The 1153433-nt window shown below is 36.9% G+C and overlaps 2 protein-coding genes, 1 non-coding gene and 2 pseudogenes across 6 annotated transcripts; all 5 read right to left on the bottom strand.

The window, feature by feature from the left end:
- Positions 1–485: 485 nt before the first annotated feature.
- On the bottom strand, positions 486–2543 carry LOC101033944 (RING finger protein 214 pseudogene; annotated as a pseudogene).
- Positions 2544–104295: 101752 nt separating this feature from the next.
- LOC120365427 (U6 spliceosomal RNA) lies at positions 104296–104402 on the bottom strand. Its single transcript, XR_005580369.1, has one exon. It is a non-coding gene; the product is annotated as a U6 spliceosomal RNA (small nuclear RNA).
- Positions 104403–235774: 131372 nt separating this feature from the next.
- Positions 235775–316048, bottom strand: LOC141579986 (activating signal cointegrator 1 complex subunit 1-like). Its single transcript, XM_074378824.1, has 8 exons — positions 314101–316048; positions 310100–310176; positions 285728–285869; positions 270126–270219; positions 263103–263183; positions 256684–256802; positions 250088–250133; positions 235775–235934 (listed from the first exon to the last, which is right to left on the bottom strand). Exons 4-8 carry the CDS (start codon positions 270203–270205, stop codon positions 235775–235777), a joined length of 486 nt encoding a protein of 161 aa, XP_074234925.1. The 5' UTR covers positions 270206–270219; positions 285728–285869; positions 310100–310176; positions 314101–316048.
- Positions 316049–318728: 2680 nt separating this feature from the next.
- GRM8 (glutamate metabotropic receptor 8) lies at positions 318729–1118488 on the bottom strand. Of its 4 annotated transcripts, none has more exons than XM_074379115.1 (11): positions 1118069–1118488; positions 1107560–1108380; positions 978937–979153; positions 783793–783928; positions 783206–783360; positions 781243–781380; positions 649485–649685; positions 494377–494513; positions 418766–419701; positions 326480–326781; positions 318729–319306 (listed from the first exon to the last, which is right to left on the bottom strand). In XM_074379115.1, exons 2-10 carry the CDS (start codon positions 1108067–1108069, stop codon positions 326485–326487), a joined length of 2727 nt encoding a protein of 908 aa, XP_074235216.1. In that variant the 5' UTR covers positions 1108070–1108380; positions 1118069–1118488; the 3' UTR covers positions 318729–319306; positions 326480–326484. The 4 variants fall into 4 exon arrangements, with proteins under 4 accessions (XP_074235216.1, XP_074235214.1, XP_074235217.1 ...); XM_074379113.1 differs by having other exon boundaries at positions 326535–326781; XM_074379116.1 differs by lacking the exon at positions 1118069–1118488 and adding an exon at positions 1117406–1117696.
- Positions 1058498–1066963, bottom strand: LOC141580044 (cytosolic acyl coenzyme A thioester hydrolase pseudogene; annotated as a pseudogene).
- Positions 1118489–1153433: the final 34945 nt, after the last annotated feature.

Genomic DNA, 1153433 nt, shown 5'->3' with positions numbered 1-1153433 from the left:
GATATGCAATAATAAAGTGGAGATCACTAATGATGTACAATGATAGTAGAAAACTATAATTTGCCTTTCTTCATTTTCAACATAAAGTGTAAAAAAGTAAGATTAACCTTGGATTCTAGTCATTAAGTTTTCTTAGTCATTAAAAAATTTGAAAAATATTCAAACTAGTTTTGTATATGCATTTATACCTTGGACTTCACAAAGCAAATAACAAGAATATTCAGTAGCTATCTAAATAATCCTACCAATTAAAAAAGAAAAAAATGTAAGGAGAGAGAAGAATTGCTCTCAGGACCTGGAGAGAAAAGAAAATTGTTCTTTTCTTCTTTTGTTTTTCTGCATAATATACATAATACTTTCATTTACGAACATTGGAATACAGATTTGCTATACACACATTACCTATATAATGAAAATGTACATGCCATGAGTATATGTCACTGTACAGAGTTTTAGAAATCTTGAACCTATGCTTCCTGTTCACATCAGTTTCTTCTCTTCTTCCTCCCGTCATGTCCATCGTTAAAAGATGGACAAAAGAGACAAGTGTCATATGTGTTGGTCAGGGCCCAGAATTTGATACACTCCTTGTACAATACATGGGGACATGCCATTGGATGCCATTCACTGGGCTGGATGAGTTTCTGGCACATTAGACACAGCCTACAGGTGGCTGGAGCATGTGAAGACCTTCCAGGGTATGAAACTTGGGCAGAAGGCAAGAACATTGGGATACTGATTTGGGCCAGTGGAGGTGGGAACAAGAACTGGATATGACCAAGTAGCTGAGAACTTGCTGCCACCCGGTCATGTTCTGCCAGTCACGGCACAACCAACTGGATAAGCTCCTCCATGGTCAGGCCTGCCATGGTGGTACGTGCTGTCTTGATCTGCTGAGGAATGTTGGTCATCTGGGCCTTTCCGCACTGTGGGAATTGAGTCAACAGCTTCTCCACGGTTTTCTCCAGGTTGTCTACTGGTTGGGGCCGGGGAGTTTCCGTAGAAGCCTTAACACCACCCAAGCCTGGGGGAGTTGGGACGGAGTGCAGACTGTGGGGGCTGACAAGGGAACCCAGGCCAGGGCTACTTCTGCCATGGGAGCCAGGAAGGGGTGAAGAAGGCTGGATGGGCTGCAAAAGGGCGGGGTTCGGTATCGGGAAGGACAAGGAACAGGGATCTGCACCAGGCACAACCACGGGCACTGTGGGCCGCCCAATGAAGAAGGGCATCCAACGAGCCAGAGAGGGACCGGGTTGAAACACCTGAAGCATGAAGTCGGTCTCTGACGGGGGTGGAGGCAAAGCGGGAGTAGGGATTTGAGGAAGGCTGCTCAGCTCGGCTCCATTCCTCGCTCGCTGGATGTGACCATGCCCTCTCCTGTTTGGAAGGAACTGTCTCCAGTTTCACCTTAAAATCAGTCTGCACTGCAATGTTCTGAGAACGCTTCAGGGAAGAGCCATCTTGGTCATCACCCTGACTCACCCGGACTCCTTCGACTCCGTCTGCGGGAGGCACTGCCGGTCGGAAATCCCGCCCCCGGCCCTGCTACCTCCCTTTCGGACGGAGGCCGGCGGGGACCTCCCTTCGCAGCCATTCCCAGGGGCGAGCGGCTCTGTATGCCGCCCTGCCCCCTGAAGCCAAGCGACTGGCAGAAAGACAAAGGGCTGCGGCTATCGGGTTTTCTCCTGACAGCGCCTGGTGCGCTGCGGAAGTGTCACCTGCCGATAAACCAAGATTCGGACCCCAGGGCTCCACATGGGCGTTTCTATTTATTTTCCTTGATTATCGTGTGGCTGCTTACACTAGACAAAGAGGCGAGTTCTGCTGCTGCTCTGCAGAGTGTTTGGTGCTCAGGCCATCTTGGAGACCTTCGTCTGATTTGGAAGCACGTCAACCGCGGGAGTCCGGAGGACTGGGAGCACCGGCCACGAGGGCAGCCACCTCAGACGCTGCCACGACGCTCTGAGCGGCGAAGCGGCGTGAGGCGGCGGGAGAGCCACGGGGGAGGGGCCGCGCCGGCCAGCGCGCCGCACCGCCTCCTTCCCGCGGCAGGAGCGGAGCGACCCTGAGAGGAGAGGCCGCGCCGCCCCCGACGTCGCCCTCTGGCGGTGGGAGCTGGCACCGCCGGGTCGCGGGGATGCTCCAGGAGACCACTGGGATACAAGTGGACTCACCCGGGACGCAGGCAAGAAGGGAAAACGGACTGCTAAAAGAAAGGCCACCTGGCGGGGCAGGAACCCCTCTGGGAAGATTACAGGGACAGTCGGGGCCATGGCAGTCAGAGAGAGAAGAGCAAAGAAGCGCTTTTAAAGGTTGGAACCAAGATGCCCCTTACAGAGGACGCCATGAAGAACCCGTGAAGAGGGACCGTGGGAAGACGCCCGAGGACCTGAGGACAGGGGCGGCGGAGCCCGCGCCCTCATTGCCCCTGCCCCGGAGGCTGCCCGCGGGAGCCGGACCCTGGGCCTCTTTTCTTCTTTCTTTGCAATCGTTACACCATTCAAGATTAGATTTTTATGTAGATAATCATTTTTAATAAACATCCATCTAACCAATTTATTTCATGTCTAACTAATACATGTAGTGTGAAAAATCAGGTAGAAATCTGTAATTTGGAGATAACGATAATGAATAATGTGTAGCAAAACAATCTTAATCATAAACTTGCTACATGGTAATTAATAGTATAAATTGAAAGCTGAACCACAGTATTTTCATAAATTGAAAACAAATTGTGATCAACATTCTAGGGATAATTTTTTATTCCTATTTATTTATGCTTTTCTTCACTGTTTCCTTTGAGAAGATCGTATAAGAATTCAAAGTTAAAGAGATCTTTATAAATTACCATAGAATGATTTATATTTGTATTATTTCTTTTTTATATTATAATTATTATGAAATCAATAATATCTTTTTTTTTTTTTTTTTTTTTTTTTTTTTGAGACGGAGTTTCATTCTTGTTGCCCAGGCTGCAGTGCAATGGCTTGATCTCGGCTTACTGCAACCTCCGCGTCCCAGGTTCAAGCAATTCTCCTGTCTCAGCCTTCTGAGTAGCTGGGATTACAGGTACCCGCAACCATGCCTGGCTAATTTGTGTTTTTATTAGAGACAGGGTTTTACCATGCTGGCCAGGCTAGTCCTGAACTCCTGAACTCAGGTAATTCACCTGCACCAGCCTCCCAAAGGGTTGGGATTACAGGTGTGAGCCACTGCGCCCAGCAGAATGATGTAGTTCTATTGTAGGTTTTAATGATAAGTGGTCAGAGGACTTCAGTGTCAGAATGTTACATTTCATCTGCTTTCAGACAGAAAATTATGCCTCCATTAATTTTAGTATTCACTTATTAGATTTACTGTCAAATCTTAAATTTCTCTGTTGTTAAACAACATTCATTTTGCAAAGATAAAAATGACAACCAATATTCAAGATTTTGAAAAATTTTAAGTGTGTATTTGTGAATATATTAAACACTGATGAAGTGATTCATTCTAAGACAATTGAATTGAATTATGTATCTGATTACAAGGAGAGTAATTCAACAGCAAAAATGTCTATATATCTAATTTCTGCCATGCTGATGCCAAAGACATATGAGTTGACAATATTCTAGGCATTTCAGAATAAACCAGAAAGAATAAGTATAATATGATAATATTTTCTAATGGCTTTTCCAGATTGTCTATGAATCAATAAAATACGTAAAAGGAGTTGACCTCGCCTGCTATAATGGGTAGTTTCTAGCTAAGAAAATAAGTGACATGGGCTACAATTATGTCTACTAAAGGAAATACAGGCATATAATTTGAATTAACATCCTTGTGAAATACTGCAACCACACATATTAATTTGCAACATGAACCGTGAACAGTCAAATCTGTTTTACTCCAAAATCAATTCAAGAACAAGATAATTCTGATAATTCTGCATCTTTAAAATCAAGAATTAATTTACAAAAATATTTATCAACTATATATTATGTAAATATACCAAGTCAAGCACTATGGAAAGGAAACCATAAAACTTGCGTAATTTTCCTGAAGTACCTATAACTTGGCACAGTATATATGAATAAATGAAACTTGTATCTTACAGTTAAATATAGACAGAGAGGTCAAAATACATATATAAAAATCTCTCCCTATTCAATATTTTATTCTATGAAGTCACATGAAGTCACAATTATTTGTGTTTTATTCATTGTCAACATTTTATTATTTTATAAACATTGATTTCATGATAATTAAAAAGTTTAAAGGTAAATATAAGAAAAAATTTAAAATACCATACCATCTAATGATAAAAAGCAAAAGCTTGGGTTAAAAATATTTATTTACTTTTATTGTTTCTTAAAACAATTTTAAATTATCCAATAGAAATGATGTATACTTTTAAGAAAAAAAAAAGCAGATATATAATGCAATATAAGTCTGATAAACTATATATAAAAAATATAGAGTATACAGAAGATGTAGGAAAAAGATCAACAGCATGAGCAAAAATAAATTGCTTACATTGATTTGCTGTATTCAGCAAAACAACTGAAAATAAAAGGATAATGAAATTTTTTTAAACATCAGAGATGAAAAGAGAATATAGAGATGAAATTCATAAATAAAAAATAACCAGAAAAAATTATGTTTGTGTTTTAAAATTAAGAAAGTGATGTCAACCATGTGCAGTGGCTTATGCTTATAATCCCAGCTACTTAGTTGGCTGAGGTGAAAAGATTTCCTAAGCCCAGAAGTTTGAGGACACAGCTATAATTAAACCGAAAGAAAAAAATAAGAAAGGAAAAGAAAGTGAGTTCAAGTTTCAGCTTTGACATGTAAAAAACTTAGAAATCATCAACGTCATCTTTACAAAAACAATAAAATTTGAAAATCAGATGACCATTCTTGGACCCATCAGCACACCTCTAGAGCCATAAACTGTTAGAAGCACTTAAATGGTAATTTTGATAAACATCTGGAGATTGAGTGTGAATTAATTTAGAGTGACAAACTCCTGGGACGGCTGCAGTCTTAGTGGAATCCTTACAATTTTCTGAGTTTTTCTTCTTGGAACTCTACCAGATTCCTGCTCTGAAAAGACAAGAAGAACTACCTCATGGCACACGTAGGAGTAACCGGCAGATTAAAAGCACAGTCAATAGGGGACGAGGCCTGTAAGAAATAGAATGCAAATTCTGTAGCCAGGGAAGAAAGAAGGGGTGAGAGTGGTGAAGAGAGTGACCTAAATGGAAGAAATTCTTGTGAAAGTCATAGGCCTCAGTTAAATGAGTTAATTAAAAGACTAAATTTAATCATAAGACTATATAATGTTCCCCTCTTTCACACTTCACCTCCACACCAGCAAATACTTAGTATAATCACACTGCAGTACAGCTCACACAGCTGCAAGAAGCAGACTCAATCTGTCTGTGGAGTAGTATTTAGGGAAACTCAAATTCAAGAGGGGAGACAAAACATAGAATATCAGGGGAGCTTTGAGCCTTTGGCACCTTTAGTTATTCCAAATATCAAACACAACCGAGTCCTAACCATATTAAAATAAACCCTTGTACCAATGGCCTATTTACCTGTTCTTTTTTCTTTTTTCTTTTTTTTTTTTTTTTTTTGAGACAGAGTTTCACTCTTGTTACCCAGGCTGGAGTGCAATGGCGCGATCTCGGCTCACTGCAACCTCTGCCTCCTGGGTTCAAGCAATTCTCCTGCCTCAGCCTCCCGAGTAGCTGGGACTACAGGTACGCACCACCATGCCCAGCTAATTTTTGTATTTTTAGTAGAGACAGGGTTTCACCTTGTTGACCAGGATGGTCTTGATCTCTTGACCTCATGATCCACCCATGTTGGCCTCCCAAAGTGCTGGGATTACAGGCGTGAGCCACTGCGCCCGGCCTTACCTGTTCTTATTATCCAACAAAATATGTCTGGCTTGCCATAAAAAATTACAAGGCAGTCAATAAGATAAGACAAAACACAGTCTGAAGAGACAAAGCAAGCATTAGAATCAGATTCATATATAACAGAGATATTAGAATCATCAGACAAAAAGCTGAAATAACTATGATTAATATGTTAGGGGCTCTAATGGGGAAAATGTAAACAGCATGCAAGAATTGATCACCTCTGGCTGGACACGGTGGCTTGTGCCTGTAATCCTAGCACTTTGGGAGGCCAAGGCAGTTGGATCATTGAGTTTAGGAGGTCAAGAGCAGCCTGGCCAATATGGTGAAACCCTGTCACTACCAAAAATACAAAAATTAGCCAGACATGGTGGAATGCACCTGTAATTCTGGCTGCTTGGGAGGCCGAGGCAGGAGAATCACTTGAACCCAGGAGGCAGAGATGGCAGTGAGCCAAGATCATATGCCAGTGTACTCCAACCTGGGCAACAGAGCAAGACTCTGTCTCAAAAAAAAAAAATTGATACTCTCCAAAGACATAGAAATTCTAATTAAGAATCAAAATAAAATGCTGGAGTCAAACATACTGTAAAAGAAAGGGAGAATGCCTTTCATGAGCTCTTGAATAGAGACATAACAAGTCAAGAATATGTGATTTTGATAACAGATCAATAATTCCTAGACTGTAATGCAAAGAAAAAATGAAAAACAGACACAAAAACTATAGTACAATATCAAAGGGGTAACGTATACATAATTGGAATTTCTAAAAAAGAAAGGGAAACAGAGCAGAAGAAATAATTGAAATCAAAAGAAGTGAAAACTATCTAAAAATTTTTATAAAAGACATGAAGCACAGACTTTGAGAGCTCAGAGAACACTAAGTGGGATTAAAAAACAAAATAAATAAATAGATAATATTTGGGCACATTATATTCAAACTACAGAAAAACAAACAAACAAACAAAAAACAATGAGAAAGTCCTGAAAGAAGAAAAAACCATCTTATCTGCTAACCTACAAAAGAACATGATTAAGAAATACACTGGGCTTCCACTAATACATTAAAGGAGAATATAAAATAAATGTATATAAACTACTCAAAGAAAATATAGAAAAGGAACAAAATAAATTTAATAAATTTTACATGGTAGATATTACTCCAATTGTCTCAATAATCTTACAAAATATGAATTGTCTAAGCACAATTTAAAAGCAGAAATTGTCAGAGTGGATTTTATAAAACAGAATGCAAGACTCTATTATATGTTATCTACAAGAAACCCACTTTAAATATAAAGACTCAGGTTAAAAGAGAAGAAATAAAGAAAGGTATACCAGTCAAACACTCAAATGAAAGTTCAAGTAGCCTTGTTCATAAATAAATCAGAACAAAGAAGATTATAAGGAATAAAGAGGGGAATGGTATAATTATAAAGAGGTTAATTAGTCTTCAAAATGAAACAAAAAAAAAAAAACTATAATCCTAACTGTGTATGTCTCTAACAACAGAACATTAGAATATATCAAGCAAAAACTTGAAGGAGAAAGGGACAAATACATTATTATAATTAGAATCTTCAACACCTTCTTAGCAGTAAATGATAGATCAAACAGGCAGAAAATTTATATGAACATAGATAACCTAAAAAGCATTATGAGTCTACTTATTCTAACTGATACATAGAATGCTACATACATCAACAGTAGAATACACATTCTTCTCAAGCTCACAAGAAACAGTATCCAAGAAAGACCTTTTAAGTTATAGAACAAACCTTAGTAAATTTAAAAGAATAGGAATCATGCAAAGTTGTTCTTGGGCCAAAATAGAAACAAACTAGAAGTCAATAGCAAAAAGATAGCTGAAAAATAATCCCGAATATTTAAAAATTTAACAATACATGTCTAAATAACTAATGGTCAATATAAATTTTCAAGAGATATTTATACTATTTTAACTAAATAGAAATGAATATAGAACCTATCCTTGTGCAATCCAGCCAAAGCAGTGCTTAAAAAAAAAACGTGTAACATTAAAAGCTTATGTTAAAAAAAAAAAAAAGAAATATCAAATCATTAACTAATCTAGCTTGGAAAAAATAACAAATTAAGAGAAAGAATAACAAATTAAGCCTAAAGCAAGCAGAATAACAGAAATAAAAATTAAAGAAGAAATTAATAAAATCGAAAATAGGAAAATAGAGAAAATAAATGAAACAAAACTGATTTTTTTAAGTAAGAATAATATTTATAAAATAGTATGACTTTTTCTCCTTTGAGCATGTAAAGAAACATTTTGCTTTGGTCCTAAATGTCTTCATAATATTTAAATAGTTAGGTACAGTTAATCATTCTCCTGCCTTGGAATGCTTAGGTGGTTTCTTTCTTTTTTACTACTAAAAAAATATGATCAACATATGTTAGAGGTTATTTCTTTAAGTTATATTCCTGGAAACATCTAACTTCTTTTGAATACGGCTAAATTACTTTAAAAAAAAAAAGTTTACAATTTTACCAGCAATATGCACTTTCAACATTGGAAAGAGGCCCTTTTTGTTGTTATTGTTGATGTTGAAGCAATCTCGTTGTCTGAGGTATTACCTGAAGCTCTTTTTCTCACCAGCAAGAAGAAAAAGGAGCGCAAACACCAAGGGTGAGTGTAAGTAAAAGTTTAATAAGTGAAAGATGACAGTTCTCCGTTGCAGAGAGGGGACCTAAGCGGGTCAGCATTTCACAGTTCTGTACAAAGGCTTTTATGAGGAACCCAATAAGGCTGGGCATTTCATTTGCATAAGGCACAAATTTCTGGCAACTTCACCCCAATCCTCTATTGTGCTGGCTGGCTGGGGATTGTCCTTTTAAAAGGTACCACTTAGAAAATGACATGATGATGTAAACAACCAGCTGGAGCCCTGGCCAACAACCAGCTACCAGCTGAGCATTGTAGTGATGTTTTACAGAGGCTTGTCTCACAGTCCAAAGTATGCCCCAAAAAGGAAAGGTTTGTGCTCACTGGAGCCCACATGTACATGCCCACAAAAGAAAAAGAAACTATTGGCTGGGTGTGGTGGCTCATGCCTGTAATCCCAGCACCTTGAGAGGCCAAGGTAGGTGAATCACCTGAGGTCAGGAGTTCAAGACCAGCCTAGCCAACATGGTGAAACCCCATCTCTACTTTATATATATATAAAAAAAAAAAAATATATATATATATATGTATATATGTATATGTATACACACACACTATATATATACACATATATATACATACACACACACACTAAATATATATAGAGTGTGTGTGTATATATGTATATATCTATTTTGTATATATGTGTATATGTATATGTATACGCACACACTATATATATGTGTGTGTATATGTATACATACATATATATGTGTGTATATGTATACACACACACTATATATATATAGTGTGTGTGTGTGTGTGTGTGTGTATGCATATACATATACACATATATACAAAAATTAGCCAGGCATGGTGATGTGTGCCTGTAATCCCAGCTACTCAGGTGGCTGAGGTGGGAGAATCATCTGGAACTCAGGAGGCAGAGATTGCAGTGAACCAAGATCACACCATTGCACTCCAGCCTGGGCAACAGAGCAAGACTCTGTCTCAGAGAAAAAAAAGAAAAGAAAAAGAAACTATTTTCTGGAATTCTGTTGGTTGGTTACACAAAGGATAGATGCATTTCTATATTGGGCCTTGCGCCCTTATCTGTGTAGCTGTGGGCATTCCTTGGCAAGCCTCCTGTGCTAGTTCCCTTATTTGTGTCTGCAGCTTGATTTTTCAGGCTTTCCTTGTTTGAAAGAATTCTACCAAGGACCTGCCCTAACTGACTGCCTAACTCATTCTTCCTTCCTCCTTCTCCACGTGACCTGTGCTGTCACATTGTGCTTATTTCTGGCGCCTTACTTTTGGGCATGCTCCCCACAGCAAATCCCAGGAACTACACTTCTCTTTGTGTCCCAAAACAGCCTTTCACAAAGGACTGACTAAACTGGGGTATAAGTGCCAGTTTCTCCACCCATTTGGTAAGATGATTCTGAGGCATGTATTGTACATTTTCCATGGCTTGTTAATTCCATGATCTCTCAGAGGACTTAAACTCCATTTACTCACTATACTCACTGTGTGGCATCTCAAAAGCACGACTTCATTGTCTTACTTTTCTTTCTTGATCACTTCCCCCACTAAACTACCAGTGTTTACTGTGCCTCCCAATAAATCATTAGCATTTGAATCCCTGGAACAGGGACTGTTTTGCTTCTAGGGGAGGGGACTCAAACTAAAGGGTGAAATATCTGAAGGACAGACATTTAATCTAGGTGATGAATAGTCAGTGAAAGGCGCTAAAATGGGGGCATGCTGGCATGTCTGAAGAACAGCAAGGTCATGGGGGTGGAATGAAGCAAAAACAGGGAGCATACTGGGAATTGAAATCAGAGATGGAAGGGTGCATATGTGTAGATACGACATGAGATCTTGCAGAGTCTTGCAGGTAATTGAAAGACTTACGGCTTTTAGTCTGGTAAAATAAGAAGCAATTCAAGTGTTTGGAGCAGCGTTATGGCATGCTGTGGCTTAAACTGTGAAATGATCCCTCTGGCTGCTTTCTGTGAGGAAGAAGGTGGAAACAGGAAGAACAGGTGGCAAGTAACTGCCATATTGCTAGCTAGAAATAGTGGGACCTGGAACAGAAGTGATTAGGAAGAATGGTGAGATATAGTTAGATTGTATTTTGAAGCTATTACTAACAACGTTCTCCTGATAGATCATAGAATACGATAAAAGCTTTTTAAAAAGGTCTTCAGGATTTTTAATTCGGGCAACTGAGAGAGTTGCTCTATGCTAGTGGACACCACTGAAGTGGCATTAGCTGAAGCTCTGCTTGTGTCATTTCTCAGCGGGCTCATCTGTATGTGGCCCTCTATTCCCATTATTTTCCCTGTTTGTTATTTACTTTTTCCTATTGTTTTAGTTTATCAATGGTTCTAAAGGAATTTAAGGCAAATGGTTACTTTCAATTTGCCACTTTAAACAGAAAGCTCATCTTTTTTTATTTAAATGTAATTGATGTGATGGTAAATAAAAATATATCTAAGCTTGTCAAAGCTTATAAAATTTTTCACTTGGAGTGGATGCATTTTATGATATGTATGTTATATTTCAATAAAACTGATAAAAATAATCAGGTAAAGTAGATGACAAACTCATAGGACAACTATTATGCCTGTATGATAATCAATTCACCAACAAGAATAATTCAACAGCAGAGTTGAAAATAAGTTTACTATGACAATTACCTCTTTTTCTGACTTCTCAAAAGGACCAGAGTGATGAATAACATGAAGCTCGTTTCTAATTCAGAATTAATAAAGGACTTTCTCTTTGAAGCTTGCACAAGAGTAGTAGCTGATAGTTTAGATGATGTATGACCACTCATCTATCACAGTACTCAACTCCCAAGGCTCTGCAAACATAACTCACTTGGGAAAAAGCAAAAGAAGTGAACCACTTTGTTATATTGTTTTTTAAACAACAAAATCCTACATGCAATGTTCTAACTTTAGTTAAGTATATTTGAATTGCTTATGAAGAATATTTTATCTAACTAAATTTAAAAGTCTTCTTTTCCACAACACCTCAATAGAAAAAATGTTCATTCTTCAATATTTAGCTTCTTTAAAAAATTTTCAAAATCTTCTGTGTGTTTATTTTGTTACAGAACCTCTTCCCATTTTGTCTGATAACAGAATTCAGTATGATTTCGCTAAAGTTGATGCGTTCAATGGAAAGCCTCACAATGGAAGGTACATAACTCATTCTTGGTCAGGTACAATACAGTATCTTAATAGTTCCTTTGTCACCAACTTGAAATTATACCTAAAAGCAGAGAAAAAGATGGAAAAAGAGAACAATTTTTATGGCATCATTTGAATTCCTCAATCACCAGCACCTGCAGTTCCCTGGAACTTTCCAGTTAATGAGTTAATCTTTAGTTAGAGTTCGAATTCTTTGAATTACAAACAAAAACATAGTATTATAAATTCAAATGATTCCTTCATTAAGTAATTTTGGTAAGACCTGTATTAGCTCATTCCTATATTGCTATAAAGAAATACCTGAAACTGGATAATTTATAAAGAAAAAAAAGCGTAATTTTCTGATGGTTCTGTAAGCTATAAAAGCATAATGCCTGCATCTTCTCAGCATCTGGTGAGGTCTCAGGGAGTTTTACTCATGGCAGATGTGAAGTAGGAGCAGGTGCATCACAGAAAGGGAGCAAAGAGAGAGGGAGGAGCTCCCACAAACTTTTAAACAAGCAGATCTTCGTGAACTCAAAGCAAGAACTCACTTACCACCAAGGGGGTAGCCATTCATGAAGAAGCCACCCGTATGATACAAAGACATACCACCAGGCCCCAGATTCAACACTGCAGATTACATTTCAACATAAGATTTGGAGGGCACAAATACCTAAACTACATCCATTCTGCTCTTGGGCCCCCAAATTCCACGTTCTCACATTTCAGGATACAATTGCGCCTTCTCAATAGTCCCCTAAAGTCTTAATTCATTCCGGTGTTAACTCTAGGTCCCAAGTGCCCAGTTCAAAGTCTCATCTGGAGACGAGTTCCTTTCATCTATGAGCTTGTGAAATAAAAAACCTTATTTACTCTCATGATACAATGATGGGACAGGAATTGGGTATACATTCTGTATTAGTCCAGTCTCACACTACTATAAGGACATATCTGAGACTGGGTAATTTATAAAGAAAAGAGGTTTAATAAACTCTCAGTTCCACTTGGCTGAGAAAGCCTCACAATCATGGCAGAAGGCAAAGGAGAAGCAAAGGCATGTCTTACATGGCAGCAGGCTAAAGAGCATGTACAGGGGAACTCCCTTTGATAAAAACATCAGATCTCATGAGATGTATTCACCATCACAAGAACAGAATGGGAAAGACCTGTCTCCATGATTCAATTATCTCCTAGTGGGATTCTCTGACAACATGTGGAAATTATAGGAGCTACAATTCAAGACAAAATTTGGGTGGGGACAGAGCCAATCCATATCATTCTGCCCCTGGCCCTTTCCAAATTTCATGACCTCACATTTCAAAACCAGTCATGCCTTCCCAGTAGTCCCACCAAGACAACTCATTTCAGCATTAGCTCAGAACTGCAGTCCAAAGACTTGAGACAAGGCAAGTCCCTTCCCTATGGGCTTGTAAGATCAAAGCAATTTGTTACTTCCTAGATACAGTGGGGGGAAAGGCATTGGGTAAATATAGCTGTTCCAAATGGGAGACACCCTGAGCCTGGCTCTTGAAACCATTTTCTCCTCCTACATCTCTGGGCTTGTGATGGGAGAGGCAGTCTAAAAAATGCCTTCAGGAAGCTGAAGTGAGCTGAGATCATGCCACTGCACTCCAGCCTGGGTAACAGAGTGAGACCCAGTCTCAAAAACAAAATAAAATGCCTTCAAGTCCTTTTTTCTCACTGTCTTAGATATTAACATTTAGCTTCTTCAGTTATGCTAAACTCTCTAGCAGGTGATTGCCCCATAGCCTACTTAGATTGTTTTGCTACCACATGGCCAGGCTGCAAATTTTTCAAACTTTTACATTTTCCTTCCATTTTAAATAGAAGTTCCAACTTGAAGTCATTTCTTTGCTCTCATATCTGATCATAGATTGTTAGAAACAGCCATGACAAATCTTGAAAGCTTTGCTGTCAAGAAATTTCTTCAACCAGATACCCTATCACTCTTATGTTCAAACTTCTACAGGTCCCTAGGGTAGGAACACAATTCATCCAAGTTCTTTGCTAGGGTGTAATGTGGGTGACTTTTACTTCAGCTTCCAATGACTTCCTCATTTTCATCTGGGACCTTGTCAGCCTGGCATTCACTGTCCATAATTCTATCAGCATTTTGGTCACAACCATTTAACTAGCTTCTAGAAATTCCAAACTTCGTCTCATTTTCTTATCTTCTTCTGAGCCCTTCAAAATCTATGGTAAGTATGATAAGGTAAGAAATTGGAAAACATAAGGGAATTGGAAAAAATTAATCAAAAATTATTATTACTATTTTTTGTTTACTTATTGTAACATTGTAAAAATTAATATTTGATGATTTTAGACACTTTTCTAGACTTTAGTGTTTTGGAAAAGAAATGAAGCAGCCAAGTCACAAGTGGAATTTAATTATAGCAAGTATCATTTATTAGTTTTACTATGTACGAGGGACTAAGTGAAGGGCTTTATATACATTATCCTATTTATATAAAATGTTTAATATTAGTTAATTACTTTTTCATGTGCTAGGGTCACAGTAAATGACAAAGTTGTTTATGGCAATGGGAAGGTATGTAGAAAATAGGTAGGTGGGAAGAAATGTTGAGAAAGTCAGCAAACTTTCAAGATTCCTAAATAATTTTTTTCATTTTATATTAAAATGTGGATTGTTGGGGAAAATTGTCACCATGTAATATTAAAAAAAATTCTTTAAAACATTGCATAAATAACCTAAGGTAAAACAAATTCTCTAGTATTTTTGAAAGAAAAAATACAGATTATGTTTACCTTTAATATATTATATTTATGCAACTAATGACTTCATTTCAAATCTATTTTATTTTACAATTAAATAAATATGATAGAAAAAATATTATTTGTGATATGGAAAAATATTATAAAAGTACTCCAGTTATTTTGAAATAAATTTACTCTTTACCTCTTTTAGAATAACTTTGATGGGTTCTGAGTGGTTACAGAATAGTAGTTTCAAGAAGATTTTTCAGTGTGGAAGATGAAGCTGAACATGATGAATACATGAAAAATCTTATAACTACTCAAGGTATGTCATATGTGAGAATGTAAGAGACTACTAATGTTTAATGTCTAAGTAGAGAGTGCTGGGGGTTCTGGACCAGTCACTAGGTGCTTCATAGTAAAGGAAGTGAAAGTAAGTTTCAATATAGGTAAAAGGAGAAAACAAAAACATTATTCTACTACAGAGACAGGGCCATATGATAATAAACATTGCATTTTGTTTTTCTCAAGGTTCTTTGTTGTGGTAAACATTTAAAAATCTGTTTGCTACTCAATTTATTTGAAAATAAATGGAGCTATATAAATTTACCATGGGTATCATTTGATATTAAATAAAGAACTTTTAAAAAATATATTCTCATTATTTCTAATGGATTACTTTGTTTTCTAAAAAATAATTAGAGCAAGCTCAGTTAAAATTATACCAGTTTCCTTGTTGAAAAGAAATGTGATTTTTATGTACAAGGTATGCAGTTTGGTAGTTACCCTAAGTGTTCAATATTTGCCATAGGTCATAAAATTTTACCTGCCATTTTTAGTTCATTATTAAATTCATATCATTTCCAGCTCTTACATTAAGTGTTTTTGCTATTTCTATTTAATTTCAAGAACTACATAAAGCACGAAGTTTGAAATAGTGTCTAAACTAAAGAAGGAAAATTATTTCAGCTATAAAATGGATATACTGGGTAAATAGGAGAACAAAAATATCTTATTAAGAATATATTCAAATTGATTTATGGGCACACTAGGCTTAGGAGCTCTGTCCAATTAAGGGAAGAAACTGATTATAAGCATTTGTTCTCTCATTTGAATTCTCTAGATATCAGAATTCTATAATAGAGAACTATTTTTTCCTGTTTTCCCTTTCTGTAATTGAGAATTGATTGAAATTGAGAAAAGAGCTTGTATAGTCCATATAGCAAGGAGAGAAAACAAATAAATAAAATTATAATTTCCTAATGAAATGAATAAAATCATATTGGATTGTCAGCCAATATGTCCTGTTTCTAGAGCAGCCAATAAAATAATGAAAATAGAAAAGGAGATAATAGGCAGTCCAGTGTTAACTTCCCCCAGAGTTAGGACTCAAAGCTTTGTTTGCAAAAAGGAAAAAATTGTGGGGCTTCAATATTTTATATTTTCTTGTTTTATTCACACTCTAATCAGACATAGATAAAGGTGAAAAGATATATGGAGAAATTAAATTAAAGTCAACGATCATTTATTATCTAATATATATTGTGCATTGCCTTGTACTTGGTGTTACAGATACAGAGATGAAAAAGCATGGTCCATGTCCCTTAGGAAATTAGTAGAGTAAATATGGAAAACTATTTAAGTCGCTCCTGTATCATCTATATTTCATGTTATCTTCAGAACCCTAAAGAAATCTAACTGCTACATGATAGGAAAAATGAGGCAGAGGGAAACTACAATAGATGAGGGGATAGCATAAAGTAGGAAACTGACATTAGGAAATTGAGTAGAACATACCCAATAAGAAAGAGACAACTGTGTGAAGAATGAAGAGAAGTAGAAAGAACAGCAAGGTCAGAGGTCCTCATCAGTAACAATCTTAATATAGCCAGGGAAAAAAAGGAAGAACAGTATAGCAGATTGAGCAGCAGCTGAGGGTAGGGTGAGACGAGATCTGAGAGGTAAGCAGGGGTCAGTCTTTGTGGGATCTTGGAGGCCATGAAAAGGAGTTTGGATATTATTCAGAGGGTTAAAAGTTGCATTCTCGAAACATGACACTAATTGTAAGGTGGAGAAGGTATTCTGGGAGAAATGTGAAGGCAGGCATATGAGTTGAAGCTGTATTGCCTTTAATCTGCTATAATCGATCAAGACATCATAGCTTACCCTGTGATAACAAACACTACTGGACATCCCAGTGACTCACAATGACAAAAGTTTATTTTTCACTCTCATATCATTTCTATTATGGATTGGCTGAAGTGTCTGCCATACGTTGTCACTATACTCAGGCTGGGATCAAGGCTGATGAAGCATCCATTCTCTGTAACACTGTCATTGACTATGTCATAGTAGAAAAAAGATTGGGTAAAGCATAGACGTCTCTTAAATGTACTGCTAGGAAATGGCAAGTCTCACCTCTGCTCATATTACATTTGCCAAAGCAGTTCTGTGGCCAAACCTGATATCAGTGGTGTCGAGATACATAATTCTCTCCTAGGTCAAAGGAATGAATATTGATGAATAATAGTATTGTATACTGCACCAAACAAGAAGAGGTGGTGGCACTTTTGACTAAGGTAATAACAGTGTAACAGAAATAAGTTGAAATATTACAGATACATATTTCAGGCTAGAAATAATAGAACTTGAAGAACTGAATATGAAGATGGAAGAAACTGACAGATTCAAGAATAAAATTTTTGGCATGAATTACTTACAAAAATGTTAGTAGATTTGTTAACTGGGATGGGGAAGAATTAAGGAAGAGAAGACAAGGAAAAAAATAGAACATATTAGAGGGATTGCAGGATTAATAGTATATAGGAAGTAACATGTAAATGGATAACTAAGGAAGATCAGCACTGAATACATACATATTCAGCCCCGTGTTTGTGTGTGTGTGTGTGTGTGTGTGTGTGTGTGTGTGTCTGTGTGTGTGTGTGTGTGTGTGTGTGTGTATGATATAATTATTTCTTTTTCTTTAGGTAGATAGCCCACAGTGGAGTTGTTGGACCAAATGGTAGTTCTGTTTTCAGAATGTATTTCTTCGTATTTTTGTAGCTTTTTTTTTAAGCTGTTGTTAATGGAGTTCTTGATTTGGTTCTCAGCTTGATTGTGTTTGGTGTATATAAATGCCACTATTTTTGTATGTTAATTTTATATCCTGGAACTTAAGTGATTTGTCAAATCTAGGTGTTTTTTATTATTATTATTTTAATTTGAGGAGTCTTCAGGTTTTTCTAGGTGGGTTCTAGGTGTACAACTATGTCATCAGAGAACAGAGATAATCTGACTTTATCTTTTCCAATTTGGATGCCTTTTATGTCTTTCTCTTGCCTGTTTGCTCTGGTTAGGACTGTACTATGTTGAATAGGTGTGGTAAAAGTGGGCTTGCTTGTTTTGTTCCAAAACATACTACTTTTATTTCGCTTTGGGTATATTCTAACTGAGCCATGTAATATAAGAACATCCACAAATTATTTAATCGGGGCAATGTCCTACAGCTATTCTGGATTCAAAGATTTAAGCATAACTTTGGAAGAGCAATTGATTTGGTATAATATATTTGAGCCATTTACAGAAAATATCATAGAGGTAATAGCCTCATTAGTGACTGGAGTATATTATTTGAGGACACTAGGGCATAGTTTTATTCTGAACTTTGGTGCACTAAATTTCATTAGAACAAAGGGGGTCATATAGTCTCTCAGAATAAATGACAAATAAATGGAAATTATTAACTATTTTAGTTTTGCTTATATAAATGTTTAAAAGTATACCAGTAGAAACTCCTTTTATTTGAAGGTAATATGTGGGACAAAGGAAATGGGGAATAGCAACCATATGTATTAAACAATAATAGAATGCAGACTTTCAGTCTGAGAATTTTTTATTACCACTTACTGGACAGTCAATAAAAGTAATTAGTAGATTCCTTGTGTTGAATTGTTTTATTTTCTAAGTGTGTGTGTGTGTGTGTGTGTGTGTGTGTGTGTGTGAAAGAGAGAGAGAGAGAGAGAAGAAAAAGAAAGAAATAGAGAAAGGAAGAGAGAGAAAGGAAGGAAGAAGAAAAAAGAAAGAAGTATTTACAACAGTCTCAATTACATACAGAAGTTAGAGGAAATTCTTATTAAAGTGAAAAGTGAAACTGTGTACAAGTGTTTATGCAGAATCTATTAAGTACTTGTCACACCTGACTTTCATTGTATGGTTTTAGCATTGTCTGAAGTCTGACTTCATCTGATGTTACTAAGGAAAAGAAAATGGTGTAGTATAAGGAAGGTTCTATGATTTCTGTCCATGGTTTTTAGCTATTGTGCTTCATCTAACAGGTTCCTTTAGCCTTCATTATTTTTGCAGAACATTTCTTCGCTATAGTGCAGAAATAGCTCAGAAGTATGGATCACAGCACTAGTAATTAAGCAATGCTTGCAGTGTTATTTTTTTATTGAGACCATGACTTGGGTAAATGGGCTCCTTCTTTTATAATTAATCAATTTTCATATGATATAATAGTTCTGTCATTTTATCTCTCAGTGTGGAGCTCAGCGTTTCCACTGTTGCTGTTTTGAAGAAAAAATGAGAACAACCCTAGTTTAGAAAAATGAGTACTTATCTGCACAAGAATTCTCATTTTCAAAGCCAGCAAACCTCACCTAGCAAAAACCAATCCCTTTATTTACAGAAACCAACAGAGAATAAAAATAAAAAAGGTTGGAAGGAATGATTTGGTATTTTGACATCCTACTTTACTCAAGATCCAAGATGACTAAAGATCTGACAGGAAATAAAATAGTTGTGAGAAGTTGGGTAAGGGGACAAAACGGAATGTGATGATAACATTTATAGAAAGCAGTAACTTCTGTGAATGATCATTTATCAGAATGAATCAACTGAACTTGGTGAGCATGTCCAAAATGTAAAGTAATAAAACAGTTGTGAATACATAGAAAAATATCCCTACAAAAAAACATGGGATTTTTGGAAATATTTTTCAATGCACTTTCTTTCAGAATTTTGGAAAATGAGCATACCAGGAAGAAATATCAATGTTGTCACTACTTAAAAAAGAGTTATTCTTTTTCTTTTACATGTCAGAGACCATAGGTCTTAGAAAATATAATTCATTTTACATTTGCCTGCACAGCTGGTGACAGTGTAGTAGTATGTTGTGGAATTTATAAACCTTGTTTTCAGTAAGTTCTTGTTTTGCATGCATTATATGCCCAATATTATAAACAAACATATGCATGATAAAACCCAAGTTAATTAGAAAGTTTATATTCTTTGGAATATGAAAGATAAATACATAAAGCATTTTCTTTAGGAAATATTCTGCATTGCTAAAGGATGATTCCTCTATCAATTTTTATATTTCTAGTAAAGTAAATTTGTAAGTTGACTGGATTAAATACGAATTGCAGCAACTGAAATTTTTTTTCTTTATTTAGCTTGTTACAATACAAGTCAGGAAAAAACATATAACAAAATTTTCTTAGCCCTATTTGAAAGAATAATTTCAAACCTAAGTTAAGAAAATCAAGGCAGTTCTATATAATTTGCATAGATTTAAAAATACATGGACAGTAAAATAATTATATGGAAGCAGAAATAATTACACAGTACATCTGCATAGTTGTTGAAAATTATTCTTGGCTCTTTGAAACCTGCTGTGATAGCACTCATTTACTTTTTCTTGTTAAGCTTCTTTTTTTTAAAACAATAAAAAATTTATTCCGAAACTGCTTTTAATTGACTATGATATAATGATAGCCGAACGTAGACCCCCAATGCCACAAAAGATGAAAAGCTTTCAGGGACCACTAGAATAAAACAATTGATGGAATGAAGGGATATGACAGAAACTTAGGACAGGGAGTCCTGTCTATGAGCTCTTCAAATCACACTCAAATAATGTCTGTTAACATCGGTTCTGTTAGGAAATAATCTTTAGCAAGCTGAAAGAATGTGATAGAGTTGCCAAATGCCCAGATCATTTAGAGAATAAATAAAACACATTATTTACATTGCATAGGAAAAATCTTTATAAATACTGACATAAAAAGTTTTTTATGTTTTTTTTAACCTCAAAAAATTAAAATGATGTTATTCTTGACTTCTGAGCTTCAGAGATGGGAACAAATCAGACGTCAATATGCTCCAGTGGAGAGCTTGACCTAAGGCAAAGACGACACATGCTGCTCTTTTAGAGCTTTTGGCAAAACTGCATGAGATTGTCTGTGATCTTCAGAAGGATCCTGGAGAGACATTTGAGTGGCTATGAAGGACTATAAAGATTAAACAAAAATATCACGAACCTTAACAAAAATTAAGAGAAAGCAATTAAAATATCAGTGATGCCAAGGAATTGTTTCAGTAATCCTATGAATGACAAGTTTCAGAACAAACAGAGACAGAGAAATCGTGATGTGCAAAAGGTAGGCACATCCTTGATGTCAGTTGGAGGTGATAAAGCCAGCAAGAAATAAAGCAAGAAGAGGAAACAGCTATATAGATGGACTTTGGGTTCAAATGCTGCGCTGTTAAACTGAGTCAGTCTCTCAGATAAATTTGAGGCCTAATCAGCAAACCATAGAAAAAGGATGAGCTCAGGGTTCACTTTGGCAAGTAATTCAATACCTTCCACTGTCATCTTCTGAAGATAGTCACCCTATAGGCCTTCTTTATTAAGAATTATGTTTCCGGCTGGGCGCGGTGGCTCACGCCTATAATCCCAGCATTTTGGGAAGCCGAGGTGGGTGGATCACGAGGTCAAGAGATCGAGACCATCCTGGTCAACAAGGTGAAACTCCGTCTCTACTAAAAATACAAAAATTAGCTGGGCATGGTGGCATGCGCCTGTAGTCCCAGCTACTCGGGGGGCTGAGGCAGGAGAATTGCTTGAACCCAGGAAGCGGAGGTTGCGGTGAGCCGAGATCGTGCCATTGCACTCCAGTCTGGATAAAAACAGCAAAACTCTGTCTCAGAAAAAAAAAAAAGAATTATGTTTCCAGCATTTAGCTGTATGTCATTGAGTGAAATCACTTCTCCTCATGTTATCTCTGTCCTGGTCTGAATGATGTAAAGAAATTAAGACAAAAAGTTATTGTTTTTGTTTGTTTCTCATCCATAAAAATCCTGATTCTCAAGGTTAGGAACCTGAAAACCTGCAATACAGACAGACATAGAGGACAAAGGAAAATAGTAGAATTTCATTACATGTGAATTATTGGTCAGGAAGGTAACAAAGGCTGTATTCATTAATTTCAAGAAGAAAAAAGGAGAGGAGAAGAAAAAGATGGAAAAGAGAAAGAGGAAGAAAGCAGGAAGAGAAAGAAGAGCAGGAGGAAAGGAAAGAGAAGGAGAAAAAAGAAGGAGGTAAGATTTTTAATTGTCAGAGAGTTACAAGCATGAACCAAGCAGAGATGCTGGACACAGCATCACATATGTGGAAGAAGGCACAGTGATTTTCTCAACTAAGAAAGGGAAGTCCAATTAGCAGCCATGACAAAGGTTTTGGTCTCCATGTTGTTAATAAAACAACTCATTATGATTTCCTGAGTAGGAAGTAGTATGATGAGTACAAAGAAGAATCATAGAATAATAGCTTCTCAGTGTGAATTGGAACTCAGAGGTCAAGTATAGCCTCCTGGTAGATGTGTACCTATTAGAGATAAATCTTGAATTTTAGTTATTAGAATGAAGAGAAGTCTGTGATTTATTAATATTGACTTCTTCATGAATAATTTTAAATGATTGAACAAAACACTACTCCTGTCTTGTTAAAGCTTCAACTTTCATAAATTTCAGAAATACCATAGCAAAATAAGATACATTTCATCAAGTTCTGTATCTAAATAATCAGAATTTCATATTCTATTCATTATTTAGGTTTCTCCTGAATTTTCTTCATGAACAATTTCACATCACAACTCCAACCTAACTAATTATCCAAAGAAACCCCAATTCAACATTACCTGTGAATTAGCAGTGCTTAAGAAATGACACATTGCTCACTAGGCCGGATGTGTGCTTCTACAACAAAGCCGAATTAAAGGAGAATACTGAGGCAGAACAAATCATGTTGCAGTGACAGAAAAGATAAAGTAGCACACTTAATTCTCAACATTACTTGAAATAACATGAGAATGAAATTTAAGTTCCGATTTTAGAATGTAAAGTTTCCAGAGAACATAATAAATTTTGAGCTTAATACCACCAAATATGTGTAAAAACAAACTATATTTGAGGAAAATACTCTAAAAGATAATTTATCTATTTTTGCTAGATAATATTATAACCACTGAAGAGGCAACATACACAGGATTAGGTGCTGCATCTCGCCATTGTTTGATTAGCTCCAACTTGTCATGTGCCATTTCTACTACACCTTAGCCAAACACACAAATTCAAGTGCATGTACCACATACATACAGTGACATACACATGCTGTTTACACTGAATTGCTCTATTGATTGGGCTTTCTATTTAAGACATGAGATTGCAGAGGCAATTAGAGTAAATCTTGCTGCTACAATTAGTATGAAAAAACCTTTGAAGTTAAACTGTGCATTACAATACATTCTTTATGAAGATACATGGGCAAAAATCAGACTAGTATCAGAAATATTTGTACCTTTTCTAATTGATTAGTTTGTTTTTCTCTTTTGGGTCCTGTGAATTAGGTTGCTGATCACCTTTCTCTCTTAGCATTGACCAAAAAACATCTTCCACCTAAAAAGAAAAGATGGAAAGAAGGCAACTTTTCTAAAAATTTGTTTGCTTTATTTTGTTTTGCAATCAACCAGGTATTTAGAATAAAGTTTGAAAATAACACAATATTCAGTATATAGCAGTATCACTGAGAAAGACTTTCAGACAAGCAAAATACAAATGTCATTAGAAACACATACTTAAGTGAAACACATACAAAAGAAATACATTTCTTTTGTAAAGAAACTAGCTACCTAGGGAAAAGTTTCAGCCAATAAAGCACTTTTGGAATCTAATTTTCCTTAATATATTTAAATTAAAAGTAATCCTACAGATTCAATTAGCATAAGGCTAGGTCTGTTTTTGAAAATTTACATACGATTTAATAAAATCTCAAACATTTTCCTCTATGCAAAGTCCTGATCAAATACATAAGGAGCATCAGTTCTCTATCCTTCATTTTAAGTATACATAAGCATAAAGTATGCATGCCTTTTCCAACTGCCCTGATTTTTAAAAAGCACCATGTAATAGCACTTGTGTATCAATGTCTGATATTATTATTATCACATTACAGTAAAGGGAAGTCTTTCAAATAACTATGACAAAAAATTATATTGAGCCCAGCATTCCTCTGCATATGTTGATAATACTGACTTTCTAGTTTCATCAGAGCTATGTAAATCACGTACCTTGGAAGGAATTAAAACATCTGCTTAGCAGTAATTTAAAAATACATTTTAAAGTAAAAACTATAAGGATAATAATATATTGAATTGCTAAATAAAGTATCTATAATCAATCAAAGGGACTTTCAAGATAAAGTAGGAAAATGTACTTACAGCAGTAATCCATCAAGTAGCCCTAAGGGCTGGATACTGCAATAAATTTTCATTTGGTAGCATGTTATATCTTCCATAGGCCACTAGAGCACCATTTATAAATTTTATTAAACTAAAAGACATATTTAGAACTGGTTAGTCTCATATAATGAAAGTATGTACTGTGTATCTCTAGGACTTTCAACTTCCTAGCTTGACCCTTTGAAACAGCCCATAGAAAACATCTTTCTGTCTCATATAAGGGAACCGTGGCAGTAATGTAATGAATTTTGACAGCCAAGGAGAAATGAAAGACATGATTTATAAATGTGTTAATTGTCTACTTGTTGAAAAATTAGTACTGTCTGAACAAAAAATTAAAATTGGTGATTCTTTCCAAGAGAAACTTCATGGAAATAGGAAGCCTGACCTTGTGGAGGCTGCTTTGCTCACCCTACATTCTCCACCCTTGATAGAACTGAAGGATTGTATGATCCTGTGAGATGTCTTAAAGTCAAATTATTTTTAAAATATTACTGTTAAAATTACACAGCAGCTATGACTCTTTAAAATTACTTTATTAAACTTTAAGCATCAGGACTTGGAGAGGGATTAGCCTACTTTTGCTCTAAGACCAGCATTGAAACAAATTGTATATACTCAAGAACCTGCCAGTATACCAAAATCTATGTATTTTGGGTTCTAATTTTTCCCCCAAAATTATACTTGCTTTTGAAAAGCACTAAGTCAATTTCACCTGTGACTACGAATAATTGTTTGACACAGCAGAGAAAATTTCTGTACAAGAACTATCTTAGAGTTCAGGAAGTTGATTTCTTATAAAACATCTAATATTAAATTCATGTCAGTGTTAATATTGCAATATTTGAGATACCATTACAAACTTTTATAATATAATGAAAAAATGAGAAAAATAAATGAACTCATCCATAAAAATGAAATAGAGCAATTAAACAACTAAGGGAACAAAATAAGTAAAAGAGATCAAAATTCAGCAAAATGAGAAAAAAACGTAGTTTTAAAAAAGAATGAGATTAGCAGCTTAACTTAACTCCTTAAATCACTGATATGATTTGGCTGTGTTTCCACCCAAATCTCATCTTGAATTTCTACCTGTTGTGGGTGGGATCCAATAGAAGGTAATTGAATCATGGGGGCAGGTCTTTCCCATGCTATTCTTGTGACAATGATTAAGTCTCACAAGATCTGATGGTTCTTAAAAAAGGTGTTTCCCTGCACAAGCTTTTATTCACCTGCCCCTATCCACGTAAGATGCACCTCCTTGCCTTCTGTCGTGATTGTGAGGCTTCTCCAGCCACGTGGAATTGTAAGCCCAATTAAACCTATCTCTTTGGTAAATTGCCCACTCTCAAATATGTCTTTATTAGCGGCATGAAAACTGACTAATACAGTAAATTGGCACCAGTAGAGTGGAGCATTGCTGAAAAGATACCTAAAAATGTTGAAGCTACTTTGGAACTGGGTAACAGACAGTAGTTGGAACAGTTTCAAGGGCTCAGAAGAAGACAGAAAAAATGTGGGAAAGTTTGGAACTTGATAGAGACTTGTTGATTGACTTTGACCAAAATGCTGACAGTGATATGAACAAGGTCCAGGCTGAGGTGGTCTCAGATGGAGATGAGAAACTTGGGAACTAGAGCAAAGGTGACTCTTGTTATGTTTTAGCAAAGAGACTGGTGCCATTTTGCCCCTGTCATAGAGATTTGTGGAGCTTTGAACTTCAGAGAGATGATTTAGGGTATCTTCTGGAAGAAATAGCTAAGCAGTAAAGCATTCAAAAATGTGTCTTAGGTGCTGCTAAAAGGCATTCATTTTTATAAGAGAAGCAGAGCATAAAAGTTTGAAGAGTTTACAACCTGACAATGTGATAGAAAAGAACATCCCATTTTCTGAAGAGATAGTCAAACTAGTTGCAGAAATTTGCATCATTACGAGCCAAATGTTAATCCCCAAGACAATGGGGAAAATGTGTCCAGGGTATGTCAGAGGTCTTCATGGCAGCCCCCCGATCACAGGCCAAGAGACCCAGGGTCCCAGTGCTATGTACAGTCTAGGGACTTGGTGCCCATTGTCCCAGTCACTCCAACCATGACTAAAAGAGCCCAGGGTACAGTTCAGGCCATGGCTTCAGAGGGTGCAAGACCCAATCCCTGAGAGCTTCCACGTGATGTTGAGCCTGTGGGTACCCAGAAGTTAAGAATTTAGGTTTGGGAATCTCCACTTAGATTTCAGAAATTCCTGGATGTCCAGGCAGAAGTCTGCTGCATAGGTGGGGCTCTCATGGTGAACCTCTGCTAAGGGCAGTGCAGAAGGGAAATGTGGGATTGGGGTACCGCCTAGTGGAGCTGTGAGACAAAGGCCACTGTCCTTCAGACCCCAGAATGGTAGATCCACTGACAGCTTCCACCATGTGCCTGGAAAAGCTGCAGACACATGACATCAGCCCATTAAAGTGCCAGGAGGGAGGTTGTACCCTGAAGAGCCACAAGGCCATGGTAGCCCACCTCCTGCATCAGTGTAACCTGGATGTGAGACATGAAGTCAAGAAAATCACTTTGGAGCTTTAAGATTTGACTGCTCCACTGGATTTCGAACTCACATGGGGCCTGTAGCCCCACTGTTTTGGACAATCTCTCCCATTTGGAATGGCTGTATTTACCCAGTGCTTGTACCCAATTATATCTAGGAAGTAATTAACTTGCTTTTGATTTTATAGGCTTATAATCAGAAGAAACTTGCCTTGTCTCAGATGAGACTCTGGACTGTGGACTTTTGAGTTAATGCTGAAATGAGTTAAGACTTTGGGAACTGTTAGGAAGCCATAATTGGTTTTGAAATGTGAGGACATGAGATTTGGGAAGGGACAGAGGTGGAATAATATGGTTTGGCTGTGTCCACATCCAGATCTTGTCTTGAATTCCCACATAATATTAGTAATAGACATGTAAACACTTCAACCTTTCTGATAAAATTCTTGACAAATTTGTATCAACTTAAACACAAACCTATGCAGCAGTTCTACTTGTAGGTGTTTACACAGAAAAATGAAAGTATGTGACCAAAAAATGTCTTAGCCAAAATATTCATAGCAAAAAAGTACAAGCAACTCAGTATCCATCAACAGAAGAATAGTATGTTCTTGGAATGGAATACAAATCCTCAATGAATAGAAACAAATTGCTAATACATATAGCCACATGGATGTAACTCCCAGGTATCAGGCTGAGTAAAACTAAAGAAAAATTGTATAATGTATAATGATTCCACTTAAATAAATTTCAGTAATAAGGAAAACTAATATATGTTGATATAACTGATTTATATCACCATAGAACCATACCAGAAATGATGTTGTTCTCTGAAGTAAGAGGAACTCTAGTTTGCAAGGGAATGCAATGCAACTTTCTGGGCATAACGTAGTAGTCCAAATCTTTTAAAAATAGACTTAGGGGGTTAAAGTTCAAATTTCTTAGATGTATATATTGCATAGCAGTACAGTCTGGGCCTTTAATGTATCCATCACTGGAATAGTGAACATTGTGCCCAACAGATAACTTTCAAGCTTTATCCAATCATCATTAATGAACACTTAGGTTGATTCCATGGCTTTGCTATTTTGAAGAGAGCTGTGGTAACATATAAATGCAAGTGTCTTTTTGACATAATCGTTTCTTTCCCTTGGGTAAATATCTCATAGATTGCTGGACTGAATGGTAGTTCTATTTTTAGTTCTTTGGAAATTTCCATACTGATTTTTATAGAGGTTATATTAATTTATATTCCTGCCAACAGTGAATAAGTATTTCCTTTTCTCCACATCCTTGCCAGCATCTGTTTTCTTTTTCACTTTTAAGTAATAGCCACTCTGACTCATGTAAGATGTTATCTTATTAAGTTGCATTGATCTCATGATTAATAATGTTCAACATTTTTCATGTTTGTTGGCTGGTTGTTTACTTTCTTTTGAAAAATGTATGTTCATGTCATTTACTCACTTTTCAGTAGTTTTTCCTTTGATTTTATTATGATTGAGTGTTTTGAGTTCTTCAGAGATTTTAGAAATTAGCCCATTTGTCAGATCAATGCTTTGCCAGGCACGGTGGCTCATGCCTGTAATCTCAGCACTTTAGGAGGCCGAGGTGGGTGGATCAGCTGAGGTCAGGAGTTTAAGACCAGCCTGGCTAATATGGTGAAACCCCGTCTCTACTAAAAATACAAAAATTAGCTGGGTGTGGTGGCAGACACCTGTATTCCCAGCTACTTGGGAGGCTGAGGCTGAAAAATGGGAGGTGGAGGTTTCAGTGAGCCGAGATTGTGCCATTACACTCCAGCCTAGAATAGATTCCGACTCAAAAAAAAATTTTTAAAGAGAGTTCCGAATAATTTATGTAAATATTCTGCCCTCCAAAAGGTGAGCATAACTCTCCACTCCTCAAGGGTAAGCTACGCATAGAGACTGTTTCAAAGAGTACAGTAGGGAAAGGAAGAAAAGAAAGTAATTGTACAGTGAAGAAACATAAAGCACTCTCGTCCTTTTGCTAGGTAGTCAAAGTTAACTTCAACAGTGATAATTCATAGTAAATACTCTTGATATAATGCAATAAAAATGACACTTTACTTCTGTAGTCTTCTTCACAAGAAAACATAACCTTAGACTAACAGCTCAGAAAAACAAATCCCAACTGAGGACTATTTCACAATGTATCTGATCAAAACTCCTCAAAGCTGCCCAGGTCATTAAAAAAAGGAAAGTCTGAGAAACTGTCACAACTAAGAGGAGCCCAAGGACACATGACAGCTAAATGGAATGTGGTATCCTGGATGGAATTCTGGAGCATCACAAGGATATTCAGTAAAAACTAAAGAAATCTGAATAAAGCATAGGCGATAGTTCATAATAATGTATCAACATGTGTTTATGAATTGCAGTAAATGTCCCTTACCAATGTAAGACAGTAATCATGGGGCAAACTGAGGATGGATTATATGGATTGTATCTGCACAATCTTTGCAGGTTTCCTGCAAATCCAAAATTGTTCTGAAATTTTTAAATTACTTTTGGAAATACTGGGAGTGCTGAATGAGATACAGAGCTGCCTCATACAGCTTGCCTTTTTTTCAACATTACTTTTTGGTTTTGGTAGTGGGTTTCTTTGTCTGCTTGTATTTTTTTTGTTTTTGTTTTAGTTTTTGTTTTTGTTTTTGTTTTTGTTTTTGAGGCCAGCTGTGGTTCAAAGTGGTAATTACTATTATTTATTCATGTATGTATTTTTTTTTTAGATGGAGTCTCATTCTCTTGCACAGGTTGGAGTGCAATGGCCCGATCTCAGCTCACTGAAACATCTGCTTCCTGGTTTCAAGCGATTCTCCTGCCTCAGCTTCCCAAGTAGCTGGGGCTATGGGTGTGCGTCATTACACCCAGCTAATTTTTGTATTTTTTAGTAGAGATGGGGTTTTGCCATGTCAGCCAGGCTGGTCTTGAACTCCTGACCTCAGCTGATCCACCAGCCTGTGCTTCCCAAAGTGCAGGGATTACAGGTGTGAGCCACCACACCTGGTCAAAGAGGTAATTACTAAGATTAGGTTTTGTACCTTGAAACTTATTGCATCTTATTCATTCTTCTCAATGTTTGAATTTGTTCTTAAACAGAGGTTTGATTCAAAGTTTGAGAGTGGTAAAGTATATCTTTTTACAGTGTACAAACTGAAAGTGCATTGTCCATTCATGTAGCAAGAGTTCAGATAATGCATAAGCACAATAAACACCTCTGGGCATTATTGTTTATAATCACCGTATGTCTGATATTTATGGATTTATATATATATATATATATATATATATATATATATATATATATATATACACACACACATACGTATATATATATGCCAAATGACAGGGAAAATTCATTTTAGCTACTGAAAGAATTGTACAGCCTCATGAGTGCACATGAGATTAGACTTTATAACATATCTCATACTGGAAAGAGATCTGGCACTTTAATGTTACTTCCAAGTGACCAGATCCCTGAGAAAAAGCAGGGGTCAAGGTTTTGGTGGTGTGAGCATGAGGAAAATAGGTAGCCATGAGAAATTCATATCTACTCAGGATAAAACTCATATTTGCATCTCAGAGAATTCTTTCAAAGAAAATGAGTAGAGTGAATTTCTACACCTGCTCATTCCTGACAATAGTAAGCAAAATTTCTCTGAATCTTCACCCTTCGCCCAAATCTCTATGAAACCAGAATAGTCTGTTTAGAATACACAGAGAACTTCTCAATGCAGTTGTATATTAGAATCCTGTCTGGAGCTTTTATAATTTTCATCCTGGGCTCCATGGATGGCCAGTAAACCAGAATATCTAGGCAGGGCATGGCACACACATCAACGGTCATTTAAAAAAAACCCAGGTGATTCTAATGTACAGACTGGATTGAAAGCCATTGCAGCCAAATATAAACCACTATGAACCGTAACCTTCTGGAAGTGAAACTGTTTGTGTGGGAAATAAATACAGGATTTTGCCTGATCCTACCCAATTTTAAACTTTTGCAATTCTTAATTAAAAAAAAAAAGTAAAATAATAAAACTGAAAAGCATCCCCCCCACCCCACCACCGCCAACACACACACACACACACACACACACACACACACACACACAAACACATTTAAGAATCAGAGTAATGCCCTTGGGACATTATCATACCTTTAGAAGTAACCTTCACAATGCTTTTATTTAAATTCCTCCATCACAATCCTCCTCTTTTTTTTTTTTTTTTTCATTTCTTGGCATAATTAGGAAAAGTAGGCAGAGGCATATTTCTGACTGGCTTCTAAAGAGTGAAAAACCAATCAGGGTTCAAGCCATGGAGCCAAGAAGAGAAGCTGAAAAAGAAAAGGGGACAGAATACTCACTTTTTTAAGTCATAAAGATTGGAGCACATCCCTCAGGTACTCTTGCGCTCAGTAACCCCAACATCACTGGCATTACTGTGCTCCAAAACATGAAAATTATAGCTCAATTATAAAGATAATTTTTAAAAAGCCTCAGATATAGGATGTCAGGAATCACCAAGCCACCTCTGAGGTTATTGAATCTAAGCAGAAAAGAAAGTCTAAGCTTTTCAAGACAATTAGCATTAAAGCAGAAGAGATTTATTAAGCATTCAAGTTTAATTAGGATAAGAACTTTAAATTATTTTTATAAACCTTTGCATTGTGACAGTTTGATTCTGTGCATTTTACTGCATTTTTTTAATTTACAGATGACTTGTTTCTTTAATCTTATCTTTTTTTTTTCTTTTTTTTTCTTTTTTTTCTTTTTTTTTTTGAGACGGAGTTTCGCTCTTGTTATCCAGGCTGGAGTGCAATGGCGCGATATCGGCTCACCGCAACCTCCGCCTCCTGGGTTCAGGCAGTTCTCCTGCCTCAGCCTCCTGAGTAGCTGGGATTACAGGCACGTGCCACCATGCCCAGCTAATTTTTTGTATTTTTAGTAGAGATGGGGTTTCACCATGTTGACCAGGATGGTCTCGATCTCTCGACCTCGTGATCCACCCACCTCTGCCTCCCAAAGTGCTGGGATTACAAGCTTGAGCCAACGCACCCGGCCTCTTTAATCTTTTCTTAGAGAAATGAATATTATTGAATAGGCAGTGAACAGACACAAAGTTATGAACCCATCTTCTCAAAAGTTAACATATAGATGAGAAAAGAGCCTATAAATATATACATCATAGTATACAACTATCTTTTTAAGGCAAATAGAATTAGATTATCATGATCCATATCTGAAATCATAATATCTACATAATTTCCAAAATTCACTAAACTAGGTATGACCTGATAATCAGAGTATTTTGTCAAATCTTCTAGTGCTATGGATCGCCTCTCTAGTGGCAGCCTGAGGGAATGTTTGGTCAAGAAAACAACTGCTAATTATCTGTAAGCTCACAATGATCTTAAAAATTTCTAAGTAAGTTGTTCTCAGGGGGACAACTGCCCTTCTAGATCCAGATGCTTCAAAAACTATAACAAACTTAAAGTAGTCAGGAGACTCCTGAAAAATACAGTAAGGAGTAAGCAAAATTTAGTAACCTAAGTTTAGATTAATATTAGTTAAGGATAAATTTCACTGGGAATGTCTTCCCTTCTTTCTAGTAAGTACAGATTAAATTTAATCAGTTATAAAATACCTGCAAGAATAAAATCTCTTTTCTTTCTCCTCTGTAGATTAGATAGTGATTTTTCTGCCCAAAAATATACCAAGCCTGTTGTCCAGCAATAGCCCAGTGTCTAGCTCTCGACAAATACTTGAATAAATAAATGACTAAAAATGAATCTATTGCTCCATTTTAATCTAAATTCAATAGTTTAACAAAAACAGTTATAAAATATTTACTACATACTAGGCACTATGTTAGGTTCTAGAGACACAAAATGGAATAAAAGTTTTATCAGCATATTTGAGAAAAGAACCTGTTTCTCATAAGTATTCATAAAATTTCATAATGACTAATAACTGATGGTGAATAAATACTTTCTAATGCTAATTTCACAGAGAGCTCAATTTATTTCTACCTGCCTCCAAAAAGTACAATTGGCAAAATAACTTCTTATAACAAATCTAATATCAATGTCAGGATGACACCCTGGTTAAAAGTAAGCCTCTGAATCCTTTGCTAGCTGTGTGTTTTTGATCAAGTTTCTTAGCATTTTCAAACCACAATTTTCTGATCTATAAAGTGGGTAAATAATGACAGCATGTGTCTCAAATGATATTGTGACAAAAAAATGGGGGTAACCTACAGCTAGAATAGATTAAACACTTAATAAAAGCTACTACTATTAATTATATCCAACGGTAGTACCATGTTTTCAAAACATCGATATTCAAGGGTAGTGATTGTTTTTGTGGGTAGATGAAACAAGTTTCAGGCTGTGTTTGTAAAGCAATTTATATAAGATTGAAAAAATGTTGTTCATATCAAAGAATGATATGAACATTCTTTGGGGTGGTCACATTATATCACAGAAAACTGATGTGCCATAATGAGGTACATAAAGCTCCACCAGGCAAGGGGCTGTCACCATGATTACTTATTACATTATGTTACTGCTTCATGAGGAGTGAGGAAAATACCTCATATGAAAGTTGGGTAATTGCTAAATTTTCCTGTTTTTCAGTATTGTCAAAAGAAAACTGATGATGCATGTGAAAATGACTCCTCTCAAACTCTTGACCAATTTAAATAAAAATTATAAGGAATACGAGTAGGCTCATTAGGACGTCTCACTACCAGCACTCATTCATTTATTTACTCAGGCTTTGTTCATTTACATATAAAAGAGTAGCAATGTCTATGAGGAGCATTAATTGTGAAGCCCACTTAAAAAAAAAAAAAAACTCACACTAATGCTATTATACTGACCAAATTAAACCTAATTTATGCAAAATGAAGTGCTAGAACAGGAAAAAAAAAACCATATTGCTGAATGGGTTGTTTTCTGAAAAACAGAAAAATACAATAATAAGTCACTGTCAGTCAGCAGGTGATTTCATCAATTACTCTGTGTGGTTGTGTTCAGTGGGAAGAAATAGCCGAGTGGAATGTTAAATTAAACTTAGGTTGATTTTCTTGAACATTTTTAGAGCATTCTCCATAATTAAATATACATGGTAAAGAGAGTTGAAAGGTAAAAACTTTGTCGGAAACTACAAGTTGCAATTTAAAATTACTGCACACACAAATGTGATCAGTGTGTCGTATAGCATAGAAACATCTCTTGTGCAGTTGTATCATTGCAACAATACACTTATAGGCACTCTTTCATTGTTAAATTGTCATTTTGCAACAGTGTCCTGTATGTAGGTAGATATAAAATTTATATATGTATATATATTATTTTTATTATATCGTATGTGCATGTATTTAAATTTAAACCTGCCAACAATGCCTTGCCATTAGTTTCTAAGCCCTTCACTCAGGTAATGAATTACTTAGAATTGCCAGCTTTGCCACCATCAGTGACAGCTAGTACACCTTGAGTTTCCCAACCATTGTAAATTCATTGTACTCTTCAGGGTACATATTTGCACTGTGTAGTCCATATTCTGAAATGACAAGATCTGAGCACAATCAGAGCAGCATTTGTCAGCCTCTGCATTCTCCGGTGACTATCTTCCCCTATTGCCTGTGCATCTTGTTAGTGCTATGCTTGAATCCACACCATTAGAGCAGTAACACATCTGCTGTCATTCTCAGTTATCTAGAGCTCCTGCTAAGACAGATCAACTAGGAGAAAATGCCTTTGTCCCCATTTTATCACCTAGGTACAAAAACTTAAAAAAAAAATCATACAACCAATTATTTGGTCTCATATGATAGGGTCATGTCTCATAGAATAGGGCCAATTTCCCTTCCAGTCTCAGAAAAAATGCTGAACTAAGAATGTTAAGACAGGTCAGGACTGGTCAAAACTAACATTCATACAAGAAGGATCAATTAGGATGGCTGCTGGAAGGAAATGCAAGATACCAGAGAAGCAGATATTTTAGATATTTTTTTTCTTTTTAAGCTTAAAAGGAAATTACAAGTAACATTTCCATTATATTTCACAATTTAATATGATTTTAATTTAATTTTAAGCATATTTCTCCCTACATTATGCAAGCCTCAATACAGATTATGTCCAGTATATGTGCAATTAATTGAAGTATGGTAAATATTTCTTTAAATTTAGCAAGAAAAACATTAAAATGTCTTTCATGAATTTAAAATAAATTTTTATTTATGAAAGTTTTTAACTAATTTGGAGGCTAGTTACTTTGTTAGATGAGTTTGAGATTAAATAGAGTTAATTTGAATATTTAAATATGGAAACTTAACAATCATGGCAGAAGGGGAAGCAAACATGATTTTTACATGGCAGTAACAAGAAGTTGAGCAAAAGGGGGAAAAGCCCCTTATAAAACCATCAGATCTTGTGAGAATTCACGCAGTATCGATAGAACAGCATGGAGATAACGCCCCCTCCCATGATTCAATTCCTTCCATCAGGTCCCTCCCCTGACACATGGCGATTATGTGAACTACAATTCAAGATGAGATTTGAGTTGGACTCAGCCAACTCGTATCACAGATAATGTAATTAAGGAGTGGTTCTTGTCCTAAAATAAAAAGTTTGTCAACACAGGATTATTTGCCACAAATAGATCACCAAAGCTGTGGTAAGAGCAGTAACCAGCTAGTAATTAAGTTTATAGAAGAGTTTTGTAATGCTATTATAATAAAATAGATCCCCAATGCTTAGCAGTTGAACTGTGTTAAAACAACCATTCTTTTTTTTTTTTTTCATTACCCAAAATGGAAGCACTTTCCAGTACAAACAAAAAGAAAAGCACCTCTATTTTGGGTTAAAACCACCATTCTAAATATACCTATTACATCTGATAAGTATTAAGATGCTAATGATTGTATGATACCTAATTATTTTATGCTACTATAAGAGAAAAAACACTATCAATTAAATCATCATGCACTATTAATTGTAAAATGCACCCCAATTTCAGATACATTAAATATGAAAAATATTGAGGCCTAGAATTGATAAGAACTGTAATTTTGGCTTAGTAGCCAGAGAAAATAATCAAATTTTTTTTAGTGTTAGGGAAACAGATACAGGAATAGTGAACACAAGCTAAAAATAATTGTGGAGAATTATACTCATCTTTCAAACTGTGAAGTTCTAAAGAAACTACTGATGTCTAGCTACAGTTAAAGGGATTTATATGACACTAGTTAGAGAAATAACAATCATATACTAATGTGAGTTAGTTATTTCTCTGATTATCTTTTGAGAAAGTATGTAAATTATAGCATTTTCTTTATAAAACTCTAGGTAAATAACTTTAACTCCGTATCGTAATAAATTATCACATTTTGAAGAACAATTTTTACAACCAAATAAAATATGTGGGGCCAAAAAAATGTCAAGGACATGTGTTACATTATCATTCATCTCTGTTTTGTGAAGTTTTTTTGAAAACCATATGACATTGACAGCATCCCAGAACAGATGTACTGTTGGTACATGACTTTTTCATCACCAAAGCATTCCATCTGCTGACATGGCATATTTTTCTTAAAGAAAATATTTACACTACGCAAAAACAACAAAGAAGCTGTTAAATTAAATTTGGCCTAAAACTACCTCCATGTATTATGAACTGAAACCTAACAATGTATTTTGAAAATGCACATTTGAAAAAAATATTCTTGTATCAGCTAACAGAGTCTCAGCCAATTATAGCAGCCAGACTTTCAGCCAATCAAAGGCTGCAAACTGCCAAAATATGTCCAGATAAGACAAATGCCCAGCTATAACCAATCAAGCTATTTCTGCATGCCACTTTCTTTTACTGTCAATAAATATTGCCTGCCCATGTTGCTGGATGAAACTCTTTGAACCTTTATGTTTCAGGATGTTGGGCAATTCATTAATCACTTCTTTGCCTGAATATACTAAGCTAAATTTAATTTTTCTAAAGTTATTGTTTTAAGAAAGCTATTATTTGTAAACCTTCAAAATAAATATGTATTTAGTATATACACATATTCAATTCTTTAAATTCATTTTAATAATTAAAATGTTGGCAGATAGAATTATAAAGGTCATTATTAAATTTCTGTGGGCTTTGTTACAAGATTATCTTAAGTAGGAATGTATGCATTCATCTCTTCCATACTTATATGCACCAGATATCATTAAGTGTAAGGTATGCAACAATAAATATAAATAAATAGCAAATTTTCATGTTTTCTTGATTTTTAAAATTTCTGCTTCATATATTCAAGCAACAAATGTCATTATTTTTAATCTACTAATTACAGAACACCCTCTTCCAACTGATTTTTTTTTAAAGGAAATGAACTTGCTCACACATTTGAAGAGGTGGAGTGGTGTCCCCATGGATGCATCTTGTGGCTTCAGCTTGAATGGCCTTTTAGCCTTGTCCTTCTCCATGTGTTTGCCTACAGCATTTCTGGGTTTGAAATCAATGACAGAAAAGTTTAAGGAAAGAAAGAAAGACAAAAAGTGACTCCTGGAATTATTCCCAAAGTGTGCCTAAGAACTTGCTCAGAAAATTTATCTTCACATCCGTGAACCCAAATAGGTTACTTCTCAGTTAATCACTAGCAAAGTAGTATAAGGAAGTAAGAATGTCTTTCCTTTCCATCTTAGGTTCATGGCTGAGGCCACAATAATGAAAGACAGAGTAACAAAAGAAAAGCATACACTTTAGTAATATATATTTTATAAGACATGAGTGCTTTCATAAGGGCATGAAGACCCAAAGTAACAGGTAAACTTGTGTGTTTTTTAATGTTTGATTTGATGAAGAAGTGGACAATTGTGGAGAATTATGGTTGACAAAAGAAGCATGATCTAACAATAATAAACTAGGGAGAAATTATTATAGCAAGGCCTGTTTGTTCAGATTTTATTGAGTGTCCCTAAGTCTTCAAAGACAGGAACATTCCTTTTCTCTGGATACAGGGAAAGTACTTCTTAAATGAGAGTTTTATAACCCTTAGGGGAGAAAGGAGAAAGAGATCAGAGAATGATCTTAAATTTTATAACCTGCTCCAAGGAAAATGAGTGGGAGAGGGGAAGATGAGAATGATCTTCCTCCTGCTTCTGCTGTTTTCTCAAATGCCAAAATACCATCTTTTGGAATAGCATGTTCTAAACCCCTTCAGTGGGCAGGATTACCGTTAGACCAATCATACCCAGTTCAGGATATGAATACGGCTACCTTAACCTGAGACAGAAAGGCCTCACAGAAGAGTAAATTCCTGAACAGAATTATGATTCTCTTAGGAAGGCAGATAGGAAATTAAATTTTTGGTACACAAAAAGCAGTATCTATTACAAGGAATTAGCATGGCGTAAAGGTTTGTAGTAGGTAAAAACTGCAAATAACTTATAAGCCAAGTAGAGGAGATTCTAAAAAGTATCTTAAATCCATATAGGTAAACTGTCTGTACTAACATGAAAAATGACTACTAGCTGCTAAGTGGAAAGCAACATTGCTCTTATGTTTCTAGAACTACGTAAATACATATATATATATATATATATATATATATATATATATATATATATATGTCTATACGTAGGTAAAAATACATGTGTATATCTATATACATATTCATACAAATAAATATATAAGTATTTAGGAATGCACCAATAAATGTTATTTTGAAGATATAAATAAGTATTTTGGACATATCTTAGATTGAAAAATCTCCTAGGCAATTTATATGTAATAGATACATTAGACAATTAACTTCAATTGTACATTATGATTGAAAAAGCAAAATGTTGCATTAATTTAGTAATAGCCATTAGAACTATTATTTTTTCAATTATAACTTTACAATAACTAGATAAATAGATTGACTTCCAATTATGAATATTACAAAGTCACCTTTACAAGATGAACTTTAGAAAAAACATAATATCCCTTTCAACTCAATAAACCTATGCAAATTATTTAGTAACAAAAACCAGAAAAATAGGTATTAGATGTCATAATTTTATACTTTAAATGTTGCATGATTATGTAGATATTATATATTATTATGCAAAATAACTCATAAACTGTATTTAATATGTAGTTTAAATCAACTTAAGATATGAGGGTTTTAAAATCCTATTTGGGAATTCTTTATTCTTTTGACATCGAAGAAAAAGGAAAATAATAATTTTGCCAGAACAAAATGTTATGAGGAGGAAAATTTTCAAAATCCATGAGCAACGACAAAATAAATCATCATCATAGCAATAGTAATACTATGAAGAGTTTGAGAAAAACATGTCTTGCAGGGAAAAAATGAGGTCACTTCCCCCACATCTACTAAGTACGTCTCTTCTACTACATCTCATAAAATTGAGTCTTTATTTAGTTTTATAAATGTTAAATAGACACAGAGACTATGGGATGACTCATATCAGACAGTGTCAATAATTTATTGTCCCAGTATTATAATTTCAAACTTTTATATTTGTATAACTAAGCATTTTAGTAAGAAAGTTAAAATAATTATTTTAATTAAAATATCAGATTTATTATTATATTACAGGAGTTCATTCTACAGTGATGATATTTGGCATTGACTTGGCTTTTGGCTAAATACTTGGTCATCTCACCTGGAGCCAAATGGCCACTTGGTTACATCTTCAGTATATATACATGTCTCTGTGTGCATACAAATACATGAGTGTACATAGTTATTTGCATTTATACATTTACACGTGTACATATTTAAATGTGTATGTCTGTATGTGTTTATGTGTGTATATATATTTATATATGTGTATAAAGAGAGAGAAGACATTCTGGAGACCGTTTCAAACTTTTTCTAATAAACATCTCTGCAGTTTGTCAATTGTGGAACTTTTATTTGCAACATGTATATTTCCACTTTAGATGTTTTTTTTTTATTTTTTTTTTATTTTTTTGACTTTTTTTTATTGCATTTTAGGTTTTGGGGTACATGTGAAGAACATGCAAGATTGTTGCATAGGTACACACATGGCAGTGTGGTTTGCTGCCTTCCGTCCCCTCACCTGTATCTGTCATTTCTCCCCATGCTATCTCTTCCCACCTCCCCACCCCCCAGATGTTTTATTTTTAACACTTACTACATCTCTGCTGAAAATTCAGTGAAGGAAAAGTATAGTAGACTGGTTTTGGAAGGTAAAGGCTGTTTGTCTTAGGAATCTTACTAGAGCCTGTTCACACTGGAGCAATCATCCAATTAAGACTGAGAGTAAGGTTAAAATCCCATTAGGGCAATTATCCAGTCAATAACTCTGGTATGAACATACCCTTAGTTTAAGAAACAGAATATCAGCCTATATCTAAAGGGAAAGAAGGTCAGGGCTATCTCTCTGGCAAACCAATTGAAAAGATTTAAGTGAGCTCTTCCCTATGCCAAGAAAGAATCACTTTTGTAAAAACTTGCACTTAAAAAGAGAGTACACTTAGTTAGTATTGGACACAAATCCTAGAACACAGACTTCACCACAGAGAGATGTCAACAGTGAAGCATTTTATAGTAAGAGAGCTTTTGAAGCAGCTTGAGGCCCTTATTTAAGTGTCAAATTATTCATTCATTTACTTATTTCATCATTCACCAAATAAATATTTATTATGTAATAGTGTGAATAAGAAGCTTACCTGAACTCACCCCAGTAAAAATACTTTATACTGCACAGTGCTGGTCAGGTATGAGGAAAGAGTCAGAGAAGCCAAGAGATGGAATGGGCAATGTGAACTTTAAAGAATCCAAAAAAACATTTGAAGTCAATGATCCACAATTACTTCTTTTGTCCCAAAGACTTTTATTTTACTCTTTCAATCTTCTCAGCTGTTAAATGGCCCCTTTTTGATGCCCACTTCTGCTCCTTTACATTAAAAAACCAAACCACTAAATATAGTCATAAAATCCCACAAGTAGGGTTATACAGCCAAGCTTTAAAATCCAAAACAAACCAAAATACTGGTGTTTCATTCTTCTCTACCCTTCACCCTTGTTTTCTGGCATTGGATTTGCATGGATAAGCATATGCAGCCTCTCTTCAGACTGTATTTTGTGTATTGCTGAAAACTGCGTAAAATAAAATGGATCAGTTTCTCAAAAGGAGGAAATTCCAAACTGCGTTATGATTTTTTTTTCTTGTACTTCTGAAGCTACGCCAAGCATGAGGTTCCTATTGACCACGCACCTTCAATTTAAAGATAGGCTCTGGATTTATTTCAACTTCTTGGAATATAGAACAGAAGGAGAAAAACCTGGTATATGTTAACTAAACTACAGGTGCCAATTTATTCAAGGGTGAGTTATTGTCCTTATAGATGGAGATTAGTATTCTTTCCAAAATCACATAATACAATTTTAAAGAACATAGGTTTATAATAGCATAAATTATAAATTTTAATGTTAATGTTTTTAGCCAAAAATAGTGCTACACTATAATTCAATCATTATGTTACTTACTGAAGTACTGATAACTGTTAAAGGGAATTCTTCCTTGGGATTCTGGAAAAAGAAAATTATTAGTGAATTGTCGGCCTCTGTATTGATCTACCTAACTCTTTGCCTCTGAATCCAATACAACATTTAAGCTGTCCCAGAATTTTGTTCCTGTCACAAATTCTGGAGGCAATCCTGTTCGTAGACGGGAAGAAAAGTAAGACCCTGTTATTAGGAATTCATGAAATTAGAATTAAGCTAGAATTAAATCAGAATTGTTTCTCCTGCTTCAATATTCTAACTTCTTTCTAGTAATTTCCAGCCTCGTCCACCTGTGTCAAAGACTTATTTAAATGTTATTTTCAATGATAATTTTGTGCTTCTTATCTTCCTTTGCCAATGTAGAGTTGAACATCATATATGCAAATAGTCATGCATTTTTTTACTATGCACATGATTTTAAAAAGCGTTACCAGTGATGATGAGCATTTTTTCATATGTTTGTTGGCCTCCTGTATGTCTTCTTTTGTAAAGTGTCTGTTCATATCCTTCACCCACTTTTGAATGGGCTTGTTTGTTTTTTTCTTGTAGATCTGCTTTAGTTCTTTGTAAATTCTGGATATCAGCCCCTTGTCAGATGAGTAGACTGCAAAAAATTTTTCCCATTCTGGTGGTTGCCGATTCACTCTAATGACTGTTTCTTTTGCTGTGCAGAAGCTGTGGAGTTTGATTAGGTCCCATTTGTCTATTTTGGCTTTTGTTGCCAATGCTTTTGGCGTTTTGGTCATGAAGTCCTTGCCTACGCCTATGTCCTGAATGGTTTTGCTCATCATCACTGGTCATTAGAGAAATGTAAATCAAAACTACATTAAGATACCATCTCACACCAGTTAGAATGGCAATCATTAAAAAATCTGGAGACAACAGATGCTGGAGAGGATGTGGAGAAATAGGAACACTTTTACACTGTTGATGGGAGTGTAAATTAATTCAACCATTGTGGAAGACAGTGTGGCGATTCCTCAATGACCTAAAAATAGAAATCCCATTTGACCCAGCAATCTCATTACTGGGTATATATCCAAAGGATTATAAATGGTTCTACTATAAAAACACATACACACGAATGTCCATTGCTGCACTGTTTACAATAGCAAAGACCTGGAATCAACCCAAATGCCCATCAATGATAGACTAGACAGGGAAAATGTGGTACATATACACCATGAAATATTTTGCAGCCATCAAAAACGATGAGTTCATGTCCTTTGCAGGGACATGGGTGAACCTGGAAACCATCATTCTCAGCAAACTGACACAAGAACAGAAAATCAAACACCACATGTTCTCATTCATAGGTGGGTGTTGAACAATGAGAACACATGGACACGGGAAGGGGAGCACTACACACTGGGGGCCATTGGGGGGAAATGGGGGAGGGACGGGGGTGGGGAGGTGGGGAGAGACAGCATGGGGAGAAATGACAGATATAGGTGAGGGGAAGGGGAAGGCAGCAAATCACACTGCCATGTGTGTACCTATGCAACAATCTTGCATGTTCTTCACATGTACCCCAAAACCTAAAATGCAATTAAAAAATCATATTAAAAAATAAATAAATAAAAAGCGTTACCTTTGCATATGTACTTTTCATGTGTATACTATATATAATGTAGTATTATCTATTTATAGATACAGATTAATATACAAGGTCATATAAACCAGATGATGAACACTGTACTTTATGGGTCGTATATGATATGTTTAAAGTCATTGTTGACTAATTGAGTTTTGTGTGCTGAATTCAGAATTTAATTCCTAAGATACATCTTCTATATTAGGTTACTATTGCTGCTGTAATCAATTACCATGAAATTAATGGTTTAAATAATAAAAATTTGCTATCTTACATTTATGGAGGCCAAAAGTCTGACATGAGTACCAAAAATAAAGGTGCTGGCAGGGTGGTATCCTTTTCTGTGTGCTCTGGGTTTCCTTGCCTTTTCCAGCTTCTAGAGGTCACAGCATTCCTTGGTTCACAGCCCACTTATATCTTCAAAGTTAGCAAGGATGGTTTGAGTCTTTCTCACATTACATCTCTCCGACCTTCTTTCTTGCACCCTTCTTCTACTTTTAGGAACCACTGTAATTACATCAGGCTCATCCAAATAATGATCACCTCCTCATCTCAATGCTCTTATTCTGAATCACATTTGCAAACTCACTTTTGCCATGTAAACATGGGTCTCTTTAGGAGCTGCTATTCTGAGTACCACACATTCATTGTGTTTGTTTCTGGCAACACAGTTGTTATGGAAATTGTGTTCTGTCTTGCCTATCCCTGCAGATGATAAGGATTCGTGTTCCTCAGCTGAAGACAAATTCTTATAGCTATGTCTCTTCCATAGCTGTGAAATTTCCTGTGATGCTAAATTTCCTTATCCATCAGCCTGAACCACTTTCTAAGACCTCTGTTTAAAACTCCTCATATCATAGCACTATACAGAGCAGGAACAAGATTTCATATCTCCAGTGTGACAATCAACCTCTGCTGTACCCTCAGTTCCCCTGATAATTTATATTTCTTCCAACAAGTTTTTCCATTATCCATAACGACTGTCACAGACCATCTGCACCAAACCACAGTTTTTATTTATATCACCTTGGTCATGATCATTGTAATATGGCCCCCAGGTCCCTGTTCAATGAGAGTCGTGGCCCAGCAGCTGAAAGTGTGGTGAGAAGACATTTAGATGTTAGTCCCTGATTCAGAGGTGACTGCAATTGCAAGGAGCTGTCTTTCTTCTTTTCTTAGAGTGACATACATGCAAATTACTGAATGACATGGGAGTTATAAAGGCTTGGTCATCTCAGCCCATCTCAGAGCATCTCTGAAAGTTCATTCTAGTTCTCAAGCTCCCCATGAAGTAGACCAAGCCTAGAGTTATGAGTCCATCACACTTAGGTTTCTCTCTCTACCCTATCCTACACCCCTTCTCTGTTTTCATAGTGACTGAACCAAAAAGTCCTCCTTTATAAACATTCTTCAAGCCAAACTATGTTTCAGAGTCTTCTTTACAGAGAAACCAACTTGCAACACCCTCTCAGAGAATGAATTGCCTCCCATACTAAATGAAATGTATTTCTACTTGTCACTGTAGTTTTCAACACAAATATTCCTTTCTCTTTAAGATACTTTATACCTTGTCCAGGCTAACTGAGTTACTCCTCTCATGCTTCCTCATATTCTGGAACATGAGACTTCTATCATCTACTTATGAGGTATCAGAACTTTATAAAAAGTTATATACTACCTCAGTAAATGTCATTATTTCTTTACCTACAAGGAAGTGTTTTCCCTGAGAGCAGGTAGTGTTTCCTTCTTGTTGGCCCTCTAACATGTGAAACAGAACCTGGCTTAAAGATGCTTAAGAAATACTTTCAAATGAATAGATGGTCTCTTCTCCAGCTATGAAATGAAATCCCAATGCAATTAGGGTTTATCATATTACTTTTTATACAAAGTTGGCAAGACATATCAGATCTAATTTGCACAAAATATGTACTCCACTTATGCCCCATGCTCACCCAATCATCCTTTTCTACAGATTAAAGAACTATAGAGAGTTCATAGGCCATTAAAGTAGATGACATTTTTCCATTTAAAATGGTTTTTACAATGCTTCTAGCCAACTTTTTAAATATAAGGTGCTCTCTAGTCTCTCTAGTTCTCAATCATATTTTCCTGCCCATCTATCTTTACACTTTGTACCTAGCCTGTGTCCAATTAACAAGAGATAGTACAAATCTGTCAACAAAATCTGTAATAATATATGGTAGTGAGCATTATCTACTTTCCAGTGGAGCTGGATTCTCTTTATTCTTAATGGAACTGCTTCCCTGGAGAGTAGAACTTGTATTCAGTAATAAAGGAAGGAATACCAGCGAGGGTTTATCTTACTCTCAAAAAAAAATTCAAGTCTCCAGTTCATTGAAGTTTTCTCTCTTTTTTTCAATTGCATAAGATCGCCCTCTATTGTGTTATATAACAGGCAACAATACACACAAAAGAACCATAGGAAAAATTCAGTGTAATTGATCAATAACATAGAATTCTTTCATTCTTATCATATCTATCCCCACTTTTTCTAGTTGAGTGCATTACTTATCTCTTTCTCCTTGGCATGAGTATCTTACCATTATCTGATTTTTCACAGCAGTGATAATGTTTTACTGTACTTTTCTATTTATGTATGATATTTATAAGGAAAGTCAGTTTGGGCCAAGGAGTTTCCTGAGCAGTTTTAGATTACCCAAGTGCCTGATAATTCTAAAAACTTGATATCTGTAGAAAATATCTTCATTTGTGATTTCAGGTAAATCTATCCTGGTTAAGCTCTGATTATGCTTCTTTTCCAATTCTACATATTTTGTCCAGAACATCCAAAAAAAATGTCCATACATGACCCAAAAACACATATGAGAAGTATATGTTTTATGAACTCTGACGTAAATGGTCTAATGTTGGAGCTGCTATTATGTTTTCAACCTGATATTTACCTAGATTATAGGTGATTAAATTAAGTCAAAACTTTAATCCTAGCAAAAATGATAGCATCTGTTTTTTCCTGTTATCTCCAAAGTTCTAAAATGTTGATTCTGATGTTATCGGAACAAGGACGTATTTTGAAATGTGATTTATCAAAATAAAAAAGAGACAAAACAATATGTGTTTGAGTACTCATACAGCAAGAAAATAAGAATTATAATCCACAAATTATTATAAATGTTATCTATATGACATTTACTAGATTAATATATTACTATATAAAGTAATATTTGAAGTTAGAGCTAGAGGAAGATGATAGAAAACTTGACAAACAGACCTCTTAATAATTAGATTGATTTAGACAGAAAAACACTGAATTTCTAAGAGAAATGACAATCAGAACTAACTCACAAGATCGAGAATTTCTCCAGTTGGACACGAAAGTATCGCTGTAATGTTCTCAGAGGGTTTGAACAGAGAAATAATCTGTTGTGGAATAAGTTAGAGATGATTATGTGGCTGGTGATAAACAATATGGAGAAATCTTACTTTTCATGCTTAAAGAAAGTGTTACAGATGGTATTACCTGCATGGGAATATAATAAAGATGGTTAAAAATAAGAATCAGTGACATAACCTACTTTGCATATTGAGTAAAAATCTGTCTTACTGATTAAGGCTGTTTATAAAGACCTTGCTATTGGTAGGATTCTCTTTTAAACTCAGAAGCTACTTTATGCCACTCCAAAGCAATCATTTCTTTTATGAATTGTTCATTTTACAGTCATACACTCATAGCTGCTCCTGAATTATCTCCTGAAGGACATTCAAGGGTGTCCTCCTTACTGTAGTAAAAGAATTTCTCAAAAATTTTAAGTACAATTTTTCAAATGCAAAAGAGTAGCCTCATATTTGTTTTGGGATTTCTTGAAATAGTTACATATTCATATTCCAGCTGGATTGAACACACATGATCTCAATTACTAGAACATATCAAACACTTTACTACAGATTTAAAATAAATTAATTTAAAACAACCAATTTTCTATGGTAAGACTCAAACCTATCTGTCTCAATTGCTCAAAAACAAACATCTTAAGATACAACATTCACAGTACAATATCTTAGAAAAGTGCAACATTTTACAATTTTAGAAAAAAAAATCAGGATTTACTTTATAAAATTTGCATCCTTTATTATGTCCTCTTAGAATAATTACATAGCAGTAAAAATTTAAAATAGAATAATACGTAAAATGTTTGGCATACAGTGGTTACTAAAAAACAACAGTTCTCTTCCTTGAGTCCCAAAGCAGGTAAGATTTGTAAATGGAGAATTGCAGGTTAGAGCTTACGTAAGAGCATCTTAACATACATATATTGGTCACAACAAGTTAATTCAGAAGTCTCAACCAGAATTACCACATGAAATTGCCCCCAAACACGGGTAGGGGAAGAGGAGAAACCTCACACCAAAGAGCCACAGATAAAAAAGGAAAGTTTCAGAACATTGGTTCATTAACCAAATTCTCTAGAAATTTTCAAGAGATACTTTGACTATAGAAACTACAGTATTAAAATTATACAAACCAATCTTGATTCAAAGAAGAAAATAACATATTTATTTAGTGTAGGTTTATTCTAAGAGCTCCAAAGGCAACAAAAGGCACATATTTTTTATCACTGATTTCTAAATTATTATCAAGCATTACCTAGATCTCATTGTTTTACAGATTTACCTCTTTCTTCTTGTATTTATATGCAAATTTTATTATTAAATAAAGCTATTTCTCAGAGTGAAACTTTTCTTACTTACGTAATGTTTTGGAGAAATGTTTTCACTTTTGTTGTATTGTGTTTTGATAAAATTATTGGGAATAATTTTGAGCTTCTATCTCCTTATTGTCCTCTTCACTTTCACTCGGTGAACTTAGAGTATGCACTAGCTAGATTTCAGGTGTTTTGTGATGCACAAGAAATATAAAATGAGCAAGGTCCTTCTGGTCAAGCAATTTTAAGCATGTAATAAGATTATTAACCTCTCTCAGTAGATGGTTTGGTTACTAGAAATACACTTGCTTAAAAAGCAAATAAAGAAATACCTGGTTATGTATTATTTTTCAGAAAAGCATACTAGAAACGTCAATCCATGTGACTGCATGCATTAAGAAAATATAGCCATAATGATTGAAACTCTACTAAGTTTTGTTTACTTAGCTTATATTATCTCTATTATTCATTACTACAATGCTATGAGGTTGGTATTATTATCTTCATTTCTCATATTAAAAAGTCTGACCCTTTGAGAGTTTTGACAACATATTCAGGGCTAAGCTAATAATAAGCAGTAGAGCTGCCCTATGATAAGCACATGATCTTCCCCCATGTATTAATAGTTTGCACTTGAAAATATCAATGTACCTGAAAATTTCACTGCATAGTTGCTTTAATTGTCATATTACGTATCTCCTCAGCCTCACCTAATCCCCAGGCATAGGGTCTTTAATGAATACTAGAGATAATGGTTAAGCTTTCGGTCTTAGAGTATTTCCTCAACAATGAAACATTTCCAGTGACGCTCAAAAGCATATGGGGCCAATGCAAACAAGGCCTAGAAAAGATAAATACATAGAATATGTATAAATTTATAACATTGGAAATGCCAAAATAAAATTAAGACTGATTTACCACATAATATGTATTGAAAGCCATGAGATTCTACCATTGCAAAATACCAAAAAACAGAGTGAAGAAAATAGAATGAAATAATATGCAGTAATAGAAGTTAACAATTTTGCCTGTTGAAGATAGTTGTACACAGCTCTGAGATGTTACCAATACTGATGTGACAGGATTCTACTTTATAACATTATTTCAAATAAATTATGAGAAATTTATTTTACAATATAATTTTTATTAAGAAATATAAAAGAAATATTTAGATATTTATACCAGGCTATCTGAAGACATTGTCTTTAAGGTTCTTTGCTTATGGACTAATTATACCTTACGGAGATTTTAAGAGATGATCTGTTACGGTGTCATTTTGAGATGGTAATTCATTATATTATTATGATAACATATTTTATTAAGATTTTCCTTGGATATTTAAGAAAACGGTACAAGAAGGATTAGCCATAGTAATACAGTCACTGTCTGAAAGAAGCTTATAGTCTAGGAGGGAAATTATATGGATATACTGTTAGGGAAAGAGAGATACAGTCATACAGGAGAAGATAGAAGAGATGAACTCAGGTCCATGACAGTTAATGAATAGGTAATTGTGGATGCTTCATGGTATTTGAACACATCCTTGAAAGATATATATTACTTTAACACACAAAGATGAATATTATATCAACAGTACAGAATACATAATATAAAACCTTATAAGATGGGACAGGTGAGCATTCAAGAACTTTGAATAAGTTTAGATAGTATTTGTCATAAAATAGCACACTGCTGAAGATTTATGACAGGAGATTGAACCATATAATGAGAAAGGTAATTTAGAAAGATTAATGTGGTAATTTCCATTTGAATCATCAGCGAAATGGATGGAATACAAGGGACCATTAGCAATAATGTAGGTGTTGAGAAAGGAGAGACTAAACTAGAGTAGTGACAGTAGGAAACACAAGTCAGACTACTGCAAATATGATCTGGCAGTCATATTTAAAAGCAAATAAATGAAACAAAACCTGCAACTCACTAAATTTAAAGGTTAATGCTAAGAGTGAAGGACTTATGAACAAATCATGTGAATTTTCAAGAGTAATAATAACGATAAAATGTAGATGTCACAGGAGCCACTTTAAAACTGAAATCTAAGTGGTAGTATTCAATATTCAACAATCTGTTTGAAATGTGTGTCTTGAGCTCCTGAGGAAGATTGAGAATGAAGATGGCTGCTTTAGGAATTTAAAGGGATATTAACAAAGCGCCCACAGAACAGGAAAACAACCTCAGTGTAGATGAGAAAGAGTAGCTTGGGAGGTAAGAAGGCAGAAAAATTAGAAATATAAAGAGAATGTAGCTGTTCTGGCAGTGGTTCAAGCAAGATGAGTGCTTCTAAGGGTGACCCAGTGAATAACGTGAAATGCTGTAAAGGTAAAGAAAGTTGCATCTTGAACAAAGGGCATCAGTTCAGCAACCTTTGTGGGCTGACAAGCATGGTGCCCTGATTCCAGGGTGGCTGTGCTCCTTCACTGAACCTATGCGCTGTCTTCTGGTGTTAGCATTTTCCTTGAGCCTGTCCTCCTCCACAGCCTTCATTACCTAAGCACAAAGTGTCTAGAGATCAGGAGACCAGATTTTAAACCAGTCAAGAATACACATGTGTCCATTGTTTTCTCTGAATGTGGAAATATTACAAATACATAAAATACATTATTTTCTAGTTCCTATCCAAATGGCCTATGTAGCCTTTCTTATCCTAGTGCTGTTATGATATTGTAAGATCGTTGCAGACTTGTCTACTAAATACCAGAATGCACAATGAAAGACAAACCTGGTAGTTGAAAGAGAAATTTTCAGGATAGGAAAAAGAGGTATAGATTTCTCAACAGATGGGAAATAGAAAACTTAGTTTTCTGTGTGGTTTTTTGTTGTTGTTGTTTGGTTGTTTTTTTTTTAAGAGATAATCTTACAAGATATTTAATTACAATCAAATTCACAGTGAGCAATAGTAGTAGACATTATAAAGTATTCTGGCACTTTTAAGTATTTAAGTGTGCTCTTTTATTCCCCTAAATCTCAGGGTCAATTTCTACTGGTATGCAGTGCTCCTTGTACATAGGTATGTGCTTAAAATGATGTGATTATGAGGGATGGGGGAAGGAGGAGAAAGAGGGAGGCACTCTACAATTATCTTGATGACATACAATTATCTCAAAATGGCATAACTCTAATAATTAGACCAATGATATCTTGAAGTATTCTTATCTTTACAAATTCTCTGTGCATTAAGTGAGAAAGTAAGCACACTCCTAACAGGGGCTAGTTACTTCAATATTGCCAGAGGAAAGGCTATTAATTTTCAGTCACTTCTTTCCTTCCACACATTTTGTAATAAAATAAAGCAGAGAGAGTGGATGATCTCTGACACTTAATTCACCCTCCTGGGTGCTCTTTCCTAACTCACTTTCATTCCAGATCCTGCACTGTTCTGCCTCCTTCCCTCAATTTCCTGGCCTTCCCCCGGCAGCGATCAAAGTGATCAAAGTCAGTTACATTTCTTCTGGCTTGTGAAAAGATCATGTATTCATTTATGTAATCACCACTTTTGTAAATCCCATAATTGAATGAAGACAAACAAAAGTCTGAACCAGCTCCTTACACTACTTTTCTGAATGTAATTATTTATGATTTCTTGATTAAGGCTGTTTTTTACTCATCTGTATCTCTTGGTTTCTATTAGCCTGACACACAAAAGGAATTAAATTACATTTCAGATTACTGATAACTCTACTTATCTTGGCAAAAGAAGGAGGACAGTTTACTATTTCATTATAAGGTAGAAAAAATGTGGTATGATTGAGGATATGGAAAGTCTCTCAGCTCTGCTTGCTGCAACTATGCTGATGATCTGAAAGCCTGTTATTAAAAGCATTTACTCATTTGAAAAACACACAAACACACACGTGCATTTATTCTGTCAACAATTCATATCCTATACTATCTACCTGTTTGTCATATATACAAACGGCTAAAATACGTTGTTATTATTACTTGGAATAATTCAATTTCTAGTGGCAAATCTAAGGCTTCAATATGAGATTAAATGACACCAGGTGGTATTCCCGGGACAAATTTTGGGGCATCATGAAGTATAAAATCTAGAATAAGATATCTATGCTATAGAGAGGAAGATAATTCCATTCATTGCTAACATTACACCCCTTCCCTGAACTATCAGTAGTTCATTAGGGACCTGTTCTCCCATCAGTGTCAAACCTCTTCTAGTTACATGCAAGTTTATATACAGGAAGCATTGGGTGGTCAGTAAGTACATGTTTTGAGAAATATTGGTTTTTAGGTGGAGATATTTTAATTAAAAATAAAAAGCTCCCTACAGTTCCCGAAAGCCTATTTTAGATCCTTTCCTTAGGATTAGCACTTTATATCTCTCTATCTAAATACAGAGTGAGAGGCAAGCATCAAATAATGACTTGGGACACAGGAGAAATGGATTCAAATTTCACCTTTACTAGTACTGCTTACTCTCTGCCTTTAGGCAAGCCTCTTAAACAGTTGTCCTTCTCAGTACTAAGTATTTCTTGAACACAGTTTCAATATTGTATTGATTTTCCAGTTTATGAATCCCAGCCCACCAAACTGATGCCCACATTTGCCTCTGTAGCCTTGCTTAGAGGTATAATCTAGGCATGCAGACTTAGATTCCTTCAAAGGATGGTTCAGAAGAAAATAACAGGAGGATGATGGCATTGAGCAGACAACACATTGCTGGAGAGGGTGGTGGAATGCTGTACAGAAATGAAGAGCTGTCAGGAAACAGTGCCAGGCACCCATAGACACCATAAAACGCCTCCTAACATGATGCCTGCTATTGAGCCTGGGATGCGGAGTGAAACAGCACTCGTCATCACAGCACTGGCTTTGATTGGGGTGTTGTATTTGGCTGCATATATTCTGAGCCAGATTCTCTGCTCCTCCTACAGTTTATGTAAACGACCTAGAAGCCTTTAACAAATTGCTTTTCCATCTAAATTTGTTAGACTAAGTCCTGGTGTTTCTAAATAAGAATGCTAACTAAAATACATATTAAGGAACTTGTAGTTTCTCATGCCTGTAGGCTAACATCCAAATCTCAAATGCCAATGAGAGAAAGATCTTTAAGCAAAGGAGGCTGGTATAATCCATTAGTGAATGTCAGGAACATAAATAATGAGGCTAGGAGGGGGCAGCTGTGCCCAGCTCTAGGTATAGGGTCACACTAATACACTGGCCCACGAGTCCTGGCTCTCCTAATTTACGAAAGAAACTGGAAATCTGTATTATTATGTAAAACCATCCACCTTTATAAACATTGACAATTACGTCAAAATGTTTTAACGGACAGCAGGATCAGAGAACACATATTTATATTTTGGATGGGGCCCACTGGCTTTCAGTTTCTGAACTTAAAAAGTAATTTCTCATGCTTCTCCCTTTTTCCAGTATATTCAGCTGTAATGAGCCCTTATCTGAGAAGCTTTTCTTGACCATCATCACACTGTCTATTAACAGTAGGTAGTGAGTGGGAAAAAAGGAGACAAGGGAGAATGAAAATCAGCTGCAGAGCTGGGGAAGAGTGTGGGAAAGATATGCTTTACATTGGAAGAGCAACTATAATTTCAATTTAGATCAACCCAGACTATTTTAAGCATTAAAATGATAAGTCTGGATCATGCACACTTTTTAAACATGAAAACATAAAAGTGATTAGGAAAAAATACCTGGAAACTTCTCTCTCTCTCATTCTCTCTATATATACACACATATGTGTGTGTGTGTGTGTGTGTGTATATATATATATATAGAGAGAGAGAGAGAGAGAGAAAATGTGTATATATATGTGTGTGTGTGTGTATATATATATACATAGAGATGTGTATATATATATGTGTGTGTGTATACATATACATATGTATATATGTGCGTGTGTGTGTGTGTGTATACTAAGGATATCTCTTTATCTTTCTCTCATGTGTGTATGAAGGATATCTCTTTATCTTTCTCCCTCTTTCTCTGTCTCTCTCTCTCTCTAAATATATATACATATATATATATACACATATATACACACATATATTTAGGATATTTATTCCATTTATTTCTCTAGAGTTAAAGATAAAAATTAGGAAAAAAGATTAGGAAAAAATAAATTTGCTTATACCTCAGAGTCTATCTCAATAAAGAAAAATAGTCCACATCTTTTCTTGGCCACTGCATAATATTTGTGAACACTCAATATTTGTCAAGTCAACCATCATGTATTTATGAGTACACAATTCAAATAAAATGTGCACACACTGCTGGAAAAAACCTGTTTAGGTAGAATTATGAAACAACAGCTATTCTAAACCAGATACAATTTTAGACATAATTCAGTACAGCTGCATCCTATAAGAAATGGAGACAGCACCGGGTGCAGTGGCTCACACCTGTAATCCCAGCACTTTGGGAGGCCGAGGCAGGCGGATCACCTGAGGTTGGGAGTTCAAGACCAGCCTGACCAACTTGGAGAAACCCATCTCTACTAAAAATACAAAATTAGTGGGGCATGGTGGCAGGTGCCTGTAATCCCAGTTACTTGGGAGGCTGAGACATGAGAATTGCTTTAACCTGGGAGGCGGAGGTGGCGGTGAGTCAAGATCAAGCCACTGCACTCCAGCCTGGGTAACAAGAGTGAAACTCCGTCTCAAAAAAAAAAAAAAAATCACAAAAGTTGGGGTCACAAAGGAGTGTTATGGTAGTAACACCTCACAGAGAGACTTAAAAAGATATACGAAATTAAACAAATCCTGTTTATTTTCCTTAAATTTCTGTATATTAAACTTTCTTTAATTGCATTTCATATTTCAATTAATTGAAATTAATTGAAACTAAAATTAAATGTTAATAAATATTGGATTTTACATTTTACACAGGGCATTGTGAGCTTGGTAAATCATAAAGTACTCTAACAGTGGTAGTTTTTATATTATTATTACACCTAATACTAATAACAAAATATTTTGGTGCTACAACAGTTCCTAAATAATTATGATAAATGAAACACCTGAGATTGAAAAGGGCCAAACAGTTAAAGACCTCATGCAATTAAAAGGAGAAAAGATTGAAGATAGCTTGGAAGATTGCTTGAAGATTACTTGGAAATAAACTTCAGAGATATGTGAATATACAAATGAGTTAAGAGATAATCATAGCTAGATAATCATAGCTAAATAATGACTTACTCTAATACTGCATTTTAAATATGCTTTAAGATGCTTAGATACGTAACCAAAGAGAAAATTCAAGATATTTGAAAATATTTTAATGTTGAAACATTTAATTAATTTTATCTATTATGAAAATGTGCATGCTAGTCAGAAATCTCTACACAATCCCAGCTGTTACCACAAATACCCTCTCCTGTCCACCACCAAAGGAACAGAAATTACATTATTTCTTCGTTTTCAGTACTGTCATGTGAGCAACTAAGACATTTCCCCAAAATACATTCAAAGAAAAATACATTTAATTCTAAAACTGATACTCCCGGATTGTATGAAGCATTAAAAACGCCTTTGCAAATATTACAACTGAGGAAATATGAGAGAGATCAGACCTAAGGGACTCCATCTTGCTTTTAATCTTTTAACTGTCCTTGTTCATTCCTGGGCCTAGGCTGAACTGACCTTGGGGAGAAATTCAATTTATGGCTTGACTCTGAAAGAAAATTGATAATTGTCCTTTCCCGAAAAGACCCCTTTCTTGCCTGAGGACTAGTCTGCCTTTGAAGGACTAACAAATTAGCTACAATATTAGAAATTATGGTTTAGGGGTCATGCAGCCTCTGGCTGCAAGAGTCTGAACTTCCCGAAATTGCTCCTGGGGATAACCTCACTATTGTAAAACCTAAGATCAGTGCTTGAGATATTTTGTAGACCCTGCACTGAATGAATATTCAGACACCACCCAAACTGGTAATCTGGCTCAACCAGATCTGTGATCCCACCCAGGAACAGAAGACAGCAAGAAAACCTCACTTCGACTCCCTGTGATTCCATCTCCAACCTGACCAATCAGCACTCCCCACTCCCAAACCCCCTACCCGCCAAATTATCTTTGAAAACTGATCTGCTATGCTCTGGGATACTAAATTGAATAATCATAAAACTCTGGTCTCTAGCACAGCTGGCTCTGTGTGAATTACTCTTTCTCCATTTCAATTCCCCTCTCTTGATAAATCGACTCTGTCTAAGCAGCAGGCAAGGTGAACCCGCTACGCAGTTACAGTTTCTCTCTTTTTCTGTTTCTCTCTCTCCCCCACCTCTTCCCCTACCAAAAAAGACTTTTAATAAGAAAATTTAAATTGTGTGAACTCACATCTACCAGCTGAGGGATGGGACATTTCTGGCAGGACAGGAAATAGAGATTTTGAGGAGGAAGAATGAGGAAATGCATTTGTTTAGTATGTACATGATTGTGTATAAATCAACTGAAGATGCAGCAAGTAAACCTGTATGGAGTTAGTTGGGACTATAAATTCAATGATTACTCTAACTTAAGAAGGATCACTTAACTCTCAACTCTCGCCAAGATTTGATCACTACCATGGCTCTCCATCCCCTGTCGCACCCCGCCCCACATCACAAATTAAGACACGGAGGAGTCCTTTGTCTATCAGAAAAGGAGAACAAGAAATCTCACTACTAGTAGCACTCTTGTTGTCATGTACTCTCCAGGAGACATTAGGTTTCTTAGCTATTCCATATGCATAAGAAGCCCATATGTTCTGAACAAGAGCACACTGAAAACTCAAAGACGACGAAAATTTTCCACATTTCACACCCTGGTTCTAAAGATAACTTCCCTTGAGCAAATTTATGAACTTGAAATAATCATGATGGAGTCAGTCCATTTCTAATTAGCAACATAAACCTCTGTTAAGTCTTTCTTAGTGGGTTGTTTCTTACCCTCTATATGATGTGTATCCTAGGGGGCATTAAGAAAATATCTATAAAGAATGCACTTTTTTTTTATTCTAGTGGACTAAGTGAATAAATAACTTATAGGCAAGAGTTCAAAATAATAGATATATTTCTAAGTAAACATAATTTCTGCTTAGGACCACTTTAATTATATCAAAGCAATAAACATAAATAACTATAAGCTATGCCAATTGGTATTTTCTTTGTATATGCAATATGAATCAAGTGCATGTATCATGGTTCCAGAATAAATGCATATCATCATGTAAGGAGGAAAAGAATTGCTTGGAAAAAGAAAACTACCAGGTAAGAGCACCAAGGAAAAATAAAGCTAGCACCATTTGCCAGTGTATAGCAAATGACCAATTGTGAATATAATACAGATGTAAAAGATAATAGAGAAAAAGAAGAAATATCACTAGGATATTCTGAAAAGTGAAAATAAGCCATTTTCTCTCTAATATTTTTAATACCTTTGCTCAAAATGGATGAAAACCTAAATGAGGTTACATTGTTTGTCTCCACAAATATCTTACATATTTAACATTAACATCTTGAGGTATACTTTATTAGTGCAAAATATTACTAAATCTGTGATATTTTGCTTACTTTGTACATATATATAGACTATTTAAAACAAAGAGACAAAAAATTGTAATGAAGTTAAAGTTACTCAGCTTGAGAATTATCCTTTTGCAAATTGTTATCCTTTCATTTATTTTTTTCTACTTGAGCTTGTCACTTTCTATAGCACTCACAACTTTGTTTTGAACATAATTACAATGAATTACCAGTAGAAAGACATTCTTCAAAAGCGATTCTTGGTTCTGGAGTTTTAAGTGTTGCTAGTTGAAATAAAATCCCCTGCTGACTTGATGATTCAAGCTAAACATTCAGCTCCATCTAAAGTCTTGTAGTATACATGGCCTTATTCCTTCTTTGGTGTAATAGCAGAGCAGCTTATTTTTTGTATTCTATTGAACAGAAGCATCAACTTACATAGAGCATATATTATTTATGATATCTTTAATATTCAAAATGTTGAAATTTGAAAACATGCAACTATTATTTTCTAGTCCTAGGAAATATATAAATTACAACATGATCCCAGTGGACAGGAAAATTACGAGACTTACTGAATTAATTGAGTCGATGTTGTTGTATTTTAGCAGATATCCATTATTATGTTTAGTAGATATCAATATTTCATTTAAAATCCATTTATTTAAAAAACTCACAAAAGTGGTTGTTGCAATTAAAAAATACTAAAACATTATTCACTATCATAATTCATCTATAACATTTGAAAGGAGAGAAAACTGTTTTATATTCTATCTCAAGATACATATCACCTAATTTAAAAAGAATCTGATTGACCATGTTACATCTATGATAATTAATGTGTGCATATATATACTTATGCTATTTTATGTAAAGTCATATAAAATTTTACTACTATAAGATGACCATAGTTAAGAATAATATTTTTTCAAATAGCTGAAGGGAGGATAGAGAATATTCCCAGCACCAGGAAATGATAAGTGTTTGAGATGACGTATGTGCTAATTACTCTGATCTGATCACTATACATTATATGTATTGAAACATTACCATATACCTCATGAATATGTGCAATTATTATTTTTCAATTATTTTTCCAATAAATATATTTTTAATTTAAAAATAAAAAATAATCACATAATTATTCCACCTTCTTGACATCATCTAAGAGCAAAGTTGTACTTCCTTAAATCTTCCCCAAATTCACTAACACATTTCTAAATCCTGTAATAACTCCTCTGTAACACTCTCTTACTAAGACACTCCATAGTTCTCCACGCTATGTGTTTTTTTCAATGCAGTGATTAATAAGCACAACTTATTTAATTGGTAATCTATGGCTGGAGGGCACTGATAGAACAAAATTATTTCTTATCAAATATGCATTTTCATTTATCAGTATACAGATATCAAGTATAAAATTTAATAATACTTTTACTAATTTCTCATGATATATTTGTGTGCTCAAAATATTAAAATGTTTATTATACAGCTTAATAATTTTGCATCATACCTATTGCTATAGATTGCTGAGCTGGAAGCCTGACAGATTTAGGATGTAAATATGAACAACCACACATTGTAACTAGAGTTTAAAAAACCTAAATAACTACAGTTGATATATAAATATCAACCTAAATAATTTGTATTATGAACAAATGACTGGTAATTTAGAAAGCTAAGTAGTAGAGCTGGATTTATTAGAACCAATGAAGTAATTTATATTGTTTTATTTTTATTTTTTTATTTCAACTTTTATTTTAGATACATGTATTTAGTTACCCGTGCAGATTTGTTACATAGGTATATTGCACCCCAGTGGTAAGCATAGTACCCAATGGGTAGTTTTTTTTAACCCATGCCCACTTTACTCCCTCCCTACTCTTAGTAGTTTTCAGTGTTGATTTTTCCTATGTTTATGTCCATGTATGCTCTATGCTTAGCTCCCACTTATAAATGAAAATATATGGTATTTGGTTTTCTGTTCCTGTACCAATTTGCTTAGGAATGTGGCCTCTGGTTCCATCTACGTTGTTTCAAAAGACATAATTTCATTCTTTTCATGACTGTATAGTATTCCGCAGTGTATATGTACCATATTTTCTTCATCCAATCCACCTCGATGATCCACTAGGTTGATCTCTTGGCTATTGTGAATAGTATGGGGATGAATATACTAGTGCATGTGTCTTTTTGGTGGAATGACCTGTTTTCTTTTGGATATATACCCAGTAATTGAATTGCTCATTCTAATGGTAACTATGTTTTAAGTTCTTTGAGAAATTTCCAGACTGTTTTCCATAGTGAGTGAACTAATTTACATTCCCTTCAACGGTGTATAAGCATTCCCTTTTCTCCACAGCCATGCCAGTATCTGTTTTTTTTGATTTTATAATAGTCATTCTGACTGGTGTGAGATGGTATCTCATTGTGGTTTTGATCTGCATTTCTCTGACAATTAGTGGTGTGAAGCCTTTTTTTCATGTTTGTTGGCTATTTGTGTGTCTTCTTTTGAGAAGTGTCTGTTTATGTTCTTTGCCACTTTTTAATGGGGCTACTTGATTTTTGCTTGCTGATTTGTTGAAGTTTCTTGTAGATTCTGCTTATTAGAACTCTGTCAGATGCATAGTTTGTGAATATTTTCTACCATTCTGTAGGTTTTCTATTTACACTCTTGATACTTTGATGTGCAGAAGTTATTTAGTTTAATTAGGTCCCACTTGTCAAACTTTTTTCTTGTTGCAATTGCTTTTGTGGACTTAGTCAAAAATTATTTGCCAAGGTTGATGTTAAAAAGTGCATTTCCTAGGTTTTCTTCTTGCGGTTTTATAGTTTGAGGTCTTATATTTAAACTTTAAATTCAATCTGAATTACTTTTTGTATATGGTGAAAGGGAAGGATCCAGTTTCATACTTTCACATATGGCACACAGTTACATGTGCTAGTCAATTATGCCAGCACCACTTATTGAGTAGGGAGTTATTTCCCTATTGCCTGTTTTTGTTGGCTTTAGTATTCCTCAGGTAGAAAGCAAAAATTCAAGAACCAATATTCTATGTATTCAGGAGATGAGAAAACAGAACAATACTCTCAGATGCAGCAACAACAACAACAAAAAACCAAGCGACTAAGGATAAAATCTACAAGAAATATTAGAAAAATACTTGATGCATATTTAAAGAAAAATTACCACATTTTATAAAGATGAAATGGAGACCTGAGAGGAGTGGATATTAGTTCATTGCAACAAATTCAGAGAAAATATAAATTCAAACTAAATATTTAAATAATGTTTCTGGAGTGTAATGATTAGTTTTCAAGTATAATAATCAGTTCCTAAAATAAACAAATACTGAAATCATTTTAAAAACAAAAGTCATAGAAAAAAAACAAAGACTTCTAGAGGTAAAACAAAATGTAAATCTGCAAAATTCAGCATGATATTATAGCAGGAGTAGACATAAGAGAGGAAATAGAATCAAAGTGTCAATGATAAACCATCATTCACAAAAAGTTAACGATGTCCCTGCTCCCATAGATGTCCATATACCTTAATGGAATGGATGAATATGTTACCCTAACAGAGGTGTATATTTAATATATTCTAACTTTTTTTTTTTTTTTTTTTTTTGAGACGCAGTTTCGCTCGTTACCCAGGCTGGAGTGCAATGGCGCGATATCGGCTCACCGCAACCTCCGCCTCCTGGGTTCAGGCAATTCTCCTGCCTCAGCCTCCTGAGTAGCTGGGATTACAGGCATGCGCCACCATGCCCAGCTAATTTTTTGTATTTTTAGTAGAGATGGGGTTTCACCATGTTGACCAGTATGGTCTCGATCTCTCGACCTCGTGATCCACCCGCCTCGGCCTCCCAAAGTGCTGAGATTACAGGCTTGAGCCACCACGCCCGGCCCCTAACATTGTTTTAAAGATCATACATGCAATACATATATGCATATATATGTTGCATGCATATTCAATAACCTAAAAATGAAAGTATCCCACATAACAGTACTTGAAAAATCAAGTGTTCATGACTGGTTAAAGCAGCTGTGTTTTCCCTATTTTTTTTTTTTTTTTAGACAGAGTCTTGCTCTGTCACCCAGGCTGGACTTCAGTGGCACAATCTTGGCTCACTGCAACCAACTTCCACCTCTCAAGTTCAAGTGATCCTCCTGCCTCAGCCTCTCAAGTAGCTGGGATTACAGGTGCCCGTCACAAATGGCTAACTTTTTTTGTATTTTTAGTAGAGACAGGGTTTCACCATATTGGCCAGACTGGTCTTGAACTCCAGATCTCGTGATGCACCCACCTTGGCCTCCCAAAGTGCTAGTATTACAGGTGTAAGCCACCACACCCAGCCTCTTCTTTCTACATGACTGTATTCCCTGAATTTTCTTTAATATACATATCTTTTGAAACACATTTTTTATAAGACATTTTCTAATTCTTAATATGCTTAGGAATCTGCCATAAAAACATCAATGTGAAGATTTGTGAAACTCCTAGGGCACTTTCAGAGTGAGATATCACTCTAAATCTATCACAGTTTTGGTCTTTCCCAATGTGAAAAGGTGTAAGTGATGGCATCTACACTACTCAACCCCATTTAAGTATTTAGTAAAAATTCTTGCCTATAGACTCTCATTATTATTGTTTTACTTATTACTTTTGCCCAACTTTCCATTTTCAAACTTTATGAATCATTTGACTTAGGTATGTAAACACATACAATTGGTATTATTGGTAGATTTACATATACATGTATTAATATTACTATGAATTTTCTTATCTCTATCATTATTTCACACCAATCTTCCATATTGTTTTTATTTTGTGTAAACCTTTATGTGTACAAGAAATTGTGTCCTTCATTGTAGCAGTTGCTTTAGTACAATATTCTGACTCCTTTTCTTTTAAGCAATATTGAATTTTTGCCTATAAGTAAATTATTACTGACTTATTCTTTTTTCCTGATTTCCCTCTCCTACATATCTATTTTAATCAATAGAATTATTTTTCTTTATGTTTACTTTTATGTGAATAAATATGCTAATATCTCTAAAACTTGATTTGTGAGCTATCATACAAGAGGAAAACAATGAGATTATTCTTCTGCTCACCTTTTTCCTCCATTCCTGGCCCTAATCCCTATTACATACTTATACAATTTCCATACTTGCCTGGACATATATCATCAGTTACTCTTATGTACATCTTTATTTTGTCTCAGATTTGCATTAAAATACATTCAGACATTTTGCTGAAATGCACCTCAGTGATTTTTTGTTTGGGTGAAATCATCTAGTTGTTTCCTAAAGGAGGGCTCTTGAGAAGAATAGCCTGTGAGTTCTTACCTGTTTAAAATTCTTCAGTTGTAGCTTTCATACTGCAAGCACTACTTGATACAATATAAAACACATGGTTCCTATTATTCCCTAAGAGATATTACAAATGTTATTTTGTGTTTTGATTACTTATTAAAAGTGTAGAGAGGAGATTTGGATCTATGTTGCCTATGGGTTTGTCCCAAGCTCTGTACAGAAATTTTTAATTTAATATTAGATTTGTTCAAAATTAATTGTGGTTTTTGCCATTGCTTTTAATAAATTTTATTCCAAATAATAAACCTATCTCTAATAGAAAAGTCACAAACAAAATCTATGCTTCAGTTAAGTCTACTTTTCTCTGAGAAATGGCTTTACACTGTGCTAACCAAAGCCATACAAGAGGAATGTTTAGAGGATGTTGACTAAAATCATGTTTGATTTTCCCATATTTAGATATTTAGCATAAAACAGCATTATAAAAAAAAAGTATCTCAGTTGTAAAATTTTGACCATGAAATCCAAATTCTTACAATGTCATCATGTGTCTTTAAATAAAATAAAACTGCAACAAATATTCTTCTGTAGCAGATGGGTGAAGATAAATTCTCTTTCCGGCATCATATATCCCAATAAAAAATTAAAGGTTTCTGTTAGGAATATCTGTTTATGTAGATAAATTGACAGACCAATCGACATCTACCCAAGAGTTTCAAAGAACTCAAGGGTAAAATTAGGCAATCACTGTCCCAAATGCACAAACTGTCATTATAAACAACTATCTTATTACAAAACAGATGATTTTTTAATCAGATCTTTCATACGTGGCAAGAATACTAAACTATACTTGGAGGATTGCAGTGACTTTCTTATTAATGTATCTTTTTCTAGATTATGTTCCTATAATTCAGCCCCCACACAACCATAGCAGTTATATTCTTAAAATATCATTTTCCATATCACTTCCTCACTAAGAAACTACTTAATAAAATTCAGGTTCCTCAATATTTAACACCCTACTCAATATGATATGAATCTATTCTTTCACTTATATCTCATTGCTTTTCTTTTAGAAGACCTCCTGAATATGTCCAAGTGTTGCTCATAGAACACATGAAACGCAGCTCTATCTTTGCTTATCCCTTTTTAAAATTCCCTGTCCTTAAATTATACTTGAAGATTTCATGACATCTTCTTCCCTTCTGTTTATGAATATCCAGCATCTCATTGAACAACCAGTACGAATCCCAAAACTTCTGTGAAATTTTGTCCAACGTTTCCTACCATTTCCTGAAATTCTGTAAGTCCCACTGAAGTAGAGACAAACAGATACTAGATTTGGAACATAGCTAAGAGTAAGGGAAGTCTAATATTATAGCTTAGACTTTTACATTATGTTTTTAAATTTTAGAGAAAAAGAAACACATAATAAAATTCTAAAGGCTCTCCAAATTTAATGTAACATTGTATTAATCCTGAAATAACAAAATATGGTTTAACAATCCAATTATGTTTAAATTAGCAAATCCATTATAATATTTCATCACTTCAACAAATCGAAGGATAAATTAATTATATCTAGAGAACCAAAAGAGTTGATAGGCATCAACAATAATTTTTGAGAATAGTTCTTCATAAACTGGAAATAGAACAGTACTTACTAACATTTGTCTCAAAACAACAGTAGATAACAAAATTATTGGTGATTTCCTAAAGGCATTTCTTTTAGCTGAGGGAAATTGAGACTAAAAATATTTGTCTGGAAGAGCCAGTCAATAGTATAAAAGGAATAAAAATACTACCTAAAGGAGATGGTAAACTCATAAGTATTTGCAGGTAATAGAACAATCTGCTTAGTAATCCCAACATCACTAAAAATATAATGCATATTAAAATAAACAAAATATAATAAAGTTTCTTGGATTAGTAAACAGTTGTACAAAAATTTTATAAAAGCAGTAATACTGGTTAAAATGTAATTACAATTTAGTGCAACTGAAATAAAAATCAATAAGAAAGTAGTAAATTTTCAAATATAAAAGGAATGATGGTATGAAAATATGCTCATTCACTCAAATGAAATGTCAGCATAATCAAAGAAATACCATTATTTTGTTTAGAGAATAAAAATGAATGTAATTATATACTTTGTGGAAATAATCAGAGACTACCGAAATGAGAACAAGTAGAGGATATTTTGTTCAGAGCTTACTATAGCAAGGGAGTCAGCCACCATCACTTGCTTTTGGTAGTGATTCAAAGGTAAGCCTGGAAGTGGGAAAGCTTTAGTGTAGAAAAAAGGGAAGGCTTCTAGTATGCCCTGATTGGAAGCATGTTTACAGGAAACCTGTGGTGGACGAACTGTAAGCAGAGTTTTTTGTTTTTTTTTTTTTTTAATTGCATTTTAGATTTTGGAGTACATGTGAAGAACATGCAAGATTGTTGCATAGGTACACACATGGCAGCGAGACTTGCTGCCTTCCTTCCCTTCACCTATATCTAGCTTTATATATGATTAGTTAGTGGTACATATTTGGCTTTCTTAGGTTATTCTAAGTTGGAAGTGGAGGCAAAAATCAGAGAATCTGCCAGTTATTTATGAAGTTCTGGTCGTTTGGGACCAGAGAGATTATTGTTTGGCTTTCTTGGCTGGTTGCTAGAGATAGCGGTCTGACTTTGTACATGTCTTACTCGTAGATAACAGGTTGGCTTCCAAGGCTGATTGCTGCAGATTGCTGGTCAGAGCTAGACAGTTAGAAAAATAGATTAGCTGGATAGATTAAATTGATAGATAGGTATTTCATGTACTTATGTACATAAATAACATGTTAACTATATTTTCTGTCTCTCCCCAGCTTTACAATAGTTGGTGCCTAGGATAGGACCCACATACAGTACCAGTAGTTGTGCAAATTGATAACGTTCCAGGAATACAATTTGGCATTTTACATTGAAAGTCTATATGGTGCTGATTCTCTTTCCCTATGTATTTCCAACAAGTGAGGGTCTCCCTAGAAATATATACCTATAACATAAATAATAGCAGTATAAATTAGCTAATTTATAGAAATTACATTCAAAAATTGCATATGTGTTTAAAATGAAAGGTTCTGGCCCCTACAACACAGTAATGTAACAGGGTTTCGAGAGAGAGAGTGAGAGAGGGAGGAGGAGAGAGAAAAAACAGCTTGGGAGAAAAGGTGTACTTTAATTCTAGCTGGCCAGCGCCTCTGCGGCTTGGCTCAAAGCTGGTCCCCACAGCCGGGCCTGGCTGCCACTGCTTCTTAAAGAGACAGGACAGAAAACAAGTGAGAAGGGTCCACATTTCCACTTACCCCTCGGAAGTGTTTCCCTTCTTACACTTCACTCCTCGTGCCCCACGTGAGCGCCAATTCTGTAACCGGGTTTTTCTCGGATGCCCATGATCCCTGTGGGTTCTTGGCCTCCAACCTCTTAAGGAATAAGCGGCGGGGCCACTGCAGGTGGACCTTATGCTGGTAAAGTGAATGTCGGACCCATACAAGTGTTGCAGGAAGGTGATTTTATTTAGGTAGGGAAAAGAGAAGGAAAGGAGAAGAGGAGAAAGGCTTCCACGAAGAGTGTGGAGGGGGATTCCAGAGGGGAAATCCCGACGGAGCTCCCACGGTGGGAGAGGTAATTCCAGAAAGCCGGAAAATCCCGCGCAGGTGAGGGAGCACGGACTTTAATCCTGGGAGAACCTCCCACCGTCTCCGAGGCCCTAGGCCAATGAAAGGAGTTCCTTAGAACTTCCGCTGGAGTGACTGACTTTTAGTTTCTTCCTGGGCCGGGGAAATTCAGACACAAACTGCTGAATCTCCTGGAGGGAGAGAGACGCGAAGGGGTCATGGTGCCCGGCAAATTCTTGCCCTTAAAACTACGCCCCCTCATGGACCCGGAAAGAGAACACATTCCCTCAGTAAGTACTAGAACTGTAATAAATAATGAATAATGATTAAATAAGAAACTGATGTATCTATTCATTAATAAAATATTTAACCTGTGGGATAACTTGTCAGTATAGCATAAAATTGCTGTTTACAGCTTCTAGTAATTTTGAAGTATAAATTATCCTCTACACATATACGAATCTATACTTAAAGGAAAAACACAGTAGCCACTTGTCCTTAACTTGTACTTTTGCGCTAGTATATCAGGTAACTAGGTGATAACTAGAAATGACCTTTTACTTTTACGCTAAGCTTATTTAAACAGGGATATTTTATGCAATGATCTAAAGATACAGAATTACCGTTTCCTCAGTATTGTCATGAATGACCCAAATGGCATTCTGAAGAACTATTACTTCATTCTTTGAGGACTGATTATAAAAAAGTTAGAAAAATATAGCACATGAAAAAATAATTATTCTCATAAAAAGACAGCCATGCATTTTTGGAAGATGGAAAACATGCATTCCCAAATAACATTTATAACCATATATTTAAATTTTGTGATCTCAATAGTTTAGGTTAGCTTGATAATTTCTATATATATGAATGATTTTATGAACCTGTATAGTCTCTTTAATTAAAACTGTATTCTTACATTATCTAAAGAAGCTCAAGGAGATGAAATATTTACTTCCAAGACTGTCTGTGTTAGCAATAACATTTAATTTAAAAAAGAAACACTCCAACACAAAATTGAAAGAGTTATAATAGAAAATAATTAATGTAAATATCCAATGAAAATGAGCAGCTCAAATATACATAAGAACAGCCAATTTACAACGCTAATTTTTTCTTATCTGTGCAGGATTTTATGATAAAAACTGGACCTAAATTGGATTTTTAATTAACCTTGAAATAAACAAGTCAATGATGCTACAAATAGTAAACAACTATTATTTTGATTTACACAGAAATGGCAATAGGTGGTATCTCTGTCCACAGATGCATTTTTACAAACTTTCTGATTTCATCTCATTCCACTGGAAAGAAATTCCATCTTCTACTTATAAATGTTTTTCACAATTGTGAGGATCACATGGTCCCAGAAGATAGTGACAGGCAAAATGATACAATATTCTTCAGATGTTTTTAACAGGATTGAAATGAAATTATTCTACTAGAGTTATTAGACTCCAAACATTGAAATTTTTCTAACATTAAAACTCCTACCTATGAATCTTATATGCAGTGCATATGACCAAGAGTTTGTGACCAACAATTTTAAAATTGTGACTCAAACACCACCATATAACCTCCACTGATACCTCCAGCATCCTCGTGCACAGTAATCCCTTGCCATCATCCTATTGTATTATGCTTTCTGTATTTCTGTTGGTTAAAGGAAGATTTACTGAGGGAAACCCAGGGCTTAAGCTTGAATTCCCTGAGATATATCATACAATTGGTTTCTCTTGTTGCCTAATTTCTCAGAAATGTAATAAAATAACATATTTCATTTCCCTCACCAGGCCAGGGAAAGTGTCTTTCTTTTTCTTCTTGCTTCACACAACCATTCTCCACCACATGTTTACAACATGTTTACAGAGCCTATTTAAAAAAAAAAACAAAAACAAAAAAAAAAACTCTCTTCTTGGGGTTTTGCTTTCACAAATTTCTGTGTGAAATTTCAGACACAAGTAACTGTAAAGTAAGTAATCTTCTGAAAGAGAGGTTACAGGAAAATACAGATAGTAGCTAGAAAATAGTCTTCTCCAAAATGCAGCCTTTACATCACTCTTGGTAAGTGAATCTGTTGGACCCTGGCCTTTGAATTTGTGTTATAGACAAAGCCAGGCCACAACACTCTTAACAAGTTGCAGTTATACAAGAATATAGTTAGCACCATTATCAAAATCCCAAGAGGGGACAAGATCAGGATGAAGAATCAAATTGCTAGTTAATAGCAATATGGTGGATTAAAAATTCTGAAGGATTATCTACTAGCATAAATAAATTTTGAAAAAGATGATTAGATCTTGGTAGAAAGATCACTTCAAGTGGATTACTGGACCCACAAGAAGTAAAGAAAATCTTCCCATTGGATGCTGAGGAACTTTTGAAACCTGAAATATGAGGTGAAACCAGAGCAGAGCAATGTTTGCACACTAGAAAGGCCAGGTTGTTTAAGGGCAGACGCTGATACCAGGAGCCCCAAATTTCAACTGAAACAGAGACAGTTTGGGTGTTCCTGTAGAGATATCAGAATGTGATATGATCCATATGCATAGTAAAAAAAAATGAATTACAATACTAAGATGATCTCACATGACAAGTTTTAAAGTAACCAAATATTTTTTTAAAGACACAACCAAATAAATAATATCAGTTAGTTGAAAATTGTAGCATAGATAGTCAAGGATATGGAAAAATATAGAGTTTCGATACATGAAGAAAACAGGAGACAATCTCTAATGTGCCCATTTATATATTTAAAAATAAATTACTATCAGTATATTTTTAATAAACACTGAAATTCCCAGAGATAAAATTATTACTCAAGTCTTTCTACAGTAGGTTAGAAAAAAAAAGTTCACACAATGAAATATTACCTAACAGTGAAAATTAATAAAAATTACAACTATAACCAAAAATGTGGATGGATTATAGTAATAGTAATCAATGAATACAACTGATTGCAAAAGACTCTTTATAGTTATCCAACATATTTATGTATTTCTAAAACAAAAGTAGTCAATACACTATTTAATGGCACATATGTATGAAATAGAAATAGTGATATGGTTTAGATCTGTGTCCCTATCCAAATCTTATGTTGAAATGTAATTCCCAGTGCTGGAGGTGGGGCCTAGTGGCAGGTGGTTGGATCATAGGGGCAGTATCTCATAAATGGTTTAGCGCCATCCTAGTGCTATTCTTATAATAGAGTTCTCACAAGGTCTGGTTGTTAAAAAGTGTAGCACCTTTCCCCTCTCTCTCTTTCTCCTGCTCTGGCAATATGAAGTGCTGGCTCTCCCTTTACCTTCTGTCATGACTGTAGATGTCCTGAGGCCTCCCCAGAAGCCAAGCAGATACTGCCATGCTTTCTGTGCAGCCTGCAGAACCATGAGCCAATTAAACCTCTTTTCTTTATAAATTACCCAGTTTCCAGTATTTGTCTATAGCAATGTGAGAACAAATTAATACAAAAATTTGGTACAAACAGTGGGATATTGTGATAAAGATACTTGAATATATGGAATTGGCGTTGGAACTGGGTAATGGGTTGATGCTGGAATACTGTGGAGGGCTCAGAAGAAGACAGGAAAATGAGAAAAAGTTCGGAATTTCTTAAAGACTTGTTAAATTGTTGTGACCAAAATGCTGATAGTGATATGGAGACTGAAGTCCAGACTGAGGAGATCTCAGAGAGAAATTAGAAACTTACTAGGAACTGGGATAAAGGTAACCTTTACTGTGAGTTAACAAGGAACGTGGTGGCATTGTGCCTCTGCCCTAGGGATCTGTGGAACTTTGAACTTGAGAGTATGATTTAGGGTATCTGGTGGAAGAAATTTCTAAGCAACAAAGCATTTAAGATGTAGCTGAGCTGCTTCTAAAAACATATGCTCATATGTATGAGCAAAGGAAAGACAAAACTGGAGCTTCAATTTAAAGGAGAATAAGAGTATCAAAAGTTTGAAAAATTTCCAGCTCAGTCATGTGGTAGAAAAGAAAAGCCCGTTTTTAGAAGAGAAATTCAAGCTGGCAGCAGAAATTTTCATAAGTAAAGAGGGGCTAATTGCTAATGAGAAAAGGGCCTCAAAGGCATTTCAGTGATCTTCATGGCATCCCTCCCATCACAGGTTCAGATGCCTAGAAGAAAAGAATGGTTTCCTGGGCCAGGCTCAGGCCATGTTGACCTGTGCAGTCTCAGGACACTCCTTCCTGAGTCCCAACCAGTCCAGCTCCAGCCATGGCTAAAGGGCGGCCAGATACAGCTCAGGCCACTTCTTCAGAGGGTACAAGACATAAGCCTTGGTTGCTTCCACATGATGTTAAGCCTGTGGGTACACAGAGTACAAGAGTTGAGGGTTGGGAGCTTCTGCCTAGATTTCAGGGTATATAATAAAATCCTGGGTGTCCACGGAGAAGCCTGCTGCAGGAGTGGAGCCCTTGTGGAGAACTTCTACTAGGGCAGTGCAGAGGGGAAACATGGGATTAAAGCCCTCACACAGAGTCCCCACTGGAGGACTCCCTAGTGGAGCTGTAAGAGGAGGACCACCATCCTCCAGACCTCAAAATGGTAGATCCACCAGCAGCTTGCACTCTCTGCCTAGAAAAGCCACAGGCACTCAATGCCAGCTGTTAGAACACCTTTGGAGAATGAACTCTGGAAAGCCACAGGGGCAGAGCTGCCCAAAGCTTTTGGAGCCCACCCCTTGCACAAGTTTGCTCTGGATTTAGGACATGGATTCTAAGATTATTTTGGAGCCTTAAGATTTAGTGACTTCCCTGCTGGGTTTTGGAATTGCAAGTGATGGGTAACTTTTTTTTTTCTGTCTGATGTCTCCCATTTGAAACAGGATTATTTACTTAATGCTTATGCCACCATTGTATCATGGAAGTTATCAGCTTGTTTTTGATTTTACAAGCTCAAAGACTAAAGGGATTTGCCTTGTCTCAGATGAGATTTTGGACTTTGAACTTTTGACTTTTGAGTTAATGCTGGAATGAGTTAAGACTCTCAGGATTATTGGGAAGGCATGATTGTATTTTGCATAGTGAGAAGAGAATGAGATTTGGAAGGGGTCAAGGATGGAATGAAATGGTTTGGGTCTGTGTCCCCACCCAAATCTCATGTGAAAATGTAATCCCAAGTGCTGGAGGTGGGGACTGTTGGGAGATGATTGGATCATGGGGGTACTTTCTCCTGAATGGCTTAGTACCACCCACCAGGTGCCGTTGTTATGACAGAATTCTCACAAGATCTGGTTGTTTAAAAGTATGTAGCACCTCTCCCCTCTTTATATTTCTTCTGCTCTGATCATGTGAAATAATGGCTCCCCCTTCACATCCCACCATGATTTTAAGATTCCTGAGGCCTCCCCAGAAATTGAGCAACTGTCATGTTTCCTGTACAGGCTGCAGAACCATACGCCAATTAAACCTCTTTTCCTTATAAATTACCCAGTCTTAGCTATTTCTTTATATCAGTGAGAGCCTGGAGTAATACAACTAATAAGCCAAAGCCAGAGATGGGTAACCAAACTTTGGGATTATGCTTGCTTCTCAACAGGAAGCAGAAGCAGCAGATGGGAGAATAATGCAGAAGTAAATGCAATATTCTGTTCAAATTCTTTAGATAAGTTGTGTAGACATGTTCATTTTATTATGATTTGTATCTAACATGATTTTAGTATCCCATTGTCTGTTTAACAATTATTTTGAAGATGTCAGAATTGGAGCAATTCAATTATTTGAATTTTCTAGGACTTAGTCTCCACCTTCATTAATGAGGTTCATGAACTCTTCAATTATTCAAGTTAGTGATTTTGCATAATTCCATCATCCCAAATAGCTTAAGACTAAATACTGTTGACCCTTGAGCAACAGGGACTTGAACTGTGAAGATCCATGTAGACTCAAAATTTCTTCAATGAAAATTATATCAAATGAACCTGCCTCCCCTTTCACCTCCTCCACCTCTTCTGACTCTGCCACCCCTGAAAGAGCAAGGCTAATCTCTCTCCTCCTCCTCCTCCTCCACCTACTCAACATATCAATGATGAGGATAAAGACCTTTATCATGATTCACTTCCAGAATAAATGTTTTTATTTATGATATTTTTAAATTTTTCTTTTTTCTAGCCTACTTTATGGTAAGAATACAATGTATAATACATATAACATGCAAATATGTATTAATTGGGTGATTATGTTATTGATAAGGCTTCTGGTCAACAGTAGGCTGTTAGTAGTTTAGTTTTGAAAGTCAAACATTGTATGCAATTTTCAACTGGGCAGGAGATGACATCCTTAATTTCTACATTCTTCAAGGGCCAACTATGTGTGTGTATATGTGTGTGGGTTTGTGTGTTTATGTGTGTGTGTGTGTTTCTGTCTGTCATGTTCTTTCCATTTACTGCTATATTGAATAATGATTAAGCAGCAGCTAAAATACTCAATAATTATAGAATCAGCCATAATATTCACTAAATATTTGGCTTACTATGCACATAACTTTGGGCCAGTTACTCAAGCATACTCTTTGGTTTCTACATCTGTATGTTGGAAAGGTATACTTATGCCAAGGAGGTGATTATGTAGGATATTAAATTATATATATATGTATATATATATATTTCCTACTGTAGTAGTTTTGAACTAAATAAACAAATGATAACTTTCTTGTCTGCCTCCTCCTCTAGTTAATCATAATAGTTATCATTATCCTTTTCATAATCCTAATCATTACTAACAGTCTATTTATATAATCAATATATTTTTATTATGTCATATTATGTACCACATATGGTGCCAGGTTAATATCAGTGACAAAAGTATAAATGAAATCATACCCAAGAGATAAATCTATAGTCACAAGTCAAAATATCAGTCCTTCCAGGAAGGATCCACTGTATTTTGAATTGCCTGAACAATACAATAAGGCTAAAGTCAATTATTTAAAGAATTTACTCCCAGGATCTAATCTCTCTTTGTAAATCTGTCCAGATCCCTGAGTCAGCATTTTTCCCAATTGTGTTTGAAGGAACTATATAGTCCCACAAGACACTCCTAGGAAAAAAGAGCAGAATTTTATAATAAAATAAGCTGGGGAACACTATATTATATTTCCTTTGAAAATTCACAAGACATAGTAGCATATAAATGCCTCTGAGAAGTTTTAGAGTAATGAATTCTGTTTAACTGTATTTGCCCCACAGCAATAGAAAAACTGAACTTGGAAACCTTTTAAACTTATAAACATTGGTATCATTTCAAACTAGTATATATGAAGATAGCTGATTGTTACTATCATTAGTAAAAATATATAAGTATATATATTATAGTAGAACTATATAAGAACTTTAAAAACCTTAATACATTAAGTCACTGAAAAAGTTTTACAATATAACAAATGTTCTGGCTAAGGGCAATGGCTTAAGGTTTAATCTTAGTAGTTGAAGAGACCAAAATGGGAGATTGCTTCAGGCCAAGAGTTGGCTACCAGACTGGGTAACATATTGAGATCCTGTTTCAAAAAATAAAATAAAAAGGAAAGAAATATCTTTCTGAATCAGTGCATGTGTATATATGCAAGTGTAGATATATACAGGTATTTTAAATTTGCAAATTCAGTTACTTCTGAGAGCTTGAGTAACAGCTGATTTTTATTTTTAAATATTTCTTTCAGTAATATTGAGTTCCTACACTGAATAAATATTTCTTCAATAATCAGGAAAATTAACAAATATATGAATTTAATATAATTTAAATATACATTAAAAGTTAAGTTTAGCAATTGGCCTATGTTTGCTAGTATGGGGGTTGTTAGATAACACAAAAAATATTTAAATGGTTAATAAATTATCTAAATACTTAGTATACCTTCAATTGAAATTGGTATCTTTAACTATTACCTACTTTAAAAAATCAATAATTTTCTAATGATCCCCATATTCTAGAATATCACATAAATCTAAGGCAACTTAAAGTATTAATCCTTGGCTCTTTAGTAGTTACTATCTAACCATAACACTAGCTTGATAACAAAAGAAAATTGCCAATTTAAATAGAACTATGAAGTATGAGTATAACTGTAAAACAAACACATGGATTCTATTGATTACTAAAATTAAATCATACCTAATGTTTTCCTGTGCAAAGAAAGCAAATAGGAAATCCTGCAATTTTACATTCTCTAAGGCTTAATTTATTAAAAATATATTTTATTCCATTTTATTTTTATTAGCTTTGTGGTATTATTTATCTTTAGTAGAAATTAAATATAACTAATAGAATTAATTAAATAGAATTAAATCATTTTCCCTGTCACAAAAAATTTACAGCAAGTGGTTTTTAAAAATAAAAATAACAAAGCATCAACTACAATAAAAATGATTTAAATGTAACATATCTTTTTTATGTAGCTCATTAAATGAGATATTAAAGATCGACTATGTTGCCAGCCATTGATAGAAATTTATTATCTATTCATGGTTAATAATATTTATGGATGGTTCAAATTTTTGCAGTGTCCAGATGTGTACAGGACAATAGATATGTTCATATTTATTTTCCTGGAATTTCTTTACATCTTTTATCTTAGGCATGTAATCACTCTAGGAAGGATATGAGATTTTTTTATTCAATTCACACACACACAATTAGCAATTTAGTGGAAGTAAAAAGAAAATGAGATTTCTTATATCTAGGAGTAAAATTTATTTATTCAACACATACACACACACACACACACACAAGTCTCACATATGTGAAGTCAAGGTCTTGCACAGATATTCTTAATCAGTGGGTACTTTTTACTTGGTAGTCACTCGGTAGTCTATTAGCTCTTTTCCTCATTGCCTTTAAACTGAAAAAAAAGTTAAAGAAAAACAATGGCCCTCTGCTAACATGATAATTTTTAGAATTGCAATTAGTGAGAAAAGACATTTGAGAAGCTTCTCTTCCACTACTCTTCTTTTCTCAGATATGGAATGTGATGTGATGCGTGTGTGTGTGTGTGTGTGTGTGTGTGCGTGTGCACACACCACATTCACAGAAGTCACAGTAGTATAGGTTGTGAAGGTTTCTCCCACTCTGTGGGTTGTCTGTTTGCTCTGCATCATTTCTACAACACAGGAATTAGAATCAATCTTCTCTGCCAATAACTTGAACTTTGGAGTAAAGTCTAAATCAACATTGATCAAAAATAATTGAAGTACAAAAGGTGAAGAAATTTTGCAAGACCACTTCCCTGCTCTAAATGAGTTTAAGTTCCACTGCCAGAATAAATTTATTCCGGGGCATTGTGGTAACACAGAGATGAAGAGATTCCCATTACTTTTAAAAATCGGAAGATTTGACAAGAATATTGCCAGAAAGAGAAACACAATTTTAGTTTAAAAAAGAATAAAATAATGAATTCTGCAAACAACAAGCCAAGAAAATCTGGTGTTAATTTTAAATACCATTTTATTAATTTATTATTCATTCATTTATTTATTTGCTTTGCAGTAGATCTATTGAACTTACTCTTTTTAAAATTTATTTCAATAGGATTTGGGTGAACAGGTAGTGTATGATTACATACATTCTTTAGTGGTGATATCTGAGACTTTGGTGTACCCATCACCCAAGCAGTGTGCACTGTATCCAATGTTTTTTCTTTTATCCCTCACTCCCCTCCCACTTTTTCTCCCAAAGCCCAAAGTCCATTGTGTCATTCTTATTGTGTCTTTGTATCTTCATAGCTTAACACCCACTTATAAGTAAGAACATATGATGTTTGGTTTTCCAAGATACCTCACTTTGAATAATGGTCTCGGATTCCATCCAGCTTGTTGCTGTAAATGCCATTGTTTCGTTCCTTTTTATGGCTGAGTAGTATGTACACACACACACACACATACACACACGCACACACATGCACACATGTACAAAACATACACAAATCAGTAGCCCTGATATACACCAATGTGTGTGTGTGTGTGTGTGTGTGTGTGTGTGTGACATTTTTTTTATCCACTCCTTGATTAATGGGCATTTGCATTTGGGCTGGTTCCATGTTTTTGCAATTGCAATTTTGCTGCTATAAATGTGTGTTTACATATCTTTTTGTATAATGACTTCTTTTCCTCCAAGTAGATATACAGTAGTGGGATTGATGGATGGATCAAATGTTAGATCTGCTTTTAGTTCGTTAAGGAATCTCCACAGTTTTCCATAGTGATTGTACTAGTTTACATTCTAACAGTGTAAAACTGTTCTCTTTTCACTACATTCATGCCATCATCTATTATTTTTTAATCCTTTGATTATGACCATTCTTGAAGGAGTAAGGTGGTATTACGTTGTGGTTTTATTTGCATTTTTCTGATAATTAGTGACATTGAGCATTTTTTCATGTGTTTGTTGGCCATTTATATATCTTCTTTTGAGAATTGCCTATACATGTCCTAAGCCCACTTTTTGATGGGATCATTTTTTGTTCTTGCAGATTTGTTTTAGTTCTTCGTAGATGCTAGATATGAGTCCTTTGTTGGATGTATAGGTTGTGAAGGTTTCTCCCACTCTGTGGATTGTCTGTTTAGTCTGCCCATTATTTATTTCTGTACAGGAAGCTCTTGAATTAAATCTCATCCATTTATCTTTACTTTTGTTGCTTTTGCTTTTGGGTTCTTTGTCATGAAGGCTTTGACTAAGCCAATGTCCAGAAAGATTTTTCCAATGTATCTTCTAGAATTTTTCTGTTTTCAGGTCTTAGATTTAAGTCTTTGTCCATCTTGAGTTGATTTTTTGTATAAGATGAGTGAGGATCCAGTTTAATTTTTCTACATGTGGCTTGTCAGTTACCCCAGCACCATTTATTGAATAGGATGACATTTTCCCATTTTATATTTTTGTTTGCTTTGTCAAAAATCAGTTGACTGTAAGTATTTGACTATATTTCTGGGGTTTCTATTCTGCTCCATTGGTTTATATGCTTGTTATTACACTAGTACCATGCTGTTTTGAGGACTATAACCTTGTAGTATAGTTTGAATTTGGGTAATGTGATGCCTTCAGATTTGTTCTTTTTGCTTAGGCTTGCTTTGACTATATGGGGTCTTTTTGGTTCCATGTGAATTTTGGGACTTTTTTTCTAGTTTTTTGAAGGATGATTGTGGTATTTTGATAGGAATTGAATTTGTAGATTGCTTGTAGCAATGTGGTCATTCTTACAATATTAATTCTTTCCATCTATGTGCATGGTTTGTGTTTCCATTTGTTTGTGTTGTCATCTATTATTTTTTTCAGCAGTGTTTTGTAGTTTTCTTTGTAGAGGTCTTGCATGTCCTTGGTTAAGTATGTTCCTAAGTTGTTGTTGTTATCATTATTATTATTATTATTATTATTATTATTTTGCAGCTATTGTAAAAACAGGTGAGTTCTTGGTTTGTTTCTTAGCTTGGTCACTATTGGTGTATAGCAGGGCTACTGATTTGCGTATGTTAATTTTGTGTTCTGAAACTTAGCTGAAATCAGATCTAAGACCTTTTTAAATGAGTCTTTAAGTTTTTCAAGGTAAAAGATCATATTGTCAGCAAACAGTGACAGTTTGACTTCATCTTGACTGATTTCAATGCTCTTTATTTCTTTCTCTTGGCTGTTTGCTCTGGCTAGGACTTCTGGTACTATGTTGAATAGAAGTGGTGAAAGTGGGCATCCTTATCTTGTTCCAGTTCTCAGGGGTAATTCTTTCGATTATTCCCCATTCAATATAATGTTGGCTGTAGATTTGTCATAGATAGCTTTTATTACCATAAGACATGTCCCTTCTAGGCCAATTTTTCTGAGAGTTTTAATCATAAAGCGATGCTGGATATTGTCAAATGCTTTTCCTGCATCTATTGAGATGATCATGTGATTTTTGTTTTTAATTCTGTTTATGTGCTGTATCACGTTTAGTGACTTATGGATGTTAAACCATCCCTACATCCCTTGTATAAAACCCAGTTGATCATGGTGGATTATCTTTTAATATGCTGTTGAGTTTAGTTAAGGTCTAGTATTTTGTTGAGGAATTTTGCATCTATTTTCATCAGAGACATTGGTCTGTAGTTTTCTTTTTCTGTTATGTCCTTACCTAGTTTTGGTATTAAGTTGATACTAGTTTTATAAAATGATTTAAGGAGGACTCCTTTTTCCTCTATCTTTTGTAATAGTGTCAATAGGATTGGTATCAATTCTTCTTTGAATGTCTGATAGAATTCAGCTGTGAATCCGTCTGATCCTGAACTTTTTTTATTGGCAATTTTTAAAATTACCATTTTGGTCTCACTGCTTGTTACTGGTCTGCTTAGAGTTTCTATGTTGCCCTGGTTTAATCTAGAATGGTTGTATATTTCCAGGAATTTATCCATTTCCTCTAGTTTTCTAGCTTGTGCACATACAGGTATTCATAGTAGCCTTGAATAATCTTTTGTATTTCTGTGGTATTGGTTGTAATATCTCCTGTTTTGTTTCTCTTGAGCTTATTTGGATCTTCTCTCCTCTTTTCTTGGTTAGTCTAATCAATGGTATATCGATTTTATTTATCTTTTCAAATAACCAGCCTTTGTCTTTATTTCTCTTTTGTGTTTTTTTGTTGTTATTGTTGTTTCAATTTCATTTAGTTATCTGCCCTGATCTTTGTTACTTCTTTTACTCTGCTAAGTATGGATTTGGTTTGTTTTTGTTTCTCTAGCTCCTTGAGGTGGACCTTAGTTTGTCTATTTGTGCTTTTTCAGGCTTTTTGATGTCAGCATTTAATGCTATGAACTTCCCTCTTTGCACTGCCTTTGCTGAATCCCAAAGGTTTTTATAGGTTGTGTCACTATTATTGTTCAGTTCAAAGAAGTTTTAAATTTCCATCTTGCTTTCATGGTTTACATAATGAGCATTCAGGAGCAGGTTATTTAATTTCCATGTACTTGCATGGTTTTGAGAGTTCCTTTTGGAGTTGATTTTCAATTTTATTTCACTGTGGTGTGAGAGAGCACTTGCTATAATTTTAATTTTCTTAAATTTGTTGAGATTTGTTTTGTGGTCTAACATATGGTTTATCTTGGAGGATGTTCCAATTGCTAATGAATAGAATGTATATTCTGCAGTTTTTAGGTAGACTATTCTATAAATATCTGTTAAGCTCATGTGTTCTAAGTATAGTTTAAGTCTATTGTTTCTTTGTTGGCTTTCTGTCTTGATGAACTGTCTAGTGCTGCCAGTTGAGTATTAAAGTCCCCCACTATTATTGTGTTTCTGTCTATCTCATTTCTTATGTCTAGTAGCAATCGTTTTATAAATTTGGGAGCTCCAGTGTTAGGTGCATATATATTTAGTATAATGATATTTTCCTGTTGGACTAGTTTTTTATTATTATATAATGTCCCTCTTTGTCTTTATCAACTGCTGTCACTTTAAAGTTTGTTTTGTCTGATATAAGAATACCTACTCCAGCTTGCTTTTGGTGTCCATTTGCATGGAATATCTTTTCCCACCCCTTTACCTTAAGTTTATGTGAGTCCTTAGGTGTCAGGTGAGTCTCTTGAAGACAGCAAGTACTTAGTTGGTGAAATCTTACCTATCTGCCATTCCGTATCTTGTAAGTGGAGCATTTAGGCCATTTAAATTCAATATTAGTATTGATATGTGAGTTACTATTATATTCATCATGCTATTTGTTGCCTGAATACCTTGGATTTTTTTTCATCGTGTTGTTATTTTATAGATCCTGTGAAATTTATGCTTCAAGGAGATTCTATTTTGGTGTATTTTAAGGATTGTTTCAAGATTTAGAACTACTTTTTGCAGTTATTGTAGTGCTGGCTTGATAGTAGCAAATTCTCTCAGCATTTGTTTGTCTGAAAGAGACTATCATTTATTTCATTTATGAAGTTTAATTTCACTGGATATAAAATTCTTAGCTGATAATTATTTTGCTCAAGGAGGCTAAAAATATGACTGCAATTCCCTCTAGCTTGGAGGGGTTCTGTTGAAGAATCTGCTGTTAATCTAACAGGTTTTCTTTATTGGTTACCTGAATATTTTGCCTCATAGCTCTTAAAATTTTTTCCCAGTCCTGACTTTAGATAACCTGATGACTATGTGTATGTGTTCTTTTTGCATCGAATTTCCCAGGTATTCTTTGAGCTCCTTGTATTTGGATGTCTAGATCTTTAGCAAGGCTAGAGAAGGTTTTCTTAATTATTCCCTCAAATAAGTTTTCCAAAATTTTAGATTTATCTTATTCCTTGGAAATGAATTATTTTTAAGTTTTGTCATTAAACATAATCCCAAACTTCTTGGAGGCTTTGTATCTTTTTTTTTTTAATTATTTTCTTTGTTGTATTGGGTTAATTCAAAAGCCTAGATTGGCTTCATTGTTGACCTTTTGAATTTTTTTTCTGGCAATTCAGAGATTTTGTTTTAGTTTCGATCCATTGCTCATGAGTGTAATATTTTGGGGGTACTAAAGAACCTTGTTTCGTCATATTACCAAGAATTGTTTTTCTGGTTCCTTTTCATTTGGGGAATGAAATGTCAGAAGGAAGATCTGAGACTCAAGCAAGGGCTGCTGTCCAGATATTTTTTTTCAGTGGGGCACTCCCTTGATGTAGTGCTCTCCCCTTTTCCCTAGGGATGGGGCTTATTGAAAGCTGAACTGAAGTGATTGTTATTTCTCTTCTGAATGAGCCACCCAAGTGAAGATACTGAGCTCTGGACTGGTACTGGGGAATGTTTACAAAGAGTCTTGTGATGTGATTCATCTTCCGGTCTCTCAGTCGTGGATACCAGCACCTGTCCCAATGGAAGTAGCAGGGGAGTGAAGTGGCACTTTTTGAGAGTTCTTGGTTGTATTTTTGTCAAGTGCACTAGTTTTTGGTTAGTTGGTCTCCAGACAAGAAATGGTGCTTCAAAAGTGTATGAGCTATAATAGTATAGGGTGGATCAGGTGATGTGCTGGGCCATAGAGCTCCTAAGAAATTGTACTCTTTGTCTTAGGCTATTAAAGTGGATAGAGAAAGACCATCAGGTGGGGGCATGTCTGAGCTCATACTCTCCTTGGATGAGGCTTGCTGTGGCTGCTGTGGGGAATGAGGGTGTGGTTCTTAGGACACTGAGAGTTATGTCTTAGTGGGGATTATGGTTGCCTCTGCTGCCACACAAATCCCCAGGAAATTAGAGGAAAGCTGGCAGCCATAAGCCTCACCCACCTCTCATGCAGCCCATAGTCTGAAAGAGCTGTCTCACTCCCACTGAGCTCCTGTAAAACACTGAGTTTCTTTCTAGGCAGCTTGTGAGTAGGGAGGAGAACTTGCCTCAGGCTATAAGCCTCCCAGATGAGAAAGCAAGCTGACTCACAGTTCTTCAGCTGTCACACAGAGACTGCAGTGGCAATCCGCCTCCTTCCTTCAAAGTGTCTATGAATTCTCTTGTCTCTCATGGTATGTCTCTTGGCTTTCATGGTATGTTTTTGTTCTTGGAGCAAAAGTTTACAATGTGGGTCTCCACACGCTGCTTTGCCCATCTGAGTGGGAGCTGCAAGTTAGTAATTCCTGCCTTCCCTCAGCCATTTTCCCCAGAATCTGGATAACGTTTTTAAATGAATTAGCAAAACTATAGGTTGTTAATACCTCATAAACAATATTCATGAAACCATATAATATATTCATAAGAAAAAAATACCTTCAGAAGAAGCATATTACCTTTTAGGGGGAGAGTGAGCATGGTTTCCAGAAAAGTAGATCAAAGAACTATGGTAATACACAGTGTATGAACCTTAGCAAAGTATTTCATGTTTTTTTTTTAATAAGAAAAAAGATTTGGTTGAATAACCCTTTTTAAAAGGGTAGATTAACAGAATGATTGACTCAAAAAAAGATGCATCTTTTGGCATTATGTAAGAGTACAGTTCTCAGTCATTTCTTAATTCCTTATGAAGAAAATGTTTATTAAATAACTGCTATATGCCAAATTCCTAGAAAAGATGGACTTACCATCAACTGTGAGAGAAATAAATAATCAAAAATTTACAATGTAGGTGGTGTAGGGGTGGGGGAAACTGGTAAATACATATAAAAGTGGAAGGGATTTTTTTAAAAAAAGGTGACTCCTGAACTGAGTGGTTGAGTAAAAACACAGTTAAGATTATTTTGAAATTAAGAAGAATGCTATGAGGAGGAAATAAGCTAATACAAATAGAAATGAGCAAGAGGATACTCAGTTCACTCAGGAAATTGCGAGTAAGTCATAAAGCAAGGCAGAAAGTATTAAAGATGTGAGCCTAGTATTGTAATAAGGATTCGAAAAATGTGCAACATAAACCAAATCATGCTAAGGAGTTTACACTTTATTTTAAAAGTTATAGGGAAGCATGAAAGATAATTAAGATGAGTTTGTCAATCTTAGAGATCAATCTAAATAAATAGAAGAATACTAAAAGATGGGAAGCAGGAAAAACAGTTAAGAACGAACGTACAGCAAGCCGGGCGTGGTGGCTCACACCTATAATCCCAGCACTTTGTGAGACCCAGGCAGGCGGATCACGAGGTCAAGAGATGGAGACCATCCTGGCCAACATAGTGAAACCCGGTCTCTACTAAAATACAAAAGTTAGCTGGGCATTGTGGTACATGCCTGCAGTCCCAGCTACTCGGGGGGCTGAGGCAGGAGAATTGCTTGAACCCAGGAGGTGGAGATTGCGGTGAGCCGAGATCCTGCCGCTGCACTCCAGCCTGGAGCCTGGCGACAGAGCCAAACTCTGTCTCAAAGGAAAAAAAAAAAAAAAAAAAAAAAAGCTTACAACAATCACTCAGGTAGAAGACATGATGCTCTAAGACAAAGTCATGCATTGAAAATGGAGGAAAGGAGAAATCTTTTAAAAAGAGAGGTTGATTATACATCCAACTAATATTTATTGAGCATTTACTCTATGTACGTGGCTAGGCATTGCTGCTTTAGTGCTGAATGTCCTGATGCAATTGTTGCCTTTTGGGACCATATAGTCCACAAACAAACAGCGCCAAAGCCATGTAGTGAGTGCTTGCTGGACACTAGGTACTGTGCTAAATATGCATTTCCATGTTTCTAAATTAATCCTGTATCTTCCTGTGGGGCAGGTGTTAGAATCCCCAGACACTCAGATGAGGAAAAAGAGGCTCAGAAGGTTGTAAGGGACTTGCCCAAATGACTATTGATTATACAGATGAGGAAAGCCTGGCTCCAATAACATCCTTAGTTTTAATCCCTGAGATCAGTTTGAGATGTACTTACATAAAATTCTATCATTAAAGTTTCAGTCAGGTAATGGGAGCCCATTTCCGTCAGGTAAATGAGGAATAACAACTAGACTAAAAGGTGACTGAGGAGCAAGGATGACAAACAAATGAGTGGGAAAAAGTCCAGAGATTAAGTATGTATCTGCAGAAAATTACCACTTTTAGAGCTGAAGGTACAAAATGAGGAGGAAACCTTGCCAAAGCTGAGGAGACAGAGCTGTCTCATCTTAGTGGGAATCACAAAGAACATGCAGTCATTTCAAGAGGCAAGGAAAGAAATCTTTCTCCCTAGTTTTTCTATTTGAATGTTATTTTTTGTTTGTTTGTTTTAAGTTGGGATAAGAACTCTTAAGATGAGATCTACCCTATTAACAAATTTTAAGTGCACAATACAGAATAGTTAACTATAGGCACAATGTTATACAGCAATCTACTAGAATTTACTCATCTTGCGTAACTGAAACTGAAACTTCATGGCCATTAAACAACACCCCCCCATTTCCCTCTCACTCCAGCACTGGACAACCGCCATTCTACTCTCTGTTTCTATGAGTTTGACTATTTTGTATACCTCATATGAATGGAATCATGTATTATTTATCCTTCTGTAACTGGTTTATTTCGCTTAGTATAATGCCCCCCTAGTTAATTCATGTTGTCACATATTTCAGGATTTACTTCTTTATTAAAACTTAACAGTACTTCATTATGTGTACTTGCCACATTTTTTCCATTCATCTTTCAATAGACATTTATGTGGTTTCCATATCTTGGCTATTTTGAATAGTAGTGTAATAAACATAGAAGTACAAATATCTCTTCAAGATCCTGATTTCAATTCTTTTGGATATATACCCAGAAGTGGGATTTCTGAATCATATGATAGTTTTATTTTTAATTTGGAGAAACCTCTCTATTACTTTTCATAGCAGCTGCACCATTTTACATTCCCATCAATAGTGTACAAAGATTCCAATTTTCCGAACCCTTGCCAACATTTATCTTTTGTTGTTTTGTTGGGGTTTTTTGTTTGTTTTGGATAGTGGTCATCCTAAAGGGTATAAGGTAGTATCTCATCATGGTTTTTATTTGCATTTCCCTAATTATTAGTGATATTGAGCATCTTTTAATACACCTATGGGCTATTTGCTTGCCTCCTTTGGACAAATGACTGTTCAAGTCTTTTGCCCATTTTTAAATCAGGTTGTTTGTGTCTTTGCTATTGAATTGTGGACACTCCTTATATATTTGGATATTAACCCCTTATAAGATATATAGTTTGTAAATATTTTCTACCATTCTGTGGGATGACTTTAAAGTTTGTTGGTTGTTTCCATTGATGTACAAATCATTTTAGTTTGATGTGGTACCACCTGTCTATTTATTACTTTTGCTGTTTATGCTTTTAGTGTCATATATAAAAAATCAATGCCAAGATCAATGTCCAGAAGATTTCCCCATGTATATTCTATGTCTCTTACTGTTTTCAATTCTATAGTTAAATCTTAATTAGATTTTGAGTCTTTTTAATGTATAATATAAGATAAAGTTCTAATTTCATTATATTGCATGTGAAATTCAGTTTTCCAAACACCATTTGTTGTAGAGACTATTCTTTCTTTCTTGTATTCATTTTTTATAGTCTTTTCAAAGACCAGTTAACTGTACCTGTGTGCATATTTTTCTATGCTGTATTCTGTTTTGTTCAACACTCTTTTATGATAAAAACTCTTAACAAACTGGTATAGAAAAATTTTACCTCAATATAATAAAGGTCATATATGAAAAGTCCACAATTAACATCATACTCAATGGTGAAAAACTAAAAGTTTTTCCTTTAAGATTAGGAGCAGATAAGGATGTTCACTCTCATCACTTCTATTCAATGAGGTCCTAGCCAGAATAAAGAGGCAAGAAAAAGAAATAAATTACATCCAAATTAAAAATGAAGAGATAAAACTGTCTCTGTTTGCAAATGACATAATTTTATACATAGAAAACCCTAAGAATACTCCCTGTGTATGTGTGCATGCACGCACACACATGTAGAACTAATAAATAATTCAGTAAATGTGCAGAAACAAAATTGATATACAAAAATAAATTGTGTTTCTATACACACTAACAATGAACTGTCCAAAAAAAACTTTTAAAAATCCATATACAATAGCATTAAAAATAATAAAGTATCTAGGGATAAACTTAACCAGCATGTAAAATACTTATACTCTGAAAACTATAAAACATTTATTAAAGTAATTTTAAAAGATACAAATATATGGAATTACATCTTGTCTTCATGGATTAGAAGACTTTAATACCATTAAAATGTCCATATATGCCAAAGCCATCTCCTGATTCAATACAATTCCTATCAAAATATCAATGGAAATTTTTACATAAATATAAAAGATAATCCTACCATTCATATGGAACCACAAAGAGCCTAAATAGCCAGAGCGATCTTGAAAATAAAAAAAAAAATGAGGGTTTACACTTCCTGGAAAAAAATGTGTGTGTATGTGTGTGTGTGTGCATGTGTGTATATGTATATGTATATGTGTGTGTGCATATATATATATATATAAATGGGTTACAAAATTATAATAGTTAAAACAGTGTGGTTCTACTCTCCTAACTCCAATCCTTGACTTTATTCCCCTAATGTTTCCAAATGGCTGAACGTAACCCAAAGGCAGAAGTGAGCTGGTAAGAGAAACAAAGAAAGAAGTATGCAAGATTGTCCCTCCACCTCTCTGAGGTAGAAATTGTATGTTCCTCCATGGAGTTCAAACTTTATCTATAAAAGTTTTTGAAGTATTAATTTTTCTAAAATAGTGAGTGGTGGGTTAAGAACTGCCTTTTAAGTATATCACATTCCAATTGCAGTGTGGTTAATAAACTGAAAAGTCAAGATTGTAATTTGAGAAGCCAGCTAGAGTCTGCGTTTTTTAGAGAGCACTCAAGTGCTATAGTGATACTATTAACAGAGGTGGGCAGGAGCATATTAGGCTGAGAAGGTCATGGGTTTGGGAAATACTAAGTTTAAGGTGTTTCAAAATGGAACTGAAGAGTAGAGAGTCTGTACCTCAAAAGTGGTCAGAAGGGAATGTTTATCTTTGAAAGCTATTGATGAATTTATAAAGTAGTTGAGGCCATTGGCATGGTTGAGACAGTTTAGAATGAAACGAGAAATATAATGTCAAGATGTCCCCAGAATTATATGATCAATTCTAACAAGTATAGGAAGTAATAATTTTCTCCATATTTTTTTTTAAATGCAGTGTCTATGGGTCAAGGGGTATAGAGCAGTGGAAGAGAACTAAGTGGTCTGTGAAGGGCCCTCTTTTGTCCATTTAGAGCCAGTAAGAGGCAGTGAGCTTAGTAAAAGCAGGAAGTTCCCCAAAGAAAGGATTAAAAAATTGAAACCTTTTTAAACAGAGACAGGGTAACTATCAAATATGAAGGATATGTGAAATATCTCTCCTAAAAAGTCAGTTCTACTATGAAATATCAAACTTTAATGTTCCAATTGATTTTAATTTCTATAGAAATAGACTAGATAATGCAGTGCTTTGTTCTGTAGATAATAGGCATGTTCTCTAGATAGAGATAGGTTTTCCTTCATATCCCAAAAGAATAGGTTAATGCAAAGTCAAGATTTCTATTCAAGAAAGTTTATAATAGATATAGACATTGGTTAATGTATACACATAGGAATATACACCATTTAAAAAGTTTGCCTAGAACAATAGTATCTACTGGTTTTAAAAACCCCACGATCATATGAAACTAACAGGTGATACAAAGTGTTATAATGGGAACATTTCTCAGTTCTAGAACATTTTAAATATCACATACAGGTAACACCTGAAAATTTGTGGAAAAAAAATGTAGAAAGCTATATATTTATACTTATAAGAGTGGAAACCAGGAACTCAAATGATTACTTAATGAACCACAGAACATTTTAAAAATAACTGGGAAATCATGGGCTGAAGAAAACACCCTTCCCATCAGAGCAATTTTAAAATACGCTAATATGCAAGTTATTTATACACATTCATCCATACACATATTTTAAGAACTATTCAATATCCTAAAAGCAATCACAAAATCAGGCTTTAGCATAATGCTCATCTGCATTTTAATGATTTCAAAATATAGCCACGTTACAGAGTTTGAGGTTGCATACTGCTGCATTACCAGTTTCATGGCATTGTGGCTTTCCATCTTGGTGGCAATAAATTTTAGTAAATAGAGCCATTAACAGCATTTTATAGGGTCAAATGGAGCTATGGCACTAGAAGTGTGGTGCTAAGTAAAATTTGAAGGCTACTATGTTACATGTAACTGTTTATTAAAGCATTAAAATCAGGCCTTCTCGGGGATGTTTTGATTGTTTTTCATGATATAGGCTCCCTTTGACAGTTCTAGCTTTTATGTAGCAATTTGGGGAAAAAATGATTACCTAAGGTTTAACAAAGTTTGAAGTTCACATTAAAATATGAGCTTTATAAAACTATATACAACACTAAAGGAAATTAAAACTAGTTTAAAACTATTCATGAGCATACTTACAAATGTCTACATTGTATTAAAATTTGAATAAGTGTAATAATGATTTTGAATATGCACAACATATGGGGCATCTTTAATAAAATTCAACAAAACTGAAATTCTTTAGTTCCTCAAGAATGTGTCAAGAATTAATTTTGTAATGAAATGCAATACTAATATAATATTGCCATCCTTTAGTTCTAAAAATTATTCTTTGCTCATCTAGTCACCTTTTTAGGTTGTAAAAACTTACTATAATAAATTTTATTACGTATATATAAAGTTGTAATCTATAACCATAAAAATGAAAAAGCATAGATTTCAATTTTCTATTTTGTCTGAAGCCTCAAGTACGTAAAAATAACTTGTTCTTTAAAATTATGAAATACAGGTCGGGCGTGGTGGTTCATGCCTGTAATCCCAGCACTTTGGGAGGTCGAGGCTGGTGAATCACCTGAGATGGCAGAGTTTGAGACCAGCCTGACCACCATGTGGAAAGCCCATCTCCACTAAAAAAAAAAAAAAAAAAAAAAAAAAAAAAAAAAAAAAAAAAAAAAGTTACACAGGTGTGGTGGTGCATGCCTATAATTCCAGCTACTCCAGTGGCTGAGGCAGAAGAATCACTTGAACCTGGGAGGCGGAGGTTGTGGTGTGCTGAGATCGCGCCATTGCACTCCAGCTTGGGCAAAAAGAGTGAAATTCCATCTCAAAACAAAATTATGAAATACATTATTATATTCTAAATATCTTGTCAGTTAACATAATTTGGAAAGATACTAGTGTTGAAAATAAGTATAGTACCAGTAAGTGATTACTGTACATTACTAGTAATATGGGAATTTATTTTAGTTTTTTCACAAGAAAATATTTTATACTGGCAAAATGTGTATATCTTAATGCAAATACAAAATAATTAAGTCATATTTTAGACACACCATTTTATAGATATTATTACTTGAGATGAGGCTGAAGTCAGAATTTAAGTTTTTAAAAGTGAGTGGATTTAAAATAATGTTGAGTTAGTAATAGCACAGACAGTGGGATGTGGATATGATAAAAATCTGAAAGATAGTATGTGAACAACTGATTTGGAGGAAGTACAAATGCAGCCTATTCTCTCTGCATTATTATGAAAGAAGTTGATGTCTAGAAAAATTAGATTATCTATACAATTTGACAAAATTCTTAAGTATAAAAGGAACTCAAAATATCTGCATTGTAGTGTAAGCACCTTCTGCTATGGGAAGGTGGATGACACATCCTTCTATCTCCTTCATAATTACACTAATTAGAATATAATCTAGTACACAAATTATATGAATTCATCTTATAATTAATATTTTAAGAAAAATCTTACTACCTTAATAAGCTCAAAACAAACAAAACTAACAATAGCTACATAGATGCATATCCTTGCCCTTTCTAGAAATAAAAGGAGAGGCATATTGTCTTAAATCACCTGTGTAGTTTTTGTTTATAGGAGTGAGTGCTTATTTTTAATAAATTTTAATAAAATTTTTCCTGTATTAATTTTCTTACAAAATGAAAGTTTAAAATGATGTGAGAATTTTTTAAATCTGACTTCCTACATTTTTATGTTTTGTTCTGATACCTTTGCATGCCTCTTCTTACATGAACATTTCAAAAATTGTTTCATAATTTACATGCGTTTATTCCTTAATGTATTTCTTGAGCATAATGATTTTGGTTGTGCTTACATTATTGATGTGTATTCTTTCCAAAACAAGTACAAGGCAAAAAATTCAATAGGTGGCTGAAAGCAATTGTCTTGTGTATTTCATGAAACTTTTCCCCATGGATCCTAGAAAAGTGCTTAAAAGAAAATTTAAAAAGTATTTTGCTCTTTGTATTCTCTTTTGGAGGAGTTATAATGAGTTATGCTTTCATTGAGGTGTCTCTCAGGATGTGCTAGCCTTTTATGCAACCATAAATTTTGATAACTCATCCCTATGTAGTAGAATTTAATAGATTTTTAATGTAAATTAAATGTTCTCCTTTTTGAACTCCATAAAAGTAGAAACTTTGTATGGGTGCTCTTTTATGTATCTATCTATGAAGTGTGTCCTAAGATCTTTTGGCCTGCATTGGCAGGTAAAAATATTGGTTGAATAAATTGTGCTGGTCCATTTTGTATTACTGTAAAGAAATACCTGAGGCTGGGTAATTTATAAAGAAAATAGGTTTATTTTGGCTCACACTTCTGCAGGCGGTATAGGAAGTCTGATGCTGGCATCTGCTCCTAGTGAGGCTTCAGGAAGCTTACAATCATGGTGGAAAGCAAATGGGGAGCCAGCACATTACATGGCAAGGAGGAGCAAGAGAGAGGCCTGGGTTTTTAAAACTATCAGCTCTTGCATAAACTAACAGAGCAAAGATTCACTTATTACTATAGAGAGGGCACCCAAGCCATTAATAAGGGACCCACCCTGGTGACCCAAACACCTCCCACCATGCCCCACCTACAACATTGGAAATTATATTTCAACATGAGAGTTAAAGGGGACAGATATCCAAACTACATCAAAGTTATATTTTCATGTGTCAAGGATGTGAAAGAAAAGAAAAGAAAAAAACTAACAACTTATTTGGAAGTTTCTCAAATATTCAAAGTCCAACCATATGAATTCTCTTTTAGGAAAGCCCTAGTCTCCTTTTCCCTCCTTCGGAATTGTAGCCATTTTATGTATGACATCCCATAACAATGACAAGAAAGAATCCGAGAGAAGAAATAAAAACCTTAATCATATTGTTTGCATACTGATTGACATAGCACTTAACCAAACTTTCCAAAACTAAAAGTATTTGAGTGTGAAATTTCCATATATGGGCTATCCATAGCCTCTTTTAGGATACCAATTGAAATTTTACTATAACTAATTAAAGTTGCAATGACATAACACCACAACCTATTAGAATGGCTTTAAAAATATCATAATGACCACACCAAGTACTGGTGATGATAGAGTACATGGAACTCTCACATATCATTGGTGGGAATGCAAAGTGGAGCAACCACTTTGGAAAACAATTTTTAAACCTTTTATGACATTAAATATACACTTACCATGTGACCCACAATTTCAATTCCTAGCTGTTTAACAAGTTAAAAATAAAAATTTCTTCACACAAAACATTATGTAAATGTGTATATCACAGTACCTCAACTTAGTTACAATAAAGCTATGAATAAGCATTAAATGATGGACTACTAATTGGCAATAACAAGAAATGCACGAATGATACGCCAATAATGTAGATAATTATCAAATGCACCATGTTAAGTGAAGGAAGCCAGCCTCAAAAGGGTATGTGCTACATGGTTTGGTTTATGTGACATTCTAGAAAACCAATCTGTAGGAATAGGACACAAATCAATGGTGTCCATAGGCTGAGAATGGAAGGCAAGATTGCATTTAAAGGAAGAGGAAATTTAAGGCTATGATTAAACTCTGTTTCTTGATTATTGTGCTGGGTTCACAACTGCATATATTGCCAAAACTTTCAGAAACTCTGCACTTTAAAAAGTTGAATTTTGCTGTTTATAAATTATACAATAATAAAAATATGGAAACAGTGACCTATGATATAACAGATACGCAATTTTCTACCATCCTGCCTAAAATTAAGAAAGTGCTCAAATAATTGGATTTCCCAAAATTAAATGAGGGTCATGGAGGTTTAGCATTGCCTGGATCTATCACATTCAAAGAATTACAGTGTTTCAATAAAAATGATGATCTCCTAACACATGGGAACTAATATTCTGTGTGTGTGGGATCACTTAACTTTATTCCACAGCAGGAACTATATGAACTTTAGGTAGAACTTGCAAAGAAAATAAGGACTAGCATATATTTTAGATCAAAACTAACTTACAGGATCTGCTTCTCTGTGTTTCCACGGAATCTGACACATATTTTAGAATGCTTTACATCATGAACTATAATCATTCAATTCAGAAATAAATGTTCAGTATTTTTACCTGCAACATGGAAGTTTGTATGGTATGTTAAGTGATATGCCATTAAAGAAATGGACATTAATTTGAATTTTAACCTTTATGGAATAGTGGCCATATTTATATCAGTGCCTATGTTTGTGTGGAAATTGATTCAGTCCTGCCAGGGGAACCTAAAGCAGCCACTGAGTTCAGTATTATGTGCTGCAAAATGTCTCTGTGGCTCTGTGGCTATCCTGGAGCAGGAGAATGCATTGCACAGCATACCAGGTGTCTTCCGCTGGACCATATGATCCTTGCATTTTCAAATTTAATACTGAGTAAGCAAAGACTTTTACAGCTGAAATATGAACTGAGATAATGTAGCCAAGAAATATCAACATCTATATTTACTGGAATTTTTTTTTAGTTAATTTAAATCCTACAGTGACATTCTTTTATAATTATAAGACATTTCACTATTGTTCCAAATCACAGTATGATCAAAGGAAAGCAAAAATTATTTTTTTACCTTTATGCCAATTTGCTCCCATGATTATAATAATTTTTGCCCATTATTTATATGCTACTTTTGCAGTGAGCTTTTATCTACACATTAATATTATAAAACAATAATAAATATAAATAGAGTTACACTGGACTCCACACTTATGAGGTGGCATTTCTGTGAATATGCTAGTCTTGGGAGGGCATGATACTCTACTGTTACAGCTTCTATTATTTTCTCAGTCACATTGTTAGGCTCACAGGCTGACACGTGCACTTTCTCTAATATGTGCAATTTCCTTCAACATCTCCATTTAGATCTCCAATAAGTATTTAAAACTTTACATGTATAAGACTGAACTGTGGACTTACCACCCCAAAACCTCCTTGTCCTCTAGCAGCCTGCACCTCAAGTTAAAAGTACTTTCTCTGTTATCCCACAGTAGATTTACCAGTGAATCCTTTCAGCTTTACCTTCAAAACATATTCTAAATCCTGTAATATCTACCATTTCTATTAAATCAGAGTTATCACCATCTTTCACCTGAATACTGCAACAACCAAATGACATTCTCACTCCCTCAGTAGCCTTTCTAATGTCTATTCTCCATGAGAGAGTACTGATTTTTGAATATAAATTAGATCACAGAATGCTACACTTTGTATCTTCCAAAAAATGTCCATCTCTTACGGCCATGAGAATGTGGCTGTCAGATCCCCAAAGGCAGGGAATGTAACTGACTGCTAATGCCCCTGCTGCCACTTTTGGAATCCATCACTCTTTAATGCTTTCTATACTTTCTAGGGGCCACTCTCAGCTGATGATTCAGCATAGCACAGCTGCTGAGGCAGACTCATTCATAGAGCCTACAAAAACCATCAGTAGCTTCACACTTGATTGTGAAGAACTGAAGGCTTTCTCTTAATTGTAAAAAGACAAGGGTGTTTACTCAACCTCTTCGACATCGCGTTGAAAGCCCTTGCTCTTGAAAATAATACAATAGAAAGAAATGAAAAGGTATGACAATTGAAAAGATATATGTAAAACTGTCTTTATTTTCAGATAACATGAAAGTTTATGTAGAAAATCTGAAATAACCTAGAAAATGTTGTAAGATCTAAACAATGAACTTAGCAAATCCACAGGATACAAGTTCAGTGTATAAAATCAATTATATTTCTATATTTCAGCAACAAAAAAAGGAAATTAATTTTTTAAACTACCATTTAAATCACATTAAAATGAAAAATCTTAGGGATAATTGACAAAATATGATCAAAACATGTATAGTAAAATATGCAAAGTATTTTGGAAAAAAAAATTAAAAGGCACAAATAAATGGAAAGATAAACATGAATCAAAGATCAATATTATTAGATGATAGTAGTTCCCAAAATTGATTGTAAATTCAATAAATACGAATTAAAATCACTCTTTTTTTGTAGAAACTCACAAACTAATTAAGATTTTATGTTTACTTGCAATGGATGTAAAATAAATCGAAGAATTATAACAACAAAAATGGAGGATTTAATTTTAAAACTTACTGTGAAGCTACAAAATAATCAAGATAATGTGGTTTGATGTAAAAAAGGCGTAGATCAATAGCACAGAAGAAGGAATTCATAAGTAAACCTACACATATATAAGCAACTAATTTTCAACAAAGTGCTAAGGCAGTTCAATGACCAAAGAATAATTTTTTTCTAACTGTAGTGGTGAAACAATTAAATATCCATGTGCAAAAATACAACAATTGACCTTTACCACAGATTATGTTTCAAAATTAATTCCAAATAGATTGAGGACATAAAAGTAGCAGGAAAAACATTACACTTTCTAAAATAGAACACTTGAAAAAAGCAAATTAGACTTTATCTAAATGTAAAATTTGTATTCTTCAAAAATCACTGTCAAGAAAATGAACAAGTCAGAGAATGGGAGAAAGTATTTGAAAACTGTATATCCAGGAAAGGACTTATATCCTAAATACATAAACACAGACAAACCTCCATATTCATAGGTTCTGCATATGTGGATATTTCAAACCAACCACAGTTTGAAAAATACTAAAATTAAATAAATACATTAAAATAACAATACAACAATAAAAAAGTATAACTGATTTATATGCCATTTGCATTGTTTTAGATATTATAAGTAATACAGAAATGATTTGAAGTACATGGAAAGATGTACATATTTTATATGTATATATTATTCCATTTTGTATAAGGTACTTGATTATCCACAGAGTTTGGCATCAGTGAGGAGTCCTGGAATGAACTTATGATGCAGTAATAAAAATACACAGAGCCCAATATTTAAAATGTTGAATTAAGGAGACTTTCACCAGAGAAGATATACAAATGGCAAACATATAAAAAGATATATAATATTGCTAGTCATTAGGGAAATGTAAATCTAAGACACTGTAAATGCTATAATATGTATACTGGAATGACTAAAATTAAAATAACTGACAAAACCAACTTTGGAAAATGATGTGGTAAAATTGAAACTCTCATACATTGTTAGTTAAAGTGCAAAATGGTAGTTACTTTGGGAAACATTGTGAGAATTTTTTTTTTGTAATAGTAAGCAATTACTTATCATAGACCCAGAAATTATATTTCTAGGTTTTTAACCCAAAAGAAAAAAAAATTTATACAAAAATGTGACATGGATACATGTAAAAACATTATTCTTAGTACCCCAAAAGCGAATAAAACTAATATCCACCAACTGATACATGTGTAAACAAGTTGTGGGATATGTAAACAATAAAATACTACTCATCAGGAAAAAGAAAAAACTGCTAATAGATACAACAACATGAATGAACTTCAGAAATATTCACAGAAAGTGAAAGAAGCCAGATGAAAATACTGCAAACTATGTGACGAAATTTCTATATGATATTCTAGAAAAGGCAAAGATAATAGTGATACAAAGCAGATTAGTCATTGCCAAGGTGGATGGGAGGAAGAACTTTTGGAGAAATAAAAACGTTCCATGTTATTATTGTAATGATGATTACACAGCAGTTTGTATTTGGCAAAATTACTGAATAATGTACTTAAAACTGGTAAATTTTAGTATTATAAATTATATCTCAATAAAGCCAACAAACCAAAACAAAAAAGTGTTGAGGACCCAAAATATCTTTTTGTTTTTCTTGGGTTATATCTATTGATATTTGGTTTGCTGTGAATTAATACCATAAAAAATTAAAACATTGAACAATAAACATTAAAATAATAATGTTTAAAATTTCATTTTATTAAAAACAGTAACTTTTTGTATATTTAAAATTGCTATAAAATCATCTATTAAGTAAGTACATTATACAGATATGAGAATAGATAAAACCTTTACTGTCTTTCACAAAACAACAGATGTGTTATACTTTAACAAAAATACATTTTATGAAAAGTACTATAGTTTTAAAATTAATTCAGTGAAAGAATAGCATTGCTTTACAGTTTTACAAATCTGTTAATGTCTGGCTTAGTAAGAGATAGCCAGCTTCTCACGTCTATTTCTGTATTTAATTTGTTGTGATATGTTTATGAGGAAAATCTAGTATCATGCACATGTATTTTGAGAAGGGAGAAATATATTACACTCTTTTCAAGTGGCAGTTCTTAAAATTATTTTCAAGTAGAATATGAAACCCTGTAAGTCAGCTTTGTACTATTGCATTGACTTTGAATGAGTCAATTACCACTGTATATAATACTAAATATTAGCTAAGAGTGGTAGCAATATGATCTGCTATTGCTGGTGACAAAAAAAAAAAAGTGATTCTCATACAATAGGAACAATCCAACATTATCTTTTAAAGCCAAAAATATAGAAAATTTAAGAAAATGTCCACACCTATGCTCCAACAGACACTATTGTATGTAATACTGAGAAACTGGAAACCCCATACTTGTCCATGAGATAATTGTGTCTAAATAAATTATAGGATATTCAGTCACACAATGGAATGTAATTACATAGCACTGACAAAGATTAAACAAAAGCTGCATTCAACAATATGTATAAATTTTAGGATAGTATTGTTGACTCAGGAAAAAAATTAATTGCTTAAGAAAATATATTGTATAATGCCATTTAAAATTGGAAAAATAAAATATTCTTTAGTATTATATTCTTAAATGATGACTGATAATTATAGCTAGCAGATAATAAGGAAACAAAAATCATGTTTACTTCTGAGGAGAAGGCATGAAGCCTTGAGGAAGCAAGCACTCAATGTTTCATTAGTTATGATTTTGATACATAAGTTATATACAACTTTTATGCATGTTCTGCATGTTTTCTCTGTACATGTTATCATATTATTTAATAAGATGATTTAATTTTGAGCTATGCCTGAGATACTACATTGTCTGCCTCCATAATTACATATTTCCTAAGATTTTTGAGTAGAGAGCTTTTCATGTGCTTTATAGTCTGCTGACACCACATACAGTCACACTTACTTAACATGAGAGGTAACATAAAGTAGTCTCGTATATTATAATATTTTCCTAATAGTCTGATCAGAGAAAGACCCATATGTAAACGATGTGAATATTTTTTTCAAGAATCAAGATAATACACATATATGTGACACATACAACACAATTAATTGTCTTATGACTAAATACAGTTGAGACTGAAGCAGAGAACCCATGTTCTTTCTTTACCAACCCTCTTTCTTCTGTTGTTCACTTAACTTCTGTTCTAAGAAAACATAACCAGAGCCCTACACGAAATATGTCCAGAAATTGCACCACAAACATCCATTTCTTGTGAAAATAAATAAAAATCAGAAACAAACTAAATGAAATTTCTCATTCTACTTATGACACTTCTCTTATTTTGGCTTCTGAGTGGTTCTTTTTAGATCCATACAGATACATTTAAGCTCTGATGATGAAAGATAGCATTTATTTTCATGACTGCCCTATCAAATTTAACAATCAGGCAGTAACAAGAGGCTATATATTTTCATGGCATTCTTTCAGGAAATTGAAATATAATAACTTTGAATACTGACCTTATTTTCAAGGTCAGATACACAGTTCATGAAAACAGCATATTTATTGTTCTGTAATAGAAGAGTTGATGTTATGCAGAAAACAATTCTCAGTAGAATTTTATAAGAAACATTTATTTAATAAAAGTCAGGGTTGGGTGCCAAGTGAATTAAGGAACAGCCTATTGTTTGATCTACAGCTTCGGTGGGATGATCACAGTTGCTATTTGAGCAACACTAGTCATGTTCTTTATTTCTGATTATCTAAAATTATTATTAATTATATTTGGTATTGGCTTAAATGTCTATCATACTTAAAACACAGAGTTAATACACTCTATCCTCATTATATGCCTTTAAAAGTCCTACACTTTTATTGTAATAAGTAGGTTTTATTATGTTAAATATAATTATCATTGACAAGTTAATATGTTTGGAAGTCAATAAAAAAACAGTGGCTTTATATAATCACAAGTGCTCTAAAAGAAAATATGAAAATATGTGCTCTTTAATTAATAGTACAACTTTTATTTACTGAGTCTCAGTAATAAAAAGAAGTACAGATTCTATATATTTTTTTATTCTAAACAACTTTCTTGTGTTTCATGAATGGAATATATTTGCTAACCATGTTAAATTTACTCATTACTTATGTTTTTATAATTAACATGATGATGGTATATATAAAATATCATTAGGAAGAATATCACGCTTAGTTTAAGATGGCCACATATTTTATCTTGCATGGAAATAGTAATAACAATTAATGAATTACCATTATATTATACATTTCCAAATAATTGTATAAATATATAAAAGGTCTCTAGCTCTAATTATTTGACAGTTATTAAATTTGTTGCCTCTTTTGATCCATCAAAAGGATGTAAACTAGAAATCTGAGGGTTTCTAAAGTTTGGGATTTACATAACTCTGGTTCACAGAGAAAGGTCATTGTAAAATAACCTATCTACATACACTGCAGTTACTTCATACAGGAAAACCACATAGGTACTAAAATCATAAAACTGTAAAGAGTAATGAATATTTTTCTTACTAGTAAAAATCAGTAAACTTAGTACTTTCAGGTTAGGAATACTTGAAGTATATTCTCTAATCTCTTCTGTGATGTCTCTACAATTCTTCCTAAAAAATGATTTGCAGTCTATGAATTTATTGAAATCTGAGATTAAACTGAACCACTTTTCTTCATCAGTCATATAGATGAAAATTTGGAAATCAGACTGAAGAAGCTATATCCCCAAGTTACATAAACTTCAATGAATTTGGAGAGAGACAGAGAAGAAAATGGCACATTGCCAGAATCTATACCAGTTCTACTTACTTTATTCTAGGTCTAAATAAACAATTAATATCTTTGTGAATGTTATCCCAAAATACTGTTCCATCTATTAACAAATATGCACACAATTTAAAATGCACGGTTTGGTTTTGTGTTTTCTAATTGGTATTCATGACTTGAGAAAATGATGGGGTAGAGCATATAATGCCAAGTACAAAGGTTTTATCTAAGCTCAATTGAAAAGAAAATGTTTTAGAATAAAGTCAACAGAAATATTTTTATTTTTGGATTTTTAGCTTCTGAATTCTAATCTTCTTTATTCCCCATCTTCCTCTATGTACTGTAAACCTCCACATTTGTCTGCTGACAGAATAATCCTAATTGTCAAGCTTTTCCTGTGAATACCTGAGAGGAGATAAAAGTAGCATACGTTTGAGGAAGGAACCATCATCTTCAGATTGAAATAATTCTTCTGGCTAGCAGAACAAACCCAACATCAGGTAGGCAGCTCCTATACATACAGAAAATTATTTTCAAAGTAGTTTAGACATAATCCTAAATAAACTGTTGGAGGCTTGACCTACGACAGATAATTCTCCCTGTGAGGCACAATATAAAAGTCCCTAAGTGAAAGAGCATGGCATAGGGAGAAAATAAATGACTTGTTCCGAATTCCAATTTTATTTTGAGATTTTCTACTTTAAAAAGTAAGTATACTTCAAAAATTTTACTAAAAAACAGAATTTTAAATAATATCCAGAAGTACTTGTTTTGCTAGCAATTTCCTAAATTTGAACTGTTGTATGATGTTGTTTCATATTTTTGCAACTTTTCTTAGAGTATAAACTTGGAAAAAGCAAGTGCATTTCTAAAAAATATAAATAACGTATATTCAGATTTTGTAGCAAATGTATAATTATGAATAGCAATTATACATAGTATAGTAAAATACTATAGTAGAGTAAAAAACGTAATCAAGTAAGATTACAAGGTAAGTAACCGTATCTTCAAAAACCTTATTAGAAAAGTCATGATAATCACTATTTTTACAAAATGTAGAACTATTTGTCTTTTGCACATGAATTCGTCAAATTCATTCAATAATTTATCACACTCCAGTAAGTTTCCTGGAAAAGCATATGTATATAAAATTTGTCGCAGAAAGATTTTTTTGGCTCAAGACACAGTGAAATCAAGCTTAATACATCAGTAGAACAGCTTATCCATTGTACTTTCTATATCTCCCTTAAGATAATGAACAATTTGGTAGCTTATATCCAGAAGCTGGGACGAGATCCAGGATGGGAGGATGTAGGATGGCAAGAAGTAGGACAAATGTCCTCGTAGGTTAAATAATGCCAAAATCCTGCAGAACTGTCTCATGGGTTTTTTAGTGCATCAGAGCCAGTTCTGAAGCTGACAGAAATCTACGTATGTCTAGTTGTTATATAATTGTAAAGGAATAATATCACACTGCTTTGATTTAGCAAATGAATTTTTTTCCAGCAAATTCTATATCAAGGTTCATTGAAGCAGCTGTGCAGCCCCTGTGTGAACCAAAGGTAGACCTTTAAAGAATAGAAAAAATTTCATTTTTTTCTAAGCCCCTTTGAAACAGAAAAGAAGCATTTTTTTTCCCAATATGAATAATATGATGTTCTCACAAGGTCATTCTCAATAGAGTAAAAAATTGGGTTACAGGCGGTTTTTTTTCTTCTACTTTTCTTTTATGATCAGGCTATATGACTAAAACAGAGTAGAGAACAGTCACCTCCAGTTTTAGGTCACACTCACCCTGTTTACAGCACCCCATCACCTATATCTGGCATTTCTCCCAATGTTATCCCTCCCCAGCTCCCCACTTCATGCTGTCCCTCCCTTATTTCCCCCCCACAGATCCCATTGTGTGATGCTCCCCTCCCTGTGTCCATGTGTTCTCATTGTTCAACACCCACCTATGAATGAGAACATGCGGTGTTTGATTTTCTGTTCTTGTGTCAGTTTGCTGAGAATGATGGTTTCCAGGTTCATCCATGGATCTAAAAAGAACCACTCAGAAGCCAAAATAAGAGAAGTGTCATAAGTAGAATGAGAAATTTCATTTAGTTTGTTTCTGATTTTTATTTATTTTCACAAGAAATGGATGTTTGTGGTGCAATTTCTGGACATATTTCGTGTAGGGCTCTGGTTATGTTTTCTTAGAACAGAAGTTAAGTGAACAACAGAAGAAAGAGGGTTGGTAAAGAAAGAACATGGGTTCTCTGCTTCAGTCTCAACTGTATTTAGTCATAAGACAATTAATTGTGTTGTATGTGTCACATATATGTGTATTATCTTGATTCTTGAAAAAAATATTCACATCGTTTACATATGGGTCTTTCTCTGATCAGACTATTAGGAAAATATTATAATATACGAGACTACTTTATGTTACCTCTCATGTTAAGTAAGTGTGACTGTATGTGGTGTCAGCAGACTATAAAGCACATGAAAAGCTCTCTACTCAAAAATCTTAGGAAATATGTAATTATGGAGGCAGACAATGTAGTATCTCAGGCATAGCTCAAAATTAAATCATCTTATTAAATAATATGATAACATGTACAGAGAAAACATGCAGAACATGCATAAAAGTTGTATATAACTTATGTATCAAAATCATAACTAATGAAACATTGAGTGCTTGCTTCCTCAAGGCTTCATGCCTTCTCCTCAGAAGTAAACATGATTTTTGTTTCCTTATTATCTGCTAGCTATAATTATCAGTCATCATTTAAGAATATAATACTAAAGAATATTTTATTTTTCCAATTTTAAATGGCATTATACAATATATTTTCTTAAGCAATTAATTTTTTTCCTGAGTCAACAATACTATCCTAAAATTTATACATATTGTTGAATGCAGCTTTTGTTTAATCTTTGTCAGTGCTATGTAATTACATTCCATTGTGTGACTGAATATCCTATAATTTATTTAGACACAATTATCTCATGGACAAGTATGGGGTTTCCAGTTTCTCAGTATTACATACAATAGTGTCTGTTGGAGCATAGGTGTGGACATTTTCTTAAATTTTCTATATTTTTGGCTTTAAAAGATAATGTTGGATTGTTCCTATTGTATGAGAATCACTTTTTTTTTTTTGTCACCAGCAATAGCAGATCATATTGCTACCACTCTTAGCTAATATTTAGTATTATATACAGTGGTAATTGACTCATTCAAAGTCAATGCAATAGTACAAAGCTGACTTACAGGGTTTCATATTCTACTTGAAAATAATTTTAAGAACTGCCATGTCCCTACAAAGGACACGAACTCATCAGTTTTTATGGCTGCATAGTATTCCATGGTGTATATGTGCTACATTTTCCTTGTCCAGTCTATCATCAATGGGCATTTGGGTTGGTTCCAGGTCTTTGTTATTGTAAACAGTGCCACAATGAACATTCATGTGCATGTGTCCTTACAGTAGAATGATTTATAATCATTTGCATATATACCCAGTAATGGGATTGCTAGGTCAAATGGAATTTCTATTTCTGGGTCCTTGAGGAATTGCCGCACTGTCTTCCATAATAGTTGAACTAATTTATACTTCCGCCAACAGTGTAAAAGTGTTCCTATTTCTCCACATCCTCTCCAGCATCGTTGTCATGCAGATTTTTTAATGATCGCCATTCTAACTGGCATGAGATGGTATCTCAGTGTAGTTTTGATTTGCATTTCTCTAATGACCAGTGATAATGATCATTTTTTCATTTGTTTGTTGGCCTCATATATTTCTTCTTTTGAAAAGTGTCTGTTCATATCCTTTGCCCACTTTTGAATGGGTTTGTTTGTTTCTTTCTTGTAAATCTGTTTCAGTTCCTTGTGGATTCTGGATATTAGCCCTTTGTCAGATGGGTAGATTGCAAAATATTTTTAGCATTCTGTTGGTTGCCAATTCACTCTAGTGACTGTTTCTTTTGCTGTGCAGAAGCTGTGGAGTTTGATCAGGTCTCATTTGCCTATTTTGGCTTTTGTTGCCAATGCTTTTTGTGTTTTAGTCATGAAGTCCTTGCCTATGCCTATGTCCTGAATGGTTTTGCCTAGATTTTCTTCTAGGGTTTTTATGGTGTTAGGTCTTATGTTTAAGTCTTTAATCCATCTGGAGTTAGTGTAAGGTGTCAGGAAGGACTCCAGTTTCTGCTTTCTGCACATGGCTAGCCAGTTTTCCCAATATCATTTGTTAAATAGGGAATCCTTTCCCCATTGCTTGTTTTTGTCAGGTTTGTCAAAATCAGATGGTTGTAGATGTGTGGTGTTGCCTCTGAGGCCTCTGTTCTGTTTCACTGGTCTATATCTCTGTTTTGGTACCAGTACCATGCTGTTTTATTATTGTAGCCTTGTAGTACAGTTTGAAGTCCGGTAGTGTGATGCCTCCAGCTTTGTTCTTTTTGCTTAGAATTGACTTGGCTATGTGGGCTCTCTCTTGGTTCCATATGAAATTTAAGGTGGTTTTTTTCCAGGTGGTTTTTTCCAGTTCTGTGAAGCAGGTCATTGGTAGCTTGATGAGGATAGCATTGAATCTGTAAATTACTTTGGTCAGTATGGCCATTTTCACAATATTTATTCTTCCTAACCATGAGCATGGAATATTACTCCATTTGTTTGTGTCCTGTCTTATTTCCTTGAGCAGTGGTTTGTAGTTCTCCTTGAAGAGGTCCTTTACATTCTTTCTTAGTTGTATTCCCGGATATTTTATTCTCTTTGTAGCAATTGTGAATGGCAGTTCATTTTTTATTTGGCTCTCTGTTTGTCTGTTATTGGTGTATAGGAATGCTTGTGATTTTTGCACATTGATTTTGTATCCTGAGACTTTGCTGAAGTTGCTTATCAGTTTCAGGAGATTTTGGGCTGAGACAGTGGGGTCTTCTAAATATACAATCATGTGGTCTGCAAATAGAGACAATTTGACTTCCTCCTTTCCTAATTGAATACACTTTATTTCTTTTTCTTGCCTGATTGCTCTGGCTCGAACTTTGAATACTATATTGAATAGGAGTGGTGAGGGAGGGCATCCTTGTCTAGTGCCAGATTTCAAAGGAAATGATTCCAGTTTTTGTCCATTCAGTATGATATTGGCTGTGGGTTTATTGTAAATAGCTTTTAATATTTTGAGATATGTTCCATCAATACTTAGTTTATTGAGGGTTTTTAGCATAAAGGGCTATTGAATTTTGTCAAAGGCCTTCTCTGCATCAATTAAGATAATGATGTGGTTTTTGTCTTTGGTTCTGTTTATGCAGTGAATTACGTTTATCGACTTGCGTATGTTGAACCAGCCTTGCATCCCCAGGATGAATCCTACTTGATCATGGTGGATATGCTTTCTGATGCGCTGTTGCAGTCTGTGTGCCAATATTTTATTGAAGTTTTTGCATCTATGTTCATCATGGATATCGGCCTGAAGTTTTCTTTTCTTGTTGAGTTTCTGCCAGGTTTTGGTATCAGGATGATGTTGCTCTCATAAAATGATTTGGGAATGATTCCCTCTTTTTGTATTGTTTGGAATAGTTTCATAAGGAATGGTACCAGCTCCTCTTTGTATGTCTGGTAGAATTCGGCTGTGAACCCATCTGGACCTGGGCTTTTTTTGATCGATAGGCTATTAATTGCTGCCTCAACTTCAGCCCTTGTTATTGGTCTATTCAGGGTTTCGACTTCTTCCTGGTTTAGGCTTGGGAGGATGCAAGTTTCCAGGAATTTATCCAATTCAAAAAATATAACACTTCACGAATTTGCGTGTCATGCTTGCGCAGGGGCCATGCTGATCTTTTCTGTATCGTTCCAATTTTAGTATATGTGCTGCCAAAGTGAGCACAGAAAATTCTTTAACTTTCTTATTGATGCTGGATATTAGACCTTTTTCAGATGCATAGTTTGCAAAAATGTTTTCCCATTATGTAAGTTGTCTGTTTACTCTGTTGATAGTTTCTTTGTTTCTAAGCATCTTTTTAAGAAAAAAATTGTAAAGAACTCAGACATTGTAACATTGCATTCAACTGGACTAAATTTTAAGTCAGACATATCTTCAGAGGTGGAACATATCAGAGGTCCCTAAACATATCTACTTTCACAGGATCTTGTACATGGCCAGAAGGGGATGTGGAAAAAGAGTGTTCTTATTGATGTGGCTGGGTAAGACCACAAGATGATAGTTTTTTCGACTTCATAATAGAGCATGGAAGCTTGAAGGATTTAATGCATTGGAAGCACAGCAATGGGGAGAAGGAATGGCCACTGAAAGGCAGCAGTTGTCTCTTAAACATCAAAAATTTCTAGAAAAAGTGACTTTGTTCAAAAGAATGTGTGAGAATACTCACATTAGTTAATAAAGATGTAAAGACTTTTGTGGTGTCCAGTGTTCTCGAGTTGAGCTGACAGAGAAGATGAATCAAGAAGATAATAGTGTTGGGATAAGTGTAGACTCATTTGTACCCATAGGCTAGTGGCAGCTGGGAAAATTCCAGTTACTTTAGAAAGAGTCAGGTCAAACTTTATTACTTTTATCAATTTATCCAGGGACATAATTATATGAGTAAAAAAAAAATCAATTGCCTAAGATGATATCTGAAAACCAAAATGAATACAAGTGGTCTCATTTCACTAACTTCAGGCCTGCCAAGAGGATGTTTTCAGAAATAAATATATATGGAGGTATTGGCCACAGAACTAATAAGGTATCCTGAAAACAAATTTGTACCCTATTTGCTATAGGGTACACAATAAGTAATCTTCTATAACCCTTCAATTGGTGGATCTAAACATTGAAATTAAAAGAACAATAACACAACAGGGTGACTATAGTCAATAATAACTGTACATTTTTAAATAACTTAAAGAGTGTAATTGGATTGTTTGCAACTCAATGAATAAATGCTTGAGGGGATTCACATCCCTTTCTTCATAATGTGCTTATTTCACATTGTATGCCTGCATCAAAACATCTCATGTGTCCCATAAATAAATACACATACTATGTAGCCACAAAAATTAAAAATTAAAAAATTTAGAAACAATATTGTTTTAGCTGTCTTAAATTAAGACTTTAGATACAATAGGTAGTATTGTCTTTTCATAGTACACCTTTTTGGTTGTTGTTAAAACAGACTTCACAGTCACAAAGAATATTATACAAATTAGACCAATCTGAAAAGTTTTTATTTTATTCAAGAGATAGTTTTTCTATTTCTCCACAGCCTCTCCAGCATCTGTTGTTTCCTGATTTTTTAATGATTGCCATTCTAACTGGTGTGAGATGGTATCTCAATGTGGTTTTGATTTGCATTTCTCTGATGACCAGTGATGATGAGCATTTTTTCATATGTTTGTTGGCCTCCTGTATGTCTTCTTTTGCAAAGTATCTGTTCATATCCTTTGCCCATTTTTGAATGGGCTTGTGAACACTTTTACACTGTTGGTGGGAATGTAAATTAATTCAACCATTGTGGAAGACAGTGTGGCGATTCCTCAAGGACCTAAAAATAGAAATACCATTTGACCCAGCAATCCCATTACTGGGTATATATCCAAAGGATTATAAATCATTCTACTATAAGGACACGTGCACATGAATGTTCATTGCAGCACTGTTTACAATAGCAAAGACCTGGAACCAACCCAAATGCCCAACGATGATAGACTGGATAGGGAAAATGTGGTACATATACACCATGGAATATTATGCAGCCATCAAAAACGATGAGTTCACGTCCTTTGTAGGGACATGGATGAACCTGGAAACCATCATTCTCAGCAAACTGACACAAGAGCAGAAAATCAAACACCATATATTCTCACTCATAGGTGGGTGTTGAACAATGAGAACACATGGACACAGGGAGGGGAGCACTACACACTGGGGTCCATTGGGGGGACATAGGGGAGGGGCGGGGGGTGGGGAGTTGGGAAGAGATAGCATGGGGAGAAATGACAGATACAGGTGAGGGGACGGAAGGCAGCAAACCACACTGCCATGTGTGTGCCTATGCAACAATCTTTCATGTTCTTCACATGTACCCCAAAACCTAAAATGCAATAAAAAAAAGAGATTTTTTTTTCCCTGATAAGAAGGCACAACGTTGAAATAGTATGTGAAATTTAAATGATCATGTATTGGGTTGGAGCAAAAGTGATTGTGGTTTTTGCCATTCAAAAGCAATGGCAAAAGTTGTAATTGTTTTTGTACCAATCTAATAAATAGAGAAGAAGAAATTAAGACAAATTATGATATTCAGAAGCACAAATACAAAACTCAATTGCCATCCTCAAACTAGAGCCATCCATATCAGCAAGTTTTGTTAATCGCATCAAGTGATAGACACAGAAGTATCTGCAAGGAGTCCAAAGCCACACTTCTGTGCATCCTGACATTTGAGCATCTGTTTGATCAGTGACTATGACAGCCAATCCTTAAAGAAGCTCAGATAATAATATCAGCCCAAATATACTCTCCTCTTCCTTTTCACCTCCTGCAGCCTGAAGGCACCTCTTAGTAACTCTACAATGGGCTTTAAGGACCGCCAAAGCTAACATGCTGCCTGGCAAACAATTTACAGAACAATTCAGCCTTGTTAGTTAACAGGTATTGAGTTTACAGATGGAGCCAAGAAGGTGTTGCTTGTGAAAAATGTGAGAAAGTATGAGTTATATGCCATGTTTACTCATTTCCTTGCAGAAAGACTAAAGGTGTGGTGAGAAAGAATATATGGAAGCATTGAAATAGAAATAAAGAAATATAAACATTTCTTGCAAAGGGAAAAAACTCTTTAGTTTTAAATAAATGATCAACATGTTATATCTATCATATTTGAAATGGAAGATAGAAGAGGCACAGAAATTTTTCCATATCCACAACATTGAAATTCATTAATATTTCTTCCATTCTTCTCTGTTCATTACTGTCATGAAAGAAATCACAAACATGTTTTCCTTATAAAAACTGCTACATCAGAACACCTTTGGAGAATTAAAAGAAACTTTTTAAAGCTGTAAAAATAGAAATTTGTTGAGAAATAATTATGTTGTTTCTGTTGCCAACCACTCCTCCCTAAGGAGAAAGGATTCAGCATTTATTAAGACAATTAAAAACTATACCTGACAAAATATTGTAAGGCTTTTAGTGGCAAATTTTGAAGAGAAAATGCTCTAGTGTAGTAAAAAGCCAATAAGGATCAATGCAATTTGCCTTTAGCAAAAATCACATTTAAAACTTTCCTTTTTGTACTGTACCTTGAGGATTTTCATGAGTACTGTATTTCATTGAATTTAAACATGAAAATTTGTACAGATGAGAGATGACACTGTTAACAGCCGTCTTTGTATACTTACAAAAGAGCAATTAATGATAGCTTTTGAAATAATTTTAATAGTAAAGAGGGAATTAAGAATGAGAAAAAAATTGTTTATGTTTTTGTATGATGAAGAATTGGGATAAGTTTTGAAGGAACAACCTCTCTTTATTAATGGCAAACACAGTCTAGTAGATATATACAATACAATATATGATGTTACTGGAGCTATCATATATATTGTTGCCAAAAACATAGTGAGAAAGTCCAGGATGAGCATTTTTTTTTTCTATGAGATGTATCAAAAACAAAACTGAAATCTGGGTGCTGGTGACATTTTATGATAGAAGGAGGTAATTATTCACTGGCCTCAGTATATCTGTCAAAATGGTTCTGCAAATGAGCCAATAGAGAAATATACCTTTCCAGAAACAGAAATATTGCATATTATGCAACAGAGTTAATCACCATTATTCTCCTCCTCCTCTTCCTCACTATCATCATTCTAATGGCTATCATTTATTAAGTCTTCCCGTATATCAAACCCAAACCTCAGGGTAATAATAATGAAGTCGAATGGCAGTCACCTTATCTTAAAGGTTTCCACTCCATGAAATTTCAACCTATTCTGTGGTCATTGTTTCTGCAACTCTCTGAAGTCTTTAAAAATATAATCTTTGTGATTTATTTGACTTTTTTGAGTTGTTCTGGAGAGAAGTGGTTTTATCCTACCCATTAACTGAAGTTTGTTATGATCTTTTATTTGTAGATATCCTGTACAATGCATATTAAGTTGACTTCATTCTCATGAAAATCAGAGCCTGTATCTTGTCTTTTTTGTTTGACATACAAAAGACATTTACTGAGCTATGATAAATTACTAAATGATGATATAAACAAATAAATGATGGGTTGGCTTATTTGGCTACAACATTAATTTTGCTCCAGATTAGAACTGATTTGAATTTTGTATCTTTCATAATTAGGATTTAGACTTGGGACAATACTGCATATAGCATTGAATTTCTCAACTGTATTGTTAATACCTTTGTTAAGTAGTTTTGTATGAATTAAATGAGATCATTGCATGTGAAAGATGTAACAGCTTGGCATAGTAGGTGGTAGTTATTCAGTATTCATTCTAATTTATAAGATAAGTGCCAGTCACTGAAATTCCAAAAAAAAACACATTAGAATCTTTACAAAAATGTTTCAGTGAGAGCCACCTACCCCAATACATCTGTTTTTTAAAAAATCTGATTTTTCTTTAAAACCTGGGACTTAAGAATGACAATAAATGGGCTAAAAGAGAATGGGTAAATCTAAATTCCTAAATACAGCATTTAATTAAATCTTTCACCCAAGCAGTTGTTTACATATAAGTTCACAAATAACATAAGTTCACAAATAAGTTTGCATAAGTTCACAAATAACACGTAGTGTGAAGCTAGGATGATTTGTCACATTTCCACATTGACAATGTTACCAATTTCCATATTGTGAGCTAGAGAAAATCTATCCAGGTGTGACTAAGAAAAATGTTTTTTTCTTGTTTAGTTTACAACTGCTTCTTCCTTTACCACCCATTACTCTTTTTATTCACACACTGACTTGTACACTCTCTGACAAAACAGCCATTTCTGTTCATCAGTTTTGGTGTCAATTAACATGAACTCACAATATCTTTATTGTTCTCTACATTTAAATTTCCAGTACAAAGTATATATCAACTGGCTACTCTCTTCTGATTGCTCTTACACAGAAATCTTCGCTTTTTCTAAATGACTGTAATTGCTGACTGCAAAGTAGGAGTCAGAAAGTCAAGCATAGGAGGTAGAGTGTTTGAATTTTAAGCTCCACCCTGAACTGGGTGCCTTTGCACAAATTACATAACCTCTCTGTAGCATAGCTTCTCCATCTGAAAAATGAGGGTAAAAATAATAGGAAATGTAAAACAAAATCACAATGAGATATCACCTCACATCCATAAGTATGGCTACTATCAAATGAACAAAAGCTAGAAAATAACAAGTGTTGGTGAGCATGCTGAGAAATTGGAACCCTGTGCATATAAAAATATATGAAAACATATAATATGTATAATATATATTATATATAAGAATTATATATATAATTTTATATGATATATTATATATATATAAACTTTATATTATGTGTATGGAAATATAAAACAGTGCAGCCACTGGAAAACAACAAAGTAGTTTCTTAGAAAAAGTAAAAATACAATTACCCTATGACCTAGCAACTGTACTCTTGGTATATATACAAAAGAATTGAAAGCAGAACCTCAGGTACTTGCAAGCCCATGCTCACAACAGCACTGTTGCCAATAACCAAGAAATAGAAGCAATTCTGGGTCCATCAACAGATAGGTAGATAAACAAAATATGATAGATATATGCAATGGATTATCTAGCCTTAAAAAGAAAATAAATCTTGACTTATGCTACAACATGGAAGAACCATGAGGACATTATACTAAGTGAGACAAATACTATGTGACTCCACTTATGTGAGGTATCTAGAGTAGTCAAATTCATAGAAACAGAAAGTAGGACAGTAATTGCTAGGGACTTCAAAGAGGTGAAAAAAGATGTTTAATATAGAGTTTCAGTTTTGCCAGATAAAAAATATTCTGGATATTGGGTGCACAACAATGTGAATACACTCAACACTACTGAATTGTACACTTAGAAATTATTAAGGGGGACAGTGTGGTGATTTCTCAATGACCTAAAAATAGAAATCCCATTTGACCCAGCAATCCCATTACTGGGTATATATCCAAAGGATTATAAATCGTTCTACTATAAGGACACATGCACACGAATGTTCATTGTAGCACTGTTTACAATAGCAAGGACCTGGAACCAACCCAAATGCCCATCAATGATAGACTGGACAGGGAAAATGTGGTACATATACACCATGGAATATTATGCAGCCATCAAAAAAGATCAGTTCATGTCCTTTGTAGGGACATGGATGAATCTGGAAACCACCATTCTCAGCAAACTGACACAAGAGAAGAAAATCAAACACTGCATGTTCTCACTCATAGGTGGGTGTTGAACAATGAGAACACATGGACACAGGGAGGGGAGCACTACACACTGGGGTCCATTGGGGGGAAATGGGGGAGAGATGGGGGGAGTGCGGAGGTGGAGAGAGATAGCATGGGGAGACATGACAGACATAGGTGAGGGGGAGGAAGGCAGCAAATCACACTGCCAAGTGTGTACCTATGCAACAATCTTGCATGTTCTTCACATGTACCCCAAAACCTAAAATGCAATTAAAAAAAAAGAATCACTCAGATACTTAAAAAAAAGAAATTATTAAGGGGGTAAATTTTATGTTATACCTTATACAGCTTTTACTACAGTAAAAAGAATGTTTACAAAATAATACCTAGCTTATGAAGCTAATGTGAATATTAAATTATATATGTAAAGCGCTTAGAAAATTTTCTGAAACATTATATGTGCTCAGTAAGTGTTGATATTATTACTTCAGAACTGAATTTTTGGTACTTCCAGTATTTTGTTTTATTAAGATGTGTTTTACTGAACACTGCTGAGTCAGTAGATGTGTTTTACAATATGCTTTTTTCTTTTTTTTTTTTCTGAGACGGAGTCTCACTTTGTCACCAAGGCTGGAGTGCAGTGGTGGAATCTCAGCTCACTGCAGCCTCCACCTCCCAGGTTCAAGCGATTCTCCTGCCTCAGCCTCCCGAATAGCTGAGACTACAGGTGCGTGCAACCACACCCAGCTGATTTTTTTTTTTTTTTTTGTATTTTTTTGTATTTTTAGTACAGACGAGGTTTAATCGTGTTAGCCAGAACGGTCTCGATCTTCTGACCTCATGATCTGCCCTCCTCAGCCTCCCAAAGTGCTGGGATTATAGCGGTGGCCACAATATGCTTTTATAATGGAAGAGTGATTCCAGGTTTACTCAATCTGATAAGCACACTCGCAGCAAGCGTAAGTCATGGGTTGGTTTCCACCATCAGAAACTTCTGGCTCTTTCACACCTGGATTTTGCTGCACAGCTATTTCATTTTTATTATGCATAGACTGTGAAAATTCATCAAGAGAGAAACATAACTCATAATATATATTTTCCGTGTGATTTTTTCCCAAAGTCACCCAGTTCAGAATGGTACTTTAATGGGCTACTTTAAAAATATTATTTAATTTTCTTTATAGAAGTATGTAAGTGAGATATTTTCTTTGATTTGACTCTTGGGATACACTATTTTTGACCACCTTCTGTCTCTTCACTTACAGTTTATGAAAAAAGGATAAAATCAAAACAAAGTCATTTTCATGTTTAGCAAGTTTTTTTTCATTGCAACCATGAAACACAGCTGTGAATTCTATCATGATTTGTTATTTTTATATGTTATGGTAGAATTTATAGTTTTGTCTTGTTTGCAAGCTTACTGAGAGTTCTTTTTGCATATGATTAAGAATTGCTTTGCAACCCATTCCTAGGTTACCATTTCCATGAAAGTGTATACTAGCCTGCTGTCACTCTTCAGTCTCTTGCGATAAAATATATACATTGTTCTAAGACATAAATCTCCATCTTCAGTGGTGTAATTGAGATATAGATGAGTAATCTAAATTTCTCAGATGAAAAAGCAAGTAAAAACCTATTATACAAAATGTCATAACATGCTATATACCTGAAAATAGAACTTTTACGGAACCCCCTTCATCATTGTAGCAGCTGTGATCGTAATCATTTTTAAATGATGTACTCCACTGAAAGGAGTTGATCACATACTTTATGCAAAGTTAGAGTACCCAAATATATTTCCTTGTCTTGTTTTGTCACCAGATGAATGAAAGCTTATCTTCTGCTCTTTATAAAATCTGAAGAAATTCTATACACCACCTCATCAATGTAAAACAGTTTCTACCCTTGAAATCTAGCCCTGAATTATTATTCAGCTGTGATCCTCATGTTTCATTTCTTCCTCAAGCATAACAATCTATCAATATATGTAAACATCATGCAGCTTTAAAGATAGTGATTCTAAGAGCTCCTCATTAATTATGTCAGTATTTTGTTATTAATGAAGTTGAATTCATGTAAAAATGTAATGGGTTTTTCTCTTAAAATATTTCTGTAGAACTACTAGATTTTCTCTATCTATTTGTAAATCACAGTGAATCAAATTATTTTTACTGGGTTGAGGACCCTATCATTTTGAAAAAGTAATGGAGCAATAAAGATGATGTGTCTACAACACATCTTTCTTACAGATCTGGAATGTACAGTTTCAACAGAAAATGTTACTTCTGCATCTACAGAAAAACAAGTTTCTTCTAAAAATTTTCATTCACTTAACACAAGCTCTACCTTTTTAAAAAAGGTGCACATCACTGCCTAGAGAAAATTACATGTGCATAGTCCTACACCTTACCTTATTTTCGCCTTAATCAAAAGGTTAATATGTCTACCTTTAACCACAGTTCACAGGATACCTGATTCTCCCACAAATTCTAACATATCCTCTTCCAGACTGACCTAAGACTCACCTTTTTGTTATCTAAAGTAGTCTGTTTTGCTGGAATCCAGATACAAAATTACCTTTCATTATTTTTCTCCTCTATTATTTGTATTCTGCCTTAAATTTTCTTTCTATCCACTCCCTGCCCGATTCCCCATTAGCAGATAAATAATTGTGGGAAAAACAATCCATGTAAACAATTACCACCCACGGACTTCTCCAGATTTCAACTGCCACCTAGATTGACTGCTGGGAACAGCAATAAGCATTCCCATAATGCACAGGAAAAAGCATTCCTTATTTTCTTTCCATAACACAGATCCATGTGTACTGAACCTCTTATATCTGCTTTTCTTTTGGTGTGCTTTCAAATTTAGGGCAGATTTCCCATATCTGTCCCTAGGAGCAGGTTTTACCTTGTTCTCTGATCATCCCTTCTCTTTGACAGAGTTGAGGTCACAGGATTTTTTTACATATCTTATGATTATGCCTGTCTGATGGCATGAGCCATAGAAAGAACAAATTTGGGCTGGACTCCAAATTAGTGATGTTAGCACAAATCTTATGCTAGATATAAATCATATAACACTCTCTGTAAACATATGTATAATATTATACTACATTCTCTTTTAAACAATTATTGTAAAAAGTATGTTAATAAAACAATTAATCACTAAATTTCAAACCAATAACATGTATTCTTACTGTTTTTGTTTGTATAACCACTCTTACAGTTTGGCTATTTGTCCACAATCAAATATCATGTTGAATTGTAATTACCAGTGCCAGAGGTAGAGCCTGGAAGGAGGTGTTTGGGTTATAGGGGATGATCCTTCATGGCTTGGTGCTGTCTTCATAATAGTGAGTTCTCATAAATCTGGTTGTTTAAAGTGTGTGGTATCTCTAGATGGGCACGGTGGTTCATGCCTGTAATCCCAGCACTTTGGGAGGCTGAGATTAGTGGATCACTTGAGGTCAGGAGTTTGAGACCAATCTGGCCAACATGGTGAAATCCTGCCTGTACTTAAAATACAAAAATTAGTCAGACATGGTGGCACACCCTTGCAATTCCAGCTACTTGGAAGACTGCGTTGGGAGGATCACCTTGAACCCGGGAGGTGAAGGTTGCAGTGAGCTGAGATGGTCCCACTGCACTCCAGCCTGGGCAACAGAAAGAGACTCTGTCTCAAAAACAAACAAAAAAATTGTGTGTCATCTCCCCCCTACCCTCTTGTTCCTGCTTTTGCCATGAGACATGCAAGCTTCTGTTTCACCCTCTGCCACAAATAAATCCTCCTGAAACCTCACCAGAAGCGATGTTTCTTGTACAGCCTACAGAACCGTAAGCCAGTGAATCTTCTGTGCTTTATAAATTACCCAGTCTCATCTACTTCTTTATAGGAAAGGAGGCATGGTTTAATACAATTATATAGTAAAATTATTATGTCTATTCTTATTTTACTGTTAATTAAATATTTAAGTTTCTTATAGGGTAAGTCTGTGCTTTAAGCAAGTTCTCAATTGAACTAGTTTAATTTAGATACAAATCTCATTTTATTTAATTCCAAATCTGCTTTCTATTGTCTTTAACAATATAATTTCTTCCCTTGATAAATTTCATTATGTTCTTATAATGTTAGATTGTCTATTATAAGAATCATAAACTATCATTTATTAAACTTCATAATTCTACAATCTTAATTTTCATACCTCTAGGAGATAAGATCTTGAAGTGCTATAAAATAACATGAAGAAGCTATAAAATTAGATAAGTCACCACATTGGACTACCAAAGCCATGCTCTCTCTGCTCTTGTATTCCATTTTTCAAAATCCCAGGCACTTTATCTCCTTTGTCCTGTTCAACAACTATTACATTTATTCACAGAGTGACAATTACTTCAAACCTCTTTAAGAGCTTATGTAGGCCGGGCGCGGTGGCTCACGCCTGTAATCCCAGCACTTTGGGAGGCCGAGGCGGGTGGATCACGGGGTCAAGAGATCGAGACCATCCTGGTCAACATGGTGAAACCCCATCTCTACTAAAAACACAAAAAATTAGCTGGGCATGGTGGTGCGTGCCTGTAATCCCAGCTACTCAAGAGGCTGAGGCAGGAGAATTGCCTGAACCCAGGAGGCGGAGGTTGCGGTGAGCCGAGATTGCGCCATTGCACTCCAGCCTGGGTAACAAGAGCGAAAATCTGTCTCAAAAAAAAAAAAAAAAAGAAAAGAAAAAAGAGCTTATGTAGTTATTTACATATGAGACAGCATGGAAGTGGTAATATACCAGAACCAGAGCCAGGCAATACAAACAGATAGATTTAATCTTGTCTTCCCCAAAGTGTCACTCACCTTTATTGGAACCCCTTGCAAACATAAACACATTTTGTACATTCAGTTGTGCTAATACCACTAGAACGGTTAAATAGAAAACATAAGCCTAAAATCAAATATGTATTCCACTAAACCTTAAAATGTTTTTATTGTATTAAGCTAAATGGGACATACATACTCCAAACATTTGTTTATATTACTGTTTGACTTATGTACATTATAAACACTATAATTACATTCATTATAAATATACATCAGAAATTCATTGTAATTATACACAGTATAAATATGCATATATTAACATACGTGCATACATTAAAATATTTTTAAAAATTGTATTGCTGACCAGATGGGGTGGCCCTTGTCTGTAATCCCAGCACTTTGAGAGACTGAGGCAGGAAAATTGCCTGAGGCTAGGAGTGCAAGACCACCCTGGCCAACCTAGTCAGATCACATCTCTGCAAAAAAAAAAAAAAAAAATGTATTGCCGGTGTTAAATTTGCCGAGCACTCAAAATATTACTACCCTGCCACTTCGACCACACACCCACTTACTTAACGTACATGCACGCAGACGCACACACAGAGACAGGGCAAGCCAAAAGTAAGTTTTCTATAAGGATTAACAATGTAGGTGTACATTCTTTAATGATTCAAATATTAATCAGTGATTATGATCCTTCTCTATTAGGATCCATATTATATATGCCCATTTGTTGATATTAAATATATCATATAACTTAAGATCTTCCAGCTCTAAATAAGGAAAATTCGTATTTAAATTGACTTACAGGCATACCACCTTTATTATTTCAAAAGCAGAGAAACACTGTTCAAGGAAAAATAATGAAATCCAGAATCTCTACAATTTACTGTCAACAGGCATGACTTTTATCTAAGCCTACAACTATCATCATGTTTAACAGTGAAAAACTAAATCAGGAACAAATAATGCCTATCTATACTCACTATTTCTATTTAGCATTATTGTGAGCTCAATAAGGCAAGAAAATGAAGTAAAATGCAAATCAATTAGAAAGGAAGAATTTAAATAATATTTATCTGCAGATGACATGATGATTATGCATGGTTAATTCAAAAGAGTCTACAAAATAACTACTGAAACTAATTAGTGAATTTAAGAGGTTACAGAATATAAGGTCAATATAAAAATTAATTCCATTTCTATACCTGCAATGAACAATTAGAAAATCAAATGCTAAAGCATTCTCATTTATTATAACAACAAACTACTTATAAATAAATTTAATGAAATAAAGGCATGACCTATTCACTGAAAACTGAAACATTGCAAAGAGAAATAAAAGAAGACCTAAAAAATGATATGTTGTGTTTATAGATGGGAAAATTTAATATTATTAAGATAGTAATATTGCTAAGTGAGGCAATCAAACACAAAAGAATACATGTTTTCTTATCTTATACATATAAAATTTTGAAAAACGCAAAACAATAGTGAGAGAAAAACAAATCTGTGATGGTCAGAGGCTAGGAAAGGAGAGAGGAGGTCAACTGCAGGACAGAAAGAAAATTTTAGAGTGCGGAAGGTGATCTCTCTCTTGATTGTGGTGCTTACTATGCTATAAAACCACCCCACTGAAGATGATGAGTTTTATTGTAAACTTGTTTAATATTATAACTAAATGACAAAATGGTAATACTAATATGAATAAGATAAATAGGCATGAAACATTGAATTCACTAGAATTTTAATCAAAAATTTATAATTTATTTCAATAGTTTATGAGGAATAGGTGGTATTTGGTTACATGAATAAGTAATTTTTTTTAATTGTACTTTAGGTTCTGTGGTACATGTGCAGATCATGCAGGATTGTTGCACAGGTACACACATGGCAATGTAGTTTGCTGCCTCCATCTCCCGGTCACCTACATCTGGCATTTCTCCCCATATTATCCCTCCCTGACCTCCCCACACCCCTGCTGTCCCTCCCTTAGTGCCCCCCAACAGACTCCAATGTGTGATGCTTCCTTCTCTGTGTCCATGTATTCTCATTGTTCAACACCTGCCTATGAGTGACAACATGCAGTGTTTGATTTTCTGTTCTTGTGTCAGTTTGCTGAGAATTATGATTTCCAGATTCATCAATATAACTACAAAGGACACAAACTCATCATTTTTTATGGCTGCATAGTATTCCATGGTGTATATGTGCCACATTTTCCTTGTCCAGTCTATCATCAATGGGCATTGGGTTGGTTCCAGGTTTCTGCTATTGTAAACAGTGACGCTTTGAACATACATGTGCATGTGTCTTTATAATAGAATGATCTATAACCCTTTGGGTATATACCCAGTAATGGGATTGCTGGGTCAAATGAAATTTCTATTTCTAGGTCCCTGAGGAATCGCCACACTGTCTTCCACAATGGTTGGACTAGTTTACACTCCCACCAGCAGTGTAAAAGTGTTCCAATTTCTTCACATCCTCTCCAGCATCTGTTGTCTCCAGATTTTTTTAGTGATTTACATTCTAACCGGCATGATATGGTATCTCAATGTGGTTTTGATTTGCATTTCTCTAAAAATCAGTGCTGATGAGCATTTTTTCATATGTTTGTTGGCCTCAAATATGTCTTCTTTTATAAAGTTTCTGTTCATATCCTTCGCCAACTTTTGGATGGGTTTGTTTGTTTGTTTGTTTTCTTGTAAATCTGTTTCAGTTCTTTGTAGATTCTGGATATTAGCCCTTTGTCAGATGGGTAGATTCCAAAAATTTTTCCCATTCTGTTGATTGCCAGTTCAATCTAATGATCGTTTCTTTTGCTGTATAGAAGCTCTGGAGTTTAATTAGGTCCCATTTGTCTATTTTGGCTTTTGTTGCGAATGTTTTTGGTGTTTTAGTCATGAAGTCCTTGCCTATGCCTATGTCCTGAATGGTTTTGCCTAGGTTTTCTTCTAGGGTTTTTATAGTGTTAGGTCTTAGGTTTAAGTCTTTAATCAATCTGGAGTTGATTTTAGTGTAAAGTGTCAGGAAGGGGTCCAGTTTCTGCTTTCTGCACATGGCTAGCCAGTTTTCCCAACATCATTTATTAAACAGGGAATCCTTTCCCGATTGCTTGCTTTTGTCAGGTTTGTCAAAGATCAGATGGTTGTAGATGTATGGTATTGCCTCTGAGGCCTCTGTTCTGTTCCATTGGTCTATATCTCTGTTTTGGTACAAGTACCATGCTGTTTTGATTACTGTAGCCTTGTAGTATAGTTTGAAATCAGGTAGCATGATGCCTCCAGCTTTGTTCTTTTAGCCTAGGATTGTCTTGGCTTTGAGGGCTCTCTTTTAGTTCCATATGAAGCTTAAGGTGTTTTTTTCCAGTTCTGTGAAGAAGGTCATTGGTAGCTTGATGGGGATAGCATTAAATTTATAAATTACTTTGGGCAGTATGGCCATTTTCACAATATTTATTCTTCCTAACAATGAGCATAGAATGCTTTTCCATCTGTATGTGTCCTCTCTTATTTCCTTGAGCAGTGGTTTTTAGTTCTCCCTGAAGAGATCCTTTACATCCTTTGTTAGTTGTATTCCTAGGTATTTTATTTTCTTTGTAGCAATTGTGAATGGGAGTTTGCTCATGATTTGGCTCTCTGTTAGTTCGTTATTGGTGTATAGAAATGCTTGTGATTCTGCACATTGATTTTGTACCCTGAGACTTTGCTGAAGTTGCTTATCAGTTTCAGGAGATTTTGGACTGAGACAATGGGGTCTTCTCAATATACAATCATGTGGTCTGCAAATAGAGACAGTTTGACTTCCTCTTTTCCTAATTGAATATGCTTTTTTTTTTCTTGCCTAATTGCTCTGGCTTGAACTTGCAATACTATATGTATAGGAGTGGTGAAATAGGGCATCCTTGGCTAGTGCTGGATTTCAAAATGGGCATCCTTGTCTAGTGCTGGATTCCAAAAACATATGCTTCCAGTTTTTGCCCATTCAGTATGATATTGGCTGTACATTTGTTGTTTTGAGATATGTTTCTTCGATACCTAGTTTATTGAGAGTTTTTAGCATAAAGGCTGTTGAATTTTGTCAAATGTCTTCTCTGCATCTATTGAGATAATCATGTGGTTTTTGTCTTTGGTTCTGTTTGTGTGATAGATTACATTTATAGGTTTGGGTCTGTTGTACCAGCTTTGCATCCCTGGAATGAAGTCTTCTTGATCGTAATGGATAAGCTTTTTGATCCCAGTATTTTATTGAAGATTTTTGTATCTATATTCATCATGGATATTGGCCTGAAGTTTTCTTTTTCGTTGAGTCTCTGCTGGGTTTTGGTATCAGGATGATGTTGGTCTTGTAAAATGATTTGGGAAGGATTCCCTCTTTTTGTATTGTTTAGAATAGTTTCAGAAGGAATGGTACCAGCTCCTCTTTGTACATCTGGTAGAATTCGGCTGTGAACCTGTCTGAATCTGGACTTTTTTTTGGATGATAGTCTGTTAATTGTTGCCTCAACTGCAGCTCTTGTTATTGGTCTGTTCAAGGTTTCAACTTCTTCTTGGTTTAGGCTTGGGAGGGTGCCAGTGTCCAGGAATTTATCCATTTCTTCCAGGTTTACTAGTTTATGTGAATAGAATTGTTTGCAGTAATCTCTGATGGTAGTTTGTGTTTCTGTGGAATCAGTGGTGATATCCCCTTTATCATTTTTTATTGTATCTATTTGATTCTTCTCCCTTTTCTTTTTATTAATGTGGCTAGTGGTCTATTTTGTTCATCTTTTCAAGAAACCAGCATCTGGATTTATTATTTTTGAAGACTTTTTTGTGTCTCTGTCTCCTTTAGTTCTGCTCTGATCTTAGTTATTTCCTGGCTTCTGCTAGGTTTTGAGTTTTTTTCATCTTGCTTCTATAGCTCTTTTAATTTGGACAATAGGGTGTCGATTTTAGATCTTTCCTCACGTCTCATGTGAGCATTTATTCTTATAAATTTTCCTCTAGAGACTGCTTTACATGTGTCCCACAGATTCTGGTATGTTGTGTCTGTTCTCGTTGGTTTCAAAGAACATCTTTATTTCTGCCTTCATTTCATTGTTTATCCAGTCGACATTCAGGAGCCAGTTGTTCAGCTTCCATGACCTGTGTGGTTCTGAGTTAGTTTCTTAATTCTGAGTTCTAATTTGATTGCCCTGTGGTCTGAGAGACTCTTTGTTATGATTTTCATTCTTTTGCATTTTCTGAGGAGTGACTTACTTCCAATTATGTTGCTGAGAAGAATGTATATTCTGTGGATTTGGGGTGGAGATTTCTGTAGATGTCTATTAGGTCCACTTGGTCTAGATCTGAGTCCAAGTTCTGGATATGCTTGTTAATTTTCTGTCTCATTGATCTGTCTAATATTGACAATGGAGTGCTCAAGTCTTCCACTATTATTGTGTGGGAGTCTAAGTCTCTTTGTAGGTCGTTAAGGACTTGCTTTATGTACCTGGGTGCTCCTGTATTGGGTGTGTATGTATTTAGGATCGTTACCACTTCTTGATGCATTGATCCTTTTACCATTATGTAATGCTCTTCTTTGTCTCTTCTGATCTTTGCTGGTTTAAAGTCCATTTTATCAGAGACTACGATGGCAACTCCTGCTTTCTTTTTTTTTTTTTCTCTCCATTTGCTTAATAAATCTTCCTCCATCTCATTATTTTGAGCCTATGTGTGTCCTTGCATGTGAGATGGGTTTCCTGAATACAGCACACCAATAGGTCTTGACTTTTTATCCAATTTGCCAGTCTGCGTCTTTTGACTGGGGCACTTAGCCCATTTACATTTAAGGTTAATATCGTAAAGTGTAAATTTTTTTCTGCCATTTTGATGCTAGCTGGATGTTTTGCCCATTAGTTGACACATTTTTTTCATTGCGTTGATGGTCTTTACCATTTGGTATGTTTTTGGAGTGGCTGGTACTGGTTGTTCCTTTCCTTGTTTAGTGCTTCTTTCAGGAGCTCTTGTAAGGCAGGCCTGGTGGTGACAAAATCTCTCAGCAATTGCTTGCCCATAAAGGATTTTCTTTCTCCTTTGCTTATGAAGCTTAGTTTAGCTAGATACGAAATTCTAGGTAGAAAGTTCTTTTCTTTAAGGTTGTTGAATATTGGCCTCCACTCTTTTCTGGCTTGTAGAGTTTCTGTGGGTAACCTGACCTTTCTCTCTGGCTGCCCTTAGCATTTTTTCCTTCATTTCAGCCCTGGTGAATTTGATGATTATGTGCCTTGGGGTTGCTCTTCTTGAGGAATGTCTTCGTGGTGTTCTTTGTATTTCCTGCACTTGAATGGGGGCCTGGCTTGCTAGGTTGGAGAAGTTCTCCTGGATAATATTCTGAAGAGTGTTTTGCAGCTTGGATTCATTTTCTCCATCACATTCAGGTACACCTATCAAACATAGATTAGGTCTTTTCACCATAATCCCATATTTCTTGGAGGTTTTGTTCATTTCTTTTCACTCTTTTTCTCTATTCTTGCCTTCTCATTTTATTTCATTGAGTTGATCTTCAATCTCTGATATCCTTTCTTCTGCTTGGTCGATTCAGCTATTGAAACTTGTATATGCTTCATGGACTTCTAGTGCTGTATTTTTCAGCTCCATCAAGTTGTTTATATTCTTCTCTAAGCTGTTTATTCTAGTTAGCATCTCATGTAACCTTTTTTATAGGTTCTTAGTTTCTTGGCATTGGGTTAGCACATGTTCTTAGCCCTGAGAAGTTTGTTATTGCCCACCTTCTGAAGCCTGTTTCTGTCAGTTCATCAGATTCATCCTCCATCCATCTTTGATTCCCTAGATGGTGAGGAATTGTGATCCTTTGGAGAAGGAGAGGCATTCTGGTTTTTGGTGTTTTCATCCTTTTTGCACTGGTTTCTTTCCATCTTAGTGGCTTTATCTATCTGTGGTCTTTGTAGTTGGTGACTTTCTAATGGGGTCTCTGAGTGGATGTCCTTTTTTTGTTGATGATGAAGTTATTTCTTTCTGTTTCTTTGTTTTCCTTCTATCAGTCAGTCCCCTCTGCTGCAGGACTGCTGGAGGTCCACTCCAGACCCTGCTTGCCTGGGGATCACCCGTGGGGGCTGCAGAACAGTAAGGGTTGCTGCCGGTTTCTTCTGTTATTTTCATCCCAGAAGGGTACCTACCAGATATCAGCCTGAGCTCTCCTTTATAAGATGTCTTTTTGGGTATCTGGGGGTCGGGTAGTTGCTTGAGGAGACAGTCTGTCCCTTATAGGAGCTCAAGTGCTGTGCTGGGAGCTCCATTGTTCCATGCAGAGCTGCTGGTCAGGTACTTTTAAGTCTGCTGCAGTGGAACTCCTAACCACCTCTTTTCCTAGGTGCTCTGTCCTAGGATGGTCAGCTTTATTTATAAGTTCCTGTGATGCTGCTGCCATTTTTCATAGATGCCTTGCCCCACACGGGGTAGACTAGTCACAGTCTGTCAGCAGAGGTGTTGCTGAGTTGCCACAGGCTCTGCCCAACTGCTGTGTGCACCGCCTTGGTAGTGGTGGATTGCCTCGGTCATGGTGGTTACCCTTCCCCACACTGAGCTGGACCATCCTGCATCCAGCTGCACTTGCTGCAAAACTCTCAATCCAGAGCATTTCAGATTGCTAGTTTTGTGGGGGTGGTACCTGCCATGCCATATCACCTGGCTCCCTGTCTCAGCCCCCCTTTCAGTTGAATGGGCGGCTCTGTCTTCCAGGCATTCCTGGCACTGGTTGAAATGGCCACCCAGATTTGTGTGAGTTTCTGTGTGCCAACCTGGCACCAGCTGAAACCACTGTGCTGAAAACTCACAGTGCTTTTTGGTCCAGGAATCTCCTGGTCTGTGGGCAGTGAAAATTTGTTTGGAAATGAAATGGGCACTCACCCTCTGCATCGTTCTTGCTGGGAACTGTACTTTGGAGCTGTTCCTATTTGGCCACCTTGAATCCTGAACATGAATAAGTTCTTTAGCAGTGATTTTTGAGATTTCAGTGCACTCATCACCCAAGCAGTGTATACTGTACTCATTGTATAGTCTTTTGTACCTCATCCCCCTCTGACCCTTCCCCCAGCATCCCCAGAGTTCGTTAAATCATTATTATGCTTTTCTGTCCTTGTACCTTAGCTCTCACTTATAAATGAGATCATATGCTGATTGGTTTTCCATTCCTGAGTTGCTTCACTTACAATAATGGTCACCAACTCTATTCAGGTTGCTGCAAATGCCATTATTTCATTTCTTTTTATAGCTGAGAAGTATTCCATGGTGTCTATTTTCCATGTCTATACTGTGGAATATGTGTGTGTGTGTGTGTGTGTGTGTGTGTATAATATATATATATGTATATATATATAGTCTCTCTGTGTGTGTGTGTGTGTGTGTGTGTATTACATTTTTTAATCCACTTGTTGGTTGATAGGCATTTAATCTGGTTCCATATTTTTGCATTTGCAATTTGTGCTCTATAAATATGCATGTACAGGTGTCTTTTTCATATAATACTTTTTCTCCTCTTGGTAGATACCCAGTAGTGGGACTGCTGGATCAAATGGTAGTTCCACTTTTAGTTCTTTAAGAAATCTACATACCATTTTTCATAGTGGTTGTACTAGTTTACATTCCCACATACACTGTAAAAGTGTTTTCTTTCATCACATCCACACATTTTTAAAAAAAAAAAATTTAATTATGACAATTTTTGTAGGAATAAATTTGTATCACATTGTGGTTTCAATTTGCATTTCCCTAATGATTAGTGATGCTGAGAATTTTTTTTCATGTGTTTGTTGTCCATTTGTATATCTCCTTCAGGGAATTGTCTATTCATGTCCTTACCCCACTTATTGATGGGATTGTGTTTTTCTTGCTTATTTGTTTGAGTTCCTTGTAGATGCTGGATATTAGTCCTTTGTCAGATGCATAGTTTGCAAATATTTTTCCTACTCTTTGGCTTGTCTGTTTACTCTGCTGATCATTTCTTTTGCTATGCAGAAAGCTTTTTAGTTTAATTAAGTTCCATATATTTATCTTTGTTTTTGTTGCATTTGCTTTTGGGTACCTGGTCATGAACTCTTTGCCTAAAACATATCCAGAGGGGTTTTTCCAATGTTATCCTCTAAAATGTTTATGGTTTCAGGTCTTAGAGTTAGTGTTTTATCCATCTTGAGTTGATTTTTGTATAAGGTGAGAAATGAAGAGCCAATTTCATTCTTCTACATGTGGTTTGCCAATTATCACAGCACCATTTGTTGAATAAGATGTCCTTATCCCACTTTATATTTTTATTTGCTTTGTTGAAGATCAGTTGGCAATAAATACTTGGCTTTATTTCTGGTTCTTTATTCTGTTCCATTGGTCTATATGCCTGTTTTTATACCAATACTATACTATTTTGGTAAATATAATTTTGTAGTATAGTTTGAAGCTGGGTAATGTGATGCATCCAGATTTGTTCTTTTTATTTAGTCTTGCTTTGGCTATTTGGGCTCTTTTTTGGTTCCATATGAATTTTAAGATTTGTTTTTCTAGTTATGTGAAGAATGATAATGATACTTTGATGGGAATTGCATTAAATTTGTAGATTGCTTTTGGCAGTATGGTCATTTTCACAATATTGATTCTACCTATTCACGAGCATGAAATGTGTTTCCATTTGTGTCACTATGATTTCTTTCAGAAGTGTTTCATAGTTTTCATTGTACAGATCTTTCACCTCCTTGGTTAGGTATATTTCTAAGTATTTTAGTTATTTTGAAGCTGTTGTAAAAGGGATTGAGTTCTTTATTTGATTCTTAGCTTTGTTGTGATTGGTGTATAGAAGTGTTACTGACTTGTGTACATTAATTTTGTATACTGAAACTTTACTGAATTTATTTATCAGATCTAGGAGCTTTTTGGTAGAGTCTTAGGGTTTTCTAGGTATACAATTATCTCATTAGTGAACATAACAATTTGTAATATTTCTCATTTTGTTTCTAATGGAGCTTATATGGATCTTCTCTCTTCTTGGTCAATCTCATCGTCTATTGGTTTGTTTCATTTACCTTTTGTGTTGTTTTCTTGTTGTTTAAATTTCACTTAGTTCTACTCTGATCTTTGTTATTTCTTTTCTTCTGCTGCGTTTAGATTTGATTTGATCTTGTTTATCTAGTTCCTTGAGATGTGAGCTTAGATTGCCTATTTGTGCTCTTTCAGACTTTTAATGTAGGAATTTCATGATATAAACTTTCCTCTTAGCACCGATTTTGCTGTATCCAAAAGATTTTGACAGGTTGTGTCACTGTTAACATTCAGCTCAAAGAATTTTTAAATATCCATCTTGGTTTTAGCGTTGACCCAAGAGTCATTCATTCAGGAGCAGATTATTTAATTTCCATGTTTTTGTACAGTTTTGAGGTTTCCTTTTGGAATTAATTTCTAATTTTATTCCACTGTGGTCTGAGAGAGTATTTAATAAATTTCTATATATGATTGATTTTCTTAAATTTATAAAGACTTGTTTTGTGGCTCATGATATGGTTTATTTTGGAGAATGTCCCACGTGCTGATGAAAAGTATGTTCTACAGTTAGGTAGAATGTTCTGTAAATATCTCTCAAGCCCTTTTGTTCTAGGGTATAGTTTAAGTCCATTGTTTCTCTGTTGACTTTTTGTATTAATGACATGACTAATGCTGTCAGTGGAGTACTGAAGTCTCCCACTATTGTTGTGCTGCTATCTCATTTCTTAGGTCTAGTAGTAATTGTTTTATAAATTTGGGAGCTCCAGTGTTAGGTGCATGTATATTTAAAATCATGATGTTTTCCTGTTCAACTGGTCCTTCTATCATTAAATCGTGTCTCTCTTTGTGTTTTTTAACTGCTGTTGCTTTAAAGTCTGTTTTGTCTGATATAAGAATGGCTATTCCTGCTTGCTTTTGGTTTCTATTTGCATGGAACATCTTTTTCCACCACTTTAAGTTTATGTGAGTTCTTACGTGTTAGGTGAGTCTCCTAAAGACAGCAGATATTCGATTGATGGATTTTTATCCATTTTGCCATTCTTTTAAGTAGAGCATTTAGGCCATTTACAGTCAATGTTAGTATTGAGATGTGAGGTACTATTCAATTCATCATGCTAGTTGCAGCCTGAATATCTTGGATTTTTTTCATTGTATTATTGTTTTACAGGCCCAGTGAGATTTATGCTTTAAGGAGATTCTATTTTGGTGCACTTGAGATTTGTATCAAGATCTGGAATTCTTTTTGGCATTTCTTAAAGTGCTGGCTTGGTCGTGGTGAGTTCTCTCAGCATTTGTTTGTCTGAAAAAGATTTTATCTCTACATTTGTGAAGCTCAGTTTCACTGGGCACAAAATTTTTGGTTGATAATTATTTTGTTTAAGGAGGCTAACAATAGGGATCCTAATCCCTTCTGGCTTGTAGGCTTTCTACTGAGAAATAGGCTATTAATCTGATAGGCTTTCCTTTGTAGGTTATCAGATGCTTTTGCCTCCCAGTTCTTAAGATTATTTCCTTCATCTCCACTTTAGATAGCCTAATGACTATGTGCCTAGTTGATGAACTTTTTGTAAAAAAATTCCTGAGTGTTCTTTGAACTTCTTGTATTTGGATGTCTAGATCTCTAGCAAGACCAGTGAAGTTTTCCTCAATTATGCTTTCAAATGCCTTTCCCAAATTTTTACATTTATCCTTCTTCTCAGGAACTTCAATTGTTCGTTTGTTTGTTAAACATAATGCCACATTTTGTAAAGGCTTTGTTCAATTTTTAAGTCTTTTTTATTTGTCTTTGTTGGATGGGCTTAATTCATCTTAAAGAAAAGAGAAGCCTTTTCTTTAAGCTCTGAAGTTCTTTCTTCTATTTGTTCAATTCTATTTTTGAAAGTTTCCAGCATGTGCTGCATTTCTCCAAGTGTGTCTTTCATTTCCAGAAGTTATGATTGTCTTTTCTTTATGACATATATTTATCTGGAGATTTTTTTATCCATATCCTGTCTTCTTTCTAAATTTCTTTGAGTTGGTTTTCACCTTTCTCTGCTACCTCCTTGAGTATTTGTATTTGTTTGTTTTCACAGTGCTATAATGTATTACCTGAGACTGGGTAGTTTAAATGAAAAGAAGTTTAATCGACCCACAGTTTTGCATGTCTGGGGATGTCGCAGGAAACTTACAATCATGATGGAAGAATTGGGGGAAGCAAGGCTCATGTTACATGGCAGCAGGAGGTGAGCAGGAACTGCCAAACATCTTTAAACTATCAGATTTCATGAGAACTCATTCTCTGTAATGAGAACAGCATAAGGGAAATGGCCCCCATGATCCAGTTACCTCCCACCATGTTCCTCCCTCAATACATGGGGATTACAAATTTGTTAGAAATTTTAGTGGGCACACAGAGCCAAACTATATCAGTAGCTTAATATTCAACCTTCTAAATTCTTTATCTGGCAATTCAGACATTTCTCCTGAGTTTGGATCCATTGCTAAAGAGCTAGTGTGATCTTTTGGAGCCGAGCCCGCGAGGCCCCGCGCGGGAGAGAAGCTAAGCCGGAAGGATGCTGTAGAAGACGTTCTTAGAAAGCACGGAAACATCCCACTTCTCATCGAGCATCCGACCACTACTTTCAGTACCCATATAACCCTGTTTTGTTATATTACCAGAATTACCTTTCTGGTTCTTTTTCATTTGGGTAGGGTGTTTCAGTGAAAACATCTGATAATCAAAGGCTGTTGTTCAGATCATTTTATCCCGTGGGGTGATCCCTTGATGTGGTGCTCCCCCTTCCCTTAGATATGGGGCTTCCTGAGATTCAGACTTCAGTGTTTATTACTGTCTTTCTGGTTCTAACCATCCACTGGGCCTACCAGGCTCTGGACTAGTGCTGGAGAATGTCTGCAAAGAGTCTGTGATATGATCAGTTTTCAGGTCTCCCAGCCATGGATACCAGCACCTGCTCTGCTGGGGGTCGTAGGGGAGTGAAGTGGACTCTGCAGCAGTCCTCAGTTGTAGTTGTGTTAGTGCCCTGGTTTTCTCAAATGCTGGTTGACACATGGACAAACTGAGGACCTCTGGTTAGCCAGGGTGATGCAAGCAGTGGAATTAACTCTTTTTTCTTTTTCTTTAGAGTGGAGTTCTGTTATGAGTTGCTCTAATGGCTTGAGATGGCTGGCCTCTAGTCAGGAAGTGCCATTTTCAAGAGAGCAGCAGCTGCTGTGGTAGAAGAGGGATATGAGCTTGTCCTACATTGGGCAGGATAAGTATTTGGGTTTCTCAAGCAATGGGCAGGGCCATAGGGCTCCCCAAAGTTTTATGTCTTTTGCCTTGGCTTCGAGGGAGGGTACAGAAAAACGATCAGGTGGGGGCAGAGTTAGGTGTGTCTGAGGTCACATTCTCCTTGGATGGGGTTTGCTGTGGCCACTGGGGGTGGGGGGGTGGGTATTGGGGGATGGTTCTCAGACCAATGGAGGTATGTTCCCAGAGGGATTATGGCTGCCTATGCTATGTTATATGGGTCACCAGGGAAGTAGGGGAAAGCCAGCAGTGACAGACCTTACTCATGCAGTGAACAAGACCAGTCTCATTCCTGCTGTGCTCAAACAACAATATTGAGTTTATATCCAGACATCCAGGGAGGAGAGCTGCTACAAGCCTGTCCACTGAGAAAGCAAACAGCGCTCTCAGGCCTTGACCCTTCCCATCTGCCTGCAACATTGGCTGTGGCTTATGTGCTCATATCTGCACTTCGCATTTGTGCTTCCTGGATTCTGCTTAGGAAAATTCATGCTCACCCAAAATTATTACAAAGTTCAGCTAGAAGCTCCCTGCACCCTGTGGCCCTTCCCTAATTCTGCTGGCTGCCTTCCCCAAGGACACCTGTGAGAAGAAACCAGTGATGGTTTCCCTGGGCTCAATCTGGGGACTGGGAATGTCTACAGGGCTCTTCTAGCTGTTTCTTCTACTTTTATATTTTGATCAGCTTCCTAAATCCATTTCAGCTCTAGGTAATATTAAATCCTTCTCCCATGATCTGAACTTTCGTGTTCCCCAGTGAAGATGTGTGTTCAGAGGAGACTCTTCCCTCTCTTATTCTTTGGGAACTCAGTTTTCAACTGTCTTGCTGAGTTTTGAGCAGCAAGCCACTTCTTTCAAATGGTCTGTGAATTCTCTAAGTTGTCCTATTATGTTCCTCTGGTGGTTCTTGGAGCAAAAGCTCAGCGTGCGTCTCCACATGCTGTTCTCTAAATCCAACTGGGGGTTGCACGTTAGTCTTTTCTCCTATCTGCTATTTTCCCTCCAGAATATAAAATTTATGACTTTTTAATGCAACAAAATTTGAGTGTGGAAGGTACCTTTTTAATAAGTTCTCTCATACTTAAACATTTATACGGAGTTTGAGAGATCACTAGGTATGATAACAAGTATTGTCATTGGGTAAAACTATTCAGAAATGGTATGGAAGATTCAATAAAATTGCAGGCATAATTCATACAATGGTGCAAAGAAATGCAACTGTATGATTTTTACTTGAATAAATTATTTACTTGAATAAATACCTGAGAAACATCCCAATAACCCCCCACCACCACCCCGCAGAGGCCACAGCAAGCCCCACCCAAGGAGAATCTGAGCTCAGACACATCTAACCCTGCCCCCACCAGATCATTTTTCTCTACCCTCCCTGGTAGCCAAGAAAAAAGACATAAAATTTTGGGGAGCTCTATGGCCCTCGCCATTGCTCGAGAAACCTAAATACTAATCCTGCCCAATGTACGGCAAGCTTATATCCCTCTTCTACCACAGCAGCTGGTGCTCTCTTGAAAATGGCACTTCCTGACTGGAGGCCTACCACACACACACACAAAAAAATAGAATTACAAAATAGTGCTTTTCTCACTCTGTTACTTATTCTATACTTTTCATTTTTAATGTTGCTGCAAAGAAGACTTTTGTCCTTTCCCCATTTAAGTGTATATGTATATAGCATTTTCTTAGTAACATCTGATTCGTAGATTTTTTAAGTTTAATATATTAAATTGACAAAGTTAAACATATATTTTTTAACTTTCATATATATCTTTAACATATAAATATTTTTAACTTAGCCAGTGTGAACTTCCTGAAGTCTGGCTCCTATGTACTTTTGAAATTATTTACCAATATTTTACAAGTATAATATGGTTTGGCTCTGTGTCCCCACCCAACCCTCATCTCAAATTGTAATCCCTATGTGTGGAGGGAGAGACTTGTAATCCCCAGCTGTCAAGGGAGGGAGGTGACTGGATCATGGGGTCACTTTCGTCCCATTCTGTTCTCATTATAGTGAGTGAGTGCTCATGTGATCTGATGGTTTTATAAGGCATTTTCCCTGCTCTTTCTCACTCTCTCTCACCTGCTGCCATGTAAGATATGCCTACATCCTCTTCCACCATGATTGTAAGTTTCCTGAGGCCTCCCCAGCCATACAGAACTGTGAGTCAATTAAACCTCTTTTCTTTATAAATTATCCATTCTCAGACAGTTCATTATAGCAGTGTGAAATCAGACTAATAAAGAATACTACCTTACTTTCTGAAGCAAAAAATCTCCCAGACCCATCCATTTCCCCTTTCCCAACACTAGAATAATCATGCAAGGGAATAGCTTTAATAAAGCACAGTACTTAGAAACAAAGATTTGGAAACTAGGTGTATTCACTATGTGTTTTTATATATATAGTTATTTTTATATAGTTCACTCACTTGCAGGTTCACTAGTTATCCTGATGCCTCAAATTTTAGTCTAACAAAACAAGACTCTGCCTCTCCTTTTCCTATTTATTTCCTTGGTTGCAACCCACTTTCTCCCACAGCAAAAACCCTGACTTCCAAGATCAGCAATATATTTACTCATTTACTAGATTCTATACTCCACACACCTGCATATACACACAGAATAGCTTTAGCATATACTAAGTAATGTTCAAGATGTTTTTCTAGATTTTTTTTCTTTCTATCTTTGGACTAAACTTATTCTATGTAAATGCTTAGTTTATTTTGTTCCCATATGTTGTTATCATTTGGATATACATTTTGTTTCATTTATTTTTGTTTGCATGGCTTGAAAAGACAAAACCCTTCAGATACATATATATACATACACCTAGAGTGCATTGTGTGTACATTCACCTGTTATTCTTTGGGCCCATTCTATAGGTAATAAGCTTTATTAAGTTTTTTTTTTCTTCATCATCTTGGTATTCTTTTTCAAAAATAAGCATATGTACATACACACACACCCACCCACACACACACACACACACACACACACACACACACACTGGAAATTACTCATCAGTTTTTAAAACAGCTGCTGTTTCTGGATTCTAGAAACAACAACAACAACAAAACCCCAAAACAAAAATCTTCTACATCGTACTATGTTGAATAGAAGTAAAATAGTTCAATCAACTATTTTTTTTTTATGTTTAGGCATTTAGTTGTTTTCTATATTCTGGAATTACAAATAATGCCACAATGGATAATATTGTGTACACGAATAAATGTGTTTTATACAATTGAAATTGTGCCTTTATGCTTAATTCATAGAAGTAGAATAGGTGTGTCAAAAATGTTTATTTCTTGCTATTGTTTAGATTATTCTATAATTTTATTTTTTCCTTTCCTCTATCTTTTTTTCTTTTGGTAACTTTTTTCTTGGAAAATAGACAAATCTTAAGTGTTAGTACAATACATTTCTTAAAATTGTATACCAATATCCCAACACATAATACAGAACATTTACATTACCTAGAGATTTCTCTCATTCCCCTTTCTGGGAAACTTACGCCCTTCCAGAGGCAACAATTTTCAGACTTTACTTGGAATAATGTTTTTAAGATATAACTGTATTAATGTGTATCTTAATATTCCATTTTTTTCATTCAACATGGTGTTATTGAGATTCATTCATGTTTTTGTGTGCATCAGTACCCATTCTTTTTCATGCTAAGTATTTTATTGTATGGATATACCATAAGTTATTGATTGATTTTTAATTAATGATTCTATGTGCTGTATCCAATATCTGGCTACTATAAATAAGGCTAGTGTGAACATTCTCATACAAGACTTTTTGAGGATGTATATTATCATTTTCCTTGGATAAGTACATAGAAATATAACTAGGTGAATATGTAAGGGTGATTATATTATAAAAGCATGTTTCATTTACAGAAATTGCTAGCTTTTCAAATTGTGTACCATTTTACACTCCTAGTAGCGTTTGAGTGTTCTAGTTGCTCTGTGTTTTTTGGTCAATATTTGCTCTTAACAATCTTTAATGGTAGCTATTTTAGTATATTTTTAATTTACCTTCCCTAATAACTAATAATAATGAACAACTTTAAGTGTGCCTGATAGATTGTGTTAGAGGTGCTTCCTGGGGCCACTAGGGCCCTTTGTTTCCACTTTCCTACCTCTGGCAGGCTAGGTAGGGACTTTGTCTCTGATTTTCCCACCTGTAGCTCTTGAAGGTGGGGGCTCTGTGACTCAGGGTTGTAAGACAATTAGGTAAAGGATTCAAAGATCAATTAATCCAGAGGAAGTTTGAAAGAAGCTGTCTCATTGGACTAGAACGTGAATGGGGATGGAATAACTCACTGGTAAAAGCTTTAGCCACCCCAGCTGGGATGGCATCCTCTCTCTGGATCCCCTTCCACAGGTGTGAAAGCTGTCCTTTCACTCTGCCTAATAAATCATACTATCGCACATTCTTTGGGTCCACGAGTTCTGTTTGAGCTGTAACACTCACTGGGCTGCCAAGACCCCTTTCCCGATTCTTCAGGGTTAGGAAGGCCAAGAGCCTAAGTTCCAGCTGCAGCTGCTCTGCTTCTGTGGTGGCCTAGGTCGACACTCTCACTGCCGCAACCTGGGTTGGTGTGCAAACCAGGAAATCTGGCTGCAGCCACTTCGGTTACATGCCTATTGGTCTTCGTGTATCTATTCTTTGAAACATCTACATAAATCTTAACGCTCATTTTTATTGGGCAGTTTGCCTTTCTATTGTTATCGGTAGGAGTTCATTATATAGACCAGATACAAATCCTTTGTCAGATAAATATAATGTGAATTTTTCTTTTTTCATTTTATGACTTGCCTATTTATTTTCTTAATGTTGTCTTTTCATTCCCTGCTTTCTCTCTGAAAGCCTGGTTTGGATTTCTCCCATAGGGTATTACATAGTGTAATGATCTTGGCAGTTTCTCAGAAAATAAAAGTGCAGGTGAGGGAAGCCTGAGCATGGGTTCCCTCCTGATTGATCCTGGAAATATAGAAATACTAATATTCAGGAAACCACCATGGCATATACCTATGTAACAATCCTGTAAGATCTGCACATGTATCCCAGAACTTAAAGTATAATTACATATATTACATATATGTATATATATAATGAAATACTAATATTCAAGCTTCCAGGGCCCTGAAGTAAGTTCTGACTTCCTAGAACTGTCCGAGTGACCTTCAACAGCCTGACAGAGAAATGTGAATATATTTCTCCTTTTTGAAATACTTTGATACTAATAAAATAAACATACTAGTTTTAAAGCACTGCTCATAAATTTGCATATTTAGTGTTAATTGATTATTGTAACCATGCATTATATAATTATCAAAATAAATAAAATAATATAGAGGTTTTCTTTTCAGTAAGCATATTATTATTATTTTCTTTTAAGTTACCCTAAATAATAAAGGAAAGTTTAAGTGTTTACTAACAAGTCACTGGGTTTTCATGGGATTAGCTTTAATGATAGGAGTTATTTTTTATTTTAATCACCAGACTTTTTCTTGTATACAGCCATGGTCACAGCTGGATTTGCCCTTTGTGTCCTCCAAGCTGGACTACTGTGAGGAATTCTAATCAAGGGTTTCTTGAAGAACTACTCATAAGTTTCCAGAGTTGCAACCAGGGGAGAACACAGCAGAGAGCTTGTTAACTGGCTCTGATTGCTAGCAATGTGTGCCCTGAGGGAACAGTGAGAAGTTCTGTCTCTGAATAATGCCTCCAGCTATTTAAACCTCCCAAGGTGCTTCATTTGATAGAAATAGCTGAATCAAACCTTATTTACTGAAAATCCTCTTTTAGTCACTTAAAAATGAAGAATTTTAAAACTTTTATAGAAGGCCCCTATCATATCTGGGGATTTTCCATTTTCTATTCTTTGTCCATTTGAATTTGAAAATCAGAATCAGGTCAGTCTAGAAAAAAAGAAAGCCTACACATATTTCTGTTTTGTTTTCTTTTTAACCTCAGTGACTGCAAAGTATCCATAGCAACTCTTTACACACTTACACACACACACAAATATATATATATATATATATATATATATATGCTCATAGTACCATTAACCTTAAATATCAATCCCTTTAAGATATACACATACATATTTATGTTTATATATAATATAAACATAATATCATGTGCATATAAATTGCAAAGATCAACAGTCAAAATTATATCCCCATGTGGAAGAAATTAATGATGTTAGTTATAACACATTTTGCACAGTTAACTCTTTGAAGCCATTTGATATCATAGTTCACAGACCATATAGTTAGGTATTTATAGCCTATGCTTTGCTTAGCTCTTCCCTGAATGAGGAGAGAAGAAATGCAAAATAGTCTTTCCTCTAACAAATATTTTACAGGGCTGCTAACAAGAAGTCACATACAGAATGGAGTTTTATCTCAGCTCACATCTTTTGTTCAGGCTCAGACTGTGATGCTAATGAGCACACCATGAACAGAAGGTCAGCAGCAAGAGCCCGGGAATGGGAAATGAGGGTCCCATAAGACGGAAAAATTTGAGAAACTGGTTCTAGAACACTCAAGATAATATTGTCATTTTACTATATGTGAGTATAACACACTTACATTCTGTCGTCAATAAAGAATGCAGCTCAAGTTAACAAGATAATTCTTTTATCCAATTCACAAGGCTATGAATCTTTTTTGTGTTTTATGGTAAACAAAGCATGCTAGCCAACTGATAGATTGCTAACTAAATACGATATCTCTGAAATTTTAAGCTTGCAATTTATATTCACGATATCATTTAATCCATTTTGCAGTTTTTTCTTTTATAATGGAGGAAATGTCAGTTTAGAGAATTTCTGTAGTTCTAAATTTTATACAGTAAGAATCAGGCTATTGATTCAAACATGCTTATAAATTGTATTTGTAATAACTTTAGTTATATAAATAAACTTTATTTGTAATAACCATATAATAATAATGGCCAAAGTCAGTTATTCCATAGTTAAGATATTGGCAAAGAGAAATTATCAGAGATTCATGGGTTGAGGAGTTAAGAGTTCTGGCCATAAAATTGCCCCTGAAAGGCAGGAGAAATGGTCTGAAATGTTTGGATTTGGTCTAGCAGATACACAAAGAACTGGGCTTTCTAAGTAATATGTATCATAAAGCAACAGTCTCCAACATTTTTGGCACTAGAGACCAGTTTTCTAGAAGACCAATTTTTCACAAACCAAGGGTAGGAAGATGATTAGTTTTGGGTTGAAACTGTTCTACCTTAGATCATGAGGTGTTTGATTCTCATAAGCAGCCCACAAACTAGATCCCTTACATGTGCAGTTCACAATAGAGTTCGTATTCCTATGACAATCCTATGCAGCCACTGATCTGACAGGAGGCGTAGCCTAGGTGATAATGCTGGCTCTCCTGCCACTCACCTCCTGCTGTGCAGCCTGGTTCCTAAGAGGCCACTTACAGGCCCACAGCCCTGGGGACTGGGGACCCCTATTATAAAGTATAATTGAGCAGCAACATCATGGAATGAGGCTTGACCCTCTAGAAGGAAGTGTAAAGGAGTGAAGAAGACAGGTACCTGGAAGTCTGAACCTCATCAAAGTGTTTGAAGGCTCAGGATAAATTTCAAACTATAGTGGTGTTAATTGAAAAAAAATCAAGCTAATTTATATGAATACTGATTGTTGAGGGTTTAGGAGAAGGTATTCTTCATGCTTAGGGTACCAATAGTTGGGAAATGAGAGAGGTTGGAATTTTCAATAAACTTATATAGTAAAAACACATCATGTAGGCATTTGACTCTCAATTGTTGACTCCCAGAAAGGACATCAGAAAGAGTGTGTTGATCAAAGTTGTGTTTATTAGATTTACTGCAGTAAGGGCGAACACAACTTTACAAACTCTTAGTAGCCTCAACATGGAAAATTAAGACAAGCAATTTGTGGATTTTAGGGTCTGAACCAAGTGATTTTCTAGGAGTCTTGCAAGACTAGAAATTAAACAGAATTTGGTCGCATTTAAGATGTTACAACTTTGGATTGGTGAGTGTATACAGCCAAAGGTCTTGAAGCAAGTTTTGATCAAGAAGCTCTTGGCCTTGGTAAGTAATCCCTGTAGTTGGTTCATACTCTTATCTTCTGGAAGCAGATATTTCCTGGGGCAAGCAGATAAATTATTTTTCTTCGGTTCCAGCATAGTTTAACACAGGGACAGGGTATTATCTTGGGTTCATTTCCCATAGCTTAGAAGAATTGAATTCCAGTGGCTGTGTGTGTGTGTGTGTGTGTGTGTGTGTGTGAGAGAGAGAGAGAGAGGGAGGGAGAGAGAGAGAGAGAGAGAGAGAGAGAGAGAGAGAGAGAGATTGAAAGAGAAACCAAGAGAAAATCGTAATTTCATGAATGGGGACTGTTGTTCCAATAATTTTTCCTGAGAGTTCCTGAATAGCCAAATATAACACTGGTATTTTGTCAGTTATGTCAATACTATGTGCTAAGCATATAATTTGTATATTTAACATATTTTTTTCATAAAATGATTTCTTAACACAAAGAAATTTATCTGGTGTTCAGATAAAGAAATGGCAGGATCTTTAAATCACAGAAGATTGAGGGGATTTTCAAAGGTCACTTGCATTCCTATTTGTGATTTTCATTGTGCATGTTGAACATAGAACTCCATCCTGCATTAGTTATCATTCACTCTACCAAAGAATGTGTCATTGGAATTCAATGTATTACCTAGTGTGGCCAAGGGAAATCCAGTAAGGCAGTATGCATGAGCTTGCAGATATCTGGACTTAAGAATTCCAGCTAAATAAACTTAAGGATAAAGAGGGAAATGCTGGCACCTTAATATTTATAGCAATTACTAAGTCTTTGCAAAGGAAGAGAGATCTTCCTTTACAAAGGAGAAAATGCTTCATAAGTAGGGAAATTTAACTAACTGCACTTAAAACAGAGGTTTCACGCACATTAGAACAACAATATGTTTTATAGCCTCACACATTTCCCTAGATACCTTTGCTTGCTGCCTAAAATTATATAAAGGAAATTTACTGGAAAGTGTAACAAACACCAGCAGAGTACTGTACTGATAACTATGATAAGGCAACATCTCTATCAATTATTTTGACACTTCTATGTTAATTGTCTGAGTTTCATGTATTATTCACCACTTAGAGAAAGAAAAAGAATTAATCATATTTTTTAAGCATGACCAATGTTTTATCAAAGTTGCTTCACATGCCTCTAAAATGTGCATCATCATACTATTTTCTGATGAAAATAAGTTCTACGCATATGCTCCCAAATTAGGAGAACTGGTAGCCGGTAATAAACCAATTTTATTCTGAAAATAGAAGTATGGATTACTTAACTATATTATTTTGGCATAATGCTCCGTGGAGTAGTTAACTTAAAAGGTGCTAGTTAAGAGCCTTTTTATTAAAGTTAGACAGTGATACTGAAGGTTTTTATTAAAAAATTACAATTATGCAGAATTAGAATATCTGCTTTGTGAGATAACAACTACTTCATTTGAAATTGATAAATAGTTTTTTGAATGATTAACTCTCAAACTCAACCAAGAGGGAATTCCTACATTGGGATAAAGGTTGGAACAGATGACATTTAAAAATCTTAGACTATCCTAAAGATAGTTCAATATAAGAACTAGCTCTAAAATCCTGTTAGATACTTTACCAGACATCGCACTTCAAAGTATCATTTCATACTGACCAAGATGGCCTTAGAGTTTTTTCAGCTTGACCAAAGTTTAAGAAGGCTTCTTTTTGCCTCTAGGTCTTTGACCACATTTCCTTAAGTATTTACCTTAGAAACTTATTTCTAATTTTGCCCTTTAGAAATGTAAATTATTTTAAAAGCCTCTGCCAGTTTTACAACCCAGGACTGTCTTTCTCATGAACCTGGAAGCCATCCCTTAGAAATGTAATCCACAAGGAAGATATGGCTCTATTTTTCAGGATTGAGGGGAAGATAGAGATCTAACTTCAGTAGGAGGCTAACTTCCGTAGGGTATCTTTGTTCCAAGCTGTAAAATCACCTACTGCCCTGAAGAAACTAGATCCTTACTTTTCCTTTAAGTAAAGCTAATTAGCAAACACAAATGGCCTAAGATCTTTCCCACCCCAGCTCTTTTTTTTTTTTTTTTTTTTTTTTTTTTTTTTTTTTTTTGAGACGGAGTTTCGCTCTTATTACCCAGGCTGGAGTGCAATGGCACGATCTCGGCTCACCGCAACCTCCGCCTCCTGGGCTCAGGCAATTCTCCTGCCTCAGCCTCCTGTGTAGCTGGGATTACAGGCACGCGCCGCCATGCCCAGCTAATTTTTTGTATTTTTTTTAGTAGAGACGGGGTTTCACCATGTTGACCAGGATGGTCTCGATCTCTTGACCTCGTGATCCACCCGCCTCGGCCTCCCAAAGTGCTGGGATTACAGGCTTGAGCCACCGTGCCCGGCCTTCCACCCCAGCTCTTAAAAAGTCTCTAGCTCTTTGTTTCTTCTACTCAGTAGGTAAAGTGTTTATCACTTATTCACTGATTTGTTATTCAACAAATACTTAAGTTTCTTTTAAGAAGTCACTAAGGAGAAAATAAGATGAGTAAACTATTTCCTATCCTAGGAAATCACAATTAGCAGATGTAAACATAGAAATAAAAATAAAATGAGCAAAAATGTTTGAAACAGATTTAAAATAAAGTATTGTGAAAATTTTGAAAAAGTGATTTATACCTCTGAGGTGGTAGATGATGCAGAGGGACATTCAGGGAGGAGCAAGCATGTGAGCCGGGCTTTCCACAACGAAGAGTGGAACAAGGAAGAGTGGGCTTTGGAAAAACAGAGAGGAAGGTGTAAGGAGGAGGTTTTGAAAGCAAAGGCAGAAAGGACAGACAGAGAAGTCTGTCTCCCCAGAGAGTTAAAACTGGTACCATGCAACTGAAACAAAATGTTGTGGAAGGAAATAAAATTGGGAAATTAGGAGTTCTAGGTTTTAGTGTGTCTTGAACACCATGTAAAGAATTTTGACTGTTTTTGTTTGTTAGATTGTTTTGTTTTGAGACAGGGTCTTGCCCTGTTGCCTGTGCTGGAGTACAGTCCCAGGCTCAAGAGATCCTCCCACCTCAGCTCCCAGAATTGCTGGGACTACAGGTGTGCACCATCATGCCCAGCTAATTTTTGTATTTTGTATTTATTGTTGAGATAGAGTTTCACCATTTCATCCAGGCTTGTCTCGAACTCCTAATCTGAAGCAATATGCCTGCCTAGGCCTCCCAAAGTGCTGGATTACAAGCATGAGACACCACACCTAGTCAAGGATTTTAACACTTATCCTATGAATAATGAGAAGCTTGGCAATAACATGATGATTGTCAAACATTTCTGCTTCCGTATTTCTTAAAACTATTTGGGGGAAATAATGTAATCATTATAAAGATGTTTCCCAAAACCAGTATTTTGAATTGGGATCCTGTGAGGAGGAAGTGGGAAAGAACTACTAGCATGAAACTTTGATCACAGAATCACTTATCCTCAGGCATGTCAGTTCTAGAAAGAGTCATTCATGGAAACGGAGACTCTGGAAACAGATCCCCTTAAAATTTCATTTATTTCTTGGAAAACAGTTATTTGCTATTTGTAAGTTAGTTAATCAGTTCTGTTTAACTGGATCAGGATTGGCTGATCTTGGCTTGAGCCACTCTTGAATCTGTGATGCACTGGTTGGTATACTGGAGTCTCACTGGTCTAGGATTGCCTCATTCTATATACTGGGTGACTGTCAGCTGGGCAGGGGAAGGTAGCAGAACCATGTGGATCTTATTATCGACCAGTCTAGTTCAGGTTTGATTACATGGAGGTGGGAAAGTACCAGGAGGGAGCAGAAACAAACAAAAAAGCCATCTTAAAGTCTCAGATCTGCATCATCGTGTCTGCTATGTTGGATAAAAACAGATATTTCACAAGTTCATCTCATAATCAAGCAGTCAGAAAGTAGACTCCAATCTCATGATGAGAATTGTTGCCAAGTTACATCACAAAAAGCATGGACAGAGAGAGGAAAAGAATTGCGGTCACTATTGGAATAAACCACAGTCGTGATTTAGAGGGCCTCCGAGATTTTAGAGTGGGACTACTTTAAAAAGAATTGCCTGGCATGAGCAGATAAGTTTATCAGTGGAAAGATTAATCTAGAGTGTGTAGGTTAATGAAATAGGTAAGGTTTTGGTGGTCTTCTGTGGTAGAATAGACAGAAGTAAAGGGTAGGTAGAAAAGAAGAAAGAACGGACAAGATTAGGTAAATTATTGATTATAGAAATAGCAAAGTTTTCTCTAAAATTTATTGTAATTAAATTAAATTTAAATATAGATTGGATTAAATTCATTTAAAAGGAAACTTCCTTGGTCAAGTAATCTATATTTAAATTTGGTCAACTTTATTATAGATTTAGAGAAGTATTGAATATTAGTCCTTTGAAAAAGACTTTGAGACCCTTTAAGCTAGCCCAGTTATTAATGAATGAGAAGCAGAATGCATTGTTCAGTAATACATAGAAGTGATACTCTTTTCACTCATAAATAAAGAACATTTGGCATAACACAAGTGATTTCAGAAGCAGTAGTAATAAAAATAAGGTAACTCTTAATTATGTGTTCCAAGAAGTAATGTCAGGATATGAGTAAAAGAAATCTACAGGTGATATAGAATGCAATTTTCATTATTAACTTCAACCACTCTTCTTTTCAAGTCTTCGATAACTGATCTCCATTTTATTCTAAATCATAATTTATTGAGAATGGAAGAAATCTTGCAGAAAATTCAGTTCAAGTATTTTGAAACTATGGTTTTAGGGCTTCTCAGGTGTACTCTATGTAGTGCTGAGAGGGCAGGGCTGTAGTCTGATCTCAACACAGAATACGTTATCTGCCTTACATACAAGGGTCTAGTGTAGAATTTTTTTAGTTAAGATTATTTAAGGGTAAAATGTTTCTTTTTTTTTTTTAAGTTAAAGTGATCTTGTCCAACACACTATTATATGAGAAAATTGACATAAGACTAAGTTAAGTCACTTGTTGAAAATTATAGAGCTACATGTTGACAAAGCTGTGGCAAAGATGCATGTTCACAAACTCCTGACTCCCTGCCCACTTCCTCTACTCTGAGGCAAAAGAAAATATAGAAATGAAAAGAAAATATTACATGATATCCTAAGGCAGAACATGAATTCCAGTGATTGCCTGAGAACTATGGAACTGACTGCAACTAGAACATACATTTGTTGTGTAAATAGAGTGATAAATATCGTAATAAACACAAACTTGTACACGAGAATGTGGCTCTCACTGTGAGACCTGCATCGTCAGACTCACAGATACACAAATAGAAACCATCTGTGAGTATTTTTCATACACATTTTTGCCTAATTCTCTTCATCATGTGTGATGTTTGGGTGGCTAATCACAGTTCTGCTTAATCAGGCGTTCTGATTAATAGTAGCAATATCTATTTTGCAGATAATTGAATTTCCAAACTGTAGAATACAGGTAAATACCTTTGACATTAATGCTATATCAAACAAAACACAATTTTTCTTTCTTGAATCAACAGTCCTAATAGCTCAAGTTTATTATGACGAGTTTCATTATCCTCTTATAGCTGAATTGTAAAAGGACCTCAAACCTCAAGTTCCCCGAACTCCAGAATACCACACAACAGACAGCTGTGCATAAAAGTAAAAGAAATTTCCCTTTCTGCACGACCTGCATGGAGTTCCGTGTTTCTGTTTATAAATTTTACACATTACAAATGTTCATTTTGGATTGTAAATAAAGACTGAGGAAGAAGCAGCCCATAACATCGTGGTAATTACAACAGATGGTGTTAAATACGTGGGAATGCTGGGAATTCTTCTGTAGGATATAGAAAAATAAATTGTTACATAATGAGAGCTCTTTCTTACCCAAATTTTTGGTAAAATGGATATTATGTACTTTAAAACAATATCTAGTGAAAATTGTATTCACTAAGAAGTAGGGAATAATATAACAAAATAAAGTATTAAAGTAGTAAAATTATTCATTCCAATTGTACACAAATTAATAGAATTAATTGATTGTCAGTCTTCAAATATTTTCTAAGCTAAACTTGAAAAGGCAACTTATGCAAGGCAGATAAGTATTATTAAAATAATAATTTGATATGAGGAAAAAATGTCCTTATTATTACAATATTAAACTTTTAGGAAAACCTCAAGGCAAAATATTACTCAAAACCAGTTTCTCCAGCAAGGTAGGAATGGAAATGATACAGAGAGGGTTTCATGGCTGAGAAGAGTCATCTATAAGCTATTATTTTCAAAAATGAAAAATAAAATTCTGAGGGGATTCTTTGTAAATTGAAAAGAAAGATTATGTCCAAAGATGTTGACATTTGTGCACATATACACAAATTATTGTGTCTATGTCTTATAGTATACAAGAGAGGAACTCTTTTTATGTACCTTAAACATTGTCAAATTTTATATCAGCAGTCCAGGATTACTTTTCATTTTAAAAACATTTATCACATGCCCAGATTGCATGAAGCCCTGTACTAAGTGCTATTATTTAATGGTGCCTTCCATTTATGTTTCAGTGTTATGACTCAGGGCTGAATTGCCTTGTGATTCTGAAAACCTTTATGTCTCTGTATATTCCTTTTCTTCCATCAAGCATTGTTGCAGTCAAATACTTAAAATCAGTATAAGATTTTAATGGTTTGACTGGGCATAGTAGCTCACCTATAATCCCAGCACTTTGGGATGTCATGGAAGGAATATCAACTGAGGCCAGGAGTTTGAGACCAGCCTAGGAACATAGAGAGACTGCATCTCTACAAAAAAAAATTTTTTTAATTATCAGAGCACGATTGTGAGAATCTGTAGTCTTTAGTTACTTGGGGGGCTGACGTGGGAGAATCACTTTAGCCTAGGAGTTCCAAGCTGCAGTGAGCTATGAATACACCACTGCACACCAGCCTGGGTGACAGAGCAAGAAACTCTAAATTAATTAATTAATTAATTAATTAATTTTTAAAAATAACAATTGTAATGGTTTTAGAAACAGGTTACTCAGATCACTTTGTCTGTCATTCTCTAGGTAAAGTGCCAATAGAATTACCACATCTCCACCATAAACCTAACTTGCAAACTCAATAAATGAAGCTTAAGGTTTCACTAGCCATTTTGATCTAGGTCATTGATCTTCAAAACCTTTGTTTCTATACCTTTTCAAAGTGATTTTTAAACCCATGCATACACAAATGAATTTTAATTTTGAGTTCCAAATTTCTATCACATGCTAAGTAGTTGAAAATATGAGATTTCTTTAGAATTACAAATACATATGTTCAATGGCCCCTATCTACCCCAGAGAATTAACACCCATCATCAAACGCTTAAAGATATACATGAACCTGGAAAATGTAATGCTAAGTGAAACAAGCCAGACACAGAAAGACAAATATTACATGATCTCATTTACATATGGAATCTGAAAATGTGGAGCTTATAGAAATAGAGTAGAAAGTTGGTTACCATAGGTTGGAGAGTAGAGGAAATGTACAGATGTCGGTCAAAGAATACAAATTTGGACAAGATAAACTCCGGAAACCCAATGTGCATCATGGTGACTGTACTTAATAATAATGTACTATATACTTAAAATTTGTTAAAAGAACAGATCTTAAGTATTTATACACACGCACACACACACACACACACGTAATAACTATGTGAGGTAATATATATATTAATTAGCTTGATTGTAGTAATCATTTAACAATGTATATGTATATAAAAATATTTGCATTGTATATATAATGCAAAATTTTGTGTTATATATAATATATAATTCTCCTTTGTGATTATCTCTCTCTCTGTCTGTCTCTCTCTCTCTCTCTCTCTCTCTGCATATGTGTGTGTATCTCCAAGGTTTTTCCTAATGGTGATAAATTTTACATCATTTTTTTCCTCGTTCAATTCATTTATATTTCACTTTCTTCACAGAAGTGATATAATGCTAATGTATTGTGTTAGTGCAATACATTTTTGTTTCTAGATAGTTTTGTTGTTGAAATTCTCAGGCCACTATGTTACCTAACTCCAGAGGACATTTCTGCAATATATTTTATTTCTTAATTCTCTAGAAAAAAGCATGTTCATTGAATTTTTAAAAATTTCCATGAACATAGCATCCTAAGGTTTTAAAAAATTTATTTGGGGCCAGGCACAGTGGCTCACACTTGTAATCCCAGCACTTTGGGAACCAAGACTGGTGGATCACCTGAGGTCAGGCATTCAAGACCAGCCTAACCAACATGGAGAAACTCCAAACCCCGTCTCTACTAAAAATACAAAATTAGTTGGGCATCATAGTGCATGCCTGTAATCCCAGCTACTTGGGAGGCTGAGACAGGAGAATCACTTGAACCCAGGAGGCAGAGGTTGCAGTGAACCAAGATCATGCCTTTGCACTCCAGCCTGGGCAACAAGAGCGAAACTCCATCTAAAAAAAAAAAATCAATCAATCAATAAAAAATAAGAAAAAAAACTATTTGGAATTCGTGTCAATAATGACTAGTACATTGTTAGTAAAAGTATAATTATATTTTATAATTTTATTATAATTATAAAGTAAAAACTAAAATTTTTCTAAAATTAAGGTAACTGGATTTAATAGTTAATGTGCCATTAATTAATATCATTCATTGCTAAAATATGAAAGCATGCAGCAGCTATACCATCCCTCCCTAATTTTTACCTTCAGATGTGATATAAGAGAAATCTTGTTTGCATAGATAAGTATATGAGTATGGAAAGAACTTTGCAACTAAATTCTCTGAACTTTTGAGTTATATCCCAGACATCACCTGGACCTCTTTCATCAGATTTTATTTTTGTCATCTGTTAGTAGGCAGCGTGTTTCTTGTTTTAATTTTGTGTGAAAAAAAAAGTAAGTAAATACTTTATTTGGGCAATGCTTATTAGACTTATTCACTTTTTCAAAACCAACACTTACTTAAGTGCCTTCATGGTTGCTTTTAATGCCTTGAAAGACACCCATATCTTTTGTACAATATGAGATGAATACCCTAGTTTGAACACCAGTAGACCAGTCCACCTACATGGTCTCTTCCCTGTTTACTATGTATATGCTGAGACTATATTGCTATATAGGCACCATTAACTCTATCCTTTCCAATACCAGCAAAAGTAGAGAGGATATAATGATGATAGAAATGAAAAAGAGACAACAGAAAAAATGACAGTGTTTTGAGAGCATGATGAATGTTACGTCACAAATAGTGAAACATTCCATAGGAGAAACAATTCTGAAAGGCAAGGTACAAATACTAAAGAATATGACACCTCATTTAAAAATAATCAGGAACAAGATATTTATACTCTTCTTTAGTGATGTAAAGCTAAAAAAAAAAAGTTTTGCAATCTAAACTACTGTTAAGTAGAAAATCTTCTGTATCCATAAAGTCAATATAAAATAGGAAACTATAAATTGTTTATTAATAGCCATGCCCATTATTCCCAATAGTGAACTCTGAAAATATGAAGTGGAACAAATGGCTGAGCTATAGTAGCCAATGGATTTCTAACATTTCTCAAATTTAAGTCTTAATACTAACCAGATACCAAAAATTCCCAATCACCTAACAACTTGTATGAAAAAAGTTGTTAGGAAATATGCTCATTTAAACCCTGCCCAATGAGACAGATTTGGGCTCAGCCTTCTCAATAAGCCATATCCCTGTGCACAAAGACTCTGAGGTCGCCATTCTCAAACACAGTATCATTTAATAATTAATAATTCTACCAGTGTAGAATTGGCCTATTAAGTGCTCAGAGTGTGACTAAATCAGGTGAGAATTTTATCTTAGATGTGGATGTAAGAAGATGTAGATAGAATGCCCCCATAATATTAGCTACTAGGGTTATATATATGCAAAGAATGTCCAACCTCATCCAGGCATTATATCTGTTTGTCCATTATGATAATTAACAGCCACATGTAGCTACTTAAATTTCAATTACTCAAAAGTAAACACAATTAAATATTCAGTTCTTCAGCTCCATTTCGATGCTTAGTAGCCACGTGCAATGGTGGTATCACACTGGTCATATAGATAACAGAACCTGTCCATCATGGCCAAAATGTTGTATTAAGTGATTAACAAACAGGCAGATAGTCACTTTCAAAATTTTATGTAACAGACACATGGATTCTTTGTAATATAAGCCTTGTGTAATTCAGTCATAACAAGAAATGAATAAATTATTTTAATGAATATGAGCATCTTAAAAATCACATAGAAGTTATTTGATATGTGTAAAAAGTTTAATTTTTAAACAGTTCCCTAGTGTCCTGTGAGTTAATAAACTTCCAAAATTGAGCAATTTATGTCTTTCCAAATAATATAAGAAAAAGCTTCAACTATTTAAACCAATCTCATTTGTAAAAATAATTTGTACTAAGGCATTCATCTAATTGGAAATGAGAAATAAATAATATAAATAATCATTGCATAAGCAGTGATTTTCTTCTTCATTTTAAGGCTCCAAAACATTATAGTCTTGTAGTGTAATCTGATTTTTTTCAAATTTCTTCTCCTGCTTAGGGTTGCTTTGACTATTTGCACTATTTGTTTGTTTATTTATATATGAACGTTAGGATTTTTTTTCTAATAATTCTGTGAAAAGTGGCATTAATAGTTTGACAGGAATTATGATTCATCTGTTTATTGCTTTGGGCAATATGATCATTTTAACGATATTGATTCTTATAATCCATGAATATAGGATGTTTTGTTTGTGTTATTTACAGCTTCTTTCATCAGTGATTTGTAGGTCTCCTTATAAAGATCTTTCACCTCCTTGGTTAAATGTATTCCAGTTTTTCTGTGTATGTGTGATATGGTATGGCTGTGTCCCCACTCAAATCTTATCTCAAATTGTGGTTCCCATAATCCCTATGTGTTGTGGAAAGGACCCAGTAAGAGGTAATTGGATCATGGGGTGATTATCTTCTGCTGTTCTTCGATAGTAATTGAGTTCTTATGAGATCTGAAGATCTATGGTTTTATAAGGGGCTTCCTCGCAACCTCTTCGCTCTGCACTTCTCCTTGCTGCCACCATGTGGAAAAAGACATGTTTTCTTCCACTGCTGCCATGATTATAAGTTTCCTCAGACCTCCTCAACCATGCTGAAATGTAAGTCAATTAAACCTCTTTCCCTTATAGATTACCCCATCTTGGGTATGTCTTTATTAGCAGTGTGAGAATGGACTAATATAGTGTGGCTATTGTAAATGGAATTAAGTTCTTTATTTGGCTGACAGCTTGAATGTTATGGATTGTAGAAATGCTGCTGAATTTTGTACATTGATTTTGTATCTTGAAACTTTACTGAAAATGTATATCAAGTCTAGGAGTTTTGGGGAGGAGTATTTAGTGCTTTCAAGGTATAGAGTCATGTCATCAGTGAACCAAGATAATTTGACTCACTCTTTCATGTCTTGTATGCCTTTTATTTCTCTCTCTACCCTGATTGTTCTGGCTAGGACTTGCAGTACTATGTTGAATAGGAGTGGTCAGAGTGGACATCCTTGTCTTGTTTCAGTTATTAGGATAAATTTTTTCAACTTTTCCTCATTTAGTACAATTCTGACTGTGGCGTTGTCATATATGACTCTCATTATTTTTAGATATGTTTCTTCAGTGCTTAGCTTATTGAGGGATGTAGAATTTTATTGAATTTTTTCTGCTTCTACTGAGATGATTATATGTTTTTACTTCTGTTTATACATTGTGATTATTATAATGTGATGCAGAGGTAAGTGTGTCTGTTCATTGTTTTTTAATCAAATTTTATATCCTATATTATAACCGTAAATACATAGTATAACTATGCATTTTGAGTGCATAGTTTAATGAATTTTGACAATCGTACATACTTTTATAACTGTTATAAGGCGTTTACATCAACCTAAAATCCAAAACTTTGCAAGTGATATGGTTTGAAGCATATCAAAACTTTGCAAGTGATATGGCTTGAAACATTCTCTCTAGTGCTTTATTGGCCATTTGTATATCCTCTGTGAAATGCATATTGAAAAATTTATTGATATTTATTGGTTTATTATACAGTCATAAATGTTCTGTACTTATTCTTTGCATATACTGCATACAGGTAAAATATATGTATTGCACTGTTTTTGGAAGCCCATGGTCTAGTTTTCTTTTTGCTTTCTAAAAGTGACTTTCAAATAAGAGATTTCCATATTTACCAAGTCAAATTTATACAACTTTTAATGTATAGTTTCTTTTATGATATTTTATGTTTAAGAAATCTTAATCTGTCCAAGATTTGAAGATTTTATTACATCTTGTCTAAGAAATCTTAATCTATCAAAGATTAGGGAGATTTTCTAACTTTTTTCTTTTTTTTCTCATAATTGTTTTAGTTTTCTAAGCTTTTAAGGTTTCCATATAAATTTAGAATTGGTTTGTCAACTCTGAAAAAAAAAGCTTGCTGATATTTTTGCTGGCATTGTATGAAATTTATGAATTAATATAGAAATATTTCTCTAATGACCAGTGATGATGAGCATCTTTTCATATTTGTTGGCCTCCTGTATGTCTTCTTTTGTAAAGTGTCTGTTCATATCCTTTGCCCACTTTTGAATGGGCTTGTTTGTTTTTTTCTTGTAGATCTGTTTTAGTTCTTTGTAAATTCTGGATATCAGTCCTTTGTCAGATGGGTAGACAGCAAAAATTTTTTCCCATTCTGCTGGCTGCCGATTCACTCTAATGACTGTTTCTTTTGCTGTGCAGAAGCTGTGGAGTTTGATTAGGTCCCATTTGTCTATTTTGGCTTTTGTTGCCAATGCTTTTGGCGTTTTGGTCATGAAGTCCTTGCCTATGCCTATGTCCTGAATGGTTTTGCCTAGATTTTCTTCTAGGGTTTTTATGGTGTTAGGTCTGATGTTTAAGTCTTTAATCCATCTGGAGTTAATTTTAATGTAAGGTGTCATGAAGGGTTCCAGTTTCTGCTTTCTGCACATGGCTAACCAGTTTTCTCAACACCATTTATTAAACAGGGAATCCTTTCCCCATTACTTGTTTTTGTCAGATTTGTCAAAGATCAGATGATTGTAGATATGTTGTGTTTCCTCTGAGTCCTCTGTTCTGTTCCATTGGTCTATATCTCTGTTTTTGTACCGGTACCATGCTGTTTCGATTACTGTAGCCTTGTAGTATAGTTTGAAGTCCGGTAGTGTGATGCCTCCTGCTTTGTTCTTTTTGCTTAGAATTGACTTGGCTATGCGGCCTCTCTTTTGGTTCCATATGAAGTTTAAGGTGTTTTTTTCCAGTTCTGTGTAGAAGGTCATTGGTAGCTTGATGGGAATACCATCTCACACCAGTTAGAATGGCGATCATTAAAAAATCTGGAGACAACAGATGCTGGAGAAGGTGTGGAGAAATAGGAACACTTTTACACTGTTGGTGGGAGTGTAAATTAGTTGAACCATTGTGAAAGACAGTGTGGTGATTCCTCAATGACCTAAAAATAGAAATCCCATTTGACCCAGCAATCCCATTACTGGGTATATATCCAAAGGATTATAAATCATTCTACTATAAGGACACATGCACACGAATGTTCATTACAGCACTGTTTACAATAGCAAAGACCTGGAACCAATGCAAATGCCCATTGATGATAGACTGGACAGGGAAAATGTGGTACATATACACCATGGAATATTACGCAGCCATCAAAAAATGATGAGTTCGTGTCTTTTGTAGGGACATGGATCAACCTGGAAACCATCATTCTCAGCAAACTGACACAAGAACAGAAAATCAAACACCACATGTTTTCACTTGTAGGCAGGTGTTGAACAATGAGAACACATGGACAAGAGGAGGGGAGCACTACACACTGGGGTCCATTGGGAGGAAATAGGGGAGGGATGGGGGAGTGCGGAAGTGGGGAGAGATAGCATGGGGAGAAATGACAGATATAGGCGAGGGGAAGGAAAGCAGCAAATCACACTGCCATGTGTGTACCTATGCAACAATCTTGCATGTTCTTCACATGTACCCCAAAACCTAAAATGCAATTTAAAAAAAGAAATATTATCCATCTTAAAGATATCAATTCTTCCTACTCATGAATCTGATATACTTTTATAATTTTTAAAGATTTATCTCAGCTAGAATCAGTAGTTTTCAATGAACAAATTTTCAAGGGTATAGTTAAATTCATGGGTATAAAGTAGTTCATGATTGTTAATGTTGTTTAACCTTCAATTCCCAGTTTTATTTTTCCATATATAGAAATACAATTTAATTTTTATATTGGCCTTGTATCCTGTGATTATGTTAAACTCACTTATTTGTTTTATGCTATCTTTGTAGGTACATTTTAGTTTTCTACGTTCATAATAATGTTTTATGCCAGTAAAGGCAATCTGTTCAAATGGTACTTCTTCCGAAATGGCTTTTCTTTCCAAAGGGTATGTACCTTGTTTTATTTTCTTGCCTTTCACACTAATAGAAATGCCAATAAAAGATTGAAGAGAAGCACTAAGATTTAGCATCTCTGCCTTGATCCCTGCTTATCTTGCAACAGATAATTAATTAACATTTTAGCTGTAGGCTTTTTTCAATGATTCTTTTCAACAGTTATGAAAGTTTCAACCTTATACTGCTTATAAGGAACACAACTGAAATATATGTAACCAGATAAGTTGAAAGTAAAAGAATGAAACATTTTGAAAGGTTATGCAAAATGTAAACAAGAGAAGACTGGTATAACTATATAATTTTATTTCTAAGAGACAAGATCTCACACTGTTCCCCAAGCTGGAGTACAGTGGCATGATCATAGCTTACTGCTGCCTCAAACTCTTAGGCTCAACTCCTGCCTAAGTCTCCCAAGTAGCTAGGATGAAAGGCATGTGCCACTTGCTACTACGTGGCTATGTATATATTTGTTTTCTTGGTAGAGGCAGGTTCTTGCCATACTGGCCAGGCTGGTCTCAAACTTCTGTCCTTAAGTGATCCTTCCCCTTCATTGTCCCAAAGCACTGGGATTCAGGCATGAACCAGCACATCTGGCCCTGTAATATTTAAAAATCGATTTGGTCAAAAAAATTGCTGTAGACCTACAATAACAGTTCTCTAGGAAGCAATAAAAATTTTATCTTTTTAAACTTTTATTTTAAGTTTGGGGTACATGTGCAGGTTTGTTATGTAAGCAAACTTGTGTCATAGGGGTTTGTTATACAGATTATTTTATCTTCAGTAATTAAGCCTAGTACCCATTAGTTATTTTTCCTGATCCTCTCCCTCATCCCACCATCTATCCTTTCATAGGCTCCACTATGTGCTGCTCCTTTCTATGTGTCCATGTGGAGTTATAACAATTTTAAATCTGCATATACTCAATTTCATAGACTTAGGAAATACAATAATAAAGGGAAAAATACACAATTATAGTGGGAAGCTTCTACAGACTATTCTCAATAGCAGATAGAAAAAATATACAAACTATCAATACTGCTAATCAAGTAGGTATAAATAACTAACACACATGACACAGTTGACATACATAAAGCACTGCGCTCAAAAATTAAGGAGTAGATGTAGTTTTCAAGTGCAAATGGATCATTTACCAATATTGCTCATATTGTAGTTTAGAGAGAAAGCTTCAATAATATTCACTGGATTGGATCATTAAGAGCATATTATCTGACCATTAACAAATGAATTAAGGTGGACATACCAGTACTTGCTTCCAGTACTATGTTGACTAACAGGGATGAAAGTTGGCATTCTTGTTTTGTGGCAGTTCTTACAGAAAATGCTTTCAGAGCTCATTCATTATGTCAGCTATTAGTTTGTCATATATATCTTTTATGATGTTGAGGTATGGATTTTTTTTCTATGCCTAATTTGTAGAGGGTTTTGATCAGGATGGGATGTTGAATTGTATCCAATTTGTTTTCTGCATCTATTGAGATGATCATATTTTTGTACTGCATTCTGTTGGTGCAATATATCATATTTATTGATTTGAGTATGTTGAGCCATCCATGCATCCCAGCAATAAGTCCCACTTGATCATGGTGTGTTATTTTTTGATGTGTTCTTGAATTAAGTTTGTTGGTATTTTGTTAAGGATATTTTCAACTTGGTTTATCAGGAATATTGGCCTGTAGCTTTCTTTTTGTTGTGTCCATGTCTATTTTTAGTATCAGTGTAACAATGGCCTCATAGAATGAGTTAGAAAGGGTTATAGTCTCTTCAATTTTTTGTAATAGTTTGAGAAAAAATAAGGTTAGCTTTTTATATATAGATTTTATAGAATTTAGTAGTAAAACAATTTGATCTCGGGCTTTTCTTTGTTGGGAGACATCTTATTACTGCTTCAATCATGTTACTTAGTGTTGGTGTACTCAGGTTTTCTATTTCTTCCTGGTTTATTCTTGGTATGCTCTATGTGATCAGGAATTTGTTTCCTTTGGGTTTTCCAATTTGTTAGCATATAGTCTTTTATAATAATTTATTATGCTTTTCTCTGTTTCTCTGGTATGTCTACTTTTTCATTTCTGATTTTATTCTTTTTTTTCCTTTTTTAAATTAAATAATCTAAATAGTAGTTTATCATCGTTTATTTTTATCCAAAAACCAACTTTCATTTTGTTGATTTGTTCCCAAGAATAGACATATATGCCAGAGAAATACAGAACCCAAAACATATCTGCATACATTTCTGACAAAGTTAACATATAACACAATAAGCAAATGATATTTTTTTAAAAATTTTTAAAAATTTTTTATTTTAATTTAGTTTCTGGAGTGCATGTGCAGATCATGCAAGATCGTTGCATAGGTACATTCATGGCAAGGTGGTTTGCTGCCTCCATCCCCCCATCAGCTTTACCTGACATTTCTCTCCATGTCATCCTTCCCCACCCTCCTCCCACTGTCCCTCCCCTAGCTCCCCACAATGGGACCCCAGTGTTTGATGCTTCCCTCTCCGGATCCATGTGTTCTCATAGTTCAACACCCGCCTATGAGCAAGAACATGCGGTGTTTGGTTTTCTGCTCTTGTGTCAGTTTGCTGGGAATTATGGTTTCCAGGTTCATTCATGTCCCTACAAAAGACACGAACTCATCACTTTTTATGGCTACATAGTATTCCGTGGTGTATATGTGCCACATTTTCATTGTCCAGTCTCTCATTGGTGAACATTTGGGTTGGTTCCAGGTCTTTGCTATTGTAAACATTGCTGCAATGAGCATACATGTGCATGTGTCTTTATAATAGAATATAATAGTCCCTTGGGTATATACTCAGTAATGGGATAGAATGTAATAGTCCCTTGGGTATATACCCAGTAATGGGATTGCTGGGTCAAATGGAATTTCTATTTCTAGGTCCTTGAGGAACCGCCACACTGTCTTCCACAATGGTTGAACTAATTTGCACTCCCACCAACAGTGTAAAACTGTTCCTATTTCTCCACATTCTCTCCAGCATCTGTTGTCTCCAGATTTTTTAATCATTGCCATTCTAACAAGCATGAGATGGTATCTCAATGTTGTTTTGATTTGCATTTCTCTAATGACCAGTGATGATGAGCATTTTTTCATATGTTTGTTGCCTCATATATGTCTTCTTTTGAAAGTGTCCGTTCATAACCTTCTCCCACTTTTGGATGGATTTGTTTGTTTGTTTTTGTAAATCTGTTTTTGTTCTTTGTAGATTCTGGATATAAGCCCTTTGTCAGATGGGTAGATTGCAAAAATGTTTTCCCATTCTGTTGGTTGCCAGTTTGCTTTAATGATTGTTTCTTTTGCTATGCAGAAACTCTGGAGTTTAAATAGGTCCCATTTGTCTATTTTGGCATTTGTTGCCAATGCTTTTGGTGTTTTAGTCATGAAGTCCTTGCCTATGCCTATGTCCTGGATGGTTTTCCTAGGCATTCTTCTAGGGTTTTTATGGTGTTAGGTCTTATGTTTGAGTCCTTAATCAACTTGGAGTTAATTTTAGTGTAAGGTGTCAGGAACGGGTCCAGTTTCTGCTTTCTGCACATGGCTAGCCAATTTTTTCAACACCATTTATTAAACAGGGGATCCTTTCCCCATTGCTTGCTTTTGTCAGGTTTAGATTATATGATGGTTGTAGAGATTAGATGATTGTAGATGTGTCGTGTTGCTTCTGAGGCCTCTGTTCTGTTCCATTGGTTTATGTCTCTGTTTTGGTACCAATACCATGCTGTTTTGGTTACTGTAGCCTTGCAGTATAGTTTGAAGTCCGGCACCATGCCTCCAGCTTTGTTCTTTTTGCTTAGGACTGTCTTGGCTATGTGGGCTTTTTTTTTGGTTCCATATGAAGTTTAGTGATTTTTTTCCAGTTCTGTGAAAAAGGTCATTGATAGTTTGATAGGAATAGCATTGAATATATAAATTACTTTGAGCAGTATGGCCATTTTCACAATATTGATTCTTCCTAACCATGAGCATGGAATGTTATTCCACCTGTTTGTGGCTTCTCATATTTCCTTGAGCAGTGGTTCATAGTTCTCCTTGAAGAGGTCCTTTACTTCCTTTGTTAGTTGCATTGTTAGGTATTTTATTCTCCTTGTAGCAATTGTGAATGGGAGTTCACTCTTCATTTGGCTCTTTTTGTCTGTTATTGGTGTATAGGAATACCTGTGATTTCTGCACATTGATTTTGTATTCTGAGACTTTGCTGAAGTTGCTTATCAACTTAAGGAGATTCTGGGCTAAGATGATGAGGACTTCTTAAATAATGCTTGGGAAATTGCTTGTCCATATAAAAAATTAATTTATTCTTTACCTTATACAATATATAAAGCCTGATATATTTTAATTTTAAACATAAAAAATATTGAAAAGTATATCTCTTTTCTTTCAAAAGAAAAAATGAAAATCTTCATGACTTTGCTATAGGCAAATATTTAATATGCCAAACATAAAATCCCTAATAATAGAGATACATTAATATGAAGAACTTCCCTCCATTGAGAGAATATCTCATGAAGCTACTGGATGGAAGATTTATTTGCTATACATATGTATTGCAAAATAATTGTATCCAGAATGACACAAACCAATTAAAAAGGCAGACAACGCCCACCCAAAAATGCACAAAATATATGAACAAATATTTAACAAATATAATATTGAAATATCTTATAACAATGCAATACCATGAAACACCCACCAGAAAGGCTCAAATGAAAAAAAAAAAAAAACCATCAAATTACTGGCAAAGATGTTCATCAACTGGAACTCTCATACACTTCTGAGGAAAAAGTTTGCAATATCATTTTGAAAAAGTGCTCATTATTATCCATGAACACACACAGCCTACGATGCAGTGGTTCCACCCTATGGTATATATTTCCCAAAATATGTACATTTATCAAAACACATAAACACACAGACAAACACATCTAGAAGTTTGTATGAGCCGTATTCAATAGCCTAAAGTTGGAAACAAGACAACTCTGGTAAGGAAAATAAACTTTACAAAAGAATACACAATAAAGTTTCCATTCGTAGAAAATTTTAAAAGTAGCAAACCAATCTATGATGTTAGAATTCAGGATGATGGTTTATGCTGTGCTGGGGAGACTGTGACTGCAATAGTGCATAGGAAGGATTCTGCAGTGCTAGCAGTATATTATTTCTTTATATAGATGCTGGTTACATGGGTATGTTTGCTTTGATTTATGTGTGTTCCTTCCTGTATGTTATAAACTTGAACACATTTTATTTGTGAGTTGTTGTGTATGAATTTGATCACTTCCCAATATCTATACTATTATTACTCTGATAACATCTACACTATTATTACTCTGATTCAAGCTGTCATTATCCTTTGACTTAATGTTTCTATAGCACCATTTCTTACCCATCCCATACCAATATCACAGTCACTATCTTGGTTCCTCTTCCATTTGGTCCTCACAGAGCAGTCAGATTTATTCTTCGAAAACAGATCCTATGACTACTCTACTCAAAGCTCTTCAATGGCTTTCTATTTCACCAAGAGAAATAAAATCAGTACTCCCAATGCTATGCAATTTTAAATATGCTTTGCTGCCTCTCTTAGCGAATTTCTTTCCAATTCCTTCAATCAGGCCCCAGCTACATAGGCTACCTTGCTATTATACGACATTTAGTGTTTCAGGCCATTTACACCAGCTGACCTTGACCTGCTACATTCTTCTATATATCTGCCTGGCTCACTCCCTTACTTCCTGCAGGTTTCCACTTAAATATCACCTTGGCAGAAGTGCTTTTATTAATCACCCTTTAGAATTGAAATCCCATTTCTCTCCAGTTTCTGCTTATCACCTTGAGACTATTTTAGCTTTCTTCATAGCACTTATCAGCACCTAACATGTCACATCTAATTTTGTTTATGAATTTATTATCAGTCCCTCTCGGTGAAAATAAAAGTTCTATTAAGGAAGAGAGTTCATATGTTTCCTTCTTGCTTTATCTCCAGTACCTATAGCACCGGCCCAGTATAGAAGCTAAGTAAATATTTGTTGACTTAAACAATTAATATCCTTAGGTGGTTATGTGATGTGAAAAAAATTTATAACTTTTTCCTCTCTGGATTGAAATTATGACCTAGGAGTCCATACCTGAGAATCTTAGGCCTACATTTCCTATCTTATCTCTTTTAACCTAATTTGGAGAATGATTTAGAGAATCTAATTTAGAGAGGCATTTAAAATTACCATTAGGTTCTCTAGATTAGCCATAATGCTTCCAAGTACTCATGCAGCTTTCTTTCCTAACTCCAGTGGAAGATAGAATGATTAGCAGACAAGATAGAGAAACTTTGCCCAGTATCAGTTGACCATAGAAATCCTATTTTAGTGATTTCTCTTACTTTTCTTTTATTAGCAAGATGTGCCTATAGAAATTGCACTGAACAATATCTATTTATAAGAATTTAAAAATTAAAAAATATCAAGATCAAACTATTTCCTAAACAAATTATAAAATCATAAATTTAAAAAATAAAAAAAAAATTTGACCTTTTGATTAATAAAAAAAATTAAAAAAACAAGGAAACATAAAGAAACAAAGAAAAGATAGCGCCAAAAGTTACATTGTGTAAGTTTGTAGTAAGACCATGCTGAGAACATATTGAAAAGACAAGCACTATTATAAAGAATGATAAACCACTGGGAACATAAGGAAAATAGAGAAATGAGATTCAAGAAGCTCTACTGTGATCATTCTACCCCTGAGATACCTGTGGTGTCACAAACAACCACAACTTTAATTTCAACCAACATTTTTACAAGGGAAGTATGGGAACCTTCAACTCAGGGTGCTACAAACTAGCAGAAATTGAGCCCTGTTTTCACAGATCATATGTATGTATATGTGAAGATGTATGTGTGTGCCTGTTTGAGTGTGTATATGTATGCATACGTGTGTATGCATGTTTTGACTGGGTAGTCAATGTAGCTACATGTATGTATTTTTTAGTTGATCTAATTATCAACACTTAAAAATGGAATAATTTCTGGCTGGGCCCAGTGGCTCACGCCTGTAATCCCAGCACTTTGAGAGGCCAAGGGACGTAGATCACTTGAAGCCAGGAGTTTGAGATCGTGCTAGTCAAGATGGCAAACCCCATCTCTACTAAAAATACAAAAATTAGCTATGTGTGATGGTGTATGCCTGTAATCCCAGCTACTCAGAAGGCTGAGGTACAAGAATCACTTGACCCGGGAGACGTTATGTTGCAGTTAACTGAGACGGTGCCACTGCACTCCAGGCTTGATAACAGAGGAGACTGTCTCAAAAAAAAAATAAACAAATAAAATTTAAAAATAAAAATAGAAATTGAACAATTTTATATAAAATCTTGATTTCAGTTTGGTTTGAAAAATCAAAGTATTTTATAATGTATTCCTACTTGGCAACAATAGGCTATACTTGAGTGGTAGTCACCCTTATTAGAGGGTCATGCTCCTTCAAATTTATCAAGTACCCATCTATTTTCCTCCCTTCAGCCCATTTCTGTTACAACCAATCAATTTCACTAACTTATATTTAATGCCTGATATACATAGTCATTTTTATTTAAAATTCTATATTAACTTATTTAATTTAACAAGTTTCTTGTCTTTTTTTCTTTAACCTCTTTTTAGAAAACTCTGGTTGGTGGCACAGATATAATTACGCATAAAATGAAACAAATAAAATACCTACCCCACCATAAACAGTACCAGTGTTTATGTGCCTCAGCTGGGCCTTGGGACGGGTCTGCCCAACCTACCACTGACACCACCAGCCCCCTGTACAATCTCAGAGGGCCTGAAAACTGTTCTTCTGTGATCCATATTCACCACCCAGGGCCCTGAGCACTAGCTTATCCAGTCTGCCACTGATACCATCAGTGTATGCACATCCAGCCCAGCTCTCAAAGTCTAGTCTGCCCAGGACATACTACTAACACAAAGCCTGGATACACAATATAGGGGTCTTGAGAAACATACTCCCTGGCACCCACATCTCCAGCAAAGCCTTACTACAGCCTCTACAAACAACCACAGCCTAAGCCATTAGGAGCACATGGACATCAGTGACATTGATTATAACCAAAGAAATCATACAGAAACTATGCTACAGTGCCCACTGAGAACTAAAGCCAAAGCACCCTTTTCCAAGTGGCATTACAAAAAAAATCTACAGGAAAAATCTGTTTCCTTATGGAAGCAACTCAATAAAATTGAAAGAAGTGACAGTTACAAGAAGTGAATGGATATAAATGAAAACACATTAAAAACATGAAAATGCAAAGAAATATGACACCTCCAAAGGAATAAAAGAATTCTTCAGTAGACCCCAAAGAAAAGAAAATCTATGTAATGCCTGAAAAATAATTCAAAATAAAGACATTAAAGAAAATTAGTGAGATGCAAGATCACACAAATAAACAATGCAAAGTAATCATGCAAATAATTTATAATCAAATGAGAAATTTAATAGAGATAGATACTATTAAAAAAAAAAAGAACCAAATGGAAACCTTGGAAGTGAAGGATTTAATGAATGAAACAAACCAAAAACAGCATCAAGATCTTAAACAAAAAGAAGAAAGATCAAAAAGAAGAAAATATTTCTGAATTTCAATATAGGTCATTTGAAATAACCTATTCAGATTTAAAAAAGAAAAATAGATTTAAAGAAAGAATGAAGAAAGCCTATGTGACATTCGGGACACAATCAAGTGAACAGATATTGAATTTTGGGATTTCCAGAAGGAGAAGAGATTTTCTTAAAAGTCATAGAAAATCTATTTAATAAAATAATAGCTAATAACTTCCCAAGTCTTAGGAAATTATAAACATCCAAATACAGTAACTAAAAAGATCCCCAAACAGATCCAAGCCCCAAAATTCTTCTCTAAGACACATTATAGTGAAGCTGTCAAAAGTCACAGACAAAAAGAAAATTCTAAAAACATACTACTGGAAGTCCTAGCAAGAGCAGTTACAAAAGAGAAAGAAATAAAGGACTTCCAAATGGAAAATAAACTCGAGTTGTCTTTGTTAGCAGATGATATGATATTATATTAAGAAAAACCTAAAAACTACATCCAAAAAAACTATTAGAACTGATAAAAATTCAGATAAGTTGCAGGTTGCAAATCAACATTCAAAAATCAGTAGAATTTCCATATGCCAACAATGAACAATTGGAAAGGAAATCAAGAAATCCATCCCATTTACAACTACAAAAGTACCTAGAAGTAAATCTAATCAAAGAAATAAAAAAAGGAATCTCTCCAAGAAAAACTATGAAATGATGAAAGACATTGAAGAAGGCACACGAGAAATTGAAAAATTTCCCATGTTTATGTATTGGAATAATTAATATTGTTAAAATGTCCATACTACCCAAAACAATCTATATATTTAATACAGTATCTCTCAAAATACTAGCATTCTTCATCAGAGAAATAGAAAAAAAATTCCAAAAGTTTTTGAGGAATCATCAAAGACCACAAATAACCAAAGCAATTCTGAGCAAAATGAACAAAACCGGAGGCATCATGCTATCTGACTTTAAAATATAGTACAAATCAACAGTAACTAAAACAACATCATAACTAACTGACCTAAAAACAGACAGCAATCCCAATAATGGGTATATATCCAGAATAAGGGAAATCCTTATATTAAAGAAACATTTGCACTTTCATGTTTATCACAGCACTATTCACAATAACAAATATATGAAAACAATCTAAGTGTCCATCAGTGGGTGAATGGATAAAGAAAATGTGATATGTACAAACAATGCAATATTATTCAGCCATAAAAAGAATAAAACTATGTCATTTGCAGCAATATGGATTGAACTAATGGTCAGTATGTTAATGAAATAATCCAAGCTCAGAAAGATAAATATTGTGTATATTCACTCATATTGCTAGCTAAATAGCTAACTTGTGAAGGTAGAGAGTGTTATAGTGGTTAACAGAGGCTAGAAAGGATAAGGGAAGTGGGGGTAATGAAGAGACATAGGTTAATGGGTACAAAAATACAGTTAGATAGATGGTATAAGTTCTAGTGTTTTATAGCATAATCGAGTGACTATAGTTACTAATAATTTATTTCATATTTCAAAATAGCTAAAAGAATTGAAGTGTGTTCAACACAAAGAAATGATAAATAACTGAGGTGATGGATCCCACTTTCCCTGATTTGATCATTACACATTGTATGACTGAATAAAAATATCACATGTATTCTATAACTATGTATAATTTTTAATCAGATAATAAATGAAATAAAAATTTGAAAATGAGAAAATAAAACAGTCTTGCAGTGATCACATTGAGTTTATTTAATGCAGATAGTTATGTAACAAAACGTGAATTTAAATCTTCTCCCCATCATGTATAATTATCTTTTCTTTAGATAATTCAACTTTTGCTTAGAGAATCACAACACCTGTCTGTTCCCAGGGTAATTAACTCAGATACTGGGAATAACTTTTCTCTAGATTTTGGAAAACACATGCATTCAACAATGACATCACATTTTCTTCATACAAAGGGCCTTTCTTAGCTTCTTTTTTCAAGGGTGTGTCTTAAACTGTCTCCAGCTTATTGTGGCCCATGCCTACAGCAGAAGACAATGATTTTTTATATAGTGAAGGGAGGCAGAGGAAGGCAGATCACCTAAGGTCAGGAGTTTGAGACAAGCCTGGCCAACATGGCAAAACCCCATCTCTACTAAAATTACAAAAATTAGCCAGGCATGGTGGTGCATGCCTGTAATCCCAGCTACTTGGGAAGCTGAGTCAGGGGAATCACTTAAACCCAGGAGGCAGAGGTTACAGTGAGCCAGGCCCATGTCATTGCACTCCAGCATGAGTAACAGAGAGAGACTCCATCTCAAAATAAATGAATAGCAAAGATACCAGTGGTGATAAGGACTAGATCTTTATTTGTTACTTGGTGGGGGCGGGGGGGGGGAATGTCTAGCTACTAAACCTAATGCTCATATTAAGTCCATCATCCTGGCTTTGGTTTACTGTTGGGATCCTGTATTGCATGAAATTTTTCCAGGATCTAATCATGATTTTTCCAGACTGGTATGACCTCATTTTACCTGGATTAAGACTAGCCTCAGTTTCAATTCTTATTGATACCAACTTTCCCAACTCCAACCTTTACAACTTGTATTTTGTTAACACCCCCATTTTTGGACCCAACTTTACAGTTCTTTCTTTTGATGTCTGCGGGTAGATTCCTATCATTCCATTCTAGGATGGAATGAGATCTCCAAACCATTTACATGTTAATATGACCTTCTAAAATATCTGTTTTCAGTTAATGGACCCATAATAAGTGATCAACTAGCTCACTCAGTTTTTGTACTTCTTGAGAACTATTTGATGTCATCAGTAAATCTCTGAGAGAAAGCAGAACTTGAGCTTCAATAATGATACGTTAAGATTTATTTTCTAGAAGTAAATTTGGTTCTCATTTTCATGCCTTTCTCCAGCAAGACTAAGGTTTGATAACAGAAATGCTTTTTGTATAGGCTTAATCAAATCTAAATGTTCACCAAGGAGCGAGGACCTCAGTGCAAAAAATTAATCTTGTGTGATTTTAGATGCTTGGAGAATTATCTTGTGTGATTTGAGATGTTTGGAGAAAGTGGCATGTAAAAACCCCTCCCCAATTGACTCTACCAGCCGAGTTGCAATCCAGATACTACTCACATATACAATTCCCATTTAAAAAATGGGAATCTTTTGTATGACAAATACATGTTATCTGAGAAGGTAAGTTTGAAGTCATTTTTTAGCCATCTACTTATTTCAGCCATCTGCTAAATATTTGGCAGGATCTTAGAGACTTGCTTACTGGTTTTGATAGAAGAGAAGGCAAGATTAGAGAATAGTAGAGTAGTATTTCTGGGCTACTCTGCTATACTGAAGACTGAGGATTTATGGCCAACTTCAGAAGACCCATCAGGCAGAAAGAGTAGACAGCAGGAAAAGGGGATACAGAAAGATGAAAATAAAAACTTAAAATAAATTTTGCATGCCTCAAAGCTGGGGCATATTTTACAGTTTTGCAGATGTTACAGAATTATTTTAGAGATGTTCTTGGATTCATTTCTTCAGTCTATATGTATGCAAGTCAATAATAGCTGAACAGTTTAATGCAGTATTTATGTATTTGCATCATATTTGATGCAGCATTTATTCCTGCTTACATGTCTTTAAGGCAACACTTGAATCTATGACATTGCCAGGTCATTGACTGATATCAGTGTGTTATTTCAGTCTGCTTGCTGGCTGCCCAAACTGCTGAACAAGGGAGCTTCCCGATTCATCCCTTTATATAACATAAGTATTCTTATGTTTAGATTGTGCCTTGTACCAATTAATACAATCTAAGTCTGTAGGAAATTTATTCTTTATCCATGTCTTACAGATTTTAGTATCTGGAGGAAGAAAAAAGAGACAGATGAGTCCAAAGTTAGTTTTAGATATTATTTATTTGTCCAACCAAATAATTTTCTCATTCATGCTCTTCAGAAAGTTGGAAATGTGGTCTCTGGGGCAAAGGAGAGGCAAAAAGATGCTGTCATGTCTGTCTCATCTCTTTTCTCAGAGTGTTGCTAAGAAGAGACTCAAACCATATCAACTGTTGCCAGGACCACTACAAGCAAAATCATGATATTAACAGCATTAACCTGCACAAACTGACTGCTCAATAATCATTCCTTAACATGTTCTTCTCTATTCAGGGTAAAGTCAAGTAAATTAAAATCACTATGCCACATTCCAAGTATGTGTTCTACTGAGGTGAGTAAGAACTAGTTTGTCTTCTTTAAGCGTCATGTGAAAGCCATAAAGCCATGCTTTTTTTTTAAGTGGTACGAGTACTCAATCTGAGGAACAGCTTAAGTGAACATATAGTTAGCGTGAAGTGGAAGTTCTATGCTTACCCAGTTACTGGTCTCATTTATAAGAACCCATCCCAGAATGACTATGTTAAGTTGTGTCTCCATTTTGGTCACTTCCCAAAATTCTGCCTGCCACTTCACTTCCTAGTGCCCAGGCAAATAATTGTGGCCAAAAAAAGAATTGTGTCATTATTCAATTAAGAGGCACATCTTGAAATCCATATGATAGAAAACATATTACAGGTCAATTTTACATTGTTTGTTCTCCTAGAAGATGTACCAACTAAATAACCTCAAACAGTAATTTTTCAACATAAAAACTAATTACATGATGAGTTGCACATAACATTACTACTCCAAAGAAAAGCCAACATATTTGTCAATTTCAAAGTCTTAGTACAGATTCTATAGTCTCTAGTGTATATGACTGGTAGAGAATTGGTAGTGGTAGGGTGATATTCTGATATTTTGCTACCTTAAGCCAAACCAAGAATTACAGTAAGCTGGATTACTTCAAATGCATAACACTGTTCTGTATTTAGCAGCTCCCAGTCTCAAAACATTATCCTTCACTTTCATATGATATTTTACAGGTACTTAGATAATCTCGGTTGTTTTTCTGAGATCATAAAGGATATTCTGTTCATCTTCTGCAGGCTTGCTTGCCTTCTCACATCCATAAGTGAGATTGTCCCCAGATACTCAATTCTTAGCCCTGAATTCTAATTTTTTTCTAAATTTTCTGCATGTACTATATATTGACAGTGAAACAAATATGGCCAATTTACAATATTTCTTTTCCATAGGGAAGAAGATCCATTAGCATATTTTTCCAGTATTTTCTATCTTTACCAATCCTTTTGCCTTTTATGGGGATTTGGCTTCGTTCTAATGGGTAAAACAAGCATTTCTCTTAATTAAGACTGTCTTTACCTGTCAGAGCCCCTTGCACTTATCTTCTGAGAATGGTCTGTTATAATCATCTGTACTTTTCATTCAAAAACAGTTAGTCATAAAGTAAATGGATTAACTCTGAAAAATAACAAATCCCTAAAACTAAAAGATTTATAGGGAGACTTAGCAAGAATCATAAAAAGATCTTTCAACTTTTTATTGATAATCTTTGTGTAAAATAATGTAAATTTTCAGTTGGGCTGACTAAAGCATTACAGTATCATGTGAAATTATAAAAATCATTGTTAAACATCAACATATAGTCAAATTTAGAATATTCTAACAATGTAATGCTATTGCACACATCAGTTTTAACTTTAGCATAAAAATTAAAAGAATAACTGTGGTTGCAGTAATTTCTTGATGGATATATGATATGAAAGATATATGGTATAAGAGCAATAGAGAAAAATGTGGGGAGGAGTGAGAGTGTAGAGATTTTGTATGTGATTAAAGTTTAGCTATTATCAGCTTAAAATAAACTAATGTAACTATAAAATGCTCTATGTATGCCTCATGGTAATCACAAAGAAAACTTCAAGCAGATACAGAAAAGATAAAGAAAAAAGAATTAAAGCATATCACTATAAAATATCAATAATCTCAAAGAAGAGAGCCAGAAAAGAAAAAAAGGGGAAAAAAGGCTACAGAACAGTCAGAAATCAAAGTGGCAATTGTACATTCTTACATATGAATACTTATTTAAATGTAAACCTGCCAACCAAAAGCAATGTACTCAGCAAATCTGTTCTTCAGAAATGAATTATTTTATTGAATTAAATTTTCAATAAAAAACAGAATAGATGAATGAAATAATAAACAAGATCCAACAGTATGTTGCCTTCAAGACATTCACCTTAGCTTACATAGATTGAAAGGGAAGGCATGGAAATGATATTTCATTCAAATGGTAACCAAAACAGAACAATGGTGAGAATATTTATCTTAGACAAAATAGACTTTAAATCAAAAGCTGTAACAAGAGATGAAGAATATCTCTTTATAATGATAAAGTGGTAATTGTTGAAAAAGAATGTATCAATTGTAAATATATATACATACAACACTGGAACATCTAAGTACATAAAAAACATTAACAGAACTGAAGTGAGAGATAAGCAGTGATACAATAGTAGTTGGGACCTATAATATTCCACTTTCACCAGTAGATAAATCATTCATAAAGAAAATAAATTTAAAAACCCAAAACCCTAAGCACTATAGACCAAATGCACCTAACAGGCATTACAGAGCATCCCATCAAACAGCAACAGAATATACAATTTCCTGAAGCACATGTGGAACACTTTCCAGGACAGATAATGTGTTTAGCCACAAAACAACTCTTAAGAAATTTAAGAAGATTGAAACAATATGTAATATATTTTTTGACCACAATGGTCAAAAATAATAATACTGGAAATCAATGACAGGAGGATTCTTGAAAAATTCACAAATAAGTGGAAATTAAACAATGCCCTCCTGAACAACCAATAGGTCAAAGAACTTAAGTGGAAAATAAAAATGTATCTTGAGACAAATAAAAGTAAAAACATAACATACAAAAATTAATGAGAAGCAGCAAAAGTAGCATAAAAGAGAAATCTGTAGTGATAAATGCCTACATCAAGAAATAAATATCTCAAAAACAGCCTATCTTCATATTTCAAGAAACTAGAAAAAGAAAAAACTAAGCCCATGCTTAACAGAAGGAGAAATAATAAAGATTAAGGTAGAAATAAATAGGGACGAGAAAGACAATTGAAAAGATCAAGAAAACTGTGTTTTTTTAAAAAAGATAAACATATTTGGTAACTCTTTAGCTTGAGTGAAAAAGAATAAAAAATAGAGGACTCAGTTATATTGTAAGATGAGATGCTATAATTGATACAACAGAAATATAAAAAATCATGAGAGACTGATGTGAATAATTATATTCCAACAAGTTGTATACTCTAGGAAAAAATCAATAACTTTCTCAATAATGGATATTTTAAATACAACTAATCAAGACTAAATTATGAAAAAGTATAAAATCTGAACCAGAGCAATAATAGCTAAAGAAATCAAAACATTAATTAATCTAAAACCTCCAAACAAAGGAAAGTCCAGGACCAGATGGCCTCACAGATGAATTTTACCAAATATTTAAAGAAGAATTATTTCCAATCCTTCTCAATTTTTCAAAATCTAAAGAGGAGGAACACTTCCAAACTAATTTTATAAAGCCAGCATTACCTTCATACCAAAGCCACATAACAACAATACAGTAAGAGAAAACTGTAGGCTAGTATTCCTAATGAACATAGATGCAAAAATCTTCAACAAAATACTAGCAAACCAAATTCAACAGCATGATAAAAGGATGATTCGCCATGATCAATTGGGTTTTATTCCTAGGATGCAAGGATGTTTCAACATACACAAATTAATAAAAATGGCACACCATCTTAAGAGAATGAAAGATACAGATCACATGAGCATCTCAATAGATGCAGAAAAGGTATCAGATAAAATTTAACATCCTTTTATGAGAAAAATTCTCAACAAGTTAGAAATAGAAAGAATGTACCTTCATGTAATAAGTAACACGTAAAACAAGCCCATAGAAATAAATGAAAAGGCATCCTGTGTTCACGGATCAGAAGACTTAAAATGTTCATACCATCAAAAATAATCTATCCAGATTCAATGTTATTCCCCCAAAATTCCAATTATATTTTGTACAGAAATACAAAAAATAATGCTAAAATTTATGTGGAACCACAAAAGACCCAGGGCAAGCAAGGTGATCTAGAGAAAGAAGAAAAAACTGGAAGCCTTATACTTCCTGATTTCAAAATATATTGAAAAGCAACAGTAATTTAAAACAGTATGATCCTATCATAAAGACACATAGATCAATGGAGCAAAATAAAGATGCCAGAATTATACTCACACATAGGCAGTCAAATTATTTTGACAAAGGTGCCGATAACAGACAATTTAAAAGACAGTCTCTTCAATCAATGGTGTTGAGGAAACTGGATGTTCACATATAAAAGTGGGAAATTGGACCTTTATTGTGTACCATACACAAAAAATAAGCTTGTAATGTGTTAAGACTTAAATGTAAAAATCTGAAGCCATAAAACTCCTAAAAGAAAACAATAAATAATCTTTTTGACCTTGGTCTTGACAGTGATTTTTGGATATGACACCAAAAGTGCAGGAAAGAAAAGGAAAAATGAATAAGCTATATCAAACTAAAAAGGTTCTGCATGGAAATGGAAAAAGTCAACAAAATAAAAAATTCAACCCATAGAATAAAAGAGAATACTTCCAGACCATATATCTGAAAAGGGGTTAATATCCAAAATATATAAAGAATAAATACAACTTAACAGCAAACCAACAAATAAAAGCCAAATAACCTAATTTTAAAAAGGGAAAAGGATCTGAATAGATTTTTTTCAAAAGATGACATACAAAAAGGCAACATGTTTATGAAAACATCCTCAGCATCACGAATCATCAGAGAAATACAACTCAAAAACCACCAGAAGACAATATCCCACATTTGTTAGGACAGCTATTATCCAAACAAACAAGCAAAGCAACAGGTAAGTAAAGGCTAGGCTGTGAAGAAAAGGAAACATTTGCAGACTGTTTGCAGGAATTTAAATTAGTGCAGTAATTATAGAAAACAGTATGGATATACCTCAAAAAAATAAGAATAAGACTGATATTTGCTGTCTCTAAAAATGAGATTTACTTTTATTTTTATTATTGGTTTTACCCATGTAGGATTTTCTTTCAGAAATCCTACATGGGTAAAAGTCAGACAGTAATAACCATAGTATAATACAAAAAGACATGGATCTCCAGCTTTTCAGCTCTTGCTTTCCACGACAGTGAAAGCAGTGAGCCAGGAAAATTTAGAGGGGCAGGCACCTTGATGTTTACTTTCCTGATCTGTACACACCACCTAGTACAGTGCCAAGCATCTAACAGGAGCTTGTTCTTATTTATTAATAACAGCAAATGAAAAAAGAAATAAATGTTGACACTGATGCATGCATTCCAGTTCTCAAGTTTCAAATTGGATTATGTGTCATTTACTCTTTTACATAAGATACAAACATTATAATTAACTCAAGTTTGAAAACATCTAACTAATAATAGTTAAACACCTAACCAATAGTTTTAACCATGTAACTAATATAGTGAAAATTCGCATTATGATAGTAATTAATTTTTTTTTATTCTTTCTTGTCTGGTTAAGTTACTCCTCTCCTTTATACTTAGTAGCTTCTCCATGTTTTTACCCCTTAACCAGCCCCTGAAAGTCCCTGATGATGGGACCTCTCTTTATATCTTTGGTTTCTGTATTAGGCTGTTTTCACATTGCTATAAAGACATACCCTAGACTGGGTAATTTATAAAGGAAAGAGATTTAAATAACTTAGAGTTCTGCATGGCTAGAGAGGCCTCAGAAATCTTACAATTATGGTGGAAGCAGAGAGAGAAGCAAAGGCATGTCTTACACAGAGGCAGCCAAGCAAGAGAGAGTGAACAAATGAAGAGGGAAAAGTTCCTTACAAAACCATCAGATCTCATGAGAATTCACTCCCTATCATGAGAATAGCATAGGAGAAACTGTCCCCCTGATCAAATCACTCCCTATCACATCCTTCCTTCAACAAGTGGGAATTATGGGGATTACAGTTTCAGATGAAATTGGGGTGGGGACTCAGAGCCAAACTATATCAGTTTCATTCAGTTTCACAAGTTTCCCATAAATCCTTGCAACTGCTGAGCTCTCTACCTAGAATTAAAACAAATACTTGTAGAACAAGTAAATTAAAAAATTGATACTTTAAGAATCCAATTCTCTAAGAAACAAAATTGATAATCTTTAAAGTTTTTAAAATGTCTGTCTCAGGTTTTGCTTATTAACAATTTCATTCAGTACGAGGCAACATAGAACTACCTTTATTCATAAGTTAATATTGTAAACTCCAATTCTAGTCCATTACATCACCATGCAATTATCTTTCTTCTTCACAACCTTACACTATAAGTGAGTGATAGTTCAATGCAATTATCAGAAAATATGAGGAAAAGAGATAGTTGTCTGATTAGGCAGCAGTGTGGAATGAAAGGGGTCTCTTGGGATTGTGACTGTGACAAACCTTCTCTGAGATGCTGCTTTGCTCACATTGCAAAGGGCTTAACGGTAACTTTCTTTATTGTTTTTAGAGCCCAAACATGTGAATAATTAGGACACAAAAATACCGAAACAGAAACAATTTTGACTTAAATTTCCACTTAGGGGTACAAATGACTTAATTTGTAAAGCACTGAAATGTAATTTGGGGGCATTTATTAAGATAAATACCATTAATTAAAGCTTGAAATATAGAAAACTCTCTTAAATGACATAAATCAAAGCAAATTTTCAGAGTTTTATTATGATAAAATGTTCAGCAGGTGCCAGGATCATGGAAGCAGCCTCAGGTTGTGATACAATGAATTTATTTATGCTGGCTCTACTTCATTATTATTCCAATTGTAAGGAGATATATATTAGAGAGGATGCCTGTATTAGTATGTTCACACACTGCTATGAAGAAATACTCAAGACTGGGTAATTTATAAAGGAAGAGTTTTAATTGACTCACAGTTCTACTTTGCTACGGAGACCTCAGGAAACTTACAATCATGGCAGAAGGCAAAGGAGAAACAAGCACCTTCTTCAAAGGGTGGCAGGACAGAATGAGTGAAAGCAGAGGAAATGCCAGATGCTTATTAAACCATCAGATCTCATAAGACTCACTAACTATAACAAGAACAACATGGGGAACCACCCTAATGAGCCAATCATTTCCACCTTTGGTCCTACCCTTAACATGTGGAGATTATGAGAATTATGGCGATTATAATTCCAGATGAGATTTTGGATGGAGACACAATCAAACCTTATCATTCCACCCTGGCCCCTCCCAAATCTCATGTCCTCACATTTCAAGACAGAACCAAGCCTTTCTAATAGTCCCCCAAAGTCTTAAATTATTCCAGCATTAACACAAATGTCCAAGTCCAAAGTCTCACTGAGATAAGGCAAGTCTCTTTCACCTAAGAGCCTGTAAAATAAAATGCAAGTTAGTAACTTACTAGACACAATGGAGGTACAGGCATTGAGTAAATATACCCATTCCAAATGGGAGAAATTCACCAAAATTAAGGGGTTATAGGCTCCACGCAAGTCCAAAATCCAGTGAGGCAATCAACCTTAAACCTCCAAAATAATCTGCCTTGACTCTGTCTCCTACAACCAAGTTGCACTAATGCAATAGACAGGTTCCCACAGTCTTGGATAGCTCCGCCCCTGTGACTTTGCAGGAAACAGCCCCCCTCCTGCTGTTTTCATGTGCCAGTGTTGAGTGTCTGTGTCTTCTCTAGGTGCACAGTGTGAGCTGTTGGTGGATCTACAATTCTGGGGTCTGGAGGACAGTGGGCCTCTTCTCACAGCTCCACTAGGCAGTGCCCCACAGGGGACTTTGTGTGGGGGCTTTGACCCCACATGTTCCCTTTGCACTACCCTAGCAGAGTTTCTCCATGTGGGATCCATCCCTGCACAGGAATCTGCCTTAACATCCAGGACTTTCCATACATTCTCTGAAATCTAGGCTGGGGTTCCCAAATCTCAATTTGTGACTTCTGTGTACCTGCAGGCCCAACACCATGTGTAAGCCATCAAAGCTTGAGGCTTTCACCCTCTGAAACAATGGCCTGAAATGTATATTGTCCCCTCTTAGCCATGGTCAAGATGTAGGGCACCAAGTCCCAAGACTGCATAAAACAGCAAAGCCCTGAGCATAACCCATAAAACCATTTTTTGCTCCTGGGTCTCCAGGCCTGTAATGGGAGGGGCTGTCATGAAAACCTATGATATGCCCTGGAGATATTTTCCCTGTTGTTGTGACAATTAAAATTTGGCTCCTAGTTAACTTATGCAAATTTCTGCATCCTTCTTGAATTTCTCTTTAGAAAATGTTTTTTTTTTTTTCCTATCACATCATCAGGCTGCAAATTTTCCAAACTTTTATGCTATGCTTCCTCTTGAACACTTTCTTAGACATTTCTTCTACCAGATACCCTAAATCATTCTCTCAAGTTCAAAGTTCCACAGATCTCTAGGCAAGAGGCAAAATGCCACCAGTCTCCTTGCTAAAGCACAGCAAGAGTCACCTTTAGTTCCCAACAAGTCCCTCATCTCCATCTGAGAGCACCTCAGCCCAGACTTCATTATCCATATCACTATGAGCATTTTGATCAAGTCATTCAACAGTCTCTACGAAGTCCCAAACTTTGTCTCTCTTTTTCTGAGCCCTCTAGACTGTTCCAACCTCTGCTTGTACCCCAGTTCCAATGTTGCTTCCACATTTTTGGGTATTTTTATAGTAGCACCCATTCCTGGTAACAATTTACTAGTCTGTTCTCACACTGCTATGAAGAAATACCTGAGACTGTGTAATTTATAAAAAAAAAAAAAAAAAAAAAAAAAGAGGTTTAATTGATTCACAGTTCTGCATGGCTGGGAAGCCTCAGGAAACTTACAACCATGGCAGAAACCAAAGGAGAAAAAGGCACCTTCTTCACAGGATGGCAGAACAGAGTGCATGAAAGCAGGGAAAATGCCAGATGCTATTAAACCATAAAAGCTCATGAGACTCACTCATTATCACAAGAACAGCATGGAAGCATGGAAGAAATCATCCTGCACTTGATACATAGGCATTATGAGGATTATGGGGATTACAATTCAAGATGAAATTTTGGTTGGGGACAGAGCCAAACCATATCAATGCCAAAGAATAAAACCTAGGTTGCAGAACCCAAAGCTTATCACTAAATAATTAAAAGCTAGAATAAAATATGAATGTGTCAATATATATAATTTTTAAACATAATTCTAGCCAGCTACTTTAATAGCTGTCTGAAGAGCAAAGCTTCACATAGAATGTTTTTTACTAAAGTATACATCTTATTCAACCCCAAATTTCACTTGTTAATGTACTGGTAAAACTAACAGGCCGTTTAAACAGAGAACCATCAAAGCTATTTATTTCTGGTTATAGTAAACACAGAAGTAGATTTAGATGATAACATAGCACTTATAAAATAGTAGCCGTTTCATATTTACTAAGCACTTACCACGTGCCAGATATCTTTCTGCCAATTATATGTACTAATTTGTGGGCAGCAATAGCCGCCATTTTGTGATCTGCTCAGCCATGTTGTGGTTTGCACAAGTTAAGTTTCTGTTTCCCCGCTGATAAGTTTCAGTTTCTGTTTCCCCGCTGATAAGTTTCAGTAAAGTTTCAGTTTCTGTACTTACTAGGCCGGAATTTCCCACTGCAAGCTACCTTTGCCCCGCCTCTCTGCCTGCGCTTACTTAAGCTGTGAGCTTAGCAACAATAAACGAGACTTAATCAGACTCCTGTCTTGTCTCCATTCTTCGCGGCTCCTGTTCCCATCCATCCCCACTCCCTCCCTTCGAGCTCCTGTTGTTGTCCTGCAGGTCGGGACACTAATTTATGTCTTCTGTTATGTTATTCTCACAACAATTTCTTAAAGTGCATATTATTATATTGTGATTTCTCTATTCCAGATAAAGAAATGGTTTTTTACATTGCCTAAGCTTACTTAGCTAGTAAAGAGTCTATTAACACAGAAAATCACACTCAAAGGCCTGTGCTCTTAACCACAACACTGTACTTGATTGTATCAGAATGTACATGCTTGAGGAGGTCATGAGAGGCTAACTGATTATAGGAAGGCTCATAAAAAATTGACCTATGATCCAGCTGATAATAAGACATATTAAACTTGGCAGCAAACTTAGATATTGCCACCTGTACATGAGTCTTTCTAATAGATAGTTTGAACAAAACCCCAAATTAGGTTAAATCATAATTGTTATGAACACAGAATCAGAACAAGAGATATCTAGTATTATTAAAGATTCAAGTTTCAATGGTGAGATATAGGTTGTTTACATTTAGAGTATGGTTTTTTAAAAATGTCACTAGTCATCTATAGTGATTTTTCCATGTTATTCTTTTTCTATTAATAGAAAACATCATAATATTTCCCTCTCATATTAATACATTTGTGATTCCTTATTTCCTTTAAATAATTAAGAATTTTTGAATTTATTTAAGACCTTTTACTTTTGGCAAAAATAACTTACAAATTTATTTTTAATAACGATAGTCTTTATCATTATCTTTGACTTTACTTTGTATAGTTCAAAAACTTATGCTCTTCCATAATTCAGTTGATGTAACCCTAAGGGCTCTGAATGAAATTCAGAAAATATTGGCTCTAAATAGTAAAATAAAAATTATCTGGAAATACCAAACTAAGCATCTAGTAATGACTTAGAGTTTTGAAACATATCTGCAAAGGTGACAGAAATTAAAGGAGTTCAAAACTACAAGAAGAAGCAGAAATGTAGACAATTTTGTTTAGTATGATAAGTCAAATAATTGAAGGCACTTATTACAGCTCAAAATCTCATGCCAAATTCTGAACTATGACATAAAAAGCATGTGGTCTTGTAAGAAAGAGAAATAGAAGAAACAACCAGAGAAGGGTAAAGTTATGTAGCGTTAATAACATTACCATCAATTTTTCTTCCTTCTAAATTTAAATATGCTTTTCAGAAGTTTATGGGCTTCCAGGAACATCTATTAATAATTCCAGCTATTTCCTACAACATTCTCTCAACTATTTCTTCTAGTCATTAATTCCAACGTGTTTTATTTCAGTTTCAAGAAAATACTTTATATTTTAATCAATTTTTTAATGTTATTAAAAAACATACACAACTGCTGTCAAAAACTAAAAAAAAATACGTAAATTTCAAGTCGAATATTTTAAAAATTTATGCTTCTTTAACCAACATAAAATAATTTCAAATTTTTGGCATATTTCCTCTCTTTTATATTTTTTAGTGCTTTATTTATACTTTATATGTTACATTATAGTTTGCTATTTTTCATTTTAATGCTATTTTCTGAGTGTTTCTCATACCAAAAATTTTTTAAGAATAGCATGTGTAATGTAAGCATAAGCTTTTTATTAAATGGAAAGACCATTCTTTGAGGATTTTTAAATTGTTTATTCTTGTTAAGTAGAAATTTCATATCTACATAATACAGTAGTTTTTTTATATTTATATTTGTACACATCTCAGATCACTGTTTGATTCTTATAATTAGAGATTAAGGAGATGCCCATTTTTAAAAATCTTGTTTTTTATTATTATATAAAGGTTGTACTATTTCATAATTCTTGTTGCAATGTACAAAAGTGCCCAATTCACTATACCTTTGCCAGAATTGAGGATCATTATTTTATTTTTCTGAGTTTTTCTGACTTCATGATTAAAACTAGTATTTTACTGTTTTCAATTGATTTTCTTTCATTATTTATCATATTTTGGATATTTGTTACTAATTTGTTTTTTTTCTTTCTTATTTCAGCCTAGATTCTTTGTTGTTGTTGTTGTTGTTGTTGAGGTGTTGTGCTCTGCTGTTTTATTACTTTCTCACTATCTAAAAGTAACGTACACTATCTAAAAGTAATTGTGGTCTACAGCCATACCACACTGAACACAATTGATCTAATCTAAAAGTAAATGTGTTCAAATATTACCTTCAGTGTATGTAACATTTGTAATTAATATGTAATTGCAATTGATTCTGTTTTAAATATAGCTGCCCCCAAAGAAAGAAATTAGTCATCATTGCATCTGAACACTGTAGATGGAGTAATGTCTGGTCATTGTGAGAATAGTAAATTCTGATCATGGAATGCAGATCTGTATTAGTTTCAGTGTTATTTTGTGGCATTTGTTGACACAGTCCTTACATGTTAAAATTCAGATCTTTATATTTTTAGTCCCATATGTATTCTAACGAATCCATGCCACACAAACTACTTTTACTGCAGACCTAAGTAAATAGTGGCAAATTCTCCAAAAAAAAAAAAAGAATTCTCATGGGTGAGTGTAGACTAATAAAGCTTGACAATGGACAAAGAAATCTGAAGGCACAGTTTAAGCTACTTATAAGAAATGTTCAATGGATAAATGCAGTTCTCCAAATTACAGTATGGAACTATGGACCACCATTATCCTACCTCCTTCATCTTATTTCTTCTATTGAAGAAATAGACAGAAATTATCTCAAAATAGCATTCTTCTTTATTTCACTGCAAATAACTTATGTGAAGAAAACAAATGATAATATGTATTTTACGGAAGAATCTAATAACTTGTGTACCTGAGAAAACAAATGTAGTAGTATAATACTCAAATAATTAAGACACAGCTCAGTCCAACCATTCATCTAATTATGAACTCTAAATTTCTTCACATGTAAATATGTCTGTGGTTTTATAATATGCCTACTGTGTTTGTTTGTACACATAGGTGTAATTTGCTATTGTTGCAGCAAAATTTTTGTCATGGGTCAGCAGACTGTATTTAATAAGTGCCAGTGTTGAGTCAGTAAGACATCACTGGAATTGTTATTATAAAATGGTCCGTGCTACTCAGTCTTTATTCTATGCATTTTGTACAGCATCCACTGAACGCTGCATTCACTGGAAAGGAGACATCTTTCACAGCAGAGCCTTAATGAAAACCAGAACAGGATGAATCTCAACCGAAGCAACCAAGGATACCTGATTACAGGAAACCTGTGAACTTCATGTTAGTCGAAGATAAGGAAATCTTGAAAACGGGCGTAAATATTTTTCTTTATTTTAAATATTTATTAAGATGAATTGCATACCCTACTCTATGGCTGTTTAAATCAATGTTAATCTTCTTTAACAATTCACTGACATATAGTACTTCCCATACATAATATACAAGAAAACAACAAACAAGAAATTGTTTCTTCAGCAGATATTCAAAAAAAATTTTAAACACTTTGATATTTAAAATAAGAAAGCTAATAACCTAGTTGCAAGGCTTTATTTAATGTTTGTATGTGAAGATAAAAATAACTATAGGAAAACCAGTATTTGAAATGAAAGGTTATTTATGTGGCATGCATTGATGTTGTTAGGAAGTAATCTTGCAATAAAATGCCTACCCCATTTTATTAATGCCTGACCCCTCACTATTAGATGTGTGGTTTTATTTTCGTTCATTTTGTTTTAGTTTAAATGAAAGTGAAGCTACGTGCTGTTTTCAAATAAGTCCAAATACTTTACTTTGACATATTATGTACCCACAATCCAGGCCTTGCCTGGTTCTTTAACCTCATCATCCGTCTTGCTCACATTTTATCTATGCTCAAAGTGATCATATAGTGTCCAAACCTAAATAACCGGAGAGAAAGTGACTACTGATATTAACTATGCTCCTGAGGTCAACAAGTATAAACAATGATGATCCCAGAAAGATCAGGACATATCGTGTCTTTTTCCAGCTGTCATGAATCACTTATAATTCCCTGAATGCAACACACTGTTCGCATCTCTATGTCATTGATCTAGCTACTTCCTTCACCTGAACTGCACCCCTCATTTTAACACGTGTGACAAATTTGCTTCAAGCCCTTTCTATGCCACTTACATGCCTAATGTGTGACCTCTCAACATATACATGGTATGGTGAGTATATTGTAAAGTATATCATTTGTCCCTTAAAGATGTCCAATAAATAAATTGATTGAAACATACCTCATGCACTTAGAAGTGTGAGTCATTACTCCCAAAGTATTGATAAATGTTTCTGGTCTCACTGGGAAAATATCTTAATGAAAAGAATAAATGTGGATACTGTCTGCCTTGTAGAAAAAAGGAAAAGGAGTTATTTTAAAGTAGGAACTCCCATGCACTTTTGGTGGAAATTAGTCCTACAACTACGAAAGACAATATGGAGGGTCCTCAAAAAATTAAAAATAGAACTACCATATGACCCAGCAATTCAATTACTGGGTATGTATCCATAGGAAATGAAATCAGTATGTCAAAGAGATATCTGCACCCCCATGCTTATTGCAGCAGTATTTGCAATAGCCAAAATATGGAATCAACTTAAATGCCCATCTACAGTTGAATAAAGAAAATGTGAGATATCTATACACACACACATACATACAATTAAATACTATTCAGCCATAAAAGACAATGAAGTACTGTCACTTGTGGCAACGTGAAGGAATATGGAGCACCTTATGCTAATAAAGTAAACCAGGCATAGAAAGGCAAACATCACGTGATCTCACTCATATTCAGAATCTACAAAGTTAATTTCACCAAAGTAGAGAGTACAATGGTGATTACCAGAGGCTGGGGAGGGGAGAGGTAAAGAGGAAATAAGAGAAGTTTCTCAACGAGCACAAAGTTACAATTAGACAGGAAGAATAAATTCTGGTGTTCTATTGTAAAGTAGGGTTACTACAGCAAATAACAATGTAGTGTATATCTCAAGATAGAAGAGTAGATTTTGAATTTTACCATTGCAAAGAAATGATAAATGCTGAAAGTGATGGATATAGTAATTGTCCTGATTTGATCCTTATACAGTGTATAAATGCATTGGAACATCATGCTGTATAAATACATAAAATTATTATGTCAGTTATATATAAAATATTAATTAATAAAAAAGAGTTCTGTAAAACATTAAGCCCAAAGAGAAGACTTCACAGTTTTTAAAGGTTCAGCCCCATCAGAAGCTATCGTAAGATTCTAGGAATTGTTCTTGAAATGAAGTATTTTTTTTTTTAATTGGGTGAGCCTAGTACTCATTCTGCATGTAGAATAGTTTCCTAAATGAATATTTTTACTCCCTTTTGTCATCTAAAAGCATCTAAAGTAATGTAATTTCCAACAATTTAAAAACAAGTGACTTCAATTCAACTGGTCTATATTTTATGCCTTTGAAAAATTAACTGTTATCACAGCTCAATGTGCCAAGTGTCAACCTTATCAAATTTCTCAGTGCCCAAGAAAATGAATGTAATTGCTTTCTTTTTATGATATGTTGTACATAATTGGCTTCCTATCACAAAGCAGCTGGAAAATATTCACAAAACCTGAGAAAAGTTTTTATTTGCATGCAGATCACAGATTCACAAATGAGTATTTTTACTTTAATGTTAGTTGGGCCAAAAGCAAAAATGAAATCTCCGTTGATATAAAAAAAACTAGCAAAATAAATGGAAAAAATTCAATTCTTTTGAAGAATTTTATTTTATTTCTTATTAATAAAGCTATTGAGGTCAACTCTGTAATGTCTTTTGACATTTTCTATTTCTAGTCGTGTAATTGCAATTGCATGTCACCTCATATGCTTAACATAATAAAAATGTTATTATTCATATTTAGATATTTTCTATACCAAATACAAACCCATTTGGATCATCAGTGACAATACAAATATTATTTATTTAATTAAATGTATTGAGCACTGTGGTTTGTGAAGTCTCCTGAGTGAGAGCTCTGACCCTTTATTTGATTGACTGTACCCTCTTCACTTGACTACTAGCATACTCCAGGTACCTCAGACAGACACGGATGAACTCATCTGTGTGTCAATCAGGAAAATGTACAATTCACATCTGCTATGCATGTATTGATATTAATTTCCTACCGTTGATAATTACACTGAGGTTATATTAAAGAATGTACTAGTTTATAGGAAAATACACTAAAGTATTTAGAGGTAAGGAGGTAGCATGTCTGCAAGTTATTCTCAAATAGTTCAGAAAAAAACAGTTATACATAATAAAGAAGAAAGTAGGGGAGAGAAAAGATACTGCAAATATCATAAAACATTAACATTTGGGAAATTCACTCAAAGGATCCATGGGAAATCTTAGCAATACTACAACTTTTTATAAATGTATTACATGAAAATAGAAAGTTTTGTAAAGATGAGACCCAAGTAGTAGTCAAAACCACATTTTCTTAATATCATTTTTTGAGAGGCATATGAAACAGATGACCTTCATTCATTGCTTTTGCCAAAAAAATACATGATAACATTGTCACTGTTGTAATATAGGCTTTGATCAATAATTTAATAAATAAAATTATAGTTAAATAATTATAAATTTTAAAAAATTAGAGACTTATAAATTAAAATTTTAAATATAAAATAAATCAATAAATCTACAAATAAAAATCTACTATTGGTTATCACGTTCAGATGAGTTAAGACCCCAGCTACCAGGATAATCTTTAATTAACAAGCATATGTTAAATGTGAACAATTTTGTGTTTTTGTGTCCATGTGTTGAGTATAACAGACACAGAGACTGTGATTAAAACATAGTGTTTATCTTTTGTCTTCTCTTTCTGAGCTTTTGTACTGTAAGCTTTTAGTAATATCTTTTGGTACCACGGAGATATTACTAGAATATTTAACCATATTTGGCATCCAGAAAACAGATGACTATTGAAATTGTATAAACTAGGATCAAAAGAGGAAAAGGGAAGAGCCAAAATTGTGTAAGAAAAATAGATCACAAAATTTAATCAGCACACTAGTCACTAAATAGCATAACTTAATTCAGGAGAACAACATAGAAGAAATAACCACAAAAGAAGATTTGACTATAGATTTCTGTTTCTTAATTGGGGAGTGCAAGAGGACTTCCTCAATTCTTTAGCCAAAATGTGTGGACTTATAATTTCTATAGAGAACACTGTACAACTGACACACTGCTCCATGCTTCAATATCGGTTCTCAATATGTGTGCTCATACAGACATGAAGTGTCCTTGTAGTTATGAAGAGTCCCTGAAGTCATAGGATGACTACAGTGGGGAAAAAAATGTGATATTATTCAATGAAAAGAAAACTTGGCAGTTTGCAAAAATGATACTGAGTGTGCAATATGGACATAAAAAGAGGGAAAGTCTTTACAGAAGTGATGATCAAAAATAGTTAATTGTAGATTTCCTACTAAAATAGTATGGATCAGTGAATGCTGTCTGTGCCACCCAGATTCTTCTTTAAAACCAAAGGACATATCCCTCCAGCTGCTGGCTAACAGATTATAGAAATCACTCCTCTCTGCTAATTTCCCTCTGCTGAAACGAGTCACTTTCTTCAAAGAAACATGCTCTTCCTAAAGGCAGGCTACATTTATGCAAGAAGACTGGGTGATTCGGCCTTCTTCTTGCTCTATCAGGTCAATTCTAAAGGGCTAATTTAGTTTCAAGGTTCCCATGGGTCAGCTGAGCCTTTGTTTTTACTGCACATTCACCCAATTTCTAATATTCCCCTTCTTGCTCTATTTCATTTCTCACAGGTATTGATTCCAAGAACCCTCATCAATAAATCTCCTGCATGCCAATGTATGTCTTGGAGTCTGTTTTCCCAGAAACCCAGTGGTTGGTAATGAAGAACATGGTTAAAAAGGCAAATTCTAAGATAGAATTTTGAACTTGAATCACCTGTAGCCTGCCTAGCAATGAAGACCTCATCAGTGGTGGTAGATGGAGAATGGATACATCTTGGAACTAGGATACATCTTGGAACTTGAAAAAACGGATACTTTTTTTCACTCATGTTATGCTAGGATAGAATACTAATGGAATGCAATGCACTGAGGGGTAGTATGTATCTGGCGCTTGAGAAAAAATACGGGGTGTCCAGAGATAAGAGGAATCTGCGAAGGGAGGAATGGGACTAGATACTGAAGGAGCTGCAGGGCCTCACCATTGTAATGGTGGGGACCACGAGAGTATAACTGGGACAGAGTTCTGAAGGTACTGGATCCAGAAAAGAGAGAAGAACATAAAGTTAGACAAGAAAGAGTTTATCAAATTGGAAACACTCTCCCAGGGTGGAGGGTTTTACATCCTGACAAAGACCCTTGAAGACACTGAAAACATGTTTTGAGGATAGCTCCTGGAAGCTTGAAGAAAGCAATGACCACATCAAATGAAGAAAAAATGCTGCAACTACCATGACAGACAATGGGAAAATCAGACCAGCCTCTGACTTTCCTTCGTTTGCTTGCCCAGGCAGACAAAGACATGAATCCTACAAAGGTAATTTAGAGATAATTTGGTGTATTTTATATACATCGCAAAAAGAGATACTTAGCATCCATTTGACAATAAAACTAGAAAGTGTTACCTATAATTAAATACATGTGCTATAGGGAAACAAAATCAGCTCTTTAAAATAAAATTTCTTTTTAAGTAGAGATATTAAGATTTTTTTGGTAAATCAGATAATCAAATAACAAACTAACATGCTGTTAAAATTACACACTTATACAAAAGAGGTATTTTTCAAAAGCTTAAATCCATTATTCTTCTGGTGAAAAAATAAAAATAAAAATAAAAATAAAGCTGTTCCTTTGGCCAATTCCCCCTTTGCTGTAGTTAGCCAGCCAGAAAGTAATATGTGTCACTGTCTTCTTACTGGAAGGATTAGTGTGAATACAACTAGAACTGAGGATTCTCTATTTCCTCCATGCATTCATGTTTCTTATCTTTGTGACATTTTGGGGACCTTCCAGTAAGAGTTTTGAATGTGAAGGTGAAGGTGATGATTGAAGAGCCAAAGTACAATATTGGTGCCAGATATACAGGAAAGCTATAGAGTGTAAGGGTTTCAGGCATACTCATATCCCTCACCTCTGGTAGCTTACTGGGCAGAAGTATAATAAGTCATTGGATTCATCAGTCTTAGGTCACAGAGAAATTACTTCAGACCAATGGCTGAAGAACCTTGAGAGAATTACAAGACCTGAGTGGGCCTACAGAGCTTTTTAACCATCCAACTCACCTCCAGCAATCACACACACATGCACAGAGAGAGAGAGAGAGAGAGAGAGAGAGAGAGAGAGAGAGAGAGAGAGAGAGAGAAAGAGAGAGAGAGAGAGAGAGAGACAGAGAGAGAGAGAGAGAGAGAGAGAGAGAGAGAGAGAGACAGAGAAACATACACCTTTAAAGGTATACACCTTTAACTTTAGCAGGAAGGTGAAGGCTAAACCATTTAGATTAAATAATTATCTGCCCTCCAGTGCTAGAGAGTTGATATATTTGAATTGTCATCTACCTTTAGATGTTTTCTTCAATACACCTAAATTTCTTATTAGAAATAACAAGATAGTTATACCTTTTTAAGCTATTCTTAAGTCTTAATGAGATACATATGTGTTCAGGATCCTTCTAAATAAATTTTCCCACTTATTTATGTCAAGATAATTTGGCGGAGATTAACTTCAATAATCAAACACGTCCCATTCCAGAGATGACCATGTTGGTGTCTGTTTTGCAGGGAACTGGGCAGAATCGATGCCATTTGGTAATCTGAATATCAACCCACTTTTAGTGTTGGCATTGGAATTTACGATTTTCATATGTCTCTTGAATTAAACTTTATCCTTTAATACATTCCAGTGATGAAGAGGATTAAAATATTTTAATTAACTGCCTTATTATTTGGGAGGCAAATATTTACCTAAGTTTTATATATTGATTTGAAATAAATGTTTGGATTGGATGCATTAGTGAATAAATTTGTAGTCTAGTGGATAACAGCAGAGATAAGATGGGAAAAAGAGACTGCTGGTTGTGAAACCTCAGACAAATCATTGCAACTCTGTATGCCTCATTTTCCTTGACCATAAAATAAGATCATAATAGTTCCTAATTAATAAAGTTGTTTTAAGAACTAAACGAATTAACGTATGAAAGCACTTAGTCTAGTGCCTGGAACATAGGGACTGTTCAATAAATATTATAATTCATTCCTTAGTTTGAAGAACATGAAGATTAGAGGTCATGCTCATATGAGTTTAATGGGAGGTAATAAATAATTATTGAGAAGCCACTGTGTATTATATCCCTCTCTTTTCTATATTCAGAATTTATTAGTTCCTTAATACAGATGCAGAAACTTGTTAAGTATAGAGTTTCGAGAATCTCTCAAAGTATCACAGAGAGTACGTAAACCAATGAGGATTCAAATCCAGGTCTTTCATACAGCAAAACCCTTACTATTTTACCATTTCACATTGTCTTTCAAATTACATTTGAGGCTGGCATGAAAAGCACCATGGATTGAGAATATTTAAGTGCTATATTTTCTTGGATATAAATTTCAAAGTCATAAAATTTTTAAAATATCTTTCCCATGGCAGGCCGTTTTACCTTGAGAATCAACCAAGATCAAACAAAAATGCAAGCAGAAATGTTGTGGCTTCCGTAATTTGCCATTGTTATTTGTTTCTCTTTTCACCATTTTGCCTCAGGAAAAAAAATTAAAATAAGAAAAGTGGGGGGACGGGGCCAAGACGGCTGACTAGAAACAGTGGTGGACCATAATAAGCGTGTGACTCCTTCACAGGTAACCAAGGTATCCAGGTGTTCTCATCAGAACAGACTAGGATTCTGGCGTGACCCATGAAGAGGAAGAACAGTGCAGTGTAGTGGCCCACCTGAGAGCCACATGGGCGGGAGAGCCCCCTCTTCCCAGCCCAGGGAGATGGTGAGATCGATCTGAGTGTGCTACCTAGCCTGGGAAACCGTCTTTTTCCATTGAACTGTGCAACCCACGGATAGAAGGATCCCACTCGCAAATCCACGCCACAGAGGCCTGGTATCCTAAACCCAGAAGGTGCAGACTCTTAACAGCCTCTCAGCTGGAACCTGTTTGAGCCTACTGAACTCCTAGGGTAAGGAGCACGAGCAACAAGGCTGCAGCTGCCTGCTATCTAAGCCATTTGAGCTCCTGGTGGGAGGAGCAGCAGCCAGCACTGGGACTTGCAACTGCCTAATAGGCTCGCCAAGTTTTCTGGGTCAGGAAAGGGCACCACCCATCTCTAAAGCTTCAGGCCGTGCTTCAGCTCTCTCAACCACCAAGAAATACAGGGAATGAGAAACGGAGATTAAGTTCCTCGAAAGTGAAGACGTGGAAGGTAGGCTGGAACTGGGGCCAGGAGCCTATTAATTCCCTTGACACAAAAAATGGTGTGAAAAACCTCATGAAAGTGAGAAAACAGAGCCCAGGACTATTTATTTTTCCTGATGTGCCAAAAAAAAAAATTATGTCTGGTATGTGAATACAATTATGAATTATTTAGGCTATATTTTGTTAACTTAGAGCAAACCACACAATTAATGAGGTCATGGTCACCAGTCTATTCTTTTGAGGACAAGTTTAGTATCATTCTGTTTATGACTTCTGACTGCAAACTGCTGTGGCTCTTAGGGAGCTAGAGTAGCTTTCTACTACTGGAAAAACAACTTGAGACTGTGCTCCCTGTTTGAATAAACATGCTGACATGGGATTCATTTCACAAATTTATTTTTAGATATATTGGTAATTTTTTGTGAAATTTGATAACCCTAATACAATGTATATAGAAATGGGATTCATTTCTTTTTCCTGAATAAATTATTTAATTTATAATCAAACTCACATGTATAGGATGATTTAGTTTCACTTAAATTTAAACAACCTATTGCATAATGTAAATTATGTGCAATAATTAAAAGAAACAAATGAAATTCTAGTTTGTAAAACTATAATAGGACTAAACAAATGTGTAGGTATTTAATAATACTGTACTTCTTCTTACTCTAGGGTCACCATTACGCACCTATTTAGCTCAGTAGCAATGCAATCAAGACAGACTTTGCAACTGAATTGAGCAAGTGTTTTAGTTCTCCTTTTAAATGGCCTAAATCAGTTACTTAAGAAGGAAGAAGAGAAAGCAAAAGAGAATCCAAATGATAAAGAGGAGTGCAAAGGGGGAAAAGGAGTTGGATCACAAATACATTTGTTTACATTTTCTTCTACTAATTTCAGTTTTAATTTAAGTGTACCCATAGTTTAACCTAAAGTCTGTTTAATATGAGTCCACTTCTGTTGAATAGCCTTAGGTAGAAAACTAGTGCTGTTTAGTGAACCATCTCCACATCAACATCTAGTAAAGTCTCCTGCCTTGATTTTTAGTTAGCTATTCAGGCACTTTACATTTTCTATATACATTGTATTAGGGTTATCAAATTTCACAAATCTAAAAATAAATTTGTGAAAATTGACATCATTATAAAGTTAATTGTACCATCCAAGATCATTACATGCTTCTTCATTTATTCAGACCATCTTCTGTGTCCTTTACTATAATTTGAAATTTTTCACAGGCACTGTTAAGATATTCATGTGGTTTGCTTTACACAAATATTTAGGCTTTAACATTGTAATATGGAAATATATTTTTGTCACCTTTAAATTGCTTTCTAAACTCCTGTGTACTGTCAGTATAATTATTTATCCAAACTTGGGCCATTCTTTGAATCAATATTATAAGATCGTACTTACTATATAAGCTGAGCCCCAAATCTGCTTTTTTTTTTTCTTGACATACTTATGGAGAAGGAGGTCACATTTATTTATTTATTTTTGAAAAAAAGAAAGAGAGAGAGAAAGAGAGAAAAAAAGAATAAAGGAGAGGAAGAAAGAGGAAGAGGAAGAGGGAGAGAGAACAGGAGTGTTGCTTTATTGCCCAGGCTAGAATGCAGTCTAAAAATGGGTATTGAAAACCTCTTTTATGCCTATAATTGTGCTTAATAATGGAGACAGGAAAAAATGAGGGAAGAAGATGACAAACAAGCAGCCAACCAATATTTCATTTAAACCTGTAAGTAGGTGTGATGTGGCACTGATAAGAGTGTATATTTTGTGTATTTAAAGTGGAGAGTTCTATGAATGTTTATTAAGTTTACTTGTTCTGGATCTGAGTTCAAGTCCTGGATATCCTTGTTAATGTTCTGTCTCATTGATCTGTCTAATATTGATGTTGAACTCTCCCACTATTACTGTGTGGGAGTCTAAGTCTCTTTATAAGTCTTATATATCTGGGTGTTCCTGTATTGGGTGCATATATATTGATGATCGTTAGCTCTCCTTGTTGCATTGATCCTTTTACCATTATGTAATGTCCTTCTTTGCCTCTTTTGATCTTTGTTGCTTTAAAGTCTATTTTATCAGAGGCAAGAATTGCAATTCCTGTTTTTTATTTATTTATTTATTTTTGCTCTCCATTTGGTTGGTAAATCTTTCTCAATCCCTTTGTTTTGAGTCTTTGTGTATCCTTGCATGTGAGATGGGTCTCGATGCAGAATACCGATGGGTTTTGGCTGTGTCTTTTGATTGGGGGATTTAGTCGATTTAAATTTAGGATTGATAATAATGTATGAGTTTAATACTGCCATTTGATGTTGGCTGGCTGTTTTGCCCATTAGTTGATGCAAATCCTTCATTATGTTGATGCTCTTTATTTTTTGGTATATTTTTGGAAAGGCTGATACTGGTTGTTCCTTTCTATGTGTAATGCTTCTTTCAGAAGCTCTTGTAAGGCAGGCCTGGTGGTGAAATCTCTGAGTACTTGCTTGTTCACAAAAGATTTTATTTTTCCTTCACTTATGAAGCTTAGTTTGGTTGGATATGAAATTCTGGGTTGAAAGTTATTTTCTTTAAGGCTGTTGAATATTGGCCCCCACTCTCTTCTGGCTTGTAGGGTTTCTGCTGAGAGATCTGCTGTGAGTCTGATAGGCTTACCTTTGTGAGTAACCTGACCTTTCTGTCTGGCTGCCCTTAGTATTTTCTCCTTCATTTCAACCCTGGTGAATCTGACAATTATGTGCCTTGAGGTTGGTCTTCTTGAGGAATATCTTTGTGGTGTTCTCTGTATTACCTGGAGTTGAATATTGTCCTGCCTTGCTAGGTTGGAAAAGTTTTCCTGAATAATATCCTGAAGAGTATTTTCCAGCTTGGATTCATTCTCTTCGTCACATTCAGGTACACCTATCAAACATAGATTAGGTCTTTTCACATAGTCCCATATTTCTTGGAGACTTTGCTCATTCCTTTTTATCCTTTTTTCTCTAATCTTATCTTCCTGTTTTATTTCATTAAGTTGGTCTTCGACCTCTGATATCCTTTCTTCTGCTTGATCAATTTGGCTGTTAAAACTTGTGCATACTTCGCAAAATTCTTGTGTTGTGTTTTTCGGCTCCATTAATTCATTTATATTCCTCTCTAAATTGTCTAATCTCATTAGCATTTCGTCAAAACTTTTTTCAAAGTTCTTAGTTTCTTTGCATTGGGTTAGAACAAGTTCTTTTAACTCACAGAAGTTTCTTATCATCCACCTTTTGGAACCTACTTCTGTTAATGTAACATACTCATTCTCCATTAGACCTTGTTCCATTGCTGACAAGGAACTGTGATTCCCCTGTAGAGGGAGAGGCATTCTGATTTTGGGTATTCTCGGCCTTTTTAGGCTGGTTTCTTCCCTTCGTTATAAATTTATCCATCTGTCATCTTTGTAATTACCAACTTTCTAATTACATTTCTGAGTGGATGTCCAACTTGTTGGTTCCCAGCGCCGGAATCTGAGCAACCCACTGCACCGACCAAAACAGTGGCGTTAAGATTGATGGTGCTTTTCTGACTCTGTACCAAGAACCGCTGCACCAAGGCACCGGGAAAACCACCACACCGGCCACAAGAGTCGTGCTGATGACCTGTGGGGCTCCTCTGCTGGGAATCTTCTGGTCTGTGAGCAACAAAAATTCATTTGAAAGTGTGGCATCCTCTCATTCTCTGTGCTTTCACTGGGAGCGACAATCCTGAGCTGCTAGTGATCAGCCATCTTGGATCTCTCTCCCCCAAATCTGCTTGAGTACAACTCATGAGACATACACTCACCATATCTTAAAGACTCCACTGAGACTGTTAGTTTGCATTGTATTAGAGAGTTGCCACAAATACCTGTTTTGGATGGATATTTTGTTGTAGAATGAAGAGCAGATAGTTCCTGTTCAAATTAGTTAAAATTAGCATAATAGAAGCCTGCATGCATCCAGACAACTAATGTAAAGATGACTAAATATAGGTTTGGATTGGAGAAAACATATGCATATAAATATATTAGAAAATATACAAATAAATATAACCAAAATTTAAATCTAGTCAGAGAATTCAAAGGCAAGTGCTTATATGAGCTATATGTGACACATTAATACTTTTTGAAGTAAGCTGACAAAAATTGTCTCTTATTAGTAATCAGGAGTAAAGCTATAAGGACACTTAACAAAAATCAGTGCTACTAAATCTTCAAGTCAGTAAATCCCAAATGAGTGAGCCACAAATTTCAGTATCTTATAAAGTGCCTGGTATTACAAGGTAAGCAAAATGGGTGATTACTGAATTTATTGAAATAAAATAAAACAATGAATCTTAAAATAAATCATAGACATGTGCTTTGTAAGTCATATAAAGTAATTATAAAGATATTAAGCTTGAAATCTCCAGAATTCTAAAATTATTTCAATCTCTTTACCCGCAGTATTTTTTTTCTTGCCTCATTTCTCCTTCATTTAGTTGTCTAATTAAATCCCACTTCTTTATCACATATCAGTTCAAATTTAACTACAGCTTGGAATTCTTATTAGAAACTTTTACTTGATAGCCAAGCCTCAATTAATATTTTCTCAATAAATATATAAATCAATGGCCAGATGGAGAAAACTGAGGAACTGGCTCATAGTTTTCCTTTTTCCCCTTTTTTCTATATTTCCCTTATCAATCTTTGAATCAAATTATCTGGCATTATGATATATCTCATCCAGGTGATATCAAAGGTATTACAAAAAACTGACATTGATATCACTTTAAAATCTCCTTATGAAGCATGGGAAATTGTGGATGCATCATACCATTCACATTTTAAAAGCATATTAGAACTCAGAAGAAAGTAATGAGTATATAAAGATAAGAAAAATACATGGGAAGCAGAAGATAAGCAAGATAAACTGATAATCATATTTTAGTTGATTATTTGCCAACTTAAATTAAAAGGAGCTTTGGTTTTAACATTCATTAAGTGGCACAGGACAAATCTTCAGTCTTCTTCAAGTTGAGAAGTGGGATGTGTTACTCACATAAGGCCTGGATTCTCAAATGGAATAAACTCAATAAAGGGGTAGACTAGAAAGAAAGCTTTAAAAATATGCTCCTCAGAAAAGAGAAGCTTTTAGTATGAAATTTTGGAGAGAAGAGTTTACCCTGAGAATTCTTAACTATCTAGCCCTAATTAAGATTCAGTGTTTTCATTTGTAACAAAAGTACAGCCCACCAACCACCAAAAACAACAAGAAAACATAACAAACCAACAAAAATCATAAAACATTTCAAATGGAATTTCCTTTGATGATAAAGAGTATAATAACAAATAGCAAACATCACTTTTGTTTTTGAGATGGAGTCTCCCTCTGTCACCAAGCTGAAATGCAGTGGCAAGATCTCGGCTCACCGAACCTCTGGCCTTCCTGGTTCAAGCAATTCTCCTGCTGCAGCCTCCTGAGTAGCTGGGACTACAGGCATGCACCACCATGCCCAGCTAATTTTTGTATTTTTAATAGAGATGGGGTTTCATCATATTGGCCATGCTGGTCTCTAACTCCTGAACTCATGATCGGCCCACCTTGGCTTCTCAAAGTGCTGGGATTACAGGCATGAGCCATCATGCACGGCCAGCAAACATCACTTTTAAGGGTCAAACATTTGAACTGAAATTTCTAGAGCATGTTAAGGATGCTTACTATTATTACTTCTATCTGATGCTGTGCTAGTGGTTTTAGCAGGTTAGTATGAAAAGAAAAATGCAAAGAATTGTAAGTTTTAAATAAATATACATTTACTCATATAGGTAAACTCATTATTGAAAAAAATGTTCAAATTAATCCATAAATTACATAGAATTACAATTTAAAAAATCTGATACTTTGTTTTCTGGACGTTGACAAATTAATCCTAATTTTTAATGGGCATTTCAAAGGACCAACAATCACCAAAGCAATTTTGAGTAAATGAAACAAAATATTAATATTGTACAACCAGATATCAAACCTTATCATATACTTGTTATGAATGTAGTGTGGATTTGATAAAAAACAAAGATATGCTATACATTAGAGAAAATAGAAACCTTAAGAAAAGAATCATATTAGTAGGTAAACTTGATATATGACAGGAGTGGCATTGCATCAATGGGGAAAGAAAAAACTACTAGATGGATTTTAACGTCTTAACTTTTTAAATTGAATCACTATTTTATAAAATATGCAAAAATTAATTACAAGTAGATTAAAGCATAATTTGATCTTATTTAGTAAATATGAATACTGTGTTAGGAACCCAAGACATTATTATGCATTTTGTATTCAACAGAAAATTTTATGTAAGTTTTTACGGCGTGATGCACAAAAGTATTTTCATTTTTGTAATAATCAAAAAAAAGGACAAATATCTCAAATATTCATGAACAGACAACTGGAATAATAAAATTTTGGTCTTTTTCAATGAAAAAAATCTGAGCTACATGTAACATAATGACATACATGTAGAAATAAAAAAGTAAAACAAATTGGGAGAACAAAAATAATGGAGTAAAATACAATTTATGTAAAATTCAAAAAGCTATCACACATGCAATATATTTGGAGAAGGAGTTAATTACACACAGGTATGCACAGAGACACAACTAAAAAAGAAAATTTTAGGCCAATATCCATGATGAACATTGATATGAAAATCCTCAATAAAAATCTCATAAACCAAATCCAACAGCACATCAAAAAGCTTATCCATCATCCCTGGGATGCAAGGCTGGTTCAACATAGACAAATCTATAAATGTAATCAGTCACAGAAATAGAACCAAAGACAACAACCACATGATTATCTCAATATATGCAGAGAAGGCCTTCAACAAAATTCAACAGCCTTTTATGCTAAAATCTCTCAATAAACTGGATATCGATGGAACATATCTCAAAATAATGAGCTATTTATGACAAACACACAGCCAGTATCATACTGAATGGACAAAAACTGGAAGCATTCCCTTTGAAATCAGGCAAAAAACAAGGATGCCCTTCCTCACCACTCCTATTCAACATAGTATTGGAAGTTTTGGCCAGGACAATCAGGCAAGAAAAAAAAATGAAGTGTATTCAATTAGGAAAAGAGGAAGTCAAATTGTCTCTATTTGCAGATAGCATGATTGTATAGTTAGAAGACCTCATCATCTCAGCCCAAAATCTCCTTAAGCTGATAAGCAATTTCAGCAAAGTCTCAGGATACAAAATCAATGTGCAAAAATCACAAGCATTCCTGTACACCAATAACAGACAAACAACAGTCAAATCACTAGTGAACTCCCATTCACAACTGCTACAAAGAGAATAAACTACCTAGGAATACAACTAACAAAGAATGTAAAGGACCTCTTCAAGGAGAACTACAAACCACTGTTCAAGGATATAAGAGAGGACACAAACAGATGGAAAATCATTTCATGCTCCTGGTTAGGAAGAATCAATATCATGAAAATGGCCATACTGCCCAAAGTAATTTATAGTTTCAATGCGATCTCCATCAAGCTACCATTGACTTTCTTCACAGAACTGGAACAAACCACCTTAAATTTCATAGGAAACCAAAAAAGAGCACATATAGCCAATACAATACTAAGCCAAAAAGAAAAAAAAAAAAAGCTGGAGGCTTTTTGCTACCTGAGTCATCATGCTACCTGACTTCAAACTATACTACAAGGCTACAGTAACTAAAACAGCATGGTACTGGTACCAAAACAGATATACAGACCAATGGAACAGAACAGAGACCTCAAAAATAATGCCACACATCTACAACCATCTGATCTTTGACAAACCTGACTAAAACAAGCAAGGGAGAAAGGATTCCCTATTTAATAAATTGTGTTGGGAAAACTGGCTAGCCATATGCAAAAAGCTGAAACTGGATCCCTTCCTTACACCTTATACAAAAATTAACTCTAGATGGATTAAAGATTTAAACATGAGACCTAACACCATAAAAAACCTAGAAGAAAACCTAGGCAATACAATTCAGGGTATAGGCATGGGCAAGGACTTAATGACTAAAACACCAAAAGCAATAGCAACAAAAGCCAAAATAGACAAATGGAATCTAATTAAACTAAAGAGCTTCTGCACAGCAAAAGAAACTATCTTTAGAGCGAACCGGCAACCAAGAGAATGGGAAAAAAATTTTTGCAACCTACCCATCTGACAAACAACACCATCAAAAAGTGGGCAAAGGATATGAACAGACACTTTTCAAAAGAAGACATTTATGCAGCCAACGAACATGAAAAAAGCTCATCATCACTGGTCATTAGAGAAATGCAAATTAAAACCACACTGAGATACCATCTCACATCAGTTAGAATGGTAATCATTAAAAAATCAGGAGACAAGAGATGCTAGAGAGCATATGGAGAAACAGGAACTCTTTTACACTGTTGGTGGGAGTGTAAATTAGTTCAATCATTGTGGAAGACAGTGTAGTGATTCCTCAAGGATCTAGAACTAAAAATACCATTTGACCCAACAATCCCATTGCTGGGCATATACCCAAAGGAGTATAAGTCATTATATTACAAAGACACATGCACATGTATGTTTATTGCAGCACTGTTCACAGTAGCAAAGACTTGGAACCAACCCAAATGCCCATCAGTGACAGACTGGATAAAGAAAGTGTAGCACATATACACCATGGAATACTATGTAGCCATAATAAAACATGAGTTCATGTTCTTTGCAGGTACATGGATAAAGCTGCAAACCACCATTCTCAGCAAACTGACACAACAATAGAAAACCAAACACCACATCTTCTCACTCAAAAGTGGGTGTGGAACAATGAGAACACATGGACACAGAGGGGGAATATCACACACCAGGGCCTGTCATGGGGTAGGGAGCTAGGGGAGGGATAGCATTAGGATAAATACCTAATGTAGATGATAGAGTGATGGATACAGCAAACCACGTGTATACCTATGTAACAAACCTGCACGTTCTGCACATGTACCCCAGAACTTAAAATATAATAAATAAAAATAAAAAATAAGAAGAAATATAAACAACAACATCAGAATAAAACAGTATTGCTGTTCACCAGTATTTCTGGTTCTTACACCATCTAACATGGTAGTCTGTGCTATCTCATGCTCTTTGGGTAATCGAGACCATTAGGCTGTTACTGAAAATAACATCGTTTCTTTTCTGGCAATGCATTTAGTTGTTGGTTTGAGATTCTCCAGAGATTCTGCTTTCTTACTTTCATGGAGACTGTTAAAGTTTAAATGGTGGTTGCCTCATTTTTGTTGGTCCCTAAGTGCTTATGAATAAGGACCTTTAGCAAGAGTGAAACAAAACTGCTGTTATTTTACATGGCTGTGGAATCATGAATAGTTTACTGTCTAGCCTATTCTGACTAATACACAGGTATGGTTAACTCTGATGTGACTATAGAGAGTTAGTGGGATTCAACTACAATTTCAATGTTTTATTACTTCAGTGAATTATGCATAGTTTTTATTATTTTTCTCAAGTATATTTGGCTTGATTAAAATGTAGTAAAGTAGCAAAATGAAATATTTAATAGTCCTAGCTTTTAAAAGTTAATGAGAGGTGGGTTGTGTTGTGTATTTGGTAACAAAATAATATCTATGGTTTTGGAATTAACACTTCTGGCATACTTTAGAACTTTATTTTAATTTTTCCTGTTTCTCATTTTTTTTTCTCTTTCATTCAATGCCTTGCCCTCCCTCGCCACACTACCTCCTAGGCACAAGAGAAATCAGAGTAAGCTTTGTTGCATTGCACATCATGAGGCAGCACATTCTTATACAGCTTTTTGTCCAGGAATACTTGTAGGTAATGACTAAATTGGAGCCCACACAATTTAAAAGATAGCAATAAAAATGCTTCCAACGTAAATAATGATGATGAGGATGATGATTTATAAACCATACCTAACGAAAAGAAATTGCAAATGATAAATTTTGTGTACCTCAGAGAGACCCTAGGGAGATGTTGGTCCTATTCTGGCATAATGTTACCTAATAATTTTTATTGTGGTGGGTAGAAATATAACCAGCTTAAAATTATTTTAAGAAATGACAAAAGCAGGGAAAGTTTATAAATAATACTATATATACAAAGATGGATAGATTTCTAAAATCAAAATTGTTTTTAGTCATGAAACATATTCTTTCACTCAGTAGAACACAACTGAAACAATGTTAATTACTTGCTTTCTACCTATAATACTTCAATGTACTTTAACAGTGTTATATTTTTGTGGTACCTAAACTAAATAAATAATAGAATGTTAGTTCCCTATGGTAAAGTATGAAAGAAATCCATGTAATAATCCTCTTCAAGGAGAAAGAAGTGAAAGCAGTTACATAATCCATTAATAAATCGTATTTATTAGCCTCTCAGGAGGGAATTTTATTTAAAAATCAATTCTTTCATCCCAATAGACACAATCACCTAGACATTAGGTGTATTTTGCATGGAAGGTTTTGCCATAGGAAGTTTTACCACAATGTAGTATAATTAAGTACTACTACTGATTAATCTGTGCTGTAAGACTATCACTTTCTATAAAATCTTAGGCAACTATCTTTTTACACTCACATAGGGAAGATAATAATTCATTCAGGTATAAAGATGACTAAATAGGTCATACCAGTTACTTATCATAGAAGCTAGCACATAACAAGTGTTTAGCAAATGACATCAAATTCACCATCATTACTGACATTATCATCATAACTGACCTTGTGACTTAGATGTTATTATCACTAGTTTACACTCAAGGGAATTGAGGCTCTAAGGCATTAAATAACTGGTCCAATTTTGTACAGATAATATACTAGATTTGCCAAAATCATCTCTATCCTTGTAGAGTCAGATTATTAGTTTGAATATGGCTCTATAATTATTGGTAGTACTTTTTGAGGAAAAATGCAAGCTAAAATATATGCAAGTGAGTGCAATAAGTACTATTTTCTGAGAAACATCTGTGGCCATATTATCCCAAACATCTGTTGGAAATACATTTTATTTTTATTTATCAAAACAAGTCAAGATGGAGTTATTAATTTTCAATTTTCTCAAGTCTCAACTATCAGTTTTCTTACATGAAAACTATAATTTAAGTAACTGGATATCAGGAAAAAGAAAAAGAGGAGACCTTCAATTTAATGATGGATATCTACCATAAATTTAACCTCATTCAAGAACTTGAATGCACCAATACATCTTTTGCTATGTGCATTGGTCCATTTATTTTTTAAATCCAATAACAATATAACAATATACTAAGTGAAGGAAAGTCTACAAGCCCCTAAGAATACAGCAACTCTGTTCTTACCTTGGAAGTACTCATCTTCTGAATTAGGGGGGAAGATACTGAACCAGAAATCACAATAGATTCAATAGCCCTTTAATAGAGGTAAACAGTGTGTTCAAATTCCTTTATGAGGAGAATGTTTAAAGAAGTGGTATGTGTGTATTTGGACAAAAATAGTATTACACTTAAAGACATGAGATGAGAAATTAAATGGTGTTTTCAATGGAGGACAAAAGCAAATGGTTGAGAGTGAGCTGAATACTAGGTATATGGAATTATGGTGAAAATAAGTTAAAAGATGTTTATGGATCCCACATCAGGTAGGCCTCATATTTAAGGCCATGGAATAAAAAAGTTTAAGATTGAGATTAACATGCTTAGATTTACATTTGTAAAAGTCACTATGGCAACAGCCTGTGAGAAAGTAAACCTGAATACCCCTTTCCAATTATGCATTCAGTTTTCATGTACTCACCCACTACATGTAAGGCAATGTGACACATTATAGAGGTACAATGATCAAAATAAACATTAATTTTCTCTCTTCCTCTTTCTCTCCTTTCTCTCTGTACTTCCCTCCCTGCCACAGGGTTTATTGAAAAATATCACGGACTGTAATAAACACAGGTAATAAAATAACCTGGTATAAATATATAGGAAATGATGTACAAAACTATGAAGGTTTAAAATAAATCTCAAATAAATGATTTAATGAATAAATGAAACAAATGATTGGAGAAGCATGAATAGATTGCAGAAGTATTTAGGCAGTAGAATTTACAGGACGTGGAAATGAATGAAAGTAAGGGGTGGAAGAAAGAAAACTTTAAAAAGATTCCAAGGTTTCAAATCTGATATTTTGATGAAGCCAAATTATTGGCCTGTTTTATTCCTTTACTGAATAGGCTATATCAAATTATTTGGGACAATGGAAGGAATCCATTCTGAGTTATTTACAGTTCGTTTTCCACACATTTGACAGGGTTGGAATCATTAACTTATACTATTACCAATGCTTACACATATACCTTGGAGAATAAATGGATGCATTTAAGATCTTTTCACCAACTCTCACAGGCTCACACTCCCCTTTGGTACAATAGATCCAGCACACAGCATCCAATTTTGAGAATACTGCTAGCCCTGGCCCAACGTGACAGACCAATTATGTCAGGATCAATTATATTCGAAATGAGAAAGATGGAGAATGGGAATTATACAACATTTGAGATCATCAGGTAGTAACTTCAGTAAGTTCAGAAAGCAACTTCAGTAGAGACCCAAAACATCGTTTGTGTACACACCCATCTATGCAAGTGCAGGCTTATGTGGAAGGCATTTCTTCTTAAATGAACACAGCATGGAAACCTACATGCTCATATGTGTTAATAAATATTTAATATACAAATGGCACATTCCTAAAGGTGGTGCCCTTCTGTGGTATACATATCTAATACTCATAGGAGGTAGGCCCAGAACCATATATAACTGTCAACTTCCCAATTTCTCTTCTCAAAATTTATACTATATTTTATTTCTTCAGAAAAGCCTTTTTTACTCATGCTATAAAAGGCTTTAACAACTCAAATTTTGGACACTTTTTGTTGTCGTCGTTGTTAAATAATTGTGACTTTCCTGTTAACCACTTAATCCAAAACCAAAGAAACATAGATGTACTGTTTTGGAGACTTTCTACCCATTTATATTCACTTTTCCCCTCTCCTCCACACTACATTAAATAAAGTGCATACAGTTCTCCATGTTGATATCTGTGCCCAGGCAGGAGATAGAGGGGAGTGAAAAGGTGTTTAGTTCCTGTTACAGGGCATGAATTCCACTTTGAGTGATGTATTAGTTCATTCTCACACTGGTTTAAAGAATATCACGAGACTGGGTAATTTATAAAGAAAAGAGCTTTAATTGATTCACAGTTGTGCATTAGCTGAGGAGGCCTCAGGAAACTCACAATCATGGTCAAAGGCAAAGGGGAAGCAAGACACATCTTACATGGTGACAGGAGGAGGAGGGAACATGCCACATGCTTATAAACCATCAGATGTCATGAGAACTAACTCACTATCATGAGGATAGCATGCGAGAAATGACTGCAATAATCCAGTCACCTTCCACCAGGTTCTTTTCCTGACATGTGGAGATTACATCTCACATCTAGGGCATACTGATGCAAGGGGTGGGATTCCATAGCTTTAGGAGGCCCCACTCTTGTGGCTGTGCTGGGTACCACCCCCACAGCTTCTTTCATGGGCTGGTATTGAGTATTTGCAACATTTCTAGGCACATGGTGTAAGCTGTTAGTGAATCTGCCTTTCTGGGTGTAGGGAATCCATGAGCCCCGCATGTTGGGTGCCATAACATAGGGATTCATGAGCCCCACATTGAGCATCAGAATGTAGGGAACCAGTACATCACCCGTGGGTACCCCGTGTTCGGTGGTGACAAAGGAATGAGAAAAAGACAGATTAAGAGAGATAGTGGGACTAGGGGGTCATCACTCCTCACTCTGGAGGAGACAGTGAAGGTTCCAAGCTCTGATCATCCAAACTATTTATTGATTACAATCACTTTGATTTATGGGGTAGGGGTGGAGTGATGGTGGAGTGAATCAGTGAGCCAGAAGTGAATCAGGAAGCAGGAACTGGTGTGTCATCCTAAGGATTGATAACAATGGTGATTTGGGAGTTTCACAAAACAAGAACATGTGGTTATCTTTAGCTTGTTATCTATGTGCAGCTGATGGAATGTAGGCCTTACAAGAAGCCTACAAATTTGGCCATGTCATAGTGCTACAAGGAGGTTTTTACATCCTTGAGCACAATGTTTATGGTAACAGAGCCTAGGTCACCCTGCACTAAAACATGAGGCATGGAGAGGCCTTCCTACTCATAGGCCTTCTGCAGCCTTTGGCAATTTGTTGTTCCTTGTTTATGTGTTACTCACAACCAATTTATGAAGACACTCTGTAAGTCCTTCTCCTTTGCTGCTTTTCCCAATACCTGGGGTCTGGAGAATGCGGACCTCTTCTCACATCTCCAATAAGCAGTGCCCATGTGGGATTCTGTGTGGGGACTCCAACTTCACGTTTTCTTCTGCACTGAACTAGTAGATGTTTTCCATGAGCGCTCCACTCCTGCGGTGAACTTCTGCCTGGATATTGAGACATTTATATATATATCCCCTGAAATCTAGGTGGAGGCTCCCATACTCTTGCCTTCTGTGCAACCACAGGTCCAACATCATGTGGAAGCCATCAAGGCTTGGGGCTTACACTCTTTGAAACCATGGTTCAAGCTCTTCTTTGGCCACTATTAGCCATGCCTGTAGCTGGAGTGACTGGGACACAGGACACTAGGTTCCAAGGCTGCACAGAGCAGCAGGGCCCTGGGCCTGGGCCACAAAACCATTTTTCTCTCCTAGGCCTTCCTTCCTGTGATGAGAGGGGCTGCTATAAAGATCTCTGAAATGCTCTGGAGGCACGTTCCCCACTGTCTTGGATATTAACATTCATCTTATCTTTATTTATGCTAATTTATGCAGCCAGTGGCTTGGATTTCGTTCCAGAAAATGAGTTTTTCTTTTCTATAACATGGTCAGGCTACAAATTTTCCAAACTCTTATGCTTTGCTTCCCTTTTAAACTTAAGTTCCAACTCCCAGACTATCTATTTGTGAATGTATATGACTGTATACTGTTAGGAAAAGCCAGGATATTTCTTGAACGCTTGCTTCTTAGGAATATCTTCTGTCAGATACTCTAAATCATCTCTAAAGTTCGAAGTTCCACAGATCTCTAGGGCAGGGTCAAAATGCTGCCAGTTTCTTTGCTAAATTATTGCAAGTGTGACATTTACTCTAGTTCCTAGAAGTATCTCATCTTCATATGATAACACCTCAGCCTGAACTTCATTGTTCATATCACTATCAACATTTTGGTCAAAACCATTCAGCAAGTCTCTAGGAAGTTACAAACTTTCCCATGTCTTCCTGTCTTCTTCTGAGCCCTCCAAATTGTTCTATCCTCTGCCTAATACCCAGTTCCAAAGTCTCATCCAAAATTTTCAGATATCTTTATAGCAGAGCCCCATTTCCCTGTTGCTAGTTTTCTGTATTAATTTGTTATCACACTGCTGTAAGGAATGCTCTGAGACTGGGTAATTTTTAAAGAAAAATGGTTTATTTGACTCAGAGTTCTGCATGGCTGGGGAGGCCTTAGGAAACCTACAATCATGGGAGAAGGTGAAGCAGAAACAAGGCATGTCTTACATGGTGGCAGGAGGAGGGGGAACTGCCACACACTTTTAAAACCATCAGATCTCATGAGAAATTATGAAGAGAAGAGCGTAAGAAAACTATCCCTATGATCCAATCACCTCTCACCAATTCCCTCTCCCAACACGTGGGGATCACAGTTTGACGTGAGATTTTGTTAGGGACACAGAGCCAAACCATATCAAATGGTATATACTGATCTGAATCCTGTTTCCTATTTATCAAAATCTTCTTGTTTCCCCTCTACCTCCTCTCTTCTATCATTCCTGGTCTTCTACAAAGCCCTAAATAGGAGACTGTCATCAGGAACCCAAGTGAGACCACTATAGCTCACATACCTTTGTACCTCATATATTGGTGCTGCTATCAAGGAAGCACAAACAGCCAGTTGGCTCTCAATTCCTTAACATGTTAACAGTCAGATAAGTTGTTATAGCAGCAGCAGGAAAGTATCCAAAACAGAGTTTTGGTACCAAAACAGAGTTTTGGTACCAAAACATAGTTCTGGTACCAAAACAGAGATATAGACCAATGGAACAGCAGAGACCTCAGAAATAATGTCACACATCTACAACTATCTCATCTTTGACAAACCTAGCAAAAACAAGCAATGGGGAGAGGATTCCCTATATAATAAATGGTGTTGGGAAAACTGGCTAGCTATATGCAGAAAACTGAAACTAGACCCCTTATTTAAACCTTATACAAAAATTAACTCAAGATAGATTAAAGACTTAAAGGTAAGACCTAAAACCATAAAACCCTAGAAGAAAACCTAGGCAATACCATTCAGGACATAGGCAAGGACAAAGACTTAAGGACTAAAACACCAAAACAATGGCAACAAAGCCAAAATTGACAAATGGAATCTAAATAAACTAAAGAGCTTCTTCACAGCAAAAGAAACTATCATCAGAGTGAACAAGTAACCTACAGAACGGGAGTGTCTGATAGGTAATTTTTAAACCTAGCTTCCACCTCCACCTTCTAGTTGTCCACTGTCTATTTTTCCTGTATTTATATCCATGCCCAGTATGTTTAGCTCCCACTTATAAGTAAGAATATTTGATGTTTTGTTTTTTGTTCCTACATTAATTTGCTTAGGATTGTGACCACCAGTTCCACTGATGTTGCTTCAAGTTTCATTCTTTTCTTATGGCAGCTTGGTATTCCATTGTGCATATGTATCACATTTAATTTATCCAATCTATCATTGACAGGCACCTGGGTTAATTCCACGTCTTTGCTACTATAAATGGCATAGAGATTAACATATGAGTGTATGTGTCTTTATGGCAGATTGATTCATTTTGGGGGCTGTATATTCTCAGTATTGTGATTGCAGGGTCAAATGGTAGCCCTATTTTTTGTTCTTTGAGAAATTGTCAAGCTGCTTTCCACAATAGCTGGACTAATTTATATTCCCACCAGCAATGTGTAAGTGTTCCCATTTCTTGGCAGCCTCACCACCATCTATTGTTTTTGACTTTTTTCTTTATGCAGGTTCAGTGTATCACATTTATACTTTTATAACCTGCTTAATATATGGTTAAGGATAATCAAATTCCATAAAGTAAGGTGACCCAAATACCAATAAAGTCGGGAACATTAGACAGAGTCTATGGGAAGTATTCTTTCCCTCTCTCTCTCTATTTATTTATTTATTTATTTATTTATTTATTTATTTTTGATGTAAACAGTTTTTAATTTATAGGCAATCCATAAGACAAAAGATAGACATTTTAGAGAGAGAGTTAGCCAGTGCTTATACATGACAGTTTCTTTACAAATGCCTAGTTTCCTCCCAGGAGAATGCCATCTAAGCCCCTGTGGTAAAATATCCTGTCTACCATATTGAGACACAGGTCTTACATTAAGAACAGAAGTAGCTATTTGGATGCAGCTCCTTATACTTCTTTATCCACTGTTACAAAGAAGAAAGTACTCAACTATTTAACTGATGGAGACAGAACACCTTGAAGCATCATAGAATGTCCTGTAACTAAAGTTTGCATTTGGCATGGAAATATTATTTCTATAGGGTATTCCCTGCTCTATTCCAGTCCTGACCAACATTTCAGGAAAGATTGGGTTTTTTTAGTCACAGTAATGAAGATAATTAATGAAAGTTAGTACACCTTTTCAAATATGTAAAAAGAATACAATTCACAAAACATTTTCCTTAGCCCTGGAAGCCAATAGGCAGCAGATAAATAAAACAATTATTGCACAACTGACAGATAAATGCTTCCTTGATTATCATCTGCTTAGTTCCACTCTTTAATGTGAACCTGATCTCCAAATCAGGCTTGAATTTGTTTTTGTTTCTCTTTAAAGCAAATATAATAATTATTATCTTAAAGGATTCTTGGATCACTTTAATTTAAATAATTTCTATTAGGAACTCCTATAAGTTCATGTGGATATCTGTTTATTTAATATTCATAGAGGGGGCTCTCCTTTATTAAAAGCATGGCACTAATAATTACAGTTATGTAAAGATATATAATTCATTTGAATTAATAAGAATTTATTTTACATGGAATACTAAATGTTTTCTAGAAGCAGAGTATATAAACAAAAACAACAATAAACGCTTTGAAAGTTAACTATATAAAATAAAAATTAGACATTATATAAGGAATATGTTTAAATGGTGGTATAGAAAATAAGTTCAGTGGAGTGATTACAGCAGAAGAGGGAAATCAAGAAGGATTAGATCAACAAAAATATACTAAATTCTAACCACGGTGAGTATAAAGAATGATGACAGATAACATCAGTTGCAGAAAAAGATATTATCAAGATTAATTTCTTACAAGATATAAACCATATAATGGAAAAAATACAATCAATGTGAGATAAATGCCCAAAGAGTATAAGGAAAATCATTTCTAAAAATATTAAAAAGAGGCAGGTCAGTTATGAGGATGGAAGTTTTAATGTAAGAGGTGAAGTTTGGATCGAGCTTTCAATAATGCTTGAAATTTAATAGAAATGAGGCATTTTAGTCAGAGAATTTGTGTTCAGCAAAAGTCTGTTGAATTTGAAAGAAAGGCTTCTAAAAATAGCATAAGCCTTGGAGATGACACCCGAGTCTAGGGTGTAGGGTTAGTTTCACATGCTCAGAAATTTGAATTGTCAACATTCCCAGAGTGAATCAATTGCTGAAAATGAGACTCACATTAATCAAGCTTGCAAAATCTGAAGTGTAAATGAGAATATCAATTTATTATTTTACAACACAAGTCAAAGTTCTTCAAAAGTCAACTGAAGAAGTTTGCTTGGTGAGCAGCAGGAAACGAGAGCCAGAATATCAGAGGATTTCGTTTAGCATGTTTTGTTAAATATTTGACATAGGGTTATGTTAATCACTTACCACTATCTCTAGAATAAGTAAATTCCTGACAAAGTTAATTGAGTCATTGAGTTTGCAAGTCAATAATAAGGAGGGGTTGCTTGTGCAGTCACATGGATGGGTGATATCAACATTTGTCTTACTCATACTGTTTATCTATGCCTCCACAACAGGTCTGCTAAACTGCCTGCTAAAATCCATGCTTTATTGGAGAGAAAATGGATCTAATTTTATTCCAAATTTTATATTGCTAAGAAATCCAATTAGGACATTTAATTCACCAGTATATGTTAAGTAGTCTTTATTAAAAAGTAATATATGGTCATAATAAAAAAATTCAAGAAAATATTTAAGTTCAAAATAAAGTAATTAAAATCCCCTTCCTCTACCCACTACAGTTTTAATTCTTCATGTCAGCTGCAGTTATTGTTAGCAGTTTGGGATGTATTTTTTCAACACTTCTTTGCATGCATATGCAAATATAAAAGCATGTGCATGTGCTATTTTTAATGTAATCAAACTATATATACTAATCTCCAACTTGCTGCTTTTGCTTAAAAACATAATTATGCATATATTCTCATGACAAACCTTATAGTTATAACTTTCTCTTTATTAATCGCTCCATGATATGGCACCAGATGCATAAATTAAATTTAATTAATTATATTAATTTTCACATATTAGCTTAATTTATGTATCCAGTGCAACATCATTTGTATCACAATAAAAATCCTTGTACACTTAATGAGCATTTGTTGAGTAAATGTTATTGTAGACTAAATTTAAATGAATATACATATTTGTTAAAATTTTGCAAACATTCTCTATAAACATTGATTTGAAACATGTTTACTCTTCTAGCAAAGGGAGATGACAGTACTGATTTTCCCCACATTTTAAATAACACAGGATGTTATAAATCTTTTCAATATTTACCAGTGTAGGGGGTAAAAAAAGCAGCTAAATTTGGTTTTAACTGGCATATTTTAATTAGTGAGGTAAGCTTTTCTGCATATTGTTAGTCATTTATATGCTTTGTGTGTGTAACAGAGAGCAAACTGGCTTTCCAGATTATTTGCCTATTTAATGTAATTATTGTTTTCTTAATAAATTATTAATATCTATTTATACATTAAGAAAATTATATCTTTGCCATATTTATTGGAAACATATTTTGGAGTCTGATGTTTAAAATTTTTTTATTGATAGTGAATTACTTAGAATAGTTGTACTATTTAGCATTTATTTTGTTAATAAACATGAGTCCACTCTTTTTTTCCTTAAAACACAGCTGGCTATCCAGATCCAATTTATTGAGTAATCTATTTTTCCATCATGGATTTTTGAAAACTTATACTTATCATGTACTACATAGCCCATATAAATGACTCTATTTTTATATTATTTTTGTTCCATTGATTTGTCAATTCAAGCATTACTGATTTTAATTAGTACATCTAAGTATTACTTAGGAGTAATTCTCTGCCACTAAAAAAACTTCTTTGTCTTTTTCTTTTATTTTTATACATTTATTTATACACATAAAGCTTTCTTTACCAAGATCTGAATCAAGAAGTAGAAGAAGGAAGGGGAGAGGTAGAAGAATGGAAAAAAGAAGGATCCGGTAATTGGAGAAGGGAATAATGATTGATATTGGTAATGACAAGTTTTAGAATCTATCCACATACTTGAGAGTCTCAGGAAGAGTGAAGAACAAGATTATTACAGGCTGTTGGGAGAGGCTAGGCTGTTGGGAGAATCACTTGTATGCATACTGAAATCACAAAGAATCATGACAAGGGCAGTTTTGGAGAAGGTAACAAAAACCAGGAAATAAAATCTTTAAACAATGAGGCAGAACAATCTAGGATTATGTAAAGTAGTGTTCCTCAGAGTGTGGTCCACAATGTTTTTTAGTCATCCATAGTAAGGTAAGTATAGAAATTGAGAGTAACCATTTACACACTTTATAGCAATTTTACCATTTTTATGTCTACTGAATGCAATAATAGAAAATTCTACTTACATTTTGTGCCCATTTTATTCATTGTAATTTATTTTTCTTGCATATATTGATTCAAAGCAAATTAGAGGCTATAGATTGGTCCTTCACAGATAGTTTGAAAAGCACTGCTGCAGTTGACTGCAGTAAGATGTATGGCAATCTAAGATGAGATGAGAAAGCTGGAGGATTATATGAAGAAAGAATAAAGAATGCTTCAAAGTGGCAGTGAAGTAGGATAATCAATTCATTCTAGTTTGCCTCGGACTTTCTCTGTTTTGTCATGGAAAATCCCAGGTCCCAGGAAATATATAGGTCCCAGACAAACCAGGATGGGGGCAAAGAAGAAATCGACATCCTGCTTTAGGTCCAGGGATACTAGTGATGAGAGAAAATGCACGGCCTCCCTCTTCAATCTTCTAATGATGTTATGAAGGCCAGTGGTGGGGGCAGTCTCATTTGGAGAATCAGGAACTGTGTGACTCCCTTTTTAATCCCAGAGCAAAATAATTGACTTACTATGCCATAGAAACCATAGAGTAATGGCTTCCTCCACAACAACTAGAGCACTTGGCTTCCTCCTCCACGTTACTAAGAACAGGGTGGAAGTTTGTGAAGGCATAGTTTTATCCTGGGTATGCACACCACATTTTCTCTGCTTAAGACTGCACAGATCTAGTAAGGTAGTTAGTGGTCCAAAGTTCTACACTATTACAGACTAAAAAATAGTTGAATAGATTAAATGATTAATGTTGATAAATTAATTTAGAACAGTTCTTTTAGAATGTTAAACAGAATCACAGCTACTCTTCATTCAAGGTTTAGTGTCTATTGTTAGCAATTTTGGAATCTTTAGGTCAACTTGATAGAGGTTAACATCAACCTAATTTGCCCAAAGAGATTTGCAACAGAAAGCCATTAAAATAATTTATAACAAGGACTGGATTTATGCACCATCTGGTAAATGCGTCTTCCTACCAGTTGGGAAACTGACCCAAGGAAGGGAATTAAAATCAGAAAAGTTTGCTTGATACATTTGCGATTAGAACAGAAGTAGTTGAGTGGCCTTAAGCAGTCATTCATCAAGCAGTGGAGGTTTGGTAAGACATTGTCTGTTGTAAATAGATGTAGCTGTCCAGTGGAGGAATATTTCTGGTGAATGGTGAGGACACCTTCTCCTCTGAATGGTGCTAAAAAGACAATGACAAATTCTTACTTTCTAACTTTCATTTTTCTAGACCCTATGGAGACCATCAACTCTCAGTTTGCATTTGTTATTATGGCATCATCCTTTCCACATTTCAACCTGCAATTCCCAAGTGAACAGATTATTTTTCATTGATTACATTTTAGGTTGGTTGCTCCATGATAACATTTTTCATTGATTACATTTTATGTTGGCTGCTTAAAGATGAATCTGTGTTGTCTTTAAAAGGCACAGTGGTATCATCTGCCTTTGAGAGCCTTCTCTACAGACAGAATAGAACCTCATGGATTATTAGCTAACCCCACACATGTAGTATATATCCAGTCTTACAAACTCCTGTCAAAGACAGTAGCATTGACTACCTTGTGCCAAATTTGAGTGTCCCATCTTAATACCAATGTAATTACCTTTCTATAAAGGTTATACTTTCATCTCTCCAATTTTCACCCCACATTGTCTTGTTAAATTAAAGACAAAGCTGAAATGTTCCATCTCAGGTGGCACCCAATGGGTGATATGTTTGGCAGGCTTTTCAAACTTTAATTTATATGTGGATCATCTAGTTATTTTATGCAAATTAATAAAATCTGTATAATAGAGTTTCAGTGGGAGCAGGGTGGGCTGCAAGATTCTGAATTTAAAACAAACATGATACTAGTCTGGAAACCATATTTTGTATTGCAAGGGTTTTTGAGCTTCATAACCACCATCTAGTGATGCTTTTTGAAAGTTTTCCATTAACAATGGCTCTCATTAGAGAACATCTAATACTTGAGAGAACTTCTCACTCTAGTGAGAACTTCTAGTACTGACAGTTCTCAACAGCTTAGTCTCTCTGTAGCCAACCCTATTACACATTTTTTTAGTCTGGTTCCTCAAGTTCCCTGCCTCTGAAAAATTTCTTTCAGCAGGTGGACAGCTCAGCACAATATAGTTGGTGTTAAGAAGCTGGACACTACCATTTAAATGTAAAGTGATATTAGGCCATTTTTTAACTCGTATAAAACCTCAGTTTCCTCAATTGTAAAGTAAATGAAATAATAATAGCAATGAGAATAATATCATACAACTCCTAGGAGTATTCCAAACATGTAGCACTGAATATATTATTATTTGTGTTATTATTCTTTGAATTTGTATTGCATCATGGAATCAATACCGTATCAACTCCTTGCTGCTTTTCTGAAAAAATGGGGCATCTCATCAAACTTAGCTCACGGTGAGATTTTCTTCTCTAATGAGGTTGATATGGTTTGGCTTTGTGTCCTCTCCAAAATCTTGTCTTGAATTGTAATCCCTACATATCAAGGGTGGGGTCTGGCAGGAGGTGATTGGATCATGGGGATGGTTTTCCTCTATGCTGTTCTCATGATAGGAAGGAAGTTCCCGTGAGAGCTGACGGTTTAAAAGCGGAAGTTTTCCCTGTGCTCTCACCTTCCCTCTCTCTTTCTTTCTCTCTCTCAATCTCTATCCTGCTGCAATGTAAGATGTGCCTTGCTTCCTCTTCACCTTCACCCATGATTGTAAATTACCTGAGGCCTCCCTAGCCATGCAGAACTGTGAGTCTATAAAACTTCTTTTCTTTATAAATTACCTAATCACATGTAGTATCTTTATAACAGTGTGAGAATGGACTAATACAGAAAATTGGTACTGGCAGAGTGAGGTACTGGTATAAAGATAACGTGAATATGTGGAAGCAACTTTTGAACTGGGTAACAGACAGATGTGGAAAGAAGGATGTGGAAAAGACTGGAACTTCCTAGAAACTTGTCAAATGGTTTTTGTCAAAGTGCTGATAGTGATATGGACAATGAAGTCCAGGCTGAGGTGGTTTCAGATGGAGATGAGATACTTCTTGGGACCTGGATTAAAGATCACTCTTGCTAAGCTTTAGCTAAGATACTGGCAGAATTTTGCCCTTGCCCTAGAGATCTGTGGAACTCTGAACTTGAGAGAGATGATTAGGGTATCTGGAAGCAAAATAATGTTAAGTAGCAAAGCATTCAAGAGGTGACCTGGATGATTCTGAAAGCATTCAGTCATATGTTTTTACAAAAAGGTGGTTTGAAATGGGAACTTATGTTTCAAAGGGAAGCAGAGCATAAAGTTTTGCAAATGTGCAGCCTGACCACATCATAAAAAAGAAAAACCCATTTTGTGGGGAGTAATTGGAATTCAAGCTGGTTGCAGAAATTTGCAAGAGGATGAGATGTTAATAGCTAAGGCAATTGGGAAAATGTCTCCAGGGCATCTCAGAAATCTTTGCCACAGTCTCTCCCATCACAAGCCCAAAGGCCTAGGAGGAAAAATTGTTTCAGAAGCTAGGTCTAGGTCCTTCTGCTCTATGCAGCCTCAGGACCTGGTGCCCTGTGTCCCAGCTGCTCCAGCTATAGCTGTGGCTAAAAGGGGCCAAGGTACAGCTCAGGATATTGCTTCAGATGGTGTAAGCCTCAAGCCTTGGCAGTTTCCACATGACATTGAGTCTTCAGTGTGCAGAAGAAAAGAGATAAGGTTTGGTAACCTCTGCTTAAATTTCAAAGGATGTATGGAAATGCCTGGATATCCCAGCAGAATTCTGCTACAGATGCAGAGCCCTCATGAAGAACCTCTATTAGGGCAATGCAGAGGGGAAGTGTGGGATTGGAGCCCACACACAGAGTTCCAGCTGGGGCACTGCCTAGTGAAACTGTGAGAAGAAGGCCACCTTATTTCAGACCCCAGAATGGTAGATTCACTGCCAGCTTGCATCATGTGCTTGGAAAATTTGCAGGCACTCAATGCTAGCCCAAAAAAACAGCCACAAGGACTGTAACTTGCAGAGTCATGTAGACAAAGCTACCAAAGGTCATAGGATCCCATCCTCTGCAGCAGCATGCTCTGGATGTGAGACATGGAGTCAAAGAAGATTTTGAAGCTTTCAGATTAAATGACTGCCCACTGGGTTTCAGACTTGCATGGGGCCTGTGGCCTCTTTATTTTGGCCAAATTCTCCATTCAGAATAGAAACATTTACCCAATGTCTTTACCCCCACTGTATCTTGGAAATAACTAACTTGTTTTTGATTTTACAGGCTCATAGGTGCAAGGAACTTGCCTTGTCTCAGATGAGACTGGGCTTGGACTTTTGGGTTAATGCTGGAATGAGTAAAGGCTTTTGGAGGCTGAGTGTAGTAACTCATATCTGTCAGTCCAGCACGTTGAGAGGCTGAGGAGTGCTGATCACATGAAGCCAGGCATTTGAGACCAGCCTGGCCAATATGGCAAAATCCCCTCTCTACTAAAATTACAAAAATTATCTAAGCACAGTGGCATATGCCTATAATACCAGCTATGCAGGTGGCTGAAGCATGAGAATCACTTGAACCTGGGAAGTGAAGTGATATGGTTTGGCTGTGTCCCCACCCAAATCTCATCTTGAATTCTCAAATGTTGTAGGAGGGATCTGGTTGGAGGTAGTTGAATCATGATGGGCAGGTCTTTCCCATGCTGTTCTAATGATTGTGAATAAGTCTCACAAGAGCTGATTGTTCTATAAAGGGGAGTTCCTCTGCACAAGCTCTCTCATTTTGCCTGCTGCCATCCACGTAAGATGTGACTGACTCTTTCTTGCCTTCTTCCATAATTGTGAGGTTTCCCCAGCCACATGGAACTGTAAGTCCATCAAAAACTTTTTCCTGCATAAATTACCCAGTCTTGAGTATGTCCTTATCAGCAGTGTGAAAACAGACTTATACAGTAAATTGGTACCCATAGAGTGGGGCACTGCTGAAAAAAATACCTGAATATGTGGAAGTGGCTTTGGAACTGGGAAACAGGCAGAGGTTGAAACAGTTTGGAGGCATTGGTCAAAGAAAGAAGAATGTGGGAAGTTTGGAACTCCCTAGAGACTTGTTGAATGGCTGTGACCAAAATACTGATAATAACATAGATAATAAAATCCAGGCTGAGGTGGTTGGAGATGGAGATAGAGATCTTGTTGGGACCTGGAGCAAAGGTGAGTCTTGTTATGTTTTAGCAGAGACTTGCAGAATTTTGCTCCTTCCCTAGAGATTTGTGGAACTTTGAACTTAAGAAAGATAATTTAGGATATCTGGCAGAAGAAATGTCTAAGTGGCCAAGCATTTGAGAGATGACATTGGAGTTGCTAGAAAAGAAAATTCCATTTTCTGAGGAGAAATTCAAGCCGGCTGCAGAAATTTGCATAAGTAATGAGGAGTCTAATGTTAATCCCCAAGACAATGGGGAAAATATCTCCAGGGTATGTCCGAGGTCTTCATGACAGCCCCTCCAATGAAAGGACTGGAGGCCTAGGAGGAAAAAGTGGTTTCACGGGCTTGGCCCAGGGTCCCTGTGGAATGTTCAGCCCAAGCCTTGGTGCCCTGAATCCCAGCTGCTCCAGGCAGGGCTGAAAGGGATCACCATAGAGTTGTGCTTTCAGAGGGTGCAAGCCTCAAGCCTTGGCAGCTTCCACATGGTTTTGAACCTGCCACTACACAGAAGTCAAGAATTGGGGTTTGGCAACCTCCATCTAGATTTCAGAGGATGTATGGAAACACCTGGATGCCCAGGCAGAAGTTTGCTGCAGGGGCAAAGCTCTCATGGAGAACTTCTGTAGGACAGCACATAAGGGAAATGTTGGGTCAGAGCCCCCTCACAGCATCCTTACTGGGTCACTGCCTAGTGGAGCTCTGAGAAGAAGGCCTCCATTTTCCAGACGCCAAAATGGCAGACCCACTGACAGCTTACACTGTGCTACTAAAAAAGCTACAGACACTCACCAACCTTTGAAAACAGCCAGCAGGGGGCTATACCTTGCAAAGCCACAGAGGCAGAGCTGCCCAAAGCCGTGGGAGGCCAGCTTTTGCATCAGTGTGACCTGAATATGAGACAGGCAAAGGAGATCACTTCAATGCTTTAAGAGTTGACAGCCCCACTGGATTTTGCACATGCATGGGGCCTGTAGCCCCTTTGTTTTGGCCAAATTCTCTCATCTGATATGCCTGTATTTACCCAATACCTGTACTTCCATTGTATCTAGGATGTGACAAACTTGCATTTGATTTTACAGGATCATAGGCAGAAGGGACTTGCCTTGTCTTGGATGAGACTTGGGACTATGGACTTTTGTGTTAATGCTGAAATTAGTTAATACTTTGGCAGATGGTCAGGAAGGCATGATTGATTTTGAGATGTGAGAACATGAGATTTGGGAGGGGGCAGGGAAGAATGATATGGTTTGGCTCTGTCCCCACCCAAATCTTAGCTTGAATTTTCATTTGTTGTGGGAGGGACTTGGTGGGAGGGAGTTGATTCATGGGGGCAGGCCTTTCCCATGCTCTTCTCATGATAGTGAATACGTTTCACAAGAGCTGATGGTTCTATAAGGGGGAGTTTCCCTGCACAGGCTTTTTTTTTTTTTTTTTTTTTTTTTTTTTTTTTTGCCTGCTGCCATCCATGTAAGATGTGACTTGCTCCTCCTTGACTTTCTTCATGATTAGATGGAACTGTAAGTCCATTAGACCCTTTTTCCTATATAAATTACCCAGTCTCGGATATGTCTTTATAAGCAATGTGAAAATGGACTAATACACAGAAGGTGCAGTGAGCTGAGATCGTTCCGCTGCACTCCAGCTCAGAAAACAGAGGGAGATCCTGTCTCAGAAAAAAAGACTTTGGGGGATTGTTGGATATGCATGATTGGTTTTGAAATTTGAAAAGGACATGAGATTTGGGAGGGACTAAGGGCAGAATGATATGATTTAGCTCTGTGTTCCTACCCAAATCTCATCTAAAATTGTAATTCCTACATATTGAGGAAGGGACATTGTAGGAGGTGATTGGATCACAGGGATGTTTTCCCCCATGCTGTTTTCATGATAGTGAGGGAGTTCCATGAGAGCTAACAATTTAAAAGTGACACTTTCCCTGCACCCTCTCTTTCTTACCTGCTGCCATGTATGATGTACCTTGCTTCCCTTTACCTTTCTGCCATAATTGTAAGGCCTCCCCACCCATGCAGAACTGTGAGTCAATTAAACCTCTTTTGTTTATAAACTACCAAGTCTCAGGTAGGATCTTTATAGTAGTGTGAAAACAGACTAATACAGAGGCTAAGCAAAAGGCTTATATTATAGTATCTGTCATTACCTTTTAGTGATATATGAACTCATATTTCAAAAATCTTCAGCTCCAGAATCATAATGATAGACTTTGTTGTCCAACTCAAAAACTTTCAGTATTCATATAGATTAAATTAGAAAAATTCCATAATTTTTCCAGGTATATCTAATATACTTTGAATGACTTAGGAATAACCCAATTCTTTGCTTACAGCAGATCTCATGATTCAAAGTACATGTGTGGTAGCTGTTGGATAGTAGCTGGATATTAAGTGAGAGAGGTGAGTTAGCATGAGATAATTCTGTTTCTTAGACTGTTCACCTATTATTAAGTTGACATTTTCCCCTGTATTTAGAAACTAAAAGAGAACTTCAGGAATAGCTTAATTAATTCTTGAATCATGTCGATTTTATCCTCCACTGGATAGGGACTAAAATTTTGTGTTTAATAAAAATCTTTTCTCTTATATCACTTGCTGATTTCTGCAGGAGGTCTACCTAACCAAGTAATTTGTATTCTTATTTTAAAACTATGTATTATCAACAGCTAGGTGACTCCTATTAATAGACATCCCCAGGTGCAGAAACAAAGAGTTATCTTTTCATTTAGCCACAATGCACATTTTGCTCTCACCATGGGTAGTCTGAAGTTCACAGATTTGTTTATCTGTGTACTTCTTGAGAAGCTCCACTTTATCCTAGGAGAGAAATATCATAGGAATTCACATTTTTCTAAATAAGCAGTAAATTATCAGAAACTCTGAGATATTTCTCATCAGAATTAATAACCTATATCATAATTCTTACTTTCTAAAACAAATGGTAGAAATGAGTACTATTAAATAAGAGACTTTAGAACATAGACTGGGAGAGGAACGATGGGCTTCATTCATGGATTAATTGGGCAATTCTATAGCAAGTGGCTTAACTATGACAGGTTCTCTCTCAAAGTTTCTGGGCAACTGATGAAATACAGAAAGGTGTCAACTCAATTGTGGATAAGCAGTCCAACAAATCATTCACATGTAAGATAAAATGCTTTCAGTTCTTATTGTTCTCACTTCCCAGCCAGATTTATACTCAAATCAGTCCAGCAAATGAACTCATGGAGAGAAATTTTACAGAAGTGGCACTGTGGTGTGAGATCCAAGAGAGCAGGCCTTGTCTACTCTTAATATGTAAATATAAACCTTGTGGCTGGATCTCACCAAGAGTCAAGCATCCCATCTTGTGTCAATGACTGTGCATCTGGGTAGACTGGAGGCTAATGCTGAGAGTTTCATTTCTGTGTGCCCCATCTCTATCCAACTAACCTCAATGCCACTTTTTATGCACTAAACATTTTATACACTAAAAAATTTTATAATTTTTTCAGAACAGCATGCAACAATCAGCATCACCATGATCACAACTGGATATCAACATAAAAAATTAAGTGTGTTGTGAGACAAATTTATCTTAGCAGAAATTGAAATCCATTGTAGATTTTCCTATAATTATATTACTGGGTTCTAGGATATTTTAACCAGCATTTATTTCTAAGTCTACCATAAATATCAGTATTCTCCCCCAGAGAGACATGATCCTAGCATCACTGAAAAAATGTCAGTCACGCCTGTGACTATGTAGATACATACACCGACTAGTTGACTTTTTTGACGGATTTGTCTACTGTAAGGATCCAAAAAATTATCCAGCTGGTGCAATTGTCAACATGGCCTATGTATCACATGTTGTCAGGCTCAGCTGAAAATGAGCATGCTTTCTTAGCATAACTAACAGCTCTCTTAATAAAGCTGCCAACATTGCCAAATGTAGCGTGTTGGTGTTCGAGAGGTTAAAGTCGTATAAGTATTTATGTTACACATCTAGAAACAATTAGTGCAATACTACATGTTACATTAATTAAATGTGATGTTTTATCACCTGGTTCTGATATATAAATTGTGTTTTCAGAGCTTGTTCTACCCTCAATGAACCAAAATTGGGAATAAGAAGTTTGTGATATCTCTGTAAAGAGTGTGTGTATATTTGTGTGTGTGTGTATTTACATAATTTCAAAGATACCTAATTTTTTGAAATTAAAGTTTTGTTTTCTTAAGATTTTTTTGTATGAATTGTATAATGCACATGCTTTCTTTTTGGTGCAGTACATGATGCACAAAGTTGTTTACTGATTTAAAGAAACAGGTTATCTTCCCAGGATAGTACATATGCATAAATTTCATTCTTTTTACTAGCTAAAGAGTATAATATTATATATACATGTACTACAATAATTTTACACCAGTCCCTTGTCAGTGGTCATTATTTTCCAGTATTTTTGCTATTACAAACAAAGCTGCAATAAAGATCTTTAAACATATATTATAATGGCATAAAATTGCAAGTGCATCTATAGGGATAATTCTTATTCATAGAATTGATGATTCAGAGAATGTGGCAATTTTTCAGTTTGATGAATATTGACTACTTGCACTCCACAACAGTTTATACTAACTTAAGTGTTCATAGCACACCTATATTCCCCACAGTGCCTATACTGTTACTAACAGTTGCCCAATTGATAAAGGAAGATTATTAGAGAATTTCTTTCAAGGGATTTCTGAGTAGTTTAAATTAGGATTTAACAGATAAACTCACAATTCAAGATTTGTTTCTGGGTCCAGGATTCCTTGAAACTGTATTTATGTGGGCATCTTGATTTTTCCCTAGGGAAAACATTCATATTTTTGTAAAATTTTTAAAGACACCATTGATCTACTCTCACAATGTTCTATTTCTAGAGACAGTTAAAAAAATGCTACTATTTGTGTTTACTAATATAATCTTATAAAAACAGCAAACAATTCTTATTTTTCTGAATTCTTGAGTTTTTAATTTTACTCATAAGGGAAAACAGAGCACAACCCAAATAAGAGAACATGACATCAATTTGATTATTATATAAGGCTTTTTAAAAGCTTAGAAATGCCTTAGTGATTCCAACAATACCTGACTCAAGATGGCATCACCAGCATTGTCCCCTCTCTTACTCCCTCTCCTCTATCCCTACCAGTGTGTCTTCACACCCATTTTATTCCTCTAGCCATCACAAACAATGTCACTCTCGCTGTCTCCATTTATTCACTTGTTTTCATCAAAGATAAATATATAAAATTCACAGTTATAACTCTAGGGTAATCCTGAATTCATCAGGATAATGTAATGCTGATGTAACAATAAATCCCCAAATCTCAATTGTTAGAAAAACAGTTTATCTAGACTGCTTGAATTTCATGGCTCTTCAATGTTGATAGATGCCTGTATCATCTCTGCAGCAGGTCAACAGAGCACAGAGACTCAAACTTCAGCTAATTAGTTATAGCCTGATGGTTAGAATGTATCATATACCCCTGCCTAACTGTAAAGGCAATTTAGGTAAGCAAATGTAATATTTGAGAATAATTACTGCCTCTGCTACTGACATCTATCCAACAATTTTTTTAAAGTTATGTACACCTAATACTTATGGTTAGTATGTATCAGCCGCTGTTCTAGGAGACTTTCATGAATTATCACATGTAATCCTTACCAAAGTCCTATCATAAATTTGGAAGTGGAATCACTGGAAGGTTATACAACTTGTTCAATATTGTTCAGATGGTGGGTGGAAGATAAAGGAATACAAATTGAGTGGCGTGCCTCCAGAGCACCTGATTTTACCCCCTGCTCCACACTTCCTTTTCCATCTTCTAATTCATTTCACAAATACCAAAAGCTTACAATGCATATGATACTGTAGTGTGTGCTTTTGATATACCTAATCCTGGTTCAGGGAAGCTCGTCATCTCACAAGGTCAATGGGGGTAGGAAGGTATTCAAGAGTAAGACACTGGCCTATGCACACATACAGAGCTGGAAGAGTGTGTGGCATGTTAGGAAAAATGTCATTAGTTGTATATAACTGGAGCTAAGAGTATGAGAGAAGTGGAAAGATATATGGCAGTAAGAACTGCTGATTCCTAAAATTAACTGTTCAATAAAAACTAGGAAATGGTAAGTATTGCACTCTTTTGGCATTGCTATATTAAATTCCAATTATCCTAGAGGAGTAACCCCTCTAGAAAAACCATGTTTACTATTTCCTCTGTGGTAGATCCCTCATCCATGTCAGTCTCAAGACATCTGCCCTAAAGGAAATCCCCTTCACAGTACTTCTCATGGTTATTGAACACACACTGCTCTTTTCTATCAGACTTTCATGACTGAAGAACACATATCGTCATGTTTATCTTTGGTTCGCCAGCAGGAAGGTCAAAGTGTCACACAGCACTTTAGTAAAAATAAATTTTCCATCTCTAGCTTCCTGAATAGCAGGGTATTTCCCCAGATCTCAGTTGCCTTGGTCCAATCATCAAATATTGTTTTGTCAAAAAGTATCTTTCTTTCTTGATACTAGAATGCAATATCATTAATAAGTAAACACATGCAATGTATTAGCTATTTCCCAGTCATGATAAAATAAAGAGTAAAGGTAAATAGAAGTCACTCAAATATGTACTGCCTGAAATAACTGTCTCTCTGAATTTAATAAGAGTACACTTCACTCTTTATATATAAAAATAAAGCAGTCTCGTCAAGTTATAAATCAAAGAAGTATTTTGTAAGAAAACTGAGGTTGTAGGTGCTTCTCTAGAAGATAATCTCCTGATACATCATTAACCAGTTTTCTCTCCTACTGTTTATCGATTCCTAAACTGAGTACTCTACCCTAAATAATTGGTGTCATGAGAAAAAGTCACTCCCCTGGATAACAGCATTTGTTACACTGGAAAATATCAATAAGATCTCAGATAAATTCAAGATTGCAATTTGAATTTACTTAACTTGTCTATTGGCCAAAATGATTGATTACGTTTTCAGGTACCATGAACAAATACAAATTTAAATCATATTCTTCTACTTTTCAGGTTTAACTTAATTTTTCTCTCTAGTGTATTTATTAGACCATCAGAAACCTGAGAATAGTTCTATTTTACTGTCTTCTGGTTTTCTAACGCTTATTATTCGAAACACTACAGAGTGTTTCAACTTTCAGAGTTCCTGATGCTCTCTATGGCCTAAGATAATGTCACAGAAGATAGGTCTAGCATCAGTTACGTTTCTGCTCATCTTCACAGAACTTTCTAGCTCTGGAGACATCTGTGTGGAACAGAATCCTGAGTTGTATTTTTACTGTGATATTTTCTATATTTCTCTTGAACTGTTTGTTAAGAGGGAAATCTGGCTCCCCTGGCATTTTTTTTTTCCTTTTTTTCTGGAGCATAAATATAACCACAGGGCTGATAAATTGTCTCTAAGTCTCACTTCAGTTCATCTGACTAGTGTATATATGTCTCACCTTTACTATTTCTCACTTGTATTCTTCCACCTTTATAATACCTAATGAAGATCTTCTGATCTATGTTATGCTCTAAGGGCTTCCCAAGAAGAGTCATAAGTGATAAAATATTGCAAACTTTGGTATGACTTGGTTTACTGATATATTTTCTTGGCTACATGATGCTGCCTAGGGAATCTTAGCACTGGAAAGGGCTAGAAAACATATGGAAGCAACAGCCTCATTTTGCAGGGAAGTGAACAATGAATGGCCTGGGGGAGATGAATGATTTATAGAAACTCATATGGTGATTGAAAGCAGAGGTATTAAGGAGAGCCCAGGGAGCCAGAGTCACTTCTACCTTTACCATACAGCCTCCCTCCTCTGGAACTGCCTCTAGTCATTATTTGGTGTTTGAGATGATCAACATTTATGCTCATGTTTGTGGTAAGACAAAGAAAGACAAGAGCAACCACTGCCCTAGACACAACCTGAAAAGATGTTAGAAACATCTTGGCCTCCCTGCTGTGTGATCTGAGCATGGCCGGTAGGATAGCCCTGTCTGATTCTTGAGAGAATGAAGCAAAGGAAAGGATTAGTAAAGAATTTTGTTATGACCCCTGCAGTGCTGTGGAGAGTCCAGCGTGTGGTGACAGAGGCCAGAACTCAGAAGCCAGACCAACAAGATGTTAACTAGGGATGATGCCAGGTGCTGAAGCGACGACCAGCCATCAGTGCTGTCTGGGTAGTCATGGTTCTGTCTCGCTTGGCTCTCATCATAGCCTGTAGCCTCCAGGTAGGTTCTATAAGATAGCCTCCACACTTACAAAACAACTTGTTTTAAGTCGACAAGGTTTTTTTTTTGTTGTTGTTGTTATTTGTGACTAACAGAGTAGCTATAGAAACCCATTAGGGATGTGGCTGCTGATTTACGTGGTACAAAGGCAGTTCCTCTTCTCTCTTGTCTCCTGACAGATCTCTTTTTTAAATTCAAATTAAATCCCTTGAGTCTATATCTCAGCACCTGATAGTTTGTAAGTGCTAAAACAGTAATTGTAAGAAGAATGAAAGGAATAAATAAGCGAAAGAAGGAATGGGTGAGGCTGGAGAGCAGAGATGCAATTTGGTAGCCTCCAGCATGTTACAGACACTTAAATCCAAGAAAGTAGACTATATTAACTATGGTTAACAAGTTGACAGGAGTGAATGGAGCCAAGACCAGATTCTGGGTAAATTCTTATTTATACTTCAAATTGAGGGAGAAGATTCCATAAAGAAGCCTGAGAAAGGGTAGCCAGTGAGGTAGGAGAAATAAGACTGTAGGATCACTGAAGCTGAGAAGAAAGAGGTAGACACCTGTGCCAAAGCCCAGTGAAAATTCAAATAAGAGAGAATAAAAAAGTAACTATTGTGTTGGGCACCCACCCAGGTTATTGGTAGCTTTTGTTAGTACATACATTAGTGGTCTTCATTAGTGCACTCTCAGTGGATTGGTACAAAGGATGTCTGATCCGAGTGGGTGGAGGAGAGATTAGTAGTTGAGTAAGTAGGGGCAGCAACTACAGGCAACTCTTTCAAACTGTGCTTCCAGAAAAGAGAAAATAACATAGGGCAGAAACCAGAGGGAGCTGAGTCATTGTTAACATATTCCCTTAGAATTAGATCTTTGTTGTTCTAATGCTACCTAAGACTTCCTCTATTATCACTTCATTGTTGGTGCACTCAAGTATTTTACATGCAGACTCTTCGTGGCTGATTTCACTCATTTTGATTGCTTTGTTCACACATATAATTCATATACTTAACTCCAGCTGCCTCCTTTCTTCAGAACCTAAACGTCTTACAAGCCCCTCATGTATAACAACTGTCTCAAGGCAGGCTCACACTACCTGTCTCTTATGTGTGGTCCTTCTGCCCACAGAAAACACTCAAATCCTTTGTGCTGACAAATCCTGGGGGTGGAATGAGGAGTCCTTCCCAATTCAGCAAGTTTTCCTTTATCCTGTTGGTCAGTTTATCTCTCCACTTTCATATATATAAATATATCTCATCTTATATATATATAAAAGTTTTTATATATATGTTATACATATTTTATAAAATAAAATTTGTAAACAAAATATAATGTAAATATAAATATATAACTATATATGTTATATAACTATAAATAATATAAGCTATTATATATAAAACAAAGATATACACATAATATGTATGTTTGTATATACATGTTGATATAATAGGACTAATATATATAATAGAACTAAAACTTTAAATTTCTTGGGTCAACCACCTTCCTATTAAGCTGTCTATGTGGTCCCAATAAAGCATCCCTCAGCAGACGTGAAGTGAGGAGCTAGGGTCCTCCACCCGGAACACATCTTCCTTCTTTGTAGTCGTAAGGAAAGGAGTTTATAAAACATTTCACAAGATATCCTCAAAAATCCTCCCTCCCAACAATCTTTAAAGCTTATATACCTGAGTATCTGAGATGTGGGGAAGGTACTCAAAAGTCAAGAAATCATTTTTAGCTAAGGCCTTGGAAAATATCTGACTTTGACACTTTAAAAAAACTTTATTGAGGAATAATTGGTAAACAAAACCTTGCACATAATTAACGTATGTACAGGCTTGATGAATTTGAACATATGTATGTACCTGTGGCACAATCCCTACAATCAAAGTACCAAATGTATCCGCTTGGAGCACTTGGAGGTGATGGATTTTGGGCTTTTTTTTTTTTTGCATGTGTGTGTATGCGGAGGATGCTCTCTATTGTATCTTGGTACCTCGGCAAACATTTGCCTTGGACATTCCTATGTGTTCTGTTTTAGAAAGATATATTTCTCATTCCTTGGGAGTTTCAGGCCTTCTCTGAGTCTTTCGTGACAGGCACCAGAAGCAGTGATAAGAAAAAGCTGAGAGATCAGAGCAAACCCAATTCAATTAGGAGACTCTCTCCTTTCTCAGTTCCCATACCTAATTAATTACCAAAGTTGAACATCTGTTTCTGGAACATATTCCTCAAATCTGTTCCACCCTCTTTATCTAATTGTTATGGCCTTTCTTCAGGTCTTCAGCTGGATCACTGAGATCCTACTGATCATTTTGTCTTCTTCCATACTCAAACCTTCAAGCCATTTTAATTACTTTTCAAAATCACATATCTGGACGACTTCTTCACTGCTTAAATATCTTTTAATAGCATCCCATTGTCTACTGTATGAACCTTAAGCTTCTTCACAAATTGGTCTCTAATTATATTGCCAGAATTATCTCTTGTCAGCTTTTTCTGGTGTATGCTAATCTCCAGTGACTTTGAATTGTAGTTTGCACATAGGGGTGACAGCAGGGCACTTACTAAATAGTTGAAAATAAATAAAATTATCCTCTCTTAGTTAAACTATAAAATTATACCACAATGGAAAAGCACAGTAATATGTTAATTCATCTTAAAGAGACAGCAATCATTCCTATTATTTGGGGTCCACCATGCCTACAGAGCAGCAGAGGAAGCAGAGAATTACTGGTGGTGGTAATTGACTGATTCTCATCAGGTGATAGACTTGCTGCTACATAATGAAGGATATATGGAGTAGAGAAGTCAGGGGTTGATCCACTGTGGAGCCTCTTGGTGCCATCACATCTGGTGGTAAACATAACTGGCCAATTGTAGCAACAGCTCTTCAAGAGCTCTGATTTCTCAAGAATAAAGACCTGAGGAGCAGTGGAGAATTAGTGAAACTTAACAATAATTGATAGAGAAGGAAGATGACAAACATATTTTTCCTGAGGAACTGAAATTGGTATGATCAAATAATCATACAAGCTGCAAGTATAGTATCTTACCCTACTAAAGTTCTTTTTGTAAGTTTCTTTTCTTTTCTTTCTTTCTTTCTTCTTTTTTCCTTTCTTTCTTCCTTCCTTGCCTCCCTCCTCCCTTCCTTCCTCCTTTCCTTCCTTCTCCATCGTCTTTTCTTTTTCTTTCTTTCTTTCTTCTTTTTTTCTTTCTTTCTCCTTCCTTCCTTGCCTCCCACCCTCCCTTCCTTCCTCCTTTCCTTCTTTCTCTATCTTTTCTTTTTCTTTCTTTCTTTCTTTTCTTTTCTTTTCTTTCTTTCTTTCTTTCTTTCTTTCTTTCTTTCTTTCTTTCTCTGTCTTTTCTTTGAGTGACTACCAAGTTAAAGAACCACTGACAGGCAACATGAAATTTAACATGGATCAAAAGTGGATCTGAGGGATGCAAGGCATTTCCTTCCTCTACCTTTAGGGCCTCAGCCATCACCACTATCAAATGGCTACAGACTGTCTGATTCATGACTATCTCAGTTATATCTGACCTTACATAAATGTTACCTTGGACCAAGGAAACTACTTCATTGCTGGGAAGTTAGATATAGCAGTGATCACATGAACAGATAATGCACTGGTTCTACTGTATTTCCTAACTCCCAGAAGCTTCCAGCCTAGTAGAACATTGGAATGTCATCTTAATGGCACTTTTGAGGTACTAGCTTGGGGATTGTATGCAATCAGTCAAGAACTATAATGATTATGAGGAGTTATGTCCCTGATAAGTAGAAGACATGGGTCTGGAACCAAAGTGTGGAAGTAAAAGGAAATCTCATTATTCTTCCCTGTGATTCTCTTAAGACATTGTGATTTCCTTCCTTATAACTTTAGTTTTTACCAGCTTAGAGATTCAGAGGTGGAAATGCTTCTACCAAGGATCTTCTGAACTAAACATAAGACTACAGCATATTCTGAACCACATCTATCCAATGTCCCCATCCCAGGTATTAAATAGGCCCTGAATTTAGCACAGAAGACTAACAAGGACCTGTTTGCAAATCCACTAATTTCACAATCCTACCTGAAGCCTAGATTTCAATGCATTCTGCCCCATACTTAAAAAGATAAAGGTCACTTTAAATGCTACGCAAAGACTTTCTGGTGTTCTTACTGTTCCTTGAATTGACAGTTGACTGACCTGAGCCTCTCATTGTTTTTCTTTCCATGTTTCAATGACACTTAACAACAACCAATGGCCTATGCAAACCTTACTGTTGCCATTGATGTCTCAAATACTAGACGTATTATATAAGCAATGTATTTTCTTCTATCTTTATCTTCTACTTATATCTCAATGTAGATATATACATAAAACAGGCATGAGTGAATCTCTTAATAATTGTGATACTACAGCATACCCACTTGCTATCAACAGTGCTGGCATTTCATCCTGATGATCTGATGAAGGGAAATGAGCTTAAATTAGCTACAAGAGCTATAGGAACAAGTGTAGAAGATATTCATGGTTGTCCCACTAAATAAGCAAGGAAGCAGGAATATTTAAATGTCAGTTCCTGGAAGCAATGGTTAAGAGATACTCATAGGGAGCAATAATTCCCCTTTTTAGATTGCTGTACTCACTAGCAAAACGGACTTCAGATATCAAAGGTTCCCAACAAAGAATGAAGATGCTGGTAACAGGCCACTTTTTCAGTGAATAGGGCAGGGGATATGGGCAGGGCACCAACATCATGCACTACTAGAGTCAAGCCTAGAAATGTCAAAGTTTTCAAGATATTCTTTATTTGTCACCTTCCCTCCCAACAAAAATCTTAACTTTCATTAACTCTGTTTTAAATTCCAAAATGATTCTTAGCATTTTCTTGATGCCTCCATGAAATTAATTGTTCCATATCTTTATACATGGCATGTACCAGAATGTCCTCCTCTGGTTCTCAGCCTGGAAAAACAATTCATCTTTCAAGGGAGTTTAGATTTCCCCTCTTCTCTAAAACGTTATCTGTTTCCCTGGTTCTCTGTTAACAAGTCACTCTCATCTTTTTACTTTGATAGACTGTTATGCTTATTCCTCTTACGTTTTGTGTCATACTATATTGTAACCAAGTGTGTCTTTCCAGATATTCCAGTAGGTTTTTCATGGCCTTATTCATTGAAGCTTAGCCTAGGGGCTGGTATATACTGAACAGTTATATCATGAATTAAATACATCCTTTAACCTTAAGAAGTGTAGCTTTTCTCTGTCAGTTTAGATATGTTTTATTTATTTATTTATTTATTTATTTATTTATTTATTTAATTTATTTATTTTTTGAGATGGAGTCTTGCTCTATTGTCCAGGCTGGAGTTCAGTGACACGATCTCTGTTCACTGCAACCTCCACCTCCTGGGTTCAAGCAATTCTCCTGCCTCAGCCTGCCGAGTAGCTGAGACTACAGGCATGCGCCACCACACCCACTAATTTTTTGTATTTTTAATAGAGATGGGGTTTCACTGTGTTAGCCAGGATGGTCTCAATCTCTTAACCTCATGATCACCCACCTTGGCCTCTTAAAGTGCTGTAGTCACAGGCGCCAGCCACCACACCAAGCCCAGTTTAGGTATCTTAATGAAAAGATGAGAAAGCAGGTCTGATCCACAAGCAAGGAAAAGTTAATTTTACTAGAAGTCATTTACTAATTCATCATCATATATTATGGGCATTTTTGAAAGAAATCAAGTTATAAGAAAAAAATAGATAATTGGTTTTTTGAGAGAAAAATCTGCAAGCAAATTAAGCTCCAGACCAAATGTACTTGTGGGTTTGGTCTTTTAAATACAAATATAATTAATTAAATTACTGCCTAGAACTGTTCCTATGTTTCGAATGGGTAGAGAATTATAAAACATTGGCTTTCAAGTGCTCATTAGCCTGGAATGTGAAATGTAGTTGTCATGTATGGGAAAATAAGCAGAAATAAGCCTTATTAAGGAACCATTAGGATGAGAAATTGCTTCTCTAACTGCCCAACTTTAAATATTAAAGTCTTTACTTAAATGATCATTTGGGGTCTACCTGTGTTCAGATATATATTATTAAAAGTAGCTGAAGCTGGTCTTTATAAGAAAGAAACAGAAGCATCTGTAACACAAATGAATGAGTGGGGAAAAGAGTACTGCCTGGCATGTATTTTTAAATGGTGGATTGATGTATTAGTCAGAGTTTTACAGAGAAATCAGACCATCAGGATATATGCATATGTGTGTGGTGGGGTGGGGGTGGGCAAGGCAGTGCAGAGAGAGAGAAACACAGAGAAAGAGATTTTAAGCAATTGGTCCACATAACTGTGGGGCTTGGTAAATCCAACATTTGCAGGGTAGGCTAGCAGGCTGGAGTCCCCGGGACAAGTTGAGAGTGAGTTTGAAGGCAGCCAGCTGGCAGAATTCCACCTTGCTCAGGGGAGGTCATCTGTGTTCTATTAAGGATTTTAACTAATTGGTGAAGACCCATCACATTAGAGAGGGTAATCTGGTTTACTCAAGTCCACTGATTTAAATGTTAGTCTCATCCAACAAACCTTCACGTAAACATCCAGAATAAAGTGTGAACAAATTGCTCAGCATCATGGTCCAGCCAAATTGATGCTAAATTTCACCATCACAATTTTCCATACCACTTTATCTCCTTTTTTTTTTTCAGAACTCTAGTTAAATGGCAGCAATGTTTACATGTAAAAAGAGAATGAGAAGAGAAGGACATGAAATCAGGAGGACATAAATGGCATATAAGGGTACTGATGGACTCAACAAAGTAAAAGAAGTTAGAATCTAAACATCCCTGCAGTGATATTGACAAAAAGTGAGCCAGTGCACCCTTCAGAGCCCCAAGAAAATTGGCCCACACCAATGCTGTACACAAGAGAGCTGACTCCCTGCATTCCCTCTCTAGACAAACAACATGATCACACATGTATGTTTTATTTTCTGGAGTAATTAAATGGGAGCACTCCATAGTCAGGATGTCAGGCTCACAGGGTACAGCTCAGAGATAAAATAAGGGACATTTAAGTCTGCATGCTGAATTGTGGGAGCTTACCCTCCTTTATCACACTGCTCGCACAACGCTGATAGCCAGAAACATGCTCTGCATGTAGAATATTGAAGAAATCTTTACTGAGAAAATAAAATTTATTTCAGAGGAAACAGCTCTGATCATGAATATTTGGGAATCCCTTCATGAAAAGTCATGGTATGAGAGATCTAAATCTTTTCCTCCCAAGACAGAAAATGACTGGATAATGCCTAACCTTTATAAATCAAAAAATGAGGTATCACTGAGACTCTTTAGAAGAAGGAACCAGAAGTATAGAGAAAGGTCCTTTTAGGGAAGAAGAATTAGGGAATGAGTAAGGAAATGTATGAGTTTTTTAGTACTGTGAGTCGTGTCATAAAAGGACACATCATCTAAATTATTACAGTAGCATCCTAACTAGTCTCTCCTCTTCACCATTCACCTTGTGAAGAAGTGAAGTGGAGAAGCCAGAGCCCATTTAAAACATAAGTTGTAGCCCTCAGATCCTTCACTGATTCCCCAGCTCACTTGCAGTAACAGCTGATGTCCTCACAAGGCCTGAGGAGGCTGTGCGTGACTGCTCCTCCTGCCTCCCACAGCACCCCTCTCCCATGCTTGTGTCCCACATTCTCCACAATTCTCTTACTATTTACCTTTAACACCAACCATACTGGCCTATTTCCCATTTTTAAAACACGCCAGAAGCACCCCTACCTGAGCACCGTTTTAGTACATTTTCTCAGTGCCATCAAGAATGCCCTCTAGATGCTCTCCTAGCTCATTTCTTATGTCCCTCATATATTTGTTGAAAAGTCACATTTCTCAGTCTTCCTTGACCATCCTATTTAAAATCACAGCTATCACCCCCGTTCCCATGTCCTAAAGTGCTTATCTTCTTTCTACATCTTGCTTTTATTTTAAGATCTAATAACCCGAGTATCTGAGCCCCAACTAGAATATAAGTTCAATCCGAATAGGAATTTGTATGTTTTTGTTTTGTTTATCATATAATTTCCCAGTGTCTAGAAAAATGCCTGACCTATCATGGGAACTCAAACATTTATTTTAAAAGTTAAATAAAGTCAACGCTTTAATCAGTGTTCATGAGATGCATTACTTTGATTTTAATAATAATTTTTTAAAAAGAAGAAAAATTAAATGCTTAAAAATTATGTTGCCATAGACAACATGTAATCTGAGTGCTCAATGTAAGCATTTGAGTTATTGTAAAATTAAAATAAAAATTCTTTCAATTTTTAGAATACAACCAGTCCTTCAGCAGGTTATTTGTGGAACAGGGGGACATTTTAAAGTAGCAACATTTAATTGGGAATGTCTGAACTCACACTATGAAATGTGATAAGGAATTATTCATGACAATATATGTACCACCTACACACATACACATAATAAAATTAGTGCAGCTCATTTCTAGAACTAGCATATCTTGTTATAGCGCATCTTTTGAATTTCTCATTTATTGAGAATTATTAAAATCTATAAACAAAATGAATAAAGGACCATCTTTTCACTTTGTTTTCTCACTGAGCCATGCTCCATATTGTTCATATAACATTTAATCTACAAAAAGATAGCTTCATTAAGTTAGAACTTTCCAAAATTCTCACAAGTATCTATTTCTACCTACCACTGTGTGAAAAGCATATTTAAATTATAAACTTTGTCAATTGTAGATTTGTCCCTCTATCACTGTTTTAACCGTATTACAAATTAATTGATGTAATATTATGCTAAAAAACAATCACGACTCCTCAAAAAGGAAAAGAATATTTAGTACTGGCACCTGTTAAGTGACGAATCTCTTTGTAGGCTACAGTTCTCGTCAGTGAATGCCATCTTTGGACAACTGGGAGCTGCCACAATGAGATGGGGAGTATAGGCTTCCCTGGCTTGTGACATTGATTTCTTAGTCTGAAATCCTCTGACATTATTGTTTCTATAATGTTTTTTATGTCATACTGTGACATGTAGCCGTCTGAGTTGTAGTTCGAAAATTTGCAATTAAAAATCACCAGGTATGGATTCCACAATTGTTGCTTCATCTCTTAGTTAGAAAAGAGCAAAGCAAATTTTCTTTCCAGCTTCATATCCTTTTCATGAATGGAGGAGCTTGAGTCTACTGCATGGTAACATGATGGGTTTCGAGGTTAATTCTCTAACCTGAAGCAACCACAAGTAAGAAATCTGCAAGGGGCTTCTAAATTTATCTTTTAGAAGAACAGGAACTATTAGACTCTAGAGAAAATAAATAGCAGCTATAGAATGAATGGAGGACTCCAGGTTGGATTAGAAATGTCAGAAATAACTAAGGTGTTCATTTAAGGGCGACTAAGGGAAAATAAAAGAATTTGAATTGTTTGTCTTGGCTGAAAGCACTTTAAATGGAGAAAGGCAACTATGGCTCTTATTTATAAGCTTAGGTAAGGAATTAAATTGAATTTCATTGGGTACTGTGATAGCTCTTACCATGGACTTAGCCTATATTTTATTGTATTTCATTCTAAGACTATCTTTTGACCAAATGAGCTTTCCAGAATAAAATATTTCAAAGTAGCATCAGCTCTACCTTTCTCTAAAAGATATCTATTGTTGTTTACTACCATAAAGAATAGATACATTTTTCATATACTCAGTGGGAACAGGATCACACTGCTCAGTTTTATAATAACAATTTCATTTATTACATGCCCATGTGCCATGCACTGTAGATACAGTATATCATTTGATATTCACAAACATTTTGAGAAAGAGGCAATGTTTTCTACAGTTTATTAATGAGGATCATAAAGGTTATAGGAGTTTCCTGTGTATAGAAAACTTAGAGGTGGCAAAGCTGTTGCTTGAAGTCAGGACTGTTTGTTTGGGGATGATTAACACTTAGGAATAAGATAACCAGGCATGGACATCGGAATCGCATGAGAATTTTTCCAAAACACGTAAGCCAGGTAACACCACAGATTTACTTAGGATCAAAAGATTTGCACTTTGTAGTGCTGCCTGTGTGGCTAAAAACCTTAAGTCTAAAGGAGGAATCCAAGTTTCATCTCTCCAATGCTGCCATTTACAAATGATGAAGGCAGCATTGCAGGCCATGCGTATTTAGATACGAAACATGCAGGACCGTTGGTTAGGGTTCTATTTGTATTATCATTGTTTAGTGCCTAATGAGTGTTAATTAAGAAACTCATTTCCCTTACCACTGAGGAGTGGGCAGAACCAAAGGGTTGGGGCAAACTTTTGTTTACTCTATCCAGGAAGGGAACACACAGACCTGGGCAAAAGAAAACACACAAAATAATTTAGAAAAGTCATTTTTTTTTCCCAAAAAGCAAAGAAAAAGATATTGGGTTATTTTCTTGGATAAAGTTATGGGAGATCAGAAAATGCTAGTACAGGGGAGGCAGAACTGTATCTCTGTTACCTTAGGGTAGTTTTCTGGGCCTCAGAATTAAATTTATGTGACATAAATTAACAGGAGAACACCATACAAATTTACACAAGCTTTAAGTGATGTGGGAGCCCTTGAAAGAAAATGAAGACCCAAAGATAAGACCAAACCTAAATGTTTACATAGAGTGTAGTTAGAGGACAGGTAATTAAGAGAAACTAGGCCATGTGAAAAGGATAGAAAGATGAGAATTATTTTAACAGGGTCTGTTTGTGAAGAATTCCCTCAATCTCAACTTCTTTTCTTTGACTATAAAAATGTTACTTTCCTTTAGTATAGAAAAGACATCTTTCACATGGGAACTTCATTTCCTGCTTTTAAGAAAAAAAAAAAGATCAGAATGTTTTTCTTACATCTGCTGTTTTTCTAGTGCTTTTAGCTAAAAATAGTCTGTATGGAAAGTGACATATTTGGGGGTGGCATATTCTGCTAACCCTGACTGGTCTGGTATTTCCTTCCTGAAACCATGCTTGTTAATTAAAGTGGCCCTGGATGGCTTGAAAAACGTGGTCCTGGATAGCTGCCGATTCCCTGAGTCATGGAGAGGAGACTAGTTCCAAGAAGGTTTTGAATCCTCACAGGGAGACCCATGGAATTGAAATCTCTTCGGCTGGACTGCTGACAGCCATAGAATGGTATTTTAAAAAATAGCACTAGCAAAAGGTACTAGGTAGTGTCCAGTAGTTTCTCCCAGAAGAAACAATTCCAGCCAGAGGCTGTTTATGTATTTATTCATTTATTAAACAAATATTTTCTCTGTATTCATACTAGGCCCTAGGATGCAAAGTTAATCAGCCTGGTTTTCAGGGAGGAGTAATCTTGTGAGTGAAAAAGGCCTTCAAATAAGTACATGTACCCATCTTTGCATTGGTGATGATTCATCTTGCATTTTGTTTATTTTTGTGACTAGAGAGAAACTCTTCTATTCATGTCTAAAAGTGAGAAATGTATTAGGAAGTAACAAAGTGTGCTCACTCCCATCCAGGATGTAAGGCAAATCTTTTTTCCTTCTCAAAACTGGATGACTGTGCATTGGTGTTCTGAGAGCTAAGGCCTCTTTATGGTAATTGATCAAGCTTTTGCAGATGAACGATCAACCCCAATTAAGGGAAGGGCAGAGTGAGAAGGAACCAAATTATAGAATAAGGATACTGGATCCCAGAGTTTAATTTTTGAGTTCAGTCCTATGACAGCTCAGAGTCTGGCAGGAGCCCCAGGAAGAACTGAGTTTAGTGGACTGGGATAGGGGGCACTATTAGGGTCCTTAGTGAGAGAATGCCCAGGAGCTAGAGGATGGACTGAGGATGGGTCATTGAGTAACATCAGCCTCACTCAAGGGTCATCCAATCACAAGAAGCAACATATTGTCCTGATCACAGCTCAGTCTTTGAACACCTGGTCAAAGTGGTTCTGGGAAAGCAGTCTCACAAGACCTAGAGAACAGCCAGGAGTTTTTGAACCTGTACGTTAGGGCTAAATTAGGTAGTAAAAGAACCAATGAAGGGATGTAAAACAGTGGACACCTCTGGAATATATTATTATATATGTATACTTTCAATATTGGCATTTTCTTTAAGATCACTTCCCTCTATTATAGAGTTCAAGGATAGATGACTTAAACAATAGAAATTTATTTTCTCACAGTTCCAGAGGCTAAATCAAAGTGCCAGCCAATTTGGTTTCTGGTGAGGATTTTCTTAGATTATAAACATCACCTTTTCACTGTGTCCTCACATGACAGAGAGAACAAGCATTTTGGTATATTTTCTTCTAAGGGCACTGGTACCATCGAACCAGGGCCCCACTCATGACCTCATTTAACCTTTGCCAGCTCCTCGCTGGCCCTGTCTCCAAATAGTCGCATTAGAAATTAGGGCTTTAACATATGAGTTTGGGAGGAACAGCACATTCAGTTGATAACACTGAGTCTATGGACATTAGCAGAGCCCCAAATTTCTGGGATCTAGGTTTACAATTGTTTGGGGTTTTTCCCAATTTTAATTCTTTGGTTAGTTAAAATAAATACAATTTATAGAGACAAAACTGCTTCAGAGTTACAATTTACAATCAGATACATTTCCAAGGATAGAAAATTTTAATTACGTAAGTGAGTCCCAAATACAAGACTCATGCTGAAGTTCATGCGTTTTAGGAGTTCATGATAATGTTTTCTGTTTTCTATTATAAGAATCTGGTTAACAACTTGGGTATCAACTGCTACCCAAGTTGACAATAGCATATGTATTAAAGATGCTGTTAGCCTTAAGCCTGTTTATGAGACATTCTTGTGATTACTTTATTCTCATGGTGTTTAACCTTTGGAGTTCACAGTTTGGGAAAAATAAGCTGTTCAGTCAGGGAGCTGCTTCAGAGAGTTTAATTTATAAAACTTCTAACTCTTTGGTTTTATAATAACATTAGTCTTTATGTTTTTGCAACAACTGCCATTGTATTCAATTTACCTGAAATAGGAACTCAATTCTCATCGTATATGTTTATTATGGTAACTTTATAAAAATATCTAATATGGAAGATTCCAAGACCTAATAAATCATTAAAGTTTCATAATGCCTGACAACACTATCCAATTTACAGCAGGCATCAGTTGAAGATACAAATAATAGGCAAAGTAAGGCGTATAACAGAAAACATTTTTTCAGTCCATTGAAACTATACTAAACAGATTGGACTTTATACTGTTAAAATTTTTAAATCATCAAAGAGTAGTAAATTGTTTGTAGTTTTGTTGTAGTAAATTGTTTGTAGTTTTGTTTTAATTATCAGTCCAGAAGATTTGAGAAGACGAATATATGCAAGGGATGAATTAGAAGAGTATTGAGCTGGACTGTTCTAGATGTGGCAAGAACTTGACCAGAGCAGTAGTATCAGGGATGTATCATTTGTTAGTAGTATCAGGCAGCAGTGTCCTAGTTGAGTATCTGGGAAATACTCGTGACAAATCCAATAAAATGTTTTATATCCCTAGTATTGCCCAGTTCCATTCCAGGCAAACCACAGTTAGACTTGATGAGACATTAAAAGATGGTAGGATATGACTGGGACTTTTGAGATCAAGATAATAGGTCTATTGTTATCATTTAAGATACAGAATAATTACTATTTTTGATGTCCTGCCACATACCAGGAAAAGCACTATGTGCTTGAAATGTGGTATTCTATTTAATTTATAAAATACTCATAATCCCTTGGAAGTTGAATGTTAAATATTGGGATGTAGAGAGTAACTTGGTGCCAGTTTACTGTTTTATTCACTAAATGATGATTTTCCCAGATTTCTATCTAAAGTCCAAAGAATATATACCTTCAAAATGCAACCAGATCCTTCATGGTAGTGATCTAGCAAAATGTACATATTTATATGCATGATATATTAAAATTAAAGCACTGAACATGGACTAGGTACATTATTATTAATAATAAGGCTATTAGTATTTTAAATATAATTTCTAGGAGAAAATGTACTATTCAAAACAATGTTCTTGCTTTAGTCATAATTATAAGTGTTAAGCATTCAACTCAATTAAAATTAAATCAATAAAAAAGGCAGATGTGTACTCGGGTCTGGAAAGATGCTAATGTGGATCACACAAACAAAAATGTTTGGGTAGAATAAGAATCTGGACCATAGTTATTTAAACCATAGATTCAAAATTATCCAGGACATTTACTTGCCTCGTTTTTCTCTACCGGTCAACTTTCTTCCCTCAGACTACATTTCCAGCCAACTATAAACAAGGCTCTCCAGCAGCTTCTCCTATCACATTTTCTCTGTATCTTGAGCAGTGTGGGAAAAAGTTATTTTTCTCTAGCAAAGTTTAAATAAACACACAAACAGTAACAAATTTATATATGGCTTGCCAAAAGGATGAATTATTCTCCAAGACTAAGCCAAGGTAAATCATATTTTAAGCTCTGTGCCTGGGATGATAGGAAACCCTATCATCAGTACAATCAGACCATCACTAGAACAGGGAGAAGACAAATGATTTCCCAAAAGAAAGCCTCGTGAGACCCTTGTGGGCACTGGAAAAAAGGCGGTTTACTAGACAGTCAATTCAATTGGGGTCTACTGCATCTCCTGCCAAGTTATATTAAACTAGATTATCAGTCCCTTCAGAAAATATTTTATAATCTTTACAGAAAATATTTTATCTTTTATAAGAGCTTGATAAATATTAATATAATTAATGTAAACTGAGGCCAATATGTTCATTGTTAAACAATTAGAAAACCTTGATTTTAAAGAAAAATATTTTTAAAAAGCATATTAAAAGTAGATGGAGAGTCAGTAAATGATGTTGGCCAGGTACAGTGGCTCATGCCTGTAATCCCAGCACTTTGAGAGGTCAAGCCGGGAGAATCACTTGAGGTTGGAAGTTCGAGACCAACGTGACTAACATGGAGAAACCCCGTCACTACTAAATATACAAAATTACCCAGGTGTGGTGGTGCACACCTGTAATCTCAGCTACTCGAGAGGTTGATGCAGGAGACTCACTCAAACCTGTGAGGTGGAGAGCCGAGATCCTGCCATTGCAACAAGAGCAAAACTCCATCCCAAATAAATAAATACATAAAAAATAAATAAATACATAAATGATGTTAGGACAACTAGGTAGGCTTCTGGAAAAAAGTGAAGGTAAAGTTTCTTTCATAACTTTAGCAGAGGAAAATGGATGAAAGATATAAATGTTGAAATCATAAACATTTGACAGTATAAAGCATTATATTGAGGAAAATTTTTTAAAAATAAAATAAAATTATCGAGTCCAAAAAAAAATTGAATATATATATTTAATGAAGTCATATTCATATATACATATATAAAGCATATTTATATACAGATTCCAAAAAGCAAAGCCAAAGGAAAATAGTTTGTTTCTCTAGGAGGTACAAATCAGTAAGAAAATGTCTGTCAACCCAGCAGAAACAAACTTGGACAACTCACTGGAAAGAAGAAAGGAAGAAAAAAGAAGGAGGAAAATTTATAGAATAATAAATACAAATAACTTTTAAACATGTGAATAAAGATATATTCGAAGTAGAATTCCTTTTATTTGCAATCAAGTAGATAAAGATAATGCACAATATAATATTTTATAATCAATGGCATGAAGAAACAGCACTCTCAGACAGAATGTAAATTGAAACAACCTCTATGAAGTCTAATTTGAAAATACCAATTAAATGCAAAATGCACATTCTCATTAAGTGCTTAGTATCGTTTTTGAGATTTCACCTATGTTTAATACTGTATGTTTTAAAACTGTCTCTTGTGCAAGGGTATTCATTGTACTCCTATTTAAAATAGCAGGAGAAAAGAATTCACTGGTCTTCGGTAAGTGGTGCCTTAGTCCATTCGTGCTCCTGTAACAGAAAAACATGAATTGTATGACTTATCAGCAACAGGCATTTATTTTTTTACTATTCTGGAGGCTAGGAAGTCCAGAAATAAAACCCTGGAAGATTCAATACCCAATGAGGTCCTGCTTCCCCATTCACAGATGATTGTCTTCTTGCTGCAACCTCACCCAGTGGAAGAGTTTGCAGCAAAAGATCTCTCCAGAATCAAGGATTCTCTCTTGATTTAAATATTAGTCCAGAAGATTTGAAAAGACAAATATATCAAAAAAGATGAATTAGAAGAGTATTGATCTGGACTTTTCTAGATGTGGCAAGAAAGCACGTTATTTTTCTCCAAGAAAACAAAAACAAAAACACAAGGATCTCTCCAGAACCTTTTGTAGGCCCCTAATCCCATTCATAAATCACTTACTAAAGGCCTTGTCTCCAAATTACCATCATTTCAGGGATTAAATTTCAACATATTAATTTTCCAGTGGCAGGGGGTCGGCAGCAAACATTCAGGCCATAGCAAATGTGACCATGGTTTAATAATAAAATAAAATTTTATTGTACAGCTGTATATAAATTTTACTCCATAGATTTATATGTATATTTACTACATATGTAATTAATTACTGTACAGATATAAAAAATAAAAATAATTAAAGCCTGAATAAGCGCTTTATATACTGATACGGAATGACTTTGTTTTTTAAAAAATGGAGAAGAGCTAGGTTCACATATTAGTTAGTTTTCTGGTGTTCCTGATCTAACAAATGAACACAAACTTGGAGCCTTAAAATACACAAATTTATTTTATTATCTTACAGTTCTGTAGGTCAGATGTTTGAGACATGTCCCATTGGGGTAACTCCAACTGTTTTCAGGGTTGCATTTATTTCTGGAGACCTAGGAGACAATCTCTTTCCTTGCCTATCCCAGCTTCTAGAGGACACCCACATTCTTTGGCTCATGGCTCCTATTTTTCATCTTAAAAGCCAGTGAAATCACACCAGTCTTTTATTCTTCTTCAGTCACTTTTTTCACTAATCACCATTGTGTTCTCTGCCTTTCAGTACTTATGTGATCAAAACTTTATTTACATCTGTAAGGTCCGTCTTTCCATGTGGGTTTACATATTCACAGGTTTTAGAGATCAGGCCATGGATGTTTTCAGGGGCCATTATTCTGTCTCCCACAATACAGAACCATGTGCATAGAATGATAATGATTCTTTTAAAATGATATTATATATAGAGAGAGAGCATATATATAATTATATGTGGAATTGCTAATGTTGGTTGTCTGTGTGGAAGAGGAATGATTGACCCAGAAGTGAGAGAGAGACTTTTCCGTGTTTGTTTGTTTTTTTGGTACCTTTTGAATTTTGAATCATTTAAAAATTATCATACAAAACCTACATGTTTAAAGGATACAACCAAGTCTTTTTACAAAATAGAAAATAAGGATTGGTGTAGATTGATTTTTTTCCAGTGAAAAACTGTAAACCCTAATATTTGATGAATAATACATGTGGCTTAGGAACATCCCAGGGGCCTATGGAGGAGCGCCCAGTGGTCAGTGAGCTAAGGCAGAGTGCTAGAATGTGGTCACCAACACAGGGCAGGAATAGCAGGAGTTGCCTCATTGATCTGTTCCTGTTGCTAAGGTCTCCCTGTATTTTTATGTCAGCAATTCCACAAGAGCCTATAGTGAATCTTGCATTACAACCAGCCACATGAGGAAAAAAAAAGATCCAAAAAATTCTGCTTGTAGTATTAATATTATCCCTTTCAGATTCTCAGCTGGTGGATGTTCCAATTATGAAAGACAGACATGGAAGCAAAATTAGAAAAGTCTGTCCCTCTCTCAAGGTTTTATATTTGAAACTATGACTTGGGGACACAGATTTATATATGACAATAAATACAACTGATACAAAGCAAAAGTTTTTCTTATGGAGATTTAATTAGTTAAAATTAACTAAAGATATTTTTAAAGACTGCATTCCCATCCAAAAATTAATTAAGACAATGACAAATAATTGAAGAGACAATTGGGCAAAGATGCCAACAGGAAACTCACAGATGTGAATATCTAAATAGCTTGAAAACACAAAAACCACTTAGCCATATTGTACTAAAAATTCAGCAAAAATCAAAGTAAAAGGAAATATTAACTTATACTTAATATATTGGCAAGTTTTAAAATTTAACAATGCAGAGTATTAGTACACATTTGTGGAATCTTTAACCTTGCAATGCCATTTGGCAAAAACTAGCAAAGGTGAACACACACCATGACACAGAAATTCTACCACCAGATATACACTAATGAAACTGTCACCTGTCCACAAAAAGATATATAAGATTGCTCATAGAAGCATTGATTTTAAATAGGAAAATAAGAGGAAAAACATAAATGACCATCAAAGAGAAAATAGATACTTGAATTACAATAGTGTCTCTAATGAAGTACAGTATCCCAGTGAAAATGTATCATCATGAATTAATCTCACAAACAATGGTAATTAGAGAGCAAGCAACCCCAGAAGAATACATACAACATGATACCTTATATATTACATTTTAAAAATATAAAAATAACATACTGTCAACCTTTGTAGTGAAAGATGAACATGGGAATGGTGAATGCCAAATTTAGAATAGTTATTTCCGTTGGAGACTGTGGTTAGAGTAGATGAAAGAGAAAAAGGAGATAAGCAAGGAGTATATTGAGAAATTCAAAAGTATTTAAAATATTTTATTCTAAAAGTTTGCCAAGCTTGAGTATTTGTTATATTATTAAAAATATCTAAAATATTTTAAAATGTATTAAAACCTCAAAGCCTTCTATTATTGTGCAAAACTTGGGCTCACATTCTGATTTCAGTAAAAATCTGTGTAAACAAATACAGCTATTTTGCTAAAAAAAAGAAAGTGAAACAAGTATTGAGATATACTGTATCTTTTAGTGAGAGAAAACCCACAAATGGTGACCTAGCAAAGATCAAGATAGTAGTTTATGTCTCTTAGATGTTACTAAAGAGATAAGCATAGGAAGGATGATGAGTTCATAATCATTATGATGCCAAGTTCCTTCTGTTTTTTCTTTTTTCCTCTGCCATCCGCAACATTTGGCTTGCACTTCTTGACCAGAGTTGGCAGATTCAGCTCCAGTCATTACATCTATTTTTCAGCCAACTATTAAAAGGAAAATAGGAGAAAGGCATGCTGGTTCCCTTTACATACACTCAAAATAAATTTAAGCATATTTCAGCTTGTGTGCCACTGGCTAAAACTGTTATATGGTTATGCCTAATTGTAAGGAAGATTGGGAAATAGTTTAGTCATTAAGAAAATGACAAATAATTAAATAGAAAATTAGGCAAATTTCTACTCAAGGTAGCCATGTGCATTTTTCTCAAATATTGATTGCTGTGGTTGACACTAATTTTATTAAAAATTTACATTATTAGAAAAATATTTGGGGTTAGTACTGATCTGTTTATTGATTATAACACCAGAACCATAGAATTTTTTAAGATTGTAACACTTCAATATGATGCAAATGTTAATACATTTTAAATACATAATATATATAACATATTCTATTTTTACATCAAATATTTATTATTCTTCTACACAAAATTTACAATCGAATTACAAGTCCTTACTCCTTATACCTCTCATCCACCAATCCTTATATAATTTGAAGAGTCAAATATAATATCTTTGAATTAACTTTTTATATCTTATGTTTTAGATGATATAGCTCTGTACCTATTACTATAAATATAATTCAGTAAAATTTTATATTTTTATTAAAATGTTTGATATCTCTTTTTTAACTTTAGAAATACATTATGATTTTCTATATCCTTATTTTTATTTAACATCTCTCAACGGCTAAGAACATACTAATTATTCTCTTCCACATTTCGCTTTTTATAAATTTCCTATATTCATATTTGAGCTATACAATTTGATTTTTAGCACACAAAAATTTATTAAATGAATTGCTTCTCTTTTCAATGTGAAATAAAGCTCTGTTGTTTTTAATGCATTTGTCAAATTCAATTTTTCATAAATTATGGTAATTGCCTATGCATTTGATGTATATGTTCCTAATTAATTTTTGTGTATTCTTATATTTCCAACCTCTAATTTTTCTACATTGTGTTTCTTAAGACAGCTTATAGTTGAATTTTTTTAAAATATGGGACTATGTTAATTTTATACAGATGTTTCCATAACCTATGTGCTTGGTTATATTTCTTTAACCTATTTGTTTTCTCTCTTTTACTATGTAAACTGTTTTGATTCTACAGTGATTTGTAATTCATGAGCTTGCAATATTAAAATGATTTCCTTCAAGTTTCTCAAAACATTATCCATTATATACTTCTCAGCTTAATCAATAAGTCAACTTTTGCTTATTCTCCCTATAAGACTACAAAATTAGAACCCTTTATTTTTATCTCCTACTTTCTACCACCACACTCTTCTCCTTCCCCAACATGAATTTAGTGTTCTTACAAAAGACTGGTCACTTGTACACAAATAATTGCTATTAAATTACCTAGTACTATATACACTTATTTTTAATGATCGCATTTTAAAGATAATAATTAGACCAACTATTTTAATCTTATGTTTTATCAGTTTCAATAATCTCTATCTGCTTTCTATCTCATGGTATTCTTCTGTTTGTGCTTTTTATCTTGGTTCTGTTTGTTGGCTGAAGTGAGTTTTTCCAAGGTCACTGAAACCATATATTTCTAAAATACTTTATGTCCAGGATTGTCTTCTATTCTACCTTACGTAAAAGTAATTCAAAAGAATATATATTTCTTTGCTCATAATCTTTTTCATCATGAATTTAGACTGATCTCCCTTTCTGAACTTTTTTGGTTTTAAACATCTTTAAGAATTCAGTGAAAGGCCCTCTACATAGAAAACAAGTATTTTATTCAAAGTAGGAATGAAATTTTAAATTAACTTTTATAATTCAAGAATTGCCTGAAGCTCACACACTAATCTTCAAGTAAACAATTTCTTTAAAAGACAGTTCTAACGTACATATGAAACCAATCTTCCAATCCTTACAGGTAAAATATTTTATTTCCCTAAATACGTATTTGCAAGATTTTCTCTTCATCACAATAATTCAGATTTTTTTTCTTGTTTATGTTGGGCTGAAGTTGCCTTTAGAAGTTTTTCCTTTTTGCTTTCCCCTAGTGCCCTGGGCCCTGGTAAACTGACTTGGTTTATACAGACCGTGAATGGCTTTCTTGTCCTCTGGTTTCAAGCTGGATTCTACCTAAGGTAGGCAGTAGTATGAGATAGGAGGGCAGAAGAAAGATGACTCTAGTTTATGTCCCAGGCTTTCTGCCTCCATACTGTGTTGCTGGAGGTTGACTACATACCCCTACGATGGCACATGGCTCTAGACAAGGATCCCTCATCAGACAGCTACTCTCTCAGGGTTCTAAGTGCCACTTTCTCCCTTCCCTTTCAGGCCTGAGGTGACTACTCTAATGCAGCCAACCAATTCCTCTGATTCTTCATCCTTCTCATAACTTCTACTACTTAGTCTTCTGTTGGTACGTGCTTTCTGCTTACTATATTTTTCTTACCTGTCTTTTAGCTTCTGTCTATTTCTTTCTTCTTCCTTCCTTTTGTCTGCTTTTTTCTTCATGTGTTTAATAAGGGAGGACAATAGCCATAATACAATGTTTAGAATGGAACAACATCCTATCCCCATCGTCCTACAAATGGCCAATATGAAAACAGGAGCAATCACTGATACAATCTCATGAAGACAGTTGAGTAGAGTCTGGATAGCATAAAACATTTAGTAAGAAATCTCTCACTGGTGGCCTAAAAACATGATAGAGATACTGCAGATGAAGGGACTAGAATACATAATTGTCACGTAATTTTCTGACTTTTCTTTTTTTCTTTTTTTGAGACAGAGTCTTGCTCTGTTGCCAGGTGCCAGGCTGGAGTGCAGTGGCACAAGCTCGGCTCACTGCAACCTTCACCTCCCAGGTTCAAGCAATGCTCCTGCCTCAGCCTCCCAAGTAACTGGGACTACAGGTGAGTGCCACCACACCCAGCTAATTTTTGTATTTTTTGGTAGAGACGGGGTTTCACCATGTTCGCCAAGATGGTCTCAATCTCTTGACCTTGTGATCTGGCTACCTTGGCCTCCCAAAGTGCTGGGATTACAGGCATGAGCCACGGCGCCTGGTCCTTTCTGACTTTTCTAATATATCTGCTTAAATTATTTGGTTTATCTCAACTAGTATTGATCTAGAAGTTCACACTACAGTCTGCTGGTGGACAGTGATGTTACTTCTTCTAAGATTCTGAGCACTCCTCCAATAACTATCCAGACTTCATGGGTCCACATACACACACGCACACACACACACACACACACACACACACACACACACACACAAGCACACATGTTAAGCCAAAACAGAAAGGCCTCTACTCTTATTCCTGTGCCTGTAATTTTAAAACTTCTCATTTTCCTGTCTCAGGGAACATAACATTTGGGGCCATGATGGAGTGAAATGGATGGGATGTATGAGTTGTTTCATTGATTTTATGTGGAAACTAGAAAAGAGTTTTTTTAAAAAAAATTATTTGCGTGGTTTTGTTTGTTTTTTCTTTTTGTGATTTGCATTAGGCTTTTTCTAATTATAACTTCATTGATGTTTTCATTTCAAACCTTAGACTCTCTGCCTCAAGAAAATATATTATTTTTAGCTGGGTTCCTATTCTCCTTCCTCCAAAACAAAACTTGTCCTCAGTATTTTCTTTGTTCCATTTTTGTTTTCTTTAGAACATCAACTCTGTTACTGATAGCTGACAATAAGGATTTCATTATGGTTTTTTTAGACCTTTTTCACTTTTTTTCTCATTATTCCCTTTTTTTATCTGAGTTTTGTTACTTTTGCATCCTATTTTGTTGATTTTTAATTTTTTTTTTAGTTTAGATTTTTGCAGTTACACAAAATACAATAATGGTAAATTTTGTAGATATATACATTTATGGGGTCCATAAATTATTTTGATATAGGCATGCAATATGTAATAAGCACATCATGGAGAACAGGGTATCCATCCCCTCAAACATTTATCCTTTGAGTTACAAGCAATTCAACTACACTCTTTATTTTAAAATGTACAATTCAGTTAGTGACTATGGTCACTCTGTTGTGCTATCAAATTGTAGGTCTTATTCATTCCTTCTACCTTTTTATACCCATTAATCAACAGAAAAATATAAATCAAAACTACAATGAGATATCATTTATTTGATTTTTAAATAGATTCTCCCATTGTATTTTATCTCTGTAATTCTTCTTCTATGACTTTCTGCTCCAGTTTCATGGGTGCCTCATCTTCATTAACTCACTGGTCCAGTTTTTGAAGTTTATTTATTCTGACTACCTCCTATTAACTTTTACAATTATGTTGTTCCCTTTTACCACATAATTCCAAAATTTCACACATTTTGTTGTTGTTTCCTGTTTTTACTTTTCTTCAAAGACATCTAACCCCAGAACTTGTCAGCTGAGAGGAAATATGGTTTGCCTGTGGCCCCACTCCTCGTCCACTTGGGAACTGGTAAAATCCTGTTCTTAGATTTACAGCTGGAGCACAAGTATTATTCCCAATAGCTTGGCAAGTTCTAGTATCTAGCCAGCTGCATCTCCCACAGATCCACTGGACCTTGAGGGAGACTTTCTGGGAGCTTCAATTTCCACAATGATGAAGCAACTGGAGAAATCAGTTTGGCAATCTTGGACATCAGAGTGTGGAGAGGGAGGGGAAAGAAGGGTGACACGGAACTATTCCCCTAGGATAAAAGGATGATTACGCAGCTTTCTCACTGGTACTAATATGTTTCTCTGAATTACTGGGCAGAAAGTAGAAGACTAAATTGTTTTTTCTATATTACTTGTAGCTAGATGGAGACTAGGCAGTCCACAAATGTTTTTTCTTCAAAGACCTTCTATCATCTGTAGTTAGTATATTCCCCTGAAGCTATAGGCATTTGGTTGGTTTCCAGAGTTAGTTAATATTTGATTTTTGTTTTCTTCCTCTTGGATTTCAAACAAAAAATTGAGCATTTTCAAACAAAGATCCAGATCTGTTAATTACATATCATTTGAATGGGAATTGAACTAAAAATCTTAAATCAAAAACAGTGTTGGAAAAGCAAGGAAAAATTATATATGATCTATAATTCTTTCTCCTTGCTACTAACCACTTTTATTTAAATTGCATTTGGCTCCTAAAATTGTAATTCTAGAAGAATAGACTTTGAATATGGCCTAGTACATGCTATCATGTCAGAATAGCTATTGATTTTTAAAGTCACAGTGTAGGCATAGATATAGCCCACTAAAACTGTTGCTACATGTATGTCTTATACATATAATGTATATGTCTGAATGTGCATGTATACAGGTTTTATGTGTAAAGATAACTTTAACAATTATTATAAACATTGTATGAGATTTATACTGAATAATCTGAAGACACGTTTTCTTTTTTATGTTATCAGCAACTAGATATAAAAACTTGGATAGTTTACTCCATAAATTTCTCAGTTCCACTCTCTGAAAAATAAAAATACTTTCAAAATTATTTTTGGAAATCATAATCATAAAATATAGAGAAAGCAAAAAGTGATTAACAACTGTAAACTTGAAGTATTGACTCAACAATCATTTATTTCATTTTTTTCAGTGATATTACTTACCAATTTTTAAATTTACTTGCTTAATGCTTATCTTTCCTGACTGGAATCTAAACTCTATCTTTTATTGTCTTGGTCTTTTTCATATCCCAAGACCTAAGGACAGTTCTCAGCCCATAATGAGATGAGTATTTGTGGAATGAATAAATAAATAAGCCAGCAGGATGTGGGAAATAAAAACATAGTTTATAGTCTTGACCTGCTGGGTCTCACATTAGCCTTAACTCATGAATTTGAAGTTTAGAACATTTTGTATACATGTGTTCAAGTGAAAGTTCATAAAGATAGAGTAAAATATGCTAGTTAAGAACAAATGCAAATTTTGAGAAATAATAGTGTTATAAGTAAAATGTTGATGCTGCAAAAGAAATAGCACTTGAAGATAAATTCTCTGAGCAAGGCAGTTTACTTCTATAGAATAGTGCAGCTAACAGATGGAACAATGCAGCCACATGCTTGGACAAGGGGAGACCCCTGACTGAGGTTGTCCCTACTGCTATGTCATTCCCCTATTGGCTAGGGTTAGACTGCACAAGCTAGGCTAATCCTGGTTGGCTGTTTTGAATAGAGCAGGGGTCCAAGCTGGAGTGGCAGGGTGGGTGGTCTGGCGGGAAGGACAGTTATGGGCAGGTCAGAGCAGGTAGCCAGGGGTGACCTAGATCAAAGAAGGTGACAGGAGCAGGTGATGGGAACAGGTGACTGGGATGAGTCAGGACAGAGCCAGGGGCCAGGGGAACAGATTCAAACTACTGATTAGAACCAGTGGAGGTTGTTTACTGGAACTACAAGGAAGTTAAACTTTAAAATAGAGAATTAAAGAATAAGAGAGAACATACTGACATACTGATACTTTGAAGAGAAACTTCGGGTTCACTATAACAATAGATCCAAGGTACTGTAAACCAAAAAGTATCTGAGACAGATCTTAATTAATTTAGAGATTCATTTTTCCAAGATTAAGGACCATGACCTGGGATGCAGCCTTAGGAGGTACTGAGAACATGTGCCCAAGGTGGTTGGGTTTCAGCTTGATTTTATACATCTTAGGGACACGTAAGTTACAGACAAAGACATATAATCGATACATGTAGGATATACATTGGTTTGGCCTGGAAAGGCAGGATGTCTAGAAGTGGGTGGGGGCTGCACAGGGCTTCCAGGTCATAGGTGGATTCAAAGATTTCCTGATTGGCAATTGGTTGAAAAAGTTCAGCTCTTCTTGAAGAGTCGAAGTCAGCTGGAGTTAAGAGAAGGTGAAGGAGATTATGGAAACGAAGGATTTTGTCATAGAGATGAAGCCTCTAGGTAGCAGGCTTCAGAGAGAATACATATGAATGTCACTGGTTGAACCTTAAAAGGTGTCAAACTCTCCTGAAAAGACCTAGTAAGGGAAGATTCTCTACAGAATGTAAATTTCCATCACAAGTGACAGCTTTGCAGGGCCCATTTCAAAATATGTCAAAGAAACGTAATTTGGGGTAAAATACATTGACTTCCTTCAGGGCCTGTCATCTGTCACGTGATATTATACCAGAATCAGATTGAAATTTGTCATCTTATTGCTACAGAGAGTCTGTCAGTCCTCAGATCCCTGTTTTAATATTAATGCTGACCAGTTGCGCCCAAAACTCCAAAGGGAGGAAGGTATAATGAGGTATGTCCAAGCCCCTTCCTTCCCACCATGGCCCAAGCTAGTTTTTCAGGTTTTGAGGTGATCTCCTTGGCCAAGAGAGGGTCTATTCAGTTGGTTGGAGGCTTAAATTTTATTTTTGGTTTACAGTACTTAAGTCCACTTCTTTTTTTTTTTTTTTTTCGTGGAATAATTTTACTTCAATATCAGTTTCTTACCTAAAAGTGCTTGGCTACTTTTTACTTAAAAGAAAATGTTTAATTGGTTCTTGCAAACTTTATGTAACATATCTAAGCTACTAATGTCTTAAGGTGTGTAATTCCATTATGCTATAGATCTAAGAAAGGATTGAATTTGAATATCAGACTGACTCATTTCACTTTGAGCCCATAAAGAGTATGTTCTTTATCTGAGTCCAAGTCTCCTTAAATGTAAATAGCTTAGCGTCATTATTATGGTAGAGAATTTACAATCGTCCTTCCCCTGTCTCCAAATCTCCAGTTCTTTAAGAGATATTGGCTTGTTACATATATAAAGGTTTAGCATTTTGATATAGGAAATTTATCTCAAATTTCAATAAAAATCTTTTCTAAATTGATTAAACAATTATGTTATTATACAAATAAATATTGTAAACCAGTATGCCTTAGAGTCCAGTTGCTGGGTGCCCAAACTCTGACCCTTCTCCAACTGATCCCCACAGTTATTCATCTTCTCTAAACCTCAATTTCCTCACCTGCAATTGGAAATAATGTTAATACTCACCTTACAGAGTTTTGTAAGGCTCAAATGAGAAAATGCAGGTAAAGAACTATAACTTATAGCCATCACATTGCTGAGTGCTTAGTTCCTGCCAGGCACTCTTCTGAGTGTATATATTCATTGAATCCCCACAACCTTTTGAAGCAGGCAGTAGTGTACTTTTATAATCTTCAATTTACACATGGCAAACTTAAAGCACAAGGGTTAGAGTTTGCCCAAGATTAAGTAGTAAAGATTAGAATGTGGGCCTCTGTAGAGAGCCATTATTCTTTCTACCATACTTACTGATTAAAATGCAAAATAGTTGGTAACTGATTAAGGCAAAATGCGGGGAGAACAAGGAGTAATAATAACAAGGAGGAATAATTCCTAGGTTTGTAGGTGGTAGAAATAGATCAGAGGACTATTAGAAGTGTCTGGGTTGTTACACATAGAGCCATGAAGGAAAGGCTGTGGTATATCAGAGTAAGACACCACTAACTCCCTGTGAAAATTGCAAAGGTTTTCAAAGGAAAAATGGAAATATTTCTGGTCTTTATAGGATCACTAGAAGTTTACCAGACAGAGACGTAGGGGAAGGATACATTAGAAACTAAATGGGTAATGCTAAGAAATATAATACAAAGTTTCAGTTCTTTATATAACCTAATTTTCCACTTAATCTGGTTATGTGTGAGCTATATTAAAATGAAGTTTATCTGGATCTTGAATTCAAACCTGAAGCAAATAGTGAGCTACTCCACCAACTATGAGACCAACATTACACATTCCATATGCTCAATTTCACTACAAATGAGCAGTTTTATGACCTGACTCCCTCGAGAGTCTTCAAATAGAGATTTAATTAGAAAGCATTAGAGAAACCCATCCTGAAATAACAAAGGCAGTGTTAGCCATAGGAAGGCATTATCCTGTTGAGCACTAGGAAGCTTAACTGCAGGTACTATTAAGTAAATGAACAAATGAGAAAGTTATCTTCAAGGGCAAGAATCTTACAATATGACAAGAGGTATTGGAATACCTAAACTTACCTTAAACATTTTTAAGATTAGTTTTATTTATTAAAATGGTTTTTATTAGTTTCTATAGTATCAATGGAAATGCATCAGAAAGAAGATTATAGAAGACATAGTAAAAACAGAAGAGAGCTCTCTGAAAATCATAATTACTTTTTCCATAGTTATGGGTACTTTGTTATAATTAAAAATTTGCATTATATAAATCACCAGTGTATATGATAAATATTTATAATGTGATCTAAGTTTTTTGATTGATAAATTACTGGTCTAGTTATTGATGATTTAATCCCTATTTTAATATTGTGGATATAATTTTCTAAGCTGATATGATGTCTTCTGAGCCAAGTATTCATTATGCCAATAGTTCCGAAATACATGTAATGCATGAGGTTGTAATTACTATCTATTACAGGGTCATAGATAAGCTCTATTTTAGGAGTAACTGATTTAAGTCTAACAGAATAAGTGGGAGATAATTCATTGTTTATATCAGTTATCCTCTATGTATGGTGAAACTTACGTGTGGGCTATACCGTTGTTTAACCCAAATCCTAAATACTTCTTGTCAAGAGTTTTTAATTCCTAAGAATATTTAGGTGACATTAAGGTTGACATAGCCCATGTTTGAAGTGAAAGTGTTTCTCACCCACTGACCCATCAGTAAAAAATTGAATTTGGAAGAAAAATAATAGGATATAAGATAAGAATTATGGTAAGAGGAAGTGGTCCTTAATATGGATGATTAAAATGAGAAGTAAGGAAAAAGAAGAAAGAGGAAGAGGGGTAGCAGTAGTGCATGCACACACACACACCCCCCACACATATGGGACTTATTAATAACTAGAAGCTATAAGTGACATTTCTTATTAAGCAAATACTTGAGCATCTGCTGTTCGCCAAGTACTGAAGATGCAGCAGTAAGCATATGTTCCTGTCTTCATAATGCTTATATTCTAGTGAAGAGAGACAGAAGATAATACAAGTGTGAACTTGATTGGATTGAGGGCTACAAAGTATTAATCCTGGATGTGTCTGTGTGAATGTTGCCAAAAGAAATTAACATTTGAGTCAGTGGGCTGGAGAAAGCAGATCCACCCTTAATCTGGTGGGCACAATCTAATCAGCTTCTAGTGAATACAAAATAGGCAGAAAAATATGAAAAGGAGAAACTGGCCTAGCCTCCCAGACTACATCTTTCTCCAGTGCTGGATGCTTCCTGCCCTAGAACATCGAACTCCAAGTTCATCAGTTTTGGGACTCAGACTGGCTCTCCTTGCTCCTCAACTTGCAGATAGCCTATTGTGGGACTTGGTAATCATGTAAGTTAATAGGATATATGTCCTATTAGTTCTGTCCCTCTAAGAGAACCCTAATACAAGGAGGAAATTAGTATTATGAGACAAATAAAGCAGGGTAAGGGTGGTAGAGATGGAAGCTCTCTCTGATAAAGGGACATATAAGCAAAGACAGGAAGTTGTGATGGCAACCCATGAGGGTATTTGAGGAAAGGGCATTGTAGGCAGCTAATGCAAACATCCTACTGTGTTCCAGAAAGAGTAGGAAATCTAGAGTGCTTGAGTGCAGTATATGATCAGGAGAATGGAAAGAAATGGGGTCACAGTTTACGGGAGGCCAGATGATACAGGGTCTTGTTGATCACCATACTAAGGACTTTTGACCTGTGCTGTACAATACGATGGCCCCTGGCCAAATAAAGCTTGAAATGTAGCTAGTGTGACTGAAATGTTAACTGTATTTGAAATAATCTCAATTTCAATTTAAAAATTGATGCTTGATTCAGTTATTGGCGAACTGTTAAGTATGTTTTAAATAACTTGGTTATATGATACATTTTTATGTTGTAAATTTAATAAAATCTAAATATGAACTAAAGGTTTCAATTAAAATCCAGTGTCTAAATTGAGATGGGAAAATATAAAATACAAACATATCAAAGATTTAGTATAAAAGAGACTTACATATCTCCATTGTGCTCCAGCCTGGGCAATATGAGTGAAACTCTGTCTAAAAAAAAAAAAAAAAAGAAAAAGAAAAATCAACATATTACAGAAAAAAAAAAATCACACGTTTTGGTTTGGGAGAATTCCATGGTATTATGAGTTTGACATTAAGTTAATGAAAGTTCTTCTAGGCTTGAATATATTCCATTTTATTTGTAACCCATTTTGTTAGCTATTGCTGGCCATGTTGTCTCAAAATTTTAAATGAGTAAAATATCATTACAACTTGCTTAGTGAAAAATAAAAGGGAAAAAGTCACTCAAGATCTGGAGGGTTTTATTGAAGATAAGTAGTAGAAATGAGCAGAGAGAGAGAGCTGGGAAAAGACATTAATGAGTTCTGCCCAACAACTTAGACTGAGAGAAAAAGTGTACGCAGGTGAAAATGGAAACGACTAATGGCGATTCATGAAGAAACCTGAATGTGATAAAGCTGTTAAAACAATTATAAAAACCTGCAAAGGCACCAGGTCAGGTAAGAGTATTGAGAGTCTCTTTGATCGTCTTTTGGGGCTTGATGTGACCACTACTAAATCATTCTAATTAATAAAATCTAAAAATCTCTTTAGACCTGGGAGTCTACATTTCTTTATGTGTCAACATACGGGCACATGCTCATCTTCTACCCAACTTTAAAACCCCAACAATTTCATGATGCAAAATGCTATTTTTTACTTGCAATACAGCTCCTCTATTGTGCTGGTGATATAGGTCAAGGATCATAAATACAATGATAGCCTTCCCATAAAATAAATACATGTCTTATATACACAAAGCTTATGCAGTGACCTTCAGCTTAACCCAAATAATGGGACAGTAAGAATGTTTGTATTAGAAAATCTTTTTATTTTCCTTAGGTAAATGCTAATGTCCATCTTCTGGGGAAAATCCTTTGAGATTTTACTTCAGCCTTCTTGATCTCCTTTACTTTAGTGATCATGTAAGAAGAATTACTCCCTTTGAAGCACTGCCAGTGAGTTATATAAGCCATATTTACAGTGTAGGGTCATATACAGAATATGTGAATCACACTAAAAACACATCTTAACCTAACATATTATTAAATTATTTTAAGGTTAATGAATGTGATAGCATAGATTTCAGCCAAATGAGCAAGAAAGTTTAATCTAAAAGAGCACATAGTTCAAATGCTGATCTTGTCCCAAGATATATTTTTATTTGTTAATTTTTTTTTTTCAAGACAAAGTCTGGCTGTGTCACCCAGGCTGGAGTACAGTGGCAGGATCTCTGCTCACTGCACCCTCCATCTTCCGAGTTCAAGCAATTCTCCTGCTTCAGCCTCCCGAGGAGCTGGGATTATAGGCGCCTGCAACAACGCCGGGCTAATTTTTGTATTTTTAGTAGAGAAGAGGTTTCACTAGGTTGACCAGGCTGGTCTCAAACTCCTGACCTCGTGATCTGCTTGCCTTAGCCTTCCAAAGTGTTACAGGCGTGAGCCACCACACCTGGCCTTTTATATTTTTATATGAAGAAGAGAAGGGGGACAGAAGAAAAAGAAAAAAAAAAAAACACTTCAATCTTGAACATGTGTATCATTTGTATGTAAACTGCAAAATAAGCTTGGGGTTTAAAAGTAAAAGAAGTACTTGCTACAGTTTTTGTTATGGTATGATACTGAATGAGCCATAGCACAATCTTCACACACACCAAAAAAAAAAAAAAGAAAAGAAAAAGAAAATCAAAACAGTAGTTACTTAAATGAGCAAAAAAATTAAAAAACACATACCAAAGAACACTGAAAGACCAGAGTTTTCAGAAAAGCCAAGGAGATGCTTCTGTTTTAAGTTTCTGATATTAAAAATTATCCCTGTCCTTGTAAGCTCCAAAAAGCTGTGGATGCAATTCTCATTACAGAATAACCTTGTTAACTGCTTGAGAGAGTCGGATCAGAATCCTCACCCACTCCACTATTAGCTTTCGCCCTCACCATGACAACTTAGTGCTGGTTAAAAGGGCTCAAAAGACTTGTTACCAGAAAATTAAGCTAATGAATTCTTCATTCTCCAGGTTGAAATAGTTCCTAATCAGTGCTCTCAACTATGTCCACTCAATCACCATATTGTTTTAAATAGATTGGCTGTCTCACTCAGGAGCAAATGGGAGTTTAAATGAACTCTACTCCTGTTCAGATCATTAATAATGATAAATCCACTGCAATATCAGGGACTTGATATTCTTTTATTGGAGAAGCATTTCACTTTCAGTGAAAAACATATCAGCAAAAGATTTGTTCAGAGGTAGCCAAAAAGGCTACCTTACATTGCATTGCTCAATGTATTTATTTTATAATATACATCCTATCTTACCCATCTCATTTAGTGCCTTAATTTTAAGCAAGCTACATATTCTCAGCATCAAATTTACTCAAATTTTCCTCACATTACACTTATTAAATATTATTAATTCATATAGATTATTTTATTTTTCAACCTTTCCTTCCATGAATTTTTGAAACAGTCTGTAAGAGAACTTTGCCTCTTTTTAAAATTTCAACTTTTATTTTAGATACAGGGAGTACATGTGCAGATTTGTTACATGGGAAGATTACATTATGCTGAGGTTTAGAGTACAGATTCCATCATCCAGTTAGTAAGCACAGTACAAAATAGGTAGTTTTTTTTACCACCTGTCCCCTACCTCAGCAGTCCAGTGTCTATTTTTCTCATATTTACGTCCATGTGTGCTCAATGTTTAGCTACCACTTATAAGTGAGAATATGGAGTATTTGGTTTTCTGTTCTGCTGTTCATGTGCTTAGGATGCAGGCCTCCAGCTCTATCCATGTTGCTGCAAAGGGCATGACTTCCTTCTTTGTTGTGGCTGTATAGTATTCCATGATGTTACATGTATCACATTTTTTAATCCAATCTACTATTGATGGGCATCTGGGTTGATTCCATGTCTTTGCTAGTGTAAATAGAGCAGTGATGAACATATGAGTATATGTGTCTTAACAAAGAAAAAGAGAAGATTCAAATAAGTTCACCCAGAAATGACAAAGGTAATATTACAACTGATCCCATACAAATATAAAAGATCTTCAGAGACTACTGTAAACAATTCTATGCACACAAATGAGAAAATCTAGAAGAACTGAATAAATTCCTGAAAGCACACAATATCCCTGGATCGAATCAAGAAGAGATTGAAACCCTTAATAGACCAATATTAGCTTCTGAAATTGAATCAGTATTAAATAACCTATTAACCAAAAAAGGTCCTGGACCAGATGGATTCACAGCTGAATTTTTCAGATGTACAAAGAAGAAATGGTACCAATTCTACTAAAACTATTCCAAAGAATCAAGGAGGAGAGGCTCCTTTCTAACATATTTCATGAGGTGAGCATCAGCCTGATACCAAAATCTGTCAGAGACACAACAAAAAGGAAACTTCAAATTAGTATGTTTAATGAACATGGATGCAAAGCCCTCAACAAAATACTAGCAAACAAAATCTAGCAACACATCAAAATGCATGACAATCAAGTAGACTTTATTTCTAGAATACAAGGCTGGTTCAACATACACAAATCAATAAATGTGATTCACTGCATAAACAGAATAAGAAACGAAACCATACTATCATCTCAATAGATGTAGAAAAAGCTTTCAATAAAATTGAACATTCCTTCATGATAAAAATCTTCAACAGAGTAGACATCACAGGAGCATACCTCAAAATAATAAAAGCCATATGACAAACCCACAGCCAACACCATACTGAATGAGCTCAAACCATTCCTCTTGAAAACTAGAACAAGACAAGTTGCCCACTTATACCATGCTTAATCAACATAGTACTGGAAGTCCTAGCCAGGGTAATCAGAAAGAAATAAAAGGTATTTAAATGGGGGAAAAAAAAAGGAATCAAACTATCTCTGCTAACAATGTGATTCTACTTCTAGGAAATCCTAAAGACTCTGCCAAAAGGCTCCTGGAATTTTTAAACAACTTTATTAAAGTTTCAGGATGCAAAATCAATGTACAAAAATCAGTGGCATGTCTAAACACCACAAAAGTCCAGGTTGAAAGTGAAACCAAGAACACAATCTTACTTAAAATAGCCATAAAGAAAATGAAATACCTAGGAATACAGCTAACCAAGGTGAAAGATCTTTATAAGGAGAACTACAAAACAGTGCTGAAAAAAAATCAGAGATTACACAAATAAAGAGAAAAACATTTAATGCTTATGGATTAGAATATCATAAAAATGGCCATACTGCCCAAAGCAATTTACAGATTCACTGCTATTTTTACCAAACTACCAATGTCATTTTTTACAGATTTTGAAGAAAACTATTATAAAATTCATATAGAACCAAAAAAGAGCCATCTAACCATAGCAATCCTAAGCAAAAAGAACAAAACCAGAGGTATCACATTATTTGACTTCAAACTATACTATAAAGTCACAGTAACCAAAACAGCTTGATACTGAGACACAGACATATAGGCCAATGGAACAGAATAGAAAACTCACAAGTCAGCCAGGCACAGTGGCTCACCCCTGTAATCGCAGCACGTTGGGAGACCAAGGTAGATGGATCACTTGAGGCCAGGAGTTCAAGATCAGCCTGGTCAACATGGTGAAACCACATCTTTACCAAAAACACAAAAATTAGCCAGACACACACCTGTAGTCCCAGTTAGGAGGCTGAGGAACAAGAATCGCTTGAACCTGGGAGATGGAGGTTGCAATAAGCCAAGATCGAGCCACTGCACTTTAGCCTGGGCAGCAGAGTGAGACTCTGTCTAACGAAAAAAAGAGAAAGATAGAAAACTCACAAATAAAACTGCATACCTACAACCATCTTATATTCAAAAAGGCCAACAAAAACAAGCCATAGGTAAATGACTCCCTATTCAATAAATAATGCTGGGATAACTGGCTAGCCATATGCAGAAGACTGAAGGTAAATCACTAACTTTCATCATATAAAAATTAACTTAAATTAAGATTAAAGATTTAAATGCAAGACCTCAAACTATTAAAATCCTAGAAGATAACCTAGAGGAACTGAATAATTCCTGGAAGCAAGCAATCTCCAAAGATTGAATCAAGAAGAGATTGAAACCCTGAATAGACCAATATCAGCTTCTGAAATTGAATCAATAACAAAGACCCTACCAACCAAAACAATTCCTGGACCAGCTGAATTCACAGCTGAATTCTACCAGATGTACAAAGAAGAAATTGTACTAATCCCACTGAAACTATGATAAAATTTGAGGAAAAGACACTCCTTCCTAACTCACTCTATGAAGCTGGCATCGGCCTGATACCAAAATCTGGCAGAGACACAACAAAAAAGAAAACTTCAGACTAATATCTGTGATGAACCTAGATGCAAAAACCCTCAAGGCCAATATCTTCTCAGTATTGGCCTTGGCAAATAATTTTTGGTTATGTCTCAAAAGTCATTGCAACAAAACAAAGATTGACAAATGGGACCTAATTAAATTGAAGAGCTTCTACACAACAAAAGAAATTATCAAAAGAGCACACAAGCTACAGTATGAGAGAAAATATTAACAAACTGTGCATCTGACAAAGTTCTAATATCCAGAATCTATAGGAAACTCAACAAGTAGAATCTATAGGAAACTCAACTGTGCCTCTTAAGTCACTCTTCTGTCTCTTCCATCTTTATTCTTTTTTCTAAGTGAATTGCTTTAATATGACCATAGTCCTCAAATCTCCTTCAACTATTTTTTACTCTAATCTCTAACATTCCCACAGTAGGATCTCCTGCCACCAGACTTAGTAATGTTCCCCACTTACTGCACAAAAGTTTTCATTCTGAGCATCATTTTTTCCTCTATTTAGTAGCCGCTAATGAGTTCTATTCTTCAATTACTCAACATCTGCTTACACCCCGCCTTGAAAGCTGATTTGTGCCCTCTACAGTTCAATTGTGGGGTTGGACCAGCAAATAAACCCTTTTAAATTTCTAGTCTTTTCCTAGTCTTTTCAGAAGTTTGATGTTTTATATCTTCTGGCTTTTAGCCAGGTAACAGTTTTTCTGAACAGAGTTTTAAGAACATATTTTCAAGGAATAGTAATTTAAAAGATCCAAACTGTTTACTCTACAGTAATTGACAATTTTAATGTATCCTCCAAGTTTCAGGGAAACTCCATGCTCATTTTGAAATATCAACTTCCAAATACTTTCTTCTATCTTTATGTCTAAATATTATTCGAGAAATTTATGCATAAATATAAAATTCCTTTCATATGTATGTATTATTTGACATATACTAGGAGTACATAGGACTAAAAACATCAAATATATTTAAAAGCACGTAGTCCACTAAACCAACAACATTTCATTTAAGCCAGACAATATGTTTGCTATATTAAGAAATACATATGGAGTCAGGTGCAGTGGCTCGTGCCTGCAATCCCAGAACTTTTGGAAGCTGAGGTGTGCGGATCACCTGAGGTCTGGAGTTCAAGATCAGCCTAACCAACATGGAGAAACCCCGTCTCTATTAAAAATACAAACTTAGCTGGGCGGGGTGGCACATACCTGTAATCCCAGCTACTTGGGCAGCTGAGGCAGGAGAATCGTTTGAACCCAGGAGGCAGAGGTTGTGGTGAGCCAGGATCGCGCTATTGCACTCCAGCTTGAGTAACCAGAGAGAAACTCTGTGTCAAAAAAAAAGAAAGAAAGAAAGAAAAGAAAGACAGTACCTACATATACTTGAATAAATATGATTGGCTATTCGGGCTTCTTTTTCACCATGTAACTAGATATTAAAACAATTTTCTCAAGCATCTCTCTAGAAATCTCACCCATTTTCTAATTTTTAAGTACATAGAATTTATTAAAAGACTAAATATTCTACAGATATGTGTGCTGCAAGGATATGTGTTGAAGAAGCAGGGCAAGTTTCCAAAATACGTATTTCTTTCTTACAGGAAAGAACAGTTTGAGCTGAAGGCATTTGAGAAAAAAGAAAAAAGAGTAGAATTATTGTCACCTTAAATAACAGAGAGGAAGACTCTCTAAGAGAAAATATTTATTCAAGAATAGGCATTGCAATGGGAATACATGTGCATAGTAAATTATGTGTCTATTCAGGGAAAGTAAAGGAAGACAAAGATTTAAAGGAAGAATTAGGAGGGTTACATAATTGTTTTGAGATAATTATCCTTAGCTACAAGGATCAATAATGAGTGTGGTACCAGTTTGAGATTGGGCAGGCAGTTCTGGGTGCTTACACAGTATCTTTTGTGTAAGGTCGTGATGACTTTCATACAAGGTTATGATTTTTGCAGAGTCTTATGTGACATTTTTGCCGTCAAGCATTTGTGCATGAGAACCCTCCTTCATGGACTTCCCTGGCTGTATTTGTCAGCATTTGTAACACAAGTAACTTCATTTTGATGCTGGTAACTATCACACTATAAAGCTAACTTTTTATTTTGTTTGGTACCTAGTTTGAGATTCATGTTACATAGTTTGTCTACTGAATGAAATCCAGTTATAGGTGATATGCTACTTAAAGGTATTTATCAGCTCAGGACAAACTTGCCCATAGTTATAATTCATCCCCTAGATAAAATTTTAGAAGGCTTGAAGATTTCAACCAACCATTACCTGCAAATTTCCTCCCTTACTCTGTCCTTCCACAAATGATTTCAACACCTTTAGGACCTATGAATTTATACATTTTTTAAAAATTCAGAAACAATGTTTTGGAAAGTTTAAGTGCGTTTTGATGTACTGATAACAGTCAACATATTACTTTCTAAAATAGGTTGTGGAATTTAGCAAATGACTAAAGACATTAGCTAGAATAAGGAAGCTCTATGAGAGAAGTCCTAGGTTTAGTAAAGGGATCTGGGGCTAGGGTAGGAAATAAAGAAGTTTCCCTATGTTCTTGAAACTCCATTTGGATAAGGAACTCCACTACATTTGTGCCTAAAGTCAATCTCAATCCTACAACCTTGGACATAAAGACTTCTTTATAATAATACTTGAGGGAAAGTTGATATGCTTTGGCTGTGTTGCCTCCCAAATCTTATCTTGAATTGTAGTTCCTATAATCCCCATGTGTCAGGCGTGGGACCTGGTGGGAGATAATTGAATCATGGAGGAGGTTACTCCCATGCTGTTCTCATGATGGTGAGTGAGTTCTCAAGATCTGATGGTTTTACAGGGGACTTTCCCTGCTTTGTTCCGCCCTTCTCCTGCTGCCTACATATGAAGAAGGACATGTTTGCTTCCCTTTCCACCATGATTTTGAGTTTCCTGAGGTCTTCCCAGCCATGCAGAACTGTGAGTCAATTAAACCTCTTTCCTTTACAAAATACCCAGTTTCAGATATTTCTTCATAGCAGCTTGAGAATGGACTAATACAAAACTATTTCACTCCAAGCACATCTTTCATATGTCATGGAAAGATACAGATCACTAAATCATGTCATGGATTTTAAACTTCTCAATTTCACCTAATATCAATGTTTTCTTTTGTGAAATGAGAGTAAATATACAGGCATATAGTATGCATTCCAGTATTATGAGCATTTCATTAATGACTTTAAAGTGCAAGGGTGCATAAATGTTAACAAAGCTTTATTCACATGAATTGAGAACTTATTAGCCTAATGTGTGTTTGCTTAATTAAGAAAGTATTTGTCTTTTTAGAAGTTTTCTTTCTTTTTCTTACTATAAACATGATCTCGTAAACTAACAGCATGTTCTCAGTAACATGAAAGCAAAATTCTTATAATGGAAAATGGGAAATAAAAGATAAATAATTTATGCTTCTTTAATGATATAATACATCATTTGTTTTACGTGTCAGTGCTAATTCATTTTACATTTGGTTTCATAGGAGTGTGAAGGAAAAAGTCCAGCGTCAACTCTAGAGTAAGTGAAAGGGACCAAGTATGAAAACGCAGAATAAATAACATTAAAGATTAGGTGTTGGAGGAAACATTCCTGAAAAGTAAATTTGCTAGAAACAGAATAAAAATATGAAAGCATTGTCTGTGTAATCACTGTAGTAAAGATGGAGTTTTAAGATAGAAGAAAGTATAAGTCGTCAAATTCAGCAAAGTCAAGGCAAACATTTAAAAGTCAAATGTTCTGCCCAGGTATGGTGGCTCATGAATGTAATCCCAGCATTTTGGGAAGCCGAGGCTGGTGAAGCACGAGGTCAGGAGATCGAGACCATCCTGGCTAACACGGTGAAACCCCATGTCTACTAAAAATGCAAAATAAAAAAAAAACAAAAAAACAAACAAAAATATTAGCTAGGTGTGGTGGCATGCTCCTGCAGTCCCCGCCACTCCAGAGGCTGAGACAGGAGAATTGCTTGAACCTGGGAGGCAGAGGTTGCAGTGAGCTGAGATCACACCACTACACTCCAGCCTTGGTGACAGAGAGACTCTGTCAAAAAAAAAAAAAAAATTAAATGCTCTTTAGGATTTGTTTTAAGGCAGTCATTATCTTGTTTAAGACAATTTCAGTGGATAGAAAATATGGTTGCAGAATGATTGGGTTTTGAGGAAATGACCTCACAAACCATCTACTTTTTCCTGTTTTTAAAATGAAATAATATGGAAAGAGAACTTTTTCAGTTGAAGAAGAGATTTTATTCTATCCCAGCAAAAAGCCGGGAGAAGTTGAGAAATGAGAACTATGCCATATTCCCAGAAGGGATTGTGTTGGCTTCCTGTGACTGCTACAACAAATTTTCACAAACCTAGTGGCATAAAACAACATTTGGAATTTATTCTCTCATAGTTCTAAAGAGCAGAAGTCTGAGATGAGTATTACTGAGCTGATATCCAGGTATCAGCAGGCCCAAGTTTCCTTTGGAGGTCCTAGGGGAGATTTCATTTTTTGCTGCTTCTAACTTCTGTTGGCTTCAGGTATTCATTACTTTGTGGCCTGAGTATTCACATTCTGCACAGAAACACACACACACACACACACACATACTCTCTCTCACACACACACACACAATCTGTTTCGTGTGTGTGTGTGTGTGTGTGTGTGTATGTGTGTGTGTGTGTGGTCTCCCTGCCTTTTACAAGTGACTGTATTTAGGGCTGATCTGAATAAATCAGAATAATCTCCCCATCTCAAAATTCTTAATCACGTGTGTGAAGATCCTTTTTTAACAGATAAACTTTTAGAGGTTATGATGTGATTTGTTTTTGTTTTTGGGGGGGAACAGGGTACATTTTTCAGCTCACCACAGAGACACATATTCAGATTATTACAATTCCATGTGGAGTCATAAATCCTAGGTTTCTGTAATAGAATCTTTGCTATTTATTTCTCTCATTTTATCCATCTCTCCCCAGCAGCCATTCCTATTTCCTCTAGTATGAAGAGAGAAGAGAGAAAGGTCGTATCTCAGTCTTTCTTTTTCTCATTAGGAGAAAATAAATGTGGTAGACACAGAGTCACATACCTATTATACAGCTGCCCACACTCTTTGCTGAAAGAATCCCAGTTTGGTTCTTAGCTGATGCACCAGGGCCCAGACAGTGAACCATGACTGGTCTGATCCAATCACAATGCTGCTGTTTCCCCCTTTCCCAGATTTCATGAAGCCACATTTGACCAGTGGCATAAGCAAGCCTGTGATGGTCCCTCCGGAAAAGGATTGTGCTTTCCTAGTAACAACTTCAGGCTCTGAATGTGCGTGCAGAAAAGGGAGAAAAGAGGTAGGCAAAGAAAGGGCCTGCCATTCATTTTCACTCGATTTGCTGCTTTCACTGATTAACACTTTTGCAGTTAATGATTTAAGGGCATATGATCATGTTACTAGCAATGAATTTATTTTGCTTCTTTTTCTAATTGGTATTAGTTCTATTAGGTGTTTGAATTAAGAGACTATAATCTTAGCTTAACATGTCTGCATTTAGCCATGAAATTTTGCTTTCACTTTAAATAAATGTGTCTGCCATTCTTTATACTGAGAGCAAAAAACCCCATATGTATCTGTGTGGCTTTGCATCTCACCCAGCTTTGGAAATATGCCTATTTGAACACATATAATTATGATCTATGATAAAAAAGATAAAACGATTTGAATTTTGTTCCCAAAGGATTTTTAAAATATTAGCTTTTGTAAATCTCATTAAAATCTAAAAAATGGTGCTAAAATTGAATACTGTACAAACAGAAAGCTGAGTTTCTAAATGATAATATCATGTCTGAATAGTCACAAAGAAATGTGTTCCTGCCATTTTCAGAAATAAAAGCAAACAATAGTAAACTAAAAGCTTAAATAAAAATTAAATGCTATAATGGAGCAACATTGGAGATACCTAAAGGGCATGCAAACATAACTGTCTTCTGATGTTTTCCTCCCCAAAGAAGGAAAAAAAAATCTCCATTATTGTGTATTATCTGCCATAAGACAGTGAAGTCCTATTAGTTATGTAGACTGTGGTTGCTGAAACGTAAGTGCTCTAGTTTGTATAACTCTGAAGAATCATGGCTAATTGAACATGGCTGTTTTAGTCTCTGTTGCCTTTAAAACAATAAAAATCGCTGTCCCTAATGGCAAAAAAAAAAAAAAAAAAAAAAAAAAAAATCAAATAGTGCTGAAAAAGCAAAACTGAAAGGACTGGGGAAGTCCAGAAATTGCAAGTGAAATTCAAAAGGATTTGCATTTGCTGTGTGAGTTGGCTGATGTAGCAAATCACATTTAATGCTGACAACCGTTAAAAATAATGATAAATGGAGACCAAAATAAGCAGGTAAATGAAGCAAGCAATCCGGAGTCGCTAAGTTCCTAACAGATGACAAAAAGCTCTGACATGGGTTAAAATCCTTTGAATGATAAGAAATGAGTGAAGAAGGGAAAATTCAGGAAATGAATTTACAAATCTTTTGAGTTTGAATCCTGAGTGTAAATATTGTTTTCACATTAATATTTTATCTCCCTATTTCTGCCTAAAGTTGTGGCTAAAATGTAATTAAAATAAAATTCATATACACTTTTAGATGAAGACGTTTGGATTTATAAACTTGTAGACAAAAAAGTCTGAAAGAGCAATTATTCAGCCACAGTTTTTAAAACAAGTACTATGGCAAAGGTTTCAAAATAATCAGCAATTGTTGATGTTGTTTCTCACTTCACCCTGAAAATGCTTAATGTGGACAAAAAAGCTGCAGAAAGCTCATGTTATGGGTCTTAATATTAAAAGACTAATTCAAGCCTGAGTCATATCGAATCACCTGGTCTCAACATTGTTTCTCACATATATGGCAAAAAGAAAAGTATTTGGGGCAGTTGGGCAGGGATATGAATGGTTTTATGAGCCAAGTCAGTATTACAATAGGAATAAGCTGTAAGGTTTTTCATCAATTCTAAGTAGGTTGTGTTGCCAGGAGAGTGTATCAAATGATGGTTACACATATACAGAATCATTATTTTAATCAGGGCTATTTAAAAATGGATTCATTGCAGGTGATTGCATATTTCTATGTGCTAGGTTAAACATCTACATTGTCTATGAAAACACTTTGTAAGCTTTAAGGTGGTTTATCAATATGAAAGAGCATATGCTACAAATGAGTCTGGGCTGGTTCCCTCTGGCCAAAAGCAGCCTTTTGGCTGCTAAACAAATATGATCATTTTTCTATATATGTCATGATGTGCAAGTCAGGACATGATGGCTAGCCTAGCATAGAATAGCAAGACGGGTCAGTTTTTGTCAACAGATACTGGGTAGTAAGTCCAAGATTTGTCTGAGAGTGCAAGGATGGTCACTGTTGCTAATAGGTATAAATACAATATTTTTGGATTTTGATCTTATATCCAACCGCCTTGTCAAACATGTTCATTGTAATAATGTTCTATATCTGATGTTTTGTCTTCTACAAAAATAATTCAATCACATGTGGTAACAGTTTTGACAGCCTCATGATTTCCTTGAATAACCATAACATCTTTTTTTCTTTGTTTAACTTACATTACTTTTGTTTGCTGACAGACACCTCCGGTGAAAAATGAAGTAGACATGGTGACACTGGGCATCTTTAATTGTCCTTGACTGAATGAGAAAGATTTCATTAGTAAACAGTTTTTTGCTGGAGAATATTAGTAGATAATTTAACAGATTAAGGAGATTTATTTTTCTTCTTAAAGGAAAGCTTTCACCTGGAAATAACATACATCATACCCACTTACATTTTACTGACCAAAGAACCATGTCTAACTTCAGATAGTGTGAGAAAATACAATCTTTCCATATCCCAGGAAGCAGCTAGGTCAAAATATTTAGTGAACAAAAATACTGATGCATGTATTTACTAAGAAATAATGATTATACGGACTTAGGATGTGGAAGAGATGGATATAAGTGAATTTTAATATATACAAGCAACGTAATCTATCGAGTGATTAGAGAATGAAATAAGTGACTCTTCCAACAGGACCAGTTGGGTGATACAGTCAGTTACAGTTACATGAATGAGTGGGAAAAAGCAGGTTTTATTTTTATTGAGTCAGGAAGAAAATCAACTTCATCTTTAAATACAGACAGGAAAGTTAAAATAATGTGGTATATAACATTATATCTATTTTTAAATTCTTTATTCTCATGAGGCAAAGAGAGAATCAGATTCATCAAAATTACAGAAAGTAAAGCTAATGTAATAGATTATATCGTTCTATACATGTTTTCAGTTCACTGCATCTGCTGTTAGTAGTTTAGATACCCAAAGCTTTCTTATGAACTATAAATAAGAGAGAAAACTCTAGTTCCTTAAGTAGACACACGAGAAAAGAGATGTATAGAAAAGAAAAACTTCCCCTATTGTTCCAAGGCCACACCAGTGTCTCTTGGTTGTATCCTTACTTCAAAGTCCACATTTTTGATAATTCTTTTATAAGGCTCTTGTTAGTTTTAACTTCTAACTGTCAGGTACAATGGGGATATGCTTCATTTAGCTGTGGCAAGCACATCACTTTATTTCAGTTTCCAATAAAATTATTTCAGATGGAAAGGCATGCTTTGGGGAAGACTTCAAACCAATTAAAAAGTGACTTAACTTAAAAAGATTCAAATTAAGTTTGACAGGAAGTATGGCATCCTCGACCATTCAGATTGCAATTAACTTTGACAATGTTCAATTAATTACACTTTTCATTGTGATTATACAGAGACGATATTGCATATTAAAATTTTCAGGACGTTAGCAATTCAAAACGTAGGTCTTCTTTATCTCCAACTGCAGAGGTGTATAATTTGACATTGGTCATAAAAAATACTTGTTCTTCCTATAAAAAATCATAGATGGCTCCACAGCCTTAAAGGATAAAGACCGAAACTTTGCGTAAATTCAAAACTATTTCATTTTTTAACTCAGATATTACTTCCTAGCCACCTAGCCCTATTTTCTACCATACCACCACAGACAGACATATACACAACCTCTTAATTTTATCTATGTTAAACGTAAACAAATACTTTCAAAGTATTCTTAGGGCTTCAGTTCTGTTTCCTTATCATTTTTTTTAACCTTCCTCTATGGTATTCCAAGCAAGCTATGTCTACTCATATTGGCATTGTAACTTGCTATCCAGAAGAGAAGTATCTCCAATAGCATCTACAAAAAAATAGTTTATACAAACCAATATCCAGAAAATATCTTTAGTTTATTTATTCAAACTGAGCCACATGCTTATATCTGAAGCATTTGCTGTGTTGGAATGTGGAGTTTGAGTCTATTCAAATAAATTCACTGTCAGGAACAGAAACTGGCTGTAGTTCAAGTCAGGTCCCCACCCTAATATGGCTGAGCATGAGGATAGGAGTTGCATCAAAAGTGATAAAATTACAGAAACTGCATATTATCATTTTTGTGTCTCATTATCTAGTATTTATAGATATTCAACAAAGATTTGAAGGGTGAAAGAACTGTGATTCTTTACCTTTTATACTGTACCAATAGATTGAAGTTATTCAAATAAAGAAAAATTGATAAAAGTCATAATGCTGAGATTATTTAAAAAAAAAACAACAACAAAATTTGTTTTCCATCATACTTTTCTCTGTATCTGAATGTACCTTTTCCTCATTCTCTTATTCATCGCTTTCTTCATAGTTTCCCTATTTCCACTAAACCTTTCTTCCAGGTAGAAGGTAACTGCTTATAAAATAAATGCAATGAGTGCAAAATGTTCCCATTTTAGCTAGAGTAATCCAGCCCTACTCTAAACATTTTCTGGGATACATAACCCATTAACCAGAACATGTGCCACATTTCAGCTCCACCAAGCCCACTTCCAGGAACCTTTATAATGAACATTCTATAAACCATCATGTTTAGGAAAAGTAACTGGCTTTCAACTTTTTAGGATCTTATTCCTGCCACAATATTTGCATTTTAAAGGAGAAAAAATGTCAGATCAATATCCATTTTATATACACCTTATATACTTTTCCATCTGTATGAAATATGCACATATGTATCTTTAGTTTATTTAACCAAACTTTTCCATCTCATACACATGGAAATGAAGGAAATAGAATGTCTTTGTTCACAGACAATAAGGCAGCACGGATTAAAAAATCCTAATGATTCTACTAATAGATTACTACAAATTATAAGTGATTTAACAGGTTTGCAGAACGTAAAGTAAATATGCAAAAGTCAATTGTATATTTCTAAGCAACTTTATTGGGGTAAAAGTACTGCACATATTTAATGCATACCATTGGATGAGTTTGGACCTATGATATGCTCATGAAACCATCACCACAATTAAAGTGATAGGCATACCCATTACATTCAGAAATTTTCATGTATTTGTTTTGTTTGTTTTTGTGGTAAGAACACTTAACATAAGATCTATTCTCTTAAAACATTCTAAGTCAGGGGTCCCCAAACTTTTTACACAGGGGGCCAGTTCACTGTCCCTCAGACGGTTGGAGGGCCGCCACATACTGTGCTCCTCTCACTGACCACCAATGAAAGAGGTGCCCCTTCCTGAAGTGCGGCAGGGGGCCGGATAAATGGCCTCAGGGGGCTGCATGCGGCCCCCCGGGCAGTAGTTTGGGGACGCCTGTTCTAAGTGTACGATAGGCACTATGCTGTATATCATATATCTAGAACTAGTTCGTCCTGTGTAGGTGAAATTTTATACCAATTGCACAACACTCCCCATGTCCCTCTTCCTCCAGCCTTTGGTAACACCCAACCACTCTATTCTCTGCTTTTATGAGCAATTGTTTATTTATAAACTAGCTATAAATAATTGGAGAACAAAAGTATAAATATGCCATTTGTAATACCATCAAAAAATAAAATTATTATAAAGAAACCTAATGACAGATTTGCAAAGTCTCTATCCTAAAAATCCGAAAATATTGGTGAAAGAAATGTTAAAAACAAAAGGAGAAACCTACATAAATGGTAAGCCAACTGGTTCATAGATGGGTAGACTTGGTATTGTTAAGAAGTTAATTCTTCTAAAATGATTTTTTGCAATTCCAACAGGCTATTTTTGGCAGGGTACAATTGAAAAGTTGACTCTAAAAGTTTTATGGAAATTCAAAGAGTCTAAAATAGCCAAAAGAATCTTGAAGTGTAAGAACTTGTACCAGCTCATTTTAGAACATACTCTATTGGGTCAGCACAGTGTGGTACTTGTGTAAAGAAAACTAAATAATAAGTTATAATAAAGTTCAGAAATAGACCCACACTTCCAATATCAACTGATTTTAATCAAAGAAGCCCAGTTAAATGAAAAGTGAAAGGTGCCATAACAGATTAACCATATGAAGAAAGTAACCATTAGCCTCTATTTCATACTGTCCCCAAATAGAACTTCTATATGGATAGATTTAGTCATGAAAGATATATTTTAAATCTCAGGAATAAATTAAAGAAAATATCAGATAATGTTTTCACAACACTAGAGTAGCACTAGTTTTCTTAGAAAGTAAAAAACACTAACAATAAAAAGAAAAAATGAAAACATTAAACTTTTAAAGTATAAATACTTGATCATCAAAAGACAGACTGATTATTCTGCCTTTGTAAGGATGGGATTATTTGATTATTTTATTGCTGGACTAGGCAGCTCTATGCTTACACATTGGTTGCCTAAAAGTCTGGTATTGACTTTTGGTCAAGATAAGGATGAGATGTACTAGCAAATAAGTTACGATATGCTATTTAAACTTTTAAACACATCTGGAGACACCCACTATTAGCATGTCTTTGTGGTTTACAAATGTAGACACTGATAGTGTTCCCTTGGTTTAATTAGTTACGTCACCTGGCTTTAGCTACTTGACAAGTGGAGTATAAAAGACTCTGCAGCAATTATGCTTTGCCTCTCATAAAACTGAGATATCTCATGCATATGTTGGTAGTTCAAAATCCAAAGAAGAATAGAACCCGGGGGACTACAGCTGTAAGTTTTCCGGTCTATGGTTGTCTATGCTTTCCCCTGTTGTGCTTTATTGAGTGGTAAGACATGATAACCAAAGTCATTTTCCCCCACATGATTAACCAGTTGTTATGTCACCTTTTGTTGAAAATACTTTGTTTATCCTGTCCTTTAGTTTTACTAAAGCCCTGCATGAAGTTACCCTACAGAATCTCATGAGACTTTTATCTGATCCTGAGTCATATATGCTCTTTTCCTCTTAAACTACTGAATTTCTTGTTTTAAATCTATATTATTCCACTTACTAGATGTGAGTATGGATGCTAGTTATTTAAATTTCTGAGGTTTGGCTTTCTCATCAATACAATGACAGTAATTATAGTACCAATTTCATGGGCTGCTGTGAGTATTAAATGAGAGATTATATGTGAAGTGTTTAGAACTGTGCTAAATAGCTACTATTATCATTTATTAGAACCATCATCACTGCCACTGCTGCTGCCACTGCTATTAATTCTATTACTACTTCAACTGCTATTACTACTACCACCATGATCATCATCTTAACATATATTTGGGAAGTGGTCATAGCACTCTTTGTTGAAGTTGATGCATATGCTTATTGGTTCTTTACTCTGAACCAATTTGTATTTATGCATTAATTTGCCATTAATTTTTGAAATACAAATAAAATTACATTTGGAACAGAAATTATTATTGAAACTTAATTACTTTAGCAAAGAAAAAAATATGTCTCAGCCTTGTCTCTTTAACTGTGGACATAAAAGACATAAAAGTCTCTATTGCATATATAAGCAATTTATGCTAGAGGAAAGTATTCTTCCATATTTCTATTTCCAGCATGGTTTGTAACTCAACTCCATTTGCAGAAGGATACACTCTGCACAGTTTAAATTAGGGAAAATTGGACCAGCACAGTGTACCAATTTGAAGAGATAAAAGAAAAATTTCAATCTCATATCCCAAATAAGGTTAAGAATGTATCAAAAACAAATATGGTCTATTTCAAAATAATATTCCAACTTTTTCCAGAAATTGACAATTAAAAATTTTATTTAAAATCAAGATAAGCTGAAAATATCCCTTATGACTTCTTTAATATATATCAAATCAAGGGCAGAGAATGTACTATTTTAGTTACTAATGTGTAGTATTAATATGGAAAACAAAAGTTAGATGGTTAGTTCATAGCTTTGATAATTATCAAGAAAATATGGAAGTATATTTATAAGATATTCTACTCTATTAATAATTTAACATATTAATCATACACAAAAATGGAAATTAAAGAAAAAATTAATATCATAAGTCCATTTTGTCCATTAATGACATAAAATATATTTTCCCTTATACGCAAATAGAAAATGCTTAGCTAATTTTGGAAATATAGTAAAACATTTTGCATCCAAAAATTAAAGATTTGATTTTAAGTCCAATTTATTTAAATAATTCATTTCAAAGGCTGTTGCAGTTTTAAAAATAAGACAGTTAATAATGAGGTTATATCTGAACAGAAGAAATATTGTCCACTGTGCTTACTAAATCATGATACTAATATTTCAATCACATCTAAAATTTCTCTGGATGTTTTCATTGAAATGGATCTGTAAAATTTTCTTTCCTAAGTCTACTTCTTTTAAACGAATCAGAAGATACTACCTTTTAATATTTTTTAACAAATAGATTGAATACTTACATAATTTATATGGAAGATTTTTAAATATGATAGAAAATTACGTTACAAAATTTGAAAATATAACTATTTTTATAGGTGATATAATGGAAATGTCACAAAAACATCACAAATATTCATTTCTTTCAAAAATGCCATTCACCATAATAGCATTCAAAATGCTATTATTGAAGGATCAGATAATTTTTTTTAATATTTGCCTGAAACCACATGTGAAAATTTCAAGTTAGAATGTTTTTCTAAAATAAAAAGTGTATAGCTCATATGTAAGTTCAACTCTTAATTATTTCATCACAAAGTAGCCAGCACATGTTTAAATAGTACATGCAATCTTCAAAGTCACACCTCTTCTCAATATAAGGTACTCTATACCTTTATTTATAAAGACAGATTTTTTAAAAAATTAATTATACTGACACGGTAAAGAATTAGACCTTTAAAAACTAATCAAAAACTTGCAGCAACCCAGGGAACATTCATTTAAGGAAACAGCTAATCTCAGTAAGAGCAGAAAGTTTTTTTTGGAGTTTCACTCTTGTTGCCCAGGTTGGAGTGCAGTGGCAGTGATCTCAGCTCACTGCCACCTTTGCCTCCAAGGTTCAAGCAATTTTTCTGCCTCAGCCTCCTGAGTAGCTGGGATTACAGGCACCTGCCACCATGCCCAGCTAATTTTTGTATTTTCAGTAGAGACAGGGTTTCACCATGTTGGCCAGGCTGGTCTCAAACTCGTGACCTCAGGTGATCCAACCACTTACCCTTGTTTCAACCCCTCTATCAGCACAGTGGTAGCCTTGTAAATAACAGCTCATATTGTCAGTATTGGTATGGAGGAAGCAAAACAGATCTTATTTGCAAAGAGTTGAAATGATTTGTTTTTACCTTTCTGGTGGCAGAAGGAAGACACTCAAAAGGCTTGTTTTATCTTGTCTGACTTGGAATTCACCCAGCACTAAAGCCATTATCCTGTCAGCATCTGTTGCAAACATTTACAGACAAATATTTCAGTTGCCTAGACCTGAGGCAATGTATAGTAGTTGGAGGAAATAATAAACAAACAAAACCACTTAGTAGAAAGGTTTGGGAAAATAGATATTTTTGGAATAAAGATTTTGAAAAGCTATGACATATTTCTAGGAATTTAAAAGGCAGTGCATGTGCATGCACAGAGTTGTGCATATGCTCAGAAAAGACAGAAGTGGACATCAAGGACTCACATCTGGTTCATTCTGAGATCCTACACAAACAGGAAGTGATGGCTAAGGCAGAGTTGCAAACTTTAAATTGGCTATTTTAAATTTCCTTAAAGAGCTAAAAGAGATGATGTCTAAATAGTTAAAAGAAGGCATAATAATGATGTCTCACAAATAAAGAAAATATTAGTAAAGGGCTAGAAATTATAAAAGAAAACCAAATTTTAACTCTGGAAGTAATTATAATAAAAGAAAAGAAACGTTCAGTGGAACTCCTCAACTACATATTTAACAAGCAAAAGAAAGAATCATGAACCTAAATATAGGTCAATTTATAATATCTACTGAAGGAAAGTAAAATGAATGAAGAAAAACAGAATCCAAGAAACCTGCAGAACACTATTAAGCACACAAAAATATGCATAATGCAAGTCCCAAAAGGAGAAAAACAGGAAGGATGAAAAATAATCCTTGAAAATTTGATGACCAAATACTTCTCAAATTTGTTAAAAATCTTCAATGTACATATCTAAAAAGCTCAATATATTTCAACCAGGATAAATGCAAAGAGATCTACATATATCATAATGAAACTGATAAATGCCAAAGACAGACTCTAGAAAGCAATAAGAGATCAGAAGCTCATTATATACAAAGTATCCTCAATAAGATTGACAGATACTTTCTTATTAGAAACCATGTAATTCTGAAGGCAGTGCAGTGTGATGGTATATTCAAAGTGCTGAAACAACAAAACAGTCACTGAGAAGTCCATATCCAGCAAAAGTATCCTTTAAAAATGCATGAGAAATTAAGACAATCCTAGGTTCTTCAAAAAAGAAGAAAAAATTAAGATGTTGTCAGATAAACAAAAACTGTAACAGATCAACAAAAACTATAGGCTGTTAAGACATGTGCCACAAAAAATGCAAAAGGAAGTTCTATAGTCTGAAAAGAAAGAACACTAGACAGAAGTTTCTTTCTTATCAGTAATTATATCAAATGTAAATGGATTAAGCTCTCAAATTGAAAGGCAGAGTTTGTCAAAATGAAAAAAAAAATCCCACTTTTTATGCTGCCTAGAAGAGATTTACTGTAGATTTACAAACAAAAATAGGTAACAAATTAAAGGATAGAAAATTATATTCTGTGTAAACAGTAGCCAAAAGAAAGATCAAGTTTTTAAACTGATATTAGACAACATAGACTTTATTAATAGAACACAAAATGTTACTGGAAACAAAGAACATTATATAATGAAAAAAGGGTCAATTTATCAAGAATATATAATAAGAGTAAACATATATTCACCAGAAAGCACAGACTCAAAATATATGAAGCACACAAAGGCAAAAGACAGAGTTGAAGTGAGAAATATGTAGTCAACAATAATATTTGGGGACTTAAATACTCAACTTTCAATAACGGATAGAACAACTAGACAGCATATCAGAAAAGAAAATAGATTGAAACAACACTATAAACAAACTAAACCTAACAAACATTTATAGAAACACTCTCTATGATAGCAGCAGAATCTACAATCTTCTCAAGTGTACATGAAATCCTGTCCAAATCAGATCATGTATTAGGCCACGTATTTCAATAAATTAGAAAAAAATGCTTATTTATATTATTTTATTTATTTATCTGACAGCTATGAAATAAAATTAGAAGCCATTACACAATCAGAAGGACATTTGGGAAATTTACAACTATGTGCAAATTAGACAACACACTGCTAAACCAATGAGTTAAAGAAGATATCACAAGGAAAATTAAAACATAATTTCAGATGAATAAAAACAAAAAAAGAACATACCAAAACTTATGAAGTGCAGCAAAAGCCATGCCCAGAGAGAAATTCCTAATAATCAATTATATTAAAAAGAACGTCTCAAATTAGTAACTTAACTTGCCACCTTTAGAAACCAGGCAAAGAAGAGCAGGCATAGCAAAAAGAAAGATGAAAATAATAAAGACTACAGCAGAGACAAATAAGATGAAGAATAGAAAAACAATAAAGAAAATCAACAAAGCCAAAAGTTGGTTTTTGAAAAGATTTTTAGAAGGCAATCCTTTAGCTAAACCTCTCAAGACAAAAGAAATGACTAAAATTTCTAACCAGAAATAAAGTGGAGACATTACCATCAAGTACAATCAAATTAAAGGATAAAGAATACTATAAAAAATAAAATCTGAAAAATTTGATAACTTAGATAAAATAAATGAATATCTGAAAGACACAATTGACACTGACTCAAATAGAAGTCGAAAACCCAAAAGACCTATAGCAAATAGTCACTGATTTTGTGATTAAAAAGCTTTACAGGAAGAAAAGTACAGGTCTAGATGGCTTTGCTGAATAATTTACCAAAAATTTAATGATGAATTAACACCGATTCTTCTCAAACTCCTCCAAAAATAGAAGGGTGAGCAACAATTCTAAGAAAATACTGGCAAACTGAATTCAGCAGAATATTAAAATCTTAATGCACCCTGATTAAGTAAGATTTACCCCAGGAATGCAATAGTGGTTCAACATACAAAAATCAATGGATGTTATAAACTTTATTAATGATTTAAAGGAAAAAACGCGCACAATCATCTCAACAGACACACAAATTTTTTTTTAACAAAATGACAACAACACTAAACAAGCTAGGAAAACAAAGGAACTTTCTCAGAGTGATGAGGTCATATGTAAACATTTCATAGCTAACATCAAACTTAATGGTGAAACACTAAGTGTTCCCCCTGAGATAAGAAATAACAGTGATGTCCAGTATCACCACTTTTATTCAACATTGTACTGGAACTCTAGCCAGGATAACTAGATAAAAATAAATAAAGGTATCTAGACTGAAAATTGATAAATTATATGATCATATGAGAAAAAAAATCTAAAGAACTTACAAAAGTAAATTTATAGTTAATGAACAAATTATTAAAATGCAGAATATAAGGTCAATATAGAAAAATTAGTTGTATTTTCATATACAAGGAATGAAAACCCAAGAGTGAAATTAAGAAAATAATTGTTTTCATAATAAATAAAAAATAATAAAATATTTAGGAGTAATTTAGTCAAAGTATAAGACTTACAGAAACTGAAAAATACATAACATTTTGGAAATTAGTGAAAAACCTAAATAAATGGAAAAACATTTATGTTCATGATTGTGAACTAATAATAAAGCTTAATATTAGTAACATGACAGATTGACATGACATGACAGATTTAATGCAATTCCTATCAAAATATCATCTTTTTTTTGAATAAAGAGACAAAAGACAAACCTCTAAAATCCATGTAGAAATACAAAGGATCCAAATTAACTAAAATTATCTAGAAATAGTAGAACAAAATTGGGGGACTCACATTTCTTGATTTCAAAATTAATACAAGGCCATGGTAGTTTTAAAGGGAAATACTGACATAAGCACAAATGTATAGATCAATTTAATTAAATTAAGATATCAAAAATTAACCCACATGTCTATTTTCAGTTGATTTAGACAAAGGGATATGTCTATTCATTGGGGAAAGAATAATCTCTATAACAAATAGTACTGGGAAAATTGTATATTCACATGCAGAATAATGAATCTGGATCCCTATCTTACACCATACATAAAAAATAAATCGAAGTGAATTAAGGACTGAAACATAAGAGTTAAATCTTTAAGATGCTTAGAGAAAAACATAAACTAGATCTTCATGAATTTAGGCAATCATTTTTTAAATATGGCACCAAAATGTTGTTAAATGGATTAACAATATATGGACGATCTATACAGTTGGATATTGTTCATCCGTAAAAAGAAATAAATACTGATACACGCTATGATATGGATAAACTTTGAAAAGATTATGTTCAGTAAAAAGAAAACTAGACACAAAAGACCACACATTATATGATTCCATTTATGTGAAATATCCAAAGTAGACATATCCATGGACACAAAAAGTAAATTAGTCATTAAAAACAAGTAGAGTTAGGGACTAAATGGGAAGTTTAGGATTTTCTTTGAGCAACTGTTGAAAAGGTTCTGGAATTAGTTAGTGGTGGTGGTTGAACAAAATTCTAAGTATACTCAAATCCATTGACTTGTACTCTTTCGAATTGTTTTTAGAATCACAAATCCCCTGAAATGAAATGTACACTGTTTGTTTTGTAAGATATACCTCTCCAGAAATACACTGTTACAATGAAATATGCTCCTGTATATGCTGGTCCATTAGGTCCCATTATTGAAAACATAATCAACTGCCTGGAGTAAGACAACCCTATGACAGCTGCTGTGAGGTAAGAGAAATGATGTGGTTAGCCCCAGACATATAATCAGTTAACTTCTGCACAAGGAAAAACTAAGTGCAAGAATTAAGACAAAAATCGAAGTGCTGCAGAAAGCAGCCTTTATAATAGAAGGAGTATTTTAAAGGACCTTGAAATTTGAGCGAAATAAGGAAAGAAGGACACTGAAAGTGGAGGCAACGACATAAACAATCGTGGACAAATGACACAGACTGAAGGGTGTGGTACAGAGGATACATACTGAGCTGAAGCAGCACAGGTGCAACCTCTCAGAACCTATGGATTAGTGGGACAAGAATGAGTCAAACAATTAACTTACATTAAGTTTATTATTATTATAACTTTCATTACCTTAATTGAAGAATACAGAATATCTTAACAATAGTTCTATTTCTCTTTTATAATGTCACTCTTATCTCTGTGGCATGGTGGGGAATGACACTTAGCTGCTAGTAGTGACTGCTGAAGAACACCAGGATGTTTTTGGATTAAAGAAGCTTACTTTTATGCTGTATTCTGGTACTTTGATAATTAGAATTCTCATCAGTTTTCAGGAGAAATGCATTCAATTATACTTTCAATAGAAAAAAATTACAAGCAGCTGGGCTTTCTTACCTCATACTCAACTCAATATTGACAAGACCATATTATAATCTAGGGAAAAAACAAATTCCGTGCCTGGTATTATTTGTTTCCTTTCTCCACTCTCCAGCTGTCCAACCTTTCAGAAAATTATTCACCTTCAAAATCAGAAGGAAGCCAAACGCCTAAACACCTTAAAAGTTACCCTAAGGAGTTAGTTTCCTTACATAACATTCAAGAAGACTGAAGAAAATTAAAAATGATATGATGCTACATGTAGATAATAAGAATAACTTAACAATGTGGAATGCTAAATTATAAGACAATACAGGACACAGAAATCTATTGCACAGTCAGTTTGAGCACTGACAATAAATGAAGGGGATGAGTTAAAACACCGGCAATATACATGGAAATGAGAAAGTGAAAGTAGGAGATGCCACTCAGGTAGTTTAGTAAAAGACGGATGTGGGAACAGCAAAGACAGTGCAGTCAGACTAGTCTACAAACCAGTGTGCTGGGAAAACGGTAAAACTGCTATATGAAAGAGAGGTTACAGGAGCAAAGCAGATTTCAGGAAGACAATTTTGATTCTAAACATGCTCATTTGAGGTATCAACCGGACATCCATTGATGGATATGCAGCGAGCAGTTATTAAGTGAGGTCTGTTGTTCAGAAAATGAATTAGAATTAGAAGTATTGTTTTAAATTTGAAACACATTAGTATATAGCAATATTTAAGTCTATGATAGTGTTAATTGTAGGAATTTTAGGAAAATAATTCAGTAAAAACAATGTTCTTGCTGATTATTTTAAACTACCTTTATATGTGTGTGTATCATAAACTTCTTAAACAATAAAACTAGAAGTACTGAAACTATTCCAAGTTTTAGTCCTAGAAGTAATAAAACTATTCCAGGCAAAAATCATAAACACTATTCTAGTTGATCTTCCTTACTTTCATTCCCATTCTGTTTCCCATGGATCCAAGCTAGTGGATCCGCATGTCATTGTGATATATATATATATATATGCACCTATCTGGGGAGGCAAATCTGACAGTATGAGGGAAAGAGTATAAGGGAAAGGGATAGTTAATTGTTATAACACTGTGACTCCTCTCTAGCTCATCAATATATTATTACACACACACACACACACACACACACACACACACAACTACTGTTAGCAAGAACAATACTAAGTGCTATTATTGTATTAAGCTAAATTAATACTGACTTTTTTTAAAAAAAAATGTGTATTGATGCATGTTTCAAATGAAGTCGAAAAGTATGTGACAACTTACCTTGGTTTTGCTCCTTAAAAACAATCATCATGATTTAGTACTGTTTCATTGGGCCTTTGATTCTCACTACCGTCAACTGCTTGGATCTGGAACACTTGAAATGGAGGTATATCTAAGGCAACTTGGTCAGATGAAAGGCATTTTAAGACCATTTCCAGTACAAGACAAGAGTATTGCTGTACTATTTTTATATCAGTTCATCAAATCATATTTTGTTTGATCAGGTACTTAGATCACCTTATAAAAATAGTATAAAAACTTGTCATTTTGGAATAAAGGCAGCAAATAATATTGTAATTCAATGCAGCCCAACAGGTTTTAGATCAAAGACTGGTTTCCAGCAATTTTTGTAACTAGAAAATATCTATAAACCTGAGGCTTGCAATTCTTAATTTGAATTAATCATGGACCACTTTCTCCTGATGAGTATAGAAATGTGTCACTTACTTATAAATGAATAAACATGACTTTGGTAATCTCATTCTTGCATTCAAGAAAACTTGCTGATTATTCTCTTAGAAATTGCTTATATTTCAGTAAGTTCAGTTGGTGAGTTCATGGCAATCATGAGAGTCAGGCACCTAGTATGAATTCACTTCTCTGCTTTACAGTTATGGATATTGTGCCTAATCCTGGCTTCTTAATATATATAATTACCACTGATCCCAAAAAGGATCAGATGAAAACTTTACGTCTTTTTTGTAAAGTGGCAAACTCACCATTATGAAAGGAAAAAAGAACAAAGTTCACTATACCCTAAACGTGATAAAGTTATTCTATTTCCCTGTCATGTTTTACATGTTTAGTTTTCCTGTAGTAGTAGAATGGGATTTTAAGACAATGTTGTGAAATGTTTCTCTGGGAGAGGATTTGTTTTTCTTCCTTATGTGTTCTTTAATCATGATGCATACTTTAGAATTAGGTTAGAGAAAGCAATACCCTACTTTCTATTTTCTCCATGTGATAAATATAGTGTCAACAATTTTCTGAGATGCTGCTATCCAGCCCAAGTTTTATCTCCTTTTATAACACTTACAAAAGGATGCCAAAGGGACATACACAGCAACAATAATCACCCAAAGTAACTCTTATTGGATGTTTAGTATTTAATGTTTTAGGCTAGTGGGAGGAAATAATCTGTAATTATAACCTATAATCAATATACTCATCCTTATTTAAAAAAAAATTAGACAATAGAATATGGCCTCAAAAGGATCATGATGCTGGGCTGAAAAATTAACTTATGAGAAGGAAAATAGCAGTTGTAGATGACTTTGAGCTTAGAATAGGGGAGGAAATGAAGAAGTTGGGAAAAATCAAAAGATTAGGAATGTAAGGGTATCTGGAGAGCATAGCAGCTGTGCTGCATAGTTTATAAATCTCCCCAATACCCTTGGTAAAACAGCCAAATAATCACATAGCAAAACGCAAAAACCCAAATACAAAATTTACAATTAACTAAATGACAAGATATACTCCATGAACTACAAAATACAAGTGAGAAAGAAAGAACAAAAAAGCACTGACAATCACAAGTTATTCATCATGTGTCACCTGTGTGGCACAGAGCAGAAGAAAGCAAAGGTGTGTGAAGAATCTAAGAACTGAAGAATCTCCTAACAGCCAACAATCTGCTTCGGAAAGCACATCAGCCCCAAAAGAGCAGCAGGTTAAATTAGGAGGGGTTTAGACAAGACTAATAGCTCGTATGCAAGGGCTCCCTATAGAGCACGGAACCTGAAAAAGCCTAAGTTCTGTGAACTCTTGAAACTGACCAGCCTGGGCTTCCTTCCTACACAGGGCTGCACACCAGAGTGGGCCTCTGAAAATACCGTTAAAGTGAAGCAAAGTAGGGATAATAGAAAAGAAGGAAGAGAATGTTCAGATAAAAATAGAGAAGAGAAAAATTTGAGAGGCAGGAATCTTAGAAAGCTATTCTGAAAGACGTCTTTCTCTAAAAGCTTAGGAAAATTACTTTTTCACGAAACAAATCAGCAACAAAAATGAGCAATTTAAAGTCGAATTTATGCAAAGTTATTATAAGAACAAAGAAAATAAGAAACATGGAATACAAATGTGAAAAATAATCTAATTTTCAGAATGAGTTAAAGACATAAAAAAGATACAAATATAAAAACAATATAACTCAAAATTAGAAAACTCAAAAGTAAAGTAACATTAATTCAAAGAATTACAAATAGAGGGAAAAATACAGAAATGAAGAAGATATAAGAAAGAATATAAGAGCAAATGAATCCAACAAATCACTCCAGGGGGGGAAAAAAAACCATGAAAAGCAACAAAATCTTAAAAATTGTTATGAAATAAATAGATTAAAATGATTCAAGAAAAAGCAACATGGACTGAAGGTAGACTTAAAAAAAGACTTAAAATACAAAAAATAGGAGTAGCAGAAAAAATATCAAAACAAGAGAGAAGAAAAAAATGCAAAATATTATAATTCAAGAAAACTTTCATGAAGTTTAAAAGACTAAAAAAGATTTGAAAAGACGTATCCTGTACATGCCAGACAATATTGGCCAGATACATAATCTAGTAAAATTACTAGATTTTAAGAAAAAGACAAAAAATGCTTTAGACATGGGAACAATAGACACTGTGGACTATTGGATGAGGCAGTAAAGAAGGAGGTTCTGAGCTGACAAACCATCTGTTGGGTACCATGCTTAATACTTGGGTTCCAAATACTCATGAGACAATTCTACATATGTAACCCCCGTATCTAAAAGAAAAGCTGAAATTTAAAAACAAAATGCTTTAGGAACCTAGGCAAAAAGAGTGAGGTATTACTGATAGAAAATTAGATCATATGGTAGATTGCAAAATGGCCCATTAAGTCTTGTCTCCATATCTCACTGTGAAGTATTTTTCTCCCACGCAGCCTGTGTTTGGCTATGCAACTAGCTTTGGCTAACATTGATATAAGCAAATGTGATTCAAGCAGAAACTTAACAAATACCTGCACAACAAAGTTTGCCATGTCTTACTTGTTTGTAGAACCCTGCAACCACTGTGATGAAGTCTGGGTTAGCTTAGTGGGTGGAGAAAGACACATCATTCAATCACTTGTGATCACCCCAGTTGCCAGCTAGCACCAACAGCTAAAGAGGAGTGAGTCTTCCACAGGCCAAATATAAGACAGTTTTAATTCCAATAAGGATAATACTAGAAAAGGATTGAAATCCAACAAACGTGTTTAAATCTATGAGTTCATAATGTTACAAGAAAGAAAAAAGAACTGACTAGCTACTTTCAGAAAGTGATGGGTGACAAATTTACTTCTGTGAGAAGTAGGAAATATAAGGAAAGAATAAAACATTTATCCTCCCTTACCAATATTATTGAGTACCAAAATAATAGCTGGGGAAGGGCCTCTATTTATAGATTTATTTCAGTCAATAAATGAAAAATAAGTGACAATAGAATATCACCATTTTACAACTCCTATCAAAATAATGGATTCAGTCATAGCATCCACAGCTGCTTATATCACACAAAAGACAACCAAATAGCTTTTACCTTCTAATAAAAGAACACAACACAACTTGTAGTGTTGCCAGAGGGACGAAGCCTGAGTCTAATCAAACCTCTATTCCAGCTGCCAAATTGTGGGAAGTACAGAGGATAGAAGAATATTACAATACAGGCTAAATGGGCCTAGTTTTTCAATGAATAAATTGCAATGAAAAGTAAGAGATGGAAGGAGGAACTATAGAGAAATCGTGACTTAAGAGACATACCCAAAATTCATCAAAACATAAAAAAATTATAAAACTAAACATGAGCAAAACTAAACATAGTGTCTAACAATGCACACTTGAGAATGCAACATCAATGACTTAACTTGTTAAGAAACTTAGTAAGTGTGTGCTATTTGCAGGGCTCTGTTCTAGTTACTAGAATAGTTAGGCAATAAAACTCTAAAGAAATACAAAAAAAGTGACTACTATACAAGAAATGAAAGTGGTTACTTTTGTGGTGAGGGATGTTATTCTGATGGTCTGAAGCACATAGAGAATCTTTGAGGGTTCTGGGTATAAATCTATTTCTTTATCCAAATGGTCTAATGATAATTCATTAAGCTGTGTGTTTGTTTTGCATATTTTTCCGTATCTCTGTTTATTTACATATTTTTAAACAATTTTAAAAAAGAAACCCAACAGATTAGAAAAAGTCCTTCTATGGCCAGATTCAGAAATAAAGCAGGAAACTTCCTGTTTTTGTTTCCTTGACCTTTCAGTTCCGGGTGACATAGCCTGGTCTTTGGGTAGGTATCCAGAACTGAGCTCTCACGTCCAGATGGATTCCCGCTGTTGTTTTCTTGCTACATGTCTAATGACCAAAACAGAGACCAGCCTATAGTAGGTATTCAATAAATATTTATTGAATGAATTTTAAAAATCCAAGTTCAAAGTTTTTACACCTCTTAGATTTTTAAATCTATAAAGGGATGCACTTTTATCAGCAGTTGAGGAAAAACTTTTTAGCAAGATTTAAGAAGAGCCGGTCCTATACTTTGAACTTTTTATAAGATGCTTTCATGAATGTGTAGCTCTACTTCCCTGAGGTTTCCAGATCATTTGTATTATATTATCTTTTGTTTACATAGGTAAAAATGACTAAAACATTGCTTTTGTTAAATTTATATACTTAAACGAAATTACAGCATAAAATATTTCTGATCCAAAGCTAACCAAATTACAGCTGAAATCCAGGTGAACAGACACATCACAGGGTCACTAAACATCATGAAACCAATGACTGATGTTATGTAATTACCTAATTTTAAAAAGTAAAAATGTCTAATTTATTTTAATTTCTAACGAGAAGATTCAAAGAATTATTTTTGTTGTCAGTTTCCAATATCACTTCATATTGAAAACTTATACATGGATATGAGTTTTCTCACCCAGGTGGCATTAGAATTATAGCCACTATTTTTAGGCTATTAAAAGTTAATTTTTAAACAGCAAATAAATAAATAAAACCATGATAAACATTAACTTCCTTTATATTTTCACACTAAAACCTGGACCCAGGACAAAACGGTAAGAGGCTTCAAATGAATTGCATATACTCTGTAATAGCCTTGATTATACCAAAGTTTCCATTTCCCACCTCCTAGAAATAATGGAACAAGGGCATAAATGAAAATTAAATGAAAAAAAATCAAGGCAAATGTCAGAAAGCATCTCTTCATGAAAGATTAGAAACACTTAAAAAAACAAGAAAAACAAAAGCAACAGTCAAGTTTGTTAAAATCACTAGAGCTATTCAAAAAACAATTACAGGAGATGGCATCCTGAGGGGATAAGGAGATCTAAACACTAATAGAGGATTAAACCCCTACAGGTTGAGCGATCCTCACGTATCAAGCTTTTCCTTATTCTTCCAAAAGTTCATTTGGACTGTGTCAGTCTACAAATCAGGTAAATAAATTTTACTTTCTACAGTGAAAAGTACACAGCATAAGAAAATAATTAAAGCATACCTAAAAAGCCTTAAAATGGCTTTAATGACTTGCAGGTGCTAAAAGACAAAGGAGGGCTAAATAAAGGACTATTTGAATTGTTGATAGCCTTTGAATTTTTTTTAGATTTTTAAGTGAAGTTTCTCTTGCAATTGATCTCCACCGTAAGTGTCCTAAAAAAGGCTGGGATAACAGAACTAGGAAAAATCATTCAAGTCTCCCCGGGATGACTGATTCATTTAGTAAGTTTCAGCTATCTGCACAAGGATATAAAACTTATGAGGTAGAAGGTCGCCCTTCAAACTCCCCAGATACCTAATCTTTGTTTCAATTTTATTTGGATATCTTTTTTCTTATGTCTGATAGGCATAATTCCACTTGCAATATAATTTGTGTTCAAATGTATTCTCAGAGGGTAAACTGTAACCTCTGATAGATGGCATTTAGAGATTCTACCGGGTTATTGTCGCAACTTTGGAACTACAGGAAATTTTGCATTAGATCTAGATATCTCCCTAGTGATTTCTTTCTGGATTATTTGTTCTTGTACAAAATAAATGTGATCAGAATTCTATTTTGAAAATTATTAATGTGCTTTCTTTACCACATTTTTCTTTGACCTTCAATCTAAGGCATCCATCTTTCTGAGGCTTCATTATTAGGTTTCCCCAAAAACATTTAGGGTTAGAAGTAAAGTAATATTTCGCTTTGGGCATTCAAAATAGGATTTTGAAGTGGGACACTGCCCCCCCCACCTTTTTTTTTCCTTAATGGCCTTGTTTTCTTCCTATCTCTTTTATTGTATTACACAGAGTTTTCCAGTAATGAAGTGGTTAGCTGTGTTGATCAAAGAAAAGAGGAAGCTAAGGGGTATGCGAAAGGAAGGGAAAAATATGAAAAAAAGCAGCCTATCATTTCCCTAGCTCTCAAGCACAGTGTAGAGTGATTAAAAGTCAGATATGAGAGTTTAGGCTTATTTATCACACACACTTGGCTTTGGCTTGGACACCGAGATGTAACAAGTAACTGAGGGAAAAGACAGACCCTTGATTCTACACTCCATGTAGAACTTGGAGATGACCTAGGACCAGAGGTTCAGGTTTAAGACACAATAAATTATATCTCTGCCTTCTTCATCCTTTTCCAGCTAAGCCTCAGGTCAGGAAAATACCCTGCAGCTGTCTTACCTAATAATTTGAGGCAAGTATTTTTAAGATCTCAGAGTTTCAGTTTCTACACTGGCAAAATAAAGCAATTGGGTGAAATCCTTTTAAATATTTTCTGCAACTTTAAAATCTGATGATGAGGTTTCCTAAAAAAAAGAAAAATATGTAGCCTTAGTTCGCTATTCAAAAAAAAATATTTCTGCTACACCTATATATTGATTTTCTTTTGTTTTCTTCTATTACTTGTACTTACCTGTTAACAAATAACAGGAGTTAACTAGATATATTGAAATACAGTTTCATTTTGTCAGAAAGAAAAGACTTATAAAGTAATAGAATCACGATTTATAGTAATAAAGCAAACAACTTGAATTTCTTCAAGAAACCTCATAAATTTCTTCAAGAATCTTATAAAATAGAGATGGATCAACAAATCATATAGGTTGCAGAGAAAAATTAAATAGGATCTCAGCAAAAATTATATGGATTAAGAGAAATGTTATAAATGTTCATGTCTGAACACATTTATGGCTTACCATCAGAAATGGTTTTTCCTCTAGAAATTACATATTATTTTCATTTTGGGGAAATTTATCTCACATGAGCTTTTTGACCATAGTAAAAAATATATATAATAATAATTTCTACATTTTCTTAATATTACTCTTTCCATTCTCATGAAAACAGAAGAAATAGGAAAATCAAATACTCCTAGATGTTGGATTATTTTTCCCCAGTTTAATACATTGTCTCAAATAGAGCGGCAGCCTTTCCGTTTCTTAATCCTGCGTGATTGAATTGTTATGTCTACCTTCTAATCTACTCAAAATAAGTAATGTATTTCAGCAAAATTCAAAGAGATTTTTTTCTGTAAATACTTGATTTGCATTTAATGATCTATAAGTGCTTGACATCATCACAATAACAAATGACTTTCTTGATGGCTACTCAAATGAATCCATAAGGCAGCGGTAAACTCTGCCTCTAAAACAAAGGCATAACTCTTATTCTAATAACTTCACCTGTCCTTCTCTTGGTCCTTGGGCTTTCAAGGAGGAGAAAAAGATGAAGTTTTCCTGGGGCTGCAGTTATCTGAATCATACTTACTTAAAATAGCACTGTTATCCACCACTTGTCCTGGTCACAGCAAACAATGATAGAGATATACTTAATTGAAGGAACTAAAGGCTAATTAAGACAAATGTACAAACAAAGTAAATGAAAATTTTATGGAGGAGACAAAGTAAGATTTAAAAAGGAAAATCAAGGTCACCATATGGTTGGCTATCACTGAACTTATACTAATAAAATGAAGAAAGGGAAAAAAAAACATCAGATAATTGAAATGATACATATTTTATGGGAAAAATCACATCACAAGGACAACTTTTGGATGATCACCAACAAAGACAGGGCATATGGTAGAAAACTTTCAAAAATGAAATACTTAAGTCACAGAAAACAGACTAAATAAGTCAAGAAGAGTCACTCATATAAGCAGAGCAAAATAGCTAATTCAATTGTGTGAATGGTTAAGAACAATTACAGGCAAAAATAGTTGCTGTGGAGGAAAAAAAAAATTTTCCCTAATGTTATACAGGTTGACTGGCTGCATTAATCTAATTTATTAGATTGATTAATGATTTAGCTTTGTTTTTATAAGCACAGCCTTAGTGGCTTAAAGCCTTAAGCCCTGTGGTGTATTCTTTCGTCTCATCATCTTCAAACTGAATCTTTGAACCAATTAATCATAGAATGCATACTGATCATCTTCCACGTAGCTGTGTCTCAAAAATAATACCATTTGTGATTAAATTTATTTTTTTGATTCTTTCTTTAAAATAATTAAAGTGTTTAGCACAATTTTTATATGGTGTTTTAAAGGTGTTATAAACTCAACATGATTATTTTTCAAAAAGTGTAGCTAACTAACTACATGCTAACTTCTTTCATTGTTTAATGGCCTTTACCAGAAACCGTTCAGCTCAATTTGTCATTTATCTGTTTAACCAGATATTCCTCTGTAACTCATTTTCAACTTCTCCAGGCTTTAAGGATTATTCTTATAACACCTACAGGCCTGGCATGTTTGTTCAGAAGATGCCAAGCCTTTGCCACTTCCGATTTTAGAAAAACTCCAACAAATGCATTTGTGTTTTATGCAGCCTAATAGTCATTTAGTGCTTTCTTCTCTGATTGTCCTCTGTTCTACTGTCAAGTTAGTTTAAATATTCCCGTTCTTCTCCACTACTTCATCACAATAGTGATGAGAACACAAACTACTCTCTCAGTTGTCCAAAGAAATTCTCAGACCTGGTTGTCAATTTTAACAAAAATTCACCAAAATCTTGGGGACAACAGGAAGGTTAAAAAAAAATTAAAATAAATAATTAAATTGAGAAAAAAATCTATACTCCCAGTCATACCTTCGGATTCTTCTACTGAATTGAGGTGCTCCCAATACCCAGGTTACTGTCACTTCAAGAGGCCAGTTCACCCACCATGTAGGAGTGATTGATTCTTTCAGACTCCCCAACAGAAGTCCAGACCTTCAACCTTAGGAGGTTCCTAGGGAAGAAACAAAAGCTTTCTTCAGTTGCTTGATGTGATTTTGTTTTCTTTCTCTGAAAGTAAATCATCTCAAAACTCAGATTCATCTGAAAGAAAATAAACTTTTCATTATTATTTACCAATATTTTTCTTTTAATTACCTCTAATTATTCCCTTTCAGACTGGGATATTGGCCTTTACTTTAGAAAAAAATCTTAAAAATTTATGAATGCCATTCCCCTCTTCCTCAAAGATAAGGTGCAACTTTCTCTCAAAATGAAACTGAAAGTGTTGTATTCTAGAGACTATGAAACAACAGTTGGCAACTCTAAAGCTGCTGTTTTTCCTCTACAACTAACCATTTACACATCAAAGCTACTTGAATCCTGTCCCAGCTAAAGTACTCTTAACACATTGGTATGATTTACCCTAGTTACTATTTAGTTATTCTTAAACTTAATGGTCGTGTGAACAACATCAGCAGAGAATTTCTAAACCAATTCTCATGTGAAGTTCTGTACTATGTCTGAGTTTATGGATGTTTTGAAAGTGTTCTTTTGCAGCCCTACATGTCTGAAACTTGGAAAACACAGGATAAATTGGCTTTAGTTGAATATTGCTGGAATACATGGTGCAATTAGTCAGATCATCAACTGTCTAACTGACTCTCACCTTTAAAGCACCATATAAAAATTGTGCTAAACACTTTCATTATTTTTAAGAAAGAATCAAAATAACTCTATATACGTAAGACATTGAATTGTGTATGCAATCTTCTTTCCCTTCAAAAAGAAAAAGAGAAATCATCCACAACTTTTTGTATAAGACAGACAAATGCAATTCTTCTAAAACCTTAGATACCTTTGGAAAAGAGCCAAATATGTTGTCTTATTCTCTGGAAATAGCATCATATCACACAATATTAAAATTTACAATTTACATCAAAATGAAGTATGGATTATTCAGTGGCAAAAGGCAGGATTTAATTGGGTCCTCATCTTAAATTTGAAAATAATGTTTGGCAGGAAGTTCTTTTTACAATTAGCAGAGAGTATGATGGCCAAGTTCTCAATACTCCTGAATAAAATATTCATGATTGGGAGAGCCCTGAACGGGTCAGGGGCGAAGACCGCAGGACAGTATGTATAGAGTACTTGCTTTCCGTATCATGATGATTAGAAATTTCATACCAATCAGATTGGGAAAATGGAGAGACTAAGAAATTAACAACAATGATAAAACAGTATGAAGAAGAATTTGTTTTAACAGTGAAGAGTTTTATATGTTTAATTATTTACTCAATACAAAGGTATACTTTCCGAATATCCATATGTTTGTTTTGATTCTCTCCTTTAGTTTATGTTTAAATGCAGCCCAACTCAAGCTTTTCTCTTCTAGCAATCTGTAGATTTATAATTTTTCTCTCTATGGCTAATCTTTTCATCTCCTGAAACTGAATTTTCCCTTGAAAATATTTATCCAATCCTGCCCAAGCCTGGTGCCACAATAATAGTTTATTATTCTGTACAATACATGCTGGGATTATAGCTAGTTTGGTGACAGAGAGCAAGCTTCAGCCTCCACCATTTATTTTCTTCATGCACATATTTATTTATTAACTCAAAAAACATTCAATGAGCATGAATAATGATACTGTTGGGCTTATTTTCCGTACTCAGAAAATAAACATGAAAAGAACAAGAATATACCTACTGGATGGGGGTCATAATTTATCAAGTAATTCTTACTGGTTAGTTATAATAATACTAACTGGTGTAAGTATTGAAGTATTTATGCATTAATTAGACAGAAAATACTGACATGGTATCATTAAAGGTGCTAACTAGTAAACTGAACAAATTAGTTTCTTTTTGATCTTTCTAGAAATTAGTATGGTCTTCTTGTATTTGGTCATAAATAAAATAGGTTAAAATAGAAAGAGATATGACTACCAGGAAACTGTATTCTTCTATGGCAGGTAAAGAATCCAATATTTAATTGAGATGATCAAACTTTCCTGTTGGATTATCACTGATGCCTGTGAAGGTATCATCTTAACCCATGAATTGGAATGGCTTACATCTTCTGTGATTTTTAGGCTTTCCAGTGAAAATTCTCTATTAGGTCAAAAAATACATTGAGAATTAAGCTAAAAAGAGGAATGAAGTATAATATCCTGTACTCTGGACTATGTGACATACATTTAAAAGTTATTTAAGATAATAATGCATAAACCTTAATTTGGGAGTCTGATATTGTTTGGCTCTGTGTCCTCACCCAAATCTCATCTTGTAGTTCCCATAATTCCCACGTGTTGTAGGAGGGACCCTGTGAGAGATGATTGACTCATGGGGGTGAGTCTCTTTCCCATGCTGTTCTTGTGATAGTGAATAGGTCTCACAAGATCAGATGGTGTTAAAAATGGGAGTTTCTCTGAACAAGCTCTCTCTTTGCCTACTGCCATCCACATAAGATGTGATTTGCTTTCCATCACGATTGTGAGGCCTCCCCAACAACATGGAACTATGAGTCCCTTTAAACCTGGTAAAGACATACCTGAGACTAGAAAATTTACTGGAAAATGTAAATTTTCCAGTCTCAGGTATGTCTTTATCAGTAGCATGAAAATGGACTAATACATTCTAATTTGAATGATACTCAGTGTAAAATGATCAGCAGAAAAAAACATAGACATTGACCATGAATGAAGACAATCCTGAGAGTACCAGTGAGGGAGGATGCTGCTGGGTGGCTTTCTAGGGACCAGCAGTATCCTCCCCAGCACCCAGTGAGGTCAGCCAGTTTGTATTGAAAGGTGGGCACCAACAAAATTCATCCTGTATAGCATCCTATTATTATTATATTCATTTGAATGACATCAGTTGTCTAAATTATACTCCAATAAAATAAAAGTGGAGTAGCAATCATCAAGTGATAAAATATTAAATTGTAAAGTTAAAAGTTAAAAGAAGATGCCCTGGGATCTAAGTACAATATCAAATATAAGTCACTTAGCTATCAAAAACATTGCCTTAGTCTAGAGCCAGATAGTTACTCAGCCTCAAGAGGAATTGGGATTCATAGTATGGGTTAGATTTCATGAGCTCTTGAAATTAGATATTGTAATCTCATTTTGCACTCTCATGTTAAAGAAAGAGAGAAGAAACCATAGTGATTACATTCAGTATGGTCTTCAATGACATAAGAGCTTCAACAGTGTTATTTTCACATGTCCAGATGAGATAAAAGCTGCTGACATCATGAGTAGATGCAAAGCACATTAGCTGGAAACCCAGTAAACAAATAAGCAAAGTGGGAAAATTGGATTCTACTTCTGGTTATTTGAGTCAATGTAGCCTTGACAATTATATTTGATTATGTGTTAATATGTATACCATATATACATATTATATATCAAATACAATTATGTGTGATTAGTTTGTTCTTATATATTAACAAATATAGTTTTATAATTGTTATAATAGAAGTAAATATATTAGGATTCTTTCTGAGATATAGAAATATAATATAAAAGTGGCATATATAAGATGTATATAAATAAGACCATTTGAAAACCTAAGCACTCCAGGGCTCCTAGGGTAGCCCCAGGATGATTTCTCTCTTGTCAATCTGCTATTCTTTTAAGATAACTTTCACCTTCTAGTCCAGGCAAGCAGCTCTATCTAACCTTTATATATGGATTTTCCTTTTTGTTTATTTTTATCTTTGTTTTTGTTTTGCCTTTGAAATGAATTTCTATTTTATTAACAATATCTTCGGCATACAATTGAAGATATTAGTAATATAAATATTTGTGTACTTATGAAAATTTATTTAATTGTTCATTTAACTTTTCTAGCCTTTTCTCATAACTTCATAACCAACAACGTTTTATTTAAACTTTTTTATTTTGAAATAATTATAGGTTCAGACTCACAAAAAGTTGCAAAAAATAGTATAGACAGGTCTTATGTACCTATCATCCAACTCCTCTCAACAGTGACATCTGACATAAATAAAAAACACTATGAAATCCAGAAAATTAATTAGAATGTTACAATTACATATTCTGGTTTCATTTTTTGCATGCATTTACTTTTGTATGGTTTTCTGATAAGTTATATGACAATTATCACATAAATAGATTTGTATGCATCACCATCATTATAATTAAGATACCAAATTGTTCTATCAATCTCAAATGCTTACCTCATGCTGACACTATATAGTCACACTATGTTCTCTTTTCTAACCCCTGACCAACCACTAAAATGTTCACTATCTCTGTAATTTTGCCATTTCAAGAATGCTATATGAGTTAAACCATATGGTATGTAATCTTGTGAGACTGGGTTTTCTTCCCATAAGCATAATGTCCTTAAGATTGAATGAAAGCACTGCATATATCAATAGTTTATTCCTTTTTATTGGTGAATAGTATTCCATTGTCTGGATGCGTCATAGTTTGTTTAAATATCTCATATCTTATAGAAGGGTATTTGGATCATTTCCAGTTCTGGGTACTGTAACTAAAACATCTATGAATATTCATGTATACACACACACAAACACACACACACACATACATATATATATATATATATATATATATATATATATATATATATATGTTTTATTTCTCTAAGTCAAATAACCTAAAGCGCAAGTGCTGGGTCATATGGTAAACATACATTCAATTTTGCAATGAACTACCAGACTAATTTACTGATTGACTGTATCATTTATGTTTCCACAAGCAATGTAAGATACATCCAGTGTCTTTACAATCTCGCCAACATTTGACATATATTTAAAATTTTTAACCATATTAATAGGTGTGTATGGTGTCTCGTGGTGACTTTAATTTGCATTTCTTAAGGGCTAATGTCATTGAACATCTTTTACTATGTTTATTTGTTCCTTGAATATTGTCTTTGATAACATATCTGTGAAACACTTTGCTTATTTTTTAAGTGTATTGCTTGTTTTCTTGCTGTTGAGTGTAGAGAGTTCTTTAAATATTCTGGATATGAGTATTATACCTGATTTGTGATTTGTGAATGTTTTCTATAAATCAGTGGCTTGTCTTTTCATTTTTTAACATAGTCTTTCCCAGAGCAAACGTATCTGATTTTGATGGAGTTTAATAAATTTTTTCTCTTGTGGATCATGACTTGATGTTATGTCTAAGAATTTTTTGCCTAATCCTAGGTCATGAAGATTTTCTCCTATATATTGTTTAAAGAGCTTTATAGTTTTATATTTTATATCTACTTTGAGTTAATTTTTGTATAAAATATGGGCTTTAGGTAAGATTTTTTTTGGAAAATTGATGCCAATCGTTTTAACACTATTTGTTAAAAAGAATCTCTTTCTTCCATTGAATTGGTTTTGCTTATTTGCCAGCAATCAGGTGGGTGTTCTTACACATCTGTGTTTTAAACAGCAGGAAGGTAAAAAGAAGAGAAGGTTCATGATCACACCAGTTGCATGGGAAAAATGAAATGTGGTCTTTATTACAGGTAGGAATATATGCACCTAAAGATTGAGGTGTCTGTTACTACATAAGAGGAGGATAATGAATACTCAGCAACAATTAGAAGTCTGAACCAGAGGAGCTATCATTTCAAAAAAACGAAACAAAAAGTAAAAATGAAAATGAAAGCATGATTCAGCAGTGTGGCTGGCAGATTTTCCTTCTCATCAAGGTCTGGTAGAGAAGTGAAATGGCTAACGTCTCTGGGTGCTCAAGGTCTCGAAGTCCTTTCTGCCTGCCTCACTATTCAAACTTTAACGCTTAATGCCAACCCTTTCTCTTTCTTTCTTCTTAAACGCTGACTGCAGTATTCTAAACTTGGACTGGTAAACACCCTTGATTTCTTTCAGGCGCCTCTGCCTCACTCATGGTTTGTGATTTATTTCTCAGAATAAATAACTCTGCTAATTTCAGGTGATTTTTTTAAGCTAATAACTCTACCCTAATCTGAATAATATTTGGAACCTGAAAATTATCTTGACTCAAGTAAAACTTAGTAAAACTACTGAAATGGAAGAGCACAGTCCCTTTCCCTGGACGTTGAAAGTTATGAGGGAGAAGCAAGTGATGGAAATGAAAAGTAAAGCTTGATTGAATCTCGAGGCAAACACATGTTCACACCAAGAAACTGCAAACCAAAGCTATTAGAGTAATTGAGAGACTAGAAACTCTCCCTATCTCATCTGTATAGTAGTGGTTGTGCATGGCTTGATATTTAAATGGGGCCCAAGGCATCTTTCACATTTTTAACTCAGATGAGAAACAGCTAACCATTATTAGAAAATGTGCTCTGTTTAATCTTATGCTGAAACCTTTCTCGTTCCAAAGGAGGATTAGGCTGGTCGGCATCCAGTTTACTTGGCATCAAGGTGCAGCTGGAATGGGAGCTTGGCTAGACTAGGGAATGAATGTCATCAAAACATGAATCAGGGTTCCTGAGACTCACTGTGTGAAATACTGTCATTCCTGTTACTTTATGTTTTCTCCTTCTAAAACTGTGAAATTCTGTAACATAACCTAGGCTTTTACAGACGTGAGAAATAAAGAGCCAAGCCAACACAGAATTTTCAAGGGTGCTCTGGAATGATGATTGTAGCTCTTTTTGTAGTATTGCAAATATAAATATTTAAGGTCTCAAATTCTTTTTACATTACAGAAAACTGAGAAACTAGATCAACCAATAATAATTATATAAGCTTCAATGCTAGTTTGTAAAAAATGTCAAAAAATTCAGATGCCTGACAGCACTGAATATTAGATCTTATCAATTCGGATTGATTGCTATTGATGTATGCAAAAATATCATTAATGGCAGATGCATTTTAACACATTTATCATTTGAGCTTTGACATGTATCTAGAGAGTGTGTTTAACAGTTAATTTTGACTTACATTTCACTATACTAAAAAGGTGAGCGTTAGGTAAAGGGAAACAGCCTAAGCCCTCCATTTGTGGGATGGAAAGTGATTAAGAGAGTGGGTTTTGAAGTTAGGTGACTGAGTCCTTGGCAATACTATTTAAAAGACAATGACCTCAGGTGAATTACTTAATCTTTCTGTGCCTCAGTTTTCTCACATGTAAATGAGGATATTATAAATATCATATACAGTAGTAGATCAAAGGAAATAATCCATATAAATTGTTTGAAGACTTGTTGAATATTTTATTCCTATCACATGCTTCAATATTGCTTGCATTCATTTCCTTGTTCAACGAACATTTAAGTGCTAAAGTGTGTACCAGGTACTTATGGTTCTAGTAGCTTAGAATTTATCAGTAAATAAAACAGAAGAAAATCTTTGCCTTTGGGAAGTTTTTTTTTTTAATGTTTGGAGGTACACTTTATATCCAAAATTTTTGCTTGACTGATTTATGTTAAAATAACTCATGTTTTATTGCAGCTGAATCATTTAAACTTCAACTCATATATTATCATTAATTATAATCACAATTTTGTCTTTTTAGAGATGGCCCAGAGAAATTAGTCTCAATTTCATTACTGACTTGATTTACTAGGAAAACACCCCTCTTACAAAAGAAAGCTTTTCTATAATGTATACTTGAAAATTGCTAAAAGAATAGGTTTTAAATGTTCTAACCACAAAAAAGTACATGAGGTAATGCATATTTTGAATAGCTTCACTTAACCATTCCACAATGTTTACATGTATCAAAATAGCATGTTATATACCATAAATATGCAAATTTTGTTAATAAAAATAACTGACATAAAATTCTGTTTTAAAAAGAAGGCCTTTAGAAGGGTGCTTGTCTCTGTAAATTTTAACAGATACAGACAGTGACACCAAATTTTCTTTCTTAGCCCTTGGTTCTTCAATAACTTTTCTTCTTTTAACATGTTTTTAAGGACATTAGGACAATATGTCACAAGCCACATTCCATGCTGTCATTTATCTTATGCTGGATGATAGTAAATAAACTTGCAGCTTTTCTTAAAGAATTTAAGAACAAATGTCATTTACAGAAGAATTATTTGATACATTTTAAATTAACTAAAAGAGTATGACTGGATTGTTTCTAAGACAACGGATAAATGCTTTAGCCTATTTACTTTGATGTGATTATTACACATTGCATGCCTGTATCAAAGCATCTCATGTACCCCATAAATATATACACTTACTATATACCAACAAAAATTAAAAATACTAAAAAAAATTAATTTAAAAAGCCCTTAATGTACAGTGTTAGCTACATATAACTTTTCAAGTGCCCTGTTTTTAGAGAAAACTACCTATTGTTTTATTTTTGATAGAAACAAGTTGTTTCTAGAGCTATTTAATTGTACTGGCAAATTTTGGCAATTCTGTAATCTTGTACCTTCTTGGTTTTCCTTTAACATATATAAATAATACAAATAACAAGTTTTTAATTATTTAATTAAAATTACTATAACTTTAATATGTTAACATAGCATTCAGAACAACTTCAAAAATTGTTACTTTTTATAAAGAGTTTCAGTGGCCATTAAAGTAAACAAAACAATGGCCAAGAGACTCCTCTATCATTGTTTTTGAGCTGCACACATATTTTGAGACAGAGTAAAAAATATAGAGAAGATCTTTCTATAATGTTTCCATTTCTTCAGGTAGAATAAAATCATTCAAAATGCTCCTCTCTTTGGCTTATTCTCTTGCCATATCTATTTTACCCAAAGATTTTATTCTTCTTTCCTTGCCTCTCCATTGCTTACTCTCCAAATATAATATGAAATAAGCAATCAAACATACTTAGTTAAAAGTAGCAATTCATGGATAAAGTTTCTTAGTCCTCTTATCTCAGACCCCATAAAGCAGACATAACTGTGGCCGCCAATCAAATTTAGAATTGCCTTGTAAAATACTTATCTATTTAATTTTTTTCTATCTTAGTGATATGTTACCCAACACAAAGATCATCTACTAAACATCATTCATTCATAATTGATTTGAACATCCATCCCTCCACTGATGGCTTGATGAATCATACTACTGTTCCCAAAATAAATATAAGGTTTTTCCTTTTACTAGCAAAGCAAAGCAGACTCTATTGAATTCACAATAATCCAATTGATTAATTCAGATACCCTTGATCCAAGACTTGTTTTAACCTGGACCATCTGGATTGGCTGTATCCATAGCTCAGAAGTGATTAGGAAACTGGGAAGCCCTCCATTTTGAGAGTGAATATTGGTAAGTATTAACATTGCTTATAGTCCTAACATGTTTTGTTTTGGCATTAAGCAAAAGGGATGCAGGATCAGTGGAGTCTGCAATTTGATGCTCATTAAGATTGCCAGAATATTTTCATTGAAATCAGATAATTTAGTATTAAGTCAGCCACACCAATCTCCCTGAGTATGTTCTGCTGTCATACATCAACAAGGAATAAGGTGGTTGACTTCATTAGGTCAGATTTTGTGGGTTCTGGAAGCAGAGCTGCCCTCAGCATTCTAGGCTTTTCTTAGTCTAAAAAATCCTTTAGAAGGAAAATGGTCAGATAACCCACTATTACATTTTAACATGAAATGATTCAGCACAGCAATGTTCTCATTTAGGTTTGAAAATATTGTTATTGTTTTGCTGTAAATGACAGCCAAAGAAGAAGGTTGATCAAAATATTTGAGACATCGTGTTCATCTTTTCCAAAATATTCTCCTACTGTCACTCCTCAGTTCAGCCCCTGAGCCTTAGAAGCAAGTATCTTGTTTGGTGAGTTCACCATATTTAAGTAGGTGAACCTCAACTTCGTTTGCATCTACGATATAGCTCTTCTTTGTAAAAAGCAAGTATTTAATTTGCAATGAGCCTGCAGTTAGGGTTTGATAATAAATACATTTTAAGTGTATTAGATTTATGTAATTGTGTTTGAATTTGTATTATTTGAAAAACTGAAGCTAAAATCGGCTTTAAAAAATCCTTTTCCTTTTAGAAAACAACAGAGCATACTTTTAAAAAATGACTGTCAGCAAGTGAAACCAATTCACATTGGTTGAAATACATACAATTTTACTTGAATTTGTTTTTGCCTAGCTATTTGGTGCTATGTTTTTTAAAATTTTTCTTTTTTTGACCTTCTGCCATTTTTAAGAAACAGTTCATTTTCTTAAATGAAGAAAGAGATTTGAGAAGCAGCGATTCCAAGCAATCTCCAGAATACAATTTCCAGCTACTGGTCTAAAGTATTTGGCGCTTTTAGGCAAGAATTTATAATCCTCCATCAGACCCTGCCATTTGAAATAATCATAGTTTTGTTATTTTATCTTGAAAATTGTGCTTTCTGGGACTGCCATTCAAAGAAAAATAAACCAAAAATATAGATAAAACCAATCATTCTGTCATTCCCTGTTCTGCATCTTAGTAGAGATGATAGTGACAGATGAAAATTCTTTGAAAGAAGGATTGCTTCTGTATATCAACCCAAACATAACTTGTTTTGCATTGTGAGACAACAATGCTGACTGGAGTAATGAGAAAATAAACATGGACAGGGGCATCAGTGGAAAAGTCCATCACTCAATTTCTACCAATAATAAATAAATGGAGAAAAAATATATTCATTACATGGTTGAAGGACCCGAAGCCCATAACATCTAGAAATGCAATTTCCAAACATCCTGTGAGCATTTTTAGAAGCCATAGCTGCATATCAATAGAGTATTTGTTCATCTCCAAAGTCATATTGTTGTTATTTTTTCTCCCCTGTGTTTCAGTATGGCATACTTTTGCTGATCCAGTAAACATAAACCTTGAGAGGGTTGCAGGTCACAGTTATTACATAATTGACAAGCATATTGAAGAAGAGAGATATTAGTGAAAAAAAACTGTCATGGGAAGAACCACTCATATTGTGGTTAAACCATTTTCAAACTTTCTAAATAAAACAAGTTTTACTATTGTTCAGTTGATACTGTTATCAAATCAAGACTCCCAGTGTTTTTGCAATCATGGTAACAAGATGCACTGAAGTGTTCTATAATAATGAATGTCAGATAAAAGATCATAAAATCACTGAAAATACTGTTTTGAATTTTGAGGACTGTACTCTGGATGTAAATATGTAAATTTAGTGGATCTTTCGACTGATTTCACTAAACTGACCAGCTGGTAGTTAGACCAACAATCAAAAATGGAGATGTCAGCCTTTATGAATTGAATTCAGTCTTCTCACAAATCTGGCAATTGAGTGATACAAGAATGAAGAATTCTTAGCAGGCAGAGGCTGTCCTTTCTTTTTCTTTTTGAAAATAAGGCCTTTCTTCAATGTGAGTTTATACTTTCAGTTTGCACCTAAGATAAATATATTTTTCTACTTAGTGTTTCATTTTCCTCAAAATGAAAACAGTTACCCAACTTTCAGGAAATACATTGAATATATAACTTTTCCAATCTTAATTCATTTATTGTTGGCAGAGTATCATTCTCAGGATTTATTTCTAATTCTTGCCGACTTTATAACATGGAGCAACATTTAAAACAATCTTAAGGTGTATAAACTCTGGAGAAGTCAACTGAATCTGGAAATTAACCAAGATGCTGCTATTCTACTCTCTGGCTTTGTTTGTGAATACTCCCTGCTATTGGGCATCCCAAGAATTCTACTCTGCTTTGAAGTGAGTTGTGTTCCCCCAAAATTTATATGTGGAAGCCTTAAATCCCTATACTTCCCAATGGTCCCATATTCAATACCATCACATAGGGTACTGGAAATATAATCATTATTGTACTTTTATTTTTATATCTTCATTATATTTTAACTATCCTATGTGATGTTATTGAAGATGGGACCTTTGCAAGGTAATTAGGTTTTCATGTGGTCCTGAGACTAGGGCCCTCATTTTGTGATTAGTTCCCTTATAAAAAGAAATGAGAGAGCTTTTTCTCTCTCCTAACTCTGTGAGGACACAAAGAGAAGAGAGTCAATTGCAATCCAGATAGAAGGCTCTCACTAGAAACCAAATCACACAGCATCGAAATAGACTTCCTAGCCTCAAGATCTGTGAGAAACAAATGTCTATTGTTTTAGCCCCCAGGATATGAGATTTTGTTGTTGTTTTTGTTATAGCAGCCAGAGCAGACGCAGACTGTGACAACCTACCACTAATGTTGAAGAAACCCCACGTTATGACGGGTAGGACAAGTTCCACCTGATCACCTGTCATTAAGGTTTTCCCAGGGCATACATGTTTGTGGGCATTCCACCTCACTAACAAACCTGCTGAAAAGCTTTTGGCTTCTTGTTTTGTTCTTACCACAGAGTATTTCCAGGCCATGAGCAGGACAATTGGAATTGAGAGTATCGTAGAATCTCTTTGCATGCCATTTTCTTAAGGTATAACATTAAAAGATCAATATGAATGCACTTTTTAGATTAGGTATAAAAGTAATGATTATCAGAAAGATTTTCACCGATGATAGGAAACAAAACAATCATTTTGCAGATGAGTTTGCTCTCTTTGGGGTTTAAAGAAATAAGTCAATTTAATAAGAAATGAATTGTAATCTCTGAATTCCTTTGGATTAATGTCATGTGTTGTGTATAGATTGCAAGAGAATTAAAACTGTATATATACCAGCAAAAGTTAGACAAGAAAGAACCCTTAGAGATGATGTGTTACAAACTCCCTGCTAGAGGTAAAGAGGTTGTAAAACAATCACTTGAGGGAGAACTGGGACTCAACCATGTCTTTGCTCTCAAGTATACATACTGAAGACATTTATCAGATAAGAATATTATTAATTCAGTTTCCATTAATATGAAATATATTATAATTTGACCTGCTCTTTATGTATTTTGGCTTCATGCTACCTCTTGAAAAGTGGAGCATAAAGATTATTATAGAAAATGTGTTTACCCTGTTTGAAAGAAGTGTGATTTATTTGCTTTATCATATTAATTCATTTTATATAACTAGGTGTTGTTAAAGATCATGGAATCATGGGTCATGATCTGGAAAGATCCTGAAAGTTCATCTGGTTTCCCCATCTTCCTCCTAACCAATGAAACATTCTTCTACTCATTTTGCAGTGAAATATGCTGATTAAAAGAGGTCAGCAAGTACCTGTATCTATCTTGTCAGCAATTACTTTTGTTGTCATCGCTTCCCTGAGTATAGCAAGACTACATTCTTAATCGAACATATTCTGTAATTTGGATTTTCTCCCAGATTTGATTATCCTGTCTCCCAATTAGTATAATTTGGAAGAATCTTACTATGCATGTGCCTGATTATACTTAATTTTTATGTACAGAATTGGACTCTAATTTGTATAAATCCTCATTGCTTTACTTTGTCTATTATGTATATAAACTGTAGTCAATTTTTGCTTTATAAATGATCAAGGGATTTTACTTTTTATCTGATATATTCCTGGATCACGCTGTTAAATTATACCGTATTCTACATAAATGACAAGTAACATAAATCTGACATGGAAAACACTTGTCTATTTACAAGATACAACTATACGTTAATGAGATTGATTGGGTGTATGACTTGAGAATTCAGTTTTAAAATTTTATAGCCACCCTTTATATGATTAAATTTAATTTTTCTCAAAAGTGTTAATATTTACAGGGAACACTTTCCTCCAATCTTTTCAGAAACAGAGTTGCTGATAAGTAAATTCAGAAATACGGTGCTGCATAATGCATTACAATTATTCTATGCCAGGTGAGAATCATAAATTGGACTGGACTGGTAGAGCTCATAAGAGGCCTTCAAGCCACATCAGCAAACAAAACTCACACCCACAGACACACACACAGCTGCGAGGAGTATCTATGGTATTTGCTAAATGGTTTTTGCTTATTATTCTACAGAAACAATTAGCTCCGTTACCCAGTTAACTCTCCTTCTCCCATATTCATCAGTCAGCTGGAGAAACAACCATTGCTAGTCCCTCGACTATAAGAATAAAACTGCTAATGGGAATCTAGAAATTTCCCTCTATTTACTTGGCCTCTTTCTCACAATTATCTTGCAATATGAGGAAAAAGAAGGGTACTGAAACAAATGCAATTATTTTATATGATACATAGTTATCTTGTAAAAGTAGGGTACGGGGGGAAAGAGACTGCTAGCACTGTTGGTCCTCATTGCTTACTATGTTATAATTACTCTGACCCAAAGGAAATCTGAGAAAAGCATTTAGAAAAACTTGAAAGACACGCTGACCTTCCATGCCTATCAGGTAAATGGTTCCTGGTACAATCACTGAGAAAACAAAAAGACAGTACTGTAACTACAATCAGGCAGGATAAATAGAAATTTCAGGCAGTTGGTTATGTTTGCTTATTTGACTTTGCCCATAATAGGAGTCTATATTATAAAATAAAGGAAGGGTGCAGAGAGTATCACAGGTAGTAGGGATGGTGGGGAAACAGAGTCAGTGGCTCTCTTCAGTGATGACAGGACAGAAGCCTGCACAGAGATTCTGTGATTATAAAGCTGTGTTCCTGAAACTCCTAATGGCCTAGGGTGCAGGATAGTTTCCTTCTGATTGACCTTCAACACAGAAGCATGTTCCCTGTGTTCAGAGATGCTAAGTGGACTCTATGTCACACTGGCACTTCTGTGATCTGTGACTATTAATGTTAAATTATCACCACACCCTCGCCTTTAATTCCCTCTAACACCTCCAGCTGTGTGATGTTCTACATCTGCATGGCAGCTACCAGCCACCTGTGGCTACTGAGCACTTTAAAAATGGTTCATGTCCTTTGTAGGGACATGGATTAACCTGGAAACCATCATTCTCAGCAAACTGACACGAACAGAAAATCAAACACCGTATATTCTCACTCATAGGCAGGTGTTGAACAATGAGAACACATGGACACAGGGAGGGGAGCACTACACACTGGGGTCCATTGAGGGGAAATGGGGGAGGGGCGGGGGGGTGGGGAGGTGGGAAGAGATAGCATGGGGAGAAATGACAGATACAGGTGAGGGGACGGAAGGCAGCAAACCACACTGCCATGTGTGTACCTATGCAACAATCTTGCATGTTCATCACATGTACCCCAAAACCTAAAATGCATTAAAAAAATAAAAAAAATAAATAATAAAAATGGCTAAGTGCAACCGAGGAATGGAATTTTAAATTTTATTTTAATAACTTAAAATTGAATAGTCACCTATTGCTGTGCCTTAGAAGTAGCATTGGTTTGGCCAGTGTAACAGGCTGTGTTACTTTGAACAGTTTAGTAGAGTTAAAGTTGACCTAACTTTCTTTCTCTCTTGTGCAAGAGTGACAGTAAGAGGTACGACCTCTGAAAACCGACATCCTGAGTCCATAAGAACTGTCAACATCTAGGGGAAGATTGTGAACTTATTGCCTACCCCTCACTCCCCCACAAGAATAAGACCCTCTCAACCCAATGAGATCAGTTGTTACATTAGATTGAGAATACAGACTCAAAACATCAACCAGCAAATGTGGAGCAAAAAGAGAATGGTTACAGCCAATAGCTTCATTAATGTCTACAGAATCTGAATGGTAAGGGGGCAATCGATCAATGCCTGATAACTGGATGAGAAGCCTTGCTAGCTAGCTCTCTGACACTCTTGAGTGCATACTCCTTTTATTTCCTCTCACTTCCATTTTGGGACAAGATTTTTGTCCTAAAAAAATTAGGATTTTTTTTATTATTAAAAAAAGATATTTAAAGGCCCTACACACTTAAGGATTATGGTGCTTCATTCATAGGTCATTTTTAATGAAAACATCATTAGAGAGTAAAATAAATGTTGAGCAAAGTTTACCCAAAAATACTATTGCTGTAAGCACAACAGTGATTCTGCCTTTTGGGTAATCGGCCACTTCTCTGCCTCCATCCGCAGTGCATTTTTGTCAGTCCAACAGCTGTTACCCTGGTTTAAAAAGATCAATAGCAGGTGTCCCAAATGCCCTGGGGCATTGAAGTAAATGCTTTCTCTTATTCTACCTTTCACTCCTTTTCCTCTAACTTTACATCTGCCTTCCCTAGTTTTGAATTTAAAACCAAAGACCTGGGATAGACTTTGGAGAAAGTAGGAAGATCTTGTGACCATAGTTGATGATCTTTGAAAGTCAGTGGTTCTTAAATTTTGAGTAATACATCCAAATCCCCAGCAGAGCTCCTTAAAAAACACAAATTGCTAAGCCCCATTTCAGAATGGCAGACTGAGTAGTTCTGAGATGAGGCCGGAGAATTTGCACTTCTAACAAGTCTTCAGGTAATATTTAGATACTAGTCTGGGAACCACATTTTGAGAACAAATGCTTTAGGTCTTGCTTTGGAATGTAGGTTTCAACTCCAGCTGGTAAGAGTAATGATTAGTTATTCTGTCTCCTTGCCTCTGTTGTATGTGAGAGTGTGTGTGTGTGTGTGTGTGTGTGTGTGTGTGTGTGCATGTACATCTGTGTATTCCCAGGAAACTCTCAGAGGAGCAGTTGTGCCTGAGGCCAAGATTCTGCATATTTGCATCCCTTCAACAAATGCCACCTTTAAAATAATCTTTTCAAAGTACCCGAGAACAAGACCCAAATATTACTTCTACTTTCTCTTCTCCCTATTTTTAGGTTGTTATTTTTTATTAACCCTACTCTATGTTGGTGATCAAATGACTTTTCATTTTCTGAGTTATATTTCAAGGTTAGGAATATTGGCTGAAATAGAACTAGCTAACCAATGTCTTCTGTTTTAACTTACCTACACAAGATAAGAAAACAGAACTGTCTCTCATGACATCACTATTTTTTTCTGTGCCTATGGGAGAGGCAGAGCCTGACTGAAACTGTGGTTGCTATGCATAGGTCTATACAGACAAATTTCTTTCTTTCTTTCTTTCTTTTTTTTTTTTGTCATGGAAAACTAAGGGCTGCAATGGAGATCTGAAGAGTTGTGGAAAAAGGGTGTTAGACTGCAAAATACCATTTCTTAAACAGAAAAATGATGTTAGGAAATTCATCTGCTCCAATGAATGGGCTACTGATCAGAGTCCCCTAAGAGACTTTCTCCAAAGACAAGAGCCTGAAAGTCACTTCTAGAGAGTCTGGCTCAATGGGCTTGGTTTCATAAATGCAGGACCTGAGAAGATTTATTCAATACCACACATACTGTCAAAGTCAGATTTGAAATTCAGTTGCCTGAAACAACCTGTGCTATTTCCACATCTGCTGCCTCTCTTTAAAGGTTACACCCTGATTCTTCCAAAGGAGAGAAAAATCTACCTCCATCCCCTCATTTAAAAATGGCAACATTACTGTGGCTGAGACTGCAGGGGAAAAGGAATTTTACCTCCTTTCTGACCCTACCAGGACAATAAAATGTTCAAGAACAGAAAGACTGTATTATTCTTACCTCTTCTATAAGAGCAGTCCACTTCTGCAAATAGCCCACAGATCTTAGGGCTCCAAAGACACACTTTATAGAAGTCCAGATGTTCACAGACACTCTGCAATCAATTTAAACCTTGGATAATTGTACTCTTTCTATCTCGGGGCAATTTCAACAGGATATGATATATTTTGTTTTTGTTTGTTGTAAGTACCAATAGCTCAAGAAGTGCTGTTTTAATAACCCACTTTATCCCAGCTAGTAGCTGACCTCCAGGGAGCTCAAAATATTTTTTTATGAGGTTCATATTAGTTATCGAAATTGACGTATTCTGACGGAAATAGAAAATCTATTACTTCCATTTTACAGATAAAGTAGTCAAGGCCCAAAGGCTAAATGATCACTTTGTATCCTCACAAAATCAAAGCCTGTGTGTTTCTTGGGTCAGGGATCTAAGATCTAGAAATAAAAACAAAAAACAAAACAAAACTCTGCTGTATAAAATATCTACCGTGTCATCTCTTAACCTAAAAGAGAGTGGACCTTTCTTTCTGGCAAATTCACCATAACTTATACTTGATTTATGGAGCTGCAAAACATATTTCTTTCTCCTCTCATTTTTTGTTGTTGAGGTTATTTTAAGTGAGTTTAGTCATAAGAATGTTAGATATTAAATTTTAAGAAGTTTAACCTATTTTTCTTTTCTTTTCTACAGGTATACTTTGGAGAGATTTTAGGTTCTGTTCCAGACCATTACAGTAAAGCAACTATCACAATAAATCAATTCACAGTTTTCTTGGTTTCCCAGTACATATAAAAGTTATATTTATACTATATTGTAGTTTATGGTATGCAATTGTATTATGTCCAAAAACAATGTACGCAACTTAACTTTTGAAAGTTTTTATTATTTAATAATGTTAACAATCATCTGAGCTCTCAGCAAGTCACCTTTTTGCTGGTGAAGGTTTTTGCTTCAATGTTGATGGCTGCCGACTGATCAGGGTGGTGGTTGCTGAAGGTTGGGGTGGCTGTGGCAATTTCTAAAAATAAGACAGCAATGAAGTTTGCTGCATTGATCGACTCTTCCTTTCATGAAAGATTCTTCTGTAAAATGTGATGCTGTTTGATAATATTTGACTTAAAACAGAACTGATTTCAAAATTAGATTCTATAGTCTCAAACCCTCCTGCTGCTTGATCAACTAAGTTTACTCAATACTCTAAATTCTTTGTTGTCATTTCAACAGCATTCACAACATCTTCACCAGGAGTAGATCCCGTCTCAAGAAATCACTTTTTTTTTTTGCTCATTCAAGGAAAAAACTCCTTTAGTGTAAAATGACATTGCAGCAATCACAAACGTCTTCAGGCTTTCATTCTAATTCCAGTTCTCTTGCTATTTCTGCCACTCAAGCCTTGAATCTTCAAAGTCTTTCATGAGAGTTGGAATAAACTTCTTCCAAATTCCTGTTAATGTTGACATTTTGATCTCCTCCCATAAATCATTTATGTTCTTGGGGGCATCTAAAATGATGAATACTTTCCAGACGGTTTTCAACTTACTTTGCCTAGATCCATGAGGATAATCACTATCTATAGCAGCTATAGCCTTACAAATGTGTGTTTCTTAAATAATAAGACGTGAAAATCAAAATTACTCCTTGATCTACTGGGTACAGAATGGATGTTATGTTAGCAGGCATGAAAACCATAGTCTTCTTGTACATCTCCATCAGAGCTCTTGGGTCGCCAGGTGCATCGTCAATGAGCAGTCATATTTTGAAAGGGATATTTTTCTCTAAGAAGCACATCTCAAGAGTGGGCTTAAATTATTCAGTAAATCATGTTGTACACAGATGTGCTGTCATTCCGGCTTTGTTGTTCCATGTATAGAACACAGGCTGAGTAGGTTTATCATAATTCTTAAAAGAGCCCTAGTATTTTCAGAATGGCCAATGGCTTTAAATCGGCTTCAATTTAAAGTCACCAGCTTCATTAGTTCCTAATAAGAGAGTCAAACTGTCCTCTGAAATTCTGAAGCCAGGCATGGGCTTTTTTTCTGGCTATGAAAGTTCTAGATGGCATCCTCTTCTAATAGAGGCTGTTTCATCTACACTGAAAATCTTTTGGTTAGTGTGGCCGCCTCCATTCCTTGTCTGAGCCAGGTTGCCTGGATAACTTGCTGCAACTTCCTATCAGTGCTTACTGCATCGCCTTACATTTTTATGTTAGAGATTATTTTTTCCTTAAATCTTACAAAGTAACCTCTGTTAGCTTCAGACTTTTCTTGCGCAGCTTCCTTACCTCTCTTAGTCTTCCTAGAATTCAGAAAAGTTAGAGCCTTGTTCTGGATTAGGTTTCGGCTTAAGGAAATGTTGTGGCTGGTTTGATCTTCTATCCAGGCCACAAAAACTTTGTCCATGTTGGCAATAATGCTTTATTTTCTTACCTTTAATGAGTTCACTGAAGTGGCACTCTTAATTTCCTCCAAAAACTTATCCTTTGCATTCACAACTTGGCTAGTGGTTGGATGTAAGAGGTCTAGTTTTCAGCCTGTTTCAGCTTTGAACATGCCTTCCTCACTAAGTTTAACTATTTTTAGCATTTGATTTGAAGTGTGAGACATGCAATTCTCCCTTTCACTTGAACACTTAGAGGTAATTATAGGGTTATTAATTGGCCTAATTTCAATATTGTTGTGTCTCAGGGAATAGGGAGGCCCAAGGAAAGGGAGAGAGATGGGGGAACAGGAGGTTGATGGAGCAGTCGGACCATACATTTATCAGTTAAGTCTGTCATCCTATGGGTAGTGTATTGCGGCTCCCCAAAACAAGTACAATAGTAACATCAAAGATCATTGATCAAACATCACCATAACAGATGTATTTATAGTAATAATAATAAAGCTTGAAGTATTTTGAGAATTACTAAAACATGACGCAGAGACATGAAGTGAGCACATGCTGATGGACATATCATGTTGCTAGAACTGCTTCAGGCAGGGTTGCCACAAACCTTCAATTTGTATAAAGCAAAATATCTGTGAAGCACAATAGAATGAGGTATGCAGCCTGTATAAATAAATAATCAGCTGTATTCACAAAAATATCTCTGGATTTGGAGCTTTGTGAAGGCAAAATGGGACTTGGAAACTGTGCTACTCCATTAATTTCATCTTTATTCTGTTTTATTTTTGTGGCAATTGTGGTTCTATGTAAATACTGATGGTGCATAGGAGAAGGAAGCTACTATAGGTTAAGTCCTTTCTATTTGTTCTGAGTCTTCCATGCCTATTTCTAAGAAAATGTTCACAAACCACTAGGAATTTCCCTATTTACTCATCTGAGTTACTGAAGGGCAGAAACTGTTCACTGTATCATTGTACCCCAAATACATAGAAAGGAGCCTTGCAAAAAATAATCAATGATCTACTTTACTGAACTCTCCAAGAGCACTCTCTAGCTTCATACATTCTATTCTGAGCCTTTTATGCTGACACACATGGAAGCCATCAGAAATATCTCTTGGGACCGGGTGCTGTGGCTTACATCTGTAATCCCAGCACTTTGGGAAGCCAAGTGGGCAGATCACGAGGTCAAGAGTTTGAGATCAGCCTGGCCAACATGGTGAAACCTCATCTCTACTAAAAAAAAAAAAAAAAATGCAAAAATTAGCTGGATGTGGTAGTGCATGCCTGTAATACTAGCTACTCAGGAGGCTGAGGCAGGAGAATTGCTTGAACCTGGGAGGCAGAGGTTGCAGTTAGCCAAGACGTGCCACTGCACTCCTGCCTGGGTGACAGAGTAAGACTCTGTCTCAAAAAACAAAGAAGCAAAAAAAAAAAACCTCTCTTGGGTTCTGCCAATAGAAGAGGTCCATTGGAGATTAAAGGGCAGAAGAAGAACAAGGTTGAGGTAGGTCTTCCTCTGTCTCCTTGTCAACTTACTAAGGGTTAGCAGTATCCATCTAGTAAAAGCCACAATAATGTTCAAAAACATTTCATGAAACTTTGTTCAGAAACGACAAGCATGAACTTAAAAAAGAAAAAGAAAAAACTATATAAGACAAAACAAAAATAGATTATATCATTTCTAGAAACCTGAAATTCAGATTAGGCTGAAAGTCAGGAAACTATTTAATATTATCTATACAGTTTGCTGTTAAAGTAGAGATCAATGAGATGAGTTTTAAAATAAATTTTAATGTGTTCATATTTGCTTTTTGTCAGTGAATATAAATTTTATACATTTAAACCTGAAAGACCTGCATCACACTGGCATATTAGTCATTCTGAGCAGATAATTAAAAAATCATTTTCTAGAAACATCCTATAATCTCCCACATTTACCCATGCCAGTCTCTGCTCATGGTATTCTTGTCTGCTCATGATATACTTGTTAGAGTCATGTAGACTCCTCTGCTATCTAAGATGATTTTTCTTTTACATGTTAGTCCTAGTTGATAGATTTTGAAACCTATTCAATGTCACTCTAATAACTGCATGATGAATCTCAAAAGGGACTCATAAATCTGAGAAACTTAGAGATTAAACATGTCCCTACTGTGAAACCCCATAGGATTTTTTTTTTTTTAGCTTTTCTTCTAACATCTATCACAACTGAGAAAACAGACTGTGTCTTTAATTCCTTTATGTTTCTTGCAGCCCTTAGCAGGATGATTGGCTCATAGTAGGTGACTAGCACATGATTGCTGGAATAAACTGAGGGGTTATCTAGTCACAGCTGATAGTTTAAAGCAAGAAATTTCTACACATTTCTAAGAGACAGTCATGTAGCTTCTGTCTGAAACCTTGTAACATTGCGAGACAGTTTAAATATGTCTTATAACTTAACCAAATTCAATCCCTCTTCTAAGCTAGCCCAAGTATCTGGTATTAGTTTTCTCTTGACCTAAGTTTTCTCTTCTAACTTGAGATGCTTAGTTCTTTTTATTTTTCCTTCAAAACTTTCTATAGTATAATGATTTCAGTTCATGTTCTGATTATTCTTCAGTTTGTTACTATTTCTCTTCAACTATGACTGCAACGGTGACACCTCAGATTTGATAGAATTATTGGAGTAACACTTCAGTGATTTAAGAGAGTTCCTTCACTTCATCCATCTGATCTAACGGTTCTCAAATTTTATTGAGCACTTGACTCTCACAGGTACTAGTTAGACACTACGCTGTATTTTAAAACTGAATGAGGTCCATTGCCTTTAAAGAGTATTACATCATACTGACCTAATGCAAAGACAAATGTTATCATTTACAGAAAACAAAGGCAGTGGCATGACAAACCACACACCATTATCCAACTATTCAACTAGGGAAGAGGTCATTCCCAAACAGGGTTTGTTAGGTTCTGATTTCAATAGAGAGAGCTTCTGTTGTCTCAATAGGCTTTACTCCATGTCATAGAGAGGCAAAATGCTGAGAAAAACACATGAGTATGTAAGTATTTTTTATTTATGCATACATGCATTCCATCATTTTTTAAAAAGAGAAAAAGAGAGAGAGAAAAAAACCAAGTTAGGTAACATGAGGAGGAATATGGACCAAGAAGAGAGACGACATTAAACTTGGGTATGCACACAGGTCAACATTTTTAGGATTCTTAAAGTATAATTTGTAATTTCTATAAGGTAGACTCATTATGTATCACTGTATTGCCAATAGTTAGAATCTAATCGATTTTGCATGCTATATTTACTCCCTAGTGATCCATGACATAACAAACTATGTCTATTTAACTTTTAATTGTATTATGTATATGCATATGCATGTTTAAATGCAATAATACTAATGGTAGGGTGTGGTGCTGGAATGGGGAGGGAGACCATAGGAAAGTCTTTTCAAGTTTATCAGACTGAAAAGTAATGTTATTGGCTCTAGGATTTATTAAATAGAGAATGATAAATCACTATTGTATGGAAAAGACTTTTCATTTAGATTAAGAAGAATGCTGAGATAAAGTCTTCATATCATATAGGAACTATAAATGGTCTTGGCCATTTAAACACTACTGTTATTTCATATTCTGTTAAAATCTTCATATACTTATAAGTAATTGTAACGCAGTACAGAGAACTGATCGAAGTTAGGCTAAAAATAACAAGGTTCAACAGAAAAAAAACTATACTTAGATTGCACTGTGTATATGAGTTCCTTCAACTTATCCCTCCAGTTGAACGGTTCTCAAATATATTGAGTACTGGACTCTGACAAAAGTACTAATTTAAAATCTAGACTCCTACACTCTGAAATTCTAACTCAGTAGAATTCAGCAGGTTTTCAGAATCTACCTTATATATCACACTCCTATTGATCCTGATACAAGTGGTTTTCAGACAACTCTTGGGAAGCACTGGATTAAAACCATATTTAAAGCATTTTCATTTTATATATTTTTTGAAATATTTGTGCCCTATGTACCCTCAAAGTGAACTGCTGGGGCCAGTGGGTACTAATCAGAAAAGAGAAGAAAGGCAGATATATGGATATGGATAATCTTTTAAAACTTTCTATTTTGAACTAATTTTAGGCTTAAAGATTTATGGACTGCCTTAAAAATTCCTAGTTTTAGGTCATTCTATGATATCGAGAATGATGAAATGTTAATATATTTGCGCAGCAGAAACCTGAGCACTGAGCTTCCTGTTTGCTCATTACCTATCTTGTAAAATGACTTGCCCAGATATATTTATGTAGGCTTCTCATATTTTAGTTTAGATAATCATCACCATTTGTTGATACACGATATACATGCTTCTTTTTATATTTTATGCCTCAAAATATAATGCCAGCCAGCTTAGTAGGTGGACCAACCATACCATACTTACAGCCTTTATATTAAGCCTTTAAAATTATACAATTTTAGAACATACCTTAAATATTTGCTGCTAAATTTTCCATTGAAAAGAAGCGTCTGTGCTCTACACAATCATAAATTGATTTTATCCAGCTATGAAAAGTTAAAAAGAAATATTTTAGCATGTGGGTATGCAAGTGACCTGTGCATGACCTTTAAACAAAATATGTCCATTAAAGATTTCAATTCCATAGTTTGGCTGATCTTTGTCATTACTACATGTTTGAAGCAATTTTAAGTATTTATTTAGCTTAATTCAGCAAGAGTCACTTTATCCTGGATTTTAATACTGATCTCAGAACATATACCGATTGAAAGCATGAATCATTATTGTTAATGGTGAAAATTAAGTTAAATATATTTTAACACACTTGTGAATTTCTAAAGCTGACAGCAATAAGGAATGTACTAAGAAGACATTATCTCTTTATTTTTCATATTAAATACACCACTTTTTATATCCTATAGGCAGAATGAGATCCATAAATATGGTAATTATATTTCAATACTATATAGTCAATACCTTTAGAAATAAAGTATGTTGAATCAGTTGAATTCTCTTGTTGGTTACTAGTAAAAATAATCTTATCAATAAGTGACAGTTGTCACTGTTAATTAACTATCCCTACTGTGTAAACTGGTATTTAGGTACCTGCTGATAAGAAGTTTCTGCCATAATAGTCTATTACAACTTCATAAGAGTTAAGGCCTAACACTTAAACCCTTCTGTGTTCTGGTTCAGTGACCCACTCCATAAAATCTTTGTGGCCTATTGTGCCTGTCCAACAGCCCCAGGGCCCCATTCAACATCTATTTCAGATCTCAGATCCCTGCTGATGAAAGATGCATATTCTGAAATCTTAGCTACAATACAACATAGGTCTAAAAATGTTCAAATTTGAAATTTTTCTTTCAGGTGACTCAAACTGGGTCTAGCTTTTGCTTCTTAAAAATCATTACCCATGTTAGTATATGTGTTTATGTGTGTGTGCATGTGCACAGTTACTGGGGCGTGAAGATAACTGAAACAGGACTTAGACGGTTACAACTTTAAAACATCTAGAAAACCTTTTTCGCTAAATTGGTTGATACATCCAGTGAAGATGAATGTCAGCTAAGTATCCAAACACCTTACCTCTCCCCTGTGATCTAGAAGGTTTAGACCTTACCTCTCCTCTATGATCTAGAACAGGCGTCTCCAAACTACGGCCCATGGGCCGCATGCGGCCCCCTGAGGTCATTTATCCGGCCCCCCGCTGCACTTCAGGAAGGGGCACCTCTTTCATTGGTGGTCAGTGAGAGGAGCACAGTATGTGGCGGCCCTCCAATGGTCTGAGGGACGGTAGACTGGCCCCCTGTGTAAAAAGTTTGAGGACGCCTGATCTAGAAGGTTTAGACCTGCCAAAAAAATTTAGTAAGATTACTGCCAAGTCTACCTTTTTTGCTCTGCCAAGAGTTTCCATTGTAATAGACTTCTGGAATGTAGACAGCTTCTATTAACACCAATACTAAGGTTATAAGTCTAGTAAATAGTCATTAGGTAATAACAGTATTTAAGATGGAATGGTGACGGTGGGGTCATGTTGTCCAGGAGAGGAGGTGTTAGCCCAGTATTGTGGCTCAATTACTGGGAAATGATTTGACATTGAGCTTTAATATCTTTGGCCCTGATCTTTCTGTTTATAATGCGCTATGTATTATGAAGTAGTCAATGCACTGGTTACCTAAGAAACTACTTGTGCATGAAAGAAACAATCATAGCTTGCCATCCTAGGAGTATAACAAGAGCGCACTTACAATTTGGATGAACTTCTGAATAAAGTTAAATATGGCATATTATACAACTAGGTTAACTTCTGTGAACCTAAGTTGTAAATAAGTCCCTCAAGTATTCTTGTCATTTTTTTTCTAATTTCATCGTGCTTGAAAAATTTTCAATGTAATATAATAAACCATGAACTATGAAAAGAAAAAGGCTTACATTGGGTATCTGGTCTTGTGATGTGCATGGATAACTAAAAGCTTCACATTATGGGCAAATTAATAAAAACTGTCAAATTAGTTAGTGTTGACACTAACTTGGATTTACCCAAAGACTATCCCTCAACCTAAATCTATTTCACAAGCCATGAAGATTTGATAACTGCCCTAGAAACAGGTTCTAATTCATGACACACTGAGATCAACAACCAAATTGAAGAATTCCAGGAATTTCTTTCACAGGCTTGTACCTAATTTTCCCAGTTGAATGTGAGTGTCTCTATTCTGGCCCCTATGACATTTTGTTCTCTCTTTTGGCACATTTTGTCTGAAACTGCAGCTCAGTCCCAGCTGTGCACCTATGTATGCTATGACCTACAGCAAGCTAGCTAATCAATTTTTGCTTCCAGTTCATCATCTATAAGCAGGGGTGGTAATAGTATCTAGCCCAGAAGGTGACTGCAAAATTTAATCTATAGCACTTAGCAAGGTGTCTGACATATAAGTGCCTGATAATCTTAACTATTATAATTATTATTATACTTATTATAATTATTAGATATTATCACTCCCAGTTGGTAAGCTCTTGGTACCTCCACATAACAATCAATATATCAATTTTCACATTGATCTTATTTTAAGAATGAAAAAGTGAATGATTGAATGGATAAAATAATGAATGAAAAAAAAAGGCAAGCACTTGAAAGACAGGGAGCTTATATACCAGAAGACAACATAATAATTAAAGCAGATCCTGATAGCAGATCTTTGCTCAAAATTTACACAGTCTGACCACTTCTCATTACCTCCACTGCTTTGCCCAGTCCAAGTCGTGGTAATTTCCAGTCTAGATTACCCAAAAATCTTCTAATGGAAGACTGTGTTCCTGATACTGCCTTCTCTAAGGCTAATTTCATCTCAGATAATTCAGAATGACTCAATTAAAATTAATACTTACCATGTTATCTTTTTGCTCAAAACCCTGTAATGATTTCCTGTCACTGAGGGTAAAATGTAAAAGTCTTTCAATGGCTTACTAGGCCCTACAACATTTTTTTTTTTTTTGATACCGAGTTTTGCTCTTGTTACCCAGGCTGGAGTGCAATGGCGCCATCTTGGCTCACTGCAACTTCCACCTCCTGGGTTCAAGCAATTCTCCTGCCTCAGCCTCCTGAATAGCTGGGATTACAGGCACGCACCACCATACCCAGCTAATTTTTTGTATTTTTAGTAGAGACGGGGTTTCACCATGTTGACCAGGATGGTCTCGATCTCTTGACCTTGTGATCCACCTACCTCGGCCTCCCAAAGTTCTGGGATTACAGGCCTGAGCCACCGCACCCAGACCACCCTACAACATCTTATACTCCACCATCAACTTCCTTCACCTTTTCTTGGTCTAGACAAGCTGCCGCTTCAGAGTCTGTATCCTTGTTGCTCTTAGCTTGAAATTCTCTTTCCCAAGGCACTGCCTAGATTAACCACTCATCTTTCTAGAGCTGTACTCAAATGTCATCTTATTTTCCTATCCACCACTTTCCCTGACTTATTTTTCTTCTCAGCGTTTATCACTTTCTATTTTGTCCACATTTATGTATTTATCTTGTTTACTATTCATGTCTTCTATAGAAATATAAATGCCATGATACCAGGGAATACTTTTTTCTACTGTTATATTCTCAGCACTTACACAATGTTTGCTACATAGCAGGTACTCAGTAGTTTCTGAACAAAATAAATGATTAAACCATTATAATTACATTGTTAATTACTGAAAATTCAGCTGTGATAGCTTCCCCTGGGGCTTTTGATATGCCTCTATGATATCTGTGTATATTGGAAGTAGAGGAAAGTTTGACAGAGAAAAGTAATTGGGTTGAATTATTGAAAGAGGAAAGTATTAAAGGGAGTCCCACAGTCCTAGAGTCACCATTACCCTGCTCTACAGAGCTTAGGATGGCAGACAGAAGTAAGGGGTAGATAGAGATTATTAAATCCTAGGATGTTTATGGAAAAGCAGAGCACCACTAATCCTACCTGGTTCCTCTCCCCGTCTTTGATTAAGATGGCTCCTTTCATTCTTGCTTCTCCTGTCTGGAAGTTGTCAGGGGTCAGGATTTGAAGAAGGCTTTGTTAGGAAGGGCCAGGGTTGATAGCCAATGACAAGCAGAAGGAACTCACGGAGATAAGTAAATTATTCACAGTTTGTCATCTTCAGGGACACTCTTGAAAAGTTGATTTCCCGTTTTAGGGTAATATACTACAAAAGAGGAAAGAAAGTACTTACTAGAGATGGCAGTATGTAGGGGACAAAATGAGTAACTCACACTTTCACAAATTATTTGTGGAACTGTCAGATGGTGATGTTACCTGAAGGCAAGTACACTTTTATTCACAGTTATTCACCATATTATCTATACAATTCAGTTCTGAATTGGAGATACAGTTAAGATTTGAGGTAGGAAAGAATAATTCAAACAGCCCTGTATCAGAGCTTCTCCATTACTAACTCATCTTCATGTAATTTTATGTGTGTTTATGATCTTTATTATTCATATGTTGACAATATAATGTTTATAATTAGGGAAGTAAATCAATAAATTATCACTCTTATCAGAGAAATCATCCAAAATTTAGCAAGAGGCAAAAGATATGAATGGCCATTCTCTCAGTAGAGGGCTTCATTTGAAATTCTAGCAACAAAGCTACTTTCCAACTCTAGGCAAAGGGGTTAATTAGTAGTTTCATCCAGTAGAAATGCAAATAATGTCTGTCCAATGGAACATATTATCTGATATGTTATGGTTTATTATTATATTGTAGGATAGTAAGCCAGTTTTGTAACTAATCCTCTCATTTATCTCAATATTTATTTATATAATACATATATATATATATATTGCTAGCTTCTCTAATGCTCTTTGGACTAGTTTCTAGATCTCATTAGTTCCCTCTTTAGGTAATGAACTGAATAAAATCCATGACTTGTTCATTTTACTTTTGTTATGAGAGTTTTTTTTAACTTTTACAAAATTAACACTAACATTTTTTTATTAGCTCTCAAAATTACCCTATATTCTATTGACTTTACCTAATGGGAATTAGTTGATTGACAAGTAACCTCATAAAGCTTACTGCTTACTTTAAAACCTGAAGCATTACATTCATCGTTTGTCTTTCCTGTTTTCTATAAACACATCACCCATTCTTCCCATCCAAGTTATTACATGGATAATTCTTGGTTTTTCATAGGCCTTGATCCATGCTTGGTACTTTATGACTTTGTAACAAGTTTTTAGTAAAACTTAATTTTACTGTAACCACCTAAGCAATAGGCAACTGGAAAAAACACTGCATATGTCAAATTTGTTTTTGTTCATCCTTATCACTCTTAAAGCAGATATATAAATCAAAATAAAATATTAGACTTTACAGTGATAACAGACTGAGTTCAACAGACAAAATTATTCTGAATGTTCTATGGAGGATTAAATTAAATTAAAGAATGCCCAAAAGTAACACCACCACTAAAGATTATGATACAAAAAAATTTTGAAGGAGAAAAACTAATGGAATTGTCATTGAAAATAGGTTTTTTAAAAATAAAATAATGTGCTGTTTTCTTCTACTACCCTCATAATATGACACTTGCTAAGTGGCAGTCAGAAACTTTCTGATCATTCATAGACAATAATTTCTTCTTAAGGAAGTATTTCATTTTTCTAGCTGTGGTCAAATTTTTCTACACTATTTTCATCTTCATTAAAGGAGAACCATAAAAAGCAAAAAGAAACATTTCTAAAGATCATTGTATACAAAAAGAGTATTCTATAATTTGGCATTATCACTCATTCTTGCATGCAGCCTCATTGTTACTTCTGGTCATTTCATTCTAGAATGTGAATGAAAAGACAAACAAGCAATTTTTTAATTAGGAATTTATTAGGAGAAACTCAAAAATGAAGTAAAAAAATTGATAAGGTTGCATAATAGGATTTAAGAATGTCGTTTCTTCCAATGCTGACTGAATAAAACATCAATATTGATGTTTAATATAGTTTAGAAAATTATTATTTCTACACTGTCAAGAAATATTGGTAAATAATATAGAAATTATATTAAAAGGGTAAGTAAACATAAATGACAAAAACTTCTGTTACTAGAGAGATTTCATGTAATATGGTATTTAATTTCTAAAAATGTAAAATCTTGTTCATCTGAAATGCCACATTTTCTGTAGAAATTTCTGATAAATACTAAAAACTGAGTTATTCAGTTCCTGTTCATATTTCAAGAGTCATCCCTCAAGTTTAAATTTATGAGTAGTTTTGTTTAAAAGATTAGTTTGTGACATACCAACTATCATCGATGTAGACATTTTAAAATATTAACTATTATAAGCTAGAAATATTTTAAAAACTGAGGTCAGATTTGGCCCAAGGTCACACTAATATATCTCTCATTGTCTACTACTGACATTTGCTGAATATTACCTCAGGCTACATTTTTAGCATTCCCTCTGGCAAGTAGAGATTAGATGTGACATTTCTTGGCCAGAATAAAACATAAGGTCAATTCTAAAAAATATAATACTGCATTTTTTTCTGTGCAACTTTGCATTTGCTTATCTGTAGTACACAGACAGTTCATTTTAAAGCATGGGACTTACGAACCACTACTGGCACATAATAAATCCTTCCTACAGGATGCCTCACCACCATTGTCCCACCCTATCTGACTACCTCCCAAGCCCTCAGCAAAATCCCTGAGAAAACAAATACAGTGGAAGAAAGAATTCTCCAGCTCCAACTGTAAGAGGTTGAGGGAGTTTATCCTCCCACTACTTGAAAAAGATGGTACTTTCATCAGTGGAAAGTTTCCCACTGAGATAATGTTATAAATGATGATTGGTATATGTAAATCCATGAGTTACTATTCAACTTTATTGTGAATTACGTAAGATTTTGTATAACCTCAAACAGGTATCAATTATTTGTTAAAGTACAACCCATTGGTAGGTTTGTAGGAGGAAGAATAATTTTGAAATGTCATGAATTATGCTTGGCATTTTTTCTTCCTAGAACTTTAACATTTTTTTAAAAGGTAACAATAATAATAAAAACCCACATGTGGCCTGAGAGCCAGTTTTGCTCTCATAATCACCCTGCCACATCCACTGAACCTGATTAGAGTCAATTCGTAAATGAAATTAGTAAACAAAAATGTACTTGAGTTTTGCTCTCTGAATGAAATGCAAGGCTTACATAATTCAAGCAACTAAACATACAGATAGTTAAAATGAAGAAAAAAAATCTTACAAACCATGAACAATATCCAAAACGAAGAAAATTGTCAACTTAAAATTTAAAATATGATTATAATTACTTCTTGTATGGCTATTGATACTGAGCTACATGGCACAAAAAAAAATACACTTAATATGCAGTAATGGGTTTATTTTGCTTAGTATAGGTCTTATCTAGAAAGGCACACCTAGAGGTGGATTTAGGATCCTGATTGCAGGATTGCATTATCAGTAATTCAGATAATCTGAAAACTTGAAAATAATGCCCTTACTCCTGGATTTAAATATAATCTACAAATAACCATTACTATTAGGAGAAACTCAACAAAAAGCCAGTAGATACACATTTCCTTCTATATGCAGCAATACGTCTTCATAGGTATCTAGGAAATGTCACTGTATGTTGAAGGACCCTGTGCTATGCTACTTCAACCTTCTCTATTAAATAAAGTAACTGTCAGTAACTGGGTTGAAGCTACAGAGCACAGACAGCTCTCCATATCTATAAGGAGTGCAATGAACCATCCAAGTTAACTCAGCAGAGAGAACATTCACTAACAAAATGATTGTGGAGACCCATTGACTTGATGGATGTCTGGGATCGTATGGCATAGAAGAGCCCATGACAAAAATGGGAACAGATTCGAAAGTCATTATCAGCCTCCTTTTATCCATTCTGGCATGGTTTATTAGTATGAGACAGGCTCCCTGTTTCTTCTTTCATGTTACTGTTCTATGAACCAATGAATGTTTTCATTTGGAAAATAAGAAAGCATTGACATGTTATCTGAACTGTGGCTTCTTATAGTGATGCCAAGGGAATAAATATGCTAATTCCGTGCTTTGAAGAACGTACTGGGTAAGGCCCATTACTTCACTGATTTCAGTGATTTCTATGCCCAGGTGAGAACAGTTTAAAACTACATACCACAGGATATTTCTTTATGCAAAAATTTTGATTTAGAAATGTAATGGGGAATTACAGTGACACATTTTGATGTACTTTCAAATGGTAATCTGCATATTACATTCTCCAAAGTAAAGTTTAATTCATCATTTGTTAATTAACTCAAAGCAATTTACCTCAAACTAGTGCTTGATTCTTCATAAAAGAAGCAGTTACTAAGAAAAGCTACCACAGAAATCTTGAAATATTCACAAAGTCTTACACTAATAATGCCTTTTAATATAGGAATAAAAGACAATCGCCTCATATGCACACAAATGTACAAAAACACATTCCTCAAAGAAATGTTTCCTCAGAACACCAGAGCTTTCATAGAAGGAACTAAAAAAAGTAGAAGTGCCAACTAGAAAGAAGAGTTTTCCCTAGCTTTAAAACTGGAACGAAACAACTCTCAACATTTGCAAAACATTCCTTTATTATTAGAAATAAATTATTTGTATAAAAAATTGCATGCATCAATCATTGCATTTATTTTTAGCACAACCCAGGGCTTCAATCCGGTCAGCCATTACAAGAAACAGACTCATTGTCTTATACAAGTTGAACAATGTGGGACAGGAACGGGAGTTCTCACAATCACAGAAAAATACTTACAAGAATAACATCAGACATGATTTATTTCAACAGCATTTTTTTTTTCACAAGCTAACATTAGTTTTCCTTTTGTGATTTTTTTTTAACTGCTCATGAGTAAGCAATACTTTAGCTTGACACTTATTGGTTTTATTGTATAAAACGGGTTTCTTCACTTCCCGTTTATTGATACTTTTGGCTCATGGCTAATTTTTGTTCCTTACAAGACTGACTATTGATTTAATTGATTGTAGTCTACGGAGATCTCCAGGAGTGAATTTTTGTGGTCTCATGTTCATTGTTTAACATCATATACCACATTTCTTCAGATTGTATCATTTCCCTGTTTCAGATTGAATGATTGCTGTAGCTGATATATGTTGTCTTGGTAGAGGAAGCTGTTAAGATAAATGAGGACAAATTAAAATAGCATATAATAGTACATCATTTTGTTAATATGATTTTAAAATTCAAATCCTGTAATGACTGTTTTGTAATATCCAGCTTTTACAGCATGTTACTCATTATTTTTAAACCATTCACAGTCATGCACAACATAATGACATTTCAGGTCAACAGCAGACCTCATTATATAAAGGTAGTCCCAAAAGATTACAATGGAGCTGAAAATTCCTATCACCCAACGAAGCCAGCCATCATAACACAGCACGTAATTCACATGTTTGTGGTTTGTTATATAAACAAACTTCCTGTACTGCCAGTCATGAAAAAGCATAGCACATACAATTATGTACAATACATAATACTTGATAATAACACACGACTGTGTTACTAGTTTAAGTATTTACTACACTATACTTTTTTATCATTATTTTAGAGTGCACTTCTTCTACTTATACACTATAAAGTTAACTGTACAACAGCCTCAGGCAGGTCCTTCAGGGGTATTCCAGAATAAGGCATTGCTATTACACGAGATGACAACTTCATGCGTGCTGTTACCCCTGAAGACCTTCCAGCGGAATAAGACGTGGAGGTGGAAGTGATATTGATGACCCTGACCCTCTGGAGGCCTAGGGTAAAGTGTGTGTGTGTGTGTGTGTGTGTGTGTGTGTGTGTGTGTGTGTACATCTTAAACACAAAAAGTTTAAAAAGTAAAACAAATAAATAAAAATAGAAAAAAGTCTATCCTTGAGTAAGGATATAAATATAGAAAATAGTTTTTATAGCTGGACAATGCATTTGTGTTTTAAGCTGTTATTACAAAACAGTCAAAATTTTAAAAGAATAAAAAGTTTATAAAGTAAAAAAGTTATCATAGGCAAAGATAGTATAGTTTAAAATAAATTTAGTAGAGTCTAAGTGTAGAGTGTTTATAATATCGACAATACCACCATGTCCTAGGCCTTCACATTCAATCATCACTCATTCACTTAATGACCCAGGGCAACCTCCAATACGACAAGCTCCATTCACAGCACATGCCCTATCTACATATACCATTTTCATCTTATATACTCATTTTTTGCTGTGTTTTTTCTATGTTTAGATATGTTTAGATACACAAATATCATTGTGTTACAATTACGTATACAATTCAGTACAGTAACATGCTATACAGGTTTGTAGCCTAGGTAGAATTGCTATGCTATATTGCCTGGGTGTGTCGTGGGCTATACCATTTGGTTTGTGTAAGTACACTGTATGATGTTTGCACAAAGACAAAATTGCCTAACAACGCATTTCTTAGAACATGCCATTAAGCAATGCATGACTGCAGTAAAAATTAAATGACAGTAGAACTAAAAATGCTGCAGCAATTTTAATCTGTCAAAGTCAGTAGTCTCATTTATAGTATATAGGTATGTAATAGAAAACTAAATATGAAAGTGCCAATCTTTAATATTTTAGGTAAAATTTTACCTTTGCATACATATAGAATAAAAGAACAGATCAATTATCTGTCCTACAAAATACAGAAAGTATTTTTTACTACCTAAGTCAAAGACCTTGATTCTTTGAGACTTATATAATGACCAAAAAAAGTAGTGATTATAATTAGTTGTGTTATGAAAATAAATACATCTTCCACTTAAAAATACATAATAATCTTAGACTTTAGAGTTGAACATGCTAAAATATCAAGTATACAGAATAGTAAATATGTGAATTGCCAATACATATTTATGGTTTGTTTTGGTTTCATCAAAAGGAGACAAATAAAGATGCTTCAGAAAATAAAGACTCAAATAAATAAATATTTAATTGTTCTAATACCAACATACTGCAAAGTAAAACTCACTATTTTAAGACCACTAGAGAGATATTATGGCAAATTTATATTCATGCCTAAACTTCTGGAGAATGTAAATCTAAATCCAAATAATTCCTTCGGATTTCTAAAAGATGTGATGCCACGAATCGCCGTCCTAAAATTCAAATGTGATGTCCTATTTTTTCGTGTAATTCAGGAATGAATAATCATAAGATAAAAGATATTTTAAAAAGCAAAGCATGTGTTTCAAAATATGAATCCAATTCAGGATAAAACAGATTTTTAGAAAATAATTTAGTTATTGAACACTGAATAAGACTAGAGACTGTCAAGTTCCTCCTCCGAAATAACTGATAGTCAGACTCATTCCATCTTAGTATGTTACACTATTGAAGGACTAGACAAGTTCTTACCAGAGAACAAGTTCATACCAAGTTCATAACCACTAAAATTAATTCAGATAGCCCTAAGAAGTGCTACTATAGATGTTTTTTATTATTTATTATTTCATTGAATATTATGAGCTTCAGCGTAAAAATAGTTGATATATCTGCTTATCTTATCTACATTGCTTACCCTTCTAGGGTATTATCCTTTGCACAGTGCAAAGGAAGAAGACTTTAGACCTGGTTTCAAATTACATTCTATTCCCTACAAATGAGTGAAAAAAAAAGGTCACTGGGCCAGGTTATTGGGCCTCAGTTTTATCACTAGTTCAGAACCTACAATACTGGGTTTCTGTGAGGATGAAAGCGGAATAGACTGGGATGGAACAGCTATAGACTGGAAGAGCCAATATTGAGCCAGCCTCCCTCCCTCCCTTCCTCTCTTCCTTCTTTCCTTTCTTCCATCCTTCTTTCTTTTCTTTCTGTGAACCATACATGAGACCTAATGGAGTACTACTTTCTAATTAACCTTTCCAGAAGGTATAGTATTTGTTACATTTGATTTGGTTTGAAATGAAACACAATGATTTTCTATGATTGCTCATTTTTACTTTTTATTTTTAATTTATATAATGCTCTCATATACCTCTAAATTTTCTCTAAGAAAATAAAATCTGTCCTTCAGTGCTGTTTTGGAAGGACTTTCATTTAATCTTCATAGACAAGGTGGAGAAAAGTTGTCAAAAGAGTTATAAAAATGACCATTAAAAGAATCATCCAACTCCTGTTCAGTATTTTCAACAATAACTAAAAATGTAGGAAATAGTTATAAAATTTGTATATAGCTACAAAAAGAATTATGGTTGAAATAGAGTAAACAAGAGTTGAAAGAGCTTGAAAGATATAGTATTCAGAAGATGTCCATTCAACAGATGGCAATTGGATCAGACCATTTTTAAGGAACTTTCCAACTTTGGGGCTCTGTAGCTAATTAAAGATACCATTTTTTGAACTCTCTCTCTCTTTTTTTTTTTTTTTTCTGAGATGGAGTCTTGCTCTGTAGCCAAGCTGGAGTACAGTGGTGCAATCGTGGCTCACTGCAACCTCTGCCTTCTGGGTTCAAGCGATTCTTCCACCTCAGCCTCCCGAGTAGCTGGGACCACAGGCACGTACCACCATGCCCGACTAATTTTTGTATTTTTAGTAGAGACGGGTTTCACCATGTTGGCCAGGATGGTCTCGAGCTCTTAACCTCATGATCCACCTGCCTTGGACTACCAAAGTGCTGGGATTACAGGCGTGAGCCACCGCGCCTGGCCTTTTGAATTCTTAAATGTAGTTTCTAGGAAGAAAAAATGGTAGAATTCCATTGAGAATTGAGAATAAAATTCACAAAAGGAGAGTAATGCTAATTTTTGTACTGGTTAGAAAAGGAAGTGTAAGGCTCTGGAAACAGATGATTTAGTCAACATGAAAGTGACGATAAGGGGCAAACTTTGTGGGTGGCAGATATCTCCCAAGAATCTTTATCGCAGAAGTATTATAGAACAAAATGAATCAGAGACATACAGATGAGTTCATAGGGAGATTTCTTTTTCCAGCGTTTTTTTCATAGTGATGAATATGCTTATATGAAAATCAGCTTTTGAGTACAGCAACAGTAAATTTCCTTGTGTGCAGCACACTGTGTTCACAAGCTAGAGAACACAAATCTACCTGCAGCAGCTGTTTTCATAATTATTCATGAGCATAGCTTAAGGAATACTATGTGCAGCATTTGTTAATTGAGTACAGTTGGCAAAATTCATATATATCAACTTGGTTTCTAACTTCCTTACACTCTGTTATGAAATAACACTTGACCTTTTTTTTTCTAAATATAAAATATAGTCTGCAAATTCAGCAATTAACACCGTACTCATTGGTTTCCCATCCAGCTTCCTATTACTTACATTTATTCTGTGTAGATTTTGAAGCTTTAACATCTTGAACACAAATCTACCCTTTCATTGTAAAATGGCCATGTAAGTGAACAAAGGTTAAAAACGGTGACTTGGAGTAGGATTGTGGAAGGGTGTGTGAAGATGTCACACATGTTTCTCTCTTGAATGAATACACTGTAATCACTTTACTTGAGCCTAACTTATTCAGACCTAAACTACTCCTGTAAAAGATCAATGTACTAAAATCTCCCAAGTACAACTAAATCTTTTTTTCTGGTAGTAATTGATATTATCTTGATTCACTTTTTGACTTTCCTTCACCTCCTAAAAGTGAGCATCTGACTCCTCCAGAATATTATAGGCTTACCCTCCAAATAAGCCTTGTGTTTGCAATCTTTCATTCTCATTTTAAGAAAATAGAGAAATACATGCATGCTATATAATTTCCATTTCAACATTAACAGAAAATAACCAAAGGAAAACAGTGTGAGATTCACTTCAATAATATGAGATTAGTTCTTATCAATACTGAGAATTTTCTTTTACGGGACATCTATTTATTCTTTAAAGTGGTGAAAAAGTTATTAGATTTTTTTTTCCCACCACTTTCTAAAGATGAATCTGGATGACTGGTATTTATTTCACTATAAATTTGGCAACCATATTTTACAAAGTTTCTAGATTGCTGCTAAAAAAAAAAAAAAAGAAAAGAAAAGAAAGAAAAACAATACAAAAGAACAAAGAACAACAATAGACACTCTGGTGAGTCATACTGAGAAGTACCAGTGTTCAAATTATATCACTGGCCAACAGCAGTTTATTGACATCCTACAATAGGTTTCAGCTTCCTACACTGATGCTCTCAAGGTAGGAAAAAAGATGAAATATTTCCTCAAATCACAAGCATTCTACTTTGATGCCTTTAATGGCAGTTATAGTATACCTTTTGCTAAGAGCTGAAATAGGCTTACTATTAGTAAATTGCTTCCCTACACTCAGAGATGATTGTAATGATTTGTTCCTAAAGCCCATCCTTATCTTGCCTTCTCATATTTCTTACTCCACAAGTTATCATGTTTGCAGAAAGGTTAATATGCGGAAGGTGTTTATGAAATTCTTGTAAGGTTCATTTCTCTACAAGTGACTAAATTTGGTATCACTGACCTGAAGGTAATCTTTTTAGAGCCAATCTGGCTAATAATTCCAGATAAGCTGATAGTAACTTAAACCAGTATGTCTAATTAAGCAATGCTAATCAACTACCACAGGGTAGTTCTGTGTATGGTACCTTGATAGACAATGCTTATCTAGAAATATTGATACAAAAAGTTTATAGATCGAATGTAGACCATGAGTTGCTATGATAATTAAACCAAATGAAATTAACTTTTAGCTTTTTCTTGTATTTAGTGTCAAAAGTATGGACAGTAGGGGATACAGACTGGTGGATGAAAATGAGAGGAAGAGAATATTTTTGCATAGAATTTTGTCCTTAATTACTGAATGCTTGGCCGGGTGTGGTAACTCACATCTGTAATCCTAGCATTTTAGGGGGCTTAGGTGGGAGGATCACTTGAGCCTAAGAGTTAGAGACAAGCCTGGGCAATATAATGACACCCTGTCTCTACAAAATAAATAAACAAAATTAGCTGGGCATGGTGGCACGTGACTACAGTCCAAGATATTTGGAAGGTTGAGGTGGGAGGATCACTTGAGCCCAGGAGGTAGAGGCTGCTGTGAGCCTAGATCACACCATTGCACTCCAGCCTCGGCAACAAAGCAAGTACCTGTTTCAAACAGAAAACAAAACAAATATTGAATACCTAATGTTATATTCCAAAAGACTGGAAGCCACTCTTTTTTTTTTTTTTTTTTTTTTTTTTTTGATTCATCTGTAGAACCTAGTAAGGAAAGGTTGTCATGTTTATCATACTAAGCTTTCTGGTATTTTACCATACAAATCTTCAATCTATTTGCCACTCTTTCATAGATAACAAGATGGACCTCAACAGATCTGTTAAATTCTACTGGCTGAGCCCAGGTTTCTGTGTCTTGTTATCATGTGCTTCTTTCTGGGTGGACTACAGAGAAGAAAACAGATGAAGAAAAGGAAAATGGAAAGGTGGTTCTAGAAAAGAGTCTGTTTCCAGGGTCATGAAGCTTTTGAAGAAGAACTTTAGGTCGGGCGCGGTGACTCAAGCCTGTAATCCCAGCACTTTGGGAGGCCAAAGCGGATCACGAGAGTCAGGAGTTTGAGGCCAGCCTGTCCAATATGGTGAAACCCCCTCTCTACTAAAAAATACAAAAATTAGCCATGTGTAGTGGCATGTGCCTGTAGTCCCAGCTACTCAGGAGGCTGAGTCAGGAGAACTGCTTGAACCCAGGAGGTAGAGGTTGCAGTGAGCTGAGATGAAGCCACTGCTCTCTAGCCTGGGTGAAAGAGTGAGACTTTGTCTCAAAAAAAAAAGTAAAAAAAGCTTCAATTATCTTAATATATCCAAGAAGGGAAGTCAAGGGAAGCCCTCAGGAAGCCAAGGAAAGGGGACCACTTGGTAGAAACAAGTATTAACTGTGACTTAACTAAACATATTGGCTAACTAGAGTTCTCATGTTCCTAAAGGCACAAATAACATCATTTATTTGTGTCAGATATGTAGTAGCATATTCCATAAATATCAGTAAACTACTGATACTATAAAAAGCAGCTGATATTGAACAAGAAAAGTTGTGGAATAATTTCTAAGCACTAAAAGATACTTTTTGTACAGAGAAGATGGTTTCAGATATCAAGCTTTGTAATGCTTCAAAATAAAGATCTGAATGTCGTGCTTTGTAAAAGAGATTTCTGAGCAAGTTTGTACTTTGTAGAATAGCCACTTGTCTTGAGACCATTTGTTTTTAGCCAAATGGTTCTAAATGTGATGGTGTCATGGTATGTGGGTACCACCATGGCCCTGGAAACACGTAGCACAATCCCCAAGACTAAGAGAAGAATGTTCAACGTACATCTATTAGGAAGTGCTCCCGCTCTTGACCATCGGAAAGTCTACAGATGACTTACTGTTGGTTTCAAGACTCTCACAGAGTTCACTTTTCACCTCGCCATTTGGTCTGTCATTTCCTTTTTGGATCAGTTTGCTTTGCATGGTGGCAGCTGTCACCACAGCCTTGAAGCTCCTCTTGCGTTTTTGAACATTCTGTTCTGGATGAAAAATTATAATATAAACCTTGGGCATATAGAGCATGCCCAGAGACACTGAAGCACTTAAACTCATGGAGACAGTAAGTGTTGTTGTCTGGATGTACATCTGAGGGGGAAAAAAAAAAGAATCACTGTTGGTAAACCTAACAGTAGGAGATAAAGCAAATAACGTACTATTTTCCAGCTAATTGTTCCAGTTTCTCTGCTAAAGGCACATTAAAAGGCACTTATTGAAATTGTCCTTAATTATAGTCAAGCCTTCCTGTATCCTAACCTGCAAATGTAGATGAGTAAGGTTTCTTTTTTAATTGAACACAATTTTTAAAAATAAAAATACAAACAACCAACCTGGTGGAGCTTATTTTCCCTTTTACATTATAAATAAACACACTTAAGGAAGGAGACAAAATCAGTCTGGCAAAACACTAACACTTAATGCCACACAGACCACCTTTAGAAGGTACTAGTGGTCCAAGTGTTGTTTTAGCCAGAAGTTAAACTATATATAGTGAAAATAGAGTGGGAGTGCAACATTCCAGAACATCACTATTACACGCCAGTGCTTGAATAATGCTTGTGGCTGCATCTTCACATCATTAATAACTCCAACTACCAAATATAATAAATCACAAGCATGTCATAAGAGCTTGATACTTTATTTATTTATTTATTTATTTTATTGCATTTTAGGTTTTAGGGTACATGTGAAGAACATGCAAGATTGTTGCATAGGTACACACATGGCAGTGTGATTTGCTGCCTTCCTTCCCCTCAGCTATATCTGTCATTTCTCCCCATGCTATCTCTCCCTACTTCCCCATCACCCCCCGATGTCCCCACAACGGACCCCAGTATGTAGTGCTCCCCTCCCCGTGTCCATGTGAACACTTTCAGAGGGTTCTCAGTGATCGCATCATATCAAAATAAGTCAGGTGCTTTTACAAAATATGTAATACCTCCTTCCTCCAAGACATATGCACTGGGATATGGTCCCAGTTTCTGCATTCTGAAATTCTCCCCTTGTGCTCATTGTTCATCCTATCCTATTGAAATTGATTTACAGAGAGAGATCTCTCTGGAAGATTTTTATTTCTACAACCTAGAGGTTAAAAATCTGAAAAAGAAAAACAAAAACAAAAACAAAAAAAGCTAAGATCACTGCTTTGCCTTTTTTTTTTTTTTTTTTGGTTATGGTATTGAAGCAGAAACAACAGTATTCTATTCTTTAAAAACAGAAACAAAAACCTTTGATCTGGCTCCATTTTTCATGTCCTGAGCTCAAAATATATTTTCCCCCAAATAACTTGGGATACTGAGGCCACAGGGAAACCACATCTTAAGACTGTGAAGAGATTCCCTTTGTCATATCTATGATCCTTGTTAATAGATCTGTTCACTCTATTTACATCTCTGAATATGATCCCGATTAGCTGGATTTTTAAAAATATATCTTAATCTGTTAGTCTGGCTAAAATGTATGGTACTAGTTAGATTTCATCTGGCAATCCTCAAGACCCAACTGTGTCCTTTTTAATGAAGGATCAAAAAAAAAAAAAAAAAATCCATTTGCCCTCAAGGGTAAATAAGTGAATCAGCATTAGTGTTGCCTTTTTCCTAGAGGAGAAGGTTTCTCTTAACAGATGGCAAAACCTTGAGGTAAAGAACTGTCTAAACCATGAGCAGGATGTGAGGCACAAGTTAAGAGACTGTCTGTGGATATGAAATCATACCATGCAGATTGCTGAATTTACTGTCCAATTCATTTACCACTGAGGCTGTCCGCGCAGAAGAGCGCATTGTAAGTGTGGAAACCCCTTTAACAAGATTTACTACAAAGTTTACAAGATTTACTACAATTAAGAACATACCAATGAAATAAGGATATGTAGCTATACAACTCATAAATCTCCCTAAGCTTTGCCATCTACTTTTAAGCAACCTATTGTTGTAAACATTCCTAAGCTTCTCATGTGTTGGCTAATCTTCTTTGAGTTCCTGTTTTGCAGCTAGCATTGCTGCAAAAAACCCACACAGAAAATGGACTACATAGAAATGATATAAAGGTAAGAACAGAATGTGGCAAATTAAAAACCACGCCCATATATGTTCCAAAGACACTCAGTTTTAGAAAACCATCAGTTTTGTCCCAGTCAGACCCTGCCAAGTCAATTTAGCCTTAAAACAAACTAACAGATCCTGGAGAAACAGCCATAAAATTATGGGAACACCTAATTGATTAGTTGGATTTTTAAAATGTGCCTTATTCTGTTAGTCTTGCTAACATCTACAGTACTAGTCCAAATAGTACAAGAATATTTTTGTATTAAACATCCTATACATTTTCTCTGCTGCCAAGAATATAAATGATAATAGTCTTATCTTATTTGGAATAATTTCTGCAATATATAGTAAATTTAATCCTGCTAAATATTAGGCATGAAGAAGACTCTGGAATGCTGGCTTCCTCATTAAATACATTACTGCAGTCTATCCTTTTGGCAAGCCAATGCAATGAAAGATGTAATAAACACAGACATTAGAATTAAATAGTACTATGGTTAGTATAGCAAGCTCTTCATTAGACACTATACTTTCAAATTATTCCAAAATGCTGATCTTAATTATGTACTTTCTTAAAACAGCCTCTGAAAAATTTTAATGTGAGTTTAATACAGGAAAAGCATCTAACAAAATCCTTAGCAAACTAACACAGGAATAGAAAATGAAATACCGCATGTTCTCACTTACAAGTGGGAGCTAAATGATGAGAACACATGGAGACACAGAGGGGAACAGTACACACTGAGGCCTTTTGGAGGGTGGAGGGTGGGAAGAGGGAGAGGATCAGGAAAAATAACTAATGGGTACTAGGCTTAATACATGGGTGATAAAATAATCTGTACGACAAACCCCCATGACACAAGTTTACTTATATAACAAACCTGCACTTGTATCCCTGAATTTAAAGTAAAAGTTAAAAAAAATCCACAAAATCATATCCTAAAATCTACACAACCTTACAGTGGCCTAGCATTTGTTACAGGGCCATGGATTAGGTATGATTACACTGATTTTTTTAACTTCATCTTTGAAAAAGTCATGTATGTCATAACCTCAATGAAAGCAGTAACAGCAAAACAAGCAAAGAAATATAAATGCCACCTACTGTCCTTCTAGAGAAATTAAATCCTTAATAGCATGGATTATAGGATTCTGATTATCTCCCATATTTAATAAGAAGTTGAGAGATTAGATCTAACATTTGAAAATAAGCACTTGATTTTTTAAAATGCATGGAATTTTTTATACCTATAGAAAATTCTAATTACTTGAGCCATACAGGGAAGGAATATGTTCCAGTAGACCTGGGTATAAATTCTAGAACCACCACTTACATATATTTTTTTAAAACGTTAAGTTTACAAAGAAATTCTAGAGTTACTTTCTGGGTGACAAAAGCCCCCAAACCAACCTACCAGGCTACACTCCAAACTAATAAATCTTCCCTGGTAATTGGACAAATACCTTACTTTCTTCTCTGAACACAAAATTCTTATTTATGCCATTGGGTGGGGTGGTTTGGGGTAATACTTTTTTCATAGAGGAGTTACAGGGTAGAGTATTTAAAAAATCTCTTATAGATAGAAGATAGCTCAAGAGAGATTCTTTACCCTACAACTTTGCATCTAAAAAGATGCTAACAAAGTATCCTTCCCAGAGTATAGGACAAAAGAAGGGACTTATTAGACACTTATTCAAAGCAGACAATTTTGTTTAGCAAAAAGCTGATAGCCATGCTCTGACTATACGATGTCAAGGAAAAGCCCTTTGTAATCTCACTTCAAAGTAGGCAGAATAAAATTTTGTCCAAATGTGAACTCAAGACCATATTCACTGTCTGGGCCACATTCTTAGAATAATGTAACAGCTCTTTATCTTCAAAGTTACAGCTCACCAGAATGCAGGAGGGGACTGTATTAACTCCCACTAACCCACAAAAATTCAAGAGATGCTAGCCATGAGACTGGATATGTTAATAATAATCTTCTCTTTTCCAGCCTTTTTCTTATGTGCTCCCTCCTGGCCCTGTCACTCCAAAATACTAACACTCAAAGGATGGGGACTATATTTTCTATCACACACACTGATGGCTTGTTACTTACTCTGCCTCCATGCCCCATGGACATTTTGAACCTGAAGCAGTCAGATGAACTGAAGCAGATTTAAGCAATCTCTAGATAAGCCAGGGTTGAGCTGTGAAAATGGCGCATACTAATATGAAATCTTTTCTGGGACCTATTACAGTTCCCTCTTCAAACTCTGAAGAGGTCATCTGTACATATCCAAGGTCTACTCAATGTAGGTCATGATCTGGAATTATTAAAGACTCCAGGAAGAGTGAAGAGGGAGGAAATTATATTTTACCAGGACAAAGGTCAGTCTTTTGCTTTCAGCCAGCTACCAGTGCACAGACGCCACAGATTCTGACATCCAACCTGGTATGTTTGCAACGTCTTAGTAACTAAGGTAAACTATTATGAAACCTAACACTCAAGGCAACTTTATGCCACATGATAAGAAACAGATTCAGTATTTATTCCCGAACATTTCTGTTTTGCACTCAATGGTTTACTCTTACCACTCCGTTATAGTCACTAGGTTCTATATGGCTGCTTTGCATGCTGTTTGACCAGTTAGAAAACTACACTAACACTGATACCTGTCTTTCTCTGCTCCTGTGTCTACTTCTCATCTACATGTCTGTCAAAGTGAAACTTGCATCAAAAAATGGGTTGCCTTTCACTTTTTAGCAGCCAATAATCTTCAAAATCTCATTTACTACTAGAAGTCATTATTTTTAAAAAAGATATAGAGAAACTGGAGTTGCCCTGTGGGTGGTAACAGCCCAAATCAATCTATCATGCAAAAGTCCAAACTCTTATAAAATTCCCGTAGCAATTGAAAATTGCAAAAACTAGAGGCAACCATTCAGTTTTTTTGGCTGAGCCTGGAACCTCGACCAAGCTCAGATCAAACCTTTGTATGATTGTCCCTGTCTTGTTTACATTAAATATCTTCCTAGCTTCATTGCTTAGTCCTTCTCTGTCTCTTACTCTCTTGCTGATCATATTTGGAATTATACCCCTAAACCAAGACAAGCTTCATGGGTGTGTACTTGTACAGAGGACCCTGTACTAGAAAGACCTTATGCTTGGTTTAATGCTCTGCTGTTACTGTTTTGAAATCAGTAATCGGTAATAATTGGTGAAGAAAGAACTCCTGCATTTTCATTTCTTACTGGGCTCTACAAATTATGTAGCTAGTTCTCTTTTAAAAATCACTTACATTCTGACAAATTCCAGGCTTTTCTTAAGAAATGCATTTGCCTTTTGAGTCATTCCTTTCGGTGTCTGACAGCATCTGAAACTTAACATGCCTCTGATTCCCAACCTTCATCCCTAAACTTGATCTCTCAGTGGTCTCCCCTATCTCATTAATTCTATGCTTCTAGTTCTTGAGGGAGAGAGTGGGAAGGGAACTCAAAATTGTCTTTTACTTCTTTTTGATACTCCCACCCTATTTACGACCAAATCCTATTGATTAGACTACCTTCAAATTTTGCTCAGAATGTCTCAGGACGTCTCCACTGGTATTACATTGCTTAGCGCCATCATCATCTCTCATTGGACCAGTACTGTAGCTGTCCTAGTGTTCCCTTTCCTGCTGCCCTTGCTGTCTTCTGTTTGAGCATTTGATTGATCCTAACACAGAAACTACAATAATCTCATTATTCCTAAACCAAATTCGGTCATTCCTACTCTCCAAAGCCTACTCTCCAGTGACTTCTCATTGATGCTGTCTTTACAATGGTCCACAAGATCCTCTGAGATCTCCTCTGGCTTCACGCATTTTTTTTTTTAACTCATTCTCTTCTACCCATACTGGCTCCCTGGCTGATCTTGGAACATACCAAGCATGCTTCTGCTTTCAGACTTTTATATCTGGTGGCTTGCTTCTTCACTGCCTTCATTTCTTTACGGAAATGCCCTGGTTTAGTGAGACCTCTCCGGAACACAGCATTGAAAATTGTAACCCCCAACCTTCTACCAGCATTCCTAGCTTTATCACACTCCTTAGTATTTAACATAGTATATCCTAAAAGTCTATATACTTTACTTACTTAATGTATGTGTTATCTATTTCCCTTAGCTAGACTAAAAATTCCATGAATGTTGGGAATTTTACCTGTGTCATTCATGGCTGTAAACTCTCGGAAAAACAGACATTTTCTATAATCTTTTGAGTTAGTATGGGTCCATACTCCCAAATTTGGGTTTTAAGAAACATAATTCATGTAGTTTCAAGCATGAAAAAAAAAAAACCCAAACAAACAGACACTAAAACAAAAGAATATGAGATAACTAGAGGACTGCATTCCCTTTCATAGCAACTTCTAGGCTGAGATAGAAACGCAAACTTGGGCAGAACAACATGATTTAAACAGTAAATTTGGTAATAATGGGCCATTTTGCTCTAGATGAGCAATGAATACTATAATTTAAAGTTAGTGATTTTCACTTTGGGAATATCAGACCTCTGAACTCTGCCCTCAATACATCCCCAAGTTAACTGTATAACTGAGGGTAAGGCACCCACACTACTTCTAAGCTTTCACACACCTAAATCAAAAGATTTAATGAGACAACATATATAAACACTGGCTCACTGCCTGGTATATAGTAATTAATAAAGAATAGGTCTTACTGTCATTACTTAACCTTGACAACCTGTTCTCCATTCATCTTCCTTCTTCACACTAGAAACACTTAACACTACTTCTCTCTCAAAACCAGCTTCAAGACTTTTAGCCTTTATAACAGAAACACACACACACACACACACACACACACACACACACACACACACACAAATACAAGCAAAAGATTTATTCATAAGGAAATATACTTTATGTCTGTGTGAAACTAGAGTCACCACAGCAAAGAATTATAGTCCAGTTTCACTCTGGGAAAAATCACCATCCTGAGTGTTGTGTTTCTCCTGTCAGGTAGAAATCACAGTACTGCTGACCCAGCAGCAAGTCAGATACATTGCACTGTGTTTTCATTAGTGGAGGTGGAGAACAGTTGTCTGTAATCCATTTTCAGTCACTTATCATGTCCCCTTTTGGCTTAAGACACATATTTGCAAAATGAAGAGTCAAATCAAAGGCTAAGGATTTTGAATGAAGACTATAGATGCAGAGCAGGGCTTGTTCTCTCTTTTATGAGGTCTGTCTGAACCCTCCACCTTGGAATGATTGGGAGTGGTGGAAACCAGCTCAAGAGAATGATACAGCATCAACCAACAAGCAGAATATCAGTTTCTCTAAGGATAGGAGAGCTCAAGATTTGTTAAAGAAGGAAAAACATGTATCTGATTTATAAAAAGTATAATTAAACATAAGTGATCTTTAATATTTGGATTAGTAAATAATTTGATTTTACTACAGCATGATAGAAATTTTAAAAATAGTAAATTTTTCAAAGCATGGCATTATTAAATAAAATGTGGTCTTTAATTTTCAATTATTATATATTATATATATTTACTATATATTATATATCCAATTATTGTATATTACATATTATTATATATGAGCATTATTTACAGAACTATAACAAATACTATAACAAATAAACAGTGAAGTTGCATTTTCTACTGGGATATGTATATGTAAATGAATATGAGGTATCTACTCAGATATGCTTTTCCTTCTTTAACAGGTCTTGAGCTTCCTTACATGGTTCTATTCCTTATTAATTTCTCATTTGCAGGTATTTTTGTCCATGTTTTCCTTCATGGATTTCTGCTTCCCTGATACCTTTCAGCCTTTTATCATGGCAGCAGCATGGTCAGAACTGAGAATAAGAGTAATGGGGATGGTTTAATTGTTATAATTTGAACAGATATCAAAATGTAACACAATATTTTCAGGGAGAGAACAAACAAAAGTATAAATTAGTTTTGAAAAAAGAAAAGAAGAGGAAACAATTGTTTCAGGAACAAAATTTATCTCTGAACTATATTTTAAAGTATCTCTATCTCTATCTGTCTATAGTTCTAGAAGCCAGAAAAAAAGAAAATATGTGGAATCCTATATTTACCACTGCCTAGAGATGGAAGCTTTGCTAGAATTTAAACTTTAGGCTAAATAATAAATTCAGGTTTTGTTAACTAAGAAAATGTGGTAAAATTGTGAAAATGGTTTCAACTATAGTTTTGTGAAAGGCACTAAATCTCATTCAAATGGATATTTTCTTTATATCCCTTTTTAAAGACAAAATAATTGATTACGTAACAGTACAGGTGATTGTGTGGAGGCATATGATGTTTTAAAAGTGCTATTTTTTTTTTCTTCTGGTGATATCTCTTAATAAAGGAAGAACCAAGCATAATGGTGTTATGGGCTGAATTGTGTCTCCTACAAAATTTGTATTTTGAAGCCCTAACCCCTAGTACCTCAGAATGTGACTGCATTTGAAGATGGGGTCTTTAAAGAGGTAATTAAGTTACAGTCCGGTCATTTTGGTGGTCTCTAATCCAATATGACTGATATGCTTATAAGAAGAAGAAATCAGGACACAAGACACACCAGAGGGAAGATCATGTGATAACACAGAGAAAAGATGGCCATCTACAAGCCATGGAGGGAGGCCTCAGAAGAAACCAACCTTGTTGACACCTTGATCTCAGACTTCTTGCATCCAACCCTATGAGAATATCAACTTCTGCTGTTTAATCCACCCTGTGTGTGATATTTAGTTATGGCAGCCTTGGAAAACTAACATGAATGGGGAGTTAAAATCACTGAAAAAGTTCTGAAAATTCTGTGATAGCAATTGGTTGTGATTAAACATATCAATAGAATCTCCAAGATGCTTGATATTGATTAAAATGATCAGTTTAGATACTGTGCAATAACTATATCCATAACATCTATCAATTATTGAGGATCAGGTATAGCATTATGCTGAAACTTTTATGCATTTACTTAACCCCTCACAGTAATCCTGTAAGATAGGAATGAATAAGTCTGTTTTTGAGAATTACAAAGTCACGAAGAAGTCATTTTGAGACACAGTAATTTTTGAAAAGTCATACAACACATGAAAATAAAGTGTAGATTCAAACTGAGGTTTCTCTAACTTGAAAGCCCATATCTTTACCACACACCATATGGCCCCCATAAATACACAGAGAAGTGAAAGAGCAGGATTAATATGACTTGAGTCCCCTCCAAATCAGAAAAGCATCCTTTTTCTAATAGATTTGGGCCAAATTTCTTATAAATAATAGAGGCACAGTTAAAACACTTCAATTAATATTTAGTTGTGCATTTAGAGGGTTTTCGCTGTTATTAATCAGCTAATTTTTTCATAAATAAAAACCTCATGTGGATCCTAGAGCAGCTCTGGGTTTCTTATAATTATATCTTGTTAATGTTGACAAAATAATCTAGCTGAGAACATGGGCCCGAAGAGCTGGATATGTTAATCTTTTAAATGATGATGTTTAACATTGAGTTTGCGCTGGGCTGGAAGAGAAACATGCCTGATGAACCACTGGCAACCAGAAGGAACTTGGATTCCCTACATTAAGACAAACTGCCAGCACAGTGCTGCTGCATAGGCATCATTCCATCTCTACAACACCAGAGTCAGGCTATTGACAATACAGCAGGCAGCCAAACTGGGATTCAAATACAGATGAACTGACGACCAAGAATTAGCAAATACTTACGGAGAACCAAGACACCTTACAAAGATAATAATATAAACACACAAAAATAAATCCAATAGAGCTAAAGAAGATCATGTCATTGCACTCCAGCCTGGGCAACCAAGCAAGATTCCATCTCAAAAAAAAAAAAAAAAAAAAAAAAGACCACGAGGGCACAGGCAGGGAGAAGAGGCTGGGGATATAGAGGAGTTATGTATGTTTGTGGGTTAGCAGTTACAAAGCACACTGAAATGGATTTGCAGTCTACTCTTCTAATATATTACCTTGCTGCCATTTGAAAGAAAGAAAATTATGAAGAGTATCTTTTTCCAAAGTGCTGAAAAAACTAATCGCAGTGGCAATGCAAGGTTCAACTCACTCCTTATCCATGGACTGTCTCTGGGGAGCCTGGATATTCACTAAGATTGGCCCCTTTACTAAAGACAGCCCTGTGATAAGGTGAGTTGAGAAAGATGTAAAGGAAACTCTATCTGAAGGGGAGGTAAGCATAAGAAAACTAACCACTTCCAACTCAGCCTCAAAGACTCAGAACCCTTTCTGTGTTCCAGACCTTGGTAAATGACATCTTTCACAACTCAAGGATCATGACCTGCCATGATTCAGCAATATTTTTACCTACTTTTGTCCTGTCTGTCTAGATCCTGACAGCCCCAGACTTACCGCATCTCTGAGACAATCTGTAGAGGGATGTTCCTGAGTATAAGGAAATATTGCTAGGACTGATGCCTCCAGAAGACTCATATGAAGGTCAAAGTAGCCAGGTTTCAGGAGAGGAAAATTCTCAGACATGAAATTTAGAACTTTGTATAGTTGGTCACTAACATGTCTGATATAGACACATGGGTCTGCTTGGATACTAGCTATGGCTGAAGCACTCCAGAGAATTAAAACTTTATCCATACATATGGTGATCTCTCCAAGTCACTACACCTAGCCAAGGTGAAACATGCTGCTAATATCAGACCAGTGATCTGCTACAGTGTGTACTGATCACACAAATTGGCTGTAAGAACCACATGTTGAAGATTCAATTATTTGTGATGACAGCTTTCAGAAAAGACAAAATCATTTAAAATAAGGCCAAAACCTTGAAACATCACAGCCTAAGAAACTGTAGGTCTCCAATAACAACAGGTGAAAGGTGGAGAATGCTCTAGATCACAGACAAAAAGTCCTCTTCTTGCACATTATTCCATAAGCTCTGTGACGTAGAAGAGAGCTTGGTTGTTGCACAATCTTAGCTAAGGCTGAAAATCCTCATCAGCTTTAGCAGAGGCATTACTCTAAATAAAGCAGCTACAGAGCTTTAAGATTATTGCCATGACCAGGTACCTGAAAGAGCTAAATATAAGACAGTGAAGGAGAACAGCCTTACATACAATTTTCAATGAGAAACTAGCCCAAAGCCCCTCCAATAACAGTTTGAGACTAGGACCGTTTCATGGCAGTCATTACTTTTGCTGGTATCCCCGCAACTGATATAAGTTCTTAGAACAAGAGAGTTGTGAAGTATGAGCTAGAACCAAGAAACTTGTAAAGTATATTTTAGAGCCATAAGTCAATCAGAAGCCCTAGGTATCTAAATCTCCTAGGACAGTGAACTCAGATGTCATTTCAAATATCCCTCTTTTCAATAAGCATGGTGCCCTATGCTACTAGCTTTATTAGCTTCATTGATGTTCTGGGTTCAGATGACCTATTTTGCCCCTGCTCAGATCACCTGGACAACCTTCTTAGATCCTGAATAGTCCTTAAGTCATTAGCAGGCTGAGTCTTCTCCTACTGAAGCCCTGCGTTCTGTTGAGAATAAGGGCAGCAGATTATTCTAATCATCAGCCAGCTCCCAAAGGGATGCAGCTCAGACACAATATTTCACTGAACCAACTAAAATAGTCTGAATTTTATGGAAAATCACTCAATTCTTTACACTTCTCTCACCTGTAAATCCATTTCAGTGTGCTTTGTAACTGCTAACTCACAACCACAACTCCTCTACCCAAGCCTCTTCTCCTTGCCTCTGCCCTCGTGTTTTTTTTTTTTTTTTTTTTTTTTTTTTTGAGATGGAGGGAGTCTTGCTCTGTCACCCAGGTTGGAGTGCAATGGCATGATCTCTGCTCACCACAACCTCTACCTCCTGGGTTCAAGTGATTCTCCTGCCTTAGTTTTCCAAGTAGCTGGGATTACAGGTGCACATCACCATGCCCAGCTAATTTCTTTTTCTTTTTCTTTCTTTTTCTTTTTATTTTTTTAGTAGAGACAGGGTTTCACCATACTGGCCAGGCTGCTTGGAAACTCCTGACCTTGGGATCTGCCCACTTCCAAAGTGTTGGGATTACAGGCATGAGCCACCACGTCCAGCCCTGCCATTGTGATCTTAACCTGAACTGCTCTCTCCAAATGCACTGTTTCTACCCCAGACTTTCAAGTCATGGTTGTCGTTATTTCTTCAACTCATATTCCTCAGGGAAGATGATAAGATTGGAGCATCCTTTATTCCCCTTTGCTGCTTCCAGGCCATTACAGACTTGCTTTTTTTCTCCAATATCCTGCCTTCAAAACTGTCTTAACATTCAACTCGACATCCTCTTTATCCTTGTTCCTGTGCCTTCATTCATCGGAGGTACTGGCTCTGCTGCATAGGCTTGCTCTCGGTCCCAAATGATGTGGTTATTTTGGATGAATTCTACATATCATTCTCATGATCACAGGTTGGATCTTTCAATACTATGTTTAGTTTCTTGTAATAAATTCTGTAAAGTACTTTTGGCTTAATGTATTGTTTTTGGTAAGAGATTGTTTACATTATGTTGCATTTTCCTTTAAGTTATTTCATTTTTCACTTAGAATAAATAGAGTTATGTCACATGCTTCAGTGATGTGAACATTGTTGTTGAGGAGTGACAGGTAGCTAAAAATATGTAGAAAGTATGGATATTTCTCACTACTCATAATGCATGTTTTCTTATGGAAGTGGCTTGCCAGGCAGCTTTCAAGTTACCAAAATTAATACAAATGTATACAGGGATCTTTTGCAATAAAACTAGTTATGACTTGTTCCAAGTGTATTTTAAAATTGAGGCTGTTAAGTTTTACCACACTTTACTATGATAGAATGTGAACTTCTCCAAGTGTGAAAATGTAAGTATTAAATAGGGTAACTTGTATTTTCCTCAGTAATAAAAAAGTAAGTCTAGCTATTATCAGATAAAGTATGTGCAGTTATAATAGCTGTTTTAAACACTATGGTGTCAAAATTTTTAATTAAATATTTTATATTCAAAATGAATCTTTATTTCTAGGATTTTTATGGTAATTACCCACATCACAATAACAATATTTACTACAGTTTTCATTGCAAAGGTCCCATAATTCAGTTAGACAATTAAATAGACTTTTATGGATGACATAAAGACAATTATCACATGTAATATTATATGTATAAAATTATATCTCAAATGCCACAAATCAATTTACCGACATAATTTTGGAACATAAATCATTTTTAAGTTGGAGGGCCATCTGGATGCTATTATTAAAACCATGCTCCTAAGGCTAGGAGTAAAGAATTATGTGGATAGATTATTCTATTAGTAAATCCAATAGGCTGAGTTCCAAATATGTCCAAACTACTGATGCTTCAGTTTTCAAAATAACTGCACTCAAGTGAAACCTTTAATTGTCATGAAGAAAATATCACTGAATATACTTCCTTTCAATGTGATGGAAACATGATCCTCTCTCTTTGTATTTTTTGCCTTTTATTATTTTTATGAAGCAACTTTATAAATGTAGCATTTTACCAAGATGACACTCAGGAGAAAAAGACAGACATTTGTAATAGGGAAAAGGACTAGGGCACAGGTCACTGCAATGGAAGGAGGAGCACCAAAATGTGTGCTCCTCCTTCCATTGTACTGGATTGTTTCTGGGAGTGCCTAACCAGTCATCGACTTCTGACTAGATGTAGTGTGGTTATTTGGCTAGCTTTCAACCTACATAATGTGAACAAGATGATAAATGTCATAAAAGTATTTTACAGAATTAATGCATGTGCACTTTTCCCTAGGGTTCCTGAATCACTCCATGGAAGAGAATTGCCATTCAATCAGGAACTACCTCAGACTATTATGTGAGTGGGAAATAAAATTGTATAATCAGAGCATATACTTTGAATTATTTTTCTACAAGTGGTAGATATGTACTGTACAACTGGTTAGTCAGTCCCTCTGATTAAGTAATAAGTGATGACTGACCAGGATGACAGATAATTTCCATGGCTATGGCAGAAAAATGAAGTTACAGTATCCTCAGATGGATTGTAACGATTGACCTTGTGCACATTATTACGATGTTCTAACAAAATGTCTAGTCTATCAAATATAATCCCAATCCATGAAATGTATTCCTAGGTTCAGTGACCTTAGTCTTTGGTTAGGGAGAGAAAGTACCAAGCTAGGGTTTTTATTAAATTTTCAACGAAGAATCATTTCAGACACTTTATATAGCCTTCAGTACCTGAGGGAGTTTATAGGAATGGAAGCCTATACAACAGCATTTCCAAAAGGAAGCTGGGCTGTCAAATTAATAGCCTGAAATTCCCATGTCAGCAGCTTTGCACTTGTGCCTGATGTACAACTTTCTCTTTTGAACTCTTTCCCTCAACTAGTTCAAATCTGACCGTGCCTCTAACTGACTTTTTTTGTTGCTGGAAATAACCATTGCCAATCTCTGAATATCTAAGAAAAAAAACTACAAAATTAACCTTGATAACTCTTCTGACACAGTAACCTTTTGCCAAGTTCTATAATTTCTTATTTCTTTTCTTTGAATGTTGATACTTCCCTGTTATTTCTGCTGTAAAGATTTTTTCATCTGTGTCCTTATATGTCATGAATTTCTATTGAACATCATATTGTCCTCAAGTACTTACACCTCTCTTCCTTATGATTGACCTCTTTGTCCACTGTCATCTGGTTTTCAGAACCATATCTTGGGGAAGAGCATTCTTCTCCATTCCATTCATGTCTGGGTTAATTATGTGATATGTTTTAGACAATGAGTCATGAACAAATGCAGTACAGACCATGCCTGAACAGAAGCTTTAAACATCACTGAATGGTTGATCCCTGTCAAAGGAAGGTACATTCCAGATGAGAACTCTCCTTCAGCAGTGAAACTATATTCCTTACTATGAAATGCAGGTCAGAAATAAAGCATTGTTGTTTTTGCGAGCCACTGATTTTTGGGTTGCTTACAGCAGCACACACAAGTAAAGGCTGACTAATATATTCTGGAAACTCTTTAGTGTAGTTGGAAGGGCATTCTACTGAGAGAATCAAAAAGCCAACATTAAATGCCTAACTTTGCCACCACTGGATATGGTAACTCCAGGCCAATAAATTAATTTCTATGAGTCTTATTTTTCATATGTAAAACAGAAAAAAATATTCCTGACCTGGTAAACTCAGAGGGTTGGTTGTGAATAATGTATAAAAAAGTAGTGTTTTGAAAGTACTGACATAACACAACTGTTGGGTGTTAATATTATTCAGCATTGATATTTTCCCTGAAGTATTTCTACCTTCATTTTTCTGTCAAATATAAGAAATTTAGGAACTTCTTGCTTTCACTAAATGTTGATCAGGGAGCAAGAAGTCTGAAACAACAGATCCAAGCCAAAGACAGAACTAGATATAAAGCTCAAGTCTACAGTAAGAAACTTAGAAAACCCAAGACAGGGTGGGTAAAATAAGACTACTGCCTTACAGACCAAAGTAAAACCAAAGAGACAAAATATCAGAAGGGAGGAGAGCTCCTAGAAACTTAAGATAATAATAAAATGCATTTGTAATCATTTATCATATCTTTGAGAAAGGTGCTGTGTTTATTCCAACATTACAGATGAAGAAACTGAGGCACAGAAATGTAAGGACACTTGCCTAAGGTCATAGTGCTAGTAAGTGCAGAGCCATGTTCTCTGGCTCTAAAGTCTGTGTACTCAGTAGTTCCCTTTGTCCGAATCCATGATGTCATGGCTCTACAAAGGAAAGATAGCTGAGTTTCACAAATTTTGAGAAAACATATGACTCAATGAGATAAGAATATAAAAGAAAATTACTGATCAACTAAGGTAAACCTATCTATTTCTTGATTTTAAAAAGTGTTTTAACAATACTTGGTATGAGGGGAAGTGAAACATTTGATTATTGCTATTCAAGCCAGTAATTTACCATTTGGATTCTGTCATTTTAAAAATATACAAAAATCACATATATGAACAAAAAATTATTTACAAAGACATTCATTAGGAATTGTTTATGAAAAGTAAAAAGTTGGCATAACCCAGTGAAAACAAATACAATTGAGTATATAAATAATGGCACAGTTATGATTGACATTATGAAGTAATTTTAATAACTTGGGAAACAATATAATTTTAAGAATAATACATATTGAGACCAGAACCATATCTATACTATGATCTCAAGGCAAACATTTCTCTCTAAGACCAGTTAGAAACAAACAAACCAAAAAAAAAAAAAAAACATTAACTCTGTCTGTTTATATGTGCTGAATAATGGATGATGTTTAATTCTTTTGGGTATTTTGGTCTAATTTTTTCAAATTTTCAACAATGAATATAAATTATTTTTATAAAATAAAAAATAGTAGAACCTAAACAAGAAGATAGATTCATTGTTTTACAAGTGCATGTATGTGTGTGTTATTAAAACAACTAATAAAAGAATATAAGTGAAATTATATGTCAATAGCTCCCTTTCACACCAACGAAATGAACTACACAAATCATATTTACTCAATATCCTTTATCAACCAGACAAACTTCCAAAAATAAGACTGTGAAGGTTAGAGTGACTCTTTGAACATGACAAAGCCTCAAGGCAATTGCATTTGTAGAAAATTACTTCTGTTATTGATATAGGAATTATCTTATTAACTTATAAAACAAACTTTTAAAATCCATAGGGTTTTATTTAGGGGTGTAATAATTTAATACCTCTTGGCAAATATATACTTACAGACAAAATTTGTTTACTGTTAATCTTGCAATCTTTTTGAATGCTAGTTTGCATTTATTAATATATTTCCAAAAGCCAATAAAAATATTTCTAAATGTATTTTACTTCAAAGGAAACATATATGATTGATTATATTAATATGTATGTGATACCTTTATATGCTTATTTATATTTAGTGCAAGATTAGACAACATGAACTCAGAGTTCTACAGTGCTTAATCTGATGAGCTGCAGTGTGTCACAATATATATAATTTATTGCCACATATTTTAATTTAAAAAATTGTGATCTTTTCATGATAAATAAAAATCAGTCAGTGCTACAGAAATTGTAGCAGTGACTAAATTTTTTAGCAGAAAGTTCCAGTTATTACTTTTTCCATAACATATTATATATATATACACTATATTTAAATGAACTCAAATCTTCCATAGTTAGAATAGTGTGAATATTAATTATTAGGCCATAGACATTTAAAAGTACTTACTAGATATTTTTCATGTTTATTAATCTAATTTTAATAGCTTCATAATTTTGATCCTGCTGACAACATATACTAAAATAGTGGGTAAAAACATAGAGTTAGATAAAAGGGATAAGTTCCAGTATTCAATAGCGCAGTAGAGTAACTATAGTTAACAATAATTTGTTGTATATTTCAAAACAGCTAGAAAAAAAGATTTGAAATGATCCCAACACAAAGAAATAATATTTTATACTATGGATATCCAAAATACCCTGATTTGATCCTTACACTTGTATGCATATGTCAAAATATCACATGTATCACAAAATACGTATAATCATTATGTATAAATAAAATAATATACTGATATTATATATTTAGATTTTGTTTCTAGTTTGGGACCATATTATCTAAAATTACACACTTCATTACTCCTTATCCTCCTTTTCTGATTTTTCTCTCTATAATTTATATCATATTTGTAAAATTGTATGTGTTTATTTATTTATTGTAAAATGTACAAAGTCAAGTATTTTATTTTCTGCTTTTCTCATTGCTGTATGCCCAGTGCCTATAATGATATATTCAATCATTCTTTTTGGTTATTAAAAAATCAGGATAATAGCTTGTTATAAGTAACATTTGTTAAGCCCACCAAATGTTAAGCACAGTTTAAGTAATTTATATGTATTACCTTATTTAATCTCATCACCTCTGTAAGATTGGAATTTAAGCACAGAATAGTTAAATAAATCTTACTTCAATGCCTGAACTTTTAGCTCTTCATTCTCTTTCACTTACATAATGATACCTCCCTCCATATATCTATGGATATCTTTTTCCCAGATATTTTTGCTTCAAATGTGACATTTCTTTAGAATTACTCTCAGGAATAAGTAACGGATTTGTTTGGTCAAAATATTTATACATTGTCTCAGTCACAATTTAAGCAGATAAGCAGAATCAATTCCTAGATCTCATAAAAACACACACACACACACACACACACACACATATATATTTGTATAGATATAGTTTATATATACATATATATGATCTAGGAGTTGTTCATACTTAGAATTTATATATATATATAGTTGATCATACTTAGAATTTATATATATAATTTATATATTTATATATAAAACATATTTTACATATATTATATATATTTATATATTATATATAATATAGATATAAATATATTATATATTGTATATATTATATATAATATATATTTTTATATATAAAAAAATATAAATTCTAAGTATGATCAACTCCTAGGTCATATATATATATATATATATATGTATGTATATGTATATATAAAAATTCTAAGTATTCCAATTTCAATTAATGATCTTTCTGTATGCATATTCTTTGCCTCTAATGCTGGTCTGCCTCTACTTAGACTCTGTAAATTTATATCTAACTTTTCCAATGGGATAATACCAAGTTTGAAACAAACAGAGCCCTATGAAGTCTCCATTTCCTCTATGTTCCATCTTGATAATAATTTGCAAACATTAAAACCTACTGTTTTTTAAAGTATGGAAGTCAAAAGCACACAGCTCTATGAATTACCAAAAACTGAGCACACCTATGTGACCAGCCCTTTAATTAAGAAATAAAATGTTACCAACATTTCAAAATTCATTCTCATTTTTGTTTTTAGTTTTTTACCACACAATACAGTAACTAGTTTTCCCTAGGTTGTATGAATGGAATCAAGAACTATATAATTTTTGATATATGCTTCTTTTGCTCGACATTTTATTTCTATGATTCATCTTTGTTGTATGTAGTTATGGTCCATTCATTCTCATTGTTTTGGCACTCCATTGAATAAATAAAATTTCTTTACCCATTTTATTGTTGATGAGCATTTGCACTGTTCCAGTTTGGGACAAATAGTGTTGCCATGAACATTCTAGTATCTGTCTTTTTAGGGTACCCTTAAAAAGTTACTAAAGCTAAGTATGTGTATGCCCTATAACCTAGCCATTTCATTTGGCTGGATTACAGGGCATGTACATGCTAAGCTTTAGTAGGTAACGCCAAAGAGTTTTCCAAAGTAGTTGAACAACTAACATTCTAGTAGACTAAGATAATTCTAAATATTCTACATCTTTACCAGCATTTCGGATTGCCTGACTTTTTCATTTTTGGCATTCTGGTGTGCTTGTACTACATAAAATGTAGTTATAGTTTTAATTTGCAATTTTCTATGATTAAAGAAGTTGAATTGCTTTTCCTATAGTTATTGACCATCTGAGTTTCTTCTGAAAGTGAGCAAAGTTTTGCACAAACATTTCAATTGAGTCATTTATCTTTTTCATACTAATTTTAACTCCTCTGTTACATATCCTGGATACAAGTTTCTATATGGATAATGCAAACATCTACTACTTCTACTGTGGCTTGTCACCTTTATATAGTTTTTGTCTTGAAATCTATTTTGTCTGATAAACATACAGCGACTCCTGTTTTTTTTGGTTTCAATTTGCATGGAATATATTTTTCCATTCCTTTATTTTCAGCCTATGTGTCTTTATAGGGGAAATGACCTTTTTTTGTAGGCAACAGATCATTGGGACTTGCAGTTTTTAAATTTTTTAAAATTCATTCTGTCACTCTTTCTTTTGATTGAAGACTATAGCCCATTTACATTCAATGTTGTTATTGATAAGTAAGGACTTACTCTTGCCATTTTGTTATTTGTTTTTGTGACTGTTTTGTAATCTTCTCTGCCTTCCTTCCTTTCAGTGGAAGTGATCTTTCTCTGCTGGTATGTTTTAATTTTTGCTAGTTTTTCATTGTGTATCTGTTGTATATTTTTGATTTGAGGTTGATGTGAGGCTTGCAAATAATATCTTATTTTTTAAAACTGATGAAAACTATTATTTTAAACTGATGACAATTTAACACTTATTACATGAACAAACAAATAAGCAAGAAAAAACCTATTAAAAACTCAAAACTTGAATTTCATCCCTCCACTTTTTAACTTTTTGTTGTTTCCATTTATATCTTATTGTACTGTCTATGTCTTGAAAATTTGTTCTAATTGTTATTTTTGATCGGTTCATCTCTTGGTCTTTTTACTGAAGATGAGTAGTTTACACATGACAATTATGGTATTATAATATTCTATATTTTTCTGTGTACTTAATATTACTGGTAAGTTTTGTACTTTCAGATGATTTCTTCCTTACTCCCATAGCATATTTTTTTGGATATCAACTTCTCTCAGCAACACATGCTGAAAAACAATTTCTATAACCCTCCACTGTGACCATTAACATGAATCAGATGAACACATATGACTGGGTCTGTTGCTCAACTCTATTCTGTTCCATTGGGCTATTTTTCCATCCTTGTATCAATTCTTGCTGCTTTATTACTGTATAATTTGATAGTAAACTTTAATATGTGGTAGTCTATATCTTCCAACTTAATTTTTTTCTCTAGACTGTCTTGGCTCTTCTTGTTTCTGCATAATTAAATACAAATTTTAGAGTCAGCTTGTCAATTCTCAATACACACACACACACACACACACACACCCCTACTGGGGTTTTGATTAGGATTGCATTAATGTATAGTTTAATCTGGTGATTTGATAGCTTTATAAAATCGAATCTTCTGGTCCATGAATTGTTATATACTTTCATTTTTTCAAGTCCTCTTTAATTTATTTCTCTACTATTTTGTAGTTTTCAGTGTAGAAGTCATTTATTTTGTTAGATATATTTTTAGTTATTTGATATTTATGCTGTTGTAGATTTTATATTTTTAAATTTTTATGTATTAATTGCATCTATACAGAAATAAATTTCATATATTGATGTTATATTCAGTGAACTTGTTAAACTTACTTATTCTAACAGTTTATCTGTATTTTCTTTTGGAATATCTTGACATAGAATTCATGTCACCTGCAAATATTGACTCTTTTCTTTCTAAACTTTGTTTTTTTTTCTTTGTGTTGTCTTGCACTTGATAGGAATATCAGTGCAATATTGAGTAACAGAGATTATTTTCAGTATTAAAAACAAATAGGTATGCTTAATTTTTCCCCAAATCCAGAAAGAAAATTTTCAGCAATTCACTGTTAAGTATGGTATCTGCTGCCTTTTATAAAGTACTCATTATCGGATTAGAGAAGTTCTCTTATATGCTTATTATTATCTTATTTGCTAATAATACATTTTAAGTTATAAATGGATATTGATATAAATGATGTTTAGTTCATTTAAGAAAAGTTTGCCTCTTTATACTTTTTCAGTCTTCCTGTCAACAATGGTGTATCTTTTATTCAAATCTTGTTTTCAGTATTTCAGTGGAGTCCAGTGATTTTCTTAAAACAGCTGCTTTTTTTTTTTTAGTTAGAAATGTTCTGAAGAATTTAATGGTTCTATTATAAGCAGGATATTTTAAAATACATCACATTTTCTTACAGGTTATTGGTAGGATATAAGAGAGATGTTAATTTTTTTCCATTTAAAATGAATCTGGTCATTGTATTCCTTATTAATGTAAGAAGCATTTACTTGATGTCTCTTGATATTCTAGGAATATGATAGTTGAAAAAAGAGATTATTTTTCCTCTTCCTTTTGAAGAAGTAGAATTATTGATTATGGAAATTGGCTCACATAATTATAGAGGCTGATAATTTGCATGATCTGCCATTTGCAGGCTGGGAAACCAGAAAAGCCAGTGGCATAATTCAGAGTTCAAAGACCTCTGAACCAAGGGAGCCAATGATGTAAGTTCTGATCTGATTCCAAAGTCCTGATGCCCAGGACAGAAAAAAAACAGATGCCCCAGCTCAAGAAGAGAGATTGAATTTTCCCTTTTTGTACCTTTCTGTTCTATTCAGGCCTCAATGGATTGGGTGATGCCCACCTACCCTGGTGGAGGGGTGGTCTTCTTTACTCAGTCTACCTATTCAAATGCTAATCTCTTCTGGAAACAAACTCATAAAGACACCCAGGAATAATGCTTTATTGGCTACATGGCATCACTTTGCCCAGTCAAGTTGACACATAAAATTAATCCTCTGGACACATTACATTGGCCTGAATTTCTGGATAAATTCTAAATAAAATTAAGGAATAAACATTCTTACTTCATTGCTGAGTTTTCAAGAATGCCTCTAGAATCTTATCATTAGGAATGGCTTTAATTCTTTGTTTAAAACAAATTGTTTTCATTGCCAAATGAAAACCTTTTTCTATTACTAGTTTTCACACCAATTTCTTTTATTTTAAAAAAGAACAGATATTGAAAGTTTCATGCCTTTTTCATAATCCATTTAAAGTATCTTAAGGCTTATATGATTAGACAAAATAAGTAGATCTCCTTGTATATTTATTATCTTCTCATTGTGACAGTATTTTAATTCTATTGAATTGTTGCTTCCACTATTTTATTTACTTTTACATCTATGTTTATAAGTATAGTTAGTACAGCTCCTTTAAAACAAAGTGTATACTCTTAATAACATGTTACCTTACAATAAGACATTATGAATTACTATGTGTGCTTAAAACAAAATACTTAGAGTTCACCTGAGAAAAGAGAAGCAAAAAATTAAAGTATCTTCTGAAAACAAAATCAAATGTGTTTAAGATATTTTAAAAATTCCATTGCATATAACTGTTCAGGCAAAGGCAAGGATTTTATAAACATCTCAAAGAATGAGGTCAATGTATTTGGTTGTGATACATAGTTAACTTCCTCTATTTACCATTCTCAGAACATATCCATATGGAATTTGGTCTCATGGAAAAGTTTTTAAATCATTTTCCAGCCACAGATATAGTGGCAAATGATTTAGTATAACCAAACTTCAATTTCCTCATCTATAAAGCTTTTATAACAATATCATCTCTAATTGTCTCACTAGATAACTATAAAAATAAAATAAGATAATGCATATGAAATTGCCTCATAAACCATGAAGACCATAAAGCGCTGTAGGACATTTTGAATATCTGGTGTTGCCAATAAAATTTCAGTATTTGCCCTTGTCACTTGCCTACAATCCCAGAGATACAACTGGGGCAAAAAAAGAATTGAAATACTGAATAACAACAAAAAAAGACAGTGTATCATTGACACGATATTGAAGGTTTTTGTATCCAGCTAAATCTCTCTGTCTCTTCTCTACTATTCTTTTTGATATCAACATCTACATTGATGGTCCATCTACTTCCTTGGCCTTTCAATTCTTTTCATTTCTTACTTGCAATAATCATGTCCTCTCATTTGTCTTAAAAATAATGGCACACTTGCCAATGTCTTAACTTCAAGCATCCTGAGTTCTAACAGCCACTCTACTTTTTAAAGCCTATTTCTTCTGGTACCAACATCAATAATTCTTCAATCCTACAACTTCCTCCAATACTCCAGGACATATGCCCTCTCATATTCATCTATTCCTTCATTATCTGTCTTGGATTTCATTCTCAGTGAATGAAACCATTGCTTTGCAAAATCCTTTACTTACTTGTTCCTTTCTCCTGCCATTGTCTGTGTCCAAAAAATAAAATTCCAACCCACTGGAATCTAACTCAATGCGGCTTTTATTACAGAAGTTTTCAAAGCTACCAGGAAGCTAAAAGTTATCTTGTTGTAGATTGTACTCATTTTAAATGGTTAATGATAAGCCTCAAGAAAATCTCAGGCAGCATGCTATACTATTAGATTGTCCTCTTCAATTCAGCTCACCATCCTGCTCTTCAAGAACATGACCAAATCATGTCTCTTTCCTAAAAACTGCAATGCTCACTATTCTCTTTACTTTTATTTGATCAAATAGTTCTTATTTCACAAAGAACATAGAAGGGGCAACTGGAGAACTTCCACAAACTTCTATACAACTTTCAGCAATCTACTGGCTCCTTTAATCTTTGTTTCAGCATTTGTTCTTGTTAGTATATAAGGGCAACACCCACTTGTACATAAGATCCCATCTCCTTCACCTAATCAAGGACACACTTGGAACACATTTCCCTCACATACGTACATTTTCAATTTTATCAGAGAATAATCCATCTACTGGATTATTCTTGTCATACAAGAAACAGGTTATAACATTCTATCTTATGAAAAGTCTTTTGAGATTCTCTAACTTGTAAATATTTTAAAAAATCAATTTTCACCATTCTATAGTAAAATTCAATTACATTATTGTCTGTATTTGCTGAATCTACTTGCCTTCCTCTCATTCTTTTCTAAAAGCACTCCAATTTGGCTTTCCCCTCACTCCTCTGTAAAAACTGCTTTTGTCAAGTTAACCTCCATGTTGTCAAATCAAAATGACCACTTCTCCATCTGACATAGTTTGGCTATGTCCCAACCCAAATCTCATCTTGAACTGTGGCTCCCACAATCCCCACATGTCATGGGAGGGACTCAGTGGGAGGTAATTGAATCATGACGGTAGTTACCTCCATGCTATTCTTGTGATAGTGAGTGAGTTCTCACGAGATCTGATGGTTTTATAAAGCGCCTCCCCCTGCCCTTTTGCTCTGCATTTCTCTTTCCTGCTGCCCTGTGAAGAAGGATGTGTTTACTTCTCCTTCAGCCACAATTATAAGTTTCCTGAGGCTTTCCCAGCCATCCTGAACTGTGAGTCAATTAAACCTCTTCCCTTTATAAATTACTTAGTCTTGAGTATGCCTTTATAAGCAGTGTGAGAAAGGACTAACACAGTAAATTTGTACTGGTCAAGAATATGACAGGTACCGCTAATCAGATACCTGAAAATGTGGAAACAACTTTGGAACTGAGTAACAGGCAGAGGTTGGAAGAGTCTGGAGGTCCCAGAAGAAGACAGGAATACGTGGGGAAACTTTGGAGCTTCCTAGAGAATTGTTGAATGATTTTGACCAAAATGCTGATAGTAATATCAACATGAATCCAGGCTGAGGTGGTCTCAGATGAAAATAAGAAACTTACTGGGAACTGGAGCAAAGGTGATTCTTGCTATGCTTTAGCAAAGAGACTGGTGGCATTTTCCCCCTGCCTTAGAGATCTGTGGAACTTTGACTTTGAGAGAGATGATTTAGGGTATCTGGAAGAAGAAATATCTAAGCAGCAAAGTATTTAAGAGGTGACTTGAATGTCCTTAAAAGCATTGAGTTTTATTAATTTACAAAGATATAGTTTGGAATTGGAACTTATATTTAAAATGGAAACAGAGCATAAAAGGTCAAAAAATTTGCAGCCTGATAATGCAATAGAAAAGGAAAACCCATTTTCTGAGGAGAAATTCAAGCTGGCTGCAGAAATTTGCACAAGTAATGAGGAACCAAATATTCATTGCCAAGACCATGGCGAAAATGTCTCCAGGGCATGTCAGAGGTCTTCATGAATGTCTCCAGGGCATGTCAGAGGTCTTCATGGCAGCTCCTCAAATCACAGGCCTGGAGGCCTGGGGGAAAATGGTTTCCTGGGCAGAACCCAGGGCCCTACTGCTTTGTGCAATCTCAGGGCCTGGTGACCTAGTCCCAGGCATGGCTAAAAGGGGCCAATGTACAGCTCAGGCCATTGCTTCAAAGGGTACAAGCCCCAAGCTTTGGCAGTTTACACATGGTGTTTGGCCTGCAGGTACACAGAAGTCAAGAATTCAGATTTGAGAACCTCCACCTAGATTTCAGAGGATGTATGGAAATGCCTGATGTCCATGCAGAGGTGTGCTGCAGGGGCAGAGTCCTCCTGGAGAACCTCTGCTAGGGTACTATAGAAGGAAAATGAGGGGTATAAGCCTCCACAACAAGTCCTCACTGGGTCTCCACCTAGTGGAGCTGTGAGAAGAGGGCCACCATACTCCAGACTCCAGAATGGTAGATCCACCTAGAGCCTGCACCTTACACTTGGAAAAGCCACAGAACTCAATGCCAGCCCATGAAATCATCTGGAAATGGGGAGTACCCTGGAAAGCCACAGGGACAAAGCTACCCAGGGCCATGGGAACCCACCTCTAGCATCATGATGACATAGATGTGAAACATAGAGTCAAATCTTAGAGCTTTAAGAGTTGAATGTCCTGCTGGATTTCAAACTTGCATGGGGCCTCTAGCCATTTCATTTTGGCCAATTTCTCCCATTTGGAACAGTTGTATTTACCCAGTGCCTGTACCCCCCACTGTATCTAGGAAGTAACTGACTTGCTTTTGATTTTGCAGGCTCATAGGCAGGAGGGACTTGCATTGTCTCACATGAAACTTTGGACTGATAAATGCGTTTTAGTTGGAAGTCTAGCACTTCATTTTGGAATGTGGAAAATAAAACATTCCAAATTGTTTTAGGACATCAACTGAAACTGAGTTAATTAAATGTGTGAGATATTGCTGAGAAATCAATGAATATAAAGATGATATATTAGTCCGTTTTCACACAGCTACAAAGAAATACCTGAGATTGGGGACAGAAAAGAGGTTTAATGGATTCATAGTTCAACATGGCTGGGGAGGCCTCACAATAATGGTGGAAGGTGAAAGAGGACCTAAGGCAGGTCTTACTTTGTGAGAGCCTGTCTCCAAATATATATATACATATATATATTTGGAGAATATATATATATACATATATATATTTGGAGTATATATATATATATACATATATATATTTGGAGAATATATATATACATATATATTTGGAGAATATACATATACATATATATATTTGGAAAATATATATATATATATATTTGGAGAATATACATATATATTTGGAGAATATACATATATATATTTGGAGAATATACATATATATTTGGAGAATATACATATATATATTTGGAGAATATATATATATATATATATATTTGGAGACAGGGTCTCACTCTGTCACCCAGGCTAGAGTGCAGCAGCAAGATCTTGGTTCACTGCAACCCCCACCTCCCAGGCTTAAGCAATCCTCCCACCTCAGTCTCCTGAGTAGCTGGGGCTATAGGCATAGACCACCATGCCTGCCTAATTTTTAAATTTTTTTTTGTAGAGATGAGGTGTCACCATGTTGCCCAGGCTGCTCTTGAATTTCTGGGCTCAAGTAATCTACCTGGGATCTCAAAGTGCTGGGATTTTGGGTGTGAGCCACCATGTCCAGCCTATATGTATTTTTAATCCTTATCTGAACACCTATCTTCATTCTCTAAAGAATTTAAAGAATCCTGGAGATAGGCCACAAGTTGAATAGAAAATTTTCTTGAAGGCAGCTACTGTACTACTACAGCTTTTTTCTTTCTAGGCTTATAGGGGAGAGTTCTCATCCTTATATAAGACTGGTATGTAAGAAATAACAGCACATGAAAAGGATCATTCATTTAGCAAAATCAAGTGGGTTTTATCTCTGGGATGTAAAGATGGCTTCATGTACACAAATAAATCAATGTGATACACCACACTTGTAGAAGAAAGGATAAAAATCATATGATCATCTCAACAGATGCAGAAAAAAACATTGGACAAAATTCAATGTCTTTTCATGATAAAAATATTTCTCAACAAATTATATGGGAAGTTCTTCAACATAACAAATGCCATATATAACAATATCACAGCTAACATCACTTAGTGATGAAAAAGCTGATAGCTTTTCCTCTACGATGAATAACAAGACAAGGGTGCCTACTTTTGCCATTTCTACACAGCACTGGGAACTGTAGCCAAAGCAATTATGCAAGCGTAAAAAGACAAATGTCATTCTAATCAGAATGAAAGAAGTAAAATGATTAATGTTTATAGATGACATGATTTTACATATAGGAAAACCTAAGGGCTATGAAAAAAACTGCTAAGATAAACAAATTCAGTATAGTTACAGGATACAAAATCAATATATAAAACTCAGTTGAATCTCTATACACCAAGTAACAAACTGTCCAGTTAAGAAAACAATTCTGTTTGCCATCACATCAAAAAGAATAAAATGCATAGACAAAAATTTAAGGAGGTAAAAGATCTGTGCACTGACAACTATACGACATTGATTAAAAAAAAAAATTGAAGACACAAATAAGTGGAAAGATACTCCATGTTCATGAATTAGAATAATTACTATTGTTAAAATTTTCACACTATCCAATATGATCTACAAATTCATTGTAATGCCTATCAAAATTTCAATGGCTTTTTAAAAATAGAAATAGGAAAAATAATTCCAGAATTTGTATGGAACCATGGATAATCCCAAATAGCCAAAGAAATCTTGAGAGAGAAGAACAAAGTTGAAGATATCAGAGTTCACAATTTAAAAACTATATTACAAAGCTATAGTAATCAAAACAGCATGGTTCTGGAATAAAAACAGACTTATAGACCAATGGTACACAATAAAGAGCTCAGAAATAAAGCTACACATAGGTAGTCACCTAATCACAGACAAGGGTTCCAAATATATGCAATGGGGAAAGCATCATCCAACAAACAGTGGTGGGGAAACTGGGTATTCACATGAAAAATAACAAAATTGGAATTTTATCTTATACTACATAAAAATTAACTGAAAATGAATGCATTAAATTCTATGACCGGAAACCTTAAAACTCCTCAGATAAAACACAGGGAAAAGCTCTTTGATGTTACTACTGGCAAGATTTTTTAATATAACATCACAAACAGAGGCAACAAAAGCGAAAATAAACAAATGCAATTATATCAAATTAAAAAGCTTTTGTGGCCTGTAATCCCAGCAAATTGGGAGGCTGAGGCAGGAGTACAATTTTTGGCCAGGATTTTGAGACCAGCCAAGTTATGTTGTTTTGAGACTGTGCAACATAGCAAGACTCAGCTCTAAAAATATAAAAATAAAAAGATTAGCTAGGCATGGTGGGCAGATTACTTGAGCCCAGGAGTTTGAGGCTGCAGTGAGCTATGCTTGTGTCACTGCACTCCAGCCTGGAAAACAGAAAGAGTCATCTCTCTCTCTCTTTTTGCATAAAGTGATTTATTTAGGCAGAGAAAGAGAAAAAGGAGAGAGAAAAGATGAGAGAGAGAAGCTTCCTTAAGATTGTGGAAAGGGGAGTCATCTCTTAATAATAATATATATATAAGAAAAACCTTCTGCATAGAAAAGGAAACAATAAAATAAAAATACCCCTTATGGAATAGAGAAAGTATTTGCAAACCATACATGTAATAATGTGTTATATCCAAAATACATAAGAAAGTCATACAACTTAATAGCAAAAGAAGCCCCTGATTTTAAAATGGGCAAAGGACCTGAACAGGTATTTTTCCAAAGAGGATATACAAACAGCCAACAGGTATATGAAAAGACACTCAACAATAATAATCATCAAGGAAATGCAAATCAAGACAACAAGACATTAACTCACACCTGTTAGATTGGCTATTATCCAAAAGAAAACAACAACAAATGTTGAGGATGTGGAGAAAATGATAACACTGCACACTGTTTATAGGGATGTAAATTGTTATAGCCACTGTGAAAAACACTATGAAGACTTCTCAAAAAATCAAAAATAGAACTGCCATACAACTAGCACTTTGAGTATATATCTAAAATGAATGAAATCAGTATCTCAAGAAGAGATCTGTTCTTACATATTCATTGCAGCATTATTCACAATAGCACAAATATGGAAATAACCTAAATGTCTGTCAGCAGGAAATGAATTTTAAAAGTGGGATATATTCCATTCTTTAATAGAATATTATTCAGCCTTAAAAAGAAAAGAAATTCTAACATATGGTACAACATGGGTGAACCTGAAGAACATTATGCTAAGTGAAGTAAGACAGCCATAGAAAAACAACTACTGCATTATTTCACTTATATGTGGAATCTAAAAAAGTTGAATTTATAGAAGCAGAGACTGGAATTTTGCTTGCCAGGAGCTGGTGGGTGGGGGAAATAGGGTGATGTTGGTCAGAGTACAAAGTTTCAGTTATACAATAAATAAGTTCTGGAGATTTAATGTAGCAGCATAGTGACTTTATTGTATACTAAAAATTTGTTAAGAGAGAAGATCTTAGGTGTTCTTGCCAGACACATATACACAAGAATAACTATGTGAGGTGATGATATGTTAATTAACTTTATTGTGGTAATTATTCCCAGAATCTATACATGTATGAAATTATCATGTCAGATATCTTCAGTATATATACTTTTTATTTGTTGATGATATCTCAATAAAGAGAGAAAAGAAGGAAAAAGAAAGAAAAAGACAGAAAGAGAAAGAAAGAAAAAGAAAGGGAGGGAGGGAAGGCAGGAAAGAAAGAGAAAGAAAGGAGAAAGAAAGGAAGGAAGGCAAGGAGGGACGGATGGAGGGACAGAGGGAGGGAGGGAGGGAAGAAAGATGGAAGAGAGGAAGGGAGGAAGGGAGAGATGGAGGGAGGGATGGAAAAAAGGAAAGAAATTTCAAAAATTTTTCTACCAAGAACAATTTCATTTAGAATACGATAACTTTCCTATGACTGTCCTAACCAATGACCACAAACTGGGTGGGTAGAAAAACAACTAAAGTTTCTTTTGTTTGTTGACAAACAAAAGAGGCTAAAAGTTCAAAATCAGGGTGTTGGCAGGGCTGTTCTCTCTTTCCCTCTTCTAGCTTCTGGTGGCTCCCAGCATTCCTTGGTTTGTGGTTGTATGACTTCAATCTCTGCTTACATGTCCACATGACCTTCTCCTTTTCTCTAAGGACACTTGTCATTGGATTCAGGCCCCATTTGGCTAATGCAGGATGATTGCAGCACAAAATCATTAACTTTAGATTTGCTAGGGCCCCCTTTCCATATAAGATCATATTCAGAAGTTCCAGAGGTTACAAAGTAAGCCTATCTGTTTGGGAGACACCATTTAACACACAACAATAATTAATCTCATCTCTTGCTTTATCCTTTCTTGCCTAAATTAATTTTCTTTTCTTTGTTCTGAATGGCACATTTACTTTATACTTTAATATTCTGATTTTAAGTATTTATCATATTGTTTAAATCCATCTTGGAGCAAGGTAAAACAAATATGAGATTATTCTATAAATATCAAAAGCTGAATCAGAGACATTACCAGAATGAGATAAGGAAATCAACGATAACTTCTCTTGTCAATTTCAATTTTTTTCTGTTCACCTATGATTATTTTTTCCACAATGAGAATAAATACCTAAGAGTAAATAATAATCTATTTAATTTTCATTTGTGTATATTATTTAGACATAATATTCATAATAAAAGCAATATTTTTTCATACTGTTTATTACACATAAAACCAGTTTCTCTTAGAAGCTATAAAATTATCTTCAAAGTAGCCAAATAAAATGGGTATGCTAATTGAGAAATCTATTTATAATTTTCAAAATTCATGCAGGTAATTAGTAGAATGTATTAGGGCTTTGGGATAAGTTAGACCACCTAAATTTAAAAATCAGGTCAAACACTAAATGGCTGTGCTAATTTTTAGTAAGCATCTTGCCCTCTGTACTACTGGGGTTCCTAATTTTCACCTCATGAACTAACACCAAAATATATGTATCATAACAAATATAAAAAATCAATACTGTCCTAGATCAAAGCAGAAACATACAACATGCTAGCCATTTTTATAATTAAATATAGGTACTTTGTTTTCAAAAGAGAGGTAGGTGGTAATGGGCTAGACATTTTCACACATTCCTCAGAAGATGATCTTTAGTCTTTACATAAATCGTGACATTAATTTTCTTTTGCTTGAAATTGTGATGAACATCAACTACCTTGGCCTTTTATGCTAAAAATCTACACTACTAAATATATGATAATATTCTGTTCTTCACAAGCAAATGCAATGATCCTAACGTTCTGTTGGTAAACTGAATTACTTTGAATGTAATGGGAGAGAGTTGTGCATTAAGACTGTTTGTTTTTACTGAGATGGAGTCTCACTCTGTCGCCCAGGTGGGGTTCACTGTAACCTCTGCCTCCCAGGTTTAAATGATTTTCCAGCCTCAGTCTCCTGAGTAGCTGGGACTACAGGTGCGTGCCACCACGCCCTGCTAATTTTTCAATTTTTTTGTAGAGACTGGGTTTCACCATGTTAGCCAGGATATCTTGATCTCCTGACCTCATGATCCACCCACCTCGGCTTTCCAAAGTGCTGGGATTATAGGCGTGAGCCACCACACCAAGCCACATTAAGAAATTTTTCTTTTTAAAGTTATTGATATGGAATTCATATATCCACTTAAAGTACACAATTCAGAAGTTTTTAGCATATTCACAGTTTTGTAACCATCAATATAATCTAATTTTATAATATTTTCTTCTCCCTGTATCCATTAGCAGTAACTCCCCATGACCCCTTCCCCTAGCCCTAAGTAATCACTAACCTGCTATATGTCTCCGTGTATCTGCCTAATCTGGACATTTTCATAAAAATAGAATTATAAGAATCATACTATATGCAATCTTCTGTGATTGCCTTCTTTCATGTAGCATAATGTTTTCAAGGTTTATCCATGTCAAAGTATACATCAGTACTTAGTTTCTTTTGGTTGCCAAATAGTATTTCATCATCTAGATAAACCATCTTGCTTTTATACATTAATCAGCCGATATGTATTTGGGTTATTTCCAGTTTTTGACTATTTTAAATAATGGTACTATGAACATTCATGTACAGATTTTTATGTGGACTTTCAAACCTTATCATGGAGATGAGAGAAAGAAAGAGAGAGGAGACAGAGAGAGAGAGAGAGAGAGAGAGGAGAGGAGAGGAGAGGAGAGGGGAGGGGAGGGGAGGAGAGGAGAGGGGAGGGGAAAGGAGAGGAGAGGAGAGGAGAGGAGAGGAGAAGAGAGAGAGAGAGAGAGAGAGAGAGAGAGAGAGAGAGAGAGAGAGAGAGATAGCATCACTGGGTTACATCGAACCTGTTTTAACATTTTGAGGCACTGCCAAACTGCCTTCCAAAGTAGCTCTATCATATTATAATTTCTCCAGCAATGTACAAGGTTCCAATTTCCTCACAACTTTAAATACTTGTTGCCTATCTATTTTTATTTATGACATGACCAAGAGGGAAAAAAATTAACCAGAATGTGGCAGAAACTCAAGGTGGAATACAGACTGACAAATCAATCTAACCATATTACAGATAAATTATACAACTAGACTGAAGTGGGTGAATAAGAAGGGAAATGACCTGAGTAATTTAAAAATGGTGTTTTGGGCCAGGCTCAGTTGGTGCACGACTGTATGTCTAGCGCTTTGGGAGGCTGAAGCAGGCAGATCACATAGGTCAGGAGTTTGAGATCAGGCTGGCCAACGTGGTGAAACACTGTCTCTACTGAAAATACAAAAATTAGCTGGATGTGGTGGTGCCAGCCTGTAGTCCCAGCTATTTGGGAGGTGAGACACAGTAATTGTGCTAACCCAAAAGGCAGACATTGAGGTGAGCCAAAATTGTGCCACTGGCTCCAGTCTGAGTGACTCAAGGCTCTGTCTCAAAAATAAATAAATAAATACATAAATAAATTTAAGTGGTGTTTTAACTAGCTACCGTAAAGTTAAAGACAAAATCATTTGTACTCAAAAACTATAATCGGTAAATTTGTTTCTCACAGAGCTATGGGTTAAATTTATAAGCTACTGTATACGTATACCAGGGATTAACAAATAGAGAAATATAGTTTATTTAAAGGGAGCCAAATTTCTCACTGTCTGAGAAAAAGGGTACAATTAAGAAAACTGGAAAAGCTAGAATGACCCCTATAATGTTGGTTTGAAGTCAGAGGTATCAGTAAAATGCAAGAGTTTTCAATATATATTTACGTGTACATGTGTAGATAAATAAATAGATGTAAAAATAAATAAATATGTGCCTGAGCCCATGTTTTACTGTGTATATATGTTTTTCAGTTTTGAGAGAGCTTACAGTGACACCCCAGCAGTAATGGGCACACTTAGTATCCAGATCTTGATTTTTAAGTACCATTCTCCAGCATCCTTGTAGAAGAGGTTGATCCCAGGGTTATAGCAGGGAAAATACAGGATAAACCTGGAACATCTTGGGGCACAAAATAATAAGGAAATGATTTTTACAAAAATTATGGGGCATGCCAAAACTAAACAGGAACTATCTCAAAGAGCTCTCAAAGGCCAAAGCTAAAATATGTGAGTGGCAAAATATATAATGAAAAGATTGGATTATAGCCCAATGAATAAAATAAACATTCATGTATCCAAACTGAAATAAATATCTGAATAAATAAATAAATTGAAGAGAAAGCAAAGCTTTTCCTTAAGGGATAATTCTAATTAATGAACGAAAAAGAAATAAGGGAAGTAGAAAATCATCACTAGGACATCACAGTAATAACTGCTATAGACAAGATCCAGTTATGGATGACAAATTTAGTGGATATGTTTTAAGAGGAAACACTTATTTGTATAGTTACAAAGCATCTCCCCTAAATATTTATCAATTACCAATGAAGAAAATCATAACTTCATAACAGAGAAATCTAGAAAAGCTACCTTAACCAAATGAGCAAGTTCACTCACAATAAAATATATTACTGCATATTACTCATATGACATCATATCCCTGACATGATCCAATGATAAGAGTATATTATTTGTGTGACAGTCTTCTCAAAAATATACACATTCAATCTAATCAGGAGAAAAGTGAGGGGTATTTTACAAAGTGACCAGTACTATTCAAAATTCTCAAGGTCATTAAATTTGAAGAAAGCCTGATGAAATGTCACATATTGAAAGAAACTAAGGAAGCATGACAGCTTACTATAATGTGGGATCCAGGGTTAGATATTGGGGCTTAAAGAGGGTATTAATGGAAAAATTGCTGAAATTTGAATAAAGTCGGTAGTTTTCTTAGTATGTTAGTTTATTGGTTTTAATAATTTTACTTACCATGGTTATATGCAATGTTCACATTAGGGAAAGCTGCGAAAAAAGATGAAGGGGAGCTTTCTGTGTCACATTTATAATGCTTTTATAAGTCTAAAATTATCTCAAATTTAAAAATTAGGAAAAACAAAAAAAATAACTATATTAAAAATGGGCAAATGACTTGAATAGACAATTCTTCAAAGAAGGTTATGAATGACTAATAAGCACATAAACTGGTGCACAACATCACTGATAAATAGGAGAATGCAAATCATACGTATGGGACACCACCTGATACCCATTAGGATGGCTACTATTAAAAGAACAGAAAACACATGTTAGTGAGGATATGGAGATATTGGAATCTTTGTGCACTGTTTGTAGAATGTAAAATAGCAATGTTGCTGTGGAAAACAATACGGCAGTTCCTCATTAATTAAAAATGGAATTACTATATAATCCAGCAATTCCACTTCTGGATATATGCCACAAACTACTGAAACACCAATGTTAACAGTAGCATTATTCATAATAGCTAAAACCTGGAAGCAACTTAAGCATCCATTGATAGATGAATGGAAAACAAAATGTGGTATAAACATACCATAGAATATCATTCAGCCTAAAAAAAAAAGGAAATTCTGACATCTGCTTCAACATGAATGAACCTGGAAGACATCATGCTACGTGAAATAAGCAAGCCACAAAAAAGACAAACATGATTGTGCTTATGTAAGGCACCTAGAGTACTCAAAATCATAGAGACAAAGTAGGATGGCAGTTTCCAGGGTCTGGGGGAAGAGGAACTGAGAAGATACTGTTTAATGGGTATGGAATTTTAGTTTCATAAGATGCAAAAAGTTATACAGATGGATGGTGTTGCTGATGGCACAACTATATGAATGTACTCAGCATCATTGCATTGTACACTTAAAAACGGTTGACAGTGGCCGGGCACAGTGGCTCATGTCTGTAATCCCAGCACTTTGGGAGGCCAAGGTGGGTGGATCACAAGGTCAGGAGATCGAGGCCATCCTGGCCAACATGGTGAAACCCCACCTCTATTAAAATACAAAAAAAAAAAAAAAAAAAAAAAAAAAATAGCCAGGCATGGTGGCGCATTTCTGTGGTCCCACCTACTTGGGAGGCTGAGGCAGAAGAATTGCTTGAACCCAGGAGGTGGAGGTTGCAGTGAACTGATATTGCACCACTGCACTCCAGCCTGGCAACAGACCAGGACTCTGTCTCAAAAAAAAAAAAAAAAAAAAAAAAAAAAAAAAAAAAAAAAAGATTGACTAAATTTTATCTTCTGTGTATTTTACTGTAGTTTAAAAAATAGGAAAAAAAAGTTACAGGGGAAAAACATGGCCATGGGCAGATATTTGTGGCATCATAAGTGTGTTCAGGAGCTTAACATGGTCAATCCTATAAAGGTTTATGTGACAGTCTCATGATTTTGTGTTTAAACTTTTTTGACAGGGTGCCCACAGTAAGAAACACATTTATAACTTAACCAGGATGTTTATGTGTATATTTATTTTAGTTATATAAAATTAAAATAAAATTTCCTAAAACCTCCCTCCCTCACTCCCCTCCTTTCATAAAATCTCCCTCCCTCCCTCCCTCCCTTCCTCCCTTCCTCCCTTCCTTCCTCCCTCCCTTCTGAAGGGCTAACAAAAACCACTAATCCATCCCTATTCAATGTTTAAAAAACAAAATTTATCTGGTATAGAGTGTAAATAAACATGTCATCTGTTAATCAGATTTTCATATTTCCAAAACCCTTATAACCATACTTGAGCATAAGTCAATACAATGTTTATCACAGGTACTTCTGGAAAAGTGTTTTGCTTCAATAATAATTATCCTATCGGAAGGCCTCAATTTATAAAGCATTTAGTTACTTAGTGCTTATGACGTAAATGTCACAGTTCAAGTACTTGATGGAGAAAAATATTAAATGAAGTGCACTTGTTTTGAAGATAATTTCATTTAACATCTCCAAAGCAGGGCATAATTAAGTTACTCTGTCATACAAAATGATGGAGGCTTTAAATAAGTAACAGCTGGTTACCCCAATGATGGAGCAACTGCAGGGCAGCCCTTGGCAAGGACAGCTGTGCAAACTCAACCCACTTGGTATGCTAACAGACTTACATTATGACTAAGGAAATAGCTGAAATGGAATGACATCTAGAAAAGCAAACAATCAAACAAGACTTAGGATCTCTTAATAGGCATTTCAATAGCATTAAGATGTAGAAATATTAATAAGAAGTGCTCATCTATTATCTCTGCAGTCAAATGTGTTTCTCACATCTAGATGAATTTAACGTTAGTCACTGTGCGGCAATGAGCACATTCGTAAGAAAGTGCCTTCATTTTTAAATATAACTACTACTTAAAGGCCATATTTACTCCAAACAAGAAATTAAATTCAATTTATTTACTATTTTAACATTAGTACAGTGATTTTTTTAAAGTTATGCTAAATCTTTATTCTGAAACAATGTCGCTTTTGTTTCTTTAAAACCTCTTCCACCTAAATCAAATTTGTAACAATTATCTTAAATTGTGAGGGTTGGTCTTCATAAAACAAATGTGCTATTAAAAATATTAAGTAACTGACCCTATTTTTGGAAAGCTGATAAGGCTATTAAAGCTGATAAGGCTGTGCTAGCATGGATCTATTGTTAAATATTTTTTTTCAAAACTTTTTATTGTCACTCGATCTGCATGTGAACAAGGAGGAATAAGTGAGTCTGACTTATATATTTGCTTTTTTGTCTACCAGAATTTTTTCTTTTTTTCAGACAGAGTCTCCCTCTGTCACCTAGCCTGAAGTGCAGTGGCATGATCTCAGCTCACTGCAACCTTCACCTCCCAAGTTCAAGCAATTCTCCTGCCTCAGCTTCTTGAGTAGCTGGGATTACAGGCATGTGCCACCGTGCCCAGCCAATTTTTTGGTAATTTTTAATAGAGACAGGGATTTCACCACCTTGGCCAGGCTGGTCTTGAACTGTTGACCTCATGATCCACCTGCCTTGGCCTCCCAAAGTGCTGGAATTATAGGAGTGAGCCACTGCTCCTGGCCTGTCTACCAGAATTTTACTTAAGTTATACCATGGACCTTTTTGACTTGAAATCATTTTTGAGGTAGTTATCAGACTAATTCTCCTAACTAGTATTTGCATTATTTTTAAGCAAGCATTTATTATCATTTATTATATAAGCATTACTGAGCAAGCAAATGCAAATGTAATAAGCATTCTTGAGCATTAACTATGTGTTAGGCGGGAGATCTCCTCTGTCCTGAAGAAGTTTACTAACCACTAGAGAAAATGGACACAGAATCAAGAAACGTCATAATAATATGGAGTAACACATGACCCAGATTAAGAGTTCAGCTACAGTTTCCCAAGGGAAATGAGTACAATTAAGATCAGGTACAGTTTCCTAAGGGAAATAATGAGTACAGTCAAGATCTTAACAGACAAGTCATATATAGAGACAGGCAAAAAAAAAAAAAAAAAAAAAAAAAAAAAGCATGAAAGGCTTTCCAGGAGAGGGAGATAACACAAGCTAAGATGTGAGGGCACTGAATAGCACAGTGGGGTGTGTCCTCCATCCCCATAAGTAATTGCAGTATGTGAAATGATGAGTGGTGTCTGGGGATGAAAGCTAGAGGATCTTCATAGGGGCCTTTAACGAAGTGTTAAAGAATGTTAAAGAGCTTAGCCTTTGAAGGGATTTAAAGAGGAATTAAATCCAGACGTCTCTATTGTAGTGTAGACTCCAGTAGACTCTAGGTACAAAGGAGACAAAATTGAAGACTCAGGAAGTTTCAATGGTTGCCCTTCTGCCAAATTAGCAGTCATTAACCTCATTGGCCTAAGACTAAAAATACAATCCTAAACTCCTCACGTGATTGAATGAGCCCTCTCTTGGCCAAAGGGACCCAGGGAAATATTAAAAAACTGAGTTCCGGGCCATGACAGAATGGGGACATGCCTCATTTTACTCCCTCCTTTTTGCAGTTGAAACTCAACAACCGACCAGCATTAATAATAAAATAGAGATGATAACCAACAAAGCGAACTCTTTTTATGGCAATAAGGTACCAAATTATAAACATGACCTAAGGCCATGCCAGGCAAGCGTTAAGTCGCTAGAAGAATACACTCTACACTAGAAGAATAGACTCTGTTATAACTGCTACACTGTTGGTGGGAGTGTCAAATAGTTCAACCATTCTGGAAGACAGTGTGGTGCTTCTTCAAGGACCTAGAAATAGAAATTCCATTTGACCCACCAATCCCATTACTGGGTATATACCCAAAGGATTACAAATCATTCTATTATAAAGACATATGCACACGTATGTTCATAGGGGCACTGTTTACAATAGCAGAGACCTAGAACCAACCCAAATGCCCATTGATGATAGACTGGACAGGGAAAATGTGGTACATACACACCATGGAATACTATGCAACCATAAAAAATGATGAGTTTGTGTCCTTTGTAGGGACATGGATGAACCTGGAAACCATCATTCTCAGCAAACTGACACAAGAACAGAAAATCAAACACCACATGTTCTCATTCATAGGTGGGTGATGAACAATGAGAACACATGGACACAGGGAAGGAAGCATCACACACTAGGATCTGTTGGGGGGCGCCAAGGGAGGGACAGCAGGGGTGGGAAGGTAGGGGAGGGATAACATGGGGAGAAATGAGAGATGTAGGTGACGGGGGGATGGAGGCAGCAAACCATATTGCCATGTGTGTACCTATGTAACAATCATGGATGATCTACACATGTACCCCAGAACCTAAGGTACAATTAAAAAAATAATAAATAACTGCCACACAAGGTTTTTCTTTTTCTAGTCAGTAAACAAGCCCTGGCCTCTAAATAAACAATACAATTGCAGCTAATCCATCAGACACTGACCAATTGAACCCCCTGTTCCACAAACCATAACTATGTAGCTCTGGCTGACGAAGAAACAAACTTCAGTAACTTTCTCCTGGTAAGAAACCACCAACCATGGACTCAGTCTGGCCTGTTCTCAGAGGCCACACATTTGAATGCCTTCATGTTCCTGCTTCACCTTTTGACATGTAGGACCTAATCGTAATTCATTTAAATACCTCCACTCCAAAGTGACACATGTAACATACACATTTGCTCAGTATGCATGTGTCAGGACTCCCTTTGTGAACATACGTTAAGACTTCCTCCAACCTGTTGAATATGTTTACTTGGCCACCTGGTCAGCATACATCCCTGTTCCATTCTTCCCTCCCTTGAAGTGCCTGCCTCTGGTTTCAGCTGAAGGTTACACTTTCCAGCCTGTCATAATCGCCATCTTGCAGACTGTAACCATTTATAAGCTAAGTACTTAAATCTCATAACTTTAAAAAATATTGATAGGTCTCAAGACTCTTAAAATCTTACAAAATATTGAGGATACCTCATTGCTCTGGTTTTTGTGGATTGTGTCCCTTACCAGACTTGAAATTAAAATAGAGAAATATTTAAAAATGTATGTATGTATTTATAATAACACAGGTAAGCTCATTATATATTTAACAAGTAATACATTTTATGAAAATTAAAACTCAATGCTGGTCATGATCCAATAAAGAGATCTTATGATTTACTGAAAGGCTTACAAAAATTTCTAATGTGTCCCTATGCAAAATTTGAAAAAAAAAATTTGACTAGTCCGGAGTAAAAATAACTACAATGCGTTAGCTGTTAATCAAATGTTCATATTTCCAGAACACTTATAACTAGACTTGAGCATCAATCACCACAATTTTTATCACAGGTACTGTAGAGTAGTCCTTTGTTTGAACAGTAATTACCATATCAATTTATCAACCTCAACTTATACATTACTTAGTGTGCATACTTAGCATTCTTTTCAAAGCAAAGTGTTATTAAAGAGTGACTTCTTGTTTCACATTTTTGCAAATTTCTTTAATTCCTGGCTTAATAGAAGACAACGGGATTCTTATATTTTCTTCTAGATTAATCTATGAGTTGTTTTGGCAAAGGTAGATAATGAAAACCCAGCTGCACACATGTAATAAGGTTGAAAATGGAGACATATTTTAATTTTTCTGAGAAGGGGTCTGCAATGTTGCCTAGGCTAGACTTGAACTTGTGGGCTCAAGAGGTCCTTCTCAACCTCCCAAGGATGTTGTGCCACCACACAAGCTAGTAGTATTTTAATAACTTTTTCTGATAATTATAGATTTGTTTATTTTGATACTACCCTGTTACTTGACTGTGGTAGTGTCTTGAAGGTTAATGGCTGTGTAGAATCTGAAACAGTATCAGTGAACTTTCCATATAGTATTATATGAAAATCCATTGGTCAATTTTGCACTTTAAATGGATTTTTCATCTATACATCTACTTTTTTCATGATGATTTCCTAATATCATACATCTCTCATCTGGTAAACATTGGTACACTGAGCTGACAGACTTTACTAGAGAATATAAAAAATATATTTGTTAATATCATCACCAATCTCATCAAAGAAGTATTTAAGAACTGAAATGCTATCAAGCTCAAGGTGATGAAATACATTTTCCAAAATTCTACTCTTTGCTTGAAAGCTCAGATTTTATCATTGGCAACATATACTGTCAGTTTGTTTCCTTGAAGTGACAAGCTTACTCCATTCATTTTCAAGGAAATATCTAGCATATATCTAAGTTTGAATAAACATAATTATCTGTCAGTCATTCCTTCAACTAAAATGGCATTCCATGATAAAAACAACTAGATCAGCTTGAAACCTGACCTCATAAGAGGTTTTTCTTGAAGCAGCCATCATATTTTAAGGATTAGAAGTACTTCCTTCTTATCATGTAAAACTTGGTAAACTGAGATTTAATTAAATTAATACTTTTCCTTGCTTTATCAATAGCATTCAACTATAACTGGAAGGAAAAAAAAAATCCAGTAAGTTCCTGGTAGTGAAGAACATAATGACTAATAACCATTTTTGGTAGCAGTGCCAAAATTCATATTAACACACGAGCAATTTTGCCCACCAGTACTTTTGTACCAGCAGTGCAGATGCCAACTCAGTGAAAAAGACAAATGATAGTTTAGTATTATTATGAAAATAGTGTTCACTGTACTTCACAGTCCCTTGAAATGTCTTTTGGTACCCTGGATGTTTTCAGGCCACACTTGGGAAAATGTTATGCTAAAAGCCTCTGGTCTAAATTCTTATGTCTAACATCCATCCACAATCTGGTTTCACTCTATTGAAAACCTTGAGTAAAACAGATTTTCTCACTTTTGAAATAAACACCTTTTCCCCTCTCATCTTCTAAGTTCATATTCTTCCCAATCTTCACAATATGTAAACCATTCAGTCTTCTAGGAGACAGTCCAATTCATCTCCATTCCAGATCTCTGAACTATTCTCCATATTATTGGATACGTGCCCACTTATGTGCTATTTATGATTTTTCTTTGGGAATTAGCATTATCTTCCAAACTAGATTGCCAGACTTCCAAAGGTGAAGATTGTCTTTTAGTTCTTCTGACTTTGCTATAGTATTCTGCACAGAGTTATTCATATGATAATTATGATGATAATATCTTGAATTTTATAAATCTTAATATTTTTAGCATGGGTCACAAATACACATGTGCCCTTATTGTATTTGTAGGAAAAACATTTTAATACTATAAATTATTTTATAGGCTGGGCCCGGTGGCTCACACCTGTAATCCCAGCACTTTGGGAGGCCGAGATGGGCGGATCACGAGGTCAAGAGATTGAGACCAGCCTAGCCAACATGGTGAAACCCCGTGTCTACTAAAAATACAAAAATTAGCTGGGCGTGGTGGTGCGTGCCTGTAGTCCCAACTACTAGGGAGGCTGAGGAAGGAGAATTGCTTGAACCCAGGAGGCAGTGGTTGTAGTGAGCCGAGATTGCACCCACCGCACTCCAGCCTGGTGCCTGGTGAGAGTGAGACTCTGCCTCAAAAAAAAAAAAAAAAAGAAAAAAAAATTATAATGTCTTCTACTTTGGGTAATTAACATATATCAAATATATACTTACTATGGAATATCAATTTATGAAGCAGCATATAATTCCAAGCATACAAATACTATGACAATGCAGCCATATATAGTGGGGAAAAAAATAGAAGATCTAAATTTAAGTATCCACACAGCATGGACTTAGAGAACCATATGGACTTAGTGAAGCCACAAAACATACTTGAGTCTCAGTGTCTCTAACAGTGAAATGCTTATCGCTGTTCTGCTATTTAAATGAAGTATTTTATGAGAATTTTTTTTTGAAGCGATGTAGTGATCAAATGCAATCTTTTGGGATAACTATTACTCTGAGTCCTGAACACTAACCACAAAGCAATATCAGGTATAATATAACTAGATGTACAGCATGACAATTCAAAGAACTTAAGCCACACAATGGAGACATCTTTGAGAATTAAATCCAAGTAGCTTGTGGTATGGAGTCCTTGTCATAGAGGATGATTTGAATATTGGCAAAGTACTATGTGTGCAGACATTTCATATGTAATCCGCATAAAGCAAAGAGGACTTTTTACCTGGTATTGTTAGTCTAACTCGGAAAGCAGTAAGGAAAAATAAAACTTTGAAGACGTATTACAGGTTTATACAGGATACCACACAGAAAGATCTTGTAAAAAAATTTTTAGACTTCTCTTTTTCCCTTTAAGGTTTTACCCTCATCCACTACAGCCTTCATCTTTCTCAGTTATGTATGATAATTACTTTTATGTGTCAACTTAACTGGAATTAAGGGATGTCAGATAGCTGGTAAAACATTATTTCTTGGTGTGTGAGTGAATGTGTTTCCTGGATGATTAGCATGCAAAGCAGTAGACAGAATAAAGAATATCTGTTTTCACCAACATGGGAGGGCAGCATCCAATCCAGTGAGGCTCAAATAGAACCAAGAGGCAGAGGAAGAGCAGATTCTCTCTCCTTCTTTTCTTTTCCTTCCTTCCTTCCTCTTTCCCTTCCCTCCTTTTGCTCCCTCCTTTTTTCCCTCCCTTCCTCCCTCTCTCCCTCCTTCCTTCCTCTTTCCCTCCCTCCCTCCTTCCTTCCTTTCTTCCTCTTTCCTTCTCCTTCCCTTCCTCCCTTCCTCCCTCCTCCTTCCCTCCCTCCCTTTCCTTCTCTTCCTCACTTCCTTCCTTCCTTCCCTCTCTCTCTTTCCCTGCCTCCCTCCCTCACTTTCTTCCCTCCCTCACTCTCCCTTTCCCTTCTTTCCTTCCTCTCTCTCTTTTTTCCTGCTTTCCTTTTCTTTCTCCCTCTCCTTCTCTTCTTCTTCCCCCTCCTTCTCCTCCTTTTCCCCCTACCCCCTCTCTTCTTCAGCCAGAGCCGGGACATCCATTTTTCTCCTGCCCTTTCACATCAGAGTTCCTGGTTCTTGGGCCTTTAGACTCAGATCAGTTACTCCCAACTACCCTGTAGTTTTCAGGCCTTCAGCCTCAAACTGGGAGTAACACCACTGCCCAGTTGCTTTCCTGGTTTTCAAGCTTACAGAGAACAGATGGTGGGACTTCTCAGTCTCCATAACTGCATGAACCAATTCCCATAACGTATCTCATCTAACATATCTGTATCTGCATCCTGACAACTGCTCTTCTCTTAAAAATGGTAGCATTTTCTGCTGAATAAAGTCTTCTATCTTGTTTATAAAATCCTAAAGCCTTAACAGTGGAAAGACTAGCCTTAGAGAGCTTTGGCAATCAATAATCACATCATCTGCATCAAAAAAGGGTATTAATAAGCATGTGACATTTCTTTTAAAAGGAAGTTAGAAGAAATAGATCTTGAGAATAGGAACTATGCCAGTGGACAAGTGCTCTAGCCTCCTGTTATTCTGATGGATATGGTGGATGTGGATATCCTGTTATTCTGATGGATATGAGGAGGTGATCTTCACATTTCAGAGGTCTTAGGAGAGTGGAGGCCCCATGAACTCTCTACACACCCTTGCATACCTCTGCTGTCTCACCTATTTCAGTCACAATGTCCCTCACAGATTCTCCCTCCCAAATAAACTGCCTGCATGCACGTCTTTGTCTCAAACTTCTGCTTTCAGGAAAACCCATTCACCGTCTTTTATGTAGACTATAATGCATTATAGACTTTTCACATAGGTGATCTCTAATTCTGGAATAATCCCAGTAGACTCCCATTTTAAGAATTAGAAAAGATAATTTAAAGAAGTTAAGTAATATGTCCCAGATATAGTAAATTACTCATAGAATCCTGAATGTGAGTATATCTTTGGACCATTCAACTCCAAAGCAATACTCTTTCCTCTTCTATGGTAATTTTGTTAATAATAGCCAACAAGAATTGAATACCTTCTATATACTGTACCACTGGAAAGAATATTTCAAGTCATCAGTGAAGTTTGTTGAATCTACAATTATCTTATCTTCCATGGTGTCTGAGGTTGAAAGTTTCCAACCAGATTGGCTTCTCTTGAAATTTCAAAAGTCAGCATTGTTCTACAAGCATTACTAGCATCTTATGGGTTTCATGATGTTATATACTATTTCACAGAAGCATGATTTTCCTCTCCATAGGCCCGAGACAATTTTCTCAATGTAGCCCATCTTCCTTTATTTTAATGAAACGTAATCCAGCACTATTATAAATGTTCAAAAACAAAAACGTTTTAAAATAGTGTGTCTATTATCTTCATTTTACAGGGAAGTACAATGAAATAGATATTGTTTTTGTCATTTACATTTTCATAAAAACTTTATGTGCTTTGTCAAAGAACTTCAGTTTAAGAAAAGGATTATCCACAAATTTAAAGTGCTTGCATTTTATAAGTATGCAGATGTAAACAAACAGAACTTAACAACTTTTACAAAGTTTCATACCATTAGAAGTAATAGGGCCTCATACTAACAACAATGAACGAGAAATGAAGACCATGCGAATTCTCCTTACTCTTTTCTTACAGCTTCTGGGAACCTTTAGCTAATTTACGTTATCTTTCTTAGCCACAGGTGTCATATTTGTAAAATCAGGTTATCAATAGGAAGGGCTGTTGAAAGAATAAATGAAATAATGGTTGGAAATAACTTTAGCAATATAAGAAAATAATAAATCTGTGGGCATGGAAAGGATCTCACTGTTTCCTGTCTAGTCTTCAATAAATTTCAGAATATTTTAATCATTCATACAGATTATATATATTTCCACAAGACCTGTTACCTCATTTACTTGTTTGAATCAGTATTTAAATAGGGAAGTTGACTTTGGAAAAAAAAAAAAATAAGAGAGCTATTGCTTTTTTGATTGCATAGTATCAATTGTGCTCAATTTCCACAAGCCTTAATAATTACATAATCAACATTTCTGAATAACTTTTTTTTCTTTGAGACAGGGGCTCAGTCTGTCACCTAGGCTGGAGTACAGTGGTACAATCTCAGCTCACTGCAATCTCTGCATCCTGGGGTTAAATGATACTCCTGCCATAGCCTCCCAAGTAGCTGGGACTATAGGCATGCACCACCCATGCCTGGCTAATTTTTGTACCTCTTGTAAACACAGGGTTTCACCATGTTGCCGAGGCTGGTCTCAAACTCCTGGACTCAAGTGATTCACCTGCGTCAGCCTTGCAAATTGTTGGGATTACAGGCATGAGCCACTGCACCTGGCCTATGAAGAACTTTTTATGTGCTGGAAACTGTACTAAGAACTTTATGTGATCTTATTTAATCCCAACACAATCAATGAGTACAGACTCATTATTCACACTGTATACATGAAGAACTTTAAGATAAAAAGGAAATTACTGACTTGCACGAGACATGGTCACAGGGTGATTGTTAAAGCTGGCCTCCATCCCCGGTTTTCTGTCTCTGAAGCTTTGTTCCTAGTAATTCACCTCGAGCCAGTTCTTTAGTAACAGAAGTGGGTCACAGTAACTATCTGGTAACATTTAACTACATAGAATTGTTTTCATAAAAATTAAGATTTAACCCATATTTTGAACTTAGGTATTTTTATTATATTATAATCACTGATTGAATAGATAAAGATTTAAATAGCTTTATAGATAGGTATTCTTCATACATAAATTTCAAAAGATAGGTATTCTTTATACATAAATTTCAACATGAAGTAATTCTATCAAGTGGACCTCTTTTCCTTGGCAGAGCTGATATACAATCAAAATAGTAACATAAGCAGAAAACACAGGTGGACACATGATAAACGCATTTGAATATTGCCTGGAAAGCCTCTCCAAGTCCATTAAATTATTTTTCCTAGGGTGAATGTAAAACATATCAGTATGGGTACCAGCACATGTGAGGAGGGGAGAAAGCACTGGGAAGGTTGGTTGTGTGTTGGCTTTGTTGGATAAAGTTGTTGAGGATTTTTGTTTATTTGTTGAGCTTTGTTTGTTTGTTTTGATTAAAACGCAGAGTGGATAAAATATTTTCGTCTAGTCAAATTGCTCCACTATGAACTTTCCTTTCCATTTTCTTGGTTAATAATCTTAATCGATCTTAATCTATTTAAAGGGAGAAAGAGAGTGTAAAAAGCATCCAGCTTTAAGAAAGCAGGGCTATGTTACAAAATGCAACAGCAGGAGAGACAGGGGGCACTGTCCAGATACAGAGCACAGAGGGGCTCACATGTGGTGAGAGAGGGCAGAGTTAGAGGACAGAGGCAGAGCAGAGGACGGTGACCATGAGGCTTAGGAGATTCTGGCTCAAATGAGCTGAGTGAAGTTTCTCCCAGACAGAGAAGAGAGTAGCATGTACCAAAAGATTAATAGGGATGTGCTAATGGAGCAATGATCATCTTGCCCTGAAGAACAGATTTTAGCACAAGATGGGTCTGAGCTGTTGAAAATTCAGTGGTAGCCACTATGTGAGAAGAAAATGAGCAGATGTGTGCAACAGCACAGGTCTACAGCTGTGCCACCTTTGACTAAGGCAACCTCCCTGAGTGGAACATCTGAAGCTTAGCTCCATCAGTGACTAGCTCTTTGACCTTGATGGAGTCCCTGACCTCTATCAGGATGCTTTCTCATTTTCTAAGCTGGAATAATAATGGCTACCCTAAAGTTTTCAACTACCAACTCTACATGCAGGTCTCCCTAATCTGTCTACTACCCAGACATCTATATGGTTCCCTCTGGAAGGGGGAGTAATTTATCTGATCAGTCAGATTAGACAAAGGAACTAAGAATGCGTAACTCAGCCCTTCCAAGTTTCTGTTTTTGGGGTTAGCTGGCTGTAGAAGGCATATTCTGCTTTCTGTTACTGCCGTCATGAGGAGCAGCTTCCCATGGCATGACTGGCAGGGGAAGTCACAGCTCTGCGGAGCTACTTCCTTTCTCTGATAATGAGTCTCAAGAATCAGACTAATGGCCACTGGGGAAGCATGGGGTATTAGGAAGCCAGAGTTCAGCTCTCTAATCCAAGCTCCAGTTTCCATCACATATCTACCAGTAATGAAGATGATCATATTCTCATTCATTTATACCTCTATATTAATTTTATAATTGATTTAGAGTCTGTAGGGAGACAGAGCATGATTGTAATTCTCACATACCAACAAGTTTTGTGATGCAAGTAGCGTAAGTTGTCATCATTTTTCAAAGTTGCAATATCACCATTAGCTCAATAGATGGACACACTACTTGCTATTATGTAAACTAAAAATCATTTTAAACAATCTTAGAGAATGTCTGCAAACCGCATGCAGACTGTCAGTCATACACCTGATTCTAATGATTTTCAGGTTGCTTTAGTAGCCCTATCATCTATCACATGATAAATAATTCCAAAAATTCAAGTCTTGGTGTTAATAATTTATAGTTTTATCTCTTTAAATAAATAAAAACAGTAAAATATAAGCCCAGGGAAGAAGCATAGTAATTGATTGCAACTACTTAGAAAATATTTGAAAAACACAGGTAAATCTTTGATACCCTACTCTGTTTGCTTTTAATTTGAAAGAGCCTCTAGTACATTTCTGTATACATCACACAGACACACAAAAAGACAGAAAGTAACAAAATATTTCAAGTCTTCAAAAATAGAATTGTACATTCGAATGCCACAGCCATGGCCACTGCTTAAAAATGCAGAATTTCAAATTGCACTTTTCTTGAAAATACAATGATACTCTGCTGGCTTAGATTACTAAAATCACAAATACAATGTTTAAGAATGTACAAAATACATTCCCTTTGAAGAAAACTGAGCATTAGAAGATACTAGATACTTGGTTAAAATAGAAGACTGCTCATGAATATGTTCAATTAAGTTCACAGCAAAATAATTTCCTATGAACCCTTATTAATGGACTTAATAATGCCAAATCATTAAATTAAAAATCAATTAAACAAACAAAATGCAACCTTTACATATTAAATATCTATTTAATCTTTCAAGTGGATATGACCTTTTAATAATACAAGCATTTGCAAACTATGTTACCAGTGCTGGGACAGAGGCTGGTCCAAGGCTAAGAGATCAGGAAAAAAGTAAGAATATGAGAGTCCTACAGCATGAAGTTAGGCATCAGAAAACATGTGGGCTCCAAAACAGAGGTCAGTTAATGGAAGATTTCAGAAGAGAAAGTTGGGTTAGAGCCAGCACAACAAGCTGAAAGCTGCTCTTACCTAACTGGCGAAGTCAAGAGACCAGAAATATTAGCAAGAATGAGAAAGACACAAATATTTCAGAACTAAATGAGATAAGTAGACTAAAATCCATCAAGTGGGGGGTGCTACTAAGAAGACTGAAATAATGACAGTACAGCAATCAGAAAAGACGTGACACATCCAGAAGGATTGCAAGGCCTTGATAATTTTTCATTCTGTGTTTGATATCGAGCTGAGCTTGGAGTAGAAACCAACTACCCAGGAACTTAAATGTAGAATTCTAATTGGGATTTCTACTTTGGGTAAGGGAGATTAATACACAGTGCCTGCTGAGTAACACGTTTTAAATTATTATTTTTTATCCAGTCCTCATCCTTAGGTGTTCTTAAAGTATCAAAAGTTTTGTTTGTAAAGACAGCAACTATCTGGTTAAATTCTTATACTGAGAACCAGTGTGTAGAGATCAGCTCAGCCTACTCATGTGACAATTGTTGTTAATGAATCAATTCACTCATATCTTTCTGCTTCTTAAACACATATTTAAATATGCACAAGTGTGTGTGTGTGGTTAACGATAAAAACTCATTGGCAAGGTGGCTAATGAAAATATTTAATCTCTCACTAGGCATACATGCGTGCTGATAAAACTGTTTGCACAATAACTGTTGGTAGATTCAAACAATTACTTCAGAGTAGAAGCTCAAAGCCAAAGACTTCAAAATTTAAAAAACTGAATCCAGTGGTCTTCTAACTGGATTCTACAGGGCTCCAGAGTCCCTAGCTACTCGATGAATGTCAGGGTGGGGGTAGTAAATAGGACCCTGACCTTCTTATATTTTATACTTAGAATCTCAAAGACATTTTATTTTGGAAATAAATTTTGCTACTAAATAAAAACGAATACGGGGAGCAAAGGAGAGACAGGGAGGCAGGAAAGAAGAAAGGGAGAGAGTAGAAGGAAGGATGGACATATGGAAGAAAGGAAGGCAGGCAGGAAGGAAGGAAAGAAGGAAGGGGAAGAAAGGCAATAGAATCTACAGATTTTATAGATTAGGGAAATGAGGTCTACATCCACTAAGTGGCATTGCACACATTCCTGACACAGGTAGAACTAAAACTCAGGCTTCCTGATTCTTCTACGACAGGAAGTATTGATGCCTCCATTTGTATTTTTAGAAGAGTAAGTTCTCAGATTTTTTGAGCCAAAGGTTTCAATAGTTCCACTGCTGTGAAACCAAGACACATCTGTCACTTCCACTTAGATGCTAACAGACTTTTCTGAATGAGGAAATGTTCACTGGAACCATTTTATTTGTCATTTTTTCCCCACTATAATCATCCAGAGGTCAGTTGTGCCTATACTACGTGACTATCACTCACTAACTCAGTGGCCTTGGACAAGCTCTTTCCTTTCTAATCAGTTGCAGAACTAGTAGGATGGTTGCAGGAGAAATTGGGGTAGCGTAGTTAAATAGAGGAGTGCTTCTTAACTGATTTCTCTGTTTCTCACAAAAAAGCCTGTTTAGACATTATTTCCTCATCTCCCTTCCCACAGGTGAAATTTAAACAGCGTATATCCACTGTACACCTCTTTATGTACTGAATGCATAGCTGTGCTTTATTCATAAAAAGAGCATATGTTTTTGAATTTTTTTTTTCTGCTGCTGTGCAAAGAACCAATTTTCATCCCTTTGGGGGTAATAATATTTTCATTGAGATGGTGTGAAATAGGGTAATATTTAATACCATACACAAATAGCAAGTGTTAGGCATAGGGGTTATGAGCCAATTTCAGCATGTGGATAGAATGCAGAGTTGCACAGAGTCAACATCCCCCTAAAATAAAAGATGTAGCAGATTATAGAAAGATGATGGAAGCACACATGAAAAATACTACTAGTTATTACAGTAATGTGTCCTGTACTAAGTTTTCAACTTTACATTTGCCAATTTTTCTTGAAAGCATTAAAAAGCGATTTAAATGCAGGGAAGCTTAGGAGCAAAAACGGTGGATGGAGAGCCATCCTTCAGACCTGGATATGTCTGTCTCCAAAATTCAGGTTTCATTAGCACTCTGACATCTAACTTGGCATTTTAAGCTGCATCTGCCTGAAGTTACTAATTCTAAAGAGGGATTCACTGGCTGTTCTCGTCAAATAACTGGTTTTGTATGTAGATATACTAGAAATAAAATTAAGCCCAGTTGGAACTGCCCCGTCTGGACATTCTCCTTGGCATGTTGGTGTCCTTGTCCCGTTTCTGTCATTATCACAACCCAATAATTGTTTTAACCTCTTAAAATTATTCTAGACAGAATGATTTGTTTCCCCGTGAATAGATTACAATCTTTCTGTAAATGGTAAATGTAAAATTTAAGGGTTGTACTGCAATTTTGGGTTAAACCTGTATGTACTGATGTATAAATGTGAGTCTCAAATGATAGGCAGTAGTAACCTATGATACTGAGAATGTCCTACTGCAAAAGGGAGGGAGAAATGGGCATGAGTAGATCAGTCAAGAAAGACAAGCATTAAGGGGCATTTGTCAGTGGAGTATAGGTGAGGACCTCCTGCCCCTTGAATGGAACACAAAGTTCAAGGAAATAATTGGACAGCAACAGAAATACATTTTTAGATGAGGGCTAGAAAGTCAAGGCTAAGACAATGAAATTCCTTGACCCTGAAATATCTCCTAGAGAATATAAGAGATGGATTCTGGAAACTCAAGAAAGTCAAGCACAATTCTCCAAGGGTTAGAGAATTTCATGATGAAAGGTGGGCTCTGAGGCCTTAACAATTATTGGAATTTACCAAAGGACATGGGAGAGCTGTGTATACAGAGGGACAGCTTTGCATATTGAAGCTGCAAGTACTTTTAGAAGCTCAATTGCTCTGATGTATATTTGTACTTAGAATATCGTTTCTTATAAAGAAAGGAAAAAACAAACATTTTAACTGCTCCTGCATGATAAACTGTGTTGAATCAAGTAAAGGAAAATGATATTTTCCAAAGAGAGGGGTAAAGGGCCAAAGAGAGGGGTAATCTATTTGTCAGGACGATATAAGAAAGGGTATTAGCCTTTTGACTCCAGAGCATTAGTGGAGGCCTCAGGAGATTCTGCTTCCTGCAAGAGCACCTGGTTTCTAGGGTATCATTTTAATAGATCTTAGCTTGGGAAGCCCCTTGCTGGCATACCATTGTAGGCAATTGAAAACACCTCTGCAGAAAACACTTGCCCACACAGGAGGCAGTAAGTCTCCAGAAAAGTGGGGGGAAATGCACTGTTGGCTGTCTCTATTGTTTCTGTCTGATTAATGAGCTGGCAATTGATGGTAAATATTTTATAGCATAATTTACTTCTTCACTTTTTCCACCTTACTTCTACCCTGTGCTATACCAATATATACAAGCTGCATTGACAGTACCTGTAAAAGACAAGCTCTAATGGACATAATGTAGCTAATGTGTCAAATAAGGACTTTCATGATGTGAAATGTGATTATGGGTCATAAATTATGTATTTATCTTGCATTAACTGATGAAAGTAACTTGCTAATTAGAAAAAATCAAAGTTATTGACCTATAGTGAATCTCTTCTACATTTACTGTTGGCATAAAATATCATTACAAAAATATAAATGCATTTTTATTTTGTTACTAGATATGTAACCTTTTTTAAAGCCCCTGGGAAAATAGATGGAGAATTTGGGAGAATTTATGAGACATTTACTCAGAATTCACATTTATTACCTTTCCATTTATGAAGTTGTTGTCTCTAAACAAACCTCTTCAAATTTGAATCTCTCCAAATTTATACTATATACTCTGTTTGTGATGCTGGGGGCAGAGTGTGTGCAAACTACATTTTTTTTTTCTTTCTTTAAGGTTTTATTTTTAATTAACAAACCACAATGAGATGTTGCTTTATACCTGTTAGATTAGCTATTATCAAAAGATGAAATAGCTTAAATGTTAGCAAGGATGTGTAGGAAAGGAAACCCCTCTACACTCACTGGTGGTGATATTGTAAATTAGCACAAACATTTTGAAAAATAGCATAGAAATTCCTCAAGAAAAAAAAGCAGAATTATCATATGATGCAACAGTCTTACTGCTAGGTATAGACCCAAAGAAAATAAAATCAGTCTGATGAAGGGATGTCTGTACTCCTGTGTTTATTAAAGCATTATTCACAATAGTCAACCTAAGTGTTGTTTCTATTTGAGTATCTCTATACAATGAAATGCTATTCAGCCTTTTAAAAAAGGGAATTTCGGCCAGGTGTGGTGGCTCACACCTGTAATCCCAGTACCTTGGGAGGCCAAGGCAGGTGGATCATGAGGTCAAGAGATCGAGACCATCCTGGCCAACATGGTGAAATCCTGTCTCTACAAAAATTAGCTGGGCATGATGGCATGCACCTGTAGTCCCAGCTACTTGGGAGACTGAAGCAGCAGAATTGCTGGAACCCTGGAGGCAGGGGTTGCCGTGAGCCAAGATGAGACCACTGCATTCCAGCCTGGTGACAGAGCAAGACTCTGTCTCAAAAAAATAAAAAATAAAAAAAGGAAGGAATTTCTGTTATTTATGGCAACATGAATGAATCTGGGAGATATGTTAAGTGAAAAAAGCCAGGCACAGAGAGAAAAATACCATCTGATCTCACTTATGCATGGAATCTAAAAACGTCATAGAAGACAATTTAAAGAATTCATAGAAATAGAAGAATGATCGCTACCAGAGAGGGGGGAGTTGAGTGGATGGGGAAAAAGGAAACCTTCGTCAATTAGATTGGAGAAATAAGTTCTGGTGATCTATTGCACAGCAAGGTGATTATAGTTAATAACAATATATTATACATATATATTTACTATGTGTCAATTAAAATAAAACTAAAAATAACAATTGTATATATTTATGGGTACAATGTGATGTTTCAATATGTGTTTGTATGTATGTGTGTATGCATGTATGTATGTATATATATACATGTAGAATGACCAAATCAGGCTAATTAACATAACTATCAACTCAAGTATTTATGATTTCTTTGTGATTATGAGATTTAAAGTCCACTCTCAGCCATTTTGAAATGTACAATACTTTCTTATTAACCATGGTCACTTTGCTGTACAACAGAACACCAGACCCTAGTCCTCCTGTCTTCCTGAAATTTTGTACCCTTTCATCAACATTTCCCCTTTTCCTGTCCTCCCACCGCTGAACCCTCAACCTCTGGTAACCACCATTCTATTCTCTACTATAAATTCCACTTTGTAGGTTCCACCGGTGGGTTTCTTCTTGTTAGTTGGATTTCTGCTTTGTTCTTTGAATAGAATGTGCTAGAGGGAGATGGAAGACAGGCGGAGAGGAGGAGGGATTTTTCTCCTTCAGAATCTCCCAGCAATGACCCTTAGCCCAACAGCAACTTTTGGTTCTGATTCATTTCCTGTCATCCTTTTAAAGGGTCTCATGTACCTCCCCATAAGAACTAGCACAATTGGCAGCATTCTTCCTTAGAGGACTAAGCTCTATGTCTGGTACTTAGAGAAAAGATCCAAGATCAGAACAATATGTTTGGAAAAGAATAGTAAGAAGGGACACAATGCCTGAAAAATATTCAGTTAAAATATTCAGTAAGTTAAATGCATAAAAAATACTCAGCAGAGTGTTTGGCACATAGTAATAAATGTGAATAAGTGTGACCAATTACTATACAGCAGAGGCTCAGCTTCTGTTAGTTATTGATGGAGGTTTTCCTTACATTGCTTTTAATGCATTATGATATAAATTATGAGGTAATGTATCAGCCGAAAGGGGGTTTGACTTAATTTCAATTGCATAATGTCAAATTAACATCGCATGAATGTTTGCATATTTTGTAGACCATTAAGCGATTTGCCATTTGTTATGCTCTCCCTTAGTCTTTGTTTATCAAACCACGTGTTTATTTTTTCTGACCCTTTAAAAATAAACTATTTTTAGTACTGTCCTTTACTCTTATACTTTTTTAATGCTTTCTATGCTGCTTACATCCAACTAATAATAATGTACTTATTTGAATGATGGTGAGACTTTGTACTCATATCATGTATTTTAAGAATGGGTTTCTAAAAGTTCTGCAGAATTACTTACTTTTTACTGCAGGATAGTCACAAAAGTAAATGCTAATACTTCCATTCTACAGATTTTTAAAAAATGAGTACATAGGTGGAAAACAATTTTTTAAAAGGCAAAGATCAAACAGTTGAAGGAGCAGGGCTTCAATATGGAGGCATGTGGAAACACTGGCTATCCAGAAATCAACTTTCCAAAACCATCACATTTCCCGAATTTTCAGACAAAAAAAATAGTTGGTAGGGGAAACAAAAGTGTTCATCACATATCAGATTAATCATATGATCCCAGCTGAGAAGAGCCAAGACTCCAAAGGATACCAGCACTGAGATTGGTTAACCACATGAAGCCTAAGGAACATGGGCAAAATAGCAGTCACTGAAGAAGAAAGAGGAAAGAAAAGAGAAGAAAAAGGAGAAGGCTGACAGGTCAGCAGCAGTGGCAGAGATAGTATTTCTTAGAAACAACAGTGCGTAAACAACATTAAATAAGAGCAAATATTTATCATGGTGCGGGGGTGGGGAATAACTTTGAATTGACAAGTTCTAGAGACTTATCATACTCTTCAAGAGATCCAAATCTCAAGTCAGAGAGCAGGTTCAGGCAGAATGGCAGCTGGTGTCTGAGAACACAACTATCAATGAAGGCTGCTACAAGAGGGAGCATGAGTGTCAGTGGGGTCCAGGAAGAGTCAGGAGCAGGTCTGGGCAGGCCAACTGTCAGCAGTACAGATTTTAATCAGCCAGAAGGACCTGGATGTAGTGGTAGGGTGTGCCTGTTACATAAATTACCAATGCCTGGTAGACACAGGTGTTCACAGAATGTTTGCAGGGCTTGAAAACTCGGTATGATTTACATTTTAGAGCAAAAACCAGCAGAAAAGTTGGATTAATTACAGTTACTATATAACATGTCGGGATTATAAACTCTTGGTCTTAATGGAGAAGAACCTGTCATTATAAGACTAAGTGAGGTTATCTTTAAATGTTTGGGATGAAAAGGCCAGAAATGTTCACTCTAAGAATGAAAGATATAAAATTAAAAAAGATTTATAGTTTAGTGATTACTTCGGAAAGGAAGAAAATGGCAAACAGCTACCTGTCCTTTAATGCTATACCAGTTAATGGCACATTCTATCTCTACAGTGATAAGTACCCACATATATAGTGGCATGTTTGAGGGGTACGCAAGGGAAACACAATCAGACTAAATGTAGTTCAGAAGCCTCCCTCTAAGATCTGTTTACAGGAGAGGGGAGGAAGAAGTTTCCAGATCTATCTGCTTGAAATGTTACATATAGATCTGATTGCTCAGTTCTCCCTCTAATACACAAAAGTGTCTGCTATAGTATATATAAAAAATACCTATTTTAAATGAAAAATATGAATATTTGCACTTGCCTTGAAAAGGAAGTTTGATAAAACATTTACAGGAGAGGGAAATATTGGTTTAGGTACTGAGATTGTTTCAGTAAAACTCTGTAGATACCTGGTGTTTTTAAATTATTATGTACTCCAAACTACAGCTTTCACTTCTTATTCCTTATGATTCATTCTTGGTAAATGACTTGAGAATGCTTTTATTTCCAGCTTAATGGTTATTTAAAACATTTTAAAAATTAGAGGCATAAAAATGCTGATGACTGGATGTATAGTTTATAATATATAATTTGGGGTTTCCAATATGGACACAGAGTTAAAAGAGTAGACATAATTATTAAACATGATCCACAGACATAGATTGAAGGGATCTATCTGTTTCTATGGGGACAGTCCTTTGTTCCATATTCCAGCTGGCTCCAGTGGTGCTGTTAAGCAAAGACCCTTCCAGTATGTCAGCACAGGGATGATCCTGAGTCTCAAGCCTTTCATCAGGACCTCATTCCTATGGCAAGTGGGATTGGTTCAAAGTTAGGGAATGAGACTTAAGTAGGATCAATCAAAGTGATTTCCAGGAATGGATACAGTATTCATCTTTCTACTAGAGTGACTGAAACAGAAGGATATGATCTGGGATTCTTTTTTTTTTTTTTTATTGCATTTTAGGTTTTGGGGTACATGTGATGAACATGCAAGATTGTTGCATAGGTACACACATGGCAGTGTGCTTTGCTGCCTTCCGTCCCCTCACCTGTATCTGTCATTTCTCCCCATGCTATCTCTTCCCACCTCCCCACCCCCCGCCCCTCCCCCATTTCCCCCCAACAGACCCCAGTGTGTAGTGCTCCCCTCCCTGTGTCCATGTGTTCTCATTGTTCAACACCCGCCTATGAGCGAGAATATACGGTGTTTGATTTTCTGCTCTTGTGTCAGTTTGCTGAGAATGATGGTTTCCAGGTTCATCCATGTCCCTATAAAGGACGTGAACTCATCGTTTTTGATGTCTGCATAATATTCCATGGTGTATATGTACCACATTTTCCCTATCCAGTCTATCATCGTTGGGCATTTGGGTTGGTTCCAGGTCTTTGCTATTGTAAACAGTGCTGCAATGAACATTCGTGTGCACGTGTCCTTGTAGTAGAATGATTTATAATCCTTTGGATATATACCCAGTAATGGGATTGCTGGGTCAAATGGGATTTCTATTTTTAGGTCCTTGAGGAATCGCCACACTGTCTTCCACAATGGTTGAATTAATTTACATTCCCACCAACAGTGTAAAAGTGTTCCTATTTCTCCACATCCTCTCCAGCATCTGTTGTTTAGAGTGAATCGGCAACCAACAGAATGGGAAAAAATTTTTGCAGTCTACCCATCTGACAAGGGGCTGATATCCAGAATTTACAAAGAACTAAAGCAGATCTACAAGAAAAAAACAAACAAGCCCATTCAAAAATGGGCAAAGGATATGAACAGATACTTTACAAAAGAAGACATACAGGAGGCCAACAAACATATGAAAAAATGCTCATCATCACTGGTCATCAGAGAAATGCAAATCAAAACCACATTGAGATACCATCTCACACCAGTTAGAATGGCGATCATTAAAAAATTGGGAAACAACTGATCTGGGATTCTTAACCTTCATTTTCTCTCGTCATCAAGAAGCAATATATCTGCAGCTGGGGGAATGAGGCTCACATAATTAAAAGTAAATAAATAAAAAGCAAAAATATACCAAAGAGAGGGGCAAGATGGAGAAGGGGGTCATGCCAGAATATACAAATATAAGATGAATGAGTTGTGTCTCTGAAAAAGCCTGATCAGACATGAAACTGTTTCTGTAACTAGACTAGTATTTCTTTAATACACCAAAGTTTTGAAAGCAGAAGATCCAAATTACTTCTATTTTATGAGGATTAGTTTAGAACTATCAAATATTGACAGGACTAGAAGGCTAGGAAAATCTGGCAAGACTTTCTTTTAGCAACCAGATATTGTGGTACTTTATTAATAAATCTGGCATATTTACAAAAAAAAATGTTTAAAAGTTTTGGGAGCAACGCCAGATATAGGTGATGGGGGTACGAAGGCAGCAAATCACATTGCCACATATGTACCTGTGCAACAATCCTGCCTGATCTGCACACGTATCCCAGAACCTAAAGTACAATTTAAAAAAAAGAAAATTCTAAAAAAAAAAAGAACAACTTTTAGCTTAATGTGTACTTCAGAAATATGCATTATATGGTAAAATTTTTGGATAGTCTACACATTAAGAAATTGTTATAAAGTTAACATCCATGACAGAGATAGTTTCCACTCACCAAATAGCAACCTGTATTAGGCCCTCCTTCCCCAGGTCTCACGTAGACAGGGGAGATGTGTGACTAGGTCATAGCAGTGACATCTGAGCAGAAGTGGCATCTATCACTCCTGGGCTGAGGCATTCAGGAGTCACTGTTTGATTTTCTATCTCTCTGCTTTCAACTTCCAGATGGAAGCATTTCCCATTGCTGAGTGATCACGTGAAGGATGAGGCACTGGAAGGTCACCTAACTCACTGCAGGTTTTGCATTAATTAAAACAAAACAAAACAAAAATAACTTCTGTTCTTATGAGCCATGAGATTTAGGGGTTGTTCTGTCACCACCACATAACAGTCTATCTTCACTAATATTTTCCTTTTTACTGCCCATCTCATTTTTCTCATGGAGTTTAGTTTGATAATATCTGAGTGAGACACTGTCACAAGCCATTTTGGAAATGCACACATGATTTATAGACACTCTGTTTTCACAGAATCATATAAGTATTTATAATTACCAAATGTTTTATAATTAATGACTAGTCAAGGTGTGCATATTACATTTTAACAAGATGCAGCCCTTTATTAAATGTAAAAGAAAACATTTTAAAATTCACTATTAGTTCTCCTTGAAGAGGTGCTTCACATCCCTTGTAAGTTGTATTTTTAGGTATTTTATTCTCTCTGTAGCAATTTGAATGGGAGTTTGCTCATGATTTGGTTCTGTTTGTCTGTTATTGGTGTATAGGAATGCTTGTGATTTCTGCACATTGATTTTGTATCCTGAGACTCTGCTTTAGTTCCTTATCAGCTTAAGGAGATTTTGGGCTGAGACGACGGGGTCTTCTAAATATACAATCATGTCATCTGCAAATAGAGACAATTTGATTTCCTCTTTTCCTATTTGAATACCCTCTATTTTTTTTTTTCTTGCCTGATTACCCTGGCCAGAACTTCCAACACTGTGTTGAATAGGAGTGGTGAGAGAAGGCATCCTTGTCTGGTGCCGGTTTTCAAAGGGAATGTTTCCAGTTTTTGCCCATTCAATATTATATTGGCTGTGGGTTTTTCATAAATAGCTTTTATCTTGAGATACATTCCATTAATCCCTAGTTTATTGAGAGTTTTTAGCACAAAGGGCTGTTGAATTTTGTCTAAGGCCTTCTCTGTCTTTATTGAGATAATCATGTGGTTTTGGTTTTTGGTTCTGTTTATGTGATGGATTACATTTATTGATTTGCATATATTGAACCAGCCCTGCATCCCAGGGATGAAGTCGACCTGATTGTGATGGATAAGCTTTTTGATGTGCTGTTGGATTTAGTTTGCCAGTATTTTATTGAAGATTTTTGCATCAATATTTATCATGGACATTGGCCTGAAATTTTCCTTTTTAGTTGTGTCTCTGTCAGGTTTTGGTATCAGGATGATATTGGTCTCATAAAATGAGTTAGAAAGGATTTTCTCTTTTTTATCTTGTTTGTAATAGTTTCATGAGGTATGATACCAGCTTCTCTTTGTACCTCTGGTAGAATTCGGCTGTGAACCTGCCTGGTCCTTGACTTTTTTGTTTGGAACAAACCATCTGATCTTTGACAAACCTGACAAAAACAAGCAATGGGGAAAGGATTCCGTTTAATAAATAGTGTTGGGAAAACTGGCTAGCCATATGCGGAAAGTTGAAACTGGATCCCTTCTTTATACCTAATAAAAAAATTAACTCCAAATGAATTAAAGATTTAAACATAAGACCTAACACCATAAAAACCCTAGGAAAAAATCTAGGCAATACCATTCAGGACATAGGCATGGGGATGAACTGCATGACTAAAACACCAAAAGCAGTAACAACAAAAGCCAAAATAAACAAACGGGATCTAATTAAACTTAAGAGCTTCTCACAGCAAAAGAAAATATCATTAGAGTGAACCAGTAGCCACAGAATGGGAAAAATGTTTTTCAATCTACCCATCTGACAAAGGGCTAGTATCAAGAATCTACAAAGAACTAAACAAATTTATAAGAAAGAAACAAACAACCCCATCAAAAAGTGGGCAAAGGATATGAACAGATACTTCTCAAAAGAAGACATTTATGCAGCCAACAAACATCTGAAAAAAAATATCATCATCAGTGGTCATTAGACAAATGCAAATCAAAACCACATTGAGATCCCATTTCACACCAGTTATAATGGCGATCATGAAAAAAATCAGGAGACAACAGAGGCTGGAGAGGATGTGAAGAAAGAGAAACACTTTTACACTGTTGGTGTGAGTGTAAATTAGTTCCACAACCATTGTGGAAGACAGTGTGGTGATTCCTTGAGGATCTAGAACTAGAAATATCACTTGATCCAAGAATCCCATAACTGGATATATACCCAAATGATTATAAATCATTCTATTATAAAGACATATGCACATGTATGTTTATTGCAGCACTGTTCACAACAGCAAAGACTTGGAACCAACCCAAATGCCCATCAATGATAGACTGGATAAAGAAAATGTGGCACATACACACCATGGAATACTATGCAGCCATAAAAAGATGAGTTCATGTCCTTTGCAGGTGCATGGATAAAGCCGGAAACCATCATTCTCAGAAAACTGGCACAAGAACAGAAAACCAAACACTCCATGTTCTCACTCCTAAGTGGGTATGAATGATGAGAACACATGGACACAGGGAGAGGGAACACCACATACTGGGGCCTGTCGGTGGGGTGGGAGGCTAGGGGAGGGGTATCAGGGGGTACAGGGGGTTCAGGGGGTGGGGGCATATGGGAGGGATAGCATTAGGAGAAATACCTAATGTAGATGACAGGGTGATGGATGCAGCAAACCAACATGGTATGTGTATACCTATGTAACCTTCACATTCTGCACATGTACCCCAGAACTCAAAGTATAATAACAATTTTTTAAAAAGAAAAAAAATCACTATTAGTTTCCTATTCTAATATTAATTCAGTGTTTCATTTATTATAAGTCAAAATGTCCTTCCTTGGGAACATGGACTTTTTCTACTGATTTATTTATTTCCTATTTTCTACATTTATGGTGATGATGTGTATGCATGGTGTCAGTACACTGATGACTTTGCTAATGACTTTTAATTTTTTATGTATTAATAGACATGTAAAATGAGAATTGAAAACCTATCTACCATGTACTATACCTGGGTGGTGAAGTAATCTGTTAACCAAACCCCCATGACACACAATTTACCTATATAACAAACCTGCACATGTACCCCTCAACCCAAAATAAAATTTTTTAAAAATTACATCTTTAATCAATCAATTCACCAGCCATTTTTCATTTTTTCTGCTAAAATTACCATGTTGGTGATAAAAATAAACTAATATATGACCTTAATTGATTGTCCCTGATATTATTTTTTCCAGTAACATATTTACCAGTGTTTACACAAGAGAAATGTTGCTCTGTGTGCCCCAAATTTTACAGTTGCTCTGTGAAAGAGCTTCTTTCCCAGTAATTTCCAACAGGTAGTGAAGCCAAGTCACAGAGGTTTTTCATTCTAAGAAGGAAAAATGGAGGTCTTCAACTGAGAAGTTGAAGTCATTCTTCAGTTTCAAGTGTTCAAAGTGGAATAATGAATAGAAGAAGCAATTCTTGTCACCAATTAGGCTACAGATTGATGGATGCAAGCAAACCTTTATAAGACTAAAATTGATTTGTTGTATAAGCAGACTTATAGACATACAAAACCCCACAACATTTCTGTGTTCCTTCTTGCAACACCCACATTTACTTTAGTGTCTTAATTGTGTAGACTTATAATAAATCTAATCACTTATTAACATGAACACTAACTAGAGTAGCCCCAATTTAATACCTTAAGTATCTTCTTAAGTAGACAGACTTCAGCTCTTTCCATGGATTTCTTACAGAATGTATGGACAGATAGGTATTTCCCCCCGATTACACACCCCTAATCTAAAAACAGTCCTTATTCAACGAAAGCCAATTCAGAACAGTGGGGGCCAGAGAACTCCTCAGAGTCTAATGTTCCCCAAACTAAATGGGGCAAGAAAGGAGGAACTACTTTTATTTGTACCCAGTTGACAGTAAATAAAGTAGTAAGAAGGAAAAATTAGGTAAACAAAGCTTAGGTCCAGTCTGTCCTTTCTAAATGTTCCCCCTGCCCCACTTTACATACGGTTTTAATCTGCTTTTAAAAAACAGATTATTGAGTATAATTGTCAAATAAAAAGTGTATATATTTAAGGTGTAAAACTTTACATCTTGATATAAATACACAATATGAAATGATCACCACAATGTACCTAATTAACATAGCTATTACCTAACATATTTAATATTTTCTCTTTTTTATTCCTGTGGTGAGAACACTTAAGATCTATGCTCTTAGAAAATTTCAAGTGTATAATAGGTATTGCTAATTATAGTTACCATGCCGTACATTCGATCTCCAGAACTTACCTTGCATAACTGAAACTTCACGCCTTTTGCCCTGTCTCTCCATTTCACTCCTCCACTTAGCCCCTGTCAACCACCATTCTACCCTCTGCTTCTTTGGGTTTGACTATTTTCTATTCCACATATAAATGAGATCATAGAGTATTTGCCTTTCTGTGTCTGGCTTATTTCACTTCGCCTAGTATCCTCTTGGTTCACCCATGTTGCTGCAAATGGCAGGTTTTTCTCCTTTTGTAAGGCTGAATAATATTCTACAGCATATATATGTGTATACTTACTATTACTCATAGTAATGAGTAAGTACCTGTACTAGGTGTGTGTATACACACACACACACACACACACACACACACACACACACACACGTGTCACATTTTGTTTATCTACTCATCCATCAATGAGCATTTAGGTTTTCCCTACATGACTTTCTGATGCTTCTTTCAAATGTACGCCCTACCAAACTCTTACCTTCACAATGTGGACTTTAGATCTACTACCTATTCTGACTGCAACCTTTCAGAAGGGACTATTCTTTCCCAGATAATCCATTTCCAACTCTGACAATTTTACTCATCATTTAAGCCTCAATAATTGATTCAATAAACATTTCCTTCCCAGTACTTTGGGATGCCAAGGCAAGTGGATCACTTGAGGTCAGGAGTTCAAGACCAGACTGGCAACATGGTGAAACCCTTCTCCACTAAAAACACAGTAATTAGCCATGCATAGTGGTGTGTGCCTATAACCCCAGCTACTTGGGAGGCTGAGGCATGAGAATCGCTTGAACCCAGGAAGTGAACGTTGCAGTGAGCCGAGATCACGCCACTATACTCCAGCCTGGGCAACAGAATGAGACTCCATCTCAAAAAAATAAAACAACAAAAAAGAAACATTTCTTCAACATCTCTCTGCGCTGCCTCTGCTAGGCAACAGGATATGTATGTAACTGAAAGGCAATTCTTCTCTTCAAGGAAATAACAATCTAGGGGTGAAGACACAGATACAAACTGATATGTTAAATACAGTAAATTACATAGGAAAGACATACAAAATATATCACAGACATGCAAACAGAGGAAGCTAATCCAGTCTAAAGAGGTTCTCAATGAACCTTCCAAATCACCTACAGCCAAACAAGTACTCCTACTTTTACCTTCCCCAAGAAATTTTATTGTGGCAATTGTGTTCTGATTAAGAAATGATTTCAGAAGCCAGACAGCATGGCTTCAAATCCCAGCTCTGTCATTTGCCTATCTCTGTGACCTCGGGCAAGTCACCTCCTTTCTGTAGATGTCAATTTCTTCATCTATCTCATTTATAAAATTGAATAAAAATAGCACATCTTATGGTGTCAGTGTGAGGATGAACTTGTTCAATACATTTAAAACACTGTTACAGCAGTGTCTGGCACTTAGTAATTACTCAAGAAATATTGGCTACAAATATATAATTTTTCTCTCCTACAATCAATTTGAGTTTGTTATCAGTATAACTATGACCTGTAATAAATCATAATTTCTTTGGGTGAATTTACCCATATTGCCAAATTGCAAAAAGTAGAGCTTTAATAATTTATTCTTTACTGGTACTTTTTTCTGTCTAAACTCCTGAAGTCTTCTTTTTCTGAAATCTAATTTGTATTTGCCCTTCACTATTGGCAACATTAAAGTATCAGCTTCCCTTTGATGAAGGTCCCCAGCCCAGGGCCTGAATGGAACATCTGCTCCTATTAACAATTCCTTCTTCGAGCTTGTCTATTCTTTTCAAGCAACTTGGCCCTAAATAACCCGAACCCCCTGCTCATATTCAACTCTAATTCCCTGTATGACCCTCCCACAAGTTTTCCATGACTTCATTCTGTTAAAAAAAAAAACCATTTCTATTAGTCCAATCATCTCTGGGGTCTGGGTTCTCTCTCTTCTCATCTCCTCTGTTCATTTCAAAACCCTCTGTGTTTCCACTGTTTTACTCACAGTAATGAGTAAGTACCTGTACTAGCAGCAGAAGTACAGGATGTCAAAAAGTGAGCATGTTCAATAAACCCTCATCATATTCATTAATTATGATTCAAGAACTAATTTATACCTCCAACTTCACCTTCTGGCCTAAATTACATTTTTCTATCTTTGTATATTATATTTTTATATATTATTACCTCAGTTTGTTTTGTGTTACTATGATATAATGCCACAGACTGGGTAATTTATCAAGTACACACACACACACACACACACACACACACACACACTTATTTCTCACAGTTCTAGGGGTGGAAAAATCCAAGATCAAGGTCTTGTCATCTTGTGAAGGCCCCCTTGCTGTGTCATCACATGGTAGAAGGTAGACTGACAAGAGAGAGAGCCCATTCCTAAAAGTCCTTTTAAAAATGGTATTCCTCCATTCATAAGGATGGAACCTCATGGCCTAATCATCTCAACATGAATTTTGGAGGGGACAAACATTCCAACCATGGCAAGGATAAATGAATGATATTTGTTTTAGTGCAATTAAATTATTTGGTGTATTTTTCAATAATATTTAGAAAAAAAGCTTATTTCAGCAGATGCAATAAATGTTTTATAAATGATCCTTCCAAACATTTATATTTGTCAAGTACAATCATCAAATAAGAGTTGAAAGGTAAATTAGTTAGGAAAACTGGGTTGCCTCTCAAATAAATAATCTAGCATGTGTTTTGAAGAATGAATGACATATATTAAGAAAAGTTTAAAGGAACTTTTCAATCCTAGAATGGCATAAAATAAATGAAGCTCTGCCCCTCTTCATAAATCAGTACTGTTAGTAGATCCGTGTCAGACAGCAACTGGGTTTGCAAATACCAACATAATTATAAATGGAGTGCATCACTAAGAATGGTTCTACACAGATCTGACCCAGGTGACTTACATAAAGGTTGTCTCTCCATAACATGTACTTGAATGCAGTAACTTAAATTTGCTAATTGCTACTGTTTACTAATTATTCCTAGGAGCAAGGGGGACAGATGATGCCCAGAATAAATTTGAAAAGCATACTGGAACTCTGAAGACAGGGGCAGAAAAGTGAATATTTTAGGATAAACATTTTAACACCTTTTTCTTCTAAAAAGTGTTAAATTTTCAATATGGTTTAAATATTGAACAGATAGGCTATTACTGTAAGAAAATGATTGGCTCCATAGCTAATGTCACATAATAGAATTCTGATTTCTGGGATGTGACTTACAACACCACAAAGACAGACCCTTGAGGAGATAAAGGTCATTATTTTTGAGATTCAGAAAGTATATATTTGTCCAGGTAATGGCTTATATGCACATAAATAACTTAAATTGAATGGAGAGGTGAGATGAATAAAAGCCTACATTAGGTTGTGAAATAAATTACAAATTGAGCACATTATGAAGACATACACAGTGCAGAAATCACATTATAATAAAGTAATAATAAAAGTATTATTACAAATCAATGAATGCTTACTATATCCCAGGCACTTAAAGGATATCTGATTCAATGCCCCAATATCCCTTTGAGGCAGGTAATTACCACCACCAATATATAGATTTTTAAAAAATGATTTATATCCTGCTAAAATCCTCAGTGCTAGCAAATGGAAAAGATAAAATTTGAAATAAGGACCATCTAATTGCACAGTTCATCATGGTACCTAGACATTCAAGGAGGAAGCATTAGAGAAAAGGGCAGAAAAAGTCCTAAATGACCTCAGACACCTCTACACATAGGACATAGGTAATAAATAAAATAAAATTGTGATAACAGGTGAGAAATACAACTTCATGGGTGCAAATAAGACTTTGAAAAATAAGACTTTGACAATCCCATTGTCATTCTGGGCAATACCAGAAGCAGCTTTAAGCGCATGCACACACATGCAGATATAATGTCTATTAGAAAGAATGGTAAAATTTTCTCCAAGTCCAGATGACAATGTACCTGTAGCAATACTGGGTTCCCTCTGGGCAGAAGGATATGAATGAGGTATTCTTAACATGATCATAAAATTACAGCATGCTTTTCATCTATAGCTGCACGTTTCTTTTGTCAGAAAGCAGACTTTTCTGAGTTCTTCCCCAAAACATACAGCAATATTTTATAAGCTTTAAAAAAAAAGTATACAAATGACATTAGACACTATCCATGGCTCGGCAGAAGTACACTTTAAAAACACATAGGTTTTAGCAAAAATGAGCTAAAAATGATTTGAGAGTTGATATGGCTTCCAAATAAAAGATGATGTGATTGTAGTATTCATTAAGAGATCTATCCAATCTAGTTCCCTGAGAGAACTGACCTGTGCTATTACAATATCGCTTGGCATACTCTGCTTTGTTCTTGTCAAAAATTTCAAGAGGGATTTATTGAACGTTTAAAATGAAAAAACCAGAATATCTGAAGGGCTTTTGAAGGAAACAAGCATACTTCAAATGAAAATAAACTTAAAAGAACCATGGTGGCTATCCTCAAATATGTAAAGAATTGATTAAATGCCATGTGGAAGAGGGTTAGATTGTTTTTATAGCTCCATTGGTATATTTAAGAAGAGATATATTTTAACTTGCCTTAAGGAGCAACTTTAGAGTCATTGCTGTCAACTACGTTATAGGTTAGCTTGGAAGATAAAGAGCTTCTACCTACTGGGGGCATTTAGGCATCATCTGAACTGATGCATTGGTTATCATCATTTCTTAGTGAGTAATTGGACTCAGTGTCTCTTAAGAGCTTGCTCAGTGCTGACACTGTAATCTGCACATATTCCTGTGCTGCCCTCCATGTGACATTGGCACATATTTGTGAAATATTTTAACCAAAATTAGAAGTCGGCCTTTGGAGATAACTAGCTTGAAGGTTTGCATTAGAGCCTACATGGAGATTTAACCAGTGGCCTTGGACTCATTAGCACCATATTCTCCAAAACTGGCTCTTACATAGCCATGGTCAAAGCGTGTTGGTGAAGCAGACAGGTAAAAAGCCATCTGAAGATATTCTTACAATTCATACTCATCTATATATTGAGAGGTCTGCCTTTTTATTTTCTCCATGGAGATATCTATAAGCAGGTAGTGGGTTGAAGGGAGATCAGTACTACCAGTAGCAGCTATCCCATGGTCTTCATGTATTTGGGAGACTCACTAAGAGGAAGTTCAGTGAAAATTTCAGGGCTGTGCTGTCTATTCAAGTCTGCTATGATATGATCACTCATCACTTTCAGTTTACACCTATGTTGAATTCCAACAGCTGCTGAGGCTGAATGAGTGATGAATATAATGAACTTTGACATGACTGAAGGAAAGTTGATTTAAGTTATATCATCTCAGTAATATATCTCCTTGAGAATTTTAGAATAAATACATCCTTGACAAATCTATAGACAACATGGAAATTTTAAATATGTCTTGTGGTTTTCAAATCATTCTCCCTTCCAAGGTTAATTGTGATACGGGTGGCTCTATGCATTATGTCTTTTATCCCATTGGAGGAAAGTTATCATAAGGCTACTGAAAGGACAATCAAGGAGGTGAAGAGCATGTGCTTCAATGAATGAATGTGTCAACAACGTGTTAATCAGATCAAATTCTAGGAAAAATGGGAATTTAAATGTAGCACAAAGGCCAAAGAATGCACCAATGTGAATTTAGAAAACTGTAGTGAAGCCCAGATGTGGTGGCTTACGCCTGTAATCCCAGCACTTTGGGAGGTTGAGGCTGGCAGATCATGAGTTCAAGAGATCACGACCATCCTGGCTAACATGGTGAAAATCCATCTCTACTACAAATACAAAAAAAGTAGCCAGGCATGGTGGCAGGTGCCTGTAGTCTCAGCTACTTGGGAGGCTGAGGCAGAGAATCTCTTGAACCCTGGAGGCAGAGGTTGCAGTGAGCTGAGAGCACACCACTGTACTCCAGCCTGGGTGACAGAACTCCATCTCAAAAAAATAAAAAATAAAAAATAAAAACCAAAAACTGTAGGGAAAATACATATAATTACTGCTGGAAATAATTCTTCAACCAATTTGGTAAAACTCTTTTTTTTTTTTTTTTTTTTTTTGAGACGGAGTTTCACTCTTGTTACCCAGGCTGGAGTGCAATGGCGCGATCTCGGCTCACCGCAACCTCCACCTCCTGGGTTCAGGCAATTCTCCTGCCTCAGCCTCCTGAGTAGCTGGGATTACAGGCATGTGCCACCATGCCCAGCTAATTTTTTGTATTTTTAGTAGAGACGGGGTTTCACCATGTTGACCAGGACGGTCTCGATCTCTTGACCTCGTGATCCACCCGCCTTGGCCTCCCAGAGTGCTGGGATTACAGGCTTGAGCCACCGCGCCCAGCTTGGTAAAACTCTTAAGTGTTAAAGTGATGAGAGATCCAATGGGAAATCTCTAGGCTTTGGCTCAGAGTTATAAACTCTGTAAGAATGCCAAAAGAGCAAAGAAAAAAAGCAAATGTAAAATAAATTAGTGGCAAAATCATATGTAGGGTTGGATCTAAAGGAAAGTTGAACACATAGGAGACTGAATTGACTGAGTTAAAACAAAAATTTTAAGTCCTGAAAAGGCAGAGAATTAGCTGGTATAAGAAGCCACGTATCAAGATCAAGGATCTTGATGACTCTACAGAAAAGAAAAGTTAAGGAAGTCATCTTCTGCATATAGATTAATAACCAGCATTGGAGGATGAGAAATATAACAATTCAGATCTGTTTTCTGTTCTTCCACAGCAGAGGACAAAAATGGGCCATTGTGGCCTCCAACTTACTGTATACCTTCCCAAAGGAAGTTAGTGAATAACATTACCTGATCAACTAGTATATTCAGCTATGACTGGAAAGAGATAATTCCCAGGCAATCCCATTATTAACTGTGCTGGTGGCTACTTTGTGCAGGCGCCCTACAGACTCAGTGTAGATCTCTATATTATTCTCTGACAGGTTGGTTCAAATGAGACCCCATATTCCCTGGCAGCAATGTAGGAGAAGATGATTAACAAGGTGTCGTATGCCAGTCTGAGCCATACTCTCGACACTTGACCTCTCAAAAAATGGTTCTGCAGCCTCTTATGACCTCTCTGTTGCTTCTCATACCAATCAATCCCTCTACTATATAAAACTGAACCATCCAGGATCTGCTCGAATTCCAAGGCTGTGGCTCTGCCTGATGCCCATAGCTTGTGATACAAACTCTACAGACATCGTAATCTACAGCTGAAACACAGGTATAAGAGGCTTTGGCCATTTCCAGGCTGCCTCAGCATTCCTTCAAAAGCAAAATCAAGAAACAAGAAAATGTTTATCCTGACCATTCAAACCATGCATATGAGCTTGACTGGAAAGATTTGGGAATAGTGCTGAGATGAACCACCTGGAAGTGCTAAAGCTGCGGCAGTTTCTTCCACTCCAAAACATCTTTATTCCATCAGGAAGGAAATGGCCTAGAAGATAGGTGCTGTTGCTGTGGCCAACTCTTAGGCAGGAAAAAATTCAAACACCAGCAAAAGCTAGATTATAGCTCATTGTCCATGACTTGATAGATTGAAGACAGACCATTATTTTTATGAACCACAACAACAAAAGCTACAAATGGCAAAGCCAATACATCATTTTGTTTCAAAATGTCAATTACAAAAACCCTAGAGTTTTCCTCTCATTACCAATTTTCTGGATTCTTGTGTTTCAGACAATGAAATTATTTTCCTTGTAGGCTTTTAAAAATAAGTCTTTAAAAATTGGTCTAATATGGTGTACCAAAGTCTGTCAATTAAGAAATAAACCTCAGGCCGGGTGCGGTGGCTCAGGCCTGTAATCTCAGCATTTTGGGAGGCCAAGGCGGGAGGATCGTGAGGTCAAGAGATGGAGCCCATCCTGGCCAACATGGTGAAACCCCGTCTCTACTAAAAATACAAAAATTAGCTGGGTGTGTTGGCATGCGCCTATAGTCCCAGCTACTCGGAAGGCTGAGGCAGGAGAACTGCTTGAACCCAGGAGGTGGAGGTTGCAGTGGGCCGAGATCATGCCATTGCACTCCAGCCTGATGACTGAGAGAGACTCCATCACAAAAAAAAAAAAAAAAAAAAAAAAAAAAAAGAAGAAAGAAAGAAAGAAAGAAAGAAAAAAACTATATATATATGAGTCATGGGAACAATTTCTAGAATCCACATGCTTTAAAACCCACAATATGATCACATTGTTTATAATGAATGTATTCTTACCTGACGCTTTGAGTAATTTTTAAATTTTATTTTAAGAATCCAAGGACAAGCAGGACAAGCATGTGTAGTGATAAAAATGGCAAATGCTACATGGGTATTTCACCAAAGGCTGGTGAAACTCAGGATAGTTAAATGGAATAGCTTTAATTTCCATCACTGGCTCTACCTAATGTTAGTATTTCTTAAATCAGGACTTCCTAGGGCAGTTCGGTAGGGCACTAGCAAATCTGCACCATGCAGCTGGAAGAAACATGTCCACATAGCCACTTCCCAGTCTGTGCTAACATTAGCAGCACAATGTCAGCTTTTATTCTCCACCGTTGCTCTACTGTCTGTTATCAACATGTTGACACAGCCTACATTTCCCTTCATTATCACCTCTCTCCTTACTCCTTACTTTTATTCTTAGGTAAGTAGGACTGAACTCAGATGAAACCTGTTTTTTAGGTTATGAAACAAAGAAAGACTAGAAATACTGAGAACATGGGTAGCAAAAGAAGGACTTAGAGACCTGTTTGTTTATGTTAATTTACCACCATCTTAAATAAATACTGATTCCAAATTGATTATAATCAGAGATATATACTACCAAACACTGAATTACTCTCTCTTCATAAATTAAAACTGCCTACATGTAGCTTTTTTTTTTTTTGGAGTTCTTTTTGGGTGTTTCAAGAACACAATTTTAATCATCAGCTTCTAAAAAGAAACAAGGTAGAGAGAACTGAGTCAGCCTCATTTGTGCAATCATGCATTGGTTTATTTCTTCAAATAAAATGTCCTGCTTACCTATTATATTGTCAAGCACAGTGCTGGGTACGGGAAACAGAGAGATGAAGAAAGTAAGTATTCCAGTGCCTACAGAGATGAGCATTTAGTGACTTAAATAGCTCCAGCAAGTCAGCAGATGCTGGAGTTGTGGCCCATCTGTTTTTGTTTCTCCCATTGACTTGCCATTGGGATACCAACAAGAAATCTGATGTTTCTCCATATGAGGGATGGTACATTCAATTTCTATGTGGTTCTATAGGAGCCCAGTTTAATAAAACTATAGTGAATGCTTAAAATGAAGCAGTGTGTACAGCTTAAACAATCTGGACTTTGGAGACCTTAGGTTTCAAAACCAAACTGCTGTTTAAATCCCAGTTTTACAACTCATGAGTTCTATGAAGCTAAGTTTTACCCTCAGAAAAATAGGTGAATATTTATGAAATGATCTTTTTATAATGGGGGTCAATGAAAAGTATGCATTAGCATGTTTATTCTTCTCTTTCTTTAAAGTTTTACTCAACACCTTGAGGACAGAGAATGCAAAATTATATAAGACCAGGAATACAGGAAGATAACACATGGCAAGAGGAACTTTGAATATTACTTTAAAACATTTTACACCCAAGAAAAGATTGATTCTTATAAAATTAAAAAATGTATATGGAGATAAATAAGAATATATAGTTAATACATTTTAAAGAAAAATGTGTATCTCTAGCCATTGCATTACCTTTCTCATTGTATTAGCTAAAATTTGAAATATTATTTGGAAGAGATAATATTTCTACATCAACCAGATTTTAAGAATTTTTTAGTATTACATTGAATGTTTGATAGGAATTTCCTTCTAGAGTTTAAAAATGAGCTAGCAAACTCAATTTGTATTGTACTAGCAATAGTACACTTACTAAATTATTACAATTACATATTACAATGTTTATAATCTATTTGTTTCTTTATAATTATTACATGAAAGTTTCCCATAATTATTTATCATGTGAGTATCTGATATAAGTGTGTGTGGGTAGATTTGTAAAATATAAAACTTATTTGACTTAAATTTTGGATTTTGTTCTTTTGTTTTTGCAATGACTGTATCTTATCTCACAATATATCACAATTGAAATTGGTTTGAAAGTTTTCTTCAAAGTTATATAGCTTCATTTACTATGCACATGATCAAATGTGAATTAGGATGCTTACTGTATAGCATATTAACTAAATATGTCATGTTTCAAATTGTGCATTGATATCCTTTGAAAAAATGTTTACTATTAAACACATTTAAAAAATCATTATTATTATTATTGTTGTAAGATAATCTTAAGGAATTGTATGTCATGTCTAAAACTGGTAGAAAATTATACAAGGAGTCACCTCAATCAATAATGTACACAGTATTCACCTACTGTGTATGTTTCCTATTGTTGTTGTAACAAACTTATAAGAAACTCAGCAGCCTAAAAAAACACAAATGTATTTACCTTGCAGTTTTGGAGTCAAAAATTAGAAATGGGTTTCACTTGGTTGAAATCAAATTAGCAGCAAGATTGCATTGCTTTTGGAGGCTTTATGGGAGAATCTATGTTCTCATCCTTTTCAGCTTTTAGAGGCTGCTTTCTGCATTCCTTGGCTCATGGACTCTTCCATTTTCAAAGCCAGCAATGGCCCGTTGAGTCTTTCTCAGGTTGCATTAGTGACTGTTCTGCCTCCCTTCTCCATCTGTATTTATTTTAAGGTCAGTTGATTAGCAGCCTTGATTCCATGTGTTATCTTAATTTCTTTTTGACATTTAATATGATATTCACAGGTTCTGGTGATTAGAATGTTCATATCTTTGGGAGACCTTTATTCTGCTTACCACAACTATTCACCATTGAATTTTATGCCACCTAATAAAGGAACTCTGGTCTACTTTATATATTTTGCTTGCAATTTAAACAACATTTGTACAATTAATTAATGTTTTTGTGCCTTAAATATATTTGTAGAATTTTATTAAATTCTTATAGCAAGCATTTCAGGATTCCAACTTTTTGTTTGTTTTTTATATTCATCTTATCAATTGAGTCTCATCAACCTAGAATAGAGTTGCTGGATAAAATACAGGACATCTAGCTACATTTTAATTTAGATAATAATATTTCAGGATGTCAGAAATATTGTGTAGAACATATTTACACAAAATACTTATCCATTGTTTATCTGAAATAAAAATTTAGCATAACATCTGCATTTCTATTTATTAAGTCTAGCAACCCTAACCTAGGAAACTTTGAACATTGTTCCTCTGGAGAACTGAAAAAGAATTTGTGAGATCATCTGGTAAGACCTCTTATGAAGAACTGAGACCCAAATACAAATGTAACTGATGTTGGAATGGTTTCAAATAGAAGGTGAAGCTTTTTTCAGAATTTTAAGTCACTGAAAATAAGTATTTGGCTAACAGGAATCAGAAGAAAGCATGCTGCTATCACATGAAATTAAATTAAGCAAGCATCTATGTCTTCCTGAAACAAAGTATGCATTTGGTAGTATTGCAGCAAGAAAGAGACCCCTTTGGTATAATACCTGATTACATGGCACAGCTTTAAATTAGTGTAATATTCTAAGAAAGAGAACATGGAAAGCAATTTGAGAAATAAGCCATGATTTAGGTTTTTATAGTATGAGTGGATCAAATTGAAAAATACTGTGACTTGTATTTATCTTACTTTAAGATATGTTCCAAAATTATTTCAAAGTGAATTTCACTATGCAGAAATATATTTTTGCATGGACTGACATACATCAAACAACTATGGTTGTTTTTCCTCCAGAAAATAAATTGTTTATGCTTTTTAATCAAATATTGAAAATATAGGAATTCTTTTTTTAAGAAAACACACATTTAAAGATTTCTTGACAGACTATATTATCAAAGTGTGGAGAAAAGAAAAAAGTCTCATAAATCATGTTATATCTCTTTCTACTTAGAGTTATATTATGGTTACAAAAATAACTTTAAATACAAAACAATTTAATAAGTGATATTAAATAATTGAACTCTATTCTATTAAATCACATGAACATATGAAACATTTTGTGCCTGTTTAGGGCCAGATTTACACTAAAAGAATACAATGCTATAAGTACTATAGTTAGTGCAGATTTACATAACAAGAATATAAAGTTAAAATTTCTCAATTACACAAATGCATCAGCACAGAAGTAGGGAAGGCAGAGTTTATAGAATGCCAAAAGGATTTAGGTTGGTCAGCAAGGCAAATGAAGCCATCTCATGTTCATCACCATGACCAACAAACGACTAACAGGAGTCTTATTGAATACTCAAACCAATCTTGAATGCTAAGCATTGATTTTATTCCCATTTTACAGATACGAGCTGAGGCTTAGAGTGGGAATATATGCTATATCACTTAGTACATGCCCAAATCACAATTTGTGTCATGCATCCAGACTCTATATCTATGCTTGTAAACACTATCCCATACTGTGTTCATGAAATTAAACTGAATGTGATTTAATTGCTCAATTTGTTATTTTAAATAGTATAAAGTTTGCAAATATCACACATTGTGATCAGTTAGAATTGATCATATAAAATATTCTCTGTGTGGTGAATATGGTCTTTATTTTTCAAAATAATGAAAATTTATTTCAACTTGCACTAATATCTTCTTAGAGCCCCTGGATAGTGATAAGAGTTTGAGGAATTAGGATTCTAGAGAAAAGCAATTGCTTTTGAAGTTTCAAGTCTAAGGGAAACAATTATTTTAGATACATTGCCCTATAGGATTTTCAACCAAAGAAAGATAACTCATCATCTATATGGTTCCCATACTTGAATTAAGTCTTAAACTATAATGAATTTATTTTTAAGAAAATTAGAGCTTTTCTTGTTCCCAATTACAAAAGGACTTTAAGGTATTGGCATTTTATCAGGTTCCACAGGAAGAGACAAAAGAAAAAGGCATAAAAAAGAACTTAACTGATTCTTGTCATCAACACTTTGCAATGTGTCATGATAGGACTGCTTAATAGGCATAATGTCCTTCCCTTTGTTTTAGGCATTGGGGTAGAGCAATTTATGATACGACATTAACTGGCAGTATAAGGAAAATGTGGTAGAAGAGGATAAATGAGGTAGAAGAGGAACTTGTTAATGTGAAGTGAAATAAAAAATCAATTTCTAGTAAGAGATTACTCTACACGCTAACTTATCTAGGGTCACATCAGTCTTCCAGCTAGTAGCGCATGTATTTCTGTAAGAGGAAAAACCATTCGAATGACAGACAAGGAGTAGTGATGAGCAGAATGTGCCCAAGAAAAGTTAGGTAATGTACAAATAGCAAAATCTCATATATTGAGAGGTGTCTGTTGTGGTTCATACTTTTATTTTTGAAACTAGAGAACAAGACATTTATGAATTAATGCAAAGTACTGAGTACTGAGTGTCTTTTTCCTCTTTCTGCCTAAGATAGTTCATAAAGGAACATATGGTACCAATAGATACCCCATAGGGCTCTTTGGAAAAGTAATTCAGATTCTGGATCATACGTTTGTATCATGCTATGTTGATGTGAATGCACTTAAGGTTTATGAGACCTATAATCTGCCTTAAGTACATTTATCTTCTAAAATGCTTCCTGCATTCATTTGCATCCCTCACTGAATATGCATAATAATCTTCATGTGCATTTGCTTAAAAATTAGGTCATGCCTCTGAGTAGCTGACTATTCCTTATGTAGCCGGCATTTTTTTCTAAAATAAGAGTATCTTAGAATTAAACAGACCCTTAGAGACTACCTAGTCAAGTTCTGATTTTACTTGAGGTAAGAGGACAAAGATTCAGAGAAGCTAACTTCCTTAATCAAGGCCACAGAGACGTTAATAAGACAAAATTCTCACTTTCTTGCCTACCAGGACAATCATTTCCTTTACTTTTATCTGTAACCCACTTTTTGTAACACATAAACTCAGAATTGGCTTAAAAATATTTATCCTTTTTTCTTTTATTTTTATCAATGTCAACACTTTGATTGTGGGGCTGGCAAGAAAAGTTGGGAAGAATGCACTGGAATTATAATGATCTCTTCCTGAGGAATCACTGAAATGGAAATAGTTGCATAAATAACTGATGAACAACACAGAACACAAATCCAGAAATGTAAAATAATGGGCATCGAGATATAGCACATATGTGTTCAGAACTTGTTTTAATAGTTAGGGAAGATTTCATCGATTAGTTGATTTCCTAAGAAAATCCGTTTCACTCAAATAAAGAGTGGTATAACAAAGACAATATTTGGAAAGTTTAGGTTTTTAGCTAATGGGCAATAGAAATTAATTTTACTTTAAGAACCCTTAATAGTGCCACTGAGAGCACATATAGCAATTTTTACTGAGTAACTAATTTTATAATTATCCTTTTAAAAAAGTCTCTCCTACAGAATTCAAGCTCCACGATGGCAGACCAACTCTGGCTCAGACAGTGCTGTTAGTATTCAGCAGACTGAAGCTGTTAAAATGAAAAGTGATTGAGTAACTATAAAAGAAGTGACAGTCGCTGGTCATACCACCCTAAACATGCCTGATCTCATCTAAAAACAGTGACAAAGAAGAAGTATTATGCAATAACGTTATGGCAAAAATCTGGAAGTTGGTTTTGAGTACAGTGATCAGTGCTAATGTAGCTGACAATTTTTTTTTTTTCTAAAATAAGAGCATCTTACAATTAAACAGAGTCCACCCAGATGTGGACTAGAGATTTGACTTGGAAGTGAGAAGGAAAAATATAGAACTAGTAGAAATTTCAAACAAGTACTGTAATTTTTTGACAGTGTCAAACAAGGGTAGAAAGAAAAGAGAAGTTGGTGTCAACTCCCAAGTCTGGATCTCTGAAAAACAGAGATAATGTTGATATAGAAAGGAGGAAATGAAATAGACATTGAGCATAACAGAGGAAAATAAAGTAGGTTTTAAGCCTGAGACCTATGGACAAAAGTAGTAAGTTAAACCCAAGATCTATTTACAGTATGAACATAAAAATTCTCGACAACTTCCCTGTATCTGTAAAATTCACTTCAAACACTGAAAGTCCTTTGAGCGTTCATCTCTTAGAGAAAAGAAAATGGTTTAAATATACATAATATAATCTTATTTTTGGCATGATAGAAGACGTTCAATGAACAGTGACCATTTAAAATATGATACATGTGGAGTTTTAGATAGCTTAATTTCACAATTTGGGGTTTGGATTGCTTTTTGATCCCAGTGTTGGATTGTTTTAGTTCACAGTTTTGAACATGTAAAAGGGCAGAGATTAAGAGAGCAATGAGGGAAGCACGAATGCAGCTTTTCTAGCAGGAGACATGAATGATGAGAACATCAAGGGAATAGTGCCTGGGAGAAAGGCCAAAATCAGGGGCAACTTGAGCAGAAGGAAGATGAGATAAAGAAGACAAAGAAACAAGAAGACTAAAAGTAATGTGATTTCCCAGAGTGCAGGGGAAGGGAAGATACAAAATAGGGACATGCCACTAGCAGCCACCAATGTATGCCTGCACTATACATAAAAAAAAGTATAAAATAATGAGAGGTGGGAATAAGTAATTTGATGGCCTTTTTTGGAGACATGTATGTTACAATCCTATGGTAGTGGCTGCCTCTATTCATTGCTAGTCTTCTTGCCATCTTCTCCACACACCATCCTTTTACATTTTGAATATAATTATTTCATTCTTGTCATTGTTGGTTCTTAACAATAAATAGGCAGTGTAGCCAAGTGTTCGATAAATTGCGGTTTGATTGGACATTTTAGCATGGGGAAAATGTTTTGATGAAGAAAGGACAGCGCTACAGTGATAAGCTGCATGCTGATGTAAACACTTTAAGGGTTTATGACAGGCTCACAATCTACCAATACTATTTTCAATTCAATTCAATTTGTGTAGATGAGGATTTTAGAGAAAACAGCTGCCACGAGAAACACATGACATTTAATCTTGCCTGACAACATGAAATCTTCTACAGAAGCTATAAGTACATATGTGTGTGCAATTCAAGTCTTAGTATATATTCAAAAAGGTTATATAGGAGGCTACATTCTATAGGATTTAAGCCGACAAAAGAAAACATTGTATTTCTTGGTATTTTTCCCAAGATACACTTGACTGAATAAATAACTCAGAGAGTCTAAAATTCTAAGGTGAAAACATTCAACTGATTGCAAGTTTTGAACTATGTTTTTTTAAAACAGTCACCTTAATTCCTTTTAAAAACCCCACAAAAACCTACAATAAACGTGGATGCTATTTGATTGGTTTAAACTAGTCTTGGTTAACAGGATTCAAAACACTGCCAAAATACAGAACCCTGCGGATTACATTATGGACTCAACATATTACTTTAAAAAATGATTTTAAAGAAAAACAACAGAATAATTGAAAACTGAGTAATTCTGACTTTTATGCAGGACACTCAAAATTACATAAAATTGAGGTGTGGTAAAGAAAAAAATACTTAATGAATTTGGTCATGCCCATGACAAGTAGAAAAAATAAAGATTACTCTAAACTTGGCCCAAGCACATTGGAATATAAAATCCATTTAACTTTCAAATTTATATAATAAACTGGTGATTATATATTTAAATTGGATGCATAATTTAGAAGTAATTTGGCTTTTATTTCTAAAGAATGTGCCTTTTATTTCAACTATCAAAATTTGTTTCCACATTATTTAGCAGGTTTGTTTACTCAAAATTATAATCTACCAGATATTCATGCTGTGTCTCTTTACCTTTGCTTTTATCCACACAAATTGATTTTTACCCAATTTTCACTATTTGGAGCCCAAATATTCTTCTCCATATTTGGCTAGATGCAGTCATTAGCCATTTAAAAAATTTTTCGCTCTTTTAGTCCAGAACAGAGAGGATCTATGGCTTTTCCTTAAAGTCCAATTGGGTAGAACCCTTGTAGCAGCCCCAAAGAAGGTTGTACATTATAAGCACAATCACATGCCATAAACTGCAAACATCCCACTTTCCATTGTCTTCTGTTCCCAGTTCCACTTGAAATGAGTCCTCTTCCTTTCACTTCCAATGCCACAATGTCAAGCCCCCAATATTTCTTGTGTGGTTTCCTTAATAAACTTGTTATTGTCTTTTTTCTTATCCATATGCCTGGTAATTCTTCAGACTCTCCACAGACAGAGAAATTTCACAAAATATCACGGTACTGAGAACATAGCCATGCTCAAAAAGATTAAATATACTCAAATCCCTAGCAAATGAAGTACAAACTTGGCTTATATCCTTTCATGAAATAACTCCAATTATCGGACCATCCTTATTTTATGGTAATCATATAATTTTTCACCCACACTGAAAAATACTTTTTCAGTGTAAAAGGTATGTTATTAACAAGTTTTTTTGGTCACAGGTTTTACAAACAATGCCTGACTTTCCCTTTTCTGAAAGTGTAAGCTCAAAGTTCTTATTGTCTAGAAGGCTGTTTCCATCTGTTTGTTTCCCTCTTTCAAAGCCTTTTTAAATTCCCACTTCCTTCATGGAGACTTCCTTCATCTGTTCATCATCCCTGGTCCCAAGACAGCATATTGTGCACTTCACCTCCATTATCTCACTCTGCCTTGACCAGTCACCTCTGCGCTTGGTATTAACTCCCTGACTTGACCCTTAAAAACTTGACAACTTCTTGCCGGGCGCCGTGGCTCAAGCCTGTAATCCCAGCACTTTGGGAGGCTGAGGCGGGTGGATCACGAGGTCAAGAGATCGAGACCATCCTGGTCAACATGGTGAAACCCCGTCTCTACTAAAAATACAAAAAATTAGCTGGGCATGGTGGTGCGTGCCTGTAATCCCAGCTACTCAGGAGGCTGAGACAGGAGAATTGTCTGAACCCAGGAGGCGGAGATTGCGGTGAGCCAAGATCCCACCATTGCACTCCAGCCTGGGTAACAAGAGCGAAACTCCGTCTCAAAAACAAAAACAAAAACAAAAAACAACAACAAAAAAAAACTCGACAACTTCTTATTCATTTTTGCATTTTCCTGAATACCAAAGGTTTTTGCATAAAGCAAACATTTAAGAAATATTTTTGAAGAAATGCCATTACCAGCTATAAGTTGACACTTAAATTGTGACCATTGAAACGTACATACTAAACCTAAAGAAGAGGATGTTCAAAAACAATGTGTCCACCAAAGATTTTGAGTCATTTTGCAAATTCAAAACCATTCATCCATTTCTGCATCTAAAAGATTTTCTTTAAAATGGTATTATATATCAAAAGCCCCTAATATGAAAATATGCCTTTATGTTATCTTGGAACAGTTTTTCTTGAGACTTTCACTTAAATTCTTCTGTATACAATGACATATACTTGAATAATCTTCCATCTCCTGATGCCATTCTATAGAATTAATGAGTCTGAGTGGTATTTTGTTTTGTTTTTCCTGCTGTGTAAATAATACACTCAAATCTCTTGAGTTACCAATTTTAGATTGTATCTATTGGCTACTCACAGAAAAAGGTGAGTGATTTAGTGTTTGCACAAGTCCCTTCTCTATTGTCCCTTTTCACAGACCCCTCTTTGTTTGTTTGTTTGTTTGTTTTTTGGAGACAGAGTCTCACTCTATCACCCAGGCTGGAGTACAGTGGCATGATCTCAGCTCACTGCAACCTCTGTCCCCCAGTTTTAAGAGACTCTCCAGCCTCAGCTTCCCGAGTAGCTGGAATTACAGGCACCTGCCACTACATCTGGCTAATTTTTATATTTTTAGTAGGTTGGCCAGGCTGGTTTTAAACTCCTGGCCTCGGCCTCCCAAAGTGCTGGAATTACAGGCGTGAGCCACAGTGCCTGGCCAGATCCCTCAATTTTTTAGTTATGTTAATATTTTTGATTTACAGGGTTTATAAAATATTTATACTCACATTAGTAGATGAATTAATACTTCTGTTTTTTTTTTTCTAGATTCCTTCTAACAATGTAAGACCGATTCAAAAAACAATTACTATATTATGGCTACTAAATGTTATTCCCTGCATATTCATTCAAGTAGCAAACTGGACTTACAGAAAAGGAGTAAGCCTAATTATTAGAATCCTTGCTTTTAAAGCATTATGGATATACACGAATATATAGTGGATATATTAATCACCAGGGTCTAATATATCCTTTCCCAAGTTAAAAAAAAATCTTTCTAGATCATATATGATTGCCACTGCCTGTCTCATAACTGACATGCCTTTTTTGTTTTGTTGTATTACACCTAGAATAATTCATACGTAGATATGTAGGCACCAGATTTTCTGGGCCATTTACATTTTCAGCCTCATATTGATTGATAGTTTGGTTGGCAATACAATTTTAAGTTTAAAACACTGTTCCCTCAAGAAAGACTTTGCTCATTTCTGTTTATAATTCAGGGAGGCACATGAGATCTGATGTTCATTCTTTGCAGGTATCTTTTACTCCCCTTCTAAAAGTTCCTAGAATTTTCCATCAATTAGTGAAAATTTACTAAGATGTTTGGCCCTTTCCATTTTATCACTTTTAAGAATTTTCTTTCTTCAGTTGTGAAAACGTCCTTCTGTTTTGTTTTTAGATTATTTTCATTCTTTGTCTCTGTTTCCTCTTCTAGGATATTTATTAGATATATATTGGTATCTTGTATTTATGCTCCATATGTTTTAACTTTTCCTTATATTTTCCTTTTTTTCACTTGTCTTTCTGGTTCTGACTTTTATTCTGCCCTCTAGATCTCTGCTCTAGTCCTGTGTTTCAGCACATCTGTTCAGCTTTTTATTTTCACATTCATAATTTTAATTTCCAGGATAATATTCTTATTCCCTGATTGATATTTTTCATAGCCACCTGTATGTGTGTGCATGGGTGTGTTTTCAATATTTTCTTGATTCACTCTCAAAATACTAATTAAGAATGTGTTTTGTAAGAACATTTTCTTATATTTCCTGAATTACCTGTGGGATTGTTTTTTTTGAGTCGGTTAATGATGTTTTGTTTATTTCCTTTTTAGTCTTTTAAAATTCAGCTCTGGGTTTTCTGCAGTTATCCTGCCATCCTTGGCTGTTGATGTAGAATTATGATAGAAGGACCAGGATGCATGACAAAGGTTACCAGTGGGGCCTGTTTTCTTTGTTTGAGAGAACCGACTATGAACTTGTGAGGTTAGTTATTGTTTTATCTGGCTCGCTTCTCTTAAAGATGTGTGGATACTGGCAAGCAAGCCACCTGGAGCTTACCCCAGGAGAAACCTGTCCTAAGAGCTGAGAAACTTCAATTCCTATCCTAGTTCTCCCTGGCCGTATCTGAAATAAAATCCCCTCCAATTCTGCCCCTTCTCTTTCAGTGCCTTATACGTACAGAAGTCCCCTGTCCTCACATAATTTGCATTCTTTAGAGTTCTTCATTTTAACTTGCACTCTTTCTACATTAAGGTTGGAGCAGAAAGCGGAATTGAGGAGCCAAACTGGCCCAGATCTTCCGAAACGCAGCTCTTTAAATATTTCCCTGATGGTCACCATGATGCCTGCTTTAGGCCTTCATGGTGATTTTTGGTTTGGAAATTATGTGGGACTTTTATAGTGAGAACCACTTACACATCTGGGGTTGTGCTTCTCTTAATTTCTCCATAAATCAGACCCAACTGGTTTTTATTTTTCAAGAGTTTCTCAGTTTTACCAAATGTTGGTTCTAACAATGTAATGGCTTCCTCTCATTCTCTCTCCCTCTCTTTTTCCTTTTCTCTTAGTCTTCTTTCTTTCTTTTTTAAACTCTCATTATTTTTGTCATTTAATTGTTACCTTAGATGGAGGAGATATATATATATATATACCTTTGTGCCAGCCATTATCTTGAACCAGAAACCAGATTAAATTTCTCTTTATATATTTCTTCTAATTATTCAAATAAATCTGTTTCAAATTTATTTTAGATAGCCCAGAATATATATTAATACTTGGTTAAATATTTTTTCTACACTTTAAGGTGGGTGGTACTAACCCATATGATGCTACATTTAGAGTTTTCTTTTAAATTTCTCAACATAAAAAAATATATATACATATATATGTGGTTACAGCCAAAAGGAACTGTTTGCTTGCAATCTGTTCTTTCTGGCACCCTGTATGTTCCATAAGATATAAGCATCTACTGAATCATAAGAAATGTCTTACAAAATCACAGTCAGTAAATCAGTCACTGCATTCTGTATTAGCCACAGTCCTGGATGTCATTAAGGTTCTGTCTGTGTAGAAAAGATTAGGTTTGTGTATATGATATTCTCCTGAAGCAGTTTAACATAAAGTCATGGTCAGTATGACTCTAAAAATATTTACATTTCACTCTTAATCAAATCTAGTACCCCAGGATTTTTCAATCATATTCACAAAGCTGAACAATTTCAACATGTTAGCTCTAGGTATAAGTTCCCAGGTATAAGTTCCCAGACTGAGTATCTAATGGTCTAGTTGCATAAATTATTGCAATTTGGGCAGAGAATTCAAACTCTTTGTAACTCAATTTCAACTGAAAAATGAGTATAAAAATACCACAATGTTTCTAATAATCAACATTTAAGTAATCTTCAGCCCCACAGCTTCCTCAGAACCTCCCAAAATAGGATGTGTAATCTAAAAAGATTAATTGAGCAAATGCTTCTTTGGGCTATCAAAGAAGATGGCTTCCCTCAAAATAATTCCTCTAAATGTTAAAGTTGGTAATTTTCTGCAGGAGTAATATGTAGCACAATCAGAAAAAAAAAAAAAAAACAACCAAAACTTGAATAAGGCAGCATTCCCTAGGAGAGATACTTAAGCAGGCCTGCCTGCATGTTCCCTGCATGAGAATTCCATGTCTCCTCTAAAGCTTCACAAGCATATCATTTTAATTAAGTGCATAAATGAGACCACATAAATGCTTTCTTTTCTAGTTTTTAAAAAATTTATTTTCCCCTTCCAGAGCAGATGGCAACAGTCTGGTATAATTGATCTTGTCCATAAAAAATCTACCACACTACATTAAATAGTTCCATAACGTGGCACAATTCAAAAGGATCCGCTTCAAATGACTGTGAACCGACAATTAAAGAAAATGGTATATACTTTACCAAGAGGTAGCCTAGGGTAGTTATATGCAACAATTACACATATACAATGTGGATACTGAAAATCATTTCTACTTCCCCCCTTTAGGGAAATGAAGAAATGTCAGGAGACAAGGCACAGCTGAAAATTTTCCTCGGGTTTGATCTATTCTGCAAATCTCTTCTATCGTTGTCCAGATTATTGACACTCTTTCTGCAGGATTTTCAGTCTGTTCTTTTCCCATCTGGACTATTCCTTAGAGCAGGAATTTTATTACTGATCTCAGAACTACCTCTCAAAACTTTCATTAGAGTTATTCACTTTAAAATTAATATAGAGATTTCAGAAACTGCCCTCTGATGATATTTTCTTTCTTCCAGTATTGTCTGCTAAATATTTGAAGGCAGGTACATATTGCCTCAGGAACAACTCTGTCCTATCTCCAAATGCTCTAGATTCTTCTCTCTCTCACAGCCCTCTTTAACTGCTGTAATCTGTAAGATCTACTTTCTTGGGAAAGCCTCTATATTTAAGAAAACACTTTCAGGCAGAGTGTGGTGGCTCATGCCTGTAATCCCAGCACTTTGGGAGACTGAGGCAGGGGAATCACGAGGTCAGGAGATCAAGACCATCCTGGCCAACATGATGAAACTCTGTCTCTTCTAAAAACATAAAAATTAGCTGGGCATGGTAGCGTGTGCCTGTAGCCACAGCTACTCAGGAGGCTGAGGCAGGAGAATTGCTTGAACTCAGAGGCGGAGGTTGTAGTGAGCCGAGATCGCACCACTGAACTCCAGCCTGGCAACACAGCGAGACTCCAACTCAAAAAACAAACAAAAAATACTTTCAGGCTGGGAACGGTGGCTCACACCTGTAATCCCAGCACTTTGGGAGGTCGAGGCGGGCAGATCACGAAGTCAAGAAATCAAGACCTTCCTAGCCACCATGGTGAAACCCCATCTCTACTAAAAATACAAAAATTAGCCATGCCTGTACGCTCAGCTAGTCAGGAGGCTGAGGCAGGAGAATCGCATGAACTCGGAAGGCAGAGGTTGTAGTGAGCCAAGATCTCGCCACTGCACTCCAGCCTGGCGACAGAGCAACACTCTGTCAAAAAAAGGAAACAAGAGAGGAGGGGAGGGCAGCGGAGGGGAGGGGAGGGGAAGGAAGGGGAGAAGAGACACTTTCAGCTGGGGAGCTGCTCAGATATGGTCTAAATGGCTGGAGAAATTGAGACAATTACTTGCATAAATCAAATCCATCCTCTCATTCAATTCATTTGAATATATTCCGTCATTAAATAAATATTTTTTAAAGAACCTATTACAGACTCAGTATTATGCTGAGTGCTGAAGATAAAATGGTGAGCAAAACCAAAGAAAGTCCTTCCCCTCGTGAGTAACAGCTTAATGGTAACAGCAGCTAACATTTATCCCTTGCTTATTATGTGCATGAAACACTTTTCATGACTCCTGTCATGTAACTTTCAGCAAAACAAATATGAGGTATCTATTAGTACAAAAACACACCATAAAGAGACAAAAGGTGTATTTGTGTGTCTGTCTGTCTTAAATAAACAACCCTCTTCCTGCTTTTCCCCAGAATATATGAACTCAATCTAGTTCCAGAACAGGGCTGGGTGCAGACGGCAGGTGATTGCTTTGCCCTGCTTTGTATTGAAATCTGTATTGCCCAGGAGGAGCTCATTAGCACCAGTAGACACATAGCCACTTGCCCATGTTTTCTCAGCTATTTAGCAGACGCAGGATTTGAACCCAAGTTTTTACACTCAGGAGCTTATGCTCTTTCTTACTCCACTGGCTCACCTGTGTATCCCTACACTCTTCTGCCCGTAAATACAGAAGAAGAATAAGAGAGGTGATAAGGCAAAAGTATCTTAACAGTTGCGTCAATTCTCTTTTGCTTCGTGAGTTCTGGATGGAACAAAGGACAACTGTAATAATTCTTTCTTGCCCTTCTCTCTAAATATGTAGTAGCCTTACTTGAGAATAGGCGATAATGGCAAATTTTTAGAAAAAGAATCTACCTGGCCCATCATTAAATGGGAAACAAATGATTTTTAGAAAAAAAAATTGTTATAATGGAGATTACAATAAGATGCATACAGAAGATTCCCATTGTGCCATAGTCTCACTTAAATCACCAATATGCATTTATATTATTATGTCATTAATATTAACTCATTGAATATCATTTATTGAGAATGGACTATACGAAGAGCTCTAATGTTAAGAAAAAGGGCAGAAATGAGTAGAGGGAGGAGTCTAAGGCAACACCCAAATCTTTGACTTGAGCTGCTATGCGTCCTGAGGCCACAGGAAAAAAAGCTGGTTTGAGATTTATTGGAAGTTTTTTTCTTTTCTTTCTTTCTTTTTTTTTTTTTTTTTTTTTTTTTTTTTTTTTTTTTTCCACATCGAGGGTATTTTGTTTTGTTTCCATCTGTTGCTCTAGATGAAGCACTGTGCTCATTGGTGGTTGACAGTGTCATAACCCTTCTCTGATTATCTCGATTTTAAAAGCCCAATTAAGGAAGATAAAATAAGTGTTTTAGAGATTTCTGCCATCCTTACAGACCCTTACCATCCCTAAGGATACTTCTTCTGACTATTAAGTTAATTATATTTTAATTTTTTTCTCTTTTCAGTACAATTATGTTAGTTTGTGTTACTGTGGCCATGCCTCAGTGATCTACCCTTCCTTCACACTACTTTTCTACAGAAAAACAAAAGGTGCGTTTATACCATAATTTAGTTCAATTCGGCAGTAGTTACAAATGATGTTACTCAAATCTATCGGGAAAAATGATTCATCATAATTTCAAAAATGGAGGAAAAAGGAATGTGGGGAAGTTAAATATCATTGAATAAAGATACTTTGAAAAGCTGTCTGTCTTCATAACTGCTACAAGTGTCCCTTTATAAGTTGATTTTATCCAAGTGTTTTTTAAAACATTGGTCTAAACTTTTCAACTAAGTTTACTTTTTATTCCTGCTGCTTGTAATTTCAGAGACCTGTATGGTTCGATGCATTCTCTGACGTTATTCTGAGAAGAAACAACTAAATGCATACTGGAAGACATTTTGCTGTTCTGCATGTTGTAAATTCGGTGTCACCACTGCACAGTTACAGAATGCACAGTTCTCTGCTTCGCTTTCTCATCTCATTTCTGACCCCTCACCGTCTTCTCCTGCCCTTGAGTCTGATCCTTTTCTGACTTTGAGCCTGGCACCTTGCTGGTGCTGGCAGTTATCAAGAAGGCATGGGCTGGGAGCCAGACTGAGCCTTGCAAAGGAGGCTCAGGGAAGCCGACTGACATGGGCTCAATAATTAGCACAATGCTGGACACAATGCTCAATAATGAGCTGCTGGGTTAATGGATGTCTGTGCTGGTTAGCTGTAGTAAACACTTCAAGTTGATGATATGGGGCTGATTGAGCAATATAAATGAAAATAGAGGACTGACCAGCTCTCTGGTCCTCCAAGGTCAATAGAACATATTCAAAGCCTTCTTGTAGAGATATACAAGTTTTGTTCATTTTTAACATTCATGTCAATAGTTTAAGCAATGTGAAAACATAAACATTCTTAAGCATTGTTTTTTTGGTAGAGACCAGGTCTCACTCTGCTGCCCACCCTGTAATGCAGTGGTGTGATCCTATCTCACTATAACCTTGAACTCCTGTGCTCAAGCAATCCCTGCTGCCTCAGGCTCCTGAATACCCTGGACTAAAGGTGAACACCACTATGCTTGGCTAATTTTTTATTTTTATTTTTGTAGAGATAGGGTTTGCTGTGTTGCCCGAGCTTGTCAATCATTTTATGTATTGTCTTGAATAATAAAAGATACTTGCAAAGAGAATAATAACAGGTAGCAAATTTTAAGACATAGATTTAGAGTAACACATAATTTTATAATATTAAGAACCTCAGTACCAAAATCTTAGCTATTTATAATATGATAGTCCTTGATGTAGCAAGGACTATCTAAATTTGACATTTTCATGACTAAATAATTTGTGGACTCTACAATGTTCTCAAAATTCCTAGTTAGTGCTTTTTAATTGATTTCTTTAGACTTTTTCACATCCAACTATATTATAAATGCAAAATGAATCTATTAACATATTTTATAATGTGTCTTTCGGTGCACCTTTTAGATTTACTTTGATTTCAGAAAGCTAAGAAAGAAAAAGGCATTTTGCTAGCCACACCCAATCGTATCTGCATAGGCATAGCTATATAGACACCCATAAAATTATGCATAAACCGCAGGCTTTCAAATGAATGAACAAATCCCACAGTCTCAGCAACACAGGGCAACCTCCACCCTCTGGCATATTCATGTGTCCATTTCACTGTCAAATTCTTATCATCTAAATCACTGCTCCTCAGGGGGCATCCACAACTCTGCAATATTACTGTTCTCAGAGAAAATGGTTATTTTTTAAATTTACCATTTTTGAAAATAAATTTTCAGAAACCTTTTTAATAGAATAACAAGTTTACTCTCTTCAGCAGCAAGTCTGCCGAAGTACATTATTTGTCCAAAAATAGTTGAAGGCCACATTGACTGAGGAAGGGATGAATACTCATACTAATGAGCTTTCTGTACCCTTCTTGTGGAAATTTTCTCTGAATTTGCTGGGATTTGCTGCTGGGTCATGCAGAACCTCCTTGGAATGTTATAGCCTGGGAAATGTAATTACCCCAGGAGGTTTGATTTTTCTCACAATTTCTGGTGGCAGAGGATAGAATAATCAAGTCCTCACTCTGAAAGAAGAACTCTCTCACATGCCCGTCAGGGTGGAAGGGCTATCATTACAGAACAATAGCATTTTCTTCTGTTTTTCAAGCTGGTTTATCTCCATCCCACTACTCAAACCTTGGAATTTAGTTTACCTTAGTTCTCTGTTTTTCTGTACGTAGAACTACAACATTCAACTCAGCAAACACTCCCTTCATGTACAGATTTTCTTTACCAGCAGTATTTCATGTGGAAAACATTAATGGGAGATTAGTGACAAAAAATTACTTTGGGGGGGTCCATTGATCTTTGCCTTCTAAAATTTATAAACTGCTTTATATAATCATCCACTGTTGCCTTCTTTACCTTCACTATCATCTTCCACATATGAAAAAGTAACAAGAATTGGGACTGAAAAGAAATAGTAAGATGGTTCAGACTGAACGAAGCCATTTCAGTTTGTGTGTGTGTGTGTGTGTGTGTGTGTGTGTGTGTGTGTGTGTGTGTGCGTGTGTGAGGATTTCATCATAAACTGCTTCCATGACTAAAATCATCATAATTACCAAGCAATGGCTTTTTCCCAGAGTTACATTAGAACAGAAAAGAAGGCATTTATCATGCAGTGGCATATCTCGGGGACAGCTCACCCTTGTGAACCACGTCTGCCCTTTCTTCCTCCCTCTTTTAATTAACATTTGGAAAAGAACAGTGATGTTAGCCGATAGCAGAGCTGGGAAGAGAGACTCAGAAAGTGATGTGGGCTCTGTCAATCTTCAACCTTGCCAAAGAGGACACATTAAATTGTTTTCCATGGAAAATCAGCCTTTGTCAACACAAATTCAAAGCAATATGACCTTGAGATATATATATATATATATATATATATATATATATATATATATATATATATTTTTTTTTTTCTAGGTAAGAATAGCACAGACTAAAGCATCCTGAGAAAATATGTGAATGAAAAAAAAAGAAAAAAGAGGAAAAGCATACTAAAAGAAGATGTTAAATCCAGTAAAAGTTGTCAAGAGCACTTTCTGCCACTTACCTTTTCTGCTGACTGGGCTGTACCAAAAAAGATGGGAATGAAAGCTAACCAAATGATGCAGGTGGTATACATGGTAAATCCAATAGGTTTGGCTTCATTGAAAGTCTCTGGGACACCTCTGGTTTTAATGGCATAAACAGTACAAGTGACCATCAAGAGGATACTGTATCCAAGTGAACAAATGAGTGAGAGATCAGAAATGTCACACTTGAGCACTCCCCTGGCCTTCTCTGGATCTAGTGTCCGCTGCTCCCCATAGTCAATTATGATGTGTGGGGGATCCACAACAAACCAGACAAACACTCCAAGAAGCTGGACGGAGATGAGGCTGAAGGTGATCACCAGCTGGGATGCAGGACTAATAAACTTGGGTGCTGTGACAGACTTCTTCCCCTGCTCAAATATTCGGTGGATACGGTTTGTTTTGGTCAGAAGGGCTGCATAGCTGAAACACATGCCAAGTCCTAGGAAGATCCGTCGGAAGGAGCAGATAATTGTATCTGGTGCTGCAATCATTAAAAAGGTGATTGAATAACAGAGAAAAATCCCTGTCAGGAGCACGTAACTGAGTTCACGTCCTGAAGCCCTCACAATAGGTGTGTCATTATAGCGGACAAAGGTCACAATCACAAAGGTGGTGGCGATGATTCCCAATATTGCAACAAACACAGGCACCACAGCCCAGGGAGAATGCCACTCCAATTTGATGATGGGGATAAGCTGGCAGCCCGTGCGGTTGATGTTCGGTCTCTGATCCAGAGGGCAAAGTTCACAGGAGAGCTCATCCACCTGGTAGTTGTAACCTTCACAGCGTTCACAGTGCCAGCAGCAAGGGACCCCTTTCACCGTTTTCTTCCTCTCCCCCGGCTTACATGGCAGGCTGCAGACAGATGCTGGGTGAGTGTGTTCTCTGTTAGCCCACTGCATGTCTTCCACCTGTGGGTATAAAAAATTAATGAGCCTTCCATTTTTCCCCAATTTATAATATCCTAATCCTAGCCATGGGTTTGTAATAAATCACAGAATGCTGACAGTACAAATACAGTTTACCATAATAAGAGCCTAGTTTTTTTCCCTGATATTGACTTTATGAAAGTGTTAAGTGATTGGATCCAATATATCATTCACATCATCAACTTGATGAGTGTCATTAGTTTCCATTTACCTCCTCCATTGCTGACCAATGTGACATTTGGAGAAAGATTTATTGGTCTAAACAGCTTTAAAACTAAAAAATATACAAAAATAATAATAAGAAGCCCTGTGGAAAGATGCTTTAGAGTTAGTCACAAATATAAATGCCACAATCCCTGAAACACTGGGTTAGGATATAAACACATATAAAAGATGATCCATGTCTTTTTCTCATACTTAAGGAAATTCAAATCACACTGTATCAATTTCAAAAGGAAATGGCAACATGAGTTACATTAATCTCTGAGTTTCCTCATGTGATCATGGAGGTAACTATATCAATGTGTTTTGCCCCTGTTTAGGCTTGAAATATACTTTTTTCTTCTTTCTTGCATTTCCAGGTTCTGCAAAACAACATGCTGAATGAGAAAACTTGATGGTAATGGTTTTCATTGAATGAAAGTAGTTCTATGGTGATTTAAAGCACGGAAATTAGTGCGAATGAGACTTTCCCTCCTCTGCTTAGTATCTGCCTCAGGGCCTTAAAATCCCACCTTATGCTTTCAATAAATTATAGAATAATTCTATTGAAATACAAGCAGTTCTTGCAAGATATAGTGCCAATCATTGATCTCTTACCTCAAATTTGTTTTTCTTATTAGACATACAGTAATTTTAGCAGAATGCTAATAGGATAAAACTGAAAATTGTGGATGACAGGAGACTACTTACTATGAAAAGCAGCTACTTTATAAAAGGTAAGCTCTGCGAAATGAGCAGTTTTTTCACTGGAACAGTGACTGGCATACAAGTTGCCCTTAATACATATATGTTGACTTCATGAGGGAGAAAGGATGAGAAAGGCACCACAGCAGAGCCCTGAGGAATAAGGAGACAGCTTAGAAGTACTGGGATTTGGAAATGGAGGGTGCTTAAAGAGGCATAGAAAAGGGAGATGAAGGACTGTTTCAGAAAAAAAGAACAACTTATTCTCATAAGTCCATCTTTACTAATAATCCAAAAGAGTTCCTATACTCTGTGGTACTCAGCCTCCACCATGGCTCCCAATAACCTCACCTCCAAAAATTCATGTATTCTGTGGTCCCCTCCCACTTTGAATAGGGCTAGTCTGTGTAAACAATAGTATATTCCAGAAATGATGGTATGTCTCTTCTGAGGCCAAGTCATAAAAGGCACTGGTTTCAACCTTGCTCTCTGTGGGATAATTCACTCCAGTGGGAACACTCCAGTGTCACTGATGTGGGACAGAGGAGCCCCAAAGTGGGACTGAGCCTGCAAGAAGTCCTGGCTTTACCCAGGAAAGAATTCAAGGGTGAGCTGACAGCTAGAAGAATTCAGTGTTGCAGTTCTAGGCAGTGTTATAGCTCCATGACTTTTCTTGCAGAGCAGAGTTAACCTATAGACAGAGAGCAGCAGCTTAAGGCAGTTCTGCAATCATGTTCAAATCTACTTTCAATTGCATGCAGAGTAAGGGGTGGATAATACAAAAATTTCTAGGAAAAGAGCAATAACTACTGGGTTGCAGATCATTGCCATGGAAAGAGGCTGTAATGGCCATGGCAATGGTCTTATGGGAAGCTGCTTCTGTCCTGTCCATTTTTTAGCTAGTCCTCAGTTTGGTCCGCTGTCCAAGTCCCACCTTCACAGCCAGGCCCCTGCTACCTCATCTTGAAAACTCTCAGTAGCTCTGTGAAAAGGATAGAGGCCTCCTGCCCACAGCAAGCAGCACTTCCCATGCGTGTGAAGGAGCCACCCAGAAAGTCACCAACTGTCTCCAGTCAGTTCTTCAGATGACATCTAAAGGACATATTGAATAAAACTTCATGATAGACCCTGAGCCAGGAAAACCCAGATAAACTGTTCCTGAATTTCTAATCTATAGAAATTTTGTGAGATGATGTTTACTGTTTTAAACTGCTAAATTTTAGAGTTATTTGTTCTGCAACAATAGAAAATGAATGCAGCTCAAATTAAACTTAGCTACTTGGTTGCCACCTTCATTTTAATATCAGTGTAGTTATCTACTGAGAAGGCACACCCAGCGACACCTACTGTATACGTTGGAAACAGCCCAAAGTGTGTAGCTTTAGCAATATTCCTCCTCCACCTCCCGGGTTCAAGCAATTCTCCTGCCTCAGCCTCCTGAGTAGCTGGGACTACAGGCACACGCTGTAATGGCCATGTTAATTTTTGTATTTTTAGTAGAGATGGGGTTTCACCATGTTGGCCAGGATGGTCTCGATCTCTTGACCTCGTGATCCACCCTCCTCAGCCTCCCAAAGTGCTGGGATTACAGGCTTGAGCAACTGCACCCAGCCTCATCATTTTTATGGTGGCTTACTCTTTGGCAATCAGGTGACTGAAATTTTTCGCATGAACGATTCCTTAAGAGTGCTTTCCTTTCTTAAATCTGGGGTGAATGGTTGAGGCCAGAGAACTGTAGTCCCCAACCTCAAGCCTTTTAGAGGGCTGTCTAATCTCCTCAAGGTAGAGTAGAGACTCTGTGTGTCTTTAATTTCAGACATCCTCCCTTGAGGATGTAGATGCTACTTCATCTGTCATATGTCATAAGGGCATTCAAGACTATTAGATCTATCCTGTCAGCTCACCACAAAGAAAATGTAATCTATTATAACCCTCTAGTTTCTTATTAGGTTTTAATGACTTTAAAACATTTTATTTTATTTACTTACAGGATTGCAGGAAGAAAGAAATAAGGGTAAACTGGAAGCACAGTGATTTCTTTGAAAAATACTGAGAAAGAAATGAAATGCTCCACTGTGTGCTTTAGGTATTAACTTTATACCTTAATGGACTCTTATAAGAAAATACATTTTTGAAGGTTATATTTAAAAGTTAATTATTGTAGAAACAAAACTGCATTTTTGTTGGGAACTTCTATAGATTTACAAGTTCTTGCTCAAAAAAAAAAAAAGGCAGCAAAAAATTATTGGAAACATTAAACTTCAAGAAACCTTAAAGGTCGGTTTCTCTAACCACGTGTCAGAACTTTTAATTCTTAATATGTTTTATTTCTCAGAAGAACATAAGATATGTTATAAAAGAAATATACCTATTCTAGGTAAGTCTTACTATATAGGATAAGTATTTATCATTATGAGCTAAATGTGAAATTTTCCTTGAAAATTTTTTAATGTTTTGAACCAGCAGAAAAATGTTTTTCATAAATTAAAAATAAAGTTAAAGGAATATGAAAAATACCACAATTTTTAACAGCAGTTAATTTTCTTTAAGTAAAAGAAAATTAAGCAATATATGTGATATTTTTATTATAAAGGAGATTGTAATGTTATAGTTTATAGATTATAACATTTTACTAAATATTTTAATTTGCATCCTAAATATACCTGACATCATTTTTTATCAAGGAAACTATTTAAGTTAAACTATACTGTGAGTCGATATCATAGCTTAAGTCTGAAAACCAACTAATATTCACTTCAAGAAAGGACAAATAACAAATGCTTGAATAGGATCTTACAAATGCAATAATATTTGAGACTAATAACTTATTTTACACAGTTGCTAAATGATGATTAAAACTAACACTATTTGAAAGTAAATTAAAACTGCCTGATTTCCACAACATTTACAAAGCATAAACAAAAAATATTCAACCCTTGTGTACTGCTATATTAACAAATTATGCCATCTTTCATTGTAAGTATGAAGAGATGCCTCAACCATATATTCTTAAAATTTGCTTTCCTCGCCTTTGGTATTATTCTTATATTAAGATGTTCTCAGTCTAAAATACATAGTATAACAAATGGAAGATAGTTATATAGATAGATCTTCCAGGGACGAAACAATAGCCCATTCTTATCTTGACAATGTTTACCAATAGTGATTGATTCAATAGGTTTCGATTCAGTGCGTTTCAGAAAATGTAAGTCATCAGCTGGTTTCTGCTGTCAAATCCTGTTATTATTGCAGACAAGTACACAAATAATCACGAAACCAGAGTTTCTGGGTGAGTGTGCTTGCATTTTTAAATTTGCTATCTTTTCAGAAAAGTCAACTAAGAGTACTGTTTTATAAACTCTTTAAAAAGAATATAATTTTTAAGGAATAATTTTCTTCTGTGTAGTTTTAATAACTCCTGAAGCAAGGATTACAAGAATGTTGAACAATTAAAAGCCCCATTATAATTAATAATTTTCAGTATTCACTACAAAATTACCAGCCAATCTAACATCTTTAATACAATGCTTTTTTGAAATATCAAGTGGTATCTTGTTAATACAAGATGTGGAAAAATTTTAAATACAATGTCTACAGATAACTTATATTTAGTCATACCATTCTTAATATGTTTCTTCTTGCTCTATATGTAAGCATAGTATTAATAATTTTTTTGTTGACTAGTTTGACACCCTGATGTCCATCCAAAACTCAACATATTTGACTTATGTAATGGAAGATTCCATGTGCAAATACTTCCAGTGACACTAATGATTATTTTTAAACCATTACTCATTAAATTTCATATAGTCGATAGGCTTTATAAATGCATAAAATCTGCATGGTTACTTACAATTTCAAAATTTAGTATATTTTGCAAATCACATGATTCACACGTGAATGAGTACATGTTACACAGTTAATTTGATAACAGAACACAAAATTATATAATTATATGTATTTATATATGTGTGTATATATATCTTCCTTAATATTTTGCATGTCCTTTGGTTCATGTACAGCTTTAAGTGACCACAAAGAAAACAACTTTTTTTCCTTCTTCAAAGTGGCCCATGTCCTTTGAAAATCTAAAATGCTCAGACGATCCCCAGATTGAAATCCTGTTTTTGTGATGTTCCAGATATATATAACCTTTAAAAGTGCAAAAACTTCTCCTATTTTAAAGACAATTTAATATGAAATTAAGAAAAGAAATTCATTTACACTAACATTGAAAATAAAATACTTAGGGATAAACTTCACAAAAGAATCATATGACTTATCCAAGAAAAACTACAAAATGCCATTGAAAAAAGTGGGAAAAATATATAAGTGAAAAGAAATCCTGTGTTTATGAATCAGATGATTTACTATTGCTAAGATAGCAATATTGCCCACATTGATTTGCAAACATATTCAACCCAATCTCAATCAAAATCTCAGCTGGCCTCTTTCACAGAAATTGACAATCTGATCCTAAAATTTATATGGAAATACAAGGGACCCAGAATATCCAAAAGTCTGAAAGCAAAGAACAAAGATGGAGTATTCATATTTCCTGATTTTAAAACTTACTACAAAGGATGTCATGTCAAGACAAAAGTACAGGCATAATAATAAAAAAAATTAGTGGCATAGAAAAGAGAGTCCAGAAATAAATCCTTACCTGTACGGTCAATTAGTTTTTGACAAAGATAAAAAAATACAATAAAGAAAGAATTTTTTTTCAAAAAGTGATGCCAAAATAACTGGATATCCATGTGCAAAGTAATGAATTTAGACACCTACCTCATACTGTATACAGAAATTAACTTAAAATGGATCCAAGACAAAATGTAACAGCTAAAACTTTAAAACTCTTAGAAGAAAAGAGAAGTAAATCTTTGTGACCTTGTGTTAGGCAGTGTGTTTTTTAGATATGACATCAAAAACAGAAGCAACAACAAAAATATTCATATTTTTACTTCATCTATGTTTAATATTTTGTGGTTCAATAGACACCATCAAGCTTGTTAAAAGACAACCCACAAGATGGGCAAAAATATTTTCAACTCATATTTTAACAAAGGACTTGTATCCAGAATATATTTCTTAAAACTGTTAAAATTCAACAGTAAAAAGACCAATAATCCAACTACAAATGAGCTAATAAATTTAATAGACATTTCGTCAAAGAAGATATACAAATGGCCAATGGTAAATGAAAATATACCTAACATTATTAGCTATCAGGGAAATCCAAATCAAAACCAGGGCACCCACTAGGACAGTCATGATAAAAATTAAGGACAATAGCAAGTGTGGATGAAGATGTGTTTGAAGAAATTTAGAATTCTTTGCATTGCTGTGGCAATGTAAAATGATATAGTAGCTTTGGAAAATTTGAAAATTCCTTAGAAAGCTAAACATAGGGTTTCCATATGACCTAGTAATTCCACTTCTGGGTATATATCCAAGATAATTAAAAACATATGTTCCCGCAAAAATGTGTGTGTAAATGTACAGCATTATTATTAATACCCCCAAAACCAGAAATAACCCAAATATACATGGACTGATGAATGGATAAACAAATGTGGCATATCCATAATTACTTAGCAATAAAAAGAAATAGAATATTGATACCTACTACAAAATGGATGGACCTTGAAAACATTACAATAAGAAATGTAAGAAGCTAATCACAAAATACTACATATTGCATTATGTCATTTTATGTATAATATCCAGAATAGGCAAATCCATTGACTTCCAGGAGCTAGGGAAGAAGAAAATAGAGAATGATCACTAAAGGGTATGAGATTTCTTGGATGACGATAAAAATGGTCTAAACTTGGATATTGGTGATGGATGCACAACACCGTGAATATACAAAGAACCACTGAATTGCATACGTTGAAAGAGACAATTTTTGGCAAGTAAGTTATCTCAATGAAGCTGTTATTTTTAAAATGTGGAGACTATTTAAGTTGATATTTTCAAGTGGTTTTAACACTCAGCCCTCTAGTGCTGTACAAAAACATACTGCATGCCCATTTTGTTCAAGGCACAAAGTTCAATGTGAGAATTCAACATGACCAAGACATGGTTCTTGCTCTCCCGATACAATGCAGATGGTGAGAGAGAAAAACAAAGCCCAATCATAGCTCACAGAAAGGATCCCTTACAGAGGGATGAGGAAATGGAACTGACAGAGAAGCACACAGCAGGACCAGGAAGCCCCAGGTTCACGGATGTGCAGGCTACAGCCTGGAGGGTATACAGGAGACAAGGCACAGAAGAGGATCTCAACAGCATATCAGGCAAAAAGCCAAATTACTAAGATAGTCTCAAGAAGCCTTGACAAACTGGAAAAACTAAAGCTATTAAGAATACCAGTAGGGTAATAAAAGCAATGGATGGAGTAGCAAGAAACAGGCCAGGAAAGAGGGTGCATGAGATCATGAAGAGCCTTGTGAGCCATTGAGAGGGATTTGGATGTCATCCTGAAGGTAGTGGGGATCTTCCACAGGGATATAGCCGGGTCAGAGATGATGAGTCACGTTTTAGAATCTCTGGACAGTAGGGTAGAAAGAAGACTGGAAGAGTCCAAGACTAGTGAGAAGTCAATCACACTGAAGCTGCTGCAGAATTCCAGATGAAAGATGATGACAGGAATCTGAGTAATCACCGTGGCCATGGGAAAAAAATGTGAGGATTCTGTCAGCTGCTTCTTCAAGGACTTCATGTTGCTTCTTCTAATTTTTTAAATTTGGTAGATACAGATTTTCAGGCACAAGGGTACATGCAAGAAAGATCTTCTTAGAACTAAGAGCTACTTGAGACCATAGCATTCTAATCACTAAATATGTCACTATGCTAAGAAATTCTGTTATGGGTTGAATTGTATACCTCCAAAAAATCGTATGTTGAAGTCTTATCCCTCAATATATCAGAATGTGACTGTATCTGGAGACAGAATCATTAAAGAGGTAATTAAAGTAAAATAAGATTACTAGGGTGGGACATTAGCTAATATGACCGATGTTTTTATAAGAAGACAGAATTAGGACACAGGCATGAATAGAGGGAATGCCATGTAATGGTACAAAGAGAAAACCATCTATAAGTCAAGGAGAGAGGCCTTAGAAAAAAACTGCTATGCCAACATCTTAGGCTTCTGGCCTCCAGAACTGTGAGACGATAATTTCTGTTATTTAAGCCATCCAGTCTGTGGTACTTTGTTATGGAGACACTAGAAAATGAATATAGACTCTAAAGGGTCCGCATTCATTTAATAAAATACAGTCAAAAGATAGCTCATTTGTCAGATAATAAATGTGGCCTTGTACTAGAGGCTGTGCATACAGAAAGGAATAAGATAGTTGCTTCTTTCACAGAGTTACAGTCCATGGGACAGGAAGTCAATTAATCATTAATGATTATAAAATTTGCAAGCGATGTTAAAGAGTCATGCAAAGGATGTTAGGGGAATATAGAGCTGGGCACTTCAGTATCAGCACAGGGGTAAAAAGTTTCTCAGGACAGGTGAGACTGCTATGAGAGATAAAATGGAGCTGAAGAAGGCAAAGAAATGCATTTCAGCTTGGATGAATCCTATAAGCAAACACACATTGTAATCACCATAAGCAATATGGTATGATTAGAATATGGATTGTATGAATACAAGACAGAGAGTGGTCATACAATGAAGGGTTTTGGAAGCAGCAGCAAGTTTCCGGACTTTATTCTTTAAAGCTGTGGTGAGCAACTAAAGGATATTTAAGCAAATATATGAAATGATATTATCATTATTATTATTACTGTTTTGAGAAGGAGTCTTGCTCTGTCACCAGGCTGAAGTGCAGTGGTGCCAACTTGGTTCACTGCAACCTCTGCCTCCCAGGTTCAAGCAATTCTCCTGCCTCAGCCTCAAGTAGGTGGGACTACAGGCACATGCCACCACACCCAGCTAATTTTTGTATTTGGGTTTCCCATGTTAGCCAGGATGGTCTCTATCTCTTGACCTCATAATCCGCCCACCTTAGCCTCCCAAAGTGCTGAGATAACAGGCGTGAGCCACCAAGCCTGGCTGATACTATTATGTTTTAAATAGATCACTATGGTGACATATCGGGGGAGGATGACAGAGAAATAAGAATATGAATTAGAGAACTATTGCCATAATGTCAGGCAAAACAAGAGCTTGCAAATTATGTCTAAGTGGTGGTGATGAAGAAGAAGATAGGGTAGATTTGGGATACAGTAAAGACAGCAGAGACTATGGCAGAGTAAGGGCAAAAGATGAATGAAAAGATGGGATCTAGTTTTCTGATTTGACATTAATCTTTAGCATTTCACTTCCTTCCATTGCATACATAAATCCAATCAACCAACCTACATGGACATCCATGGATGAGCTTGTCCCTGTGTAACTCCCGGGCAATAAGAGACCATTATTTATCAGTCCTCTTTAGTCCTTTTAGTGTTCTTCCATGGCACTTTTACAGTACGTGATTATGTATTTGTTTGATTTTATTTTTATTTTAAAAAGTAGGTTTTGGCCGGGCGCGGTGGCTCAAGCCTGTAATCCCAGCACTTTGGGAGGCTGAGGCGGGTGGATCACGAGGTTGAAAGATCGAGACCATCCTGGTCAACATGGTGAAACCCCGTCTCTACTAAAAATACAATAAAAAACTAGCTGGGCATGGTGGCGCGTGCCTGTAATCCCAGATACTTAGGAGGCTGAGGCAGGAGAATTGCCTGAGACCAGGAGGCGGAGGTTGCGGTGAGCCGAGATCGTGCCATTGCACTCCAGCCTGGGTAACAAGAGCGAAACTCCGTCTCAAAAAAAAAAAAAAAAAAAAAAAAAAAAAAAAAAAAAAGTAGGTTTTAAATTTTAGGTTATATTCCTAAGAATCACTTAAAGGTTTACTTAAAATGGATATTTCTCATTCTTAGAGATTACAACTCAATAGGTCTGAGAAGGAACCCTATGTTGGCATGTTTCAAAGAATCCTTCCTTCCTCTAGTGATTCTGACACATGCAAGTAATGAACTGTATTTTTCTAAGCCATTAATTAAAAGTTTATTTTCCTCAGGAGAGTAGAAGTCAGGTCTGATTTTCTACAACTGCATTCCAGATCCTAACATCATTACTAAGTCATAATAGGCATCAATAAATATTTTTTGAATGAAGAAAAACTAAAATAACATGTGAATAGGTAGTGATATTCTTCACTGAAAAGGTGTGTACAAGGGAATGACTACTTTTGAAAGGCCAATCATGACTTACTTCACGGACTTGTGAGTGAAGTTTGCCTAGAGGTAAAGATTTCAAAGGCACAGTTATGTGCAAGGCAATTGAGGTAATGTATATTTATAAGAGAGCTCTCTACCACAGACATGATGAAAAGTATTAAGAGAAGATGGCACAAACAGAGCACTGGAAAGAGTCCATTTATGAAGCACACTCAGGAAGACCAGTGGAAAACAATGTAAAAACATGGTCAGATGGTAACTAGGGAAGAATCTAGTCCACGGTCTCAGAGGCCAAACAAATAATTTCAGGAATGAGGAAGTGGTTGGCAATGTACAAAGACAGACAAATTTCATAAGCATAGGATTTGAAAATTTAGGGGCCCTGGTTACCTTCATGAGAAAGCTTTTCTGTGAAGTCTTCTCTTGTCTACTTTGCCCTGACAGGTAGATATGTTCCTCTTCTGTTTTCAACATCTTCCAAGACATATTTTTTTATTGTAACACTTTGGCATTGTATGGTGATTATCTGTTGATGTATTTATTCTCCCACCAGACTGAGAGCACATTAATCTCAAGGACCAGATGTTTTTACACCTACCACCTATATTAAGACCTAGGATTTAGTAGGAGTTCCATGTTTGATAAATATATAACTTTATCAATAAATAGAACATGTGACAAACTTGTCTACGACTACAAATTTATCACTTCTCTCTATTTAGTGTTTTGAGTAGGCCTGGCTTTAGGCAGCAGGCAGATGGGAGTACTAAACTTACTGTTTCCTAAATCTGTGTGGTCTCTAAATTATGTCATCCAGAGCTTCAGAGAAGCTAATTTTGAGGAGACTAAGTACCGTGACGCATACCTCACAAGGATGTTTGAAAGACCTAACAAAATAATATTGTGAAAGTATCTTATGAACAGATGGTGTAAAAGACGAAACTCTGCAGGTTCCTTTATTAGGGCCAAGAGGAGCACTGAAGAAAAGATACCCATTGTCTGCCCATCATTAAATACAGCTGGTCTATCCAAAAATTAGGTCAGTAGTAAAAGGTCAAAAGCCACTGTCTCTGGATTTCATCCCAATCTGCTATTCCTTGCTTTTATCTTCCAACAATCTTGGCGTTTAATACTGGTTTCTTATAATTATTCCCTGAAGTGCCCTATCTTTCACTCCAGTTCTATGCAGAAAAAGCCAGGTAAAAGAGTACCTTCTCACCTTAACTCTGGGTCTGCAGACGGTGGCATCTTGAGTGTGCATATTGGCATGTGTATTGTGGAAGAGGTGGTTTAACGGAAGAGTGCAAGAAGTCAGACCTGTAATATTTTCGGTAAATGGGATGTAGTAACTGTATTGCAGAGCTTCACCCCAACACAGTGCATATGCAAATATGCAGGGCATGTATGGTATTTGTTCAACAGTGCTGAAGTAGAATAATCTTTTCCTTTAATTTTAACTTATGATAATTCTAATTTGTATATCGTAGAGAAGCCATTGCGTTATGTTTTTATTACTATGTTCATGATTATATTCTAGATGGACAAAGTTAGAGTTTCAAATAATTTTCTTCAATAAATTATTTTCAGGTAGGATTACTTCACCTGAATGTTTACTATAAAAATAACTACTTTATTTTAACGTCATATTTTTCTGAAGAGTATTTAAAAGCATTATACTATTCATATTTTTAAACTTAAAAGTCAGCTAAATTTTAAGATATGACTTAAATGTTATGCATAAATAATTACATTGAATCTATATGGTCAATACTTTATGATAATTAAATCTAATTAAATTGATTCTTTATTGCTAATAAATACAAGTTGATAATATTAAAAGCAGCTCAGAACTCATACTCTCTAATAGCAATTCTGCAAATTTTTAGAACATTTCATTTAATTATATACATTTCTTTTTTGTGTACTGATTTGATTCATGCATGCAGAAACTAAGATAATTCTTTATAAATTATTCTGTGATATTCATTACAAATTATTCTGTGATATTTTGAACAACATAGGAGATTTTTTTTGTTGAGTGCAAAACACTTTTCCATTTCAGTATTAGCCTATATGACTCAATGTGCATTTAATGCAATCCATAGAAGGTTACAGAAACACATGCCTTCAGAACGTTAAAGACAGACAAAGAGGTTTGGAATGAATATTTTCAGTGGCAAACAAAACATAAAGATGGTAATAGTAATAATAATAACATTTATTGAGGACATACTATGTGTCAGATTGTTCTAATTGTTTAACATTTAATGCTTATAGCAACCCTGTGAGTTAAGTATTTTCCTCCTATTTTGTTTAAATAAAAATGGAGCAGTAGTTGACATGCATCACATCACACAGCTATTAAATGATGTTTAACAGATTCGAGTCCAGGGTGAATGAATCACATTTTACTGCCTATCCACAATGCTCCCGGGACAGTGCATGGGCCATGATAGACCCCTAAAATTTTTTGAAACCCAACTATATTAGGATGATCCCATCCAGAAAAGGGAGCAGAGGAGACAGGAGACAGTGAAGTCAGCATACGGCATTTAAAATGATGGTCCAAATGAAGTGAATATGGCCCTAGATAGGCAAGGCCTTAGACAGGAGCAGGGGATGAATGAGTCAGGCTGAGTGATCAGGTCACTGATAATAGAAAAGAAAGGGTAAGTTCAAAACAGATTTACAAAGAAGCAGCAAAATAATTTGGTAGTAATTTCTTTAAAGGATTTGTTCTCATGGGATACCTTAAAATAAGGTAAATGTTTGTTTCACATTTGAGAATGCTACCTCCTAGTGATTCCTTTTTCCTCATAATCATTACAGTAAAATATTCCAGCTAGGATTATTCTAGTCATTTCATTTCATATGAAACATCATAAACATTTTTGTATCAATTTAGTATGTCTTATTTGAAGTAACCCTAAATGTTACTCTTCCTAAAAAGTAAAGCAGGGGGTCTCTTGGATGCAAAATACCTGACACAGTTGGTATTGGGATACCATAATGAAATTAGTTGTACCAAGTAAAAATCTAAATCCTGAGTTTTGAGTTTTCCAGTTCTTTTCTCCTACCTGGGTCACGGAAGACTATTATCCTGTCTTATACAATTAACAGGGGATTTGAAAATTCATCTTTGGGAAATTTTAGATTTAGCAATATAAAAGATCAAAATATTAAAATATTAGGTGATTTTTTAGTGAAGCACTCTGTCAACAGACTCATCCAATTGCAAAGAGTTTTAAATCAGCATTTTAGTGCACCCTTACATATAAATGGAAGTCCAAAGATCATTGTGCCTTTGAAGAAATTTTTTGCCATGCAAAATCAACATTAAACAAATAGGGAGAAAAGTAATTTGAGGAAAATAGAATCTTTTTCCCCAATGCACAGAGAGGGAGGCATCTGAAGTTATCCATAATTTCAGAGATTCTTTTTTATAAATAGATTCATGAAATAGGAAGTTTCTATAAAAAAATTCAGAAAGCACGAAAGAACTAATAAATTAACTATAATTATTATGTTTAATATATCTATGATACATTGTCATTTATTCTTATTCATAATAAATTATAATTCTAGATAAGTATAATTCTGATTATAGTCTCAGAAATGAAGACTCAGTAGAGGAATTTGAAGGTAAAGTTTAGATAATCTCTAAGAAATTTAAGCAAAAAGACATAGAAGAATAAATTAGGCAAAAAATGTTAATTAAAGATAATTTCAGCATGCCCAGTATCTGTAAGAAGAATTCATGGAAAAGCAAATACGGAGTTGAAATTATTAAACAAAAATATAAACACTTTTTCAGAATGAAAGTATATAGAATTTTAGATTAAAAGATTCTACTGGCGGGCCAGGCGCGGTGGCTCACGCCTGTAATACCAGCACTTTGGGAGGCCGAGGCGAGTGGATCACGAGGTCAAGAGATGGAGACCATCCTAGTCAACATGGTGAAACCCCGACTCTACTGAAAATACAAAAAATTAGCTGGGCATGGTGGCGCGTGCCCGTAATCCCAGCTACTCAGGAGGCTGAGGCAGGATAATTGCCTGAACCCAGGAGGCGGGGGTTGTGGTGAGCCGAGATAGTGCCATTGCACTCCAGCCTGGGAAACAAGAGCGAAACTCCGTCTCAAAAAAAATTCTACTGGCTGGGAGCAGCGGCTCATTCCTGGAATCCCAGCACTTGGGGAGGATGAAGTAGGCGGACCATGAGGTCAAGAGATGGAGATCATCCTGGACAACACGGTGAAACCCCGTCTCTACTAAAAATACAAAAATTAGCTGGGTTTGATGGTCTGTGCCTGTAGTCCCAGCTACTCGGGAGGCTGAGGCAGGAGAATGAACCCAGGAGGTGGAAGTTGCAGTGAGCCGGGATCTACTACACTCCAGCCTGGCGACAGAGCAAGACTCCATCTCAAAAAAAGGTTCTGCTGAAATTCTAGCACAACACATAAAAATATACAAACATTAGTTTACATCTTGGTGAGACGTCAGCACGTGCCTGTAATCCTAGCTACTTGGGAGGCTGAGGCAGGAGAATCGTTTGAACCCAGGAGGCAAAGGCAAATCAAAACCACATTGAGATACCATCTTAGGCTAGTTAGAATGGTGATTATTAAAGAGTCAGAAGACAACAGATGCTGCAGAGCATGTGGAGAAACAGGAATGCTTTTATACTGTTGGTGGGAGTATAAATTAGTTCAATCATTGTCGATGACAGTGTGGCAATTCCTCAGGGATCTAGAACTAGAAATATCACTTGACTCAACAATTACATTACTGGGTATATACCCAAAGGACTATAAATCATTCTATTAAAAAGACACAGGCACGCATATGTTTATTGCAGCACTGTTCACAATAGCAAAGACTTGGGATCAACTCAAATATCCTTCAATGATAGACTGGATAAAGAAAATTGGCACATATACACCAAGGAATACTATGCAGCCATAAAAAAAATGAGTTCATGTCCTTTGCAGGGACATGGGGATAAAGCTAGAAACCATCATTCTCAGCAAACTAACACAAGAACAGAAAATGAAACACTGCATGTTCTCAATCGTAAGTGGGTGTTGAACAATGAGAACACATGGACACAGGGAAGGGAATATCACACACTGGGGCCTGTCTAGGGTGGAGGCTAGGGAGGGATAGCAGGGGATGGGGGGATAGGGAAGAAATAGCATTAGGAGAAATACCTAATGTAGATGACAGGGTAATGGATACAACAAACCATCATGGCATGTGTATATTTGTGTAACAAACCTGCACGTTCTGCACATTACCTCAGAACTTAAAAAGTGTAATAATTTTTAAAAAAAGATAGTCTCAGGTTTTACTCAGCTTTCCCATTATCTATTACTCCTAAATTATTTTCTAGTTGCATTTTTGACCAAAGTTTTTGAAAAGTTACTGTTTAATTTCAAAGTGGTTGCATTTTATGTTTATACTTTTATTTATTTATTTATTTTTTTTTTTTTTCTTTTTTTTTTTATTGCATTTTAGGTTTTGGGGTACATGTGATGAACATGCAAGATTGTTGCATAGGTACACACATGGCAGTGTGCTTTGCTGCCTTCCGTCCCCTCACCTGTATCTGTCATTTCTCCCCATGCTATCTCTTCCCACCTCCCCACCCCCCGCCCCTCCCCCATTTCCCCCCAACAGACCCCAGTGTGTAGTGCTCCCCTCCCTGTGTCCATGTGTTCTCATTGTTCAACACCCGCCTATGAGCGAGAATATACGGTGTTTGATTTTCTGCTCTTGTGTCAGTTTGCTGAGAATGATGGTTTCCAGGTTCATCCATGTCCCTATAAAGGACGTGAACTCATCGTTTTTGATGGCTGCATAATATTCCATGGTGTATATGTACCACATTTTCCCTATCCAGTCTATCATCGTTGGGCATTTGGGTTGGTTCCAGGTCTTTGCTATTGTAAACAGTGCTGCAATGAACATTCGTGTGCACGTGTCCTTGTAGTAGAATGATTTATAATCCTTTGGATATATACCCAGTAATGGGATTGCTGGGTCAAATGGGATTTCTATTTTTAGGTCCTTGAGGAATCGCCACACTGTCTTCCACAATGGTTGAATTAATTTACATTCCCACCAACAGTGTAAAAGTGTTCCTATTTCTCCACATCCTCTCCAGCATCTGTTGTTTCCCGATTTTTTAATGATCGCCATTCTAACTGGTGTGAGATGGTATCTCAATGTGGTTTTGATTTGCATTTCTCTGATGACCAGTGATGATGAGCATTTTTTCATATGTTTGTTGGCCTCCTGTATGTCTTCTTTTGTAAAGTATCTGTTCATATCCTTTGCCCATTTTTGAATGGGCTTGTTTGTTTTTTTCTTGTAGATCTGCTTTAGTTCTTTGTAAATTCTGGATATCAGCCCCTTGTCAGATGGGTAGACTGCAAAAATTTTTTCCCATTCTGTTGGTTGCCGATTCACTCTGCTGACTGTTTCTTTTGCCGTGCAGAAGCTGTGGAGTTTGATTAGGTCCCATTTGTCTATTTTGGCTTTTGTTGCCATTGCTTTTGGCGTTTTGGTCATGAAGTCCTTGCCTACACCTATGTCCTGAATGGTTTTGCCTAGATTTTCTTCTAAGGTTTTTATGGTATTAGGTCTGATGTTTAAGTCTTTAATCCATCTGGAGTTAATTTTGGTGTAAGGTGTCAGGAAGGGGTCCTGTTTCTGCTTTCTGCACATGGCTAGCCAGTTTTCCCAACACCATTTATTAAACAGGGAGTCCTTTCCCCATTGCTTGTTTTTGTCAGGTTTGTCGAAGATCAGATGGTTGTGGGTATGTTGTATTTCCTGTGAGGCCTCTGTTCTGTTCCATTGGTCTATATCTCTGTTTTGGTACCAGTACCATGCTGTTTTGATTACTGTAGCCTTGTAGTATAGTTTGAAGTCCGGTAGTGTGATGCCTCCTGCTTTGTTCTTTTTGCTTAGAATTGACTTGGCTATGCGGGCTCTCTTTTGGTTCCATATGAAGTTTAAGGTGTTTTTTTCCAGTTCTGTGAAGAAGGGCATTGGTAGCTTGATGGGAATAGCGTTGAATCTGTAAATTACTTTGGGCAGTATGGCCATTTTCACGATGTTGATTCTTCCTAACCATGAACATGGAATGTTTCTCCATCTGTTTGTATCCTCTCTTATTTCGTTGAGCAATGGCTTGTAGTTCTCCTTGAAGAGGTCCTTTACGTTCCTTGTTAGTTGTATTCCTAGGTACTTTATTCTCTTTGTAGCAATTGTGAATGGCAGTTCGTTCTTGATTTGGCTCTCTTGAAGTCTATTACTGGTGTATAGGAATGCTTGTGATTTTTGCACGTTGATTTTGTATCCTGAGACTTTGCTGAAGTTGTTTATCAGTTTCAGGAGATTTTGGGCTGAGATGATGGGGTCTTCCAGATATACAATCATGTCATCTGCAAATAGAGACAATTTGATTTCCTCCTTTCCAATTTGGATACCCTTTATTTCTTTTTCTTGCCTGATTGCTCTGGCTAGAACTTCCAGTACTATATTGAATAGGAGTGGTGAGAGAGGGCATCCTTCTCTAGTGCCAGATTTCAAAGGGAATGCTTCCAGTTTTTGCCCATTCAGTATGATATTGGCTGTTGGTTTGTCGTAAATAGCTTTTATTGTTTTGAGATACGTTCCGTCAATACCTAGTTTATTGAGGGTTTTTAGCATAAAGGGTTGTTGAATTTTGTCAAAAGCCTTCTCTGCATCAATCGAGATAATCATGTGGTTTTTGTCTTTGGTTCTGTTTATGTGGTGAATTACGTTTATGGACTTGCATATGTTGAACCAGCCTTGCATCCCCGGGATGAATCCTACTTGATCATGGTGGATGAGCTTTTTGATATGCTGTTGCAATCGGTTTGCCAGTATTTTATTGAAGATTTTTGCATCTATGTTCATCATGGATATTGGCCTGAAATTTTCTTTTCTTGTTGAGTCTCTGCCGGGTTTTGGTATCAGGATGATGTTTGTCTCGTAAAATGATTTGGGAAGGATTCCCTCTTTTTGGATTGTCTGGAATAGTTTCAGAAGGAATGGTATCAGCTCCTCCTTGTATGTCTGGTAGAATTCAGCTGTGAACCCATCTGGACCTGGGCTTTTTTTGGGTGGTAGGCTCTTTATTGCTGCCTCGACTTCAGACCATGTTATTGGTCTATTCAGGGTTTCGGCTTCTTCCAGGTTTAGGCTTGGGAGGTTGCAGGTGTCCAGGAATTTATCCATTTCTTCCAGGTTTACTAGTTTATGTGCATAGAGTTGTTTGTAATAATCTCTGATGATGGTTTGGATTTCTGTGGAATCTGTGGTGATATCCCCTTTATCGTTTTTTATTGCATCAATTTGGTTATTCTCTCTTTTCTTTTTTATTAATCTGGCTAGTGGTCTGTCTATTTTGTTGATCTTTTCAAAAAACCAGCTCCTGGATTTATTGATTTTTTGAAGAGTTTTTTGTGTCTCTATTTCCTTCAGTTCTGCTCTGATCTTAGTTATTTCCTGTCTTCTGCTAGGTTTTGAGTTTTTTTGATCTTGCTCCTCTAGCTCTTTCAATTTTGATGATAGGGTGTCAATTTTAGATCTCTCCTTTCTTCTCATGTGGGCACTCATTGCTATATATTTTCCTCTAGAGACTGCTTTAAATGTGTCCCAGAGATTCTGGTATGTTGTGTCTTCGTTCTCATTGGTTTCGAAGAACATCTTTATTTCTGCCTTCATTTCATTGTTTATCCAGTCAACATTCAAGAGCAAGTTGTTCAGTTTCCATGAAGCTGTGTGGTTCTGAGTTAGTTTCTGCATTCTGAGTTCTAACTCGATTGCACTGTGGTCTGAGAGACTGTTTGTTATGATTTCTGTTCTTTTGCATTTGCTGAGGAGTGATTTATTGCCAATTATGTGGTCAATTTTAGAGTAGGTGTGATGTGGTGCTGAGAAGAATGTATATTCTGTGGATTTGGGGTGGAGAGTTCTGTAAATGTCTATTAGGTTTGCTCGTTCCAGGTCTGTGTTCAGGTCCTGGATATCCTTGTTGATTTTCTGTCTGGTTGATCTGTCTAATATTGACAATGGGGTGTTAAAGTCTCCCACTATTATTGTGTGGGAGTCTAAGTCTCTTTGTAAGTCATTAAGAACTTGCCTTATGTATCTGGGTGCTCCTGTATTGGGTGCATATATATTTAGGATCGTTAGCTCTTCTTGTTGCAGTGATCCTTTTACCATTATGTAATGTCCTTCTTTGTCTCTTTTGATCTTTGTTGCTTTAAAGTCTATTTTATCAGAGATGAGAATTGCAACTCCTGCCTTTTTTTGCTCTCCATTTGCTTGGTAGATCTTCCTCCATCCCTTTATTTTGAGCCTTTGTGTATCCTTGCATGTAAGATGGGTTTCCTGGATACAGCACACTGATGGGTTTTGGCTTTTTATCCAATTTGCCAGTCTGTGTCTTTTGATTGGGGCATTTAGTCCATTGACATTTAAGGATAGTATTGTTATGTGTGAATTTGATGCTGTCATTTTGATGCTACCTGGCTGTTTTGTTGGTTAGTTGATGCAGATTCTTGATTGTGTTGCTGCTTTTTTACCATTTGGTGTGTTTTTGGAGTGGCTGGTACTGGTTGTTCCTTTATATGTGTAGAGCCTCTTTCAGGAGTTCTTGTAGAGCAGGTTTGGTGGTGATGAAATCTCTGAGTGCTTGCTTGTTCACAAAGGATTTTATTTTTCCTTCACTTATGAAGCTGAGTTTGGCTGGATAGGAGATTCTGGGTTGAAAGTTCTTTTCTTTAAGGATGTTGAATATTGGCCCCCAGTCTCTTCTGGCTTGTAGGGTTTCTGCTGAGAGATCTGCTGTGAGTCTAATGGGCTTCCCTTTGTGGGTAACCCGACCTTTCTCTCTGGCTGCCCTTAGAATTTTCTCTTTCATTTCAACCCTGGTGAATCTGACGATTATGTGCCTTGGGGTTGCTCTTCTTGAGGAATATCTCTGTGGTGTTCTCTGTATTTCCTGGATTTGAATATTGGTCTGCCTTGCTAGGTTGGGGAAGTTTTCCTGGATAATATCCTGAAGAGTATTTTCCAGCTTGGATTCATTCTCTTCATCACATTCAGGTACACTTATCAGACGTAGATTAGGTCTTTTCACATAGTCCCACATTTCTTGAAGATTTTGTTCATTCCTTTTTGCACTTTTTTCTCTGTTCTTGCCTTCTCTTTTTATTTCATTGAGTTGGTCTTCGACCTCTGATATCCTTTCTTCTGCTTGGTCAATTCGGCTGTTGAAGCTTGTGCATGCTTCACGAAGTTCTCGTGTTGCGTTTTTCAGCTCCATCAATTCACTTATTCTCCTCTCTATGCTGTCCATTCTCGTCAGCAGTTCGTCCAATCTTTTTTCAAGGTTCCTATTTTCTTTGCGATGGGTTAGAACATGTTCTTTTAGCTCATTGTAGTTTCTTACTACCCATCTTCTGAAGTCTGATTCTGTCATTTCATCACCCTCCTTCTCCATCCGGTCTGGTTCCCTTGCTGGTGAGGAGTTGTGATCACTTTTAGGAGGAGAGGTGTTCTGGTTTCGGGAGTTTTCATCCTTTTTGCGCTGGTTTCTACCCATTTTTGTGGGTTTATCCACCTGTTGTCTGTCTCTGTCCCAGGGAGTTGGAGCTTTATGAGTTTCCGTTGCACTACTGCCTTTTTTGACTTTTTTTTTTTTTCAGGTCGGACCCGCCCAGCTAGCAGCACGCCTAGCCTCTGCCTGCCCGCAGGGGCTTTGCTGAGCTGCTGTGGGCTCCGCCCAGCTGCCCTGAGCTCTTCCCTGTAGTCCTTTTTATATGGGCATAGTTAGAACTGTCTGGGCAATGGTGGCCCCGCCTCTGTTATGGCGGACTCTCTCTGTTGTGGCAGGTTGCCTCGGCAACGGCAGCCTGGCTCCGTAGCGGTGGAGAGTCTTAGTAATGGCGGAAGCCCCTCCCCCACGGAGCCGGACCGTCCTGGTTCAGCTGTGCTTGGTTTGAAGGGCTCAACCCAGAGGGTTTCCAGTTACTGTTTTTGTTTTCGTTGTTGTTGGGGGTGGAGGGGTGGGACCAACCGAGCCTGATCACCTGGCTCCCTGACTCAGAGTCTTTTCTTTTAAGTTGAACGACCCCGCGTTCCGGTCGCTTGTTGAAAAGGCGCCGGGATCTCCCGTGCTGCGACTCACGGAGTCGGCTCGAACCGCGGCGCCGGCTCCTGGCGGATTTTTTGCCTAGGAATCTCCTGGCCTGACTCGCTATTTCAGATGAATGGGCTATTCTGCCGTCTCAAGGCTCTGCTCGCCAGCTAAGAGGGCTCCCAGACCAGTGGCTTTTTTACGGAGAACGGCAGCAACAGGGAGTGGTCACAGCAGCCGCGCGGGCGGAATCAGCCCCGCGGGGGCCAAAACAGCCGCACCGGCTGGGACTGCGACACTGGCGACCCCTCTGCCTGGGTATCTCCTGGTCTGTGGGCAATAAGAGTTCGTCTGGAAATGCGGCGTCCACTCACCCTCTGCACTTTCACTGGGAGCTGAAGTCCTGAGCTGTTCTTAGGCGGCCATCTTGAAAGTCGCTGTCTATACTTTTATTTATTTATAGTTATTCTGCCACAATACAAATGCAGAATAAATAGAAACATAATACTTTTCAGGAAAAACTCTTATGATCACATAATGATCTGACAAGGTTTCTTTTATGTTTGAGGACTAGAGAGAAACTGTCAGATACACAATCATTCAGAAAATATAACATTTACAGACACTTCATTGGGAAAAATTACCTTAATATGTAATGCAATCTTCTAAAAATTAAAGCAAACTTGAGAAATCCAATAAAGGAGCTATAATGTAAAATAAATTACTGTGATTACTGAAACATGTGAGAAATCTACAAAAACATGAGTAAAGTTAATTATAAAACAGGATTCGATTATCAAAAATAGTTATAAAGAATATACAATGTAAATGAAATATTATGGTAACAATAATCTAGATCAAACACCCAGATCTCAAATGAAAATATACTTGCATGTTCTTTTATGGGCAACAAAGCAAACAGCAAGAAAAAGAAAACTGTTAGAGGAATGACAAATTGAGAAGTTCCTGAGTTCTGTGAAAAAATATTTTTTTAAATGAATCATAAAGAAATTCTTAATAGATTAAAAGTTTTTTTTAAAACTTAGTTTAGGCCATATTTTCTGATAACTTTATTGTAAAACCAAAAATAAATGAGAGTTCCCTTAGAAATTAAACAATGACTCCAATAAGTCAGATCCAAAGTACAATCAGGACCAGTTAGAAATAAAAGATAATGAGAAAGCTGCATTAAAACTGTGTTACATATAAATCTGTACTTAAAGCAAAAATTTGTATCATTCATTGGTTTTATTATAAAATAGGAAATAATAAAAATCAATGAACTTAATTATAGAGGGTTGGCACAAATGATACATAAAACTAAAAGAAGTAGAGGGAAGAAATAATAATAAGACTTAGAAACAGAATAATGGTGAATTTATTAAAAACAAAATCCAAGAACAGTTTCTATGGAATAGCCAATTAAAATTGCAGATAGCTGGCAAGTCTAATTGAGGGGACAAAGAGAAGAAAAAACTCAAACTCAAATACACAGCCTTGACTCTAAGATACAGATGTAATTATAGATACAAAAAAGGAAAATAATAGGAAAATACCATATTTATTAAATAATCATATAATATTGCTCTATTGCCTTTTAAATATCCCTGATCTCACACACCTTGAAAATACTGATTGTGACATAGCTGTATTCTTTAACTGCTGCATTCTTTTTTCTTTCTTGACCACACCTTTCAAAGAACACTTTATGTCCTCTGTACGATCTTCCCCATGCAAAACAGCTTTTACAATCTATTCATCTTAAATACTCATGAGAAAGGTATCGGCATTCAAATCCAATGATCTCTTCTCTATCTACCTCTTTTGAAGCCCTCCTTACTTGAGATCTGAGCACTATCACTATTATTTCTCTCTTGCCATGAATGCTGGTACACTCTCTTGTTGACAGTTCCCCTATGACTGCCCATAGTTTTATCCTTAATCTGTTTTGACTTGTCTTTGTCAGAGGTCCCAACTATTCCCTGGCCTTAAACATCATTGTTGTACTTCAATCCTGATCTTGTTACTTATGAACTAGAACATTTCCAATGGCCTGCTGACCAATTGCTGTGAGACAGAACTAAAGTATGAGACATAAAGTTCATCATGTCTACAAATGGATTCATCATGTGGCCTATACATTTTCTTCTTGATATCTCTAATTTTTTTAACTCAGTTTTATGCCCTATATTGGTAACCATATGTAAACTTTTTTATCCATCCATGTTTTTTTTCCAGCTTTGCTGGAACCATTCATCATAATGCCATTCCTTGACTACCACAAAGGAAATGTAACTAGGCTTTCTTTCTCTTCTAATCCATCCTGCACATAGAAATCAGGGCCAGATAAAAATGCTCTTGGCTGGGTATGGTGGCTCATGCCTATAGTCCCAGTACTTTGGGAGGCGGGCAGATCATGAGGTCAGGAGATTGAGACCATCCTGGCTAACACAGTGAAACCCCATTTCTACTAAAAATACAAAAATTAGCCAGGCATGGTGGTGGTTGCCTGTAGTCCCAGCTACTTGGGAGGCTGAGACAGGAGAATCACTTGAACCCTGGAGACAGAGATTGCAGTGAGCCGAGATTGTACCACTGTACTCTCAGAAAAAAAAATACTCTTAACATTCTTTTTGTTTATTTGTTTACTTCTCTGATGAAAATTTACAACTTCTCACAGGTTACAAAGAAAAATAAACACTAGGGCCGGGCGCGTTGGCTCAAGCCTGTAATCCCAGCACTTTAGGAGGCTGAGGTGGGTGGATCACGAGGTCAAGAGATCGAGACCATCCTGGTCAACATGGTGAAACCCCGTCTCTACTAAAAATACAAAAAATCAGCTGGGCATGGTGGTGCATGCCTGTAATCCCAGCTACTCGGGAGGCTGAGGCAGGAGAATTGCCTGAACCCAGGAGGTGGAGGTTGCGGTGAGCCGAGATCGCGCCATTGCACTCCAGCCTGGGTAACAAGAGCGAAACTCTGTCTCGAAAAAAAAAAAAAAAAAAAAAGAAAGAAAGAAAGAAAGAAAAATAAACACTAGTAACTGGACTTTATGTTCTCAAACACTCTACCCCAACCTACCTTTTGAGCCTCACACAAAATGCCCATATGAAAATTATATGCTTCACTTAATTTTCGTATTCATCTTCTCTTACATATGTCTCTATTTACTCCGTTTAGCTTCTGCTATGAAGACCATTCTTATATTTCTAGTTATCAAAACACTACTATTCAAGAATTATTTCAAATGCCTCTTCCATTAATTTGTCCCTGATCACTTGAATTATAAGTGATCCATCCCTCCTCTACATCATGCAATTTTGTTTGTATCATTTGTATGACAATTTCATTAAGCTCCTATATTATAACGAACTCCTCTATTAGTTTTAAATCTCCTTAAGTCAGGGACAGTGCCTAATATGTACCTTAAATATGCCTTATACTTTGGCTCCATATTATATTACTTAAGCTAGCATTGCACAAAAAAAAGGTGCTAATAATATTTGTAATGTACAGTCTTGAGATAATACAATCTAACTCTCAATTTAGTAAGTATTAGGAAATAATAGCATAAATGTAATAAAGCAAATATGCACTATAATTCTTTGGGCACTTTTGAGAATTATACAGTACAAACTAATACTCCAAAATCCATTTCTATATACTTTCTCTTCATTATGCAAACTTTCCAGGATTGATTATCCAGTTAACCTCACTCCAAAATACAAAATAGAATGTATCACGGCAAAATTCCTGAGTACTTACTATGTGTTATTTGTTGGCCAAAGCATTTTAGCTATTTACATTTATTTAAAATGGTTACACATTTAATTAGTTTGGTTTATCTTTAAATAGGAAAATGCATCTTTTGTCATTACAAATTTCCAGTTTCCAATAATAAAATCATTCCACATAACTTGAAAGCCATATTGACATGGCATTTAAAAAAATTTTCATCTTTAAATAAACACTGGGTTTTGGAATCAGATAAGGATTTAAGTTTCTTATTTATAACTTACTAAATGTATTTTCCTGAGCCCCAGTTTCCTCATCTGAGAAAATAGATCAGTAAAACCTTACTTGAAATGATTTTTTAGTATTGAATGGGTGAATCTATAAAAATAACCTAGAACAGGGTAAGCATAATAGTCATAGTTACCTGTAGTTAATATCATTATCAACAACTACCACCAATCCCTCCTCCTCTTTACTCACCTACTTATTCTACCCAACACTGTAAACTGCTACTATTCTTCCTAAAATAAATATGATGTATCCCTTATTTTCTGCTTAAATTGGATATTCTATTTTCTATTTCCTATTTTAATATCATTGTAATAAATGACAGATAAATTATTTTTTAAAAATCCCAAATGCTCTCTTCTTTGTATAAAATGTATTCCAGAAAATGTACAGCTCTGTTGTACCACTGCTATAGTTTCATTACTATGCAACTGCTACATTTTATGTGCTATATTCTGTTGGGTTAATTTAATCAGATAAGCACGATTATGCAGCTCTAACTTTTTTTCATTTTAAAAATGGAATTAAATATTAAAATGTCAGCTTTGTTACCCTGACTTCCCCAAAACAATATTTTGTTTGACCAAAAGTAGTTCTGAAAGGTGAATTAGTCATATGAATGAATAAAACTCAATGTAATACTCTGCTTGGCTTGGATTATAACCTGTCTCCATCTTCCAATGTATATCATGAACTCTCTAATACATCTAAAAATCTAGTTTTGAATATATTAAGAACATCACACAGTAGTAATCTGAGCTCAGACTCAAATATTAAACTCTTAGAAGTCAACCCAATACTCAATTGTATTGATTACAATACAAACTATGGTTCCATTACACTCAAGCACATGAGTTCTTTTTACCATCTTGAGAGATTTGTTAGGTGATAATGTTTGTAAAAATTTTACACATTACTATGGATATAGGTGGAAAGCAAATCAATGATAGCTTGTTAATAAAAATATGAGTACGTGTAAACACAAGAGGAAAGTTGCGTGGATTTTGGATTGCCAGTGGCAGGGCAGTTAGTTTCATTACTCACCAAATTGCAAAAGATATGAAATGGGTTTTGCTCCCAATGTTCATGGTACTCTTATGTTCTTGATTTTATTTTTCATTTTCAAAGTCTATCTTCTGCAAGTACATATATAATAATGTATCATTATTTCATATTTGGAAAAATATATTCCAATTTTTTCTCAAAGCAATGAAATTTAAAATGACTTAAGAACTTCCTAAAATTGTTTAAGCTAATAGTTTCAGTGTAAAGGAAAAGAAAATGGCATATCTTTAATTACTTTGCAGATAAAAATGAAAACATAAAGATAAGTTTTAGAGAAAACAACAAAATAATAAATCAAGGAAAAGAGTAATAAAGGAGGCCAGGTGCAGTGGCTCATGCCTGTAATCCCAGCACTTTGGGAGGCTGAGGTGGGCAGACAGCTTGAGCTAAGAAGTCTGAGACCAGCCTAGGTAACATAGCAAGACCCCACCTCTACAAAAAAGTTTAAATAATTAACCTGATGTGATGGCACATGCCTGTAGTTCCCGATACTCAGGAGGCTGTGGTGGTAGGATTGCTTGAGCCCAGGAGGTGGAGGCTGCAGTGATTTATGATCATGTCACTGCACTCCAGCCTGGGTGACAAAATGAAACCCTATTTAAAAACAAACAAACAAACAAACAAACAAACAACAACAACAAAAAAAATTAAAAGGAGTAACAAGGAAGAAAAGAACAAAAGGCCATGCACATGGTATATAACAAAACCTCTCTAGAAATAGTCTCCTACTTATAGGAAGAAAGGGATAGAATGTATAGTTAGCCAAAATTATTTTTATAAAAGTTATCAAAAATAGGTTTTTTTTTCCTCAAACTTTCTGTTTTTTGTTCTCAGTCTTCCTCTTTATTGTCATATATGTTATTTTTAGGGCACTAAATTATATCTTTCTTTGAATACATTAAGAACATTACATGGTTAATATTTATCATTCTTAAAGAATTTCCTGTTTTCTGTTTGGCAAATAATATGATAAATGCGAGAATAAAAGAGTAAGCTGGAATTTGAGATTCCAATTTGTGGCACAGAGATTATTTTATTTTTTTAGAATGGAAATGATGAATGTGTTGCCTATAACTCAAAATGAAAATATGAGAGCAGTAAGAATAAATTACGATGTTAAAACTCAAAGAAACACTTAAAAACAAAACAAAGAACATAAATAAAATTATTTAGAACAGAAACACCAATAGAGGAAAACAGATGCAATTTATCTTTTTTGATAGATACATAGAAAGCTTAATCTGGTCTGTGTGAATAGAGGCGAGTAAGGTACAATTTATAGTCTGATCTCATGACACAGTGGTAAGTTAGGTTGCAAACGGAGTGCCCATAGCTGGATATAAAGAAGCAAAGTATGCAAATTATGAAAGGAACTTCAGATGAATTGCTCAGGCCAAGAGACTATCTTCATAGCCTGAGCTAAGAGGTAGGCAAAATAATCAACAGTGTATGGTTGAGTTTATCTTGCATCACTACCACACAATGCTGAGAACAGCTGTATACTAGAATCCCTGTATTGTCACACACAAACATAAATCTGATCCATTAATTATTGGAAATGAACAATTACCACAAATAGCTGCATTTACTATACTTGTTACAGTTCATATTCTTATTCATTATTCCAGGTATTCATCATTTATATTTATAATTGTTCTTTTAAGTATTATAGTTGTTCTCACAATTATAATTGTCCTTATGTCAAATTAATTTTGAAGCAAAATAATTTATTATGAGGGTTTCTGATATTTGACACTTCAGATCACTAAATGAAGCACCTACTAGCATTTTGTTACTGCTGTTCAACTTCCATAGCTCTGTTTAGCTCAGTTTTCTATTTAGTGTTTGTTTACTTGCACAGATGCAAATGCCCAGATACTTTATTCTTCCTAAAATAAGTGTGGAATACAAATGCTCTCAGATTGAATTCCTCTTTGAACCATACATTTGAATACTCTCGGCTTAATATTTGCTAATGCCCATGAAAAGCAATTTGATTGACTGTAAAGGCCATATCAAGGAAAACTGTTATCTCAGAATACTAAAACGAAGTACAATGGCTGTGTCTACCAAGCACCGAAAACATCCAGTTGAAAAGTGAACATATTCCCATTTCTGAAAAACCAAAAACAGCTTGAGCAGTTTCTTACCCTTACTTCCCCAAATAATAAATTATTTGGGGGTTGGATACACATAGTTGAAGAATTACCCCCATGTTTAAAGTTACATGAATGAGAGACAAAATACTTTGTAGCCATGAAATGAAATAACTTATGAGAACAGACGCATGTTTGAATAATTTCAGTAAGTGAGTCAAGCCTTTAAAACCAGTTATTGTTTTGTGCTTTTCAGATCAGCACATATATCATAAAGCCTCAAACCAAGGCTCAGGAATGATACTACAACTGGAGTGACAATGGAGAAAGAGTCCTCTCTTTTTTTTTTTTTTTAATTTTTTTAATTTTTGAGGCAGAATCTCACTCTGTTGCCAGGCTGGAGAGTAATGGCATGATCTCGGCTCACTCTTGGCTCACTGCAACCTCCACCTACTGGGTTGAAACGATTCTCTTGCCTCCCAAGTAGCTGGGACTACAGGCATGTGTCACTATGCCCAGTTAATATTTGTATTTTTAGTAGAGACAAGGTTTCACCATGTTGGCCAGGATGGTCTTGATCTCTTGACCTCATAATCCACCCACCTGGGGCCTCCCAAAGTGCTGGGATTACAGGTGTGAGTCACCACACCCATCCAATCCTCCTCTTAAAAAAAAAAGGTGGGGGTGGGGCACATAATTTTCATTAGAAAACTTTCCTCTTTTTCACAGGACAATCTCCAGTCTTGTAAATGTCAGTTATGGTTCGGACTATTTATTTTAAAAAGATGTAAACAAAAGACAATTTTTGTTCCAAAAATGCATTTTGCTTCTAAAGAGATGTTAGTTCCATTCCACTGTCTTTAGTTTCTTTCCCTAATCAGATATAAATAAAAGATTTCTTCATTGGTATCTTTAGTTTTATAGAAATACGGATATACTATTAAGTATTGTTTTCAAGTAAAGGACCAAAGAACAGCACAAAGAGGAAACACAAAGAAAAAGACAAAATAGAGCCCTGTTCTTGCCCTGAAAAATGAGCTACCTGTGGGGAAGCTGCTCTCCTAAATAAAGGATCAGGGATCTTTTCCTGTGGTATTCACTGGAATACTGTCTCTCAACAGACACCAGCAAGTGCAGAAGACCTCACAGTGTCTCACTGGTGATTTTCCCCTCATTAGAGTGTATTTAAGAAGAAAACTTTTCCAGAGCTGCTCTGGATCCATTATCACAAGGATAGCAAATAATGTAGAAAAGTAACATGTATCCAACAGAGACAGGCTCAGATGCTCAGTTACCATTTTGGAATCCCTCTTCAACCATCCTTACTGTCTCTGTACATTTTTCTCTCACACCAGCACAGAGCACTTCATTGCTGTTTCTATTCCCACCTTGCCAGGGCACATCTTCACTCTTGTGACATTTGTCCTTTCAGTTTTAGTAAAACAACCACAAGTGGCAATTATAAGAAATTTCTGGAAATTGCCCATTGTTGCTGTACAACACTTCATATTATAGAATTCACCGTAAGAAAAGAGTTAAAATATGAAATTCTAGCTAATACCAATGTAATGAGTAGCTCTAAAAAGATTTTAATGTTTTCTTAGTAAAATCTTTGTATTCACTCATTGCTGTATCTTATTCATTTTTGCATGCTCAGAATTTGAGCAAAGTACAAATATGGCAACATGTATGTGTATGACAAAGTATGTATATATATATGCATGTGTACGTTGACAAACTATGTATATATGTATATTACATATAACATATATAGCATATGTGTTTGCTAAGCACAAGTTGATTACCAAAATATAATATAAAGATGTACTTTAAGTTTGTTATAAACTATGAGTTATAAAGAAATTCTGGTTTCACAAAATAATAAATCAGAAGAGATTACTTTGAATTAAAATTAAACTTAAGTTTATGTTACTGTATGAATTTAATGTTTATGTTAACATAACATATATGTTATATGAATATGTTATTGGATTTGAAGAATTTTCACAAATCACATTTATAAGGTAAATTTCAACAAATTTATAATTCACTATCATAATGCAACTTAAGTTCAGGGTTAAAAGGGTGGAAGGATAAGATTAAAATTTTAGGTGGCATTTATGATTTGTGGTAGGTTAGTAGAGAGTTAAGTATATGTAAGCACCATGGTTAAGAGCAAAAATGGCTAATAGCTTACAACTGTGTACCAAGTATAGTTTAGAGTTCTTTACATGTATTTCCTTATTAATCTTAATATATCCCTATTGATATTATAATAATTGTACAATTGAAGAAAATTACGCAAAGTGAGAAAATCAAGCTTGCCAAGGGCCACAGTATATACTGCATATACACATACAGTAAGTGGCAAAGCTGTGCTCAACCCAGCTGGCTTAACCTCAAAGCCACCCTCTCAACATCTGTATGCCTCCGTATGCTGTTTCCAAGATCTTCTAGATTCTAAGATCCAAGAATGCTGAAGTCTTTTATATAAGGTGGTGTAATATAGGCTTATAACCTACACACATTCTACTGTATACTTTAAATCATCTCTAGGTTAATTCCAATGCTTCATATAATGTAAATTATATGAAAATCATTTTTATACTGAACTTTTTAGGAAATAATGAGGAAAAACGTCTTTACATACTTAGTACAGACACAACCACTCCTTTTTTTTTCTGAATATTTTCAACCTATGGTTGATTGAATCCACAGATGTGGAACCCACAGATACTAAGGGCTGACTGTACCTAAATGGCCTGTACAAATAGCAATAAGTCAGCAATCAGGAAAAAAAGATACATTGCAGATACCAAATTAATGAACCCAACCAAAGACTAGGAATAGGTTAGGAATCAGGAATTCAAGAATCAAGCCAGGTGGAGCATTAGCATCAACAATTAGTGAATAGGGAGACGGGTACTGATGCAAGGTACCCTTACATGCATTTTTCCAAAGCAAATCATGAAATATAAGTCGTGTGTAATGTGCACAAGAAAATGGTCTGCAGATAGCTGGAAAGTCAGAGCGAGTATGATATTGATCTTGAAGGAAGTATCAGCTACCGGTAATCTTTTTTTTGGAGGCAGACTCCTGCTGTATTGCCCAGGCTGGAGTGCAATGGTGCAATCTTGGCTCACTGCAACCTCTGCCTCCTGGGTTCAAGTGATTCTCATACCTCAGCCTCATTTTCATCCCAGCCTGTAATCTAGTAGCTGGGATTACAGGCATGAACCACCATACCAGGCTAATTTTTGCATTTTTAGTAGAGACAGAGTTTCACCATATTGTCCAGGTTGGTTTCAAACTCCTGACTTCAAGTGATCCACCTGCCTCGGCCTCCCAAAGTGCTGGGATTACAGGCATGAGCCACCACACTGGGCCAGCTACTGGTAATTTTGACACTAGTTGGTAAGCTGTTAGTGCTCTTCAATTTTCACAAAGAGATCCAACCTCGTCTCAATTACTGTTGTGCTGGATAATTCTTGAATGGATCACATTGTCTTGTGCCACAGTTCCTTCTAAAGCATGTTTGAGATGGCTTAACAACTTATACTGGGGCAAAAGTGGTGGACAGTGTGTTTAGAATCAGAACTAATAAATGCTCAATTGATTCTGTAAGTCCTTCCACCTGTGTATTTGAGTATAAATTGAGACTTACAGGAACCCACCTGGTATGAATATAAACTATTGTGTTAAATTGGAACTGAAAATGAAAACCTCAATCTTATTTTTTTTCTGCCTTGTAGACTCAATGTAAGAGTAGTGAGTTTACTGCCTCTGAAAGTCACCCGTGTCTCCATTTGCAAGTGGATGTATTATATTTTCTCTTTGAAATTCTCTTCAATCACTCTCTAGTCTTGAATAGCAGCATTAGTAATTGTGTCAACAGACATGATCATTTTATGATCTGAGAAAGCTGGAGTGACAGATGCATTGCCACTTGAAATCTAACCTAAAGATTGAAAGCTGCATTGTTGAGCAGAAGGCTAAGCTGTACTTACATATCAGCAGCCACACTTACAATCTACACTGGCTTCACTTTATTTTTTAAAGGCATGACTGATTTTCTACTTTAGATGACAGAATATTAAAATGTTGGGCAGTGATGTTTTCAAGTTCACATAATTTTTAGTCTATATCAGTGATTATATAAGTCATTGATTTTTTTAACCGGAAGTCAAGTTAGTAGAAAGATTTCTAATTTATTGCTAATATTGCATATGGTTCATAAAACCTATGAATAACATTAATCTATATAATGGAAATGCAGAAAAGAATAGATAAAATTACATACAAATTGCTGTATTCCTGGTTCAGAAATTCTAGAAAGATGTTTGTTTATATTTTGAGATTTTAAGCAGTGGGGGGAATGCTTTTAGTCAGGCTTCTATTGTTATCTATAAATGGGTGAATAAATAAATAAAAATCTCTGCATAGAGATGAAATGAACCAGCAAAATACCAAAGCAAACTAATACCACAGATAAGATTTACTGGTCAAAATTCATTCTTTTTGTATGGGAATACAGCATGGTAAATAGTGAGATCTTATATAATAAATACATTATTTTCTACAACAGGTTTTTCCAACAAGACCCAAAATTCTATAAAGCAGCACTGCAATAATTCTATAAATACCATTTTGAAGTACTAGCATTCCAATTTCAAGACAGAATTAAACAATTCTGAGGTTGATGACATTTAGGAATAGGATAAGGACAGTATTGCTATTCAATGGAAATGAATAAAATGCATATTTATCAAGTTGGCTAAATAGTAACCCTAATAAAATATACCTATAAATGATAATCCTAGAAGTAACTTAATTATAACAGCCTATGAAATCATATGAGCTTTTAAATCCTCCCTTTAATTTGAACTTTGTAAAAATTTGAAGTTCAATACTAAAAATCAGATCTTTTATCTAAGACTTGCTTAGTCAACTTTACTTCCTTGTGACAGACACATTATATGGTCTACTAATCTTACTAGCTGTCCAGACACTGAAATACATGTTCCTGCTCAAAACTTTATTACACCCAGGTTAACCCTAACTACCATTATTGGCACCTTTTGTCTTATGCTTTCTTAGAAAAACAGCTACAAAAGTAGAAAATAAACAATTCAGGATGCTATACCATATTATTACCAAAATGATAACACAATGGTCTGTTCAACAGCAATATCTATAGATTCTCCCTCATTTAGACATGAATTATCTTTCATTTTATTTACTTTAAAATTTTTACTTATTCATTTCTTTGATTTTAAGATGGGTATGTGAATATAGGGCATTTTCTTTTAAAATTAATCAATATCTAATTGATTTGGTCTTAGAAAAAGTTATTTCCCAATGCCCCGATATCTGAAAATGTCATTCAGAGGATAAATGTAAAAATTTATACATGATAAAACCATAAACTGCCAAGTTGGATGGGTCATTAAAAACAGTGAACTAAAGGTGAGAGAGAAAGTGTCTTGCTGTCCAAAACTTTATGTAGGAGTATTTGGGGAAAACACTAGATAAATGACAAACGACAAAAGATTTACTTGCATGAAAGGCATCACCAAGAACTTGTAATTTTCTGTGATAAAAGGAAGGTACACACTCCAAATTTGTTCCAAACTGCTTAGTATGGGTAAGAGAATGGCTGGTTGGCTTCCCAGTTAGTTTTCGAGTCTTAATTGACAAGGATGTCTTGGTATCAAGAATGTATATTATACTGACGTTCATCCATTCAAAGAAATGCAATACTAAGTGTTTATTATTGAAGAAACGCTCAGTTAATGTAAACTAAACAAGAAGTTTCAACGTAGAATATAATTTAAGAATCTAAATTTAAAAATTAAATTCAGGTATAATTTATCTTTAAATTAAGCAAAGGTTTTAAATAAACAAGCTCTAAATGTCAAAAAGATGACTAAAAGAAAGATTTACTAAAGAAATATATAGTTAACTAGTTATTATAACTGTTATCCAAGCTGTTTTAGAAGCCCATTTCAATGAATGTAGCAATCTCAGGCCCCTTAGCACTTACGTTTGCTTCCCCTTGTTACATTGCACTTAGTAAGGCATCTGGCCTTGGACAATACACAAGCATAACATTCTACCTTCAGTGATTTATGGCATCAATAGTAATTTTACATTCTTGATATTTTGAACCGTTCTTCTTAAGTTCTCTCTTATAATCAAAACTCCTGTTTGACCTGTTTTTTAAAAGCATATTTAACCAACAATATTCATTATTTCTCATGCCAACAGTGTAAATACAAAGAAATTGTAGTGTAACAAAATGTTGAATGGGACTTTTCCTTTACCCAGAACTCCGGGTAAATCCTAAAGCTCAAAGGTCTCAGAAGAGCTTTCCAAAAACTACCTTTACTTTACATTCTCAGACAGCCATCCTGAAGGCCAACCAAGACACTCCAGAGTCAGCCCCACTTGAGCAAGTTCCCATCCACCCTTACTTTTAAATCTCATCTATACAGGGGGAAACTGAGAGGGAAGGGCCCAAGCCAGGAAAAAGCCATGTTTAGGGGAGAGGCTTTGGCTCTTTTCCTCAGAAGGCCGGTTCTCCAACTGAACCACTCGTAGAGACTGCCGGCTGCTGCATAAAAAGATATTCTAGGTGGATATTCGGTGAGCAGCAAAAGCTACAGGTATACTTGAGGCTACCAGTACAGAGAAGGATGGTGAGACAGTTTATTTTAGAACTTCTTGATGGTTGAAATTTCTTGATTTCTCACAGGTGGGAAAGTGTACATCAACAGAGAAAGTGCTTGTTGCTAGAAATTTCTAAAGGCTGGAGAATTGCTGGAGAAGTCTGAACGAGTGGGATAAAAATTATAACGGAGATTCATCCAGTTCAAGGAGATTCATCTGGTTCAAAAGTTAGGGTGATGGTTATAGTTATGTTCAGGGCTAGAAGATGGCTACCAGGACCCTTTGAAGATGAGGAAGAGGATTTAGCTATTTGGGTGGTCCCACCTCCATGTGAAAAAGAAATGAAAGTCAGATGATGGGCAGGTGCCCTAGTTTTTTCCAGCAGCCACTGAGCAATGAGACATCTTTCTTAGTAAAAGTGTTTTAATTGGGGAGTTTGATTAACAGCAAGGGCCAAGGGATGATAGGCCTGCTGTTTTTTGAAAAGCTCCTCATCAAAGAAGATGCTAGTTGAAGCTGAACTCAACTCAAGAAAATAAAGCACACTACTGGTTTGGAAACCACCTGTCAGCCACGGTCACCAGTATATGGAACCAGACTGAACCAGAGTGAAATCAAAGATATTTCCCCATTAAGCCTGATGCCAATGAAATAAAATGAATCATAAGAGATTGCTAAAAGTAATTAGATAAACTGGATAATCTACAATAAATGAAAAAAATCACTAGAAAAAAACAACTTACCAAGACTGAGCCGTTAAAAAACATAAAGTCCGAACATACTATAATTAGAGTGGAGATTCAACCACTAATAAAAAATGTCCCTACAAAGAAAAGTGCAGGACCAGATGGCTTAACTGCTGGATTACACCAAATGTTCAAAGATGTAATGCCAACCCTTCTTAAACTATTCCAAAAAAACTGAAGAAGACAGAACACTTCCAAACTAATTTTTTGAGGCCAGCATTACCCTCATACCAAAGCCAAATACAACAAAGGAAAAGAAAGCTACAAGTCAATATTCCTGATGAGTATAGAAGCAAAATTCTCAACAAAATATGAGCAAATCAAATCCAACAGCACATTAAAAGGACCACACACCATGGCCAAGTGGGATTTATCCCTGGGTTGCAAGGATGGCAACATATGAAAATCAGTCATTAATAGAATAAAGGATAAAAATTCCATAATCATCCAAAGAGAAGCAGAAAAGGCATTTGATGAAATTCAACAACATTTCCATATAAAAACAAAACAAACTAGGACTAGAAAGAAAATACCTTAACATAATGAAGACTACATATGAAAAGCCTACAGGTAACATCATACTCAACTGTGAAAAGTTGAAAGATCAGGACAAAGGCAAGGATGTCTACTCTTAGCACTTCTATTCAACACAGTAATGGAAGTTCTAGCCAGAGCAATTAGACAAGGAAAGGAAGTAAAAGGCATCCAAATTGGAAGGAAGCAAAAGTGTCCCTGTTTGCAGATGACATCATCTTATGCATAGAACTCTAACGACTCAATTTTTTTTAAACTGTTAGAACAGACAAATTCAATAGAGTTAAATGATACAAAAAGTAGAAATAAATCCTAAAATTTATATTAAACTATAAAAGATCCCAAATAGCAAAGCAATTTTGAGCAAGAAGAACAAAACTAGAGGCATCTCCCTTTCTGATTTCAAAATACATTAAAAAACTACAGAAATCAAAACAATATGGTACTGGTATAAATACAGACATATAAACCAATAGAACAGAATAGAGACCCCAGAAATAAATCTGTGAATATTTTGTCAACTCATCTTCAGTGAGGATGCGAAAAATAAACAATGTGGAAAGGACAGTCTTTTCAACAAATAGTGTTAGGAAAACTAGATATCCACATGCAAAAGAATAAAACTGGCACTTTTATTACTGCTATACACAAAAATCAAATCAAAATGAATTAAAGAACTAAATATAAGATCTGGAATTATAATATTGCTAGAAAAGAAACATAGGAGAAAATCTTGATGACACTCATCTAGGCAATGATTTGATGAATTTGACATCCAAAGCACTGTAAAGAAAACAAAAATAAGCAAGTGGCACTACATCAACCAAAAAGCTTCAGTACAGCAAAGAAAGCAGTAAAATGGCAATCTATGAAATCAGAAAACATACTTGCTAGCCATATTTCTGAGAATGAGTTAGTCTTCAAAATTGGTAAGAAACTTCTACAACTCAATAGCAGAAAAACTAACTCAATTTTAAAAATAGGCAGAACAGTTGAATAGACATTTATCCAGAGAAGATCTACAAATGGCCAACAGCTATGAGAACAAATGCTCAACATGACTAGTCATCAGGAAAATGCAAGTCAAAATCACAATGAGGTATCACCTCACACCTGTCAGAATGACTATTATAAAGAAAAAAAAAAAACAGCAACCAATGTTGGCAAGAATACGGAGCAACTGGAACCCTTGCACACTGTTGGTGGAAATGAAGAATGGTGTCGTGGCTATGAAATACAGCATGGAGGTTCCTCAAAAAGTTAAAATAGAACTACCCTATAATCCAGCAGTCTCCCTTCTGGGTATTTATCCAAAAGAATTGAAATCAGGATCTCAAGGAGGTAAGCGAGATAAAAGCATTCCTATCTTCACTGCAGCATTGTTCAAAATAGTCAAGATGTGGAAACAACCTAAATGTTTATTGACAGATGAAAACAAAATGAGATGTATAAACAGCATGAAATACTATTTTATTTTTTTAAAAGAAAGAAATTCTGCAATATGTGACAACATGAACAAACCTTAAGGATATTAGCTAAAGGAAATAAGCCAGTCACAGAAAGACAAATACTGCATTATCTCACTCATATGTGAAATCTAAAGAAGTTGGTCTCATAGAAGTAAGTTTAAAATTGTGGTTACCACTTATATGAGTGGAATTATATAATAATCAAATTCATAGAATGAGAGTGGGATTGATGTTACCAGGAACAGGGGCAGGAGTAAATGAGAAATTATTTATTAATATTTGTAAAGTTTCAATTGAGCAAGATGAACAAGCTCTAGAGACCTACTGGACAACATTGTAGCTATAGTCAACAATAATGCATTGTGCACTTAAAAATTTGTTAAGAGAGTAGATTTCGTGTTGAGTGTTTTTAATTATGATACAATAATTTTTTCAACTGTGTAGACTTTTAGTGGTAAAGAAGTTAGCTCTCTTGCATAATAAGATAAAGAGATAGTTACCCCTACTGATAAGCCTCCAGTTAGGTAAGAAGAATTTGGTCTCATGTATAAATTCTCCTTGCTCCCAACCAGCTAAAGAAAGACAAAAATAAGATGTTATATCCAGAAAGAGAATACCAACCCTGGACACACCATAATCCTTGCCCAAGAGCCCTCATTCATACTTTGATGGGACAAAATAATAGCTCTAGTTTACACTGGAGGATGTAATGGGTAAGATTTAGGTAGGCTATGAGGATTGCTGTCCTAAATGATGGTGAATTAATTTTAATAGCCAAAAGTTATCAGAAAGCTACGGAATCTTCATTCAACTCTTCTACAGGACAAGAAAATAACAAATGATGTTCTGTTTATACCTTCGATAAATTAAAATTATTTGGTAAACTAATTAAAATTATAAAAAGAACTGTTTTAGATTAGTTTTAGTGAGGGTCTCAAAATTGGAATGAAGAACACAACAGAGGTAAAGAGGCAAAGAAGAAAGGAAACCTCAAAAGTGCGTACGTGCCTCCTCTTGACTAGACCTTTCCAACATGAATTCATTACTCTGTTTAAAGTAAACATTCAAGATCTCAAATATATCCAGAGTTATGCTAACAGAACAATATATATTCCAAAACTAAAATATTTCCACATAAATCATTACTTTTTAATTTTAAAACTCTATTAACATATGTAATTCAGAACTGATGTAAGTCTTTAAAACTAAGCTAGTTAGCGTTACTGATTAGCATACAAAACATCTGGGTTTCTGGTTTACATTTTTGTAAGAAAACTGCGGAGTTTCTTTCTCTCTCTCTCTCTCTCTCTCTCTCTCTCTCTCTCTCTCTCTCTCTCACACACCTCTGCAGACTATTAATTAAACTTCATATAACTGGGAATTGAGAAGATTTTTAAAATGACAAACTTGGAAGTAAATGATTATTCCTAAATTTATATGTAGATCATTAAACTGATGAAAATTATTACAAAAATTTGTTTTCCTTCATTTTAGTTATAAATGACCACACTAAAATTTAAAAATATTAATCATTACAAAATAAATTGAATGATTCTAAGATTTTTATAATCTTAAAATTAAAACAAAGGATTCTGCTAGAGCCTATCTAGTGGCTTCAATATTGTGACAACTGTTTGTAGCCCTTTAATAAGTTTAAAATCATTTCAAAGGGATTTGAGATCTAGCCAAGATGAAACATACTGAGCAACTATAAAATCACTATCAAGGTTGATACTATCAAAAAGAAAAAAACAAATCAAAATACGTAATCATGAATAAATAAACCAGAGAAGAACAATGCCTTTGCCAATTATCTACTAAATAACAATGATTCAGCCCCATACGCTGAAGACTTTTCAAAATTCCACTGTATTACACTTCTTCAAATTATGCTTCTTCAGATTGCTTTATTTCAATTTGTGCCCCAAAGTTTAGCTGCTCCAGTGAACACACAAAAGATCTACAACCATCTAACAAGAAAATTTTGTTTCTCCTCTCAAATCAGTGGGCCATCTAAAGACTGGGTAGTTTCTTACTCTTCTTTTGTTTTGTATTTTACATAACATAGTCACAAGCCAATGTTTCCTTAATTTGTTCCTTAAAATGAAGCCGCCAAAAAATGTTTTTCTAATTTGTTCCTTAAAATGAATCTGGCAAAAGTGCCATGTTAACTATTGTTTGCACAGAGATACTTTCCAACCTGGGTATTTAATGACCATGACAGGCTCCATGTACCCAAATTTTTGTTCTTCCAAGATATACTGAACTTCTTCAAAAGGAGACAAAAGTGCTGAAAGTGAATTTTATTTTTAATTGTATTCTACCACAGGAAAAAAGGACACTTTGTGTCCACATCAGAGCTGCCCCTCAAAATAGTGACACACCAGTACTTCTCTAGAAGTATTAGCACATTGTCACTAAAGTTGGAATGAAATCACATGGAGAACTCAGGGTGGAAGCTTTCTGTAGGATCTGTTCATCAATTTTGCTGTGACAATAAAAGGGGCCAAGTGGTTTCCCCCAGCAAAGTGTGGTAATGTGTGTCTTCTCCCATATCCTGCCAACAATATAAATTATCTAAAAATGCAGTCTCATCCATGTAGAAAGGAAATCTATTATCAGCTGCAAGTTGTTAGGACTATAAACTGAATACAGAAAGGCAAATTACAAGCACCCAAGTCAATCCTAGGTCTGCCAGTTTTTCAGATCTAAACAATATAATTCTTAGACATTATCCTTCTTACTCCAGTCCTTAAAAATGCTTAGAGTTATCAACATGGCTTGAAGAACAACTTATCCCCATAATATATAATTTTCTTTCTCCATAGTCACCTGAATTGTGAGCCTATTGTTTATCCACTTAGATTTCATAACCAGAACATTCTGATTTTCAGTGTAACTCTTTCCTGGCTCCAGATTACATCAAATTTTCTGATTTCCTTGGTTCCCAAACTAACTCTATATTTTCTTTTGTTGTCTATTGCCTTTTTCTTTTCCCTAGCTACTTCCATCTCATCTTGTTTATTTTCCATCAATACTTCACCCTCTGCCCACTCTCTATATTACATATTCATATTTTCCGGCCTTCAGTAATTTCATATGTAATTTCAGTTCACCTGTACTTCCCTACTGGGAGACAGTATAGAATCGTGTTGGATGAAAAATCCTTGCATCAGTGAGCATGAAGTGGGATATGGGTCCTAGACATCTGTCAGGTAGGATACATCTTAAATTATAACTTTAGGGCTCAAAGCCTTAAGCCACTCCAGCTGCAATAGCCTACTTCATTGTATGAATATAAAATAAACTAGAAATCAGAAATTCAAAATATCTCCTGTACTTGTAGGCAGCAATCCACCCACTAACAAGGACTAGAAGTCTCTAAAGAAGTTTTAATAAGTTGTTAACAATGAATAATTTAGCACTATTCCTACAACCCATTTACTGGAAGGTTGAAGAGCTCTTGAAAAACATCTTCCCTTACCTGTATACCACTGACACTAAATTATAAAGCTATTAAAAATTTCAGGAGCATTATCTGACATTCCCCCCACTACCCCTCTCCATAAGAATTACCATGACACTTCCCTGGCTATTCCAGCTTAGGAAAACCAGATATGAGGAGGAGCAAAACCACAATCGAAGACTCTCTCTTAGCTGATTCACATATTCATTCCCAAATACCCCAAAAAGTTGAAATTCCCAAACTTTGGCTTTTCAGAACATACATTGAGAATGTCAGCAGAATGAGATGTGATTACATTCAAATATCATTTCTGTAATGTTTGTCACTTTTTTTTTCTAAATCAAATTATCTGAATAACCAACAGGCAACTACCATCTTCACAAATGAGGCAACATTGTATGAGGCTACTTTCAAACCACACTGACACAGCTGGCCTAGGATGGGACCTGTTTCATGACTTGCTGTTCATCATTCCAGAGCCCTTCTGCAGCAAAAGTCTAAGTATACAAGAGAGAACAAAGTCATTAGAGACCATGTAATTATACAAAATGGAAAGGAAATCATTACTAACACAAGAAATTTTTAATTAATGTCAGAAATGTAAAGAAGTCCATAGGTTGATAGATAAAAATAAGTCAAAACTTCACAAACTGAAATATACTGCAAGGCAGCTTCACTTACAATCTATTTTCCCAAACGGAATCCCATGGAGATACAGCACACAGAGATAACAAGTAATTTTGATTTTATGAGATTTAAACGAGATTAAATACTCTACTGAAAATAGAGTCTAACTACAGTGCCATTGATGATCTATGTATCAACCAAGGACAAAGATGGGAGACAATCCCACTCAACTGGTATTTACCCCTGGGCAAGATACCGGAGGGCTCTTCTTTAAGAAAATGAACAAAATTCTGGAAATAGTAAGATTTCTAGTGTGCATGCTGGCCTTTCCCGTAATAAAAACAAATAACCTCTTTGCCTGCCAATAGGTATTTCCCACTCTCCTTTGATCTGCATAGAGTCTGAGTTCCTCACGTGACCTCCCCTTCAGATCAGAAATCCAGGACAAAAATAGTCATTTCTTTTTATAGTAGAAGAGGAAAACATTTCCAGCTATCCAGGAATGTCTTTTTTTTTTTTTTTTTTTTTTTTTTTGGAGACAGAGTCTTGCCCCGTTGCCCAGGCTGGAGTACAATGGTGTGATCTCGGCTCACTGTAACCTTTGCCACCCGGGTTCAAGTGATTCTCCTGCCTCAGCCTCCCGAGTAGCTGGGATTACAGGTATGCACCACCATGCCTGGCTAATTTTGTATTTTCAGTAGAGACAGGATTTCTCCACATTGGTCAGGCTGGTCTCAAACTCCCGACCTCAGGTGATCCATCGGCCTTGGCCTCCCAAAGTTTTGGGATTACAGATGTGAGCCACTGTGCCAGCCCCAGGAATGTCTTAAACCATGTATCACCACACAGCAGGAGAGGCCAGAAGATAAACTGAAATTCTCTGGTCTTGGAAGAAACTGAAGTATTCCAAAGAATGAAAAGTAACTTTTAAAAATTATAAGTAATATAGAGATTAAAGAGGAAAATACAGCCATACATACAAACATAAAGGATAAAAAAAACATTACTATCAGAGATTAATCATATAACTGCTGAAATAAAAGGCTGAGAAGAAAATAAAACATGTAGAATCCATAAAGCAAAAAGATAAATATAAGAGACAGTGTTAGCAAGATCAAGGTTCATCCCACAGTGTATATTTAGTTAATAGAATTCCAAAAAATAAAGACCAGAGAAAGAGTTTTTATGGTATAGTATCTATAAAATAATACAAAGAAATGTTCCAGTGCTGAAAGACATCAATGTTCACATGACAGCACCCACTGGCTGCTCTGCACAGGAAATGCTGGAGGATGCCAAGTCACCCCTAGTTTCTTACAAAGGTATTTGATTTCTTATTGACAATACTAGATACAAAAATAAAAAAGTAATACCTTTAAAGTTCTAATGAAAATTTTTCTATTATTGTTTCCAAATCCAAAAAAAAATTATCAATTTAAATGGAAGCCAGAATAAAGCTATTTGTAAGACATTTTCTGAGATCATTTCCTTCCCTTGTACCCTACACTGGGGATTTATTTTAGGATGCACTCCAAACATGCAGAATTAAACTAAGAAGGAGGAAACCTTGGAATCTGTGAAATGATATTCCATCCCAGAAGGGAAAAGAAAGGAATTCACAAGAGGGCAGTTGTGTGGCAAAAACCCAACCAGCAAAGCTGGAAACAGGGAGACACAGAGGTATAAAAGGGACATCCCTAAGAGGGTTGAAGGAAGACCCATACAGATAATGAAGACAGAGAAATGGAGAGAAAAAAAGAGAATGCATAATCACAAATGGTGCAAGAAAAACTAAAAGACTGATGATTGGAAACAATATTAAAATTGTTTAAATCTAAATATAAAACAAGTAAAAATGCATTAGAACCTTAAGCAATAGGTTGAATATAAGAGAAGAGAAAACAGGTGACCTTGATGCCAGCAACATCCTCCTTTAAATGGCAACAGGTTTATGGTGTCAGATCTTCTGAATTGGGAAATGGAGTCTTAGAACGTAAACAATGTTTACATAGTCATAATAATGTAAATGTCTGTTTTCTCCTTTTAGAGTCAACCCACGAACAAAGAAAAAGAAAATTTTATTATTCTTACAGGATAGAATGCCAGTCTTGACAATGGGATAATGTAAAAGTGCAGCTCAAAACAAACAAACAAACAAAAAAATGGGTTGTATACATAAGAAGAATCAGCAGAGCAAAGTATATATATATATTAATATTTTTTAAATGAAACAGGGAGTCAAGATAGATGTCAAAAAGCTGTAACCAAAAATAGAGGATTAAGTATACTTTTCTGGGGTCACAAAATTTACTAGAAGAAAAATCAGAATCTCAATATATAAAGCAAGTTTTGGGGGAGGAAAGAGGGTATGAAAGATAGCGAAAGTGAACAAATCCTTACCTTTTAAAATTTTTATTTCACTTTATTTTTTAATTCTTTTTTTTTTTTTTTTGAGACAGAGTCTCACTCTATCGCACAGTCTAGAATTCAGTGGCATGATCTTGGCTCACTGCAATGTCTACCTCCCAGATTCAAGTGATTCTCCTTCCTTATTCTCTCAAGTAGCTGAGACTACAGGGAGTGTGCCACCGTGTATGGCCAATTTTTGTATTTTTAGTGGAGACAGGGTTTCACCATGTTGCTCAGGCTGGTCTCAAACACCTGACTTCAGGAGATCCATCCACCTCCCAAAGTGCTGGGATAACAGGCATGAGCCACCTTGCCCATCCTCAAATTCTTACCTTTCTTATCACAGTCTCAGTAAATAACCTAATAGATTAAGAATTTGATGTATAATATTTACAGTTATCGACAAACATATTACAAACAATTAAAAAAGGTTGCCTCTCTAAGGAGGTCTAAAGGTCTGGAGAGGTGAAATCAGACATTTTTCCTTTTGATTTAAAGTAATTTTTTAAAATAAAAACTTTGAAAGAAATTAAGAAGTAAAACTTAAAAACACCATTTTAAATGACACTGCCACCATTGCCACCTACCCTGAAGAAGAAATGCACATTTCTGGGTTCAGCCAATGAGACTTGTTCAATGTTCCAACACTGAACCATAGCGATTGGTTTAAAACATAAACTGTTACATCAAAACCATTACTATAGTTACTGGCAGAACTTTAAAATCCTCATCAATGCTGGACATAAGCAAATCCACTGATTTTGGCTGGAATATATTACAGCTCTTACATAACTTTAGAGAGTTCCAGCATGACTGAATGTAGGCTTGGCAAGTGGTCAAGTAAGTCTGTAAACAGACACTAACAGGGATATCAGAAAAGAATGGGATGAATTTGGAAAACCATGTATTCATCATAAACACATTCCAATGCTAGTTGTAAAAGTATCATCTCTCAGGAGTTATGAATTTTCCCACCTACTATATGGTCAGTGATGAAGTTACATCTTCAGGACTGATATTTGAAATCTTACTACCTGAATCTTCAGATGTGTTTTCCGACTCTTTTCACTTGCTTTTTTTCTATAAAGTTAAGTCTTTAAGTGCTTTGTGATCTGAAATCCCCCAAGGCAACTAATGTTCCACGTCTTCTTTCTCATTTTCTTATTCTTTTTCTTTTAAACTAAATACAGCGTACAGTGTATTTTTTTTTTATTTATTTATTTATTTTTTTAGGAAACAGGCTCCTTTTAATTTTTTTAGACTGTTTTGCAGACTGGCCCTGAGACTACATCTACTGTCTGGTACCATTGATTGACCTGGCTGTTAAGGTGTGGACTTGGCACTTCCTGTGAAGAGGTTCCCTGATGAATATTGACTCTATTAGGCAAGGACAGTATAACATGACTCACAGTTTTCTGTCAGCCCTGTTGAATTCCAAGCTTTGTCTCAGAATTGGTTTGGGCTCTCTGGTGATTCCTTTTCCTACAGTTAACTTTGAGGTACCATATACTGTAAGGGTAGACAACAGATGCTCTTGGACAGGGGTCCCCAAACCCCAGGCCATGGACTGGTACTGGTTTGTGGCCTGTTAGGAACAGGGCTGCATAGCAGGAGGTGAGCAGCACAAGCATTACTGCCTGAGTTCTGCCTATCAGATCAGCAGAGACATTAGATTCTAGTAAAAGTGTCAACCCTATTGTGAACTGAGCGTGCGAGGAATCTGGGACGCATACTCATTATGAGAATCTAATGCCTGATGATATGTCACTGTCTCCTATTGCCCCAGATGGGACCCTGTAGTTACAGGGAAGCTCAGGGCTCCCTCCGATTCTACATTATAGTGAGTTGTATAATTATTTCATCATATATTGCAATGTATAATAATAATAATAATAATAGAAATAAAGTGCACAATAAATGTAATGCACTTGAATCATCCCCAAACCATCTTCCCTTGCCCCAAGTCCGTGGAAAAACTGTCTTCCATGAAACCATTCCTGGTGCCAAAAAGGTTGGGGAACACTGCTCTACAGAATGAAATAAAATCTGCTACTTGACCTGTGAGTTGTATCTTCCAATTTAAGGTAAGAAAAAAAAATTTAACCAGACCAACAAAATTGAATAATCAGATGTCAGTTGGAACTCAGAAACATTATCCTTGCCTATATACACCTTTAAAATTGTAAACCTGTGATACTCTCACATTTGTGAGGTGCCAACCCCTTACAAAATTTATTTTCTAAAGCACTGTTATAAGTTTTGCTTTCTTTTCTTATATTTATGTCTCTCTCATTTTATGAACTTAATTTCCAAGTGAAATTTTGGTCTCAAACCCAAATATATTTCTCTCATCACCCAATTGTTAGCTCTCATCCACTCTTCTCCCAGAATGGGTACTAACAAGAAACACGATGGAGCTGATGGACCAGCCACTGTGTCATGCAAACAGCTTGACTATTGGTCAATTGCTACAGCTGGAGAGTCATGAGTAAGTCCTTTCTATTCTCTGAGCTTTGCTTTCCTCATCTGTAAATATGTTTAACATTTGGAAAGTCAATGCACCATGTAGACTGGGCCCAGTATTATGTAATATTTGAAAATCAAATTTGCCATGTGTGTACCTATGCAACAATCTTGCATGTTCTTCACATGTACCCCCAAACCTAAAATGCAATTAAAAAAAGGAAAAAAAAAAAAAAGAAAGAGAAGATTTCAAGAAACACACACACACAAAAAGAAAATCAAATTCTCACCAACATTTTGAAAAGTGATTTAAATATATATTGATGTCACTCACAAATGGCAAAAGAAGACTCAATTTATAGCACAGAGCAAACAAAAAGTCATTTTTCCCGTCTTTTTGTATTGTTTTGTTTTGAGTTGGGGTTTTTGTTTTGTTTGTTGAGACAGGATCTTACTCTGCCACCCAGGTTGGAATGCAGCAATGTGATCTCCATTCACTGCAAGCTCTACTTCTTGGCCTCAAGTGATCCTCCAACCTCAGTCCTCCAACTGGAACTACATGCACAAGCCACCATGCCCAGCTAATTTTTCTATTTTTTGTAGAGACAGGGTTTCACCATGTTGCCCAGTCTGATCTCAAACTCCTGAGGTGAAGTGATTCACCCACCTCGGCCTCCCAAAATGCCAGGATTAGAGGCATAAACCACTGCTCCTGGCCCACAATGTTTAATATCTCTAATACTTGCAACTATCCTCAAGTCTCTTTCTTCTTTTAAACTTCTACAGAAATTGTCTACGAGCTCAGACTGACTGACTCTCATCTCTTTTTCTCTTTTCCCACTTTTTTGATATTTTTATTTTCTATTCCTCAAAATGTCAATAAGGATCCCGAGCTCACAGGCCCAGGTATGAATTGCCTCCAGTCTGACTGCAAAGGTGGATATTCCTCTCTTCACTATCAAAGTCTAATTACAGACCAGACTTACACTTCCAGCCCACCCCTACCCCCCATTGACTCTGTTGTGCCTTTTCTAGGTCAGTGAAGTAGTCTTCTTGTCTCCTTCAAAAGCACAGATTGTGCAATCTTTTGACTCCAGGAAGCATCTTAAAACCAAACTCTGCAATCATTCATTTCACTACCCACCCGATGGCCTCCAAAGCTCATCTTAGCTGTCTTGTTTCAGTAGGAAACTTTATCCATAACTCAGAGTCCTATTTTTCTGACGTTGGCCATCAATTCCTTAAATTCCTAGTAGTACTGGTGGTTTCTAAGTCTAACCATAGGATAAAACCTCAGTTGGGAGAGCAGAGATTTAAGTTATCACCCAATCTAGGCATGGGGGCCAGACCTCCTTCCTCCATCCTGAATGGTCTCTTGTTTCTTAACATAGTTGCTGTCTTGGGAGATAAAGTTGAAAAGTTAATTTCCAATCTGCAGTTACCTAAATAACTTCCTAGGAAGTTTCAATTTAGTGTAATCATTTAACACTAATTTTAAAAGGTAATCCATATAGTAATCCAATACCAAATAGTAGATTATCACCCCAAAGCACTACTCTTAATCTCAGAGTAGTAACAAAATTTCCCTTTAACTTTGGTATCATATTCCAGGAACAACCAAAGACAAATTTCTGTGAAATTTCAAAAGTGTAAAACATGATGAATTTTTACTCTAATGTATGTCCTAGGTGATGATTTACTAAAAAAAAAAAAAAAAAAAAAAAAAAAAAAAAAAAAGTAGAAGTGACATCTTACATTCCAGTACTGTAACCACAGAAAACTCAGCTGCCTCGTGGAACTATAGCATAATGTCTAAACATCTAAAACTAATTTGAAAGCAACTTAAATATTCATTGAAATTTCTCAGCAATGCCAGAAGATAAATCTCTATGTAACCCAGTACAATTTCTTCAAAGCCTTTTCGTACCCTCTTGAGCATGCTTTCTCCATGGAAGGCCTCTCAATCTCAAGCATTCATTTTTTTTTCTCTGTCTCCCCGCCTCTTTTAATATGTGTCTTTCTCATTTTGCAGCTGCCCCAAAGACTCTTTCTTCTTTCATAACTCTCAAAATCTCCCACCAAACCCAGCACATGCTCCTTTCTCTATTCCCTCCTGCTCATCTCCCACATCTATTCATTTCCTTCTCTGATGTTTTCAGTGTAAATCAATCAAACTGATTTCAACGATTCCTGATTCTCCCTCTCATTCATCAGTCTGATTATGGGCAACGAAGATGTTTCTTTTTAAAGAGAAGACTAAAGTGAGAAACTCTTAATAGTCTCATATCCATATTTTTCCTGTTACATATAAAAAGCAATACCCATCATAATGGGTTGATTGGAAAGTACGTGAAATGATGTATTTACATATATTTCTGACTTGCAGGATTTTTAGAGAATTTTTTGGTCAAAGTAATACAAATAGTAAGATGGAAAACAGGATACAATTTGGCCTCTCTGGTACAGTTGTTCAGTCTTCCTGTCCCATTTCCACTTAGCATCCTGAAGACTGAATGGAAATAAAAGAAAAGGCTAAAAGACGGCAGGAAGGAGATTGGTAGTTTCTGTGAGGAATGAGCAAGTGGCGTGGAGAGGAATACAGCTTCGCTTAGTATGTCTGCTGGCTCCATCAGCTGAGTTGTGCATTTGCCAGGTGGTGAGGAGGGCAGAGGCAGCCACAAAGCTCCAGAACAGCTGTTCCTTTCTTTTCTTCCACTCAACATTTAGAGTCTGGGCAGTTTAGGGGCAGCCACTAGGGAGCAGCAGCAGATGGCTGCCATGCTGAGGAGCTGTACTCTATAAGGATGAGGGGCCCCAGTTACAAAAAGCAGCTATCTTTTCTATGCTTTAAAGATATGCATTAAAGCCTACTTAAAGGCTGTATAAAGGCAAATTCATAAAAATCACCATTTTTAACTTTAGTCTTTAATTCAGTTCTCTAATTTTAGTAGTATTTTATGTTAGATATTAACTATTGGACGATTATTAAACTTAAAAAGAAAAAAGTTAACTTAAAAAAGACCTATTTTTCTCTTCCCATCCTGGTCTTATCCATTTGAAGCAAGGGTGAAATGGTCAAGTAACAAACCTACAAGGAAATTTTTCAGACTTAATCCACATTTACTGAAAACCTACTCTGTGTGCCAGTAATAGTACCAGACTTTTTCATGGGCATTATCTTATATAAAGTAGGTATGAAATGGTATTTTTCTAAGTAAAGGTAAAAGATTCTACTTCCTCAACTAAACATAAGAAATAAAAGAAAAAGACACAAAAGTTAGAAGAAACAAAATATTAGAAGTTTGGTTCTGTTTAAATGTATGCAAATCAAATTCAGATGAAATTTATACTTAAAATTATGTCAGAAATTCTCTAACAGGAGAAAAAAAAGCTGAATTTTGTTTTTTGTTTTTTTTTATGTGATTTTTTTGTGGTGACTGGTATTCTTTATACAAAATGACTATGACCCTCATAAATAATAACCAATAATTCTACAACATTTTGAAGTTTTCAAAGTATTTTCACATAAAATAATCGTTTGATCTTTAAAAATGTTCTATAAACTACGAACTCCTATATAATAGGAATTTTCCATTCACGTATGAGAAAAGATTTCAGTGCAGTAGCATGATGGTTGGAATCAGCCTCAATACTGGAATAGTGACATCTGAATAAGTCCATAGCAGGCAGTAGACCTTACAAATAGGCTTTGCTCTGCTGCTGGTAGAACATGCCATCATTGGCCAACTAGTTTTATACAGTTTTAATCAGAAGGGAAACAGTATTCTAGGAAAAGATATTTTACTTGCCTTTCTTCTAGAATGTACCGGGGGGGGTCCATAATTTGTCAGCTGAACTAAAGTTCAGTCCCAGTGTCTTCTGAATTTGTTCACTAGTAACTCATTCACTTATGCAAAATTGTGGCATTTAAGGAATTAGTAAAAACTAATTAATTCAAATGATATCCATTTAATATTCTGTTAATCAATGTTATAGAAATGGTTACTAAGTAAATTTTGAAATGTTATATCTCCCTCAAAAGGTCTCTAAATTCCTTAAAACGAGATCAGATAAATATTAAGGAAATACTACAGAATAAACCAGGATATTTGGTAGAAAGAAAACTTGCTTATCCCATATGAAAAAAAGTTGTCATTAAAACAAATGATTTTTTTTTATCTTTTTCGTAAGTTATAAATTAAACACATGTCTATTCACTAATAAGTTGAATGGTCAAGTAGCACTGTTAAATAATTTTCTCTGAGGACCATCTTTTTATAAACATTGATACAGTTAATCTTCCTAATGTCCAGCTGGCATCAGGTTATTTCCTTAGAGTACTGACTCATAATAGTTAGAGGATGAAATTCGTGTTCCAAGTAGAAATCCAAACTCCAAAATTTTCTTTTTAAATAGGGCTTCTATGATTTCTGTTCTTAATCCCTCTGTTTTTCATGGAAACTCCAAGACTTCCTCTTTTTGCTTTGTTGCAATCCATTCTCTACCCAGGTATGCCCTATCTTCATCTCCTTTGTCTAGAACATTCTAGATCCATCTAGTTTAAATGTGATCTTTTTCTTGAGGCTTTCTCTTTTTCCCTAAAATCTTTTATCTGGATTCTTGCCTACTTAAGATTGTCATCATGAGCTCCACCTTCTCCGGGTCTCCATATCTAATCAGTCATCAACTTCTGCTTGATTTCCATTTATCAGTATTCCTGAAACCATGCACATTGGAATCAGACATATATATACGTCTGAATTTTAGCTACATCTTCACTAGCTGAATGAACTTAAATAAGCAACTTATTGTTAATCATAGTTTCCTCTTCTGTAAAATGGTCATGCTAAGAGTACCTAATTCACAGGGTTATAGTAAAGATCAAACAAGTTAATAAACATGTAATTCAACTTAAATGGAAAATTCAGCTGAAAGCCATCATTTCTCAAAGTAGGTTTAAGGAATATTAGTCCAATAAATATTCTTCAAATAAAAAGGAATTCATAGTTAAAATAATTTATTAAAATGTATACACAATACCCACTTCTCCGTCAGTCATAAAGTACATTAGCATATTAAAGTCTCCAAGAAGTCCTAAAAAAAATGAAAACAATTATCCTAACATTCCCTAAACTTATTTGACCAAGAAGACTTTTTATGCATATACACTAGCTATTTAAAAGCCTGCAGAACCAGTGTTCTGAGGAAGGCTTTGAGAAAATGCTGACTTGGACAAGAACCACAGCTATCATCTTGAAAGTTATTTCAGCCTTAGGTTTTCAAGTTTTAGAAAAAAAAATTTAAAAAACATTGTGAAAGAGACCATCTACTAATGTTCAGAGTCATCACAAATCCTCAGAAAATGAATAAAATTCTGCCCTGTGGGATGATATGCCCAAAAGGGTAGCAGAATGGTATTAACTTTCCAAGGCCAATTACTTCTTAACAATCTCTTAAAGGATATGAGAAAGTTCTATTTTTCATGGAATGCCCAGTAATTGCTTATCCAGCTAGTAGCAGATACAAAACTGCATCTCAGGAGGAAAGTTTAACATACAAATATGTGAAGACCTGATAAAGAGGGGGAAGAACTCTCAGGAGTCTCAGGAAATGAATCAGCTCATGCCTGTGATGAAGGCAGGATTGAGACGTGATCACTATACCTGAGGTTTAATACATCTACCTTCAAACTTAAAACGCTTATTGCACACAAATAAAAGGGCAATACAGGTACACCTCACTTTACTGTGCTTTGTTTTATTGTGCTTCGCTGATAGCATGTTTTTTACAAGCTGAAGGCCGAGCAAGTCTCTCAGCACCATTTTTCAAACAGCATATGCCCACTTCACATCTCTGTGTCACATTTTGGTAATTTTTATATTTCAAGCATTTTCATTATTATTATATCTCCTTTGGTGATCTGTGGTCAGTGATGTATGGTGTTACTATTGTAATTGTTTTGGAGTGTGACAGAATTACACCTATACAAGTCAACACAGATAACTGATAAATGCGTGTTCTTACTGCTCAGTGAACCTCCTGTTCTCTCATCTCTGTACCTCTCTTTGGGCTTTGATATTCCCTGAGAGGCAACAACATTTAAATTAGGCCAACTACCAATACCACAATGGCCTCTAATTGTTCAAGTGAAAGAAATAGTTATACATCTAACTTTAAATCAGAAGCTAGAAATGATACCGTTAGTGAGAAAGGCATGTTAAAAGCTGAGACAGATAAAAAAAAAATTAGGCCTCTTCCACCAAATAGTTAACCCAGTTGTAAATGCATAGGAAAAGTTATTGAAGAAAACAAAAAGTTCTACTCCAGGGAACACATAACTAATAAGAAATTAGAAAAGCCTTACTTCTGATATGGAGAAAGTTTTAGCAGTCTGGATAGAAGATCAGACCATTCACAACATTCCCTCAAACCAAAGCCTAATCCAAAGCAAGGCCCTAACTCTTTTAAGTCTGTGAAAGTTGACAGAGGTGAGCAAGCTCCATAAGAAAAGCTTGAAGATAGCAGAGGTTTGTCCATGAGATTTAGGGAACAAAGCAATCTCTATAAAAGTGCAAGGTGATGCAGCAAGTACTGATATGGAAGCTAAAGCAAGTTATCCAGGCAATCTAGATAAGACAATCAATGAAGTTGGCTACAGTAATCAATACATTTTAAATGTAGAAGAAACAGTCTTCTATTGGAAGAAACGGTCATCTAAGACTTCCATTATTAGAGAGAAGTCAATGTCTGGCTTCAAATCTTCAAAAGACAGTCTTACTCTCTTATGAATCAGGTGACTTCAAATTGAATCCAGTGCTCATTGAACATTCTGAAAAACCTAGGGCCCTTAAGAATTATGCTAAATCTAATCTGCCTGTGTTCCATAAATGGAGTTTTGTTTACAGCATGGTTTACTGAATATTTTAAGCCTACCATTGGGATGCACTGCTCAGAAAAAAAAATTTCCTTTAAAATATTACTGGTCTTTAGCAATGCATTTGGTCACCCCAGAGCTCTAGTGGAGGTATATAAGGAGATTAATGTTTTCATGCCTGCTTCTACAACATCAAATCTGTAGGCCATATATCAGGGGGTACTTTTGAATTTCAAGTCTTATTACTTAAGAAATGCATTTCTTGCCAGGCACAGCGGCTCATGCCTGTAGTCCAAGCACTTTGGGAGGCCAAGTCAGGAGAGTTTGAGACCAGCCAGGCCAACATGGTAAAACCTCATCTCTACTAAAACTACAAAAATTAGCCAGTGTGGTGGTGCGTGTACGTAGTCCCAGCTACTAGGAAGGCTGAGGCAGAAGAATAGCTTCAACCCGGGAGGCAGAGGTTATAGTAAGCCAAGATTGTGCCGTTGCAATCCCATCATGGGCGACAGGAGCAAAACTCCGTCTCACAAAAAAGGAAAAAGAAATACATTTCTTAATGCTATAGCTGCCATAATGATTCCACTGATTGATCTGTAGAAAGTACATTGAAAACTTCCTGGAAAGGATTCATCATTCTACATGCCATTAAGAACATTCAAGATTCATGCAAAGAGGTCAAAATAAAAATATTAACGAGAGTTTGGAAGAAGTTGATTCCAACTCTCATGGATAACTTTGAGGTATTTAAGTCTTCAGTGAAGGAAGTAACTGTAGATATGCTAGAAATACCAAAAGAACGAGATTAGAATTGAAGCCTAAAGATGTGGCTGAATTGCTACAATCTCATAATAAAACTTGAACAGACGAGGAATATTTCTTATGAATGAGCAAAGAAAGTGATTTCTTGAGACAGAATCTACTCCTGCTGAGGATTTGGTGAACCTTGTTGAAATGACAACAAACAATTTAGAATATTATACAGACTTAGTTGATAAAGCAGCAATGGGGTATGAGATTGATTCTAATTTCAAAATAAATTCTACAGTAGGTAAAATGTTACCTAACAGTATCGTATACTGCAGATTAATCTTTCATGAGAGTCAATTCACAGGGCAAACTCAATGTTGTCTTATTTTTTAAAATTGCCACAGCCTCCCCCACCTTCAGCAACTACCACTCTAATTATTAGCAGCCATCAACACAGAGGCAAGATCCTCTGCCAACAAAAAGATTATGACTCACTAAAGACTCAGATGATCATTAGCACTTTTTAACAATTATTATTTTAAAACTAAGATATGTATTTGTTTTAGATATAGTACCATTGCACACTTAACAGACTGCAGTATACTCTAAAGATAACTTCTTTTTGTTTTTTGAGACAGAGTTACACTATCATCCAGGCTGGAGTGCAGTGGTGCAATCTGAGCTCACTGTAACCTCCGCCTCCTGGGTTCAAGCGATTCTCCTGCCTTAGCCTCCCGAGTAGCTGGAATTACAGGCACATGCCATCATGCCCAACTAATTTTTGTATTTTTAGTGGAGACAGGGTTTCACCATGTTGGCCAGGCTAGTCTTGAACAACTGACCTCAAGTAATCCACCCAACTTAACCTCCCAAAGTACTGGGATTACAGGCATGAGCCACTGTGTCCAGCCAAGATAACTTTTACGTGCACTGGGAAACCAAAAAATTTTTGTGACTCACTTTAATGTGAATATCTGATACGAACCTGTAATATCTCTGAGGTATGCCTATAAATGTTTGTTGACTGATTGTCTCAATATTACAAGCTGAATGTAACCAAATTTTAGGTGCACGGTGGAAATTCCCAAATCATTTAATTTTCTTTTCATAGGAAGAAAAATAAGACTAGCTTACATTTATAGCTCATTTGTGGCCTGCTCTTCTATAAACCATTAAAAACTCCTAACTTTACAAACATAGAACTTAGCTCTTCTTTGATCTTCATCAAAAAGTGCTTTTCAAACAATTAGCATCTCCCAAATCACATTAGTCATTTCCACTTAGCCTTGCTTGAATTTAGTCTACCTAAAAGAACAAATTTACCTTCCCTGTACCGAGCCCTATTTTTAAAAGCATCTTTTAAAACATGCTGCTGTGAGAGCAAAAGAAAAACTAATATGTCATTTTTAATAATTTTTACCTGTTTATTAAAACAATGGTAAGCAAAATAAGTGGTTATTTTACTCTCTCGTGTTAGTTTTAGTTTCTGCAGGCAATATCACTAATCTTTCTTTAAAATAAATAAACCAATTGAAAATAAAATGTGTTAATAATCACATAAGGAATATCTCTGAATTCTTAAACACTGTGGTCAATGTAGCATTACTTTTATTTATAGAAATGATTGAGACCATAAACTTATCAGAGTACCTTTTAACTATAAAATAAATAAATAGATAAGCAGAAAAATACACTCTAACCTAATTTTCAATTATCTGAAATATATGATTAGCGAATATATTGAGAAGAAATTTTGGTAAATAACTCTAGCAAACTCCTAATTCTATAAATATCAAAATTAAGGCACTACATATTACGCAAAAAGCACAAACCCATCTGAGGATTAGTGAGAGTTAAAAACACATCTCCTAACTTCTAATTTTGCATTTTGTATCATCACAATCTTCATTAGATCTGTCCATTAAGTTTATTTGTGCCTTAAACAACATGAAATCACACCCCTGTTACTTATTTTATGGATACCATTTATAAAAATCAGCCAATTCTTCAATACAGTAACATTAGAAACAGGATAATTAGTTGCCTAAGTTAAAAAAATTGAAAGCACAGTCACTAAGTTTAAAGTATGTGCTTAGTAGGGGATTTATATTGAATATGACAACTGCAGTGTCCTCTGATTCCCTTCAGAAAAATACCACAAAAATGTTAGGTCATTAGTCTCAAGGATCATGTAATGGCTTAATCTCTAAGTCATATCTGATTTTTGAATCTAATGAAATGACCTGAATATAAAAAAGCATATATACCAATGGCTCTCACAGCTAGAAAAGCAGCTGAGTGAAATATAAAATATAAAATATAAAATATAAAAAGAGCTGAGTGAAATATAAAATTAGAGGAAGCAGTGGGAAGAGATATGTGGCTCTCTTGGTCCCCAGAAAAGCCATTTCTGACTGTCTCACAGGGGTCCTTGGGGAGGATTGCCAGAGGAACTTGGGAAAGACCACAGAGAGAAAAAAACCTCAAGCTGAACTTTACAACAATTCCAACCAAACGTGCACAGTTTCTTGGACTGAATTCAAAGGGAGGGAGTGAATCCAGAGTGCAGACATAGGCAGGAGAGGAGACATGAGATCTGAAAGCCCTGCTTGCTTTCTCAGCTGGGAGGCTGGCATCCTGGGACAAGCTCTTATCCCTGCTTGCCCACTGCCTGAAAACAAACTCATTGCTGTTGTGGGGAGGCACAATGGGAGTAAGAAGAGCCTTTTGGGTTGCATGGGAGCTGGATGAGGCCTTTAACTGCTGACTGTCCCTCACTTCCCTGGTAACCTGCATGACACAGCAGAGGCAGCCATAACCCTCCTGGGAACATAACTCCATTGACCTGGGGACCCACAACTCCATCCCCCACAGCAGCTGCAGCAATCCCTGCCTGAGGAGAATCTGACTGCAGACATGTCTAACCCTGCCCCAACTTGATAGTCTTTCTCTGCCCACCTTGGTAGCTGAAGACAAAGGTCATATTTTCTTGGGAGTTCTAGGGCTCCACCTACTGCCTGATCTTCCCTATACTACCACAGCTCATGCTCTCTTAAAAGTGCCACCTCCTGGCAGGAGGCTAACTAGCACAAAACTAGTAAATAAACAACAATAATACAACTATGAACACTCACAGAATACATTTCACCCCCCGCTGCCACCTCCACTGGAGCAGGTGCTTCTATCCATGGCTAAGAGACAAGAACATGGTTCACATCACAGGATTAGGGCTGTGCAAACACCCCTCAGTAGCAGCCTGGAACCTAGTAGCTCTGCCAGCTGACTACATCTAGAAGAGAAATAACAATCAATACAGTTTGGCTCTCAGGAAGCCACATGCTTAGGAAAAAGGAGAGACTACTACATCAAGGGAGCACCCCATGGGACAAAACAATTTGAACAGCGGCACTTGAGTCCCAGATCTTGCCTCTGACATAGCCCACACAAATAAAAGGGAACCAGAAAATCTCTTGGTAATATGACCAAACAAGGTTGTTTAGCACCCTAGCTCCAAATATCACACTAGCTCACCAGAAATGGATTCAAACCATGAAGAAATTCCTGATATGCCAGAAAAAGATTCAGAAGGTCAATTATTAAGCTAATTAAGGAGGCAGCAGAGAAAGGTAAAGTCCAATTTAATGAAATAAAAAAATGATATAAGATATAAGGGAAAAATCTTCAGTAAAATAGATAGCATAAATAAAAATTTCACAGCTTCTGGAAATCAAGGACACACTTACAGATATGCAAAATGCACTGGCAAGTCTCAGCAATAGAATTAAGCAAGCAGAAGAAAGAACTGCAGAGCACAAAGACAAGGTTTTTGAAATAACCCAATATAACAAAGAAAAAAGAATTAAAAAAAAAAAAAAGAACAAACCCTCCAAGAAGTTTGGGATTATGTTAAATGACCAAACTTAGGAATAATTGGTATTCTTAAAGAAGAAGAAAAATCGAAAAGTTTGGAAAACATATTTGGGGGAATAGTCGAGGAAAACTGCCCTCGTCTTGCTAGCAATCTAGACATTCAAATACAAGAAGCTCAAAGAATGCCTGGGAAATTCATCACAAAAAGATCATCACCTATGCACATTGTCGTCAGGTTACCTAAAATTAAGATGAAGGAAAGAATCTTAAAAGCTGTGAGGCAAAACCACCAGGTAACCTATAATGGAAAGAATATCAGATCAACAGCAGATTTCTCAGCAGAAACCCTACACACTAGAGGAGATTGGGGCCCTATTTTCAGCCACCTTACACAAAGCAATTATCAGCCAATAATTTTGTATTTACTGAAACTAAGGTCCATAAATGAAGGAAAGATACAGATTTTTCAGACAAACAAATGCTGAGAGAATACACCACTACTCAGCCAGCACTACCAAGCCAGAACTAAATATTGAAACTAATCTTTGAAATACATCAAAACAGAACCTCCTTAACAAAGAAATCTTACAGGATCTGTAAAATAACAAAAGAATAAATTTAAATAAAAAGGGATTTAGTCAACAAATAGCACAATTAATAGTACCTCACATCTCAATATTAACATTGAATTTAAGTGGCTTAATGCTCCACTTAAAAGATACACAATGGCAGAATGGATAGGAATTCATCAACTAAGTATCTGATGCCTTCAAGAGACTTACCTAACACACAAGGACTCACATAAATTTAAGGTAAAGGCATGGTAAATGATATTTTATGTAAATGGAAACTGAAAGAGAGCAGGAGTAGCAATTCCTATATTAGACAAAACAAACTTTAAAGCAACAGCAGTTAAAAAAGAAAAAGAGGGACATAATACAATGATAAGAGGGCTTGTCCAACAGAAAAGTATCACGATCGTAAGTATATATGCACCTAACACTGGAGCTTCCAAATTTGTAAAATAATTACTACTAGACCCAAGAAATGAGATAGATAGCAACACAATAATATGGGGGACTTCAATACTCCACTGATACCATCACGACAGAAAGTCAACAAAGAAACAATGGATTTAAACCATACCCTAGGACAAATGGACTTAACAGATATTTACAGAACATTCAAAGATAAATTTAAAATTTTCTTCAGTCAAACAAAAATGAACATACAACATACCCAAACCTGTAGGATACAACAAAAACAGTTTCAGGAAGAAAGTTCATAGCAATATATGCCTGCATCAAAAAAGTACAGTCTCAAGTAAACAACCTAACTTTGTACATTAAGGAACTAGAAAAACAAGAACAAACTAAGCTCAAGGTTATTAGAAGGAAGGAAATAAAAAAAGATCATCACAGAAATAAAAAAAATAGATATTAGAAACTCAATAGAAAACATCAACAAAACTAAAGGTTGTTTTCTGGAAAAGATTAACAAATTTGACAAAACTCAGAGACACAAATAAATAAAATCATAAATGAAAAAGGAGACATTACAACTGATACATCAGAAATATGAAAGATCATGAGACTACAATAAACAATTACATGCAAACAGAGAGAAAAACCCAGAAGAAATGGATAAATTCCTTGATGTATACAACTTAACAAGACTATTAGTAGAAAATCTTAGCAGACCAATAATGAATAAATACATAAACAGACCAATAATGAGTAAGGAGATTGAATCAATAATAAAAGTCTCCCATCATAGAAAAGCCCAGAACCTGATGGCCGCACTGCTGAATTCTATCAAATACTTCCAGAAAAATTCATATCAATTATTTAAAACTCTTAAACTGAAGAGGGAATACTTCCAAACTTGTTTTACAAGATCAGCATCACCCTGAGACCAAAGCCAGATAAACACACTACAGAAAGAAACCTCAAGCCAATATCCCTGATGAACATAGATATAAAACATCTTCAACAAAATATGAGCAAACAGAATTCAAAGGCACATGAAAAAGATCATTCACCATCATCAAGTCGGATTCATTTTAGAAACACAAAGATGGTTCAACATATGTAAATTAATAAATGTGATACATCACATTAACCGAGAAGCTATGATCATTTCAGTAGATGCATATAAAAATATTTGACAACATGCAACATACTTTCATGATAAAAAAAATCTCAACAAATTAGATATAAAAGGCATGTACATCAACATAATAAAGGCCATATATGACAAACCCATAGCTAACAGCATGCTCACTAGGGAAAAGTTGGAAGCATTTTCTCTAAGATCTAGAATAAGATAAGAGTGCCCACTCTTGCCACTTCTATTCAGTACATACTGGAGGTCAGAGTCAGACAAATTAGGCAAGAGAAAGAAAGACAATGCATCCAAATTAGAAAAGAAGAAGTTAAATTGTCCCCGTTTGTAGATGACATGCTGTTATGTATAGCAAACTCTAAAAAACTATTAGAACTAATATCCAAATTCAATAATGTTACATTACATAAAATCAACATACAAAAATCAGCAAACAATCTCAAAAAAAGTCAAGAAAGTAATCCCTTTTACATAGCTACAAAAAACAAAATATTTGTGAAAAATTTAACCAAGGACTTATGAGATCTATACATTGAAAATTATGAATTACTGATAAAAAATTGAGAGGATTTAAAAATAAATGAAGACATCCTGTGTTCACAGATTGAAAAAGTTGACATTGTTAAAATGTCCATATTACACAAAGCAATCTACACATTCAATGCAATCCCTATCAAAATGCAAGACCTGTTCTTCACAGAACTAGATAAAGCAATTTTAAAATTTGTGTGAAACTACAACAGACTTTGAATGCCCAATACAATCTGAAGTGAAAAGAACAAAGCTGCAGACATCATGTTACCTAATTCTAAAATATACTACAAAGCTATAGTAACTACAACAGCATAGTATTGGCATTAAAACAAATACACCAATGGAACAGGATAGAGAACCCTGTAATAAACCCATACATTTGCAGCAAACTGATTTTCAACAAAGGTACCAGGAAAATACAATTGGAAAATGACAGTCTTTTCAATAAATGGTTCTGGGAAAACTGAATATCCATACGCAGCGGAATAAATTTAAGTCCTTTTATACATCATGAAAATTAACTTAAAATGGATTAAATACTTAAATATAAGACCCAAAACTATGAAACTACTCTAAGAAAACAGGAGAAAATCTCCACGACATAGGTCAAAGCAATGACTTTTTAGAGGTGTCCTCAAAAGCATGGACAACGAAAGCAAAAATAATTGAAGAGATTATATGAAACTAAAAAGCTCCTGCACAGTAAAGGAAACAATCAACAAGAGTGAAGAGACTGCCTAAAGAATGGGAGAAAATATTTGTAAACTATACATCTGACAAAAGGTTATATCCCAAATAAATAATACTCAAACAGCTCATTAGCAAGAAAACAAATATCCTGAATAAAAATTGGGCAAAGAACCTGAATAGATACTTTTTAAAAAAAAGACATATAAATAGCCAATAAATATATGAAAAAATGCCCAACATCACTAATCATTAGGAAAATGCAAATTAAAACCACAATGAGGTATCACCTCCCACATAATAGAATAGCTATTATCAAAAAATAGCAAGTATTAACGAGGATATGGAAAAAAAGAGAATTTTACAAGCTGTTGGCAAGAATGTAAATTAGTGCAGCTGTTATGAAAAATAATATAAAGATTCCCTAAAAATTAAAAATAGAACTACTATATGATCTGGCTATCTCACTCCTGAGTATATATCCAGAAGTGAACTCAGTATGTTAAAGATATATCTGTGTCACCATGTTCATTGCCATATTATTTATGATAGCCAAGATACAGAATCAACCTAAATGCCCATCAGTGGATGAATAAGGAAAATATGATGTATATACATAATGGAATACTATTTATCCATAAAAGAATGAAATACTTTTATCTGTGAAAATATGGATGAAGCTAGAGGACACTATGTTGAGTAAAATAAACCAGGCAAAGAAAGATAAATACTATATTGTCTCACTCAAATATGGAATCTAGAAAGAAGTAGAGAGTAGAATGGTGATTAACAAGGGCTTGGATGGTTGGAAGATGGCAGAATTCATAAAATATTGGGCAAAGGATACAAAATTTCAGTTAGATGGAAGGAATATGTTCAATAGATCTACTGTACAGCATGGTGACTATAGATAATAATATATTGTATTCATGAAAAATGCTAGAATAATGGATATTAAATGTTTTTATCACAAAAATCATAACTATGTGGGTAATGCCTATGTTAATTAGCTAGATTTAAGCATTCCTCAATGTATATATATTTCAAAACATCATTTTGTACATGGCAAATACATATAATTTTATCTGTCTATTAAAAAATGACAGTTCGGTTCTAAGAGAAGACATCATTCTACCCTGCTGTTTTCTAAATACTTCAACAAACACTCATGGCAGGTTTCTTCATAACTATTTTATAGTTGTCCTTGAAAGGGTGGGTGGTTAAATGAACTTTGGTACATTCATCATTGGAGTACTACTCAACAATAAAAAAACAATGCAGCGGCCGGGCGTGGTGGCTCAAGCCTGTAATCCCAGCACTTTGGGAGGCCGAGGCGGGTGGATCACGAGGTCGAGAGATCGAGACCATCCTGGTCAACATGATGAAACCCCGTCTCTACTAAAAATACAAAAAACTAGCTGGGCGTGGTGGCGTGTGCCTGTAATCCCAGCTACTTAGGAGGCTGAGGCAGGAGAATTGCCTGAGCCCAGGAGGTGGAGGTTGCGGTGAGCCGAGATCGCGCCATTGCACTCCAGCCTGGGTAACAAGAGTGAAACTCCGTCTCAAAAAAAAAAAAAAAAAAAACAATGCAGCAACTTGGATGAAATTTTTAAAAAATATGCTCAGTTAAAAAAACTAAATCAAAAGGCATACATACTGTGTGAATTGTTTACACAGCATTGATATAAATTTTATATTATTTTATTTTTACTTTTATTTCAGGTTCAGGAGTACATGTGCAGGTTGGTCTGTGGATTTTTGTTCATCTGTTTTTTGCTTTTCTTGTCCAGAGGCAAACAGAGGGTATAGCTCTGTTTCCCAGGTTGGAGTGCAGTGAGTGGCATGATCTTGGCTCATTGCAACCTACCTCTCCCCAGTAGCTGGGACTACAGGCCCACGCCACTACCCCAGCTAATTTTTTTTTTTTTTTTTTGAGAGATGGGGTTTTGCCATGTTGCCCAGACTGGTCTCAAACTCCTGGGATCAAGCAATCAGCCTGCCTGGCCCTCCCAAAGTGCCAGGATTATAGGTGTGAACCACTGCGCCCAGCCCAGGTTTGTCATATAGGTAAAGGGTATGTTATAGAGGTTTGGTGTACAGATTATTTTGACACCAATGTAATAAGCATAGTACCTAATAGGGTACCCATGTTGCTGGAAAGGACATAATCTCCTTTTATATGGCTGTGTAGTATTCCATGATGTATATGTACCACATTTTCCTTATATATTCTACTGTTTATGGGCATTTAAGATGATTTTGAGTCTTTCCTGTTACGAACAGTGCCACAATTAACATACACATGGGTGTGTCTTTATAATAGAAGGATTTATATTCTGGCTGGTTGCAGTGGCTCATGTCTGTATTCCTAACACTGGGAAGCTGAGGCAGCCAGATCACTTCAGCTTATGAGTTTGAGAACAGCCTGGACAATATGGCAAAACCATGTCTTTACTAAAATTACAAAAATTAATTGGGTATGGTGGCACCAGCTACTTATCTCTTAAGCCACAAGAATCGCTTGAACCCAGGAGGCAGAGGTTGCAGTGAACGGAGATAGCACCGCTGTTTTGCAGACTGGGAAACAGGGCAAAACTCTGTCTCAAAAAAAAATTCCCTAAAACAAAAACCAAACAAATAAAAAACCTATTTCTATTCCTTTGGGTATATACCCCAGTAATGGGATTGCTGGAATGAATGGCAATTCCGTTTAAGTTCTTTGAGAAATCTCCAAACTGATTTCCACAATGGCTGAACTACTTTACATTCCCACCAGCAGTGTATAAACATTCCCTTTTTCTCCACAACCTCACCAGCACCTGTAACTTTTTGACTTTTTAAATAGCCATTCTGACTAGCGTGAGATGGCATCTGATTGCAATTTTGATTTGCATTTATCTAATGATTAGTAAAGTTGAGCATTTTTTCATGTACTTGCTGGCTACACGTTGGTCTTCTTTTGAAAAATGCCTTTTCATATCCTTTGCCTAGATATTGACAGCATTGTATAACATTCTATAAATGACAAAATTATGTAAATAGAGAACATACTAGTGGTTATCAGGCATGGGGAGAGAGGCAAATGGAAGAATCAATATGGCTATAAAAAGACAACATAAGTAATCCTTGTGATAATAGAAATGTTCTGTATGTTTTCTGTGGTGGCACATACACAGACATAAATGGTTAACAAAGTAGCAAGCTAAATATATAACATAAGCGTATGTACTCACGCACACAGAGGAATACAAGTAAAACTAGGGAGATAGGAATAAGAATGGTAGATTATATAAATATCAATATCCTAGTTGTGATACTGTACAGTAATTTTGCAAAATGTTATCACTGGAAGAAACTACATAAAAGGGACATGCAGTCTCACTTATTTCCTACAACTACAAATGAATCTGCAATTATCTCATAATAATGTCAATAAAACTGATTTTATAACAAATGAAAGCAATCAAAATACCGGTAAAATTTAGTACATGTCTTTGTCCTTGTTGTATATTTTATCATTTAATTATGAATCTAAAGAGAGAACATTATTTTACATCTCAAACCTGAGTTTATATATAATTGCATATTTCTTCAACTTCAGTTGAAAATATGGCATCCAAAATCATATTGACATGGTATAGGGAGTTCGGGAGGACCTCAGCTTTTGGCTCTCCTCCTTAATTAATTATTGAAAGCTTTGAGGAAAGATGTCATGAGAAATTTTTGATTCAGTCAGTAAACATTAGTTATTCTTTTTTTTCCTGTCCTGATCTTATAAATTACTGGACTATCTACAGTGGGAGGCTACATATTTTAATTCATATACAATACTGTTCAGTTCTTAGTTGTAATCCTCTTATATGTTTTAGATTTCACATAACACTGATGAAACCCACTGAGCTTTTAAAAGTCCTCTAGGATACAAGATTCACATGTATTTTAGTAAATCTACATAATAGAATGACTTTTTACCACTTATTCCTCTATTCCAGAGCTTCATTTTATGTTTATAACCTTATTTTAACCTTACTTATCCTACTTGTTATGTTAAAATTGTACTTATTTTACTCCTCCCAAGGTTAAAATAAGGATTAAAATACCATTTATTTTCATTTTTATTACTTTTTATCCCTATAAATGTCTAGAGTCACTAGCTTCTTTTATCCATCTTTGGTGCTGGTATAAAAACACATATCTTATGTCTTTAAGTAGTATCTCTTTCTTTGACTTTCCTTTTCTAATTAAACCTCTATCTGTGAAATTTTAAATTTTTATGGATACATAATAGTTGTACATATCTGTGGGGTACATATGACATTTTGATACATGCATACAATGTATAATGGTAAAATCAAGGGATTTAGGATCTCCTTCACTGCAAATATTTTTCATTTCTTTGTGTTGGGAACATTCTGAATCTTTTCTTTCAGCTATTTTGAAATATGCAATAAACCATTGTTAACTATCATCATCCTATTGTGCTGTTGAACACCTTAAATTCCTTCCTTGTATCTGACTATATTTTTGTACCCACTACCCACCCTTCTTAATTCCCCTCTCCCTACTTTTCTCTGCTTCTGCTAACCACCATTCTATTCACAAATATCACATGTACTCAGTCATATGTGAAGACTTTTTTTGTTTCTTTTCTATTTCTGTTATTTTCAGTTGTTATTTAAATAATTAATTAAGCTCTTGTGGTTTTTTTTCCCTATTTGTTTCATAATGATAGGTTTTCAATACCCTATTTCTCCCTAACAGTTAGTCACCAGGAAAACTAGTAGATTATCCTGGAAACTTGCCTCCAACTGGATCTAAATAACTGAATTCAGTTTCTCAAATCCTAATCAGATTAAATCGGATTTGGTATGGTATCATTTTGTATATTCTTAAAATTGTAACAAGATTATTTCACCTACTCTACTGAACAGCCTAGATGAATCTATTTGTTATTATTAGGAAAATGTAAGTTGAGTATGAACTAAAATACACCGACTCTATCCCTTCTTCCTAATGTGCTCACTTATTTATTTGTCCTACTAGGACAAATGTGACTTAGTAAGGCCTTTCAAAATATTTTATGAAGCAAGCCTGGAACATAGTAGATAAAAGATCAAGAGAGAATCTAGCAGGTAATTAAGTAAAATCTTTTTTTAAAAAATCTTAATTACGGCCTTGACTTAGCTCAAGGAACTACCTCTTCTCCAGCCAGTCTGCACTTTGCTGCCAAAGTCATTCTCCTGAAGCTTAAATGTGAGCAACTCTCTATTGAAAAACTCACTATAGTTCAAAAATATCTTAAAATGTTCTCATATATTTAAGGTCTTAAAAGAATTTAGGTTATCTTTTTTCATTCCCTACAATGTTCTCTGATCAGATTGTCTTCTGTTCTGGGAGCTCAGAATCACACTCAGTCCCGAAAAGAAACTGAGCCTTTTTCTATCTCTCTATGAAAACCTAGACAATAGTCCTCATCTGTATTATTGTACTTACAACTTGCATTATGAAGTTCTTGTGTAAGCAGAACAGATCTGCCCATTCAATGGCAAATACTCCTTAAAGGCAGTTATCAGAAGTCACTCAGTACCTCTAAGGCCATCTACAGTATACGAAGGTCTGCAAATAGCATGGGCAAGAATAAAAGCCAGTGGTAATAGTAACAACGTGCCCCACAGAACTTTATCTGGGTCGAACAGATGCAGTCCTCTTGCTCCTGCGTATCACTTTGGACTTTCCCTGAGCTTCTATCTGGCCTGATTGCAAGGATCTTTTAACAAGATTCTCCATTCTGGAGTTCCTCCTTGATTACCTTGACAATGGCTCCTAGCTCTACCCTTACCACAGTGTGCTCCTCGGTTATACCTTATCTCAGTATCATAGGGTAAGCTCACCTTTCTGGTCTCGTAAAGATAATGGTGTTTTAAATTTTTAGTATATTAATTTATTCCTGAACGTTTAGTAAGTCCCCTGTTATACTAATCATTAAAGACATAAAGCCGAGTAGAACAAGTTCCTTGTCTCCAATTATGTTTCTGCTCTGAGAATGGAAGGTAAGGGTCAGGCTTCACCTGTCAGGACATCTAATTACTAGGGTCTTCCTGTTCTATTTATACTGAAACATTTTAAACCAGATATACCAAAACATTCTCTAGTCCCCCAGCCTCTAGACAAATAGAGAATGTTTCCTTGTGAATGCTGATCATACTTTGCTAATAAAGACTGTGTGTTTAAAGCTGAAAACAATAAAGGAACACAGCTGGATCCATTAGTATGGGCTCATGGAAGAAGCATATCCTTGGATGCTGAACCTCCATAGTCCTGTGACTTCATGGATGACACAATGAACTGAATCTGAGACACTTCTAAACCATCTCAGCATGCACCACAGCACTGGCAAACTGGAGGCGCTCTTTTACAAACAGAATACATGAATAGATGAATGGTGGATGGATGAACGGATGCTTTTTCAGTGGCCTATATATTCTTCCAAATATTTCCGACCATTAAAAGAATTTAAGGTCTAGTTTGAATTTAATCTATGTCAAGAGTCTAAGGTGACCATCGATTCCTTGAATTCACATTCAAACCATTGAATTCAAATAGTTTATTATTTAATCTGTACCTGTGTAATTATGCATTTATTGTAGTTATGAGTATATGGTTGCCTTTAATGGATAAGAAATCTGTTGATATCTGGAAATACAGTTGACCCTTGGACAACATGGATTTTGGCTGTATGGGTTTACTTCTACATTGTTTTTTTTCCAATTAAACACCGACAGAAAATATAGTATTGGCAGATGTGAAACCTGCATGTAAGAAGGCCTGATTTTTCATATACATGGCTTCTTCAAGGCTGACTGGGGAAAATGAGCATCCATGGATTTTGATATATGTGTTGGTCCTGAAACCAAATCCCCATATCTACAAAGAGATGACTATATATCTTATACTTATACCCGCCTCCCAGATTGTCATCCTGCCCAGCAGGGAACAGTCGCTGAATAAATAATGGGTGCATGAGTGCACTTCCTAATGGATAATTGGATCATTCATCTGTGTTCAGTCAATATGTAGAAAAGATCAACATATTATTTGTGACATATTAAATAAACACTTATTGAGTACTTGCTCTGGGCTTGGCAAGAATGTAGTTAAAATTTAATCACTGTAACATTTGCTCCATGTGTGAGTAATATGACTTTACCCAATCATTTTGTTATCTTATATGTTTTTATCTCATAAATAGAGACATAAGTAATGACCCCAAAATGACTTTTTGAAAAGAATAAATCAGCATCTAATAAACAAATACACAGCTTTAAAAATTAGTCATCTTGTTGAAAGGAAAGAAAACAGAACAAAGTATTTTCATAACAAAGCACAAAGTTAAGAATTAGAGTGGCATTTAAAGTTCTAACAGAATATAGAGAAAGGGCTCAGGGAATTGACTCAAATTTATGCTATGTAGGAAAAGGAATGTTTCACATAATGCTTATTTCATAGGGTGAACATGTATATACATGTGTATGTGTATATGTATACATGTATGTATTTATGTATATGCACTAACAATCATAGGAAAGAGCATTTTCACATGTAGGCAACTTTGCAAACAGAGAAACAGAGGCAAAGAAAAATTGCATGTTTCCTAACAGCCAAAGGAAACAAAGGTCAAGTCTTTTTTCACTGTTTCGGTTCGATTTAGTCCATTGTTATTTCATGACCATTTTAATATTTTTCATTATATAAAAGCTCTTCCTCTATGAAATTAATAATTTTTGCATTTAGAAAACTGTTGATGTTTATGTAGAATTTAAAAATCCATGAAACAAATGGGGAGACTCATAAATTCTCCCTTTTTTATTCCAAGCAAGCCAAGGAAACCCCAGTATGCATACATGTAGCATGTATGTATTTAACTGATCATCTATAGGAAAATACATATATTCTATTAAAATAAATAAGATACTACAGCTATGTGGTAAAGATTAATTTAGTGGAGCAAAATTCTCTTAGAAAGCTTGGTCAAGCTGTAGTTTTTAAAAGAGCCTACTTTTTAAAATATCGAAACAAATACTTTGGGCTTATTGTGTAGGCAGACAAGATATCATGGTGCATATACCTCTCTTTACAGCTACTCCCTGCTCAAAACATTCGAATAAAGACAGAAAGAAGACTGCAAATACAGCTTCAATTTGACTTTATGCTGAAATATCCATTATAGGTCCTCTATGGTAGGCTGGTTGTACTGTCAAAACAAAAAAGGTTATCATTATCATATTCATTCAATACTTAATATGTGACAGTCAGTGTTCTAGGATTTTTGTATATACAATTTCCTTGATGATTTCAAGAACTCTAGGAAGTGTGTAGATAAAGAACCTGAGTCTGAGTAACATGCCCAAGGTGACACAGCTTATGAATGAAAGGTCAGAATTCAAATACATTCTTTTTGACTTTGAGATACTGCTCTTGACCACCATATTACAATGCATTTACTATTCATAATAATAGCTATTATCCCACTTAGATGAGAATACTGAGGCTCAAAACTCAGTGCCCTGTCAAAAATATTTCTTCTATGGAATCGTCCACCAAAAATTAAATCAGGTTTAAAATTAAATCAGGTTCTCCTCAATCACCTTTCCAGGCCAGGCATGGAGGCTCTTGCCTGTAATCCCAGCACTTTGGGAGGACGAGGCAGGTGGATCACCTAAGGTCTGGAGTTCAAGACTAGCTTGTTTAATATGGAGAAACCACGACTCTACTAAAAATACAAAATTAACTGGACGTGGTGGCACCCGCCTGTAATTCTAGCTACTTGGGAGGCTGAGGCAGGAGAATCACTTGAACCCAGGAGGTGGAGGTTGTGGTGAGCCAAAATAGTGCCATTGCACTCCAGCCTGGGCAACAGAAGTGAAACTCTGTCTCAAAAAAAAAAAAAAAAAAAAAAAAAAAAAAAAAAAAGAATCATCTTTCCAAATTATACTTTGCCACTAAGTGTAATTGGGATTCAACTTATTTCCTTGATTATAAAAAGAAATGTACATTGAAACCAATAAAAACAAATGTTCCATTCCTATAGTAATCAAGAAAAAGCAGCTCTGGTTGGAAAAAGCATTAAACAAAAAGCCCTGAGTTATTTTTGGCCCACACAGAATCCCCAACATACCTTCTCCCTGTGGACACAGAGCAGCATATGGCTGTTCTTTTCAGGGTTCAGGCTCTTCTGTTTACTCTGAACCTCTAGGTTACAATATGTTCTGTAATCACTAATAAGGACCACTTGCCTCTTGAGAGATTCTGCCTAACAAAATAGAGAGACCCATTGTTCAAACTCACTCTCAGGTAGACAATACACCCCTCATGTGTGGGCTGAGATTATTGAGTAGAAAAATTAAACAAATTATGCTAATTGATTGTAATTGCTAAATTAAGAACATATGTTAGTTTCATAAAAAAAAAGAAATAATAATGTTTGGAACAATAAAGACAATGCTTTTGAGGAAATGAAAACGCCTAATGTATTTTCCAGGAAAAAGAAAAAGAACAATCTACTTATTTAAACAATTCATTCAATTCACTAAGATATACTCAAGGCAAATTTACTGCACTCAAATATGACTAACCATTTACTCTCTTGTACAAATTTATACTATTGAATTCAGCCAGAAAAACTGGCTCTTTGAAAACAAGCAGAGTTGAATCCAATAACTGACTGATAAATGCTTACCATTGAGAATGTGAAAGCTATCATAAATCTGGTTTAATGGAACAAGAAGAGATAGAGTATATGGAGAAGAGTAAATCTTCCTCTTAGTATCCTCCTTTGTCCACAGTGACAACTCTCACCAGAGGTCTGGACAGATTAGGAACCTCTCTCTAGGCTGCCATTGCAAAACCATACATATACCTTCATCAGTGCACCTGCTTCATTGTGCTAGAATGGTGGGTCCAAGTGTTTGTCTCCCCTTCTAATCTGTGAGTGCTCTGAGAGCAGGGTTCACATATTCACTCTAGTCTCAACACCTGTCACTGAGTATGAGCGCAGACTGAATTTATCAAATCCATTCAAAAAATAACTGCCTAGGTAATGATATTTATCCACATGGTACCATAGGAAAATAAATTTATCTTATATAAAGTTTACTTTTTGAGTGTAGAGGGATTTTTCAAGTATTAAGGCCACTATCAAAGACAAGCAGAAAGGACTGGCTGTGGGGACAAACAGTCAGCATTTTAAATACAGAGATTCTCTCTGAACTTTCTCACACAAACTCAAGTGCCTCTTCTAATGGGAACTTCACTTTACCCAGTACACTCATTATCTATCAGGTCTCCAACTGACCAGGTAGAATATTGAGATACTGGATTAATCATAAGTAACATTTATAGATCTCAGATGTACCAAACACTGCACAAAGTGATTTATTGTATTATTTCATTTAATGCTTATTACAACCACATAAGTTGGGTCCTACTGTTTTAACTTTAGACATGATAAAACTGAGGCAAATAATTTATTTAGTGCTTTGCCTAAGATCTAAGCAGAACATTAATACATCGGTAGCTTGCCTAGCACTCTACTACTCCACCTTCAAGCAGGTGACCAATCCAACTCCTAAGGAGAAAAATCATTTGGTTTGTCCTGATAATCCTCAGAATTCAATTCTTAATTTATAACCTCTCCCCACAGTCCAATTTATTGTTTTTTCTTCTAAGAGCTGCATTTCCCCTGTTTCAGTAAAACCAGCAATGCTATCTAGTTATAAATGATCATAATCATGCATGAGAAATAATTCTCACAAATTGTTTTGATACATTTTATGAACGATAACAGTCATAAACATAAAACTTTCATGCACTGTTAACTGTACATAAAAGAGCAGCTTGAGATTCAATAGGAAGTTTTATGACTACATTATGTGTATATGGAGAGATGTGTATATATGCGTATTTGTGTGTAAAATTATGTCAAGTGTCTTGGTATTGTATGTTAGTGTACATGTTTCTCAAACACTGAATTTTGTTACGTAAATCCCTAATAATAGGCAGTCTGACATTAATGAAAGTCAGATAAAAAGTAGCTTTCCTATCTTGGCCCTTGTCAAATCATTACTGTCTTATTTCATTTCCCATAGGTCCTCTTTCAAAAGGGCTTTTGTCAAAAAGCTATTGATTATCAATAACCTGTGGCATTATCAAAGTTATGTTTCAATAAATGTCAATTTGGATCACAGAACAATGGATAAGATTTCATGAAGCCCCTACAAGTAGTAAATTATTGATAGGTGGTCTTATGTATCACTACAATAGTTGTAAACATAAGCTGCCTGTGCATGAAGTGCATAGCTGGCATAATTATCAGGAAGAAAATAAATCATCAACTGTATAGTTTTGTAATTTCTCATCGTCTACTTTTTTGAAAACTTGGGTGACTGGTGTTGCATAGTCATATCACTTCAGGGGACATATTTGGACATACAAAACAAAAAACTGATTAAAACTATCAAACTGATGTCTTCTGAGTAGGTTAAAACACACTCACAGTATTATGGTAACTCTGGGGATCAAGAAGAGGAAATGGTTTTTGTTAGAAGAAAGAGTGAATTACACATTAAAATAATAGAAGAGAAGAAGAATACTTTCCCAGTTTATTTGAAGCATTTTAAAAGGAGCTTACTGTCTAGAGAACATTGCTGTTCTCACAGTGATTTCCTAGCCACCAAATTTCTGTGACTAGTCCTACGTTTCCATGGAAGAGATGCTGTATGAATAAACTCCGTCCTCAGCTGAGACTACAGAATGTGCACCATACTTCTCTATACCTAAAAAACACCACTGTGCACTAACTGGGGACAAGAGCTGTTGAAATGTGAAAAACGTTTTTACCTGGTGGTCAATAGATGCTGCTCTCCCTGCCCCCTCCCCACCCCAGCATCCACAGCCATGTGCCCTGATTTCCTGGACCTCCTTTATCCATCAAGTTCAAAATTGGTTTCCTTCTCCAGAGCCCCTTAGCAATCCTGACTGATGGTACCTAGCAGCTCTCCCCAAATCCCCCAAAGACCCTTGCCCTAAGAGAGCTCCTCTGAGGGAATGCCCAGCAGCCTGGCACACCTGATAAAGTTCCTCCTCCCTACTGCCATCCCCATGTGCTATCCCCACTGGGTTCCTGCCAGATTCCAGCGGAAAGAAACCGAGCCGTCGGTGATGGCGTGGCACCTGGCAGGTAAATATCCTGGTGCTTTTGAGCACCAACCCTAGCCCTTTGGAGCCTGCTTCCAGCTGGGCTCTCCAAGTCGCCCTCACATGGCCACTTGTGGAAACTGCAGAACTAATGGACCTTGGACCTAAAGAGTGCCTGCAGTAGGCAACAACAGCAGGTAGCTCCAAAGGCTGTTAAATAATCTGAACATCACTCTAGGATACATCAACCTTCCCTGGCATTGCAATTGAAAGAGGCACTATAAACACAGAGAATGATTCACTTCCATCAATCAGTTATAGCCAGAAGGTCTCACCTTGTGATATGGCGAAGGTGATGTGCCCTTTTTTTAAGCCCAAATTTATAAACGAAGGCATATTCAGCCAATTCCACCCTACCTCCAACACACAGACATAGCAAAAAATGTACAAAGATTACAATAAATTACTCTTTCAGAAAAGTGGAAAATTTCTCTAAGTGTACAGTCAATTGCAGAAAAAAAATCAGTTCATTAAATCTTACAGATATCAGGAGATTTCTCTACAGAGGCTTAAGAATGTCCATAACATTTTAAAGTTGAAGGGAGAATCAAGTCATACATTTTTTTAAAGTTAATTTATGGGGAACATCTATTCTAGTAAAAGTTACATACTTGAAAATAAAGCATCCCTCCTGGAGAGCTATATACATTAATATATGTTTATAACGATACTTGCTTTTAGATGAAGCTGATTGGTCCAGTGGCCAATGACTTTGTACTCTGTGCTTTTGTTGGTTATTTGATACTGGAAGATATCATAACGTCCAGGAGCATCTCCATTTTCATTAAAAGTGACGGGTGTGCCAGCACTGCCTATAAAGATTTAGAAAACAATGTTAATAAAGTTTTAGTAAGATAGCCCACTGGGCTTATTTTTCTCTTAGAAGAAATGGTACATAAAAATATATTGTGTAAGTGATACAAAGATTGCAATCCATACAAGGTCATTCTTGATAGCATAATATCTTTTACATGAAAAAAAAGCCCCAGACTTACATACATGAATAAGATGTGCTTTATTGTACACATTAGAAAGTAAATGATGAGTAGCCAAGTTAAGCAATGTACATAACAACTAAATAAATAAAAGTTGATAGGCTGAGTATTCAATACTGGCTACATAGAATGGTAGTTAATAGAGAAAAATGTAAATGTTGTGAAGCATGACAGCTATTTCACAATACAAAGTACAAACAGCAATTTGAAATATGGGAGGAGAATGTTACGGCCAGAATTCTGAGGGTTTTACTTTTTCCAAACTCTCTGAAGCAGTTGCCCTTTGCAGTTCCTGTGCCTCTGCTACCTCTACCCAAGAATATATAAATGTCGTCTACTGTTGGGAACCTCTCAATGGGTGAGGCAGTGATCTACAGTAAGTCCCAACTCTGTTCAGATCTTAAATGTTCTCCCCTTCACAGTGACACATCTAACAGTGGCAGAGCAGCAGGATGCAAGTACTGCAGTCTTTTCTAAACCCCATTCTTCTCTTCTCAGAAGTTTTCATCTTTTCTCTTAATAGTTTCTGCTCACTTTTACTTTCCCTCTTTTTTAACTTTTACGCAATTACAGGGGAGGAGTAGAAATGGATCACCATCCCAATGTCTTGTTCCATCTAGCTTTACTGTCTATATAGACTTTCCTTTTCTCCAACAGCTTTTAGACCTCTCTTCATTTTTTTTTATTATTATTTTTTCCTATCTTGAAAACTCACATGACACCAATTCCTTTTCTGGGTATCTTCTCTCTGCAGGCCCCTTCTCTGAATCTCTTCTCACAGGATATTGAATTTAATTTCTATACTGTGCTAAAGAGTTTCCCCTTCTTATCTCTGTCTCATACTCTATTCTCAAAAAGTATACATTACTAATAGCTATATATGTCAACTGTACATACTCTCATCTTATAATGAGTTTCTTATCCTATTTGTAGAGTTGCTTAACTACCAGCCATCACAGAATTCCAAAATATTTAACTTATCAAACAAATCGACGACTTTATTAAAAAAAAAAAGTAACCTGTAAATAAATGTAATCAGTCACACAGCAACAATTTGAATACTTTTCCACTATTTAATGGACAGACGTCTAATATTCTGTTTTCTTGATTATTTCTAAAATCTAAACATGGTGGGAGTTTTCTGATGAGACTACAGATATCCGCTATCATCAGGAACTGCTGAGGCTTCAAGAGATGGCACCACGTGGAAGAAAGAGCACAGTCTCAGAACTGGATGTTCCAGGTCCATGCTAATTCCATTCTCCATTTATATTCACAACTTGTGTGTGTCCCTTTTTCTTCACTTACCACATAGAGAATTCACAATATGAATAAATTTTGAAGTCCTTAAAGGACTATAAACATGTAAATCATTATTCCTATTATTATTAATTCACATGGAAATGACTTTATATATACACCAATATATGTATATTACTCAGGGAATAAAATAGGAGCTCTCCAATCAAGAAGTGCTATCTTAGCTACTCCTTATATATTCAAGTGGAACCCATTTGCCAAACATGACCAAAAACTTTCTCAGCTCCTAGTGACGTTGAGCAGGTTAACCTCTTAAATCCTTGGTTTCTTCATCCATAAAATAGGAGTAATAATGATACTTTTCTTATGGAGTTGTTGTCAAGTACTTAGAACAGTATATGGGGAAAATTAAATTATTCAGCTCACATTTACTTTCAGTACACACCAACACACAGTAATAGAAAGGATGCTGATAGCTCTCTAAGTGATGGCTAGACAAAAGATGATTGAAATTCAAATGAGGAAGATATTTCTGGCTGGAAAAACACATATGTTATGAATTTCACATTAACATCATCAATTCTTGACATTTATATATCACTTTGAAATATTTTAATTGCATTTTATCTCCTGAATAAAGGGATACTTAATTTTCTCTACTTATAGTATCCCAAGTTGACACCTCCTTGACTGAATGACTCCTTTCTTCTATAACAGCAGTTCCCAATCTTTTTTACAATAACAGTAACCAAGATGAAATAATGTCATTTGTATAACATATTACCATGAATACAACCTGAGTTATATGCAATTCTTAATGTGCTAGTTGTTTCTATATCCAAGTCAAGAAAGCCTCTCGAGAGCTCATTGGAGAGCTACATTGTCACAAAAAAATAATAATTTCCAACTTACTTTGAATATCATTATTAAAATCAGGTTACACTAAATTTGACATTGTATTGAGGTGTAATATTCAAAAACACAAGTGTGGGTTCTGGACACAGCATTGGGTTCAAATGTCACTTACTGATGTGGTGTCTTGGGTGCATTTCTTAATTTCCCTATATCTGGATTCTGAGTTAATAACCAGTAGTTGAACTGGTTTTTATTACTGATCACCCTTGCATCTTGTTTTCCTAATCCAATTTCTAGTCTTAAACTAGGCTTGCAGTTGAATTACCTCAACCCTCTTTCAGGAAGAACTGATTCCATTACATATTGACTCATTTCAAATGACTGCCATGGAAGTCTGGTCTAGATGGAAAGAGTATCCATAAGGAACTAATTCATTAGCTGTTTAGTAATTCCTACACGTTTTTTATCTTTTAAAAATATAACCTTTTGTACTGTACTGAAAGCGGCCACTCAAAAAAGAATTAAGTGGCATTTTGTCCACAAAAAAAGTTTCAAATGACAAATGTCTGTTAATACAGTCATCAATTTATCAAGGTTTAATATCAACACAGGTAAGAAATATAACTTGAATACATTTGATTAAGCAATATTCAGACATACTTTGCATGATAAATTATGCTCAAATTTTCCTGTTTTGTTTCTCTCCATCGTATACTTTAGGTATTTTGTAAATTTTGAAGTGTATTAATTTTGGTTTTGAGGGCTCACATAAGTAATCCCAGCATTTTGAGAGGCTGAGGTAGGAGGATCTCTTGAGGCCAGGAGTTCAAGACCAGCCTGGGCAACATAATGAGACACCCATCTCTACCAAAAGAGAAATTAGCCAGGCATGGTGGCAAGCACCTGTACTCCTCATTACTCAGGAGGCTAGGGTGCAAGGATTGCTTGAGACCAGGAGCTTGAAGTTACAGTGAACTAGAATTGCATCACTGCACTCCAACTCCAGGTGACAGAGTGAGATGCTGTCTTAAAACAAACAAACTTTTCCATCCACATGTACTAGTGCAGAAATGGAAACAAAAAACATGGAACTGTGAAGTAATTTCTACTCATCAGGTAGTACCCTTAGCAGTCACACATTTCCTTGAATATTTTCATTCAATAAGAAATGTGTAGAAAAATATATTTTTATTGGTAGGCAGCTCAAGCACTCTAACATGGTTTTGTAGAAAAAATGATACATTCAATGAAGATTTTTTTTGTTTTTAATGCTGGCTCTTTTGAATATTGTTCGGGGGAAGAGTATCACCTTGGGATTCTGGGACTAGATTCCGCTTTCTGGCTCTATCAATTACCTGTGTGAACTAAGTAAGTTACCCTCATTAAGCCTGTTTTCTCATCTGTCAAGCAGGCATAATAAACCAACCTTCCTAAACTGTTATAAGCGTTGCATGAGATGACAGCGTATATGACCGGTACACAATAGATGTGCAACAAACCCAAACACTCATCATCTTCCATTCCTTTGTCTGCACTTACACTCTCTTGGTCTACATTTTTTGTTTACGCAATATGCAATGTAAAAATAATTCATTCACCTTTATGTGCAAAAATTCTAAGTCTATTTATAAGTGCAATCCTCTCTGTTTTTTATTGTCAAGTTTATTACTTTTCTGCTCCCCTCCTACTACCAAACTTTATTATCCTGCTCATTATTGCCTGAACTATTGGACAAACAGGAAAAAAAAATAAGAAAGCTAGGAATGAAATCAGTTAATTTAGTAACTTTTAGTACCCTTAAATGAAGAGTAAATATGTGAGATTTGTCATTCATCAAAATGCCACAGGAAGTAGCAATTTTCAACAGCGACTTAATTATTCATGTGCTCTCTTTCCTTATCCAATTTACTTTACTAAGTATTTATTACACGTAAATAGATTCACATATTTGAATTAAAATCATATTGGCCTGGCACGCCTGTAATCCCAGCACTTTGGAGGTCAAGGCGGGTGGATCACCTGAGGTCAGGAGTTCGAGACCGGCTTGGCCAACACGGTGAAACCCCATCTCTACTAAAAATACAAAAATTAGCTGGGTGTGGTGGTGGGCACCTGTAATCTCAGCTGCTCAAGAGGCCGAAGCAAGAGAGTTTCTTGAATCCAGGAGGTGAAGGTTGCAGTGAGCTGAGATCATGTCACTGCATTCCCACGGGGGAGACAGAGTAGTCAGATTAGTCAGAGACGGATTAGTCAGATTACTCTTACATGTATCAATTTCTTACCCCAATTCTTTGAAGCTTTTAGTACGTAACTTACTGTATTCTTCTCCAACCATATTTCTGTTATCTTTTTGGTGGTAGTATCATTCACTCATCACTCAACATCCTGGCTGCAGAGTTAAACTTACTTATTTCCAACTACCATTTAAAAAATCATTTATGCATCTTGACACATACTGTCATAATCACTCTCTTGGAGTTGCCCTGTCTAGTAACTATACCATCTCTAAAATTTTCCTCTTTGGACACCACCTTCCATCCTCACTGCAATGATTCTATGATTTCCTACACTTACCAATTCATTAATCACTCTGTTTTGCCACTCTGCCTTGCTCACATGATAGTGACTCTTCTCTCCTATTCCTAGATATGTTTCATGATCTTCCTAGGGAATAGCCACTATTCTCTTGTGCTTCTCTGTCCAATGTATTGCTCTATCAAAATCACAATCATGACTTCTTTGCCTACACCCAAACAGCTGAACATTGTTTAATAAAATGACAAAATTTTACTGTCTGACAAAACCAGGACTAGGCTGAAGCAAATGAGATGCCTTGAGCATGACTCTGAGAGTGGGTCTGTCTCCCTGAATTCTGCATGCTAGGTGCCTCACTTGCTTTACCTTGTCCCTGCTGTCCAGTCTTACTTTAAATTCCTACTCTCAGATTTCACACGGATAATCAGTATGGCTCTGCAATCCTATTACACTCTCTCCCTGGGTCCACCTCCCCCTCCCTTGTAGGTGATATTTGATTGTTTCCCGACTTATCCTTACCCCTCACATATCTAATTCCTTCCTTCCTCCATCACTTCAGCTTGCTTCATATGTTCCCACTGAGAAAAGGCAAAATACAAAAACTTCCTCGTCATTCCACCACAAACTCCACCACCTACCTGCATCCACACGCATATTCTCCCAGCCCTCCTGATGCAACACATGTCCCAGGTCCAATCAAAGGCACATCCTCCCCTGGTGCTCAGGCCCCATCACTCTCACTTTCCATGCACTTTCAGTTAACAGTCACCTTTTCTTTCTTTAACATTAACAAATTTAGACTTTTGGCAGAAGTCTCCCCATCAATTTACATATCAGTTCTCATAAATCTCATCTTAAGAAGGAAGCAAACAAAACCCATTACTCTATCCCCACAGACTCATTCAGCTACTGCTTCATTTTTCACTCTCCTTCATGGGAAAGTTGTGTTCATTCTCTCCATTTTTTAATTTCTCCTTTACTCTTTGATACATTTTAAGTTGAAATGTAACCTCATTCCTCCACTGATGAGTCTCGAATTCATATGTCTAGCCCTGAGTGCAGACATTTCCAATTATCTGTATCTCCACATTATTGTTTGATAATTATCTCAGACACAATGTTTGATTCTTACATATTCCAATACATGTTTCAGTCGTCCCCATGTAGTAAGCAGCTGATTACTGTCCATTCAATCAACTCAAAACCTTAGTTAATACCCACATCTATAGCAACACACAGAATTAAATCTTAGTGTAAATCTTCAGTTAACAATGATGTATCATATTGATTCATCAGCTTTCATACATATACCACATGCATACAAGATCTTGACGACTGGGGAAACTAAGTGTGTGTGGAGGGGTGTAATATAGAAACTGCACTCTATATTCAGTTTTTCTGTAAATGTAAATTATTTTCTTAAAAAGTCTAAAGATATTTTTAAATGGTGATGCCAATTTTAACATATTTTATGTAAACTAACCTAAAAATCAAAATATAATCAATATAAAAATATTGAGGTACTTTATACACATTTTTCCTAAGTCTTCAAAATCTTATGTATACTTTATACTGTAGCTTATCACAATTCAGATTAGCCCTCTTTCAAGTGCTCAATACCCACCATGGTTAGTGCTGACCATATTGAAATAACATGGGTCTAAAAGGCAGATCATTTGAGCAGCCACTGCTCCCTCACTCCAACAGTCCATTCACTGGGGAAGAAGGCCCACTGCTGAGCCTTTCTCATCTGGCCTCCGCTTCAACTGGACTGAGCCCCCTTTCACTCATTTCTTCCCTAAATATAAGTGGACCAACTGAAGACTGATGTGTGGCTCAGTGGATGCCAGATCTAGAGACAAGATCCTAAAATAAAATCCAAACTGCTCCAGAGGTAAAAACAAACAAACAAAGACCACATCTGGGCCAAGCATGGTTGCACACACCTGTAATCCCAGCTACTCAGGAGGCTGAGCTGGGAGGATAGCTTGAGCCCAGGAGGTGGAGGTCGCAGTGAGCTGTGATAGCACCACTTAATCCAGCCTAGGTGACAGAGAGAAAACCTGCCCCTCCCTTGCTCAAAAAAGCTTACATCTAATGCATGGACAGGTTCTATCTCTAGAACATATCTTGAATTTGCCCCCCTTTTTTTAACCTCCTCTTCCATTAACCTTGTCCTGGCTGCTCTAGCCTTTCTCCGAACTCCTAGCAGGTATCCTGCATTCACAGTGAACAACTACAATACACTCTCTACCCTGCAGTCAAAATGACACCGAAACACAAATCAAATCTTATCACTCTTCTTGAAATCCTTCAGTGGCTTCCCATTTCACTTAGAATAAAACACAATGCTTATCGTGGCATTTAAGTCTCTTATTTATCTGATTCTGCTCATTTTCTATACTCCTTCCAACCTGGTCTTCTTTCTGTTTGCAAGCTCATCAAGGTTGTTCTATCCCAGGGATTTTCTGTTTTCTGTTTTCTCTTTCCAGTGTTCTGTCCCGCTTGATCTTCTGATTGGTTTCTTCTCATCACTCACATCCCACCCCAAATATAAAGAGAGAGGCTTGTCAGATCACCATATCTAATTTAGCCTGATTCCTATCCCTGTCACTCACTATTACACACATTATTGCCTTCAAAGTACTTGTAAGTATCTAAAAATATATGGCTTATTTAACTGACCAATATAAATTGTTGGATGATATGCTTGTGATTGTGGAAAATATTTCTATCACATTCTCTGCCATATATATAGCTCAAACTGTTGGATGAGCATCCAAATCCAAATTATCTTTTTCCTGGGCACATATCTAGGGTACCACTTTCCAGTATTCCTTGCACTTAGGCATGGAAAAATTATTAGTTCCAGACAACCAAATGTAAGCACACATGATATGCACTAATTGGGAGTGCATTAAAACCACCTAAGTGGTCTTCTATGCTCTTTCCCTTTTCCTGGCTTACTAGAATGAAAATATCATGCTGGATACTTTGAGTAATCCACATGATAAAAATGACAGACTCACATTAGGCTGGATTCCAGTGTGAGTGCATGAAGATCTGTGCTACTAACCTGCTAATCCACCATCAATTTAGCATAATTTTGCCAGTAAAAAACAAACTTCCATTCTGTTTGAGTCATTACAGATTTTCAGTCTATTTCTTCCAGCAGAAACTCATAACATCCAAGTATCTAGTGAGTTCTCAATGAATAGTTATTAAATAAATAAGTGAAATCATATTAAATCTGGAAATAAGTGTTTCACTTCATGTCACATTATAAAGCTTCAAGAATAGTGTAGAGCGAGTATCAGACATTGGCATGGATTAATAATTTGTTTCAGATTCTCCTTAAGAGTTAATACTAATTACTGCAACGTGGATATGTATAAAGTGGACTTGAGAGAGTATAATCATTATTCAGAATTGCACTGAATAGGTATCCATGTTTATTTACCTTGGCTAAAACACACAATTGGTTTTCATAAAAACCAAATATAGAAGTATTAAAAATGTGTGCCCAATTTTAGTTTGAAAATGGCTTTCTTTAACTAGCTGTTTTGGTGTTCAAAAAAAAAAAAAAAAAAAAAGACAGGACAAGAAATGCAGTTGAATGGCATTTCTATTCTCTGAACCAACTCTCCTTCTTGATCTATCAAGAAACTGAGCTAACGATAGTAATTTCTCCCGTGGAAATGTCTTTATGATCCTTGGATTAAAGGTGCTTTAAGATTGCAAAGTGTCATTGTCATTAATGAATAGCACGATTTGAGAAATAGAAATAGAACCTATAATTGCATTTATAGTACTCAAATAAGCTGATTAAAGTTTTAAAATAAGAAAAGTCCATTATTCCGTGATATACATCTCAGGAAAGCAGATGAATCAGGAGGTTTAAATAAAATCCCTTGTAAGAAAAGTAACCAAAGATACTATTAAAATATCAAATGTTCTCATTGTTCAACACCCTCCTATGAGGGAGGGGAGAATCACACACTGGGGTCTGTAGGGGGTAACTAGGGGAGGGACAGTGTGGGGTGGGGAGTTGGGGAGGGATAACATGGGGAGAAATGCCAGATATAGGTGATGGGGAGGAAGGCAGCAAACCGCATTGCCATGTATGTACCTATGCAACAATCTTGCATGTTCTTCACATGTACCCTAAACCTAAAATGCAATAAAATATATATTTTAAAAAATATAAATATCAAATGTTTGGCTAAAGGAAATAAATGAAAAAGAACACATAACAATTAGGCAAGATTAAGTAATATATCTTAGAAATCTGAGAACAAACCAAAATATGTTACAATACCCTGAATCTAATATATTTTCATTCTGTAACAGAAATTCTCTATGTCTTTTTCTTTTCTTTTCTTTTTTCATTTTCTTTTCTTTTCTTTTCTTTTTTTTTTTTTTTTTTTTTTTTTTGAGATGGAGTCTTACTCTGTTGCCTGGCTGGAGTGCAGTGGTGTGATCTTGGCCTACTGCAACCTCCCATTCCCAGGCTCAAGTGGTTCTCCTGCTTCAGCCTCCAAAGTAGCTGGGACTACAGCTGCACACCACCACGCCCAGCTAATTTTTGCATTTTTTTAGTAGAGATGGGGTTTCACCATGTTGGCCAGGATGATTTCGATCTCTTGACCCCATGATCTGCCCGCCTTGGCCTCCCAAAGCCCTGGGATTACAGGCATGAGCCACAGTGCCCGGCAGAATTTTTTTTTAATGGATGAGGGGTTTCTCTGTTGCCCAGGCTAACCTCGAATGTCTAGTCTCACCTCATCGTACACCAGGACAATGGGCCTGAGCCACTGCAGCTCTCCTCTCTTCATCTATGGACTTGAAGCTCTTTATTCTTTCTTCTGGGGGACATTAAATACTTTATATATAAAACCGTGTATATATATATGACTTAAAATGTATATGTATGACTTAAAAAGGACTGTGCCTTATTAATCATTGTATCTCTAATAGTGATGAGTACATACATGAGAGAAGAGTGTGTGTGTGTGTGTGTGTGTGTGTGTGTGTGCATGTGTGTACATATAGTCCAACCTTTTCAAATCTGCTGTACTAGGAAAAGGTCTTTCATCAACTAGTCCACTGTGTTGGTGGAAAAGAAAGATTCTCTTTCCATCTAGATTTACAAGAGTCACATTTATCAGTTTTTACAACGAATGCTTTCATGGCTTGTATAAGAATCTCTTTTGTACCCCCAAGTCTAAAAGTTATTAGTTAACGTTTTTACTAAGAGTTTTTAAATTTTGCTTGGATATTTTGATTTAATATACCTGTAGTTGACATCCCTACCATAGTAGGTGTGGGATATGAGGTAGAAACTCAATTTCACTTTTTTTTTTTTTCCATATCGATAGCCATTTTTCTCCAGTTCTTTTTGTTGAATAATCCCCTCTTTCCTACTGGCTGGAGCAATGCTTCTGTTTTATATCTAAGATCTGTAAATGGATCTTGTTCTGACCTGTCCTACAGCATTCACCCATTTTTCCATCTTTGACCCAACACCAATGGCCAATATAAGCACTAAAGTTTTAGAATAAGACACAGTATTCTCAGCAAACTGACACAAGAACAGGAAATCAAACACCGCATGTTCTTACTCATAGGTGGGTGTTGAACAATGAGAACACATGGACATGGGAAGGGGAGCACTACACACTGGGGTCCATTGGGGGGAAATGGGGAAGGGGTGGGAGGTGGGGAGGTGGGGAGAGATAGCATGGGGAGAAATGACAGATATAGGTGAGGGGAAGGAAGGCAGCAAACTACACTACCATGTGTGTACCTATGCAACAATCTGGCATGTTCTTCACATGTACCCCAAAACCTAAAATGCAATAAAAAAAATTAAAAAAAAAAAGAATAAGACACAGCAGTATGACAAGTTTCCTATTTTTTTTTCTTAGAAGTGATCTACCTTCTCTTTGCTTTAAACTTTTCCATAAAAAATGTAGAACAATCTGGCCAGCATGGTGGCTCATGCCTGGTGGCTCATGCTGTAATCCCAGCATTTTGGGAGGCTAACGCAGGAGGATCACTTGAACCCAAGAGTTCGAAATCAGTCTGGGCAACAAAGCAACACTCTGTCTCTATTTAAAAATTTTTTTAAATGTAGAACCATCTTAATAATTCTCATGAACAGTACTGTATGGGTTACCATTGGATAATTTATAAAATATATAAATTAATTGGGAAAGATTTAATATCTTTATATTATCTTCTGCTGCTAGTATACAGAATGCAGCTAACTTTTGTCTGTATCAGTCTTATAGCTAGCTCAGTGGTTCTCAACTAGAGGTGGTTTTTTCTCTCACAGGACATTTGGCACAGTGTCTGCAGATATTTTTGGTAATCACAACTGGGAAGGTGATGTTACTGGCAACTAGTGGAAGAGGCCAAAGATGCTACTAAACATCCTGCAATGCACAGGACAGTGCCCTACAGCAGCAAATCACCCAAAATGTCAGTAGTTTCATGTTTGAGAAGACTTTAGAAATTCTCTTATTATACCTAAAAATTTATCTCTAGATTTTTAAATTTCTATGTAAACCATCAAGTTACCTGCAAATACTTACGTTTTTTATTTCTCCCTTAACAATTCTTGTACCCTAAATATTTTTTCTTCTTTTCTTATATCTAGGACCTTCACTACAATGTTAAAGTGGCAATACTGAACAACCTTACATATTTTTCTAACTTTAAAACAATGCCTCCCATATTCCCCACTTAGTATTTTATTTATTTAAGCCTTTTATGTGTACTTTTTATCAGTTTAAGAAAGTCTGTCATATTCTAAATGAACTAATATTTTTATCATGAATATATTTTAAACATTAGCAATCTTTTTTCCTTTAATCTGTTATCATAATGAATTGTATTTCTCTATTTCCAAATGTTACATTATAGAAACATGGAGGGAACCCAACTTTGTTTTGATATCTTGTATTTTTATTCATTATTGGATTCAATCTGCTAATGTTTTGTTTAGAATGTTTACATTCATACTTATGAGTGAGAAGGATGTGTAATTTTTGTTTCTTATAATGTTCTTTTTTTGAGGGGTATCAGGTTATATTGACTTCGAAAAATAAATGAGAAAATAGTCCCTATTTTTCTTTCTTTTTTTTTCTTTCTTTTTTTTTTTTGAGATGGAGTCTCACTCTGTCACCCAGGCAGGAGTGTAGTGGCACAAACTCAGCTCATTGCAACCTCCGCCTCCCAGGTCCAAGCAATTCTCCTGCCTCAGTGAGTAGCTGGGATTACAAGCATGTGCCACCATGCCCAGCTAATTTTTATATTTTCAGGAGAGACAGGGTTTAACCACATTGGTCAAGCTGGTCTCAAACTCCTGACTTGTGATCTGCTCTCCTTGGCCTCCCAAAGTGCTGGGATTACAGGCATGAGCCCCTGTGCCCAGCCTACTCCCTCTTTTTCTATCACCTGCAAATGTTTGAGTATACTTGTAGTAATATCTTTCTTGAAAGTTTTGTATAATTCAACTGGAATTGTCCTAAATGTCCACAGGAGAGTGAACAAATCAATCATGGGTGTATGGCAAATTCACATGCATGGAATATTATATTGCAGTCAAAATGGTTGAACTACAGAGATGGCCACAGAGATAGATAAATCTCAGCAATATATTAAATTAAACAAGTAAGTATACAAAATACATTTTATAAAGGTATAATAATTTAAAGTTTTTTCGTTTATTTAGAGAATATATCAGATGCAAGACAAATGTATTTTAAAAGGCAAAGGAGTGTTGTTGGTTATTCAGGAGGAATGAGAATGGTTTGGTGATTTAAATACATGTTTAAATACAGCTTTTTGTCAAAATCCTAGTTTTGGAGGACAAAAGAGTGTTTTCTTAGGTGCACATTACCATTTTAAAATAACTGACTAAGTAAGTAAGTAAATGAAAGCCATTTTGCATGGATCAATGACAACTATGTGTCATAAGCAAAACAGCCAATAAATAGAAGGGGAAAAAAAGCAGAAGAGGGAGGAGAAGGAAAAACGGGAGAAAGGGATAATGAAAGGAAGTGAGGGAGGGAAATGAAAGATAGAAATAATAAATCAAAGAATAAACGTTTAAAAAATGGGGAAAATCCACATTAAAACTATGAAAAGCAAGAGTATACTGAATGACAATTCTTTAACTTTTGTGTAATTCTGTGAATTAACTGAATGCTATTTAGCTATTATGCCCATGGAGAATACAGATCCTCCCTGGAGGACAATAAACCCAGTCAAAATAGGTCACATACCGAATTGCCTTTACCCAATTCTCTAAAGAATTTCTGCACATTTTTAGATTTTATATTAGTCAACCATCTGTCTGTTATTTTCAGTTTATAAACTATAACTGTGTGGGATTAGAATTGAATTTACATCTTTAAGCCAAAAGCTTAATTCATTTTTTTTTTCACTTTGTACATTTTTTTAAAGAGTAAAATCAGGCTGAAATTCACCACTTCCCAGCTGACTCATTATTTTACTTCTTGCTAAGCTTCAAATTGTTCTTTTACCTTAGGTTATACATGCCTTTGTAATAATTTATTATTTGAATAAGGTACAGTTTTTCAATGTATTTCACAATTAATATTTTCTTAATATTTGCAGAATTATAGTGAGCCAACCAAATACACAGGACTTCACAGGAACAGATGCCAAAGTGTCTAAAGAAATGAAAAAAACATCAAACTAGCAGATATCCACTCAACTCTGACAATAATTTATAGATTTAACTTAAAAAGATAGCAGATAATCTGTTTATAATGGACCTGATTTTCTGTAATTACGTGAACTGTCAATGAATATTAGGCCACTGTGATAAATGTGAATTGTCTATGTTACTACCGTGATTTGAGGTGTATCCATTCTACATTGCATGCATAACAATGTGGAACATAATTAAAAGACATAGTAAAATATATTTCAAAATTGCCACCAATTAAAAAACAAAACATAGTCTGACTTTAGCATAATCCTTTCAGAAGCTGGCCTATCAAACTGATGAAAACAATAATTATTAATTAATATATTTTCTTTTCAAATGTATCTAAAATATTTATAAAATTATTTTCTGCAAAAATGAAAAGCTGACAGTCATGATTTTGAAACCTTAGTTTATATTTTCTTAGTTTATATTTCACACCATTATGTGATAAAACTTGAAATTTTAACAAAAGGCTTAAAAAGTTAAAAAGTTACAACACCACCAAGAAAAAAACAACACCTAAGATTTAGAGAAAAAACAATTAAGCAAAGCACTTATTTTAATCATTTAGTCAAAGAAAAATATCAAAATTATAGAGTGCTATTTAAGAGATAACAATATATTAAAACGCCTACAGAAGGTGACCAAGGCTGTTCTCAGAGGAAAGTTTAGATAATTAAAAGTTTTATTGACCAGGAACAAATTGAATACCTGAATATACCAATAACAAATTCTGAAATGGAGGCAGTAATAAATAGCCTACCAAAAATAGTCCAGGACCAGACAGATTAGCAACTGAATCTACCAGAGGTACAAAGAAGAGTTGATACCATTCCTACTGACACTGTTCTGAAAAACTGAAAAGGAGGGACTCATCTCTAACTCATTCTATGAGGCTAGCATCTTCCTAGCAGAGATACAACAACAAACCTCAGGCCAATATCCTTGATGAATATCAATGGAAAAACACTCAGCAAAATACTAGCAAACTGAATCCAGCAGAAAAACAAAAAGCTCGTCCAAGATGATCATGTAGCCTTCATCTCCGAGATGCAAGATTGGTTCAACATATGCAAGTCAACAAATATGATTCATCATGTACACAGAACTAAAGACAAAACCGTAGGATTATCTCAGTGGATGCAGAAAAGGCCTTCAATAAAATTCAACATCCCTTCATGTTAAAAACTTTCAATTAACTAGGTGTTGAAGAAACATACCTCAAAATAATAAGAGCCATATACAACAAACCCACACAGCCAATATCATACTGAATGGGCACAAGCTGGCAGCATTCCCCTTGAAAACTGGCACAAGGCAAGGAGGCCCTCTCTCACCATTCCTACTCAACATAGTATTGGAAGTTCTGGCCAGGGCAATCAGGCAAAAGAATAAGGGGTATTCAAATAGGAAGAGAAGAAATCAAATTATCTTTGTTTGCAGATGACATGAACTTATCTATTACAGAAAACCCCATCATCTCTGCCTAAAAGATTCTTAAATTGATAAGCAACTTCTGCAAAGTCTCAGGATACAAAATCAATGTACAAAAATCACTAGCATTTCTATACACTGACAGGCAAGACATGAGCCAAATAATTAATAAACTCTGTTTCACAATTGGCACAAAAAGAATAAAATACCTAGGAATATAGCTAACAAGGAAAGTGAAGGACCTCTTCAAGAAGAACGATAAACCACTGCTCAAAGAAATCAGAGATGACACAAATAAAATGGAAACTCATTCCATGCACATGAATAGAAAGAATTAATATCATAAAAATGGCCATGTTGCCCAAAGCAATTTATAGATTCAATGTTATTCCCATTAAACTACCATTGACATTCTTCACAGAATTAGAAACAAGTACTATTTTGGCCGGGTGCGGTGGCTCAAGCCTGTAATCCCAGTACTTTGGGAGGCCGAGGCGGGTGGATCACGAGGTCGAGAGATCGAGACCATCCTGGTCAACATGGTGAAACCCCGTCTCTACTAAAAATACAAAAAATTAGCTGGGCATGGTGGTGCGTGCCTGTAATCCGAGCTACTCAGGAAGCTGAGGCAGGAGAATTGCCTGAACCCAGGAGGCGAAGGTTGCGGTGAGCTGAGATCGTGCCATTGCACTCCAGCCTGGGTAACAAGAGCGAAACTCCGTCTCAAAAAAAAAAAAAAAAAAAAAGAAAAAAAAAGAAACAAATACTATTTTAAAATTGATATAAAAACAAAAAGAGCTTGCATATCCAAACAATCATAAACAAAAAGAACAAAGCTGGAGGCATCATGGTACCTGACTTCAAACTATACTATAAGGCTGCAGGCACAAAAACAGCATGAACTGGTACAAAAACAGACACATAAATCAATGTAACAGAATAAAGACTCAGAAATAAAATATCACATTTATAACCATCTGATCTTTGACAAACCTGACAAAAACAAGCAATGGCAGAAGGACTTCTTATTTAATAAATGCAGCTGGGAGAACTGGATAGCCACATGCAGAAAATTGAAACTGGATCCCTTTTTTACACATTATACAAAAATTAACTCAAGATGGATTAAAGACTTAAATGTAAAACCCAAAACTATAAAACCCTAGAAGAAAATCTAGGCAACACTATTCAGGATGGGCAAAGATTTTATGGTGAAATCACCAAAAGCAATTACAACAAAAGGAAAAACTGACAAATTGGATCTAATTATACCAAAGAGCTTCTGCACAGAAAAGTAAGCTATCATCTGAGTTAACAGACAACCCACAGAATGGGAGAAAAATTTTGCAATCTACCCATCTGACAAAGGTTTGATAGCCAGAATCCATGAAGAATTTATGTGAATTTATAATAATAAAAAGCCCATTAAAAAGTGGGCAAAGAATATAAACAGACACTTCTCAAAAAAAGACATACATTTAGCCAACAAACATATGAAAGAAAGCTCAACATCACTGATCATTAGAGAAATGCAAATCAAAACCATGATGAGATACTATCTCATGCCAGTCAGAATGGTGATTATGAAAAAGTCAAGAAACAACAGATGCTTGTGAGGTTGTGGAAAAATAACACTTTTACATTGTTGGTAGGAATGTAAATTAGTTTACCCACTGTGGAAGACAATGTGGCGATTCCTCAAAGATTTAAAACCAGAAATACCATTTGATCCAGCAATCCCATTACTCAGTATAAACCCAAAGGAGTATAAATCATTCAATTATAAAGGTATATGTATGCATATGTTCACTGCAACACTATTCACAATAACAAAGTCATGGAATCACCCTAAATACCCATCAATAATAGACTGGATAAAGAAAATGTGGCACATATACACCATGGAACACTATGCAGCCATAAAAAGAAACAAGATCATGTCCTTTGCAGGGACATTAATGGAGCTGTAAGTCATTATCCTCAGCAAACTAATGCATGAACAGAAAATCAAATACTGCATGTTCTTACTTATAAGTAGGAGCTGAATGATGAGAACACATGGACACATTGGGGAAAAACACACACTGGGGCCTGATGGAGGTTAGAGAATAGGATGAGGGAGAGTATGTTTTTGAAAGTTACATACCAAAATTAAATTATTTTTGCTAGCAAATGTAAACTAATTTAAATTTTCTTCTTTTTTATTTTATTTCCTCTAATAAGCATTTTATTTTTATTAAAAAGACCTTACGATATTTGCTTTAACGTATAGGAAACATGGAAGACCTAGAAGAATGAAATAAGAAAAGGTGCATTTTGGTAAACAGTACATATCATATCAATGGATAATATACACAAATTTTAGCAGAAAGAAGTAGCTCTCAGAATCTGCTGACCACGATGTTTTCCCCCAGAAACTTAAGAAACATAGAAGAGCCCAGTTGCATTACTCTGGTTCTGTACAAAAAAAAAAAAAAAAAAAAAAAAAATACAGCTTACCAATGAGTCCAGTTCAAGTTGGCCAGACTTGAACTGAGAAGACCCCCAATAATATTCCTGTAGTTTTATCTAAACGACGTTAGCACCAGAAAAAAAAAGAAAATGTGTGTGTTCACCAATTGATGAGCGCTAGCATCAATGCTCCCCAAGAGTTTGTATTATTTGCTCCTGATCAGTGCCTGCAGATATAAGCTACTTGGGGCACTTGCATGACAAAATCTTTTTGATTAAAATGAAAACAATTGTTGTACTAAAACAAATGACTGAAGCAGTTTTCATGACACTGACATTCTTATATCTTTAATCTTAAATGTTGAAGACCTTTAAATAGTTTTTAAAAACCTGTCTTTTTGAAAAGCACTAGAAATTAAATCCATATCTAAAAAATAAATATTTTTGTATGTTAAAATAACCTCTTCCACTTAATAACTCTTTGGTATATATAGAATGTTCATATTAACCAAGAATTTAAGCTTCTATTTTATAATTAATTCAGTTTAGTTTTAATGCCAATTTTAAAAGTATTTCTCATATTTTTAGTATGTTTATCATAAGTATAGAAATGAATGCCTATTTTATCTTATGACAGCTATGTTTAAAATAGAATTTTATAAATTTTATTAGTATATTAGTTATAGTTTACAGAGGAATACTACATAGAATTTAGTTTAAATTAGGAATACATTTCTTGGCTTCATTTAAAAAGAGAAGGAGGTAATTATTCATGATCATTAAAGGAAATAACCTACTGCCATTTTAAAATTGTGTTACATGGAAACACACTGAATTAAAAAATAAAGGAATTAAGATTGATTAGAAGTGTTTTAAAGTGGCTTTCAGATGTATCTGTAAAAATAAAAAGTCAGTTGTACCCAGGCCATCATCAGCTCTCTTTTGTTAGGTTGCCCTAGCATTCCCATATCCAAGTCCTGCAGTGTCACATAAAATAAGTCACGGGGAAGATCTGACACCACCTTGTGAATTTCTCTGGGCTTTGCCTTATTTCCCCCTTCTCATTCATCAATTGAATGGGTTTCCTGACCCCAGACAAGTGAAACTTGGTTTCTTATTTCCCTTGTTTCCTTTGCATTGCAAAACTTAGCTCTAGACTATTCAGTCTCAATGTTATCTTAAACCCCTATAGTATCTGCCCCTCATTTTGCTCCTTCCTGGCTGCAAGCTCAAAACTGGTATACCGGAGCACTTTCTAATATAGCCCAGTCCTCCAACACACCTAGAAACATGTCCCCTGCCTGCCTCTCCTCCAGGCCTTCCTGCCTTCCTTTTTCCCCCTGCTTCCACCTTTCAGGGAGATTGTATATTTTCATCACCTCCACTGAAATCATGACTAATATTATCACACAATTATTGAGTCCTTATTTGCAGACATTATGAGTATACAGAAATGTAAGTCTAGCCTTTATGTAAGACAATACCTGAGATTTTAGCAATTTTATCTCCAAAGCAGTTATATTTATGTTGACTTTTTTTTTTTTTTTTTTTTTTTGAGACGGAGTATTGCTCTGTCACCCAGGCTGGAATGCCGTGGCTTGATCTCGCCTCACTGCAACCTTCACCTCCTAGGTTTGAGCAATTCTCCTCCCTCAGCCTCCCAAGTAGCTGGAACTACAGGAGTGCACTGCCATGCCCAGCTAATTTTTGTATTTTTAACAGAGAAGGGGTCCCACCATGTTGGCCAGGATGGTCTTGATCTCCTGACCTCGTGATCCACCAGCCTCCGCCTTCCAAAATGCTGGGATTACAAGAGTAAGCCACTGCGCCTGGCCTGTTTATATTGACTTTTACTGACAAAATGTTAAATAATCTCCATTAAGGTCATGACTAGACAACCATTCTAAGAGAGAAGTGTCTAGTGGTAGAAAGAGCAGAGGCTTCAGACTCAAATCTGCCATTGCCTGAGATTCTGAGACACCTTCCCCATACGTGTTCCCTCCTCTTATGGGGGTGCGTGTCACAAACACTGTAGGTTGAGCTGGAGAATTAAATGATAAAACATTTTAAAAAGTGAAATGTTGTCAATAATTGTTACAGTCTCCCTCCCTCAGTGCCATGTCTATGGAAGTAGAATAAGTCAATAATTGTGTTCAGCTCAATAACTAATTCAAAAAGCCAATTTGATCTTTCCTTGACCATTGATTTGATCAAGAGTATATAAAAAAAAAACAAGTTGACATTTCATTTTTGTCAACATGAATTCCCATTTGAAAGGAGTTAATGCCTTACAGCTATTTGTGCTCATATTGCTGACTAATACCAATGTTCTGCATTTCCTTCTCTATTTGGCTAATTAAAAAATTGATCAACTGAATCCAACTAACTCTAAAAATATATATTAATTAAGAGCATTAACTTCACATGACCCTTTACTTTGAGCCTTGCTGCCTTCCGTTGAGGCCTAAGTTCATGAAGGTTTGCTGCAGTTATTTGTTCTGAGAATAAAATTAAAATTTTGGTACCTCACAAAATGTATTCTTTCATAAATATAATTTTCTACCACATACTCTGAGGAGTTTTTTTTTTCAATTTTCTGTCATGAGTCTCATTTTTCAAATACCTCTCCCTAAGGACTGTGGGACATTACTGGAATAAGCATCAGAGGCAAAATTGCCTATCCTCATGCATAACACAGGTGGCATACCGGTTCTTTACCTTATTTGGGAGAGGAAACCTGATCCCATGCTTTGTGCTGGCTGCCACTCAGATCACAGACGCACTTGTTAAAGGACTATAATGTAATTCAGCTCAAACATGAGTTTGATGAAATAATAAATTTACCACTTTATTGAAACGATATTAGATGTCCTAAATACATACAAGCATTTACACGTCATAAATTCACCGCTGAAACCACAAACATTCCTCTGCTAGAAAGTTGATATTACAGGTAAATGGAGCTGGCATTCCACATATGTATTTTTTTTTATTTCATAAGGGGATGTTCAACATGTTCCAAAATGTCTGAAAAGAAAATAAAAATATCTTTGGAATTTTTTGTGATGCTATATTTTTCTTCCTTTGAAATTGCCAAGTGCTTTATGCATTCTGATTTAAATGCCTTTTGGAATTGGGCTCTCTGAAGTTCATAGAAGCATTTAGCTTTATGACTAAAAATCTCTCAGAAGCTTATATAAAATATATATTTTATATTTTTAACTTATGAGAACAGCCTAGGAGAATAGTGTATATGATATGTAAAGTTCTTCCTTGAAGTCCATAGAGGCTCCATTCCTTGACCTCCTATGGATACCCAAATCCAAGAACACTCAAGTTCCTGATATAAAGTGGCATAGTATTCACATACAACCTATGTAGATCCTCCCGTATACTTAAATCAACTCTAAATTACTTATACTGAATACAAGGTAAATGTTATGTAAATAGCTGTTACACTGTATTGTAAAGGGAATAATGACAATAAAAAGTGTGTACATGTTCAATACAAATGCAATTTAAAAATATTTTCCATCCATGGTTTTGGGAATCTACAGATGCAGAATTCATGGATAGAGAGTACTGACGACACAAGAGAAGAAGGTTCTGCAAGCCTCTTTTATCTGAAGGAAAAGCAAAATCAGAGGCCATCCTTTTAGGTTTTTTTTCCTGTCATCTGAAAGCTTGTAGGAATTCATCTAAGTCTGTAGGTTATTTCATTAGTTAATTTGTTCTTATACCCTAACTAAATTCAAACACAAAATGGGAATTTAAAAAATATAACAAAACACAATAAATAAAAGTGCCTTTAAATAAACTGGATGCCTCATGGCATTTTATCTTTCAATAATACATAACTTATCTATATTTATGTTCATTTTTCATTTTATTTAACTTTTGTTGCATGAATTTCTAAAGTTCTTCATCATCTCAATAGCAATGTTATTAAAATAGCTATGCCACATTTAAGGATAATTTGCAATGTTACCTTATAAGAACAAATGATCAGATTATCTCATTAGAAAGGAGGAAAAAAATTAACACTTTATTGGTCCATTGTCAAGTCCACTGTGTATCAAGAAAAGAAAACTATGATCTGAGAGCCAATATCCAATTAAATATGCTAGTGTACATGTGAAAATGCATTATCCTGGAGAGAATAATTAATTCAAAGCTCAAAGGAGTCATGACACCAAAAAGTTTATTGGTGATATTTTATTGTGGTTTATGGAATGAATAGAAAGATGGATTACATTGTGTTCCATTTTCTCTACACACTAGATCTCTCCTCCAAAATTCTTTCCCAGAGAAGCATGTTAGTTTACTCACTGCCCTAGTCCATGCTCAAGGAGGTGGGCATGCAGCTTTCTCTCTCAGTGCATTTGTATGTACAATACAGATAATACAAAGATAGGAATGTATTGGCTTAATGAATAAGTGAATTTTAAAACCACATGAAATAATTAAAATTGCAGCAGTCATGCCTCTACTTCTCAAATAAGAGAAAATATTGGTCCTCTTACAGTAGCCTGTCTGGAGTCACCCTGAAGCATGAGAATGTTAACTCAAATACTGTTGACTAGGATTTTCCATAATTATAATGAACTCATTTAAAGTAGTAGGAACACAGTCCTGAGGAAGCTAAACATTTCTAATTCCCGGTGTTATTCAAATTGGGATATTAGTTCTAAATTGGTGGAAAGTATGGCTTATCTTCTTGAGGAAAAAAAAAACAACTTTGAATTGAAAACCTATTTTTGAAATAGTCATAAAATTTTAGAGCAAGGGAAGGATATGATAGGCAAAAAAAGAAAATCATGTATCTTTAAGTATACAGAATCATATAAGCAAATGCCTATGGAACAAAAATAGCACTCTTGTTCTGGAAATCAGTAGTAATGATGATTGTATAGCAATGTGAATGCACTTAACATCACCTTATAAGAAATATACATATTTTACTATAATTAAAAAATAAATAAGTTAAATAAATAACCAAATGAATAAGTAATGGTTCTGGACATTTCCAGATAACAAACAACCCAAAAACAAATACCAAAATGGCTTAGACATTGTTGCTCTGTTGAAAAGTACTTATTTATCCTTGCACAAAATATTACAGAGTAGAACATTAATGTCTCCTCGAAACATGTGGCTAGAAAAAAAGGATTAGCCTGTTGTGTAGGCCAAATTTAATTTGAGTAATTATGTTCCAGCTACCTTGAAGTCCCTTGAAGTCTCTCATAATCTGTGTCACTTCTATGCCTAATCTGTTTACAGCAGTCTGTGGCCTTTCAAATGATCATTACCATCTGCCCCTAAGGTAGCTGCATTTCAGCAGAAAGGATCATGATTTCTGTATTTCAGAAGTACCCAACCTGAACAATTATTCCCCTGAAGGTTGATACAAATATACATGAGATCACCTGTGAAAGAAATGAAAAATCTTCATAAAAAAAGGTCATTATTAGTAGTGATAACATTAATCTCCCATTCCTCGTATCTTCTGAAGCTTGTTTAAACCAAAACTTTCTTGTAATTAAAATATTTTGAAAAAAAAATAAAAATAAAAGCATTACATACCACACTTTTCTGAAACATGGGTATAATACAATTTTTAAAATAATATATTTGTATTTTTAAAATGAACTTTTATCAGGTGCTAAAATACATTTTTTTTTGTTTTGTAAACTGGGCTGCCAAAGTATTACAGATTAATTTTAATAACACTATTTTTCTTCACTATGCTTCTAGCGAGAGCCAACTTAATCCACAAAAAGAAGGGAAACACCTGTATGACACAGAATTCTTCAGATATCTTCCTACTGCTCTGGCACAAGGCAGATAAATTCCCACTATTAGCATAATTATTTGGATTAACCAGAAGATTAGATGTAAAATGCAAAAGAATTGCTCTGGGAAGTTAACACTAATTTCTTCATATATTAGCACAGACAACTTATCTATTAATTCACTCAGTGCAGGATTGCGATGGTATGGGGCATAGAGACAAGTAGGTTTATTTAGAAAGGAAGCCCAGAGTATTGGAAGGGGATGCTGGGTGGACAAGTATTGTAGGTCAGCCAGAAGGCACTAGAGAATGGAATGGAGGCACCCTAGAGAGTGCCAGCAGGGTAAAAAGCAATTGTCAACTATAAATCACTAGCATGTGCCTAAGATAACATTTACCTGTTCCATAACTTAGTCTGTCGTGTTCCATAGGCGTATTTATAGTTGCTAGGGCACTACAGAACAAGTCACAAACACCCCGGTCTAGACACCCTGAAGCCACTAATTCTTTCCCTGAATATCCTATACCAGGTTATTCACCAAACGATTTCTGTAAACTGTCCCATGTGTTTCTACTTTGACTATGGGCCTTGTAAATGTACCTAACAAATGCTTTCTGTGGTCTCTATTGTTCCCCATTGACCACAGTGGTGGCCCTGAAGTATTAGTTGAATCATATTCTTAAAAAAATTCTCTAAAGCTTCCTGGCTACCAGTATAATACAGCTTGGTCATGTTTTGCTGGCCTTCTGGGCATCCCCACTGCCACTTTTGTACACTACTTTGGCCTGACTGCCTTTTCCACCTCACATGCCACAGAATCTCACCACAGAATGTACTCTAGCCACATGGTCCACTCGAGCTACACACTGGATTCCCCAGGGATATCCACTCTCCCAATTGCTCAAGCACTTCAAACAACCCAAAAATGCATATCCGGCTTTTCTTCTGCTATGAAACTGAATCTTCTTTCAAGGGTCTGTCCAGATGCCACTTCCTTCGTATGCTCTTTTCCTGTCATTTGGAAGTAACTTTAACACTCTGCTTGCATCTCTCTTTAGGGCATCTATTTTATTTTTCATGGATGTGCATCTACAGACCACATAGAACATATTAGGTCATGAACTGTATGAGATAAGGCTGTATCCTCCCATCCCATGGCATAGTACCTTACCCAAAGCAGATGCTTAACAACCATTTATTAAATTTATTTCCACCAGTGTGGTGTCCAAAGGCGCAAAGAGGAATAACTTGAGAGTGCAAAGGGGCAAACAGAAGGGACATGAAGACAATTTCATAGGCTTATCTCTCAACTTCTTTGTACCTTTCATGATAGTTTTCTTAATTGTCAGTCTCATTACATTAGTAGGGGTCATAACACTGCTGGAAGCCAGTCTCCAGCAGGACTAGCTCATTCTGAAGTCACAGCCAAGCAAAAAGAAGCAAAGTTAGGACACTTCTTCCCTGCAAGCCTAAGAAGGGTATTGTTTCAAAAGCAAAAAGTGAAATTACACTAAACTAAAGTAGCATGACAAAGGGTAAAAAGGATACGACATTGGGATTAATACTAATCATGATTAAATGAATGAAATAGCAATAGATTTTCATTAGCCAATTCTGAGAGTAATAACGTTGTGTTCAGCAGACTCAGAAGCCATGGTGTGAATGAGACTAAGAACTAAGCCCTCTCTAGTTGGATGATGTGAAGAATCATTAACCACATCTTGCTGAAAAACATTACAGGTTATAAAAATGTCATCTAGACCATGCAGACAAGCCCATCTGTATTTAAGGCTGAATTCCTTTGAAATAAAAGCACTCCATGTGGTTCAAATGGGTCTGTGATTTCAAATGTCAGAAAACTATTAACATGTAACCAGAATACACAGACCATGATAGTGCAGTCGAAGGAATGTGAGACATGAAATATTTCCAATAGTCTCACTTAGAGCCTAACTCATCGAAAGGGTACGTTTTATACAAAAAGAAAAAAAGGGAATGTTTTAAGAATTTTATAATATATCAATATAATTAATCAGAGCCTATAATAGCCTTTTCTGTAAATAATGGCTGGAGTTCTAGTTCATGAGATGTTACGGAGAAGAGGTCAAGATATTTATGATTGTTATTAGATACCATCTGCCGGGTGTGGGAGAGAGGGAGGTGGAGTGTTTTATGAGGATAAACTAGAATAACTAAGGATAAAATATTATTTCAAACTGGGAGACAACAAAGCTAGCATATTTCCTAGAATTTTATCAATGAACTAGATTGATGCTTGAGAGGAAATCAACTGCTCTAATACCTATGCATATTGATTTATGTATAGAAGTATGCATTTATATTACCAATCTCTCTCTCTGTCAGTATGGACATATAAGAATATATATTAGGGTGGGTGCACGTATATTTCCTGCAGTTCTTGAGCCTAGAGGAAGTCAGGAGGAAATCTGTCTGACTGGATTTCCTGATGTGTGTCTACTCCCTTCCTTTCATCCCCGTCATTTTCTGAAACCCTCCTACCCACTCTTCCTTCTTCCTTCCTGCTCTCTCCCCCTCTCCTGATTCCACATTCTTTATTTCAGGTGTATACAGCTGGGAAAGCTCATAAGAAGAGTGGCCCCATTTGAATTATATTTTACTACCCTTCTTGCCTTATTAAATCCCAAATAACTAAAAGAACATACTGCTTGGTAATATGTCATTACAAAGTGAATTACCTCTAACCAAGAGGGTGTTTAATTCTCTAGTGTGAATCAATATATTCTACTATTATTAGCACTTTTTAAAGAAAATTGGTATAAATTCACCATAAAATGTCGTATCAACTGCTTTATACCCTACTACTTTGGTCACTGACAAAAGGCTGCATAGTTAACATCAGCTTATATTTCATTTTGAATCATATTCTTCAATTGCTCTGTTAGCAATGGGAATACTGTACTTTTTAAGAGTTTCTCTAGCCTATATCTATTTACTTGCTCTATTTGTCCCCGGTGCAATGATCTGTGACTATTCAATACAACCTTTTAAACTGACCATCTACTGTTCTGAACCCAAAACAAAGAAAAAGTCAGCAAATCTGTGAGATAAATTTAAGTTGGCTTAAGTTCTAGAATAACATATATTTTTTGTCCAATGAAAAGAAACTATGAGCAAGGGTCAGTGACTTCAAGAAGCTTTCCTTTACTTGGTAAGAAAGACACAAATACTATTAATCAAAAACAAAGGAAAAACAGCACATGACACAGAGTAAGCATGGTGCAGAGTGGTCCTTGGGGGAGAAAGAGCAAGATCATTTCTGGTGAGCACATGAGAAAGCTTATTTGAGGAACTATTTACTGTTTTGTTCCAGCTACCATATGAAGAAGTTTTCTCACATTGTTCCATTTAATCCTCACATCTCTGACAAGTAGAGAGTTTTGCTATTTTATGATGAGAAAAATAAAGCTTAGAAAAAATCATTAGTTTAGTAAAAACAACAACAACAAAATACCCATGGCCACTTATCCACAGGCCTCTTTTTTTTTTTTTTTTTTTTTTTTTTTTTTTTTTTTGCTTTGAGACGGAGTTTCACTCTTGATGCCCAGGCTTGAGGGCAATGGTGTGATTTTGGTTCACTGTTAATTCCACCTCCCAGGTTCAGGGGATTCTCCTGCCTCGGCTTCCTAAGTAGCTGGTGTTATAGGCGTGTGCCACCATAGCCAGCTATTTTTTGGATTTTTAGTAGAGATGTGGTTTCGCCATGTTGGCCAGGCTAGTCTTGAACTCTGACCTCAGGAGATCTACCCACCTCAGCCTTCCAAAATGCTGGGATTAAAGGCATAAACCATCACGCCTGACCCACAGGCCTCTTTCTACACCACTACATGAGATCTTGCAGCAGAGATTGGAGGGTTGGTGGGATTTGGAGAGGTAAAACAAGCAGAGTAGACATCAGCTGAGGCACAAAGGTATGAGTTCGTGTTTCTTGTGGCAAAATTGTTCCTTTTTATCTGAAAAGAATAAATCTTCTTCATGCCTTAACCTCCTGTTTTCCAGTTATACATCATTGGCAAGACTGTTATGGGGTATCCTTCAACTAGAACTTGGGTTGCCACATTGCTATCCCAAAGTAAACTAGATTGTATTCAGCCATACAAATAGAGTAGATATTGGGTAGGCACTGGCACCATCTGTCATAAAAGGTCAGCTGCATAAGGAAGCACTGAAAAAATGGTAGCTCTTCATTATTGTCACTGTATCTCATTAGCCTAAAGAACACATTTCCCACACACAAACATTTCTTCATGAGTATATATTTTACAGTGGTTGTGAGGAGCACGTTGCACAACTCGGCTTTATGCTGAAGGTATTCGATGCTCATCTCTGTCACCACAGTGAAGTTGTTTTCCCTGGTACCACTACACATAACTGAAATTTACATTTTCATTTCTAATTGTGATTTAAAATGTCATCAAAAAAGATGATGCTGCAATACAACATTCAGGCAAAGGGTTGTTATACCAAACAAGATGGAGAGAGTTGAAGAAAGCAGATTTTCTTTAAGAGGCAGTATTGCTAGTAGTCAAAAACACAGTGGCTGGAATCAGAAGCTTGATCTAGTTCTACCACTTAAGAGCCATGTGACTCTGGGGAAGTTATTTCTCTCCTGTGGCTTATCTGTAAAATGAGGGTGATGATAGGGTAAGTGTAAGTATTACATGAGTTAATATTCATGAGTGCCAAGAATTGTGTTTGGCATATAAGAAGTGCTTAATAAATGTTAGCTATCATTATTAATATTGTTTAAAGTGGCCAGGCACAGTGGCTCAAGCCTGTAATCCCAGCACTTTGGGAAGGTGAGGAGGGATGATTGAGTGCAGGAGTTAGAGACCAGCCTGGATAACATGGCAATATCTGTCTCACTAAAAATACAAAAAAAAAAAAAAATAGCCAAGCATGATGGTGCGTGTCTGTGGTTCCAGCTATTTGGGAGGCTGAGGTAGGAGGATTGCTTGAGCCTAGTGGGGCACAGGTTTCAGTGAACTGAGACTGTGTCACTGCATTCCAGCCTGGGTGACAGAGTGAGAATTTGTCTCAAAAAAAAAAAAATATATATATATATATATATATATACACACACATACACACACACATATATATGTATATATATCACACACATATATAACACACAGTTGTGTATATATACACACATGCATGCATGTGTGTGCGTATATATATGTATATATACGCACACACACACAGAGTTTGAAGCAATGAACCACTACAGGTTTAAAAAAATGCATATTATAATGTTATCTTTTAAGTCCAAAATCAAGTGGTTTTCAATTTTTAAGAATATATACACTTGTAATTAAAACCTTGTGAATATTTATATGTATGTATATGTCCATATATAGTTATAATTATTAAATTAAAAAATCATGTAATTCACATGTGAAAGGATAAGCAAAAGCAATAAAACTTGTCAAATACCTTGGAATATCATAGGATTTTAAAAACTATGAGAAGTTGCAGAAATCCACTGTGTTTCATTACAGACTAAACCTCAGTTACTGTCAAAAGCTTCGAGCTTATGTTCAAGAGAAACGGTTTCATATCCAGCAGTATCTACTTCTATTATGGAAAATTTGAAACTGGGAATTCAACAAAACAGGAAATACCAACAAAACCTGGAATTCTTCTCTATGCTTCAACATTATTCTGTCAAACCTGAGGCAAGTGAAGAGGCCAAGATCAGAAGCACAGGCTTTGGTAAGCTGCTCAACACTGGGTCATCAAAGGTCGTACAGAACGCACAAACTGTATATGATGAAAGTTTAGACTCAACTTTTGATCATAATAAAGAAGAGTCTAGTCAAATGAAATCATTTGAATAAATGTATGAAAAAGTGTGTTTTGTTTAAAGGAAGTCAAGTACATTTAATGTAGCATTTCTTCTTTTGCAGAAATATACTTCTAGAGTCAGTGGTGAATCTTACATCAGGTGGTATCTTGGAATAATGCGACAATTTCAAAATTTGTCCTTAACTTCTAACTGCAAATGAATCAGTCTAAACTTTATTTGTAGAATGAAATTTAATATTAAAATATATTGTATTTTTGAATTTAAATGTAAAATTTGAATCATAAATGACTCAGGTCAAGAGCAGCCTCTTACTTATAAATATTCTCTTTCATTATCATTTGGCTGGATTTGGGGAAGGAATGTAGACAAAGTGTGAGAATTCACATCATCCTTTGGCTTTTCTGCTTTAAGTTCTAATTTTCAAAGATTAAATACGTCTTATGCCACGACCATATGGCAGTGTTTTCCATGAACAGAAATGATATATCCCCAAGAACAGAAGTGATGCCGCAAGAGAGGATCATTTTCCTCTTATTGAAAATTAGTCTATTCAATCAAAATTTTAAGAAAACATTGGTTAGTTTTCCGTGTATAGCTCACACTTCACTTAGCAGACTGTTGCCTAAATCTTCCCTATTCTAGAGAACTGTATATACAATGCAAGTATTATATGATATAACCAATATCCAGATGCTTTCTAACTCCCATAGTCGGGAAAAAAACAACTGGCAACACAGTACATTATTTCAGTTTAATAGTCGGTTATCAAGGCAAATAACTGGATGTTGTCTGCAAAGATAGCCACGACCAGGGTCCAGGGAACCACACCCAGAAAAGGTCATAATAGATAACCATTCTCTCAAAGGGAAGAATTACTCTGTGAGGATACTAATGTCTCTCTGTTCTGAGTTCAGTCTACAGTCCATTCTCTACACTTAAACTACCTTTGCAAAATTATCATAGCAAGAGAGGTCTGACAGGATTGATACCATCTAACTTCTGACCTCTGAGCTGTCCTTGGTCATTCCTGGGCATAGGCCAAGCTAACTTTTGAAGGAATTTGGTTTATAGTTTAACTTGAAAGCTAGGATGATATTAGTACCCCCTTAAAACTAACCCCTTCCTTGCTCAGGGACCAAAAACCACCTTTGTTAGACAATAAAAGGCCACAAGAATAGGGTTATGGGAGGAACCTGAACTCTGCTAAGATGTAGGCATAATTTCTCTAATCCTTTACTGCTCAGGGGTCTTGTGACCACAGGTCACAAGACTTTTGACTTCTCCAATTGCTCCTATAGATAACATCATTATTGTAGAACCTAAGATTAGTTTTTGAGTACTTTTTCAGATGAATCCCACCAAAACTTGTGACTCATGACTCAGTTGGTCCTATGACCCCACCCAGAGGAAGACTCAGCACACCAAAGCTGTTTTTCACATCCCTATGGTTTTATTACCAACCAATCAACAGCATCCATTCCCTGCCCCCAGCCCACCACACTGTCCATAAAACCCTAGCCTCCAAGCTGTTGGGGAGACTGAGTTGAGTGATATCTCCAGTTCTCCCATGTGGGCTGCACTCGTGTCAATCAAACTGTACTGCTATAGCACCATCTCAGTTGATTAATTGTGTCTATGTAGTGAGCAAGAAGAACTCACTGAGTGACTACATTACAACGTTGAAATGTTTTTCTGGTGAGGGAAAGGGAAAGAGAAATAAAGCACAGCTTGTCTGATTAATACTTAAGTACTACTTCAACTTCATGATCATTAATATTCAAAAGACTTCAATACTGCCTGGAAATCTCACTAGATTTCTTAGTCAGCTGGCTCTCTCTCACTGGACTCAACAAATACTGCCTCTCTTCTATCTCCTCGTAAATCTCAGTTTCCATTTTCCTGTTGGTCAGCTGATGATCTTACCCTATATTTTACCAGAGAATATAGAAGTCATACACCATAACCCCAAATTTTATTCCACAATTGAATTTTCAAGGCCTTTTACTCACCCCCTCCCTCTCTGTCTCTACAGCTAAAGTAGAAAGTGTTACATTAGGGTCAGTCCCACTGCACTCTGGTCACCATCATTCCACATGCCCAGGGGGTTCTATTCATAGACTGTTATGTCTTATTGCTTTCTTAACCTCTTCTTCCCAGTCAAGACTTACCTATCTGCATTCAAATGCAGATTAGTTTACTTTAGGATTAAAGGAAGAAGTGACTTCAGGGTGGAAGAGAGAGAAGAAGAAAGGAAAGAGAGAGGGAGGCAGGGAGGGAAGGAGGGAGGGAGGGAGGGAGAGAGGGAGGGAAGGAGGGAAGGAGGGAAGGAGGGAAGGAAGGAGGAAAGGAGGCAAGGAAGGAAGGAAGAAGGAAGGAAGGAGGCAGGGAGGGAGGGAGGGAAGGAGGGAAGGAAGGAGGCAGGGAGGGAAGGAGGGAAGGAAGGAAGAAAGAAGGGAGGGAAGGAAGGAGGGAGGGAAGGAGGGAAGGAAGAAGGAAGGAGGCAGGGAGGGAAGGAGGGAGGGAGAGAGGGAGGGAGAGAGGGAGGGAAGGAGGGAAGGAAGGAGGCAGGGAGGGAAGGACGGAAGGAAGGAAGAAGGAAGGGAGGGAAGGAGGGAGGGAGGGAAGGAGGGAAGAAAGGAAGGAGGTAGGGAGGGAAGGAAGGAAGAAGGAAGGAGGAAGGGAGGGAAGGAGGGAGGGAAGGAGGGAAGGAATGAAGGAAGGAGGCAGGGAGGGAAGGAGGAAAGGAGGGAAGGAGGGAAGAAGGGAAGGAAGGAGGCAGGGAGGGAAGGAGGGAAGGAGGGAGGGAGGGAAGGAAGAAAGGAAGGAAGGAAGGAGGGAAGGAAGGAAGGAAGGAAGGAAGGAAGGAAGGAAGGAAGGAAGGAAGGAACTTAGTTCTTTTGATACCCTGATCCTTCTTCAGCTACCAACATATCTTTCTACTTTTCTTTCCAGCCAAAGATCTCAAAACAGTTACCTAAAAGGCCATCTCTACTAACTAACATATCTTTTTCACTCTTCATCCCTCTGTAATTTCCTCCCTCTCTCAGCATTGAGCCTTCCATTTCAAAGGCTACAAATTGTGACCACATTGCCAAACCAGGAGACACTTATCAGTTTTTTCTTCCCATGGTGTCTCAGCTCTGTGATACCACCCATATGCTTAAGAGAAGGTGTTCTGCATCCCAGGCCCACCACAAACTGGATTCATCTACAAACTTTTAAACTTCCTCATCTATAAAATTAGTATAGCAATTATTTTCCTCCATTGGTTTTTTTTTTCTAGTGATTAAATGATATAATCCATGTAAATTGCTTAATCTTCTACTTGGCACATAGCAAAGATTCTATAGTTGTCAGTGTTTATAGCTGGTAATACTATTGGTGTTATTCTTCTATAATTGTTCTCTCATGTTTCATTTCATTAAACAACACTCTCCAGAGGAAGAGAGATGGTTGTTCCATTTCCTGCATGCAATGGCCAGGGCTGGTGCTATATTTACTATAAGCCACCATGATTTTTCCCAGGGGTAGCAGCAATGCTGTCTTTCTCAGATGAGTTTTGGTGGGTGATTCCAGGGCCTTGTTCCCAGTGGGTAATCCTGGAAAGTCTGCAAACTTCACAATATCTTTTAATAAATCTTTTAGGAGCCAAGCACAGTGAAACATGCTTGTAGTCCCAGCTACTCAGGAGGCTGAGGTGGGAAGACTGTTGAGCCCAGCAGCTTGAGACCAGCCTATGAAACACAGCAGCAAGACCCCTTCCCTGCAAATCACAAATGTGTAAGCACATTTATCGTAATGGATTTACAGGGGTCTTGCACACGCATGTGCGCACACGCATGCACTCTCTCTCTCTCTCTCTATATATATATATATACACACACATATATATACACACACACATATATTTATAGATATATATCTTATGGGTTGAATATGCCATTTTTGGCTTTTATTGCCTGCAATGAAAAATTCTAACAGTCAAATATTTAACTCAGCCTATTCCTGTCTTTGAATTTCAGATTTATATATTCAACTACTTCCCTGACATTCCAACTCAGATATTTCATAGCCATCTCAAATTAAACACATGCGGAAATGAACTAGTGGGCTCCCTCTCCTCCATTCCAAATGACTTGCCTCTTAGCATATGGCAACGCCATGCAGAGTTGCTTACATGAAGAATCCGGAGCCATCATTGAAAGCTCTCTATACATTTTGCCTCAAAATACACCTCAAATTTGTCCACTCATTTCAATCTGCATTTGTTACCACCCTCAGTTGAATCACCACTATCTCACAAATGCACCAAAACATCTGCTTGCAAAATGTCTCACCCTTTTCCTGTGTTCTCTTCCAATGCATTTTCTTCATAGCAAAGTAAATTTCTAGAAACAGAATCATGTAATTGCCTTAATCAAAATTCTTCAATGGTGTGCCATTGTACATTGGAAGAAATCCAAAGTCCTTACTATCACTTCCAAAACAATGAACAATTTAGATTCTGGCTGGCTCCTTAGCTGCATCATATGCGCCACCTCACATTTAATTCTCCAGCATCCTACCACATTTCACCTCTTAAAAACAGATAGGCTTTTATGTTTTGGGAGCTTTGCACAAGCTGTTTACTCTGCCAGGAAGGTGCTTTCCACCTAATGTGACCTCATTCTAAACTTCAGAGAGACCTTTTTATCCTGTCAGTTTCAGCAAAGAGTTCTTATTACACTCTCTCAAGCTATCATCTATATACCTATCACTGTTCCCAGAAATCTCCATTATTTTTTTGAGACAGAGTTTTGCTCTTGCTGCCCAGGCTGGAGTGCAATGGCACTATCTCAGTTTACCATAACCTCTGCCTCCTGGATTCAAGAGAATCTCCTACCTCAAGCTCCTGAGTAGCTCAATAGCATGCTGAGTAGCATGGTCACCACACCCAGCTAATTTTTTGTATTTTTACTAGAGAAGAGGTTTCTCCATGTTGGTCAGGCTGGTCTTGAACTCCTGAACTCAGCCTCTCAAAGAGCTGGGATTACATGTGTGAGCTACCTTGCCCAGCCAAATCATTCATTTTTGATGTGATCATTTATTATCTATCCTCCCTGTCTGTCTAATTTTCATAAAAAAATGACAATAGGTCTGTTTTATCTGTCTCTACTATTTTATGTGTAAAGTAGTGCCAGGTACACAGAGTTGCTGCTCAGAAATAACTGCCCAATGTTTGAATAAATCACTTTCAATCACAACACCCATGATTCCTCCGTGGTCTGTGGTGTTTTCTTTGTGTGGTGTCTATCACAGCTCTAAAGAGAAGGGTAAGAACAATAGAACTGTTGAACAGGACAGATTCATTAGCCGAGATCTAAAACCAAAAACCAAATCTGCCTAATTCTCAGATGACTGGATGGATTTATGCTTCTGGATCAGGGATAATTTTTTTCTGGTAGATACCAACAAGTTGGGTATTTAGACACCTCATTATCTTAAACACATACATAAACTCAAACAGAAAAATTTACTATGATTTAAGTAGTATCTTTAACAAATGCTGAAAAATGACACTGGTATTAAGACCTATTTATTAGAACAATATAATCCTTAGATGAAGAATGTAGAGAAGCACTATATTCCCACCATATTTACTGGAGTAATTTTATCTTTACTTCTGTGGCATCCCTGTAGTGACGAAATAATCTGGAGACTTCGTTTGGCAGTCATTTAGGAAACGGCTGTGGGAAGAGAGTTTCATGATCACAGACTCAGATTTGTAAAAGCTATGTTAGCTTGGTGCATTACTTAGACAAGTAAATCATACTGTCTTAATCTATGTCTAAAAAATGTAGATTCCAAATGTGAATATATATTATAGATGTGATAACAGAGACAAAGGAGGGAGATCCACTTAAGAGGGTGCGAAGGCTAACACTGAGTGTCAACTTGACTGGATTGAAGGATGCAAAGTATTGCTCCTCGGTACGTCTGTGAAGGTGTTGCCATAGGAGATTAACATTGAATCAGTAGGCTGGGAAAGGCAGACCTATCCTTAATCTGAGTGGGCACCATCTAATCAGCTGCCAGCACAGCCAGGATATTAAGCAGACAGAGAAACAGGGAAAGACTAGACTGGTTTAGCCTCCCAGCCTACATCTTTCTTCTGTGCTGGATGCTTCCTGCCCTTCAACATCGGACTCCAAGTTCTTCAGCTTTGGGATTCAGACTGGCTTCCTAAGTTCTCAGCTTGCAGACAGCCTGTTGTGGGATCTTGTGATCATGTGAGTTAATACTCCTTAATAAACTCTCCTTTATATATATTTATACTATTAGTTCTGTCCCTCTAGAGAACCCTGACTAGTACAGATTTTGGTACTGGCAGTGGAGTCAGTCGAATTGTTCCTTCTAAGGTGAAGGATAAGTTGCTGCATTTGGCCCCTCCTACAACCAAGAAAGAGGCACAGCACCTAGTGGGCCTATTTGGATTTGGAGGCAATGCATTCCTCATTTGGATGTGTTACTGTGGCCCATTTATCAAGTGATGCAAAAGGCTGCCAGTTTAGAGTGGGGTCCAGAACAGAAGGCTCTGCAACAGGTCCATACTGCAGTGCAAGCTGCTCTGCCACTTGGGCCGTATGACCCAGCAGATCCAATGGTGCTTGAGGTGTCAGTAGCAGATAGGGATGTTGTTTGGAGCCTTTGGCAGGCCTCCACATGTGAATCACCACAGAGACCGCTATGATTCTGGAGCAAGACCCCGCCATCTTCTGCAGATAATTACTCTCTCTTTGAGAGACAGCTCTTGGTCTGTTACTGGGCTTTGGTGGAAACTGAATATTTGATTATGGGTCATCAAATCACCATGTGATCTGAACTGCCTATCATGAACTGGTGCTTTCTGATCCATCTAGCCACAAAGTGAGTCATGCACAGCAGCATTCCATCATCAAATCAAATGGTGTCTATGTGATCAGGCTTGAGCAGGTCCTGAAGGCACAAGTAAGTTATATGAGGAAGTGGCTCAAATGCCCATGGTCTCCACTCCTGCCACCTTGCCTTCTCTTACCCAGCCTGCACCAATGGCCTTGTGGGGAGTTCCCTATGACCCATTGACAAAGAAACAGAAGACTAGGGCCTGTTTCACAGATGGTTCTGCACAATATGCAGGAACCACCCAAAAGTGGAGAGCTGTAGCACTACAGCCCCTTTCTAGGACATCCCTGAAGGACAGCAGTGAAGGGGAAGCAGTGAAGTGGGCAGAGCTTCGAGCAGTGCACCTGGTTGTGCACTTTGCATGGAAGGAGAAATCGCCAGATGTGTGATTATACACCGATTCATGGGTGTAGCCAACGGTTTGGCTGGATGGTCAGGGACTTGGCAGAATCATGATAGGAAAATTGGTGACAAAGAAACTTGGGGAAGAGGTATGTGAATAGATCTGAGTGGTCAAAAACGTGAAGATATTTGTACACCATGTGAGCACTCACCAATGGGTGACCTCGGAAGAGGAGGATTTTAAACATCAAGTGGATAAGGATGGACAATACCATTTGGTGGACACCACTCAGCTCTTTCCCCAGCCATCCCTGTCATCGCCCAATGGGCCTATGAACAAAGTGGTCATGGTGGCAGTGATGGAGGTTACACATGGGCTCAGCAACATGGACTTCCACTCATCAAGACTGACCTGGCTACAACCACTGCTGAGTGCCCAATTTGCCAGCAGCAGAGACAAATGCTGAGCCTCAATATGGCACCATCCTTTGAGGTGATCAGCCAGCTAACCCTGATAGGTTGATTATATTGGACCTCTTCCATCACAGAAAGGGCAGAGGTGTGTCCTCACTGGAGTAGACACTTACTGTGGACATGGGTTTGCCTATCCTGCACACAATGCTTCTGCCAAGACTATCATCCAAGGACTTACAGAATGCCTTATCCACTATCATGGTATTTCACACAGCATTGCCTCTGAAAAAGGCACTCACTTTATGACTAAAGAAGTGTGGCAAGGGGCTCGTGCTCATGGAATTCACTGGTCTTGCCACATTCCCCATCATCCTGAAGCAGATGGATTGACAGAATGGTAGAACGGCCTTTTGAAGTCATAATTACAATGCTAGCTAGGTGACAATACTTTGCAGGGCTGGGGCAAAGTCCTCCAGAAGCCACGTATGCTCTGAATCGGTATCCTATATATGGTACTGTTTCTCCCATAGCCAGGATTCACTGGTCCAGGAATCAAGGGGTGAAAGTGGAAGTGGCATCACTCACCATCATCCCTAGTGATCCACCAGCAAAATTTTTGCTTCCCGTTCCCACGACATTACATTCTGCTCATCTAGAGGTCTTAGTTCCAGAGGGAGGAGCACTGCCACCAGGAGACACAACAACAATTCCATTAAACTGGAAGTTAAGATTGCCACCTAGACACTAGAGGCTCCTCCTACCTTTAAGTCAACAGGCTAAGAAGGGAGTTACCTAGGATTGACCGGGACTGTCAAGATGAAATCTGTCTACTACTCCACAATGGAGGTAAGAAAGAGTATGGATGGAATACAGGAGACTTATTAGGATGTCTTTTAGTCTTACCATGCCCTGTGATTAAGGTCAATTGGAAATTACAACAGCACAATCCAGGCAGGATTGGCCCAGACCCTTCAGGAATGAAAGTTTGGGTCACTCCACCAGGAAAAAACCATGACCTGCTGAGGTGCTTGCTGACGGCAAAGGGAACACAGAATGGGTAGTAGAAGGTACTCATCAATACCAGCTATGACCACGTGATCAGGTACAGAAACAGGGACTGTAATTGCCATGAGTATTTCCTCCTTTTTTTGTTAAAAACATGTTTATGCATATATACACTGTACTAAGAAAATATCATTTTATTTCATTTTTCCTTTATCATGTGACATAAGATTTATTGACTTCATATTAGCATTTAAGTATTGTTAATTTTATGTGATAGCATTTTGGTTGGGGACTGGTGTATTTCCAGTTGTATGAAGGATAGCTGTATTATGTTAGGTGTAATTATAACCTTACTATTGTCTTTATTTGAAGATTATGTATGATCTCAGATATGTATGGGTTCAAGTTGACAAGGGGAAGACTTCTGATGTTTAATACTGAGTGTCAATTTGATTGGATTGAAGGTTGCAAGGTATTGATCCTCGGTGTGCTGCCAAAAGAGGGTATTGTCAAAGGGGATTAGCATGAGTCAGTGGGCTGGGAGAGGCAGAACCACCCTTCATCTGGGTGACAAAGTGAGTGACAAACCATCTGGTGGGCACCATCTAATCAGCTGCCAGAGTGGCCAGATTATAAAGCAGTCAGAGAAATGTGAAAAGACTAGACTGGCTTAGCCTCTCACCCTACACCTTTCTCCTTTGCTGGATGTTTCTTGCCCTCAAACATCAGACTCCAAGCTCTTCAGCTCTGGGACTCAGACTGGCTTCCTTGCTTCTCAGCTTACAGATGGCCTACTGTGGCACCATTGATTGTGTATATTAATTCCTTAAGAAACACCCCTTTACATGTGTGTATATATGTGTGTGTGTGTGTGTGTGTGTGTGTGTGTGTGTGTGTGTGTCTCCTATTAGTTACATCACTCTAAAGAACCCTGACTAATATAGAAGGCTTATACTCTTTATTCTAACAGGCTTAAGGCTAACTCTATGTGTCTCCTTCCTGATGTCAGAAATATCTGTAGATATTCCTGCTTATAAAACTGCTTAGAGGAACAGTTTTCCTCAGTGACATATATAACTCAATTATTGATTAGTCACAGGAACACTGACCTCATCCTAATAAAATAGGGATCCCCCTATTTTAAGATCCCCCTTAGGAATAAAGAGCTGGGTACTTTAGGAAAAATTCTAAAATGTGTGAGAATCAAGAGATCAAAAATGGCCAAAACCAGCCTAGGCAAGATAGTGAGAACACGTCTCTACAAAAACATTTTTTAAATAGCAAGGTGTGTTGGTGCATTCCTGTAGTCCCAACTATTGAGCAGGCTGAGGTAGAGGATCACATGAGCCCGGGTATTCAAGGCTGCAGTGAGCTATGATTGCCACTGCACTTCATCCTGGGTGACAGTGAGACCCTATCTCCTAAAAAAAAAAAAATGGTTAAGAGAGGGGGATCATTACTAAAACAGGCAATTCAATTAGGGAGATTAATTCAAACCATATATTTGACAAAAATGGCCAAATAAGCGGCCTTGTTAATAAGATGACAAAATCCTTTCCTTTTGCATTAAAATAACTAATTTTGTCTCAAATTATATTAAATAAGGTAACTACAACATAAATAAGAAAATGACCTTGATTATATAGCAAAGAATTAGTTTCTGAAAGCACATAAACATTTACAGAAAATATACTTATTTTATCAAAGTGGTTCACTTTTCAGCTGCTTCTATGGCTTACAATAAAAAAGGGATTATGTTACATATGGAAACTTCAAAAACCACAAAGCTGAAATAAAAACAATAGTCCAGGGCAATTAATCTGGAAAAAGAATATCCATGAATACTCTGGGTATTTGTTTTAAAGCACTTCAGTTCAATAGGGTTGTTTTCTTTCTAATCAAAGAGCAATCTCTATTTTGATTTATCATCCTCAGAAGTGGTAACAGAACCTATCCCAGTAATATGCATTGCGGGGAGGAAGAGAAAACAATTGAACCCAAGGCTATCTCAAATAATGGAAAAGATACTTCTGATAATTGGCAGGAGATCTTATAACACAAACTATAAACAACTGCTGGATTGAAAGTCACAAAGGCATAGTCCTAGAGTCCATATAGCGGGATCATAGGAGACTTACAACGTTCCCTAGAGTCAAGAGGAAATGTCATCCATTAGAATTAAAGTGAACTCTCTCTATATCCATTCATAGAAATAACTAGACCACTAAGCAGATTCAGGTACATTCTTATTCTTCCTCTACATCTGAACCTGAATTGGGTGAGGTGACAAGTGTGATTTTTCAGACCAACTGATGGTCTTTCTGGCTTATGGTTATAGTGAGCATCCCTGGTGACTGATATGTGAACAGACCTCAGAGCAGCCAAATCTCTGGGTGGTTTTCCGCTCTGCCAGCATCCTGATCTGCAAACTTAACCTCTCTGTGCTTTAATTCATCTCTAAATCGAAAAAAAAGGAAATACTTTATCCTTAAGGTAAACCCCCAGTTCCAAATTCTTAATCAGAAAAATTATGGCAGGTTTAAGAAAATAATTAATGGTCTACAGAATTAAAATCAAAGAGACTTGCTGAGGTAAGCAACAAAATTTGCAAAGGACAATATAAGGTTCATTTTCTTCTTAGACTGAAAGAACTGTGCCAAGTATTTATGTGGACTTCAAAAGTATAAGTGTTTTTAATAAATTAAATCTAAAATGAAGGCATTTAATATTATTAGTGGCTTATCAGCATGAAGCACAAAGAATATTGAAGTGGGAAATTTCTCCAGTGAAACTCATCATTAAACTTTCACTAATAATGTCATCATTTTTTTTCCCTTCTGTGATCACACCATCTCCCAGGCACAATTTTAGGTTTAACAGTCTTAAAACCAGGTAAGACTAGGGAAGCTGAGCAGGCAACTCAAATGATTAAGTTTTAAAAACTTTTATAGGTATTTAAGCCTTGGGAAAGCTTAATTAAAGCTAACAAAGAATTTAAAACAGGAGTGAGAATTAAAGCAGTAGGAAATGTTTAAGAAAAAATTACTATGCCATTGAAAAAATTCAGGAAGAGCCACAGGCAATTAATGCAAATAATCATTGATTGGAGGAAATATCTCTGGCAAATGCAAGAAGTGACCCAAAGAAACAGAACTGAGAAAACGTGTCCAGAAAAGTAAAAAAAAAAGAACATACATAAAATGGAGGGTACAACATAGCTATTATTTTTCAGAAAGAAAATGTGATGGATTCTGCATAAATGTGCTTTGTATAACTTTTATGTTATCATAAAGACAATCATAATATCCTTAGCTCTTCATATTCCTTTGTCAGTTTATCATTCATTCACTCACGTTTTCGATATAGTATTCAGAACTCACCCTATCAGACCATCTGGTTGAGTTCTGTAGCACAATCTTCTCTACCCACTTATTCTATGAGATCCCAATTGCATCCCATAATCTTTTAAAATAAAATGAAAAATTTTAAACATATCATCTGATAGGGTTTGACTCTGTGTCCCCACCTAAATCTCATCTCGAATTGTTATCCCCTTGTGTGGAAGGAGAGACCTAGTGGGAGGTCATTGGATTATGGCATTTCCCCTTCACTCTTTCTCCTGCCACCATGTAAAACATGCCTTGCTTCCCCTTCGTCTTCTGCCATGATTGTAAGTTTCCCGAGGCCTCCCTCAGCCATGATCAACTGTGAATTAATTAAACTTCTCTCCTTTATACATTACCCGGTCTCAGGTAGTATCTTTATGGCAGTGTTAAAACGGACTAATATATTATCCTTCTTGGTCCCAACTACTGTTTATTCATCTTAAACCATGCTTAACTCTGATGGATACTATCTGGAAATAAACACATGAAATGACATTTTCTTGGCTATTTCATTACACGCATATTAAGCATCTGAATCAGTGTTATTGTTTTAATTTATCAAATGATGTCCAAAATTATGATAGAGACAAAATAGCTGGTCCAAATCTAAAGAAGATATTTTACTTGCTTAATCACAGAAAAGGATTATTTAAAACATCCACATGTGATTTCACTGACACTCAAGGTAGATACATTTCCAAAGCATGACACAAGGAAAAAATATAGCATGAAAATCACATTACAGTATATTTACAGAAACACAGAAAATGGGGTAACCTTTGCACTTTCTCCTATTGAGAGAAATAGATATTGTACTCAACCCTTTCTTCATAGCTGGTAATAACACAAATAATAAAATTGATCTTAAATTGCCTACCAATCATCGTATTCAGGGAAATGCCCACTGAACTTGTAGCAGTAGCTTTCCTTTTGTCGGGGAGGGGGGGAGTGAGGTTACAAACTATAGACTAGAAATAATAACAATAAAATAATACCAAGGGGCATTAAATGCCAGGGTTTTGGGAATTTGGAGAGTGGGGTAAGATAACCAGGGTAAGTTGCTGAATGATTATGTCCCACATCCTTTTCTTCTGATAGTCCAAAAAGCAAGGAATGTGAAGGAGGGGCTTAGTCAAAAGCCAGCCTAAACTGCCTGGGGCATCTTATGGCATTTGAATTGGTGAGAGATCTAACAGATGTCACTCCTTCTCATGCTATTTTGGAAGCAAGACCTACCTAACAGAACCACAGCCACTAAAAGGAGATCAGAGTTAACAATTGGGACAGAGAGGGGTTATTTCTGCATGTTGGAGAAGCTTGTGTTCACAGAGTAGCCATGTTTGTCATTAATAATAATAATAAAAATAAAAAGTTCTGCCTCTCATCAGTAAGCACTGTCTTTGAAGGCTATGTATATTCAGGGAAACAAATTCATCCACTTCTGACATCGGTTGCAGGGTCTAACCTCTGGCAACAGATTAATGCATTAGCAAGGAACCCAAATGAAAAGTGCTTATGCAGACAGCACAATGGCTGTGATTTAGTGTGTTCATATAGCAATTTTTATTTACTGAGTGCTACAATGGTTTCTATTATTTATTCTTCAAGACAAATCCATGAGGTATTGTCTTCATTGTTTTTAGGTGAGGAAAATAAGGCACATAGAAATTAGCATGGAATCACAGAGATTGAGCCAGGTTGTGCCTATACACACAAAAATAACCTTTTAGAAAGGAAAAATGAGCTTTAAGTTGTTTTCTTGACATTAAATATTACATTGGTGCAAAAGTAATTATGGCTTTTAATTGTGGGGAAAATCGCAATTAATCCTGAACCAACCTAATAGAGCAGTGGACACTAAAATATTTCCTAGCAGTAAAAACATCCCCCCCAATAAATGTCACATACAATTCCAATTTGTAAACAAAATAACAACTACATTGTATTACTAAAACAAATATAAATGTCTAATATTTAATAATTATTAGGGCAATCAATGTTTTATGAACATAAACTTTGAAATCAGAGGACACATATAAATAGTTCCAAGCTTCTATCACTCTCAGTATCTGTGAATTTCAGAACTTCTAAACTCCAGACTGCTGGCTTTAGGGAGAAAGTGTTTGCCTAAACCTAACAGGTTAAAAGTATAAATTCAGTAAAACTATTTTGTGTGCATAAACATAATGACATAGTGTGTATGCTGGGAATGCACCTGAACCTTTGAATTCAGTTGTTTAATTAGTGAGCCATTCATGGTGAGGGTGGAGTGAGTGGGGAAAACCCACACATGAGGAACCACCGCGGAGTGATTTAAAGCATGCAGGAAAGAAGACCTGTGCCCTGTGTATGCATAGGGGGAACTCGTCCCTAATCCTCATTATAGACCTGTCTACTCTAAAGCAGGAAATGACCAGATAAAATTAAGAGATGCTAACGGTTATATTAATTTTTTAAGAAGAAACAATAGCCTGCAGCTGATGATGTGTTGGCTGGAATGGACTGAGTGGCTGGGAAAGAATTTAATGGAACTAGAGCTTTTAAAAAGCATTTGAGTTCAAAAGGTTTAGAAACAGGAAAAATAAAGAGAAGCAGAAAGAACAGGTGAGATTCAGCTGAGTGAAGTTGATGACATAATATAAGCTGAGGCCACACAATTTCCAACAACAGTCCAGGAGCCAAGGGCTGAGTTATGGCTTCCAGAGTCATAGAAGGCAGTTCTGAACAGAAGCTAAATGTTGGTGAACTCATTTCATTTTTTTTTTTTTTTTTTTTTTTTTTTTTTTTAGATAAAGTCTCACTCTGTTGCCCAGGCTGGAATGCAGCAGCGCAATCTCGGCTCCCTGCAACCTCCACCTCCTGGGTTCAAGTGATTCACGTACCTCAGCCTCTTGAGTAGCTAGGATTATAGGTGTGCACCACCACGCCCAGCTACCTTTTGTATTTTTAGTAGAGACGGGGTTTCACCGCATTGGTCGAGCTGGTCTCAAACTCCTGACCTTGTGATCCCACTGCCTCGGCCTCCCAAAGTGCTGGGATTACAGGCGTGAGCCATCACAACCAGCCAAACTCAAATTTTAAAAAGAATAAAGTCATGCTTCTCCAGAGACCAAAGAGAAGATAAAGAAAATGTCCTGGCCTTACATTTGAGGGAGAAAGTAAAATGATTTACAAAGAAGAACAGAACCTGCGACTGGAACCAATGAGTAGAACTGGATGAGCAGAGAACTGGATCTAAAACTGGCAGTCCTGAGGGCGTCTAAGAGAGCATCAAATTCCAGAAGATTGGGGATGATAACCGTGAGGCACAGGTATCACCTGTTATCTATGTCCACAGTCCACTCAATACTGCAACCTGGTCCAAGGTGAATCATGTGGCATTGGGTTTATCTATTGACAGTTTGTAAGAAGGCCACATTCTAGATCAACCAGAGCAAAATATTTTGTTTTTTTATACAAGGGAACCAGGGATGATGTGCTCTGAGGAACTAGAATGAAGGAATACACTTTATATAAAGAAGGAAGATTAGAAATACTAATAATAGATTGTTTGGAAAAAAAAATCCTCTTCATCTCCAAAAATGTAAAATAGAAAGTTAAGCTATTACAAATGGCAGGGGGAACAAAGCTGTGGTAGCTTTTCATTAAATAATAATGTGCATGTGATTGAGTTTTGTAAACTAAAAATAAATAGAAAAGGGATATGATGCTCTGGAATGGCTTCAGATTTGAGTGTTTACTTCACTATACATACATATTTTTTTCCTAAATACAAATGTGACCCGTGCACTTAAAATATATGGAACACAGAAGGGAAAGATTTTTTAAAAAGAAAGAGAAATATTCAACCGTAGCCTTCCACTTAGAAATGACTACTGTTAACAATTTGTTGCATTACATACTAGTGTTTATTCATATGCACTTCTGTGCCTTGTTTATAAATAAAAGTGAGCTCCTTTTCCTTTCTATTTACTTGGCAATACATTGTGTGCTTTGCCATTTCATTTTATTCTTAAAACATTAAAGACTGCACTAAATTCTACTGCTTTTCATCAATTCTCTAAAATTAAACACTTAGGTTTTTTCTTTATTTCCACTATTTCAAATAAAAATATGAATTGATATCCTTGATTTTGTTTGCATTTATTTGTGTGCTAGTAAGATTAATCATTTTTCATGTTTTGGGCCGTTTATACTTCTTTTGTATATTGGTTTCATATTTGAAATGAATTTGTTTTTGTCCATTTGTTTTCCTAGAATATCAAGCTTTTTAAGAGCTCTCTATACTAAATATATTAATCCATCCTCTGTCATGTACATTTAAAATATCATTGATTTGTCTTATTTCATTTACAGTATTTGTTTCAATAGGGGAGGCTTTTAGTTTTTATGTAGCTAAATTTTTTCCTTCATTGTTTTTGTTATTGGTGACAAGTTTTGAAAGATCTCCATGCTGCAACTTTATATACATACTCAGTAGTAGTTTCATTTAGTTCTTTGAAGGAGTATTGGTTAAAAGCCTGGGGTCTGGAAGCCATTCCTAACTCTGTCCTTAATCTTATAATCTATTCTGCCTCCACTGATCTGTGGTTAATCTGATCTGTACCTTAATTTCTTCATCATAAAACTAATAAGTAATATCAGTATTTGCCTCACTGAGCAGTTAAAAATAATAAATTGGATATTCCACTAAAATGCATGGCATAATATCTGGCACATAATTCTCAATAAACCCTAGGGATTATTTAACTCCTTAATATCTATGAAAATTATTTTAAAGACTATGATAAAAATATATCTAATTTAATTTTCTCCAAATTTGTGCCAATACTATTTTGAATAAAACATATTGCGTTCCACTGATTTTAGATGCCACTTCTATTATATACTAAATGATTACAGGTGTTTGGATTCATCTCTACACTTTTTAGTGAAGTGCATTGATTTGCCTGGCCAGTAATATGTCTGCTACAATATTAAAATCAGTATGGCTGAATAACATTTTAATTTCTTTTAGTGCAATTATTCCCTCCTTAATTATTCTTTTCTCAGAATATACCCCTGACTAATCAGGCTGCCAAATCTTCTGGTTAAAGTTCCAAGAGGGAATTATCAAAAGACTATGAAACTGTCATTCTTCTAAAGAGTACTTTGTCTAAATAATTTTTGGGAAAGTCAAGATGAACTTTTCTGCCCAAATTATATTTCACCCTTAATCACTTTCTAGGTTCTGTCCAGTAGAATATAAATGTACAAGGATCAGCATCAAATGTCAAAAGAAAAATCAGGTTTTTTAATTGAACTAATGGAGATGGAGAATAGAAGGATGTTACCAGAGACTGGGAAGGGTAGCAAGGGAGATGGCAGGGAGAGGAGATGGGGATGGTTAAGGAGTCAAAAAAATAGTTAGAAAGAATGAATAAGACACAGTATTTGATAGCACAACAGGGTGACTATTGTCAGTAATGACTTATTTTCCATTTTACTAAGAATATAACTGGATTATTTGTAACACAAAGGGTAAACATAAACACTTCAAGGGATAGATACATCATTTCCTATGATGTGATTTTATATATATATATATATATATATATATATATATATATATATATAAAAAATATGCATGCCTGTATCAAAGCATCTCATGTACCCCATAAATATATATACCTACATGTACCCACACAAATTAAAAACTTAAAAATAACTCTTTATTTTCTTGTAAAGGGTACTTTTATTGGATTTTCATGGCACTCAGTGGACTTGAAAGCCTTGACAGAAAGGAAAATACAGCTGAACAATGTAGAGCTGGTGTCGTGCATACTGCTCCTTGGTCAAGAGAGGCCATTTCAACCGAGTATCTCATGGCTTACAGAGACTTTCTACAGTGCCTCTGAGAACTTATGCATATCAGCCGATTGATGCTGAGGCAACAGTTAAAGGTTCTGGTCCTAGATATGTTGCTGCTCTTAAAGCTGCGCACTTAGGCTTCAAGACAGTCTGCATTGAGAAAAATGAAACACTTGGTGGAACGTGTTTGAATGTTAGTTGTATTCCTTCTAATATACAATGTATGTTTTTAAAAGATCAGGTTTTTAAGTGTATTCTTGTAAAACATTTAAAGGCCAAGTGAAGAATACACTGTACCTTATAAATCACTTTCTAAATTCGGCCCTGGGACCCTCAGGGCCTCCACTCATTATAGGATGGAGGTCAGCCAGCATGAATAGCCCCTGCTTCACCGGTGATCACAAGGAGCAAGAAAACAAATACCTGAAGAGCCAGAGAATGAGAGCCCAAGTACCAGTTCTTCCTTGTAGTGCCTCTGCACTGTCACAGATGGACTGTAGGGCCTTTGCCTCCCTCCCTCAGGTGGTCAGTCATATCTCCCTCTTTAAGTTGAAAGAAGAGGAAGTGGAAATACAGAAGCATCAGAAGTGTTACTCCTATACTGTTCCTTCCAAGAGAACAGATTTAAAATCCAAAATCCACTCATAGAAATGGAAGAAAAAAAGAGGGCCCTTAACAACTTGTTTCAAATCAATAAGCCATTTTAATAAGAGAAAATTCTCATGTCTTCCCAGTGGCCTGATTTCTGCCTTGTTTCATATTTAACAATTCTATAACTCTGTGTGCAAAGCATATTATTTGATATACGTCTAAAAAGGCATTGTTATTAACTGTTAAAATACCATGACTATATATTCCTATTTTGCTCAGTTTTAATTTTATAATAAATACCTTAAGATTTTCTAAATTGCTCTAAATTTACATTTTATAGCAGACTCAAGTTTGTTTTGTTTTGTTTTTTACTTTCTCCAGGGACTGGGAGGCTTAAAGGAAAATAAAACTGCAAAGGGATCTCTTGATAGAAATGTGTAAATTATGCTGAAGATAATAGAATAAGCAATGAGGAAAACTGCATTTTTTCAAATTAATTCTGGCCACCAAGTAGATTGGAAGTGTGAAAATGAAAGAAACTATAAGAAAAAGTGTCTGTGATATCTTAAGCCTCATGAGAGCTAGTGAAAGGAATATTAACTTTAACCAGATGAATAGAAGCCAGGAAGGGAGCCTTCAAAAAAAAACTCCTGATAAAGGGGAGCAAGAAACCATGCCTGAAACTCTGAAATGGAAGAAGGCTCAAGGGGTTTATTAGACCATTCAGAAAGAAATTTCAATTTTCCTTCTGCAAATAATTCAGAAAACAAAAAAAAAGTGGGGGCAGGAAGGCATATCTAAAAAAAAAATCAACAGGAATCTCTGATGACCTCAAATTTCATGAGGATTTGCGTGAATCACAGAAGGACAAATAGTACAGAAGAGAATGTTCCTTAAATGATGTCAGGAAATCTGAAAAACATAGTAAGTTAAGACTTGAAAATATATAGACAGCAAGAAAAACATTCTATTTTTTTCAAGTACCATCCAGTGCAACAACAGATGTAAAGCCAAGGAGCTTCTATTCATCAGAGAGGAAATGGATTATGAAATGTTTAGTGTTGATGGATGGGGTGCTGGTCTACTTCTCATTCTTTTCTGTAATACAGGACAACTGTCAATTAAAGATTGTTGGTGTCAATATTGTCATGAAGCCAGGCATGAAGGTAGACAGACAGGGAGACTGTAAAAGGCATTTTCTCACTCTGAAGGAATTAGAGACTTTCAGCCATATTCACTTATGGGCGACCACATGTCCTCATTTGTCTGAAATATTCCTAGCTTATGCCTTCCTTTCTGGCATAGTTATTAATAGACATCATTTCCCTTTTAAAAGATTTTAAGCACTGAGCAGACCAATATCAAGTTCCAATGTTGAATCAGTAATATCAACCAAAAAAGTCCCACAGCAGATGGATTCATGGGCAAGTTCCACCAGATAGACAAAGAATAACTGGTACCAATCCTATTGAAGCCATTCCAAAAATTGGAGGAGAAGGGTTTCCTTCCTAACTCATTCTATGAAGCTAGCATGACCCTGATACCACAAGCTGGCAAAGACACAAAGAAAAAAGAAAACAACAGGCCAACATCTCTGATAAACACAGATTCAAAAATCCTCAACAAAATACTAGCAAACTGAATCCGGCAGCACATCAAAAAGTTAATTCACCATGATTAAGTAGGCTTCATTTCCAGGATGCAAGTCTGGTTCAACATATGCAAATCAATAAATGTGATTCACCACATAAACAGAATTTTTTAAAACTCCTTATGATCATTTCAATAGAAAAAGCTTTTGATAAAATCCAACAATCTTCCATGATGAAAACTTTCAACAAACGAGGCATCAAAAGAACATATCTCAAAATAATAAGAGCCATCTATGACAAAATCACAGCCAGCATCATACTGAACAGGCAAAAGCTGGATGCATCCCCACTTAGAAGACGAATAATACAAGGATGCCCAATCTCACCATTCCCTTCCTTACAGGGAGATTGCAAAAGGCATTTTCTCACTCTGAAGGAATTGGAGACTCTTAGCTATGTTCACTTATGGACGATCTATTCAGGAAGTCCTAGTCAGAGCAACCAGGCAAGAAAAATAAATAAAAGGCATCCAAATAGGAAATACATCATCAAATTATCTCTCTTCACTGACAATATTATTCTATTCCTAGAAAACCCTTAAAGACTCCACCAAGAGGCTCTTATTCTGATAAACGACTTTAGCAAACTGTCAGGATACAAAATCAATGTAGAAAAATCAGTAGCATTTCTATACACCAATAATGCTGAAGCCAAATCAAGAACATGATCCCATTTACAGTAGCCACACATACACACACCAATCTAGCAATATATTTAATCAAGGAGGTGAAAGATCTCTACAAGAGACTACAAGACACTGCTGAAAGAAATCACAGATGACACAAACAAAACAAAAAAAAATTCCATGCTCATGGATTAGGAGAATCAATATTGTTAAAATGGTCATACTGCTCAAAGCAATCTACAGATTTAATACTATTCCTATCAAATTGCCAATATTATTTTTCATAGATTTCAAAAAAATTATTCTAAAATTCATGTGGAACCAAAAAAGAGCCCAAATAGTCAAAGCAATACTAAGCAAAAAGAACAAAGCCAGAGGCATCAAGTTATCCAACTTCAAACTAAACTCTTAGGCTAAAGAAACAAAAACAGCCCAGTACTGGTACAAAAACAGACACATAGGCCAATGTAACACAATAGGAAACCCAGAAATAAAGTCATCTGATCTTCAACAAAGTTGACAAAACTAAGCAATGGAAAAAAGTCTCCCTATTCAATATATGGTGCCGGAATAACTAGCTAGCCATATTTGGAAGAATGAAACTGGATCGCTACCTTTCACCATATACAAAAATTAATTTAAGATGGATTAAAATGTTAAATGTAAGACCTCAAACTATAAGAATTATAGAAGAAAACTTAGGAAATACAATTCTGGTCATTGACAGTGGGAAAAAAATTACGACTAAATCCTCAAAAGCAACTGCAACAAAAATTAAAAAAACAACAAATTGGACCTAATTAAAGTAAAAACCCTCTGTACAGCAAAAGAAACTATCAAACTACAAACTACAGAATGGGAGAAAACATTTGCAGACTATGCATCCAAGAAAGGTCTAATATCCAGAATCTATAAGGAACTTAAAACAATTCAGCTAGACAGCTGTAAAAACCAATAACTCATTAAAAAGTGTGCAAAAGATATATATAGACACTTCTTAAAAAAAAACATGCTAAACAGTGCCACAATGAACACACGTATGCTTGTGTCTTTATAATAGAATGATTTATAATCCTTTGGGTATGTACCCAGTAATGGGATTGCTGGGTCAAATGGAATTTCTATTTCTAGATCCTTGAAGAATCGCCACACTGTCTTCCACAATGATTGAACTAATTTACACTCCCACCAACAGTGTAAAAGTGTTCCCATTTCTCCACATCCTCTACAGCACCTGTAGTCTCCAGACTTTTTAATGATCACCATTCTAACTGGTGTGAGATGGTATCTCAATGTGGTTTTGATTTGCATTTCTCTAACGACCAGTGATGATGAGCATTTCTTCATATGTTTCTTGGCCTCATATATGTCTTCTTTTGAAAAGTGTCTGTTCATATCCATTGCCCACTTTTGAATGGTTTGTGGTTTTTTTTGTTTTGTTTTGTTTTGTTTGTTTGTTTCTGTAAATCTGATACAGTTCTTTGTAGATTCTGGTTATTAGCCCTTTGTCACATGGGTAGTTTGCAAAAACTTTTTTCCCATTCTGTTAGTTGCTGGTTTGCGCTAATGATTGTTTTCTTTGCTGTAGAGAAGCTCTGGAGTCTGATTAGATCCCATTTGTCTATGTTGTCTTTTGTTGGCAATGCTTTTGTTGTTTTAGTCATGAAGCCCCTGCCTATGCCTATGTCCTGAATGGTTTTGCCTAGGTTTTCTTCTAGGGTTTTTCTGGTGGTAGGTCTTATGTTTAGGTCTTTAATTCATCTAGAGTTAATTTTAGTGTAAGGTGTCAGGAAGGAATCCAGTTTCTGCTTTCTACACATGGCTAGCCAGTTTTCCAAATACCATTTATTAAACAGGGAATCCTTTCCCCATTGCTTATTTTTGCCAGGTTTGTCAAAGATCAGATGGTTGTAGATGTGTGGTGTTGCCTCTGAGGTCTCTGTTCAGTTCCATTAGTCTTCATCTCTGTTTTGGTATCAGTACCATGCTGTTTTGATTATTGTAGCCTTGTAGTATAGTTTGAAGTCAGGTAGTGTGATCCCTCTTTTTGCTTAGGATTGTTTTGGCTATGCGGGATCTCTTTTGGTTCCATATGAAGTTTAAGGTGGTTTTTTCAGTTCTGTGAAAAAGGTCATTGGTAGTTTGATGGGGATAGTGTTGAATCTATGAATTACTTTGGGCAGTATGGCCATTTTCATGATATTGATTCTTCCTAACCATGAGCATGGAATGTTTTTCCATCTGTTAGTGTCTTCTCTTATTTCAGATCTAGAGCCAACCCAAATGTCTATCAATGATAGACTGAACAAGGAAAATGTGGCTCATATATACCATGGAATACTATGCAGCCATAAAAAAGGATGAACTCATGTCCTTTGTAGGGACATGTATTAATCTGGAAACCATCATTCTCAGCAAACTGACACAAGAACAGAAAATCAAACACCACATATTCTCACTCATAGGCGAGTATTGAACAATGAGAACACATGGACACAGGAAGGGTAGCATCACACACTAGGGTCTGTTGTGGGGGGCTAAGGGAGGGGTAGTGGGAGGTGGGGAGGTAGGGGAGGGTTAACATGGGGAGAAATGCCTGATATAGGTGATGGGGTGATGGAGGCAGCAAACCACCTTGTCATGTATATACCTATGCAACAATCCTGTATGATCTGCACATGTACCCCATAACCTAAAGTATAATAAAAAGAAAGTAAGAAAACATACAAGCAGCCAAAAAACATGGAAAAATGCTCAACATCATTAATCATCAGATAAATGCAAATCAAAACCACAATAAGATATCATCTCATACCTGTTAGAATGGCTACTATTCAAAAGTTTAAAAAAGACCAGACGTTGGTAAGGCTGTGGAAAAACTACACTGTTGGTACAAATGTAAATTAGTTCAACCACTGTGGAAAGCAGTCTAGAGATTTCTCAAAGATGTTACAAGAGAATTACTATTCAACCCAGAAATGCCATTACTGGGCATATACCCAAAGGAATATAAATCATTCTACCGAAAAGACACATGCACTTGTATGCGCATTGCAACACTGTTCACAATAGCAAAGACATGGAATCAAGCTGGGTGCCTATCAACAACGAATTGGGTGAAGAAAACCTGATACATATTCATCATAGAATTACTATGCAGCCATAAAAATGAATGAAATCATGTTCTTTGCAGCACCATGGATGCAGCAATCTTCTTATCCTAAGAAAATTAATGCAGGAGAAGAAAACCACATACTGCATGTTCTCACTTGTAAGTAAGAGCTAAGCATTGGGTACACATGGACATTAAGATAAGAACAACAGATACTGGGGATTACTACTAGAAGAGGGAAAGGAGTGGAGAAGAGGCAAAAATCTATTAGGTACCATACTCACTTAGTGATAGGATCATTTACACCACCAAACCTTAGAATCATGTGATACACCTAAATCTGCACATGCACTCCCTGAATCAAAAATAAAACTATCTTTACTTGAATAATAAATTATGTAGTCACCTTTAACATGTATCAACAGATAAGAGTACTGCACATTTTATTGTTTTTGATAATCTTTTTGAGAATCCATGAAAAACAGAAGTTGTGCTGTGAATAGGCAGATGAGCAGATGATTTAATTTTAAAAAGTGGAAAGAAGGAATATGTTGGTATATCTAGACTGAAGAATATAGACTTAATAATCTGAGAAACAGATTATCAGACAGACTTGTGATGAGAGAAAAAGCAAACGTGAAGAGGAAACATGGGTTTATAAAGACTAAATTAGGTGAGAGCCGCCTTATTTCCTTCTTCATTACGGCTACTACAGTACATATCATGGGATTTCTGTAGATAGATCAAATGTGGATTTTAACAAGATCTCAGACAAAGATCTTTTTGATAGTTAGATTCAAGAATGGAAATATGAATTGTCATACAGTTTGATGTATTTTAATTACTTGAATGGCTATTCCAAATAGTGTTGACTAATGTTTACTAATGAGCAATTTCAACTCTGCCCTTGGCACTGTCCTTTTCAATATTTTTATGACTAAATTGGATTAAGACATGCTGATCAAAGTTACATCTGATGCATGGTAATAGCAGATACTGAGATGACAGAGTCAGGATCCAAAATTATCTTGTCAGAATGGAAAACTGTGCCAAGCCTGAAAAATTAAATTTCATGGGTGAAAAAGAATTTCACAGGGAGAAACTTATTTTCCAAAGACCAGTTGCATGAAAAATATCAGAGAAGATATAAGATGAAAAAAATAATGGTTTTGCTTACTAAAAATCATAGTTGGTAAACTGGCAACAAAAGCGTTAATATCAACATTAAGAGGCTGATATATCAATCCTACTCTGATTTCAGCAGCTCACAGACAACATAGCATGTTCCACTCTGGGAACTTCAGCTTAAGCAAGACAGTGGCAAAGTGAGAACCATACAAAACATAATAGAGTAAATTCTAACAGTGATTTTTTTTTTTTAAAGAACAACAACAATAACAACACAGATTTTCAATCTCTTATCTGAAATATTTTAAAATCCAAAATGTTTTGCAATCCCTTATTTTAAAATCCAAAATGTTTGAAAACCAAAAATATGTTTAATTTTTACCAAATCCTGACTTGAAATAGAGAAGGTATCTATGCCCTGTATCTGTCTCAACTTGCTGTACATACTTACATAAATATTAATGTACTTGATTATGGGATTCTGCCTTATGCTCCATGGGGATATTACATAATATCACCAGTGTGTCTCTGTATTACCTTTAACAAAAACTCAGTAATAGAAATTTCAAAATATGTGTGGTCTCAAGGTTTGGAGAAAAGGATTTTGGCCTAACAGTAATAATAACAACAATAATGATAATAATAACAGGTAACACAAAAATAGCACTTATTATGTGTCAGACATTGTCCTAGGAACTTAGCATATATTAATTCATTCAATTTTTCAATAACCAGAGATGTATATACCATTATTATTATCCTCACTTTACAAAAAAGTAAACTGAAGCACAAAGATTTGCCCAAAGCCACATATTAAGATGCTATTTGAATGTTAATATGACAGTTGATAGTCATCTTCAGGTGGAAAGATTGTACATGGAAGTAGCAGTAAGCCTACAAATGCAGTTTAACTGATGTGTCACTGCAGAATGGTCTTAAAATATTTTGACGCTTCCAGAAATGCACCGTGAAGTAGATAATTTTTGCTTGAGTAGTCTTTCTTTGTAATTTTAGAAGGAAAAGTTGCCAATTATTCTGGCAGAATCCAAATAGGAAATAATTTTGTAATTGATCAAACCACAACTTACTAAAGCCACTATAATGCAAAGCTGAAGTTTCAGAAGGAGAAGAGAAAGAGAATCTGACAATGGACCTCCAGGATTCAAAGCTGAAAAGAAGGTGGAAGGGAAGCACAACTTAACCTTAATGAAAAGGAAAAGGAATGGTGTAGGCTGTGATCCAGGCCCAAGACAGGCATTTGAGGGCAAAGCTGTTGGGCACAGCTTCTGACTAATGCCAAAAACTGCTCTGGATGCAAGACATTGTGGGGAGACTTTGTGGCACAATAGCTGAGCATGTTTGTGTGAACTCAATATCCACGGTGGTGTCACCGCTACATCCAGACCAGCAATGGCCTCACCATGGCAGAGGACAGGATGTAAGAGCAAGATGTGGCCATGGGAAGCAGCAAGAGTAGACTGCCATACTTTTGCTTCACTCTTTACCTGCTGTTGGAAGCAAAAACCACACCCTGTGTAGACTGACTACAACACCAACCTAGTGAGATAGCCAAGCGGAAGGGGTCTGAGGAGAAACTCTAAGCGGCCTGCCCACTGGGGTGGAGCCACAGAAGTTCCAGATCTTTACAGCCGGGAGGAGCCAGGCTCCTCCTCCACTTCCTGGGTGGAAGCTGGGATTCCAACAACCAGGCAGGAAGCACTCTAGCAGGGACGCTGTCCTTGCTAGAGTCCCTGTTTCCCTCTTTTCTTCCTTTTCACCCAATAAAATGTCACTTTACTCACCAATCAAACCATTTGCAAGCCTAAATTTTCATGGCCGTGGGATGAACAAGGACCCCATCTTTAGCTGAACTAAGGAAAAGTCCTGCAACATTTTTGGTGTGCAACGTAGGGGCTCAAGAAGCGGTGAGTGAAATGGAGACTCAAACTCTCATTTTTGCTTCTAAGCCTTTACATCCTCGGACTTCTAAGGGTGGGAAACCATGTGCCCAACCCTCTGTGGCCCCAAGGCCTTTTCATGCCTTTTCCTTCCTTTTTCAAGACCCACCCGTGAGCAGCAGCTCCACACCACTCCCAAATCCCTGCCAGGGCTTGGACGTGTTGTCCAAGGGTCCTGCACAGTCACTGGCTGGTTCATAGCCAGGCATACTACCACAGACTTTTACCTCCCTGGTCAAGGGGTTTAGCTCCATCAGACAGTAATTAAGCTTTTCTCCTGATGGAAGGACCACTGGCTTAAAAGTAAGAGGTTCTTCCTTAGCCTTTTTTAAACCATTTTTCCCCCCCTTCTCCACCCTGTTGGTAGTTAATTTTAAAAGTTTTTTCTTTTTTTTTTTTGAAGATGTTTTATTAGGTAAGGCATCACCTAGTGACTGGGTTTCCTTCTGCCTGTCCGTGTGTGTATTGTGTGTAATGTCTTTCAAAAGAGCTCTAATTTGGGTTGGTTCCAAGACTTTGCTATTGTAAATAGTGCTGCAATAAAGATAAAGAAAATGTGGCCCATATACACCATGAAATACTATGCAGCCATAAAAAGAATGAGATCACATCCTTTGTAGGGACCTAGATGAAGCTGGAAGCCATCATTTTCAGCAAACTAACAGTGGAACAGAAAACCAAACACTGGAACAGAAAACGAAACCAAACAAATCATTCTCACTCATAACTGGGAGTTGAGCAATGAGAACACATGAACACAGGGAGGGGAACATCACACAACTGGGCCTGTGGGGGGTCGGGGGCAAGAAGAGGGAGTGCATTAGGACAAATATCTAATGCATGCAGGGCCTAAAGCCTAGATGATGGGTTGATAGCTGCAGCAAACCACCATGATACATGTATACCTATGTAACAAACTGGCACATTCTGCACATATATCCTGGAACTTAAAGTAAAATAAAAACTTTAAAAAATAAAAATGGAAAAAAATGTGAACAATTAAAAAAAAAAGTTCTAATTAATTTGGCCAAAAGAAAGACAAGTGCTTAGATCTGATATTTTTTAAAGGGAAGATAAAACCTGTGGTACCTTTCAGTTCACGTGACTTTAATCTTTAAGAAATAAAACACCCCTGATGTATACGTACCACATTTTCTTTGTCCAGTATATCATTGATGGGCATTTGAGTTGGTTCCAGGTCTTTGCTAATGAGAACACGTGGACTCAGGGAGAGGAGCATCACACACTGGGGGCAGTTGGAGGGGGGAGAAGGGGAGAGAACGTGGGGAGTTGAGGAGGGAGGGGAGGATGAGGAGGGATAACATGGGGAGAAATGCCAGATATAGTATGCATCTAAAGTAAAATAAATAAATTTTAAAAAAAAGAATTCACTTAATTAAAAAACACCTACTAAATGTGATTTGATCTTTGATGATTTACAAGTTGTGCTGAAGGGGGACATTGGTTCAGTGTCTCCATTCTGAACATGAGTTACTATCTTAACTTACATTGCTAAGTTTCATTAAAAAGCCTCTTCAACCAAAAAACAAAATTAAAAATTTTTTTTTAAAAAGAAAGAAAAACACCCCTAAGGACCATTAGTAAAATGCAGGTCAGATGCAAGGTTTTCTAAGTGTTTTGAGGTTACAAATTGCTTTTTGGGTTTTGAGAACTATTTGACTTGCTGGTTTCACCACTGGGAGGGCCTGGAGACTATGGAATGAATCACCCCCCTAATTATGCTGGAGTGAAACCCTGGCTGCACTTACACACGATTAAAGTAAGTTACAAGTTTCACCTTAAAGAAAGAAATGCTAGGGGTTACCATTATAATATATAATCGAGACTACTGGAAATAGATTTACATGCATGGAGTGTAAGAACAGTAAAATGTGGTTTTTCTTTGTAAAATGTTATAAGAAGGCATGGAAATATAAATTTTTGCCTAGGGTTAAAGGATTGTTTTAAATTATATGAGGAAGCCAAAGGTTCAAACAAGTAGTGGAAGAACTGTGGGAATGAATCTTGCAGAAGAGGTTCTCTGGGTAAACATATTGATTAACTTCAAAATAGGGTATTATATGATTTTTCTGTAAATTGAGCATTAAAATAAAAGAACAACAAGGTATTCTTAAAACGCTAATCTGCTCCTTAACAAAATTCAAAAGGGTTGTAAAATATTTTTGCTTCTTTACAATTTCTAAGTCATCATTTTGGCAAAATGAATAATTTGTGGCAATCTGGATTTCTATTTCATAATATGAAGTACTTTAAACATATTTAACAGCTTTCCCAAAATCAGACTTCAATTTCAAAACTGTCTTCCCTGGCACCTGGTTTTTTGAATACTTAAGAAGGCCCCTGAAATGTCAGAAAATGGAGGTAAATGGGATTATTTGACATGGTTAGGTACATGAGATTGCCAAAATCATGCTCAATCTTCTTTAGGTTATATCTTGGTGAATAATGCTAACACATGTTCCAAAATTGTATGGGATTTCTAAAATTCTAATGTCTAGGTATATGCCAGCAATCATAATTAAGGTTGTTAAGTTATTGTAAACCACAGAGATAACAAAACCTCTTTGTCAATTGTGTTGCCAACTGTAACTACCCTGGACATTTTGTTATTCACTGACAATTGTTGTGATGTTGTTTTAATCTTTTAAAAGATGGTTTAATACTTTTTAAAAGCGATAGAACTTTAACAGGTGCTTTCAAATACGAGTTTATCATAACTTTAGAGACTGTAACATTGGAATAAAGGAAAAAGTACAGGACTCATAAAGAGCTGAAATGTTCATGAATATCAAGGAAAACAAGAGTTAACTAAAAGGACTGAACTCAGGAAGTTAAAGCAAATCTTTTTGACTTTTGCTTGGAATATTGCTGATCCTTGCTTTTATTTTTTATAGTCAAGGAAATTTATTTTGGACTACTTATGGCCTTTAATAATTAAGTAACGTATACACTCCTGTGATCATCATTTGGAACATGTTTGTTTCTCTCTGCCTGGTTCCTCTAATATTTGGAAACGATCTTTGAGTATTCTTATTGTAAATAGTTGTTTGCATCAGTACAATAAGAATCCATTTTTTCTTTTGCAACAGGACCCAATTGCAGAAAGTAGTTATTTTACCAGGGTTTTGACTGGAAGGTTATGCTTCCCTTTACAGAGTCAATCTTGACTTACACAGCCAATAAAAACTCGGTGGGAAAACTGACCCCATATCCGTGTCTATGTAGTCCCTGTACAGGGTTCTTGACCTGTGGTCAGTAAAGAATGTCACTTTCTAACAGGTCCAGGAGCTCCAAGTTTATCATGGGACCTTAAGAGGAGAAGATCACCCAACTCGTATTTGACAATACAAACCCATGGCTGGGCTTGGCTTTAAAAGGTCTTATCTAAGATTCCTTGGGAAACAGAGTTCCATCAAAGCCAGTTCAAAGGGCCTGTGTAGAAATAGTTATTTTTGCTGCACTTTATCCAAATAACCAGGCCAAGCATAAGACTCAAATATTTTGTAAACCATTCAGTCATGATGATTTCTTTTTAACAAAAATGAGGACTTGCGAGAGAGAAATCATGTTTCAAAATATATCACATATTTGTCATTAAATTCTAAACTTACTAGTTGTTTTTACGTTTTCACCTGCATTTTATACCAACCTTGCTTGTTCCTTTGAACCAACCAGCGATCCCCAACTGCAGCTCAGAAAGAACAGCTCAGACCCAAGAAAGATTTCTGGGTAATGTAGAAATCTGGATCAATATTCTAATTCTGAACAATTATCCTACAAATCCTTCCAGGTGATGTGAATAAATAGAATGCCCATATCCCAGAGGTTTCCTTGGGGAAGTAAGACCAAGGTAGCTAACCAAAGCCAAGTGCCACGCACCCAAATCCCAGCAAGCATAACTATAGCTACCAGTTACCCAGGTGTGTTACAAGACATACATTCCTCTTTGTTATTGGAGGAGGACTCAGCTCCACAGTTTGACCTTAGCATTTGGCTTATAAGGAGTCCATGCAAGCCCTGCTGAGACACATTTTTTTTTTCTGAAACTCAATTCTAAGCTTTGGGTCAAAACCCTAGGAAGGAAAACTGGATCTGGGGGACCCAGAGGCAGACAATAATGGTGGTTAAAAGGCACAGCACAGCCTGGACGCAGTGGCTCATGCCTGTAATCCCAGCACTTTGGAAGGTTGAGGCAGGTGGATCACAAGGTCAGGGTTTGAGACCAGGCTGACCAATATGGTGAAACCCCATCTCTACTAAAAATACAACAAACAAACAAACAAACAAACAAACAAGCCTAGCCAGATGTGGTGGTGCATGCCTGTAGTCACAGTTACTTGGGAGGCTGAGGCAGAAGAATCACTTGAACCCAGGAGGCAGAGGTTGCAGTGAGCCAAGATTGCACCACAGCACTCCAGCCTGGGCAATAGAGACAGACTCTGTCTCAAAAAAAAAAAAAAAAAAAAAAAAAATGCACAGCACAGGTGAACATGACTGATTCCTACTGATTAAACCAACCCCAAGTTTCCTGTTTCATGGATAAAGGCCATGTTAATTAATATCCATGGCATCAGTGAAGTCTAGGGAACTCCAAGGCTACTGACAGTGGGGGAATAGAAGCACAGGTGACAGCAGGTAATTCCTATTCTCTAGGCCCTCTCTGTTTCATGGGTGCAAGTCACTGTAACACCCATGGCAGCATCTACCAAGGTCTCTGGAACTTGGGGATGCAAGGACAGAAGAGGGAAAGAGGATTTTCTTCCCTCTCTTCCCCACATACTGTGAGTATCTGCTAGGAAGAAAAGGGAACCAGAGATGCCTGCTCCCCTTTTTCTAGATGGGTAGCCATTTGTCTTCATTCTGTACACCTTTAGAATGGATCCTAAACCTCTGGGAATCCTTTAAAAGGCATCTTCTCTTCCTCTGTTCTCTCTTCACAAATAGGTAATCATGTTTTTGTACTATGAGACACTTCTCTCAGATAAATCCTCCAAACTGGGAAAAGTTAATTTCCCAAACTTTAAACTGGTTGACTTAGGATCAAGCTCAGGGGAAAGGAACCCAGAAGCCCAACATGCTGTCAAAAGGGTAAGTTTCTTTGCCAGTAGGGCTCTTGGTTGCCCTTGCCCTGTGCAAACTGGTAAAAGGCCTTGGGATTGTTTAGCTATCCTTATCCCTCCCCTTCTTTCATTTTGATACCTGTTTTCTAATTACATGGTTTGTCTGTTCTTGCTTTCAGGCATCCAACTCCAAACAGTCCTGCAACCAGAGCCTCTGATATAGCCCCTTCTCCTGTGAACCTTTAGATAGGTAGGTCTCTGAGGGTGCTCCAACTGCTGTTTCTTCAAAACAGTGCCCCCTTGTCAGCAGGAAGCAGTTAAGATTGGTCTGCGCCCTTATCCTTAATCTAATGGCAGTTAGGTAAAGAGGGGGAATGAGACAGCCAGGTGGGAGAGGGTGCCTGGAGAAACTCCAAGTAGTCCGCTCAATGGGGTGAAGCCACAAAGGTTTGCACCCGTTGCAGCAGGGAGGAGCTGTGCTCCTCCTCTTCCTGGGTGCAAACTGGGATTCAAATAACCTGGCAGGAAGCACTCTAGCAGGGACTCTGGCCCTGTGAGAGTCCCCATTTCACCCTATCCTTCCTTTTCACCCAATAAAACCCTCCTTCCTCACAGTTTGACTGTCTGTGAGCCTAAGTTTTCATGGCTCTGGGACAGACAAGGACCCTGTCTTTACTTGAACTAAAAGAAAGTCCTGCAACACTACTTGGGCAATTTAGGAAAATGATGTCAAATGGGGAATAATGGATGTATAGGATATATATACACAGATGTCTTGCAAGATGTATCCACTAAGGTAGTCATGTAATGCACGATGGTTTGAGACTAATTCTGTGTTGTCACACTAGAAACAGACTTTACTGGGGAAAAAGGAAACATACAAATACAGGATCAACAAGCCAAGAGCATACGGATCCTCATTCTCCCACTGTCTTTATAGAGAGGTGTGTGGGGCCGAGTGAGTTGCTAGATACACAGCATGGCTTTCTATGCTTTTTCCTTTTAGAAAGCAACATCATGCTTGTCAAATTTGTCATGGTAGATGCTAAGTTTTAATAACTGATAATTTTTTAGTTGTCATTTTGAGTGTTTTAATCCATCCTAATGTGCTGCTCCAAATTCTAATGTTTGAAAGCATGTATTAAATATAAAAGTTTAAGGAGACATTGGGAGAGGTAAGCTATATGACCTCTAAGATACTTTCCAACTCAGAGTCTTTGGTTTTATGAGACACTCTGGAGAAGTATTACATATTATTAATATTTTCCCTAATCGTAGTTGGCATTCTATTAGCCTTCTTCACTGATACTGCACACCGACTTGAGAACTTAAATATATCAATATAGACCTTTTCTTCCATTCTATTAACTGATTCAGTACAATATAAACTGCACTCCAGTTGAACATCATTTCCACCTAACTCAAACACTACAATTCAATCTCTTTTTATTCTTATTCCATCTCTCAACCTGCTGGCCTCTTCCCATTTATTTTCTTTCCCTACTCATGCCACTGATTCCACAAAATCCATACTCCAGCTCTACTGTACTGCTTACTAGAGATTTAATAATCCCCAAATAGCAACTAAGTAGATTTATAGCTGTGTCACAACAACTGAGAAATATAAAAGGCAGTGTGTTTTTCAATAGTCATAATCCTTAAATGAAGGTGATAACGTTTACTGTGAACTATTTGAAATTCTTCCTTCCCTAAATAAGAGGGTGCATTGTCTTTACTTCAGTTAGTACTCACACCCTCAAATTTGTATCTATAGAAACACTCACTGTTTGTATTTATACTCAAACTATCTCAATGGTGCTGGTTTCATGCTAGTTATCAGGTTAATAAGACCACTGAATGGGTCGAACTTAATTTTCTAAGATAACTATTATATTGTAAGAAATATAGTGGAGAAGTAATCAGATGTAGCTCCTGGAATTCAAGAACTCACAATATAAAAATAAGGAATAACTATAATTTAATGAAATAAGCATAAAAAGAAAAAAAAATACAACTGGTCTGCCCAAGAAGATCATGTGGCCCCCAGGAAAAAAAAAAAATGAGTAAGTAACCATGGCAACAAGGCTGCTGGCCATTTAGTCAAATTACATAGATCAAAGTTTGCTGGCAATCACCACCAGATTTGTACATACCTAAGCACAAAACCTAGGTAAGAAAAAATAATGGGGGAAAAAGAATCAGAATGCTGGTCACATTCCTAGTTAGAGAGCTAAAGTACATAGACGTGCCATAAATGTGGGATTTGATATGGGTCATATATTGGTCCCTTCATTATTCAGCAGCTAGGGTGAGGAGAAGAAAGGAACTTCTAGGCAAGTCACTTTGTGTCTCAAATCATCTATTATGAACTAAATGTTCATGTCCACCCAAAACTCATGTTGAAATTCTAATCCTAAATGTAATGCTATTAGGAAGTAGGGCCTTTGCAAGGTACAGAGGTCAAGATATTAGTAGTTATCTTTGGTTTGAAGCAACAACATTGATGCAAACCAAACATTAGCATCATTTAGATTTTATGGGAAGAAATAGAAATCCTGAACAGACCAATAACACACAGTGAGATTGAACCAGTAATAACTTTTAAATCTCCCTACAAAACAAAAACCAAGACCAGATGGATTCATAGCCAAATTCTACCATATATTCAAAAAGCATTGGTACCAATCCTATAGAAACTATTTCAAAAGATTGAGAAGAGGGAATCCTCCCTATCTCATTACAAAGCTTGTATCACCTGATACCGAAGCCAGGAAAGGAGATAACAACAAAAGAGAAAACTATAGACCAATATCCCTGATGAAAATAGATGTAAAAATCCTCAGCAAAATACTAGCAAGCTTAATTCAACAGCTCACATCATAAAAATAACTCGCCACAATCAATTGGGTTGCATCCTAGGATGCAGGGATGTTTCAACAAACACAAGTCAATAGATGTGATTCACTGCATACATAGAATTACAAACACAAACCATATGATCATCTCAATAGATGCAGAAGAGCATTTTATAAAATCCAGCATCCCTTTCTGGTAAAAATCCTCAACAAGCTAAGAATAGAAAGAACGTAGCTCAAAATAATAAAAGCCATCTATGACAAACACATAGCCAGCATAACGCTGAATGGGCAGAAGTTAAAGCATCACCCCAAGAACTGGAATAAGATCAGGATACCCACTTTCACCACTTCTATTCAACAGAGTGCTGGAAGTCCTAGCCAGAGCAGTCAGGAAAAAGAAAGAAATCAAGGTCATCCAAATAGGAAAAGAGGAGGTCAAACTATTTCTGTTTGCAGATGATATAATCTAATACCTACAAGACACTAAAGACTCCTCCGAAAGACTCTCAGGATTTGATAAATTCACTAAAGTCTCAGCTTATAAAATCAAAACACACAAATAAGTAGCACTGCTGTACACTAACAACTAAACCAAAAATCAAATCAAGAACCCAATCCAATTTACTATAGCTACAAAGAACAAACAAACCTGGGAATACACTTAACCAGATGGGTGAAAGATCTCTACAAGGAGACTATCACACGTTGCTGAAAGAGATTGTAGATGACACAAACACATGGAAAAACATCACATTCTCATGAATTAGAAGAATTCATATTATGAAAATGGCCATCCTGCCCGAAGCAATCTGCAGATTCAATGTAATTCCTATCAAAATACCAACATCATTTTTTTTTCACAGAACTCAAAAGAATCCTAAAATTCATATGGAACCATAAAAGACCCTGAATAGCCAAAGAAATATGAAGCAAAAAGAACAAAGAGGAATCACATGACCTGCCTTCAAATTATACTACAAGGCTATAGTAACTAAGACAGCATAGTACTGATATAAAAGTAGACACATAGACCAATGGAATAGAATAGGGAACTCAGATATAAAACCAAATACTTACAACAAACTGATCTTCTACAAAGCAGGCAAAAACATACACTAGGAAAGGGACACTCTATTCAATTAATGATGCTGGGTATATTGGATAGCCACATGTAAAAGAATGAAACTGGATCTCTGTCACCACTCATAAAAATTAACTCAAGATTGATTAAAAACTTAAATCTAACACCTGAATCCAGAATAAATAAATAAATAAGCCCAGAGAAAACCTAGTAAAAACTCTTCTGGACATTGGCCTAGGCAAAGAATTTGTGAGTAAGACCCCAAAAGTAAATGCAATAAAAATAAATAAAGCCTAATTAAACAAACAGCTTCTGCGAAGCAAAATAATCAACAGAGTAAACATACAACCCACAAAATTCGAGAAAATATTTGCAAACTATACAATGACAAACTATACAATCTAATATACAGAATCAACAAAGAACTCAAATCTGCAAGAAAAAACAATCCTATTTGAAAGTGGGACATGAAGGGATGTTTCTAAGAAATGCAAATGACCATCAAACATATGAAGAAATTTTCAACAGGGAAATGCAATTATTCATCAGGGAAATGCAAACTAAAATCACAGTAAGATATCACCTACCTCAATCAGAATGGCCATTATTAAAAAATCAAAACAAGAGATGTTGGCGCAGATACAATGAAAGGGAACATTTATACACTGATGATTGGAATATAAACTAGTGCAGCCTCTATAGAAAACAGCATGGAAATTTCTCAAAAAACTAAAAGTAGATCTTCCACTCAATCTAGCAATCCCACTACTAAGAATAGCTACCCAAAGGAAAAGAAGCTATACAAAAAAGACACCTGCATGTATACAGTTATCACAGCCCAGTTCACAATGACAAAGATATGGACTCAACCTAAGGACCCATCAGCCAATGAGTGCATAAAGAAAATGTCATACATACACACCATGGAATACTACTCGGCCATAAAAAATGAAATAATGTCTTTTGCAGCAACTTGGATGAAACTGGAGGCCTCCTAAGTGACGTAACTCGCAATCAGTAACTGCTGAGTAGCTCAAGTAAATCACAAAACAAATGGTATAATGGACACTGGAGACTCAGAAGGGGTTTTGGGGAGGAGGATGAGGGATAAAAAACTACCTATTGGGTAAAACATACACTATTTGGATGACAGGTCTCCTAAAAGCCAACTTCACCACTATACAATTCATCCATGAATCAAAAAACTAATTGTACTCCTAAAGGTATTGAAATAAAAAAATAAAAGAAACTAACTGTTCATCAAGCTCCCACAATTGTGTAAGGTCAAATCTCTGGAACAAATCTCATCTTCTATAGCAGCTCTCACTGTTTTCTCTGATGGAATCCCCATTGATAACAAGGAGCATGGAAGAGGCATCCCACATGCTATGATGGTAGCTATGATGGCATTCCCTTGGTGAGGATAAATTAAAGCTTTAAATCTGTTTTGTTCAACTTTCTGTAGGTGTGCTAAATTTCACAACAGATGACTAGGATGCCATCTCTTACCATTCCTATTCAGTATAGTATTGGCAGTTCTAGCCAGAGCAATCAGACAAGAAAAGGAAATAAAGGGTATTCAATTAGGAAAAGAGGAAATCAAATTGCCTCTATTTGCAGACGACATGACTGTATATTTAGAAGACCCCATTGTCTCAACCCAAAATCTCCTTAAGCTGATAAGCAACTTCAGCAAAGTCTCAGGATACAAAATCAATGTGCAGAAATCACAAGCATTCCTATACACCAATAACAGACAAACAGAGAGCCAAATCATGAGTGAACTCCCATTCACAATTGCTACAAAGAGAATAAAATACCTAGGAATACAACTAACAAAGGATGTGAAGGACCTCTTCAAGGAGAACTATAAACCATGCTCAAGGAAATAAAAGAGGACACAAACAGGTGAAAAGACGTTCCATGCTCATGGTTAGGAAGAATCAATATTGTGAAAATGGCCATACTGCCCAAAGTAATTTATAGATTCAATGCTATCCCCATCAAGCTCCCATTGACTTTCTTTACAGAACTGGAACAAACAACCTTAAACTTCATATGGGACCAATAAAAAGCCCACATAGCCAAGACAATCCTAAGAAAAAAGAACAAAGCTGGAGGCATCACACTACCTGACTTCAAACTATACTACAAGGCTACAATAATCAAAACAGCATGATACTGGTACCAAAAGAGAGATATAGACCAAGGGAACAGAACAGAGGCCTTAGAAATAATGCCACACATTTACAACCATGTGATCTTTAAAAAACCTGACAAAAACAAGCAATAGGGAAAAAAATTTCCTGTTTAATAAATGGTGTTGGAAAAACTGGCTAGCCATGTGCAGAAAGCTGAAACTGGATCCCTTCCTTACACCTTACACTAAAATTAACTCCAGATGGATTAAACATTTAAACATAAGACTTCGCATCATAAAAACCTTAGAAGAAAACATAGGCAATACCATTCAGGACATAGGCATAGGCAAGGTCCTCATGACTAAAACACCAAAAGCAATGGCAACAAAAGCCAAAATAGACAAATGGGACCTAATCAAACTTAAGAGTTTTTGCACAGCAAAAGAAGCAAACACTAGAGTGAACCAGCAACTAACAGAACGGGGAAAAAAATTTGCAATCTACCCATCTAACAAAGGGCTAATACAGAATCTACAAAGAACTAAATCAGATTTAAAAAAAAAAAAACCAAAAAACCAACAAACCCATTCAAAAGCGGGCAATGGATATGAACAGACACTTTTCAAAAGAAGACATATATGAGGCCAACAAACTTATGAAAAACTGCTCAACATCACTGGTCATTAGAGAAATGCAAATCAAAACCATATTGAGATACCATCTCATGCCAGTTAGAAAGGCAATCATTAAAAAATCTGGAGACAACAGATGCTAGAGAGGATGCGGAGAAATAGGAACACTTTTACACTGTTGGTGGGAGTGTAAATTAGTTCAACCATTGTGGAAGACAGTTTGGCAATTCCTCAAGGATCTAGAAATAAATTCCATTTGATCCAGTAATTCCATTACTGAGTATATACCCAAGGGATTATAAATCATTCTATTATAAAGACACATGCACATGTATGTTCACTGTGACACTGTTTACAATAGCAAAGTCTTGTAACCAACCAATTTTTAAATGTCAATGATAGACTGGACAAGGAAAATGTGGCACATATACACCATGAAATACTATGCAGTCATAAAAAAGGATGAGTTCATGTCCTTTGTAGGGATATGGATGAATCTGGAAACCATCATTCTCAGCAAACTGACACAAGAATAGAAAACCAAACACCATATATTCCTGCTCATAGGTGGGTGTTGAACAATGAGAACACATGGGCACAGGGAGGGGAACATCACACACTGGGGTCTGTTAGGGGGTGGGAGGCTAGGGGAGGGACAGCAGGGGCTGGGGGAGTTTGGGGAAGGATAACTTTGGGAGAAATGCCTGATGTAGGTGATGGGGGATAGAGGTAGCAAACGTGTGTACATATGCAACAATCCTGCAAGATCTGCGCATGTACCCCAGAACTTAAAGTACAGTTAAAAAAAGAAAAGAATAAATGTTAACTTTATTTAAACAAAAAAAAGAAAAGAAGTTTTTAAAACTCAAAAAATAAGATTTTATATTTAGTACTGGAATTTGATAATTTCTCTTTTTAAGGTACTTCTGAAGGTTAGGATTTATTCAGATCTAAAAAAAGATACTTCCACTCTTTATAGTTTTTTTTTTAAATATTTAGGACATACCTGCTTTATGTTTAATAGTTGATAAGTAGATACAGACTAGTGTTTTTGATTCAAAGAAAATAATCAAAGAATACAATGGAGTAATCTGATTCTGAAGTGTCTTTGGTCATGTTGTAACTGCTGAGAAACTCAAGTCTTTCATCCATAAAAAAAGCCACTGAGTGTGATATTTGTGTGAAGTTGGAAGGAGAAATGTTTTGATTCTGAAACATTCTTTGGGCAAGGGGAGGAAAAATCACAATGAAGTAGAATTTTTAAGAGAAATATCTTTATTCAAGTTTCTTAAAACACTTTTAAAACAGCAGCTCTCTTCTTTCTGATAAACTAAGAGCACTTCTCAGAAGTACTGTCAAAATTATTTTGTAAACAGTTTTCCATTAAGTGGTACTCAGCTGCCTGGAGTACCGTATGCATCTTCAGTGTGCTTGCTGCTTCCTTCTTTTTGAGATCTATCCAGGTTGCAGTGACAGTTGCATATAGTGTTTTAATTTCAGAAAGAGATGGAATTTTCCAGAACTGATCAACATCGAGAAGTGGGAGGATCTAATTAAGCACTAGGTCCTTTCCATTGTGTTAAATTTAAATGAGAAAAATATTATCATAACTAGTAATTTGGAAACTGTTTTTAAGTTCAGAAATATCTTTGTCTAAAACTCTTGTAAATTATTAAGAAATTAAAACGTCCTATTTCAGTACCTTTATTTAATCCCATTTTACCTTCAAGCTCCTCAGGCTTCTGCCAACAAAGCTTTCCACTGCATTGCTTATTTCTATTTTGCTACCATTTTTTTCACTTAATCTCCCTTGTTAATTCAGTAAGGATTGTGGGCCATCTTCCAGGGTCTGTGCTAGAACTAGAGTTTAAAAGATGAGTAAGCATAGTATCTCCCTTTAAGAGGCTTGTAGTCCAATAGAGAATGCTCTGCTAGCCTATTCTTTTATTATTGCAGTAGTTCATTTTAAAATGTCTAAAATTATAGCAACAAATGTACATACTGCAGAAAACATTTCCCACATGGATATTTAACCTACTAATATTTTTGGATGGATAGAAAAACGATTTAAAATTAAAAGCTAGAATTTCTTCTAACATAAAATTTTAAATGAAGATACATTAGAAGAAAATTAATACAGAATTTTAGGGCAGGAAGAACTCTATAGAGACTTTTTAGTATAATGTTCTCATCTTACTGATGGAGACACTAATGCCCAGAGAGCGAAACAACTTTATTTAGTTAACAAATATAAGTGGAGCATCAACCATATGCCAGATAGTAAGGCAGAAGCCAAAAATACAGTGGTGATTAGGACCCACATTACTCAGCTCTAATTAGCAAACAATTAAATTAAATTGCAATAATTGCTATACATAAGAAGTACAATGTTGAAAGAACGTAAAGTAGGGTGATGAAACCCAATCTGCAAATGCAAGGGCTATTTTCCTCAGAGGGTCTCATTAAAGATGGAACTTAATAGGGTGGGCGCAGTGGCTCATGCCTGTAATCCCAGCACTTTGGGAGCCTGAGGCAGGCAGATCACTTGAGGTCAGGCATTTATAATCCCAGCTACTCTGGAGGCTGAGGCAGGAAAAAAATCACTTGAATCTGGGAAGTGAAGGTTGCAGTAAGCTGAGATTGCCCCACTGCACTCCAGCCTGGGCAACCGAGCAAGACTCTGTCTCATCAAAAAAAAAAAAAGAGGGAACTTAATAAATAGTAGGCTCACCCCAAATTGCACAATGGGTGAGATGCACAACTGTAATTGAAGTCAAAGTTCTTACAGCATGAGCGACATATCTCTGCTACAGCAAGTTCTCACCTGGTAGTGATTTATGGTGCATGAATGATGACACTGTGAATAGAAAATTGTCAATCTCATTGACAGGGACTGTCAAGTAGAGGTGAGACCATAAGCTCGCTTCTAGTCCTGCCTGACCAGCCTGCTCAACCTTCAATAAGAATGTTTAAATATATAAAACCCACATTTCTTTTTTTTTTTTTTTTTAGACGGAGTCTTGCTCTGTCACCAGGCTGGAGTGCAGTGGTGAAATCTTGGCTCACTGTAACCTCTACCTCCTGGATTCAAGCGACTCTTCCACCTCAGCCTCTGAAGTAGCTGGGACCACACGACCGGCTGATGATTTTTTTGTATTTTTAGTAGAGATGGGGTTTCACCGTGTTGGCCAGGATGGTCTTGATCTTTTGACCTCGTGATCCACCCGCCTCAGCCTCCCAAAGTGCAGGGATTACAGGCGTGAGCCACCAGGCCCGGCCAAAACCCACATTTCTTTGATCAAGAAGCAATTAGTAGCACATGTTCCATTTTCCAAATACTTGGGATTTGCTTCTTAATTATTTATCTTTAATGCCTTTTATGCAGCAAGTAACATAGTATTATTTTTGCTAATTTTTAAAATCACACTTTAAGTTTTGGGATACATGTATGGAACATGTAGGTTTGTTACATACATATACATGTGCCATGGTGGTTTGCTGCACCCATCAACCCGTTATCTACACTAAGTATTTCTCCTAATTCTATCCCTCCCCTAGCCTCTTACCCCCAACAGGTCCCAGTGTGTGATATTCCACTCTCGGTATCTATATGTTCTCATTGTTCAACTCCCACTTATAAGTGAGAACATGTGGTATTTGGTTTTCTGTTTCTGTGTTAGATTGCTGAGAATGATAGTTTCCAGCTTTACCCATGTCCCTGCAAAGGACATGAACTCATGTTTTATTATGGCTGCACAGTATTCCGTGGTGTATATGTGCTATGTTTTCTTTATCCAGTCTGTCATTGACGGGCATTTGGGTTAGTTCCAAGTCTTTGCGATTGTGAATAGTGCTGTAATAAACATACATGTGCATCTGTCTTTATAGTAAAATGATTTATAACCCTTTGGGTATATACCCAGTAATGGGATTGCTGGGCCAAATGGTATTTCTGGGAATTGCCACACTGTCTTCCACAGTGGTTGAACTAATTTACACTCCCAACAACAGTGTAAAAGTGTTCCTATTTCTCCACATCCTCTCCAGCATCTGTTGTTTCCTGACTTTTAAGAATTGCCATTTTAACTAGCATGAGATAGTATCTCATTGTGGTTTTGATTTGTATTTGTCTAATGACCATAAATTATTATTATGTAAAGTTTGTTTTGCAATAGATATTACAGTGGAAGAAATGCAATATATTTCTACATTAAATGTGTGGATTTTTCCAATTATTTCTTTCTTATTGTTAGGTCTTGCCCCTCAGTGGCATGCAAGACTATCCATTTAATAATGCAAAGTGAGGAAGGAGAGTTTTAGATTAATAACTCCTGTAAGTAACCTATTTGTCACTAATATACCCATTTTATCATTGTCTATCTGCCCTGGTGCACTGCTGACTAACATTATTAGTAGCATGCTTTGCTTAAGAGTGTAAAAATAATTTTGTGCTGTTTTACCAGAAGTATGTTTCCTCCAACTTTTTATTGGTATGCAGACAACACTGATCTTAATAAAGCAAAGCCCTCATTGCTTTTCAGAAGGACCTGAATTGTGTGTTTAGTTACATTTATATGATGAATTTTCCCTTGTTAATTTCTGTTCATACACACACGTGTATTCTACAACCGTTCCCCCTTCCATTGTGTGATTGCTTTAAACAAGAAAAAAAATTAATTTAGAATTTAATGAGAAGGGATTCAGAAACATATTTATAAGTACTTTAGAAACATTTGAAAGAACAGTGAGCAGGTAGAGAAAACAGTGGTTAGGCAGCCATCCCTCTGACTCCTTAATTCCTATATTTATTAGATCCCATTTTCTGCAGTCTTATTCTTGCCCCATATACTGATGCAGAATAGCCAGCCCACTGGAACTCCCTTTATTATTTTAGGATTCCTCAATATTTATCTCAATACTTAGCAGGAGTTGTTCTCTACTGCTCTGCGGCAGCAGCATTTCTTCACTAGCTCTTACCCTCATCCAACAGACGGTCCATCCTCCACTTTCCACCATCCCCCGAGAGCTGCCACTGTTGGTGTGCATGAGAACTATATCTACCTAAGGTACTCTCCTCATGACCCCAAAGCTACTGGCCACCTCCTGGCAATAATATTTTAACATAAAATTGCAAACCAGACAGAAAGTACTGTCCATGCTTTTATCCTCGGAGCTATTCCTCATCAGAGAAAAGAAAAGCTAGGCTGCAACTCAGCAATTCAGTGATTTGAGGGTTTTCCTTCAAAGTGAATCAATCACCAGTGACAGAGCAGGGACTTTGCCTCATTCCCAAGTATACAGACTTCCAGGCAGCACACTGAGGTGTATTTACTTTCAATTGCAAGTACATGTTTTGAGAGGCAGACAAAAGAAGGATCCCTTTCAGTTGATAAGTTCAAGAGCACAATAGCTTTAATGATCTCGCCTTCTCTAAACACATACTTTTAATTGACAATGATTATGTATCCAGGCAAGTTTTCCAAAAAAACAAAATTGAGTTCTTTAAACTTTGGAGATTGTTTTCTTTTAATTTAATGTATTTATTATTTATGGTTAATTATCATGGGTAATTCCCCAACCTTTATAAGTGTATTTTACTTGAATTTGATGAGCTATTTTCAATCCAATATATAGAAATAAATTAGCAACTGCTCTAAATATAAAAAGTCTCATTTAAAGCCAGGAAGCTTCAAAACTAAAGTAGATTAATGTATACCCTTAGTAGTTCCCAAAGCATTTCTGAATTATGGTATCTCTCTTAGCACTGATTCTTTTCCCTATAAATGCTTATACATGTGTTTATTTTCCCTCCTATATGATGTAGTCCCTTCAGATCAGGGATAGGCATTATGTATTTTTGTATCCCTACTGTACTAGATGGCACACAATAGGCACTCTCTAAATGTCTGAATGACTGAATGCATGAATGGAGAGGGAGTGACTAATAATGACAGCTGTCCTCTGTTGAAGACATAATACGTCTCCGGCACTGTCTTGGGCAATTTCCATAAATGATCTGATTTATTTCTCATTATATCAGACATCCCCAAACTACGGCCCGCGGGTCGCATGCAGCCCCCTGAGGCCATTTATCCGGCCCCCCGCCACACTTCAGGAAGGGGCACCCTTTCACTGGTGGTCAGTAAAAGGAGCACAGTATGTGGCGGCCCTCCAATGGTCTGAGGGACAGTGAACTGGCCCCCTGTGTAAAAAGTTTGGGGACACCTGCATTATATCATAAGGGAGGCTTTATTATCCTTTATTTGCTGATGAGAAAACACCTTCTTAGAGAGGTTAAGTTCCTGGTCAAAGGTTACAAATGTTGTAGAAGATAGTTTTAATTTGAACTCAGTCCTTTCCTATGTAAAGCTTACACTCTTATTCACTAAGACAGGGGTCAACCAAGAATATTCGGCACTGTTTTTGCCTGCCACTATTTTAGCAAATACAATTTTCTGGAGACTCAGCCTTGCCCACTTGTTTACCTATTTTCTATGACTGCTTTGAGGCTACAACAGAAAAGTTGAGCAGTTGCAACTGAAATAATCTAGCCTGCAAAGCGTAACATCTTTACTATATGACTCTTCACAGAGAAAGTGTGTGACCCATGTGGTAGGATATACTAAAGCAGCAGACCACAGCCGTCAGAAAAAAATGGTGAAGGAAAGGCAGGGAATCCTCCCCAAGTGAGAAACTTGTTCTCCACATTTGCTGGACCCAGGATTGTTTCCCACTGCCCACCTTAACACAATGGAGTGACTGTGGCATTACAAAGTACCCAGGCAAGGCCTTAGTTTAAATCTAACCAGCCTTACATTAACCTGGTCTCTGCTGTTGCCTTAGCTCATTTTCTTCTGCATTTGGTGCTATGACTAACTCATTCCCAATGAAGCCTCTGATATTTCAAGCTGAGAGAAGCAAAAGAGCTGAAATTCTTGTTAAAAAATTAATTAGCCTTTCACAGGGCAGAGATAGGGTAATCACATTCTTCAACTCGCAATATAAAGTACGAAAGTATTTCAGACCTAGTGAGCCTTTCTCTTTTTCCTTAACTTGCTCTTCTTTTCTCCGAGGTGTTTCTTTCTCCCCTCCCTCTATCTCTCCAATTAACTGTTCACACGTAAACCTAACTAAAGCTTAGGTATTCATTGTATTAATTAAATAAAATCCAGTGGTCTTTTCTTAATATTCAATCAGGTGTCTAAATATGTTACACATAATATGTTACATAAACAAGATATTTTGCCCAGAACACGAGCCTGAAAATTGATTGCTTTTGTTGGAAAGACTTACGGTCTTTGGGTGATGTGTGGGTCTTCCTTATCACAGCTCTTTTCATCCATGAGTAATGAGTTAAGAGTAGATTAAAAGGTTCCTGGGAGAGGCCAGGCATGGTGGCTCATGCTTGTAATCCCAGCGCTTTGGGAGGCCGAGGTGGGTGGATCAAGAGGTCAAGACCAGCCTGACCAATATGGTAAAACCCTGTCTCTACTAAAAATACAAAAATTAGTCAGGCATCGTGGTGTGCACCTGTAGTTCCAGTTACTCAGGAGAAGGCATAAGAATCACTTGAACCCAGAAGGTGGAGATTGCAGTGAGCCAAGATTGCACCACTGCACTCCAGCTTCGGTGACAGAGACTCCATCTCAAAAAAATAAAATGTTCCTGGGAGAAAATGCATTTGGATTGCATTCCCTTTTGTGTGAGATAGTATTAAAAACATTTCTGAGGTTTTTAGACAACCCCAAATAAAGCCAGAAAGCCAGGAAATTGTAACCTCCATGAAAGAGGGATCATGTTGTATTTATTTACTGCTGTGTTCCACATTGCCTAGCACAGTCTCTAGCACCTAAGTATTTGTGGATGAAGGGAAGGTAGGCAGGAGGAAAGTAGAGAGGATGGAAGGTAGGGAAATAAATGGAGGGGAAGAAAGATGAGAAAGAAAAAATCTTATTTCGGGTATGATCACTGTATATGTAATACGTGGTGGAGGCTGATACTCTGAACTTAGCATCTGTCTGTTGAAGAGGAAAGCTGTTGCAGTCACAGCAGACAGTAGCTGATGCTAGTATCCTGTTGGCTCCAAGGACTCTGTTTCAGGAAACTGGCCCGTTCTGTGCATTATCACACTTGTCTCCCAGTGACTTTGCTGTAACTTGTGTCTTTTTAAACAGGACTCTGTGGAAGAGAATATCCTCCTTCACACTTTGATGATCAAGTTTTAGGGGGAGTGGCAGAATTCCGCACTTGGGGCAGAGGTATCCTCAAGCAATGCACTGAAGTAAGCAAGAGAAGGGGCCTTGATTATCTACCTTATCTGTAGACCTGTAAGGCTTCAACAGCACCGGGACTCCATCGGAGGCAGTAAGTGGTCTACCCAAGAGCACCTTCTGGAGAATCTGTCTTGAAGGAATATAATGGAGTTGCTGCTCTCCAGCACAGGGTAATAGATGTGTAGTAAGACAAACACTCAGGATTAAATGTGACCAAAACTCTGGGCAAGGAAAGCCTGGATTTTCTACTCATTTAGGAATTGGGAGCCCATACACCTTGCATTCGGTGTATTTTGTTTGCATTATTTTGTTGGTCACAGTTGTTGAAGTCTGAAAGTTTGGACTTTCATGTTACACTTCATTACCTTCCACACTGTGATCTCAGAGGCAAGCAATGCGCTAGCATCTGGCCTAATGTGTTACTGACTGCGGCGGCAGGCCATCCAGAGCAGCTGTTGCTATCACATCTGCTGCAACGAGGAGGCATGAGCAGTTGCGACAGGAGAGGCTGCAGGGCAGCAGTGGTAGCCACGGGACCCCTGCGCCCTGAGTCCCCGAGGCAGCTGACTGTGCTGCCCCTACCCTTATGCAGCCAGGGCAGGACCCTGGCCCTGCGTCGCCACTCTTGACAGCTACTGCTACTGGAAGGGCATGGGGACAAGGCGGGCAGCCCCTGAAGCCTGCCCCTGGGAACCCCCTGGGAGCCCACCACCCTGGGGCCCACCATGATGGGGCTGGGTCAAGTCGCCTGCTGGTGGGGGAGCAGTGTGGTTGGGCACAGAGGTATGGGAAGAGAGGGACCCTGGAGGCGGAGCTGGGTCCGGGGCTGTGCAGTGCTCCAGGGAGCCTGCAAGAGCCTGGGAGGCGCAGGAGTCTCTGGCCTTCTGAGTTAGCCAGGTAGGAACTCGCCTGGTGCAGCTGCTTCTGCCCTGCTGCAACTCCAGACCCAGGCATCTCTGTGTTCCTGGGGTCCCAGGAAGGCGCCTCTGATCCCTGCAGGCTCAGAGGTGCCTGCTTCCACTGCCTGGCTTCTCCCCACTGTCAGTGCCTGCTCTGATCTTGGAGCAAGGTTGGGGCCAAGCCTGGGCACTGCTGCAAGCTGGCCAGGGGTGCATACGCTTGAGGCAGCAGTGACACACTAGCCCTCTGCCCCCTCGGCACCCTCTGGACTTGGGGTGCAGACAAGCAAAGGAGGGAGGCACAATGGGTGCTGAGGATAGCCTGTTACTGGCCTGCAGGCACCCCTTGGCATGAACAGCCTGGATGCCACGAATGGTGACAGGAGGCAGACAGGCCCCCCGGGCAGAAAGGGGAAGGTTGCAGGTGGTGCCCCTCCTTCAAGCTGGAGAGGGCCTGAACCCTGGGGGCTGAGAGCCATTCCTGCACACCACAGAGTAAACTTGTGGCACTTTTCCCTGGGCCCGTCCTGGGCCCACCCATGGCCACCCTTGGACCAATCAGCACATACTTCCTCCCCTCTGAGGCCCATAAAATCGCCTGGACTCAGCCAGACTCAAGCAGGGGATGGAGATATGATGGTGAGATGGCAGAACTGTGAGCTGCAGAGAGGAGCTACCTACTCCAGGGTCTCCTCTCTGCTGAAAGTTGAGGAGACAATGGGATGACCAGATGCAGAGAGGAGCTACCCTCTCTGCTGAGAGCTGTACACTCATTGGGACACCCTGGCTATGGATGGGAACTGCCCACTGAGGGTCTCCTCTGAACTGCTCTATTGCTCAATCAAGCTCCTCTTTGTCTTGCTTACCCTCCACTTGTCTGTATATCTCATTTTTCCTGGACTCAGGAAAAGAACTCTGTACCTGACAAATGGCAAGGCTAAAAGAGCTGTAATAGAAACAGGACTGAAATATGCCCCTTGCTTGCCACGTAGCGGGTAGAGAAGAAGAGAAGAGCTGTGATCCTTCAGGGAGCCCAGCTCTGGGAGCTCCCTGAGCCAGGGTAGTGACTCCCTCTTTGGGGTCCTGAAGTTCCTGACATCTCTAAGCTTCCAGGAGCCACTGCATTCCCCAGTGCCAGCTGGGGAAACTGTTTGCTATGCTCGTGGTCCAGCTGTAGCCTCAGACAGCTGGCACCCATACTGGCACCTGAAGTTGCCTGGCCTACAGCAGCAGCGTGTCTGACTGTGCACAGTGGCCAGACCCCACACTTGCTCACACTCCCCTCGCCACTCCACGCTTGACTCAGTCTCCCATGGAGGCATAGGATCCAGGCTGGAAGCGTGAGCCAAGTGCACCCTGCCAGGCCAAGTGGGTGGAACGAGCCCAGCAGGCCCAGTGAAAACTCTGGCAAAGGCGCCAGCAGCCACAGAGGTTTCCAGCCAGAAAAGCGACACCCCAAGGATCCTGTAACTTTACCATTTCCTTCTACCGAAAGATATGTGAAAAACCAGCCCAGAAATGATTGACCTGTCTTGTCCTTCTTAGGGTGCCTATCACCCTACAGTTCCAGTAGCTTGCCTCTACTCATTTTTATCTTTTTATAATCTTTTTTAAGATATAAAATATAATACATACACAGAAAACTGAATAAAACCAAACCACACATCTTAGCGAGTTACTACAAAACAAGCACCTGTGCAACCACCACGCAGGTCAGGAGGCAGAATACAGTTGGCACATTCAGGGTCACCCCCCACCTCACATTCCCTGATGTGCCCTGTTGTACCAGCTTCCAACCACAAACCTCTCCTGAAAGCCACTTTGACTTTTAAGATAAACTTCATATTGATTTTTTAAAATCGTTTTCACCTAACAGTGTATTCCTAAACCTCTTAGTTTAGTTTTGCCTGTTATTTTTCTAACATTACATAAAAGAAATCACTTTTCTTTTCCACTTGAACTTATCTGCTAGGCTACTTTTGACTTTGCTTGTGAAAAGGGTCTCCATTGTTATGGTTATCCATAATCACTTGTTTTCATTGCTGAATAGTACTCCATGACATGAACACACTATAACTTATGTATCTATTCTAGTATTAATGAATAATTAATGAATATATGGGTTGTTTCTAGCTTTGGCTATTATACACATTGCTGCTAGAAACATTCTTTTATCTATGCTTTGTTGCAAATGGATGTGTATTTCCATTAAGGATATAACCAAGAATAGAATTGGTAGATATTTGGTATGCCTGTCTTCAAACACAGTAGATATTGCCTGTCTGCTTTAGAGTGCTTTAGGCAACTACACACCTCACAACAGTGAGATGGAGTTTCACTCTTGTTACCCAGGCTGGAGTGCAATGGTGCGATCTCGGCTCACTGCAACCTCCACCACCTTGGTTCAGGCAATTCTCCTGCCTCAGCCTCCTGAGTAGCTGGGATTACAGGCACGCGCCACCATGCCCAGCTGATTTTTTGTATTTTTAGTAGAGACGGGGTTTCACCATGTTGACCAGGATGGTCTCGATCTCTTGACCTCGTGATCCATCCGCCTCTGCCTCCCAAAGTGCTGGGATTACAGGCATGAGCCACCGCGCCCAGCCTATATCTTATCTTTAACTTGAATTTCCTAGATTATTGAGTTTAGGACCATTTTAACTTTTCTTTTTTGTATTGGTGAAGTAAGTCCATGTTCAAATTACATGCTCATTTTTTCTGTGGGCCATCTTTTTTATGCCCATTGATTTGTAGGGGTTTTTTTTTTTTTAAAGGAAATAGCTATTCTAGACTCTATACAATCATCTCAATCATTATGTATATTGCAAATATCCTATCACATTCTGTGCCTTTGTTTTTCACTCTCTGAATGCCCTTAAAATTTTCATATCCAATAGGACAAGACACATGTAAATAAAACCTTTGTGTCAGGATCTGTCATACACATATGTTTAGGGTACTATGAAATATACAGAAGGAGTTGTCAATTAAATGTAGAGAGAGGTAAAGTGAATATTGAAAATATGCATTCATATTTTTCAGGAAATTAAAGGAGCAAGGGTCTCTATGCAAAAAGGCACTCTGAGTCCTCTGTGACCCTACTTATGCAGCTGAGTGAGACAGCACTACTCTTGACTAGAGATATTTTTCAAGGGAGGTCGGTGATGAATAGAGCCTTAAGTATAATTAAGGAAAGGCAGAAGAGGTCTCCAAGATTTAGAGACATAGTTTCATTTAGAATAAATATTCCCAGTGGTTTATAAAAGGAGTGCACAGAAGTATAGTTTTCTTGGGGTGGAGTAGAGCTGAGCTAAATGGCAATGAGAGTAAGTTTAGGAAGTTGCAGATAGAAGGCAAAAAACATCAGAAGTTTGGTAAGTATTGTAGGAAATAGGTAATACATTAGCTTTGCAGTCAGGAAAATCTGGATTTAATTCTGCCCTCTTTTCCCTATTTTTTTTCTCTGTCTCTTTCTGACACACACACGCACACACACACACACACACACACTCTCTCTCTCTCACACACACACACACACACACACACACACACACCTGTGACTATGGCATATAATGCAGACTTTTCAAAAAGTGGCTGGAAATGCTTTCTCACCCCCAAAGGAGCAATTGCATCTTTCTGCTGGTTCCAAGGTTCCCAGGTTTTGAGCAGCTGGCTTCCTCAGAAAACTGTGGAAGACAGCTGACAATATGCCTGTTATACAAATAGCCTGTCTGCAGAGTCTCTTCTTGCTCTATAAGAACAGAGACCAATCACAGGCAATGTTGCTTTAACGGAATATAAACCCACTATGTACCCAGCAAGGGACTGGCCCTGGCTTACTTCCCTGTGGGAGGCCAAGAGGCTCCAGGAATGTGTGCCTCTCTTGCTGACTCCAGCCTATGTTTCCCCCAGCAAAGCCTGTTCCTTAACCAAATGATTCTGTGGAATTGGTCTCGAGCCCTGCTGCACAATGGCAACCAGACAGGAAAAAAACCATTCTTAGCCTAGGTATCCTCATCTGTAAACAACAATAATGAGTTATTGTGAGGACTGATCAAGACGTGTTTAAAATGTTTAGCACTGGGCCTATTTTACATGGCTAATAGAAGAAAATGTAGTTATGGCTAAAATAATAAAAGCTTAGTAGCCTCAATTTTTCATCTGAACAATAATGTCATGGTGCTGACCTCAAAAAAGTCATCCTCTAGAAAACTGAAGAGTTCCTGTAGAGTGTATGTGTGTCAGGGGAGAGAAGGGTGGGACCTAGGGAGTGGCTGGAGAGGATTTTCCAAAAGAGATTTGCAGAAAGGAAGGGACTGGCCAGAATTAGAGCCACTCTGCCAATTTATCTCATCAACATTTGTAGATTGCATTTTTACTTGTAATAATGACCCAATAGCTAGTTTAATTATGTTATTATATACATATAAAGTTCATGCATATAACAAATATAGAATCAGAAGCTTCTGTATGATCATGGATAAATTGTTCTTATGCTACTTGACTCTGAGAAGCTATATGTTTCTATTACAGTAGTTGTACTGAATAAATACTGTCTGGCAAGGAGGGTCTGTTTTCCTATATTTAAGCTGTAAGGTGGAAGACTCTCCATCAAAAATATTATAAGGAAGTTGGCCTGAGGAATGTATAAAAGATAAACTCTGTGCAAACAAAGCAAAGACAAATTCTAGGGCTAAACTTCTTGTGTTGGAGCCGGGAATTGCTTCTGAATTTATTCCTACTGCTATTGGTGTTGCAGGATACTTGGAGTGTTGCTTTTCTGGCCAGAAACCTCTGTGGCTGATGGTGTCTTTGCCTGAATTTTGCTCGAGCCTGCTGGGCTGATTCTGCCTACTCAGCCTGGCAGGCTGCACTCGGCTTGTGCTACTGGCCTGGATCCCACATCTGCCAAGGGTGAGGCAGTTGTGGAGTGGTGAGAGGTGTATGAGCAAGCAAGTGTGGGATCCAGCAACTGTGCACAGCCAGACACGCTGACTGTGGTAGGGTGGTCAGCTTCAGGCACCTGCATGGGGGCCAGCTCCCTGCAAGGCTGTCAGCTCCCTGCAAGGCTGTAGCTGAACCAGGCATACCACAAGCAGCTTCATCGTCTGGGGCTGGGGAACCGCAGTTTCAAGATGGTGTCACAGCCCTGGCTCAGGGAGCTCCTTGGTCTACAGCTCTTCTCTCCTGCTAGGAGACCACAACACGGTGAACGAGGGGCATGTTTTGGCCCTGTGTGTGTTACAGCTCTTTCAGCCCCACCATTTGGTGGTTCCCAAGTTCTTGTCCTACACCCAGGAAGAATGAGGTACGCAGAGAAGTGGAGGGTGAGCAAGGCGAAGAGGTGCTTTACTGAACAACTCACAGGAGACCTGCAGTGGGTACCTTTTCTCTGCAGGCAGATCATCCCATCATCTGCTCAGCTCTCAGCAGAACAGAGACCCATAATGCCTAGCTTTTCTCTCACCAAATGATGGTCATCCCGTCATTTGCCTGAGTCTGGCTTGAGTCTAGGGTTTTTATGGACTTCAGAGGGGAGGTAGTGAATGCTGATTGGTCCATGGGTAGCCATGGGTGGGCCCAGAAAAAGCACCACATATACTCATTTTCATCTGAGAACTGGCCTGAAGGTGGTTTCACTAGACACCCTCCCCTTTCTCCCCAGGAGCCTGTCTGCCTCCTGTTGACATTAACCTGCCATTTACAGTGCCCATGGCTATTAGGCTATTCATGCCAAGGGGTGCCTGCAAGCCAACACTGAGCTGCCCTTAGCCCCCTCTCGGCCTCCCTCTCATGGTCACCAGTGCCCAAAGTCCAGAGGGGGCTGAAGTGGCAGGGGGCTAGTATTTCAGTGCTGCCCAAAGTGGGCACTCACCTGGCCAGGTTGCAACAGTGCCTGGGCTTGGCCTTAACTTCGCTCTGAAATTAGAGCAGGCACCAGGAGTGAGGAGAGGCCAGGCAGGGGGAGCAGGGACTTCTGAGCCTGCAGGGGCAAAAGGGCTTCCCAGGCCCCCAAGAGTGCAGAGATGCCTGGCAGTGGTGCCTGAAGGAGCAAGGAGCGGGGCGGGGTGCGGGGGGGGGGGGGGGCGGTTCCTAACCCTCCAACTTGGAGGGGGCAGGGCTTCCAGCTGTTCCTGAGAGGGCGCAGCCCTAGCCACACCTCCCCCACTGCAGCCAGGGTCATGGCAAAGGCCCTCCAGAAAGGCTACTGCTGCTATCATTAGAACCGGCCAAAAGAACTAACACTTCAGTAATGAGTTAAGACAGTGTTAGAGGAATGGGAGTCTGTTTGGGCCCCGCAAGGAGGAAAGTGAGCATGCAAGCAGGAGAGAAAGTGGAGCTGATCAACTTCAGTGCTGCCCTTAATGACAAACAGAGCTCGCTGAGTAGAAGAGGCACCAACCCCTAAAATACTCCTTACATAACTGCTAACTCAAGGAATTCTACTCATTCAGAATTTAATCCTGGTAGACTACTTAGATCTTCAGGCCCTTTTAAATGCAAATGACACTAAGAATGATGGAAACCTCATTATAAAGTGACATTTAGGTCTGAGCATAAATGACTGTATGGAATTCTTTCTTAATGGCAAGTTTAGGGTAGGAAGGAGGAAAGATCAGAGCTCTGGAATTCTGAAGGAGAGAGAAACAAGCTGAAAAGAAAGAGAACTGGAAGTGAAAGTCAGGAACAGAAAAGACAATGTTGCCTATTCACAATGGTAGTCAAACTTTTCCTATAATAAAGATCTTGACACAGAAGTGAGAGGGCTAACGAACTTTCTCCAATTAACGGTTAGTTCTATGTGGATCACTAAAGTTATAGAAACATTCCTAAGTACCAGAATCTTAATTTTGATACCACAACCTTTGAAGTTCTACTATAATTGGGTCAAATTCTGAAACAGTAGCAGGTATGCTGACTTGCTATAGAATGAGAGTGACAAAGAATGATGAGGAAATGCCTGAGGTTGAGTCTCAAAGGCCTCTAAGTGGCCCCCACCAAGGACAGTGATGACTAAGGCCCTCTCCATGTCCTTGATGTCAACATTAGGTGATGTATATTAAAAATGTTGAGAATGGAGGGGACTATCTTGAGGACAAGGCATTACTCTCCACATGGAAGGTGTGTTCAATATGCCATCCAGGAAAGATTGAACTTTCACAGCAGCACATAATGGAAAAATACTATGGCACTAAGCAGTAAACCGAGAATATATCAGAATCGCAAAGACCACATCTGATATTGCTTCTCCTAACTCTAGAATTTAGTTATACACTGTTGTCACTGGAAAAAAAATAAAAATAAAACCCTGCAATTTTTTCTCTTCCCTATTGAAGATGAGTTTCTTACTAACTTTGAATTCAGTTAAGGTTCAGTTTAACCAAACTGTTCCTCAGGGAGTTGATTTCTATCAAAGGTCAAATCCTGAAAGAGTAAAATAATCACCTTCCAAATATCGATCTTGTAAAACAGAAGCAGGATCAGAAAATTAGTAGGTTGTACTTTATGGGCAATTTCTTTTCACGGCCTAATGCTTTGTTTATTTAACTATCTTTATTAAATTATTTTAGCAATAAGAATGGTGTTCCTTCCTCCCTACTTCACTATCCAAACCCTCAAAAGGAAAAAGTTGACTGGAAGAGTGAATAACACACTAATCGCCTTAAACTTCACTAAGATTAATTGGATATGCCACCTCTGCTAAAGATCACAGCAGTCATTCACTGCAACAACAAATGACAAGACAGAAAACCAAATTATCAACATGGGTACAAAGAATCTACTAATTTATGTGAGGGTATTGGATAATAGGCAGCATTACAGTAACATTATTATTACTTTGTGATTCATTTCCAACCAAATTCCTTTTATTTGAAATGTCCTTTTTCTGATTATGAAAGTAATAAATGATCCTTATAAAAAAAATCAAAGATATATTTTAAAAATACAAGAAAATAATAATTAACAAGACTGTCAACCACAGATAAGCATTGTAATGAATTAGCATTCTTCTTTCTGTGTTTTGGTGTATACAAGTACAATCCATCACACCATGTATGTACTTTGCATTTTATATTTATAAGCATGACCTCTTTTTGTTAAATTATTGTAAGCATCAATATCAATGCCCGTATTATATTCCATTCTATTGAAATTTATGTATCTTTTGTTTTCTAACATAAAAATATTTTAAAATAGGTACAAATAATTTTTTTAAAAATTTTATATGACTTCTTAGGGTAAAATTCTTGTAAGTAGTATTTCTGAAACCAAACGGTAAGAAGAAAATAACGGCCAAATCATTTTCTAGACAATTTTACAGTTTGTTTAATCTTTTGCCAGGCATATAAAATAGTAGTCTGATCTCTGTGATTCTTATCAATTCAAAATATTTATTCCAAAAATATTTTATAATTCAAAAGATGAAAAATATGTCTCAAGTTACATTTCATTTATTATATCTAAGACATAATCATTTTCATAAATGTACCAGTCAAATGTAGCTTCTTTCATAAATTGTTGGAATATGCCTTTTGTAAATTGCTATTTTAAGATTTTTAAAGATAGTTTGTTAGAAATTTGTATGACCATTGTAAATTTTCAGTATTTTAAATGTTTCTCTTATATTTGAAGCAAATGTTTCTCCCAACTATGCTTTTCTTATATATTTATAAGAAAACAAACTAAACTATATTTAATTATATTTATTAACTAAATACAAATAGTTAGGTCTATTTATATTTCCATATATGATTTTTGTCTCAATTTCTCTAAGTTTGGAAAAATTCCTCCCCTTCTACACATTAGACATGCACCATCCAAAAAACAGTACTTGCTTAATTATTATTGTTAGAATTAAATGAAACTGAAACTTGTTAATGAAATAGCTAACAAAATTTTCCACTGCTGACCAGATATTATAAAAAACATTGAACCTATCATGTTTAATAGTGCATAGATTTTCCCAAGCTAGATAACTGTGAAATAGAATGTAACCAATGATTTGAGTGTAACTGTGATTAAACTTTCCAATGTTGGAAGACACTTTTAATGGAAGCTATTATCTATATTTATAGCAGTTTCATTTTTTACTTCAGCTGTTATACTTACTCAATTTTTTCTCCTCTTTTTTGCAATTGATTTGCAAAGTATTCCATTAATTGCCTCATAACTGTCATATGTATGGAAAATTGTTAGCATTCCTTAAAGTGATCAAGAGAGCTCTTGAGTGTTGAAATATACTAAGCCTTATTTTAGATCTATGTTTCTCCCTCTGGGTTCCGCTTAGACAAAACTAGTTTGATTTAATGATGCTTTCATGCATTTTCTATTAAATTATGTCAGTCTAGGTCAGTCAGAACCTTGAGATATGTTTGTCCCTTGAGACTCCTTGCCTGGACTAGATGCCCATGCTATTCTTATCCAGCCCCAAAGTCTAGTCAGAGGAATTTAATGTGGTCATTAACCATGGTCTCATGCCTTGATTCTAACATGTATCTGGGGAGTCTGAGCTTAATAGAGAAACAGAATGTGCATGGTCCTGTCAGATGGTAAACTGCTCTTTCCCTGTATCCCCAATCTTGCTTCACAGATATTCTGTGAATAAAATATCATTATTTTAAAGCATCTCAGTTTGTGCTAGGATTGCATGGATTGGGTAGCTTTTCCAACAGAGGAGAGATAGAGAAGGGAGGGACTGAAATGCCTATATTCAAGAAAAACTATTTATAGACAGATAGACAAATCTTGATCCCTCAAAATGCTAAATTAGTAATACATTAAAAACATTTTTAAAGGGAGTTCTGTTTTAATTATAAAGAAATGAGAAAAGAATAATAATCCAAACTGATGTCTTCTATCATTTGGAAATACCTACTTTCTTCCAAGAACTGTATAATGTACTAGAGATGCAGAGTTAAAAGATACGGTCTCTGTTCCCAAATAATTCATAGCATGGAGACCAGACTGACTAGGAAACAGTACCAGCTATGAAACAGAAGTACGGAATGACAGATGGGAAGTAGATGGAATGAATGCCTAGCTGAAACTGTAAGCATCAAGAATTCCTAGATAATGTCCCCAAAATTGAGTTTTAAAGGAAGAGAATTTCAGGCAGAAGAAATAGTATACTAGAAGGCCCAGTGCTATGAGAAATAACCTATTTGCCTCCCTGCAAGTATTTCAGCAAAGGTCTTAATTGGTCAGTGACAAGAGATAAAAATGAAGGGCTTAGCAGGCCCAGATGATTAAGGTTCTTACATGGCTTGCTAAGGATTTCAGATTTTATGCTAAGCCAATAAAAAAGTATTGAAAGACTTTAAGTAGTTAAGGATGTATGATCAGATTTTCATTTTAGAAAAATTTTTCTGGCCACAATTAAGTAAATAACAGAAAGATGGGGGGAAAACATTAGCATAAAACAATAATTACAGGACAATTCTTGGCAATTCAGGAAAGAAATGAGAAGGGTCTTAAGTAGAGACAGAGTTTTGAATAAAGATATTAAAGAGTCATAAGAGGCAACATATAAACATTGATTATCAGGTTGGAGAGACAGGGATAAAGAAAAGGTTGAAGACATGTCTAGGATATCCCCAGCTTTTGGTCAGGCAAAATGTGATGACACTCACAGAAACAGGGAACAACAGTGTGAAAGAAGACTTGACTGAAGGTAGGATACAAACAGCTTGAGTTACCTGCGAAATGTACAAATGGATACACAGGGCCAGGACTAGGGTCAGGTAAGTGATGGATTCAACTGGATACAAAATTTAAGAACAAAAACTCTTTTAAAAAATGTATTTAAGTTCTGGGATACATGTGTAGGATGTGAAGGTCTGTTACGTAGGTAAATGTGTGCCATGGTGGTGTGTTACACCTATCAACCCATCACCTAGGTATTAAGCCACACATGTATTAGCTATTGATATTAATGCCCTCTCTTCCCCTGCCTGCCCCCGACAGGCCCCAGTGTGTGTTGTTCCCCTCCCTGTATCCATGTGTTCTTGTTGCTCAGCTGCCACTTACAAGTGAGAACATGCAGTCTTTGGTTTTCTGTGCCGTATTAGTTTGCTGAGGATAATGGCTTCCAGCTCCATCCATGTCCCTGCAGAGGACATAATCTTATTCCTTTTTATGGCTGCATGGTATTCCATGGTGTATATGTGCCACCTTTTCTTTATCCAGTCTATCATTGATGGGCATTTGGGTAACCAGGATAAATACTACTTTAATGAAAAATTTTAAAAAATCAAAATGAAGGTTAAAATGATGAACAAAATATTCAAATGTTACATAATAGTAGGATCAGTCGTAGTGCCATGCTAAGGCACACTGAAGTGAAAGGAAAATATGTAATACTGATCCTGAGACAATGCCACGGTGATACTTAGAAGCCTCCTCTCTTTAAGGAAGCCATGACTGAGATAGAGGCAGAAGGTTTAAAGGTGATGTTTTTATTTATTTTAACTTTTCTCTTATGAAATAAGAAACTTGAACATGTTTATTTACTGAGGCTAAAAGGAACTGGCAATAGAGAAGTGATGTGGGAAGGAAGAAGTCAGAGAAGATAGATGCCAAAACAGAGAGAGACAGAAGCTGAGAAAAAGGAGGCACAGATGGGATTGCCATAGACAGTTTACTGAATACAGGCCTTCAAAACTATGAGAGGCTTCCACCTAGAAAGTGCCATATGACCTAGCTTGTTATATACCCAAAAGGAAGTCAAATTAGCACCTTGTAGAAATTCTGTACTCTGGTGTTTGTTGCAGCACTATTCACAATAGCCAAGATATAAAAGCAACCTGTGTCCCTCAAGGGATAAACGGATACAGAAAATGCATACATATACACAATAGAATATTGTTGAATCTTTCAAAAAAATTCCGCAATTTGTGACAAAATGGACAAACCTGGAGGATATTACACTAAGTGAAATAAGCCAGGCACAGAAAGACCAATACTGTATGTTCTCACTTAAGTGCGGAATTGAAAAAAAAAAAAAAAAAAAAAAGTCAAACCTATGGAAACAGATAGTACAACAGTGGTTATTAGGGACAAGAAGTGGGTGGGAAATGGAGAAATGAATGTCAACTCCAACAAAGTTGCAGTTACATAAACAACTGTTAAGTTACTTGTGAAATAAATAAGTCAAGATCTAAGGTAGAGCAGGAGGACTATAGTTAATATACTGTATTACATATTAGAAATTGGCTAAAATGGCAGATTTTAGGTGCTCTTATGATCAAAAACTAAAAAAATTAAAAAGGTAGTTATGTGACATGATGGACATGCTAATGTGCTTGACGTTTGATACATATGTATTTCGCTAAATATATATGTATCAAAACATGATGTTGTATGCCTTAAATATACACAATAAAAGAAAGAAAAGTAAAGCACTTTCATTGCCCGAACAACACATTAACACATCTATCTCCCTATCTGGGTCTTTTTTATTCTTTTGAAATGTTTATAACATTTACTCACATCTTTCTTCACTTCTCCCCATCCCCAAATTTAGGGAAGTTAATATGTAAAACTTATCTTCCTGCAATCCCTTCTCTTTGGGGCATTAATCAGCAGTTTCTAACCTGCAGATTTAACAAGGGAAGAACAAAGAAGCATTTAAAATACTATTTACTGAAAATATAGAAGGAGTGCTTAAGTGTTGCTCATGTCTCTTCAAAAATGCCTTTACCCAACCTTCAGGTGGAAATGATATTCAAGACTGCAATAGAACCCCAAGTTCACAGAAATCATCTTCAAACAATTTTTCCATAAAACAGTTATTCCATTTCAGAAATAAAATATTTACTGAAATGGTGAGAAACAATGCAAGCAAATGCAATAAATGTTTGTTGTTCATGGAAGTAAGTTACTCCTTTGCACGCTCCAGTTGTCTGAAGTTCCAGAGGTTTATATAAATGGAATAGATTGTGGAACTACCCCTGAGAACTATTCTTAAACATGCTACATATCCAGGTTGTCAAATTAAAGGAATCTCTGAGGCTGCTGCTTCTCTGGTCATCTTTAATTAGGCAATACTCTGGTAAAACTCTCACAATTAATCTTAAGAGCTGTTTTTCTTCTACAGTAAGTGGAAGGGAAATTATGTAGTGGCTTGCTCTTTGTTATAATTTTATTGAGAGGGTTGTAGAGGAAGGATTGGAATATAACACGATTGTTCTATTTTCCACCATTTACAGAAAACAAGATGAATCACAAAATTGAAGAAAAAAATGATGCTTATCTTTTAAATATGTTTTATAAATATTCAACTTACATTAAAATTACTTTTCATGTGCACTCATGTTACAAAATGCTCTAGGCATATCACTGCATCTGCTACTCACTAAATGTTACTATGACTTTCTACCATGGAGATTTATTTAGGAGGGAGATTGTCATGTTATTTCCCATACCTGGAATGACTCAGACTTCTGTGCCTATTAACATTTTATCCATCTTATGCAATCTAGACCATGAAACCGTTCCTAGTCAAGCTATTCTTTCATTAACTTAAAAACAGTTATTGACTGTGATAAATGAATGAATAAAATAATGAAACAATGAGTGACTCAGTGTGGGCAGGTTCTATGAGTTGCATACCTTCGTAACCCCAATAGAGCCTGTTGGGGTGCCTGGAATATTAACAGGCCAAATAAATACTTACTTTATTATTAATCATATAGGCATTGCATATATTGAAATACATTCATATTTATATTTATCTCAATAAATTCTCCCTAAATTAAATTAGCTGCTGAAAAGAAAGTGTGTCTTTCTAGCAACGTGGTTTTTAAAGCCATTGTAGGCACTTTCTCTGTAAAGGTAAATAACATTTCTTTTGAATGTGGTGGAAGAAGCTGTTAGATAATTTCTGAATGTCTGGTTTTATAATAAGAAGGGTCACTGTCCTCAAAGTTTAGCAATCACTAGACCCTGAGGGACTTTTATCTAATCTTAACCCTGCACCTGACTGCCAGGGAAAGCTAATCACTTAACCTCCCAGTGAATTAATGGGTTCATCTGTAAAACATGATTGCCATCAAAGGGCATGAAAGGAAAAGACTAATGATAGACGGAATGAGGTTAGATTTAAAGATTCAACAAAGCCATCCAAATTCAGAGCAAAGCCATTTTCCATTATTTCCCTCAATTGTAACTGTACTGCTTTTATGATAAGTAAATTCGATAAAAATAAGCTTATGAGAGTTCTGTTGTGCTAGTTTGTATCTGCTGGACTGATGCCGCATGTAAGAAAATTCCCTTGCTTTCAAAAATGTAAAATTTAAAGCACATTGAACATTCATGATATTTCATGAGATGCCTAAGGACTCGAGACTCTAACAGACAAAAAAAATCCCCAGTGATTTTGATAAGACTGCTAAATAAAAAAGCAGTTCATACATTTATTTTTATCACCTTCCTCTTCTATTTCCTCTTTCATTTTTCTATTACATTTTGATTTTGACTTTTATGTTTCTGCATCTTTACTTTTTCCACCCCTGGAGCAATGGGAAGTATTTTGCAGGCTCCAAGGTACACTTTTCAGTGTCTGATGAAGTTCTCCCTTTGGTGTGTGTCAAATAATCATTTCCAGGCTCCAGATAAAGAGTCAGAGTGCTCCAGAAATGCTCTAAGCCCGCTAGAGGCATGCTTGCCTAAGCTGGCTGCATCTCTCCAGTTGCAGCACACATTTTTGGGGACAATAATAAATATTGGCTCAAAAGAGAATGATGGAAAGTACATTTTTATGAGATATGAGACCTAGGTCTATTGATGGGTAAACTGATTTTTTTCCAGTCACTATAACATCTGTTCAGAGTAAGTAAGCATCACTGCACAGCGGGATGGATGATGTTAACTGATACTGGGGCTACAATTAGGTAGAAGAAAACCAGAACCAAGGCACAAACACTGTTCTGATAGTCATAGGGTTATTTTAATCACCGATTCAACCTTAAAGAATGAAGTTTATCCATTCAATTTCACATCAGTAAGTGCAGATTGTATTATGTCTACGATTGGCATAGCATAGAACAACAGCAATTTCACAACATCTGAGACAATGAATGAACAACAAAAATCTATTTCATTAAAAAAGTTCTTTCAGATACTAGAATCTTCAAGAAACCATGTTGGACCTAAAATATATGAAGAAATCAATAGCTCAATGTAATGAAAATAAAGCTGAAGACTGCAACATATTTGAATACAGCATGCCTCCATATTCTAGTTATTCATGATTAATTTTTAACAAAATCTATTTCTGTGAAAAGGGCAAATAATCTTTTTTATGTCTCACATTAAAATATTTCCTAGCACTTTCTCATTCATTAGCTTACTTTATTCTCAAAACAATGATTCTCATTCATTAGCTCACTAGATTCTCATATTCTCACAACTCTAAAATAAATGTTATTATAATCTGTATTTTTAAGTTTGATATTTTGAAATAAATTACATAATTTGATGATGGTGATAAAAGGGCCTCTCAAATCCAGTCCCAATTTAGTTCACCCTGAACAGGTCCATTCTCACATCAACCTGTCATATCATTTAACAAAATTAAAATGTCAATTACATATACTTTCAAGTTACTTTCAGTCAAACAAGCAGTTACCTTAGCTCTCAGATGCATAAATACCAGTGCAAGAAAATTTCAGTTTCTAACAAGTCATCTAAAACAACAGAGGACATAAATTTGTCTTGTTCCCAAGATACTTTGTGTTTATGTTCCTAAATCCTAAATTCCTAAAATTACATCCTAATAAAGAACAGTAAATTTGTTTCTCTACTATATTTACCACATTACCTCATTACTTAATCCCTCCTTCCTTCCCTCCCTCTCCTCTTCTATTCCATTCCTTCCTTTCTTCCTTCCTTCCTTCTTTTAATAAATGTATATATATATATATATATATATACACACACATATATATATATAACCAATAATTACCAAGCACTTAACAGTACACTGGGCAGAGTGCTAGGCTCTTCATTGAAAACATTTCAAAGTATACTAAGAGAAACAGGAAGCAATGAAATGAGTCAGCCAGTTTTGGAATCAGGTTAGTCACAGTTGATCTCAGCTGCAGGCCCAGAAGGCTGGGGGTGGGCTGCCTTGTATTGCAAACACATGCATCACATCACATAGACATCCTGCATACTGGAGCGCAGTAGCCTGTCAATTTCCATTGCAGAACCACTTCCAGCTTTTACTTTAGTTAATGCCAGTGATTCTATATGTTAAAGGTACTTATTAATTCCTGTACCAAATACAGAAGGGGACTCATATACTTCTCATCTCATGATTTTTAAATCTACCGATGCACCATAGTCACTGGTAGTTTTATAAGGAAAGAATTTTTGAGATCCCCTGAAGAAATCAGTAGCTCCAAGAAAGATGCTTTTAAAAATCTGTTTCTAGTAAACTCTCCCAGTGATTGCTGAGTAACCTACTTAAAATGATATTAGAAAACGACATATTAGAACTCTGCTTTTATTTTTTATTGTTACAAGATCTAGAATAGTCTAGATAGTAAAATACTGTGAGAACTTTTTAGTTTTAGAAATCCCACAAGAAGTATGAAATTGTTGTCATAGTCCATGTAACCCAAATCCTTACCCAACTACTAGAAAATGAGAGAGTAAAAAGAGATGGCCAGGGTAGAGACATCTAGATCCCTCTGAGACAACCTAAGAAGAGAAGTCTGTGAGAGAATAATGATTACAATAAGTTGATGACTGTATGCCTGGTTTGCTTTAGACAGTCCCATTCCATGCCTTCTGTCTTAGTTTAATTATTACTCATGCTTCCCATTTCTCCAAAGTGTCCCTATTTGGGCAACGAGTTATATGATCACCCCAACTGAAAGGGAATCTTATCAGAGACCAATGAGTGTTCTTTAGTGAATATGGGGCAGAGAAATAATGAGTAGGCTCTATTTATTCTTTTGTTCAACTCAATTCAGCAACACATTTGAGCTAGCATTTGCACATGCCAAGTTGTGTATAACCAAGGAAAGCCCACCGCCTCATGGAGCTTACAGTCCAACAGTGGAAGACTCAGATAGTATACAAATGAAAAAGAAATTTAAAAGGATAGAGATTATAATAAATACTATTATGGAAATAAAGAGGGTGATATAATAGGATTTTATGAGATGGACAGGGGGAATGAGGGGAGGCCTTCTGACAGATCATCATCTGTTTCAACCTCATGTTGCATACCTTCTTGTACTCCAGAAACTGGAAAGCTAAAAGCTGTGTTTTATATCCTCCTCCACAGCTAGGAATCTGGATTTAGACACAGACAACCAGATGTACTCATGCGAAGCACTGATTCGGAACTAAGCTGTAGGATGATGCAGTGGCAGAGAAGGTATCTACGTCACTGGCACAGTTCAGCATTCTTATTGTCAGATAGCACATAAGATGCGTTCCTGAAGCTAACAGTTCTGCCCCACTTCCTGATCCCCTACTCAAGGTTACAGTGGGACAACTCTGAAGCCAGTGGTTGGAACAGCAGCCTCCTAACTCCCCAGCTTCCTGATGGGGCAGACGTAGAGAGCCCGTTCTATGGCAGTGTTCTTAGAGTTGGGAATAGCTCCACACCAGGAGCTAGTCCTAAGACCTTCTAAAAAACTGTAAGCACTAACTTGTCATGTTAAGTTCCTTTCTGATTAAAATGGAGTGGTTTCTGTTACCTGTCACAGAATGCTGAGTGATAAAAACCTGAGGAATGAAAAGGAATCATGTGGCAAATAAGGGGAAGAGAATTCCAGACTAAGAAAATGGCAAGTGCACAGGGTTGAGGCTGGGAAAAGGCTTGATGTGTTCAAGGCTCAAGAAGAAGGTTGTTGCTGGAAGAATGAAGAGGTGGGAATGTGGAAAATGAGACATTGTGGGTGTTTTATCAGGGCCATCTCAGTGAGGCAAGTTCAGATTTTTTTCCAAGTATATTGGGAATTCATTGAGGAGTTTCAATCAGGCATGATCTAGTTTTAAGAATATTAGACTAGTTGTCTTGCAGGAAAGGAATTAAAGCAGGAAGATTAATACAGGAGTAGAACTATGTCAGTAGTACCAGCAGGGATGAGGAAAAAGAGGAATTAAATCCCTGGGTTTCAGCTAGATCAGAAGATACATGTGCTATAATTCACTAAAACAGAGACACATAGGATAGAATAAATGTATGTTTGAAGCATCAAGAGTTTGTTTTGGGGCATCTTTGGTTGCACAAGTAAAAGCTGAGATGCAAACCAGACAAAAGACTATGCCAAGGAGAGGGGTATAATTAAGAATCTGCAAACAACAGTCAGTTTTCCATGGAAATCCTCATCTAAACGAGATTTCAGGTCAAGACACTTTAACATAAGAGCCATAAACAAAACTTCAGGGCACAGTACATTCAAGCACTGGCATGATCACACCTCACTGCAGCCTCAAACTCCTGGCCTTGAGCTACCCTCCTGCCTCAATCTTTCAAGTATCTAGGACTACAGGTGTGCTCCACCATGCCTGGCTAATTTTTAAAATTTTTTTGTTGAGGTAGGGTCTTGCTATGTTGCCTAGTCTGGTCTTAAACTCCTGGGTGCAAGCAATCCTCCAGCCTTGGCCTCTCAGTGCATTGAGATTATAGGCTTGAGCTACCACATCTGGCCAACAAAGCACCTTTGGTATGTTGGCTCTTACCAAAGGCTATCAGCAGTTCACTCTATTAACCCTAAACAACAGACCCTGTGCTTACCTGCAAATTCATGAACACTTTCTCAGACCCAGAAAGAACTGGACTTCTTCTGTCTACCTACACTACCATCAAATGAGAAGTCAAGATATCTACAATCCTCTTATTATATGTTTCCCATATTCTCCCAACCCTCATCAGTAGCCCTGAGACTATAAGTTGAAGTCTGCTTACTTTGCTATAATTACTATCTGGAGAGCTGACATGCTGTTCTTATGCTATATTCCTAGCATTGCAGGATACCATGGACCACCATGCCAATCTCCTTGCTGCACAAACTTACTAAGCCCATTACATATGTAAGTTTTATCATCATCATTATCAATACCATTGTGGATGAGGTCGTCTTTATGATTGCCTTATACTGAAAAGTAGCTATGTCAGTCACTAGTCAAACATGTATTTTATCTCCACCTCTATATATTTTGTTTGCCTGAAATTATTACAGAGAGAATATCCATAGATCTATGCATGGACAAGCCTGTGTGTGTGTACATATATTTGTGCACAGGCTTAAGCAAGTATATACATATGAATGTACATGAAACATATAATTAGTTAAAATGCTAGTTTAATATTTATATATATGTCAACATGTATGTATATCAAACTAGCAGGTTGTCACGAATGTGTTATTTGAACTCATCGTCATTAAGAAATGTAAAATGTTTAAGATTTTTCACGGTCTGAAAACACTGGAGAGCCTCAAAATATTTAAACATCTAATCTTTAAATTGAAGTGATTCACACTAAAGGAAAATAAAAATATCTGAGCATATTTATTCAGGAGTGGCAATAAATTAAGAAACCTAAGAAACCAAGAGATTTTTAAATGAATTTTCACTATATTAATTTCAAGCTATTTATTATTTTATGGGTTTTCTGGTTTGTTAAAGCCTAATTAATGTAAGTAAAGAAAACCCAAGTAATCATTAAATATATCACTACTAAATGAATTTTAGATAAAAGTACCATTACTTTGAGATAGGGACTGCACGAGATAGGAAAGAACACATAATTGTGAAGGCTGATATTAATTTTAATGTCATGGAAAATTTATTTAGTAGAAAGAAGATGCTTGCAGGTAACATCTGAATTTTTCTCTGTTTCGATATCCTGTGAACCTGAGAGAAATTGGCTATTAGGTTTTAGAAATGTATAGTATAGGTTTTAATCAAGGTTCTCCAGAAAAACAGAAGCAACAAACCAATTGCTTATAATAAATGCCTTTTGATCTAAAGAATGCCTTACATTATTATTTTGACTGCCAGATCCCAAGGTCTACAGGGTGAGTTGGCCAGCTGGAGACCCAGGAGTGCTAGTGGTCTAGTTCCCATCCAAAGGCCAGTAACTTTGAGTCCCAGGAAAAGCTGATTTTTCAGTTCAAATCAGAAGGCAGGAAAAAAACCAGTGTTCCAGTTTGAAGTCAGTAAGGTGGGGGAAAGCCTCCCTTGGAGAAAGCCAGCCACTTTGTCCTATTCAGGCTGTCAACTACATGAATGAGGCCCATCACATTAGGAGGAGAAATCTTTACCCGCTCTACCAATTTAAAGGTAAATCTTATCCCAAAACACCCTCATAGAAATGCCCAGAATGATGCTTAACCTGGGCACCTTGTGGTCCAGTCAAGTTAACACATAAAATGATCACCACACTAGGTCAACTCTCAGAATGCAGAATTTTTTTGTTTTTACTAATACTTCATAATAAAGGAAAAGCATACATGAGGAGTTGAGGCAGTGATAGATAAGATACTGTAAGTCTGGTTTTAAAAAGCATTACATACATTCTTCACGTGTTATTTCCAGTGGTCCCCATTATTCACTATTCTTAATATGCACCTAATATCTGCCATGTCTATTGCAAAGGTAGGCAAAATGCTCACTGGGGTCCTAGTCCTTTTTAACTCATGGTGAAAGGGCCACCTGGCCACCTTATAGCTGCCCTCTCTTCAAGGCAATTTATTTTCTACATATTAACTACGTAAATATTCCTGGCTAGGCATGGCAGCTCATGCCTGTAATCTTAGTACTTTGGGAGGGAAAAGTGGGTGGACTCCTTGAGCCCAGGAGTTCAAGGTTAGCCTGGGCAGCATGGTAAAACCTCCCTCCCACTTTTAATGTTTAACAACAACAACAACAACAAAATCCTAAAACACTGTATTATTACAGTGCTCCCCTTCTCAGGAACCTACCATAGTTCACCAGAGAAACAAAGGTAGATTAACTTTCACCTCCACAAAAAGGCTACAGCTATTATTGTGTAGAAGTCTTTTATTATTGTTATTAATAAAGGATAAAGTTTCTGAATTTCAGACAGGAGTCCAAGTTATAAGCAAGCTGGAAACAAGATGAGCACTAGAATGGCATGAGAGTGTTCATTAAACAAATTGTATCTTGCCATAAGGTATGTATGTGAGGAAGTGGGTGTGTAGTATTAGGGAATCCGTCATTTAAATAGAATTTCTTTTCTTCATCAAACATTTATTTACTTTCTCCTATGCTCTAGGTCTTTTCTGGGCTCTAGAGTTTCAACATATTAAATGCACAGCCCAGATGGAATTAAATAGCCCAGAAATTAACCCATGCATGTATGGTCAACTGATATTCAACAATAAGGAAAGACTCTTTTATAAATTATGTTTGAAAAACAGTATCTACATGAGAAAGAATGACATGTGCCCTTTATCTTACATGATACACAAAAATCAACTCAAAATGTGTTAAAGATCTAAATGTAAGACCTGAAACCATTAAAAGCCTAGGAAAAAAACATAGAGAAAATCTCCTTGACACTGGTCTTAACAATGGTTTTTTGGCTAGAACACCAAGAGTACAGGCAATAAAAGCAAACAAAACCAAGTGGGACTAGATCAAATTAAAAAAAAAAAGTTTGTTTCTGCACAGCAAAGGAAAGAATCAACAAAATGAAAGGGCAACATGTAATGGGAAACAATTATTTGCAAACCATGTATCTGATAAGGGGCTAACATTCAAATTATATGAGAAATTCATACAACTCCATAGTAAGAAAACAAAGTATCCAACTAAATAATGGGCAAAGGATATGAATAGGCATTTCCAAAGGAAGATATACAGATGTTCAATAGGTACATGAAAAAATGTTCAACATCACTAATCCTCAGAGAAATAAAAATTAAAATCATAATGAGACATCACTACACACCTTTTAGAATAGCTATTATCAAAAAATGAAAGATAAGTGCTATCAAAAACATGGAAAAAGGAAACCTTTGTACATACTTGGTGGGAATGTAAATTAGTACAATTATTACGGAAAACAGTACGGAGGTTTCTCAAAAAATTAAAAAAATAACTACTATATGATCCAACAAATCACTACTAGGTGTATTTCCAAAGGAAAGAAATCAGTATATTAAAGAGATATCTGCACTGTCAAGTTCACTGCAGCATTATTCACAATAGCCAAGATATGGAATCAACCTAAATATCTGTCAATGGATAAATGGATACAGAAAATTTTATATATATATATATATATATATATATATATATATATATATATATGCTGAATAGTCTACATAGTAGAGTACAATTTAGCCTTAAAACATAAGGAAATTCTGTCATTTGCAACAACATAGATGAACATGGAGGACATTAAATGAAATAAATCAGGCACAAAAAGAAAAACACCTCATAAACTCAGTCATATGTAGAAACCACAAAAGTTGAACTCACGGAGATAGAGAGTATGATGGTGGTTACCAAGGGCTGGAATAGTTGGGAAATGAAGGATGTGGGGAACAGTTGGAGAGATGTTGGTGAAGGGATTCAAAATTTTAGATAGGAAGAATAAATTTAAGATGCTTATTGTGAAACATGGTGATATCATTAATACAATGTATTACACCCTTGAAAACTCCATAAAATGTAGAATATAAGTGTTCTCACTGCAAAATATGTATTAATGCATATGTTAATTAGCTCAATTTAACCATTCCACAATATATGTGTATTACAAACCATATGTTATACATAATAAATATATGCAATTTTTTTCAAATAAGTTTTGAAAAATCAAGGAAAGGATCTGAATAGACATATTTCTAAAGAAAACAGACAAGTGTCTAACATATACATGAAAAGATACTCAACATTACTAATCACTCGAGAAATGCAGATGAAAACCACAATGAAATATTACCTCACATCTATTAAAATAGCTACTATGCAAAAGACAAGAAGCTGGGTGCAGCAGATCATGCCTGTAATCACAGCTATGCAGAAGGCTGAAGTGGGAGGACTGCGTGAGCCCGGGAGTTTGAGACCAGCCCGGGCAATATAGCAAGACCTTCTGTCTTTTTTTTTTTTTTTTTTTTTTTTAAGAAAAAAGAAGAAGGAGAAGAAAGAGGAGGAGGAGAAGGAGGAGAATTGCAAAGATTGTGGAGAAAATGAACCCTTGTACACTGTTGGTGGAAATGTATTAGAACAGCAATTACCGAAAACAGTTCAGAGGTTCTTTTAAAAATTAAAAATAGAACTACCACATGAACCAGCAATCCCACTTCGGATATAGATCTAAAAAATAAAATCAATGTTTTGGAGAGATATCTATTCCTCCTTTTCCACTGTAGTATTATTCACAATAGCAAAGCTATGGAAACAACCTAAGTGTCCATGGACAGAAGAATGATAATGAAATTGGGGGACATATATATAATGAAACATTATTCAAACATTAAAAAAAGAAAACTTGTCATTTGCAATAGCATGGATGAGCTCAGGGGACATTATGCAATGTGAAATAAGCCAAGCACAGAAAGACAAATACCATTATGTTCTCACAGGCAGGTATACCTTGTAAACATTGCAGGTCCAGTTCGGATCACCACAATACACTAAATATCACAATACAGTAAGTCACACAAATATTCTAGTTTCCCACATAAAACTTAGTTTTATACTCTATTATAGCCTACTAATTGTACAGCAGCATTATGTCTAGGAAAGTACATAACTTATTTTAAATATATTTTATTGCTTAAAATGCTAATTATTATCTGAGCCTTCAGCAAGTCATGATCTTTTGGCTGGTGGAGGATCTTGCCTCGATGTTGATGGGTGCTGACTGATTAGAGTGGCGGTTGCTGAAGGCTAAAATTACTGTGGCAATTTCATAAACAAGACAACAATAAAGTACCGCATTGATTGACATATCCTTTTACGAAAAGTTTCTCTGTAACGTGTGATGCTGTTTAATAGCATTTTGCCCATGGTAGAACTTTCAAAATTGGAGTCAATCCTTTCAAACTCTGATGCTGCCTTATTAACTAAGTTTATATAATATTCTAAATCCTTTGTTGTCATTTCACTAATGTTCACAGCACCTCCAGCAGGAGTAGCTTCTATCTCAAGAAACCACTTTCTTTGATCATCCCTAAGAAGCTACTCTATCTGTTCAAATTTGATAATGGAATTGTGGCAATCCAGTCACATCATCAGGCTCCACTTTCTAATTCTAAATCTCTTGCAATTTTTACCATATTTGCAGTTACTTCTTCCATTAAAGTCTTGAACCCTTTAAAGTCATCCATGAGGGTTAGAATCAATTTGTGCCATACTTCTACTGTTTATATTTTGGCCTCTTTCCACTAATCGCCAATGTTCTTAAGAGAAATGGCATCTAGAATGGTGAACTTTTTCAGAAAGTTTTCAATTTCCTTTGGCTAGATCCATATGAAGAATCACAATCTATGGCAGCTATAGCCTTATAAAATACATTTCTTGGCTGGGCACAGTAGCTTACATGTGTAATCCCAGCACTTTGGGAGACCAAGGCAGGTGGATCACTTGAGACCAGGAGTTCAAGACCACCCTGGCCAACACAGTGAACCCTGTCTCTACTAATAATAGAAAAAAAAAATACCTGGGTGTGGTGGCACATGCCTGTAATCCCAACTACTTGGGAAGCTGAGGCACAAGAATCACTTGAACCCAGGAGGTGGAGATTGCAGTGAGCCCAGATTGCATCCAGCCTGGACATCACAGTAAGATTCTGTCTCAAAAACATAAAATAAATTTAAAAAATAAATTTCTTAAATAGTAAGACTTTAAAGTCAAAATACTCCTTGATCTATGGGCTGAAGAATGGATGTTATGGTAGCAGGCATGAAAACAACATTAAACTCCTTGTATTTCTTCATCAGATCTTTTAGGTGACCAGGTAACTTTTCAGTGGGCATTAACATTTTGGAACAAACTTCTTTTCTGAGCAGTAGGTCTCAACACTGGGCTGAAAATATTCAGTAAACCACGCTATAAACAAATATGATATCATCCTGGCATTGTTTGTAATGACAGACTAGATTTAGCATAATTCTTAGGAGCCCTAGGGTTTTCAGAATAGTTAATGAGCACTGGCTTCAATTTAAAGCCACCAGCTGCATTAGCCCCTAATAAGAGAGTCAGACTGCCTTTTGAAACTTTCAAGCCAGGCATTGACTTCTTTCTGGTTATGAATTTCTAGATGACATGTTCTTCCAATAGAAGGCCAATTCATCTACATTGAAAATCTGTTATTTAGCATGGCTACCTTCATCAGTGATCTTAGCTAGATCTTCGGGATAACTTGCTGAAGCTTCTATATCAGCATTTGCTGCTCACCTTGCACTTTTATGTTATGGAAATTGACTTTTTCCTTAAACTTTGTGAACCAACCTCTGCAGCTTCCTCTCTACTATCAGCCTTCATAGAACTGAAAAGAGTTAGGGCTTGGCTCTGGATTAGGCTTTGGCATAAAGGAATGTTGTAACTGGTTTAATCTTGTATATACACAAATCAAAACTTTCTCCATACAAGCAATAAGATTGTTTCACTTTCTCATCATTTGTATGATCATTGGAGTAGCATTTTTAATTTCCTTTAAGAACTTTTCATTTGCTTTCACAAGTTGGCTAACTAGTACAAGAAGCTTAGCTTTCGGCCTGTCTCAGCTTTCAGCGTGGCTTCCTTACTAAGCTTTTGACTTAAAGTGACTCTTCCTTTCAATTGAACACTTAGAGGTCACTGTAGGGTTATTAATTAACCTTATTTCAATAGATGGCTTAGGGAATGGGGGATCCCAAAGAGAGAAAGAGAGATGGGAGAAAAGCAGGTTGGTGGAGAAGTCAGAACACACACAAAATTTATTGTTTAAGTTTCCCATCTTAGATAGATGGGATTTATGATGCTCCAAAACAGTTATAATAATATCAAAGATCACTAATCACAGATCACTATAAGAGATGTGATAATAAAAGCATGTGAAATATTGTGAGAATTGTCAAAATGTGAAACAGAGAAACAAAGTAGGCACATGATGTTGGGAAAATGTCACCCACTGACTTGACGCAGAATTGTTACAAACCCGTAATTTGTGAGAAACACAGTACCTGTGAGACACAAAAAAGCAGAGAACACCAAAAGCAATTGCAACAAAAGCCAAAATTGACAAATGGGATCTAATTAAAGTAAAAAGCTTCTGCACAGCAAAAGAAACTATCATCAGAGTGAACAGGCAACCTACCAACTGAGAAAATGTTTGCAATCTATCCGCCTGACAAAGGGCTAATATCCAGAATCTACAAGGAATTTAAACAAATTTACAAGAAAAAAACAACCTCATCAAAAAGTGGGCAAAGGAAATGAATAGACACTTCTCAAAAAAAGGTATTTATGTGGTCAGCAAACACATGAAAAAAACCTCATCATCACTGGTCATTAGAGAAATGCAAATCAAAACCACAATGAGATACCTTCTAATGCAAGTTATAATGGCGATCATTAAAAAATCAGGAAACAACAGATGCTGGTGAGAATGTGAAGAAATAGGAACGCTTTTACACTGTTGATGGGGATGTCAATTAGTTCAACTAAAATGGAAGACAGTGTGGCAATTCCTTAAGGATCTAAAACCAGAAATACCATTTGACCCAGTAATCTCATGATTAGGTATGTACCCAAAGGATTAGAAATCATTCTACTATAAAGATACATACACACATACGTTTATTGCAGCGCTATTTACAATAGCAAAGACTTGGAACCAACCCAAATGCCCATCAATAATAGACCGGATAAAGAAAATGTGGCACATATATTACCATGGAATACTATGAAGCCATATAAAAAAGAGTGAGTTCATATCCATTGCAGGGATATGGATGAAGCTGGAAACCATCATTCTCAGCAAACTAACGCTGGAACAGAAAACCAAACACTGCATGTTCTTACATAAGTGGGAGTTGAACAATGAGAACACATAGACTCAAAAAGGAGAACATCACACATCCAGGCCTGTTGGGAGGTAGGGAATAAGAGGAGGGAGAGCATTAAGACAAATACCTAATGCGTGTGGGGCTTAAAACCTAGATGGGTTGATGGGTTAAACAAACCATCATGGCACATGTATACTTATATAACAAACCTGCATGTTCTGCACATGTATCCCAGAACATAAAGTAAAAAAAAAAAAAAAAAAAAGGAAGGTATGAAGTAAAAAAAAAAAAAAAAAGGAAGGTATGCCTGTATGTGAGATCTAAAAATGCTGAGCTCATAGAAGCAGACAATAGAGTGGTATTGTTCAAAGGCTAGTGGGTGGGGAAAATGAGTACATGTTAGTCAAAGGACATAAACTTTCAGTTATAATGAAGATGTCTGATGATCTAGGATACAGCATAGGTAGGAATGGATGTATTAGTTTGATTGTGGTAACGACTACATACTGTATATGTATGTTTAATATCATATTGTACACATTGTTTATAACAATCTTTGTTAATTAAATAAATGCATAGCCCCTCACATGAAGCTCATAAACATGCAGAAGGTAATTCAATAATGATAGTATTGGCCTCGCATGGTGGCTCACACCTGTAATCCCAACACTTTGGGAGGCCAAGGTGGGTGGATCATTTGAGGTAAGGCATTCGAGTCCAGCCTGCATTGTGAAACCCTGTCTTTACTAAAAAAAAATACAAAAATTAGCTGGGTGTGGTGGGACATGCCTGCAGACCCAGCTACTTGGGAGACTGAGGCAGGGGCATCACTTGAACCTGGGAGGCAGAGGTTGCAGTCAGCCAAGATTGTGAGACTGCACTCCAGTCTGGGTGATAGAGCAAGACCCTGTCTCAAAGACAATAATAATAATAATAGTATCTACCTACACAGTGCTTACTTTGTGCCAGACACTGTGCTTGGCATCTTACAAATTTAAGTAATTTTCACAGCAGTCCTAACAAGTAGGTTCTATTATCTCCATTTTACCCATAAAAAAACCTAAGTTACAGAAAAGTTGAATAATTTGCTTAATGTCAATCACTAAGTGGTGTAACTAGACTTTGAACCAGACAGTCTGGTTCAAATCCTGTGCTTTTAAACACGAGATTCCACCGTAAATTTTACCAAAGAATGGTTTCCTAGAAGTGAATGGGAACCCAAATGAAGTGCAACATAGCCAACGGCTTCAAGGAAAAAATGATTCCCTTTCTTATATATAGAGTTGACACTTGAACAATGCAGAAATCTGTATATAACTTTTGACTCCCCAAAACGTTTACTACTAATAGCCTGTTATTAACCAGAAGCCCTACTGGTAATATAAATAGTCAACATGTTTTATACTATATATATATTATATTTACATATATAATACATTTATTATATATGTAAATATAATATATATTATATATCATTAAAAACACAATATATATTATATACTCTATTCTTAAAGTAAGCTAGAGATAAGAAAATGGGTTTTTCTTTGTATGGGTTCCATGGTGTTTCCAAGGTTTATGGTACTGCACTAAATGCAATGAAAAATGCAAGAATGTTGACAGATCATTTGTTATTGCTATACACAATTTGCTGGAGAGATGAAATTGCTCATGTGGAGATGATTGGCATCACAAGGCATTTTAAGCAGATACTCACAATACTTGAGCTCACCACAATAGCAACAGTAGGTGGTTACAAAATTATTACAGTAGTACATATGTATTATTGTTAATTTCATGCAGTTATGATTTAATATTGCACCCCTAAGTTTGTTTACATTTCTCTCAACTGCAAATGGTGCCATGTATGCTGTAAGAGTGTATAAGTTTTGATTAATTTTTTTAACAGGTTTGTGTATATTTTATAGGAGTAAATGATGAAATAGACTAGAGTCAACATTTTTTGCATTTATTACATACCTAGCTTTTAAATTTTTTGTTACTTCTAAGCTAAAATATTTATCTGTGAGTTTTCTCAAATTGTCACAAATCTCCAAATAATTTCCAATATATTTATTGAAAAAAATTCGTGTATAAATGGACCCATGCAGTTCAAATCCATGTTGTTGAAGGGTCTACTGTATTTGTTTGCATCCATCTCTATTTCCTGAACACCAATATTCAAATATAAATAGGCCATATTTCTATAGCTAAAATTTTGCTTGTGTAGGCTGAGATACCCTGACTCCTCTTTTTTCAAATACCCTTTCTATTACTGTCTATGGCTTTGCTTTCCCATTTCCTTTATGGATAATTCTAACCAACACTGATTTTATTTTTCCTGACTATGCTTATAGGTTATTAACTGAGAATATATTTTCACAGTTGCTTATAATTGAGCTCTGTTCTCTAATTTTTTTCACATGCATAAGTCCCTTTACCTAAAATAGATTTTATGTCACCTAGTCATAAATATATTTGTATCCTCTAGAACAGACAGACATATAGTGAGTGCTTAATAATGCTCAATTTGACACAATTTAATTGAATTAAGAAGCATTTAAATTTAGGTGTGAAAATTGAATTAAACATTGTGTAAACACTTTTCTTCTCTCCCTCTCTAAAATGCTTGCCTGGCTTCTTTTTCAAAACAGTTTTTTTCCGTTACATATAGTCAGGGTCTTAGACTCCTGAATTGCAGTCTAATTGGCCTAATTTAAGGCTCATGTTGGCAGCAACAATTTCTATAACTATCTGGAGTTATGGAGCAGTTAGCCAGAGAAGTATATTTGATAGCTAAGTTATCTCTCTACAGAAAAAAAAATTATTGAAATTTAGAAAGGGATCAGTTAGACCTGTAATAGTTACTGTTTCTTTGTAACACCTTCTCCTCCCCTGTGGCATCTGCCTAGGCCATTCTCCTTGGGTGCCAAAGGTGGGTGCTGCTAGAACGTATGACTTCATGATGTATCATTCATGATTCCTTTCCTAAATCCCCCTATGAAATGTTGGTTTTCACCTCCACCATCCTGATGCATGCTCTCTTTTGTCCAAAATTTCTATTCTTTGCCTATTCTACTTGTGCCTGTGTCCAGAAACTTCAAGAGCCAAGGACTTTCATTCTCCCTGGGGACGTTTCTAAGGATCTGTGTACTCTCATATATAGAGATTATTTTTGAGAATGTCTGTAGGCAGAAGATAAATTATCAGTGAGGAGAGAGAAACTGAAGAAATGGGAGTGAGTGAGGAAAGTATGAGGGAGAAGAGGAAGAATCATGAAGATGAGTGGAGGGGTTATTCTCTAAGAGGCCAGCATGCTCTTCTTTCACCAATAGGGAGGGATAATAAACATGTCAAGAGGAGCAGAAAGGACATAAGAGTTCCTTAAAATCTTTTGAGGTGCAGAAATAAACTACAGGAAAGACAACGATCAAGAGTCTAAAACTTTTTCTCGAAGAAATAGGAATTAAGATCATTTGCCTGAGTGATGCAGCAGATTATGACAATGACTTGCGACCTTCTTTGTGAGATTTGGGCATCATTAGAGGGTCATAATTATGGGGAGAGGCTGAGTGAAAGTGGCTACCACAAACTGTAATGGTAAAGTCACTGAAATCTATGGTCCTCAGGCAACTCTGGACAGGGAAGACAGAGAAAGTACGGACAATGGAGCTGAAACCCGAAGCAAATAATGCTAGAGGGGTGGAGATGGAAAACATTGGTGGGACTGACAGGGAGGTCCAGGCTTGGAGGATGGAGAGTGAAACAGGAGTTGTGCAGCTTTCACCTAACATGCATGTGAGCCATCCAAGGACACAAGTACTGACAGTAAGAGAGCTCAGCAGACACAGCCATCCTTTACCCTCCTTTACACCAAGAGAGCAGGTCACACATGATTGGGACATAGAACTACAGACAAAATTTCCCCAAAAAGAGACAATTAGGAAAAGTAATGCCATGCTTTGCAAATTATTTCAAAGACGCAGACTTTATAGTGTAACTTGCATTTCTACTTCAAATCATTGTGGTATCTAACATTTTACAACACATTCACTTTATATTACATATTACCAATTTACCTCCTTGTAAAAACATAGAAATGTAGGAAGCAATAATTTATTCACTCAAAATTATAAGAGAGCTTAAATTACCAATTCTTTTGGTTAATATCTGAATAATTTTATGCATAAAAAAATCATTTACTTAGAAATCATGGTAAAAACATAAATTTTTTTAATTGCACTTTAGGTTTCGGGGTACAGGTGAAGAACATGCAAGATTGTTGCATAGGTACACACATGGCAGTGTGATTTGCTGCCTTCCTCCCCTTCACCTATATCTGGTGTTTCTCCCCATGCTATCTCTCCCCAACTCCCCACCCCCCATTGTCCCTTCCCTATTTCTCCTCAACAGACCCTAGTATGTGATGCTTCTCTCCCTGTGTCCATGTGTTCTCATTGTTCAACATCCACCTATGAGTGAGAACATGCGGTGTGTGATTTTCTGTTCTTGTGTCAGTTTGCTGAGAATGATGGTTTCCAGGTTCATCCATGTCCCTACAAAGGACACGAACTCATCATTTTTGATGGCTGCATAATATTCCATGGTATATATGTGCCACATTTTCCCTGTCCAGGCTATCACAAATTTAATATCATCTAAACTCTTTTCTTATTTCTAGAGGGAACTCTTTCATAAGTACATAATTAGATGGATTCCTTAGTTTGAATGGTGATGCTTTTAATAACTTCAGTTCCATATTAGGAGGTTCAAAAAATGCATTCTTCACTGACCAAGAATGTTTATACCTGACTATTTTAGGCTCAAGTTCTAGAATGGGGGTATTCTTGACTCACAGATTTTTTCAGTTTTGATTATGATATTTCACATCCTGGAGTGAGTCAGTTGCAAGAATTTGCAGTGATGATGAGCTTTTGTCTCTGTGCTAGTGAGTTGTTTTGCTGGTGTGAGGTGGAGGCCAGGACTTTTCAGGGTAATGTCTCCACTACCTACTTTGCAAAGGCATCATAGCCAACTGAGAGTCAAAGGTAGATGTAACCACACTTGAGCTTCAAATTTTCCATTTGCCTTGCAACTCCAGCCATCTAGAATTATTTGCTGCAGGGATCGGCTCCATTGTTCATGCTTTCTATCTCTTCCCTGTCCAGAACTGTCTGAGGGTCAGAGTTCCATTTACTGCACCATTAGATGTTTGTGTCAACCACTTTCACTTGGGTTCTCACCACGATTATGAACTCCTGAGAAACACCCAAATACATTTCTTACGAAGGTAGCCCCAAATCATTTTCATAATCTGCCATACTTTCCAACTAAAAAACTTTACTATCTACTTCTTGAAGGAAAAATATTAGGCTCACTACCGTCATCTTTCATACAGTTACTTTTACATATTTTGGAAATAATTTAATGTATAATCAATATTGTACATTGTGAGACAATGGAATTACCTGAGTTTTGGAGTCAAACACATGTGAATTCAGTTCTTAGATTGGCTACTGAAAAGGTGGGAACATTTAGAAAAATTATTAAACCTCTGTGAACTCCAGTTCTTTTTTTTAACCTAAGTACGTATTATAATAATATACACTTTGCAAAGTTACCATAAAACATCAATTAATAAATGAGACAATATTGATGAGATAAAAGTATTTTGCATAATTCTTGGCACACAATAAATTATCACAGTATGCATTATTTGTTTTAACTTGTTGAGCAATAAAAAAGGATATTTTGAAAGTAGTTGTTTTTAACATAAACATAGATTTCACTTTCTAAACTACATTAAGTGGTCAAAATAAAATGTTTACTCAATAAAGTATTCATCAGTATAATGTTTTAAACCTTTAGGAATTCTGCTGCAATCATATTCCAGTAAATGGGCAGGTGTGGTTCAGATATTGTACTAAAAGGAGTCATAAAGTAGGTTGTAAATGATTTTGTCAAGGTGTCATTCCATTCACATGAAAGTATGGTGTTGCAAGTCTGTGAAAGTCAACGTACGTGAAAAATAACAATGAAGGGCCTCAGAACCACCACAACAACTTACAGAAGTGTATTATTGGACAGCCCTGTGATAGCTGAAGTTTATCCAGGCTGTGATCCACTATATATTTTAGCAGGGCAATATTTCTCTGCAACAATGCCACACAATTCACCAGGCCTCCAGGGAGCTAGGAAATTACAAATAGGCAGAGACTTTTTTTTTTTCTTTAAAGCAGCAGCTGTTAGGTTAAACAACAATCTTTAGTCTTGAAAAAAAAAAAGGGAAATTAAAAGATACTTACTAATTTCTATAGCAAATTCTATATTTTTTCTTTTCCTTTACTTTTTATAATTCTAATGTTATATTTTTAAAGCAATAGTGATTAATTTTACCAGTGTTCCTAATTTATAATGCCTTTAGTAAGAGCAGCTCTTATATCAATACATCATAAATGGACACTTTCTTACTTCTCACTCTCTCCTCTTCTTCTGCTTCTTACCTTTCTTTCTTGTCTCTCTCTTCGTCTTCTTCCTTTATTGTATATAATTAACTCATGTTATTCTCACATCTTTTTTTTTTGAGACAGAGTCTCGTTCTGTCACCCAGACTGGAGTAGAGTGGCATGATCGTGGCTCATTACAGCTTCAACTACCTGGGCTCAAGTAATCCTCCTTTCTTGACCTCCTGATTAGCTAGGACTACAGGCATGTGCCACCATACCTGGATAATAATTAAAAAAAAATTTTTTTAGCCCAAGCTGTTCTCAAAATCCCAGGCTCAAGCAATCCTTCTGCTGCAGTTGGGACTGTGAGCAACTGTGCCCGGCCACAAGTTGCCTCTTAAATGAATAGGTGGTTATTAGAGCAGTCATCATTCTTCTGACAGAATGCCTTCCTAATAAGGGTAATTACATTGTGAATATAACAAAAGCAAAATTTAATTTTTAACCAAAAATGTTGCAGTATATTCATTTGAAAAGGATAATATAGAACTAGATGACTTCTAAGACCCCATACACACTGTATTTACAATTCCAAGTTTCATAATTCTAAGACTATACTGACAAAATATAAATCTTTTAGTGTTTATAAGTAAATTAGATAAAAATACATGTGGATCTCTTATATACAACTGAATTTTCTATAATACAGTAATACTCCCTTGATCAAAGGTATCTGTAATTTTTGCCTTATCTTTACAAAACAGGAAAATGAGAAAAAAAGGAAACTTTACTGGACAGAGGTAGAATTTTCATTGGCTTCTCTCAAAGAGTATGGGGACACTCAGAGCTTTCAGATGGCTTTTGAGGAAACTGCATTGTGAGTGTTTATTTTGCTGCCTTCCTTCACTTTTCCCTCTAGCAAACACAGAGATAAAAGATCAGTGTGTTGGTCATTCTACTGTCATCACAACATAAAATGTTTTCTGCTGTCTTGAGCTGCCATCTCATCAGCACTAACAGCTTGACCCTACACTCCAATGGTATATAGGATACACCTGTTTTTAAAATGTGTGAATTGAATTTTATCTGCAGTGATTTTCTTTTTCTCCTTTGATCTGTCACTATTTCTTCACAATGTCAAAAGCTTCAGAGCTTGGCTTGAATGGTGATCAAACTCAAAGGCACAAAATTTTAGGTCTGATTCTGAATCTACACAATCAAAAATCTTTTCAGTTCAGACTCAAACCCTGGACTTTGTTTTACAATACTAAAGTGCAGCCATCACTAAAGCACTGCTCTCTCCTTTGAGCTCTTTAAAGAATGAACATAATGATGTTATAAAGAAATGAAACCTTTATTTTACCAATTGTGCTATAATTATACATGCATCTAGAGAAAAACATGCTTCTATGACCTTTCAGAAGATTAAACTCTTTCTTGGTGTTGTCGCTATTGCCCAGAACACTTATTTTGAAATTTCTTTGTAATTGACTTCAAATATACTTTCCCAGGTTCATCAAAAAATCAAAATGATCATTTTATTTTCATAGAACATTCGATTCACCTAATTTTTCCCCTCTTTCTTTCCTTACCTCCCTCTACTTAGATTTGACCTCTTCTGCACTCCTCTGACTGTTGATTTACTTTCATTTAATAGTCATTGAAAGTCAAGCTCTGTCTGTGAACATGACTTCCCTCTATCTGTATTAAACTGTACTGTCGAAAACTTCCTCTAACTCTTTCTACCCCATTCTCCAACTTTGCAAGAACAGCACTCCTGATGGTGCCTCTTTTTTTTTAAATAGGCCTAATCCTTATCTAATTTTGTGACCCTCCTGCTGTTCAGATGTATTTTGATATTTGCTTTTATGAAGATTAGGCTAGGACAAGACCTCCTAATTCCAGAATTTGAAAGGCAAAATTGTACTACTGAACACTGAAACGGAAGGACATCAGGAGGTGACTAATTTATATGCATGTGTCTAATAAAATTATGACCATGACTGAGTATCATGGATAATCAGAAGATACTGTTTCATCAAATCTGCATTGAAACTTTGTTTCTTTCACTTTGCTCCTGAGCGTCATACTTTTTAATCTTATTTCCAACTGGACCTCTCCAGAATGCTACATGGGAAACTCAAACCAACATGTTTAAAACTAAATGCATTTTCTGTCTACAGAATATCCTTCCTCATGTATTTATTTATTTGTTTATTTGAAATGGAGTCTCGCTCTGTCACCTAGGCTGGAGTGCAGTGGCACGATCTCGGCTCACTGCAACCTCCGTCTCCCGGGTACAAGCAATGATCTGCCTCAGCCTTCCAAGTAGCTGGGTTTACAGGCACCTGCTGCCATGCCCAGTGAATTTTTTGTATTTTTTAGCAGAGACAGGGTTTCATCAGCTTAGACAGCTGGTCTTGAACTCCTGACCCCATGATCCACCCACCTCAGCCTCCCAAAATGTTGGGATTACAGGCATAAGTCACCAAGCCTGGCCCTTATATTTATTTTAATTAGCAACACTTCCATCACCTAAAGGAAAATGAGTTATCCTAGATTCTATTTTGTTTTCCCTTTCAACTAGCCAAGTATTACCAAAAGCCGTAGAATCTATCTCCTACATACTTCTTGAATCAGCCTCAGGGTCTATAACCCCTACCACAGCTCCCATCATCACCTACTAGATGAATGCCATAGCCTTTTAGATCTCTCTACCTCAGGATTACCTCTCCAGTCAATCCTTCATGGGACTATGAAGATAATCTTTCTAAAACACAAACTATTTATGTCACTGTATAAACTAAAAAGTCTTTCTTGTTTCCTGTATCCTATAAGATAATTTTCAAACTTTTTGCTACCGCTTATATTTTGAGCAGCTAATGCTACCCTTTTCTCACTAAAGCAACCAAGCACAATCACGAATGCATCCATGATAACATGTTCTCCTTTCTCACTGCCTGTTTTGAGCAGTCTTCTTACATATCACAAGAATAATTGTGGATCATTTATATTACAGCATCATTACATTATAACTTCTTCTACTGAATAAACTTTATAATCTTTATGGATGGGGACTATCACCTAATATTTGGCACAGTGATAAATTTTGGTAGGTAGACTCATGCCTAATCCCAAGGCCCTGTGAATAAATATGTCAATAAGAATAAAGGTAGCAGATAAAATTAAGGCTGCCAATCAGTGGCCAATTCAGTTCTACTGAACTATCTGGGTCAGCCCGATGTAGTCACAGGTACTTAGATGTGGAAGAGGGAGGTGGAAGTGGAGGTGGAGGGACTGTATCATTACTGACTTTGAAGACTGAGGAAGAGAGCACTGGGATAAGGGAAGTGGGTGGGCTCAAAGAGCTGGAAAAGGCAACAAGACACTTTTTTTTTCTTAGAGCCACCAGAAAGTAATGCAGCCTGACGATGTCTTGATTTTAGCCCAGTGAGACTCATTTTGGACTTCTGACCTCAGGAACTGTAAGACAATTTGTGTTGGTTTTGCCACTAAGGTTGTGGGAATTTGCTACAGCAGGCATAGGAAATGAACACAGTATTCATTTGATTATCCCATTGGTTCTAAAAATTATATATATTTCTATCTATATACATAATTATCACTACACACAACTACCATATATAGAAAGATATCACAACTACTACACATTACTATGTGAATAATATTCTCTTTAAGTTTGTTAATTTTGCAAATTTCAGGTTACACATAAAGTACACAACATGAGAAAAATGATATAAGATTCAAGAGTGGAAATACTTATAAATACATTCCTCAGTGATTTTTTAAAAGTTGTAAGCAGATGGCCATACCGCATGAGCAACACACAGAAAAGCCAGAGCATTACAAAGAAAGGATAAATAGTGACATAAAATGGGTCATATGTTATCTTTCCACTGACTCACTTCAATTCTTAACCAGCAAATCCATTACAGTCTTGAATCAAATGGAATCAGTTTTGTTTTGACAAAATTAAGCCAAGCCAGGCATGGTGACTCATGCCTAGAATCCCAGCTATTTAGGAGGCTGAAGCAGGAGAACTGATTGAGCCCAGGAGTTCGAGGCTGCAGCAGTAAGCTGTGATCAAGGCATTGCGCTCCTGCCTGGGCGACAGAGCAGGACCTAGTCTCTAAAAAACCAGAACATTATTTAAAAAGTAAACTTAAAAAATTGAATCAAAGTTGCCTTTACCCATTAGTTCTAGAAGAACCAACCACAGCTAACCTAGGACTCCTGCTATCAAAAACAGCTTGTGAGGCCCACTCCAATCAATCCCTCTATATTAGTTTAGATAGACTAGATGTAAAATAAAAAATAGACCCCCAAATTCTTCTGTTTTGAGCAACAACAACAAAAATCATAATGTAGGAAATTCAGGGATACTGTTCAGGACAATGGGGCAGCTCTCCTCCACACAGTCATTCTGAAACTCAGCATGATGATTTTCTTCTCCAATATGTGATTTCACAGGTTATCCTGGTGTTCAATATGTCAGTTAACTTGAAGAATGGGGAGCATGAAGAAGTGTGTAGGAGAGATTTTTATGTTAGGCCTCACGTGGCATGTACCCACTTCCTCTGGATGGAACTTGGGGACATGGGCACACATACATGCAGAAGCAGCTGGGACATAGAGTCTAGCCTGTGCCCATGAAAAAGAAAGACTAGACTGGTGGACAGCTGGTGATTCCAGACACAGAGTCACAGTATGAAGGAATAGGTTAAGGACGAGGACTGGTGAGGGGTGGGAGGTGGGAGGTGAGGGTTTCAGGAAGTTAGGATAATGGCAGAATTTCTGAGATTAGTTTCAGGAAGAATGAGGTAAGAATGATCATCCCTAACAGCTGTCTGAAGATTTCTAAAGAACTTAGGGGCGGAATTTCCTCCGTTTACTATAAAGAGGCTCTAAGCACCCTATGTGTGTGATGAATCAGGTGTCCTTTTCGTAAGAATATATCCCCTGGATGTGAAAGTTGCAACTGGGATAATATGTGGATAAGTCAAGTCAGGCAAGGCTCTGCATCTTGCAGGTTTTCTTTGGAGGGTGATTTTCCCTTTATTAAAAGAACAGATCCTTTATTTCCTCAGGAAGAGGTAGAAATTGAAGGGCTGTAATAACACCCCTTTCTCTGTCCCTTCATCCAGATGAAAGCAGATCTAACTGCCGGTGGCATTCAAGAACATGGTGTGAAGGGGTATGAGAGATAGCTTCTGCACAATTTTGCCTCCTTCATGGTACCTCCTGCATTGCTTCATTTCACGTATATTTAGAAATTATGTCAACTGAGAATTCCCTTTTGCTGTCAGCTATTGGCTTCAGTTGAGAAGTTACTATAGATGTAGACCTGTGGCCAACAGAACAGGCCCGAGAGGAGGAAATAGAGGCCCATAACTCACCTGGAATAAAGAATGAATAACCCAAGAATTAAAGAACCCCAGAGATACTAGAATTCAGAACATGACAGAATCAGAACAATGGCTCAAAAATGTGTAGTTACTGATGCTAGGAGACAAACCAAAAAAAGCTTCACTTAAGGCAACACACAACCAATGGTCAAAGATATCAGGGAATTAGTGTTCATGTTAACAGCAACATTTTGAGAAGCTTTGGACTCACAGGTGTGGGCAAATGAAAGTGTAATTACACTGAAAACAGTGGGCTGCAGAGAACTTTGAGGACCCCAAGAGAATTTTACAATTAACTACGTATTTGTGTGAATCATCTAAGCAAACTCTATTTCTCCTACATCTACTCAAGTTTGGCCACCCTGGGCAGTAGGTGAAAAGCAAGAATGTTGAAGAATTTGAGGTCAGGGTAAGAAACACAAGTGATCGAAATAACGAGAAGGTAAAAAATCAGAAATGGCTAATTTTACTACAGGCAGCACCTATGAATAAAATGCACTCCTGGCCTCCAGGAGTTTACATTTGTTAGTTTCCCTTCAAAACCTAACATTTACAAAGAGGGCATACATTTTTAAGCAGGTGTCTGTGTGAAGTGCTTAAGTGAATATGTTTTCATGTTTTCTCTGCTTGGAGATATCATAATTCACTTGAATCCTCCTCTCGAGGCTTAGAGGAAGGAAGCCAACTCAGCTACTACACTGTGATTTCTCTTTAATGAGATGTGTAAGACTAGCTCATTGTCCTCCAAACTGTATTGCTTTTTCTCCTGAGCAGGCAGCTGTATTTCCCAGCATCCCCTGCATTAAGGCACAGACCTGAGTTCTGTCAATAAAATGCAAGAAGTGTTTCACGACAATTCCAAGTCTGGTTCCTGAAAGGCTTCCTGCTGGATCTCCCATGCTTATTCTCTTCCCTCAATTGCCTATTGAGGTGCAAATATCTAGCAGGGAACCTTGATGCCCCAGAGGATGGTCAAGTCACTGTGTGAAAGAAACCTTAGTTCCTTGAATGAGTGCATGGAGCAAAAGTCCCTCTCAGCCTCACTAACCTGCACTGGACTGTGATATTTATAAAGCAATCTGCCTTTCTCATATCAATCCATTGAGAGAGTGGCATTGCTTATTACAACTGGCTATCCTGACAAATATGCATGAGTATCTTAGGAATGCTTCATGGTGATCCACTTATCTTCTTTATGGTTGTGGAAAGTGCATAACTTAAAGATACTTTTATGTAATGCATATTTTAAAATGTGTGCCTGAAAAGGGACAGCTGAAAACATGCACGTATGTATAATAAACTATTTGCAAAAAAAAAAAAAAAAAAAAAAAAAAAAGATTTGGGAGTTTTGACTGTTTCAATACATCTCCTGTTATCTTCAAAACTGATTTTAAGCAGTACTTTAAAAAGAAGTGAAAAATCATTGGTTTGGGGAAACAAGAAAATCAAATAAACAAGACATCCAAAGTTACTTATATAGCTGGAAACAAATAGTACCTTGCGTCAGGCTTTATAGTCTGTGGGTTCTCTCAGATGAGGTCTGTGCTGTGAAAAAGAATTGCAAAAGAGATGACAAGAACAGATGTTTGCTCAAGATGACTGAAGACATTTCTGACAGCATCGAAGTGCACAGTCTACAAGTTACAACAGACAGGTAAATCGTGGCCAACCTTTAGATTTGCATTATTCAGACAAAAATTGGCCTAAGGGTAGTTTTATACTCAGTAATGAAAAACATATTATCAGTAATCACAAACACAAATACATGTGATACATGTATATTTCAACCTAGGGCATCCCTCTTTACTATTGGGGTGCAAAGAACATACCCTTGTCATGCCCCAGATTGTGATGCTCAAGACCTCACAAATAGCAGCAGGAAGCCCTATCTGTGCTTTCTAAGACTTACACTGCCTAGACTGAAGATCCACAATCCCTATGCTGACTAATAGTAAGGCTAAAAGTGGAGGGAAGACAGAGTAACCCAATCTGGTCCACTCCTACTCTAAAGCCCTGACTGTAACAAAATGTCTACTGGCTTCCAATAGAAACAGAAAATGACCTAGAAGCTAAAAATATAAGCTTATGAGGCAGACTTGAGCGATTATCAGGTTGGACATATAAATGTACCTGTGTTATAATGGCTGTTCTTGCACTGCTATAAACACATATCTGGGATTGGGCAATTTATAAAGAAAAGGGGTTTAATTGGCTGACAGTTATGCAGGCTATATAAGAAGCATGGTGTCAGCTCAGCTTTTAGAGAAACCTCAGGAAGTTTACAATTATGATGGAAGGCAAAGTCACATAACCAGAGTAGAAGCAAAGAAGGTCGGGTGGGAGGTGCCACACACTTTTACACAACCAGATATCCAGTAAACTCAAGAGTGAGAGCTCACATGCCATCAAGAGGATGGCCTAAGCCATTCATGAGGGATCTGCCTCCATGATGCAAACACTACCTACCAGGCCCCATCTCAAACACTAAAGACTATATTTGAACATGAGATTTGGGTGGGGAAAAATATCCAAGCTATATCAGTTTCTCTCTGTGTCTCATTTTGAAGAAAATGTTAAATGGAAGTAATAATATTTTCTCAAAGCATTTCTTCAGAACTAATATATGTTAAGCTCTTTTAAGAGAGTCTGACGCATAGTAAACTCTATGCCAGCCACTATTATCATCATCATCATCATCATTCATGGATCAGGTTAAAAAAAAAAGAGATAGAGGATAGGGAAGTAGTCCTTATTTTAGTGGCAGTCACAGACTCCTTGCTCTGTGATTCTTAGAGAGTAGGCAAGCCCACTTCAGTGGTTTGCCTGCTGGATGGGCCAGGAGACTCGGAGTCAACAGTTCTCTGATACACTAATCCGGACCCTTCATAAGCATGTGGATCTAGAATCCAAAGGGGTGTCACATCTCTGTGCCTGTGCTGATGAATGGGTCCCTGCTCTGGCACTGCTTTGGGATATAGAGCTTCTCCCAAGTAAGGTGGTCCCAAATCCCCCAAGTGGTCAACAATTTCTGTCACTTACTCCCCATCCTGTCCCAGAACAGGGCTTGAGCCCTGATCTTATTGAGATTATCTTCCTGAAAATCCTCCAGAAATTGACAGCCCTTTCCTACCAGTGAGACTGAGTTCATTATAATTTGGAAAACAAAAGAGGAATTGGAAGTGTCTCCCCCTATCTCCCAGAAAAATCTTCAGATGTTTTATGAAAATTGGCATATCTTACTGCAGAGTTATACAAAGATGAAATAAGTGTTTTTTAAAAATCTGAAACTGTAAGCCCCAGCAAGCCTTCCAATCTGAAGAAAATCCTGATGAAACCAAGATAGGCCACCCAAGATTTGCTCCAAGAAAAAAAAAGTCTCTGGTTTGCATGAGTAATGTGTTATTATTCATAAAAATATGGTCAAGCACTTAATATAAATTTAAATATTCTTGATATATCATTTTCCTCTTTAATAAAATAAAATTCACCCAAAGTTTATCATAGTACTCGATTAGCTATGTTATGATTACTGCATAACTTTTTCACAAATTCTATAAATATATACATGTGTATTTAATCATAAAAATAATTTTAACTATTATCTAAATATATTTTAATTGAATATTTAAATAGTTAAATGACACAGAATATTTACATATTAATATATATCAATATACAGGTTCAACAAGACTGCATTTAGAATATACTATATAATTCTGTGGGTTGGATATGAGACATTTGAGTGCATTAAGAACATACCTCGTATAAAATGCTAATCACTGACATTAACATATTAATATGTAAAATCTGTATATATTTAGAAAAAATTTGATTTCAAGTTTAATTGCCTCAGAATAATGTAGATTTTAAAATATAGTATATTACTATATGGCAATTTAATAAAAATCCTAGCCTTAATAAATCGCTACAATAAAGATCTTAAAAAGTCAATGGGATCAGTTTCTATATAGGTATATGTCTCAGATACAAACTTTTCTAACTTCCCCCTAAAATAATTATAAACACTAAGAAAAAAAAATGAAAAAGAAATGTATCATTTAAAGCAGTACTTATAGTAAGCCTATATCCAGGATCTGGAAAGAATTTTAAAATTACTTAAAGCAGATTTTAAAGTATACATGGTGAATTGCCCAGAAAGCACCTGCTCATCCTCATCTGAAATCGCACGTACACACACACACACACACACACACACACACACACACACCCCTAAGAAAACATAACTATAGATCCTCCCCTGCTGTTTGCCTCTCCACATGCAATATCCACGTCCCACGACCTTTAAGACATAACGAATTTTTAACAACCTGAAACTGTATAGCTGGGCATTAGGGCCAGCTGGGATGTGTATAGCATGTAGCTTTTTACTAGTATTATTGTATGTACACTTGAGCAAATTACATATAAGATTACATTATTGGTACTTATATTCTGATATGATTGACATTCAGAAAGAAAGAGGTGGAGCTAAGCCCTGTAGACACAAGGAGAAGTGAGTCATGCATGTGAACCTCATTTAAAGAAATGCCAGGAAGAAAATTGTTGAGAACCAGTCTATTCCACAGCCGCTGCTTTCAAAGGCAGCATGAGTAATCTCTCTCTGCCACTATCTGCCCCACACCCTCCCCACCGCCATTAGTGCTCTCTTCACAGATCCGGTAGGGAACTGTAGCACATGGGTAGCAAATCAAGGAAGGGAGAAATATATGAACTGAGGCCATTCTCACAGTGCTGTGCCACACAAAGCTCCTCCTGTCTGTGCCCTTGCCAACAGCGCTGCTTGGAATGCTGTCTGTGCATAAGGACGAATTTCCCTTTGCTTCCTGAAGAAATATAGACCCCAGCTGGCTGGCTCACAGTGGGAGAAGAAGAATAGATCCCATTGCAGAGCAGTAATGGTGCAGAAAAGGAAAGCCTCCCGGATACTAGGAACTGGGCTTGGAGCTTTGTGCTCCAATTGTCTTCTCAGTTTGCGAAATACCAAAGGAGTAGAAAAAGAAGCTCAGAAAAGCATCACACCCACACTAGCTCTGGAGAGGTGGGCCATCCACACAAATGCACAAACAGGGAAACAAAAACATACAGGAACTTTGAAAAACACTCAAAGACAAGGAAACCTTGACTCTGAAAAGTCATAGGAAGAGAAGATCCTTGAAAACACTTCAGTACAGGAGCTAACAACTCAGAAAACCAATCCGCTCAACAGCTGACAAGGAGGGACACCATTCATGATCCAGGGAAGGCCTCCCTCTGGCTTCTGGGCCGTATGTGAGGTGGCCCCAGCTGCCTGCCCTTATACCCTGTTGTCAACCTTTTCTACCCACTCTGGTCTCCTTGCTGTACCTTAAACGTGCCAGACACTCTTCTAGCTGGAAAGTTCATTCCTGAGAAAACCCCTAGCCTCACCCCTTCATTTCATTCAGGTCTCTGTTCACAAAGGACCTCTTCAGAAAGGCTTTTCTCTGGCCACGCTGCTTAAGTAGCATCTTCCTTCACTCTCATTGCCTCACCCTGCCATAAAGGCTTCATACCCTTTGAGCGCAATGGCGAGCTATCATAGTGATTAAGGGCCTGATTCTGTCCCCTCCTGCCTGTATGAAGTTCAGCTAGCTATTCAGCCTCCCTTTGCTTCACTTTCTCACATGGCACCAATTGTAGCTGACATAATTGGTGCCCCACCCTCTCCTCACTCACCATTTCAGAGTGCTCTGATGGCTTCACACTGTTAGTACCTGCGATCTGCAGCCAGAAAGTGTCATCTGGCCCTAGGATCATGTTCTAGACCCAACTTTGACTCAAATATTTCCATGTCTCTGGAAAAATATTTATGATTATAAATATGAATACATATAGGTATTTATTGATAATACCATGAGCATTGTAATGATTATGCATACACTGGAGAAATATCCTCACAGTAGACTAAAATCAAGAAAAAACAAAGACTCTTTGTTAGACGGCAACCACAATTCAAAAGCTCTAATCACAAGAACAAAGAGAGACGCAGAATGAAAGAGACAGATGGAGACAATGTGAGTCCCATTTGAGCACCTGCAGGGAATGGGTTCTCTGGAACAGTAAAAAGATGGAAGCAGAAGCAGGGACACCTGGGCACTAACCATCTTTCTCTCCCTGGATGAGAATGAAGCCTTGCTAATGCTAAATTCAATTCAAGAACCAGAAGAGCCCAATATTTTTATACTACACCTTAAGTGGAAGTGCACAGATTGTTAATGTTAAGTTACTCCAGAAGGCTGATGTAAGCTCTGGGTACAAAAGGCTCATGGCTCAGCACAAATGGAGCATTTTCCTACATCAACCACCAGTCTACTTAGTATGGGCAACACCAACAGCAGTTCTGTGATCTATTTCAGAACCAGGGGCCGGGAAATCCTCCGACAAAATGTGCCATGCTAAATCAAAAACTTAACCTAACTTAACATATAGGCATGTATGGTCTCTTCTCACTAACTGGAAATGTGCAACACCTTTACAACAATGTATCTATTGAAATTCTAGTTTATTTTTAACTTCTTAAGCTATGTGCAAACATAACCCCCTAAAAGAGGGATCAAAAGTGCTCTAGAGTTTATAAACAAAATCTGCTGAACCAAGCAAAAGCATTTCCATTTGTCATGCTTGCTATACTCAGCCCATCTTGTAATTTGGACAAGGTTATTCATTAATTATGTGTGTCAATGTTATGAGTCTATAACTGCAAACTGCATGTTTTTGTGTCCCACTCCTTACATTTAGGGAAAAAATGTGCTTTAAATATTTCTTAACCTTTGCTACTGTATTTCCTCTGAGGCTATATGATCCCAAGATAGCTTAATAGAAATGGAAAAGTGCAGTCAGTACTACTGTAAATAACTTTTTCATATGAAACCAAATATGCTTATGTTTGTAAATATCCAAAGATTCATCTCACTAGAAGATCTTTAAGTCAATGTTGTTGGCATCAGAGCAATACTGTTGAGTTTCTAGAGATTCAAAATCATCTCTCTCTCTCTCAACTTAGTACCATTTCAATAAAATATAGTCTTTCTCCTTCTCCCTCTAATGATAACCTTGAAACCACCATTTCAAAATTATAATTGAGTGAAAGAGATCTGACCTAACCTAACCAACTCCATCTTGCTTCCAACCTTCAAGCTCTCCTGTTCCTTTGGGAGGAACTTTGTTTACAGTTTAAAACAAAGATTATTATAGCCCTTTCCCAAAATAAACCTCCTTCTTCCCTGGGTACTATACTGCCTTTGTAGGACTAACAAATTAGCCACAAGATTAGAAATTATGGAGTCATGCAGCTGGAGGCTACAAGATTCTGACCCTCTCCAAATTGCTCCTGAGGGTAACATCACTATTGTAAAGCCTAAGACCAGTGCCTGAGACATTGTGCAGACCCTGCACTTGATGGATCAGCTGGAACCACCCACATGGATAAGCTGGCTCACCTGATCTTGTGGTCTCCACCCAGTTGACTCAGTGCAAGAAGACAGCTTTGACACCCTATGATGTAATCTCTGACCTAACGAATCAGCACTCCCAACGTCCTGGTATCCCCACCCAACAAATTAGCCTTACAAATTCTAATCCCTAGATGCTCAGGGAGACTGATTTGGGTAGTAATAAAACTCCAGTCTCCCGCACAGTCAGCTCTGCATGAATTACTCTTTCTCTATTTCAATTTGCCCATCTTGATAAATCGGCTCTGTCTCGGCAGCATCTAGGCAGCAGGCAAGGTGAACCTGCTGGGTGGTTACAACCTCTCTCATGATATTAAATTTAATACTAGACTGAAAATTCACTAGCATGTAATTCTTCCATTCCCTTCCCTGAGCCATGTCCAGACTTACAAGAAGCTATTTCAAATGCCCATTAAAGTTTTCATTCATTCAGCAAACATCTATTGAACACCTCTTAGCTATGCACTAAACTAAGTCCTGAGAATGTAACGTCAAATAAGTCATGACTCCCACCCTCAAAAAGCTGTAGTCTAGGTTAGAGGCAGACAAGTAAATTAGCAATTCAATTGCAGTATGGTAAGTGCCACCTACTGATAAAGGAACAAGCAGGTGGAGTGTCGAAATCAGACTAACACTAATGAGGATAATCTCAAGCCACAAAAGCCTTTCTAGAGGTGACTTTTGACCTGTGTTTTGAAAGATAAAGAGTAAAAGGTGAAATGAGGTTTTGAAAAATAAAGAGTAAAAGAGGACATGTCAAAGACAAGAGAGGATTACCCAGGAAAAGGAACAACATGTGTGCTATCACAAAGATGGGCATGACCCATTTACAGAATCACGAGTCCAGCAAGCCAGAGAAAAGGGCACACACAGTACAAAGACAGAAAATAAGAATCTTTTCAGGATGAGTATGATGTGCTAAGCCAAGGAGTTGGGGTAGGATACTGAGAGCTGCAGGAAGCCATTTCCTGACTTTAAGCAAGAGGGAAGTATGATGACAGAAGTGTTTTGAAAACAAGCCCTCTGGCTGCCATACATAGCCCACTGAAGGGAGGGGAATTAAATGTAATTGAAATAAGGTAGGAGCAATCTAGTGGGGAAGAACAGGTTTGTAATATATTTCATTACCAGTGAAATACTATAAATAGGTTTAGTAGTTTAAACCGGTTCTAATTTGCTGACTTGGAGGACCAGGTTGGATGCTGTTTAACTCACCAAGATGAAAAACTCAAGAGAAGAAATAGGTGTGGAGTGAGAGCTGATAAACCTGATTTTGAACTTGATGAGTTGAACATCCAAGTGGATTAGTAAAAGATACAGTTGGATAAGTGAGAGGTCTAGAAAGATCTCTACATCTCTCTAGAGATATGAGAACCATCTATAGAAGAGAAAGCTGAAGCCAGATGAGTGGTCTAGATTATCAGTGGCGGGGTGAGGTGGGGGATTAGAGGATGCAGAAAGAACAGAGGAACCAGCATAGAGCCCTGGGAAACTCTGTTGAGAGGAAAATGAGTGGTAGGTAGACTATAAATATTTAATTAATGGAAGAGGAGGAGGAGGGGAAGGAAAAGTAAGAGAAGGGAGAGGAAGAGGAGTGGGGAGGAAGGAAGAAGAGGGAGCAATCCACAGATGTTGACAAAAAAACTCCAAGAAGGTAGAGTGTCTCAGATGCTTCAACTGGATAACTTAGGATGAACAGCACAAATGTTCAGAGCCTTTAGCAATGCACAAATCAGATCTGAAGGAAACAGTGGTACAGGGAGGAAGAAAAGGAGAAGAAACCAGATCCCAGAAGGCTAAGGAGGAAAATGGGCAGTGTGGCTGTAGTGTAGGGTAGTTTTCTAAATAGTTTATTAAAGAAGTGAAAGAAGGATGTGGACATCCTCATTATCAACCACTGCATTTTAAAGGACAAATTATTATTATCTAATTCTTTCATAAGGCATATTTTGGCAACATCCTTTCCAAGCCCAAATAGGGTCTTTTAAAATCATTTATAATGGAACAAAAGATAAACTCCCTTTTCCCATTCTACTCTAATGACAAAAGTTCTAATAAAGTCTCGGTAAGAACAGGAGCAGCAGCTAGAAATTAGAGTGAATCATCTTCAGATTCCATCCAAAGTTACTCAAAACTGCGTTTGCACACACACACACCACACACACAAAACATAATTTATATTAGTAGAGTGTAAACATGTAATATTCACCTCTTAGCATCTTACATCTTTCATAAGACCATAGCGTTATGTTTAGTTACCTATATTTAATAGCAGTGTTTTAGATCAATTCTTTCCAAGAGATTTAAATCATTGTTCTCAGCTTTCCTAATGCAATCTTCCCTCTATTCCTTTTTGAGATTGGTGGTGATCCTCCCATGACCCCTCTGTATAATTATGTTCAGTTATTACTAATGCTTATTTATAACTCTAATTTAACGTTAGCTATAAATTACAGTCGTGCATCACAAACATTTCAGTCAATGAGACTGCATATACATAAGATTATGATACTGAATTTTTACTGTACTTTTCTATGTTTAGATAGGTTTAGATACATAAATACCAGTGTGTTAAAATTGCCTACAGTGTTGGGTACAGTAACATGCTATACAAGTTTATAGCCTAGAAGCAATGTATACTATATAGCCTAGGTGTGTAATAGGCTATCCCATCTAGATTCATGTAAGTACTTCTATGATGTTTGCACAATGATGAAATCACCTAAGAACACATTTCTCATAACATGCTCCCAATGTTAAGTGACACATGACTATCAAGAACTATAATGATACATTTATATATTACTGTTCTGAGAGATCCCAAAGGACCTTTCCAAACAATATATTTTTCACATAAATAAATGCCAGGCAACATTGAGAATGATAAATCAGTTGCATAATTAACATACTGTTTACCTAGCTCTTGAACAATGAAAATGCTCCTTCAACCTCAAGTTGATATCAATCACAGGAGGTACTCCACGGAACAATATGCCACAGGCTAGTATCACCCCTGATTATTAACATGGGGCAATTTTTTATTTGCTAGGATATAACTTGTAACAAGCCACATTGAATTAGTTTGTACAAAGACAGAAAATAAGAACATTTTCAGGATGGGTATGAAAAGGAGCAGTGGCATTTTTTAAAGTCTTGAATAAAATAGTACTTTATGCATAATTTATATAAAATCTTTCTTATCCTTTTTCTGCTAAACAGGGGATCCGTGCTGATAACTGACACAAAAAATCCAGATATTTTGCCCTCAGTGCCTGGACTCTTAACCTGCCTTTTACCTGGAATATAACCCACGAAAGGTGGCCCCAAGTCAAAAATTGAGACTCAAGTAAGCACTCCTTCCCTGACCTTGAACAAATCATTTACACTGTTGACCTCAGCTTCACTGCTTTGGAAAGAAAACTATCATTTCTGACATGAACTCAGCAATTCTTGATTTGAAAGGTTGAGAAAGTGTGCTGAAAGATTCCTCTTTCCACAGGTGGTTTTGGCAGCAGATTCTTGTCTTAAAGTTTCACATTATTCAGGTATGTTTGTCAACCGCCATAATAAGTAGTAACGTAGAATTTCAAGAAAATACTGAATAGACATTTCCCAAGAGAAACTCTAGCATCTTCTGTAATAAACCATATAAGATGTTAATAACTGAATAACCCAAAATATATCTTCCTATCTAAAGCTGATTTTATTATGAAAATGAGAAATTGGAAGTGGAGGAACTTAAAAATTAGTGATAAATAAAATCAAAATGGGCAATTAATTATTATTTATGTAGAAAACGATTGCAATTATAAAATGAATACTTGCTTATATGGCTGTGAATAAAACCAATGAGATGTGGCTACAGAGAGCAGGCTTTCACCATTACACTATTCTGGTCTGCCTCCAAGGAGCTTTTAGAAAATAGATTACTGACTGTAAGGGAGAGCCACTGAATCAGAATTCCATAAATGTGTGTGTGTATGTATGCACGTTTGTGTGTTCAATGTTCCTGAGTTGATTCTAATGAGGCTGTTTTCAATGCATAGAAATCACTAATCTAGCCTACCTGCAGAAAACAATCACCCCCAAGGTATAACTGTTTTCTATTTTTAGTTTTGTTTTATATATATATATGTATATTTTTTGAGATGGAGTCTCACGCTGTCACTCAGGCTGTAGTGCAGTGGTTCTATCTCGATTCACTGCAATCTCCGCCTCCTAGGTTCAAACAATTCTCCTCCCTCAGGCTCCCAAGTAGCTGGAACTACAGGCATGTGCCACCACGCCCAATTTTTTTTTTTTTTTTTTTTTTTTAGTAGAGATGGGGTTTCACCATGTTGGCCAGGATGGTCTCGATCTCCTGACCTCATGATCCACCCACCTCAGCCTCCCGAAGTGCCAGGATTACAGGTGTGAGCCACCACACCTGGCCCAAAACTGTTTTTCAAACAGAGAAAAGGAATCATCCTGTTTTCCAAGCATTTGGTCTGCCATTGGGAGGACTGTCACATAATAGCCTTTCTTAATTCAGAGATGCACATGATATGTCTGCAAGGCCACAACACTTTGTAAGCATCAATTGTGCTCCTCTCTGCTTACCCTGGGAACAGGGCAGGATTTTCCCTTGCCACTCTGATCCTGAATGTGGGGGAAGAACTGAAATATCCTCAGGAACACCAGTCTAACATGAGCTGACAGCATGATGTCATGACAAGAACAAAAGTTCTGAGGAGCACCACAAATAGAGGCTAAAATCCTAGCTTTCCTATTTATGACAGTATAATCATGGGGAAAATTATTAATCTCCCTGAGCCTCCGTTTCTTTCTTTGTAAAATGGAAACAAAAGGAGCCATTTCTCCAAGGTTGTGGGAAGCAGTACAGCATGATATTTAAGTGCAGATGCAAATCCCAACGCTGCCACCTACTTTTAAAAGACTAAGTTACTGTCTGTAAAATGGGGATCTCAAGAGTGCCACCTTCAGAGTGATGAGGAGGAGGATTAAATGAGACAATACATCCATTACACTCATCTCTCTTGTATAAGCTTGGAATTGGTTCCAGGACACCCCCCCTCCAATACCAAAATCTGAGATATTAAACTTCCACACTTGGCCCTGCAGAGCTGCCCATAGGAAAAGCTGGCCTTCAGTACAGGTGCCTTTCACACCTGCAAACCCTATATTTTCCATCCGAATTTAGGTGAAAACAAATCTATCCTATAAGTGGACCCACACAGTTCAAATCTGGGTTGTTCAAAGGTTAGCTGTATTACTATTGTGACTGCTGCAATAATTAAATTAAAACTTTGTCATAAAATTGGGCCAATGTTTAAATCTTATTCTCACATTTTTTTTTAACTTTATATAGGTAGAATGACATACTGGTTATGCTCCAAAAATCTAGATACCACTAGAGAGACTGAAAAGGCAAGGAAAAAGGCAGCTTGAAGGCATGTTTTAGGACTGCAAAACACTCCTATGACAGTATCTTATTTCCTTTAATTTAGGACTTTCAAAAAGATCTGGGTAAGCATTTCAATGATTAACCTCACAGCCCCCACTCTATTACACTTACCACTTCTCCAATCCAGCCCTCCAGCCACCTCACTTCTATTGTACCTCGTGGCCAACTGACCATTAATCAACTATGCCAGATATTTTGCCCTCAGTGCCTGGACTCTTAACCTGCCTTCTGCCTGGAATATAACCCACAAACCAAGTCCCCACCCAGAAAAATCTCACTTACTCCCATAAGACCTGACAAAATACTCCTTTTTTCTCTAAGTTTCTCAGTCAGAATACATCATTCCTTCCACTGGACTTCCATAAAACAATCATGTATGTATACCTCCATTACTAATTCTAGTCACTAGTTAATTCTGATCTATTTTAACAATTGCCTATTTATAAGGTTGGCCTTCCTTTAGATTTCAAGTTTTCTGGGGAAAGGGAGTCTACCTTACATATCTTCATTTTCCGCCCCCAACAGAGGTTGACCCAGCTCTGTAGCACATAGTAAGTATTCAACACAAATTTGTTGAAATAGTATTTATTCACAGGAGACTGCAATGAATGGAGCCCAAACTCACCTCAATCACTTGGTACCTGCTGTAATGCCTTTAACTCATTGTATGGTATATACCAAATGAAAGTCCATTTTAAAAAATAAAGCATAAAGCCTTTAATATCTGAAAAGTAGACTAGTAAATAACTGAGCCTAGGGGATATGTAGTACGATTTCAGTGAAAGGTTGCAACTGATTGGTAGTTTAAAAAGTCATTCTCCCATATAAAGGTATTATAGTTTAATGTGCTGTAATGCAGATCCAATAAAGTATCCACCATTCATTTTTAAATATTTGGAGACATATAATGTTCAGGAACACAGATTGATTTTCAGCTCATGTGCTATTAAAATGATCCACTTTTTATATCCTACCCTATGATGACCCTTTAGACAAGTTTTTTAAACTATACTAGATTAGATTTCAATCACAATCGTATAGCAACAAAAAGGAAAAAATAAATAAATAAAATATGCACCTGGAGGGAAAATGGAACAGAAACATAGCCATTGCTAAACATAACATTTTCTCTATTTTGGCATTACTTTTAAACAATTAGTATTACTTTTAAAAATTATACCAAGTGGAGGTATTAAAATTTTCAAACAAAATACTATTTGAGTTGCTTCCCTCTCTAACAATATAACTTGTCTGCATGTTTTTATAATAGTCAGTTTCTTCTTACTTCATACAGAACTTATGGAGAGAGATTATTTAGAATAGTGGCTCTCAATGTAGTCCACACATCCCCAGGGGGGCCCAAGACTCTTTCAAGTGATCTGCCAGGTGAAAAACACTTTCATAACAATATTAAAATTGTACTTGCCTCTTTCATTGTGTTGATATTTGCAATTATGATAAAAAGAAAATAAGAAAAAGTAGCAATGATAAAATCACTGACATTTTACAATGAAGCAGACAGTGGTGCCAAACTACACTAGTAGTCGTTATTCCTCACTGCTACACACTTGCAATGGAAAAAAAGAAAAATGCTAGTTTCACTTAAGAACGGCCAAGAAGGAGTAAAATTTACTGATTATCAAAACCTTGATGTTTCAGTAAAAAAAACAATATACACTGTACAGTGAAATGCAAACATAAAGCACTTTTGTTCCAGATCAAAGCAAGATGGTTGACTCAGCAGAGGTGGGGCGAGTATTTATATGATTGAGTTGTAAGCTGAATTAATCATCTTTTTGATGGCATGTCATTTTTTTCTTGAAAAAACTATTACATATAAACCATGGTTATTAAGACTTGAGTGTTTGTAAGATTTTTCTTAAAAATGAATAAAGTCAACCTGTTAGCTCAAGAAAAACTGACAGAATTTTTTGCCAATTATAACATTTACAACTTCATATAAAAATTAATATTTTGCAAAACTTATATACTCCCCAGATCAGGTCCAGGTTTTCTGATCAGACTTTTCTGATTACATTGATGGTGATATCAACTAGTGTAATGTTTTGTTATTATATAGTAAAATGTTCCAACATTTAAAAGAGATATATAATTCAGTGAAACAATATTTTGCAAATATTTCAAAGCTTCTATGATTAAAATATGTATTTGAAGCACAATATAGACCAATGAATTTTAAGTTTATTGAACAGTCAGAAAACTGAAACTAATCTTTATCAAACAATATTTGTTAAGTTTTGGTGTAGTAACAAAGATTATCTGAAAACATTATGAAAATACTCAGTTTTACAACTAGATATATATGTTGTAATATATACATTATTACAACTTGTTTTACAACTAGATATATATGTCAGAACAGATTTCTTTATATTCCTCACCCAGAACTTAACATTGCAACAGATTGAATGTGGTAAAAGATATGAGAATGCAAGCTGTCTTCTAGGAATCCAGACATTAAAAGGATTTGTGAAATTGTCAAACAATGTCACTCTTCTCACAACTTTTTTCTTCTTTTGGAATGGCTATTTTCATTAAAATATGTAATTTACTAATATATAATTATTTTTAACATGCAATTGATGTATTATTTTTAGAATGTAACTTATTGTTATTTTAAAATGAATTCAACATATTTTAAATGTTTCTCATTTTTAATATCTGATATAATCAATGACATAATACACACAAGAGCTTCTTAGAATCCTTAATATCTTTTAAGTGTAAGAGTGTGCTAAGACCAAAATGTTTTGGAACTGCTGATTTAGAATATATATGTTAGGATTCTCTATAATTTAATAGGAACAAAAAGATCATTTCTCTGGCAATGCTATTTTTCATTCTGTTGAGTTGATTCTTATCTGTATAGATTCAATGATCTTTATGTCATTTATTCAACACTTCTCAGTTCTTGTTATAGGCCAGATATACTGGAGGAAACCAGGAGACAGGTCCTCTCATCAGGGTACTTACAATTTCCGTTGGTTATTCATATTAAGACATATTCATATATTATACTTGTTTCTCTTCTGTGTGTGTGTATGTGTCTGTGTGTATATGTCGAGCTGTCTCCTAAATATCTTTACTTGAATATTCCACAGAGAGCTCTAACAGGTCCAAAACTGAAATTATTCAATTGCATCTGCTCAATTAATGAAAAGTTATTCCCTTATACTCTGCTTTTCGGTTTTTCCCCCTAATATTAACACTAGGCATAAAATGCCAATAGTTCTTCTTTTACTTTTGTGATAAATCATAGCTGCGAAACATCGTTCTTTTTTATTCTATTCCATGGAACAACCTCTGCTTATAAACATATTCTTCCTAAGTCATGCTGATTGAATTTCTTCTTGTACACTGGATTTTCATAAGTTATTCCTCTTATCCTGTGTTTCTCTCCATTTAAATATTAAATCACCCTCAAAATGAAAAGCTATTTAGAATTACATGTATCTGTATTCCATTTACTGCATGTCTGTAATTCATAAGCAATTCAGATATATAATAGATATATAACAAATTTATATCTTCCGAAAATTCTCTTTTGGATTTGGATATATTTATTTGCCCTAAAGAAAGCTAAGATAATACTGTTTATTGAAGTCACAAAGGGGGTTTTATAAAATATTATAGCCAGAGTTTTAATATGATCATTTAAAACAGATAAAGTATATTCATTTTTAAACTCACCAGAGAAAATACCAAAATAAAAATTTTAAAGATTAATATGTATTTAAACATCACATTCCCTGTGAATTGGTCAAAAATTATTAAAATAAACCTTCAATGGAAATACCAATGGCCATACCAATGGAAATATTTCTATGTTATGCCATAGTACTCATATTACTGAAATTATATTCATAAACTACATGAGCCATTGTATGTTCCCTAAGATTATAAATCTTTAATAATGGAAGACTATAAATTTATGAATAACAAGGAAATTCATCCATGGTGATACAGAACATAGAAATGAAATTTTCTGATTTAAATATTATTATTCCTTTTTTGAGACCATCATCATAACTATACCCTAAAAGTTAAAAATGTTATAGTTAGTAACAAAAGCTAAATTTAAACTTTTGACATGTAAAATTGCTCAATAAAGCACAAAATATCTTGATAACAATGAACTTTCATAAAGGTATATGTAATATAAATTACCCTTTGGTCGGGCACTGTGGCTCACACTTGTAATCCCAGCATTTTGGGAGGCCAAGGCAGGTGGATCACCTGAGGTCAGGAGTTCAAGACCAGCCTGATCAACGTGGTGAAACCCCATCTCTACTAAAGATACAAAAAAACTTAGCTAGGCATGGTGGCGGGCACCTGTAATCCCAACTACTCAGGAAGCTGACGCAGGAAAATTACTGAACTCAGGAGGCAGAGGTTGCAGTGAGCTGAGATCTTGCCACTGTACTCCAGCCTGGGCACCAAGAGCAAAACTGCATCTCAAAAAAAAAAAAAAAATTGTACTTCAATTTTTCAGTTTCACACTTCTATGTATTTTATCAAGACAGCATATAAAACAAAGAACACAGTAAGCCACTGTGGAGTTACTGTGTTATTAAACGGTTTCATACTAATATGTTTTATTATATTTAAATGCATGTATATTAACTCCTAATTAAAATATATATTTTTTCATGTTCAGGGCAATGTGTTAGTCAAATGTATCATTAGGATCCTCCCAAAACTATATGACACTATTTTCAACATAACATATATTCAGTACTATTAAATGTCAAATCACACTTCAATATCAAGTATTGGAGAGAAGTACAGCAACTGGAACTGTCATATATTGCTGTTAGTGATACAAAATGGTATGGCCACTTTAGAAAACAGTTTGACGGTTTCATATACAGTTAAACATATTCTTACCATACAGTTCTGAACTTCTATTCCCAAACCAAGAGAAACAAAAGAATAAATCCTCATAAAGAGTTGTACTTGAACTTTCATAAAAGCTTTATTCTTCATAGAGAAAAGTGGAAACAATCCAAATGTCCATCAACTAATGAATGGATACACAAATTGTGATATACTCATGCAAAAAGGGAAGTGGGCAATGAATGAACTACCAATAGACACAACACAAGTAAATTATAAAAAACTTTGTGCTAAGTGGAAGAAAGCATACATGAAATCTACAAAACCTATAACTCCATTCATACTACCTTTGTTAAAGTAAAAAAAAAAAAAATCTGATAGAAAGCAAATCAGTGATTTCTAAGAAAAGGGATTCAGGGCAGGACACTGCAAAGAGAAACGAGAGAACACTTGGGATGATAAAAATGTTCTAAATCATAATTGTAGTGGTGGTTACGCCACTGTATATATTTGTTTTAAAAAAAAAAAGCTCAAATTGTACACTTTAAATTGATGGGTTTTACTGTGTCTATATTTTACCTCAATGAAGCTGATTAAGAAAAAAATACTGGGCTGGAAAGAACCTTACTACCCACTCCTCAACGTCAAGAAATTCATGAATGTTAATATCCAAGCCTCAAATATGACAGTAACTAACTTTCAAAGAATTTGTCTTGACTTCATATTTGTTTTAACCACTGTCTTCCAACTCTTTGAAACAACTCTTTTTTGTTTTTTGCTGCTCAGTTTCTGTTTTCACTTTGCTTCACATAATCTTGTAGTTACAGAGAACTAATCTGACTCCACAAGTCCCTGTGTTCTGTCTAAATTATAAAGGTCCTTTGCTTTCTCTTTTAGACACATTTTTTTTCCACTAATAAGTTTGCCCCTGCTCCTACAAAGGCAGTTATCATTAAAGGTGGTACACCTTAATTACCACAGTAATTATCTTAATCACCCTGTAATTAGGACTACAACTAAGGGTGAAGTAATTCTTCAAGATCACAAATCCTGGCTCCATCACTTAACTAGTTATGGGTACTAGATGTGTGCTTCAGTTTCCTCATCTGCAGAAATAAGGTTAAAATTATCCCTACTTTATTATACTATTTTGAGGATTAAATAATATACAAATAATGCTTAGAAATCTACCTGAAAAATCATAAGGACTCAATAAATATTAGCACTTGTATAAGCCTCATATTTTCCATTGGAAATTCCAGAAATGAAGAAATAAAACCAATGTGATTAAATAAGGCAGCAAAATGAGATTTTAAATCCAGGAATTATACTCAACTATAACATCAATAGTCAAGAGAAGAGTCATTTTCTGCTTCTCTTTTTTGTACGGCTTTTTGTTGTTGTTGCATTCTTAAGTTTCTGGCCTATATTACAATGGAGAGGACAAATTAAACATTATTTCTTAGAAGGCTATTTCTTATACCTATTACTATTATTACCTTTTATAGTGTATGTGTGTGTGTGCGCGCGCGCGTGCGCGTGTGCCTTGTGCATATATGCATGTATGTATCTATTGTCCTAAACTTATTTTGGGGCTTTTTAGAGGACTCACATTAATTGGGATTGTATAAGGAACTTGCGTTATTTAGAAAGAAAAACTAGGAAATCCAAGTCCCTCCTTGGCTTAGCCAATCCTCTTCCTGTGGAGGTCTCCAGGGAAATATACACACAAAAGAGGCAAAGGAAGGCACCATTGTACTTTATTACCAGCTGTGACTTTGGCCTGAAACTCTATACTGAAAATTCATAAACTAGAAGAGACAATAAGGAGGGCTCCTTGTCCCTACTTTACTTAGGAAAATAAGTCAGTTACACAAACAGGGCCTAATTTTGAGTTGAGCTAGACCAATCTGCCTCGGCCTGCTCAGGCCAGGAGAGTGACCTTTGGTCAGCGACTATATGTGAGAAAGCACATCCTCAGAAGAAAAACTAGGAGGCCTGAACTGCTTAGACAGAGCATCTCACCACCTCATGATCATTGCTCCTTTATGGAATCCTCTAAGAAGAGCCTTCCTCACTTGCTTTTAGCCAGATGATGACTCCACCCAGCAGCAAAGAATTAAACCTCAAATCTGACCCATCAATTCAACTTTTTCCTCCTCACGTGGATCGGAACGAATTCAATGATGAGGTCTCATGGAGAGAATACTTTCCATAGACCCTTACAGCAGTCATTAAAATGGCTATATTGGCGGGCACAGTGGGATGCACCTGTATTCCCAGTTAATCAGAAGGCTGAGGCAGGAGCATCACTTAAAGACTTGAGTTCAAGGCAGTAGTGCACTACAGTATGCCTGTGAAAAGCCACTGCACTCCAGCCTGGACAGCAAAGCAAGATCAAGTCTCTATCAAAATGACTGAAAATTAACATTTGTCTAGTTGTTATCTGATGTAGCTTGCTATGCTATTCTTTACAGAAGCTACAATTAAAATCTAGGAGGTATTTGTAAGACAAAGTATTTCCAGTGTTCAGTAGTATCATGGTCACAATGTGAACTTCAAGAGAACATTTTAAAAATAAGTACTTTCAGCCGGTCGCGGTGGCTCAAGCCTGTAATCCCAGCACTTTGGGAGGCCGAGGCGGGTGGAACACGAGGTCAAGAGATCGAGACCATCCTGGTCAACATGGTGAAACCCCGTCTCTACTAAAAATACAAAAAATTAGCTGGGCATGGTGGCACATGCCTGTAATCCCAGCTACTCAGGAGGCTGAGGCAGGAGAATTGCCTGAACCCAGGAGGTGGAGGTTGCGGTGAGCCGAGATCGTGCCATTGCACTCCAGCCTGGGTAGCAAGAGTGAAACTCCGTCTCAAAAAAAAAAAAAAAAAAGTACTTTCTAACTACAGTAGGGTGTAGTACAGACTCACGTAGAAGATGTGCCTGGATCCTAAACACTGTGAGAACACCTACATGGATTTCCACGGATGTCTACAAAGTGTTTACTAGATGATGTGTCATCTTAACTCTAAAGAGCAAATCATATTTTGAGAACTTCAGGAAATAACCAACTTTTTAGCACAAAGGACTCTGACTCCCATGACAGAAGAGAATTTACTATGGTGGTTACACAAATCTCTTTTCTGTCTTAAGGCTTTTGCACCAGTTTTTCCTAGGCTCTTATCCTTCTCAGAAATCAGGTCTCAGGTCAAATATCACTACCTTGGTGACGCTTTGCTTGACTTCCTCCCTAATTAGTCCCACTCTCCTCCTCCCACAATAACCTGTTTCTGCATGGAAATGCTTCACATTTTGTAGTTGCTTGTTAACTACATGTGTTACTCAACTGCATCCTCCTGAGGAGAGGGATTGTGTTTTGCTTATTCAGTTTCTAACAATGCCTAGTATATAGTAAGAACTGATTAATAATCTGTTGAACAACTAGCTTGAGAAATGAGTGCAGATTTAGCTATTTTAATTGGGTCTTCAGAGCAATGTCCTCTTTTAGTTCCTTTGATAGTTGGAGCATTAAACACAGAATTGAAAATTCTGGATCCAATCCCAGTTCCTTGACTATCTGTGAGTCTTGAATATAGTGAAGCATATATCTAGTTAACTTAATTAGCTAAGTGGTAGAGCCAGGATCTGACCCCACGAAGAATTACTTAGTCCATATTTAACTTTTATATAGAAGTATGTTGTCGAATGGCATAACACTCAGTTGCTCTATTACACAGGACAGTTAGGGCTAATGATAGAATATATACATACACACACAAGTATATATATGTTTATATGTATATATACATACACATAAATATACACACATATATACACACACACATAGTAAAATTAAAAGCATTAAGATGTCTGAAATCTTTATTGTAATTTAGAAAAATTTAAGATTAACAGCTAAAATGATTTAATATGGATAAATTTAAAACTATCATCAAAGAAATTTTCCACTGAGTATTGAATTAAGAAAACCTGGGACACTTATTAGGAGCATATATATATATATATGTGTGTGTGTGTGTGTGTATATACACACACATATATATGTATATACACACATATATGTATATATATATACACACTATATATATGTGTGTGTATATATACACACACACACATTATTTTGAATATAAATCCCAAATGAGATTATTTTTCACCTCCAATACTAAAAGAATGTTTATAATTCAAACATGGGATGGGAAATACAATACACAATAGGCAGTTTAAAGCAATTTATTATTTTTCTAAATGCCATATAGTTTATTTTACTCTACTCCTCTGAATCTACATTTTAAGTGATCTGAATCCACACTGGAATGCATCAATCTTTATGTATTTGTGACATCATTGCCTTTGCCAGGAAACTATGCAAAAACTTTTCTATCACAGTGATTAAATACTCATATTTCCTTATCTACAAAGGGAAATATTTGAAATCTTAGAGAACTATAGCTGTATAATGATATGGCATTTAACAGTTTTTTTCCTAATTCAAACCAAAGGATGAGATGGATAGGCTAATCAGGTATTATTTCAAGGAACATTTGAAATGCACAGGGTTAATTTTTTATGGTAGATTGAATCTGTGAGCATAGTCCCTTTTGTTATCAAGTCAAATCACCTAAACCTGAGTATGTCAATTGAACATATTTCCCATGGGGCCATTCAGAATACAGCATTTAAAAACCTGCAATAAATAGCTAAAGTTTTAAAATAGCTCATTACATTAATCTGCAATCATTAAATTAATCACATCTAAATTATGATGCTCAAAAATGTAGTAAAGAAGGTAGACATTGTCCACAATACCTAAACATATTTGATTCTTGTTCAATTCTTAAGATTAAAAACAATAATGATACAGCTAGTGAACTGGCTCTGGAAACATTTTCTGTAAATGCCAGCTGAAAGCTAACACAGCTCAAATGTCATTTGGCTTATCCCAGTCACTGTTGAAAGATACGAAGCAATTCAAAAACTACTATTACTCAATATCTCTATGAAGTTAGAAAAATTTATCTTGACATTGGCAAGAAAACATATCATTCTTTACATATATCATTTTATTCTTTTTTATTTATTTCCTCTATTTCTATATAGAGAGAGGTAGCTGTGTGTTTATGTGCACACACTCCACTGTAAACTTAAAAGCTCTTGTTATTATAAATTCACTTTCTAGTTAGACCTGTGGCAGGACTTAAAGCTATTCAGCTGTAACCTTTCCGGAGTTTGCGAAATATGCTATTTTATTTTCATAAACATTTTGTGTCTGGAGGCTGCTAGAAAATTTATGGACTGGTTATTTTCTGCTTCAGTACCAGTAAAGCACACTGCCATCATGCTCAAAAGCCAAAAGATGGTTTCAATAATGCTAAAAAGAAAAAAAATCCAACGTGAAATGCTGTTTATCTATATATTAGCATATCATTGTCCAAAGTAGTATCATTTAAATTTTGTACCTGCAGCCCATTTGAAAGGTTAATATGGTGCAAAAATGATGAAGCACATAACTGCAAAGGTATAAAAAGAAAACATTATGCAAACATTGCAATAAAAATATCATTTTTAAACAATATTTGATAGTTTGTGCCTATGCATATAGACTGTCTTTAAGATGAAAAAAAAAGAAATTCTCATTTAAATCTACTAGGTAACTGTAGTCTTTAACAGTGAAAATACCTTTCATCTCCCTCACCCCAAGCTAGTTTCTGTGTATAGGAAGTGTCAATTCTCTTTATGATTTTGAAGTTTATCTAGTAGGATCAGAGAGATACACCCACGTAATTCTTAAATACTACCTGGAAAAAAATGTCTGAAATGTCAGTCAAAAGCTTTTTTGCAGATGGCCGATGTCATTTCAGAATAAATATGGGGATAGAAAAATCAGAAAGCACTTATTTTCAGAAAAAGGAGCAATGTACAATCAAGAACACAGTTTTCTCAAATGCCTCTTTAGTACTCTAGAATTTATTGACTCTACAATTTGTGACAACTCTGACATGCTGTCATTAACAACTAAGTGAAGAAAAGCAAATGTGTTTTCCTCCCTGGTAAAATGAAAGGATTACATGCTAAGAAAAAAAAGCTGGTAACCTGATGCTGAGGTCTTTTAGTACTTTGGAAATACCCTAGAGAATTAGCTGGAAGAGTATAATTTTCTTTTCGGTGCCTAGGACAGAGACTGATAGGATTAGATTATTTTGGCACGGTGTCAATTAAAACTGCAATAGTTGTGAGAATGCTGTTTCCTGGAAGGTAAAATATTTTAGCAATCATATTTAATATCCATATAGATTAATCAGCTGCTCAACAGCTAGCCAATAAATCCTATGCAGTAATATTTCTACTGGGTAGTTTTTCAATTCAACCATATTAGTTTTTATTTATTTCATCATTATTTAGACAATATTTATGTTCCTTCCAACAATAACAAAAATAACAACAATGATGCATACACACACAATTCTGACTATAAAGAACGCTTGACTTCACTTCCAATGACACTTGAACAATTGAGTATGGTCAAAAGTTTTATCTTAAAATCTCTAACTTAAAAAAAAGGATGGGCTCAACAAATAGTGCTGGAACAACTAGACAACCCCATGCAAAAAAAAAATAAATATATAAATCTAGGCACAGATCTTATCAAATGAATCATACAGACCTAAATGTAAAAGGGAAACTATAATACCATTAGAAGATAATAACACACGAGAAAGTCTCAACAACACTGGGTATGGTGATGACTTTTTAGCTACAGTCCCAAAGGCACAATCCATAAGAGAAGGAATTGATAAGCTGGACTTCATTAAAATGAAAAACTTCTGCTCTGGAAAAGATACTTTCAAGAGAAGGAGAAGACAAGCCACAGACTGGGAGAAAATATTTGCAAAAGACACAACTGATAAAGGACAACTATTCAAAATATACAAGGAACCCTTAAAACTCAATAGTAAGGCAAAATGAACTACCAGGCCACAAAAGGACATGGAGGAAGCCCAAACATATATCAGTAGGTGAAAGACACCAATCTGACAAAGCTACGAATTGTATTATTCCAACTATAAGACATTCTGAAAAAGGCAAAACTGTGGAGACAGTTAAAAGATCAGTGGTTGCCGGAGATGAGGTGGGAAGGAGGTATAGATAGGTGAAGATAGAGGATTTTTAGGTCACAGAATGAACCTCAGTGTAGAACTATGGATACTCTTATACATTCCACTCAGTTTTGCTGTGAAATTAAAACTTCTCTACAAAATGAAGTTTATTATTTAAAAGAATGATGATAACAAGACCGAGATGAGAAGGTTCATGAAGGTAATATTCTCTTCACCACTTTCAAAGAAATTATGGATATTGTACTAAAAATGTAAACCTTTATAAATTTAAACCTCATTAATAGATATTAAATGTTATTATTTCATAAAATAATTTTGTGGGCTTTAAAAATTAAATATTGAATATCTAACAAAGTAAATTAATTGAATTTAATGTTAATGGAAACAGATAATGCTAGAAATATGTTTTATCTTTACTAAAAACTGCTGTGAAATGAAGCCAGACATTTAAAAGTACAGATTATACAATTTTATTTATATGAAGTTTAAAAGCAGGAACCCCTAGTTTATGCAGTCATAAGTTAGGAGAGTGACTTCTGGTGAGGGCGTAATGAGAAGCAGAGAACCCATGAGGGTTTTGAGGTGCCAGCTGAGGATCTGGGGGTTTGGTTTGGTGTTCTGGATTCTGTTTGGGGTGCTTTCAGTTTATGAAAATTCACTAAGCTGTAAATTTATTGCCTTCTTCTGTATGTATTTTATAATTTCTCTAACGTTAACAATAAGAAACAACAAGATCCGGGGAAAACTAGAGTTTTCTTAAGCAGGATTAAGTATGAATTGTACTTGACAAAATGTCTATTTTCATTTCTATTTGAATTACTTCTTTAAATAGGGCATATGACTTTTAACTAATTCTGTCATGCAGAATCCACTTATCTCTGTTCTGTGAGCATGGGCAACTGAATCAGCTGGGCCTGGCTACAAGTTTTCTCTGGGTGAGTTGGGTGTGACCAAAGAGCAACAGTTTAACTCTGCAAAGGAAAGAGGGTCTCTTTCTTTCTAAGTTCTGGGGTACATGTGCAGAATGTGCAGGTATGTTACACAGGTATACATGTGCCATTGTGGTTTGCTGCATTCATCACCCCATTGGCTACATTAGGTATTTCTCCTAACGCTATCCCACTTCTAGCCCTCGACACCACAATGTGCCCCAGTGTGTGTCCATGTGTTTTCATTGTTCAACTCCCACTTATCAGTGAGAATATGTGCTATTTGGTTTTCTGTTCTTGTGTCAGTTTGCTGAGAATGATGGTTTCCAGATTCATCTGTGTCCCTGGAAAGGACATGAATTCATCCTTTTTCATGGCTGCACAGTATTCCACGGTGTATACATGCCACATTTTCTTAATCCAGTCTTTCATTGATGGGCATTCGGGTTGGTTCCAAGTCTTTGCTGTTGTTAACAATGCCGTAATAAACATATGTGTGCATGTGTCTTTATAATAGAGTGATTTGTAATCCTTTTAGTATATACCCAATAATGGGATTGCTGGGTCAAATGGTATTTCTATTTCTAGATCCTTGAGGAATCACCACACTGTCTTCCACAATGATTAAACTAATTCACACTCTCACCAACAGTGTTAAAGCATTCCTATTTTTCCACATCCTCTCCAGCATCTGTTGTTTCCTGATTTTTTAATGATTGCCATTCTAACTGGCATGAGATGGTATCTTATTGTGGTTTTGATTTGCATTTCTCTAATGACCAGTCTCTTTCACAGGCACTGACTAAGTTTCTAAAGAGACCCTTGTCCTAGGATATGTACTGTATTCTAGGACACATTCCCTGACATTTTCAAGCAACAACCTCCACTTGCTTATCTATCCTGTTCTTTCACTTGAAGTGAGATCTACTCATAGAGGTTTTATGTCCTCTTATTCCCATATCTTACTCTAGGGTTCTAATAAGAAATCAACGGTTCAGGAGGCAAATGCAAGAGAAAAAAGAAAGGTCAAACTAACGAGCCTAACCCTTTTAAGAATAGATGAATAACACCCTGAAGAAATAAGAAATTAATTTCAGACAACACAATATTACTGATTATAAGAGATTTATCAGATGCTTCGAAATCTAAGATGTGTAAAGGAATTTGCGTGGATGGGCATATATTTGGGGGGTTTATGTATGTATGTTTGAAATTTAGTAAATATATACTGAGGGTTTATTCTTGTCAGGAGCAGAAAAAAATAATAGTTACCATTTATTGCACATTTACACCGTCCCAGGTATTGTGTTAAGTTCTTAAGTATGAATTATCCCATTAAATGCTCACAATAATGCTATGAGGTAGGTATTATTATTATTTCCATCCAAAGATGAGGCCATAAAGACTTATAAAATATAAATAACTTATCCAAGATCTTACAACATAAGTGGAGAGTTAGGACATGAGCTCGTATCTGTCTCTCAGAAGTTCACAATCCTAGCCACTAGCCACTCTCTCAGCTACTAAATGATCACAGGAGCAAACAGAGCAATACTGGGAAGAAAGAAGACAAGAGGAGAGAAAAAGTGTTTTACAATATAAAGGAAGATGAAGTAAAGACAGACAGTAAGTGAGAGATGGAAGGGAGAAAAAATACAAGTGGCACAGTTTGGGCACATAATAGACATTTAATAAATGTTTGCTAAATGAATGTGACATGAACATAAATAACATAAATACACACTTTTTAAAAATTAAAGTTGAGTAATTGTTCACTTGCTTAGTTACAGACAAGGTGTTTATATGAATCAAAAGTTATTCTATAATCATTTAAAAATACATCCAAAAGACTGGGAAAAATCAAAATTCAGTATAATAATTAGGCACCAGAATTTAGAGGAAGTTTCTCATTCATGTCCCTCACTTTCTTTCTTTCTTTCTTTTCTTTTCTTTTTTTTTTTTTTTTTTGAGATGGAGTCTCCGTCTGTCACCCAGGCTGGTGTGCAGTGGCACGATCCCGCCTCCTCACTGCAACCTCCACCTCCCAGGTTCAAGCAATTCTCTGGCCTCAGCCTCCCTAGCAGCTGGGATTACAGGTACACACCACCACACATGGCTAATTTTTGTATTTTTAATAAAGTTGCAGCTTCATCCTGTTGGCCAGGCTGGTCTCAAACTCCTAACTTCAAGTGACCCACCTGCCTTGGCCCTCCAAAGAGCTGTGATTACAAGCATGAGCCACAGCGCCCAGCCCCTATCCCTCACTTCCAAATTAATTTTGTGTTTAAACCTTAATGTAATTATAAAAGTTAACAGCTTTAAAGAACAAAATAATCAAGTCTCCATTAAAATTTTTGGGTAGATTATTTCTAAAGCGAAATACTGCTAAGAAAATAATCATCCCTAATAACATGGGTGCAATTCCATTAAATATGTTCCATCATTTAAAAAAAAAAGTAATATATAACTTTGAAGAAACAAGAAGAAATAATGAGAGAATGAACTCCACCTGGTTCATTCTAGATTCATTAGATGCCCATCTCAGCAGTAAAGTACTTTCCTATTTACCTTAAAAATGTCATAAAAACACTCACGTTTCTGTTCCTATATGCAAGGACCTGGCACTGCTGAAAAACCCTGTTGGTTGGTGCTGTGGAAGAAGCATCCTTTCCAACTGCCACCTTGTTCTCACTTCCAGAAGTGATCCTTATATGCAGTACTTTTTAAGTCCCCATCTTTCTAAAGATTCTCAAGTCCTCTGTCCCAAACCACTCATCTCATCCTTTTTGTAAGATGACCCAAGCAGTCCATTAAATCTCTATGGATAAAATATTCTCCATATATTGTACAGTTTATATCTTTTTAAGTATTATTGCTTAAAAAGTGATAGATATACTATATATATTCTTATCACTTTTTTTATAAATGAGGAAACAAAAATTTATAGAGGTTTTATTACTTGGCCAAGATTACAAGGCATTGAATGTTGTAAAGCTAGATTCAAACTGAGTATAAAGCTTGTGTTTCTGATTGCCAGGAAAAAATACAAACTATTAGATATAAACTCCTTCAGAAACTTTTCCCACCACCTCAAATCCTCTCTGTTTCTACATCTATTTTCTGTCTTCATTCAAGGCTCATTACTGCATCCCAGTTTAGACCCAGGGTCAGCCCTCAATTATTGAGCCTATGGTACTCCAACTCTCTCTGTGATTTGTTTATCATTCATCCTGCTTTTTTAAAAATGTGATGAAGAAGACCAGGAATTACAAAAATAAAGAATGAGTAAAAGAAGCCCAATGCAGTGAATGAAGTAGGACTCTAGGAAGAGCTAGACTAAATCTACTGATTTGCTTCAAGCTTTTCTTCAATGCTGGCTCAATCTTGGCCCACATGTAAGTCCTTATATTTTAAGGGAGAAATAAGAGATTAATAAACCTTGTCCTTCAGGACTATAAAATAAATTAGGCTTTAAAAACCCCACAGTTTAACACCTTATTGAGTTAGAAAACAGAGGCAAATAAAATCATACTGCTAAATTTCATGATGACTTAATGGGTAAGATTAATACTTTAAACTACCTTGATGTTTCGTTAATCAGAAACAAAAAAAATTACTTAATTTTGAATCAATCTATTTCTATAAATGCATGTAGATTTTTAAAAAGTGACTGAAATATACAGTAATATGGATTATATAGTGATAAGCAGAAATCTTCAAGAATTGTATACTTCCAAATTATTAGTAATTTCCTCAATTGTATTTCTAGTGAGGCAATTATCAAAAATGATACTATTTTAGAACAACAGATAATCAAATAATCACAGTTGACTTTCCTTTATTTACTAGACAAGTAAATTTAATCTTATAGGAATTATGCACCATAACTTCAAGATATAACATTTTATGTCAATTTTTCCATATGAGTTTGTCTCATTTTCTACTTATAAAAGTAGATGAAACAGAAATTAGTGTCAAGTTGATTACATCAATAATATATACACTAAAATACTGAATTATCTCTAGTAATGAGGTTATCACAAACAGTTACAAAGAGAGATCATTTGGGGAAGTTAAGATACTTCTTTGATTTCTAGTCAAAGCACATTACCTAGAACAGAGTCATCAAATAATTTTGTATTTCCTTCCTCTATCTTTGACTTCTTTTCATTTCACATGCATCTTTACTTTCCTATTTTATATATTATTTTCCCATTGTGACTACTGGAACTATCTCTTAATACACCATCCCCGCCTTTAATTTGCTTCAGTTTTCAAACTGCTGCTATAGTTATTTTTCCAAAATACTTACCCTAGCACTTTCCTGTCCTGCTCAAAAAGCCCCATTCCTTTTTCCCTGCTGTGTCCATTTCAAAGCCAAAGTTGGCAGAGGTTTCTAACCAGGCCCAAGCTCATCTAACAGTCTCATCACCTGACTGTTCCCACAACCAAGAATGTAAATGTGTTACATTCTTCCACAGTAGATGTTCAACTTTGTTAGAATGTGGATGCTCCTCCCTGTCTTCAAGCTATTATTAAACTGCTTTCTCCGTCATGAATACCTTTTCTATATCTTGTCCACCAACAGAAATGCCATTTTCCATCTGTAACATAAACTAGATGTCACTTGCTCTCTGTGTTATAATCTTTAAGCTTCCCTTACATAGTTTCTCAAACTCAACCTTACGTTGTGTTTGTAAATGCTCTTGCCTCTATCATACCACTTATCAAATTAAATTACTGTAACAGGTTTCTATACCTCCACTGTTCAACTATGAAATTTGACAACTCACAGAACCACATTTCATTAATCTGTGTATTCTTGCTTCTAAAAGGCATGGCACTCTTGTAAAAATTAGTTACCTTATAAGAGTCTCAATAAAATATATGTAAAATAAATGAAAGATTTATGAAAAATAAACACGAATATAAACACTAAAGAAAGACAATAAGAATACTGATAAGCATCTACTTTTTTTCTTGTAAAGAACACCTTTGTCTTTAAAAGAATATGTAGAGAATTCAGAGCCGGAAGAGACCTCAAATGTTAGATCATTTCAGTATAATCTTTCCATTTAAAAGATGAAGCTGAGAAGCTTGGCTGGGGCTCACAACACAGAAAAGTAGAAGAAATAGGAAAAAGAATCTAGGATCCCAAATACCATTGGGATCAACAATGGTTGATCAACATTGGTTGATCAATGGTTGGTCAACACCATTATATAGTATTATGCCACTATACAATATATTGTTGGTGAGTTTTAGTTAAAAACAAAGTGAAATTCTGATTTCAATTTGTTTTTTAAATTATATTTACAGTAGTAAATATAATTATTTTTAATAATTTTCTTAGAATACATTTCTAGAAATAAGAAAATAAGAATTTGATATGTATCAAGCAAATGATCTCCAAAAAAACAATGCCAATTGGTTGGGTGTGGTGGCTCATGCCTGTAATCCTAGCATTTTGGGAGGCTCAGGCGGGCAGATCATGAGGTCAGAAGTTTGAGATCAGCCTGATCAACATGGTGAAACCCTGTCCCTACTAAAAATAAAAATAAGCCAGGTGTAGTGGTGTGCAACTGTAATCCCAGCTACTTAGGAGGCTGAGGCAGGAGAATCACTTGAACCTGGGGGGCGGAGGTTGCAGTGAGCTGAGATTATGCCACTGCACTCCAGCCTGGGTGACAAAGTGAGACTCCATATCAAAAAAAAAAAAAAAAAAAAAAAAAAAGGAAAATAGTCTCTCATCATTGATGAACTGGCCTTTCTTTGTTTTTATGTGAGAGTTAATTTTTTTCAAATATACAAGTTTTGTCAATTGGTCTCTTAGAGATTGCATAGTTTATATCAATCTATATGGCTCTTTTAATATTTAAGATATTAATGTTTTGATACAACCACCCCAATGAATCCCATTAATTTCTGTTTTAAAATTATGTTCATAATTAATACTTTTAAAGAATCAAACATGACCTTTTTATAATAATTTCTTTTACTGATTTTAAACTTTCCCATTCAAATCAAATAAACCTTCTCCTACATTTTATTTTCTTTATTCTTTGGCTTCTTTTTCACATAATTCTAAAATAAATTTCAAATGGATAATACTTTCTTATGTGGAAAAATCATCTCAGTTGAATCTATTGTAAACTGGTAATCAATAAAATGTTATTTCTCACTGCAGCCTAAAACCACCATTATATGATAAATTCATGTATATAGATAGATACATATACAATTGTAAATTTACTTATTTATCATTATATGTTTCTGACTATTTCTATTTGGTTTCATTTATCACATGTCTAATTTGGTAATAGTTTCACACTGGATTGATTATTGTAGCTTAATGTTATGTTTAAATGTTAAATGTTTGGTAGGAATATTTTTCCTCAAAATCACTCTAGTTATTTTAGCTCATTTACTCTCACAATTAAAATTTAAAATACTATTAAAATTCCAGAAAATACTGCCTAATTATTTCTACTGGAATTATGACATGAATGAATAGAGATGTATTCAAAAAAAAATAAATGATTTTTCTATACTTAGCTCTTCTGTCCATTAACAAGAAACATCGCTCTGGTTTTTCAAATATGTTGTACATCTCTCAGTAAAGATGCCTTCATGTAGGTTCGGTTTATTCCAAGATATTTTAAATAATTTTTCCAAAAGAAAACAAGAGTTTCAGTTCCCATGTGTTCATCAATGATTTCTTAATACTATGTAGAAGTCTTAATGTTCTAATATTAATGTTATATTTTATCTTTCTAAAATAAGTATTGTCTTGAGATAAAATAATTTTAAAATGATCATGAAATGATTTTCCCTTGTAGTACTAATTTTTGTTTCATGTTTTTGCATTGGTTAAAACCGATAGATATTAATAACAGTGATAACAGGTTTAATTCACCTCTTTGATAAGAATAACTATAAATATATAATCAGTTATAGACTGAGAAAGATGTGCTTTATCATGTTAAATACTTGTTCAATTTCTAGTTGTTCTTTATTTGCAAAAAATTAGGCAAATATTTTTAGCATATGGCTTTACACAATCGTATGAAATGTTTATTTTTGTCTTATTTGACCTATTAGCATGATTATAGTGTATTTTCTGATGTTAAACTATAATTATTCCTTTCAGATAGCTTAAAGGTATTTTATGCTAACAAATTTCCTTCAAAATCAGACTATATTGTTCAGAGACATTCAAAATTGTATACTTGGAAACTGAATTGACTCTGAAATCAGTAAAGTTTTTAAGAAAAGAAGATGCTGATCATTCTCTGTACTGGTCTCTACAATCTAACAAATGTTTCCATATTATTCTTGGAATATTAAGCACAGAAATATTTAGATCACAACTTACTGCTGAGTTTAAGGAAGCTGCTTCCTTCCTCTCTCGGTGTCAGATAATTCAACCCCAACAAGGGTTTGCATTACATAATTCCAAAGTTGACTCTTCTCTCCAATTATCACAGATTCTACCTGATTCCTGTCTCTCTCAGACTAACAAAAACTCATGCACCTAAAGAAGCAATGAAATTCAGATACACAGGAATCACCACTGTCTCAGGTTTCCACCTCCCTGCTTAAGCTTTCCCCATAAGGTACTTATAGAAACTTTCTAAATGTCCTCTTTATCTATAGGGAGTGGTCCATGACAACCAAGTTTGTACTACTTCCTCCTGTACACTGATAATCTGGAACAGATCTAACTACAACTTAAGTTTGGCTAATGAGAGTCAAGCTTCCAAGAAGTTGAAATTGAGACTTTAAAATATGATAGTTTTAATAGTTACCTTAAACAAAGAATAGCTAACCCCTAGAAATGTAGACCTTCTGCTACCCTGTGAACCTAGAAGAAGAGAAAATCAATATAAAGAGAAACAGATAAAGCAGACAGACAAACAGACAGAGATGCTTGTTTTTATTTCTTAGGACCAGTTCTTTCTTTAGACTCATTTTTATTCTGCTATGGGGTTTCCTGATGCACCTTCACAAATTCTTCATTTTAGCTTAATTTAGCAAGTTTTAGTTGGTTTCTCACGTTAGTTGATTACATACAATCAAACAATTTCAATTAATATGCCACTGTGCTTGACCTGCCCTGACATCAGTTCAAGTATAGGGCAAAGGAGTGGGGAGATAGCTCTGAAATTCTATTCAACACTTTTTCTATGACAAATACGGTTCTCATAGCAACAGAAAAATCTTTTATTCTATACAAGATGTACAGAATTAATATTTCATTGCCTATAGACCAGTCTGGAGTAAGAAACTGACAAGTTTCTAACATATCTGAACTCATTTCCTTTATAGTTTTTGATAGATCTTAGGGTTTAAAAATTACAGAAATAACATTTTGTTCAGATAGCAGCAATGAAAGTAACCCTAAAAGGAAAGTCTTTGTTTCCCTCTGGCTTCCCAAGTAGATAGAAGATGTTAAGAAAACTTGTAAGGGAAATATGAGTAATTCTGGATACACTATGATTCAGAATGTGCTTAAAATACAGATGCAGAAGATGGTTCAGGTACATTTTTTCAGTGATTTTAAAAAAATCAGTTTCAGTGATTACATTCAATTAAACCACCATTGTAGCTTATGTCTTTGATGCCAATTAGTATTCTACAGTTCAGCAGTTTGACTGAATAGTCCAGCTTTAGTTAGGTATTTTTTCATGAAATAATTCTGGCCTGAAACACTAGTTGTTTGTCACTCTCAATTCTAATATATTCTTTGCTTTGTCAATTAAATGATACACTGGAAGAAGCACAGTCTCTTAAATCACATATCTTTAAATCATTGCTTAAGTAGGCATACCACACACCTGGTTACAATGTGAGCAGATTACATTTTAACAAACAATTTTCCTGAATTTAGTATCAATGGTCTGATGAAAATCCAGGGCTCTGGCTGCCTCACTCCCTGCTCTTATAAACTGGAAGCAGAATCTTCCTCCACACCGATAACATGGTTTTACTATCTCAAACTAAAAGGGAACATAAAAAGAAATGTGTCCTGATACCTAATTATGTCAAAAAGAATGAATTTAACAAGAATTTTATCCACATAAAAATTACACTTTGAATACCAAGTGTTCCATTTTAAATGGGCATTACTAAGTAATTCCATTGAATGGGTCAATTTTTTAAATTACTTGAGAGTGCATTTTGTAGCTCACTAATCTTGGCAGAAAATCTAGAAGGCCACAATGTATCAACTTGGCAGTTGCCTTATAAAGCTTATTCTTTGACAACTGGCAATAGCCATGCTAAAAACCTTCTAATACATAATATTTTTTGTTGTTATGTATAATAAGCAGCTTTGGTTCAAGTCCAGCACATCTGGGTTCTTCAGAAAATTAAAAATTGGTTCTGAGGAAACCTTGTTTAGGCCAATGGCCTCCTGGCACTTTTGGTGTTAGGGAGGCGGGTCCACTGTCCCACCAGGTGAGAACACTGGCTATCACCAACATAAGAAACTCAACTAGATTTCAATTAACAACATAACATGGCTTTTTTAGGTTTCTAACAACTAAAACTGCTCCAAAAGTCTACTTCTAGCTGCTATTAAATCCCTGAGAAAAGCAAGGATATGTATATAAGTCTGCAGATTGTATGTTTGCCTCCTAGTCACTGGGATTCTTCAAGGTGCTTCCAAGACCAGTAAGCAAGACTAGGGAAATGGATTGGCCGGGGCTACGCCAACCCCTTCAAGCCAACAGCTCTTATTTTTAACAGATTGAAATGTTAGATTTCTGAGTAGGATATTTTTGAATGTAGAATCTTAAAACCAGAGTATAAGGGAGATGCTCTTCATTTATCTTCAGACTCTGATACATCCCCGTATCATCAGGGCTCAAAAGAGTCATAAATCTAAATCAAGGATAATTATCTGCCTGCTCCTTGAAACATCTTTAATGAAATATACTTTCAGTGTTAAAAAAGTTAACATTTCTTAACTTTGATTGTGGGTACATATGCAAAACAGCCAGAGAAGGCTTCTGCTTTTGCTTTAAAATTTTGTTAAGTAACATTGCTCATTTGGCTGTCAAAGTCCTATATGACACCTTTCTTTTGGAAATTATTTCCAAGAAAAATCCATTCTCTCTTGAAAAATAGGTAGGCTTGCTTCTATCATATAATGAAAATTACAAATCACATTGCCAGTCCCTTTATACTTTGACTGCTTAAGAAGCTCAAAAGTTAATGATTTCATTCTTTATTCTACTTACTATATGTGTTTCTTCCTCCTTTAGTAGTTTTGATGGTGTACTTCTATTTGAACAGCCCTATGTGCCATTTTTATCATAAGCAGTATGAAAATTAATAGATAAGTCAATAATAAAATTAAAAAATGATGAGATTAAAATCCTGGAAATTACTGAAAATCAACAGAATTATGTATTCTATGATCATTAGTTTATCTTCAGGTCTCTTATCCTGTATTATCAGCTACTGGAATACAACCAAGTCTCAAGCTCAGCAAAATCAATCCAAAGAGCTCAAAGAGATTCTCTTTTACATTCATACACTGAAATTTATTTATTTTCTATAACCCTCATCTGGGACATACATACCCTTATCAGACACAGTTCTATTATGCTTCAATAGGTTCTTGTTGCTTTCAAGATGAAGAACAAATCTTTTTGGGATTACAGGCATGTGCCACCATGCCCAGCTAATTTTTTTTGTATTGTTAGTAGAGACAGGGTTTCACCATGTTGACCAGGATGTTCTCGATCTCTCAACCTCGTGATCCACCCACCTCGGCCTCCCAAAGTGCTGGGATTACAGGCTTGAGCCACCGTGCCCGGCGAAGAACAAATCTTAATAATGGCCTATAAGACCTCATCATGGTCTACATGGCCCTGCCTACTGCTTTACCCTTATCTCAGGTAGCTACTCCCTTCAGATTTTATCAGTTCCTAAATCCCTACATTAGGGGAATTTCCACTATTATAAACTCTAAATGCAAAATACCTTCCTTGTCAGCACTCATTGCAGATTATATAATCATATTCCTGTGTGCTTATTTGATTACTACCTAAGATCTCCAGGAAACTCTAAATGCCATGAATGTTTTGTCTAGTTTCGTCAGTAATGTATCATCAGCAAGTGTCCTAAAACAGGCACAGCAACAGCATCAGCAACACTTTGATAATGTTAAAAAAAAAAAAAACACACACACACTTTAAAAAGTGGACAGAACTCAAAGATCATTGGAGTCTAGAGGCAAATCTTCCAAATAGCCATTATTTTAAGACATTCTTTAACAGTCTTTTTTTTTTTTTGAGACAGAGTTTCACTCTTGTTACCCAGGCTGGAGTGCAATGGCACAATCTCGGCTCACTACAACCTCTGCCTCCTGGGTTCAGGCAATCCTCCTGCCTCAGCCTCCCGAGTAGCTGGGATTACAGGCAGGCGCCACCAAATAGTATCATTATATTACAGTATGGTATAACAACTGAAGTGATCAAGGAAGGGTTAGTTTTGATCTATGGTTAAGATAAAAGACAAATTAGTAATTCACCTTTAAAATGCTTTATCTTTAGTGCTTCTTTAAAAGACTTCCCTGTCTTCTGGAGGTGAGCTTCAGTTCTATAAAAACTGCACTCATCTGTGTTATTCTTCCCACCTCTTAACTAATAATATAAGATAAAGGAAGCGTTCCCCACCCTCAAGTTATGGTAAACAACCTTGTATCGCAACATTCCTCCTTTGCTCAATTTCATAATTGCATGGAATTGCATGAAAATTATTTTTTAGCTCCAGTTAGTGTTCATATTCCCAATAAAAAGATTAATGTTATGCAATGTTTCACAAATATTCTGCCACAGACAAGGATACTCTGTTTTGAATTTATACCAAATTCTGTCTTAGGTTGCCTTTAAAGGCAAAACACAAAAAAAGGAAAAAAGAAGAAGTTTCTACTTGAATTCTAAATTGAAGATGACCTTGTGCTTTTCTGAGAAACACTGGCAGCTGAGGTCACTCGAGTGTGTTATGATAGACGTGCAGTGCTGTGCGTGGCTCAAAGGCATGTCCATTGTGCGGATTACAGCCAAGCCAAAAGAATTAGACAGCTCTGAGCATTCTATCATTTCGCTTGAAAATAATGGTCAGAGTCATAGGCAACAACATTTGTAACTTTCATGAAAGAATAGCAGCATTCAATAATTCCATCACTCCAGACAGGCAGTTGGGCTATTCTCAATCAAAATAGTACGAATCAAGTATATTCTGTATCAGTTTCTTGTGACAGTCACAGAAACATTGCTGCTTTTACAGCATAAAAATCCCATCTTCATGAAGCCACTTTGCTTCCTTTGCTTCCAAATGACTGAGTAATTGAGAAAAATACAAGGAAATGGAAGACACAGAAACTTAATATTATTTTATTTTATTTTATTTTATTTTTGAGACGGAGTTTCGCTCTTGTTACCCAGGCTGGAGTGCAATGGCGCGATCTAGGCTCACCGCAACCTCCGCCTCCTGGGTTCAAGCAATTCTTCTGCCTCAGCCTCCTGAGCTGGGACTACAGGCATGCGCCACCACGCCCAGCTAATTTTTGTATTTTTAGTAGAGACGGGGTTTCACCATGTTGACCAGGATGGTCTCGATCTCTTGACTTCGTGATCCGCCCGCCTCGGCCTTCCAAAGTGCTGGGATTACAGGTGTGAGCCACCGCGCCCGGCCGAAACTTAATATTCTTTATGTATAAATACACAGCTACTCCAAATCATCCATTTTCTTCAACTTATTGTTTCAAAAGCTTAAAATCAGTTTCAAAACAAAATGTCTACAATATCTTCTCTAATAACAGCATGAACTAAACATTTTCAAAGAAATCTAATCTATTATTAATGGTTTCAAATAAGCCTTCTAAGTTATCTCTTCAATAATGATATTTAAGTAGAATATTTTGATTAATAGAAGCTTATTTTAAACTTTTGCTTCCTTCACGCATAGATTAATGGTAGCATAAAAATATGTCTGAGATGTAAAAGCAGGTGGAAAAACTCACACTTCTGATCAAAGAGAGAACTGCTTCTAATCCTGTGTTTTCCACTCTGCCTGGGTATCTTCTATATTTAGGAGGAAAAACACACCCTATCACTTTTAAAGTATTTAGAAACACACACACACACACACACACACACACACACACGTTGCAACTTACCATTAAAATTTACCGCACGAATATAACCAAGTAGCTCTTTCCCATCAATGGTACTCATTCGTGGACAAAGGCCAATGTATCCAGGGCAGAGATCTTTGTGCATATTGTGCAGGGCATAAGCCATGGAATATACTGCATCAATTACAAATTGGACCTTTCCTTCCTGTTCATAAGATGAATCCCGAGCAATTCGCTCCAGCCCTGCAAAATAAAAAATAATTTAAAGAAACCATCAGTTGACATTAGATTCCAATAAAAGATGGCATTAGAGCTAAGATTTCCATCATTTGAGGAACACTTAATGAGACACAACTATTTGATTTCACTTCTGATTAATTCTATAGTAACTAAGTCAGGTTTTTAAACTGGATATTGAATTTATTTGGAAAGAGTAAAACTATTTCATCAGCAACAAAAAGAAAGTAAGTAAAAGAAGTATGGTTTCATTATCTTTATTTCCACCTTATTGAGTCCTATTATAGTGTACATTCTAGTAATTACATAACATTTTGGTAGTGGCTTGATCTTTTAAGCAAAATGTGTAATATGTCATTCTGGCCATCTATCTCAACTCTAGGAGTGTCATTTAATTAGTGGCCCAAAGTAAGATCTTTTGCCACTCCCCAAATCAGTTCTAGTTTTGAATATGCTCTAGTTGGGAGTGTTTTTGTAACTGTTTTATGAAAATACTCCCTTAAGTGAACCTGGTTATCTTTATAATAATCATTCAATTTGTTTTCTTTTTGAACTCAATTTTCTACTTAGACTTTCTATTAAAAACATGCAGATACCTCAAAATGAATGTCACTCAGAATAAATGTACTTGTGTTTGGGCATATTTAGGGCTGATAATTGGCAGTGAAGATTACCTTTCGGTTGGCGTTTATAATTTAATATGGAATAGTAATATATTTTAAATGGAATATAAATGAGAGATCAACTATGATCCAACATTCTCATTTTGAAAACAAGGAAACCAAGACTCATGGAGATTATCATCACATGGGGTACACAGGGCAGATTTGGGAATCATTTGCATGTCTCAGATTGCAAGTCCAATATTCTCTCAATCCCCAGAAAAACGTGGTAGATGGCAAGAATGTTGGGCATGCAAGAAAAAATCATGGAAGGGACATAATGAGTTTATTAAGGGAGCAAAAATGATCTCCTATCACTTCTACATCCCTCACCAACTCTACACAACTGGTAACACATAGACCAAAAGCAAGCATTTTAAACTTTCCATGGATGTTACCAACCTTGAATAAACTGTATTTAAATTCAGCAAATATTTGTTTTCTTAACACCAATGCATATAACCAATACCAGGCGTCCCCAAACTATGGCCCGCGGGCCGCATGCAGTCCCCTGAGGCCATTTATCCGGGCCCCTGCCCCACTTCAGGAAGGGGCACCTCTTTCATTGGTGGTCAGTGAGAGGAGCACAGTATGTGGTGGCCCTCCAATGGTCTGAGGGACAGTGAACTGGCCCCCTGTGTAAAAAGTTTGGGGACGCCTGACCTATACAATTACAGAGTTGAATTTAAATGGTTTATATTTGGATATTTCCACTCTGAAAAAAAAACAGTGTTTTTTTTCTAAACAAAAATAGTGGTCAGTTTATTTATTTTTATTCACCCAATTATTGTTTTTGATTTTCTTCTGGTCTTAATCACTTGCGACACTCTGTTCTTTCAAATGATCTTGGTTGGTATTCTGGTCTCTCTGGTCTGTCATGAGGCTGAATTCAGTTCCTCCCTGCTTGACATGGCTTTTCTGATTTTCTCATGTCTGGACTGTTTATTCTCCAAGGCTGAGCTTCTTTATCCCCAATCTTAGAATCTGCTTATCATCAATTTTGTCAACTACTAAAATTTCTACAGTCCAGAACTATAAATTGGACTACAAAAGGTTGGCCATAGAGTACAGAACATTAGATCAATTTATAGTAATCAGTTTAGTTCATTTTGGAAGTTAGCTTTTTAGAACATTAGTTTTCTAAACCTTTCTTGCCATCTAACTGCTAGTTCCACATTTCCAAAGACCTGCCATATCTCTACAGAATCTGCTGCTTCCATGTCAAACAATATATGGAAAACAAGGCTAACTCTGTAGGGGATTCCCTGAAATATCCTACTGAAAGTTTTGCAGATTTCCAAGCACAGAAACAGGGAAGACCACTACTCAAAAGGTATATTGTCTCCTTCAACCTACCTGAGCTGCATGATCTAAGCTAAGATTCGCAAGACATGAAGACAATGTTCTCTTCCTATCTTTAGGTTATACTTTTGTCTCCTGAGTCATAGGACAAGACTGCTCATTCCCAGAATCTCTCATCAAGCTTCCTGTGAAAACAACCCTTTCTACATCTGCCTGAAATTTCTCTCCCATGGTTTTAACCACAAAGTAGAGCATTCATAAATAAATATTGAAGGGTGGCTACAGCAACCAAATAGATGATGTTATTTCCTTGTAGATTGCTGTCTGGTTATTATGCACTCTTGCTAGTCCCGGACTGAGGAGTTTCTCAGGACCTAGGACCAAAACCTGAAGAGCCCTGGGGAAACCAGGATGGTTGCTCATGAAGAAAAAGGCAAGTGATGAGGAAATTTCAGATAGAAGTGAATAATGACTTTTAGGATCAGTCCCTAGGTCTGGATGGATATCCCGGTGCTTGGCATCGCTCAAATTGGTAACAGAAAATGAAGACAAGAGGTTCAGAGCGGTTGTTTCCATACTTGGTTCTCTCCTTAAGTACAGATTTCTCAGCACCATCCCAGACTTGCTGGGTCCGAATCTCTCTACCTGGGACATAAAGGATCTGTCATTTCCACAACTCTCCCAGAAATTCTGGTGCAACTAGCCAAGTCTGTGCACCAGCTTTTGGAAAACCCTGCTCTTGCATAGAGCAATCCTCAAAAATACCACTATAGCTATATATGCCATTGAAATATGAAAATAAAAATAATTCTTTCATGATATGCACAACCAAAAGAAAATCTAATCAAATTCTTTCCCCTTTTCTCACTAGATGAAGAGTCAAAGAACACAATTCCCAATATTTATGCTTCAAAGCTTCCATCATGTCCTTAGACACACAGGAAGGCCTGGAGCTGATGACAAGAGTAGAAGCCAGAAAGACACAAAAGTTCTGTAAATACGAAAGTGTAAGGAACTAAATGTCTTCCTCCTGAGAGGGTGGAAACAGAAAATAGAAAACAGTAGGAAGAAAAAGATACAGAGGAGAGAAAGGAAGATGTAGCAACAGAGAGAAAGGCTTGAGCCCAAGGTAAAATAATGGCAGAGGGAAATCTAACATTCCAGGTTGTTTGTATTGCTGCTCTATAAATCCCTGTGCTGCAGAGAGACAGACAGACAGACAGACAGAGAGAAAGACAGACAGACAGACAGACAGACACACACACACACACACACACACACACACACACACACCCCTCACACACCTCTTCTGTAAATATTATTGGTTTTTAATCTAATTTTGTTGGCTTTAAAGAAAAGGGAGGATTTCCATGTTTCCATTGCTGCAGGCTGAAGGGTGGACAGTGGACACAGAACTGGCAGAAAATGCCTAAGCCAAATGGTTTCAAATGAAGCAATGACAACAAGAGCATTAAGGAATTTGGAAATTTTTTACAACCCATGGAATTCATGTAACAGCTACACATGTGTGAATGTTTTATTGTTTTAAGCTTACTCTATTCTAAAATAATCTTGATTTAATATAATATCATTTTATTTTAATGCCAGTGCAACTTCAATTTACATTATCATTTTATTTTTATATAATTTTATTTTAATGTCAATGCCACCTCTCTGTCAATCTATAAACATACTCCTCAGCATTCAATAATTGGATTCATTTATAAACAACATTTCCTGATAAAGTATAATTGATATGTTCCAATTTAATAGATATACTCTTTCTTAGCATTTCTTAAAAAATAAACAGCCTGATGTGGTGACTCCTGGCTGTAATCCCAACATTTTGAAATGCTGAGGTGGAAGGATCGCTTGATGCCAGGAGTTCAAGACCAGCCTGGGAAGCATAGTGAGACCCTGTCCCTATCAAAAAATAAAAAAATTCAACTTTATATGTAATAGGTCTAAATGCACAAACAAATATACATCATCTTATTAAAGAAAAATATTTAAATTTTCACTATTCAAACTATTCATTTTCTTTTCTAGTTATAAATTCCAATTATTTTGACTGTTGATTAAATATATTCAACTTAGTACATGTTTATTTTCTTTTAAAGTGAGAGTTCAGAAGTCTGTCTAGTAACTGGTGCCACATGTGAATCAATGAACACTGTAAGACTCTTCCTGTAAATCAATGTAAGCACATGATGACAAACTGAAAGACTGAATGCTATTATCATTTCTGAAAAAGTTAATCGTTTTGATTTTTTTTCGGGCTGTTTAGACAACATATTTTTCAGCTCTTTAACACTTCAACCTCATGATGACACTTAAGATTTTACAGCAGCTACAACTTGCTCCTCACTTCCTATAACTGATTTTCTCATTCATCTAAAAGGGGAGTTTAGGAAGCTGACAGTGACTCATCAACCTAATTGGCTATAAAATCTTATTATACTACAGTTTCTAAAGTTAGTGTCAATGTATTGCTATAAAGTGCTAAATATTGTCAAAGGCTGTATGTCAGCTAACAATTTTAAATATCACCGCCAACTGCAAAGTTGTGATGTGTTTTAGTGTATAGCTTAAAATTAACAACATATAGCAAAGTGTTTGCATGGTGAGAGAGGAAGTCAGCCTCCTAAATTTATAGCAAGATTGTTTTACATCTTCATCAATGAAATCTAAAACTTATGATTGGGTCTCAGTTTCCTGGAAAATAAGAAATTCTAATTGGTCTAAGAAATATCACATGTACTTTAGTTAAAGTATTTCACACTTTGTGGTGTATATTCTTAGTTTTTGTTCCTTGTCAGTAAAAAAGGTAAATTGGGTTAAGTTGGCAAAACATTATATACATTACAATGTAAGTTCCTAAGATAAGCCTAACAGAAATTTCAGATTCTTTGACTGATACATTGTGGTTGCAATGCATTGCTCTCTAAGAATTCCCCATTTCTTAGGATAGAGTTCAGTTTTCTAAGTTAAAATGTCAGAGGACTAATTTAATTGTCCTGAAATTAGGCATATAAAACTTCTAATATGAATGCAATGATGGTCTAATAAGCAGTTGGTCAATTCAAGTAAAAAACAAGTGAAAGTCATACCAGTTGCTTAATTCCTGGGAAATCAAATATCCAGTTGGTTGCCTTTTAAAAAAAAAAAAACAACTCAGCTTTGAGTATAAATAATCCCACAATCTAAATTTGTAGATTAAGGTTTTTTTTAGTTTCTCCCTGAATTTTTCTGAAGTATGAAGCAACTCTTTTAAATAATTAAGTCATTTTCTTGGAGTTGCTGTGGAGAGAACGGCAAGAAGGAAGAAGGGAATTTGTGAACCTGCTATGAATAAATACATTTATGCATCTAGACCCAGATTTAAAAGTCATTCTGAATTTCATAGGAGCTTATTCTGCCTCCCTATTGATAACCAGGAACAAGACTGTCATGCTTTACATTGTGCTTTTCCCAGTGTGACACAGATACATTGCAACTGCATAGTGCAGTGACTTTTAAATTTCTGAGAACCATGCCAAGAACCACATTGCACACAAAAGAGTAAGTGCTATCAAGCTGACAAACATAGGTCATTTTTTAAACTAAATTTAAACTGACTTGTGTTCCAGGATATAATATGGGGAGCGTAAGGTAGAAATATGAGCATGTTCAATTATACAGGAATATCTCTGGATCACTAGGTTCCACACATGAAAATATGCACCTTGCATACTGAAGAGAGATGAAAACGTGAAAGGCAACTGACCGATGGAAGCAGCTGGCTAGGGGAGAGAGAGGATAAGACAGTCAGGTAGATCTGAATCTAGGTCCCAGCTGGACAACTTAGAAGGTAAGTGGCCTTGGACACCTTCCTGAACCATGTCACTAATCCTGACCCTTCAACTGGCATTGCTGCCTTCAGGGACCTCCATAATGGGGTCCCTCATCCCTCCAGCTTCATCTGCTGTACTACACACCTCTCTGCTCCACTCTTAGGTCCTTGAATATTACATAAGATCTCCAAATGCAGGCCTTTATTCAGCTGGTCACTCTCTTCATTCCTTGCCTAGATGTTTCCAAGCCTAAAGGGAGATGTCACCTCAAATTAGTTAATAAGTGATTAGTTTCTTCCCAAACTTAGCCTAGATTAGATCATGGAGTATCTTAAATATTAGGCTTAAAAACTGATATTGTTCCCTTGAAACAGAGAACCATGATCAATATTTAAAATTATTGCTGAAAATAATGTATAAAATCAATAGAAGCAAGCATTGCTTGAAGGTAGAGAGAAGATGGGAGGCAGGTTACGCAGAAAGTGGAAACCCAGGATGACCCAGGGAAATGAAATGAGAGAAAATATGTTTTAGACATCAAATTGACAAAACCCAACTATCTGATTAAATATGGCAGTAAAGGTCAGGAAGCAATGAACAACTCTGGGTTCTGATGCTACATAGTAGAAAATTGGTACCATGAACAGTTTGAAAAATCAGGTGAAGACGATTCGGTTAATGATCTCTCCCTAATGGCATCAAGACTGCAATTAAAAGGACAGATTTTTAAGGTTCTGTGCTATTTATTACATCCTCTAACACAGCATAGACTTTATATCGATGTTGAATTATTGAAAGAATAAAAGGTCCAAATATTTAGAGTAATCACCTAACAATAATGTGGTTGAACATTTATTTGCAACATTGCCATAACTGAAGAAGCTACACTGGAGAAGAGCACCTTATGCAGTGTTGCAGTAAAACCAATGGCCTGAGAAGCCAGATCCGTATTCTAGTTCTAACACCACAACCAGTTAACTTTGCCGCTTTGGGCAAATCATGATCTCTCTGGCTTTTGGTTACTTCTCAGTAAAAATTAGAAGACTGAACAATATGCCCTGCCACAGCCCCTCTAGCTCTGAATTCTGGATTCTATGGCATGTTCTCTTATTTCTAACTGCTTCCTCTTTATACTAAGATCGCTTAAAGATTACTTAAGGGTATGACTGAAGAAACTCCACTAAACCCAATTCTCCAAAACAGTATGAAATATCCTGTAACTGGGCTACTGCTGAGACCTGGAAATTCTGCACTAACAAAAATACCAAATGTCAACCTGGATTAATTTTTTCCTGCGTTCAGATTTCCTGTGTCCACATTTTCATTATTCTTAGACTTAGAGCCACTGACCAAATCTGGTTCCTCAAAAAAGAGAATTTTTTAGGTCTCTTCCTTTTCTGATAGACCGGCTAAAGGAATAAATTATGGAAAATAAGGTCAGAGAAGTGAAACGGAAGAGGGAGGGCACAAATAATTAAAATGGTAAGGGCTGCCTTCCTCTCCATCACCTATATCTGGCATTTCTCCCCATGTTATTCCTCCCCAACATCCCACCCCCACTGTCCCTCCCCTAGTACCTCCCCCCACAGACCCCTGTGTGTGATGCTCCCCTCCCTGTAGCAAACCACATTGACATGTAGGTACCTACACAACAATGTTTTTTATACATAAAATATAAAAAAAAAATGGTAAAGCCACTTCACAAATAGTATCCCTTTAATTCTAAATTATTACTACTCCTCCTGTAAAAACAGAAGAACTGAGATTCAAAAAGTTAAATACCCAAGATTGCAAAGTCATGGTAGTAAATGGTAATTTAAAATCGGGTCAAAACCTCTGCTATTACCACTATTCCTTCTCCTCTGTGAAATCTCTTTTGATTCTTCCAGTTCAGGTTTATCTTTTCCTTCTCCAAACTCCCCTTTCACTCACATCCACTAGACCAATGATTGGCTTGTCTCTTAAACTAACTATAAAAGCAGTTTCTCTATATGTCATGTGTTCATGCACTTGTGTTAATCTTTAGACACTGTAGTGAAGCAGAAGTCAAAAAACATTATAAAATACAAACTTTTATAGAAATACTGACAATAGGTATTAACAAATATTAACAAAAATGTCATACTTACATTGAAATACACTTAAAAAGGAAAAAACTTTCCATAACATTTTAAGCATTTTTATGAACTGCTAAACAAACAAAAACTTCCTGTGAATTTCAGCCATCCACTTATGATACAATTAGCATAGCATGGCTGAAATTCCCAAGCAAGAAGACTGGACATTTGTGATAAAAGCCAACGCTAATAAAGCTTACACATTTACATTTATAAAAATGACTAAAGTATTTTACCCTTGGAAGGTAATGTGTCTGAGTCCATGACTCTATATGATTTTTCTTAAAAAATAACATCAAGCTCAAAAGAAAATTTCACACCCAAGTCTGCTTTGTGGATTCTTCAGCTGGCTCTGTCAAGGACCAGTAGAGACAGATGTATTGGACTAATGAACTAATTTGAGCCACTACCTTGTCTATTTACAAAGGGCAGAGAACATTAGATGATAAGGGTCCTTTGGTGAAAATTACCTGCTCTCTAAATTCTTCTGTAATTTAAATGTAGCAGCAAGAACTGAAAGCTCTTAACTGCCTGAGGACACATGAGGAGACACTTGTAAATCAACCACTGAAGAGCTCTAGATCAGTTCACAATAACATCTCTCCTTTGTGCCTGGTAGGAAATAGAAAGTGCTTGAGGCAGGTGCCAGGTGTCCCCTCAGGTGTTAAAAATTTCCATGCAATGCCCTGGGGTTTCCAAAACACTGAAAAACCTAAGGTAAGTGGCAAATAAGATTAAGAGTGTATCTTCAGGCAAAACAACCAGTTTGAAAGAAAGACTTTCAGAAAAGCAAATTATTTCATAGCTATATCCCTAAGTCCCTAAACAAAGAAAAGGCTGTTTGATTAAATTCAGTAATTTGCATTTTTTACATAATTATCTCAGATCATACAGGAGAGACAAGTTTTGATTCAAAATAATGTATACAACTTGAAATATCATAGTTAATGTTTCTGTTTTTAAACCATATTAAAGACACTCCGCCCCATACAATTCAAATTTGGGCATGGAAATTCCCACTTCAGCTGGCAGGACTTCTGATGCTCTCCCAACCCCAATATGTTACAGTCATTTCAGACCCTATGACTTGACTCAGGATTTACCTTTTAAAAATATAGTCTATTTTATAAATTACAAACGTAATACATATTCATACCAGAACTGTGAAAAATAAAAGTATAGAAAGAAGAAAATAAAAAACATCTATTAGCTTCCCATCTTAATGACCATTTGTATATTGCTGTGGTGCTGCACAACATTTCTCTCTTTGCCTCTTCATTTTTTTACATTAAAGTGATACACTCTTTTTAGTATGCTATATTCAATCCACCTATAATGAGAATTGCCCTATATTATTGAAAACACGGTTTTTAATCTTGTCCTTATTCTTTAAAATTCTTGTCTAATCTTTATTTAATAGATTCATATTTCTGCAATTCTTTTGTTAGATTCAATGTAACATTTGGGTTAAGATAGGCATCATAACTTTACATTTTCCAAATTGTGAACCAATTCTCCCAGTGTTGTTACATGTATATTCATTTCCCAATAATTTACATAACATCACTTTTAACATATCAAAATACATATCACATTATATATTTTTGAACATCTATCTGGATTTTCTGCTCTAGGCCATTTTTCTCTTAATATGCCAATGCAACATTTTTATGATTATTATGCGTTTATGTTATACATTGGTTCATGCTGTACTCTGTCATACTCTTTAAAAATTTTCCAATTAGTCTCACTAATAGTCTTTAGAACTAATTAAACCAGTTAAAAAATACAGCTTTTATTAGTCATATCAATTTTTAAAATTAATTATGAAAGTTATGACATAGCTACAATACTAAGTTTCCATTTGATAACATAGAGTCTGTTTATTCAAATCTTTAGAAATCTTTTATAAAAATATGTCATGCACATATTTCTTTTTAATTCTTCAATATTTTATGTTTTGTAACTTTATAAAATAAGATTTATTTTCATTTTAACTGGCATAATTTATAAATTTCTATTTATTTTTAATGTTCAATGTTTTTCCCTCATTTAAATTCTATGCATCCTAGCAAACCCAGATTAAGTCCTAGCTCTTCTTCACAACAAGGAATAATATAAAAGAGCATGGGTTTTGAGACCAGATTAAGATTTTAGACTCTGTCTCCAAGTCCTTGAATTCTTCATTAATAAAATGGGAATTTATGAGCTATGTTGCATGGCTGTTGTGAGGATTAAATGAGATAATGTAAGGCATCTGGCACCTTATGTAGTAAATAAATGAACACCACTATTTGCCATGTGGGGCTATAACATATAACTCAACCTTCTATAACATACAACACTTTTTAATTATACAAGTCAAAGAAATTACAACGGAAAGTTAAACTCAGTACATATTCATATATTCAATTACTAAACATGAGAAAGGCAATTTAGCTTGGTTATTGGGACCAATCACTCTGCTTCCGATCTGCCTGGATTCAAATCTCAATGCCACCATTTACTAGTTATGAGGCTTTGAGTAAGCCCTTTAACCTCCTATGCATCTTACCTTATCTGCAAAATGGAGATAACAAGAATATCTCCCTCATGGGGTTGTTGTCATAATTAAATGAGTTAGTATATGCCCTATATGATATTATTATTACTACCATCTTTATAATTATTCCCTAAGCTTGTGTGATATATTAAGCAGTGAGCAGGATACAATGGTAAACAAAAATTGACCTATTCCTTGCTATCATAGAGTGACACTAGGGCTATGATCTGAAAGATAAATGGGAGTGAATTAGGTGGGCAAGGGAAGTAGAGGAGAGCACAAGAGGACAGCAGTGGCAAAAGCCCATTGATGGGGGCAGCAGAAGAGTACAAGGAGTGAGGCTCAGTCAGTGAGGCTGCAGCAGAGATCTTCCTCTTTCTTAGGAGCGGGGCACAGGTGAGGCCTGAGGGGAGCAGGGCCAGATTATGGGACCATGCCAATTACCTGGAGTCTGCCTTCTTTGTAAAAACAAGAGGGAAGCCATCAAAAGGTAAGATAACCAGATTTCCAGTTCAAAAAAAGAGCACTGAGTCAAGAGAACAGCTAGGAAGGAGGAAAGAGTAAATGGAGTAGGCAGATTGGGAGGTGATTTCATAGTTCAGAAAGGAGTATATGGTGTCATGGGCTAAGGTGGTAATGAAGGTGGAGAAATGTGAATGCACCAGAGACAAAATAGAGGATAAAAATAACAGGATTTGGATATATAAAATCCAATAGCAAAGAGTGGTACCAAGGGTGACTTCCATGTTCTTGGCTTAAGTATCTGGACAGATGCCAGTACTGCTCAGTTAGATGGGCAACAGCATCTAGACCAGAAATATCATGTCCCGCCTGCGAGATCACTGCACATTTGCCTAATGCGTGGTCAACATGGTGAGTTTGTTCCTGATAAGACAGGTCAGGGGAATCCCCCTAGCCTGCACTTCCTAAAAATTGTATACTCACTTACCACTATGGGAATGTAACCTGCCTTATTTGTAGCATTAATATGTCCAGAATCAAGGTTCCAACACTGAGTTATCATTATTTTTATTACTTACAAACTTCCTAGGTCATAAATTCCAACCCAGGAACAGAGAAAGAGATGGTATCAGAACTGTTTTCAAGAATGTGTCATCATTCAACAACTGACTTCAATCATTCCATTTGCAAGTTACTAATAGTACTCTCTCAGGTATTCCCTTTGAAACAAAAAGCTGAATAGTCAATGTGATGATCTGCTTTAAATATTCACATAGAAAACTAAAACATTTCCCCTTTTCACTCTCTTTTTAAGATTTTTATCAACAATGAAGTAATATTATCACAGGAAAATATTATGTAATAAAGTAGAAATGCCTATGATCAAATGATCTCCTCCTATCTGCTTTTTTTTTTTTTTTTTTTAGACAAGGTCTCACTCTGTCACCCAGACCGGAGTGCAGTGGCATGATCAAGGCTTACTGTAGCATTGAGCTCCTGGACTCAGGACATCCTCCCACTTCAGCCTCTCCAGTAGATTAGACCATGGGCATAAGCTACTACAACTGGCTAATTTTTAAATTTTTGTAGATACGGCATCTCCTCATGTTGCCCAGGCTGGTCTTGAACTCCCAGGTTCAAGCAATCTTTCCACCTTGCCCTCTCAGTTTTGGGATTACAGGTGTAAGCCACTGTACCCAGCCCTATCTGCTTTTTTCTAATCTTTATACATGTAATGACTGAGTAGTGATAAAATCAATGTAGTTGGTCAAAAACAGCATTCAAAATAAATAAAACATACAGAAATCAAGTTCACTGCAAATAGTAACGGGAAGTATTGTTTCTTGAGTCTTTATGTCAGTTGAGAGGTGCATTTGTGTACTGTGTTGCTATAAACAAGATATTATTAATCTGAAGTGAAGTAAAAAAAATCAAAACTCAATAACCTAGTCCAATTCTCTTATTTCACAAATAGTGAAACTGAGATAGAGGAACTAAGTGATTTTTTTTCCAGGTCTGATAACCTGTAAAGAGGCAGGGCAAGGAATAGAACCCTAATCGCTTAATTCTATGACTCTTGTTTTATAGCACTTCTCTTTTCAGCTGCATTTTCTCTCCCATTGTAATTAACTTCTATTGAGGATAACTAAAACTTAAGAAAATCACTGAATGAGTATGTCCATGAGGAATTAAAATCCACGTAAGAATAATGAATTACGAAAATAAATGAATAACAGGAAGGTATGAATAATGGGCAGGTTTTCTCTTAGTCCAAAGAGAAACTGTATCAGTGAAAACCAACAAAAAAGAACCACGGTTTTGGTTTTGAAATGGCAAAAAATAATAATGATAATAAAATATAAGCAAAGGCTTTTATAACAGAAACTTAAATTTGTAAAAGCCCAAAGTGCCTGAAGTATATGATGCATATTCTTTATATGAAAACTTTCGGGTGTCTGTGTATAGTATTGGACCACCCAGATGAAAAATGAAAACAATTATTGCCTCTGTACAATGTGGTCAATCCTCTGGATGACTGACTAGGTCTTTCACTTTTCTTCCCAATTTTAGGGGTCACAGCACAGGCATAGGTATAGTGCCAGTGGCTGATTAAAGCAGGTCGCAATCTGTCTGGGAGAGTTTCTGTGCCATTCTTCTTAGGGACAGGGACCAGACAAGATGACCTCTCTTGCTGCCTTCCAATTAATTCAATCAGCCTCTGCTTCTATCAGACATCTTCAGGGATGCAAACTGTACACTCTCTCCAAGTCCTCACCAGGAATCAGAAAACACAGAGGCTTCAGACTGTGTTTAATGAATAAGCAGGATTCATCTTTCAGTCATCGTTTTTATTTACAGCTTGTTTCCAGGTATTATTTTCTCCCCCAGTGATCTAAAATCCCATGGAGGACCAAGGCTAGATCTAACTTCTCCGAGCTCCCACTGGGGCTAATCTGGTGCCCAAATACATCTTAGGTTAATATCAATGCTGTGAAACCAACCTAACCTGAGTTTTTTCTCAAGAAGCATGTATAAGTAAGATAATCCCAATTAGCTGTCAATAAATCTTTTTGTTTTAATATTCTATGAAGAGCCTCTCTAGGAAACTATTAGGAGATACAGTAAATTACAGCAGGGAAAACTTTGTCAAACAAACTAAATCTATGCCTTCTATTTCTATGTTCAAATAAATATGCATAAAAGGTAGAGTTAGTATGAGGTGTTTGCTTTTTATTTCTCTTCAAATGGACTGGTTAGATAACTTCCATAATAGAAGAAATAGATCATCTGAGTAACTATATTAGATAATGTTGCTACAACGGATCCAAGATGAGGTAAGTGCTCACATGACAGCTTATTTCAAACCCCTCATAAATCAGGAACCTGTGGCTATATTTCAACACTTCCTATACAATCAATAAAACATCAGTTTTCATTAAGCAGACCTCATCCATAGCCTCAGATCAAAAACTGTGGCTTTTGACTGCAAACCTACCTTGCAATAAAAAGGGACTGAATTTGTTTGACACATCTTTTCTTTTAAAAAAAATGTAATATAAAATTCGATGTCCTTTAACATTATATATAAACTAAATTATAGCACATGGTTTGTGTGGGCTTAGTGGGTTGCAGCAGGACCTGGAAAACATTCCAATACTAAAGTGGAATTCTGGCCCAGTAAGAACTGAATCACTAAGGAACAAACCTTGGTTTCACCTTGAGAGATAATGCATGACCTATTAAATCTCTCAGTATTAACTACCCTTGTATACAAATACAAAAAAAAATTGAAAATATTTTCATCTTTAAACTTTCAATGCATGCACACGCAAAAAAGAATTAAAAATATTTTCATCTTTAAACTTTCGTTTCGTGCTTTGAATATCGAAACATATTTTGTGAGAAAAATTAAAAATAGAAATTTGATAAATTTAGAACCAATGTGAAAATCATAGCCTGAGATGCACTTTAAACTTATTTCTAACAAATCTGCTTTTCTCAGTGATTTATTTTTGCTCCCCAAATTATGTTACTGGCACCAAGGACTTGGATAGAAAACAGGTATGATAAAGGGAATATTTAGACATAATGGCACAAATGTACAAATGTTAATAAATAGCCTTCTTCATAGAAGCTGAACGGGGGATCTATTATTTATTGGGATCTATTATGAGCCTACCACCATGCTAGACAAGTTGGCTATGTTGTTACATAATGTTTGCAATCACTCTGTGAGGCAAGTATTATTATTACTGTTTTTTAGGAAAACTGAAGCTCAGGTTAAATAACCTGTCCCTTATCATAGATTCAGTAAGCTACAAGCCAAGAATCCCAACTATTCAAAGTGACCTAACTTTTTTTTTTTTTATAACAACTTAGGCCTAAACAATAAAGAACATGTCCATATACCGTGTAATGAATTTAGATGAAGATACAAACTTGTTACCAGATCCTAGGAAAGACCAGTCTCAACTAACACCAGTACTGTAAGCATACAGCAACCATTTGGCCTTTGACTTTTTATCACAAGCTTTTGTTCAGCTTCTATATGAGGTGGCTTTTCCAGGCTGGAGTGCAGTAGCTACTCACAGGCATGATTGTAGCACACCACAGCCTTGAACTCCTGGGCTTAAGCAATCCTCTTGCCTCAGCCTCTCAAGTAACTAAGACTACAGGTGAATGCCACTGTGCCTGGCTTAAAGTGTCATTTTTTAAATATGTGTTTTCCAATAGTCTCCCAATGCTTTTAGGAACCAGACAGACTCAGGTAGTGGAGTAATGTGGTAAAACACCCTCTTTTTTCAGAGTCAAGCTCTTTAGAAGAGCATTTATGTTTCTATTTCCTTATTGCAATGCACATTTTCACTGCTGCAATTTGACTTCCATTCCAACCAAGAAAAGGACATCTAGGCAGAGACCATTAGTTGTACCTCACACCAATTCAACACTTCTTACATGGTATTAGAACCCATGATTTTTTAGCAAGGCATGACTTGACCAGAATAAAGACTTGATTTTCCAGCCTTCTTTGCAGTCATATTTAACTGCCAATAGGATGTAAGCAAATGTATAGAGTGGTAATTTTTAGGAACCTTTCTTAAAAGACCCAGGTACGTGTCTTTACCTTCTTTATCCTTTTCATCCTGTCCTCCATCCTGCCACCTAAACAGCAGATGTGATCACTGGAGCTCTACCTGTTACCTGGAACCATGAGGAATTAAGACCCACACTATGGAGATGGCAGAGTAATAAACTAGAAGGAGCCTAGATCACGGCAGCTGGGGTAAAGCAGCACCACTGCAACTTCCTGAACTACCTCCTCTAGATCTCAGCAGACACAGAAATGAGGTTTTATCTCATTTAAACAAATGTTATTTCTACTCTCTATTACTTTTAGCTGAACACAATCATATATGATATATAACCATGATCTCCTTTTGTCTAAACCCAAGGACAGTAAACACACGCCACCACATTTTGACTTTTAATTTTACCAGTCTTTTGACGTTTTCTGGAGCACTAGAGAAACCATAAAATTCATAAGAGAAATTCCTTCTCTTACTAACTCTGCTATCTACGGCAAACAACAACCTCTTTTGCTTTCACTGTCTCCGTCTGTGGTGAAAGAGAGAATAATGACCTCCTACTTCAAAGTATTATAAGTAATCAAATAAAAACTACAATTTGTACAGTTTTCTTGTGCCCCTTTTCACAGGACACAAGTCAGTGAAGATGCAAAATTTTTACACATTTAACTTTAAAATACCTTTTTACCTATCTCTTTTCTAGTTTCACCTACTCACCAAATTAATGAACATTTTTTTAATGAATCAGTTACTGTTTACAAAATAAACAAGGAAAAAATAAAAGCCTTTAAAGACATTCTGTTACTGGTTGTTTCTAAATTCATCTTGCTTTCCTATCCAATTTCAAGACAATTTCATTAATGGTTCACAATGGCAGGAACCATGTTTATTTTCATTCATCATTTTATTTCCAGTGCACACGGTAACATCTCAATAAATGTGAGTGTCCTCTATCCCAACCTTCTATGTTAGCCATTCCTGCAGTGAGGGGTCATTACCACTATCATGTTACAAAAAATTATAAGTAGATTAATGTCCTACCTTTACAGGCCACCTTATGGCATTCCCTTGTCCTTTATTTTTTAAGTACAATCCTAGAGCCCATCATGTTCCTTAATAAGAACTAGTTGTTCTACTCTCTACTCTCATACTCTAATAATTAATATTATAAGTCAATAAGACAAACTCAAAAGTTCTGAAAACTTATTACAGTTACCATGTATGAACTTTTTGCCCATCAGCTGGATGTGCTGATCTAATTTAGAAGATCTGATAAGTCTGACAAAGGATTTCTGAACTCTGTGACTATTTTTTACTCTTAGTTAAGTTCACAGAGTTATTTTCAGCATCATATTGTTTTCATTTTGCAAATGTTTTTCTGGGTCGCAATGCTGACTCTTTTCTGCACCCGTGTAGAACACATCTTACCAAGTAACGGTTTCCAGTGCCTCTTGCTTTTGCAGTTCTAGATCATCATCTCCTCTAAATAGCTGTCCTTCTTTCTCCACATCTTTGCTCAACAAGTGTCCAATACCAGCAAAAGAAACTGCTTCACACGGAGATATTAATGACTGATATCTCCCAGGTGTGACCACCCTGAGTGCATTTTGACAATATGTTATCACTTCTGAAATTTGTATCACCAACAAGTTTCATATAGGTGAAAATCAACAAATTTAAATGGCCATTTATTTCAACTATTCTAAAGACAATCCCCCTCTCAGATTTCTAGGAGTCAACAAAAAGAGGCGAAAGAGTAATACTAGGGGAATGCTGGAAAGATGGCTGCCTAAGAACAGCTCAGGACTTCAGCTCCCAGTGAAAGTGCAGAGGGTGAGTGGACGCCGCATTTCCAGACGAATTTTTATTGCCCACAGACCAAGAGATACCCAGGCAGAGGGGTCGCCAGCACCGCAGTCCCGGCCGGTGCAGCTGCTTTGGCCCCCACGGGGCTGATTTGGCCCGTGCAGCTGCTTTGACCATGCCCTGTTGTGGCTGTTCTCTGTACAAAAGCCACTGGTCTGGGAGCCCTCTTAGCTGGCGATCAGAGACCTGAAATGGCAGAGTTGCCTATTCATCTGAAATAGTGAGCCAGGCCAGGAGATCCCTAGGCAAAAAAATCCGCCAGGAGCTGGAGCTGCTGTTTGAGCCCACTCAGTGAGATGCAGCATGGGAGATCCCGGCACCTTTTCAACAAGCGACTGGAACGCGGGGTCATTCAACTTAAAAAATAAAAAACTCTGAGTTAGGGAGCCAGGTGATCAGGCTTGGTTGGTCCCATCCCCCCACCCCCAACAACAACGAAAACAAAAACAGTAATTGAAAACCCTCTGGGTTGAGCCCTTCACACCAAGCACAGCTGAACCCAGGACGGTCCGGCTCAGTGGGGGAGGGGCGTCCGCCATTACTAAGACTCTCCACCACTACTGCGGCCTGCCTCCATCACGGAGGCAACCCACCATCGCTGAGGCAACCTGCCACAACAGAGAGTCCGCCATAACAGAGGGGGGGCCACCGTTGCTGAGACAGTTCTAATCACACCGATATAAACAGGACTGCAGGGAAGAGCATAGGGCAGCTGGGCGGAGTCCACAGCAGCTCAGCAAAGCCTCTGCGGGCAGACAGTGGCTAGGCGTGCTGCTAGCTGGGCGGGGCAGACCTGAAAGAAAAATCAAAAAAGGCAGTAGCACAACAGAAACGCATAAAGCCCCAATTCCCTGGGACAGAGCACCTGGGAACAGAAAGTGCTTTATGAGTTCAGCTGCAGCAGACCTAAACGTACCTTCCCAGCAGCTCTGAACAAACAACGGAGCTCACAGCTATGGACTTAAGCCCCAATAAAAGATAGACCGTCTCCTCAAGTAGCTCCCTGACACCCATAGATCCAAAGACTCACCTCATAAAGGAGAGAACGGACTGACAGTTGGCGAGCATCCTTCTGGGACAAAGATAGCGGAAGAGGAAACTGTTAGCAACCCTTACAGTTCTGCAGTTGCTGCAGGTGAACCCCAGGCAAGCAGGGCCCAGAGAGGACCTCAGCAGTCCTACAGCAGAGGGGCCAGACTGTTAGAAGGAAAGCTTAAAAAAAGAAGAAGAAGAAGAAGAAGAAGAAGAAGAAGAAGAAGTAACTTCAGCATCCAAGAACTAGAAGCTCACTCAGAGACCCAATCTGAAAGACAGCAACTACAAAGACAACAGGTGGATAAGCCCACAAAAATGGGAAGAAACCAGTGCAAAAAGGATGAAAACTCCCGAAACCAGAACACCTCTCCTCCTAAAAGGGATCACAACTCCTCACCAGCAAGAGAACCAGACCGGATGGAGAAGGAGGGTGATGAAATGACAGAATCAACTTCAGAAGGTAGGTAGTAAGAAACTACAGTGAGCTAAAAGAACATGTTCTAACCCAACACAAAGAAACTAGGAAACTTGAAAAAAGATTGGACGAAATGCTAACAAGAATGGACAACATAGAGAGGAATATAAGTGAAATGATGCAGCTGAAAAACACAACACGAGAACTTCGTGAAGCATGCACAAGCTTCAACAGCCGAATTGACCAAGCAGAAGAAAGGATATCAGAGGTCGAAGATCAACTCAATGAAATAAAAAGAGAAGGCAAGAACAGAGAAAAAAGTGCAAAAATGAACAAAATCTTCAAGAAATGTGGGACTATGTGAAAAGACCTAATCTACGTTTGATAGGTGTACCTGAATGTGATGAAGAGAATGAATCCAAGCTGGAAAATACTCTTCAGGATATTATCCAGGAAAACTTCCCCAACCTAGCAAGGCAGGCCAATATTCAAATCCAGGAAATACAGAGAACACCACAAAGATATTCCTCAAGAAGAGCAACGCCAAGGCACATAATCGTCAGATTCACCAGGGTTGAAATGAAAGAGAAAATGCTAAGGGCAGCCAGAGAGAAAGGTCGGGTTACCCACAAAGGGAAGCCCATTAGACTCACAGCAGATCTCTCAGCAGAAACCCTACAAGCCAGAAGAGATTGGGGGCCAATATTCAACATCCTTAAAGAAAAGAACTTTCAACCCAGAATCTCCTCTCCAGCCAAACTAAGCTTCATAAGTGAAGGAAAAATAAAATCCTTTGCGAACAAACAAGTACTCAGAGATTTCATCACCACCAAACCTGCTCTACAAGAACTCCTGAAAGAGGCTCTACACATATAAAGGAACAACCAGTACCAGCCACTCCAAAAACACACCAAATGGTAAAAGAGCATCAACACAATAGAGAATCTGCATCAACTAACCAACAAAACAGCCAGGTAGCATCAAAATGACAGTATCAAATTCACACATAACAATACTATCCCTAAATGTCAATGGACTAAATGCCCCAATCAAAAGACACAGACTGGCAAATTGGATAAAAAGCCAAAACCCATCAGTGTGCTGTATCCAGAAAACCCATCTTACATGCAAGGATACACAAAGGCTCAAAATAAAGGGATGGAGGAAGAACTACCAAGCAAATGGAGAGCAAAAAAAAGCAGGAGTTGCAATTCTCATCTCCGATAAAATAGATTTTAAAGCAACAAAGATCAAAAGAGACAAAGAAGGACATTACATAATGGTAAGAGGATCACTGCAACAAGAAGAGCTAACGATCCTAAATATATACGCACCCAATACAGGAGCACCCAGATACATAAGGCAACTTCTTAATGACTTACAAAGAGACTTAGACTCCCACACAATAATAGTGGGAGACTTTAACACCCCATTGTCAATATTAGACAGATCAACCAGACAGAAAATCAACAAGGATATCCAGGACCTGAACTCAGACCTGGGTCAGGCAAACCTAATAGACATTTACAGAACTCTCCACCCCAAATCCACAGAATATACATTCTTCTCAGCACCACATCACACCTACTCTAAAATTGACCACATAATTGGCAATAAATCACTCCTCAGCAAAAGCAAAAGAACAGAAATCATAACAAACAGTCTCTCAGACCACAGTGCAATCAAGTTAGAACTCAGAATGCAGAAACTAACTCAGAACCGCACAGCTTCATGGAAACTGAACAACTTGCTCTTGAATGTTGACTGGATAAACAATGAAATGAAGGCAGAAATAAAGATGTTCTTTGAAACCAATGAGAACGAAGACACAACATACCAGAATCTCTGGGACACATTTAAAGCAGTCTCTAGAGGAAAATATATAGCAATGAGTGCCCACATGAGAAGAAAGGAGAGATCTAAAATTGAAACCCTATCATCAAAATTGAAAGAGCTAGAGGAGCAAGATCAAAAAAACTCAAAACCTAGCAGAAGACAGGAAATAACTAAGATCAGAGCAGAACTGAAGGAAATAGAGACACAAAAAACTCTTCAAAAAATCAATAAATCCAGGAGCTGGTTTTTCGAAAAGATCAACAAAATAGACAGACCACTAGCCAGATTAATAAAAAAGAAAAGAGAGAATAACCAAATTGATGCAATAAAAAACGATAAAGGGGATATCACCACAGATTCCACAGAAATCCAAACCATCATCAGAGATTATTACAAACAACTCTATGCACATAAACTAGTAAACCTGGAAGAAATAGATAAATTCCTGGACACCTGCATCCTCTTAAGCCTAAACCCGGAAGAAGCCGAAACCCTGAATAGACCAATAACAAGGTCTGAAGTCGAGGCAGCAATAAAGAGCCTACCACCCAAAAAAAGCCCAGGTCCAGATGGGTTCACAGCCGAATTCTACCAGACATACAAAGAGGAGCTGATACCATTCCTTCTGAAACTATTCCAGACAATCCAAAAAGAGGGAATCCTTCCCAAATCATTTTACGAGACAAACATCATCCTGATACCAAAACCCGGCAGAGACTCAACAAGAAAAGAAAATTTCAGGCCAATATCCATGATGAACATAGATGCAAAAATCTTCAATAAAATACTGGCAAACCGATTGCAACAGCATATCAAAAAGCTCATCCACCATGATCAAGTAGGATTCATCCCGGGGATGCAAGGCTGGTTCAACATACACAAGTCCATAAACGTAATTCACCGCATAAACAGAACCAAAGACAAAAACCACATGATTATCTCAACTGATGCAGAGAAGTCCTTTGACAAAATTCAACAGCCCTTTATGCTAAAAACCCTCAATAAACTAGGTATTGACGGAACATATCTCAAAACAATAAAAACTATTTACGACAAACCAACAGCCAATATCATACTGAATGGGCAAAAACTGGAAGCATTCCCTTTGAAATCTGGCACTAGACAAGGATGCCCTCTCTCACCACTCCTATTCAATATAGTACTGGAAGTTCTAGCCAGAGCAATCAGGCAAGAAAAAGAAATAAAGGGTATTCAAATTGGAAAGGAGGAAATCAAATTGTCTTTATTTGCAGATGACATGATTGTATATCTAGAAGACCCCATTGTCTCAGCCCAAATTATCCTGAAACTGATAAACAACTTCAGCAAAGTCTCAGGATACAAAATCAACGTGCAACAATCACAAGCATTCCTATACACCAGTAACAGACTTAAAGAGAGCGAAATCAAGAACGAACTGCCATTCACAATTGCTACAAAGAGAATAAAATACCTAGGAATATAACTAACAAGGAATGTAAAGGACCTCTTCAAGGAGAACTACAAGCCACTGCTCAACGAAATAAGAGAGGACACAAACAGATGGAGAAACATTCCATGTTCATGGTTAGGAAGAATCAACATCGTGAAAATGGCCATACTGCCCAAATTTACAAATTCAACGCTATTCCCATCAAGTTATCAACGACCTTCCTCTCAGAACTGGAAAAAAACACCTTAAACTTCATTTGAAACTAAAAGAGAGCCCGCATAGCCAAGTCAATTCTAAGAAAAAGAACAAAGCAGGAGACATCACACTACCGGACTTCAAACTATACTACAAGGCTACAGTAATCAAAGCAGCATGGTACTGGTACCAAAACAGAGATATAGACCAATGGAACAGAACAGAGGCCTCTGAGGAAATATAACATACCCACAACCATCTGATCTTCGACAAACCTGACAAAAACAAGCAATGGGGAAAGGACTCCCTGTTTAATAAATGGTGTTGGGAAAACTGGCTAGCCATGTGCAGAAAGCAGAAACTGGACCCCTTCCTGACACCTTACACCAAAATTAACTCCAGATGGATTAAAGACTTAAACATCAGACCTAACACCATAAAAACCCTAGAAGAAAATCTAGGCAAAACCATTCAGGACATAGGCGTAGGCAAGGACTTCATGACCAAAACGCCAAAAGCAATGGCAACAAAAGCCAAAATAGACAAATGGGACCTAATCAAACTCCACAGCTTCTGCATGGCAAAAGAAACAGTCAGTAGAGTGAATCAGTAACCAACAGAATGGGAAAAAATTTTTGCAGTCTACCCATCTGACAAGGGGCTGATATCCAGAATTTACAAATAACTAAAACAGATCTACAAGAAAAATACAAACAAGCCCATTCAAAAATGGGCGAAGGATATGAACAGATACTTTACAAAAGAAGACATTTATGCAGCCAACAAACATATGAAAAAATGCTCATCATCACTGGTCATTAGAGAAATGCAAATCAAAACCACATTGAGATACCATCTCACACCAGTCAGAATGTGATCCACTTCATCCTCTTAGACAAAAGATTAGCACCTAAAAATTAAATCTACCACAAAAGGCTAAAGATAAGAGGGAAATCTCCATCCAATTGTTTCTGGTTGAAAGTATCACACTAGAAAATGTGCTTTTTAATTTTCTTCAGTGAATCTTTTATCAAATCCAACAAAAATGATAAGTTATCTGAAAAATGTAGATTTCTATCATTAAAAAAATCCAGCCTGTTGCGGTGGCTCACACCTGTAATCCCAATGCTTTCGGAGGCCGAGGAGGAAGGATTACCTGAAGTTGGGAGTTTGAGACCTTCATGGCCAACATGACAAAACACCGTCTCTACTAAAAATACAAAAATTAGCCAGGAGTGGTGGTGGGCACCTGTAATCCCAGCTACTTGGGAGGCTGAGACAGGAGAATTGCTTGAACCCAGGAAACAGAGGGTGCAGTGAGCTGAGAGCACACTCCTGCACTTCAGCCTGGGTGACAGAGTGAGACTTCATCTCTAAATAAATAAATAAATAAATCCCTTTTGATTTCTTTAACATTTGTGCCTTGTTCACTCAAAACTGTATGTGCTTTTTAACACCTCCCATCCTACTTATAGTATATCTTCTTGATATTTTCTTTTTTCACTCAAATATCTCCTATGCCCTAAAATGTGAACTAAGTTGATTTTTCCCCTACCTGTTGAAATGATAAAATAAAATACAATTGTGTTAAAGGACATGAAGAATGAATTCTATTTCCCCTACAAATGGACTTTATCATAACTTTATAGTTAAACATACAATTAGTAGCAAACCATGAGAGCATTTAATTAGACCTACATTCTAAGAGTTGAGCTTGTAGATTGTGCCTATGAGAAAGCAATTCGGTAGATTTGGTTCTGTTTAAAAACAAACAAACAAACAAAAAACAGAAAAAAAAAATGCCCATTGTTTTGTTTTCGGCTGATGTAAATTCAACCTTAATGAAAGATAAGCTACTTTTCACAGAGCAGATTTTTCATATTGCCAAGAGTATATTTGAAACCTTATAACATATGGCATTCTAACTTTGATATAGCTTTTTCTGAGCTACCTATATATTATCAAGGAAGAGAAAGGAGAAGTAGAGCAAACAGCCAAGACTGCATCAAATGTATTACAAATGACTATAGACAGGAAAGCAAGATGGTTTTTCTTAGTATAGACTTAATTTATCCACAATATGATACGTAACATGCAATAAGATAATCACTATAAACATCTTATGTATATTACACTTATTTTGCATTTCCTGCTTGCCAGAAGCCATAATGAAATCTACAATAGACTAATAATGTTCAAAAACTAACAAAAAAATCACAGTGAAACACAATACAGAGTAATTACCATTCTGTGGGAAGAACAACAAAGACATTTTTTTTCTCTAGCTGTAATCAGTTTATAATTATGGCCCTGCACACAAGGCAACACATAAAGAAACAGCAAGAAACTCCTCCTCAGCTTCTATGTTATAAATTTATGGTATCTTCAAGCTTTTTATCTTCACCGCCCTGACAGCTGACAGTTATTAGGCAGCCGCTCCCTTCATCAGTACTAGCATCCATATGTACAGGTTAATGTTCCACAGAAGCTAATTTATTTTTTTAATGTTAAAACCCCATAGAGCATGACAAATGGTTTAAAATATAAACATCTAAAATTCAGCATCAGAAGAAAGTAGCATTTTATTTTCCAGTGACTAATAACAAATCTGCAGAAATAAGAAAAAGGCTCTCTAATATGTGGATATTATTTGATACAGTGACTTGGTAAAAATTATTTCATTCTAGTAAAATAAAAAGTACAAGTTGCTTTTTGCTACTCCAGCCATTCACATTTTCTATTAAATCACTTTCTATAGAAGGTTTGCTATATAAGTTATGCCATATATACTCAAATACAGATACACCTGGAAAACAACAAAGATAAAGCCTCAATTTTTTCAGAGTTGAAACCCTAAACTGTTTTCTGACTGGCATGTTGGAGTACAGAATCCTACTCCTACTATTTTGTTTGCTTAATTCCACAACTTATCTATGTGAGAACACATTCATTCTCTCTCTCTCTCTCTCTCTCTCTCTCGGCATTGAGGCAGGGTCTGACTGGAGTGCAGTGACTTGATCATGGCACATCACAAACTACACCTGCCTGTCACAAGCAATTCTCCCACCTCAGCCTCACTGGTAGCTGGAACTATAGGCACCTGCCACAACGACTAACTCATTTTTGTAGTTTTTGTACAGACAAGGTTTCATGATGCTGCCCAGGCTGGTCTCAAACTTCTGGGCTCAATCCACCTCAGCCTCCTGAAGTGCTGGAATTACTGGCATGAGCCAACACACCTGGCCAAGAACACATTTTTAATGACATTGTTAATGATATTCTACTTTTTAAAAAATGCATATTACTAGCATAACTGTGTATTGAAATTTTCTTTCATTTGATAGATACAGAGATACTCTACTTCCTAAGAAGTTTACCTTCATGTGGCTTCATAAAGATGGAATAATATACCCATTCACACCAATATTCTAAATTAAATGCAAGGAGTTTTGTTTTATATTTGTAATTATCCATGTCACTGCATTAGACATTGTATTAGCATTTTATTTAAAAGTTTCCTTTTTTCATTAAGGATTATGGCTGTAAGTCCTAGAGGTGAATCAGCTTTGTTTTCTTATGGTTGTGCCAAGGCAGTCAGAGGGCGAAGAGGATTTTGCCAAGTCAGAGACCACCCCTGGAGCCAGGGCTGTACTTGATATATATAAAATCAGTCATATGATAAAATCAAACATATGACAAAATCAGTCCAGAGTCCAAACAGGTGAAGGTGAATAAGGAAGAGCAGCAGTGATGCTCCCTAAAGTGTGGATGCAGGTAGCGATGGCTGGTGACTGGGTCAGTGAGAATCTGGGGCTCTGGGTAGAATGATTTGGCATGAACGTCAGAAGGTGCCAACTGCTCTGCTAGACTGCAGAATGGGAGTCAGATGTCTTTCCTGTGGAGGACTTGGTAGGAAATTTCAGATCCTCATTAACTCTTTGATTCCACTAGGGGGGCATTTGATAAATGACAGTGCCAGTGTTCTAAATGGAGTCTAAGCATCTGCTGGAATAAATGTACATCCTACAGTGCCTAGCTTATGAATAGAGTGTCACTCCCACCCAAACAATGTGTAATAATGACTTGTACATCTCATACACGCAGTTATTACACCGGGAAGAGAGACAGAGACCTCTTCAGGCATAGCATAGCTCTTAAGAACATTACATTACTACATTCTTTAAAAAAAAAAAATTGGAGATGTCATGCTTAGATAATTTAATATCTTCTCTTGCTACTAGCATTCTTAGCCTACCTTTGTTTTGTGACTTGCTTTCACAACAGACCTTCTTTTAAAGTTACTATAATCTTTCTACCTTCTGCACTATTTTCATATTTTAAATACAAAGCATTGTCTCCATTGTCTTCTATGAGGTGGCTTTCTCAGACTGATTTTTTGTAAAGTCCTGCTGTAACCAGGGAGGCTGCCAACTTGAGGTGGTGACTCACACGTTGAGTTCTGCACATATTCAACTACAGAATTGAGAAAGGGGTATTTTCCCTTCTTCTTGCTTTGGAAGTCTGAGGGGGAAATTGACTTGTAATGTCTAGTGCAAGTGCAACAAGACTGTGTTCAAAAGCATATGCTTTAAACGATCTTTCACAGTAATTTGCTCATAGTCATTATTTTGTTACCATTGGGTGAAAAATAGCTCTTGGTCACAGCTTGTGGGAAAAAGAACCATAGGGGTGGTTAACTGAATTCCATTTTTAAAAATATGCAACCCTAAAACAGATAAACATCAATTTAAATCAGGCTATTAATCTCTATAGTGAAACAGAACATGTAATTGCAATGAAACAGATTTCTTGGAAAGATGGAGAGACGTAGACAGATATGCTGAACAGGCACACCTGAGCACTCTGTTTTCCTCAGTGAGAAGATGGGCTTGCTGATGCTGAGTTTACTTCTGAAATCAGGAGTGCCTGGCATTTGGAAATATCCTTCAAAGAAAGGTCATAGATTATAAGTGAAATAGTTTCAGAGTGGTGATTGAAAAGGCTTGTGGTACATACAAAATGCTGCTGTTTTCCCAGTATCTGGAAAGCAAGGTCTATGGTCCCAGGATGCCCCTTAGCAAAAAAGGTGAGGTGGGAGGGTGGGAGTGGTCAGGAGGAGGATCTGAGCTTGCTCCAGCCCTGGGTGGCCGGCCTCTCCATGTCTGGTCGCTCTCTGTATTCTTGATGGAAATTTAAAAGAATATCACCATGAATGCTTGTGTTCTCTTTTAACCAATATCTATTGCTCCCGGAAACCTAAAGTAATCAAAGTACTATTTAAACCCAAGGTTAGCAATGTGTGGTCTCTGTACTAGCAACAGCAGCATCACCTTGTCAGGAAACTGGTTAGAAATGTAAATTCTCTGGACTCTCCCCAGCCCTACTTAGGTAGAACCTCTTGTCTAGGATCCAACAATCTGTATTTTAACAAAGTGATTCTGATTTCTCCTAAAGTTTGAGGGTCCACTGGCTTAAACTGCAGGTAATTAGGTAGTTACTCTAAATCACTCTCAGCTTTAATCATGAATTAATCTGAACTTGGTTGTCTCCCCTGACTTCACTACCACAGTCCCTACAATTCCAGCAGTTTCAATCTGCAACACATCTACAGTTCCAGAAAATAAAGCCACTGTTTTTCCAATGAAAGAGAAAAAGCCCTCTATGTAGGTTATGCGGTGCTTCTTTTTCCATCCTAGCCATGAATAGTATATTCACTTTGTCTAAGTTGTTTCAGTGACTACGGGAAACAGAAGTAGCTGCACTTTCTAACAGTTTTGAGCACTTGCCAACCATCAATACAGTGACTGGCCACAGCAGGATCCCATTCTTCTTTGGCACCTTCTGCACTGCGCCTCGGCTACAAAAGATACATGATCCTTCATCATTCTGTCTTTCATTTTCTCCTTCTCTGCTGAAGTCCACTCTAAAGATTGTACATCAGATTCTTCCTTGCAATATAACTTAAACTGCAGAACATTCTTTTATGTTTGTGCTAAGCTCCTGTACCTTCTTTTCCTTTCCAGAAACAGAAAACAGTTGGAAGAGTGGGTTGAACATGATCATGCTGCTACGTGAAGATTTTTCATGGCAGTTTTCCTAACAGCTTGTATTCAAATCTTTACTTGATTATGTGTTTTCTTTTTCTACTAGTGATAAAGCATCCTCTCTTTCTACCTCCTTTCTGATCAATACTTTAAATAAAAAATAAGTAATTCTTGCCTTGAGAACCAATATCTACCAAATGCACTTTATTATTGTTTTGCTTAGTTCTGGGTGGTCTAATAAGAGAAGGTTATGATAGAGTGGACAGGGACAATTCCAGCGCCTCCAAACTTACCAGCATAGGCCACTTAAAAATCTAAGCTAGAATCTCCTGATCTGAAAAGTGGGATTCATAATTACCTCTGTCCTGCATACCCCACACAACTCGAGAAGACCAAGTTTTTAAAATGTACATGAAGTCACAGTGAAAACTGTAAAGAGTTGTATAAACATGATTTCTTCGTTTCTGCAAAAGGTCTTACTAGACTCCAAGTTAACAAACAGAACTAGGACTTGAAAGCAATCACAAATTTTCTTAGAATAATAGTAGCCTTTTAACCTATAGAGTCACAATGACACAAAGAATTTAGACAGGTTGATCCAATTGACTAGCTAGTAAATGTTCATAACACCAAGCAAATAGTAATTGTTCAGTTTTGCTAAAATATAGAACCTTAGAAATGATGTCCTAAGTTACTTCCATATTTGAAAGAAATTGGAAGAAAAGGAGTAAATATACCAATGACCACACTACCTAAAAGAACCATGGAAAGGGATGTGAGGTCAATAATGGCATATGGAAATGTCTACTAATTAAAATAGGCTTTGTGGTTAATCAATAAGGCCTTAATAGATTATGGAAAATAATCACACCCATAAGGAATTACTCTGGATCATTAACAGCAATACAGATTTCCATCAATTTAAATGGCCCTTGAAAATAACACACAATATTTACTTGCCTGGGTTTTCTTTAGGAAAAATATTGATTTGCAACTCAGAAATCACAAAACCAAAGAGGCTAAAACCAGACAGAATAGCTTTGCTCTCTTTATTCTGAAACCACGTAAGATAAAAACAAAACAACAACAACAACAACAACAACAACAACAACAACAAAACCAGCCCTTGGCACTAGCAGTGTTAATTATCCACATTATTTTTCCTGGTATACAATCTTGAAAAAACTCTGCCTATTAACCTTGTGGAATGCATTCTCATAGCCATTTTGCTCAGCAGGAGCTTATGACCAATCCTAAATTGTTAGTGTCAATTTACAGGTTTAGTGTCTCCAAAGGTCATTTTCTCCAGTTACCAAAGATTAGAGTCCTCAGAAAAAACAGGGTCCTTAAAGTTAACATACTGTCATCACAGACCCATTTCCAATTCAGAAGATAAATGTACTTTATTTGTTACATAAGAAATGATAGCAAACAACAGGACACAATTCATATTGATTTTTATTTTTCTTCTAAAAAACCACTTCCCAATCAATACCATTTATTCTAATATATAAAAATAGTGTTCATTCTTAACCAGTGCTTTATGCTGTTATTATGAGTTTTAAAACCTAAGACCATAACACGAATTTAAAAATAAAAGAAATAGCAGTGCTTGTTAATATGCCCTAAAACTGTGTTTGTCAAAATGTGGTGGTTCATACACCTGTAAATGGGATTAACAAGGATGCTTGTTAACATTCTGTAACTCCACCTTAGCGAATTAACTGGAGGGTAATTGGGAAATTGCCTTTTCACAAATATTTCTGGTGACTCCTATGCACACTATAGTTTGTGAAACACTGCCAAGCTAGCTAGTGGTTCCCAAGCCAGCTGTACATTATACTCACCTGGAAAATTTATAACAACACCAATGGCCAAACCTCAGCCCAGACCAATTAAGTCAGAATCGATGGGCCAAGAGCAGTGTTGCCAAATAAAACACAGGAAGTATTTCTTTAACATGCTTATACTAACAAAATATTTGCCGTTTGTCTGAAATTTAAATCTAATAAACATCCTGTGTTCTTACATATTACATTTTGCAACCCAAGTTATAAAGCTCAGGCATAAGATTTTTTAACAGCTTTCCTTTTTGAGTCAACTGGGCAGTTGGGAGTGAAAACAAAGGATTCTAAACCTAGGCCCTAAAGATATCAAAAGATATGACTGTACAGAAACTCTCAGGTATTAAGGGAAGAGTTGAAACAATCTAGCTCAGAAGTAGGCAAATAAAGTGAAGTACCCATCACAGCTCCACTATTTCACATACTCATTTGTTTTCCCCAAAATTTCACAGGCATTGACTGATTTTTAGTTGAGTTCATAATAAATGAAAAGCATCAACACAGGACTCAAGCTTTATGTATGGAACAATATCTTTTTAAAATAAGATACCGTTTTTAGGAAATACTTAGAAAATACTAAATAAAATGAGCGTTTCCAGAAAGTTAGTGTCCATGATCAGTTAAATTCTTTTGTATCTGGTAAACTGGCTTCTACACTCACAAATCCCTCTTTTTGAATCACCAGAATTCCCATTAGTAGAGAAGTAGTGAATAACAGCCCTCTCTCTCAATACCGTTCAGTCTGCCTTAAAACATTCACCTGGCATCAGAAAATTAACAGTATTTCCTCCTCAGGAAAAAGTCAGGAGACTTTAGACATTATCCAATCTTCCAATGAATGGGGAACATGTGGATAAACACAGGCACAAAGTCATCCACAGTTGTATACAGTAAGGATAATATTAAGGTTATTGGATGTATGTTACTGTAGCCAGTGAAGTTAAAATAAAATAAGACTGAAAAAGCAGCCCAAAATTTTTGGAAAGGTAGAGTTTCCCCATTACAGTCACCCTACATTTAAAACATCAACATAGTCTCCAAATAAAAATAATTTACAGCAAAATAAAACATCAATATATGACCTTTAAACTGATAACATTTTCTCAAAAAGAATTTCAGCTTGCAATTTTCCTTAATATACATGAGTTAAGATTTTAAAGAATGAGAATTTAAACAAATCTTAACTCCTTAATATACATGAGTTAAGATTTCAAAGAATGAAAATTTAAACAAAATTTAAACAAATTCTAATCAGATAACTGATTTCAGGAATTACTAAATTTTAACAAGAATATATCTTTGTAATGTACCTTTGTAAATGAAGAAAGAACACAGTCAAATTAATTAACATAAGAAAAGTACATGCACATTTAAGCCTTTTTCATATAATTTATTTCTGTCCATGCATAAGATTTCATGAAATTTTCTTAAACAGTATATTCCCAGTACCATATCAACACATCATATCAAACACTTAGCCATTATCTTGCTTCCCAAAATGAAAATGAAATTCTAAAGTTATCCTGATATCCATTAGCATATAGCTCTAGATTTTGCTGATAAGTAATCCACTTCTTCAAAATGTGGTGTTTACCAAAGAGGGAAACATAAATGGGCAGTGGATGACTTAAATGACCTTCACTGAGTTAACATGGCGGTCCTAATGACCATTTATCATGGCTCCTGGTAAATTATTTCTCACTAATGATGATAGAGTGGTTCATAGGAATCTGGTGATTTAGTGTCTACAAACTAAATCCCTTTAAGTTAAAAATAAACTCTGCACAAGAAGCCACCTCATTTGAGGTTCACAGTGTGCCCATTCCTCCCGTTTGGTCTAGGAGAGCACTAGTCTTCTGTGAATGCATGGCATAGACTCCTCTGGTTAAGATCCTCTAGTTAAAGCACGCTCTAAAAGAATAGCCCTCCTCTCATGGATATATTCATTATAAGCAAACAAAGATCATTATTCCCAGAAACAATTTTGGGGGACTCACTGGAATCTATCTCAATTCCAGGTATTATAAAACTCAGTCCCACCCTGAGCTCATCATCTTTTCTCTTTAGGATAATTAAATGTGGGTTGCCAGATTTAATAAATAAATATACAAGACGCCCGGTTTAATTTAAATTTCAGGATCAGAAGCACTTTGTTCTCTCCTTTTGAATGGGAGAGTCTAATTGGACATTTTACAATTATAATCCATTTACTGAAAATAAAAATAAAAGTTCAAACTGAACTCTAGACTAAAGGAATGGTCATTAAATCTGAAAGCTTCCTATCCCCAACCTATGAGTTATTGTCAGACTTGCAGTTCATTAATTCTTGAGATATTCATGGCTTATAATTCTCCTAGCTTTTCTGTCAGTATAAAGGTTAGAATTTAGTAAGAGTTACCACGCTAAACCTCTTAATTTTTATAAATACTTCGTCTGTGCTGTGAATAGGATTAAAGATGGCTTAAACTGAATGGTCTAAGAACATCATTTGTGGTTTATCATCTATTATTTACATTTTTAATGTATAATCTGGAATTAAAAGTATAATAGCATATATCCTCAGGTTATTTTTTAATATTAAATCAATTACATTTCCAACTCTAATTTTTTTAAAATCATATTTTGGATTTCTCCAAATACCAAGTCATGCTCCATGGTCCATGAATATATTCATTAGGACTGCAGCCAGCAGTGTGCAAATTTATCAATAACTCAGAAGTAACAAAACTGAAAGACTGCTCCAATTTGAAGTCTACTGACAACTCTCTGAAGCTAAAACCTTTTAGTCTATCAAGCATGGATTTATTCATGATTTTTGACCTCAAAAACTTTAGGGGGAGAGTGTTGAAAAATTTTAAGGTCTAATCATCGAATAAAAACTACTCCTAGAACATGAAATATTATTCTAAAATCTGTACCTAGCACTAAAATTGTGTAAAGCAACAAAGGAACTCAAAAATGGCTGCTCCCTCTCTTCTCCTTCACATAGCAACATGAGCTTTTGTCTGGCTCGAGCTTAATATGATCTAAAGATACATTTTGATGTCCCCATTAAAAGTAAGATTAAGAAGACAACAAATATTGAACAAGCCTATTTAATGCATAGACATATATCTAACCACTGATAGCATTTGAAAAAAGATTTGAGATTGTTTCATTTGGGGATACATTTACATCCCCAAGAAAACTGCAAAAAGAGACTACCTCTAAGAGAAGGGGCAAATGATACCAAGATGCTTTAAATTCTGCATTAAAGAAAGTCTCAGAATTCTTTCCCATATTTACACGTTGCCAAGCCCACTGTCTTCAACTTGTCTTCCATTATACTGGGATTAATACTTCAGAGCATTTTTTCCACTGTGTAGTGTGCATCACCTTCATAGTAGCAAAGTGAATGCCCAACAGCAGAGTCAATGTGTATAACTCAAGATTAAGAAAAAAGGCTTCTGCAGGGCGAGATGGCTCACGCCTATAATCCCAGCACTTTGGGAGGCCGAGGCAGGTGGATCACGAGGTCAAGAGATCAAGACCATCCTGGTCAACAAGGTGAAACCCCGTCTCTACTAAAAATACAAAAATTAGCTGAGCATAGTGGTGCGCGCCTGTAGTCCCAGCTACTCAGGAGGCTGAGACAGGAGAATTGCTTGAACCCAGGAGGTGGAGGCTGCAGTGAGCCAAGATCACGCCACTGCACTCCAGCCTGGGTAACAAGAGCAAAACTCTATCTCAAAAAAACAAAACAAAACAAAACAAAAAAAGGCTTCAATGTTTGCATTTTACCAAGATAGAACAAAGACATCAAGGAGAGTCCTTTTGGGAAAAATTACATACCCAGATGAAATAGTCTAGAAGTCTAAAGCAAAGAAAAACTTGGTAAAAATACGAACATTTTTCTTTACATTTGGAGAAGGGGAGGAAGACATGGCCATGGCCACCTCATAGGGATGGGGTTGCTGCAATACTTCCTCATGGCCACACTTAGGATCATTCTGAATCATCAGCGCATATTTGAGATAACCTAGAGAGATGGACTAGAGAGAACATCCTGTGCATCCAGCGGGACAGTAAAGAAAGTTTCAGCTTTTGAAATAAGGCTGAGTTGTCTCCATGGCAGCCTTGGGTCCTGCCTAATAGCAGACCTGGGTAGAAAACCAAAATGAATGAGAAAAGAGACCACATAGCCCAGACAATCCTAAGCAAAATGAATAAAGCTATAGGCATCACGCTACCTGACTTCAAGCTATACTACAAGGCCACAGTAACAGAAACAGCATAGTACTGTACAAATGGAACAGAATAGAGGCCTCAGAAATAATGCCACACATCTACAGCCATTTGATCTTTGACAAACCTGACAAAAACAAGCAATGGGGAAAAGATTCCCTATTTAATAAACAGTGTTGGGAACACTGGCTAGTCATACGCAGAAAACTGAAACTGGATCCCTTCTTTACACCTTATAGAAAAATTAACTCAAGATGGATTAAAGACTTAAATGTCAGACCTAAAACCATAAAAAACCTTGAAGAAACCCTAGGAAATACCATTGAGGACATAGGCATGGACAAAGATTTCATGACTAAAACACTAAAAGCAATGGCAACAAAAGCCAAAATAGAGAAATGGGACTTAATTAAACTAAAGAGTTTCTGCACAGCAAAAGAAACTATCATTAGAGTGAACCGGCAACCAGCAGAATGGGAAAAAAATTTTCAATCTACCCATCTGACAAACAACCCCATCAAAAAGTGGGCGAAGGATATGAACAGATACTTCTCAAAAGAAGACATTTATGTGGCCAACAAACATCTGAAAAAAAGCTCATTACTGTCATTAGGGAAATGCAAATCAAAACCACATTGAAATACAATCTCATGCCAGTTAGAATGGCAATCATTAAAAAGTCAGGATACAACAGATGCTGGAGAGGATGTGAAGAAATAATAACGCTTTTACACTGTTGGTGGGAGTGTAAATTAGTTCAACCATTGTAGAAGACAGCGTGGTGATTCCTCAAGGACCTAGAACCAGAAATACCATTTGACCCAGCCATCACATTACTGGCTATGTACCAAAAGGATTATAAATCATTCTACTATAAAGACACATACACACATATGTTTATTGTGGCACTGTTCACAATAATAAAGACTTGGAACCAACCCAAATACCCATCAATGATAGATTGGATAAAGAAAATGTGGCACATATACCCCCATAGAATACATAGCCATAAAAAAGATGAGTTCATGTTCTTTGCAGAAACATGGATGAAGCTGGAAACATCATTCTCAGTAAACACAAGAACAGAAAACCAAACACCACATGTTCTTACTCATGAGTGGGAGTCGAACTATGAGAACACATGGACACAGGGAGGGAAACACCGCACACTGGGGCCTGTTGGGGGGTGGGGTACTAGGAGAAGAATAGCATTAGGAGAAATACCTAATGTAGATGACAGGTTGATGGGTGAAGCAAATCACCATGGCACATGTGTACCTATGTAAGAAACCTGCACATTCTGCACATGTACCTCAGAACTTAAAGTATAATAAAATAAAATAAAATAAAAATGGAAAATGGGACCGTTACCTTCAACAAGACATTTTACTCAACTGAACTTCTCATACATCCAAGAGTGAAGTTCTGGGACTTGCTGCTCCTAACACATTACCAAGGACAGATGACTGGCATTTGTACAGAAGGTCAAAGAGCAGGAAGCATTAGAGGGCTGGGGCTGCTGAAAAAACCTCACCTATGAGATGAGACTGAGACTGTCTCCCAAGAAGGGTCTGTGTTCAACAAATGCACATTAGAAAGAACAGCAGTGATAATAACTTGGAGCAAAAGTTTTGAGGCAGGGCCTGTGTAACACTATTGAAGAACACTCCAGAGCCTGGTTTGACTGCCTCAGAGACATTATATGAGGAGCTTGGAGAAGTCATTTGGGGAGTTGAAAATGGCCCAAAGATAACGGACTAAAATGTCATAATAACTAGTGTAGACACTCTCATCTGTTGCTACCCAAAGTGTGATCTATGGACCCGCAGCATCAACATCATTTGGGAACTGATAGAAATGCAGACTCTCAGGACCCACCCCAAGCTCTTGGATCAGATTCTGCATTTTGACAAGATCCCCATAGGATTCTTGAACACACTGATGTGGGAGAAGTACTGCTCCAGCACTTAGTGGAACCAATTGGTACCAAAACTGAAGGTAAGCTCAGGAATCTCCATTTTCAACAAACATCCCAGGTGAGACAAATAAGAAGATGGCAAATTCCAATCAGCGTAAGTCTCACTGAGACTTTTAAGAACCTGGATGAGACAGGCCTGGATTTGAAGCAAATCAGCACAAACTTCAGAATACAGAAATCTCCTCCTTCTCATCCTGAGGAAACTGAAGTCAGGAAAAGGAGCTGATGAGTTCCAATGCCTTTTCAAAAGACAGTTAGAATAGAAATAATTATCTTACTTTACAAAATCAGAAAGTATATACATCCTCTTTTTTCAAGTATGATGACATGGTTATTCTCCAACACAAGCTGTAACTTTCAAGTTTTTTTTTTTTTTTTTTTTTTTTTTAAGATGATGACAATGATGTTAATGATGACGAATACTGCTGAAAATATTCTACCTTGCCAAATTACTTTGTGGTTCCTTAAAAACCATAAGCTCTACGAATCTCATCATATCCAAATGCATTGCTTTGTACAGACCCAGGAAGGAGAGCAGCCTCTATCATTCATCAAAGTGTCTTTTTAATGCGGTCTATGTTCCCTTTAGAAGTAACCATCTGCACACCAGACAGGCTTCCTTCTCACTCCTGTGCTATGAAAGTGCTGCCTTAGTAGGCTTCCCCCTCCATTTTTACCATTTAAATATTTATAACTGTAATGCAGCCATGGCCTAGTTTATCAATAGTGATTCTTCTTATATTCAATGACAGAGAAATGTGGAACATTAGAGGGTTAGGGCTTTGGTCTCTCTTGCTACATGCTGATTTGTTTCTTTGACCAGCCTCTGAGCTTACAGTTCACATCATCCCCACTCTGCCACTTGGAAGGTACAAAGTTTCAAAGAATGTCCAGCCCTCTAGGATCCTTTATGTGGTGGCCCAGCCAATAATTTGGGGAGAAAAAGTGTTCAATCCTTTTCTCAAATGTACTCTAAAATAAATTCTAGATCAATAAATCATTTTAATTTTAAAAATAAAGTGTTTAAAAGAAAATAAAGCACTAATATTTCCCTGCCTTGAGAAAGGACTTTTTAAAGAATAATATCAGTCAGAAGCCTGAAAAAGAATGATTAATATGTTTAACTGAATAAAAATATACAACCTGTAAAACATTTTAAGAGCCATATATTATTAGTAATATTAAAAAGCAAATAAATCTCTTAGATAAATGTTGGTAATGTCTATGAACAAACACGAAACATTGTATATAGAAAAAGGTGCTTAAAATAAATAAGAAAAAATGAGAAATATTTAAAATAAAATTTTTAAATCTAAATGGCCAAGGTTATAAATAGGATATTCAAAAAAGAAGAAATACAGTCAACCAATATTCGTATGAAAAGTGTTAACCTCACTGTGTCAAACAAATACAAATCAAAGCCATGCTATAACACCTATTTTTCACCTACTACTGTCCCATATACTGCTAGTGATAGTATAAGTTAATTCCCATTTTCTAAATAACCGTTTGCCAAATTTTAAAAATAAAAAACTTTCAAAAGGTATATATGCTTCATGCATCAATGCCACTTGTAGAGCCACATCTTATTTAGAGGTAGAGCCGATGTTTATTAAAGCAACCAACAACAGTGAACATGTATATAATGGAATGCTTTGTGACCATAAAAATTTATGATCTAGATCTATAATTATTAACTTAAAGGTTGTTCATGATATATTGCTGTATTAGAAACAACAGGTTTAATGAATAGTATTTTTCTTATAATTTATTTTGGGTAAAATGAAAATGACGATATGCTTATGATTGCCAAGGGCACCAAAATAGCCAGCATTACTATCTGGGTGGTATTTAATAGGTTACTAATTATTTACTTATCTGTATTATATAATATTCTATAATATGTATTAGTTATTGTAATACATGTTGATTAAAAATGTGTAAGTATTTACAATCCAGAAGGGAGGAGGGAGAAGGAGAGTCAGCAAACAAAATATGCAGAAGGGGTTCCCTCTTTCATAGTAAGAAGGTAAGTAGAGAGGGCTCACCCTTTCAGAGTGACTAGTTACGGAAGGAAGACAGGCCATCGTGGGTTGTCTGTCTCCTTTGTTTTGAGTCAGATTTTATTGCTTCATAAACTTTCTTAACTATGCAAAGAACTATTGATAAAAATAATTAAACATCAACATGGATTACACTGGACTTCCAGTGAGTTGCCTAATGGTTTATTTAGCTAACATAAGCAATGTGTCGCTATACTACTGATGCCGTATTCTGAAGAACGGTGATAGCTCTACATTTCCCTTGTTATGTTAGAAGAACGTTTTTAAATTAGCAAATAAAAATTGTATATATTTATGGTGTAAAAATAATGTTTTGGTATTTTATACACTGTGGAATGGCTAACTCAAGCTATTTCACACATGTATTACCTCACATACTTATCTACTTTTTTGTGGTTAGAATACTTTAAATATATTTGACTCTCTTAGCAATTTTCTAGTATACAATATATTCCTCCTAACTGTAGTCAGGGTGATATACCATAGATGTCTTGAACTTATTTCTCCTTATCTAACTTTTCTCCTTTGGCCAATATCTTCCCTATCTCCTTTCTCCCAGACTCTGGTAACCACTATTCTACTTTCTGCTTCTATGAGCTCAATTTTATTATCATTATTATTCGTTTATTTTTTGAGATGGAGTCTTGCTCTGTTGCCAGGCTAGAGTTGAGCAGCGCCATCTCAGCTACTGCAACCTCTACCTCCTGGGTTCAAGCAATTCTCCTGCCTCAGCCTCCCAAGTAGCTGGGACTATAGGTATGTGCCACTACATCCAGATAATTGTTGTATTTTTTAGTAGAGATGGGGTTTCACCAAGTTGACTAGGATGGTCTCAATTTCTTAACCTCGTGATCTGCCCACCTCTGCCTTCCAAAGTGCTAGGATTACAGGTGTGAGCCATTGGGCCCAGCCAAGCTCAACATTTTTAGATTCCACGTAAAAGTGAGATGATTCAGTATTTGTCTTTCTGTGTTTGCCTTATTTTACTAACCTAAGTGTTCATCAATGGATGGATTGATAAAGAAAACACAGCATATATACATAAGGGAATGATACTCAGCTTTAACCAAAGACAGAGCTCTTCTTATTTGAAATAACATAGTTGAGCCTGTAGGACATTATGTTAAGCAGAATAAGTTAGAAGAACTTTTGAGTGAACCCCGCACCTGTGATTTTTCTGGCCAGCCTCTTCATTTGGCCTTCTGGAATACCTCATCAGAACACCTTATCCTAACAACGCCCATTTTCCTTAAGAGCTGCAGCATGAATGGCAGTATCACTAGAAGTCATGCCACAAATGGAATAAAGTCACAGAATTAAAGTTTTAAATTAGGAAAAAAAAAATCTTTGTCCTTTGGAATCACAAAGGACAAAATGCACTGAGAATATCATGGAGAAAATGGCCACTTGCTTCAGGGAAATGGTGTTCATTCACATAATTACAGCATCACATGAATAAGCTAATAGACTGTGGGCCATACACCTGATGAACAGTCATAAATGTTCAGGTAGTTCTTAGCAGGATTTACTGACCTTGAAAGTGAGATGAGGCTGATTTAACAGAGGCAGGACAAAGAGATCAGTTTCCAAATAATTATCTATTTGTAAATGAAAATCCTCTCTGAATAAACTGGTGGTTCTCTTGGTGCCTGTGAGGCCCTAAATTATTTTGTAAATGTTTTGGGTGTCATGATTTCATTTCCCTTTAAGACACATCCTTTACTAATGACGTTGGAACCTTGTGTCTGAAGTTCAGAGAAGCTACCAGCAGGTGGCAATATTGGTTTATTGAGTAACGTCACAGGTACACGTGGGCACAGACTGCAGGTAGTATCCATACTTTCCCTAAGATGTCTAGTTTAATTCTTTCAAAATACAAAACTATTTTAAAAAGTCTCAACAAGCACTTAGTGGAAAGGAGGGAACGCTAATCATAAATGTATATACTTACATAGAAAGGTAATGAGAAGCCAGGTATTCTTTGCAAATATAAATCAAGGTCAAAAGAAATTATAGGTAGTTTGAGAGTCTCATGGCTACCTATCTTATTATCAGTTAATGTTTTCATAAATTCTATAATCAGAGTTTACATTCTTCCACATCCTCAGAGATGGTCTTCTTTGCCTTTCTCCCAGTTCTGTACATTCTAGTTATTGTGAGATTTAAGCATTGTTCTATGACCCCAACAAATCAAGTAAACAAAGTCCTTAATTATCTTTAAGCAAGGATGCTGACTACAATGGTCAAGAACTCCAGCCCTGGTGTTAAACAGCCATGGGTTTAAATTGTTCACCATTTACTTGAACAGAGTATTTATTCTTGTTAAACTTAACTGTCTTGATCTATAACATAGTGTTAAGTACATACCCGCCTCATAGGATTAAATGAGAGATCACAGGTTTAAAGTGCTAAGTTTAAGGCACTATGCCTGGCACATAGTAAATCATCATTCATTCTATTATCCTGGTTTATATAAGTCCCTGATTGAGTACCTTTCCTTTTGTTTTAATGGTCAGATTTTAAAAATGGAGTAGTTAATTACCATAGTTTGTACCCTAATCACAAAAGATGCAGGAGAAGGGTAATTAGCAAAGGGATGCACTCTCTCTTTTACAACAGATTTCAATCTCCTCTGCTAACTGTCCTCTCAGTCTGCACTTTTGCAATTACAGCTATTATCAATGTTGTATTCCATTGGTCGGATTCACCAGCTCCTTGGCTTCTCCTGCAGCTGTCTGGCAGCTTAGCTTTTTCCCCCTTATCTCTACTACTTTAAGGATATCTCTTACTTAGCAGATCACTTCTTTTTGTTATCTTTCCAAATATTCCAAACATAACCAAGATATACTAAAACGACTACACACAATCATTTTGCTTTCTACAAATCCCCTCTAACTCTATCCCGCTTCATTGTCTCATTCCTTTGTTTATTCTCCTGCCATAATTGGCCAGGTCAGGCAGCCAGTCGAAGTAAACATTTTGCCATTAACCTATGGACCTCAGAACTTTCTATGTGAAAAACCTAACTTGAGTGCTCCCTCCCCTCCTCTCTCTCCTCTGCATCCTTCTCCCTGCTTCCACCTTTATCTAGCAGTTGCAGCTTAAAGGAAACCTAGTTATAATTCCACTTCAGGATCCATTCAACAAAGACACCTCCATTTTATCCTTATTAAGGATGTGCTACATGCTGAGAACATTACAGCCTGAACTAGAAATACTGACCCTTTCTTTAGGGCTGATTACAGCAACTTGGTTGTGATAGCTGACATGCCTCTGTATGTTTACAACAAAGGAGATGTAATTAACTAAATCTAGTTTCTGTCATGATTTACTCTACCTATGCCGAGGCTTGTTAATAATTTGTAGACTTTCAGAATCATAACCAGCTCTACCTTGCTCTGCTAGAAATTATTCTACCAGAAATTCCACCCTCCACTCCAAATAAATAAATAAACAGCAGGGGGAAATTTCTTGCCCAGACTGTGGTCCTCTTACCACTTGATATTCTCCATGAACCTATTCTGATACTTTCCTTACATCTGAGATGCTGAGTATACCAGCCCCAACGGTCAGTCCATAAATGGTAATGGAACTCTGACTCATGATCCCTATAATAATAAGCCTAGAAAACCAAACCATAACTCCTAAAGAAACTGGCTCAGAAAGGCCAGGACTTGACGTACTCAATGACCGTCAGCTTCCCTATTTTTTGTCCCTACTCTGCTTTCAACTTGAGACCAATCTGTAAAAGCCAAAAATGATCCCCCAAATCCAACACATAAGATGTCCCACCTCAGGTTAGCCTACCTTCAGCTTTCCCATGCCAGTAATGTCCAGTCGGAGCACAGCCGGAACTATTTAACATGTATGTGTTTGTTGAACAAAGCTTCCCCATCCCCTTTCCTGTCTTGGAATCAGGCAAGAAATGGTGGCTGATTCCCTTGCTGTAGCAGGCTCTGAGTGAACACCTCCACTTATTCTCATTTGAGTAGTCTTTGTTACTCCCCCAGTATTCCGAGAGGTTCCACTGAGATATGGTCTGTACTGTCCATTGTTTCTGTTCCTAGGTTTCGATCAGGTGCAGTACCCATGGATATTTCTCACGCCTTGCTGCTTGTGGCTTACTGAGTCCATGCAGATGTGGAAAGTCTGCATGATGTCTGAACTCTGATCTTTTTCACTGAGTCCCTCAGTTTTTTATTCTGTTTGGTATCCAAGTTTTGTTATTTGTTCCCATTAGTTTGACATTCTTGGAAGGCCTTTCCTATTCACCCTCTTTGCTTTCTTTTGTTCTTCTGTCTGTGTTGGACTGTCTGAAAGTGTTTATCATTAGAAGGAGAATCCCAGCGTAGAGCACAGGCCTGAGTCCTATAAGCCTGTAGTCTGAGCTGGTCTCACAGACTTTCAGTTCTCACCAGACCAGTTTTCATTTGTACAAACTTTGTGGTGAGTCACCAGTAAAACTGGATGAGGTCTTTATTCTATTTTGGTTTTTTGGGTCCTGAAGCTTTGCTATCATCCAGAGAGAATGTTGTCTCTGTTTTTCAGCCTACCAGGAGATATGTATTGTCAAGTCTGCATTTATAGGCAGCTGATTTCTTGAGAACCTGAGAAATGAAGTACCCAAGCATTACTTTTGACTAATTTTGGGCAGATCTTATGAGGTCAAAACTAGGTCTTCTCCAAGAAAAGCTTCTGTTTCTTTTATGTGCTGTCATTGCAGTCATAACATTTGAGCATAGTTCTCTAAATGGCACAGGTATATATATATATATATATATATATATATATATGGTGTCTGTGTGCTGAAACTTCAAAGGCTTCTTTCACTTGGGAAAAAAAAAAATTGTTCACTTGAGCGGTGCTTTAGGAAAAAAGGGAGTAAGATTTCTCAGGCCCAAGGAGCAGCATTTTTCTATTGTGCAGAGGCCTCCAAAAGAAATTCTGATATAAAAACTTGCTTCACTAAAAGAAGCTTTGGTCTAGGCTAACCCTCAATTTTATAAACTTAAAAAACAAGCAAGATGCGTTTCCCTAGTAAATCCCTCCCTTCCTAGTCCTTCAGCTGCCTCCCTATATCCAGGTTTCCCTCTTCCCTCTTCCCCCTTCGTTATTCTCTCTCCTGCCACTCTTCCATTGTCTTCTCCCTTCATTTCTCCTTGTCTGGACTTCCTACCTTTTCCAAATGATTCTCCTAAAACCCTAAAATGCCAGTTGCCTCTGAAGACCCATAGTCCCAAAGTGGTCCCAGGTATGTAAGCAATTCTAGAATTTAGGCCTCAGATCTGAGCTGAATTAAAAGTTATCATTAAGGATTTTCCTAAGTCCACACAAGACTAGCATATACTCATGGAATAATTTAGAATATTTTGAGGGCATACAACCCATAGATACATGACAACTTAAAAGTATGTTAGTTGGAACTTCAGACACTAAATCCTAAAAATGGCAAAAGCTGACTGGACTGAATCAAAAAGAGACCTAGATGATACCTCTTTTTTTTAACCTTAGGGTAGAAAAAAAAATCCTAGTCCTGGAACATCTACAATAAAAATTGAGGCCGGGCACAGTGTCTCACACCAGTAATCCTAGCACTTTGGGAGGCCGAGGTGGGCAGATCACAAGGTGGGGACTTCAAGACCAGCCTGGCCAACATGGGGAAACCTCATCTCTACTAAAAATACTAAAATCAGCAGGACGTGATGGCAGGTGCCTTTAACTCCAGCTGCTTGGGAGGCTGAGGCAGGAGAATTGCTTCAACCCTAGAGGCAGAGGTTGCAGTGAGCTGGTATCGCACTACTGCACTCCAGCCTGGGCAACAGAGCAAAACTCAGTCTAAAAAAAAAATTGATTGTTCTATAATTCAATCATGCAAACAGAAAAGATGAAACTATAGAATATTTGTCAATGGACTAAACCTGAAATTGGAGACTAATTTAGAAAGAGAAATTAGCATAAGAAGTAACCCCTTTTATATGAATTAAGTGTCCTACATAACATTTTTAAAGGACTCCAGAATGCAAACAAGACCCAAAATAAACTTAGAGTTCTGCAGATCAAACAGCTAGGTAGCTTACTTTCTCACCCATCATTTGCTGAAAAGGATACTTGCAAGTATTAAAAACAGAAGAAACACTGGATAAAAGATTGTCCCATCATGCAAAATAAACACCAAGTCAAAGAAAAATCTCTCAATTCAGATCTGCGAAGGTAATCTGAAGGAAGAAAAAGCACCCAATATCCTACCTTACCATAAACATTCAAGATGAATTGACTGTAATATAGATGGTCAATCTGCTGGCAGGTACGAAGGCTACTCTTTCTTCATTAAACCCTGTCACCTGTGTTTGGCCTCGTCCCTAGAGCAAACATGTAACACAGGTGGCAGTTTTTTTCAAATAATGCACAGACTGTTCCTCTCTCAATCTTTAACTGTAATCCTTGGGCTCTTAAGTAAAAACCATTCCTTCCTTCTCTGTGATATCATCCCTGAAAATTGAATAGAAAGTGACTTACTTTGCAAATGGAACTAGCTGAAATGCAAATCAGAGGAATGATTTCTTGAGGTTCCAGAGGCCTCTTCTATTCATTATCAAGTTGTGTTTGCTCGGGTATATCTCTGCCTCCTCCATTACATTTGATGCCTACGCCAGATAAAGCTCTTGATACACAGATTAATTTCCTACTGAAACTGTAACAAATTACCACAAACATAGTGGCTTAAAACAACACACATTTATTATTTTACAGTTCTGTAAAAGTGCAAAAACGGGTCTTACTGGGCTAAAATCAAGGGTCACCAGAGTTGCATTACTCCTAGAGGCTCAAAGGGATAATCTGTTGCCTTAATATTTAGCTTTTAAAGGCCACCTAAATTCCTTGGCTCATGACATCTTCCTCCACATTCAAAATGAGCAGTGGAGCATCTTGAATCTCTAATACCAACCTGCTTCTTCAACTTGTAAGTACCACTGTGATTATACTGGACCCACCTGGATAATGTAAGTCAATTAATTAGTAATCTTAATTGCACCTACAAACAGAACCTCCCTTGACATATAGGATGACATAGTTTCTGGAGAGCAGAATGTGAACATCTTTGAGGGGCTATTATTCTGCTTACCACAACATTTTACCTAACATTCCGTGGACTAAAATTTCTGCTGACATAGGAAAAATAACTAGAGGGGAATCTATTAAATGTCAGACTGTTTCTATCAGACAGTTATCCAAACTCCCCCAATATCCAAAAGCAAAAACAAGACTTAAACCTATAGATAAAAAGCCTAATATCAAAGGGCTTCACATACTCTACACTAGCCTTTGTAACACTCCCATCCAGCCAGTAAAGAAACCAAACAATTGAGAATATTGATTTGCTCAATACCTCAGGGCCATCCACAAAATTATTATCCTTAACTTCCCCAAAGAACCTAACCCAACCACCATCCTTTCATCAATTCCAAATGCAGCCACTTGCCGCACTGGAACAGATCTCTGCTTTGCCCTTTTCAGGGTGTCTGTAGTAAAGTCAATGCCTTTATATCTTCACCTGGGGACTGCAACAATATACTCAGACAGTCATGCCTTAGGGGTTCATTAAAGCCCCTCCTATTTTCCCAGATTCTCACATAAGACTTTAAAGACATAGGTTTCTCTTCTAATTCAGTTTTGATACAATATGTAGATGATCTCCTACTTTGTTCAGAGGACAACAAAGCCCGTAAGAGGAATTCCATTTATTTATTTTCAGCCTTAACAGAAAAGGATGTAAAATTTCAAAAAATAAATCATAATTATGCCAGAATAGAGTCCATTATTTAGGGTATGAACTATATATAAAGGAGAAAGCACACTCTCATCATAAAGACAATTCAACTTGCCCTGGCCCTCTAATACATGACAACTTAAGAGAAGTTCTAAGTTTAATTGATACTGAAGATAATGAGTGCCAAACTTTTCTGGGATTGCAACATCTCTTTATGAATTGACTAGGGCTTCAATAAAAGATACTCTCCTCTGAGAGGAAAAACATGAACAGGCCTTCTGCAATCTAAAGAAGGCTCTTTAAGAGCCTCACCTTCTCAAGGAACCCTTAACTACAAAAGGCCCTTTTATCTATTTGTTCATGAGTGATCTGGTCAAGTTGAGGTTTAAACTCAACTTCAAGAGAAACATCAGAAACACACTGCTTACTATAACCACACCCATGACCTGCTTGCAGACTTGGCCTCCTTGTGTCAGGATAATAGCCACTGCTGCAAAAATTTTTAATGCTTCTGCTGAATTATTTCTTAGCTCCCCACTTGACCTCATGGTTCTTTACACAGTACAGATATTACTACCAAGAGCAAACAATGCTTTCTAGCCAGTGAGCTAACATCTTATGAAACTCTGTTACTCTCTCCCTCCCGAGTTACTAAAATTCACCACTATAATCCCTAAGTCCTGCCACTCTCCTGCTCCTACCAAAGTAAGGGAAACTTTACAATTATCTTACCTAAGTTAAGGGACTTTCTGTACCTCACTCAGATTTATTATAGATTCCCTTTGGAAACTATCACCTAATATTATTTGTTGATGGATACCTCAGAACAGAAACTAGAGGTTATCAAACAGGATGTGTTATCACTTACTAATTTAAGCTCTCCTTTAGAGCACAGTTGGCCCTCCACATCTGTGTGGACTCCTCAACCAAGGATTCCACCAACCACGAATATAAAATATTCAGAAGAGTTTTCCCTAGGTTTTCTTCAAGTATTGTTATAATATCAGGTCTCACATTTAAGTCTTTAATACATCTTGAGTTGATATTTGTATATGGGGAGAGACAGGGGCCCCATTTCATTGTTCTGCATATGACTATCCAATTTTCCCACCATTATTTATAGAAACGCATGTCCATTCCCCAGAGTATGTTCTTGTAGACTTTGTCAAAGATCAATTGGCTGTGAGTATGTGGCTTTATTTTGGGCAACTCTATTGTGTTTCACTGATCTATATGTCTATTTTTGTACTAATACCAGGCTGTTTTGGTTACTATTGCCTTGTAATATAATTTGAAGTCAGATAATGTGATACTGCCAGCTTTGTTCTTTTTGCTTGCTTTGGGTATTTGGGAATTTTTTTTTTTTTTTTTTTTTTTTTGGTTCCATACAGACTGTAGGATTTTTTTTTTCTAATTTAATGAAAAAAGACATTGGTATTTTGGTAGGAAGTGCACTGAATCTTTATACAGTTTTGAGCAGTATGGTCATTTTAATGATATTAATTCTTCTGAATCATGAGAATGTTGTTCAGGATGTTGTTCCATTTTTTAATGTTATCTACAATTTCTTCATTAGTGTTTTGTAGTTCCTTGTAGACATCTTTCACTTCCTTGGTAAAATATATTTCCTAGATATTTTATGGGTTTTCTGTAGCTATTGTGAATGAGATTAGCTTCTTGATTTGGTTCTCAGCCAGATGATTATTGGTGATTATTATCACCAGCCAGATGATGTATATAAAGGTTACTTATTTTTATATGTTGATTTTGTATCCTGAAACTACTGAATTCATTTATCAAATTTAGTTTTTTTGGTAGAGTCTTTGGGGTTTTATGGATATAAGATTCTATCATAAGTGAACAGGGATAATTTGTCATCTTTTTTTTCCAGTTTGGATGTCTTTTCTTTCTTTCTTCTTGCCTAATTGCTCTGGCTAGAACTTCCAGTACTATATTGAATAGGAGTGGTGAAAGTGGGCATATTTGTATTGTTCCAGTTGTTAGAAGAACTGATAGACAATGAAGACTTGGAAGGGTGGAGGGGTGAGAGGGGTGTAGAAGATGAAAAATTACTTAATGGGTACAACGTGCATTATTCTAGTGAAGGATATACTAAAAACCCAGACTTTACCACTACCCAATATATCCATGTAACAAAATTACACTTGTACTTCGTAAACTTATACAAATAGCTTTTTAAAAATTTAGAAAAAAAATACAAATAAAATACAGTAAACAACTATTTGCATAGCATTTACATGTATTAGGTATTTTAAGTAATCATGAGATGATTTAAAGTATAATCATGCATTAAGTAATGAGGGGGGTACTTTCTGAGAAATGCATCCTTAGGCAATTTTATCATTGTGTGAACATTACAGAGTGTACTTAACAAACCTAGGTGATAGAGCCTACTACACACCTAGGCTATATGGTATACCCTAGAGATCCTAGGCCAGGGGTCCCCAAACTACGGCCCGTGGGCTGCATGTGGCCCCCTGAGGCCATTTATCCAGCCCCCCACCGCACTTCAGGAAGGGGCACCTCTTTCATTGGTGGTCAGTGAGAGGAGCACAGTATGTGACGGCCCTCCAACGGTCTGAGGGACGGTGAACTGGCCCCCTGTGTAAAAAGTTTGGGGACGCCTGTCCTAGGCTATAAACATATACAACATGTTACTATACTGAATAGTGTAGGTAGTTATAACACAATGGTAAGTATTTGCATATCTAAACATAGGAAAGGTATGGTAAAGTATGATATTATCATCTTAGGGTGTCACTGTCACATATGAGGTCCATCATTGACCAAAACATTGTTATGTGGCCTATGACTGCATACAGGAGGATATGTGTAGATTATAGGCAAATACTACAACATTTTATATAGGAAACTTGAGTGTACTTGAATATCGGTATCCATAGGAGGAGTCCTGAAACTAATCCACTGTAGGTACTGAGGGAGGACACTCTATACTCTTCCAACTGAGGTACTATTGGCTCAGATGGCAGAACGTATTATGCTTACCAGAGCTTGTCATCTAGCCAAAGCTTAGAAAGTAAACATGCATACATACAGCAGGTATGCTTTTGCAGTAGTACATGACTTTGGGATGCTTTGCAACCAAAGAGGTTTCTCATCTCTGCTGGAACTTCCATCAAAAATAGACCAGAAACTTTTATCCAGTCGGCCACCCATGGGCATCTAGGCTGATTTCATGGCTTTGCTATTGTGAATAGTGTTGCAATGAACATTTACCTGCATGTGTCTTTATGCTTACCGGGGGGTGGAGAGTGGGAGGAGTGAGAAGATCCATAAAAATAACTAAGGGTACTAAACTTAATATCTGGGTGATGAAATAACCTGTATGACCAACCCCTATGACCCAGGTTTACCTATATAACAAACCTATGCATATACCCCTAAACTTAAAATAAAAGTCTAAAATAGGAAACTTTTAGATGCTTCGTAGGGAGGTGGCTATTTTAAAGGTTGAAGCCCATGCAAAAACCGATAGTATAAAAGCTAGGGGAAATGCTATAGCAGATCATTCTGCCAATAAGCAGGCTTCCCCAAGGTTATGAGCCTAATTAAATTCTCAAAGAATAAATCCCTTGAAATATTCATAATGGCCATTATCAAAATATCAATGTTAAGTTCCTAAAAAGTCCTAACAAGGAAGAATGGAAAAATTCTGGTTGCACATTTCACTCAATCTCCTCTGGCACCCCAATAAGGACACTGGAGATATGAATAATTTCAAATGGATATGAACAAAATTTTTCTATGAAACTACTCATCATGGTACAGACAAATTGTTTACTATCTTAAATCAACATTGGTGGGGAAGATGCATGGACAGTTGAGGCTCTTTTTAGATCATGTGTCACCTATCAACCCAACAGAATCCTGGAGAAACAATGAAACTGGATGTGAAATCTCAAGGACCCTTAACACCTTCAGATAGGTTTTATCCAATTTCCATTCTCCATAAAATGTGAATATATCTTTGTTATTGTATGTGTATTTTCAAGATCAGTTGAAACATTTCCTTGACGAAAAGCTACAGCCTTCACAATCAGTACAAAGCTCCTTGATAATGCATTTCTAACTTGGGGCATACCAACTTTTATGACAAGTAACCAAGGCTCATGTTTTATGGGTGCCATTGTAAAAGAAATCTGTAATGCATTGTCCCTTACTAAAAAATGACACTGCCCTTACCATCCATAATCTTCTAGAAAAGTTGTAAGAACCAATAGCATCCTTAAAATTAGCAAAGCTTTCTGAAGCACGTGAGCCTCCTTTGGGATACCAAAGTTATTTCCACCAGCACTTACGGCCATATGGTCCTCCTGCTCAGAGACATACTGATTATCTACCTATGAACTAGTAACTGGAAGGCCCATTCATTTATGGACAGCACCTACAGTATTAGACTACTCTGCTACACAAAAATATGGCAAAATATCACAAGAGATTCATGCAGTATGCTCAGTCTCATTACCAAGAAGTTAAGATTGACTTCTTGTTTACAACACCTTCCTTCACAGCCTCTTCATGATCTTCAGCAGGAAATTCTGATTATTGGAACAGGCATTAGAAAACACTGTTCTTGAACCTCCCTCCCCTGTACGGGACCTTATCAGATACTTTTAACAACAAATACAACAGTGAAACTCCAGAGGATCAATCCTTGGATTCATGTTTACCAATTAAAGAAGCAATTCAGTATTCCACACAACTGCAAGGCTACTCCAACAGAAAAACTCAAACAGAATTCTAAGAGATGTTATAGAAATAATTGGTCTTCAGAAGCAGATGGCTGACCCAAAACTCCCAGAAAAAGATGATCTCAGACAGTAGACAGCTTCCACCCAATACATCAATCCTAAAACCCGTTTGCTTTTTGCATGTTTGTTTTTAATCTTCTTGCCTGTTACCACTCTTCTCATTTTCTATAGAGCCCTGATTGTCATCCACTAATAATGATTCTTTTTCTCTTTTTACCTTGTCTACTATAATTGAGTCGGAACATACTCATTCTAATACCATTCTTAGACATTTTTTCCAAAAATTAGCCACTGCCCTCAATATCACAGACTGCTGCATATGTCATCAATAACCAGAACCCCTGATAAAAACCTCTGAGCAATCCTAGTCTCATCAAATGACACCCCAGCAAATTACAGTCAGTGACATTTCCACTTGTACCTACATGGACAAATGACTTTGAACAAATCAACCTAAAACTTTGCTCTTGTCTCTCTATACCAGAAAAAGAACCGATTCTTATTGTTTATCAGACTCTACATAATTCTAAATTTGAATTCCATAATCTTCACTGAACAATGGGCCAATTACTTGATGCCTAGAAGAGAGTAATAGAGATTCAAATATGTAACTCAGCTAACATGAGGCCTTGGTTCCAACCTCATGTCATGAATAATTCTTTTTGTCCGTGGCCATCCAGTTCATGGCCAAAATTCCTGGTCCCACTTGCCTCAGACTAACACATCAAGTCTTTTCGGTACACAGAGACCCTGATTCTAAAAACATCAAGGCTGGATATTCTGACTCAAATACAAGTTCCAAAATGAGGCTACCTTTGAAGCATTCTATCAGGGAGGATTACTGACTCATTGTTTATATGAATAATCAGAGCAGTGTTCCCAAAACCAGAAATCATATACATAGAAAAGACTATATGAAATTTCACATTAACTCTAACAGAGGTTATTAACAGTACCACCTCTACCCTAGATGTAATACACATCAGTCTTAACTCATTGGCAGCAGTAATGAATAATCTCATTGCTCTAGACTTCTTGTTGGTGGCATCTGTGACAATGCTAATACTTCTTGCAGTACATAGATTAAAAAACAGGCAAGGCAGAAGAGGCTATATGCTACCTTATACAAAAGCTACCTAAATCTCTAAGGTGATCCTCAGGTCCTGTAGAAATTTTTCTCACAGCCTGAATTGGGCAATTTGGGTTCCTGGATCCAAAACATTTTACAAGGACTATAAACTATTTTTGTTTTGGTCACAGTGCTCATGATGCTGATCTGCTACATTCTATCCTGAGTCTTAGATACTTCTGTGCAGCCACTCTCTTATCAGATGATAGCCATGATGATACCATGACAATAAAGGTCAAGATCTTGGGAAACTATATGTACAACTGAACAATCCCTAAATGGTGAAGGTCTCAGGCTTCCATGAGAATGATGCAAAGGTAAGATTAAGACTGAACACACACATAGACAATGGCCAGATATATATATATATATATATATATATATATATATATATATATATATATATATATATATATCGTCACAGACTATATATATAGTCACAATATATGACAATAGCACTCTGATGCACAATCTTTGCAACAATAAGCCTGGGAAAGCAAACCACAATCTGCAAGCTTCAGCCAGCTTCCCTACATTTTGTCCTTATTCCCAATTCAGGGCCAAAAGAAAAACTCAAATATGTATCTCAAGCCAAACTCATAAGATGCCCCACTTCCAGGTAGCTTACCTCCAGCTTTCCCATGCCAAGAATGCCCAGTCAGAGCATATATAATATCTTTGCATTTCTATTTTTCAATATAAAGTTTTACCACTCTCCAGCCTATCTCTGAATCTCTGAAAAATGCAAATGGTAGTATCGGGAACTATAACGAGCTCTGAATAAATAGTTTATTCTCATTTTGGTGGTTTTAATTTATTTTCACACACCCTTGTACAATCTCTACAATGTCCACAGGCAACCCAAAATACTAAACTCTAGCAAGTGTACCAATATTGCAGGAAAGAAAACATACCTTAAAATTACTAGTTCTGATATTCAGCAGATATCTAACCTTGGAAAGGATAGTTAACATCTCTAAGTCTTAGTTTTCTCTTCTGAAAAATAAGAGTAATATGATCATCTAAATGGATTTGCTGTAATGATTAAATGTGATGATGGTTTCTTGTAGTAGCTATGTTCTTCAGAGGGGATGGTAACTGTATCTTGCTGTTTGCTACCTAATGTGAGATAGTATATGATTTCGTGTGCGTGAGTGTGTGTGTGTGTGCGTGTGTGCAGGTGTATAATTTCAAGCATATACAGAGGTACACAAATAATATGACAAATCTCAATGTATTCATCACCCAGTTTCACAAATTAACAACTCATGGGTGATCTTTTTTTATCCATAGTTCCCCTACTCACTCTTCCATTGTATTTTATTTGAAGAAAATCCCAAACATCACTGTTATTTCATTTGTAGTACTTCATTATATATCTTTAAGAAATAAAGATTCTGTTATAAGATATAACCACAATATTACTACAGTCCTTTAAAAATCCTTAACATTTTCCAATACCAATTTCTCATGCTACGAATCTAATATGGTAAAAAGTTCAACATTGATTTATATACATCTCAATTGTTTCCACACATTTATGGCTCCTTTTTTCATTTTTAGTTTTCTTTAAAATAGTGTTCATAAAAATGCATAGTTACTAACTGGATTACTTCTATATTTTTGACAAGGGGGAGAATTTGAAATAAAACTAAATTTTGTCTCCATTAATACTTATCTTCACTACCTTTGGTGAGCCTTCCTTATAATTTTTTGCTATTTTAATATCTAAACAACCTAGGGTAGGCTGTTTAATAATTACTATTTAGCTCCTTCTTGTACAGTAGAGGGAATTATAATAAAATGATACTATGGATAATATACAGGGGACTTTATTTAATCAATGTCATAAATATCCTTTTAAATATTTTCAAAATATTTACCATGTCCCTTAGAAATAATTTGCTTGAGAGGTGATGAGTTTTTGCTTGTCTGATTTATTTGTAAGGTTCAGTTTATTTACTGAGGATTATCGATGTACAGTTACCAGTAAATTTAGAAATTATCCTGTAGGTTGCATATTTACGAAAAGTCCTTCCCTATCATTTATCATCCTCTAAATACATCCTGACCACTTTTGCTATCATCAGTTTTGAGCAATTGATTTTCAGAAGCAGACATTTGAGGGGAGTGGTTGAAGGGGAGATCATTTGAGCATTGCTGTTTTTATGAGTCAATAACTCACCTCAATGAAAAAGATTTAATTTCACTGAGGTAAGTAAAGTATCCTTTTGAAAGGATAAAAAGAAAATATCATACATTCATTCTGTATAGTTATATCGTTAGATTTTCTACTTTAAAAAAATTCCCTCTGGACACGCTTTATTTTCCCAAACTATACTAAATACCACAGCAAACAAAAATTTTTGCAAACCTTACTGAAATAAAAAAAAAAAAACACCTAGAGTCAAGGTACATTCAACTAGTGAATTATTGCATATAAGTCTTAAGCGTCTTTGACTCTTTTTGGTGAACAGTCAGAACAGTGAAATTAAACAAAAAGTCCTTCGGATAATTTTTTTTTCCAACTAGATAAAAAGGAAGATGGTAAAGGGAAGGCAATCTTCTAAAAAAAAACTGTGACTTTTAAAAATCTTAATAGAAAATATATTAGTGAAATGTAATGTTAACAGAAATGTCTCATTTGCACCAAACAATAAAATTGGCTTCTAGATGAGATATTTTTGTTTCATAAATCTTAGGAACTATAACTTGAGATTATTAGTAAAAGCATGCCCTAAAACCCATTAAATCTAAATTTCATTTTCTGTGGTATTGGCTAAGGGTTTGGTTATTATCTTTAAGTAAATAAAATCAACTGTTCTGTTAAATATTTTCCAGAAAGAAAAACCAGAAGATGTAATTGCAGGAGACAAGGATAACCTCCTTCTTGCTTACTGTCATTAAGTTTTAGACTGAAAATGCAATAAAAATCAAATGTCAAATCTTTCAACTATAATAATTTTATTCTTCCTGGTTTATTCAGTCTGCCTTAGATAAGTTCTGTAAAAGGGAAAATGCTCTGAGTCATACATTTAAAAGTTTAAAAGTTGTAACCACATCACCCTTATCAGAATTAATCTTGGCACTGTGATAAACCAAGGCAAGTAATTTTTCTCTAGCATTAAGATTCTCTTCTAAGCTAAATTCCAACTATATTGAAACCTAAGGAAATCACATCTAATTATTTAAAACTTTGATGAGGAAACAATAGTAATAAAGTGAATGGCACGTTGCCTAATACTCAGTGGTCTCATGTCAGCAAACCAATTCATCCTTGGCAGAACCTGAGGCATACTTCAGTCTACAGGTACACCTTGGAATATCACTCAGTTAGAGATTCCTTCCAAATCCAATCATTACCAGCTCCTGTGGCATCCACCTTCTGAGAGTCTCTCCAATCCAGCCTACTGCTAATGCCCCAGTTCAGGTCCCCTTCAGCTCTCACCTGAACTCCAACTAGGGTAGCTATCTCAGGGATCTCATGTTTCTTTGTCTACCCAGCCAGCAATCGATCCTTAACTGAACAGGAGATCTATCTTCCCAGGTAACAAATCTTTGGATAGCCAACAAGCCAGAGTCACACAGGAAATATTTCACAATTTAGTTTCACCATAGTTTATCATATTACCTTCCCCTCACTCTCCCCCTTCCTATTCAGACAGACAGACAGACAGACACACATACACACACACACACACACACACACACACACACACACACACACACACACATTCGCATGTATACTCCACATCAACCCTAATCTCACAACTTCCCAGATATAGAGCCACTTTAATAACCTTTGAAACCACACTGGACTCATTTTCATATTCCTACAAATACAACCAGATAGCATTATAAATATTTGTTGTGTCCACTGCCTCCCTGCTAAACTATGAATTTCACTGGGGAAGTAATCGTGTCTTAGTCTAGAGCATATTGAACTCTTTGACAAATATTCATCAAAGCAACTAATTCTTACAGAAAAATCAATGTAATGTAATATTTAATAAATTATGAATATTTAAGTATTCATTAACTGTTAAGATGTCATTTGACTTCATTTAATTTTATTGGGATTTATGTTAAAAATTTTTTAAATATGAATTAGACCTTATTCAATACAACAAAATACATTCTAGATATATTAACAATGTAAATAGATTTTTTAAAAAACTATAGAAATACTAGTAGGAAATAAAAAGTAACATTTATATCACGTTGAGGAATTGAAAAGACCTTTCTAAGCATGAGTCCAAAGGCAAACATCAATTTTTAAAAAAAGCAATGTCGGCTTTTGCAATAAAAAAAAAAAGCATTCCATAGCAGAGCTATAGCAACATAACCTTCAGCAATGATGGAAAAATTTTATATGTACACTGTCTAATACAGTAGCTTCGACCTAAACATACCTACTGGGCACTTAACATTTAGCTAGTAAAACTTCGGGACTAAATTTTTAACTTTATTTCTTTTTTGCAATTTGATTTCATTTAAACACAATTCAAATTACTTTTAAACTTCATAGCCACTTGTTAATGGCTATTTTTTTGGACAGCGTGGGTCTATCCGTTTAAATAACATCTTCTAGAAAGAAAGTAAAAATGCAAACCACAACACTGAAAATAAAATATTTGAAATATACCTATTGAATAAATATATTATATCCTTAAAACATAAACTGCTCTTACAAATTCATCAAAAAATTATATTTTGGAAAAATAGTTACAGGTAATACACAACATGAGAAATACAAATGGCCAATAAATATATGAAAAACATTTACCACTCACTACTAATCGAAGAAATCCAAATTGAAACAATGTACTGACTGTTCTCACTTCTTCAGTACCACCTATCTTCACTTCATTTCCACTGGTTAAATTTCTGTCTATCCATTCCACCCCTTTTCTTAACAACATCTTTCTTTTTCTTAATCATTTATTTTTCTGGCACACACCTGACAAAAAGCAAACCTTGGATCAATTCAATGGTCCATGCCATGGACTAGGGACCACACAACAGAAATTCATGTGAGACAGTAGAACCATGTACAGGTGTGGTCTTGCCACCTGTTCCTCAGCACAGCCTGCCCATCATCTACATGTCCTTTACCAGCCCTCTCTCTCTCTCTCCTCTCTTCCCTCTCCTCTCTCTCCTCGCTTCCTCACTCGCTCTCTCTCGCTCTCTCTCTCTCTCTCTGCTCTTTCTTTCTGCTCTCTCAAATTTCCAACCCCTCATCTTCCTCCTATCAGCTGGAGGCCTCAGCTACTGCTTCACAAAGAAACTGAGGACCATCCAAGGACATGGTGGTTCCTGCCTGTAATCACAGCACTTTGGGATGCCAAAGGGCAGATTGCTTGAGGCTAGGAGTTCAAGACCAGCTTGGGCAACATGGTGAAACCCCATCTCTATGAAAAATACAAAAATTAATGGGGCATGATGGCACACACCTGTAGTCCTAGCTACTCGGGAGGCCAAGGCACAAGAACTGCTTAAACCTGAGAGGTGGACATTGCAGTGAGCTGAGATTGTGCCACTGCACTTCAGCCTGGGCGACAGAGCAACACTCTGTCTCAAAAGAAAAAGAAAAATCAAGAACTTTACCAATCTCCAACTAGTATGAACTACACAGTTATTACCTTTCTACTGATCCCTTCAACTTTCCCCACTGTTACCTCAGATGCAGTGTCAAGTCTATGTATTTCACCATTTGCTGGATTTCACCTTGTTTCCTATCTCCTCTTTTCCTTGTATTTTCTGTCTCTTCATCTAACACACTCATCAGTCCATTGAAACTGCTCTGGTTAAGGACACCAAGAACCATCTTATTTAAATTTTGTTTAAAGGAAACTTCTCAACCCTTTACTCCTAGACCACATGGTAGCTTTGAGACTGCTGAGTACTATTTTACACATGCAGTTAGCTGCCACAACACATTTGCATGACTTACCACTGACTTTATTTTCTGAGTGCTTGGCTACACTCAGGCCTTTCCTTCCTTCTTTTCCTTCCTTTCCTTTCTCTTTCTTCCTTTTCTTTCTTTCTTTCCCTCTCTCCCTTTCTTTAGAGATGGTTATTTCACTATGTTGCCCAGGCTGGAGTGCAGTGGCTATTCACAGGCATGATCTTAGCACACCGCAGCCTCAGACTCCTGCAGCTCAAGTGATCCTCCTGCCTCAGTCTCAAAGTATCTGTAACTATAGGTTCCTGTCTCTTAGTGCTTTCTTCAGTCCCCTTTCCTGGCTCCTTTTATGATAAACTACCTCCAAACATTGATAGGGCTTATTTCTAACTACACACTCTTTCTGGATTAATGCATCTACATTTTTGGTTGTACTTGCTATCCAGATGCAGACAATTCCCACATCAATGCTTCAATACATTTCTCTCTCCTATTCTTCATCCTATATACACAACTGTTTTCCAACTATATATACAACTGTAATTTCTAAGGGATATCTTACAGGAGTTACAAATGGAACAGATTCCCCCAACCAATTCTACCATGATTGGTCTTTGAAATTAAATTTTATTAATGCAGTCTAAAGACTGCAATTAGGTTTTGTGTTAGTCACATCACATAATTGACATGTAAGCTGAACACAAAAGAAAAGCTTCTATTTTTAAAATAAATATATACCCATAGCTGTTTTCCCTATCCCATAACTGTATGGGTAAAATTTAGGACATGATACATCATTCTGTTTAACTTGGTCCTCACCCCAGTCTGACAGAATTTGGGATCCAAATGCAGTAATCCAACTAGCTTTTAAATCAAGATGCACTGAGCAAACACTACTGGAGATACACAAGTGAGGCAGAGTATTAGTTGTACCCTCAATCCATTCTTTGTCTATAGTATTGCAGTTTAATCTAGGCCCCTGGCCATTAGCTAGATGTGACACCATCCAAGAGAAATATAATAGGGGTCACATAGGTAATTTAAAAATTTATGATTGCTGCTATGTAAAGCGAAAAGAGGTGAAATTAACTTCAGTTACATATATGGTTTACCCAATACATCCAGAATATTATCATTTCAAAATATAATCAATATTAGAAATATTAATGTTATGCATTCTTATTTTCATTCTGAGTCTCTGAAATCAATGTCTATGTTATACTCAGAACATATCTTAATCCAGAGCAGCCACATTTCAAGGGCTCAATAGCTTGATTTGGATACTTTAGAGGTAGAAAGATAGTTTAGAGGTAAAGAGACTGCATTTCCCAGCAAGGTGCAGTCATGCTCTTGCCGATGTAAGATGAATAGAAGTTACACTTGCAACTTACAATTCATTACTCCACATTTGCTTAAAAGGAAATTACTTGTATTTTGGATTCTCTGGTACAGCAGCTTAAACCTTGACTCAGTGTACACAAGAGTTGAACAAGCAATCACATTCTAGGTCCTGACTTTGCTTTCTCTCCCATTTGCAAATTTGGTGGCTGGTGGATTTCCAGGATTTCTATCCATAAAATAATTATAATGATAAGATAATTTAAGGTAATTACTGTGTGTGTGTGTGTGTGTGTGTGTGTGTGTGTGTGCATGTGTGTGTGTGTTGTAGAGGTTGGGGGACAAAGAAAGGAATCTCTCTTAAATCTGTATTTGCCTAAAAATAACACATTTGTTTAGATTGCATGTTACCAATCAATAAATATAGGATATCTAAAAATTATTTCGTTCATTTTTAAACAAAACTGAAGAAACTGTTATTCATTTTAAAATATGGTCATCGCTGTTATTGTTATTATTTCTTAGGTTGGGATAAGCATTGTTTATCCCTCAATTGGTCATTTCATGTTCTCCAGTGGCAGACATCCTGGGTGAATTTATAGCAATGGAATGTTGTCAATTTTGTTTCAATTACTGCCTTAGCATTGTGTCACAAAGAAGTATCTATTTTTATGTATGTATCAAGGTGCCCATGAAACAGGAAAGAGTCAAAACCAATAGCAAATAAGAAACGAATAATTAAAATGTACTCTGCTTTAAAATTTGTCAAACTACTTCACAGGCAGTCATTACTGTCAAATAATAGCAGCTTTCTCCCCACTGCCCATTCTCGTTGACTGAGGGAAGAGAGCGTTTTGAGTGGAGAACAGGCTATGCCACCTGCAGAACCATGCTCATAGTGTTGGCATATTTACGTGTCCCACTGATTGTGGCTAAGCCCCTGGCAGGATCCAAGATGTGGCCCACTTTTTTTTCTATTTGTCAGGTCACAGTCATGACCACTAATGGCACCTGTCCCAAAAGTATATGATTCTTCAGGAAATATAGCTTGAGATACCAATGGAAGTGCATTTTTAAGCAAAAATAGGAATATAAGATTTTAAAAATTATTTTCTTCACCTTCTTGGTTAGTGACTAATAAATTTTTTGCAATCTTTTGGCCTTCATGAACTCAGCAGTTCCATTATATTGGTTCTTTCCTCCCTAATCCATATATAGTAAAATTAAAGAAGGCCACAAAGGAGGCTAAATGATCATTAGTCACGAAAACCTCCATATTCCAAAACTCTCACATAGAGTCTCTCTTCCTCAGGAGAGTAGTTTCAAAACAGGAAATTTGAGAAGGCCCCTTGGGATAATCTTTACAGTGTCTGTTGCTGCATCAGAGTTTACAAAGTGAGTATCCAAACATGTACTTCTTTAAAATGCACAAAAACTCAATGAGTGTTATTTTCCTTATTACTATTGCTATACCTAACTAACAATGAGAAAATCTAAGGTGTAGAGACATTAAATGACTTGTCCAGGCTCAAAAGCTAGTAAGTGGCAGATTACCAAGATTTCTCAATTCAAGTCCAGAGTTCCCACCATGAATAGCCTCAGACTATTGCAAAAGGCTGTGCTTTGGGAATTGTACTTAATACTGTTAAAGGACTGGATAAAGTAAGATAACCATACCAAGAAAAAAAGTTGTAACTTTGACAACTTATAATATGAGAAACCTAAACATTGGTTAAAAAAAAACTTTGAAATTATTACAAATAACATGTCTATAGGTAAATTAATTTCTTGAATGTTACACATTTGAACTGTTAAACTTGTTTTCTGTTTCATTTTAAGAGTTTACATCTCTGAAAGTCTGGTAGAATATATCCTCTATTTTCATTTTCAAGTGTGAAAACCATCTCAATAGGTAAGTTCAGACTTACACAACTGCAACAACGCATCTTCAAGCATTTATTGTATACCTACTATGTGCCAAAAGCCCAGTGAGCCTCAGGCATGGGGCAGAGTCATGACGAGAACTCAGATCATTGTCCAAGAGTTAGTATGCAACATGATGCCATTTCTTAAAAAAAAGAAAAGAAAGAAAGAAGTGCCACAGTAGACTAGATCCCTTATCTACTCAGGCCTATGGTCTAGAATGACAGTGGTACATACCGAAAACAAGGACTGCGTTATTATGTCAATTTCATAAATCTAGGAATGCACATTCAAACATTGTCTTAGTCATCTTAACAACTCATTGTAAATGCCTTTTCTTTGAATTCATTTAAGCCACGGTTAAACCTATTGATATATTCTATATCTAAACTCACTCTTCAGAAAAGCAAAAAAAAAAAAGAAACCCTAATATACATATAATAAAACATTATAAAGTTGCGTTAAAATAGCAACTAATTGTTTCTATACTATAATTATTTGTTTGCCTACTTTTAAAAAATTGTTTAACATAGACTTACATATTATGTCATCAAACATAGTCAGAGTACTAAGAAGATATTCAATATAAAACTACTGTTACAAAAAGGGATGAGAGAGTAGCTGCAAGCTTTCAATTTGCCAAACCACGTGACTATCCTTCTCAACAAAATGTAGAAACCTGCCCTTTGGTACTTTCATTTTATACAAAACATTCTTCTATTAGTTTATTTTTCTAAAGCATTTTGCAGTTATTCCCTGGCTAATAGTAATAACCAAGAATTAAAAGCTACAGCATATGTTGAATAGCTGTATCATACCATAAATCACATTTACTACCATTTGTTAACATGCTGTTTTAATTTCAGAAAATTCAATGACAGTTCATAAATTTTGCAGAATCTCAAAAATAATGACATAATTTTATGTTGAAGACTAAAGGGATGTTGTCAATTTTAATGTGTACTGGGAGGTCACATGATATTCTCAAATTTAATGGTAAAGCAAATTTAGTTAACTCTGTAGAAACATAAGGAGTCTTGCACAATCAGTCTCTTGGCTAGCCAAGGGCAAATTAGGAATGAGGACACTTATGAGTTTAAATCCAACACCTGAGGGTGCTTTGAAAACTTTTCTGTACCAAATACAGCTGGTGAAAAGAGATACTCAACAGATGAGAGAGAAGTGGTACAAACATTATCTGATAAAAGGCAACAGTCACCACGGTAGAAAAATTTAGACAACTATATGCAAGAACTAATTATCTGAGTCATCATTCTTTGCACCCCAGGTCTTTATTCTCACCTTCAAGAATAAAGTTAACTCCAGCTATGTCCAGATACAGGCATTTTTGCCTAGGATATTAGTTATCTTAGTCTGTTCAGTCTGCTATAACAAAATGCCATAGATCAGATGGCTTAAACAACAGACATATATTTCTCACAGTTCTGGAGGTTGGGAAGTCCAAGATCAGGGTACCAGTATGGTCGGGTTCTAACCTGATCTGCTCTTTCTAGCTTGCAGATGGCTGCCTTCTTGCTTTATCACATGAGTGAGGCAGCAAGACCTTATGTCTCTTTCTCTTCTTTTAAAGACACTAATCCCATCATGGAGTTCCACCTTTATGACTTCAGCTAAACCTAAACCTCCCAAAGACCCTGCCACCTAATCCTATCACACTGAGGACTATGGCTTCAACATATAAATTTGGGAATGGGGAGGACATAAACATTTAGTACATAACAATGGTCATCAAGCTTTAGGGTGTGTAAGACCTACTTGGGGAGATTTAGGAAAAATGCAGATTACCAATCCTTCAACATTTGTGATTCTGGTTTATCCCAGATGGGATGAATCAGGAAACACTTTCAAAAGAAGTCCAGGAAATTCTGATGTAAAGCTCCACTGGCCACATTGTGATAAATTCTGTCCTGGGTTAGCTTCAAGCAGAAGGGATTGCCTGTGCAATAGAGGCACAGCAAATGCCTGTGCTATGCCTCTATGACTGAGAGAGGTGTATTCAGAGATCAGATTGCCCTGCGGATGGTAAAAGCCAGAACAAGGAGGTGCCAACAGAAGTGTTCCCACATAAATGTCAACCAAAAGGTGCTAGGTAATACAGATGCACACTCACTGCTCAATTCCCATCCTCTCCACCATTACCATGGCCTTTGGAAAACTATCTTTGATAGGGAGGAAACAAAAAAGAAAACACCTGGCTAGAATATGTTCCGATGTCAAAACGAGATTTTAAGATAGATTTTAAGGAGAAACAATACATGGGAATTCAATTGTGCGTATCCCAGTGGAGTCAGTCTGACCAATGAGGCTCACCCTGAGAAAGAAGGCGTATCCCTTACAATATGATATCAAGGAAAAGTCTATTGAAAGAAATAATAATCAGGCCGGGAGCGGTGGCTCAAGCCTGTAATCCCAGCACTTTGGGAGGCCGAGGCGGGTGGATCACGAGGTTAAGAGATCGAGACCATCCCGGTCAACATGGTGAAACCCCGTCTCTACTAAAAATACAAAAAATCAGCTGGGCATGGTGGCGCGTGCCTGTAATCCCAGCTACTCAGGAGGCTGAGGCAGGAGAATTGCCTGAACCCAGGAGGCAGAGGTTGCGGTGAGCTGAGATTGCGCCATTGCACTCCAGCCTGGGTAACAAGAGTGAAACTCCGTCTCAAAAAAAAAAACAACTTGGGGACTTGGGAAAGAAACAATAATCATGTTAATAATCACAATAACAGTCCCATGAGGGTTATACTGAAGTCCACGTAATAGTTTTCAGTTTATAAGTTCATTTTGTCTTCTGTGCTCATGAAAGAAAATGTATGGTTGTAAATGGTTCCACCTAACAACGACACTAACATTCAGAAAAACGTCACAAGAAAACTGCTTTTTTTCAACGATTTTAAAGTTAATGCAGTGTAGTCAGACTAAAATCCCTGAATGGACAAGGCTTTAATAGATTTAACTTCTGGGGCTTATTTTTAAAAATACTTAAATCACAAACTTCAGCAACTTCAAAGTCTTTTGCAACACATTTATAATGACAATTTTAAAAACGATTCTTGTTTATAAGTTTAAAAGGGAAGCACCAAAAGAAACAGAACTATAGGTTGGGTGGGGGCTCACCCTGTAATCCCAGCATATTGGGAGGGCAAGCTCAGAGGACTGCTTGAGCTTAGAAGTTAGAGACCCTCTCTCTACAAAATAACTAAAAAAATTATCCAGGTGTGGCAGTGTGTGCCTGTAGTCCCAGCTACTTAGAGGATTGCTTGAACCCAGGAGGTTGAAATTGCAGTGAGCCATGGTTGCACCACTTCACTCCAGCCTGGGTGACAGAGCAAAACCCTATTTCAAAAAAAACAAAAAAAAAAAAAAAAAGAAAGAAAGAAAGAAAGAAAAGACAAAAGAAGAAAAAATGAAACAGAATTATAACACTGAGAAAATTAAAATTACTTTTACCATGTAGCATATTTCCCTCCAAAAGTTCAAGGTGTCCTTTAAATACAAATACATGAAACTACTGCTGTTTCAAGTAAAAGAAAAATGAATGCCTTCATGGCACTGTTTATTATTAAGTTATTTGTATACTGAATTTATGCAAGCTATGTTTTAGTAAAAGAATAAGCAAGTAGAAAATAAAGCATAATTTCTACAGGCCACTCTTCTTTAAAGATAAGGACCTTCTTGATACCAACTGAAATTGCCCAGATCAATGATTCTGGTGAAATGTGCCTCAGTAAAATGGGACTCAGGAAATATAATAAAAATGTGTCAGCCAACAAGTACCTAGAGTATTTTCATCACTGGCACATTGTAGAGCAGTCTGATAAGCATAAAGAAAGTTTGTAGTGATAAATGATTAACTATTGTTGAAATTTAACTGAATACTTATATCTTTAAAATCCATTTAATTTCTTTAAAACCGTGGTGTTTTTCAAAGGTTAAGGTTTATTATGGATTTTGCTTTCAGGTGATTTGTAACAACTAGCCTCAGAATGCCATTTGGCACACAAATTGATTCCCTCAGGAAAGCAAAAATTACGTGGATAATCCCATCTCTATGTCCTTACTGTCTCTCAAAAACTTTAGAAAATTAATTCAAAGGACAAAAGTGTAGGTTGTTTTAAAGCAAACAACTTCAAAGTGAATACATTTCTCTCCTTTAAAACACACACACAAACTCTAAAAGGGTCGGGCCATCTTCACAGGCAAAATACTTGTTCAACATCTAGAAATAGGCTGCTAAGGCTGATGAATGAGAGTGGAAGTAAGAGAAAATGCTGACAATCAGTCAAGGGTATCATCCTATATATTTTAAAAATTCTTTCTTTGGTCAATTCATTCAATTTTGATCAAAAGCACCATGCAACCACTTGTTTAACATAAGAAAAAATTATCTCAAAATATAAGATAAACTCCACATTACTGAAGTTCACGGAGAATGAAACACAATTTTTCTAGAACGTTATAATAATTTCCTGGCCCAAATTCAGTCCTCTGAAAGGTTAAAAAAAAAATTGCAAGAGTCCCAGTATGACTGCCAACAGATCAAACAGCCATATATTCATCATATATAAGAAAATGGTGTATTTAAACATTTAATAAATAAAGACAAGAAAACAAAAATTTCATGGGAACACCACCAAAAAATGATGATTTATGTTGGTGATGGCCACTAAACTTGCAGCCGAATACCTGGTTCAAGTTGGATCATGCCATTCTACTAGCTTCTGAGTCACTTACATGAAATTCAAATTCCATAACATAGCCCACAATATTCTGCTGAGCTGCCCCCTCCCTCTCTTTTCAGTCTAGTCATCCATTCTCTCCTCCTCAATCACAGTGGCATACCATCAATTTCTCTAGTTCAGCAAGCTTCATCCTTCTTATCTAGCACCTCTGGTTCCTCCCCTGCCTCTTACTCACCTGCTGTCTCCTGCTCATCTTTCAGGTCTCAGACTGCATGTCACTCCTTAAATTCAGTCCTTGCCTGCCCCACATTCTTAATCAAGTACTCTATTTTCTTTCAGAGCATGGTCTATTCTTCCTTGAAAACATTTATCAAAACAGATGATTATATATTTGTGTAATTATTCATCTAATTTCTCTTTTCCTCATTAGACCATAAGATTCCTGAAGTCTTACACATGGTAACTAGCACATAGTAAAAACAAAACAAATAATTTTAATTAATGAAACTCCAGTTCTGACACTTACTAATTATATTATCTTAGGCAAGTCACCCAATTTCTCTGAGTTTTATTTTTTTGTCTATAAATATGGGCATTAATCTAATAATTCTATGTATTTTAACGTAATAGGGATATATTTACTTTTGCAAATTGGAAACCGCCACTCAGATTTAAGACATCATTTTCTTTCTTACATCAAGATTATGAACCAAAGGCCTTTTTAATTGACCATTATAGTCTTCATTTAGCTGTCATAGGCATATCCAGAAAGGCCTCACATTTAGTACTAATAAAGCTTGGTGTTTAAGGAATATTACAGACAATGAATAACAATGATTCCTTATAATTTACAGCTGAAGTTGATGACATAACAGGTATATCAAAATCTTCATTAAGGATATTTCCTTTTATACAGTTTCTGCTACTATGTTACATAAAAGAGCATCTATTGATATTATTTAGTTGTTCTATTTATATGGACTATTTTAGCAATTTAGAAAACATGTGGGATACATGCCACTTTGTAATGCAAACATGCCTTGACAACTGTATGAATGAACATGAAAACTGTAAATATACTTTAAAAGCCAAGATGGTATAAATGGCAAATCATGAGTGAGCTTACTCTGAGTTATTTTTCTAAGAGTAGAAATTCATTCATGTTGATATGCACAATTCTCACTTTATTCCCTCTTCCAATGACAAGGTGAGGGGATCTATGTCTAGAGCACTTTTTATCTAAGTGAAAGGAGTCAACAAGTGCCAGATGAACATGACTGTGGTCTCATCTTTTTTCACCTTAACCCACTGGCCTAACGGGCCAGGACAGCAGAAGATTTGTGATACTAAAAGAATTTACTCCTGCCTGGATATTTTAGGGATTTGACTCCTGTCAGGTATTGCAACAAAGTCAAGTGATTTCAATTTACCAGGCAAGGACAAGAAATGGTTTCAGGAAAAACCAAGGTGATGAACTATTGAGCATTCAGTTCATTAGCTGTCATCCATCTTGACATCTTCATCTTTCAAGCAGTACTGCAGAAAATCAAAGACGTGTAGTGCTTCCCTTAAAAAATCTGAGAAGGAAAACATATCCTCTTAAAGTTAAAGAGACCGTGAAGGCTATTTCAAATGGATTATGAAAGATAACCATTGCCTCAAGTGTGAAAATCTTGATAGATACTCCATTGTAAATAATACCTGTGCCCTTAAACACACTAATCTTAAAAATAATATCATTAAAATATGTACTGCATGAGCTGCTAGAGTATTTTTAGCTTATTCTAATTTGATGCATTGTGCATTTTAATATGCAGTAATAGTTATATGACAAATAACTGACCTTTCAGAAATAGTATCTTGGGTGTAAAAAAGACACAAGGAGAAAAAGTGTTTTCCTGAAAAATCAGCCAATAAAACATGGGCAATAAGACTCCAGTGACATAGCCAAGTATTGGTAATATCACCTTCCTTCTTTTGTTTCTCTGGTCTGCTTGTTCAGCACTGAGGTACTGAAACTCCAGGTTTTTTGCAACTATATGCAGAGTTTCCTGAAATTAAAGAGTAATGTAAGCAACCTAAGACATTAAATAAGTGATTCATAACCTTCCCCAGCTACTATTCTTTATCAAGGAGAAAGTGTTTTATTTCAAGTTCTTGAAGACCCCTAGAGATAAACATGAAATGAAAATCACGCTTTACTTCTATATTTCACATACCATTTTATTAATGCTAAGAAGCACTGTAATGTTGCACTTGAATTCTCTACTTTCTGAAACACTCAATGAAGATTCTTCCAGATCTGTAGTTACTAACGAACAAAATAAAATGAAACAAAGACTCTTATATTGTTCCCTCCTGAATTTGCCATTTAAAACCTCTAAGTCAGGCTGTGAAAGAAAATGTTAACTCACGGCTCATATAAGCAACTGGATCACAAACCCTAAAGCATTACCATGGTCTCTCAGAAACCTCTTTAGTCTTAAATTATTGGAGGACAACTAAGGAACTCATCAGGTGTATGCTTTGCCCATCAGGGAAAGCCTTAGGGATACAGATGACTGAATAGGCTGCTTCTGAAGAACAGCATTTGGTATCCAAGTAAGTTGCCATACCTGAAAATTACTTGCAAGGCCTTCAGCCTGAAATTTCCCAATATATTATTAAAACTCAAATTATCTTCATATCACTTGCTACTACCACCACTACCACCATACATTGAATGATTCTGGACCAGGAACTACACCAGGCACTTTACATAAGGCATACATGTAACGTTCACATCAACTATAGGAAGTGGGGCATTATTATATTCAGTTGATACAAAACACAGGCAGGTAAGATGTCCTAGGCTTCTGCTGTGCAAAACATGGTCCATGGAATAGCAGCTACAGCATCACCTGGGAGCTTGTCTGAAATGCAAAATCTCAGGCCCAAGTCGCTGACCTAATGAATTAGGATCTGCATTTTAATAAGATATCCAAGGATTTATATGCATATGAATATTGAGAAGCACTGCTTCAGGTCAGCGGAATCACTCAGATTCAAACTCAGGTGTCCCTATTTCAAATATCCAGATATTAAAATAGTTAGCTCTTCCTGATGAGGCAATGATATCTAAAGAATGAAAAACATTGAGTACATTCACATTTAGGACCCAAGTTTTTCATTAGCTGACAAAATCTGATACCGAGAATTACAAATTTAAGAGGAGAAAACAAAGACCTGGGAATAATAGGGGAAAGAGATACCTGGTAGGGGAGTAGAAGAGAACCATAGGGAAAAGAAACTGGGCTAAAAACACTTTGTCCATTTCAGTTTGTCCATTTCAGTTTGGTTAAGGGAGTTCTTAGCCAAACTGAACAGAGTTTTGACTCTGTTCCCAAAACTCTCGGCTCACCTGAAGTGGTGCTTGGCATTGGACAACCTTACTGGGGAGCTCAAGAGTGCTTAATTGAATTATTTGCCAGATCACTTTCTCATGAACCAACTGCTCCATAACCAGACATCCCTTTTCTGAATGTACATACTTATTCTTCAAGTTCTTACATCAATCAGTTCTTCCTATATGGAAGTTTCTAGAGATACTAACTGCTTCACTAAGTCTGATAAATGGAAACATCTGTATGAGTGAATGTTTTAATGCAATTTTAGTTGTTTCTTCACCACCATATATAATGAATCAAAGTATATTAATCCATCAAGTATCCATCTGGGATCAGTTTTGATGGTATTCAAGCCTGATAAGTAATTAAAATATGTTATTTCCATGCAAATTGCATCTAATCTTGAAAACAGTTTCCCTTAACCTTAAATTGGTGAAACGTTTTTCTGCAGTCTTAAACTATCAAAATTTTCCAAGCAAATGTTTTTGTTCCTGTAATAGAAAGGCAAACTGCAGGTCACTCATGAATCAAGTTATCATAATTAATTAGGTTTAGCTCTATTGCCTTTTTATTTAAAAATTAACTGGATACTACTATTTTTCCTTCCATTTGTATTAGATTATATTCATAACTGACTTTCATGGTATTTGCTCTAAAATTTTTTTAATCACTTTAATGGTACAGTATTTTCATTTTTTCTTGGAAAAGGATTTAGTGTTACTTTCAAGCATAGTTTTTTTCTTGTTTATTGTATTATGTTAGCATAACCATGTGGCTTATGGAGATATGAAGATACTCATATTAATACTTATGTTTTGGGGCTTCTTTTTATTTAAAAATGAATTGTTGACTGTTTTCCATTGTGAAAACTTTCCCAAATTCCACACCACAGCATGACTTCCTAATATATTCATATTTACATCAAGAAAAAACAAAGAACTTTGTATAAGTTTCTAATATAAACAAAAGGGAATACAGGGCAACTTACTTTTGAAAGAAAGATGATAATTTCCCATCAAACTTTAATTTTAATGCTAGAAAGTATACACCAATTTTGTGTCACAAAAGAGGTTAGAGCTTGTTTTTATAACCAATGTTTGTTATATTACTCTAGTCCCTATCAGAGGAAGATCTGAAAATGTAACAAAGAAGATATACTTCATTTTTGTGCAGCTAGATATGTATATAAAGATTAAAGGCTCTCGCAGAGCCTAAAAATGAAGTCCTTATTTAATGTTCTAGTACAATGCATGCATTGGCATTATGCCAGCTCTAAAATTGACATAGAATGAGTTTTAACTCATCCTGCATGATTCACTATCAGGACCAGAAAGCCATTCAGTAATGCTTCAGTCATCTCTTGCTATATAATAAACTACTCTCAAATTTTGTGGCTTATAATAACAACAACCATCTTACCATCTGTTATAAATGTGTGGGTCAAGAATTTAGGAAGGACCTGCCTGAGAAATTATCTGTGCCATATGGCATAGACAGAAGTCACTTGGTGGTGTTTAGCTGCTGGTTGGGCTGCTCCAGAGAGCTCAAGTCAAATATAAGAAATTACTTATATTTCTGCAATCTGGGTAACAATGGCTAGAAAAATGGGCTCAGCTGGACAACTGATGCACCTATGCTGGCCCCTTTGATATAGTGGCCTCAGAGAGTGGGACATCTTTTGATAGAGACTCAGATGGAAAGTATAAAGCTTCTTCTGACTTAGCATCACAAGTCCCAGAACAACACTTCCACTGCATTTACTGACTAAATGTAACATAGATCCCAGGACAGAAAATGAACATTCATTAGGTAAAACCAAAGAAATTTGAATGAAGTCTGGCTTTTATTTTTTAAAAAATGTTGGGAGGAATAAATATGATAGTGCAAAATAAAACAAAAGCTCACACACCTACACTGGCAGAAAAAGTTAGATATGATCAACAAATTGCTAAACCATTTAACATTCTTGCCAAAGAACATAGTAATTTGAAGAAAAATTTTAAATATGGTTTATCTGCCCATAATAAAATAGAATAGAGGAGAGAATATTCACTAAAGAGAACGAACGTCAAATCATAAGGGAAAAACACAGAGGCTTAGTCAGCTGTAGATTAAGGAAGACAATAGGAAGACCTTGAGCAGAAGGACACCAGAAAGAGATGTTTAAGAGGCTATAGGATACTGCAAACCAGATGAGTCTTTATAGTTTGTTTAGTTGATCCTGAAAGCAAGTGATTTCTAAGTCACAAACTGCTGAAGAGAAGAGGGACTCCCATTCTAAACTATGCAGTAAGAAGAAAAAGACTTACTAAATAACATTTAACTTCTGAAACGGGAAAGAGAGAATCACTACATATTTGTGATAAGTAGACTAATGCCCGCCACCAAAGATGTTCACATCTTTGCCCCTTGGACTTGTGAATGTATTACATTACATAGGAGAACAAAGGCTGGAGATGGGATTAAGATGGCTGATCGGCTGGATCTAAAATAAGAAGATTATCTTGGATCATCTGAGAAGACCCAATATGATCACAAATCTCCTTTAATGAGGAAGAGGGAGGCAGAAGAGCCAGACCAGCAAGAAGGCATAACCAGAAACACTCCATTGGTCATTGCTGGCTTTGAAGATAGAAGGTGGCCATGAGCCAACGAATGCAAGCAGCTACCAGAAGCTGAAAAGGGCAAGAAAACAGATTCTCCATAGAGCCTTCAGAAAAGAATGCAGCCCTGCTGACATCTTGATTTTAGTCTAGAGAGACTCATTTCAAACTTCTGACCTCCAGAACTGTAAGACGATACCCTTGTGTTCTTTTAAGAGACTAAATTTGGGATAATTTGTTACAGCAGCAATAGGAAAATTGTGAAAAATGTTTGAGAGGAATTGGAAGGAATTGAAAAATTTCAATTGAAAAAAACTGAAGCATTTAATTTGCAAATAATTGTTCAAATATGATAAAAATGATAATGATACATACAAATAAAAAAAGATAACTTTTCTAAAAGAAGATAACTATCCACAACATATGATTGACATAATCCTGTTAATGTCACGACAGATGTGCTCCATAAAGTGTTGGAATTTCAGTCTTCTGTTTATTTAACGTCAGTTTTGGCAGATCTGGACTTCAATAACTAGCAGTGTGCCAAGTACATGGTAGAAACTCAATAAGGACTAAATCCATTATATAAACTAAAAGGGACTATAAAATAAAATTTAAAAAAAACTCATTATCACATATGGCTTGTGAGATTAGGCACATAGCAAAGGAAGGAAGAGAGAAGGGAGCTAAAATTATTTGGCATAAAAAAAGAAATCAAATTGAGATCCAAGGGAAATGCAAATACATTTCTAGTGAGACATTTTTAACCATTGACGAAGCTTCTTGGTTTCAGTTGGGTCTTCATAGCATCCTGCAAAAATGTATGGCAAAGATACAGCTGAACACCCACCAGCTGAAGCTGGGCTGTGATTGTTCTGGCAAACACATAACCCAGAGTAAATATTGTCTTGCACGAAGAAGTGAGGAGGTGGATTAGGCATTGTAATTACCATTTGCTTGGTATTTGGCATTCTTTTTAAAGATTTAATCATTTAGATGAGACTTAGTATCACTAAAAAAGGAGTCAATATTTCTGTGAGCCAGGGAGGAACAGTGCTGCTGTTTTCCTTCTGCTCAGCTGGTACGTGTGCCTACAGAAAGACAACTTCACCTGCTACTTTTTTTATCAAGACAGCACAGATAATCATGAGCAGTAACTTCCTTCAGTTCTTTTTCTTTTTCTGAACATAGTGTGTTCTCATATACTATTGATCAGAAAGTTATATTTAAATAGGGTGGCGATTTATAAAATTGCACAAGGATCTTATTACATTATCTTAATTAATTTTACAAGCAGCACTCACCCACCATCCTTTATATTATGCCTAAAGAATTCATACACCGATTAACAACAGCTAAGGCAGACTCAGTAGCTTTCAGATAAGAACTTCTGTTAATCTTCTCCTTGTCAATTGGAATCTACTGACATAAATTGCCTTTATCTGAGTTACTGGGATCGAGCATCTATAGAACAACATTTTGAGACACTGATTAATGTATCATTCCTTTCAGGCAGTGCTCCTAAATTTTAGTATACAAAAGATCATCTGGAATTTGTTGAAATCCAAATTCCTTACCCTTTCAGAGAGACCCTAATTCTTTCAGTCTAATGTGGGTTCAAGAATATATATTTTTAACAAGCATTCTGAGAGTATCTAATCCATGGGGCCAGGGATATGCAAGCAAACTTGTTTTGTAATCATATATAAATATGGACAATCTTTTTGTTGAAACTTTTCTTCTTTTCTTTAAATGTTCAAGCCCTTGTGTACATGATCTCTTAGTCCTCACAATGATCTTGTGAGATAGGTATTACTATCTCTACTGTAACAAAGAGACAAAGGGTTAAGTCACTCTCTATCTTTGTTTGCTGAGGCTGCCATAATAAAATACTATAGATTGAGTGGCTTAAGGACAGCAGTGTATTCTCACAGCCTTGGAGGCTGGAAGTCCAGGTTCTGGATTCCAGCATGGTCAGGTTCTGGAGACGGCTGTTCTTCTGGTTTACAAATGGCTGTCTTCTTGCTGTGTGCTCAACATGGCATTTCCTCAGTGCATGCATGGAGAGACTGAGAAAATAATCTCTCTTTCTCTTCTTATAAAGCCACCAATCCCTTTGGATTAGGACTTTACTCTTACACCATCATTTAACCTTAATAAGCTCCTAAAAGCCCTATCTACAAATAGTCACATTGAAAGTTAGGACTTCAACAAATGAACTTGCTAGTGAGAGGGGGTAGAATTTAGTCCTCAGCACTTGGATATCACAACTAGTAAGTAGGATCCAGGGTTTGCACCCTAATTGCCCTAACTTCAAGCCCACACCATCTCTACCTTACCTTGCCCCTCTTGCCCTCTGGACCATTGGCAAGGAGTAGTGATGGGCCACTCATCAACAGAGGCATGGAGGTTGGCTAGATGAATATTCAATATTCCATTAACTGAGAACTGACTTTAATGTAATCAGATCACTTCATTAAACTTTAAGGACTGCCTTATATCTGGTGACTATGACTATTTTATTCCTGCAACTTTATTACTAGTGACATATTTGTGATCACGGAGAAAAATAGTTCAGAAAATCCCTTCCAAACAAAGATTTTCAGCAGTTTAAGACAGGGTATTGGACAAATCTGAGGAGGCTGAATTTTCTTCTATGGGCAGCTCTCATCCATCTTCCCTTGGAATGCTAGGTGCCTTAGCTTGACCTAGGCAGACTTAGTCTTATCCTTTTTCTTATCCCAAAGGAGTAAAAATAAAGTATGCTTATCAGCATTTTTCCATCTCACAATCTGCACAGAAATGAATCATTCATTACTAAACTTCCTTTACACACCACAGCCTGATGAGAACACAAATAAAGCTTAAAGAAAAATATTTAAACACATGTATATAATCTCATACCAACAGTCAGGGAAAGTCAAGTCAAAAAGCGTATGTTGAAAGAATCATTCCCTGTGAATGTATAAATATTTGTATCTTAGTTGATAACTTATATATTCAAAACTAATATACACTACAAAAATTATATTATTCACCTAAGATCATGGAGAGAAGGGAACTCCACTAAAACAAGGAACTAAAATCTTTTTTGTAAGGATGAGCTCATGCCCTAGTGTCTAAAGTGTAGATATCATGTTAGGGAAGGCTGTGTGGGAGAGAGGGTGAGGGCGACTCCCTTCTTAGAGTAATGTAGAAAAGGAGATGGGAAAAAATGTGCAGGTAAGCAGGGGTGGTTGGATGTTGGGGGGGGGTGCAGATTATCATGACTGATTCTACTATTCTTCCTATAAAAAATGGAAATAATTAATTGATCCCTATTATATGTCCATCACTATAAAATATATATTAGTCTAAAATATATCTTTCATTAAAATCCTGAATATTGTATAGATAATTGGAGCTCAGTAAGATCAGTTAAGTTGTACAAGTCAGAGACTCTATATGTGGAGCCAGGAAACACAGCAAATTCAGAAATGGAATATGACATTTTAGATTTAAGAGTTTGTCAAGGAAACTTTGGAAATCTACTGTTAAAACTCAAACTGAAAATTAAATTCCTTCACTTAAAAATTTAACTATATAAGATGTAAAAGCATTTATCATTAAAACCAGATGTAGGAAAAGACCCCCTCTCATCCACTGCAAATTCCTACTTGAGGTGACAAAATTGGTTCCTCCACAAAATAATCACATAGTGTGAACTTAACTGTAAAGGCATCTTATCTTTAAAAAGTAGTCTAAGCAACATTATAGGAGGGAAACTTTGGTTACTGAAAGATATAGCCCAAAGGGCTATGTAATTCTAAGAAAAGAACAAAATTTTCTGTAATGGGTTTTCTGGTAATCACAGACCTTTGTAACCCTGGAGTTGAATAATATGTCCCATTTGTACATAGCTGACATTCAAAAAATTCAATAAGAAATTCGGTTTTATGAACATTAACACTATGACATTTGACTTCCCAACTATTTATTAACAAAAAAAATATAAAAATCCACAAATGTGTTATAAAGAAAAAGTTTTAAAAAAAGAACAAAGAGAGAAAGAAGAAAGAAGTTAAAAGAAGAGTAGAAACAAAAAGTACTGTAGAAGTTCAGTTCTAAAAGAGAGGAAGAGCTTTACTGGTTATTGAATTAACTCTCTCATGTTACCCAATGTGGGCCGGGGCCAGAACACAAATCAAAACCACAATTCCTACTCTGATATTTTTCCTATTGCACCACAGTATAAAACACAAGAAACCATGTTCTCTACTTATTAAATATAATCATAAGAAAGGCATAACTTACACCTAATCTTAAGATTATCTCCACATAATTAGTTTGCAGCATTCTTTATTTTTTAAAATGAGTTTACATTGGATATGTGGTTGATAAAGGTAAATCATATAAAACTGACAGTATCTTTCACAGTTGACATTCATAGAAGCTACCCTTACTTTATCTAATATATCATAAGCCTCATTTTCTATGCAACACAAGAGACTAGAATGAGGTGAAAGACAACTGTTAATCAATTAGTTCTTTATAGAACAACACTAACTTTTTCCAGTTTTTGTATGTGTGTGCAAAGAGTTATTCTTAACACCTTAAGTACATAATGAACCTCCTAAGATTAGGCAGGTGGATGATATACAAAGAAAAAAAGTGAGACGTGACAATTGTTCTAGATATCTAATGCTGTGCAACAAAATGCCCCAAACTTAATGAGCAACAGCAAAGTTTATTTTGCTTGTGACCCTGCAATCTAGGTAGGATGTAAAGTGGGTAGCTCATCCCTGTTCCACTCAGCATCCACTGATTCCCCTGGAGGTAATCATCTGAAGTACCAAATAAATAGCACTAGAGTTGGGAATCCCTAGGCATCTCTGTCTCCATGTGGTCTCTCCGCATGATTTCTCCTGCACCATAGCTTCAGAATAGCTGAGCTTTTTACATTTTGGTTCAGAGCACCCAAGACACGGGCCCAAGAGAGAATCAGGTGAAAACCATATTGCTTTTTATGACCTAACTCAGAAGTTATGTAATATTGCTTCTGTTTTGATCACAAGTCTTCCCAGACTTAAGGGGAGAGAATATGGACCTCACCTCCACATAGACAAATATCAACTGTATGTTGTATGAAGAGAAAATGTGGGATAGATACATAGAAAATGGATCCACTTTGGGAAATATCATCTGCACCAATATCCTTCCAGTAAGACTTAAAGTGACATCATCAAACCTGAGATCAAGAGGGATTCCTCCTGAAGTAAGGCACAAAATAGAGAGGAGATTACAAATGGATAGAACAGTTAGGAGGTTATTGCCATTGTCAAGGTAGAACTTATCATGGTGAGAACTAGTGTGATGATAGGAACAGAAAGGAGACTTCAAAGAGCACTTGTTCTGATCCTTTCACAATGGAAAATGAGAGAGAGAAGAAAATAAAATAGAAATTAAAGACAGGAAGAGAAGAGATTTGAGAAGACAGCAATAATTAGGCTTAGAAAATTTTCAGTTGTTCTTGTGGGATATTGAGACAAAAGTGTCCAGTGGTCACTGGAAAATGAGAGTCTAGAGCTGTACTGTTCATTAAGACATATGGCTATTGAGTTATTCAAATGTGGCTGGTGTGAATTAAGAAGTGCTCTAAGAAAAAATACACATTGAATTTTGAACACTTAGCACAAAAAATATAAAATATTTCCATAATTATCTGATTGCTTGAAATAATATTTCAGATAATTGGATGAAATTATCAAAATTAGTTTTACTAATTTTAATTATTAAAATATATTATTAAAAATCATCTTTTTGCTTTTATTTAAATGGCTGCTAGAAAATTTAAAATGACAGGCTGGGTATGATGGCTCAAACTTATAATCCCAGCACTTTGGGAGGCCAAGGGGCAGATCACTTGAAGCCAGAAATTTGAGACCAGCCTGGGCAACATGGCGAAACTCAATCATTACAAACAAATACAAAATTGTCTGGGCATGGTGGTGCATGCCTGTCATCCCAGCTACATGGGAAGCTGAAGTGGAAGGATCACTTGAGCACAGGAGGTTGAGGCTACCATGAATCAAGATTGTACCACTGTACTCCAACCTGGGCAACAGAGCAAAACCCTGTTTGTTAGTCAGTTTTCACATTGTTGATAAAGACATACCTAAGACTGGGAAATTTACAAAAGAAAGAGGTTTAATGGACTAACAGTTCCATGCGGCTAGGAAAACCTTACAATCATGGTAGAAGGCAAGCAGGAGCAAGTCACATTTTACATGGATGGAAGCAGGCCAAGAGAGACAGCTTTTGTAGGGAAACTTGCCCTTATAAAACCATCAGATCTCATGAGACTTCTTCACTATCATGAGAACAGCCTGGGAAAGACCTCCCCACATGATTTAGTTACTTCTCACCAGGTCCCTCCCACAACACATGGAAATTCAAGATGAGATTTAGGTGGCAACACAGCCAAACCATCTCACCCTGTCTCAAAAGAAAAAACAAAAAAAGAAAAAAGAAAAGAAAATTTAAAATGATAAACACTTGTCCCATTATAATTTTACTGGATAGTTGGTCTGTAGTTTTGATAAGAAAGCATATATTTGGCCGGGCGCGGTGGCTCACACCTATAATCCCAGCACTTTGGGAGGCTGAGGCGGGTGGATCACAAGGTCAAGAGATCAAGACCATCCTGGTCAACATGGTGAAACCCCGTCTCTACTAAAAATGCAAAAAATTAACTGGGCATGGTGGCGCGTGCCTGTAATCCCAGCTACTCAGGAGGTTGAGGCAGGAGAATTGCTTGAATCCAGGAGGCGGAGGTTGTCGTGAGCCGAGATCGCGCCATTGCACTCCAGCCTGGGTAACAAGAGCGAAACTCCGTCTCAAAAAAAAAAGAAAGCATATATTTGGGAACACTTTACCCTAGCTCTACACTATACCTAAAATCATGGGATTGGATGATGTCTCAAAGGAGGAAATTTGAAAAGAGAAAAAAGAGGAGTTGAGAAGAGAACCTTAGGAGTTCTCACAATTAGAGAGAAGTAGGAAGGTAATAAACAGTGGAGTTCATAGCTTCATCTCCTGCATTTCCTATATGTTATATTTATGTAAATATTTACTGAAAGAATAAGTAGATAGAACACGAATTAATGTTTCCTTACTTTTAAGTGAGCTCTTCATGCTGCTCAGCAATCATTCTTTATTTCCCTATACCCCACCTACCTTCTTTTTCCTAAATAATTATTTCCATCTCCTCAAACCTTGAACCTCAAATATTTTCTCTCCCATGCTCACTGTCAGCTGTCAGCCATCAGCTGATGATCTTGCATCCCCATTCTCTGAGAACTAGAAGCAATTACAAGAGAAGGAACCTCTTCCGTAAGTTTTGCTCCCACCCACTTCATCTGGTCTGCATACCTTCGTACCCATCTCTTCTCCCTTTACCATGCTCCTGCTTAGCCGACCCTTTCACTTGTATAATAGTCCCAGCTCCATTCACAAAAGAACATGGCTCCAACAGTACTTTCTCTCCTGCACCATAATGTCTCGTCTCTACTGGATTGTATGTCCAATCAGTATAGAAAAGAGCTATTTCTCCCATGTTAATACAGCCCTCTTTTGATTCCACCCCAGTTATTGCCTTTTCTTCCCTTTGCATCAAAGTATTCTGAAAGAGTTTTCTATGCATGCTGTCTCCAGTTTCTCTTCCTTATTCTCATCTGAATCTACATCAGTCATAATTTCCACCATCCAGCTGTCCTTGTCAAGGTCACTAATAACTTGAGTTGCCAAATCAGCTCCCAATCCCCATCTTGTCTGCTCTAAAGCACTTGATGCAGTTGGTCACATTCATCTCCACCTGGCTTCCAGAACAGCATACATTCCTGGTTTACCTTCTATGCCCTTAGCTGTTGTTTTCAGTTCCCTTAATTGGCCCCTTTTCATCTCCCTGTCTTTTATGTGTTGGAGTCCTTCAGGGCCCAATCCTTAGAGCTCTTATATTGTTTATGTATTTGCTAAGTCAATTCCTTCCATCCAAACATACCTGGGACACACCTGTAGTTGAACAAGTTGAGTTTATTACTCATTATACCAGGAGAACACATACTCATACATAGGGAACCATGAAAGTTTTAGTAAGATGATGATACAAAGGATTTTCACACGGTTGGAGATTTGGTTGGATGATTTTGGAGAGAATCCAAGGAAGTGAAGTTTCACTTTGGATTGGCTGGTGTCAGAAACCTCTATGATTGGGCCGGGCGCAGTGGCTCAAGCCTGTAATCCCAGCACTTTGGGAGGCTGAGGTGGGTGGATCACGAGGTTAAGAGATCGAGACCATCCTGGTCAACATGGTGAAACCCCATCTCTACTAAAAAATACAAAAATTAGCTGGGCATGGTGGCGCGTGCCTGTAATCCCAGCTAGGCTGAGGCAGAAGAATTGCCTGAACCCAGGAGGCGGAGGTTGCGGTGAGCCGAGATCACGCCATTGCACTCCAGCCTGGGTAACAAGAGTGAAACTCCGTCTCAAAAAAAAAAAAAAAAAAAGAAACCTCTGTGATTATCTCAATAAATCGTATCTATAGAGAAGGGCAGACTAGAGCAAAGCTATAACTGTGACTAGCAAAGATGCAACAGTCAATACTTAAAATAGGAACATAGTTGATCTTCTTTGTTCAAAAAATATTCATGTTTTGTCTGTGTTGATTTATTCCTGATCAAACGTGGTCAGAGTGGCCTTCCTGATGTTGGTGTTCTATGCGATTGCTTACGGGCAACAGGGGAATACCAGGGCTCAGGTGATAGTGCAAGGCACCTCCTGGATTGCAGGGGTTGCTTTTTTTGTAATCTCATTTAATCCCATGACTTTAAATTCCATCAATATGCTGAATATTCCCAAATTTATATCCCTAGTTTTTATAGCCATTAATTAACATGACAACAGAAAGTCTTCACCTACAAGGATTTTCATACTGAACATAACTGAATCTAGTGTCCTGATGGTCCCCTCCCAATCTGCCTCTTGGGGTAGACTTCCCCACCTTTGTTTAGATAATGCTATCCTTTCCAGTTGTTCAGACCTCAAACCTTTCTTGACTCATGCATACTTTATCTTTCTCTTATATCATACATCTTATATTTGGCAAATTCTGATGTCTGCACTTATTAAATGTACCCAGAATTTGAGAACTTGTCACCTCTCCAGGGCTATCCCTCTGTTCCAAGTCACCATCATGCTCCTACTTGACAATTGGAATAACTCCTAACTGCCCCCACCCTGCTTCTGCCCTTTCTCCACTTAAGTCCATTCTCAGTTCAGCAGCCAGAATGATCCCGTTAGAAAATAAGTCAGATCATGCCACCCATCTGTGGAAAGCCTTTGCATAAGTTCCTATCTCAAAGTAAGAGCCAAGAGCCCTTCTATGATGTGCTTGGTCTGGATCTTCTATCTGACTTCATCTCCTCCTACCCCCACCCTAACCCAGTCTGTTTCAGCTACACTGGCCTCCTTGCTGTCCTTTAAACACCTAGAATATCACCTATTTGCAGTGGTCTTCTCTGCCCAGAAGACTGTTTAGGGCCTTTGCAATGGTCTCTACCCGGAAACCTTTCCCTCAGCTATCTCCATGTATTCCTTCCTCACTTCCCCCAGGATTTCACTCCAATGTCATCTCAGGGTGTTCCTCCCAGCCTTGCTGTCTAAAATGGTAACCTCCCACATCTGACATTTCCCCTCCACATTTCCCTGCTTTACTTTTTCCCTTTAGCACTTACTATATTACTCTCTAATATACTACATATTTTATTCACCATTTTAGCTAATTGTTTCTCCGCTAACTTCCAGAAAGACAGGATTTTTGTTCGTTTTTACAGCTGTATAAAGAGTACTCAATAAGTATTTGTGGCATGAATGCTGTGTTATCATGCTAGAGACAGTAGATACTGAAGCCAACTGAGGAGACTGAGGAGGATGGCGGCCTGGCAAAGCAGGCTGGCCCACCTCTCCACTGGCTGGAGGGGTTAGTGTTAAATATGCATAGGTGTGATGCTGTTTCTGGTTTCGACCTCATTCGTGGATGGAGATGTCTACCTCTTGCATATGCTCAAGCCAGTGGCACTGTATCCATCGGAGACATCCCTCCGTGCCCAGAGAGTGCCCTGCTCCAGTCATTCTATGTGCCTGTTTCTGTGTATCCCAGATCCTAGGTAGCCAGGCCCTGGCATGAGTCATGACATTGTGCTTTGAGCTAGACATCAGTGCATGGCATGTTTTTCCTTTCTTAGATATTATTAGACAAAAGTTTAGCTAAGGAATTGGCAGAGTGTATCACTGGAAACAAAACAAAACAAAAATCTGAGTCCAGTTCCTCAGTTAGCAGCTAGAAGGGCCACAGGTTGTCAATAGTAGGATGGTATTCAGTAATCACTACTCTCCTCTTTTATCACCAATTAAATTATTCTAGTCCTCACTAACAAAAGGAATAGATGAAAAGAAAGAGCTGACAGTAAATAGGTTAATAGAACTGAACTAGAAAGATTAGAAATTGCTTTTGTGCCAAATTGGAACATTTAATAAACCTTCTTAGAAACTTAAAATATATTGAGAGTATTTTAAGAGAATTTGCAAGTGCTGTATTGCAAAATCTAGTTGTTCCTCACATAATTCAGCCTGTGTAACTAATCTTTGATCCAAATGTTATATAATTATACTTTTACATATTTATATTTATTTCTGTATTTTTATTTTCATGTATTTATATGCTTAAACATATGTATTTATAAAAATTGAATAAAATATCATCTTGCATATTTTTAAGTTTTGGGTTGACCTTGATCATGATAGATTAACATTTTTAATTTAGTTTGGTTCAAATGACCTAGTGTTGCTCCAAGCAGTTTAGAAGTAAACAGTAAGTTTCCTAGCATCTGCATTATTTTCAAAGTTCAAAGAAAACAATTTGGTGATGGATGGAATGTTTCCTAAATATAGGCCACAAGCCCGGGGTTTCTGAGGAAGGATGCATCAGATGGAGTACTACCAGTACTATTTGCCTCCTCCGTTTCTTGCAGCAGTTTTACGTTAACAGTGATGTTACTTGACTGGCCTTACAGGATGAAAGAATCAGATCACTGGACACAGTGCATGCTGAATTTGGCATCTGCTTTTCTCTGCATCATCAGTTACTGCTGTTTTGTCTGATCTGTAACATGTAATAACCAATGATAAGGTCACAAGGTTTTTTGTTTGTTTTTTTGTTTTGTCTTTGTTCTCTTTACTTTGCTGTGTTAAATTTCTGCCTGCCTGATTTGCACTTACTTTTGGAGGCTCCGGGTCATAACAAGAATAGGTGAGCCTCTGATGGATGAGTCCTGCAGAGGCTGCTTTCTAGAGACAGAAGGCCTGGTTTCTGACTTGACCTAGAAAGCAGTTAGGACTCTTTCTGGACCCAGAAAAACAAACAAGTTAACCAAGTCCTTTTATGCATGACCCATTCTACATAAGTAATCTTTGACACAAAACAATGCATACATATAGACTAAAATTTGATATCATTGCACCTTGATGAGCAGCAAGTAACTTAAGCAAAAAAGGGACTTTACTGTAAGGATACAGTGGCAATACCTGGAACCTAAGGGACCTATGAATGGCACTGGGCCTCAGGAATGGGCAGGACCCAGGGACCGCGTGCCTGCAGGTATCCTCCTGTTCTCTCTTGCTCTCCTCTCTTCACTTGCATTCCAACTTCTCTGTTATTTGGTTTTCCTCTTTTCCCTCTCTCCTTTGCTTTCTCCCAGTTATAAAATCTCCTTTGCCCCGTACAGTAAAAAACAATGAATCCTTTTTGGCCCTGGCTGAGTCAGGTACCCATGCTTGCCCATCCGTGGAGGTTGTGGCCAACTGGGCAAACATAGCTGGAAGGAGGCTTGCAGTGTGAAGATTGGTATGTGGACATCAGCGTAAGAGAACGGGGATGGGTTGTGGATGCTTCCCAGAAAGGGAACTGGAAAAACCATTTAATGTGTCTACTGTAATCCTTTCTGGTTCAGTGAGCCTTTTAGTGGGCAGAAAATGAGTTGTTCCTAATTTTTAAAAGCTTTCACAGTGCCTTTGTTCCTGTTCCCTCAACAGCCTTTTCCATGGTTCCCCTCCACCAATGGCATAAAGCCAAAACTAGAGGAAACATAACAAGAAAATTCTTCATTTAGATTACGCCAACCTTGCTTTTTCTTTCGCTGCCTCTTACACCATAAAGTCCAGAAAAATTTAACTATCTTCCATCCCCTGAAATGGCTTTATATTTCCCAGCTCTTACTTTCACTTGAATGGTTTAATCTAGCGGATATAATTTTAGTATGCATCAGAATCACCTGGAAGGCTTGTTAAAATACATGACATTGAAAGAATCCACAGAATTTCTGACTCACTAGGTCTGGGGTAGAACACAAAATCTTACATTTCTCACAAATTCCCAGGTGATGCAAAAGCAGCTGGTGCTGGGATCATGCCTTGAGAATCTTTAATTTCTCAGGAGTGCTCTACGCATCTACATTTTGCAAATGTTAAGCTTACTTCATTCTTAGCTATGTTTCATTTTATCTTCCTTAGTTGTTAAACCAAAAGTAATTTCTGTCTTCACTGTGCTTCTGTAGCTTGTTGGAATTCTCCTACACCATTACCTTCCTTGCATAACAATTAATTTGTAAGCAAATATTCCTTATGGGTAATGATAACAACTTATCTATTTTGCATTATCCATAGCATATGCCCAAAATATTTTCTAGGTATGTCATTGGTGAACAGCAAGTTTTGACTCTTTACTGATTTGAATGCCCTTTCTTACTTTCTCTTGTGTGATTGCTCTGGCTAGGACTTCCAGTACTGTGTTAAATAGAAGTGGTGAAACGGGGCAGCCTTGTCTTGTTCCAGTTCTCAGGAAGAATGCTTTCAGCCTTTCCCTGTTCAGTATAATGTCAGCTGTGGGTTTGACACGGATGGCTTTTATTACCTTAAGATTATTTTCTATACATTTTTAATTGAATTACAGTTGTAGATCATATCCTCAAGAAATCTGAATCCTTTCAGAAGAGACTGGAGAGTATTTCTTTATTTTTCTTACTCATAATTGTTGTACTTTAATTCTTGACTTACATGGTCCATGAACTACAGTTTGTGAAGAGGTGAGTGGCTACCATTTTTGGATCATCAACATTGTGCTAGCTAATTTGCATATTTTATATTAAATTCTGTTGGCAACCCTGAAGATACATACTGTTAACCTCATTCTACAGATAAAGAAACTAAGGCTCAGAACAGCTAAGAAACTTGTCCAACATCACAGTAGAAAGTTGCAGAATCAGAATTTGTAAAGGACAGCTATATGATTCACTTTATTTTATTATTTTGAGACAAAGTCTCGCTCTGTTGTCCAGGCTGGGGTACAATGATGCAATCTTGGCTCACTGCAACCTCCACCTCTCAGGTTCAAGAGATTCTCCTGCCTCAGTTTCCCCAGTAGCTGGGATTACAGGCATGTGCCACCACACCTGGCTAATTTTTGTATTTTTAGTAGAGATGGGGTTTCACCATGTTGACAAGGCTGGTCTTGAACTCCTGACCCCAAGTGATCCGCCCGCCTTGGTCTCCCAAAGTGCTGGGATTACAGGTGTGAGTCACCATGCCCAGCCCCCTTAAGATTTTTTTATATCCCACACTTCCTTCCCATGGAGGAAAATACTTAACACTGATCATGAAGTGAACCACCAGCAATCAAGGAGGTGATAAAGTGCCTGGTACACAGCAGGTGTCCAGGAGAAAATGGCCCAACCAGGCTGCCAGGAAAACACTCCTGGGTTCCTGATGCCATTTGTCTTGTTAAGCTCTATGCAAGACCCTGGATTCTGAGAATGGTGGGTCTTTCTTTAAAGGAGAAAAATGGCCAAGAAGCATAAACTTTCATCAGCTTTTTGTATTTGTTCTCATGTATTGCTAAAATTTACTTTTTTTTTAAAAGAAAATTCTGTCTTGCTTTTTTTAATTTCTGAACCAAATAATTAATAAAAGAATGGGCTTATATTCAGAATGTTACAACTATAGACCTTCCTGGTTTGGGTAATTACTTGAAAACACATCACATCTTAAAATATTTCCATCTAGTGCATCCTTTATATTACCGCTCTATAAATTTGCTGTCACTGTGATATCTGCAGGGAATGCCTGTAAATTAAAAAATCAAATAACAGAAATAACATTGCCACATTTATTTTTTCAACAATCTGTTCTGAAGGATCTAAGTAGATGCAGTTGAAATATCACCATGAAGTTTGAGTGATTAGAATTTATAGGGAAAACAGTACTTTTCTACATGACTTTCATTTGCATTTATTTGTTATTCTCCTAATTTTGTCTGGAGCAGCCTTGGGGATGAGTTCTGTTACGTGGTGATATCTTCCTTTATATAACTAAGTTTAGAGGTCAATCAGACCACTGAATAAATTTATAAAATCTAGTTCCATGATGTAGACAAAGCAGGAAATAGTTTAGCTTGGGGGAGACTTCTTCATGCAAGGAATTGGAAATGGGAGCAAATATATAACAATGCTAAGTCATCACCTAAACCAAACAATGATAAAATTTTGAAGCCCTTAGGTCAGGGAAAAGTTAGTAAGTTACACATTGCTGTTTAATTCTTGTTATGGGGAATACCCATCAAAGTGACACATTATCCACTCTAAGATTCATGCATTCTTTCCTTCTACCCTGTAGGTGGTAAACTTCTTGGCTGGGACAATTACCTCTTGCTTCGTGGTATTTGGGGAATTAGTGTTCCTTTCTTTCGGTCCTTTGAGAAAGTTCTATGAGACTGGCTTGTTGATGCAAAAGTCTTAATGATAAGAAAGTTCTTTGTAATTGCATGGTACATTTACTCCGTGACAAAAGCAAAATAAACATTCTTTTCCCTGAGTAGGAAGATCTTTACTCAAAGGATCTTAAAAATTCATCAGAGAAATGCAAATCAAAACCACACTGAGATACCATCTCACGCCAGTTAGAATGGCGATCATTAAAAAATCCGGAGACAACAGATTTGTTTGCAGAGAAATAGGAACACTCCTACACAGTTGGTGCGAGTGTAAATTAGTTCAACCATTGGGGAAGACAGTGTGGTGATTTCTCAAGGATCTAGAAATAGAAATTCCATTTGACCCAGCAATCCCATTATTGGGTATATACCCAAAGAACTATAAATCATTCTACTATAAAGACACATGCACACGTATGTTCACTGCAGCCCTGTGTACAATAGCAAAGACCTGGAACCAACCCAAATGCCCATCAATGATAGACTAGACAAAGAAAATGTGGTACATATACACCATGGAATACTGTGCAGCCATAAAACGATAAGTTCATGTCCTTCGTAGGGACTTGGATGAATCTGGAAGCCATCATTCTTAGCAAACTGACACAAGAACAGAAAACCAAACACCGCATGTTCTCACTCATAGGTAGGTGTTGAACAACGAGAACATGTGGCCTCAGGGAGAGAAGCATCACACACTGGGGGCAGTTGGGGGGAGGTAGGGGAGGGACAGTGAGGGGTGGGGAGGGTGGGGGCAGATAACATGTGGAGAAATGATGGATATAGGATACACCTAAAGTAAAATTAAAAAAAATAATAAAATAATAAAAAATAAAATATTGACTTAATTACTCACCAAATAAATTATGTCTCTTCTGAAAGGGACAAGTGAGAAATTCAAATAATAGGCAAAATTCTGTGTATTACCACAACAACACAGGAGAGTATCTTCGCTTCTATTAATGCCTAGAGGAATCTGTCTACACTTTATAAAACCTCTTAACCAAATGATGCTACTGCCTGTGATTCTGTAGGCAGGCATGGCAGCTGCATTTATAAGCAACCATTTTCCACTGAGTTACCCAGGTAAAGAAAGGCAGTCGAATATCTGACCTATGGATAGAAGAAATGCCTCAACCCTTAACAGTCACAACTGCAATGAGCAATCTTCTCTTGGCATCATCATTTACTCCCTAAAACTGGCTCACTTCCATTCACAAACAAATGTGTTCTAAAAAAGTTCATCTTAATAAATAAAAAAAAAACAAACCATCCAGGGTTGGCTCAATTCCCCCCTATGCCTACAAAATCATTTCTATGCTTTTTCTTAGAGCAACACATGTCAGGTGAGACAGACTGCCTACCCGGGTCCTCTTTACTTCTCTTTTTCTTCCTATGGTTAAAATATCCTTTGTATATTGTCGACTCTCAATCTTCATCTTAAGGCTGCATGGTTCCTGTGCACTTTAGACTCCTATATTCCACTATATTACTGGATGTTTACTAGTTACTTAAAACTTGATATATTGAAAACAGAGACCATTCGTGGTGGCAGATGCCTGTAGTCCCAGCCACTTGGGAAGCTGAAATGGGAGGACCTCTTGAGCCCAGGAGTTCAAGTCTACAGTGAGCTATGATCCTGCTACTATATCTCCAGCCTGGGCAAACAGTGAGTACCTGTCGAAAGCAGGGGAAGGAAGGGAAAAAGGAAGGAAGGAAGAGAGGAAGGGAGGGAGGGAGGGAGAGGAAGAGAGAGGGGAGAGGAAGGGAGAGGAAGACGGAGGAGAGGGAAGGGGAAGGGGGAAGAGGAGGGAAGGGGAGGGGAGGGAAGGGGGAATGAGAGTGAAGGGGGAATGGGAGGGAAGGGGGAAGGGGAGGGGAGGGGAGAATTTTCCACTCTCCACACACTAAAATCTCAACCTTCCTAATCTTTCTCATCAAAGAAAATGATAACCCCATTCACCCAGTTATTCAAGCCAAGAACTTAGTAATTAACCCCTTCCCTCAACCCCACACCGCCAAAGAAGAGGCTGGATCTGAGATATACATTTGGAAGTGATAGAACTTGCAAGATATCTGGGTGGTTTGGATCTGGGGGGGACTCGATATTTACATGGACATCTACAATCCCTTTTCCAAGGAGCACCTAGAGTCATAATTTAAACACTTGAATCAGGTTGCTCCCTCTACTTGGAATTTTTAAATTTATTCCTATCTCTCTTACAGAGAAACCCAAATTCCCAACCCTGGCCTATACACATTGGTATGATCAGACTCCTGCCTGCCCCTCCAATAGTATCGCTACCTGTCTCCCTCACATGGGATGATCATGCCACATTGGCTTCTGTTAAATAAAAATTATAGAAGGCCATTGTTTCAAACTAAATTCCTGCACGTGGCCCCAACGGAGCTGACTAAAAATAAAAATGGAGTCACTCACACCAAAGTTTTGTCATCAATCAATTTCCCCAACAGGCCAGTTTCAGTCTTCCCTGGGCATGATAATGAAGTTCTCTGCTTTAAGTTACATTTCCATTGTTCTGTCTCCCTATTCCTATCCTACAAAAAAGTAGTGCTGAAATGACCCTTCGACTTCATGTTCCTTGTTTGTGCTTTTTTCCAGTCCTTTCTGTTAAAAATCCCTCCAATCAACTCACTGGAACACTTATATTTCATGGATTCTAGATTCACAAATAAAGCCAATTGAGGTCTTTAAATGTGTTGTAATTTTTTCTTTTGACACTCCTTTCTGTTCCTTGAAGAGGCCATACCTTTTCCCACTTATCTGAGGCCTCTGCCATGGATTGGTTTTCCCTGCTCTTTTCTTGGCAGTCCCATTGTAATGTGCCACACCCCAATCCCCCCACCACCCCCCCACACACACACCACACACACACACCCTTCAAGAGAGGCCTTCCCAGACCACTGCATGATAAATAGCCTCCCTCAAGGCAGCAGGGTTGGTTTCCATCAGGGCACACACACCTCTCCCTATCCAACCCCACACCCCTGTCCCCACTCCCAGTCCCTTGCCCCTGTAATTTAAAATCTCCCTGCTGTTTTTTGTTTTTGTTTTTCGCTTACTTCTCTTTCTGATTCACCATGGCAGCTCTAGTGCCTGGCACAGCTTCTGACACACAGGTTTTCCAATGAAATATATTAAATGTGAATAGATGAAAGCTGGGCTTGCCCCTACTAAATTTGACAAAGTGAAGCCAACTCCATGTCAGAAGCCCTTTATCACCCCACCTCAGATTCCCAGGGAATTAACTCATCTTGAGATAGGATGGACCAAGATCAGATCTGTTTACTTTTCCGGAGCTATCTGCATTTTAATGGAGGGGGAAGGAGAAAGGAACAAGAATTTTTTGTGTATGTGCAGTTAACATTTTGAAAGTGAAGCAAATGCGCTTATCCAGATGTGAAAAGTAGCCTGGATGATCCTCAGTAACATTCTGCTTTATAAAGGATGTGCCATTAATGTTTAAGAGCCAGTGCCTGTGAATATTTCAGAGGAGATGGATACTTAGAGAGTCTGATGCAAGTTTAGGCAGAAATCTAAATGAAATGCATATACATAAAGATAATTACATACAATTTGAGTGGTGCATGGGCCTCCGGAAGCCTATCCATTACGCATCCTGAAGATCCTAAACAAATCATTCTTCTATTTTACTACATGAACAAGATTCCACTTTCTTTCATGGTAAATCCTGGGTCATTGATTTTGTTTATAGTTCTTCCTAAAGCAATTTGAACTTCCCCACTGCCCTTATGGTTTGAAGAGAATATATTATTTGGGAAAAGCGAAAAGAAGGAATACTAATATGTGCTAGACACAAATATGTATCAGGCACTCTGCAATATAACTTCTGAGGAATTTATTTCTCAAATTTAATTCTCATATTTATTTCAGAATTAAGTTATCACATTTAACTATCAAAACAACTCAGTAAGGCTGCAAGTCCCATTTTTGCAGACTGGAAAACTGAGGGAAAAAAAGGACAAATAACTTACAAATAAGAGTTTTATGATGGAGCCTAGATTCCTATCCAGATTATAAACTCATGTTCTCAAAGTTATACCATATATTCATATTTTAAAAATGGCTGGTTCATTCTTTCATTTAACTGATGATCTCCTTAACTCTCTGACTTCATCTTCTGTTACTCTGCCCTATGCTACCTTTATCCAAACCACACTGGCTCCCTTGCTATTCCTTAATCTGAGATCCTTAAGAAAAGTGTGCTATAGAAGCTATTAATAGACTATTGATAGTGAGTCTGTAAAGTATAATTGTTTATATGAATAAGAATCTATACCTTCTTAAGAAATATATTTTGGTAAAAATTATTTAGAAGATGATTGCCTCTACTAAGATACTTGCAATATAGATATATTTGTGAAATTAAAGCATATTATCCATTATAAAGAAACAGTTACTAATTAAAATGGTTACAGAACAAATAGTTTTACAATAAAAGCATAAACATAACCTCATTAAAAATGTGCTAATATTTTACCCAGTTTGTAAATATTAACTCCAATTCTTTTAAACAGCAGATTTATTTATGGAAACTGCAAGCATAATGAGTTCAAATATTCTACTGCATTCTACATAACACATTTACTGGCCAAAACACAGATTTTAAATTGGGAATGTTTAGAAGATACTGCACATTTTTTATATAATCATATCCTTTTGCTTTTTTAAATATACTTTTTATATATTCATGTTCTGTTGCTTTTCTGGCAATAAAATCACATAACCTGTGAATATTAGTATATAACTGAAAAGAGTTATAAATAATGAAGAATCCATTTCATATTGTGAACATATTAAAATTGTTCTATGGTTTCTGACTACTGCAATCACTCTAAGTTTTTCATGGGTTAATTTTCCTCTGTGGTCCTCAGCCACGTTCAAACACGCCTTTCCCATTCCGTACTAGCCAGCTATTCTCCTGCTGTTAGATCTCAGCAGTTCATAGGATGTCATGCTGTATGAGACACTGTTAATATTTCTAACATGCAAACATAGAAGGTATATTAAATATTCACATACCACCAAAAATTAATTTGCCTACCGTAACGTTACTGTAATTCTGAAGGTGCTGTGAATCCTTCCCACCCATATTTTTATTTTCCCTCATATATATCTATTCATAAAGAACACAAGTGATATACCATATTTTTATTTCTTTCTTTTTCTATCACCATTATGCTTTTGATATTTGGCCAATGTTGGTACATGAACTTACAGTTCATTTATTTTAACTCTTATGTAATATAATCACATATAAATGGTAATCTATGTTTTTCCAATTTTTCACTATTAAAATCAATGCAGCTATTAACATCCATGGCACATATATGAGAATCTCTCTACAGTGTATGTCTAGAAGTATTAATATAATTACTAGTATAGAATGCAAATTTCCAACATTACTAGGTATTGCTAAATTGCCCTCTAACGTAATTTTACCAATTTATTCTCCCACCATCAGCATTTGATAATTTCCAATTCTCTGTAACTTCTCTCATATTTTTTGCTGCCAGATATTTTCAATTTTTTCTTATCTGATGAGACATAAAATTTTATGTCCTTGATTTTTTAAAATTTGTATGATTTTGATTACCTGAGAGCTTCAGCGTTTTCTTATTTATTGGCCATTTTCTTAAGTCTTTTTCTAAACTTGTTTCTATTCTTGGTTTTTTATTCTACTCAATAAATTGGTTTTCATTTCTTACTGATTTGTTGAAGTTATAGGCCTCGAACCTAACCTTTTCGACGATATTTAAAAACATTCAAGTAGGCCAGGTGTGGTGGCTCACACCTATAATCCCAGCACTTTGGGAGGCTGAGGCAGGTGGATCACAAGGTCAAGAGATCGAGACCATCCTGGTCAACATGGTGAAACCCCGTCTCTACGAAAAGTACAAAAATTAGCTGGGCATGGTGGCGCGTGCCTGTACTCCCAGTTATTCGGGAGGCTGAGGCAGGTGAATTGCATGAACCCAGGAGGCGGAGATCGCGCCATTGCACTCCAGCCTGGGTAGCAAGAGTGAAACTCCGTCTCAAAAAAAGAAAAAAAAAAAGACTCAAAGTGTATATAACACAAGTATCATTTTCTGATCTGTAACTGGCCTTTTAGCTTTTTCTTTTGATATGTAAGCTTTTAAGTAGTTGTGGTGTATTCAAATTGATTCGTCTTCTTCCTTCTGATTTGTGCTTTTTTCCCCAGTATACTTTTAAAGAAATCACTTGCTATATACCAAGGCAGAGTATATATATATATATATATATATATATATATATATATATATATATATATTCCCCTATATTTTCTATAAAATTTAAACTATTTTTGCTTTCAATATCTATGTGTTTACATTTGTCTACTCTTTAGTTTGTTTTAAATGTCAGCTACAAACCCAATTTATCTTTGTATTTGTATGACATTACTTCAATATCATCAATAATCTATCCTCTCCTCACTGATTTCTAATGCCATCTCATTAATTTGATGATTTATACTGTCAGTTTCTGAGACCTCGATTCTGTTTTGTAATAAAGGTACAGAAATAAATTAATAACTAGATATAGGCATTTTATGGCCATTATTGCTATTTCAATTTTTTAATTTATCTGTTTCTGAATTATAAAAAAGATTCTCAAATGATTCTTACATACAACAAAATTATTACTTCTAAAATCTGTCAGTAAGTGTTCTTGGATTTTCTATGTACATACTTATGCAACCAAAAATTTTGTTATTTATTTTCCATACCCTACATACTTTTCTTACTTTATTGCATATGCTAGGACTTAGCTACAATAAATATTAACTGACAGCATGCATCCTTGGGGAAGAAAACAGTATTTTTACTATCAATGTAATGTCTCAAATTATAATATTAGTATATTTAGATGTTTTCTTCCTATGTTGATATTAAAAATTTATATTTAGAGAATTGTTCAGTTAGCCTAAGATTGCAGGTTATTTAGCATAACACATTCAAATTCTTCTTTCAGAATTAAAAAATCCCTACTAGATCTGAAATGATATCTTTTTTTATTTCTCATCTTGCCTATATGTGTTAACGTGTGCTTTTTAAATTGATCAATTTTACCATGGACTTGTCTATTTTTTTTTTTTTTTTTTTTTTTTGAGACGGAGTTTTGCTCTTGTTACCCAGGCTGGAGTGCAAAGGGGCGATCTCGGCTCACCGCAACCTCCGCCTCCTGGGTTCAGGCAATTCTCCTGCCTCAGCCTCCTGAGTAGCTGGGATTACAGGCACGCGCCACCATGCCCAGCTAATTTTTTGTATTTTTAGTAGAGACGGGGTTTCACCATGTTGACCAGGATGGTCTCGATCTGTTGACCTCGTGATCCACCCGCCTCGGCCTCCCAAAGTGCTGGGATTACAGGCGTGAGCCACCGCGCCCGGCTGGACTTGTCTATTTTAACACCCTTTTCAAAAATCTGTCCTTTCTATTTTGTTGGTAATGTCTCCATTTTCTCTTTGCTATTTTATTACTCGGTGCTTATTCTTTTATGCTTTTCCTCTTCTCACTTTCATTAGAGATTCTCTGCTTTTCCTCCTTTTACTGCTTGGGTCGAACCTTCTTTCACTTAGTTCCAAATGACTTTTCTGACATGTGCACTCATTTTTGGAAACTTCAATTTAAATGATCACTGTATGCCACAAGTTTTTATATATACTATGTTCACTGACTTGATTATGAATGCTGTATGATATCTATTTAACTTTCTTCATTAACTCATGAGTTATTTAGAAGTCCATTTTTCAATTTCCAGTTATATAGGGAATTTAGGGCTATTTTTTATAGGTGGTGCCACATTTTCTTAAATTTATTTATGGAATTCTTGCTTCCTCTTTTGCAGTCACCTATAGTAACAATGCCAATTCACATTTTTCAAGTATTTACCATGTGTTAGGCACTCTTCTAAACAGCTAATACGTTTTAACTTGTTAAAACTCACAAATGCTTGAGGTACGATGATGCTCAATAATTGATGAATGAGGCTTCTGAGCCATAGCAAGATAAAGTAACTTAACCAAGTAACACAGCTGGCAAGCGGCGGTGCTAAGACAAACTTCGTCAAATCCCATAGCTTGCTCTTATAACAGTCACAAAGAAACTGCCTCTGAATTTAGTGTGCTTGAGAAAATAGATATTTGCATTTGCAGAAGCAAGCAAGTCATACATGCAACTGTCATATCAGCTTCAGTGAGTTACTAAAGTCTACATTTTTTCTAAACATTTTCATCTGATTAATTTCTGAGATAATGTATTAACATCTATTTGGATTATAATTTTATCTTATTTTTTAATGTTTTGCTTTGCAAATTCATTTTAGTTCATAATGCATATTTTGATGAATTATCTTTATTACTATTTCTTTTTATCTCTACTAATGGTTAACCATAAACTATATTTTGTCTGACATGAATTTACTGTTTTTCTTTTTCTTCTAATTTACCTGGCATATCATTTTTCATTTTTAATTATTTTATATATAAACATATACAAATATATACTTAGTTACTTTTTATTGCTATGTGTTTTTTGTTTGTTTTTTTGTTTGTTTTTTGTTTTTGTTTTTGTTTTTGTTTTTCAGAAACAAAGTCTTGTTATGTTTTCCAAGCTGTTCTTGAACACCTAGCCTCAAGCAATCCTCCTGCCTCAGCCTCCCAAACTTCTGGGATTACAGGTACAAGCCACCATACCCAGGACATCAGTATCTTTAAAGATTTCCTTTCCAGTTCATGCCTATCCATTTTATAGCTTCACTGTGATGTTTCTAAGTGGGCTTCACTGCTCCTTCAGTCTGGGGATTCATTTCTCTGCTATATGGCAGTTACCTACTTGGCTATTGCCTCTCCTTCATTCTTTCTATTTTCTTATTCTGGAATTCCTGCTTTAGATTTTTTTATTCTATCTTTGACTTCTCTTTCATATTTCCATATTTTCATGTCTATGTATTCCATCATGGGTGATTTTTTTATAATTATTTTCAAACTAATTATTTCATTAGCTGTCTGATTCATTGTTTATCCAATCTATAGATAATTTTATTTCTAGAAATTTCATTTTAGTTCTTCATAGCTGCCAATGATCCTTTAAGCCTATACCTATATACATATATATCTATATATACATACCTATGTATATATGCCTATATAGCTTTGTCTATACCTTTTAAAATAATAAGTTTATTTTTAATGTCTCAGATTATTCTATATTTCTAGACTTGATTATTTGCTAATTCTACTTAAGGCTGATTCATTTTCTGATATTGCAATTTGTTTTTTACTATGAGCTGTTGTGCTTTTGTTTTGTTTTGGCAGCTGTTTTGTATGAAATCATTCCTACAAGAAAACCATTCTATAGTACCATCAGTGGTCCCTTCTGCTGGGCCCCCATATATGTTATCAGTTATGGACCAATTTTTGCATGATTTTCTCTGCTTGGAATTCCTACACACTACTGTGAGCATAGTGTGAATTCAGAGCCTACTCTGGCACAGGGCACAGATGTGGTCTTGCCAACCCACAGCCCTGGGCAAATAACCAGTTTTCTTTCAGCTTCCTAAGGCTGTGGCGACTTTTTAGTATTATGTTTATGAGCTAAGCAGAATCTTAGCTCAGAGATTTGTTCTGGGAGCTCGGCTCCAATTCCAAACCCAGCTTCAGCATCCAGTATTGATTTCTCATATCAAATTTTGATACTTCCTGAGCTCTCTTCACTGAGTTTCTTCTTTGTTTATAAAACTTGATTTTTCTTAGTTTCAGCCTTTCTAGGTATAGGAATTTTTTTAAATTATGCTTTTTCCAATGTTGATATGATTTTGTCATGGAACAAAGAGCCTTTGGTGTCACCTCAGTTCTTCATATCACTTTTGATGTTTCCATAGACATTTTTCTCCCTCTCTCTGTAGAAGATCTTGCTTAGGCTTATTCCTCTAATGAAGAAAGAAAGAACTTTTTTGTTTTGGTAAAAGCTCTATAGAGATATAATTCATGTTACACAATTCACCAATTTAAAATGAATTACTCAATGGCTCTTAATATATACACAGCACAGGTCATCTATCAAAATAACCAATTTTAGAATATTTTTATTACTCCCAAAAGAAGCCCTATTCCCCTTAGATATCATTCTTCAGTCATCCTGTTTCTCTCCCTCCACCTCCCAACCCTAGGCAACCTCTACTTTTCTTTATAGATTCACCCATTCTGGATATTCTACTTAAATATGCTCACAATAGGTGGTCCTTTGCAACTGGTTTCTTTCACTTAGCATCATGCTTTCAAGGTTTATAAATGATGTAGCATCTATGAGTACTTCATTTCTGTTTATTGCCAAATAATATTCCATTGTATGGGTATGCTGCATTTTATTTATCTGTTCATCAGTTGATGGATATTTGACTTGTTTCCACTTTTCAGCTAATATAAATGATGCTGCCATGAATATTCATGTTCCAAGATTTTGTGTATATGCTTGGTTTCATTTCTCTTAGGTACACACCTAGGAGTAGAACTGGTAGAATATATGGTACTTTACTTAACTGTTTGAGAAGTTGCCAGACTGTTTTTCAAAGTGGCTATATCATCTTACATTCCTGCCAGCAATGTATGACATTTCCAATTTTTCCACATCCTTGCCAGAACTCATTATCTTTTTTTATTACAGTCATCCTAGTAGGTGTGAAGTGGCATCTAATTATGGTTTGGATTTTCAGTTCCCTAGTGACTAATGGTGTTGAGCATCTTTTCAGGTTCTTATAGGCCATTTCTATACTTTTCTTTGGAGAAATGTCTGTTCGAATCCTTTATCCATTTTTTTTCTTTTACATATATATGTAAAAGAAAAAATATATTTTCTTTTACATATATATATATATATATATATATATATATATATATATAATTGCACTTTAGGGTCTGGGGCACATGTGCAGAACATGCAGGACTGTTGCATAGGTACATACATGGCAATGTGGTTTGCTGCCTCCATCCCCATCACCCATATCTGGCATTTCTCCCCATGCTATCCCTCCCCAACTCCTTACCCCCACTGTCCCTCCTCTAGTCCCCCCCAACAGACCCCAGTGTGTGATGCTCCCCTCCTTGTGTCCATGTGTTCTCATTGTTCAACACCCGCCTATGAGTTAGAACATGCAGTGTTTGATTTTCTCTTCTTGTGTCCATTTTTAATTGGGTTGTCTTTTATGGAGTTGTAATAGCTCTTTATATTTTAGCTACAAATGCCTTAGCAGATATGTGATTTGTAAATATCTTCTCTTATTCTGTGAGTTGTTCTTTCACTTTCTTGCTGGTTTCCCTGGAAGCATGAAAGTTTTTAATTTTGATGTCCCATTTATCTATTTTTTTCTTTTATTTGTTATGCTTTTTGGTAGCATGTCTAAGAAACCAGCACCTAATCTAACATCACGAAGATTTATACTTTTTTTTTATTCTAAGAGCTTTATGGCTCTAGATCTTATGTTTAAGTCTTTAATACATTTTGACTCAATTTTTATATGATTTGAGAACAGTGGTAATTTTTAAAGTGGTTACCACCTGGAAAAGTCTTCTCTAAATTAAAGATCTGACAAGAAAATGACATGATTTGGGGCATACTATGCATAATTGCTAACACAGCATTATTAGAGGATATGAGACATCAGCCTTCCTGATACTTTGATCTCTTTAAGAAGCATGGAATTATAAAATCTTAGTTCAAAGTCATTGGTTTTCTTACATATTTCCAGGTGTGTGTTTCTCTATGGTTAACAGAATTAAAAAGAGCCATTATCGTGGCAATTTTGATATAAGGAGGCAGTGCTGTCCCACCAAGAACTAAACAGTTTAGCAAGTTCTCACCAACCTGAGTCACTAGTCTGAAGGGCTCTGAGGAAATTAAAAAATCATTTACATAGCCTGATGTCTTACAGTGCCTCAATGCAGCCTTGTTCCAAACATTCACTGTTGTGCTTTACAAGAAAAGAAAGACAGACAGTAACTCAGGCACTTTCTTAGCCAAACTACTGTAGGTTTAGTGGAAATTTAGTTGTATTGCCTGGAGACTTTTACAAATTTCTGGAAATTGATGTCAATATTTTCAAGTACTAAATCACTGGCAAATAAGAAAAAGCAGAGATGCTTTATAACATCCTAAATCCCAATAAGTAATTCTTGTCTGCATTTCTTTCTATTTTACAATATCCAAAAAATGAGACATTAAAGGAGGAAGAGAGAAAAGGATCTTATCAAAAGGGCCAGTTGGAACATATAACAATGCCACAGAGAAATGAAAGGAATGAAAAAAGATGACGAAAGTCAGAGAAGAACAGAAATGGGAGGACAGAGGTGGAAACTGAGGTGAAAGGAGGAAAGAAGACACACAACCCAGGAAAAGATGTCATCCACCTGTTTAACGAAGTGTGCAGCATTTGAACCAGGGCCAACATCTTAAGTGGGATTCCAGCAAAGTAATCAATCAATAATGAATCTAAAAGTATTTATAAAGTGCTTCAATATTAGTAACAGCTTACAGCAGAAAAATCACGTGATCAGTACCTAAGGATACTTATCCATCATAAAATGTTACTTGAGAGGAAAAATGAAATATGAAAATAAAGGTGTGAATTATATAGCAAAGACTGTCTTCTGAAAACAACTTGAGGACATGAAATTAAATCCGTCTCTAAGCATTATAGATACTTGTACACACAGTAAACACTAGGAGTGTTAAAAGGACAGTGTTAAATAAAAGAGACAACTTTGTGGTTGATCATGATAAACTAAAATACTGCTAATACATATGGTTCATAAGATGTGCTAGGTTTGTGGGTTCAAGACACCCTTTATATCATTTGCATGAAGTATATGCAGATATTGCTGGCCCACACCCAAGGACCCTCACAGAGTAAACTTGTGTATGTCTATAAGTGGCCTGGGTGTTTGGCATGAAAGCTGCTTCTGCTCTTTGATCTTTGCGTGTGCACAGGACAGAAGAAAGGAAAAGGACTCTGCTGTTTTTGGGAGAACTTCAACACTTCGTCTTCACTTTTGAGGACAATCAAACTCTTCAAAGGGCTGTTCTGCCCTATCTCGTATTTCCTGCTTTCCTAGCCTTTCCCCTTTCCCTCTTCTTTCTGAAGTGCTAAGAAAGTTTGGGAAGCAGGAGGACACATGCTTAGGATCATAGGGAAAAAGTCATTCACATCCCATTGTGTCATCAATCCAGATCTCTTTGTCTTACCCAGACGCTATTTCCTAGCACCAAAAGGAATATTAGGAGTATGACCTCTTTCGGCTGCTAAGATGATGTTTAGGGCACCCTAAGTAGCAGTAATCTAAATAAATTAAAGCCTCTATTTCAAAATTAAAGGAACACTAGCACTTTAACCTGTTTGGTACAGTGTTTTTAAAGTGTGGAAAATAACCCTCGCCTTCTTTTGAAGCCATGTTAACATTTTTGAAACTGTGCATTATTCTTTTCAGTAGATAATACATTTAAGGTCAGAACTATACTAGAATATCCAGATTCCCTGCAGTTGGTGTTCTGCCACTGAAACCTCAAAACCAGATACTCTCAGCAGTGTACTGCATATATTACACAGGTGCATCAAAGATTTATCACTCCTCTTGGTCTACCTCCGGGGAGCATTTCATCATTGAAGAAAATAACTAAACTCATTTGAGCCGCTCTTTAATTTTTAAAATGAAAATCTATATCCATCAGGCATATGTCATAGTTTCAGAGTAAGAAAAAGAAGGTAACTTTTGTGATATACTTTTTCTATAAACACAATTACAAAGCACTCAAATTATAAATAATGTTTATTTTATATTAATATAAAGAATTTAGCAAATTCCCAATATTATGCTAGATGTTCATACTCTACTAAAGTTTAAAACACACACCCACACATACATACACACACATACAGTTTTGCAGATGCATTTTTCTTCTTCTGGAATGTGTTACTATTGCTTCACCTTTGACAGCTTTCATTGGGGAGTACTTTTCAACTTAAATTGTGTCTGCACAGTATACTCAATTTGGCTTCCTGATGAAATTGACAGGTCAATTCAGAAACAACCATATTCATTGCAATTTTTTTCTATTCTGAACATGACCAAATCCACTGAGCATATTAGTTTCCCTTAAAACTAGAGAACTTTTTTTTAAATTTAGGCTTGATAGAAGCAAAACTTATTTTAATAACTGAGGGAAAAAACGGCTGATGCTTATAAAAACTGTGTATTGGATTTTGGTCTAAGTGTTCCATATCTATATTATCTAATTTAACTTTCACAAACCCTTATATAGTAGGTACTAATATTAATTCCTGCCTGAGAAACCTAACATTCAGAGAGTAAAATAACTTCCCTAAAGTTGCAAAGCTTCCTAGGTTACCTCAACACAGGAAGTCTAGCTCTGAATTCAAATGTCCAGTCCCTATCCTATCCAACCTCTCAAGAATGAGCACATGTAGAGGAGGATAAGCAGAAAAGTATCATTAGTTCAAATTAACTGGATGTAACTGAGGGTGAATAAGCCAAAAATATGAATCTCTCAGTTCCTGGCTTTACCTTTTCTAGAGTTTTCTTTGTCTTGAGCCATATTCTATGTTCAGGCTCTCAATATTGCAACCTATTGGGCTGAGACATCTAAAAAAATGCATCCATTATCTCAAAAAATAATTGGCCTAGCATATTCCAAATGCATCAAAAATCTGCTAATTATCATGACAGAATTATGTGGACATTCAAATTGTTTTAAAAATTGTATATTCCAAGTCAATATTTTGTAAACATTTTGGAATTAATAATAAATAGTCTTATTCTTAATGGGTTACCCCTGCTATGATTATTAAGAAGAATATATAGAGATGTAAAATTTGCCTGGATACATTTTTGTTTCTGAGGAAGTATTGGTCACTTTCATTCTTTAAATATCATTTGAGTTTTTAAATTCCCTTGTATTTTAGCTCTGCCCTCTTTCCCAAGTTTCTTCTCTAACTGCCTGATGGAATTCTTCGCCTGGATACCCATCATGCTTTCAAAATCAGCATTCCTGCAGCCTCTAAATCATTTTGGATTAAATGCATTCTCAGTGATTAAAAGGAACGCGCATGACTGGGGTTAAAAAAAAAAAAACTTTTTAAATTAGAAATTTTCTGGCACAAATTCAGGTATGACTCAGATAAGTCACTGAATCCTAACCCCAGTCATCAAATATAGAATTCATCCAGTCTACTTGCTTCATTTTACAAACAAAGAGACTCAAATCCTGAGAGATACTGTGACTTGTTCAAGATCATCATGAATTTGTAGTTGAGTTGCAACTAGAATCTTGAATCCTGATTTAAATAATAATAATTTCTGCTATTTTTCCAGTGGACATACCATGACTCAGATGCCACACTGATATTTTACTTTCATTATATCATTTAATTCTCAACACCGTCCTGTAAGGTAAGCAATTTTATCCCATATTACAATTGAGGAAAGGAAAGTGAACCCATTTATTCAGGTTCGCAAAACTAGAAGAGTCAGAATCCCAAACCATGTCTATCTCACTCCAAATTCCCTTGCTTCAGTAAGCTTCTCTAGGCCAATGTTCCTTCTGCATTACCCACTTTCTTCCTATGAATGCAAATTGCATAAACAAAGAAGTACATTTGACCATTTCAACTGTTTAAAACTCCATGTCATAGGACTCTCCACATTAGAATCAATGTATTAACGATCACACATTTTACATAAACGCTATGAATCCTCAAGGTGTTCCAACTTACAAAATATGTCTGCAGATCATAAGGTGGCCAAGTTACTTTATGATGCCTTGTATTCTGTCAGTAATTGGATGTCATATATTAAAATTCTATTAAACTGCTTATGAAAATGTCCGGTGCCTCTTTTCCTGCATGGCCACAAATACTGTCACTATAAAGTCAGCAACTTTCAGTTTCATGACAACTCAAGATATTTTAAACTATTTTAGAAAGTGTCAAAATAATTCAAAAATAATTCATTTAGATAAGTTATACTTTGAAATAGACATATTCTATATGTTAATTTGAATTTGGAAAAAGTCAAGGAAGAGATATAAAATGTCTTTAAATAGTATTACAACTGTAAGTAATCAAAGAGGGGAAAAAACCCAAACATAGCAAATTGTTAAACGGCCAGAATCATAGGAATAACTTAATTAGGTAGTAAACAATACATACTTCCTCACCTATAGAATATCAAAGACTGGAATATCCACAGAAGCAACTGTGAAAACCTCTTAGACCATCCTCTGGGTTGGTGTCTCCTTAAATTAATGGGATAAATACCAAAAATCTTCTCCAATAGCAATCCAATTTAAGAAGTCACCATAGGTATGAATAGCAATTATATGTTCCCCATCATGACTGAATGTATCATGTGACCCACCTACAAAATTAATTATTCAACAATTCATTTCATTAAGATAAAACCTTAATGAAAGGATCAAAAGAACGATCATCTGATTATATCATGCATAATAAGTCAGTAACTATCAAAAACTATCATTTCATTCTACCTCTGTGATCACGGCCTTAGGTCAGACACCATCACCTGTCACCTGAATTAACTTGTTAAGTCTTTGCGCACGCGCACGCGCACGCGTGTGTGTGTGTGTGTGTGTGTGTGTGTGTGTGTGTGTGTGTGTGTAATGGAGTCTTGCTCTTGTCACCCAGGCTGGAGCGCAATGGTGCCATCTCAGCTCACTGCAACCTCTGCCTCCTGGGTTCAAGTGATTCTCCTGTCTCAGCCTCCTGAGTAGCTGGGATTATAGGCACCCACCACCATGTCCAGCTAATTTTAGTATTTTTAGTAGAGACGGGGTTTCACCATGTTGGTCAGAGTATTCTAAAACTCCTGACCTCAGGTGATCTGCCCACCTTGGCCTCCCAAAGTGCTGGGATTACAGGCATAAACCACTGTACTTGGCCAACTTATTAAGATTTTAACCCATCTCCCTATGTTCAATCTCACCAACTTCACATTACCCTTTAATGACTTCACATCACCTAGAAAATAACCAGGCACTTATTTCTGTGCTCTCGTACAAAAATGCCTTTGTCTGTTGCCACACAGGCCATTATTCCATGGAAAACCTGTTTTCCAGCTGTGTTGAATTCAGTTGTATTCATAGACCCAATATAATTTCTTCCCTTTAATGTGCCTTTTATGCTGAAGAGTGCTTTTCTCTCACTCGCTCTATCATCTGGTTGACTTATCCTTAAACATCCTACTCAAACTTTACTTTGCTCAAGCAAAGATTTCTACAACATCCTCAATGCTGAGCTGTCTTTCTCTGTGCTCCTTTTACAATAGCTACCAACCCATATCATATACAATGGCATTTACTGTCTCCTCTCCCAGAACAATTTCTTGAGGCCAGAAACTATGTCTTAATTATCTTTGCATCCTTGTATCTGAGTGTCTGGAATGTGGAAAATGCTCCATTGATGTTTGTTGAAAGGATGAATAAATGAAATAAATCAGTGTTTCCTAAAATTACCTGACCTTAAGGAATAACTCAGGTGCTAATTAAAAATGCAGATCCCCAAGCTAAGATTTATATTGACCAGTTTGAATTGAAGCAGAAGATTCTGTACATTTATTAAGTATCCCAAATGATTTTCATAAAGAGGCAACTAAGAATTTAATCATGAGAGATAGGAAAATCTATGTCTTTGCATGAAACTTCTCTGTCCTCTGTCCATGGGTTACTTGTCTTTGAGGTATCCATGAGGATACTCCCCTTGCCTTTATCTGATACCTATATGTGCTGTGCAAGAAAAGCAAAACAACCTTTCATCATAATAAGTACATCAGGGTAATCTATCCTTAGTTCAGAATATAAACTCAGTAAGGGGCTTAGTTATGATTTCAACATTGTTTGTATTCTTTCAGCTAGTATTTTCAATGCGGCCTAAAAATGTCATGACTCAGAGTAGTTATTTGTAGAATTGCTTCAAAATTTTATCTAAACCGCTATAATTTCACACCTGGCATTGAAACTACCTAGTTTGCCTGCAAGAACTCTACTTACTTGGCAAATACATGGTCCTTGCTGAGAGTAATTTACTGTGTAATGCTTCATTCTATAACTCTAGGAATATAAACTTTTTCCCAAAAAAAAGTCTATGTTCCATGTTGCCGCTACTCAGCATACCTTACTACTAAATTCTCTCAATATTCTTTCTACCACTCAGAGGAAACTTTTCTCTGAAGGTCACTAAGTAGCTCTGAATTACCAAATCTAACAAATTTTTTTCCTATACCCACTGGCCTCAAACTAACAGTTAAGAGGCAAGCCTTTCTTCAATGCCTATTCCTTGTAGGATTCCTGGATTTCCTATTTCTCTTTCTGCAACTTTTTGGTCTCCTTCATAAACATATTCTTTTGTTTTGCCTAGTTCTAAATATGTTTGTTTTATTTTGAGAACTAAACTTGTTGGCCTAGCAGTTAAGTGCTTTGAAATTTGCCAAGTTCTTTGGATCTTATCACACTAAACACCTCTCCATGTATCCTATGGTTTGAGCCAGCACTAATCAGATGTGGTTTGTAGTCTAATCAAAATCAAATAAAAAATTCATCACACTATGCGCATGTCAAGTGATCAACAGCCACATGTGGCTAGTGGGTACCATATTGAACAGAATGTTTATACAGCATTGCCTTCATGGAATAAGTTCTATCGGGCAGTGCTAGTCCAGACCATTGGACTATTCAAATTTCTCACCTCTGCACTTTAGCTCATTTGATTCTCTGTTTATCTGAAATGCTGTCCACCAACAATATCTCTTCCTATTGAAATATGACTCATTCTTCAAGATTGATTCTGAATATTTACCTGTCTCAAAGTCTTTACTATTCACTCTAGTTGAAAGTATGGCAGCCCGCCTATAAACTCTCAAAGTTGTTTATACTACTCTTACCCATGTTGTTTTGTTCTGTCATTTTTGGTGCAAATGACTGCTTTCCCTCATTAAATATACAATATTTGAGGAGTTGATTGATAGTTGCCAACTGTCACTAAGCACTTTGAACACATGGAGTTAGGTGCTTGATCGTGGTTCTCACATCCTCATAACTCCTCTATGAAATATATGACGTTTTATCACATTCATGTTAAAGATACTGGGATTTACAATGATGAAATATTGGACAAATTAAGGTCTCAGGACAGGAGGTCACAGGGTGATGAGCCCTGAATTACTCTAGGTGGGTTTCACTCCAAAGCCCATGCCCTTACACAGGGGAACACACTGCTTCTCGAGATCTCATTCACCATATTAATACCCACCCCATATGCTTCCTAACACTAGGCACACTCCCTTTGTGAATGAGTGGATAGATGACTAGTACCTTACATGCTTTAAGGTCATTTACAATTCATAAAACTTGTTGACCGCCATACTCGATTTCCATATGATTTCCCCAACATCTGTGAGGCAGCTCCACAGGATATGTTATCTCCGTTTCGCAGAGGCTGAAACAGTTGAGTCCTCCTGAAGCTCACATTGCTGTTTAGTAACAGGGATGGACAGGACTTCAGCCCATGTGTTCTGCCTTCAAGTTCAACCAGCCTTTCTTTGAAACCCTCTGTGAGTTTGAAATTCGTCAACAATCACCAAAGGCTCAAAGTGTTTTATCTTAATATATTCTTTTCTTTTTCTTTTTTTTTTTTTTTTTTTTGAGGCAGAGTCTTGCTCTGTTGCACAAGCTGGAATACAGTGGCACCATCTTGGCTCACTGCAACCTCTGCCTCCCAGGTTCAAGCAATCCTCCTGCCTCAGTCTCCCTAGTAGCTGGGATTACTGGCATGTGCCACCACGCTTGGCTAATTTTTTATACTTTTAGCAGAGATGGGATGGGGTTTCACCATGTTGGTCAGGCTGTTCTCAAACTCCTGATCTCAACTTATCCACCTGCCTTGGCCTCCCAAAGTGATGGGATTATAGGCATGAGCCACCATGCCCAGCCTTAAGATACTGTTTTCTAAAACTTGCCTTTTTTATTGCTTAAAAAACACGAGGTCAGGTGTGGTGGCTCACGCCAGTAATCCTAGCATTTTGGGACGCTGAGGCAGGTGGATCACCTGAGAGAGGTCAGGAGGTTGAGAACAGCTGGCAAAACCCCGTCTCTAATAAAAATACAAAAATTAGCCAGGCACAGTGGCAGGTCCCGGCAAACCCCAGCTACTCGGGAGGCTGAGGCAGGAGAATTGCTTGAACCCTGGAGAAGGTTGTAGTGAGCTGAGATCACGCCATTGCACTCTAGCCTGGGTGACAGAGTGAGACTCCATCTTGGGTGGTTGTGGGGCGGGGTGGGGGGGACATGATGAGGCTTAATTGTTTATGTCAAAGGGAAGGGGAGAGGCAATTTAGTCAGGTTTTCAATGCTGTTAAATAGCCACATATTTCAATCTTTACCGTATTGTTTTTGCTTAACCTTATTAGGATAACTTGTTTACATTAAACAAAATTCTGGGAATGTTAATTAGCAATTTAGCTATGAATATGCATGATTATTTTTAAGTCCACTAATATTATGCATGGGTCTTATCTGTAATTATATCTAAATGTTCTCTTTTTTTCTTTCCCTCTCTCTTTATCCTTCAGGAAAGCCATTTAAAACACATTCGGGAAATGTTTGAAAAAATTAATTCTATTACTCTTATTTCCAGACTTTTCTTAAATATTTTATGGCTATAATTATTTTTTCCCTTCTCAAGGCAAAGCACTACATCACCACATGTTATCCTATTTGTTGACAAAATGTGAGATTCAAGGAATTAATTTTACACCAGTTGAATCACAGAAGAAAAACTTATTCTGCATTTTCTTCTTTACTAATTTTCTCACATCTTTAAATGGTTTTGTATTTTGTGGCTATCTGCAATTATATTTAAGGGTGAGTATTATACTTCCATTTGTTTCACATCCAACTTGGAGCATTGTGCATTTGTATATACGTATAAGGTTAGTCAAGGGTGAGAGACAGGATTAAACTCACCTAGTTTTTGTACCTCTCTCAGTCACAACGCAGCCTTTACAAACCCTTTTTCCTCTAACCAGAAAACTGAAAAGGTATCTAAAAAGCAATTTGCCCTAAGACAACTCCAGGAAGATCTGTTTCAAACCCAGGCCTGCCTCATGCCAAAGCCTATGACCTTTTCACTATGAATGACCCAATGGTTGAATGACTGTTAAATAAGTCTCTTGGGTAAAACATAAATGTGTTTGATGCACATTCATTAAAATGCTTATTAGATGAATAAATAAACAAATTGGTGGATGGAGCTCAATACACATCAGCTCATTTGCTTCCACACCAAAAGAGAACAGTCTCAAATAAACATTACAGGAGGAATACATGATTAGGAAAATGCTTCAGCAATGATCTGGCTTTTATAGGATTACTCGTCCCAAGTTCAATAGTCTTAATGCACATGCAATTTGCTTGAAGTCTATAATGCCCTTGGATTTCAAGCTGAGGCATCTGATCATCTGGAAACTAAAAATTAAGGATCTCAAATATTGTTAACTGAATAGATTGAACTAAAATTAGCCTCTTAGGACTTAAAGTGCTTCCACATAAAGTCCAAGAGACAAAAACGAGAACGATGTTCCCTGCAACCAAATACTGCCTTAATTCCAAATTTAGCTTCTGCCACTTGATCTAATGTTACATTAAGGCATATGGGCCCTCTGCATGTGAAGAGCTTAGACCAATTTAAAGCAAATGCATCACATGGGTAAGAATGCAAATTCCAATAGTAGTAATGTATCTTTCACTACTTATTTCATTCCTTATTTTTCATACTTGTCGCCACTTTGTAAACCTGCCTGCAATCACTTTACACTGGCTTATGTTAAAAGCCTTTTAACCGTTCTCCTTACCTTCACTCTTTTTTCCCAATTCCACTGTTCCTACAAATGGTTGCTAGAAAAATCTTCCCCAAACACAGCTTTCATCACAGGTTCAAAAACCTATCACAGTTCTCTGATGCCTGGTATATAAGACTCTTAAAGTCTTTCCCCCTTCTCACCAGCCTAGTCTCTCCCCAAGGCAGGTTCTCTAGGAAGAAACAATTTTTTGCTATACCCTGTATTTTTTTATCTTATTTTCCTATCTGTGCCTTTTGGCATGCTAGTGATACAAATGTAGAGTTCTCAAATATGCTTTGCAGATTATATTTGACATACTTTCATATGGGTGTAGCATCAGCCTCTGTATTAATCAGGGTCCCAGAAAAAAACAGAGTTCATCCCAGAGTGTTCAAATAAAGATATTTTAATAAAGGAGTTATTTGCATAAATTATAGACAGACTTAAGGAGCAAACAAGATGACAGGGCACCCAAAGAGTAGCAATGGTGAGAATATAATATTACCCCTAGAATAAATAATCAAGAAGAAGGAATAGTGTTTCCTTAGAAGTCCTGCATCAGAAGAGGTGCAGAGGAGGGCAGGGTGAAGGGAGTTGTATCCTGAAAGGACATGATCATGGCCAGTGCACAGGGCCAAAGTAGGACATGAAGAGGAAATATCCTGACTTCTTTCTCTTCCTGCCTTCCAATATCCTGCTAGAACCTTCCACAGGCCCGACCCAAGATGAACACAAAGAGCAGAGAGCCCCAGTTATGCAAGTGATAAGGGTCAGCTTCCCAGAGCACAGGAAGGACGTGGAATAGTGCTGAATGGATACGGGGCATGGCAAATGGAGAACAATCTGCACAGTCTGAGCTATACTGTAGCCTTCTGGAGAGTAGCAATTTATGAGATACGCCATATTTGGAGGAAGAGAACAGCCACAGACCTCACTCTATGTGTCACTTTGAGCAACTTTGCTTAGTTAGAGGCTATTTCCTTACCTTTAATGAGACTAATGCTCAGTTTGTTTAATTGTCCTAGACATTCCATGAAAAAATGTGTATAAAATATTTGTCCAATAAGTACTAAATGATAACTACTGCTGTTACTGACGAAATGAAAATTATATATGTATAAATATAAAACCTCTTACAAAACATGTAATAATAAAAGAATGAGTCATAAAAGACAAGAATCAATGAGTGTTAATGGTCACCTTTGTTGCTCACCTCTACCCTCCATCCCCTGGCCTTAAAAAATATGGCAGGACATCTTCTGGACTTGGCAGGCAGATGATTTTATTTTACACTAGCGACTTGGATGCCATTCCTCTTCCTTCCACTCAGTAACAGACGGTGCCCTGGACAGCAGTGACATCTGCAGCCCCAAGGGAGAAGGGTCAGCACAAATTTTAATTTTGCTTTTGGTTTGGGGCTTTAAGTACACAAACAGGTTTTTTTTTCCCCCTGTCAGTTTGCATCTAGCTTCGCATCTGATATTTTTTAATGCTTTATGTATTTGGATTGACCCAGAAATTTATAGCTTCAGGTTTCTGCTTATTTTGCTCTGTCTCTAATTCAACCTCCTTGATTTAAAAATAAAAGGCAAAAGAAAACATGAACAAATATTCTACTTGTCATTTCTGTATCACTAAGGGGGTAAGGAAGAGGTCATTGTGTTCTTTTTGAGCTTCTTCTTATTACAATATATTAACATTTGAATATTTTTAATAACAAGAAACAATACTAGGGATAACCTACAAAAATCTGAGTATAATTTGACTCACCGATTAAAAAAAAAAAAAGCTAAGAGGAGAACATTTACAAAAATTGTTATGTTCATTGACAAGGAATTAAATTCTAGACTAACAGCTGCTATGAGAAAAATACATACATACATACATACATACATACATACATACATACATACAGCTTTATTCTTAGAAGGTCAAGTATCTACCCCAAATGTTTCACCCTCCAGAGTTCAATTTCAGGGAAATCTCTATAATAGGAGAGTCTCCTGATGTTTGTTGTGGCCACATTTGGAACCATCAAAATTTCCTACTCGGGCATCCCGCAGAGAAAATGCATCTACCCCTAAGAATGGGAAATAGTATCCTCATTACTTAGCTGATGACTCATCAACCTTAATAGTATTTGTAATTCGCCTTTACCCTGGGGCAATTTTCAAAGGTCACAGAGAATGCTACAGGCTCTATCTATATGACAGTTTGATCAAAATAGAACTAAAGGCTGGCCTCAGGTAGCTATTTCTAATAGGAGCTGGTCACAGGACAGTGAAAACTACAATTCATGCCCAAATGTTCTCCTTGGCCAAGGGGAGACTGACTAGACCGAGTCAGAACTTAACGGTCATTTCTGATTGGCCTCCATCCAGAGTATGACAACAAAATTCAAGAAGCTTTGCAGATAAATAATGATGCAACTAATTTAGGTGTTTAGATAAATCATTCCAAGTCTCCTTCATCTGCTTAGGCCTGATTTTCCTGGGCTACATAAATACCCCAAATTTACAAGAGAATGTTCAGCCTCATTTTAGCTATACGACTGGTAGAAGAAATAGGCCTTCTTTTATGTTGATACTAGAAAGACAAATAAAATGTCATACATAAGTCATTCACACTAGTAAAGCAAATCATCAACAATTCACAGGATTGAACTGTATGATTTAGGATTTCTCATCCCGGTTCTTTTATTTGTTCCTTTTTTAGTTACTTTCTCGAATTTATTCTAGCTTTTCACTGTGTAAAAAAGGGATATAAGATACATACTCTCTAATATTTCTTCTAACTCTATAAAAATGCTATTGTTTTATGTAGCAAGACAAATCAAAGAAAAATTTTTTAGATTGTACACCTATGTTCTCATGAGACTGCATTTCAGATGGATTGAAAGCAGCCTAATATGTATTCAAAAAATATCACCAGATGAAAGGACCCAGCCAGAATCATGCAAGGTAGAAGCAAATTCACAGAGACAGACTAAACTTTTTAACTAAGGCTATAATGCAATTATATTGTTGGTATATCCCAACGATGGTATATCCCACATCTATTGGTTGTATATGTATCCAAAAATTAGGTTTAGAGATGGATGATAGATACCTTGATTAGACAGACAAATAATCAATGGAAAATGGAAAGATAGACATTTTTTCAGCCATATTTTCTAAAATATCAGATGAATAAAATATGTATATTTAATGAAAAGTAAAATTAGACTGGAGACGATACAAATAGTTTAGCAAGAAATTATCAAGAGTAAATAATAGTATTCAGATATATCTGTTATAACGCCCTACAAACACTAAAATTAGCTGTGATTTCTTTTTTCTCTTAGTTCCCTAGGATTCTGCTAAAATCAGCATCCTCATGAGCACTGGTTAACACTATGGTATAAATCATTTACTGATGCCATAAATTAAAAACAAAACAAAAAACTATATTCAAAGTGACTGAGCTATAGGAACATTTCCTTAAAAGATGAAGGTATGGGAGCATTTTCCACCATGGAACACTAATGTCATTCACCTGTGAATTAAATAAAGGAAATCAAAGGGGAAAAAATGAGCAGCCAGATCAACTGCATAAACCTTTGTCAAAGATAGAAATGCTTCTATGGGAGCTCAATGGCTAAACATAATGCAAGCAGCCACATGTTTTTTCAACCAAAAATTGGATATCAGTATCTTAAATAAACTCTTTAATCTTTTTCTTTTTTTTCCTCCTATCCTTGCTTTAAGAAAATGAAACACAGTTTATTTGTTGAAGAGTTTATACACATATTGAGTCATACCCCAATTTCTCAACCTCAATGCCAATTTAGCAAATAGAAATGATAGTAGAAAAAAGATATAATGTTTTATTGGGAAGAACCATCTTTCATTGGAGTGTTAACTTAATGAATGAATCACCTACCTTGAATTATTTTTTAGGTCTAATTATGCATTTAACAAGGGATTATCCAGCTCATTCTATGTGACAAACACAGTGGCTGCAAATGTGTGCAAAAATACATTCTCCTCGTCTTCAGGGAGCTTACAAATTAATAGGAGATAAATATACATCAAACAACCCCACAAATAAATGCACAACTGTACTATAATAAAAGCTAAAATGAGTATGGTGCACTATGGGCACACAGTAGGGAGATCTGACCTAATCAGAGAGCTAAGACAAATTAGGATACCTATTCCTGGAGTCTTGCTCATTAGCAAACACATGAAAGAAGTGTATGTAAGAACAGTGTATCCTTCCGTACATCCCAAAGTCCTGTGCTGTGCGCCGTCACTGACTACATACCTCTGCATCCAAAGCAGACTCAGCTTTCAGCTGACCTTGCTGAGAGTGAGCCCAGCACATGATGGAAAACAAATTCACCACTCTCTGGAACAAACCCCACATCATCCAACACCTTCTTCAACCAGAGCAGCTCCATCTTGGTCCTTATCCATGAACAATGGTTGTAGCACCATGCTTGCTTTACAGGGATCTGGACAGGATCCACTGCCCCTACCCTGAACATATTCATAGTGATGTGCTATATGGTTTAGGAGCCTTGGTAAATAAGTCAAGGTAGAACTATGTAAACCCAGAACTTTCTTCAGGTAAGAAGTATGCTTCCAACCAAAAGTTCCTATCAGGAAGCAGTTATCAACATCAAAGGGGAGTACAGAAATCAATCCAAGACTAACCCCAGAGTCTACCCCTTTCTCCCCCATCATCTGTGCCCCTAGAGTAGTCAGGGGAGTTCCCTAACCAGACCTAACTCAGTACTTAAATGTCTTTGATAGGCCTGGGAAATAGAATGCAGAAAAAAAAGTTGTGGCCTTTCACCTCAGCAGTAGAATCTATTCTTGTTTTTTGAAGCATGAGATGTTTATGACTAAGGAACAGAAAGTGAACTTAAAATGCCTTTAGTTTAGAAATTAGGTTTAGATAATTTCATATAACAAATCTGATTTAATTTTAAATTTTTGAATACATTTACTAATTCAAGAATAATTTCAAACCCTCAGGGGGTGAAAGAAAGGGCAATTTTTCTATCTTCAAATGTAACTTTCCTGAAACTAAAAACAGGAAATCCAGCTTTGTTTTTTATTTCTTTCATTTTTTTATTTTTTCCTTAGGATTGTCTAGGCTATGCAGGCTGTTTTTTTGGTTCCATATGAGGTTTAAGGTGTTTTTTTTCCAATTCTGTGAAGAAAGTCATTGGTAGCTTGATGGCGATAGCACTGAAAAAAAACAAAGCTGAAGGCATCATGCTACCAGACTTCCAACCATATTACAAGACTACTATAATCAAAACAGCATAGTACTGGTACCAAAAGAGAGATATAGACCAATGAAACAAAACAGAGGCCTCAGAAGGAACGCCACACAACTATAACCATCTGATCTTTGACAAACCTGACAAAAAAAGCAACAGGGAAAGGATTCCCTGTTTTATAAATGGTGTTGGGAAAACTGGCTAGCTGTATGCAGAAAGCTGAAAGTGGATCCCTTCCTTAAACCTTATACAAAAATTAACTCTAGATGGATTAAAGATTTAAACATGAGCCTAACACCATAAAAACTCTAGAAGAAAACCTAGGCAATACCATTCTGGACATAGGCATGGGAAAGGACTTCATGACTAAAACACCAAAAGCAATGGCAACAAAAGCCAAAATAGACAAGTGGGATCTAATTAAACTTAAGAGCTTCTGCACAGCAAAAGAAACTATCAATAGAGTGAACTGGCAACCAATAGAATGGGGAAAAAATTTTGCAATCTACCCATCACACAAAGGGCTAATATACGGAATCTATGGAGAACTTAAACAAATTAACAGGAAAAAAAAAAAAAACAACAAACAATCCTATCAAAAAGTGGGCAAAGGATATGAACAGACACTTTCCAAAAGAAGACATTTATGTAGCCAACAAACATATGAAAAAATGCTCATCATCACTGGTCATTAGAGAAATGTAAATCAAAACCACATTGAGATACCACCTCATGCCAGTTAGAATGGCGATCATTAAAAAATCTGGAGACGACAGAAGCTGGAGAGGATGTAGAGAAATAGGAACACTTTTACACTGTTGGTGGGAGTGTAAATTAATTCAACCATCGTGGAAGGCAGTGTGGTGATTCCTCAAGGATCTAGAAACAGAAATATCATTTGACCCAGCAATCCCATTACTGGGTATATACCCAAAGGATTATAAATCATTCTACTTTAAAGACACATGCACACATATGTTTATTGTAGCACTGTTTACAACAGCAAAGACTTGGAACCAACCCAAATGCCCATCAGTGATAGACTGGATAAAGAAAATGTGGCACATATACACCATGGAATAATATGCTATCAAAATAGATGAACTCATCTTTTTTATGGCTGCACATTATTTGCAGGAACATGAATGAAACTGGAAACCATCATTCTCAGCAAACTGACACAAGAACAGAAAACCAAATACCACATGTTCTCACTCATAAGTGGGTGTTGAACAATAACACATGGACACAGGGAGGGGAACATCACACACAGGGACCTGGGGGGTGGGGAGCTAGGGAGGAAAAGCAGGGGGCAGGGGGATTGGGGAGGGATAACATTAAGAGAAATACCTAAAGTAGATGATGAGGCAATGGATGCAGCAAACCACCATGGCAAATGTATAGCTATGTATCAAACCTGCACGATCTGCATGTGTACCCCAGAACTAAAAATATAACAAATAATTTTTTAAAAACACAGGAAAGCCAATTTGTAATTATAATAAAGTTTCTTATTTGAATCCAAAACCCAGTTTTTTCCCCCTTGGAAACATAAGCACCTGAAACAAGGGCTGCATTTTGATATTCTCTGTAGCCCTTGGCACAATATCACTTCTGTGAAGGTGCCTTATAAATAGCCTGGGGTGATTCTGGTGGTGTCATTTTCATCGCACTTTATGTAACCACAGATAACCCAGGTAACTGTGTGGGTACAATGATGTTCTGCTTAACTTAAGTGGCTTTGTTCCAAACAAACGCCTCTATTGTGAAAACAAAGCAGGTGTTATGACATAGACTGAAGATAAGGGTCATTTTGCATACTAACATGCACTGCAGAAGTAAATCTGAGCTTCCCCACATTATTGCAAGGAATTACTGTATATTTAAGATGAATCCAGTAAGTACAAAACTGGACAAATAATGAAATTTTATGTTAGCAAAATTCCTGACATACTTAACACCTCTTACTCTATTTAATTATGCTTTTCTTAACGAAGAAAAGCTTGCATACTTCTATACATTTTCAGTTTTCTCCTATGTATTTAATATTAAAACTTCAAAATAATTGGATCAGAGAACCAGTATACATAGGCGCCTAAGTGAATAATAATCACCAAAAAAAAGTGCAATGGCTGCAGCAGTGGGATTCCCACCAGTGATGTCAACAGTGAGGCAAAGAAGACAAAAAAGAGGGAAGGAGCTAATAAGAAAATCCATGGAATAAACAGGCTTCATTAATTTCTGAGCAGGCTGCATAAATCCATTAATGCCTACAGATTAATAACATGGTCATATAAATGAAGTTACTGCATCTCTATTTTCTAAAAAATATCATCGCTAATTCATCTTCTAGAGTCAAAATTTCATTATCCAAAATGTATAATTTTCTGAATAACATCTTCTTTGAGTAATATTTTTGAGTAATACTCAAGAAAGTAACACTTCAGTACTCAAAGTAACATCCTCAACTCACAACTATTATAGTTTATATGTGACCCATTTTTTATGTAATGAAACATATAAAAGGTAAAGTTGAACCTTAGATGTATATCTAGTGCTTATTCTGAGTGACAATGAAATCACGTAATACAACACAGCAAAAGGCCAAAAGAAGGAAGGGCTGCATTTCAGGAGCGCAGAGAAGCATTGCTTTGGAAATGTGTCCAGACAAAGAGAACTCATTCAAGGGATGTGGATAAGAGCCAGGTGGACTAAGGAAGAGAGAGTCTATCTGGATGTCTCAAAAAGGAAGTTTTCATTCTGGAATCTGAAAAGAGGATGAATGCACCTCAAAATCAAACTAGCCAAGAGTGTTTCAAGAACTAGAGTTAGAAAGAATCAACTAGAGATAGATAGGTACATCAGACCTAGGAAGGGAAACCTGTAGCTAACTGATAGCGACCATCAAGACAAATTGAAGAATAAGACTGTGTACTGTTTACAAATGTGGACAGTATTTTTCTGGAGATGTCCTTGTAATACGTCTACTATCTTTATATTTGCCATGTTAAAGATACCACTGAGCTGCCCAAAGAGCAGTGAAGGAAGAGATTTTTGGCCGCAGGGTTGTGGTCCTTGAGAAATCCTGGAGCTCCTGTGTGATTACGAAGTTACCAGAGACAGAAAATGATGTGTGTGTGTGTGTTTGAAGTGAAAGGAGGGAGATGATAAGGGCAATGAGTTTGCCCCTTTTTGACAAATCTTACTCTTCACTTATTTACATCCAATTACCATCATCATCACCATCACCCTTATCTCCAGTGATTACCTAAGTCTCCTGTTCACACTCCTTCCAACTCTGTCTACATATACCTCACCCCCAAATACACACTGAAGTTATTAAGAATTGAAAGAACAAATTATTTGCCCATCCTCATAATCATCTGTCCAAAAAGGTCATTTAAACATTTAATCAAACCTGCAGTCCTCCAGGGGAACGTGTGAGTCATGCCATTCATCCCACATGCAGAAGCGGGGCTTTGTGTCAGTTTTAGGAATGATACAAACTGGTCCCACAAAGAAATCAGTCACAGGGACATTTTCTGTCATTAGACAGAGAACAAAAAGCTAACAGTTTCCTGGACTCTACTGAAATAGACCATCACACCAATTAATGAAACCCCTATGGAAAGCATCATGCCAGAATCCAAGGAGGCTGGCCATGTATTGACATGTAAACTAACACTTCTGCAAAAGAGGGGGTAGGTGAGCATCCTAAGTCAGTATGAATTATTTGTTTTTCTGCTACTTTGGATCAGCAACACTGCATCTTCCTTTCAGGTACAAATACACAAAAAAGGGCTTCCATTTCATAAAAGTGGCTCCAACAAATGACACTCCTCAGGGTGCTGAACCTGACACTGGCAGCCAGCCCATTCTGTGCCCTCAGTCTGCAGGTACTTTTCACTTCCAAAGCTATCAGCCTGCTTCAGACCTATGCCTTCACTCTGACTAGGGACAAAGAAAAGATCACAGTGGAAATCCTTCTGCATGCTGCTAATAAGCCTATTTAGAGTCAATGAGAAAGCCTCATTTTGCACCACCAATAAAGGCTTTTCAGAGTACTACATCCGTAAAACCGAAATGTTTCTGTGTACTCCCTGTCCTCATTTTACATCAGCCTGAGAGGTGATGCCCAGCAAAACGCTAGACACGACGACCTCCAAGTTTCCTTCCTTCTCTAACTTCCTCTGGTTCTCTGTTGGACAGCAGAATTTAAATTTTATTTAAATTATCTTATATTCTGATAGATTCCTGAGCCCTTTTTCAGTTTTAGATAATCTCACTGTGGTTTGCTGAATTGGCATATCTGGAGTCTTGGATCTCTCTTGGCAAAGAACTGAATATTGCTCCCATCCAACAGCTTAGTTAGCACTGCCTATTTTCTTTCTGAAAGAGATCTGGGTAAGAGGCAGATATAGAGCATATTTCCACCTCCCACAGAAGGCCTAGGGAAAGCTCTGTTGTTCATGAACCACGAACAAAAGGATAATTCAAATCAGCAATAATGTCCTTAATGAAAAATAATCATTTTCCTCAATGAAAATCTACAATTCTAACCATTTGATCACAGTGATGTAAGCAAATAAACCCGCAGCTAAAGGTTATGTATGGGTCAATAATTTAATGGAAATTGAAATACGGGTGGAATAACATCATCTATTTGTGAGAATACTAACTCCTCTACCACATCCTATGTCAGCCCACCATTGGGGTGTAATGGACAGGTGCAGAAAGAGATAAGTACCCATTTCTAAACACAATGCACGTTTGACATTTAAGCTCAATGGTTTAGCTACAGAGCATTTTGGTAACATAAAGAGAAACCAGAGCAATCTGAGTGTCCTTTGTGAAAGACAGGTATACAGGTAGCAACCACTACTCTCACCACCAAAATCTAAAAACACGGAAAATTAGCATTTATCAAAATTTCTCAGAGGTTAAGTTACCTACCCAAGATTCCACAGCTAGGATGCAGTGTTTGAGGGTCTACTAACAAGGCTGAGAATTATTAGACACAGAAAGTATAACAGGAACACTTAGCTCCTCTTAGGTCTTATGATGCAGCTGATAAACCTGCTAGCCCTTTGAACAGATTTTTACTTACACTGCAAAGAAAAATGCTTAGCTGAATTACTGTCTAACTGGGTGGCAAGCAGCACACTCCTACCATCTGTAAAATAATATTTTGGTAGACTAGAGGGCATGTTGTTAAAGGAACTCAAAGGAGAATTATTTTGATGAAGTTAAGGACATTCTCTAATATGTGTGTCTTATAAATCTGCAACTTATGTAGAAAGAGATCTGAGTAAAATGATGCCGAAAAGCTGTATATCATTTTAATTTTAATAAATCATCACATTTTATATTCACTGACTGGGAAGTCAGTATTTAGGAAACCTGTGAGAAATTAGTTTAATATAAATGATCTGTCTGTATTGCAAATATTCACCTCCTGACTTAATTCATAATTTTAATTTTTATATAAAAACAAAAATTTAATTCATTAATATTGTCTTAGAATGAGGCATGTTCATGCCATGTTAAATAAATCATTTCCACTTATCTGTAATACACTGTGTTGGGATGCTTGCAGCTGCAAATGATAGAAAACCCAATCCAAAATGCCTTTAAAAATTGTTGTTCTATAGGTCTATCAGCCTAGACTTCTGCTGTCGACTACAATAATCATTAGCCACATTAAAATGTAAAGAAATTGAAGTTACATTTACATTTAAATGTAAAGTAATTAGAGTTAAATACAATTTGAAATTTGATTTTTCAGTTTGCACTGGCCATGCATCAAGTGACCAATAGCCACATGTCACTAATGTCTACTCTAATGGACAATGCAAATATTAGTAAAATCTTCTTCGCCTCAGAAAGTTCTATTAGACAGTGCTAGCCTCAAAGAAAAGGAAGTGGTTAAATCAGTAAGCAACAGTATCTGTTATATCCCCTATGCAGCAGGCAATAATCTTTATGCATGTTATTTCCTTTAACTTCTCAACCACTCTGTGAGGCAAGTATTATTATAATGTATTAGTCTGGACTCTAGATTGCCAGCTAAAAATGGGAAGATGTAATTATGAGAACCTTGAACTATCTCATATACCTACAAGAAGGGCCTGATTAAGGTCCTCATCATCATCAGAACTCTTTCCATCTGTCGACTTCATTCTATTGCACAAGTCAATATTATTCTTCCAGGCCAGCTTCCCTGCTTGTGGTGGCAACTTCCCAGGCTCCTATCTCACAGCCTCAAACTAGTACCTCCCATCCCCTAAGAGAGAATGACCTTTTTCCTTTCATTCCCATTTTAGATATTACTTGGAAGGACTCCAGTGATTTAGCTTGGGTGAAGAGCTCAGTGTCAAATCATTATCAGTTGTGGCTGAAGAGACACGGGGAGAGGAGGAGGGCTGCAGAACAGAGATGTGGCTATAGGGGCTCCACTTCTGGACAGGGAAGACAATTTCTAGAGAAACTGGAAGGCCAGGGTCCTCTCCTTCAACACATTTCTGAGTCCTCAAGGCTGTAGCTCAGGCCCTCTGCAATTTCCACTCCACACACTTTCTGGGTCTGTCTCACCAAGTCCCATTAATATACTAGTGACCCCCAAATTCTCTGTCTCAGCAAGACTTTGTATTCTTAGCTTCAGACACCTAACCAACTCTTCCCAGACATCTGCAGCTGTATATTTCATAGGTTCCTTAAACTCAGCATATCCCACAAAATCCATCACCCTCCTTTTTCTCACCTTCCCCAATTATTCCTTATGTCAAAAATGCTCTTTCAAACAATGACCAAATTTCCCATTCCAAGAATCAAGACATCATCCATGATTTGTCCTCTCCTTAAACACTCAATTAATTGCCAAGTCCTACATACATCTCTTAAATGTCTTTTATTAATATATCCATCTACTCTGTCCATTCCCAGTACAGTGCAACCATCATAGGCTGGGCCACTATCATTTCTGGAGAATTACTGTAACATCTCACAGGTCTCCCTTCTTCCAGTGTTATGCTTCACCAATACATTACCTATACTACAACCAGAATAGTCTTTCTAAGATGGTGGTTCTATTAATCTGTTCCTTTTGGTGTCCACTGACTTTCAAAACAAATTTCAGCTGCCTCTTGAGACATGTAAACTCTTTCATGATCTGTCCCTTACCTAGGTATCTATCCTTAACTCTTACCATCCCCCTCTCCTAGTCTCTCCAACAGCCATATTGAACTTGTTCAGTTCCTCAAACTGCTATCCTTTCTCTTGTCCACTGTCTTTGTGCCTCCCTCTGGTTAAAATAATAATTGTATTTATTACCTCTGTCTTAATTTTGCTCATATTTTAGTTGCTACTCCAATAACATCAATCTTTTCCCTTAGGCTACATCAGTTCTCCCTGCTATATGCTGGCTATTCACTTAACATAACATTGCATTGCAGGAACTGGGCTAAATTATTCACCGTCCCAATTAGACTGTAAGCCCCATGAGGACAAGAACCTCATTTTTGTTTTGCTCACCAACATGTCCTTGACATCTAATAGATAGTGTTTGACAAAGAGCTGAAAATAAGCTGAATTTAATTCATTCATTTATTCCACAAATATTCTAAGGAAGCCTATTTGTGCCAGATACCACCCAAGGCACCCACATGTAGCTGTGAAAGAAACAAAATCTCTGCCCACATGAAACCCACATTCTTGGAGGGTAAGAAACCCAGATAAACTAATCATTTTTAAATGCTTAAATTGCATAAATAAATACACTGTTACCATTTGTATAATTTTATACATCTTTTAAATTGTATAAATGAAACTTTTTAAAATAACATTTTCCATTATGTACTTCAAGTTGTCTTTCATTATTCTGTTACCTCATTAGAGGTAGTATGGAAATAAAATACTTTCCCCTCAAATATCATAAATGTATTTTTTTAGAAAAACAAAACACTATAGAATCATGGTATTTATAATCAGGTAACCAAATATTCCAATTAAAATTTGACTGATGAACACAGGTCTATATGTGTTTCTAGAATCATATTCCCATTTAAATTAGCACCACAGTCAGGAATTTAAAGATAAACTACCAGAAGAGTTCATTTGCTTCTGAAATTACAGTAAAAGTCCTTTTATAACTATGTTGAGCCTTTTCTTTTACTAAAAAAAATCATTCCAATAATTAAAATATTAATCAAATGCATGCCATGCTAGGCATCATGCAACATATCTACATCACTATAATGAAGAACAGGAGAACTATTTGGCCATACATTATAGACTGATTAACTTAACAGACATATAATGCTAAGCATATGCTAAGTCCCAAAGATACAGCTCTTGCTTACTAGTAACTTACAATTTTTTATTATCTGACTATTATCTTCCTCACAAAATATAAGCTCCTTGAGGGAAGATTTTTAGTACAATATAGAGTTTAACAAATGTCATAAGTAATCAAAAAATAATCCAGACTCTTCGGTAGCTTTTCTCAATTAAGCTCTAATCACACTTTATATCTCCTTTGCCCTGCTGTATACAATTCTTTGTTCAGCTAGATAGCTATTTTGTTTAGCTATGTTCCTAAGAGTCTGTGGTAATTTTCTTTTATTGCAACAAATCATAACTGCGAGATTCTCTCAAATCCCATGGGTTAAAAGGAATCCCAAAGTAAAACATAGAGAATAAATATTCCTTTTGAAATATAAATAATTAGTCTCTCATATTTATCTGCTTTGTATCTTTTTCGGAAAGGAGGAGACATCAAGTTTTCCTGATACTGAATCATCTAAACATTGTTCCTTTTTTAAAATTTTGTTTGGTTTGGTTTTAATGAATTGGTTTCTTCGACTGAAGTTTAACTATTTAAAGGAAGACAATTTCTCCTAATGTTTCTGTATTTTTCTAAATTTCTCATCCTCCCTGGCCCAATCCTTACCATAGTTTTTCAAATAATTGACTATCAAAAATGCTGAACTGTCACCTGTTTGCCTATACTGTCTTTTCCATTTCTGAGTTCTTTAGCGTAATATTCCAGAGATCGTGTTTATTCAGATACGTTCATCTTCCAATCAGTCAAGCTAATGCCAATTTCTGTTGTGGGTTTTGTAAAAAGGAATTCCTAGACTCCTGAATTCATTTTTTTCTTTCTGTAGGATAGGCATTTTCCTGTTTTAAATTATTGTCTGAACAAACGTGAGCATTTATGTACTCTTGAAATTAACTAGAATTGCTTCCTTCTAAAAATGTTTGTTTCTCAGACCAAATGCATAAATATGACCCCCTTTGAAGTCAGGAGCTTCACAACGAGGAAATACTTAACCTTGGATGGCCACTGAAAAAATATACTGGCCCATATACCAGGAAAAATAGTAGAATGTTTCAGTGCAACTCAGTCCCACTTTGGGAAAGGTCAGAGCAGGAAAGGATCAAGGAAAGAATTCAGTATCAAATCAGACTTCAGTCCTATTATCTTTAGGTAGCTACAGGGCTTTAGATAACTAACTTGACCAGATAGGTCTCAATTTCCCTTTCTGCAAAGTGAGAAAACTGAGTTAAATAATCTCTAAGGAACCCTCCAACTCCTTCACTCTATGTGTATTTATGATTGACAGCACAGTTTTTTAAGTTTTCAGAATGTTTTTTGTTTCTGACATGGCAAGCTTTATAATCTACTTAGAAGATTTTGAAGATACAGGTGCATCTGTGTACATTTCTTTAAATTTAGTTATTTAGTAATTAAGCTTCCCACTTTCAAATTTGCTGAGAAAAACACGCGCGCGCACACACACATACACATATTACTCTGTCTTTATACTTTACTGATTTGAATATGTACTGAAGTAAGTATATAAAGCAGACTACTGATTGCATAATTTTGCATTGACAATTTATAGGTAAAGTCTTATTTAGAGGATCTTCTTTAAGACACCTTGAGCTTATCAGTAACCTTTAGCACAAGTGAATGTTTATTTTGCTAATTTAGCCTCAGGAGCTATTGTTATCAGTATAAACCATCTCTCATACTCTGTTACTCAAAGTATAGCCCAGAGCTCACGAGGATCCATGTCACCTGGGCACTAGTCAGAAAAGCAGAATGCCTGCTTTCAGAGCTACAAAATCAAAATATGCATGTTAACAAGGTGTTCAAGTGATTTGTGTGCATGCTAAAATTCTAGAGATGCCATTAGACATTATAGTGCTTTAAAATAGACTTTTTTTTCCTTAAGAGAATGAATAAATGAGTAAACTAACTATTATTTAGCAACATGAACTGCTTTTTGCTTTTTTTGCTTAATGTAGCCATCGGTCTATTTTTATACAAGGCAAGGGGCCAGGGAACTGGATGTAAAGGTTTATGCTGTTCAAGACCCACTAGCAAAAACTACATATACCACTGAAAATCAATGTGAAGAATATTAAAATATGTATTACTTTATACAAGATTAGGTAATAACCAATATGTTATTTTTGCTTCACTTTATAGTTTGTGATTAAAATTCCACAATGTATTGCATCATACATAAAGTGTTATAAAAAGGAAAACAGAAAAACGCTTTTCAACTATGTGGTAAAAGTTCTAATATAAGTAAATAATAAATAGAGGATATAAATGTCAAGGACAAATCCAAATAAAAGAAACCAGGAGCCTGGTTGCAGTTCTGAGACTAACACTGTGATTTGTCAATAATTCACTTTACTTTTCTGGGTTCTAGTTTCTTCACTAGAAAACAAGAGATTGATTCTTCTTTTACATCCCAGCTCTAAATTATGAAATCTAGTATGTCTGAAATCAATGCCTGTTTTGTCATCTCAGATGGATCTATGGAAATCCAACATGAAACCTCAGAAACAGCATAAATAAGTCATTCTGGGATTTCTGCTATTTTATTTGCAAAGAACAGTAGCATATGAATAGCATTCTCCCCAACAGAGGTTTACTCTAGGCAAGGGGACAAATGAGTATGGCAGAACACATTTTAATTCAGGTGAACCTATCTTGGTTATCTTTCACTCTGAACCACCAAATCAAATTATGTAAATTCATCTCCCTTTATAACTACCTATTTCCTTCATATGGTCTCCAGGAGTCCTGAGTGAATAGGAGAGAGCTTCTACCTTTCATAACCTCCTAAAACAGAGGACTGCTGAGAGGTAGTTGTACCTGAAAAGTTACCTAGATGATCTAGCATCAGAAAATAAACTGACAGGTCTTTCAGGGAGCTCATTATTGAGCCTGCTATTTGCTTCACTGACAGGATTGCTTGTTTGTGGGAAGAAACATATTCGTGCATTGCTTTTTCCATTACACCTATTTTTATCATCATAAATAAGAATCAATAGGCCATTTTGCGTAGCATATGCTCACCACTATTTAGTATCTGAGTGTCAGCTGTATGCAGGCTAAGCAGCAGTGCCCAAGCCTCCTGGCTGAGAATTAAAACCCAATAGACAAAACATCTCAAATTGCACAAGACAGTGTATATGGCTTTGTGAGCTCCTTGAGAGCAAAGGAGGTCTGTTGTTTGTCTCTCTCTGAAGCACAGTGCCTGGCACATAGTGGGCTTCAAAATGAATAAACAAGTAAATGAATAATGAATGAAGGGATGGATGAATGAAACAAAGGAAAGTTTTAAGATAGGATATGGAATTTACTGGGTCAGTCAAGGGATGCTGTTTTGATAAGAGCAGAGCTATATGTATTTACTGTATTTACTGGGTCAGTCAAGGGATGTTGTTTTGAAAGAGCAGAGCTATTTACAATTCACATTGGAGAAAGGAAGGAAAAGAGCTCAGCTTGAATCCAGAGAAAGCTGGCTTTTGTTTAGTAGCTTAACCCTCATACTCAGGTCTCTGCAATATTCACTATCGGGTCCTCACTATAGAAGACCAGAAACCAGAATGACAGTCATTTGAAAAGTAAAACAAAACCTCTGAAGAAAGACTCCACTGCCAATGAGAATCTTATTGGACAAAACGATGTCAAGTAAGGGACTGATCAGAGAAGAGATAGGAACTGAGAATAAATGCAGTGATGAAGGGAGAGGAATGTGGCAGAGGCATGAGTGGGGAAATAAGTGCATGAAAAATGTGTAAAGACAAGGAGAAGATGAAGACACAATTCTCAAGAGAGTCTGTAGGTGTCTGGGTTTTGGAAAGCGGAAAGATGTTAAGCTTGAGAGTACAATGAGGGGAGGGGAGGAGGGAGGAAAGGTCAGATAAAAGTCTGTAAAACAACACCCATCACCATGGATAACAAGTATAAAAGAGTCCTTTTTTCTTCTTGAGAAAGACAAAGGGAATTTTAAGTAGGATTAAGTACTAGTAGCTTTCAGAACTCAGCAGCTCCCAGAAGCAATAATAACTACATAAATAGCTAAGTGGATGGTAGGAATTACCTCACTTGGAATTTGGCCAGCAAATCAAAAGTTAGCAGTAATATCACGTCTTTTTGAAAGCTTTCCTGAGATTCTAGAGGGGAAAATTATCTCAGAAAACGGTTTCAACTGAGTAAATTTCACGAAGAGAATGCTCCTAACTGCTTGAAGATATTCTATCTCCGGAAAATTTGTAAGACAGAAACCCCACCCTGCTGAGAAGCAATCTCTCATCCATGTAAATACATTGCCAATATTGCCCCCAATGGAAGTAAATAATTACATTCACAGATTACCATCACCCAATGTAAAATTTTACTCAACATGGAGAAACCTACCGATGATGTTCTGAATGCACAAAAAGGGCCTCATAGATACCTAACTTTCAGAGTGCCTTAACTTTTTGCCTAATTGCAGGTAGTTAAAATCTGAACTGTTTAAGGCCACCTTTTAAAACACTTTACAAACGCTGGACACCTCTACTCATGAATATCCTGTAGATTTTTCCTTTCAAGTACATTTAACCACTAACATGCTAGACTATCTTCCCTCCTCCCCAAAAACAGAGATGAAAACTGGGTTTAATGGTATAATTTGGGGCACAAATATCTTCTCTCACCATCTGGAAACTGTCATATGCTGCTTCAAAAAAATTAAATTAGTGTTACTTATTTCTTTTCTACCCAGAGACAAGTTATTTTGGTATCACCCACAATGGAATTTGCATGAAAATCTGTTTACTGACCCAGTTCCCCAGGGGTACATTTGCCCTAGCACTTGGAGTAAACACCATTTTCATTGCACTAGAAATAGTTATAATTGGGCAAATTGTTATAATTTTAGCAACACCCAAATAAATCAAAGGAATTGAAGGCAGACATGCCACTAAATCTGGATTCGGCCACAAAACAGTTCAGTATTTGCACCTGAAATAAAAGTCTAGTCACATACTATCTGACCATATATAGATGCTAAAGAAATAGCTACACACCTCAATTCAACTTAGAAAATACAAGTATGTTTGTTTTTTATTTTACTTGAAGTTCTGGGATACATGTGGAGAACGTGCAGGTTTGTTACACAGGTATACATGTGCCGTGGTTTGCTGCACCTATCAACCCGCCATCTAGGTTTTAAGCCCTGCATGCATTAGGTATTTGGCCTAATGCTCTCCCTCCCCTTGCCTGCAACACCCTGACAGTCCCCAGTGTGCGATGTTCCCCTCCGTGTGTCCATGTGTTCTCATTGTTCAACTCCTACTTATGAGTTAAAAAAAAAAAAAGAATGAAAGAAAATATAAGTTCAGAGAAACTGGTTATTCTGAAAACAACCTATTAAAAAGTTATGTGACTGGTTAACAGTGTGTGTGCATGTATGAGTTCATCCATTTCATTAACGGGGATATTTTCATGAATACAGTCTAAATAACAGAAAATGAATTTATAGAGAATCAAACAATAACATTCATAACTCATAGTTAAGCACAGTGTAAAATATATCTCACTGGAAAGCACATAAGTATGTAAACTCCCCTTCCAAACCCTTCTATAAACTGTCCCCTCTATTTTCCATTATCCCTTGACATGCATCGCCCTCTCCAAGAAGCTGGACCTTTTTAGCTGTTCATGCACCTTCACATCACGCCCCTACTTGCCTCTGTCACACTAACCCCCACTTTCCTGTCATCTGGAATGTTCTTTCCCAAATCCTTCTTGTCATAAAACACTCACCTCCACAGAGCTTCGGATTTTACAATGTGAACTTACATACATTTTCTGAACTTCCCTAATCTATACTGACTTTTAGCATTTAATCATGAAACTGTCCTCTTTGATTATGTATATGTTTGTATGTACTTTTTTCCGCCAAGCAAATCACATGATTTAAAGGTAACATTGCTCTTTAATGCCTCTCCTTAAAGTTTCCATCAAGATCCTACTCTGCATTTAATCTTTCACTAGCTATCCCTTATATGTTTTTTGAAAACATGCTTAAACATGTCCTGTTCTAAAGAAATCTCCTCGATTCTTTCTTAACCTCTCCCACCATGTCTACTTTGAAAACTTCTTGACACAGCATCCCTTCCTCCATTTCCTCTATCCTGTTCTCTCTCAACCCCTCCCATTTGGTTACCCTGTCACAGCCTTATCTCTCGGCCACAGGTCCCTGCAGCACTGAAACTTCACGCACCTGTCTTGCTCCTGGAGACTGAGACAACCTTAACTCCACGTTCATCTCCTTCCCGCAAACCCAGCGTTCTCAGTGTCCTTTCCCGGTTCCTGGCCTTGAATTCTCAGTCATCACTCCTCATATTTTCTCAGTCCCCTTTGGCAATTGCATCTTTGCTCTTGTCTTTCACTTCAAAATCTCTAAGATTCCCTAATTTCAAATTTTAGTGAACTTTCTGTGGGGTCCCAGACGTTATGCTGCCACCTGCTGGCCAGTTCCATGGGGCTATCTCAGAATAACATTCAAGTTTATTTCCAAATACCTGACCGTTCATTTTATCTTATTTTTCCTCTGTTAACTAATTACATTCACCATTTTCCTAGACCTCCCTGATAGAGGTTTAACATCAGCATCCTCCATGACTTACGGTCTTTGCCCCAGCGTCAACCACTCAGTTTGTACTATAAATATAACACTAGCTACCAGAGTGCGTCTGTCCTGCGTTCTATCTCTAGCTAGCTCTTTTTCTTTCTTTCTTTCTTATTTTTAGATGGAGTTTCTCTCTGTTACCCAGCCTGGAATGCAGTGGTGCAATCTCCGCTCACTGCAACCTCTGCCTCACGGGTTCAAGTTCAAGCAATTCTCCTGTCTCAGCCTCCCGAGTAGCTGTGATTACAGGTGCATGCTCCCATGCCCAGCTCTTTGTGTGTGTGTGTGTGTGTGTGTGTGTGTGTGTGTGTGTGTGTGTGTGTGTGTGTGTGTGTATTTTAGTAGAGACGAGGTTTCACCGTGTTGCCTAAGCTGGTCTCGAGCTCCTGAGCTCAGGCAATCCACCTGTCTCAGCCTCCCAAGATTCTAGAATTACAGGCATGAGCCACCACACCCAACCCCCAGCTAGCTTTTCTTAGACCATGACTTCTTGTCCCCAGGATACTGGATGAGTCCTCACTGAACTGCCTTCATCTTCTCCCCTGAACCCCAATCCTCCTCACACTTCTGCCAGGCAAATCTTCTTGAACCAAGTGTCTGAGCAATCCTCTAGATGAAAAGCTTCAAGTCATTGTGTCCTACTGGCACAATAAAGCCCAAATTCCTCAACTCTGGAACTTCTAGAAAGAACTTCAAGACCGTGCATGACCTGGCTACAGTCTATCACTCTAGCCTCTGCTGCCATCAAGCTTCCTCTCTCACGATATTCACTCTTGATCCAACCTCTCTGAACTTTTCTTTTTTTTTTTTTTCTTTTTCTTTACTTTGAACAAAAGAGCCTTATTCTGGTGCTAGATATTGTCATACACTGCTGTCATATCTTTACACAGCTGACCACTTCTTGTCACTCAGCTCTTATCTTGAATGTTACCTCCTCTAGCAAAGCACACTCAGACCACACCATCTAATTGCCTTCTGACTCCTAATGCCCAGGTTAGTCTTTCATAGTTAAATTGTTGCATTTCTTCTAAGCACAGCTCAGCATCTTAACGCATCCGTTCATTTATGTTTATTATGGAGTGTCCATCTCTGCACACTGAAATCTAAGCCCCGTGAGCACGAATATTGCCTTTCTTCACTCACCCCAGCTCCTGGAAAAATGCCTGGCACACAGGAAGCCTGAAATCAGATTCCCACACAGCATGGCCCCATTTCTACCTCCTTATTCTGTCTCTGTTTATAAGTCTGTGCTAGCTTTTAGCATAGTACATCTTTTATTTGAACAGCTATTTACAAAGAAAGTGAGGAGGAGGATAAAGAAGGACATATCAAAGTCTGGGGGTGGTAGGGTACAGGAAGGAAGGAATCATTTCTAAAACACACATTCAAGTTGTGTAGTTTTCAGTGTAAAGGTTGTGTGCATTTTTGTTAAAATCGACCCTAATGTTGTATGTTTTTGATCCTGTTATGAACAGTATTCTTTAAATTTCATTTTCCATGTGTTAGTTTCTAATATGCATGTAAAAATGAATGTTTATATTGACTTCGTATCTGTAACCTTGATAAATTTACTACTCAGTTCTAAGTAACTGTTAAAATTATGTGATTCTGGGCTGGGCACGATGGCTTATGCCTGTAATCCCAGCACTTCAGGAGGCCAAGGCAAGCGTATCACGAGGTCAGGAGTTCGAGACCAGCCTGGCCAACATGGTGAAATCCCAACTCTACTAAAAATACAAAAATTAGCCAGGCATGGTGGCAGGCACCTGTAATCCCAGCTACTCAGGAGGCTGAGGCAGGAGAATCACTTGAAAACCAGAAGGCAGAGGTTACAGTGAGCTGATTGTGCCACTGCACTCCAGCCTGGCCAAAAGAACAAAACTCCATCTCAAAAAAAAAAAATTATGTGGTTTTTTCCTACGTGCACAATCATATTATCTAAAAATAAATACAGTTTTATTCATATATTCAAAAATGCACATTCAATATTATTATTTTTAAGCATAAGCTATGGCAAGTGAAGCATCAAAAAATCACACATGTTCCGGGATAGCTGCTATGCAGGATTTAAGAAAATAATAGTATTACAGAGGACAGGGATTAAAACAGTTGAAAAATACTGTCTTAGAACAACTTATGATGTTACATATTACATTCTGCACTCCTGGAGAGCAATACTATGTCTTGTTTATTTGTCTATATTCCACCAAACCTAATAATGTACATTTTCCAAAGTAGACAATAAATGTTTTCCAGATACCCCAGTGCTGTATACATGGCATATGTTCAATAAATACTTGCTGATTGACTGAAAGAACCAATAAACAAATTTAAGTTTGTTGAATGATTAGTATATGTTCAGCCCTGCTGAGACGCTAGAACAAGAGACACAACAAAATAGAAAATACACTCATCATCATGTAGAAAAATCTCATTTATCAGGTAATGATGAAAACAAATGCACCACAGAAAGTATTTGTGTGGTTACCTGTGCACTTCTTTATATGACTGTTCCTTTTCCCATGCGATCCTAACTTGCAGCCAAAATTCTCCTCCCAAAATTCTGCAAACCACACATTTCTTCGATTATTGGCAAGAGTTCGGCTTCTAAAGTATCGATCAAATCCTATTTTAAAAGAGAAAGGTATGATTTTAATATTCTTACAAAAATTAAATACTGTCAGAGCTTCTGAATGAACATTATGTTGTGATCACTGCATGAAAAGAAAAAGAAAACCACATAACAAATGAGAGAACGCCAGTAGCCTATAAACAAGGCTTTTCTTATGGCAAAAGCCAAGGAGAATCAATTGACAATACCCCCGCACCACCACTACTACTCAAGCACCTGGTTCCATGAATGAGTACAACAGGAAAGCCTGGTGCCAGTGACTTTTTGTTTTTTGGTTTTTTTTTGAGACGTAGTCTCACTCTGTCACGCAGGCTAAGGTGCAGTGGCTCAATCTTAGCTCATCGCAATCTCCACTTCCCCAGTTCAAGCGATTCTCTTGCTTCAGCCTCCTGAGTAGCTGGGATTACAGGCGCCCATCACCACGCCCATCACCACGCCCAGCTAATTTTCACATTTTTTTAGTAAAGACAAGTTTTCACCATGTTGGCCAGGCTGGTCTCAAATTCCTGACTTCAGGTGATCCACCTGCCTTGGCCTCCCAAAGTGCTGGGATTACAGGCGTGAGTCACTGTGACAAGCCATCAGTGTCTTTCTTATATCCCCTCCTACTCTACTCCTGCAGGAAGCAAACAGTGACTTTATGCTGAATCCTGAATACTCAGAACCCGACTTAAACTTCCCTAATTCTTTTCTCTCTTTCCTAGCAGGGATCAATGTTCCAGACATTCCTGTATTTCCACGTACTTCAAAATTTATCTCTCCTATATGTTCTGTTTTCAGGTAATTGAATAAAGCAATTGTGTTAATGTAATATTATGCAGTCATGGGTAAGTGAACTAAAGTGTCAATTTGCTCAGGTAACCATTTTATTGAAGGAAGACCCCCTAGAAATAATGCCTTACTCCAAAGGATAATGTTAAAAGTGGGAATTTCAGTTACTGTTATATCAATTGGAAAATATATTTAGAAGATAGACTGCCTTTCAGGATGCTCCAAGTCTTTCCTGTTGCATTTATTTATCTATAGGATAAGCATCATATATTCATTTTCTATAAATAAAGCATTTTCTCTCCAACAATACTATAGCCACCACAAATGCCCAAGAAAATATGCAAACTCAAACTCAAAGTGCAATTACTAACATAATGGAAATAACTGACTATGGTCTTTTTCTTAAAAAATATCTAGTGGGTACTCTTTCCTAAATACACACACACACACACACACACTCTCTCTCTCTCTCTCTCTCTCTCTCTATATATATATATATATATCTAGATAGATAGATAGATAGATAGATATATTTAATGTGATATATATCTATACATATAATGAGAAAGCAATACTAGGACTAGATTTCAATTGCATTATAGTATAAACAGGATTCTTTTGAGTCAGCTGATAATTAAATCATCATTTATAGCACTGATTTTTTAGAATATATATATCTAAAATATTGATCAAATCCTATTTTAAAGGAGAAAGATACGCTTTTAATATTCTTTCAAAAGTAAATATTGTCAGAACTTTCAAATGGACATTATGTTGTAATCACTGCATGAAAAAAGAAAAAACATAACAAATAAGAGAAAGCCAGTAGCCCATAAAGCTTCTTATCCATATATGCATGCACACACACACACACACACACACACACACATGCATGCTGGGTTAAATACTGGTTTTGACAATTCTGCCATCAAAGCTAAAAATTATATCAAGTAATGAATGCATTTTCTCATATTATTATACTCCAGTTTTGCCTTTCAGTTTAGATCTGACTAAAATAAAAAACAAATTCTCTGTGGTGCATTCGTACCATCAATTGATGCTCGTTTGGGCAAAATTGTCACAGCCCCTTCTGCAATCTCCTCTTGCTGATAGACAGGTGCAATTTTGGATCCCCAACTATCTGAGCCAATCCATAGAAAATGTCCACTTTGGTTTAGTTTTTTTGCTGCTTCCAATATCCTCCTATAGGAATAAAAATAAATAACGCATATCACATGTATTAAGAAATACCATAATTATGAATATTGCAAGACCAGCTCCAGAAAGTTGTATACACTCAGTAGGTCACTGTTTAACAATTAAGATGATCATTCTAATTGCCTGAGTCTTATCATCTCCTAAAGAAAATATAGCAGAGACTAACTCCAACACATGTTAATTAGCCTTATCCTCAACCTCATTCACGTCATTCCCTCTATCACCCTTGTTTGTCTTATCTCATGTAGTCCCCCAGTTTTCCTCTGTAGGTATTTCAGATTTACAAACTAGAAGGCAGTAGAAGGCAGTCTGCTACTGCAAGGGAATTATAAGCTTTTATGTTGAACATGAAATATGTTAGAAAGAGGACATGGGACACAAATCTGACCCTACATACAGAAGGAAAGTAATCAGTACCTGATGTCATCCTCATTGGCAAACATAATCACTGCTCGAGCATTAGGTGTTTCTAGCAGGCGTTTGATAATTTTTTCAAATTCTCCAGGTCTCGGTTCACGTGGGATTTTCTGTGACTGAGCAATGCAGACACCACCTATTTAAAAACAAAACAACAACAACAAAAAAGTGTGATTCAGGAAGGGCATTTATTTAATTAGCAAACCTCAATTAGCTACTTTATAAAACGCACATAATTCAGCACATTATTTCTCAAAATATGTGCCACTCTCACCTATCAAGAGCAATTGGGTGTGTTTGCATTATAATATATTCACCAAATAAATGACATCAATTACTAATCAGATGTGAGTTTCTTCCCCAAAATTTAAACATTATTTTTGTGAATATATCTAAGAAAACCAAGGTATATAAGATGTGTGGAGAGAGTCAAAAGGTGGAAAGAAGAAGTGTTGTTTTGATGTGTGCAACATAAGCTAACTGACAAGTGATAGAATTAATAAAATATGAATATGTCTTACAGCTAAGATGCTTATGAAGTAGCAAGGTCTTTTTGCTACTTTTATTTACTAGTAGGTATCTTTTAATGTTAATTTCACTGTACAGCTAATAGAACTGCAGCAAGATCCTCATGCATCAGCATAATGACTTCTTATGAGACAAGTGGTCTTCAAGACTGTATAAGACACAGGCAAACACCAAAGATGTGAGCTCTCAATTGACGTGCATCTCTACCAAGAAAATCAAAATGGCAGAAATACCATCTCATTCTCGCAGCAAATAAAACAGAGAATCCTTCTTTTGGCCTCTCCTGCTTAGGTGATGAGGAACAAAAGAGAAAAGCATAAAAAAGATCTCTGCCTCTAGCCTGGGGTAGGAGGAAAAGAAAGAGGTTCCCCCGACTGCAGTGAAACAGAGACAGGACATTCTGAAACTAGATGAGAAAGCAATATTAGTAATAGGTTTCAATTGCATTATGGTATAAACAGGATTTTTTTTTTTTTTTTTTTTTTTTTTTTTTTTTAGTCAGCTGAGAATTAAATCACCATGTGTAGCATTGCTTCAATGGGCAAAGGCATTTTTACTTCCAAACAATTCACAGTGCATTCAGTCATCCAGCTGTTACTGGATGCTATTATACTCTATGGCTATGCACTTGGCTCAACACTGGGAATGCACAGTCTAATCCAGGAGTTACAATCTAGTCTGGGAAATAGGCATTCCAATAAGTTATCATGGAATAGAAAATAAAGTATAGAATTAATAGGATATCCAATACAATCAGAACACAGAAGAAGGAATAACTAAAGTGCTTGAGAGCACTGAATTTTAAAGAGCAAACATGCATCCATATGGGAACAAACGTGGAACATGCCTGGTGGAGGCCAAAGTATGTAAACACCCAGCATAGTCATGGTCTCTGGTAGAGACTGGCTGGGTTTGAAGTTGGAAACAATGACAAGGTCCAGCTTGAGAATGGCTTTGTTAGACATGCCAAGTTCTGTAGGCTGAATGCGCATATGTTAAAACTTAATCCCCGGTGTGAAAGTATTCGGAGATGAAACTTTTGGGAGGTGATCAGCTCATGAGAATGGAGTCCTTATGAATGGGATTAGTGCCCTTACAGAAAAGGCCCTAGAGAGATTCCTTGCACTATCTGTCATGTGAGAACACAGCAAAAAGACACTGAACCAGGAAGAGGGCCCTCTTCAGATCTGACCATGCTGGCACCTTGATCTCAGACCTTCAGCCTCCAGAACTGTAAAAATAAATTACTATTGATTAAACCATCCTATATATATATATATATATATATATATATATATATATATATATATATAAATTTTCTTAGATATGGGGGTCTCACTCTGTCACCTAGGCTGGAGTGTAGTGGCCAGATCATAGCTCACTATAGCCTGAAAACCCAAGGCTCCAGTGATCCAAGCACCTCTACCTCCAGAGTAACTGGGATTACAGGCACATGCCACCAATGCCGCACTGGTCTCCTATAATAATTTATTATGGAAGTCCAAAGAAATTAAGACATCAAATAATTTGGACTTTATTCTGAAGACAATGGGAATCTATTAAGTTCATCAACAGGAGAAGTACATGCTGAACTTTATGCTTTAGGTAGCCTTTCCAAAGAAGAAATGTCTGGTAGCCGATGATAGATTTCCAGTGTGCTGTGATCCAACCTAATGAGTATGGTGGATGTATAACTAGTGCTAGTAAATAAAACTATTTTTCTTATAAATTAGATAACATTCAAAATTATGCCTATAATAGCAGGACTCTTAGTAACCTTATTATATGCATTCTGGAGGTGGGAAATTGCCCATAATACACAGATTGGGCTGTGTCACTACCCACAGTTAGCTAGTCTACTTATATACCACTACTAGTTGTGATAATCGATTCATTCCTTCAATAAATATTTCTTGAGTGCCCAGCATCTGCTAGACACTGTGCAGATACTGTGAACACAACGGTGAATAAAAGAATTACTCTAAGTTCACAGAGTTCAGAAATATTGTGGGTAAATCAGGCTTAATGCAAAATAAAAAGAAAGGAGAAGAAGAGAAAAAGAGAGAGGAGAAGGAAGAGGAACAGGAGGAGGAGGAGAAAGAGGAAGAGGAAGAATAAGGAGGAGAAAGGGGAGAAAGAGGAGGAGGAGAAAGTGGAAGAAGGAAGAAGAAGAGGAGGAGGAAGTGGGAAGAGGAGGAAGAGGAAGAAGAGGAAAGAGAGAAGAAAAAGGAGGAAGAAGAGGAGGAAGGAGGAGGAGGATGAAGCAGAAGCAGCAGCAGCAGCAGCAGAAGAAGAAATACATCATTATAAATTATAATGAGCCCTGTGTAGAAGAGCAAAGGAATTTAATTTAGATTGAGAAGTGATCAGGGGAAGCCACCCTAAACTGGTGTAATATAGTGGAAGTCAAAAGGATGACAGCATGGGAAAGGGCAGGAAAGGGCCAGGAGAGTCAATGATTGAGAGCAGGAGAAATAGGCAGCAAAAAGGAGATGGAGACAAGGGTCAGATTGCAAGTGGCTCTGCAAGGCCTGTGGAAGACTATGAATAATTAAAATACGAAACTTCCTCACTAAATGTTTCTATTTCTTCGATCTTTGAGTGGTCCATAGGAATACGTCTCATGTATGAGCACTGCACTCCACAGAAAGAAGACGGATGCGGACCACTGACACAGAGGACAGGCTAAAGTGGGAAGAACAGGAAGCAATGAGCCCAGCTAGGAGGTACTGGAATAGGCACTGGGAAATGATAACTGGGGTAAGGCTACTGGTGCTGGGGAGGAGCAGCTGGAGCTAAGGTAGAATCTCTGAATTAGAATCAATGGGGTTTTGTACTGATTTGATGTTAAGTATCGAAGCAATGAGAAACTACTAAGTATGACTCCAAGGATCTGGTCTTTGTGATCAATTATGTGATGATATCATTAAACAAGAGGGAAATCCAAGAGGATAAGGAGGAGAAAACAATGATTTTGATTGGAGGCAGGTTGTCTTCAAAGTAAGCATGGCATGTCTGACTAAAAAAGTGAATCTAGAGCTAATGAGAGAGAAAGGAATTGTAATAATTTTGTCAGGGGCTGACACATTAGGCAGTTGAAGTGTTGTGGGGCAAAGAGGTCACTGAGAGAATATTTAAATCAACAATAGAAAAGGTGAATTACAGAACTCTGAAAAACATCACTATGCTTGGAGAGGGAGGAAAGGAGTGATTATGTATTTTGAGGAAACTTTTGGAATGAAGTCTAGAGGTAAGTTGAAGACTATGTATAATTTCTTTAAAATGTAAACAAACAAACATTAGGTAACTGCACAAATGTAACATTAAGTAGCACTCTCTAGGGAACAATAGCTGTTTCAAAAGATGAATGCCCTTTTAATTAAATTGCCATGATTACTTAAGCATCCCATTAAAGACATTTTAAAGCTGAGTATCATTCTGAGACTGTTACTGACTCTGTAGCCATAAGAAATTAAGTTCTGAAAATTTTTATTATGACTGTTTCAGATGAAGCAAACAAGCAAATCCAAACATACAGTTTAGTCTAAATTCATTGATTTGTTTATTCACCATGGATCTATTAAGTATTTTTGTTTGTAAACAGCTGAGTTAGTTGAGTTGAATTTTAACATAGCTTAAAATCAATTCACTTTTTGCTATTCCCGTACCTCACCTTACATCTTTCAACCTGGTCAGTTTGTATTTTCCTGGAAAGACGCACTAGATTCTTATTTAAGCTGAACAAATGCTTGTAGAGAACCTGCTCCATATGGCATTGAGCTGTTTGGTGCCTATGAATATTTTATTAAAGTGTAGACTGATTATTTCTCAAATGATTATAGTTAGAAGACTGAGATTATTTTCTTAACCCTGATATCCACTCACTCTTTCTTTCTTCATATCAGTCAAAAAGCCATACAGCTAATCTTTTCATAAGCACTCATGATCTAGTATGTTTCAGGAGCTACAGACAGTCAAAGATTGCCAGTCCTCAAAGTTATAATTGAATGATACTATGTACACATAAGAAATATCAGACAAGGGTGTAAATTAGGTCACAAAGGTAACAGCATAAGCTATACCACAATTCAGTAATAAATGACAAATAGGTTATCCCCTAAAATAGTCCTATGACTTCATAAATGGAAGGGATCATTACATACTGTTAGAATCTGGTTTAAAAAAATCCAATGAAATTCAAAGATTCAGACCTAATCAAAGATATGTTTTCCATACAACGTCTATTGCTTGACTTTCTAAAGAGACTCTGTCTTAATTTAAATTCCTGGGGAATTTGTCCACTGCATCTCCATTCTTCCATGTCTCATTCTGAAAGACTACTAATTGTGTACAATTCAAGGGACATTAACTTTCCCATTCTGCAGGGGTGTTCCTGTTCTGTAATTTTTAAAGCTTAGTACTTACAAGAAAAATGTTGTATGAAGGATTTATAATTGATGTTTTCTAGAATTTCCTGGCTAGTTTCCTTGCAGCCTGTGTATATTTTTCCTTATGATTACTTAACAATAATTTAAAGATCATTTGTTGAACACTTAATGTATACTCTACAACACACATGATCACACCTTTCCAGTCTCATTTACTCAATGACACCATCTCTGTTCCTAACGGCAGAACTTGAAGGTTTGTATCATGACCATCTTTCTGATAAGGAAAATGAGAAACAGGAGTACCAACAGCTTGCAAGATACTGAAATCCAGGTTCAAAGCCAGATTTGTCTGCCTCTAAGTCTAGACTTCTTCCATCAGCTTGCCCATCCAAAATTGACTATACCTGTGGCTTAATGGTTTAGCAATTGCAAATGATTGATGGATAAGATAAAGCAAATTTAGACTCATTTTTAAAACTCTGCCACTTGTCCCTTATAAATCTAACTGACAGCTACACAAACACAGTACTTCTGCTGAGTATTAAGAACTTAATTAAGATACTTGGAATTCATGCAGATTATAGAACTGACTTAAAGCTCTTCAACATATAGCCAGCATATAGCCACTCTCCAAACTTTCCAATTGTTTCTGTTGATGCATGTTCTCAGGAAGAATTTTCTGAGGTTCTTGTCTTCCACTTCACTTTTGTACTGCAGCAATCATAATTTTAATTGGACTTTTAAATTATTTCTTTTTCTTTTTCTTCTTCAGTTAGAGCTCCATGAGTTCTGAACCTTGTCTTTCAAATTTATCAGTATACCCCAACACATATCACTGTGTTTGGTACATAGATTTCAACAAATATTCGTTGAATAAATAAATGCAAGACTTGTGATAGTTAAATAGAAATAGATAGAAAAATAGAAATGAGACATTCTTGCTTTCAAAGACTTCCCCATCAAGTAGGGACACAAATAGCTATATGTAAATATATGTTTAAAAGTAGATGTCATTAAAAGAAGTAAAAAAAAAAAAAATGGGCCATGACAATTCATAGGAAGTTGTCAATGAAAAGGGATCTGCCTCCCAGAATAGCTTTTATTAGGGTGCCATGAATTAGAATACTACCCAAGCCTTACTGTATTCATCTGTAGAGTGGCTTTATAATTTGCTCATATTGATAAAAGAGCAAATTTATAAGCAATGCCATTTCAGAATTTTTACCTCTTTACAAGGCTGAGTCTTGTGGGTGAGTAGTCGTGTATCTCAGGTATGCAAGATAAAAGGCTTGCATATATTGGTTTTCAAGTTCAGAGACATGGTGGAATGGAAAAGAAAACAGATTTGTCAGAAGATCTGAGGGTGGCCCCGTGTAATCTTGAACAAGTCTCTCATCTCTCAGTTTCCTCATCTCTGTAATGAGGTTTATAATAACTATCTCTCAGGTATACTGTGAGAATCCAATTAAAAACTCCTATACCAGTGTGGCACATTATCATCAGTGTTAATAACAGTAATAATCATAACCAGACAAGGATCATCACAAACACTGAAAGGAGAGATGGTTGATATTCATCCCTGAAACATGAGATTTTCAACAGATCATACTTTTGAACGCTTCACTATTTTATGAGTAATATTATCAAATGTTCTAAATTCTGAAAAGTGATACTTGCTTACTTGCCCATGCCAATAGATGACTAGATTTTACTCTTCATCTATTGTTGACTACAATGTAATCAGGGCAATTTTAAGGTGAGAGAATGGGAAGTTATTTATATTCTTCTCCCATCCCCCAATTTTACTCTCAAGAATTAATTCTTCTTTCAAATGGATTCCATAAGTATTAAAGATTTAGCATGAATATCTGAGTTGAAATTAGAATTTAACTCTTTAATAAAATGGTTAAAACTATTAAAATATTAATGGTGCCAAATGTTAAACAAAAGTTGTTGTGGAAACAACCACGTTTTGTTTCATTCAAATATTCATGCTACCTTTTTAAGAGGTTGGAATCTAAAGTGTTGAGATAATGCTGTTGGACTCTCCGAGAAGCAGACCTCAGAAGGAGTTTGAAATGCACAAAATTTGCTCTTGGCATCTACCCTATGGAGGGCTCGGGAAAAGCAGGACCAGGCAGAGAAATCCAGCTGGCTATGGCCCAGTGACAGGCTGCTGATACCACAAGGAGTTCTGAGGCTAGAATGGCCTTCAGAGTTGCTTTAAAACAGGCCACCAAGGCCAGGCCATCACACCTCCACATCAGTCAGTGTGATGATTCATTTTAAGCATCAGTTTGGGCCACAGGCTGCCCACATAGCTGGTTAAACATTATTTCTGGGTGTGTTTGTGAGGTTGTTTTCAGAAAAGATTGGCACTTGAATTAGTGGGCTGAGTAAAGCAGATTACCTTCTCCAATGCAGGCTGGGGTCATTGAGGGCCTAAATGGAACAAAAAGGTAGACTAAGGTTGAATGAACTTGGCCTAACTGCTTGAGCTGAAACATTGATCTTCTGCTCTCAATGCCTCTGGCTCTCAGGCATTCAAACTACACCACTGGCTTTCTTGAGAATCCAATTTGAAGACAGCAGATTGTGAAACTTTTCAGCCTCCATAATTGTGTGAGCCATTATGTGCCAATAAATCTCTTTGGTTCTGTTTCTCTGGAAAACCCTGACCAGTAAAATGAATCATCAGATTTGGGCCACTGGTGACCTTGGGTGAGGCACTCTCTGTAGCCAGGGCACTCCCTTATGGGGTTTGGAGCTGCAGGCTGTTTGCCTATAGCACGCCGAAAAATAGGAATAACAGGTCCTCCACGGATAGGACCTTAAAGGTCGATTCACCATATGTACAAATTGAAATTTATACAAAAATGAAGGTATCATTTTTCTGAAACAATAGTATAGGGCTAATAATAGAATGTCATTGTTGAATGTTAAAACTCCCTTTCAAAGATGTCCTGTTGCACAAAGAAAGGCAATCTATACAAATGGTAGAAAACTGGAACTGAAATCAGCACAAATAAGAGAAATAGGACCTTAATTCTTTCTGGTATTTCAATAAAGAAGTTTCGTTAAAACAATCTAAAAGAATAAAGAATTATGTTTTTAGTTGTTGCTCATTTATAAGACAAAAATCTCTATTAATAATATAGTAGGAGAAAAATAAAACAAGAAACAATGTCACAGCACCAAGTTCCAACTGTGATAGAAATTGAAGATTAACTTATTGGGATGAAATTACTTACAAAGCTGTATATAGAATACTAAGTGTGATTAAAAAAAAACAACAACAACAACATGGCTACAGTATTATTAGTATCTCAAGTTAGTTCACAATTTCCATCAAATTAAATTCTATGTAAATCAACTCAAGTCTCTGGTTATATCATTTGTTAGAACTACATGGCAGACTTAGGTTTCAGTATACAAATAAAGAAAATTATCATTTTATCAATTGTTAAAGGGAATGATTAGACTATGGGTAAAAATGATTAAACTTGCAATTTGACCATAAGAAATTTGCCTAGAATTGACCATTTTTTGATATAAAAATAAAATGTGATACAGCCCACCCACCATTATTTATTTCTTATGAACATGCTTCAGATAATAGCCATAGGCAAAACAAAAACAAAATAATCAGGTTCTTTTTTTAAAGGCAACAGAAACATGAATTCTCTACCCTAAATATCCTTAGCATTATTTATATTTCCATCTTTCTGAAGACATTGTAAAATAACAATTTGGCCTAATGTAATTGCTCCTTTAGTGATAGTTGAGTAAAATCTGTTCTGTGGTTTAAATAAGTGTAATCACGCCTCCGGTAACAATATTTTCACCTCCTCATGTGGTGTACAACTGGGACTTAGCAGGAAAGTGCACAACATGAAACTGTGTACGTTTATCAGCTTAAACTGTATTTTGCAAAAAAGAAGATTTATCTCACACATCACTGTAAAGAAAAAGTGTTATCTTTATGAACATGAATTAAAAGAGCAAGACTGCACTTACATTTACGTTCATTTTCTCTCTCACACACACTTTCAAACATTTTATACTTTTTCGTCTACCAAATTCCATGTGGAATCTTAAAGGGATTCTGAAAAGAAATACAATGAAGGAATGGTGCAGAAGAGGAATGCGCTACCCTGCACGGGGAAATAAAGACAATCCACTGTGAAAAGGGACTGCAGCAGAAACTGACACTTCTCAAAAGAAGACATATGGGTGGCTGACAAACATATGAAAAAATGTTCAACATCCCAAGTCATTAGAGAAATGCAAGTCAAAACCACTGTGAGACATCATCACATACCAGCCAGAATGGCTATTATTAAAAGGTCAAAAAATAACATGTTGATGAGGCTACAGAGAAAAAGAAACACTTACACACTGTTTATGGGGATGTAAATTAGTTCAGCCACTGTCGAAAGTAGTGTGAAGATTTCTCAAAGAACCAAAAACAGAACTACCAATCAACCCAGCAACTCCATTACTTGGTATCTACCCAAAGGAAAAGAAATTGTTCCACCAAAAACACACATACACCTGTCTGTTCCTCATAGTACTATTATAATAGCAAAGACATGGAATCAACCTAGGTGCCCATCAGCAGTGGACTGGATTTAAACAAATGTGGTACTTATACACTGTGGAATGCTACACAGCCATAAAAAATAATAAAATCTTGTCTTTTTTTTTTTTTTTTTTTTTTTGAGACGGAGTTTCACTCTTGTTACCCAGGCTGGAGTGCAATGGCGCGATCTTAGCTCACCGCAACTTCCGCCTCCTGGGTTCAGGCAATTCTCCTGCCTCAGCCTCCTGAGTAGCTGGGATTACAGGCACGTGCCACCATGCGCAGCTGATTTTTTGTATTTTTAGTAGAGACGGGCTTTCACCATGTTGACCAGGATGGTCTTGATCTCTTGACCTCGTGATCCACCCGCCTCGGCCTCCCAAAGTGCTGGGATTACAGGCTTGAGCCACCGCGCCCGGCCTAAAATCTTGTCTTTTACAGCAACATGGATGCAGGTAGAAGCCATAATCCTAAGCAAATTAATGCAGAAACAGAAAACAAAATATTTCACGTTCTTACTTGTAAGTGTGACCTAAATCTTGGGTACATACAGACATAAAGAAGGGAACAATGGACACTGGGAACTCCAAAAGGATGGAGGGAGGGTGGCAAGAGGTGAAAACTTCCTGTCGGGTAGAATGTTCATCATCTGGGTGATGGGATCAACAGAAACACAATCCTCAGCATCACACCATACACCCTTGTAACGAAACTGCACATGTACCCCCTGAATCCAAAATAAAAACGGACATTAAAAGAAAAAAGGAAAATCATAATTAAAAAGAAAAGGACCTCAGCACAGAGCACCCCTCTCCTGCCTGTCTGCAGAGGTACTCTCAGAGAGACGCTGTGATCTGGAGGTGGATTGGGCCTGGGTAGGTTCACAGAGTCGGTGTCCATGCTGGGCTCTCACTCAGCCACGGCTCGCCACAGATCTGGAGCTCTGCTCAGAGGGACAGAGGAGTGTGGTGAATATGAATCTTGTATCTGAGATCCAACTTCCTAGGTCCAAATCCTGGCCCTTCTCTTCTTAGCTATGTGAGACTGAGTAAGTCAGGTGACTTCTTTGTACCTCTGTCCCTCACCTGGAGATTGAGAGGATGCTGCCCAAATGGCCTTTGTGAAGAGATTCAATAGACCCTCAACACACTGTGGTGTTCTCAGAAAACGCCTGTTAGTTGTAAATTGTTGAAACTCAAAATCATCAGCCCCAACACGGAAACAGTGACTCTCTTTTCATCAGTGATATTCACCTGCATGACTTGTAGAAACCTCAAATTTCATTCCCCAAGTATACACAGAATCACAGCTCATACTAGAGATTCCTCAAGGGGGACACAGAGTTGGCTGCAGAAAGCTGTACAGTTAGAAGAGAAACTCACCACGCAATAGAAATGAATATCTGATATGTTGCCTCTTCTCACGTCTTCCTTTGAACTGGAAATGTCTAAGGAGACATGGGTAGAGGCACTGGGAAACATTCAGAGAAAGAAAGAAATATAAAAGAAGAGAATCAGAAAGGCAGGAAGGGAGAAGAGAAATGGTGTGAGGGGAGAATGAAAGAGAACAAGAGTGGGAGGAGGAGAACCGAGGAAGAACACCAAGTCCACAATTATCTATGGAACTGGGCAGAAAAGGAATGCTCTGTAGGGTCAAAACAGCAAATGCGGGGTGAGAAACACTTGGAGAAGGAGCACCTGACTAGGTTTAAATGAATTTCATTTAATTTCATGTGTTGTGTGCACTTGTATTTTTTTGGATTATTTTTGGTGAGTGATTTGTGATCTTTGTTTTCTCTGTTTGTTTTTGCCAGTTCAAATTAGGTTCCCAGATTCCAGAGCCAAAAAAATGACAGGAAAGTTTCAAAAGAGAAAACAAACTTCCTCTAAATGCTCAAATGCCCAATATGAACAGACTCTCTGACATATTTTCCAGCCCACTGCCTGGAAAAACCATTATGACAAAGACAATATTGAAATCAAAATGAGCACTATTTAAATTTCTTACCTATTCTGGACTATAAGAGCATTAGACTTTGAATTAAACTCATTACAGAATTAATAATTTCATTACAAAATTGCACGAATTAAACACGCCAGTGTATCTCTAAGTCTTGTGAAGCCTGATATCTGTGACTACTCATTAGGTGTGTGACAAACACATGAATAAATAAGAAGCCACTATTTCCTGATACAGTGAAATTATCTAATAAATAGATAAGTATACCCAAGTTTAAAAACCACCATCATTCAGAAAAAGGCAAAGAATGCTAGCATCTGTGTTTTATGTGTACATGACATAAAGTAATTTCCATATACTTTCTGCAGATAGGAGACTCTCAACGGTACAACAACAGCTATTAGAGCTTATAATCTATGTGCACTATTCTCCTCAGCACCAAGTAATATCTGATTCTACTTATCCGTATTACCTTTATTCTGCTATGTATTAGCTTTCAAACAGTGAGGGGTTTCAAAGCAGCATTTTCAACAGATATGAGGGCTAAGATTCTCAATTTAAGAAGAAAACTGACAGCAGAAAGGTCATTCTTACTTTAGCCAAATAACCCTTCCAAGCAAGGGTTGTACGATGACCAGTGTATGACAGTGATCAAACTAGGAAATGGACTGCAGAGAACAAAAATCAGCACCCAAAGCATTTAAAAACTCAGTCTTTCAAGGAAATGCAAGTAACATACAGTGTTTCTCTAGGTAATGCAAGCTCATTCTCTACAGGAGGATTTGATCTACGTGTTTAGTATAGAAAAAGGTTAAAAATACAGTTATGTATTTAACTTTTCAGATTTAGATAGTACTAAAAAGAGAGGAGAGTGAATATGTTTTTGATAGCAAGCCATCTAACATTTTCTTGGGCTCCAGAGACAATCCTATCCTGGCTTCCCAAGTAGCTAGGACTACAAGTGTGTGCCACCTTGCCCGGCTAATGGTTTCACTTTTTGTGTAGATAGGGGTCTCGCTATGTTGGCCAGCTGGTCTCAAACTCCTGGCCTCAAGGAACCCTACTGCCTCAGTCTCCCAAAGTGCTGGGATTACAGGTAGGAGCCACCATGTCCAGCATAATACTTTAAAGAACTCTTGTTAAAATACATTTTGGACTAGATTTTATTCAAAATAGAAGACAATTAGTAGCTTGAGATGCAAGAACCTCCTCCAACCCCCACCCCACACACCCCTCTATTACTTTTTCCTTAATGAAAGATCTACTTTTAAACAAATAGAAAATGATAATATACTTGAATAGGAAAATATTCTTTAACTATGTTTTAATATCTAATTTCAGCCTTATAATATCCTAATGCTATCAGATTAGTAGGGTAAACATTATAAATTTCTTTTTACATTGAAAAAACTGTCCCCAGCTGGGTGCGGTGGCTCACACCTGTAATCCCAGCATTTGAGAGGCTGAGGCAGGTAGATTACAAGGTCAGGAGTTCGACACCATCCTGGCCAACATGGTGAAACCCCATCTCTACTAAAAATACAAAAATTAGCTGGGCGTGGTGGTGCGTGCCTGTAGTCCCAGCTTCTTGGGAAGCTGAGGCAGGAGAATCACTTGAACCCATGAGGCGGAGGTGGCAGTGAGCCAAGATTGCGCCACTGCACTCCAGCCTGGCAACAGAGTGAGACTCCATCTCAAAAAAATAAAAATGAAAAAAGAAAAACTGTCCCCAAGATCACATGGCTAGTGAGGAGTTAAATGCAAACCTTGTTAACCTAATCCTAAGAGCAAATAATTATCATACTTTCCTATTATCTCTCAGTAATTGTCTCCTTGATCATTACGTTGCCTCGATGTATGTAATTAAATACGGCATCAACAGGTAAGGTGGTATACTCAAAATATGAATTTCAAAGTTTTACATCATCAAGGCTGCACAGTTTAGATAAATGTTTTTAGGTCTGGTTCAAGTTGAACTGAAATTTGATTGACTGTCATCTTCTCAAAAGAGCCTATTGCAAGCTATTTTCTCCATAAACCGGGCCTGCCTGTCATCACTCATGGAGCATTAACTGAGCTCTTGCTACATGCTAAGCTCTCTGTTAGAATCTGGAGTTACATGAATGAATAAGAAGACACAGTTCCTCATCTTCAGGAGTCAACAGTAAACAACACAATATGTAAATAAATGTTACAATTTGATGTGAGAAATGCTATAATATAGGGTAGCATAGGGACAAAAGCCCAAGAAAATGGAATTTGGCAACTGTGGGTAAGATTCACTGGCTCTTGCTAGTGATCTGGGAAATACATGATCAGAGAAGCATAAAAAATAGTTGTATGATACATTGATATGCATCAGAATCAACAAGTCAGAAAACATTTCAGAAGTGAGATTATGCTTGATTCAGCCAACCAGAAACCAGCAAAATCTATTTCTAATAGATACTATCAGTCAACAGACATGCATATTTCCTGACAATGTTGCCATTGACTATGATGTAATAAACACCCTGCTTTATGTCCAAAAGGAGATTTAATCTCACTTTTCCACAGTAAAAAACAGACAACTCATGTTACTGTAGAAGCAACACAGGAAAAAAAATTAAGTTAACAATTAAAATGACCACTGGAAGGGGAAATAGGAAAGCTTCAGTCCTAAGAAGGAAGGATTTCAGCTGGACTCAATAAAATGTAATCACAACTAATCAAACAGCTACCTACAAGACTTTATTTTAATGTTAAAACACATCAGGACTTGTGAGAATAGGTTTTTAAATATTTATTCCTATTATTAGAAATTCTGAAAATGTGCAAGTCAGGTCAATATTGCATAATTTAAATAAGCACTATCAAACAATCTTTTACTGAAACCAAAAACAGCTACATTCTCAGTGTTATAGAAAATATAGCAGGTGTTTTTATAACACTCTGCATTAAATGGTATTGTTTATCTAAGGGGGTTCTTAGAAAAGAACATTAAGCTTTCAACGATCCCAACATCGTCCAAGCACAAAAATGAAAACCGATCAGAACTGCAAATGACAAAAGGATAACAATTTGTTACCTCATAAATTTCTGTGATATAATTTCTACAATTTCCATTCATGCAGTGACTTCCAGACAAAACTCATTCTCCTTGCAAATGCATTACAGCTTAACCATATATAACATGTAAATATCTACAAATGAAAAGCAGCTTAGGTTGTTTAAAACAAAAAAAAAGATCCTGGAATATAAACAGAATAACAGAATCTCGCGTTCTAACATTATAACAAGTTCACTCATAGCATGCTATCCTCTTCTCACCCCTGCGAGGGAGCACACCCATGTTCCCTCTGCATGACCCTGGGCAAGATGTGTAACCTCTGTGGCTATCACTTCCTTCATTTGTAAAAAGAAGGGTGCTTGACAGGATGATCTCAAGATGTCTTTGAATTTCAACATTTTGTGTTTCTATGAATATACCACATAGCTGCCTCCCATGAGTACTGTGAATTATGTAAGTTCTAATATGGGAATAGAACATCATGTAAAACACAATAAATTGCTTTTTGAAAACCCTACAAGAGACGAACCAGAGAGTACAGCAGAAAACGTTTCCAGTTCAAAATGATACATACTGACTTCACAAGTCAAAGTATGACTGGGAAACTTATAAACAATTTTGTAAGTGTACCGGAGCCTTGGTCAGGTGCTGGGGGTCTGGTGAACATTCACTGAAGTTCTATAGTTCTCTTTTCAGTTCAAACACAAATGAAAGGAGTGTGGGGGGTGACGATGGCTTCCATTTTACTATTCAATAATAGCCTCGTTTTTCCTCTCCTATTTCTTCCTTTTTTTTTTTTTTTTTTTGAGACAGAGTTTCGCTCTTGTTACCCAGGCTGGAGTGCAATGGCGCGATCTCGGCTCACCGCAACCTCCGCCTCCTGGGTTCAGGCAATTCTCCTGCATCAGCCTCCTGAGCAGCTGGGATTACAGGCACGTGTTACCATGCCCAGCTAATTTTTTGTATTTTTAGTAGAGACGGGCTTTCACCATGTTGACCAGGATGGTCTTGATCTCTTGACCTCATGATCCACCCGCCTCGGCCTCCCAAAGTGCTGGGATTACAGGCGTGAGCCACCGCGCCTGGCTCTCCTATTTCTTTGTCATACTCCACTTTCCCTTTCTCTCCCTTCCTTTGCCCTTCTCTTACTCTGTCTTTCCCATTTTAAAAACCTGAAAATGGAGATGAGTCACCTGATACAGCACCCTTTCAATTACTTCTGTCTTGTTACCCTGAGACTCACTAACAGCAGCAGAACCAAAAAAAGGACTGTTGAATGGCCTGGCCTCTTGTTGAGCATGGAAAATAGAGCACATTCGTTTACTTCCAGGTTATGAATTGAATGTCTGTGTACCCATAAAATTCACATATTGATGTCCTCCCCCTCTAAAGTAATAGTATTGCCTTCAGAAGGTAATTAGGTTTAGATGAAGTCACGAAGGTAACACTCCCACCTGGGATTAGTGTCCTTAATAGAAGAGGAAAGATCAGATTGATCTCTCTTTCTTCCTCTCTCTCTCCCACTCTCTCTCTGCCTCTCTCTCCCCACCTCCTCTCTTTTTCTGTCTCCCCCATCATGCAAGAACACAGTGAGAAGGCCATCATCTACAAGGCAGGAAGAGAGCCCTCACCAAGAATCCAAACAGGCTAACATCCTAATCTCAGACTTTCCAGACTCCGGTACTGTGATAAATAAATGTCTCTCGTTTAAGCCACTCAGTTTATGGTATTTTGTTTTAGCAACCTGAGCTAACATACTCTACATTCTCCAAATACCCGACTAAATTGTCTAGTATAAAAAAAAAAAAAGCAGGGAAAAGAGGAGAGAAATGTCATCAACATTTTGAAAGTCGAAAAGCAGATGATTACCAAGTTGCAATTGACTTACCAGAATAGAAAAAGCTCAATGAGAGCCCACAAGGAGTGGGGCTGGGCTGAGGCCAACAGAAACAGAGCTGGTGTTAACTTAACATGATTCCTCATGTTAAGGCCTGGGGGTAGAGGTACCAGAGACGCCAGACGGTGGGGCTGCAAATGGAATTGGTTAAAAATCTCTAAATTCCCTTCCCTCAACTCTAGTCCCTCTGCACAGAAGATCAGAGAGTCATTTTCTGTAGAGGATGAACTCAGGGACATCAGACACAGCTGAAGGCATAGAAAGTTTCCACACAGTGAAAGTCTGCATACTGAATGGATGGTCCCTGGTCCCCTTTCCCTGTTTAGCATCCAGACAGCAGTAGCCTAACTTATCTCCCCCAACCCACCTCTGCTCCCGTTAAACCCCATGCAGGAAATTGGAATAGTCTTCTCTGGAGAATCTGGCCCAACGGTGATGACATACTGACACTCATATGTGGATGTCTCCCACTAAATGACCGATTGTACCTGCTCAGGCGAAAGTAAAGCCCACTGGCCAATGAACTTGTCCTCACTTCCGGGGCTCACAAACACCACGTCAGCACCTCACTCTTAATGTCACAGCAGACATTTCAGAGGAGCCTCTACTGCGAAAGTCAGAAACCAAAACAAACAGAAGAGATGAACTCAGAGGACACAGAAATAAGATATACAGAGATAACTTCAAGAATATTAATATCCTCAGACACAAGACAGTGTGTCCATGAAACAAGAATAGAAAGAAATAGCTCCCAGAAATTAAAAAGGAAAACATAGATAGAAATATCTCAGAAGATAAGCTATAACAGCAAGCTGAGAAAATATTTTAGGAAGTAAAACAAAAGAATGATCATAAAATTAGAGAATTCATTCAGGAGGTTTAACTTTCCAATTTTGAAATCTCCAAAAGAGAAAATAAAGGGAGGCCAGTACCAAAGAAAAATTTAAGAATATTTCTGAGAACTGAAGAGTATGAATTTTTGGATTGAAAATACTTCTAAAGTGCCAGCAAAAAGAAAAGGGAAGGAAGAGGAGGAAAGAAAATCCAATATGAAGGAATATTAATACAAAATTTTAAAACACTTGAGAGTAAAAACAGATTACAGAGAAGGATTAAGGCTCAGAATGGCTTCAGGACTTTCCACAGCAATATTGTAAAGTCAAAAGAAAATGGAGCAACACCTTCAAAATTATAAATAAGAGTTTTATTTGAAATGAAAAGAAAGCAAACCAAACTATAAATCAAGTGTGGGTAGAATAAAGACTATTTCAAATATGAAGAAAGCCCAAAACATTATTTACCTTCCATGCACACCTTTTTAAGGTAACTGCTGAAGGATGGAAGGAAGCTTTCCAACGAAGGAAGGAAACAAGAACGAACAAGACCCAGAATCCAAGTAGCAGGGAATTCAGCACAGGAGAAAGGGGATTTCTAAAGTGATGATGAAGAGAAGCAGAGTTAATAGCCATCGAAGGCCAATAGATCGTCCCATCTAGATTAGAGCAGGAAAATGGAAGCCTCTAAGAATCTCCAAGAAGAAAAGAAACCAGATGGGCTGTTTGAGGTGTTTGGATACACTGAAAGGATATGTACAGTTCTGTCAGGGTTTGAGGATGAACTGAAAAGTTATATAGAAATCTAAGCATATGACAAAGCAAGAAATTATTAATTTCAGGAAAAGCTAAACGTGTAAGAATAGTAACAGTATTTTAGTACACTATCTAGATTAACTGTAACATCAAGTGCAGAATCATAACAGAAGCACTGAATACTAATGAAACTGGAATTATGATACAAACCTGTTGAAGAGATTGGAGGAAACGAAGTGTAGGTATGTTCATATGCACATTCACGTGCAACGTGTGTTCGTATGCACATACATGAGCAACATGCGGTCGGGTGCACATACATGAGCAACATGCGGTCGGGTGCACATACATGAGCAACATGCGGTCGGGTGCACATACATGAGCAACATTCACGTGCACATACATGAGCAACGTGTGTATTGTGGGGCGTTAAATCATCATCTTCCATAGTAGACAATCAAAATGAAAGCTAAAAAAAAAAAAAATCAAGAAAGAGCAATACAAACATGTTATGTGAAAAACGGAGACAAATACCAGAAAAATAGCTAAAGGGGTTGGAAATAAATTGTTCCTGGAGATCAAGGTTCTAAAGTGGAGGGAGGCCAGTGGGTTTTTGTTAAGCCCAGAAGCACTATATACAATACCACTTGAGTAAAATACATGTTTGGGGCCCTGATTTTTAAGGTCACTGAGTGGGAGAGGGGATGATACGGTTTTTAAACATGTTCTCACCCAAATCCCATGTTGAAATGTAATCCTCAGTGCTGGAGGTGGGGCCTGGTGGGAGGTGACTGGATCATGGGTGCAGAGTTCTTATGAATGGTTTAGCACCATCCACCCTTGGTACTGTACAGTGAGTGGGTTCTCACAATATATGGTTTAAAAATGTGTAGCACCTCCCCCTTCCTCTCTTGGTCTTGTGTCTGCCATGTAAGACACCTGTGCCCACTTTGCCTTCCACCATGAGTAAAAGCTCCCTGAGGCCTTCCCAGAAGCAGATGCCACTATGCTTCCTGTTCAGCCTGCAGAATCATGAGTGAATAAACCTCTTGTCTTTATAAATTACCCAGTCTTAGGTATTCGTTGTTTTTTTTTTATTAGTGCAAGAGCAAACCAATACAGAGGAAAAAAGAGTTTAAAGATAGCAAGATGATTTTAGTCCTATATGTTAGGGAAGCATCTTCTGTAACCAGGTTTCTCTTTAAAACTTTTCTGCACCTTTATGCCTGTGCCTGTATCATCTTACACTGATTGTTTATTTGCTTGCTTTTGTGACATAACAGGTGCTTGCATAATCTTTTTAGGAACAAAACCCAGAAAATAACATGCATTGACTAAAATAATAAGAACCACATGAAAATCCATGTTGAGCCTGGGTTTAAAGCATCTGCTTTTCATGTAAGTCAACACTAAACTACTAACCTGTCCCTAATTGGTCTCATACCCAAATGTCAAAGATTCTTTTCAGATATATCAGTAATTGGTTTTAACGACAAATAAGACCTATATTTAAGCAAAACCACCACTGACACTTTATCTGGATATTGTTTGTAATATCATGTTTGTTGTTATAATAAAGAAAATAAAAGTCCTCTCACATAAAGATATAATTATTGCCCAAGGAATCACTTCAAAGAACTTCAAGGGCCAAAAGAAAATGAAGTTCAGTGGGCAAAATGGCTTCAGACGACAGCAAAACACGTGCAGACCCAGAGGTAGGTATTTGCAGCCATGTGCCTTGGCAGAGTTTACTCTAGTGTCCCAGCTATGAGGTATGCAAGTTTATCACTTTGGTAGGTGTTCAGTAGTGTTTCATAAGAGAGTGGAGTGTGAAATATATCAGTGGCTGTCTTCCAACCCCTCCAGATAGAGCTTGAAACTCTGGCATGAGTGCTTTGAGGAGGAGAAGAGGTTTGGGAAAGCTTCTTGGCAAAATCTGAGCTAATCCATTCAGATTGAAACTTGATGAGTTCTATTTGAGAAAAAAATCACAGATTCCATTAATCTGTGATGCAAATACATCTACATGTATTTTTTAATATACAGTAGACGTTGAGGCTCTGGAATTAATTACCTCACAGTTCTCCAGAAAGGATCTGGAATGGTTTCTTTTCCAACAGCAAATGGGCCACCTATGTCTAGACTCCTTGCTGAATGAAGAGACTCCTTGCTCCTCATCACTTACATAAGAGAAAGGAGAATCAAACATCGGCAATCAGGACAAAGGTCTCACGCTGAGGCCCATGCCAGGCAAGGGGACTAGATCCCAGTTGACAGAGAAGCTGGGATCCAAATGATAAAAGAAATAAAAGGTATTTCATAAGGCATTCCTTCATTTCAATACCAAATAATAAACAATTCATTTTAAGTCTCATGGATTTCAAACATCACTTGGGCATAAAATTGGGAACAATCATGTAACTCAAAAAATATTAAGTTATTTTCCTGCATTATGTCACTCTATGACAGGGATTAGACTGTATAATCCCTCTGGATCTCATGGATGTCCCAGATATAGTAACTCGTGTGATAACAGGTTGGCACATTGTCTTCTAGTAACAGGTTTTCTTCACTCTCCCCAACTCATATCCATAATCCTCACATGGGTGATACTGCCTGCCTGCCTTTATTCCTTTTCTTTCCTTCCTTCCTTCCTTCCTTATTTCCTTTTTCCTTCCTTTCTTTCTCCCTTCCTTCTGACTCTCTCTTTATAGAAAAAAATAGTGATCTTATAAGCTGATGATGTCAATAAGAATCAGATTCTTATCTGGCTCTAATTGTATACAGCATTATGCAAAGGAAATTAATGAACTTGGGAGCCTCTCTGAGCTTACAATGTACATAAGAAGCTGAATGAGGAAAATGAAGGAGAAAGAGGTCATTGGCCCTTATAAGAACCAAATCCATAGCCAAATAAATGCCACTTCACTCCAGGGGGAAAAAAGGCCCCAGTGAATGTCTGGGGAACTCAGTAGGCAAGTACACAATGTATGTGAGACCAGAAAAAAAGTAGGCAAAGAAGAGACACAGGGAGACAGAAAAGGTATAGAAATGAAGGGACGGGAGATGGTGGTTAACAACTTCAGGTAGAATGTGACAGAAAAGAAGAAGACCTCAAAACAGGAAAGTTTTCTTCATAGTCTTCATTTATTAAGCATGAAAAACTCTCCAAAATAGCACTTGATTCATCATTTTCAGAGCTATAACAAAGATTTCTTCTATTTTTCTTCAGAATGGTTAGCATTATTTTTGCATGGGTGCCATAGCACAACGCAGGCATAAAACTGTGAAAAATTAAATAGCTCAAAAAGTGTAGGTGGGCTTCTGTGAAATTTGTGCTGAATGAATTTTTAGAAAGCAGAATGCAGTACTAGAATTGCTACATATGTGTTCTATTATTAAATATCTAACTCTTCTAAACTGGGAAGGATAATAACAAGCAATCTGTGGGAAAACTAAAGATCTAAACAATACAATTCTGAAACCAAAATAAAACTGACTTGTTATATTTTACTTTTTAAATTGTGAAAACATCATAGTGGAATCACAGCACAAAGATATAAAGAAAAATTTATAAGAAAAAAATGTGGCTCATATTCTTATCATCCTAGCATTAAAAAAGTATGATTTATTTCAGGCTTTATCCACACATATCCATAATTATTGGTTATTATTAATGTGTATATACTTTTTGTGTTTGGTTTGCCACTGAGCATTATATCGTTAGTATTCTATGCTATCACAAGAGAAGCAACAAAAAGAACACTCAATTTTGAACCTAAGATGTGGTTTAAGTCTTAATATATACAGTAGTAGTTCCTTGTATAGTCCTGATAGTCATCATTTTCTTAGCTACCTAATATCCCATAGAATTGATGTAACCAACTTTACTTACTCTTCTCTTTCTTCTTGGATATTTAGGTCATGACCAATATTTCACAGGTCTAAATATCACTGCAATACACACTTCCTTGCTACAGCTTTCTTCTTATATTCTGTATTGTATATCTTCGATATAAATTTATGGCAAGTTGAACATATTTATAGCTTTTGGTTTATAGTACCAATTTGTTTTCCAAAAGATTTATACCAATTTATACTTTTATTAGAAATACATGATTGTACAGCAACCTTGCCAATATTGAATACAGTATGGTTAATGTTCTTATAATGTAATATATGGAAAATGGTATCCCATCATACTATATGTGTTAAATGTTAGCTTTATTACATTTTATGATTATTAGCGGAAGGTGTCAGGAGTTCTGAAAGTTAATAAAATTTTAAATTACAGCTCATAGACTTGTAAAAGACTATAGATATTATTTAACCTAGTCTTTCACCCATGGAGAAATTTTTGCAGCAATATATTTGATGGAGACCTGATAATTATCCTACACCCCTCACTGTGCTTAATTGTCCTCATTCAATGAGTCACTAAGTCCTACTGTTTCAAACTCCAAATTCCTCTTACACCTACTCCAGTCATCATTTCTTTCTCCCCACTGCCATGGCCTTAGTTAGTTCAAGCTCTCCTTACCACTCACCTGGGTTACTATAATAACCTCTTTGCCAGTATTTCTGCCTCCAGTTCCATAGTTGGCATATAGTATGTGATCTAAAATTTCAATCTGATGGTGACCGCTACTCCTCTGTTTAAATACTTCAATAGCATGCTATTTTCTTCAAGGACAAAATCTGAACTTTATGGCAGAGCACATGAGGCTCTTCATAATTTAGCTCAGATTTCAGTCTTATTTCACATCAGTGACTCCACAACCATCTGCCACCAACTAAGTTCATGCTGTTACAAACCTTTATCTGGACACGTCCTGCAGGATGCATTTCAAGGGTCTACTCCTCCAGAAGACCTTCCCAACTCCTTGTCTTTCCAGTATTGTTGGACGTTCACAATCTCATTCAAACAGACTATAAACCTCTCATTGGAGCATTTATTCCATTGCACTGTGCTTGTCTAGTTCCCCATTTCCCAACCAGCCCATTGGTTCTTTAAGGTTAGAAATATGCTTTTAACCCTATCTTCAGTGTCCTGCACAGTGTGAGCTCTTAGTAGTGATAAATACATGTTTGTTGGATTAACAAATAAATAAATGAATGCTCCAGTCTCTGTTCAATGTCTTCAAGTAGTAGTGCCTTATCAGACAGTCCATCCCATTTTTAATTTTTATTGTATTTAAAAACAAAATGTTTTAGAGGCAAGGTCTCACTCTGTCACCCAGGCTGGAATGCAGTGGTGCTTTCATAGCTCACTGTAACCTCAAACTCCCAGGCTCAACTGATCTCCCCAGTTCAGCTTCCCAAGTAGCTAGGACTACAGGCATAGGTCATCACATCCAGCAGTACTTTTTTTTTTTTTCTGTAGAGACAAGGTCTCACTATGTTTACCAGGCTGGCTTTGAACTCCTGGCTTCAAGTGATCCTCCCTACTCAGTCTCCCAAAGTGCTGGTATTACAGGTCTGAACCACCTTGCCAAGCCCTGTTTATTGTGACTTTAAAAATTAGAGGGCTGCTTTTAAATTTCTGCTACCTGTGTCTGGGTAAATGGTCTGTTAAAATGTGCGATGCAGCCAGGCGTGTAATCCTGGCTGTAATCACAGCTGTAATGCTAGCACTTTGGGAGCCCAAGGCAAGTGGATGGCTTTAGCTCAGGAGTTCAATACCAGCCTGGGCAATGTGGTGAAACCCCATCTCTACAAAAAAACACAAAAATTAGCTGGTTATGGTGGTTTGCAACTGTAGTCCCAAGTACTTGGGGGGCTGAGGTGGGAGGATCACTAAAGCCCAGGAGACAGAGATTGCACTGAGCCAAGACCATGCCAGTGTACTCCAGCATGGGCAACACAGTTAGACCTTGTCTCAAAAAAAAAAAAAAAAAAAAAAAAAAAGCGCAAGACGCTGTTAAAGCATTTGCTGACCTAAAAGATACATAAAATTGTTCATCTTGTGTGACTTGATAAATATAATATAAATACCATCTTTGACATGTATATTAAATATGAAGTCTACCCTTATAATAATAGGAGGAACTACAAAAATATTTTTAAAAGAAAGTGTGAACACTTTTAAGGGAGAAAAAATACATATTCAAGGATGATGCAGAACCTCAGGTCCAATCTGGCTGTATCAGAGAATCCTCTTACAGGTCAGTAAAGGTTGTCTGAGGAAACAAGGCTGGAAGCAGACTGCCTAGAGGCAAAGGTGTTGATGCATTAAATGGGCGCTGGCAGCTGCTTTCACACTTACACAGCATGGAAGAAGGAGTTAAAGTAGAAAAAGGGAGGAACAAAAACGGAACAAGAACAAAGAAATTTACTTAAAGGAATTAATAAGTAACCAATAAGTAACCAAGAAGACTAAGGGGAAGAGACATTATATCATATTAATTCTATAAGCTAAAAATTCTTAAAAACAAGAGAGTCCAATGCTAACATGATTTCATTACTATTCTGCCTCATTTGAAAGGAAATGCTGCCTTTTGTAATCTGTCTAGTGCTGACCAGTGGAACTTCCTGCTATGAGGAGCATATTCTATAGCTGTGCTGCTGGAGACAATAGTAACTAGAGACGCAGGGCAGTCGAGCATATGAAATGTAGCTAGAGTGTCTAAGAAACTGACTTTTAAGTTTTATTTTAAATTTAAACAGCCACATGTGGCTAGTGCCTACCCTTTTTGGTAGAACAGAATTCTCTATTCTTACAAGATTTAAAATAGAAAGAAACAAATTTAAAAAGAACTTAAGGGACAAATTCCCTTGTTTGGGAGATAATTAAATACTTGTATTGGTCTTTGCAATTTATACTGTATCATTAGTATTTCATTGAATTAATAAGAATATAGAAGCTAAGGACGAATATGGAGTCTCCATCAACAGAGGCCATAAGAAAGAAATCATAGCCCTGTGTCTTCACCAATTAGAATGTGATTCTCATGGAACCAAGCCCTTACTGAGCTATATTAGGTAGGAAGGAGACAACAGTGATTAAGACTCTAGAGCCAGACTGCCTATGCTCAAAACCCAGTTCCTATTTCCTGTCTATATGATCTTACTCAAATTACTTCACTTCTCTGTGCCTGTTTCCTCCTTATTTTAGTGGCAATAGCAGTAGTAGTGACCTCATAGAGTTGATAGGAGCTAGCATATGCAGAACAGCTAGAACAGTGGCTGGCATACATAATAAATTGCTCAGTGTGGGTCAGTAATTAGCCAAGGGATCAGCAGTCCTACAAATGCACGGGAAAACCTCTTTTGTGAGGCCACACTGGTCTTGCCCAGTCCTTCTCCTGACTGTGATGTTTTCCCCTCAGGAATGTCAGATGAGGTCTCAGACAATGTTCCAGACAAGGGAAACCATAATATTAAACAATTGATAATGATGGGTCTTCAACCAAGTTTTCATTTCCTGTGATAATCCAATTCCATCATCCTATCAGCCTCATTGTTTCCTATTAGTTCTCATGGCCACATTTCCTTCTAATTTCTAATGGGTTACAAAGTGTAGTTAATATTATGAGCTGATAATTCTTATCAATTATAAAGTGTTTTCATGTGAGCTGAGCATTATAAATTATATTCATAGTCAGAAGTCTTGGCTACCCTTCACCTTGCAACTGAGGTGTATTTTGTATTCATAATCTTTGCTCTTGGTTATACCCTGGCCTGCTCCTGAACTCTCTCTTTCTCTGCTTTTCCAAGCTTTCTCTGTCCCCGTCCCCAGCACTCATATACTCACTCACCTCTCCAACCTCTCTCCAGCAGGCTCACTGCTTGGTGCAGGTAGAGAGACACTTTTGAAGTTTTAAGGAAACAATTTGTCTATAAGTAGAGCTGACACTGAATGCATTGGAATGGAGGTAAAATTTAGAATTCTAAGGGAAAAAAGGCATTAGTTAAAATAGAGGATGATTTTTAAAATAATTTTCAGAAGTAATGTGCAATAAAGATTTTCAAGGTATGCCAGCTCTAAGAAGCCACAGCATTGAAGAGCTTCTATAATTGCTAAGAAAGAAAATGCAAGAATATGTTTTATTCTCTTCCAAATATGAATTCAATGATGTGCTTTGAATCAGTACATGAAAACACTCAAGTTGCAAAGATTCTGTGAAAAATGGTAATCTCTAGGGGATTATGGATTAATCCTTACCTGAGGCACGCTTTTGCATGCTTAGTATAAATTATTCTTTATAAACTAACACTGAGCATAATAGGAAATGTAGCTTGTAACTAGGTTAACAAACAATAGATTATCAGCATTTCACATCAGCCATAAATAACTAAAAAGTCAAAAGCCCAAAATATTTATTAATCAAGAATTTATAAAACACTGCTTCAAATAGAAGTCAAATTCTATCCTTCATGTTTTGGAAAATACTGGTATTATCTCAGTAATTTCAGAGGGCAGAAGTCTCACCAAGACAACTGAATAATGTAATAATGTAAATATGTAAAGACATAATGTAAATATATCCTTAAAATTCTTCATTTTCTAGTTTGAAATTGTAAAAAAAAACAAACAAAAAAACAAAAAAAACCTCATAGGAAGAAAAACACAGTCTCCTGCAAAAACCTAAGTTACTAATGAGTCCACTGCTTCCTCAATCTCACATATTCTAGACAAATTCCTCAGCCAGTGCTATTTGGTGACATCAGCTCACATTGCAACATATTTTCTGATGTGTATAATAAATTACACACACATAATAATTTATCATGGTTGCTTTGAAACATCACACAGCACTTAGCATCTAACTCAAAATAACTATTGCCCTTCTCACAACAAATTCCAAAGGTCTCATTTTTCAACTTACTTTGCTAACTAACATTCCTTTTAATCTTCGTCTTTAATTTCTCCTGTAAATTTTAAAACAGCATCTTAGAAACTTAGGGGTAATCTTGGATCAACCTTACTAATGCAGGAACCTCACTAGCTTCTCTAAAAGATGGCCAAAAATAATTTTTTCTATTCTCCTCAAAGTTGTTTTATGTTGGTTGGTAGGTTGACTACTTTGTTTAGTTTGCTTTTGCTATGAGTCTTTTTTTAAGAATCTATTCAGTTAATTGCGACATTCAGACATTTATTTAAAGGGCACTGGAAACCAAAGTATATAAAGGCTAATACTCCTCAATGCCAAAAGTAAGAAAGTTAAGAAAGGTCAATCAATGATTAACTTGTTTATCCTTAGTTAATATAAAATAAAGGATGTATTTCTAGCTGAAAAACTAAATTCAAGGTGGCACAACACAAAATAATCCACAGACAACTAAATAAAGAATGAACACAGTATTAGTTATTTAAGACACATTCTTGTGTGTCCATGGTTGATCAACATACAGGATTCTGTGAAAAAGTTATTTTATAAAGGTATAGTGCTCACCCTTAAAGATTATACCATCTTGCTAGACAAAATAAACAGACATACATATTAAGGCATATTATTGCACTCAAAGGATAGCAGGCAAATAGCATACAAATACTCTGGAGACTACAAAGTAAGTTTAATGAAATGGGTTAAGCAAAGATTTTCTTGGAGAGGTACAGGTCTTACAAATTAGGATACGTGGAAAAGAATAATAGTTCCTAGCATCTAGGCAGGAGTGAATATCATCAGGTCACATAAAGAAGAAAAATTCAAAAGAACTGCCAGAAATGAATTTGTGCAATTCAGACTGTGGAGGCAAGAAAGATGGAGACAGATGGATTCCCTCAAATGTCTGATTAAGACCAGATTGGCTATGAAGTGGAGAAGAGCTCAGGTTGTGGACTTAAATCATAACAAGAAGCAATAAGTTAAGAGAGCTGTCAGAGTTCTGGTGGCTGAAACCTATCCCTATCCAGGAAAGGCTAAAACCAGGATGAGGATGACTCTGACAGTGAAAAGCCCAAGATTCTTTATCTAAGGAATTATGTGTGCTGACTCCTAGAAAGACCCATCCTCTCACAGTCACAAGAATGATGCCTTCAGCATCACAAACACAGCTGCAGTGTGGCTTAGCCCCCAGCAGAATGCAATTGACAGAAACACATTTATCTTCCTCTTTTCTAGAAAACATTTTTAAAAGGGACTGGATTCAAAGCTACAGAAAAGCAAGTAGAGGGCTCCTTTAGGTTGTATAGTCAGACAGGTGCAAAGAGCAATGCAGGCAAATAGTATGTCCCGGAAAGAGTTAAGAGCATAGATTAAAGATTGAATGAATGTTATCTGGAAATTTCCTCTGGCCAGATAAAAGCTGAACACACCAAGCTCTGTGACTTGGTCCAGTCTCTGTTTCGTTCACACTTCACTGGCTACTTTTAACTATTCTCTATATAGACTTCTCTGAACCCACATTTACCACTCCCAATTAATTTCTCAGAGCACCTGGTATTCTTAGCACTAATCACAGCTTACAGGTCGGTAACTCTGGGCATACCGGCTGACTATGCAGGAGGACAGTGGGGAAGTCGCTCTGTGCTATGGAGAGAAAGGCTAGGGTTCAAATCTTGGGTCCAACAAGTCCTAGTTGAAATGTTAGGGACAGAGGTGTGCTGCCTCAGAAAACCCCCTCCATGCAGGATGACCCCACCCCACTCCGATTGCTCTGCAGCTGCATTCCTGAACCCCTACCTAGGTGTCACATTAAGACTGCCAGACTTGCTACAATTAAGTGAAGCCTAATTACAGGTATGGGGCAGCACAGGTAGCTCGAGGGAGAACAGGGAATACATATGTTGGTTATCCATAATTGTGAGTTCCTGTTTGACACGTATCTGTAAAAAACCCTGATTTCTGTCTTTTTTAAACATGACCACCACAAAACTCACAGGATGATGTATTGTAGGTTTGTTGCAAGTTAAGGAACCATCTCTGTGCCTGTTACCTGAAACCCCTTCATGCCCCCTCACCCCATATAATCCGCTCGTTTTGTAAACTCAGAGCTGCTGTCTCCTCTGAGCAGCCCAGCAAGTTAATAAACTTTCTTGCCTGATTTTGGGTCTATTCTCCTTTCTCTCAGCTACCTTACAGTAAATAAATGTATTTCATGCCTCATGATGTTATTGTAAACATTAACAACTAGTACCTATAAAGGATGCAGAACAATTCCTGTCATGTAATATGTGCTCAATAAATATAGGGTAACATCCACTGGACCCATGAGGGCAGGACCATGTCTGTTTTATTCTCTGTCACCTCTCTGGGACTAGCACAGTGTTTGGGAAGCAGCAGAGCTTAGTGAACACATTTGGAGTGCATGATACCTAATCACTTCATTCTTTGCTACTTAATAAGCCCTTGATATATTTGTTGATACACATTTATTCTGTCTCCTTCTTCCCCAGTTGCTAGGGGTAGGACATTGTTCCTTTTGTATACCCCATACAACTGTTCCTGATGTTCATACTTAAACTTAACCAGGTACTTTCCCAAATACTTAAGGAGTCAAATTTAGAGAAATGTGGATGGAGACAAAATCCTCCAGAGTTCTCAACTATGCTATCAAGATGCTTCTACATTATAAAATAGATATAAAAATACATAGTTCTATTACATATTTAAGAAAGGCAAAGAAATGGTTTATTCCTCTAACTTACCAACTGAGAGTCTTTTAGCCACAAAATGTAATTATTTAGCCCCACTCTAAATCATTCATTAAAATGTTCTGTGATGGGTCTCCATAGCATGCTTATGATTTTTTAAAATTGATTTTAATAATGGTGTAAATGGAGGTTAAACCACAGAGTTAAAATGAACATACTGGTAATTTCTAAGCCAGAGAAATAGCAATACAACAAAATTGAAAGGCAAATGAATAAAATATATCTTCAAATGACTGGAGATATTACAGTCAAAAAACACTAAATAGTATGAGGTTACACTTAAGGGTCAGGCACAGAAATCTCAGATACTTTGTACCTGCAGTTAGGGTCAAAAGAGAGCCAGTAAACATGTACATGGGTCAAATGAGACATGGGCAGAAACTAGAATGGTTGGTTGGTAGGACTGGATCTATAAGGAGGTAATCTATTTTACGATATGATTTCTAGCTTTCTGAGAGAGTCTTCACCTTCGTACACAATATTCCTTACCATGAATCTCACAGTTAGAGCTCAATTTCTTTGACTAAGATAGTATATGTTTCTCAAAGAAGAATACTTTGACTCCTTGGAGGTTTGGAGCCATGTGTCAAAAGATTGTGCAAAGCCACAGGATAAACCTAGCTTATTTTCCTGCAAATTATATTTTTCTTAAATATTGGAAGCATAGGGAGATGAATGTTTTAACTGGTAGTAATTTAGATCATTTGTTTATTTAACAAATGAATGAACTGTGCTGTAGAATGCAAGATTTGCATGCATTTTTAAAAACAAAATATGAAACTACATAGAGGCAGCATTCTTGTGTAGATCACTTTAGGCTACCTAGGGGTTTGGGCTGAAGAGGAAAACTTCAACAGCAAAGACTCAGAAACAAGAGGGAAAGGAAGTGAAGGACACAAAGACACAGTTCACTGTTTTGGCTGAGACCCATAACTGCTTAGCTCAGAACTAACAGCAAAGGCGGCAGGGACACCACGGTAGAGTGTGCAAAAGGCAAACATGCTAGAACCAGCAATCTTCAACACCCAGGCAGGAAGGCAGCAACTAAAACTCACAAAACACTAGCAAAGTATATTATCAGAGTTGAGGAGATGCTATGTGGCCATGGGGAAGAACAACAGTTTCAAGGTCGGAATGAGACAAAGGCCAGAGCATGAGAACTGTAGGTATGTGCCAATTCACTCAATGGGAGGGAGGCAAAAGCACAGGCATGCACACTCACAAGGTTCAGAAGTAAATTTTAGAGATAACACAGCTCAACTGAGATAACAAGGAAATTGCTTATAGATGTCCACATGAACTTACCACATCAGAAAACAATACATATGTGTATCTTTCAAACCACATTTTCCACCCCTACTCACTTTCCCGGGATTGATGACTCCTCTGTTTTCCTTCTCCTCTCTTCCTAAATAAACCTTGTTCCTCAGTATAAACTTGGAAAGCAGTTTTGTCTACAGGTTCAGTGTTTTCAGGGGCAGCAGAGATTCGGACAGGGTAAGCTGGCAGCCCAGCTCACCATTTTTTCATTTTCATTCACCAGCATAAGTGTGCTTGCTCTCAGGCACATATTACCACTACCAAGTCTGAATTACTCTATCCCGGCTGGCAACAATGGCAGTATTAAGAAAAGAAGAAGAAAAAAAAAAGCCATCTAAATCATGCTGCTTGGAACTAGTTACAACCACCTTTCCAGACACACAGATAAGTTTCCATGATGAAATTATAATGTGGCTGGCTGAAAGGAACTCAGAAAATGATGGATATGTGAACTTAAAACGTTTGATCACTTGTCCTGTGATATTTTTTATTAAAACCCAATTCACACTGTATTTGTAAGAACACAGGGAGAGAGCTGAATGAGTAACAGGACCAAGAGGAGATTTTTCTTTCCCATCACTTTTCATGATGGATAGTCTCCTTAGGAAAGAGAAAGTGTTTAAAGGCCTGCCACGACTCCAGTCATGTTTTAACCTCATTTTATAATCCGTCAGCAGGACTGTGTTGGAGACTATCTGACTCTCCCCACTATTCACTCCTCACTCTTCCTTTTAGTTATACAATTCCCTGAATTTTATACAGGCAAATGGCTATCCCATTAGAGTCTATATCTCCCTCCTTCTACCAGACTCCTTTGCACCTTAGAGTGGCTAAAGGACTAAGTTTTGGCCAATAAAGTATAAGTAGGGAGGATGTACATACCTTTCAGCTCATGTTTCCTAAGAACAATATTCGCCCCCCACTTTCCCCTTCCTGCAGACCAAAATGTGAGCCAGATGTGGGAGCCAGTTTCAGTGCTGCAGCTGAGAGTATTCCCTGAGGACTCAGCAGAGTAACAAACAGAAGTAATCGGGGCTTTCTCTAGTCAATGTTAGAGAGTAAAAGTACCCACCCATCCTGGGCCACCTACCCACCTTGACTGAGACCACTGGGTAAAAAAGAAAGAAATTTCTAGTTAAAGCTACTTTCACAAATCTGTTACAGCAGCTTAGCCTCTATTCTAATATAGAGTTGCTACCAGTAAGTAGGTACTGCCAGAACAAAAGCAAAAATATAGAGACCAGGTCACAGGCCATGAGGACAGCAATACAGATACTGATGGCTGGAGAGCTGAGGACGCTGCTAAAAAAGTCAACTCTTTCTGTTCCCTAAGCAGTGGAAGGTAAGATTGCTGCTCAGAGCATGCTTCAAGAACCTCCTATATTCTCCAGTGGGAGCCAGTTCAGCCAGTTCAGCTGCAAACATTCAGGTAAGGCAGGCCTGGATTTCCCACTGGAGCCTATTGCTTCAGATGACCTCAAGGAAGAAGCCCTTAAGGTGAGGGAGTTAGCAGTGGGCTATGAAGCCAATAAAGAAAAAGGTAGTTAAAATCTATGAAACTGGAAGCAGACTGGAATTTTTGCAGGTATTACACATTGCCAAAGAAAACAAAAACCTGGCTGACAGAGCTAGTGACTGTTTAATCACTAACCCTAATCTCAGATTCCCAAACTTGTACCAGTAGAAAGCAAGCTGTACAAGATGGGAAGCTACCAATGAGGGCGTACTCTCTGACACCCACCACAGAGATGGTCACAAAAGACAGAGGCCATCAAGGACAACGGACAGGGAGTTATACCCAGAGATTGTGTATGGAGTGGCCAAGAAGATCTAATAAGACTGCCAAGCAGTTCTTGCCCAGAAAAATGTGGTAACAACAACAAAGTGCTAACTCCTACTGACTAGATTCTGCTGTTTGCTTTCTATTTTTTTTTTTTTCCCAATAGGAATTTTGTAGCAGATAACTGGTCCTTTAGTGCAGGAGTCACTCAAGGCACATCCACCCTGATAGAGAGGCCTGGACATATTCCACAGACCTGGACTCTCAGCTGGGTGCAGGAAATAAATGGACTTTGGTTTGTCTCTTTGGGAAGAAGGTGAGCATGTCCTCTGTGCGGGATGAAGAGTAGGAAGTGATACTTGGATGCTAGAGGGACAAATTGTTAACAGAGACTGTTCATTATCTTCCATGTTCATTCTTCTCTTGTCCTTTGTTCCTAGATAAGGAATTCCCAGAAAGCTGGCTCAGCGAGAGCCTACATTTCACAACCCCTTCTTGTAGCTAACTAGACATGGCCATATAACTAGATTTTGGCCAATAACATGTAAATTTTAGCCAATGGAATGCATGTTTAAAGGAAATTTTTGTCCTTAACTTTTTCTGTCCCCTTCCCATGGGCCAGAATGCAGATGTGAAGGAGGATGCTATCACTGAGCATACAGATGAGGAGAGCTGCCTAGGGGTGCAGAGCAATAAGATAGAAAGAACCTGAGTTTCTGGGTGACTTCATGGAGCCAAGCTGCCTACCCTCCCTGAAATGCCTTCTTAAACAATGTCTATGTTGTTTGAAGTGTTCCATTTTGACATCTCATGTTTACAGCTGCCAAATTAGTACCCTCATTAATATAGAAGAAAATTGGAAAGCATAGTTGTTTGAGGGTAAAGTCTATATATTGTGCATATACATATGCATGAGCTAAAGGTGAGGACCTGGAAACTGCCACTTTAGAAAGAAGATGTGGTTATAAGATAAAGCACTGAGTGCATTAAAATCTAGCAGCCCTCACCAAAGCACAGTAAGAACATTCATTGAAGAAGTGAAACTATACCCAGTTTGAAAACTTTATTTAAAAAAAAAAGAACTGTAAAATTAAGGCAGTTTCTTTTTCAGTAGTTTAAAGCTAATAATAACATATCACTTGATCAACTCAAGAAGAAATCCTATAAAGTTATCTCAATTGATAAATAGATGGTTACATGTGCAAATATTCAGTAACAAATATCAGGAAATAAAATCACATAGTATAGAAGCAGTTAAGTGCTCTGATCCTGAAAATAGACGCATCAGTTATACATCCTGATTCCCCCAACTTCGGGCTACCTGACCTTCAGCTACTTACCTAGACTCTCTAAGCCTCAGCTGTCTGTGCTTCAGTTTCCTGTGTATCAAATGAGATAATGCACAAAGCACTTGAGGCAATGCCCAGTTCATAGTATGATTTCAATTAATTTTGTCTAAAAATCATTGCCACCTGATTGTAAAAATGTCTCTATCAATCAGAAGACAGGCTACTTAACCATCAGTGTTTTGTGAGACTGACTTCTTTCTCAGGTTGGCAAGTCACAAAATGGCCAATGCCTTGGAGGTTTTAAGGAAAGACGGCAATTCAATCAGGGCATTCACTCGTTTACCATGTGTGTTGATACCTTAGCATAAACAGCACAATCAATGTGATAAAATAAAAATATACTTCTAGGTTTGAGAAGCCAATTCCCATGTCCCCCTTATTTAGCTGAGTCCACCTAAATAAGAACACCAAGTCTTTAATTATCACTCCCTAATTGACTGATATTGGATAAGTGTCCATACATTTTTGAGACTAGGTTTCCTCATCTTTAACATGGAGACAATACCTCCCTCATGGATTGCTATGGGTATTAAATAAGAAAATTCAAGCACCTGCTTACTACTATGCCTAGAAAGAGTAAGCATTCAGATAGTGGATGATGGAAGCTTTATTACTGCTATAGTAATGGTTACATAAAATAGTAAAATACCTTATCATAAGATAATTGTGCCTGCCTGTATTTGAGACCCACTGGTTGAAGGGTAAATGCCTTGTGCTATCTATCTCATCATACTGATGGCCTATACTGACCACACATACGTATTCATTCTCTCCCAATTTCGATTGATATCAAAATGTTGTTTTTGCAAGCCTGCTGTCCAGAGATGGGATGTATTCATGAAATGTAGACTTTCCCTACTCTGTGAAGCCAAATAGCTTGCCTGAGACTGAATCCACAATGTTGTTTCTTATTAGTGTCACATTATGTTCAACTAAGTTGACCACTCCAGGCTAAGTAATAATTACAGCAATATGTGTCATCCAGAATCCTCAAAAACTTAATGATTTTACAAACTAAAAGTATTATCTGCAAAGAAAATGTTGTCTTAACCTTCAGGCAGCTGACAGGGACAATTAGTATAATCATCTTACCCAACATCCAGGGTAGACCAGGGGCCGTTATCTTACACCTGTAACATGAAGATGAATCTGAAACTAAAGCACATGCTTGAAACTGAAGGGAAAATGAGTCTTTGCTGGATTAAAATAGAAACTTTCCCTTAACCCCTACCCGCAAGTCCAATTATTTATCCCGTTTCTATCAGGGCATAAGCTATTTAGCATGGCTTATTTAATCCACTGTTTTATCTTTATTTTTAAATAATCAAATTTGCCCTGGCTAATGCATTTATAGTGTTTCCTCTTTCAGGTTTCTGATATAGTCACCACCCAGGCCTGACCCAATTTTCTGAGCTGATGTTTCTCAGCCATGGAGCTTCTTGCTGAGTGGCTTCACAGTTCATCTGCCATGATCCCTGAGGCCCATCATGATCCCTGAGACCATCTTGGCTGCATATGGTGGGCACTCATTGGAATAGTCAATATTGCTAACCTCTTCACTGAGGTCCCAGGGGAATAGTAGGCCCAGGTCACACGGCTCAGTGTTGCCAAAGCTAAGACCAGAATACATCAACTTTGTTGTCACCATGTAGACAAGAGCCCTTGATCCTCCAACACTCCAGACAAAAATAAAATGAGCTCCCAATCAAAGTGTTCTACTGGTAACCTCACATAGGCACAGATTTATTTCAGGACTCCTGGTTATGCTATAATATCCCTTGCAAATTGTTGGCTGTCTTCTGTGATTGTCATTTTGGATCCATTTGTTGCTGTGGTTGTTCCTTCTCTTCCTTTGAGGATGTTTTTGACTTTGTCCAGCTGGATTGTTTGATCCTTGGCTGGTTGTCCCGGCTAAGAGCCCAGCCTGGAGCCAGTGCCCACTCTGTAAGCAATGTAGATGACGCTGTTGCAAAAGGGACTCTGTCCGGCATTCTTTGCTTATTTGGATACTTTTCTAGCTATTTGTTTGCATATACCTTGATATAAAGGCAATGATAATGTGGCACTGAGTTTTACACATTTTAGTTAATTATCTCCACAGCAGGTTTTTATACAGGATTGCGATCAGTGTTGGAATTCTGCCTATCTGCCCATGCTGACTCATTTGTCATGAGCATTTGTTATCATACATGGAGACTGCCAAGTGCCCTGCACTGCTTTGGCCATGTGCTTAGGAAACACTAGACCAAAGGATATCTACCTATCCAGTGGATGCCTTCAATCTGAGCAGAAACAATCCTAATTCTGCACTTTCTGAAATGAAATCTTGCCATAATCAAAGCAAGAAAATTAGATCCCTTCCTAGAAATAAAATATATTTAAAAGTGTTTTACTAGCAGAACAAGTTCATGTCATTTTTTAAATGTTTTAAATTTTTTAAATTTTTACTTCCAGAAAAATAGCAAACAATATAATACTCAAATGCAACAGTGGTTGCAGAATCTATAAACCCAAAAGTCTGACAAATTTATAAATAATCAGTATTATAAACAAAAATCACATCTACCTAGAAAGATTTCTTTAAAAAAAAAACTGCCAGCAAGTCCTTCTACTCTTCCTTCAGGTAGGCCATAAATATTTTCTTCCAAATATATATATATATATATATATATATATATATATATATAACCAAAAACATTGTCTTACTTTAAACAAAAAATGATTTATAATTAAAATGAACTTCAGCATATCTTTCTGCAATATTTTTCTTCAAAGTTAGAGTAAAAATTTGAGAAAATTAGTAAAGCCTGTTAACCTTAAGAATTGTTTTCTGGGTAGTGAATTTGGTGAGGTGACTTGTCCAGACTTTCAAAAACAATCAGGCAGGAAAACTGCTTTCAAGATATTTGGATTGCATGAGCAAATAAATTTCCAAGCATCTACAATCCCAATAGTCAAGTGATAGTATGGAAGGCCATCGTTACTATATTGAGAACGTGTCTATTTTTAAAGTGCCAAAACTTCCTGATAATGAAGTAGTCACCATGTGTTCCAAGATAACCACCTGGCAGGCCTATATGCTATTATTTTTTTTTTCCATTCTGCATGGTTTTTGTCCTCTCTTCTTTATATCATTTCCCCACTTCAGACTGTGAAAGTTGCTTGAGGGCTGAGCCCATATTGCCAATAATTCATTATAATTGGAAGCAGTGGGTGCTTAAGCACTCATTACCTGACAAGGAACATCGTAATAACAAGCTCAGTTTAAAGGTCAATGTTAACAAGGCCAAGGTCCTGGACCTGACAAGGGTAGATGTGAATGTTTGCTCTGCTCCATGACAATAAGCCAAATGCCTTGGGTCTGTGCTACTGCTCACCGGGCATGCAGCAGGGAGGTGCAGTGCATGAGGAGTATGTGAATGTCCGGGTCCAAGTCGCCAGTGCAACTAGGATTGGAGAAGTATAGTCAAATATTGTTCAGTCCAGGAGAATCAGGGTGTGGTCCAGAAGCAGGGTGAGTGAAGATGAGATGCACTGGTTCTAACCTTTGTGTCTTTCCTTCACTAACACACCCAGTGAGAACCACATTTCCATAAGACTTCCACAGACTAATAAGAACTGCATCATTAAACAGAGTACTCATTGGGGAGGTGAAGAGGGATATATCCATTATTGTGTGGGGTGCGTGTTTTGACAAAAGGACCCTAATACTGATACCCAATACTGAGTTGAAATTCAGTCAAGTAGAGACACACATATGAATCACTTGGGGGTCTTATTATAATATAAATTCTGTTCAATATGTCTCAAGTGGGACCTGACTAATAAGCTCCCAAGTGATGCCAAAGCTGCTGGGCCTTTGGCTCTCACTTTGAAAAGCAAGATTCTAGAGTCTCCTAGATTGGCATGAGCATGGGAATCCGGGACCTCGTGAAACTGGAGGTTCAGAAATGTCTGAAGAAACTGACAAATTAGTGGTGATCAGAGTCACCAAGTTTTCAGGAATCCAGAGATCAGACCAGTCACAATCACTCAAAAGAGGCCAGAATTCAGTCCCAACCAGTGCCCCAGGCTTCTGAGTCCCCCATTTCTCTGTCTCCACTACCCAGAGCAAGCAGCCAGGGACTGTGGGACACGTGGAAAAGCCCTGATCTTGTGGACATGGGCAGATCAAAGTAGCTGCACAGGTGTGATAGGCACCAACAGGAGGCAAGGAAGACAAGGTTCTCAAATCTCAGATCTCTGTCTTAAGGGTAAAATCAAAGGATGGCACAAAGCTTGCAGATCATTTTATACAAAAGTTGGTGTGTGCTTGGGGCCTGGTGGGACATCTTCTCCATCTCAAATCCATTAAATCATTGGCCCAGACTCCATTTGTCTTTAACAGAATGGAATAGCTCTTGGGGTGATTCAAGGTGAAACCTTATCTAATTCTTCCCTCTCTCATTGACACCGTGTATGTGTAAGGTGGTGAGGCAGCTGAAATTAGGACTATAGAGTCCTTCATGCTCACAGAACAAGCACTGCAAATGGGTGTGAGTCAGCCTTGAGCTCAATCAAGAGTAAACAGATAGACAAATTTACATTCATATATGGATTGATTTAGACATTTGTCAAATATTTGCTAAAAGAGCTTTTCACTTGCCTAAGGAAGGCATAGCCTTAATATTTTTCCTTCTTTCTAAAGGACTCAGTGCACCAACGTGTTTGATGAAAGTTTAAATATAAAATGCCTGAGATGAAAATGTATATTAATATTTTGTGTCTTTCCAGGTAGATTTGCTGACCTCCTTCTTATGCTAAATCTATTAACAAGCAAATAAAGCTGAGGTCCTTGGATCATTACTGTAGCCAACAGACAATAATAGTGCCCCTCAGAATCACGAATATAGATGTTAAGCCTCTCCAAAGAGGTCCCAGCAACCTGAGAGACTGGGCTGACATGGGCATTCCTCTGACTACCAACGCTGGAAAACAGGATCAAACATATCCAAAATAAATCTTACAATGTGATCTGAAATTAAGAGAAAGATAAGAGAGTCTCAGAAGCCAGGAATACATACAGAAGTAAAAATCAGGAATATGAGCTGGACCTGGGCTGTGTGTGGCATCCAAAAGCTGTCTTCTTCCAAGAGTATAGGTCCTAAAGGCTGGGTCTGGAGTCCTGGCCTTGGGCCATAGCCCAGCAGAGAACTTAAACTAGATACCTGGCCCATAAGCGCTGCACAGGCTTTGAAGAGAGGATTGGGAAACCCCCAATGCAGCCCAAGTGGGTGAAGCAAAGCTTAGTTTCTACCCTAAATATATAAATTGCTAAAAACATTAAACAGTAGTCAAAAAGAGGTTTAAAAGTGAGATTTGTCAGAATCCACCTTAACTTTCAACTGTTCCAGAAAGCAGAAAAATAAATCAGCCAAAGTTTCTATTATGAGCTTTATACCCAAAAGATAACACAAACTAAGCTAAAAGACAAACCACAGACTGAAAAAGAGTAAGTGAATGTGGGTAAGACAGACGATTAGTCTCCAAAATATATAAAGGAATTACAAAAGTCAGGATAGGAAAACCAAACAATCCCATATAAAAGGAACAAAGGGTATATATGGATATATATTGGTATTTCACTACCAACAGGTTTCTAAAGTCTAATAAGTATATTAGAAGATGCTCAACTTCAATAATAATCAGATAAATGTAAAATGACTAATAATGTGATATGATTTTACATCCTTCAGGTTGAAAGTATTAATACCAATTGTGAGCTGAGATGTGGAGAAACTTTTATATCCTGCTGGTGAGTGAGGAAGGTGGTATCAACCGTTTGGGGAAGATAATGAAAATATCTAGTAAAGGTGAAGATGCAGAGGCCTTAGATCCATAAACTACATGAGTAGATGTTTACTCTAAGGAAATCCTGACACATATACCTGGGAGCCATGCAAGAATGTTCCCTGCAGAAATATTCATAATGGCAAAAAGTACAAAACCTAAATATTAATAAATAAGAAACAATTAATAAACAAATGTTGGTATATTCCAATTTATAGTATTTCATTTCTTTATAAAAGGAAAATCTCTGATTAAATCATGTTAAAAGTATTTCTATTACTTAATCAGGGTGATGGATATAGACGTTTTTATTTTATTTGTCTACGTTTTCTGTATCTTAAAACATTATTTTATACAAGTTGAGCATCCCTAATCTGAAAGTTTGAAATTAAAATGTCTCCAAAATTCAAAACTTTTTGATTGCCAACATGGTGTCACAAGTAGAAAATTCCATACCTGACTTCATGTGACAGGTTGCAGTCAAAACACAGCTAAAACTTTGTTTCATACCCAAAATTTTTAAAACATATTGTATAAAATTGCCTTCAGTCTATATGTATAAGGTGGACATGAAGCAAATGAATTTTGTGTTTATAATGGTGTCCCATCCCCAAGATACGTCATTATGTATATGCAAATATTCCAACATTTTAAAAAATTTGAAATCTAAAACACTTCTGGTCCCAAGAATTTCAGATAAGGGATACACAACCTGCAATTAACATTTAAATAAAAATATATTATGAAGTCTACCCAGAGAAATACACTTTGTCAAGGGAAGGTGTATATCCCCATCCCTATGTGGAAATACACACGTAAAGCCCTGAAAGAATACACAGAATTGTTAATAGTGTAGCTTAGGGGAGAAAGCAGAACAGTAGAAGACCAGTGGGGAAATTTTCCACTTACTCTACCTCACTCTGTGTTTTTCACATGTTTATGAACACGTATTCTTGTGTTCAATGCGATTGTTTTGAAGCCTTAATCAAAGTCCTTTCTATTTCCACACCTTTTGCCCTGTAATTTTGCATTCCTTCTTCTGATTCTGGCTGGCCCTGTGACGGGGTTTGGCCTATAGCATGCAAATGAAATGATGATGTGCCAACTACAAGGTTAGGTCTCAAGAGACCTGCATGATTCTCCTGATCTCCCTTTTGTAGTTAAGACTCATGCACTCTTAGAAAAAGCCTGGACTTAGCTAGGCACAGTAGCTCATGCCTGTAATTCTAGCACATTGGGAGGCCAAGGCAGAAAAATCACTTTAGGCCAAGAGTTCGAGACCAGCCTGAGCAACTAGTGAGACCCCCATCTCTGCAAAATATTAACAACTTAGCCAAATATGGTGGAAACCATGTTCCCAGCTACTTAGGGAGGATTGCTTGGGCATAATAGATTGAGGCTATGATGGGCCTGAGCTGTGCGCCACTATACTCCAGCCTATGTGACAGAGCAAAGCTCAGAAAGGGAGGAGAGGGGAGGGAAGAGGAGGGGAGGGAAGGAGAGTGGAGGGGAGGGAAGGAGAGTGGAGGGGAGGGAAGAGGAGGGAATGGGAGGGGAGGGAAGGGGAGAAGAGGGAAGGGGGAGCAAGGAAAGAAAGAACAGGATTTGCTAGCTGAATAGTGATAAATCATGTTCAGGAGAGGCTAGTTATCCTAGCCAAAGCTATTCTACCCCAACCTGTAGACAGAGGAGTGCCCAGTCATGATGAACAAATCTGCCTACTTGACCCAAAGTGACTACAGATACAAGCTGAGGCCAGAGAAATATCCAGCAGACCTGCAAACTCATGAGCAATAGTAATTGCTTATCATGCAAAGCCATTGAGTTTTGAGATGGTTTTGTCATGCCTCAATAGTTCATTGATACACAGATTTGTCATATGTAAAACTTTTAAGAGCAGAAAACAGGTCCATCCGTTCTAGAAAAGGTGACCTGCTCATTCATACCTAGACACAATATATAACAATCCCAAGCCTTTATAATTAATGTTATCATTAGAGTTTGACATCAGAACTTGCTTTGTGTTGCCCACACACTGTCCGGTTTCTTTTCTGGAAGGGGTATACTTCATCTTCCATGAAGCAGGAGCTCCACTAACTGAGGCTTAAGTAGGTTATTTTAGCATGTCTTCTGTCTTCTAGCATGGTGTGTCACGTTAAGTACCCTTTATGAGGCTTCATTTACTCTTCATTTACCCTTTGTGATGCTATTCTAACTGAGGTAGGGAAAAAAAGACAACAAACAACAAACTATTCATAAATTTGTGCTGCATTTTGTCCAAATCCAAGCCAATATGAATATAAAGAGAAATCAAAGGTGTTTGATATGTCATTAAGTCTTCTCCAAACCGAGCTAACTATGAAACAGAAGCTTGGAGAGTAACATTAATACTTTGTTCCTTGTACATATTACCAGACAATATTATTTAACACACTGATTTGGTTGTAGAGATCAAATGCTTGGTGTAGCAGAAGGGTACAAACTGGAGACTCTAGAGGCTGCATTCTGCTTTGGACCAGTGTGTGATTTTGAGCAAGTTACTTAATTGATATTTTAAGTATAACTTATCTTAATTTACATGTATCATATATATGAACACATACATATATATATAAACCTCTTTAGGTATATATATGTATGTGTATACAAGAGGTTTTGAGCTTACTTATTAGGTTCTTCCCAATATGAACATTCCAAGAGCCTGCAACAGTGAGACAAGCCCTGAGGCCTTCCTATTATAAAAACAACCTTTTCATTCCATCTTAGTCTCCGTAGATTTTGGTGTCCTTTCTCTCAGTCCAAATCACTCGCTTCAAAAACTTGGACTGAAATCAAAATTTTAGCCAAAAGCAAGCTGAAAAGTAGTTGCCATCAGAGACTCCTGAATACCTCATTGTTAAACTGGCTAATTGGTGCTCTAAGGACCAGCCATTAGAGAAAATGATCAACATCTTCATCTCAAGGATAAGGAAGCTAAGGTCCTGAAAGGTCCCGTGATTCACAAATGTCAGACAGCAACCTAGCAAGGAGCGTAAGTTCTGCGTTTAAGTTTTGTGATTCCAGACCCATCCATTAATCCACTCAAGTAAGATTTATCGAACACTTACAGACACTATGCTAGGCATTAGGGATGCGGGGTACTAAGACAAACACATTGCCCTCATGGAGCTCACAGCCTGGTGGAAGTGAAAAAATAAGAGAAACACTATTGAATCTTGTCACACATGCTTTGACAGAGTTTATGGGATTCTCTGAGAATCCAAAGGAAGGAACACCTCACTCTGCATGAGGAGACAGGAAAGTTTTTGTGGAGGAGGATACAACTGAGCTACATTTTGAAAAATAAGGAGTTTTGAGGCACACAAGACATGAGAGGAAAGGATGCAGAACACAGTATACACAAAGGCATTTAAACACACAAATGCGCACACCGATGTGTTCGGGAGACTGTAAGCAGCTGGATATACTTGCTCTAGGATGCAGGCTGGGAATAGGCAAGAACAGATGATGCTAAGGACAGGAGTTTTGGCTTTTGTCTAGGGAGATGAGGAAGGAGTCACTAAAAGACAGGTAAGGGGCATGGCTATCCTTGCTTTCAACAAAGACCATATACCTAAAGAAGAGAAGATGAGAGGACACAGTTAATATTTAGAGAAAAAATGATCAGAAAGGACAGCAGTGGGAGGCTAGATCATGCCTGCTGCTCTTTCTTCTTGTCTCTGATGGATTTCCTTCACTCCAGCCTCAATGTGCCATTCACTATCCATGACCTGACCCCTGGGGAAGACACTGGAGACATTGGGATTCTTAGAGGGGCCAGACCAAGGACCACAGCCTACTGCAACTCATGGCTGGCTCAGTGCATAAAGGTTGTCCCGAACCCAAGAAGAAGCATGAACTTGGGAGAACTGCAGAGACCCACAATAAGAATCAACCACAGGTGAATGTGGTTGAGTGACACTAAGGTAGTAAAGCAGGCATCCCCAAACTATGGCCCCGCGGGTCACATGTGGCCCCCTGAGGCCATTTATCCAGCCCCCCGCTGCACTTCAGGAAGGGGCACCTCTTTCATTGGTCGTCAGTGAGAGGAGCACAGTATGTGGTGGCCCTCCAATGGTCTGAGGGACAGTGAACTGGCCCCCTGTGTAAAAAGTTTGGGGACGCCTGTAGTAAAGATTCTAACAGACTTGGGTTAAATTTCAACAGGTGGTTTAGTAACTGGGTAACTATGTAACTTCAACAAGGTTATTTCACTTCTCCAAGCCTGAGGGTCCTCACCTATAAAATGAAGGTAACAGTAACACTACCTTGTAACATGGGTTTATTCAAAGAAGTGATACAATTAATTATATTTCATCTGTGCACTCCTGGAACATAGCAAATACTCAGTAAACCACAATTATAATTATTAACATTTAGCATCATGCAGTCAAGCACCTCCCCTATTTCTAAAGAAGCTTGGAACCTGTGACGTGGTTGTAAAAGAACTCTCCTCAATATCACACTCCCATTCTTTCCCCTTCAGAGACCTCGAAGACAAAACATTACATTTAAAGGCCTCTCTCCTAATCGACAGCAGCATTTCTTGCATTCTTATGAAGCATATTCAGATTAAGATAAATAAAATATCAGATCTACCCTTGGAGTAGCTAATAAAAATTTTAAAGTGCTTTTCTTCCTTCTACCTCTAAGAAGATCCTCTTTATAAGGTGCAATGAGTACCAGAATCAAAATATATATTACAGGTTTATTTTTCATATGGTAAAAGCAGTATGTCTATCTCTATCCTCGAATCTCTTCATGGTTTTGTGAGTTAAGAATTGGAGTTAAGAATGCTCCTTTAGATGGAAACATTGCTGAAATTTCCTCCACTCATTTTTTGCCCACATGAGCTTAAAAATGAGAATATGTACCACATTTTCCCTATCCAGTCTATCATCGTTGGGCATTTGGGTTGGTTCCAGGTCTTTGCTATTGTAAACAGTGCTGCAATGAACATTCATGTGCACATGTCCTTATAGTAGAATGATTTATAATCCTTTGGATATATACCCAGTAATGGGATTGCTGGGTCAAATGGGATTGCAGCACTGTTTACAATAGCAAAGACTTGGAACCAACCCAAATGCCCAACGATGATAGACTGGATAGGGAAAATGTGGTACATATACACCATGGAATATTATGCAGCCATCAAAAACGATGAGTTCGCGTCCTTTGTAGGGACATGGATGAACCTGGAAACCATCATTCTCAGCAAACTGACACAAGATCAGAAAATCAAACACCGCATATTCTCACTCATAGGCAGGTGTTGAACAATGGACACAGGGAGGGGAGCACTACACACTGGGGTCCGTTGGGGGGAAATGGGGGAGGGACAGGGGATGGGGAGGTGGGAAGAGATAGCATGGGGAGAAATGACAGATACAGGTGAGGGGATGGAAGGCGGCAAACCACACTGCCATGTGTGTACCTATGCAACAATCTTGCATGTTCTTCACATGTACCCCAAAACCTAAAATGCAATTAAAAAAATGAGAATAAAACTAGATCTTTTACAACTCTGGAAATTTTTATATGTCTCAGCACCATCCAAAATGTTGATAATATTAAGAGACCAGCAATACTTCTTGTATAATGGAGCTAGAGCAGGCGTCCCCAAACATGCGGCCCCCTGAGGCCATTTATCCGGCCCCCCGCTGCACTTCAGGAAGGCGCACCTCTTTCATTGGTGGTCAGTGAGAGGAGCACAGTATGTGGCGGCCCTCCAACGGTCTGAAGGACAGTGAACTGGCCCCCTGTGTAAAAAGTTTGGGGACGCCTGAGCTAGAGGAATGAGGAAGGGTGGGGAGAGGAAGGGAGCAGAGGAGAGTTTTGGGAGACTTTTCCCTGACGAATTCTTCTTCAAAACGGTGAAACTTACAATTTCTAAAAGCCATAGTCATGATGAAAATGCCTCCTTTAAAATTGTAGCCTTAGAAAAATCCGGTAGGCTTCTGTGTATTTTAGATCAAAGACGTGGGTTTGAAGTTAAGGTTAATTCCCTCACTTTGCAGTACTACTAAAACGAACATCACAAACAAAGCCTAAAAAGCAATGACTCGATTCCTTGAATTTAACTCTATCTTTTCCAGGTAAGTACTTGGAAAATACTGCCTTTACAAAAATATATGGCTGGTTGAGGACTCAGGAGATTCAAGCATCCAAATTTACTGAGCTTTCTGCTTAGTTTGCCCATCTGCTTATTCAATTTTGTTTTACACTTGATTGATCAAACCTTAGGTTGAAACAACCAAATGATCTGATAGAGCCTTCTAGTAGGAAGAATAATAGTGCAGAAAAACATTAACAGTAAAAATTTAGATGAATGATGCAGGTATGTGGAATATAACATTCTGTTTAAACTATACATCTGTTGTCAAAATACATACTTTGTAAATAAGTATAGAAAATTATCTGGAAGAATTGATACTAGTATATTAACAGCAACTTTATCTGGCTAGTAAAATTGGGGATAATTTTCATTTTCTCTCTCTGTCTCTCTCTTTCTCTCTCTCTCTCTCTCTCTCTCTCTCTCTCAGTATTGCTTTGATATAAAGACAACTATTATTTTTTAATACCAAGTGTTTTTGATTGTGTATATAAACAAAACCATCAAAAACTTCAGCTTAGAGTAAAAAATAGTATAACAATTAAGAGCAATTGGCAACAAAATGATGATTATGGCCAGCTTTAGCTTACATGTTCCATACCCTTTGCTAAGCATTTCCCATGGCTTATTTTTAACCCTATGAAATAGGTATTCTTATTATTCCTATTTTATAAATTAGAGAAACTGAGGCATGAGGATGTTAAATAACTTGCCCAAATTCACAGTACTAGTAAGTTGTAAAAGTCAAAATCTTTTGGTGATCCAGACTATCTGATTAACTTCTATTTTGTTCTACCTGCACTGATACTAAATGCAGCAGGTACATGTAGCAGCTTTGCTCCAGTTTATTTTTTTTAAGTATCTAATTCTTGTTTCTTTTGTGATAATACTAAACCTCCTTAGTCTGTTAACAGGCATGCCTTTCTGCAAGGGAAAGTGGTACATAAAGAAGATTCTGTCATACATCTACAAAATGGAGTACAATAATGTAAAAAAGATTAATGAACATCTCTATGAATTGATACAGGCTAACTTCTAGGACTTAAGGAAAAAAAGCTAAGTGCAAAAGAATATCTACAGTATATTATTCCTTGTATAAGAAAAGCGATTATAAGAAAACCCATGTGTAACTGCCCATTTGTATAAAGGAAATATGGATGGAACTCACCAGAAACTAAAGAAACTGTGTATCTACAGGGGGCAGGTGTCAAAGAGCTGTAAGAAGAGGGAAATGGTTATATGTATCAAGGACAGGATGGAGTGACAGTTACTACCCTGGGTGTATCATTTTATAAAGCTCTGGCTTTAGAACCACAGTTAGCATTCATACTTTTCACATGCCCTAAACAATCAACAACTAAAACTAACCATGATGCGGATCCCAAATGCGAGACAAAATGAACAAATAAGCCTATTACAAGTGAGTCACAAAATTACACTGAAAGGACAGGGAATAGTAACACTAACCTAAATAACTACAGAAAACAGTATGTTGACTGGGTACCATGAAGCTAAAGACAAATATAAATGCATAAATGCTATAATTTGGTCAGTAAATATGTTTCTTATAGGGCATGGGATAGCAATTCTGAAACTATGTGTTCACTCACTAGAATCAAACAAATAAGCAAACATATTATGGAAAATAAAAAGCAGCTTTCTCACTATTTGAGAAAGAAATTACAAATAAAGACAGGAAAAAGCCAAAAATGAATCCTAAGTTCACAGTATAAATATAGTATAAATTATATGGTACAAATGGCTTTAAATATCTATACAGATATAGAAATATAGAGGTGTGTATATGTACAGGTTATTTACAGGCATATATTTCCTGGCTCTGCCTGCCAACAGGGCTTACAGCAATGACATCGCAGTAGCAATAAGCACATCTAGCATGAAGATCTGTTTCTAAACACCATTCTCCAATCAAAAAAAAAAAAAAAAGGAAAAGAAAAAAAACTTAGACAAGTGATTATTTCAAGACCAGAGCAGGAAATAGTCACTTAGACAAGTGATTATTTCAGGACTAGAGCTTAGAATATAGTGTGAAGCAAAAAGAAAGTGTTCAAAAATAAATAAATAAGGTCTTACCAAGAGAACACAAACACTGAATGAAAAGCTCCTAACAGCCAAAGCAGGAACAAATTGAACAAGTTAAATAATGATAATATTAGATTATGGCCCATAGAATCAAATATCCACTAAGTTCATACTCATGGATATAAATAATCTATTATCTAAATAGCTAGGAGAGAAAGACAGCTTTTCCTTGCTGTAGAATTCCAATTAATAAATGTCAAAAGAAAGAGGGAAATGGAAAATCATCGTTAAGCAAACACCATAGTAACAACTGTAACTAGAACCAAGATCCATGGATGTAGGCTGAAATCATTGGCTGGAACTCTAAAGAGAAACAGGATTTGCACAGTCTTAAAGCATGTCCCCCCAGATCTTTCTTAATAAGAGAATAGATAGTAACTATGAAGGGGAGAACTCAGCAGAAACCACCTTAACCAAATGGTCATGGTCAACACCACCACTAATAAAACGCAGTGGCCTCCCAAACCCTATGACACGATGCACTTAGAAGACCACATCATTTTTGTGGAATTCTTGCCCCAAAAAAACACATAACCTCAACCCAAACATCAGAAAACACCAGACAAGCCCAAATTGAGGGGTATTTGGCAAAATAAGTAATCTATACTCTTCAAAAATATCAACGTCTTTTTTTTTCTTTTTTCTTCCCTCTCTATAGCCTAATCTTGGAATCAAGGTCTTAAAAGTTAAGGAAAGAAGAGAAACTGCCACAGATTTCAAGAGACTAAGGACAAACGACAACAAAATGCAACACGAGATCTTCAACAGAATCCTGGAAAACAGTAACAACAAAACATTGATGGAAAAACTGGCAGAATTTGAATAAGATTTTTAATGATTGATATTATATCAACATTAATTTCTTGGTTTTGATAATTCCACTCTGGTTAAGTGAGATTTTTAACATTGAGGGAGGCTAGGGCAGTGATATATGAAAACTCTCTCTTCCATTTTTGCAACTTACCTTTAAAAGTAGTTTGAAATTAAAAGTTAAAAGAAAAGGTACTGCCTTTACTTCAACAGAATTAAGAATGTTTTTGGAAAAGTCAATCTCCTTTGAAGAGAAAGACTGGGTTGGGGGTAGAAAACCACTGATGTGAAATGTATACCCTGGAAACGACATTTTGCTAAAAGTTTCTACTGTTTGACATTTAGTATGACTTAAGAATCTATATCAACAATCCTGTCCCTTGTGTTCAACACCCTCAGCTTTTATTCCTCAACTATAATCAATCTTAATTTTTCAATTTTGACAGAAAGGCATCTTCCCCTCTTGCAAAGACAGGGGCCCTTTTTTCATTTCTCAGCTGTTTGCAATTCCAACATTGAAAAATCTCCATTACATTTGATTTTTGGCTTAAACTCTATCACTAAGATGGACAACTTGGGCAGAGTATTTTACTTTTGTTTGCTGATGTGTTACATTTAATTGCTTTCTCTCATCATGAAAAGAGCCAGGGTTTTTTCCTTCTTTTTCTTTTTCTACTCCTCTACCTCATTCTCTCCTATTTAACAGTGTCAGAAGGAGAGTTATCAAGAGGAAGCTATGCAAGTTAATCAGTCAGGGCCCAAGAGTGCCCAGGAACTGTTTGTTACAACAGCAAAGGGAATGAAGCATATATAATGAAGCCTCCAAGCAACAAACTAATTAATACCTCTCTCTTCTTTGAAGAAAATGACCCAATATTGAACTCCAGTGGATTATACAACATTTTAATTTACTATCTGCTAAATGGATGACTACTTTATAATAGGCATTTCTACTTATCCATTTACTGATAACACCAATAGTCATTCAAATTGAACCCCCTGGCCAAGGTCTAAGATAAACTTTGACTAGGACTGGAAAATATTTAATATACACTATTATATAATCATGCATCTTGTTTCTACCAAATACGACACCATATGGAAATAATGTTGCACACTGCTGGCACACAGAGCAGCCAGGAACTTTTCCTTGTTGCTTCCTTCCTCCCTGCCTCTACTTTTCCTCACGCTGTTATTGGTAAATTATTTGCTAAGATGTGCTTTCCAGATGACAATTCAGAAAACAGGTAGGAGACAAACGCCCTTAGAAATATCAAAGGCAAACTTCCTTGGAAGTCAAATGAAAAACTTTAACTTGAGGAGTTTAAAAGGCAGCATGGCAAGGTAATAAATCTTACTTGATTGCCAGTCATGTGGACATGAAAATCTGAAGACCCCTAAGCTTTCCTCACCTAGATCCTAAGACAATAGGGCTAGATGGCCAGGAAAGAACTTCTGGCTTAAAACTGACTCTGCAAATAATCCATTGTGTTCCCAGGGTTGCCAAATCGAGCAAATAACAATGTAGAATGTTTATATCCTAGGCAATATTTGGGACATAGTTATACTAAAAATTATTTGTTGTTTATCTGAAATTCAAATGTAACCTGTATTTTATTTGCCAATACCTTGTCCCCTTCCGAGAAATAGATAAGTAATACCACAATTTAATTTCCAGACCTGGACTTTTATATTGATTCACCACTTTCTAGCTGTGCTGCTCAAGCAGTTTAATGTCCTTACTGTCCCTTTCCTCGTCTGTCAAATGAGATAATAGTAACAATAACTTTCTCACAGAGTGGTTGTGAAGAATAAATCAAATAATCTATATAGTACTTGGAATGTACTATGTATTCAATACAGGCTTGCTTTTATTGTAATTACCTTATTATTACTATTTCCATTAAAAAACACTTGTTGAAAGAGCAAACAGCTTAATAAACAAAGTTTAGATTTTATCAGAAAGACAATATCTTTGCTAAGCAAGGTAGAGAAAGAAGAGTCTGTGAATAAATTAAGAATCTCTAAATTACACTGTAAGATTTTCCTGTAATCCCCAAATAATAATTACTGTCAGGCTTCAGAATGAGGAGAGCTTACAGAATTTTCTTGCAATGTTTTACACATTTCATTTTTCATTTCAATTCAGAATAAAAGGCAAAAGAATAAGAGTGAAACAACTAAGATAAGCCCAAACAAAAATGAGGAAAAGGTATATATGTAAATTAAGAACACACTTATTACTAGCCTTTTTTAAAAAAGGAATGACAGTGACCTCTAGTAAAATATTTCTGTCTAGAGGCAAGATTACCCATGCCTGGATAATGCCCAATGTTTAAGCTCTTCTCTTAGAAGTGTCCTATCTACTACTCCCACCTTCGTTTCCTCAAGAAGTCAGCTAAGAACCCATCAACACCAATATAATGGCTGTAAAATAACATTTTCCTCTTGGCTGGATGCAAAAACTAGAACTGTAGAAAGGTTCTCAATAAAAACGGTTTGAATCACTATCAATTCATTCATTCTGCTGACTAGGAAGTTAAATAAATAGAGAGACTCCAAGTCGCCAGTTACACTAGCAATTTCCGAAAACTATTCTCTCTTTCCCAGGAGCCAGGGTCAACATAAACAATTTATTTTCTTTATAACTAGTATTTATTAATTGAGGGTGTTCCATAGACTCAAATGGGTTCCTTTTTTTTTTTATCTGACCTCAGGAGGTTAATTATTCCTGTCAATTCAAGTCTATCTTCCTGTTAACAAATCCCAATAGGTCTTTTCCCCTACTCAATCAGATAAACTCCAGATTCTAACATTTTAATGATTTTTTTTTTACTGCATTAGTGTTGCTTAATTGTGTAGCCTTTAAAGAATATGTGGACCTCCATAGGAGTTTTTTTTTTTTTAACTTCCTTAATTAGAGAACAATCTGACAACTTTGTCAACTTAATGAGTATACACTGATGTTTGCTATGGGTCATTTTCCTAGTGATTATAGGACTTCTGTTCTAGAGATTATATTCCCATTTTAACTTTTTTTTAAAGGAAACCTTGGTGGTCAAGTTCAAGACTGAGTAAATTAAATGGCAGCCTTTGTACATGTATGTGTGTATATGTGATATGTATATGTGACATGTCAATTTTGGTATTTTATAAACTACCAAGTTCAGTCAGTTTTTGTATATTATAAACTACCTAAAATACAAATGGCACTTTAAAGCTTTGGGTACAAAAATGTGTATGTAAAAATATTTTAGAAAAGCTATGTTTATCACTCTAAAATTAGGATATTGTCAGTTTTAATAAAAAGGGGTAGAAACATGCACATATTACTGCCTTTGATGTTTAAAGGTGTCAAAAGAGACAATGATGAGAAAAAGATTATGTATTGTGGAATTAGAAGAATCTACTATCTTACTTACTATTATTTCTCTGAGCTTCATTTTCATCAGAAGAAGGCAAATAACCAAGCCTACCTCACAGGTTTTGTTTGATTAGAAATAGCATTGTGAATAAGAATGATGTCTGACAGTTAGTAGGTGTTCAATAAATGCTAAGTCTCAATTTGCTCTTTTTTAAGATTCCCTTTTAAAATGAAGAGAGAACTAAAGAGGCCACAACTTGATTTCTTTACTACTTTCTAATACTTTCATTATTAACCTGACAGGAACAGGAACAGGGAAAAACAGTAAGTACATAATAGGAAGGGATCAATAACTTGTGATGAGAAGACATGAATCTTGTCAGAATTCACCATAGAACACATGAGGAGCAAACTTTATTCTTTCAACTTCCAATATTTATCTGCTTTTCTCTCTGAAAATGGAGTATTTCACCCAATACAGAGCCTGCTATTACCATGAATTAGTTAAAAGACAGATCTAGAAAAAGAAAAAAAAATCTATGCAATGAAAGACCTTCTAATGAGAACATGAGTGTTTTTCCACCCTGGTTAGCAAATCAGAAGCCTAGGGACGGAACCACTGTGTGAACACTTTTTTTCAAGTTTCACAGCTGATTCTTGGGCCTGGTAAAGTTAGACTACTGCATTGGTGCAGCCATAGATGCTGCAATATATCTACTGCATTGATGTAGAGGGAGCTTGTGTCTGGAAGGTAAGGAAGACCTCAATCAGAGAGTTGAAAAAAATTAATAGTGCTAAAGCATGGTAATGGGAAAAAGGCAGAAAACCTGTAATGTAAAAGTCTCTTCCACTCCTCCCCAACAATTAGATAACCATGAGGTCTCTTTCTGATGGTGGCAGCAGCCCATGTGGAGCAGCTGTGGCAGAGACACCAGCTACAGTGGGAAAGGCTCTGCAGGAACAGGTGGGAGCCCCACCCCCTACCGAGCTGGAGTGCCATGGTTTCCAGGTGCAGCTGCAGAGACCCAGCTGCAGCTCCAGGCAGGGCATCCCTGTGCTCTCAGGGGCCTGGGAATCTCCCCCTGCCCCTGCAGGCTCAGAAGCGCCTGCTCTTGCTCCCCAGCCTCTCTCTGCTCCAGGCAGCTGCTCCAGTGCAAAGCTGAACAGTACCTGGGTTCAGCTACAACTCAGCTGTGTATGCATGCACTCAAGGCAGCACTGACATGCCAGGTCCCTGCTACCTCACCCACTCTGGACTTTGGGCACCAACAAGCACAGGAGGGAGGCGGGGGGTGGCTCAGTGTAGGCCTCGAGGCACCCCTCGGCATGAACAGCGTGGGTGCCATGAAAGAGGCAGGAGGCAAACAGACTGAAGGTACAAAGATCCCATGGGTCGTTGCACATCTTCAAGCCAGAGATGGCCTAAAACTCGGGGACAGGGCTACCTGGTCCATGCGGATTCCGCAGCATGGAGAACTTCTGGTGCTTTTTCCAGGCCCGCCCGTGGCCACCTATGGATCAATCAGCAGGTACTTCTTCCCTTCTGAGCCCACAAAAACCCAACAGACTCAGCCAAACTCAGATAGACACTGGGATTACCAACTGCAGGAAGGAGCCACCTACTTTGTGTCTTGGGTCTCGGGGGTCTCCTCAACTAGTTGCGATGATCTGCCTGCAGAAAGGATCTACCCTCCTGAGAGCTATTCTGTCCCCTGAGAGCTGTTCTGTTGCTCAGTGAAGCTCTTCTCTGCCTTGCTCATCCTCCAGTTGTCTACATACCTCATTCTTGCTGGATGTGGGACAAGAAATCAGGACCCACCAAATGTGGAACCGAAAGAGCTGCAACACAAACAGGGCTGAAAAACAACCCCCACTCACCAACTTACAGGCAACGAGAAGGCGAGAAAAGCTACAGCCTTTTGGGGAGCCCAGACCTAGGGGCTCCCTGACCCAGGAGCTCTGCAGTTCCTGGCTTGGGGCTCTGCAGTTCCTAGTGTCTACGAGCTTTCAGGTGCCAGACATTCCACTTGTCCAGATACCAATGCCCACAGCAGAAGTCACTTGCAATACGTCTGGTCCAGTCACAGCCTTGCATGGAGCTGGCACCTGGACCTGCCTGCCCCCACTGCAGCAGCCAACGTGCCTGGCTGTGAGCAGTGGCTGGACCCCATGCTCAATTGCTCACACACTCCTTTCCACTCCTGACCTGGCCCACCCTTAGCAGGTGTGGGATCCAGACTGGTAGCATGGGCCGAGCTCAGCCTGCCAGGACAAGTGGGCATAACAGGCCCTGTGGGCATGGGCAATACTCAGGCAGAAAGTGCCACCCACCACAGAGGTTTCCAGCTGGCAAAGTGACACCCCAAGGATCCTGTGACATTCCCTTAAAGAATAATCTATAGGGCAAAGATCCATATCTATTATCATACTAAGGGTTTTCTCTACTTCTTCTCCACTCTCAACTTCATGTGCTGATAGATCAAATAGTCAACACTCTACCCAGTTCATTTCATATATAAGTAAATTCAGTAAAGCTGCCTAATGTGATCAAAACTGTGAGGGAGTAACCATCACAGAGGATATACTTAAACTCAAATTTCATTTTATTGACTCCCTGACAAATCTCAGAAACATGGGAAAAAATTTAATGTGAGAAGAAAGGAAGGAGAAATCTGAAAGATAAAAGGAGATGAGGCCAACGAGCTTTGTAAGAGTAACCCTGGGAAAAAGACTTGGAAGCTAGAGTGAAGGCCATGAGCTCTAATTCACAGATTCTTGTGAATATTCAAAAATTTTAAGGACTGACTTGAATCTATAATTGAAAGAAAAGCACCACAGTAAGAGGCAATAAGGACAGTCTACAGAGTAGTGCCCAATACTACAGAAAGAAAACTACAGTTGACCAAACCAGACATGGAAGGTCCTCAAACAAAAGCCACATTAGAGGACAAGAAGAGAAAGATAAAGTGTTTAGAAGTAAAATTTAGCAACAGTGAACTTGAGGAATAAAGGAGATGATTTAAGGACTATTTCTGATTTCTTATTTGAGAGATAATAACATTGTACAAGGATTAGAAGAAAGTCATGGAAAGTTATACATTCATCATATTCAACTTGAACCAGTAGAAATGGGACTCAGCTTTTGCAAGGAAAATGTCTACTCTCTGGGATTGAAAGGTGCAGAGATTTCAAGCAAAATTTCAATTTAAAAAAAAAATTATCCTTTCAAGGGAAAAATATATAGCTCACCTGCAAAATCTGCTTACCAACTATTACTTAATTATTCATATACATTTATTTTTTCCTTTAAGGGACTCTAAATTCCTTGCTGTCTGCATCCTCCATGATTCCTAGTAAAGTGATAAGCTCAGATATCTTGAATTTAATTTGATTGTAAGTCATAATTGGACCAGAAACCATCTGATCTGGATTCTGAAGTCAGATAAACCTAGGACGAAATCAGCCTCATCACTTGTTAGCTGCATGGCACTGAATAAATTAATTATTCTCTCTAAACTCAGCTTCCTCATCTGTAAGAGCCAGTTGTTGCAAAGATTAAAAGAGATCATGTGTGTGAAGTAATTATCACAATGCCTGTCAAACTATAAGCATTAACAAAGGGTAGCATTTATTATTTTTGTTATTGAGCTCTTTATTTTTTCTCCTCACGCACATAATCCATAGCACCTGATGCTACACATTCATCAGCCAGCCAGAAACCCAGATAAATCAATGAAAAAGAAAAGGACACCAATCAATCTCCCAATTTTCCACTCGGACAAGATCCTGGCAACTAGTAGTGAGGAAAAAAAAAAGAAAGAAATCTCCTGCAAATATATATCATCTTTGTCATCAAAATAGACTCAGGTAAAGTCACAATTAGCAAAAGTCTTTACAAATGAAGACCAATTTACTAATGTAATACTGTTTTATTCAGACTTACTCAAAGATCCAGGGCAAAAAAATACTCCCCCTAAAAAACAATTCAGATGACCTGGGTTTTGAAAACATGCCAAAAACAGAAAAATAATTTTCATTATCAAAAAGTAGACAATGTTTTGTTTCAACAAGAATGAACAAACAATAAACTAACATTATGGCCCAAAGACTACACTATCCTTAGAAATGTTGGTTTAGAATTGAAGAAAACTTACTGTATAAAGTCATATGTTCAAAGGAGACGCTATCATGGGAGGAGAGACAATCAAATCAAAATAAAGATTCTGGGCAGACACAAGAAAATAATTTTGGAGCCTTAGACTAGTACCTAGATTTGGCTTTGTTCTAGACCCAGAAAAGCAAATTTTGTACACTATTTCCCAGATACATGTAAAAAAGAAATTGAATTCAAGTATGTGAATGGTATTGAACTATGTCATTTTCAAGCAGGTAAGTTTCTAAAATCCAGGCTATTCCTATTTTGAAAGCAGTGCCATTTAATTTTGTTCTTTTCTTGCTATTCTCACTTTCTATATGAACTGAGTGGGAACTCAATCCCCTTGCTAAATGGTTTAGCAATACTTAAAATTCAGCAAAGAACACTCCCACCTCCAGGAGACACCTCTCCTTCATCATTATGGATGACTGACATACAAACAAATGTGATACCCAGAATTGGAGTCAGTTCTGCTCTTAAAAATATTCAAACATCAAACAGTTCTCCTTCCTCATTTTCATAAAGACAGTTCTGACCATATTATCATAGCTAAAGGACAAAGTGTATAGCTCTCAAAACTGAATTGATCTTAGTTATCTAAGTCTTTCTTTAAATGAAGATAACAGAAATCCTTTCTCTAAGTAAAAAGGTTAAGCTTAGGGAAAAAAAGTGAAAGATTTTCTGGTTCATCCTAAATAGGCTTTGGAGAAAGAACTGCTAAGTGTGAAACTCCTCACCTACTGCATTTCATTGATCAAAGTGTTTTGTAAAACAAGCAAATGCAGAATTTTGAGAGGCATTTAAAGGGCTTGTCTTTTGGAAGTTAATACCCTTTGCTTAATTTTTCATTGATTTCCATTCTCTTTTCTTCTCTTATATCATCACCATGTATAAGGGAATATAACAAGAGCTTCATCTGTCTAGAATAAAGCTTGAATTATTTATGCTGCAGATACTCATTGGGCCTGTAAACTGTGGGATGTGTGCATTCATTCTAGTCCTGTAGACACCATCAGATCCCTACTATGAGCCACACTCCGCTTAAGTGGCCTACTGCCGGCTCTACTCCTGCCTCACCAGAGAGCAGTGCTCTTAGACACAGCAGATCCCAAGAATGGATGCTTTGTACATGTTTGGTTTTCATACTGTCTCTCAGGCAGCATATGAGTGGAGGCCCAGGAGCCTGAAGGAAAGCACCTGTCCCCAAGCCTTGGGGGAAAAGAGAGAGAGAAGTGCTTACTTCTTTATGCCTTTTTTGCTTGGACATGTGCTAGTCAGGCACAGCTGAGGCCTGTTCTCCAGTCAGAGGAGAATCACCCAGTGTTGCTGTTTCTCCTCACTCATCTGTCATGGTTCTAAGTATTTCTCTGCATTCACCATACAGGAGACTTGACCCCTCCAATGGCTCCAGCTAGAAATAAAGCAGCTTTCTTCGTTGATGCCATGGCTCCCTTCTCCCCGCTCCTAACCTCCTTCCCTACACTCTTTCTCTCCTCCTTCCAAACCCTAGGACCAGAAGAATAATATTGTTCATCTACAAAACACTCATTTTAATTACATTTTTATTTCACAAAACTGTCCTGCTCAGAATGCTTTTTAACCTTATAATAATAAAACAATTATGTGCTAAGAAATACGTTTTATGTTTTCTCCCCTGAACTGCCCTCCAAGGGTAGGTATTAGGGCCAAGAAAATTGAAGCTTGGGTAGATTAAGTGACTTGACCAATGTCAGTTAGTAGACGACACACTATTCAGACCAGGTCTGTTCAAATACCAAAGCCCAGCCTTTTACAATGCCCCCATGTTATACATATGGTCAAGATGTGAAAACCAAAATGAAAATAAGATTACAGCACCAGGAATTTGCTGAATACAAATTTGTTTCCCTTCAAGCTTATCAAAAAAGTATTTCACTTTATTTCAACAAAAAAACAAACACCACAAATTAGTTAAAGTAGCCTTAATATTTTATTTGTATTACTGTGGGTAGAACATACAGAAGTTTATGTTTAAATGAATACTGGCAATGGAAAATATAATGCACCTTAATTGATTTATGGATACTGTGCCTCTTAATAACTCACAGTCAGCAATTTCCAATTTTAACCAATCCTTTTCAATAAGAGCTTGCTCAAAACACTTAACATTGTTTTCTTTGAATACCTGCAGTTACAGCAAATGTTGCCCACCATGAAAACCCGATTGGCCAAGCCCGCAGTCAGTGTTCTACTACTACCACCCACATATTTGCTCTGGCAAGTGGTTTGCCCTATAGGTCAGATTGTTCCTGTGTACTTACCCTCAAAAACGAAGTTTTGTGCTTAGTACTAAAGATGGTTATGTTCTCTAAAGTCTTCACTTCTGAAGTCACCTCTCCACTAAGGAAAATTTGGAGGTCTTTGACCTTAACATCTCTTCCTATATGTCTCTTTCCAACCTTTGTAAATGTACATATACATTACCTATCTTTATATCAATGAACTTACACATCTGTTCTGCCTGCAAACCAAATAACTGAGTTTTGTTTGTTTTTCAAGACAGGATAAACTCTAGAAAAAATATTTTTGTACTTGTCTTATCATGAGACTATAATGACAAAAATAACAATTTCTATATTTGCAATTTCTCTTTATTTTGGCCAGTTTCAAGTGAATATTCATTTCCAACAGCTTTTTTTTTTTTTTTTTTTTTTTTTTTTTTTTTTTGAGACAGAGTCTCGCTCTGTCACTCAGGCTGGAGTGCAACGGCACAATGTCAGCTCACTGCAACCTCTGCCTCCCAGGTTCAAGCAATTCTTCTGCCTCAGCCTCCTCAGTAGCTAAAACTACAGATGGCTGCCACCACGTCTAGCTAATTTTTGTATTTTTAATAGAGATGGGGTTTCACTGTGTTGGACAGGCTGGTCTTGAACTCCTGACCATGATCTGCCTGCCTCGGCCTCCCAAAGGATTGTAAGCATGAGCCATGCCTGGCTCCAATAGCATTTACTATTGCATTTTTGCATATTTGATGCCACACAATCACCAGTTTATTTCTATTTTTGTAAAGAATATTGTTTCTCTTCTTAGCACAGTGATTTCCCCAACATATGCAATCAATAACTGTCAATTGAATCTGAATTATTTTAAATATACATAGCTAGAAAGAGGAAACATTTGTGCCAAATGTTATATAAGACATAGACACTATCAATTAATTTGTCAGAAAGTATTTGTTAAGCATTTATTTTGTTAAACACTGTCCCCTCCATTAAAAACATATCTAGATCAGCATTTCTCAATAGCAATGTGATACAAATCATGTATGTAATTTTATATTTCTTGGTGGCCACATTAAAAAAGATTTTAAAAAGGTTAAAAGTTTTATTATTTAAAATTTTAATATAATAAAGTTATTTTATTTGACCCCTAGGTACCTGAAATATCACTTGAATATGTAATAAATATGAAACTATTATTGACTGGAGTTCCCGCACCCTCCCTATCATAAGGGTTTTCTTTCCTAATATATCCTTATTCCCTTATTTTCTTAAAAAAAATTCAGTGAAGTTCAGTATACTCCACCTCTATGGTGCCTTCCCTGATCACTAGCTTCCCCACTGACTCCACATTCTGAGTCACTTGGTACACTGTGGACATTAGTAATTAGACGTAAATGTAATTAACTTCTCATTACACTATGCATATAAACAAATAAGCAGAAAATTGAGTGATGTTTTTTTTCTTGCCAGACTGTGAACTACCTAAAGGCAAGTCCATGTCATTTCATCTTCCTGTCTCTAGTCCCTAGGGCAATGTGTAGCCATAGAAAGTATTCAAAAAATATCATTCAAATTATATAAAAACAGAGGAAACAGCACTCTGTAAAACCAAAGTAGAGCCAAAATATATCTCCATAAGAATGTAAGAAAGGATTTATGGATATAAGAGGAGGTACAGAGATTTCTTTTATTGTTCTTTTTGTTTTGGTTTTTTGTTGTTGTTGTTTCAGGCAAAGTCTGGCTCTATTGCCCAGGCTGGAGTGAGTGGTATGATCCCGGTTCACTGCAACTTCTGCCTCTGGGGTTCAAGCCATCCTCCCACCTCAGCCCCCAAAGTGGCTGGGACTACAGGCATGGACCACCTCGCCCAGCTAATTTTTGTATTTTTAGTAGAGATGGAGACTCGCTATGTTGTCAAGGCTGGTCTAGAACTCATGAATTCGAGTGATCTGCCCGCCTTGGCCTCCCAAAGTGCTGGGATTACACTCATGAGCCACTGCGCCTGGCCAGAGAATTCCTAAAGTTGTTTGCAATTATTTCACCTTAAAAAGAAAGGAAAACAACAGTAGGCATCAGCTTGCATGCTGAAAATTTTCATATAGAATATTATAATGATGACCTTCCCATGAAAGAGATAAACATATATATAATGATTTCCATACTTAGAATTAGGGAGTAGATGTGTTGTATTCTAATAGCAAAATAATTAAAGATACTATTGTACTGGTCAGCATGACCCAGCCAGAAAACTTTTTATTTACTAAACTTATCTTCTTAATTAAACAAAGCAATTGGGCCCACAGAAATAATTTGCTACCCATGTTACTCCTGGATCTTCAGAAAAAACATAAGTCAATAAAAAACAGAATTGTATTTGGAAGGGATAGTGATAGACCAGGACTGCGATTCTGATCTGGTCTGAGGGAGAACAGCTATGAGGCAGGAACAGCAGTAGAGAGGGAAGGTGAAGCACACATTGTTCACAGACTGGGGCTGCTAGCTTTGTAATGTAGTATTTTAATGCCCCCTTTAGGCCCAACCTTACCTCCTCTGATCCTCAGGACAGAAAAAGATAAGGACTTACAACATGGAGGCCTGCTCAATGAGACTCCCGCACTCTGCATCTACTGTTAGATTTATTCATCCTGAGAGATGGAATGCCTAGACCATAACATATCCTATATTGGGATCAGGGGTGACAGACGGGTTTCTGGTAGTTGTTGGCACTGCCTTGTTTACACACACACACAAAGTGTGTTGTGAGAGAGAGTGTGTGCATGTGTGTGTGTGTGTGTGTGTGTATCTTTCTCCCCTTATATATCATGTATCAAGATTATTGGATTTGATCAAATACATGGTTAGACCAGGAAAGATTTGAATAAACGTATACACTTGACTTAAATTCCGAATCCATTTAGCAACAATGGAAGATGAAATTTTTCTACTTTTTACTTTGTTCACATCAATTCAGATACCACTGAATTATTAAGACTTCCTCCTATGACTCACATCATCAAAGCTACATATTAACACACACTTTTTCAAAGGGAAAATAACCCACACTTTATTTCTGTAAAGTTCAATGGATAACAGTAATCTGTGCCAGAATAAAAGCCTCACAAGCTTGGATTATGTGAAAACCTCTTACATCTACATGCCTTGAGACAAAAATAGTACAGCACTCTCAGATGCATTACGGACCTTGCTTCTTCACTTTTGACTTTCATTAGGAAATCATCTCTTCCCTTTGCCCCCAAATACAAATGCTTCTTCAAAAACACTTTAAAATGTTCAATCAAATAAAACAGAAAGCAGCCTTCATGATTAGAAACTTACAAGATTTCATATGTTATTTCTTTAATCCAACTCATCAAATCTTAAATAGGTCCAAAATTCATATACAGCCTTAATAAGCTTTGAAAAGAATCATCCTCTCTTTAAAGAGAACTGTACTATTAATATACGACTGGTTAATTTAAACTAGTAAGTCATAATGAAGCAAAAGTAGGTTCTGAGAAACTGCCTTAAGACTCCATGACTTTACAATTCCATATTAAGCACTAATAATAAATCCCAATTCACATGTGTGACACATAAATATTCATGCAGAGTTAAATGTGCACCTATAAATGTACAAGGTACATATGCAGATGTAAAGGCATTTTATGACTTCAGCTTATGAAAATGTCTTATCTGTTGGTTTTGGAGAAACCATCATTCTGATATCCATCAGATGTAATGTATGAGTTTATCATTATATCACCATCATGTTATAATGTCATTGTCTAGGATGTATCTATCAGACAACTCAGAAGTATGCTGTAACAGAAGCATTATGACAACTCAGAAGTTTAAATGCTGTAAACATGAAAAGAAAAATTGTGAAGCTATTCAACCATGGTCAATAAAATATTTCTGTGCCAGTCATTATCTAATCAGCTGACTCCATCAAGTCTTAACTGCAATGTTTTCAAAACTCACTTAACTACTTTTGCCTCTTCCCCTCCATCCTTGTTATAGGAAATTGCTTAGATTCATTGCTGCTGATGTAAGGCCAAGCAACAGCCAAGCTTTGAAAATAAACCAATGATTATATCTATAAAGTTGCCCTAATTAACAAGAAAGCAATCCTAAGCATTAAATGGTTAAGCTTTATTATTCCCTGAGTTCTGCTATTCACTCAGGAAGCCAGAACCATGGAATTAAACATTTGTATTTTGATACAGTTTCTCCCACAAAAATCATCAGAAAATTTTAGGAGAAAAATACCTAAAAAGCTTTTTCTTATTGTATAGATTAAGGAAACCATTTGATTCAAAGGCTCAAAGCTGATAAGCTTTAGTAGGTAACAATAAACTCTGTAAAAAAATTATTCAATTCTTACTAATTTGCATTGGCCTTATAAATGACAGGATATGGACAGCTGTGGGATGGAAGTAGCCAATACTAGCCAACAGGGAAACTGATAAGTATATAGGTCATGTGTATGTTAAATAGCTAAAATTTAGTCATCCCACAATGTATACAGGCATAGCTTGGGGATGTCACAATTTCTATTCCAGACTACTGCAATAAAGTGAGTCATACGAATTTTTTTACTTCCCAGGCATATAAAATTAATGTTTAGGCTATATTGTAGTCTACTGCGTGTGCAACAGCACTGTATAAAAAATGTACATCCCTTAATTTTAAAATACTTTATTGCTAAAAATCCAAATGATTATCTGAGCCTTCAGAGAGTCATAATATTTTTGCTGGTAGAGTGTCTTGCCCTGATGTTGATGGCTGCTGACTGATCAGGGTGGTGATTGCTGATGAATGGAGTGGCTGTGGCAATTTTGTAAAATGAAACAACAATAAAGCTTACTGCATTGATTGACTCTTCCTTTCACAGGAGATTTCTTGGTAGCATGCAATGCTGTTCGATAGCATTTTACCCACAGTGAAAGTTTTTCAAAATTGGAATCACTCCTTTCAGACCCTGTCACTACTTTATCAACTAAGTACACGTAATATTCTAAATCTTTTGTTATTTCAACAATGTTCAGGGAATCTTCACCAGGAGTAGATTCTACCTCAGGAAATTATTTTCTTTGCTTATCCATAAGAACTAACTCTTCATCCATTCAAGTTATATCAGGAGATGGAAGCAATTCAGTCACATCATCAAGTTCCACTTCGAAGTTCTCGTCTTATTTTCACCACATCTGTGGTTATTTCCTCTAACGGAGTCTTGAACCCCACAAAGCTATCCCTAAGGGTTGGAGTCAATTTCTTCCAAACTTCCTATTAATGTTGGCAATTTTACCTCCTCCCATGAATCACAAATAGTCTTACTGGCATCTAAAATGATGAATTTTCTCCAAGAGTCTTCATTTACTTTGTCCAGATACATACAGGTATCACTATCTAGGAAAGCTATAGCCTTAAAAGAAATGTGTTTACTAAATAATGAGACTTGAGAGTTTAAGTTACTTCTTGATCCATGGGCTGCAGAATAGATGATGAGTTGGTTGGCATAAAAACAACATTAATTTCCTTGTGTATGTCCATCTGAGCTATTGGAAGATTAGGTACATTCTCAACAAGTGGTACTATTTTGAAAGGAATCTTTTTTTCTGAGCAGTAGGTCTCAAGAGTGAGCATAAAATATTCATTAAACCATGCTATAAAGACACGTTCTGTGATCCAAGCTTCACTGTTCTACTAATAGGGCATAAGCAGAGTAGATTTAGCATACTTAAGGGCCCTAGAGTCTTCAAGATGGTAATTGAGCACTGGCTTCCACTTAAAGTCATCAGTTGCATTAGCACCTAACAAGAGAGTCAGCCTGTCCTGTAAAGCCAGGCATTGACTTCTTCTTTCTAGCTGTCAAAGTCCTAGACAACATCTTTTTTTTAGACAGAGTGTCACTCTTGTAGCCCAGGCTGGAATGCAATGGTGTGATTTAGGCTCACTGCAACCTCCGCCTCCTGGGTTCAAGCAATTCTCCTGCCTCAGCATCCTGAGTAGTTAGGATTACAGGCATGCACCACCACACCCGGCTAATTTTGTATTTTTAGTGGAGATGGGGTTTCTCCACATTGGTCAGGCTGGTCTCGAATTCCCAACCTCAGGCAATCCGCCCACCTTGGCCTCTCAAAGTGCTGGGATGACAGGCATGAACCACTGCACCTGGCCCATCTTCTTCCAATAGAAGGCTACTTTGTCTTCATTGAAAATCTCTTGGCCAGGCATGGTGGCTCACACCTGTAATCCTAGCATTTTGGGAGGCTGAGGTGGGTAGATCCTGAGGTCAACAGATGGAGAACATCCTGGCCAACATGGTGAAACCCTATCTCTACTAAAAATACAAAAATTACACAGGCATGGTGGCATGTGCCTGTAGTCCCAGCTACTTGAGGGGGCTGAAGCAGGAGAATCACTTGAATCTGGGAGGTGGAGGTTGCAGTGAGCCAAGATCATGCCACTGCACTCCAGCCTGGTGACAGAGCGAGATTCCGAGATTCCGATTCCGTCTCAAGAAAGGGAGGGGATGGAGGGAGGGAGGGAGGGAGGAAATCTGTAAGTAAGTTGCTTCAGCTTCTACATTAGCACCTTCTTTCTACTTTACCTTGCACTTCTGTTATGGAAACTTCTTTCTGAAACCACAGATGCAGCTTTCTCACCTCTCTCAGCCTTTATAGAACTGAGGAGAGTCAGGGCCTTGCTCTGGATTAGGCTTTGACTTATGGGAATGCTGTGACTGGTTTGATCTTCTACCCAAACCATAGAAACTTTCTCTATATCACCAACAAGGCTGTTTTGCTTTCTTATCATTCATGTGTTCACTGGAGTAGCATTTTCAATTTCCTTCAAGAATTTTCCAGTTGCATTCACGATTTGGCCAAATGTTTGGCATAAGAGGCTTAGCTTTCAGTCTGTCTCAGCTTTCGACCTGCTTTCCTCACTAAGTATCATCATTTCTATCTTTTAATTGAAAGACATATGTGAATCTTCATTCCATTTGATAACATAGAGGCCATTGTAGGGTTATTAATTGACCTAATTCCAATTTTGTTGTCTCAGGGAATAGGGAGTTCCAAGAAGAGGGACAAAGATAAGGGAATGATGCGTCAGTATAGTAGTAAGAAAACACAACATTTTTCAATTAATTTCACTGTCTAAACAATCACAATAGTAACAAAAAAGATCACCGTAACAGATATAATAATAGTAAAAGAATGTCACCAATAGACTTCTCAATGCAGTGCTGCCAAAAACTTTCGATTTGCAAAAAAACAAAACAATATTTGTAAAGTGCAATAAAGCAAGGTATGCCTGTACATATATTTAAGTAACATGTTGTACATCATAAACATACAATTTTTAGAGACCAAGGCCAGTTTATATACACAGGAACTGAGTGGTATCAATGTTAAAAACAAATAGCCAAAGAATAGGAGAGAAATAATAAAAACAATAGTAAAAAACTGTTGAACTCTATTTTTGCATTAGGCTTTGCTAACTGCCTTAAACATATTCTATTTTATGTTCGTCAGCGCTTCACTCATTCAAATATATTCATATACATCTAAGTGAATATAAAGTAGATAAGGTAACTGAAGCCCACAGGGTTACTCCAGATTTCACAGTCACTGAATTGTTGATAGGGACTTCAATTAAAGGCCATCTTATGAATGTACTGAACTATTACGCTACGATGGTAGCCACCTTCATTGGTGACCTTAGCTGAAACTTCTAGGAGGGCTATGAGTCCATGAAGAGGTCTAATATCCATTTACAGGAGACTAGTTAAAATGGAGGTTGTAGGCCGGGCGCGGTGGCTCAAGCCTGTAATCCCAGCACTTTGGAAGGCCGAGGCGGATGGATCACGAGGTCAAGAAATCGAGACCATCCTGGTCAACACGGTGAAACCCCGTCTCTACTAAAAATACAAAAAATTAGCTGGGCATGGTGGCGCGTGCCTATAATCCCAGCTACTCAGGAGGCTGAGGCAGGAGAATTGCCTGAACCCAGGAGGCGGAGGTTGCGGTGAGCCGAGATCGCGCCATTGCACTCCAGCCTGGGTAACAAGAGCAAAACTCCGTCTCAAAAAAAAAAAAAAAAAAAAAAAAAATGGAGGTTGTAGGCAGGTTTTGAGGTTTGGCCAGGTGGTTTGGACTCCCAGTACAGAGACCAAACTGCAGCAGGAGCACAGGCAGTGGTAAGATCTGGGAATACAGGGCAAAAGTCCAAAGATTTATTCAAAGCAAAAAGACCCAGGAGGAAATAGCTTTTGGGTATAAATCGGGTAACATTTTGAAATTCAGGCCACACATTAGAAACAGGTATCACAAAGGAAATATTTCAAGATCTGCAACAAGGCCCTCAACCCCCTTGCCCTATTTATAAGACACCAATCTGTACTTATAAGTATGCACAATTCCATGGAGGTAGAGACAGTGTCTGCAGGTCACTGTAGCCGAATAACAGGTCTCTAGGCTGACTAGTGCTCATGCTTCTAAAATTTCCACTTCCAAGTGCCAAATGCTATGCTTTCCCCTTGTCCAATTACCACTATCTTCATCCCCATGCATATCTATTAGGAAAAAACAACAATAAGACATCTACTTAGTTCAGTCATCTGGGAAATGCTGTGGATAATACAGTACTGTGGGTCAAATAACACAGTCAAGAACCAGTCCATTTAGTGAAAAAAGAAAAAAATCAAATTGCTTATTTTGTATCATGTGGAGCAAAAAAAAATTACTATTTGAATGTTGTGCTTTTCAAACAGTTGTACCGAAGTTGAGTAGACACAATCATATTTACCAGGCATCTCTACACTGTCACTTTGGTGTATTATTTTTTAAACTGCCTTTCTCTTCTCGGAATTAGATTTAGTTATCCTTTGGGGATGCTTAATTCCTTAATGTCAATCACTTTTTTTTTTTTTAACACTAAGCAAGAAGGTTTTTTTTCAACTAAATTCTTTAATCACCTTTTGTTCAGAAACTGTTTATTTCTATCTGCATTACAAATGCTAGATTTAACCAATCTATCAAACCAGGATAATACAAGTAAGGATCTTGTCAGTTCGTCCTTTCCTCTTAGGAACAAAGATGCTGTATTTTGTACTTTTAAAGAAAGGAAATAATAGGATTAGACTAAGATTGAGGACAAGATGATGTCAAACCAAAGAAAAGCATGTGGTCCTTCTAAAGCTTTCCCATCTAGTATGGGGAATTGTAATCCATTTGTGCTAAATGCTTTGACTATGCTCATTATGCAAAAAAATTAGAGCCTAGTATATTTTGTTACCATAGTTCTGCCTACTGGGAACTATAATTAAAGCACATTTGAGCAAACGCAATTTTATTTGTTATTAAGCAACTAAAAGCTTAGTCAACCTTGCAAATATGGCATTATTTTAAGATTACAGTATGAGCCAGCCAGCTATCCAATAAACTTTATTAGGTCCTATCTTTATTAGCTATGTCTTCTATTCCTATTGCAGGAGCATTGTATCCTATACAATAGTGGTCCTAATATTTTAGAACCCACCAGAATCACCTAGAAAAGCTTATTAAAACACATTACTGGGCCCCACTCTCAGAGTTCCTTAGGTCTGCAGTAGGGCCCCAAAATTTGCATTTCTAACACATCCCCAGAGAATGCTGATGCTGCTGGTCTGCAGACCACATGTTACAAACCATTGCCTGCTATATAACCTAGTGGTTAGAGCTTTGAAGTGAAACCCACCTGGGCTCATGTACTTGCTCTTCTATTAATTTGTACATGTCCTTGGACAGCTTACTTTATCGCTCTAAGCCTGTATCTTAATTCATATAGCAGGGATAATAATACCCATCCAATAGGATTGTTGGGAGAATGAAATAAGATACAGATATGGAAAGTGTTTAGCCCAAGTCCTGGCAAGAGAGAAATCAACGAATGTCAGTGATCAGTTTATTATTGTTCATTTGAAAAATATGCCATGATCTAGTTCAACATATTTATAACAAATGGTGTGCATCAGACTCAACTGTACAGCTTTTGTAAAATTCATACAGTGAGACACCCTCCTCCCCAGAGATGCTGAGGCAATCAATATTTCACTGATTCCAAGATGCCATTGATCACAGATGCACCATTATTTTAGGTGCCACTAACAAAGAAAAGACTTCAATTAAGCCACAATTATTATAAGTGAAATAAATGAGACATAGAAAGAAAAATAAAAATACTGCATAATCTCTCTTATATGTGGAGTTTTAAAAAAGATCAACTATACAGAGATAGAGAATAAAAGCTTACAGAGTAGCAGTTACCTAGGATGCACAGGTCCAGACATAATAAACAACATAAGGACTATGTAGATAGAGTATCTCTAATCCAAAGATTTCAAATCCAAAATGCTCCAAAATCTGGAACTTTCTGAGCACAGACATGATGCTAAGTGGGTGCCTGAGATAGTGGCAACATTGCCTTCTGATCATTCAACTTACACAAACTTTGTTGCATGAACAAAATTATTTAAGATATTGTATAAAATTAGTTTTAGGCTATATGAATAAGGTATAATAAAACATAAATTCATTTTGTGTTTAGGCGTGGATCCCATCCTCCAGATATCTTATTATGTATGTGCAAATATCCAACATCCAGAAAAAGGCCCAAATCTGAAACACTTCTGGCCCCAAGTATTTTGAAAAAAACATACTCGACCTGTAGTTAATAAAATTGTATTGTATTGGGCATATGCATTAAATAAGTAGATTTAGTTGACTGCTTTTTTCACCAAAAAGTAACTTCATGAGGTGCTTTACTGTCTACATGTATCCCATAACATCATCTTGTAAACCTCACATATGCACAATAAAATTTATCTTAAAGAACTTTGATTAAACTAATGTAAAGCACATCCAGATTTCAGAAATGAAAAAAAAATGTTTAAAAATGTGCATCCTGGAACTGATGAAATATAGGCACTGGAGATGGAAGTTTGGGCTTGCTTCCCAGGTTACTGTGATGTGTAATTCTGATTAAAAAACTACTAACCTAGTGAATGTGACAGCTGCAAGCAGGACTCAAAAGTTTAGATGCCTCAAAGCTGAGAGAGCTCCTGGGTTGTAATCCCCATTCTTAGAACAAGAATATAATCCAATATCATAATCAACCTCATAATTCCATAGACTATTTATGAAATGAAAAATATTTCCTCTTGGTATAAGAGCACCCACCCTTTAAACTGAGAAGAAGAATTGTCTCACTAAATAGCAGTTACCCACATGAACCGGTCATGTTCATGACCAGAACACATCAATCAGATCAAAGGAGAATGTAGCACAGTTAGCAGGAAGGTGTCAAGGTGTTAGACCAAGATAGGTTTATCTTCATAAACATGAATTCCAATCTTGAGATTTGAGGATTATTTAGGGAGACAAAATATGATTTACATTCCAGGGAGATGGGAGGATGATGAAGGTCACACATATTACCAGAACTTGGCCCTAGTCAGCTTTTATTTTCCATTTTGGGTTTTAAATTGCAATTTATAATTTGTTTCAAAACAAAAAAAAATTGATTTTGTATAATCTGATTGTCCTATCAAGTTTATGGCCACTGCAATTTGCCTTCACTCTGGAAATCTTGGATGAAGGCGGGAAGGCATGAACCTACCCTAAACTTCATGCTAACACTCTGGCCCATAGGAAATGCATTCATTCTGTAAGCTATCATAGAACAGAGTAATATATTATGACAGTTTTAGCTGGGAGCTCAGAATTTCTAATAACTTCAATAATTATCTTTGGTAGTCTCCATGCACATGAGTTAATTATAACAAGAAAATAAAATAATACTTATTTCAGCTTCTAAAAATTCTAAGAATGTAAGTCACTAATGAAATGTTGAAACAATATCACAGCTGTTATTATAAATTTTCAACTAAGAAAATTTCATTTTAACTCCTACCTCATAAGCACCCATCCCCCCTTTATTATTACTTACAATTAATATTAATTTATTATTAATTTTCTAACCAGGGCTCAACCCAGATGGACAAACAAACATGAAATGTTTAAATTAGGGACTGCCAAGGACATTTCTAACAGTGACAAATTATAGCTATAATAGTTAAGACATGAATAGGGATGATTTTCTCATTTTCTCACTGTATTGGAAACACACACATACACTATCAATGAAATCTATACTTCTAAAAATATATTTTCATACCTTGGAAACCTCATCTGGTCCTGGTCCATATTGAATTCCTTTCTAAAATCACATATTAAAGCTTTATCATAATATTCTTTTTAAAACTATGATGTTCTTAATTTTTTGTTTCTAAATAGAGAATAGCAAATACAAACTAACATGAAAATCAGCAAAAAAAAAAAGGTCTTTGTTTCCAGAAGGATAACACTGATTTTATTAAAATGTCTACATAATTTAAATGACTGTACATGTGGAATAAAATTTAACATAAAACTCAGTCACCTGAATAATGACAACTTAGAAACAGTCACACTGGTCATAGGAAATATATGCTAACTTGAATGAGAAGGGAGCAGCCATGTCTTTACAGAAAACTAGTTCTTGTTTTACTATAGAGATGGCAGGGTTTGGATTTTCTTAATTTTTCTTATTTCTTTTACAGTTTTCACCTTAAGAGATTTAGTTGCATAATTAATGCAACAGCTATTTTCCACATAAGAAGATAAAGACAGATTTGAAATTTTTCAATTCTGTCCATCACTGTGGTATCCAACTGACTCATTAGCATATACCTTGCTGCAAGGGTTTAATCTTTACTGAGGAATTCTTTGTGTGCCTCTTCCATTTTGACCAAAAATGTATAGAAATCTCCTGACATTTCATGACACTGATGTGGCTAAAAATTTTAAATATTTTCAGTTCTTTGGAAATAGAAAAACCCTAAGAAATAAGAATTAGTCATGGTTCAGAGGTTCGGGTTTAATAAAAACATCAATTATTTCAAGCTTTCTGCTGATTAGAAAGTAGTGGATTTCATTTGATTCGGCAAAGCAACTTGCTATGTTTTGTGCTACCATAAAATGCATCATAATTTATAGTTATTACCTGAATGTTCAATTTGTTTCCAGTATCCTCCTCTCAGTACTACGTGTTTGTTAGAGAATCAAAGTGCGCTACTTGTCTAAGAAATATGCTATAGAGAGGACAACACAATAGCTGCAAAAGGAAATAAGAATTGTCAAATGCCGTTTCCTTCTTTGATATAATTCCTAAGGTTACAGAGATTGAAGATAACCTAGCACACATCACCTCCAAAGAGAACTTAAGAAGGTCTTTTAGCTTAACCGTGAAGATAAAAGGGATTACAGAAGCTGAGTGCCCAGACAGTGAAGCAGATCAGTAACAGTTTCAACAGCTATATCCAGATGGTGCTAATTAGTGGATCAACATCAACCTAGTGCTAATTTTCAGAATCCGAATTCTTTTCTGGGTTCCCTTTGTTTCACCATGTTACTCAATGTACTGGAAGAAAACAGAGTAGATATCATAAAATTTGTAGAGGGGAGAATGGCCATGTGGATGACTGAATGATGGGATTGGAAGCTGACATGTTAAAGGCAAGGGCTATATCTGAAATTAATAAAAATAAAGTACTTATAGAAATGAATTATCTGCAAATGAAAAGTAATAATAGAAATTGAAAAGAAATACAAGTAAATTTAAAATGACATGGTTAAGTTCAAAGGACAATTGTTTTGTATAGAATGGAGAAGATGTGGCATAGTAGCAATACAGGCAACTAAGGCTTACAGATTTTAGTCTATAGAGAGATTACTGTGAATCAATCGTAAATGGAGTATTTTTTGAATGCAGTATTCATGCATTCAAAAGAGGAGGGAAGGAGTGAGAAAAAAAGTAGGGGAGTGGAAGGGAGGAAAAGGCAGGGGAGGAGAGGAAAAAGAGGAAAGAATCCTATATAAAAGAAAACAAAAGCCCCGCTTATCTCTACATAGCCCAGACAACCCATGAAGTACTACAATACAAGCATGGAGAAACTGGTCACATTCAAGAGTGACCTGAGATGTACGAACAGTCAAATCAATAATATTCAAGAATTTCTCAAAGTACTAGAGCATATTTATCCTGGAGATCCGATCAGCATGCTCAAATATTCTAATAACTTCAATGGGAAAAAGAATTTGTGTTTGACCCCAGTGGTTACAAGTAGGACAGATGAATTAGACTCTAATGGTAAGAGTCCTTGGTGTCAGAGTCCTCTAAGGACAGAATGGCTCAGCTTGGGAGCTACTGACCACTCTCCTGAAGATGTTGAAGCCCTGATTGGATGATCTTTGACAAGATTTTTGCAAAACCAAGTCAAGCATTAGATAGGTGGCAGGATTAAATGATCTTTGAAAGTACCTCCAAACCTCAAGATTCCAATATGTAAACATTTTCCTGTGGCGCAAATTAAATCCTTACAAAAGACTTTCTTTCATAAAGACAATGAAAACAAATGGTTATCCTAAGGGAGGTGAACCAATCTTCAGGAAACCCTAGGAGACTTCCCTATTTTCTTGCTTGTTTGCTCGTTAGAGAACTAATCTTCTATAAAACAGGAATGTATTAATATTTCTTTGTCCTCTGCTATACTGGCAGACTTTGGGAATTTGCACATAGCATGCTTTATCTTGCTAAATATAATAGTCTATCTGGCATTCTTCCTTTGTGAGAAATTCTTATTCGCTTTCATAAATTATGTGAATAGATCTGAAGCGTTCTTTCCTTTCTTCAATAGAGACTATTCCCAGAAGTAGCCTCAAACATGCCAAGCATCTGCTCCTACATGCAGCTCAATACATGATATTGATATGTATTATCACTGGGTAAATTCTAAATACAAGGCCAATTTAACAGGCTCCTGAATAATACCCTCCTCCTCTCCTGGCCAAGCTGCAGAGAGCTCAAGGAAATCAGAATAATTCTAATACTTGCTAAGTATTAATAATTCTGATACTTAGCAAGTATTAGACTATAATTAACCAGCTATAACTAACAAGCTATAACTAACCAGCTAAATCTGCTAAAACAAAAACCACAGGAAAGTATTTCAAAATCTAATAAAAATTAGACATATATAATATAAATGGTCATCTATTTTAATACATACCTAAATACATAGAAGTATTTTTTTAGTATCTGCTATACTTACAATATTCAAAGATGTTGCTTTCCCAAACTATGAATTCCTGGGTGTCTGAACGTTTGTTAAGCATTTATATAAGCCTAGTCCATCTTTTGATAACTGGATGCAATTATCATTCATGTGATACAAAAAAAAGGTGACCAGAATCCCTAAAACTTGAAGTTTTTCTAGTCATCTATGAAAGCCTCCAGTTCTCTAAAAGGTATTTTCACAAAGACCTTTAGAGTAAACTCAATTTTACTGCTAACTAGGGCTTTGGACCCAAACATCTCTCTGGTCTCTTTCCCTGGTGAAGTCACCTGGATCTCACATAAGCATGGCAGACAGCTCCTGTTACTTGAGCTAAGGATTAATAAAACCAGCCCCAGCAATGAAGCCCTTATTTCTTTCCTGAGTCCCACTCTGCTTCTGACCCCTGGCAAAACCACTGTCCTAGCACAAGTTACATCTGCCCAGAAGAAGCAGGTTCCCTAACTAGTGAAGTCATTATACACATCTGCATTACCCAATAAAGAAGACACAACTGCATGAGGCTATTAGTTCCTCAGTTGTACAAGCCACATTTCAAGTGCCCCAAAGCCACATGAAGCTGGTACACAGAACATTTTCAACACGCACTACTGGATTCCATTTTGTTCTCAATTTGGGCAAACATTGTTCTTGGATTTGGGCAGACTTTTATCTTCCACTTAAGGTCAGAGTATGCAATGGTTTACTCATTTATTCATTCCACAAATATTTATCAATCCCTTGTCTAGTTACTGAACATATAACCCTGAGTAAAACAAACATGATACCTACTTGATAAACAAGTCAACACCTAATGGAAATGACTGTTTCAGTTATGAATTTCAGTATTAGTTTATATCTTTTTTTAGCCTCATGGTAACAAGATATTTTGGTTTCATTCAAGTAAATCCATCTGCACAGCAGTTAGTCTGCTTTCTCTGATTTTCTTCAGATGTCACTGATGGTTCTAAGATTTACTTGAATCTAGAGTTTCTTCAGCCTTTGTTTCTTTAGAATTCTCACTCAAAGTTTAATTCTTGCTTCTGTCCTTGATTCTGTCTTGAAAGGTTCTCCAAACTTCAATGTTTAAATCATCACAATTTTAAATGTGACTCTTAACTATTTATATTCTCAAATGGTACAACAAACTACTAGGCATTCACTCCTGGAAGACCCCACCTCTTCAGCTCCTTAACCTTGGAGGGAGATCTTCAGAATTTCTCTTAAGCTATTATCTTTTTTTCATTCCCAGTGCGCCATACTAACTAAGCTGTCATTTCCTATACCTGAATCATTAAAACAACCTCCCAAAAAAGTTTATTGTCTCAATTTTGTTTCCTTACAATTGGTCATGCACACTAAATCACTACTACTTTGAAAAGAGCCCGTCATTGCCCTCCTCTACCGTTTCTGTACTAGAACAGCTTCCTTGCCAGTCTTTCACTCCCAAAAATGTACACTTGTGCCAAGTGCGTTCCCGCCTTTCTCTGTTCAAGAGTTCCTGTCAGGTGCTAAGTCCACCACTCTCTGCAGTGGCACTCAAACAACCACCAACAGATGAGAGCTTCAGCAGTTTGGCAGCCCACCACTAACAGATGAGACACTAACAGATGAGAGCCTCAGCAGTTCGGCAGCCCCACATGCCCTGACCTCACTTAACCCTAGTCACAGCTTCCAAACCAACACCACTTCGAGGGACATTGACATAGCAGCCAAGTTCACTGGGGCTGGGACTTCCAAAGTTAGTACAGCTGGCTCTGGGACTAGAAACGCAACTGTGTTTGGAAGCCCCACCATTGATTATGCCATGAACCCTGTCTGAAGCAATGTGTCTTCTTCTATGCCATTCTGGGGCTTTGTCCTCTATATAAATCAGTTTTCTGCTGCTTACAACATCTGAAAATTGGTAATTTATTTTTAAATAATTTATTTCTTACAGTTATGGAGACCTTAAAGTCCAAAGTTAAGAGGCCACATCTGGTGAGAGACTTTTTGCTGGTGGACACTCTACAGTCCAAAGGTGGTACAAGGTATCATATGGTGAGGAAGTTGAGAATGCTAAAATGCTAGCTCTAGTCACTCTTCCTCTTTCTTTTTTTTTTTTTTTTTTTTTTGAGACGGAGTTTCGCTCTTGTTACCCAGGCTGGAGTGCAATGGCGCGATCTCGGCTCACCGCAACCTCCGCCTCCTGGGTTCAGGCAATTCTCCTGCCTCAGCCTCCTGAGTAGCTGGGATTACAGGCACGTACTTACTCTTCCTCTTCTTCTAAAGCCACCAGTTAATCCATTAACCCATTAATCCATGGATAGATTAATCTATTTATAGGGCAGATCTCCTGTGAGCCAATCACCTCTAAAAGTCCCTACTTCTCAATACTGCCATACTGGGCATTAAGTTTCAACTTTGGAGAAAAAACATATTTAAACCATAGCACCCTCTTAGAGGTCATGGAGTTCTTTTGCCTGATAGTGGCTTTTCTCATCCTCTTCAGCATGTAAACAAGCTATCTCCACCACTAATAGTTCCTTCCTCCATGTCTCATCTACCTTTTATGTTCTTTTCCCTATACCTTCTCAGGCAATCTGGGAAAAGTGGTTGGCTCAAGATTTGAAAGAGGAAAGACAAATAAATAAATATTGCATTGTTTTAGTCAGGGTTCTCTAGAGTGACAGAACTAATAGAATATATACATATATTATGTATATATTATATGTATTATATATGGAAATTTATATATATAGGATATATATATAGGATATATATTATATATATGGAAGTTTATTAAGTAGTATTAACTCACATGATCACAAGATCCTACAATAGGCCATCTGCAAGCTGAGGAGCAAAGAAGCCAGTCCAAGTTCCAAAGCTGAAGAACTTGGGAGTTTGGTGTTGGAAGGCAGGAAGCATCCAGCACAGGAGAAAGACATAGGCTGGGAGGCTAAGCCAGTCTAGCCTTTTCATGTTTTTCTGCCTGCTTTATATTCTGGCCATGCGGGCAGCTGATTAGATGGTGCCCACCCAGATGAAGGGTGGGTCTGCCTTTCCTAGGCCGCTGACTCAAATGTTCATCTTCTTTGGCAGCACCCTCACAGACACACCCAGGATCAATACTTTGAGTCCTTCAATCCAACCAAGTTGACACTCATTATTAACCATCACAAGTCTACCTGTACTTCACAACCCATATACATCTCCTAAGATCATACATAATCTTCAAATAAAGACAAAAATAAGGTCATATTTATGCTTAACATATTAAAACTATCCTTCATATAACTGGAAATGCATCAAGCCCCAACCCAAATGCTATTTAATAGAGTTAACAATACTTAAATGCTGATATGGATATGAAGTCAATAAATCTTATGTCACATGATAAAGGAAAAAGGAAATAAAAGGAAAATATTTTCTTAGTACAGTGTATACATGCACAAACATGTTTTTAACAAAAGAAGGAGGAAATATTCATGACAATTGCAGTCATCATTTCTGCAACTGGCCACATGGTTGTAGCTGGTATTGATGACTACCTTCTTCTATTACCTATTCTATATTCCCTTTGCCTTCAGCAAGCACTTAAGCAGGTCGTGTTTTTTTTTTTTTTTTTCCCCTGGTGGAATGACCCAAACCTTCATTCTTGAAGGGTCTGGGCCATTTGCAGTCCTGCCTAGATTGTGCTGTCATAGTTTCCCATTGACAGTAATCACAGGGCACGGTAACACTAAGAGATGCCCTAATGGATCTCCTATATTCCATAGATATTCTTCCTTACCTCTGTTGTTGAGTAGCAGATGATTTCATCTTGACAGTCTGGGTCAATCACCCCAGCCAATATTGTAACTAACTTCTTAGCTCTCCCTTATAAGATATATGATATATCTTATCATATATATCTTATATATATCCTGTTAGTTCTGTCACTTGTGTGTGTGTGTGTGCATATGTGTGTGTGTGTGTGTGTATATGTATCCTATTAGTCTGTCACTCTAGAGAACCCTAATATAGATTTTTGTCATTACCCTACTCAGTAATCCATTATGACTCCCTGTTATTTATGGAATCAAGTTTCTTTTTCATGAAATTATTGCCTTGAAAAGATAACCCTAAAATTAAATAGTTCTGTTATTAAAATACCATTTTCTTTAGGCGTAAGAATTATAACCTGTTTGGCATCTGAAAATTATTTTAGATTTTTCACGCTGACGCACCTCTTGGCTCATGTGATATATGCCTACATATGCCTCCTAATTTTATGTAACTAAAACTTTCCTAATAATTATGCTTCCACAGTTTGCAACAAATTATTCTTCCACCACAAACACACACACACACACACACACACACACACAAACACACACACACACATACACACAGTAGAAGAAAAGCTTTTAGTGATCATTTACTGAGCTTATTGACACAAATGAGAATTTTAAGAAGCATAACCAAACTATTATAGCACATTTTGGTCAATCTTACACATATTAATATTTCCCATTTAATTGTCACATGCATGAAGCTCACAAGCATTTCTATACACCAATAACAGACTAACAGAGAACCAAATCATGAACAAACTCCCATTCACAATTGCTACAAAGAGAATAAAATACCTAGGAATACAACTAATAAAGGATGTAAAGAACCTCTTCAAGAAGAACTATAAACCACTGCTCAAGGAAATGAGAGAGAACAAAAACAGTTGGAGAAACATTCCATGCTCATGGTTAGGGAGAATCAATATCGTGAAAATGGCCATACTGCCCAAAGTAATTTATAGATTCAATGCTATCCTCATCAAGCTACCAATGACCTTCTTCACAGAACTAGAAAACAACCACCTTAAACTTCATATGGAACCAAAAGAGAGCCTGCATAGCCAAGGCAATCCTAAGCAAAAAGAACAAAGCCAGAGGCATCATTCTACCTGATTTTAAACTGTATCACAAGGCTACAGTAATCAAAACAGCATGGTACTGGTGCCAAAACAGAACAGAACAGAGACCTCAGAGGCAATGCCACACATCTACCACCATCTGATCTTTGACAAACCTGACAAAAACAAACAATGGGGAAAGGATTCCCTATTTAATAAATGGTGTTGGGAAACCTGGCTAGCAGTGTGCAGAAAGCAGAAACTGGACCCCTTCCTGACACCTTACACTAAAATTAACTCCAGATGGATTAAAGACTTAAACATCAGACCTAACACCATAAGGACCCTAGAAGAAAACCTAGGCAAAACCATTCAGGACATAGGAACAGGCAAGGACTTCATGACTAAAACACCAAAGGCATTGGCAACAAAAGCCAAAATAGACAAATAGGACCTAATTAAACTCCAGAGCTTCTATACAGCAAAAGAAACAATCATTAGAGTGAACCAGCAGCCAACAGAATGGAAAAAAATTTTTGCAATCTACCCATCTGACAAAGGGCTAATATGCAGACTCTAAAAAAAAACTAAAACAGATTTACATGAAACAAACAAATCCATCCAAAAGTGGGCAAAGGATATAAACAGACACTTTTCAAAAGAAGACATATATGAGGCCAAGAAACATATGAAAAAATGCTCATCATCACTGGTCATTAGAGAAATGCAAATCAAAACCACTTTGAGATACCATCTTACACCAGATAGAATGGTGAACATTAAAACATCTGGAGACAACAGATGCTGGAGAGTACGTAGAGAAACAGGAACACTCTTACACTGTTAGTGGGAGTGTAACCTAGTTCAACCATTGTGGAAGACAGTATGGCACTTCCTCAAGGACCTAGAAATAGAAGTTCCATTTGACCCAGCAATCCCATTACTGGGTATATACTCAAAGGATTATAAATCATTCTATTATAAAGATACAAGCACACATATGTTCATAGCAGCACTGTTTACAACAGCAAAGACCTGGAACCAACCCAAATGCCCATCGATGACAGACTAGACAAGGGAAATGTGGCACATATACACCATGGAATACTATGCAGCCATAAAAAATGAGTTTGTGTCCTTTGTAGGGACATGGATAAATCTGGAAACCATAATTCCCAGCAAACTGACACAAGAACAGAAAATCAAACACTGCATATTCTCACTCATGGGCGGGTATTGAACAATGAGAACACATGGACATAGGGAGGGGAGCATCACACACTGGGGTCTGCTGGTGGGGGGCCAAGGGAGGGACAGCAGTGGGGTGGGGAGGTAGGGGAGGAATAACACGGAGAGAAATGCCAGATGTAGGTGACAGGGGGATGGAGGCAGTAAACCACATTGCCATGTGTGTATCTATGTAACAATCCTGCATGTTCTGCACATGTACCCCAGAACCTAAAGTACAATTTGAAAAAAAGGAAAAAAAAAAAAGGGCAGGAAGCATATATTGTCTTACAGGTGTATCTCTAACATGCGTACCTGAGCAGACAAAGCATGATTATAAATTATTCAACGGCCAAAGAGTTAAACTAACTTCTTATCAAATTACAACACCTATAATAAATAGATTTCTTCCCTTTATGTATGGGAGTAAGTCCTTATTACAGTTTTAAAATTAGCATGTGTGTGGAAATAATCTGTGATTTGAAGAAAATTACACTGCAGAAAAATACATTAATGAATGGTCCTCCCCCATCTTGGCATAGAGATTTAAATTTGGAGGTTTCGAACTCAAAGCTCTTCATTTAAAAAAATGCCAACACAGATGCACTGAGCTTTTCAAACTAAAAGTCAGGAATATATACCAAGCTACTATTACAAAACACTTCCCTCAAGACACTGCAGGAAGCAAACGATTGCCAGCTAGCACACTGCTCTTCATGAGAAATGACGTGTGTCATTTTGCGCAAAGGACATCAAAAGAACTTCTCAGTTAAACAGAGGATTTAGATATACCATGAGAAAACTTCCATGCACCGCTTTACATATTTCCAGACAAAATTGCTATAGAAGCTCTTAAATAAATTGAACATAACTTGACTTAGTAACCAACACAAACTACTTTTCTAAAATGTCTCCTATTTTCATAAGTGGAAGAATTTAGTTATAAAAGTCCTACTAACTCTTGGAAAATAATCAACAGAAACATGGTGATTCATTTGCTCTCATTCAGCAGCATTAACTTGTCAAATTGTTAATTATGTGCCTATTATGTGCTAGGTACTCTATTGGGTGATCTCATACAAATCATTTTTCTGCCAGAAAAGCCATTTTTTAATTAAGTTAGTAATTCCCAAATTTTTGTCAAATTCAACAGCATTATGCAATGATTTCTTAGTATTTACAGTAAGGAAGAACAGAATTTTAGTTGACATAAGTAATTCTACATTTTATTTTGGATGACAGGAACATACAAACCATATACATATAAATTGAGTATTCTTATTAACTGTTCATTTAGCATTTCTGTCCAATTTGCCCAGTCAATTCACTCAAACAGTCAAATTGGCTTTGGCATTTTGGTAGGACCAGTAGGTCCATAAAATGAAAGAGTCAAATGGGCAGTAGAAGAGCAACTCCCTCCTAGAACACAAACTCTGAGAATAAGAACCATGACTTCTATAGTACTGGAGCTAGATGTATTTCCTGGCACAGACTATGCGTTAATATACGATTGTTTGAATGACAGAATAATCTCACTAAACTTCTCTCAAACACATAAAACTATGTCCCATCTGTAAAAATTTCCAGAGGGACCACACATGAAGATGGTCATTTGGTCTTTATCCTTACTTGTTACCCTTATATTAACCTTCCTACGTACAGAGATCCCATAGTGGCTCTTAGGGTACAATAAATCAAACCTAACTACACGAATTAACCAACACAAACTATAACTTTACTAACTGCTATTATTTTCAGTTAAATTTCCTAAATTCTCTTAATCTTTTATCACTAAATTTGTTTTATAAAACTTTTTTCTTATCTTTTAGTTTATTCTGATTATTAAGTTAAAGGTTAACAAGATAATAAATTATAAATCTTCTTCGAAGCTTACCAGCTTAAATTTTATTAACAACGCATGATTATTTAAGCTTATCTCCTTTTTATAACTGTGATAATAAGCTGAAATCTGCACTTCTAATCACAGTGTCCTGTACCCTTTCAACTATATGTTTGCCTTGTCTTCCACTAAATCCTAAGCTAGAGCAGGGGTCAGGTTCTTGTTCCTCTTTCTTGCCATCTCTCACCCTGACACACACTGCTGTATCTACTTAAGAGCATGTTCAGGAAAGATAATATAGTACTGCAAAAATGGGGGATTAAGGCTGGGTGCAGTGGTTCATGGCTGCAGCCCTATGATCTCAGCCCTTTGGGAGACCAAGGCAGGCAGACTGCTTGAGCCCAGATGTTTGAGACCTGGGCAACATGGCAAAAATCCCGTATTTACAAAATACATTTTTAAACAATTAGCCAGTTATGGTGGTGTGTGCCTATGGTCCCAGTTACTCAGGAGGCTGAGGTGAGAGGATCACCTGAGCCCAGGAGGCAGAGGTTGCAGTGAGCCGATATCCAGCCACTGCACTCCCACCTGGGTGACAGAGCAAAATCCTGACTCAGTAATAATAATAATAATAATAGGAAGGCAGAGGAAAGCTCCCCGAAGCCCTCTGCTGGAAAATTGGATTAAAACCTTAAAGGGAAGTGAAATATTCGCCTTCACTGTCTCCATTTCAGTCACTGCCTTTAAAATTCATACATAAATTCCACTAGTGCTAAGCAAACAGAATCAGCATTATGTAATATTCATTGCATCAGGCACGTTTTTTTTTAGCCAACCAGAATCATTCCCAGGCCCCAGCCACCTTCTTCGTTGGCTAGGAAGACTAAATGCTCAATTTCCCTGCTTCTCTTGCAGCCAAGCGTTGCCCTAGACACAGTTCTGGCTGATGAGATATAAGCAAAACCCACCAGAGAGTTTCTTGAAAAGATTTTGCTTTCTTGATTTAAAAAAAAAAAGGAAAAATATGACTGGCATTGCCACATCCCCCTTCATCATGTCCTGAACATACAGTACTTGGGATTGCATTACATATTTGCAACCATGAAACAAAAAGCATGAAAATGAATAGTAAACTCATTGGGAATGGTGGAACAGGGCTTAAACAGAATTATTAAGCAACTAAACTTATGCAAACAATCCCCTATTTTCAGATAGCTTGATATAGGAATAAAAGATTGTTGAAGTTACTGTTACTTACAGAGAAATGCTTTCCAATGGAGATGCTACTTAAGAGAGCTATGGTTTAAATCCCAGTTCTGCCTTTTATTGTGTGACCCTGGGCAAGTTAATAAACTTTTCCAAGCCTCCATTTCTCATCTGTAAATGGGCATATGTGAAACTGCTATAATAGCATTATTGTAAAAAATATAAAATAATGCATTTCAAGTACTTGGCATTGAATTAGACACAAAGTATTTCAAACATTAAAGGCACACTTTAATACTAAATACAAATAGAAATGTTTTAAAAATAAATATTGCTTTTTTCTCTATCACATATAAAAATTAAACATTTAGGGTGATAGAGAAGTCATTTATTTTTAAGATCATCATTATATAGAGATTAAGTGAAGATAATTGACAATAAGCATTAAAACGTACACTGTAAACTTGTGTGGTTAAATTGGGCAGCACAAACATCAACTAATAATTATTACGTGGTTTCTTTAAATTTTTTTATTATTCTAATTATTCTGATAGAAAATAAGCCATTTCCTCCAGCACAAGATAGGCTGAAATGACTGGCAGTAATCTCACAACTTCCTGTTGCCATTCCACCCAGAAACTTGAGACATGTGCCTCTTTACTGTTTCACTTATTAGGTTATTTTCAGGACATTCAATCATTTCTCTTTAATAACTGAAGGAAAGAACAGATCTCTGTTGTTTTGCTTTGTTTTAGTCAGAAGCATTTTAGCTTCACTTGAACAAGATCATCACTCCAATTGTTTCTCTTTAGCAGCTTATCTTACAAGGCCAGTAAAAGACTGTGTTCCTAAGCCTAGAGACTTTCCATTTATAGCTTTCCATTAAGCCTCTTAAAAGTAGGTATTTATACCAATTAAATATTTAAAAGGTAGGCCCTTTTATGAAATAGCTTTCTTATTAATTCAAAGAGATTATAATTTATACTTCTAAACCTTTTTTAAAAGGATTTGAGTTGACTTACAACAAAAGACATAAATAGATTAAAATTGTTAAAATGAATCAAAACATATGAAAATACTGGGAAAAAGGATGCAAATACAAAAATCATCACAGTCACAATTAAGCAAAACATTTAACTCTAAACTTCCCCTAGAGTAAAGCAAAAACAGAAACAGAGTTAATTTTAAAAATCTCATTGTTTTAGAGGGAATGTGTATGTTCTATATTTTTATATGCCGATACTGAATGTTGCCTTAGTACTAAATTTCAGTAGGAATTTGTCTCATGGCCCTTCCCCAAGAAAAATTAAGTTCCATAATACACAGTGTTTTCATCAATGAGGTTCAGTGGCTGCTTCGAACTTCAATAAAAGTCAATAGTATGACAGTATGCGAGCAATTTCAAAATGATTTTAAGCTATGGAATCTGAAAAAAAATACACAGCATCTGAATATATAAAATAGATGAATAAAAACTTATCTAATTGAAACAGAGCAGAAGTGCCTAAAGCTACCATAACCAGTGATTACAGAATCTAAGTAAGAAAACAAACTGTAGCCATAAACTGATTACAGTGCCTTGCTTAGTTACAAATATAAAAATGCAAATACAATGTCCTAAGCTCTTACGCTCCCCTTATAAGGTTGAGGATGATACAAGAATGTCTACTTTCATTGTTCTTATTGAACATTATGCTGAAAGTCCCAGCCAGTGCAATAAAGCAAAAAAGAGAAAAATTATACATAAGGAAGACAGACAGGAAAGGAAGAAGTAAAACTATCTTTCTTCACTCACAGAAAGTGTGATTGGGCATGTCGAAAATTTTAAAAATCTACAAAAAGAAAGTCACTAAATCTAATAAGTAAATTGAGCAAGACTGCAGGATATAAGACCAACAGACAATCATTTGCATTTCACATATTAACAATAGACAATAGGAAATAAAATACATTCACAATAACATCAAAAATATGTAAAACTAAGGACTAAACTTAACAAAATGTGTGCACAGGCAGTTCATTACAAATTATTACTAAGAAAAATTAAAGAAAACTAGGCCAGGTGCAGTGGCTCATGCCTGTAATTCCAGCACTTTGGGAGGCTGAGGCAGGTGGATCAAGAGGTCAGGAGTTCAAGACCAGCCTGGACAATGTGGTGAAACTCCATCTCTACTAAAAATACAAAAAGTTAGCCAGGCATGATGGCAGGTGCCTGTAATCCCAGCTACTCAGGAGGCTGAAGCAGGAGAATTGCTTGAACCCAGGAGGTGGAGGTTGCAGTGAGCCAAGACTGTATCAGTGCACTCCAGCCTTGGCAACAGAGTGAGATTCTAGAAAGGAAAAGGAAAAGGGGAAGGGGAAGGGGAAGAAAAGTTAAATAAGGACATTCCTATGGAGTGAATTTTGTCCCCTTGCCTACTTCAGTTTATATGTTGAAGCCCCTAACACTCAATGTGACAGTATTATAAATGGGAACTTTCATATGTAATTGGGTTTAGATGAGGCCATGAGGATGGACCCTCATAATTTAATTAGTGTCCTTATAAGAAGAAACACCAGAGAGCGTGCCATCTTTCTCTCTCTCTCTTTCTCTCTCTCTCTCGTGTGTGTGTGTGTGTGTGTGTGTGTGTGTGGGTGGGTGTAAAAAAAAAGGAAGTCATGTGAGCACAAAGTGAGATGGTGGCCACCTGCAAGCCAAGAGACTGGGCTTCAAAATAAAACGCACCTTGCCAACACCTTTATTTTGGACTTTCCAGTATCCAGAACTGTGAGAAAATAAATTTCTATTATTTTAGCTACCCAATCTATGATATTTTGTTATGATAGCCCAAGTTGACTAAGACAGAGATATGCAATGTTCATGGATCAGAAGATTCAAGGTTAAAATTTAAGATGCCATTCACTTCAAATTTCTCTATAAACTCAGTATAATCAGAAATAAAATCCCACCAGGCCTATATAACCCAGAAATTCCACTTGTAGGCATATACACAAAATAATAACAGGGACTCATACAGATATTTCTATCATTGTTGGATAATTCACAATAGCCAAAAGTTAGAAAAAACTCAAGAGTCAATCAACAAATGAATGGATAAACAAAATACAGTACATACATACAATAGAGTATTATTCAGCCATGAAAAGGAATGGAGTTCTTATATATGCTATAACATAGATGAACCATAAAAACATTATGCTGAAGATGGAGCAAGATGGCCAGATAGAAGTCTCCACAAATTGTCTCACCTAAAGGGAACACCAAATTTTAAAAACTGGCTGCACATAATAAAAGCACTTTCATAAAAAACAAAAATCAGGTAAGCAATCACAGTACCTGGTTTTAACTTTATAGTGCTCAAAGAGAAACTGGATGGGTAGGAAAGAGAGGCTTAAATCACTGACACAAACCCCCCTCACATTCAACAGAAATGATCATATGGGATAGAAAGAGAATCTGTACACTCAGAGGAAGGGAGGGCACAGTGACTGGAGGACTCTGCATTGAACTGAGGGTTGCCCTATTACAGTGGAAAGCAAAAGTGTGATGAACTCAGCCAGTCCCCACACAGGAAGGGAGCATTCGGACCAGACCTAACCAGAGGGGAGTGCCCATCTTAAGGGTCTGAACCTGAGTTTCTCTGCAAGCCTTGCTACTGCAGGCTAAACTGCTCTGGGATCCTAGGTGAACTTGAAAGTCACTCTAGAACACAAGGACTGCAATTCTTAGGGAAGTCCTGGTGCTGTGCTGGACTTAGAGCCAGTGGATTGGGGTGGCACATGACCTAGTGAGACACCAGGTGGGTCAGCTAGGGGAGTGCCTGTGCAACTCCTCCCACAACCCCAGGCAGCAAAGCTTAGAGCAATAAAAGGACTCCTCCCTTCTGCTTGCGGAGAGAAGAGAGAAGAGCAAAGACTTTGTCTTGCACCTTGGATACCAGCTAAACCAACATTGGGTAGGTCACTGGGCAGAGTAGTGAGGCCTCCATCCTACGCCCAAGGTCCGAGATGACATTTCTAGACACACTCTGGGCCAGAAGGGAAAATTCTTCCTTGAAGGGAATGAACCAATAGCAGCAAAATTCATAACCTTCTGACTAAAGAGCCCTTGAACCCTGAATCACCAACAGCAATACCCTGGTGGTATACCATGGGCCTTGGGTAAGACTCTGAGACATGCAGGCTTCAGGTACCAGCTCAGCCACGGTACGGCAGAGCACCAAGTGGACTCCTGGGAGTCCCTGAAGCCAGGAATAGTCTCTTGGATGGCACTTATAGACCTGCCCTAGGCCAAAGGGGAGTCTACTTCCTTGAAGAGTGAGCCCCAGGCATGGCAGCATTCACCATAAGCTGACTGAAGAGCCCTTAGGCTCACTTAAGTGAACCTTAGTGGTGGCCTGGCTAAACCCCCTGTGGGTTGGTGGTGGTGGTGGCAACAGGGAAAGGTTCCTCTGCCTGTGGAAAGGGAAAAGAAGAACAGAAAGAGCTTTGTCTTGTGGTCCGAGTACCAGCTTAGCCACAATGCAACAGAACACCAGGTAGATTTCTAAGTTTTTTGTTTTTTGTTTGTTTGTTTTTTAATTCTAATCCCTGGCTCACAGTTAGCATCTCTAGACCTGCCTGGGTTCTGGGGAAACTGACTGCCCTGAAGGAAATGACAAAAACTGGCTGGCTTCCCCACCTACTGATTGCAGATCCCTAGGACCCTGACAGAAGATAGGTGGGAGTCAGGTAGTAAATCTGGCGAGCCTTGTGTGAGACTCAGTACTGTGCTGGCTTCAGGTCTGACCCAGGATAGTCCCAGCTGTGGTGGCCACAGGTGCTTGCCCATCCCCAGCTCCAGGTGGTTCAGCACAGAGAGAGAGACTTGATTTGTTTAAGAGAAAGTAGAAGAGAACAAAAATTCCTTCCTGGTAATCCAGGGATTTCTTCCAGACCTTAACTAAGACAACTAGGTGGTATCTCTACGAGTCTTTATTACTGGGCTTGGGGGCCGAGTCTCTTTGAATATCTAGAAAGTCTTCCCAAGAAGAATAAGCATAAAGTATAGATGAGCTCAGATAGAGAAGACTGTAATAAATACCTAACTCTTTAATGCCCAGACACAGACAAACATCCAGAAGCATCAAGACCATCCAGGAAAACATGATCTCACCATACAAACTAAATAAGGGACCAGGGACAGATCCTGGAGAAACAGAGATATGTGGCCTTTCAGGCTGAGAATTCAAAATAGCTCTTTTGAGGAAACCCAAAGAAATTCAAGATAACACAAAGAAGAATTCAGAATTCTATCAGATAAATTTAACAAAGAGACTGAAATAATTCAAAAGAATCAAACAGAAATTTTACAGTTGAAAATGCAATTGGTGTATTGAAGAATGTATTACAGTCTCTTAATAGCAGAACTTGTCAAAAAGAAGAAAGTATTAATGAGCTTGAAGACAGCCTACTTGATAGTAGTACACCATCAGAGGAAACAAAATAAAAAATAATAAAGTAAGCCAACAGAATCTAGAAAATAGCTTCAAAGGGCAAATGTAAGGGTTCTTGGCCTTAAAGAGGACATAGAGAAAGAGATAAGGGTGCAAGTTTATTCAATGGGATAATATCAAAGAAATTTCCTAAACTTAGAGAAATACATAAATATTCCAGTACAAGAAGGTTATAGAACACCAGGTAGATTTGATCCAAAGAAGACTACCTAAAGGCAGTTTAATAATCAAATTCAAACATAAAGAAATAATCCTAAAAGCAGCAAAAGAAAAGAAAAAAATAACACATAATATAACTTTAATGCATTTTTTCAGTAAGCAGACTTTTCAGTAGAAACCTTACTGGCCAGAAGAGAGTGGCGTGACATACTTAAAGTACAGAAGGATTAAAAAAAAAGTTTTGTCCTAAAATAGTATACTTTGTGAAAATATCCTTTAAGCATGAAGGAGAAATAAAATCTTTCTCAGACAAACAAAAGCTGAAGGATTTCATTCATATCAGACATGCCCTAAAAGAAAGGCTAATGGGAGCTCTTCAATCTGAAAGAAAAGGACTGCAAAAAGCAATAAGAAATCATCTGAAGGTAAAAAAAACCAGGTTAGAGAAAACAGACCAAAAAAACACAGAATGTTATAACACTATAATTGTGCTATGTAAACTACTTTTATCTTAACTCAAAAGACTAACTGATGAATCAATCAAAAATAGTACCTACGACAACTTTTCAAGACATAGACAGTATCACAAGACAAAAAGAAAAACAACACAAAGTTAAAAAGAAGAGAGACAAAGTGTATTAGTCAGTTTTCATGCTGCTCTAAAGACTCCTGAGACTGCAATTTACAAAAGAAAGGAGTTTAATGGACTTACAGTTCCACATGGCTGGGGAGCCCTCACAATCATGGTGGAAGGTTTGAAAGGCAAGTCTCACATGGCAGCAGACAAGAGAAGAGAGCTTGTGCAGGGAAACACCCATTTTTAAAACAATCAGCTCTCATGAGACTTATTCACTATTATGACAACAGCAAGGGAAAGACTCACTCCCATGATTCAATTGCTTCCCACCAAGTTCCTCCCATGACACATGGGAATTGTGGGAGTTACAATTCAAAATAAGATTTGGGTAGGGACACAGACAAATCATATCACAAAGTTAAAGTGCAGAATTTTTATTAGATGTTTCTTTTTGCTGTTTATTTATGCAGTCAGAATTAAGTTATCAATAGTTTTATATAATGGGTTACAAGATAGTATTTGCAAGCCTCATAGTAACCTCAAATAAAAAAAAAAAAAACAAATACAAAAAAAGTAAAATGCGAGAATTTAAATCATACCACCAGAGAAAAATCACCCTCATCAGGAAGACAGATAGGAAAGAAAGAAGAAGAAAAAAAGACCACAAAACAGTCAGAAAACAAATAATAAAATAGCAGGAGTAAGTCCTTACTTGTCAATAATAACACAAAATGTAAATGAACTAAACTCTGCAATCAAAAAGCACAGAATGGCTGAATGAATTTTTAAAAAACAGACATGATCTGTTGCTCATAGAAAACACTTCAACTATAAAGATACACGTAGACTGAAAATAAAGACATGGAATAAGATATTTCATGCCAATGCAAAACAAAAAAGAGCAGGACTAGCTACAATTATATCACGCAAAATAAATTTAAAGACGAAAACTATAAGAAGAGACAAAGAACATTATTATATAATGGCAAATGGGTCAATTCAGCAAGAGGATATAACAATTGTAAATACATATGTACTCAACACTTGAGCACCCAGACATATAAAGAAAATATTATGACAGCCACGGAGAGAGACAGATTTCAGAACAATAGTAGCTGAAGATTTCAACACTCCACTTTCAACACTGAACAGATTTTCTAGGCAGAAAATCAACAAATAAACATTGGACTTAATCTGGACTATAGACCAAATGCAACTAATAGACATTTACAGAACATTTCATTCAGTGGCTGCAGAATACAAATTCTTCAACTCGGCACATGCATCATTCTCACAGACAGACCATATATCAGGCCACAAAACAAATCTTAAAACATTCAAAAACAATTGAAATAATATAAAACATCTTTTCTGCCGGGCGCAGTGGCTCAAGCCTGTAATCCCAGCACTTTGGGAGGCTGAGGCGGGTGGATCACAAGGTCAAGGGATCGAGACCATCCTGGTCAACATGGTGAAACCCCGTCTCTACTAAAAATACAAAAAATTAGCTGGGCATGGTGGCGTGTGCCTGTAATCCCAGCTACTCAGGAGGCTGAGGCAGGAGAATTGCCTGAACCCAGGAGGCGGAGGTTGCGGTGAGCCGAGATCGCGCCATTGCACTCCAGCCTGGGTAACAAGAGCGAAAACTCCGTCTCAAAAAAAAAAAAAAAAAAAAAAAAAAAAAAAAATCTTCTCTGACCACAATGAAATTAAACTATGCATCAGTAACAAGAGGAATTTTGGACACTGGAAAAACACATGAAAATTAAACCATATGCTCCTGAATGACCAGCGGGTCAATGAAGAAATAAAGGAGGAAACTGAAAGATGTCTTGAAATAAATGATAATGGAAACACAACACACCAAAACTCATAAGATACAGCAAAAGCAGTACTAAGAAAATGTATACCTTTAAGTGCCTATATCAAAAAAAAGAAAAACTTAAACAACCTAAAGATACATCTTTAAAAAATTAGAAAAGCTAGAGCAAACCAAACTCAAAATTAGTAGAAGAAAAAAAATAAACACTGGAGCAGAAATAAATGAAATTGAAACGAAGAAAACAATATAAAAGATAAAACCAGAAGTTTGGTTTTTGTTTGTTTGTTTTTTTTGAAAAGTTAAGCAAAATTAGCAAACCTCATCCAGAATATAAAAAAAAAAAGAGAGAAGACCCAAATAAAGAAAATCAGAGACAAAAAGGAGACATTACAACTGATATAACAGAAATTTAAAGGATCATTAGTGACTACTATGAGCAACTATATGCTAATAAATTGGAACATGTGAAGGAAATGGATAAATTCCTAGACATATACAACCTACTCAGATTGAACCATGAAGAAGCCCAAAAATGAAAGAGACCAATAATAGTAATAAGATCAAAGCTGTAATAAAAGGTCTACCAGTAAAGAAAAGCCTGGAAATCAATGGCTTCAGTGCTGAATTCTACCAAACATGTAAAGAACTAATGCCAATCTTAAGCCATTCCAAAAATGGAAGAGGAATACTTTCAAATTTATTCTATAAGGCCAATATTATCCTGATACCAAAACCAAACAAAGACACATAAAAAAAAAAAAAAAAGAAAGAAAGAAAGAAAACTATAGGCCAATATCCCTGATGAATATTGATATAAAAATCCTCAACAAAATACTAACAAGCTGAATTCAACAATACATTAAAAAGATCATTCATCATGACCAAGTGGGGTTTATCCCAGTTTCAACATATGTCAATCAATCAATGTGATATATCAACAGAATGAAGGACAAAAACTATATGATCATTTCAATTGATGCTGAAAAAACATTTGATAAAATTTAACATCTTCTTATGATAAAAACCCTCAAGAGCTGTATATAGAAAGAACATACCTTAACAGAATAAAACCCATATATGACAAGCCCACAGTTAGTATCATACAGAATGGGGAAAAACTAAAAGCCTTTCCTTTAAGATCTAGGGAACAACAAAGATCACCACTGTCACCACCACTGGTATTCAACATAGTACTAAAGCCCTAGCTAGAGCAAACAGACAAGAGAAAGAAATAAACAGCATCCAAAATATTTGGGAAAGCCTCAATTCTCCAACACAAAACTGTTAGAACTGATAAACAAATTGAGTAAAGAGGCAGGATACAAAGTCAATATAAAAGGTCAGCAGCATTTGCGTATGCCAACAAGAAACAATCTGCAAAAGAAATTTTAAAAGTTATCCCATTTACAATAGCTACAAATAAAATGCAATACTTAGGAATTAACTTTTTTTTTTTTTTTTTTTTTTTTTTTTGGAGACAGAGTTTCGCTCTTGTTACCCAGGCTGGAGTGCAATGGTGTGATCTCGGCTCACTACAACCTCTGCCTCCTGGGTTCAAGCAATTCTCCTGCCTCAGCCTCCTGAGTAGTTGGGATTACAGACACGCGCCACCATGCCCAGCTAATTTTTTGTATTTTTAGTAGAGATGAGGTTTCATCATGTTGACCAGGATGGTCTTGATCTATTGACCTCGTGATCCACCCGCCTCGGCCTCCCAAAGTGCTGGGATTACAGACGTGAGCCACCGCGCCCAGCCAGGAATAATCAAAGAAGTGAAAGTTCTCTACAATGAAAACTATAAAACACTGAGAAGAGACATTGAAGACACAAATAATGAAGGCATTCCATGTTCAAGAATTGAGGCAATAAATGTTAAAATGTCCATACTACCCAACGCAATCTACAGATTCAATGCAATCCCTGTCAAAATATCAACAGCATTTTTTACAGAAAGAGGAAAAGTAATCCTACAATTTATATGGAACCACAAAAGACCCAAAATAGCCAAAAATATCCTCAGCAAAAAGAACAAAACTGGAGAAAACACATTCTCTGACTTTAAATTATACTACTGGGTGATAGTAATTAAAACAGCAGAGTACTGGCATAAAAACAGACATATAGACCAAGAGAACAGAATGGACAACCCAGAAACAAATCCTCATTTTCAACCAAGGTGCCAAGAACACATTGGAGAAAAAATTTCTTCAAATAAATGGTGCTGGGAAAACTGAATATCCATATGCAGGAAAATGAAACTAGATCCCTATCCCTTGCCATGTGGAAAAATCAAATCAAATGATTAAAGACTTAAATCTAAGGCCTCAAACCATGAAATTACTACAAGAAAACACTGGGGAAAATCTTCAGGACATTGGACTAGGTAAATTCAAAAATATTTTTTGAATAATGCTGCACAACCACAGTCAATCAAAGCAAAAACAGACAATTGGGATCATATCAGTTAAAGAGCTTCTGCATAGTAAAGGAAACAATCAACAAAGTGAAAAGACAACCCAGAGAATAGGATAAAATATTTGTAAACTACCCATCTGATGAGAAATTAATAACCAAAATATAGCAGTAGCTTTAAAAACTCTACAGGAAAAATATAATAACCTAATTTAAAAATGGGCAAAACATCTGAACAGAAATTTCTCAAAAGAAGACAAACAAATGGCAGACAGACATATGAAAATGTACTCAATATCACTGATCATCAGAGAAATGTAAATCAAAACTGCAATATGTGATGTCACCCCAGTTAAAATGGCTTATATCCCAAAGACAGGCAATAACAAATGCTGGAGAGAATGTAGACAAAAGGGAGCCCTGGTACACTGTTGGTGAGAATGTAAATTACTACAACCACCATGGAGAACAATGTGGAGATTCCTCAAAAACTAAAAATAGAGCTACTATGCGATCCAGCAATCCCACTCTTAGGCATATACTCAAAAGAAAAGAAATCAGTATATCAAAGGGATATCTTCACTCCCATGTTTGTTGCAGCACTGTTCACAATAGCCAATATCTGGAAGCAACCTAACTGTCCATCAACAGATGAATGGATAAGGAAAATGTGGTACATATACACAACAGAGTACTGTTTAACCATAAGAAATAATAAGATCCTGTCATTTGCAGCAACATGGATGATACTGAAGGTCATTATATTAAGTGAAATAAGCCAGGCACAGAACAAACTTTGCATGTTCTCACTTATTTGTTAGAGCTAAAAATTAAAACAATTGAACTCATAGAGATAGCAGAAGGATGGTTACCAGAAACTGGGAACAGTGGTGGGGATGTGGTGGGGTAGGGAGTGGAGATTGTTAATGGGTGAAAAAAATAATTAGAAACGATGCATAAGACCTAGTATTTGACAGCACAAAAGGGTGACTATAGTCAATAATAACTTAACTGTACGTTTTAAAATAAAAGAATATAATTGGATTGTTTGTAACACAAAGGATAAATCTTAAGGGGATGGATACCCCATTTATCATGTATGTGATCATTATATATTACATGCCTATATCAAAGTATTTCATGTGTTCCATAAACATTTACTATGTACCTATAAAAACTATTGGTAAAAACATGTTTTTTTATTATAAAAAAACAGTTTAAAAACCATTATACTTAGTGAAATAAACCAGATGCAAAAAGATAATATTGTATGATTCTACTTATATAGTATATAAATACATAGAATTAGCAAATTTCCCTAGAATAGGCTCATTCACAGAAACAAAGTAGATTATAGATTACCAGGCTGGAGGGAATGAGGAGTTATTGCTTAATAGGTAAAGAGTTTCTATCTGGGGTGATGAAAAATTATGGAAATATTGGTAACATGACAATGCAAATGAAATTAATACCACTGAATTATATACAAAAATGGTTAAAATAGAAAATGTTATATATTTGTTTACTATAATAAAACAACCTTATTTACCAAACGAAATCCTAGGAGGGGTTTTTATGAAAATATATAAATTGATTGTGAAATATGTATTAAAAGAATCCATAATAACCAAAATCATTTTGAAAAGAAATAAGTTGGATGATTTCCATTATCTGATCTGAAGACTCATTGAAATGCTACTATAATCAAGACAGCATAGTATTGGTGTAACGGTAGATATATAGATCAACAGATGGCAGAATGTCAGAAATAGACACATATATGATCAATTAATTTCTGACAAAGTGCCAAGGTAATTCAATAGGAAGAAAAATATTTTCAACAAATTGTACAGAACATCAAGATATACACATGAATAAATGAACTTTGACCTTTCCTCAGATCACATACAAATTTTTCTCCTTTTTGGACATTTTTGTATTTAGGTCTGTAATTGATAAGTTACTGTTGTATGTGATCTGAGGAAAGGTCAAATTTGCAAAAGCCCAAAAGTGATAACTATATCAATTTATTAACATAAAAATATAGACTATAATTATGTGTGTGTGTGTCTGTGTGTATGTGTGTATATATACAGGTGTCCAGAACTTAATAACCTGAATCTTAGTAACAAGAAGACAAAAACTCATTTAAAAACATGTCAAAAGGTTTGAACAGACACTTCATAAAAACACCATGGCCACTAAGTAGATCAAAAAATTCACAATAGGGACATGCAAATTTAAACCACATTTAGTTACCATTACAAAACCATTAGAATGGCTAAAAATTAAAAGACTAGAACAAATAGAATTCTTATACAATGCTAGTTGCAAAGTAAAATGTTGCCACTACTTTGTAAATCTGTTTGGCAGATTCTTACAAAGTTAAACATATGTCTGCCATATGACCCAACAATTCCAAGAGTAATAAAATCATATGCCTACCCTGCAACAATAACCAAATCAGATTTTTTCATAATAGCCACAAAACTGGAAAATAACCCAACTATCCATCAATATGTCATTGGACAGCCAAACTGTAATATGTCCATTCAACAGAGTACTATTAGGCAATAATAACAGAATAGAGCATTGTTATGATTATTACATGCAATTACATGAATGAATTTTCAAAAACATTTTTCTGAGCAAAGACAGGAACACTGTATCATTCCATTTATATGAAATTCTAAAATAAGTAAAACTAATCTGTAATGACAGAGCACACATCACTGGTTGCCTGGGGTTGTGCCTGGTAGGAGAGAGGTGTGACTAAAAAGTAGCAGGAGGAACATTTTTGAATAATAAAAAGGGTCTATATCTTTATAGTGGTGATGGTTATATAAGTGTATACATTTGTCAAAACTCATCACACTATACTTAGAATGGATACATGTTGCTAAATGTAAATTGTGCCTCAGAAAAAAAGATTTTTAAAGTAGAAATTAATATCTATAAATGTTACTGAATCTATATTATAAACTTGCTGAGACTGTGGCAGAATGCATGATCAAAGCAATATGGCTAAGCTCACTGACAAGTAAGTTGAAATGTAGGTATAAATTAAGTTCAAGGATAAGTAGAATACCAGGTAACTGACAGCACCAGAAGAAATCTCTTCCTCATGTCCAGCTGGGAAGTATCCACAGTCTTTTCTACTACAATGTACATACCCCAGATCAAACAGTTTGAGAGGCAGGGGAACACTATGTGGCATCTTCCTCCTAAAAGAAGACAATTGCTCTTGGCAGTGGGTAACTTGAGACAGAATTTAGGAAACTTCTACCATGGCTAGCTCTCAAGAAATATATTCATTAGTAAATCCCTTTATCTGGGAGCGATAAGATGTTGTGCATTTTTGTTACTTCCATTGCCTCCTTGACCAGGACAGCCCACTAATACTCAGTCCTCCACCTCCAAAGGCAATCCCTTAAGAGAACACACAGACACAGGGAGGGGAACATCACACACTGGGGCCTGGGGAGTAGGGGTATAGGGGAGGAATAGCAGCAGTTGGAGGGATTGGGGAGGGATAGCATCTGGAGAAATACCTAATGTAGATGATGGGCAATGGATGTGGCAAAGCATCACCATGGCACCTGTATAACTATGTTAACAAATCTGCACAATCTGCACATGTAACTCAGAACTTGAAGTATAATAAATAAACTTAAAAAAAAAAAAAAAGAATGTGTTTAGAAACCCTAGGTTTCAGCCAGGAATGATTTTAAAACATTGAAAGCATAACCAAGTGATGGTGTATATATTCTTCTTTGCATAGATATACATTTATTGTGTAGTTTTTCTATGTTGTTTAATAAAGTTCATTTTTTCTGATGATCTTACAGGCAACTTCTAATACTACTACTAATACTAATACAATGGTTCTCAAATACTGTATGTTCTTAAGTCAAATCCCCAGAGTTCTGGGGAATCGGAGTCTAAGATCTGCATTTTAACTTCTCTCTGGTGATCCTAGTATAGATAGCCTTTAAACAACTCGAGAAACACTGCTCTCATGGGCTCACTGTTGCACTGCTCTGCCAGAGACACTTACCTTTTTAGTCCTCCAGTCAGGTGGGAGTGGAGAGTTGACTGACAGGCTAGATAATAGTCAAAATCAAATGTATCATTAGGTACTTTCTACAAGATGTCCCTCATGAAGATATAGCATGATTATTTTTTCATGGGGCACTTTATAACTGATGGTTGACGTTTACTTCTATTAAATGAATTTTAAATACAAGTGACATTGATTCTATAAACGGCAACATCTCAGGAAAACAACCTGTAAAGAATCTCCATACTTAGCTCCCAGAGAATGATGACAAGGACTGCTTAAAAGAACATGAAATAGTTTGCCACTATAAATTAAATTTCTTCTGGGAAAAAGTGTGAACTTTTACAGGTGGCATCCAGATGGAGAATTAGTCCCTTCCCACTCACATGAAGAAAGTCTATAAACCTCTTCCACAACAGCAGAAGAAAGGGAGGACAATTTGTGCCAAAAATTTTTTTGCAATTTGTGCACTAGAAGAGTACTGCAACTCTCTGGAGCACTCCATATTATGTGTAGCTGTGTAGTGTCAAATAGAACAGATACTAAACTACAGAAATTGAATTAACAGAGAAGTAATATGTCAAAGTCTAAACGAACAATGGTAGACAGACTGTCTTCTACAACTATATCTGCTTTTAGTGTTGAAAATGACCAAGGCAGCATGAGCCAGCATGGGATACAGAAGAAGATTAGTAAATAAATGGAAACTAAGACCATAACAGAGAGAAAATCCAACTACAACCAACTAGAGATATTCTTAGAATCTTGTGGTTAAGGGTTTTACCAATACCTTGACAATTGACTCCAAAACAATATGTAGGTATATCTGTATGCAATTTATTTATGAATTTTTTTGTCTATATACCTACATTAATTGTTTAGTTCAATTTTAACAGTTCATTTTGCTGGGTGGAGCTCATTATTCTAAGTCAATCTTTTTAAGGACTTTATAAACACAAACATTATTCATAAAAAAAAGTATTCAAATTTAGGTGAATCCAATCAACAATTGCAATTATGATCAGATAAGAGCACTTATTTAAATAGCTGCTCTTAACTTTTAATAAATATTTTTATGAAAATTCACTATGAATGTTTTATTCTAATAAAATGAATGATATGGATATGATTCAATTACTCTAGCTCTAGAACCAGGTGATGAAACAACAAAATAAATCAGAAAGATTGTAGAAGTAATAAAACAAAATGAGAGGCAAAAGAATATGATTAATAAAATAATAAGATCAAAGAAATGAATAGACAAGGTTGAAAACTAAATTACTCACTAGAGGAAACATTTGAGAAAATCACAGTAAATGCAGATAAAAGACACAGAAGCTAAAACAATTATTTAAAAGTAATATATAGAGAAGATAGAAAAGATAGATAACACAATGAATGTAACAGGAAATGTATTAAAAGATATGGTGCAAGAAACTTTACTGATATTAATGGAAAAAATAAATCTGTATATTGAAAGGACATGTGAAATTGCAGGAAAATTTATAAATGATCATCTGTAAGAAAGTGCTTTAGTGAAATTGTTCTTCCCCAGCTTTAAGGATAAAGAAAAATAACTGAGCTATCAGTTCTTGCTATCCATCCTTTTACCTACATATAAAAACAGAGGTTTCCAGAATTATAACCTTCAAAATTATAATGATTGTGTCTGAGAGGTAGAATGTGAGGTATTACATGTTTCTTTGGACTTTCCTCTATTGCTTGTAATATTTATAATGAACATGTGCTACTTTTACAAAAGCAATAGCCATTATTAATACCAAAAAAATTAAGAAGGAAAGAAGAAAGGAATGAAGAAGAAAAGGAGACTATTATTAATTTGCCAAGACAGTATTTTATTACTTTTCTAGTTACCTAATAATCACAAAAGAGGAAGAAGAGGAGGAGGAAGAAGAAAAAGAGAGAGGAAAAAATCATCATTTTGTGTTGATCACAGATTATACATGTGAAGTCTTGGGAATTTCTGCTTATGTCTGATATATTACAATTTTACTGCCAGTGACATTTATTTTTTTGACCTGGCATTTGTCTCTAGTTGAAGTATTTTGAAAGAGAATTCCATATTTGTAGAGGCCTAACTGTGCTACTAATTAAAAGGGGTCTGTATTCCATAAATATTGACATTCTGCTCTCCAAGAGCTGAGAAACAACTTGATGTGCCTGTTGTTCCCACTTAAACAGACTCTACTAAAAAAAAAGAAAAGTGGATCATTTTTCTACATCTAATACCTTTTCTACCAGGTCTCTGGTAGAGTGTCAATTCCCTAAAGACACAGACTGTGCTTTTGCTTTGTTCCAGACAATATGCGTCTTTGCAGGGTGGAAATATTAAAAAATGAAAAATAAAATGCTAAGCTAATTGATGGTTATGATATATTGTTTCAACCCCGCTAAGGCCAGGCTGTGAACTATCTCAACAAGACATAATCCCTACAAAGTTGCAGATCTAAGTGACTCTGCCAAGCATGATTCTATTTGCTGTCTTTTACAGTTATCTGCTGTTTTCCCAATCACGCCCTTGCATTTAAGGTTTGACATCTAGCTCACTGTATACCCCTCCACCTCTACTCCACACACTAGCTTTAGTAACTCCAATGTTCCTTATCCTCTTTTTTCCTGCATTCACCTAGCAAACTTAAACTCTGTTAAAACCCAGCTTTCTATCTGCTCCCTACCTGCACCTCAGCAGCTGGAAGTGGTCAAAGAAAAACGCTCATTTGAATTAAATGATTCCACGTAAACTTTTAAGAATTTTAAGAAATGCCTTCATTTTTTAAAAATAAATTTATGACCATAAATATTAGAAAGACCTTCCCACCACCCAGCATCCTTCTACATTTCCATAATAAATTAATTTCCCCACTCTCTCAAAACTTTGTTTTACATATTTTCCTCTGGCCTCAAAGCCTCCCTCAATATTTCTTCCTTTCACTGTCCTTCACTCTCTCTCAGCTGATGACCCTGACTTCTTTCAGCTGAAAAACTAAAGCAATCAGAAGAAAACATCCTGATTTTCCTAACACCAAGTCTTCTAACCTACTTGTAAACTGACCCATCCAATTTATTTTTCCTCCTGATATGAGGAAAGAAATCTCCTTGGTCCATCTAAACCAACCCTTCACAGTGCACTAAATTCCAGCACCAGCATTTAAGAATTTTGCAACTGGAATTCCTTCCCTCCTTTCTTGCTTCCTCTTCAGTTTTCCTCTCTCAACTGGATCATTTTCATTTGCACATAAACATGTTATAAAAAGTCTCTCACCTTGAAAAGCAAACAAACAAAACAAACTTCCTCAATCCTGTTTGCCCCTCCAGCTTTCATCCATTTCTCTGCTTTTTCTTTGGCAAAGAGTATCTACTCCACCCCCTTTTTCTTTATTCCACTCCAGACATCTGTCTCCACTACTCCCATGGAATTGTTTGAATGAAGGACATTAACAACCTCTATCTTGCCATATTTGTGTCTAAATTATTCAGCCTCTCAAGAGTATTAACTTAATGGAGAATAGCATTGTTGTCAAACGTTCGTTTCACTAGACTTCGAGTGAAGCGTGCTTTACTGGTTTTCCTCTTCATTCTCTGGCAGTTTTTTTTTTCTTTCCCTCAGTTTCCATTGCTGGATCCTCCTCTCTAAATAATATTCTCCAGAGTTCAGTCCTTGACCGTCTCCTCTTCTTTATACTTAGTTCTCACCAGATAATTTCAAGTTCCACGGTATTATATAATACATACGCATCCCCTATTTGATCTGTTTCTCTGAAGAGCAGTCACTAACCTTTCCTCTTTGCCTCCTATGGAGCACTGGAACCAACTCAGTATGGAAGATATCTCACCAGTGTCAACCCTTTCCTTCTTTTCAGTCCTTTATTTTACGTAGCCAGCCTCAGTCTGTCAATGAAGTTGAGTAGACACTGGGATCCTTGGTGGAAGGTGGAACCCATCTTTCCCTAATATTCTGTGTTGGAGATAAACAATTCCAATTCCTCCCTCTAGGAAAGGCAGAGAGCTGCAAATTCTTTATCCCTTTCTTTTCGGACCATCATTTTCCCCAGATAATCTCAAAACTATTTATACATAAACTTAATATAAATTTCTGGTTTGTATGGTGGATATAGTACTTGTTTTCACTTATGCCAATGAGTTGCCATTTTTGTTTAATTACCCCTTACCTTTTTAAAACTAGAGAATGCATTCATCACTCATGACTGTAGGGGAGATTTTATCTTAATATGGGGTCAAAATATAAGGGTTCCTAGTCTGTTTCATGCTCTACTTCTTTAAAAATTTTAATTCTTCCATAAGAAAACATGTTACCCCTTAGGGAAAAATCCTTGATTCTTCTCATCACTCTGCTTTATTTTATATTAATAACTTTTTTCATTAATTTTTACTGTTAACTTTTGACTTCTAGCAATGTTTTATCACTAATAGATTCTTTCAGACCACCATAGGGTAATGTGGTAAGAATTAACATCTTAATAAAAGAGAATAACTTTTTGGCATTCTTTGAAAGTTCAAGGCCATGATAATTTTCGTATAATCATAGTTAGGGAAAGCTTTTTCATCTGGCTTTTATAAAGATGCCAAGTGAAACTCTATCTTAAAATATGTTATCAAGTATCTCCTAACTTAAACCAATCTACATAGCTGTTGCTTAAGGAACTCCAACAGAATTACAGGACTCAGAAGTCAAAGGTGCCCCAGTCTAGAAGTCATTGTAACAGAGTTCTGGTTAAAGGTCCTAACTTCCAGTAGCTATTGCAGATTTAACAATGTTCAGAGCATTGCCAAGCTTCTATGCTGCCATGAAACACTGTATTTATACCTAAAGGAGTCACTTTACCAAATCCTCTTAAAATTATAATAGGCACCCAGATCCTGAAAATCACCCACACTACTTGTCAGGATTAATTGTTTCTTTGGCTTTGATATGAAAGTGTAAAAACAATGAAACAAAGAAAGAGAGGAAAGCAGAGGAAAGTCAGACTATCAGTTGTCTCCATTTTTATCTTTCAGGCAAAAGCTTTAAACATGTATTTAATTATATGATACAAAGAGCAAATGGTTCTTTCTAGAATTTCTCATGTGGATCCAAATATCCAGCCAGGGTTGAACAAAGTCTTTTCAACATAATATGATAGGTGGAATTTTAACCATAATCCTCATGTTGCACCACTTTGCATCTGACTGATTCAAATAATGAGCTTCCTTTTAGAAAATCTTAGAAACACTCGGACATAGGAATATGAAAGGAGAAGAAGACAGGCAAACTTTCAACCATCTAAGTAAATTCATGCTTGTAAATACACACTATTAAAAATTTCCCTCCCGCCTCAGGACCTGGGTACTAAATTGTTTGCAATGAATTTGTGAAAAGTATATGCTGTTCTCTAAATTACTTCAAACTATGTATGTTTTCATGTTGAAATTTAATCTCTCAGTGTTTGTTTAGACAAACTATTAAAAGTAAAACATTTATGTAAGCTTGCTTTTGTCTTGTAATAGTATTTCTGCTTGATTTAATTAATTTGCTATTTTTAAGTCAATTAGTACAAAAACAATATTCAAAAATTCTTAGCTTCTGTTTCCAGATATTACAAAGCATCAATCCCTGGTCATGGCAGTGTATTCCATATATCTGGAGGCTGCTTTCTATATGGTGAAAGTAAAAAACATATATTCATTGCTCATCAAGGATGTCTACTGCTTTGACTTTTCAGTCTCTCAAATGCATTTTTACCCGCATCAGTGTACTAAATCATTTATAAAACTCTCATTAAGAAGTATTACATAACACATACCACCATCATAGCTAACATTTCAAACTCATACATTTCATCTGCATTCTTTCTTGTTTTGGTTTGCCAGGCTGTGTTGAGATAGGTAACTTTTCCTCAAGTGACAGGGGAAACCAATGATCCAGAAGGTCTAAGTTTTTTTTTCCCCATCTCTGCATAAAATCAGTTTGACTTTGATTAACGTGACACCACTGGGGGCTTGACTGAATTAACTTTTTTTTTTTTTTTTTTGAGGTGGAGTTTCGCTCATTACCCAGGCTGGAGTGCAACGGCGCAATCTGGGCTCACCGCAACCTCCGCCTCCTGGGTTCAGGCAATTCTCCTGCCTCGACCTCATGAGTAACTGGGACTACAGGCACGTGGCACCATGCCCAGCTAATTTTTTGTATTTTTAGTAGAGACGGGGTTTCACCATGTTGACCAGGATGGTCTCGATCTCTTGACCTCGTGATCCACCCGCCTCGGCCTCCCAAAGTGCTGGGATTACAGGCTTGCGCCACCGTGCCCGGCCCGCTTTATTTGTTAAGAAATCAATTAATTCTTTCAGCTGAGAGTCAAATGGATTGTGTTTCAAGTATGACTGAGAATGATTTTTATCAACATTAACAGAATCAGTCCAAAGCAATAGCTAAAGAATAAAGTATTTTTAAAATGGCATACAAAAACTCATTAGCTATGTTTACATTAATTTGGAATTTTGATCATTTACACCTATGCTTTTCTGAGTTTGCTCCATAGGATGCTAAAGTGTTAATAAAACACTGTACTCACATGTGTAGACTGTAATGTGGGCACTATCTAGAATGGCATTCTCTATGAAGCATTAATGATATAGAAAGTATAAACCTGACTCAATAAGTGGAACCTCACAGGAAACCTAAACATTGCTCATGTAACCCACTGAGCAGGAAATAAATACACCACAGGAAAATGGAAGCTTCACACCACAGGAAAATGGAAACTTCACTCTAACCTATGTTCTTAATTTTGAGTATGTTTTAGAGAAAAGTAAAAATGAAGAGAAAATTCTTACTTTATGACAAAAATTACAGAGTGCTAAAATGTCACAAATTACAGCCCTACTGATTTGGAATTGTGAAAAATCTAGATTTTTTTCTTTGTTGAAGTTTGTATTTGATCCAGTAGAGAAAGAAGTCCTCCTTTAAATTCTTTTCAACTCTTACAGCATGGTCAGAGATAAGGCTTAGTTTAGTGTCTATATGTCTTTTTTTTCTTCTTCTTTTTGTGATGGAGTCTCACTCTGTCACTCAGGCTGGAGTGCAGTGGCACAATCTTGGCTCACTGCAACCTCTGCCTCCTGGGTTCAAGGGATTCCCCTGTCTCAGCCTCCCAAGTAGCTGGGACTACAGGCGTATGCCACCACACCCAAATAATTTTTGTATTTTTAGTAGTGACAGGGTTTCACCAGGTTGGCCAGGCTGGTCTCGAACTCCTGACCTCAAGCAATCCACCTGCCTCAGCCTCCTAAACTGCTGGAATTACAGATATGAGCCACCACACCCGGCCCAATATGTCTTTTATGTTAATACTTCTCTAATGTTTGTCAAACTCTTTTTAAGAATATTTATCTCAGACTCAGTCTCCCTCAAGGCAACAGAACCTGGCCAAAATTTAATAATGTCATTTTCATCACATTATATTTATTTTTATAGTTGCCTTCTGTTTGCAACAGAGAACACTGGTTTTTGGTTCATGGTACTAATATAAGATTTCTCTTTAAATGAATTTAGACTGCGAAGTGAATCAATTTAAAGAGAATATTGGGAAATAACTGTACAGGTGGTAAGCAAGTGTGTCAAAAAATCATAAAAGTAGTAAAAATGGCTAGATGTCAGGAAGTAACTATATATAAAACCCAAGACAAGAAAAATTATGTACAAAACTAAGAAGAAAACTATCTATTTGAATGAACAATTTCAATCTGTTTCTCAGGATTTGCATAACAACATATTTAATTCTAAATGATGTAGTTATTAAAGTGGGACCATTAAAACTTTTACTCAACAACACTGTGATAGTTTCTTACTCAGTACAATATAAACACAAAAACTGTAAAATTCAGCTCCTTAGTGAAACAATTCTGCAATTCAGAAAATTCATTGAACAAACGCTTATCAATCACTCAGTATACCCAACATAGTGAACCAGATTTGAGGAGGGATAAAAAGATTTAGGCATCCACTCATTAATTCAAAAGCTGTTTTTTGAATAGATATGATATTCAAAGCCACTTGCTGTATAGGATTTAATTAAAGGAAGAGAAAAAGGAACAGAAGGAGGAAGAGGAAAAGGAGGGAGAAGAGGAAGTGAAGGAGGATGAAAGTAATTATTAAATAAGGGTCCTGAGCTCAAAGAGATTACCATCTAGTTCATTATTACTCATTATTGTCCTTGTATTTTACTTATTGTACCATATCATTTTCTCACATCTCTTTTTTAAAAATCCATGTATTACTCAGTCTGAGTTAATATTTAGGAGGCATTTCTTTTGAGCATCAGATTCTATGAAACTCAATAATAAACTCATTGAATACAAAACAGCACAACCTTAAAACTCACAGCAATATTTATGAAATTGGACAGCCTCAGCCTTTCACACGTTATTTGTGAAAGGGTTGATGCTACCCCAGAAAAGGAGTCAACATTCAGTAAAATAAAGTCGCTGTGCTAACTTGAACATATGCATTTAATATAAGAATCCACATGCAAAGCATGACTTGAGGTTTAACTACATAAGTTAAAATTGTTCTAAGCTGTTATCCTTCACAAATATAGTGCTTCCAATTTTTACTAAATTTATACATCTCATTTAGGATGTGGAGTTGTGATCATGTAATATCATATTTATTAAACTACTTGCATATATAGTCTTCTCTTCTTCCTCTTTACTCTATGCCTGAAGCCAAATGAGGACTTCTACAGAAAAAGAAAAAGCCTGTTGTGTCCTAAGGAATAGCTGCAGTTTTTTAAAATATGAAAGTAGATTGTGGTGTTCAACACTTAAAGGAAATTTTCATTTCTGATTTACTGAAGACAGATTTCCAGCAAAAGCTTTATACCATATGTACTCACATCTCACTATTTTAAAAAAAATCAAAATCTTACAGAAAGATTACCAGACTTCCTTCATACCCTAAACTTTGTGTGACAGGACTTTCTTACCTTCTTGGCCTAGAATGCTTGCCCTCTGCATTTTAAGTTGATGATGCAACTGGCATGAATGCTATGGCTGCCCTCTCATCCAGCCTCACATTTGGATTAACTTTGCACCTTCCCCACAAAAATGCTTATAAAACAGTTACTTGCACTGGTAAATACTAATATCAGCCACCTGTGAATCGACCTTAATCATTTCATAACTTAACGGCCACCAACAGTATGGGAGGAAAGGTAATGTGTGGTAAAGACACTGAACCAGAAAACTGGCCCTAAGGAAATGTGAGTATAGTGATCCTAGCTGTGAGGCTCTCTGCACGTGACTGTCAATTCACCTGGATTCTGGGCCAACTCTCTTTCCTCTGGAGACAATGAAGAAAATATGAGATCCAAACACCTGCAACTCCTCAACTCCGCCTGAAGCCAATCTATCCATGTTCCAATAACTCAAGCCTGGGTTTCCTTCTGACAAGACCAATCTCTACCTGGTACTACCCTTCTACTGTATGCATCCTTGGCTGCCTTTTCTTCTCATTCTGTATATATGGTGTGCCCAATACTGTGCTAGCAATAAGAAACAAAGAAAAGCAAGTCCCTCAGAGCAGGGGTGCTCACTAATTTCTAGGATTTCAGTATCTTGTCTCACGTGACATCTTTATCTAATTTTCTTTCCCCTATAAGTATAAAAATATCGTAATTTTTTGCAATGTGAAAAAATTGTAAATATTCCATAATTGCAGGCATTTGGGCCTTCAGCTCTTCTTAAAACCATTTTTACTGCCTTAGATGTCATAATGAAAGCATTTGCTTATTTTTCTTGCAATGTTTTTCCTTCATATCACAGCTTCTAGGACGGTCCTAGGTTTCTGGCTTCCTTAATGTCTCATCATACAGAATCACTGGGGTTTCCTGCTAATTGAAAATAAATACTTGAAAATTATTTTACTCTGAAGCTATTTTTAACATTCTGTAAGACTTGTAACTTACTTTTTATTCCTTTTACACTTTATTTAAGAATAAAATAATGTCATTGCTTCAGTAAAAAAAAAGATTTTTGTTGTTTCTATCACAAATCCAAAATATTCTCAAGGGTTCTGAAGGTGTGCTAGTGTCTTACAGCCAGCAGGGGAAACACTATTTACACAGGGAGGGTGGCAGAAAGGAGACAAGAAACAGCTCGGGGCCATTGAGGCCATTGCTAAGACAGTGAACCAATACTGGGCCTCTTATTTCTAGACTTCCTGATAAGTAAATGATAACGATCCTTGTGGTTGAGATCACTTTTAATCAGGAATGCTTTTACCTGATACCCAAAGTTACCCTGAGAGCCTTATAAGCACAGCTTGATCAGTTAACTCAGTCAATCAAGGATCGGGGGAGGACTCCACAGACTGAAACAGAGAGGAGGCCGATTTCAAGTGATGCCCATTCTGGGCTTCCCAATCCAGTTTTCTCTGAGCTGTTTTCTGTAGTTTGGTTTTCTGCAGTGAACATAAACTGTCATCCTCTGCTCAGAGCCTCATGACAGCAGAGGCATGGAAATCAACAGAGTGCCCTCACCTCCACCTTCTCCCCTAGTGTAAACACTTGACCCATGGCCACAGTGGGTGCCTGTGGACCACATTTCCTATGGAAATACTATAAACAGGAGTGTCCTAGTTAACTGGCTCTCTGGTGGGGATGGGGGTGGTGGGCAGGGATGAAGTGTTATCCTGATATGTAGCCTTTACCAAGTTTTGTGGTATAAGTAATCTTATCATAGATGTCAAACTGCTAACAGATTAATAACCTGCTGACAATATTCCTGAATATTTAACTATTGACTCTGGAAAGCCAGATACTAATTTAATGAGTTCTTTCTGGGGGGGCTGTTTTTGTTTTTTAGAGAATCCTGTGAACTAAGAGGGGACCCTATTGAAAGAATATCAAGCATAAAACCTATAATCAAATCCTCTCTTCATGGAGCTTATAGTCCAGCTGCAAGTTCAGTAACATGCAATACAGAAGCAAAAATCACTTGCTTATAAGGTAAGATACTTACAAATGCAAATTAACATAAAGCAAATTGACATGTAAGCACCTAAGACAAAGTGCATCAGCCTGTCTCATAAGGTCGCTGAAAGGCCCAAATGAGATTGTAGATGAGAAGGCTCTTGGTGAGTTATGGGCCACAGCAGAAATGTAAAGGCTCATTCCTCTTGGAGTGCAGTGAGGCTAATCAGACAAGGCACCATCTGGATTCCCAGAACATGGTAATTGATAATGACAAGGTCAAAGATGGAAAGGCAGATTGCCTGGGGATACTGGGAAGACAGAGAAGCAAACAGGGGCCACTGACCTCAAAGACAGTGGAACAAATTGTGTTCACAAATCCAAATTATTTTCTAACACAACATCACTGCCTTTTTCATCACATTTATTATACAACCATGATGAAGACTTTAACTTATCTAGTGCTCAAAAGCTCCATCTGCAAAAGTATCTTCAAGGTGCTACTTTTAGGACATTCAGGATGAAGACCTAAATGATCTTCAGAATAGCCTTCCACAAATTCAATGTCTCATCATAGCTTAGTAGGTTAGAAGCATGGCCTTTGGAATCAAATTCTGACTGTTACTTGCTAGCTGTGTGCCTTGTGCAAGTAACTTAAATGCTCAGTGCCTCAGTTTCCTCATCTGTAAATGGAGATGGTAATGTTTAACTCCTAATACGGTTTTGCAGATTAAAAAACACATAAATATAAATTATCTAGGACAATGCATAGCACGTAGTAAGAACTCAATAGCTGATAGATATTATTACTACTGATTTTAAGAGATCACATTGAAAATTTGGCTTAAAATTCTTAAATGGCAATTAAATTAGTTTTGCCACCTGCCTTTAAATGGCTAAATTGGCTAGGATGCTTTCTTTCTGCCACTTAGAGTGTCAACTTCAACTTAAGTGTGGTCTTTCTATGAAGGAAAGTCAGTTGACCAGTAGCAAGAACTGCTTCACTTCATACTTCATGCACTCCCAACATGGGAGGGGAGAAAAGTGAGAGAGGAGAGAGAGAACACCAAGGAAGAAAGAGGAGGAGACTTTCTGATTTTTCAACATATGTGTTCTCCTATTACATCACATAGAACAAATCACTGTGTCCTGAGATTTGCAATCTGCTGATAGGATGAAGCTGGAATGTCTGGGAAATTAGAGGTTCAAGTGGGAAGAGAAAAAGGTAAAGGGGGTGGACACTAGGCAGTTAACCTACAAATGGACACTACCGTTTCAAAGCCATTTTTCTGTACAGGTATTGATCGACTTACGACCTATGCAACTTACGACCATTCGACTTTACGACCACAATCGCTAGCCACGACTGCTCCGCGTCTGGCAGTGCAAACGTTGCCCAGCTGGGCATACGACAGTGTGGACCAGCTTCCGGCAGCACTACCATCTCCGTGTGCACCATTTCAACTATAGGTATAGCCTACTCAACTTACGACCAAATCGTGTTAAGGACCGTTCCGCGGTCCCGACCGTGGTCATAAGTCGAGCACTACCTGTATTCATCTGTTGACCTTAAACTATAAGGTACAGGCCATTCAACAACAGAGATGATTTGAACTTTCACTATTTGCAATTCTGACCATTACCCTATTACATCTAAAACATGAAGCTGGCTGCCTACCCTTGGATTTTCCACACCTCCATAAAGCGATAAAGAGAACCTTCCTTATAAACAGAAAACCTGAACTTTACTAGCTCCAGTACTGGTTGCTACTGTATGTTTTTGATAGAGCTGATTTTCCTATTTGATTAGAGTGACATATATCAAAACACAAAAGGTTGATGTATTAAAAAAAGAGCCCAACCAGCTGAAAGAGGAAGAGCTTAATTTATTGTTGAATAGTGACAATCAATTCGAATGATTTTAGTTGAACTGACATTAAATTATAACCTCTTGGTTTAAGACATTTAAGAGAATGAGATCCAAATAAAAAGATTAGGCATATTTTCAAAAATCTCTTGAATACCTTTTATTCACTGGTTTTGTCATACAAACAAGCTTAGATATTTGTCTTAACACTGCCCTAATTCTCCAAGCCTCAAGTTTCTCTCCATGACAGTAGCTTTCTATTATGATAGATGAAAACCCAAATAACATTTATTCTATCCTATTGGAAAAAACATGAAAATGTCCAGAAGAGAAGCATCTCTAAAAATAATAAATGAAATACATCCACCAGTAAAGGGGAATAGAATCATGGTCTCTGAGCTCCTTTTTGAGGCACTATTCCTCCCATGGGAGTTAGACTGTAGCAGAAATCTAAGCATGGCCTTAATTCTTACATTCCAATTCTAGATACACTAAAAGGACCAGGACTAGGTGAAGTAAACTTTAAAGGAAACAAAGTCTTTATTCATTTCATAAGCAACACCTTTCTCTGTAATGTAATCCCGATAATCAAATTGATGCTCGAATGACAAAGCAAGAAAAATGGTATAAAATTAGGGAAATTAAGAATGATGCAATCGTGTTACTGATATCAGCTGTGTTTCTTTGCCTGTGTGCCCTATATATCTAAATATGTATCTATCAAAAAAACCTATCCCACGGAACACGGTGACGAAGATAAATTTCAATTTGACAAATGCACCATACTAAAAAATGAACTGTATCATAAACCATCGCTCTTTCTCAATCCAAATAGAAAACAATCTAAAGAAACCTATATTATTTATAATAAATAACTCAGGTAATGTATGATGTGTTCTCTCATTTCTGAAATACTATGTAAGTCATGAATCTAAAGCCATGCAAAAGTTATACATTCACAAGATGCTTTTACAAGATTTACATTAAATGTGGCTTTGTCCATCGTTTTTTTACATCTAGTAATTTTGACTCAAATACTAAAAGAAAGTTTATTAAAATTTTTTCACTTTTCAATCATCTTAGTATCATAGAGACACTGCCTTATTCATTTATTCATTCAATATATTCATATAATTCACTATTTTCTATAAAAGAAAAATGCACACCTTGATTAATGAGATCATCTATGAAGAATTGTGCTAACTTTTTAAATTTCATACCTATTAATTTCAAAAAATTTCTACTAATTTCTGCATTATAAAATTGAGTGGGAACAATATAATCTGTTTTTACAAAACCCTTTATTATTGCCATTGTATTCTGTACATTTTAATACCATTTTCTGATCTTTCATCAATAGTGCAAAAGTTGTCCATACCTACCACATAAAATTCACTACCTATTTTAAGTAACCAAGTCCTCTTAAATTTTACTACAAAGTAATCCCAAAATATCCAAGTTGATTATTCCATGAGTTGTGAGCACCAAAACATGGTATATAAGTGAGTGTGCTGGCGTGGCGAACTGGAAAAGCCTGTGTCTGATGCTTGATGGGGAACATAGGTCAGATGACTCCTGTCACCCTTGATGTTACCATTCCTCCTGTATCAGCACCCACAAACTATACATTGTATGCTTGTATGGCAGTAAGAATACGGAACAGCTAGAGCTAGAGTTATTTGCCAAGGTGTAGAAAAAGCCCTTAATGATATAAATAAATGATGTCACAAATGACACCAAGTTTTCAAGCTTAAGTAGCTAGAAGGTGTCATCATTTTCAAAGAAGAAGGTGTCATCTTTTTCGGAGTCTAGGTAATTGAGATGGGGAGCTGATGGGCATCATTTGGAACTTGTTGAGTGTGGGGTGGAGAGGCATTCCAGTTAAAAAGCAGTAGGCAGTCAGATGTGTGATAACTGAAACCTGAGCAAGAAAACTGGGATGAAAATGTAAAGATAATACTCATCTGAGAGCAAGGAAGATTAATCCAGAGAGAGAAGAAGGGACAAAGAAAAAGAAATATAAATTAATGGATGAATATTAATGAAAAAAATAATGCTTAAAGTGAGAACAAAGGAAGAGCATGAAAATAAATGCATTTTTTAAAAGAAAAAACAGCAAAGCCAACAAAGTATATTCATTCATTATTAATTTATTCAAATATTTATTTAGAATCTACTTTATCCTAGGCACTGTGTTAGACACTTGGAGCGAGGAGAGATATACAGATTCAAAGTAAACACGGCCTCTGGCCCCAAGGAATTTATAGCCTAGTGAAGAATACAGCAAAGCACTACACAAGTAACACACACATACACGCCAATAAGTATGATTGTAATAAATACACAAAAAAGAATAAATCAAAAACAAAAACAAGGTCCAAGTGCTGGGCATATCTAAAAGGCAGCTGCCTCCCTTTGCCTGGAGTGTTAGAGAAGGTTACACTAAGAAAAATGACATCACCTGGCAAACGAGTAATGAAAATAATAATAAGGAAAAGTCATCACCAAAGTCAGAGGGAGCAGAAACGGCAAAACACCAAGGAAGAGAAGAGAAAAACACGCAATGGAGAGCAAGAAAGAGGCCTGTGAAAGTCTTTAAGTGGCCTCCTTTTTTAAGTTTCTTCCTGTATTTTCCATCCGAGTTCCAAAGCCAAGTGCAAGCAGGCAGTTCAGGGCTGGGTCTGGGTCAGGGTGGACACTGCCAACTGTTTACCCAATACACATTCACCAGCTCTACGTACTAACAGAACCCCACATTTTTTAGGGCAGCAATGAGCCCAGATAAATTACTCAATTTTCCGGCCTGCCTTACAGCTGCTGAATTGACTGACAATTCAGACCAATAAGACATAACCAGGAAGCTGCTGAGGATTACCGGGAAGTTTTGCTTTCCCTATAGTAACACATCCCCTTCCTTCTCGACACCTGTTTTCTTTTTCCTACCTCGAACAACAGGTTGGAAGTGGATCAGTCATCTTGTAACATGAGGCAACCATAAGAATGAAAGCCATGTATTAAGGAAGACACAAGGGAAAAACAGATGACACTAGAGCTTTGACTGCATCACTCCAGACTGTCTACCTGTACACTTCGTTACGTGAGAAAAGCAAACTCCTATATGGTCAAGCCAATGTAGACCAGTTTCCTTTACTTGCAATCAAATATAATCTCTAGTTGATACAGGGCTGTAGTGGGGTGGGAGGAGGAGTTACTATTGTTAAGGAAGTGATCAAAGTAGTGATGACCTATACAGAAACAAAAATAGAAAACCACTTCAATCCCTTTTTACAATATAGACACAGTTACTACCACAAACACATGGGATAATCAAACTATACAGTGAATGTGTTTCCTTATTTAGGATAATTCTTTGGAATTGTAAACATTATCTCTTGGAAGCTTTTTAGTTGTAAACTATTGAAAACTGGTATATTTAAAGACATATGTCACATCATAACATTCTCCTTAAAAACAAACTTTCTCCATTGTTGTGTATTTCTCAAGAACATCTGAGGAAGTAATGGGAGGGTTGTTCTGAGAGCTCAGCCAGGTGCTATAGCAAATGGTTAGACATTTAAATGACATTATTTATCATAAGTAACATGAGAGAATTATCTTAGAGTCTCTTATTCCAAAAATGTATGTCAATTTGGCAGGAGACCAGTGCCTTTTTAATTATTAAAGCATAAATACATTTCTAACATTTTCTTTTTCCTAATTATACACATTGATTTGTCATGACACTGCCATTTTGCAGGATATGTAAAAATCAGCAGTGGCCAGCTTGAACAAGTATTATAAACACCAAGAATCATTACATGGGCACATTCTATAACATTGCCCATTGCTGCACAAATTTCAGTGTGAGGTGTGTCCAATCTGATCCAGCTTTGAAGCCAAAAACCCTAGGATTTGAATCTTATCTCTATTGAATGCTAATTATGTTACCCGAAGCAAGTCACCCAGTCTGTCTGAGCTTTGGTTTCCTGAATACCTATATTTTGTGAGTATTAAATGAGATCCTTTATATACAAACACAATAAGCACAAAGGTCTATCTACACCACTGCAAGCTCTCTGCAAACATTATCGCCTTTCTGTTTTGTCCTTTCTCAACACTAAACTGCATTTGAGGAATTTTCATTAAAAGAAACAGAAGTAAAAGCTAGTAAAATTCATTCCTACAGAACAAATCCCAACCTAATTAGGTGTAACCTGAAAAGAGGATTTCTACTTAAATTCGGAGGCAAAGATTATAAATACACAGAAGCCCAATTACTGGAATAGCATGCAGACCATAAAAAGAATATTTTAAGATTGTTTCCATTTTCAAAAGGCTAGTAAGTTAGTATTATGTAGTCACAAAGCTATACCAGAAAAGAACTTTCAGCAGTCACTCTCCTTTTCCTCAACATACAGTGTGGGTCATACACCTGGGCACAGCATATGAGAGGCTGCACGTGGGGTAATGCTCCCTGATGAATTCACCCTGCTCTCATCTTTCTGTGACCCTCACATCCACAGCTGTCTGTCTCCCTCACCTTGAATCAGCACAGAAATAAAGCAAACAAACATCTCCCCTAGGAGAGCAGCGGGAAGCCCCTTTCCAAGCATTACCTCCCTGATGAGTTGTCTTTCTATTTCACTTCTTTTAGGGCAGTCTGGCAGGCAAGGGACAGTAAGAACAAAATGTTTATAACTCTAGTAATAAAATAGTAGTCATACATATAGATTCTTAGAATTTATATTTTCCTGCAGGCACTAGGTGTGAATGGTAACATCATCTTGGCCAGTCTCAAAAATGCCCATTCATTTGTTTAACGCAAATGTGTTGCCTCACCGGTTCCCTCCTAGGAGGGTGGGGGGAAGAACCATCATCATCTAGCCTTAAAATTATTCAGAGGACATTTCGTTTTATTTTACGTGAGAGTAGCCAAATTTGTATTATTCCTCTGTTGCCCTAATCATCATCATAAATCAGGAAACAAGAATCTCAATGTCCAATTACCATTCAGAGTAGATAGAAGAAGAAAACTAAAGCTCTTTCTGAGTGGGAGAAAGGGCAATTGCACAGAGCTTCCTAAGGGAATGGAGACTGTGCTGAATAGTGTATTACTGAAGAAGAGATAAGCAATTGTGTGATGTACAATTGCCAACACTTTCTATTCTTTCAACTTTAGTTTTAAATGCTTACAGGGAATAACATCTTCACATTTTTCAAAAGGCTGCTATAGGAGAAAGCCACTTACACTCACTTAGATTCACAAGTATTGCAAATACAGCAATTATTATTTAAAGCAGAGAGAGGAAGAGAGACAGATACCAAGAGAAACAAAAAGACTCTTAAGTCTTGGCTTCCACGTGATAGAAGGCTTTGGCTTGGAACTGTTTTCTATTGAAACCCTGCCCTCACTACTATCCTACACCTCCCCAGCTGCTTCCTTTAAGGAACTGAAGCCAGAAAGATACCGCAGAGGAAAAAATTTTTTTAAAGAAATCAACTTCTATGAAATAAAATAAGCACAAGACTAAACTATCATTTTCTTTCCTTTGTAATTTTTATTTTTCTAATAATAAATGTGGCTACTAAGTGATGATAATAACTTCCAGCAAGTTAACTATATGTTACTCCTCAATGTAATCGTTAACAGCTATGTCACTGTAGGTGGTATAAAAAGGTGAGTCAATCCAGTTGTTTGGACAGTTCAATCAATGAGTCAAAGTGGTAGATCTTTTAACTCTTGTTAAATTACACCTAAATTAAATACTCCTAGGTAGACTTTATTGAGAAAAAGACAATATACATCTATGATGTCACTAGAAAATCTACTTGCCATGGTCTTTTAAAACAGGGACCTCAGCTACTGACATAAAAACGTTTTTAGAAAAAAAAGATTAATTTAGCCACACAACTAATAACAGCTGTCAAATTTGTAAGACTGAATCCAACCATCTTTAAGATTAGATTCAGCCTAGAAAGGACACTACAAAATACAATGAAAAGATAAGAGCAATTTTTATGTCTCTGACTTTAGAGGATTTTTTTTTAACAATTTGGTGTCCTTCTACTTCAGTTTTATAATTGAGTTGAATGCTGATGAAACAATATGTTATCCAAACCTAAGTCTTATGTTTCAGGTGATTAATAATTGACAACAATATTAAAACTGCTCTTCTCAGTTCTAACTTTTCTGCCTAGGAACTAGCTGGCTCACAGCCCAAACATGATGGTAAGCCATAGTTAAAACTGCCTTTGGATCTTATCAGAACACCACCACTTACTTTCTTCCTTTGACCTGATGGTGTTTTTTTGTTTGTTTGTTTGTTTCCCAATACAAATTTTATTATGGCAGCACAGGTCACTGTGTGGTAATTGTCTGAACTCTAAGTAATCTTGGAAGCAGTGGTTCTTCAAGTACAGTTCCTATATGGTCTATAAGGATCTTCTAGATGTTTGAAGGATTTTTCCAACACTTAACTCATTTAAAAATAAAGACATATTTAAATATATACATCAGTTTCTATTACAAATGTCAACTTATAAAAGACAAAATATTATTTTTTTAATTGAATGACTATAGGAATTCTTTATGCTACCCAAAGCACCACAGACCACTCATGCATCAAACCCTACAGGGGAAGAGAGATGGAGAGGCATGGTGGTGGGGGCAGGAATGGGGCAAGGGAACAAAGGGAAAGCAAGGGATTTTGTTTCAGGCCAAAAGGTAAATAAGAATAGATTGGGTCCACAGTTTTTCCAAGATCATGACTTCTAGGAAGAGGCATGTGAATCAGGGAAGAAAGACATCAGAGTCAGAAAGAGAATAGTTTTTACTAATCAATCAATAAAATCCCATATATATATATATACATATATATTTTTTTTTTTGAGACAAAGTCTTGCTCTGTTACCCAGGGTAGAGTACAGTGACACGATCTCTGCTCACTGTAACATCCGCCTCCCAGGTTCAGGTGATTCTCCTTCCTCAGCCTCCCAAGTAGCTGAGATTACAGGCACCTGCCACCGCACCTGGCTAATTTTTGTATTTTTAGTAGAGACAGGGTTTCACCATCTTGGTCAGGCTGGTCTCGAACTCCTGACTTTGTGATCCATCTGCCTCGGCTTCCCAAAGTGCTGGGATTACAGGTGTGAGCCACCACACACAGCCAATCCCATTAATTTAAATGCTAGAGTATTATACTTTTCTATACATTTTGTTTCATCAACCACCTAAATTTTACAACTTTTTAAAATAACGAAAAGGCAATGTAGCGTAGTGACTTCAGTTCAAAACCCAATTCTCCCACTTAGTAGCTTCAGTTTCCCTATCTATAAAAGTAAGATCTATATTATGAGAACATGTTTTTAAATGCCTATCAAAATGATCATATAAGAAATAACATAATAAATTAGACTAGGTGACTTTCTAGAAACCCAGCTGTCCCCCCACTTAGCCTTGGGTGGTCTAGCATTGGTGAAGTAACTGCACGCTTCCACTTACAGGGTGTTTTTTCTCTCTAATATTCTGAAAGGATACTTTTATGTTTTCAGTAGTACTTTGGTTTTCCAAACTGTTGCTTTATAACGGGTTTTCTCTGCTTTTATCACAGGTTTTTTTTTCTTTATTTATAACAAAATTTAAACAATATAAAATGTTGTTTATGTACCCTTTACTTATAGTTTATTATTATGGCAAAACATATTTTTAAGTCTTTGTTACCAATTCATGCCAACAACCCTCATGTTATTCACAGAACCACACAGTATGCAAAAGGGAAAAACACTGAGAATACTTTCCAACTGTACATAAAGGAGACAGGTTAATTTTCAAAGCTGGACAGTCGTATTGAAGAAGATCTGTCTCCAAATAGTCACAACAGCTAGTCATATTCTAAAACCTAAAACCATGATTGTTTCTCCTTTAAGTTTTAAACTATTAATTTTACATTTCAAAGGAATGCTAGCTTAGAAGCAAAAGGCTTTCAACATTTCATCAAGTAAAAACTGTAAAACTGAATTAATGGAGACAAACTCCCAAAAAATCTCCTTGGCTAACAAAAATTTCCAATTTCATATTCATGATCATCCTTCATTCAGTGTTTGCACAACTTCCTGGAATCTTGTTTGCTCATTAAAGTGAGGCTCTCCATAAATAGTGTATTCTGATGTATTTTTCTATATAATATACAATTTCTAAATATTAAAAGCCATACCATCTGAAGGGCATGTTTAAAAATGATCAGCGATTTTTCTGAGATGTATTCCTGACACTGTCTGTTACTTCAAAATATCTCTGCATGTAGGTAGGACTATTTCACGTGTTCCTTTTGATATTAAAGTCTTTTATCCAAGGCTAGGCCTGTAAATAAAGTAGCTTTTTTCAAAAGATGGAATTTAGTCAAATATGGAATTGGTTTTAAATTACTGCACTGCTAATCATTTGCTTGACAAAATTGATAGCTTGTCAAGCCTTATATTTGGCTATTAACAGCTGCCACCTCTTCAGCAGCATTGCTGGTGCATATTCTTATGAGGATTAAATAAGGTAAGATTAATTAATATGCCTGGCCCAGGGCACGGCAGTTAGTGAACACTAAGGACATGACAGCTGTTAATATTTTAATAGCAATTATTTCGCAATTGCTACGAGGCCATGGGAGACAGAAAGTGACTTGTCCAGCATTCACCATCAGGGGTTTCCACTGTTTTCTGGGGGCTATTTTGTATTCATCATTAACAATGACAACAACAATTGAAATGTTAATATGTTAGTCAGAAATAGAGCTAGTTACTGTGGAACTGGGTCTCCCTGTTTCCACACTTGTCCTGTCCTCTCCATTCTTCACACATCACTCAAAAGCATCCTTCTAACACACACAAGACGACATCCCTTTTCTGACTGAAACCCTCCCGAGACTTCATACTGAGAATAAAATAAAATCCAAACTTTCCCGGGGCCCACAAGACCTCCCAGAAACTGATCCCTGACCTCATCACATACCAGGTCTTCCCTTCTTCGAGTCACACTGGACTTCTTTAGGTTCCTGGTTTTAGCACCTGCTCTTGCCTTTGCCTGCAGAGCTCACTCATGTTTTCACATAGCTGGGTCCTTCTTTTCATGCAGACATCAGCTCCAAGGCTACCTCCTTGGGACAACGCCACCACACCCTACCTAGAAAAGCCTCATCCCTCCCACTCCACTGCCCTCCCCTTCATATGCTCTCACCTACTCACCTATTCCATTTTATTTCCTTCACTTCCTCCTCCATTTTTGTTGTTATTTATGTAATGATTTTATGGATAAATCTCCACTTACAGAGACATAAACATAAAGCCACTTCTCCTAACAGTACCGCGTCAACTCCCATTTCTTGAGAGGAATCAGCTCCTTTACAGAAATTTGGTCAAATTCTACAGCTTTTCAGCCATTTGAGCCTAAGAACAGTCCCACTTTGGGTTTTTTGTTTTGTTGTTTTGTTTTGTTTTGAGACAGTCTCACCCTGTCACCCAGGCTGCAGTGCCATGGCGCGATCGTGGCTCACTGCAACCTCAGGCCATTCTCCTGTCTCAGCCTCCTGAGTAGCTGGGATTACAGGTGCCTGCCACCATGCCCGGCTAATTTTTGTATTTTTAGTAGAGATGGGGTTTCACCATGTTGGTCAGGCTGATCTCAAACTCCTGACCTCATGAGTCGCCTGCCTCAGACTCCCAAAGTGCAGGGATTACAGTCGTGAGCCACCACACCCTGCCCCACTTTGGTATTTAAGACTTGGCCCTATTCATTTTAAAATATCCATCTCAAAATTGAATCAAATCTAGGCTCTTCTTGTTCCCAGAACAAGGTAGACTACAAGGTCTTATGATAGAGAGTGGAGTGAAATCCTCTCTTTACATACGTCTTTTCATTATCTCCTTAAACTTCTTCACTCTTCTTTCCTCAAACACTAAACCCTTGGGGACCATCAATACCAGCCACCGTAGCCAGGAGAAAAGCTGCATGAAGGAAGAGACTTTTGTTTTTCATTTGCTTGACTCTACTATGTGCTAGTTTAGAGACTGGGAGCTGTCTCTCTTTTAGACCAACAGTCCATTTGTTCATTCATTCATATGAACAAACCTGTACTGGATACTTCATATGTGCCAGGTGCTACGGAAGGTGCAGGCACAAACATTTCTCAGAGTTTCCTGTATCTTCAATATTTATATTTATTTATTTATTTTGCAAGTTGTGCACAATTCACTGGCAGTCAATACCCTGTCAAGAGACAGTCCCCACAAGGGATCTGGCCGAAAACAGCCTCTATTGTCTCTACTAACTAAATCCTTGTCATTCTGAAAAATAGAGGAGCTAGGCTTGCTCTCAGTACAAGCAGCTGGAGCTACTTATTTAACAGTTAGAAACACATTATTTCTAGGTAACTGCGAGACAGGAAGCTTCTTTGTTAAAGTTCCATTTTTAACAAACTTTAATTTTTAGAGTTTTAGTTTTACAGCAAAATTGAGCAAAAAGTACAGAGTTCTTATATGACCTCTGCCCCCTGTCCTCGCCATACAACATGCATACAACCTCCCCCATTATCAACACTAGAGAGATTCTTTTTATGTGCCTGGTGATAAAAGGTGTTCAGGGTTATATGCTGAGTCAGAATGGTCTTGACCAAGAAATCTGCCCAGGTGAGAAGTGGGATTTTCTGAGGGCAGTACCCTCTCTGCTACCCTTGCAGGGGTGTGGCCATGATACTTTTGCCTTTCCTCAAGTTGGGTGCTTCAAACTCCTGCCCCTACACCTTGCTCCAGCTCTTGTACATTGGCCACTCCCAGATGCCTGCAAGTGGAGCTGCTCTGACATCTGAGGTCTTCTCCCTCATGGGGAGGAAAGGGGATAGCCCACCTCTGAAAACACACTCCCCAGAAGGTTCACCTCTCCCAGTCTTCTTACACTGACTGGTGCAGGTGGGTTTAGTGGTAAGGTGGTTCTTACCCAGTGCCTCTCAATAAATACTACAAGAGAGCTATTCCAGGGGCCAGTAGCACCTTCAACTTAGAAAGAGGGGCACTTAATTTTCTGGTGCTCAGCTTTGAGCCAAAGCCCCAATTCTAGGACTAAGGGGAAAAATATCATTGATATGTATTTGGTTTACTCTCTGTTTATGTCAACACACTCTTTTCTTAATCTTCACCACTTCAGTCTATCCTCAGCACCCAGAACAGTGTCTGACACATAATAGGTGCTCATTAAAGATCTGTTAAATGAATTCTATTTGGAACATTCTAAACCAGGGAATTAACTATACCATAAAGAAACCCATAACATGCTGAATAGCACTAGCAGTTCAAAAGAAGAATCTTGTGTCTGTTTAGCTAAAATGTGCATCTATTTTATCCTCTTTCTGCCCATTTTAACAACAGAATGGCTACTTTTTTCCTACATGACATCCCTTTTCAATGTTCTTGGATACAAAGGATGTCCCTGACTCCTCCTCTTCACCAGGCTTCTAATGTGACATGGTTTCCAGATGCACTGACCATCTTGGCTGACCCTCTCTGAAGCATTAATATTACTTTTAAGATGTGGTCTACCAGTGAAGAGCAATTGGACTGTAACTTCCTGAGAGCCGGACAACCCTCTTCTGTAAATGCAGGTTACACTTGCATTAGGTTTCGGGCATCTGTTATATAGGATTACTTTTTTCAGCAGAGGAACCACAAAGTTGGTTCACATCAAGCCAATTGTGTGGTCAGCAAAAAAACCCAGTTTTTTTTTTATATAGACTACCGTCAAATCAGAGCTCCACATCCTGTACTCGTTCAAGTAACTTCTTGGAATATAAATGTTGTATCTTATATTTCGCTGCACTATATTTTTTCCTTTTATTCGTCTCTTCTTCTGGTATCTAGAGGCTTTAAAAATGTTGGTATCATATTGAAATATTTGTCATTATCTGCAAATTAGACAAAAGTATTTTTCTATGCCTCCACTTACACCACTTTTTAAATTATTTATTTTCAATGACCTGCAGAGAATGAAGCCAAGTAAGAGCCCTGAAATGTTCTAGAGACCTCCACCTGGACTGGCCCTTTTTGAACATGACTGCTGACCCCACTGAAAATCCACCTAAATCCATCAGCTGGTGCCCTTGTGCAGTTCACATTTTCATTGATCCTCTCTGTGTTACAAAACTCTAAAGCTTTTAAGAAATAAGCTGTTGAAATAAAAGCACAGTACAGCAACAAATTAATAAGATTACCTTATTTTCAAAGGTATGTTTATATTAGTGTAATATATGTATAGTTGACTTATTTTCTTCATAAAAAAAATCCTTACCTTATCTGCTAAAGCACTACAAACTATCCTAACATCAATACTGTTGTTCTCAACTTCCAAAAATCTTTGTACCTTGGTTAAAAATCTGAGTATCTCTCCATCTTCAGATTCTTCTTAAGCTCCATAAGTGCCTGCAGAACTTCACCATTTCCAGAGCCACATCTGCACATACTTTAATACCTAAGAAGTTCTACATCTGTGCCTGGGGCAGTGACAGTGCCTAGACCGTCTATTATCTCATCTAACTTAGGAATTCATTAGTTGTTCATATTCATATTTCTTGTCCTCCCCTGTCCCAATTTGAAGATTATTAGCTCTTCTAGAAAGATAGAAGAAAATAAAGATGTGAATTAGTCTTTGTTTTCTCCCTCTCTGTCCTACCACACTATCATGTCCAAGTAGTGAACCTACTCTTTTATTATCCTTCCTATTCCAAATGTAGATTTAAAATATATTTCATGGTTCAGCACTTTTCAGAGCTACAGTTTTTTTCTTTTTTGTGAGCCCTGATGACACCACTGTGCTCATCCCAGGAACTTAATCCTCACAGACATGCTCCAACAACTCTCGCACTTTCTACATTAGCATTTCCTCTGATTGTGCATTACTGTTTCCCTCAGGACTCCTGCTCTACGACACTGCCACATTCAACTCACTTTCACTGGTGGGGTGACTGGCCTTTAGCAGCATTTCAGAGGAGTGAGCTCTTTCTGCCTATCCCCGCTCCCATCAGACCACACTGCTGGGACACTCAAATCGTGCAGTCTACCACCCAAGAAGACTGTTGCAACCACCTTTCTAGCAATGCTCTGCTCCTTATAGAAAATTAAAGCCCTGTACTTTGTAAAGGTTCATTTACTGCCTCAATTTGGGGTACTTAAAAAAATCAATAGCAATCTTAATTCCCACCAGAGACAAATAACCCAAATCTTTAACTATGCATGAATATAGGAAATTCAAGAAAATATAAAAAGACCACTTAGCCCTCAAATCATCCATTCCCTTCTCAGACTCCAACTCTCCCCAGTATGGATGGCCTCCAGATTTGGGTACAAGAGGGAATAAATAAGAGCTTGTGGTTTTTTTTCCTATAAGATAAGAAGGATAAAAGTTTTCTATTTTTAAATTTCACTTTTGCTTTTGGTTGTTTTATTTCTACTAAAGGCTGAATTGAGAAACATCTTTTGCTGTACAATCTAGAGAGAAGAGCTTCTATCTAAAACTTTTCCCAAAGGCCATTCTATATATCCTTAATCAGTGGATCTCCAGAAACTACCCTGAGGCCTTTTTCTTTTATTTTCTTTTTTCTAACATCGTATCTTGTTTAAACAGTATTTTCTTGATCATAGTGACAAGAATTTTTTCACATGCGATTTTTGTCTCCTGGTCTATTTTTTTTAACTTTATTTAAAATGATAAAAAATTATTAAAAATTTCTTATATGTTAGCTTCTAATTTTTTAAATCTAAAGACCTGAGAAACATATGCTTTAATCAGAGTGAATAGCAATATTCTCTTTCTTTGGCTTCATTTCTCCAGCCTAAAAATCTTATTTTCCAACGTTCTATATTACAAGACTTACATTATTATTGACACTTACTCCAAATAATCTTCATGGCCCATATGTCAAATTTGAACACCTATATCTCTATTCATAACATTAATTATAATGGTAAACAGTATCTAAACATTTATTAAGCACCTATGTACCATGAACTAATCAGTTCATCTGACCTGTATCATCTCATTTAAGCCTTATAAAACTTTGTTTACAGATGAGAAAACTGAATATTCAAAAGGTTAAGTAGCTTGCTCAAAGTTATCATGTATGATAACTTTGCTCAAAAAAAATCATGTATGTTAGAACCAGAATTCAAACTGGGAAGCTGGGTTCTGTCTCCAAAACTCATGTACCTCAACATGGCTTTCTATTGAAAATGCAAAACACTATACAAACTTCTCCCATAAACCTCTACACAGAGGGACTTGCCTAAATATTAAACCACAACTCCTATGTTTTAAGAGGTATAGTATTGATGACCCAGAGAACAATCACCCTTATATAAATTCTGTACACATACATTGAAAAGGCTCCATTAATAATGAAAGCTAAAATCACATGTGTAAACACATTGCTTTTAATCTATTCAATTATTTCCCCATAAGCACTAACTGGTGTGCATCACAAATTATGCCGTCCAGAAGACGTACCACAAAAGTTAAAGCTGGGAAGATTCATTGCCATGGTCTAATGGAATAGTTTTCTGAGAGAATGAAAATTCTGAATCTCCAAGATGGAATGTCCCTCCACTGTTTCTTTATCCTGTTAATCAAATTGGAGAAGGGCACACAAGACAAACTACACAGGGATACCACTGCATAATTAATTTGCACATCTCTTCATCAGTTACATATAAATATATTTTCTTCTCATGCACTTTAATTTAGGAGTTGCAAACCAACCATGCTAAGCAGTCAAAGTCAGCCTGCAGAAAAGGCTTAATTGTCACAAATGCATGGACAGTCTCCAGTTTGCCACTGGCAATATAATACTATTCCCTATTGTGTCACAGCTGGCCTGTTATGATACGTTATATAGCTTGGACCAACCACTATAGGCATTTGAGTTTATGACCCTTGAACAGATCGAATGATTACAGACAGTGGGACAAAAGTCCATATTACAGACCTCATTATCTGTTCTGCAGGTACTCTGCCCCAAAATAAACTTAAGAGGTAAAGCAGCTAAACCCACTCTACACAAAACCGACAGTTGCTCTGCTATACTAATCTTATTCTCCCTGTTCCTTCCCCTTTCACTCTTCATACCCAGGCCTAAATGGCAAAGTTTATCTTTGTGCTTGTTGTTGACTGAGGTTTAAACAAGGAGGCTGCAGAGTCAGATTACAAAATTGGTTGTACAATCTACGTCACAGAGGTTCATCCCTGAACTTGTACAAATTCGGTGTTTTCACTAATACAAGCTCCAGAGGATAAAAGTGAAATTGTATGCACTTTATCCCTCAAATAACTCTGAACACTGCTGTAGAGTAGATGATGGACACAAAATTGGTTTTTTGGAAAAGAACTAAATATCATTCTGTCCTTCCTAAAAATAGCACTACTGTATGAAAGCTCATAAAACTCTGAACTTTCACTCAAGCTGTTTCAAAAGTGCTTGGTTGGGGTCGGCATGAAGAAAAATATCTGCAGAGCTTTAAAAGCAAATATTTTTAAAAGCTAGGAAAGTGAGCGTGGTCATAAACGAAAGCATCTCAGTTTAGATTGGTTGCCAGTAAACGGCCAGGAAAAGAACTTTAGCCTTCAAAAGGAGATTTCAAATATACCTTTAAATTACTGAAACAATGCCAATGTTGGAAATATTTGAAAATATTTGCTGAGCTGTATTTTAGGCAATGAATGATACTCAATTTTCCCACTGTGGGGCAGAATGTCAAAACATGACTAGACACCACCACCAGCCCAGATCGCCTGAAAAGCACCACAGAATCATTTCAAAGGCAAGAGATTACAATGATACTTGCATTGTTAAGGCTGCATCTATATGGTGCCAGCAAACACTTGATTAGGTTAAGTCTCAAGCAACTAGTCAATTTTGTGAAACATTTACTCAAGCCTGTGTGGTTTACCTAAATTTACCAAGTGACTGACTGGCTTGTTTGACTGATGGGACACTTGGCTAGACTTCAACTGACTGCTCTCCCATGTCCACTTCAGCCACTTGGAGCACCCAACCATAGTACTCTCTCCCCGCAGGGTTATTACTTGTTCCTCAGCTATCTCCCTAACTAAACGCTGAACTCCTCAAAGGGCAGGGGCAGCTTCCTCTCTATCATCCATCTTCAGTAACTTGATGAGCATCAGAGTCCACATAGTGTGGGAAATCAGTCAATGGTGTGGCTGTTGACAAGCTGTCTTTTCACATCATGGGAAACTAATGTTTCCTAATCTCTACATATTTCATCATGTCTAGAGGCACCTATTAAAAAACGTTAGTTAATTCTTTCCTTAGGGGAGCCACACAGGCTCCCATCCCCATATTGCTTCCTTCTCAGACGGCTTTTTCCACTCTGCTCTCCTCTCAAGCCTCTCCCTCTTCCAATTTCACATCTCCCTCTAATTTCACATGAAATACCTGACAATATGACAAGTATTTCTCTCTTCTGACTTTCTCTGTTACTTGCCCCCGATATTTAGGCTTTTAATTACAAACTACTGGCTTGCTTTGTATTTATCAGTATTATTGTGTGTCACTCACCTCCAAAATTATGAAGCTCTTTGAGATTTAGACCAGTACATTTGTTAAGCTAATTCCAGCTGGCTTTTTTGTGAAGAAATGATTAACAAGTAAGAACTATCAGTTTTCCAATGTTCTACACTTTAATTCAATTGATGTAAGTGCAGTTCTAATTCTTATACCTAGCATATTAAAAAAAAACTGAGGTAAAGAAGAGTTAAGGAATCTGCTTATGATGTTACGGCTAGTAAATCTCCCTTGGATCTTTCTTAACGGAAGTGGGATATCTTTCTGTTCAGGTACCTAACCTAACAAAAACTCCTCCCATCGATGATAGACTGGACAGGGAAAATGTGGCACATATATACCATGGAATACTATGCAGTTATAAAAAACGATGAGTTCGTGTGTTTTGTAGGGATACGGATGAACCTGGAAATCATCATTCTCAGCAAACTGACACCAGAACAGACAATCAAGCACCACATGCTCTCACTCATAGGTGGGTGTTGAACAATGAGAATACATGGACACAGGGAGGTGAGCATCACACACTGAGGACTATAGTGAGGGACTAGGGGAGGGACAGTGAGGGATAGGGAGTTGGGGAGGGATAACATTTGGACAAATGTCAGATATAGGTAAGGGGGATGGAGGCAGCAAACCACATTGCCATGTATGTACCTGGGCAACAATCCTGCATGTTCTTTACATGTACCCTAGAACCTAAAATGCAATATATATATATATATATATATATATATATATATATATATATATATATAACTCCACAGTTTTCCTACAAGGATATCTACCCTTTCTCCTGCATTATTTTTAAGGCAGATGAGTGTTAACACAGAATCCACAATTTTAATGCAAACTCATGGCTACCCAATCTATATCCTCAACTAGGTGGAAGGAATCCTTTGTATTTGATGGCCTGCCTGGAGCACATATATATTGCCCCAATACTCAAAAATCCAATGCCTATTTTGCAAGGAAGAGCAAAGATCCCCACCCTTGGGTCCTCATAGTATTGGCCTTAACAGGATTGCTTGTATTGAATTGCTACTTTGAAAGTTGCCATTCAGCTTGGACAATCATCATATCTGTGGGGTTTGACCATCGGTCCACAGCCAGGAGATTGTAATGACACTGTTATGCTGCACAGAATGCCCCTCACTATGATTCTTGGGAGAGAGTCCTGTCTGGTTTTAGTACTAAGGACAGACTTTTCTCAAAGCAATTGTTCTGTCTTTTCTTCTGGATCTTATGGCGTTTTCAACTAATCAGGTTTCTCTTGTTGGCTGGAGCCAAATTTATGACCTATCCTAAACAAGTAAGCAGGTTTTATAGTCATCTTAATCTTGCTCCTGGTTCTATTTAATGACTCACATTTACCTTTCCTTTTAATTTTCCCCTGCTTTTAATTTAAAATAGACCAACAGAAGGATAAGAGTCAGAAAGACGGAATACTGCCTACCACTGAGCTTCTCTCAGTGCCTTTGTTCAACCCCACACTTCCTCCCACATCATCAGTTCAAAAACTGATTTAAGAAAATCATTTTACATGATGGTTTTTAACCAATGTTTGAGTCATAGATCCCTTTGCTACAGGTATAGATCTCCTCACTAGAAAAAAATATGCAAACCTCTCCAAAATCTTTCAGGAACTCATGGATCTCTAAGGCTGGAGCCATGTCCATGGATTCCAGTGAACAAACCCTTGCTTGGGTGACTACATAAGCTTCTGGAATCCCCCATTCCTCTTCCAAGACTTGCTCTAAGCCCAACAGACCTGGGGTAAATTTCCAAGCCACTGTCACCAACCTAGAGCCCAGGTCTCTCACCTGTCTGAGCCTCTCCCTCTCCCAACCTTACTTCCTTCCCTTTCTGACCAAAGACTGTGCCATGCTGGTCCCTCTTGCTATGTTCTTGCCCTACTTTATGCCACAACTTACCTGGCATTCTGGACACTCATCTGCTTCACTTCTCTCAAAGTCTTACCACCCTGCTGCATCCATCAGCCCGGGCTACAAACCCCAAATTCTGCTGTCTCACAATTTCAAAGGAGGATAGAGGGAGCAAGGAGTGGGAGCTAGAAGGGCTTTTTAAATGAGAGAACAAAGAGGTGAAAGGAGGAACCTGCAGAACCACAAACCATAGCAGGAGATATCTCAACCCTGCAGGGCACAAGGATCACAAAGAGTCATAGCCCGTCAGATGCTGAATTTCAGATGTGTGCATGCACACGTGCTTGTGTGTGTGTTTAGTTACTCTATATATAGTATCAGGAAAAAACTGCCAACTCTGATGCTTTTAATATATACCTGAGAATTAATGAAGAGAACAAAAACTGAAAACATGGTTTGATGATGTAAAATAAATGCCAATTACAGTTACTTATGAAATGCATGTATCATTTTGACTATTACCAGATGCAAAATAACTTGTATGGCATATACATATCTATCACTAATTCTATTATAAATTGCACTTGATTTGCATGCTGAATGTTGTTTTCTGTCAGTTGAACATCGAAATTTGCTGCTCACAATTTCCAACATTAAAGGAGACATTGACAGGAACCATATCTTACACTCCTTTTGCTTTTCCCTTAGCATCTAAATAACATAGCAAGAGATGCCTGGAAATTGATAATCTAGCTCTGGGGACCAGAGTTTGTACACATACCTGAAGCCACTGAAGAAAATATAAGACAATATGTAACAAAGTTACAGTACACATGATTTATAGAAAAATATGAGAGGAGAGGATGGACCAAAGAAAGAAACCTATGTGAAGAAAGTGAGCCTTGAACTTAGCCTTAAGAAAATATAGAATATAAATGTGGTGAAAGGGCATTTCAGTCCAGGCAGAAAAATTGTTTTCTCCGACATAGAAGATATTTAAGATTTTAAAGAACTTTTTATTTCATATTAATGTGCTCATTACCTATAATAAGCTTTGAGTAACTCATATAAAGAATAAAACCATTATTTTTTACATTTATTTACCTACAATATATATACTTATCCTGTCAGTTAAAAGAAAGAGCAAATAACAAATTCAAAAGCCAGAAAGCTACCTATAAAACAAATGATAAAAATAATCCATTATAAGAATGGAATAATAAAATTGCCACCAGTAGATGACATACAAAACTTTGTATTATCTGCTAAAATGGTAGGTATTTCTTTACCTTCTTGGTTTGAACCTAATAAAACAATAACTATATTTGACCAACTAACAACTAGAAATAATGACAATGGATAGTGAATTAATGTAATCATGGTAACCAGAGCAAAACTGATTGTAGTATAGAAAGTGAAATGTCTGAAAGTCAGAATTAAAGCTAAAGACTTTGGGAACCCTCGAAAACAGGTAGTAGCTCCGGGAGAGCCTTTACCCCACAGTTGTCTCTGAGGCTTAACAAACTCAATGAACTGCAATCTGAACTCATAGGGACCCACTAGGGAGGCTGGGTGTATTGGTCCCTGCGGGGAAGTAGAAAAGTTCCTTTTTAAAGTTTTCTTTCTTGTTAAAGAGTAAGTATGCTAATCACCCTTTGTTAAGCCCTATCCTATGTAGCTTTCAGACATGCCATGCTTACAGGCATATAGTATATTTTGTGTCCTTGTACTTTAACCAAGATATCTGTGCTGGACATGCTCACAGGAATGTCTCAGATCTCCATTGCTTTTACCTGTTTAGAAAAGTTTTAAGTTGTTAGCCAGTCAGGTTTTACTGTAGATTGCAAGGTTTGGCTCCAGTCAACAGAGATCAGACACAGCAGTAAGGACGACCCCAAATGTGTAAAAGATCAATTTGTCTGTTTTCCTTTGTTCATTGTACTCTTGTGGCATGATGGCTAGTGAGGGTACCCTTCCTGCAGTCCAGACAGTAAAAATTGCATTGCTAAAAGATCCTTTGTCTCAGTCCTAATTTTTTTTTTCAGCACCAAGCCTCTATTTCCAACATCTATTTCCAACAGGCCCCTTCCTCTAAAAAGGAAAATACAGTATTAAACATAACAGAAGTTTAGTAGGTGTTGTGGGATACACTAAGCATTCATATGTTGAAGTCCCAACCTCCAGTAGCTCAGAATGTAGCTGTATTTAGTGACAAGGTCTTTAAAGGGGTTAAAGGAACTTAAAATGAAGTCATTATGATGGGCCCAGTCCAATAGGACCGGTGTTCTTAGAAGAACAGGAAATTAGGACACAGACACAGAGAGAAGACCAACAGAAGACAAGGCAGTAAAGAGCCATCTAAAAGCCAGAGGGAGGCCTCAGAAAGAAAGCAACCCTGCTAACACCTTGACCTCAGGCTTTTAACAACCAGAATTTTGAGAAAATAAATTTCTGTTCCTTAAGCCACTGAGTCTGTGGTATTTGTTGTGGTAGTCCCAGCAGAATAATTTATTTGGGGAAACTCCTGTGGGAGGAAATGAGGAGGGAGCCAGTGGAGGCTGGGAGAACTGTGAGTCCACAATGCTGATCTGACTCTGAGTAAAGGGGAGGAAGGGAAGGGAAAAAGAGGTGGAGGGAGGAAGGGAGGGAAGGAGGGAAAAGGAAGGGGGAGGGAGGAAGGGGGAGAGAGGGGAGAGGGAAGAAGAGGGAGGGAGAGAGGGAGGAAGGGAAGGGGGAAGGGAGAGAGGGAAAAGTAAGGGGAAGGGAAAGCAAAGAGGGAGGGAGGATGGGAGGGAAACAAGGGGGAGAGGGAAGTAGGAAAAGAGGGAAGAGAAAGGGAAGAAGGAGGGAGGGAGGGAAGGGGAGAGGAAGGAAGGCAGGAAGGGAAGGAGGAGGGAGGGAGAAAGGGACAAAGGGAAGGAAGAGGGAGGGAGAGAAGGAAGGGACAGGAAAGGGGAGAGAGGAAGGGAGGAAGGAAGAGAAGGGAGGGAGGAAGGGAAGGGAGGAAGGAGAAGGGAGGAAGGAGGAGGGAAGGGGGAGGCAAGAAAGAAAGGGAAGGGGGTAGGAGAAGGGAAGGGGGAGGGAAGAAGGGAGGGAGGACAGATGGGGGAAGGAGGAAGGAAAGGGGGAAAGAGGAACGCAGTGAAGAGAGGGAAGGGAGGGAGAGATGGAAGGGAGGGAGGGAAGGGAGGGAGGAAAAAGTGGGAGGAGAGGAGGAAGAGGGATACCGTAGTGTCCCTACACTAATGCAAGTTTTGCAACACTATAGAGGAGTCCTGTATCTCCAGGAATAGGCTGCTTTAGTCTCCCTGCCATGCTGAGTCACCAGCCAAGAACAGTTCACACGCAGCATTGGTGATGGATTTCAGAGCAGAGCTGTTGGGCTTGTCAGTTGATTACATTCCCTACATTCAGGAATCTGAGAGGCACATCCTCATGGCACTGCACTGGAAGACCTCCATTGCTCTGGACAGTGCCCAGCAAGGACTTTACACTGTAATACTTCTGTATTCCTTGTGGGAAAAAAAGAGACTGGTTACCCAAATTGATAATGTAAATAAGGATTGTGATGATCCTACTGAGGATTGTCCAAAGCAGGGAACCATGGCCCAGTTTGCTAACCAATATGTGAAGATCAAAAGTGCTATTGGGGGCTTGGTCCCAAGTTATCACACAAACTCATTCTGCTTCTCATTTTTCAAGCCTACCTTCTTTCCTTTGAATGGGGAATTAAAATGCCTCTTTCTTAAAGCCATGAGCTGTCTAACTGGCTACATGAGGAAGAGAATTGGAAAAACAAACAGTACATTAATAGAAAAATTTGCCAGATTCAAAGCAAAAAGATAATATAACTAATCTGACATATAAGTTCAATCCTTGCATCTCGAATACGTAGCACAGTGGTTGACAGCAGGTGTTCAACTCATGTTTAAGGAATAAATAATGGCAAACACACTGAATTAGAATTTCATAGAGATTAATAACACATGAAAGTAGTTCCTTTAAATGACAGTAACTAGCACGTCTGTGGTCAGGTGAGGAGGGAGTAAATTACTCAGAACATGAAGTTACAATCAGGCTTTCTTAAGTTGTTTGAATCAAAGGCCAGTTCCAAAAGCAGGGAAACAAAATACAGCATAGACAGTGGGCTGGGATCAGCAGGTTTCTGGGCAGGGTTGCATCTGTAGGAGACAGGCTGAGGTGCTTCACTTTACTTCTTTTACAATGCCGGTGCAGGGTAATGTTTTGGCAGAGAAGGCTGAAATATATGACATATGGGCTCCCGCAATCATTTACCAATGACTTCCCTGTACTGATAAAATGGAAGTTTCCATTCACTCATTAATTCATTCATTCATGTAGTTCCCATGATCAGACACTATGATATTTAAGGAAACACAAATTAACAAAATGTATTATCTACCATTTGAGAGGAAGATAAGTGTACCAACAGGCAGTTATAGTACAATGTATGAGATATGCCCACAGAGATGATTTTCTATGAACAAAAGTTCTCTACAGGAATATGGAGGAAAGACTATTCAAGTGAACAGTTTGAAAACCAGAGAAAGCCTGCTGTGTAAAACGAAGTTATGTTCTGGAGAACAAAGAGAACCTTCTGTTTTACAGCAAAACCTCCTCCGCAGGTTTCCAATCAGGTTGGTTTATGCAAATGAAACATGGAAGTTAGCTTAGTTCTCGTTGGTTGGCACAGATGAGTTCTGATTGGTCAATGTATCTGAGCCCTGATTGGTTGATACAGCTGAGCCCTGTTTCATCTAGTCAAGTTACGTGGACTCTGATTGGTTGAGCTCTGATTAAACTCTGTTTGGTTTCCAAACCCAAAACCAGGAGTATCAGTCAGATGTTTCTTTCTGATGAGAGGAAGGGGGATCTGGACACAGTTCATCTTGGCACTAACAACAGGAACTGGTTTGGTTTGATTGTAAAAAGAGAAACGCTGTGATACTTTTACGTCTTTCTGAGAACACAATTACCGTTCCTTCCCCCAGCTAGGACCACCTGGTTGTTTTAATTTTGAGCACCTCAGCCTCAAAGATTCCATTTTCTGTCTGCCAGGGGATTACTTTAACAGTTCAAAGGGCCTCCAGAGTAGAGACAGGGAGAAATACCTGTCTGCAGGATAAGTAACAGGATTACAACAGGTTGGCATTTGAACTGGGCCAAGTAGAGCACCAGAGAGAAAGGAAATGGGTTACATATCCAGACAAAAGAGCAATGAAATGGCAGGTCTAAAGGCACACATTACTATGAAGTGGGGAGGTGCATTGGGTGATAAGGTTTTAGGAAGAAATGGAAAAAGAATTTTAAAGATAAAATGCTTTGCAGATAGGTGGCTCTGAAGTCACCTGCAGAAAATGTTGGGTAGCCAGAGTCATGTCAAGGCAATGGACTTCTGGAAGAACAGTGGCCAAGAGGTTTCTAGAGATTAGAGGGACAAGAGTCCTAAAAGGGGAGCTGGAGAATACCAAAGACAAACTTGATTTGTTTTACACTTTTCACACAAGTTACATATTTTTAAAACCTCTTCTTAAGACCTAATTTTCTCAAGTCTTTCCTAATCCCTCGCTCAGAAGGGAGAGGTGAGCAGAGGAAGGGGCTCCCCCAGCGGCACTGAGCTGGCTCTCTGATGAAGTGGTAGCACCTGTGGAGGGGAAGCTCAGAGCTCACCAGATACTGCCAACAGCAGCTGCATAGGAGGGCATTGGAGAGGAAGTTACTGTTCCCAGAATAATTAACTCTCTTCAGAAATCATGGGCACGCGCGCACGCGCGCACGCGCGCACACACACACACACACACTCTCTCTCTCTCTCTCTCTCTCTCTCTCTCTCTCTCTCTCTCTCTCTCTTTTCTCTCTCCACACACACACACATCAAATACAGGCAAGTCCTTGATTTCTGCTTGTTTTCTTGGGCTTCAGAATTGTCTGGCTACTCTTTCAATTTTACATTTCCTGTCTCTGAAGCAGAACCAAGCTCAAGGGCTGACGATTTCCTGTTTCCCACCATCAGATGGGCAGCCCACTCTTCCTACTCCACCTGCCTGCAGAGAAGGAAGGTCAATCTGGGTGGCTAACACACCTTGCCTTAGAGTAATCAAGATTAGAAAGATGCATCTACTGTTCCACATGGGATGTGAAATTGAGTCTATTTGAAAGTTCTGGCACAATTTAGATATTACAAGTAATTAAAATAAATCTTTTACTAGCAATTTACCTGAATTATGCACCATGTTTCTCAGTAGGTACTCGTTTGAACTAGAATTTAGCTAAAAAATTCAATCACCAAGGAATTTAAATATCAGAGTTTGGCTTGAAACTTCAAATCCCTCCATGGCAGGCATGACAACAGAGCTAATTCAGAAGGAATGTCCCAGCCAGGGATAGTGCCAGGCAGGTTGAGGGCTATGTAAGGATGTTGAAGGGTGGTAATTAAATAGCGACAATACCAGCAACTATAGCAGCAACGGCTAACATGTACTGACCACTTCCAGTGGGTCAGGCAACAACACGCTAAGTGCTTTAAGTGTATTCTTTCCTTCATTTTCTCTAGTACACAAAAAAGTACAAAGGAAAATATAGCAACACCTACATATGCACCATTAAAAATTTTTAAATGACATTTTGTCATATTTGCTTCAGATTTTTTAAAAAATGCAGATGAAGTAATTTATACTCCCCAAATCCCATTTTCCTCTCTGTTTCTCCTCAGAAACAGCCACTATGTCATGAATGTGGTGCATATTCAGTCACATTTTCATATTTTACCATATCTATATGTCCCTATAAATATTATAGAGTATGATTTTTTTGTTTTATTTCCTGAAATCTTCTTTTATCAACCCAAATGCATGACTTTAAAACGGATCACTGTTGATTAATTTGTTCCATTGCATTTATCAACTTTGAACATACTGTCAAGTTTATTCTTTTTATTATAGGTTGCCTTCTCTCCTTTAGAATGTAAGGAAAAGATTTTTATTTTCCATTTTATTAAATAATGTATAAATAGTGTGGCCTATTCATATTCTTTGCCTCTGTTTTCCATTTCATTGTTTTTCTTTTTTGTAACTTGTAGGAATTCTTGATCTGTCATATATGCCAATATCTTCTACCAGAATGTGGTCTAGCTTTACCTTTGTTTTTGGTCTTTAGTCATTTAAGAGTTGTCTAACTCCAGGGAGTCTAATCCATTATTTTTCCCTTACCTGATATCATAAAAATATCCTTTTGTAGCTATATCTACCTATCTATCCTATAACTGTATTCTACATAGTCACAAAATTTCCTTTTTTTCCAATTGGTCTCTAATCCATCTTATTTTTGTAAATGGTGTAGAGACTTAATTATATTTTTCAACAAAAAAATAGACTCCATTCTTTCTTCACTAATTGGCAATCCCACCTCCACCATATACCCAGATCCCACGTGTGCATGATAACTTCTCAAGCTACCTCTTCTGTTCTCTCTGATCTGTTTGTCTAACCCTGTGCTAACTCCAAAGCCCCATGTCATGTACTGAAGTTTTTTTAAAAATCAATATACAGGGAAGTCCTTGTCTTTTGCTTGTTTTCTTGGGCTTCAGAATTGTCTGGCTACTCTTTCAATTTTACATTTCCATATGAATTATGGAATCTGTCAAGTCTCTCACACATACACACCATAAGCAGTTGGTATGTTTTAATTGAGACTAGCCAGCTTTTTAATACTGAAACATCCCACATATAAATCTAAATAAACATAGTATTATCTAATTATTTCAGATTTCTCTCTCAATAATGTTTATATTTTCTCCATAATGCTTTTACAGATTTTTGTAACAATTTTTTCCTAACATAGTTTTAGTTGATGTTATGAAAACTATTTTTTTCTGTTACATTTTTAATGACCCCGTTCTGGTGTACAAGAGGGAGTTTCTAACTAGCTATATCACTGTGGGCAAGCTCTTTAATCCCTCTGTGCCTTGATTTTCTCAAATTTCAAATGGATATGTTAATAGTGCTACATAATAAAGTGGTTGCTTATGAGAGATAAGTAAGTTAACACATGCCTAGTGCCTGGCACACAGTAATTAAATGTAAATATTAGCTTTAAGAATATTATTAATTTGCATTAATTGATTTTATATCTAACTGCCTTGCAAATTTATGGGTTATCTTGAATTTTCTTTTAAATAATGACATTATTCTGAGTATGAACAAATTTACTTTCTTCTTCCTTATAAACATTTCTCTTTCTTTCCCTGTTGTATTATCCAAGACTAACAATATCATGATAAATGGGAAAAGAAATAACACTCCTGTCTCACTCTCTTTGAAAGATATATTCTAAAATTTTCACTTTTACTATTTATGTCTGCTGCCATTTTTTGTTAGATAAATACTATTTATCAGGTTAAGGAAGGCCCCTTGCATCCTAGTTTGGTGTGCAATTTTATCATGAATAGGTCTTGATGAAGACTTTTTTCTTTAATCCCTAGTAGTCTACAATGAACAACATTTAGCAACAATATACACTGGGCCAGGGGTCAGCAAACGACAGCCTACGCAACCTGTGTTTGCTATTTTAAAAAAAATTTTTAAAGGTTTATTGCAACACAGCCACACCCATTTGATAACACATTGCCCATGGCTGCTTTTAAGCCACAGTGACCTAGTTGAGTAGTTGATACAGAGACCACATGGCCCACAAAGCCTAAAATATTGACCATTTGACCCCTTACAGACAAAAGTTGCCTACCTTGATATACATCATATTAAATTGCTCGTTACAAGTTTCACTCTAAATTGAGGGGTTAGTGAATAAGTAGGAAAGGAGGCCAAAGAGCTTTTATTCTTTTTTAAAGTTTTTTTTTTTCTAACTTCTTCTAATCTCTGTTAATTCTACCTTCTTTTATGTTTATATTTCTCTCTTGCCTCTTCTCTCTTCTTCCTCTTTTATTTTCCCCCATCTCTCTTATTTCTTTTATCACTTGCCATTCTACACTTTTAAAAAGCAATGCAGTCCAGACGCAGTGGCTCATGCCTATAATTCAGCACTTTGGGAGGGTGAGGCAGGAATATCAGCTTGAGCCCAGAAATCTGGGACCACCAGCCTGAACACAGTGAAATCCCATCTCTACGAAAAAATAGAAACACTTTGCCAGGCATGGTGATTCACACCTATAGTCCCGGCTATCAGGAAGGCTGAGGTGGGAGAATCATGTAAGCCCCAGAGGTTGAGGCTGCAGTGAGCAGTGATCACACCACTATACACAGCCTGGGTGACAAAGTGAGACTCTGTAACAAAAAATAAAAAAGCAATGCAAAAATCTCTTCCTCTGATTAAATAAACAATAAAACAGTCCAACATTTTTCAATATCTAGTGATAGCCAATATATAGGTAGGTGCTACACTAAGTTACTTTGTTTAAAATACATGTGCTCAACAAATATCTATTAAATGCTATTTGCAAAGCACTGTTCCAGCTGTCTGAAATATATCAGGGAACAAACAACGATTCCTGTCCTTGGGAAGCTTACAGTCTAATTGAAGGAAATGAACAATAAAAATAGAGCAAATAGTAAGTGATGAAAAAAGAACACACAGAAGAGAGTAAGCAGGAAGAGGAGGGGACAGAACTACAGTTTTGTAAAGGATATTCAGCAGGCCTCTTTGCAAAGGTGCCATCTGAACAAAGATTTCAAGAAGGGGAAAGCATGAACCGCCAAGCCCATGGCAGGAGCATTCCTGGTGTGTCCAGGCAATGGCAGGGAGATTGGTGTGGGCAGGACAGATGAAGCAGAAAGAACAGGAGGTGAGATCAGAGAGGTTATAGAGACCAGATTGCAGAGGTGGGCTTATACTCTGACCAAAATGAGGAGCCACTGAAAGATTTCAAATGGAGGAATAAGGTGATCTGGCAGATTTTTAAAGGCTCACTTTGGCTATTGTGGTGAGGACAGTATATAGAACCTGCAAAGCCATTCAAGAGGCCATGGCGGTATTGAGGGAGAATTCACATCATTTAATCTCTCAGCAATTGGATAAGATAGATACTGTATCCTTCTTCCAGATGTGGAAACTAGGATGAGAAAAGTTTAAAGAACTTTCCAGGTCACACGGTTTATATAAAGTAGAGCTGGTTTTAAACCTGGAGTCCATCCAAGATCAAAGGTTAGTATCTTGACCTTAGACTAGTTTGGATTTCACCTTGTGAAAATGCTTCATAAACTATTTAAGGTATGATATTATAATTATTTTAAGAGTTTGAAGATTTTAAATTAATCATGTGTATTTGATAATGTATGGATTTTTGGATTAATCGTACTTTTAAAATAAAAACTAGCTGAATGCTGTAGATCTAAACTGGATTTTGTTTTTAAATCATTTATGGAAAAGAAACCCTACATTTTCATATATTAGATTTGCTCCAAATAAACCTATAGACTTGGGAATTTATTTACTCTAGCCCTAAGAACTAGAGGCTCAGCATTATGTTCTTATTCTCCTAGAGAGTCTAAAATTATATTCTTTAAGCGACACTTCATGACTTGAGTGTTCAATCTTCTTTTTAAAACCTGCTGATTGATAGGTAGATTCCAAGTTCAGATCCCATCTTGTACATTATAAATGTTGTCTTTTGTCATAATTTTAGTAGGTCTAGAGAAACCATCTCTCTCTCTCTCTGTCAAACATGTATACATACACAAAGAGAGTAGCAATGTTACTGGTAAGAATAATAGTACATATAGAAGGATTTGCTAGGGAAATGTTTCTGTATACTCTTCAGTGACAAACTGTGTGGCTCCATGTTAAACAACATAAAAGTAGGTCATACAAATTAGATCTCCAGTTTATTCATGTTGAGTTTGTAAACCATGTACACTGACACAGGTTTATAAGTAAATGATGTTGAGAAATTTAAACACGTACATATGTGTGTGCAATCCTTATGTGGGAATACAGTCAATAATTTATATCAATCAGCCACAGATATTTATTGCATATATTAAGTGACCCCTAGGCACCATTTTTGGCCTTGGGGATTCAGTGCTAAGAATAAATGGGCAAGGATTCTCGTCCTCATTAAACTTATAGCCTAGTGCAATAAATACTTAGAAGTATTAGGAGAGCCATGAGAAGGATGGAAGGTGTAGAGCTGTCCCTGACGTGGGAGCAAAACCAGGCCAAGATGGTGGAGGAAGTATGTTCATGGAAGACTGATCTGTGCAAGTGATGCTTAAGCTCCACTTGAAGAATGGGCACAGGTTACTAAGGAAAAGAGCAAAGCAGTGAGGGAATTAAGAACTTCTCAAGTAAAGAGAAGGGCGTGTGCTTGATACAAAAGAGAATCCAATGCCACAGGGAAAAAAAGGTGGGGAGTCTGGTGTGCCTGGTGGAAAGTAGCAAAAGGTGGGTGCCATGTAAGGTGATGCTGTAGACAGGCAAGGGCCTGGTCAGGTAGGGCTGAAACATACGGATTTAACTTTGAGAGCAATGAAATACCACTTAGGGAGGATTTTTAGCAGTGGAATGACATATCTAGCTCTTATTTTTTAAAGGTCAGTCAGGCCACTATGTGAATAATGGACTGGAAGGGAACAAGAATGGAGAGCATTTAGAAGTCCATTGCAATCACCAAGATGAGAAGTGCAGTGATCTGGACAGAGGCAGAGACCGGGTAGATGACGGCGAACAGATTCAAGTCAACAGGTACTGACTATGCGTGGGAAATGTGTGAGCAGCAGGAGCTGATAAGGAGCCCTCATTTTCTGACAGGGAGGGTATCAAGACCATTCACAAGACTGGAATCATGGAGGAGATGCTACTTTACACCAGGTATGAATCCATTTCAACTGTGTTTTAGAGGTGGAGGTAGGAGTGAAGGTCTATTTCAGCACCAATTCTCCCTATCAAGCTACATTGTTGATTGCAAAAGATTTTATTTCATTGGTCTCTTTTTACTAAAGGTATAAATGGAATGTCATCTTTTCAAGGAGAGAGAAACAGATGCCCTTTGAGACGGGGAGACAGAAGGAAAAGGAAAATTCTGAAGGCAGAGGTGTCCAGAGAAGCCGAATTATGCAATGAGAGGGACAGGAGTGGGAGTGAACTTCAATAGACACACACTGACCCAAAAGAGGTTTGCATCAAAGGCACATTCTGATGGCCCTGCAACTGTGCTGACAGCCGGCGATGTTCTAATTGCAACAGTTCCCTTTTTACTTGTTCTTCCTTGGTGAATGGTGGTGGACCTATTGATTATGCCATAAAGATAAGAGGGGAAAGAAGAAAGGACTGCTTTTCTCATATAATTATCTTTTTAAAGTCCTTGTCCTGGTTTGCACACTCAAAAAGGTACACAGAATTTACAATTACGGGGAAGTTATTTCTGAGCATAATTAAATGCTCTCCATCTTTCTCTCATACAAAAGCCTGCAAATTTCAAGTAAGTAGAATATTGAATCCTATCATTTCTATTTTTAAATTATATTCTAGATTATGTGATATATTGCAATTATAATATGATATTTGCAATAATAAAAATGTATTTGAATAATCCATTGGAACCCACAAGTCAACTCCTAAATAGATGTCTTAGTGGTTCTCAAAGGTGGTCCCCACTAGGGATTTGTTTGAATGCAAACACGTGGGCCCCACTCTAAATGCACAGAATCAGAAATTCAGGGAGTGAAACTCAACAATCTTTTAAATAAGCCCTCCAGTTGATTCTGACACATGTTAAACTTGAGAACCACTTCTTCAGCACAGTGTTTCCCAACCTTTTCCCTTCGTGGCAAAAAAAAAAACACCTGCACATGTAACCCAATCCTAAAATAAAAGTTTAAAAACAGAGAAAATGATGGCATTTGTACAGTACGCCATGTTAAGTGGATGAAGCTGCCAGAGGCTTGCCCCAGGCCCTATTCAAGAGTGCTGACCTGAGCAGTTCACCATAACCCTTTCATGATCCACCAGCAGAAAAACTCAGATCTGAAGAAACTCACACCAGTGCAAAAAAGTATATACATATTTTACATATATTTTTTCTTTTATATATATATACACACATATATAATATATATACACATATATGTGTATATATTACACATATATGTGTGTATATATAATATATATTTATATGTATATTTTAAAAATATACTTTGTTCAAAATATACATAGAAATATATATTATACACACACACACACATACACACACTTTTTGTTCACTAGGGCACCAATTTCAACAATGAAAAATTATCCAAATACAAATTAACAAATTGTGGTATATTTGTGCATACATACGCCACTCGCAGTTAAAATTAATAAACTGGAGTTACATGTTATCAACACAGAGATATCTCAAAAATCTAACATTGAGGGGAAAAAGCAGGTTGTAAAACAACACATGCATTTTGATAACGTTTATACAGTATTTATAACATGCTGAACAATACTGAATATTGTGTGTGGCATGACGGCATGTAGTAAAATCATAAAGGCTTGCATAAGAATGATACACAGTTACCCGTTAGGTAAGACAAAGAAGGGGAATCAGGGATGTGTATTCATGGGGCTTTACCCATTTTATTTCTTAAAATATCCTAAAGAAATATAGTAATTGGTTAAGATGTGACCTAGGAGAGAAGGAATAGGTACGCATGGTTTTTCTATGTTGAAATGTTTCCTGAAAATTTTTGGTAAGAAAAAAAAAATGAGTTGGAATCTGCTATCAGTTTACTCAAGTTGTAAGCCCAATTTTATATTAGCTCTTTGGCGTTGGGCAGATTATTTTCTCTTTCTGGGTCTCCCATTTCTCATTTGCAAAATAGAAGGGGTTGAGTTCAGTGACGTCTGAAGTTCTCTGCCTCTTGCACCTTCTACAATCTATTTTAGTGCTCAAATAGCAATACCCTCAGCCCCTTCTCTTTATCCTCTCCACGTATAGGCAACAACTTTCTCAGCAGTTGTTCCCTGTCCAGCTGTCCACCCTAATAGCCCCTTGTTTACAATGGCCCCAGAAAATGGGCTGGGGACTAGTAACAACCCACAAAGCAGGAATTGTAGAACCTGTGTTCTAAGATATATTTTAAGGCAAAAAGAAAAAAAAATTAAACCAGAAAAGTTTGGCACACAGACAAGCTGTATGGGAGTTAGAAAATGGCCTTGAATTTGCAAGCAACCTTTCCCTGATAGAGAATCTTTTCCCTTAACAATGAATTTCACTAAGTGGAAGAGAATTTCAAATCAACATCACCACAATGTTCACTACTTTATTCCTATTCTTTGGGCATCACCTCTCTCTCCTTACCCCTCACCCCAACATCAGATATGATTCAGTACAACCAGCTGACTTTTTCAATGAAGGAAAGCTTAGCTGATCATTTTTAGGAATTGATTCCTTTGATCTTCCCTCAGGTTATGCTTTACACAGGAAATTCCCTTTCCAAATAGGTTAGCTTGTAGATTCTGTCTTTGAATGTGTTCAGTCATTCATTTCAATAACATTAACATCATAATATTGATGAACTATGCCTACAAAGGGTGGCCGATTTTGACTTCTTATTTACTACAAAATGTTTCAAATGTAAAAAAACTATACTCATCAACCAGTATGTGTTATCTAAGTTTTACCAATTTGCACGTTTAAGTCAGCAGGCCAAGTTAGGATGGCATTTCTTACCTTGTGATTTGTGATACCATATCACAAGCTTGAGGGTTCCAAAAAACTCCTTTTTAGGCACTTGGTCAGTGTGATATGTAGGAAATATATTTAATATATGGTTTTGGCTCTAAAATTCACTGACTAAGTGGTTTTAGGAGATCATTCAACATCTCTTGGCTTCAGTTTCCTAATCTATGATATAGACAAAATGGACCTTGTTATTTATAAGGTGTCCCCATCTTTGAAATCCTTTGGTTCTATGTAATGACCTAACAAATCCATGGATCTGGCATTGTGGCCAGTCTTGATCTAAGTTTTGAACTCTTTTGGTTTAGAAATGATAAACTCATTAATAAGATCCAAGTTAGATTTAATGCAGTGTGTATATGTGTGTTTTTATACTTATTTATATTGATTATTACATATATGTGTATTTCATTTAACGGAAGGGGCTGGGTGCAGTGGCTCATGCCTATAATTCTAGCACTTTGGGAGGCCGAGGCAGGCAGATGCTGAAGTCAGGAGTTGCAAGACCAGCCTGGCCAACATAGTGAAACCCTGTCTCTACTAAAAATACAAAGATTAGCCAGGTGTGGTGGCGTATGCCTATAGTCCCAGCTACTCAGGAGGCTGAGACAGGAAAATAACTTGAACCTGGGAGGCGGAAGTTGCAGTGGGCCGAGACCACGCCATTGTACTCCAGCCTGGGCAATAGAGAGAGACTCATTCTCAAAAAAAAAAAAGAAGAAGAAGAAGAAGAAGAAGAAGAAGAAGAAGAAGGAAAAACATACATTGCATCTTGGTTAGTATACAAAAAATTCCCAATATCTGCCACATGACAGCATACAGTTTATGCTTACTGAATTAACAGAATTAATTTTAAGTTCATACTGTGTGATACATTATACTAGGGACATTAAATAACAAGTTCTCTTTTCATCCTTACAGTAACTGAGAGGTAGATACTTCTTGCCCAGTACAGATTTACAATACTACTAAATACAAGTCAGGATTCTAAGTCTGACTTGGTCCATCTCAGTGATAATATTCATTCCCAACAGATAGACATATGCTTTCTAAATAAACTTTTTAAGAGCTTCACCCTTGTATATCTAATTACTTCTAACCTGCATTCAATATCGACCTACAACTTTATATTTCTTACTTAGTACTTCCCTGAACTTTTCTATTATTCACAGCTATGATGATGTGCCTTACTGCTGAATAAAAAAACTAATTCAAAACTAAAATAATGAGGGCCTACAATGAGAATTACTTAGTGGGATCCATCCCGACCTTATTCTTATTTAGATAAATACAGTTGCCTTCACTACTTATTAATGATTGACTTTGGAAATTATTTGTGGTACCTATTTTATCTCCACTAAACTGCTTAACATATTATATTATGTACATCAAACTCATAACTCTGAGGGGGTTATTAGTCTGTTTGGTTATAAAATGTAGACAATAATATGCATTACATTACAGCAAAACATCTGACAGAAAACAGAAAACAACATATCTACACAGAAAAGATGAAAACATGTAGACTGGATGTTAGGACAACTAGTAACTAGTTGAACATCTGTACCCAAAAGGCTAGTGATTAAGAAAAAAACCTCAACCTGGACAAAGAATTGAGCCAAAGGATTCTGTTCTTGGCCTCTTTCTGTTCCCAAATATTATCAATGGCTTAGACAGACAACAAGGTCCTAAAAATGTTAAGAATACAAAGCACTGAGTGAAATAATAGGTTGTACAAACCAAAATAGACACAGTAGTGTGCAGATATGGATCAAGTTGAACAAAACAATATTTAACAGAAATAATTGTAAGATTAAAAACGTTCTCAAGTACAGAGTGCTAAAAACAATAATAATAGTAATAGTAGTTGGCTACTCCCTTGACAGAAACATAGAAACTCTGGATGGCAATAAATTCAATATGAATCAACAATATGATATGACTGTCCATAAGCTGTGCCACCTTTAGGTACAATAAAAGAAGCAAGAAATTTCTATAATAATAGAAATAAAAGTTTCTCAGAGAGGTGAGGTTATAGGTCTGCTCTCCTTGGCAATGATAATTTAATTCCATGATGCAGATGGATTTTGGTGTTGAACCTTAAAAAATACAGACAAACTGGATATTCAACTTCCTATATCAGAAGGAACTTCCCCATGACAGATAAGGGAACATTTTAAAAAAATTTTTTTGGGAGGCCGAGGCAGGTGGATCACAAGGTCAAGAGATCGAGACCATCCTGGTCAACATGGTGAAACCCCGTCTCTACTAAAGATACAAAAAATTAGCTAGGCATGGTGGCACGTGCCTGTAATCCCAGCTACTCAGGAGGCTGAGGCAGGAGAATTGCCTGAACCCAGGAGGCGGAGGTTGCGGTGAGCCGAGATCATGCCATTGCACTCCAGCCTGGGTAACAAGGGTGAAACTCCGTCTAAAAAAAAAAAAAAAAAAAAAAAAAAAAAAAAAAAATTTTGACTCTAGAAAAGAAAACTAAAGAAGGACATGGCATCTATCCTTAAATATTTTTTAGGTGGTCTATGGAATGAAAATAGTCTTCCTCTGAAGGATCCACAGAGGTCAAATTAGAATTAATAAGCTCAAAGAAAGGAGATTGTGACTTGGCACAGTAAAGAAATGTATGGTATGGACTTAGCAGAATGTGAGTTCTCCCATGTTGTGTAGAGGGACAAAAGGCTGAACAACCAATTAGCAGAATATTGTGTAGGGGATTAAGTCACTAGTGGGAGCTTTGTCTGAATGAATTTTGAGGTCCCTTGCAACCTGAAGGAAAATAAACCCACAATCTACAAGTTACCTAAAAGAAAGGTGATTGCAAATGACTTACTCACATTCCTAATGGTCTCAGCAAGATATGGTGTGAAGTCCAATCTGCTACCCATCCCCAAATATGTATACACACACACACACACACACACACACACACACACACACACACTCACACAACACACATATGCTTCTTGTCAAGGTGGGAAAAAAAAACACTAAACCCTCATTAGGTCAGATTCTACCATTTGAAATGTGTAATAATTCAGAAGAAAATAGGATCAAGGTTTGCTATCTTGGAGGGGAAAGAAAAAGTTTGTGAAGTAAATTGCTAGTATAAACAAGATTCTGGGAAGAAGTTTGACCTTATAGCCAAAGTTAAAAAAACACACCATTAAAAATAAATAGCTTATAATTTCTTGACAAATAAATCTTCCCAATTTCTTAATGACCCATTCTTTAACTCAAGTCAGGTAGGTAGCAAGGGCTGATTAGTTATCAGACCTTGCTAGCAGTCCTTACTGAATACTGTACAAACTTGAAAATAATAAAGTTATTACAATTTTGTTTAATTCAGCTTTCATTTGAACTAGGCATTCCCCAAGTTTAAATTAGGTCTCATTAATTCAAGTTATTTCAGGAAATTTTGATGATATGTTGCTCTGCATTCTTCTTGAGTACAGATAAGCAAAAAATGGCCATAGATCATTTCCAGCCAACACAAAGTAATTATCATCTAGAAAGAGATAAAAATACTATAAGCAGTCCAAAACTAGCCTTAAAGGAGCAGGAGATCACACAAACTAGCCATAAACTATAGAAGCACATTGAAACCAATACTGCCAAATACATCACATGCCTGGCAGGTCTGCCTGGGTGTACAACCTGAGCAGCTGCTCAGGGCGTATACTCAGAAGGCATGTGCACTTGGCTAATGGTCTACTGTCAATGTCTTAACAGTGTCTATGATTTTTGAATCCTGAGTTCCATAGATTGTGCAGGTGATCCCAGAGACTGTCACATAATGATGACTGAGATACGAAAGGCAAGCAAGTAAAATGTATACACACCGGAAACGTCTAAAAATAGCTCCATTTATTAATGAACAACAATATCCTGTAATCAAGACACAGCCTAACAATTAATGTTATAACGAATTACTTCGCTTGTTTAATGTGTAAACCAAAGATAATTCACAATTTGCTAATTGTTTTTCTGCAGATGTGAGCTGTCAACCAACCGGTGGAGCTTAAATATTCAAAAGTAATCAGCTACCATTTCAAACTCCATCAAAAAGTCATGTATCACTTTCAGAAGACATGAAATTTTGGTACGTTTTTACTGGAGTTACAGAAGTAGTGATAAAGCAAAAGTGAATTTTAAAACTACAAAGCAATCTCCTCACTTCACCAAGGAAAATTAAATGTAGCGAAGAAGCTTTGTGACACTTCAAGCTTTTCCAATATTCTCTGGATTGTGAACTGACCAAGCTACATATTAGTGAAAAAAATCTGAACTTCTGGTCAAATTATATTCACCCTAATGTGGATTGTAAAGTTCCTTTCACCAGTGAGAAGCATACACCTTTATATTCACATTTATAGAAGGAGTAACCGAAACTTTAAATATCAAAAATATTTTTATGTCACTGTCTTCTATACTTCAACATAACTCATTTCTGAACATGTAAATCTAGAAATAAATCAGAGGGAAAAGTTAAGATAAAGAATCAAATATAAAACCCATCTTGGTTCTAATTTAACAAATGTTTCCCCACTGAATTTCAAGTTCATGAGTAGAGTCTACGTAGCTCTGGAGAAGGTATTTAATAGTACCCTAGATTTATATAACATTTGTTCGAAAGACCACAAAGAACATTTACATACGGCGTATAGTTTGTCCATACAATATCCCTATAAAAATAAGAAAAAAAAAAGCATCCTTGTCATTTCAAAGATGGTAGAACTGAGACGCAAAACATACAAAGTTTTTCCAAGATTTCACACATAAAAAGTAAACCAGATTTGCAAATCATTTCTCTTTTTTAACACATCTCTATCATTAAAATCTCACTGCAAGATTATTATAAAATGTATGCCTACAAAAGATATCAGTTACAATGTAATTCAATTACAAATTATTTTACTTGGAGCTCTATAAGGTACTAAATAATTTTTAACAAGCAAATTAAAAGATTGTATTTTCTAAATCTCATTGTGAAATTATGCTTAAATTTAGCACCAGCTCATATTCCACACACACAACGAAAATCTAATATAGGGACAACTTGTGATAGGAAAAGTCTATTAAATGAAATATATTTTGATTTCTAAAGCTGCCTTGCAAGAACAGAGGTTACAATTTCTAGAAGGAGCCATATCTAAATTTTAAAAGAGCTATAATTCATGCAAATAAACCTTTTCTAACCTGTAATTTACAGTTCAGCTGCCTCTCTAAAATCTCAAGCTTTTAGTTAAATAATTGTAGATCTGTTGCTCAGTTTAAAAACCCTCCTGGAATCACGTCTTTAACTGGCGTTGTGACGTCTTACGTCATGATGTTGCGTCACCACGTGATGACGCTGTGCCATCACAACACATCATCGCATATTGACACAATGTCATGGCATAATAGCATCAAATTAAATTCATCAGCACTCCCAGCCTGGCCCCAGGAAGGGCAAGAGAGCTTTAAAGTTTCTCTTTGTTCTTGTCAACACACTCCTGGTCGGTAGGAGAGAACAGCAGCTGGACAAATCATTTCCTGGTCTAGTAAAAACTTCCTAGATCTCAAATTAAGAGAATTTGAAAGTTACAGGTTAGAGTTGGAGGAGATAGTTTTCATGGGGATAGATTTCATGGCTTGTTACTCACTGTGCCCCATAACTCGTTACACTTGAATCCCATTTTAAAGATAAATATTTATAAACATTAGTTCCTTTTTTTCCCCCTCAGGCCCCAAAATAGGATCCTATTTAGGCTAGTGAAAAAAGAAACTCAATTCTTTTGTTTCTAATGTCTGAAACAAAATTTTATATTTTGTTTCAGACATTATAAATGTCTGAAATGCCCTCACTGCCCACCTTCTTCATATTGTTTTCCTTCACTACGACATTCCTCTTCTAGAACATTCTGAAACAGCAAATGACGGAGGGTAGGAGGCAGATGCAGTCAAAGTTTTGACTACAGACATTTATATAAGGCTGGAGGGGGGTGCTGAAAGCTGTGAGAGAGGGCCTTTTGCCACCACAGGCTTGGTGGCAAGCAGAGTCTCCATGTTAACAACCATTATAAACCTGGGCATTTGGATGAGACATTTATCTGAATGTTATCTGAATTAACTTATGAACTCCTCCAAAAAGATGTAGTTACCGGTTCATTAAACATAATGGGCGGTTTTTGCAGACTGTCAGTGTATGACATCTTTTTCATTAATTCACTTGCTGTATGCCAGACACTGTTCTAGGTACAAGGGCTCAGATGAAACAGAAGAAACAGTGTCACCTTGAGGTGCTCACGGAGCAATAAGGGAGACAGGTGAGCAACAGATTTCAAGACAATCTGCCGAGGGCTCTAATGATGATATGACAGAGAGTTCTGAGGTCTCAGAAAAGGAAAGGATAATCTAGAGTTGCCAAGAAGATCCTATAGGGGAGAGAACATATTTTTGTATCTTGGAAAATGAATAGGTAAAAGAGAAAAAAATTCCAGATCCAAATGCAAAAATCTGGACATGTGGGAGACCCCAAAGTATTAGACTAATTACATCATTTTATAGATGGTTTCTCAAAATGATCTGTTCATATAAATGATTTATAAGAGGTATTGACTCACACTCAGATTGCCATAATCCATCATAATTACAGCCTTAAATAACTCTTGAATACACTACATCAATGCAGTGGAGTTATATTGTAGTAGCATTTTCCATCCCTGAGACCAAATATGTTCCTTCTTTCTTTGTAACCAAATAAAAATTGAAAATCAAAGCCACTTGTACTTTCTTGAAAGCACCTGACTAGCCATAAAATCCTTGGCAACTTCTCTTCTGGTGTGTGCATAAAGATGGATTAGGAATATCCCTGCTGATGATTCACCTTTTAAAACAAGCATTGAAGAAACACTTCAGCCCAGACAGTAGTAAGGGGTTATATATTCTGACATTCAGCTACACATGAAAACCACTGATGGACATTTTCTACAGCTACCATAATCCTCAAGAGGTGTTTAAAAACTAGACATGACAAGAGAATAAAAACTCGAGGGGATTTCAGTCCCAAAATACTTCATCTTTCTGAGAACTACATGATATTGAGAGGCAAGTTTTCAAACAAGTTTCTAAAATGTCATTTTTAAGCTAGATAAACACATATCCTTTCAGAAGTTATGAGAGCAATTGTTTAGTTGAAACTTGATGAAATCTTTAATGTATGGCTTTGAATCTTAAATGTATGGCCAAATAAATACGAATATACAGACATGTATACATATATATTCATCAACATATCTATTTTATAAAATGATACAAAGAATACTATTAGTACCTAGACTACAAAAGACATGTAGTAAGTAATCATTTGGTTAGAGAAAAAGAAAAGGAAAAAGTTTTCAAATAACAATTTTTGTTCACTGATAGTTTATACAAAATTTTATGAATAGGATAATACAAGATATAATATGAAATTTGCTTGAATAAGTGATATCTTTAGTAAATGAAAAACAGAAAACATAGGCAAAATATCTGTTGAAATGGGAACCCAATGATACATAATAGTAGAATATGAAGTTAGTGAATTAAGATTTGTTTCTTTAAGAATTATAAGTATGGTATGTCTTTCTTAATTCCAAATCCAGAAGAAAAACAAGAATAGCAACGTCAGAAATTCCTAGTTTTTGCAGATTTATTCAGCTGTATATTAATGTACTTTTCATCTAGATCGAATTTAGTTTAAGCAACAGATGCATGTAGCAAAAAAAAAAAAAAATTAACTCATTTTGTGTCTTTCAGAGCAAAGAATCTTTTGTAAGAGAATAACCACCCATAATTCACCTATTTTGCAAGTTCAGGGTTCCACATACTGGCTTTTTCAAATACGGACTCATTTGTGCAAATATGCCCAGTTATACAGTGATAGGGTGGCCCTGAAAGTGAAGCTGAACATGTTCACATGGAACTTGCCTGCCTCCATGTGGTACACCTACCCGGTATACCTGGGACAGGCATAACAAACGACTGCACTTATTGTTTCTATCCCCCTATCTTTTCTTCTACTTCTTTAGGACGCTTAAGGTTCACATGAACTGAAGCAAAATAGTCTACAAAGAGAAATTAAATTTTATTTACCTATGTGAATAATTTTCTTTCTTTTTTTTTAGATGGAGTCTTGGTCTGTCACCCAGGCTAAAGTACAGTGGAACAATCTTGGCTCACCACAACCTTGGTCTCCCAGTTTTAACGGATTCTCTTGACTCAGCCTCCCAAGTAGCTGGGATTACAGGCACCCACTACTGCACCAGGCTGATTTTTAGATTTTTAGCAGAGATGGGGAAAGTTGACCAGGCTGGTCTTGAACTCCTGACCTTGTGATCCACTTGCCTCAGACTCCCAAAGTGCTGGGATTACAGGTATGAGTCACTGCGCCCAGCCAATAATTTTCTTTAAATCATTGAATTCAGAGAAAGGAAGGGGTAAAAGCACTCCTGCTTATGAAGGACTTGCTACTAGAAATTGTGCTAGGTGATTTACATGTTATCTCATTTAGTTCAGTCACTTATTGATCTTGAAGAGGAACGCCATTATTAACTAATACAAAACTAAAAAATTCAGCTGTTTGAATTAATCTGATAGCTCATCATTTTTACCAAAAAGATACACTAACATATTTAAGTATCTCTATGAGTGGGGCACTATTAATTTAAAATTAACTCAACATCATTTTCCCACAGTTACTAGGTGAGTAGGCACAGATCAAGCTACTAATTTAATCAATAATTTCTGGCTTTGAGGCTCCTGCAGCAGAATATTCATCTCCGCCTCTATCTTCCTTTCCCCAACGCCCTTCCTCCTCCTGCTAATGCTTGTGGAAGTTCAAGTTCTACTGTGTTTCTAGATCTTCCTCTACCATCTGGAGTGTTGGCTGACATCTCTCTGCTATTCTTAGTGATGACAGGACTTTATTAATGTCATCTCAGTGTCTACCTGGTCACTGCTTGATTCAGGCCTGCAGATGCTAACACTAGGGAGGATACTTTTCCCACCACAAGGGAAACAATCTGCTGTACTTCCATACTGGATGTTCTTGATTTTTCACACTATAGAAGGGCCCCAGACTGATTAACTAAAGAATCGTAAATTGAAGTTGAAGTTGGTGAATCTCAATTTTCAAAGCAGCTTCTTGACCTTCTTTATTCTGGACCATCCAAAATTTCCTACAGAAGAAAGGCTGCAGAGCATGGTGGCATGCACCTGTAATCCCAGCTACTCAGGAGGCTGAGGCAGAAGAATCTCTTGAATGTGGGAGACAGAGGTTTCAGTGAGCCAAGATCATGCCACTGTACTCCAGCCTGGGTAACAGAGAGGGGCTCCATCTCAAAAAAAAAAAAAAAAAAAAAAAGAGAGAGAGAGAGAGAGAAGAAGAAGAAGAAAGGCTAATTCCAGGGAATTTCGACAATGAGAAAGGGCATGGGGAGCAGGCAGATAGCTAAGCTGGTGAAACCAGGTGTGCAGGAGAATCCCAGCAAATCTGGGAAATCATATGTGACTAAAAAAGGATACACCAAGAGAGGAGCTGGCTTGATACAGCGTGCGATAGGGAGTCATTGCCATTTATAGAAAGAGGAATGGTGTAATAAAAGCAGTACTGTAGAAAGATTCAGGAGGAATTGGAGGAAGTTCTAGAAGCCAGAGCCATCATGATACTGCAAGCATGAAAGCTGAGGTTCAGCTGGTGTCAGGGGACAAGAAGAATGTGAGAGTCCAACCAGAGATATTTTCAGCAAAGTAAATGTCAGGACTTGTGAAAACATTGTATATAAGAAATTCTGTAGGAATTGTATCAGCTCTTCTTTATACATCTGGTAGAATTTGGTGGTGAATCCATCAGGTCCTGGGTGTTTTATGGTTGGTAGGCTATATATTATTGTTTCAGTTTTGGAGCTGGTTATCGGTATGTTCGGGGAAACAGTTTCTTCCTAGCTCAGTCTTGGGAGGGTGTATGTGTCCAGAAATTTATCCATCTCTTCTAGGTTTTGTAGTTTGTGTGTGTAAAGGTATTCATACTAGTTTCTGATAGTTGTTTTTATCTCTGTGGGGGTCAGTAGTAATATTCTTTTCATCATTTCTAACTGTACTTATTTGGATCTTCTTTTCTTCTTTATTAGTCTAGCTAGTGGGCTAGTTTTTTTGTTGTTGTTGTTCTTGTTGTTGTTGTTGTTTTTCCAAAAAACCAACTCCTGGGCCAGGCATGGTGGCTCACAAGTGTAATCTCACCACTTACGGAGGCCAAGGTGGGCAGATTACTTGAGGTCATGAGTTCGAGAGCAACCCGACCAACATGGTGAAACCCTCTCTCTACTAAAAATACAAAAATTATCCAGGTGTGGTGGCTGGCATCTATAATCCCAGCTACTTGGGAGGCTGAGGCAGTAGGATCACTTTAACCCAGGAGGCAGAGGTTGCAGTGAGCAGAGATTGCACCACTGCACTCCAGCCTGGGTGACAGAGTGAGACTTGGTCTCAAAAAACAGGCAGACCAAAAAAAAAAAAAAAAAATCCTGATTTTGAATGGTTTTTCATGTCTCGATTTTCTTTAGTTCAGCTCTGATTTTTGGTATTTCTCATCTTCTACTATCTTTAGGGTGGATTTATTCTTGTTTCTCTAACTTTTGGAGTTGTGAAATTAAGTTGTTAATTTGAGACCTTTCTGATGTGGGCATTTAATGCTACCAATTTCCCTCTAAAAACTACCTTAGCTGTGTCCCAGAGATTCTAGTATATTGTACGTTTCTTCTCATTATTTTCAAAAAACTTCTTGATTTATGCCTTAATTTCATTATTTACTCAAAAGTCATTCAGGAGCATGTTGTTCAATTTCATTGCATGGCTTTGAGTGATATGTTAAGTCTTGACTTTCTTATATTGTGCTACGGTCTGAGAGTTTGTTTGGTATGGTTTCAGTGCTTCCATATTTGTTGAGAATTGTTTTATGTCCAATTATGTGGTTGATTTTAGAGTATGTGGCATTTGGCAATGAGAAGAATGTATATTCTATTGTTTTAGGTGGAGAGTTCTGTGAAGGTCTATCACATACATTTGCCCAATGTTAAGTTTAGTTCCTGAATATCTTTGTTGATTTTCTACCTTAATGAGCTCTCTAATACTGTCAGTGGAGTGTTGAAGTCTTCCACTATTATTGTGCAGGAGTCTATTTCTGTGGGTCTCTGAGAATTTATGTTATGAATCCCAGTGTTCCTGTGTTGAGTGGACATATACTTAGGATAGTTAGGTCTTTTTGTTGAACTGAACCTTTACCATTATGTAATGCCCTTCTTTGTCTTTTTCAATCTTTGGTTTAAAATCTGTTTTGTCTGAAATTGGGATTACAACCTCTGCTTTTTTGCTTTCCATTTGCTTGTAGATTTTCCTCCACCTCTTTATTTTGAGCCTATGAATGTCATTACACATGAAATGGGTTTCTTGAAGATAGCATACCATTGGATCTTGCTCTTTTATCTAGCTTGCCACTCTGTGTCTTTTAAGTAGGGTATTTAGCTATTCAAGGTTAGTAGCTGACAAAAGTCTAATATCTGACAAAGGTCTAATATCCCATATTTATAAAAAATTTAAACAAATTTATAAACAAACAAACCCATTGAAAAGTGAGCAAAGGACGTGAACAGACATTTCTCAAAAGAAGACATACATGTGGCCAAGAAGCATATGAGAAAAAGCTCATTATCACTGATCATTAGAGAATTGCTAATCAAACCACAATGAGATACCATCTCATACCAGTCAGAATGGCTATTACTAAAAAGTTAAAAATAACAGGGGCTGGCAACGTTGCAGAGGAAAGGGAACACTTATACACTGTTGGTGGGAGTGCAAATTAGTTCAACCAACCATTGTGCAAAGCAGTATAGCAATTCCTCAAAGAGCTAAAAGCAGAACTACCATTCTAACCAGCAATCCCATTATTGTGTATATATTCAAAAGAATATAAATCATTCTACTATAAAGGCATAAGCATATAATAAATGTTCACTGCAGCACTATTCACAATAGCAAAGACATGGAGTCAACCTAAATGCCCATCAATGACAGACTGAATAAAGGAAATGTGGTACATATACATCGTGGAATACTATGCAGCAATAAAAAAGAATCAGATCATGTCTTTGGTGAGAAGATGGAATAGCTGGAGGCCATTATCCTTAGCAAACTGACAAAGGAACAGAAAACCAAATACCACATGTTCTCACCTATAAGTGGGAGCTAAATGATAAGAACTTAGGAACACAAAGAAAGGAACAACAGACACTAGGGTCTACTTGAGGTGGGAGAATGGGAGGAGGGAGAGACATATGAAGAAACTGTAACTATTGGGTACTGGGCTTAATAACTGGGTGATGGAATAGTATGTACAACAAACTCCATGACATGTTTATCTATGTAACATTCACATGTACCCACAAACCTAAAATAAATGTTTTAAAAAAGGAAATACTGGAGAGCAAAAAAGACAAGCACAACTCCAAATAATGTAAGGATGAAAGATAAGAAGAATGTTGGGCTACTGACAAAAATGAGTATATCAGGGGTTGTGGTGGTGGAGGTGGTGGAGGAGGAGGTAAGTGCTTTAATTTTAGATGTGAGCAAGTCGAGATGACAACAGACTGCCCAAGTGGAATTCTCATTTCTTGGTCACTGCCACAGTTCCAGAGCCCACCAGAGAAATTTGGGACAGAGATGACAGGGGCATCTATCTCCCAGCACGAACCTTTACAACAACTACTAAAATTCCTGGCCAAAATGAGCCAAACCTATTCATTCTTCCATTTAAAAAAAATTAACACATCTTTCCCTGTAAAATAAGAAACAGGTCTTCCTTTCTTACTCAAAAACTGATCTTCAGAAAATCATTTAAATCATTCACTATTCTAAAACTTTTGCCGAAAAGCTTTGATTTATTAAAAAGAGTAATTACTTCAAAAAACGGATTCCTTTAACACTCCAGACTGGAATTTGATGACTCTTTTTTCCAGTGATTCGATTAATTAGTTTTTCTTGATGTTTAATGGTAGCGAAGTCATCACACTGAAGAAACGTTATGTCATTTGTCAGCTTCCTCTCCAGAGCCCTGAGAACACCTGATGATTATCTCAATCAAACCGATCATTCACTGAACACATAATCATGAATAATTTAGTAGAGCAATAGATCTATTACTTAATATAGTGCTAACCTTTTATAATGCTTAATCCTGGGGAGAGAACTAATATCTGTGTCACAGAATAACTTATATAAGGCCTTGGGTTTTGGAGGTAACATTGTGAGTCATGGAGTACCTAGACTCATGCAATTATAAACCACATTATGGGAAAATAGTTAACCTTTGTGTAGCATTTTAGAGTTTACAAGATACTTTCTCAGACATTATCTCATCTGATGCTCAAACCTGTGAGAAAGGTATTCTTTTATTCTGTTTTATGTTTAAATTTTTTAATGGACACATAATTGTACATATTTATAAGGTATATAGTGATGTGATACACAGAATGTATGTGATCAGATCTGGGTAATTGGCAGACCCATCAACTCAAATATTTATCATTTCTTTGTATTGGAAACATTCAATACCCTGCTTCTATTTGAAACTACATATTATTAACAGTAGTCATCCTACAGTAATAGAGAACACTAGAACATATTCCTCCCAGCTAGTTGTAATTTTGCTAAGATTTAACAAATCCCTCCCTCTCCCTCTTTTCCTCCTACCCTTCCCAGCCTTTGCTAGCCTCTGCTCTACTTTTTTCTTCAACAAGATGAACTATTTAGCTTCCACCTGTGAGTGAGAACATGTGGTGTTTAACGTTCTATTCTTGGCTTACTTCACTTAGTGTAATGAGGTAATATTTTATAAGTGAGGACAAGGCTCAGAGAGGCCAAGGGATGGCCTAAAACTGCCTACCTATTAAGTGGCAGAGCTGAGATTCTCCCCCAACAGTCTGTGCTGTCTCTTGTACCAGTATTCGCTCTGAGGTGATAAAGGCCCAATGCCAACAGGCTTTCTAAAGTAGGCTCTGTCCCATTCCACACAGCCCCAACAGCCTACCCATGTGACAGCTCTGCTTCCCTTCACCTTTGTTGACCACTTCCCTCTGGTGGCCAAGAGTTCCCACACGAGCCCCTTCCAGAAGAGCATCATAAACTACCATTTCTAGAGCAAAAAATGCTTATTTCTTAGGAACCAAATCACACATGAACGTTTCGCCAGCATATACCCATCATCCTGTAGCAAAGGAAGCCACACATCTGGTAGTAATAGGTGCTGTATTCTTTCTTTAAATGATTCCTTCCATGTGACAGTTTATGTAAACAGCACACAGAATTCTACCCAATCAAGAATTACTCTTTATTTAAAATTCTTAAAGGGGACTTGCCTTGCCGTAGCTAATTTTGTGAAAGTCTGTTTTGCCCATTCAATATTTAGCTTGATTTCAGAAACTATCTGGAACAGTCTTTACTTGGTTTGTCTATTTCTCTCTCTGAGATCACCTATGATGGATAACAGCAATGCTTTATTTCTATAATCTGCTCTTGAGAGTTCCTCATTATGCTTAAATGTCTCCCCTTTGTTTAAAAGGATATTATCCTGCATTCAATGCAAGCAATTAAAAATGCCATTAGATAAAACTGACATTTCTTTTATAGCAAAAGTAAACTGAATGCAATTTAGAACAGTATGTCAGGTCCCATCTTTACTTGTTAGATAAGTCATTGTTACAATAATCTTCACTTTCATCTTATTGTGGTTTAAATTTTTTATTTATGAATAACAGCACTCCAAGGATTATGTAAAACTTGCATTTAAACAAAGCTCTGGAAAAGGTGGCTTATGATTCAGGGAGAACAGCAAAGGGAGATATGGTTTATAATTACACCTATTTAGGTAACTGTGCAAAATCCCTTTAGACCAGTGAAAGCACCCAACAGAGCACATCCTTTCCCACTAAATAAACAATTTACCATAATATGGTGAGCCTTGAGTTTTCCCCCATTCTTTCCATCCTCTTTTAGTCAAGGATCATTTCCTGAAATACCTAGTATTAATGAAACTCTTTTACGAATCAAAATTGTAATCATTTAGAATTTGTGCTCAAAAGCTGTGGGTGGTTTGATAGTCAAAATCACATTATTTAGGGGAACTTGCAGCCAGAATCCCAAGTTTAATTTATTAACTCACTCATCAATAGCCAGAGAGTATTTAGGCAATTTATTCAAGGTTTCAAATGAAGCAAGAGACAACAAGAATGCCATGCCTTGTGCTAAGAGGATTCCAGGCATATTATCAGAATGGGGGCTTGCAGTGTAACTGACCATTTGTGAATGCATGGGACAGCAAGATTTCCTGAGACATGGGGACTTTCGGTGCTAAACCCAAGACAGTCCTAGACAAATGGGATTAGTCATTCTAGACTCAGGTTGAGGGAAAACCTTCAACTAGAACTGGGGCACACATGGAGAAGGATTTCCTCCCGGAAACAGGGGAAAAGTTGCCTCACTGGAGCCAGAACATAAGGTCAGAGCTGGACTCAAGACCTTGATGCAAAGGCAAGAGGAGTACTCAAAGTTTTTTTTACCGACTCCCAACTGAAGACAAGATTCAGCAGGAGACAGGCTGAATCTGCAGTTGGAGTAGAGATGGCCACACCATACAGCGAGAAGGAATATGGGGATAAAATACCCATATTTACTGGGAGGATAAAAAGATCTTATCCTCCCGTCCTGTCTTCTTTGTGCTGTCCTGTTAGCTGAATCCAGTCAGCTGTTCTCTTGCTTTCATTTATGCTGGGATGCATCACTTTATACTTGAGCGTGTGTGGACAGAGAAGAGCTCCCACTAAAACACTGACATAAAGAGATGAGGATTGCACCAGAATTATAGGGCTTCCCTGCTTTTGTGAAGGAAAAGTCTTTAATGTTATTATAAACATAATATATGGTACTCGCATTGGGTTTCTATTATGTTGAACTGTTCTCACCAGAAGACAAAGTTTCTCTCCACTCCTTCCACAGGCAGCCAATATACATTGTTATCTCCACTATAAACAATATTTTATTTTTAATTTTTTATTTACTTAGAGACAGAGTCTCAATCAGCTGCTCAGCTGGAGTGCAATGGTACACTCTCAGTTCATGACAACCTCCACCCCCCATGGGTTCAAGCAATTCTTGTGCCTCAGTCTCCCTAGTAGCTGTGATTACAGGCGTGCACCTATCATGTCAGGCCAATTTTTTGTATTTTTAGTAGAGGTGAAGTTTTCCCATGTTGGCCAGGCTGGTCTCTAACTCCTGGCCTCAAGTGATCCGCCCGCCTTGGCCTCTCAATGTGCTGGGATTATAGGCATGAGCCACTGAGCCTGGCTGATAAATATTTTAATTTTTTAAGAAAATAAATCACCCCTTTGCAGGTAGGAAATTCTTTTGTAAAGATGGCGATCCATGAGTATACTGCCAGGTAAGGACTGTATACTTAGGGTAAAGCAGATGAGAGAATCGCAAGAGGAAAATAGAAAACTGTTGACATTCACCTCTTCCCACCAGAAATTCCTCTCTCAGAACTAAAACTCAGTGATAAGCTATACACTGATTTTACTAAAGGAAAGAAATACTCCTTTACAAACGGAGCAGCACTATGGTGTCATGATTAGGAACATTTTTTTATTCCACTGGTAAAATGTATGGTCCTAACTAGTTTTGTAATCTCTCTGAGACAAACTTTCCTCATCTGATAAATGCTTTCTCATTTATGCCGGGATGTATCACTTTATACATCACTATAACTCACAACTGGTAGGGATATTGTGAGAATTACATGAGATAGCAAATGTAAAATACCATGTTCAACACTAGTAAGTATTCAGCAACTGTTAATTCTTTTCCTTCCTTTTTTCCTGCCAATGTCCTTTCTGAAAATGAACAAATAGGTCACTATCAAATTTGAAAAATTATTTATCATCATTTATTATCAATCTCAGTAACAGAATGATGGAAACATTCATTTTTTAAAAATTTACCTTAGCTTTCAAGATCTAACTTGTCTTTTAAAGATAGCATTCATTGGATTAAGTGGATATGATTTAGAGACAACGTGATATTTGTACTTGAAATGTTCGAAAATGCACTTGGACAATCAATTCATCCACTCACTTATGTGGGTATCTGTTGACAAGTATGCTTGTTTCTACATAAGGATCATTGTACACAACAAGCCCCATTCTGAGCACCTCACTGTGTTTGTTTTCTAAGTAAAATCTTTATTTCAAGGTGGAAGAGTGAATACTATACTTTAAAACCTTTCAAGTTGATTTTTACTTATATCACAAACATAAGCATCAAATGGAAGATGACAAAGTTCACCATCATCTTTGAACAATAAAAATGACAGAAATCGTGAGTTCTTTCTGAAATAATGCATAGAAGTCAATATAGACAATCACTCTTCCTAAACCTTGTCCAATCAAAGACCCCTCAGGTCACTGTAAACCTGGATCCATCTCAGAAGCTTGTTGAAAACTGTGATCAACACAAGGATTATTTTCCTCAATTTTGATTTTTATTACTAGTGAAAATTAAGAGCTATCATCATGTATATTCTCACAAGCACATTATAGGTATAAATAAATTGGTTTAACTCTCACAATAATTCTGTGCTGAAGGGACTACGATTATTCCCATGTTAAAGATGATGAAACCTGGAAAATAACTCAGGGTTCTAGAACTGATGACAGTGGAGGGAACACTGGAACCTGTCTCTTTCTGCATTCAAAGCCCATACTCTCTAGCCATTAAACTGGGTAAGAGAAGAAAGAGAATTTTTCTTCTTTTTGGTAACATTATAATTCTGCCTAAGAAAAATTCTGAAGCATTTCATTTCATCTTCAGTTTCTAACAGCACTAAATAATGTATCAGAATAGGTACCTTGGTTTTACCTTCCTAATCCAAATATCAGGGTCTGCAGACTGCATTTTCTGAGTTCCAGGCTCCAGATCATCCTTACTATTTCACAGAAAATAACATCACTGCCAAAGAAGTTCTTTCTCCAAAGTAACTTCTTAGCCTTGACATAAGTAGTTTAAGAAAATGTCCTTTAATGTTCTCTTCATCATGGCTGAGGGGGGGGAAAAAAAAAAAACTAAAAAGCTCTCAGTTTTATTCACTTCAAAAACGGAATCTCAAAAGATTTGAAAAAATGTCCTACTTTTTCAACTCAACTTTAAAAGGTTTTTTCAAATGGTTAATTTGATACCCTATTCAGCAGGATCCCTTAATGAGCTTAAAACTGGACTTTTTTCCTACAGACTTGGTTTTCAGATAATGATTTAAGACCACCTCACCCTGCCTTCTTTGTGTATAGATGTCATCAGGCTCAAAGTCAAGCATGAAGGTGAACAGACATTAATTTAAGACCATTTAGAGCTATGTTCTCTTGCATCACTCACAACAAGCCTCCTCTGTTAGCCCCTGACAGGGGATTCTCTGGTTAGTTGGACTGGATCAAAAGCTAGCTGGAAACCACCCTTCCTGGCAACTCAGACGTTTCTCCTGTTCCTCTTCTTATTTGTAGAGGTCAGTTCAGAGATAATGGGAAACACTGTAACTCAAAAGACAGTATGGTCTCTGAATGCAAATCAAATCAATAGATAAAAAATATGGCGACACAGTTGAGGATCATGGTTTATCTTTCCTATACATCTTTTTTTTTGACAGAAATAAATTCAATTGGTTTCTTCTCTGTTCAAGCTGAATGTCAGACCCCCAGCTGAAATTCAGTATGGTAAAAACAGAAATTCTGTATCTTTGTTTTCAGCACTTTCCCTCTCTGCTCCCACGTGTCCAGCTTTGCCATGTGGAATGCCACTGATACCACTGATAATTACATCCTTAACTCCAATTTCTCTCCATTCCCTTTGATTGCTCAGTTCTTACTTAAACTGCCTTCAGTGCTGCTCTTCTTCCCACTGAGACATGGTGAGGTTTATGCTGTTTTCAGTCATAAACAACTGGCTTCCACCATTCTAACATATCATGCCTCCTTGCCTGTGCTCACCTGCTCAATACCTGGTTCACCCAAACATCACCTGTACAATCTACATCTTCCCCAATTACCCTGTAGTCTCAGCTCAGAAGGCATTCTCTCTTCCTTCATTTTCCTCACACTTGCATTTGAGGGTGTCAGAAGGCTCTCCCTCTCTGCACAAACTCTTCATTCACATTTTACTGAGCCAGTTCTCTCACACCCACAGAGTTCTTATGTGCTCCCCTCTTCCAGTTGGATATCCCATACTAACATACTTCCCAAAAGTTTCCCACTATCTGTAGAATAAAGTATCATCTTCAGCCTGAACTTTAAGGCTCTCCAAGGTCTCACTGTGTTTGTAGATTTTTTTTTCCCAATCACTCCAGATTATATTAATCTTCTCTGAAACTTACTAGTGTTTATATCTGCAGCATTTGTTCTCAAACTAGTTATATGCTTTATTCCACTGTTTCATAAGGATTTTATGTGTGCTTCTTGCCCATCCTACCAACACTAAAGCTGAACCCTGTTATCCTTTTCTTGCAGCATCTGGCTCAGCAACACACAACTCAGGGGCACTTAAAAGCTATTAATTCAATAAGATAGAATAAGTGAATGAGTGAAAATACAGTGCTATCTAGAAAGAGAAATACAAAGAATGTTCATAAGCAGGTAAAAAGTACAATTTAGGGAGAAAAAAACTGTAGGTGTCTTTCTAGCCCACATGATACATCTTAAACATTATTTTTAGGGAGTTCTTGAAGGCAAGATAAGGTCAGACACTGTTCTAGGTCACTTCTTTTATTTTGACAAGGGACCAGGGGAGGCAAAGCTAGCCCACCTCCCTTTTTCTTTTTTTCTCTTTTTTCAAAAAGAGGCCATACTCTCTCCCTTTTTCTTTTTCCTTTTTTCTTCAAAAAGTAATATTCTACAGAAACAACTCTCAGAGGAAAGGAGAGAAAGTGAGGGGAAAATAAGGAGTCAGTCATCACTGCCACAGCTGTAGGAAGAATGCCTTTCTCTGCCCAAAAAACCACCACCCAATTCCAGGTCACTGTGAAGACCTTTGCAAGGTATCAAATTTATAAGTACTGGAGGGACCTAGAAAATTGCTTAAAATTCAGGGAGGATCAGCCACACAAAAGGCATGGAGGGAGGAAGGCCAGCGTCTCTGGGTCACTCTGAACCCATGAACAGAAGAGTAGAGTAATGGTCCATGACTACAGATAAGTACAGAGATAGCTGGTCTGCACCCCATCAGTGAAACCCTGAAGATGATCCTTCAGGATGCTTATAATGAGTGCAAGTTTTGAGAAGCCAGACACTTTCAGAGTGGCTCAGGGACTGTTAGCTGAGAAGCTTCTACTTACTCTATCACGAAAATAAAAGAACAGGCTCTGTTCTCTGCATCACCTACAACAAGACTCCTTTATTACCCCCCAATGGTATGGGGATCTTTATTAGTCGGGGAGTGATTATTATTTTGTCTGATTCTACAGGTTGAAAGGCTTGGTTTTCCCAAAGTTTGTGAAACTAAAATTGACCCAGCAAATTAATAGTAACATCATGAGCCATTTGGAGTTCAAGCTTTATGAGCCACTCAGGTCCTCATGAATCATGAGATGGGGACAAGCCAATAGATGGAGAGCACGAGGAGAGAACCAGCCCCTGAGGAGCCTCTAGACTGCAACCAGCTTTCTTAAGACATTTTTATGCATATAACAAGACTGTGCTCCTCCAACTAGACAGAAAGTCCTGTTGAATATGAGTCACTGGCTCCTAAATAGTTTGAAGTTTTTATAAGGAGTTTTTGTGCTTAAAAATTCTTCTACAGACAAGACTGAAACATTAATAAAACCTTAGGTAACCAAAGAAATATACTTTCATTTAACTTGTGTTTTCAGCATTATAGAAGTTTTAGTAATGCTGGAATGTTTCACATACAAATTGCTGTAATGTGTTTTGTTTAATAAGACTTGGAAATGGAAGTAGTTGCTACTGATATGCCCAGATGGCCATACAATAGTATCCTGAATTGATCTGATATTCCAAACAATATTAAACTTTTAAATAATAGAAGGTAGCAATAAAATAGTATTCTGTTGATTATAATCTATAACATGGGCACCATTACTGGGGTAGGGGTTGTTATTGGGGACTTCAATGTAAAACTCAGTTTTTTCACCATTCATGAAAATTTAATTCCACATAGTCAATGTTTTACATTTCCAATTTTCATTCACGCATCACATCTGAGCATGAAATTGTGCAATATAGGCAAAGGACAAGGACAGCAGAGGGTCACAATGTGTGTCCTGGAAGACAATGAGGCAGGATGCTGCTCCTCCTCTGGGGACAGAGCTTCTGAGATGTCCCTACTTGCCCTGTTCTAGGTGATGATTCTCAGCTTTGTACATCCACCAACTCAATTTCGCTAGACACCTTGGAACTGGCTCACAATAACCCACACTATCATTTGAAATGAGAAAATTATTTTCAGACATGCCTCTCGAGATAACGCAAAGCATCCTTCTCCATTATACAAGTTTTGGCCATAAGACCAAAAAATTTTATCCAGTTTCCCAGCCCTCCCTCCTAACAGTACTGGATATGAATCAACTGCTTTCTATATGTTCACCACTCCTCTTTTAAATGCTAAACCAATAATATCTCTTGCTGGCACCTTCGCCGCAGCTGAATTCACTGATATAGTCAAGCCCTATCTAGGCCTCACCCTGATCTCTTGATTAAAAATTTTGGATTTTAAGATACTCCTCAGGTGTTCATCAGTGTCTCATTTACAAGCAGTCTCCCAAGCAGAGTGTTCCAACAGAAGACCAGCCTCATCCTTTGTGTATTCTTGAAATTAATTTCACTTTCAGAGTTACAGGTGTGTTTCCTTCCTACGAGCAGCCACATTCTATGTAGGAATCTTACCTATTTAGCATAAAGGCTTACTTTATTTTCCCAGAGATTTCTGTGGTAAGACATGCTGTCGATAGTCAAGTCCTGGTAAAGACCTCAGGGGTAAAAGTGGGAGACAGGATGGTGGCAGCCAGGATCTTATAGTTTCACCAGGTGAGGCTTTAAGCTCAATCATAGGTTACCCAGTTAATCAGAGGTAACAAATATTATTTTCCACAAAATGTAGCATTACTTTAAGTCCTTTATAATTACATATTTCCCACAATGACTTAGCTAATGGACCACTGCAGAAAATTTGGTTGCATTAATAGTTTAGTAAAATGAAAGTGACTACATAAAATAAAATTGATGGAAATACAGTAAAATATTTCCTTGATAAATGCATTCATAAATTGGTTTTAGTTGGAGTTTTAAACTTTTAGTCAGGAGCAAAGTACATGTGGGATAGGGGGTTGGAGGGAGGTACATCTAACAACAGAGAAACCAGGAATAAATAAGGACATGTGTCTTATTAGCCATGAGATAAATCTACCTTCTTTGATTTTAAATGGGATAATGTGGAGGGAGTAGTGGTGGCCTATTAGCCCTGCCAAGAAGTTGTTGAATCTAATTTATGATCGTAGTCCAGACCTGTTGTTGAGCTACCTGTCAAGGGGATTCTTCTTTTTGCGGGGAGGGAAAGGAAGGCATGTTAATGGCCAGCACTGACGAACTGGTTGGGCTAATGTTCACTGAGATCCTGAAAGAAAGAGGGCAAAACAGCCTCCTCACCCATACCTGCCTCCCAAGCTCTCACCAGTTTTAATGACAAGGGCAGCATTAGTTAGGGGAATGACTCCCTACCCTATTCACCTTTATACAACCCAAGAGCACGTAGCGGAAGGCCTGACACAGAGACAGTGCTACACTGTTTAATGAATTGAATTGTATGCTGGCCAATATTAGCCTTTACAATTGTTAAAAGACTGATATGCTTAGTCTTGTCAAAACCTTTGTATGTAAGAGGCAGAAGCTTGAGAAAGGTGGTCAGTAGAGAGCCATTTTGAGCGTCTGACAGTTGCATTAGAAGCAGAAATTGGTAAACAATGTACATAGTATAGCAAAAAATTCATGAAGGCAGCTCTGAGTCCCAAACAGGGATGGATAACCCGAGGACAGAGGGGAAAAAAAGAGGCAAATAGACTTCTAATGCTCTAATATACATTAAATGGAAGCCCTCTATTTCTGCTCCATTTTCAGATCCATCTTGAGAGCACAGCAAACAGCCAGAGAATCTCAGAGGGAAGGCCAGTTTTCATTCATCATTATCAACAACAATTACCAAAAGGAATGAGGCGTTGGGCCCAGGAAAGCAGAAAGAACAGAGTCCCCAAGGCTTGGATGAGGCAGGAAGCTGCTCAAGAGGATTAGTATCTGCCGTGAAAGTGGTTTCCATTCTTCTCTTTTATTCCTTAATTTCCTCCAATGACAACACCCAGATCTCAATGCCTTTTAAGGATTCCCTGAAGAGCAAAACCTGGTAGGGGCCCTCCAAGGATCTGGTGGTTGACTGGAGCCCCAAGCTATAACACTGCCATTTGCTCCGCACTTGGCCATCATGCCCATTTCAAACCTAGTGTTGGCATCTGTTGAGCTGGTCTGACTCAAGCTGTATAAACAAATGCCCTTCTAAGTAGGGCCTGCACCAGTGAAAAACAAAAGTCACATTAGCTATGCCTTATCGTTCTCAAGGATTCACAGTATTTTAGAGCTATATATGGTTAGACAGTGGACAATTCAGGCCAATCAAAGCCACTAATGAGGAAGAAACTAAAGTACAGAGAAGTGCAATGACTTCCAGGATCACACAGAGAGTTGAAGGGTGAGCCAGTCCAATCCTTCGACCCCTACCTGCACCCCATATAGCCTTCATTACTCTGTGCCCCATACTATTTCCATACGATTTTCCTAAGTCCAGGTCTTCAATGGAGTGTGTGTGCAGATGTGGGTGTGTGGGTATGTGTCAGTATCTGCGCTGAGCAGGGCAACTGTACTGGAATAAGAGAGGTTATCAGAGCCCAGGTGTTCACTCTAGCTCTCTCTCGTGTTCAGCCAGGCAAACGTCAGGACTTTTCATAAGTCATTTTCCTCTAACTGGCTTGTTCTTTCCCATGTAACCCAGATCTCAACTAGAATCTCTTCCCTTCTTGATATTTAAAGTGTATTAGCCTAAATCTTCTTTTCTTCTTCATGTGCATTCAGGGACTTCCCCCCAATTGCTGTGATTTCCAGAGTAGGTTCCAGCCTTGTAGTTCTAGCTCCTTTTCTAACACAAGTTCTAGTTATAGCCTAGCCAGTGGGGTGAAGGTGACATTCTTTGTTCTATACCATATGTGAAAATCAAACCCCTTCCAAAGACTCCTACCCAAAAGACAACAAAAACCACCCACACAGGGCCACTCTGAGTAAAGAGAATGAGGTATAGATGCAGTTTGCATTAAAACAATGCAAACCACTTCAAACTGGTTTTTAACTTCAAAGTGTTTTAATGCAAACCACTTCAAACTGGCCAGCAGACATGCCCATTTTTTAATTATGCCCTCCTCCAGGTAATCCCCTTGGTAACACTCAAGTTTTATCATCTTCTGAACTCCTTTTTCACTCTTCTTTCCTATTCTCTTGATCCCCCTTTCTCCTTTCAGGATTGCTTGAGATTCTGCATTCTTCTTATTTTGCTACTTAGAACAGTGATGCTCAACTGGAGGGGATTTTGTTCACTGGGGAACATTTAACAATATCTCAAGACATTTTTGGTTGTTTCAGTGAGAAGGTGCTGGAAACTGGCATGTAGTGGGTAGAGGCCAGGGATGCTGCTAAACATCCTACAATGCACAGGACAGCTCCCGCAACAGCCAACATCTGGCTTCAAATGTCATGGGGTTGAGCAGACTGTAGGTTGGGAAACCATGATCTATAGTGACTTGGCTATAGCCATATCTATTCAAATACCAAATGCAGTCCTAGGCATATTCAAATTCTTTCCACCCTCCTTAGAATGTAGCAATAGTTTAAAATAGCATTTTCTTACTTCAGTTGCACTAACAAGATCCAGATGAAATGTCACGTCCCCTGGCAGCCTTTTCTGATTCCTCTTTCCACTCCTCCATCTGTGCTTTCATGACACTTCTTACACACCACCGTCCTCCCATCCATCCACCTTGTTAGACCATAGCCGCTTAGCAGCATAGATTATTCCCTTTTAGCTCCTCTAGCACAGTTCCTGGCACAGAACAAGGCGTTTAATAATGCTTATAGAATAAAACTGAATGTTCACAGAGCAGTTCCTCCAACCTTAGAACCAAGCCTGGCAGAAGAGTAGAGATTATTTTGGCAGCTGAAGGCAGTCATAACTCCTGTTAGAGAAGGTACACATGTCATGGGGATGACTACATGATGATGCACAGGACAGCCTTGGTTGAAAAGACCACACTTGGTGAGAAGATCCAAAGGTGACTCAACATGGCTCTCAGAGACACTCATTGTAGACAGAGGATATCAACCCAGTGAGGCCGTCCCCATCCCAATTTTCAGTGATGGCATCGCAGCTTTCAATTTGCATTGCAAGCAGGGCTATTTTAAAAGAAGAGATGTAACAGCCTATCTAAATATTGCTAAAGTACACGTAAATGCCCATTTTTCTTGACTGAGCAATGATAAGTAGTATAATTATTTTAGAATTAGCAGTAATTTTCCAAAGCTTTGTAAGCACTTCATTAAGCAATGGAATTTCTAATGGTAACTTCTGGATAGACAATCAGTTGTTGAGAAAGAAAAACTGACACTCATCTATAAGAAAAAGATGTATGAAAGAAATAGGAAATTTCAATTTAGCATTTCTAATCAATGATTTTGATCTCATCTTACAGATATTGTTACATAAAGCCATCCAACCATGATATATAGGCATAATTGAAGTATTAAGCAATGTCATTTATTTATATATACATGTGGGGTTTTTTTTTTGTTTTTTTGGTTTTTGAGATAGAGTCTTGCTCTGTCTCCAGGCTGGAGTGCAATGGCGTGATCTCAGCTCACTGCAACCTCCACCTCCTGGGTTCAAGCAATTCTCCTGCCTCAGCCTCCTGAGTAGCTGGGATTACAGGTGCCCCACTACTATGCCTGTCTAATATTTGTATTTTTAGTAGTGTCGGGATTTCACCATGTTGGCCAGAATGGTCTTGAACTCCTGACCCCAGATGATCCACCCGCCTTGGCCTCCCAAAGTGCTGGGATTACAGGCATGAGCCACCATACCTGGCTATGTATTTTTTTAAAGTTAAAATAAAAACAAATCGAAAATAGTAGGGAAGAAGAACAAAAAGCTACAGAAACCATCTGGATTTTACACGACATCTTCCCTGCCAAAGTTCATGCCGGTCAATTACCCTTTCTCTTGCTTCAGCTTCAAACAACTCCCCTAGAACAAATCCTACCTACTGTAGACCCAGCAGCTGCTTCCTCTTTTTCATTCCTCATGGATTACTGGTTGGCAGCAGCCATTTGCCTCAGGGCATATTGGCCCCACCAGAGCCTGACTGGTGAATCTCAATTTAGTTAGTTATAGTTCTCAAACCAAAAGGATCGCAATGGAGACTTTCTAGGTATTTTTACTTTAAGTACTCCATAAACTCCTTCCCCATCCTGTGAAAGTTTAATTGCACAGACACAATGTCCTTTGGAGGAACATAAACCATTGTAACATCTAAGATTATTTTTGTCCTTGTTGTAGGTAGAAAAACGGCCCCACCAAGACATCCACATTCTAATCTCTGGAACTTGTGAACATGGTAGGTTACATGGCAAAGGAAAATTAAGTTTGCAAATGGAATTAAGGTGGCTATCCAGCTGAATTTGAGACAGGAAGATGATCCAAGATGATCACGGTGGGCCCATTACAATCACAAAAGTCCTTAAATGGGGAAGAGGGAGATAGAGATGTCATAAATGAGAAATGTCTTAAAAAAAAGACGTGCTTGATGACTGCTGGCTTTGAAGACGGAAGGGAACCATGGCCAAGGAATGCTGGCAGCTTCTAGAAGCTGGAAAACACAGGGAAATAGATTCAGAAAGGAGTACAGCTCTGCTCAATAATTAACACACCTTAATTATAGCCCTTAATTATTGGGCTTTTAACATCCAGAACTGAAAGATAATAAATCTATGTTGCTTAAAGCCACTAGATTTGTGGTTACCTGTAATAGCAGCATAGGAAACTAATACATCTCCTGTCCCCAAGAACCAATTTTGTTCACCACAGTGGTAATTTTGCCACCACTGAGAATGTATAGTCTAACTCAGTCATTGTAATCTCACTCTCTTTCCCAAATACTAATATAAAAGTAGGCATGTGATTGAATTCTGGCCAAGGAGACATGAGGAGGGGTCTTCTGGAAGTTTCTGGAGGTTTTTGGCTCTTAAAAAAATAATGGAGCCGGGCGCGGTGGCTCAAGCCTGTAATCCCAGCACTTTGGGAGGCCAAGGCGGGTGGATCACGAGGTTGAGAGATCGAGACCATCCCGGTCAACATAGTGAAACCCCATCTCTACTAAAAATACAAAAAATTAGCTGGGCATAGTGGCACGTGCCTGTAATCCCAGCTACTCAGGAGGCTGAGGCAGGAGAATTGCCTGAACCCAGGAGGCGGAGGTTGCGGTGAGCCGAAATCGTGCCATTGCACTCCAGCCTGGGTAACAAGAGCGAAACTCTGTCTCAAAAAAAACAAACAAACAAAAAAAACAAAAATAATGGAGAGATCCATTATTTTAAGACAAACTTCCCTTTGTTATTCTATAGATGTCACCATTTACTTGAGATCCCTGGACCTGCTACCAGAAGACAATGAGGGCTGACTGATAAGAAAGGCCACATGTTAAGGGTAGCAGCACAGAACAATGGGAAGGAGCTGGATCCTTGCTGCCTTCATTGCAGAGGGATGCAACCAGCCCACACACTTCTAGACTTCTTGCTATATAGGAAGAAAAATGCACTCATTACTTAAGCTGGTTTTGGGATGGACCTTTCCTGCTTGCCGTCAAAAGAAACCTTTCTTCCTTTTACCAAAAATGAAGGCATTCTGTAAACAAAACACTCATCACTCAGTATCCCCTTGTTAGCTGAAATTTAATATGGTCAACAGAGATATTTAAGGGAGAAGATTTCAGTGTGAGCGAATATAGGAATGAGATTCTAATTAGAGATGTTTAGCAGACAGTTAGTTCCTAGAATAGCATGCAAAGTCCTTTCTGGGCTGCCCTTTGCCCACATTACCAGCCTGTTCTCTCTTACCCCATTCCCCCACCTGCCTCCACCTGAACTCCAGGTATCCTGTGCCCTAGTCACACTGAATGGCTTCCCATTGCAAACACATGCTTGCCTTCTCTATCCCTGTGCAGTTGAGCAGGATGGTCCCTAGAGCCCTTTTACCTAACTAACACTTCTCATTCTTCACAATGCAATGCAGATATTGGCTTCATGGAGCCACACCTGGCATCACCCCTACCTAGAGAGAGTGAAACATTAGTAACCTTACTTTAGCTGTATTCCCACAGAACCTTAGGTATACCTTTACCCTGTACTTTTCAAGTTGTTAGATGTGCTATAATTGGGTGAGTCAATGTCTGTCTCTCTCCACTAACCTGAACTCTGAAGGCAGAAATTGTGGCCTTCATGGGTAAACCCCTACACCTACTACTGTGCCTGGCCCAGAAAAGGAAGGAGGAGGCAGAGAGAAAATGGGAAAGCAGATGAATATGAATGAGAGAGCATGAGTCTGGAGCTCAGATGAGACATCAGAACTGAAGATATCATTTGGGGAGTCATCAGTATACAGATAACAATTGAAACTGAAAGCTTGGGCAAGACTGCCAAGAACAGATTCTTTAGAAACATTCCCCATCAGGGGTGGGAGGAGGTAAAGGTGCAGAGAGGGAAGCTTGGGAAAAGGAACTGTGACTGTTGATAACAAAGACAATTTCTGAAGGTATCAGCAGTGCTGGAGGATGCAAAGGGGCCAAGAGGGAAGGGGACCTGGAAAAGGCCTTAGATTTGGCCTCTGAGAGAGAACATCTAAGAAAGTCATAGTAATTTCACCAGAGTGAGTAGAGAGGAAGTCTAGTGGCAGGGGATTCAGGGGAGAGTGAACACAGAGTCAGTGGGTACACACTGAGCCCACACTACTCCCCAGAAAACGAAGAGAACAAATTATACAGCTCTTCGCCTTCATTCCATATTCATGTGGGCTGATAATCCTGAAAACATGTTTCTTTAATTAAAAAACACAATGCCTTTATATCTTTTGGTCTGTTCAGGAATAAGTTCTTTAGGGATTTTGCCAAAGAGGACAGAAAATGTAGTCCACTCTGCCAAGGGTGTTGTGGCAGCCCGGGGACTGGGTACATGGTCTGGATTTAGGAGTCGGCTTCCTTGCTCCAATAGACCAGAAGCAAGGAAACCTGAGTCCCTGGTGCTAAGTCTTTCCTTGTAACTCACTCTGTGATCTTTATTAAGTTATTCATATCTCTGGGCCTCAGTTTCTCCCCTTTCAACCTGCTATGGTTCTCAATCCCACTGAATGACGCCAGGAAATAATTCAACCAGTTGGTGAATATTTACCCATTAGTTCAATGTGCAAAGCATTAAGCTAAGAGGCTAATTCTTCTAATGGAAAACTCTGATCCCTATTATGACATAAATCTCTCCTGGGAAAGTAACAATCTTAGCTGTTATTAGTCATTAACACTACTGTGTAAGTGTTCCCTCGATTATAATAATAATGGCAAACATTTCTTAAAAGCTTATTGCATGCTGGATCCTAAGCTTAAAACTTTACATGGGTTTTCTCTTTTAATCATTACAAAAACCACAGGAGGTAAAGAACATTGTTAACCTTGTTTACAGATGTAGCAGGTGGGGCTTGGAAAAATCATTTGTCTAACATTGTCACACAGTGATGTCACTGGGCAAGTGCCAGAGTAGATTCAAACCTAGGCAGCATGGTCTCAAAGCCTGTTGCTTTAGCCAGGGTTCTCCACAGAAACACAACCAAGAGGAATTCCCTCTTTCTTGGGGAAGATCAAACTTCTGTTCTGTTCAGTCCTTCAGCTCATGGAATGAAAACTACAAAAACATCCAAAATAATATTTGTCCACATATATTATGCAACTTGGCCCACCTAAATTGACACATAAAATTAACCATCATATTTGTGCACTTAACAGAACAAGGTACTCAATAATGTTTTTTTAAAATATTCTCCTCCAAGAATTTCTTTTTTGTTTTCCTCACTTTAGTTGGTAACTGAATTACTCACTTAAGTGCCAAAGCCAAAAGTTTCAGCGCCATCGCTGCCTCTTCCTTCTCCCTCATTCTGTATACCCCACTGCTTGTAATTGCTTGATTACATTTCGTAATGGTCATCCTACTGGTCAGTTCACCTCCATCCTGGCAACCACAGCTTCATTTAGGACCTTGTTATTCATTACTTGGACTATTGCAACATCCTATTAACTCACCCTGCTGCCTACAAATGGATTGAATCCCTCCATCCATCTTTCAGCCTACCATCAGAAGGAACTCCCTCAAATACAAACCTAGTCATGCTGCTGCCCTTTTTATAATTCTTCAATGGCCCTATCTCCTTAGTTTGGTTTAAAAAAAAAAAAAAAAAAAGGTCCTTCCATTATCCCCTTCCTAAGCTCCCATACTCCTTGCATTCTACATAACAACAACAAAAAATGTACTTCGTTGAAATTTCCATAACCCTTCCTTGGTTCTAAACTTTTGCAAATGGTGTCCCCCTCTTCCTCAAAAGGAATTCTGCTTTTTTTTCCCTCAAATGAGCTCAAACACCATAATTTTCTGAAAGTGTTTCCTGTTATCTCTGGGCAAAATAAAATACCTTCATCCCTGGCCTCCCAGAGCCTTGATACAGAGTTTGCCAACCACTGTAAGTAACAGCCCCTCTAGACTATAAATCCCTGGAAGACAGTGCTATGTTCTGTGCATTTTGGGAACGGGAACACTTGACAACACAGTACCTGGAAATATGAGAAGAAGCATATGCATGTATTGGAGACCTTAGCAGAGAAAAAAACTTCTAGGGAATACGTTTGTTGTTTCTCTGCTCTCTCAGTGGAAAAAAAAGTACTTAAAGTACTTAGTATTTCATAATGTAATACAAGGCTTAAAAAATCACTGAAGGCACCTAAAAATAGCAAGTAGCTCTACTTTTCCTTGGGAAGGTTTATAATAAGGTATTCTTGATCTTTTAGGAGTTAAAAAGATGTTTCCCAACCTCTAAAGAGAGTTGGTGACCAAGGAAGAAAGAATTGGTAGAATATTAAAAACAGAGCTAGGCTGGGCTGTTCCTTCAAGATATTTCCAAACACAAGAATTTTTAAACGCGAAACAGATTAGGAGTTGGATTATTTAAGAAAATACATAAAAATGTACTCATCTTGCTGTCTCCAGCAGCTGTGCATTTGAGTACCTGAACTGTGAGAGTAGACTAAGGGGCATTAGATACACTATACACCATGTTTGTTACAATAAATAACACATAAAACCACAGAGCACTTTCACTATAGAGGAGATTAATGTTGCAGTTCTCTGTGGACACAAGACCATCAATAACATGGAGGACATGAGGTTGTAATAAGCTTTAGATTCTACAAGTCAATAAAACTAAGCCATGGCACAATTGTGTCACATCTACATCTAGGAAGAATAGGTCATCACTGAGGGAGACAGTGATTCTAAGCCTCACTCACCTTGACCAAGCCTGAGGATCTTCAGAAGTGTTTCTGTCCCATCTCTAACTTACCCACTCACACTGGTGGTGTCTGTTCAGGAGTCACTGCTACTGAAGGCTAGTGGAAGGAAAGATCACAGTTCTAACGACAATGACATTCAGACTACTGAATGTTTCAGGGTGAAAAGAGAGTGACAATTCTCTTTCACCATCGACAGGAACATGGTATGGGATAAAACAACGCATGCCAAGAATATTGGAAACATACATTTTTCAATAGAGTTAGTCCTTCTGGATCATAAAAATGAAGGGAGAAAAAAACAAAGGTATTCATGCCAGAGGAAGCAAAGTATTTTTTTTACATAATTGAGAAAGCTATGTATTCAAATTCAGAAGCAACCTTGAGCATTCATCAATTGAAGTGTTTAACCCAATGAAGCACACATTGTCTTAAATGCCTTTATCTGTTTCCCTGGTCTCTGTCTACATGAACCTCACCTTCCTTCAGTACCTAGCCCAAGCTTCCCCTCCATAAAGCCCTCCCATCATGTCCCCAGTTGGAACCAGTCATCTCATTGTCTGCACTTGCATAGCTTACGTCTGTATATCTGGCAATTATTTTCTCGTCGGCTCTGAACTCTGAAGGGCAACTGCTGTGTCCCTCTCCAGCGCCTATTACAGCACTGTGTCCATAGCTGGGGTGCAGCACATCTTATGGAATGTGACCAAGGGACATCTCCTGTTTTAGCATAAATACAAGAAACCAGGGTTCTGCTCTTGTTCCACCTTCATTAATCAAGTCCCACCTCCAGTTTGTTGTTTACCAGCAAAGGATAGAAAAGCTGAACTGACAAGTTCATGCTGCTGAGATCAAGACCTGAAGCATATGTTGGCCCACAGGGAGGGCTTGATGCCAAAAACTGGGAAGAGCAAACTAAAGTTTCTCCAAGGAAAAAAGAAATAAGGGTGGAAAGGAGAGTACCTCCAGTGAAGGACAGGTACTATGCCACCTGACACCAGAAATGCCTCTGCTGCTGGGTGCTTCCTTACGACAGGATTTTAACGCAGGACCTAGGGCAGGAGAAAAAGAGAGAAAGGGGCAGCAGAGAAGAATCCAGCTCAGCCTCAGCCCCAGGCCTTTCTCCTCTGCAGGGTTCTAGCCTAGAGCAACCCCAAGCTGTGGGAGGGGAGAAACCTTCAGTTCGGCTGAATTTCAGTTTTATTACACAGGAATGGACATTTTAAAAACTGAAATGAGACTTTTCATGTATTTAAAATTCACTAGAGAACTGAGAGTATAAGACCAAGATATCTTCCAGATGGGGGTTGAAGAGTCCTAGACCTTCACAGGTGTACAATCAGTATGAATAGGCAAAATTAAGTTTCCGAAACAAACAAAAGTCAAACCTTGAGGACATTACACTAAGTGAAATCAGCCTGTTACAGAAAGACAAGTACTGCATGACTCCATTTATATGAGATATCAAAGATAGCTAAGTTCATAGAATCAAAATGTGGAATGGTGGTTGCCAGGAACTATGGGAAGAGAAAAATGGGAAGTTATTTAATCAATGGGTAAAAAGTTTCAGCCAAGCAAGATGACTAAGCTCTAGGGATCTGCTGTACAGCATTGCACCCATAGTAAACACTAATGAGCATGCTCTTAAAAATTTTTTGAGAATAGATCTTATGTTTAAGACTTTTAACCACAATAAAATGAAATAAATAAAATAAAGAAGCTGAAATTTTAAAATTTTAAAGTAAAGAAGGGGTACTATGGAGTCTTAACCTATTACATATGGCAATTACATTGACATTTTTAAACTCAGTGCTCAATAATAGGGCTCCCCCAAAGCACCTTGCCAGCTTCATGATTCACAAAACACATAGACTTCCATGCTTCCTGACAATCACAAAGGAATTCCTTTTTTTTTAAATGAAGAAATGAAAAATAATGATTTAGAAACCACAAAAAGAACTAAAATATTTTCTTTGAAAATAGAAGACTCAGCCATGTTTATGACAGTCAAACAAAATGTCGATTTCTCTCCTTTTTGCCTGGGCTCCTCTGATTGCCATCCAATTAGCTAGTGGTCAGAAATGACTCATTGCTGAGCAGCTCTATTAGGGGAGCTCTTTGGCTGGTATGTGATATGTGCTATTTTCACCAACTGGACTCAATTGGTGGTGGTGGTGGTGGGTGAAGTCTACATTCTGCCACAGATAACTACTCTGTAGGTAGGCGTGGTTCCTCTCAAAAACCATGAAGGCCCTGGGTTAATTCCTTTGGTTGCCATACACTAGAGCTGGTGAAGGCAGCACAGAATGGAGAGCCTTTCCAAGGCCAGGGAGAATGTTCCAACAGAAGCTTTTCCTTGTCCTCGAAACTGCTTTTTTGTCATTTAGATGAAGGCCAAAACTATTTTTGACAAATATTATGATTCATGGTTACATCTAGATCCTATTTTTCAGGGGAATTTCAGCTACTGTAACTTAATTTAACACATGTTGATAGAGCTCTTTTATACCCTGGGCACTGGTAAGTAAGACCAGGTTGCTAATACCCCAGAGGAAGTTACAGTCTAGGTTGAAGGCAGAGATGTCAATAGACTGACACCATACAGCATGTGCAATGGACATCTGTGTGGGTCACCTGCCAGGCAGTCCTTCTTCTTGTTCTAGAAGAGCATCTCACTTTAGCTCTAAGGAATGACCCCTCCCTGTGGCTTTGACCATGTATTTCAATTGGAACTCACTCCATCTTTCTCTCACCAGCTCCAGAGATGGGCATATTGTCCATGCATGGCCAAAGTGAACGGCACCTTCCCCAGGCCACAGTGATTGCTTGAGTGATTGACTGGCACTTGCGGTACAGTGGGAGCCAAGCCTTGGACTTCTGCAGGTACATATGGAAGTGAAGCACATCCTTTCCACTAAAGGTACTGTATTGGGTTGAATTTTATCACCTGGGAAGATAGGTCCACCTGGAGCCTCAGAATGTGACCTTGTCTGGAATAAGGGTGTTTGCAAACATGATTGTGGCAGGGAATTCAAGATGAGATCATGCTTGAACACAGTAAGCCCTAAACCCAATGGCAAGTGTCCTTATAAGAGACAGAAAAGGAGAAAATACAAATACACAGAGACAAAGGTAACATGACAATGGAGCCACAGACTGTAGTAATACAGCTACAAGCCAGGGATGCCAAGAATTGTTGGCAGCCAACGAAAGCTGGGAGAGAGGCATGGAGCAGAGCCTCCCTCGAAGCCTCTGTAAGGAGCCAGCCCTGTCAACACCTTGATTTCGGACTTCTGGCTCCACAATTGTGGAAGAATAAATTTCTGTTGTTTTGAACGACCCAGTATGTGGTGATTTGTTAAGGCAGCTCTGGGAAATGAATACAGTTACTAAGCTGGCAGTATCCAAGCCTACAGCTGCTGGTGGCCATCTTCCTACCACGTGGGCAAAACCTGAGCATACAGCCAGCACACCAGAAAGCAGAGCCCAGAGCTGGAGCAAAACACATTCCTAGACTTCATTTTAAAATGTGAAGCGAAGCCTGCCCGAGAAGTCAGATTTACTACTACACTGTTTTAAATTTCTGGACCCTAAATTCCCTCCTAGGCTTACATTTGAGTCCTGTCTGAGAAAGCGAAATAAATGCCTTCTTTAGTAAAGATACACACCCAGTGTTGCGATCACAGAACAGAGCTTATCTAACACTACTTAAGGGAATCCAGGAAGGCTTCACTAAGGAAGTATCACTGATGCTTAGTCTTGATGAAAATCACTCCAGGGAGATGCAGCATGTCCAGCAGATGGAAGAGGGTCAACCCAGGAACATTAGAAAATGCTCAGGCCATAAGGTGCAGCTCAAGAGCACAGTGAGTGAGGGGAAGGAGAAGAAAAAGCATGAACTTAGGCTGTGTGAGAAGGACTGTTTCTTTGTCCTCCCTGCAGATTTGACAAGGCAAGGATGAGAAACACAATTGTAGAAGCCAAATTCTGAAACCTCAAAAGGGAAACAACAAGAGGCAGTAAAAAGGACATGTGCTTCAGAATCAGAAAGCCCCGGGCTTGTACCCGTGCTAGTACTTACTGACTAGGTTATCTTGGGCTGTTCCACACTTTTTTGAGCCTTGGTTTTCAACGATAATGGCCGGGTATGGTGGCTCACGCCTGTAATCCCAGCACTTTGGGAGGCCGAGGTGGGCGGATCACAAGGTCAGAAGATCAAGACCATCCTGGCCAACATGGTGAAACCCCGTCTCTAATAAAAATACAAAAATTAGCTGGGCGTGGTGGTGTGTGCCTGTAGCCCCAGCTACTCGGGAGGCTGAGGCAGGAGAATTGCTTGAACCTGGGAGGTGGAGGCTGCAGTGAGCTGAGATCGTGCCACTATACTCCAGCCTGAGTGACTGGAGTATAGACTCTATCTCAAAAAAGAAAAAAAAAAAAAAAAAAAGAATAATATCAGCCTCATAGCATAGTAAAAACTCAACTAGATGGTACATGTCAAATAGGTGTTAATAAATATTAGTTGTCTCTTCTTTCAATGAGTTATCTAAGGAAAACCCTGGATTTGGAGAGACTAGGACAGAGAAAGAAAGAGACTCAAGAAAGCCTCCATCTTCCACTGAAACTTTATTAAGACTTTGGTAAGTAAATAATCCACATATAACAGAATATGGTCTATGTCACAATTTAAAATTTATAAATCTAAAGGAGTTTGGTCAAATTATAGTTTCCATGCTTTAAATGAAAGATGGAATAAACTTAATTTTTAGAAACTAAAATCTCAAATCATTCATTCCTATGACCCTTGACTGTGTGGACCTAGAAGTGTTTCCAGAATCACTGCCGTATGATGAGACAACAAAAATGTTCAGAAAACTATGTAATGATTAATAAGCCTTAAAATAGGCCAGACGTGGTGGCTCATGCCTATAATTCCAACACTTTGGGAGGCCAAGGCGGGTGGATCACCTGAAGTCAGGAGTTTGAGACCAGTCTGGCCAACATGGCGAAACCCTATCTCCACTAAAAACACAAAAATTAGCTGAGCACGGTGGTAGGTGCCTGTAATCTCAGCTACTCGGGAGGCTGAGGCCTAAGAATCACCTGAACTCAGGAGGATGAGTTTGCAGTAAGCCAAGACATCACCACTGCACTCCAGCCTGGGTGACAGGCGAGACTCTGTCTCAAAAAAAAAAAAAAAAAGCCCCAAAATAAATTATTAATAAAAACACGAGACAGTAAAAAAAGCAAGAAGAAACATGAGTTAAGGGGAAAATGCTTAGAACTATTAAGAACACTCCAAATTTCAAGTCCCCCTAGTGCCCAGGAAAAAATAGCCATAAAATCTCTAAATGAATTTGGTCCAAGAAAAAATTAACAACAACCTGCGTGGGGGGACCACTTCCTTTTTCAGCTCTTTTTCAAATAAGCATCAGTTAGAGTGGAATTTTGCCAGAAAATAATTCACCTAATGTCCCATCTCTGCATCATTCTCTGTGGGATTCTTTCTGAGGAGCCATATAATCATTCTGCATGTGCCCATACCAATCAAAGGGCTCCAGGATGCAATCTGTGGTGGGCCAAGATGTCTTAAACGAGTTTTGTTTCAATGGTATAGATCCCCACAGCATCAAGTGATTTCGATCCTCCATGTCTGGGACCTTGTGACCACTTGTGCCAATACCAACTTCCTTTCTGCCCTTATTCCCTCTCCAGTCCAAGTCAATCCCAGCTCTTGGCTGGAGACACACAATAAATTTCTAACTAATCTTCTGCTTCCATCTTGACCCTGCAATTCAGTTTCTGCACATGATCTTCCTAAAGCCTCAACTTTACCATATCACTCTCTAAATCAAATCCCTTCAAAGGCTTTTACCAGATCTCTAAATTCCCAGCACCTAGCAAATTCTGGAACTTCATTTGGGTACCAATTTTGTGTTGAATGAATGGTAAATAAGCAAGTTCATCAAGACCTGGAGTCATGACTCTAACAGCAGAAGTTTTAGACCTTAGGATATCTTGCAGTCATGAACCACATCTCATGTTTACATACCTGAAACATTACAAACCAATTGAAAGACGAGTAAGATATTCAACAGATTTATCTACTTCTGATTTTGCTTCTACTCTATTTGTCTGACATAGCAGATCTCTAGTTCTTAACCCCTCTTTACCCCATCAGAATTGCAGATCTACTATCTGGTTGTGGCTTTCAAAATCAAGTTTAGCAACCTGGGTGTCAATCCTGCTGTCATCTACTTAGGCTCCTGCTTCTGTTTCCCAACTGAAAGCTGGCCCTAATTCTGTTTCCTGTTTCCTAGCCTCCTTCCTTCCCATGTGCCTTCCTGTTGCAGGCACAGTCATGCCCCAGACCCCAGATCCCATGTCTCTCAACTGCTGCTAGGCAGGATGAGATGCTGAGCCCTGACCCTAGAGCAAGGTGGTAGGACCCTGCTCTACTACAGAACACTTTTTATGTGACTGTTAGCCAAGCCATCTGCCTTTCTCCAAGCTACTTACTTCCTGATGTCCTGTCTCCAGCATGCACCCACCTACCACGTCCATTTATTCATTCGTTCAACACTTAGATTATCTTCTAGACAGTGCAGCTACAGTGTTAATGAAAGATGACTGAGGTATACTCTCCACCTCTGAAGAAAGAGAAGGGAGTAATTAAACAAGTGGTAATATGTCTGCATGGGACCTCTGAAACTGACCAATTGTTCACAGTGGTTCACCTCTTACCCTCTACTTTGCCTTAACAGAACTTGAGTCAAGATTCTCTCCTTCCTACAGGTCCCTGAATTCTGCTTGGCCCCAAACCTGAGCAAGCACTAAACACTGAAACGTGAACCCCTTATTAGTTTGTGCTGAGAATCAGCTGACCACAGAGGGACAATTCCTGTCAGACCCCACTGATCATTCCCCTGTCCCACTGGTCACCCCTCCATTACTTGCTCCCTTTTGCAATTTTAATTAAGCTTTTGCTTATCTCTACCTACCCTATATAAGAGAAGTATCTTTCTTTTGGATTTTGTGACACTTGTCAATTTCTGAGGTCAGAACATTCTCTCTGTGGCAATGGTCTTTCTTCTGAATAAAATCTCCCCTTATCTAAGTCTGGGTTTGTTTTCATTTGACAGAACACATAGAAGAGATACCTTAGGTGGGAAGAGGACAGGATGAAGGTCAGAGAAGGCTTCCTGGAAATAAACTAAACAGAACAGAAGGAAAATAAGGAAACAGAACAGAAGGAAAATAAACATTGGCTGGGCACGGTGGCTCACACCTATAATCCCAGCACTTTAGGAGACTGAGGCGGGGTGGATCTCTTGAGGCCAGGATTTTGAGACAAGTCTGAGTAACATGGTGAAATCTTATCTCTACTACTACTACTACTACTACTACTACTACTACAAAAAAAAAAAAAAAAAAAAAGAAAAAGAAAAGAAAATGTTAACCAAAGTAACATGGAAGACACGCAGGGATTCCAGGCTGTGGGGTGGCACGCGTGACTCTCTTGCCATGTAGCAGTACGTTCAGGTCCTCATCAAGATCACCATCTCTGATCTGTTCTCTGTGAGCCTGAGTGGAATTCTTCATGCCACCTGCATTTGGCGATGCTCCCAAACAACTGCACCTGGCAAGCTGTCTTGGCTCCTTTCTCAGTCCAGACCTGGTCCTGTGTGTGTGCCCACAAAAACACACGCACACATGTTCTTCTTCCTTCCAATGTGCAACCCCTAGCCCCAGCATGTCATGTTATCTCCAGAGCACCCAAGGAGTCAAGTAGTTATTATGATAGATGCAGGCCATCTCCACCTTTTCATGGACTTTCTGTTCATGGCAGCTCACTCTGTAGGCTTAGGTGAAATTCCTGTAGCCTAAAGAGATCTGAGACTACAAGGACATGACAAATGCCAAAAGGATAAGCTTGACTGGAAACTCCACGAGGACTGGAAGCGGGTCTGACTCATTCAGCGTCATATTCCTACCACCTAGAACAAGGCCCCAACACACAGTAGGGGCTCAAATATTTGTTAAATGAAATGTCACATCAGCTCACGTGAATAATTCCATCTATCACAGGGTTTTCTCTGGCAATAACACCAAGCAACATTTTGAAGGGGAAAGTGGTGGTTGCCCTCCACGACATGAAAGACACAAGGCTAGCAGTGCACTCTGAACATCCCTATTTCCCTTAATAGCCCGTTATGCACATGCCAGCCATGATACATGATGCAAATGTAACTCCAGAGTCGTATGACTGTGAGTACCAATACCTTGGAAATGTATCTGAGCTGCTACAAGAGACGTTACTTTTTTTTTCCTCACTGCTACAACTGCCAGAAGATATGTTTAAATCATTACTTGAAATACGTTTCCCAACCAAACGCCTTCCCAGAGCTGTTAACAAGAAACAAAATGTGCTGACTTGAGTTTCACTTTCTTTCCATTCCTCTGCCTTCCCCTTGTGGGACCCCCAGTGAATCATGAAATGGTTTTAGTTAGGTAAGAGTCAAAAAAGCAAAAGCAAAGAAAGAAGCCTCATCTGTCAAACATGTAGATCCTAGAGGACAGAGACTCTGCAGCCCAGCTCTACCAATGGATGTAACCCCTGAAATAACTGGTACCGATTTCAATCAACTATTCATCTGACAGCCTTCTGATTTTATTATATTCTAGATCCATTTATTTTCAAGGAAACTATAATTGTCACTTAATTGATACACGATGAAGTAAACTGAGAAAACACACACCTAATTCTCAGGCCAACTCTTTTAGGGCCTATAAAAATGACGTAAATAGATTCTGAAGTTGTTTCATTTCTGCAGAAGGGTGTTTTTATATTACGTTCTTCTATCAACACAGTAACTACAGAGTGCATCTTAAAGCTCTCATCTAGTGCTGGAGTTTCCAAACACAATGGCTTTAACAAGGAAATGACTTTGGAAAGGAAAATAAAAGAAAGTGATTTCTCTGGGGCTAAGCACAGGGGAGAAGTGCACACTTCTTGTCCTGACTTGCGAGGCATGCAGAGACCAGCTGGCAAGGCTCTGACCACAGAAGCTAATCCCTCAGGAAAAACTGGATAATCCCAGATCCAAAATTCACCCAAAAGAACCAGGACACATGTGGGCTTGAGTCAGAGAGAACTTCATTAATCAGGGCTCAATCCGGCAGCATAACTGGGAGATGCCATGTAAAGATGAAGGCAGAGATTGAAGTGATGCTTCCACTTGCCAAGCAATGACAAATATCACCAGCAAACCACAAGAAGCAAGGACAGAGGCTGGAACAGATTTCTCCCCACAGCCTCAGAAGGATCCAACCCTGCTGACACCTTGATCTCAGGATTCCAGCCCCCAAAACTGTGGAAGCCAAATTTCTGTTGTTCAAGCCACCCAGTTTAGGAGCCTTTGTTACTGCAGCCCTAGCAAACTAATGCAGTTGGCAAAGGGGTTTAGGCAGCAGGAAAAAAATAACTGAAACAGGGACCACACAGTTCATGTGACAGATCCTGCTCCTTTTGAAGCATTTGCACAGGGATCTCTGGGAAACATACTCAAACCATCACTTGAGGCTAAATTTCCTTATTCTTGGGAATTCACATTTATTCATTTGTATGACACTAAAAGAACATGAGAAATGTAAAGACAGAAAGCTAGAGGGGGTCAGGGCCCCATACGATAGCCAGAATTCTGCTTGATGGCTTCATGCATAGTCAGACCATACCAGCTATGTGAGAATAAAGACAGAGAAGGAGACACTTCAACCCAGTCAGGTCAAGTTGACAAGGAAAAGGTAATGTGTCGTGATCCAAAACCAGGAGTCCAGAATCTAGAACTAGGTCCATCTTCAAGGATGTGAAGTATAAATCAAGTGTCTGGTGGGACAACACTGTGAGTTTGCAGCAACAGAGAGGGGCTCAAGGTTCACCCAGGACAACCGAATACAGAGTCCATCATGACAAAACCATTCCAAACCCTAGCAACTTGTGGGTTGATGCTGGATACAAGCTGTTGGCCTTGGCTAAGACTCAGGAACTGAACAAAATTGAAACTGCTGCCAAGGGCATGGGTGATACTAGGTAGGAGTGATCATGGAAAACAGGGACTAATACTGTCACGTAAAGCCACACACTGATTGCATGTAAGAGGATACATGAGAGTAATCATCAATAGATGAAGAAATAAGAACTGTCAAACTCTAGATATTTTACCCATATTAAACATTTCTCATGTATTATATTACAAAGTTGGCATCATATTCTACATTCAACTTTTTGTACTCTTTTTTTCTTAGAAAACTGTGTTTCCACTAGAGTTGTCTGAATTAATTTAACTCTTATGCCACTGTGTTCTTCCTTTGAGCTTGGTGTCCATAAGCTGTCCTTTTCCACTGTCTCATGCCAGATATTTTCGTTATATGAACTGCAGGATTCCCTCTCTCGGGCACGGTGCTTTGGGGGCAATGTGTCTAAATGATGCCTCCATTAAGGCAAAGATCATGTGAATTTGTAATCGTTTGCATCTCCACCTCCTCTGATACACAGTGACCTGCTGGAAAGCAAAGACCATGATTTGTCTCTGTATCCTCAAAGCCTAGCACAAGTATCTATTGCCTGGTACATGCACTATAAATGCTAACTGAATTGATTCATTCTTAAGAAGATTCAAAATGAAAAAAAGCAAGCAGAATTGGTGAGCCATTCTTGACTGATATTTCATGACTTCATGTATTTAACTATGTGCCAGCCCTATGCAAGATAATACATTAGTCATGTGAAGAAACAATAAGATTGGTCACTGCTAGGGTACAGAGCAAGTTTCAGGAATGGCAAGCACAGGCTGCCTTTAATTGAGCACTTAGCCATTCTGCTGCCTTTTGCTCATTGAGAAAATTTGGTACATATTCAGGCAGCAACACCCCTCAAAGGCTACCTGCTGGTGTTGATGGGCTCCTTACAAGATACAAATTGAGGCAGGGCATGGTGGTTCATGCTTGTAATGCCAGCACTTTGGGAGGCCAAGGCAGATGAATCACTTGAGGTCAGGAGTTCAAGACCAGCCTGGACAATGTGGCAAAACTTTATCTCTACTAAAAATAAAAAAACTAGCCAGGCATGGTGGCACACACCTGTAATCCTAGATACTTGGGAGGCTGAGGCAGAAGAATCGCTTGAACCCAGGAGGCGGAGGGTACAGTGAGCTGAGATCACACCACTGCACTTCAGCCTGAGCAACAGAGTGAGACTGGGTCTCGAAATATATATACATACACATATATACACACATGTATATACATACACATATGTATATATACATACACACACACACACACACACTGATCATTGTTGAACACTAGCCATGAGCCACACATTGTTATGTATGATCTCACTCAATTCTTATACAACTGTTACCCCACTCTACACATGAATAAATTGGGGCACAACATGATTAAGTAAGTTACCAAATCTCTTTGCTGCAATATGACAGATCTGGAACATAAACTCAGCCAGTGAGAAGTTCTCCCAGTGCTGTCTGGCTAAGAAATTAGGGTTGGAATGAACCTACAGATAAGCTTTGGTATTTTCCAGCAATAAAAACTTCAACTTTAAGTAATTTAACATTATAATAACCCTTGAAGATTTCCATACAGGTTATGCGTTATCAAAGATAATGCACAAGCCATGTTTGGAAAGAGTTCTGCCTTTTGGTTCCCAGAGGCTGAGCAAACCTTACCCCCTGACTCACATTACTAACACAACCGTGAATCTGGTGACGACAGTCACTCAACAGAAATTCATGAAGCACTTGCTACATGCCAGGTACTCTACTGGGTATTAGAAACTCTTGCACTGAGAGAAAACAGGTCCTGATAGAAGACATTGAAAGAGAAATCAGAACTACACTCAGAGTGGCAAGTGGTACCACAGAGTTAGGTACGGGGACCCTGGAAGCACATTGCTAAGGAGGAGGCAACATACCCCAAACTTGTCTTCAAATCTCAACCCTTTTGAAGTAGCAACTGAATGATCACACTCAAGCAGAAACAACTATTAGGTTATATGGTAAATAATATTCAATAACCAAGGATGACAAGAATAGAACAGGGTAGAATACTTAGCCCGGGAGTGGGTAGATGGCACTGAGAACTAGGGAAGAGAAAAGAGAAGGGAGGTGATCAGGAGTCATTTGAAAGCTTCCTCTCTGGTCTTTGCTGTAGAATGTTAGCCATATAGGGCTAAGATTGAAGGTAATTAACAAATCAAGCAAAAACCACTCTGCTATTTCAAATATCGTACAGGTAGCGTATCTAGCATCTTTAGAATAATATATAGCTTTGTCCTACCTTGGGGTGGGGGGGAACTGTATTTTCCCCCTTCCTTTCACTAGTAATGCACTTTGCAGTTTATAAAGAACATTCACAGGAATTATATCATTGGATGATTACTGAGCAGAAAGGGCCTCCATTTTACAAACAAGGAAATGAAGTCTCAGAGAAGCTTGTTAACCAAATCTCATAACAAAAAGAGGAATTTAAAGAAGTGCTTCTGACTCCAAGGTTGGCTCTACTGCATCAAACTGCCATTGTTTACTAAAAACTTAACTACAGCATTAGAATCATAGGTTTTGAAGCACTTATTTGAATGCTGTTTGCTGTTTCACATTAACAGCAGCTGTTGCTATTTGGCGGTTACTAAGCCCTAAATATTAGGAAAGGCTAGGGTGAAGAACAGCTTTGAAATGGCACTCTATTTGATCAGGTTCTGCAATAATTGTTAAAATTATATGCACATCCTTTGGATTCCTATAAAGCTTCTACAGTATCACTGCACCTGCAGTTCCAATTTGCAATTTTCTCAGCCCTCCTTTGAAGTTATTCTTGCCAATTACCTGGTGTTAATATTAATTAAATATGATTTGTAACTCAAAATGTGGTATTATCAATGGAACTCAGCTGTATGAATATAAAGTAAAATTTTCAATTGAATTAAATAGTTCCCTTTCATTCATAGTATTTTACAACATTAATACTTTTGTCAAATTGATTTTTGCCTGCTGGAAGTCATTTTTCCAAAGCAATGAACATCTAAGGGGAAACACTGCTCTTTATGTATTCTTTCCTTTCTGTCATTGAAAATACTTTGTTTTAATCTTAAAGTAAATCCATTTCAATTAACAGAAACTTGGTTCTTGTTCATAACCCAAGAGGGGAAAATGCTTTCTTTTAAAACTATACTAAAATATGTTAAATATATAATCAGTGAACATGCTTCAATTGTATACTAGGGATGAAATTTTCCTTACCTTATTGCTTGACCCTCACAAAAAAAAAATCACTATCAAACTTTTTGGCAACTGTCATTTTATATATACAAAAAAATGAATTAATTAAATTTGTTTATTCCATTAACATTTCAAACAGAGATCTTCCAACCCAACAGCTCCGTGGTGCTTTCCAACTCTAAGCCGTTAATATTCTGAACATGTCAAACAATAGTCAGAAGCTTCCAGCATTTGCAAACCCGGGAGAGAAAGTCACATATAGTGGAATATTTGACAGAATCAGGTCTATTCTGCCCCCTGTAATGTATGCGTTGATGACTTGAAGGCCTGCCATCTTCAATAAGCCATTCATAAACACAATGACTGATTAACGAAGGTGTGCCACCATACTGTGCAAATCCACAGTGAAAAGATATGTTTTCACACATTCCTTTTATCTTCAAAGATAAAGCTTTAGCTTCCTTGCCCCTTATAATGATAGCAGTAGTATTAACATTTATTATCCTCTCTTCTTTTAAAAATAATCTAATAAGGTGAGACAAAGAAGGGAAGGAACCTGTCTAAAGACTCAGGAAATCATTTATTGAGTCATGAGCCAGCAGGCCCAGAGCTTATGATGGAAAAGCATGAGTGAGTATCATCAACTCCGTTACTACAATATCAATGAAACAGTATACCTATGAATTAAAACAGACAGAAATAGAGAACTGTGTCCCTAACAACTAAGGGTTGTGTAACATGCAGGTCTTAACCAGCAGCAACTAAGCTGTTCCCTTCCCTCAAGCCAAAAGACCAAAGGGGGAAATAAAAATAAATGAGCCCAGATGGAATTCTCTGGATGTCTGTAATTTTCCAGGTGTCATCAAAGAGAAGCTTCTTGGAATAACACAAAGTGGTGCAGTTGAACAACAGGTACACACCTACATTGGCAATGTCTATTTTGCTCCTACAGGGAAGCTCTCAATTACCTAGGAAAGCCAGACAGATACCAGGTTCCCATCACCTACCCCAGTCTGGAACCCTGAATTATCCATTAGGTTACCTCATTTATCCAAGGGTCAGAATTGGGAGAGTAGAATTCCGTAACATTCCAAAAGGAACTTGTGAACTTGCTATCTTACAGGCTTCCCGATTAACCAAATTCTGTCTGCTTAAGCCCCTCTCAACCTTATGACTAAGGTGTTGTCCTCCTGGCCCACCTCCCATTACTATCAGTGGAAACTAACCTTCTGAGTATACCCTCTCTCACCCTCTGTTAGGATTGAATTATCTCACAAGAAAAATACACTGAAATCCTAACCCCAGTACCTCAGAATGTAATCTTATTTGGAAATAGGGTCATTGCAAATGTAGTTATTTAAGATGAGGTCATACTGGAATGGGGTGGGCCTTTATACTAATATGTCTGTAGTTTTATGAGAATACATAGACAGAACAAGAAGGAAGAAGATGGCCATGTGATAGTAGAAGCAGAGACTGGAGTGATGCATCTACAAGCCAAGGAATACCAGGGATTGTCAGCAAACACCAGAGGCTAAGAAACACAAGGAGGGATCCTCTCCTACAAGTTTCAGAAGCAATATGGCCCTGCTGACACCTTGAGTTCTTATTTCTAGCCTCCAGAACTGTGAGACAATAAATTTCTATCGTTTTAAGCCATCTAGGTTGCTATACTTTACTATGAAACTAAAATACTAAGTGAGATCCTCTTAAGGACCTCACTTCATGTAGGAACCCTAGCCCTAACCCTAACCCTAATGTGCATGTTTAGGTATGCATTCTGGCAAAAGTTCCTGCTTTCTTATGAAACACTGCTCAACATCCTTAAACTTTCTTAAGGAGCTCCTTGTATCATTTCCCATAATGCATGTCTTCTTCAAAGGAGTATGAGAGCCCTCTCATGACCACAAACCCATCAAAAGAGAACACTCTGTCATACTGTTAGCTCCCCATTAGAATGTCTAGGCATTTATTCCCACACCGTATGAGTCTGTTCTCACGATGCTAACAAAGACATAACCAAGACTGAGTAATTTATAAAGGAAAGAGGTTTAACTGACTCACAGTTCCACATGGCTGGGTGGGTAGGGTGGGCTCACAATCATAGTGGAAGCAAATGAGGAGCAAAGTCACATCTCACATGGTGGCAGGCAAGAAGGCTTGTGCAAGGGAACTCTCATTTATAAAACCCTCAGGTTTCATGAGACTTATTCATTGCCATGAAAACAGTATGGGGGAAATCACCCCCATGATTCAATGGTCTCCACCTTGCCCCACCCTTGACACATGGGAATTATTATAATTCAAGGTGAGATTTGGGTGGGGACACAGCCAAGCCATATCGCACAACTTTATATAAAAGCCTTTCCCCATGAGTCCATCCTCATTCCCCTTTACTTCTCACCTTAGCAACCAACCTTCCATACTGAAAAACCATAGGGATGGAGCTGCCTAAGGCCTTGGGAGCCCACCCCTCACAACAATGTGCCCTGGATGTGGGATATGAAGTCAAAGGAAACCATTTGGGAGCTTTCAGATGTAATGACTTCCCTGCTGTGTTTTGAATTTGCATGTGGCCTGCAGCTCCCCCACCTTTTTTTTTTTGGCAATTTCTTCCTTTTGGAACAGAAATGTTTATCCAGTGCCTCTACTCACATTGTATCCCAGGAGTAAATAACTTGTTTTTGATTTTACAGGCTCATAGGTGAAAGGAATTTGCTTTGTCTCAGATGAGACTTTGGACTTGGACTTTTTTTTTTTTTGAAACGAAGTCTCCATCTGTTACCTAGGTTGGAGTGCAACGGCATGATCTCAGCTCACTGCCATCTCCACCTCCCAGATTCAAGCAATTCTCCTGCCTCAGCCTTCCAAGTAGCTAGGACTACAGGCACATGCCACCATGCCCCACTAATTTTTGTATTTTTAGTAGAGATGAGGTTTCACCATGTAGGCCAGGCTGGTCACGAACTCCTGACCTCAGGTGATCTGCCCTGCCTTGGCATCCCGAAGTGCTAGGATTATGCTCATGAGCCACTGGACCCAGCCTGGACTTTCCAGTTAATGCTAGAATGAGTTAACATTTGGGGAGACTATTGGGAAGGCATAACTGCATTTTGCAATGTGAAAAGGACATGAGATTTGAGAGGAGCCAGGGTGGAAAGACATAGTTTGGATATTTATCCCCACCCAAATCTCATGTTGAAATGTAATCCCCAATGATGGAGGCAGGGCCTGGTGGAAGGTGTTTGGGTCATGCGGACAGACCCCTCATTGCCTGGTACTGTCTTTGAGATAATGATGCCTCAAAAAATATGGTGGTTTAAAAGTGTGTTGCACCTCCCCTTGCTTCTGCTTCACCTTCTGCCATGATTGTAAGCCTCCTGAGGCCTCCTCAGAAGCCGATGCCACTATGCTTCCGTACAGTCTGCAGAACCCTGAACCAATTAGATCTCTTTTCTCATAAATTACCCACTTTCAGGGATTTCTTTATAGCAATGCAGGAATAGCATAACACACCTCCAATGTCTAGAAAATTAAGGATAAAATAAACACCCTATGATTTGAAATAATCATGTGTCTATGTCAAGCCTTCCAATTTTGTCTCCCATACATCACTATACAAACTATGCTCCAGTCAAACTGTGCTATTTGATGATGCCATCTATATTTTTTTCCTTCTCAGCAATAATCCTATAATCAAGAGATGCCCTGGGCTGACACTATAACAGCTGTGATATCAAGGGGCTATTTGTCTTTATTTTATCAAGTGTCTCTTGTCCCTCTCCCCTTCAGAAAGATCTCAGCTAGGGAAGAGCCATCACTGAAGTCTCATCATAACCACCATACACTCATAAGTTTCATTCTCCCAGATTCACAAAGGACACTTCCCGAAGTCTGATTTTGTTAAAATGAAAAACCTTCTAATCAAAGTGTATAAGCAATTCATCACTAAACCAATTTTCATTTCACCATCATTCCATTATGATCTGCCCAAGTTAATCAGAGGGAAGACAGAGGAAGCCTCAATTTAAACTGAAATTTCTTAGCAATCAATGTTGCTGAAGAGAAATTCAGAACAAAGTACAGAAAACATTATGAGTTGGGGAAACATACAATTTTATTAATGGGCAGACATTCCAAAAAATGAATTTATCATCTCCTTCTCAGTCAAGCTACTGAGCTTTAAAAAACACACTACTAACATGGTGACAGAGATGTCATCAATGTTGTAGTAAGAGCTGCAAATGTTACAGAACTAATGAATTTTCATTAGAGACATCAGATAATTTCAGAATGGGTTAAGTTGCTACCATTTGCCTTTGCCATTAATATCATTGTCATGTAAAAGGTTTAATTTTCAGCTATTTTTGTTCTAGATAAAATCTTTGTCATTAAAATGAGGGATGATTTTGATATTTAATATATTCCATGGCATACTCCAGTGTGGTACTAATTTGGCCTTTTCAGTATTCTGCATATTAATTGACAATCCATCCCTCCTCCATTCCCCAGATAAGTGAGAACTGAAATAGAATGGACAACCAATCAAGTCACAGAATACTGAAAAGATCAACATAGAAGAAATGTGTTGCTCTAATCAAGAGCATATACAAGGCACTAAAATTATTTTCTCCCATGCTAATGACTATGATAGAAACAGGAATAATGAATGGCACCATCTAAATCCTTTTATGTAACAATATTATCAAAGCATAGCAATGCTCCCTAAAAAATAAAAGCTAAGTATTTTAGTCAAAAGAATAAAACTGTGGTTTCACTTAACTTTTAGAACGATGCATTTTGTCAGATTCGGCAACAATTGGCAGATTGTGTCCTGTTTTGAATTTTTTCTAGTAATCTATCTCATGCAAACAAAATGTGTCCTAGAGTTGCAGAATGTCCAGGAGAACTTCAGAAAACTTAATTCAATACATACTCTATTAGTTTCCTTCTCTTATAGAATTTTCACTCTGGTAAGAACTGACATCAGTTGCTTAAATAATACATTAACCCTGTTTCCAGAAGTGATTGTTTTCATTTGAGTGGGCCTTTCCTCTAAGGATAAACTTTAGATTTTTATCCAAGAAGATAATATAATTTGTCATAATTTAAAGATCAATTGAATGTTTTGGATCATTTTTATAGCAGTAATGATATAAATATCTAGAGAGCAAAGATTATGGCATCATGCGCACTTAGAGCAGGTGTGAACAGTTGTCCAATTTAATCAATTAACCCAATCTGTCCAAAATGACCAGGCTTTTTACACATTTTCCACAATAGCACAAATGTAGAACAAATGTGAAATATACTAAATATTGTGTGTAATTTTCTATGCCCTACTATGCACAGAAAAACTTGCAGTCATCTGCAAGTCTCTCAAGTGAAAATCCTATTGCAACAACATTAGACTTTTTGCCCTTGTAAATTAAGGTTAAGCCCAAATCACTCCCATGATCTTTTCCTGAGTCAAGGCGTTCAAGAAAAACAATAAATTTATCAACATAATGTCTTCCTTCAGGCTCAAAATTACTGAAAAACAATCAATGGACACTTAACCTTTCCACAAAATATTATTAGTCTTATAGAAAAACTCATTCATTTTTAGTAAGAATAATAGTATTTAACAATAACATCTCATTTCATTCACAAAGATATGTTGCTGACAAATCAGCAGTTAAGATTTGTGCTCTAACTTGTTTCTTTGTTTTGCTCTATGTTTTCAAAGCAGTGAAATGGATTTACAACCTCATTGGTACACTACAAGATGGTGAAATGCCTAGAGACTTGAATAGGCACCTTGAAAAAAAATGCCCAGGACAGAGGTCAGCAGTACCTTATTGTAAACAAGTTTTTACATCTTGCCCTTCGTTATATCCTAAGCTTCACAGCTTCAGTTGAGAATAAAAATGCAAAAAGTCAAATATGACAATAAGAATATTGCTGAAGTATAGCCTTGGGGCTACTTCAGCATTGTTTTAAGATGATTACTAGACTTAATCCCTCTAGTGTTGGATGTTAAATTCCACTGACTTTTTTCAATTTAATGACTTGCTAATGTAAACTTCCATCTAGAACAATCAAATAGTATGTCATTTATTCAAATTTACAGTGGCTCTAATGTGCCAGCAAACTCCCTTGTCAAAACAGACAACTTTAAAAAAATGTTCACTTGAGTCAGGAGCCCTACTTCCTAAATTAGCACCAAAGTGTCACCTTGATAGACCTCTGAACAACAAAATTGTTTATAATAAACCAAGCTTCCCTCTAGAGTGGACAGCCTAGTTCATGCATCTGTAGGAGTTCTAATTATTCCCTACAGATAAAAGAACACTTGAGAAGCTCAGGCATCAGCAACCTGTCGCCTCCAAATACATTCATCTGATAAATATATGCTTACCAATCTCCCTCGAGATCTGAGTGAAGGCCTCCACACCGCTCTCGCCATAGTTCCCCTCAGAAGCCAGTGTTGACACATAATTCCATCCCAGTGCCGTCACGATGTCCACCATGGCTTGCGCTTGGTAGGAGTCAGGTGGGACCACTCGAGAGAAAAAGTCATACCTGGTGTTATCACTTAGCTCTGGGGCTGTGGATGCATAGCTGATTTGAGGTATCTGCAAAACAAATGGTGGGTCATTTCAACCCATGAAGAATCTTCAAGAATGGTGGATTGTCATAAGAGCTAAACAGCCAAGGCTATACCAGAAACACAGACATATCAGCCTGAAGCCAATATACAATTTTATGACTGCCAATTAGAAAGTACTTTTTAATGGTCCATAGGTTCACTTTCTCTCAATACACAATATGTCTAAACAGTCAGAAAGAATTTCATTTGCTTTAGTTTCCATTGTTTTCTGGAGCCAAAGCAAAACATTTGTGCTTTTTGTTGATGTTGCTTTTTCAGTCTGTACATGATAAGCTCTGGTGCAAAAAGGAGAGAAAAATGAAGGCATATGCATCAGAAAAGGTCACCTCTGAAACTGGCTTTAGCTTTATAGGACACTAATGCTATACAAAGACTAACAAGAAATTTAATGAGATTTGTTTGTACACTTAATGTCATTTCAGTCTTAAGACAACATTTTCAGTAAAGTATTTTAAACATATAGTTTTGCAAGTCTATCTACTATTTATTGATATAATCAAAGTGCTACAAAAGGATTTGAGAATTGCCAGCAGTCACATATCCTCTCATAGAAACATCTTTCTAACTCCCCCAAAACATCACAGAAAAAGGAATCCAGACCATAAATTCTTTAAAAGAAGAGACTATTTTTCTTTTAATGTGATGAATTGCTAGAAATTTTTCAAAGCGAGGAATACTATGTCATTTCTCAATAATATGGGAAAGTGAATTATGTGGTTGTGCCTAGTAACTCCTCTGATGCCATGCTGTGGTACGAATGAAAGTTCAGAGATCAAAATGACTCCGAGATGCCTAATTCAGGTGGCTTAGTTGAAAATGCAGGTTTGACTCGTACATAAAAAAGTTAACTCCGTGCTATGTCACAAGCTGCAGCTAATGTCAGTGCTCAAAGAAGATATTAGAGATTGCAGTTCCATCTTTCCACACGGCTGTGCACTCCGGGATCCAACAGTCCCCACCACCATCTAGACAGATGAATCCCAATCTGTATAAACGTTTCAATTCCACTATTTTTTTTAATTTCTTTATTTTACCTTTGGTGCATACTATATCTGGCATTTCTGCCCATGTTATCCTTCCCCACCCCCTGCTGTCTCTCCCCTACCTCCCCCAACTACCCCCAGTGTGTGACGCTCCTCTCCCCGAGTCCATGTGTTCTCTACTTGTAAAGCCCTCAACATCTAGATAATCTTCTTCCTAAATCCAGAGAGTCCTACTCCATACTGGTGGCCAGTGAAATGACAACAAAGTTCCTAAAACGTAAAAGTCGCCTCGGGAGCAGCAGCAGAGCAATGTGCTTTGGAGCTGTCCAGGGTGCTGACAATTCGTTCAGCTTCCGTGTAACTTGGATTCACCTACGTTGGCCGTAACAATGAGTACCCAGAAGAGTCTGGCCCATTTAAGCCCAAATTCTTTCTAGTTCTGTTCTCCTAGTGGGGACCATGTTAAGTTACTTGTTAAAACTGTGGGACCATGTGGGACAAAGATGACCTGACCCTCCTCATCCTGCCCTTTGCCTTCTCTGTCAGATATGCTGGCCTCACCTTGACAAATTTTTCCCCTGGTTAGATTTTGTGCCTCCATAGTACATGACTACTTGCAAGAACACCCCTCTAAATCTCAAACCACATACCAAACTTTGGCCCTTTTCACCTTTTCTTGTTTGTTTTCAGAGGGCCTGGGAAGGAAACCATGGATAACTCAGTGAGATCTCCCTCTTACCAGGTAAAAATCTCCCAAACATCAAAATCATGGGTATTTCTATGTTCTAATGAAATAAAGTTAGCCATCTGACCTTCACTTTAGAAGAAATTCTGTGTATGTGCAAGTATGGGATGTGTGGAGGGAATAGGAGAGCATTCTACAGCAAGTTCTATAGCTCTATACCATTTCCTTGTCCTATTTGGATTCATAATTCTCTCACTTCCTAAGGTACTAAGAGTCCAGCCATAAAATGACTTACACAATTCCCACCCTGCCTATAATAATAAGCCACCCTTTCTAAAAATGAGCAGAAAGTGTGAAAATTGAGTGTTTGAAACCAAAACTAATTATCTCAAATTACTACCTTCAGTCAGTCACTTCCAGGCTGTTTAATTAGCAGTCAGCCTCATGTTTAGGATTAATTAAACAGGTGTAAAGGGTATATAAAATAAAAGTGCAGATAGAAGATGGTTGTTTTATTAATTCAGTAATGGATTTTCTCCCCAAAGTCTTGAAGAGTTTTCTCTTTTCAGATTAATGTGTAGGAAAGTAATGTGAGCATATGTGTTTGTATTTTCATTTTTTCCGTCTACAATAATGCACATTAGGGTACATGAATAGTATTTCAAGACAAGTTTTCATGAAGTCACATCTCATTTTTATTTTGTTATGGTAGACTACTAAGTATTGGCTCATTAGGCATTTTAATATCTGTGCCAGCATCCCCAGTATTTCTACCATTCACAAATTAAACCCTCCTGGCAACTGAAGTAGAAATTATTTAAAGACCTGGGATGCTTCTTTTTCTCTTCCCTAGATCAAATAGACCCTAACTAGCCCCTTAACCTTGGAGATTTCATCTACCAGAAACACAACAATGATAAAAAGGTGGTGAATGGTAAAGAGAAGTGGAGGAATAAAAATCAGAGGAAAAAGAAGGAAAGCATACCAAGAAAAAAATTGCCAGGAAAAGTACCCATCATCAGTTCCCCCATTCTTTAAAAAAAAAGCAGTATTTTTTATAAGCCTCTGTTAACTCCTATTGCCAATGTAAAGGATAAAATCCAAGCTCTTCAGTCTGATTCACAAAGACCATCAGATTCTGTCTCATCTTCCTCTCCTGATCTGTACCTTCTCTCCATATTCTAACAGCATCCATACCCTTCCCCAGATCAGGAAGTCTTAATGCTTTCCTCTATCTAATGATCTTCTACACAAATTCAATATCCAACTCAAAAGTCACCTCCTTCTGGGGACCCTTTCACTAACTCCATCAGACAGGGCTGTCTTTTGCTATTCCTGTCTTCCAAAGCCTCCACCACCTAACATTAGAGTCATGACTCTGCTGGTTTATGATCCTCAAGACCAAGCAAGGTCTCTGTTTATTTGGTATCTCAAACACCAGGTGGAGCAAGGGCTCAATGAATGTTTGAGGGAAACTGACTAAACTGGAGCAGGAAATTTAATACAGCTTCTTTCCCACCACCTCCTCCCCTGCATTCCACCAAAATATTGTGCAGGCAATTCTCCATTTGACCCTCCTGACCCTTCCCCATCCTGCCAAAGTGCCTAGGAGGCTGTTCTCTATGACCATATTGCCCGGGCTTCCTTGCCTCTGGCTTCTAGTTGAGTTTTGCCAGAAGGCACCAGCAGAATATGGAAGGGTGAGGGGAAACAGAAAGAAGTTAGAGTATTTATCCCCCAACTTCTTCCTCCACTGACTCAGTGTTTCTTCACCTAAGCCCTCACCCACAGCTACAGCTCTTGCCAGATTGCAGTGACTACTCTCTACCGTTATCTCTGCAGGTCTCCCTACTGTTGCTGGCTCCTGAGCACTTCATTACCCCTTGTTTTTTCTATCTGTGCCCATGCTCACGAACAGGCTTTTTGTGAACCTCTTTTCCATTACTTGTGAGTGTGCCAGAAGCCTGATGAACACGGCCCTATGACAAGTCTCTGTAGAAGACAACACCGCTGTGCTCCCCCGGCTCAGTGCTGCCCTAACCTCAGCTCTTTTCTAGCCACCTGTCCTTTCCGCTTTCTCTACTGCTGTCCTTAGGTGACTTTCTCCTTTCCTTTCTCCTTCAGTTCCCTAAGGCATCCTATTGCGTATTTGAAAACACCTGTCATTTTGTTTTTCTTCATTCTTATTTTCTTTGTGCTGAGGCTTCATAAGAATATAATATGTGCTTGAATAAGGCCATATTTCTATTACTCAAAGCATATTTGAGGCAATTAATTATACAAATCAGGACACTCATCATCACTCTCTTTTTCAAAAAATGTTATAGATTCCACTTTTCTAATAATTATTTTGATTAGAAAAAACTCTTCTCTCACTACATTCTTCACTTCAGCCAACAGCCCTCTTAGGGAGCTCCAAAACAAATATTTTCCCTCTCACTCTCCATTCTTTTACTGACTTTCCCAACATGGAGGGGGAAACAAATCAAAGCCAGAGTTCTACATTTATTGGGCAAAAGAGGATAGCAGGCTCTCCCTTTATTCTCTGACCTGTCTACTCATATCTCAGGCTTCTTTTCTCTATAATGTCAAGAGACTAGGCAGGGCTTCAATTCTCAGGAAGGAAGCCCACCCTCTTCTCTCCATATTCCACTGGCAACCAGATGTTTGAGAAATGCTTGAAGCCCATGCTACTCATTGCAAGTGAACTTTAAGTCTTCTGTGCAGGCAGAAGTGAGTCCCAAGGTTGAGATGTGGTACAAAAGTAGGAGCCACAGGTTCAAGTTGAATTATCTCCAATACAGTTCTTAACAGATAGCCATGTGCCTGGGGAGTTATTTGGTGCTTGCCCAGCTATTAATAAAGCTAATTACTTGATCTACATTTAATTAGCTTTTCTGTGAATACTGGATTTGCAAACTCTGAGAAATTCCAAAAAATCTGGCTTAGAGCAAGGAGATTAAAGTTCTATTTAAAAAAAATCATTTACATATATTATTAATAGAAGTTATCAGAGATTATTATCATCTAGTGTCTGTTCTCCTTTTTACAAGTGAAACCTCCAATTTTCACCTAGCCACCTAGAATATGACTACATTTCCTAGCTTTCCTTGCAGTGGTGAGTGAAGCTTCTGAAAAGTATCCTTAAAAGGAGAAGGCATGCCTTGCTCATGCTCTTCCCTCTTTCTTGCTGGCCAGAATTTGGACATAATGTCTGGAGCTTCATTACCCATCTTGGGCTATGCCCTAGCAATGGTTAAACAAAAATCCACACCCTGCTCCAAGCTACTGTGATATCTGGATTCCTAAAGCCACTTGACTCTTCTTCCTGCTTCCATTCATGCCCTTCTCAAATCTGTGTTATACCAGCATGAAAACTTGTATTTAAAAAAAAAAATAGATCTTAGAGTCCTTCAATCATTTCTCCATTTCCCTTAGAATATAGCTCAAACCACTTGTCACAGGATCCTTTGAACTGGCAACTGACCACCTATCCCTCCCACTCACCTGATCTAACCACCCTGGCTTCCTTTTTGTTCCCTGACCAGGCTAAGTCCTTTTTCACCTCCAGCACTCATACATATCAGCCCGTACATTTTCCCAAGTAAGTCCTTCCTGGCCTTTCTCCTCCTTCAGCCTCAGCTCAACAGACCTTCTCTGACCACCCCATCTAATGTTGCCTCCTCACCTTCCATTATGACCTCTTCACTTTACTTATTTCCTTCTTCTTCATAACTTGCATTAATTTGTGTATTCTGTTTCCCCTACTAACATGTAGATTCCACAGGGTTATTTTCTACATTGTTTACAGATGTAACATGAGCTCCCAGGAGATAGTAGGTGTTCAATAAATATTCATTGAAAGTAAAATGAACCTATTCATCCCATTAATCAAGACTCCTTATTTTCTCCTTCCATGTATTCTAACTTTGAAACATTTTTCTATAAAACTACTTAAGTTAAAAATCATCCATTTCCCATATTTTTTATTAATCAAAGATCTATTCAGCTGCAAAACTTCTGATCACACAAGGTATCTGTTTTTGCCAAGCTGAAGTGACAGAATTCCAGTTCAAATCACTGAAGTGTCGTTTCAGTTGTAGCCTGTGCAGTCTCCTCAGAGGAAAGCATACAATTGCCATTTTGCTTTTTCAAATGCCAAAAAATGGCCACGGACACTTCATAACCATCTTGGCAAACACCTTGACAGCCCATGAACTTCAGTGTGTCATTAAGAATAACAATTACATTTCTAATCAAAGGCCAGCATCACAGATTATTTAATCATTTACCCCTCCTTGCTTATCTTTATCTGTAAGACAGATATTCCAGACAGGGATAAAAGTGCTGACATATTCCCCAAACTGACTGTGTCTCTCCATGTTGCCTTCACTGAGCCTTACTGTACATGACCAAGTGATGAAATGAGGGATTTTTGCGGCTCCAAGGAGCTCAGAGACTTTTAGACACCAGAAATACTTTTTTTGTGGTCCAAGGAAGTTACAACTTCAGCAGCCTTTTTAAGTTTTCCCACTGCTTGCACATCAAAATATTGCGATAAGCTTGAAACTTGCCTTGTCTACTAGAATGGCATAAATTTTGCATCTGCTCACCACAGTTACTGGCTTGCTAAAGATCCTAAGGAAGCCAAGGTACCCCTGACAAGGCTAGCAAAAAGCCACCTAAAGCACAGCTTAGATGAAGTCCCTCAAAATTTGTGCTACTCAAGAGCATCATTGGTTTTATTCCAGTGAAAGGTCAGCTTGAAGCCATACTCTTCCCCTAGGGGCTAGTGCTTGCCCAAGTACTTTTCCAGTGATGGTGGTTAGCAACAGCAGGCCATCAGGACAATAGCTTCCTGCCACCTGGCCTTGAGGTAGGTTTGTTTTTGCTGCAAAACTGAGGTCAAGGAAAGTATAATTATTATAGCCATTTACTTTGTCTTTTTATACCTGAATGCTCTCTAGTATTAAAGCTACTAGTTGCTTGTGGCAAAACACAAGTGTACAATCAGAAATTAGATATAAATGAGAAGTTAGGGATACAAGTCAATGTCCTGCACTGGCCCAACTCTCCCAACCCTGCCCTGAGCTGTCATGCTCCTCCCACCTTCATGAAAACATGCTAAGGAGAGGGGAAAAAAAGAAAGGAAACGTAAAGCCAGAGAGTGAAACAAAAAGAAGATGGATGATCACCCCGAATTTGCATCCAAAAACATGAAGTAGTAGTATTCCTTTCCCAAATCAGGACCGGCTCAGAACAGTCCTGTCCACATAGTAGACAGTTATTAAGATCCCTACTCGTACAAGTTGGTGTCAAATGGGAAATTCAGTCTCTGGCCCTTTCTTCTCAGTCGAGTTCCTATAGTAGATTCAGAGGAGGACATGAGCCTTTGACTTTTGATGCATAAAGGAGCTTAGCAAAAGAAAAAGGAGAGGAAGCCTATTGACATGGGAAATCATGGGGTCAGGGAGAGCCAGGAGTGCACTATATCGCACCATAGTTTTATCTTTCTCCTCAACAGGAGCTCACTAAGATCAAGCAAAGCTTTGCATACATACCTACACCAAAGGGGCCTGTGGTTAGTTAACAGAGCTGAGTGTAACACAAAGTTAAGGTTTAAGGTCATGAGTTGAATTCCATTATTGGCCAGGATGAAGTCCTGGCCCAGAGGGCACCAGAACCTTCCTCTTCACAAATGCATAGCACACTAACAAAGTCAACCAGAGAGAGGAGAGACAATATCAATCCATTCTCACTGCTAGATAAGTAATTCAAAGATTTTTTGCTACTAATGGTGAACCTAAAATTTTAGCAAATCATAAGAGAGACACTTTCTTCAAAACATAAAGAGTGTTTTTGTATCTATGTCCGCCTGAAAGTATAAATATATATTACATTTACAAAGTCATATGTTAATTTCAGATAATTCATTTGAATAGACCATTGAATTGTAAAGGGGTACATTTTCTCACCTCCTTTTCAAGGTTTTATGTGAATCATAGAGGCAAAGAAAACAAATGACTCAAGGAGACTAAATAAAGGGACTATTTTCAAGGCAGGAGCAGCATATAGGGAAGGCAATGGAAAGCCCAATACAGAAGGAGTCAGAGGTTGAGGCTCGCAGTTGCCACCTATGAGCCCTACGAGAGAGAGCAATTAGAGAGTCATGAACGGAAGCTACCTTGAGGGGAACAGTAACCGCCCTAAAAGGATACCGCCAGCCCCTGGCAACCCCAAAAGGAAATTACATTCTGACCTCTCCCTCATACACACCTCCTGCTCGGTCTCCCTCTGACCAAACTTACTGGAAGCCAGAAAGCAAGAGAACTTGACTTTGCCTGCACAAAGGAGCCTTCCAGGGCAGCCAGCAGACGGCAAAAGAGAGAAAGTCATTGTGGCAGGGCAAGCAGAAGCTATCTGGCACAGGCACCATGAATCACTGCTCACTGGACACGTGAACTAAGTTTATGGATAGCTGTGCAGATTTTCAGTTTTCCATGTTATATTGCTTTTTCATAATTTGATGCTTTCAAATATTTTTGACAGAAAATCTACACTAAGACATTTTAATTTGGCTATTGAAAATCCCAATCCTAAGATTAGACCAATGAAGTTTGGATTTCTTATGGAGAATGAAATAACTAATGCCATGTTTTAGAAAGAAATGTAATGATTTTAATCAAATTGGTAATGGCATTTTGACTTCTAACCTGTTTATTTAAAATGAAAGAGAAGCAATCCGTGAACATGAAATAATTTACATATAAACAACCATAATTATACCCTATAAGATTGAATAAACCTTTTTTTACATCCGCTAATTACATTTGACAATGAGAAAGCACAACAGCTCCTTAGGGAAAGAATTGTTCTAATCTATCAAGTCCTAGTAGTGCGGGGATTTTTAAGCCTAACTACCCCAAAAGTTTTACTAGCAAGTTGGATTTAAAACCTTCACTTTCTAAGAAAGGGACTTAGGCTGGGCCCAGTGGCTTACACCTGTAATCCCAGTCTTTTGAGAGGCTGAGGCAGAAGGATCACTTGAGGTCAGGAATTTGAGACCATCCTGAGCAACACAGTGAGACCCCCATCTCTAGAAAACATTAAAAAATTTGCCAGGCCTAGTGGTACACTTGTAGCCCCAGCTACTCAGTAGGCTGAGGCTGCAAGATCCCTTGAGCCCAAGAATTCAAGGTTACAATCAGCTATAATTGGACCACTGCACTCAGCCTGGGTGACAGAGCAAGACACTGCCACTCAAAAAAAAAAAAAAAAAAAAGGGAGGACTTTAATATTCCAACTAATTTTATAGTTTCTCTAGTTTATAGCATCTCCTTCAATTTTGCCTTTAAAAAAAATTGAACAGTTTTATTTACATTTCCATGTATTTCAGTACTCCATGATTCTAAAAAATTATAATTAGTACATATGCAATATTACACAGAAATTTAAAAGGCTAATTCAATATGTATACTTCTTCTAATAGTTAAATTTAATGTTTTTTTAATGGTTACTTTTTTATTAATTCATTCAACAAATTAGCTCCCACTACATGCCAGACATGGTGACAGGCCCTGGAGATAGGCCTGTAAACAACACATGGTCCTCCCACCCCCACAGAGCATATGGCCAAATGGAAAAAGCGGGCATTCAATAAATAATCAACCAAATAAACATTTAACAGCAATTGTAATAATTGTTCCAAAAGCTAAATACCAGCTGCTAAGAATTACAGGGCCACTCACCTGGTCCACAAGAGACAGGGCAAGCTTCCCTGATGAAGTGACATTAAGCTGACATATTGAAAAATGAAGAAAAAGGAACAAACTGAACACCAGCCACAGATTGCCTTTCACTTGAGACCTCCTTCAGATGTGTACACCACCCAATTTGCAGAAATGAAGAGAACAGGCAGTCTACTGACAGGTACTTAATTCTAGAAAACTTGCCACAGGGTGAAAAATATTAAACCACAGACCATCATCTCCCATGCTTATTACAAACACCATTTTCAAATACTATATGCATAACTGGGGTTCTTATGCCGGGACTACTAAGAAAATGCTATGTAATTTATCATCGGGGACTTGCATTACATTCTCACAGACCTCTGAGTCCTGAGGCTTATAAGGGTAAGGCATGAAATAAATGAATGGATAGATGTAGGGTAAACAGATGAATGAAAATAGAAGACACTAAGAAGCAACTTTAAGTCAAGAGCCCCAAAAAAATGTATACTTATATTACTTATAAGCGCTAATGTTTGTTTCCTTCTTTAGGAAAGCAAAAAATACGTGATTGAGAAGTAGTAGGAAACTCTTTTCTTTGTACTCAGGCAGTGAAGGCTTTGGGATAGGACTTCAAACTCTATGAGAAGCAGGTTAGAACTAACCCTAAAAGATAATCTGGCTTGGTTTTGCTTTGTCTCTTTACAAGGTAATGTACGTTTTCTGCAACTCTCAAGAGGACGAAAGAAATACATGGATCTGACCACCTCTGGGAACTCTGCTCAGTGAGGCAGCAGCCCAGGGAGACACAGGGAAGTGCATTCCCTGCTTTCATTCTTTCTATTTCTGACAGTTTCTTTGATATCTTCTTGGTAAAGTTTTCAAGCAGTTTGGGATTTCAAGACAAAACCTGAGTATTCTTTAAAACAAAAAGTAGGGGAAATTTGGAAATGAGCTGCTTAGGACAGTGAAAGTTTTCTATAAAGTGATTTTCCCACGAGTACCAAAAAATAATAAATTACATTTTGTTATAATTGAAAAACCAAAATGATGCCATGGCACTTTCTTAGCATCATTTGCTAAGTTACTTAGAAATTTAACTCTCCCACCCACTCATTCTCATCACTGCTGACTTCAAACTATCACCTAGCATTTAATTTTCTTCTGCTGATTTCCTTACTGTGCAATCAACTTCTGTGGTTCAATTTTTTTCCCCCAAGCATGTCAGCACTACAGCATTATAAAATAAAAAGTTAGTAATTATAACTAACAAATTGAAGTCAATAAACATTAAGATGGCAAATATTCCATTTAGACTGGCATTCTGCCACCCAATAATACATGATTTGACTCCTGCAAATAAAGAAGAATGTTGATAAGTATGTTTGTTTGTGCAAATAAGTTTCCTGGTTGGCAATTTCATAGCTTTTTAGTGATTATCCACATTCACAAAATCTTGGTCTTCAAGTCATTTAACTCTCAGCTAGCATTCAGGTACTGATTCTGAACACCTAATAGCACTGGAAATTTTCATTTGTTTTATGTTACCTAAGTTAGTAAACTCAGTACGTTAGAAGAAGGTACACGTGAGGTTAAAGGTCTTCATTAGAGCTCCATTTACATAGGAGAAAAACCCATTCCTTCTCCAAAGACAAAGCAGCAGATTTCACAAATGGCCATCATTGGTGACAGAAAAAGTTGATTAAAAGATGTAAATGACTCAGAGTCCTTTAGTCCACCACATACTCTGGAATGCAAGGATATGTTCTTCTGAGAAGCATCATCTCAGTACCCAAAAGGCAATACACTAAGTTTCCTCTAAACAATCTGATTAGCCCATTCATCCTATCAACAATCTCTTTTTGAGAAGCCTAACTTATTGCTCTCTGTGAGCCTTCTTTTTGTGTCATATTCCAACTGCACACTTAATGTGTATGTATATATACATGTACATGTTCATTTTGCCAACATTTATTTAACATGTTACATTGACCAAGAACTGTGCTCAGTGCTTTATCTTCATTTTATGAATGGCAAAACTCAAATCTGGAGATTTTAGATTTCCCAACACCAAATAATTTGTAAATGACGGAGTAGGATTCATATCCAGGCAGTCCAACCCCAGATTCATTTCTTAAACACCTCTACCCTCCACTACTTTGGGTCTATTTTTTAATCTGATATTAATTCTTGAGTAGCTTTCTCCCCCCATAGGTGTTCAGCTTCCTCCCTGGTTCCACTTCTGGTCACATCTGCAATGCCTTTAGGGTCATAAGTCATGGCTTAGCTGGAGCTTGCACATCACCAGCCATCATCATGTATGGTATCCAAGTGAGCAAGAGATACTAGCATCTATAATTAGCTAATTACTTGCCTCCTTTGGTTTTCATCAATCCCAATTGCAACAGTTTCTTCTGGGGAGGGGGGCCTCCCAGCCCAGTTGGGTACCACTAAAATAGCCTGAGACAAGTTTGGGGAAGGTTGGACAGCAATCACATAAGTCAATGGGGGGAAGGTAAGTGCAAAAAGGGGTACCCAAGTTCCCAAAGCCAGAGAGAGCACATCTAAACATAAAAGGTGATGAGGAGCAGAGGGAAGAACCAAGAAATGAGGCTGGGCATAGTGGCTCACACCTGTAATCCCAGCACTTTGGGAGGCTGAGGTGGGAAGATCACTTGAGGTAAGGGGTTCAAGACCAGCCTAGCCAACATGGTGAATCCCCATCTCTACTAAAAATACAAAAATTAGCTGGGCATGGTGGTGTGTACCTGTAGTCCTTGCTACTCAGGAGGCTAAGGCAGGAGAATCGCTTGAGCCTGGGAGACAGAGGTTGCAGTGAGCCAAGATCACGCCATTGCACTCCAGCCTGGGCAACAGAGCGAGACCCTGTCTCAAAAATAAATAAATAAATAAAAAGAAAAAGAAAAACAAAAGAAAAGAAATGGTAGATGACTGAAAGGTGTTCCAGGCAGAGGGGACAGCATCTGATAGAAACAAACCTGTGAAAGGATACAGATTGCTTAGGAAAAGCAAACAATTTCATAGTCCTAGTGAAAGATGTTCATGAGCCCAGTTCAGTCTCCCTTCTGCTGTGTGTTCTTATTTTTCATTCCAACAAGTATTTGTTAAGCACTTACTATAGGCCAACACTTTCTTACTTGGCTTGGATGAGAACTCACTCTCCAATTTTCCTCTTAAATCTCTATCTCCTTTGTTGGCTATTCTTCCTTTGCTTCATCCTTTAAGTGTTAGTATTCTTTAGGATATGGCCTAGGCTCTCTTTTCTTTTCACTTCATACCCACTCCAAATCTATACACGCAGTCTAAATCTCTTCAGTGAGTTCCAGACCCATGTCTTACTTGACTTCTCTCTTTAGCGTCCAACAGGTATTTCAAGACAACATGCTCAGAACTTGTCACACAAACACCTATCCAAACATAAGTGAAGATCATCTGGTATACCAGGGTCCTCAAGTGATAGCTGGCCAATCTCCTGGGTTCCAGAATTATGTGAGCGACACATACTTTCCAACTATGCAGCTGTCATATATGCATAACTTTGGTCTGCCTTGTTTAGCCCTCTCTTATTTATATCTGTCAGTATCTAGTTAGTCACCAGAGATAAAGACTTTTTTAAAAATAAATTTAAAGTCCAAATATCCTCTAGAGGAAAACATATGCTCAAACGTTTTGGTATAAAAGATATGTTCACATAGCAAAAGATAAATTCAACAGTATTGACTACAGTAACTGTGGCACTGACTAAGTTTTCTTTATAATCTTGCTCCTCAGTTCTGTCAGCAAACCCACAGCAACAGCATCACCTGGGAGCTTCTTAGAAATGCAGAATCTCAGGCCCTACCCCAGACCTACTGAATGAGACTTTGAATTTTAACAAGATCTCCAGGTGATTCATGTTCACAATAAAATTTTAAAAGTGCTGCTGTAGTATAAAACATTGAATGTGTACTCAAGGGCCCCGTGTTTCCTTTAGAAATTTTTTCATATCATGCTCAAAGGGATTTAAACACATTCATTGCAAAGATTATTTTGGTGGATCTGTATGTTGTCATTGTGAGTAGATATAAAAGCTCCCTCTAATTCACTTTATGAAGTTGATGCCTTGAACATGATGTTCACTTCTTTTAGGGTGAATGACATCTCCTGATCATTAGAATTTTCTTTTCAAAAATATTCTGCATCCAAATTTCTATTGTTAAAAATATTATGTTTCAATTCTTGCATCGAATGCTAGCATGGAGTTTATTTTTAGTGTCATGATAAATCTATAGACCAGTGAATATATCACATCAAGTGTTGAGTCAGTAAAAGGTTTTTAAATATATTTCTTACTTATTTGAAAATAACAGATGAGTTTTTGAAAAATAAAAATTTGGCAAAGCCTGCATGATGAAATATCAAATAAAAGATGCAATGTACCTTGTCATCAATACATTTTCCATAGCATTCATATGTAGCAAGATAATTTAGTAAGACATTCATTTCTGTCTGATTGTTACTGCTTTAGGAGACTGATGAAAGGATTTCTTTTCTTCTGTGCCCACCACATGAGCAATAAAGCCCGCATGTCTTGGAGAAAACTATTTTCAGAAGACTTGGCTTATAAAGGTTATAGAGCTGAATTACTAGAGGAAGGGTATCTCCCAAGGTTTGAGGAGGAGGAATTGGAAATGGAAATGAAGGGAGAGAAGAATACTTCACCAGACACTGGGGAATGATGGAGATCTTCAGTTTGTTCGGTGGTAGTGCCTGAGAATCCAGGAACCCTCAAAAAGCTCATTTCCCATGCTTGCCATAGAAGGAGTGGAATCCCCTCCTTTTAATAGCCCACCGGGGCTGCAGTGAGCATCTCTTCAGTGAACTCCTCTATAGCTATATTAGTCCACTCTTACACTGCTCTAAAGAACTACCTAAGACTAGGTAATTTATGAAAAAATGTTCTGCAGACTGTACAGGAAGCATGGCTCGGAATTGATTCATAGTTCTGCAGGCTGTACAGGAAACATGGCTGAGAAGCCTAAGGAAACTTACAAACGTAGCAGAAGGCAAAGGAGAAGCAAGCACATCTTATGATGACAAAGCAGGGGGAGAGAGAGAGAGCATGCAAAGTGGGGAATGCCATGTGCTTTTAACCAACCACATCTTGTGAGAACTCTATCACAAGACAGCACTAGGGGGATAATGCTAAACTATTAGAAACCACGCCCATGATCCAGCCGCCTCCTACCAGGCCCCACCTTCAACACGTGGGGATTACAATTTCACATGGGAGTGGGGTGGGAACACAGAGCCAAACCATATCAGTAGCCTTGGAAACTGAAGGCTAGGTCTCCAAAATATGACTATGATTGAATTCTCAATACCCTAGTGAATGTGGCTCAGTGTCAGAGTTATTTGTTGGCAAAGAAAAAAGTTCCCTGCACTTGAGTTTTGAAGATAAATTTCATTTCTTACACCTACTTTAAAGAGTAGGCTTGTGAGCTAAGGCGCTGGGATACACTACTATTCTTCAGCAGATCCTAGGAAAGCACTTTGGACACAGCAGATAACACATGGACATTGTTGATTAACTGCCTATTAGTGACAGTAAGGCAACTCAGGATTCCCGACTTTTAATATCCACAGTCTACCTAGTAAAACTGCTTCTCAAAAGGTTCCCACATTTTCGGTGCTTAAATGAAAATATACTTTTCTTTTTTTATGAGTATCTGACTCCTTTTGATAGACCATAACTTGGATATATGAAGACATTTATTGTCTTTCCAATTTTAATTTTCTAAATAATCTAAATATGTAAATGTCTCCATAATGCTTTGCTAGAGACTGTATGTCAATATCATTAGGCTTTCTATTTTTTAAAAAAAAAAAAAAAAAAAGCAAAGAACAAAACAAGAAAACCTTTTAGGTACTTCTGTCTTTAAAAAATACCATTTCAACCTCAAATTTGATGAGACTTACGCATTGCTTTTTGGATGACCTTTAATTTTTTTTTTAATTCTAAGAAATAAAATTTGAGATTTATAGTAGTTTAAGATGCCATTTAAGAACATAATCTAACTTAAATTAGGATTGAGAATACTGCAAATGTAGATGTTTTTCTTTTGTAAACAAATAAATAGAAAGTAGGGCAACAAGTAGAACCGAAGGTAGCTCAAAAAATATAGAAGAAAAAGCACTTGAAAAGAAGAGAAAATGGAAATACTGAGATTTTTTTAAAATTCAGCACATCATAAAAAGACTTTTCAGTAGAGGGACTGAGAAGAGTAAGGGGGAAATTAAATATACTGGTTGAAAAACCAGCATTAGAGAAGTAAGGCTAGGGACTGAGGGTAAGAGGTGAGTGGAGAAGACAGAGCGGCTTGAGTCAACATTGACCTTCAGGATCAGAAGATGGGAAAGAGGAAAAGAAAGACTTTTAATCCCCTGTAGCAAGAGAAGGAATAATCAAAGAAGCCACTGTTTTCCCTCCAGCCTTCCATCCCTGCTAAGTGGCTACCACTGAATTAATCATCTGCCAGTCATAATTCTGGACTGGCATAACCTTGGTTTAGGGTGTCTCATTTCATCCATATAACAGTTGCCGGGGCTACTGAGTCCCTTCAAAACTAATCATCAGCCAGATGTTGTAGTCAAACCTATCTGTGCCTATACAACTGCTATGGCTTAGATGTTTGTTCCCTCCAAATCTCATGTTGAAATTTCCCCAGTGTTGAAGGTGGTGCATAATGTGAGGTGTGTGGGTCCTGTGGGGGCATCCTCCTGAATACATTAATGCCCTCCCAAGGTGGGTAGAGCAAGTGAGTTCTCACTCTGTTAGTTCCCTCAATAACTAGTTATTTAAAAGAGCCTGGCACCTGCCCCATCTCATATTTCCTCTCTCTGTGTGATCGCTGCACACACTCTGGCTCCCTTTCTGCCTTCAGCCATGAGTGGAGGTAGCCTCAGGCTCTCATCAGACGCAGATGACCAATCTTAAACTTTCCAGCCAACATAACTGTGAGCCAAATAAACCTTTTTTCTTTGTAAATTATTCTTAGCCTCAGGTATTCCTTTATAGAAACACAAAATGAACGAAGACAACTTTATTATTCTGCCCACGGTTTCCAATAAAACATTACAAAATTTTCTTCAAAAATCCTTCTGATCTATTTCAATATGGGTCAAATATTTTTAAAATACTTTGTAGAATGTATTTTTTTCTTCCCCATAAGAAATAGAAGCCATCAGTTGAAGATAGCTGTTAATTTCCCACCATCGAATGACAAACCTGGCTTCCTGGGCACCCTTTCTTTCTTCCTTCCTGCCTTCTTTCTGTTACAAGAAGAAATGTCACTTTTGCTATCTAAAGTGAAGCCCCAACTCTGCTCCGAATTGCACATGCAGCAGCCTTTTTGAGCTTGACACTATAGATTATTGCTTCTCTCTTTCCAGTCATTAACCTCATACTTTCAACTGGGTTCTTTTTACTGGGATTTGTATATACTCAAGCCTCTCCAATTTAAAAAGAAAACATTTTTTTAAAAATTTTTTTCAACATTTTTTAAAAAGAGAAAAACATTTTTTAAAAAGAAACCATTACTCAATCCTCATCCAACTCCAGCTCTCAAACTAGTATCTATCTGCCTTTTACAACCAAACTTTAAAAATTTGACTGAATACCCTCTCCATTGTCTTATCTCCCACTCACTTTTCAGCACTGAACCTGGCTTCTGTCCCAGGGCTGTACTCAAACTGCTCTGAGCAAGATCATAAAACTTTTCATGTCACAAAATCTAATGGTCAGTGTTCAGTCTTTATTTCACTTGAACCAACAGCATTAAAATCTTGACAATATTTTCCTTGGCTTCTACAACACGCTCTCCTGGTTTTCTCCCACCCCTCTAGATATTCCTTGTCATCTCCTCTAGTTCATCTTTCTTGGCCTACAATTTAAAAGTGAGGTTCCCTGAGGCCTAACCTGAGCCAATTTTTTTGCTCCCTTTCATTTTCACAGATGTCAATGTCCAACAAGTTTATGATTTTGATCACTGTCAATATAACTACCATGCCCAAATTCATCTGTGAAGAACTCAGATTTCTCTAAAATGCAAACCTACTACCAATTGGATAATGAACCTCCACTTAGAAATTTTAAATTTACCTTAAATTCAACATGATCAAAACTGATTGCATAGACTTATGCTTCGGGCCAAAATGAAATAACTGGAACCAGATGTAGGCCCTACCCTTTAACAAAATAACAGGAAATCCACCTTAGGAGTATATAAAAAATAATAAACAATAACAAGGAATGCAACCAATTCATCATATTAACAGAATAAACATAAAACCATATAATCATTTTAATTGGTGTAGAAAAAGCATTTGAAAAAATTCAACACCCATTCACAAAATAGATATAAACAGAAAGTAAATTCTCAGCTTATTAAGAATATACAGAATGATATATATATCATATGTATCATATACATATCCTCAATGATAGTGGACATCTGTCGGAAAAATGCATCTAAAATCATACCTAGTGGTGAAAGGCTCAATGCTTTTCCCCTAAGAGTCTGCATAAGGCAAGACTGTCCCTTTCACTGGAAATTGGCAAGCTGATTCTAAAATTTATATGGGAATACAAATAATTTACCATGGCTACAATAATTTTGAAGAGTAAGAACAAATTTGAATAACTCTTAAATGTTTTCTAAACCATAAAACTACAGTAATCAACAAAGCAAAGTATTGGTATAAAGCTAAATAAAGAGATTAATGTCATAAAGTGAAGCGTTCACAAATGGTAGGTTTAATTTCTATAAAGGTGCCAAGAAAATTCAAAGGGTTAAGGATAACTTCTCAACAAATGGTGCTAGAACTGAATATCCATATGACGAAAAAAGAAACTTGATTCACACATCATGCATAAGGATTAGTCAAAGTGGACAACTGACCCAAACGTAAATAATAAAACTATATACAGCAGTACATGCCAGGATAAAAAAATACTAGAAGAAAACCTAGAGAAAACTCTTCTGATCAAAACTCTTCAGGACAATGCATTCATGACTATGACCTTAAAAGCACAAGAAACCAAAACAAAGCTAGATAAATCAGTACTTAATTAAACTAAAAAGCCTTAACACAGCAAATGATATAATCAACAGAGTGAACAGATAACTTGCATAATTAGAGAAAATATTTGAAAACTATGCATCCAGAAGGTACCAATACCCAGAATTTATAAGGAACTCAAACAACTAAAAACATCACACACAAATAAGTCTATTAAAAAGTGATAAAATAACGCAAATAGATATTTTTCAAAAGAAGACATACAAATGTCCAACAGACATATGAAAAAATACTTTGCATCACTAATTATCAGAGAAATGCAAAATTGCTACAACCACTTTTGAAATAATTTCGCATATATATATATATATATATATATATATATATATATATTCCTAATGTGTGTTGGGTGGGTATACACACACTCACATATATGCATATGTATGTATACTTATAAAATTATAAATATATGCACCTACCGCAGAATCCAGCAATTCTACTACTAGGTATACTTACCTAAGAGATATAAAAACATATGTTCATACAAAGCCTCATACTCAAATGTTCACTGTAATTTTATTCATAGCCCCAAATTGAAAACCACCTAAATATCCATCAATAGGTGACTAGATAAACAAACTGTGGTATAGCAATAGAAGAAAATACAACTTGGCAATGAAAAACAAACTACTGATGAACAGAGTAATATGAATGAATCTCAAAACTATTATACTGACCAATAAAAGCCAGTCCCAAAAGATTACATACAACGTAATTCTATTTATTGAAATTCCAGAAAGGGCAAATTTAATCTATGGTTAGAAAATAGATCAGTGATTTCCTGGGGCCAAAGCAGAGGGAGGGGATGGGCAAATGGCAGAAGGAAATATTTTAGGTGATGGAAAAATGCTCTATCTTGATTGTGATTGTGATATACAGGTTTATATGTTTGTCAAAACTCACTGGCTGGGCGCGGTGGCTCATGCCTGTAATCCCAGCACTTTGAGAGGCTCAGGTGGATGGATCACCTGAGGTCAGGAGTTCAAGATCAGCCTGACCAGCATGGAGAAACCCCATCTCTATTAAAAATACAAAATTAACCAGGCATAGTGGTACATGCCTGTAATCTCAGCTACTCAGGAGGCTGAGGCAGGAGAATTGCTTGAACCTGGGAGGCGGCGCTTGTGGTGAGCCAAGATCATGCCATTGCACTCCAGTCTTGGCAACAAGAGCAAACTCCATCTCAAAAAATAATAATAATAATAATCAAATATTCATTCATAATAGGTACAAATTATTATATGTAAGTTATTCTTTAATAATTTTTTTAAAAATAATCTGTGCCTGGTCTCTCCTTCCACCCCAGCACATACCCTTTGAAACCAAGTTCTTCTTAAGTTATTTGAAATCTTGGTGTCATGTTTTCCTACTTCCATATCCCTCAACACTCATGTTCATACAATCACTATGTTCTGTTTACCTTCAAAATATCTCAGCGTCTTGACATATCTTACCTCCCTTTAGCCCTATGCCCCACTAGCTCTTACTCACATCTCTTGCAACATGTCAGCAGGCACTCTCATGTCCTTCCAATCTATTTTCCACACTCAGCCCAGTGCAGACCTCATTAGGACAACCCTCTAAAAAACTGCAATCCATACCATGATCAAAGAAAGCCTCACGTGGCCTGGCCCCTGCATGCCTCAACGGTCTATTTCAGTCATCCTCTAGGTCTCCACACTCCAGCACAGCGGCCTTTTATCAGTCCTTGAAGAGACAGTGTTTCTTCTTTCTTTAAGACCTTCTCACTTGCCGTGTTCTTCGCTCATATATCCACCCACCCAAACTCTTGCTCATCCTTCCCATTTTTTCTTATACATCACTTCCCCAGGAAAGCCCTCCCTGCCCCATTCCTCCAGCAAGTCAAAACCTTGTGATACAGGCTTTTGTGATATTCTGAGTTTCTCCTTCATAGTATCTGCTTTCATAGGAATTGTATCATTATTTTTGTAATTTATTTTTTAATGTGTGTAGCATCTGTTGGACTTAAACTTCGCAAGACAGTGGCCCTGTCCATCTTATTTACTAACACATTTCCAATAACTAGTATTAAAAGGTGCAACAAACATGAATGAATATAGCCTATGACAAAAAACCTAGTGAGCCCACAGTGACAATAAAATAGTCAACAATGACCTTCTCTAAGAGTAAGTAGTTTCTTTAATCACTAACATTTTGCTTCTAAAACGAGTCCAGAGAGACCCAGAACTCAACCTAGAATAAACGAGCCTATAAAATATAAATGTCATTTTATCTTTAAGGACTTTTTCATTGTAATCTCTAAAATCTGAAAGAGATGGACTCATTACCCAGGATGGGACAATGTGCATCTAGAATAACTTAAATGAATATAAATATATAAAATATATAATGACTCATGAATTCATAATACTAAAGAAATACACTGGTCACTATTGAAACTTGCTTGGGCACCAATTTATTACCCTGAAAACTGATAATGAACAAGGAAAAAAAATAAAACATTTAACATGCCTTTTCAGGAGTTCAAAGTAATCAAAATAATTCTAATACATGCACAGAAAACCATTTCTATGGTGGTGACAGAAAATTTGCTTACTGTCTTTCATTTGGCATAGTCTCTCCGTAAGACATTTCAAACAACACATCCTCCAACGCAAAGTCAGAGATGTCTTCCTTATTTCCAAGGATTTTGCATGTCAATAAATAGACTGAAGTATGTATGAAGAGGATCTCAACATAGACGTAGGTTTGGGTATATTTTGTGGAGAATGTTGAAGGCCAGCACAAAGACTTGTGCTTAATTTGGTAGGTGGTGGAGAGCCACAGTAGATTTTCTCTCTTACCAATGGTGCAACATTATCAGATCTGCACTTTATAAAAATAAATCTTGCAGCAAATATTAAAATAGACTGTAGAATAGAGGGACTAGAGGTGGAGAAAGAGTTGTGAAGTTATTACAGTATTTAGGGAGGCTGACATAATGGTCTGAAGTGGGGCGATAGTCAGAATGGCATATTCAGAATGGTGAATTCAGAAGCCAGATGAAAAGTATAATTAGACAAAATCTAACAGCTAAAATTAAAAAAGAAAAAGCATAAATGTATGAAATGGCATCACAGTGTGATGACTGATGATTGATAAATGATATGATAATAATGACTGTAAGGATTCAGTTTACAAGCTTCAAACAGTTAAAGATTCACAACATTCTGTTGGTAAGATAAAATGTCTAAGCACTATTGCATCAGTCTAATCAAGCAATAGAACCCACTTGAATATAACAGAAAGACTTACAATGTAAAGTATTAGTTACACAGGTGGCAAAAGAACTAAAATTCAAAGGACAGTGAGGCAACCTAGACATTAGCACCAAGAGGAAGCAACTACCATGCCTAAACCAGAGAGAAAGAGAAAAGGTAGTACAATTAGAGCCAGGTGGCGTCGGGGGCAGGGTCACCCAGTGAAAGTTGAAAGCATGACAAGCCAGTACAGTGGGAGCTGAGGCTTCAGGGGAGACACAGCTGCTGCTGGAGATGATTCATAGGCAGAGATGGAAGAAAAGAACTAATTTGAAATCTCTCTCCTTTTCATCTGCTAATCTCCTACCAGGACAAAGACCAATTGGAAGTCAGCTGACAGGAGAACCAGAGAAATGCAAACTTCAGGGGTCATCCCCACTATATTACAGGGCAAACTAGAAGATGGATAGAGAGTGGATTATAAGAGCAAATAAACTGAGGGCCAGCACAACTGTACAGGTTTGGATGAATGGCTTAACATTTTCAGCATAAGACTAAAGAGATAGAAGTATTAAATCAGGAATATTAAGTAAAAATTCTGTAATCTTAAATTTGAGTTGTAAATATCAGTATAAATTCATGATTTATTTTATTTACAAGTATGCATTTCCTAACTCTATCTTCTGAAAAGGCTAAATGCAATGACAATGCAGTAGCCAGGAGCTCTCCTGGCAATCAGATTATGGTCTCTAAATACCATTCCCTTACTGATATGAAGCTAAGGATCACTCCTTCTAGATATATAGCAAAATGCATCTGGTACATCTTATTGTGCCAGAGAGCAAGGACATTATCAAGGATACTATGTTGTGTCAAAGGACACCAGAGCCAATATGAAGGAGTTCCCATAAATGGGACAATGTGCATTAAAAGATAACTACCACAATGAATTGGAACACATTAAAAATAATATAACCCCAAAATAAATTGAACCTGAATCTAGTCAAGCCTCATATCAAATTATATACATTTATATAAAATACAAAGATAGAGTTACAAGTTAAATGATACCATGAGAAGATAGTCAAATCCAAAATATGGAACATTCTACAGTATAGATGACACAGTGTTTCCAACAAATCAATGACTTTAAAAAAAAAAAAGAAATATGGAATATATCAACCAAATGTGATGTGTGGACATTTTTTAAATAATTAGTCAGACAAAGCAACAATAAAAAGACATTTTGAGACAACTTATACAAGGTGAATACAGACTGGGTTTTAGATGACATTAAGGAATTACATTAATTTTGCTCACAGTGGAAAACCACAATAGTTACTAAAAAAAGAGGGGGAGGTCTTAACAAAAATGTATAGCTACTCACCCAACGATGCTCAAAGTTGGTTTGAAAAATCTGGGTCTGAATCTTAAGAAGTAGTTTCTAAAGCTGACTATCAGAATTACCTGGGTGATTTTTTTTAAAAATCAGATTTAGTAACTTCATATGTAGTCCTGGACCTGGAGATTCTAATTCAGTTTGAGGATGACACCAAGCACTTTCTCTGACTATCCTGATAATCATCTAGTTTTTTTTTTTTTTTTTTTTTTGAGACGGAGTTTCGCTGTTGATACTCAGGCTGGAGTGCAATGGCGCGATGTCGGCTCACCGCAACCTCCGCCTCCTGGGCTTAGGCAATTCTCCTGCCTCAGCCTCCTGAGTAGCTGGGATTACAGGCACACGCCACCACGCCCAGCTAATTTTTTGTATTTTTAGTAGAGACGGGGTTTCACCATGTTGACCAGGATGGTCTCGATCTCTCGACCTCGTGATCCACCCGCCTCGGCCTCCCAAAGTTAGTTTTGAGAATTATAATACTCTGATGTCAGTGGAATTATTAGAAGGTTAGGTCTCATGCCAAGACCTTGAAGCTGAGTAGTTTTATTTATACCACTGCTTCTATACAGCCTGGCAGCTATCCACCAGGAAACCTACCCACTAAGTACCAGGTTTACCACTCACTCTTATCAAAGGGATCTGTTCTTATCCAAAAGCTCCTGTCAGTGTGGTAAAGTATTAGTAGTAATTCTTGTAATACTAATTATTGTAAACTTTCCAAGCACTTTATGAATACTATAACTTTTGCAACTATTTTGTAAGGCAGATATCATTATCTCTACTTTATAGGTAAGAAATCTGAGACTGGAAAGTTAGTGTCCTTTGATTACATACAGCTAATGATGAAGGGGTAAGGTGTAAGCCAGGATCCATCAGATTCCAAAGACCACATTCTTTCTATACAACATAGTTTCCCTAGGAATAAGCAGGAAAAAAAAAAATGTTCCCTGTCATATGTACTGCTTCCTTTATATCTACCTTCTGAATTTATTCTTCTCCAGTCAGCTTTTGGTTGGCAGCTACCACAGCACAAGTCCCAGCAAAGGAGTGAACAATAGCTAATATTTGATTACAACAAGGAGGAAAACTGACAGACAGTACAAAAATAAAACCACATGAATTAAGGTCCTATGGTAACTGCATTATCAATATTAATCATATGACTTCAGAAAGACTCCTTCACCATATCCAACCTGATAAATTGGAATTTCTTCCTACGAATAAATGATATGTATGAACATCTATAAGTATGTCAAAATTTCATGCATCATGCATTTCATAACAGAAACCCAGCTGAAGTCAACATTTTCGTATTCTGACATTTTTAATAAATCTATGAAATCAAAGGTATAAACCAAAAAATTATTAGACTTTCAGTTGAGGAATAAACAAGACTGAACACTTTTATTTACCATTCCTTGCTGCAGCTATTAGCTAATAGCCTTACTTTATGAAAAGATATTTATTTCCTTTGAACTGCTTTCCCCACATCAAGGCAAAAGTACTCAATATCTTTGAGAAACTGTTGGGCATAAAACCAAACTTCTTGTTCTTCAGCATAATTTTAATCATCTCTTTATTACATACTGAAAATATACATGTACTCGTGTCAATTAAATATTCAAAAAAGCCAAAAATCAAATTCCCAAACACTTATGCAAAACTGCTAAAAATTTCACTTTCATCCTCATCTAGACATGCTACAGAACAGCTTGCCGTTATATCACTCTTCTCAATAAATGTAAATTGCACACAGTAGGGGATTTAATTCTCAGGTCATGGGAAGCTAAACTAATAAGAGAATCAATCTGAAAGACTGCCCTTGGCAGCCCAATCGTGAAAGTAGTTATTTTCCCTTATGCCAAAGTCATGGTAGGCAATCTTTACTTTCTAGGTTAGTTTGTCCTAGAAAACTAATACATGAGTCGAACAATAATTTTCTGAATTAGGACCGCTGTTGTAGCCAATGAAGATAAATTTGAAGCTATTCAATCTCCCAGTCATTTCTCAGTAATAGAATTTGTGGCAAATCAGGAGGAATGATATGGTTTGGCTCTATGTCTCCACCTAAATCTCATCTAAGATTGTAATCCCCACCTGTGAGGGAGGGCCCTGGTGGGAGGTGATTGAATCATGGGGGCAGTTTCCCACATGCTGTTGTCATGATAGAGAGTTCTTATGAGATCTTATGGTTTAAAAGTGGTAGTTTCCCCTGCCTTCTCTCTCTCCTGCTGCCACGTAAGAAGTGCCTTCCTTCCCCTTCCAATCATGGAAGCACCATAGTTGTTAAGTTTCCTGAGGCCTTCCCAGCCACATGGAGCTGTGAATCAATTAAACCTCTTTTCTTTATAAATTACCTGGTCTCAGGTAGTATCTTTATAGCAGTGTGAGAACAGACTAATACAGGTAATCGGTACTGGGAGTGAGGCACTGCTATAAAGACAACCTGAAAATGTGGAAGTGACTTTGGAAGTAACAGGCAGAGGCTGGAACAGTTTGGAGGGCTCAGAAGACAGAAAAATGTGGCAAAGTTTGGAACTCTCTATAGACTTGTTCAAAGGTTTTGACCAAAATGCTGATGGTGATACAGACAATGAAGTCCAGGCTGAGGTGGTCTCAGATGGAAATAAGGAACTTATTGGGAACTGACGTACGGGTCACTCATGCTATGCTTTTGAAAAGATACTGGGGGCATTCTGCCCCTGCCCTGGAGATGTGTGGAACTTTGATCTTGAGAGAGATGATTTACGGTATCCAGCAGAGGAAACTTCTAATTAGCAAAGCATTCAAGACATGACCTGGCTTTTTCTAAAAATGTACACTCATATGTGTGAACAATGAGATTATCTGAAACTAGAACTATAAAAAAGAAGCAGAGCATAAAAGTTTGGAAAATTTGTACCCTGACCATGTGGTAGAAAAAAAGAAATCCATTTTCTGGGGAGGAATTTAAGCAAGCTTCATAAATTTGCATAAGTAATGAGAAGTCAAATGTTAATAGCTAAGACAATGAGGAGTTCCCTGTGATCAGCTGACAGAGGAAGAGAAGGCTACGACCTGGTTTACAGATGATTCTACATGATATGCAGGCACCACTAGAAAGTGGGCAGCTGCAGCACTACAGCCATTTCCAGGGCATCCCTGAAGGACATCTTCCCAGTGGGCAGAACTTCAAGCAGTGCACCTGGTTGTATACTTTGCTTGGAATGAGAAATGGCCAGACATATGATTATATACTGATTCATGGGCTATAACTAATGGTTTGGCTGGATGGTCAGGGACTTGGAAGAAGCATGACTGGAAAATGTCTCCAAGGCATGTCAGAGATCTTCATGGCAGCCCCTCCCATCACAGGCCTGGAGGCCTAGTAGATAAAAATGGTTTCCCGGGCAGAGCCCAGGACTCTCTACTCTGTGCAGCCTTTGAACTTGCTGCCCTGCTTCACAGCCATTCCAGCTCCAGCTGTAGCTACAAGGAACCAAGGTATAGCTCAGGCTGTTGCTTTGGAAGGAGCAAGCCCCAAGCCTTGGCAGCTTCCTCATGGTGTTGTGCCTGTGGGTGCACAGAAGACAAGAGTTGAGGTTTGACAACCTCTGCTTAGATTTCAGAGGATGTACGGAAACACATGGATGTCCAGGCAGAAGTCTGCTACAGGGGCAGAGCCCTAATGGCAAACCTCCACTAGGGCAATGCAGAGGGAGAAAAGTGAGATTGGAGCCTACACACAGAGTCCCCACTTGGGGGACTGCCTAGTGGAGCTGTGAGAAGGGGGTCACTGTCCTCCAGATGCCAGAATGGTAGATCCACTGACAGCTTGCACCATGAGCCTAGAAAAGCTGCATGGACTCAATGACTTATGAGAAAAGACACAAGGGCTAAACCCTGCAATACCACAGAGGCAAAGGTGCCCAAGGCCTTGAGATCCAACTCCTCATGGCAGTGTACCCTGGGGTGTGGGACACAAAGTCAAAGGAGACCACTCTGGAGCTTTAAGAGACTTTCCTGCTGTGTTCTGAACTTCCATGGGGTCTGCAGCCCCTTTCTTTTGGCCAATTTCTCCCTTTTGGAACAGTAATGTTTATTCAATGACTCTACCCCATTGTATCTCAGGAGTAAACTTGATTTTTACTTTATAGGCTCAGAGGTGGAAAGGCTTTGTCTCAGACGAAACTTGGAACTTGGACTTCTGCATTAATGCTGGAGTAAGTTAAGACTTCGAGGGACTGTTGGGAAGGCATGATTGGTTTTGAAATGTGAAAGGACATGAGATTTGGGAGAAGCCAAGGGTAGAATGATATGGTTTAGCTCTGTGTGCCCACCCAAATTTCACCTGGCATTGGAATCCCCAAGAGTGAGGGAGGGACCTGGTCGGAGGTGATGGGATCATGGGGACAGTTTCCCACATGCTGTTCTTGTGAGGAAGTTCTCATGAGATATGATGGCTTAAAGTGGCAGTCTCTCTCTCTCTGCCATGTAAGACATGCCTTACTTTCCCTGTACCTTCTACCATGATTGTAAGTGTCCTGAGACCTTTCCAGCCATGCAGAACTGTGAGTCAATTCAACTTCCTTTCTTTATAAATTAGCCAGTCTCAGGATTACCTGAGTTTTTGTTGTGTTTTTTGTTTTTGTTTTTGTTTGTTTTTTTTGAGACAGAGTCTTGTTCTGTTACCAGGCGCCAGGCTGGAGTACAGTGGTACAATCTCAGCTCACTGCAACCTCACTCCCTCCCAACCTTTGCTTTTGTTTTTTTTTTTTTTTGAGACGGAGTTTCGCTCTTGTTACCCAGGCTGGAGTGCAATGGCACGATCTCGGCTCACCGCAACCTCCGCCTCCTGGGTTCAGGCAGTTAGTTCTCCTGCCTCAGCCTCCTGAGTAGCTGGGATTACAGGCACGCACCACCATGCCCAGCTAATGTTTTGTATTTTTAGTAGAGACGGGGTTTCACCATGTTGACCAGGATGGTCTCGATCTCTTGACCTCGTGATCCACCCGCCTCGGCCTCCCAAAGTGCTGGGATTACAGGCTTGAGCCATTGCTTTTGTTTTAGTCCAAATGTTTTAGTCACCTACTTGTTGATTGTTTACAATAGCCAAAAGTAAAATGAAAGCAACTGCAAAATGAAATTGAAAATCTTACATCCAGGGTTGGTTGGGCGTGGTGGCACATTTCTCTAATCCCAGCACTTAGGGAGGCTGAGGTGGGCAGATCATGAGGTCAAGAGATCAAGACCATCCTGGCCAACATAGTGAAATCCCTTCTCTACTAAAAATACAAAAAGTAACTAGGTGTGGTGGTATGCACAGGTAGTCCCAGCTACTCAGGAGGCTGAGGCAGGAGAATCACTTGAACCTGGGAGGCGGAGGTTGCAGTGAGCCGAGAGCATGCCACTGCACTCCAGCCAGGCAACAGAGCGAGACTCCATCTCAAAAACAAAAAAGAAAGAAAAAGAAAAAAAAAGATCCAAGGTTGTAGAAAGTCATCGGAAGCAGTACTGAAAACTTGCCAGAATCATATGCAAAGCCATGCACATATGACCTTTGGGATGATCAGACCAAGGAACAGACAACAAAGATTTCAGAGAAAAGCAGTTTCATAATTTTGTTTTGATTTTTAAGATAAAGCCTCAATTACTATTTTAAACAATTTTTCTGGAATCATTTGTTCCCATTCTAAGTAGACTCACATTTAAGTGCCATATTCCAGGGCCAGGGACTATCAGATAATGAGGGCTTCCTTACATCATTTTCTCAATTCTTCTCTGCCTATGGAGAAGAATGGCCCCAAGTTCCTAATTTTCTTATTTTCTTAAAATAAGATGACTTACATATTTTTAGGCAATCAATTTTTCATAATTCTCATTTCTGTGTTTTTTTTTCAACCCAGGAATAAAGATAGAATTGTCTTTAAAGAATGGACTGAACCCACCTACCATAATTTTGTGGTAGGAGACTTGCTGTGTGTCTATTATTTCTTGCTATATTACTCTTATGATTTAACATTTTCTCTTTTTATCATTTGTTTCCTGGCATCTGTTATTTATGCTTAATTATGTTTTCTTCCCTAAACCTGTGGAGCTCTGAACTCTTAAATGCAAAGGAGTAATATGGACAGCGTGAACTTAATTTTTAACAACAATGATATTTTTCAAAATAAAGAGCAGTCATTTAAAACATGTCATTTATTTTGAATTTGGTAGTCTTAAGGAAAAAATAGGGACAAACTAGAATCCATTATGCACCACAGACCAGTCTTCATTATCTATGGCAAGCTACAATCAACCTTCTCTGGGATATAACAAATCTGAGGCCTGGATTTAGAATCAGGGTCTTGCTTTGTTTAAAAAAAAGAAAAAAGTGACCAGGGCAGCTGTTTCGCAGAAGATAAAGTTGAGACACCCTTGTTCACTTTCAAAGTGGTCAGGCAAATCTAAGATTCACATGCTAACAGAAAATGCTTTCCCCTCTTGCTTGCTGCTACTCATCCCAATTCCTTTGCTCAGGCTATAATGAGAAAGTTACTTTTATTGCATTGTGTTCCTTTTAACTATTTCTTCTCCTTTTCCAAGTTCTCTGAGACATCCATTCATTCATTCATTTCTCAAATATTTACTGAGTATCTATCAGATGCCATTCTGCTCAGTGCTAGAGACACAATAAGACAGACATGGTTCAAGAAGCTTAGGATCTAGTAGGTGATACAGACAATAAATTGACAGAAGCTAATGAAAGCAGGACATTGGAAATAAAGTGTGTGGGAGAGGTAAAAGCGAGGAGTCTCACTTTAGTTGAAGGGTCAAGATAAAGACTTTTTGAGGAGATAGCATTTAAGCTGAGATTTGAAGGACAAGAAGGGGTCATGCCTTCCTGGCCTTCCAAGTACCTGAGAAAGAGGTTTCCAAGCATGGGAAAGAGCTGATGTGATGATGCTGAAAAAGAAAGGGTTTGGGCACTCTAGGACACGCTTCTGTGGCTGGAGTGGATGAATGGACAAGAGGAATCCTAGATGTTCACTGGCAAAAACAGGGCACACAGCATAATCAGTCCCCAGACCCACATTCCCCAAGTTAGGCCCCTGTTGGAGTAATAGCTGGGATGTTTCAAGAATTCTATTAGTCCCATAAATCTCTACCAACTTTTTAAAAAGCAAATAACATGTTGGGCACAGTGGCACATGCCTATAGTCACAGCTACTCACGAGGCAGGAGGACTGCTTGTACCCAGGAGTTCAAAGCTAGTGGTGCACTATATAGGAAGGCCCTGTCTCTAAAATAATAATAATTAATAAATAAAAATAAACTGGCAATTTTTTCACCCTTCTTGATTTTTTCCCTTAATTCTCTATAATGTGTATGCTACTGAATAACCAAGTAGTCAAAAGTATTATCTAGCCGGGCGCGGTGGCTCAAGCCTGTAATCCCAGCACTTTGGGAGGCTGAGGCGGGTGGATCACGAGGTCAGGAGATCGAGACCATCCTGGTCAATACGGTGAAACCCCGTCTCTACTAAAAATACCAAAAATTAGCTGGGCATGGTGGTGCATGCCTGTAATCCCAGCTACTCAGGAGGCTGAGGCAGGAGAATTGCCTGAACCCAGGAGGTGGAAGTTGCGGTGAGCCGAGATCGTGCCATTGCACTCCAGCCTGGGTAGCAAGAGTGAAACTCCGTCTCAAAAAAAAAAAAAAGTATTATCTTCCTAAAAGTTCTAGCTGGCTAAGGGAGGTGGGCTGCCAAGAAAAGTAGCTTAATTGAGACTGATATACTCATTAAGCACATGAACTCTGGCATCCAGGAAAATTCTGGGTGTGTACCCCACTTCCACCTCATTTTATCTGAGTAGGATATTATCTCCATTCATCTTCACAGGTGTAGCCCTTAGCTACCTCTTCCAAAATATAGGCCTAATTATGAGACTAAATAATACATGTAGAGCATTTAATACAGAGCCTAGTACATAAAAGTACTGACTAGACATTAGCTGCTATCATTATAATTTCATATTATTAATATATATTCTATCAGGTACTCTATTAATGATTTAACTTCTGGGCAAATCAATAACTTGTTGCTAAGTATATTTATGTTCAGAAAGTTTCCTTCCTTGAAAAAAATGGCAAAAATTACTAAAGAAAAGGTGAGAAAATATCTAATATGCTGCAATAGATAAAGTTGTTCAACACTTCAAATATCAGTTTAAACACAGTCACATCTTGTTACAGATCTCACCTCCATGAAATATCACCTCGACTTGATAAACCACTGTTACATAAATTAAAATGGGCCTGATTTAACTTAAAATCTGCTCTGATTTAATGAAGTAAGTGTAGGAACCAAATGGGATTATTTCAAGCATGAACTTAAAACATTTTGTTATCAATGGTAAAGGTGGCCAAAATATTAATAGAATTTTAATTGTAGAAAAGGCAAAACAAATTTTAAGGAGAAAAAAAATAAAATGCAACATTGTTCATCTTGCTATCATAGTATTTTAAAACATTATAAAATATCAGCAGTGCCCATATATTTCCTGGTCTGTTAACTGATAGGCACTTTCTTATATATAAAAAGATTAAGCTCTTAACATAAAATGTAGGCAAGACATACATCTTCTGGACATTAAAAAAAAAAAAAAAAAAAAAAAACATTTCAGTGAAGTAAAAAGTCTGCCAAAATTTCAGCTAGCTTCCCACTGAGCTCGGAACATAAGTCTGCAACCTTCACAAAGACCTTTAAAACAGCTAACATTTCTGAAAACTTCATTAACAATTTGTAAAAATGTATTAAACAGATGAATAACAAGTTAAACATGATGAAAATAGTCAAAATGATTTTTAACACATCACTGCTAAAAAAAGATAAATAATTTTAATCATAAAAAGATGACTATCTGTCATTTTTATTAGATCACTGATTTTGACTTTACTAACTTGCAATTAGAGAAGATTTAGGTTGAGTCAGGATTTATGTTTTTACCATCCATTTAAGAAGAAAGTTAACATAGTAAATTCATAGGATGAAAACATTTTCAGGAAAAAAAATAAAGTATTTAACCCACTTAAAAGAAACTATTTTGTGAAATCTAAGAATGCCCATTTCCATATAAATAAATGTAAGCATTGTATAAAACTGATTTTAAATCTTTACTTCACTGTTCACTAAAGCAGGTCTACAGAAATCTGCAACTGAAATGTTCCAAACTTTGGGCAATTTTTGAGCTATTATAGATAGTTGAAAATAATAAAACTAAAACTGAAAATATTTACAATAAAGACTTTCTATTAATTCCAACTTATCTTTCCCCATCCTCCCTCCAGATGCAACATTGTTCTGTAGTTCTGAATGGGAACAGATGAGAAGAGGCTATTTAGAAAGTCAGAGTTGACAGATTAAGAGTTAATGAGTAATTGGCCAGGCGTGGTGACTCGAGCCTGTAATCCCAGCACTTTGGCAGGCCGAAGTGGACGGATCACCTGAGGTCAGCGGTTTGAGACCAACCTGACCAACATGAGAAACTCCGTCTTTACTAAAAATACAAAAAAATTATCCAGGCATGGTGATACATGCTTGTAATCCCAGCTACTCAGGAGGTTGAGGCAGGAGAATCACTTGAACCCAGGAGGGAGAGGTTGCAGTGAGCTGAAATGGCACCACTGCACTCCAGCCTGGGCAACAAGAGTAAAAAGTCCATCTCAAAAAAAAAAAAAGAATTAATGAGTAATATTTTTCATAAGCCAGGCATGAAACTGTTACATGCAATGCAATTGGGCAGAGAGAATATATTTACATTCATCTACAATTGTTCTTATTCTTAAGGAGAATTTAAATATAAGATAGGTTATTTTCTCCATGTGGCTTGCTCCAAGGAGGTTGCTGACTTCTGACAAATAGATCTTACTGTTAATATTTCATTAGATTATAATTTCTAAAAATTGAGAATTATTTTTCCTCTTCAAACCAACTACATCCTGCAATGCTCTGCACAATGTGGGAGTTCCACGAAAGTTCATCAAATTCAATGGAAAGACTAAAATTATTCAGTAATCTTAGATTCTTCAATACCAAAGCATTAAGATAAAAATCAGACAAGAACACTGAATTCTGAACTAATTCAATAAAAGTCATAAATTATGAAGTACTTCCACTAACGTATGGTTACATATGGGCACCTAATTTAAAAATGCTCAGTTATTAAAGGACAAAAAACATGAATGTCATAGAATTTTCAAAGGAGCTTTATAATATGTGTAACCTGCTAGAATTGGGGTTATCAAATTTAATATGAACAGCTCTCATCAAATTTGATTTTAATGAATGCAGTTGTGAAACAGGTGAATCCAATACACTGCAAACAGTCTAACTCTTAATTCATTCCACAGATATAATTTACCCCTAATAGCCAGAAGCATCACTTCTAATAGCTCATGTTATGGCAGAATGGATTATGTTGTGTTCATTCTACCTCCAGGAAGGAAACTAGCATCCATAATAGTACCATTCAACTGTGTGTTATAAACCACAAGCCAGCACATCTTTTATAATATAAAATGTGAAGATATTTAAAACATAAATTTAGTAGGTTGTGGCAGATCAGAGACTTCTCACTTTCCACTGAAGAGGTATATTTTTTTGATTCAAATCTTTCAAATCCCAGTACACAAGATCAGCTACAAACTTACCCAGGACTGGAAAAATGTGTCTGCGTCTGTGCTGTACTTCAAAATTCAACTATTTCTATAAATGTGTACATACACAGGCAATAGACGTCTCTACAAACAGTAAATTTATTTTTCATTTAACAAGGAGGATGTGTCAGCATTTGAGGATGTTTTGGACACTTACACTTCTTTTTCTGAGAGCAATGTGTACCAATCAGAAGGGCTCAGGCTTGCTAGGAGCTCAAGCTCTCTTTTTAAGTATTCCACTCCTGAGAAAATTCCCCATCAGATATAGGCAATTTCTAAAAAGATTTTTTAATCTAAGGAGATATATACACATATATATACATATATATGTATATATGTATATATATGTGTGTATATATGTATTTCTGAAAAAAAGGAATAATTGCACATTAGCTTGACAGAATGTATGAGAGAATTAGATCATAGTGTAAAAGTCACATTATGATGCAAAAAGCATAGATCTTAAGGTTATTCAGACTTCCAATTCAAATCTGAATTCTGTTAAAAACTAGCTATGTGATCTTGGATGACTTAATCTCTGTAAGCCTTGATTATCTATAAAATGAAGATTAAAGTAGGGACTGTTCTAGGAGTTGGAGTCTATACACATACACATGCATAGACAGACAGACAGACACACACACACACACAGACACACACTCCATGTAGTCAGGTCATTAGCACAATGTCACAGAGCAGGCACTTTGCAAACGGAGCTATAATTGCCTAGTAACGTGGATACCTCTAAGTTGTATAGGCAGTATCTGCTCATGTTCTCACTGCCTCACTATATTATGGGCCATTACAACCAGGAACTATGTCATATCCAATTCTGTAATCCCAGGATCTAACACAACACACAGCATGTAATAGAAACTAATAAACTGCTACTTATAGTTGGTAATAGTAGTTGGTTCCTCATACATGTGAACAGATTTTTATCAAGTAAATCAAATGTAAATTGAAGAGTGTTCATTCTTAACTTACTAAATTTTCTCTTTTTTTTAAACTTAGGTAGGTGGAAACTTACCTAGCTATGACAATAAGCTGTTGTTTTTCTACTTAAAGTTAAAATTTAAAATTCTTCCATTGTTTTACCATCTTTGGGTCTGTCTGGGTCCCTTTCCAAAATTTAATTTGCTTTGCTATTAAAAAAAAATAAAAACAGAACTACGAATCCTGAATAACAGGTGAATTTCTTTTTTTATTCAAAATGCAGTAAACTTCCTAGGTAAAAAGTTTAATAACTGAATTTTGCCTAGAGGCAATCTTTTTCATTTACAGTCCTTTGTTAAAAAGTAAAGAAATTAAAATATTTTTTTACCTGACTCTAAACCCATAGGAAAGTTTCAATTTAGAGTTTGTACTAATTGCTTAATCTAACTTCCTTTAAAAAATGAGATCCTAAGTTTTTAACAACTTGCCAAGATTACAGCAGCCTGTTTGCCACAGGTCGGATATTCATTTCCTCCCCAATTCTTCCAACTTTCTCTTTCTCCTCCACACTGGTTCTCCAGTCCAATCAAAAGTATATATGCAGCACCTCCAATTTCCTCTTCACAAAGAATGTCAAAAACAGATAGCACAAGTGAGGTTCCACATCCCTTAAAGGCTCAGTGCAGAAGAGCTGCAAAGTCCTTTCTTCAATCTACCACATCCAAACAAGAAAATCATGTAATCGAATCTTCCTCCCCACCCATTCCATTTTTCTTTTGAAATATTTTTATTTTGTTAATTTTATAGAATCCGGTCAGTATATCTAGAGAGTTGAATATTCTCTACACACTTCATCTCTTAGAGAATCAATTTAGTTAACAATCCGCAGAACCTTTCCATTCCCACAGGGTATCCAGAAACCTGTATTTTCACAAGCACTCCAGATGATCCTCATGCAAGAAATACTGCTCTAGCCCTTCACTTGGAGAATATGCAGCCCAGGCAGGCAGATTTCCTTCATGGCTTCTCATTTGTATAAATAAGCTGAAGGTTTCTCATCAGCTCACTAGTCCCAGGGCCAGGATCTGAATGACTTGAGTTTAATGGGATCACAACATTTCCATTTCATGATAACTAGTATTTGGGTTAATAAAGTATTTGCCTCTTGGAATTTGACCTGAATCACTATAAATTTTTAAAATTTTATTTGTAACACACACACATGCGCGTGCGCACGCGCACGCCAAGACAACTTAAGGAAAAACTCAAGGGAAAAAGATAAAACAACTCTGATTAGTGAGGAAAAGCACTGAAGAGTACCCAAAAGCGCAACCTACCTGAAACACAGTGCTCAGCTCACCCTCTGAATCTTAAACAAGACAATCAGAACAAAGAAAACAGAGTCCAATGCAATTAAAAATAACTGTGATAATGAAAACATGTATTCTGTCCTTAATAACACTAGCACTCTGTCAAATGAGCCACATATATTATTTAATCCTCACAACAATTTTCCACATTTCACAGATAAGGAAATGTAAGCAGACAGATATATGCAACATGCCCAAGATCTTCTGTAATAAGTGGTAGAGGTCGAACTCCAGCTTAAGTGGGTCTGACCTCTGAGCCCACAAATTTTAATGACTTTCACGTGCTGACTTCTAGCCCATCAGCCTAGATTGGGTGGGTAGTGGAAAGAACAATGTGTTCTCATAGTTTCATGACTTTAAGTTATCCAGAAACTTCTCCCATGAACCAGGACACTGAACTTTGTACATTAAGCTTGATAGTACCTAAAACACCTCACATTCCTATCGAGGGCCTCGTGTTCTTCCTTCCCCAGAAAAGAGATAACAAAATGTAACCAGAGTACATCCAACCTCGAGGCACACTATGACAGTCATAGTAACTCACAGTAGTCACATTAATGTGCTACCGTCTTGAATACTGGAGCCATGAAAGCAAAAATCTCGGAAGGAAAAGAGCAGTGAACAAACTCCCTGGTAATCATATCTAAGTAGACCTATTGTTTGAAAAGTAATCCTGGCATGTATTCTTCAAGCAATATTCACTTACTCCACAGCAAAGACTTAAAAGTTTCAGCTTTGGAATCAGTTGCTTTTTTGTTTGATTGCTTGTTTTTTTGTTTTTTGAGACAAAGTAGCTCTATCGCCCAGGCTGGAGTACCGTGGCACAATCTCAGCTCACTACAACCTCGGCTTCCCAGGCTCAAGGGATTCTTCTGCCTCAGCCTCCCAAGTAGCTGGGATTACAGGCGCATGCCACCATGCCCAGGTAATTTTTGTATGTTTAGTAGAGATAGGGTTTCACCATTTAGGCCAGGATGGTCTCGATCTCTTGACCTTGTGATCCGCTCGCCTTGCGCTCCCCAAGCGCTGGGATTACAGGCATGATCCACCGCATTGGTCAGTTGCTTTTTTTAAAGTCATCAAACCTCCTCAAGATAATCATCAACCTCTAACAGCACCTCCCACTGCAAGTACATCATTACAATTGTTTTCCTTTATCTGTACTAAACCTCTGTAACTCATGGAAAGCCTGTGTCAGAGTAAACCAAGACTGGGCAGCAGGCAGAAATTCATGGGGAAAAAAAAAAAAGAAATATACAAGTCCTTAACTTTAAGCTCCATCAGACGTTATATAGAGCGCAAAAGTCAGAGTAGCTGGAAAAGCCAAGTGATCCCTGGTAAATATAGTAAACAATACACAGAATCCCATGGAAGCCACGGTCACAACTGGGGACAGTGTGCCACTCGTGCTAGAAGTACAGGTTCCCTCACAGGCCCATAGATCAATGTTTTCTAGGGCAACTCCACTCTGCTTGCTGGTTGGGTTGCTTGCATCTCCAGGGCAGCATATGCCAAGGCTATTTGTTCTCTAGTCGAGTCATGTTTTGTCAACAACAAAGTCAGAACTAATTTACATACACCCAAAATGTATTGCATTGCTCATATACCTTCAATATTCAATCAAGACTATGTAGCAGTAAACTTATTCTATTTCAGCTTTTCTCCATCTCAGCACTATTGACATCTTAGACTGGTTAATTCTTTGATGTGAAGGGCCATCCTGTGTATTGTAAGAGGTTTAGTGGCATCCCTAGCCTCTATTCATTAGATGAGAGTAGCAAACCCTATCCCCAACCCCACAGTTGTGACCACCAGAAAATGTCTCCCGACATTGTCAAATGTCCCCAAGAGAGGAAATCTCTCCCAGTTGAGAAACACTGTTCTATTTTCTCAATTGCCCCGTATCAATGGTCTTAAAAGGCAAATATAATATTTCTACACTACGATGTAACTAAAAGATATTTCACGTCCCAGGTTACTGCCAGCCTCATTGATTCTGACTTATTCCGTCTAACTTCAAGTGCTCTTCCCTTCTTATTCTGGTGCTGTTACCTGTACTTAAAATGCCCTTGGGTGGAGTATGAGGGGCCCACTGCCAGGGCCCTTACTGATTTCCATCTCTCCATTTCCTTTTCTGAACACCTGGGGCCCTTGAACTCCACCCAGTTTTAGAGTCACCTCCAATTTTGTCTTTCAAGGACTGATCTTGATTTGGCAAGGAAGAACACGATCCTTATGATCTGGTAGTAGTGTCAAGTTACTCCTGCTGTTTGTCATTAAACACATCCTTGTGACTCACTTTTGAAGCCAGGCATGTGCCTTGAGCTAGAGACAAAGTCTCCATTTATCTCTCCTATGTTGATAATGTACGTTGTGTCTTTTTCCCACACTTTCATCGTTGGTCTCATGATGTATAATCCTCTAAGATTAAGGCCCAGTCCCAACTCAGAATTGTGACCATCTGCATGCTGACAGCAATGTTAACTCAATGTTATTTTGTCTGCTCCTTGGAATTCCAAATATTACTTTGCTTTGGAGGTGACCATTACTAAGCTTCCACAATCTGTCAACACTCATTAGACCTTGCTGCACCTATATGGTGCCAATGGCTATATTAGGCCACTACCACCTGCCTTCTCACCAACCCTGAGGCTCTCATCCTTAGCCTTTCAGTCTCTTCCTGCACACCTACCCCCTCTCCAGTGCCCATCTCACCCGCATAACTGAGGGTTTTCCAGGTCCACATCTTGGCTCATGACATTCTAGACACCCTGGCAAAGCTATGGCACTCAGACCTGAGTAGATGCTAGAATTCATAATCAATTAATTCTTCTAGGTAGTTTAATTTTACTCAAGACTTAAGCCAGAATATTGTTTTTTGTAGTCAGATGATCCAAAAGGTTGGTGAAGATTAGAAAACGAACAGAAACAGGATCCCCAGTCCTACTTCACAGTAAATGTGACATTTGAATACATTATCCTTTTTACTCACATTTTCTCAGGAAACGAAAGACTTTCACAATTCTCACACCTATCAAAACACTTAATTGCATCAATTTCTCTACCTCATCTCCTTCCTTCTTCATAGCTACAGTGAACATAAAATTTAAGTACAGATACCTCAAAAAGAAATAAAAATACAAAGACTTTAAAAGTGTTAAAATCCATTAATAATTTAATTTCAGCATCTGTATGGAGTAAAAGTATGCTCATTGTGGAGAGAACTTTATAACAGGTCACTGTTTGCAACCCTCCGCCTTTTTGGAGAGGTACATCCAAATCAGCTCAGGCACAGACCAACAATAAACTATGGCAGAACCCAAAAATTAATCATTAGGCTGGGATTTCACAAAAATAGGACCCAATGGAGTGCAGCAAATGCTTTCAGAACTTCCCAGAACGCCTAACACTAGTCCACTTGTCTATTTTTTTTTTTTCATTTTTTTTTAACTAGAGTTCCTGACATTACTTTTTATTATTATAATACTTTAAGTTCTGGGGTACATGTCCAGATTGTGCAGGATGGTTACATAGGTATACACGTGCCATGGTGGTTTGTGGCATCCATCCCCCCAGTCATCTACATTAGGTATTTCTCCTAATGCTATCCCTCCCTAATCCCCCCACTGCCTCCTATACCTCCCCTTTGCTCTGTCACTTAGCCAGGAGTACAGTGGTGTGACCATAGCTCACTACAGCCTGGACTTCCTGGGCCCAAGCAATCTTCCTGCCTCAGCCTCCCAAGCAGCTGGGACTACAGGCATGCACCACCATGCCCAGCTAATTTATTTATATTTTTAATTTTGTAGAGACAGGGTCTCACTCTGTCACCCAAGCTGGTCTCAAACTACTGGCTTCAAGTGATCCTCTCACCTTAGTCTCCCAAAGTCCTGGGATTACAAGCATAGGCCATCATACCCAGCTCATACTCATTGATTTATTTTACCAGCATGCTGCTGGTTAGGGTAATGTGAGTGCACAAGCTAGCACATGGACTGGGGAAATACACAAGCTAAATAAGGTACTGCGACAGCAAGAAAGAGAAGTCCCTATGACACAAGTCAATTTATAAACAAAGCCAACTGTTCCCAGTGACAAGCAGTGCTTTTTAAACTGCAGATCATAACCCAGAGTATTGCAAAAAATAACCTCATTAAGGTTCTCTCCTCCAATAAATGCACTGAAATTAATTCAGTAATTTTTTTTCTTTTTATGAAGATTTGAGAATGCACTGCAAGCAAATACATATAAGAATGTTGGATGAAATACTTTTCCAGATAAACTGATAAATATATGATAGATGATTGACAGAATTGATAGATGCATGGATAGATGGATGGATGGACAGATGGACAGATTGACTCAACAACTATTTATTGAGCATTTACCATGTGTCAGGTTCTTCTCTAGACAGTTGGAAACATTAGTAGCTACAATAGATAAAAATTCCTGCATTTATAATGCTTAGAATAGATAGCAATGTAAAAGTATTTATTAGTGTAATTAGTTTAGTTAAATTACTGATGGTATCCCCATTAAGGGCAAAGGTAGTGCAAGTCATGACTTTTTAAAAAAAATAATGGCTTGAAAGTCACTGTTGAGAATAAGGAGACGCCCGTGCATCTCTCTACCACTCCAAGGAGATAACCAACCAATAATCATCCTGCCACAATGGAAAACCTTAGAGGGGTGATGTGATAAGAACAGTCCAGGCCAGGTGCGGTGGCTCAAGCCTGTAATCCCAGCACTTTGGGAGGCCGAGGCAGGTGGATCACGAGGTCGAGAGATCGAGACCATCCTGGTCAACATGGTAAAACCCCGTCTCTACTAAAAATACAAAAAACTAGCTGGGCGTGGTGGCGCATGCCTGTAATCCCAGCTACTCAGGAGGCTGAGGCAAGAGAATTGCCTGAACCCAGGAGGCGGAGGTTGTGGTGAGCCGAGATCGCGCCATTGCACTCCAGCATGCGTAACAAGAGCGAAATTCCATCTCAAAAAAAAAAAAAAAAAAAGAACAGTCCAAGTCATTCCCTTCTCCCCTTCCAAGGTGGCCTTTAAGATTAAGCATGGCTTCATGATTCCAAGCTCTCTTTGCTCTGTTTTACATCTTCCCCTTCAATTTTGCCTTTTTCCTACAGTTCCAACAGGTAAGGCTGTTGGAAGGGAAGGAAAACAGCAAAACAAATGAGCTCTTGGTGGATATTTCCTAGTTGTGTAACAGATGGAGAGGTTTCATTTTAATCCTGAATAAATAGTCACTTCTAATAATGGGCAAACCATTGAAATTGTGACAGCCTATTGTCTTAAGCCAGTTAAACTACACATCTATATCTGTTGTTACTAAATCTCTTCAGCAGTATCCTACTAGGTATTAACTAATATCCAGTGTGATACCTCTCAACATCATAATTTGCTTATTTAATTTGTAACAACAGTAGCTCACATTTAGTGAGTGTCTAATATAAGCCCATCATTGCATGCTATGTGCCTTATCTTTAATCTTCATGACAACCCTGTGAGATAGAAATTATTACCTGCATTTTGTAAAAAATAATAATAATAATAAAAGACACTAAAGCTTACAAAGGTTAAAAAAATTTGCCCATGATCACTTGGCTAGTAAGTGGCAGAGCTAAGATTTTAACAAATGTCATGTAGCTCCACAAAATTACTGATGGTATCCCCATTAAGGGCAAAGGCTTATGATGTATGGAAAAAAAATTATAGACTATTCTCAGAAAACTTATTTTACAGGCCTATGCTTCCCTTTGTTTGCTTTTAATCATTCTTTAATATTTAATGATCATTTAAAAACTGTAAATAAACTAACCATTAAGTTTAGAACTGAAGAGCTAACATAAGCACTTTTTCTTCTCTTTGCTGCAATAAGTGTGTGGTTGCTAATAATATTTTGATATCTCTTGCACAAAACCCTTTCAATATCCATAAGCACAGTAGGAGAATATGAGGATAGATTCTGTCCAGAATATCAAATCTCAACTCCCAGCCTCACTGCTTATTAGCTGTGTGACCTTGAGAAAGCCTCATTTCCTCATCTGCAAAATGGGAATAATGATAGCACGTACAGGATTCTTTTGAGAATTATAAGACATGTACTTTGAATAGTGTGGGCACTAAATAAAACTATTTGTTATTCTCATTATTACTTCCTAAGCAGCACTGGCTCATCTCATTCTATTAGACATTAAAGTCATAAACCTTATCAAGAAGAAAAAGAAAAGAGTAAGTTCTTTAAACTTGAAGCTCAGTAGGAGCAAAGAGCTATGTCTATTCCATCATCTGTCCTTTCAATTCCCAGTGACTTGGGTTGCTGGTAGGGCACAGTGGATGCTACTGCTAACCAGTGCTGTTCTAGGAAAGCATTACACTTCATAAATTATTTGAAGAGGAACTGTTTTGCATTTATGCCGATCTATGAGACACCTTTGCTTTCCAAAACACAATCAGCATATGTTTATTTACTAAAAAGAGGTCAGTCCCACAGGTTTGCGTGAACAAGAAAAATCATGACCATTTTTAAAAGAAAATCCAAACCAACTTTTCAGCATAGCTCTATATGTTGTTTTAAACAACTGTTTCAAATCTTGGACAAATGAAAAGGTCAAGTATATATCAATATAAAAAAAAATAAAGGTTTTCATTATCCTTTAGTCTGTTCTCACTGTCAGTGAGGCAACAACATGTTTAAAGTGCATCTCCCCATAATCAATTTCTTTACTTAGAAATGTCATTGCAAATGGACATTTTACAGCTGATTAATTTATGTCCCTCTTTCTCATATGCAAATGCAAGACTAAAATGCACACTTCTGGTAGATTTTCTTTCTGCTGATTAAAGTGCTTATTTCCCACAGATCTGTTATCTACAGTTCTAGCAGACAAAAAAAAAATCTTTCAAACTATGCTCCTATGTTTCTTTAATATATGAATCTTTTCTCCAAAATATTTACATTAAATCGATAATTAAACATTTAAATGTAAAAGGTAGAAAACATTGTGATGGCTTTTGTCAAAAAGTCAACATATTAAGTATGTTGCACACACAAATGTACTCAATTAACATTTTAATTAAGGACAACAAATAGTAATTAAACAGATGACATTTTAATTAATTTTCTCAACTGTAAACAGCCTGATGAAAATTGTTAAATCTGATTCTAGTTAAATATCTCTCCCTGAAAACTGGCAACCCCAAACTAATCATGATCAGAAACATTTCCCTTTTATGTACTTACATAGTCATAATGTCATACTTGCAAACAAGTTTTTTCAAGTTTCTCAGTGTTATAAACTTTATTCTCTTCATGTAGAATGCAAGTGATAGCATAATTGTAAAATAATTATGTATTTCAAGGCACTTATATGTCTTATGAAAAAGCACAGTATACTAAAGTATTTAAAGTCTTCTTTTTACAATTAAAGATTCATCCTTGGCTGTTAAATCCAAATTAACAGTTTCATCAAGTTGAACAACCCAATTCCATAATATCAAGTTTTCATATCTGAAATACCTGTCTCTGATTTTGTAATACACTAGGGGTAGCTAATTGTGTCAAATGGCATTATTAATTTCTCAAAGCAAAATATCTAATTTTGCTTTGAGAAATTAATTTCTGAAAACAAATATGGGTCTTTCAACACTTTGAAGCAGAGCGGTATAATAGTATTAGAAATGATGCTTATAATATTGTGTCAGTGAATTATCAAGAAAATAGAAAAAATCCTGCTCTGAGGGTTACTGAATTTAGCAAAACAAACAGAACACAAATACAAATAAGTTTGTGTTTTTGTTTTCTATATTGTGTGCAACATACCTACACTAAAAGATTATTCATTGTTTATCTGAAATTCAAGTTTAATTGGCGTCATTTTATCTGGCAACCCTACTTTTAAAAAAGCATTAGCTGTAAGATAAATTTGCCTTGAGATACTTTTTTTGGTCTCTGGTACAAAGTGAGCTATGGCAAAATGGGAGCAATCCGGTGGTAGAGGATGCTCTGGACCTCTCTGGGGCCCTGGGAGGGTATTAAGATGGGTCACAGCCAGTATACAGATAGCATGTCCAGAAGACAAATACTTTGTGTATTCAGTAAGTCAGATTTGAAGTTTAAAAAGTTATTAATCTATTGTTCAATCTACTCTGCTTTAATTGTTTTTTAACCGTGATAGATAGGTCTCATAAAGTAGCGAGCCTTTCTGTTACGTTTTCCCCTTCAGAATGATTCAGAAAAGGCATGTCGACCCTAAGGAAACACAACCCACATCAGGGGTGGGAGATACTCTGTCGCTGAAGAGAGTGTGGGAGATGCTTGTGGCATTCTATGGTCCCTTGCATGGTAATTCCTGAAAACTGTGGTTTCCAGAGCTATGGCTTGAAGGGACTCACAACTGCTCTCTGCTATAGAAGTGACCTCAGAAAAAAACAGTGGGGGGTCTTATGGCTCCAGAAGATAGAAGAACAGGGAAACAAGAGAAACCCAGGGACAAAAAGGGGAAAGGTATAACAATTTTTGGACATGTAAGTGTTTCTTCCCAACTGAGAATTCTGAAGGATATAACCAGGACATATGGTCTTCTTGAAATTCCTGTTTTAATCTTGAAACTGAATATTTTAGTTCAGTTATCCAGATATTTCACCAAAGATGAGTATCAGCTCTAGTAGGACACAGCTAAGGCTACTAATCCCCTCGCTTCACAAACATCTCTCTATTCACCTCCATTTACTCAAAAATTTCATGATAATTTAGCAGTCATTCATCCTACGGTAACTCCGTATACCACCTCACCTCTGCAGTCCACATCTCTTGAGAGGATCTTTCATGACCTAAAAGATGGCCCCTGCCAGCTCTTCAACTCAAAGAAAGGGTCTCCAATTTAAAAAGGGGTTTGCTTGGGGAAATAAAAGGGGAACACAGAAACTAATCACCTAAAACCGCTGTCTACTCACAGTGTAGGAAGGTCTTTGGTAGACATTAGGAAAGCACCTGTCCCTAAGTTAGATGGTATTTTTTTGTGTGCTGTTATTGCTGTTGCTATTTAACTGCAAATATGCAATTATCACACCTTTAGCAGGAGGTTCAGTAGACATAGAGACATTTGATTCAACCATATTGAATTTACAAATAAATGGACCAATGAATGAAAGTTGGGCAGCCACAGAAAGCCTCAGGGAGCTAATCAATGTTTCCCGTGAAGTCTGAACCCCACCCACCATCAAACCAAGCAAGCTAAAAGTAAACACGTTCTGGCCAAAGTACAGAAAGTAAAAATGCTACCTTCCAACTGCTGTGTGGATGAGGGTCCTCTGACAAGTCCCACGGATAGAGAGGGAAGGTCTCTTGTTTCCTAATACATATTGTTAAACCCTTTCATAAGGCTCTATTGAAGCTTGGCTGGCTACTTCTCAGCTAACTACTAATAAGCTGCAGTTTTCTCTTGATCTCTGCTTTGGGCAAGTTCCTTCCCAACCCCCACCCACCTTGCTGTCCCTAGGGATGAATTCCACCTTCCTGCCTTTACAAGTATACTAACTTAGTGTATTTTTAATATCCTCTAATCCACATTTGCCACATCTTTCAAGTTGGGTTCAAAACACCTCTTTTTAGAAGCTCTTCAGAATTAACTAATGCAACCCAATTTTACTGTTTTCTTCTTTTACCTATAATGCATGAATCCTTTTACACTTATGTGTCAAGGCTTTACCACATATTTCTATATTGTTTATCCAGAGAAAGAACATTAGAGCTTTGTAAATTATTGGTGCCTCAAATGTCGCTTTAAAAAGACTTAAATAAATAAAAATTAGTATAGAAGAACATGGTAAGCTTTGTTGTTTGAAGAGATAATGTGTCTACTACTGCCCATCTTGGAACTCAACTCTTCAGCACATTAATGTGACCCATCCCCTTGCCCATGAAGCAACATCATCTGAAAACCTGTTGAAGATACAGAGCTTCAGGCCTTACCCTAGACCCACTGAATCAGATTCTGCATTTTCACAGGATGTGCCCAGAGATTTGTAGACACAATAAAGTTTGAGAAGTCCTGACCTTCCCCATGCTAGGTATGAAATATTCTACAAGGGATATCTTTTAAATAGCTGCAACAGATTCAATTCAGGTATCTCTAGTTCTGCCAAATCCAATCCACTAATTAGGAAGCAACTTTTCCACTAAAGAAGTTTCATGGATCAATTCATCAAGAGGACATAGCTATTGTAAATATGTATGCACCCAACACTGGAGCACCTAAATACATAAAGCAAATATTAATGGACATGAAGAAATAGATAGCAATACAATAATAGTAGGGGACTTCAATATCCCACTTTCAGCAATAGACAGATCAACGAAGCAAAAAATTACTAAGGAAATACTGGACTTGAATAGCACTTTTGACCAAATAGACCTAAGAGACACAGACAGAAATTTCTATCCAACAGAAGCATAATACATGCACATTTTTCTCCAACACACATGGAACATTCTCCATGACAGACCATATGTTAGGCCACAGAACAAGCTTAACAAATTTAAGAATACTTTACTCATATACAATATTGTTTTGGGCCACAGTGGTATAAAATTGGAAATCTGTAACAGGAGGAATCTTGGAAAATTCACAAATATGTGGAAATTAGACAACACGCTCCGAAACAACCAATGAATCAAAGAAGAAAACAAAAGGGAAATTTAAAAATAACTTCAGACAAATAACAATGCAAACACAGCATTGTAATTTTTGTCAAGGGCACTAAGGGGAAACAATGGAGACAGGTAAGTCTTCAATAAATGGTGCAGGGAAAACTGGATTTCCACATATAAAAGAATGAAATTAGATCTTTATCTTACACCACACACAAAAATCAACTCAAAAATAAATAAAAGGCCTAACGATACAACTGGAAACTATCAAACTTCTAGAGGAGACAGAGGAACAGCTTCTGAACATTGGCCTTGATGATTTTTTGGATATCACATGAAAAGTTCGGACCACTAGAATAAATAAATGAGACTACATTGAACTAAAAAGATTCTGCACAACAAAGAAAACAATCAACAAAATGAAATGGCAGCCTATAGATTGGGAAAAAAAATACTTGCAAACTATATATCTGATAAGGAGTTAATATTCAAAATTTACAAATAATTTATATATTAGCAGTAGAAAATAACTCATTTTAAAAAGACCTGAATAGACATTCTCCAAAGGAGACATACAAATGGCCAATAGGTACATAAAAAGGTACTCAAAAAGTCAGAAGACAGCCAATGTTGGCCAAGGTGTGGAAAAAGGGAACTCCTACACTATTCGTGGGGATACAGACTGGAATAGCCATTATGGAAAGGGATATAGGTTTCCAAATAAATTAAAAATAGAGCTACCATATGAACTAACAGTCCTGTTCTGGGCATATACCCAAAGGAAATAAAATCACCACTTTGCAAAGACATCGGCACTGCCATGCTCATTGCAGCATTATTCCCAATAGCCCAGACAGGGAAACAACGTAAGCGTCAGTTAATGGACAAATGGCTAAAGAAACTGCAGTACAAATATACAATGGATTATTGCTCAGCCTTAAAAAGAACAAGATTCTATTTACCACGACAAGGATGAGGCTAGAAAACTAAGTGAAATAAGACACAGGAGGTATTTAAAAAAAAAAAAAAAAATGACCTCACTTACATGTGGATTCTAAAATAATCAGATAGAAACAGAACAAGGCCAAGTGCGGTGACTCATGGCTGTAATCTCAGCATTTTGGGAGGCTGAAGCAGGCAGATCACCTGAGGTAGGAGTTTGAGACCAGCCTGGCCAACATGGAGAAACCCCCGTCTTTACTAAAAATACAAAACTTAGCCAGGCATCGTGACTGGCGCCTATAATCCCAGCTACCTGGGAGGCTGGGGTGGGAGAATCGCTTGAACCTGGAGGGGGAGGTTGCAGTGAGCTAAGACCACGCCAGTGCACTCCAGCCTGGGCGACAGAGTGAGACTCCACCTCAAAAAAAAAAAAAAAAGAACAGAACAGTGTTTATAGGGTCAGGGTGGGGGATAAAGAAATGTATGTCAGAGAATACAAAATAGCAGATAGATAGAATAAACAAACCTAGAGATCTAATGTACAACATGAAGGCCATAATAGAGTATAATAAAATTATATTCTATATGAGATTCATGCTAAATGAGTGCTCTAGCCACTAAAACAAAGGGTAACTATGCAAAATACATTAATTTGCTTCACTATAGTAACATTTTTACTATCTTTATGTATCCCTTAACGTCATGTTGTATACCTTGAATATATACAAAATTTATAAATAAATAAATACAATTCTATTTCCCATGCCTCAACAAAACAGGAAAGAAGACAGACATAAATTGGAGGGCTCAAATGAGAGAAAAATTCTGCCTCCTGGAAAACAATTGCTAATGAATTGGTATTTGACAGCAGAGGCATTGCAATGACAAGAACTTCAAAAGGCGGCTGGTCACTGAAACCAGTGGCTGTTCTCAGGCAGTGGAACAGGAGAACATGCAATAGGGCTCTGTAGAGGCCAGGAGCCACCAGAACCTGACCAGAAAAGATGACAAAGGCATCAGGTTGTCCAAAGTCTTAATGGGAAAGAACTGGAAATTTAAATCAGAACCCCACTAGCTCTCTTTTACACTCAGTGTTGGTGTGCCCGGTGCTATACTGAGCACTCTACCTACCGCATTGACAACAACTATAATAGACCATAAGTATTATTATTCCCATTTTACAAATGGGGCAACTGGAAAAACAGAAAGACTGTAAAACTCACATCCCAAACACACCACTTAAAGTGATGATATGGGATTCAAAACCAAGCCCATTCCTGGGCCTATCTTTAACCTTTATGCTCTACTGCCTCCTAATGTTCAGGAAAATAGAGTCTTATGGGTCTTACTACACAGTGTGAGGCCACCATTCTCAGCTGATCCTTGGGTTGGCTTCTTTAGAAGCCCTCCAGATGTTACCCACATACCTACGTCTGAAGTAGGCAAGCCCTGCCTCAAAAACAAGATCATGGCCATCATGGTGAGTCTATGAAATGCTGTCTTAAAAAGTAGTTGTTTTTTGTTTTTTTCCACTTGGTACACATCCAGTTTTAGCTATACACATCAGGTTTTAACAGAACATCAGGTTTTAGCTATACACATCAGGTGCTGGCAGAAATGAAGCACTTTTACTTTCTTGGGAAACAACATATGCTGGCACTGCTAAGTGTGTGGCTGCCTGGCTCCTTGGTACACAGGACTCTATGGGAGGTCAGGTCTCCTTAGGACCACACTGGAGACTCTGTACTCCAAAAGTCTCTCCGCCTGGGCTGGAGGATATGTTTTTAGTTCTCACAAGTTAGGCTTTTCCAGATCCTTCTCACTTAGTGAGTAAACTTGAACAAGTTCATTAACCTCTTTGAAACTCGTTTTCTTTATTGCAAATTAACACTCACCTTGCAGGAGCTGGTCTAAGGGTATGTAGCAATGCAGGTAAAGCACTTGGCACAATACAGAAATCCAACTACAACAAACAGGATGTGGTGGTGGTGACAGAGAAGGTGAAGGTAGCAAAGTTAGAAACATTACATATGGTTTTCCCCAAAATATAAGCATGATTGAGAGTACCTACGGCAAAGGAAATATTCTACCAGCCTGATTAACAACTTCATTCTGCTTTGAAAGACACTCAACCTGGATTGTAAATTCCATGAGGATCAGCAGACTAGCAAATCTCATTTCAGTTTATCTCCACATTCAAACTCCAGAGGAATCAAAAATTGATCCCAGGAGGAAATCAGCCTAGTGTCCTTAAGTGACTTTCCCTTTGCCAATTTGTTTGGAGCTCTCTTTTCAAAAGAGTGTAGGTTTTATGATACAGAGATTATTTCTTTGGAGATGCATCTTACGACAGTTGGAGAAAACCATTTAGATACCTCCAAAGGAATTTACCAAAAAGTAAAACCATGAATAAAAATAATTTTCAGACGTTTCATAGGACTACAGTTCAACTGTTATATGCTACTTATCTTCTTAATAGTTTAGAACCATTAGTCAGTCAAAATCAAATTATAGGCATTCCATTTGTAGAATAACAAATTAGTCAATCTTATTTGTATGAATCACAAAATTCTTCTTACAGCTCTCTTCATTTCTTAAGGTATTTAACACCCTCCCCATTTTCTTGACGTGAATTATCAGGATACAATAATCAAAGACCATAACCCAATTACTTAAAGGGTATGTTACATAAACGATCACACAACCTGCTATGAAATACTGCATCTTTAGCACCTGAACCACTTGGGATATTAAGAGGAAGCACTCATTAATGAAGTATAAAGCTCATTTTATTTATAGTCCATGGAAAAGGCTATTTCACAGCCATCGAAGCACTTCTGCAGGCAAGAAGTTGCAGTTAATCCAAGTGCCATCCAAAGCTAGTGCAAGTCCAATCCTGTTGTCCTTGGCAATCAAAAATGTTATAAAGGAGAAAGAAATTTTCTAAAAACTTGATAGCACAGGAGTATGAGAATGCGGAAGAAGATCAAATCCAGAACACAGCTGGAACCTTGATAGGAGAGACACATGATGAATTAGGCTATAGGCTGAAAGGTCTGTTGGAAGTTGTGGTGGTTTGGGTCAGATATCTTCTATTTCCTCTGTGAAGTAGTAGAAAGTCATTTTTTGAGAAAAGGGAGGTGGGGAGAGTGGTGATTTGAAAGAATCACTATGGAATATGGTAGAGCAGGTTAATTAGGAAACAGAGGATAGTTAGACAATTTGAAGTCAGTGACTATGAACTTTGAGATGCATCAAACCTCTCAATCCATTTCTGCCAATTTCTCCTACCACTGAATGATTTAATTCATTTTGCATCTTCAGCATCTAGCACAGCTCCTGGCACACAAGGTAGATGCTCACATATTACTCAATTAGAAATGGCAAATATCTGAATTATCTGAACATAAACAAACAAAATAGTAAATAAATACTGGTCTTTTTTTTAAGTTTGCAAAACACAATTGACTGGATAGTGAAGGCCAACATACACATAAAGAAAAACCAGAGGCCTCGATGTTGCATTCAAGATAGGTCACTGGCACGTGGGAAGCCAGTTGAGGAGAGGTACAAGTGAGGCAATGTGGGGAGCAGGGGTCATGAATATGAGATGGCTGCCCAGACACCTCTGCTGAAAACCACCTTGAGGGTAGCTGGGTTCCAGAAACAGGATCAAAAGAATCAGTGCAGCAGCATATATCACTGCCCCTGTAAGAAAACTGTGCTTGTCAGCCTGGAGTGTGGGGAAAAGCTTTAAAGGAAACCTGTCATTCTGATAGGCCAGCTTTCCAACTTTGCAAAAGGCACTTTTCCTCGGAACTCAGGCAGAAAAATAATAAATCACGCCTAGATCTCTTGCTCAGAATCCAGCCCGTTCCCTACCTGCAGTTCCCTCCAGCTGCTTCCTGCTACTTCCATCCCTGCACCTTATGCTCCATCTCTTCCAAAGTACTTTATGACTTAGAACACCAAGTGATGTTTTAAGTCCCAAGCTTTGTAAGGGACGTTCTCTCTCACTGGAGGCCTTTCTCTCCCCAACACCATCCATTATAAATTCCCACTCCTCCTTCTCAGGTGTCTCTTCTACAAAGCCTGTCCTGTTCCTTTCACAGAGTAAAGAAGCCCACCCCTATTATGTCCCTGAACATAGCTTTAGGCATGGAAGAAACCACATTTAACCTTTGTTTCCCATAACTTGAAAAGCAACTGGCACATCGTAGATTCTCAACAGACATATGTCTGTTGAATTGAGTTTTACTGTTCATCTACCTTGCAGAAAAATGATAGTTTCTTAGATATCAATTCATTTTGACATTTTTTTCCAATCCATGGACTATGTGTTTTTTAATAACTAATTTCAGTTCCATATATGATGTATTCATTACTGGAGTCTGAATAAAATTTCTAAAAAGTAAAAATAATTTAAATGAACACTGATTTCTTTGTTCTGTCAGTTTTCGAACTCAAACATTCTATAAGAAGGCTGATATTGATTTAAAGGTGTATAAAATATAACAAAAGATATGGAGGTTATGGAAATAAGACTCTGTTCTTTTTCCAAATTCATGAATATTAGAATTAAAGGCAGCCCTCAAAGCCTGAAGACGGTGGCTGTAGAATAAATAAAAGGGAGTGCCACTTTACACAGCAGGTGGCAAACACGAAACGTTTTATTCTGAGAGTTGGTACAGACTTGAAAGTATAAGTACATTCCAAGGAGGACTTAGCTACAATCTAGGATGATGGTTCCAACATGTCACTGGGAGGAAATTAGAGCTATTTACTTTGTCAGAAGGGCATGCCCACCCCACAATTACTCAAAAAGTGCCACCTGTACTTTCGCCATCATAGCTCTAACACTGAGCAAGATACATCCAGTTGGTCTGATCTACCTCAGCACAGCATTTCTGGTGCTTTTATACTCTAGAATCATAGCTGTGTTGTTTTGGGGAAATTTGCTTTCTTGAAATAAAATGTAGTTCTTTGATTCATCCAACGTAATCTGTCACCCATCTTTTAAAATAAAATATCTTCCAAAATATTTACTTCATTGAACAAATACATGAGGGACGTCAAAGGGATGTATGGTAAACTCCATCCATCTGCATGCTGAATGTCTTTCTAAACTATCAACCCTTGAGAAGGGAAAGGCTGAGTTGCCAAGTGGACTGAACTGGATATGTGGTAATTGGAGCCATACTGAACCATGCAGGAAGAAAGAAGAAAAGCGCAGAAAGAACTTATCTGGAACCAAATGGCACACTGGGTTCACAAAAGTTTTATTCACAAGTTTTCCTATGTGAAGACCTCAAAATTCCACTCAATAAAAATAACATTTATAAAATATGCACACAGACTGGAAGCACATGTCAGCATTATTTAAGAATTAGAAAAAGACTGAAATCAGTCTTGTCCTTCTTATGCTCACATTGATTTAATGTCTATAGGGACGTGGGCTCATGGAAGAAAATCAAGGGACATTTTAACATGGGAAACAATAGAAGGGTAAACTTGTAGCTCAGCATAGGAGAGGGTGGTAGAAAATCTGGAACCAAGGCCTTTTTGATGACTGCTAATGTTTAATAACCCCCAGAGCCCACTGTTGTAAGATGTGGCTAATTCTAGCAGTGGTTACTTAGGAAAAAAAAAAAAAAAGGATATAAATCTGGAGACCTAAGATAAAGACTATGAAGAAACTCTGGGGAGAAAGAGAGTGGTTGTAAGCAAGTGTGGAAGAAAAGTGGCAGCCAGTGTAGAGGACGGAGACGCAGTATGTGAGTGCACAGGCTGGGGCTACGCAGATGAGTTGCGCTCTTGTCACTCTGTAGAACTTCACTTGTCCTCTTACCACTGGGGCAGAAGAAAAGCAGCACCAGCCCACCTTTGTAGCAGTTATGGGGTATATTTGGGGCAGAGCTGGAATCTGGGCAGTGTTGAGAAAAGACTAACCTACTCCCAAAATGATTCCTCCACCTCACTGTCCCTCTCCACAGCCCAAAGCTCAGGGCTTGACAACCGAGTAACAAACAAAGATGTAAAAAGAGAGCAGGATGAGAGCAGAGGCATAGACAGTTTTATGTAAGAGCAGAGTTTCTTAAAAGAGGCAGCAAATGCTAACCTCAAGTACAGGCCTTGGTGCTGTGAATTCTGTCTGCATCCTGGGGCACTCCATCACCCTCCTCTTATGAAACTCACCAGCAGTGACAAAGATGAGGATCTGGCTTTGGCTCTTCCTCTACATGACTGATACCTAAAGCAGACGAAGTGGGATAGGGTTCAAGGCAGCAGCCATGATGAGAGGCAGTACGCTGAACAACTTACACCCAATAAATCAGAACTAATGGAAATGAGAAATCAAGAAGTTAAAATAAGCAGAATAAATGTCATCATAGAGGGAAGAGAGATTATTGATAACATGAAGCAGGAACAAGAAGTTATAAAAATCTAAAAAGAAATACAAGATATGAATACTATAAAGTTGAAACAACTTCCTCAACAGAATACATAGCAGAACGGATACAACTAAAGAACGATTGAGAGCAGATGCAGAAATTATCTCATAAGGCATTGGGAAATTAAAAAGATATAAAGCATAACAGTTAAGATCTGTGGAATATACAAGTGTCCACATCTTTTTAACAAGAGTCTCATATGAGAGGAAAATGGAAGAAAATAGTTGAGGAAATAACTCCTGAAAATTTCTATGAATTAAAGAAAGATGAAAAACTATAGATTAAAGCTCTAACAAGGAAAAGAAGGAATACAGGAAGGGAGAGAGGAAGAAGAGGAGGGGAAAGAAAAAGGAAATGAGCAAATATAAGGGAAGGGGAGAAAGAGAGAAAGAGAGGAGGGGAGGGGAAAGGAGGAGAGAAGAAGACAAAAGAGGACAGGAGAGGACAGAAGAAAAAGGTCAAATATATATAAAGTAATCAAGGACTAACAGTCTACACTGAAGGTTCTTAAGTTGTTTGGTGCTGTGAACCGCTTTGGCAATCTGATGAATTATATGGACTTATTCTAAAATTTAAAAAAACTTTAAAAAAATGTTATTCAGTGCATAACACAAAATATGTAAGATTATAAATAAAACCATTTATGTTGAAATAGTTACCAAAATATTTTTTAAAAACCAAATTTGTGATATAGTAATAGGTGTTCTCCTTTATTAATGAGAACACAACAAGACTTAGTGGATGGTCTAATACTGTAATTTTGAAGAGCCACAGCCAACCCATTTTATGATGGGTGAAAAAATGTACGTTGTTGACATAGAAATTTAAGTTGGTTGTGACTGCAGCCTAACCAAGCGTGAATGATAAACATAGCTACATGGATAAAAGAAGAAAACAAAGCAAGATTTATAGTACAATATCACTGATAAAAATTTTTTTAATTCCCATGTAAAACAATAACACAGACCTAACAAGAATATACACATATGTAAAACAATACATCACAGACACCAGAGTGAATGCTGAGGGAGAGAAGGGAATTGGAACAGTGATCAGGGAAGATGAAAGGGAAAGAAAATAAGACAAGAAGAAGGCTTTGCACCAATCAATGATGGCAATGTCCTCTAAACTAAGGATAATGATTAACTTAACTCTCTGTACCTGAGATCTAATTAAAACAAGCAACCTCATCAAAGATGGGTGGAGGCTGAAAGTCAGACATTATTGGCATTTGAGAGACTAAATAGAAAAAAATTTTAAGATAGCAACTAAAGACTTTATACAAGTAAACACAGACTTTGTCAGCACTAATAGCCCTAAAATGGCTGTTTTCAGAGATGTCCTTACCCCATCTCAAGAGAGTACACCACTGAGGCCAGATCAGGGATAAAAGCCTGTCAGCCTGGAGAGGACATGGGATAGCTCTCAGAACTGTCCTGCTCTGAAAGGCCAGCCACAAATTGTCTTTTCCAGTTCAGACAAAGGACATCCTCACCAAACACTCTCTTGTTCGTGGAGCCAAAAAAAAAAAAAAAACCTCAGGAATCCAATAGTTGTCCAGACATTTGGGTGAAGACATGGCATCCCATTTGTCTTCTATCATTACTCTCGCTATAAAAAATACCTTAGTCTGGGTAATTTATAAACAACAGAAACTTATCACAATTTCAAAGGCAGGGACATCCAAGATCAAGGCACCCAGTATATTCAGTGTCTGGTAAGGGCTTAACTATGCTTCAAAGATGGCACCTTGTTACTGTGTCACCATATGGTGGAAAAGGGGCAAGGGAGACTCTTTTGTTAAGGGCTTGAGCCTCTATTATAAGGGCACTAATCTTCATGACAGTGGAGCCCTCATCACTTAGTCACTTCCCAAAGGCCCTACCTCTTAACACTATTACATTGGGTATTAGGTTCTAACATGTGAACCAATGGAGAGACACAAATTCAGACCATCACACCATTTATCTATACCCAAAAAAAAAAAAAAAGGCTGAATATTTTTACTGCCCCCTAGCTGTAGGGGGCAGCAATAAACAACTTGTTTTCTCTCATGTTTCTCTGCCTCACCAAGTCTAGAAGGGCCCTACCTTAAGTTGGAGTGATAGCATGCAAAACTCCCCAAGCAAGTCCTCTTGGTCCCCCAACATGCCATGAAGCATGTTCCCCAGGAGAAAGACCTGTATGGAAATTACACGGATGTATGCTTCCTCGCATTCAGGTTTGGTAAGAGCAGACTGTGTGGGAGTGCTACAGCTGCTCAGTGGAGCAGCCCATGGAAAAGGAAACTGAAGGCTTTGCTTTCGGCTCTCCTTGGTATTCTCTGCATCACTTTTTTGTGTCTGAACTAATAATAACAGGTCTGATCTCCATACAGGTCTTCTTGTCTAAAATTACTCATCTAAATTAAGCATTTTAGTCACTGATAATAAGACACAAGGTAAAGTACTTGTGAGCACAGAAAATGAATAGAAAGGAAACATGGAGCGTATGTTGAGTTCAGCCACCAGCATCTATTTTTAAAGATGACTTAATTAATTGTTACACAGAATGTCAGGTGGAAAGAAACACTAGCAAAGCTTTTAGACAAAGCGACTACAAACTTTAAAAGTATGGTACTGCTGAAACAGCTCTACAAAAGCTTACAGCATGATTTCAATACAGTTGTCAAACATGCCGGAATGAATACATGGCAATAGAAATCCATTTAAATTTCTGGGAGAAAAATAAATGACAGGACTGAAAATTAAACTTTAAAAAAATGTAATTTTAAAATTGTATGTATCTCCTTAAGATATCCTCATTTAGCAAATCAGATTTACAGTCATTTCGCCACAGGCTCTACTTCCCTAGCTGTACGTGTGTAAGCACCATTGAGCTTTACATTGTTTTTCATAAGAGTTACAGTTACTTAAATGGCAGATAAACCAAAGACAAAGATTTGGTTTTTATTAAATTACAGCATTCTAAAATTTAAACAAAATAATCCAAATGCTGAACTCCCTGAAAAACTGACATAAATTGCAATAAAACACGCTCGCGAAACTGAAGCATCCTACTTTATTTTCACAAATAAAAGGTGATTCTGAAAATTGACTTTACTTCTACAGTAGGAAAGCAGAACTTAAGAATAAGTAAGCTAATGGAATGTAAAAGAACATATTTGATAGACAGGTTTTATAAGAAGCATTGCCTAAGCACGAGGAAATTGGGAAATGGCATTTTAAAGACTATTAACATACATCTCTTTCAAGAAAACACTAATCTAATACTGTAGAAAAGGAAAGGTAGCATATATACACCTACTTAGATAAAACCCTAGATACCAATACACTCTCTCAGATCCTTATAACTCCTCCTTGCAGGAAGAAGGGCATTTGATTAGTGAGTTTACCAAATTCACATTAACTGGGAATGGAAACCTGCCAATGGGACTTGCAGGATTGGAATATAGAAGAAACTGACTCATGTCATGTCCCTCTATCCAATTTTAATAAAAAACAAAAACTTGCAAATAAAAATTAAAACAGAAACTTACCAACAAATAGCAAACAAAGAAAAAGCCACAAGCCAAGGCCGTTACCTCAGAAGATAATGGGTGAGAAAAAAAAGAGAAGATTCCAGAGCAGAGCAGAGTGGCCTGTGTAAGGAGGTTCCGTCAACACACACACACACCCCTCACAAGTCACACTGCAGAGCTGCAAACTCCTGCACCTGGAGAGAGGCAAACTTAGTAGGCTGGGCCTTTTTTCCCTTTTCTGCGGAGCTGTGGGAAGGATACTAGAGAGAAAAAAGGAGTTTTCTTGTAAAAAGAAAAGCCTCTAGGCTACAGGATGAATTGAAGGAAGATTAGAAGCCCGGAGGGACCTCTCCTGGGATAGAGGTCACCCCCTCATGGAGTGAACATTTAGCATTACCTCGCTCAGAGGTGAGAATCCTGACGAACACATGCACCCACCTCAGCTGAGCTCTCTGGCTCCGAGCCTATTCCCAGGAAATAGAAAAGTGATCAAACACCAAAAAGCAGAGCCTGAGCTGTCTTTTCTTAGTAGAAACAAGCAGTTCTCAGATTCGAGGAGGCAAACAGTCAAGGACAGTGGTTATTTCTGGATGATGGGTTTAGAGGTCATTCTTTTTATTTTCTTCTCTGCACTGTTCTGAGTTGCTTAAACATTCATCATACACTTAAAATTTTTGTATACAATAAAAAGAATTTTAAATGAAAGAAACGTGACCACACAAATTTTTAAGAACCATGAACCTGAAGTAGGAAAACAATAAACCACTTAATGTTCCTCTCTTCATCAGATAAATCCCACCTATGTAGCAGTTTGATCTTTGAGAGAGACCAAAGAAAGAAAAGAAGAGGGAAACATCAAGATTTAGAAAAAACAAGAAGCACAAAGGCGAAGCTGATTTGTGAGTCATGTAGGTCCAGGCTCTACTGGAACAGCTAGGAGAGCTAGCATCTTTCTTCCAGTCCTAGATTTTCCCTCCCATTTCCAGCCCACAGTCCTGCAAATTGATTCTTCCATCATCCAATCACCACCAAACCCCGAAACTCAGTTTCTAGCTAGGGAAGCAATTGCAGGGGGCTGACATGAGACTTGTGTTACTTTAGTGCATGTGTCCATGCATACACATGTGTGTGCATGCATGTGTACAGTAGAGCTGCTGAAGTAAAGCAGACTTATTCCAAACATGAACAGATGATATCTGAAAGAAAATATACCATTCTTTACTTGAATGCACTTTTTAACCAAAAAAAAATCTATTAACTTAAATAACTAATTTCCTTAAGACATGAATAAAAACAACTATAATGACAAGCAAGATTTAAAGGGAGCATCAGCAGAAAGACACACTATTCTGTCACTCTTTACCCTATTACAGTGAATTTAAGGATCACTGTTTATATGATGTACCCTTATTCTATGTGCCACTATGAAAAAAATCAAGTAAATATAACTCAGTACTTCATCACATGAATTGCAAGACACATTCTGATCACAGGGATGTTAGAGTAAATACAATCCAGTATTACTCATTGCTCACATATCTGTCAAGATGTGTGATCCTTGACAGGTCATTTAACTCTTGTGGTTATACAGTGTTGAACTATATAGCATTTGTGTGAGATCCTCTTATGTCCTGAAAATTCTGTGCTTCCAGATCTCTGGTTTTCTCCCAGAACTAAGATATTTTAGAGCCCTGGGGCCTTCCAGGCCACAAAGAGCAAGAGCTGCAGGTGGGTTCTCTGGTTTGGAAAGACTAAGAGGGCTCCAAGCCTTTGGGAGGACCACCCACCTCAGCTCTAACAAGAGGGCAGCAGTGAAAAAACAGCCTTCCTCCCTCAGCCACTGTCTCTCTCTCACCAACACCTCCCTTCAAGGCTTTTTCCCACTTATTTGTATTTCTTGGTTCCTTTTTTCCCAGGCCAGAAGAAAAAGCAGCAGAAAGGAAGACCCCAGGCCTTTTTCTTCCATCTAATCAAGACTTCAGGATGGCTTTCTTACAGTCAGAGAATGGTTGCCTGGGCAACAAAGTATTAACTATAAAGAACTCCTCTTCTCTCTTTTTGCTAGACTAACCATTCTGCTTTCTCTCTCCTGTCTTAGTGGGGAGTTCATAGTAAAAGGATTTATTTAACTAGACTCTGGATTTTATAACCCCTGCTGGCTTTCAACAGCAAACTCCAAACTGCCTTTTACTGGAGGCTTGTCTCAAATGAACCAGAACTATTTTTTCTCATCTATTATTGTAAACCTAATTGGACCACAGCAAAGCAAAATAAGTTTGAAAGGCAGTCAGAGTAGTTTCCCTATGCCATGATTTATCAGTGTCTGAGGCTAGCATATTAAAATATAGCTCTTGTTTTACACCATCAATATTGATGAAAGTAGGAATGCCTTTGGAAAGGAAAGGGCTTTCTTTACCAAAATACCTAACTCCACTGCTTATCACTGTTTGCAGAGTAGATTATTGTATTTAGTTATGTGGATGATGGGTTGGGCCCAAAGAAATAGATCCAGGGTCTGAGGTACAGCGTGGTAAATGCAAGCCTGACAAGAGATCTTCAGAAGAAGGTGTGTAACAGAGAGAAATTGGGTTGCAGTAGGCTGTTCTTGCATTGCTATAAAGAGATATCTGAGACCGGGTAGTTTATAAAGAAAAGAGGTTTAATTGGTTCTCAGTTCTGCAGGCTGCATAGGGAGCATAGCCCTAGCATCTGTTTCTGGTGAGAGAAGCAGCTTATCAGGAAGGAACTGTTAACAGACTGCCCTTCTCTCTGGCTTCTTGTTGAGTTTAATCAACACAAAGAATTTGCCAGGGATGAGAAGGTAGGAGGAGAGTCAAGTTGAGATACATATAACACCCTCTTCCCTGCTGGGTTGGCAGTGACTGTTTCTCTGCTGAAGGCCACAGCTCCTGCCTGTCAGAGCTCTCCTGAGCAATACAATCTCCATGGGTTTCAACAGCCTCTTCAAGCCTAGGTGGTAGGGGTTCCCCCTGTAAATAAAGTGTGGGTGCTTCACCATCCCATATTGAATTTCCTTAATTCCTTTTATAAATAATCCCTTCCATAACCATTCTCTTCAGGATTATTATTTCTCCATGTGTAACAATGATATTGTGATTATTTTTTCAAGTGGGCTTTGCCTTTTAGAAATACATCCTGAAATATTTAGCAACAAAGTGGTATTTAAATGAAGCATATTTGGTCATGATTTGATAATTGTCAAAGCTAAGAGGAGCATGATTTGGTGACTGTCAAAGTAAAAGGGTCTTTATAATTTTCTCTCTACTTTTGCACATGTTTAAAATGGTCCCTCATAAAGAAATTTTTTGATGAAGAAAAATTTTTTTTTAAGCACCCCTTTGGGAGATGCTGTTTCCCATGGGGACCTGAACTGACACAGGAACAGAGGAGGAATAAGCAGAGAATATCAGCAAGATGAATGACACAGTTTGGATATTTATCCTCACCCAAATCTCAGCTTGAATTGTAATCCCCACTGTTGGAAGTGAGGCCTGGTGGGAGGTGATTGGATCTGGGAGTGGATTTCTCATGAATAGTTTAGTACCATCCCCTTGGCACTGACCTCAGGATAGTGAGTGCATTCTCCTGAGATCTGGTCCTTCAAAAGGGTATAGTACCTCCCCGCTCACTCTCTTGCTCCTGCTCTGGCCATGCGATATGCCTGCTCCCCCTTCGCCTTCCACTATAAGTTTGCTGAAGCCTCCCCAAAAACTGAGCAGATGCCAACATCATGCTTCCTGTACAGTCTGCAGAACCATGAGCCAATTAAACCTCTTTTCTTTACAAATTATGCAGAGTCAGGTACTTCTTTATAGCAATGCAAGAACAGACTGATAAAATGAGCATGGCCTACTTCATAATTTTGCATGGAACTAGCCCTAAAAGTAAAGGCTGCAAATGATGTGTTTGTGGTCCTTTCTGAACTGTGACGAGGCAGCAAAATCTCAATAATTCACTATAATTAGGACAACAATTCAATCTGACTCAAAAAATATTTGTATTATAAACTATTTCTTAAATTTTTTTGAAAATTGAACAATGTATTCACTTAGTTTAGACTGGCCTTCACACACACAGACTTCGGACAGAGTTCCAGTCTTACCTCTTAGCATACTTTGTTGGAAATCTTTATAAAAACTTTTTATAGCCATTGTAGGCAGCCTGTCCGCATACTATCATAGAGTACCTGGCCCTCTCTTCACTTCAGAACCCTCATCTCAAAACTCAGCTTGTTCTACCTCTCCTTTAAAGTCTGTCTTAACCATATTGGCCCAAAATGAACTCTTCTTAGAAATATCTCAGCTCCACCAATTCCTGGGTGACCTTGAGCAAGTTACTTAACCTCTCAGACTTCGGTTTCATCATCTGCAAAACAGGATTAATAACAGTACTGATTTATTAGGATTTATGTGAGTATTGTGTGAGTCTATCTGAGACTGGTTAACACTAGGCATTCCAAAAGTATTATATACTATTATTACCATTTATCCAGCAAGTATTCCATTATGTATCTGGTTTTTTCTAAGTCCTGAGGACGTAACAGTGAAAAACATAAAGCCTCTACCCTCATGGAGCTTCCTTTCTAGCAGGACAGGCAGATAATAAACATATAAACACACATATATATGTGTGTGTGTGTGTGTGTGTGTGTGTATACATAATACATATATACATATATATATATAAATTCAGGTTTCAACTAGTGCTAAATGCTATGGCAAAACTAAAACAGTAAAAACGATGGAAAATAAGATTTTTGGTAAAGTGGACTGGGATGCCTTCTGTAAGAAGGTGACATTCTAATAACAAAGAACATATTGAAATGATTTTTAAACTCATTTTACTGTCTAAAAAAACCCTCTTAAATATATATTTAAAACTTTCAAATATTTGGGAACAATATATTTTCCAGCTCAGTAACCATGATAATCCAGAATCCGAGCCTGGGTTGGCAGACTCATCAATGGACAAGTTCATATGATAAACCTTCGGCATGCATTCCAAACATACATTTTGCTTTCTTTTTAAATGTTATCTTCTCCATAGTGTCTTTCTCATACTGACCTAATTTTTCAAACACAGTGCCTTGTCATCGTAACTTCCTCACACTGTTGACAGTCTTCTCTTGCTGCCATTTCACAAACGTGGCCTTTTACGTTCTTCACTTTTGTTTCCTAAGAAATTGCCTGCAGTCTGCCTTACACCTTTAAACTGGTTTCATGGCACTGTTCACAGGCATTCTTTTTGTATTAGAGTCACTGTCACTGATTTATTCCCCTTCTTTACACTCTCTTCTTTATTCTCTTTGCTCCCATATACAGTCAAAGTGAAAGGAGATCCCAAAAGCAGCAGCTAACCAGGGAGGTGCTAACCAGGGAGGTGTGTGTTTGGAATGAAGGGAAAGGAGAGGCTACACTTGTAGGAGTGGGGGAATCAGAGAAATCTGGGCATGGGAGAGTAGAAGGAACATGATCCAAGAGCCCTGTCATCAGTTTTCTGACAATTTCAAATTCTGAGAATAAAATAAGAATATGCGTTAGAAAATATCAGGAGAATCAAGAAGATAAATATGCTTTTTCCCAAGGAAAAAAATTTCTAGTAATGAAAATCTTCACCAATGTGTCTTTTGTAAATGGGTTAATGGAATGATTTTAAAACGCACACCCATTTCTAGCTATATAAAATGACACAGAATACTTTAATCCTGAGCTCCTGGATTTTTCACTCTGTGAAGCAATAAATATAAACAAATATCTTGGCTTACTGAACGTTCCTCTTTACCTCCTGCTTCTTTTCTCTGGAGATTTTTTTTCCTTCTTTATGCACAGGGCCCAAAATCACTCAAGATTAGAAAATATAAAAGGCTCAGAAATTAAATTCTTAAGATTAAGGAATTCACTTAAGCCATATAAATTTAGAGCCTTTCTTTGCCAGGAACTCAGCAACTCAGATTAATAAACCTGCTTTCTGAAGCTGTGATAAATGAGGGCCATACAAAATCAGCCAGGTTTTCATCTTGCTGCAGGGTCCACATGAGTGCTGGGATGGAGCCACCAGACAAAGATTGGCTCATGCACAAAACATTCCAAGAGCCAGGAAAGGTGGCAATGGGACTGAACACAAAGCTCTTCAGCATGTGCAAGAATGAATGTTTTAAATATTAAAACAAATTAAAATGAGAATGTTGTTTTCTTATAACAAAATCCCAAACTAATCTCACAAGTTAAAATATTAAAGAAAAGATACCTGAAAATGCTAGCTTTTTACACTCTCACATCCTTAGCGTTCCCTTATGAAAACATCCTGTATTGTTCTAGTTTAAATTTTTTAAAGGATCTGAATATTTCTTCTTAAATAACCTGTTTAGACTAGTATTGTTTCACCTTCAAGGGCTCTCTGGTGTAACTTAATCTTCCAGACAATACTTTACCATGATCAAAGGAAAGGATTCTTTCTTTCTCCTTTTGTGTTTGGATTAAAAATTATGATCTGCAAGCATGAGTTAAATGCAATTGAAAGTTTCTTTACCAAGAGTAGGAAATCACTAATTCTAAAACAGCCTTTTAAAATCTGGGCATAGAAGGTTTCAAGTCTGGTTTCCCAGTATGGCAGAAGGTAGAAAGCAGGGGGAGGCAATCTGCAGGCAAAGAGGAGGTGCCCTGTCTGTAGAGAATTTACAAATATAACAAACACTTTATATAAGTAAAGTTTTAATAATGAAACTGACCAAAAGCTGGTCTGCTGCTTATCATCATGTATATAGCAACAACTCTAACTAATGTAAGTGATAAAATACTGCTCCCCCTGCCAACCAAAACTTTGTTGTATAAGTTCTAACAATTTCTGTGGTTACTGTTGGATTTTAATAATATATATGCAAACTTTAAACTAGCACATTTTTACCACTCATCCTTTTATACAGGCATACATTTTATTGCACTTTGCAGATGCTGCATTCTTCACAAACATAAGGTTTGTGGCAACCTTTCATCAGGCAAGTCTATTGCTGTCATTTTTCCAACAGCATGTACTCACTTGTGTCTCTGTGTCACATTTTGGTCATCCTTTCAATATTTCAAATTTTTTCATGATTATCATATCTGTTACAGTGATCTGTGATTAGTGATCTTTGATGTAACTATTGTAATTGGAGAGGGAACATTATTGCATCCTTGCAATATTTCAAACTTTTTCATTATTATTGTATCTGTTACAGTGATCTGTGATCAGTGATCTCTGACATAACTATTGTAATTGTTTTGGGGTACCACGAACTGTGCCCATATAAAATGGCAAATTTAATCAATACATTTTGTGTGTGTCATCACTGCTCCACTGATCAGCCATTCCTCTATTCCCTCCTTCTTCTCAGACCTTCCTATTCCTTCAGACAGAAAATTAAAATTAGGCCAATTAGTAGCCATACAATGACTTCTACATGTTTAAGTGAAAGGAAGCCTCTCAATATAAATCAAAAGATAGAAATAAAGAAGCTTAATGGAGAAGGCAAATAAAAAGCTGAGTCTGGCCAAAGCTAGGCCTCTTACACTAAACATCCAAGTCATAAATGTGAAAAAAAAAAATTCTTAAGGAAATTGAAAGTGTCACTCCAGTGAATACATCAATGATAGGAAAGTGAAACAGCATTATTGTTGATACGGAGAAAGAGTGTTATGGACAGAAGATCAAACCAGCCACAACATTCCCTTAAGCTAAAGCCTAACCTCCAGCAAGATCCTAACTCTCTTCAATTCTATGATGGCTGAGAAAGGTGAGGAGCCAGTACAACTAAAGTTTGAAGCAGAGGTTGGTTGATGAGGTTTAAGGAGAGAAACCATCTCCAAAAGGTGAAGCAGCAAGGGCTGGTGTAGAAGCTGCAAAAAGTTATCCAGAAGATCAAACTAAGATCATTGATGAAGGTGGCTAAACTAGACAACAGATTTTCAGTGTAGCTAAAACAGCCTTCTATTGGAAGAAGATTCCATCCAGGATTAGCTAGAGAGGAAAGGTCAATGCTTGGCTTCTAAGTTTCAAAAGACAAGCTGATTCTCTTCTTAAGCACTAATGTAGCTTGTAACTAAGTTGAAGCCAACGCTCACTCACTGACCATTTTGAAAATCCTAGGGCCCTTAAGAATAATGCTAAATCTATGCTGCCTGTGCTTTATAAATGGAATAACAAACTCTGGGGCCGGGCACGGTGGCTCAAGCCTGTAATCCCAGCACTTTGGGAGGCCGAGGCGGGTGGATCACGAGGTCGAGAGATCGAGACCATCCTGGTCAACATGGTGAAACCCCGTCTCTACTAAAAATACAAAAAATTAGCTGGGCGTGGTGGCGCGTGCCTGTAATCCCAGCTACTCAGGAGGCTGAGGCAGGAGAATTGCCTGAACCCAGGAGGCGGAGGTTGCGGTGAGCCGAGATCGCGCCATTGCACTCCAGCCTGGGTAACGAGAGCGAAACTCCGTCTCAAAAAAAAAAAAAAAAAAAAAAAAAAAAAAAAAAAAAACTCTGAACAACAGCATATCTGTTTACAGTATGATTTACTGAATATTTTAAGCCCACTGTTGAGACCTACTACTCAGGAAAACAGATCCCTTTCAAAATATTACTGTTTACAGACAATGTAACTGGTCACCTAAGAGCACTGAAGGAGATGTTGAAGGAGATAAATTTTCATGCTTGCTAACACAAAATCCATTCTGTAGCCCATGGATGAACAAATAATTTCAATTTTCAAGTTTTATTATTAAGAAACATATTTTGTAAGGCTATAGCTAACATAGATAGTAATTTCTCCTATGGATCTGGACAAAATATGTAGAAAACCTTCTGGGAAAGAGTTACCATTATAGATGACATTAAAAATATTTGTGATCTGTGGAACAAGAAATTCTAAAAAGATATACAAATGGCCAACAAACATGAAAAAGTGCCCATGTCACTAACGATCAGGGAAATGCAAACCAAAACCACAATGTGATACCAACTTACTCCTGCAAGAATTACCATATTCAAAAAATCAAAAAAAAAATCGATTTTGGCATGGATGTGGTGAAAATGGAACATTTATATTGCTGGTGGAAATGCAAACTACTAAAACCACTAGGGAAAACAGTGTGGAAATTCCTTAAAGAACTAAATGTAGAACTACCATTTGAACCAGCAATCCCACTACTGGGTATCTACCCAAAGGAAAAGACGTCATTATATGAAAAAGATGCTTTGACATGCATGTTTACAGCAGCACAATTTGCAACTGCAAAAATATGGAAGCATGCCCATCAATCAATGAGTGGATAAAGAAATTATGATACACACCCCCACCATGGAATACTACTCAGCCATAAAAATATATGAAATAATGGCATTTGCAGAAACCTTGTTGGAAATGGAGACCAGTATTCTAAGTGAAGTAAGTCAGGAATGGAAAACTAAACATTGTATGTTGTCACTCATAAGTGGGAGCCAAACTATGAGAACACAAAGACGTAAGAATGGACTTTGGTGACTTGAGCAGAAAGGGTGGGAGAAGGGTAAGGGATTTAAAAAAAAAACTACACATTGGGTACAGTATATAATCCTCAGGTGATGGGTGCACCAAAATTTCAGAATTCACCACTAAATAACTTATTCATATAACCAGACACCATCTATTCCTCAAAAACCCAACGAAATTTTTAAAAAATGAATTTAAAAAAAAACTGACTTGGGAGATCAAAATATCAACATTAACAGGAGTTTGGAAGAAGTTGATTACAACCTTCATGGATGACTTGCAGAGGTACAAAACTTTGGTGGAGTCCTGCAGACGTGATGCAAACAGCAAGAAAACTAGAATCAGAAGTACAGTCTTAAGTGTAACTGAATTGCTGCAATCTCATGATAAAACTTGAGACAGATGAGAAGTTGCTTCTTATGGATAAGCAAAGAAAGTGGTTTCTTGAGAAAAAAATCTATTCCTGGTGAAACTCCTGTGACCATTATTGAAATGACAACAAAAGATTTAGAAAACAAATGTAATTTATAAAGCAGCAGCAGGATTTGAGAGGATAGTCTCCAGTTTTTGAAGGAAGTTCTAATGTGGATAAAATGTTGACAAACAGCAATGCATGCTACAGAAAAATATCTTGAGAGAGTTAATTGACAGGGCAAACTTCATCATTGCTTTAAGAAATTGCCACATCCATCCCAACCTTAAGCAACCACCACCGTGATTAGTCAGTAGTTATCAAGTCAAGACTCATTGAAGGCTTAGATGATTATTAGCATTTTTTAGCAATAAATTATCTTTAAGGTATATACATGACTTTTTAGACATAATACCATTGCACATTTAATAGACTATAATATGGTATAAACATAACTTTTATATGCACTGAGAAACAGAAAATTTTGTATAATTCACTTTATTGCTGTAGCAAGACCAGCCCAAGGGGAGACTGAGCTCAGACATGCCTAGCCCTGCCCACACTTGATGGTCCTTCCCTATGCACCCTGGAAGCAGAAAACAAAGAGCACATAATCTTGGGAGTTCTAGGGCACTGCCTACTGCTGGTCCCTCTCCATACTACCATGCCTAATGCCTTCTGGAAAGTGACACCTCCTGGCAGGAGGCCAACCAGCACAAAAATAAAGCATTAAACCACCAAAGCTAAGAACCCTTACAGAGTCCATTGAACCCCCCTGCCACCTCTATTGGAACAAACACTGGTATCCACAGCTGAGAGACCCATAGATGGTTCACTCATAGGGTTCTGTGCAGAAAACCCCAGTACAGTCCAGAGCAGGACAGACTTGCTGGGTGGCTAGACCCAGAAAAGAGACAATTACTGCAGTTCAGCTCACAGGAAGCAATATCCATAGGAAAAAAGGGAAGGTACTACATCAAGGAAACATCTGTGGGACAAAAGAATCTGAACAACAGCCTTCAGCCCTAGACCTTCCCTCTGACAGAGCCCATCCAAATGGGAAAAAACAAAAAAACCAGCCCTGGTAATATGACAAAACAAAGCTCTTCAACACCCCCCAAAAAATCATACTGGTTCACCAGTAATGGATCCAAACCAAGAATAAATCCCTGATTTACCTGAAAAAGAAGTCAGGAGGTTAGTTATGAAGCTAATCAGGAAGGGACCAGAAAAAGGGGAGCTCAATGCAAGGAAATCCAAAAAATGACACAAGAAGTAAACAAAAAAATATTCAAGGAAATAGCTTAAAGAAAAAAACAATCAAAAATTCAGGAAACTTTTGACAACACTTCTAGAAATGTGTAATGCTCTGCAAAGTCTCAGCAATATAATTGAGCAAGTAGAAGGAAGAAATTCAGAGCTTGAAGACAAGGTCTTCAAGTTAACCCAATCCAACAAAGGCAAAGAAAAAGAATAAGAAAATATGAATAAAGCCCCCAAGAAGTCTGGGATTATGTTAAATGACAAAACCTAAGAACCATCAGTGTTCCCGAGAAAGAACAGAATTCTAAAAGCTTGGAAAACATATTTGGGGGAATAATCGTGGAAAATTTTTCCTGGCCTTGCTAGAAACCTAGACATCCAAATACAAGAAGCACAAAGAACACCTGGAAAATTCATTGCAAAAACATCTCTGCCTCAGCATATTATCAACAGGTTATCTAAAGTTAAAAGGAAGGAAAGAAACTTAAGAGCTGTAAGACAGAAGCACCAGGTAACCTATAAATAAAAATCTATTAGATTAACTGCAGATTTCTCAGGAGAAACTTTACAGGCTAGAAGGGATTGGGGCCCTATCTTCAGCCTCCTCAAACAAAACAATTATTATGAGCCAATAATTTTGTAGCCAATGAAACTAAACATCATATATGAAGAAAAGATACAGTCATTTTTAGACAAACAAATGCTGAGAGAATTTGCCATTACCAAGCCACCACTACAAGAACTACTAAAAGAAGCTCTCTAAATCTTGAAACAAATCCTGGAAACACATCAAATCAGAATCTCTTTAAAGCATAAATCACATAGAACCTATAAAAGAAAAATACATGTTAAAAAGTAAAAACAAAAAACAAAAAAAATCAAAGTATACAGGCAACAAAGAGAAAGATGAATGCAGGGGCACCTCACATCTCAATACTAACATTGAATGTAAATGGCCTAAATGCTCCACTTAAAAGATACAGAACCACAAAATGGATAAGAACTCACCAACCATCTGCTGCCTTCAGTAGCTCACCTAACATATATAGTCTCACGTAAACTTAAAAAGATGCAAAAAAGTCATTTCATATAAAGAGGGACACTATATAATGGTAAAAGGCCTTATCTAACAGGAAAATATCACAATCCTAAACACATATGCACCTAACACTGGAGCTCGCAAATTTATAAAACAATTACTAATAGACCTAAGAAATGAGGTAGAAGGAAGCACAATAATAGAGGGAGATGTCAATACTCCACTGACAGCACATCAAGACAGAAAGTCAACAAAGAAACAATGGATTTAAACTATACCTTGGAACAAATGGACTTAAGAGATACATATAGAACATTTCATCCAACAACCACAGAATACACATTCACATGGAACTTCCTCCAAAATAGACCATATGATAGGCCATAAAATGAGCCTCAATAAATTTAAGAAAGTTGAAATTATATCAAGCACTCTCTCAGACCACAGTAGAATAAAACTGTAAATCAACTCCAAAAGGAACCTTCAGAACCATGCAAATACATGGAAATGAAATAACCTGCTCCTGAATGAGCATTGGGTCAGAAACAAAATTAAGATGGAAATTAAAAAAAAAAATTCTTCTAACTGAATGACAATAACAACAAAACCTATCAAAACCTCTGGGATAAGGCAATTGTGGTGCTAAGAGGAAAGTTCATAGCCCTAACTGCCTACATCAAAAAGGCTGAAAGAACACAAACTGGCATTCTAAGGTCACATCTCAAGGAGCTAGAAAAACAAGAACAAACCAAACCTAAATCCAGCAGAAGAAAGAAAATTACCAACCTCGGAGCAGAACTAAATGAAATTGAAACAGAAAAAAATAAATGGACAAAACCTGGTTCTTTAAAAAGATAAATAAAATTGACAGACCATTAGCAAGATTAGCAATGAAAAGAAGAGAGAAAATCCAAATAACCTCACAAAGAAACAAAACAGGAGATATTACAACTGAGACCACTGAAATACAAAAGATCATTTAAGGCTACTGTGAACATGTTTATGCACATAACTAGAAAACCTAGAAGAGACGAATAAACTCCTGTAAAAATACAACCCTCTTAGCCTAAATCTGGAAGAATTAGATACTATGAACAGATCAATAACAAGTAGTGAGACTGAAATGGTAATTTTAAAATTACCAACAAAAAAAAAGTCCAGGACCAGACAGATTCACATCAGAATTCTACCAGACATCCAAAAAATAATTGGTACCAATCCTTTTGACACTATACCACAAGACAGAAAAAGAAAGAATCCTCCCTAATTCATTTCACAAAGCTAGCATCACCCTAACCAAAGCCAGGAAAGGACACAACCAAAAAAGAAAACTACAGACTAATATCCTTGAAGAACATTGATGATTGATGCTAAAATCCTTAAAAAAAATACTTGCTAACCAAATCCAACAACATATCAAAAAGATAATCCACAAAGATCAAGTGAGTTTCATACCAGGGATGCAGGGATGGTTTAACATATGCAAGTCAATAAATGTGATACACCGCATAAACAGAATTAAAAACAAAAATCACATGTTCATCTCAATAGATGCAGAAAAATCATTTGACACAATCCAGTATTGCTTTACGATTAAAACTCTCAGCAAAATCAGCATACAAGAGACACCTTAATGTAATAAAAGCGGTCTATGGCAAACCCACAGCCAATACTGAATGGGGAAAAATAGAAAGCATTCCCTCTGAGAACTGGAACAAGACAAGGATGCCCACTCTCACCACTCCTCTTCAGTATAGTACTGGAAGTCCTAGCCAGAGCCATCAGACAAGAGAAAGAAATAAATGGGATCCAAATCAGAAAAGAGAAAGCCAAACTGTCACTGTTTGCTGAGGATATGATCATTTATCTTGAAAACCCTAAGGACTCCTCCAGAAATCTCCTAGAACTGATAAAAGAATTCTGCAAAATTTCCACATACAAGATTAATGTACAAAAATCAGTAGCTTTTTTAATACACCAATAGCAACCAAGTGGAGAATCAAATCAAGAACTCAACCCCTTTTACAATAAATAAAAAAGAAATAAAATATTTAAGAATATACCTAACCAAAAAGTTGAAAGACCTCTACAAGGGAAGCTACAAAATGCTGCTGAAAGAAATAGATGACACATACAAATGGAAATACATCTCATGGTCACAGATGAGTAGAATCAACATTGTCAAAATGACCATACTGGCAAAAGCAATCTACAAATTCAACACAATCCCCATCAAAATATCACCATCATTCTTCAGAGAATTAGAAAAACATTTCCAAAATTCATATGGAACCCAAAAAGAGCCACATAGCCAAAACAAGACTAAGCAAAAAGAACAAATCTGGAGGCATCACACTACCTGATTTCAAACTATACCATAAGGCAACAGTCACTCAAACAGCATGGTCTTGGTATAAAAATAGGCACATAGACCAATGAAACAGAATAGAGAACCCAGAAAGAAACCCAAATACAGCCAACTGATATTCAACAAAGCAAACAAAAACATCAAGTAAGGAAAGGACACCCTTTTCAACAAATGGTGCTGGATAATTGGCTAGCACATGGAGGAAAATGAAACTGGATCCTCATCTCTCACCTTATATAAAAATCAACTCAAGATGGATTAAGGACTTAAACCTAAAACCTGAAACTATAAAAATTCTGGAAGATAACATTGGAAAACCCCTTCTAGACATGGACTTAGGCAAGGGTTTCATGACCAAGAAGCCAAAAGCAAGTGCAACAAAAACAAAGATAAATAGCTAGGACCTAATTAAACTAAAGAGCTTTTGCACAGCAAAAGGAACTGTCAGCAGAGTAAACAGACAACCCACAGAGTGGGAGAAAATCTTCACAATATATACATCTGACAAAGGACTAATATACAAAATCTACAATGAACTCTAATCAGTAAGAAAAAAGCAATCCCATCAAAAAGTGGGCTAAGGACATGAACAGACAATTCTCTAAAGAAGACACACAAACAGCCAACAAACATATTTTAAAATGCTCAACATCACTAATGATTAGGGAAATGCAAATCAAAACCACAATGACACCACTTTACTCCTACAAGAATGGCCATAATCAAAAAATTAAAAAAACAGTAGACATTGGCATGGATGCAGTGAACAGGGAACACTTCCACACTGCTGTGGTAAACTAGTATAGCCTCCATGGAAAACAGTATGGAGATTCCTTAAAGAGCTTAAAGTAGAGCTACAATTTGACCCAGCAATCCCACTACTAGGTATCTACCCAGAGGAAAAGAAGTCATTATTAGAAAAATATACTTGTACATGCATGGTTATAGCTGAGGCAGAAGAAATGCTTGAACCCAGAAGGCAGAGGTTGCAGTGAGCCGAGATTGCACCACTGCACTCCAGCCTGGTAACACAGTGAGACTCCATCTCAAAAAATAATAATTATTATTATTATTATTATACATCATGACCAAGTGAGATTTATTCTAACTAGGCAAGGCTGTTTTAATATTTAAAAACCAATCAGTGTAATTCACCACACCAACAGGCTTTAAAAGAAAAAAAAAAAGCATTATTACATTACTTGGTACAGAAAAGTCATTTGACAAAATCTGATATCCATATATAATAAAAATTATCAGTGAACTAGGAATTCAGGGAAAGATCTTCAACTTGATAAAGAACATCTACAAAACACCTCCTTACCTAATAGTGAGAAACCAGTAACCTTCTCTCTAAGATCATGAACAGGGCAAGGAAGTCCCCTCTCAACATTCCCACTTAACGTCATCCTGGAAGTCCTAATTAAATACATGAGACAAGAAAAGGAAATAAAAGGTATAGACTGGGAAGGACAAAAATAAATTTTCTTTATTCACAATTTTTTCTGTGCAAAATCCCAAAGCATAGCGGGAAAAAAACTCCTAGAATTAATGAGTATAGCAAGGTCACTATAGAAGAATATAAGGTTAATATACAAAAGTCAATTGCTTTTCTATATACCAAAAATGACCAATTTGTATTTGAAATAAGAAAAAATACATTTGCAATAGCACCCAAAAAATTAAATACTTAGGTATAAAATCTTAGAAAATATGTATAAGATCTATAAGAGGAAAACTATTAAACTAATAAAGAAATCAAAGAAAATCTCAATGAATGGAAAGATATTCCATGTTTACATATAGGAAGACTCAATGTTGTTAAGATGCCAGTTCTTCCCAACTTGGTCTATAGATTCAAAGCAATTCAAATCAGAATCCCAGGAAGCTATTTTATAAATTACCTGATTCTAAAGTTTATTCACTTATACTTTAAACCTAGAATAATCAACAGAATACTGTAAAGTAAGCTTGGAGGACACATAAATAGGCAATTTCCAAACTTACTATAAAGGCACAGTCATCAAGACAATGTGGTATTAGCAAAAGAATAGACATATATTACTAGACAAATGGAATAGAGTACTGAGCTCAGAAATACACCCAAACAAATATAATCAACTGCTCTTTGACACAGAAGCAATGGCAATTCAATGGAGAAAGACAGTCTGTTCAACAAATAGCATGAGAATATTTTGCTGTTTATATGCAAAAATAAGAAAAATAACTTAGACATAGAGTCTATATCTTTAACAAAAATTAACTCAAAACAGACCATAAACCAAAATATAAAATGCAAAATTATAAAATTTCTAGAAGAAAACATGATAAAATCTAGGTGACCTTGGGCTTGACAACAAATTTTTTGATACAACATCAAAAGCATAATCCATGAAGGAAAAAATTGGTAAGTTGGATTTTATGAAAAAGTTCATTCCTTACCCAAATGACCACCCATGCACTGGGCTCAGCCAAATTCATCATCTCATGTGTCAATATTGTCTAAGAGACCTTGTTGCATTTGGAAAACCAAGAAGGAAGAGATCCAGGATCCCTGGCAATGTAGTATTCAAGAAATAGATAATCCCAGCAATAATCTATGTAGACAGTTTGGTGTATTTTAATCTTTTAGTTGGATGCAGATAAAAAATTTTACCCATTTAATCATCTTAATAAATTTCTGTCTCTCATCCTCTTTCTCATTACATATGCATTACTATCTATCTCTACTAGGGTATTTTGTGACTTCATTAGTAGTGTGCATTGATTTGAGCCTTAACAGGGGAAAAAGCTAAACAAAATTCATTATGTATATATTTGTACCGTGGAGAATACAGTATCATTATAAATATGTAATAACAGTATAAAACAAAAAGAGCTTTAGGCCAGAGAGATGAAGGCGGTGATATGGAGAACAGGGACACAGACGTTGTATAAACCATGGCTAAAGAGATAGTTAAGGCAGATATCTAGGCACGAAAAACCAGTTAGATCGCTTATAAATCAAATATATTTAACTATTAATATCTTGGTGGAAGGGGAAATGACCTTATATTTTGATTAGACATGGATACATATGAATGTGCAAACCAAGATATGTAGCAGGTATTATGTTAGATATCCTCCATTACTCTCCAGATATCACTTTCTACCTTGTGTTCAATCTGCGCCAGCAGTCTGGCCCTTCATAGTCTACATTAAGGATCCCTTCACTCCAGTTTCCCATGAAGGCCAAGTGGCAGGGAGAGCAGAAAACAGGAGGAGAGTGAAGCAAGAGTATTTATCTGCTAAACTCCCTCCCTGCTGTGCTGTGGTAGGTGATGGCTGGGTCCCTTCCCCAAGTTCCTAACAGATAGCCTCTCCCCAGCTGCCTTCAGCTCTTGCACCATCCCTGGTTAGCTTTCTTGGCCTTGCCCACATCTTTGAAACTGTTTATTTACCTCCATTTCTTACCTGTCTAGACTCTTACTGATAAGAGTATAAAACATGTACACACACACAGAATATAATATGTATTAATTTGCTGATGGGGGCTTTCAGTTTAATGCAAGAGATCTTACTTATGGAAAAGTAGTGTAAATAGGATGCACATGCCCTGTGGAGCCTACTCTGAATCCCAGAAGTTGGTTATGGCTTCTTCTTTGTTATCCTTGCCCTTTACACATAGCACATCATTATTGTGGAATTGTTGTGGGAAAGACCATAGACAAAGGGACCTCATTAGGGAAGTGTTTCATGAGGTAAGGGATCTGAGAAATAAAGGAATCCCTAAAGGTCTGGCAGTTGGAGTTTTATCAACTCAATCACCTACAGTTGGCTTCCACAGTTGTGCATAACCAAGACATAGCAAATACTGCACAATTCACTAAGGCCCCTCTTACCTTCAACACATCCATTTCCTTAGTCAGACAATGAGAGCAAGATAAACATCTGTAGATGTCCTACTATAGTTGAGAATACATGACAACAACACTGTTTATTAACAAGCCTAGAACTGCCTTCTTCCAAGTGGTATTCCCTGACAAAGACAAGTATACATTGTTTAAAAGAATATCATTTAATATCAAAACATCTGGGGTATAACCCCAACACAACACACCTTGAGACATCATATGTATATGCTTCTGTTTTTTTACAGTGCCAAAACCAAACTATTTTGAGAGAGGATTTACTTTTTTAAAGAATTCTCATGTCAGCTGGGCGTGGTGGCTCACGCCTCTAATCCCAGCACTTTGGGAGGGCAAGGTGGGTGGATCACAAGATCAGGAGATCGAGACCATCCTGGCCAACATGGTGAAACCCCATCTCCACTAAAATACAAAAATTAGCTGGGCGTGGTGGTGCGTGCCTGTAGTCCCAGCTACTCAGGAGGCTGAGGCAGGAGAATTGCTTGAACCCAGGAGGCAGAGGTTGCAGTGAGCCGAGATTGCACCACTGCACTCTGGCCTGGCACCTGGTGACAGAGAGAGACTCTGTCTCAAAAAAAAAAAAGAATTCTCATGTCAAAGCAAGCAAAGCAGGAATGGTTTTTTAACATCTAATTTCAAATAAGAACTGAATGTCTGTCTGCATAATTAAAGTGAGTCTCCAACCCCTGAAGTCAAAATATTAAATTCAGGGGTTTCATACAAATAGCAAACAGCAGTTCACCCAGATAACCTCCAAAGCTACCAGCTAATAGGCTATAACTGGCACTAACTCCTCTGTCACATATATGCATTTGGTGTTCTCATCTCTCCTCTGAATCACTAACTCCTGGCTCCTTTTGTGATTTGGAGGCATGTCCCTCCATCACGGCCTTTGCTCTGTCAGGTCTACCGTCATAGACCTTGGAGCCCATGGTTTCCATTCTCACTTCCTTGCCTCCTTTCATCTTTCCACCCAGGAATAATTTTTCTCCGATACAGTATCTTTATATCATCGTCCTCTCCACTATGTTCAAATGACTGAATGCACTCAGACCTGTTTTCTCATCTGTACAAATGATAACTAGAATGGGGATGAAAAAAAATCAAAGGTCTCTTTTAGCTGTGATCTCATTATTCCTCCACTAAACTCACTTGATGTCATGTAACAATCTTCTTTGGGGTTGGCCCCTTGGTGTCATCCACTCTTCACACATCCACCTAACAAAATTTACTGAGTGTCTACAATGGAAGAACATAGTGCTAGGTTCTAGAAATACAAGAAAACTATTCCTACCTTTGACATGCAACAGCAGTTATCATTTCTGAGCACTTCTACACAGGGTATTTCAGGAGGGCTCACTGCATCCTCACCATAACCTTATGACAGAAGCATTATTGATGACTCTACCTTATAGATGAGAAAACTGAAAAACAGAGGTCAATATGTGGCCCAAGTCACATAACCGGTAAGGTAACTGAGCCAAGAGTCATCGGTTCTAAATGATTGTGCCTCTTAATTACGGTGACGTGGTCTTAAAGACATGTATAAAATACGGAACAGGAAGAACTTAGCTTTGCTAAGGTTTCTAGGATGAAAGGCTACTTGAGCCCCAAGATGCTTTCCCCTCTACCAGTACCAATGTCATGCCCCATCTGGAGCGCTTATCAGTCTCAGCCAAATCATTTCCATCTCAAGCACTGTGCAGAAGACCAACACTCACCTTGAAAAAAACCATCTTCAATGAATGGACTGCCATCTGTGCTTTATTATTTTGTACATAAGATTGTTACTTTGTACATAACATTTGACATCATTTTTTTCTAACTTGTTCTCATGCCATGCTTAATCTCCCCAACCCATCTATCAAGAGCACCTCCAGCCAAGCCTGGTACAGTGCTTATCAAATAGCAAGCAAGGTTTGTTAATAAATCAAGTAATTCACTTTATGCAGCGAGTCAAATCCAAACCCTCCAGACAAGGTTGGTGACATTCACTCACCTTGACCTGGCACAGCCTCCCCCATCAATCCACCAGAGCTGAGCTGACAACAATTCTCCTCCAATCAGTTGTCCACACTCCTATCCCTGTGACTTTTATCTTGTATTAAATGAAAATATAAACACTGAGCCTCCAAAGCAGTGAAAGGAACTTTTATTTTCTCATGGTTTCCATTGCCCCGCATCTTCTATTGTATCATAAATCCAAAACTGCAATAAAAGTTGGAAGCTTCAGAAGTGTCTTTTACAGGAATTTGGATTGTAGTCCAACATCTACCCTCGTGTTCTCTTTCCAGTGTGGCAGTTCCTCCCTACCACCTAACAGAAGTATACACAGTATGCTAGGAAGACCTGCAGACCTAAGCAGGTTTGAGCTATTTTTCCATCACTCATCATTACAAATGTGTTTATGTTTTCACTGTAGAGTATTCTTAAACCCTGCTGCTGGTGATGCTTTCTGTAAACAACAGTAGTCCTCAAATGCCTTATTGTGAATGCAATGAGTCATCTCCAGTGCAGAGAAGTGGCTTTATTTAGGACTGGCCAGAGCGGGATGGGCATCATTACATTCAGTTTGATAGAGGATCTGCAGAATTCTGTCTCATTGCCCTGTACAGCATGTCCAGTTTCTTTTTCTTTCTTCTGATAGAACTGTTTGCCTAAATATTCAGCAGATATTCCCAAATTCATGTTTTACCTAAATTGTTTCTTAACTGGCTCAAATTAAGTGCATTATGCAAATCCTCCCTCAGTCTAGTCCGTGTGGTCCCACAATGACTGTTTGACATAAGAGGCACTAATGTTTAGTTAATATTTGCTGAACAATTAAAAAAGGAAAAAGGAGAAACAAGAAAGGTAAAGAAGTAAAACTGATAAATGTGGGTAAAAAGAAGTCAAGGTCAAAGACTGAATCTCTGTCTGGTTCATGAACCATGGAGCAGAGCCTTACAAGGTTAAAACTATTCTGTGACCCACCCCCGCCCCACCCACCAGGAGCCAATCATCTCCCTCAAATTTATGCTATTAGGAGAAACTTTTGAAAGAAAGCAACCAGCTTATAGCAACTCATCCATCCCCACTGCTAAAAAAAAATACAAGTCAACATATTTTGACCTCTGATGATATACCAGGAAAAGTAATATAACAGACATCTACTTCCATAACAAAGAATACTTCATAACAAAGAGCCACAAAAACCTCAGTAGCATTCAGCAATAAGCATGTATTGTTTATGCATGGGTCAGCTGAGGGTTGGCTAGATGGCTCTGCTAATCTTGGCCAGACTTGTTCACGTCTGCAGTCAGATGCAAGTTAGCCGATTATCAGCTGGCCTTGGCTGGGGCAGTTGGGATTCCTCTGCCCTGTTCAACATGTCCCTCATCCTCTAGCAGGGTATGCAGACATATTGGCATGGCAATGGAAAAGGAGCTTGCCACTGGAAATACACAAGGGCTCTTGAGGTCTAAGCTCAGAACTGGTATACCCTCATCTCTACCTCATTCTAGTAGCCAAAGCAAGCCACACAGAGCCCAGAAACAGAATTGTTAGTATGTCCTGCCCTCAGCGGAAATGAACTGTAAAGTTAAATGGCAAAGGGAGCAGTACAGGGAGAGATGGAGAATTAAGGCCAATGATGCCATCTACCCCAAGTATATTTACATAAAAATAAAAAGCACAGTATTATGAATTGCAAAGATGGAACCCACGCATATTTATAGATACTGAAGTAACCAAACTAAAAGAGGGTGCCTTTTTTCTAATAAATATCCAGCTCAGACATTATTTTTTGAACTCAGTTTTATTGTCATTATAATTAAATATTAGCTTGAGGTAAAAAAAAAATCATGCTGTGAATGAATTGATTTCTTTTCTCTATGGGTATTCTTTAGTCAAGTGGCCTGATAAAACATTTTTATGAGCTACTAAAAGCTTTGAACATTAATGTAAGTCTATAAAAATAGTACATTTTTCTAATTTTTAGAGAGAATTGAAATATCCTATCTGATATAACAAGGATTATGAACAGATTAAAAAAATTATTTCAGCATTTTTAATTTAATACTTTCAGTTAACAGGTTTGACAAAATGAAAAGTATTAGATTCTGATTCCTAGATTTGTATTTCTCATCTGATTCAATTATGTAAGTTTATATTTTAGAAATACCAACTCCTTTACATCAGGGCCAAGACTAAATAACTCTGCAATATCAGAAGCATCACATTGAAAGAATGCTGAAATGAAATAACATTTCATCTCTAAAAAATCAGAATCTCTATTTCTGGGTTCAATGCATTCGAGAGTTTAACTACCTACATTGTTTTTATCATATGAAAAAGGAGAGTGTTTTAATTTCACATCCCTTAACCTTCTAGCAATGAAATAGTTCCAGAGAATATAATGAATATAAAAGGGGTCAGTGTTCAAATTATATTCATTTATAGCTAATTGGAAAGTTTCTTTTGTTGCTAAAGACCAGGACCTTTTTGCCTGCCTATCTATCAGCTAGTGACTATCACTCTGATGCCTTAATCTTCGAGTGGACATTCTCTTCATTCAATGCAATTATGGTAACCTGAAAGGTAATATAGTCTCATAAGAGATATGCCATCATTACACAGATTTACGGTCAGAACCATATCCATAAAATTTAGATAATTGCTTGTGTACTGCCAGCCTATTTTACCTGTTAATATAAATAATATTTTCAACATTAGCTACCAAGAGGACAAATTTCTCATAACTGACTTTCTGCCTAATTCTGTCAGATAATCTCTGCTGCAATATGATGAAGAATATACTGTGAACAGTTTCTGACAAGCTTCGTTTTTCTAGGGTGTTTTGCTGAAGAGGCCCAATCTGTTGTTTATTTGGGGTTGCCACTGCATTAAATTGATTTAGGGGCACCATTTTCCATTCTTCTCTCTTCCATGCTCTGTTAACTTATGTCACATTTATTAAAACTCATGGTTTTGCATGTATGTTTCCATTTGTGGCAGCAAACTGATGAAACACGTTTTTCCCTTTTTTAAAAAAACGGTGTTTAACAACTGCTATTTCCTTAATGTATTGCTACCTCATAAGTAAACTCAACATGAAGAGATCTGCACAATAGTCTGATTAAGAAATTCTACCTGGGGCACAGAATATATGTGAAATACCTTTTCAAATAAAAACTAGGAGGAAGTAAATAGAACAAATGCATAAAAGAGGAACATATGTTTTGTGCTACCAAATTATGCATCATTATTTTGAATAGCTAACTAAAGTTTGTTATAGACACCAAAGCAATTTTAGTCTATTTGCAGTTTGTTGTTGTTGTTTAAAATTCCTCAGGCAGGGTTGTGAGCTCTAGGGAGCTGAACTCTAAAATCTGTTTCTGGGAGAAACTGCAATTTGTGGTCTCAGATTCTAGACTGTTCCAAAGAAAGCTCTCTGAGCTCTTGTGTGTTAATTTATGACATACCCGCTTTCACCCGATAGGTTTGTGCTTTTTATCACGAGTCTCAGGGAGCCCATCAGGTCTTACAAAGGAAAGAAGTCTGAGAGACATAAAAAATATATGACTCCAAGCCAGGGAGCACTTTATATTGTACATAGCAAAGGAACCCCTGGTACCACTGAACATGAAGGTCATGTTCTGCACAATTACAAGGACTGGGTGATCATCCTCATATGCTTCACTTTATTAAAACAAAATGTCTAATCATGCTTGAAGCTTCTGAAAACCTGGTGAAGAAGAGATGTCAAGCTGGAGCAAAGCCAGTCCACACTCCCACTTTCTGCATGCACAGTCTGCCCCACTCTGGCCAGACTGACCCATTTATCCCATTCCCCCAAAAGCACCTCACGTTTCCCACCTTCAGGCCTCTCCAAGCCTATATTTTACTCATCTCTTAAGGCCTAATTTCTCACTTTCTCAGAATACTCAAAATCCAAAGTCAGTGTGATCTCCACAGAGAATAGCTTTTAATTTCTCTACTGACTTATAGCTACCATATAGCTGCCACATGACGTAAGTTTTCACTGTTTCCCTAATAGATTACACATTACACATTTTCTAAGGATAAAACCATATTAGAATGCCCAATGCCCAATTATGCTTTTAAGTGGCTAACATTGAGCCTTACTCAATGTAAATGCATAACACAAATGTATTTTTATGCTTTTAATACATGTTGGTATTTTTAATACTTTTCTTCTCACCAAAAGAATACAGCATCATCATACATACAACCTTCAAACATATGTAAGAATATAAAAGCCATAACTCCCATCGATGTCCAGTCAAAGTGCTGGTCAGTGGAAGAGAGAGTTTATACCATTGACCCAAGCATATGTTTCAGGCTGTGGTGAAGTTTGAATTTTCGTATCATTTGCTGGAAGACCCAAATAGGTAAAAACCTACTTTTCTTTATTGGAGTGAATCCCCATGTAGGTAGTTCAACTCCACAGGACAAAACTTCAAAGTGAGTGTGAGGTGGGTTAATTCTCATATCAACTCTAATTTGCAGCAAGACTCCCAGGGCATTTCAAAAGGCTTTGAGTCTTGCTGAGGCTTCAAGAGTGAGGTAGCAGTTTCTCTTGAGCAACTGGTAATATTTTGAGTGAAGAATGGAGGCTATGGAACATATCCCAATAATCACCTTCTCAAATGTAATAGTCTTGCAAGTGGCAGGAAAAGATGGGGAAAAAAATACTGTTATAGTTTAGGAAGCTGCTTTCATAAGCTTCGGCATCTCTAAAAGTTAGATTCCAGTCCATCCAAAGAGCTCTTTCTGCAGTATCTGTTTTCAGGAAACATTTTCATCATTGATCCAAGCATCAGAAAACAAAAATAGACACAAAAATACAACATAAGATCCCAAGAGCATTAGCATTCAATCACTGTCATTACGTGAATTATACTTGAAGCATGAGCAAGACGCATGAGGCCCTATCTCAAAGATGAGCCACCCCACTGGTGATAGAGGGCACCCAGAGAGGAGCAAGACCTCGTTACCACGGGCTAATAACTAGCTTTTCTCTGCCTAAGCATCCTCAAGTATATAATGAAGCAGTAGAGGATAGAAAAACGTGAGCTTTAGAAGCCAAGGTGAAACATCTCTGACACTGACTTGCTGTATGACCTTGGACAACTTCATTAATCTCTCTTAGCTTTAGTTTCTTCATCTGTAAAATAAGAACAATGTTTGCAGGACTGCAGTGTAAATTAAATAAGCTAATACACAGATGGGAGTAAATGTTAGCTATTATCATCATTATGAGTATTCTTATTATAAGGGAGTCAGATTAAGTTATCTTCTAAATATCCATTCTACTTCCAAGGCTTATAAAATAATGGAATATTTTGAAGAAAGCCCCCACTCCACCTTTAACTTTAATAACCCTAAAGATCAATATGCTCCTTCTGTATCATAATCAAAGGACAAGGTACCTTGCTGATTCTGGGGCATATCTGTTCAAGCACCAAATATATTTTATTTTTAAAATTAAGAAAATAACACTTGGAAAATTGCCCCATTCCAACAAACTCTTAACATTTAATCCATAAGAAGTCATCTTAATTCTCATTTAACTAGCTTTTCTGATGGACTCATCATATGGGACATGGAAAATGTGAATACCAAGTAATGAGGCTGATTTTGGCAAGACATCAGGGAAATCAGCATAAATTGCTCCTTAGTCACACTTACATAGGAAAATCATTTTAAGAGATTTTATATCAAAAGGATTAATAAATACCAGTCAAGTCAAGTTTTCCCAGGGACCTCCAGGCCACAAGGTGTCTAAATCCCCCTTCCCCCACCCCAGATCCCAGGTGAAATATCAAGTAGAATATTAAAATGTCAAAATAAAGTTTCACTTTGACTTCTCTAGTTTTGTTAGGTTATTTATTGGGATCAAATAGTGATCTTCTTGTGGATCACTCCCATAGCAACTTGGTCCTTGCCCATTTCTCTTTGCCATCCTTCCCACAATGGGTGCTTTAACCTTCATTCCACTCACTGCACCCAAAAAATATGTACAAATGCTGTCAATTAAAAAATATTTTAAATTTTAAATGTACTATCTATTCTTTAAAATTAGTTTATCTTGTATTACTATTTTAATGTAGATATGGAGATGGAAAAACATACCTACATATGCTTACATCATGTTATTTCATATATAGTTTTCTTTATGAAACATGGGATCAGTTACTGAAAACAAGTAACTTTGTCATCTTCAAAAATTCCAGTCTAGGTATTATTGTCAATGAATACCTGGATGGGGGAAAATCTTAACTAGACATTAAGTTAAAAATTAGCTAATAATTATTGAGCTCAGAACGAACAAAACTAGTTAAGCCACACATCTTACATAATTCTACCCCTGTGAAGCCAGGCCCTTTTGGATTCAGCAATCCTAATTATTCATTTCAGACTTGTCGAATTACTTAAAATCCTCCAGGTGGCTAGTTCTATCCCCTCTGGACCTATGCACTTTCACCTCCCTCTCCTGTCAACTTAGAAGGGCCTTCCCCACCATCTTCCCAGGGACACTTCCTACTCCTCCTTCCAGACTTAACTCAGGTGACTCCTCTGGGCCTCCTTTATGAGCCTATCTGGAAAGATGAGGTGCTCTTCCCTCTGCTCCCACCAAACTCTGAGCGTCTCTCTTCATAGCATTCATGCCACTGTCTTTAGGCTATTTGTGTACTTGCCTATCCACCCCCTCTCTCAAAATGCCTGGTTTTTATCTTTGAAGGCATTTGTTTTTCCTTACACATCTTTGTCTTCCCCAGCACCCAAACAGAGCCTGGTATAAAATACCAGCACTTAATAAATGTTGAATAAATGAGTGGATGGAAAATAAAATACTTAAGGGACACTCATTTGCTAAGTCACTCTCTACGTTATTATAAATTTTGTTGTTGTTGTTGTTGAAACGGAGTCTCATTCTGTCACCAGGCTGGAGTGCAATGACACAATCTCAGCTCACTGCCTCCTGGGTTCAAGGATTCTCCTGCCCCAGCCTCCCGAGTAGCTGGGACTACAGGTGCACGCTACCATGCTCAGCTAATTTTCGTATTTTCAGTAGAGATGGAGTTTCACCATGTTGGCCAGGATGGTCTTGATCTTTTGACCTCATGATTCACCAGCCTCAGCCTCTCAAAGTGCTGGGATTACAGGCGTGAGCCACCTCGCCCAGACATAACTTCTTAATTAGTGGGGGATATATGAAATGACCTCACCTACAGTTATTAATGGCAAAATAAAAACATAATGAGCACTTTAATTTAATGGACTTTTATTAATTTACTTATGAAGAGATAATGTGACATTCAAATTTGGGGAGATTCCTATACCCTAATATGTACCATTATTGCATAATAGTTTTCAATCTTGATCTACATAGTCTTTGTATATCGACACATGCCCGGCCGGGCATGATAGTTCATGCCTGTAATCCCAGGACTTTGGGAGGTCAAGGCAGGGCAGATCACTTAAGGTCAGGAATTCAAGACCAGTCTAGCCAACATGGTGAAACCTCATCTCTACTAAAAATACAAAAATTAGTTGGGTGTGATGGGGCATGCCTGTAGTCCCAGCTACTGGGGAGGCTGAGGTGGGAGAAATCACTTGAACCCAGGAGACAGAGGTTGCAGTGAGCCAAGATCGCACCATGCACTCCAGCCTGGGCAACAGAGTGAGACTATCAAAAAAAGCAAAAACAAAAACAAAAAAAACCCACACATGCCTATAACCACCCAAGTATCCTTTACATATTATTCTGCATGTTTCCACATCGTTACATTTTTCAAAACTATCACCTCTAGTCTTGCCAAATAACCTGTTAATTTATCATAATTTGAACGCAATAAAGTGGAGCCTTGAGCAAGGCTGCCTGAATTTAAATCTGGGCTCTATCACTTTGCCAGTGTTTGATCTTGGACAAGTTACTTAACTTCTCTGTGCCTCAGTTTCCTCATCCTGTAACACAGAGATGATAATAAGAGTGTTGTCATATGGTTTTGGTGAAACTGAGTCAATACATTTAAAGTGATTATAAGAGGTGGTTTTTTTTTTTTTTTTTTTTTTTTTTTTTTTTTTTTTTTCCCCAGCCAAGCAGCAGCTTTATTAGTGGCCCTGGGTTCTCCCCATACCTTACAGCGTGCTTGGAAGCATTCCCGAGGGTTTCCATGGAATGCCTCCCCGCGCTCGGGACAACACCGTAGCATCAACACCGGGATGATATAAATAAAGCTTTGGTGTGTAGGTTTGCAGGAGAGAGTATAGGTTAACACACTGTGATACAAAAACTTCAGACACCACCAGCTCTCAATGTGAATTGGGTTTCTGGCCAAGGAGGTAACTTCTAAGTGACTGGACACTGGGCCTGGTGCCATGGCTACTCGGGGCCCTGGCAGCGGGAGAAGGGTGTCTAGGGCTGGGGCTCCGCGTGGCCCTGTCGCTTCGCCTTCATCTGCAGGTACCGCCCTTTGCCTTCCTCAAAGTGCTTCTTCTCGTCCTCGGTCTCGGGCACAAGCTGGGGCATGGGCAGCGACCTGCCCTCCTGGCTCAGCGACACGTAGGTGAAGAAGGCACTGGCAGCCCGGTATCGCTTCTGAGAGCTGTCCACAACAGGGTCGGCGTCCACCAAGACCTCGATCTCCATGGACTTATTGCTCGTGAAGGTCATTCGTCCCGAGATGGTGATGACGAAGCCTTTTCTGATCTTGTTGCGAAAATTAATGGCGTCCACGGAAGCTGTGACGACGTTGGTCTTGCAGTGGCGTGCAGCCACAATCCCAGCGACCTCGTCCATGAGCTTCATGGTCACGCCTCCATGCACAAAGCCGTGTAGGGTACAGTCTGAAGGCCCCACCAGGTGAATCCAGCTGGACTGGCTGTAGCTGACAGTGTTCGGCTCTGGGTTGAGGACTGGCTGGACGATGTCCCCGTTCCTCCACTTGGTCTCCATGCACTCTAGCTTCTGGGCTTCGTATCGCTTCCGGCCCTCCTACCCCTGCTCCTGCCGGGAATACACAACAGGAGGCACCTCGAGGACCTCGTCCACATTCTTCAGCGACAGGGGCACATACCAGAGGGTGGCCTTATTGATCAGCTTTTTGGCACCTGTGAGGATGTTTTCAGACAACACGTTGACCTTCACCTCCACCGAGTGCTTAGAGGTGTAGGTGATCTCCACGCTGACGTGGGCCACCTCCCCGATGCACATGGGTGACAGGAAGTCAGTGCGCTCAGCCCGAGCCAGCGCAGCCACACAGCGCTCCCCGTTCTGGCTGTTGCAATGCCGGGTGCTGATGATGGCACCCGCCTCCTGGATCATCTTCAGGATGGTTCCCCCCGTGGACATTGCCGGCCACGTTGGCGTCATCTGGCCGCACGATCCGGCAGATCTGGATGGCGGGCGTCTAGACGTCTGGGCCCAACATGCTGGCGGCTGCGGTAGCGGGTGGCTGCAGGAGGGCGCAGGTGTTTGAGACTGGGTCTCACTATGTTGCCCAGGCTGATCTCAAACTGGTTGGTCTCAAAATTCTGGGCTCAAGTAATCATCCTCCTAATTTTTTTTTTTTTTTGCTCTTTTTTCTCTTAAAAAAAAATACTATGAAAGTAACACATGCACATATTTAAAAACAAAATAGGGTCGGGCGCAGTGGCTCACACCTGTAATCCCAGCACTTTGGGAGGCTGAGGTGGGCGGATCACCTACAGTCGGGGGTTGGAGACCAGCCTAACCAACGTGGAGTAACCCCATCTCTTTTTCTTGGATTTTTGTTGTTTCTTCTGAGAGATTTCTTCAATTCAATCTTCCAATCCTTCCATTAAATTTTTAAAATTCTAGATACCCTATTTGTAAGCTGGAATTACAGAGAGGCCATCTGGAAGAGTTCTTGATACATGGTACATACACTATAACTATTAGCTATATAATAATTATTTTTATTGTAATTATGAATTCGTTAATACTGGTCTCAGTTGTTTCTAGATTATTTGCATCACAGTAGCATATTTAAGCATGTGGATTTGAGGAAGGTTATTTGAGTAGTTGATTGGTTATTTGGGTAGTTGGTTGGGTAGTGGGTAGTTGGTTGAGTAGTTTGTTGGCTTCAAATTCTCAAGATTTCCAACCCATTTCCAAATGGGTTTCTAATCTACTTTTTAAATGCTCACATATAAACATTGATTTTATATGTGTAAACTACTTTTTAAGAAGATGCTTCAAAAAATCTCAACCTACACAGATAGAGAATTGCCAAAGAAGTTGGAAGGGCCAAACATTTTAGTTTGTACTTGAAGCTTTTCATCTCAGAAGAGTTGCTAATTAGCTATCTCTACGCACATCCTAGCAAGAGGGAAAGGGTTGCGACCAAAGATACAATACTTTTTCCTAATCTGCTTGACAACTCAAAATCCATTGATTTGTATGTGTATTTTGCTTTGTTTGGTTGTGACTAAACAAAACCAGTTTCTTTCATCTCTTCCAATGAAAGGAAACGTGTCTGTCAGAAAAAGAAAAAAGGGGAAAACAGCCAAGGGAAAACATCCCTCAGAGAAAAGAGTGAACAATAAAAAGGTAAACAAACCACAGATTTCTCTGATATTACCCATTTATTTTTGAAAACAAAGTAACAAACACTGAGGGACCACCAAGTATGGATTTGGCATAAGGTAAAAGGGAGAACATTATTCTTCATTGTTCTTATTTCAGAGGCATCTCCTACTAAATGATTTGGGGCTCAGAAAGTGGACAAAGCAAACACTTACAGTCTATAAACTTACCTCCGCTGGGCGATAACACATGTAAACCCAGTGCCATTTCTTTAGCAAAAGTATTTGAAATCCAAACCCCAAATCATGTGCATACTGTATGTCTTTTGCTTTCTAGACGAGGAACAAAAAAAAAGCAGGGGTGGGGGGATCTTTTGGTTTATCTAGGCCTGATGAGATTGTCTTTGATTCTTGATTATCAAATAGCTCATTTGTTTAACCAACATTCATATTTGTTGTATTTTTATTGATATAATTATACAATTTGGGGAGTACATGTAATATTTTGATACATGTATACAGTGAATAACAATCAAATCATGGTAATTGGGATATCCGTCACCTCATTTATCTGTGTTGGAAACATTACAAATTTTCTCTATTAGCTATTTTGAAAGTGCAATGAATTGTTGTAAACTGTAATTTCCTTACTGTGCTATTGAATACCAGATACAGATCACAATATGATGCACACAAACTGGACACAAGTCTTTATGTCACTGTGAGCACAGATATGTACTGAATTTGAATCCCAAATCTGCTTTGTGGCTTTAATCAAGTTACTGAACTCACCTGAGCGACAGTTTCCTATAAAATGAAAATGACAAAATTGAGGTGTATCTTTTTGTACAGCTACTGGGAAGCCCAAATGAGCTAATTCTTATAAAGCACCTTGCGCATTGTAAGCCCTCAATAAATGCTAGCAACTATTACTGTTTCTTTCATTGAGATACATTTTGTGGTGGGTTTTTGTTGTTTTGTTTTGTTTGTCCATTAGCCAAGTCAGAATTTTACCTCTGGCTTATATTGTCCAGTGCTAATTTTCATTTGATACTCTATAAAGGATTTTTTTTTTTTTTAAGAAAGACAGGGTTTTACTCTGACACCCAGGCTTGAGTCCGGAGTGCAGTGGTATGATCATAACTCACTGTAACCTCAAACTCCGGGGCTCAGTGATCCTCCCGCTGAGACTATAGGCAAACACCACTATGCCTAGCTACTTTTTTTTAAGAGAGATAGAGTCTTACCATGTTGCCCCCAGTCTAACCTCAAGTGATCCTCCCGCCTCAGCTTCCCAAAGTGCTGGGATTACAAGCATAAGCCACAGCACCCTTCATAGAATGGATTTTCAACTCTGTTTAAAGATGATTGCTAACGGACAACCAATTGAATGCTTATTAAGTAGAAATTAAAATTGCTTTCAAACAATAAAACCATAAGTCACAGATGAAGAGTTGGTCCTATTGCAAGTTTACAAACAATAGACAAAGTACCTTTCAGCCACTGTGACTAGTTAGTCCCTTCCTTTACAGACATACCCCTCTGTGTGAAAAGAGAAGCAAGGCCTTTTCAAATCTTTACAGAGATTACATGTGATAAAAGTCAGGTTCCACTGGTTTGGATGCCAATTGCCCCTTCAGGATTACAACCACTCCAGTTCCCTGCCTTATCTGTGCTGTATCATGAGGGAACAGGGACACATAAGGACAGGATTTCTTTTCATTTCACCTTTCAGCAGCCCTGTCTGAAACCACACTATTGTTAAAAATGATGCGAATTGTGCCTCCATTTAGAAAGGCACAAACCATTCTCCCCGTTTTCTCCCAGTCCAAGAACTGCACAGGACGTTAATTAGCTAGAGGAATATGATGATGACGACAGCAGTGCCTACTTTAAGCAGAAGATGATCCAAAGGGAAAAACATAAAAGGCTTCAGACACAGTAAAATTCAGTTCATTGTGCTACTGATTTTTAGAATATTTTTTAGCTTTGCTTTTTTGTGGATGTATGTCAAATAACCAGCAGTGCTTTAGGTTACTTGTGGAAGTACTTATCACATATATATATTTTCTTAGAGAAGAGAAAGAAAGCTTTGGTATGGACTAACCCAAAATTGTTCGAAAAGTAAAACAAAACTTTCACATCAGTTATGTGGCAAGACACCAAACAGGGTTTTAATTTTTAAAAGGAGAATTGAGAATTCCATTATAAAATCTACCAAGTTTCCTGAGGCTCATTCCCACTTATACCTTTTCTGGTCTAAGTTCACCTGTTTAGCAAATGGATGGGATGGGCTAATTGGAAGCTCAAAGCTTTCCCCCAGCTCTGAGTTCATCATACCTTCTTTAGCAGATTTTTTATTTTTTATTTTGGAGATGAAGTCTTGCTCTGTTGCCCAAACTGGAGTGCAGTGGTGCAATCTCAACTCACTGCAACCTCCTTCTCCCAGGTTCAATCAATTCTCCTGCCTCAGCCTCCCCAGTAGCAGAAAACTATAGGCGCATGCCACCATACCCAGCTAATTTTTGTATATTTAGTAGAGACAGGGTTTCACTATGTTGGCCAGGCTAGTCTCAAACTCCTGAGCTGGTGATCCACCCGCCTCAACCTCCCAAAATCCTGGAATTACAGGCGTGAGCTACCGTGCCTGACCTTAGAAGATTTTTTTTAAAAGAAAAACTAATGTTTTGGGAACTTTTAAGTGTAGATAATGTTGGATTTAATTTCCACTTTTGGCAGAATTTCAGTAAAGTTCTAAGACCTCATGTCTTTTTTGTCTAAGTTAAAGCAATATCTTTATGTCAATTTGAATTATACAAAATTCTAACCAATAAAAACAGGGGGAGTATGGTGTGTATTTGTTTCCTAGGGCTGCCATAACAAAGGACCTTAGGTGGCCTAAAGCAACAGCAATTTGTTCTCTCACAGTCCTAGAGGCTAGAAGTCTGCAATCAAGGTGTCAGCAGGCCCCTGCTCTCTGCAGGCTCTAGAGAGGACCCTTCCTGGCCTCTTTCAGTGTCTGGTGGTCACTGGCAATCCTTGACTCCTGCATGTATCACTCCAATCTCTGCCTCCATCTTCACATGGCCCTCACTCCTGTGTGTCTGTTTTCTCTTCTTATAAGGACACAAGTCATTGGAATAGGGCCCATCTTAATGTGGTATGATCTCACCCTAACTCATCTAATTAAATATGTAAAGATCTTATTTCAAAATAAAGTCACATTCTAAGGTTCCAGGTGGACATAAATTTTGGGGAACACTATTCAACCCTGTACATATGGAATACAAAAACTACTCACCTCTCCATTACCAAGGAATTTCTAAGGGAGTGAAATTTAAAATCTTCACCAACTTCTCAACAGATGCACAACTTTGTTATATCCAACATCATAAAATCTGTCATTTTCCTTGCTTATGTTACACGGTGCTTTATATTTATAAAGTGTTTTCATATTGCTTCATTTGATAGTCACAAGCACAATACTCACAAATACAAATATTCATTCTCAGACAAGTAGGCAGGATGACTCATCTCTTTTTATAGATAAAGTGAGGGAGAAGGGAAGGAAGCTTACCTTTTATCAAATAACTACTCTGTGCTAGATACTGTGACTAGTGCTTCTTGAGTTTTCTTATTTGATCTATATAAAAACTCCAAGGTTAGTATAAGTAATATTGTTCCCATTCGAAAGTAAAGTGTAGCATAAAATAGCACTAAATAACTCACCCAAGGTCACTCACAGCTAGTAAGTGACAGGTCTGGGGCTGCCACTCAAATGCAACTGTGTTATAAGTCCATGATGTTTCCCTTCTTCCTTCTCAATTAAGCCTTCTTCCTAACAGGTCTTTAACTTTATTCAGGGTTAGAATTTGCTAAAATATGTTTGGTGGTTTTATTAGATGACCCCCTTGAAAGTCATGGCAAACTCAGTGATCGCATTAAAGGACCAACCAGAGAGATCCAGGCCACTTAACATGACACATATAGGGTACTATGATTTTTGTAGTTATTCTTCATGTTGTAATAAAATGCAAAATTTTCCTAACTTTGAAAATAGAGGAAGAATTGTGGTAAGAACCATCCAAAATTTACCCACTTTTGGAATATCCTCAAACAGAATAACCCTCTGAGACTTTCATTCATTCTTCTCTGTGAGTACCAATAGGGTGAAGTCAAAAAATGATGTCACCATTCTGTGGATGCCCCAAATCATAAGAAGGAAAAGAAGTTATCATAACCTTAAGAAAGAATAAGTGGGAAAAAACCATTGTTCCACATGTGGGCTTGAATATGCTTTAATGTTTCAAATCAACAAGTAGAGTATACTTGTTAAGCATACTCTACACCTACCTAAGAAGCATTGGAGAAAATGAATGATTTTGATGCTCCCTTTAAAGAGCTGTATCTTCACAGAGAAGTCAAAATTCACTGCTGAAAGATTCCTCCTTGAATCTGTCTCAGAAAAAAACTTGGATTTAGAATGCGTGTGTGTGCACTTGTGCATATGTGTGACTGTACTTAACACCATCAGTTCTACTTTATATGATAAATATACCACAAAAACAGAACTTTCTTTTCAGATTTCTTTTTTTTTTAATTGACAGTGTCACTCTGTCATCCAAGCTGGAGTGTAGTGATGCCATCTCTGCTCACTACAACCTCTGCCTCCCAGGCTCAAGCACTGTGACCTCTGCCTCCCAGGGTCATGCCTCAGCCTCCCAGGTAGCTGGGATTACCATCATGTGCCACCATTCCTGGTTAATTTCTGTATTTTTAGTAGAAATGGGGTTTTGCCATATTGGCCAGGCTGGTCTCCAACTCCTGGTCTCAAGTGATCTGCCTGCCTCGGCCTCCCAAAGTGCTGAGATTACAGGTATAAGCCACCTCACCCAGACTCTTTTCAGATTCGTAATGTACTCTACATACTTACAAATAAATACTGCTAATAGCTACTATCTATTGAATACTTACTGGGTGCTAGGCAGCTAAGCATTTACTATACATATTCCTAGTCCTTACGATAATCCTACATGGTATTTTTTATTGATCCCCATTTTACTGGAAAAGACTGAGAAATTTAAGTAGTTAATGTCACTCAAAACCTACTAGATGGGTGAGCCAGAATTTGGATTCATAACTCCAAAGCCTGCCACCACACAAGGAAAATATCCATTTATTAATTTATATAAGATAGTGGACTTCTTCAAATATACCTGTTTCATCCTAATCCTCTAAAAAATTAGTCATTCTCATCTTTTGAAGTCCCTCTGACCTAACGGTGATTCACAGAGGCAGTAGTAGAATCAAGAATCCTCATCTTCAGAATACATTCCTCTTTTTAGCTTGATAAAGCCAGACCACTGCGACCTATACTATTTAGACAATTTCCTCATTCAGTTAGAAGACAGACCTAAGACTTGTCTTTGAGGCCAAATGCTACATATTAGGTTTCCACCATAAATTATGTTTCAGGAGAACATGGTTGAATCCATGTTATTACTGGATATCTAATAGAGATCCATGTTATAAATGTCACCATCATGTAATTTATGGATAGGTAAATATTATCAAGATGTGTTTACATTTTTATATTAGATAGCAAATGGTTAAGAAACCAAGTAATTAAATTTGGGATTTTGATGGGGTACAGATGGATGTAAAAATGGAAACAGACACTGGAGGCTATAAGGGGTGTGGCCATAGGGCTGAAAAACTACCTTTTGGGTGCTATGCTCAGCACTGGAATAACAGGTTCAATCACACCCAAAACTTCAGCATTATACAATATACCCCCTGAATCTAAAATAAAGTTGAGGCCAGGCACAGAGGCTCATGCCAGCACCACGGGAGGCTTAATCCCAGCACCATGGGAGGCTGAGGCAGGCTGATTACCTGAGGTCAGGGATTTGAGACTAGCCTGGTCAACATGGTGAAACCCTGCCTCTATTAAAAATACAAAAATTAGCCAAGTGTGGTAGTGTGTGCCTGTAATCCTAGCTACTTGGGAGGCTGAGGCAGGAGAATCGCTTGAACCCAGGAGACAGGTTTTAGTGAGCTGAGATCACGCCATTGCACTCCAGCCAGGGCAACAGTGCAAGACTCAGTCTCAAAAAAATAATAAAGTAGGTTGGGAAACAAACAAACAAAAAAAGAACCAATTGTCAAAACCTCAAAAAAAGGGGGTGGTGGGTGGCAGGGAGTTTTGAAAGGTTGAACTTTGCATGAATTGGTTTACTGAAGGAAGAAAAAGGGAGTGGGAGAGACAAAATAAGAAAGGGAAAAAAAAGCCTCCATAACTAGAAAAAAAAATGCCTGTACTGTAAAACTTCTTAAATGTTATTTTCACAAATTTATATAAATAGTTGTGATGCAAATAAGGACAGGTCAAATTGAAATGTTTATAAAATATGCTAAATATGAGAGTTGTAGTCAAAATGTATTATAGAATCTAATTGACTGTGGAGTTCATTAATTTACATTGTCATGGCATAAAAAAAGCAGGACTCAAGCCATGTAGTTAATGTATACAACATTCACTAAATTGTAGACACAAGGGGCCCAAACACTAGAAAGCAGCTTTTAATTTTCTGTAATGTTCTTTATCAAGCTGTTTGTGCAAGACTTTATGAAACACAGCACACAGCTTAATCTCCAGTGCATTATTATACATATCTAACTCTAACTTTTGCCTTCAGATACTCCTGGCAAAGCACAACAGCTTCACAACTTCACCGTGCCAAAGCAATGTGGTCAGGAAAGCAGCTTCCCTGTTCTGTAGCAGCTAAATGTCAGAGAGCCAAGGGTTCCACCGAGGTTTCCCAAAGCACAGCATTTGCCATTAGAAACTTCCTAGCCCTCCAATGTGCATTTTACAAAGTGTTCAGAGGGTGATAAGCAGATCTTTTACTTGATTTGCCATCTGTGAATTTTAAAGCTGTTAAGGCACTTTTCTGTCTTTATTTCCATGATGCTCCTGATCCCATTTGCTAGTTAGATGCACTCACTAATATATTATTCAGTTCTATTGAGAAAACCATACTGAAGCACCTCTGATTTGACATTACTGTGGGGTTGCTCTTTTTTTTTCTTTTTTAAATAAATGTAACATATCAGGTAAAATAAAACAGCTTGAAACCCTGGCCTTTTTTAGTGCATCAAATAATTCTTTTCATTTCTTTGTGACTGAGAGCTCACATTAGAAAGCTATTAATACATTTGACTACAATTTGTGTTTTCAGTGCAACCCAGACAAGAAATGAAAAGGCATAGAGAAGAAACACGGGCTTCCTGGACAGCCTGGATCAATAAGTTGTTACTCTTCACCAAATGTAGCTTATGTACAAATGGCTTCATTTCCATTCCCCTTCACTGTGGGAGCCTCAAGAACCACAGTTATAGGAGCTAGAGGACAACGCTGACAGCTGTCACACAGGCAGTACCCACTCATTTCAACAGCCTTTGCCTTTTCCCTTTGCTGGTTTCATGAAAGACAAAATTGTGCTGATCCTGACTGTATGAGACAAGAAAATCCGGGCATTCTATTTTACTACACGAATGGAGTCCCTACTAAGTGCCAAGCATATAACAGTGAACAAAGCAACCTCTGGCTTCATTGAACTTTCATTCAAGAGAGTGAGATGGGAGGAGCCACCCACCCATGAAAACAAGTGTAGTCACATTTCCATTAATGCCTGCATTACCAGGACTCAGGCTTTCTTTGAAGCCTTCCCCAACCAATTTGAGGGCACTATCAGATGTCCTATGTCATCTGCACAAAACCAATCACTCATTTTCTTCTACTTTGGCCTTCTTGCGAGTAGTCTCCTTGTGGGGCAGGTAAGAGACCTGGCACACTGTCACATCTACAGAGCCACCACCAGGTCACTGACATGGCAGTCAGCATCTCCACCACTGTTCCGCTGCTCTCCACCACTCTGCAGAGGCCACCGGGAAGGTCCAGAACGTGAAACCTCACCTGGGGTCTATGACAAGGTGGAGAGAGAAAGCTGGAGCTCCCCCACTTGCTAATATTACAGTTGCTTACCTGGGCCCTGTGGTTTTGTGTGTGCCCAAACTTTCATATAGCCTTTCACAAACATGACTTTTTCCCCTTTTGATCGTCACCTCTCTCTCCACCCAGGCTCCATGTATTCCCTGTATTCTCATCTCTTTCCCTCACCTCTCTCCAGGGACCTATGGACAAAATAGGCTCCTCTCTTTTTTACCAGAAGCAGAAAGGTTTATGACCATTATCTACATCCCCATAGGGATGACTAATCTTATGCTCTATGAGCCACAATCCAATGTGGACTCCATTAGGAAGCCCTGCCAGGTATAGATGGAAGATCTTAGCCACCAGCATCAAGGACACTGGCACCAGAACCAGTCTTTGAACTATTCAGTTTTACTTCCTGACAAATGTATTTCTCCACCCAAATGCTGCATCCCAGGCTATTCCTCAACCTCTACCTACAAAGAGGATGAGTGGCTCTCATGGGTGAGGTACAATCACCCCAGTCCTACAATATGCTTTATGATTCCTTCCCAGGCTGGATTCCCTAACTATTCTGATAAGCCTATCAATAAGCTTGCCCAAATGTGGCAAAGAGCTCTCTCAGAACAGCCGACTTGAGTCTATTAATCCATTTAACCTGGATTTTCCTAATCAGTATGGAAATGTTTAGCCTCTGAATTCTTGGTTACCAATTGCCCTAAGTAGGTTGACCTCAAGATATGTGTGGTCTTTGTTAAATAAACTTCGATAAAAATGTAACATTTTTCTGATATACATGAAAATGGTTTTCTCATCTTTCTATGCTGGACTTTTCCACAGCTACATCTCCTGTAATCATGAGAAGTTTTATTTCCTCAGAATTAATATGCCTCCATAACAGAAAACTTCAGAATGACTCCCAGGCACGTGCATGTCAAATGCATGTCCAACAGGCTTCCACAGTCTTCACATATATCATTCAGCCAGGGAAGGAAACAAGCACCTCCAGTATTCTGCAGACCCACAGAAATCTAAGCTGCTTAATCCTTCATAAATCCTCTGTGCAAAAACACTAAAGAGACTGCCAGCAGGAAATTCAACCATGGGTTGACTTGGACATTCTAGAAGACATTTCCTTAATTATCAGCCAGAGCACTATGCCATTAATGCAGACAAGAGTTGGCAGTAGCTAGTCTAAGGCTGTAATAGCAGAGATAGACACACAAGGCAGGTTCAGAAGCTCATCAGGAGATGAACTGGGACATGGCTTGTAGGACCACAAACATGAATGTGTTTGAGAAATGAAGGAAAAACAAGAGGCAGCAATGATTCCTAGGTTTCTGACTTATATATCTGAGAGGAAACAGTCACTTTTTATTAAACACAGGAGAAAGAGCAGACCTGGGGAGAAATACGGTTAACTGCACACTAATTTATATTTGTAAAATGATGAAGCATATGGAGAGCAATTTTCTATTTTTATTAAAGTGCTGATTATATTCTTAAGAGAAAATATTTGTATTTACTATCTACACATTTGAACCATCAGAATCTTTATTCCAAAGTTTTCTATATGTCTCAGTAATACATCAAATAACATTAACCAGCAAGGAAGGGAAGTAATTAAGTAAAGATGAAGTTTTTATTAAAACACTAATCATAAATGCTTATTCAACGAATGCTTACTGAATGTTGGCAATGAGCCAATTATCAAATGTGGACTACAGAAATACAGATAACTGTAACAACACTGAACACTTAAAGAGTAGCAGCCGCCATGCTAAGCACATCACCTGCCATCGACAATCCCCACCACAATCCTGCTGCGAAGGTGTTATTACACTGAGTATTCCATAGATGATGAGAACTAAAACTAAAATCCTAAGCCCCCAACTAGCTGAACAAACCCCTTCTTGGTTAAGGGGACCCAAGAGAAACTTCAGAAATGGAGTTCCTGGCCATGATCGGAATGGGAAGACAATGTCTGGCTAGACAGGCATCATTATATCCCTCCTTTTTGTGGTTGAGACACAGCAACTGGCCAGCATTAATGTTAACATAGCTATCCTAAGACTAACAGAACAGACTCTGTAGCAATAAGATACCAAATCATAACTATTACCTAAGGCCATGCTAGGCAAGGGTTAAGTCATGTACCCTCTACACTTAACAAATATATTCTGTTCCAACTGCCACAAGGTTTTTCTTTTTCTCTAGCAGTTAAACGTGCACTGGCCTCAAGATAAGCACTATTGAAACAACTGCAGCACTTTTACCACCAGACACTGACCCCAGCCCACTTCACAAGCCATACCCACAGCTTTGACTGGAAAGAGTGCTGTGGTTCAGTAACTTTCTCCTAATAAGAGACCACCAACCATGGACTGGTTCTGGCTGGTTTACAGAGGCTGTAAACTCGAGTGCCTTCTTGTGCCTGCCTTACCTTTTGACCTATAAGGCCTACTTGTAAAACACTTAAATGTTAAGTCTCTATCCCAAAGTGAATGCAGGATGCAGGTAATATGCATGTTTGCTTACACACATGTACCTCTCACCCTTCATATTTATAGCTCTTCATATAACCTGCTGAATATGTATACTTGGCCAACCTCAGCATAAATTCATGTTCCACCCTCTCCTCCCTCAGAGTGTCTATTACTAGCCTCTGCCAGAGGCTGTGCTTCCCAGCCTGCAGGCTACAACCCTGAATAAGAAACTAAATCTCCTTCAGATTTATAGATCTTGTGATTTTTTTCATGATTAAACTGACATAGCAACATGTTGAGTAACTTGGCTAATGAGTGGGAAACCAAATTTGTACCAAACCCTGGGCCTCTAGAGCCGGTCTCTGCTGTGCCTCTTCCCTCAAGGAAGTCAGGATCCTCTTGGAAGGCAGACCATACGATGTCATTAGAACGCTTTTACAATTATCACCTTGCTTCTTCATCTCAAATCTCAGTTCTGCCACTTTCTCTAGGCCTCTAACCACTTGATTCAGTACACCTGACGTGATCCAGCATCACAGTCTCTCTTCCACATCACTCTGCCGGTAATCACAGCTGTCACTTGTTTTCAGTCATATCACTACAGAACAGCATTGAGTTTTCCAGTTTATAAGCAGCCCAAATGTCTTTCTTTTCCTGTTGAGTTTTTGCCTTGAATGTCTGGCTTTTCCTTGGGGATACATAGTTCCCAATTCCATTTCCCACAGGAGCTTTACTCTGGAATGTCTAATAGTGTGTGTTTGTCTTAACTTTGGGGATATAAACGAAGTTTTCTGCACAGCTGCAAGAACCGAGGGCCAGCCAACCATGAGCCGAGGGACTTGCTGTATACGTTTAAATATAGTTCGAGTTTCTCCCTTTTCTCTACCACAACAAGATTTAGCACCTAGAACAAGACACTACACCTTTCGTTTGCACTCCGAGATTGCCAGGAAGTAAATCCACCCGGAAACCGCACTGGAAAAGGAGCAGGGACACACACCAGTGGCTGGAAAGAAATTACCCAAGTGCTAAATCAGAAAGGAAGCTCGTTAACACCCCACCACCTTTTTTAAAGTCAAGAATATACTATCCATTATGAAACACAGCCAAGACCTCAGCTGTTGACTGTTCAGTGAAACAGGAACAAGAAAGTGACAGAGGGACATTCATTCTAGAAACTGAGAATCCAGCAGCCCTTGCCTGGTCTGTGGCTCCATGACTTGCCACCCTCCTCCTGCTTCAGTCTCAATTCCACACCTTCAGAGCTAGAGTCAGAGTTTCCAGGGTGGCAGGACTGGAGGGAACCAGGGGGATCCCAGTATCCTCCTCAAATGCAGGGACTAAGACTGGCAGGAGAAAGGGGCAGGGTCCTTTGGGGATTGTAATGCACCCAAGGGGAAATCCCTGAGATCCAGGTCCAGTCCTCTGGGCCTCCCCAGCTAGCCTGGTGCAGCTCCATCTTCACCCAAGTTCCTCCGGTGATGAAGTTGAAGAGGATATTTACGGCTTCCTGAGGCAAGGCGGTGCTAAACACTAACCAGGAACTCTCAGCAAATAGTAGTGAGTGAATAAATAATGAATGAATCGCCTATAAAAACAAAGCAACAAATCAGGGACCCTACCCCCACCCTAGGGCTCAATGAGAGTTTCTGGACCTGCAGCATCCCCACGTGTAATTCACATATTACCACACACTAGAGAAACTAGGCTCTTGTGTCCTGGTGAGCAAGCTGTTAAGTAGAAGTGGGAGAATTCCTAACCCTGTTAAGAGTTGGAATGTTAAACTCTAAAGATAAGCATGAAAATCAGCTTTAAAAAATGTGAGCACTCCCATTTAACCTAGAGAGGCAGAATTCTTTTCCCTTTTATCAAAACAAACCCACAGTAGCTCAATGCCTGGATTATGAGACCACATAAAAAAGATGTTCATTTTTTCCATTTGGAGAGTTGCTGAAAGCAAATAAGAATTTAGGTATTACAATTCAGACTAGATCCATTCATTAGGTCCACACCAGTAAACACAGTGATATAGGATTTGCATACTGTTGGGTTTTTTTAAATTCACATTGAATAATGTTTTACTTCCCCAGCCCCTTATGAGTTGGGCATTGGCTGAAAAGGTTTTGGCTCAGTGCAAAGAATGTTCCACGCCTGTGAAATATCAAGCAATGGAGCAATGGTGTTGTAAGGGTGTAGCCTCTGGCCCATTCAAGCCAAAACTGGATCCCCATTCATTGCAGATGCTTTAAAGAGTTCTAATAATTTAGGTGTGAGGTGAAAATAAATAATCTCTAAGATTTCTTCCAATCCCAGCATATATAATAAATCTTTTCTATGGAAAAAGCACCCAAACAGAAAGTGATCAGTGACTTTTCCTAGTCACACAACCAGACCCTCCAGTTCCTAGCCTACTACTCTTTCCACCGGATGGTCTTCACCACCAGTGTTCAGCCCCAAGATACCAGGGGAACACAGGCACTGTCCCTTTGGTTTCATAGAAAATGAGCACAAATAAAAGACTCAACATCTGACAGACATGCTTTCACATATTTTATAAGATGATCAGTTTAGTACCGCATAGGTGCCATGGTACTATAGGTACCACATAGGTACATTAGATTGAGACTGTTTAGTAAACTTCTGAAAGCCAGTACAAAGAACATCTCAGAGTTAGTATGGTAGAACCTTCTAGAACACTTGTTATGGCCTGAATCTTCATGTCCCTCCAGAATTCATATATTGGAACTTGTATTAGGGTTCTCTAGAGGAACAGGGCTAATAGGATAGATGTATATGAAGGAAAGTTTTTTAAGGAGTATTGACTCATACAACCACAGGTGAGTCCCACAATAGGACATCTGCAAGCCGAGGAGCAAAGAAGCCAGTCTGAGTCCCAAAACCTCAAAAGTAGGGAAGGCAACAGTGCAGCCTTCAGTCTGTGGTCGAAAGCCTGACAGCCCCTGGCAAACCACTAGTGTAAGTCCAAGAGTCCAAAAGCTGAAGAATTTGGAGTCCAATGTTCAAGGGCAGGAAGCATCCAGCACAGGAGAAAGATGGAGGCGGGAAGACTCAGACAGTCTAGTCATTCCACATTCTTCTGCCTGCATCATTCCAGCTGTGCTAGCAGTTGATTAGATTGTACCCACCGAGATTGACGGTGAGTCTGCCTCTCCCAGCCCACTGACTCGAATGTTAATTTCCTTTGGGAACCTCCTCACAGACACACCCAGGAATAATACTTTGCATCCTTCAATTCAATCAAGTTAACACTCAGTACTAACCATCACAGACCTTAACCCCCAGGGTGATGTCATTAAGAGGTGGGGACTCTGGGAGGCCCCACCTTCATGGCTGGGATTAGTGCCCTTTTAAAAAGGGTTGAGGGTACAAGTTTACCCCACTTTGGCTCCTTCCACCCTGTGAAGATGCAGCAACCAGGCACCATCTGTGGAGCAGAGGGCAAGTCTTTACCAGACACGAAATCTGCTGGCACCTTGATCCTGGACTTAACAATCTCAAACTGTGAGAAATAATTTCCTATCATTTACAAATTACTCAGTCTAAGGTATTTTGTTATAGCAACAGGAACAGACTAACGTATTTCAGTATTTGGGATAATTGGATTAAACTAATAAATTTCTCTATTACTCCATAATCAAACATAATGGCAGCATTTATTTGGCTGAGTGGGTTTCATACTTATTATGGGAATAAGAATTTTTCCCATTATAAAGGTCACAACCTTACATAATGATCTCCCTTACATAATAGTCACACCCCTATTTTAGGACCGGCAGAGCCAGCATAAAAAGTGTTATCATTACACAAACAAATACAGCACTTTAGAGGTGTTTTAAAGGACAGACATATATTTTCAATTCTATTACTACTTTTCAAACAGCTGAGGCTAGACAGAGATTCCAAGTGCCCTGCTTCACTGTTTTTGAGCTGTCAAAAAAATGAATCAACTGACTACAGACACGTGTCTAACCCAAACACAGAATTTCCCAGGAAGTCTGAGGTTATTTGGGTCAAGCTCATATGGTATTTGATCTACAGCCTGATAATACAGCTTTTGTGCTATATAAGCACACTAGTACACAGCGTTATCTTTTAACTAAGACATAAAAACCCAAAGTAACAATCTACTCGTATTCATTGTTAAGTTTTCATATCATTACAGCCAAAGAAATGAAAACCACTTCCAACTGCCTGCTTCTATTAATATACACGGTGATCTTTGATGTAAATGTCACACATGCTCACTTTAGGCTTCTGGTCAAATTTGCATGAGGAAAATTAAATTCTGAAGTCCTGAATCTCCTCTGTAAATTCAACAGATATATTTCTCTTCTTGTACTAAGCTATTGCTATTGTTTACTATTGCTCTTAACTACCCAACAGCTGTAATTCTGCAACTCACTGGACATTGACGGGTATAGTAAGTGTAGTGAGGGATATGAATGTATGTAAACTCAAAGCCCAATGCTGCCTCTATGGTGTTACACTTAACCACATTCCTCCCACTCTCGTAACACAGCCCTCTTAATTCAACTGGTTCACTTCTCCAAACACCTGGACCTTCAGTCAATTTATCTTCCCTTATACACCTTGAATGGTTAGATGTGCACTATTAGGGTAGCCACTAGCCATATGTGGCTACTGAGCAGTTGACATGTGGCTAGCCTAAACTACTGAGATGTGCTGTAAGTATAAAATCACACACTAGATTTTGAACACTTACTATGACAAATGCAAAATATGTCAATTTTCATATTGACATGTTGAAATATTTTGCATATATCAAGTTAAATAAAAACATATTATACACCAGAAATTTTTAAATTGTGTAGCTCACATTTTTTGATAATATTGACTTAGAAAATTTTAGGCTTTCTTTCCCTGATTCCATTCTACTGAGCTTTCTTCAATTACACATAAATTGGGTCTTCTAATTTTATCCTTTATCTCTTAGTCTCCTTTTCTATACTTTTGTTTTTCTGTGCTGCATTCTGAGTAATATCTCATATTTATCTTCCAAATCACTGATTCTTTCTTCACTAGGTCTAATCTGTCGTTAATCATTCCATCCATTCCATTAGGTTGTATGTTTACTTTGTTTCAATGTTTTGAATATGGCTTTGTTTACTGAACTTCCACACAACATTTTATCTAATTTAGAAAAATATTGGAAACCATTAGGCAATTTCTACTAATGCTGAATACATCCATACTCTGTGACCAGCAATTTTACTCCTAGTAATAAACCTAACAGAAATAAACGATAGCCTAAAACTGAAAATTACCCAAATGCCCAATGGCTGTAGAATGGAATAAATTGTGGCATATTCACACAATGGAATACAAAATTAAATGAGTATAAATATATGGAAAAATATGAAGTTGATTTATCATTTTTCATATGTTGAGAGACAAAGGTCATATACAAAAGATTATATAGTATATAAATCCATGCATAAAATGTTTTTCAATAAGCAAAATTAATATGATATTAGAATTCAGGATACTTGCAAAACAGTCACACTCTTATTTTTGGATACTACTTGACCTTGGAGTAACATTGGTTGACCTTGGATTGTAAAGATTACATGAAGGGAACAGAAAGTGTTTGAGATGCTGGTAATGTTCTGTTCCTTAATCTGAATACTGGTTACTAAGTACATTTGTGGAAATTCATCATGGTATATCCTTATGATTTTATATTTTGCATATAATTTAATATTATAAACTCAAACTCTTACCAGTGATCTACAGAAAAATATATTTGGGTGTTGTCTCAGTCTGTTTTCACACTGCTATAAAGAACTACCTGAGAGTGGGTAATTTATAAAGAAAAGAGGTTTAATTGACTCACAGTTCCACATGGTTGAAGAAGACTGAGGAAACTTACAATCAGGGCAGAAGGCCAAAGAGAAGCAAGGAATGTCTTACATCGTGGCAGGAGAAGGAGAGTGATGGGGAAAGTGTCACACTTTTAAACCTCAGATCTCATGAGACCTTACTATCACAAGATCAGCATGGGAAAAATCTGCCCCCATGACCCAATCACCTCCTACCAAGTCCCTCCCCGACAGGTGGGGGATTATAATTCGAGATGAGATTTGGGCAGGGATACAGAGCCAAACCATATCAGATGTTAAAACCTTGTTTTTTCTTTTTGAGTTATCAGTTTTGAATATAATTTTATTTCCAAAATTTTACTTTGATTCCTTTTTAAATTCTGCCTAGTCATTTTTAAGAGCTCTTTGCTCATGTTTTCAATTCCATCTTTTATTTCTGGAAACATTTTTAAGGACATTTCATTTATATTCTGACTGATAATTCTTAAATTCAAGTTCTTGGGAAGTCTAATTCTACTGTTTGTTGTTTCCACTGATGGCTTGTTTACTCTGCATAACTGGAAACTTTTCATTGTGAAGTCATATGTGGTTGATTTTAATCTGTGAGAATTCTAAAGAGCCCCAGCTGTGGGAACATTCCTACAAAGCGGATTCTCCTCCAATTCTGCTGGAATCCTGTCTCTCTCAAACTGGAATCATCTTAACAATTCTTTTGCTTGGGGTTTCCTGGACAGCCTATGTGGATAATGTGAGTTTAAGCCCTAAACCTTCATGAGTTCAGAATTCTCAGGATAGACATTTCCCCATCCCCAGCCAAGGCCAGAACAATTTCTCATAGCAATTTTTCTTTGCCAAATGTATTTTTCTAGTCTGTCTTTTCACTGAGGGTGTAGCTCTTCAAGATTCCTGGCTTTTGCAGACTCTTAATCAGTTCTGTTGACCTTGCAGTGCCCACGTCCTTGTCTCCCATTCCACATTGCACCCCTATGCATCCCTGTTGTATGGCAATTAAAACCAAAGCTTTAAGTTTCTGTTATCTGTACACATCCCCAGGGCAGCCCATAGCTTAGATCCTCACTCACCACCCTGGTATCAGCTCTCTCTCCATTTTTAGCCTCTGTGGAGATTTACATTCAAATTTTATGAGCTTAGCTACCTATTTAAAAGGTTGTTTTTTATATTACATTCAGCATTTCTCAGTTTGTGTACTTAGGAGAGTTTCTCAGAATATCCATTCTTTACAATACTAGAAGTGGAAGTTCAACAGGCCTTCTCTATCTGATGTTTAAAGGCTATTGAGACAGTCATTTCAGGGGCTTTGGAGAGGTCCTACTGTTACCTTCCAGCTTAACTACAACTGAATTTTCTAGAACTAAAAAAATGTTTAAAATGAGCAGAGGTGAGCTGAGGTGTCAACCAATTTTCACAATATACTACCACCTACCATTCAGCGGACTTTCCAAAAAGTCACCCAACACAGAGAACCTTGCCAATTTTCACAATATGCTACCGCCTACCATACAGTGGACTTGCTAAAAAGTCACCCGACACAGAGAACGTTGCCACTTCATATGCCAAAGGATCAAATAAGGCAGAAACCATTCATTCATACAATATTTACCAAGAACCTGCTCTTTGCCAGGTACAAAGTGTTAGGCAAACAAAAGTGATTAAAACATAAACTCGGCCCTCAAAGAGTTTAGCTAGTTGCCTAGAAATTTTCTTGCCTTAAGTGCAAACTGATCAATAAGTAGAGATTTCCTGGAGCATTGCATTAAGAATCTGAGGACAAGTCTAGACTCAGTACATAAAAGTCAGTGATCTTTTAAAATATAAACACACTATGCCATCTCGCTGTTGAACCACCTCTAATAGCTTATCATTATTCCTAGGTAACAAATCCAAACTCCGTGGCCTACAAGGAGGCCCTCATAGATGTGGCCCTGCCTGTCTCCCAGTTTTCCTCTTGTTCACTGCATTCTATCCATACTAGCTTCCTTCTGCTCTTCAAAAGTGCCTAGTTCATTCTCACTTTAGCTCTTTTGCACATATTCTTCCTCCCATCTAGAAAATCCTTCTCTCATTTCTTTACATTGGTCCCACATCTCATTGTCTAAGTCTCAGCTCAAATGAGACAACCTTTGAGGGTGCTTTCCTAGAGACCCCGTAAAAAGGCTCTCTCCCACCTTATCATTTATCTGTCACATCACTTTTTAAATTTTCTTCATAGTCTATATCAGTATCTTAAATTATCGAGTTGTGTATTTTCCCATTTATCCTTTACTTTTCTCTATAGTCTCTAAATGTACCTGGCATATATAGTGGGTGCTCTGGGTTTACATATGGATGAATAAATGAATAAATGATCATGATGTCTGCAAGCATGCAAAACAGGAGGGTAGCTCTACTTGTACCACCTAAGTGCATCAGAGGAAAGGTGACAGCAGCAAAAAATTTCAACTAAGTGCAAAAAATGCCAGGTTCAGGAGTAACCGAAGAGGGCATAAGGAACTCTGTTGGGAGCAAGCGTAGGACACAGGCAGGAAAACTGTCCCTGAAAAGGCAGCTTACCAAAAGGCCCTAAAGAAAAGCTGTAAGTTACTGGCAGGGCAGGGCGGAGAAAAGCATCTGGATAGAAAAAACACACACACCAACAAGCAGGCATGAGATTCCTCCTTCCTTCATGCTATCACCCTGAATTCAGGAAATGCAGAACTTCCCAAAGGGTTCCAGTTTTGGCCCTTTGTCCAGAGATGGCCAGGTGACCAAATATCAAAGTTCTATTTCAGACTTTGCCATCAACTAATCATGTGGTTTCTAAGAGAGCCATTCTACCCCTATGGCCCTCACCTTCAGCAGCTGTAAAGCCAGGATGTGGCTCATGGGTCTCAAATCCCTTCTGTCTCTGCAGGTCTGTTACATACTCCTGTGTTTGCTCCGACACACATTCTGAATTGGCCAAGGGGCACTGTAAAACATATTGACTCTTTATGATGATTTCTTTTTAGCCTTTTTTTTAATGATTAAGAGACAGTCTACAGAATATCTGTGTTCCACTCTGTGACTCAGTTATGGCTAAACAAATCAATTATAAAATGAAGCTCTGAACTGCGGTAAATTCCAAAGCCTTGCACATGCCACCTCTGACCTGTCTGAAGACCAGCACTCCACATCCCTGAAAGCCCTTGTTTAGAATGCAGATCCCTGGGTCCAACCATTTACCATCCAATCCCCCAGAACCACTGAATTAGCATCTGTCATGAGTAGAGCCCAGAAATCTACACTGTCAACATTAGCAATGCCCAGTTAATTCTTTCTTAATCACCCTCAAAAAGAGAACCACTACCTCTTAGCTTCACTCTCTTGCAGGGTAAAAACAAAACAGTAACCAAAACACTAACAGTGGCCGGCATGCACTGAGTACTTCTTATGTGTCATGATTTGTCCCAGGCTTCTGACTTCCCTTCTTGCCCCAACGATGTTGCCCAGGTCCACGTAGCAACCAGCTGAGGTTCTCTGGACTCCAGCATCCATGTTGCCAACTGTTAACTACACTACAGCAGAACGCAATGTTTAAGAGATTCATTTAGCTCTAGCATCCGACGTGATGAGATCAAATCCCAGCTGCACCATTTACTAGCTGTGTGGCCTTGGGCAAGTTCTTTTGCCTCCTCTGCCCTCATTTTCCCCATTATAAGGTGAGAATAATAAGCATTGCTACTTCATAGGGTGCTTGGTTGTGAAGGACAACTGAGGTGACTCCAATAAAATTCTGAGAAGGGAACCTGGTCATAGTGAGCATCAACTATGACGATCCACCCTCCCTTTCTACAGCCTTGAGCTCCTTGGGGCCTGTTACTGGTCCCAAATGAGATCTCTGCCAAGTCTGAGCAGACAGAACTGAAGAAAATCCATCCTCTCTGCTGGAAAGCAGCCCACAGCCCATGGTCTACTGACAGTGGGTCAGTAGTGTTGTCTCTGGAGATAAAGGATGGCACATTATTTGAACTTAAATGTTCAAAGGGCATCAACTCCTTTCTAGCACAGAACACTTGCAGCCTTGCTGCTGCTTTTTCTTTCATGCCTCCTAATGGTTCAGTCTGTCATTATGAACCTTTCAGCTCTGCTTCAACAAAGCACAAAGGGATCCCATCCTTTAATCCTCAAAATAGTTTGTCTTTATAGTTTGGCAGGTAAGAGTTGGTTGCAGCAGTAACTCCTGAAACCTGCCTCTCATTATGCCAAGAACTGCAATGTGTTTGCCACATCAAAGTATGAGTGATAACAAATGCTTTCCGATGGCAAGAACTGCTCTTTATGGCCTGCTTTCTAAGTGCCCTCTTGACATAGAAGAACTTTTTTTACTAACATCAATCATCATTAGTAGCAAATGGTGATATCTGTCCAGGTGACATCTCAGCCAAGGAAGGAAGCCACATCCTGAGAATGTCAGCTGTTGCCTCAAGACTGAAATACAGAAATTCAGTAAAGAACCTTCGTCTTTCATGACAGAAATTATTCCATAAGTCATTTTTACTAAATCTTCTAAGGAGGTACTTAAAATTATTTATTTTTCATTCTAAATAAACCAGTTTTAGAGTCATGCATAATATTTTATTCTTTTATTTTTGAGGCAGGATCTCGTTCTGTCACCCAGGCTTGAAGGCAGTAGCATGATCCTAGCTCACTGTAGCCCTGAAATCCTGTTCCAGTGGTTCTCCCATCTCAACCTTCTGATCAGCTGGACTACAGGCATGCACCACCACACCCAGCTAATTATTTGTTTTTTTGTAGAGGTGGTGGTGGGGGTCTCACAATGTTGCCCAGACTCTTCTCAAACTCCTGGCCTCTAGTGATGTTCCTGTGTAGGCATAAAATTTTAAATAAGTCTCTATTTATGACCACAGATATTATGAGGGTCCATTGCCACACTAGCCTTATGCAAATTCAGTAATGCACCCATGAACCACTATAATCCATCCCAAAAACTCCATGAAGGGAGACAAGGCCTCTGAGGGGCACAAGCCCCAGCAGACCACCATGGATCTGCTGACCAGGGAGCAAACAAACTCCTCCTTTTGAAAGATCCACCCACTGAGTAATACCAGAACTCAGCAGAGCCAGCAAACAAGCAGCTCACGCCTTGGTAAGACTGCTCAAGACTGATTGATGCAAGGACACAAAATTCCCACTTTCTTGCCTCAAGGCTGAACACCCCCTGCTGTGATTGATGCTTCAGAGCATCCACAGGATCAGGCTCAGGAGGGACCTCACCTGAAAGTGCATCTCTTCTCCAGAGAATGTTCCTTAATAACTCATTTGCCCAAGATTCCCCTGTATTCAGCTCTGCTTCTAGGGAACATAACCTGACACTGGGCTGCTCCAGAAGCTTTCCAAGTGAATATACTGGTCCAGGCCCCACAGTGCTCAAATGGCCTCCAGGACAATCTTTATTCAGAACCCAACAACATTCAATCCAGGCCCTCAGTCAGGAATATCCTCCTTGTCCCTTCCATCCTAGAAGTCCACACTTCCTCCTGGAAGAAGCATCAAGTCCCTCCCTCCTGCCCTCTCAGCTCTCACCTGACTTGTAGTTAGGAGCTGAAAGAAACTCTAAAGTCAGTGAATGATCAAGCTGAGGTCATCGGCAGAATCCTAAAACACGAAGTCTTCTGTGCTCCTTAGGAAGCAGAGAAATGTCCCCCAGTCCCTTAATTTGCTTCTTACATGGTGAAATCTTTTAAACAAAGAAAGGGTTTTCATTACAGCATTAACATCACCAACACACAGCGGAATAAAGAGAACAGAGGCCAAAAAAAATTGTGAACTTAGAGATAAAACAATAGGAATTACCCATAAACAATCAAGATAAATTAGACTGGGAAAAAGAAATGAACTAAGCCTCAGAGACCTGTTGAACTACAACAAAAGATGCTAAAGGTAGGTCATCTTCTGACTCCCAGAAGGAGAGGAAAAAGAAGGTGGAGCTAGAAAAGTATTTGAAGAAATAAAGGCTAAAAACTTTCCAAAGTTGGCAAAAGACAGAATCAAGAATCTGAGCACCAAACAGGATAAACCCAAAGAAATCCACACCAAGATGCATCACAGTCACACAAAAAGGCAAAGGAAAAAGCCTTGACAATAGCCAGAGAGAAATGATACATGAAGCCATACAGGAAAAACAATTTGAATGACAGAGGATTTCACAGAAGAAACCAAGGAGGCCAGTAGGAAGCAGTGCAACATTTTTTAAGTGCCGAAAGAACGGAACTATCAATTCAAAATCATATATCCAGAGAAAATATTCTTCAGGGATGACATTCTCAGATGAAGGAAAACTAAGAATTTGTCACTAGCAGACCTTCCCTAAAATAATGACTGAAGGAAGTTCTCTAAACAAAAAGGAGAAGATAAAAGAAGGAATTTTGAAACATCAGGAAGGAAGAAAAAATCAAGGCAAAAATACAGGCAAATGCAATAGTTTGCTTCTCCTCTTGAGTTTTCTAGATTCCATTGATGATAAAAGAAAAACCATAACACTGTCTATGTGGTTCACAAGGTACGCCAAAAAAAAAAAAAAAAAAAAAAAAAATTAAGACAGTCACATGATGGGAAGGGTAAAGGGAGGTAATTTTCTTTTTATTTTATTTTTTTGTAGAAACAAGGTATTGCTATGATGCCTAGGCTAGTCTTAACTCCTGAATTCAAGCAATCTGCCCACCTTGGCCTCCTAAAGTTCTGGGATTACAGGTGTGAGCCCGTGCCTGGCCCATGTCTAGGTTGCTATACTTTGCTGGATGATAATAAAATGACAATAATAGTAGACAATGACAAATCCTGTATGTCTACATGTTTAAAAAGCCATGTCAAAAGATACACTCTAAAGCAATATAGATTAATCAAAATTGAATTTTATAAAATGTTTGAAGAACTCACAGAACATCAGGAAAAGGTCCAAGGAGAAACTGAAGCAGAAGAATGGAGATATCTGCCCCTCTTCTGCCAGGGTCACTTTAAAACTAGCTAGGCCTTTTCACAAGGTGCAGAGCACAGTCCTTTCTGATGTTCTAGGGGTACATCTGGGGCGGAACAGGGATGAACCCACCAAGCTTTTCCACAGAGCTTTGCCTTGCATTGGTGAATGTGTGTCCTGGTGCTCACGAAAGGCTCTTCTCAAAGCCAGCAGGCTGACCTGCCAGTACACCCAAAGGGGCTCCTTGCTCAGGGTCTCAACTCACCTTCAGCACAGTGGAGGTTCCCTGCTGGGGAGAACAGTACATTTACATTCTGTTTTCAAAAAGCCAAAAGCTATGCTTTGTATGCAACCTATCTGCTGGAAAAAAAAAAAAAAAATGGAACTAAGGTGGCTTTGAGAACGCTCTGATGCAGCTAGGGCAGGGGGAAGAAAGAAATGCGACAATTTGGAGTTGTGCATCAAATGCTTAAATGAACTGGGTATAAATCAGTCAGCCTAGGTAAACGCTACCTATAGATACAGTTAAAAGATAAAAAGACAAAACGACCTATTTTATAATAGGCATCTTCTGACTTAGAAATACTAAGATAAAACAGATACTAAGTTCCAGAGTAGTTGAACCTCCCTTTAATTTTATTAGGGACAGGAGTCCTGAATCCTTCCGGGCAAGAAGGTGGCCCCACAGTCTTGTAGTAAACCATGTGCTGCCCTCTGTTTCTGGCCCCTCAACTTTGAGTCTTCTAGAAGAATGCTTCTAAAAACTTTTCATTATAGTTGTTGATAAAAAAAAAAGACAGACACCTGGGAAGGGAAGGTATTTGTACATGTCATTCATTATTCCAAATGTAAGGGTATTTGTACATTACATATCACTCATTATTTTAAACATAACTTTAATCAGATCAACATAAAAGCTTCCTAATATACTCAGTAATAGCACTGGTAACTTTAAAGTCTACAATAGGGAAAAAGAAGCTTTGATTCATTGTCTCTTTTCAAATTAGCACGATCAATTTGCCACACACCTCCAATCTTTCTTTCCAACCTCCATCTTTCTGCCTTTTCTCTGGCTTCTCACTCCCCCAGCCCATGATACAACAAAGAGAAGGCTGTAGAGGGCAGAGTCAGGGATGACAAAAAACAAATTCCAATTATTCCTTCTCCTTCCACATATTGGGAAACCTGTAGCCTTTTATAAACATAGTTATTTTTTCCCAGGAAATCTACTGTTTATGTTTGCCCTGTCTTTAGCCAACTCTAATAGATTTTTCTGTTGAGTTCTGATCCGTACCCAAGATTCTTAAGACGTACATTTGCAGACAATACCAGGAAGATTTCCCAGAATTTTTGGAAACAATCTTCCTTACACCAAAAAGTAAATTGCCCAAGGAAGTCTCTCCTCCCATGTAGGACTTCCTAAGAGCAGAACTGGAACTTGTGAAAACTCGGGAAAGTTGCAAAAAATTAAGAAATGGGGTTTCATGGATTCAATATACTGTTAAGTTTGAAAATTAATGCCTCCAGTTAACTTGGCTCTTTCTGTCTGGAGCTGATTAGTGAACACTAGAATTCATGCTAGAGCTCCCAAGTCATTTGCCTGCAATGCAAGGCTTGTGTTCTAAATTCTGCTTATTGCAGTAAAAAAATAATAATAATATGCTCACATCATTTCATGACCGTGGTGCTACAGTGTTTCTATCAGTTTGCATGCCTCTTACAGGTGGGCTGATGGTTTTTGTGTTAGTACATAATGCTGCAACTTTCCACTGGCACACAAAGCTAGTGGTTTTCTAAAGTAGTCCTGGAATTCATTACCATGGAAACAAAAGGTATAAAAAGCTGTTTTTATCTAATAGGAAAATCTAGAGAAACTCTAAAAAAGATCGAAAGTGTTTTCAAAGTAAAGGTATAGTCAAATACATTATAGCTTGGGTTTAAGGAGCCTTGGAAAGGAATCACAAGGCAGGTTAACAGAGGAAGGAGGGGAGCTATGTAGTGACGGAAGAAAGTCCAGCAGCACCACTGGGAGGCTCTAAGGCTAGAACAGGGATGGACAGATTGGGCTGCTGACCAAGCCTACCCCCAAAAAAGTGGCAGGAAGAACCCAGTACTCTTCCTCTGCCAAGGTACAAGAGGCATCGTTAGAACTCCGGTCTCTCCCCACAGAGGTGAAAATGAGTAGTTTCTTTTTCTGACAGTACTAATATCATACGCACCCTGGTCTTAATACATCCATTCAACCATTCTAGACTCTAGATTCTAGACATGGAAATGAGAAGTCAATGAAAGAAACTTAATACAAATATGTTCATTTTATCAGCTTGTCATTTGATCTAGAGCTCGATCCCATATGTTCAGGAAATGTTGTCACAGGTCCTATTTTAGTTTGGGAAAGGAGTAAGCGCAAACCACAAGTATTTATTTTGGTGTTTACAGTGTTCTCCTAACATTTAAATAATTTCACCACATCCTGCCATCAGCTTGAAAATAGAATTTTGGATATATTCTTCCTTCCATGGAAAACTTCCTGATACATAAACTGCTCTGACCATCTGTAATTATACAAACTCTTATCCAGTATCCTCCTCAGAAAACATCTGGAACAATAGGAAGCTCCCATCACTGCTGCTAAAGGAACACAATGTTTCTGGAAGCCATGTGGTCATTCCAGCAGCAGGGAAGATACATGGGGTCACAGGCAGTCAGACTCCATCCTTGTATCGAGGCCACTGCCTACCATAGGTGTGCTGGCCAGGCCATCTGCCATTCCAGCCACCAATATACTGAGAGTATGAGGCTTACAGACTGAAGTCTTCTGCATTAAAAGGCTTAATTTTCCAGTTCAAAGACAATCTTTTAGAATGGAAAGGAAAAATGATTTCAACTTAGAATGGGGCCAAACTAACAGCAGGACTGTGTTTAGAGAAAGGAAACCATACAGAAATAATTTGGAAACACATCGTCTAAAAGGCAGTAAAAAGCAATGGTTGCAAGCATAGGCTTTTGAGCCCACCAGACAAATAGGTTTAAATACCACCTGGCTACTTACTTTCCAGATAACCTTAGATAAGCCTCAGTTCCTCATCTGGAAACCATACCTATCTGGCAGAATTGTGGTAAGGATCCAATAAGATCAGGCATATTACGTGTTTAGCATAGTGCCTGGCATATGGGAAGCTGTCAATAAACGTTAGCTCTTGCACTGTTTCTGTTAGGAGCAGGTGATGTTTAGCCTGGAGAACTGAAGGCTCAGGAAGAACAGAGGTCTTCAAACATCTGAAGGACTGTCCCATGAAAAAAAGATGGAGAAGACAAGAGGAGAATTGAACAAAGAGATGTTTAACTCAAATCAAAGAACAAAGCATTGAATCACCACTTATCAATGGTCTTACTTGAATAGATTTTGGTTTGGATAAGAGGCAATAATGGAAAACCTGAAAAGAGAATGGGGAAAAACAATCACTTCAAAAAAAAAAAAAAAAAAAACACTATTTTGTACCAAGCTTCCTAAAACATCTTTAAAATGTCCAAATATCCATGAAACATAGGGTATCATCCATTTTATTTGAAAACCATGGAACTCCACTACTGAACTTCATTCTAAGTTGTTGAAAACAAAGTACAATGCAAAACTGTCTGCTCTTCTTTCATAAGAACCATTCTCTAGATGGGCATAGATTCTTGGGGGGAATTCTTATCAAGCAGATATCTTACTTCAAAACCTAAACTTGTACCACTTTACTGGAATGAACTATTAACGTTATTAAACATCGTACCATTTTTTAAAATAAGGTGTTAAAATAATGTTTATTCATCAATCCTGTACCACTACGATATTTTAGACCAGTGATTTAATATCTGAAAAAATTTATCACATACTATGCATAATACTGATCAGTAGAGGCTGAAATTTTACTGTAACTTCAGTCCAAAAATAAAGGTTTTAATTTTAGTTCTCCATAATTCCGAGAAATATTTAAGAGTAAATATAAGTCTTAATTAAATCTCTATTCTCCCAGCATGTGCTAAACCCACCCTGCTTCATATGCAGACCCTTGGCCCCAAACAATCCCAAGAGGATGTTGGCTCAGAGCAGCAAGGAGCTGACAGATGGGGCATTCAGTAAAGGAATGGTGCTGGGTTATTTCATTTTTGTTAGAGACGGAAGCTGTGGGAAAAATATTCTCCACTTAATCTATTTTATTTTCAGCAAGGTTTTACCTGTAAATATTAATTTATACATGAGCAAAACTCACTAGATGCTTGGGCTACATGAATATAAATGAAATAAAGCTATCCAAACTAAAAAGTGAAATTGAAATTTCCTGTATCTTCCTTTCTCAGGCAGAGGAAAAATATCCCAGGATTTAAAATTCTATACCAGTGGTTTCAAAGACAACAAAAGACCTCACATTGAGCTCTCATTTAAATAGGTGGGGTTACCAGGGTAGAAATTACTAAAGTGCTACTGCATAAATAGGAAAACTAATCATTCATGCCATTTTCAATTCAGAACCTGTTTCCAAATCATCAAAACCCTTTACTCTTGGAATATTGTCAATCTCCAAATTTTTACCTTGCTGAGATCTACGACCACCTTTTGAAACAGTGTAGGTATGATTGATTACTTTCTGTATACTCAAGGGTTAGGAAAATGGAAAGAAATCATGAGCCCCTCAAGAACGGTGGCTTTTCTTATTGGAATGAAGCAAATAAAATCAATTCATTGGTAATGCAGTTAATTTCTCTCTCAGCAATTAATTGTGTATCTACATTGAATGATAACAGTGTAAACAGTCAAGATATGCATGTAGCAAATGAAAAATAAAGCAAAATGTTTATCTTAAGTTACATGGATTCCCAGAGTGCAAAGGATGGGGGGAAGGGTAGGGAGAGGGCTTCTCCTAGGTTTGATAACACTCTTCTTAAATTCAACAGCAATTCACCCCTGTTTAGCTGTTCTACAATGCTGATTAAGAGGGCATAGCATGGTGCCCTCTGGGTGTTCTGTGCTCACTGACTCAGATTTTTAGTGGGACCCCCAGTTTTGTGTCCAATGGGAGTTGGGAACACAGCACTCCAACCTTCCTCATTTTTAATCCTCCTAGAGACTCCTAAAATAATCCTTTGAAGTTCTGTCACAGCAGAGAGATATTGTGAGAGGGAAAGAGGTTTGCACATACTTCCACCCCCACATAGCTGAACATCAACCAGCATCAAGTAAAAGGTTCGTGGGATTCCCAGTCTCGGAAGACTCTTCCTCCTCTCCTGGCCTCTCAGTTTGCACATTCCTACCCATTCCTCTAAGCCCAGCCCAACCCCACATTACTGCATGAAGCCTTGTGTTATGGAATGAATGCATGTCCCCACCGCACCCAGAATTTCTGTTGAAATCCTAACCCCCATTGTGATGGTATTTAAAGATGATATCTTTAAGAGATAATTAACTCATGAGGATGGAGCCCTTATAAGAGGAGACAGGGGAGAGCTTTTCCTGTCTCTCAACACCATGTGAGGACGCAACAAGGAGAGACAGCATCTGTAAACCAGGGAGAGGCCTTCACCAAGAACACACTAAGCTGGTACCCTGATCTCAGAATCTCGGCTTCCAGAAATGTGAGGTTAAAAAAAAAAAAAAAAAGGTTACTGTTTAAGCCACCCAGTCTAAGGTATCCTGTTGCAGCAGCCTATAACAGAGCTAATTAAGACAACTGGGTGATAACTGAAGCTTCCTTGGATGAAGTCAGCCTCTCTTTTAAACCCCAGGACCACACTGTAGCCCTTTTTACACAGTCTTAAACTGCTCATGGTTATTTTACATGATTCCGGTCATTTCCCGTCAACTACATACAAGCAACATTGATGGCTTAGGGTGTTTATTCTTTCATATTATCCACTACAGTGTCAAACACGCTGCATATACCTATGGGATGCTGCGTAGACCTATTGGTGGGTTGACTGAATATTACCTGCTTACCTGTATCACTAAGTTACAGAAGGAGAATAGGTGGGTTAAGGGCTGGCATCTCTTACACTATTCTACTTCTGGTGTGGGGGGTGGGGAATGAAAAGATTTAGCATTCACTGGGTTTAGAAGCCATACCAGGCACTGTTCAGCACTGTCTCACAATGCTGGGATAGGACTAGACCACATTAACTCTGCATTGATTTCTTTCCCTGTGAGGTCCTTTTACATTTGAGTAAATTATCCATATTTGATTAAAATGAGAATTTACTAGGGCATAATTGATGTTTGACTGAATTAGTCACATTTTAAACACGTGGCACAACATAGGCCATAGTGCAAAACAGAATACATTTAGTTCCACTGTTTTTGATTGTTCTAAAATGAATGTGACTTCTAGAACAAGTACTTCTAAAGCCTTTTAGTGCTTTCATTTATGACGTTTGTATCAGAGATGATAGGAATCAGTGTCATGTTAGCCATCCCTGGCAGAAAAAAAAAAAATTCTTCCCTCGACAAAAGATAACATTCTTCATCCAAAGCAGGCCTGTGTTTGTCTTTACTACACATGGAAAAGAAAGGGAATTTCAACCCAAAGGTCAGGCTTCAGGGCCGCCACCCACCCCTGGGGTTATTTAGCTGCTCATGCACAACTACAACTCCACCATCAAACCTGTGGCCTACAGGAGCCAGAATTGGCTATTTTTTTCGTAATTGAATCCTAAGGGTATTTTTCTTTGGGTACTGAAACAATATTAAAATTTAGTGCAACTTATCTTTACTTAAAAAAAGAAAACCAATGTTTCTCTTGGTTTTCTATTTTTTTGAACAAAACTGACTCTTACCACCCAACACATGGACTTGGAAAAGACAGCAGTACACCACCTTCTTAGCTCATTTGGCTGGAACGTGAGCTGATGAAGTCCTAGTCTCAAGTTTGGCCTTCAGAAAAACTAGATAGCTTTGCCCTATGACAAAGCCAATCCAGACCTGTCATCAGTTCTATTTCCTTTGTGTGTGTATGTGTGTGAGACACACACATACACACATACACACATACACACAGAGACAAGGTCTCATGCTGTTTCCCAGACTGGAGTGCAGTGGCATGATCATGACTCACTGCAGCTTCAACCACCCAGGCCCAAGTAATCCTCCCACCTCAGCCTCCAGAGTAGCTGGAAATACAAGGGCATGCCACCAAACCCAGCTAATTTTTGTATTTTTCTTTATAGAGACAGGGTCTTGTCATGTTACTCAGGCTGGTCTCATGTGCCCAGGCTGGTCTTGAACTCCTAGGCTCAAGTAATCCACCCACCTCGGCCTCCCACAGTGCTGGGATTACAAGTGTGTGTAACCACACCTGGCCCATCAGTTCTGTTTCTTGACCAGACCACACCTTTAATGTTAATCTGCCTTTGTTCACAAAACAGGGCAAATCAGTATGAATGGCTGAGAAACTGGAGGAGAGGTACCAATCAAAATGAATACCTTAATAGCAGACATAAATATCTTCCTCCTCATTATCATCATTATAACAAACATTTATGGTACTTCCTATGGACCAGGGATTCTGCTTAGGACTCTTTGAACTATATCTTCCCGGTCTTCATTAAAAACCTTATGAAAAAGGTACTATTATTATCTGGGTGTTTTTTTTTAACAGATAAGAAAACTTAAGATTTAGAGAGATTAACTACCTTGCTTAAGGTAACACAGGTAAGCCATTATGTCAAAATTTGAACTTGGGCAGTCTGACTACAGAGCCCAACTTATTTCATAAAATTCATATGAATCTATTTTACTCAAGAGTATCAGCACCACCAGATAATACATTAAAATAATCTATAATTTGAACAGACATCTCCTGATAACAAACATAACATCTCTAAGTCACAAATACCTAAGAAATTTACATGAGTATGACATGGTATTTGTTACAGAAATAATATAAGTTCAAACACTCCGAGGTGAGATGATAAATTACTTTGAAAACTAATAAATAGCATGGCCACAACGTAAAGTAAGAAATAGTACAGCACAAGTCAGAGCTAGAGTTCACTCTCAATCCACGTGAAGGGAAGCAAGGGTAAGACAACAGTGTCACCATCCACATGTCCCAAGGGAACCTCAGTGGCACTGCAGGGAATACAGAGACAGAACCATGACATCCCTGAAGCTGGGACTAAGCTGGGCTGTATTATACCCAGGAAACCAGCCTCCCTAATCCCAGAGGGAGCCTTGAAGAGTCTTAGAGGGAGGCTAATGGCCAACATTGAGAACACATGTCTATTAGCTTGCTGAGCCTAATGAAGTAACATAGCAGAGACTGGCCTCATTCTGGAAACATAAAAGTGGCTGTGCCCAATGCTATGCCTAGACCCCTACACCTTGCCAGCCTGCTGTTCCTTATGCATTTAAAATACATAAAGATTAGATGTAAAGACACATGTTGTGAGGACAGTGTTTAGGGATAGGAAAAGTCCCTAATTATAGCTAAAAGATGTCTCTGTCTTTTGCCAGAAAGTGTGCTGTATCAATAAAATGGGTAAATAAGCCCTTTTCTCACCATGGGGAAACAAGGGCCTCTCGTGACCCTCTGTTGATTAAGAATGCTGTGGAATGTTATTTGCAATCTGATTGCATAATGGAAATCAGGAGGTAGCTGTCATGGTTTCTGAAGTCAAATTGCTGATAGCTGAGACAAATCATAGCCTCCTTCATCTCTTACCATTCTCAATTCCCAATTAATGTGTTTCTTACAATCTAAGTTTCTTAAATCAGTCTGCTATACTGTCTCAGGTAGTAAAAATGCATAAAATAGTCATCTGCCTGACCCTACTTTAAGAAATTGTACTTAAGTGACCATTGCACTGATCATTACTCCTGAGCTAATGCATTACTTAATAAGAAACACAAATTCCAAAAGTGCACACAATCAAAAAGAAATCCACACAACAGCCGCTGTGATGATGACCAATATGAACAGAAATCCAACCAGGTGTGTGTCAAAAGAAAAAAGCTGCTGCCAGACAGCACATTGTGAAATCTCATTTTCGTTTTGCCCGCTTTGACTTGCTAAGTCAGCCAGCAAACAATTTGTATGGAGCAGTGCTTCTGAAAATGTGATGTGCAAAAGAGCAGCATCAGCTTCACCTGGGAACCATTAAAAATGGCAATTCTCAGACCTCACCCCAGGCCTCCCGTGAATCAAACTCTGAAGGTGGGCTCAGGAACGTGTGTTTCAACAAGCACTAAGTGATTTGTTGCATGCTAGTGTGATAACCACTGGACTGGGCATAGGACAGCCTTCAGATGTTAAGTCTTCCTAGGAAGGCATTACCCTAGGTTGCAAAAGGCCATCAGAAGAGTCCGGGAAGACACCTGTGTTAAAACCACTGCAATCTTCAATTGTGCTGTGAACCTAAAACTGCTCTGTGGAAGTGAAGTCTATAAAATTTAAAAAACTTCAGTCTCTAGGGTGAATGGGTAGAAGGAGCACAGTACTTCCCTTATGCAGACTTATTTATTTACATAGACCCTGACTTCTTTTAGAAAGGTTTTCAGACAGTTTTGTAAACCAAAATATATAACATTCTGCTACAAACTATTCTTATGGAACGACTTCTCACTACTTTTCAAACAACCTCATTATTTAAAACACCCCAAAGATAGGCATTTATCACTAAGTATGCTCTTAAGATGTCTTCAGTATTCGCTACAGAATTTCAGGCCATTTAAGGCTAGAGGAAAGAAAAGATTTAATTTAAATTCATGAAGTTTAAAATGTGTTCCACCCGAGAGTCATGATGCTCCCTGAACTGTCTGAGCATATGACCATGATGCTGATTATAAGTTACTGCGTGTTTTGAAGAGACATGGCTTGGAATGTTTGTGTCCTGTGAGCCTGTCTTACAGCAAGATGCTTTTGGCAATTCACTCATCTGGCCCCTTTGTTGGTCCAAGAAAGGGCCCTGTACCACCAAAATTCTTTCTAGAGCTAATAGTATTTGGATGAGGCTCTAGCATTGTTTCAACTGTTTTTCAAATGACAAATGATTAGAAAAGCAATGGGAAGTCACTTGTTTATCAGAGATTTGTAAAATATAGTCCATCCATATGATTAAAAACCAAGCAATCACTAAAAAAAAAATAAAGTCAAGAAAGCCGTTCTCATTCTTGAACAAACATCAGAATCACCTGGTGATCTTTTAAAAGATTTCCTAACCAATTTCACCGGTCCTAGCAAGGGTTTTGGCATTCATAATTTCCTAAAGATATGCTGGCAATGTAATATGCAGCCGGAGTTGAGAATTACTGCAGTACACCTGTGTTAACCAACATGGAAATCTTGCCCAAATATATTAAGTGAAAAAAAGTCATAAGTCACATATCTATTAATAAAATCATCCGTGTATGTATTGCTAACAGACTTATGCATTTGAAAGTGGACTTTCCTTTTATACTATTGCTTAAACCTTTCAAAATGAGGATGTGTTCATGTGTTTTAATTATTTTACTTGATTTTTGACTGACAAATAATTTGTATGTATTTATGGGGTATAATGTGATGGTTTATGTTTACAATGTGGGGTAATTAAGCTAACGAATCCATCACCTCACACACTTTTTTGGTGTATGGTGAAAACCTTTAAGATGTATGCGTTTAACAATTTTGAAATATACAATGCAATTTCTCAACATTAAAAATCCATTTAAAGAAAATAGGAATTTGTAGGAAAAAGATGCACATGAAAATAGGAACTCTCAAAACATAATCATGTTTCCTTCTTTCTCCAATTCGCCCTCTGTATTAGTCTGTTTTCACACTGCTGTAAACAACTGCCAGATATCAGTAATTTATAAAGGAAAAAGACTTAATTGACTCACAGTTCAGCGTGGCTGGGGAGGCCTCAGGAAACTTGGAATTTCGGCAGAAGGGGAAGGAGAAGCAAGACATCTTCTTCAGATGGCGGCAGGAAGGAGACGTGCCAAGCACAGTGGCAAGAGTCCCTTATAAAACCATCAGATCTCGTGAGAACTCACTCATTATCACGAGAACAGCATGGAGAAAACGACCCCTCATGATTTAATTACCTCCACCTGGTCTCTTTTTTTTTAACCCCCCAATCATCTCTCATCTAAGGAGAGTGAGCTCTTTTCAAAGTTAAATGAAACCCTGCTACTACAGTACTAAACAGTTGACTAAAGGAGCCCTTCTCCCAATTTTCCATGATCTATTTGCCATCAAGTGAGACTGAACAGGAAATTTACCTCCTACTGAGTTTACTGACTGCACTCATTTATGAATTCATCTCTAGATGAGGCAGAGATGGCAGATTTACCTTTTCAAAGTTTTGGATCTAATAAAACCCATTGTATGCAATACATAACTCAAAAAATGCTTGGCTTTATGGAAGTGGTTGCTACAATTGGTAGAGTCTCTTGAAAGAAAATATGTCTTCATAAACATAGCAGGGTAGGCGAAGACTACTGCCACAGGGAAACAAGATGCTTCTCAGTACTTTATTGACTTCACATGAAGATCAATTTTAGCCATTTATAACCAGCACACTTCCACATAGGGTGAAATTATCTAGCCCACCCACAGATGGATTTCTATTTAAAAGTCTCAATTGATTGCTTTGGGAAGGATACTCTACAGACGAACCCCTATCTTTCAAGGATAGAAAATTAACAACCCAGGTGAAGTTAACTAGAAAAACAAAAAAAGAGAGGAATTATATTTGACAATGTCCTCTTACAACCCAGTTCATCTTTGTGGACATTAATGTGAGTTACCTCCAGTATCAATGTGCTATTTTTAACTTAGAATATTCAATCTTTGCTCAAAATAAGACATATGATTAGTATTTGGAGGAATCGATTTGCTTTAATTTAAAGAAGAGGAGTGTAAATGTTCTGGAAAAAGGAAAAAAAATTAAGCTCTTTATAAAACACAAATCTATGGGCTTCTTAAATATTTCCAAAGACCCGCTCATTTTTAAATTCTGTCCAAACTACCCAGTCTCTAACGGGGAGCTGTGCCCCTCTTTTCACTGAGTTATCTGCAATACAGAAGGCTCTGAGGTGTCATTTGTACCTGTGTATAGGATGCAACTGTTCTGGGTCTGCTATTCTACAGTTACATGTCACATTACCCTAATTGATACTTCTGCTATCTAAAGCCATTAACACGTTATATGAGTTAGGCAATCACCTAGGTGACTACTCTGCCCCATGTCAGCTGATATATGTATGTGTGCACATGTGTGTGTGTGTAAGGTACACTAGTGCATCTAAGAAGTTCAGTTCATTAAATTCTTGTTCTGTAACTCTCAAATTTGTTTATTTCCACTCCCAACACACCTGAGGGATATGAGACACTCCTCTCAATAAAAACAGTTCCTGGAGAGGGGCTTGGAAGGCACACATCATTCACTGGATCTTGCCATTCAAAAAGCCTCCCAAGTAGTTTGAATAATGCAGCCCATACCCCTTGTGGGTGAGGTGACAGCAGAATGAACCCCACCATACACTTGGGGCTGAACGTCCCTTGTCTAGTAAAGCATTCAGTATCCTATGGACCTAGGCCACACGGCATCTTCTGTTCTCAGGTTGTGTCCAGCTCCAACCCCTTATTCAACTCTCTTCTGAAGTTAAAGAGGCCCATTTTTTTCTTATTTGCTTCTGAGCTTGGATAAGAAGAGAAACAAAGACAGATGACACCACTTCCCTGTAGATCAGATAAGCAGGGCCACCTGTATTCCAGCAGAGGAGGACTAAATGAACCTCCCCAACTGATGTCGGGATCTGCTTTACAAAGACAAATCCCATTTCACTCCAAAATTTGTGATCCTGCAGAAAATAAAATCCTCCTCCGACTTAAGCACAGACATACCAACATGCAGTTAACTGACAACACACAGATCCCTTGCATCAGGTTTTGATTAAGAGAACACTTAGGAATGCAAGGACTGGAGAGGCTGACACAGGAGGAGCAAGACTGAAGAAAGTGGTAAATGGGACTGCCTGGAAGGTGTTGTCTCCTTCGCAATTTAGTTCAGAAGATGCTGCAGGTGAAAGACATGGTCTTCCCAAAGTTATCCAAAAAAAAAAAGAGAGAGAAGTGAGACATTTAGGAATCACTTCCAAATTTGGTCCAAATATTTTCCATAAAAATTTAAACACATCTCAACCACATTCTTAAAACCCCAATTAATTTATGTGTATTGTTGAGCAGGACAGTAAGTTCATGAATTAAGACCTTGTTTGTCTCCCTTATGATCAAGGTTCATTGCATGTTTTCAATGGAGATGCTCTATCCTCTTCAACTGCATTATCCAGGAATAAGTAGCAATACATTAATTTCTGGGCATATTTTCAGATTCTGTGAGTCTTTTACTACCCTGAAAGGGCATAAGCTTGAAAAAACTGTCATAAACTTATTTTTACTCAAGTCATAGCCTTTGAAAAATTATTATTTAAGAAAAGTATTGTTTTTTAAAAAGGAACTATATGCCAATCTCCAATGCACTAACTGCTAATCATTTCTCTGATAACTATTCTAATATTTCATGCCCATCCTAGCATACATGTATAAACAAAAGTCATCCATACATAAAGTGGACAATTTTCTATCCCAATTGTTTCATAATTATTACAAACGGAGTGCTAGCTGAAAGTTGCATAAAAAACCAAAGTAAATTAAAGTAACATAATAATGATAAGTTGCTATTATCTAATTCACATTCTGTGGTTCCAGAATCACCTGTAAGATGGACTAGGCACCTACATATTCTCACTGATGGACTTTTGAATGACAGACGATTTTCAAGTCCAATAACTTGGTTAATAACAGGATTTGCTGCTTCTAGATGTTAAATGCTCACTCTGGGCCAGTGAACTAGCATGTTAGCCATGACAAGTACCATAACAGCTCCCCCTCCTGGCGATAAATGACCCATTCCCTGCACTTCAGTCAACAGCGGCAAGAGCTGCTGCCCTTTCGTGTGCTGGTCAGTGTCTCAAGAGATGGCCTGGGGCACTGGACGCTGCCCAGAGGGTCAGTAGAACTCTGTTACCCAGTCATATGGGGTCCCTCCAGAATAACCCAAGAAATTAAGAGAATTAACCAATCGGTGAGGAAAGAATAGAGAAGAGAGAAGCCAGATCCCCCCTGCATAAAAACTAAACCCCTGTTGCCTTCAAATGGCCTAGCATTTCCTTCAATAGCCCAAAAAAACCAAAGGACATGACCAGGTCCTGATGGAAGCCTTCACCTGCATTTTCTTATTAAATAAACCCAACAACCTAATACAATCTTATTATTCCCATTTTGCAGATAAGTTGATTCTCTGGCAAAAAAAAAAAAAAAAAAAAAAAAATGCAAACAAGCTTGGAAAACCTCACATGAGCACCTTATCCACCACACTCCTCAAATCCTTGCCCACTTTTGGATGGGCACCAGGCTACAGGAGGCAGCCAAGATTGACAGGAATTACAAAGGGATTGGCGGGAACCAGAACTGGTTTATAAGGGGAGGGAAACCAAAAGGAGAAGATTCATATGAACGTTTTTCTTTCCTCTAAAAGTGGTGTTTTTGAACCACAGTTGCTAAGTTAAAAATAGAAAAGAGATGCCTTGGAGCAGGTGAGGAGGGAGTTCAAATCAGAGAGAAGAGTTACAGAAATGTCTGAGCTGGACCTCACCCCAGAGCAGAAAATGCCACATGGCACAGAACTGGGGTGGCTGGGAGGAATCCAAGATGCGGGAGGAAGCCTGGAAAAGTCTGGTTCCACATCTTCCCTCTAAGCAAGGAGTCTGCTAACCCAAGAGAAATGGTTAACAATTGCCTAGTTTCCCTTGAAAGTTTCCAGAGATGGAGAACCAGGGCAACTCTGGCTACATGTTTTAATTGTGTCCTTTTCACTGCCAAGAGGCGCTTCTTAATGTTCTGCTCAAATGTCTCCAGCACACCCTGAAGCCTGTTTGTGCCTCTTCAGGACTCCTTAGACACAGAGAGCTTCTGTTTAGCATCCTCCTTATTTGAGAAAATCTCATCAATCTGAAAATAGCCATTAAGTTGTCTCAAAACATTTTCTCTTCTAAACTAGGGAAATCCATACAGAGACTGCACAGCCACTCAAGGGGATGTTACAAAGAGGATTCCAGCACCATGAGTGGGCCAGACTAGATGTGCCCCGAAGATATCTGCCAAGCCAGAAATCCTTTGATTCAATACCTTTCATCTTCGGTGTGACATTTCCCATCACTTTGTTCATATTTGTCATAATATCTGTCATCTGTCCAACTTCTCCATATTCTTTTAATACGTTTAAATCTAATGTGCATAAGAACCACTTTTCACAATATAAAACAAAGGCTCATTAATTCAGATTAAGTTGAAAAATTCATGTCCCACTGAGTAAGAAACCAGAGTGAGAAGTATTTTCAATTAAACAAATTATGTCTATTACAGAAGACTACATACTGGTTATTAATAAATGAGAAAGTCAATGAAAATGGTGAGTTAACAATAACCTTATTTTTATGGCACTTTATACTTTTCAAAGTGGTTTTACATGTATCATTCCATATTTCCAATTTTATTCAATATATTAATGCAACATATGGGTAATGGATCACCAACCCTAAATCAAAAAGTCTCGATTTATCCTGCTAAATTTGAACTTTTAATGCAATAAGAATTATATATAATTATTCTAAGTCTGTATCAGAGCAGTCTGAATTAATAAGGTTCTACTCTATCGTAGCTATAACAAGCCTGACAATTTTATGGTCATCTTATCTCCCAGAGTGTCACTCCCATCTACACATTAGTAATACTGTTTCTTCATGAATGAACTTTCATCATAACACAGCATCCCACCCTAAAGAAGTTTCACAAAGTAAATTAAATAGCTCAAATACCATAGAAATGTGTTCTATGATAAATGTGCTAAGAGTTTATTATTCTCTTTAAAAATGCTTGCTTGAATTTAAAATGAGCCTAATAAGGAGGTTGTCCTAAGATGACAAGGACCCAGTATATTACAGAACTTTTCACCTTTCTCTTTGGTCAGAAAAAAAAAAAAAGAGTCAAAATTAATCCAGTTAATTGTAAGTAATGGAACTAAACCAATACATGTAGAAACTCAGACACAGAATGCCCGATTTGAGGAACCCGAAAGGGTCTATGAGCACCTTCGCCATCTTCACTCTCTTCCCAAACCTATAGTTGGAGTCATAGCATTTCACCATCCTTTCACAATGGTCACAAAGACAATGCCTTTACCTACCTTAAAAAGTCGTAAAATGTTAGCAACCATGATGGACACGGAGCTTGCTGCAGCACCTATGACACCAGAAATCTTGTCAGGCTTGGTGAAAATGGGTGGATCTCCATTAGCACACTTCACATCCGAAGCGTCTTTCTCTATTAATGCCTGCACGAAAGTTAGAGACTGTTCCAAAGCATAGGTGTCCCTGGAGCAGGTGTCGAGGATGCGGACACCCAGAGTGATGTTGGAAAGGAGATCAGGGTCCTTGTTAATCTGGTCAATTGCATAAAGCATGGCCTCCAGTCTGTGAATCCCCTTTTCCTTCTTCAGCTCCCCACAAGGCACCCCCCTCTCTCCCTTTGCATGGACAGGGAAGAGACCCCCCAAAATAATGTCCCCATCCACCCGTATGGAATGGGCATACTCCTGGCTGTGAGTTCTTTGCATCATTGTGAGGATCCAGTAGAACTTGGCGGTCAAGAGGAAGAAACAAGGGCAAGAGACAGATCGCTTTCCCTCGCATACCATTTTCTCCACAGGTGATATTGCAATCCAAGAACCAAAGTTTATTCTTGCCACAGAAGAAGGGGGACCACCTGAGGCTGCACCTTCTGGAGGCTACCATCAGGGCCCATGGGGAAAAGGCTCTGTGGGCATCAGCAAGTTTTCTTGATTTGAACGTCACAGTGAATTCCCATCAGACCCCTATGGTTCAATTTTATTTCCTTGTAAGATCAACTTGCCTGGAATGGTGCAAAAATTAGAATGTCTGAGGTTCTGATGTTGGGATGAGGTCAACAATTCATGTCCTTGAAATCAGCCTTGTAGCAGAATTATTCCTGGGAAGAGGAGGAGAAAAGGGGGTTCAGTTCAGGGAGTCGAGATGTTGCACATTTTTCAGCCTTGTTTATGCCAGCCTCTTTTTAAAGAATCCCCTATTCAGTAAGAAACTAATTCTTTTTGGCCCCCTGTGATTCTGAACACCTGGCTGCACTGCATCTAAACAGGGAGATTGATGACACTTTTGGAGCAAGGGAAACAGAACAGTCAGTATCAGAAACTAGGTTGATTCTCCCAAACCAGAAAGCATTTTTATTTATCATTTTATTTCAATAAACCTTTTTTTCCATGAAGGTAAAAATTCTGCAATGGGTGGCACCATTTCTTTTCAAATCTGTTTTTATTTTTTTGCAGCTATCTGAATTTAACATTCAAATTTTGTCAACAAAATCATAATAAAATGTTATTTTCTGTGATGTATTCAACAAGCCAGTCATCTGTTAATGACTTTTTTTTCTTGGTGCCTCAAATTACCCAGTAGGAAAATGTGATTATTCAATTACAAAAAAGCAAAAGAGATAAAGAAATCCACCCAAAGAGCTAAAAAACCTGTAAGTTTTGTAGCTTGTGAAAAATATTAACAGAAAGTCAGCTATTTCATATAAATTATCTTATTCTTCTCTGGTAAGAAAACAAAGACTTGAAAATGAAACACCCGGGGAAGGTGACCTGTGAAGATTTTCCTATTACCATTGTCAGGGTTTCCAATTAATTTGTCAGGGTGGGAGCAATGGGTATACTAACAGCTCTGAGAGAAACATGGCTTGATCCCAGAATTACTAGGAGCAAATCAGAGTTGGTGATCAATTGAAGAGCTGCTTAATTTTGTCTGACTCGGTGGGGAAAACAGTTATTTCATCAAGATTAGAAATAACTTGGGGTGAAAAAGTCTACAGGCAAATCTACAGAAAAAGTTTTTTTTCCTACAGCCTTCCCCCTTAATTCCGTAAGATTTTTTTCAAATGACTGTTGTTTGTTTATTATTATTATTATTTGTACTTAGGTTCTGGGGTACATGTGCAGATCATGCAGGACTGTTGCATAGGTACACACATGGCAATGTGGTTTGCTGCCTCCATCCCCTCCTCACCTACATCTGGCATTTCTCCCCATGTTATCCCTCCCCAACCTCCCCATCCCCCCATCCCTCCCTTGCCCCTGCCAACAGACCCCAGTGTGTGATGCTCCCCTCCCTGTGTCCATGTGTTCTCATTGTTCAACACCCACCTATAAGTGAGAACAATTATTATTGTCAAATGACTTTTGAAGAGATGTGACTGAAAATGAGAACTGACTTAACACAGGGAATCTGAGATTTGTAATGCACATCTCATTAAGAGAATAAACAGCACCAATTTACTTTGGCAGGATGGTTAATCTAATGCTCATTTCTAACCTATTTATATATGAGTTTGAAATCTGAAATTTGGACAGTTCTCCTGTACCCTAGCCAACCAACATCTGCTTGTATTTTCCATTCACTTGTTCAAGTTCCAGTTCGTAAAATTTTCTTTTCATCCTTCTTGTCCCAAAAGGAAAGATGGTGCTTCCCTGGGGGATAACTGAACATATGCCCAAATGCCTTCAAAGAAAGCTGCACTTTTTGCACTTTCAAATTAGAAAAGAGGGGCTCATAGCAACCCACTGCCCCATATTTCTGAGCAACCACCTGGCAGCCTGGCCAGCCAATGGCCCACTCGGCTGAAACAGTTCTGTGCAGCCTAAGACAAGTATTCCCTGCCTCCCGGCACACATTAAACCTTAGATTTCCACTGTGCTTCCCCCAGAATACTCAGTCCTTTCTGATTGTTCTCACCACTTAACTGTTAGTCCCTCATACTCCATTCTCCTAGCAGCTGCTTTTCCCTCAGAAAATCTGTGATTTTAACAGCCTGACCTCCGGCATTCCACAAAAGGAAACACTTAGAAAGTCAACCTGACTTTCTGGATGAAACCGTTTAAGTGATAGGCCATAAATTACACCAGCCACCCATTAAGAGAAGTTAAGATTTTGTTTCACAGTTTCACAAGGAAAACCAGTCACATGATAGTAAAACCTCATTAACTCCGATCACTAGTTAAGAATATGAGACCAAGTCCACATGGCCCTTGTTCTGACAGAGCACAGAATAAATTGATAAATAAGGTGAAGGAGAAATGTCTGTTTAGGGGCAGTGGATGGGGCCTCTTGTTCTCCAAAGGCCTGCCTTTCCTCTTTACACCAAGCCATCCCGGAAGTACTTAAAACACTTAAGAGAATAAATGGTTTTCAATTATAGATGACATACGAACAGCCCATCTGTTCATCACAACGCATCCTTACCTCTGCATGTGACATTAACCTAGTTCCACTTGCTATACAGTCCAGAAAGTAATAAAATTGAGTCACTTTTAAAATTATTGGTGTTTGCAACATTGTTTACTCTCTTTGGTATCTTATAGCTTTGTTTAGAGCTTTAATTTTTTTTAAAGAAAAAAAGGTTGGAGGATCAATAGCAATGAGGCAGGAATCAGTTTTGTTTAGTGGTTGAACACACCAAAATGGAAAACGACAGGTTCAGTTTTGGTTTCATTTCAGTTTCACTTATTGGACAGCTCACATGCATTTTTGCTGGAGTCTCCATCTCTGGAACATAGAATTAATTGCATGTAAGCTTGCTTTTTTGTCTGTAAAGGGGTGGCAGAACCTGCCACACAGCATGCATAGAAAGCATAGTACCTGGCTCAGTAAACAGGAGTTACTGTTGCTAACTTAGTCTGTAATTCATTTTGTACTAGAGCAGAGAGACTCTTTCTGTATTTGCCCAGTTGGTGAGCTTTTACTGAATTTCATTTGTCACTTTAAAAAATAAAAGCAGAGCTACTTATAAAATATTTAAATCTTGCAGTTATTTTAAAATCTGATACACTGTCATAAAAATCACAGACTCCATTGCCAGAAGGTTTAGTTTCCCCTTTTAAAAAATCTAAGAAAAATACATTTGAAAGTTTGTGAGTAACTGTATCAATTAGGTTTCGTTGTATAATCTTAAATTGCTTATCTTGCTCTTATACAATTCTTGTGAACTTTAATCCAAACTCATCCAAGTTTGAGTCAATGAGTTTTAAAGAAATCACAATCTTTCAGAGCTATATAAGCAAACTTTGTGTCCTGTGCTTGATTAAAAGTATAAACAACTCCTCTCTCAAACTGACCTTCCTCTGGGATGTGATGGACTTTTTCAAGGAGGTGTGAGGTTTGGACTCCTGAAACCAATCTCAGAGGGGGACAATTCGTCTCAGCATTATGTCTGGGCCCACAGGGAGGGGCCATGCAACCCTAAGGGGAGGCTTAACCATGAACTCTCACAGCTCTTCCTGTGCACACCCCTGCCAGCCCACCCTCACTTACAGGGCACATCATACACCAATGACCCCTCTATAGGCAGTCCCCTGGCCTAAGGCTCCTGGAAGCAGGCACTCTGGCTGGAACCGGAGCCTGTGGCTCCCTAAATGTGCTCTGTTTCCTAAAAGGCCAGAAGAACACCTCCTCATTGGCCAGAGCCCTGAATTCTGCTTCATTTTCTATGCATCTTCTCTGTACCAGTGTCAAGTACTTAACATAGCATATCCGTACATTTTAATATATCAGGCATTAGTTCTTGTATAAATGGGAAAAGAAGGCTCAGAGGATTGAATGTGGCCCCAACCCCTGAGCTGATGAGCTGTTGAGTGTCAATGCCACCAAAGTCATCTGTACCAAAAGATGGGTCCTGTCCTTGGGGAAAGCCCCCAGTACTGCCTGCAGGGACTATCTGTGGCAGCACAAAAGAAGGGAAGGGGTCTGCCCCTCTACTGCAATCTTTCAGAAAGGTGTGCATCTTTGATACTTAAGCTCTGGAAGAACAATAAAGTGCTATTTAGGAAGGGACAATCTGGGGGCATTTCCAGGGAGGTGATTTCTGAATCTCTAAAAGGGCCGAGAAGATCCACTGTGGTTTGTCCAAACACTTCTGCTCCAAATTAGGTCTCCTGACCAGGTTGATGCCAATGGGAACACACCCACCAACACATGCAGGGTCTCTCAGGGTCTGCCCTCACGTCTTCCTCGGGCATTTGGCAGGTATGATTAACGTACAATAGCGTAAAATCCTTGCTGAGGAATACCATTAGCCAAGAATTGTAATTTTTTCTCATAAAAAGGCCAAAGCAACATTCCTATGCTGCATTCCATTCAGCTCTTTAACAAAAAGGTTAGGCTGAATATTATCATCAATTCATACGACTGCCCACACTTGCAACTCTTGGTTGTTTTTGAAAATGCATCATATTTCTGTGTCATCTCCCATGCTGCAATATGTGTGCATGTCTGTGGATTCTTGGTCTCTTGGTGGGGCAGAGTGAGGATGGGCCAGACAGAGCTCTCCCCTGGCAACAGAGGCCTGGAATCGGATCTTTGACAGTCACTGGCTGGTGACACTGAACATGTCCCCTCACCTCTATGTGCTTCCATTTCCTTACCTGTGAAATGAGTGAGATGGGCCACATGATCTCTAAGGTGTCTTCCTGCTTCCTAGTCTGAGATTCTATTGTTTAATAATAAGGGAGTATGAGATTATGCTCAAACATCAGAGCAAGGCTTTGCCAACTGAATACAATAACTGATTTTGTTTGCAAGTTGAGTGACTTCTTTTCATCAGTGAGAGGATTGTGAAAGCTATTCTACACAAGCCAGCCTCATATTTAAAAAATCTGATACAGGAGAAGCTCGACTTACTAAACAGATAAATTAGAAAGTGATTATTTGCATTACAAAAGAATTCACCCCAGGTTTCCTTTAAATAGCTAAATCCCTGGCATTTAAAAAACAATCTGATTTAGCAGAATTCAATTTGTCCCCTTATTTTTCCAATAACACAGCTATTACACAAAGAGACCATATTTAAAGTAATGAGAAGCTACTTTTTATAGTATGTATCAGATAAGAAGAGAGAAAGCAGGTGACACCAACACTTACAGAATGCCTGCAGCGTCTGGAGGTGCAGATACATTATTTCATTTCCCTCTAAAATACAACTATAAGGTTGATATCACAGCCTTCATTCAGGATTAAAGGAACCTGAAAACAGAAACATTATGTGACTGTGTCTAAAGTCTCGGATCAGGATTCAAATGCAGGACTGCCATTACGTTCTTCCCTTTACTCCAAGCCCCTGGAGGCAGGAGGCCATGCTGCATATAAAACTAACCCTGATTTGATCATATGGACCATGAGTGAGATGTTCTAGAGTCCTAGGAAACACCGATTCTAGTCTTACTTCCCCCAATATTCACTGTGTAACCCTAGAAAAGTCACTTAACCAGATCTCAGTTTCTTTGTTTCTAAAATGGGGAATGATTTCCCCCCACCTCCTAGTTTGTGTAATCAAACAATATAATGTGTATCAAAGTACTTTATAAACTTCGAAGTGCTGTTAAGAAGGCACAGGGATACTATTAGTTTAACAATCAATCCTAGAACTAAAATATGTTAGTGGTGTATTGTACTTAGAAGATCTAAGAAAACCACTTCCTCATCACACTTAGGGCCAGTCAGACCTTAACAAGGCTCACAGGTTCAAAAAAATGAACCCTGGCAAGCCTATATGAAGAGCTTAAAGGGAAACTGGAAAGGATACAAGAAGTCAATGGAGGTACCATGTCTGACCTGGAGAACTAAAGTTCATGGACACCGAGCATCTAAAGGGCTATTCTAAAGAAAGTGGTGGCAAGATAATCTCCTGTTGTGAAAACAGGACAACGTGAAATCTTCCTAAGTTATAGGCAGAATATGCTGCTTCTACTGCTGGGTCATGACCCCTGGAAAAGTCAGCCAATAAATAGCCAGCAGTTTTCTAGTTTTAGACATTACCCTGCCTGGAAAAGTATGAAATTGGCAACACATGTGCCCAATGATCGATCTCCACATACTCCTCTGGGGCCCCTCCTCCATCTTCCCACTTCTGCTCACCTCCTGCTTTGCCCTGGCCTCCCCAGAGCTAGGTGTCTTCCTTCCCTCAGCGCCTTTGTTCTTTCATTACCTTGGCCCTCCCCAGGGAGTGAATGGATTCATTAGTAGGCATCAAAGCCTGAAGATGCATTACTGTCATCCCCAAATGGAATATCTGCATTCTCAAAATGATTCCTAGGACAGCCATAATTCCTTTACAAAAGAAATATCACCATTAATAATGGTTAAGGCTGGTGATGCAACAAGCCACAGCATGGAGCTAGGAGTCAGGATCCTCTCAATAGCACCTCTCGAATCATTCCAACAGCAATGCCCACCACTCAAAGAGGGTGCCCTGGGACTAGACATTATGCTCAGGGTCCCTCCCAATGAGTGGGTGAGTTTGCCACAATTTATCAAAGGACCAAGTAGAAATGAAAATCAAAGAAGAAACCATCTTAACTGTTCTTATGATAATGTAAATACTCCTCACCAAAATAAAGAAATAAATAAAAGAAAAAAATAAGACAGAAAGCCCAAATTGAAATTCCAATTCCTAGCAGGGAAGAAAAAAAAAAAAAAAAAAAAAAAAAAAAAAAAAAAACCACCCTCTTGAAATGGAAACAATAAGATCCAGCCAACTCTCTGCTCATAGCCTCTCCTGGAACAACATGAAGTGACCGTCCCTAGTGAATGAACCACATACAAGTCTGGGGTTGCCCAGAGTCTATCAAGAAAACAGCAAGTTTCCTGAAACTCCACAAGCCAGCCAACTTGCCAGGCATAGAGATGGGGCCCGGTCTTTGCTGTGAGTCCAGGACAAGATAAATTCAAGCAGCATCTTCTAAGACACTGGGACAGAGCAACTCCACTCCCCCAACTAAAGCAAGGTCATCTTTATGATGGGCATTCTAACTACCTGAGGAAGGTGGTGGGAAGGAAACTTGGAAGGAAAAACATGTGTGTAGTGTGCTATGTGTCATGCTCTGAAGACAATGGAACTTTCGTACACAAAGATTGCCATGTAATTGCCAATGTGAATGTCAGTGGGTTATTTGCTGCACAAATACCAATTAAACAAGCCTCGCAGCAGCTTCAACCTGCTCAGCCAACTTTGAAAAGAGCGTATCTCTCCAGACCTCTAACTTTCTCCTGCACTCATTGGAGCTCAGCTCTTCCTTTTCTCTATTCCTTCTGGATGTAGATGTTCTTAGAATTATTCAAGCAGCTATAACTTTCCAAGGATGCATAATAGGGCAGAACTAGCCAGCACAATCCAAACAGAACAAATTGAGCCTACATAACAGTATAGAGAGCCGTGTTCTCAGCATCTTCTTCTTTATTCCGGGTCAATTGTCTCCTACAAAGCCTCCCGTCATCTATTTCTCCCCACATTCTTTATTCTAAAGCAAGAATTCCCTGTCTTAGACACAGTACAACCTGTAGTTGACTCTAAAATGGGAAATCACATTTTTAAAAATCTTGGTTCCTTTTCCCTGATGGAGAAAGCTTTTCTTTTCCAAATTATCAAGCCACATATTTTCAAGAACCAGAAAATGAATTGCACACAGCTGACTTCTGCCTCCTACAGAGATCTTTCATGGTGTTATTCACAAGCAAGTGACCAAGGTAAACTAAAGTGGTTTCTGTAGCCATTTGCAATTATTGACAAACAGTTTCATAACGGAAAATGGAAATTACAGGCAAGTGCAATAAGCTGTTTATCCAAGATCTACCTGCTGGTGGCTCTTTTTCTCTATTTTTCTTTCAAGCAAAATACAAGCTATCATAGGAATGCATTTCTCCCGTTCATGATTTTTCTTGTAAGTATCTCCACCACCAGCCTTGTTTTCCAGTCTGTCAGTTGGCAGGATTTGTATTCAATTGCGGTAGTAACCCAGACCCTAGTGCATTCCTGGGTATTCCAGAGACTCCCGCACCTTCAGGTTTGTGGGAAAGGATCATCCCCCAAAAAGCAAAGAAGGCATTCCCTCCCGGAGCGGGACTGCTTAGGGGACTTAAAGGTATGGGTTAATGCAACCCGAGAGGGGGTCTGTTTTCACCCCGGCTATCCTGGGTGCGCAGACACCCTTTAACCCCAGGCTTCACAATCTGGGCTACAGGGAAAGTAATTCCCCAAGGAACCGCGGGGGTGCCGTTTGCGCAACTGGGTGACTCGCGTGTCCCTCCGCATTTCATTTGCACCAAAGGAGCGCGTGTCAGACAGAGGGAATTTTTTGGTTTTTTTTTTTTTTCTTTTTTGGTGATTCTGTTATCTTTTCACCAACTGTAGGAAGCTCAAGGAATCTCCGAGTTTTTTGTCTAGGCGGATGGGCTCGCGCTTGGCGTGGCTGAGCGGTCCATCTCTACCTCTCTGTCTCTAGCTCTACCATAACAGCGGCCACTCAGCCCGCCGGGGTCCCCTGTTCCCCGCCGCACGTTCCTTTTTCTTCTCAGTACTTTAGGCTGTTGAAGCCGCGCTGTGGGTAGATAAGAGACTAGGGCCGTTGGGGAAGCGGCAGCTGATCTAGCCTTTCCCGCGCCCCGGGACACTCCGGCGCCGCCCAGGTGCCCCCGCGCGCTGGGGATGCAGCCTCCGCCCCCGCCGCACCTGGCTGCCCGAGTGCCCACACCCCGTGCGGAGCCGCACGAAACTGGGGCCGCGACGGCCGCGGGAGCTACCGAGGAGCTGTCGAGGCACGTTTGCCTTTGCTTTTTAAACAAGATCCCCGAGATCTTTTCTCCATCCCCCAACCCCCAACGGGACACAGAACTCCGGCGTTTCCCGAAAGCCACAAAAGGGGGACACGGAAATCCCAAGCTCGCCGGGCTAACTCGGAGAACGCACACTAGAGGCAGAGCGAGCGCCGTGCGGGGATGCTCTGTCGAGGACCCGAAGCGCCTGGCTTCCCCAACGACCCCCATCCCCCGAGGTCCTGGTTAGACATCCATCCAGCCCACGCTCAGAAGGCGGGGGTTACCCCGACTCATCCCGGAAGCCGCTAACTTCGGAAATCCCACCCGTTATGTTCGTTAGGTTCGCGCACTGAAGATACCTCGTCATCTCGGCGGGGCAAGTCCGGATTCCGCCAGGGCAGGTCCGGGAGGTCACCCGGGGCAGGCGATCCGAGGCAGAGCGCTTTAAAATCCTGCCGCCGCGCGCCCCGTCAGAGCGCCGAGCGCGCCTGCTCCCTTCCCGTCACCCTTCAGTCTCCCATTCGCCGACTAAACTTTTGGGGGATCACATCTCCAAGCCTGGGGGGTTCCGGGTGAAGCCTCCCTCTTTTCTGAACCTCTTTACTGTAATGTAATCACGGGCAGACGAGAGGGGTGGCTGCCTTGTTCTTTGCAACGTAAAATCCACACACACCCAATCAAGCTCCAGCGCCCGGCCGGCCCCTCGCCCCCTGGTGCCCACTCTCCCTCTGCCCCCATTCCCGTCACCTCCGCCCGCCAGTTCTCTCACAGACTCCGGGAGCGCAGGGCCATCGACTTGTGCTCAGGAAAAGCAAATCACTAGAGTGGTGTGAGAAGCCACGGTGCACCTGGCTGTCCGCTGAACGGTTTTAGGGAAGAAAACGGAAAGGGGAATAAAACAGGGGGATTCTCCTTTTCCAACAAGCAGAGCGTGTCGGGGGAGTTGGGGGCCGGGGCTTCTCGGCCGGCGGTTCGGCATTTGCTTTCCTCAGATCCGCTTTCTGCTTACGGGCGAGTCTTACCCTGCTCCCCGCAGAGGGCGCGGTGAGGAAGCCCGCGGGCGGCCCGCAGCTCCATGTCAGCGCCTCCGCCGCCGCCGTCGCCGCGCCAGGCGAGCACCGCGGCCGCACTTGTGGCTGGTCTCGGGGCTGAGGGGGCTGCGCTGGCCGAGCCGGCGCCAAGTCTCTTCCATGTGAATAACAAATACTCCCACCGGCGGCCGCGATTGGTCTGCGCCCGGCGCCTCCAGATCCTCCGCCCGCGGCCATTCACTCGGCGAGGCGCGGGGAGCCGCGGCCGGGATCGCGCCCGGGATCGCCAATCCCTTCGCGCCAACCAGTCACCTCGGGAAGCGGGAGGAGGAACCCCCGAGGGGCGGGAGCCTCTGGATTTGGGTGTCACCCAGCGGCCCTGGCGCGGGCAGGGAGGGGGGACCCTCGGCCCGCGGATCCCCCTCCGCGCGTCAGCCCAAAGCGACGAGGAGACCAGAAATGTCAATACTTCTGATTTTTAAAAATCACCCCCACCTTCCCCGCCCCCAAGAAAAAAGGGAGGACCGAACGGCAGTGTAGGACGGTGGGAGGCGGGGAAGACGCGGGAGCGGTGGAATGGGGAATATGGCTGTGGAGGAGCCCAGCGACTCTGGCGGCCTAGGGAGCCCGGGACCGGCCCGGGGAGGCGCGACACCCGCCCGAGCACGGCGGGCCGCACCCGCGAGCCCGGGTCCCCGGGGAACACAGCCCCAGAAAGCGTCACCGAGAACAACACGTGGTAGATGACAAGTGTCGCGCCACATGCTGCTTTCTTTTCGGGGACGCTTCAAGTAGAGCCCGCAAGCTGCGCGGTTCCCCTGCAAAGTTTGCCTCGCGTCGCGCGGCGGTTCCGCCATTTGTCCCGCCCAGAGGCTCAGGAGATTGTCTCCCCGCTTCCTGCCCTCGAGGGTCTGGGGACCCCAAGGCTGGAGGTACCACACCGCGCGGTCCCTCGGCCGGCACTGAGAAAGAGGGGGCGTGGGTGGCTGCCGGGACGGTCATTTCATTGAGATGATTCAAGGAGCCGCAGGCGCAGGGCAGGAAACTCCGGGGGAACCGCGTGCGGTTCTGCAGGGAAACCTCGGGATTCCCTCCGCATGCCGCCTGTGGAAACCTGCTGGGCTCGACGTGCACATTCCAGCCCTCTCCCGGCTAGTTACTACCCCAGCCCCCCGACCCCGCACCCGCCAGAATGAGAGAACGAGGCCCCTAGCCGCCGGGCGCCGGGGAAGCTGCCCCGGCCGGGCCTTGTGTTGGTGAGAAAGTTCCATCTAGAGGCGGCCGCGCGCAACTGCAGGCGGCGCCCGAGGCCTGGGCGAGCCAGGGAGAGCGGGGCGCGTGGGGGAGAGCGGGCAACCCAGGAGATTCGGAGGATGGAGAAGGCCAGGAGAGACCTCGAGAAGGGAGGCTCTAATTTTCCGTTCAGCATCTCTACAATGAATTTTATCTTCAAAAGAATCATGTCAGGAATCTTGCATTAATTCCTTTATATATATATATATGTATATATAAATTATTCTGCCCAGGTTATTTTAATTGTCACATCAACTCTGTGAGATGATCAAAATCATTAAGCCCACTCTACAGATGAAGGGAGAAATCGAGGCTTAGAGACACGGCTGGAAAGTATTAAAGCCAGAAATCACAGCTGCCTGGCTTCAAAACCCCATAGCACTTCCTCCCTGGTTGTGTTGGCTTTTCCCAAGGCTGGATTTAATGTGCACACTTTCGATTGAGGAGATAGCCGTCTCTCTCCTAATTTCAAAACATGACCCTTGCCCTTTATCACTTAGAAAAATCTACAGGTTTCAGCCCAGGGCACCTCTTCCCCTTTCGTTCCCTTCCCTCTCCCATCTCCCCATGAGAGGCTCTTTGATTGTAGAATCATTATTTTATAGCCACAACAACAAAAGAGGGAGAGAGGTGGATTTGGAGAGAGAAAATGGGCTGGATCCTCTAGCTGAAAACTTTTCTGCATAGGGAACCTTAATTCCCTGTGAATGTCTGGTGCAGCCCTGAAGAGAGTGATCGGTGGCCAGTGTCACTTGGGACAAGGAAGGTGAGAAGAGAGAAAAGCTCCTAATTTATGCAGAGCTGGGAATGGGTGGGCTTCTGGGTTGCATGTCTGCGTTGAAGAAGCTTTAACGATTTTCTTGTCTTGGGGACTGGAAGAGCTTCCTCTTCCTGCGTAAGTGTAAAGTAAGTGCAGCAGCCTGATTAGTATACCAGGAAGCCCACTCCACCCCAAACTCCATACCCAAGACTCCGGTCTGAGAAATGTTATTGCAGATAATGTAGAAGTGTGAATAAGTCCCTGTTAGACCCTTTACTACATGTGTATTAATACATTTGAGGGGAAAAGAGACAGGACAGAGGGGAAAGGCAGGGGAGGTCCTCAAAAATGAGGTATCCACAGCTGCTGACCACACATGGTCTTCAGGGGCGGCTAGAGGCCAGCTGTGGGGCCAGTAGGGTGGTTACCTGGCATGAGCCAAGAGGGCAGTAACCTGGTGCTCTAGTGGGCCCGTTTTAATAAGGACAATAAGGCTGGCTTTGGAGTCCTGATAAGGCTCAGTGAGCCACTTGGGGAGGAAATGCCTAATGAGCTGCTTTTCTCCTTTCTTTATTGATCATTACCTGCAGAGAACTGATGTCTTACAGGCACATCGCTGCCCTTTTTGGTGCAGCCTTCTGCGAGAAAATTAGACTTGATCTCTCGGAAGGAAAATGCAAGTCCGATGCTTCATTTTGCATCATCTTTAACTCTTGATACTCAAAATAGAGCTATCACTCAAATCCTACGTGGAATCTGATCAGTAAGGAATAGAGGCTATCTATCTATTCTTTGGTGTTTCCAATGGCTTTATGTAGTAGCCCCTGAGCAAGTGACAGAGGCTCATGTACAGGTTATCATTCGCCCAGACTGAGAGCAACATTGGGACACAGGAAGAAAGATTGTCTCCAGGAGGGACTGTTCCCTATCAGTAACAGTCACAGGAAAAAGTCATCAGCTGTTACAGCCTCTATTCCTGAGACCCAAACACCATGACGCTGCTTGCTCTTTGCTGCAGTCTGAGTGAGGGGAGAGTGTCTAAAACCCAGGCCGTCCTCCATCCCACCCCAAATGTTTATTCAAACCAAATATATTTCCTAGTAGTTAATCTTCCAAGAAGATTTGCCTATAATCTTCTCATTTTCAGTTGATTTAAAATGTGAGAAACTGCCCATGTGTTAGAAAATGCAAAAAACAATGCCATATGTTTGGGGTCCATTTAACTCAAGCTGTGATATATATTCCACACATGGAGATTTATGCCACAATTCCTGCTTTGGGGTAATCATTAAGGCTGGGAACCTTTGCAGGCTACTCACCCAGGAGAAACATCGACAGCCTGATGCTCCCACATGGAATAAAGCTGACAGGGGAAAGTGGGAATGGGATTTGTTTCTTTTGGAAACAAAGACAATATTTTTCTTGCTAGACCATCTGCACGTGGCAGTGTGTTCCATGTGGGTTTTGCTCAGTTTATTAGACACTGGCTGCTAGAAGCAAGATCAGACATGTTAGACTGAGAGAGCCAATTGAGGTTCATGACAGCAATGTCATGAATGAGTGTGTTCTGCACTTCCACAGTCAACTTATACCTGCATACGGGAGTCATGGGAAACATTCTTTAAGAATTTCTGACATACTGTATATGTGCATCTCTATTGGCTTCATTTAGGTTCCCCCAGAAGCACAACCTGAAACAAGGATTCAAGGGCAGATAGTTTAAGAGGTGAAGGGAATCCCAATAGTCATGTGGGGAAGTTAGCAAATAAAGGGTACATTATCAAGCTAGGTACCACTGTGGGCACCTGGTACCTAATCCCAGTGGGGACCTCTGGAAGTCAGTGTAGAACACAGAGCAGAGAGTGGGCCCAACTGAGGGAGGAGGGAGCTGGGATATCTATACACCAACACTTATCACATGTTAGTTAAGAACTGCTGCTGCATGATGTTTATTCTCTAGCAATTCTAGCCTATCACATAGATGGCAAAGCAGCCTCCAGAGGTTGTTTGAAGATCTCTGGGGAAAAAAATGCAGGTGCTGGCAGTTAGTAGGCAGGTGGCGTGTAATCAAGGGTCAAGGACAAGACAATATGGGCAGGTCACAGTTAGCATCTGCAACACCTGCTTAGGCAAATCTCCTAAGACATATACAAAGCAACACAATGCCTCTCTGTATGTGTTGCAAGGACCACCTGCCTCAAAATCGCTGGGGTACTGATTGTAAGCACAGATTTCTGGGCCCTATCTCACGGCTGTTTGAATCAGACTTGCTGGGATGGGGCCTGGGAAACTGCATGTTTTGCAAACATTCCAGGAAGTGACGTTCACTCAAATTTAAAATGTACTACATTCGGAAAATCATATTCCTCGCAGGCGGCCAGCAGGCAGCACGTTTAAATATGTGAATACTTGCTTGCAATGCCTAAGGAGGCAGACCTTAGAAATCAGGAGCCCAGGGAGCGGTGCCCATCTGCTCATATCTGCTCATGGCCATAGAATTTCTCTTTTCTCTTTTACTCCACTTTTCGTTTAGATGGGGTTTCACAATGAGAAGATTGTATCAAGTATTTCCTGGGGGGAAAAACAGGCTGAGTTCCAGCCCTAACTTTGCCACTAATAGGTCATATTATCTTGAACAATTCACATTTCTTTACTGCAATTCCTGATCTATAATATGTGGTTGGCAAAAGGACACCTGTCCAGCCAAGGTTCATGTTCCCCTGTCAACAGTGTAGAGTTTTTACTAGAAAGAGGCTGTCCCCTCTGCCACACACACTCAGGAACTACATAACCATTCCCTCCCTTGCATCCAGGTGGAGTTGAGTATCTAGTTACTACTTACAGTATGAACAGAAGTGATGCATGTCCCTTCTGTGGTAAGGAAGTCAAGAAGCTAACACCTTCTCACCCTTTCTTTCTTTTCCTGCCAATGGAGACAGAGGTTAGCAGCTTGAGATGCAAGGGTGTGGGTCCATGAATTTCCACTTAGGAATGCTGCCTTCCTACCAGAAACATCCAAATTGAATTTTTGGGTGAAAACTTTCACTGTGTTGAATCACTGAAATTTTGGAATTCAATTGTTATAGCACCTAGTGCTATTAATAATGTGGACATGGTAACATCTGTCCCTGCTAACCTAGGAGACACAGGGGGAAGATGTTCCTGCTTCTCAAAGAACCAGTTGAGGTCAAGCTGATCATGGTCACATGCTTTTCCTTGGCAACATTTATGACTCAGAGGAACAGGGCCACATTTGTCTCCTTCCTAAGCCCAGTCCTCCCTATCACTGGCATGGCCTAAGATAAGGCAGCTCCTCTGCCTCACTGTAGTGTTTGCCTCTTCACTGAATAGGCACTCACTGGGACCAGGGACATCTTCAGGCCAAGGCAGAGAATTGCTCTTCATCTCTTTTTTTTTTTTTAATCACCTTTCTCAAGTATATATTTTTAAAAAGTTCCTTTGAACTACCTAAAGAAAAAGGAAGTTGTGTTTCCACCAAGCTCTGAAACACATTCATTGTTTCTTCTGTACCCAGACTTCTCAGACCAGTATATTCCTATTTTCTCCTCAGAAACCTTTCCAAACTTCTAGAGCAACCTAATCATACCCACACAGTTTGGCTGTTGATTGTTTATTTTCCTACATTTCTCTATATTGCTGCACATCTGTTGGGCTGAACTAGATTTTCTTATGGTGTACTGGCTGTGGCTTTATTTGGATCCCTGCGCACATAATAGATAATCATGAGTTATCTGATGATTAACCTGGAAAGAGTCAAATAGCCACACAACCACCACTGCTACCACCACAAATACTGCCATCACCACCACCATTGACATGGTTTGGCTGTGTCCCCACCCAAATAGTATCTTGAACTGTAGTTCCCCTAATCACCATGTGTTGTGGGAGTGACCCAGTGGGGGATAACTGAATCATGGGGACGTTACTTCCATGCTGTTCTTGTGATAGTGAGTGAGTTCTCATGTAATCTGATGGTTTTAAAAGGGGCTTTTCCCCAGCTGCACTCTGCACTTCTCCTTCCTGCTGCCATGTGAAGAAGGACATATTTGCTTCCCCTTCCACCATGATTGTAAGTTTCCTGAGGCCTCCCCAGCCATGCGGAACTCTGAGTCAGTTAAACCTCTTTCCTTTATCAATTACCCAGTCTCAGGTATGTTCTTACAGCAGCTTGAGAACAGGCTAATGAAACCACCATCACCACCACCACCACCACCACAACTGCTACCATCACCAAAGCCACCACCACCATCATCATGACCATCACAGCCACCACCACCACTTTCATCACAACCATCACTACAACCACCACCACTGCCACCACATCACCATACTACCTTGACCACAACCACCTTCATCACAACCATCACCACAACCGCCACCATCACTAGCACCAACACCACCAACACCAACACCATCACAACCATTACCACAGTTACCATGACCACCTTTCCTTCTACCACTGCAATTACCACCATCACTACCATTGTCACCGTCACCACTACCACCCCTCACAAACACAACGTAGCTCCCTTTGAAGCCAAAAGGTAACACTAAAGAAAGCTTAATATACATCATATTTAAAATCACTTTGTAAAAATTGCTGGATGTCACTTAATCCTTAATGTGACTTTGAGTCATATATTTGTCTCATCTCTTTAGGTTTAAAAATTGTTTAAACCTTATGTTATTTTATATTTCATTAGATTTTTAATCTGAATTTCAGAAACCTGAGTTAAGGAAAGCAGTTAGGACAATGCTTGGCAAATAGAAAGAACATAAATGTTAGCTGCTAACTGCTATTGTCCAGAAAACAATCTATATTACATTTCACATGAGTTTAAGTTCATAACAAAAACTTCTTGTGATAATCTTGATGTCAGAAATGAGCAATAATTTTATGGAACTTCTAGTGATAGAATGCTTTGGCTTAATTTGCTACTGTCTTTCAACTGACCAGGTAGTAATGGCCAAACACAATGACATAAATGAGCGTGAACTCAATAATGAGTCCAGCCAAGCCATTTGATTTTTTCGCTCTTGAATACCTATTTGGCTCAGGGACCCAAATGAAATAAATCATAGCCACTACATCATAAGACAGTCCAATCCAATCCAACCTGGCAGATGTGGAATAAAATAGAGAAAATATAGGAAAATATACAACCAACAGATAAATTGTTTAGGCCATATTAGAGTGCTCTACGAGTTTGGGGAAGTTTTGAGAAGATAGGATCGAGCTGGTCTTGGATGGATGGGTAGAGAAGAAACAATGAGTGTGTTCCAGTGCTTATGAGAAAGAGTTTCCCCCTTCCCAAGTAGTTCAAAAAAAATCACTGAAATATCTTCTAGATGCAAAATGTGACTTAAGGTAACCAAATCATGAACTCCACCTAAGTGTACTGATATATAAAAAAGGACTCCACTATAGGAATAGTCCACCTAAGGTAACATATTAATTATCTGCTACTACATAACAAAATAAGCCCATAGTTAACAGTTTTACATTGTACATACTTATCATCTTACAGTTTCTATTGGTCAGGAATCCAGGCATGGCTTACCTAAGTTTTCAGTGCAGGTTTTCTCAGAAGGCCGCAATCAAGATGTTACCTGAGGACTCAGTTATTTCAAGCTGAGTCTTGAAAAGGGCCCAGGGCAGGATCTGCTTCCAAGATCACTCGGTGGTTATTGGCAGGATTTAGTTCTTTGCTGACTGTTGGCTGGAGATCATCCCAGTTCCTTGCCACATCGGCCTTTCTCTAAAGCAGCTTGTAACATGGTAACTGCCTTCATTAGAGTGAGCAAGTGAGAAAGAGAGCAAAAGAATGCCGGCAAGGTGAAAGTCACCACCTTTTATAACCTAATCTTAAAAGATCTGCCATATTCCCATCACATTTTACCCACATCCTATTCATTAGACATGAGTGTCTGGGTCCAGCTCACACTCAGTGGGAAGGAAGAGATTACACTACACAAGGACATGAATACCAGAAAGCAGGGTTTATTGGGCCCCACCTCAGAAGTCTGCCTACCACAAGTGGGTTTATAGTTGGTACTTGGAAGACTCTATTACAAGGTGACTTGCAACGCCTTTAACATGCCCACCTAGTTAGATCTCTTGAGCCAGGAAGAGCATACACAATTTATGAAGCACTCTGGTTAACTGAGAGTTAACACATTATTGCATTTTTTAAAAACAGGAAATAATAAGTGTATGAAGTGAAGAAGTAACAGTAGGCAGAGATCCCACTGCTTTTAAATAGCTTTAATTTTATTCCTTTACTTCTGGGTGGTCACAAAGTACTGTAACGGATTTCTCCAGCAGTACCTGACATCGGTCTTATTTTTCCCTTTCTTCTCCTCTTCCTCTTTCCTGCTCACTTCTTCCATATTCATATTTAGTGGTGACTTCATTGAAGGGAAGAAGAGTGAAAGAGAATAATTTGGAGGAGGTATTGCATTTTTAAATTTTCCACCCATTTCAAGCTAAGAGGAGAAAGGAAGAGAAGAAGCAAGGGAATCAAAGAGAGAGAAAGGAAAGGAGAGCGAGGAGAGAAAATGAAGGCTACAGCAAAGACTCTTGCCATCTGTGTTTTTGTTGGCATAAATTAAAAGTGAGGGAGGAATCCCCAGCTTGCTTTTCTGAGCTAGAAAAGCAGAATCCAGGAGGATTGCCAGGAGCAAGTTCTGGGTGCAGTTTTTGGAGTAAGGAAGTGGTGGTAGAGCTGAGGCAGGTGCAGGCTGGTGGGAATGCAAGGGGCTGCAGGAAGGAAGAGCTGCCCAACAGCATGGGGAGCAGTGAGATCACAGGGCAGTGGACCCGTAAGGGATGAAAGGGAACTGTGCCCAGAACAGCAGCTGGAGGGCAGATCTGTGTCCAGATTATGAGTTATTAAACTTGAACAAAAGCTGGAAAGTAGTATTTCCCCAAAGACATGGTACTGGACGATCAAAATTGAGAGGGGACTTTAGACTGCCCAAAGAAAGATCCCATACCTGTATTCTGTGCCTGCTTACTTCTCACTCCCTCCTTCTTCAGGTTCTTCTCCCATAGTCTCCTAACTCTACTCTTCTCTTTCTCTTTCTCTTTCCATTTTCCTTTCTTACATCTTCCTTTATCCATGTTTTTCAGTCCTCACCCCTTAAGTAAACTAATTATAGGATAGAAAGATATTTATCATATGTTTTACTTCCAGAATAGAATTTCCTGTTCCCTGTTCTACATTTAAAACCTTGACAGATACTTATTTGTTATAAATCTTTGTTTTAACTCCATTAAGTTATTTTTCATTTGTGTGACCCTCAATAGATTCTTCTTTCCTGTGACCCTTGATGAAAAAGGGTTTTCATGTCCCTGCTCAAACTATAATGGTTGGATTGAGTGTCTGTATCATGTGTTTGGCTGTTAGGGTAAAAGAGCACCTTTTAAGCAAATCCTTCCTTGATGAAAGGGTTACTTAAAAAAAAAAAAGTTCAAGGTTTCCAATTGGAAATTGTCAAATCTGAACTAAATTTAAAATCTCTGCAGATGACCTGTGGATTGAAGATTACAATAGAAAGTCAGTAAAAAGAGAGGCTTTCAGTGTTAAACTGGTTTAAGTAGTCTATACGGCAAATCATGCTGCATCCATTCTTGATGAATGATGGTCAAGAACTTTATTGCTAGCAAGGAAAAACAAAAAAAGATGATAAGCAACAATTTGATCTCAGACTTTGTGGAGGAAAAAAAAAAGCCTAGCTCTTAAAAGCCTAAAATTAAACATTTCACCTCAATTCTGATAGTTTTAGCAGCATGTGGAGGGCTTCCAGCTGCTGCACTCTGAGGTGTGATCTTGTCACTGTCACAGCTTGAGGGCTGTGTCACAGCAGTGCCTTGACTGAGAAAACTCCCAGAGACAACTGCATGTCCCTGAATGGTGCACCAGGCACCACAGGGCGGGGCTGCACTCTTCCCCGCTGCCAGGCAAGGCCAAAACATCCCCTCACATTTGTGGCTGTTTCAGGCAAACCCAGTGTCCTACCATAAAAACATCTAGATAACACACCGTGTGCAAGTCAAAATCAGGTGAAGATTTTGTAAATTCCGAAGTAAACAGATGAGCAATACTATCGTGTCTTCAGAGACTGCACTGTGCACCAACACCAGAGTTCATAGGCTGTCATCTAACCATCTGACAAGACCAGCCATTTTGCCAGCATGGTTCTCTCAGAAGAATTGTTTTCAGACAAATGCATTCATGCACATACATTTGTGAAGCTAAAATTAACCATATAAGATCTAAGATTCTTTTTTATAAAAGTTCAAAAGTGTGACGGGAGGAAGTTTGAATCTTCCCTCTATCAATGAGGACTACAACTTCCAACTAGGCCTTGAAAGGAGAAGAAAGAGAAGAAAACAGAAAGGGAAGAAAGGGTGGGGAAGCTAAGGCAGGAAGGGAAGCCAGAAGGTTGCTTTGGAATGAAGGAATAGAATGAAAGTCACACCCAAAACAGAAGCATTGTTTCTAAAAAACTCACATTTTGGTCCCTAGAATCCACAAACTAGAAAAAACTGTTGATTGATCCTGTCCTAACCCTTCATGTCATGATGAGAAAACTGATGATGCCCAGAGCAAGGAAGAAATTTGCTCAAATTCCCCTGGTTAAAGAAAAACTCTGTCAAGTTTTGGTTTTAGGATGATGCAGCCTCATAGAATTAGTTAGGAAGGAGTCCCTCCTCCTCAAATTTTTGGAATCATTTCAGTAGAAATGGTACCAGTTCTTCTTTATATACCTGGTAGAATTTGTCTGAGAATCCTTCTGGTCCTGGGCTTTTTTTTTCTTTTTTTGGTTGGTCTGCTTTTTATTACTAATTCAGTTTTGAAACTCATTATTGCTCTGTTCAAGGATTCAGTTTCTTCCTGGTTCAGTCTCAGGAGGTTATATGTGTCCAGGAATACATCCATTTCTTCTAGATTTTCTAATTTGTGTGCATAGAGATGTTCATAGTAGTCTCTGACTTTTTTTTTTATTTTTTTCTCTCACTAGCAAAAATGTGTTGATTGTAGATTTTTTTTTTATTTCTGTGAGATCAGTGGTAACATCCCCTTTTGTCATTTCTGTGTGTATTTGGATCTTCTCTCTTTTTTCTTTATTAGTCTAGCTAGTGGTCCATCTTATTACCTTTTTTGAAGAACCAGCTTCCAAATTCATGTTCTCTTGTATGGTTTTTCATGTTTCAGTTTCCTTCATTTGGCTCCGATTTTGGTAATTTCTTGTCTCCTGCTAGCTTTGGAGTTGGTTTGCTCTTGCTTCTCTAGTTCTTTTAGTTGTGATGTTAGGTTGTTAATTTGTGATATTTCTAACTTTCTGATGTGGACATTTAGTGCTATAAACTTCCTTTTAACACTCTCTTAGCTGTGTCCCAGAGATTCTGGTATGTTTTATCTTTGTCCTCATTAGCTTCAAATAATTGCCGGATTTCTGCCTTATTATCGTTGTTTGCCCAAAAGTCATTCAGGAGCAGGTTGTTTAATTTTCATGGAATTGTACAGTTTTAAGTGATTTTCTTAGTATTGATTTCTATTTTTATTGTGCTGTGGTCTGGTAGTGTGGTTGATACGATTTCAATTTTTTGAATTTGCTGAGAATGGTTTTATCCAATTGTGTGGTCAGTTTTGGAACATGTGCCATGTAACAATCTATGTAAACTGTTAAATTTCATACCTACAGTAAAAAATATGTCTTTCAAGGGGCTAATGCTTTTCTAAAAGAGGAAATAATTTCAAAACCTTATCATCAATATTTGAAAATATCAATAAAATAGAGGTGATGAAAACTTTTGGTAATTCTTATACAAATGTAACTAGCTGGAGCAATTAGATTGGGATCTACACAAAGCAAGCATTGCTTCATTATCCCTCTAGTAATGAGACCGATCATCTGGGACAACCTCCACAGACTGGTTTGCTTGGTTAGAATGCTGTGTTGAAGAGACCAGGATAATAGATTGTCCACCGAGGTAAGCTAGTTAGTTGTCAATTCTACAGCTGAAAACAGTTGCCATGTCTCCTGTTAGCCATAGGAATGTGAGGCCATGTCCATAGCTAGGAGTCCAAAGGGCTGGGAATTTCAGTCAAGATTTTACCACTCATAGGCTAGATGACCTTAAATGAGTCACAAACAACACTGATCCTCAGGATCATCCTCAACATGAGGTCCCTAATGGAACACATGTTGTCATTCGTACTATATTTAATTTAGACAGAGTTTGAAGATAAAATTAGGAATCAGAAAGTAATGATAAAACATAGCAGTAAGATGAATTATTAAATGTTGTTTAAGTCATGTTGTAATAAAAGTTTAGGGTAATTGATAAAGGGGTCAAAAACAACAGGATTACCAAAATAAATACAGTCACATTTCACATAATGATAGGGATACATTCTGAGAAATGTGACATTAAATGATTTCATTGTTATGTTAACATCAAACTGTGTACTTACACAAACCCAGAGAGCATAATCCACTGGACACCTAGACTATGTGGCATAGCCTATTGCTCTTAATCTACAAACCTGTACAGCATGTTACTGTAATGAATACTGTAGACAAGTGTACCACAATGCTATGTATATATTTATCTAAACATAAAAAGGTACAGTAAAAATATAGTATAAAAAAGTTAAAACTGGTACACCTGTGTAGGTCACTTACCATGAATAAAGCTGGTTCCATGAATGGTGCAACAAGAAAAGTTGCTGTGGATGGATCAGTGAGTAAGTGGTGAGTAAATGTTGAGGCCTAACACATTATACCACTGTAGACTTTATAAACACTATACACTTAGGCTACACTAACTTTATTTTTAAATGTTTCCCCAACTATAATTCTTTTAATTTATAAATTTTTTAATTTTTAAAAAAGTCTTTTACTCTTTTGTAAAAATACATTTCTTGAAACATATAGCTATACAAAAATTTTCTTTAATCTTTATTCTGTATGCTTTTTTCTATTTTTAACTTACTTTTTTACTTTTTAAAATTTTTTATTTTAAACTAAGACACAAACACAGACAGTAGCCTCAGCCTACACAGGGTCAGCATCATCAATATCACTGGAAGGTCTTCAGGGGCAATAACACACATGGAGCTGCTGTCCTCTCCTAGGATGACAATTCTTTCTGAAAACCCTCCTGAAGGACCTGCCTGAGGCTGCTTTATAGTTAACTTCTTTTTAATGGGCAAAAGGAGTACGCTGTAAGATAACATTTAAACATATAGTAAATATATAAACCCGTAACCCAGTCATTTATTATTGCATAATAAATGTAATATAAATATTATTATATACTATACATAATTGTATGTGTCATACCTTTATATAACTGTCAGCATAGTAGGCTTGTTTACACCAGCATCACCACAAACAGGTGAGTAATACATTGCACTGTGACATTAAGATGTCACTAAGCAATGGTGTCACTAAGCCTTTCACTATATAGAAAATTCCTAAGCAATAGGAAATTTGCAGCTCCATTACGATCTTATGGGGCCACTCATGTCTTCCGTTGTTGACCAAAATGCTAACAAAGCAATTAATATTAGGCTAAACCAAATATCATTTTAGCAACCCCCTATTTCCTCACTCTTACCCCAGGCAGCATTCTCAGCAACAGCTGCCAAATCGTCCAAGAATGGATTGCTTATTCAACCAGCTGAGAGAGGTGGTCCTTCGATTGCAATTGGGTAAACTGGAATTCCTGTTAGTTAACAAAGCGTTCTATGAATTTGTCTTGATTTAACCCTAAGATAAGTTAAGCTTCATGAAGTGACAAATTTAATTTCATGACTTTAAAAAATGAGGCTCTCACCCTGCGATAGATATCTTTCCAAAACTGTAACCTCTAAGTTTCTGCTTGAAACAAGCAGCCAGCTATACCCTTACCTCCAATGAGAGTGCATATGTAGGGCTTTAATCAGAATTTCGTTGTAAACAGGCAAAATGCTATTAGCAAACTCATTGTGTAGGCTTCCCTTTAATCATGTCTTTGTGGAGGCACATCTCCCAACTACATGGTGACAACAAAGAGATGTCAAGGAAAAGGAATCATTTTCTGTACCATGAAAGGCATTGATTCAATACTTTCACTTCTCTAGCTACCTCATGAATTGTGGAGCTTGGGAGAATGGCTTAGGAACATAAGTACTTAGTATGTTAACAAGTAAACTTAACTACAGTCATGAGAATAATTGTTGTGTTTCATTTATTGAGCTCTTCAGGAGCAGTTGCCAAGCACTTGTATTTTACGTCAACAAGTATTTCCAGAAGGCATGTTGCACGCAGGGACTGTGCATTCCAATGGCCACCCTGTCAGTAGGTTCCAATCACTAACCAACCAAATGGGAAAGGTTCCTTAGAGGGAGCAGTTAAGCCAATTTCAATGTCTTAGTATGACACAATCCTCTATTATTAAGACAAAAGATAAACACTGAAATATTGAACATCTTAAGGACTTGACAAGTCCCCAAATTCACTTTTTTTTCACTTGCGAATTTTAGGAACAGATTTCTGGTGTGATCTCTGGACCACCTGCTTTGAAACTGCTGAAGAAAGTGCTTTGAAAGTGCTGGTTTAGTATACCTGTGGACCAGAAGTCTTGAGAATGAGAGAGAGTCTCACTCTGTTACCCAGTCTGGAGTGCAGTGGCACAATCTTAGCTCACTGCAATCTCCATCTCCCAGGTTCAAGCAATTCTGCCTCAGCATCTACAGTAGCTGGGACTACAGGTGCGAGCTACCATGCCTGGCTTTTTGTATTTTTAGTAGAGATAGGATTTCACCATGTTGGCCAGACTGGTCTTAAACTCCTGACCTCAAACGATCCACCCACCTTGGCCTCCCAAAGTGTTGAGATTACAAGCATAAGCCACTGCACCCAGCCATGGCCAGGGAATTTCTAAACACACTCCAGTTTGAGAGACACTATCTTAAGAGGTATTTACTGATAGGGACGTAAAAATAAAAATAAAACAGAATGAGATATTGCTTATTGAAGATCCTTTTAGACACACATCTACTCTCTCCCTTCTTCTCTAGATTAATTTATTTTACAAGCAAATTCAAGAATGTGTAATTCATCCTTCTGGAATCATCCCATTGGTCTTAGTCCCTTCAGGCTGCTATAACAAAATATCCTAAACCAAGTGGCTTCTAAACAATAGAAATTTATTTCTCACAGTTCTGAAGGCTGGGAAGTTCAAGATCAAGGTGCTGGAAGATTCATTGCAGTATGCAGTGAGGGTTTTCTGGTTCCTAGATGGCTTCTTCTAGCTGTGTCTTCATGTGGTAGAAGAGTGAATAAATTCCATGGGTTCTTTTTTGTTTCTGTTTTTGTTTTTTGAGATAGAGTCTCACTCTGTTGCCCAAGCTGGAGTGCAGTGGTGCGATCTTGGCTCATTGCAAACTTTTCCAGTTGGGCTCAAGTGATTCTCCTGCCTCAGCCTCCCAAATAGCTGGGACTACAGGCACCCACCAACATACTGGGCTAATTTTTGTATTTTTACCGGAGACAAGGTTTTGCTATGTTGACCAGGCTGGTCTTAAACTTCTGACCTCAAGTGACCCACCTGCCCTGGCCTACCAAAGTGCTGGGATTGCAGGTGTGAGCCACCACACTCCATGGGTCTCTTTTAAGGGAAGGACATCAATCCCATTCCTTAGGGCTTTATCCCATGATCTAATCATCTCCCAAAGACCCCACCTTCTAATATTTTGGATGTTAGAGTTTCAGCAAATGAATTTTGGGAGAGATGTAAGACTTCAGACCATATCACCCTCTCTCTGATCCTCAAGCCCCTATCCTAAAACCTCAAAACTATAGGAAGGGTCATGTTAAAGCTCAGAATCACACACACACACACACACACACACACACACAAAAAAAAAAAAAAAAAAAAAACAAAAAAAAACACAGACTTCCCTTGGTTTGTATGGGATCGCTTCTGTCATGTTATAACAAAACATAACTCAGTCTGTTTTTGTCAATGATAATCCTACTTGAGAGGATGTGAAGAAACTACACTGGCTTTGGTAACAGGCAGGCCTGGGTATAAATCCTTTCATTAGCTCTTGGTAACCCCTTTTGCTTTGGACAAGATATTTAATCTAGCTGAGTTCTAGTTTTCTCACCTAGTAAATGGGAAGCATAGTGCTCAGGATTGTTAAAAGGATTAAAGATAATATCTGTAATGTGGCTGTTCAATTAATTCGATCATACATTCAGCAAATATTGACTGGATGCCTCTGTTCACTTAGTACTTTTTTCTGGTCCCTTGCGACCTATTAGTGAACTAAACAAAGATTCCTGTCCCAATGGAGCTTAAAATTTTAGAAAGAGTAGCTAAATGGTAAACAATAAATAAAATTAATAAGTAAGTTATACCATGGGTTAGAAGTAATAAATATTATTTTAAAATGTGTGGGGTGGTGGGGAACAGGGTAAATGAGATCAGGATAGCAGGGTGGCAAGCAGATCAAGGTGGGCTTCTTTGAGACAGTGAGATTGGAGTTGACTTGAGTAGGGAGAGAATGAGCCAGAGGATGAGCGTTCCAGGAAAGGGAACAGCTCAAGTGAAGGCCTCCAGGCAGGGGGAGTGAGGAGGAAGCCTCGAAAGGGACTGCGAGGACTTTGGCTTCTACACTGGGTGAGATGGAAAGTATGGCTGACCCTTGAACAAAATGTGTCTGAACTGTGCGGGTCCACTTATATGCAGGATTTTTTCAAAAAACGTTGAAACAAAATTTGGAGATTTGAGACAAATTAAAAAAAACTTGCAGACAAACCACACAGCCTAGAAATGTCAGAAAAGAAAAGAAAAAAGAAAAGAAAATCAGCCCGGTCCATATAGCGAGACCCTGTCTATACAAAAAATTTTAAAATTAGCCAGATGTGGTGGTGCAGCCCATAGTCTCGGCTGCTTGGGAGGCTAAGGCAGGAGGATCACTTGAGCCCAAGACGTCAAGGCTGCAGTGAGCCATGATCATACCACTTCACTTCAGCTTAGGTGACAGAGTGAGACGCTGTCATTCATGTGCTGCTTTGGGAAGTCATTCTTAGCAGTCATTCACGTGCTTCTTTGGGAAGTACCCAAAGAGAGCACCACTGCCTTGACTTTGTGACAATCTGTATTAGTCCTTTCTCATGCTGCCAATAAAGACATACCCAAGCCTAGGAAATTTATAAAGGAAAGAGGTTTAATGGATTCATAGTGCCACATGGCTGAGGGGGTCTCACAATCATGGCAGAAGGTGAATGAGGAGCAAAGTTACGTCTTACATGGAGGCAAGCAAGACAGTGCGTGCATGGGAACTCCCCTTTATAAAACCATCAGATCTCCTGAGACTTAATCACTATCAGAAGAACAGCACAGGAAAGACCTGCCCCATGATTCAATTGCTTCTCACTGTGTCCGTCCCACAACACCCGGAAATTATGGGAGGGAGCTACAATTCAATATGAGATTTGCATGGGGACACAGTCAAACCACATCACAATCATTTCCTCACTTACCTTTGTGATTCCACCAGTTATGTGTATGTTCTTGAACAATTTTATCTGGTTTTGATCTCATATAAATAACATCATACAGTGTTTATCCTTGACTTATTTCTGTCAATAAATACTGTGAGGTTAAAGAAAGAAAAAAAATGTTAACAAAATGTTAGGTATGCCATGAATGTGTAAAATATATGTAGATACTAGTTTCTGTTATCATTTGCTGTCATAAAATTTACACAAATTTATTATAGGAAGTTAAAATTTATCAGAATGTATGCACACAACACAAAGACCCTATGTGGTACCATTCACAGTTGAGATGAATGTTTAAACCAACATGAAGATGCATTATTAAATCATAACTGCATGAAATTAACTGTACTATATACTGTAATAATTTGTAGCCACCTTCTGTTGCTATTAGTGAGCTCAAGTATATGCTTAAAATGTGACATGAATCATCTCCACATAAGCAGTTCATCTCTCTAAAAAATTGCATATCTCAGTAAAAAGGTATCTCATGCAGTTCTTGCATATTTTTATTGTGTTTGGTAACATCATGAGACCCATACAAAGTGCCACTAGTGATGCTGGAAGTGCTCCCAAGAAGCAGAGAAAAGCCATGCCATTACATCTGCTTGATATGTACCCTACACTGAGTTCTGCGGCTGCAGGTGCCCAGCATTTCAAGATAAATGATCCAGCATAAAGACCATTTTAAAGAAAAGAAAGAAAATCTGTGAACCCATTGCTGCAGCTATGCCAGTAGGCATGAAAACTTTGCACCTTTTGCAAAATACCTTTTTATCTCATATTGAAAATGCAGCTTTTATGTGGGTGCAGGCTTTTTAGAAGAAAGGCATACCTATAGACTCCAATATGATTCAAGAAAAAGCAAAATCATTATATGACAACTTAAAGCAAAAGAAAGGTAAAGGATCCAAACCTGGAGAATTTAATGCCAGTTAAAAGATGACTTGATAATTTTAGAAAGAGATTTTTGGCTTTAAAAATGACAAGATAACAGGAGAAGCAGCTTCTGCCGACCAAGAGGTATAAGACATCATTAAGAAAACCATGACAAGAAAGGATATCTGCCTGAACAGGTTTTTCATGCAGTTGAAAGTGGGGGGATAGAAATGCCACAAAAGACATTTGTTAGTAAGGAAGAGATGTAAGCACCAAGATTTAAGGCAGAAAATGATAGGCTAAGTCTACTGTATTATGCAAATGCATTTGGGTTCATGCTCTGGACTGCCCTTATCTATAAAGCTGCTAACCCCTGAGCTTTGAAGGGAAAAGATAAACACCAGCAGCCAGTCTTTTGGTTGTACAACAAGTAAGCCTGGACAGCGAGACCCCTTTTTTCTGAATTTATTCCATCAATACTTTGTCCCTGAAATGAGGAAGTACTTTACTAATAAAGAAATGCCTTTTAAACTTCTTTTGATATTGGACAATGTCCCTGGCCACCCAGAACCCCATGAAGTCAATGCCAAAAGCATAAAAGTGTTCTACTTGTCCCCAAACACAGTGTCTCTAATTCAACTTCTAATTCAAGGGATCATAAGGACCTGTAAGGCTCATTACACATGGTACTCTATGGAAAGGACTGTCAATGCTACAGAAGAGAACCCGATAGAGAGAACATTATGCAAGTCTGGAAGGATTACACCATGGAAGATGCCAGTTTTTATAGAAAAACTGATGCAAGCCATCAAGCCTGAAATAATACATTCCTGCTAGAGAAAACTGTATCCAAATGTTGTTCATGACTTCCCAGAATTTACAAAAGAGCCAATCAAGGAAATTATGAAAGAGATTGTGGATATGGCCCAAAAAAATTGGGGGGTTTCAAGATATAAATCTTGGAAAAATTCAAGCACTAATAGATAGATACTAATGCCAGAGGAATTAACAGAGATGACTTAATGGAGGTGAGTGCTTCTGAACCAGTGCTAGACAATGAGGAATAAGATGAGAAAAAAGCAACGCCAGAAAACAAATTGACATTAGACAATCTGGGAGAAGGATTCAGATTATTCAGGATTGCTTTCAACTTTTTTTTTTTTTTTTTTTTTTTAAACACAGAAGAACAACTTAGGTGACAATAACAATACACCCATTAGGAACAATTTTATTTTATAGTCAACTGTGGAGAAAGTACTTTCACATCCCTTAAAGTGCTGCTAGGTATTAATTCTTTAATCCCCTAAGCGGTGCAGAAATCTTATTGAGAAACACCACATAAGGAGATGACAAAGAATGAATACCTTAATCTTTGACAACTCAGTAATTTTAAAGATCTTAAACTGGCCCTGATTATGTTTTTCACTTCTTTACATGATTGTTATAAGATATATGTACATACATACATACAAGAAATGTTAAATGACCCATTAGTATTCTTTTTTCCTTTTTTTAAATTATACTTTAAGTTTGGGGGTACATGTGCAGATCGTGCAGGATTGTTACATAGTATACACATGGCTTGGTGGTTTGCTGCATCCATCTCCCGTCACCTACATTATTTCTCCTAATGTTATCCCTTCCCAACCTCCCCATCCCCTGCTATCCCTCCCCTAGCTGCCCACCCCCAGACAGGCCGCAGTGTGTGATGTTCCTTCCCACCATGTCCATGTGTTCTCATTGTTCAACACCCACTTATAAGTGAGGACATGTGGTGTTTGGTTTTCTGTTCTTGTGTCAGCTTGCTGAGAATGATGGTTTCCAGCTTCATCCATGTCCCTGCAAAGGACATGAACTCATCCGTTTTTATGGCTGCATTGTATTCCATGGCGTATATGTGCCAGATTTTCTTTATCCAGTCTGTCATCGATGGGCATTTGGTTTGGTTCCAAGTCTTTGCTATTGTGAACAGTACTGTAATAAACATACATGTGCATGTGTCTTTATCATAGAAAAATTTATAATCTTTTGGGTATATACCCAGTAATGGGATGGCTGGGTCAAATGGTATTTCTAGTTCTAGATCCTTGAGGAATCACCACACTGTTTTCCACAATGGTTGAACTAATTTACACTCCCACCAACAGTGTAAAAGCATTCCTATTTCTCCACATCCTCTCCAGCATCTGTGGTCTCCTGATTTTTTAATGACTGTCATTCTAACTGGCATCAGATGGTATTTCAATGTGGTTTTGATTTGCATTTCTCTAGGGAACAATGATGATGAGCTTTTTTCATGTTTGTTGGCTGCATAAATTTCTTTTGAAAATTGTCTATCATATCCTTCACCCACCTTTTGATGGGGTTGTTTTTTTCTTGCAAATTTGTTTAAGTTCTTTGTAGATTCTGGTAATTAGCCCTTTGTCAAATGAGTAGACTGCAAAAATTTTATCCCATTTTGTTGGTTGCTGGTTCACTCTAATGATAGTTTCTTTTGCTGTGTAGAAGCTCTTAAGTTTAATTAGATCCCATTTGTCTATTTTGGCTTTTGTTGCCATTGCTTTTGGTGTTTTAGTCATAAAGTCCTTGCTTATGTCTGTGTCCTGAATGGTATTGCTTAGGTTTTCTTATAGGGATTTTATGATATTAGGTCTTATGTTTAAATCTTCAATCCATCTGGAGATAATTTTTGTATAAAGTGTAAGGAAGAGATCCACTTTCAGCTTTCTGCATATGGCTAGCCAGTTTTCCCAACACCTTTTATTAAATAGGGAATCCTTTCTCCATTGCTTGTTTTTGTCACTTTTGTCAAAGATCAGACGGTTGTACATGTGTCACATTCTTTCTGATACCTCTGTTCTGTTCCATTGGTCTATATCTCTGTCTTGATACCAGTACCATGCTGTTTTGATTACTGTAGCCTTGTAGTATAGTTTGAAGTCAGGTAGCACAATGCCTCCAGCTTTTTTTTTTTTTTTTTTTTTTTTTGGCTTAGGATTGTCTTGGCTACGTGGGCTCTCATTTGGTTCCATATGAAGTTTAAGGTAGTTTTTTCCAATTCTGTGAAGAAAGTCATTGGTAGCTTGATGGGGATAGCTTTGAATCTATAAATTGCTTTAGGCAGTATGGCCATTTTCATGGTACTGATTATTCCTAACCATGAACATGGAATGTTTTTCCATCTGTTTGTGTCCTCTCTTATTTCCTTGAGCAGTGGTTTGTAGTTCTCCTTGAAGAGGTCCTTCACATCCTTGTTAGTTGTATTCCTAGGTATTTTATTCTCTTTGTAGCAATTGTGAATGGAAGTTCACTCATGATTTGGCTTTCTGTCTGTTATTGGTGTACAGGAATGCTTGTGATTTTTGTGCATTGAGTTTGTATCCTGAGACTTTGCTGAAGTTGCTTATTACCTTAAGTAGATTTTGGGCTGAGATGATGGGGTTTTCTAAATATATAATCATGTCATCTGCAAATAGAGACAATTTGACTTCTTCTTTTCCTAATTAAATATGATTGTCCTGGCCAAAACTTCCAATACTATGTTGAATAGGAGTGGTGAGAGAGGGCATCTTTGTCTTGTGCCAGTTTTCAGAGGGAATGCTTCCAGTTTTTGCTTATTCAATATGATACTGGCTGTGGGTCTGTCATAAACAGCCTTTATTATTTTGAGATACATTCCATCATTACCTAGTTTATTGAGAGTTTTTAGCATAAAGAGTTGTTGAATTTTGTCGAAGGCCTTCTCTACATCTATTGAGATAATCATGTGTTTTTTGTCTTTGGTTCTGTTTATGTGATGGATTATGTTTATATATTTGCATATGTTGAACCAGCCTTGCATCCCAGAGATGAAGCCAACTTCATTGTGATGGATAAGCATTTTGATGTGCTGTTATATTCAGTTTGCCAGTATTTTATTGAGGATTTTTGCATTAATGTTCATCATGGATATTGGCCTGAAATTTTCTTTTTTAGTTGTGTCTCTGCCAGATTTTGGTATCAGGATGATGCTGGCTTCATAAAATGAGTTGGGGGGAGGGGATTCCTCTTTTTGTATTGTTTGGAATAGTTTCAGAAGTAATGGTATCAGCTCCTCTTTGTACCTCTGGTAGAATTCGGCTGTAAACCTGTCTGGTCCTGGACTTTTTTGGATTGGTAGGCTATTAATTGCTGCCTCAACTTCAGACCTTGTTATTGGTCTATTCAGGAATTTGACTTCTTCCTGGTTTAGTCTTGGGAGGGCGTAAGTGTCCAGGAATTTATCCATTTCTTCTAGATTCACCGGTTTATATGCATAGAGGTGTTTGTAGCAATCTCTGATGTAGTTTGTATTTCTGTGGAATGAGTGGTGATGTCCCCTTTATCATTTTTTATTGCATCTATTCGATTCTTCTCCCTTTTCTTTTTATTAATCTGGCTAGCAGTCTATCTATTTTGTTGATCTTTTCAAAAAACCAGCTCCAGGACTTATTGATTTTTTAAAAGGGATTTTTGTGTCTCTGTCTCCTTCAGTTCTGCTCTGACGTTAGTTATTTCTTGTCTTCTGCTAGCTTTTGAATTTGTTTGATCATGCTCCTCTAGTTCCTTTAATCGTGATGTTAGGGTGTCAATTTTAGATCTTTCCTTGCTTCTCATTTGGGCATTTAGTGCTATAAATTTCCCTCTAGACATTCCTTTAAATGTGTCCCAGAGATTCTGGTACATTGTGTCTTCATTCTCATTGGTTTTGAAGAACATCTTTATTTCTGCCTTCATTTCATTATTTATCCAGTAGTCACTCAGGATCAGGTTGTTCAGTTTCTATGTAGTTGTGTGGTTTTGAGTGAGTTTCTTCATCCTGAGTTCTAATTTGATTGCACTGTGGTTAAGGCTGTTTGTTACGATTTCCATTCTTCTGCATTTGCTGAGGAGTGATTTACTTCCAATTATGTGGTCAATTTTAGAGTAAGTGCGATGTGGTGTGAGAAGAATGCATATTTTGTGGAATTGGGGTGGAGAGTTCTGTAAATGTCTATTAGGTTCACTTGGTCCATATGTGAGTTTAAGTCCTGGATATCCTTACTAGTTTTCTGTCTCATTTATCTATGTACTATTGACAGTGGAGTGTTAAAATCTGCCAGTATTATTGTGTGGGAATTGAAGTCTCTTTGTAGGTCATTAAGAACTTGCTTGATGTATCTGGATGCTCCTCTATTGGGTGCATATATATTTAGGATAGTTAGCTCTTCTTGTTGCATTGATCCCTTTACCATTATGTAATGCCCTTCTTTGTCTCTTTTGATCTTTGTTGGTTTAAAGTCTGTTTTATCAGAGACTAGGATATTTTTTTTCTCTCCATTTGCTTGGTATATCTTCCTCCATCCCTTTATTTTGAGCCTATGTGTATCCTTGCATGTGAGATGGGTTTCCTGCCTACAGTATAGTAATGGGTCTTGACTCTTTATCCAATTTGCCAGTCTGTGTCTTTTGATTGGGGCATTTAGCCCATTTATGTTTAAGGTTAATATTGTTATGTGTGAGTTTGATCCTGTCATTTTGATGCTAGCTGGTTGTTTCGCCTGTTAGTTGATGCAGTTTCTTCATAGTGTCAATGGTCTTTACCACTTGGTATGTTTTTGCATTGGCTGGTACTGGTTGTTCCTTTCCATGTTTAGTGCTTCCTTCAGGAGCTCTTGTAAGGCAGGCCTGGTGGTGATGAAATCTCTCAGCAGTTGCTTATCTGCAAAGAATTTTATTTCTCCTTTACTTATGAAGCTTAGGTTGGCTGGATATTAAATTCTGGATTAAAAATTATTTTCTTTAAGGATGTTGAATATTGGCCCCCACTCTCCTCTGGCTTTTAGGGTTTCTGCCAAGAGATCTGTTGTGAATCTGATGGGCTTCCCTTTGTGGGTAATTTGACCTGGCTGCCCTTAGCATTTTTTCCTTCATTTCAACCCTGGTGAATCTGATGATTATGTGCCTTGGGGTTGCTTTTCTCAAGGAATATCTTTGTAGTGTTCTCTGTATTTCCTGAATTTGAATGTGAGCCTGCCTTGTTAGGTTGGGGAAATTCTCCTGGATAATATCCTGAAGAGTGTTTTCCAACTTGATTGCATTCTCCCTGTCACATTCAGGTACAGCTAATTGTACTCACACAGTATATATATGTGAGTACAAACTCACACATACAGCTATTGATAGCCACATTTGTGGCTATCAAATGTGGATTAGGTCTTTACAAATAATCCCATATTTCTGGGAGGCTTTGTTCATTTCTTTTCACTCTTTTTCCTCTAACCTTGCTTTCTCACTTTATTTCATTGAGTTAATCTTCGATCTCTGATATCCTTTTGGTGATTTCAGCCACTTTGTGCTGGTTTCTTCCCATCTTCATAGATTTAGCTACCTTTGGTCTTTGAAGTTGGTGACCTTCAGATAGGGTCTCTGAGTGGACATCCTTGCTGTTGATATTGAAGCTATTTCTCTCTGTGTTTTAGTTTTCCTTCTAACAGGCCCCTCTGCTGCAGATCTGCTGGAGGTCAACTCCAGACCTTGCTTGCCTGGGAATCACCCACAGGGACTGCAGAACAGCAAGGATTGCTGCCAGTTTCTTCTGGTAGCTTTGGCCCAGAAGGGTACCCGCCAGATGTCAGCCAGAGCTCTCCTGTATGAGGTGTCTCTTAGGATAAATGAGGGTCAGGAAGCCACTTGAGCAGGAAGTCTGTCCCTTATCAGAGCTCAAGTGCTGTGTTGGAAGATCCATTGCTTCCTGCAGAGCTGCTGGGCAGGGACATTTAAGTCTGCTGAAGGAGAAACCACAACTACTCCTTTTCCCAGTTGCTCTGTCCCAGGAAGGTGGGGGCTTTATTTATAAGGCCCTGATGGGCTGCTGCCTTTTCTCAGAGATGTCCTGCCCAGAAAGAAGGGAGTCTAATCACAGTCTGCCTGAAGAGGCCTCGCCGAGCTACAGTGGGCTCAGCCGAGTTGCTGCTTTTGACTTGTTTTATGACATCGGCCCTTCTATCTATGGACACTGAAACAAAAGCAAATGGTGGAAGAATTAGTACTAAATAGAAACATTTTTAGAGAAATGAAAAAGCAAAAAAGTCAGAGAAATTACCACATATTTTCCTAAAGTGACACCCACTGTACCTGCCTCTCCTGTCCCCTCTTCCACATCCTCCACTTTCACCTCTGCATCCCTCAGATAGCAAGACCAACCCCCTTCTTCCTCCTCCTTCTCAGTCTGTTCCATGTGAAGACAAGAAAGATAAAGGTCTTTATGATGATTCATTTCTACTTAATGAATAGTAAATATATTTTCTCTTCCTTAGTATTCCTTAATATTTTGTTTTATCTAGCTTATTTTATTATAAGAATATAGCATATAATACATATAACATGTAAAATATGCATTAATTGCTTATGCTATCAGTGAAACTTCCACCCAACAGTAGGCTATTAGTAGTTAAGTTTGGGAGGAATCAAAAGTTATACATGAATTCTTGGCTGCCTGGTACATCCATGCCTCTAATTCTCAAATTGTTCATGGGTCAACTTTGATTTTGACCCTTGAACAATGAGAGGATTAGGGGCACAATGCAGGATTTTGAACAGAGGTGTGACATGAGCATTATGACCACTTACCTATCATTAGAGATGATGTGCTTCAATTATACATTCTGACATATTACCTTAAGTCCAAAATCTTTTTAGAGACAAGTCCTTTTCAAATATTCTGCTCAGGTTTACAGGGATTATTTTTTACAACAGGACTTTAAAATAGGACTAAATTTGCCAAGTTCCTCTCCCATGTCTGCATAACCACCTTTAAATATGACATCTCTGGAGAAGTGTGTGTGAGTGTGTCTAAGTGTGTATGTATGTGAATGCATGGGTGTGGTGGTGAGGGTGTGCATACATGTATGTTGGGGGGGTGTACATGTCTGTGCAGGCACACACCCACACACTCCCAAGCTAATACCTGAATGCTGCTGCTATCCTACTGGACTCATGCCAAGTCCTATCCCACTTTGATATTTCATGTGCAAATCTGTGTTTCTGGGTGTGGAACAGAGTCTGAGAAAAAGCAGTATCCCTAGGCCTGTAGTCATGGGCCAGGATACCTCCACAAGAAATGAATCTTCAGCTCTAGATACACACAGCTCAGACAACCTGACATTCAGTGGAAGATTTTGTAAATTATGCATTTTCTCTATGCTGCATAGTTAAATGAGAGATGATAGATACAATGTTAGATCTTGTGCAGGCATTTAGAAGGAACCACATCATCTTCAATTGGTTGGGAAAGAGCTAGCAAGGGCAAGAGAATATACTTTCACATTTTATTTTTCCAGAAAAGCCTTGTCACCAGGCACCACGTATTTCAAAGAAATTTTACTGCTAGAACTTTGTGGTACATTTAAGGGTTTCTAGCAGCAAGGGCATTAACTTCTCATATTTTACTTCATTTCTGATATCTTTATTGAAAGTTAATTTTTCTTTACAGATCGTTGTACTTGCTAATATTGCCTGAATAAAATGTAATGGTGCAATAAGGTAGAATTTGTCCCATGGAACAGATAAATGTGAGGCTATCGAATAGGGACCTTGTGCTTACCACCCTTTGTTTGCTGTTCCAAGGTGTCTCTATGATGAGCTTAATGGATCCTTTAACTATTAAACCTTCATATCCAAAAGGCACTCTATTAACATATTTTTCTAATAAGAGAGGAAAACAATATTACCCTGTATTAATTTATTTTTAAAATTCATCTAGAAAATTGAATTAAACCAATTCAAATCTTCTGATGGAACATGCAAGCTAATAAACTCTTCTTTATCTCCCTTCTGTCATGTAATCTAAATGATGGCACTCGGTGTTGTTAAATTATTATTTGTCTAAAAGTATTTACATCAATACTAAAACTGAATGATAATCTTCTGAGATGGAAAATATGGCAATTTAGATGTATTCCTTTGCTGATACAGTCAAGGAGAGTACAGACCCTGGAAGTAGCCTGCCTAGTTGTGAAGCCCAGGCCTGCGCCCACTAACTTTGTAAATAAGGTCAAGTTATCTAACCTCTCTGGAACTCCATTTCATTGTCAGTGGATTGTAAATAGCAATAAGAATTTAAGAGTATAAAATGAATTCATATATGAAAGTACTTAGAACAGTGCTTGATACGTGATAAGTTGCTATAAATAAATGGAAAAATATTTATGACCTACTCTAAAGAAGAAAAACTGGTGGGGATGGGGGACATGTAAATTACTGCCACTACCTCTAGCCTTATTTTGCCATAGACCATCTGGTCTCATTAAATCTCTCTAAATCCTCAAAGGTATGAGGCCCATGCCCTACTCCTTGCAAAGATAGTATTCATACAGGTGATTCTGAACAGAGGCCAAAATTCTCATTCTCATTTCTTCTCTTCTTTTTTGAATGCTCTCACTGATTATTGGGGAAGAATATCTTGAGCTTGTCTCAGTGAGGGAAGACCTAATATGCTCCTTCCCAGCATTACTGGTATGTTTATGGGGGCTATATGAAGTGGCAAGCCCTAAGAGTATGAGTGATTTAACCCAGAAATGGTTTTAGGGATTCACAGCTCTCTGACATTCTGCTGAAATGCTGATCCTGCCATCCTCCAGGGATGTAGATCAATGTTGAAGTGAACCAGAGAGAGAAGGTTGTACATATATCCTATACACACACACACCCCCGCCACAGCAACACACCCTCTGCCATACAGTGACCATTCACTCAAAAATGGCTTGTCCTTCCACCCATCTCCCTCCTGAAGGTTCTGTGTTTGTTCCCTCCACCTGGAACACTCTGGTACAGCTCGCGTGTTACCTCCTCAGAAAGGTCTTCTGTGATCAATCAAGGGTCTGGAACAGTAGCTGGCACATGATAGATACTCAATAAATAGTTACAGATAGATTAAGGAATGATCTATGTTTTCACAAAGTCAAACAGTATCTAGCCAGAAGGCTACAAAGCCAAAAGACAGTCTTCGTCACTTTCTTTTGAGGGGATGGAAGACATAACATACACACATAGTTCAAAATTCAAGTAGTAAAAAATAGTGTACAGAGAAAAGTCGTCTATATTCCTGTCCCTCAGCCATCCTGCTCTCCTTCTAGATGCAACTGATGTTGTGAATCTTTTGTGTGTTCGTAGATATTTTCCTTGTCAGTCACTGTGTGTGTATGTGTATAGACATAGCTATACAGCTATACATATATATGTATAGTTTGCCCTCCCCTCCCCAATTATAACTATTTTATACGATCTTTGTTGTCTATTTCTTACCATAGCTCTTTTGTCTTTGCTTTGTGTTTTGTCTATTTTGAAAACCTAATATAGTTGAGCTTATGGAATTATCCAATCAAACAATAATTATTCAAGTTCTTTTAAATAAGAGCTATTTCACTGAGAATAATAGCCTCAAGTCAAACACCACATGCTCTTGCTTATACATGGGAGCTAAACAAGGGGTACACATGAACAAACAGGTAGAATAATGGACATTGGAGACTCCAACATATGGAAGGGTAGGAGGGATGAGAGCTGAAAAATTTCCTATTGAATACAATGTTCACTATTTAGATGAGGGGTAGACTAGAAGGCCAGACTTCACCGATATGCAATATAATCTATGTAACAAAACTGCACTCATACCCCCAGATATACAAATGTTTTAATTTAAAATGATAAGTAAAATAAAATGAGAGCTCCTCTAATGTTTAAAAGTCATTTTGTTTATAAAAATTTATATTGGGCTGGGCGCAGTGGCTCATTCCTGTAATCTCAGCACTTTGGGAGTCCCAGATGGGCAGATCACTTGAGGTCAGGAGTTCAAAACAAGCCTGGCCAACATGGTGAAACCCCGTCTCTACTAAAAATACAAAAATTAGCCAGGTGTGGTGGCGCATGCCTGTAATCCCAGCTACTTGGGAGACTGAGGCAGGAGAATTACTTGAACCCGGGAGGCGGAGGTTGTGGTAAGCCGAGATTGCACCACTGCACTGCAGCCTGAGTGACAAGAATGAGACTGTCTCAAAAAAAAAAATATTTTGCAACTCATTTTTTAGAAAACTATTTCTTATATAAAGCAAATAAATGTAAAATCTAAAGATAAGTTCATTAGCAGATAATCTTTCTATAGAATGGGATATATTAGGAGAAGGCGCAGGAACATATCCTATCAACATAGGGTTATGTGGTATTTTAATATTTAACATTAGTGTGAACATGATTTTTAAATACAGAGGGATTCTAGTAACAAATTAACTAAGAATTTTTATCCTTTAATAGTTTTTTGGAACAACTTACACACATATGTTTAAAATCTCAATGTCCTATGTGATCCATACCTAATTATGCTGTTTGGGCCTTTAATGCTAACATTCCTTTATTTTCTACCCACTCAACTGCCTGGAGCCATGATTTCTCCCTTTCCTCCTTTCTAGAACACCTGATCTTACCTGGCTTATCTCACATCCCAGGGGTAATGTACAAATTTCTGCCCAACACAAATATCCACTTGCTTCTTTTTACCCCCATTTTCAAATTTTCAGCTCTTACAAAATCTCTTTGAGGCTCAACCATAGCTAAAAGTGATGAACCATAGAGTGGGTTATGGCTAGTGCTGTGTCTTAGAAACAGGAATCATTTCTAAATTAACTGACTTAAGAGTCAATACTTTCCCACTATGAAGCCTATTATGGAAATGAATAAAACTGTAAAGTAATGAATGAAAGGTAATTTTGAATTGTATACCATTTGCCACATTTGACTTACAAATTTCACATTTAACTAAAAGAAGTTGGGGTTGAAATAGAAAGCTATTACATGAGGAAAAAGGAAGAATACTTAATAGAAATTAATGATCACTATTTCTCTTAAAAATAAATTACTTTTGATAAAAGAGTTTAAACAAGTGACTCATGACAATATTAGTCATACATTTAAATATAAATGTATGTGTGTGTATGCACAGACAGCAGTAAATTTCTCTGGAAAACTTGGGTTCTTCCCCAACCTGTGGCCAACTGAACTGAATAGCATCCTTAGCACTTCGTCTTCTACCACAGATAGAATGAGAAAATGTAGCTGTAGAAGTCGTTTTAGAAAAATGTATTCAATATTATATTTTCAAATACAGAAACTATATATATGTACAAAAATATAAATACATGCATGCATATTTTTCATGATAAAAACCACAGAAAGCAAATCAATACTTGACAACATTTTCTTGGCTGGAAGAAATATGCAGAATGTATAGTGATTCTCAAATGGAGATTTACTTCTGGGGAGGTACTGAAATCCCAAAAAAAGGGAAAGATGCAATTTTTTTATTCCACTGTAGGCAAAGAATCTGACGGGTTTCAAAACATGTATGTGGGAGATAGGAAGAGGGTAAGTGACTATAGGACTGCTTGGACTGAAGAAAGAACCAGCCTCTGTTTAGACTCTGGCCCTAAGTTCACAACGATGATTCCAACAACCAGCATTTTTGGCCATCACTCTGGCAGCCAGGCACTGGACTAAGCATTACCTCATTTTATCCTTCCCTGACCTTCTTATACACACTGTTAATACCTCTATTTTATGGGTGAAGAAACAGATGCCTTGAGAGCTCAAATAACTTACCAAGATCACAGAGACAGTAAACTCAAAGTCAAGACTTGAAACAGGATATCAATGCTTTTAACCACTTTATACTATGCTACTCTATTCTAGTCTACTCTACTGGAAAGAATTGATTTTTGCTTCTCCCTAAAACAACTAAAATGTTCTCATTAATGCCTTTGCTATAGTTGACTATGATTACACCATATAGGCTGCTCTCTTAACCCGTATCATTTCCTAAGAGCTATATTCCAAAATTATTTGGATATTTAGCGTAAATAGATGGATTGTACTAAGATTCAATGGTTGAATTACTGGCTTTCTACAAATTTGTTCTGCGGTGAGGTGCAAAATGAAAGCTCTTTGGTCTAATAGGAATAATAATAGCTAATGATTACTGCGTACCATGTGCTAGGTGCTATTCTGAGAACTTTATTTACTGAAAGAAATTTAATCTTCATAACAACTTTGTGAAGTAGGTACTATTATTATATTCAGTTTATAGATGGGAAAACTGAAAATGTGCTTTTTGAAGACCTGTGAACAGATGTGATCCCTAAAAAGATACGAAAAGCAAGCTGGAAAATAAAAACAAATGCTTAATAAAATGCCATACCTAACATTATATAGGTTCTATTAGCTATTGAATGTAATATACTTAAAGTCTTTATTACATATGAAAACAACTTGTAGACTAGGTTTTTCTCACTTGTAAGAATTCCTGAGTACTCACTGTGCTTGCTAAGAAAGACACCTCAGCGAACCTTTAAATAAAATGGGTATTCATAGACAAAGAAAAGGAAAATCATAAAAATCTCTCAAACATTTTCACAGAAAAAAAAAGATAGAGAGAGAAGTTGAGGGGTTTCTCAAAGAAAGGGAAAGACTTTTGAAGGGGCTAAAACAGCCTTGGAAGTGCTAAAGACTTTACATTCACCTTGTTCAAGTTCATTCTAAGTTTAAGATGCACTAAAGAATCATGAAATAAGATTTGAAAGCTGATGATCCTGCTCTGCTCCCTGCTGGCTGTATGACCCTGGGCAAAGCCCTTAATGGCCCTGTTCCTCATCATCAAACAGGACAGTTGTAAAGATTAAGCAAGGTTGTGGTTGTGTATGGAAAGTGCTTTGCCAACCATATATTTCTACAGAAGTTAAGCTAGAGCTGTTAACTTCAGCCATTCAGTTTTTCTCCTATTGAGGGAAGGGCAATTAAAATTCTAAGGTGTTTTTAAAAGAAATTTTGTTTTCTTTATTATTAAGTAAATGTAATAATGCAACAAAATGTTGTCAAGTCACTCTCTGTCCTTGGGAGATTTCTTTCTATAAATAGCTAAGGATAATTAGCCTATTGACTTTCTGTAAATGAGCATTGCTTAGATGCTGGATAAGTTTATTTATTTAAGTAGTCTCAACACTCTCTCTGAAATATTATTTATACCTGCCAGTGCTCATCAAGGTGCCCTGAGCACTTTTGCAGCCACCAGCCTCTGGGTAAGGTGCTGCTGAGACCCATAAGGCAAATGTCTACTCTTTTCTCAAAAACTCAAGTCCCTGTAGCTGCCTGTGGGGCTGCCCTAGACTGTGTGAGGGCCTCAGACACCTCCCCTCTCACTCAAGGCCTGGGCTTGAGCAGAAGAGATAAATACCTTCTTTTCACAGGTTTTGATAAGGAGATATCTCAATCTGCCAGCCAAACTTTTCCATCCACTTAAAAAATTTAAGGAACCCTATGCAAGGGGACCTTGCAAGCCCATCTTGGCACAGAGGTCACTAGAGACAAAGTAAAAAGAAGCAGAGAGAGAAAGAGGTGAATGATGGAATCTAGCAATTCTCTCCAACTATATGCCAATTAATTTTCATAATATATTCAGCTGTCTGAGTGAAGCCTCAAATACTGAGGACAGCCAAACCTCCCTTTCCCCTTCTCTTAAGCTGTGTCCCCGCCCCAGCACCTCTTTCCCTACACTCACAGGCATAAGCATAGCATTATATCTTCTACCTGGGAGACACTGGGGTGGGTGTAATGAAAGGGGAGGAGGAGGATTAAGAAGACAAACGTGGGCCAGGCACTGGGGCTCATGCCTGTAATCCCAACACTTCGGGAGGCTGAGGCAGGCGGATCATGAGGTCAGAAGATCAAGACCATCCTGGCTAACAAGGTGAAACCCCATCTCTACTAAAAATACAAAAAATTAGCCAGGTATGGTGGTTTGTGCCTGTAATCCCAGCTACTCTGGAAGCTGAGGCAGGAAAGTAGCTTCAACCCAGGAGGCAGAGGTTGCAGTAAACTGAGATCATGCCACTGCACTCCAGCCTGGGCAACAGAGCGAGACTCCGTCTCAAAAAAAAAAAAGGAAGAAGAAGACAAATGTAGAGGACACGGCAAAGGGTAAGGTCTCCATCTCTGTCCCTCACTCCAGAAACAGAGGCATTAGAGAGATTTAGATTTAGTGCAGCTCCAGACCAGTAGAGCCACCTCTTGGCTCAAGGAACAAAGTGCAGGGCAGTGGGGCCATTCTCCCAGCTCCTTAGAGAAGGCAGGAACGTCTGAACTCCAAGCATTGGAAAGTGAAATCAGCCCAGACTTGTTGCAGGAATTCTTGGTCTGGGCATGGCAGCAATGAAGAATCACCAAGTGACATTACCACATGGGGTTAGAGTTGAGAAGACTGAACCAAGTGTGCGCTGATCACTGCTGCCAGGCAGGTGCATAGAGATGTGCGTAAAGCACCCCTAAAAACAACACCCGGAAATAATGCAAGTGACCTTGAGAGGCCACCAGAGTCAGACAGGTGGGGGCTCATGCTACCATGACTTACTCCCTAATGACAAATGTGGCCTGGGACACCTTGGTTACATTCCCTGCATTACTCCTCTCACAAATCCAAACATATGTCTTACAGTCCTGACCCACATCAGGAGGCTCCCTGTAGATGGAGGGCGAAGCCTTTAGCTCCTAATGAAGAACCACTCGTAGGCTCCACAAAACTCCTTTTCATATAAAAGCTCAACTAAGTTTCTGACTCTTTATCAGAAATTCGAACTGCCAACACTGACAGACTTACACTGAACCTAATGAGTGGCTCTGGTGGTCTTCTCAAGCTCGAAGCAACTATTTGTGTCTCCCTAGGACTGAAATGGTTATGAATCACTGTTTCTGTGTTTAAATTTTGATTTCTTATGATTTTCAAACATAAATGTTGCTACTTTTAGCTGCTCACAGATTTAGAAAGATATGGATACATACCTAAAATTTGTGGCTGTATTAGATACGATCTCCTTTCACAGAATTTTGCGTATCACACTACTTGCCAAAGAATACCTTTTCCTAGTTGTATGGCAGGGAGTGGAAGGAAATAGCACTTTGTAGTAAAACTTCAACTTTTCATGGAATAAAACCTGAAAATGAAGAGACTATCACATGAGTAAGAGAAGATAATACTGTCCATTTGCTACCTAAGTAGATCACAGTGTTTCCTTTTCTTAAAAAAAAAAAAAAATGTTTAAAATGGAAAGGAACTTTAAAAAGCCAAATGTAGCACCAAAAAAAAAAAAAATGTTCTTATCTTGTTCTGATTCTCTCTACTCCCATTCAGGTCTGTCTATGTCCCTAACTATTTTAGGGAGAATAAATAGGAAGAGGTAAAAGGAAAAGAAGGTAGCAAATGAATAAAATTTTCCTCCAAGAATCTTGGAAAACACTAAAAATCAGGGGAAAAGATTCAGAACTTCAAATGAAATAGCAGAATGAAATTTTACATTTCTACTCCAACACAAGCATGATTTCTATGCTTACGAGTTATATTAATATAAGGTGTTATTTAATGGATCTTCATTTGCTATTTGAAATCCTTTTAACGGAGTTGCTCTATCTGGTTTTATATACTTTAATTAATGTTTACACTTCTACTCCTAAATCGAAGGCAGCTTAAAAAAGTGTATTGCTTAAAATTCTGAAATAATATAACTGTTACTCTACACAGTCATTTAGAATCCTATTTGGGTCTATTTAGTTCTGGCTGGAATGCAGTGGCACTGTCATAGCTCACTGCAGCCTCGATCTGCCAGGCTCAAGTGACCCTCCAGCCTTAGCCTCCCAAGTAGCTGGCACGTGCCAGCATGCCTGGCTGATTTATTTTTATTTTTAGTAGAGATTAGGTCTTTTGATGTTGCCCAGGCTGATCTTGAACTCCTGGCCTCAAGCAAT

Source organism: Saimiri boliviensis, chromosome 10, assembly GCF_048565385.1.
Source record: "Saimiri boliviensis isolate mSaiBol1 chromosome 10, mSaiBol1.pri, whole genome shotgun sequence".
Classification (NCBI taxonomy): domain Eukaryota; kingdom Metazoa; phylum Chordata; class Mammalia; order Primates; family Cebidae; genus Saimiri; species Saimiri boliviensis.
The sequence above is the reverse complement of the archived record's forward strand: the minus strand, read 5'-3'. Positions and strand labels throughout refer to the sequence as shown.

Coding starts and splice junctions, on each gene's coding strand:
- GRM8 (XM_074379115.1), bottom strand. CDS start 1,108,069: ATGGTATGCGAGGGAAAGCGATCTGTCTCTTGCCCTTGTTTCTTCCTC. Junction 979,154..1,107,559: donor ACATTTTACGACTTTTTAAG/GTAGGTAAAGGC, acceptor TTTGTTTTGCAG/ATACCTCAAATCAGCTATGC. Junction 649,686..781,242: donor TCATATAAAGAAGTGCACAG/GTAACCACACAA, acceptor TTTATTTTGCAG/GGCTGGAGCGAATTGCTCGG.
- LOC141579986 (XM_074378824.1), bottom strand. CDS start 270,205: ATGGCTTTAGTGCTGGGTGAATTCCAAGTCAGACAAGATAAAACAAGC. Junction 250,134..256,683: donor CCAAGTAGCTGGGATTACAG/GTATGTGCCACC, acceptor TTTTTTTTTTAG/ACAGAGTTTCACTCATATTG. Junction 235,935..250,087: donor CTGGAGCACAATGGAGATAT/GTAAGTCTCTTT, acceptor TTTCTGTTACAG/GAGCACGAATGGACTAAGGC.